This window comes from Anomaloglossus baeobatrachus, chromosome 1 (genome assembly GCF_048569485.1).
Source record: "Anomaloglossus baeobatrachus isolate aAnoBae1 chromosome 1, aAnoBae1.hap1, whole genome shotgun sequence".
NCBI lineage: Eukaryota > Metazoa > Chordata > Amphibia > Anura > Aromobatidae > Anomaloglossus > Anomaloglossus baeobatrachus.
In genome coordinates this window covers 560888495-561955994 of record NC_134353.1, presented here as the reverse complement: position 1 = coordinate 561955994, position 1067500 = coordinate 560888495, and the positions used below count along the sequence as shown (strand labels likewise).

The following is a 1067500-nucleotide window of genomic DNA, read 5'->3' as shown; positions in this document are numbered from 1 at the left end:
ATATGTCCTCCGTAGGGAGATCACAAGTGAATGACAGCAGTGCACAGAACCCTGATTGTGGGTATGAGCAGCTGCGGTCTCCTATGGAGGAGGCTCATAGCCATGCAGGTCAGGACCCGCTGCATCCACGACGCAGTGAGTCCTGATCGTGGTTACATACCCTAAGAGTAAATCTGCGTTACTTGGAAACAGCCACTAAACCAGGTGATAGAGCTGCTGTGTTCTACTCTGTACAAAGTGTTTTTATCCTGACATTTCCAAATTCATAACAGCTGATTGATGAAGGTACCAAGTGTCGGACCATCAGCAATCTTATATTGTTGATTTAATCTATAAATAGTCAACATCAGTATTCTAGTAGTGAAAATCCTCTTTAAATTGATCTTACAGTCAGATGACTTCTACTTTTCACATACAGTGGGGAAAATAAGTATTTCATATACTGCTGATTTTGCAAGTTTTCCCACTTACAATGAATGGAGAGGTTTGTTATTTAGGTACACTTCAACTGTGACAGACAGAATTGAAAAAATCCAGAATATCACATTGCATGACTCTTAATTAATTTGCATGAAATATGTATTTGATACAATAGATAAACAGATCATAATATTTGGTACAGAAACCTTTGTAGTTACAGAGGTCAGACGTTTCCTGTAGTTCTTGATCAAGTTTGCACACACTGCAGCAGGGATTCAGCCCATTCCTCCATACCAATCTTTAGATCTTTCACTGGTCAGGGCCGTCACTTGCAACATTGAGTTTCAACTCCCTCTAGTTGATTGTTCTGTGCTGGAGGGTTTAACCTCCACAGTGGTTTTAGGTTTCCCTTGGCTGATGCTACACAATCCTGTGGTGGACTGGCAGGCATGGGAGGTCATCATAAGGTGGAGTGAGTACTGTCTAAAAAATGAGCACCTGTATTTCCATAGTCACTGCCTGAGCATCTGTCTAACTTTGAGGATGTTTTTTCTGACAAAGAGTGTCAGGAGCTGCCACCCCACCACTCCAATGACTGTTCAGTCAATCTTATGCCAGGGGTAAAGTTGCCAAAAAGCAAACTATACATTATTTCATGTCCAGAGAGGCAGGCCATGAAAGAGTACATCACAAAAAGCCTTGCTAAAGGACATATCAGACCCTCCTGTTCTCTGGTGGCAGCAGGATTTTTCTTTGTTAAGAAAAAAGATGGGGGCTTCTTCCTTGCTTGGATTTTCGTAAACTGTATCAGATCAATGTTTGGGAACCATACTCCCTCCCTCTTATCCAAGATTTCTTTAATCAGATAGTCCAGGCTAAATGATGTTCCGAACTGGATCTGAGGAGGGCATACAATCATATCCGGATTAAGGAAGAAGAATGAGTGAAAAATGGCTTTCAGTACCCGGGAGGAGCATTATCAAAACCTCGTCATGCCATTTGGGTAAACCAATACTCTCACCATGGTCCAACATTTTGTTAATGACATTTTACCACATCTGGTGGGTAGACTTGTGGTGGTATATTTGGACAATAATTTAATTTATTCTCTAGATCTAGAGTATCATATCAAGTACATGTGGAGCAAGTGTTACAGTTACTTAGGGAAAACAAACTCTATGTCAAGTTGGAAAAATGCATGTTCATAGTCCAGGAGATTCAATTTTTTGTGATATCTATTATCATCCACCAGTTTTCATATGATTCTTCCTGAAAATCTGGTCTATACAATGGTTTCTTATTTTTGGCAATTGTTACTTCAAGTTCATCAAGAACTTTTCGGTACTAGTCAAACTATTAACGGATATGACCAGAAAAGGGACAGACTTTTTGAAATGGTCCAATCCTGTCAGTGTTGCATTTACTACTTTAAAGAAGCGTTTTTCTTCTGCACTGGTCCTTATACAGTCTGATGTTATCATATCATTCATTGTAGAGGTAAATGCATTGGATGTGGGGGTACGGGCTGTACTGTTGCAGGGAGTCATTTCCCGGTAAATGACGTCCATATACCTTTTTTTATAAAAATTTGTTTCCTGCTGAGAAAAATTACGATATCAGCGATAAAGAACTCCTGTCAATAAAGTTGGCTTTTGAGTAATGGCGTCATTTTTTGTAGGGGGCAGTACACCTGGTCATGGTAATTACAGCTCATAAAAATCCTATTTGCATATTTTATATTTACATAAAAAATATTTGGAATATGCTAAATTACTTTATCCTAGGCAGCATATAAATAAATACCAACAACCAACTACACATGGTATATGATATACTCCTACCCGGTACATATAGGTACATAGGATTAGTAGATATATATACAACAAACTACCATTGTGCAGATTAGGACTAATAAAGGCTAGTCACAAAATATTTAGCAGAGTACATAGAGAGGACAAACGACCATAAACCCGGATAATTTCATGGAAATTTTATTTTTTGAAAGATGCACATGTAAGGGTGAAACAGAAACAATACAGGACTTAAAAGCATTTTAAGTCCTGTATTGTTTCTGTTTCACCCTTACATGTGCATCTTTCAAAAAATAAAATTTCCATGAAATTATCCGGGCGTATGGTCGTTTGTCCTCTCTATGTACTTTATCCTAGGCAGGCAAGGTGGTCTTTGTTTTTCAACAGATTTAACTTCTTTGTTAATTTTTGCCTGGGGAATAAAAGCATCAAGGCTGATGCATTATCTAATTGTTTTCTAGCGGGAGGTAATGGTGGTAGGATTGTCTCAATTTTGCAGAAGGGAGTTGTCATTTCTGCAATAAGTTTGGACCTTGAGAAGGAGGTCACAGAAGCTGAGGGAAAAGCCCCTGCCAGCTTTCCTCCAGGAATACTATTTGTTCCTCTGGACTAATGTCTACAATTTTCAGGTAACATCATGATTCAGTTCTGGCAGGCGTTCTGAGGAGTAAAATAACTACTGAACTGCTTTCTCATCGTTCTTTTTGGTCTAAACTACACCAAGATGTTCAGGAATATGGTTTGCAATGTTTGTGCACGTTCGAAGACCCCTCATACTTATTCGTCTGGGGTTCTGCAACCATTGGTCATTCCTCGTAGACCATGGGACACACCTATCGATGGATTTTATCACTGATCTACCTATGTCCGCTGGTAAGACTGTAATACTGATAGTGGTTGATAGGTTTAGCAAAAATGGCGCATTTTACTGCGGTTTATACAGGCTACTAACCCCTTCACCTGTCAACCTTTCTTCACCTTCATGACCAGGCCAATTGATACTCATAATTCTGACCAGTGTCAATTTGGGTTAATAAGTCTGAAATGCTTAAACATATCCCAGTGATTCTGAGACTGATTTTTTTGTGACATATTGTACTTTATGCTAGGGGTAAATATAGGAAATTTGGTGACTATTTTAAGAATTTTACAATTTTCAAATTTATATTTTTATGCCCTTAAACCAGAGCGTTATGTCACACAAAATAGTTAACATTTCCCATGTGGCTAATTTACATCAGTACCATTTTAGAAAATAAAAAGTGTTAGGAAGTTAGGAGGGTTAAAAGTTTATCAGAAATTTCTCATTTTTCCAACAAAATTTAGATAACCATTTTTTTTTAGAGACCACATCACATTTGAAAGTAAATTGAGAAGCCTAGGTGACAGAAAATACCCAAAAGTGACACCATTCTAAAAATTGCACCCCTCAATCTGCCAATCTGCTCATAAACCTTTAGGTGCTTCACAGGAATTAAAGCAAGGTGAAAGAAAAAAAAATAAAATTTAACGTTTTCCCACATAAATTGTATTTTAGCCCAAAATCTTACATTTTCAGAAGGGTAATAAGTACACTGATACCCAATTTGTGGTGGAAATCTACTGGTTGAAAGTACAGCAGGGATCAAAAAGGAAGGAGTGGCACTTGAATTTTAGAGCGCAAAATTGCCTGGAATAAATTAGCAGTCCCCATGTCGCGTTGCCAGTGACCCTATTTTGGAAACTAGACCTCTCAAAGAATTGGTATCGATGTTTGTTGAGCATCTAGAACCCCAGGTCCTTCAATGAATTTTATAACGTTGAACAGTGCATATGAAGAAATACATTAGTACAAAAATGTTGCTCTAATCCCAAATCTTTCATTTACACAAAGGTAACAGAAGAATATGCACTATTGTATCTAGTGGAAAACCATTGTTTGGGTGCACGGCAGGGCTCAGAAGTTAAGTAACACCATTTAATTTGTTGAATGCAAAATGGCTGGAATTGTTAGCGGATGCTGTGACGCCCCTGAACTAGTCAGCGTGTCACAGGGTACTGCACTCCTTTCTCTTTTGCTGCAGGGCTCAACCTCCCATGGTTCTGGGATCATAACCTTTGGTATTGCTCCATCAGCATTCAAATCCTAGCCACACCTTAAACCACACCCTGTCAGGCACACCAGTGGTTGGTCTAGCTGGAACAGGGCCACCTGCCTAGAGGTCAGGCAGACTGGTGGGAGGGGCTGAGTCAGTGCAGTGGTAGCCCTCAGAGAGTGAGGAGCTGGAGGGAGTTGGAGCTCCCTGGGAGACGTTGGCTAGGTCGCAGATGGTGGTCTGGGACCAGAGGAGTCGGAAACCCAGTTGCAGGGTATTAGAGAAGGGTGCCTAGACTTAGTTTAGGAGAATGGTCAGCGCCGGAAAATCTTGTAACTGAACCAGTACCGAGCACGGCGGGGTACTGGACCCTAGATCAGGGGGTAGCTTCACGCAACCTGATAATTAACATGTGGAGGACAGTCTCTTTATGAACTTTCCCCAAGAGCATAGAGATCGAAGGCATCAACACAACGAGGGGGATAGGGCTTTCCAGCTTATGCGGCCCACTGAGATCCCAAGTGTCAGCCATTGAGAGAACAGCTCCTCTAACTAACCGTAGGGAGTGGGACCCCGAAAGCTCCAGGCCGAGGGGTCACACAGAAAATTCTAAATTTAGTGCATGGAGGCAGGTTCTGAACCATCAGCAATACCCACGAAGACGGCTTCCCGGACAAGTTCCCCCTAAAGTGGCAGTGGCACCCAGAGACTTGGTTTACTTCTGTGTCAGAGTCTGCTTAATGGTCGCACCAACATCCATACGGCCTGAGTGAGTACACTGCCCTCCCCTTAATCTCCCTGCCTGCCTTACCTGCACCACGCTCCCCTACTTATTCACCATCCAGAGTCCTGGGGCCTCCCCTACCCATGGAGAGAACGTCATCTGGCTGCCCCACTTCATCTCCCCCGGGTACTCTCATTGGCAGCGGCAGTACTCCCTTTACCACGAACCATGGGTGGCATCATGAACATTAATCCCCTTTAAATAGCCACCATTTTAGTTTTGGGTGACCCCGAGCCCCTTGGTCTGGAGACCCTCGAGCCATAGCAATGCCGGATTCGAACAGTCCGACTGCTGCAGGGGAGGTACAACGCCATGTTGCATTTGGAGAGTCCCTAATTTGCCTACATGTTGGAACCCCCACAAGTAACCCCATTTTGGAAGCTAGATGCCTCAAGGAATTTATATAGATGTCTGGTGAGCACCTTGAAACCCCAGGTGCTTCACAGAATTTTATAACCTTGAGCAGTGAAAATGAAAAAAGAATATACATTTTTAACCACAAAAATGTTGCTTTAACCCCAAATGGTTCCTTTTTTCTAGGGTAACAGGAGACTATTCAGTTTGATGTGCAATGTGCAGTGACAGCAGTTGAGGATCAGATAATATATTTATAGTTATGCTCTCCCCCTGTTAGAATTAGCATAAGTATTATACAAACGATTCAGTTTGTCTTTTGCAGGACTTGTGTGAGGTCATACCCATGTGACCTTGTATCCAGGTTTGTTAACTGAGGCCCCGCCCCTTCTGGTTACATGGGTATGACCTCACACAGGTCCTGAAAAAGACATAGAATCGTTTGCATAATACTTATGCTACTTCTAACAGAGGGAGGGGATAACTAGGAATATATTATCTGATCCTCAGCTGCTGTCACTCAACAAGCAACTAATTTTATAAACTTTACTTTTTTGGATTTCAAAACCTAAATATCTGAGCTGACCACTACAGGTATGTATAGAATCAGCCTGATTGTGCCAGTACAGCACTGGCTTTAGGTTATATATGAAAATCCTGGTGATTGGTTCCCTTTAAGGATGAAAACCATATGCACCAAAAATTGGGGATTTGCCTGTAGATTCATGAGAACGGTTATTTACTGCAAACTCTCCAAGAGGTAAATAAGAAACCCAATCCTCTTGATTTTCAGAAACATGACAGATTAAATATGTCTCAAGATTTTGATTCACCCATTCAGTCTGCCCATGGACTGACGGTGAAAGGTGAACAAAATGCCTTCCAAAACTTAGGTATGAATTGGGTCTCGCGATCTGATACAATGTCACAGTGAAGCCCATTCAGTTTTACGATCTCATTGATAAACACTTGTGCCAAAGTTTTAGCATGCAGAAGTGCAGATAGAGCAGTAAAATGACCCATTTTTGCTAAACCTATCAATCACTACTAGTATTGCAGTCTTACCAGTGGACACAGGCAGATCAGTGATAAAATCCACCCACAGGTGTGTCCATAGTTTACGAGGAATGACCAATGTTTGCAGAACCCCAGATGGATGAGTATGAGGGGGTTTAGAAAGTGCACAAACATTCGAAGCCGAGACATAATCCTGAACATCTTGGTGTAGTTTCGACCTCCAAAAATGAGGAGAGAGCAGTTCAGTAGTTGTTTTACTCCCGGGATCTCCTGTCAGAACTCAATTATGATGTTCACTTAACTTAAACTCCTAAGATGTAAATTCAGATGAACAAATAGTTTGCCTGCCGAACAAGCGGTAAGGGCATCTCCCTGAACTTCTGCGACCTCCATCTCAAGGTCCTTTTGGTATTGCCAAAATGAATACTCCCTTATGCAAAATGGGGACAGGCTCGCCACCATTACCTCCCCCTGGAAAACAACGAGATAATTCATTGGCCTTGATGTTTTTATCACCCGGACAATAAGTAACAAAGAAGTTAAATCTTGTAAAAAACAGAAACCACCTTGCCTGTCTACGAGTAAGTCATTTAGCAGATTCTAAATATAATAAATTTTTATAATCAGTAATGACCATGACTGGGTGTATTGCCTCCTCTAAAAATGACGCCATTTTTCAAAAGCCAACTTTATTACCAGGAGTTCTCTATTGCCGATATAATTTCTTTCAGCAGAAGACAATTTTTTAGGGAAGAAGGAACACAGGTGCAATTTACTGGGAGACAATCCCATTGACACTACAGCCCCTACCCCCATCTCCAATGCATCTACCTCTACAATAAATGGTTGGGTAACAGCAGGCTATATGAGGACTGGTGCTGAAACAAAATATTTCTTAAGAGTAACAAATGCAACACGGGCAGGATTGGACCATTTCGAAAAGTCTGTCTCTTTGCTGGTCATATCAGTTAATGGTTTGACCACTACCGAAAAATTCTTTTTGAACGCATCATAAATGTTGGCAAAAGCAAGGTACCGTGGTAAACTATTCAGATTTTTAGGAATATCCCAGTCCAGTCCAGCCCGGATTTTAGCAGGCTCCATGGAAAAACCACTGGGAGATAATAAATGCCCTAAAAATTGAATCTCCTGAATGGAGAGCATGAATTTTTCCAACTTGGCATATAGTTTGTTTTTCCTAATTACCTGTAACACCTGCCTCACAAGTACCTAGTGTGACTCTAGATCCGGCAAATAAATTAAGATGTCGTCTAAATATACCACCACAAATCTACACGACAGATGTTGGAAAATGTCATTTACAAAATGTTGGAACAATGGGGGCATTGATTAACTCAATTGGCATGACCAGGTTTTCATAATACCTCTCCGAGGTATTGAAAGCTGTTTTCAATTCATCCCGCTCCTTAATTTAGATAAGATTGTATGCTCTCTTCAGATCCAGTTTGGTGAACCATTTGGCCCCGACTATCTGATTAAAGAGATCTGGGATAACAGGGAGGGGGTAGAGATCCCAAAATGTGATCCAATTCAGTTTAAGGAAATCCAAACAAGGACGCAGCCCATCTTTTTTCTTAACAAAGAAAAACCCTGCAGCCACCAGAGAACAGGAGAGTCTGATATGCCCTTTAGCAAGGCTTTCTGTAGTGTACTATTTCATGGCCTGCTTCTCTGGACATGAAATATTATATCCCCTGCTCTTAGGCAACTTTTCACCTTGCATAAGATTGACTGAAAAGTCATAGGAGTGGTGGAGTGGCAGCTCCTGATTAGAGATGAGCGAACCGGTCGCGGTTTGGCTTGAGCTTGGTTCGTCGAATGGAGGTCTAGTTCGAGTTCGGTTCGGCGAACCGGTTCGGCGAACCGCTCGAACCCATAGGAAACAATGGGAGGCAATCACAAACACATAAAAACACCTAGAAAACACCCTCAAAGGTGTCCAAAAGGTGACAAACAACTCACAACACAACACAAACACATGGGAAAGTGACAAGGACATATACTCATGCGAAAACAAAACAGCGTTAGGAGGAAAAAGAGGAGGAGACACAGATATAGGCATGGCATGCCCTTCTAAAATGATGTAAAACACCGCAAGGTGACTCAAAGCGGAGTCTCCCTTTTTTCTAAAAATTGGGCCACACAGCAACCCCTTCAGTGGCAGCACTTGTGCCCCAGTTGTACACTTCACAGGTAGATTTGCATCAAGCACATTCAAAAATACGCCATCCTTAACCGTCCCCAGGATGGCACCGGGGTAGGTAGCAAAGTCTTTGCTGATCTCAGATCTGTTCATCTGGGATCATTTTTATAAACACTGCAAGCAAGGGTTACTCCAAGCAGAGTCTCCCTTTTTTTCCAAAAATTGGGCCACACACACACCCACCCATTCAGTGGCAGCACTTTTGCCCCAGTTGTACACTTCACAGCTAGATTTGCATCAAGCCCATTCAAAAATACGCCATCCTTAACCGTCCCCAGGATGGCACCGGGGTAGGTACCAAAGTCTTTGCTGATCCCAGATCTGTTCATCTTGGCTCCTTTTTATAAACACTGCAAGCAAGGGTTACTCCAAGCGGAGTCTCCCTTTTTTTCCAAAAATTGGGCCACACAGACAACCCCTTCAGTGGCAGCACTTGTGCCCCAGTTGTACACTTCACAGGTAGATTAGCATCAAGCACATTCAAAAATACGCCATCCTTAACCGTCCCCAGGATGGCACCGGGGTAGGTAGCAAAGTCTTTGCTGAACCATGACTTGTTTATCTTGGCTCCTTTAGAAAAACACAGCAAGGGTTACTCCAAGCAGAGTCTCCCTTTTTTCCAAAAATTGGGCCACACAGACACCCCTTCAGTGGCAGCACTTGTGCCCCAGTTGTACACTTCACAGGTAGATTTGCATCAAGCACATTCCAAATCCACAAGCATTTACTCTCCCCAGGATGACACAGGGGTAGTAAATTCCTTTTGGATCCATGACTTGTTCATCAGCCACTTTCAGAAGGGAGGGTGGCATTTGGATTTGGGAGAGCAGATTTTGCTGATTTTTTTGGGGGGGCTTTGCATTTTTCCAGAGCCTTTATGCTACCAGTAATGTGGAAGGTCAATGTTTCTGATAACAGATGATGGACCTGAGTGGGGACTTGTGGATCAGTTCATATTTATCCTGTGTTCTATGCTGAGCTTTTACATTAGGAGTTCTTTTACATCTCCTAAATATGTGATTAAGGTGAAATTACCAATGAATCCACTCACTATTATGAGGCATCAAAGGTACTCCGGATCACATTTGTCCCTGTTCTACAAAGTGTGTCTTTTCAATAGTTCACAAAATTGTTGATAATAACTGCATTTTTGTGCATGTCTAAAAAGACATAAAAAGACGGACTTCCACTACCAATTTACATTGAATTTTTTTATTGGAAATTTTGTCTGAATCATGTTTTCCAGAGATTTACATGTCATTCCCGGTGTAAGTGTTCAGCCTAGAGTGGAAGATAAATGTGAGTCACACCGTACTGTGGTCTTTGAGAGGCAGAATGAACAAATTAACAGCAGCTATATTTGGCTTTTATGCAGTACACCGTGTGTTATAAGGGATTAGGTGGCTTTATTCTTTAGGTCAGTACAATTATTGCAAATGTTGCACACTCCTGCTTCCAGCCCCCTAAATGCTGTGATCGATATTGAATGCCTCACTTAGGGGGTTTAACGGCCAGGGAATGCGGAGGAACCATCTTTTGTTGTAAGAGCCATGTCTTGGATGTCAAGTAAGCTGAACTCCTGATGGTAATCGCATGGGCACAGCTCCTGTGCCTGCATGATCACCAGGACAAACAGGATGTACCCAGTATGTCCAAGGTTAGGATGGGGGTTAAAGGAGTGTTTCTAAGCTAAATTTTATTTTCATCCCAACCTCTGTCTATTTAAAGTCATAAACTAATCTTTTTTTGTAACATACTTTAACTCCTTCAAGACATATGATGTATATTTACATTATATGTCGTGTACCTACCTTTGATGCAGGCTAGCACGGTGAGCCTGCACCTTTCCCCGCACATAACAGCTGAGACCGCACCTTTACAGCATATGTCCTAAATGTAACATGCGCCGGCAGGGGGCTTGTGATTCCCTGCATCCATCTTCCATAGGCGCCCCCATGACATGATCATAAGGTGCTGATGGGATTTCATGACAGCCAGGGGTCAGCTGATGACTCTGTGTCTGTCATTACAATCCTCCTGTGAACGCCAGCAGCGATCTGATGCACTGCTCTGTATAGCACAAGCAATCTGATGATTATCGCTTCAAGTTCCCTAAGGGAACTAATACATTTTGCAAATATATAAAAAATAAAAAGTTCTAAAAATATCAAAAGAATAATAAACACAAAACAGGTCAAATCATCCCCATTTTGCCCAATAAAATGAAAGCAATTTGGAGAAAAGAAATGAAACAAAAAAGTGCACATATTTGGTATTATTGTGTTCAGAAATGTCCGATCTATCAAAATATAAAATAAACTAATTTGTTTGGTAAACAACATTATCTATTATATAAAGCTGAGTGAATGTATGTGTGTGTGTCCGCTAAACGAATCCGCACTGTTGCATTTACAATCACTAAATTTTGCACAACCATCTCATTTAACTCATGAAACATCAGAGACAATATTTTGTGAGGAAATTAACCCCTTCACGACCGGCCGATTTTTCGCTTTCCGTTTTTTTTTTTCGCCATTCTTTTTCTGAGAGACGTAACTTTTTTATTTTTCAGTCAATATGGTCATGTGAGGGCTCATTTTTTGCGGAACGAGCTGTACTTTTAAATTAAACCATCAGTTTTACCATATAGTGTACTGGAAAACGGCAAAAAAATTCCAAATGCAGAAAAATTGCAAAAAAGTGCGATAGCACTATGGTTTTTGAGATATTTTATTCACTGTGTTCACTATATAACTGATGTGTGGGTGTGATGCCTCAGGTCAGTGCGAGTTCGTAGACACCAAACATGTATAGGTTTACTTTTATATAAGGGGTTAAAAAAAAATCGGAAGTTTGTCCGAAAAAAGTGGCGCACGTTTTACGTCATATTCCATGACCCGTAGCGTTCTCATTTTGCGGGATCTATGGCTCAGTGATGGCTTATTTTTTGCGTCTCGAGCTGACATTTTTAACGGTACCATTTTTGCGCAGATGCCACATTTTGATCGCCTCTTATTGCATTTTGCGCAAAAGTTGTGCCGACAAAAAAATGTCATTTTGGCGTTTGGAATTTTTTTGCCGCTACGCCGTATACTGATCAGATTAATTGATTTTATATTTTGATAGATCGGGCGTTTCTGAACGCGGCGATACCATATGTGTGTATATTTTTTATTTTTTTAACCCTTTAATTTTCAATGGGGCGAATGGGGGGTGATTTGAACTTTTAGGTTTTTTTTGTTTTTTTTTAATTTTTTAAAACTTTTTTTAACTTTTTTTTTATTTTACTAGTCCCCCTAGGGGGCTATTGCGATCAGCAGTCCGATCGCTTTGCACTATCTGCTGATCACAGCTACCTAGCTGTAAACAGCAGATGCGCTCACTGTCTTTTTCACCGTGCAGCGGGCACAGCGAAAGTGAAACAAGTCATGTGTAGTACAGGAGTCATCACATGACCCTGTGCTACCATGACAACTATCGGAAGTCACGTGATCGCGTCACGTGACTTCCGGTATCGGGCGGTAAGTAAACGTTTACCGCGATCGCGCTTATAATGGCGCTGTCACGTATTGACAGTGCCATATAAGGGGTTAAACGGCACGAGCAGATAACGATTCTGCTCGTGCCTAGCAGGCACACATCTCAGCTGTGAAAATCAGCTGAGATGTGTCCCGATCGCACCATGCTGCTGCCAGGAGACCACGGGCAGTAACGTTATGACCGCTAGGACATAATTTTACTGCCCGCGGTCGTTAAGGAGTTAAACAAGGCACTTTACAGTTATTCGCAAAAAAAAACCCATACTGTTTGGATGTGTGAGGTAACATATTGGCTGTTTTGACAGTTAGCCTGGATAATTTATCAGGTGGCCTATAGCAACCAATCACAACTCTGTTTCTATTTTGCTGCAGGTCATTGATAGGAGCTTTGATTTTTTGCTATAGGTAATGAAGGACATTCTCAGAATGACAGCTTATGTGTCAGTTAAAATAATTTTGGTGGTGAGGGGGAGTGGGAGAGAGGCAGAATGTTTGAGTGGGAGAGTGGGATAGAGACAGAGAGAGGGAGAGAGAGAAATAGGGAAAGAAGGGAGAGATAAAGGTAGAGAGGCAGAGTATTAGAGTTGGAGAGAGACAGAGAGAGGGAGGAGAGTGGGAGAGAGGGAGAGAAAAAGAGAGCGAGAGTGGGAGAGAGGGAGAGTGGGAAAGCAGGAGAGAGGGAAAGAAGGAGAGTGAGAGAGATGGAGAGAGGGAGAGATAGTGAAAGAATGGAAGAGTGGGAGAGTGGGAGGAAGAGTGGGATAGTGGGAGAGTGGGACAGATAGAGAGAGGGAGAGTGGCAGAGTGTTAGAGTGGGAGAGAGGGAGGAAGAGTGGGGAGAGGGAGAGAAGGAGAAAGGAAGAGAAGAAGAGAGAGAGATGGAGGGAGGGAGAGAAAGGGAGAGTACACAAGTAGGAGAATGGAATTGAGGGAAAGGGTAGAGAGGCAGAGAGAGGGACTTGGTTACTATCCCAGGCAACACTGTGTACTACAGCTAGTGAAAAATAAATTCAAAGAGCCAAAATTCCAATCTTTTGGCCACAGCAACATTGCAATCAATTGCAATAAGAGGCGATCAAAACATTGCATTTACCCAAACATGATATCAGTAAAAACACCAGCTCACTGCACAAAAAATAAGCCATGACTTAACCGAGATCCTAAAAAATAAAAGCGATATAGTTCTCCAAAAATGACAACAAAATCAAAGTTTTTTTTCCAAATTTCTGATTTTTTTTTTTTTACCACTTAAACAAAAAATAAACAATAAATATTTGGTGTCTACATACATGTAATGACCTGGAGAATCATACTTAATTGCACTTTTTTTTGTAATTTCCATGCAATTAGAATTTTTTCCCAATTTTCCAGTATGCTATATGGTAAATTGAATGGTGTGATTCAAAAAATGCAATGTGTCCTGCAAAAAACAAGCCCTGATATGGATGTATTGATGGAAAAATGAAAAAGTTATGGCTCTTGGAAGAAGGGTGGGGAGGAGGAAAAAATGTAAAATGGACATGGTTTAAAGGGATTAATTAAAAGTTCCCTATACTTCCTTAACTACAATATCTAAGTTTTATTTTACTACTACTTCCTCCTTGATGATGCTTTGTTTCAGAATCCAAGTGCATGCTGGGATACGCAAACAAGTTGTAATCAGGTGGCAGAGATTGTGGTCACTCTCGAGGCCTCTGCTCCTTCACTGAATTAAACCATCATCTCTGACCTCCATTTCAGTGGTGGGCTGGTCTCTACTCTATTGAGCATACATCGGTTGTCAATTCCGATGGGTGATTAGTAGGATCTTGTTACCATTCACTCATCTTCTCAGTGCACAGTGACAGTGCACTCCCTCGCCAGCTCTGATTGAAGTGACGAGCTGCCATCAGGGTGCACTGTCATTACGCAGTGTAAGTAAAGAACCATTGAGCAGAGGCCAGTGCCGCCCCCACAAGTGACATTTTTTTTCCTTTTTAATGTATACTGTATATTTATATGATATTATTTAAAAGTTCAGATATGAAACAAATAGTAAGTAGTTATGGGTAGCACTTTCTGGCTAATACGGTATATTATTATTTTATCAACATTTGTGTATAAATTCATTAAATCATTTAGCATTTAGAACACATAGTTCTACTCAAAAGCAAATGTAAATTCAAATATTTTTATGCCTTATTAGAAGGCAACATGATTTATGTTCCTGCAGAGGTGTATCAAGGGATCGAAATCCAGTTTGCCTTGGAACTGCACTGATTTCTTGTGAGGCCTGCAGCTTAGAAGGTCTGAGTTGTTTTTGTCTCAGCCCCAGATTAATTCCAACCATTTGTGCCCTGACTACGATTTAATCGAGTGTTTTGAGGTCTGGCATGACTCCCTAGTTTGTCCAAATACATTACTTACAGCTGCTGAAATGCCTCTGTTGAATAGTCATAACAGTGAGAAAATGTCATGCAAATGTTATTATGCTACTCCAAGAGTAAGGAGGAGCAAATGAGGATACCCAGACCGCGTTATGGGCTGTGATGTTAGTATACAGCAGCCAAAATGGTGAAGCAGACTTGTGCACTTAACACTATGTTTTAATCCATATGACCTTTCTGTATTTGCTGGGTGGCTATAACCCACACTCTTTTCCTCAGCAATAAATCCAGCAAGAAAGAGTTTGGAGAAAGTATAAAAGGATGCTTTCTTTAGCCATTATTGATCTAAGCCCAACAGACATTTGACCTTTCTAAACCTTTTAATCTATTTACATTAAGTAAATTATGAGATATAGTTTCTTCACCGTTCCGAGCATATTACAGCTTTTATGGAACACGTTCAATTTCTTTTTATCAGCTATTGATCTATATAATTAAATTTTTCAATTACCATTGTATCGCTGCATTCATGAATATTTGGACCATTTAGATCAGTCCTCCAGGCCCACCAACAGATCATGTTTTCAGGATTTCCTTAATATTGCACAGGTGATAATTTAATGATTCCAACAATTTGATGAATCCAATACCTGTACCATGCTAAGGAAATCCTAACATGCACTGTTGTTTGTGTAGCGCCCCGGCGGCCTCAGGCGCCACAGGATACTGCACCTCACCCGAGGTGCAGTGTTCATCGCGGATACGAAGTAGGTTGTCACCGGTAACAATCACAACCACACTCAACGAACACATAACACGGAGGTTCTGTCACTGGGACCGGGCTAGGGTAGGTGCTTGGGTGGTCATCACGAGCTATGGGACCTCATGCCCACTAGTTCAGGGACCCGGGAGACAGGGCACCCACAGGGGAAGTGAGGAGCCATCTGATACACTAGTTAGCGCCAGATGGCATACGAATCAGTTCGGACTCCGGAACAGACAAGCAAGCAAAGACATGGAAAGTTCGGGGCCCGTGGTCTGGAGCCGGAGGCTCGACCCGGGTTCTGAGGAAAGAAGGGGAATCTAAGGGTTCGCGGAGAGTGCAAAAGGCACCTGTGAGCTGTTCCATGGCCCAGGAGCTGGAGTGGAGGGAAACCATTGAAGGGAGACGCACAGAAGGAACCACCGGCCACGACCTCAGAAGTATCCGGAATCGGCTGAGGCCCATCACAGCGTAACCTAGTGCTCCAATGGCAGTGTGTGACCAGTGAGTAAAAGACCTTCAGTGTTCCGCCTGTGTTGTTCTGTTACTACTGGCACCCTTCCCATTGCGCCACCGCGCCATCAGCGCCTGAGAGACTACTACCACCACCATCCTCGCTAGGGCAAAAACTTTGGGGTTTTTGTTAATTGTAAGTTTGCGAGGGCTATAATAAAAAATATAAGAAGTTGTTGGGGCCATCACACAATATAAAGGGAGAAATAGGGGGCTATTACAAAGCACATTAAAGGTTGTGTGTGCCATCATACTATATATAGGGATAAGAGGAGCCATAATGAACTATATAGGAAGCTGTAGGGGCCATTACACTATATATAGGGAGCTGAGTTTGGCCATTATCCTCTTTTCAATCTTTGATGTACTGGCATGATAAAAGTTGTGTCCCTGCCTTTGAAGCAGGCTTGCATGCAAGCATCTTTCCCCGCACACAATGGCTGATTTAATCAGTCGTCATGAGCCTCTAACAGCCATAGATAGATCAGAGACCTGCACACAGCTGTTAACCAGTTAAATCCTGATGTCATTCTCTGATATCGGCATTTAACACATGCCAGCGAGGAGCATGTCATTCCACTCTAACAAATATATAGTGTTGCTGGTTGGTCCTTGAGAATGTACCCTTATACAGAATATATAATCACTGATCAGTATACCGTTATCGACTGGTAGTCGTTTACTGTGGTCTGTCTGCTAAAACAGGATATTAAAGAGGTGGTTCGAAACAAAATTTTATTTTCACTCTAAACACTATCTATTTAAAGTGATAATCTAATCTTTTTTTCTAACCTCTTAAGGATATATGATGTTTATGTACATCATATGTCATGTCCCTGCCTTTGCTGCTGAGCCTGCATTTTTCCCAGCACATGACAGCTGATTTAATCAGCCATTATGTGGCTCTAACTGCCGTGGGTGGATAAGAGATCTGCCTGCGGCAGTTAATAGTTAAATTCTGCTGCCATTCTCTGAGAGAGGCATTTAGCACACACAAGAGGGAAGTACGTCACTCCATGCTCCTATCAGCATGCACATGACGTGATCACAAGCTGCCGATAGGTAGCCCTGATGTTAGGGATCTGTTGATGAGCCCTGTGCCTATCATGATCCTCCTGTGAACACTGACATGAGGCGTTCATAGAAGATTATGATTTCTCTTATATATATACATATATCAGTGCTGATGCCCTACTCTGTCTAGCACAGATAATCAGAAGAATGCATTTTAAAGTCACCTACATGATTATTAACTCTTGACACAGACAATTTCCATTTTTGTGGTTTCTTTTTTTTTCTTGTCTTCTTCCGAGAGCCATAACTTTTTTATTTTTCTGTCCACATAGACATTTGAGGGCTTTTTGTTTGTGAGAAGAGTTGTAGTTTTGAATGACACCATTCATTTTACCACATAGTGTACTGTAAAATGAGGAAAACAAAATAGGGAAAAATTGTAAAAAATTATATATTTTTTGGTAAAAATTACCTTGTAATAAGAGTCTCCTTATCAGTACAATTACGGCAATTCCAAACATGTCCAGTGTTTTTTATTATTTTGGTGCAAAAAAAATCAGAAGTTTAAAATTAAATTGAGCAGTTTCAATCGCCATTTTAAAAGACTCGTAACGTTTTCATTTTTCTGCTGATGGAGCGGAGTTACAGTTTATTTTTTGCGGGACAATTCAACATTTTTATTGGTATTATTTTTGGAAAGATATGAGGTTTTGATCACTTGCTACAGCATTTTTTGTGGTATTGCAGTGACTCAAAAAATTAATTTTGTCCTCATTTTTTTGTTTACAGTGTTTACTGACCAGGATAATTAATGTTATATTTTGATAGATCGGACTTTTCTGAATGAGGCGACACCACATATACTGTATGTATTTTTTTCAATTATTTTTATTTTTAATGAAGCAAAAGGGGGTAATTTAAACTTTTATGGGTTGTTTTTGTGCCGCCTCCGTGCCAGCAGCCGACGCTGCTCAGATCCGGACCTTCAGGGGTGGTGGCTCGAGGGTCTCCGGACCCGGGGGTCTCGCGGACATGCCAAATAAAATGGGGGACGTAGATGTACAGGCTAGGCCGTAATAGGTTCGTGACGCCACCCACGGTGTGTGTTGAGGTGGGACACCACCGCTGCTGTTACAGGCACCCAGGGGAGATGTTGTGCAGCAAGTTGTTAACCCTTCCGTGGGCAGGGATGGTGGCCCTGGGACCGGGTGACTCTGGTGCAGGGGGATGACGACCTCTGGTGGTGCAGGGGGATGACAACCACTGGGGGTGCTGGTGTACTCACTGTTTTTAAAACACAAAAGTCTCTGGTAAACCAAGGTGGTGGTGGCCAGTGCCGCGGCCGGTTGCGTTCTGGTCCCCCACCCGGCTGGTGGTTTCTATTCTTTTCCTGCACAGTTGTGTAAGGTGGACTTTCCGAGTATAAAACTCAGGAGTCTGCTCCCGGCTGGATGTGGCCTAAGGAGCCGTGCCCGCAGATTCTGGCCCGTGGGATCTATGGGCCCTGGCGGTGACCTCTTATCCCTAATCGGTGGGCTGTTGTCTTCTATTAGGGACTTTGGGTGGGACAGGACCTCTAGTCCTGGCCTCAATCGGTTAATTAACCAGTTCCACTTGTTTCTGGTTCCTGGCTTCAGGGTCCGAGTACCCCCCTTTGTGCTATGGTTTCTGAGTCGGTTCCCCGTGTCGGTACCAGCGGGCTACAACCCTGGTCCGATCCACCTCGGTTCCACCAAGCCATCTTCCCATCTCCTGTTGATGGAGACCACCATCTGCCTCCTAGCCAAGGCACCAGGGCTCCTACCCTGGCACCGTTCAACTTGGACTTGACTGGTGGAGCTACCCCTAGCTCCAGCCCACACTCCTCTCCAAACTGAACTCTAAGACAAAAATGACTTACTTTCCCACCCCCGGGCTGTCTGGACCCCTGGGTGGGTGTGTCCCAACCGCCTGGTCACGCCCACTGGAGTGTCTGTATTTCCCTAAGGTGGGTGACTAGGGTTTACTGGTTGGCTGTGTGTTTCCTAATGAGGGAAGGTGTTATGCAGGGGCCTATTTATGACTACCTGGTTTTGCCAGGGTGTCACACTCCCCCTTGGTTAAACGCAGACCGTCCGTGGGCTGTCCGACCACTACCGGTTTATTTTTACTGCAAAGAGATAAAAGGGGTAAAACATTTTACAAATATAACATATCTATATTTCAAGAATATTTTTGTTTTTCTTCCCTAATGGGAGGCATGTTACTTAAACGTTGCACATACATAACCGGGACGGGACGGACCGGGTCCTTTCCATTTCACCCACCCAAAACAACCTAGCCCTGATGCCACCTCTAAAACACAGGTTGGCACCCCTTGCCCAAGTCCAGGGTAGGTCCGGGTGTTGCCCAAACGGGCTGGGTAAAAGTTCCTCACCCGGCAGTCCTTTCAAGGGCCACACGTCCTGGGGACCCCTGACCTGGAGGGTAGTTACCGGTTTTGCTGGTGACAGGGCCTTGGCCTACTCTACCGCAGGCCCATCCTCCAACCAGCCTATTCAGAGACTGCAGTTTGGTGAAAAGGTTGGTGGCCGGCAAGTTCTCAGCCATTGTCTTTGGTTTTTAACTTTTTAACGGCAAACGGGACATTAGACGGTCCCAACGGGGACTGAACTTGTGGGTAGCCTGAAACCGCTACCTAAACATCTTCATTTTTGGGACTGGAGAGTGGCGGAGAGGGGTGGACATGCTGCTGGGCTCCCATGGTCACCCTTCTTCTTACATATAGGGCAAACCACCCCCTCTTGCCGCAGTGCCGTGTTTAGGTCACCAGCTCCCCGGGCTCCAGGTCCCGGTCAGGATGGTCGATGGGCAGGTGCGGGTATACATCCCTCTGAGATACAAATATCTTGACCTCCATGCCCAGCTCATATATGAACCACCATCCTCTCCAGGGGTCAAAGTGACGGACCTGGCCTTCATATGTCAGGCCCCTCACCCGGAAGGTAGCATTTCGCAGGTTGTCCTTCTCGATGTAGGTCCAGGACAGGACCTCCACCATCCTCTTCTCCCATGCGGCTATTTCCCTGCTCAGCTGGCGCTGCTGCCGCTCCCAGTATGGATCATATGCGGCCTGCTCCGGTTTACTCTGCGTGGGGGTTGGGCCCAGCCGGAGACCCTCCGTGCCGGCTATGACCGACACCTTTGGCAACGGGGGACCCCGCTGTGTCGTGGTCTGCTCGGCTGCTTGGCAGCTGCAACCCTGCGGTGCCTCAGCCGAGGCCTGGAACCTGGGAGAGGCCAGCGTTGCCTGCTGTGCTGGCTTCCGGTCGAGAACCACCTCCGCTTTGGCCGGGCGGACTGCCGGGGCCATTGTCATCTGGGGCGCGGCCTCTTCCGGGATCGCTGGCGGGTCCAAGGTGGGACGGGGCACCTTCCGGACGCTGGTCTGCCATGGAGCCGGTACAGGTGCCGGGGCAGTGACTGGCTGGCTGCTGGTGGCTTTCTCGGGCGGGTCCTCACGGGCCAGTGGAACGGACACCGCTTCCGGTTCTGGTGGCAGCGGACCGAGCGGGGTGTCAGCGGCAGGTATGGGCAGTGAGGGAGGCAGCGTGGTGGGCAGGGGCAGGCCAGGCCCCTCAGCCTGGTCGGCCGGTCCCCGAGGGATATAGGGGCATGGGTCACTTACCCACTCCTCCAAGGTTGCCTCCACTTCACGAGCCCGCACGGTTGCAGCCAGCTCCGCCATCTCGGACGTCCATCACTCCAAGATATAGCGCGTCTGCACCTGGATCTGGCACATGCATTTCGTCTGTGCTTCTACCCCCCAGGCCACTGTTCCGGGCACGGGCTTCGGCACTCCGGGCTTGCCAGATGGGTCGGCCATGTTGCTCTGATGGTGTCCAGGAACAAGAAGGGTAGCAGAGTCCTGGAGTCCCTACCCTTTATCTGCTTGGTCACATGCTGCAGAATCTTCACCCGCCCCCCTTGGTCTTTTGCTGACACTCCCCTTTCAGGCCTGTTAGTTTCGTTTTTTGACGTCCGGCCTCGCTTTCCGGCCGCTTTCACAGGGGTCGGGGCTTCGGCTTTCGCACCCTTTTCGCGGGGAAGAAGACATTGGGCTGTAGTTTTTCACGGCAAAATGGCGACCAAAATGTCGACTTCCGAAAATTTGGCAACGGATCATCGGTGACTGTCTAATACAATGCGCACTTCCACAAGGTAAGTGGATGGGTAAGTATCCTGTTCATGACGCCATGTTTTGGGGTGTGCCACCCCCGTGCCAGCAGCCGACACTGCTCGGATCCGGACCTTCAGGGGTGGTGGCTCAAGGGTCTCCAGACCAGGGGGTCTCGGGGACATGCCGAATAAAGTGGGGGATGTAGATCTACGGACTAGGCCGTGATAGGTTCGTGACTCCACCTACGGTGTGTGGTGAGGTGGGAAACCACCGCTGCTGTTACGGGGCACCCGGAGGAGATGTTGTGCAGCAAGTTGTTAACCCCTCCATGGGCAGGGATGGTAGCCCCTGGTGCAGGGGGATGACGACCGCTGGGGGTGCTGGTGTACTCACTGTTAGTAAAACACACAAGTCTCTGATAAACCAAGGTGGTGGTGGCCGGTTGCGTTCTGGTCCCCCACCTGGCTGGTGGTCTCTATCCTTTTCCTGCACTGTTGTGTAAGGTGGACTTTCCCAGTATAAAACTCAGGAGTCCGCTCCCGGCTGGATATGGCCTAAGGAGCCATACCTGCAGATGCTGGCCCGTGGGATCTATGGGCCCTGGCGGTGACCTCTTATCCCTAATCGATGGGCTGTTGTCTTCTATGAGGGACTTTGGGTGAGACAGGATCTCTAGTCCTGGCCTCAATCAGTTAATTAACCAGTTCCACTTGTTTCTGTTTCCTGGCTTCAGGGTCCGAGTACCCCCCTTTGTGCTACGGTTTCCGGGTTGGTTCCCCGTGTCGGTACCGGGGGGCTACAACCCTGGCCCGGTCCACCTCGGTTCCACCGAGCCGTCTTCCTGTCTCCTGCTGACGGAGACCACCAGCTGCCTCCTAGCCAAGGCACCAGGGCTCCTACCCTGTCACCGTTCAACGTGGACTTGACTGCTGGAGCGAACTCTAAGACAAAACTGCCTTACTTTCCCGCTCCCGGGCTGTGTGGACCCCTGGGTGGGCGTGTCCCAACCACCTGATCACGCCCACTGGTGTGTCTGTCCTTCCCTAAGGGGGGTGACTAGGGTTTACTGGTTGGCTGTGTGTTTCCTAATGAGAGAAGGTGTTATGCAGGGGCCTATTTGTGACTACCTGGTTTTGCCATAGAGGTCAGATTTTCGTTTTACCATATTTTTAAAACTTGTTTCTTTTACTTGTCACTCTTTTTAATAGTCCCATTTGAGCACTTGAAGCTGTGATTGTCTGATCTGCTATACACAGCAATGCCATAGCATTACTGCATATAGTGAAAATCACAGTCTTCTTTGAAGACCCCCTGCTGCCTTAGCAACTAGAGATGAGCGGACCTGAAAAGTACTGTACACGGACTTTACTAAAAAATTCAGTGTCCGAGTTCAGAGTTCAGGTGGTTTTACAGTTAGGTCCAGAAATACTTGGACAGTGACACAAGTTTTGTTATTTTAGCTGTTTACAAAAACGTGTTCAGAAATACAATTATATATATAATATGGGCTGAAAGTGCACACTCCCAGCTGCAATCTGAGAGTTTTCACATCCAAATCGGAGAAAGGGTTTAGGAATCATAGCTCTCTAATGCATAGCCTCCTCTTTTTCAAGGGACCAAAAGTAATTGGACAAGGGACTCTAAGGGCTGCAATTAAGTCTGAAGGCGTCTCCCTCGTTAACCTGTAATCAATTAAGTAGTTAAAAGGTCTGGGGTTGATTACAGGTGTGTGGTTTTGCATTTGGAAGCTGTTGCTATGACCAGACAACATGCGGTTTAAGGAACTCTCAATTGAGGTGAAGCAGAACATCCTGAGGCTGAAAAAAAAGAAAAAATCCATCAGAGAGATAGCAGACATGCTTGGAGTAGAAAAATCAACAGTCGGGCACATTCTGAGAAAAAAGGAATTGACTGGTGAGCTTGGGAACTCAAAAAGGCCTGGGCGTCCACGGATGACAACAGTGGTGGATGATCGCCGCATACTTTCTTTGGTGAAGAAGAACCCGTTCACAACATCAACTGAAGTCCAGAACACTCTCAGTGAGGTAGGTGTATCTGTCTCTAAGTCAACAGTAAAGAGAAGACTCCATGAAAGTAAATATAAAGGGTTCACATCTAGTTGCAAACCATTCATCAATTCCAAAAATAGACAGGCCAGAGTTAAATTTGCTGAAAAACACCTCATGAAGCCAGCTCAGTTCTGGAAAAGTATTCTATGGACAGATGAGACCAAGATCAACCTGTACCAGAATGATGGGAAGAAAAAAGTTTGGAGAAGAAAGTGAACGGCACATGATCCAAGGCACACCACATCCTCTGTAAAACATGGTGGAGGCAACGTGATGGCATGGGCATGCATGGCTTTCAATGGCACTGGGTCACTTGTGTTTATTGATGACATAACAGCAGACAAGAGTAGCCGGATGAATTCTGAAGTGTACCGGGATATACTTTCAGCCCAGATTCAGCCAAATGCCGCAAAGTTGATCGGACGACGCTTCATAGTACAGATGGACAATGACCCCAAGCATACAGCCAAAGCTACCCAGGAGTTCATGAGTGCAAAAAAGTGGAACATTCTGCAATGGCCAAGTCAATCACCAGATCTTAACCCAATTGAGCATGCATTTCACTTGCTCAAATCCAGACTTAAGATGGAAAGACCCACAAACAAGCAAGACCTGAAGGCTGCGGCTGTAAAGGCCTGGCAAAGCATTAAGAAGGAGGAAACCCAGCGTTTGGTGATGTCCATGGGTTCCAGACTTAAGGCAGTGATTGCCTCCAAAGGATTCGCAACAAAATATTGAAAATAAAATTTTTTTTTTTGGGTTTGGTTTATTTGTCCAATTACTTTTGACCTCCTAAAATGTGGAGTGTTTGTAAAGAAATGTGTACAATTCCTACAATTTCTATCAGATATTTTTGTTCAAACCTTCAAATTAAACGTTACAATCTGCACTTGAATTCTGTTGTAGAGGTTTCATTTCAAATCCAATGTGGTGGCATGCAGAGCCCAACTCGCGAAAATTGTGTCACTGTCCAAATATTTCTGGACCTAACTGTATATATGCAAACCATCAAGTGATCATTGCTATGCTCGGGTATGCTTGGTGCTTAGTCCACTATGAGCTGCCTGCAGTGTTTGAATGACTCGCACTTGGAGTAACAACAGTGCTATCGGATGTTGTGTACCCCAAACTAAAAAAAATTGAAAAACTCCTCCCACTGTCTCCCAGAAGTGTTCCGTTTATGGCTGGTTGCATGTGGGCGGGGACTCGAACTTCCCAATTAGTGACTTCCATTGGGGTTCAGGTCAAGTCAAGGACCCTAACTGAACTTAATCTAAAGTTTGGCTGAACTTGCCGAATCAAACTTCCGCTCATTCTCTACCAGGGGCATCCCTAATTTTAACATCATGAGACCAAGAAAACGGATCAACAGTACCATGCCATTGCAAAACTTCAAGCAGGATTTTCTTAGATGGAAGTGGCTACTGAGCTTAGAGTGTCACAAAGTGTAAACAGCAGGTTGCAACAGAGATACGGAGAGACTGGAAGAGTCACAGAAAGGCATAGAAATGAATATCCCTTTACTGCATTCCCCACAAATGATAGCTTCATTGTGAACAATACCCTTTGGAACCAGATGATGAATTCCACACAACTCCAGACACATTTAAAGGATTTGAGAGGCACCCAAGTAATATGTCAGACTATTTGAAACCATTTACATCAGCATGGTATATGTGTTAGACGATCTGCATGGGAACCAGGCCACACCACCAAGCACAGGCATCAGCGTCTTCCTGCATGAGGGACCAGTGAGCCTCAATCCTGTTCATAGATTAAAGTCAATTCACACTAAGCAGAAATGATGGACGCCAATGATGTTGGAGATGTCAAGGAGAGCGCTATGCATCAGCCAGTGTTGTCACCAAATGAGTCTGTGGTGGTAATGATGTCACATTGTGGACAGGTGTACTTAGTCAATACAGAACTGCTCTATGTGGCGCCCCTTGGCTTCAGGCGCCACAGGGTATTACACCTCATTTCAGGGGTAATAGCCATCCCTGGATAGGAGGGAGTTAAACGGTGGTGCCTTCACAAAAACAAACATATACAACAGCAAGGTGTTTTCCCACAGGGGGTTAGACTAGGGCAGACAGGATAGTTAGCCATCACGAAGCATGGGACTTTCCCAGTCACTAGGACAACCACTGGGGGCGAGCACCACATGGGGCAGAAGTAGGCGCAACCATCACACTTACAGCAGACCTTCCCAGGCACAGTTTGGAATAACATCTAGCACTGACAACGGGAGTTAGTGTTTCTCTCTCTTCGTGGGTCCGTGGCTTGGAGCACGAGGCTCGACCCGGGTTCCGGATAGCAACCGAGAGACACTTCACTAAAAGACTTCCACGGGCACCGGCGGTACCCGCCGACTATCCAAGATCGGCTGGAGCCCATCGTGGTAGAGATCGGTACTCTGGAGCAGTGCCTGAACTTCTTGTGTATAAAAGGCCTGGAATTGCAGCTCCTGCCTCTGCCTCTCCTTTACCGGCACCGTCACCCAGGGCTGCGGCGCCAACGGGAACTACCACCACCCCCTTCTTTAATCCGTAATCCTCCCCGGGGTAAACCCGATCCACCTGTGGGGAGCGACACAATCCCGGCTGCGACCCTCACCATCAGCCCCAGAGAGCAGCATCCGCAGTGGTGGCCAATCCCTGGCCGCATACCACAGGTGGCAACACGATCATCTAATAGACTTTCCTAACCGTCACTACTACCCCCATCCTCCATCCTGCCTCCCTACCACCCTCCAATCCCCCTTCCTGTACGCCTCAGGACTATGGAACTGGGCCAGACCACCCCGTGACGACGCAGAGGATCTGCGTCTCCAGCCCGGCAACAAGTAGGTTAAAACACCTTCTCCGTGGGGCGCTACACCTACACTTTGTGAATGGTACAGTAACAAGGCTCTACTGCTTGGATAACATAATTAATCCAGTGATTGTGCCTCTGCATGAACAACATAGGCCTAATTTTGTCTTCATGGACAACAATGCTCCAGCTCATCAATGTTGCATCATTAGGGAACAGCTCCTAAAGACTGGGATACCTACAATGGAGTGGCCTGCACTTTCTCCAGTCCTGAATCCCATAGAAAACCTATTGGATCAGCCAATTCACCTTTTAGCGGCTTGTAACTGTACTCTTGAACCTCAATGACCTCAAGGCTGCCTTTCAAGAAGATTGGGATGCCATGCCTCAACAGAAATAACGTGACTTGAGAACAGCATTGTCAAGCTGTAATTGATGTCCAAAGTCACATGACAAGTTATTGAGATATTAACATTTTGGAGGGGGTATACCCACCACTGCTGTAAGCTTTTGTTTCCTTAAATTGTTTGAGATGAGAAAATCAGCATTGCATGCTCCTACTTAAATGCCCTACTTTCATGATAAAATATCACTGTTATGTTAACTTTTTATGTTTTTCATAAATTTTACCGGAAAGCCAAATATTCCTAACTTAGGGATACCTGCCTAGCATTTTTCATAACACAATTTTTGGGAGGAGAGTTTAATTTTGTTAACAGAATCTTGTTTTGAATAATTTGCTTAATAGATGTTGAAATTTTTGTTAACTGTTAGTTATAGTGTTGTACAAAATATTAAAAGAAATAGTGGCAATGGCAATAGAAGGTGTTTGCTAAGTGAAAAATGGCTACTGTACCATAGCTAAGAATGTGGGCATCACTACTGGCCCCAACCACCAGCACAGTAGTGTTACCAAACGTAACTCACAATTGGTCTCCTTTGCCTTCAGCAAGCGTATAATTGCAGATGAAGTAGAATGTGTTCTAAAATATATGGTACAACACAGCATGATGCTACCTCTGACAGTGACACAATCAGTTTGAGTTAGTGTTCTGCAATAAATGGTCTGTCTAATCATAAATGACTATGAAGGTTAATTTGTGGACCTATTTTTCTTTATTTAAAAAACTTGAAAAGTCTGCACTGGTGAGATCATTATGACACTTTTAAGGCTATGTTTGTGTTAAGAGCTTGATATATGTTGGACACAATTCTATGAGACCTCCTAGTGTTACACATGCCTTTTAAGGGTAATAGGAGTATTTTTCCATATTGTGAATTGATTAGCTGCAAATTACATTTTTGGGAGAATTCAATGAACCTGACAAATTTGAATTTCAAAAGATTCATTTATCTCTAGTACATGCTAGTACAATTAAAAGTCATATATTTAGCACAGTTCATGTGTCTTTTATGAGATGAGAATGTAATCAAGATTAAGACATTAATGTGAAGCATTTCAAGCTTATTCTTAACGGAGTATAAATAAATTGACTCTTATCTGGAATTCAACAGTATGTTTAACTAATGCCAACATTACTTAATGAAGATTCCATGTTAATGAGATCTTTGTATTCTGTATGATGCTGCTACTTTCAGATAAGCTATACCTCCTTCTGACACCTCACTACTGGTTTAGATTCTCTGAACAAGGGAATATAATAATAATAATTTTATTCATTTATATAGCGGTATTAATTCCACAGCACTTTACATACATTGACAACACTGTCCCCATTGGGGCTCACAATCTAGAGTCCCTATCTGTATGTCTTTCAAGTGTGGGAGGAAACCGGAGTACCCGGAGGAAACCCACGCAAACACAGGGAGAACATACAAACTCCTTGCAGATGTTGTCCTTGGTGGGATTTGAACCCAGGACTCCAGCACTGCAAGACTGCAGTGCTAACCACTGAGCCACCGTGCCGCCCAATATCAAACAAGATTGCTATATATGAGATACAGCAGCTGAATATAGGAGTTATTGCTGTACAGTGCTCTGATACATACATTTAGCTATGAAAAAACATGAGTGAGTGACAAGTTCATAGGTAAAATCATACTGCCCACTGCGCCATTGGAGGTATTTTTACAATATAAATTTAATTCTGTATCATAATGTTATTTGTGAAAATGTTCCTTCTAGCTAAAGAAGTGATCCATTATCAGGATAAAGAATGGGTCTGCGCACACGAAGCGTGTTTTCCCATGGACCGTGTGTCCTTGTGGAGCATACATGTGTCCGTGTGCTCCAAACATAGACATGTCCATTTTTCTCTGGCAGCACAGGTGTCACACGGGCGGCACGGATGTGCTCTGTGTCACATCAGTGAGGCATGTACCGGAGAAAACCTTGTTTCTGTGAAATAACATGAATTTCTATACTCAACTTCTCAAGCACTGCTGTCTCTGCCGCTGCTGCCACTTGCTTCCAACCCCCACTCTATATGCTCATCGCATATTCACTGCACTTCAGGATGGAAGCAGCAGCAGCACGAGTCAGCAGGGTCGGAGACCGCAGAGCGAAAGACATCAGCACCACGGACAACAGCAACCGGGACAGGTGAGCATAAAATTCCTGCTCTCCGTGTGTTATCACGGATAGCACACGGAGAGCATTCATATGCAAAAGTCATGGCACACAGAAGGCCATACGCACCTTTTACACATCCATGCAAAACATGCGTATTTTTCACAGACGTGTAAAAGTGGCCTTACATAGTAGTATAAGGTGGGGTCTCATAGATTCCTGCCATTACTTATCTAGGGCTTAGTGACAGCTGGGGACTTTTATTAACCTTTTATTACCCCGATTGCCATCATACCAGGGCAATAGGGAAGAGTCAGAAAAATTGCCGTGAGTGTCACATCTAATTGATGCAACAAACCCGGGCGGCTGCAGGCTGCTATTTTTAAGCTGTAGGTGGCCCAATAACCATGGGTCTCCCTAACTTGAAAATACCAGTCCCCAGATGTCGGGCTTTATCTTGGCTGGGTATCAAAATTGGGGGGGACTGAACACCTTTTTTTAAATTATTTATTTAAAATAAAAAAACAAAAAAACAGAAAAAAAGCTGCATGCAGTTCCTCTTATTTTGATGCACAAACAAGACTAGTGGACAACTGGGAGCCGCAGCCTGCAGCTGTAAGCTTTATCTGTGCTGGGTATCATAATATGGGGGAACCCTATGCCAAATATTTTATTTATTTACTTTTATACCATGATACTGACCCATAGACAATGCCTGTGATTGGTTGCAGGCAGATGCTGACACGCAGACTGGGGGACGCATCTGACTCCAACCAATCACAGATGCTGGGATGGCTGGTGGGAAAGCAGTGCATATTCATGAGTAATAATTAGCAGCCAGGAAGTGAAGGAGAGGCTGCGGGAGCAGTGTACAGCCAGAGCCTCGGTAAGTATGATGTGTTGCTTTATGCTTATTTTCTTTATTTTTCCTTTATTTTTTTAATTTCCCAAGTGCTGGATCTGGAACAACACCCAGAATTCCGGGCCCAAGTGCAACACCTGGGTATCTTTGAAACCGCGCGGATCCGGACTTTTACAGTCCGAGTCTGCTGATTACTTGTAATTATATCTGAGGCTTGATTTTTTTTCAGCCAAGCAGTCTGCAAGAAACATGGATATGTGAACAGGTCCATAGGTTATAATCTGCCTGCTTTCTATGTGTGAAAGATGGATATCTGAATGAGGCTGGTTATCAAGTTACTGTGCTGACCTCTGCTAACATCACCTCCTGTCATGTGCTTATCTCTAACTATGGAGACCACACTGGACACCCTGAGTATTACTACTAGAGATGAGCGATGTTCGTTTCGAACTATTCGCCAATTTCAAATTCGAGTGATTTTGGGCGGTGTTCGAGTCGTTCGACGAACTCGAACGATTTGCTTCAAGTTCGGCAATTCGAGTTACCATTCGATAACGGCTCGATCACCAAAAGCGTGGCTTTTCACTTTAAGGCTATGTGCGCACGTTGTGTATTTCCATGTGTCCTGCGTCCCCAGCACAATCCCTCTCTCTTTCCTACTCTCTGATCATGGGCGCAGCGCTGCACGGCTGTCAGAAAGCTCCGGCGGCTTTTCCTCTTTTGAAAATGGCTGCCGTTCATTATTCAATCTGGTATTCCCTGCTTTCCCCGCCCACTGGCACCCATGATTGGTTGCAGTCAGACACGCCCCCACGCTGAGTGACAGCTATCTCACTGCAACCAATCACAGCCGCCGCCGGGAAGGTCTATATCGTGCAGTAAAATAAATACATAATAATAATAAAAAAAAAAAAAACTGCTGTTCCCTCCAATTTTGATACCAGCCAGGATAAAGCCAAACGGCTGGAGGCTGGTATTGTCAGGATGGGGAGCGCCACGTTATGGGGAGCCCACCACCCTACCAATATCAGACAGCAGCCGCCTGGAATTGCCGCATCCATTAGATGCGACAGTCCCGGGACTCAACCCGGCTCATCCCAAATTGCCCTGGTGCGGTGGCAATCGGGGTAATAAGGGGTTAATCATGGCAGGCATCTCCCCGAAAAAAAAATTGAAAGAAATCCAGCACTCAAAGCATTCAACTGAAATTGTTTTATATTTTATTCATTGATCTGTGTAATTATTAAAGACGTTTCAGTCATCCGACCTTCATCAGTTTACACTAAAGGGACCGGCCATCATCAAATCAGTGATCAACTCCTCTGGGATCTGGTGACCATCGTTGTTCTTGCAGGTTCGGTGGCGTTGTCCCCCCCGCCTAGGTTTCCTCTTTGACCTCTGCGGTTTCTTTGACCTAAAAAATGTGGTTTTGGTCGTCTGGTAAAGGAAAATTCCGAATCCGAAGCCGAATCACCACTAGAGGAATATTGGAAACGTCTTGGAAACACTCTGGAGGATGTATCACGCCACCGATAAACTCGATTATTTTTATAGTCCTCAGTATCCCGTAGGAATTTTTCTCTTTTAATTTTTTGACTTTCAATTTTATGGATTTGTAAATCTCTTGTAACTTGATCTTTGATTTTCGCCAGATCCTCAGCCGAAGAGGTGGAATTTAATTGTTGCTCAATCACGACAATCTCTTCACGTTTGGTAATGATCGCTTGATTTAAATAATCCAAAGTCAAAGTCATTAAGTCAAAAGAGCATTTGTTAAGAATCTGTTCAAAACGATTACAAAAATCAGGGTTGTCACTGAAGATGGTCGGTCTTACACCAACCCGTAGTCCTCTTGGAATTCTTTGAACACGTACGTATTCTGCAATAGTGGCACAGTGCAATTCCAAATTTTGTAATTTTCTAGATTCCTTCTGAAAATCACGGGTTCGAAGCTCAGAAGTAGGAATATGCAAAAAATCACTCTGCACTGTGGTACGGCTCATAATATCTGCCATTTCATCCGCAGTATAAGAAAACACCACATTGGCCATTATAAGAAAAAATGAGGGTGCACACACTAAAGGATATACTATATAGAATATAGAAATGTGGCACTCCTTCTATAGTCGCTGGTGCTTGGATAGGGTCCCACCCCAGATCAAAAAATTGAAAGAAATCCAGCACTCAAAGCATTCAACTGAAATTGTTTTATATTTTATTCATTGATCTGTGTAATTATTAAAGACGTTTCAGTCATCCGACCTTCATCAGTTTACACTAAAGGGACCGGCCATCATCAAATCAGTGATCAACTCCTCTGGGATCTGGTGACCATCGTTGTTCTTGCAGGTTCGGTGGCGTTGTCCCCCCCGCCTAGGTTTCCTCTTTGACCTCTGCGGTTTCTTTGACCTAAAAAATGTGGTTTTGGTCGTCTGGTAAAGGAAAATTCCGAATCCGAAGCCGAATCACCACTAGAGGAATATTGGAAACGTCTTGGAAACACTCTGGAGGATGTATCACGCCACCGATAAACTCGATTATTTTTATAGTCCTCAGTATCCCGTAGGAATTTTTCTCTTTTAATTTTTTGACTTTCAATTTTATGGATTTGTAAATCTCTTGTAACTTGATCTTTGATTTTCGCCAGATCCTCAGCCGAAGAGGTGGAATTTAATTGTTGCTCAATCACGACAATCTCTTCACGTTTGGTAATGATCGCTTGATTTAAATAATCCAAAGTCAAAGTCATTAAGTCAAAAGAGCATTTGTTAAGAATCTGTTCAAAACGATTACAAAAATCAGGGTTGTCACTGAAGATGGTCGGTCTTACACCAACCCGTAGTCCTCTTGGAATTCTTTGAACACGTACGTATTCTGCAATAGTGGCACAGTGCAATTCCAAATTTTGTAATTTTCTAGATTCCTTCTGAAAATCACGGGTTCGAAGCTCAGAAGTAGGAATATGCAAAAAATCACTCTGCACTGTGGTACGGCTCATAATATCTGCCATTTCATCCGCAGTATAAGAAAACACCACATTGGCCATTATAAGAAAAAATGAGGGTGCACACACTAAAGGATATACTATATAGAATATAGAAATGTGGCACTCCTTCTATAGTCGCTGGTGCTTGGATAGGGTCCCACCCCAGATCAAAAAATTGAAAGAAATCCAGCACTCAAAGCATTCAACTGAAATTGTTTTATATTTTATTCATTGATCTGTGTAATTATTAAAGACGTTTCAGTCATCCGACCTTCATCAGTTTACACTAAAGGGACCGGCCATCATCAAATCAGTGATCAACTCCTCTGGGATCTGGTGACCATCGTTGTTCTTGCAGGTTCGGTGGCGTTGTCCCCCCCGCCTAGGTTTCCTCTTTGACCTCTGCGGTTTCTTTGACCTAAAAAATGTGGTTTTGGTCGTCTGGTAAAGGAAAATTCCGAATCCGAAGCCGAATCACCACTAGAGGAATATTGGAAACGTCTTGGAAACACTCTGGAGGATGTATCACGCCACCGATAAACTCGATTATTTTTATAGTCCTCAGTATCCCGTAGGAATTTTTCTCTTTTAATTTTTTGACTTTCAATTTTATGGATTTGTAAATCTCTTGTAACTTGATCTTTGATTTTCGCCAGATCCTCAGCCGAAGAGGTGGAATTTAATTGTTGCTCAATCACGACAATCTCTTCACGTTTGGTAATGATCGCTTGATTTAAATAATCCAAAGTCAAAGTCATTAAGTCAAAAGAGCATTTGTTAAGAATCTGTTCAAAACGATTACAAAAATCAGGGTTGTCACTGAAGATGGTCGGTCTTACACCAACCCGTAGTCCTCTTGGAATTCTTTGAACACGTACGTATTCTGCAATAGTGGCACAGTGCAATTCCAAATTTTGTAATTTTCTAGATTCCTTCTGAAAATCACGGGTTCGAAGCTCAGAAGTAGGAATATGCAAAAAATCACTCTGCACTGTGGTACGGCTCATAATATCTGCCATTTCATCCGCAGTATAAGAAAACACCACATTGGCCATTATAAGAAAAAATGAGGGTGCACACACTAAAGGATATACTATATAGAATATAGAAATGTGGCACTCCTTCTATAGTCGCTGGTGCTTGGATAGGGTCCCACCCCAGATCAAAAAATTGAAAGAAATCCAGCACTCAAAGCATTCAACTGAAATTGTTTTATATTTTATTCATTGATCTGTGTAATTATTAAAGACGTTTCAGTCATCCGACCTTCATCAGTTTACACTAAAGGGACCGGCCATCATCAAATCAGTGATCAACTCCTCTGGGATCTGGTGACCATCGTTGTTCTTGCAGGTTCGGTGGCGTTGTCCCCCCCGCGTAGGTTTCCTCTTTGACCTCTGCGGTTTCTTTGACCTAAAAAATGTGGTTTTGGTCGTCTGGTAAAGGAAAATTCCGAATCCGAAGCCGAATCACCACTAGAGGAATATTGGAAACGTCTTGGAAACACTCTGGAGGATGTATCACGCCACCGATAAACTCGATTATTTTTATAGTCCTCAGTATCCCGTAGGAATTTTTCTCTTTTAATTTTTTGACTTTCAATTTTATGGATTTGTAAATCTCTTGTAACTTGATCTTTGATTTTCGCCAGATCCTCAGCCGAAGAGGTGGAATTTAATTGTTGCTCAATCACGACAATCTCTTCACGTTTGGTAATGATCGCTTGATTTAAATAATCCAAAGTCAAAGTCATTAAGTCAAAAGAGCATTTGTTAAGAATCTGTTCAAAACGATTACAAAAATCAGGGTTGTCACTGAAGATGGTCGGTCTTACACCAACCCGTAGTCCTCTTGGAATTCTTTGAACACGTACGTATTCTGCAATAGTGGCACAGTGCAATTCCAAATTTTGTAATTTTCTAGATTCCTTCTGAAAATCACGGGTTCGAAGCTCAGAAGTAGGAATATGCAAAAAATCACTCTGCACTGTGGTACGGCTCATAATATCTGCCATTTCATCCGCAGTATAAGAAAACACCACATTGGCCATTATAAGAAAAAATGAGGGTGCACACACTAAAGGATATACTATATAGAATATAGAAATGTGGCACTCCTTCTATAGTCGCTGGTGCTTGGATAGGGTCCCACCCCAGATCAAAAAATTGAAAGAAATCCAGCACTCAAAGCATTCAACTGAAATTGTTTTATATTTTATTCATTGATCTGTGTAATTATTAAAGACGTTTCAGTCATCCGACCTTCATCAGTTTACACTAAAGGGACCGGCCATCATCAAATCAGTGATCAACTCCTCTGGGATCTGGTGACCATCGTTGTTCTTGCAGGTTCGGTGGCGTTGTCCCCCCCGCCTAGGTTTCCTCTTTGACCTCTGCGGTTTCTTTGACCTAAAAAATGTGGTTTTGGTCGTCTGGTAAAGGAAAATTCCGAATCCGAAGCCGAATCACCACTAGAGGAATATTGGAAACGTCTTGGAAACACTCTGGAGGATGTATCACGCCACCGATAAACTCGATTATTTTTATAGTCCTCAGTATCCCGTAGGAATTTTTCTCTTTTAATTTTTTGACTTTCAATTTTATGGATTTGTAAATCTCTTGTAACTTGATCTTTGATTTTCGCCAGATCCTCAGCCGAAGAGGTGGAATTTAATTGTTGCTCAATCACGACAATCTCTTCACGTTTGGTAATGATCGCTTGATTTAAATAATCCAAAGTCAAAGTCATTAAGTCAAAAGAGCATTTGTTAAGAGTAAAATATAAAACAATTTCAGTTGAATGCTTTGAGTGCTGGATTTCTTTCAATTTTTTGATCTGGGGTGGGACCCTATCCAAGCACCAGCGACTATAGAAGGAGTGCCACATTTCTATATTCTATATAGTATATCCTTTAGTGTGTGCACCCTCATTTTTTCTTATAATGGCCAATGTGGTGTTTTCTTATACTGCGGATGAAATGGCAGATATTATGAGCCGTACCACAGTGCAGAGTGATTTTTTGCATATTCCTACTTCTGAGCTTCGAACCCGTGATTTTCAGAAGGAATCTAGAAAATTACAAAATTTGGAATTGCACTGTGCCACTATTGCAGAATACGTACGTGTTCAAAGAATTCCAAGAGGACTACGGGTTGGTGTAAGACCGACCATCTTCAGTGACAACCCTGATTTTTGTAATCGTTTTGAACAGATTCTTAACAAATGCTCTTTTGACTTAATGACTTTGACTTTGGATTATTTAAATCAAGCGATCATTACCAAACGTGAAGAGATTGTCGTGATTGAGCAACAATTAAATTCCACCTCTTTGGCTGAGGATCTGGCGAAAATCAAAGATCAAGTTACAAGAGATTTACAAATCCATAAAATTGAAAGTCAAAAAATTAAAAGAGAAAAATTCCTACGGGATACTGAGGACTATAAAAATAATCGAGTTTATCGGTGGCGTGATACATCCTCCAGAGTGTTTCCAAGACGTTTCCAATATTCCTCTAGTGGTGATTCGGCTTCGGATTCGGAATTTTCCTTTACCAGACGACCAAAACCACATTTTTTAGGTCAAAGAAACCGCAGAGGTCAAAGAGGAAACCTAGGCGGGGGGGACAACGCCACCGAACCTGCAAGAACAACGATGGTCACCAGATCCCAGAGGAGTTGATCACTGATTTGATGATGGCCGGTCCCTTTAGTGTAAACTGATGAAGGTCGGATGACTGAAACGTCTTTAATAATTACACAGATCAATGAATAAAATATAAAACAATTTCAGTTGAATGCTTTGAGTGCTGGATTTCTTTCAATTTTTTGATCTGGGGTGGGACCCTATCCAAGCACCAGCGACTATAGAAGGAGTGCCACATTTCTATATTCTATATAGTATATCCTTTAGTGTGTGCACCCTCATTTTTTCTTATAATGGCCAATGTGGTGTTTTCTTATACTGCGGATGAAATGGCAGATATTATGAGCCGTACCACAGTGCAGAGTGATTTTTTGCATATTCCTACTTCTGAGCTTCGAACCCGTGATTTTCAGAAGGAATCTAGAAAATTACAAAATTTGGAATTGCACTGTGCCACTATTGCAGAATACGTACGTGTTCAAAGAATTCCAAGAGGACTACGGGTTGGTGTAAGACCGACCATCTTCAGTGACAACCCTGATTTTTGTAATCGTTTTGAACAGATTCTTAACAAATGCTCTTTTGACTTAATGACTTTGACTTTGGATTATTTAAATCAAGCGATCATTACCAAACGTGAAGAGATTGTCGTGATTGAGCAACAATTAAATTCCACCTCTTTGGCTGAGGATCTGGCGAAAATCAAAGATCAAGTTACAAGAGATTTACAAATCCATAAAATTGAAAGTCAAAAAATTAAAAGAGAAAAATTCCTACGGGATACTGAGGACTATAAAAATAATCGAGTTTATCGGTGGCGTGATACATCCTCCAGAGTGTTTCCAAGACGTTTCCAATATTCCTCTAGTGGTGATTCGGCTTCGGATTCGGAATTTTCCTTTACCAGACGACCAAAACCACATTTTTTAGGTCAAAGAAACCGCAGAGGTCAAAGAGGAAACCTAGGCGGGGGGGACAACGCCACCGAACCTGCAAGAACAACGATGGTCACCAGATCCCAGAGGAGTTGATCACTGATTTGATGATGGCCGGTCCCTTTAGTGTAAACTGATGAAGGTCGGATGACTGAAACGTCTTTAATAATTACACAGATCAATGAATAAAATATAAAACAATTTCAGTTGAATGCTTTGAGTGCTGGATTTCTTTCAATTTTTTGATCTGGGGTGGGACCCTATCCAAGCACCAGCGACTATAGAAGGAGTGCCACATTTCTATATTCTATATAGTATATCCTTTAGTGTGTGCACCCTCATTTTTTCTTATAATGGCCAATGTGGTGTTTTCTTATACTGCGGATGAAATGGCAGATATTATGAGCCGTACCACAGTGCAGAGTGATTTTTTGCATATTCCTACTTCTGAGCTTCGAACCCGTGATTTTCAGAAGGAATCTAGAAAATTACAAAATTTGGAATTGCACTGTGCCACTATTGCAGAATACGTACGTGTTCAAAGAATTCCAAGAGGACTACGGGTTGGTGTAAGACCGACCATCTTCAGTGACAACCCTGATTTTTGTAATCGTTTTGAACAGATTCTTAACAAATGCTCTTTTGACTTAATGACTTTGACTTTGGATTATTTAAATCAAGCGATCATTACCAAACGTGAAGAGATTGTCGTGATTGAGCAACAATTAAATTCCACCTCTTCGGCTGAGGATCTGGCGAAAATCAAAGATCAAGTTACAAGAGATTTACAAATCCATAAAATTGAAAGTCAAAAAATTAAAAGAGAAAAATTCCTACGGGATACTGAGGACTATAAAAATAATCGAGTTTATCGGTGGCGTGATACATCCTCCAGAGTGTTTCCAAGACGTTTCCAATATTCCTCTAGTGGTGATTCGGCTTCGGATTCGGAATTTTCCTTTACCAGACGACCAAAACCACATTTTTTAGGTCAAAGAAACCGCAGAGGTCAAAGAGGAAACCTAGGCGGGGGGACAACGCCACCGAACCTGCAAGAACAACGATGGTCACCAGATCCCAGAGGAGTTGATCACTGATTTGATGATGGCCGGTCCCTTTAGTGTAAACTGATGAAGGTCGGATGACTGAAACGTCTTTAATAATTACACAGATCAATGAATAAAATATAAAACAATTTCAGTTGAATGCTTTGAGTGCTGGATTTCTTTCAATTTTTTGATCTGGGGTGGGACCCTATCCAAGCACCAGCGACTATAGAAGGAGTGCCACATTTCTATATTCTATATAGTATATCCTTTAGTGTGTGCACCCTCATTTTTTCTTATAATGGCCAATGTGGTGTTTTCTTATACTGCGGATGAAATGGCAGATATTATGAGCCGTACCACAGTGCAGAGTGATTTTTTGCATATTCCTACTTCTGAGCTTCGAACCCGTGATTTTCAGAAGGAATCTAGAAAATTACAAAATTTGGAATTGCACTGTGCCACTATTGCAGAATACGTACGTGTTCAAAGAATTCCAAGAGGACTACGGGTTGGTGTAAGACCGACCATCTTCAGTGACAACCCTGATTTTTGTAATCGTTTTGAACAGATTCTTAACAAATGCTCTTTTGACTTAATGACTTTGACTTTGGATTATTTAAATCAAGCGATCATTACCAAACGTGAAGAGATTGTCGTGATTGAGCAACAATTAAATTCCACCTCTTTGGCTGAGGATCTGGCGAAAATCAAAGATCAAGTTACAAGAGATTTACAAATCCATAAAATTGAAAGTCAAAAAATTAAAAGAGAAAAATTCCTACGGGATACTGAGGACTATAAAAATAATCGAGTTTATCGGTGGCGTGATACATCCTCCAGAGTGTTTCCAAGACGTTTCCAATATTCCTCTAGTGGTGATTCGGCTTCGGATTCGGAATTTTCCTTTACCAGACGACCAAAACCACATTTTTTAGGTCAAAGAAACCGCAGAGGTCAAAGAGGAAACCTAGGCGGGGGGGACAACGCCACCGAACCTGCAAGAACAACGATGGTCACCAGATCCCAGAGGAGTTGATCACTGATTTGATGATGGCCGGTCCCTTTAGTGTAAACTGATGAAGGTCGGATGACTGAAACGTCTTTAATAATTACACAGATCAATGAATAAAATATAAAACAATTTCAGTTGAATGCTTTGAGTGCTGGATTTCTTTCAATTTTTTGATCTGGGGTGGGACCCTATCCAAGCACCAGCGACTATAGAAGGAGTGCCACATTTCTATATTCTATATAGTATATCCTTTAGTGTGTGCACCCTCATTTTTTCTTATAATGGCCAATGTGGTGTTTTCTTATACTGCGGATGAAATGGCAGATATTATGAGCCGTACCACAGTGCAGAGTGATTTTTTGCATATTCCTACTTCTGAGCTTCGAACCCGTGATTTTCAGAAGGAATCTAGAAAATTACAAAATTTGGAATTGCACTGTGCCACTATTGCAGAATACGTACGTGTTCAAAGAATTCCAAGAGGACTACGGGTTGGTGTAAGACCGACCATCTTCAGTGACAACCCTGATTTTTGTAATCGTTTTGAACAGATTCTTAACAAATGCTCTTTTGACTTAATGACTTTGACTTTGGATTATTTAAATCAAGCGATCATTACCAAACGTGAAGAGATTGTCGTGATTGAGCAACAATTAAATTCCACCTCTTCGGCTGAGGATCTGGCGAAAATCAAAGATCAAGTTACAAGAGATTTACAAATCCATAAAATTGAAAGTCAAAAAATTAAAAGAGAAAAATTCCTACGGGATACTGAGGACTATAAAAATAATCGAGTTTATCGGTGGCGTGATACATCCTCCAGAGTGTTTCCAAGACGTTTCCAATATTCCTCTAGTGGTGATTCGGCTTCGGATTCGGAATTTTCCTTTACCAGACGACCAAAACCACATTTTTTAGGTCAAAGAAACCGCAGAGGTCAAAGAGGAAACCTAGGCGGGGGGACAACGCCACCGAACCTGCAAGAACAACGATGGTCACCAGATCCCAGAGGAGTTGATCACTGATTTGATGATGGCCGGTCCCTTTAGTGTAAACTGATGAAGGTCGGATGACTGAAACGTCTTTAATAATTACACAGATCAATGAATAAAATATAAAACAATTTCAGTTGAATGCTTTGAGTGCTGGATTTCTTTCAATTTTTTGATCTGGGGTGGGACCCTATCCAAGCACCAGCGACTATAGAAGGAGTGCCACATTTCTATATTCTATATAGTATATCCTTTAGTGTGTGCACCCTCATTTTTTCTTATAATGGCCAATGTGGTGTTTTCTTATACTGCGGATGAAATGGCAGATATTATGAGCCGTACCACAGTGCAGAGTGATTTTTTGCATATTCCTACTTCTGAGCTTCGAACCCGTGATTTTCAGAAGGAATCTAGAAAATTACAAAATTTGGAATTGCACTGTGCCACTATTGCAGAATACGTACGTGTTCAAAGAATTCCAAGAGGACTACGGGTTGGTGTAAGACCGACCATCTTCAGTGACAACCCTGATTTTTGTAATCGTTTTGAACAGATTCTTAACAAATGCTCTTTTGACTTAATGACTTTGACTTTGGATTATTTAAATCAAGCGATCATTACCAAACGTGAAGAGATTGTCGTGATTGAGCAACAATTAAATTCCACCTCTTTGGCTGAGGATCTGGCGAAAATCAAAGATCAAGTTACAAGAGATTTACAAATCCATAAAATTGAAAGTCAAAAAATTAAAAGAGAAAAATTCCTACGGGATACTGAGGACTATAAAAATAATCGAGTTTATCGGTGGCGTGATACATCCTCCAGAGTGTTTCCAAGACGTTTCCAATATTCCTCTAGTGGTGATTCGGCTTCGGATTCGGAATTTTCCTTTACCAGACGACCAAAACCACATTTTTTAGGTCAAAGAAACCGCAGAGGTCAAAGAGGAAACCTAGGCGGGGGGGACAACGCCACCGAACCTGCAAGAACAACGATGGTCACCAGATCCCAGAGGAGTTGATCACTGATTTGATGATGGCCGGTCCCTTTAGTGTAAACTGATGAAGGTCGGATGACTGAAACGTCTTTAATAATTACACAGATCAATGAATAAAATATAAAACAATTTCAGTTGAATGCTTTGAGTGCTGGATTTCTTTCAATTTTTTGATCTGGGGTGGGACCCTATCCAAGCACCAGCGACTATAGAAGGAGTGCCACATTTCTATATTCTATATAGTATATCCTTTAGTGTGTGCACCCTCATTTTTTCTTATAATGGCCAATGTGGTGTTTTCTTATACTGCGGATGAAATGGCAGATATTATGAGCCGTACCACAGTGCAGAGTGATTTTTTGCATATTCCTACTTCTGAGCTTCGAACCCGTGATTTTCAGAAGGAATCTAGAAAATTACAAAATTTGGAATTGCACTGTGCCACTATTGCAGAATACGTACGTGTTCAAAGAATTCCAAGAGGACTACGGGTTGGTGTAAGACCGACCATCTTCAGTGACAACCCTGATTTTTGTAATCGTTTTGAACAGATTCTTAACAAATGCTCTTTTGACTTAATGACTTTGACTTTGGATTATTTAAATCAAGCGATCATTACCAAACGTGAAGAGATTGTCGTGATTGAGCAACAATTAAATTCCACCTCTTCGGCTGAGGATCTGGCGAAAATCAAAGATCAAGTTACAAGAGATTTACAAATCCATAAAATTGAAAGTCAAAAAATTAAAAGAGAAAAATTCCTACGGGATACTGAGGACTATAAAAATAATCGAGTTTATCGGTGGCGTGATACATCCTCCAGAGTGTTTCCAAGACGTTTCCAATATTCCTCTAGTGGTGATTCGGCTTCGGATTCGGAATTTTCCTTTACCAGACGACCAAAACCACATTTTTTAGGTCAAAGAAACCGCAGAGGTCAAAGAGGAAACCTAGGCGGGGGGGACAACGCCACCGAACCTGCAAGAACAACGATGGTCACCAGATCCCAGAGGAGTTGATCACTGATTTGATGATGGCCGGTCCCTTTAGTGTAAACTGATGAAGGTCGGATGACTGAAACGTCTTTAATAATTACACAGATCAATGAATAAAATATAAAACAATTTCAGTTGAATGCTTTGAGTGCTGGATTTCTTTCAATTTTTTGATCTGGGGTGGGACCCTATCCAAGCACCAGCGACTATAGAAGGAGTGCCACATTTCTATATTCTATATAGTATATCCTTTAGTGTGTGCACCCTCATTTTTTCTTATAATGGCCAATGTGGTGTTTTCTTATACTGCGGATGAAATGGCAGATATTATGAGCCGTACCACAGTGCAGAGTGATTTTTTGCATATTCCTACTTCTGAGCTTCGAACCCGTGATTTTCAGAAGGAATCTAGAAAATTACAAAATTTGGAATTGCACTGTGCCACTATTGCAGAATACGTACGTGTTCAAAGAATTCCAAGAGGACTACGGGTTGGTGTAAGACCGACCATCTTCAGTGACAACCCTGATTTTTGTAATCGTTTTGAACAGATTCTTAACAAATGCTCTTTTGACTTAATGACTTTGACTTTGGATTATTTAAATCAAGCGATCATTACCAAACGTGAAGAGATTGTCGTGATTGAGCAACAATTAAATTCCACCTCTTTGGCTGAGGATCTGGCGAAAATCAAAGATCAAGTTACAAGAGATTTACAAATCCATAAAATTGAAAGTCAAAAAATTAAAAGAGAAAAATTCCTACGGGATACTGAGGACTATAAAAATAATCGAGTTTATCGGTGGCGTGATACATCCTCCAGAGTGTTTCCAAGACGTTTCCAATATTCCTCTAGTGGTGATTCGGCTTCGGATTCGGAATTTTCCTTTACCAGACGACCAAAACCACATTTTTTAGGTCAAAGAAACCGCAGAGGTCAAAGAGGAAACCTAGGCGGGGGGGACAACGCCACCGAACCTGCAAGAACAACGATGGTCACCAGATCCCAGAGGAGTTGATCACTGATTTGATGATGGCCGGTCCCTTTAGTGTAAACTGATGAAGGTCGGATGACTGAAACGTCTTTAATAATTACACAGATCAATGAATAAAATATAAAACAATTTCAGTTGAATGCTTTGAGTGCTGGATTTCTTTCAATTTTTTGATCTGGGGTGGGACCCTATCCAAGCACCAGCGACTATAGAAGGAGTGCCACATTTCTATATTCTATAAGGCATCTCCCCGAGATACCTTCCATGATTAACCTGTAAGTGAAAGTAAATAAACACACACCACGAAAAATCCTTTATTTGGAATAAAAGACAAAAAAAAACCTCATTCACCATTTTATTAAAATCACCAAATACCCCTCCAGTTCCGACGTAATCCACAGAGGTCCCACGATGCTATCAGTTCTGCTACATGAAGCTGACAGAAGCGGCAATAGAACACAAGCGCTCTATGTCAGATCTATGCAGCAACTGAAGTGATCCGCACTGTCAGCGGGGACATCACTGAGGTAATGCCTGCGTGTGCGGTGATGATTGGGGCTATAGTGCCGGTGTTTGTGTGGTGATGATGCGTGCGGTAGTGCCTGCGTGTGTGTGGTGATGAGTACGGTAGTGCCGATGTTTGCCCTCCCATCCATCCATCCATATCTCCATCCCTCCCTCCATCCATTCATCCCTCCCTCCATCTCTCCATCCATTCATCCCTCCCTCCATCCCTCCATCCATCCCTCTACCCCTCCATCCATCCCTCTATCCATCCATCCAGCCATCCCTCCATCCAACCATCCTTCCATCCATCCATCCCTCCATCCTTCCCTCCATCCATCCCTCCATCCATTCATCCATCTCTCCATCCCTCCATCCATCCCTCCATCCATCCCTCAATCCCTGCATCCATCCCTCCATCCATCCATCCCTCCATCCCTGCATCCATCCCTCCATCCATCCATTCATCCATCCCTCCATCCATCCCTCCATCCCTCCACCCATCCACCCATCCATCCCTCCATCCAATAATCCCTGCCTCCATCCCTCACCCATTCCCTGTTGACTGTGAGCCCTCGCGGGCAGGGTCCTCTCTCCTCCTGTACCAGTCTGTTATGTACTGTTAATGATTGTTGTACGTATACCCTTTCACTTGTAAAGCGCCATGGAATAAATGGCGCTATAATAATAAATAATAATAATCCCTCCCTCTATCTCTCCATCCATTCATTCCTCCTTTCATCCCTCCCTCCATCCCTCCATCCATCTCTCTATCCTTCCATCCATTCCTCTATCCATCCATCCATCCCTCCCTCCATCCCCTTCATCCCTCCATCCATCCCTCCATCCATCCCTCCATCCCTCCCTCCATTCATTCATCCCTCCCTCCATCCCTCCATCCATTCATCCCTCCCTTCATCCCTCCCTCCATCCCTCTATCCCTCCATCCATCCCTCTATCCATCCATCCATCCCTCCATCCATTCAGTCATCCCTCCCTCCATCCCTCCATCCATCCCTCTATCCCTCCATCCCTTCATCCCTCCCTCCATCCCTCCCTCCATCTCTCCATCCATTCATCCCTCCCTTCATCCCTCCCTCCATCCCTCTATCCCTCCATCCATCCCTCTATCCATCCATCCATCCCTCCATCCATTCATTCATCCCTCCCATCATCCCTCTATCCCTCCATCCATCCCTCTATCCATCCCTCCATCCATTCATCCATCCCTCCATCCCTCTTTCCATCCATCCATCCATCCATCCCTCCATCCATCCTTGTAGCTGAATAATCTATATCTGGATTCTCTACTGCAATACATAGGTCAAGATGACTAAATCTTCCTATGGTTCTCGTTAGAGGCAGTGGCTCAATGGGTAGAGCTACTGCCTAAAGAGAATTTGTTCACGAGTTTGAGTCACAGCCGTCCCGGTAAAGAATTTAATTTATAATCCATCCATTAATCCCTGCCTCCATCACAACCTCCATCTCTCCATCCATTCATCCTTCCCTCCATCCATTCATCCATCCCTCCATCCATCCTTGTAGCTGAATAATCTATTTCTGGATTCTCTACTGCAATACAGAGGTCAAGATTACCAAATCTTCCTATGCTTTTCATTAGAGGCAGTGGCTCAATGGGTAGAGCTACTGCCTAAGGAGAATTAGTTCACGAGTTAGAGTCACGGCCGTCCCGGTAAAGAATTTAATTTATTTATAATTTTAAATTATAATTATTATTTATTTATAATTATGATCCATTCATCCATCTCTCCATCCCTCCATCCATCCCTCCATCCCTCCATCCATCCCTCCATCCCTCCCTCCATCCATTCATCCCTCCCTCCATCCATTCATCCCTCCCTCCATCTCTCCATCCATTCATCCCTCCCTTCATCCCTCCCTCCATCCCTCCATCCATCCCTCTATCCCTCCATCCATCCCTCTATCCCTCCATCCTTCCATCACTCCATCCATCCATTCATCCATCCCTCCATCCATCCCTCCATTCCTCCATCCCTCCATCCATCCATCCCTCCATCCCTCCTTCCATCCATTTATCCCTCTCAACATGCCTCCATTCCTCCCTCCATCTCTCCCTCCATCCCTCCATCCCTTCATCCATCCCTCTATCCCTCCATCCATCCCTCTATCCATCCCTCCCTCCATCCATCCCTCCATCCATCCCTCCATCCATTCATCCATCCCTCCATCCCTCCATCCCTCCACCCATCCATCCATCCATCCCTCCACCCATTAATCCCTGCCTCCATCCCTCCCTCCATCCCTCCCTCCATCTCTCCATCCATTCATCCCTCCTTTCATCCCTCCCTCCATCCCTCCATCCATCTCTCTATCCTTCCATCCATTCCTCTATCCATCTATCCATCCATCCCTCCATCCCCTTCATCCCTCCATCCATCCCTCCATCCCTCCCTCCATTCATTCATCCCTCCCTCCTTCCCTCCATCCATTCATCCCTCCCTTCATCCCTCCCTCCATCCCTCTATCCCTCCATCCATCCCTCTATCCATCCATCCATCCCTCCATCCATTCATTCATCCCTCCCTCCATCCCTCCATCCATCCCTCTATCCCTCCATCCCTTCATCCCTCCCTCCATCCCTCCCTCCATCTCTCCATCCATTCATCCCTCCCTTCATCCCTCCCTTCATCCCTCTATCCCTCCATCCATCCCTCTATCCATCCATCCATCCCTCCATCCATTCATTCATCCCTCCCTCCATCCCTCTATCCCTCCATCCATCCCTCTATCCATCCCTCCATCCATTCATCCATCCCTCCATCCCTCTTTCCATCCATCCATCCCTCCATCCATCCTTGTAGCTGAATAATCTATATCTGGATTCTCTACTGCAATACAGAGGTCAAGATGACTAAATCTTCCTATGGTTTGCATTAGAGGCAGTGGCTCAATGGGTAGAGCTACTGCCTAAGGAGAATTTGTTCACGAGTTCGAGTCACAGCCGTCCCGGTAAAGAATTTAATTTATAATCCATCCCTCCATCCATTAATCCCTGCCTCCATCACAACCTCCATCTCTCCATCCATTCATTCATCCATCCCTCCATCCATCCTTGTAGCTGAATAATCTATTTCTGGATTCTCTACTGCAATGCAGAAGTCAAGATTACCAAATCTTCCTATGCTTTTCATTAGAGGCAGTGGCTCAATGGGTAGAGCTCCTGCCTAAGGAGAATTAGTTCACGAGTTAGAGTCACGGCCGTCCCGGTAAAAAATTTAATTTATTTATAATTTTAAATTATAATTATTATTTATTTATAATTATGATTTAATTTAATTATGCACTGAGGGGAGGAGCCGGACATCAGCTGTGAGCCACGGGACACACCTCTAAAATCGGAGCAGCTCACGGAATGAGGCTGCATTGCTCTCTCCCTCTCTCTCTTCTCTCTCTTCTCTCTCCTCTCTCTCTTCTCTCTCTTATCTCTCCCTCTCTCCTCTCTCTCTTCTCTCTCTTCTCTCTCTCCTCTCTCTTCTCTCTCTCTCTTCTCTCTCTCTCCTCTCTCTTCTCTCTCTCTCCCTCTTCTCTCTCTCCTCTCTATTCTCTCTCTTTCTCTCTCTCTCCTCTTTCTCTTCATGGTGGCCATGTCTAATATTGGCGTGACATGAATTTCGGGCATAGGGCCAGTTGATAATATACAGCTAGCCCTAACCCCATTATTACCCAGCGAGCCAACTGTCACCAGGGCAGCTGAAAGAGTTTGATACAGTGCCAGAAGATGGCGCTTCTATGAAAGCGCCATTTTCTGGGGCAGTTGCGGACTGCAATTTGCAGTAGGGGTGCCCAGAAAGCTTAGGCACCCTGCGCTACGGATTCCAATCCCCAGCTGCCTAGTTGTACCTGGCTGGACACAACCACGTCATTTTTTTTTTTAATTATTTCATGAAATTCGTGAAATAATTAAAAAAAAAAAAGGGACTTCCCTATATTTTTGGTTCCCAGCTGGGTACAAATAGGCAGCTGGGGGTTGGGGGCAGCCCGTAGCTGCCTGCTGTACCTGGCTAGCATACAAAAATATGGCGAAGCCCACGTAATTTTTTGGGGGGGCTAAAAACTCCTGCATACAGTCCTGGATAAAGTCTACTGAGCCTTATAGTTCTGCAGCTGTGATCTGCTGTCTGTCTGTATGGAGGAGAGGAGAGAGCAGCTGCAGAACTACAAGACTCAGCATCCTTTATCCAGGACTGTATGCTGGAGGGAGAGGCAGGGAGAGAAGAACTGCAAGGCTCAGCATACTTCATCCACTAGTGTATGCAGGAGAGCAGACAGCAGCTGCAGAACTACAAGGCTCAGCATGCTGCATCCAGGACTGAATGCTGGAGGGAGAGACAGGGGGAGCAGAACTACAAGGCTCAGCATGCTCTATTCACTAGTGTATGCAGGAGAGCAGACAGCAGCTGCAGAAGTACAAGGCTAAGCATACTCCATGTATGCATGAGTTTTTGCCCACCAAAAAAATGACGTGGGCTTCGCCTTTTTTTTGCATGCTAGCCAGGTACGGCTGCCCCCAACCCCCAGCTGCCTATTTGTACCCAGCCGGGAACTAAACATATAGGGAAGCTCTTTTTTCAATTATTTCATGAATTTCATGAAATAATTAAAAAAAAAAACGACATTGGCTTCGCCCCATTTTTGTGTCCAGTCAGGTACAACTAGGCAGCTGGGGATTGGAATCCACAGCACGGTTTGGCCCGAGCTTTCTGGGCCCCTCTGCTGCGAATTGCAGTCCGCAGCCGCCCCAGAAAATGGCACTTTCATAGAAGCGCCATCATCTAGTGCTGTATCACCTCCTCCAGCAGCCCTGGTGACCGGTGGCTCGCTGGGTAATAATGGGTTAATACTAGCTGTGTTTTACTAGCCAGTATTAAGACAGAGATTCTTAATGTCAGGCAAGTTTGACCCGGCCATTAAGAATACACGATGTGACTGCTATCCCCCGAAGACGTCGCCTGCGTGCCGGCAATATGCGTGGTGTTTCCATGCCCCGTTCTTCATCTTACTGATCCTAAGTTTCCCCAGGATTTTTATTTGCAGCACATGTGGATCTTTTGTATTTTTCATTCTGGTTTCCATAGTCCTTGACACAGGGCTTTATGCTATGTTTGTCATGCTTACATTTGGACCTGCTTAGGACTGATTAGATTGTTTTGTACAGGCTGAGCGCTATTCTGCTGATTTTGCATTGTTATTATATATCCTCTCTTACATCCACACAGGCTTATATCTATCTTAGCCTCATTTGGTTTTGTTGTATTGCAATGGCTGCTACGGGGTTGTTCCATTCCTAAGGCCTTTTTTGTATGTGTTTTTTTTGGTTTTGTATGTGGGTTCTTTCACTATTAATAAAATGTTTGTCTTTCTTACTCAGATATGGTGTGCTCGTTTCCATGCTTAGTCTTTTTCTTGTTTACCATTATAACTACCACTAGCATGGAGAACTCTTTTGATTATTCTTAATATTGCTGTGCAGCTGTCTACATATATAACAGCATCTGATTGCAAACAATCACAGGCGCTGTCTGCGGGTCAGTATGGTGGTATAAAAATAAATAAATTAAATACTTTGTGTAGGGTCCCCCCGTATTATGATACCCAGCACAGATAAAGCCTACGGCTACAGGCTGCAGTTCCCAGCCATGCACTTATCTTGGCTATGTATCAAAATAAAAGCAACTGCATACGACTTTTTAAAAAAATTATTGAAAAAAATAATTTTAAAAAATAGCATGCAGTCCCCCCAATTTTGATACCCAGCCATGATAAAGCCCAAAAGCTGGGGCTTGGTATTCTCAGGCTTTGGAGGCCCATGCTTATTGGGCCACCCCCAGCCTAAATAGAACAGCTTGCAGCCACCCAGGATTGTTGCATCCATTGGATGCAACAATCCCCTCGCTTTAACCAGGTCTTACGATTGCCCTGGTGCAGTTGCAATCAGGGTAATAAAGGGGTTAATAACAGCCTACAGCTGCCATTAAGCCCTAGATTAATGATGTGGATGGTCTATGACCCTTTACTAATCTGGAAGTGAAACTAAATATACACAACCACCGAAAAAATCCTTTAATTGAAAAAAAATAGAAATAAACCCTCTTTCACCAATTTATTAACCCCTAAAACACCCCTGCAAGTCCACCATAATTCACATGAGGTGAAAAGACGATTCCAGCTCTGCTACATATCTGAAGTCACAGTGCGCAATCATGGTACATAACCGAATGCTGTGAGGTTCAGGCAGAGAATGAATGAGCTGCGTGATCAGTGGTGATGTCACTCAGGTTATTTGCGGTCACATTGGGAGGTTCCCATGGTCCTCCACCTGTGACCGCAGGTAACCTGACCTCAGGGGACCTCAGTAAACTCAGGTTCACAGACTTGCATCTCCTGGCAGAAAAACTTGCTTTTCTTGCGAAGAGATGCAGATTTGGTGCTGACATTTTTACACCATATTCCTGCACCCAATCTACATCTCCTGGCAAAAAAACGCATCACTATTGCATCATATTGCATGCGGTTTGGATTTTTTTTGCCAGGAGGTGTTGAATGGTTGCAGGAATATGGTCTAAACATTTCAGCACCCAATCTCCATTTCTTGGCAAAAAAATGTGGTTTTCTGCCAGGAGATGCAGGTGAGTTCACTGAGTATAATGAGGTCACCTGAGGTCCTTTGAAGTCAGGTTAACTGTGGTCACAGGTGGAGGACCGTAGTCACCTCCAGGTGTGACCGCTACTAACCTGAGTGACGTCACTGTCGATAGCACAGTTCATTCATTCTCTGCTTAGAGCTCAAAGTGGGCAGTCATGTTCCATGATCATGCTCTGTTAATTCACATGTAGTAGAGATGCAATCGTTATGGGACCTCATGTGGATTATGTTCGACATGCAGGGGTGTTTTGGGGGTTAATAAAGTGGTGAAAAGGGGTGTTTTTTTTGTATTTTATTCCAAATAAAGGATTTTTTTCGTGTTTGTGTTTATTTACTTTCGTTTACAAAATAGTAATGAGCTGGTGTCATAGACCCTCCCCATTACTAATCTAGAGCTAAGTGGCAGCAGTGGGCTGCCATTAACCTCCTTTATATCACCTCGATTGCCACCGCACCAAGGCAATTGGAAAGAGCTGGGTAAAGCTCCGGGCTTGTCGCATCTAATGGATGTAACAATCCAGGGTGGCTGCAGGCTGCTATTTTTAGGCTGGGTGGTGGCCAAATAACCATGGGCCTCCCCAGCCTGAGAATACGAGCCCCCAGCTGTTGGGCTTTATCTTGGCTGGGTTTCAAAATTGGGTGGACCACTTCCCCATTTTTAAATTTATTTATTTTAATATTTGTTTGATACAGAGCCAAGATAAGCGCACGGATAGGGGCTGCAGCCAGTAGCTGTATGCTTTATCTGTGCTGGATATCATAATATGGGGGGACCATACACCATATGTTTTAGTTATTTATTTATTTTTACTGTACAATAGATGAGCAGACAGCACCTGTGATTCGAAGCGTCAGACATGCTATCACTCAGAGTGGGAGCACGTCTGACTGCAACTAAACACAGGCACCAGTGGGCAGGGAAAGCAGTACATATTCAATGAATGTTAATGTGTAGCACCGTAAGGGAATGGGCGGCCATGGGAGCAGTGTACAGCTGTACTGGAGCCTAGGTTAGTACAGTGTGCCTACTCTTATCCCCCTATCCCTTCTACCAACATTTTTAATCGCTGGTTTCTGGTCCCCATAGACTTATATGGAGACCAGCATCCAGCACGGATCTAGATTTTAAAAGCCGAATCACTGGGATCCGCCCGTCTGCGAGTCTGCTCATCACTAATCCCAACCAGAATCTGATCCAGGTCTCTTCTAGACAGTCCCAATGTTGGTGAATACTTGTCAACTCAATTGGGTATGTATACAGATTTTTCTTCAACTCTATCCACAAGTGTTTGATTAGATTGAGGTCTGGGGACTGTGGAAACCAGTCCAGAACCTTAAATTCACTGTCATTGAACCATTTCTTCCCCAGTTTGAATGTATGATTCATGACGTTGTCCTTCCGGAACACTGTGTGAACCTTTTCATACTTATAATACTTGAGTGTATGAAGTAACTCGCCTTGTAGGATATTCACATATAGCTCTGCATTGAGACTTCCATTAATCCTGATCAAGTATCCAACCCCATCTCATCAGCCTGCTTCAACTGAACTTCTCAATCAGTTAACCATTTTTCCCTTGTTTCTTCCACACCCATTTGCACCTATCAGAGCCTAGTCTATTGACTATTGTCTCATTGCTCCAAATCATCTATTTCCAATCTCATACTGACTCTTTTTCATACTTATTAGTAAGATCAAGCCAACGCTTCTTATGATGATATTGAAGTCGAGTCTTCTTCACCTTTTTTTGGGCCAATATTCCAGACGTATAACATGCATCACATGGCAATTGCATGGATGCCTGTGGTCTCACTATTATAAAGCATCATGTTTGTCGCTCCAGAGCTGATTGACGTTGTGATGAGCCAACTTGTTGACTCTGATATTTTTCCTGAATATCCACCTCTTGGCTTTTGAATAGATGGACTTTATTATGTATTTTTTCAAATGGTATGGTACTCACATGATTTGGCAATTTTCTTGGCCAGGAGACAGCTATCAATGAACTGGATGATGCTGTTTCTCTTTGATTTTGAAATCTTCTTCATGGCAGCTCCTAGATTCGAACTGTTGATCTTTCACTTGAAAATCGACCTTATAAAGTAGTCTAAGCATTTATCTAAAAACCTGTTTAATCATATGACATAATAATGGGAAAATTGTACATACACTACTTATGATATAGAAACACATTAATGTTAACAGTAAGATTCTGATGAAGGTCTCCAAAAGGCTGAATAAGTTTTTCTTTTTTAAGTATTTGACAAAACCCATATGTATACTTGTTTTTTTGTGTAAGGTATCCGTCTGATCCTTTTATGTGTGGTAGTAATATAAAAGCTTTTATTATTAATATTATTATACCTATGCAGGATTTCTACAAATACAAAATGCTTTTCTTCTGCTCAATTTCAAATATATTCTAGTTTCCACACATCTGCTATTCTGTATCCCTTCCAAACAAAAACCTGTTTAAATCCTGCAGGTGTGACTCGCCGGGATGGAACATCTGTGAGTTATAAGCGGAAGTGATAGAGAGCACGGCTGATGAGATCAGCTGCTCTCAACTAGTGCATGGCATTTGTACGCCTTTGCAAATTCAGCAATTACTCTGAATATACAGCTTTCAGATGAGTACTCTCTGCAGCTGCACCTCTCTGATGCTGGGCATGTGTAAGCTGCATTGATTCTGCTGTGCGAGAGCTCTCCCACGACCCCTTGGTGAATTTATCCCTTGTTCCTACAGCCTTTTTCATCACTGTTCACTGCACAAATAGAGCATTTTGTAGTTTCCGCCCCTTGACAAAATCGATTTCCTAAGTAATGGCTGGATGACTGATGCATTAAGTTAAAAGGCTGAAATAACCATCTTTATTAGTTTGAGACTATATAGTATTTCCAAAATTGGGTAATTTTAGAAAATACCCTTATAGTTAATAATAATCCTAATTCAGTCACATTGCTAACACCCATCATACACATGCTCATGCACACAGAGATTGTATTAAGTGATTCAAAACCTCTTGAGATTATCATTTAATGCGTTAAATAAAAAAATAATTATCTCAATTTTTTCCTGTACAAACTTATGACTATATTTTTTTAAACAAAAATGAAATAAAACACACTTTATGCCCTAAATTTCTAATGCCCCCTAAATTAAAATTCCTGCTTTACGGTAATTAGTGAAAAAGAATCATATTTCCATGTTAGAGTCTACAAATGGTTACTACTATGGTTTCATGTAATCATTTAGACCTTATATTTTGTTTGTGATAATTAAATACAGACAGTTTCACAACCTAGTTTATTTGGTCAAACAGACAGAAATATACTAAATGTACAACATCCATTTAAATACAATCGTTGTTTATATATTTGCACACATATAACATTAAATCAGTTTAATTCATCATTTGTTAATTAAATTGTAAAAAAGATCCTAGTGACAAATGGAGTGACAGATTAACCCCCCCCCCCCCAAATTATAAGCTTTTAACCTGTGAGAGGCATGTTTGATAAATAGTAGGCTTAGGGGACCATAAAAAAAGGTCACCTTGTTGTGGTAGATGGGCTCTCATGAATTGGCCAATATGTGCTCTAAATACCTTACCTTTTCTAAGGCAAAATTAAAAGATAACTACTAGCAGCATACATCCACGGAATAAAATATTTTTTTTGGAAATCTGATTAAAATCATGCAGGACAGATGAATAAAAAAGCTCAAAATATCATGATCAGAAAATGATCTTTTTTTTCTACTTAATTTGTATAAGCATATTATATATAGCAGATAGAGGCATAACGATTGCAGGCCCGTGTGGGAGGGGGACCTGATGATGACACTTTCACCTGGATGTGAGTCCTCAGGTGCATAATTAGCTGAAATGTATTTCAGTGCAGAGATGCATCTTATCCCTGCACTGCAATATACACTGCCTGCCAATCAGAGGCTGGCAGCAGACGTCGGCTTGCCAGTGATAGATGATGCATGACAGTGACGTGATGTGCTGCCTGTGACTGCACACAGCAGTCAAATGTTGGCTTCTAAGTGGCTACAAAGGAGGAGGACACATGTAATGTGAGTGAGGTAAGATAAATATGATTGTTTGCTTTTTTAACCCTTTAGGGACCAGACAATTTTTTTTTTCACACTTGTTTTTTCCAAGAGCCATAACTTTTATATTTTTCCATCGGTAAAGCCATGTGAGAGATTGTTTTTTTGCGGGATGACGTGTATTGTTTCATGACACTATCCATTTTATCATACGATGCAATGGTAAGCAGGAAAAAAAATTCCAAGTGAGTCAAAATAGCAAAATAAAAATTCTGCTATTAATTTTTTTTTTTTTTATCTACATAGCTAATGTTAAAATAAATCTGATCTGGCAGGATGATTCTTAAAAGGAAACTGTCAGCAGCTTTTTGTTATGTAGGCTGACAACATGCTGTAAGGGTTAAAAACGCAAAACAACTGTACTTCTCTTATCAGTGTGTGCTATTGTTTACGCAAACTAAAGTGTTTATTACCCTATGACAGTGATGGCCAGCCTATGGCACACGTGAGAGCCCTTTCTGCTGACACGCGCGCTGTCGCCACATTCAGCCACTTTGATCTGCCAGTGTGATTGCGCCGGCAGTTCAAAGTTGTGTTGGAGCAGAGACATTTCTTCTACCTCTGACACTCCTCCTCTCCTAGGCCACAGGCCTGTTGCCTAGGAGACGGAGGAGCATCAGAAAAAGGTGCCGGCGTCTTGTGGCCACGCGGGAACTGACTGAGGACCCAGCGGTGCACAGCGGTGGAGCGGGTGCTGGAAGGTGAGTTTTGGTTTAAATTTTTTTATTTTTTAACTGTGTGCGGCTGTGCCAAGGTGTGGGGGGACAGTGCCAGCATGAGGCAAACATGGAGAGCCCGGGGCAAACATGGAGAGCACGGGGCAAACATGGAGAGCATGGGGCAAACATGGAGAGCACAGGGGAAACAGGGAGAGCATGGGGCAAACATGGAGAGCACGAGGGAAACATAGAGAGCATGGGGATAACAGAGAGCACGAGGCAAAGATGGAGAGCACGGGGCAAAGATGGAGAGTATGAGGCAAGCATGGAGTGCACGGGGCAAACATGGCTGCAAGGATTGGGGAAACATGCAAGGATGGGTGAAGCATGCAAGTATGGGGTGAAATGTGCAAGGATGGGGCAATGTGCAAGAATGGGGGAAAAATGCAAGGATGGGGGAAGCATGCAAGGATGGGGGAAACGTGCAAGGATGGAGAGAAACGTGCAGGGATGGGGAAAACGTGCAAGGATGGGGGAAGCATGGCTGCAAGGATGGGGGAAGCATGCAAGGATGGGGGAAGCATGCAAGGATGGGGGGAAACATGCAATTATGGGGGAAACATGGCTGCAAGGATGGGAGAAGCATGCAAGGATGGGGGAGGTATACAAGGATGGGGGGAAACATGCAAAGATGGAGGGAACCATGCAAAGATGGAGGGAAACATGCAAGGATGGGGAAACATGCAAGGATGGGGAAACATGGCTGCAAAGATGGGAGAAACATGCAAAGATGGGGGAAACATGGCTGTAAGGATGGGGGAAACATGGCTGCAAGGATGGGGGTAAACATGGCTGCAAGGATGGGGGAAACATGCCAGGATGGGGGGAAACATGCCAGGATGGGGTACATTTAGCAGGATGGGGGATACATTTACCAGGATGGGGGGATACATTTACCAGGATGGGGGGAAACATGAAAGGATGGGGGGAAACATACAAGGATGGGGGTACATGAACATGCCAGGATGAAGAAACATGCCAGGATGGGGAACATTTAGCAGGAAGGGTGACATTTACCAGGATGGGGTACATTTACGAGGTAAGGGGACATTTACCAGGATAAGGGAACATGCCTGGATGGGGTACATTTACCAGGATGGGGTCATTTAACAGCATTGAGGAACATGCCAGGATGGGATACATTTATAATGATGGGGTACATTTACCAGAATGGGGTACATTTACCAGAATGGAGGACATTTACCAGGAATGGGGTACATTTACCAGGATGGGAAATATGCCGGGATGGGGTACATTTACCAGGATGGGGCCATGATGGGGACAAATATACCAGAATGTAGGAAATATATATCAGGATGGGGGACATGCTTAACAGGAAGTGGCCCAGGAAGGGGGACATAACTACACAATAAAGGGGGAGGGGAGCAACTCGTACGTCTTTATGGGATTTCAAGATGTTCAGACTTTGAAATATAGATATGGATTACAGGGTGAAATCTGATTGCATTCCATGCTAAAATCTCTGTCTAATATGCTGCAATTTTTTCCAGAAAGATCAATCCAACTGCTATGTCTGGAAAGGGCAGGGGCTCAGCTTCAATGTGTGGTAAGCATGCATGAGCGTGATGCCCCCTGCTGAAGAGAAAACTGCAAAGGTAAGGTTACAATCAATTATTTACATAATAGGACTGGTTTTTACAAAAAAAATGGGTTTAGGGATATAGTTTGGGCACTCGGCCTGTGAAAGGTTCGCCATGACTGCCCTATGATTACCATTATAGGACCAGAAACTCACATGCAATGCAGTCTGACATGCCCCCTGCTGTGATTGACATCTCAAAGTACCGTCACACTTATCAACGCTCCAGCGATCCCACCAGCAATCTGACCTCTCAGGAATCGCTGGAGCGTTGCTACATGGTCGCTGGTGAGCTCTCAATCAGGCAGATCTCCACAGTGATCAGAGATCAGCCCCTAGCCACCAGCGACTCGTGTAACGACACTGTGCTTGGTAACCATAGTACACATCGGGTTACTAAGCAAAGCGCTTTGCTTATAGTTACCCGATGTGTACCTTGGCTACGTGTGCAGGGAGCAGGGAGCCGGCTACTAGAAACTGCGGACGCTGGTAACCAAGGTAAATATCGGGTAATCAAGCAAAGCACATTGCTTGGTTACCCGATGTGTACCTTGGTCACCAGCATTCGCAGAAGCCGGCTCCCTGCTCCCTGCACATTGAGATCATAGCTCTCTCGCTGTCAAACACAGTGATGTGCGCTTCACAGCGGCAGAGCAACAACCAAAAAATGGTCCAGGACATTCAGCAATGACTGTCGACCTCACAGCAGGGGCCAGGTCGTTGCTGGATGTCACACACAGCGACATCGCTAGCAAGATCGCTGTTGCATCACAAAAAAAGTCACTCAGCATCGATGTCGCTAGTGATGTCGCTTAGTGAGACGTGGCCTTCACAGTCAATGCACAATCTCTGTTGAGAGCCTGGTGTGGGTGTGAAAGCTCACTCAGCTATGTTGCATTCCTGAAGCTAAATTCTTAGATTGTTTTAGAACCTTCAGTCTGTAATCTCCTTGCCTACTTTAAGATGCTGTCAGATAAGGTAACAAAAATCTGTTGATAGATTCCCTTTAACTCCTTCACTCCTGGCCGATTTTCCGTTTTTCATTTTTTTTTTCCTCCCTTTCTTCTGAGAGACGTAACTTTTTTATTTTTTCATAAATCTTGCCACATGAGGGCTTGTTTTTTTGCTGCACGAGTTGTACTTTTAAATGAAACCATACATTTTATCATATAGTTTACTGGAAAACGGCATAAAAATTACAAATGCAAAAAAATTGCAAAAAATGTGTAGTTGTGTGGCTCCCCTGACCTGGTCAGGCACCACTGAGTACTGCACCCATGCTGGGTCAGTATTTCCAGGTAATTCCAAAGGCTGAAATAGGGTGTGTACGCACAGACACATAGCAACCAGGCCTCCTATACATTAGAGGGGACCCTTGGGCAGACCCAAGAGGAGGCGTGGCCTCCACATCTCAGCTAGGGGTGTAAGGGAGGGGCTGGAAGCTAAGGTGGCAGTGGCTGTCAGGAAAGTAGGAGCAGAGTCAGTCTGAAGCAGAGAGCGCAGTAAGAAGGAGCGAGCAGGTGCGCAGACACGCTAGTCAGACCCTGCACGTGTAGTAGCCGTTAGCGGGGGAGAATGGTCACCAGCAAGTTGGACAGAAAGACACTGAGGAAGTCAGCTAGTCATGTACGGAGACTTCTGATGGCTAGACACGCCCTGGGAACAGAGTAGACGTCCATTTAATTGGTCTGCTACACCTGCCGGTGAGGGGAACCACAAATCCCACACCAACCAACTAGAGTCCGAGCATCAGCAGCAACGAGGGGGCCCATAAGGAGGATTGAGCCCGGAGCCATCTTCCTTGGTCCACGCTGCCAGCAATCGGGCCAAAAAGGGGAGAAAAGGCAGTAGTGACTTCCCTGGATGAATCCCACGGCACTTCAAGTCAGGGGTTATGCAAAACAAGAAGTGCTAGGAAGGCGAGTTAACAGTTACCCTTAAACCAGCCTGAAGGAGTTCCTGGTTCCACCTGGTTTATCTCAGCATCGCCTGGGTTACCTCACAAAAACACCTGAAAGTGAGTAAACAAGTTGAAAGACATCCTTGACTGAGACTGAGTTATTCTGGGACCTGTTGTTCCACACACCCGAGCCCCTGGGGCCTGCCTCACTCACGGGAGGCCACACCATCAGACTGCAGATTCCATCAGCTCCAGACGCTCATTAAACCTGCAGTGGCAGTCACCCATAACTCTGACCGGAAACCGTGAGTGGCGTCACGACTCCCATGTAAATAAACCCGACATACCTGTTGCCAGTGGTAATCAAGTGGAGCCCCTGTGGCATCCCAGAAGGTGGAGTGATGTCCCTGAGGCTACAGGTGGGCGACACAGTTGGATTAATTTTTTGGGATATTTCATTCACTGTGTTCACTATATGGTAAAACTGACATGTTGGTGTGATGCCTCAGGTCAGTACGAATTCGTAGACACAAAACATGTATATATTTACTATTATCTAAGGGGTTTTTATCTGTGCACACTTCACAATCACGATTTTCCTCACATCGAACTACGTGGTCCCAGGCTATGCCTCATAGTATAGTGCAGCAGGGCTTGCTGCTGCTGCCACAATCACTGCAACATGTGGAGAGGGAAATTCCACCATGTCAGCACATTACATATCAACCAGTTAGTCCGAAAGACCTTTGTAGCGTTGCAAGTCGGTTAGCCACTGGGTGCGAACGTCGGAAGTGAGCACACAGCAATCATGCCTTCTGCATGTATATAATTGGTTAGCCGATAGGCAGAAAGACTTTTGTAGTGTTGCAAGTCGATTAGTAAATGCAAGTGCAAATTTCAGAAGTGAGTACACAGTGACCGTGCCTTCTGCAGCAGTGCATCCAGCCTGGAATAGTGGGTTAAAAATTTGGGATGTGGCACAGGCATAGGGCCACCAACAGGTTTGCACAATTATTGCACACCACCTTCCTTGGTTCCAGGTTTAGTGGAGACAGCCATTTATCAAACTCAGACGATAGCGATCCCAAACTCTTCAGCTTTGTGACTTACTTCTCCAATGCATATTAATTTCAGCACTGTATGATTGCTTTGAGCCCCGGATAAGCTATACGGAGGTGGGGGGATTCTCTACAAACTCATGTTACATTAAGGGAGAGGTTGAAGGTGCAGGTGGAGGCCCTATTGGAGGTGGCAGTAGCAGAAGCAGTGGAGGAAGTAGTATATCCAGAGGTTTGTCCAATAAGCCTTGGGGATTTCAAGACTTGGTAACCAGACCCTTCCATACCTGCCCCCACAGCCACCAGAGTAACCCAGTGCCCATTCAGTGAGATGTAACTCCCATGGCCATGCTTGCTGATCTAGATGTCAGTGGTGAAAAGCACCCTGGGAGACACAGAGTTTTTCAAGGAGAAGGTAATGTTGTCTGCAAAATGATGGTGTAATGCAGGCACAGCTGTATTAGAGAAGTAATGGCAACTGGGCAACTGGTACTGGGGGACTGCAATGGCCATTAGGTTTCAGAAACTCTCTGTATTAACCAGGTGAAAAGGCAGCATATCCGTGCCCAACAGTTTAGATATGGTGATGTTCAAGCTCTTCGCTTTGGCATGTGTGAGAGTAAATGATCCGTGACCAAACCTGCGGGAATGAGGACTGGCTACTGTGCTCAGAGGGGTGGAGTAAGGTGTATTTGACCTCTCGGTGGATTGTGGTGCAGGTGTAGATGGAGATGTAATGCTGGATTCAGAAATATGTGGTGTGCTTGGTGTCTCACTTGGGTCAAAAATACCAAGCATGGTCACTTCTGTAACAGCTCACTTACCCCAACTGTAGAAGGTAAACAAGTGAAGGTTCTGCGGCCAGAGACCTATGTAAGAATAGTTTCGACGGTGAAACAGGAAGCGGAAGAAGCAGCAGACATGTTTGTTTTAGTGGCTGGTGCTTGTGTAGGCCTGTTAGTCTACATTTTAGAGTAGTAAGATTCCCAATGTAATGCATGTTGGTTGCACATGTGCCGGTTCACGAATGTACGTAGTAGTAAAATTATTTGAATTTTTGCCTCTACTGAGTCATTGTGTGGCAGACAATGAAAGTTGGGTCATCCTTTTAAGTCTGAAAAAGAGCCCAGGCTAGACAACCCTTCCTGAGAACTGCAAACCCGCGACCGCTGCTTGACACAACCAGAGTTGTGGATGAGGATGCAGTGCTTCTCATGCTTGAATCACTACGTGTTTATGCGGGAATCGCCAATGTAAAATTTTTGTCTTCCTCCTCCTCCCCATTTGCTAAGCTACTCAGCTGTATGCCTCTGGGTTCACACCAAGTGTGATCTACAACTTCATTGTCATGCTCTATATTGTCCCACTCCTCCTCCTGACCTGACATCACAGGACAGTACATACTGTATGTGACTCAGGTATCTGAGTCTCATCAGCATCACCTCCACCCCCGGGGGTTAACGTCAGTGGACAATGGTCAGGATCCTGTTCAAACCCTACTTCGTCTGGGCCAGGATCCAACTGACAAACCTTTGGGCATCAGTACAGATGCTTTCCTCCTCTTGAGTCTGGGAATCTTTGAAGCAGATCTCTGATGCCCATGTTATAGAATGTGTGAACAGCTCTGCAGACCTACCCATGTGTGGTTACCTACAGTCAGTTTGCCAATTAGAGATTTATGACATGGATGCAATCAAGTGTAATTGGGTTGGCACCTCTGAGGAATGAACTGTGTATGATGTTGAGGTGCAAGAAGAGGTGGAGAGGCCACTTGGTGCAGCACTTGCCATCCACTCTAGCACATGCTGTTTATCACCCTCATTTCAAAGTTGAAGCGATGTGCAGCTGCCTGACAAAGAAATCTAGTGGAATAGGCTGTGCAGTAATGGAAGTTGCACCATGTGCAGAATTATTAGGCAAATTGTATTTTAGAGGATTTTGTTTATTATTAATCAACATCTATGTTCTCAATCAACCCAAAAGACTCATAAATATCAAAGCTTAATATTTTTGGAAGTTGGAGCGTTTTTTTTTTTTAGATCTGGCTATCTTAGGAGGATATCTGTTTGTGCAGGTAACTATTACTGTGCAGAATTATTAGGCAACTTAATAAAAACCAAATATATTCCCATCTCACTTGTTTATTTTCACCAGGTAAACCAATATAACTGCACAAAATTTAGAAATAAACATTTCTGACATGCAAAAACAGAACCCCAAAAAAATAGTGACCAATATAGCCACCTTTCTTTAGGATGACACTCAACAGCCTACCATCCACAGATTCTGTCAGTTGCTTGATCTGTTTACTATCAACATTGTGTGCAGCAGCCACCACAGCCACCCAGACACTGTTCCAAGAAGTGTATTGTTTTCCCTCCCTTTATATCTTACATTTTATGAGGGACCACAGATTCTCTATGGAGTTCAGATCAGGTGAACAAGAGGGCCATGTCATTATTTTTTTGTCTTTTAGACCTTTACTGGCCAGCCACACTGTGGAGTAGTTGGATGCATGTGATGGAGCATTGTGCTGCATGAAAATCATGTTTTTCTTGAACAATACCGACTTCTTCCTGTACCACTGCTTGAAGAAGTTGTCTTCCAGAAACTGGCAGTAGGTCTGGGAGTTGAGCTTCACTCCAACCTCAACCCGAAAAGGTTCCACAAGTTCATCTTTGATGATACCAGCCCATAGCAGTACCCCACCTCCACCTTGCTGGCATCTGAGTCGGAGTGGAGGTCTCTGCCCTTTACTAATCCAGCCTCTGGCCCATCCATCTGGCCCATCAAGAGTCACTCTCATTTCATCAGTCCATAAAACCTTTGAAAAATCAGGCTTAAGATGTTTCTTGGCCCAGTCTTGACGTTTTATCTTATGCTTCTTGTTCAAAGGTGGTCACTTTTCAGCCTTCCTTACCTTGGCCATGTCCCTGAGTATGGAACACCTTATGCTTTTTGATACTCCAGTAACGTTGCAGCTCTGAAATATGGCCAAACTGGTGGCAAATGGCATCTTGGCAGCTTCACACTTGATTTTCCTCAATTCATGGGCAGTTATTTTGTGCCTTTTTTGACCCTGTTGGCTATTTGCCATGAAACACTTGATTGTTAGAGAACCCTGTACAAGGCTCTGTTAGGGCCCTCTGCACCCACCTGAATTAGAGTACTATGCATCAGCACAATTAGGGTATTGTGCACAAGGCTCTCTTAGGACACCCAGCCCCAGGCTTTGTAAGGGCACTCTGGACCAGACTCAATTAATGTATTCTTCTCCAGGCTCTGTTAGTGTATGCTGCACCAGGCTCTATTAGGGCACTCTCAGGCCTCTAGGTGTCCGGTACGAACCCCAAAGTTTACAGTTCTGGTTCGCTCATCACTAGTGATGAGCAGTAATCCGTAACATTAACATGTGTGAGTTGTTATGCCTGCAGCTATTGTACTAGCGCCGCCAATAATTACTACTCACCACTCCTCCCAGCATTTAACAAGTTAGGAAAGTGGTGCACTCTTCACTGGCACTGTCTTCTGCTGAATAGATCACTATTCCATCCCGCTGGATCCTTATTACTGCTTTTCTGTGTGCTTCACTGAATCTTTCTTCTGCTACAAATTGCAACTCACTTCTACTGAACGATCGCTCTTCTTTATCACCACTCTTCCTTGTATTGAAGACCACTAGAGAGCAGTGCACGTGTCCCTGAATCTCTTCAGCATGTGGGCCCACCGGAGGATTCTCTGGTGGGTCAGACTAAGGGGTGCTTCACACACAGCGAGCTCGCTGCCGAGATCGCTGCTGAGTCACGCTTTTTGTGACGCAGCAGTGACCTCATTAGCGATCTCGCTGTGTGTGACACTGAGCAGCGATCTGGCCCCTGCTGCGAGATCGCTGCTCGTTACACACAGCCCTGGTTCGTTTTCTTCAAAGCCGCTCTCCTGCTGTGACACACAGATCGCTGTGTGTGACAGCAAGAGAGCGACAAATGAAGCAAGCAGGGAGCAGGAGCCGGCGTCTGACAGCTGAGGTAAGCTGTATCCAAGATAAACATCGGGTAACCAAGGTGGTTACCCGATATTTACCTTAGTTACCAGCCTCTGCAGCTCTCACGCTGCCTGTGCTGCCGGCTCCGGCTCTCTGCACATGTAGCTGCATTACACATCAGGTTAATTAACCCGATGTGTACTGTAGCTAGGAGAGCAAGGAGCCAGCGCTCAGTGTGCGCGGCTCCCTGCTCCCTGCTCACACTGGTAACTAATGTAAACATCGGGTAACCATACCCGATGTTTACCTTAGTTACCAGTCTCCGCAGCTTCCAGACGGCGGCTCCGTGCAAGCGCAGCGTCGCTTGCATGTCGCTGCTGGCTGGGGGCTGTTCACTGGTCGCTGGTGAGATCTGCCTGTTTGACAGCTCACCAGCGACCATGTAGCGATGCAGCAGCGATCCTGACCAGGTCAGATCGCTGGTCGGATCACTGCTGCATCGCTAAGTGTGAAGGTACCCTAACTCTATCTGGCTCTCATGCTCCACCTCTATGCATTTTCCATCAGTCATTTTGTTCATGAGACACTTGAATAGTATGGCATCATTAGCTGCAGAAACATTTTGTGACTGTTGACATTTTCACGCCAGTCATGTCCTGCTTTGCCAAATTCTGCAGACCATGGGCAGGAAGGAGTGTGGCTAAGCCTGCCTGTGATGGTGGGATATGGTGGGAGGTGTATCATGTTCTGCAGATTCCTATTTTTAGCTTGGTTCACTGTCCATTATTTGTACTGCTCGTGTGTAGATTGTATTGTCTGTAGGTAATCACCCCCTATAGTGCAATGTTATAGCTTCTTGAAGCGCTTCTATCCCTACGTGTGGGGGGAGGTGGACGTGGAATCCACCTACTGTAAACTCTCTGCTTACCTGGGGGGAAGAGGCAGTCTGTTGGAGAACTTGAAGATAGAAGGATTGATTCTCTGGAAGAAGCTGGCCTCTCAGAGAGACCTGGACATTTATTGCTTACCGGACTATATTTGTGTTACTGGACTAATTTTACCCTCTGTTTTGTGGATTATGTTACTGACCGTTTTGATTTGCTTGTAATAAATGCTCTTTGGATTGTACAGCCATAACTCGCTCTGTTGATTGTCTGATATGGGAGAAGGACCCCGTCACAACTGGTGGCAGCAGTGGGATCAACAGAGCACAGCCTAATGGAGAGCTAGTCCACCTCCTCCCAGATGTCTAACGGACAAGCACTGGGGACAGGGATCCCTGCCCCAAAAAGCCAGTGGTTGGTGTGGTTCGAAAAAGAGATGGCAGCTCTTGGCCCTGGTGTATCTCAGCAGTATAAGGAGGCGGCTGTTTGCCGAGCACAGAGGAGACAAGAAGTAATGGAGTCCGATAAAGGGAGTAATGCGAGTTGGAGTATATGACCCACCCCAGGGCCGTGGGGTACTTGGTTCCGGGTGTTGGTTAATGGGATTATGACCCGGGGGCCTGTGCCCGGTTCCGTGGCCCTGGTGGTTGCTGAAAGTCAGTAAATAATAAAAATAAATAAATAAATAATAAAAGAAAAAAATAAATAAATAAAAGTATTTCGTGACGCCACCAACGGTTCCAGTATGGTTACTGGGGCTGCAGGTCAGACCTCTGGGGTGAGTGTTAGGCAGCCAGTTGTTTACGCTTCCCGTAGGTGAAGCAGGATCCCCAGGGAAGTTTTAGTAGTACACAGATATGGCGGTTTTTCTTCACAGCCTTTTCAACTGTCACTTTAGTGCAGCAGCCTATGGCTCCTCAGATGAAGAAATAAAGTGTGTCACACCAATTCATTAACTCTGACCAGGTTTTACTTGCAAGTGTTATTAAAAATGGGTTTAGTTTCTGATGTGACAGTTTTTGGGTAATCTGGGAACAGTTCAGGATCTCTGCACTAGGTTAGTTGTAAGGCCTCCCTGCTGCGCTATGTCTCTCCTTCGTACTAGGCTGCCTGTAGCTATACCTTGTCCCTCTCCCACTGTCTTCACCTGTATGGCAGGTGGCGGGAGCTTCTCTAAGGGGCACTGCTGTACTCACTGCGGTCCCTAAGCTCTGTGTAGCGGCTTTGCCTTCAAGTGCTGCTGCGGCCAGGAGATCTAGAGTCTCCCTGGCCTCCGGTATTTATTGCTGGGTAGATTAGATCCCTCACAAGCTCAGACGCCGGTGTCCGGTAATCAGCGCTGTTCCTTTGGGGATGAACCAATCTGGCTCTACCTCCCCGGTCACTCCTCTTTTGCCTCACTCCTGATCCCTCAGGCGGTCACAGTTACTCGTACGGGCTAAGCACAGCCCTCTCCCTTTTGATGTCTTCCCCCACCCTCTGCTCGCATAGTCTCCTTTTTTCCAACTGTCAACTGTCTTTTTTTTAACTCCGCCTCCAAAACTGGATTTCAAAGGGGACCTCACCTGAACTCAGCTTGTAGAGCTCCCCCTCCAGGCTTGGAGTGGAAATGTTGTATGTGGGATTACCTGATGTGGAGATCCTTCCCTGCCCCAGGTCCAGGATTTTTCAAGGACTTTGAGCAGCAGTGTGTGGTGATGGAGGTTCCCCACTCTGGCTGGATGCGTTTGTTAGTGGGACTCCTGAACGGAAGCCTGGCAGAGGCTTATCACACCATTGACTCACAGCAGAACCAGGATTACAACATTGCAAAGCAGACTATCCTGGATTACTATGCCATCACCCCAGACTCCCATGCCATCACCCCAGTTCTGAGACCTCCCATGCACCACAATGGGATCGTTTAGGACATATGCCCATAAGATGTCCCAGGCATGTCGGAGATGGCTGGAAGTGGAAAATGCCTTCACTATGGAAAATGTTATGCAGGTATTTATTATAGAACAATTTCTGTACAAGTGTCCCTCAGAAATAGGAGTGGGTCAGACAGCGCACACCATGCACCTTGGATAGAGCTGCAGCTCTGGCTGATGAGGCCCTTACTATCTGACCGCAATGGAGGACGCTTCTGGACAATAAGCCACAGCCTGCTCCTGCACCCCTGCCCTCTCCGCTTATATCTGCCCCGCCACCCAGCTGCAGGCCGATGACAGCCATGGCTCCCAATCCTGGGCCCCAACAGTTCTGACCACTCCTTGGGGGAATCACAGAGAGGAGATGTTATGAGTGTGGACAAACTGGGCACCTGCATTTCAGTTGTCCCGCAAGGAATCGGAGGGACTCCCATGCATCTCTAACTAGTACGGTGCATTTTGTGCATTCCATCCCGCCTGAGGAAGAGTTACCACCATCTCCACCAGAGTGTACCACTGACCCCTGCACCATAGATGCCTCTGTTGGAGTGTATGGCCTCCGGCCTTTGTCACCAGGTTCTCCTACTGCCTTCTCCAGAATGCACATTTGAAGGAGTATGACGCAGAGCAGATGTTATCGATGTGGGCAGTCTGAGCATTTGCAAAACAGTTGCCCTCATGGTCGATTAAGGAATGACATTGCACCAAATTGACCTGTTCATTCTCTACAGCCGAACTACCATCAAAGTAAGCACTTACAGGAGGTTGTGCTGGCTGGAAAGAGAGTCATTGGATTATGTGACTCCGGGGCATTTCTCACAATAGCTAATCCCCGAGTGGTTCGGCGAGAGGCGATACATCATGGACCAGGGATTGTTATTGAATTGGCTGGTGGACAAAGGAGGAATATCCCAAAGGCGACTGTAGATCTGGACTTTGGCTTTGGGGTCAAGCAATGTGTGGTCGGGGTGATGAGCGGCCTGCCTGCAGATATTCTCCTAGGAAATGATGCGGGAAACCTACAATGCCGATTTGTGGGTGCAGGAAACACAGTTTGAGTGAAGGAGGACACAAAGGGAAGCTTGTCCTTCCAACCCTACCGCTGTACAAAGGACTATCTACAGCTTCTCCATCCAATACAAGCGTGGAAGCCAACACCAGAATGCTGATGGACTGTCCCGGCAAGAAGAACCATACACTATCCACAGCTGAGCAACATGGACTTAAGCGAGATGGCCAGAGGTCTGTGTAGACCTCATGGCATACTCACTTATTCAGAAGGAGGGAGAGGTTGTGATGGTGAGATATGGGGGGAGGTGTATCATGTTCTGCAGATTCCTATTTTAAGCTTGGTTCACTGTCCATTATTTGTACTGCTTGTCTGTACATTGTATTGTCTGTAGGTAATCACCCCCTATAGTGCAAGGTTATAGCTTCTTGAAGTGCTTCTATCCCTAGGTGTGGGGGGAGGTCACACTGCCCATCTAATTAATGAAAATGTATGCCTAATTTACGTATATTTTCTCTGAAATGTTCTCCATCCCGACTGAAGTAAAACTCTCATGGAGGTGTACAGAAATTGTTAAATGCACCTAATTCAATAAGTGGCATGCGCCTCTTTATAAACTAGTTCTCATTCACACTTCAGTTTTTCACGTTCAAGAGCTATCCGTTTCTTGTTTTTTTTTCCAAAGATAGCACTCGTACCTATGATAGTCTATGGGGCTCTTCACATATCAGATTTATTTCTCGGACTGATTCTGTCACCTGTGCTGTGAATCCCTGCAGCAAAGTGACTATGGACCGCTTGGCTGCTTCTCTATTTAGTGCTCTCCTTGCTTGGGATGTTAGTTTAGATGGATGATCATATCCTGGTAGGTTTACAGTTTTGCCACAATCAATGCATATTGAACAGTGCTTTGTGAGTGTCACATGGAGTTTTACACAAACTCACTGACTGTCATGGTGGTGTCGGGTTCTGTTCACATTTCAGATTCTGGTTTCTGTGGTGTCTGGGATCAACACAGGCAGACATGGGCATAGACCTGTTGATTTCTGATTCATAGGCAGGCTAACAAGAATTAATCTCTGCTAGTCTGTTTGTTAGGCTCCTATGATTACATGTGGTTCCTCTCCTATTTAATGTGAATGAAATCTTCTACCATGTCCCCTATAGGTTGAGGAAAATTTCCATGTTGTCTTTTTGCTTGCTTCCTGCTCTCGTTTACCTCCTAATCTCTTATTGTCTTGTCTGTGCGTGTGCGCGCTAGGTAACAGAGTTTTGGTTTCCCCTGTCTGTCTATTTCTGTGGTTTTCAACGTACTTCTGTCCGTCCCTCCCAGGGGAGAAGGGGAGATAAAATAAGATCAGGACTGGTCAGAAGCAGGGTCAGGAAGGAGACTCAGGCATCTCGACCATTACGAATATTCCTGAGGTTAGGGGTAGCATTGGGCCCCCTAGCTTGAGGGTCAGCTTAGGATTTCCAATTCCCCACTATCCTGTAATCATCATAAAATTCTGTTTTACTCTTCACCACAAGTTTATTTCTGACCTGTTTGGTGTGTTCCTTTGTTTTCATGATGCTATTGGATCCCCAATATTCTCAAACAAACCTCTGAGGCCTTCACAGAACAGCTGTAGTTATACTGAGAATATATTACAGACAGGTGGACTCAATTTACTAACTAGGTGACTTCTAGAGGCAAATGATCTCTCAGGATAGCATTTAGTGGTTTCAGACTACAGGGGTCTGAATTCAAATGCACGTCACAATTAAGAAATTTATATTTTTTAAATATTTAGTTCCATAAAGTATCAACCACTGAGGACTTCAGTTGTTTTAAACAATTTTTTAAAATATTCAGAAAACCATGTATCATATCCTTTACACTTCACAAATACTTGCTACTTAGTGTTGGTATTTCACATAAAGTCCCAATAAAATACATTTAAATATGTGGGTGTAACATGAAAAAATTGGAAATATTCACGGGTATGAATACTTTTTCAAGGCAATGTACTTGTACTATATGCAGTTGTATTCAATTGCTAGCAAAGCTATCAGACCCCTTCCATTTACCAAATTTCAATGAAACTTATTATACAGTATATTCTGCTTTGATCTAATTAAATGTCATATTTGTCACTGAATAAATTACACTCCTAATCATTATTAACTGGAACAAAGGATTATGCTGCGTATCTAATATATTCCCAGCCCAATGGGAATTAACAATGGGCAAGTCCCAAAACACTTAACGTTTTATCTTTCAATTTGGTATGTGAGCAAATTGTGAAAATAAGTATACTCTTTAAATTGAAATTATTAATTAGAGGTTTTAAGACTAGTTGATCTACTGTGTGTTGTAAATGGCAAAATTGAAATAATAACCAAGATACAGATTATGATATCTGTGTAGAAATTAAATGTCTAATTATATTATTATCCCTTTATGGGAGGTTCACCTGGTGGGAGGCAATTGGTTTGATTCTGGTAATTACTAATGTAAGACATTAAGAGCAGTACTTACATATTTCTAAACCTCCCCTATCTGATTTGGCCCAAGATGAAAGAGTTCTCATTATTCACAATAGCAACAGTGACTATTTCAAAGCAGAATTGTTTTGAGTCCTGTCTAAATATGAATAGTTTTACATGTTTATTTCTCCCATAATATTACATTCTTTTGTGAAATGAGAAACTTTTATTTTGCTTTTACACTCCTGATATAAATCTAAAAGGTGTCCATTGATAAGTGAAATATATATACTATTTTGGCAATTATCATCCAGCTCAAATTTTCTCCTATTCTATCTAAAGCAAGCAATTTGATACAGTAATTCAAGGTTCACATAAAATGTAATTTATTTTTTAGTAGTTAACTCTCTAGTTTACATTAAGGATGGTACGAAGCTATTCACAAGCTTGGTGCCACACACAGGAGAACAGCTGCGCAGACTAATTCACATCTGGAGCTTATCACCTATGCTGAAGTTACTTACAAATAGGGAAAGACCTTCAGGTGCAATGGAATGAAGATTTAATATGACAGCTGCAATATGATAATGTTTAATTAGAGACTTGTCTAGTTTAGAAATACCAATTTCATATACTATATTAGAGAATTTTACATTAACAGCCGGGAGCCCCTGTTCATCTTCGTTTTTTGGAGATACCTTTTTGAAATGTTTTCTTACTGTTCTATTCTGTAATTTTGTGTTTGCAAAATCTATGGTCAGGTAGTAGCTAACTGTTATTAAAGGGACCCTGTCACCAGATTTGTCCCCTATAAGCTGCCGCCACCACCACTAAGCCCTTAAATACAATGTTCTAGAATACTGACTTCCTTGACTAAAGACTGCCCTTCCCATGGTTGTTCCTTCCCGGTGAAAGACCTGGCTAGTTTCCTGCCAGCATTGAGAAACATGTGATGGTGTCTCCATGGCATTCTTGTTTTTCATATTTTCCCGGGGGGCCTAGTTCTAGTGTCACTGCGTTGAGAAACACGTGATGGTGTCTCCGCGGTGTTGGATGTTGATCTCCCCGAGGTCAACCATCCTTGCCTATGTAGTCTTTTACTAGGCATTGCTACCACTTGCCAGTTTCCTATTCCACACTGATGAGGGTCAAATACCCCAAAACAGCTGTCTGTGGATGGATACCATGTTTTGGTATAGGCAATTTCCTTGACTGGAAACTGCCTTCCCCGTGGTTGTTCCTTCCCGGTGAAAGACCTGGCTAGTTTCCTGCCAGCGTTGAGAAACATGTGATGGTGTCTCCGTGGCATTCTTGTTTTGCATACTTTTCATTACATGGACAAGTTGAGAGACAGCATAGTTGAACATTCTGGGGTTAGGTACCGGGAGAGCACATCAAGATTAAGGGAATAGACAGAGCAAAGACAGGTCACGGCCTAGAGTCAGAATACCTGGAGGGTACAGGAACAGAGAAAAGGGACAAGGCAAAAAGATGGTCAAGCGAAGTCAGAAGTTTGACAGCAAAACATCATTCGACAGAGCACAGAAAACTGAGGTCAAAAAGCAGACCTAAACAGAAGGCTAAAGGGTGCTTTACATGCTGCGACATCGCTTCCGATATATTGTCGGGGTCACGTCCTTAGTGACGCACATTGGGCGCCGGTAGCGACATCGCAGCGTGTGACACCAAGGAGCGACGATCAACGATCGCAAAATCGTTCAAAAACGGTGATCGTTGACACCTTTCCTTAATATCGCTGCTGCCACAGGTACGATGTTGTTTGTTGTTCCTGCGGCATCACACATCGCTATGTGTGACACCGCAGGAGCGACGAACATCTCCTTACCTCTGTCTACCGGCAATGCGGAAGGAAGGAGGTAGGCGGGATGTTACGTCCCGCTCATCTCCGCCCCTCCGCTTCTATTGGCCAGCCACTTAGTGACGCCGCAGTGATGTCGCTATAACGCTGAACGCACCTCCCCCTTGAGGGAAGGATTGTTCGGCGGTCACAGCGACGTCACTGACAAGGTATGTGCGTGTGAAGCTGCCGTAGCGATAATGTTCGCTACGGCAGCGATCACCACATATCCCACCAACGACAAGGGCGGGTGCTATCGCAAACAACATCACTAGCAATCGCTAGCAATGTCGCAGCATGTAAAACACCATTAAGATTAGTTGTGCTCTGGGATAAACTGCTCAGCTAAGTAGCTGGTCAATTACTGGGAACAGGGATCACCTCTAGAAACCTAACACCTCCCAGACTGAGATTGGATGACTGATCTGTCACTCAAAACACTGTTAGTTCAGCCTGCCCCAGCTCTAGGTTGGATGGCCAAGCTGTTACTCACCCAAGTACAGCTCAATATGACCTGATCACTAAGAGGAGGAATCGTGACATTGACTTGTATTGTAAAGCCTCAGAGCTCCTATATGATGATCCTGACCAAGTAGGTTTTATTGAAGGTAGATTAACCAAGTTCCCTTTGGGCAACATCCTGCAGAGGATTATTGAGTGGAGTTTTGGTCGGCACTGGCCTACTGATGCACAGTGTAATGACCAGGCTCTGCGCTATTGGTTTTGTGCTGGAGTCTCTGACCATATCAAAGGCATGTTTGTGCAGTTTTCATCTCCTGACTCCCTTGACGCCATCATTTCTTTAGCAATCCGTCTTGACTGCCGGATGCTGGAATGCAGACATTGTGCATTGTGCATTCCTGACTCTGCACCTCCACTTAAGTCTTTTTCTCCTAAAATTATTACTGCTGAGCCAATGGAGATTGAAATGACCAGCTCCCATCTACAACAATGGGCCAAACACTAAACGCCGCATCTTGTTGGCAGGTATGGAGAACCTGGATGTCAAATGCCTGCTTTCCAAAACAACCACTGTCTTAAAGCGCCCAGGTGGGTTTGGGAATGCTCACTTAAACATACAAATATTTGCATATGAGGCTGCAGAGTTATTGCTTCCTATTTGTTTGTCTTGCCTTAAAAATCTGTATTGGTTAAGGCATTCATTGATGTGGTTCTACAGGGAGGTTTGTTGATGCCAAGCTGGCAAAGGATCTTGGTTTCCTCTTACTAAAATTATGTTCTCTTTTGAAAGTCCCTACTATTGATGATACACCTCCCTCACAGGTGGTAAAGTACATTGTTAACCCCTTAAGGACAAAGCCAATTTTGACCTTAATGACCAGGCCAAACTTTAGAAATCTAACCACTGTCACTTTATGCGTTAATAACTCTGTAAGAGTTCAACATATCCCAGTTGTTCTAAGATTGCTTTGTACTTCATGATAGCGGTAAATTTAGGATAATATTTTTTTACTTTCATTTGTGGGAACAAAATAAGAAATTTGACGAAAATTTTGTAATTTTCAAACTTAGAATTGTTATGCCTTTAAACCAGAGAATTATGTTATACAAAATAGTTAATAAATAACATTTCCCACATGTTTACTTCACATCAACATAATTGTTAAAACAATTTTGGGGTTAGGAAGTTAGAAAAATTCAAAGTTCATCAGCAATTTCTAATTTTTTTAACAAAATTTACAAAACTATTTTTTTGGGACCACTTCATATTTGAAGTGACTTTGAGAGTCCTAAGTGACAGAAAATACTCAAAAGTGACAACATTCTAAAAGCTGTACCCCTCAAAGTACTCAAAACCACACCAAAGAACTTTATTAAATCTTCTTCCCAGGAACTAAAGCAATGTGGAATGAAAATAAACAAAAATTAACATTTTACCTAAAAATGTTGCTCTAGACCCAATGTATTAACTTTTAGAAGAAATAACACAAAATTCATGGACCCCAAAATTCATTACCCAATTTCTTCTAAGCGCTCATGTGGTCATAAACCTCTGTTGTAACAAATGGGAGGGCTCAGAACAGAAGGAGCATTCTTTGAATTTTGGAAAGCAAATTTGCCTAAAAGATTGCGGGTATCATGTTGCATTTGCAGGGCCCCTAAGATAGCTAAACATCAGAAACCCCTCATAGACTTTATCTATGGGCATAGTGAACATTTTTAACCCCCAGGTACTTCACAGAATTTGATAACATTGGGTCATCATATTAAAAATGTTCATTTTTTTCACTAAATTGTTGCTTTAACACCAAATGTATCATGCTTTCAAAAAGTAGCACCAAAAAGTGTATCAAAAAGTTTGTTATCCAATTTCTTCTGAGTGTGGTGATACCCCACATGTGGTCAGAAACCTCTGTTTGGACAAATCGGAGGGCTCAAAATGGAAGGAGCACCATTTAAATTTTGGAAAAGCTGAAAAAAATTGCTGGCATCAGGTTGTATTTGCAGGGCTCCTAGGGTACCTATACAGCAGAGACCCCCACAAGTGACCCTATTTTGAAAACTAGACCCCTCAAGGATTTTATTTAGGTGTACAGTGAGCATTTTGAATCCACAGGTACTTCACAGAATTTGATAACCACAGTTAGTCATATTGAAAATTTTCTTTTTTTGTCACAAAAAATCTTGCTGTAGCGCCAAATTTCTGCCTTTCAGGTTATGTGCCCATGATCTAGCAACACTACATCCAGGAAGCAGTGTCAACCTCCTGGAGAAATGTCAGTGTTATCAGCGGGAGAATGCAGTGGACCGTGCCCACGATCAGGGTTCAGGCCGCTGCGGACTTTAGCTCTATTGTCCATGAAGAGAAAACTCACGTCACCGTATGTCAGTTTATACTGTAAAGAAAAAAAGCACAGGGGGCACAGGATTTCTAAAAATCACATCCACTGTGCTTTTACTGTACAACACAGAGTGTTGGAAACAGTGAAAACACGCTTTGTTCAAAACACTGCAAACTCTGATCATGGGCACGCAGCCTAAAAAGCTAGAATGGCTAGATATAGATAGCTATAGATAGAAAGAGAGAGAGAGATTAGATGCATAGGATAGATAGATAGATGTGTGATAAGAGGTAAAATACACATATAATGTACCACCCCCCTACATATTTTACACTTGCACCATATTGTGCCTTTCATGTGGGACTAAAGGGCGTTTAGCCTTGTATTTAGCAAAAAAAAAAAATTGTTGGGTTCTCCCATTTTTGATAGCCAGCTAAGTTAAAGCAGACGACTGCAGCCTGCATGCCACAGCTGGCAGCTTTACCTTTTCTGGTAATCCAAAACAGAAGGCCCCCATGCTGTTTTTTAAAAATTATTAATTTAAAAATAAAAAATGGAAAAAAAGTGGGGTCCCAACCAAATTGGATTACTAGCCAAGGTGAAGCAGACAGCTGGGGTCTGGTATTCTCAGGGTGGGAAGGGTCACATTTACTTGGCTCTTCCCAGCTTGAAAAAAGCAGGCCACAGCTTCCCACAAGTGTCGCATTCATTAGATGTGCTAATCCTGGTGCTGTGGCAAATAGAGTAGTATAAGGGGTTGATGCCAGCTGTGTAATGTCTGCCAGCAGACATTAAGCCCAGGGGTTAGTAATGTTGATGCATCTATCAGATACGCAACATTGCTTACCCAGTCAGTAATTAAAAAAAAAATAAATAAGCATGTCTCATTATGCAGTGTCACGATGTTTTACAGCATTTGGACTGACAGCCCACTCTGCAGTGACCAAACCTCTCATTAGCAGAAAGAATCAAAAGGCTAGACTCACCTTTAGTGAGGAGCATGTTATATGGACAGAGGAGAAGTGGTCCACAGTTCATTTTAGTGATGAAAGCAAGTTTAATTTATTTGTGTCTAATGGGAAACATTATATTCGTCAACAAACTGAGATAAAACTGAACCCATTATGTGTTAAGAAGTCAGTGAGAGGTGGTGGAGGAAGTGTCATGGTTTGGGGAATATTTTCTGAATCAAGAGTTGGACCTCTCATACAGCTATATGACAGAGTGAATGCAAGTGTGTATCAAAACCTTCTTCAACAGGACGTGGTTCCATACTTGCATTCATCACTCAATCAGCCAGCAATTTTCATGCAGGATAATCCCTATATCACATAGAAAAATGGGTAAAACAGTTACTTGAAACAGAAAACATTGAAACAATGAAATGGTGATCCCAATAGAAAACCTCTTGAAAATCCTTGGTGACAAAGTTATGGGCTAGAAACCCATAACAGTCAAAGAACTGTGGAAGAGACTGGAAGAAGAGTGGACCAAAATTATACCAGAGCAGTGTGAAAGACTAGTGATGTCTTGTGGCCACAGATGTGCTGAAGTCATTTAAAGCAAAGGCCTGTACACTTCCTACTGATTGGTAACTGTTGTTACCTTCAGAATATTTAGCTATAAACTTTCTCTGTGCTACAGTCATTGTTGTTCTCTAATTATGATAATCACAGTTTGGGCAAAATAAAGGTTTTATGTTGATAAACTTTGGATCTTTTGTAAAACACTGTTCTAGTGGATTGGTGAACCCCTTTCAAAAAAAAACTTCAACTGTTGATCAATGTAGATTACAATATTTCTGAAAAAAGCAAGTGATCATACATTGTTCTCTAATTTTGATCTCCACTGTATCTAGATAAATTCTTTGAGTGGTCTAGTTTCCAAAATGGGGTCAATTATGGGAGCTTCCACTGTTTAGGCACATTAGGGGCTTTGCAATCTTCACACAGTAGCTGCTAACAATTCCAGCCAATTTTGTGCGTTCAAAAAGTCAAATGGCGCTCCTTCCCTTCTAAGCTCAAGCTGTGCACCTGAACAGTAGTTTTCCACCACATATGAGGTATCTGCATACTCAAGAGAAATTTCACAATCAATTGTACAGTGCTCTCTTTCTTATTACCATTGTAAGAAATGCAAAATAAGGGGCTAAAGTAGAATTTTCATTTTTTCCTTTCACATTGTTTTATTTTCTGTGAAGGACCTAAAGAGTCAATAAACTTCTTGAATGTGGTTTGAGCAGTTTGAGGGGTGCAGATTTTAGAATTGTGACACTTTTGGATATTTTCAGTCACCTAGGCCTCTAAAAGTCACTTCAATTATGATTTTGTGACACCCCATGGAACTCAAGATAGGAGCTTCAGTCCGTACTTTGTACCCGTCGCCGGGCTAGTGGTTTGTAGAAGTGGTGGCCTGACCAGGTTACGTGGCCCCATGTTTCACAGTAAAGGGAAGCTAGCAAAGATTGTTCCTTGAGAAGTAGTCACCGGTTATGGTGGTGACTGGGGACCCGGCCTCCTCTGCTGCGGACCCTTCCTCTGACCTTTCCTCCTCCAGAAATGGAATGGATGATGTCGACTATGCCACCTGTGGTGTGTGACCAGGGATAAGGCCGGCGCTGTCGGGTACCTCATCGGAGGACAAGTTGGGGTACAGCCGGGATGATATCACCCCCACAGGTGGAGCAGCTCCCGGGAGGGAGAACGGGGAACTGGGAATCGCCAGATCACAAGGTGACGACAAACTGAGTCAGAGTCACTGGGTTTCGGGTTTCAGATTTTGTTTACTCACAGTTCTTTCTTTACTGCAATGACTCCGGCTGTTCCCAGGCAGGACAGAGGTCAAAGTCTGGTAGAGCAGCCTGTGGGCTTTCTCCTTTTTGTGCGCTCATGTGGTGGCCCCCTCCTTGTCTCTGGAGCTCTTGTGACCCATTACTCTGCCACCCGGAGCTTCACTGGTTCAAAAAGACAATGACATCTTCCCCTCTGTAATCCTCTTTTCCTCCATGCCACACGACTACCGGTCCCAGGCTCTCAACCACTTCCCGGCTAGCCACCTCTCCCATTCCAAGTCTCTGCTGGCTAGTGGACCTGGAGCCTCCTAACTGGCGCTATCCGCTCTCTCAGCTTAGGGGGCATCAGCCATCCACTCGCTCGGTCCCAGGTAAGGAAAGGGTGTATAACCAGTCTGGACTTGGTGGCTCCTCTGCTCTGCCTCCCTGAGAGGGAGCTCCCTAGGGAGCTGCAAAAGTGTGCCTCCACTCTCTCTCTGGTCCTCCAGCATTCTGAAGTAAACTGAAACTAAACTGTCTGTTTGTAACTCCCTCCTGCACATGCCCCCACCTAAGGAATGTTCCCTCTGTGTGTGTAAGGCTTTGTGAGGAAATACAGACTTAACCTCTTCCTGCCCATGGCGGATGGACATTATAAAATACATAAAATATACATAAAATACAATACCCTGTAGCACACAGTCTCAGGGACGCTACAATTTGATCCCTAAAAAATTATTTTATAGGAAAAATGAGAAATTGCTGATAAACTTTTAACCCTTTTAATTTCCTAACAAAAAAAAGTAATGTTTCAAAAATATTGCTGATGTAAAGTAAACATGTGGTAAATGTTATTCATTAACTATGTTTTGTGACAACACAATTTTTTGTGTCTGGTTTAAGGGCATAAAAGTTAAAAAATTTAAAATTACAAAATTTTCACCAAATTTCCGATATTTTCACAAATAAATGCAAAAGATATAATCCTAAATATACCACTAACATGAAGTACAATATGTCACAAAAAAACTGTCCCAGAATCACTGGGATCCATTCACTCATTTTAGAGATATTAACTCATAAAATGAGGCTGGACTTGAAGGTGAAAATAGGCTGGGAGGTGAAGAGGCTAAAAGGCAGAATAAACAAAGTAAAAGCATGTTAAGGATTGTTTGTAGGACTTTTTTTTTTTCGAGTCCAAGCTTCAATAGTCATTCCAGGTTCCTTTCCATTCCAAGTGAGACTTTTCAGTATATCTGTGTGCACATTAGACATGTAAGTGCAATCCTTGAATAAGGCTCTACTAGCTGAAACATGTTGGATTTCTCTTAATGTGTCCCCCCTCACTGTTTTCATGATCGATGGATCTTTTTTAATAGAACCTCAATAAATATTTTTTAACCTTCTTTGAAGTGCTGGAGATCATACTCTAGTTTCCTTGTCTGTGTTCTGCCTGAGGCCAGGGCAGCTCCGTGCACCAACACCGATCCTGACCTGGACTTTAGGAAGGGTGAGCTGAACTACTTTTTCTATTTTCTGTCAATAGTCATTCCAGTACAGCCATAAAATATAAAACTTTATTTTCATTTGAAAACACTCCATGGAACATGACATCACCATCAGAAATACAGTCAAAATTTGTAAGTGCAGTACAGGTTGACACGTTCCAAAAGGAAACCTTACTCATAACCATCTTTTTTACACCCTTCACTAAGCAATAATCAGTGGGACCTGCACAATCAGCAGTGATCTCTTTTCTGAAAAAGACGTACTGTAACAACTAATGACAGGAAGGGGTTAATTGTTGTTTTTATACACGGAATAATAATTATATCTTTATTATGAATAACCATATTTTTTTTCGGCACAGCAGAAATCCTTTTCGCATTGCACCATAGTTAAATAGTTAATTTTACCATTATAGGCTTTGATCTGACAATGGAGATAAGAAATATGCTCAATTAGGTCATTAATTTTGTGATCAAATTACTCACAAATACAGTCATATGGCTGGCAGGAGATATCTGCACAAGATGAATCATCTAGTATGTCTCACAGAACAACCTGATTGCCAAACATGAATGAAAGAGTGTACTCATCCTTCATATATAATAGTAACCTTTAAGAAATGGAAAACTGTTTAAAGACCCTTTATTAAACTTTCATGTTCAAACACCTGTAGTTATTATTAAAATACATTGTTTAAAGTTTTCAAAAATCTGAGTAAACATAAAAAATAAAATAAATTGTAAAATGTGTTAAACACTTATTTTATCTCTACTATTATTCTTAGAGTTCAAAGAGAAGGTATCACAATTTAAATGTATAATTTAATGTTATTATAAATTATATTATATAAAAGTTCAATACTGAGAGTTATTTTTATATTTGGGGTTTTCATTATGTAGATACATCAGGCCTAATCCTATACATCTGTTAAACCAACTTGGCAGGGTGGATTGTGGCAGCTGTAATTCATGGTTGATAATAGTCATAAATTATTATTATTATTATTATTATTATTAATATTATTATTATGCAACAAATAGTGTGTATAAACAAATGCAATTTTACAGAAATAATACTTCACTTTTCATAACTCAGCATTCTCTGTATTATCTCAAACTCCAGCAATATAATACAGATGCCATCTATTTTTAACTTCCCAATACTCATGCCTCCCAATCATCATGGATCCAGTGGTAGGACAGTTGTACCTTAGGGGTGACATCCCGCTGTCTGCAAAGGTCAGAGCTTTGTCTCAACCTTGAATCTTTAGCTGAAGTCAGTACAGGAATGATTTTTACCTTCCTACCTGTGCACAGTGATGTGATGTGATCATTCAGTTGCTCTTTGGTGAGAGACAGGCATGTATGTGTGCTATATTCAACACTATATATAGTGGGGAAAAAAAGTATTTAGTCAGCCACCAATTATGCAAGTTCTCCCCCTTAGCCTGGAGTCACACTAGCGTATGGCATCTGATGCGAGAGCATCGGATGCCATACGCTAATGACCCCTGGCTCAGGCACTGGTGTGAGTGTGAGTCAAGTTTCATGCGACTGTGACCCGATCTTACGATCAGGTCACAGCTGTGAAGCTGAGAACGGGTGCTGCAGAGGACAGGGAGGGGTTAATCCCCCATCTCTTCCATTGTCAGCCTGTGCTTATATCGCACTGCACTATGATAACATCCGAGTGCAGTCTGATGTATCTCTCGCACCCACTCAATTGAGTGGGTGCGAGGGATACGGCTGTAGCAGAAAATCGCAGCATGCTGCCGCTTTTCTCGCATCCAGAATCTGGATGCAATAAAAGCTGACTAACTACTCTCCCTCATTGACTAACATAGGTCCGAGTGCAATGCAAGATTTTCTCGCATTGCACTCGTCCGTTTTTCACACTCGTGTGAGCGTACCCTTAGAAAGATCATAGGTAGACCACAACTATGAGAAAAAAAAAGAGAAAACAAATGTAGAAAATCACTTTGTCTTATTTGGCATGATTTTTTTGCAAATTATGGTGGAAAATAAGTATTTGGTCACCTAAAAACATGCAAGATTTCTGGCTCTCACAGACCTGTAACTTCTTCTTTAAGAGACTCCTCTGTCCTCCACTCATTACCTGTAGTAATGGCGCCTGTTTGAACTTGTTATCAGTATAAAAGACACCTGTCCACAACCTCAAACAGTCACACTCCAAACTCCACTATGGTGAAGACCAAAGAACTGTCGAAAGACACCAAAGTGAAAACAATTGGAAATTTTCAAACTATGTATTTTTATGCCCTTAAACCAGAGAGTTATAAAATATACAAAATATAGTTAATAAATAACATTTCCCACATATCTACTTTCCATCAGTGCAATTTTTGAAACATCATTTTATTTTTTTTAGGATGTCATGGAAATATACTGTTTGGCCGTACAGCAGAGATCAGAAGGGAAGGCATGCCATTTGAATTTTTAGAGCACAAAATTGTCTGTAATCGTTATCGGATGCCATATCGCATTTGGAGAGCCCCTGAGGAACCTGAACAGTAGAGTTCCCCACAGTGACCCCATTTTGAAAATTAGACCCCTCAAGAAAATTTATCTAGCTGTTTGATGAGCATGTTGAACCTCGAGGTGCTTCACAGAATTTGAGAAAATTGAAATGTGAAAGAAGAAAAATACATTGTTACCACAAAACTGTTCCTGTAACCCCAAATCTTTTATTTTCAAATGAGTAAAATAAAGTTTGTTATGCAATTTCTCCTAAGTTCGACGCTACCTTATATGTGGTGGAAATAAACTGTTTGGGCACATGGCAGAGCTCGAAAGGCAAGGAGTGTTTGACTTTTTGAATGCAAAATTGTCTGGAATCATTAGCAGACGAAATGTCGCATTTGGAGAGCCCTTAATGTGCCGAAACAGTGGAACACCCCCACAATTTTTCATACAATTTTTCTCTTTGTTTTTCTCTAGTCTTAAGGCTGCAATTCACATGCTTAATGTTGCATGTTTACTGAACATTGCTTCAGCTCAGGTTTTTGTGTTTTTTGTATGTTATCTTGCTTTATTGCAAGTTGGGGGTGCAGCCCTTCTAATACTGAGACTGAACAACTGATTGCGTCTCACTTTGCAGTGTATTTTATCTGGGACACAGCTGACCACTTGCCACCATCCATATTGGAGTTTTGACATGACACAAGTCAGGTATTGATAATGTTTTTAACTTCAGTAGGTTAGGGACTGTCTCAGATGGGTACACCGTGACGAGGTGAGACAGATTTTTACCTTTTTGCAAAAATGTATACTCTAAGTACCCTGTTATTAAGCACTTGCAATTTATTTATTTATAGTCAGGGTATTTTTCATACAATTTTTCTCTTTGTTTTTTTCTAGTCTTAAGGCCCGTTTCACACGTCAGTGAAAAACAGTGACGTTTTTCACTGGCGTGTAAAACACGCACATGTCCCTGCGTGTGCCATGAATCACGGCACACGTGGGTTGTCTAAGTGCAATCCGGGCTCCGTTATCCGTGGCCCGTGATTGCACTTAGAAATCAACTCACCTGTGCCTGCTACCGCTGTCCATGGTGCTGATCGCTCCCGCGACGCAGCATCCGGCCGGCGGTGACCCCCGCAGCAGCTGCTTCCGGGTCGGCTGTGTTGCGCATAATGAATATGCGCGACAGTAATCAGCCGGCTTAGAAGCAGCAGGGAGGACGGGCTGCAGAGAGCGCGCCTGAAGCCGGGTGAGTTAAAATGTTTATTATTTTAAATGCACATTTTTTTCTGGCACGTGTTTCACGGACCACACCACTGCGTGGTCCGTGGAACATCAGTGATGCCAGAAAAAAATGGACATGTCTCTGTGCAGCAATCACGCACACGCGGGTACGCTGCACGGAGACACGTGCAGTGAAAAAACACTGACGTGTGAGCAGACCCATTCATAATGGGTCTGTGTATGTTAGTGATTCTGGTACGTTTAAAAAAAAGCACAAACGTACCAGAATCACTGATGTGTGAAAGGGGCCTAAGGCTGCAATTCACATGCTTAATGTTGCATGTTTACTGAACATTGTTTCAGCTCAGGTTTTTGTGTTTTTTGTTTGGGCACATGGCAGAGCTCGAAAGGCAAGGAGTGTTTGACTTTTTGAATGCAAAATTGTCTGGAATCATTAGCGGATGAAATGTCGCATTTGGAGATCCCTTGATGTGCCGAAACAGTAGAACACCCCCACAAGTGACCCCATTTTGGAAACTAGACTTCTCAAGGAATTTATCTAGGTGTTTGGTGATAAGTAAAAATAGAAAAATACACTTTTACCACAATACTATTGCTGTAACCCCAAATCTTTTATTTTCACAGGGGTAGGAGGAAAAAATGCACCATACAATTTGATTTGTAATGTCTCCTGAGTATGATGATATGTCATATGTGGTGAAAATCAACTGTTTAAGTGCATGGCAGGGCTCAGAATGGAAGGAGTGCCATTTGAATTTCTGAACGCAAAATTGGTTGGAATTGTTAGCTGGCACCATGTGGCATTTGGTTTTCCCCTGATGTAGCTAAACAGTGGAGCTCCCCTACATGGTACCCAATTATGGAAACTAGACCTCTCAAGGAATATAGTTAGATGGTTGATGAGCACCTTGAACCCCCGGGTGCTTCACAAAATTTTATAATGTTGAGCTGTAAAAATGAAAAAATGAATTTTTTTTACCACAAAACTGTTGCTTTAACCTCATGTTTCAAATTTACAAGGGTAACAGGAGAAAATGGATGATACAGTTTGTTGTGACTGTATTGTATGCCAATACTCCATATGTGGTAAAAAAAAAAATCCTACTTTTGAGGCACAGTGCAAAGTGAAGAAAGGAAGAAGTGACATATTGGAGGGCAGAATTAGTTGGAACGGTTTACGGGTGCCATGTCACATTGCCAAAGTCCCTGAGATACGTAAACAATGGAGCTACTCCACAAGTGACCACATTTTAGAAATTATACTCCTCAAGGAATTTACCTAGTTGTTTTGTGAGCATATTGAACTCCCAGGTACTTTACAAAATTTTATAATGTTTAGCGGTGAAAAGGAAAAAATATTTTTTTTACCACAAAACTGTTGCTTTAACCTGAAAATTTTCAAATTCACTAGGGTAACAGGAAATAATAGACCATACAATTTGTTCATCAATTTCTTCTGAGTACACCAATACCCCACATGTATTTGAAAACTATTTTTGAGGCACAGTGCAAAGTGAAGGTAGGAGCACCATATTGGAGTGCAGATTTAGTTGGATTGTTTTTCGGCTGACATGTCCCATTGTCAGAGCCTCTGAGGTGCCATAACAGCAGAAACCCCCCACAAGTGACCCCATTTTAGAAACTGGACCCCTCAATGAATGAATTTAGGGATGCAGTGAGCATATTGATACTACAGGTGTGTCACAAAATTTTATACTATTGGGTGGTGAACAAAAAATAATTATATTTTTACCACTGAAATGTTGTTTTAACCACAGATCTCCAATTTTTACAAGGATAATAGGTAAAAATGGCCCAATAATATATTACACAATTTCTCCTGAATGTTGCTATACCCCACATATGACTGTACAGTACTGTTTGGCTGCACTGCAGGGTTCAGGAGGAAAGGGGTGGAATTTGATTTTTATAGAATAGCTTTTCCTCCAAAAGTTTGTGGACTACATTTGCAGAGCCCCTAAGTGGTAGAACAACAGAAATCCCATAATTTTGGAAATTACATCTCTCTGTGAGTTCATCTATGGGAGTAGTGATGATTTAGTCTCTGAAAACACCCATGGTGTCAAACGCAGTTACTGTTACAGAAGCCCTTATCATACCCACTACATTGCAGTGTCCATACATTGTGCCCAGCTTGTGCTTCTGGAGACACACACCCTGTAAATTAAGCAGGCTTTCCTCATCACAACAATGCCAAACACATAGACGCTAACAGTGGATAAGGCGCATTGTGGAGCTCAAGAAGGGAGGGGGGTATTTGGATTTGGGAGTGCAGATTTTCCTGGATTTCTTTTTTTCGCTGGAGCTATAGCACTTTAACAGAGTCTTTATGCTAACAGTAACATGGAAGCCCCCAATATTTCTAACAGATGACGAACATGAGTGGGGACTTGTTTTTTTGTTGGTTGGATTGAATGCTGTTTGGTGACAATACGGGGTACAGAACATTTTGTATTAGTTCACATTTATTCTGTGCACTATTCTAAGTAATTACAACAGGGTTTCCATCTACATCTCCAAAATACGTAATTCAAATGAAACTCCCGACAGATGCATTCACTATAATGAGGCAGCAGAGTTTCTCTGGACTCTATTAGGCTTCTGTTCTGCAGTGTTCATCTTTTCAAAGGTGAACAATACTGTTGATGACTGCATTTTTGTGTATGTCTGGAAAGAGGCGTAAAGAGATGGACATCGTCATACCACAGGCCAGACGGGACATTAAAGTGACTCCCTCTGCCTCATTACAGTGACATTTTTGTTGGGAAATTTTGTATGAATCTCATTTTTCACAGATTTATGCATAGTCCCCGATGTAAGTGCTCAGTGTAGACAGCAGGATATATGTCATCCGCGCCGTATTGCGATCTACGGGAGGCAGAATTAACATATCAACAGCAGTTGAAGAATTGGCTTTATTTATATATTTTTTATGCAGTACAGCATGTGGTATAAATGACTAGGCTGCTTCATTCCTCTGGTCAGTACTATTACAGAGATACCAGGTTGATATGGTTATTTTTTAGGTTCGGCTACAATCACACTAAAAAACATTTTTTTTTAATCCCGATCCCGAATCCGTGGAAGGTCAGATCCAGTGTGTGTCAGTCTATGGGCTCTTCCTCCTTTGATGCGCTAAGTATCGGATACCCGTGGCGTGAAGCACGCTGATAGCATGGTTCCAATGTGGAGCTGGCCGAAGACCTCAGCCTCGGATCCTATATGCTATTTGGCTGCAGACAAGGTGTGACGGGTCCGGTTACTGTTCTAGCCGTTTCCCGCGACCCTTGCAGAGTTGGTAGATAACGTGAAGTATATCTGTCCTAGGATTCTGTATCCCGACAGCGCCAGTCCTGTGGAAGCAGCCGCCTGCTTTTCCCTAGCGACCATGTTAAACGCCTTGGCCCACAGAGCTCCTCATAGCACGTCTGCTCTACTTTGTGTCTGAAGCTGTTCTCTCCTGTGTTTATTGTAGTTGTCTTGTGTGTTCCAAGTTGTTGACCTAGCCGCTATCACCGGCTGGTGTACTACTCTCATTAGGTCAACCTGCTTTTCCCACTGTGTGCTCCTGACTCCCCTTGGTGGTTGCTTCTCCCTGACCCTGAGTCCCCAATTCCAGTGGATCGGGGAGCCCCTGGTGCGGTGGCGTCCTGTAAACCTACCGCTGTAGTGACCACCTACTGTGACTCGACCTTGGCCCGGTGCCCATTGGGGAGGGCAACCCAGTGTTACTGCATGTACAGTACAGACCAAAAGTTTGGACACACCTTTTCATCTCTAGAACAACTGTTAAGAGGAGACTTTGTGCAACAGGCCTTCATGGTAAAATAGCTGCTAGGAAACCACTGCTAGGGACAGGCAACAAGCAGAAGAGACTTGTTTGGGCTAAAGAACACAAGGAATGTACATTAGACCAGTTGAAATTTGTGCTTTAGTCTGATGAGTCCAAATTTGAGATCTTTGGATTCAACCACCGTGTCTTTGTGCGACGCAGAAAAAGTGAACGGATGGACTCTACATGCCTGGTTCCAACCTTGAAGCATGGAGGAGGCGTTATGGTGTGGGGGTGCTTTTCTAGTGACACTGTAGGTGATTTATTCAAAATTGAAGGCATACTTAACCAGCACGGCTACCACAGCATCTTGCAGCGGCATGCTATTCCATCCGGTTTGCGTTTAGTTGAACCATCAATTATTTTTCAACAGGACAATGACCCCAAACACACCTCCAGGCTGTGTAAGGGCTATTTGACTAAGAAGGAGAGTGATGGGATGCTACGCCAGATGACTTGGCCTCCACAGTCACCAGACCTGATCCCAATTGACATGGTTTGGGGTGAGCTGGACCGCAGAGTGAAGACAAAAGGACCAACAAGTGCTAAGCATCTCTGGGAACTCCTTCAAGACTGTTGGAAAACCATTTCCAGTGACTACCTCTTGAAGCTCATCAAGAGAATGCCAAGAGTGTGCAAAGTAGTAATGAAAGCAAAAGGTGGCTACTTTGAAGAACCTAGAATATAAGACATATTTTTAGTTGTTTCACACTTTTTTGTTGAGTATTTCATTCCACATGTGAATTATCTCTCCAGGAAAGGAGAAAAACTCTAGCGCAGCGCCACCTATTGGAAGTAGCGATCCTTAAAGTCAAATGTGGATTTTTAACAATCCTTTGCATATGACTTAGGATTAGAGATGAGCGAACCGGTCCCGGTTCGGCTCGAGGCCGGTTCGCCGAACGGAGGTCCCGTTCGAGTTCGGCTCGTCGAACGTTCGACGAACCGAACTCGAACTGCATAGGAAACAATGGCAGGCAATCACAAACACAGAAAAACACCTAGAAAACACCCTCAAAGGTGTCCAAAAGGTGACAAACAATTCACAACACATGGGAAAGTGACAAGGACATATACTTATGCAAAAACAAAAGAGCTGGACAAAGAAAAAGAGGAGGAGACACAGATATAGGCATGGCACGCCTTTCTAAAGTCATGTAAAACACCGCAAGGTGACTCCAAGCGGAGCCTCCCTTTTTTCCAAAAATTGGGCCCCACACACACCCACCCCTTCAGTGGCAGCAGTTGTGCCCCAGTTGTACACTTCACAGCTAGATTTGCATCAAGCACATTCAAAAATACGACATAATTAACCGTCCCCAGGATGACACCGGGGTAGGTAGCAAAGTCTTTCCTGATCCCAGCTCTGTTCATCTTGGCTTCTTTTAAAAACACAGCAAGCAAGGGTTACTCCAAGCGGAGTCTTCCTTTTTTTCCAAAAATTGTGCCCCACACACACCCACCCATTCAGTGGCAGCACTTGTGCCCTAGTTGTACACTTCACAGCTAGATTTGCATCAAGCACATTCAAAAATACGCCATAATTAACCGTCCCCAGGATGACACCGGGGTAGGTAGCAAAGTCTTTCCTGATCCCAGCTCTGTTCATCTTGGCTTCATTTAAAAACACAGCAAGCAAGGGTTACTCCAAGCGGAGTCTCCCTTTTTTCCAAAAATTGGGCCCCACACACACCCACCCCTTCAGTGGCAGCAGTTGTGCCCCAGTTGTACAATTCACAGCTAGATTTGCATCAAGCACATTCAAAAATACGCCATAATTAACCGTCCCCAGGATGACCCCGGGGTAGGTAGCAAAGTCTTTCCTGATCCAAGCTCTGTTCATCTTGGCTTCTTTTAAAAACACAGCAAGCAAGGGTTACTCCAAGCGGAGTCTCCCTTTTTTCCAAAAATTGGGCCCCACACACACCCACCCCTTCAGTGGCAGCAGTTGTGTCCCAGTTGTACACTTCACAGCTAGATTTGCATCAAGCACATTCAAAAATACGCCATACTTAACCGTCCCCAGGATGACACCGGGGTAGGTAGCAAAGTCTTTGCTGAACCATGACTTGTTCATCTTGGCTCCTTTTAAAAAACACAGCAAGCAAGGGTTACTCCAAGCGGAGTCTCCCTTTTTTCCAAAAATTGGGCGCCACACACACCCACCCCTTCAGTGGCAGCAGTTGTGCCCCAGTTGTACACTTCACAGCTAGATTTGCATCAAGCACATTCAAAAATACGCCATAATTAACCGTCCCCAGGATGACACCGGGGTAGGTAGCAAAGTCTTTCCTGATCCCAGCTCTGTTCATCTTGGCTTCTTTTAAAAACACAGCAAGCAAGGGTTACTCCAAGCAGAGTCTCCCTTTTTTCCAAAAATTGGGCCCCACACACACACCCACCCCTTCAGTGGCAGCAGTTGTGCCCCAGTTGTACACTTCACAGCTAGATTTGCATCAAGCACATTCAAAAATACGCCATACTTAACCGTCCCCAGGATGACACCGAGGTAGGTAGCAAAGTCTTTGCTGAACCATGACTTGTTCATCTTGGCTCCTTTTAAAAAACACAGCAAGCAAGGGTTACTCCAAGCGGAGTCTCCCTTTTTTCCAAAAATTGGGCCCCACACACACCCACCCCTTCAGTGGCAGCAGTTGTGCCCCAGTTGTACACTTCACAGCTAGATTTGCATCAAGCACATTCAAAAATACGACATAATTAACCGTCCCCAGGATGACACCGGGGTAGGTAGCAAAGTCTTTCCTGATCCCAGCTCTGTTCATCTTGGCTTCTTTTAAAAACACAGCAAGCAAGGGTTACTCCAAGCGGAGTCTCCCTTTTTTCCAAAAATTGGGCCCCACACACCCACCCCTTCAGTGGCAGCAGTTGTGCCCCAGTTGTACAATTAACAGCTAGATTTGCATCAAGCACATTCAAAAATACGCCATAATTAACCGTCCCCAGGATGACACCGGGGTAGGTAGCAAAGTCTTTCCTGATCCCAGCTCTGTTCATCTTGGCTTCTTTTAAAAACACAGCAAGCAAGGGTTACTCCAAGCGGAGTCTCCCTTTTTTCCAAAAATTGGGCCCCACACACACCCACCCCTTCAGTGGCAGCAGTTGTGCCCCAGTTGTACACTTCACAGCTAGATTTGCATCAAGCACATTAAAAAATACGCCATACTTAACCGTCCCCAGAATGACACCGGGGTAGGTAGCAAAGTCTTTGCTGAACCATGACTTGTTCATCTTGGCTCCTTTTAAAAAACACAGCAAGCAAGGGTTACTCCAAGCGGAGTCTCCCTTTTTTCCAAAAATTGGGCCCCACACACACCCACCCCTTCAGTGGCAGCAGTTGTGCCCCAGTTGTACACTTCACAGCTAGATTTGCATCAAGCACATTCAAAAATACGACATAATTAACCGTCCCCAGGATGACACCGGGGTAGGTAGCAAAGTCTTTCCTGATCCCAGCTCTGTTCATCTTGGCTTCTTTTAAAAACACAGCAAGCAAGGGTTACTCCAAGCGGAGTCTCCCTTTTTTCCAAAAATTGGGCCCCACACACACCCACCCCTTCAGTGGCAGCAGTTGTGCCCCAGTTGTACAATTCACAGCTAGATTTGCATCAAGCACATTCAAAAATACGCCATAATTAACCGTCCCCAGGATGACACCGGGGTAGGTAGCAAAGTCTTTCCTGATCCCAGCTCTGTTCATCTTGGCTTCTTTTAAAAACACAGCAAGCAAGGGTTACTCCAAGCGGAGTCTCCCTTTTTTCCAAAAATTGGGCCCCACACACACCCACCCCTTCAGTGGCAGCAGTTGTGCCCCAGTTGTACACTTCACAGCTAGATTTGCATCAAGCACATTCAAAAATACGCCATACTTAACCGTCCCCAGAATGACACCGGGGTAGGTAGCAAAGTCTTTGCTGAACCATGACTTGTTCATCTTGGCTCCTTTTAAAAAACACAGCAAGCAAGGGTTACTCCAAGCGGAGTCTCCCTTTTTTCCAAAAATTGGGCCCCACACACACCCACCCCTTCAGTGGCAGCAGTTGTGCCCCAGTTGTACACTTCACAGCTAGATTTGCATCAAGCACATTCAAAAATACGACATAATTAACCGTCCCCAGGATGACACCGGGGTAGGTAGCAAAGTCTTTCCTGATCCCAGCTCTGTTCATCTTGGCTTCTTTTAAAAACACAGCAAGCAAGGGTTACTCCAAGCGGAGTCTCCCTTTTTTCCAAAAATTGGGCCCCACACACACCCACCCCTTCAGTGGCAGCAGTTGTGCCCCAGTTGTACACTTCACAGCTAGATTTGCATCAAGCACATTCAAAAATACGCCATAATTAACCGTCCCCAGGATGACACCGGGGTAGGTAGCAAAGTCTTTCCTGATCCCAGCTCTGTTCATCTTGGCTTCTTTTAAAAACACAGCAAGCAAGGGTTACTCCAAGCGGAGTCTCCCTTTTTTCCAAAAATTGGGCCCCACACACACCCACCCCTTCAGTGGCAGCAGTTGTGCCCCAGTTGTACACTTCACAGCTAGATTTGCATCAAGCACATTCAAAAATATGCCATACTTAACCGTCCCCAGGATGACACCGGGGTAGGTAGCAAAGTCTTTGCTGAACCATGACTTGTTCATCTTGGCTCCTTTTAAAAAACACAGCAAGCAAGGGTTACTCCAAGCGGAGTCTCCCTTTTTTCCAAAAATTGGGCCCCACACACACCCACCCCTTCAGTGGCAGCAGTTGTGCCCCAGTTGTACACTTCACAGCTAGATTTGCATCAAGCACATTCAAAAATACGCCATAATTAACCGTCCCCAGGATGACACCGGGGTAGGTAGCAAAGTCTTTCCTGATCCCAGCTCTGTTCATCTTGGCTTCTTTTAAAAACACAGCAAGCAAGGGTTACTCCAAGCGGAGTCTCCCTTTTTTCCAAAAATTGGGCCCCACACACACCCACCCCTTCAGTGGCAGCAGTTGTGCCCCAGTTGTACACTTCACAGCTAGATTTGCATCAAGCACATTCAAAAATACGCCATACTTAACCGTACCCAGGATGACACCGGGGTAGGTAGCAAAGTCTTTGCTGAACCATGACTTGTTCATCTTGGCTTCTTTTAAAAACACAGCAAGCAAGGGTTACTCCAAGCGGAGTCTCCCTTTTTTCCAAAAATTGGGCCCCACACACACCCATTCCTTCAGTGGCAGCAGTTGTGCCCCAGTTGTACAATTCACAGCTAGATTTGCATCAAGCACATTCAAAAATACGCCATAATTAACCGTCCCCAGGATGACACCGGGGTAGGTAGCAAAGTCTTTCCTGATCCCAGCTCTGTTCATCTTGGCTTCTTTTAAAAACACAGCAAGCAAGGGTTACTCCAAGCGGAGTCTCCCTTTTTTCCAAAAATTGGGCCCCACACACACCCACCCCTTCAGTGGCAGCAGTTGTGCCCCAGTTGTACACTTCACAGCTAGATTTGCATCAAGCACATTCCAAATCCACAAGCATTTACTCTCCCCAGGATGACACAGGGGTTGTAAATTCCTTCTGGATCCATGACTTGTTCATTTTGATGAACGTCAGTCTGTCCACATTGTCACTGGACAGACGCGTGCGCTTATCTGTCAGCACACACCCAGCAGCACTGAAGACACGTTCAGAGACAACGCTGGCAGCTGGACACGACAAAATCTCCAAGGCGTAAGTTGCGAGCTCTGGCCATTTTTCTAGGTTTGAAGCCCAAAAGGAGCAAGGCTCCAGTTGCACAGTCATGGCATCGATGTTCATTTGGAGATACTCCTGTATCATCCTCTCCAGCCGTTGACTATGTGTCAGACTTGTTGTCTCTGGTGGCCTTGCAAAGGAGGGTCTAAAAAAATTATGAAAAGATTCCATAAAATTGCTGTTACCTGCACCAGATACGGTCCTGCTGGTACGTGTAGACTGTTGAAGATGACGAGACAGTCCCATGTTTGTCAAGTTACAACTGGGAGATTCACTCACTGCACCTGCACGGTTGTTTGGTGGAAAAGCGGATCTAAGATCGAGTAACAGCTTCTGCTGATACTCCTGAATACGTGCGTCCCTTTCTATGGCTGGAATTATGTCACAAAATTTGGACTTGTACCGGGGATCTAATAGTGTGGCAAGCCAGTAGTCATCATCACTTCTAATTTTGACAATACGAGGGTCATGTTGGAGGTAGTGCAACAAGAAGGCACTCATGTGTCTTGCGCAGCCATGCGGACCAAGTCCACGCTGTGTTTGTGGCATAGAGGTGCTAACCGTTCTTTCTTCCTCTGACATCTCCCCCCAACCTCTTTCAACTGAAATTTGACCAAGGTCTCCCTCATCTGCTGAGTCTTCCATGTCCATGGACAGTTCGTCCTCCATTTCTTCATGTCCTCCTGCACCTTCCTCAACATCTCGCCTGCTACCATGCGCCCTTGTTGATCCCTGTCCCCCATGCTCCCATGCCTGGCGCCTTGGTGATGATGAACGTCTGGACCTTTGTGATGTTGTTGTGTCTTGCGCATATGAATCCTCCTGTAGTTCATCCACTTCCTGTTGTCCCACCCCCTGACTCCGAATAGTGTTTAGCGTGTGTTCCAGCATGTAAATGACTGGAATCGTCATGCTGATAATGGCATTGTCAGCGCTAAACATATTCTTCGCCATGTCGAAACTGTGCAGAAGGGTGCATAGGTCCTTGATCTGAGACCACTCCATCAGGGTGATCTGCCCCACCTCTGCATCTCGTTGGCCCAGGCTATACGTCATGACGTATTGCACCAGGGCACGGCGGTGCTGCCACAGTCGCTGTAACATGTGGAGAGTTGAATTCCAGCGTGTCGCCACATCGCATTTCAGGCGATGAACCGGCAGGCCGAAAGACTTCTGGAGCGATGCAAGTCGCTCAGCTGCGGCGCTTGAACGGCGGAAGTGAGCAGACAGTTTTCGTGCCCTGTTCAGAAGGCCATCTAGGCCGGGATACTGTGTTAAAAATTGCTGCACGACAAGGTTCAACACGTGAGCCATACAAGGTACGTGTGTCACCTTGCCCAGGCGAAGGGCCGCACTCAGGTTTGCAGCATTGTCGCACACGGCCTTACCAGGCTGCAGGTTGAGTGGAGACAACCATTTATTAAACTCGGACCGCAGAGCTGACCACAACTCCTCAGCTGTGTGACTCTTATTCCCAAGACATGTCAAGCTAAAGACCGCCTGATGCCGTTGCGCTCTGCTGCCAGCATAGTAATGAGGGGTGCGTGATTCCTTCTGCGCAGTGAGAACACTGGTGGCCTGACCAGGCAGGCTTGGGGCGGAGGTGGAGGACCCAGATGAGGTGGATGATGCAGAAGCAGTGGCGGAACTTGGACAGACAGAGGATTGACACACAAGTCGTGGGGACGGCAAGACTTGTGCAGCAGACCCTTCACCATCTATCACCATAGTTACCCAGTGCCCAGTCAGCGACATGTAACGTCCCTGTCCATGCTTACTGGTCCAAGTATCGGTGGTGAAATGCACCCGTTCACACACAGAGTTTCTCAAGGAAGCGGTGATGTTGTGTGCGACATGCTGGTGTAGCGCGGGCACACCTTTCTTAGAGAAGTAGTGGCGACTAGGCATCTGGTACTGGGGCACAGCGACAGACATAAGGTCTCTAAAATCCTGTGTGTCCACTAGGCGGAAAGGCAGCATTTTGGTAGCCAACAGCTTACAGAGGGATAGAGTCAACCTCTTAGCTTTGTCATGGGTCGCAGGAAATGGCCTTTTATTTGTCCACATCTGAGGGACAGAGATCTGGCTGCTGTGTGTAGACGGTGTTGAGTAGGGTGTCCCTGGAAAAATGCAGGTTTGTGAGGAAAGTGCAGGCGGAGACATGATGTTGCCTTCATCTAACGTTGGTGCTATCGATGTCTGAGAGAGCTGTACACACTCACTTGTTTCCCCTTCCAAAACAACTGACGACCTACCAAGCAAACTGCCTGTTGCGGTTACAGTGGTGGAAGTTGTGGGTGGAAAAACAGGTGTGACAGCTGTCCCCACAGTCCTAGAAGATGACGAGCGCGCGGATGCACTGGAAGGGGCAGGCGGTGGATGGTTCGCTCCGCTAGGCCGCATTGCAGCACGGTGAGCTTCCCACCGGGCCATATGATATTTATTCATGTGACGATTCATGGAAAAAGTTGTCAAACTGCTGAGGTTTTGACCTCTACTAAGAGAACCATGACAAATTTTACAGATCACATAATTTGGGCGATATTTTTGTATGTCAAAAAAGGACCAGGCTAGGCAAGGCTTAGAGGCCATGCGACCTGATGATCCACCCCGAATAATGCTCAGAGGCAGAGTGGTGGCTGAGGATGCAGTTGTAGACGTGCTATCAGTACTCCGACTCTGTCCAGGAAGGCGCAAGGTAACTTCGTCATCAGTTGCATCCTCCTCCACCACCTCTGTTGACCTCCTCGAGTGCCTGACTGTGGGTTGAGAGTAGGTGGGATCTAGAACTTCATCATCAATTGTTGTGTTTGCACTCCCCTCCCCCTCTGACCGAGCCTCTTCTTGCCCTGACCGAATATTTAAGTTGTCATCCCAATCGGGTATCTGAGTCTCATCTTCATCAGTATGTTCCTCATTGTCTATAACCACAGGTGTTACAGTTTGTGACAAAGGGTCAACATTATGCTCAGAAACTTGGTCCTCACGGCCTGAATCAGAGTCACAAAGGTTCTGGGCATCACTGCAGACCATTTCCTGTTCTGTACTCACTGTAGCTTGGGAGCAGACCTCTGATTCCCAGGCTATAGTGTGACTGAACAGCTCTGCAGACTCAGCCATCTCAGTTCCACCATACTGTGCAGGGCTGATGGAGACTTCAGAGCTGGGAGAAATCAAGTTTGATTGGGATGACAACTCAGAGGACTGGTGTTTTTTGGATGCGGTACTTGAAGTGGCTGAGAGGGCACTTGTTGGACCACTTGAGATCCATTCAAGCATTTTCCTTTTTTGCCCATCATCTACCTTTCTTCCTGTTGTTCGTGTCCGTAAAAAAGGGAGCACATCGGATTGTCCACGGTAAGTAGTAGACATCTTACTTTTGCTGGTAGATGGTCTATCTTCAGCAGAGGATAATGGAGCTTTGCCACCTTCCCCACGGACAAACCCTTTTTTTCCTTTTCCACCACGCCTCTTCCCCTTTCCACCAGCATCTGTCATTTTGCCACTCATATTGATTGCGACAAGATTGTGGACTGAAAATGTGGTAGTAAAAATTGAGAGGTGGTGTAGATTGCAGTGGTGGTCTAGCTTTATTAACAGCAGAATAATAAAGAATAAATATCCCTGACAATGCAACTACGGCCCTTAAACTGGCAGCAAAAATTGCTAGTATAATGGCTTAGTTATAATGAGTTGGGGTGTGCAATGCAGGCAGACGCGCTCTGCAAATGTCTTTGCACTAGTGGGACTATAGCAAAGTCCAATAGCCACGTATAGGATGCCACTAGGTACACTGGGTGTTTGCTAGTATAATGGCTTAGTTATAATGAGTTGGAGTGTGCAATGCAGGCAGACGCGCTCTGCAAATGTCTTTGCACTAGTGGGACTATAGCAAAGTCCAATAGCCACGTATAGGATGCCACTAGGTACACTGGGTGTTTGCTAGTATAATGGCTTAGTTATAATGAGTTGGAGTGTGCAATGCAGGCAGACGCGCTCTGCAAATGTCTTTGCACTAGTTGGACTATAGCAAAGTCCAATAGCCACGTATAGGATGCCACTAGGTACACTGAGTGTTTGCTAGTATAATGGCTTAGTTATAATGAGTTGGCGTGTGCAATGCAGGCAGACGCGCTCTGCAAATGTCTTTGCACTAGTGGGACTATAGCAAAGTCCAATAGCCACGTATAGGATGCCACTAGGTACACTGAGTGTTTGCTAGTATAATGGCTTAGTTATAATGAGTTGGAGTGTGCAATGCAGGCAGACGCGCTCTGCAAATGTCTTTGCACTAGTGGGACTATAGCAAAGTCCAATAGCCACGTATAGGATGCCACTAGGTACACTGAGTGTTTGCTAGTATAATGGCTTAGTTATAATGAGTTGGAGTGTGCAATGCAGGCAGACGCGCTCTGCAAATGTCTTTGCACTAGTGGGACTATAGCAAAGTCCAATAGCCACGTATAGGATGCCACTAGGTACACTGAGTGTTTGCTAGTATAATGGCTTAGTTATAATGAGTTGGCGTGTGCAATGCAGGCAGACGCGCTCTGCAAATGTCTTTGCACTAGTGGGACTATAGCAAAGTCCAATAGCCACGTATAGGATGCCACTAGGTACACTGAGTGTTTGCTAGTATAATGGCTTAGTTATAATGAGTTGGAGTGTGCAATGCAGGCAGACGCGCTCTGCAAATGTCTTTGCACTAGTGTGACTATAGCAAAGTCCAATAGCCACGTATAGGATGCCACTAGGTACACTGAGTGTTTGCTAGTATAATGGCTTAGTTATAATGAGTTGGAGTGTGCAATGCAGGCAGACGCGCTCTGCAAATGTCTTTGCACTAGTGGGACTATAGCAAAGTCCAATAGCCACGTATAGGATGCCACTAGGTACACTGAGTGTTTGCTAGTATAATGGCTTAGTTATAATGAGTTGGAGTGTGCAATGCAGGCAGACGCGCTCTGCAAATGTCTTTGCACTAGTGGGACTATAGCAAAGTCCAATAGCCACGTATAGGATGCCACTAGGTACACTGGGTGTTTGCTAGTATAATGGCTTAGTTATAATGAGTTGGCGTGTGCAATGCAGGCAGACGCGCTCTGCAAATGTCTTTGCACTAGTGGGACTATAGCAAAGTCCAATAGCCACGTATAGGATGCCACTAGGTACACTGAGTGTTTGCTAGTATAATGGCTTAGTTATAATGAGTTGGAGTGTGCAGAGGACAGGAGGGTACAGTGGCAGGATTGTGGGGTCTGGGTAGAGGAATGGAAGCCTGCCTTTCTATTCCCTCCTAATAGGGAAATGCAGGGAGGAAATCCCTGACCTTGGCTACACAGACGCTGTCGCTGTTTTCAGGACCTGTCACCTTAACTCTGACCCTGCCGGTTTGAGCCCTTAAAAGGACTGCTAGAAAGTGCTCTCCCTAAGCTGTCTAACGCTGTGTATGCAGCGCATACAGCTGTATCGGCGATAGGACTCAGGAGGACGGAGCTGCGACAGTGATGTCTGACACCAAAGACGCAGAAGGCAGATAATGGCGTCCTGGAGGAAAATGTCCGGTTTTATAATGCAGGGACATGTGACATGGACATCCTATCACACATGCCGTTGCTTCTCTGGCTAAAAGTCCACTTAGCTGTGTGTGTGTCTGGGATTGGCTGACATGCTGGCCCGCCCCACTACACGCGCGCGCTTAGGGAAGGAAGACAAGGAAAAAAAAAAAAAAATGGCGATCGCCATTATAGAAACAGCAGTGATCTGAAGGCGCTGTTCACGCACACTATACACTGAAATGTCATAATAGTGTGATTCACAGAGTGACTTACACTATTACAGCAGAAACCAAGCTAGGATTTAGCTGGTTTTTTGCTGCTAGAACCGTTCTCGAACGTTTCTAGAACTATCGAGCTTTTGCAAAAAGCTCGAGTTTTAGTTCGATCTAGAACAGGCCCCAAAATCACTCGAGCCTAGAACTGGAGAACCTCGAACCACGAACCGCGCTCAACTCTACTTAGGATATATATGCCAGATCAGAATTCCAATTTGCAGACACGGTGTTTCGGGGTGCTTGCCCCTCGTCAGTGCAAAATATGGATTAATTCATAGTTTTGATGCCTTCAATGTGAATCTACAATTTTCAGAGTCATGAAAATAAGGAAAACTCTTTGAATTCAAAGGTGTGTCCAAACTTTTAGTCTGTACTGTGTGTGTATATATATATATATATATATATAATTGCCTTATTCTGTGTCTGTCTGTCTGTCTGTCTTGCTCCAAAATGACGTCATTACAGTGACAACCGTCGCATTGGCCGCTCGGCTCGGTCCAGCCCCGCCCCCCCGCAAACATTGGCCGCTCGGCTCGGCCCGTCCGCATTTAAACAAAATTTGACCGGTGCAAAAGTATGGGCACCCTTATCAATTTCTTGATTTGAACACTCCTAACTAGTTTTTTACTGACTTACTAAAGCACTAAATTGGTTTTGTAACCTCATTGAGCTTTGAACTTCATAGGCAGGTGTATCCAATCATGAGAAAAGGTATTTAAGGTGGCCACTTGCAAGTTGTTCTCCTATTTGAATCTCCTATGAAATGTGGCCCCATGGGCTTTTCAAAACAACTCTTAAAAGATCTGAAAACAAAGATTATTCAACATAGTTGTTCAGGGGAAGGATACAAAAAAATGTCTCAGAGATTTAAACAGTCAGTTTCCACTGTGAGGAACATAGTAAGGAAATGGAAGAACACAGGTACAGTTCTTGTTAAGCCCAGAAGTGGCAGGCCATGAAAAATATCAGAAAGGCAGAGAAGAGGAATGGTGAGAACAGTCAAGGACAATCCACAGACCACCTCCAAAGACCTGCAGCAGCATCTTGCTGCAGATGGTGTCAATGTGCATCGGTCAACAATACAGCGCACGTTGCACAAGGAGAAGCTGTATGGGAGAGTGATGCAAAAGAAGCCGTTTCTGCAAGCACGCCACAAACAGAGTCGCTTGAGGTATGCAAAAGCACATTTGGACAAGCCAGTTACATTTTGGAAGAAGGTCTTGTGGACTGATGAAACAAAGATTGGGTTGTTTGGTCATACAAAAAGGCGTTATGCATGGAGGCAAAAAAACACGGCATTTCAAGAAAAGCACTTGCTACCCACAGTAAAATTTGGTGGAGGTTTCATTATGCTTTGGGGCTGTGTGGCCAATGCCAGCACCAGGAATCTGCTTAAAGTTGAGGGTCGCATGGATTCAACTCAGTATCAGCAGATTCTTGATAATAATGTGCAAGAATCAATGACGAAGTTGAAGTTACGCAGGGAATGGATATTTCAGCAAGACAATGATCCAAAACACCGCTCCAAATCTACTCAGGCATTCATGCAGAGGAACAATTACAATGTTCTGGAATGGCCATCCCAGTCCCCAGACCTGAATATCATTGAAAATCTGTGGGATGATTTGAAGCGTGCTGTCCATGCTCGGCGACCATCAAACTTAACTGAACTGGAATTATTTTGTAAACAGGAATGGTCAAATATACCTTCATCCAGGATCCAGGAACTGATTAAAAGCTACAGGAAGTGACTAGAGGCTGTTATTTTTGCAAAAGGAGGATTTACAAAATATTAATGTCACTTTTATGTTGAGGTGCCCATACTTTTGCACCGGTCAACTTTTGCTTAAATGCGGATTGCACATTTTCTGTTAGTACAATAAACCTCATTTCAATCCAGAAATATTACTCAGTCCATCAGTTATTAGATATATGAAACTGAAATAGCTGTTGCAAAAACAAAAATTGTTATAAAGAAAAAAGGTTAACATTAATAGGGGTGCCCAAACTTTTTCATATGACTGTGTATATAACAAAAATCATACTTTAACTACACAATAAATTCTAGAATACCCGATGCGTTAGAATCAGGCCACCTTCTAGTATATATATATATATATATATATATATCTCACTACATCCCCGTATTCACCTGTTTTATACTACATCACTATACCCCCATATACTACACCTGTAATATGCTACATCACTACACCCCCATATACTACCCATGTAATATACTAAATCACTAAACCCCCCATATACTACCCATGTAATATGCTATATCACTACACCCCCCAAATGCTACCCATGTATTATACTACATCACTACACCCTCATATACTACAACTGTAATATACTATATCATTACATCCCCCTATATACTACCCATGTAATGTACTATATCACTACACCCACCCCAAATACTACTCATGTATTATACTACATCACTACACCCCCATATATATACTACAACTGTAATATACTACATCACTACACCACCCCATATACTACACTTGTAATATACTACATCACTACACCCCCCATATACTACACCTGTAATATACTTCATCACTACACCCCCTACATACTACACCTGTAATATACTACATCACTACACCCCCATATACTACACTTGTAATATACTACATCACTACATCCCCATATACTACACCTGTAATATACTACATCACTACACCCCTGTATACTACACATGTAATATACAACATCAGTACATCCCCCATATACTCCCCTTGTAATATACTACATCACTACACCCGCATGTACTACACATGTAATATACTACTGTACATCACTACACCCCTATATACTACACATGTAATATACAACATCAGTACATCCCCCATATACTCCCCTTGTAATATACTACATCACTACACCCGCATGTACTACACATGTAATATACTACTGTACATCACTACACCCCTATATACTACACATGTAATATACTAGATCACTACAACCCCCATATACTATATCTGTAATATACTACATCACTACACCCCCCATATACTACACCTGTAACATACATCACTACACTCTCATATACTACACATGTAATATTAGTCACCACTCACCTCTCCCTCCTTATTGTCCCCTCCTCAGGCCTTTCCGTAGGGGCACTGGACGCTGCTTTTCTCTCCACAGGGCCCCCGTTGCTGCTTCCCTCTGCAGGGCCCCGGTCACTGCTTCTCTCCGCACAGGCCCCGCAGCTGCCTCTTCTCTGCATGGGGCCCCTATCGCTGCTCATTTCCGGACAGGCCCCGGCTGCACTGTTTCTTCACCAGCCGGGACCTTTTCAAATGGCACACACGCATGCCATACTGTTGACATCAGGGCGCGCGTGTGTCAAAGAGAAAGTGTCGGCAGGGAAAAGAGGACAGATTCCTGCATTCGGCTGCCTACACAATGCGGAGCTGCAGAATCAATCCCTGCTGGCACGCAGCGTGTGATGAGGGCGATCTAGCAAGGGGCTTCGGAGTCTGGCGCTCCGTACAACAAGTCAGATTGCCCTCATTATTAACCTGCAAGCAAGGACCCTCTGAACCTCTGGGTCCCTGTGCGACTGCACCAGCTGCACATGCAATATGTCCACCAGTGATCGCAGGGGTCCCGATCGGAGGAAAAAGGGTGCGAGATCCCTCTCTCATTCCTCTAAGTGCTGATATAGATTGTGGCATTGAGGGGGTTAAATAACCAGGGACAGCATAGACACCATCCCTCGCTGTGAGGACCATGGCTCGGCGGTCGGTAAAGCCGAGTCCCCGGCGGCTAGGCAGGGAAATATTTTACCTCACAAAAAGAATTACCTATGATCATGTGCTGTGAATTCTTTATACTCTTTTGTATCCTTCCCGACCCAGGAGGAACAACATTTCTCTGCCTGTTTTTAAAAAATGTTTTATCTCAAAGAAAGAATTATTTGCGATCCTGTGCTGTCATATCTCTATATGCTTTTACTTCCTCCACAGCCCAAGAGAAGTTGTATGATCAGACCCTGTCCCTGTATGGTCAGACACAGCCATTACACAGTACATAGGGACACATATATAAAATTATCTCAGCATAGGAGAAGAAAAATTTTGAACACATCCAATGTGGAAATTTTTGTTTCAAGATCTATTGATTAAAATGAACTATGTGGGGAAACCCATTTTATATACATACACAACTAATTATGTACTTTAGCACAAATTCCAGTAAATTCAAGTAAAGTCCTTTATGATGTTTTAATATAAAGGTAACGTTCCTTCATGGCAATATAATCATTACCTTCGTATCTGCATTTATCATGCTTAATCTAGTCATTACACAATTTATGTCACCATTTCTCTTATATACTGTAATAATTATATTACTGGACAAATGAGGGATGCAACAGTCAATATGCTATAGTACTATACTTTCCAGTATGATATGTTGCCTTTTAATATCTAAATAAATAATAAATTACTCCATGCCATGTTTACCTGATATAAATGCCACAAGTGACATTGATCTATCGGGAGTTGGATAATCAAAAGATTTAAAGGGAATCTGTCAGCAGGTTTTTATTACCTCATCTGAGAGCAGCATGATGTAGGCAAAGAGATCCTGAATCCAACTATGTATCACTTAAATTACTGGGACCACGGGGGAACACTATTCTCCTTAAGGAGACTTTGCAAGCCAGTCTGGCTGCCAGGTAAGGGGACTTATAGCTGCAATGCCCCTAAAATTCCACGGGGGAACACTATTCTCCTTAAGGAGACTTTGCAAGCCAGTCTGGCTGCCAGGTAAGGGGACTTATAGCTGCAATGCCCCTAAAATTCCACGGGGGAACACTATTCTCCTTAAGGAGACTTTGCAAGCCAGTCTGGCTGCCAGGTAAGGGGACTTATAGCTGCAATGCCCCTCTGGGAAATATTCAAATTGTCTCTCCAGTAAAGGAGACAAACTCTAGCACAGCGCCACCTATTGGAAGTAGCGATCCTAAAAGTCACAAGTGGATTTTCGACAATCCTTTGCAATATGACTCAGGATATGTAAGCCAGATCAGAATCCCAATTTGCAGACACGGTGTTTCGGGGTGCTTGCCCCTCGTCAGTGCAAAGTATGGGGGTGTCTGATCTGGCTCATGAGAAAGCTATGTGGGGACCACGGGGGAACACTATTCTCCTTAAGGAGACTTTGCAAGCCAGTCTGGCTGCCAGGTAAGGGGACTTATAGCTGCAATGCCCCTAAAATTCCACGGGGGAACACTATTCTCCTTAAGGAGACTTTGCAAGGCAGTCTGGCTGCCAGGTAAGGGGACTTATAGCTGCAATGCCCCTCTGGGAAATATTCAAATTGTCTCTCCAGTAAAGGAGACAAACTCTAGCACAGCGCCACCTATTGGAAGTAGCGATCCTAAAAGTCACAAGTGGATTTTCGACAATCCTTTGCAATATGACTCAGGATATATAAGCCAGATCAGAATCCCAATTTACGCTGTGCTAGAGTTTGTCTCCTTTACTGGAGAGACAATTTGAATATTTCCCAGAGGGGCATTGCAGCTATAAGTCCCCTTACCTGGCAGCCAGACTGGCTTGCAAAGTCTCCTTAAGGAGAATAGTGTTCCCCCGTGGAATTTTAGGGGCATTGCAGCTATAAGTCCCCTTACCTGGCAGCCAGACTGGCTTGCAAAGTCTCCTTAAGGAGAATAGTGTTCCCCCGTGGTCCCCACATAGCTTTCTCATGAGCCAGATCAGACACCCCCATACTTTGCACTGACGAGGGGCAAGCACCCCGAAACACCGTGTCTGCAAATTGGGATTCTGATCTGGCTTATATATCCTGAGTCATATTGCAAAGGATTGTCGAAAATCCACTTGTGACTTTTAGGATCGCTACTTCCAATAGGTGGCGCTGTGCTAGAGTTTGTCTCCTTTACTGGAGAGACAATTTAAATTACTGGGTGCAGCCATTCTGACATAATCAGCATTTTTAGATTTCGCCACCTAGCAGAACTGAGAGAACTGTCCCGCTCACACCAGGCTCTCAATAGAGAAGAAACATTGACAGTGAGATGTCAATCACAGAAGGGGGCGTGCTTGTGATAATATAGTCCTAGCAATGATAAGTCCTGTGTTGTTTGTTGACAAATAGCCCCACACCATGATGCTCTCACCTCAAAACTTCACTGTTGGTATGGTGTTTTGAAGGAGATATGCAGTGTCTTTTGGCCTCTAAACATAGTGTATAATATGGCAACCAAATAGTACAATTTTGGTGTCATCTGACCAAAACTATATTCTCCCATTATTATACAGACTTGTGTAAATGTTGTTGAGCAAACCTTAAACGCACTTTAATATGCTTTTTGTGCAGCAGTAGAGTCTTATGCGGTGAGTGTGCATACAGGTGTGGCGTCCCTGAGGCTTCAGTCGCCACAGGGTACTGCACCTCCTTTAACCCCTTCAGCCCCCAGCCTATTTTGACCCTAAAGACCAGGCCATTTTTTGCAATTTTGACCAGTGTCACTTTATGAGGTTATAACTCTGGAACGCTTCAACGGATCCTGGTGATTCTGAGATTGTTTTCTCGTGACATATTGGGCTTCATGTTAATGGTAAATTTATGCCAATATTTTTTGTGTTTCTTTGTGAAAAAAATGGAAATTTTGTGAAAATTTTGAAAATTTTGTAATTTTCAAACTTTTAATTTTTATGCTCGGAAACCAGCGAGACATATGACACAAAATAATTAATAAATAACATTTCCCACATGTCTACTTTACATCAGCACAATTTTGGAAAAAAAAAAAAAATTTATAAGGAAGTTATAGGGGTTCAAAGTTTATAAGCAATTTCTCATTTTTACAATAAAATTTTCAAAGCCACTTTTTTTAGGGACCACATCACATTTGAATTGATTTTGAGGGGCCTACATGAAAGAAAACACCCAAAAGTGACACCATTCCAAAAACGGCACCCCTCAGGCTACTCAAAACCACATTCAATAAGGTTATTAACCCTTCAGGTGTTTCACAGGACCTAAAGCAATGTGGAAGGAAAAAATGAACATTTTATTTTTTGCTACAAAAATGCAAATTTAGCCTCAAATATTGAATTTTCACAACGGTAGCAGGATTAAATGGACCTTAACATTTGTTGTGCAATTTCATCCGAGCATACCAATACCTCATATGTGGAGGAAAACCACTGTTTGGGCGCACGGCAAGGCTACGAAGGGAAGGCACGTCATTTGACTTTTTGAACGGAAAATTAGATGAAATTGTTGCCGCACCATGTTGCGTTTGGAGAGCCTCTGATGTGCCGAAACAGTGGAAAATCCCCACATGTGACCCCATTTTGGAAACTAGACCCCCCAAGGCATAATTATAGATGGGCAATGAGCACTTATAACCCTCATGTGTTTCATACATTGAGCCGAAAAAACAAAAAAGTACTTTTTTTTCCACAAAAATGTTATTTTGGGCTCAATTTTTTAATTTTTACATGGGGAACAGGATAAAATAGACCCTAAAATTTGTTGGGAAATTTGTCCTGAGTAAGCCGATACTTCATATATGGCGAAAAAACACTGTTTGGGTGCACAGCAGGGCTTCGAATGGAATGAGCAATGTATTTTATCAGGGACCTGGTATGTCAATTTTATATTTGTGTTGTGTAGGTTTTGTCAAGTCGCCGTCTTTGTCATGTAGTGTGCCTCAAGTCACCGTCTTTGTTGTGTAGTGTGTGTCAGGTTACCGTCTTTGTTGTGTAGTGTGTGTTAGGTCACAGTCTGTTGTGTAGTGTGTGTCAGGTCACAGTCTGTTGTGTAGTGTGAATCAGGTCAGTCTTTGTTGTGTAGTGTGTGTCAGGTCACCGTCTTTGTCGTGTAGTGTGTGTCAGGTCACCGTCTTTGTTGTGTAGTGTGTGTCAGGTCACCGTCTTTGTTGTGTAGTGTGTGTCAGGTCACCGTCTTTGTTGTGTAGTGTGTCAGGTCACCGTCTTTGTTGTGTAGTGTGTGTCAGGTCACCGTCTTTGTTGTGTAGTGTGTGTCAGGTCACCGTCTTTGTCGTGTAGTATGTGTCAGGTCACCGTCTTTGTCGTGTAGTGTGTCAGGTCACCGTCTTTGTCGTGTAGTGTGTGTCAGGTCACAGTCTTTGTCGTGTAGTGTGTGTCAGGTCACCGTCTTTGTCGTGTAGTGTGTCAGGTCACCGTCTTTGTTGTGTAGTGTGTCAGGTCACCGTCTTTGTTGTGTAGTGTGTGTCAGGTCACAGTCTGTTGTGTAGTGTGTGTCAGGTCACAGTCTGTTGTGTAGTGTGTGTCAGGTCAGTCTTTGTTGTGTAGTGTGTGTCAGGTCACCGTCTTTGTTGTGTAGTGTGTCAGGTCACCGTCTTTGTCGTGTAGTGTGTGTCAGGTCACCGTCTTTGTCGTGTAGTGTGAATCAGGTCACAGTCTTTGTCGTGTAGTGTGTGTCAGGTCACAGTCTTTGTTGTGTAGTGTGTGTCAGGTCACCGTCTTTGTTGTGTAGTGTGTGTCAGGTCACCGTCTTTGTCGTGTAGTGTGTGTCAGGTCACCGTCTTTGTCGTGTAGTGTGTCAGGTCACCGTCTTTGTTGTGTAGTGTGTGTCAGGTCACAGTCTGTTGTGTAGTGTGTGTCAGGTCACAGTCTGTTGTGTAGTGTGAATCAGGTCAGTCTTTGTTGTGTAGTGTGTGTCAGGTCACCGTCTTTGTCGTGTAGTGTGAATCAGGTCACAGTCTTTGTTGTATATTGTGTGACAGGTCACAGTCTTGAGGCTATGTGCCCACGGGAGCTTGCTTCTGTGGAATTTGCAGTGGAAAACCTGCAGATTTATCTGGATTTTCTAGATAATTCCGCAGGTTTTACCATGTACAGACACTTTCCATGTTATCCTATGGGACATGGGGAATGTCTGTGTCCACTATGTGGTTGCGGAACATGCTGCGGATGTCCCGCAGCCGCACGTAATTGAATGGCAATTCTTCCTGCGGAATTACCTGTGGAATCCCCGGCCCTCCGCTATGGAGATATAGGCCGGGAGATCCGCAGGTATAGCCGCATGTTTCCCGCAGCTATTTCGCTGGAATCTTGCAGCTAAAAAATAGCTGCGAATGCCGGCGGGCAGCTGCGGGAAATATCCGGCCGTACCTGCGAATATATCCAAAGGTACGTGCTCCCGTGGGCACATAGCCTTAGGGTGCTTTACACGCTGCGACATCGCTAGCAATCTCATTGGCTTTGTAACACGCCAGATCGCGCATGCAATCTGCCGAGATCGCATGTGCGATCTGGCGTGTTACATTGCTAACGATGTCGCAGCGTGTAAAGCAGCCTTTTGTCGTGTATTGTGCCTCAGGATTTTTAGGTGGGCTATATCAATTTAGTACCCGGACGAATGATAGACTTTGAAGCAGTCACTCATACAAAGTCCGGGTTTGTCGGGACAAGTATCGCATAGATACTTGCTTTCCCGCCTCACCCCTTTTTTATAGCACACCCGGCACCTTTTCTGCGTTGTTCCTCTTGCGGTGGTTTGTGGTACCTCACCAGGAAAATGTTGCCCTGGTACCACACGGGAACCTTCAGTTCTAGAGGTAGTAGGAACTGCTGCTGCTTCTTCTCCTCCTCTTCCAAAGATCATGGTCTTGATTACTACCTCCTGAAACTGAAGGAAGGTGTTGGTCTGGCCTGCACATCGTGAGAGCACGAAAGCATTGTATAGTGCCATCTGCACGATGTGCACAGCCAGCTTTTTGTACCACACCTTAGCCTTCCGCATGGCACTATAGGGTTGGAGGACTTGATCAGAAAGATCAACTCCTCCCATATGTTTGTTGTACGCCAAGCCACAGTCCGGTTTGCGAACCTGTGCTGACGTACCTCGAACATTGGTTGCAGAGGTGCCGGGACCATGTATTGTGGTTAAGAAAAGGACATCCCTTTTGTCCTTGAACTTAACTACAACCATGTTGTCGCTACATTGGGCTCTGCTCTCACCTTTTTGGAGCAGCTGCCCAATTAGCGTAACAGGGAGGCCCTTCTGGTTTTTCCGGATCGTACCGCAAGCTGCGGTACCTCTGGAAGAGAGGGATTGGAAAAGTGGGATGCTTGAATAGAAGTTATCAACATACAGATGATAACCTTTATCAAGCAGTGGGTGGATCAAACTCCACACAATTTTCCCACTCACCCCCAGAGTAGGTGGGCATTCTGGGGGTTGGATCCGCGTGTCCTTGCCTTCGTAAACACTAAAGCTGTGAGTGTACCCTGAGGTACTCTCGCACAGCTTGTAGAGTTTAATGCCGTACCTTGCCCTTTTACTGGGCAAGTACTGGCGGAACTTCAGTCTCCCCTTGAAGTGGATGAGGGACTCATCCACACAAATTTCCCTCTGCGGAACGTACACTTCAGCAAACTTTTTGCTAAAGTGTTCGATGACCGGACGAATTTTGAACAGTCTGTCCAAAATTCGGGTCATCTCGGGGAAGACACTCCAAATTGTCCCTAAAATGCAAAAATCTGTGGATAGCCTCAAACCGTCTGCGGGTCATAATCATACCAAACACTGGAGTGTTGTATAAAACATCAACACTCCAATATTGGCGAAGTTCAGGCTTCTTCACTAACCCCATGTGAAGAGCCAGACCCCAGTACTTCATCATTTCTACTGAATCCGTTGGGGTCCAGCTAGAATATGATGAGCGAGGTTTTTCGGCCAAAAATTGTTGGGCATAAAGATTTGTTTGCACCACCATGAGACTAACGAACTCTTCAGAGAAATAGACTTTGAAAAATTCTATTTCTCTAAGGTTGTTAGTATCAAACTGGATTCCTGATTGGGGAGTAAAATCAGGAATCCGAGGTGCAAAATTTTCAGGGACTGGGGTCCACTCCCGATCACTAGTGCTAGGTTGGGGGTCACTAGCACTAGTGCTGGGCTGGGCATCACTCACACTCAGCGCCGGGTCTTTTCCACTGGGCGCCGGGTCTTCTCCACTGGGCGCCGGGTCTTCTCCACTGGGCGCCGGGTCTTCTCCACTGGGCGCCGGGTCTTCTCCACTGGGCGCCGGACGATTCTTTCTACGACGTTTTCTTGGTGGTTCCTCGGCACTGGAGGAGGAAGAGGACTGGGACGAACAAAGGAATGTGGGGTCATCTCCTTCGCTATCAGTCTCGGAGGCAACAATGGCATATGCCTCCTCGGCTGAATACAGCCTCCGAGATTTGGAAGACTGGGACATCTTATGTGTGGTGTGTGTATGTGTGCAAAAAAAACTTTATTCAAATGTAGAAGTGTGTGTCTATGATCAGGAAAAGACCTATAAAAAAAAAAAAAAAAAAAAATTAGAATTTTGCAAAAAAAAAAAAAAAAAGTTTACACGAGCACCTGCAACTGACACTAAGCCCAGCGTCACACGTGTGAGAGTTTCGCATCGCATCACCTTGCACAGCCGCCGGCTCCTTGGTAAGAAGCGTGCAGCAGCATGTATTTGTACACGGCTGCACGCTCCTGCCCGGGAAGCGGGCGGCCGTGCAAGGTGATGCGATGCGAGACTCTGAGCAAGAACATGGGGCAGCGGTGGATTGGGGGCGGGTGGAGGGAGCAAGGGGGTCGGCAGCAGAGATGGATGGGGGAGGGGAAGCAGGCACTGGCCTGCGATTACAGGCAGTCTGCGGAGTGGGGCAGCGGAGCGGTGGCAGTGATGGAGCGGGGGCAGCGGCGGAGCATGGGCAGCGGCAGAGCAGCGATGGAGCGGCGATGGAGCGGGGGCAGCAGTGGGGCAGCGGCAGAGCGGCGATGGAGCGGGGGCAGCAGTGGGGCAGCGGCGGAGCGGCGATGGAGCGGGGGCAGCAGTGGGGCAGCGGCAGAGCGGCGATGGAGCAGGGGCAGCGGCAGAGCAGCGATGGAGCAGGGGCAGCGGCAGAGCAGCGATGGAGCAGGGGCAGCGGCAGAGCAGCGATGGAGCAGGGGCAGCGGCAGAGCAGCGATGGAGCAGGGGCAGCGGCAGAGCAGCGATGGAGCAGGGGCAGCGGCAGAGCAGCGATGGAGCAGGGGCAGCGGCAGAGCAGCGATGGAGCAGGGGCAGCGGCAGAGCAGCGATGGAGCAGGGGCAGCGGCAGAGCAGCGATGGAGCAGGGGCAGCGGCAGAGCAGCGATGGAGCAGGGGCAGCGGCAGAGCAACGATGGAGCAGGGGCAGCGGAGGGGCAGCGATGGAGCAGGGGCAGCGGAGGGGCAGCGATGGAGCAGGGGCAGCGGAGGGGCAGCGATGGAGCAGGGGCAGCGGAGGGGCAGCGATGGAGCAGGGGCAGCGGAGGGGCAGCGATGGAGCAGGGGCAGCGGAGGAGCAGCGATGGAGCAGGGGCAGCGGAGGGGCAGCGATGGAGCAGGGGCAGCGGAGGGGCAGCGATGGAGCAGGGGCAGCGGAGGGGCAGCGATGGAGCGCGGGCAGCGATGGAGCGCGGGCAGCGATGGAGCGCGGGCAGTGGAGGGGCAGCGATGGAGCGCGGGCAGCGGCTGAGCGGCGATGGAGCGCGGGCAGCGGCTGAGCGGTGCGGGGGCCTCGATGGAGCGCGGGCAGCGGCTGAGCGGTGCGGGGGCCTCGATGGAGCGCGGGCAGCGGCTGAGCGGTGCGGGGGCCTCGATGGAGCGCGGGCAGCGGAGGGGCCTCGATGGAGCGTGGGCAGTGGCTGAGCGGCGATCGAGCCTGGGCAGCGATGGAGCGTGGGCAGCGGAGGGGCAGCGATGGAGCGCGGGCAGCGGCTGAGCGGTGCGGGGGCCTCGATGGAGCGCGGGCAGCGGCTGAGCGGCGATCGAGCCTGGGCAGCGATGGAGCATGGGCAGCGACTGAGCGGTGCGGGACCTCGATGGAGCGCGGGCAGCGGCTGAGCGGTGCGGGGGCCTCGATGGAGCGCGGGCAGCGGCTGAGCGGTGCGGGGGCCTCGATGGAGCGCGGGCAGCGGCTGAGCGGTGCGGGGGCCTCGATGGAGCGCGGGCAGCGGCTGAGCGGTGCGGGGGCCTCGATGGAGCGCGGGCAGCGGCTGAGCGGTGCGGGGGCCTCGATGGAGCGCGGGCAGCGGAGGGGCCTCGATGGAGCGTGGGCAGCGGCTGAGCGGCGATCGAGCCTGGGCAGCGATGGAGCGTGGGCAGCGGAGGGGCAGCGATGGAGCGGTGCGGGGGCCTCGATGGAGCGCGGGCAGCGGCTGAGCGGCGATCGAGCCTGGGCAGCGATGGAGCGTGGGCAGCGGAGGGGCAGCGATGGAGCGTGGGCAGCGGAGGGGCAGCGATGGAGCGTGGGCAGCGGAGGGGCAGCGATGGAGCGCGGGCAGCGATGGAGCGCGGGCAGCGGAGGGGCAGCGATGGAGCGCGGGCAGCGGCTGAGCGGCGATGGAGCGCGGGCAGCGGCTGAGCGGTGCGGGGGCCTCGATGGAGCGCGGGCAGCGGCTGAGCGGTGCGGGGGCCTCGATGGAGCGCGGGCAGCGGCTGAGCGGTGCGGGGGCCTCGATGGAGCGCGGGCAGCGGAGGGGCCTCGATGGAGCGTGGGCAGCGGCTGAGCGGCGATCGAGCCTGGGCAGCGATGGAGCGTGGGCAGCGGAGGGGCCTCGATGGAGCGCGGGCAGCGGCTGAGCGGCGATCGAGCCTGGGCAGCGATGGAGCGTGGGCAGCGATGGAGCGCGGGCAGCGGCTGAGCGGTGCGGGGGCCTCGATGGAGCGCGGGCAGCGGCTGAGCGGTGCGGGGGCCTCGATGGAGCGCGGGCAGCGGCTGAGCGGTGCGGGGGCCTCGATGGAGCGCGGGCAGCGGCTGAGCGGTGCGGGGGCCTCGATGGAGCGCGGGCAGCGGCTGAGCGGTGCGGGGGCCTCAATGGAGCGCGGGCAGCGGAGGGGCCTCGATGGAGCGTGGGCAGCGGCTGAGCGGCGATCGAGCCTGGGCAGCGATGGAGCGTGGGCAGCGGAGGGGCAGCGATGGAGCGGTGCGGGGGCCTCGATGGAGCGCGGGCAGCGGCTGAGCGGCGATCGAGCCTGGGCAGCGATGGAGCGTGGGCAGCGGAGGGGCAGCGATGGAGCGTGGGCAGCGGAGGGGCAGCGATGGAGCGTGGGCAGCGGAGGGGCAGCGATGGAGCGTGGGCAGCGGAGGGGCAGCGATGGAGCGTGGGCAGCGGAGGGGCAGCGATGGAGCGTGGGCAGCGGAGGGGCAGCGATGGAGCGTGGGCAGCGGAGGGGCAGCGATGGAGCGTGGGCAGCGGAGGGGCAGCGATGGAGCGTGGGCAGCGGAGGGGCAGCGATGGAGCGTGGGCAGCGATCGAGCCTGGGCAGCGATGGAGCGTGGGCAGCGGAGGAGCGGCGATGGAGCAGCGGTGGAGCGGAGGCAGCGGCGAGGTGGTGCGGGGTCAGTGATGGAGCGTGGACAGGGGCGGTGCGGGGGTGGGGGGAACAGCAGTGGATGAGTTGGGCAGCAGATGGGGGGCGGGGGTAGCAATACTTACAGAGAATCGCAGGCTGGCTCGGCGAGGATCACGGCGGCAGGCACGGCGAGGATCACGGCGGCAGGCGCGGCAGGCACGGCGAGGATCACGGCGGCAGGCACGGCGAGGATCACGGCGGCAGGCACGGCGAGGATCACGTCGGCAGGATCGCTCTCCTCAGCTTCCACGGATGGAATGAACCTGAGGTGAGCGGTCACCGGCAGTTCACCGGAAGCCGATTCACTGTGATTGGAGGGTTCAAGCACGAGGACGATCCCTCCAATCAGAGCTGGGGGGGTTGAAACAAAGGTCAGCCAATGAGCAGTGCTAGAGAAGCACCGATCAGGGCTGGATTGCAATGTTTCAGCTATGTTTATTAGCTGAAACATTACAATGCCTGTGATTGGCTCATTGTCACAAATCAGCCAATCACAGGCACCGTAGGTCCGGGGTGGAGAAACCACGCCTCGGGAGGTCAAGTAGAGGTCCCCTCCTTCTAGAATATGGTGGAAAATTCCACCGATTGCTATTACCGGGACCACAGTGCCGCAATTCCGCCATGACGGATCTAGCCGTCATGGGTCTTTAAGTACCAGGGCACCATGACGGCTAGATCCGTCCAAGGTCGTGAAGGGGTTAAGGTACGGTACTCATCCTGGATCCAAAGGAGGTCGGTACCGGTTCCACAACACACCAAATCATACACACAACCAGGTTGGTTGGCCTACTGGGGACTGGCTAGGGTAGGGTCTTAAGGCAGTCACCAAACATAGGGGGCTGCCACCCACTAGTGACTAGTGACTTAGGAGCAACACAACAGTTAGGAGTTCTCCAGCAGGAGAAGAGAGGAGTCGGGTTTTACCAGTGGCTCTGGTGGGACGCAGGAGTCAATACAGTCGCCGAGGGGAGAGCTTAATTGCTCCCTCGGAATCGGTGCTGAGCAGGGTGCAGAATCCTAGGGTGGATTATACTTCAGGTTGTCCACCAAAATCTGCAGGCCAGGGGGATTGTGTGTCCCTCTGGCCACCACAGTTCCCAGAACACAGTGCTAGATAGGGTCCGGAGTCGTGAACTAAGTCCAGCCCCACCACGGTCCCACGGCACCTGCATACGGGACAGGAGCAAACACTTTTCAAGAACCGGGTTCCCCAAGAAGCTTCAGGCCATGAGGATCCATCTCAAAAGGCGCAAGGAGGAAGGGCCCACCGTCCACTGTACCGGTTCTGACCTCCAACGGATCCGAGATTGACTGGGGCCCATCATTGCAGTGACCGGTATCTCCCGGGTAAACCTGAACTGTGAGTAAAGAAACCTTGAACCCGCAGAGACTGTGTCCACCTGTCCTTGCGAGCACCCCATGCCTCGGTGCCAGTCATCACTGCAACCCTCATCATCTTCCCCAGGAGGACAGCAACAGCAGCGGCGGCTATTCTCTTGCTGCATACCACAGGTGGCGTCATGAGACAAACCTTCATCATCATCCCCCCACCTTTTATTGTACACCTCAGGGCCACAAAACCGGGCCAAGGTGCACCCCATGACATCCCCCTGACCCGACATCACTAGGCTCCGCGACAAGTACCACAACCCCTTTCCCCGTGGGTGCATTACTTCTTGTTTTCTTTTAAACAAGTGTACCTGTTGAGTCCAGTTTTTTCTGTAGCTCTCCACAGGTGGGTATTGATTCTTGAACAGCTCTTCTGATAATTCTTTTCACTTCTCTGTCTAAAATCTTGTGGGGAGCATGTGGTCATGGGAGGAGTTTATGGTAAAATGATATTCTTTAAAATTCTAGATTATGGCTCCCACAGTGCTCATTGGAACCATCAATTCCTCTGTAACCAATGCCACCAGTATGTTTTGATACAGTAAGGTTGCAAAGATCTTGTGGCAACTCCATAGTTTTATCCAGTGTTCCTCAACTCCAGTCCTCAATACCCATCAACAGTTCATGTTTTCAGAATTTCCTTAGTATTGCATAGATGATAATTTAATCACTCGCTAATCACTTTACTAAGTGGCAGGATTGCTTTCTATTTATTGATAGAAGACAGAGCTGGCATTATGACTTTCCATGGCATTTTGAACCTCTTTCTTCATTTGCCAAATAATTTTTACTCGTGTTATCTCTCATCACTAAATCTATGGGTATCTATGAGCTGATGTCTTTCCCCGTGAGGATTGTATGGGTTGTCACTAACATCTGATGAGAAATTAATTTAAAAATAAATTTACTTAGAAAATTGGTGACGCGTGTGTATATATATATATATATATATATATATATACACACACCGTATTTTTCAGACTATAAGACACACTTTTTTTCCCCCAGGTATGCGTTCTAGAGTTAAGAGAGAGCTGAGATTTAGGAGCAGGTCAGCAGATGATGACAGGTGGGGAGGTAAGAGGGAAGGGGAGAAAAATAATTGTTTGGAGAGTGCTGGTGTTTGGGGATAGCGAAGGAGAGCGAGGAGGAGTGGAGCAAAGACTGTGAGGGCATAGGTGAACATGGTGAGGATAAGGTTTACAAATGGGAATTTGGGGGAAAAAAAAAAAAAGGGAAAAATGCAAGCGACAGACACACAGCTAAAGAGGTAACGCTCACCTTCTGGTCACTTCTGGGACATTTCTGGAATATTTTTGATTGCCCACTTAGAAAATCCCACTTATGAAATCGCACAGACCATGGTCATAACAGACCAGTGCCATCAAATTTATACTTCTCTAGAGACATAGAAAATTTCTTAGGTGTGAGTAGAGGGGAGGGGTTGGAGGAAGAAAGGTCTAAGGTACCGTCACACATAACGAGATTGCTAGCGAGATGGCAGCTGAGTCACGGTTTCCGTGACGCAGTAGCGATCCCGTTAGCGATCTCGTTATGTGTGACACCTACCAGTGATCAGGCCCTTGCTGTGAGATCTCTAGTCATTGCAGAATGGTCCTGGCCATTTTCTTCAAAGGCGATGTCCTGCTGGGCAGGACACATCGCTGTGTTTGACACTGTGTGACAGGGTCACAGTGACTGCTGAGATCGTTATACAGGTCGCTACTGCGACCTGTATTGTTCCTGCATCGCTGGTAAGATCTGACTGTGTGACATCTCACCTGCGACCTCCCAGCGACTTACCTGCGATCCCTATCAGGTCGCATCATTTTCGGGATCGCTGGTAAGTCGTTGTGTGTGACTGCACCTTAAGAAACACACCAGGGGTGAATTAGTAAGTTTAAACTAAGAGAAACATTTGGGCTACTTCACAGCAAGAAAACGAACTACTTAAGATGCAGAAGATATGGACAGGTGTGAACTGGAATCAAAGAGTTAGAAGAATATGAAATTCAGAGAGAGATGGCAGTAGTTGGAGCAGTATGATGACATACCAATAGAAATAAATATACAGGAAAGAATAGGCTTCAATGAAGATGGCAGTAGTTGGAGCAGTATGATGACATACCAATAGAAATAAATATACAGGAAAGAATAGGCTTCAATGAAGTTGGCAGTAGTTGGAGCAGTATGATGACATACCTGTGGATGAAACAGATGAATTTTCAGGTCAAAAGAGGTGGCAGCATTCAGGAGTATATATTATGAATTACATTTCTGGAATATTTCTGATTGCCCACTTAGAAAATCCCACTTATGAAATCGCACAGACCATGCATATACCAGGATGGCAGTATATAGCGGGATGGGGGTATATACTAGAATGGCAGTATATAGCAGGATGGGGGTATATAGCAGGATGAGGGCATATACCAGGATGGCAGTATATAGCAGAATGGGGGTATATACCAGGATGGCAGTATATAGCAGGATGGGGGCATATACCAGGATAGCAGTATATAGCAGGATGGGGGTATATACCAGGATAGCAGTATATAGCAGGATGGGGGTATATAGCAGGATGAGGGAATATACCAGGATGGCACTATGTAGCAAGATGGGGGCTATACCAGGGTGGCGATATATAGCAGGATGGGGGCTATACCAGGATGAGGGACATATATATACAAGGATGGAGATTATATTCAAGGCAGGAGGAGCATTACGAAGATGGGGTACCTTAGTAAAGAATTTGGGGACATTACCCCCATAATAGTGTCAACAGCAGATCCTCGACCCGTAACAGTGTGTCATGACCACATTTTTTGCCTAATATTTTATTTTTTCTATTTTCCTCCTCTAAAACCAGGGTGCGTCTCATGGTCTGGTGCGTCTTATAGTCCGAAAAATACGGTGGGTGTGGGTGTGTGTGTGTGTGTGTATATATATATATATATATATATATATATATATATATAGCCAATGGCTACTGAGAAAAGTGGAATAGTTATAGTCCATGATTTGTTTTAAGAACAGCTTATACTGTACAAGGTTTAAGAATTTTTCATCGGTATAACATAAGATTGAGAATGAAGTGAATGGGTTAAGCTATAATGTACACTAAACACAAGTCATATAAGCTTGAAGAGGAAAATGTAATGAAAGGTCTTTAGAAATGTTAATGTGCTTTGGCAAGACTGGAAGTCTGAAATGAATGTGGTTGTTAGGTCACTCAAAGTAACATATGCTTTTACTAAGCTATAGTCTTTATTTCTTTCCTAATCAGACATAAATGCTCTATGCACTTTACATTTGTCAAATCTCTTATGTTGGTAGAGGGATTTCAGGTTCTGTAGTCAATAGTATTAAATAATTTTACTGGATAGAAATTACCATGAGAGACCTAAAAAAATGCACTTTTCCTTCATAGTCATAGTATTAAAAAGTAATTGATTTTCTATAAAGTAATCATATATTATAAGAAAGGAGTCATTTCAGAGATATCTAGCAAAAGAAAAAAATGCTATTAGTGTCATAAATAATACTAGAACAGGTACTGAACAACTGGAAATAATGAAGTCATAGTAATACATTTTCAAATGCAATTAATTTATGGCAATAATCTTGAATGTGCTGTACCAGTTTCTCCATTTCTAGGAATAATATTATTCAAATTAATCATGCATATGCCGTAGACATTTATTCAATATGTATGGTGCACTATAATGCACAATTCCACTTTTCAAGCTGACTGCATCTAAAAGAAAATGTTTGCTAATGTTGACCACTTAGGTTATAGGGAAAAGTTATACTAAAGAAGGGTTGTGCATATCTCAATTAGGGATGAACGAATCCAAATGTAAAGTTCGGTTCCTTGTTGGGTTTGTGATTCGAATAAAACTTGTTGAAAGGCTGCAGAGCAGCCAATCAGCAGGCTTTACACCATGTTCTAAATTATTATGAAAACTGGATTTAAGTGTTATAGCGATTATTTTTTTTTTTCAATAAAACTCATTGATGGTATTGTGTCTCAGGGTTCTTTGGATCACTATAATCAAATCTCAGATACCTCTGATAATTAGTTTGCCAGGTGAGCCCAATAATATGAAAACTGGATGTTCCACAATATTAAGCAGGCCACAATTTTCAAGTAACATGGGAAAGAAAAAGGATCTCTCTGCTGCTGAAAAGCATTAAATAGTGCAATGCCTTGGACAAGGGATGAAAACATTAGATATTTCACAAAAAGTTTGGCATGATCATCGAATCGTGAAGAGATTTGTGGCTGATTCAGAGCACATACGTGTTCGTGCTGATAAAGGCAGAATGAGGAAGGTTTCTGCCAGGCAAGTTCATTGGATTAACAGAGCAGCTGCTAAAAAGCCATTACAAACCAGCAAACAGATATTTGAAGCTGCTGGTGCCTCTGGAGTCCCTCGAACCTCAAGGTGCAGGATCCTTCAAAGGCTTGCTGTGGTGCATAAACCTACTATTCGGCCACAATAACCAGTGCTCACAAGCAGAAACGGTTGCAGTGGGCCCAGACATACATGTAGACTAATTTTCAAACAGTCTTGTTTACTGATGAGTGTCGGGCAACCCTGGATGGTCCAAATGGATGGAGTAGTGGATGGTTGGTGGATGGCCACCATGTCCCAACAAGGCTGCGACATCAAGAAGGAGGTGGAGGAGTCCTATTTGGAGCCAGAATCATGGGGAGACATCTGGTAGGCCTCTTTAGGGTTCCTGAAGGTGTAAATGTAACGACTGAATGCCAGTTGTTATGACTATTAAGATACGATGGTACTATGGAAAACCCAGGGACACAAAGATGGGGAATAACAGTTTTCTTTATAAGTCTCAAAAAAATATTTTACAAAAAATAAACAGTTCTCTTACAAATTTGGTCCACAACAGCCCGGAATAAACATTAACAGTTTATGCAACTCGGAGGACTTCAAGTGTCGGTCTGTAGGGATGAACTGGACTATATTTCCCCCCACTATACCGCTCTCGCCCTTATCTATTAATGGGGCTTACCCGGGTGCACTACTACAGATAATGGCACGTAATCCCTCCAAGGGTATAATCTTACAACCACCTCCTGTTATGTTTAAAATTCAATTAGGGTACCCGGCCACCTTCCCATATACATTCTCAAACGAGTAAATATATGTACATGTACCTTTATACCTGTACCTCTACATGTACCTCTATTCAATATTGTGTACCTCACTGCCCCCAGACAGTGTGATGAAGCAAAGGCAGAATAGTCTGTTATTATCAGCACAACAGAGCTTAACCGCTAATAACTAGAGATGAGCGAACCGGTCGCGGTTCGGCTCGAGGTTGGTTCGCCGAACGGACCTCCCGTTCGAGTTCGGTTCGTCGAACGTTCGACGAACCGAACTCGAACTGCATAGGAAACAATGGCAGGCAATCACAAACACAGAAAAACACCTAGAAAACACCCTCAAAGGTGTCCAAAAGGTCACAAACAACTCACAACACATGGGAAAGTGACAAGGACATATACTCATGCGAAAACAAAAGAGCTGGACAAGGAAAAAGAGGAGGACACACAGATATATGAGTATATGCAAGGAAACATCGATTCCATTATTGTGCAACTTGAGCCCTGCTCATTCTTGGCTTCCAATCTTGATAAATTGCCTGAGCTCGCCACGTACGTCTTGGGGATCTTGTCATGTCCTGCAGCCAGCGTTCTCTCGGAACCTGTCTTCAGTGCTGCTGTGGGTCTGCTGGCAGATAAGCACACGTGTCTGTCCACTGACAATGTGGACATGGCTCTCAGAGGACTTTTCTTCCCCTGGGTCAGCCAGGGGACGGGAAAGGCACGCGTATTTTTGAGAGTGCTTCATGCAAAGCATCTTTTTCTTTTTCAAAAGGGGGCTCAACCGATGCCAGTCAAGTGGGGTGTGTGTGGCCCAGTGAGTGGCAACGAGGGAGACTGTGGTTGGAGTCCCCTCGCTGTGTTTCTAAAAGAACCAAGATGAACAAGTCATGGCTCTCAGAGGACTTTTCTTCCCCGGGGTCAGCCAGGGGACGGGAAAGGCACGCGTATTTTTGAGAGTGCTTCATGCAAAGCATCTTTTTCTTTTTCAAAAGGGGGCTCAACCGATGCCAGTCAAGTGGGGTGTGTGTGGCCCAGTGAGTGGCAACGAGGGAGACTGTGGTTGGAGTCCCCTCGCTGTGTTTCTAAAAGAACCAAGATGAACAAGTCATGGCTCTCAGAGGACTTTTCTTCCCCGGGGTCAGCCAGGGGACGGGAAAGGCACGCGTATTTTTGAGAGTGCTTCATGCAAAGCATCTTTTTCTTTTTCAAAAGGGGGCTCAACCGATGCCAGTCAAGTGGGGTGTGTGTGGCCCAGTGAGTGGCAACGAGGGAGACTGTGGTTGGAGTCCCCTCGCTGTGTTTCTAAAAGAACCAAGATGAACAAGTCATGGCTCTCAGAGGACTTTTCTTCCCCGGGGTCAGCCAGGGGACGGGAAAGGCACGCGTATTTTTGAGAGTGCTTCATGCAAAGCATCTTTTTCTTTTTCAAAAGGGGGCTCAACCGATGCCAGTCAAGTGGGGTGTGTGTGGCCCAGTGAGTGGCAACGAGGGAGACTGTGGTTGGAGTCCCCTCGCTGTGTTTCTAAAAGAACCAAGATGAACAAGTCATGGCTCTCAGAGGACTTTTCTTCCCCGGGGTCAGCCAGGGGACGGGAAAGGCACGCGTATTTTTGAGAGTGCTTCATGCAAAGCATCTTTTTCTTTTTCAAAAGGGGGCTCAACCGATGCCAGTCAAGTGGGGTGTGTGTGGCCCAGTGAGTGGCAACGAGGGAGACTGTGGTTGGAGTCCCCTCGCTGTGTTTCTAAAAGAACCAAGATGAACAAGTCATGGCTCTCAGAGGACTTTTCTTCCCCGGGGTCAGCCAGGGGACGGGAAAGGCACGCGTATTTTTGAGAGTGCTTCATGCAAAGCATCTTTTTCTTTTTCAAAAGGGGGCTCAACCGATGCCAGTCAAGTGGGGTGTGTGTGGCCCAGTGAGTGGCAACGAGGGAGACTGTGGTTGGAGTCCCCTCGCTGTGTTTCTAAAAGAACCAAGATGAACAAGTCATGGCTCTCAGAGGACTTTTCTTCCCCGGGGTCAGCCAGGGGACGGGAAAGGCACGCGTATTTTTGAGAGTGCTTCATGCAAAGCATCTTTTTCTTTTTCAAAAGGGGGCTCAACCGATGCCAGTCAAGTGGGGTGTGTGTGGCCCAGTGAGTGGCAACGAGGGAGACTGTGGTTGGAGTCCCCTCGCTGTGTTTCTAAAAGAACCAAGATGAACAAGTCATGGCTCTCAGAGGACTTTTCTTCCCCGGGGTCAGCCAGGGGACGGGAAAGGCACGCGTATTTTTGAGAGTGCTTCATGCAAAGCATCTTTTTCTTTTTCAAAAGGGGGCTCAACCGATGCCAGTCAAGTGGGGTGTGTGTGGCCCAGTGAGTGGCAACGAGGGAGACTGTGGTTGGAGTCCCCTCGCTGTGTTTCTAAAAGAACCAAGATGAACAAGTCATGGCTCTCAGAGGACTTTTCTTCCCTTGAGTCAGCCAGGGGACGGGAAAGGCACGCGTATTTTTGAGAGTGCTTCATGCAAAGCATCTTTTTCTTTTTCAAAAGGGGGCTCAACCGATGCCAGTCAAGTGGGGTGTGTGTGGCCCAGTGAGTGGCAACGAGGGAGACTGTGGTTGGAGTCCCCTCGCTGTGTTTCTAAAAGAACCAAGATGAACAAGTCATGGCTCTCAGAGGACTTTTCTTCCCCGGGGTCAGCCAGGGGACGGGAAAGGCACGCGTATTTTTGAGAGTGCTTCATGCAAAGCATCTTTTTCTTTTTCAAAAGGGGGCTCAACCGATGCCAGTCAAGTGGGGTGTGTGTGGCCCAGTGAGTGGCAACGAGGGAGACTGTGGTTGGAGTCCCCTCGCTGTGTTTCTAAAAGAACCAAGATGAACAAGTCATGGCTCTCAGAGGACTTTTCTTCCCCGGGGTCAGCCAGGGGACGGGAAAGGCACGCGTATTTTTGAGAGTGCTTCATGCAAAGCATCTTTTTCTTTTTCAAAAGGGGGCTCAACCGATGCCAGTCAAGTGGGGTGTGTGTGGCCCAGTGAGTGGCAACGAGGGAGACTGTGGTTGGAGTCCCCTCGCTGTGTTATACATGCTTTTAGAAGGGCATGACATGGCTTGGAGGTTGACTTTCATAAAATGCAAACTGTTGGCTACCAAAATGCTGCCTTTCCAACAACTGTGGTTATAGGCAATGAGGAACATACTGATGAAGATGAGACGCAGATACCCGATTGGGATGACAACTTAAATATTCGGTCAGGGCAAGAAGAAACTCGGTCTGAGGGGGAGGGGAGTGCAAACACAACAATTGATGATGAAGTTCTAGATCCCACCTACTGTCAACCCACAGTCAGACACTCGAGGAGGTCAATAGAGGCGGTGGAGGAGGATGCAACCGACGTCGAAGTAACCTGGCGCCTTCCTGGACACAGTCGGAGCACTGGTAGCACGTCTACAACTGCATCCTCAGCCACCACTCTGCCTCTGAGCATTATTCGGGGTGGATCAACAGGTCGCATGGCCTCTAAGCCTTGCCTAGCCTGGTCCTTTTTTGACATAAAAAAAAATCGGCAAAATTATGTGATCTGTAACATTTGCCATGGTTATCTTAGTAGAGGTCAAAACCTCAGCAGTTTGACAACTTCTTCCATGAATCGTCACATGAATAAATATCATATGGCCTGGTGGGAAGCTCACCGTGCTGCAATGCGGCCTAGTGGAGCCAACCATCCACCGCCTGCCCCTTCCAGGGCATCCGCGCGCTCGTCATCTTCTAGGACTGTGGGGACAGCTGTCACACCTGTATTTCCACCCACAACTTCCACCACTGTAACCGCAACAGGCAGTTTGCTTGGTAGGTCGTCAGTTGGTTTGGAAGGGGAAACAAGTGAGTGTGTACAGCTCTCTCAGACATCGATAGCACCAACTTTGGATGAAGGCAACATCATGTCTCCGCCTGCACTTTCCTCCCAAAGCTGCATTTTTCCAGGGACACCCTACTCAACACCGTCTACACACAGCAGCCAGATCTCTGTCCCTCAGATGTGGTCAAATAAAAGGCCACTTCCTTCGACCCATGACAAAGCGAAGAGGTTGACTCTATCCCTCTGTAAGCTGTTGGCTACAGAAATGCTGCCTTTCCGCCTAGTGGACACACAGGATTTTAGAGACCTTATATCTGTCGCTGTGCCCCAGTACCAGATGCCTAGTCGCCACTACTTCTCTAAGAAAGGTGTGCCCGCGCTACACCAGCATGTCGCACACAATATCACCGCTTCCTTGAGAAACTCTGTGTGTGAACGGGTGAATTTCACCACCGATACTTGGACCAGTAAGCATGGACAGGGACGTTACATGTCGCTGACTGGGCACTGGGTAACTATGGTGATAGATGGTGAAGGGTCTGCTGCACAAGTCTTGCCGTCCCCACGACTTGTGTGTCAATCCTCTGTCTGTCCAAGTTCTGCCACTGCTTCTGCATCCTCCACCTCATCTGGGTCCTCCACCTCCGCCCCAAGCCTGCCTGGTCAGGCCACCAGCGTTCTCACTGCGCAGAAGGAATGATGCACCCCTCATTACTATGCTGGCAGCAGAGCGCAACGGCATCAGGCGGTCTTTAGCTTGACATGTCTTGGGAATAAGAGTCACACAGCTGAGGAGTTGTGGTCAGCTCTGCGGTCCGAGTTTAATAAATGGTTGTCTCCACTCAACCTGCAGCCTGGTAAGGCCGTGTGCGACAATGCTGCAAACCTGGGTGCGGCCCTTCGCCTGGGCAAGGTGACACACGTGCCTTGTATGGCTCACGTGTTGAACCTTGTTGTCCAGCAATTTTTAACACACTATCCCGGCCTAGATGGCCTTCTGACCAGGGCACGGAAACTGTCTGCAGTGCTCACTTCCGCCGTTCAACCGCCGCAGCTGAGCGACTTGCATCGCTCCAGAAGTCTTTCGGCCTGCCGGTTCATCGCCTGAAATGCGATGTGGCGACACGCTGGAATTCAACTCTCCACATGTTACAGCGACTGTGGCAGCACCGCAGAGCCCTGGTGCAATACGTCATGACGTATAGCCTGGGCCAACGAGATGCAGAGGTGGGGCAGATCACCCTGATGGAGTGATCTCAGATCAAGGACCTATGCACCCTTCTGCACAGTTTCGACATGGCGACGAATATGTTTAGCGCTGACAATGCCATTATCAGCATGACGATTACAGTCTTTTACATGCTGGAGCACACGCTAAACACTATTCGGAGTCAGGGGGTGGGACAACAGGAAGTGGAGGAACTACAGGAGGATTCATATGCGCAAGACACAACAACATCACCAAGGTCCAGACGTTCATCATCACCAACGTGGCAGGCATGGGACCATGGGGGACAGGGATCAACAAGGGCGCATGGTAGCAGGCGAGATGTTGAGGAAGGTGCAGGAGGACATGAAGATATGGAGGACGAACTGTCCATGGACATGGAAGACTCAGCAGATGAGGGGGACCTTGGTCAAATTTAAGTTGAAAGAGGTTGGGGGGAGATGACAGAGGAAGAAAGAACGGTTAGCACCTCTATGCCACAAACACAGCGTGGACTTGGTCCGCATGGCTGCGCAAGACACATGAGTGCCTTCTTGTTGCACTACCTCCAACATGACCCTCGTATTGTCAAAATTAGAAGTGATGATGACTACTGGCTTGCCACACTATTAGATCCCCGGGACAAGTCCAAATTTTGTGACATAATTCCACCCATAGAAAGGGACGCACGTATGCAGGAGTATCAGCAGAAGCTGTTACTCGATCTTAGCTCGGCTTTTCCACCAAACAACCGTGCAGGTGAAGGGAGTGATTCTCCCAGTTGTAACTTGACAAACATGGGACGGCCTCGTCATCTTCAACAGTCTACCCGTACCAGTAGGACCGTATCTGGTGCTGGTAACAGCAATTTTATGGAATCTTTTCATAATTTTTTTAGACCCTCCTTTGCAAGGCCACCAGAGACATCAAGTGTGTCACATAGTCAACGGATGGAGAGGATGATACAGGAGTATCTCCAAATGAACATCGATGCAATGACTTTGCAAATGGAGCCTTGCTCCTTTTGTGCTTCAAATCTAGAAAAATGTCAAGAGCTCTCCAGTTACGCCTTGAAGATTTTGTCGTGTCCAGCTGCCAGCGTTGTCTCTGAACGTGTCTTCAGTGCTGCTGGGTGTGTGCTGACAGATAAGCGCACGCGTCTGTCCAGTGACAATGTGGACAGACTGACGTTCATCAAAATGAACAAGTCATGGATCCAGAAGGAATTTACTACCCCTGTGTCATCCTGGGGAGAGTAAATGCTTGTGGATTTGGAATGTGCTTGATGCAAATCAAAACATCCTGTTTGCAACTAGGGCACAAGTCCTGCCACTGATGGGGTGTCTGTGTGCCCAATTTGGGGAAAAAAGGTAGACTCCGCTTGGAGTAACCCTTGCTTGCTGTGTTTTTTAAAAATGATACAAGATGAACAGATCTGAAGGCAAGATGAAGGCAACATCATGTCTCCGCCTGCACTTTTCTCACAAACCTGCATTTTTCCAGGGACACCCTACTCAACACCGTCTACAGACAGCAGCCAGATCTCTGTCCCTCAGATGTGGTCAAATAAAAGGCCACTTACTGCGACCCATGACAACGCTAAGTGGTTGACTCTATCCCTCTGTAAGCTGTTGGCTACCGAAATGCTGCCTTTACGCGTAGTGGACACACAGGATTTTACAGACCTTATGTCTGTCGCTGTGCCCCAGTACCAGATGCCCAATCACCACTGCTTCTCCAAGAAAAGCATGCCCGCGCTACACCAGCATGTCGCACACAACATCACCACTTCCTTGAGAAAATCTGTGTGCGACAGGGTGCATTTCAACACAGATACTTGGACCAGTAAGCATAGACAGGGTCATTACATGTCACTGACTGGGCACTGGCAAACTATGGTGAGAGATGGAGAAGGGTCTGCTGTACAAGTCTTGCCGTCCCCACGAGTTGTTTCAATCCTTGTTCTGTATGTAGAAGTTAATACACTGCTTCTGCCTCTTCAACCTCGTGTGGGTCCTCTACCTTGGCGCAAACCCTGTGTGGTCAGGCCACCCTTCCTTGCAACTGCGCACAAGGACTACCACACACCTCCTTACTATGCTGGCAGCAGAGCTCAATGCCATCAGGCGGTCAAAGTTTTACTTTGAAATGTATGGGAAATGTGAGTCACACCGCTATTACAGAGAATAGTAGTCAGGCAGGGTCAAAACATTAATTGAGGAACAGGAACAGAATGGGACGGCCAGGAAAGAATCAGAAAACAAGCAGAGGTGAAATGCGTATCGGCCAACAAGGTACATAAACAGCAAGCAGGAAAAGTAGTCAGGTAACAAGCACACAAAATCATAAAACTGAACTGGGGGTAAAATTAACCAGAGGTTCATAGCTATGTCTGGCAGTGGTCTGCAGACAGGATGGGCATAAAAAAGGGTGTGGTGTCTTCCCATTGGTTGTAGCTGAATGATGGTATTTCATCTGTGAGATACCCACCAGCTACATTCAGCCAGAGATTCTGCATCTGTCAAGGTAATGCAGCCCAGTGGGTGAGCATAACCTGCGTCCACCTGCGCCGCTGGCATCGACTACTCTCCCATCATCAGCACTATTCATGAAAGGAACACGTTGTCACCTGGCGACCGGAGTACAAATTGACGGAGCGGACTCCGTTGGTGACTTAACAGCCGTGTGCGGCAATGATGCAAACCTGGCTGTGGGCCATCCTCAGGGCAATGTGACACACGTGCCTTTTAGGGCTCACGTGTTGAACCGAATTCGCCAGCAATTTTTAAAACACCATCACGGCCTACATGGCCTTGTGCAGTGGGCACGCTCGCTATGTGCTCACTTCCATCGTGCGCACACAGCAGCTCAACAACTTTCATCACTCCGGAAGTCTTAGGGTCTGGCAGTTAAACGCCGTAAATGCGATGTTTCGACACGCAGGAATTTGAATCTGCACATGTTGCAGCGTGTGTGGCAGCACCGCAGAGCCCTGCTGAAATACGGTAAGACATATAGCCTGGGATAACTTGATCCAGAGGTGGTGCAGATCACGCTGCTGGAGTGGTGTCAGATCAAGGACCTATGCACCCTGCTACACAGTTTTGAAATGTCGACGAAGATGTTTAGCACTGGCAATGTCATTCTCAGCGTGACAATTCTGGTCATCTACATGATGGAGCACACTGTAATTATTATTCGGAGTCAGGTGTTGGGACAAGAGGAAGGGGAGGAAGTACAGGAGGAGTCATATGCGGAAGGGATAACAAGATCTACGAGGTCCAGATGGTCAGCGGCACCTATGCGGCAGTCATGGTGAGGGAGAGGGATTAACAAGGGCGCATAGTATCAGCAAAAAGTGTTGATGAAAGTGCAGGAGCCCATGAAGAAATGGAGGACGAACTGGCGATGGGCATGGAAGACTCAGCAGATGAGTGAGAGCTTGCTCACATTTCGGTTGTGCGAGGTTGGGGGGAGAGGGCAGAGGAAGGATGCACGATTCTCACCTCTCTGCCACCAACACACCAAGGACTTGGTCCTCCTGGATGCACAAGACACATGAGCGCCTTCTTGCTGCACTACCTACATGACCCTCGGATTGTATGAATTTGAACTAATCCTGAATACTGGGTTGCCACACTGTTAGATCCCCGGTACAAGACAAAATTTGGCGAACTAATTCCTGCCATAGAAATAGACGCACGTATACAGGAGTATCTGCAGAATGTGGTACGCAATCTTAGATCTACTTGTCCACTAAACACCAGTGCTGCACAGAGTGAATCTCAACGCTTTGTCATGGATAGGAGGAAATGGTCTTTTACTTGTCCACATCGGAGGGACCGAGGGATGGCTGCTGTGCTGAGATGGCGTTGAGTACGGTGTCCCTGCACAGTTGCACTTTTGGTCATATCCCAAAATGAGTTGAAAAAGGACAGATGCTGTTGGAAAGGGGAACAGGTGTGTTGGAAAGGGGAAAAAAGTTTTGGTCCGTGGATTTGGTGGTTAAGCAACTGTAACATTTGCTGAAGAAACAACATCTGTTACAGTGGGACTGGCAGATTTGGATAAAGTGGTATATAATCTGTGACCGATATATAACGAAAATTAATAAGAAAAGAAAGAGAAAGGTATATATCCCCATCAGCAGTCAGTGTCCACCGTGCTCCCAGTTGGAAAAGGAGAGGTTGGCAACTTGAAGGTTTGGTGGAGGATACAGAGCTGTGTGGCTATGAAACTAATAGTAGCCTGAACCGAGTTAGACGCCATTCGGATCTGGAGACTGTGAGCCCTGTTAGCGTCACAGGGTCCACATGCCCACCCAGCCCAGGAACTCCCTGTTAACAACACAGGGGCCATTGAGTACGCTGACCGTGTGCGTAGGGGCCACACCTGTGGACAGCAGGCGCATCAGCAGCAGCAGGCCTGTTAATGCCACTGGGCTGCACAAGCAGGACTGTTAGGACAGGAGCTGGTCTTAACCGTTCTGCGTTACCAACTGTGGTGGTGGCCTGCATCCACCACCCGATCCCTGCCTACCTCTGGCCTAAAGCCGCAATGGGTTCAACACATGGAGGTGTGCTCTTTCGGAGCATAATAGAAGACTGCGCACCTCCTGGTTGGCTCCAGCCCCTTTTATAACCTGGGTCCGCCCCAAACCAGGGTGAACCACAATGCACCTCCTGGAGACAAAAGTAGAGTGACACGTCATGAGTGGCATAACTAGCGTCCTATTTGGAAACGCAACTTCAATGATGACCTCATGGCTGCCATGACCCAAACACCTCACCAGTCATCGTCTGAGCATCAATAATGCGGTGACAAGTCATAGGTGTGGGCCTCTGCAAGACATTTGGGAGGACACCTGATGCCCTGTGGTCTATATGGGACCCCCACATCAGGGCCAGGGCCAAAGAGTTCATTACCGGACCTAGTCTCTGATGCAGGAAGTGCCTGAGCATGCTCAGTATCATGAAATACAGTCTCTGAAAAAAGACTATCAGCTTTAGCATGGTGTCTATGCCCAAAACAGGACTTATACCCGGCACGGAATGCAAGCACCTGTGCAAAGAGGCTTTTCACACTTAGTGTGGGAGCATGCGCTGTATCCCGAAATGAAAACTTAGCGTCAGGAATGGCACAGTCAGGCTGAGCATACTCACTAGGCGAAACACTGTAATTATGCTGCAGCTGGGGTACATCGGCACACGCATGCGCACTAGCTGCCTCTCCACACTTAGACGTGGAGGGGAAATTTGTCTTGGAGATGCTGTCTATGAACAGAAGAAAAAGCTAAAGGAAGCCTGACTTTCTATCCCTCCGAATTATGAAATGCAGCAATGAATTCCATGAGTTTGCTATAACATTAGCGTAGCAAAATGTGCATGAGGGTGTTATGTAGAGGTGCTAGAAATAGCTTGTCACCAGTGGGGCACTAATGGAATACAACAGCCAGTTCTATGATGCCACAAAATGGCAGTATTTTGTGCTATCATTATAGCTTATTAAAAACAGAGCACGAGGTTGTCATGCAGAGGTGCTGCACATAGATTTGCAGTAGTGTGAATTGACAAAAGTACAATAGCCACGTTTAGGATACAACTAGGTACAGTGAGTGTTTGCTAGTATAATGGCTGAGTTTAAAAAAGTTTGAGTGTGCAATGCAGGCAGACGTGCTGCAAATAACGTTCCAATACTGTGAATTGACAAAAGTACAATAGCCACGTTTAGGATACAACTAGGTACAGTGAGTGTTTGCTAGTATAATGGCTGAGTTTAAAAAAGTTTGAGTGTGCAATGCAGGCAGATGTCCTGCAAATAACGTTCCAATACTGTGAATTGACAAAAGTACAATAGCCACGTTTAGGATACAACTAGGTACAGTGAGTGTTTGCTAGTATAATGGCTGAGTTTAAAAAAGTTTGAGTGTGCAATGCAGGCAGACGTGCTGCAAATAACGTTCCAATACTGTGAATTGACAAAAGTACAATAGCCACGTTTAGGATACAACTAGGTACAGTGAGTGTTTGCTAGTATAATGGCTGAGTTTAAAAAAGTTTGAGTGTGCAATGCAGGCAGATGTCCTGCAAATAACGTTCCAATACTGTGAATTGACAAAAGTACAATAGCCACGTTTAGGATACAACTAGGTACAGTGAGTGTTTGCTAGTATAATGGCTGAGTTTAAAAAAGTTTGAGTGTGCAATGCAGGCAGACGTGCTGCAAATAACGTTCCAATACTGTGAATTGACAAAAGTACAATAGCCACGTTTAGGATACAACTAGGTACAGTGAGTGTTTGCTAGTATAATGGCTGAGTTTAAAAAAGTTTGAGTGTGCAATGCAGGCAGATGTCCTGCAAATAACGTTCCAATACTGTGAATTGACAAAAGTACAATAGCCACGTTTAGGATACAACTAGGTACAGTGAGTGTTTGCTAGTATAATGGCTGAGTTTAAAAAAGTTTGAGTGTGCAATGCAGGCAGATGTCCTGCAAATAACGTTCCAATACTGTGAATTGACAAAAGTACAATAGCCACGTTTAGGATACAACTAGGTACAGTGAGTGTTTGCTAGTATAATGGCTGAGTTTAAAAAAGTTTGAGTGTGCAATGCAGGCAGATGTCCTGCAAATAACGTTCCAATACTGTGAATTAACAAAAGTACAATAGCCACGTTTAGGATACAACTAGGTACAGTGAGTGTTTGCTAGTATAATGGCTGAGTTTAAAAAAGTTTGAGTGTGCAATGCAGGCAGACGTGCTGCAAATAACGTTCCAATACTGTGAATTGACAAAAGTACAATAGCCACGTTTAGGATACAACTAGGTACAGTGAGTGTTTGCTAGTATAATGGCTGAGTTTAAAAAAGTTTGAGTGTGCAATGCAGGCAGATGTCCTGCAAATAACGTTCCAATACTGTGAATTAACAAAAGTACAATAGCCACGTTTAGGATACAACTAGGTACAGTGAGTGTTTGCTAGTATAATGGCTGAGTTTAAAAAAGTTTGAGTGTGCAATGCAGGCAGACGTGCTGCAAATAACGTTCCAATACTGTGAATTGACAAAAGTACAATAGCCACGTTTAGGATACAACTAGGTACAGTGAGTGTTTGCTAGTATAATGGCTGAGTTTAAAAAAGTTTGAGTGTGCAATGCAGGCAGATGTCCTGCAAATAACGTTCCAATACTGTGAATTGACAAAAGTACAATAGCCACGTTTAGGATACAACTAGGTACAGTGAGTGTTTGCTAGTATAATGGCTGAGTTTAAAAAAGTTTGAGTGTGCAATGCAGGCAGATGTCCTGCAAATAACGTTCCAATACTGTGAATTGACAAAAGTACAATAGCCACGTTTAGGATACAACTAGGTACAGTGAGTGTTTGCTAGTATAATGGCTGAGTTTAAAAAAGTTTGAGTGTGCAATGCAGGCAGACGTGCTGCAAATAACGTTCCAATACTGTGAATTGACAAAAGTACAATAGCCACGTTTAGGATACAACTAGGTACAGTGAGTGTTTGCTAGTATAATGGCTGAGTTTAAAAAAGTTTGAGTGTGCAATGCAGGCAGATGTCCTGCAAATAACGTTCCAATACTGTGAATTGACAAAAGTACAATAGCCACGTTTAGGATACAACTAGGTACAGTGAGTGTTTGCTAGTATAATGGCTGAGTTTAAAAAAGTTTGAGTGTGCAATGCAGGCAGACGTGCTGCAAATAACGTTCCAATACTGTGAATTGACAAAAGTACAATAGCCACGTTTAGGATACAACTAGGTACAGTGAGTGTTTGCTAGTATAATGGCTGAGTTTAAAAAAGTTTGAGTGTGCAATGCAGGCAGATGTCCTGCAAATAACGTTCCAATACTGTGAATTGACAAAAGTACAATAGCCACGTTTAGGATACAACTAGGTACAGTGAGTGTTTGCTAGTATAATGGCTGAGTTTAAAAAAGTTTGAGTGTGCAATGCAGGCCGATGTCCTGCAAATAACGTTCCAATACTGTGAATTGACAAAAGTACAATAGCCACGTTTAGGATACAACTAGGTACAGTGAGTGTTTGCTAGTATAATGGCTGAGTTTAAAAAAGTTTGAGTGTGCAATGCAGGCAGATGTCCTGCAAATAACGTTCCAATACTGTGAATTAACAAAAGTACAATAGCCACGTTTAGGATACAACTAGGTACAGTGAGTGTTTGCTAGTATAATGGCTGAGTTTAAAAAAGTTTGAGTGTGCAATGCAGGCAGACGTGCTGCAAATAACGTTCCAATACTGTGAATTGACAAAAGTACAATAGCCACGTTTAGGATACAACTAGGTACAGTGAGTGTTTGCTAGTATAATGGCTGAGTTTAAAAAAGTTTGAGTGTGCAATGCAGGCAGATGTCCTGCAAATAACGTTCCAATACTGTGAATTGACAAAAGTACAATAGCCACGTTTAGGATACAACTAGGTACAGTGAGTGTTTGCTAGTATAATGGCTGAGTTTAAAAAAGTTTGAGTGTGCAATGCAGGCAGACGTGCTGCAAATAACGTTCCAATACTGTGAATTGACAAAAGTACAATAGCCACGTTTAGGATACAACTAGGTACAGTGAGTGTTTGCTAGTATAATGGCTGAGTTTAAAAAAGTTTGAGTGTGCAATGCAGGCAGATGTCCTGCAAATAACGTTCCAATACTGTGAATTGACAAAAGTACAATAGCCACGTTTAGGATACAACTAGGTACAGTGAGTGTTTGCTAGTATAATGGCTGAGTTTAAAAAAGTTTGAGTGTGCAATGCAGGCAGATGTCCTGCAAATAACGTTCCAATACTGTGAATTGACAAAAGTACAATAGCCACGTTTAGGATACAACTAGGTACAGTGAGTGTTTGCTAGTATAATGGCTGAGTTTAAAAAAGTTTGAGTGTGCAATGCAGGCAGACGTGCTGCAAATAACGTTCTAATACTGTGAATTGACAAAAGTACAATAGCCACGTTTAGGATACAACTAGGTACAGTGAGTGTTTGCTAGTATAATGGCTGAGTTTAAAAAAGTTTGAGTGTGCAATGCAGGCAGACGTGCTGCAAATAACGTTCCAATACTGTGAATTGACAAAAGTACAATAGCCACGTTTAGGATACAACTAGGTACAGTGAGTGTTTGCTAGTATAATGGCTGAGTTTAAAAAAGTTTGAGTGTGCAATGCAGGCAGATGTCCTGCAAATAACGTTCCAATACTGTGAATTGACAAAAGTACAATAGCCACGTTTAGGATACAACTAGGTACAGTGAGTGTTTGCTAGTATAATGGCTGAGTTTAAAAAAGTTTGAGTGTGCAATGCAGGCAGACGTGCTGCAAATAACGTTCCAATACTGTGAATTGACAAAAGTACAATAGCCACGTTTAGGATACAACTAGGTACAGTGAGTGTTTGCTAGTATAATGGCTGAGTTTAAAAAAGTTTGAGTGTGCAATGCAGGCAGACGTGCTGCAAATAACGTTCCAATACTGTGAATTGACAAAAGTACAATAGCCACGTTTAGGATACAACTAGGTACAGTGAGTGTTTGCTAGTATAATGGCTGAGTTTAAAAAAGTTTGAGTGTGCAATGCAGGCAGATGTCCTGCAAATAACGTTCTAATACTGTGAATTGACAAAAGTACAATAGCCACGTTTAGGATACAACTAGGTACAGTGAGTGTTTGCTAGTATAATGGCTGAGTTTAAAAAAGTTTGAGTGTGCAATGCAGGCAGATGTCCTGCAAATAACGTTCCAATACTGTGAATTGACAAAAGTACAATAGCCACGTTTAGGATACAACTAGGTACAGTGAGTGTTTGCTAGTATAATGGCTGAGTTTAAAAAAGTTTGAGTGTGCAATGCAGGCAGACGTGCTGCAAATAACGTTCCAATACTGTGAATTGACAAAAGTACAATAGCCACGTTTAGGATACAACTAGGTACAGTGAGTGTTTGCTAGTATAATGGCTGAGTTTAAAAAAGTTTGAGTGTGCAATGCAGGCAGATGTCCTGCAAATAACGTTCTAATACTGTGAATTGACAAAAGTACAATAGCCACGTTTAGGATACAACTAGGTACAGTGAGTGTTTGCTAGTATAATGGCTGAGTTTAAAAAAGTTTGAGTGTGCAATGCAGGCAGATGTCCTGCAAATAACGTTCCAATACTGTGAATTGACAAAAGTACAATAGCCACGTTTAGGATACAACTAGGTACAGTGAGTGTTTGCTAGTATAATGGCTGAGTTTAAAAAAGTTTGAGTGTGCAATGCAGGCAGACGTGCTGCAAATAACGTTCCAATACTGTGAATTGACAAAAGTACAATAGCCACGTTTAGGATACAACTAGGTACAGTGAGTGTTTGCTAGTATAATGGCTGAGTTTAAAAAAGTTTGAGTGTGCAATGCAGGCAGATGTCCTGCAAATAACGTTCCAATACTGTGAATTGACAAAAGTACAATAGCCACGTTTAGGATACAACTAGGTACAGTGAGTGTTTGCTAGTATAATGGCTGAGTTTAAAAAAGTTAGAGTGTGCAATGCAGGCAGATGTCCTGCAAATAACGTTCCAATACTGTGAATTGACAAAAGTCCAATAGCCACGTATAGGATGCCACTAGGTACACTGAGTGTTTGCTAGTATAATGGCTTCGTTATAATTAGTTGGAGTGTGCAACGCAGGCAGATGCGCTCTGCAAATGTCTTGGCACTAGTGGGACTATAGCAAAGTCCAATAGCCACGTATAGGATGCCACTAGGTACACTGAGTGTTTGCTAGTAAAATTGCTTAGTTTAAAAAAGTTGTAGTGTGCAATGCAGGCAGACGTGCTCTGCAAATGTCTTTGCACTAGTGGGACTATAGCAAAGTCCAATAGCCACGTATAGGATGCCACTAGGTACACTGAGTGTTTGCTAGTAAAATTGCTTAGTTTAAAAAACTTGGAGTGTGCAATGCAGGCATATGTGCTCTGCTAATGTCTTTGCACTAGTGGGACTATAGCAAAGTCCAATAGCCACGTTTAGGATGCCACTAGGTACACTGAGTGTTTGCTAGTAAAATTGCTTAGTTTAAAAAAGTTGTAGTGTGCAATGCAGGCAGACGTGCTCTGCAAATGTCTTTGCACTAGTGGGACTATAGCAAAGTCCAATAGCCACGTATAGGATGCCACTAGGTACACTGAGTGTTTGCTAGTAAAATTGCTTAGTTTAAAAAAGTTGTAGTGTGCAATGCAGGCAGACGTGCTCTGCAAATGTCTTTGCACTAGTGGGACTATAGCAAAGTCCAATAGCCACGTATAGGATGCCACTAGGTACACTGAATGTTTGCTAGTATAATGGCTTACTTAGAATGAGTTGGAGTGTGCAGAGGACAAGAGGGTACAGTGGCAGGATTGTGGTGCTCTGGGTAGAGGAATGGAAGCCTGCCTTTCTATTCCCTCCTAATGGTGAAATGCAGGGAGGAAATCCCTGACCTGGGCTACACAGACGCTGTTGCTGTTTGCAGGACCTGTCACTTATGGCTCTCTGACCCTGCCGCTTTGAGCCCTTAAAAGGACTGCTAGAATGTGCTCTCCCTAAGCTGTCTAACGCTGTGTATGCAGCGCATACAGCTGTATCGGCTATTGGACTCAGGAGGACGGAGCTGCGACACTGATGTCTGACACCAAAGACGCAGAAGGCAGATAATGGCGTTCGTGAAGAAAATGTCCGGTTTTATAATGCAGGGACATGTGACATGCAGATCCTATCACACATGCCGTTGCTTCTCTGGCTCAAAGTCCACTTAGGTGTGTGTGTGTCTGTGATTGGCTGACATGCTGGCCCGCCCCACAAGACGCGCGCGCTTAGGGAAGGAAGACAAGAAAAAAAAAAAAACAGCAGTGATCTGAAGGCGCTGTTCACGCACACTATACACTGAAATGTGATAATAGTTTGATTCACAGAGTGACGTACACTATTACAGCAGAAACCAAGCTAGGATTTTGCTGTTTTTTGGCTGCTAGAACCGTTCTCGAACGTTTCTAGAACTATCGAGCTTTTGCAAAAAGCTCGAGTTCTAGTTCGATCTAGAACATGCCCCAAAATCACTCGAGCCGCGAACTGGAGAACCACGAACCACGAACCGCGCTCAACTCTACTAATAACTTCCGGTTCAGAGCAAACGCCTCAGGATAAGCAAGCAAACACAGCTCCTTCTCTGGAAATAATCTGTAGAATAATCTTCCTTCTTCTTTATCCTATCTATCTATCTGTCCCTGACTGACTATTATACACCGATCGGTCTTAGGTCAATTGTTACTCACTGAAGTCTTTCACCAAGATGGCGTCCGTCCCCTCAGACTGCTTCTGATTCACTATTAGATAATTTTGTCCAAACAGTTTCTGGAGAAAAAATCACTCAGATGAATTCCCCTTGTCAGCAGCAGTAGGAGCTCAAAAAAAAAACCAAAACAAGTAAGCAGTCCATAAAAAGAAGAAAAAAAAACCAAAAAAAACAGGCAATCCTATGAATCCAACCACGGGAAAAGAACAGCCGTCTTTCTCTTGCGCAGTCCCTCAGATCTTGACTGAAATTTTCAACCGTCTCTCTCAGTCTACCTTACCAGGGAAACCTAATATAGCCACTTAATGTCTAGCAGTGTGCCTGCCCTCTAGTGACACCTAGTGCCAATTCATTTAAATTATAGCATAAATATATAAAATACATTAACAAACATGCAAGTTTATCTTATGTACATTTTCACCCTGTTACATAAAAATGACCTCTGCTAAGTATTTAGAGTTTCTGACTGACAACTTTCTTCCATGGTACAAAAAGCATGAACGAGCCTTCAGAAGCAAAATCATCTTCATGCATGACAATGCAGCATATCATGCTGCAAAAAATGCCTCTGTGTCATTGGCTGCTATGGGTATAAAAGGAGATAAACTCATGGTGAGGCCACAATCTTCCCCTGACCTCAACCCTACAGAGCACCTTTGGAGTATCATGAAACAAAATATCTATGAGGTTGGGAGGCAGTTCACATCAAAATAGCAGCTCTGGGAGGCTATTCTGACATCAGGCAAAGAAATTCAAGCAGAATCTTTCCAAAAACTCACAATTTCAATGGATGTAAGAATGGTGAAGGTGATATCAAAGAAGGTTCCTATGTTAACATGTAACTTGGCCTGTTAGGATGTTTTGGATTTAAATAGCTTTTTATTTCAGTGAATGTGAAAATTTGATGTAGACTCTAATGGGTGATGACTTTTATTAGACTGCCTGTCATTTGCACCGACCATTTAGGAAAATCAGAGAAAAATATCATTTGCAGAATAATTTGGAACATGGTGTAATGGAGTAGACACTTCCGGCCCCATCACAGCCATATCAAGTATTAGCATGGCAGTGATTGGCCAGCACACCCCTTGAAAAAGAAAATTATTTAAAAAAAAAAAAGATATGGGCTCCTGCCCTATTTTTGATAACAAGTGAGGGTAAAACAGACAGCTACAGGCTGTAACTCTCATGTGTAAGCTTTACCTTTGCTGGTTATCAAAAATAGAGCTGATCCCACTCTGTGTTTTTAAATTATTTAAATAAATAATTTAAAAAATTATGTGGGGTCCCCCTTTATTTTTGATAACCAGCAAAGGTAAAGCGGACAGCTGGGGGCAGATATTATCAAGTTGGGAAGACACAAATGTAGCAGAGCTGAGGATCATCATGGGACATTGTTGTGGATTACGCCGGATCTGCGAAGGTCTTTCTAAGTTAATAAATGGGTGAAAGAGGATGTTTGTGTTTTTCATCTCAAATAAAGGATTTTTCTGTGTTTGTGTTTATTTTTTTCAACTTACAGGGTTAGTAATGCGGGTGTTTCATAGACATATCTCTATTACTCTATTACTAATCTAGGGCTTGATGGAAGCTGTGAGTTTTGACAAATCACAGCTATCATTAACCCCATATATTACCCCAATTGCCACAGCACAAGTGAATTTCGGGATGGGCTAGGTAAAACACCAGAATTGACGCACCTAATGTGATGCGACATTTCTGCGGCAGCAGCGGCTTCTCTTTTTAGGTTGGGATGGCCCAATAACCAGTGACCTTCTCAGCCTGATAATACCAGCCCCAGCTGTCTGCTTTATATTGGCTGGTTATCAAAAATGGGAGGGGGACACCACACAGTTTTTTTCATTTATTTTTTTAAGACTTGGAGTCCCCCCTATTTTTAATTAAGTAACCAAGATAAAACTGAAAGTTGGCGGCTGACATTATTAGGCAGGGAAAACCATGCACATATTGGCCCTTTCCCAGCCTCATATTAGCCAACAGCTGCTTTATCTTGGTTGGTTGTAAAAAAAAAAAAAATATTATTAATAAATAATAACTCATTTTTTTAAATTATTTATCTTTGTTACTACAATACAGCAAACTGACTGCAACCAATTATAGATGCCGCCACAAAGGGTGAGGGGTGTGTATAGTAGTCTGACTGCAGTAAATCAGATGCTGGCACAGAGGGTGGGTGGGGTATGTGAATATTCATGTAGTTTAATGAGGGGGCCAGAAAAGAGTCTGACTGCTATGTTATCTTTGGGACAACATGATATGTATAATTGTCTTGATCATACTCTATTTTGCTTTCTTTTGCATCTCCCTACCCTTTCCTATGACCATTTTGCAGCCACTATTCAGCACAGACATTCGAGTCATCATTGAGTTGTATGGGGTTCGGAACCTGAGGTCAAGTTCAGGTCAAGTCAAGTTCCAAAAACCAAACTTTTTTTTAAATTCCGGCCAAGCCCCTCTGATCCAGAACACCCACCTATCCGCTCATCTCTAATCTCTAGCTCTGCAACATTTAAATTTTTCAAAATACAGTGTCAATTACCAATGTAATAAAAATATTGACATTACTAAGAACTGCACAGAGATGTAAACAGAGATGTATACAGTGGAGTTGGGAATCCATGAATGGAGCAAATGATTGAATTTATTATATTATCAAAAATATAATTTTAGCAACAACAAAAGTTACAATAACATAAATAAGGCCATAGGTAAAGACTAGAGATGAGTGAACTTATTCAAAAAAGATTTGTCAATCTCAAATTCGACACATTCGGGTCAGGATCAGATTCACAAACACTTTTCTGAAAAGTCATCAAAAACCATCTACAATCACTTCCAGCCCTATCACAGCCATGTCAGTCTCTGCGCAGTTGTAACACTACTTCCGCATCTGCTCATTAAAAATCAAACATATTCACTGCTTCTGCCACCCACTGGCAGTCCCGGCATCTGTGATTAATTGCAGTAAGACTATGCCCCCACCCTGTGTGACAGAGTTTGTGATTGGTTGGAATCACACATGTTGTCTGCCTACCTATAGTGTAAAAATAAATAAATTGGCAGAGTCCCCCATATTATGATACCCAGCGCAGAAAATGCATATGGCTACAGGCTGCAGCCCCTAGCCATGTTCTCATCTTGGCTGTGTATCAAAATAATAATGACCCCATTTGGCTTATTTTTAACTATTTAAACAAATAAAAAATCCGATTTGTGGTCCCTCCTCAATTTTGATACCCAGCCAAGATGAAGCCAACAGCTTTGGGCTGGTATTCTCAGCTTGGGGAGGCACAGAGTTATTGGGCCCTCCCCAACCTAAAAACAGCAGCTCTCAAATGTCCAGAATTGTTGCATCCATAAAGCCTGCTTTACACGTTGCAATTTCGCATACGATATCGTATGCGATTTGCAACGCCCCCATCGTATGTGTGGCACGTTCAATTTGTTGAACGTGCTGCACAAACGATTAACCCCCGTCACACGTACTTACCCGTCTATACGACCTCGATGTGGGCGGCGAACGTCCACTTCCTGGAGTGGGAGGGACGTTTGGCGTCACATCAACGTCATGCGGCAGCCGGCCAATAGAAGCGGAGGGGCGGAGATGAGCGGGACGTAAACATCCCGCCCACCTCTTTCCTTCCACATTGCCGGCTGGAGCCGCGGGAGGCAGGTAAGATCTGTTTAATGTTCCCGGGGTGTCACACACTGCGATGTGTGCTGCCTCAGGAACATTGAACAACCCGACGTGCAATTCATCAGGATTCAACGACGTGTATGCCATGAACGTTTTAACGTTCAATCGCAAACGCACGTACCTGTCACACACTATAATGTACCTTACGATGCCGGATGTGCGTCACTTACGACGTGACCCCGCAGACACATTGTAAGATATATTGTAGCGTGTAAAGCGGGCTTTAGATGTGACAAACCCGTCAATTTACCCAGCTCCTCCCAATTGCCCTGGTGTGGTGGCAATCGGGGTAATATAAGGAGCTAATGACAGCTGTGACTTGTCAGCTGTTATCAAACACAGAGAAAAATCCTTTATTTTAAAAAAAAACTTAAAAAACACTAATTTATTAACCCAAAAACACCCCTTCAGGTCCAAAATAGGTCACACAATGATCCTGACTCTGCTACATCTGAGGTTGCAGTGCACGGTCACATTAGAAAATGTGATCATTCACTGCGACTGTCAGGCACACACAGACTGAGCTGCAGCTGTAAGCAGTGATGTTACTGAGTTCCCCTGTGACATCTGGAGGTTCCCATGATATTGCAGCTGGGACCTCAGGTGAACTGACCTGAGATAAACTCATTGAACTCAATTACCTCACCTCACGTAAAGCCATTGAACGCAATGCCAGATTACTGGATTAGGCAATTTGGGCACATTGATGATTGCAGACATTCCTGCACCAAATCGGCATCCCCTGGCAAAATCTACATCAAAACTGCATTGTGCTTAGATGAGGTTTTTGCCAGAAGATGCAGATTTGGTGCAGGAATTTATACACAAAATTCCTGCACCAAATCTGCATGTCCTGAGGAAAAAAAATGCATCAGAATCGCATCAAAACATCATCACGTTTAGATGCCAGAAGATGCAAATTTGGTGCAGGCAGTTGGTATATAAATTCAAGCACCAAATCTGCCTGTCTTGACAAAAAAACTGAGTTTTCTGTCAGGAGATGCAGGTCTCATTCAACTCAATGAGTTCACCTGGGGTGAGGTCACTGATTCTATGAGTTCACCTGAGGTGAGTTTACTTGCGGTCACAGGTGGGGTATGGCGGGACCCTCCAGCTGTGACTGCAGGTAAACTCAGTGGCGTCACAGCTGTGGCTCAGTCAGTGTTTACCTGAAGCCACAACAGGCTGTCATGTTCTCTAATGTGCCAGGATGTTGCAACTTGAACTGCAGTATGAAGCAGAGCCAGAGATATAGATCCTCATGGGACTTCGTATGAATTATTTTGGATCTGCAAGGGTGTTTTGTGGGTTAATAAATGGGTGAAAGATGGTGTGTTTATTTTATTTCAAATAAATATTGTTTTTGTTGTTTGTGTTTTATTTCTTTTCACTTACAGGATTAGTAATGGGGTGATCCCATAAACCTCTCCCATTACGAATTCAGGACTTGATGGCAGCTGACAAATCAAAGCTGTCATGTACCCCTTTTTATTACCCCGCTTGCCACAGCATCATCAAAATATGGTGAGAGTCTGTTATTTTTTTTATTATTTATTTTTTTCTCTTTACACTACTTTAGAGCAAACTGACTGCAATCAATCACAGACAAGGACATAGGGTAGGTGGAGTGCATCGCAGTCTACAACCTTTTACAGAGACTGGCATAGAGGTTGGGGGAGGAAGCAGTGAATATTGGTGAACCTTAATAAGCAAGCCTGAAAAAGAATCTCACTGCAGGGTGATTCTCCAGCAAGCAGGGTACTTATAACTACCCTATTCATACTACCATTTAACTTCTATTCGGAGCCCCATAGCTCTTACTACTGCCATTTTACAGCCTCAAACTACTCATCTCCATTGACTTGTATGAGGTTTGTTGCTCAGGGTCAAGTTCTGAGTGGTCTGCTTGCCGACCCCAATTTTTGTTTAGTTTGTGCTGATTCGGTGAATCCAAATATTGATGGGTTCGCTCATCACTAATCACTTGTCAACAGAGAAGAATGATCCCAAGAAAACACTTTTAGAGCATTTTATAGCAATAGTAATTTCTCCAGGAGAAATACTAATTGAGGTGGGAAAATAGGTCAATGTTAACTGTTGGATGATAAAGTACATAGAATTGAAATAAAAGTGTGAGAAAAGGAGAGACAACGTGCTTGTCATGGATTAAGTATTCAGTTTGTCTGGAAATACAGTTTTCCAGAATCTTGTGGTTAGTAAAGGTGGTCATGCAAAATTTAGCGCCTTTCAAAGTACCGTATCTTGTTATTTTATTAAGATGAGTTTGTCCACCGAAAACTTACATAACTAATATTATAAACTTCATTAGTAGAAGAAAAGTTTTCAGAGGATTACATAAACTCTAAATTAAGGGAAATCAATAAGGAAAAATTAACATCTAGATGTGGGAGAAATGAAAAAGAAGACCCAAATGTGGTCAGTTCTAAAGCAAGACTTTATCTGCACTCATAGTTACATAGTTACATAGTTACTTAGGTTGAAAAAAGACCTAGGTCCATCTAGTTCAACCTTCCTCCACCAGTTCTACATGTGGTCACTAAGTCATTTATAACCAACAATGTTTTGTGTACTGAGGAATTCATCCAGCCCTTTTTTAAAAGCTGTTATAGTATCTGCCATTACTACCTCTTGTGGTAGTGTATTCCACAGTCTGACCGCTCTAACTGTAAAGAACCCTTTCCTATTTAGCTGTCGGAATCGCTTTTCTTCCACTCGCAGTGTATGCCCCCTGGTCCTTAGTACTGTCTTTGGAAGAAATAAGTCATGTGCTAGTCCTTTATATTTACCACACATGTATTTATACATATAAATGAGATCTCCTCTGAGACGTCTTTTTTTCTAAGCTAAACATATCTAACTTTTTCAACCTGTCATCATATGGGAGGCCCTCCATTCCTTGTAATAGTCTAGTTGCCTGCCTTTGAACTGACTCTAACTTCTGAATGTCCTTTTTAAAATGTGGAGCCCAAAACTGGATCCCGTATTCCAGATGTGGCCTTACAAGTGATTTATAGAGGGGTAACAATACGTTGGGATCACGGGATCTAATCTCTCTTTTTATACACCCTAAAATCTTGTTTGCTTTAGCAGCTGCTGCTTGACATTGAGTGCTGCTGCTCAGCTTATTTGTAATGAGAATACCCAAGTCCTTCTCCTGTTCTGTAGTCCCGAGTTTACTTCCATTTAATGTATACGCAGCTATAGGATTACTCCATCCTAGGTGCATTACTCATGATATACAGGACCTAAAAAAACAAACTGTAAGCAAGAAAAGTATTTCAATAACATAGTTTTAGAGATTGCTTTGGGGAAAAGGGCACACAACACTTTAAACTGTATGCAATTTTCAGAGTGGCCATAGTTTCTAATAGTATTTATAAGGTATTGTATGATGGTAATATTGGTCATTGCATAGTGTATTTAATTCAGGAATGATACGATAATGTTTCAGTCATTATGTAAACCCAGTGAGAGTATGTTGGTAATATTTTATAATTATACACTACTGTGGTATTATTTAATAACAATATATTTGTTGGGTGTATGTTGGTATTATTTATGTGCAGTGTAAAGCACTACAAGTCATTCATATGGCTGTGGCTGGATTTATATTTTCTAATATAGAGTGGATATTATCAGGAAAAATGCCACTTCTTGGTCAGTGATTTGCACCCCTTATCTTACAGCAAATGTTTTCTTTATCGTGCCCATACTGAGTGTTCTGCCAACATATTTTCTCTGTGGCGTTCGTGCTCGTTAAGGTCTATTTGGGCCAAAGTTTGCAACATACAGTTAGGTCCAGAAATATTTGGACAGTGACACAATTTTCGCGAGTTGGGCTCTGCATGCCACCACATTGGATTTGAAATGAAATCTCGACAACAGAATTCAAGTGCAGATTGTAACGTTTAATTTGAAGGTTTGAACAAAAATATCTGATAGAAATTGTAGGAATTGTACACATTTCTTTACAAACACTCCACATTTTAGGAGGTCAAAAGTAATTGGACAAATAAACCAAACCCAAACAAAATATTTTTATTTTCAATATTTTGTTGCAAATCCTTTGGAGGCAATCACTGCCTTAAGTCTGGAACCAATGGACATCACTAAACGCTGGGTTTCCTCTTTCTTAATGCTTTGCCAGGCCTTTACAGCTGCAGCCTTCAGGTCTTGCTTGTTTGTGGGTCTTTCCTTCTTAAGTCTGGATTTGAGCAAGTGAAATGCATGCTCAATTGGGTTAAGATCTGGTGATTGACTTGGCCATTGCAGAAGGTTCCACTTTTTTGCACTCATGAACTCCTGTGTAGCTTTGGCTGTATGCTTGGGGTCATTGTCCATCTGTACTATGAAGCGCCGTCCGATCAACTTTGCGGCATTTGGCTGAATCTGGGCTGAAAGTATATCCCGGTACACTTCAGAATTCATCCGGCTACTCTTGTCTGCTGTTATGTCATCAATAAACACAAGTGACCCAGTGCCATTCAAAGCAATGCATGCCCATGCCATCACGTTGCCTCCACCATGTTTTACAGAGGATGTAGTGTGCCTTGGATCATGTGCCGTTCCCTTTCTTCTCCAAACTTTTTTCTTCCCATCATTCTGGTACAGGTTGATCTTTGTCTCATCTGTCCATAGAATACTTTTCCAGAACTGAGCTGGCTTCATGAGGTGTTTTTCAGCAAGTTTAACTCTGGCCTGTCTATTTTTGGAATTGATGAATGGTTTGCATCTAGATGTGAACCCTTTGTATTTACTTTCATGGAGTCTTCTCTTTACTGTTGACTTAGAGACAGATACACCTACTTCACTGAGAGTGTTCTGGACTTCAGTTGATGTTGGGAACGGGTTCTTCTTCACCAAAGAAAGTATGCGGTGATCATCCACCACTGTTGTCATCCGTGGACGCCCAGGCCTTTTTGAGTTCCCAAGCTCACCAGTCAATTCCTTTTTTCTCAGAATGTACCCGACTGTTGATTTTGCTACTCCAAGCATGTCTGCTGTCTCTCTGATGGATTTTTTCTTTTCTTTCAGCCTCAGGATGTTCTGCTTCACCTCAATTGAGAGTTCCTTAGACCGCATGTTGTCTGGTCACAGCAACAGCTTCCAAATGCAAAACCACAAACCTGTAATCAACCCCAGACGTTTTAACTATTTCATTGATTACAGGTTAACGAGGGAGACGCCTTCAGAGTTAATTGCAGCCCTTAGAGTCCCTTGTCCAATTACTTTTGGTCCCTTGAAAAAGAGGAGGCTATGCATTACAGAGCTATGATTCCTAAACTCTTTCTCCGATTTGGATGTGAAAACTCTCATATTGCAGCTGGGAGTGTGCACTTTCAGTCCATATTATATATATAATTGTATTTCTGAAGATGTTTTTGTAAACAGCTAAAATAACAAAACTTGTGTCACTGTCCAAATATTTCTGGACCTAACTGTATTTGTTACAGTGCATTGCAAAAGATTATACCAGCAATCAGACTAATAAAAGTTAATGTCCCATATAGGGACTAAGTAAAAAAGTATAAAATAAAGTAAAAAAATAATCGTAAAAACATTTTTTAAAAAAATCCGAAAATAAAGAACAAAAATGTGAAAGTAATATTATACCAATAAATTTGTATCTTTATGTAAAAACAAAAATATACAAAAGAATTACACACATTTGGTATTGCCACAAGAACCCAATCTATAAAACTGTCACACTAGTTAACCCCTTCAGTGGAAAAAAAAAGAAAAGAAACGTAGCAAAAACAGTCTTTTCATCATAAGGACAAAAAAGTATAATAAAGCACAATCAAAAAGTCAAATGTAGATAAAAATGGCATTGCTGAAAGCGTTAACTTTTCCCACAAAATTCAAGCCACCATATAGCTCCGTCAGAGAAAAAATAAAAAACTATAGTTTTCAGAATACAGAAATGCAAAAACAAAAAAAAAAAAAAAATTAGTAGTAGTTTCCAGAATGGGTTTGCTTGTAGGGGTTTTCTGCTGTTATGGTACGTCATGGAGTCTGTAATCTGTTCCAGCCAAAATAGCTCTCCAAAATTCAAATAGCGCTCCTTACCTTCTGAGCTCTGCCGTGCACCCAAACAGTAGTTTTTAATAACATAAGAGCTATCCCTGTACTCAGGAGAAATTGCGCAACTAAGTTTATGTTCCGCTTTCTCCTGTTACCCTTGAGAAAATGGAAAAAAAAAATAGGGGTTAAAGAAACATTTTTGTGTTAAACTGTATTTTTTAATTTTCATCACTCAATGTTATAAAATTCTGAAAATCACCTGGGGGTTCAATGTGTTCACTAGAGATGAGCGAACCGGCCGCGGTTTGGCTCGAGTTCGGTTCGCCGAACGAAGGTCTCGTTCGAGTTCGGTTCGGCGAACGTTCGACGAACCACTCGAACGCATAGGAAACAATGGCAGGCAACCACAAACACATAAAAACACCTAGAAAACACCCTCAAAGGTGTCCAAAAGGTGACAAACAACTCACAACACAATACAAACACATGGGAAAGTGACAAGGACATATACTCATGCGAAAACAAAAGAGCTGGACAAGGAAAAAGAGGAGGAGACACAGATATAGGCATGGCACGCCATTCTAAAATCATGTAAAACACCGCAAGGTGACTCCAAGCGGAGTCTCCCTTTTTTCCAAAAATTGGGCCACACACACACCCACCTCTTCAGTGGCAGCACTTGTGCCCCAGTTGTACACTTCACAGCTAGATTTGCATCAAGCACATTCAAAAATACGCCATACTTAACCATCCCCAGGATGACCCCAGGGTAGTTAGCAAAGTCTTTCCTGATCCCAGCTCTGTGCATCTTGGATCATTTTTAAAAACAATGTAAGCAAGGGTTACTCCAAGCGGAGTCTCCTTTTTTTCCAAAAATTGGGCCACACAGACACTCACCCCTTCAGTGGCAGCACTTGTGCCCCAGTTGTACACTTCACAGCTAGATTTGCATCAAGCACATTCAAAAATACGCCACACTTAACCGTCCCCAGGATGACACCGGGGTAGGTAGCAAAATCTTTCCTGATCCCAGCTCTATTCATCTTAGATCATTTTTAAAAACAATGTAAGCAAGGGTTACTCCAAGCGGAGTCTCCCTTTTTTCTAAAAATTGGGCCACACAGACACTCACCCCTTCAGTGGCAGCACTTGTGCCCCAGTTGCACACTTCACAGCTAGATTTGCATCAAGCACATTCAAAAATACGCCATACTTAACCATTCCCAGGATGACCCTGGGGTAGGTAGCAAAGTCTTTGCTGAACCATGACTTGTTCATCTTGGCTCCTTTTAAAAAAACACAGCAAGCAAGGGTTACTCCAAGCGGAGTCTCCCTTTTTTTAAAAAAATTGGGCCCCACACACACCCACCCATTCAGTGGCAGCACTTGTGCCCCAGTTGTACACTTCACAGCTAGATTTGCATCAAGCACATTCAAAAATACGCCATACTTAACCATTCCCAGGATGACCCCGGGGTGGGTAGCAAAGTCTTTGCTGAACCATGACTTGTTCATCTTGGCTCTTTTTAAAAAACACAGCAAGCAAGGGTTACTCCAAGCGGAGTCTCCCTTTTTTCCAAAAATTGGGCCACACAGACACTCACCCCTTCAGTGGCAGCACTTGTGCCCCAGTTGTACACTTCACAGCTAGATTTGCATCAAGCACATTCAAAAATACGCCATACTTAACCGTCCCCAGGATGACACCGGGGTAGGTAGCAAAGTCTTTCCTGATCCCAGCTCTGTTCATCTTGGATCATTTTTAAAAACAATGTAAGCAAGGGTTACTCCAAGCGGAGTCTCCCTTTTTTCCAAAAATTGGGCCACACAGACACTCACCCCTTCAGTGGCAGCACTTGTGCCCTAGTTGCAAACAGGATGTTTTGATTTGCATCAAGCACATTCCAAATCCACAAGCATTTACTCTCCCCAGGATGACACAGGGGTAGTAAATTCCTTGTGGATCCATGACTTGTTCATTTTGATGAACGTTAGTCTGTCCACATTGTCACTGGACAGACGCGTGCGCTTATCTGTCAGCACACACCCAGCAGCACTGAAGACACGTTCAGAGACAACGCTGGCAGCTGGACATGACAAAATCTCCAAGGCGTAAGTGGAGAGCTCTGGCCATTTTTCAAGATTTGAAGCCCAAAATGAGCAAGGCTCCATTTGCAAAGTCATGGCATCGATGTTCATTTGGAGATACTCCTGTATCATCCTCTCCAGCCGTTGACTATGTGTCAGACTGGTTGTCTCTGGTGGCCTTGCAAAGGAGGGTCTAAAAAAATTATGAAAAGATTCAATAAAATTGCTGTTACCAGCACCAGTTACGGTGCTACTGGTATGGGTAGACTGTTGAAGATGACGAAACCGTCCCATGTTTGTCAAGTTACAACTGGGAGATTCACTCCCTGCACCTGCACGGTTGTTTGGTGGAAAAGCCGAGCAAAGATCGAGTAACAGCTTCTGCTGATACTCCTGCATACGTGCGTCCCTTTCTATGGAAGGAATTATGTCACAAAATTTGGACTTGTACTTGGGATCTAATAGTGTGGCAACCCAGTAGTCATCATCACTTCTAATTTTGACAATACGAGGGTCATGTTGGAGGTAGTGCAGCAAGAAGGCACTCATGTGTCTTGCGCAGCCATGCGGACCAAGTCCACGCTGTGTTTGTGGCATAGAGGTGCTAACCGTTCTTTCTTCCTCTGACATCTCCCCCCAACCTCTTTCAACTGAAATTTGACCTAGGTCTCCCTCATCCGCTGAGTCTTCCATGTCCATGGACAGTTCGTCCTCCATTTCTTCATGTTCTCCTGCACCTTCCTCAACATTTCGCCTGCTACCATGCGCCCTTGTTGATCCCTATCCCCCATGGTCAGATGTCTGCCGCGTTGGTGATGATGAACGTCTGGACCTTGGTGATGTTGTTGTGTCTTGCGCATATGAATCCTCCTGTAGTTCCTCCCCTTCCTGTTGTCCCACCCCCTGACTCCGAATAGTGTTTAGCGTGTGCTCCAGCATGTAAATGACTGGAATTGTCATACTGATAATGGCATTGTCAGCGCTAAACATATTCGTCGCCATGTCGAAACTGTGCAGAAGTGTGCATAGGTCCTTGATCTGAGACCACTCCATCAGGGTGAACTGCCCCACCTCTGCATCTCGTTGGCCCAGGCTATACGTCATGATGTATTGCACCAGGGCTCGGCGGTGCTGCCACAGTCGCTGTAACATGTGGAGAGTCGAATTCCAGCGTGTCGCCACATCACATTTCAGGCGAAGAACCAGCAGGCCGAAAGACTTCTGGAGCGATACAAGTCGCTCAGCAGCGGTGGTTGAACGGCGGAAGTGAGCAGACAGCTTTCGTGCCCTGTTCAGAAGGCCATCTAGGCCGGGATACTGTGTTAAAAATTGCTGGACAACAAGGTTCAACACGTGAGCCATACAAGGCACGTGTGTCACCTTGCCCAGGCGAAGGGCCGCACCCAGGTTTGCAGCATTGTCGCACACGGCCTTACCAGGCTGCAGGTTGAGTGGAGACAACCATTTACCAAACTCACTCTCCAGAGCTGCCCACAACTCAGCCGCTGTGTGACTCTTATTTCCAAGACATTTCAAGCTAAAGACCGCCTGATGCCGTTGTGCTCTGCTGCCAACAAAGTAATGAGGGGTGCGTGATTCCTTCTGCGCAGTGAGAACGCTGGTGGCCTGACCAGGCAGGCTTGGGGTGGAGGTGGAGGACCCAGATGAGGTGGAGGAGGCAGAAGCAGTGGCGGAACTTGGACAGACAGAGGATTGACACACAAGTCGTGGGGACGGCAAGACTTGTGCAGCAGACCCTTCACCATCTATCACCATAGTTACCCAGTGCCCAGTCAGCGACATGTAACGTCCCTGTCCATGCTTACTGGTCCAAGTATCGGTGGTGAAATGCACCCGTTCACACACAGAGTTTCTCAAGGAAGCGGTGATGTTGTGTGTGACATGCTGGTGTAGGGCAGGCACACCTTTCTTAGAGAAGTAGTGGCGACTGGGCATCTGGTACTGGGGCACAGCAACAGACATAAGGTCTCTAAAATCCTGTGTGTCCACCAGGCGGAAAGGCAGCATTTCGGTAGCCAAGAGCTTACAGAGGGATAAAGTCAACCTCTTAGCTTTGTCATGGGTCGCAGGAAATGGCCTTTTATTTGTCCACATCTGAGGGACAGAGATCTGGCTGCTGGGTGTAGACGGTGTTGAGTAGGGTGTCCCTGGAAAAATGTAGGTTTGTGAGGAAAGTGCAGGCGTAGACATGACAATGCCTTCATCTAGCGTTGGTGCTATCGATGTCTGAGAGAGCTGTACACACGCACTTGTTTCCCCTTCCAAACCAACTGACGACCTACCAAGCAAACTGCCTGTTGCGGTTACAGTGGTGGAAGTTCTGCGTGGAAAACCAGGTTTGACAGCTGTCCCCACAGTCCTAGAAGATGAAGAGCGCGCGGATGCACTGGAAGGGGCAGGCGGTGGATGGTTCGCTCCGCTAGGACGCATTGCAGCATGGTTAGCTTCCCACTGGGACATATGATATTTATTCATGTGACGATTCATGGAAGAAGTTGTCAAACTGCTGAGGTTTTGCCCTCTACTAACAGAATCACGACAAATTTTACAGATCACATAATTTAGGCGATCTTTTGCTATGTCAAAAAAGGACCAGGCTAGGCAAGGCTTAGAGGGCATGCGACCAGCTGATCCACCCCGACTAGTGCTCAGAGGCAGAGTGGTGTCTGAGGATGCAGTTGTAGACGTGCTACCAGTGCTCCGACTCTGTCCAGGAAGGCGCAAGGTAACTTCGTCGTCGGTTGCATCCTCCTCCACCGCCTCTGTTGACCTCCTCGAGTGCCTGACTGTGGGTTGACAGTAGGTGGGATCTAGAACTTCATCATCAATTGTTGTGTTTGCACTCCCCTCACCCTCAGACCGAGCCTCTTCTTGCCCTGACAGAATATTTAAGTTGTCATCCCAATCTGGTATCTGCGTCTCATCGTCATCAGTATGTTCCTCATTGTCTATAACAACAGGCGTTACAGTTTGTGAAAAAGGGTCAACATTATGCTCAGAAACTTGGTCCTCATGGCCTGAATCAGAGTCACAAAGTTTCTGGGCATCACTGCAGACCATTTCCTGGTCTGTACTCACTGTAGCTTGGGAGCAGACTTCTGATTCCCAGGCTATAGTGTGACTGAACAGCTCTGCAGACTCAGCCATCTCAGTTCCACCATACTGTGCAGGGCGGATGGAGACTTCAGAGCTGAGAGAAAGCAAGTGTGATTGGGCTGACAACTCAGAGGACTGGTGTTTTTTGGATGCGGTAGTTGAGGTGGCAGAGAGGGCACTTGTTGGACCACTTGAGATCCATTCAAGCATTTTCCTTTTTTGGCCATCATCTACCTTTGTTCCAGTTGTTCGTGTCCGTAAAATAGGGAGCACATCGGATTGTCCATGGTAAGTAGTAGACATCTTACTTTTGCTGGAAGATGGTCTATCTTCAGCAGATGTTAATGGAGCTTTGCCACCTTCCCGACGAACAAACCCTTTTTTTCCTTTTCCAACACGCCTCTTCCCCTTTCTACCAGCATCTGTCATTTTGCCACTCATTTTGATTGCGACAAGATTGTGCACTTAAAATGTGGTAGTAAAAATTGAGAGGTGGTGTAGATTTCAGCGGTGGTCTAGCTTTATTAACAGCAGAATAAACAACAATAATTGTCCCTGACAATGCAACTACGGCCCTTAAACTGGCAGCATAGTTTGCTAGTATAATGGCTTTGTAACAATGAGCTTGAGTGTGCAATGCAGAGTTGCTGCAAATAGATTTGCACCAGTGGGACACTAATGAAGTCCAACAGCCACGTTTAGGATGCCACTAAGTTTCCTCAATGTTTGGTATTATAATGGCTTTGTAACAATGAGCTTGAGTGTGCAAATGCAGAGGTGCTGCAAATGTCTTTGCACTAGTGGGACACTAATGAAGTCCAACAGCCACGTTTAGGATGCCACTAAGTTTCCTCAGTGTTTGGTATTATAATGGCTTTGTAACAATGAGCTTGAGTATGCAATGCAGAGGTGCTGCAAATATCTTTGCACTAGTGGGACACTAATGGAAGTCCAATAGCCCCTTTTAGGATGCCACTAAGTTTACTCAGTGTTTGCTAGTATAATAGCTTAGTAACAATGAGTTTGAGTGTGCAATGCAGAGGTGCTACAAATAGATTTGCACCAGTGGGACACTAATGGAAGTCCAACAGCCACTTTTAGGATGCCACTAAGTTTCCACAGTGTTTGGTATCATAATGGCTTTGTAACAATGAGCTTGAGTGTGCAAATCAGAGGTGCTGCAAATATCTTTGCACTAGTGTGACACTAATGAAGTCCAACAGCCACTTTTAGGATGCCACTAAGTTTACTCAGTGTTTGCTAGTATAATAGCTTAGTAACAATGAGTTTGAGTGTGCAATGCAGAGGTGCTGCACATAGATTTGCACCAGTGGGACACTAATGGAAGTCCAACTGCCATTTTTAGGATGTCACTAAGTTTACTCAGTGTTTGCTAGTATAATGGTGTTACGCCCGGGTGATGGATCCTCTGGGCCATGCATCGGACTCCCCCAGTGAAGCAACACAGAGCTAACCCCTTTACAGGGACTGTCTGGTCACCCCACCAGAGGGCCTAGGTGCACGGTTGCCGGAGCACTAAGCGGTATAAGGTCAGAGTCCTTTCCGGAAGCTGGAATGAGGAAGTCCCTGGGGACCAAGAGTTCCTGGTGCCAGGTGTGATGACGGTGCCCGGGTACCGGTGGCAGGTAGAGACGTCAGACGTGAGCAGAGTCCAACCGGTAGAGGAGGCTGAGGTCACCAGGTGAAGCCGAGGGTAGGAGGCAGGTTCAGACTGGAGAAGATGGTGGCGTCTCAGCTGACAGTCCCCGTAGGACCACTCGGACAGGTTATGGTCAGGACCAGGTTTGCTTGGTAGAACTAGTTCTGTGGAAGACATAAAGTGAGAACAAGACACAGCAAAGGGGACCTGAACTCCTAGCTACAGAACTCGTAGAACAGGCGACGCCCTGGAGGCAGGAAGCTCCTAATATACCTGACCCTGACTGATGCAATATCCTGTTTAGGAGTGCTGGGTCTTTAAGAGGAGGTCAGTGACCGCGCGCGCGCCCTAATGCGCATGCGCGATGCCCGGGTGCCGGAGGCCAGAGCAGGGAGCGGTGCCGAGGATGCAGGGGAGACAGACAGGGTGTCCTTGGTCGCAGAGGAGCGCCGGGAACGGGAGCCCGGGAGCCTGGAGGGTGCCGAGGAGGATGTGTGGCTGGAGGCAGGGGACCTGGGGACCGGAGCGGTGAGTGGGGAACGGCGTCGGGGCCTGGGGAGCGTGACAAATGGCTTAGTAACAATGAGTTTGCGTGTGTAATGCAGTGGTGCTGCAAATAGCTTTGCACCAGTGGGACACTAATGGAAGTCCAACAGCCACATTAAGGATGCCACTAAGTTTACTCAGTGTTTGCTAGTATAATGGCTTAGTAACAATGAGTTTGAGTGTGCAATGCAGTGGTGCTGCAAATAGCTTTGCACCAGTGGGACACTAATGGAAGTCCAACAGCCACTTTTAGGATGTCACTAAGTTTACTCAGTGTTTGCTAGTATAATGGCTTAGTAACAATGAGTTTGAGTGTGCAATGCAGTGGTGCTGCAAATAGCTTTGCACCAGTGGGACACTAATGGAAGTCCAACAGCCACTTTAAGGATGCCACTAAGTTTACTCAGTGTTTGCTAGTATAATGGCTTAGTAACAATGAGTTTGAGTGTGCAATGCAGTGGTGCTGCAAATAGCTTTGCACCAGTGGGACACTAATGGAAGTCCAACAGCCACTTTTAGGATGTCACTAAGTTTACTCAGTGTTTGCTAGTATAATGGCTTAGTAACAATGAGTTTGAGTGTTCAATGCAGTGGTGCTGCAAATAGCTTTGCACCAGTGGGACACTAATGGAAGTCCAACAGCTACTTTTAGGATGCCACTAAAGCTGGGGTCACACTAAACGACAGCGACAACGACGTCGCTGTTACGTCACCATTTTCTGTGACGTAGCAGCGACCTTGTAAGTCGCTGTTATGATCGCTGCTTAGCTGTCAAACACAGGAGCCGAAGCAGCGATCATAACGACACGCGTCGCTGTTCTGCAACATGTGCAGAGAGCAGGGAGCCGCGTACACTGAGCGCTGGCTCCCTGCTCTCCTAGCTACAGTACACATCGGGTTAATTACACGATGTGTACTGCAGCTACATGTGCAGAGAGCAGGGAGCCGCGCACACTGCTTAGCGCTGGCTCCTTGCTCTCCTAGCTACAGTACACATCGGGTTAATTACACGATGTGTACTGCAGCTACATGTGCAGAGAGCAAGGAGCCACGCACACTGCTTAGCTCTGTCTCCTTTCTCTCCTAGCTACAGTACACATTGGGTTAATTACACAATGTGTACTGCAGCTACATGTGCAGAGAGCAGGAGCCGACGCTGGCAGCGTGAGAGCGGCGGAGGCTGGTAACGAAGGTAAATATCGGGTAACCACCTTGGTTACCTGATGTTTACCTTGGTTACAGCTTACCGCAGCTGCCAGATGCCGGCTCCTGCTCCCTGCTCGCTTCATTTCGTCACTCTCTCGCTGTCACACACAGCGATCTTTGCGTCACAGCGGGAGAGCGACGACCAAAAAATGAAGCTGGACATTCAGGAACGAGCGGCGACCTCACAGCAGGGGCCAGCTCGTTGCTGGATGTCACAAACAGCGACAGCGACGGGACGTCGCTGCAACGTCACAGAAAATGGTGACGTAGCAGCGACGTCGTTGTCGTTGTCGCTGTGTGTGATACCACCTTAAGTTTCCTCAGTGTTTGCTAGTATAATAGCTTAGTAACAATGAGTTTGAGTGTGCAATGCAGAGGTGCTGCACATAGATTTGCACCAGTGGGACACTAATGGAAGTCCAACAGCCACTTTTAGGATGCCACTAAGTTTTCTCAGTGTTTGCTAGTATAATGGCTTAGTAACAATGAGTTTGAGTGTGCAATGCAGAGGTGCTGCACATAGATTTGCACCAGTGGGACACTAATGGAAGTCCAACAGCCACTTTTAGGATGCCACTAAGTTTTCTCAGTGTTTGCTAGTATAATGGCTTAGTAACAATGAGTTTGAGTGTGCAATGCAGTGGTGCTGCAAATAGCTTTGCACCAGTGGGACACTAATGGAAGTCCAACAGCCACTTTTAGGATGCCACTAAGTTTACTCAGCGTTTGCTAGTATAATGGCTTAGTAACAATGAGTTTGAGTGTGCAATGCAGTGGTGCTGCAAATAACTTTGCACCAGTGGGACACTAATGGAAGTCCAACAGCCACTTTTAGGATGCCACTAAGTTTACTCAGTGTTTGCTAGTATAATATCTTAGTAACAATGAGCTTGAGTGTGCAATGCAGTGGTGCTGCAAATAGCTTTGCACCAGTGGGACACTAATGGAAGTCCAACAGCCACTTTTAGGATGCCACTAAGTTTACTCAGTGTTTGCTAGTAAAATGGCTTAGTAACAATGAGCTTGAGTGTGCAAAGGGCAGGAGGGTACAGTGTCAAGGTTGTGGGTCTGGGTAGAGGAAAGGAAGGCTCCCTTTCTATCCCTCTCCTAATGGGGAAATGCAGCGAGGACATCCCTGACCTTAGCTACACAGACGCTGTCATCTTGTGTAGCTGTTAAAATCTGTTTTCACAGACCTGGCTGTCACCTATGGCTCTGACCCTGCTGGTATTATCCCTTACAAGGACTAATAGAAACTTCTATCCCTATTCTGTATAGCGCTGTGTATAGAGCGTACACAGCAGTATCGGAGACAGGAGCTGCGCCAGCGGTGACTGACACCCAGACGCAGAAGGCAGATAATGGCGTGCTGGAGGAAAATGTCCGTTTTTATAATGCAGGGACATGTGACATGGACATCCTATCACACATGCCGTTGCTTCTCTGGCTAAAAGTCCACTTAGCTGTGTGTGTGTCTGGAATTGGCTGACAGGCTGGCCCGCCCCACTACACGCGCGCGCTTAGGGAAGGGAGACAAGGAAAAAAAAAAAATGGCGATCGCCATTATCCAAACAGCAGTGATCTGAATGCGCTGTTCCCGCACACTATACGCTGAAATTTCAGAATAGTGTGAGTCACAGAGTGACTTACACTATTACAGCGGAAAGTCAGCTAGTAATTAGCTTGTCTTTTGCTGCTAGAACCGTTCTCGAACGTATCTAGAACTATCGAGCTTTAGCAAAAAGCTCGAGTTCTAGTTCGATCTAGAACAGCCCCCAAAATCACTCGAACCGCGAACTGGAGAACCACGAACCGCGAACCGCGCTCAACTCTAGTGTTCACCAAACCTTTAAATAAATTCCATGAGAGGTCTAGTTTTCAAAAAAGGATGACTTGCATTTATTTTTCACTATTTAGGCACTTCATGAGTTCTGAAAACACGACATGGCATCCACTATCTATTCCAGATAATTTTGCGCTCTTCCCCTTCCGAGCTCTACCGTGCACGCAAACAATAGTTCTCCAGCACATATGGGGTATGGCGTGCTTAGGAGAAATTGCACAACAAACTGTATGATGCTTTTTCTAATCTTACCCTTGTAAAAAGGCAAATTACAGTAAGATTTTTGTGGGAAAAAGGAAAATTTTCATTTTTTACTTACACATTGCTTTAGTTTCTGTGAAGCACTTGAAGATAAACTTCTTGAATGTGGTATTGAGCAGTTTGAGGGGTGCAGTTTTTAGAATGGGGTCACTTTTGGGTATTTGTTCTCACATAGGCCTCTCAAAGTCTCTTTAAATGTGATGTGGTAACTAAAAAATTATTTTTTAAATTTTGTTGGGAAAATGAGAAATTGCTGATGAACTTTGAACCCTTCTAACTTCCTAACAAAAAAATATTTTTCAAAAATGGTTCTGATGTAAAGTAGAGATGTGGGAAATGTTATTTATTATTAACTATTTTGTGTGACATAACTCTCTGGTTTAATGGCATAAAAATTCGAACTTTAAATAATGCAAAATTTTCAAAATTTTCTCCAATTTCAGATATTTTTACCAATAAACGCAAAAAATATTGTCCTAAATTTACAATTAATCACAATATGTTACAAAAAAAGGCTCAGGACCACTGGAATCCATTAAAGCGTCCCAGAGTTATTACCTCATAACATGACACTGGTCCTAACAATATGGCCTGATCAGGAAGTTAAAACAGGCTCAAGGGTAAAGGGGTTAATGTTCACATGCTTATTTTAGGCACATCCATTGTTCATGGGCACTTTGACTTAACTGGAGACACGGAACAAGCTGTGATGCTTTGTACGCTGACACCTACTTATCATAGATCACCTTATACACCATTAATGTCTATAGGTATGTCAGAACTTAAACCTATATCACAAAAGGTATTATAAGAACTTTTTATAGAGATAGATTATTTATTTTTTTACTTATTATTACTTACTTATTTGAATGATTAATGTAACTACTCCCATATGTGTTATTTATTTCATGTAAGGGGGGGCCTCACCGCCCGGTGATTTTTTTGTTTTTGTTTTTTTCCTCCCAGCCTTCAAAGAACAATAACTTTTTTATTTGTTATGTCAATATAGCCATATGAGAGCTTGTTTTTGCGGGACAAACTGTTCTTTTAAATGACACTATTCAATCTGCCCCATACTGTACTGGAAAATGGGAAACAAATTCCAAGTGCTGTGAAATTGCAAAACAAGTGCAATTCCACAATGGTTTTGGGGGTTTTTAATTGACCATGTTTACTATATGGTAAAACTGATCTGACAATATTAATCTTCAGATCAGGACGCGTTCGCATATTCTAAAAATGTATATAAAGGAAGATATATATATATATATATATATATATTTTTTTTTTTTTTTTTTAAGTGGTGAAAAAAATTAAGACATTTGTAAAAAAGAATTGCGGTTTTGGTGCCATTTTCCGAGACACATAATGTCCTCATTTTTTTGACAGCTTATTTTTTTCCATCTTTAGCTGATGATTTTAACTGTACAATTTTGGTGTCTATGTGATGTTTTAACGCCTCTTTTTGTAATTTATTGCAATGTTGCGGCAACCAAAAATAACTAATTCTGGCATTCTGATTTTTTTTCTCTTTACGCCCTTTACCAGTCAGATTAATTTATTTTATATTTTGATAGATCGGGTATTTAGGAAAGCGCCAATACCAAATATGTGTACTTTTTATTTTTTTAATTGCTTTATTTTCAATGGGGAAAAAATGGGTCTATTTGAACTCATATTATTTTTTTCATTTTTTCATATTTTTTAAAACTTTTTTCCAGGACGCCCCAAGACTAGAGTTGAGCGCGGTTCGCGGTTTGAGGTTCTCCAGTTCTAGGCTCGAGTGATTTTGGGGGCTGTTCGAGATCGAACTAGAACTCGAGCTTTTTGCAAAAGCTCGATAGTTCTAGATACGTTCGAGAACGGTTCTAGCAGCAAAAAGCAGGGCTTTTTACAGCGACAGTGTGCAGGAGCCATCGCTGGCAGCCTGCCAGAAGCTGGTAACCAAGATAAACATCGGGTATCCAACCAAAGCGCTTTGGTTAGTAACCCGATGTTTATCCTAGTTACGTGCAGGAAGCCCACACTTCCCCGCTCAGCTCGCTCCGCCCCCTCCTGCCCGCGGCATGTACACATACACACACACACACATGGTCCCGCTCGGTTTACCTGCGGTGATGAAGTCCCGCCATCCCGACCTCAGCGCTGTCACTGTCCTCCATGGCCGCCGCTTGTCACATCACCTTCTCTCGCTTCCGACCCGAGACTGACTAGCGGTGACGTCACGGGCCTCTCGCGATACTTGGTGTGAAGGCGCCGGTCATTGAACTCAGTGACAGGTGCTGTCAGTGTGCTGGAGATCAGCGCAGGTAATGTACCTCGCTGACAGCAGCACTTGTCATCCCCTGCAGTGACCTGGGCTGACCCATTGATGTTAGCTCAGGTCACTGCACTGCTCTCCCAGCCAATGGGGAACATCCTGCTCTTCATTGACTGGGACAGTGTGGATCGTCATGGCAACCCCTTGGATTACACCAGACCTGGATTTGTTTTTCTTTCTAATAAATTGGTTAAAGAGGGAATGTTTTGGGGAGTGTTTTTTCAAATAAAAATGTGTTTGTCATCTATTTTTTTTTATTACTAACTGGGTTGGTGATGTCGGGTATCTGATAGACGCCTGACCTCACCAACCCCAGGGCTTGATGCCAGGTGACATTACACATCTGGTATTAACCCCATATATTACCCCGTTTGCCACCGCACCAGGGCGCGGGATGAGCTGGGGCGAAGCACCAGGATTAGCGCATCTAATGGATGCGCCACTTCTGGGGCGGCTGTGGCCTGCTATTCTTAGGCTGGGGAGAGTCCAATAACCATGGACCTCCTTAGTCTGAGAATATCAAACCCCAGCTGTCTGCTTTACCTTGGCTGGTGATCCAGTTTTAAGGGGACCCCTACGTGTTTTTTTTTTTAATTATTTATTTAATTTAAAATAACAGCGTCGGGTGCCCTCAGTTTTGGATTACCAGCCAAGGTGAGGTTGCCAGCTGTGGTCTGCAGGCTGTAGCCGTCTGCTTTACCCTAGCTGGCTACAAAAATAGGGGGAACCCTACGTCTTTTTTTTTTTTTCATTTTTTTGTCTAAATACAAAGCTAAGCACCCCTTAGTGCCACATGAAAGGCACCAAAGGGTGCAAAATTACAAAATGCAGGAGAGTGGGACATTATGTGTCTTTCTGCCATTATAATGACAGAAAAGACTGATATGAAGTGCACAAGCACAAGAAAATCACCAGAGCGCTCTACGCTGTGAAAAGCAGTAGAAAATGGCACTGGAGTGAACATGTGACCGCCTCATGTAGGATGAAGCTATGGATCCTGAGTAAATTTATGCATTTACCCTCATTCAGTTTTTTTGCAGTACACAAAAAAAACGGAAGGCACACGGATGACAAACAGATGACATACGGACCGTCTACGGAACGGAAACGGATGCCACACGGATGCACCCGTGAAAAAAAACGGACTGTTTTTTGCAGACCACAAAAATGGATCAGTCGTGTTAATGTAGCCTTATTCTGATCTGCCGTTTATAAACAGCAGGCAGAAATAAGTGAATAACGCCCCCCAGCATCAGAAAATCTCCGGGGTTTCAGGGCTAGCTGAGACCCTGGAGATCATGATTCAGGACGTTTTTTCCGGTCCCCGCTCACGTGATCACAGGTATACACCGTACACTGATGATCACGTTACAGTAAATGACAGCGGCGGTAAAAAATTATTTATCTCCCATCTGGCATGAACAAACACTTCTCCACTTCTTCTCCACTTTTTCTCCACTTTTTCTCCACTTTTTCTCCACTTGTTCTCCATTTTTACTCCACTTTTTCTCCACTTTTTCTCCACTTTTTCTGCATTTTTTTCTCCACTTTTTCTCCACTTTTTCTCCACTTTTTCTCCATTTTTTCTCCATTTTTTCTCCACTTTTTCTCCATATTTTCTCCACTTTTTCTCCATTTTTTCTCCACTTTTTCTCCACTTTTTCTCCATTTTTTCTCCACTTTTTCTCCACTTTTTCTCCACTTTTTCTCCATTTTTTCTCCACTTTTTCTCCACTTTTTCTCCACTTTTTCTCCATTTTTTCTCCACTTTTTCTCCATTTTTTCTCCACTTTTTCTCCACTTTTTCTCCACTTTTTCTCCATTTTTTCTCCACTTTTTCTCCACTTTTTCTCCACTTTTTTTTCCATTTTTTCTCCACTTTTTCTCCACTTTTTCTCCATTTTTTCTCCATTTTTTCTCCACTTTTTCTCCACTTTTTCTCCATTTTTTCTCCATTTTTTCTCCACTTTTTCTCCACTTTTTCTCCGTTCTTTTTCTATGGTCGGTCTACCCATTAGCTCTGCCATGCATAGTGTAGCTCTACACCTACTGCACATGTTACTTTATGATTGACATCTGTTTCGTACCAGAGCTGTCTAAGCCTACTCTGACCCCATATTTGTCATTACTATATTGTCCTTGTACTGTATTATGACATTTGTATCATGTGTTTCATTTCTTGCTGTGTTGCAATTTTTTTGCTGCATCCCAATTGTACCTCTACATTGTTCGAGTTTATGTTATTGTTCTCTTACTCTTATGTGATACTGATTATTGTCATTTTTCATGATTACATGCAGATAAGTCCAATCTGACGAAGGCTCAGGCCGAAACGTCATTTGTAACTTGTTTTGGACAAAAACATATATGCTTATGAAAAATTTTTTTTTTCTTAATACGGACCAATAAAGAGTGATTTTGCATAACTATCCGTTGTGACTTACTGACTTAGTCTGGGAGATTTAGAGTGCCGAGGTTACTCACTAATTTTATCTATTATTACCTCTGAGCACCTATATACCAGTGAGCAGAGCTTCCTCTACAGTAGTTCTCCTGATTAGGCAGGCCCTTACCTCATGAGCAGGGCATTGCAGCTTTGGTAGCAACCATTACGACATGGATAAATAATTAAAAAAAATATATATGGGCTCCCGCTGCATTTTTTGTATTGCTAGCTAAGGGTAATCCAAGCAGCTACTGGCTGCTAACCCCCACTGCTTGGTGTTACCTTCACTGGCAATGGAAAATCCAGGGAAGCATTTTTTAATTTTTTGGCCAAAAAACTACAAAAAAAGGACGTAAGCTTCGCCATATTTTTGTATGCTAGCCAGGTACAGCAGGCAGCCACGGGCTGCCTCCAACCCCCAGTTGCCTATTTGTACCCGGCTGGGAACCAAAAATATAGGGAAGCCCTTTTTTTTAATTATTTCACTTATTTCATGAAATAATTAAAAAACAAATGACGTGGGCTTCGCCCCATTTTTGTGTCCAGCCAGGTACAACTAGGCAGCTGGGGATTGGAATCCGCAGCACAGGTTAGCCCGAGGTTTCTGGGCGCCTCTGCTGCAAATTTCAGTTCGCAGCCGTCCCAGAAAATGGCGCTCTCATAGAAGCGCCATCATCTGGCGCTGTATCCAACTCTTCCAACAGCCCTGGAGCCGGGTGGCTTGTTGGGTAATCCTGAGTTAATACTGGCTTTGTTTTACTAGCCAGTATTAAGCCAGAGATTCTTAATGTCAGGCACGTTTGACCCGGCCATTAAGAATCTCCAATAAAGGGTTAAAAAAAAGACACCACACAGAGAAAAAATACTTTAATAGAAATAAATACACAGACACATTAGAGACTCCATCTTTATTACCCCCTGTCAGCCCTCCACGATCCATGGTCTTCTTTCTTTTCTCGTTCAACAAATGCAGCTCTGCTACATCACTGCTGCATGGGGGAAGACGCTGCTTCCCGTGGAGCATTCACTCCGTGAAAGCTGCACGAGAAGCAGCGTGCAGCCTTCACTCCGTGAGTGATCAGTGCTGCTGGCTGTCAGCGGTAACGCTGACAGACGCGTTACCATAGCAACGGTGCTCTCGGAGCCGCGGTTAGCGGTGACGTCACCGCTAACTGCGTTGCTATGGCAACGGTGATCTCCGTTAATGACCGGCTGTGTCAGCCGGTCCCTAACGGAACGGGGAGTCAACCGTGTGCTAGAGCATGTCGCCGGTACACGGCGATACACAAATGTTTACCGTGTACCGGAGAGATGCACTCGCAGGTCCTACATGACACGTCATAGTCATGTGACCAGTCTGTAGCCAATGAGATAATAGCTGCGTGACTGGTCACATGGCTATTTTGATGTCACGATAGGTCCTGCATCCCTGCTTGCAGTGCCGGTCACCGGGAGGATTCAGCGATCATCGGATGGAATAGCGGCAGGAGACAGAGTTGAGGAGGGATCGCGGGGACCGTTAAGTGTTATGGCAATGTTTATTAACTGTTTGTGTACATTTATCATGCATTTTTATGTGTTTGTGATTGCCTCCCATTATAGCCTATAGGTTCGAGTTTGGTTCGTCGAACGTTCGACGAGCCGAACTCGAACGGGACCCCCGTTCGGCGAACCGACCTCGAGCCGAACCGCGACTGGTTCGCTCATCTCTACCCAAGACAGCACATCAGGAGTTGCACCTTTGACCTCTACAGGGACAGGAACGCAAGAGGTTAAAAGCTCCTCCCCTCCCCATCTCCTCAGTGTTTTTCCTGTCCCTGTACAGGACGGACACAATCTTACCGTCGGGATGTACGGGGCCCAGGCGGATCGGGGGGGGCTCGCTCTCTCCTACCGTCCTGTAAAGCAGCCCCTGGCCGACACCTCTCACGGAGAGGTCCCTCAACCGGCCGGTGGAGCAGGAGTTCCCGGCACCAGCCGCTTCCCTCAGGTGAGGGCTCTCGGCGTCCCGCTGTCTGCCGCTTGCAGGAGGAACTTCCGGATCTGCACATAGCATGCGTTCCAGGCTGGCACGCATGCTGATGCATGCGCAGTAGGACGGACTTCCGCATTTCCGGGTAAGGAACATGGCGGCTCCCCGGGAGGCAGTGTGCGCTCCAGAATGGAGCTCAGGAGGCGGGATTGGGACCTGGCGTCACCCACACAGGTAAATAAAACCTTCGGGTTCTCCACATAATGATTGTATCACACATATTGCTGCGGTGTTTTCATAATGGACAAGGGTGACAGGTCAGAAGCCAAATCCCCTGAAAGGTCCCAGGATCATGGGAGTGCCGGTGCAGAGGGGTTCCCCAATAGTGGAAGTAGTGGGGTCAGCTCTTGTCTGTACCTTCTGTTTTTCATGACTTTTCCACTGCACGCACTGGCAATATCCCTCTAAGAGCTGTTCGGAAATCAATCAAAATTAAAAAGTGCGCAGTTTGCAATTTAAGGCTTTCAGACTCCTGCACTAAACAACTCTGTGACTCCTGTATTGCTAGGTTGGTTTCGGATGAGCAAAAATCCCTCCTGACTGATATGAGGGCGATGATCCAGGAAGAAGTGCAGTCTGTTATTGCCGGTACATGGTCCCAGCTGGCCTGTAGGGACGCACCACGTAAGAGACAGAGACCTGACATGGAGGTCTCTTCAGAGGAGGAGGAGCTTTCCTATGACTCTGACTCACAGTTGGAAGATGAGGCGATGGGCCCGGCTCCGGAGGAGGGACGGCGTTACCTCTTTTCCTCCAGTGATACAGATGACCTCCTTAAGCTGGTGTCACACTAAACGACAGCGATAACGACGTCGCTGTTACGTCACCATTTTCGGTGACGTAACAGCGACCTTGTAAGTCGCTGTTATGATCGCTGCTTAGCTGTCAAACACAGCAGAAGCAGCGATCATAAGGTCGCTGTGCTACATGTTCAGAGAGCAGGGAGCCGCGCTTAGCGCTGGCTCCTTGCTCTCCTGCAGCACACATCGGGTTAATTAACCCGATGTGTGCTGCAGCTACATGTCACAGTTCAGAGAGCAGGGAGCCGCGCTTAGCGCTGGCTCCTTGCTCTCCTGCAGCACACATCGGGTTAATTAACCCGATGTGTGCTGCAGCTACATGTCACAGTGCAGAGAGCAGGGAGACGCGCGCACTGCTTAGCGCTGGCTCCTTGCTCTCCTTGCTACAGTATGCATCGGGTTAATTACCCGATGCATACTGCAGCCACATGTCACAGTGCAGGAGCCGGCGCTGGCAGCAAGAGCGGAGGCTGGTAACCAGCGTAAACATCGGGTAACCAGGGAAAGGTCTTCCCTTGGTTACCCGATGTTTACGCTGGTTACAGCTTACCGCAGCTGCCAGTGCCGGCTCCTGATCGCTTCATTTCGTCGCTCTCTCGCTGTCACACACAGCGATGTGTGTGTCACAGCGGGAGAGTGACGACCAAAAAATGAAGCTGGACATTCAGCAACGACCGGCGACCTCACAGCAGGGGCCAGGTCGTTGCTGGATGTCACACACAGCGACAGCGACGGGACGTCGCTGCAACGTCACAGAAAATGGTGACGTAGCAGCGACGTCGTTGTCGTCGTCGTTATGTGTGACACCAGCTTTAGGGCGGTCAGAAAAACTATGATGGTAGAAGAGCAGGAACAACCTCGATCGGTCCAGGATGAGATGTTCGGGGGGCTCCGGTCACAACACAATAGAGTGTTTCCAGTAAATCAGCATTTCCGGGCGATGATCATGGAGGAATGGCAGGAGTCTGAAAGGAAGTTGGTGATTCCCAGAGACTTCCATATTCCCCTTCCCTTCGAACCGGATGATATTAAGGAATGGGAGGACATCCCAAAAATTGATGTCCCGGTGGCTAAAGTGGCTAGGAAAACTGCTATTCCCTTTGAGGACTCTTCTGGGCTTAAGGACCCTATGGACAGGAAAGCTGACGGCCTCCTAAAGAAGGCGTGGGAAGCTTCAGCGACCACAATCAAGACTAACATTGCGGCAACCTCGGTGGCCAGGTCCATGTCCAGGTGGCTGGATGACCTGGACACTCTGGTTCAGCAGAGGGCACCCAGGGATACTGTCCTGGAGTCCATAGCCCTCCTGAAACTGGCCACAGGATTCATGGCAGACCCCTCCGCAGAGTCTATTAGGTTTTCTGCCCGTCATGAGGCATTGACTAATTCTGCTTGTTGCGCCATCTGGTTAAAAACTTCTTCAGGGGATAGCACCTCTAAAAACAAATTGTGCTCCATTCCATTCTCTGGCATTAGAGTTTTTGGTCCCGCATTAGATGACATCCTTGAGAAGGCGTCGGATAAAAAAGGGTTTTTTTTTCCGAGGATAGACCTCATCGGGAGCTCCCTCTCATCGCTTGTGGTCCTTTCGGAGCCCTGACTACAAATGCAAGGGTAAATAAGGTAGATGGAGCGATTAAAAGGGAGGTAAAGATAGGAACCCCCCCTTTGACTCCAGAAAAAAACTGGATCGATCTTGACGCCAGAACGGTTGGCGGCCATCTGGAACAGTTCCAGGAGGAGTGGAAAAACATCACGTCCAATCCTTGGGTCCTCCAGGTGGTGTCACAAGGGCTCCAGATAGAATTCGCTCGGGTCCCTCCCGACCGCTTTCTTCTCACGAAATTTCCCCACTTTGTCCAACCGTCTCTGGTCCGAGGTCAACGCCTTGTTACTCACTCAGGCCATATATCCTGTTCTTCTCCAGGAACAGTTTCGGGGTCACTATTCCAGTCTCTTTACGGTCCTAAAACCGTCGGGCGCGGTTCGCACTATTATCAATCTAAAACCTCTAAACCGCTTTGTCCGCTACAAGAGATTCCGTATGGAATCCATCAAATCGACCATTCCTCTCATAAATCACCACTCCGTTATGCCCACGATAGATTTAACAAATGCTTACTATCACGTAGCCATTCATCGCAACTGCCAGAATTTCTACGGTTTGCCGTAGAGAGACGGGGAAAAATCTATCATTACCAGTTCCGGTGCCTTCCCTTTGGCCTTTCCTCCGCTCCCAGAGCCTTTACAAAAATAATCACAAAAGTGGTCGCCCACCTCAGGACGCAAGACATCAGCATTGTTCCCTACTTGGACGACCTGATCTTGATCGCGGACACGCCGGTGGAGTTGTCTTTGGAAGGTGACAGTCGTTCTTGCCCAACTTCAACAACTAGGCTGGCTGGTAAATGCTCCCAAGTCCAACTTGCTGGCAGAATCCAAAAAGGTCTTCCTCGGGATCCTTCTGGACTCGGATGCAAGGATGTCTTTCTTGCCAGCTCAGAAGGTGGAATCTCTTCAGGCCAAAATGAGGTCCTTCATCTATCAGCGGACATGCACGGTTCAAGAGGCAATGAGGGTGTTAGGATTGATGACATTGTGTATTCCGTGCGTCCGATGGAGCCAATTTCATTCCAGACGTTTTCAGGGTCTGGTACTTTCCACTCCGGTAGGACGTCGCTAATTCATAAACAACAGGTCCACTTTAAACAGCAAGTTGTCCCTGCCACTTCACCTCCGGCGTTCTCTGACATGGTGGACGGACCTCACACACCTTTCGCAGGGTGTTCATTGGGACTCCTCACCTTTTGTTACGCTCATCACAGACGCCAGCCAAACCGGTTGGAGGGCGCACGTGGGCTCCCATTACTTCCAGGGCACTTGGCGATGCCAGATGGCAACACAGTCCTCCAACTTCAGGGAGTTGAGCGTGGTCTGGCAGGTCCTCCGCCAACAACAGCACTTGTTCCTGCATCGTCACCTCCGCGTGCTCTCGGACAACGTCACGACGGTGGCCTTCCTCAGACACCAAGGGGGGCCCAGACATCCGCAGCTACAGGCGTTGTCACAGACTATCTTCCACTGGGCCGAAGTCTCAGTGCTATCGGTCTCAGCAATCCATCTGAATGGCTCGGAAAACACCCTCAGATTATCTCAGCAGACACAAGGTGGATCCTGCAGGTTGGGTTTTGAACAACTCAGTGTTCCAGTCTCTGGTCGCCAGGTGGGGGACTTCTGAGGCTGAGAAGTTCTTCTCCCTTGACCCAAGGGACCGCCGGACCGCGGTGGATGCAATGTCACAAACCTGGGACATGGATCTGGCATATGCGTTTCCTCCTCTTCCCTTGCTTCCCAGGGTTCTCTGGAAGATCCAGCAGGACGGAACCAGAGTCATCTTGATTGTCCCATACTGGCCGAGGAGGAGCTGGTTTTCTCTCCTTCAGACTCTTGCAGTGGACGCACCCATGTTCCTTCCACTACGGGAGGATCTCCTCAGCCAGGGCCCAGTATTCCAGCACAATCTCTTCCATCTTCATCTGTCGGCTTGGATCCTGTAGGGAGGTTGTTGGAGAAGAAGGGTTTATCCATGGCTGTTATTTCTACTCTGCAAGCCAGCAGGAAGCCTGTGACCCAGTCCATCTACCGGCGAATCTGGACGAGGTTTTGGAGTTTCCTTGGGGAAGAACCGGTGGATAGTGCTTATCCTGATATCCCTCGCATCCTTGAATTTTTGCAGTCGGAGTTTTGCCAGGGTCTGAAGCCCAGTACGCTCCGGGTCCAAATCTTGGCACTCAGTGTTTTTTTTGACACCTCCCTTGCCTCCAATCCATGGATCATACATTTTGTCAAGGGTGTCCAGAGGCTCCGACCCACCATTCGCTCCACGGTGCCACCTTGGGATCTGGAACTGGTTCTCAATGCTCTATGTGATGCGCCCTTTGAACCGCTGGTGACATTGTCTCTTCGGCTGTTATCCTTCAAGACGGCCTTCTTGGTGGCCATTACTACGGCTAAGCGGATTGGCGAAATGCAAGCGTTATCCATTCGCCCTCCGTATCTTCAGTTCCTGAATGACAGAATCATTTTGAAGCTCGATCCCACGTTCCAGCCCAAGGTAGTCTCGTCAACCAATTTGGCCCAGGAGGTGGTGCTACCATCGTTCTGTTCCGACCATTCCAACCGGACCGAAGAACGCCTTCATTCCTTGGATGTCCGACGAGCTGTCTTGGCTTATCTGGAGGCTACCCGGAGCTGGCGGATAGATTCTACCCTGTTTGTGCAGTTTGCGGGCCGGAACCGGGGAAAGGCGGTGTCTAAGGCAACGCTGTCTTGGTGGGTTAGGTCTGCTATTACCTCTGCTTACTAGTCTGCCGGTAGGGATCCTCCCACTCACATTCGGGCTCACTCCACCAAGGCGTTGTCCACTTCCTGGGCTGAAAGGGCAGGGGCTTCCCTGGAGCAAATATGCCGTACTGCGACTTGGTCTGGTCCCCATACGTTTTGTAGACACTATAAGCTTGACATCCTCGCCAATCAGCAAACGTTGTTTGGTCGGAGGGTTTTGCAAGCTATTGTCCCCCCCCTAATATGGATTACTTTGGCATTCTCCTGATGTGCTGTCATGGGGCGTCCTGGAAAATAGGAATTACTACTTACCGATAATGATGTTTCCAGGAATCATCATGACAGCACTGTTATTTCCCTCCCTTCCATGCTTGTTGTTCAACTTTTTTTGTATGCCTTGCAGTCTAAATAAACATGTTGTTGTTCCCATCCTGGTGTGGTACTTGAAAAAGTCACTGAGGAGATGGGGAGGGGAGGAGCTTTTAACCTCTTGCGTTCCTGTCCCTGTAGAGGTCAAAGGTGCAACTCCTGATGTGCTGTCATGATGGCTCCTGGAAACATCATTACCGGTAAGTAGTAATTCCTATTTTTACACTCTTTATTGTTTGTACTAGTGTACCGCCCTGAGAGGGGCCCGGCCGCTTCTCCGCTGCTCGGGCCAAGCCGCTTGAGGTCCGGGCTCGGGTTGTCGGTGGCACGAGCGCTTCCGGATCAGGGGCCACGGCGCTCTGTTAAGGGGAAGGCAGTAGGGTGGTGGTGGTGTGGGATGAGGCGCGCAGCCGGACGGGCCACGTTGTCGTCCTACGGGTCGTGACGCCACCCACGGGTCGTGGTGATGGGATGCACCACCGCTGCAGCTGGAGTGAAGGTGGGCTCGTCTGGGATCGGTGTTGCGGCCGCAGCCTAGATGTTAGCCCCTCCGTGGGTAGGGGCGGTGTGTCCCGGGGCCCGATGGGGAGGACTGACTGATGGCGACGGTGTTGTTGTCGGGGTGCAGGGTGCTGTGCTGCGGTGCAGTGGCATGCCTGGATGGCACTGGTGTACTCACGATTAATTCACACTCAGAATCACTGGTAAACCAAAGTTCGGGTATGGTCGGATTCCGCAGCCGGCTGCTTGTGTCCCCTGTGATGTTGATGGTGGCCCCTTTCCCTTGCACCTCTTGTTGTGGTTTTTCGGCTCCCCTGCCTGGACAGTGGTAGCCCGCTCCCCGGCGTTGAGCTGCCAGAGGAGCCCTCGGTTGCCCGCAGGCGCTGGCCCGTCGGGTGTTTGGCCCTTGGTGGTGGCACTCACTCGGTATCGGTGGGCTTTTGACTTCTTTCAGGACTTTGGGTGTGGATGAACCCTTGAGGTCCAGCCAGCAATCAGTCAATTTGCCTAAACTCAGTGGCTTCTAAGCTAGGACGGGGTCTGAGTACCCGTTTCTGGTGCTCAGGTACACGGTTGACTCCCCGGTTCAGGGCCGGCAGGCTCCAACCCTGGCCCGGTCCCTATGGTTTCGCCAGTTGCTGTACTGGTACTCCTGCAGATGGCCACCACCATCTGCCTGCCTGACGTTTCAAGGGTCCCAGGCTCCTACCCGGGTCCCTGACAGCTCAGCAACTCCACTCCTCTCACTGTCACACTCTACAACTGTTCTGTTTGTATTTCCTGCCTCAGGCCAGTAGTCTCCTCTGTGAGCGTGCCTTTCCGCCTGACTCCGCCCACCTGGTGTGCCCTACTGGCCCTGAGGGAGGCATCAGGTCTCCCTTTAGAGTGACGGGTGTGTCCTCACAGGGGATGGGGGGGTGTGTGTAATGTGGTAGGTGTTGTTACCTGTGACCCCTGGGGTCTAGGGCGTCACACTAGCTTTCTTAGGGAATTTGAAGCTGTGATCATCTGATTGCCTGTGCTATACAAAGCAATGCATCAGTACTATTCTGTACAGCACAAAATGCTGTGTTCCTATGAACGTCGGCGCTCAGCTGGCGTTCACAGGAACTGCATCATGAAAGACAAAGAGCTCATCAGCTGACCCCTGGCTGTCATGACAACCAATCAGTACCCTATGACCACATCACAGGGCCACACATGGGAGCGGGGAATTTTGCACTCCCTGCCGTCGCATGTTAAATCCCCTTGTCAGCAATTGACAGTGGGATTTAACTAGTTAACAGGTGGGATTTAACTAGTTAATATGTTAGAAGCACATAACGGTTTATCAGATCAGCTGACAAGTGCAGGGAAAGATGAGGGCTCATGGCACGAGCCAACATTTAAGGGAAGTACACGCCTTTGACGTACCGGTACATATAAGGTCGTGAAGGGGTTGATACTAGAAATGATATGTTTCAATATTGACCAAGCAAAACTCAGTCACCCTTTTTTTAATGTAAATATTTATAATGTGAATCTATAGCACAGCTAGACTCAATAGAACTAAACAGTATCTCCCATTTCCATCTCAGAAGCCACTGGAGTTTCTATATATATTTTAAATGAAGGCGGATATCCTAATGTCAGCGCATCAAGCTAATTAATCAGATCTCACATACCTGAACCTCTGCCAGTCCACTCTCCCTGTTTGTCAGTGAACTTGGCTTTTGTTCAGGCTGAAACATTGACTCTATCCTTTCATATCCTAAGCTGAAAAAAATTACAGTGATGATTAATGTGAAGTCGAATAACAAGATGAATACTATAGCATTTGGTCAGCAGCCAAAAAAATTCTTCACTTCCAGTCTTTTCTTCTATTTGAAAAGAAATTCACGTGTTAGGATAAGGCTTTCCAAGGAAAATGAGGTGTCTTCTTTCCAAAATACCTCTTATTTTCCATGAATCTGAAATATAAGGCAACCTTCCTATGATCTGGGTATTTTAGGTAATATACTTGATATTGCATAAAAAAGGACAGACTAATTAATGGATTTATAAGAAAGCAGTTTATAGAAATTAGGTACATTTTAAAATCAATTTAGAATATTGTTCATGTTGACCATTCTTTTTTGTTTTATAATTTTGTATATTGTGCAGAGAGAATGTTAAAACGAAGCAAAGATGTTGATCTTTTTGCAACAATTATAAATCTATTTAACATGAGAACAATGTTATACTTGATTGATATTAGATTTATATTTGATTTTGCATCAATTCAAATTCAATATGGCATAAAGGTAATGTGCTGATTGGATGATATTATACTGATAGTTTTTTTTCTATCTCTCTAGCATGCAAAAGTCAGCTGCTGGTTTCTTCATCGGTTATTGAGGAAGACACTGTATGTCATGGGAGTGGGGGAAGGTAAGAATAGTTGTTTGTTTCTTTTTAAAATGTACTAGAGAAGAATGGAAAAGGCCCAGAATGGGGGATATTATACCAGGATGGGTGACAATATATCAGGACATTATTACAGGACAGGGGACATTATTACAGAATGCGGGTCCAGGACAGAGTGTGGCCAGGATGGTGGACATTATTGTAGGACAGGAGACATTACTACTAGTAGAGATGAGCGAACATGTTTGGTTCACATTCACCAATTACACATTCGGTATAAACCTTGGCCGATTCGTTTGGGCTTGGCTTACCGAACACTTTGCTCAAAAGTCGGCAATGTTCAGGAAGTGTTAATTTGCAGAAAATCCACTTTCGGCCCCATCACAGCTATGTCAAGTATTGGCATGGCTGTGATTGGCCAGGGAAATCACTATAAAAAAAAGAAGCAAACAGGTTAAAGCACAACATACTTTTTGAGTCTCCCCGCCGCTGTAACTGCGCACGCGGCTGTACTTCCGGAGCCGCTGATTATCCCTAATACATATTCGCTGCTTTTCCTGCCCACCGGTGTCTCTGATTAGCTGCAGTCAGACCCCGCCCCCAAGCAGTGTTTGTGATTGGTTTGAATCACAGACCCTGTCTGCCTGTTCAGATCTTGGCATAAAATAAATAAATAAAGTTGGCATAGGGTCTCCCAATCTATTGAATCCAGCACAGATTAAAAAGAAAACCTATGTCTACAGGCTGCAGCCCCTCAGCCATGCGATTATCTTGGCTGTGTATCAAAATGGGAGGAACTGCATGCGTTTTTTTTAAAAAATTACTTAGATAAATATTTTTTAAAAAAAAAGGCATGTGGCCCCCTTCAATTTTGCAATGATAAAGCCCTACAGCTGGTGCCTGATATTCTCTGGCTGGGTAGAGCCATGCTTATTGGGCCCCCCAGTCTAAAAATAGAAGCCTGCAGCTGCCCAGTATTCTCGCATCCATTGGATGCGATAGTCCTGGCTCTTCCCGATTGCCCCAGTGCAGTGTCAATCGGGTTAATAAGGGGTTAATTGCAGCTCACAGCTGCCGCTAAGCCCTAGATTAATAATGGGGAGGATCTATGAGACTCCCCATTATTAATCTGTAATTTAAAGTAAATAAACATAAACACCAAAAAAATCCTTTATTTTAAATAAAATACAAAAAAATTGCACCCTCTTTCACCTGTTTATTAACCCCCAAAAGACCCAGGTCCGATGTAATCCACACGAGGTTCCAGGATGATTATAGCTCTGCTACATCTGAACTGATTAATTTTCTGTATATGCACTGCTTCCCTCTCCCACCGGCAGTCCCAGTGTCTGTGATTTGTTGCAGTACAACTACGCCCTCACCCTGTGTGACAGCATGTCTGACTGCAATCAAACACAGAAGCTATGTGTGTCCTTATCGTGGTGTAAAAATAGATAAATAAAAATAGATAAAAAAATTAGCTTAGGGTCCAATTATATTACAATACCCAGCACAGATAAAGCATACAGTTACAGGCTTCAGCCCCCAGCCGTGTGCTTATCTCAATCTTGGCTGTGTATCAAAATAAGAGGGACCCCATGCAGCTTATTTTAATACCGAGCCATTATAAAGATAACAGCTGGCAGGCTAGTGTTCTCAGGCTGGGGTGGCCCATGGTTCTATCTATCTATCTATCTATCTATCTATCTAATCATTATCTATCTTTTTTAGTTTTAGGCCCTGTGCGCACTTGCCGGTTTTTCCCGCTGATTTCCTGCAGTTTTGCTGCATGTTTCACTGCAGAAAATGTTCATAACATCTCTGCAGTGAATCACCAGCAAAACCTATGGAAAAAAAAATGCTGTGCGCACTATGCGGAATTTGACAGCTGCATGTTTTGCTGCGGGATTCCCGCAGCAAAAACAATTGCATGTCACTTCTTTTCCACACGTCGCTGCGGGATTTCACTCCATTGACTGCAATGTAATCGTGAAATCCCGCACGGAATAACGCAGGCAGCAAATTCTGTGCGGTTCATTGCGTTTTACTGCGTTATTCCCTCCGGTATTTCGCGGTTTACCTGCGGTAATGTTCATCGCTGCCTGCGGTTTCCAGGGAAGTGATGTCAAGACAGGAAGAGGAAGCGGAGCAGAGAGTAAACACACACAGATCAGACACAGACATAGAACACACACATCACACTCACACACAGACATATAGAATACACATCGAAATCAAACGGAAATATAGAAAAAAAAACACGTGGCCTCCACTGTATTTTTACCGTCCAGCCGAGGTAAGCACACAGCGGCGGCCCGGTATTCTCAGGCTGGGGAGGACGGGGGGCAGGGTTAATACCCCCCCTCCTGCAGCCGAGAATATCAGCCCGCAGCTGCCCCAGGACTGTCGCATCCATTATGCGGCAGTACCGGAGTGTCCCCAGCTCTTCCTGTTGCCATGATACGGTGGCAGACAGGGTAATAAGTAGTTAATGGCGGCGGATCGCCGCCACTAAGTCCAGGCTTGATCATGGCAGCGTCTATGTGACAGCTGACATGATCAACCAGTAAGTAAAGTGAAAAACACACCCCGAAAAATCCTTTATTTTAAATAAGACACAAATAAGCCTCCTCGTTCACCCTTTTATTAACCCCCCGAAACACACAGCTCCGGCGTAATCCACGTCCTGCGATGCTTGCATCCAGCCGCGACTGACACTGACACACTGCTGAATGCAGCCTCGCAGCGAGACAGCAGAGGTAACCACAGGGCATTTCCCAAGGCTGGTAATATGAACTCACATTTCCGCTCGGGAGAAATGCAGCGATCTGTCCTCTATCTGTCTATCCATCTATCTATCCATTCTTCTATCTATTTGTCTATTTATCTATCTATATGCTATCTATCTCAGAAGGAAATGATTTTTTTTTTTTTTTTCAATGTGCTTTTCTGCATTGAATGCAATAAAACACATGTACCAACCCGCACGTGGTAAAGCCGCGGCAATACCGCATGCGGTTTTCGGGTGCGGTTTGCCGCGGTTTTTTATCGTGGGTGCGGTAATCTTTCAGACCCTGTTGAATTTTTTTAAGAAAATTCCGTTTTCCAGTGCGCACAGGGCCTTACACATGTTTTACACATAAAAAACATTCATTTCAGTATCATGCATTTTTTCCAGTACTGTTCACATGGATGACATACGGACGTGTCACACAAACACATGTACATCACACAAATTACACACAGATGATACACATGAATGGCCATATTGATGTCTAAAATGGACTGTGCAGCACGTGCGTTTTTTATACGGACGTGTGAAAGAGGCCTTAAAGGGAATCTGTCACTACATTTGACCTATCTAAAGTATTAATATGGACATACAGGTAATAAAGTATTGAAAAAGTCATACCTGTATGCCTCATAAATCATACCTTGATGCGCATAAATAATTTTTCATGCATTTATGTAAATTACCTCTTCCAGAAAATGGGCAGGACATTGCTGGATGATAACTCAGCATCTGCCTTTCATATATCTCACTGTGATGTTGTTCCACCTAAGAGAAAATTTCATGCATGCGCTCTACTGTTTCCTTTTTTCCTCCACGATCTTCAGCCCTTCTAAGGGCATTGCCCTCAATTGCCTTCTGCGCAGGTGCTGATCATTGGCGCAGGTGTATCATCAAGCTGGGAACAGTTCATGGTGCATAGAAGAGCATCTGATATGAGACATACAGGTAGGACTTATTCAGCAGTCTATAACCTGTATGCCCATATAAAAATTTTAAATGTGGAGACAGATTCGCTTTAACTTCTTGAGGAACGATTAATATCATAGCAACACTTACCACTCAGTAACAGCAAAGTATGCAGAAGGTCTTGATCACTTCAAAGAAAGAGATCCTGCTCTTTTTCTGTGAGAGCGGCAGCAGAGGATTGTGTAATCCTGCATATAGGGATCCAAGACTAATCTGGGGCTACCCAGTGTTTTACTAAAAAAAAAAAATGGTATCTCAAGATTGGGCATAGGTACAATGGAGAGGGGAGTGAGAAGAAGCTAGAGGCGACAGAAAAATTCACCTGAAATGATAGTTACACATTAATTATTCCATAGTATGTTGTTTGTTTCTAGAGGTTTACTATTATTACAGGTCATGAAATAATGAGTGCAATAAATCGTGAGACATTGTATTCCTTTAATTGGTACAAATTGAAAATTTGAATCTCCCCAAGTGTGCAATTTTGTTGATTCCTGGCACACTGTAAAATCATGCAAATGCATTAAATTACTTCTTTATTTTGCAAAGGTCATAGCTAGGTTAGTATATAAAGACCACCTACAATGATATCTGATCTATCGCTTAACGTTTTCTAAAGAAAAATGAAGAAATGCTATAGAACTGCTTTCTTTTTTTTATAAACTTGTATTGTATTTTGCTTGAAACAGGAAAAAGGAAAAAGTTTTCTAAGTTCAAGGGGATCTGAATCATATTTCCAAAGGGACCTACATTGTGAGGACAGTTAGTACCAGATTGTGAATAACTGCATGCTGCTTATTTTACTCTGTTTATTAAATTAAACATACAGTACTGTCACAAGACATACGTGTACTATGTAATGTATAGCACATTTGTATAGAATACTTGTACCTGAGTCTTCTGGTTTGGCTGCTAGGTAGAGGTAGATGATAGATAGATAAATAGATAGATAGATAGATAGATAGATAGAAGAAAGGGGTTTCCCATTAACAAAGTTCATTTTAAAGTTAACTAGCTGTAGTACCCGGTATAGTAACTGTCTCTCTGTCTCTCTCCCAGTCTCTGTCTGTCTCTGTCTATCAGTCTCTTTCTCTGTCTGTCTCTTTCCCCATTTGTCTCTTTCCCCGTCTGTCTCTTTACCAGTCTCTCTTTCCCAGGTCTGTCTCTGTTCCAGGTCTGTCTCTTTCCACCTCTGCCTCTTTCCCCGTATGTCTCTTTCCCTGTCTGTCTCTTTCCCCGTCTGTCTCTTTCCCCGTCTGTCTCTTTCCCCATCTGTCTCCTTCCTCGTCTGTCTTTTTCCCGTCTGTCTTTTTCCCCGTCTGTCTTTTTCTCCGTCTGTCTTTTTCCCTGGCTGTCTTTTTCTCCTTCTGTCTTTTTTCCCCTCTGTCTTTTTCCCCGTCTATCTCTTTCTCTTTCCCTGTCTCTTTCCTTATCTCTGTCTCTTTCCCTGTCTCTTTTTTTGTTTGTCTCTTTCTCTGACTTTCTCCTTGTCTCTGTCTCTTTTCATGTTTTTGTCTCTTTCCCTGTCTCTCTCTTTCCCTGTCTCTCTCATTCCCTGTCTCTCTCTCTTTCCCTGTCTCTTTCCTTGTCTGTCTCTTTCCCTGTCTGCCTGCCTCTTTCCCTGTCTGCCTGTGTCTGTCTGTCTGTGTCTGTCTGCCTCTGTCTCTCTCTCTGTGTCTTTCCCTGTTTGTCTCTTTCCCTGTCTGCTCTTACTGTGTCTGTGCCTATGTCTGTCTGCCTCTTTCTGTCTCTCTCTATCCGACTCCCCACCGACATCTTATTACCTCACACATAAGCTTCTTATACTAACAATTTATTTTATTCTTATAGCAACCACTCAAAGCTACTATTAATAACCTATTGCTCACAGCTCCATTGGCTTTAATGGAGGCAGTTTTTTTGGAGAGTAACGTTAAAGCGCAAGGTTAAATTTTCCTGTCAAACATAGTCCATGATGCTCCCTGAGTCACATAGGGTGTCTGTGCAAAATTTTCTGATTGTAAATGTGACGGTGCAGATTCTTTAGCGGACATACACACACACACACATTCCTCTTGGAATAACAATTTTCACAATTTGATGTGTTTTAAAAAAAAATGTTCCTATGCTAAAATAATCTTATATATGTGTCCCTACTAGAGATGAGCGAACCGGTCGCGGTTCGGCTCGAGGGCGGTTCGCCGAACGGAGCTCCCGTTCGAGTTCGGTTCGTACCAATAGGCTATAATGGGAGGCAATCACAAACACATAAAAATGCATTATAAATGTACACATACAGTAAATAAACATTGCCATTGCCTGTCTCCTGCCGCAATTCCATCCGATGATCGCTGAATCCTCCCGGTGACCGGCACTGCCAGCAGAGAAGCAGGACCTATCATGACGTCAAAATAGCCATGTGACCAGTCACGTGGCTATTATCTCATTGGCTACAGACTGGTCACATGACTATGACGCGTCATGTAGGACCTGCGAGTGCATCTCTCCGGTACACGGTGCACATTTGTGTATCGCCGTGTACTGGCGATATGCTCTAGCACACGGTCGACTCCCCATTCAGTTAGGGACCGGCTGACACAGCCGGTCATTAACGGAGATCACCGTGCTATAGCAACGCAGTTAGCGGTGACGCCACCGCTAACCGCGGCTCCGGGAGCACCGTTGCTATGGTAACGCGTCTGTCAGCGTTACCGCTGTTACCGCTAGCAGCACTGATCACTCACGGAGTGAAGGCTGCACGCTGCTTCTCGTGCAGCTTTCACGGAGTGAATGCTCCACGGGAAGCAGCGTCTTCCCCCATGCAGCAGTGATGTAGCAGAGCTGCATTTGTTGAACGAGAAAGACAGAAGAGCAGGATCGTGGAGGGCTGACAGGGGGTAATAAAGATGGAGTCTCTAATGTGTCTGTGTATTTATTTCTATTAAAGTATTTTTTCTCTGTGTGGTGTCTTTTTTTTAACCCTTTATTGGAGATTCTTAATGGCTGGGTCAAACATGCCTGACATTAAGAATCTCTGGCTTAATACTGGCTAGTAAAACAAAGCCAGTATTAACTCATGATTACCCAACAAGTCACCTGGCTCCAGGGCTGTTGGAAGAGTTGGATACAGCGCCAGATGATGGCGCTTCTATGAGAGCGCCATTTTCTGGGACGGCTGCGGACTGAAATTCGCAGCAGAGGCGCCCAGAAACCTCGGGCTAACCTGTGCTGTGGATTCCAATCCCCAGCTGCCTAGTTGTACCTGGCTGGACACAAAAATGGGGCGAAGCTCACGTAATTTGTTTTTTAATTATTTCATGAAATAAGTGAAATAATTAAAAAAAATGAGCTTCCCTATATTTTTGGTTCCCAGCCGGGTACAAATAGGCAACTGGGGGTTGGAGGCAGCCCGTGGCTGCCTGCTGTACCTGGCTAGCATACAAAAATATGGCGAAGCCCACGTCATTTTTTTGGTGGGCAAAAAACATCTGCATACAGTCCTGGATGGAGTATGCTGAGCCTTGTAGTTCTGCAGCTGCTGTCTGCTCTTCTCCATACAGACAGACAGCAGCTGCAGAACTACAAGGCTCAGCATACTCCATTCAGGACTGTATGCAGAAGTTTTTTGCCCCCTGAAAAAATTATGTGGGCTTCGCCATATTTTTGTATGCTAGCCAGGTACAGCAGGCAGGTACGGCTGCCCCCAACCCCCAGTTGCCTATTTGTACCCGGCTGGGAACCAAAAATAAAGGGAAGCCCTTTTTTTATTATTTCATGAATTTCATGAAATAATTAGAAAACAAATGACGTAGGCTTCGCCCCATTTTTGTGTCCAGCCGGGTACAACTAGGCAGCTGGGGATTGGAATCCGCAGCACAGATTGGCCTGAGCTTTCTGAGCCCCACTGCTGCGAATTGCAGTCTGCAGCCGCCTCAGAAAATGGCATTTTCATAGAAGCGCCATCTTCTGGCGCTGTATCCAACTCTTCCAGCACCTGCCTGCTATACCTGGCTAGCATACAAAAATATGGCGAAGCTCACGTCCTTTTTTTGTAGTTTTTTGGCAAAAAAAAAAAAAAATGCTTCCTTGGATTTTCCATTGCCAGTGAAGGTAACACCAAGCAGTGGGGGTTAGCAGCCAGTAGCTGCTTGGATTACCCTTAGCTAGCAATACAAAAAATGCAGCGGGAGCCCATATATATTTTTTTTAATTATTTATTTAAATAACTAAAAACAAAATGGGCTTCCCTGTATTTTGATTGCTGGACATCACAGTGCTGTAAAAATAAATCTTTAAAAAAAATGACGTAGCGCTCCGCAGTATTTTTGATTCTCAGCGCAGATAAAGCAGACAGCTATGGGTTTCCACCCCCATCTGCCTGCCGTTACCTTGGTTGGCAATCAAAATACAGGGAAGCCCATTAATTTTTTCTATTTAAAAAATAGTTAAAAAAAAATGACGTTGGGTCCCCCATTTTTGATAGCCAGCTAGGGTAAAGCAGACGGCTGTAGCCTGAAAACCACAGCTGGCAGCTTTACCGTGGTTGGGGATCCAATGTGGAGGTCCCCCAGGCTCTTTTTTTATAATTATTTTATAAATATTAATAATTACACAAAAAAAGTAGGGTCCCCCCCAAATTGGATCACCAGCCAAGGTAAAGCGGACAGCTGTGGTCTGGTATTCTCAGGGTGGGAAGGTCCATAGTTATTGGGCCTTCACAGCCTAAAAATAGCAGGCCGCAGGCACCCCAGACGTGGCGCATCCACTAGATGCGCCAATCCTGGCACTTCACCCCAGCTCATCCCGTGCCCTGGTGCAGTGGCAAACGGGGTAATAAATCGGGTTGATACTAGCTGTAAAGTCACCTGAGATCAAGCCCAGCAGATTGTGATGTCATGGCGTCTATTAGATACCCAACATCATAAACTGTCAGTACTAACAAAAAAAAATCGACAAAAGAAATTTATTTGAAAAAACAGTCCCCAAAACATTTCCTCTTTCACCAATTTATTGTAAGAAAAAAAATAAAGGGGTCCCACGACGACTCTGGACCGTCTAGAATATGGGGGGGAGACACTCAGGGAACGTATCCCCCATTTTCTAGGAGTGCGGACCCTTCATGTGAGGAGTGTGGGTGCAATGAATCTGCACTCACTCTCCCCGGGTCCACAGCAGCAGAGTCCATGCTACCAAAGCTGCAATGCCCTGCTCATGAGGTAAGGGCATGCCTAATCAGGAGAACTACTGTAGAGGAAGCTCTGCTCACTGGTATATAGGTGCTCAGAGGTAATAATAGATACAATTAGTGAGTAACCTTGGCACTCTAAATCTCCCAGACTAAGTCAGTAAGTCACAATGGATAGTAATGCAAAATCACTCTTTATTGGTCCGTATAAAAAAAAGAAAAAGTGAAGAAAAAATGGAGAAAAAGTGGAGAAAAAGTGGAGAAAAGTGGAGAAAAAGTGGAGAAAAAGTGGAGAAAAAGTGGAGAAAAAATGGAGAAAAAGTGGAGAAAAGGTGGAGAAGAAGTGGAGAAGAAGTGTTTGTTCATGCCAGATGGGAGATAAATAATTTTTTACCGACGCTGTCATTTACTGTAACGTGATTATCGGTGTACGCTGTATACCTGTGATCACGTGAGCGGGGACCGGAAAAACCGTCCTGAATCATGATCTCCAGGGTCTCAGCTAGCCCTGAAACCCCGGAGATTTTCTGACGCCGGGGGGCGCTATTCACTTATTTCTGCCTGCTGTTTATAAACGGCAGATCAGAATAAGGCTACATTAACATGACCGATCCATTTTTGCGGTCTGCAAAAAACAGTCTGTTTTTTTTCACGGGTGCATCCGTGTGGCACCCGTTTCCGTTCCGTAGACGGTCCGTATGTCATCTGTTTGTCATCCGTGTGCCTTCCGTTTTTTTTGTGTACTGCAAAAAAACTGAAGGAGTGTAAATGCATAAATTTACGCAGGATCCATAGCTTCATCCTTCATGAGGCAGTCACATGTTCACTCCAGTGCCATTTTCTACTGCTTTTCACAGCGTAGAGCGCTCTGGTGATTTTCTTGTGCTTGTGCACTTCATATCAGTCTTTTCTGTCATTATAATGGCAGAAAGACACATAATGTCCCACTCTCCTGCATTTTGTAATTTTGCACCCTTTGGTGCCTTTCATGTGGCACTAAGGGGTGCTTAGCTTTGTATTTAGCCAAAAAAATGAAAAAAAAAAATGACGTAGGGTTCCCCCTAGTTTTGTAGCCAGCTAGGGTAAAGCAGACGGCTGCAGCCTGCAGACCACAGCTGGCAACCTCACCTTGGCTGGTAATCCAAAACTGAGGGCACCCGACGCTGTTATTTTAAATTAAATAAATAATTAAAAAAAAACAAAACACGTAGGGGTCCCCCCAAAATTGGATCACCAGCCAAGGTAAAGCAGACAGCTGGGGTCTGATATTCTCAGACTAGGGAGGTCCATGGTTATTGGACTCTCCCCAGCCTAAAAATAGCAGGCTGCAGCCGCCCCAGAAGTGGCGCATCCATTAGATGCGCCAATCCTGGTGCTTCGCCCCAGCTCATCCTGCGCCCTGGTGCGGTGGCAAACGGGGTAATATATGGGGTTAATACCAGATGTGTAATGTCACCTGGCATCAAGCCCTGGGGTTGGTGAGGTCAGGCGTCTATCAGATACCCGACATCACCAACCCAGTCAGTAATAAAAAAAAATAGACGACAAACACATTTTTATTTGAAAAAACACTCCCCAAAACATTCCCTCTTTAACCAATTTATTAGAAAGAAAAACAAATCCAGGTCTGGTGTAATCCAAGGGGTTGCCATGATGATCCACACTGTCCCAGTCAATGAAGAGCAGAATGTTCCCCATTGGCTGGGAGAGCAATGCAGTGACCTGAGCTAACATCAATGGGTCAGCCCAGGTCACTGCAGGGCATGACAAGTGCTGCTGTCAGCGAGGTACATTACCTGCGCTGATCTTCAGCACTGCCGACAGCACCTGTCACTGAGTTCAATGACCGCCGCCTTCACAGCCAAGTATCGCGAGAGGCCCGTGACATCACCGCTAGTCAGTCTCGGGTCGGAAGCGAGAGGTGATGTGACAAGCGGCGGCCATGGAGGACAGTGACAGCGCTGAGGTCAGGATGGCGGGACTTCATCACCGCAGGTAAGCCGAGCGGGACCATGTGTGCAGAGTGTGTGTGTGTGTGTGTGTGTGTGTGTGTATGTATGTGTACATGCCGCGGGCAGGAGGGGGCGGAGTGAGCTGAGCGGGGAAGTGTGGGCTTCCTGCACGTAACTAGGATAAACATTGGTTTACTAACCAAAGCGCTTTGCTTGGATACCCGATGTTTATCTTGGTTACCAGCTTGTGGCAGGCTGCCAGCGATGGCTCCTGCACACTGTAGCTGTAAAAAGCCCTGCTTTTTGCTGCTAGAACCGTTCTCGAACATATCTAGAACTATTGAGCTTTTGCAAAAAGCTCGAGTTCTAGTTCGATCTAGAACAGCCCCCAAAATCACTCGAGCCTCGAACTGGAGAACCTCGAACTGTGAACCGCGCTCAACTCTAGTCTCTACTATGTACTGTGTAATGGCCGTGTCTGATCATAAAGGGACCTGGTCTGATCATACCTCATCTTCTAGGCAGGGGAAGACACATAAGAGAATTTACAAATAGCACAGAAAATACAGACAATGCAGCAGGGGATCATAGATTATTCTTTTTGTGAGATAAAACATTTCTCTGCCTGTTTTTTTTTAAATTTTACCTCAAAGAAAGAATAATTAGCAATACCATGCTGTAATGTCTGTATACTCTTTTGCGTCTTCCCTGTGCAGAAGCTGTGGTATGATCGGACCATGTTCGTGTATAAGCAGACACAGTCATTACATAGTACATAGCATAATATAAGATTGTTTCAGCAGTGGAACATTTTTTAAATACATACAATTGTAGAAATTATTATTATTCCAAAATCTATTAACTTGTTCCCAACCGCCCACTGAGATAAGCATTGTCACTTGCTAGGCTTTCTACAGTGCCAACATTTCTCTATGGTTGGTGGTCAGGACAGGATCAGGACCCCAGGGAGTCCCTTAGGCGGGCTTTGCACACTACGACATCGCAGGTGCGATGTCGGTGGGGTCAAATTGAAAATGACGCACTTCCAGCATCGCATGCGACATCGTAGTGTGTAAAGGCTCGATGATACGATTAACGAGCGCAAAAGCGTCGTAATCGTATCATCGGTGCAGCGTCGGCGTAATCCATAATTACGCTGACGCGACAGTCCGATGTTGATCCTCGCTCCTGTGGCAGCACACATCGCTGTGTGTGAAGCCGCAGGAGTGAGGAACATCTCCTACCGGCGTCACTGCGGCTTCCGTAGGATATGCGGAAGGAAGGAGGTGGGCAGGATGTTTACATCCTGCTCATCTCCGCCCCTCCGCTCCTATTGGCCGCCTGCCGTGTGACGTCGCAGTGACGCCGCACGACCTGCCCCCTTAACAAGGAGGCGGGTCGCCGGCCAGAGCGACGGTCGCAGGACAGGTTAGTCCATGTGAAGCTGCCGTAGCGATAATGTTCGCTATGGCAGCTATCACAAGGATATCGCTGCTGCGACGGGGGTGGGGACTATCGCGCTCGGCATCGCAGCATCGGCCTGCGATGTTGCAGCGTGCAAAGTACCCCTTAATCTCTGGGGTTCCAGTATTGAATAGTAGTTCTAACCAGAGATATCATCAGGACGTGATGATGTTAAATCTTTCTGATCTTTTATCTGCTGCGATCAATAGTGATCATTGCATATACAATATGTCACAAAAGTGAGTAAACTCACATTTTTGTAAATATTTTATAAGATCTTTACATAGGACACTAAAGATAGAGAATACTAAAGATATGACACTTTGACAATGTAAAGTGGTCAGTGTCCAGTTTGTATAACAGTGTATACTTGGTGTGCCATCGCAATAACTCAACACATATCCGTTAATCTCAAAACCGCTTGCAACATATGTGAGTACACCCCTAAGAGAAAATGGCCAAATGGGCCCAATTATTCATTTTCAATCTCATGTCATGTGACACCAGTGTCATGTGATTCTTTAGTGTTACAAGGTCTTAGGTGTGAATGGAGAGCAGGTGTATTAAATTTGGTGTTATCGCTGACACATGCTAACATATTTGGCACAGGAATCTCAACATGGCACTTAATGGTAAAGAATTCTCTAAGGATCTGAAAGAAATAACTTGCACTACATAAAGGTGGCCTAAGTTATAAGAAGATTGCCAACACCCTGAAATTGAGCTGCAGCATGGTGGCCAAGACCATACACTGGTTTAAAAAGCAAGGTTCCACTCATAATAGGCTTTGCCATGGCTGACCAAAGGAGTTGAGTGCACATACTCAGAATCATATCCAGAGGTTGCCTTTTCAAAATAGATGTATGAATGCTGTTAGCATTTGTGCAGAAGTTAAAAGGGTGGGGATTAGCCTGTTCAGACCATATGCCGCACACTGCATCAAATTGGTCTGCAGGGCCACCATCCAAGAAGGAAGCCTCTTCTAAAGATGATGCACAGAAAAGCCCACAAACTATTTGCTGAAGACAAGCAAACTAAGGACTTTGATTACTGGAACCATGTCCCGTGGTCTGACAAGACCAGGATAAACTTATTTGGTTCAGATGATATCAAGCGTTTGTGACAACCACATGAGGAGAACAAGGACAAGTGTATCTTGTCTACAGTAGAGATGAGGGAACCCCCGCTTCTCAGCTCGCCAAGCTGTGTCAAGCAAGCCTTTATCGGACCGGATTCAAACCAAACCCGAGCCATTCACCAAGCGTTTATACCTTTAACTCGGTTGACCTCCTGATGACAACCCCACAATACTCGGAAGTGCTGGTGTCACGGCAGTGTCATCAGGAGGTCATCCAAGTTCAATAGATATTCCGATGACCTCCTGTTACTGCAAACAAATTGCTGAGAACTCACCAGCGATGCTGTCCCTGGCGATGCTGTTGCTTCCGGGTCCATGTGTCCATATCTGCAACAGTAACATCTAAATCAAAGTGGCTAAAAGGACCTTAGCTGATGTCATGCCCATGTGACCAGAAAGGCCGCCCCTTCTGGTCACATGGGCATAGACGTCAGCAAAGGCCTCCGCCAACATAGCTGATACGTGAGCATGGAGTTGATTATAATAGAAGCGTTGGTCTGGGGGTAAAACTCCCAGCTGTGGGGTCCACCATTATCATACAGGGGGGCTTTGCCCCGCCTGCATTCCTCCTATCTGGGGGTCTCACCTCCAGACCCCTGCTTCTATTATAATCAACTCCAAGCCCACGTAGACATAGAAAAATAATGTTTATTCTGGCTTGAAATGTCATAATGTATTTTAAACACCCTCTAATCATGCAATAGGGGCATGTTGAAATGCCGTCATACCTGGAAGGAGCCCATAAACTCTAGCATTTACCATCAGTATTTTGATATGAAAATAAATAAATAAAACAATCGGGCTAGGCTCCCCATATTATGATACCCAGCACAGTTAAAGCCCATGGCTACAGGCTGCAGCCCCCAGCCATGCACTTATTTTGTCTGTGCTTCAAAATAAGGAAAACCAAAATGCATTTTTTAATTACGTTAGTTAAATAAATAATTTTAAAAAACAGCACACAGTCCCCCCAATTTTGATACCCAGCCATGAGAAAGCCTGAAATCTGGGGCTGGTATTCTCAGACTGGGGAGGCTTATGGTTATTAGGACTCACCAGCCTAAAAATAGCAACCTGTAGCTACCCGAGATTGTCACATCCATTAGATGTACTTTACCGGCTCTTCCCAATTGCCCTAGTGTGGTGGCAATCGGGGTAATGAGGAGTTAATAATAGCGCACAACTGTCATCAAGCCCAAAATTAGGGATGGTAAGGGGTCTTCTATGAGATCCCCCCCATCACTAATCCTATAATCCTATAAGTAAAAATACATACACAAATATTGAGAAAAAAACCTTTATTGGAATAAAATACAAAACCATCCTCTTTCACCACATTATTAAACCCAAAACACCCAAGTATGATGTAATCCACACAAGGTTTCACGATGGTCCTTATTCTGCAACATCCGACCCTGTCACCTCCACACAACTAATAAAGGGAATAGCGCGATCAGCTGAGCTGTCACTGAGGTTACTCGCAGCCAACGCTGAATACAGCTGATCGCGCTATTCACTTCATTAGCTGCGTGGAGCTGACAGGAGCGGCGGTGTCTTCTGCAGCTCCAGTCACCTTCATGCAGCAGAGCTGGAAGCGACGCTGGACCATCCTGGAGTACGCCAGACATAGAGGGCTTTTTCGGGCTTATTAAATTGGTGAACAAGGCAATTTGTTAGTGTTTTTTTCTAATAAAGGATTGTTCGGGTGTGTGTTTATTTACTGTAATTTACAGATTAATCATGGAAGGTATCTTGGGGAGACGCCTGACATGATTAATCTAGGACTTATTGGCAGCTATGGGCTTCCAATAACTCCTTATTACCCCGATTTGCCAACGCACCAGGGCAAATCGGGAAGAGCTGGTTACAGTCCCAGAACTGTCGCATATAATGTATGCGGCAATTCTGGGCGGTTGCTGACTGATATTGTTAGGCTGGGGGGCTCCCCATAACGTGGGGCTCCCCATCCTGAGAATACCAGCCTTCAGCCGTATGGCTTTATCTGGCTGGTATTAAAATTAGGGGGGACCGCACGCCGTTTTTTTTAATTATTTCTTTATTTTTCTGCACAGTATAGACACGCCCACCGGCTGCTGTGATTGGGTGCAGTGAAACAGCTGTCACTCAGCGTGGGGGGCGTGTCTGACTGCAACCAATCACAGGCGTCTGTGGGTGGGGAAAGCAGGGAATACGAGATTGTTTAATGAGCGGCCGGCATATTCAAAGTAATTGTTGCCGCGTATTCTCTTCACAGCTGTTCCTCGCCGCGCTGGTGATCGGGGAGTGGTAAGTATGAGAGAGGGCTGTTCACTTCAGTCACTCGGGGGATTAGCGCTCACTGGTGAATCCTTCACAGGTGACCGCTAATCAGTACGCGGCACACAGACAGAGCCGCGGCATGACAATGTAGTCGGGTGAAGTTCACCCGAGTTCATTCTCATCGCGCAACTCTGTCTGCTGTCAGCCGACATGTATCAACGACATTGTGCAACACACAAACGGACATTCCACACGGACATTCCACGTACACGTACACGGGCATTTTACACACAAACACGGACATTTTACACGTACACACGGCTCGCATACGCCATCCCATGGATGCCATACATACCGGAGAAATGCCCCAAAAAAATGGAACACGGACCCAAAAAACGGACCGTGTCACACAGACGTTTTTTTTGCGGAAGTATGTTTTAGGCCACACAGATGCCAGACAGAGTCCGGAGAAACTCTGCTATCTCTTTATTGTAAATGGATAAATCAGGGGTGTCAGCTGAATCACGTCATTCGGAGATTTAGATGGAAACCGCGATGTAAGTGCTTAGCGTAGAGCACAGGATAAATATGATCAAAAATGTCAACTCAATCCACAAAAAAACATGGTCTGTCACCTGTCAATGGAAATATAGGTGTTTTTCACTTTTTTGGTAACACAAAGGCTCTGTAAAGGAGCTATGGCTCATCTCAAAAGAAATCCCCCTCCTCCTGATCCCCACAGTGTGCCCAAATGACATTTAGATTCTACATTTGGCATTACTGTAGTGTGTGTCTCCTGAAGTACGAGCTGGACACAGTGTACGGACACTACAATGGCAGATTTTCAATTTTCACTCAACAACTTCCACTGGGCATATGTTTTTGGAAAACAGTCATGGAGTCAAAATTGTCAATTTACTTACAGTATATATAATTTCTAGAGGAGTGTAGTTTCCAAAATGGGATCACTTGAGGGGGAATTCTGCTCTTCTAGCACATAGAGGCCCTGTATATGGAATTTGAAAACTATTCTAAAAACAATTGTGTTTCAAGAGTCGAATAGCCCTCTTTCCCTCTGTTTCTCACCATGTGGCTAAGCAGTTGAGTTGAATGGACCCATGGAAATTCGGTTCAGCAGACGAACTGTAAGTTAGAATTCAAATAAAGTGTGAGGATCCAGCTCAATACATGTGAAGCAATTCTTATTCCAGATTAACCTCTTCACGACACATGACGTACTAGATACGTCATGGATCGTGTCACTGTAATCCCTGCCAGCTGCAGTGGGCAGCTGGCAGCGATCCTCGCATATGTTAGCTGAGGTGAACTGCTGACATGTGCGGCTATCAGGCACAAGTGGATTCGCTACCCACTTGTGCCTGTTAACCCCTTATAGCGCACTTTGAAAATGTCTTGCCATTCGCAGTAAGCATTCACTTACCCGGCGCCATCGGAAGTCATGTGATGTGATCATGTGACTTCCGATGTGATGACTCCTGTAGCTATTATGAGTCAGTTCATCTCACAGCCGGCAGAGCGCTGGGTGTGAGAGAAGAGCAGCTGTTCTGCAAATCAGAGAATGCTGTTCTGATCTACAGAAAGGGACAAGCAATCAGACTGCTGATCCTTATATTCCCCTAGGGGTACTAATAAATAAAAAAAAGTTAAAAAAAAGTTTGAAAAAATTAAAAAAAAATTTAAAAAAAATAAAAGTTCAAATCACCCTCCATTCACCCCATTGAACATTAAAGGGTTAAAAAAAAATATATATACACACATTTGGTATCACCCAGTTCAGAAATGCCTGACCGATCAAATTATGAAATCAATTAATCTGATCGGTAAATGGTGTAGCGGCAAAAAAATCCAAACGCCAAAATTACTTTTTGGCTACCGCATATTTTGCGCAAGGTGCTGTAACAGACAATCAAAATGTAGCATCTGCACAAAAATGAAACTATTAACAATGTGAGCTTGAGACGCAAAAAATAAGCCATCACTGAGCCATAGATTCTGAAAAATGAGAATGCTGCAGATCACAGAAAATTGAAACAAACAAGGACCACATACAGATCGCATATCGGTAATAGTAACAACTCACTATTCATAATATCAAAGAGCAGAAAAGAGTCTTTTAATTTGCTAAGAGCAAAAGAAGGTACCCAAACAAGCAATTATTCTGAATATTTAGAACATTTATTAAAGTAATATGCTTTAGTGGCCCACGTGTTAACCCGGTATTCACGGTGATCTGGCATTGGTAAGTAGTACTGCCTTTACCATTATATTGTATATGGAAGTAAATCTGGACTCTGCATGAGTCTATAATTAACCTTGATGCAGCTCTACTTGTGCCTTGGTCATTTTGCCTACAGTTAATTGAGATCACCCTTTGGAGTTAAAAAACCTTTTTCTCTCCACCTTTCCGGGACACGTGGAGTTCTTTCCCCTTCAGCACTCCTCCTCCTTGTTCTATATTTTATTGTATATTTGTCATACCCTAAAGCACATTACTTTAATAAATGTTCTAAATATTCAGAATAATTGCTTGTTTGAGTACCTTCTTTTGCTCTTAGCAAATTAAAGACTCTTTTCTGCTCTTAGATCACAGAAAATGGTGCAAAAAGTGCACCTTTTTTTTGAGAAACTTGTGAATTTTTATTAATGCCTTAGATAAAAGTAATCCTCTACATGTTTGGCGTCTATGCAATTTTGCATGCTATCAAAATACTGCAACTGGCTCTCACGTTAAGCACCCAATCTCTGAACCTGAAGTGTTTTTTTTTATAAAAGTCTGAACACCGAACATCGAACCTTGGGTTTGCTCATGTCTACTAACCAGTACTATACTGTCACATGTGGGGTATTGCCACATTTAGCAGCAATTGTGTGACATATTTTGACGGCCCTTCTATCGATTTGATCATGTAAAATTTGGGGCTAACACATAGAATATGTAATTATTTTTTCTTAATCGCCCCATGATATAAAATTCTGTGATTCATCTGTGGTGTCAATAGGATTACTGCTCCCCTACATGAATTCATTGAGAGGTGTGACGTGTGCCACCCCCGTGCCAGCAGCTGGGCTACTCAGATCCGGATCTGCGGTGGCTCGAGGGGTCTCCGGACCAGGGGGGTCATGCAGCCACTCGATGAAAGGGGGGAGCTATGTACGGGGGGATGTGAATGTTCGTGACGCCACCCACGGTGTGTGATAATGTGAGGGATCACAACTGCCGTGGGGGAGCCCGGTGACGATGGTGTTGCTGCCTTATGTTTAAACGCTCTGTGGGTAGGGGGGTTTGTGTTCTGGGGCCCATTGGACGGTTGGTGTTGGAGTGCCGTTTGGGTAGGAACAGGGGTATTTCAGTGTACTCACTCAGTTCAGTAATAACAACACTGACAGCTTGCAAACCAGAATGCTGAGCACCACTGCAGCTTGTAGGGAGCTCGCTTGGGTCCGTGCCCTTGGTGTTGCTGTTAGCCCTGTCCTTGGCACCTCTGTCTCTGTTGGACCCGTGGGTATAAAACTCTTCAGGTCCCGCTCACCCATATGGCTAATGGAGTGAGCTTGCTCTCAGGGTTCAGGCGTAGGATTTCTTTGGACTGTATAAGGAAAGTCCTATCCCATCGGTGTGCTAGTACCCCAATTTTGGAGCGGGTTGGGGATGACACTTGAAGTCTTCACCCCCGTCTGGTAAATTACCGAAACGCATGAAGCTACTATCCGGCCTAGGGTCCACGTACCCCGTCGTGCCCTGGCCCCTGCCTGGTGACAGCTCAAGGCCGCCATCCGCCCTACTCGGCAGTCTGTGCCCCTTGACACTGTCCCCTGTGACCGGGGTTCCAGCTCCATCCAGGCCCAGACCAACGTCTGCCACCTAGTACACAGGAGCTTTCCTCTGTGGCCTCTCCTCATGAGAGTCACCACTCCACCTCCTCTCCTTTCACTCTCCACTCCTCAACTCCTTCAGCTCAACTCTACTCCTCCAGCTCAACTGTCACTTTCCTCACTTTCCCCTTACCAACCCCTCATGTGGGCAGCCCTATTCGCTTCAGGCTCCCCAATGGTGTGTCTGGTAAGTTTAAGTGGGGCGTGTTCCTAGGATTTTGATTGGCTAAGCTGTTGGCAACACCAAAGGACCAGGATCCGTAACCAAGGGGGGTGGATACTGTGCAGAAGGGCAGATTGCACAATACCCTGTGATGACCTGATAGGCCAGGACATCCCATGACGCGTCCACGAGGTCTGGGAGGTTACTCATCACCTAGTAGGGGGTTTGGGATGTCACAGCAGCTAGGCCCGGTTCCGTGACCCCAGCGGTGTCAAGAAATGTGGGATGATGATGGGGATAGTAGTTATTCGTGACGACACCTGTGGTGTGTGGCTGAAATAGGAGCTGCCGCTGCAAGAGGTTTCCTCTGAGAGCAGAAGTTGGTGCAGCTAGGTTGGAATAGCTCTCCACAGGCAGAGCTCAGGCCCAAAGGGAGATTGGGAATAGTAGTAGTAATCTTTCAGCGGAGCACAGGGTTTGAGGCGGTGAAGAAAGGGAGCGACACAATTTTAACAATCAAAGTTCTTTACTCACTGAGATGTCACCGCCTTTGGACTGCAAGACTCCGCTGTCATGGGCTCCACCCTATCCGGGATAGTTTGGAGGCCAGAACCGGTGTTTTTTTTCTGTGAGTCCTTCTTACTTGCGCTGTGTTGTGTGAGTCCCTGCGTCTTACAGCTACGCTGGGAGCTGAGTCCTTGGATTGGCTCTGTTCCTGTCTCATATGGCAGGTAGCACGAGTCTGTTACTGGTGCTGCTTTTTTGTCATGACTCGTGGCTCTCTATGCTCCTGTGCCCCAGGCACTTTGTGTTAGCCAGGAGACTTGAAATCCTCTGCCCAGCAGATTCTGCTGGAGGGACGTGCAGTGCCCACCAACCTAGGGCTCTGCACCCTGTTCTGTACACTCGGTCCTGAGGGAGCTATGGCGCAGCTCTCCCCTCAGGGACCATGTTCTCCCCACATCTTACTTGTTCCTTGGTCTGTGCGTAACTTACTGTCTGTTCGTGTGTGTGTCGCCTTGCTCCCCCTTGTGTAGCTCCACCCCCCCGGGTTACTGAACTAGCAGGTGAGAGCTCCCATACCTTGTGGTAACCATCCAAGTGACGCTACCCTAACCCAGACCTGGTGAGACGGCGACTAAGTGTGTGTTTTGGTGGATTGTGGTGGCTTACCGGCAATGAACTCCTCCTTACCCGGGATGAATACTGCACCTCTGGTAATGTGCAGTACCCTGTGGAGACTGAAGCCTGAGGGGTGCCACAGGTGTAGTTAGTAAAATCACTTGGGGGTTACAGCTATTCTGGCACCCAACGGCTATGCCTATGTAACATGGCACCTGCAAATCAAGAAAGCATAATTTACGCTATAATATGGTGCTCCTTCCCTTTTGACCTTTGCACTGTGTCAGAAAAGTAGTTTCTGACTAATGATGGGCGAACGCCACGATGTTTGGGATTAGAAGACTCGCCAGAGCTTTGTGTAAAGTTTGAGTTTGGGGCCGGAGATAACGTGAACTTGTGTCCAAACTCTGTGTTTGGACTTTACAGTTATGGGATGGGGCGGGGGGTTGTAAAATAAAGAATATAGTTAATAATAAACATTGTCATTATATTTATCGGTCTTGTGATGCGTCCTGCAGACCCACTGACTCCTGGCCGCTTCTGCTTCTGGGTCCGATCATTAACTTCATGTGGTATTCACTGCACTCATCGTTAGAGATGAGAGAACAGGCCGCGGTTCGGCTCGAGTTCGGTTTCCCGAACCAACGTCTGGTTCGAGTTCGGTTCGGCGAACCGGTTCGGCGAACCACTCGAACCCATAGGAAACAATGGGAGGCAATCACAAACACATAAAAACGCATTATAAATGTACACATACAGTTAATAAACATTGCCATAACACTTACCTGTCCCCGGGATGCGTCCTGCACTCTGTCTCCTGCCGCTATTCCTCCCGATAATCGCTGCGTCCTCCTGTTAAACAGCAGTGATGCAGGACCTACATGACGTCATCAAAATAGCATGTGACCAGTTACGTGTCTGTTATCTCATTGGCTACAGACTGGTCACATGACTATGACGTGCTAGGACCTGACATTGCATCTCTCTGTTACGCTCCAGCGATCCCACCAGCAACCTGACCTGGCAGGGATCGCTGAAGCGTCGCTACACGGGTTTCTGGTGAGCTGTCAGGCAGATCTCACCATCAACAAGTGACCAGCTCCCAGCCAGCAGCGACCTGTGGAAGCGATGCTGCGCTTGGTAACTAAGGTAAACATCGGGTAACCAACCTGATATTTACCTTGGTTACCAGCGCACACCGCTTAGCGCTGGCTCCCTGCACTCCTAGCCACAGTACACATCAGGTTAATTTTACCCGATGTGTAGTCTGGCTACGTGTGCAGGCAGCAGGAGCCGGCACTGAAAACGTGACAGCGGCGGACGCTGGTAACGAAGGTAAATATCGGGTAACCAAGGAAAGTGCTTCTTGGTTACCCGATGTTTACAGTAGTTACCAGCGTCCGCAGAAGCCAGCTCCTGACCGGTGACACAGCCAGTCAATAATGGAGATCACCGTTGCCATAGCAACGTGCTTGGTAGCGGTGACTGGGACGTCCCGCTACCAGCACACAGCGGCACCGGAATCACATGATCGGAGCACCGTTGCTATGGCAACCCGTGCACTGCTTAGAGTCGGGAGCCTGTGGTCACTCTCACAGAGTGATTTCTGCACGGAGCACAGCGTCTTCCCCCATGCAGCTGTGCTGTCTGATGGAGCAGGTAGAGCTGCATGTGTTGAAGGAGAAAGAAGACAGAAGACCATGGATCGTGGAGGGGTGACAAGGGGTAATAAAGATAGAGTCTCTAAGTGTGTCTGTATTTATTTCTATTAAAGTATTTTTTCTCTGTGTTGTGTTTTTTTTTTAACCTTTTATTGGGGATTCTTAATGGCTGGGTCAAAAGGTGCCTGACATTAAGAATCTCTGGCTTAATACTAGCTAGTAAAACATAGCTAGTATTAACTCATGATTACCCAACAAGCCACCCGGCTCCAGGGCTGTTGGAAGAGTTGGATACAGCGCCAGATGATGGCGCTTCTATGAGAGCGCCATTTTCTGGGGCGGCTGAGGACTGCAATTCGCAGCAGAGGGGCCCAGAAACCTCGGGCTAACCTGTGTTGCAGATCCAATCCCCAGTTGCCTAGTTGTACCCTGCTGGACACAAAAATGGGGCGAAGCCCACGTAGTTTTTTTTTTTAATTATTTCATAAAATTCATGAAATAATTAAAAAAAAGGGCTTCCCTATATTTTTAGTTCTTAGCCGGGTACTAATAGGCAGCTGGGGGTTACGGGCAGCCCGTACCTGCCTGCTGTACCTGGCTAGCATACAAAAATATGGCAAAGCCCACTTCATTTTTTTTTTAGTTTTTTGGCAAAAAAATGCTTCCCTGGATTTTCCATTGCCAGTGAGGGTAACATCAAGCAGTGGGGGTTAGCAGCCAGTAGCTGCTCGGATTACCCTCAGCTAGCAATACAAAAAATGCAGCGGGAGCCCATATATATTTTTTTTAATTATTTATTTAAATAACTAAAAAAAAAAGGGCTTCCCTGTATTTTGATTGCCTGACATGACAGTGCTGTAAAAATAAATCATTAAAAAAATGACATAGCACTCCGCGATATTTTTGATTCTCAGTGCAGATAAAGCAGACAGCTACGGGTTGCCACCGTGGGGTCTCCCCATTTTTGATAGCCAGCTAGGGTAAAGCAGAAGGCTGTAGGCTGAAAACCACAGCTGGCAGCTTTACCGTAGTTGTAGATCCAATGTGAAGGTCACCCCAGGCTCTTTTTTATAATTTATTTTATAAATAATAATAATTACAAAAAAAAAAGTAGGGTCCCCCCCAAATTGGATCACCAGCTAAGGTAAAGCGGACAGCTGTGGTCTGGTATTCTCAGGGTGGGAAGGTCCATAGTTATTGGCCCTTCACAGCCTAAAAATAGCAGGCCGCAGGCGCCCTAGAAATGGCGCATCCACTAGATGCGCCAATCCTGGCGCTTCACCCCAGCTCATCCCGTGCCCTGGTGCAATGGCAAACGGGGTAATAAATGTGGTTGATACTAGCTGTAAAGTCACCTGACATCAAGCCCAGCAGTTTGTGATGTCATGGCGTCTATCTGATACCCGACATCACAAACTGTCAGTACTAACAAAACAAATAGACGAAAAAAAATGTATTTGATAAAACACTCCCCAAAACATTCCCTCTTTCACCAATTTATTGTAAGGAAAAAAAATAAAGGGGTCCCACGATGACTCTGGACCGTCTAGAATATGGTGAGACACGCTCAGGGAACATATCCCCCATTTTCTAGGAGTGCAGACCCTCCATGTGAGAAGTGTGGGTGCAATGAATCTGCACCCACTCTCCCCGGGTCCACAGCAGCAGAGTCCATGTCGTAATTGTTGTTACCAAAGCTGCAATGCCCTGCTCATGAGGTAAGGGCATGCCTAATCAGGAGAACTATTCTACATTTCCAAATATTGGTATTTGCTGATATTATTGCCATTCCACCTACTATATATTGGGGATAGGATCTTGGAGATGGAATACCCTTTTAAGTCCAGCTATCCAGCTGAATGAATACTAAACAACAGAGCTCGCTATTTAGACATGTTTTCTTGTGGCGTATAACGGACTCTCATGTTTAATAGTCGTTCAGCAGGGAACAGAATTAGCAAATCCCTCCATTTGTAAATGTAGTATAGATCTCCTGATCAACTATGTTCCTTACCTCATGAGCAGGGCATTGCAGTAGCTTACAGATGCATGGTTACCACCACTCACTGTGTCTGAACACAGGAACTTGAGCTGACAGCCGCTCTGCATGCGGCAGCATCTATTGTGAAGGAGGGGGCCGCGGGAAATCAACGCTGCACAGGTGCCGTGGGACACCGGGGAACACCGGTGGGGTTATAAGGAGTGACCTGGCAGTGCCTGGGGAGAGGTTCTCTGTCGCATGTGTCATGGCACATGCAACAGAAATCAGAGGAGTAGGATAAATGCGGTCAGCGCGCTACTGTGCGCGCGGCAATCTTGGATTTTCTAGGAGGGGGTCAGGGGGGGCACTTTGGCGACACCGGGGGACCGGGGAGTAGATTTATCTCCCATCTGACATGTTTGTTCATGCCAGATGGGAGATAAATAATTTTTTACCGGCGCTGTCATTTACTGTAACGTGATCACCGGTATACGGTGTATACCGGTGATCACGTGAGCGGGGACCGGACAAACCGACCTGAATCATGATCTCCAGGGTCTCAACTACCCCCTGAAACCCCGGAGATTTTCTGATGCTGCGGGGCGCTATTCACTTCTTTCTGCCTGCTGTTTATAAACGGCAGATTAGAATAAGGCTACATTCACACGACCGATCCGTTTTTGCGGTTTGCAAAAAACGGTCCGTTTTTTTATCACGGGTGCATCCATGTGGCATCCATTTCCGTTCTGTATTGTTAGGTCCGGGTGGTGGATCCACCGGAGGCCTGGGTGCACGGTAGTCGGAGCACTAGCGTGGCAGGGACTGCGTCCCACAGGGGACAGGTAGAACAGTCACTGGGGCTTCAGAGTTCCTGGAGACAGTGCAGGAATCCGGCACAGGTGCCGGGTAGGAATGTCAGGCAATAGTATGATCACAGGACACAGCACAAGGGGGACCTGAGCACCTAGCTTTCAAGACAAGGCTTACAAGACACGTTGATCAGGCCCCGCCCACATGGAAAGGCCAGTCTTATATACCCAGCACAGCCTCATGTCGTATCCTGCTGCAGCAGTGCTGGGCCCATAAGATCAGGTGAGTGGGCGCGGCCCGACCCTATACAGAAGCATGAGTCAGACACATGAGACTGGGGATAGGAAAACAGGAAAGCACGAGCGGGAGTGGCAGCCGTGGCCGGTGGACACGTGGACCGGATCAGTGGGTAAGTAGTGGTGCCGTGCAGGTGCGACTGGATCAGTGGGTAAGGAGCGGGTTACTAACCAAAGCGCTTTGCTTGGATACCCGATGTTTATCTTGGTTACCAGCTTACCGCAGGCTGCCAGCGATGGCTCCCTGCACACTGTAGCTGTAAAAAGCCCTGCTTTTGCTGCTAGAACCGTTTTCGAACGTAACTCGAACTGTCGAGCTTTTAGCAAAAAGCTCGAGTTCTAGTTCGATTTAGAACACCCCCCAAAATCACTCGAACCGCGAACTGGAGAACCTCGAACCGCGCTCAACTCTACTCATTGTCACTCTGCAGTCTTCGGCTTTTATCGGCCGTGTTCGCGGTGACATCAGGGATCACCCGAGTCCATGGCTTAGCTAAAAATTTCTGTGTTGTGTTTTTTTTACGGTTGATTAGAAATTCATGTTAGCCATGTCTAATTTGGCGTGACACCATGAATTTTGGGCTTAGAACCAGCTGAGAATACAAAGCTGGTATTAACCCTTCTTTTACCCAGCGTGCCACTGCCATCAGGACCACTGGATGAGCACCTGGAAATAGCGCTAATAAACAATGCGCAATTTCGAAGAGCGGCTGTGGACTGTGGTTTTTAGCATGGGGGTCCAGAACTCTTGGGCCCATCCACGCTGAGAATCCCAGCCCCTAGCTGCCCGGTTTTACCTGATTGGCGCTCAAAATGCAGCGGGAGCCCACGCATTTATTTTATTAAATATTTTTTAAATAATTAAAAAAAAAATTATGGGCTTTCCTGTATTTTGATTGCCAGCCAAGGTAAAGTCAGGCAGATGGGGGTGGCAGCCCTTAGCCGTCTGCTTTATCTGCGCTGAGGATCAAAAATACTGTGGAACGCTACATCATTTTTTTTTTTATTTATTTTTACACTACTATATACTGTATATATACTCTATATGTGACGCCCTGGCAAAACCAGCTAATTAACCGATTGAGGGCAGGATTTTAGGTCCTGTCCCAACCAAAGTCCCGAAAGACATCCACCCACAGATAAGGATAGGGCAACCACTAGGGCCCATAGATCCCACGGGTCAGTGTCTGCGGGCACGGCTCCTTAGGCACACAGCAAGCAGGGAGCAGAATCCTGAGTTCCAAACCAGGCAGCCCACAATACACAAAAAACAGTGCTGAGGAAAGGACAGCGACCACCAGCCCGGTTGGGGGACCGGAGTACAACCGGCCGCGGCGGCCGGCCACCAGCACCTTGTTTTACCAAAAGACTCGTGTGATTCATTCAATAGTGAGTAACCAACTATCCCCTGGTCCATCTGGGCGTGCGGGCCCCTGCCGTCGCCATACCCTGCACAGAGACACTGGGCCCCGGGGCATCCATCCCAACCCACGGAAGGGTTAACATCCGGCTGACATTACATCTCCCCGGGTCTCACACAACAGCAGCGGTGGTGTCCCACTTCACCACACACCGTGGGTGGTGTCACAGACATTATACAATCAACCCCGTACAAATACGTCCCCCCTTTTATTCGGAGTGACCGCGAGACCCGCGGGTCCAGGGAACCCCTTGAGCTGTACCGTAGGCACCGGCTGCTGGCACGGGGGCGGCACACCCCGAAACTTGGCGTCACGAACAGGATTCAAACCCATCCACCTACCTGGTGGAAGTGCACCTTGAATTGGACAGTCAGCGTTGATCAGTTGAGAAATTTTCAGAGGTCGCCATTTTTGCCGCCATTTTTAGGCGCAAAAAATTACAGCCCAGCATCTTCTCCGCCGAGAAAGGGCGCAAAGCTGAAGCCCCGCCCCAACATCACCAGAAGGTAAACCCCGAGGTCGTAAAACGAAACTAATTAGCCGCATGAAGGAGTGCTTGCAAAAGACCGAGGGGGAGAAGCGGGAAGATGTCAGCTCCTAGACCTGATGCTGGAGCGGTGGCGCCCCGAGGCGGAGTGGTGATCCCCGCGGAGGAACGCGAATCAGATCGCTTACCGATGGGAACCGCTGCCTGGCTGGCGTGGGAGCTGGCGAGATTCTGTGTCTGGGTGCGGTCACAGTCACAGCAACAGGTGCTGGAGTGGAAAGCGGAGGTCCAGAGAATGGTGGCCGTGGTATGGGCCCGTGAGAGCCAAGCTACCCGTACGGTGTCGCGTCGGGAGAAAGGTACCCAGACCATCTCGACCTCGTTAACCTGCCCGGAGCTGGAACCTGTTTCCTATGTGATGGGAGAGTGCCGGCCGGCACCGCTCCCTGGAGCAGCGGCATCACCTGCTATACCATCTCCATTCCCGATGGAAGTTCAAAGCTCCGGGATGCATTGCAGCTGGTCCCGGAATGCCGAGCCCCGGGGGCCAAGTGAGCCATACGGCCCCATGCAGCAGTGGTAGTGAAATCCCAGCTACCCCAGTTATGCAAGTCCCCGTTGGATCCGTTTACAGTTAAAGTCCCGTTTACAGTTCATGGACCGTGGCTTTGGACTGGAAAGCCAACCCAAAAACTTTTGGGCCTTGTAAATAGTCCCTGACCAACCTTCTCACCTGCCACAGTTTCTGGAGAGGCTGATTGGAGGAAGGGCCTGCGGTAGAGTCGGCCGAGGCCCAGTCACCACCAAAACCGGTGACTAACCTCTGGGTCAGGGGTCCCCTGGACGTGGGGCCCTTGAAAAGGACTGCCAGGTAAGGAACTTTTTACCCGGCCCGTACGGGCAACACCCGGACCTAACCTGAACTTGGGCAAGGGGTGCCAACCTGTGTTTTAGAGGTGGCATCAGTGCTAGGTTGTTTTGGGTGGGTGAGGTGAGAAGGACCTGGTCTGTCCCGTCCCGGTTTTAAATGTGCAACGTTTAAAAAAAGTGCCTCCCGTAAGTGAAGAATGAGAATATACTTCGATGTACATATGCTATTATACTTGGAATTGTGTTTTTACCTTTTCCTACAGTTCTTGTTCAATAAATGTTGGTGGTCGGACAGCCCGCGGACGGTCTGTATTAAACCAAGGGGGAATGTGACGCCCTGGCAAAGCCAGGTAGTCACACATAGGCCCCCCGCACAACACCTTCCCTCACCTAGGTAACATACAGCCGACCTGAAACCCTAGTCACCCCCCTTAGGGCAAGACAGGCACACCAGTGGGCAGGACCAGGCGGTTAGGGAACGCCCACCTAGGGGTCTAGACAGCTGGGAAAACAAACAGTTAAGCTTCAGTTCAAGTTTGTAGTTCAAGTGGAGAGGCGTGTAGGCTGGAGTTAGGTGTAGCTCCAGCAGAGGAAGTTCAAGTTGAACGGTGCCAGGGTCGGAGCCCTGGTACCTTGGCTAGGTGGCAGACGGTGGTCTCCATCAGCAGGAGACGGGAAGATGGCTCGGCAGATCCGAGGAGGACCGGAGAAGGGTTGGAGCCCACCGGTACTGACACCAGAGACCCCGACCGGAAACCATGCACAGAGGGGGGTACTCGGACCCTGAAGCCTGGACCGAAACCAGCGGCCTAGCTAATTAACCGATTGAGGGCAGGATTATAGGTCCTGTCCCAACCAAAGTCCCGAAAGAAGACAACCACCCACAGAAAGGGATAGAGCAACCAGGGCCCATAGATCCCACGGGTCAGCGTCTGCGGGCACGGCTCCTTAGGCACACAGCAATCCGGGCGCGGACTCCTGAGTTCCAAACCAGGCAGAGCACAATACACAAAAACAGTGCAGAGGAAAGGACAGCGACCACCAGCCCAGGTGGGGCACCAGAGTACAACCGGCCGTGGCGGCCGGCCACCAGCACCTTGGTTTACCAAAAGACTCATGTGATTCATTCAATAGTGAGTAACCAACTATGCCCTGGTCCATCTGGGCGTGCGGGCCCCTGCCGTCGCCATACCCTGCACAGAGACACTGGGCCCCGGAGCAACCATCCCTACCCACAGAGGGGTTAACATCCGGCTGACATTACCCCTGGGTCTCCCACAACAGCAGTGGTGGTGTCCCACTTCACCACACACCGTGGGTGGCGTCACAGACATTGTGCAATCAACCCTGTACAAATACGTCCCCCCTTTTATTCGGAGTGACCGCGAGACCCTTGGGTCCGGGGAACCCCTCGAGCCGTACCATAGGCCCCGGATCCGAGCAGCGCCAGTTTCTGGCACTGGGGCAGCACATTACATATATATATATATATATATAATTATATATATATATATATATATATATATTATATATATATATACATATATATACATATATATATATATATATATATATATACATATATATATATATATATATATATATATATATATATATACATATACATATATATAGTAGGTGGAGATACAGAACAGGCTTTTTTGGGGGGCCAGGGGGGTGGTTCAAATTTGGGGACACACCAAAATAACAGTAATATGAACTGAAGTCTAACCATGGCTATGTGAGCCTGTTATAGTTCTCTAGTCAGCCAAAGCTAGCGATCCACATCTGGTTCATTTTAAGGAATGCCAGTGTTCCCACGTTGGCTGTAGAGAGATGTGTGCGCTTGTCTGTTATGACCCCCCACCCATGCTGAACACTTGCTGGAGAGCAGGCCAGCACCACCAAGGCATAAAGAGCAAGCTCGGGCCAGGTGTCCAATTTAGAGACCCAAAAGTTAAAAGGGGCAGACCCATTAGATTGCACCTCAAGATGCGTGGACATGTAGACTTGCACCATGCTCTGAAAATGTTACCCCCTGCTGATTGGCGCTGTACTATATGTTGCTGCCTGATATTTTAGTAAGTTCATTAATTTTTGCCAAAATTCTGTCAGGCCAGTCCTGCCTAGATACATGGTGTGGGTTCCCAAGCTTCTTTGGTGCCTTGCTTCTCTTCCTCAGTCTTCCGCTGACTCCCCAATGTCAGGTGAAAATGCTGTACTTAGTGCCTGCACCAATGCAAACTTGTATTCCTGCATCTTGCTGTCCCTTCCCATGGATGAAATTAATGATGCTATGTTGTCCTTGTAGTGGGAATCCAGCAAGGTTGACAGCCAGTATTCATCATTGTTTACAATCCTGGCAACTCGGTGGTCATTCTTCAGCCACAGAAGCATGAACTCTACAGCCATGCTTGAGTGATGCCCGTGACCTGCTTAGAGTACCACCCTGCTGGGAACATGATTCTTCTTTGTTTTCCTGATCATAATCATCGTCCAAAACTGTACCACCTTCCAGGCCTGATGTTGTTGTTAATGTTATATGTTCCTCCTGCTCCTCCCTCTCCTGCATCATGGACTCAATAGTTGCTTGCAGCATGCATAAAATTGGTATCACAACGCTGATTGTCGCATCATCTGTGCTGATCAATTTGGTGGCGATTTCAAAGCAGCGCAACACAGTACATAAGTCCATCATGGAGGCCCACTCATTGGTTGTGAAGTGGGATTGTTCCACAGAACAATTCTTCCATGTTTGCTGCATTTGAAAATCAACTATTGACTGCTGCTGCTCGCACAGTGTCTCCAGCATATGCAAGGTGGAGTTCCACCTTGTTGGTACATCACATATCAGATGGTGAGCAGGAAGTTGGAAGTGACACTGCAGCACAGACAAGCGGGCAGCTGTAGGGTGAGAATGACGAAAGAAAGCACTTTCACCAGCAGGTTGGACATAACTAGGTAATTTTTTGGGAGGGTCTGCACCACCAAATTAATGACATGTGCCAGGCAAGGGGTTTGTGTCAAACCGGCTACACTCAGAGCTACTACTAGATTTCTCCTGTTATCAAACACCACCTGTCCGAGCATCAGGTTATCTAGCAACAACCACTCGTCTGTATAATGTTTGATTCCCTTCCACAGCACCTGCGCGGTGTGGGATTTGTTCCCTAAACAGATGAATTTAAGAACAGCCTGTTGTCGTTTCCCTTTGGGTGTGCTGAAGTTGCTGGTGCTGGTGTCACTGTGACTGCATGAGGAAGCGGAGTAGGAGGAGGAGACAACTTGGACTTACAAACATCCAGCAATCCTAAGTGCTGGTAGAAGATGCGCTATGCCTTCTTCCGCCTGTGGGCCAGCAGCCACTAGATTTACCCAGTGGACAGTAAAGGCCCTGTCACGTGCAACGACGGATCTAACGATATATCGCCGGGGTCACGGATTCTGTGACGCACATATGGCATCGTTAGCGACGTCGTTGCATGTGACACGCATGAACGACTGTTAATGATGGAAAATACCAAATCATCCATCGTTGACATGTCGTTCATTTTCATAAAATCGTTGATTGGCGAGGACGTAGGTTGTTCATCGTTGCCGAGGCAGCACACGTCGCTATGTGTGACACCTCGGGAACAACGAACTACAGGTTACCTGCGGCCGCCGGCAATGAGGAAGTAAGGATGTGGGCGGGATGTTACGGTGGCTCATCTCTGCCCCTCCGCTTCTATTGGGCGGCCGCTTAGTGACGCCGCTGTGACGCCGCACGAACCGCCCCCTTAGAAAGGAGGCGGTTAGCCGGCAACAGCGACATCACTAGGCAGGTAAGTGCGTGTGATGGCTCCTAACGATTTTGTGCGCCACGGGCAGCGATTTGCCCGTGACGCACAAACGATGGGGGCGGGTTCTTTCACCAGCGATATCGCTAGCGATATCGCTGCGTGTAACACCTTTAGTGAGATGTAACGTCCCTGCCCATGCTTACCATGTATTGGTGGTAATCAAAAATTGGACGGACCCCACATCATTTTTTTCAGTTAATTCTTTACTAATTTAACCACATACCTGTACAATCTAGCTATCTATCTATTGGCTATTTATCTTCTATCTCTATATCCATCTATCTTTAAAAACCTTTTACACATCCAAATCATTCATTTCAGTGTCATGTGTTTTTTTCTGCATTACAGATGTCACACATACCCAGGGATATCACATAGATAGTACACGGATAGCACACAGATGACACACGTAAAAACAGATGACCAAATGGACCTTCCCAGCCTGTTAATATCAGCTCACAGCTGTTTGCTTTACCATTGGTAGTTATCAAAACTGGGCTGCACCCCACATAGTTTTTTAAAATTGAATTATTTATTTGGCTAAATATCTGTACAATCTATCTTGCTAGCTATCTATTAGTTATTTATCATCAACCTATTTTTCATATTTCTATCTTTGCACACCTTTTACACATTCAAACATTGAATGTGTAAAATATCAGTGTCATGCATTTTTTTCAGTTTGTGTCACAAATACACATGAATAACACATGGCCAAGTGGACCTTCCAATCCTGATAATATCAGCTCACAGCTGGCTGCTTTGCCTATACTGGTTATCAAAATTGAGGGGGACCCCACATAGTTTTTTTTCATTTAATTATTTATTTGGCTAAAAAGCAGTACAATCTAGCTAGATAGGTAGCTATCTATTAGTTATTTATCATCTACTACCTATCTATCTATCTAAATATCTATCCATCAATCTGTCTATCAATCATCTATCTTTATACACTTCTTACAAATTCAAACCATTAATTTCAGTGTCATGCATTTTTTTCCCATACACATATGTATAACACACACGTACAAGCACAGAGTGCAGGAATAGAGATGTGATATGGGAAAGGACACCTAGCAGTACAGCCTCTAGTTTATACCTAAGAAACGTAATGGGCCAGAATGGAACAGAGAGCGTGAGATGAAGGGAGTGCCCCAGGGTAAGGAGTTCTAAAGCATCTGGAGTAGAAAAGATAAGGACCCACTATATTGGCAAACTGATTCCCTTAACCAGTTTCCAATATTTGAAGTACCGATACATCATATTTTGCTGTGACTTCCCGCATATGGACATACCAGTATGTCATGGCATCTGTGCGGGCACAGGAGCTCATCTGATAACTCAGCATCAGTGATAACCAAGCTCCAGCTGTCACAGTCAGGGATGGTCCCTGTGCCACCCCTGGCTGTTTAACCCCCTAAATAAAGAAAGATATTTATGTTAAAATGAAAATAAACAAAAAAAGTTCATATATTTGGTATCGCCGTGTCTGGAACCACCCAATCTATAAAAAGGTCAGACTATTTAACCCCCTTCAGTGAGCACCATAAAAAAAAAATATGAGAAAAAATTATGCTTTTTCATCACTCTACTGAATTAAAGTGGAATAAAAGGTAATCAAAAACTCACATTTAAATAAAAATGGTATTCCTGCAAACATCATCTTGTCCCCAAAAAAATAATTAGCCATACAGCTCTGTCAGTGGAAAAATAAAGAAGCTATAGCTGTCACAATATAGCAAAACAGAAACAATGTTTTCTATAAAATACTTTTATGTAAAAGCGGCAAAACATAAAACAATAATAATATAAATGTGGTATCACTGTAATCATTCTGACCAGAATCATAAAGCTGACTTAACAATTTTATCACACTGTAAGCGGTGAAGAAACAAAAAAAAAATCCTGAATTGCTGTTTTTTGTTTATTCTGCCTCACAAAAATTGGAATAGAAAGCGATCAAAAAACAGTTGCCCAAAAACTTATAAATAAAATGTTATTTCATCCTGCAAAAAACAAGTTTTCACACGACTATCAGCAGAACAATAAAATATATTACAGCCTTCAAAATACTATGATTCAAAAAAACCTTTACTGCGTAAAAAATAAAAAAGCTTTCTTTAGTGTAGCCAAACCTAAAACAAACTATATAAATCTGGTAACACAATAATCATACTAACCTGAAGAATTAGGCTGCCTAGTCATTTATACCACAAGCTGAACAGCATAATAAATAAAAAAAAATAAAGCCAATTCTGCAACTGCTGTTCATTCTGCCTCCCAAAGATCGCAGTAAAGGGTACTTTACACGCTGCGATATCGTTACCAATATTGCTAGCGAGTGTACATGCCCCCGACGGTTGTGCGTCACCGGCACGTGCCGCTAACCTCCTTCCTTCCTTCCTTCCTTCCTTATTGCCGGTGGACAGAGGTAATTAGATGTTCGTCACTCCTGCGGTGTCACACATAGCGATGTGTGGTGCTGCAGGAACGATGAACAACATCGCTACTGACCAGATAACGATTTTTCATAAATAAACGACCTCTCTCACACAAACGATTTTTGCCTCTTTTGCGATCGTTTAAGGTCTCTCCAGCCTGTCACACGCCAACGACGCTGGATGTGCGTCACAAACACCGTGACCCCGACGATATTTTGTTAGCGATGTCGCAGCGTGTAAATGGCCCTTAAGGCTCAACTCACATTTATGCTACGCTCTACGCTGAGCACTTACATTGCTGTTTCTATGTAAATCTAAGAAAAACATGATTCAAAAAAAAATTTAAATGGAAAATTCACTGTAATGAGGCAGAGGGACATTTTGGACTCCCATCTGACGTGGGGTCCGTCAGTGTCCATCTTTTCACACGTCTTTTTAGACGTGCACAAAAGAACTGTGAACAACAGTTTTGAAAAGAAGGCCAATTGATACAGAGGCCATATGGAGTCTCAAGTAAAGGCTGCTTTACACCAGACAATCTATCGTGCGATAGATCGTCGGGGTCACGGTTTTTGTGACGCACATCCGGCATCGCTGGCGATGCCGGCCTGTGTGACACCTCCTAGCGACGCAGTATCGCTCACAAATCGTGAGTCGTGTACTGGTCGCTAGGTTCCATAATATCGGTTCTGAGATCGGGCGCCGGTTGTTCATCATTCCCGTGGCATCACACATCACTCCGTGTGACACCACGGGAGCGATGAACATAAATAAATTGGCCAAGTAATGTGATTTGTCTGTCTCTTTCCAGGTCTGTCTCTTTCCAGGTCTGTCTCTTTCCAGGTCTTTCTCTTTCCCCGTCTGTCTCTGTCTGTCTCTTTCCCCGTCTGCCTCTTTCCAGGTCTGCCTCTTTCCAGCTCTGCCTCTTTCCAGGTCTGTCTCTTTCCCCGTCTTTCTCTTTCCCCATCGGTCTCTTTCCCCGTCTGTCTCTTTTCAGGTGTCTCTTTCCAGGTCTGTCTCTTTCTAGGTCTGCCTCTTTCCTCGTCTGTCTCTTTCTCCATCTGTCTCTTTCTCCGTCTGTCTCTTTCTCCATCTGTCTCTTTCCCCGTCTGTCTCTTTCCCGTCTGTCTCTTTCCCCGTCTGTCTCTTTCCCCATCTGTCTCTTTCTCCGTCTGTCTCTTCCCCATCTGTCTCTTTCCCCGTCTCTCTTTCCCCATCTGCCTGTCTCTGTCTGTCTCTTTCTTTGTCTGTGTCTCTCTCTATGATTCTTTCCCCATCTGTCTCTTTCCCAGTCTGTCTCTGTCTGTCTCTTTCACCTTCTGTCTCTATCTCTCTTTCACCGTTTGTCTCTGTCTGTCTCTATCTCTCTGTCTCTTTCCTGTTTGTCTCTCTCTCTGTCTGTCTCTCTCTTTTTTTTTCAATGTTTTATTTAAATTTTCATATAAACATATACAGCCCATTAGAGCATTTTGCAAAAAATAACATATATCACGAACAACAAAATTGTGAATACAGGTACCTATTACAGCAGAGTCACTCAAAAAACAAGAGTTTAGCCTCAGCCACGTGGTGGCCCCACCTCACTGCCTACATCGGGTCTTTAACAAAACCTGACCGATGTAAAAATGTCCATTGGGAAAAAGGACTAAGCGAGAGGAGAGGTCACTGGTAATCTGAGGTAATTAATAAAAGCACTCAGGGCATAACAAACAAAAATTGAAGATATACAATTATAAAAACAGAAGACGAGGAAGACATTGGAAAGACAAACTAGGAGGGGAGGGTTGTTGGGATTAGATTGTGGGTGTTAGGCTCAGATGGCTCGAAACAGATGTAAGTGTGCAGCAGTTTGGTTTACTGGTCAGGAGGGAAGGCATCAGTTGCGGGCCTTAATGCCATTTCAGAGATAAACTCTGTTGACAATCTATAGGTTATTCATGGGCTCTAGATTTTTTGGAAAGAGGTCAAATTGTGTTGAGTAAGTGAAGCCAGCTCCTCGGTATGATACAAGAGGTAAATTTTACTTAGGAGGAGTTTCTTAGATGGTATGGTGGTCGCTAGCCAATGAGTTGGAATCAGGAGTTTTCCCGCTGCCACAATAAAAGCAGCTAACTTAGATAGGGGTTTGTTAGCCGACCAGATGGGGAAGTTGAGTAGAGCCTCCTCTGGAGTTAACTGGACTTGAAAACTAGTAAGGTGTGAGATGAGTGATGAGATATCCCGCCAAAAGCTACGTAGAGAGGGGCATGTCCACCACAAGTGGAGATAAGTTCCAATCTCGGTTCCGCACCTCCAACACATAGGAGAGGAGGATGGGTGCCATTGGTGTGATTAAAGTGGGGTTGTGTACCAGCGAGAGACTATTTTGTATGAGTTTTCCTGGAACCTAATGCAGTGTGAGGGACCATGTGAAAGGTTGTATATGAGATTAATTTGAGAGTCCGAAAATGTAGTACCTAGGTCTTTCTCCCAGGAGGACACAAAAGCTCTTCTTGCCATAGAATTCCGGGTGAGAAGCAAGTTGTAAACTTGCGAGAGAACCTTCCTGGGGGAATTCAACTGAGAGCACAAGGACTCATATTTTTTGGATGGTCTAAGTAGGCTACTGCCAGAGTGAGAGTGAAGGATGAAATTTTTTAACCTGTTATAATGAAGGAAAGTTAAATTTGCAAGAGCAGGAATTCCTCTCATCTCTTGGTAGGTCATTAATGAGTCCTCTATTAGTAAGCTGTCAACCGTAATATCTAAATTAGGAGATTGGCCTGCGGTCCTTGTGTTAGGGTTCAGAGTGCGTATCTCGAGTATGTCCCAGACACGAGTCAGGGGGGGTAGAGTAGGTGCTAGTGTAGTAGATAGGGTTCTCCAGCCCAATACTGCAGCTCCAGTTAGGTGGTTGTTTATTTTCCTTTTAGGTCCGTAGTCAGGTGGTGAGCATGCTAAAGAGCGAAAGGGGGTAGGGGACATATGGTCCTCAGTAGCAACTCACTGTTTTCCTTTGGATTCCCGGAACCACTCAAGGATTCTAGCAGCCAGGGCAGCCTTTCTCTGTCTCTCTCTATCCGTCTCCCCACCAACATCTTATTACCTCACATATAAGCTTCATATACTATGAATGTCTTTTGTTCCTATAGCAACCAATCACAGTTCCTACTAATAACCTGTAGTTCCAGGCTCCATTTACTTTAATGGAGGCATGTTTTTTGGAGAGTAACTGTAAAGTGCGGGGTTAAATTTTCCTGTCAATACATAGTCTATGACGTTCCCTGGGTCACATGATGTGTCTGTGCAAAATTTTGTGATTGTAAATGCGACGGTGCGGATACACTTTTCGTTTCACTTTTTCCCCATTATGTAAATAGGGGCAAAATTAATTGGTAAATTGGAACGTGCGGGGTTAAAATTTCGCCTCACAACATAGCCTATGATGCTTTCGGGGTCCAGCACCCGGCGCTGCCCGGGATAGTAACTGTCTCTCTGTGTCTCTCCCATTCGTTGTCTGTCTCCCCCTCTTTATATATCTCTCTGTCTCTCTCTCTATCTCTTTGTCTGTCTGTCTCTTTCCCTCTCTGTCTCTGACTGTCTCTGTCTCTTTCTCCATAAGTCTCAATCTCTTGCCCTGTCTGTCTATCTATCTCTTTCCCTGTCTGTCTATCTATCTCTGTCACTTTCCCTGTCTGTCTCTTTTGCTCTCTTTCCCTCACTTTCCCTGTCTGTTTCTTTCCCTGTCTGTCTCTTTCCCTCTTTCCCTCTGTCTCTTTCCCTGTGTCTGTCTCTTTGTCTGTCTCTTTACCTGTCTTTATCTGTCTCTTACCCTTTCTGTCTCTTTCCCTCTCTTTCCCTGTCTGTCTGTTTCCCTGTGTCTGTCTCTGTCTCTTTGTCTGTGTCTGTCTCTTAACCTGTCTCTCTCTTTCCCTCTCTTTCCCTGTCTGTCTTTTTCTCTGTCAGTCTGTCTCTTTGTCTGTGTCTGTATCTTTGTGACTGTCTCTTACCCTGTCTGTGTCTGCCTCTTTCCCTGTCTGTGTCTGTCTTTTTCCCTGGTTGCATTGTGACATGCCAACATTCCATTTAAGGGCGTGGCTGCGCATTCTTCTGAAGTTCTGGCTGCACTGTGGCTCCCAGCTCCATTCGCTTTAATGGAGGCAGGTTTTTTGGTGAATAACTGTAAAGCGCAGGGTTAAAATTTCCCCTCAAAACACAGCCTATGACGCTCTCGGGGTCCAGAAGTGGGAGTGTGCAAAATTTTGTGGCTGTAGCTGCGACGGTGCAAATGCCAATCCCAGACATACACACACACACACACATATACATATATATATATATATATATATATATATATATATATATATATATATATATATATATAAACACATTCAGCTTTATATATTAGATTTCAGACTACAGGGGGCTGAATACAAATGCATGTCCCAATTTTCAGCTTTATATTTTTAAAATACATAGGAAAGAATTTCATTTATCATTTCCTTTAAACTTCACAATTACTATCTATTTTGTTTTGGTATATCACATAAAATCCCAATAAAATTAAATAGTTTGTAGGTGTAACCTGAAAACATGTGGAACATTTCATGGGGTATGAATACTTTTTCAAAGCATTGTATAAATATGCAGGAGCGGATGTGTCATTGGTGTCACCTGTGCAGCCAATAACTAATTGAGCTTATTCCTACCTCCAAGGCCCCCTTCACACGTCAGTGATTTTGGTACGTATGTGCTTTTTTTTATACGTACCAGAATCACTGACATACGCAGACTCATTATAATCAATGGATCTGCTCACACATCAGTGATTTTTTACTGAACGTGTCTCCGTGCAGCGTCCACCCGTGGCCATGATTCTGCACAGAGACAAGTCAGTTTTTTTCTGGCATCACTGATGACCCACGGACCACACTATGGTGTGATCCGTGTGTGATCTGTGAAACACCCACCAGAAAATCACGGACATATTAAATAATAAATATTTTCAACTCCTGCGATTCGCTCTGCAGCCTCCGCTCTCGGCAGCGCAGGAATAGCCGACCATGAAGTAGCTGCTGAGAGCGGTGGGCGGACTCTGCAGACCCAAGGCGTTCAGCACCATGGACAGCAGGAGCGAAGGCAGGTGAGTAATGTCCATATGCAATCACGGATTACGGATCACGGATTGCACATGAACAACCCACGTGTGCCGTGAATCACGGAACACGGAGGGACATGTGCGTGTTTTACACATCAGTGAAGAACGTCAGTGTTTTTCACTGACGTGTGAAACGGGCCCAAAGCAGATGGAATTATGCATTGTGAGGCGCTCTTAGCCTGCAAAGAGCCCATATGTTGCTATTGTACAGGGGCCCTTTTCTGTGCATATGTATATATGAAAAATATAAATAGAGAGAAAGCAAACCGCATGTGTACACAAAATTTAGATGCATTGTCTAAAAACAACACTATAAGACAAGAAAAGCTGGTTGACTTTCTCAAGCAGCAGAATGTTGCAGAAATTTGTGGACTGTTCCATATGTCTAAATAGGTTTGCAAAAACACATGCTGAAGAAACCACTCATTCAAATATTGCATTGTTTTTTCATTTGCCTTGGCAAACATTATATTTATTTAACTCACTTATTTAGCGGTATTAATTCTACAGCGCTTTGCGGATGTGTTTATCACTGTCTCCATTGGGGCTCACAATCTAAATTCCCTATCAGTATGCCTTTAGAGTATTAAAGGAAACCAGAATACATGGAGGAAACCAATGCAAACATGAGGAGAACATAGAAACTCCATACAACTGTTGTCCATGGTGGGATTTGAACCCAGGACCCCAGCACTGTAAGATTGCAGTGCTAACCACTGAGCCACCATGTTGCCCACTAATACTTTATTATCTCAATACATGAGCTGAGTGAAGACTATGGGAATAATCTCGATTCTGTTCTGTCCCATTTATGAAAAAGGAAGCCTGACCTGAAAAAATGTTGAAAACCAAAAAAATGAAACAATAGCCTGTAGATCTAGCGCAGGCAGCTCCAAAAGCGTTGGACTATCAGTCTCCGGTCAACTGCCCACAAGAGCCTGTGATTGGCTTTCAAGTAACAGCACTTCATCCATTCCTGACCTTTTTGAAGACATCTGTTTGCTGTAAGTACGTGAACAAGAACACATATGATGGCTGAAATTCTGTACATACAGAGGATATCAATGTATTTAGTGTAGGCAATTCTCCGTGAGCCAAAAACATCGACATCACAAACCTCACTGCTGTGAATCAGTTTTGAGTTAATTTGTAGAACTTCTCATTTATACAACAATTAAGTTTTATTTATCAATATATAATTCTCTTAATGTCTTTGTATCTCTCTGTTATATAAAGAATTGTACACATAATTAGATGATAATTCTTCCATAGTTCGTGAAATGAGTAAAACTTTTTCAAGTTTCTAAACAGTCTTGGACTACAAGGCAGATATTTTGGATAAATAACAGATGAGGCCTGAGATCACAAACCACGCAGAAATCATTTATGCAGATATAATAATCTGGAAACAAAGATTAAATATGTTGTTTACTCCTAATTTAAATCAGACACCTGGTCTCGATTAGAAGCAGTGCTACTGTTAATATGGTGCAGGTGTTATGATATGCTTCTCCTATCTGACAAGGCACCTGTCTTGTGGCTCCATTAGATCTATCTGATATGAATTAAGACCCCCTCAGGTATGCTTTGTCCCACCTAAAAACCACAGTTAACAGTGGTCTATAATTACAAATTCAGAGTCCTCATGGCTGAGAAGACGTTCTTAACAAATTATATCTAATTAGTGTAAAATTACCTTTAATTTGTGATGAAACCATAGGTTTAACTGCATCCTACTACACCTACCTCTTTATTTTTATGCAAATATGATTACACAGTACCAAACTGGCACACCCAGGCATAAGACAGCTGCAGACAGCTTTTGGAATACCAAAGAACATTTGGATGGATGCCACTCAATAACAATAATGTGTTTAGCTATGTATATTTTTTATCTAACTAATAATTGGTTTCAAATACACCAAAAAAAGGTATATAATCAATCTAATCTAATAGAAAAAGTAGTTCAATATTACTGTATGTTAGTAAATAAATTAGTAAATTTGTGGAAAGCAAATAGATGATACTACGTTAGACAGATACCTTAGCAATGTTATAACGATTCCATAAAAATAATTTTAATTATCAGATTATTGATACAGTAAATGAACAAAAATATTGGGGTGCAAATCATTGAACCTAGGTTTTTTAATTTGTTCCCATTGCTACATGTAGAAAAAAAAACAGCCCCCTACCCATGCAGTCTGACTTCACAAACATTTGTAAGAAATGGGGCTTTGTAAAGTGGTCATAAAATTCAAGTGATCCCAACGTATTGTTGCCCCTCTATAAATCACTTGTAAGGCCACATCTGGAATATGGGATCCAGTTTTGGGCACCACATTTTAAAAGGGACATTCAGATGTTAGAGTCAGTTCAAAGGTGGGCAACTAGATTATTGGAAAGAATGGAAGGCCTCCCATATGATGACATGTTGGAAAAGTTGAGTTTGTTTAGCTTTGAAAAAAGACACCTGAGAGGAGATCTCATTTATATGTATAAATACATGTGTGGTCAATACAAAGGACTGGCACATGACTTATTCCTTCCAAAGACAACACTAAGGAGCAGGGGGCACTCATTACAAGTGGAAGAAAAGCGATTCCGGCAGGATTGCGCTGTTCCCTTCATTGGCAACCACATGGCGTAATCATGGGGTGCCAATGGATTGTCATTACAGTGCGGGGTCAGCTTATGACCCCTGTTGTTGTCATGACTCACTTCCTGTAAATGCTGTCAGAGCACCTGCATTCACAGGAGATCAGCATTTTCCGCTGATTAACCCCTTCACGACCATGGACGGATCTATCCGTCATGGAGCGTGTCCCATATACCCGCCCCTGCCGCGGGCAGGATGCGGCAATCCGCGCACATATCAGCTGTTTTCAACAGCTGACATGTGTGCCTGCATGTTACAAGTGGAATCGCATTCCACCCGTAACATTAACCCCTTACATCTCGCTGCCAAAGTCTGTCAGCGAGATGTATATACGCGCGGTCATGATTTTCACTTACCGCCGCCCCCACCGGAAGTCACGTGAGTGATCACGTGACTTTCGGTGGTTTCCATGGTAGCACAGCGTCAAGTGATGACGCCTGCAGCTATGACGAGTCACTTTCGTTTTCACTCGGCCCGGAGGCCAGTGAAGCAGGAAGTGACCGTATCTGCTATTTACAGCTGTATAGCTGTGATCAGCAGATAGTGCAGAGCGATCGGATTGCTGATCGCTATAGCCCCCTAGGGAAACTAGTAAATATAAAAAAAATAAAAAAGTAAAAAAAAGTTTTAAAAAGTAAAATAAACCCTAAAAGTTCAACTCACCCCCCTTTCACCCCATTGAAAATTAAAGGGTTAAAAAAAAATAATATACACATATTTGGTATTGCCGTGTTCAGAAATGCCTGATCTATCAAAATATAAAATCAATTACTCTGATTGGTAAACGGCGTAGTGGCAAAAAAATTCCAAACTCCAAAATTACGTTTTTTTGGTCGCCTCAAGTTTTACGCAAAATGCAATAACAGGCGATCAAAATGTAACATCTGGGCAACAATGATACCATTAGAAACGTCAGCTCAAGACGCAAAAAATAAGCTATGATTGAGCCATAGATCCCAAAAAATGAGAACACTACGGGTTTCGGAAAATGGCGCAAAACGTACGCCACTTTTATTGGACAAGCTTGTGAATTTTTTTTAACCCCTAAGATACAAGTAAACCTATACATGTTTGGTGTCTACAAACTTGTACCGACCTCAGGCATCATACCCACACATCAGTTTTACCATATATTGAACATGGTGAATAAAACATCCCAAAAACTATTCTGCCATCACACTTTTTTTGCAGTTTTTCCACACTTGGAATTTTTTGTCTGTTTTCTAGTACACCATATGGTAAAATGTATCATTTAATTTAAAAGTACAACTTGTCCTGCAAAAACCAAGCCCTCATATGGCAAGATTGACAGAAAAATAAGAAAGTTACGGCTCTCGGAAGAAGGGGAGCAAAAAACAAAAACGCAAAAATGGAAAAGGCTTTGGGGCTGAAGGGGTTAAAGCAATTCTGAAGCACTGCTCTGATCAGCAGAAATGATCAGAAAGTGCAGGCAAAAGGTTTTAAAAATGTGAAAAAACCCTAAAAACTAAAAGTTCAAACCACCCCTGTTTTGTCCATTGAAAATAAAACAATAAAAAAAGAACACATATTTGGTGTTGTCACATTCAGAAATGCCTGATCTATCAAAATATAAAATAAATTAATCTGATTGGTAAAGGGTATAGTGACAAAAAAATGAAAATGCCAAAATTTCTTTTTTTTTTTCGCCGCAACATTGAATTAAAATGCAATAACAGGTGATTAAAACATCTTACCTACCTAAAAAGTGTATAAATAAAACCATCATCTCAGGGTGCAAAAAGGGAATTCTCAAACAGCCACAGATTCTGAAAAATTAGAACTGCACGTGTCTCGGAAAATGGCAACAAAAGCGCAATTATTTTTTTTCACAAACCTTTTAATTTTTTTTCACCCCTTGGATAAAAGTAAACCTATACATGTTTGGTATCTACAAACTCATACTGACCTGGGAAATCATATTACCAGGTCAGTTTTATTATATAGTAAATAAAAGAAAAACAATTGTGCAATTGCCCTTTTTTGCATTTTCACCGCACTTGGATTTTTTTCCTGTTTTTCAGTAGAATATTGGAAAGAATGAATGGAGCCATTCGAAAGTACAACTCAGCGCAAAAAAACACAAGTCCCCATATGACAGTATTGACTAAAAAATAAATAAAAACGTTATGGCTCATGGAAAAAGGGGAGGAAAAAGCTAAATTGAAAAGCAGAAAATCGCCGGGTGGTGAAGGGGTTAAAAAAGGGCTGTATGATTTCCTCAGTATACATTCTGAATTATAGATAATTTAGTGACAAAAAATAGTTTTTACTGTTTAGGAATTACCGTAGGCAGTTTTCATAATCATGCACTAATGTGTCCATCTAGAATAAGTGACAAATCTAGCATACTATATTACAGTCTGCCATTTTAAATATAAGGAAAACATTTCAGATTAAAGAAGAGGTTGAATTACTATTTTGAAGGATGTAAAACATGAAGTAATCTTCAAAAGTGAAAAAAAGTATGAAATATTATGACATTTTTAACTTCTTTAAATCATATGTCGGAACTGTTGTGTACTAATCTAGTGTAGAAAACTTTTTTGAACACTTTTTCAGCCATCCCTTTACTTGTCTATATATTTTCTTGTTTTTTCATAATTTTACACTTTTTCAGAACGATAGGGCAAGTTGGAAAGGCAGTGAAGTATGTAAAATAAGGAAAAAAGGTAGCGCAAAAGAGAAGATAGGGGAGGATGATTCTAATGTTGAAACCTTATAAACGAAGAGAACACACAGGAGAAAAGGTTGCATGATTGTTATAATATATACAAAAGGAAATCCTCTATATAGTGCAACCATAGGCTACATATCCATACTGGACAAATCGCATAAACTTAGGAAGAGAGAAACAGGAAAAACGATCAAGCGTCCATAAGGTGAAAAAAAGTTTTTTATTGATCAGTGCAGAAAGTGGACACACAGATAAAATTATCATTAAAACACCAAAAGGGACCAACCGGCAAAGAATATTCACAGGATTTGATAGATGCCAGACTTGAACAAGCACCAAAAACTCACAATGATAATGAGTGCATGATTATGCATATAAATTCATAATGTGCATAGCCACATATGTTATTAATAATACTGCACTAGATACCTATATCAAAAGTATCAATGCTGTCTAAAGATTATATATTGCATAATATACAGTCAGATAGGTCATAGATATAATGCTGCACTATAGAGCCACATCACAAACGTAAGTGTAATTAATGCAATGCTGCCCCATAGGGCTATGTCCCCGAGCTATATCACAAGACTATATCCCATCGGTGCAGTCGAGTATAATATTGCACTATAAGAATATGTCACAAACATCAATATAATTGATGTAATACTGCTCCACAGGGCAACATCACAGAACTATGTCACAGGACTATGTTGAATGTAATGTAGCACCACAGGGCATTACCACAGGCATTGGTGCAGTCAAGAAGGGCATGGATCACATAGAGGTGTATCTAAACACACATACAATCCGCTGCACAGGAAGCAGAGGTACACCGCAAAGTGAAATAGAGTGATAAGCCCCAGAGGCAATTTCACCCGTAACCAACCACAGATATGGCATTGAAAATGAGAGCGGCGATGAAACTTACCACCTGTGCAGCAGGATAGGAAGTGACCAGGCCGGAAGATCCGCCTACCCGACGGCCGTTTCGGCTACCGCCTTCGTGAAACCTTGTAGGTGAAGTCTATTGATTTCCGAACATCACTGAGAGGATAGCAGATGGTTTGCATAAACAAATGAAGAGGCTGGCACAAACTGGTACAGTGGCGATAACGGGGCAGCTATCTGTCCAGATATTGATTGGGGTCATGATTGTCTTCAACTGACAAGAGATTGAAAATTCTTCAGCTTGTTGGGTCCAGTTTGTACAATCCTACTATAAGTAATGCTCTGTTATATTTAGTAATTTCTAAAATATTGAGTTGTTTGAAATATTACTATTTGCAAAAAATTTGGTAATATTTTTTGCAAAAATCTTTGGCACAAAGTAAGCCAAAAAATAGTAAATATTTGGCATAAAGTAAGTAAAAGTTATTATGAAGTAAGCTATATTGTAAACTTAGACTCGGCAGCCTAAAGGTGAAGCAAATGTAATAAATAGAATTAAAATGTGTGATTTGTTTAAAAATTAGGATTTGTAAATTTGTCTAATTTTATCTAAACTGCAAAAAAAACCTGGTTTGGGATCGCCAACACATTCTTAAAAAGGTCAATGCACATGGGTTTACACATTCGAACGGCCAGCAGCAGTTTTGTTTTAAAGCCCTAGGATTCCTAGCACAATCCAATCTCTGCAGAATTAGTAAGTCAAGGATGAGCAGTCTTCAGCACACCACCTGGTAAAATCTATAACTTCTTTGATGTTTACATATCTGTTGGTTGACTGATTTTATCATGACGCTGTTGAGGCTTTCACTAACTCTTATAATAAAACATTTCTGATTTTATATCCAGAAAATTAAATAATCTCAGTATAATTCAGATAAATCGACAGTTTTATTTTATTTTTTTAACTTGATCATGATGTAGACATTTTCTTTATTATGCAGCTTCGTACAAAATTAATATTTTACCTCTCTTTTTGTATTATTGTTTGGATAAAATATAAATATAAAATAACGATTAAAAAAATGTAGACTTAAGTAAATTGTTAAATGATGGGTACAAGTGTGTGGAGCGGGCTCAGGATACTATGGTATTGCAAAATATGGAACAAGTTCTTAAATATTTCAGTTGTCCTTTAGTGGGGGCTAAAAACAAGTTAAATTTAATAACTATATATATATATATATATATATATATATATATATATCTGCAAAAATTAACAAAAAATAAGAGACCAATGCAAAATTGTCAGTTTTTCTGATTCTTCTCTTTATCGGTATATTTTTGAGTAAAATGTACGTTGTTTTTCATTAAAGTTGATCGAACGGCCAATAATCCGGGGCCGGCGGATCACTGACAAATATAAAAAAGAATCCGATCCGCTCCGGAATCCGGTGCCCATATAAGTCAATGGAAACTGGAATCTGGAGGGTAAAAATGTTTGTGGAGGAACTATGGGGCTAGGAGCGAGCGCAGCATACTCACCGAGGTGCTGTCATGGCGGCACACTCCTTCCGGGTCACTCTGTTACCTTCAGGAGCCGACAATTCAATATTCATGGTTTTCCCCGCCCACCGGCGCATGTTGGTTGCAGCTAGACAAGCCCCCATCCTGAGTGGCAGCGTGTCAGCTAACTGCAACCAATCACAGGCGCCAGGACGGCCGGTGGGCGGGGAAAGCAGTGCACTGTCGGTCACGGTTGTAAACACTCGGCAGCCCAGCTATAGTGCACGGCTGCAGCCCCAGCCATCGCGCTGTATCTGTGCCCAGAGTCACACGTGCAAGGCTTTGCCAGGTGCTGCCATGGCAGACTCGCATGAGTCCCTCGCACGTGTGATTCCGGTGAAAGTAAAAAAAAAAAAACGATGTGCGGTCCACCCAAATCTTCACATCCAGCCAAGATAACGCCGGCTGGGGGCTGGTATATCCTCGGCCCGCAGCCGTTCGGTATGGTCACATCTGTTAGATGCGACCATACCGGTGTGCGCTACTGGCTCTTCCCACTGGCGTGATGCGGTGCCAGTCGGGGTAATAGCAGGGATTAGCAGCGCTGCACGACTGCTGCTAAACCCTAGGTTTGTGTGATGGTGCCGGCGTCTATCAGATACCTGCATCACACAAACCTGTAAGTGACAGTAAGTAAACACAGAAAAATCCTTTATTTATAATAAAATACAAAACACTCCTCCTTCACCACTTTATTAAGCCCCAAAGAAACCCTGCAGCTCCGACATAATCCACAGAAGAAGTCCTGCGGCGACATATACAGCTCTGCTACATGTCAGAGTGAGCAGCTATAGAACATGGCTGCCCGCTCTGAGTGCAGCCCATTACTGAGCTGCGATAAGCGATGACCGCTGCAGAGATTGTCATAGGCTGGGGGCGCCTCAGCCAGTAACCAATCACAGCTGAGAGGACGGCCAGTCGGCGGGGAAAACACGTAATGCTGTGGGATTGCGTGCACAGCACAGGAAGTGAAAGCGCGACCCGGAAACAGAGTGCCGCCATGACACCGAGTCTGGTAAGTATGAAACGCTCATTTATTTATTGGTTTTTTTTTTCATTTTTATTAATTGCCGATTCTGGATCGTGCAGCTGGAATCCTGCGTCCGGGTCCGGCCCGGGGATAGCCTTGAAACCGCGTGGATCCGGACGTTTATAGGCCGGGTCCGCTCAGCACTATTTTTCATATTCTATAAACTACTGACAACATGTATCCAAATTTCCAAGCAACAAATTTTGTATTTATTTTCTGAAAATGAGAAATGGTCAAAATTACAAAAAAAAGCATTGCTTTCAGACACCTCAAATAATGCAAAGAAAACAAGTTTATAATCATTTAAAAACAATAATACTAATTTTTTAACTCAGGAACAGTTCAGAAATCAATATTTGGTGGAATAACCATGATTTTTAATCACAGTTTTTATGCGTCTTGGCATGCTTTCCACCAGTCTTTCACACTGCTTTTGGGTGACCGTATGCCACTCCTGGTGAAAAAATGTATGCAGTTCTTTTTTGTTTGATGGCTTGTGACTATCCATCTTCCCCTTGCTTACATTCCAGAGGTTTTCAATGGGGTTCAGGTCTGGAGATTGGGCTGGCCATGACAGGGTTTTGATGTTGTGGTCCTTCATCCACACAATGACCCAGCTGTGTGGCATGGCGCATTGTCCTGCTGGAAAAAACAGTCCTCAGAGTTGGGGAACATTTCCTGAGCAGAAGGAAGGAAGCAACTGTTTTTCCAGGATAACCTTGTATGCAGCTTGATTCATTCATCCTTCGCAAAGATGTTTGTTGATTTTTTTTTACCTAATTTTCAGCTTTACCCAACACCTGATCATCTAATCATTAGACGGAGACCTGGAGAGGCGAACAAGCCACAGTGTTTTGCACCCACTGTGAAATTAAGTTGAGGATCAGTGAGGATCTGGGGTGCTTCAGCAAGGCTAGAATTGGGCAGGTTAATCTTAGCAAAGGACGTATGTATCAAGCTGCATACAAGGTTATCCTGCAAACTCTGAGGGCTGTTTTTCCAGCAGGACAATGCGCCATGACACACAGCTACGTCAACCAATGTGTGGATGAAGGACCAGCCCAACAAGCCCTGTCATGGCCAACCCAATCTCCAGACCTGAACCCCATTTAAAACCTCTGGAATGTAATCAAGAGGAAGATGGATAGTCACAAGCCATCAAACAAAGAAGAACTGCTTACATTTTTGCACCAGGAGTTGCATAAGGTCACCCAAAAGCAGTGTGAAAAACTGGTGGAAAGCAGCCAAGACGCATGAAAGCTGTGATTAAAAATTATGGTTATTCCACAAAATATTGATTTCTGATCTCTTCCTGAGTTAAAACATTAGTATTGTTGTTTCTAAATGATTATGAACTTATTTTCTTTGCATTATTTGAGGTGTCTGAAAGCACGGCATTATTTTGTTATTTTGACCATTTCACATTTTCAGAAAATAAATACAAAATGTATTGCTTGGAAATTCAGAGACATGTTGTCAGTAGTTTAGAGAATAAAAGAACAATTTATATTTTACTCAAAAATATACCTATAAAGAGAAAAATCAGAAAAACTGAAAATTTGGAACTGGTCTCTTAATTTTTGCCAGAGGTGTATATAATATATTATGAACATTTACAATTATATTACTAAATTAGGTGTATTCATATTTTTAGATTTTAATAAAAAAAAAAAAGAAGAAACAGAACAGATCAAGTAAACATATTTGGTATTGCCTCATCCATACTCATCATGTTCTATCAAAATATACTAACTCATATGGTAAAGAAATAAAATCCAAATGCCAGAATTTTTGGTTGCCATCGCTCCGCCTCAAAATTAAACAAGGACAATCAAAAAGTCATATATGCCCCAAAATAGTGCCAATAAAAATTTTGACTCACCATTCAAAAAACAAGCTTTTAAATGGCTCCATGGATGGGAAAATAAAAAAGTTATGGATCTCCGAAAATAAAAACACAAACTAATATTTATTTATTTTTTTTAAATTTACGAAATTCTAAAAGAAGAACATTTTTTTCTGAATGTAATATCTCTGTAATTGTACTGACCTGAAAAATCATTTTTGGCAGATATTTTTTATTGCATAATGAACAAAAAATATGCAAAACCCAAAATGGCATAACTGCATTTATTTCACTATTTCAATGTATTTGGCTTTTTTTTTCCTATTTTCTCGTACATTGCATAAGCTGAAAGGTATGATTCAAAACTAAAGGTACCGTCACACTAAGCGACGCTCCAGCGATCCCACCAGCGATCTGACCTGGCAGGGATCGCTCGAGCATCGCTAATCGCTACATGGTCGCTGGTGAGCTGTTAAACAGACAGATCTCCACAGCAATCAGAGATCAGCCACCAGCGACCCATGTAACGACGCTGTGCATGGTAACCATGGTACACATCGGGTTACTAAGCAAAGCGATTTGCTTATAGTTACCCGATGTGTACCTTGGCTATGTGTGCAGGGAGCAGGGAGCCGGCTTCTAGAAGCTGCGGACGCTGGTAACCAAGGTAAATATTAGGTAACCAAGCAAAGCCTTTGCTTGGTTACCCGATGTGTACCTTGGTTACTAGCATCCGCAGAAGCCGGCTCCCGACTCCCTGCACATTCAGATCGTTGCTCTCTCGCTGTCAAACACAGTGATGTGTGCTTCACGGCGGGAGAGCAACAACCAAAAAATGGTCCAGGGCATTCAGCAACGACCAGCGACCTCACAGCAGGGGCCAGGTCGTTGCTGGGTGTCACAAACAGCGACGTCGCTAGCAAGATCGCTGTTGTGTCAAAAAAACTGTGACTCAGCAGCGATGAATCGAGTGATGTCGCTTAGTGAGACGTGGCCTTAAGGCTATGTGTGCACTTTGCATCAAGGTAGTTGCAGTTCTAAACGCATACTTTGGCAAAAATGGTTTTTGACAAAGTTAGTTTTGACCACAAAAACGCTATAAATACGCTTGTGTTTTTACCGCGTTTTACCTCGTTTTACATGCTTTTTCACTGCTTAAAATCAGATGCGTTTTGACTAAAAATACAATGCTAAATAAAGTTTAAACATACAAACACTATGAAAAAAAAGGAAAAAAATGATAACAAATATCAAGATCATTATCAATTAAAAAATGGCTTATTTTATTAAAATGAAAACTTTGTGACAATAATTATGCATAAAATTACATTTATGTATGGATTTTCTTCAATTTAATTGTTGGACTATGTGTGTTTGTAAAGGGACATATCATGCCATTAATATTTTGCCAAAAACGCATGCAACTAATTGGTCCAAAACACGTTTTCTGCATCAAAAAAGCATGTTAAATGCTAGGATTTTGATGTAGAATGCGTTTTGCAACTTCTCATTGACTTCAATGTTAGCAAAACGCTTCCCAAATGGCAAAAACAATTGACATGCTGCTTCTTTAAACGCTGAGTTTTTGCCCAAAAATATGCAAATTAAATGCTGCATTTTTAGCAGCAAAGTGCGCACAAGAAATCCCCATTTCCCATAGACTTTGCTGGAAAATCAAAACGAATGCCTTTTGGCATTAAAACGCTGCAATTCAAAACGCTGGGGAAACGCAGGTAAAAACGTAAAGTGCGCGCATAGCCTAAAACTTGTCATGTAAAAGATGAGCTCTCCCATGGCTATGTGGACAGAAAAATAAAAATATGGGGCATTTAGAAGAGTGAAGGAAAAAGAAATTTCTAAAATGATGATTGTCCACTGTGGAAAGTGATTAAGGTTAAGAAATAAAAATTAATAAAAGAGATAAAAACTGACAATGAGAGACATAACAATTTATATTTTTACTAATATCAATTTTAGTGTAATTTTTTTGGTATTGCCACATAAAAATGTCATTCTGTAACTCCTATTGTATGTTAGAGAAGTGCTACAGATAAACTTTCAGATTTCATTGCAGATTTTTTGGCAGATTTGATCTAATTCATTGCAAAGCTTGAAGCTTCAATAAAAATCAGTAGAAAGAATTGACTTGCTGCAGATTTAAAAATTAGCACTATTTTTTAAGTGTTATCTACTAAAGGCCCCGTCACACACAGAGATTAATCTTTGGCAGATCTGTGGTTGCAGTGAAATCATGGACATATTGTTCCATTTGTACACAGCCACAAACCTGGCACTGATTGTCCACAATTTCACTGCAACCACAGATCTGCCAAAGATTTATCTCTATGTGTGACAGGGCCTTAATTACCATATTAGGATGCAAATTTTTGCATGCAAATCAGCATGAAAAATCACCACCAAATATGCACTTTGCACATTTATTTTAATATCCACATGATACAATAACGAATATGTCATGCCAATGAACGTAGACATGTACAATACATATATCTTTTTTTTTATTTATATATATATATATATATATATATATATTCAGAGGGCAAAAAAATCAAACCATAAATGTCCATAAATTAAGTTATGAGAAATTACACAGTGAAAAAAATATTGAACACGTGAAAAAAATGAGTTGTGGAAAGCAATGGAAAGTCATGACACCAGCTGAAATCTATCAGTTATTAGAAAGTAACCCTGCTACTTAGTGAAAAAAATATTAGTTGGTTCAACTGATGGCCTGTAAAAAGGTGTCTCATTACCAAGGTGTCACACAAGAAACATGATGGGTTAAATCAGTGACCTGTCTCAAGACCTTCACAATCTGATTGTTGAAAAACATACTGACGGTTTAAATAGCATGAAAATTTCTAAACTACTGAAGGTTCCAGAGTAATAATTGTGGGGCCATAATGTGTAAGTGGAAGGCACATTATTTCACCATAAATTGGCTATGACAAGGTGCTATCCACAAGATTTCAGACAGAGGAGTGAAAAGAATTATCAGAAGAGTTGTCCAAGAGCTAGGGACCACCTGTGGAGAGCTACACAAAGACCCGGAATTAGCAGGTAAAATTATTTTAAAGAAAACAATATGTAATGCACGCAAGCTCCATGGCCTATATGCATGCTCACCACACAAGACTCCATTGTAGGACAAAAAGCATGTTCAAGTAAGTTTAAGGTTTGCTCAACATCATTGAGACAAGCCTGTGAAATACTTGGAAAATTTAGTTTGGTTAGATAAGACCAAAATTGAACTCTTTGGATGTCTAAATACGCCATTTTTCGAGGATAAAATTCACTGCGTATCACCCTAAAAACACCATATCAACAATAACGTTTGTAGGTGGGAAAATCATGGTGTGGGTATTTTTTCAGTATGATACTGTCAAACTTCATATAATTGAACAATCAACGAATGTACCAAATCATTCTTGATAAAAATCTGCTGCCATCTCTTAGGATGATGAAGTCGAAACGAGTGTAGACATTTCAGCAAAATAATGATCTGAAACACACAGCCAAGGAAACTCAAATGGTTTCAAAGAAAATAAAGCTTCTAGAATGGCCTGCCAGTTACCTGATCTGAATCCAATAGAAAATTTATCGAAGGAGCTAAAACTCAGAGTTCATAGAAGAAACCCACGAGACTTTGAGGATTTAAAGAGTGTTTGGGGGGAAGAATGAACCAAAATCACACCTGAGCAATACATGCGACTAGCTTCTGCATATAGTAAGCGTCTTGAAGCTGTCATCAGCAACAAAAGAATTTTGTGCAACATATTAAATAACTTTCAGTAATCGTGTTCAATACTTTTTCCCTGTGTCATTTCTCACTATTACACGCAACTTAATTTATGGACATCTATGGTTTGATTTTGTTGGCTGTGGGGAATAGATGTGTTGTTACGGACATCTGCTTAGACATCACTTACAGCAAGGAAGGGCCACAGCCGCACATCGCCCAGGCCAAAAACTAGTGCTCCAGCAGAATGCAGCCAAGCCCCCACTAAGTGGAGGCATCACAGATGCAGGAGGAGCAAATCACACACACGCTTCCAAAAAATGGAGGGGGAATTGCTGGATGATAAAACCGCACACTGATGATGAGGTTCCCGTGACGAGGGTTGTAGGCTTCTGTGCATTTCTATGCATTTGCATGTGTGAACAGAGCTCTATGTAAACCATCAGTGTGCAGTTTTATCATCCAGCAATCACCCCCTCCATGTTTTGGAAGCGTGTGTGTGATTTGCTCCTCCTGCAACTGTGATGTCTCCACTTAGTGAGGGCTTGGCAGCATTCTGCTAGAGTACTAGTTTTTGGCCTGGGCGATGTGCAACTGCGGCCCTTCTTTGCTGTAAGTAATGCTTGACTTTTGGAGGATGTTGGTCCTCTTTTTGTTGCTATTTGACGTCTGATGAGAAATGAAAAATTCATGTCAATAGCACTTTTAGAAGTATATATGCTTAGAAAATTGGTGACCTCTTCAATACTTATTTCACCCGTGCTGTGTGTGTGTGTGTGTGTGTGTGTGTTTATATATATATATATATATATATATATATATATATATATATATATATATATATATATATATATATATATATATATATATATATGTGTTTTAGAAGATCTTAAACACATTCAGATATTGCAGGTAGCATCTGTGACCATCATACTACAGTTAGGGTGATATCTTTAGTTTTAAAATATATTATTTATCGTAGATGATGTTTGCTTGAATCTGGAAATATGGATCATTGAAGCCAGCTGGAGTAGTTGCCCTTGAAATTATTTATTTTCAGTAATCCCATACCTGTTTTTGGTCTGCTAACATACCTACCCATATGTCAGTGTGGCATGGTGCCCACCTTGACATTTGTTAAAGCCAAGGGACTGGCCATGTGTGCTACACAATGGTTGGCTGACTCCATAGATGCGGTCAGTAACGATCTGTCTGCAATTCCATGCTCCGTCGTGTTTACTAATTACTATCAGAATAGTCTGAATACAAATCTCAGTGTGGAGTTAGCTCAGTTAACCATACGGTTCATGCTGATTTATGTTATTTCGAAACTGCTCTTTTTCTGAATATTCAGTGAATATAGTTTAAATGTTGTGTAGCATTTATAGCAAGAATAGTATGAGGATTTTTCTTTCTGCAAGTGAAGCTTGAAAGAAAACAGCAGGCGCCATTGGAATTAATTCTTGATCAGAAAGGAGCATGTAAGAGCCAAGATGCATGAAGCATAACACCAAATAATGGTGAAAGCAGGGAATTAATATCATGTTCCTCTAACCAAGAATTCAGGCCAGGAGGTTTAAGTATCCAAATTCAACTGAAGTCATATGGAGAGTGCATTGAAGACCCATGAGAAAATGACAAGTTTACTATTAGTTCGAAATGCAGAAATGTTGAATGTGAACTAGGTTGGTAGGTAGAAAATGAAAAATTATTGTAAATTATTTATTCTGGAAGAAATGTTTGACGAATAGAATGTTATAATCATTTTCCCATTTTAATATATCACCGGATTTTTCTTGTTTCACGATATTACAGAACTGATCTCCTGTGGTCCATACAAGTTATAAATGATCTGCACCTAGACTCACATATTCTATACTGGAAGGTCTGCCATAAAGCAGCCTCTCAGTGAGGCCAAATCAAAATTACTGAGCTTGAGCTTGTCCTTTTCTTCAGTTTATACTGCGCACACAGGAAGGCTGAGATCCAATATAATGACAAGGAGGCCACACTAACTTACACATTAAAAAGGTGGGTAAGATATATATATAGATATATATATATATATATAGATATATATTGTGAGGCAGTGACAGGGGTAATATTTGAAGACCGCTATGTGTCCCCCAGAATGTGTCTGGAAACCCTCTGAGTTTGCTATAGCTATTACTGGGAGTATAGCACAAAGGGTAACAGGGAGACAGATCCCTCCTCCCAGTCCAGGTTTTGTAGCAATCCTCATGTCCGGCATTTTCGTTTAAATCATGCAGAGCACAGCAGGGTGTGTCTCAGTTGAGAGCCAGGCTTGGTGAAGCTAACACATGCTGTGTGAGCTGGGCTGGCTCTGTGTGGAGTGAACACAGGCCAAGAGTGTGAGCCTAGGAGAACCTTACACAGATCCCTGCGGTTAACGGGGTCCCAAGGTAACAAGACTTTTTGATGCAAAGAATTTGTCTATATGCACCGGCTGTGATCCGGAAGAGACTTTGACAGTGGGAAATTGGATCTATTTATGCTGCAACAATAAATAGACTGTTGGTGTGAACACGCTGCTGCCTCACTGCCTCACGTTTTTGCCCAAGCAACGCTGCTACCTCACAATATATATATATATATATATATATATATATATATATATACATGTGTGTGTGTGTTTGTGTAAATTGATGTCTCAAATCTGTCTAGTATTAAAACAAAAACATCTTAGCATTAAACTCTTTTTGACAATTTGGTCATGTAGCACTTTATTCAGTTATTATGCATTAAACATGATGAAACCATCCACAGAGAATGCATGTGACTGCATCAGGCCCCAACTGCCCACAAAGCTCTTGTGATGTGTTTTCCCCATGGATGCCACATTATTATGTTACTGAATGAATAGTGATGTGCGAATGCGCACACAACTAGGATCAGCGGGACTGACCGGACTTAAAAAAAAATCGTCTCCAGCCCAAAAGTGATCCCCGCTATCTGGCCAGATGTGGGTCAACATATACATCTATGAGGACCAGAATCCAGCACTTAAAAATGGTGGTCGAAGGAATAGGATGATTAGAGCAAGCACACTATGCTTACCTAGTCAACGACAAGGCTGTAACAGCTTTCAGGGCACTCACTCTTCTTCAGGGACTGCTCACTATTTCTCATTCATATCAGTGACTGGCTGCTTGTAATCACAGACCCTGTCTGGGGATCACTATCGTGGAGGTATAAAAATAAATAAACAAATAGGCGCAGGGTCGTCCGTATTATGATACTCAGCACATATAAAGCATACAGCTACAGGCTGCAGTCCCAAGCCATGCGCTTATCTTGGCTGTGTATCAAAATGAGAGAAACCGTATGCAAATTTATTTTTTTCTTTTTATAATTATTCCAAGATTCATTAGGATCCCAGGCTCAGCTTATAATTTGCCATGCTGATGAACTCTACTTAGGTTATGTCACACCAGATTTGTGAATCAAAAGCTCAGGAAATTCCTGCAGCTCCTGTACATGGCCAAAGAGCACTGACTTGGACCATAGACCAGGGTTGTGCGAAGTGATCCACTGATTTGTAGTCATCAGGTTTTTGCTACCCATCTGAGAATAGGATGATGGAGAGGCAAAGTCCTTGATTCCAGCATTTTTTTTTTCACTTACTAGGCTGCTTAATGCAGTTGCCGTAAAACTACTGTTTTCTCTGCTGCAGATCTACCAGTTCTCTGAATTCTGACCTCTGTAGAACCCCACCTACATCACTTAATGACAGCTTTATGTGTACACTGTGCATAATCAGAAATCTACCAAACAGTAGTGAGAATTTGGTTACGCAGAGATCATGAATAAGACCTGTAATGATAATCTATTGCTGATAAAATCATAGTTTAATCAAACAACAAGAAGCCCAGTAAGAGACCCATAGCTGGATACAGGATCTCTGTCTCTATATAGTGCTGCTCTCAGATTTTATGTCACAAACTTCATTACATAATCACTTTAAAAACTATATTTTCCAATGTAAGATAAAAATAACAGAAACTCTCCTCCCTATTTTGAGAGCAGCAGAATATGGAGATGGGAGATAAGAATTTGGTTATAAGGTCCACGTTAAAGTGATTGTGTGCTAATTTAACATTTAGGCTGGAAACACACTTACGCGTGTAAAATCAGTCCGAGTTGCATGATAAAAAGTCAGCCGATTTTAGTTCACTAGTCATCAGTGTGCTGTCAGTATGCTGTCAGTGTGCAATCAGTTTTTACCCTCAGCAGCTGCTACTCATGTAATATTATGTACAGAAGCATTTACATTGTTCTCTGCTACATGCGTGAAATCTATTGTGAAAAACGCATGTCACTAGGATAGTCCGTATGCACCCATAGACTTGCATTGGAGAGACTCGAGCGAGAAACTCACCAAAACGCAGCATGCTGCGATTTTTTTCTCAGTCCGATTTGGACTGAGAAAAAAATAGCAGATGGGAGCTGCCTCATTGATTAACGTGTCCAAGTGCAATGCGAGAATTTCTCGCATTGCACTCGTGCGAGATAATCGCAAATGAGAAGCTAGCCTCAATGTAAACAAATGGATGTAGAATTGCTTGCTACTCAAAGGGAATCTGTCAGCAGATTCTTGCTTCCTCATCTTAGAGCAGCATGAAGTAGGCAATGAAAGCCTGAATCCAACAATGTATAACTTATATTACTGAGTGCAACCGTTCTGACATAATCAGAACTTTTAGATTTAGCCATGTAGCAGAGCTGAGAGCTCTGTCCCGCCTACACTAGACTCTCAGTAAAGATTGTACATTGACAGTGAGGTGTCACTCAGAGGAGGGGTGTAGTCGACTGCCGTGCTCGGGAAATTGTAGTCCAAGCAATGATCAGGAAAACAAAAGGTTGGATCTTAACAAGACAAAGATCCTTGAATTCTCTGTGTTAATGCTTGTAGCATACTATCTTCAGCTAACATAGCAAAAACCTGCTGACAGATTCCCTTTAAAAGGTGAATATTTGCCCATCAGACTGTTACTTTCTTTTTCTAAAGACACCTGTAATTATGAGAACTGAAAGCATAAAGGTTGCTATAGGCAATTTCTCAACTTATCCCCTGAACTAGCTTTAACAAAGCCTAAGCAAACCGTTTATCTGTATTTGCTGGCTTCACATATATGTCTTTTTGAATTTTGGCTATGAAAGTTTTTAAAAAAATCAATGTATATGTCAGGAGATTTTTTTTTTTTTTTTTTTGGAGTATAAGTTGACCATGCATCACATGTGATTTTAGCCAATCTTATACTAGGTGTTGTGTCACTGAGCAGATATTGATGGCCGACCCTGACAGCAAGCCATTGGTATTGTGGTCCAGCAAAACCTCTTTCTAATTTCTATTTGTATATGGCAGATTTAAACCAAAGAATATTCTCTTTAGGCTTGGCTGAAATGGGATAATTTCATGGTCAGTATAAGAATTGCAATGCTCAGTTCCCAAACTTACAGTCTTATGTACACAAATACTATTGTAGGTCCGAGTATGGACATGATATGAGCTGTGAAATATGTCTGTCTGAGCCCAACTTTAGACTAGGGCCCCACTTTGCGTTCATCTACTTGCAGTTCTAAACGCACGTTTTGGGCTTAATTGATTTGACCAAAGTTGCCTTTTTCAGAAATTTAGCGCTGAAAACGCATGCGTATTTACCGCGTTTTATTTGCATTTTCAGTGCTTTTTACCTGCTTTTCCATCTGCATTTTGATAGATGCGTTTTGAACATCATGACACTGCTAAATAAAGTTTAAATAGTCAAACTCAATGAAAAAAAATGGAAAAAAAGAAACAAATCTATATTTTTGTGAAAAATAATGAAAATAGATTAATTTAATGAAATTATAGCGGTAATATGATATTTAATGGAAAAATAGCAATAATTTATTAAAATTCTTATTTTTAATTGTCGGACTATGTGTGTGTGTAAAGGGACATATGAAATCATTATTTTGAAGTCCAAAACGCATGTTTACTGCACTGGAAAAGCAGGTAAAATGCAGGAATTTGCTGGAATCTTGGTTTTTGCCATTTCTCATAGACTTCAATGTTAGCAAAACGCACCCAAAATGGCAAAAACAACTGACATGTTGCTTCTTTGAACCCATGGTTTTTGCCACAAAATATGCAAATTAAACGCAGCGTTTTAAAATGCAAAGTGGGGTCCAGAAATCCCCATTTTCCATAGACTTTTCTGGGAAATCAAAACGCATGCCTTTTGGCATGAAAAAGGTGCTTCTCAAAACGGACCTAAAAAGCACCAAAAACGCAGGTGGAAACACAAAGTGGGGCCCTAGCCTTATGCGAGCCACTGATAGTCTCAGCATACAACAGCACTAGCCTAAACTTTTGATCTAACAAGTGTAAAAGATCATAAAAGAAAACCTTATGAGTAGAGATAAGCGAACCTGGGGTTTGGTGTTTAGTGTTTATACCGAACACAGACTTTACAAAAAAAACAGATGTCGATTCGCATTGAATTGATGATGCCCTACAATTTTTTAATTCACTTTTTTTCCTCTATCTCATTCCGTCTTCGAGATAAACATGCTAACTCCGTTGTTTTCTACCAGGTGGTCCTATAGGTGGTTTCATCGCGTAGCGCATGGCTACTTTACTATACCTAGACACCACTTCTATGACTATAGCTGCCGCCGTTCTCAAGTTAATGGCGGTGGACAGGATATGGGTGGACACACTGTATACAGTGCCTTGCGAAAGTAGTCGGCTCCCTTGAATTTTTCAACCTTTTCCCACATTTCAGGCTTTAAACATAAAGATAAAAATTTGAATGTTATGGTGAAGAATCAACAACAAGTGGGACACAATTATGAAGTTGAATGAAATTTATCGCTTATTTTAAACTTTTTTAAAAAATAAATAACTGAAAAGTGGGGGGGGGCAAATATTATTCGTCCCCTTTACTTTCAGTGCAGCAAACTCACTCCAGAAGTTCATTGAAGATCCCTTAATCATCCAATGTTGTCCTAAATGACTGATGATGATAAATATGTCACCTGTGTGTAATCAGGTCTCCGTATAATGCACCTGCTCTGTGCTAGCCTCAGTGTTAGATTTAAAGCTCAGATAGCATCATGAAGACCAAGGAACACAACAGGCAAACCCTGATACTGTTGTGAAGAAGTTTAACTCTAGAACTACTGGGGTAGTCATTTTGACTACTTTGCACCATGTATTTCTATATAGGTGTCACGAGTCCAGTAGTTCTAGTGTTAAAGCCGGATTTGGTTACAAAAAAAATTCCAAAACTTTGCACATCCCAATGATCACTGTGCAAGCAATCATATTGAAATGGAAGGAGTATCATACCACTGCAAATCTACCAGCCATCCATCCAAACTTTCATCTCAAACAAGGAGAAGACTGATCAGAGATGCAGCCAAGAGGCCCATGATCACTCTGGATGAACTGCAGAGATCTACAGCTGTGTGAAAAAAACTTGGGTATACTAATAGATCACAGACTGCACATGAGTCAACAGTGTGATACAGCAGCAAAAAAGGCAAATAAATATAGTTCTGGGAAGTATTAAGAGAGGAATAGAGTCTAGATCATGTGACAAAATTATTCCCATCTACTCTTCTTTGATCAGACCTCATCAGGAATGCTGTGTCCTTTTCTGGGCAACACATTTTAAAAAGGGCATTGAAAAACTGGAGCAAGTTCAGAGAAGAGCAACCAGAATGATGAGGGGACTGCCAACTATGTCCTACAAGGAATGGTTAAAGGATCTGGGAATGTTTAGCTTGCAAAAAAGAATGCTAAGAAGAGATTTAATAGCTGTCTAAAAATATCTGAAGGGATGTCACAGTGTAGGGGGATCATCCTTATTCTCATTTGCACATTAAAATATGAGGAGCAATAGAATGAAACTTAAAGGGAGAAGATACAGATTAGATATTAGAAAAAACTTTTTGACAGTGAAGTTGATCAATGAGTAAAACAGGCTGCAATGAAAGGTGGTGATGAGAGCTCAATCAATGGAAGTATTCAAAGGCTTTCAAAATACCAGTGGCTTGGACAAAGAAATTGAAATAGAACGGAGCTTGCATCATAGATTCAGGAACAGAACCAAGCTTTTTGTATACCTATGATAACAGAACCGAGACTACTACAGAAATACAGTACCTGAACAAAACTTACTACATTGATACAAGAACAGAACACAGCTTACCGCATAGATACTTGAACAGAACCGAGCTTACTACATAAATACAGAGAGTGTGAAAACATCCAAATCCCAATAGTGTGTTACATAACGTTAGGAGCCAGAGTAAAATCCTACAAGTGTACTGGACTCTTTGTAACCTCAGGAAATGCTATTTATCTGCAGAGTAAGGGATACTGATTGGATGCTGAATAAAGTTTGTTGAAATGCTGAGTGTTGGCATGGCTGTGATTGGCCGTTGCACCACATGCCCTGGCCTGTAAATTTGCTAGATCATGGGTGTCATCGACATTTTGCTGTTACTATCGTAGAGACAGGATGCTGTTCGAGTGAGGGACAGTAATAATTTACTCCTCTCTCTGCATACTCATAAAACATGCTCTATCTGGGCACACTGAACCAGATTCTGTAGTTGTACTCTTATAAAAGACTCTGTGTGGCCCCTCTACAACAGTCTCTGTCATGTCAGAGTACTTTTAACGAGGCTCTGTGGGCATACTTTTCAAAATGGCTCTGTGGGAATACTTTAAAAAAAGCGCTGTGTGGCCACTCTGCACCGGACTTTGTGGTGGTACTCTTAAAAAAGGCTTTGTGAAGGTACCGTTAAAAAAGGCTCTGTGTGGATTCTCTGAAAAAAGGCTCTTTGGAGGTGCTCTGAAAAATGTCTTTGTGGGCGTAGTCTGAAAAAATGGCTTTGTGTTGCTACTCTGCACCAGGCTCTATGGAGGTACTCCTAAACAAGGCTCAGCGGGGGTACTTAAAAAAAGGATCTGTGAGAGTACTCTGAAAAAGGCTCTGCGGGGATACTCTTAAAAAATGCTTTGTGGACATAGTCGGAAAAAAGGCTCTGTGTGGCTACTCTGCACCAGGCTTGCTTGTGACACTCCTAAGGCTAAACGGGGGTACTTTTGAAAAAGGCTCTGTGGGGGTACTCTGAAAAAGGCTCTGAGGGGATACTCTGAAAAAAGGCTATGTGTGGCTACTCTAAAAAAAAGGGCATAGCATCTAAAAAAGCTCCATGTGCCTACTCTTCACCAGGCTCTCTTGTAAAACTCCTAAAAAAGGCTCTGAGGGGGCACTCTGAAAAAAGGATCTGTCTTGCTGCTCTGTGCCAGGCTCTGTGGGGGTACTTTTAAAAAAGGCTGTGTGGGGTTGTGTGACGCCCTGGACCCCCAGGGGTCACAGTACACTAACATCACACACACACCACCTCCCCTGGGTAGGTGACACCAGTCAATCAAATCTTTGTTGCCACCCTCCAGGCTTGATGTCCACACCAGGTGGGGCGGAGCCAGGCGGTTGACCCCAACCACCTAGGAGTTCACAGGCCTGGAGGCGGGAAAAGACTAGTGTGTGGTAGACAGTGAAAGGAGAGGAGTGAAAACTGTTGGTGTCTAGGTTGGAGCCCAGGCACATTCAGCAAGGTCGGCAAATGGTGGTGGCCGTCTGCAGGAGTTGGTGTAGGTCAGTGGAACTGTAAGACCGGGGTACCGAACCAGGGAGCAGATTGAAGCCAAGCACCAAGGCAGGGTACTCAGACCCCGACTAGGCTAGGAGCCGCCGAAAAGGTCAAATTATCTGATTGCGGTCTGGACCTCAGGGGTTCATTCCCACCTAAGTCCCGTCAGAAGGCAACAGTCCAACCCGTCTGGGGAAGTGCCACCGCCAAGGGCCAGAGATCCAAGGGCCAGTGCCTGCGGGCAAATGGGCTCTCCCGACACGTACACGCCGAGGAGCGGACTACCAGTGGGAAGCCATAGGAGTCAAATACACATACACAGGTGCAGGAAAATGACAGCCACCATCAACCCATCCGGGGAGAGTGAGAACACCGCAGTCGGCTGTGGGCCCCGTCCATCCAGCCGTTTGGTTTACCAGAGACTCTGTCCTTCTGTGTCTGAGTGAGTATAACAGTGCCATCCGGCACCGCGCTGCACCGCAACGTTGCACCGATGCCCACGCTGCCTCCCCGCTTCGGCACCTGCACCTATACCTCCTCCCTACTCCCCAACCGGGGCCCCTGGACAAACAGCCCCTACCCACGGAGGGGTTAACACCTTAGCTGCTCTCAGCCATCGCTCCCGGGATCCCCCGTCACCAGCAGCGGTGGTGCCCACCATCACCACAACCCGTGGGTGGCGTCACGACCGACATCCCAAATACCCACCAAAAACCTCCCCTTTTCACTCTTTGGCAAGGAGGCACTGCTCGAGCCCCGGGTCCGGCCCCGTGCTCGAGCCACCGAGGAGCAAAAGCACCGGACCAGAGCACCAGCGATTCCAGACGAGCGGCGTTTCCACCCCTCCGCCCGCAACAGTTGCTCGTAAAAAAAAATCTTTTTGGGGTGCTCCAAAAAAAAGACTGTGGGGAAACTCTAAAAAATTTGGCTGTGTGTGGGAACTCTGACTACAAGGTCTGTGGTAGCACTCTAGAAATTTTGGCTCCTAAACTTTTGTGGGGAAACTCTGAAAACAGGACCTATGAGGGCACTCTTGAAATTTTGGCTCCGTAGTGGCAAATTTCTATTCACCAGCCACCATTATTTTGAAAGCCATTTACCTCTGCAGCTTTAATGTAGTGGCCAGTGATAAGGAGACTAAAGGTGGGTTGCCGCAACTCGTGGGCCACCAAATACTCACAGACTAATGGCAGAAGATGTAAACTGTCCAGACCAAAAAAGACTAATGCACTGCCAGGATGCAGCAAAAACTCCATTAAATGGAAGACATCACAGGTGCAAAGGGAGATGGTAAAATTGCACACTTGTAGCTTGCGTACTTCACTGTTCACACAGTCCCACAGTATCTGGTATGCAGCCTATTAGTTACGCCCATCAAAATAGATGCAAGTGGGCTGCGCCAGTACTATATATGTGCACCATGCAGGGACAGTGACTATAATACGCAAGGTCTAACATAAAGAGTCCTGGCTGCATCCTGTATAAAATATTCTGTGCAAAAGAATAAATATATGAGGTATTGGTAGGTAAAATGGCCATTGTACGTAAGCCCACAATCCGCGTCACGGATCCTCATTTTTGTGAGTCCCTACACTAATATATCTTATATGTATATATATATATATATGTATATACAGTTAGGTCCAGAAATATTTGGACAGTGACACAATTTTCGCGAGTTGGGCTCTGCATGCCACCACATTGGATTTGAAATGAAACCTCTACAACAGAATTCAAGTGCAGATTGTAACGTTTAATTTGAAGGTTTGAACAAAAATATCTGATAGAAATTGTAGGAATTGTACACATTTCTTTACAAACACTCCACATTTTAGGAGGTCAAAAGTAATTGGACAAATAAACCAAACCCAAACAAAATATTTTTATTTTCAATATTTTGTTGCGAATCCTTTGGAGGCAATCACTGCCTTAAGTCTGTAACCCATGGACATCACCAAACGCTGGGTTTCCTCCTTCTTAATGCTTTGCCAGGCCTTTACAGCCGCAGCCTTCAGCTCTTGCTTGTTTGTGGGTCTTTCCGTCTTAAGTCTGGATTTGAGCAAGTGAAATGCATGCTCAATTGGGTTAAGATCTGGTGATTGACTTGGCCATTGCAGAATGTTCCACTTTTTTGCACTCATGAACTCCTGGGTAGCTTTGGCTGTATGCTTGGTGTCATTGTCCATCTGTACTATGAGGCGCCGTCCGATCAACTTTGCGACATTTGGCTGAATCTGGGCTGAAAGTATATCCCGGTACACTTCAGAATTAATCCGGCTACTCTTGTCTGCTGTTATGTCATCAATAAACACAAGTGACCCAGTGCCATTGAAAGCCATGCATGCCCATGCCATCACGTTGCCTCCACCATGTTTTACAGAGGATGTGGTGTGCCTTGGATCATGTGCAGTTCCCTTTCTTCTCCAAAATTTTTTCTTCCCATCATTCTGGTACAGGTTGATCTTTGTCTCATCTGTCCATAGAATACTTTTCCAGAACTGAGCTGGCTTCATGAGGTGTTTTTCAGCAAATTTAACTCTGGCCTGTCTATTTTTGGAATTGATGAATGGTTTGCATCTAGATGTGAACCCTTTGTATTTACTTTCATGGAGTCTTCTCTTTACTGTTGACTTAGAGACAGATACACCTACTTTACTGAGACTGTTCTGGACTTCAGTTGATGTTGTGAACGGGTTCTTCTTCACCAAAGAAAGTATGCGGCGATCATCCACCACTGTTGTCATCCGTGGACGCCCAGGCCTTTTTGAGTTCCCAAGCTCACCAGTCAATTCTTTTTTTCTCAGAATGTACCCGACTGTTGATTTTGCTACTCCAAGCATGTCTGCTATCTCTCTGATGGATTTTTTCTTTTTTTTCAGCCTCAGGATGTTCTGCTTCACCTCAATTGAGAGTTCCTTAGACTGCATGTTGTCTGGTCACAGCAACAGCTTCCAAATGCAAAACCACACACCTGTAATCAACCCCAGACCTTTTAACTACTTCATTGATTACAGGTTAACCAGGGAGACGCCTTCAGAGTTAATTGCAGCCCTTAGAGTCCCTTGTCCAATTACTTTTGGTCCCTTGAAAAAGAGGAGGCTATGCATTACAGAGCTATGATTCCTAAACCCTTTCTCCGATTTGGATGTGAAAACTCTCATATTGCAGCTGGGAGTGTGCACTTTCAGCCCATATTATATATATAATTGTATTTCTGAACATGTTTTTGTAAACAGCTAAAATAACAAAATTTGTGTCACTGTCCAAATATTTCTGGCCCTGACTGTATAAAAACAGCAACAAAAAGAGGAATAAAAATCCTCCAAAAGCTAAGCAATTTGTGATTCCTCTCCATGCCAAAATTTGCTATCCAGCCCCTGCTTATGCACCATTACTAGAGTTGAGCGCGGTTCGTGGTTCGAGGTTCTCCAGTTCTAAGCTCGAGTGATTTTGGGGGCTGTTCGAGATCGAACTAGAACTCGAGCTTTTTGCAAAAGCTCGATAGTTCTAGATACGTTCGAGAACGGTTCTAGCAGCAAAAAGCAGGGCTTTTTACAGCTACAGTGTGCAGGAGCCATTGCTGGCAGCCTGCCACAAGCTGGTAACCAAGATAAACATCGGGTATCCAAGCAAAGCGTTTTGGTTAGTAACCCGATGTTTATCTTAGTTACGTGCAGGAAGCCCACACTTCCCCGCTCAGCTCGCTCCACCCCCTCCTGCCCGCGGCATGTACACATACACACACACACACACACACACATATGGTCCCGCTCGGCTTACCTGCGGTGATGAAGTCCCACCATCCCGACCTCAGCGCTGTCACTGTCCTCCATGGCCGCCGCTTCTCACATCACCTCTCGCTTCCGACCCGAGACTGACTACCGGTGACGTCACGGTCCTCTCGCGATATTTGGCTGTGAAGGCGCCGGTCATTGAACTCAGTGACAGGGGCTGTCAGCAGCGCAGGAGATCAGTGCAGGTAATGTACCTCGCTGACAGCAGCACTTGTCATCCCCTTCAGTGACCTGGGCTGACCCATTGATGTTAGCTCAGGTCACTGCATTGCTCTCCCAGTCAATGGGGAACATCCTGCTCTTCATTGACTGGGACAGTGTGGATCGTCATGGCAACCCCTTGGATTACACCAGACCTGGATTTGTTTTTCTTTCTAATAAATTGGTTAAAGAGGGAATGTTTTGGGGAGTGTTTTTTCAAATGAAAATGTGTTTGTCGTCTATTTTTTTTTTATTACTGACTGGGTTGGTGATGTCGGGTATCTGATAGACGCCTGACCTCACCAACCCCAGGGCTTGATGCCAGGTGACATTACACATCTGGTATTAACCCCATATATTACCCCGTTTGCCACCGCACCAGGGCGCGGGATGAGCTGGGGCGAAGCACCAGGATTGGCGCATCTAATCCACTTCTGGGGCGGCTGCGGCCTGCTATTTTTAGGCTGGGAAGAGTCCAATAACCATGGACCTCCCTAGTCTGAGAATATCAGGCCCCAGCTGTCTGCTTTACCTTGGCTGGTGATCCAATTTTGGGGGACCCCTACGTGTTTTTTTTTTAAAATTATTTATTTAATTTAAAATAACAGCGTGGGGTGCCCTCAGTTTTGGATTACCAGCCAAGGTGAGGTTGCCAGCTGTGGTCTGCAGGCTGCAGCCGTCTGCTTTACCCTAGCTGGCTACAAAACTAGGGGGAACCCTACGTCATTTTTTTTTTCATTTTTTTGGCTAAATACAAAGCTAAGCACCCCTTAGTGCCACATGAAAGGCACCAAAGGGTGCTCCACTTTTTCTCCATTTTTTCTCCACTTTTTCTCCATTTTTTCTCCACTTTTTCTCCATTTTTTTCTCCACTTTTTCTCCATTTTTTCTCCACTTTTTCTACGTTTTTTTCTCTACTTTTTCTCCACTTTTTCTCCACTTATTCTCCACTTTTTCTCCACTTTTTCTCCACCTTTTCTCCACTTTTTCTCCACTTATTCTCCACTTATTCTCCACTTTTTCTCCACTTTTTTCTCCACTTTTTCTCCACTTTTTCTCCAGTTTTTCTCCATTTTTTTCTCCACTTTTTCTCCACTTTTTCTCCACTTTTTCTCCACTTTTTCTCCATTTTTTTCTCCACTTTTTCTCCACTTTTTCTCCACTTTTTCTCCATTTTTCTCTCCACTTTTTCTCCACTTTTTCTCCACTTTTTCTCCATTTTTTCTCCACTTTTTCTCCACTTATTCTCCACTTTTTCTCCACTTATTCTCCACTGTTTCTCCACTTTTTCTCCACTTTTTCTCCACTTTTTTCTCTACTTTTTCTCCACTTTTTCTCCACTTTTCCTCCACTTTTTCTCCACTTTTTCTCCATTTTTTTCTCCACTTTTTCTCCACTTTTTCTCCATTCTTTTTCTATGGTCGGTCTACCCATTAGCTCTGCCATGCATACTGTAGCTCTACACCTACTGCACATGTTACTTTATGATTGACATCTCTTTCGTACCAGAGCTGTCTAAGCCTACTCTGACCCCATATTTGTCATTACTATATTGTCCTTGTACTGTATTATGACATTTGTATCATGTGTTTCATTTCTTGCTGTGTTGCAATTTTTTTGCTGCATCCCAATTGTACCTCTACATTGTTCGAGTTTATGTTATTGTTCTCTCACTCTTATGTGATACTGATTATTGTCATTTTTCATGATTACATGCAGATAAGTCCAATCTGACGAAGGCTCAGGCCGAAATGTCATTTGTAACTTGTTTTGGACAAAAACATATATGCTTATGAAAAAATAATTTTCTTAATACGGACCAATAAAGAGTGATTTTGCATTACTATTCATTGTGACTTACTGACTTAGTCTGGGAGATATAGAGTGCCGAGGTTACTCACTAATTTTATCTATTATTACCTCTGAGCACCTATATACCAGTGAGCAGAGCTTCCTCTACAGTAGTTCTCCTGATTAGGCATGCCCTTACCTCATGAGCAGGGCATTGCAGCTTTGGTAGCAACCATTACGACATGGACTCTGCTGCTGTGGACCCGGGGAGAGTGAGTGCAGATTCATTGCATCCACACTCCTCACATGAAGGGTCCGCACTCCTAGAAAATGGGGGATACGTTCCCTGAGTGTCTCCCCCCCATATTCTAGATGGTCCAGAGTCGTCGTGGAACCCCTTTATTTTTTTTCTTACAATAATTTGGTGAAAGAGGAAATGTTTTGGGGACTGTTTTTTCAAATAAATTTCTTTTGTCGATTTTTTGTTCTTGTTAGTACTGACAGTTTATGATGTTGGGTATCTAATAGACGCCATGACATCACAAACTGCTGGGCTTGATCTCAGGTGACTTTACAGCTAGTATCAACCCGATTTATTACCCCGTTTGCCACTGCACCAGGGCACGGGATGAGCTGGGGTGAAGCGCCAGGATTGGCGCATCTAGTGGAGGCGCCACGTCTGGGGTGCCTGCGGCCTGCTATTTTTAGGCTGTGAAGGCCCAATAACTATGGACCTTCCCACCCTGAGAATACCAGACCACAGCTGTCCGCTTTACCTTGGCTGGTGATCCAATTTGGGGGGGACCCTACTTTTATTGTGTAATTATTAATATTTATAAAATAATTATAAAAAAGAGCCTGAGGGGACCTCCACATTGGATCCCCAACCACGGTAAAGCTGCCAGCTGTGGTTTTCAGGCTACAGCCGTCTGCTTTACCCTAGCTGGCTATCAAAAATGGGGGGACCCAACGTCATTTTTTTTTTTTAACTATTTTTTAAATAGAAAAAATTAATGGGCTTCCCTGTATTTTGATTGCCAACCAAGGTAACGGCAGGCAGATGGGGGTGGCAACCCATAGCTGTCTGCTTTATCTGCGCTGAGAATCAAAAATACCGCGGAGCGCTACGTCATTTTTTTAAAGATTTATTTTTACAGCACTGTGATGTCCAGCAATCAAAATACAGGGAAGCCCATTTTATTTTTAGTTATTTAAATAAATAATTAAAAAAAATATATATGGGCTCCCGCTGCATTTTTTGTATTGCTAGCTAAGGGTAATCCAAGCAGCTACTGGCTGCTAACCCCCACTGCTTGGTGTTACCTTCACTGGCAATGGAAAATCCAGGGAAGCATTTTTTATTTTTTTTGCCAAAAAACTACAAAAAACGGACGTGAGCTTCGCCATATTTTTGTATGCTAGCCAGGTATAGCAGGCAGGTGCTGGAAGAGTTGGATACAGCACCAGAAGATGGCGCTTCTATGAAAATGCCATTTTCTGAGGCGGCTGCAGACTGCAATTCGCAGCAGTGGGGCCCAGAAAGCTCAGGCAAACCTGTGGTGCGGATTCCAATCCCCAGCTGCCTAGTTGTACCTGGCTGGACACAAAAATGGGGCGAAGCCTACGTCATTTGTTTTCTAATTATTTCATGAAATTCATGAAATAATAAAAAAAGGGCTTCCCTTTATTTTTGGTTCCCAGCCGGGTACAAATAGGCAACTGGGGGTTGGGGGCAGCCGTACCTGCCTGCTGTACCTGGCTAGCATACAAAAATATGGCGAAGCCCACATAATTTTTTCAGGGGGCAAAAAACTTCTGCATACAGTCCTGGATGGAGTATGCTGAGCCTTGTAGTTCTGCAGCTGCTGTCTGTCTGTATGGAGAAGAGCAGACAGCAGCTGCAGAACTACAAGGCTCAGCATACTCCATCCAGGACTGTATGCAGAATTTTTTTGCCCACCAAAAAAATGACGTGGGCTTCGCCATATTTTTGTATGCTAGCCAGGTACAGCTGGCAGCCACGGGCTGCCTCCAACCCCCAGTTGCTATTTGTACCCGGCTGGGAACCAAAAATATAGGGAAGCCCGTTTTTTTTTAATTATTTCACTTATTTCATGAAATAATCAAAAAACAAATGACGTGGGCTTCGCCCCATTTTTGTGTCCAGCCGGGTACAACTAGGCAGCTGGGGATTGGAATCCGCAGCACAGGTTAGCCCGAGGTTTGTGGGCGCCTCTACTGCGGATTTCAGTCCGCAGCCGTCCCAGAAAATGGCGCTCTCATAGAAGCGCCATCATCTGGCGCTGTATCCAACTCTTCCAACAGCCCTGGAGCCAGGTGGCTTGTTGGGTAATCATGAGTTAATACTGGCTTTGTTTTACCAGCCAGTATTAAGCCAGAGATTCTTAATGTCAGGCACGTTTGACCCGGCCATTAAGAATCTCCAATAAAGGGTTAAAAAAAAGACACCACACAGAGAAAAAATACTTTAATAGAAATAAATACACAGACACATTAGAGACTCCATCTTTATTACCCCCTGTCAGCCCTCCACTATCCTGCTCTTCTGTCTTCTTTCTTTCTAGTGTAGTAGTAGTGACGATTGTAGTGAGGATGAGGTTCACCAGCTCATCACTTGGGGCTGGGGAACCTCATCCTCACTCACAATCATCACTACAATCGGGAAGCAGCGTGCAGCCTTCACTCCGTGAGTGATCAGTGCTGGCTGCTAGCGGTAACAGCGGTAACGCTGACAGACGCGTTACCATAGCAACGGTGCTCTCGGAGCCCCGGTTAGCGGTGACGTCACCGCTAACTGCGTTGCTATGGCAACGGTGATCTCCGTTAATGACCGGCTGTGTCAGCCGGTCCCTAACGAAACGGGGAGTCGACCGTGTGCTAGAGCATGTCGCCGGTACACGGCGATACACATATGTGCACCGTGTACCAGAGAGATGCACTCGCAGGTCCTACATGACGTGTCATAGTCATGTGACCAGTCTGTAGCCAATGAGATAATAGCCACGTGACTGATCACATGGCTATTTTGACGTCACGATAGGTCCTGCATCTCTGCTGGCAGTGCAGGTCACCGGGAGGATTCAGCGATCATCGGATGGAATAGCGGCAGGAGACAGAGTGCAGAAGGGATCGCGAGGACCGGTAAGTGTTATGGCAATGTTTATTAACTGTTTGTGTACATTTATAATGCATTTTTATGTGTTTGTGATTGCCTCCCATTATAGCCTATACGTTCGAGTTCGGTTCGTTGAACATTCGACGAACCGAACTCGAACGGGACCCCCGTTCGGCGAACCGGCCTCGAGCCGAACCGGGACCGGTTCGCTCATCTCTAACCATTACATAATTATGATGACTTCTAGAATAAAAAGATTGGTGAAACTTCTTTATGACCATGGATGGAACACATTGTATACATGCATTGCAGTTCTCCCAAGGGTTTACTGTTAGGTCACTAATCCCCTTCCTTTCCTGTTGCAATGACATACTGTCATGTTTTTTTTTCCTTTTTTTAAGCATTTCTTATGTGGAAGGAACACAATATTTTGATATTAGGTAATTTCTTTTTTTTTCCATGGCATTAGGTTTACAATCTCTTGTGTATTTTAATACCACTAACTTCCATCTTTAAGGGGTTGTCCAGGTTTGGGGAAAAAAAAAATCAGCATTCACTTTATGTGACAGTAGACTGCTCAATAATGACATTGAGAAGTGTGCCACACTGTTATTATTCCTTGGTTTTCCCAGTGCAAGCAGGTCATCATATGCTCACATACAGTATATGCTATCACTTAAGGTCACATACCTACTAAACTCATCAAGCTTCACTCAGTTCACGTCTAGTCAGCATGTGAACGATTGTATACAAATTTCATACAGGTAATCACGTGAATGCCTACTCACACTTACAATAGTAGGGAATAGTAGGGAATAGTGACAGTATGCACACTCCTGGCATTGCACTCAGACCGATATTTTTCAATGAGGCAGAGCAGATTTGCGTTTTTTTACTTACGCCAGCATGAGAGAACAATTGCAGCATGCTGTGAATGCATCCGCAAATCATAATACATGCATTCATGCAAGTCTATGGGTGCCTGTGAAACATCAAACTGCACTGATGACATCCTAGAACAGGCAATGGAGAAGATGAAGAGATTAACCTCTCCTACTATTGTCCTGTGATCTCATTCTCACATGCGAGAGAATCGGCACACAGTGAATGTCACTCCAATCACTCTCGTAGCAGGGCCTGAGCAGAGTGTCATTAATATATCGCATCAGATGCTATACGCTCTTGTAATCCCGGTCTTACAGAGGGTATTTTCCAGATGGGACAAAGCCTATCAAAAGACAAGTCCATATATTTTTTTAACACAATGTTTTAATAAAAAAAAGTTGTTGGAACAAACTCTGGAACTGTCAGAAAAATAAAAACATATTTGGTAGATATGCCTTGTGTACAGTTCATTGCTTTATAGCTAGATACATGACATATTATAAAATCATTTTTATTTTACGTTTTTTAAATATTAGTTAAAGGGTTTGGCTGTCGCGGGTGGAGGGGACGCGCTCACCACGCTTGGGTCCAGGGCTTCTGCTGCTGCTGCTCGGTGGCTCGAGCGGTGGACCGGACCCGGGGACTCGAGCAGCGCTCCTCACCTGTGAGTGAAAAGGGGGTGGTATGTTTAGGGAGATTGTTCGTGATGCCACCCACGGGACGTGGTAATGATGGCACCACCGCTGCTGGTAACGGGGATCCCCGGAGAGATGGTAGGGTGCAGCTAGGATGTTGTCCCCTCCGTGGGTAGGGGGGTTGGTGATCCCGGGGCCCAGTGGTGAAACGGGGAGGCTGGACAGCTAGGGTGCAGGGTTGCAGGGACAGCGCGGCGCGGTGCCGGACAGCACTGCTGTACTCACTCAGACAATCACTGACAAAGTGTCTGGTAAACCAAAATGGCCGGATGGACGGGTCCCACAGCCGGCTGCAGTGTTGTTGTTGTGCTCTCCCCGGACGGCTGATGGTGGCTGTCTTTCCCTGCACCTGTGAAGATGTTCTTGACTCCTGTGGTTGCCCACCGGTAGTCCGCTCCCCGGCATATAGGTGCCTTAGGAGCCCGTTTTGCCCGCAGGCGCTGGCCCTTGGATCTCTAGCCTGTTGCGGTGGCTGTATATCCTCTCTGGGTGGACTGTTACCTTCAATCGGGACTTGGTTGTTAGGAAACCCCTGGGGTTCCTGTCACATTCGGATTTGACTATTGACGGCAGCTCCAAGCCTGGTCGGGTCCGATGGCCCTGCCTGTGTGCTTAGCTTCACTCCGTTCCCCGGTCCGGTACCGGCGGGCCGACGCCCGACCCCGGTCCTTACGGCTCTGCGGAGTTCCACCAACTCCTGCAGATGGCCACCACCGTCTGCCAACCTTGCTGTCAGTGCCTGGGCTCTGACCCAGACACCTCAAGTGTTTACTCCTCTCACTTCCACCTCCAAAACTAAACTGTCACTTTTCCCGCCTCCAGGCCTGTGAACTCCTTGGTGGGTGGGGCCAACCGCCTGGCTATGCCCCACCTGGTGTGGACATCAGGCCCTGGAGGGAGGCAACAAGGGTTTTTGTCTGACTGTTGTTACTGTCTAGGATGGGGGGTGTGTGTGCTGGTATGTCTGTGACTACCTGGCTAGTCCAGGGCGTCACATGTCCACCACTTAGACAAATCCTTCCCATTCTGCATGTGTTCCCCCATAAAAATAAAAAAGCCTATACTCACCTCTAATGTCAACGCAGTTCCAGTGTTGTTGGACTTTGCATTCCCAGGGCCAATGCAACATTGTTATGACATGAGAGCCCCGCAAAAAATACTCACCTCCAATGTCAGCGCAGTTCCAGTGTTGTTGGACTTTGCATTCCCAGGGTCAATGCAACATTGTTATGACATGAGAGCCCCGCAACCAATACTTGCCTCCGATGTCAGCGCAGTTCCAGTATTGTTGGACTTTGTGTTCCCAGGGTCAATGCAACATTGTTATGACATGAGAGCCCAACAACCAATCAGTGCCAGCTTCCATCTCCCTGCCTTCAGACAGTTAAGTAGTTAACAGGAAGTGAGCGCTGCAGCTGCCACTCACTTCCTGTTAATTGCTCCTGTGTTTGAAGGCGGGGAGATGGAAGCTGGTGCTGATTTGGACTCGCATGTCATAGCAATGTCACATGGGCATCAGGAACACAAACTCCGAGATGAGTATAAGTTTTTTATTTTTATGGGGAGAACATGGGGAATGAGTAGGGGTCGTCCAAGTAGTGGACAACCCCTTTAACATAATTGATAATAAAAAATGCAAAATATTAAATTTTATTTCTATGGCTTTACACAAAGAAAAAATTTGCAAACATTTCAAAACAATAATGAATGTTACATTTTTTCTTCCCCTGGTATTAAGGCAAATAATGGAGGCATTAAAAAGGAGGGCATGACAAGTCTCGCCTTCTCTTCTGCATGACTGACAAAGCAATCGATCTGAAGCGCTTTGTCTTTTCACTGGAATCTAGCTGAGAAGGAACACAAACACATGTGGAACCAATAGGAAGCAGACTTTAGGGTTTCAAATCACTGCATCAGCCAATGTCAGAAAGTTCTCACTTAGCAGATGGAACAATTAATAAAACAGTCAAGTGGTATGATTGCATCAAGGTGCCTTAAAGTGCTAACAATCCTCTTTTGTCTTTGTGCTGTGGTGCGCAGATGGATTCTCCACTCGGAATAAGAACACCATTGTACCCTGTTTACTACCGCACAGTGTCACAGTGTTTAGAAAGTGCCAGGTGTCCAATGCCATTTACATTAAACTCAAATACAAAGCTGATTTTTTCTGCTATGTATAATTTATTCCGTTTCAAGTATAGACGTTTGTAAAGTAAATTCAGCTGTGAAAGCTGTCAATTATCCCAACTTTTAATGTTCTGTTTTGTCACTGCATATCTCAAGAGCTTAATTTACAACAGGGGCTGAGTATGTCACCATTAATGAATTATTACAGTGTTTGATGTGAAGCCACATGCCTAGCAATTCACATGTAACCCATATTTTCTGCAGTATCATGTGAAGTAATGCAATGCATTGATGACAAGAGTAACTTCAGTGGAGACAACAAAGCGGAGGGAAGAAAGAACGGCCGTATCCTTCCATTGCAAGCTTCATAGCAAGCCACAGATGAATGACTTTCTACAATGAGACACTTGTTCTACATCGACGCCGGCTGCCTATAAATTGTGTCCCATGTGCAATTCCTTATAGAATAATTGCTATACATTGGAACCAATGCAAGTCTATTGACATTCTTCACCTTGACAGTAAATAGGAGATTTCTGAACTCTTATCATACAGCTATGCAAAAGAGCACTAACGTGAAGCGTATAGTATGGTTCAATCGAATTACAGAGCTAGTTCTAAATTTAGGTAATATTTTAGTGGATGTCACATTATATAAGCAATCCCATACATCCCATACAGAAAAAAATAATAAAGTAGTCATGCTGTCAACAGTAAATCTACTGTTATGGCTCAAAAGGTGAGGTTTATTCTGTCAACTATAGGTCAGCATGAGCAGCATAGACTGGAGATGTTGATGCAACTGAGTTGGATAGGCCATATGGCATGTGAAATTGTAAGGATCAGTGTAAAAGCTTGACAGCACATGGAACAAGGATGAGTGGAAATGTTGGACAGCACATGGAACAAGGATCAGTGGAAATGCTGGACAGCACATGGAACAAGGATCAGTGGAAATGGACAGCACATGGAACAAGGATCAGTGGAAATGGACAGCACATGGAACAAGGATCAGTGGAAATTTTGGACAGCACATGGAACAAAGATCAGTGGAAATGGACAGCACATGGAACAAGGATCAGTGGAAATGCTGGATAGCACATGGAACAAAGATCAGTGGAAATGTTGGACAGCACATGGAACAAGGATCAGTGGAAATGTTGGACAGCACATGGAACAAGGATCAGTGGAAATGCTAGACAGCACATGGAACAAGGATCAGTGGAAATGTTGGACAGCACATGGAACAAGGATCAGTGGAAATGCTGGACAGCACATTGGACAAGAATCTGTGGAAATGCTGGATAGCACATGGAACAAGGATCAGTGGAAATGCTGGACAGCACATGAAACAACGATTAGTCGAAATTCTGGACAGCACATGAAACAGGTGTAGCGCCCCATGGGGCAGGTGCATTTAACCTATGCGTCGCTGGGCCGTCAACTGTCGTGGTCACGGGCGGCCTAGCCCGGCTCCATTGCTTTGCTCCGAGGCGTACAGAAGATGGCTAGGGAGGACGTTAGGGGTAGTAGTGAGGTGAATGTCGGGATGCCATCTGTGGTATGCGACCAGGGAATGGGCCTCCACTGCTGTCGCTGTCCTCCGGCGCAGATGGTGGTAGCAGCTATGGATGGTATCGCTCCCCAAAGGTGGAACGGGTCCCGGGGATGATGATGAGGAGAGTAGTGATAACGGGCGCTGAAGTGCGGTGCAATGGTGCCAGTAATGAAGAAACAGAGTCTATGGCTGCAGTTCCAGGTTGTTTACTAACTTTTAGTGCTGTGCCGCTCACCCGGTTAATACCAGTCACTTGCTGTGATGGGCTCCGTCGAACCCGAACCCGTTAGAGATCAGTCCGGTGTAGTGTTCAGTAGGTTCCTTCCTTGTAATGCCTGTCTGTGGATCTCCTGGCTTGAAGCTACGAGGGTACCCTGGGTTTTACGAGTAGAACTCTTGTCCCCATATGTAGGTTCCACGGTTCCGATATGGGGTCCAGCTTGATGCGAGGCCGCGATCCTCTCTGGCACTGTGCTGTCGGGTGCTGTGTGGTCAGGGAAGCTTGAAACTTTCCCCGTCCAGGCAGATTCTGGAAAACCAACATGAAGTATGATCTTCCCTAGGGTCCTGCCACCCTATGTGGCGTTGATTCTGTGGAGTGCAGGTTCACTCTCCCCACGGCAATCGTGTAAACTTCCCCCCCCCCCCCCCCCGAGCACCTGTATGATGCGACTGCTCCCTTGCTCTCCTGCTGGAGAACTGTCTAACTGTTGTGTTGGCTTCTGACCTGACTCCCCCTGCTGGCTGCACTTCCCCCCCTCCCAGGTCCTAAGCTAATGGGACTGGGGCCCCTGTTTGAGGGCATCCTGTAAATGCCACTCTGTCGGCGACCCTTTTATTACCCGTCCGCAGTCCAGTCCCCAGTGGGAACAGGGCAACCTGGTGTGTATTTGAGTGTGTAATGTAGTAAAACTGGGACTGATCTCCTCAGGATCTGGGTTTAGAATTACACCCAAATTTGGGTGCAATACTCTGTGGCAACTAAAGCCTCAGGGGTGCCACACAAGGATCAGTAGAAATGCTGGACAGCACATGGAACATGGAGCAGTGGAAATGCTGGACAGCACATGGAACAAAGATGTGTGGAAATGCTGGACACACATGGAACAAGGATCAGTGGAAATGCTGGGCAGCACATGGAACAAGGATCAGTGGAAATGCTGAACAGCACATGGAACAAGGATCAGTGGAAATGCTGGACAGCACTTGGAACAAGGATCAGTGGAAATGCTGGACAGCACATGGAACAGCAGAGTTGGATATGCTGGATGACATATAAACCGCCAGGATCAGCAGAAGAATTGTAGAAGGCATCTTGAAATAACAGAGAAAAGTCTGCAGACAGCAACTTAGAGCAGCAGAGCCATGTAGAAAGACAGATAAATTAATGTACCATAGCCAAGTATGGGGAACACATTTTGGAACAGCAGAGCAGATTTGCTACATATATGCATTGGTATAGCAGAGCCAAGTGTGTGGAATCTTTTTACCATATAATGTTAGATTATTGTAAGAAATAAGACAATACAATATCTTGGGAGAAACAAACTAACTATAATGTAAGAGCTAAACAGATGGAAGCTGTCAGACACCTATCCTCCAACCCAACATTTTTGTAAAAAGTACAAATGAATGAGAGGGGGATAGGGATAACTGAGTCTTCATTTTACCTTCATAAAGAACTTAGAGTACTATCTGATGGAACTTAATACAGTAAAATGATGGAGGACCCAACATATAAGTTCACTAATTTATTTTGGCCCTAAAATTCATAAATTTATTGATAGACCATTGGGAAGACCTTTTATAGCTGGTATAAATTGCAGGACTACAAATTTGTGTATTTAGATGATCAATTACAGAGTCTGTGGTTACTCTTACATAGTATATAAGAGATGCCTTTCATTAATTGTGTAACATATTGTCTGGAAGGAAAAGGAAAATATGTGGTAAGTAATTCTAGATGTCAATTCTTTATATAGTATTATTAAACATTCACTTGGATTTAGGGCAATCGGGGAATTTTTATCTGCTAATCACCTGATGCTCTAAAAACAGTGCAAATTTTGATATCTATACAGTTTATACATACTCACATATACTTTACACATAGCGGACTGATCTAGTGGTATAACTTTAGACATGTGAGTCCCAGTGCAAAACCTCTAACAGGATCCACAACTATCATGTATCTTTAGAATTGCACTTCTCCTATGCTCCAAAAGGAGTGAGTTGGCTCCTCTAGACCTGGTGTGACTGCAACCCATGAAACCACTAAAGTTACACCCCTTGACAGATCTATATGTAACAAAGAAGTATGGTTATGGGTACCAAATTTGAGTAATCCTATGCAAATCTTTTTTATGGGTGTTTACTAACAAGATAGGTGACCGTTAAACCATGAAAACATTCATTTTTACAAGCAGTATATCGATGACTTCACTGATGGCCTTACCATATGACATTTCTTGAAAATAGTCTAAGGGTCACTTTGCACACTACGACATCGCAGGTGCGATGTCGGTGGGGTCAAATTGAAAGTGATGCACATCCGGCGTCGCAGGCGATATCGTAGTGTGTAAAGCATTTTTGATATGATTAACGAGCACAAAAGCGTCGTAATCGTATCATTGGAGTAGCATCGGTCATTTCCATGAATTGGGAAATACTGATGTTACGATGTTGTTCCTCGTTCCTGCGGCAGCACACATCGCTCTGTGTGAAGCCGCAGGAGGGAGGAACATCCCCTACCTGCGTCCTGCGGCTGACGCCGGCTATGCGGAAGGAAGGAGCTGGGCAGGATGTTTACGTCCCGCTCATCTCCACCCCTCCGCTTCTATTGGCCGCCTGCCGTGTGATGTCGCTATGACGCCGCACGACCCACCCCCTTAATAAGGAGGCGGTTCGCCAGCCAGAGCGATGTCGCAGGGAAGGTGAGTGCATGTGAAGCTGCCGTAGCGATAATGTTCGCTTCGGCAACTATCACCATGATATCGCAGCTGCGACGGGGGCGGGGACTATCGCACACGGCATTGCAGCATCGGCTTGCGATGTCGTAGTGTGCAAAGGGCCCCTAAGACTGGTGTTCAGTCTGAAACTGAGTCTAAGAATGCTTTATTGAGAGCTTGTGATTCCGGACAGTCAGAAATTACAATTTACAAAATGGCGCCATGGGACCAGAGCCATGCGGACAAAAGATAAAAACTCCAGAATGTGAGTAAAAGACTGGGGACATGGGATTTATATTTAAAGTACTACTCCAGCAATGAATTAAAAAATGCTTGAGTGGTGATTTAAAAATTATGAGCCAGAGTTCTATGAGAAAGGGTAACCAAAGGTACTAGTGAGAAACTCTGCAGTGTAAGTTAAGCAGATATCTAAGACAAAGTCTCAAAAAAATTTCTAGTAGCATACATTTATCAACTAGGTTTCTAAAGTGCTATCCATGCCATCTAAAGATGGAAAACATATTAAAACACCAATGAACAATATTACAGATGATCGAATCAATTCGATGACAATTGAATTTTTAGTGAATTTTATGAAATTCAAAAAATTTGTGATAACATTTGCGTAAATCTGCCAAAAAATATCCACCATCTTTTTATACATTGCAGAAGATTTTGTAAATCAAAGAAAGATGACATGACTTTAGGGCCTCTCCATAATGCATTGCAGTTATAACATCAAATAGTGTACTGCAGCTTTGCAATAGGGATAGGATGATATACATATTCACTTCTCTTTATCTCTATATTACTGGTATGTCTTCTTCTGACCAACACTACAGAATGCAGCATCTTCCAATTTGTTTGCTGTATACAGTTAGGTCCAGAAATATTTGGACAGTGACACAAGTTTTGTTATTTTAGCTGTTTACAAAAACATGTTCAGAAATACAATTATATATATAATATGGGCTGAAAGTGCACACTCCCAGCTGCAATATGAGAGTTTTCACATCCAAATCGGAGAAAGGGTTTAGGAATCATAGCTCTGTAATGCATAGCCTCCTCTTTTTCAAGGGACCAAAAGTAATTGGACAAGGGACTCTAAGGGCTGCAATTAACTCTGAAGGCGTCTCCCTCGTTAACCTGTAATCAATGAAGTAGTTAAAAGGTCTGGGGTTGATTACAGGTGTGTGGTTTTGCATTTGGAAGCTGTTGCTGTGACCAGACAACATGCGGTCTAAGGAACTCTCAATTGAGGTGAAGCAGAACATCCTGAGGCTGAAAAAAAAGAAAAAATCCATCAGAGAGATAGCAGACATGCTTGGAGTAGCAAAATCAACAGTCGGGTACATTCTGAGAAAAAAGGAATTGACTGGTGAGCTTGGGAACTCAAAAAGGCCTGGGCGTCCACGGATGACAACAGTGGTGGATGATCGCCGCATACTTTCTTTGGTGAAGAAGAACCCGTTCACAACATCAACTGAAGTCCAGAACACTCTCAGTGAAGTAGGTGTATCTGTCTCTAAGTCAACAGTAAAGAGAAGACTCCATGAAAGTAAATACAAAGGGTTCACATCTAGATGCAAACCATTCATCAATTCCAAAAATAGACAGGCCAGAGTTAAATTTGCTGAAAAACACCTCATGAAGCCAGCTCAGTTCTGGAAAAGTATTCTATGGACAGATGAGACAAAGATCAACCTGTACCAGAATGATGGGAAGAAAAAAGTTTGGAGAAGAAAGTGAACGGCACATGATCCAAGGCACACCACATCCTCTGTAAAACATGGTGGAGGCAACGTGATGGCATGGGTCACTTGTGTTTATTGATGACATAACAGCAGACAAGAGTAGCCGGATGAATTCAGAAGTGTACCGGGATATATTTTCAGCCCAGATTCAGCCAAATGCCGCAAAGTTGATCGGACGGCGCTTCATAGTACAGATGGACAATGACCCCAAGCATACAGCCAAAGCTACCCAGGAGTTCATGAGTGCTAAAAAGTTGAACATTCTGCAATGGCCAAGTCAATCACCAGATCTTAACCCAATTGAGCATGCATTTCACTTGCTCAAATCCAGACTTAAGACAGAAAGACCCACAAACAAGCAAGACCTGAAGGCTGCGGCTGTAAAGGCCTGGCAAAGCATTAAGAAGGAGGAAACCCAGCGTTTGGTGATGTCCATGGGTTCCAGACTTAAGGCAGTGATTGCCTCCAAAGGATTCGCAACAAAATATTGAAAATAAAAATATTTTGTTTGGGTTTGGTTTATTTGTCCAATTACTTTGACCTCCTAAAATGTGGAGTGTTTGTAAAGAAATGTGTACAATTCCTACAATTTCTATCGGATATTTTTGTTCAAACCTTCAAATTAAACGTTACAATCTACACTTGAATTCTGTTGCAGAGGTTTCATTTCAAATCCAATGTGGTGGCATGCAGAGCCCAACTCGCGAAAATTGTGTCACTGTCCAAATATTTCTGGACCTAACTGTATCTGTGTCAGGCAGAACAGGCAGGGACAGTATCAATTACCTGCCTGTAAGTTCTTAGCCCAAAAAAAAAAAAAATAAAAAATAGTCTGAGACAGCCTATTTAACTCCCTTAAGCCAGCTTTACACCTTACAATTAGGTGTGCGATCTCGTATGCGATGTGACACGCCCAGGTCGCATATGCGATTGAATGAGATTGCACGTAGGTCGTTCATTTGCTGTCACACGTGCGTTAGTAGTCTATGTTAAATTGATCAATTTTGTGTGCGATCCTTTAGATCATGTGTTCCGTGACGTATGCATTGGGCACCCTTTTTTTTATTTATTGACTTGCCAAGCGTGTGTAATGTGTAGGGATGCGTTTTTACTATGTCATCTGCCATTCAGCTCTGCTACATGGCCGCTGACAGCAGCCACAGACAGCCATGTAGCAGAGCTGAATGGCAGATGACAGCAGACACAGACAGAGCCGCACTGTCAGAATGAACTCGGGTGAACTTCACCCGACTTCATTGTCATGCTGCGGCTCTGTCTGTGTCGCGTCCTGATTAGCGGTCACCTGTGAAGGACTCACCGGTGACCGCTAAACTCCTGAGTAAGTGAATTTAGCAGCATACTCACCGATCCCCGAACCCCGGCGCTGCACGGCATTCACACTGCTCCAGCGGCTTTTACTGTTTTGAAAAAGCCGGCCGCCCATTAAACATCTCGTATTCCCTGCTTTCCCTGCCCACCAGTGCCTATGATTGGTTACAGTGAGACACGCCCCCACGCTGAGTGACAGGTGTCACACTGCACCCAATCACAGCAGCCGGTGGGCGTGTCTATACTGTGCAGTGAAATAAATAATTAAATAATTAAAACAAACGGCGTGCGGTCCCCCCAATTTTAAAACCAGCCAGATAAAGCCATACGGCTGAAGGCTGGTATTCTGTGTGTTTATTTACTGTACTTTACAGATTAATCATGGATGTGAGGATGTCTCATAGACGCCTGACATGATTAATCTAGGACTTATTGGCAGCTATGGGCTGCCAATAACTCCTTATTACCCCGATTTGCCAACGCACCAGGGCAAATCGGGAAGAGCCGGGTACAGTCCCAGAACTGTCACATCTAATGTATGCGGCAATTCTGGGCGGCTGTTGGCTGATATTGTTAGGCTGGGGGGCTCCCCATAACGTGGAGCTCCCCATCCTGAGAATACCAGCCTTCAGCCGTATGGCTTTATCTGGCTGGTTTTAAAATTGGGGGGGACTGCACGCCGTTTTTTTAAATTATTTAATTATTTATTTCACTGCACAGTATAGACACGCCCACCGGCTGCTGTGATTGGGTGCAGTGTGACACCTGTCACTCAGCGTGGGGGGCGTGTCTCACTGTAACCAATCATAGGCACCGGTGGGCGGGGAAAGCAGGGAATACGAGATTGTTTAATGGGCGGCCGGCTTTTTCAAAACAGTAAAAGCCGCCGGAGCAGTGTGAATACCGTGCAGAGCCGGGCCGGGGATCGGAGATCGGTGAGTATGAGAGAGGGGGTAAGAGGGATAGACTGACATGGACAGAGAGAGAGGGACAGAGATAGTGACGGACTGACAGAGATTAGTGAATGACAGACATTGTGAGGCGCTTCAGAACGCAGCTTTTCAGCTGCGCTCTGAAGCAGACCTTTTTTAAGCTGCGGTGCAGAGCGCACACCTGCGCACATAGCCTCAGACATCAAAATCGTATGAGGGATGTCACACGTTTCAATTGACTAGGTTCATACAACAAAACGTCCAATGTATGAGGAATAAACGACGTGTATGCGATCACCGTATTTGCGTTCAATCTTGATTGCACGTAGGTGTCACACGCAAATACGTCACGAACGATGCAGGATGTGCGTCACTTACAACTTGACCCCGACGACGGATTGAAAGATTTATTGAAGTGTGTAAAGCAGGCATTACAAGACCTATCTACCACTATAAACGACATCATGCTTTACCCTCTATTGGAAGTCTGATGCCTCGGAGTAACCCTGGACTGCTCTGTTCTTCAAGCCTTCTATCCAAGCTCTTACCAGCTCCTGTTATCTCCAACTAAAAAATATTTCCAGAATTCGTCCTTTTCTCAACTCTTAAAGGGAACCTGTCACCAGATTTGGTGACTATAAGCTGCGGCCACCACCAGTGGGCTCTTATATACAATATTCTAACATGCTGTATATAAGAACCCAGGCTGCTGTGTAGAATGTAAAAATCACTTTATAATACTCACCTAAACAGTTGGTGCGGTGCAGACTGGTTGGATGGGTGTCTCCGTTCTCCGAGTCCTCCTCTTTCGGCCATCTTTGTCCTCCTTCTTCTGAAGCCAGGGTGCATAACGCATCTTACGTCATGTACACAGGCCGGCATTGAGGTCTACTAAATCTACTAAAATGCAAGTACTTACCTTCATCATCTCCCACCTCGACTACTGCAAAATTCTCCTCTGTGGCCTCCCTGCTAACACTCTTGCATCTCCTCAGTCCATCCTTAAATCTATTGCCCGTTTAATCCACCTCTCCCCTTACTACTTCTCCATGTCTCTGCTCTACAAATCCCTTCATTGGCTCCCAATTTCCCCAAAAATATACGTTTATACTATTAACACTCACACACAAAGCCATCCATAAACCTCTCCCCCATGTATCTCCAAACTAATCTCCTGATATCTTCCTGCACATACTTTCCAGTTCTCACAATAACTCCTTCTCTCTTCTACTCTCGAATGTTCCTAATCCAATTGCCTCTAGGACTTATCCTGAGCAACACCTATCCTCTGGAATTCTTTGCCCCAACATGTCCAATTGCATCTAACATTCAGAACCTCCAGACTAAACTGGAAAACAAATCTCTTCAAGAAAACTTACATCTCACTATGACCTCGCTGTCACCTCACCATCTGCAGAGTTGTTGCAACCCTTCAACCTGCTGTCTCTCCTTTCCCATTACCCTGTAGACCAAGGTTCCCCAACCTGTGGCTCGGGAGCCACATGAGGTTTGCATGCCCATTATGTGTAGCTCACAGCTGTCTGCCAGCTTGGTGCATTGGCACCAGGTCTAGCAAACAGCTATGAAGAGCAGGTGTCCAGATGGTGACTTTTGTGTGTAGCCCTCACAGAAGAGCAGATCTGGATGTTTGTATACTGGATTTGTGAGTGGAGGGATACATTAGGAACACTGACGAGCAAGAGTGTAACACTGTCTTGAACTTTTGACTTTCAGGCTCCATATCATCTTGGCTATCTCATACATAAATTTGACTTACAACTCAGAATTAATGTTTGAGACTAGCCCAGATTGGGAGGGACAAAAGTGAAGGGACTGAGACAGTGTCTTGTCAGGAGATCAAATAGTGCAGAGTGTGCAGTAGGAGCAGACTTATGGTCTGACTAGTGAGCAGAGCAGCGTAACTTGGTTGTCCCTGACAAGAGAGGAGACTAGGACAGTGGATAATGTGATAGAGCAAAGAGTGAGAATTGACCAAAGGACAGAGTAATCCACCGGAGATGAGTCCTGGAATAGAACACTTAGCAGGACAGCCCTGAGTTTATTACTCAGAAAGCTAATGGGCCAGGATGGAACAGATAATGTCAAATGAAGAGACTTTCCTGGGCGGCAGTTCCTAAGTGTCAGGAGAAGAGAAGTTGAGTGCCTGTCATATTGACAAATAATTCCTTTAAGAATAAGAAGATGCAGACTGTAGATTGAAAATATGACTCATTAGCTGGGCAGTAGTACTGAGCTGAGTTGTGGTGAAGGAACTGAGATTCATTGAGGTAGTGACAATGGGAACTAAGGAAGTAAAGAGATTGTGTGTGGAGGAGTAAAGAAACTGTATATGAAAATAATCCGTGTTATAAATGAAACGTTTGTGAAGTCATGCACCCGCTATCAACTGTACATAATTCCTACAAAGTTCACACACACACAGCCAGGACCCTCATCTTCATGTAATGTGCCAGGGTGTAAGAAACAAGTGCATCGCCCCTAGCTACTGCCCAAATACTACCAAGTAGAGAGGGTATTTAAAGCTGGATGCAATAGCATTGTAGAAATGCTTCATATAGGAATGTTGAATTAGCATAAGGTGGGAACCTGGATGAAAGTACACTGCGAAGAAGAAGAAGGGGGAGGAGGAAGGGGACGAGCAGGAGGAGGATTTAAAAATAGTAAATGTGTGTCACAACTACCATACTTTTCCAAAAATAAGACAGGGTCTTATATTATTTTTATTTCCAAAAAAAGGACTATGGCCAATTTTTTGGGGAGGGCTTATTTTTTTTCCATGAACAACAATCACAAAATTATGCTTCAGTTTACCTTGAAGGTATATGGCCAGCTTCAGCTTGACGGTGTATGGCCAGCTTTAGGGTTAGTAACCTTATCCCTAACTTACATTCACAATTGCTGGTGCAGTGTCAGTGTCTCTTATGCTAACACTTGCTAACACTCGCAAAACACTTTGTGTGTCAGTGGCACTCTTCTTCTCTATGTGGCTGGGAGGGGGCAGAAGGTGGTAGTCTGGAGTGGAATTTGGGAACAGTGGTTGTGACTTCACATGTAGCTGCTTCTGCGTGAGTGAGATGGGCTGGCCTGAATGCGGGATCCAAGAGGCGGCACTCAGGAGGCAGGAGGTGGAACCCTGGAGTGCCAGCTAAACCCACACCATAGCTCAGTAGTGGCTGAGAGGTGGGACCCAGGAGGCAGCATTCGGGAGATGGGACAAAGGAGTGGCAACCAAGCAAACAACAGAGGGCAAGAGGTGGGAACCAGGTGACAACACTCAGAATGCGAGACTCAGGAGTGGGTGAGCAGATTTTACCCTGCCATGGTGGGAGAAAGCGGCAGGGCAATTTGGGAGCTACATTATTCCTATTCCAGTGCCTCCAGCGTTAGGTTACATCACCTAGCGTCACATGACATAACCTAGCACTGGTGGCGCTGACTAAGTAGGGCTAATTTTTGGAGTTGGGCTCATATTTAAAACCTACTCCAAAAATCTCTAAAAATCACGCTAAGGTTTATTTTTTGGTGAGGGCTTATTTTTGGAAAAACAAGGTACGGTAATTTTCTGTTTGTGCACATTTATTTTACTAGTCAAATTTTTACATGTAACTACCAAGGGAGATAAAAAAAACACAACCATACATAACACCAAGAATTTGAAGTATATTCAACAAGTGTGGACACACCTTCTCATTCAAAGAGTTTTCTTTATTTTCATGACTGAAAATTGTAGATTCACATTGAAGGCATCAAAACTATGAATTAACACATGTGGAATGAAATACTTAACAAAAAAGTGTGAAACAACTGAAAATATGTCTTATATTCTAGGTTCGTCAAAGTAGACACCTTTTGCTTTGATTACTGCTTTGCACACTCTTGGCATTCTCTTGATGAGCTTCAAGAGGTAGTCACCAGAAATGGTCTTATAACAGTCTTGAAGGAGTTCCCAGAGATGCTTAGCCCTTGTTGGCCCTTCTGCCTTCACTCTGCCGTCTAGCTCACCCCAAACCATCTTGATTGGATTCAGGACTGGTGACTGTGGACTCCACAGTCACCAGTCCTGAATCCAATCAAGATGGTTTGGGGTAAGCTAGACGGCAGAGTGAAGGCAAAAGGGCCAACAAGTGCTAAGCATCTCTGGGAACTCCTTCAAGACTGTTGGAAGACCATTTCTGGTGACTACCTCTTGAAGCTCATCAAGAGAATGCCAAGAGTGTGCAAAGCAGTAATCAAAGCAAAAGGTGTCTACTTTGACGAACCTAGAATATAAGACATATTTTCAGTTGTTTCACACTTTTTTGTTAAGTATTTCATTCCACATGTGTTAATTCATAGTTTTGATGCCTTCAATGTGAATCTACAATTTTCAGTCATCAAAATAAAGTAAACTCTTTGAATGAGAAGGTGTGTCCAAACTTTTGGTCTGTACTATATGTGCTGATGTCAGAAAAGAATCAAACATGGGTATATACACTGGGTGCAGAATTATTAAGGAAGTTGAATTTTAGAGGATGTTTTTTATTATTGATCAACAACTATGTTCTCAATCAACCCAAAAGACTCATAAATATCAATCTTAATATTTTTGAAGTAGGAGTGGTTTTTTTTTAGATTTGACTATCTTAGGAGGATATCTGTTTGTGCAGGTAACTATTAATGTGCAGAATTATTAGGCAACTTAATAAAAACCAAATATATTCCCATCTCACTTGTTTATTTTCACCAGGTAAACCAATATAACTGCACAAAATTTAGAAATAAACATTTCTGACATGCAAAAACAAAACCCCAAAAAATTAGTGACCAATATAGCCACCTTTCTTTATGATGACACTCAACAGCCTACCATCCATAGATTCTGTCAGTTCCTTGATCTGTTTACGATCAACATTGCGTGATGCAGCCACCACAGCCTCCCAGACACTGTTTCGAGAGGTGTACTGTTTTCACTCCCTGTAGATCTTACATTTTAAGAGGGGCCACAGGTTCTCTATGTTGCAGCTCTGAAATATGGCCAAACTGGTGGCAAATGGAATCTTGGCAGCTTCACGCTTGATTTTCCTCAATTCATGGGCAGTTATTTTGCGTCTTTTTGCCCAACATACTTCTTACCACCCTGTTGGCTATTTGCCATGAAACGCTTGATTGTTCGGTGATCATGCTTCAAATGTTTGGCAACTTCAAGACTGCTGTATCCCTCTGCAAGACATCTCACAATTTTGGACTTTTCAGAGCCCGTCAAATCTCTCTTCTGACCCATTTTGCCAAAGGTAAGGAAGTTGCCTGATAATTAAGCACACCTTATATAGGGTGTTGATGTCATTACACCACACCCCTGCTCATTACAGAGGTGCACATCACCTGATTTACTTAATCGGTAGTTGGCCTATACAGCTTGGAATAGGACAACATGTATAAAAATTATCATGTGATTAAAATACTCATTTGCCTAATAATTCTGCACAAAGTGTAGAATAAAGATGCTGTCATTCCAGTAAAGAAGTGTGACATAGAACATGCACTTAACAGTGGTATGTTAAAAGAGAATCAATCAACTGTGGCTTCAGTATACACCAGTGTACCAAGTGACTCAGTTGAATGCAGCAAAATAAAAATCTCCTGGACATGCCATGATAAGGAAAATTACCTGGGCACAGAGGACCTGTGGACACATGTTTTGTCACATGGAGTTTTGCACAATCTTTGCTGACTGTCATGGCAGCATTTGACTATGTTCAGATTGCAGATTCTATAAATAAACTAGAAGACAAATGGAGAGCAATAAGGTTCTTATCTGAGGGATGTTATGGAAGAACAACACTGAGGGTGCTCACCTTGAAGGGTTGTGAGAGTCACAACCACTAGACACACATGTCAAACCAGCTGCTGCAGCCCCACGTAGATCCAGAAATGGTCAAATGCCGAAGGAGCAATCTAAAGGATTCTTTTGAGTGACTTTATTTCTACGCGTTTCTGAAATTGTTTTCTCCTCCTTCAGGAAAAAATCACATACAATCACATGAGTATGTGATTTTTTTTCCTGGAGAAAGAGAAATATTTGTCCGAAACGCGTAGAAAAGAGTCCTGTAGATTATTTCTTACTTCAACAGCGTGGCATTTGACCCCTTCTTATGCGATTTATCAGATTGTTGGTCATTTTTGTTTTTTTGAGCTAGACAGATAAATAGACAAATATGAAGTAGAACATAAACATAATTCCATAAAAATAAGTAAAGGGTCACTACAAGATTTCTCCCGTGCCTCCCCCATACTCTGGAAATCTCTATCCCAACTCATCAGACTCTCACCTACCATGGAAACCTTCAAAAGGAACCTGAGGACCCACATCTTCCAACAAGCCTACAAGCTGCAGCAACACTCAGTCCACCATAGCGTAGCATGACCACTTCCACCCTCACCTACTGTATCCTCAACGCCTTCCCTGTAGACTGTGAGCCCTCGCGGGCAGGGTCCCCTCTCCTCCCTCTGTGCCTTGAAATGTTCACAATTATTGTACTTCTCTATGCATGCCCCTTTTTCATATGTAAAGCACCAGGGAATAAATGGCACTATAATAATAAATAATAATACCAAACTTTCCCATAACCTTATTACATAGTGATGCTGCATCTTATACAGTTAGGTCCAGAAATATTTGGACAGTGACACAAGTTTTGTTATTTTAGCTGTTTACAAAAACATGTTCAGAAATACAATTATATATATAATATGGGCTGAAAGTGCACACTCCCAGCTGCAATATGAGAGTTTTCAAATCCAAATCGGAGAAAGGGTTTAGGAATCATAGCTCTGTAATGCATAGCCTCCTCTTTTTCAAGGGACCAAAAGTAATTGGACAAGGGACTCTATGGGCTGCAATTAACTCTGAAGGTGTCTCCCTCGTTAACCTGTAATCAATGAAGTAGTTAAAAGGTCTGGGGTTGATTACAGGTGTGTGGTTTTGTATTTGGAAGCTGTTGCTGTGACCAGACAACATGCGGTCTAAGGAACTCTCAATTGAGGTGAAGCAGAACATCCTGAGGCTGAAAAAAAAGGAAAAAATCCATCAGAGAGATAGCAGACATGCTTGGAGTAGCAAAATCAACAGTCGGGTACATTCTGAGAAAAAAGGAATTGATTGGTGAGCTTGGGAACTCAAAAAGGCCTGGGCGTCCACGGATGACAACAGTGGTGGATGATCGCCGCATACTTTCTTTGGTGAAGAAGAACCCGTTCACAACATCAACTGAAGTCCAGAACACTCTCAGTGAAGTAGGTGTATCTGTCTCTAAGTCAACAGTAAAGAGAAGACTCCATGAAAGTAAATACAAAGGGTTCACATCTAGATGCAAACCATTCATCAATTCCAAAAATAGACAGGCCAGAGTTAAATTTGCTGAAAAACACCTCATGAAGCCAGCTCAGTTCTGGAAAAGTATTCTATGGACAGATGAGACAAAGATCAACCTGTACCAGAATGATGGGAAGAAAAAAGTTTGGAGAAGAAAGGGAACGGCACATGATCCAAGGCACACCACATCCTCTGTAAAACATGGTGGAGGCAACGTGATGGCATGGGCATGCATGGCTTTCAATGGCACTGGGTCACTTGTGTTTATTGATGACATAACAGCAGACAAGAGTAGCCGGATGAATTCTGAAGTGTACCGGAATATATTTTCAGCCCAGATTCAGCCAAATGCCGCAAAGTTGATCGGACGGCGCTTCATAGTACAGATGGACAATGAGCCTAAGCATACAGCCAAAGCTACCCAGGAGTTCATGAGTGCAAAAAAGTGGAACATTCTGCAATGGCCAAGTCAATCACCAGATCTTAACCCAATTGAGCATGCATTTCACTTGCTCAAATCCAGACTTAAGACGGAAAGACCCACAAACAAGCAAGACCTGAAGGCTGCGGCTGTAAAGGCCTGGCAAAGCATTAAGAAGGAGGAAACCCAGCGTTTGGTGATGTCCATGGGTTCCAGACTTAAGGCAGTGATTGCCTCCAAAGGATTCGCAACAAAATATTGAAAATAAAAATATTTTGTTTGGGTTTGGTTTATTTGTCCAATTACTTTGATCTCCTAAAATGTGGAGTGTTTGTAAAGAAATGTGTACAATTCCTACAATTTCTATCAGATATTTTTGTTCAAACCTTCAAATTAAACGTTACAATCTGCACTTTAATTCTGTTGTAGAGGTTTCATTTCAAATCCAATGTGGTGGCATGCAGAGCCCAACTCGCGAAAATTGTGTCACTGTCCAAATATTTCTGGACCTAACTGTAGATTAGGCAGTATATTACTAGTCTGCTAGGTAATATTTTTTTAAGGTAAAATCATTTTTCTTTTTAAATCTTAATATCGCACTTTGAATTATGTGTGGCACGCTTAAGAAATTTACAAGTTTATGACCCTGTTACTAATAAGAAAACACATTTTCTTCCCAAAAAAACAGTTAATGGCTGCTTGTAATTTACAAAGTTATTAAAGGTAAAGAGTAAAACACAATTTCTGTTGTATCTGATTTCATATAAATCTCAGGCAGCGCTCACACATATAAACAAAAGGGAAAATACTTCTGAAAGAAAACTTTTGTTCTAAATTGTTTAGCTTAGAACGCCTGTGTTTTCCCTCTGATTGTAAAATGTGGCACCTTTGTACGGTATGTTCTCTCAGTAAGCCAAACAGAAACTTGTCATCGTGGCTTTGAACGCATAAGGCCTATCCTTTCTCATATTTCAGCTAAACAGTTCCCATTTGAGCTGAACAGCATATCACATGTCATAAATCACTCCCTGATAGATATTTGGCAGGAGTTTAGCATCCCCATGCAACATACAGTACATTCGCAATTAAGGGGGAAGCAGAATGTTTTAATGTGTTAGTAAAACATGTGCGTTTCTTTATACTTAAAATAAACCTGAAAAATCTTTTCTGCGGCTCAATTTTATTTTTACAACATACAAAGAATTAAGAAAAGTGGACAAAATATGTGTATTTCATACCAGTAAATATTAAGTAAAGAAGGAAGAGTTCAGCTCACCGATACTGCTGTCCACCGCTTCTTGTTCGGACCCAGCGCATGGAAGACTTGGCTGAAAAAATCCAAAATAGAAGAAAAGTCCAGCGCAGTCCTCAGGTTATAGATAAAATCCAACGTGTATTAGTAAATTTCCATAAAATGATAAGGTGAACAGGATGATTTATCAGTAATAGACCGATAAATCATCCTATTCACCATATCATTTTATGGAAATTTACTAATAAACATGAGATTTTATCTATAACCTGAAGACTGCGCTGGACTTTTCTTCTAATAAATATTAAATGAATTATGTAAAATAGTGATTAAATTATTTTTACTATAGGTAATTAAATGTTCCTTATATTGCAATTTTAACTATAGAATTAAAAAGATTTGAGATAGCCCTTAACAATTTTTAGATCTTGGGATGTGTCAATGGTGATGCCTTCCCCAATGATTGTGCCTGTAGGACTCTGACTCGGACAACTAATTGTCACCTTTGCAAGGAGACATACAATCACGTCACTGAATCAATAACTCCTAGAGCTCATTCCAAAGCTCATTTATTTCATAAGTGCTATCCGTGTTTTTCATGGATAACACTCGTACCTATAATTATGAATGAGGATGGTCACGCGTCCGGGATTGTTGGCAAAAAAAGTTTGCTTCGCAGAAAAGTATGGAGACTTGTCTGCTTTTCATTCAAGTGTTGTCTCAAAATAGCCAGTGCAAGTCTATGGGTTGTGAAAAAATGGGACAGCACTCTAATACCATCTGAGAGCTGTCTGTTTTCATGGACTGCACCATAAGAAAAGATAGAGAAACTCTTTTTGTTTGATGAAATTCGTACCAAACTCTGAATCTAAAAACTGATACAAACCAAAATCTGATGAAACTCGGACTAGTTTTCTCATACGAGAAAATTATTAACTCTGATTGAGCCTTTATTCCAAGATTTGCAGTGGGTTCATGGCTTTGTGTCACTACTGCAGATCTTGTAGAATATTCATGTAATCATTCTTACAAAAATGAACAGTGAAACAGAGTTAAGATGAATGGGAGTTACTGTATATTGCAGGTTACATTAGAAAAGAAATTCCAGGTTGGCACTCACTGTATATTGGTGCTCAGGTATAAGGAGGGCATAACAGAGAGAGGGTGGGAGCCAGCACTGCCTAGGAATGGCATGCAAAAAAATATATTTTTTTAGTGTAAATTCACAAATAATGTGTAAATGTGTTGCTTAAATATGGTTCTACATTTTTTAATTTGAGGCCGCATGGCACAATCTAAATATATAATATAGTGTAGGACCCCCCTATTGAGATTTGCCGTGACGTGGCAGGGGTGGCTCCAAAGCAGTGGCGTAACTAGAGTTTGATTGGCCCTGGTGCAAAATTTGGACCGGGGCCCCCCCTCCACATACACCGACACTAAGGGGTACTTTGCACGCTGCGATATCGCTAGCCGATGATAGCGATGCCGAGCGCGATAGTAACAACAGCGTGATTGGATGTAGTCTGTACCCAAATAAAAAAAGAAAAACCATCTTCACCCGAAAGTGTTCTGTTTATGGATGGCTGCATGGGAGTGGAGACCCGAACTGCCCAATTAGAGACTTCCGTTGGGGGTTCAATTCAAGTCCGAGTCCCAAACTGAACTTTATCTAAAGTTCAGCTGAACCCACAGAACCAAACTTCCACAGGTTCGCTCATCTCTACTTATGAGGACAGGAATGTCTTATTAAAGAAAATATCTCATTAAAGTTTTATTCTGTAATCAGTCCTAAATATGTATGTACTGATTTGTAAGTCTATGGAAAAACCATGATTTTAGCCCTTCTCTAATCCTCTTCTGGCCCACATGGCTTGAAATCAGACAGTCCAGCTCACACTTAAGCACCAGAAGTCTCTTTCTGAATGCAAGTCTATGGAGCCTTAGGGTTACTTTGCACGGTGCGACATCGCTAGCATCGGCTAGCGATGCCGAGCGCGATAGTACCCGCCACCGTCGCACATGCGATATCTTGTGATAATTGCCGTAGCGAACATTATTGCTACGGCAGCTTTACACGCACTTACCTGCTCTGCAACGTCGCTCTGGCAAGCGACCCGCCTCCTTCATAAGGGGGCGGGTCGTGCAGCGTGACAGCGACGTCACACGGCAGGCGGCCAATAGAAGCGGAGGGGCGGAGATGAGCGGGACGTAAACATCCCGCCCACCTCCTTCCTTACGCATAACCGGTGGACGCATGTAGGAGATGTTCCTCGCTCCTGCGGCTTCACACACAGCGATGTGTGCTGCCGCAGGAACGAGGGACAACATCGTATCTTCTATTGGTGCGACATTATGGAAATGTCCGACACTGCACAGATCACCGATTTACGATGCTTTTGTGATCGTTTATTGGTGCCTCTAGGCTTTACACGTTGCGACGTCATTACCGGCGCCGGATGTGCGTCACTTTCGATTTGACCCCGATGATATCGCAGTAGCGATGTCGCAACATGCAAAGTACCCCTTAGGGTACGGGATAAGGACACTTACACTCGAGGTACAGGATAATGATGCTGACACTTGGCTCTTACCCTCAGCACACAGCTTTCCGATGTTCTGATATCCATCTTGTCCTTGGCACCCAGCTTTCCCATGCTCTGCTATACATCATTCCCTCGGCACCCAGCTTTCCCATATCAGAGCATGGGAAAGCTGGGTGCTGAGAGATTTACAGCAGAGCATGGGAAAGCCGGGTGCTGAGGGAAAGAGCCTTTTTCCCTCAGCACAAAACATTCCCATCCCATGCTTGTATCTTTCCCCCCCTCGTATATAATTCTCCAAATACTATAATGGCCCCCACATAGCCTTCCATATAGTATAAAGGGTCCCACATAACCCTTCATATATTAGAATGCACCTCCATAGTCCTCCATGTATTATAATGCATTTCCCATAGTCCTCCATGTATTATAATTCACCCCATAGTTCTCCATATATTATATTGCACCACAGTCCTCCATGTTTTATGATGCACCCCCATAGTCCTCCATGTATAAAGTAGCCTCCATGTCCTCCATATATTATAATGTAGCCCCCATAGTCCTATATGTATTACAATGCAGCCCCATAAACCTTCATATTGTATTATGCAGCCCCCATACTCCTCCATGTATAATGCACCCATATAGTCCATGTATCAGGTGTCCTTCATGTTTATTATGCAGCTCCATAGACCTCCGTGTATAATGCAGCCCCATAGACCTCCATGTTTCATGCAGCCAGCCTCCCAAGGGCCTCCATGTGTCCTGCAGCCAGAGTCCCCCTAAGGACTCCACGTTTCCTGCAGCGAGGCTCCCTCCAAGACTCCATGTGTCCTGCAGCCAGGGCACCCCCAAGGACTCTATGTGTCCTGCAGCCAGGCCCCCCCAAGGACTCCATGTGTCCTGCAGCCAGGCCACCCAACGACTCCATGTGTCCTGTAGCCAGGGCCCCCCAAGGACTCCATGTGTCCTGCAGACAGGAGCCCCCCAAGGACTCCATGTGTCCTGCAGCCAGGGCCCCTCCCATGGACTCCATGTGTCCTGCAGCCAGGGCCCCCCCAAGGACTCCATGTGTCCTGAAGCCAGGGCCCCCCAAGGACTCCATGTGTCCTGCAGCCAGGCCCCCCCAAGGACTCCATGTGTCCTGCAGCCTGGCCACCCCAAGGACTCCATGTGTCCTGTAGCCAGGGCCCCCCCAAGGACTCCATGTGTCCTGCAGCCAGGGCCCCTCCAAGGACTCCATGTGTCCTGAAGCCAGGGCCCCCCAAGGACTCCATGTGTCCTGCAGCCAGGGCCCCCCCAAAGACTCCATGTGTCCTGCAGCCAGCCTTCCCATGTACTCACTGATTTATAAATAAAAAAAAACAAGTACTCACCTCTCTTCTTCCACCGCAGCTCTGTCCTCACCTCTACTTGCCCGTCCTCACTTCTGTCCTCGTTCCCCCGTGGCTCCGGTCGGCATCCTCCTGTGCTCTCACCACACACTGCAGTCGCACAGGAGTGACGTCACCGCACAGGCATGGGGGAAGACTGATGATGCATAGAACGGCGCCGGCGACTCTATGCAATATGAAAGCAGTGCGCGGTGACGGGAGCGCGGTGAGTGATGGGAGCGCGGTGAGTGATGGGAGAGCGGTGACGGGAGCGCGGTGACGCCACCGCTGATACCAGGCAGGAGGGCCCGGTGTCAGCAGCGGCGACCGGGTCATATAGCGGCCGCCGCGCGGTCTGCGGCAGAACAGCTCAGCTCCTCTCACAGAAAGGAGCTGGCTGCAGATCTGCCGAGCGGCCGCAGGCCCCTAACCTCCCGGGCCCGGTCACAGTCGCGGCTGCTGCGACCGCGGTAGTTATGCCCCTGCTCAAAAGGTTGATCAATTGATTGCTAAAAATCTCATTTTTGTATTGTATCACAGTTGAAATTTTATTGTGAATTTTACACTTTTAATTTTTTCGCACGCTAAAATAACAAAGGAGTGGCTTCAGAACAACTCTGTGATCATTTTTGACTGGCCCAGCCAGAGCCCAGACCTAAACCCAATTGAGCATCTCTGGAGATAGCTGAAAACGGCTGTCCACCAACGTTCACCATCCAACCTGACGGAACTGGAGAGCAAGAATGGCAGAGGATCCCCAAATCTAGGTGTGAAAAACGTGTTGCATCATTCCCAAGAAGCCTCATTTGCTGTTCTAGTTCAAAAGGGTGCTTCTACTCAGTACTGAACAAAGAATCTGAATAGTTATGACCATGTGATATTTCAGTTTTTCTTGTTTAATAAATTTGCAAAAATTTCTACATTTCTGCTTTTTTTCTGTCAAGATGGTGTGCAGAGTGTACATTAATGAGAAAAAAAATGAACTTTTTTGAATTTACCAAATGACTGCAATGAAATAAAGAGTGAAAAATTTAAAGGGGTCTGAATACTTTCCATACTCAGTGTAGGAACATTGTCTTACTTTATTGAATACTTTTTACCAAAGAGTCACTACATTTACTATCACTGAATGAATGAATGAATGAATGAATGAATGGTTAAATAAATGCATAAGATAAGTTCCAGCATGAATTACCACACTGTAACAGACCTAATGGTAGAACTGTCTGTGTCAACATGATTTTATTAGTAAAAGGATGAGCATCTTCCTCCAGAAAGACAACAACTCACATGACTCTAAATCAGGGGTGGGGAAATAATTTTTCCCTAGGAGCCACATGAGAGACTGACTATTGTGGAGGTCAAATTCAATAGGATGAAATTTATTCTGCTCAATATTAAAAGTAACATATTAATTAATATTTGATATTAATATTAAGTGTATCACTTAATATTCAGCAGAATTAAGTATGCTGATATCTCCTTATATACAGTATGAGCTGTCACCTATATACAAGATAAGCCCTCACACAGCTCTCCTATATACTGTATGAACCCAAACACAGCTCCCTACATACAGTACGAGCCGACACACAGCCCCTTTATACAGTATGAGCCCCCACATAGCTCCAATATAAAGTATGAGCCCATCACATAGCCTCTCTTTATACAGTATAAACCCCCATATACTGTAGTTCCTCTATTTACAGTGTGAGCCCCCATATAACCCTTTTATATACAGTGTGAGCCTCCAAATAGCCCCTATATACATTATGAGCCCCCACAGTCTCCTAAATACTGTATGAGCCCGGAATTAGCCTCCTAAATACAACATGAGCTCCACATAGCTTGCTAAATACAGCATGAGTCCTTACATACCCTCTTATATACAGTGTGAACTACCACATAGCCTCCAATATACAGCATGAGCCCCCACATAGCTTCCTAAATAAGGCCATGAGCCCCCCCCCATAGCCTCCCATATACAGGATAAGCCCCCAGAAAGCCTCCTATATACAGCATGAGCTCTCACATAGCCTCCTATATACAAAGAGGAGGGGAGCCAGCACTGCTTATGAATGGCTTGCAACAATGAAAAAATAAAAAGTGTAATATTCACAAATTCATTCCTACTGTAACAATTCAATGAGATTTTTTGCAAATGAGTGATCAATGATTTGAGCCCCCCTGCCTCGTCACAGAAAATCTCTAGAGGGGGGTCACTACACTGTGTTATAAATTTATTATCGTACCATACAGTCTCATATAATGAGCAGGACCATATAAGAACACCACTTACCCGAGACATGTCTGAACCGCTCCCATGCTGCCAGGACTGACAACCGCAAACAAAGGCAGCCCAGGTGCAGGTGCGTGCGGCAGAACCACACACTCCAGCACAATGTCAGGACTGGCCCTCACAGTGCCAGACCAGCAAACATGGATGAGGGCGGAACAAGGTTCAGGCAGGTGGTGTTTAAATAATGATGCCTTGGAGCAGGAGGTGGTGGCTGTGTGTGAACAAGCACCAAACTGAATTTTGATGGCGACAGAAGGAATTTGCAAACCACACTGGGCGTGCACGGCATGGTGGCGGTCAACCACCTGACTAGTAAAAGAAAAAAGGGGGAGGGGAGCCAACACTGCTTATGAATGGCATGCAACAATGAAGAAATAAAAAGTGTAATATTCACAAATTCATTCCTACTGTAACAATTCAATGTGATTTCTTGCAAATGATTGATCAATGATTTGAGCCCCCCTGCCCCGTCACGGCAAATCTCTATAGGGGGTCCCTAACGCTATATTATAAATTATTATGTACCATAAGGTCTCATATAATGAGCAGGACCATATGAAGACACCACTTACCTGAGACATGTCTGAACCGCTCCCATGCTGCCAGGACTGACAACCGCGAATAAAGACAGCCCAGGTGCCAGTGTGTGTGGCGGAACCACACACACCAGCACAATGTCAGAACTATATACAGTATGAGCCCCCACATAGCTTCCTAAATACATCATGAGCCCCCACATATTCTACATACAGTAAACAAAAAATACATGGCTAAATTATTAATACTCTGAGGGATACACTCCACAGGTTCCCACAGGAGGGGTGCCAACTTCAAACAGAAACATGTTACACAAGGAGGACAAAGAAGGAAATGGCATTTGAATAAATTGCAATTAGATTCATTTTTATTGAGAAATATTATCAAAATATTTAATATGTAGTATCAAAACAATAAAGAAATATTGCAAGAATGATAAAAACGAGGTCAAAGAGGTGTGAATGGATGACAATACCTCTCACAGAGGTAAGATCAAAAATGCATGAAATTTTGACAATAGGGGGTTGCAAATTTCATGCATTTTTGATCTTACCTCTGTGACCCATGACTAGTCCCCAGTCACATTGATTGATAATCCATTTGAGGTAACCCTAATCTCTTTATTTTTTGCAGCCTTACCTCTGTGACCTACAACTATTTTATACTTACCACAACCATAGGGTTTGTTGTGATAACAGGTGGGCTGCATATTTCATGTATTTTGGCTTTACCTTTGTGACCCATGACTAGCTCTCAGTCATATTGATTAATACTCTGTCCGAGGTAACCCTAATCTTTTAAACTTTGCAGCCTTACCTCTGTGACCTACGACTATTACATACTTACTATAACTGGTTCTTCTTGACATTTTTTCTGGGTTTGGTTACCTCCACATGACTATAAGGGCCCCTTTGGTCTTTGGTATATTCAGTGTTCTTTACTACTATTTTATTCACTGCAGTCCTTTATAGAGCCATTTGCCTGGTTTACATACAATTCTCCCTTACTGTGGCAGGGTTATATGGGTGGTGGTTTGGTTTTATTACAATTGTGTTCTCTACCGTACCCATTATTGTCATGCATTCACACCTCTTTGACCTAGTTTTTATCTTTCTTGCAATATTTCTAGATTGTTTTGATACTAAATATTAAATATTTTGATAATATTTCTCAATAAAAATTAATCTTTTTGCAATTTATTCAAGTGCCATTAGCTTCTTTGTCCTCCTTGTGTAACAGTCTACATTCAGCATGAGCCCCCATAGCCTCCTATATACAGTATGAGCCTCCACATAGCCTCCTATATACAGCATGAGCCCCCACATAGCTTCCTAAATACATTTTGAGCCCAACATAGTCTCCTATATACAGTATGAGCCCCACATAGCCTTGTATATACATTATGAGACCCACATAGGATCCTAGATATATGAGCCCCACAAAGCCACATATACTCCTTATTTGCCCCACATAGTCTTCTAAATTTAGCATGAAGTCTCATATAGACTTCTAAATATATTGTGAGCCTCACATAACCTCTTATATATATTATGAGCGCCACATAAACTCTGGTGTGTTAATGCTCCACACAGCACATGCAATAATGTGACATCATCGCGTCTGCTGAGCCTCACTATGATTGGTTGAAGACGGAGCCAGTGGCAGTGTCTTCCACCAATGTATTCACCGCTATCCGTATCCTGTGGATGCAAATAGTGGTGATATCTGGAAGCGGGCAGGAGCGACGAGGGCCAGGCGATGGGGGATGGTCCACATTCCACTGTTTTAAGCCTGTGGGCTATCCCTATCTGCAGGTTGAATTGGAACAGCCAAAGGGACTGATGTGGCCCCGAGTGCCACACTTTGCCCAACCCTGCTATAAATTAATCGTAGAACTTCAAAATAACTACTGGCTGCAACGTCACCCTTCCAATATGCAATTTTGTATGCACTGAAGATTGACTAAAGAAACTAATTTATTTGCAATCTTTTTTGGAGCCGAGACTTCTGCCATTCAGGGAAAGAAGCCCTGATTCCACTCAGAACCTAGGCTACTTGCTGTATTTTTAATACAATCTTTGTTTTATGAGCAGTAGATTATCAATAAAAGACTAGTAAACCTGCTGCTATGTAGTCCTCCATATTCATGAGCTCTATAACTTCACCCCACCACTGATTAGCAGCTTTCTGCTTATGTACACTGACAAGCAAAAGGGTAACATTGTTATAAACTTTTGACTTTCCGACTCCATATCTCACCATCCACTACAGCTTTGAAAGTGAGACTACTTTTATTTTATAGACAATCATCTAATCTATCTCATACATAAGTTTTACTGACATCTATTTAGCATATGATTAGTTATGTAGATTCTTGTCATGTTACTTCGTATTGTTACTGTTTTGCTCCTGGGGATGGAAAAATATTTTTCTTCCTGTACACTACAAATTACAACCTGTTCTCACATTCCCTAATAGCTCATGGTTTTATTAGGTTGACTCCCAAGCAAAATGTCACTGATTTGAATCGAGAAGCAGCTATGAAGATTTCCCAAGAAAGAGTAAAGGGTACTTTACACGCTACGATCTCACTAGCGATCCGCCTCCGTTCTAAGGGGGCAGTTCGTGCGGCGTCATAGCGACGCCACACGGAAGTCGTCCAATAGAAGCAGAGGGGCGGAGATGAGCGGGACGTAACATCCCGCCCACCTCCTTCGTTCCGCATTGCCAGTGGAGGTAGGTAAGGAGATGTTTGTCACTCCTGCGGTGTCACACACAGCGATGTGTGGTGCCGCAGGAACGATGAACAATATCGCTAATAAGCAGAGAACAATTTTTAGTTTCAGGATGACCTCTCCGCGGCAAACGCTTTTGACCGCTTTTGCGATCATTTAAGGTCGCTCGTACTTGTCACACACTGCGATATCGTTAATGACGGCGGATGTGCGTCACAAACACCGTAACCCCGACGATAATTCATTAACGATATCGCAGCATGTAAAGCCCCCTTTACTGTATCATTCAACTCATTGATAGCAGTCTCTCAAGCCTGCTTTACACGAGTCGATCTATCGTGCGATAGCACTAGCGATTGTACCCGACCCCGTCGTTTTTGCGTCACGGGCAAATCGCTGCCCGTGGCGCACAAACTCGTTTAACCCCCATCACACGCACTTACCTTCCGGACAACCTCGCTGTGGGCGAAGAACGTCCACTTCCTGAAGTGGGAGGGACATTCGGCGTCACAGCGACGTCACACGGCAGCCGGCCAACAGAAGCGGAGGGGCGGAGATGAGCGGGATGTAAACATCCCGCCCACCTTCTTCCTTCTATTAAGCCGGCGGGTGCCGTGGGACGCAGGTAAGCTGTGTTCATCATTCCCGTGGTGTCACGCGGCGCAACGTGTGATGCCACGGAAACGATGAACAACCTGCACCCATGAAAATAAATGATATTATGAAAGTTAACGACAAGTACACGACTCACGATTTGTGAGCGATACTGCATCGCTCGGAGGTGTCACACGAGACGACGTCGTGCGCTATGCCGGATGTGCGTCACAAAAACCGTGACCCCAACGACATATCGTCTCGTGTAAAGCCCGCATTAGACAAGAAAATTGCCAAATTGCAAGAATGCGAAGTGTATTACGTCTATCCATTCAAAAGCCAAGAGGTGGACTTCAGGTTTACAAGACGAGTTTCATCATATACTCAAGTACTGTGTGTATGTAAAGGACGACATATTAAATGATATGTTAAATAGTTGCAAGTCAAATTTTTGCATGAGATAGCCAAGATGATTGTCTTAAAATGATTGTGTGGCACCCCAGGGTCCGGGAAACACAGAAGTGTTGCACTCTTCACTGGGGTAATGCTATGCCTGGAGGCAAGGAGGGGTTTACTCATGTTAGGTATCTTAACTTTCAACACTTCCTAACTCCTGGCTAGTAGGGGGAGCTCAGAACCTGTTTGGAAGGGAGCTTCTCTGTGGATACTGGCCTGGAGGAGGGTTTAAACACACACACACACACACACATGAACAGGAAGAGAAACAAGGCAGACTAGTAGAGGCGAGGAACAGAGATAGTCACTGGAAGAGAGCTGTCTCCTCTAGCTTTCCCAGGACCAGGCGCAGCAATCAGGACACCGGGGTCCTTGACAGTTGGGAGCTAAAGCTCTCTCAGTGAATCCCGGAGGGCAGGAGATTTCAAGTCCCCTGGTCCACAAGAACACCTAAGGTGAAGCAGCACAATAGAGTCCGGGGCCGCAGCTACACAGGCGGTACCCAGGACCGGCTCACTCTGCCCGCCATAAGGGAAAGGACAAACAACAACTAGGAAAAAGGTCACTGTGGGCTCGAAGCCATACACACATAGCGCAACAAGGAAGACCTCAAACCCACCAGGTAGGGTGAATCCTGTCATTGCTTCCAGGCTGACCGGACCCCCATCATCTTCTGGAACAGACTCCTGGGCCTGTATTAACAACTGCTGAGTAAATGTAAAGGAAACTACAGTTCCTGTGTTGTCCAATTATTACCGGAGTCCTCAGTGCTGCACACCAACATTAAATCACAGACTACCACTCCCATCCTCCCTGGGGCCTAGCTCTACCTGTGGAAAGCTGCAATACCTGAGCTGCATCACCATCTGCCCCAGAAAAGAGACTTTCCGCAGTGGCGGCTAATAACTGGCCGCAAACCACAGGTGGTGTCACAAATAACAACTCCCATCATCCCCATCTTTATTGACACTGCCGGGGTCACGAAACCGGGCCAGGCCGCGGTGACATCCCAAACCTCCACCGGCCCGGTGACGAGTAACCCCAGAGAGCCCGTGGGCGAATCAATTGTTGTTGTATGTTTTGAAGCTGAAGTGGATGGTGAGATATGGAGTATGAAAGTCAAAAGTTCAAAACAGTGTTACCCTTTTGCTTGTCCTTCTATAGTGTATATAGAATGCAGTCAATCATTCTTTGCTGGAAAAACAGTGAGACTATGGAACTCTGCCACATGATGATGTGATAGTGAATTGACTACTAAAATTTAAGAGGAGCCTGGATGCCTTTCTTGAAAAATATAATATTACCAATTATTTGCAAGAGATTCTGTGAATTGGCATTGAACTAGTTTGATTGCCGTATGTGTAGTCTGTAAGACAGTTTTCCCCTAATGTGAGGCTAGTGTGATGCCCTGGCCGGGCCAGGTAGTCACAAATAGGGCCCCGCATTACACCTTCCCTCACAGATAAAACACAGCCAAACATTTAAACCCTAGTCCCCCCCTCAGGGCTTGATGGACACACCAGGGGGCGGAACCAGGTGGTTGGAAGATGCCCACCAAGGAGACAACCTGGGGCGGGAAACAAGTCAGTCTAGCAAAAAAGGTTGAGAGTTCAAGTTGGAGAGGAGTGTGGGCTGGAGCTGTGTGAAGGTCCAGCATAGGCGAACACCCAAATTGAACAGATGCCAGGGTAGGAGCCCTGGTGCCTTTGGCTAGGAGGCAGACAGCGGTCTCCGTCTGCAGGAGTCGGGAAGACGGCTCGGTGGAACCAAGGTGGACCGGGACAGGGTAGTGGCCCGCCGGTACCGACCTGGGGAACCGACTCGGAAACGGGGGTTACTCAGACTCTGAAGCTAGGTCCAGAAGTGACTGGGGGCTAGCTAATTAACTGATTGCGGCCAGGACTAGAGGTCCTGTCTCACCTAAAGTCCTGACTGAAGGCAACAGCCCACCGAGGGGGATAAAAGGCCACTGCCATGGCTCAGAGATCCCATGGGCCAGCGTCTGCGGGCAGAGGGCTCCTTAGGCAACCACAAGCCGGGAGCGGACTCCTGAAGTTGCAAGCACAGGCAGTCCACCATCTTACACAGGAGCAGGAGAAAGACAGAGACCACCAGCTGGGTGGGGGAACTCGAACGCAGCAGGCTGCGGGCACCGACCACCATCACCTTGGTTTACCAGAGACTTGTGTGTTTACTAATAGTGAGTACAACAACACCCTCCTCCCATCTCCGCCAAACCACAATGGGTCCCGGGGCCACCATCCCAGCCCACGAAGGGGTTAACAACTTCCTGCACAACATCTCCCTTGTGTGCCCCGTAACTGCAGCGGTGGTGTCCAATATCACCACACACCGTGGGTGGCGTCACGAACTCCGTACACCCCAGCCCGTACATATCCGTCCTATACCCACCATCCCATCACAACCCCTTTGCATTTGAAGTGACCGTTAGGCCCCCGGGTCCGGAGACCCTAGAGCCACCCACAGAAGGGCCGGATCCGAGCGGCTCGGCTGCCGAGCACGGGGCAGTACACCTCAAATGCCGGCGTCACACGGTATGGTATATCAGGTGATATGTCGCCGGGGTCACGGATTCCGTGACGCACATCCGGCATTGTCAGAGATATCATACTGTGTGACACCTCCGAACAACTGTGAACGAGCAAAACTACTCACCTTATCGTTGCTCATTGACACGTTGTTCATTTTCAAAATGTCGGTCCTCCTTCTGTGCTCCGGTTTTTCATCGTTCCCGTGGCAGCACACGTCGCTCTGTGTTTCACCTCGGGAACGACGAACAGAGCTTACCTGCATCCCGCTGGCAATGCGGAAGGAAAGAGGTGGGCGGGATGTTACGTCCCGCTCATCTCAGCCCCTCCGCTTCTATTGCCCAGCTGCCATGTGACGTCGCTGTGACGCCGTACGTCCCTCCCCCTTTAGGAAGAGGATATTCGCTGCCCACAGCGACGTCGCCCTGGAAGTAAGTACGTGTGACGGGGGTTAACGACTTTGTACGCCACAGGCAACGAATTGCCCGTGACGCACAAATGATGGGGGCGGGTACGATCGCTCGTGCGATCGCACGACATATCAGAGCATGTGACACCGGCATTAGTGTCTGACCCATGGAGTTTTTGTCTTCCGCTGGATCATTATGTTAGGCTATAGGTTGAACTTGATGGATTTAAGTCTACATTCAAACTTAAAAGTCTAAAAAAGATTCTTAGATTTTTCTATCCCATCTTTGCAAAATGTTGAAATGTGATAATTCACTGAAATCCCGTTGCTAATCTTGTTCCACAATTCTTTCGAGGCTTTGACAGTGTTAAAACATTTTCAACAGAAATGTATTTTCATTAGTTTGCATATCACATGAAGGTTATGTGGAAAAGATTTATCAAGCACTAGAGATTAATTATTTTTTTAAAATTTCAAATTTTCATAAAAAAAATTTGAGCAAATATCAATACTGGAAATCTTGTAATTTACTAAAATAAATTTGGGGGAAAGGAGAGAGAAAGAGAACCCAGTTGACTGTAAGAGCTTACACTTTACAGGTGAGATAGGACCTTGCTTACCATGAGAGTTTACACTTTACAGGAGAGATTGAGAGAGAGGACCCAACTGTGCATAAGAGCTTAAACATTTCAGGTGAGAAAGGACCTCATTTAACATAAGAGCTTACATACTACAGGAGAGAGAGAGAGAGAGAGAAAGAGAGGACCCCAGTGAGCATAAAAGCTTATTCTACAGGAGAAAGGGAGAGAGAAAGAGAGAGAGAGGACCCTGCTGATGATAAGAGCTTGAATTCTACAGAAGAGAGAGAAGACCCCGCTGATCATAAGAGATTACACTCTACAGGAGAGAGAAAGAGAGGAAACCACTGAACATAAGAGCTTACATACTACAGGAGAGAGAGAGAAAGAGGGGACCCCAGTGAGCATAAGAGCTTATTCTACAGGAGAAAGGGAGAATGAAAGAGAGAGAGAGGACCCTGCTGACAATAAGAGCTTGAATTCTACAGAAGAGAGAGAAGACCCCGCTGATCATAAGAGATTACACTCTACAAGAGAGAGAAAGATAGGAACCCACTGACCATAAGACCTTATGTGACGCCCTGGCAAAACCAGGTAGTCACAGTTAGGCCCCCGCATTACACCGTTCCCTCACTAGGAAATACACAGCCAACCAAAAACCCTAGTCACCCCCCCTTAGGGAAAGATAGACACACCAGTGAGCATGTCCAGGCGGTTGGACACGCCCACCCAGGGGTCCAGACAGCCCGGGGCAAGAAAACAGCAGATCAGTTGAGATTAGTCTGAAGTTCAGTCAGGAGAGGAGTGTGGGCTGGAGCTAAGTGGAGCTCCAGCAGGAGAGTTCAAGTTGAACGGTATCGGGGTAGGAGCCCTGGTGCCACTGGCTAGGAGGCAGACAGTGGTCTCCATCAGCAGGAGATGGGAAGATGGCTCGGCAGAACCAAGGTGCACCGGGACAGGGTTGTAGCCCGCCGGTACCGACACGGGGAACCGACCCGGAAACCGTAGCACAAAGGGGGGTACTCGGACCCTGAAGCCAGGACTGGAACCAAGCGGAACTGGTTAATTAACTGATTGAGGCCAGGACTAGAGGTCCTGTCCCACCCAAAGTCCCTCATAGAAGACAACAGCCCACCGATTAGGGATAAAAGGTCACCGCCAGGGCCCATAGATCCCACGGGCCATCGTCTGCGGGCACGGCCACATCCAGCCAGGAGCGGACTCCTGAGTTTCACACTAGGAAAATCCACCTTACACAAAGCAGAGCAGGAAAAGGATAGAGACCAACAGTCGGTGGGGGACCCGAACGCAACCGGCCGCGGCACCAGCCACCATCACCTTGGTTTACCAGAGACTTGTGTGTTTTACTAACAGTGAGTACACCAGCACCCCCTGGGGTTGCCATCCCCTGCACCGAGCCACCGGGTCCTGGGGCCACCATCCCTGCCCACGGAGGGATTAACAACTTGCTGCACAACATCTCCCCCGGGTTCCCCATAACAGCAGCCTGGGTGTCCCACCTCGCCACACACCGTGGGTGGTGTCACGAACTTACGGCCTAGCCCGTACATCTACGTCCCCCCATTTATTCGGCATGTCTGTGAGACTCCCGGGTCCAGAGACCCTTAAGCCACCACCCCTGAAGGCCCGGATCCGAGCAGCGCTGGCTGCTGGCACGGGGGCGGCACACTTACACTCTACAGAAGAGAGAGAGGACCCCACTGGCCATAAGAACTTACATTCTACAGGAGAAAGGGAGAGAGTGCAAAAGAGAGAGAAGACCGTGCTGGACATAAGAGCTTGAACTCTACAGACGAGAGAGGAGACCCCGTTGGTCATAAGAGATTACACTTTATAGGAGAGAGAAAGAGAGGAACCCACTGACTATAAGACCTTACACTCTACAAAAGAGAGAGAGCACACCGAGGACCATAAGAACTTACACTCTACAGGAGAAAGGGAGAGAGAGAAAGAGAGAGAGAGAGAGAGAGGACCCTGCAGACCATAAGAGCTTACACTCTAGAGAACAGAATGAGGACCCTACTGTCCATATGAGTTTATAGTCTACAGAAGAGGGTAGGAGGATCTTGCTGACCATAAGAGCTTACACTTAGGGCGGCTTTGCACGTTGCGACATTGCACGTACGATGTCGATGGGGTCAAATCGAAAGTGGCGCATATCCGGCGTCGCAGTCGATATCGCAACGTGTAAAACCTTTTTGATACGATGAATGAGCGCAAAAGCGTCGTTATCGTATCATCGCTGCAGCCTCCGACATTTCCATAATGCCGGTGCAGCGACAGGTGCGATGTTGTTCCTCGCTCCTGCGGCAGCACACATCGCTGTGTATGAAGCCGCTGGAGCGAGGAACCTCACCTTACCTGCCGCCGGCTGCAATGAGAAGGATGGAGGTGGGCGGGATGTTTACATCCTGCTCATCTCCGCCCATCCACTTCAATTGGCCGCCTGCCGTGTGACGTCGCTGTGACGCCACACGACCCGCCCCCTTAGGAAGGAGGCGGGTCGCCGGCCAGAGGGACGTCGCACGGCAGGTATGTGCGTGTAAAGCTGCCGTAGCGATAATAATCGCTACGGCAGCTTTCACTAGATATTGCACGTGCGACGGGGGCGGGACTATCGCTGCAGCATCGGTAACACATTGTTACCGATGCCGCAGCGTGCAAAGCCTGCCTTACACTCTACAGGAGAGATATGACCCTGCTGATCTTAAAGAACACACTTTATAGGTGAAAGAGAAAGAGGACTCTGCTGGCTGTACAAAAGAAATAGCCCAGCTGACTATAAGAGCTTACACTCTACAGGAGAGAGGACCCTGCTGATCATAATAACTTGCATACTACAGGAGAGAGAAAGAGGACCCCACTGTCCATAAGAGCATATACTCTACAGGAGAGTACAGAAGACCCACTTACATCCAAGAGCTTTCTTTCCTTGTGGTTGCTCAGTAAGCTTCTATGTCTGGAGTTGGTGAAGGGACTGCATCTCTTCATTAGCAGCATTAATCCATTTCTGCTTCTTGTGGACAGGCAGTTTTTGCATCTCTTGCCATGACTCAGGCAATGTTCTGACCATATAAGATAGGCATTTAGCTGGAATACCTTTGTTTGGCCTTTCTGATCTCCTGACTGGAAGTTGATCTGGTTCTTGTGTGTCTTTCTTGGTGGCTTCAGAGCTTCTCCAGATTTCAGTGTTTTCTTTTTTGGTGTCTGGATTTGCTTATTGAGATATTTGTTCTTGCTTCTTAGGTTGAATAACTGGTGTAACTTCATGGAAATTGAGTGATACAGAGCTCTTATTAATCACTACATCTCTGCTGATTGTCACTGTGTTGGTCTCTGGGTGCAGGATTCCGTATCTTTTTGAGTTTCGCTATAACCCACCAGGACCCCTTGCTTTGCATGTGATTCCCACTTGGAATGTTTTTCTTTGGGAACATACACAAATGTTTTGCTTCCAAATATCCTGAGGTGTTTCAGGCTAGGCTTCTTGTACTTGCATAGCTCACATGGAGTTTTATTGAGGCTTCACCTGGCAGTTTATTTTGAAGATAGCAGGCTGTCATGATGGCTTCTCCCCAATTAGCAATGGGCGAGCATGCTCACCGATACTCGGTGCTTGCCCTAGCATCTCAATACTCGAGATACCCGGCGAGCGCCGAGTACCAGTGAGATGCTCGGTCACATGCTCGGCTCCCCCTCCCTGTATGTTGGTGCTCTTTACAAAGTCAGCCCACATGCAAGGGATTGGCTGCTACACACTGTAATGCCACAGCCATGTTGGTTGTGGCATTACAGTGATTGGCTGGCCACACAGCATCATCAGGTCTATATAAGACCTGACGACGCAGTGCTCATTATTATTATTATTATTATTATAGCGCCATCAATTCCATGGCGCTTTACATGTGAAAGGGGTGTACATAATAGGGAAAAATACAATAATCATAAACAATACAAGACACAAGCAGGTAAAGGAGGAGAGAGGTCCCTGCCCGCGAGGGCTCACAGTCTACAAAGGATAGGTGAGAATACAGTAGGTGAGGGTAGAGCTGATAGTGCGGCGCTGTATCAGACTGAGGGTTATGGCAATTTGTAGGCTTGTCGGAAGAGGTGGGTCTTCAGGTTCCTTTTGAAGCTTGCAAAGGTAGGCGAGAGTCTGATGTGTTGTGGCAGACCATTCCAGAGTATGGGGGAGGCACGGGAGAAATCTTGGATGCGATGGTGGGAAGAGGAGATGAGAGGGGAGTAGAGAAGGAGATCTTGTGAGGATCGAAGGTTACGTGCAGGTAACTACCGGGAGACTAGGTCACAGATGTAGGGAGGAGATAGGTTGTGGATGGCTTTGTATGTCATGGTTAGTGTTTTGAACTGGAGTCGTTCGGCAATGGGAAGCCAGTGAAGGGATTGGCAGAGAGGAGAGGTCGGGAAGTAACGGGGGGATAGGTGGATTAGCCGGGCACCATAGTTTAGAATAGATTGTAGGGGTGCAAGACTGTTAGAAGGGAGGCCACAGAGAAGGAGGTTGCAATAATCCAGACGGGAGATAATAAGGGCATGTACTAGGGGTTTTGCAGCTTCTTGGGAAAGGAATGTACGGATCCTTAAAATATTTTTGAGTTGGAGGCTCTCACTCTAATCCACAGTCAGCTAGTATAGGGAGAGGTATTGATGAGCTAGGGACAGATTTAGTGTGTGTCTTAGGTATTCTAGGTACAGGAGCCAGTGAATAGTGTGATGCCCTGGACTAGTCAGGTCGTCCCAGGTAGTCACACACAACACCACACACCCCCGATTAGGTGACACCAGTCAAACTAAAAACCTTGTCACAACCCTCCAGGTTTGATGTCCACACCAGGGGGTGGAGCCAGGCAGTTGGCTCCACCCACCGAGGAGTTCACAGGCCTGGAGGCGGGAAAACAGAGAAACAAGGTCAAGTTTACAGTGCAGAGTAGTTTTGACAGTGAAGGAGGGAGGTTGAGTCCAAGGGCAGACCTGTGCCCAGGCCTGCCATAGACTACTCCAGTAGATGGGTCAGATCGCAGCCTCCTTTGGCAAGGAGGCAGACGGTGGTGGCCGCCTGCAGGAGCTGGGATTACAGCCGGTGGAACCGTAGGGACTGGGGTCGGGCGGTGGCCCGCCGGTACCGAACCGGGGAACCGATTGGAAACCGGAGCAGCAGGAGGGGTACTCAGACTCCGACCAAGACGAAGCTCCGAACCGACGGGGCCGAATCGAATCAACTGATTGCGGACTGGACTTAAGGACCTATCCCACACAAGTTCTGTTAGGAAACAACAGCCCAACCATGCAGGATAAAGCCACCACCAAGGCATAGAGACCCAAAGGGCCAGCGTCTGCGGGCAAATGGGCTCCTACGGCATATACAAGTTGGGGAGCGGACTACCGGTATCTAGGCAAAGGAGTATTACACACAGAGGTGCAGGAGAAAGGCGGAAACCACCAACCTATACCGGGAGAATCTGCAGCCGGCTGCAGGCCCCATTCATCACTCCGTTTGGTTTACCAGAGACTCGAGTGTATTGTGTCAGAGTGAGTACACCAGTGCCTCCGGGACGCGCACCGCACCGCACCAGCGTCCAACCCGCTCCCCCGCCTCAGCACCTCCCTCGGGCCCCCGGGACCATCACTCCCCTACCGATGGAGGGGTCAACACCAAGCTGCGCAACACCATCCCCGGGAGGCCTAGTCAACGGCAGTGGTGGTGTCCATCCATTCACCACAACCCGTGGGTGGCGTCACAAACTTACAATCCAAACCAAACCACCGTGGCCCCGGCCATGGAACTCCTCACCCAAGTCCCCGCGTGTAGTGCCAACTCCCTTGTAGAGCGACATGACCCCCGGGTCCGTGAGAGGCTCGAGCCACCAGCCGCAGTACGAGCATGGATCCGAGCTGCTCGGCGCTGTATACATAACCAAATGGCTTTACAAACGTAATCATAAATTTCACAAACATTCTTTGATCCTAGCTTTGTGATTAGGGTAAGAGCATAATAGTACATCATAAGTTGGGTCTCCAGGAACAGAGCTCGCACCACAACAGGCAGATACTGGCTGTTCTACAGCTTGCTCCGATTGACCTTATGTAACCATATAAATTCTTGGGGCTTGGGAGCCAATAGGTTGTCTTGGCAGAAAGAAGCTTACAGAAGGTCCCATCGCTGGTATCTTTGGCCCTGTGCTATCTATGATTTTCATGGATATAAAAACTTCTATGGGTGATTTTGATCCATGACTGTTTTTGGCGGAAAACTTGATTTATACTCACTCCCTATATTCAGGAATAAAACACCATTAATTCTACAGTATCTAAATCTAAATTCCCTATCAGTATGTCTTTAGAGTGTGAAAGGAAACCTTCACAAACACAGGGAGAACATACAAACTACTTGTAGATTTGAACCCAAGGCCACAGTGTTGTGAGGCTACAACACTAACCACTGAGCCATCATTTAGCTCAGTATTTACTTACTTAGGCCTCTTTCACACGTACGTGCCTCAGGTACATGTCTTGTGCGTTTTCTCACGTACCGGAGACACGTAAATACGTAGACCTATGTTTTCAAATGGAGTTGGACACACGTATGTATTTACGCATGGAACGTGTGTCCGTCCCGTACATATATGTATCCGTGTGTTTCTCACGGCAACATGTCTGTGTTCTCTCCAGCATCACGGGTGTCACACGGAACGCAAACGGGTCACATGTAACACAAACGGACCACACGGATGTGTTCCATGTGACACGCACTGTAGAAAAGACGTGTCTGCGAGAAAAAAAAAACTTTACTCACCTTCTCCAGCCCTGCTGTCTCTGCCGCTGCTGTCACTTGCTGCCGACCGCCGCTCATTATGCTCATTGAATATTCATTTCACTGCAGCCAGAAGCAGCAGCAGCAGCGGGGAGTCGGCAGGACCGAAGACCAACATTCAGCACCACGGACAGCAAAGCCAGAAACAGGTGAGTAGAAAGTTCCCGTTCTCCGTGTGTGATCACGGATAACACACAGAGAACACACGTAGGCAATAAACACGGCTCACAGAGGGCAAAACGCACCTCTGACACGTCCGTGAAAAACGTGCGTGCTTTTTCACGAACACGTGAAAGAGGCCTTACAGGGTATTTGCTTCATTTTATTTTTTGCTCAGATTTAGTTTTTTAATCTACTTGACACATGTTGGATTTTCAAATCTTACATATGAGTTAATAAGGAAAAGACTGCTTAGATAACACAACACTGCCCACCAGTTTCAGCAAAATTACTGATTTATTGCACACTGCATAATATTAGTATTCGAATAGTCCCAATTTAGTACATCTCTTTGCCTTGTGATGGCTTTTACACTTTTTTAAAATCAAAATAGTATTAACTAAGTGCAGCATGTTATTTATATTTACTTTTACTATTTATTTACTTATAATATTTACTCATTTTGTTTTATTCTCAATTTTTGTCTGTTAAATGGCCACAGTGTGAAGATGCATCTACACTTTGCACTAATGCCAACATCTGGTACAGCTCATTTCTTTTGTTTTGCTTTAGTTTCTTGTACAAACAGTGGCGAGGCTCTCACTTTTCGAGCTGGCATTTTGTCTCTATAGCTTTCCACAGGTACAGTAAGTATCTGTATTTACTTACAGGGTTACTTGTTCATTTTATTTTTATCTCAGATTTAGTTTTTTTAATCTATTTGACACATGTTGGATTTTCAACTCTTACATAGTATTCCAACTTTACTTACAAAGTTTTTTTCCAAGATAACACAGCACTGCCCATCATTTTCACCAAGATCAGAAGTTAATTGCACACTGCAATCTTAGGTGTACTTTGCACGCTGCGACATCGCTAGCAGATGCTAGCGATGCCGAGCGCGATAGTGCCCGCCCCCGTCGCACATGCGATATCTTGTGATAGCTGCCGTAGCGAACATTATCGCTACGGCAGCTTCACACGCACTTACCTGCCCTTCTAATTCCAAATACCGCAAAGGTCTCAGACAGATGCAACATACTTGTGACACACTTGGGTAAAAGCCATGTTAATTAAATTAATATATAATTTCATTTTTACCAACTTATAAAAGCTTACCAGTGGGCCACTTTGATTCAAATTTGGTAGGTAAGGCTTGTGGTAGTAAAATTACACCAAAATCATTGGCAATTCAAGTTTTAAAAATATTTTGACCTGGAACTTGATAATATTAAGTTTTCTTGATGTCAAAGTGATTGGCTACACAAATACTGTACATGGATGGCTTTTTAAGTCTGCTTGGGATTTTAAAGTATTCTCTGTAACTCAAATTAACTATTTATCTTTCTCAAACTGTTACAACTATTTCACTTTTCCCTTCGGAGGCCACCCACATAAAGAAAATTCACATTTGGGTTGGTTTGGGATTCGATGACTTCATTATAAATGTTTCAAGATTTTCACATTGGCAGGAAAATCAAAGCAAGGCTCAATCTTCATTTCCTTAGCAATTCTATCCAACTGTAAAATATATTATATTTTCATTTTCCAAACATTACTGGTGTCCTGAAGATAACAAGCAGGTGCTAACCCGAACCATACAGATTTTAAATAAGTAATCTGAAGAAGATCCTAAAGTTTATCATAAATCATCAGAAAGGTTTTTCATCTTTTTTTTTTGTTTTGCTTGGACTCCTGTATTAGCATATTATATCTTTTCTCTACAAGGGTTATGTAAAATAACTTTTTATATGCATCTTGTTTGTGTTTGGCTGCAAAGTAAAAATAATTAACAGCTTTGCCATTGATGTCCAACCAAGACATGAAGACAATCCCTTCCCTTGTCTCCTATTAAGGTTAGGGTGTAAACTCTGTTGAATTTAAAAAATAATGCTGTTTTTATGTTTTATGTCCTTATAAAAAAGACAATAGTAGTGGTGCAGCTCGTACAAGAAAAGCAACACTACAAATGTACAAAAAATACATATGGCTTGTAAATTTCATTTTAGATATAGTGGCTGATGTAGTTAAACCAAGTGCTTTTGATACATCAATTAAAATACTCCTTTTTAAATATGGTCCAAGCCATGTTAAATAAAATGAGATCAGGCCTCCAGGCGCAGATGGGCTGCATCCAAGAGATCTTTAGGAGTTCAGTTCATTTTCTGCTAGAGATGGGCAAACTCACAGATGTTCAGGTTTTGCGCGTCCACACGGATTTTAAAGAAGAATCTGATTCTGGTCTGGACTTGAACCTGAACATCTCCCTGGATGCCGAACCACATTTAAGTCTATAAGGACCTGAAATTGTGCTGTAAAATGTTGGTAGAAAGAGCTAGGTGGATTTGAGCAGGAGCATTATACTTACCGAGTCTCCTGAACTGCTGTAACACAACTTTCGCATTTGTTTATTAACCCTCATACATATTCACTGCTTCCCCCACCCATCGTCAGACCCAATGTGTGATTGGTTGGAGTAAGATCATGCCCCCACCCTGTGTGATAGCAACTGTGATTGTTTGGAATCACACACGCTGTCTGTGTCCCTATAGTGTAAATCTAAATAATAAATTGGGATTAGGTCCCCCCATATTGTGATAACCAGCATATATAAAGCCCATGGTTATAGCCCCCCCAGGCCTAAAAATAGCAGCCACCCAAAATTGTTGCATCTATTAGATGCGATAATCCCAGAACTTACCCAGCTTATCCCGATTGCCCTGGTGCAGTGGCAATCGGAGTAATGCAAGAGGTTAAAGGGGTGGTTCACCCATTTTTTTTATTTTCTATATGAGTGTAACTTACCATTTTAGATCACTTCTTCATTGGCCTCTATTTGCACTTCTGGCACTGAGCAGCGCTATCCTGCATGCTCAGTGCCGGTCACATGAACCCCTGGTGCTGTGGCCACTAGTATCCTCTTACGTCCCATCAAGTTCCGGGCTCTCAGACTTGACGGTTATGTCAGAGGATGCTAGTGCCACTCACAGTGATTGACAGGGCTGTGGGCGGTGACTACCGCATGTCACAGCCCAGCATCGAGGGGAGGGTGCCAGTGTGAAGCGGTGAAGAGGGCTGAGCATCCGGCAGATGTGTGAGGCACGGGGCGCCTGTGTGGAGTACAGGGGGGGTTTCTTCAGCTTAAGCCTCCCCTTGTCAAGTAAGTATCTGATCTCACTCTCCACCCACCCGCTCTGCTCCGATGTCAGGAGAACGGGCGGTGTCAGCAGTGTGATATGTGCTCCTCCCACCAGCACTACAGGATGCAGCAAGACACTGACAAGCTGGTGACATGCATCACCGAATGTGTCAGCGCAGAGCATAGTAGTAGTTTTTTTTCTGAATGTGAACACAGCTCCGCCCCTTTCGGCCATGTTTTTTCCATCTCCTATATAAGAAAGTCCTTAGTTACCCCTCTCCACCCATAGCAGTTTTTAATTGCAATGAGATGACACACAGTTAGGGTCACAGAGCTAGGGACCCCAATATAGAGATATGCCTTGACGAGGCTTTGGGGCTCAGTTACATTGATCAATGCGATTGCTAAATATCTCCTTTTTCCTAATATTCATAGCAGGTATGCAATTCATTATTCACATGTTCAAATTAGCAAGTAGCATTTTTCATTGTATATTCCAATATTTTTCCATATGCTTGAGGCATTATACCATTATCTAAGTTTGATGTGCAGCCTTATTCTTATATATAGTATGTATTTTTGGCTTGCACTCATATATATATATATTAGTGCTCACTTCAGTTATCCTATACAGTTATATGTAGTTTTTTTTCTGAATGTGAACACAGCTCCGCCCCTTTCGGCCATGTTTTTTCCATCTCCTATATAAGAAAGTCCTTAGTTACCCCTCTCCACCCATAGCAGTTTTTAATTGCAATGAGATGACACACAGTTAGGGTCACAGAGCTAGGGACCCCAATATAGAGATATGCCTTGACGAGGCTTTGGGGCTCAGTTACATTGATCAATGCGATTGCTAAATATCTCCTTTTTCCTAATATTCATAGCAGGTATGCAATTCATTATTCACATGTTCAAATTAGCAAGTAGCATTTTTCATTGTATATTCCAATATTTTTCCATATGCTTGAGGCATTATACCATTATCTAAGTTTGATGTGCAGCCTTATTCTTATATATAGTATGTATTTTTGGCTTGCACTCATATATATATATATTAGTGCTCACTTCAGTTATCCTATTCAGCGCAGAGCATGTCACCGCTCTGCTCTGTCACCTGTCCTGCTGCATGGGACCAACTTTCTGCACTCTGTCACCTGTACCACAAGTCACAGAGTGGAGTAAGTTGGTGACAGAGCACCTCTCCCCCATCTCTTCCCCCCTCTTTTCTCTCCCACCCTCTATTTTGCCTCTCACTCTATTTTGCCTCTCTCTCTCTTTTGCCTCTCTCTATTGCCTTTCTCTCTTTTCCCTCGCTCTTTTCCCTTGCTCTTTTCCTTTGCTATCTTTTCCTCGCTCTCTTTTCCCTTGCTCCCTTTCCCTTTCTCTCTCTCTTTTCCCTTGCTCTCTCTCTCTTTTCCCTTGCTCTCTCTCTTTTCCCTCGCTCACTCTCTCTTTTCCCTCACTCTCTCTCTTTTCCCTTGCTCTATTTTCTCCTGCTCCCTTTTCCCTTTCTCTCTCTCTTTTCCCTCACTCTCTCTCTCTTTTCCCTTGCTCTCTCTCTCTCTTTTCCCTCACTCTCTCTCTTTTCCCTCTCTCTCTCCCTTTTCCCTTGCTCTCTATCTTTTCCCTCGCTCTCTCTCTTTTCCCTCGCTCTCTCTCTCTTTTCCCTTGCTCTCTCTCTCTTTTCCCTTGCTCTCTCTCTTTTCCCTCTCTCTCTCCCTTTTCCCTTGCTCTCTCTCTTTTCCCTCGCTCTCTCTTTTTCCCTTGCTCTCTCTCTCTTTTCCCTCGCTCTCTCTCTTTTCCATCGCTCTCTCTCTCTTTTCCCTCACTTTCTCTCTCTTTTCCCTCGCTCTATCTCTGTCTATCTCTAGCTCTGTCACCTGTCCTGCTGCATGGGACCAACTGTCTGCACTCTGTCACCTGTACCACAAGTCACAGAGTGGAGTAAGTTGGTGACAGAGCACCTCTCCCCCCTCTCTCACCCCCTCTCTTCTCTCCCCCCCCTCTATTTTGCCTCACTCTTATTATTTTGCCTCTCTCTCTTTTGCCTCTCTCTTTTGCCTCTTTCTCTTTTCCCTCACTCTTTTCCCTTGCTCTTTTCCCTTGCTCTTTTCCCTCTCTCTCTTTTCCTCGCTCTCTTTTCCCTCGCTCGCTTTTCCCTCTCTCTCTTTTCCCTCGCTCCCTTTTCCCTCGCTCTCTCTCTCTTTTCCCTCATTCCCTCTCTTTTCCCTCGCTCTCTCTTTTCCCTCGCTCTCTCTCTCTTTTCCCTCGCTCTCTCTCTCTCTTTTCCCTCGCTCTCTCTCTTTTCCCTCTCTTTTTCCCTCTCTCTCTTTTACCTCGCTCTCTCTCTTTTCCCTCTCTCTTTTTTCCATCGCTCTCTCTTTTCCCTCCCTCTCTCTCTCTTTTCCCTTGCTCTCTCTTTTCCCTCGCTCTCTTTCTTTTCCCTCACTCTCTCACTCTCTCTCTCTTTTCCATCGCTCTCTCTCTCTTTTCCCTCGCTCTCTCTCTCGCTCTCTCTTTTCCCTCGCTCTCTCTCTTTACCCTCTCTCTCTTTTCCCTCACTCTCTCGCTCTTTTCCCTTGCTCTCTCTCTATTTTCCCTCGCTCTCTCTCTCTCTTTTCCCTCGCTCTCTCTCTCTTTTCCCTCTCTCTCTCATTTCCCTCCCTCTCTCTTTTCCCTCTTTCTCTCTCTTTTCCCTTGCTCTCGCTCTCTCTTTTCCCTCGCTCTCTCTTTTCCCTCGCTCTCTCTATTTTCCCTCGCTCTCGCTCTCTATTTTCCCTCGCTCTCTCTCTCTATTTTCCCTCGCTCTTTCTCTCTTTTCCCTTGCTCTCTCCCTCTTTTCCCTTGCTCTCTCTCTCTTTTCCCTTGCTCTCTCTTTTCCCTTGCTCTCTCTCTTTTCCCTTGTGGTCTCTCTCTCTTTTCCCTCGCTCTCTCTCTTTTCCCTCGCTCTCTCTCTCTTTCTCTTTTCCCTCGCTCTCTCTTTCTCTTTTCCCTCGCTCTCTCTCTTTTCCCTCGCTCTCTCTCTTTTCCCTCGCTCTCTCTCTATTTTCCCTCGCTCTCTCTCTCTATTTTCCCTCGCTCTCTCTCTCTATTTTCCCTCACTCTCTCTCTTTTCCCTTGCTCTCTCTCTCTTTTCCCTCTCTCTCTCCCTTTTCCCTTGCTCTCTCTCTTTTCCCTCGCTCTCTCTCTCTCTTTTCCCTCGCTCTCTCTCTCTTTTCCCTTGCTCTCTCTCTCTTTTCCCTCGCTCTCTCTCTTTTCCATCGCTCTCTCTCTCTTTTCCCTCGCTTTCTCTCTCTTTTCCCTCGCTCTATCTCTGTCTATCTCTAGCTCTGTCACCTGTCCTGCTGCATGGCCCAACTGTCTGTACTCTGTCACCTGTACCACAAGTCACAGAGTGGAGTAAGTTGGTGACAGAGCACCTCTCCCCCCTCTCTCACCCCCTCTCTTCTCTCCCTCCCCCGCTATTTTGCCTCCCTCTTTCTATTTTGCCTCTCTCTCTTTTGCCTCCCTCTTTTGCCTCTCTCTCTTTTCCCTCACTCTTTTCCTCGCTCTTTTCCTTCGCTCGTTTCCCTCTTTCTCTTTTCCCTCGCTCCCTTTCCCCTCGCTCTCTCTCTTTTCCCTCATTCTCTCTCTCTTTCCCTCGCTCTCTCTCTTTTCCTCGCTCTCTCTCTCCCTTTTCCCTCTCTCTCTCTTTTCCCTCGCTCTCTCTCTCTTTTCCCTCGCTCTCTCTCTCTTTTCCCTCGCTCTCTCTCTCTTTTCCCTCTCTCTCTCTTTTCCCTCTCTCTCTTTTCCCTCGCTCTCTCTTTTCCCTCGCTCTCTCTCTCTTCCCTTTCTCTCTCTTTTCCCTCTCTCTCTTTTCCATCGCTTTCTCTTTTCCCTCCCTCTCTCTCTCTTTTCCCTCGCTCTCTCTTTTCCCTCGCTCTCTCTCTCTTTTCCCTCGCTCTCTCTCTCTTTTGCCTCGCTCTATCTCACTCTCTCTCTTTTCCATCGCTCTCTCTCTTTTCCCTCGCTCTCTTCTCGCTCTCTCTTTTCCCTCGCTCTCTCTCTCTTTTCCCTCTCTCTCTGTTCCCTCACTCTCTCTCTCTTTTCCCTTGCTCTCTATCTCTATTTTCTCTCGCTCTCTCTCTCTTTTCCCTCGCTCTCTTTCTTTTCCCTCGCTCTCTCACTCTCTCTCTTTTCCATCGCTCTCTCTCTTTTCCCTCGCTCACTCTCTCGCTCTTTTCCCTTGCTCTCTCTCTATATTTTCCCTCGCTCTCTTTCTCTCTTTTCCCTCGCTCTCTCTCTCTTTTCTCTCTCTCTCTCATTTCCCTCCCTCTCTTTTTTCCCTCTCTCACCTCTCCACCCCTCTCTCACCCCCTCTCTTCTCTCCCTCCCCCTCTATTTTGCCTCACTCTTATTATTTTGCCTCTCTCCCTTTTGCCTCTCTCTTTTGCCTCTCTCTCTTTTCCCTCACTCTTTTCCCTTGCTCTTTTCCCTCGCTCTTTTCCCTCTCTCTCTTTTCCTCGCTCTCTTTTCCCTCGCTCGCTTTTCCCTCTCTCTCTTTTCCCTCGCTCCCTTTTCCCTCGCTCTCTCTCTCTTTTCCCTCATTCTCTCTCTTTTCCCTCGCTCTCTCTCTTTTCCCTCGCTCTCTCTCTCTTTTCCCTCGCTCTCTCTCTCTTTTCCCTCGCTCTCTCTCTTTCCCTCTCTTTTTCCCTCTCTCTCTTTTCCCTCTCTCTCTCTCTCTTTTCACTCTCTCTTTTTTCCATCGCTCTCTCTTTTCCCTCCCTCTCTCTCTTTTCACTTGCTCTCTCTTTTCCCTCGCTCTTTCTTTTCCCTCGCTCTCTTTCTTTTCCCTCGCTCTCTCACTCTCTCTCTCTTTTCCATCGCTCTCTCTCTTTTCCCTCGCTCTCTCTCTCTTTTCCCTCTCTCTCTTTTCCCTCACTCTCTCGCTCTTTTCCCTTGCTCTCTCTCTCTATTTTCCCTCGCTCTCTCTCTCTCTTTCCCTCGCTCTCTCTCTCTTTTCCCTCTCTCTCTCTCATTTCCCTCCCTCTCTCTTTTCCCTCTTTCTCTCTCTTTTCCCTCGCTCTCTCTTTTCCCTCGCTCTCTCTATTTTCCCTCATTCTCGCTCTCTATTTTCCCTCGCTCTCTCTCTCTATTTTCCCTCGCTCTTTCTCTCTTTTCCCTCGCTCTCTCCCTTTTTTCCCTTGCTCTCTCTCTCTTTTCCCTTGCTTTCTCTTTTCCCTTGCTCTCTCTCTTTTCCCTTGTGCTCTCTCTCTCTTTTCCCTCGCTCTCTCTCTTTTCCCTCGCTCTCTCTCTTTCTCTTTTCCCTCGCTCTCTCTCTTTTCCCTCACTCTCTCTTTTCCTTTGCTTTCTCTCTCTTTTCACTCACTTTCTCTCTCTCTCTTTTCTCTCTCTCGCTCTCTTCCTTGCTCTCTCTCTTTTCCCTCACTCGCTCTCTTTTCCCTCGCTCTCTCTCTCTTTTCCCTCGCGCTCTCTCTCTCTTTTCCCTCTCTCTCTTTTCCCCCGCTCTCTCTTTTTTCCCTTGCTCTCTCTCTCTTTTCCCTCTCTCTCTTTTCCCTTGCTCTCTCTGTCTTTTCCCTCGCTCTTTCTCTCTCTTTTCCCTCTCTCTCTCTCTTCCCTCGCTCTCTCTCTCTCTTTTTCCTCGCTTTCTCTTTCTCTCTCTTTTCCCTCGCTCTCTCTTTTTTCCCTCGCTCTCTCCTGGCATGGTCAATACAGAAATCTCTCGATCGTGGAGGGGTGAGAAGGAGTAATAAACATGGAGTCCCTAATGTATTTTTCTCTGTGTGATGTTTTTTTTTAACCCTTTATTGGAGATTCTTAATGGTCGGGTCAAACTTAGCCAGACATTAAGAATCTCGGGCTTTATACCAGCTGGTAAAACATAGCTGGTATTAACCCCTTATTACCCAGTGTGCCACCTGGCATCAGGGCCACTGAAAGAGTTGGATACAGTGCCAGAAGATGGCGCTTCTATGAAATCGCCATTTTCTGGGGCGGCTGTGGACTGCAATTCACAGCGGGGGAGCCTAGAAAGCTTGGACCACCCTGTGCCGTGGATTCCAATCCTCAGCTGCCTAGTTGAACCTGGCTGGACACAAAAAAATTAGTGAAGCCCACGCCATTTTTTTTTTAATTATTTCATGAAATTCATGAAATAATTTTAAAAAAAGGGCTTCCCAATATTTTTGGTTCCCAGCCGGGTACAAATAGGCAGCTGGGGGTTGGGGGCAGCCCATATCTGCCTGTCGTACCTGACTAGGGTACAAAAATATAGCAAAAAAAAAGGCTTCCCAGGATTTTCCATTGCCAGTAAAGGTAACACCAAGCAGCGGGGGTTAGCAGCCAGTAGTTGCTTGGGTTACCCTTAGCAATAGAAAATGCAGCGGGAGCCCACACTGTTTTTTTTACTCCTAACCCTAGGGTCAGGGTTATGTGTTTTTTTGTTTGTTTGTTTTGTTTTTTATTTTTAATTAATTTTTTTAAAATAAAAAATCAACATGGGCTTTGCCCATCGAGCACCAGAACATTTTACTGCTCACTCATGCCTACTCCAGACCACAGCGCCAACAGAACAAGTAATCAGATGACTCCAGGGTCGGCCGATTACTTGTTCTGTGTCCCCCTGCATCCATCGCAGCGTGTCCGGGCTGTGAGGTCACCTGAGTTCAGTCCAGCACTGGAGTCAGCTGATCTGAACTCCAGCCCGCACACAATGCGATGGATGCAGGGGGACACAGAACAAGTAAGGCCTAAGCCACACGGCGAGAAAATCGGTGCGAGTGGAGTGCGATAAAACATCGCATTCCATTCAGACCAATATTAGCCTGTGTATCAGCGCACATGAGCGATTGATTATTTTCTCAGCCCTAATCGGACCGAGAAAACAATTGCAGCATGCTGCAACTGTAATGCAAGACTCTTTCTCTTTTACCCATTCAAGTGTATGGGGTGAGAGAAAAATCGCACTGTACTTGTGGTACATCGGTGTACCACGAGTGCAGAGCGAGAATCGCAATAGGCGACTACGGAGGAGAGAGGGAGATAAATCCCTCCCACCCCTCCTCAGTGCCGGCCTGCCAGCCCCTCCGCAGCACTGGCCCTCCCCTCTTGAGTGCCGGACCACGCCCCGCAGCTGAGGTCCGCTCGCACAGTCGGACCTCAGTCGCAGGGACACACGCATGACACTCGGCTCTGCTGTACTGCCAGCGTGAGCTGAGTGTTATGCAAGGGTATCGCAGTAATCCCCGTGTGGCCCCCGGCCTGATCGGCCGACACTGGAGTCTGCTGATCTGAACTCAGCTGAACTCCTGACAAAACAGCCCGCACACGGTCACATGTGATCGGCAGCAGGCAGTGACTGCTGTTAACCTGCATCCATTGCAGCATCTGCGGGCTGTGAGATCAGGAGTTCAGCTGACTTCCGATCAGCTGACTCCATTGCCGGCCAATAAATTCTGTGTCCTACTGCAGAAGGATCCGGTTAAATAACGGTTACATGCACTGCACATTTAATCCACAGGATACGGTCATAGGCGGTTTGCGTTTTTTGCCTACAGGCAAAAAAACGCTGATGTGAAAGTAGCCTGCAAAATGCATGCCACACGGACGATACTGACGACACAAAGACTAGGCAAGAGGGAAAAAAAGCTATCTCATGACCCCTTCATTTTTTTTTCCCCAATAATTTTTTTCACATGTTGCGCAGGCTAATAATAATAATTTCTGTACGTACACACACGCGCACGCGCATGCACGCACGCACACACACACACTTTCTCACACTCTCACACACAGACTATGAACTTTATGAGAACAAGCAGAAGATAGACGCTTTCTTCCCCTGGTTGTGCAGAGCTGGGAGCTTTGGCTGTCTCTGCTGTGATTGCTCTCAGTGCGTCCACAGGGAAGAGGCGGGGAGGAGTCTTTGGGTGGAGAGGAGAGCTGAGTGGGTGTGTTAGTTACAATAGATACAGCCCTAGAGCCACAAAGAATTATGGGAGTTGTAGTAACTGAACCCAGGAAGTCAGAAGAGAGATTAACCCCATCAGAGCTGGAGCCAGCAATGAGGATGTGCTGCTAGAGCACAATAAAAGATAATATTGCTGAAAAAACATAATAGATGTGTGGAGAGGCACATATTAGCAAGATTTATGAGAAAAAAAAATCAGTTTTGGTAACTGGACAACTTCTTTAATGACAGCTAACAGCTGCCACTGAGCCCTAGATTGGTAATGGAAGGTGTCCATGATTCTCCCATTACTAATCTTTAAGTGAAAAGCAAACATCAAAAAAATCTTATATTTGACATAAAATACAAAAAAAATCACCTTCTCTCTCCATTTTATTAACCCCAAACACACAGTTCCGATGTAATCCACACAAGGTGCCATGATGCTCGCAGCTTTGCTACGTACTGAAGTGAAGTCGCAGCACGTGGGCATACTAGAAAACGTGACTCCCCCTGCTGTGGCCTCAGGCAGAGACTGACTGGGCTGCAGCTGTGAGCGGTGACATCACTCAGTGTATATTTAGATATTTTGCCAAGAGATGCAGATTTGGTGCAGGAATTTGGTGCAGGAATTTCAATACCATATCTGCATCTCTTGGTAAAAAAAAAAAGCAGTTTTCTGCCAAGAGATGCCGGTCTTATTGAACTGAATGAGTTGACGCTGTTTTGGTGCAGGTTTCTGCCAGGAGATGCAAATTTGGTGCAGAAATCTGGTGCAGACATTTCAGCACCAAATTTGCATCTGCTAGCAAAACACCACAACAAAACAACATCAAAACCGTTTTTGTGGATTTTTTTGCCAAGAGATGCAGATTTGGTGCTGAAATGTATACATCAAATTCCTGAAACAAATCTGCACCTTCTGGCAAAAAATTGCATCAATAACGCATCAAAATTGCATCATGTTTAGATGTGGGGGGTTTTTGCCAGAAGGTATAGATTTGATGCAGGATTTTGGTGTAAAAATTTCAGCACCAAATCTGCATCTCCTGGCAATATCGCATCAAAACTGCATCGTGTTTTGATGTGGTTTTTTTGCTATAAGATATAGTATTGGTGCAGTTATTTGGTGTATAAATTTCAGCACCATATATCCAGCTCTAGGCAAAAAAAATCGGATTTCTGCCAGGAGATGAAGGGCTCATTGAAGTGAATGAGTTCACCTGAGGTAAGGTCACTAAGTTCAGTGAGGTCCGTTTACCTGCAGTCACATGTGGGTTACCGTGGGAACATCCAGCTGTGACTGCAGATAAACTGAGTGATGTCACCGCTCATAGTGGTGTCTCAGTCAGTCTCTGCCTGAAGCCACAGTGGGTGGTCACACTTTCTAATGTGTCCGCACACTACAACTTCAGTATGTAGCATAGCTGGGATTGTCGTGGATTATTTCAGAACTGGAAGTTTGGGGTTAGTAAATTGGAGAAAGAGGGTTGGTGTGTTTTTATTTTATCAAATAAAAGATATTTTTTGTGTTTTCTTTTCATGTACAGTTTTAGTAATGAGGGATCTCATAGACAAGGCAATCGGGATGAGCTGGATAAAGTGCCAGCATTGTCACATTAAATGGATGCGACAATTCTGTGTGGTTGCAGAAGGCTATTTTTAGGTTGGGGGGGCACAATAACCCTCGGCGTTCTCAACCTGAGAATACCAGCCACCAGATGTTGGCTTTATCATGGCTGGGTATCAAAACTGAGGGGGACCGCAAGCCATTTTTTTAAACAATTTATTTAAATAACTTTAAAAAAAGCTGCAGAGGTCCCTCTTATTTTGATACACAGCCAAGGTAAACACACGACAGGGGGCTGCAGCCTGTAGCCATCAGCTTTATCTGCACTAGGTATCAAAATATGGAAACCCACCACAAATTTATTTAATTTATTTTTACACCTCTATAAGGACACAAATAACGTGTGTGATTCCAACCAGTCACAGATGCTGTCACACAGGGTGGGGGCGCAGTCTGATTGCAATCAATCACAGATTTTGGGACTCATGGTGGGCAGGTGAAGCAGTGAATATGTATGAACATTTAATGAGCAGAACCAGAAATAACAGCCGCGCGGGAGACTCGGTAAGTATAACACTCCTGCTTTATTCCTTATATTATTTTTCCTTTATTTTTAATTATCCAGGGGGCGATAGCGACCAGTCAAATGGGGTTCTCTGAGAACTCCGTGTTCACGGTCCATGCATTTATGCTAGGTACCCAGTAAGGACCCTGAACTTTACAGGTTCGCTCATCACTATTTATTACTGTACCCCTCTTCGTCCTTTTTAGAAACTTAGTGACTGGTACTGTGCTGAGCATATAGTGCAACACTAATGTGATGCCCATTTCATAAAAGGCCCCAGGTCTTTCCTGGGTAAATATAGACTAGTACGCTTAACATTCTTGTGGGAAATAATGTTTGTTGGTAGAAAGTGTGGAAAATAATAGAAGTTACATTCAACATAATTATACTAAGGGCAGAAGATGCCAAATCAACATGATTTGATTTTATGAAGAATGAGTAGAGAGTTAGCTGTGGATATGGTGTTTTGGGGCATTGCAACAGCATTTGATGATGTCACACAATCACCTAATAGATATATTAAGCTCTGTAGGCATAGAAAGTAATGTTAGTACCTGGATCAAAACCTCATTCAAAGACCACACGAAGAGAGTTGTGATAAATGACTGCAACTCTGAATGATCTCCAGTTATAAGTGATGTCTCTCAAGGATCAGTGCTTCATCTTACTAATTACCGTAAGTAGAAGATAGGTTTAACAGTACTGTTTCTGCACTTTTGTGATAACACCAAGCTATGTAGCATAGTCAGTTAATAGAAGAAATTCATAAGTTACAAACTACATCCTCTTGGTAGAGGAGGTTCAATTTGGATAATTGCAAAGTTATGCAACTGGCAACTAATAATCTGTGGGCATCATTTGTTCAAGGAGGTTAAGGCTAAAACTAGGAGAGTCACTTGTAAAGAAGGTTCCGGGTGTACTTGTAGATCACAGACTGAATAACAGCATGCAATAGCAATCATCTGTTTTAAAGGTCAGCAGGGTATTTTCATGTATTAAAAGAGGCATGGAAGCACTAGACAGGGGCATAATACTACAACTTTACAAAGTGTTGAGCTTACCTGGAATAAACAGTTTAGTATTGGGCAAAAGTTCATAGAAACTACAGTTAGGTCCAGAAATATTTGGACAGTGACACAAGTTTTGTTATTTTAGCTGTTTACAAAAACATGTTCAGAAATACAATTATATATATAATATGGGCTGAAAGTGCACACTCCCAGCTGCAATATGAGAGTTTTCACACCCAAATCGGAGAAAGGGTTTAGGAATCATAGCTCTGTAATGCATAGCCTCCTCTTTTTCAAGGGACCAAAAGTAATTGGACAAGGGACTCTAAGGGCTGCAATTAACTCTGAAGGCGTCTCCCTCGTTAACCTGTAATCAATGAAGTAGTTAAAAGGTCTGGGGTTGATTACAGGTGTGTGGTTTTGCATTTGGAAGCTGTTGCTGTGACCAGACAACATGCGGTCTAAGGAACTCTCAATTGAGGTGAAGCAGAACATCCTGAGGCTGAAAAAAAAGAAAAAATCCATCAGAGAGATAGCAGACATGCTTGGAGTAGCAAAATCAACAGTCGGGTACATTCTGAGAAAAAAGGAATTGACTGGTGAGCTTGGGAACTCAAAAAGGCCTGGGCGTCCACGGATGACAACAGTGGTGGATGATCGCCGCATACTTTCTTTGGTGAAGAAGAACCCGTTCACAACATCAACTGAAGTCCAGAACACTTTCAGTGAAGTAGGTGTATCTGTCTCTAAGTCAACAGTAAAGAGAAGACTCCATGAAAGTAAATACAAAGGGTTCACATCTAGATGCAAACCATTCATCAATTTCAAAAATAGACAGGCCAGAGTTAAATTTGCTGAAAAACACCTCATGAAGCCAGCTCAGTTCTGGAAAAGTATTCTATGGACAGATGAGACCAAGATCAACCTGTACCAGAATGATGGGAAGAAAAAAGTTTGGAGAAGAAAGGGAACGGCACATGATCCAAGGCACACCACATCCTCTGTAAAACATGGTGGAGGCAGCGTGATGGCATGGGCATGCATGGCTTTCAATGGCACTGGGTCACTTGTGTTTATTGATGACATAGCAGACAAGAGTAGCCGGATGAATTCTGAAGTGTACCGGGATATACTTTCAGCCCAGATTCAGACAAATGCCGCAAAGTTGATCGGACGGCGCTTCATAGTACAGATGGACAATGACCCCAAGCATACAGCCAAAGCTACCCAGGAGTTCATGAGTGCAAAAAAGTGGAACATTCTGCAATGGCCAAGTCAATCACCAGATCTTAACCCAATTGAGCATGCATTTCACTTGCTCAAATCCAGACTTAAGACGGAAAGACCCACAAACAAGCAAGACCTGAAGGCTGCGGCTGTAAAGGCCTGGCAAAGCATTAAGAAGGAGGAAACCCAGCGTTTGGTGATGTCCATGGGTTCCAGACTTAAGGCAGGGATTGCCTCCAAAGGATTCGCAACAAAATATTGAAAATAAAAACATTTTTTTGGGTTTGGTTTATTTGTCCAATTACTTTTGACCTCCTAAAATGTGGAGTGTTTGTAAAGAAATGTGTACAATTCCTACAATTTCTATCAGATATTTTTGTTCAAACCTTCAAATTAAACGTTACAATCTGCACTTGAATTCTGTTGTAGAGGTTTCATTTCAAATCCAATGTGGTGGCATGCAGAGCCCAACTTGCGAAAATTGTGTCACTGTCCAAATATTTCTGGACCTAACTGTATACTTCGGAGTTAGAAAAGAAAATCATAAAAACTCATTAAAGGCATGGTGGATCCTAATTGTGAGGAAAGATTTACAAGAACTACATTTATTTAGTCTTGAAAAGAGATACCTATGGGGACATGATAAACCTTTACAAGTATAGAAATGGCCAATACCGTAAATATGGTCAAAATCTGTTTCATGAAAAACCCCCTCAAATAACAAAGGGGCATTCTATCCATCTAGAGAAAAAAAGTTCAATCTTCAAAAGAGTAAACCCTTCTTCACCACAAGAACTATTATAAAGTGGAACATTTGGTTGCTTCCTCAGTGCCTTCCTTCTACTAAGTTAGTTATCTCTACAACTGTTCTATTATTACCTGAATGTCTATAGCTTTACAACGTGATTTATAGGTTTAAATTTATTGATATTGATACATCATACTCTGCAAAGAATTCTGCACATTAAAGGTACGTGCCCATGATTAGGGTTATGCGGCATTCTGGACCAGTGTATGTTTGTTGCGTCCGCTGCATTTTCCCATGTAGGAGACTCTAGCACCTTCGCACAAGAAATGAACATACTTTATATAGGAAACCAGCACCGCAGGTCAGATTATGTTGCATTAAAAAGAAGCACAGTGAGCATGGGATTTATAAAAATGACATCCACTGTGCTTGTACTGTACAATGCAGCGTCTTGAATACAGCAAAAACAACTGCATCCAAAACGCTACTAAAGCCCTGTGAGCACACTATGTATTTGCCGTGGTTTTGTTGCAGTTTTTGCTGCAGAAAATGTGCGTTTTTTGTTCAGAACCTTTCTGCAGTCCTTCCCCAGCAAAATCTAAGGGAAAACCATAATGCTGTGCGCACACTGCGTTTTTTTTCCTATAGGTTTTGTTGCAGAATTTCTGCAGCAAAAAAGAAGTAGCATGTCACTTTTTTTCTGCAGGTACCTGCGTTTTTGCCATAGATAATGGTAAAAAACCGTAGGGACCAACCCACGGAAAAACCGCGGCAATACCGCAGCAAAACCGCAGGTGAGTTTTTACCACGGTTTTTGCCGCGGGTGCGGATTTCTACCAGAGGGTGCGGATTTTTCTTAAGAAAAAATCATTTCCCAGTGCGCACAGGGCCAAAGACTGATCATGGGCACCAGCCCATAATGTTTGGTCCAACAGTTAAGGCTGCTTTACACGTAACAATGTATCGTGCGATCGCACTTGCGATCGCACCCGTCCCCATCGTTTATGCAGCACAGGCAATTTCTTGCCCGTGTCGCACAATGCTGTAACCCCCCGTCACACGTACTTACCTCCCGAATGACCTCGCTGTGGGCGGCAAACATCCACTTCCTGAAGGGGGTGGGACGTTCGGTGTCACTGCGACGTCACACAGCGGCCGCCCAATAGAAGCGGAGGGGCGTAGATGAGCGGGACGTAAACATCTCGCCCACCTCCTTCCTTCAGCATTGCCGGCGGCCGCAGGTAAGCTGAGTTCATCATTCCCGGGGTGTCACACGGAGCGATGTGCTGCACCGGGTACGATGAACAACAGGACGTTCGATCTTTAGAAAATGAGCGACGTGTCAACGATGAACGAGAAGGTGAGTATTTCTGCTCGTTCATAGCTGTCGCACGCTACGATATCACTAACGATGCCGGATGTGCGTCACTTACGACGTGACCCCGCCGACGTCTCGTTAGATATATTCGTAGTGTGTAAAGCCCGCTTTAGACAAAAGATCTTACTTTGTTATGAAAGATCTTCCAGCCATTCTGTACTAAAAATAAATGTTCTAGAAAGATAGCTCTTCCATCAACAGATACCATTGAACATGTATGGTCAGCATAAATAACTACAAAGGTCAATATTGACTAAAATGTATATGGCTGCTTGAGTATAACGTTCATTCAACCGATGATCTCTCCAACGACAGTTGTTCAACTAACATTTATCTACTGTTTACGGCTTCCATTAGTGTCAATTTTGAGGACAATAATTTAACATTCAATCTTTCAAATGTTAGAAAAACTGGACATGATCATGATTACAATATCAAAAAATATTATGCAGATTAACAACTGTATATAAAAATTCTGTAGTCCATTCTAAATAATTTTTGTGCTCGACATAATTGTAAAACTATGCTGTACGTCAAGCATTCTTTGTCTATGGTCAAGATAATATAGCGAGGGGATTATCTGTGAAAGACAATTATGTGAGGTTTAGCAGGCTAAAAGTTTTTTTTGTTGACTGAAAGTGAATAGTCCTTTCCTGAGATGACAGATCAGAGGATGTGTCTCTCAATGTATTTGTTGAGAGATACTAGAGCCTTTGCTAAGAGCATATTCATATATATTTGTAAGACTGATTTGGTATTTGGAAGAAAATCCTCTCATATCAACACCATTTAAAAATTCATTACTCACAGGAAGGATCAAAGTTTGATCCTTAAAATGCATAGCAATGGAAAATCTATTCACATTTCTAAACTCAGAAAACTTAAAATGTGAAGACGTACACATGGTGATATTATACATATCAGTAGTGTGGCAAATAAATATTAGACATACTGTGATATGTAATGTATCTGTTAAAGTAGATTATATTTACACCACAACTTTGGCTCTCAAAATTTTCCCTTTCAGCATTATCTAATTTTCTCACATTTTCAATTAATATTCTGAAGAAGATATGTATGGATTATCCTAACTAAAAAAGCTAATCCATCATCATCGGTTGTCATCCAAGTGATGATGATAAACAAAATCCTATCTATTAAAAGTTTGTTATTCAACCCAGAATTCACCCCTGTAGCTAGAGTCTAGCCGCTTACCCGGCTGCTGCCATCATCAACATTACTGCTCATCTTATGCCAAGTTAACTTGCAATGTCCTGTTCTGCTCCTGGCTGTGTCAGAGCCATTATCAGGGTGCCCACTATGGAGTGTTCTACACTTGAAACTAACTGCACCAACCTCAGAAAAAAATGACTAGGCTTCCGCATCTCCCATCTGGATGCCGTATGGAAATCAATAGCAATTGCTACAATTAACTACTCCGATGTGACCTGGAAACAACATAAGCTAAAATCCATACCTGTGTAGAAAGTTGTAGAGGATTTCTCAGAAATTCTATTTTTTAATGACAGTTTACGCGACAAATGGTAAAATGCTAATCTGTGGGCCAATCCTACTGCTGCTGGATATATAAGTGGTGGGTATGCAGTGTGGTGGTGGGGTGCCCCTTCAAACATAAGGTAGAATTTTGTGGTCCTTTTTGGTAGACTGGTTAAACACAGTTGGGAGAAGGATTCAGTTGCACAAAGATGCAATTTTGACACTTTAATTCACTGGTAAGCAAAGAGCTTGATGCTTACAGAGTCCTCAATGAGGCAATGAGCTTGATGGTTTAATAAATCTAACAGATGGTTGGAGATTGATATTTGGTATTTGCAACACTTTACTGGCACTTGTAAAACTTTGTTGGCAATCTCTTTAATAGCAATTCAATTGCCACAGTCTCCATATTACTCATTCTATTAACTAGGCAACATACACATTGCATATTACAGCACCTTTCTTACTCACTTGTCTTGGCATCAATGCCCCATTGCAGGATACAGCTTGCCTGGTACTTTGAACACTCATATAGCCAACTTTCCAAAATTACCATATGATACTCTCTCACATACAGGCACTGAGTTGTCTCTGACTACACACATGCATTTAGAGACCCCTTTAGTATAACTACTCTTCTAGCCTTTTGGGTGGCAATCTGGCAGATACATTCTTCACAAAATAAGCCATTATGCTCAACTCTGGTGTGGCAATCCTCACCATTTATTATTGATCATACTAACCGCTGGGCTGGTCTTCTTTAAGATGAGGCATTAGAACTGACAGTAGCCAAGGTTGGAGAATTCTACATGCTCCTCTTTTGCCCTTTTTTAACTTTGAGGCTGCTTCTTAATTTTGGGAGCTGTTTACCTTACTTGCTAGCTATGGTTCAGGTGTATCACTTCTATTGCACAGCTTCTCCTCTAGTTGTCTCAGCCATCAGTATGTCTGACCTCTACTAGGTCGAAATGCAGCCACTTTTACTCTCAGGAACTAACCCAGGTCCCATGGAATCACTTATGGTGAAGGCTGTATGCTGCCCTCTGAGGCAGCCATGTTATGTATATTTTCCTTTTAAACACACAGTGCAAATGACAGTGACAACATCATGGGGCTTATTTAGCACCAGAGTCACCGAGGATGCGCAAAGAGATATTGAAGACTAGATTGGGGTAAAGTTAGTGCTTAAATGAAGAGAATCACAAAACTTTGCATTTTTATAAATTAGAATTTATTTGCTAATTGATTTGTTCATCTCTAGTAACAAATATATATAATAATTAATTTTCTTTAAATAAGTCTTTCTTTTTCACACATTTATGGCATATCTACAGCATATGCCATGAATCTATATAGTAGATGTGCATTCTACATCTGGCACTTACAGCTATATTGGGTGCCACATCTATCACCTGTAGGTATCTTGATTATGGGTTCCTAATTACACCACTATCGGAGGAGGGATGGCCAGAATTCCTATTAAATTGTATGGTGATTATGGTTACCTCTCCATTGATAGCAGCATGCGGCTAGGCCATCCTCATGATAGATGCACATAACATTGGTGAGATTCTATATGTACTATACACTTTTGGTGAATACTATGAGTAACTGTAATTTTAATTTTTATTTCATAAATCAATAGTATATTTGAAAATAATAAACTTTTTAACATGTCTTATTAGAGAAATCTATTTCTAGATTGACCAGAGCAATTTAATTTCTATTAAATTGTATGGGGATTATGGTTACCTCTCCATTGATAGCAGCATGCGGCTAGGCCTCTTTCTCATGATAGATGCACATAAAATTGGTGAGATTCTACATGTACTATACACTTTTGGTGAATACTGTGAGTAACTGTAATTTTAATTTTTATTTCATAAATCAATAGTATATTTGAAAATAATAAACTTTTTAACATGTCTTATTAGAGAAATCTATTTCTATCTCTTCCAGTACTGATCATTTCTTTTTCACATTTTCAATTCACGGGTAAAATCTGTCTTCAGATTTCCATTTTTTGCATTATTGAGATATAATATGTCATTTGGAGCTCATAAAGTTCTATAGAGAACTGTAACTGTTGTTTCCAAAGAACTAACAGCAGCATGACTGTTTATGACTGTGCAAAAATAGCCATATACATAAAAAACTATACAACGCAGGCATCACTATAATCGTCCTGACCCAAAGAATAAGGCCCTGTGCGCCCTGGAAAATGGAATTTTCTTAAGAAAATTCCGCAGGGTCTAAAAGATTACCGCATCTGCGGTAAAAAAACACGGCAAACCGCACCCGAAAACCGCATGCGGTTTTACCGCGGTATTGTTCGCGGTATTGCCGCGGTTTTGCCGCGTGCGGGTTGGTACATGTGTTTTAATGCATTCAATGCAATAAAGCACATTGAAAAAAAAAAGAAAAAAAAAGTAATTTCCTTCTGAGATAGATAGTAGATAGATAAATAGACAGATAGAACAATAGATAGAGGGATAGATAGATAGAGTCCCTGTGAGCACACGCTGCATTTATCCCGAGCGGTAGTGTGTTCACATTACTGGCCATGGGAAATGACCTGTAACTACCTCTGCAGTCTGTCTCGTTGCGAGGCTGCATTCAGTACAGTGTCAGTCGTGGCTGGATGCAAGCATCGCAGGACGTGGATTATGTCGGAGCTGTGTGTTTGGGAGGGGTTAATAAAGGGGTCAAACAGGGGCTTTTTTGTGTTTTATTTAAAATAAAGGATTTTTCGGTCTGTGTGTTTTTTCACTTTACTTACGTCACATAGACGCTGCCATGATTAAAGCCTGGACTTAGTGGCGGCGATCCGCTGCCATTAACTCCTTATATTACCCTGATTGCCACTGCATCACGGCAACAGGAAGAGTTGGGGACACTCCGGTACTGCTGCATAATGGATGCGACAGTCCCGGGGCAGCTGCGGGCTGATATTCCTGGCTGCGGGAGGGGGGGGCATTAACCCTGGCCCTCGCCCTCCCCCGCCGCTGTGAGTTTACCTCGGCTGGAAGGTAAAAATATGGCGGAGCCCACGTGTTTTTTTTTCTATATGTCCGTTTGATTTGTATGTGTATTCTATATGTCTGTGTGTGAGTGTGATCTGTGTGTTCTATGTCTGTGTGTGAGTGTGATCTGTGTGTTCTATGTCTGTGTCTGACTGTGATGTGTGTGTGTTTACTCTCTTCCTGTCATAATGACTAGAGTTGAGCGCGGTTCGTGGTTCGTGGTTCTCCAGTTCTAGGTTCGAGTGATTTTTGGGCTGTTCGAGATCGAACTAGAACTCGAGCTTTTTGCTAAAAGCTCGATAGTTCTAGATACGTTCGAGAACGGTTCTAGCAGCAAAAAGCAGGGCTTTTTACAGCTACAGTGAGCAGGAGCCATCGCTGGCAGCCTGCCACAAGCTGGTAACCAAGATAAACATCGGGTATCCAAGCAAAGCGCTTTGGTTAGTAACCCGATGTTTATCTTAGTTACGTGCAGGAAGCCCACACTTTCCCGCTCAGCTCGCTCCACCCCCTCCTGCCCGCGGCATGTACACATACATACACATACACAAACACACACACACACATCCACATCCCCCCCCCCCCCCCGCCCGCCCGCCCGCCCGCCCGCTCGCTCGCTCGCTCGCTCGGCTTACCTGCGGTGATGAAGTCCCGCCATCCCGACCTCAGCGCTGTCACTGTCCTCCATGGCCGCCGCTTGTCACATCACCTATCGCTTCCGACCCGAGACTGACTAGCGGTGACGTCACGGACCTCTCGCGATACTTGGTGTGAAGGCGCCGGGCGGTCATTGAGCTCAGTGACAGGGGCTGTCAGTGTGCTGGAGATCAGCGCAGGTAATGTACCTCACTGACAGCAGCACTTGTCACCCCCCTGCAGTGACCTGGGCTGACCCATTGATGTTAGCTCAGGTCACTGCACTGCTCTCCCAGCCAATGGGGAACATCCTGCTCTTCATTGACTGGGACAGTGTGCATCGTCATGGCAACCCCTTGGATTACACCAGACCTGGATTTGTTTTTCAATCTAATAAATTGGTTAAAGAGGGAATGTTTTGGGGAGTGTTTTTTCAAATAAAAATGTGTTTGTCGTGTATTTTTTTTTTATTACTGACTGGGTTGGTGATGTCGGGTATCTGATAGACGCCTGACCTCACCAACCCCAGGGCTTGATGCCAGGTGACATTACACATCTGGTATTAACCCCAAATATTACCCCGTTTGCCACCGCACCAGGGCGCGGGATGAGCTGGGGCGAAGCACCAGGATTGGCGCATCTAATGGATGCGCCACTTCTGGGGCGGCTGCGGCCTGCTATTTTTAGGCTGGGGAGATTCCAATAACCATGGACCTCCCTAGTCTGAGAATATCAGGCCCCAGCTGTCTGCTTTACCTTGGCTGGTGATCCAATTTTGGGGGACCCCTACGTGTTTTTTTTTTCAATTATTTATTTAATTTAAAATAACAGCGTGGGGTGCCCTCAGTTTTGGATTACCAGCCAAGGTGAGGTTGCCAGCTGTGGTCTGCAGGCTGCAGCCGTCTGCTTTACCCTAGCTGGCTACAAAACTAGGGGGAACCCTATGTCATTTTTTTTTCATTTTTTTGGCTAAATACAAAGCTAAGCACCCCTTAGTGCCACATGAAAGGTACCAAAGGGTGTTCCACTTTTTCTCCATTTTTTTCTCCACTTTCTCTCCACTTTTTCTCCACTTTTTCTCCATTTTTTTCTCCACTTATTCTCCACTTTTTCTCCTCTTATTCTCCACTTTTTCTCCACTTTTTCTCCACTTTTTCTCCTCTTATTCTCCACTTTTTCTCCACTTTTTCTCCACTTTTTCTCCATTTTTTTCTCCACTTTCTCTCCACTTTTTCTCCACTTTTTCTCCATTTTTTTCTCCACTTATTCTCCACTTTTTCTCCTCTTATTCTCCACTTTTTCTCCACTTTTTCTCCACTTTTTCTCCTCTTATTCTCCACTTTTTCTCCTCTTATTCTCCACTTTTTCTCCACTTTTTCTCCACTTTTTCTCCATTTTTTTCTCCACTTTCTCCACTTTTTCTCCACTTTTTTCTCCACTTTTTCTCCTCTTATGCTCCACTTTTTCTCCTCTTAATCTCCACTTTTTCTCCACTTTTTTCTCCACTTTTTTCTCCACTTTTTCTCCTCTTATGCTCCACTTTTTCTCCACTTTTTCTCCACTTTTTCTCCACTTTTTCTCCACTTTTTCTCCACTTTTTCTCCTCTTAATCTCCACTTTTTCTCCTCTTATGCTCCACTTTTTCTCCACTTTTTCTCCACTTTTTCTCCACGTTTTCTCCACTTTTTTCTCCTCCTATGCTCCACTTTTTCTCCACTTTTTCTCCACTTTTTCTCCACTTTTTCTCCACGTTTTCTCCACGTTTTCTCCACTTTTTTCTCCACTTTTTCTCCTCTTATGCTCCACTTTTTCTCCACTTTTTCTCCACTTTTTCTCCTCTTAAACTCCACTTTTTCTCCACTTTTTCTCCACTTTTTCTCCACTTTTTCTCCACTTTTTCTCCACTTTTTCTCCACTTTTTTCTCCACTTTTTCTCCACTTTTTCTCCTCTTATGCTCCACTTTTTCTCCACTTTTTCTCCACTTTTTCTCCACTTTTTCTCCTCTTATGCTCCACTTTTTCTCCACTTTTTCTCCACTTTTTCTCCACTTTTTCTCCACTTTTTTCTCCACTTTTTCTCCACTTTTTCTCCTCTTATGCTCCACTTTTTCTCCACTTTTTCTCCACTTTTTCTCCACGTTTTCTCCACGTTTTCTCCACTTTTTTCTCCACTTTTTCTCCTCTTATGCTCCACTTTTTCTCCACTTTTTCTCCACTTTTTCTCCTCTTAATCTCCACTTTTTCTCCACTTTTTCTCCACTTTTTCTCCACTTTTTCTCCACTTTTTCTCCACTTTTTTCTCCACTTTTTCTCCACTTTTTCTCCTCTTATGCTCCACTTTTTCTCCACTTTTTCTCCACTTTTTCTCCTCTTATGCTCCACTTTTTCTCCACTTTTTCTCCACTTTTTCTCCTCTTATGCTCCACTTTTTCTCCACTTTTTCTCCACTTTTTTCTCCACTTTTTCTCCTCTTATGCTCCACTTTTTCTCCACTTTTTCTCCACTTTTTCTCCACTTTTTCTCCTCTTATGCTCCACTTTTTCTCCACTTTTTCTCCACTTTTTCTCCATTTTTTTCTCCACTTTTTCTCCACTTTTTCTCCTCTTATTCTCCACTTTTTCTCCACTTTTTCTCCACTTTTTCTCCTCTTATTCTCCACTTTTTCTCCACTTTTTCTCCACTTTTTCTCCATTTTTTTCTCCACTTTCTCCACTTTTTCTCCACTTTTTTCTCCACTTTTTCTCCTCTTATGCTCCACTTTTTCTCCTCTTAATCTCCACTTTTTCTCCACTTTTTCTCCACTTTTTTCTCCACTTTTTCTCCTCTTATGCTCCACTTTTTCTCCACTTTTTCTCCACTTTTTCTCCACTTTTTCTCCTCTTAATCTCCACTTTTTCTCCTCTTATGCTCCACTTTTTCTCCACTTTTTCTCCACTTTTTCTCCACTTTTTCTCCACTTTTTCTCCTCTTATGCTCCACTTTTTCTCCACTTTTTCTCCTCTTAATCTCCACTTTTTCTCCTCTTATGCTCCACTTTTTCTCCACTTTTTCTCCACTTTTTCTCCTCTTATGCTCCACTTTTTCTCCACTTTTCTTTTTCTCCACTTTTTCTCCTCTTATGCTCCACTTTTTCTCCACTTTTTCTCCACTTTTTTCTCCACTTTTTCTCCTCTTATGCTCCACTTTTTCTCCACTTTTTCTCCACTTTTTCTCCACTTATGCTCCACTTTTTCTCCACTTTTTCTCCACTTTTTTCTCCACTTTTTCTCCTCTTAATCTCCACTTTTTCTCCACTTTTTCTCCACTTTTTCTCCACTTTTTCTCCACTTTTTTCTCCACTTTTTCTCCACTTTTTCTCCTCTTATGTTCCACTTATTCTCCACTTTTTCTCCACTTTTTCTCTACTTTTTCTATGGTCGGTCTACCCATTAGCTCTGCCATGCATAGTGTAGCTCTACACCTACTGCACATGTTACTTCATGATTGACATCTTTTTCGTACCAGAGCTGTCTAAGCCTACTCTGACCCCATATTTGTCATTACTATATTGTCCTTGTACTGTATTATGACATTTGTATCATGTGTTTCATTTCTTGCTGTGTTGCAATTTTTTTGCTGCATCCCAATTGTACCTCTACATTGTTCGAGTTTATGTTATTGTTCTCTCACTCTTATGTGATACTGATTATTGTCATTTTTCATGATTACATGCAGATAAGTCCAATCTGACGAAGGCTCAGGCCGAAACGTCATTTGTAACTTGTTTTGGACAAAAACATATATGCTTATGAAAAAAAAAATTTCTTAATACGGACCAATAAAGAGTGATTTTGCATTACTATCCGTTGTGACTTACTGACTTAGTCTGGGAGATATAGAGTGCCGAGGTTACTCACTAATTTTATCTATTATTACCTCTGAGCACCTATATACCAGTGAGCAGAGCTTCCTCTACAGTAGTTCTCCTGATTAGGCATGCCCTTACCTCATGAGCAGGGCATTGCAGCTTTGGTAGCAACCATTACGACATGGACTCTGCTGCTGTGGACCCGGGGAGAGTGAGTGCAGATTCATTGCACCCACACTCCTCACATGAAGGGTCCGCACTCCTAGAAAATGGGGGATACGTTCCCTGAGTGTCTCCCCCCCATATTCTAGACGGTCCAGAGTCGTCGTGGGACCCCTTTATTTTTTTTCTTACAATAAATTGGTGAAAGAGGAAATGTTTTGGGGACTGTTTTTTCAAATAAATTTCTTTTGTCGATTTTTTGTTTTTGTTAGTACTGACAGTTTATGATGTTGGGTATCTAATAGACGCCATGACATCACAAACTGCTGGGCTTGATCTCAGGTGACTTTACAGCTAGTATCAACCCGATTTATTACCCCGTTTGCCACTGCACCAGGGCACGGGATGAGCTGGGGTGAAGCGCCAGGATTGGCGCATCTAGTGGATGCGCCACGTCTGGGGTGCCTGCGGCCTGCTATTTTTAGGCTGTGAAGGCCCAATAACTATGGACCTTCCCACCCTGAGAATACCAGACCACAGCTGTCCGCTTTACCTTGGCTGGTGATCCAATTTGGGGGGTCCCCTACTTTTATTGTGTAATTATTAATATTTATAAAATAATTATAAAAAAGAGCCTGAGGGGACCTCCACATTGGATCCCCAACCACGGTAAAGCTGCCAGCTGTGGTTTTCAGGCTACAGCCGTCTGCTTTACCCTAGCTGGCTATCAAAAATGGGGGGACCCAACGTAATTTTTTTTTTTTAACTATTTTTTAAATAGAAAAAATTAATGGGCTTCCCTGTATTTTGCTTGCCAACCAAGGTAACGGCAGGCAGATGGGGGTGGCAACCCATAGCTGTCTGCTTTATCTGCGCTGAGAATCAAAAATACCGCGGAGCGCTACGTCATTTTTTTAAAGATTTATTTTTACAGCACTGTGATGTCCAGCAATCAAAATACAGGGAAGCCCATTTTATTTTTAGTTATTTAAATAAATATTTAAAAAAAATATATGTTAGCTCCCACTGCATTTTTTGTATTGCTAGCTAAGGGTAATCCAAGCAGCTACTGGCTGCTAACCCCCACTGCTTGGTGTTACCTTCACTGGCAATGGAAAATCCAGGGAAGCATTTTTTTTTTTTTTTGCCAAAAAGCTACAAAAAAAGGACGTGAGCTTCGCCATATTTTTGTATGCTAGCCAGGTATAGCAGGCAGGTGCTGGAAGAGTTGGATACAGCGCCAGAAGATGGCGCTTCTATGAAAATGCCATTTTCTGAGGTGGCTGCAGACTGCAATTCGCAGCAGTGGGGCCCAGAAAGCTCAGGCCAACCGGTGGTGCGGATTCCAATCCCAGCTGCCTAGTTGTACCTGGCTGGACACAAAAATGGGGCAAAGCCTACGTCATTTATTTTCTAATTATTTCATGAAATTCATGAAATAATAAAAAAAGGGCTTCCCTTTATTTTTGGTTCCCAGCCGGGTACAAATAGGCAACTGGGGGTTGGGGGCAGCCGTACCTGCCTGCTGTACCTGGCTAGCATACAAAAATATGGCGAAGCCACATAATTTTTTCAGGGGGCAAAAAACTTCTGCATACAGTCCTGGATGGAGTATGCTGAGCCTTGTAGTTCTGCAGCTGCTGTCTGTCTGTATGGAGAAGAGCAGACAGCAGCTGCAGAACTACAAGGCTCAGCATACTCCATCGAGGACTGTATGCAGAAGTTTTTTGCCCACCAAAAAAATGACGTGGGCTTCGCCATATTTTTGTATGCTAGCCAGGTACAGCTGGCAGCCACGGGCTGCCTCCAACCCCCAGTTGCCTATTTGTACCCGGCTGGGAACCAAAAATATAGGGAAGCCCGTTTTTTTTAATTATTTCACTTATTTCATGAAATAATTAAAAAACAAATGACGTGGGCTTCGCCCTATTTTTGTGTCCAGCCGGGTACAACTAGGCAGCTGGGGATTGGAATCCGCAGCACAGGTTAGCCCGAGGTTTGTGGGCGCCTCTGCTGCGGATTTCAGTCCGCAGCCGTCCCAGAAAATGGCGCTCTCATAGAAGCGCCATCATCTGGCGCTGTATCCAACTCTTCCAACAGCCCTGGAGCCGGGTGGCTTGTTGGGTAATCATGAGTTAATACTGGCTTTGTTTTACCAGCCAGTATTAAGCCAGAGATTCTTAATGTCAGGCACGTTTGACCCGGCCATTAAGAATCTCCAATAAAGGGTTAAAAAAAGACACCACACAGAGAAAAAATACTTTAATAGAAATAAATACACAGACACATTAGAGACTCCATCTTTATTACCCCTGTCAGCCCTCCACGATCCTGCTCTTCTGTCTTCTTTCTTTCTAGTGTAGTAGTAGTGACGATTGTAGTGAGGGGCATCACTTGGGGCTGGGGAACCTCCATCCTAACTACAATGCTCACTACAATCGGGAAGCAGCGTGCAGCCTTCACTCCGTGAGTGATCACTGCTGGCTGCTAGCGGTAACGCTGACAGACGCGTTACCATAGCAACGGTGCTCCCGGAGCCGCGGTTAGCGGTGACGTCACCGCTAACTGCGTTGCTATGGCAACGGTGATCTCCGGTAATGACCGGCTGTGTCAGCCGGTCCCTAACGGAACGGGGAGTCGACCGTGTGCTAGAGCATGTCGCCGGTACACGGCGATACACATATGTGCACCGTGTACCGGAGAGATGCACTCGCAGGTCCTACATGACGTGTCATAGTCATGTGACCAGTCTGTAGCCAATGAGATAATAGCCACGTGACTGGTCACATGGCTATTTTGACGTCACGATAGGTCCTGCTTCTCTGCTGGCAGTGCAGGTCACCGGGAGGATTCAGCGATCATCGGATGGAATAGCGGCAGGAGACAGAGTGCAGAAGGGATCGCGAGGACCGGTAAGTGTTATGGCAATGTTTATTAACTGTTTGTGTACATTTATAATGCATTTTTATGTGTTTGTGATTGCCTCCCATTATAGCCTATACGTTCGAGTTTGGTTCGTCGAACGTTCGACGAACCGAACTCGAACGGGACCCCCGTTCGGCGAACCGGCCTCGAGCCGAACCGGGACCGGTTCGCTCATCTCTAATAATGACATCACTTCCCTGCAAACCGCAGGCAGTGATGAACATTATGTACCGAAACTGCGAAATACCGGAGGGAATAACGCAGGAAAACGCAATGAACCGCACAGAATTTGCTGCCTGCGTTATTCCCTGCGGGATTTCACGATTACATTGCAGTCAATGGAGTGAAATGCCGCAACGACGAGCGGAAAAGAAGTGACATGCAATTGTTTTTGCTGCGGGAATCCCGCAGCAAAACATGCAGCTGTCAAAATCCGCATAGTGCGCACAGGATTTTTTTTCACATAGGTTTTGCTGGTGAATCAAAGCAAAGATGTTATAAACATAACCTGCAGCGAAACATGCAGCATAACCACAGGAAATCTGCGGCAAAAACTGGCAAGTGCGCACAGGGCCTAAAGGCATATTATAGCATTTGCCGCATTTTGTATAGCGTAATGTAGCATAAAAAACTGTTTTAAAGATAATTCCTGAATTACTGTTTATTAGTTTATTCTGTTTCTCAAAAATCAGAATAAAAAGGAATACAAAATGTTAGATAGCCCCATATCGCACCAATAAACACTTCAACTCACATCGAAAAATAAAAGCCACCATTCAAATTTACTGTATGGTCTATTAATGGAAAAACAGAGGTTTTCCACATAACTAGTGGAAAAGCAATATCGACCCCAAAAAACAATTCAGTAGAATCACAAAGCCAAATGCCCTCCCCCAACTGAGCCTTGTAGCTTGCCCAACCCCAGTTACCATCAACAAATATGGTACTGCTGCAGTGGGAAACACACTTAATGGGAACCTATCAGGTCCCCTATGTCCTTCAAACTAGTAGCATTCACATCTGGATGACTAAATGTCCTGCTTAACCCACCCTGTATAAGGCTATTCATTACTTTGAATGTTTTAGAAAAGGATTTATGAGCTCTGCTTTTCAATGCTAATTAGGCCTGTGACTAGTCGAAGGGGCATTACCGTATTTTTCGCTTTATAAGACGCACCTGATTATAAGACGCACCCCCAAATTTGGTGAAGGAATAGAGAATTTTTTAATAAATGGGGTCCGTCTTATAATGCCAGTGTCCGTCTAACAAATAATATAGGGTATATGTCCCTCATAGCCCCCTCATCCTAAAATTAGCCCCCTTAATCTGGATATGGCCACCTTATTTTGAACACGTCCCCCAGTGATGCCACATTTTCCCTATGGCTGGCACACATCCTCTATGGCTGGCACACGGCCCCTGTGGCTGGCACACAGGCCCACTCTGGCTGGCACACAGGCCCACTGTGGCTGGCACACAGGCCCTCTGTGGCTGGCACACAGGCCCACTGTGGCTGGCATACAGGCCCACTGTGGCTGGCATACAGGCCCACTCTAGCAGGCAGACAGGCCCACTGGGGCAGGCAGACAGGCCCACTGGGGCAGGCAGACAGGCCCACTGTGGCTGGCATACAGGCCCACTGTGGAAGGCAGACAGGCCCACTGTGGCAGGCAGACAGGCCCACTGTGGCTGGCAGACAGGCCCACTGTGGCTGGCAGACAGGCCCACTGTGGCAGGCAGACAGGCCCACTGGGGCAGGCAGACAGGCCCACTGGGGCAGGCAGACAGGCCCATTGGGGCAGGCAGACAGGCCCATTGGGGCAGGCAGACATCACCCTCTGTTACATATCGCCCCCATGTTGCTGATTTTAGTAAAATAAACTCTTTCCTTACCTTCTGCAGCACTGTCTTGTCTTGTGTCTCCCTCCTCCGGGTTGAGTTCCTCCAGTGTCTCCTGCACTTCCTGCTTCCTGGTTCTAGTGCAGGTCATGTGATCGGGACAGCAGAGAGATATCTCTGCGTACCTAATCACAGCAGCAGGAGGGAGACCGGGCAGACGCTGGAGGAGGTGAGTAAAGAGTTTATTATTTTACTATGGGCAGCAGCACGGGAGGCTATAGCTAACACAGGGGGAGGGGGGATCCTGTGCGATCAAAGGTAAGCACAGGCAGATATAATATGTGCAGCTCCCCCAGCCCATCAGCGCGATGCAGTTTCAGCACCACGCTTCTGATGGACAGCGGCTGTGAATATTATATGAGCAGGAGCAGGAGATCAAACGCTGCCGCTCCCAGCTTTTCCTGCCCCCAGCAGCCCCCAGCACCGCTCCAGAGCTGCCCGCACCTCCACTGGACTCTATATATATATATATATATATATATATATATATATACACCCCCCTCCCGTATATTCGGATTATAAGACGCACCCCCTACTTTCCCCCAAAATTTGGGGGAACAAAAGTGCGTCTTATACAGTTAGGTCCAGAAATATTTGGACAGTGACACACGTTTTGTTATTTTAGCTGTTTACATAAACATGTTCAGAAATACAATTATATATATATATAATATGGGCTGAAAGTGCACACTCCCAGCTGCAATATGAGAGTTTTCACATCCAAATCGGAGAAAGGGTTTAGGAATCATAGCTCTGTAATGCACTCTAAGGGCTGCAATTAACTCTGAAGGCGTCTCCCTCGTTAACCTGTAATCAATGAAGTAGTTAAAAGGTCTGGGGTTGATTACAGGTGTGTGGTTTTGCATTTGGAAGCTGTTGCTGTGACCAGACAACATGCGGTCTAAGGAACTCTCAATTGAGGTGAAGCAGAACATCCTGAGGTTGAAAAAAAAAGAAAAAATCCATCAGAGAGATAGCAGACATGCTTGGAGTAGCAAAATCAACAGTCGGGTACATTCCGAGAAAAAAGGAATTGACTGGTGAGCTTGGGAACTCAAAAAGGCCTGGGCGTCCACGGAGGACAACAGTGGTGGATGATCGCCGCATACTTTCTTTGGTGAAGAAGAACCCGTTCACAACATCAACTGAAGTCCAGAACACTCTCAGTGAAGTAGGTGTATCTGTCTCTAAGTCAACAGTAAAGAGAAGACTCCATGAAAGTAAATACAAAGGGTTCACATCTAGATGCAAACCATTCATCAATTCCAAAAATAGACAGGCCAGAGTTAAATTTGCTGAAAAACACCTCATGAAGCCAGCTCAGTTCTGGAAAAGTATTCTATGGACAGATGAGACAAAGATCAACCTGTACCAGAATGATGGGAAGAAAAAAGTTTGGAGAAGAAAGGGAACGGCACATGATCCAAGGCACACCACATCCTCTGTAAAACATGGTGGAGGCAACGTGATGGCATGGGCATGCATGGCTTTCAATGGCACTGGGTCACTTGTGTTTATTGATGACATAACAGCAGACAAGAGTAGCCGGATGAATTCTGAAGTGTACCGGGATATACTTTCAGCCCAGATTCAGCCAAATGCCGCAAAGTTGATCGGACGGCGCTTCATAGTACAGATGGACAATGACCCCAAGCATACAGCCAAAGCTACCCAGGAGTTCATGAGTGCAAAAAAGTGGAACATTCTGCAATGGCCAAGTCAATCACCAGATCTTAACCCAATTGAGCATGCATTTCACTTGCTCAAATCCAGACTTAAGATGGAAAGACCCACAAACAAGCAAGACCTGAAGGCTGCGGCTGTAAAGGCCTGGCAAAGCATTAAGAAGGAGGAAACCCAGCGTTTGGTGATGTCCATGGGTTCCAGACTTAAGGCAGTGATTGCCTCCAAAGGATTCGCAACAAAATATTGAAAATAAAAATATTTTGTTTGGGTTTGGTTTATTTGTCCAATTACATTTGACCTCCTAAAATGTGGAGTGTTTGTAAAGAAATGTGCACAATTCCTACAATTTCTATCAGATATTTTTGTTCAAACCTTCAAATTAAACGTTACAATCTGCACTTGAATTCTGTTGTAGAGGTTTCATTTCAAATCCAATGTGGTGGCATGCAGAGCCCAACTCGCGAAAATTGTGTCACTGTCCAAATATTTCTGGACCTAACTGTAAAGCGAAAAATACAGTAGTTCCCAAGACTAGTCGGTCCTCTTTCAATGTTATCTCCTGTGGGTTTGATAACATGATTTCCACGAGTCGGCGTCACCGCCAGCTCCTGCAAATCTTGCGCATGCATGCAGCTTTGTTCACTCACATTGAGCCTCTGAAGCCGGGTGTATGCATCCCAGGATTAGAGAAGCACACTGCCCATGATCAAAGTAGGTAAGCTGTTCTTTCAATTATGTGCATTGCGCCTTTCTGAAGCTGAGATGTATACACCTTGCTGCAGTGATTCCATGTGTGTATGCATGTGTGAGATTTCCAGAAGCTGGCGGTGATGCCGGTTCTTGGGATATCATGTTACCATGCCCACAGGGGCGTGATAATCTGGAAAGAGGGCCAACTAGTCTGGGGAACTAAAGTTCCATCAACTAGTCACAGGCCTAATTAGCATAGGAACAACAGCATTTATAAATCCTTTTTTAAAAAAAATTGATTTTAGTGAATAACACTATACAGGGCTGGTTATACAGGGCTGGTTAGACAGGGAATTTAGTCATCCAGGTATGAATGCTGCTGGGTTGGAGGATAATGGGGACCTGACAGGTTTCCTTTAAAGGAGTTCTCTATGTCTAATCATTTATGAGCTATCCACTAGCTAGCTCATCCATATGAGATTGGTGGGGTCTGGCACCAGACACACATACCAATCAGCTGAAAACTGCTCTGGCAGCAGATGGAAAGAAGTAATATAGAGGCATTACAACTATTTCCCATATTGCATTCTACTCTTACATTGCTTATTTTGTGCTGCTGCAGGAGCAGTTTTCTGCTGATCGGTGGTGGTGCTAGACCTCCACCAATCTCATTTATATAACTCATTTGCCAAAGATATATTACTTAGATTACTGGGTGCAGCGGTTCTGACACAATCAGAGTTTTTAGATTTAGCATGTGGCAGAGATCAGAAAGCTGTCCCCACCCACACCAGGTTCTCTATATACAAAGTCTAAAGAAAGTGATCTACTAATCACAGCAGGGGGCCCACTGGACTAGCAGATCTCAAGCTGACCTAGTCTGGCAATAATAATCTCCAGAAGCTAAAACAAACTTTGCAGGTAAACAGCTGCACACAGTGTGATAAACTGCATTGCTGAAATCTGTGTGCTAACAGTTACAGCATGATGTCTTCAGATTAGATAGTAAAAACATTCTGACAGATTTGCTTTAATATTTTACGGGTTGCATGTCTCCGAAACCTTAAGCTGTAAGTAGTTGTAAACTTAGCTGGCTGCAATCCACTTAACTCAGAGCCGCCCCAAAGGAAAGTCAAAGCCCACAACATATAATGACGGTGATGTAAAAAAAAACAACACACAGATGGTAAACATAGAATTAAGCAAAGTGAGGCCCAGATGGCTAGATACAAAATTATAGGATAGATTGCTGGTTGCAGCCAGTTAAAACACTGAATAATACTGTGGCGCCCTGGACAAGCCAGGTCGTCACAGGTACTGCAACAACACACCCCACACCCCGAGATAGGCACACCAGTCACACACAAATCCTTGTTGCCTCCCTCCAGGGGTTAATGTCCACACCAGGTGGGGTGGAGCCAGGCGGTTGGCCCCACCCACTGAGGAGTTCACAGTCCTGGAGGCGGGAAAGGAAGTCAGAACAGAGTGGTTAGGGAGAGTGAAGGAGCAGGAGTAAAGTGGCAAGTGAGGAGCAGACTGACCGTGTCCGGGTACGTGGACCGGGCACCTAGAGCAAGGTTGGCAGATGGTGGTGGCGGTCTGCAGGAGAGGCCGATTGACGCGGAACCGTAGGACCGGGGATGGGCGGTGGCCCACCGGTACCAAACGGGGATCAAAGAGAAGCCAGCACAAAACCGGCAGGGCCTACGGACCCCGACCTGGCTGGGAGTCGCCGTTAAACCGGTCAAATCCATTAGCAACCGGAACCTACGGGGTTTCCTAGCAACAAAGACCCGACTGAAGGCAACCGTCCAAACCGTGAAAGGGAAATACAACTACCGCCAGAGTTAGGATTCCCAGGGCCAGAGCCTGCGGGCAAAAGGGGCTCCTCCGGCCCATATCCAAGCTTGGGAGCGGGTTACCGGTGAGAAGCCATCGGGACCGAAGATACACAACAGGTGCAGGGAAAGGCAGCCACCACCAACCTACCGGGAGTAACCATAGCAGCCGGCTGCGGGACCCGTCCATCCAGCCATTTGTTTTACCGGAGACTCTGTATCCATCATTGGCTAAGTGAGTACCACCATGCCGTCCGGCACCGCGCTGCCACCGCGACCCTGCACCATTCCAACTCTGCCTCCCCGTCCCACCTCATCAGGCCCCGGGACCACCAACCCCCCTACCCACGGAGGGGAGAGAAACATCTCGGCTGCTCCCTGTTATTGCTCCCAGGATCCCCGTCCAGAGCAGCGGTGGTGTCCCAATCTCACCACAAACCGTGGGTGGCGTCACGGACTAACTCCCCAAACCCAAACCACCCCTTTTCACTCACGGGCGAGGAGCGCCGCTCGAGTCCCCGGATCCGGCCCACTGCTCGAGCCACCGAGCAGCAGCGCCGGACCCGAGCGCCAGTGAGAGCGCAGCAGCGACGACTCCCTCCCCGCCCACGACAATACCAACACCTGATCACACGATCTTTCCTCCTACTATATCAGGAACTCCTGTGCAAATACATTTAAATAGCAAATGCAAATATAATAGAAAATATCATAACTACACAAATACATGAGATACAAAAATACAAAACTTTTGATCAAACAGAGTAAAAACTCCCTTTCTTGCTGGGAATAAATCGCCCTGCAAAAATAGTGCAGGAAGAGCACTTATTCATTTGCAAGAAACCAAAGGGAATATTCTCAAACACTGATTTAGAAAAAGACATAGATTAAGCAGAAACGACCTTCAGTGAAAATTCAGGCTTTACCCAAGCCCAGACTAAAGGGTGCTTTACACGCTGCGACATCGCTACCAATATATCGTCGGGGTCACGTTGTTAGTGACGCATATCCGGCGCTGGTAGCGACATCGTAGAGTGTGACACCAAGGAGCGACGATCAATGATCGCAAAATCGTTCAAAAACGATGATCGTTGACATGTCACTCCTTTCCATAATATCGCTGCTGCCACAGGTACGATGTTGTTCGTCGTTCCTGCGGCAGTACACATCGCTATGTGTGACACTGCAGGAACGACGAACATCTCCTTACCTGCGTCCACCGGCAATGCGGAAGGAAAGAGGTGGGCGGGATGTTATGTCCTGCTCATCTCTGCACCTGTGCTTCTATTGGCCAGTCGCTTAGTGACGTCGCTATGACGCCAAATGCACCTCCCCCCTTCAGGGAGGGATAGTTCGGCGGTCACAGCGACGTCGCTAACAAGGTATGTTCGTGTGACGCGATAATGTTCGCTACGGCTGCGAGCACCAAATATCGCACGAACGACGGGCGCGGGTGCTATCGTGCTCAACATCTCTAGCAATCGCTAGCGATGTTGCAGCGTGTAAAGCACCCTTAAGAGAACAAAATACTTATCAGGCATAGCTGCAGACTCAGGATGACATGGGATCAAAACACGCAATTTTTTCAATCGCAAATCAAAATTTGTGAAATATTAGGCAAAGTTGGCAAATTCGAACTTTAAAAGATCCTCTCATACATAGACCTGATATCCACAATCAATACTAGCCAAAATTGCACTCTTAAAGTCAAATAGCACACCTCTTCAGCATGCCGTGTGCCTACATATCATGAATTGCACAACAAATTTTTCAATACCTTTTCTGCCAATACTGCATATGAAAATGAAAAACTAGAGGCTAAACAATAATTGAATTGAAAAAATAGAAATTTTCATTTTTTTCTATTACCTTTCAGTAATTCTGACAGCTTAACAAACTTCCTGAACGCAGCTTTGAACACCTCAAAGGGGTGCAATTTTTAAACTGGTATAATGTAGGTTTCTGACACAGGCTCCTCAAAGTCACTTCAAAATTAAATAGGTGGTCTGTAAAAAAATAAAGTTTGTACAATTTGTAGAAAAAATAAAAGTTGCTGGTAAACTATTACTCTTCTAACATCGTAACAAAATGGGATGTTACAAAAATGATGCAGATGTTAATTAGACATGTGGGAAATGTTATTCATTAACTATTTTTTGTTGTATGACTATCTGTTTTAAGGGCATAAAAGTTCAGAATTTTTCTAAGTTTTTCACCTACATTTTCCACTATGAAAAAGTATAATTTGTCACAAAAAAAAACAAACATTTTTAGAATCAATGGGATTTACTATTATTTACTATACATTTCAGAATTGAAAAATGGGGCTCTGTCAGGAAGGTGGAAACAGACTTTGGCAGTAAGAGGTAAAATAACTACCAGTACTAGAGCATTTATTACCTCCCCATCAATTATGATGTGTTTGCAAGGCTTTAAGTTCTACATGTGACTACTAAAAATGTCAGAATTGCTTATCTGAACTCTGGAAAGGTTAGTTTTTAGAAAATATGTGTATTATCAAAAATAGCACATAATGAATGTGAGATAAAGGTACTTTATTAATTATGATATTTTAATTCAGCTTGGCATCAGTTGATCTTTCAATGTGTAAGTTAGCAGGGTCCTCTTGCTCTCCCCTGTAGTCTATGAGATCTTACGCTCATTGGGGTCCTCTCTCTCTTCTGTAGTCAGTAAGTTCTTATGGTCAGCGGGGCCTTCTCTCTACTGTAGAGCATAAACTCTTATAGACAGTGGAGTCCTCTCTCTCTCTCTCCCTCTCCTGCGCAGTGTAAGCTCTTATGGTCAGTAGGGTCTATTCTCTCCGCTGTAAGATGTAAACTCTTAAGGTGGTGTCACACACAGCGAGAACGACAACGACGTCGCTGCTACGTCACCATTTTCTGTGACGTTGCAGCGACGTCCCGTCGCTGTGTGTGACATCCAGCAACGAGCTGGCCCCTGCTGTGAGGTCGCCACTCGTTGCTGAATGTCCAGCTTAATTTTTTGGTCGTCGCTCTCCCGCTGTGACGCACAGATCGCTGTGTGTGACAGCGAGAGAGCGACGAAATGAAGCGAGCAGGGAGCAGGAGCCGGCATCTGGCAGCTGCGGTAAGCTGTAACCAAGGTAAACATCGGGTAACCAAGGTGGTTACCCGATATTTACCTTCGTTACCAGCCTCCGCCGCTCTCACGCTGCCAGCGCCGGCTCCTGCTCTCTGCACATGTAGCTGCAGTACACATCGTGTAATTAACCTAATGTGTACTGCAGCTATGAGAGCAAGGAGCCAGCGCTACACAGTGTGCGTGGCTCCCTGCTCTCTGCACATGTAGCTGCAGTACACATCGTGTAATTAACCCGATGTGTACTGTAGCTAGGAGAGCAGGGAGCCAGCGCTCAGTGTGCGCGGCTCCCTGCTCTCTGCACATGTTGCAGAAGAGCGACGCGTGTCGTTATGATCGCTGCTTCGGCTGCTGTGTTTGACAGCTAAGCAGCGATCATAACAGCGACTTACAAGGTCGCTGCTACGTCACAGAAAATGGTGACGTAACAGCGACGTCGTTGTCGCTGTCGTTTAGTGTGACCCCAGCTTTAGGCTACTTTCACATTTCCGTCATTTTAAATCCACCAGGTCAATCGTTGCGAAGGAACGATGGATCTGTTGGTTTTTAGCTGTCAACAGACGCAACAGATGAGTTATTTCACAGGATTCTGTTCACAGGAATCCTGTTAAATAACTGATCCGTCGCGTCCGTTACATCCGTTGTGCGTCTGTTTTACGATGGATCTATCGTGATCTGTTTTTTTTGGACAGCCAAATGGGAATACCAGACATTTTGGAGACATATATAACTGTGTTTTCAAAGGCCATCTGTGACAGTTTGGAGAGAAAGGGACAGAATGAATGGTGTTATAGCTAAAATTGTGCAGGATTATTCCTATCAAGCCAATCTGGAACCTTGCAATGTGATTGCATACATACTGGGCATGCTCAGTAGGAAATGATGGAATCCAGCACTGGATTCTGTCGTGCGACGGATTACAGCGGAATCCTGCACCATAGACAACCATTATACCTCTTGACGGATTGCGACGGAATCCTGTGCAGTGCATCATTTCGACACTCCGAAAAATGTTACATTCACTGTTGCTTCCGCCCGACGGTCAGTCATTTCACAACTGATCCGTTGCATGACGGATGCAACGCAAGGCCATCAGTCGCAATCCATCATTAATACAAGTCTATGCGAAAAAACTGAATCCTGCAAATTATTTTTCAGGATTCAGTTTTTTCTCAAAGCGACGGATTGTGAGGGAAAATGACGGAAATGTGAAATGAGCCTTACTGTCAACAGGGACGTCTTGCTCTCTCCTGTAGAGTGCAAGCTCTTATGGTCAGCAGGGTCCTATTTCTCCTGCAGAGTATAAACTCTTATGCTCAGTGCAGTCCTCTCACTCTCCTGTAGAGTGTAAGCTCTTATGGTCAGTGGGATCCTCTCTCTTTTGTAGAGTGTAAGCTCTTATGATTACCAGGGTCCTCTCTCTCTCCTGTAGAGTGCAAGTGTGTCGCCAAAGGGCTATGGGGTACTCGGTCCCGGGCGATGTATTACTGGCGAGATGTCACTGGGTGGCCGTTGACTGTTTCCGTGACCCTGGGGTCGCTTTTAAAAGGGGGAATATTTACAGGGGATTTGAAATAAAAGTTTTTGTTCATGACGCCACTTGCAGGTTGCGACTATTTAGTGAAGCCGCCACTGCACAGTTCTCACTACTGGGGCTGGTGTTAGTGGCAGCCTGGATGTTGGGCCCTCTGCATAACAAGTTGACGATGTTATGCGTGGAAAGAAGGTAGGCCACACAAGGGGTTGCAGTGTAACTGGTTCCTGTACTCACTGTATGGTGGTAGCTGGTAACCCGAGGAAGGCTGGTATTGACTGCTGGTCCCCTTAGTCCCAGTGGCAGTGTGGTGACCTGGGGATTTTTTTTCCCCTGCACCTGTCTCTTGTTGGTGGGTCCCAGTTGCTTGGAGCGCCTGGGGGTCTACTCCTGGTAGTCTCTCAGTCTCAGTCCGTATAACAGGTAGCTTGAACCCTGTGGGGTTTGTTTCTCTGATTCTGTTCCCCGCTTCTCCCGTTGCTACCGTGTCCTAAACTTTACGGTCAGTGAGGTCCTGGATGGTCCCCTCACTGTGCAGACGTTATTAGGTCTGCCTGGAGCATTTACCTGACCTAGAATTCTGTACCCCGTTGGTGCTAAGGTTCCGGGAGTACGTCACCGTACTCCACCAGCAACCACACGCCTGGGCCCTCAGGTCACCGTTACACTCTCCTGTCAGTGCTCACGTCCATCTCCTCTCTCTCCGACTTACTGACTCTAACTGACTGACTGTCTTACCCCTCCCACCTGGTTGTCGTCTAGTGGACTGGATCGGCTCCACCCCTAGGTTGCCATCCACTGGGTCCAACCCTAGTCTGTCACCAGTCTTTGTGAATGGGGAAAAAACATGCAGTACCTTGTAGCTCCTGTTGGCTTCAGTGGCGCTACACAAGCTCTTATGGTCACCAGGGTCCACTCTTTCTCCTGTAGAGTATAAGCTGTTATGGTCACAACGGTCCTCTCTCTTTCTCCTTTAGAGTATAAGCTCTTATAGTCACCAGGGTGTAATAACTCTCCTGTAGAGTGTAAGCTCTTATGATCACCAGGTTATCCTCTCTTTCTTCTATAGCGTGTAAGCTCTTATGGTCAGTGTGGTTCTCTCTCTCGCCTGTAAAACATAAGCACTTATGATCATGTATTAATTTGAAAGCAGTATTGTGTAGGAGGAAATACCCTGATTTTAGCGATGTATAACTTATTGGACTGCTTGAGCTAGTTTTTATATAATCCCTAGTTTATCTGCTGCAGATCTATTAGTCCTTTGTATTCTGAGCCCTGTTTAACCTTGACTAGCCCACTGATTGACAGCTTTCTGTGAACACTGCACATAAGCAGAAATTTGTCAATAAGTGCTAGGATCGTTTTTGCACTTTATGGCAGCAGGTTTACAAGTTGTCAATTGATAATCAACTGCTAATAATACTGTGATTTTATCAAACTACTCATACAGCAAGCAGCTCAATAATTGACACAGTGCTGGAATCAGAGTCCCTGACTCTACATTATGCTGCTCTTAGATTAGGAGGTAAAACTTGGTGACAGATTAATTAGACTTTCCAGAATTGTAAATGGTAGCCATTCCTTAACAATTATCAGTATTGCTAAACTGACAAGTGGAAAACCCCAATGCCCTCAATGATGATGGCTTTGGTCTATTTTCTTTTTCACTGAACCCTGAATATCTGTGTGTTACATGGTAGTAATTGCATTAAGAATTGTATCATATTACCCCATCTATTAACTCTTTTGATATTTTATTGACAATCCCAATTTGCACAGTCAGACAAACCAGCTTCACTCATAACTGCAACTGCATATGTGCATAGTTCTCCATGTGGAATTACTTGTGGAAATGGAAATTGCCAGTGGTTTCATAAGTGCGAGCCTAATGACTTAAACAGCATCAACAAATCAAAGAGCTGCTTGATTCCTGCACGTAAAAAGTTATCATATTAACAAATACTCTCTAGGTAATGAATGCTATACCATCCCTCACTGCCTGTCACTGCCAAAGAGATTCACTGACATCTGAAGGAGTCACAACTTACTAAAAGGCATGAATTTCACATCGCTTTTTAGTATATAAAGACGTGCTCTGAGTATTCCATATTTGAGGCTGAGAAAATAAGCATAACACTCACTCCATACCACATCTTGTATGAACATCAGGCTCCTAAAGCAGCCAAGTGTTGTGTGGACAAAACCTTAATTGTGGATTCGGCTTTGCACAGTAGTGGAAACAATTGGCGGTGTCGGTGCGCAATAGTCATATTCATTTTTTAAGAAAACTCAGTGATTGGTTGAATTGCAACATTGGGGTCTTGGGTTCAATGATAACATTTGCATGAAGTGATCAGTTTTCTCCATATGCAAATATCCATATTTTATACAGAATATGTTGTCACTATATATACAAGTAATTATTATATAATTAGAAGTAGTTAATTACCAATTAAGTTAGATAACAATGTTTCCCATAAGACCCCCTTCACACAGTAAACAAGCGCATTTTTTCTCAGAGGCAGGTTTATTGTTGCAATCCAATGTTATGTCCCTAAGGATGTACTCAGGGAAGTAAAGCAGATGGCTTGGGATAGGCTCTGCTATCCCTTTCGCTGTATACAGGTTGTAGCCTTCAATTATGGGGTTATGTCACTGCTTTTGGGTGTACCAAGATGGTGTCCGCCCTCCATGCTAGGCGGAATTTTTTTTTGATTTATGTTTTCTTCTTCTCTATACATGTGACCACTGGTGTCACTTCTGCTGTCTTTAGTCTCATCCAGTGGCAAATCTAGGTTTTCTGGCAATTGGGTCAAAAACATCAGTTTGGCACCCCCCTGTTATACACATCATATAGGTTTCAGTAGTCGTCATGTGACCATTCATAAGTGATATGCACACTTAGGCTGTGTGCGCATATTGCGTTTTTTCATGCATTTACGTAGCATTTTAAACTGCAACGTAGTAAATGCATGCATTGTGCTTCCCCAGCAAAGTCTATGAGAAGTCAACAAATTCCATGCTGACGTTGCTTTTTTAACCGCAGCGTTTTGGATGCCAAATATTTCACAAAATGGATGTGTTTAAAAAAGCAGCATTTCACTTCTTTTGTCCATTTTGGTTGCATTTTCCACCCATTGAAATCGATGTGGGTCTCTCACTCTCTCTGTTAGTCAGTCAGTCTCTCCCTCTCTCTTTCATACTCACCGATCACCGGTGCTGCGCTGCACAGCTGTCTTACTGCTCTGGCGGCTTCTCCTGCTTTTGAAAATGCTGGCCGCTCATTATTCCATCTCGTATTCACTGCTTCCCCCGCCCACTTGCGCCTATGATTGGTTGCATTCAGACGCGCCCCCATGCTAAGAGACAGCTGTCTCACTGCAACCATCAACATGCCTTCCATACACTGCTTGATTTCAATGCTAGAGGTTGCATCTCCAAACCATCCCCACAGCATCACCAAGCCACTACCATGCTTCACTATAGAAAGGGTGTTCTTTTCAGGCTATGCTTCACACTCCACTAGACTACCACTGCTCCAAAGGCAATAAAAGTTCCTGTTTTTATTTCATCGCTTCACAGACGAGACTCCCAAAACGTCTATGATTTATTTATTTCATCTTGAGGGTATTGGAGCCAATATTTCTTATTTTTGGTCAGTAGATGTGAACATCTTGGAGTTAGTTCAAAGAGACTTTCTGCACTTACTATGCACGTTACTGTGCAAATTGAAAATTGAAACCAAATCTGGCTGCAGATCTTTTGTAGTCACTCTAGGATTGTTGACCACCAAATATCATGGAGACATTTCTTTGCATTTCCCACGGTCCAATTTACAGTCGGCCTCTCCCCAGCATGGAATGACTGTCTCTCATCAACAATAGATTGCATTATTTTAGTAGTCCTTTGATTAAATAACAATTTAAATTTCTAGAAACAATGAAAACATTATTAAGCACTTTTATTATATGTAACACAGAACAAATGAGAACTTGTTTTACATTTTGTATGTGAGTGTGATTGGATCGAAGAGTTCTTTACAGGCTCGTTGCCAGTTGATAAAGTGACCAGTGAAAATGTACATGAGGTGTTGCTTGAAGAATTCAAGAGTTTGAATCTACTTTTTACTTCTCTTAGCCAAGGTTAATAGGATTGATTCAAATATATGTGGTATGCAAAAAATAAAAACTAAGACTTGATACTGTTTGAAACTGTGTCCTGTGCAAACATTGTAATATGCAGCAAAGTATTTAAGTGCACATTAGTTGATCTGAAGATCACTTTTTATGTATTTTGAAACACTTGGCAAACATGATTATGTTAAGACTAGATATGAACAGATCTTTTAAAATTTAAATTTGCCAAATTAACCAAATTGTCCTAAGAAATTATAAATTTGCATGACCCTCAATACTGGGAGGCATTAAATTGCTTGGAAAATACAGGTGGATAGAGTACAGGAAGAGAAAACCCAGCTGACTATCACAGCTTACATTTTACAGATGAGAGCAAGAGAACCCGCTGACCATAAGAGCTGACAGTCTACAGGACAAAGAAAGAGATGACCCTGATGACTAAGGCGGGCTTTGCACACTGCGACATCGCAGGTGCGATGTCGGTGGGGTCAAATAGAAAGTGACGCACATCCGGCATCGCATGCGACATCGCAGTGTGTAAAGCCTGGATGATACGATTAACGAGCGCAAAAGCGTCGTAATCGTATCATCGGTACAGCGTCGGCGTAATTCATAATTACGCCGATGCGATGGTCCGATGTTGTTCCTCGTTCCTGCGGCAGCACACATCGCTGTGTGTGAATCCGCAGGAGCGAGGAACATCTCCTACCGGCGTCACCGCGGCTCCCGTAGGATATGCGGAAGGAAGGAGGTGGGCAGGATGTTTACATCCTGCTCATCTCCGCCCCTCCGCTCCGATTGGCCGCCTGACGTGTGACGTCGCAGTGACGCCGCACGACCCGCCCCCTTAACAAGGAGGCGGGTCGCTGGCCACAGGGACGTCGCACGGCAGGTGAGTGTGTGTGTGAAGCTGGCGTAGCGATAACTTTCGCTACGCCAACTATCACCACATATCGCTGCTGCGACGGGGGCGGGGACTATCGCACTCGGCATCGCAGCATCGGCCTGCGATGTTGTAGTGTGCAAAGCCCGCCTAAGAGATTACACTTTACGGGAGATAGACTAAAGGGCGCTTTACAAGCAGCGACATCGCTAGCGATGTCAATCATGAAAGCACCCACCCCCGTCATTTGTACGTCACAGGTAAATCGCTGCCCATGGCGCACAATATTGCTAGGACCTGTCACATGAACTTACCTTCCTAGCGACGTCGTTGTGGCCGGCAAACAGCCTCTTTTCTAAGGGGGCGGTTCGTGCGGCGTCACAGCGACGTCACACGGCAGGTGTCCAAAAGAAGCGGAGGGGTGAAGAGCAGCCGCATGAAAGTCACGCCCACCTCGTTGCCAGAGGACGCAGGTATGGTGTTGTTCATTGTTCCTGGGGTGTCACACGTAGCGATGTGTGCTGCCTCAGGAACGACGAACAACCTGCGTCCAAAAGCAGAAACGATATTTTGGAAATGGACGACATGTCAATAATCAACGATTAAGTGAGTATTTTTGATCGTTAGCGGTCGCTCGTACGTGTCACACGCAACGACATCGCTAACGAGGCCGGATGAGCATCACAAATTCCGTGACCCCAACGACATCTCGTTAGCGATGTTGTTGTGTGTAACGGGGCCTTTATCCAATGACTCTGGAGATGGAAAAAAACTCTGCCATAAAAACTGAGGTTCTCTGGGGCTTATCTGTGATGGCTCAGGTACTAACCACTACTGTACAAGGTATGATAATCTCTAAGACGAGGGTATCAAATTCAGCTGAGTAAATGATCCGCACATAGAAATCAATTTCTATATGATGGGACTCTTTGAGGGACAAGAGAATGTTTAATACCATAATTTTCTATATTACTTTTTAATATTTTTTTTTTCCATTTTTGGCATCTTTTTATTTATTTATTTTTTTAAATGGTGTTTATCATATGGGTTATGGTACAAGTTTACTTTTTTACTTTACTTTTCACATAAAATAAAACATAATGTTAAGTGGCAAAATATTTTGCTATTATTTTTTATACTTTATTTAGAATTAGTTATTAAATTGAATATATATATACTGTATATATATATAAATTTTGTCCCCACAAGAAGCTCTATATAGTAATTCTGGCCCCTAGTCTATAACAATGTCTCCAATTCTGTAATAATGTTTCCAATCCTGTAATAATGTCTTTTGTACTGTAATAATGTTCTCGATCATGTAGTAATTTCCCAAGCCTGTAATAATGTACCCCTTCCTGGTCCCAAACCTGTAATATTGCTCCCATCCTCGTCACCCATCCTGTAAAAATATTTCCCATCTTGTGATAATGTTCTCCATTCTGCAGCAATGTCCCCCATTCTGGTCTCCATCTTGTAATAATGTCCCCATCCTGGTCCCAATTGTGTAGTAATAGCCCCCATCCTGGTTCCATTTAGTAGTAATATCCCCCATTCTGGTTCCACCTAGTAGTAATATCTCCCATTCTGGTCACCATCTTGAAATAATATCCTTCATCCTGGTCTCCATCTTGTAGTAACGTAGTAATGTCCCCATCTTAATACTTATCTTGTGGTAATGTCCTCCATCCTGGTTCTCATCTTACAGTAATATTACCTATACTGTTCCATATCTTGTAGCAATGTCCCCATTCTAGTCCCAGCTCATAGTAATGACCCCATGCCAGCCCCCTTCTTGTAAGAATGTTCCCCTTTGTGCCATTTTTCAATTACATATTAAAAGAAAAAACCTCTTACCTGACCTTCCTCCCTCCACAAACAGCATCCTCTTTGTCCTCCACAGCTGGGGCAGTGAATAGCACAATGTCAATTGCCAGCCTCTGATTGGCCACTGGTTGATATTGCAATGCCAATAGCTGGTCTCTGCACCGCATTACAGTACAGTTGAAAAACAGCGCTGGTATCAGTAGTTCCCCTGACTCCCTGGTCTCATGCAACCCAACAGACATGTGTTTGCTCATTCTCTGATACTTTAGCAGTGTGGGAAATTATGTCAAGCAAGCTGTTTGTTTTTTGTGAACCGCAAATCGAATCTCAAAATGTTTGAAACCGCAAATTTCAGGACTTTATTCCTCTGCGGATCGATCTGCTCATCTTTAGTTAAGCCAGGGACAAAAAATTCTGAGAAAGGGTAAAAATGTGATTAACATACTATACAACTTCCACTGTTACCATGGAAGTTAAGCATTTTCAGTTGCACATACAGTACACAAGGCTTCTTCAGGGTGCTTAACAAAAGTAGAGGGCAAACAAGGCTGTGTAAAAAACTTGGTAATATTGTAATTTACTCAATGAATTTTTGTTTTGTTGATTTTTTCTTTTAGTTATCATTTATTTTATTTTTATGTTATTTCAGCAAACTATTGAAAGTAAAGATTTATGAAAATATATACCGTATTTTCCAGATTGTAAAACGCACTTTTTTCCCCCAGAACTGGCAGTAAAATGGGGGTGCTTCTTATAAAACAGATATGGCTTACCAGGGTGGCAGTGGTAGAGCTGGATCATAAGAGACAGAGTCACAGGATGCGCTCGGAGGTGTCGCGATGGGCACCATTGGTCTGTGGGTGGGTGGGTTGCAGGGGTGTCACACGATGGGTTGTCTCGACGGCAGGTGCGTTGAGCTGACTGCCGGCTCCAATTAATTGCCCGCGGTTGACACTATGAACTTCAAGAAAATTACCGCAGAGGCGTTCAAGTGCGCAGATTGATGCGATGGACTTCAAGAAAATAGCTGTGGAGTTCTATTTGCACACACACTGCTTCCACGGCCATTTTCTTGAAATCTATCTAGTCAACTGCAGGTGATTCAATGGAGCTCGCAATCAGCTCAATGCACCTTTCATAAAGACACCTCATCCTGTGACATAGCCAACCTGCAGATCAATGATGCCCACCGCGACACCCCCAAGCTCATCCTGTGACCCTGTCTCCTATGACCGCGTTCTACCACCGCCGCCCCAGTAAGCCATATTTGGGGATTCAACGGAGCCCGTAGTCAGATCAATGGCGCCCACCATGACAGCCCCGAGCCTGCAGTATCACCAAACCTCTGGAGCCGCAACACCCCCTCCCCTAAGCCTGCAGCATCTCCCTGCCTCCAGTGACCTTCCTGAGCCACTCCACCAGTACCGCCACTCCCCCCTGGTGAGCATTAGGATTAAGACGCACTAGGATTATAAGACAGACTCTCATTTTAACATTAAAAATTATTTTTTCCTATTTTCCTCCTCTAAATTTGGGGTGCATCTTATAATCCAGTGTGTCTTATAAAATGAAAAATACGGTACTCACATTTTTATCGGATTTCTCCATGACTACTAATTGTAGGACCAGTTAGAAAGCCTAGTAAACCATAAAAGTTGTGTTTGCTGTTTTCTACTTTTATTTAATATTTTTAATTATTGAAGCTAGCAACCTATGAAATATTTCTTCATATTTCTCAGCATAATATTTTTGTCCTAGAGAAGAACACACAATTCAATTTTGAAACAAAACACTAGCGCTCACGGAAAAAGATGAAAGGGGACAATATCATTTCTAAAACAAATGGGGTTTATTGAGAAGATACAGTAGCTAGCCTCACAATTTTCACAGCTGCCAGCAGTGGACAGAGTCCGCGTGAACCTGTAAGGGTAAAAAAAACGGGATTATGTATATGACTGCTGCGCTCATAAGGGAAACACAGTGAGAAGAGAATTGGATAAAATATGTATGAATATATAAAAATATTTAAAATATTTTGGATACCTGCAGTTTTGGAGGTTGATTGAGTGATCTTTAAGGAGGTAATGTAGATCCAAAGTAGTATGCAGAGTTTTACTAGTATGGCAAAAACAAAAAGGTTTAAAATGAGTACGAAACAAAACCACCAAAATATTAATTTCTTAGTAGAGTTGAGCGCGGTTCGCGGTTCGAGATTCTCCAGTTCGAGTGATTTTGGGGGGTGTTCTAGATCGAACTAGAACTCGAGCTTTTTGCTAAAGTTCGATAGTTCTAGATACGTTCGAGAACGGTTCTAGCAGCAAAAAGCAGGGCTTTTTACAGCTACAGTGTGCAGGGAGCCATCGCTGGCAGCCTGCCAGAAGCTGGCAGAAGCCTGCCAGAAGCTGGTAACCAAGATAAACATCGGGTATCCAAGCAAAGCGCTTTGGTTAGTAACCCGATATTTATCCTAGTTACGTGTGCAGGAAGCCGACACTTCCCCGCTCAGCTCGCTCCGCCCCCTCCTGCACGCGGCATGTACACATACATACACACACACACACACACACACTCATACTCACCTGTCCCCAGCCATGCAGTCCACGACACTGACGTCCTCAGCGCCACATGACCCCGCTAGGCTCCACCCACTTTGCACTCCGCCGCCAGCTCACATGGCTCCGCCCACCTGGCACTCTGCACACATGGTCCCACTAGGCTCCGCCCACCTAACACTCTGCACACATGGTCCCGCTGGGCTCCGCCCACCTGGCACTCTGCACACATTACCCTGCTAGGCTCCGCCCACCTGGCACTCTGCACATATGGCGCTGCTAGGCTCCGCCCACCTGGCACTCTGCACACATTACCCCGCTAGGCTCCGCCCACCTGGCACTCTGCACACATTACCATGCTAGGCTCCGCCCACCTGGCACTCTGCACACATGGTCCAACTAGGCTCCGCCCACCTGACACTCTGCACACATGGTCCCGCTAGGCTCCGCCCACCTGACACTCTGCACACATGGACCCGCTAGGCTCTGCCCACCTGGCACTCTGCACACATTACCCCGCTAGGCTCCGCCCACCTGGCACTCTGCACACATTACCATGCTAGGCTCCGCTCACCTGGCACTCTGCACACATGGTCCCGCTAGGCTCCGCCCACCTGACACTCTGCACACATGGTCCCGCTAGGCTCCGCCCACCTGACACTCTGCACACATGGTCCCGCTAGGCTCCGCCCACCTGGCACTCTGCACACATTACCCCGCTAGGCTCCGCCCACCTGCCACTCTGCACACATAGCACTGCTAGGCTCCACCCACCTGACACTCTGCACACATGGTCCTGCTAGGCACCGCCCACCTGACACTCTGCACACATGGCCCCGCTAGGCTCCGCCCACCTGACACTCTGCACACATGGTCCCGCTAGGCACCGCCCACCTGACACTCTGCACACATGGTCCCGCTAGGCTCCGCCCACCTGACACTCTGCACACATGGTCCTGCTAGGCACCGCCCACCTGACACTCTGCACACATGGCCCCGCTAGGCTCCGCCCACCTGACACTCTGCACACATGGTCCCACTAGGCACCGCCCACCTGACACTCTGCACACATGGTCCCGCTAGGCTCCGCCCACCTGACACTCTGCACACATGGTCCCGCTAGGCTCCACCCACCTGACACTCTGCACACATGGTCCCGCTAGGCTCCGCCCACCTGGCACTCTGCACACATGGCACTGCTAGGCTCCACCCACCTGGCACTCTGCACACATTACCCAACTAGGTTCCGCCCACCTGGCACTCTGCACACATGGTCCCGCTCGGCTTACCTGCAGTGATGAAGTCCCGACCTCACCTCAGCTGACTGCTTTACCTTGGCTGGTGATCCAATTTTGGGGGGACCCCTACGTGTTTTTTTTTTAAATTATTTATTTAATTTAAAATAACAGCGTGGGGTGCCTCAGTTTTGGATTACCAGCCAAGGTGAAGCTGCCAGCTGTGGTCTGCAGGCTGCAGCCATCTGCTTTACCCTAGCTGGCTACAAAAATAGGGGGAACCCTACGTCATTTTTTTTTTTTTCATTTTTTTGGCTAAATACAAAGCTAAGCACCCCTTGTGGTGCCACATGAAAGGCACCAAAGGGTGCAAAATTACAAAATGCAGGAGAGTGGGGCATTATGTGTCTTTCTGCCATTATAATGACAGAAAAGACTGATATGAAGTGCACAAGCACAAGGAAATCACCAGAGCGCTCTACGCTGTGAAAAGCAGTAGAAAATGGCACTGGAGTGAACATGTGACCGCCTCATGTAAGTTGAAGCTATGGATCGTGGGTAGATTTATGTATTTTCCCTCCTTCAGTTTTTTTGCAGTACGCAAAAAAAAACGGAAGGCACACGGATGACAAACAGATGACATACGGACCGTCTACGGAACGGAAACAGATGCCACACGGATGCACCCGTGAAAAAAACGGACTGTTTTTTGCAGACTGCAAAAATGGATCGGTCGTGTTAATGTAGCCTTATTCTGATCTGCCGTTTATAAACAGCAGGCAGAAATAAGTGAATAGCGCCCCCCAGCATCAGAAAATCTCCGGGGTTTCAGGCATAGCTGAGACCCTGGAGATCCTGATTCAGGACGGTTTTTCCGGTTCCCGCTCACGTGATCACAGGTATACACCGTACACCGATGATCACGTTACAGTAAATGACAGTGTCGGTAAAAAATTATTTATCTCCCATCTGGCATGAACAAACATGATAAATCTCCTCCCCGGTCCCCTCCGGTCCCCCGGTGTCGCCAATGTGCCCCCCTGATGCCCTCCCAGAAATCCAAGATGGCCGAGCGCACAGCAGCGTGCCGGCCGCATTCACCCTACTCCTCTGATTTCTGTCGCATGTGCCATGACACATGCAACAGAAAACTCCTCCCCAGGCCCTGCCAGGTCACCCCCTATAACCTCACCGGTGTTCCCCGGTGTCCCACGGTATCTGTGCAGCGTTGATCCCCCGCGGCCCTCTCCTTCACAATAGATGCTGCCGCATGCACAGAGTGGCTGTCAGCTCAAGTTCCTGTGTTCAGACACAGTGAGTGGTGGTTATGCATCTGTAAGCTAAATGGGCGACACGGTGGCTCAGTGGTTAGCACTGCAGTCTTGCAGCGCTGAGGTCCTGAGTTCAATTCCCACCAAGGACACCATCTGCAAGGAGTTTGTATGTTCTCCCTGTGTTTGCGTGGGTTTTCTCCCACACTCCAAAGACATACAGATAGGGAATTTAGATTGTGAGCCCCAATGGGGATAGTGTTCCCAATATATGCAAAGTGCTATGGAATTAATAGCGCTAAATAAATGAATAAATTATTATTATTACTGCAATGCCCTGCTCATGAGGTAAGGAACATAGTTGATCAGGAGAGCTATATACTACATTTCCAAATGGAGGCATTTGATTTTATAGTTGCCCTGCTGAATGACTACCAAACATGAGAGTCCGTTATACGCCACAAGAAAACACATCTAAATAGCGAGCTCTGTTGTTTAGTATTCATTCAGCTGGATAACTGGACTTAAAGGGGTATTCCATCTCCAAGATCCTATCCCCAATATATAGTAGATGGAATAGCAATAATATCAGCAAATACCAATATTTGGAAATGTAGAATAGTTCTCCTGATTAGGCATGCCCTTACCTCATGAGCAGGGCATTGCAGCTTTGGTAGCAACCGTTACGACATGGACTCTGCTGATGTGGACCCGGGGAGAGTGAGTGCAGATTCATTGCACCCACACTCCTCACATGGAGGGTCTGCACTCCTAGAAAATGGGGGATACGTTCCCATATTTTCCTTACAATAAATTTGTGAAAGAAGGGAATGTTTTGGGGAGTTTTCTTTCAAATACATTTTTTTTGTAGATTTTTTTTGTTAGTACTGACAGTTTATGATGTCGGGTATCTGATAGGCGCCAAGACATCACAAACTGCTGGGCTTGATGTCAGGTGACTTTACAACTAGTATCAACCCCATTTATTACCCCGTTTGCCACTGCACCAGGGCACGGGATGAGCTGGGGTAAAGCGCCAGGAGTGGCGCATCTAGTGCATGGGGGCATCTGGGGCGCCTGCGGCCTGCTATTTTTAGGCTGTGAAGGCCCAATAACTATGGACCTTCCCACCCTGAGAATACCAGACCACAGCTGTCCGCTTTACCTTGGCTGGTGATCCAATTTGGGGGGGACCCTACTTTTTTTTGTAATTATTATTAATTATAAAATAATTATAAAAAAAGAGCCTGGGGTGACCTCCACATTGGATCCCCAACCACGGTAAAGCTGCCAGCTGTGGTTTTCAGGCTACAGCCGTCTGCTTTACCCTAGCTGGCTATCAGAAATGGGGGGACCCAACATCATTTTTTTTTAACTATTTTTTAAATAAAAAAAATTAATGGGCTTCCCTGTATTTTGATTGCCAGCCAAGGTAACGCCAGGCAGATGGGGGTGGCAACCCATAGCTGTCTGCTTTTTCTGCGCTGAGAATCAAAAATACCGCGGAGCGCTACGTCATTTTTTTTAAAGATTTATTTTTACAGCACTGTCATGTCAGGCAATCAAAATACAGGGAAGCCCTTTTTGTTTTTAGTTATTTAAATAAATAATTAAAAAAAATATATATGGGCTCCCGCTGCATTTTTTGCATTGCTAGCAATCCAAGCAGCTACTGGCTGCTAACCCCCACTGCTTGGTGTTACCTTCACTGGCAATGGAAAATCCAGGGAAGCATTTCTTATTTTTTTTGCCAAAAAACTCCAAACAAAATGACGTGCGCTTCGCCATATTTATGTATGCTAGCCAGGTACAGCAGGCAGGTACGGGCTGCCCCCAACCCCCAGCTAGCTATTTGTACCCGGCTGGGAACTAAAAATATAGGGAAGCCCTTTTTTTAATTAATTCATGAATTTTATGAAATAATTAAAAAAAAAAAAACGACGTAGGCTTCGCCCCATTTGTGTGTCCAGCCGGGTACAACTAGGCAGCTGGGGATTGGAATCCTCAGCACAGGTTAGCCCGAGGTTTCTGGGCCCCTCTGTTGCGAATTGCAGTCCGCAGCCGCCCCAGAAAATATTTCTCTCATAGAAGCGCCATAATCTGGTGCTGTATCCAACTCTTCCAACAGCCCTGGAGCCGGGTGGCTTGTTGGGTAATCATGAGTTAATACTGCCTTTGTTTTACTAGCTAGTATTAAGCCAGAGATTCTTAATGTCAGGCACGTTTGACCCGGCCATTAAGAATCTCCAATAAAGGGTTAAAAAAAACACCACACAGAGAAAAAATACTTTAATAGAAATAAATACACAGACACATTAGAGACTCCATCTTTATTACCCCCTGTCACGCCTCCACGATCCTGCTCTTCTGTCTTCTTTCCCCTTCAACACATGCAGCTCTGCTCCATCAGACAGCACAGCTGCATGGGGGAAGACGCTGTGCTCCATGCAGAAATCACTCTGTAAGAGTGACCACAGGCTCCCGGCTGTAAGCGGTGGCACGGGTTCCCATAGCAACGCTGCTCCGATCACGTGATTCCGGTGCCGCTGCGTGCTGGTAGCGGGACGTCCTTCTCACCGCTACCAAGCGCGTTGCTATGGCAACGGTGATCTCCGTGATTGACCGGCTGTGTCAGCCGGTCAGGAGCCGGCTTCTGCGGACACTGGTAACTACGGTAAACATCGGGTAACCCAGAAGCCCTTTCCTTGGTTACCCGATGTTTACCGTAGTTACCAGCGTTTGCCACTCTCACGCTGCCAGTGCCAGCCCCCTGCACACATAGCCAGACTACACATCGGGTTAAATTAACCCGCTGTGTACTGTAACTAGGAGTGCAGGGAGCCAGCGCTAAGCGGGTTGGTTACCCGATATTTACCTTAGTTACCAAGCGCAGCATCGCTTCCACGTGTGCTGCTGGCTGGGGGCTGGTCACTGGTTGCTGGTGAGATCTGCCTGTGTGACAGCTCATCAGCAACCCTCCAGCGATCCCTGCCAGGTCAGGTTGCTGGTGGGATCGCTGGAGCGTCGCTTAGTGTGACGGTACCTTAAGGGAATGGGGAAGCAGAGCGGGGAGTCGAGCTAGAGCATGTCGCCGGTACACGGCGATACACAAATGTGCACCGTGTAACAGAGAGATGCAATGACAGGTCCTACATGACGCGTCATAGTCATGTGACCAGTCTGTAGCCAATGAGATAACAGGCACGTGACTGGTCACATGGCTATTTTTCACGTCACGATAGGTCCTGTGTCACTGCTGGCAGTGCTGGTTACCGGGAGGATTCAGCGATCATCGGATGGAATAACGGCAGGAGACAGAGTGCAGGAGGGGTCGCGGGGACCGGTAAGTGTTATGGCAATGTTTATTAACTGTATGTGTACATTTATAGTGTGTTTTTATGTGTTTGTGATTGCCTCCTATTGTTTCCTATGCGGTTCGAGTTCGGTTCGTCAAACGTTCGCCGAACCGAACTCGAACGAGACGCCCGTTCGGCGAACCGAACTCGAGCCGAACCGCGACCGGTTCGATCATCTCTATTTCTTAGATATCACAATATATATGGATAAGAACCAATTAACCACCAGAAGCTACAGAAAAATAGTAGATTCAAACAGTTACATCCACATGACTAGCTGTCATCTGCCTTCCTGGCTGTTTAACATTCCAAAAGGACAATTTATGAGAATTAAACGCAACTGCACCCACAACCAAGATTATTAGATAGAAGAAGTAGGCCTAATACCCAGGAGTCAGCTATTAAAAAAGAAGAATATCATTACCAACAATTTGACCATCAAACAGCAAATATCCATCCTGACTATCATAACTCAATGCACAATAACCATAAAACCTTTAGGAAAATTATAGGGAAATTCTGGTAACAAGAATAAAATTGTGGGGGAATTTTTATCAGATTATCCTAAATTCATATAATAATAATAATATTTATTAATTTATATAGCGCTGTTAATTCCACAGTGCTTTACATACAATAGCAACACTGTCCCCATTGGGGCTCAAAATCTAGGTTCCCTGTGAGTATGTTTTTGGAGTGTGGGAGTAAACTGAAGAATGCAGAGGAAACCACACAAACATGGGGAGAACATAGAAACTCCTTGCAGATGGTGTCCTTAGTGGGATTTGAACCCAGGAGCCCAGCAAGACTGCAGTGCTAACCACTGAGCCACCATGCCACCCAGTATACTGCAAAGCCCAAACCCTGGGCAATGTAATTGCCTCTACAATAACTAAGGAAAAACTTAATATGCACAATTATCAATATCCCGGGGAATAAGTTGGTTTCAGACCATGTGGCTTAGCTCCTGCTGTAGACAAACAGAAGCTAAAAGAACCCCTATAACCACATTCTCAAACTCCGATAGCAGTAACTTTTTTGAAATTAGACAACCCATCTCATGCTCCAACACTGGAGTAATTTTTGTCATTCAATGCCCATGTGGCAAATCACATGTGGGCCGCACTATCCGCTCTCTGTCCACAAGAATCAAAGAACATTTTAGAAATATCAAGAAAGGCTTTATTGGCCCTCTCTCACATCACTACCTAGATTTTCATAACAAAAAAATAAAAGGAGACAATTTTTTTGGGAACCAAATCATTCCAAAAAACTGGAGAGGGGGCAACTACAGCAATAAAATGTCCCAAGCCGAATCAGAATGGATTTTCATAATTCCTTAGCCCCTAAAGGCCTAAATAAGGAGAACTAGAACTTTTTGCCTTTTAAACTAAATAATTGGTTTTCCACCAATTTTTTTGGATAAAGAAAAACCCACACATTTAACTTCCATACCTACACTCTATAAGGGAACAAACCTTTCCTTATTTTAGTATACATATTTCATATATGTATAAGCATGTATATATTTTTTTTAGGTGTAGCTTTCATTTTTTACTTTACTTTTACTTTTTAAACATTTTTTATAATTTATAAGTTAGAGCCTGCAAACTTCAAACAAGAGCAGGATTTATTAACAGATGCATAAATCTTACAGACCAACAAGTTATGTTGCTCAGTTAAATTTTAATACATTTTCAATATAAAAGTGTGGGTCAATTATTATTCAACCCCTAGGTTTAATATTTTGTGGAATAACCCTTGTTTGCAATTACAGCTAATTATCGTCTTTTATAAGACCTGATCAGGCCGGCACAGGTCTCTGGAGTTATCTTGGCCTACTCCTCCATGCAGATCTTCTCCAAGTTATCTAGGTTCTTTGGGTGTCTCATGTGGACTTTAATCTTGGGCTCCTTCCACAAGTTTTCAATTGGGTTAAGGTCAGGAAACTGACTAGGCCACTGCAACACCTTGATTTTTTCCCTCTTGAACCAGGCCTTGGTTTTCTTGGCTGTGTGCTTTGGGTCGTTGTCTTGTTGGAAGATGAAATGATGACCCATCTTAAGATCTGTGATGGAGGAGCGGAGGTTCTTGGCCAAAATCTCCAGGTAGGCCGTGCTATCCATCTTCCCATGAATGCGGACCAGATGGCCAGACCCCTTGGCTGAGAAACAGGCCCACAGCATGATGCTGCCACCACCATGCTTGACTGTAGGGATGGTATTCTTGGGGTCGTATGCAGTGCAATCCAGTCTCCAAACGTCACGTGTGTGGTTGGCACCAAAGATCTCGATCTTGGTCTCATCAGACCAGAGAACCTTGAACCAGTCTGTCTCAGAGTCCTCCAAGTGATCATGAGCAAACTGTAGACGAGCCTTGACATGACGCTTTGAAAGTAAAGGTACCTTACGGGCTCGTCTGGAACGGAGACCATTGCGGTGGAGTACGTTACTTATGGTATTTACTGAAACCAATGTCCCCACTGCCATGAGATCTTCCCAGGGCTCCTTCCTTGTTGTCCTTGGGTTATCCTTGACTCTTCGGACAAGCCTGGCCTCGGCACGGGTGGAAACTTTCAAAGGCTGTCCTGGCCGTGGAAGGCTAACAGTAGTTCCATCAGCCTTCCACTTCCGGATGATGCTCCCAACAGTGGAGACAGGTAGGCCCAACTCCTTGGAAAGGGTTTTGTACCCCTTTCCAGCCTTGTGACCCTCCACGATCTTGTCTCTGATGGCCTTGGAATGCTCCTTTGTCTTTCCCATGTTGACCAAGTATGAGTGCTGTTCACAAGTTTGTGAAGGGTCTTAATTAGTCAGAAAAGGCTGGAAAAAGAGATAATTAATCCAAACATGTGAAGCTCATTGTTCTTTGTGCCTGAAATACTTCTTAATACTTTAGGGGAACCAAACAGAATTCTGGTGGTTTGAGGGGTTGAATAATAAATGACCCTCTAAATAAACTTTTCACAATTTAAAAAAAAAAAAAAAAATAACATTCTTTTTTGCTGCAGTGCATTTCACACTTCCAGGCTGATCTACAGTCCAAATGTCACAATGCCAAGTTAATTCCGAATGTGTAAACCTTCTAAATCTGCAGGGGGTTGAATACTACTTGTAGGCACTGTATATTTTTAGATATAAATCTATATGTATACTAATGCATACATTTATATACCTCCCCCCATTCAAGTCCTTTATGTAATCCTTGTGCATAGCTGCATTTTTTTCAAACACGTCCCTCTGTACCTATTTTAACACTTTTATCATCAACAGGCACTCTAAGCTGAATGAGCCTGCCGTCGTCAGATCTCAGCCGCTATGCAGTTTGAGGCTGAGCCAGTACTGGCATGAGAGACTGGCTGGGAATCCCACCCTGGTTATGGTCTATTTTAACACTTTATATATGGACATTCCCTTTCAACATGCTTTAATTATTTTAATGTTGTATTGTTCCCAAGTTTTTTCTACATATTTTGATTTTAATTTATTAATTAAAGTAAATGCTTTTAAAACCTCCGTAACAATGATTTCACCGTACTTTCCATGATAAATATAAAGTGTCATGTATAATTAGCTTGGTTTTCACTATATTCTTCTATCACCCGTTCAATCATCCTCCTTTTACACAGCAGGCTCCTATAGGTAATTAGGAGAACTAGTTAAACTGATGAGCAGCAATTAAGGCACTCTTAAGCCAGCTTTACACCTTACAATTAGGTGTGCGATCTCGTATGCGATGTGACAGGCCCAGGTCGCATATGCGATTTAATGAGATCGCACGTAGGTCGTTCATTTGCTGTCACACGTGCGTTAGTAGTCTATGTTAAATTTATCAATTTTGTGTGCGATCCTTTAGATCATGTGTTCTGTGACGTATACATTGGGCACCCTTTTTTTTTTTTTTATTTATTGACTTGCCAAGCGTGTGTAATGTGTAGGGATGCGTTTTTACTATGTCATCTGCCATTAAGCTCTGCTACATGGCCGCTAACAGCAGACACAGACAGCCATGTAGCAGAGCTGAATGGCAGATGACAGCAGACACAGAAAGAGTTGCACGATCAGAATGAACTCGGGTTAACTTCACCCGACTTCATTGTCATGCTGCGGCTCTGTCTGTGTCGCGTCCTGATTAGCGGTCACCCATGAAGGACTCACCGGTGACCACTAAACTCCTGAGTAACTGAATTGAGCAGCCCTCTCTCATATACTCACGATCCCCGATCTCCGGCGCGGCGCTGCACGGCATTCACACTGCTCCGGCGGCTTTTACTATTTTGAAAAAGCCGGCCGCTCATTAAACAATCTCGTATTCCCTGCTTTCCCCGCCCATCGGCGCCTATGATTGGTTGCAGTGAGACACGCCCCCACGCTGAGTGACAGGTGTCTCACTGCACGCAATCACAGCAGCCGGTGGGCGTGTCTATACTGTGCAGTGAAATAAATAATTAAATAATTAAAAAAAACAGCGTGCGGTCTCCCCCAATTTTAAAACCAGCCAGATAAAGCCATACGGCTGAAGGCTGGTATTCTCAGGATGGGGAGCTCCACGTTATGGGGAGCCCCCCAGCCTAACAATATCAGCCAGCAGCCGCCCAGAATTGCCGCACACATTGGATGCGACAGTTCTCGGACTGTACCTGGCTCTTCCCGATTTGCCCTGGTGCGTTGGCAATCGGGGTAATAAGGAGTTAATGGCAGCAGCCCATAGCTGCACAGGACCTTCCATGACATCATAGCCATGTGACCAGTCTGTAAGCCAATGTCTGTACAACATTTACACCAGACTGGTAACATGGCTATGATGTCATGGAAGGTCCTATAGTCAGTGGAGCTTACCCGGGGGCACAGCAATGATCAGACGCGGAAGCAAAAGCGGCCTGGAGACAGAGTCTGCAGAAACACGTCGCGGGAGCAGTAAATATACCGTAATCATAATGCTTTTATATAATGTGCTTTAATTTTTTTACAGCCCCTGGATCCGAACTGTAACACAAGCTTTCCAGAAAAGTTTGTGTTCGGGATCGTGTGCATGAACACTATACACTATGTATTCGGTAAGGACCCCGAACTTTACAGTTTGTGTTCGACCATCACTAACCAGAAGATAACACTTCTCTGATTAATTTCCAAGTATAGTGATGACCAAAACAAGCTAGCAGATGCTGGGAGTGGTGAGAAATCCCTATGTATGAATACATGCTGGTTATGATTATTTTTTTCAAAAGTGGTAGTATGTTACCATAACAAATTATTAGCCTTAAGGAGAAAAAAAATACATCCTACCATGTGGGCATATTTATTCATCCAATCTAAACGGAAGAAAATACAAATATAATATGTAATAAATGCATGTATGTATAATTAAAAAAATGAGCAGAATTGTACATTTAATTTCTCATTAAGTAATCTCTCATCAAATATTTATCCCTGGGTCACTAAGATGAAGGTCAGGATCCTAATTTGCACTGTGTATTACGACATACAACAGCCACACACCATCTTTGATATTATTGGTTTAATTACATAAAAAGCCTCATTCCAGACACTGTCATCCTTTATCCAAATAGACAGTCTTTAGCATTTTTCTATTAACATTGTCATGAAAGACAGAAAATGACTATTTCAAGTTATTAAACAGTTGAAGCATTAGCACGGCACAGCTGGTTGTCCATATTGCACAATAATTTTGGCATTTTGAAATCTTTTGTCTATCAGGAGGGTCCAAATGAAGTTGTCCCCAGACACCATTGCTGTTTCTGAAACCTTTTCTCTGGATGAATTAATGGTATTCGGCCTGCTATGCAGTTATTTACAGACAGATGTGTTTAGAAGCCATACTGTTTAATTTACAACTTACTGTGAAAGTTACCAGTACGGAGACAGATATTATGTACAATAATTCAGAGGTATTACATGCCAAAGAACCTTAAGATGAGGAAACAACATATAAATATACTGTATGTACACAGTGTAAGACTGGGGCTCAACAGTAGCATTAAACCTGGGGGTTCACTGAGCTACATAGAAGTATTACATTCAGAAATGTACCCATGCTTTTATATAATAACTAATTGTAGTACCCGGCGTTGACCCGGGATAGTAACTAAGTGTTCTCTGTCTCTCTACCACTCTCCCTCTCTGTCTGTCTGTCTCCCTCTCTGTCTCTGTCTGTCTGTCTTTTTACCTGTCTGCCTGTCTCTCTTTCTGTCACTCTCTGTCTCTCTTGCTATCGCTCTGTTTCTCTCTGTGTCTCTCTCTCTGTCCGTTCTCTCTCTATCCATCCCTCTAACCATCACTCTCTCTCTATCCATCTCTGTCTCTCTCTGTCTCTCTCACTGTCTGTCTGTCTCTCCGTCTCTATCTGTCTGTCTCTTTCCTTGTCTGCCGGTCTCTGTCTGTCTCTTTCACTGTCTGTCTCTCTGTCTATGTCTGTTTCTCTCCCTGTCTGTCTGTCTTTCTCTCTGTCTGTCTCTAGCTTTCTGTGTGTGTCTCTGTTTCTCTGTCTCTCTCCATCTCGGTCTATCTCTCTCTATCCATCTCTCTCTGTCTGTCTATCTCTGTCTGTCTCTCTGTCTCTCTGTCTGTCTGTCCTTCTCTGTCTGTCTGTCCTTCTCTGTCTGTGCCTCTGTTTGTCTGTCTATCTCTGTCTCTCTCCATCTGTCTGTCTCTGACTGTCTCTCTCTGTATGTTTGTCTCTTTCGGTCTGTCTCTGTCTGTCTCTGTCTCCCTGTCTGTCTCCCCATCTGTCCATCTCCCTGTCTATCTGCCTGTCTGTCTGTCTGTCTCTCTCTCTCTGTCTCTCTCTATCATCTCTCCACTGCAATCATATTAACTGACACGTAAGCTGTCTTATACTAAGAATGTACTTCGTTGCCTATAGCAACCAATCAGAACTCCTAATAATGACCTGTAGTTTTCAGCTCCATTGACTTTAATGTAAGCAGGTATTTTTGGCGAAAAAAAGGTAAAGCGTAGGGTTACATTTTTCCCTCAAAACATAGTCTTTGAGGTTCCCTGAGTCAAATGGGGTAGCTATGCAAAATTTTGTGATTATGAATGTGACGGAGTGGATTCTTTTAGCGGAGACACACACACACACACAGCTTTATATATTGGATATACCGAGTAGTTGGTAAAATAAGTCTTAAGATGCTTCCTTTGTGTGTACATAGTGAAACAAGTGTATTGTTTGGGGGGGTAACTGGCATACTATTGTAAAGGGGTCCACCAGAGGATATAACCATATAGAGATACATATATAAAAGAATAGACTTTGCTATCACTGAGATAGGAGATGGCGGTTGTTAGTGATGAGATTCTATGACAGGAGAAGGGAGGAGCTAGAAGCAGAGGGAGGAGTTAAAGGCAGAGTTCCACCCTCTCCTCCCACTCATATGTACATAGAATCTCATGAGCAACAACTGCCGTCTCCAATCTCAGTAATGGGAAAGTCTTCACTAAATACAGAGTTTACCTCAGAATTGAGAATTTTGATAACTGATCAATTGTGGCAGAGAAAAAAGCAAATTTGTCTAATAAGATATATTACAAAGTTGCTTATTTTCATGTATACTATTGGTTTAATAACTAAAATTTAAAACAACAGTAATACTTTAACCCCTTTACAACTGGCCGATTTTGCGCTTTCCGTTTTTTTTCGACATTCTTCTTCCGAGAGACGTAACTTTTTTATTTTTCAGTCAATATGGTCATGTGAGTGCTCGTTTTTTACAAAACAAGCTGTACTTTGAATTACAGCAAGAGTTTTACCATTTAGTGTACTGGAAAACAGCAAAAAAATTCCAAATGCAGAGAAATTGCAAAAAAAGTGTTATTGCACTATTGTTTTTGAGAAATTTTATTCACAGTGTTCCCTATATGTAAAACTGATGTGTCGCTGTGATTCCTCAGGTTGGTGCGAATTTGAAGACACCAAACATGAATAAGTTTACTTTTAACTAAGGGGTTAAAAAAAATCTGGTTTGTACGAAAAAAGTAGCGTACGTTTTGCGCCACTTTCCATGGCCCATAGTGTTCTCATTTTTTAGGATCTATGGCTCAGTGATGGCTTATGTTTTGTGTCTCGAGCTGACGTTTTTAACCGTACCATTGTTGCACAGATGCTACGTTTTGATCGCCTGTTATTGCATTTTGCACAAAATTTGTGGCGACCAAAAAAGTATTTTGGCATTTGGAATATTTTTGCCGCTACAATCTTTACTGATCAGATTAATTGATTTTATATTTTGATAGATCGGGCGATATCAAATGTGTGTATATTTTTTATTCTTTTGCACTTTAATTTTCAATGGGGCAAAAAGGGGGTGATTTGAACTTTTATTTTTTTTTAATTTTTTAAAACTTTTTTTAAACTTTTTTTTATTTTACTAGGTCCCCTAGGGACTATAACGATCAACAGTCTGGTCGCTCATTCATTTCTCCTTATCAGAACTGCATTGCTCAACCGGGAGAAATGGTCATCTCTTGTAACAGCCAGTACTCGGCTGTTTGTTTACAGGACCTTAGTCATGTGAGCACAGGAGTCATCACATGACCCTGTGCTACCATGACAACCACTGGAAGTCATGTGATCACGTCACGTGACTTCTGGTATCAGCCTGTAATTAAATTTTCAGCATGATCACGGTTATAATGGCGCTGTCACTTATTGAGAGTGCCATTTAATGGGTTAAAAGGCACGGGCAGATAACTATTCCGCTCATGCCTGGCAGGCACACATGTCAACTGTAGAAATTAGCTGAGATGTGCGCCGATCTCCCCCAGCTGCTGGCAGCAGCCGGGGGACATTAACACTATGACCGCTAGGACGTAATTTTACCACCCGAGATCGTTAAGGGGTTAAGACAGAAAAACCCACAAACACACAACAACTGAAGTCAGCTGCACTAAAGGCCTGGAAAAGTATCATAAAGGAGGATGTTGCATTCATGGTAAATTTGTTCAATTACTTTTGAGGCCCAGAAATGTGGAGGCTCTGTAAAAAAATGGTTGTAATTCCTAAACATTTCAACCCATTTAATTAAACTTAAAAGTCTGCACTTCAGTTGCTTCTCATCTGTTTTATTGTAATTAAAAAATAGTGGCATCCAGGGCCCAAATCACTGTCCAAATATTTCTGGATCTAAGGGGCACTTTGCACACTGCGACATCGCAGGTGCGATGTCGGTGGGGTCAAATTGAAAATGACGCACTTCCGGCATCGCATGCGACATCGCAGTGTGTAAAGGCTGGATGATACGATTAACGAGCGCAAAAGCGTCGTAATCGTATCATCGGTGCAGCGTCGGCGTAATCCATGATTACGCTGACGCGACGGTCCGATGTTGTTCCTCGCTCCTGCGGCAGCACACATCGCTGTGTGTGAAGTCGCAGGAGCGAGGAACGTCTCTTACCGGCCTCACTGCGGCTTCCGTAGGATATGCGGAAGGAAGGAGGTGGGCAGGATGTTTACATCCTGCTCATCTCCGCCCCTCCGCTCTGATTGGCCGCCTGCCGTGTGACGTCGCAGTGACGCCGCACGACCCGCCCCCTTAACAAGGAGGCGGGTCGCCGGCCACAGGGACGTCGCACGGCAGGTGAGTGTGTGTGTGAAGCTGGCGTAGCGATAACTTTCGCTACGCCAGCTATCACCACATATCGCTTCTGCGACGGGGGCGGGCACTATCGCACTCGGCATCGCAGCATCGGCCTGCGATGTCGTAGTGTGCAAAGCCCGCCTAAGTGTATATTGTATATAATTTTAGGGATCCATTCCCCCAACTTTTAAGAAAAAAAGAGGTATGTGGCAATATATTAAGCCCTGCTCATAACCAACTTCTAGTCACACCCATTTTCCATTTTCATTCTTCCTTGGCCACATAATCAAAATGTTAGAAAGCGATGGACAACCTTTTTAAGGCGGTGTTCGCAATACTCCTAAACCCTTCTAGTGTCCTGTCTTATTATAAAAAAAAGAGCAGCGGAAAGTAGCTGGGGATGGATTCATTATTAGACGTACAACAGCGGAGCTCTACTCTCTTCACTAACTGTTAGGATTTCTGCCATCTTAATATCAAGATCCCCATCATATTTCACACCAAAGTTCTTATTCATATAAATGTAATCTGTATTGCTCTTTGACCTCAGGCCAAGGAATGTCGAAACATTGAATTTCACAATGTGTAATGAATGCATCAAGGGCACATATAATATAAAAATTTGATTGAACACCCTTTTTCCTCATTAAAAATAAAAAAAATTAAAAAAAATACAGTGCCTGCAAGTAGTATTCAACCCCCTGCAGATTTAGCAGGTTTGATAAGATGCAAATAAGTTAGAGCCTGCAAACTTCAAACAAGAGCAGGATTTATTAACAGATGCATAAATCTTACAAACCAACAAGTTCTGTTGCTCAGTTAAATTTTAATAAATTTTCAACATAAAAGTGTGGGTCAATTATTATTCAACCCCTAGGTTTAATATTTTGTGGAATAACCCTTGTTTGCAATTACAGCTAATAATCATCTTTTATAAGACCTGATCAGGCCGGCACAGGTCTCTGGAGTTATCTTGACCCACTCCTCCATGCAGATCTTCTCCAAGTTATCTAGGTTCTTTGAGTGTCTCATGTGGACTTTAATCTTGAGCTCCTTTCACAAGTTTTCAATTGGGTTAGGGTCAGGAGACTGACTAGGCCACTGCAACACCTTGATTTTTTCCCTCTTGAACCAGGCCTTGGTTTTCTTGGCTGTGTGCTTTAGGTCGTTGTCTTGTTGGAAGATGAAATGATGACCCATCTTAAGATCCTTGATGGAGGAGCGGAGGTTCTTGGCCAAAATCTCCAGGTAGGCCGTGCTATCCATTTTCCCATGGATGCGGACCAGATGGCCAGGCCCCTTGGCTGAGAAACAGCCCCACAGCATGATGCTGCCACCACCATGCTTGACTGTAGGGATGGTATTCTTGGGGTCGTATGCAGTGCCATCCAGTCTCCAAACGTCACGTGTGTGGTTGGCACCAAAGATCTCGATCTTGGTCTCATCAGACCAGAGAACCTTGAACCAGTCTGTCTCAGAGTCCTCCAAGTGATCATGAGCAAACTGTAGACGAGCCTTGACATGACGCTTTGAAAGTAAAGGTACCTTACGGGCTCGTCTGGAACGGAGACCATTGCGGTGGAGTACGTTACTTATGGTATTGACTGAAACCAATGTCCCCACTGCCATGAGATCTTCCCAGAGCTCCTTCCTTGTTGTCCTTGGGTTAGCCTTGACTCTTCGGACAAGCCTGGCCTCGGCACGGGTGGAAACTTTCAAAGGCTGTCCAGGCTAACAGTAGTTCCATAAGCCTTCCACTTCCGGCTGATGCTCCCAACAGTGGAGACAGGTAGGCCCAACTCCTTGGAAAGGGTTTTGTACCCCTTGCCAGCCTTGTGACCCTCCACGATCTTGTCTCTGATGGCCTTGGAATGCTCCTTTGTCTTTCCCATGTTGACCAAGTATGAGTGCTGTTCACAAGTTTGGGGAGGGTCTTAATTAGTCAGAAAAGGCTGGAAAAAGAGATAATTAATCCAAACATGTGAAGCTCATTGTTCTTGGTGCCTGAAATACTTCTTAATCCTTTAGGGGAACCAAACAGAATTCTTGTGGTTTGAGGGGTTGAATAATAAATGACCCTCTGAATAAACTTTTCACAATTTAAAAAAAAAATAAAAAAAGAAACAACATTCTTTTTTGCAACAGTGCATTTCACACTTCCAGGCTGATCTACAATCCAAATGTCACAATGCCAAGTTAATTCCGAATGTGTAAACCTGCTAAATCTGCAGGGGGTTGAATACTACTTGTAGGCACTGTATATAGAATTTCCTGGAATTCTCAGTTTCACACAAATGCCAACACATTCAGATTCAACTTACATTCCCCCCCCAAAAAAATTCATCTGTTCCCAGTAAAGAACAATGTCTACAATATAGTCATTTTCAATCTCCAGAGTCACTGGGTTAGGTTCTTATCATCAATTTCCTCTTCTGTGATTGTAGGTAGGCTTGCACAAAACCTTCTGTCTCTTTATATAATCTCACATAGACTTGATGATGTTGCCATCAGGGCTCTGTGGTTGCCATATCATCAGTTCCATGACTCATTGTTTTCTTTATGCTAAAGACAAATAATGACTGGTTGTATGTTTGGGGTTGTTATCCTGCTGCAGAATACATTTAGAGTCAGTCAGATGCCTCATTGATGGTATTGCATCATGGATAAGTATCTGCTTGCATTTCTCAGTCTTGAGGACACGAAGAAATGGGCATTGTTGAAGAGCCGCAGTGGTCAGCCAAGAAAACATAGTGCAGCAGATGAAAAACACATGATGCTTACTTTGATTCAAAATCGAAAGTTGTCCAGCCAGGTCATCAGCTCAGAAGCAGTGAGGCCCAACTACACCCATTTGATGATTGGAGATCGCTGGCCAAAAATGAAAGAATTGTGGCCAAAAACCATACCTGTGACTTGGGAACAAGGCCCAGTGACTTAACTATGAACAAAAACATAGGCAAAATTGTAAATATTTTGCTGTGAAACAAAAGTCAGTTTGTTTGCCAAAGAGTTAAAGAGAAGTACAATAATGAGTGTCTGCAGGCAATAGTGAAGGTATAGGTTCCTACCTAGTTATCTAGTTGGAGTTGAGGCTTAGGCAATATTAATGGTGTCCCAATACTGAGAAATACAAGCAAATACGTATGCCTCATTGAATACCCCTTGAGAGGCATCTAATTGGCTCCAATTTTTTTATGCAGCAGTAAAATTACTTCAAACATACAACCAATGTTTTAAAAACTATTCTCAGCATAAAGAAGAACAAGGAAATGATGATAGAGCTCTGATTTCAATGTCATCAAGTTTATTTGGGATTGCATGTTGAGACACAATGATGTTAGCTTAGCACTTGTACTTTAACCCTAGAACGCGCAACCATAGAAATCTACCATAGAAAACAAGTGACCTAGCAGGCCTGCGAGGCCCCAGGTATGCGTTCTAGGGTTAATCACCTATAGTATTGTGGCTTGATATGTCAGAACCACTAAAAGTTATATCTAACTTCTCCAGGATATATACAAGACTGCCAGGATAGGACTCATCACTGAAGCCATCGAGAACATTTTTGCAACCTAGTGTCATGATGACTATGGGGATAGCAGGAAACCAAGGCTCCTATGCTGACACTTATGCTAAGGGGCCCTACGCTATCCCTAGTCTCAGGGATACACCTAAAGGTGGGGATGCCTGAGTTTCCTTCCTGGCCCTGCTCCTGAGCAGCCCTGATCTGATACCCCCTCCCCCAGGGGGATTGGGACAGGAGCGAGACTAATCCCTCAAAAACAGACAGTGATAACCAAAACTTAGTTATACAGTACGCGCTCATAGAGGGGTATTATGTATATATATATATATATATATATATATATATGTGCTGGTAAAGATGTTTATATATTTTATTCATTTTCATCTGAAGTGCTAAAGACAATGCCTCTTCGGAGGTCTATTTTTAATATTTGATATCTCCTCCGCATGCTCATGTTAGACTTGAAATCTATGGTTTTAGATAATCTATCTAAGTTTTTAAAGTACACTGCATTCTTTTATAGATTTGTTCTATGGCCAGATTGTTTCTAACATTATATAGTGAGTGTGCTTCTAAGGCTGGGGTCACACATGCGTATGTTCTCTCATGCAAGAGAATTGGGGCGATTATGGTAATGACACTTGGCTCAAACTCTGACCAGAGTTTGACCCAAGTGTCATTTACTGTGATTTGATTCTCTTGCATGGGAGGATCGTGTCACAGGTGCAGAGAAAATAGAGAACTTAATTTTTCCATCTTCTCCATTGTGTGTCAGTGTAAATCAGACTGCACTGGGATGACATATAACAGTACGATATTTTGCAGGCACCCATGGACTTGAATGGGTTTGCAAAGTACAATATATGCTGCTCATGCCGAATTAGCATGACAAACAAAGAGCTGGTCGGCACTGCTCCATAGTTTAACATTGGCCAAGGCCTATCTGATCAAACATCGAATTGCCCTCTTCCATATTACATGCTTGTGTGAGCAAATGCTAAGATTTATATGTCACATACGGGTTCTACAGTATCTCTGTAGTTCTTTACTGTCTATGGGGCTGCTCACACATTGTTACGGAGAGGGATGATTGAATATAGACTTTTCATCTTCACCAATACAAGTATGCACCATATAATTATGATGCATTGAATTAGGCCAGAATTGGGCCGGAAGTGACCGGAAGGTAACTGGATATATAGTCACTGTAAACAATGTTTGTGTTTATCTTCACTTTCACCCCTATAATACTTCACTTTCTACTGCACCCTTTGATCCCTAAACCCAGTAATGAACTTTTCATCTCTTCTACCATCCTCCCCACCCATCTTACCTTCCCCTCAGATATTTTCCTCCACATTTCAACCAGTGTCTCCAGACACACGCGACCATCTCATGGCCTCTCCTGCTCCCACCTACTAACACTCTCACTGCTTCCCTTCACTTCTGGAGATATCTCTCCTAATCCTAGTCCTCCTCACCATATCCCTATTGTCACTTCAAACCCTCATCCACAACCTATCACAAATTTCCGCAACCTCTCAAACCTCATACACATCCACCCAGCCCCCGCTCCACCAGACCCACTAACAGGAGCTTTATGGAATGCTCGCTCCGTCTGCAACAAACTTCATTACATTCATGATCTTTTCATCACTAATAAACTTTCCTTCCTCACCATCACAGAAACCTGGCTCACCCCCTCTGACACAGCCTCTCCTGCTGCACTTTCTTATGGCGGTCTACAACTCTCTCACACCCCCCGCCCCAGTATCAAGCATGGTGGAGGAGTTGGTTTGCTCCTGTCCGACCAATGCTTCTTTACACCAATTCCACTACCACCCTCTGTTACTCCTATTACAGATTCTCTCATCTCTGGACATCACAGACTTGACCCTATCTTGGATCTCCTCGTACCTAACCGACCAAACTTTCAGCGTCTCCCATTCTCATACCACTTTACCCCTGCTGTTCTCCATCTACACCTTCGGCCTGGGACAGCTCATAGAGTCCCACGGGTTTCAGTATCATCTCTATGACGATGACACACAGATCTACCTCTCTGGATCTGACATTACCTCTCTACTAACCAAAATTCCACAATGTCTGTCTGCTATTTCATCCTTCTTCTCTGCGCGATTCCTAAAGCTTAACATGGAGAAAACAGAGTTCATTGTCTTTCCTCCTCCTCACTCATCTCCTCCAACAAGCCTTTCTATCAAACTTGATGGTTGCTCACTCTCCCCAGTCTCACAAGCTCGTTGCCTTGGAGTAACCCTCGACTCTGCTCTATCCTTCAAGCCACACATCCAAGCCCTCTTCACCTCATGCAGACTACAACTCAAAAATATCTCCCAGATCCGTGCTTTCCTTAACCAAGAATCAGCAAAAACATTAGTGCATGCCCTCATCATCTCCCGCCTCGACTACTGCAACCTCCTGCTCTCTGGTCTCCCTTCCAACACTCTTGCACCCCTCCACTCTATCCTTAAAGGGAACCTGTCATCAGAAATTTGGCTTTCAACCTAAAGGTTTCCCCCTCTGCAGCTCGTGGGCTGCATTCTAGTAAGGTTTCTTTACCTTTTGTGCCCCCTTTTAAACCAAAATAAATACTTTATAAAACTGTACCTTTCGGTTTGAAAATCTTGTAAATCGTCCATGGGGGCGGGCCGTGTGGCGTCCATTGCTGTATCTTACGCCGTCCCCCATGCTTCAAATCATCCCTCAGGACGCCGCCCACTGCGCCCGAGGTCCCGTGCACGCCGGGACACCTGGTGACGTGGTCGCAGGCACGAGGTTATGGGCGGCGCTGTGATTGCATCGCAAGTGCCCGCCCATACTCTCGTGCCCGCCCTTTCCCCCACTGCCTCCAGCGTTCTGCGCCGGCCCGACGTCACCTCCTTCCCATCATACCCTGCAGCAGGAAATAGATGGGAGGAGCGGAACAGGCCACTACGGGAGAAGCGGAGGATCTGAGCGACGTACAGAGGGGAGAGCGCGCCCACGAGAGTATGGGCGCGCACTTGCGATGCAATCACAGCGCCGCCCATACTCTCGTGCCTGCGACCACGTCACCAGGTGTCCCGGCGTGCACGGGTCCTCGGGCGCAGTGGGCGGCGCCCTGAGGGATGATTTGGAGCATGGGGGATGGCGTAAGATACAGCAACGGACGCCACACGGCCCGCCCCCATGGACGATTTACAAGATTTTCAAACCGAAAGGTACAGTTTTACAAAGTATTTATTTTGGTTTAAAAGGGGGCACAAAAAGTATAGAAACCTTACTAGAATCCAGCCCAGGAGCTGCAGAGGGGAAAACCTTTAGGTTGAACGCTAAATTTCTGATGACAGGTTCCCTTTAACTCTGTGGCCCATTTAATCCACCTCTCCCCTCGCTATTCCCCAGCCTCGCCACTCTGCCAATCCCTTTACTGGCTTCCCATCGCCCAACGACTCCAGTTCAAAACATTTACCATGACATACAAAGCCATCCACAACCTGTCTCCTCCTAACATCTGTGACCTAGTCTCCCGGTACCTACCTGCACGCAACCTCAGATCCTCACAAGATCTCCTTCTCTACTCCTCTCTTATCTCCTCTTCCCACAATCGCGTACAAGATTTCTCCTGTGCCTTCCCCATACTCTGGAACGCTCTACCTCAGCATATCAGACTCTCCTGTACCGTGGAAAGCTTCAAGAGGAACCTCAAGACCCATATCTTCCAACAAGCCTACAACCTACAATAACCCTCAGTCCAGTACACCACTGCGCAACCAGCTCTGTCCTCACCTATTGTACCATCACCCATTCCCTGTAGACTGTGAGCCCTCGTGGGCAGGGTCCTCTCTCCTCCTATACCAGTCTGTTTTGTACTGTTAATGATTGTTGTACATATACCCTCTTTCACTTGTAAAGCACCATGGAATAAATGGCGCTATAATAATAAATATTATTATTATTATTATTATTATTATTATTATTATTAATATGAAAAGTGTGATATCAATAGTCACCCGAAGTCTGCCGTTGAGGTATTAAAGCCACTATGGGACAGGAGAATGAAATACAGAAACTCAGGAGAACCCAAGGGAAACAAAGGGGATGTTTAAGGGCACACCCCAACGTGTAGCATGTCCCAGTTAACCTCACAGGTACACGGGTAATGGCCACGTGTATAGGGACACGTCAAAACTAAAAGGGATTGCAACAGGCATCGGTCACGGGTGTCGGAACCTGTCAGACCGAGAGGTAACCCAGTTAACATCACTGGGAAACCTAGGGCGTTACCGCTGATACGGTCACATGTGTAAAGGGGCACATCAGACCATGTACAGGTACAAAGGAATCAGTTACGTGCATAGAGGGCACGTCAGACCGAGTAGGCTACCCAGTTAGCGTCACTGGGTACCCAGGGCTGGCACATATATATAAGTCTGCCACTGGCACTGCAGACTACTGGTCACATGCGAAAGGGGCACATCAGACCACGTGGGTCACCTGGTTTGCGTTACCAGGTACCCAAGAAATGATAGGACAATGGTTGATGTTCACCATACCAAAGTACAGGTGTGCACGGATACGAATACCTGGTACCGACGCCTAGCCATGATAGTCACTGTCCTTATCTATACACACACCTGACACAAGCACTTCAGGAAAACGGCGTTGGAACCTCATCACTCTCACAGCCAAGTCATCTGCCTTAGCTGTCAGCATACAGAATATGATGCTCGTGCACCGATGGGCAGAGCTACAGACCTTTTATAGCCGCCTCCATGGCCCAGACCACTTGCATGTGGTGATGGCATCAGTTGTAGCCATACAGAGGCTGCCACATCATTGCTGATGCCATGATGACCAATCAGCGGCTGCCACTTCATTGCTGATGTCACTGATGACCAACCAGTGGCCGCCTTGTCATTGATGACATCACGCACATGCTCAGTATGGCTGAATGAGCACTTAGGCTCAGGATGGTACAAAACTCTAGCCACCTTATGCTTCAAGCGATGGCCAGGTGGTGCTGTGGAGTTGACTGACCCCAATGTGGGAGTCAATGACGGGACTGGACTGGTTTGAGGCACAACAGAACCCCGAACCGTAACACACATCCTTGCTTTTTTTGTGGACGGAGTAATTCACAAAAAGTCCCGACGACTTCAGTTTATGCTCAAAATCAAGGTTCAAAATTAAGCATACAAATCTATGGGTCTGTAAAAATAACAGGCATCAGTGTGCCATCTATATGTTGTAAATAACATGTAATGTATAGGAGAAGTTTTGTAATTTATTTATTTTTTCATCAATGAAAATGGTAAAACTGACACACTGACGAAACACTGAAGAAACGCGGGTCCAAAACACTGATGACTTTCTGATAACATACTGCCCAAAGAATAATGAAACTCACATCCAATACACTGATGAACAACAGTCCATGTTCTTTACAGGAAAGTCAGATACATCTGAATGAGGTCTTGCTGGCACACTATCAGTCAATGTAAATTTACAGCACTCTATAGCTCAGCTATTAGTGCTTAGTATATTCCTAGAGAGATCTTCCTGATGCTGACCAGCATCATTACTTCATGTTCTAATGTTTCTATAGTATAGAATGTGGTTTTCCAGGCCCACGGTGGCAAGTCCCTGCTTGTATGTGAAAGTGGCTCTTTTATCATATTGTGGAATATAACGTAACTTGGTTTAGTACATATCATAAATGGTTAAAATTGCAAAGAGCTTGTAAAAACAAGCAACTTTACATTTTACCCCTCAATAAAAATCCTCTCCGTTCTTAAGAGTAAAGGTATTTTTAATTCTATAGTTTGCTGGTGGTTGACTGAGTTACCAGACACCTCCGCATTCTATTAAAGGTGACTGATCTTCTAGGTAATGAGTGCAGTGGTTACAAGCTCTTTTTTTTTTTTAGAGTTTGCAAGTGCTGCTCTGAAGCTGGCCAGATTCAGCCAAATTCAATCCCCTTTCTTTTACGATGCAGCAGAGGTAAAGTTGCCTTTCCTTGCAACATCAGAGAGTGCACAGTTCAGGTCAGCGACTCATTCATGCAACTGGTCCAAACTGTCAATCATCCGGAGCGATTCGTCCCTCAATAAAGCAAGAAGCTGGGAGGCAGGAAAATGGTCCTTAAGAAAGATCTTGAAAACATGCTAGAAAGATATGATTAAAAAGATTATATAAAACTATAGATATTAGAAGTGAAAAACATTTTATTTTTTAACCAGTATAAATAAATTTGGGATACTCAAAAATATAATTGCAGCTATAGTGCAATATAAGTGCTGGAATAGCTTAATTCACAATCCACAAATACAATAAAATATATTACAATAGTAGCGTTACATAATAACCTATTTTCACTTTTGTAGTCCCAGATTTGCTGTCCTTTGAGGCTGCATGCAATATGTTTTTGTAGTCACGGCAGGGATTTAATTTATGTAGGTTTGGAAAACAGGTGGATCTAGACAACAATTCAGCTAGTGCTATTAATCACACAATGGTTAGCACGTTACCTAAAAAGAAACCTCAATGAAAAGAAAACATCATGTACTTTCAATACATTCAGGTCATGCCTCTCTTTAGATTTTACATTATTTATAAATTACTTATTCCCTCTTTAATGTGTATAAAACAATAGAAATTGCAATATTCCAAATTGAAAAGGCTTCTGAGACACTTTGGAATAATGTCTGTGCCATGGGTTCCACGACCAAACCAATGTAACAATGAGCTGTTTGGGGTACTTTGCACGTTGCGACATCGCTAGCCGATGCTTGCGATGCCGAGCGCGATAGTACCCGCCCCCGTCGCACATGCGATATCTTGTGATAGCTGCCGTAGCAAACATTATTGCTATGGCAGCTTCACACGCACTTACCTAGTCGGCGATGTGAGTGCCGAAGAATCCCTCCTTTAAGGAGGCGGTGCGTTCGGCGTCACAGCAACGTCACCGCGACGTCACTAATTGGCCGGCCATTAGAAGGGAAGGGGCGGAGATGAGCGGGATGTAAACATCCCGCCCACCTTCTCCCTTCCGCATTGCCGGTGGACGGTGGGCGCAGGTAAGGAGATGTTTGTCGCTCCTGCGGCTTCACACACAGCGATGTGTGGAGCTGCAGGAACGACAAACAACATCGTACCTGAGGACGCACAGACATTATGAAAATGAACGACGTGACACAGATCACCGATATATGACTGTTTCACGCTCGTTCATCTTCTCTCCTAGACTTTACACGTTGCGACGTCGTTACCAGCGCCGGATGTACGTCACTTTCGATTTGACCCCGACGATATCGCAGTAGCGATGTTGCAACGTGCAAAGTACCCCTTAGTGTATCTCGGATTAAGACTAGAGGGATCCAGGTATTATACATTTTGTCATCTCACACCATAACCTGGGAGTAGGATTGGTGTGAAGGTCAAAGCCTCTTCATGACTTTGCCCACATGATCTCGAGACCAATTTACGGTTATCGGTGCATCCAAAACAAAAGCAGGAGTCTTCAATGAATGGAATAGATCACAATTACAGTCTCCATTGCTATTTTAGGAGAATAAATGTGCTACCATGGATTACAGCATCTATGGACCTGTCAATAAGTGAGACTATATGGGATGTCATTGATCAAAAAATGTATGGTGAGCTGCCAGCAGTGGAACTTGACGATTTTCATGTCCAAGTGCATTCAGTGTGGCACAACATTCTTAAGACGACCAGTAAAAACCTCATTGACAGCATGCAAAGGTGTGTAAGTGCGTGTGGTGGTCATACTTGAAATTAAATAAATCAAGATGTTTTGAAAAATTTGTTTCCAAGTCTTCATTTGCATAACTTGTTTATTCTCCTGTAATTTGCATAACGCAATTACTTTTCCTTAGAAGGATACATGCCTCAGAATGAGAAACAGAGGGAGGGAGGTGTTGTAGTCATGGCACCATCAGGTAGTGTCTGGGAAGTTGGTTGACACATCGTGGACATCCCAGTGGTCCCAGATCTGTGCAAATTTTTTCAGGGTGTGTGATGGAAAAAAATCGCCAATGACATTAAAATAAATCCCAAAATCTTTTATAAATACATTAATGCCAAAAGGAAAACAAAGAATAGTATTGGCCCCTTAAAATATAATAACAAGTTAGTTATAGAGGACAAACAAAAGACTGAGATATTAAATAGGCATTTCTCATCTGTGTTCACCAAGGAACTGACTGTACCAGGCATCATTCAACAAGTGAAAAATCAAAGTTCACCACCCGATATAATTAATTTAACACAAGAAGAAGTACGCCTACGTCTGAGTAAATTAAACATTGACAAATCCCCAGGGCCAGATGGCATTCATCAAAGAATATTGAGGGAATTGAGCTCCGTAATTGACAGACCGCTGTATCTCATCTTTTTAGACTCGCTTGTAACAGGGTTGGTGCCTCAGGATTGGAGGATTGCTGATGTGGTACCAATATTTAAGAAAGGTAAGAGGATAGATCCAGGCACCTACCGTCCAGTAAGCCTGACATCAGTAGTATGCAAAGTTTTTGAGGGCATTTTAAGGGATGACATGCAAAAATATGTTGCAGAAAATAATATAATAACTGACAGACAGCATGGAATCATGAAAGATAAGTCATGTCTAACCAACCTGTTGGGGTTCTTTGAGGGGGTAAGTGCAAACCTGGATATTGGTAATGCAGCTGATGTGATTTATTTGGACTTTGCAAAGGCATTTGATACTCTACCACATAATAGGCTTATACTAAAGCTCCAGAAGCAAGGACTGGGGGAAACTATATGCAACTGGGTAAGGAATTGGCTAAAAGATAGGAAACAAAGAGTAGTCATAAATGGAACATTCTCTAAATGGGCCATAGTCAGCAGTGGGGTGCCGCAGGGATCTGTGCTAGGACCAATTCTTTTTAATCTCTCTCTATTAATGACCTTGTGGATGGGATTGATAGTAAAGTGTCAGTCTTTGCTGATGACACCAAACTATGTAGGATATTAAAAACTGACCTTGATAGTATAATATTACAAAAAGATCTGGATAAGATGTCAGAATGGGCAGATACTTGGCAAATGAGATTTAATGTTGATAAATGTAAAGTAATGCACCTAGGACGGAGTAATCCTATAACTGCGTATACATTAAATGGAAGTAAACTCGGGACTACAGAACAGGAGAAGGACTTGGGTATTCTCATTACAAATAAGCTGAGCAGCAGCACTCAATGTCAAGCAGCAGCTGCAAAAGCAAACAAGATTCTAGGGTGTATAAAAAGAGAGATTAGATCCCGCGATCCCAACGTATTATTACCCCTCTATAAATCACTTGTAAGGCCACATCTGGAATATGGGATCCAGTTTTGGACTCCACGTTTTAAAAAGGACATTCAGAAGTTAGAGTCAGTTCAAAGGCAGGCAACTAGACTACTACAAGGAATGGAAGGCCTTCCATATGATGACAGGTTGAAAAAGTTAGATATGTTTAGCTTAGAAAGAAGACGTCTCAGAGGAGATCTCATTTATATGTATAAATATATGTGTGGTCAATATAAAGGACTGGCACATGACTTATTTCTTCTGAAGACAATACTAAGGACCAGGGGGCACTCACTGCGAGTGAAAGAAAAGCAATTCCGACAGCTAAATAGGAAAGGGTTCTTTACAGTTAGAGCAGTCAGACTGTGGAATACCCTACCCCAAGAGGTAGTAATGGCAGATACTATAACAGCTTTCAAAAAAGGGCTGGATGATTTCCTCAGTACACAAAACATTGTTGGTTATAAATGACTTAGTGACCAAATGTGGAACTGGTGGAGGAAGGTTGAACTAGATGGACCTAGGTCTTTTTTCAACCTTAGTAACTATGTAACTATGTAACTATGTAACTATGGAGGCCGTAAGGTTCTCCAATGAGCAGACTTGCTTCATTCACCCATATAAATGTAGATGAGTTGGTGGGCTGTTAGTTTCCAAGCTCTTGCTAGCAGAGACTTTTCTGTGCAAATGTATAGGAGCAGCCTAGCTGACTTCTTTCAAAATCCCCTCAAAGTACATACACAGACATTGGTGATAATTTTACATTCCCAGTATATATAGTTGAATCAGCAGTTTACATACACTATCTAAAAAGACACATATGCATGTTTTTCTCACTATCTGACATGAAATAAGAATAAACCTTTCCCGTTTTAGGTCAATTAGGATTACCAAAATTATTTATATTTGCCAAATGCCAAAATAATGAGGGAGATAGAATATTTTAAGGCATTTGTATTACTTTCTACAAAGTCAAAAGTTTATATACACTGAGTACTATGCCTTTAAACAATATTGGACATATTTATGACTTTGGAAGCTTCTGATAGGTTTATTGGGAACATTTGAGTTAATTAGTGACACACCTTATGTGTCACCCCAGGGGTGCTGATCCTTTTCGGGGACGCCACAGGGCTTATTCAAATGGCGAACAGTCAATGTCAGTTTTCTTTATATGTCATGACGCCACTCACGGCTTATGGTCAGGGATGTGAATGACCGCCGCTGCAGGTTTTACGAGCATCTGGGGCTGATGGGGTCTGCAGCCGGATGATGTAGCCTCCCGTGAGTGAGGTCGGCCCCAGGGGCTCGAGTGAGAAGGATAGCAGGTCTCAGAATAACACAGGCTGAGTCCAAAAGTCTTTCAACTGGTTTTTACTCACTTCAGTTGTTGTTGTGAGCTGACCCGGGTGTTGCTGTTATTAACCAGGTCTAGTTCCTTCGGGCCAGTTTGAGGGTAACCTGTTAGCTCGCCCTCCTAGCACTGTTTTCGGATAACCCCCTGACGTGGAGTACCATGGGGGTCTATCCAGGGAGTCGCTACTGCCTTCTCTCCCGTGTTCGGCCCGTTTGCCGGCAGCATAGACCAAGTGAGATGGCTCCAGGCTCTCTCCCATTATGGGTCCCTGTGTTGCTGCTGAGGCTCAGACTCTGTGAGGTTGGTGAGGTACTTGTAGTTCCCCTCACCGACAGGTTTAGCAGATAGTTAAACTGGAGTCTGCTCTAGGGACCTGTACCCCGTACATGCCTAGTCACCAGGAACACCGTACTCTTTCTACCAGATGACCGTTCTCCCCCGTTAATGGTTACTACCCCATGCAGGGTCTGACTAGTGGCCGCGCGTGTATCACCTCGCGACCACCGCTCACCAGCACCAGGACTGGCTCTCCTTCCTATCCTGACAACCTCTGCACTTTAGCTCCCAGGCCCTCCGCCTCACCCCTTGACAAGATTTGAAAGCCAGCCCCCTCCGGAGACTGCCCAAGGGTCCCATCTACTGGTGTGGGAGAACTGGTTGCTATGTGTCTGTGCATACACACCTCGTTCTGGCCTTTAGGATTACCTGGAAGTACTGTCCCAACTTGAGTGCAGTACTCAGTGGTGCCTGACCGGGCCAGGGGCGCCACCTTTACACCTTTTGGATGTATTTTAATGCACACCTGAAACACACTGATTCTTTGTGTAGCATATCATGGAAAAGTCAAAAGAAATCAGCCAAAATCTCAGGAAGAGAATTGTGGACTTGCACAAATCTGGTCATCCTTCGGTGAAATTTTCAGATACGTGAATGTGTCTTGTTCATCTGTACAAACAATTATACTTAAATACAAACAAGATGGGAACGTCCATCTGTCATACCTCTCAGGAAGGAGTTGGAATCTGTGTATCGGAGATAAATGTGCTTTGGTCAGACATGTGCGTATCAACCCAAGAACAAAAGCAAAAGACTTTGTGAAGATGGTGGTGGAAGCTGGTAATATTGTGTCATTATCCACAGTGAAACGAGTACTGTATCAACATGGGCTGAAAGGCCACTCTGCCAGGAAGAAGCTTCTACTCCAAAAGAAACATAAAAAAGCCAGACTAATGATTTCAAATGCACACAGGAACAAAGACTGTAATTTTGGAGACATGTCCTGTGGTGTGATCAAACTAAAATTTAACTGATGGCAATAATGACCATCATTACGTTTGAAGGAAAAAGGGAGAAGCTTTGAAGCTCAAGACCATCATCCCAACTGTGAAACATGGGGGAGGCAGCATCATGTTGTGGGGTTGTTTTGCTGCAGGAGGGACTGCTACACTTCACAAAAATACTAATGAAATGTATGTAAACTTTTGACTGCAGAAAGTAATAAAAATGCCTTAAAATATTCTCTCTCATTATTCTGGTAATTGTCAAATTATAAATAATTTTGGTAATCCTAATTGACCTAAAACGAGAAAGGTTTTTTCTGATTTCATGTCAGATAGTGATAAAAACATGCATATGTGTCTTTTTAGATAGTGTATGTAAACTTCTGGTTTCAACTGTATGATTGAGAGAGCCATTATGTGCTAAGCACCTCCATTAGGTGGCTGGTGTTGATGGGTTTAAGGAGGGAATGAGGGATGGGATATAATGGCAAAGCATAAATAGTTTGAGCTTCATTTTTTTATAGGCAGTACATTCTGTATATATTTGTTTCTGTTTCAAATTTTCATTCTCATTTTTATGAAATTTCACTATGTTCTTTTGTCCTTACACCACTTTATGCTATTGAAAATATCTATATACATATGGCATCTATGCAAAAGACACGCAAATGTACATATAAAGTCTACTGTTGTGCCTGTCTATACTTGTGATCACCTTGATACGTACAAAGTGCTCGCTGTCTGTTACCAGTGCAAACAAAGGATTGGATGAATAAACATAATGCACTGATGAAACACAGAGGACTTGTTCTCCTATTTCCTGGAAGTTTTAATGATGAGACAAAAATTGAACAAGAGCACTTTGTTAGGAGTGCTTTAAAGAATGCCTGTATTCTGTTGATATCTCTGGATAACTTTCACAAGGCTGAAAATTAGATTTCTGGGTGTGTCAATGCTCTGTATAAAATACCATATAAGAGTATAAAGTACAAACAATAACATCTAATAAAATGGAGGTAGAGAAAAGTATTCTATTATTACTATTAATGTTGTTATATAATTAATATTAAATAGTTTTAAAAAAATAATCTTTCATACTTTACAATATAGAATTTCAACTATCACTCTTGGTTCTATACAGTGGCATAACTACAGTTCAACGTGTCCCGATACAAAATTTGGACCTGGGCCACCCCCTATGTTGGTCAGATGTGCATTCTAAATCTTAAAAAGACATACAAGTTGCCCTTCCCCCAATATGTAGTAATGTCCCCCATCCTGTTTAAATGTACCCCATCCTTTTCTTCTTCCTAGCTAATATGTCCCCCATCATGCTATATATGTTCCTTATCATGGTAAATGTCCCCCATCCTGACATATGTTCCCCATCTTGGTATATATGCCAACCATCCTAGTAAATATATCCTCCATCCTGGTATATATGTTCCCATCCTGGTAAATATGTCCCCATTCTAGGCTCCATCCTGGTATATAAACTGTGTGAAGAATTATTAGGCAAATGAGTATTTTGATCACATGATACTTTTTATACATGTTGTCCTATTCCAAGCTGTATAGGTTTGAGAGCCAACTACCAATTAAGTAAATCAGGTGATGTGCATCTCTGTAATGAGGAGGGGTGCGGTGTAATGACATCAACACTGTATACAAGGTGCGCTTAATTATTAGGAAACTTCCTTTCCTTTGGCAAAATGGGTCAGAAAAGAGATTTGACGGGCTCTGAAAAGTCCAAAATTGTGAGATGTCTTGCAGAGGGAAGCAGCAGTCTTGAAATTGCCAAACATTTGAAGCGTGATCACCGAACAATCAAGCGTTTCATGGCAAATATCCAACAGGGTTGCAAGAAGCGTGTTGGGCAAAAAGGGTGCAAAATTTCTGCCCATGAATTGAGGAAAATCAAGCGTGAAGCTGCCAAGATGCCATTTGCCACCAGTTTGGCCATATTTCAGAGCTGCAATGTTACAGGAGTATCAAAAAGCACAAGGTGTGCCATACTCAGGGACATGGCCAAGGTAAGGAAGGCTGAAAAACGACCACCTTTGAACAAGAAACAAGATAAAACATCAAGACTGGGCCAAAAAATATGTTAAGACTGATTATTCAAAGGTTTTATGGACTGATGAAATGAGAGTGACTCTTGATGGGCCAGATGGATGGGCCAGAGGCTGGATCAGTAAAGGGCAGAGAGCTCCACTCCGACTCAGACGCCAGCAAGGTGGAGGTGGGGTACTGGTATGGGCTGGTATCATCAAAGATGAACTTGTAGGACCTTTTCGGGTTGAGGATGGAGTGAAGCTCAACTCCCAGACCTACTGCCAGTTTCTGTAAGACAACTTCTTCAAGCAGCGGTACAGGAAGAAGTCAGTACCGTTCAAGAAAAACATGATTTTCATGCAGCACAATGCTCCATCACATGCATTCAACTACTCCACAGCGTGGCTGGCCAGTAAAGGTCTAAAAGATGAAAAAATAATGACATGGCCCCCTTGTTCACCTGATCTGAACCCCATAGAGAACCTGTGGTCCCTCATAAAATGTAAGATCTACAGGGAGGGAAAACAGGACACCTCTCGGAAAAGTGTCTGGGAGGCTGTGGTGGCTGCTGCACGCAATGTTGATCGTAAACAGATCAAGCAACTGACAGAATCTATGGATGGTCGGCTGTTGAGTGTCATCATAAAGTAAGGTGGCTATATTGGTCACTAATTCTTTTGGGATTTGTTTTTGCTTGTCAGAAATGTTTATTTCTAAATTTTGTGCAGTTATATTGGTTTACCTGGTGAAAATAAACAAGTGAGATGGGAATATTTTTTTTTATTAAGTTACCTAATAATTCTGCACACTAATAGTTAGCTGCACAAACAGATATCCTCCTAAGATAGAGAAATCTAAAAAAAAAACACCACAACTTCCAAAAATATTAAACTTTGATATTTATGAGTCTTTTAGGTTGATTGAGAACATAGTTATATCAATAATAAAAAAAATCCTCTAAAATACAACTTTCCTAATAATTTTGCCTACAGTGTATATCCTACTCCTGGTATATATGTCCCCATCCTGCAATATCTGTCCCCATCCTGGGCCATAGCCTGATATATATGTCCCCATCCTGGTGAATATGTCCCCTTCCTGGTTTATATGTTCCCATCCTGGGACCTTTCCTGGTATATATGTCCCCATCCTGGGTCCCATCCTGATATATATGACCCCATTCTGGTATATATGTCCCTATTCAGATATTTATGTCCACATCCTTGAGCTCTCCTAGTATATATATATCTCCATCCTGGTATATAAGTCTCAATCCTAGTATAAATGTCCACATCCAGGTCCCCATCCTGTTATATATGTCCCCATCCTGGGAAATATGTCTCCTTCCTTGTATATATGTCCCCATCCTGGGCTCCTCCTGATATAAATGTCCCCATCCACCCATGCTGGTACAGTATATAGTGTATGTCCCTATCCTGATATATATATATATATATATATATATATATAAATATATATATATATAAATAAAATCCCATGCAAGTATATATGTTTACATTCAGGGCCTCATCCTGGTATATATGTCCCCATCCTGGGAAATATGTCCCCTTTCTTGTATATATGTCTCTATCCTGGGCCCCTACTGTTATATATGCCCCCATCTTGGTATGTATGTCCCTCTCGTGGTATATATGTCCTTCTGCTGATGTCCGCCTTCTTGAACATATGTCATCATCCTCAGCACCTCCTGGTATATATGTCCCCATCCTGGTTAATATGTCCCCTTCCTGGTATATATGTCTCCATTCTGTTTCTAATGCAAGAAGAAAAAAAACTGTGTACTCACCCTACCCAACTCCCATGTTGCATGGCATCCTCCTCTGTAGCCCGCGCACAGTGCCCGGCAGCTGACATTGGAGTCTGTGCTATAGCAACACATGAAGATGTCCTATGTCCACTTACAGGTCATATAGTATTGACATACAGTATTGTTTTCAATGTCAGAATGCCATCAATGTATATCTGAAGGGGGCTGGCTCACTGACCATTTCAGTTGCAATGCCTATACATCAGACATGACAGACAAAGGGGGTTGATTTAGGTGCTGCATTGAGTCAGCTAGCCAGGCCCCTAACATCCAAACTGTATAGGTGAGAGGGTCATCTGGTAGAAAGAAGTTAAGTTTTGTTATTTGTTTAGCCAATAATAGTAAAATCAGAAATGGTGCAGTTGCCCATAATAAGCAGTAAGATTTTATATCTGTACTACACTATAGTTCAAAAGTTTAGGGTCACTTAGACATTTCCTTATTTTTGAAAGTAAAGCGCATTTTTGTTTTCAATGAAGCTAACATTAAATTAAACAGAAATACACTCTATACATTGTTAATGTGGTAAATGACTATTCTAGCTTCAAACGCCTGGTTTTTAATGTAACATCTACATAGGTGTATAGAGGCCCATTTCTAACAACCACCACTCCAGTGTTCTAATGGTAAATTGTGTTTGCTAACTGTGTTAGAAGGCTAATGGATGTTTGGAAATCTCTTGAAAATCCTTGTGCAAGTATGTTAGCACAGCTGAAAATAGTTTTGCTGATTAGAGAAGCTATACAACTGACCTTTCTTTGAGCTAGTTGAGAATCTGGAGCATCACATTTGTTGGTTCCATTAAACTCTCAAAATGGCCAGAAAAAGAGAACTTTGATGTCAAACTTGACAGTCTATTCTTGTTCTTAGAAATGTAGGATATTCCATATGAGAAATTGCCAAGAAACTGAAGATTTCCTACAACGGTGTGTACTACTCCCTTCAGAGGAGAGCACAAACAGGCTTTAACCAGAATAGAAAGAGAAGTGGGAGGCCCCGCTGCATAATTGAGCAACAAGACAAGTACATTAGAGTCTCTAATTTCTCAAAAAAGTTTGAGAAATCAATGCCTCAACTGGCAGCTTCATTAAATAGTACCCGCAAAACGTCAGAGTCAATGTCTACAGTGAAGAGGAAACTCCGGGATGCTGGCCTTCAGGTCAGAGTGGCAAAGAAAAAGCCATATCTGAGACTGGCTATTAAAACGAAAAGATTAATATGGGCAAAAGAACACTGACATTGGACAGAGGAAGATTGGAAAAAAGTGTTATGGACAGACGAATCAAAGTTTGAGGTGTTTGGATCACACAGAAGAACATTTGTGAGACGCAGAACTACTGAAAAGAAGCTGGAAGAGTGCAGAGTACCTGATGCCATCTGTCAAGCATGGTGGATGTAATGTGATGGTCTGGGGTTGCTTTGGTGCTGGTAAAGTGGGAGATTTGTACAAGGTAAAAGGGATTTTGAATAAGGAAGGCTATCACTTCATTTTGCAACACCATGCCATATCCTGTGGACAGCGCTTGATTGGAGCTAATTTCACCCTACAACAGGACAATGACCCAAAGCACACCTCCAAATTATGCATGAACAATTTAGGGAAGAAGCAGGCAGCTGGTATTCTATCTGTAATGGAGTGGTTAGCACAGTCACCAGATCTCAACCCTATTGAGCTGTTGTGGGAGCAGATTTACCGTATGGTACGGAAAAAGTGCCCATCAAGCCAATACAACATGTGGGAGGCGCTTCTGGAAGTATGAGGTGAAATATCTCCGGATTACCTCATCAAATTAACAGCTAGAATGCCAAAGGTCTGCAAAATAAAAGTATGATTTTTCATGGAAAAGACTAAATTGTCTGGGTGACCCCAAACTGAACTGTAGTGTATGTCGAGCACAAACTAAAAGAGGAACTGCGGGGATGATGGCTTATAACTAGAGATGAGTGGATCCGTTGAAGTTCAGCAGGACTTTAGATAAAGTTCTGTACTGGACCCAGACTTGACCTGAACCCCATTGGAACTCACTGATTGGGCAATGTGGCTCTCTGCACACATATAGCCAGCCATAAACAAAGCATTTCTGGGGGAGGAAAGATGTTTGGTTTTTTTGTACACACTACATCCGATAACACTGATTTTACCTGCAGTGTGAGCCATTCAAACATTGCATCCGGCGCACAATGGGACAAGCACCGAGAGCACTCAGTCTTACTGTTATTTGTAATAAAGACAAACTACCTTACTACATGCCCTACTAATTCCCCCTCAAGACACCATCAATGAGCTGCAAAGTACAGATTTTATACAAATTTTCTTTTACAATTCTTTTACATTTATGATTGCATATGGATGACGGATACAAGTTAAATAACAAGTATCATTTAAAGTAGTTAGATCATTTATAGCAAATAGAGTAGTATATGCAAAGATGAGTCTTCATTACTTATAGTATTAGCAGTAATCAATTATTGTAGGCCCAGCTTAGCCTGAAAATTATGCAGTGCTATCTTAAAGGTAACTATGCAGAAGGAATATTGAAGCATATCTATAGGATAAATATGGTAAGGTTTGAAGGTTGAGGAGGCAACAGAACATTCGAGTCCTATTAGAGAGATCAGGGGACTGAGTCCTGGGCATTAACTTGACAGCCTGCCCCAAACCTAGAAACAAAAATTTAACACCAGATAATGTAGATGAAACAGTCTCAGGTAACACCATCATTTACACAGTTATATGTGGCAAAAAAAAACAGTGGATCAAAGTTTCATTTAGTTTGTTGTTTCCAACAAAGTCAGGATAAAATGCTCCAAATCCATCAAGTATCTGATATAATTGAAATGTAACTTTTAATGCATATGATTAAAATGGGAGGCTTAATCAATACCATAATACAAGTGTGACGCCCTGGTAAAACCAGGTAGTCACAGAGGACTGTACCCCCCACCAAGGGTACATGAATCGCCTCCTCCTTGGGATTCAACACCACATCCCACACAGGAACACCAGCCACAAAGCCTAGTCACTCCCCCATGACAACAGGGACACACCAGTGGGTGGGACCAGGCGGATGGGAATGCCCACCTAGGGGTCTTGATATGTCAGAGGCGGGAAAGTGTCAGTAAGAGTGTCAGTTAAAGTGTCAGCTTGAGTGATAGTTGAGAAGTGAGAAGCTCAAGTGACAAAGTGGTCAAGGGTTGGAGCCCTTGGACCACGGGAGAACCGACTAGGTAGCAGATGGCAGAGTAGGGCCACAGGCGACGGAGATCCAGTCGCGGGAGACCTGAAATGCACCAGGGCAGGGTTGTAGCCCGCTGGTACCGACAGCGTGAATCCGGTCCAGAAGCCATGCACAGGTGGGGTATTATCATGATTTTCATGCAGGACAATGCTCCATCATATGCATCCAACAGCTCCACAGCGTGGCTGGCCAGTAAAGGTCTAAAATATGAAAAAATAATAACATGGCCCCCTTGTTCACCTGATCTGAACCCAATAGAGAACCTGTGGTCCCTCATAAAATGTAAGCTCAACAGGGAGGGAAAACAGTACACCTCCCGGAACAGTGTCTGGGAGGCTGTGGTGGCTGCTGCACGTAATGTTGATCGTAAACAGATAAAGCAACTGACAGAATCTATGGATGGTAGGCTGTTGAGTGTCATCATAAAGTAAGGTGGCTATATTGGTCACTAATTTTCTGGGGTTTTGTTTTTGCATGTCAGAAATGTTTATTTCTAAATTTTGTGCAGTTATATTGGTTTACCTGGTGAAAATAAACAAGTGAGATGGGAACATATTTGTTTTTTATTAAGTTACCTAATAATTCTGCACAGTAATAGTTACCTGCACAAACAGATATCCTCCTAAGATAGTCAAATCTAAAAAAAACCACTCCAACTTCCAAAAATATTAAACTTTGATATTTATGAGTCTTTTGGGTTGATTGAGAACATAGTTGTTGATCAATAATATAAAAAATCCTCTAAAATACAACTTGCCTAATAATTCGGCACACGGTGTAGTATGTGCTATTTGGTAATTGTATGACTATTTTGTTGATGTGATACTAAAAAGAAATGTAGATATTTGTAGATTTGTATTTAATTATTTTCATGATGGCAGAAAATGTATCATTAATTACTGAGGGACTTTGGTAAGACTATTTTTTAGTACTGTTTACTCTGGCATTCTTTGGCTTGTTGGCTGTGGCTGATTCCAATGTTTGCAGGCACTGTGGTGCTCAGCGAGCGTCAGGTGCTGCAGTGCTCAGCGAGCATCAGGTGCTGCGGTGCTCAGCGAGCATCAGGTGCTGTGGTGCTCAGCGAGCATCAGGTGCTGCGGTGCTCAGCGAGCATCAGGTGCTGTGGTGCTCAGCGAGCGTCAGGTGCTGCGGTGCTCAGCGAGCATCAGGTGCTGTGGTGCTCAGCGAGCATCAGGTGCTGCGGTGCTCAGCGCATCACACACAGTCACTAAACGGGAACACAGCACTGCCTAGACTGGTCCTCTGCAGATGGAGCCGCACCTGGTAATAGTCTACTTACTGGTCTAGTAGATGTATAGCCTGGCTAGGATAAAGATTAATTCATAATGTGTATATACATCCCCAGTAGTTTGTGTGGCCCCCCTCTAGCCCCTAGTAACTTGTATGTCCCCCCAGTAACTTTTATGACCCCCTCAGTAACTTGTAAAAAACGTTCTGCAGTCACATAATTAGTGGACAATTTATTAGAAATTTTTATTTTCCGTAAATTAAAAAGGGGTTATCAGCCTCCCATTTTAATCATAAGCATTAAAAGTTAAATTTTAATTACCAGTATACCAGATCCTTGTTATTTCCAACATATATGTAAGAATTTGAGTTACAGCTATACACTCTTAAGGAGGCTTTACACGCTACAACATCACTAATGCGAAGTCGTTGTGACGCACATCCGGCCGCATTAGCGATGCCGTTGCGTGTGACACCTATGAGCGATTTTGCATCGTCGCAAAAACGTGCAAAATCGCTCATCAGTGACATGGGGGTCCATTCTCAAATATCGTTACTGCAGCAGTAACGAAGTTGTTCCTCGTTCCTGCGGCAGCACACATCGCTCCGTGTGACACCGCAGGAACGAGGAAGCTCTCCTACCTGCCTCCCGGCCGCTATGCGGAGGAAGGAGGTGGGCGGGATGTTACGTCCCGCTCATCTCCGCCCCTCCGCTTCTATTGGGCGGCGGTTCAGTGACGCTGCTGTGACGTCGCTGTGACCCTGAACGAACCGCCCCCTTAGAAAGGAAGCGGTTCGCCAGTCACAGCGATGTCGCTAGGCCGGTAAGTATGTGTGACAGGTCTGGGCGATGTTGTGCGACACGGGCAACGATTTGCCCGTGTCGCACAACCGATGGGGGCGGAAACGCACACTAGCGATATCGGTACCGATATCACAGCGTGTAAAGCGGCCTTTATTTGTAGTTTGGTGATACTGTCTCTTATGTGATAAGACTTTGAGGTTTATGCAAATGTAATAAAGGTTAATATTGTGATACTGTGAGGTTACTTAACCTCTTCTCTTTTAGTTGTTTCCAATTTTACACTGCTTTCATATCTGTCAAAAGCAAAATATATTTGGATAAAAGCAAAATACTGAGTTGTTCTTTAATACATATTGGTCAAGACTTCCCTAAAAGTATTTTATAAAACATCTTGTTATTATTTATATTATCTGATATGAAGTAGTCTATGAAAGAATTTTGGTCCTCAAGCCATACCTTCTACATTGAAACAAGGCCAAACAATAAAATTATGCACAAAAACAGGAAATGGGGTGCAGAAAAATGGCATCAGATGCTCTGGAATGATTACCGTGTTTTTCCAAAAATAAGACACTGTCTTAGATTTTTTTGCCCCACAAAAAAGCACTAGGGCTTATTTTTTGAGTTTGGGGAGTAAGTTTATCCCCCAAGCAGACCCCTGCACTTCCCAGGAGACTCTTACTCACCAGACCAGGACGTCTGCGTGGCTCCCAAGTCCTCCCTGTGATCTCCGGTTGGTGCTGCACGCCGTCCTACCCTGCTACTGGCTGACACGCAGACACACACAGCAGATCGCAGATACACACAGCAGATCACACACACACACAAGATCACACACAGCACATCACACACACACAGCACATCACACACGCACAGCAGATTGCAGACACACACAGCAGATCACACACACACAGCAGATCACACACACACAGCAGATCACACACACAGCCGATCACACACACAGCAGATCGCAGACACACACAGCAGATCACACACACACAGCAGATCACACATACACAGCAGATCACACACACACAGCAGATCACACACACACAGCAGATCACACACAGCAGATCAAACACACACACACACACACAGCAGATCACACACAGCAGATCACACACATACACACAGCAGATCACACACACACAGCAGATCGCAGATACACAAAGCAGATCACACACATAGAGCAGATCGCAGACACACACAGCAGATCTCAGACACACACAGCTGGTCGCAGGCACAAACAGCCGATCACAGATGCACACAGCCGATCGCAGGCACACACAGCCGATCACAGATACACATAGCCGATCACAGGCGCACACACAGCCGATCACAGAAACACACAGCCGATCGCAGGCACACACAGCCGATCACAGATACAAACAGCCAATAGCAGGCACACACAGCTGATCACAGATACACACAGTCGATCGCAGGCACACACAGCCGATCGCAGACACACACAGCCGATCGCAGAAAAACACAGCCGATCGCAGACACACACACAGCCGATCGCAGACACACACAGCAGATCGCAGACACACACAGCAGATCATACACACAGCAGATCGCACACACACACAGCCAATCGCGCGCGCACACATCACATCCAGCGCTTACGGCCGTAGGGAATGATGAGAGCAAGTCACGTGTCCCGCTGCAGGTCCTGTTCGTTGCGCTCCACCGCACTGCCTCTCAGAATTCTGCTGGCGAGAAGAGATCAGTGTCGCTGGATGTGGTGAGTATGTATGCGATCCGACGTGTGTGCAATCCGATGTTTGTGTGTGTGATTTGATGTTTGCATGTGATCCGATGTTTGTGTGTGCGATCTGATTATGTGTGCGATCTGATTGTGTGTGCGATCCGATGTTTGTGTGTGAGATCTGGTGTGTGTGACATCTGATTGTGTGTGTGTGTGTGTGTGTGAGATTGGATGTGTGCGGGTGTGCGATAGCTACAGGTCCTGCCGCTCAGTGTCGGGTGAGTGTAAATGCCGGGTGCCGCTGTCAATAATGAAGTGTCCTGCAGTATCCGTAACCTTTTTAGCTGCAAGGACACTTCATTATTGATCCACGACAAGGGCTTATTTTCGGGGGAGGGCTTATATTTAAGCCTTGCTCCGAAAATGCTGAAAATCCCTGCTAGGGCTTATTTTTGGGGGAGGGCTTATTTTTGGAAAAACACGGTAGTAGTGATGGGTGAAGCAGAAATATCTGGAATAGACGGGTCAAACCAGATTTTAAAAAAAAATGACAAAAAAAAACGGTTTGGGACCGGAATTAATTTTGGATATCTACTGAACGCTGATCCTCACATAAGTCTATGGGGACCCACGTTTTTTTGCCAGGAGATGCAGATTTGGTCCAGGAATATGGTGCATAAATTTCAGCATCAAATTTGCATCTCTTGGCAAAACAAACACACAAAAACATTTTTTACGACGTTTTGGTGCGATGTTATGCCTGAAGATGCAAATTTGGTGCAGAAATCTGGTGCAGACATTTCAGCACAAAATTTGCATCTCCTGGCAGAAAACCACAGTGAAACTGTGTCAAAACTGGTTTACTGAGAGATGCAGATTTGGTATTGAAATTTATACCCCATATTCCGCATTGTGTTTTGATGCATTTTTTTGCTGGAAGATACAGATTTGGTGCAGGAATATTTTGTATAAATTTCAGCAACAATTCTGCATCTCTTAGAAAAAAATGCACAAAAACGTTTTTGACGCCATTTTGGGGAAGTTTTCTGCCAGGAATATGGTGTATAAAGTTCAACACAAAATCTGTATCTCTTGGCAAAAAAATACTTTTTTTCTGCCAGGAAATGCAGGTCTGTGAACTCAGGTCACCTAAGGTGAGGTCACTGAGTTTAATGAGGTCACTTGAGGTCAGTTTACCTGCGGTCACAGGTGGCGTACCGTGGGAACCTCCAGCTATGACCGCAGATAAATTGAGTGATGTCACTGCTCACAGCTGCAGCTAAGTCAGTCTCTGCCTGAAACCCACAGTGTGCGAACATGTTCTGTGCCTCGCGCTGTGACTTTAGCATGTATGTAGCAGGACCGGAATCATCATGGGACCTCGTGTGGATTACATCGGAACTGGATGTTTGGTATTAATAAAGGGGTGAAAGAGGGTGGTTTTTTGTAATTTATTTCAAATAAAGGATTTTGGGGATTTGTGTTTATTTTCACTTAGATGCCTTCCATCTAGGGTTAAGTGGCAGCTGTGAGCTGTCATTAAGCTCTTATATTACCCCTATTGCCATCGCACAGGGCAATCAGGATGAGATGAGCTGGGTAAAGTGCCGGGATTGTCGCATCTAATGGATGCAACAATTCTGGGCGTCTGCAGGACGCTATTTCTAGGCTGAAGGGGCCCAATAACCATGGGCCTCTCCAGCCTGAGAATTCCAGCCCCCAGCTGTTGGGTTTATCATGGCTGGGTATTAAAATTGGGGGATCACATGCAGTTTTTTAAAATTTTTACAGTCCTCAAAGTAGCGCATCTCTTGGTCCTATCTTAACTCCTTCACCCCCAGGTGATTTTACAATTTTGTTTTTACCTTGCCTTCTGCAGAAAGCCATAACATTTTGTGCTGAAAATGGGAAAAAATCCAAATGTGGAGAGATAGTGAAAAAAGTGAAATTTCACAAGGGTTTTGGGGAGTTTTTATTCACCATATTCACTATATGGTAACATTGATCCGTCAGTATGATGTCTCAGGTCAGTATGAGTTTGCAGATACTAAATATGTATACTTTTACTTTTATCTAAGTGGTGAAAACAAATTCAGAAGTTTGTCCAATAAAAGAATAGTGCTTTTGTCACCATTTTCCGAAACTCATAGTATTCTCATTTTTTGGGATACAGGGCTCAGTGATAGCTTATTTTTTGCACTTTGAGCTTTAATTATACCATTTTTGTGTAGATGCACTTTTTTCATTGCCTATTATTGCATTTTAATGCAATCTTTTGGTGACCAAAACCCTAATTTTGGCGTTTGGATTTTTGTTTTCTTGCTACACCATGTATTGATCAGTAGTTTGATAGATCAGGCATTTATTTTCATTTCGATGGGCAAAAGGGTTATTTGAACTTTTAGGTGGGCTTTGCACACTACGACATCGCAGGTGCGATGTCGGTGGGGTCAAATTGAAAGTGACGCACATCCGGCATCGCATGCGACATCGTAGTGTGTAAAGCCTAGATGATACGATTAACGAGCGTAAAATCGTCGTAATTGTATCATCGGTGCAGCGTCAGCGTAATCCATAATTACGCTGACGCGACGGTCCGATGTTGTTCCTCGCTCCTGCGGCAGCACACATCGCTGTGTGTGAAGCCGCAGGAGCGAGGAACATCTCCTACCGGCGTCACCGCGGCTTCCGTAGGATATGTGGAAGGAAGGAGGTGGGCAGGATGTTTACATCCTGCTCATCTCCGCCCCTCCACCGCTATTGGCTGCCTGCCGTGTGACGTTGCTATGACGCCGCACGACCCGCCCCCTTAGGAAGGAGGCGGGTCGCCGGCCAGAGCGACGGTCGCAGGGCAGGTGAGTGCATGTGAAGCTGGCGTAGCGATAATTTTCGCTACGCCAGCTATCACACGATATCGCACCTGTGACGGGGGCGGGGACTATCGCGTGCGACATTGCAGCATCGGCTTGCGATGTCGCAACGTGCAAAGCCGCCATTAGGGTTTTTTTATTTTTTCATATTTTTACAATCTTTTTTACATTTATGGCTACATTTTTACACAATTTATGACTTTATGGCTACACTTTCCGATCGCTTCTCCTGATCAGAGCGATACTGCAGCATCGCTGTGTTCAGGAAAGCTGCGCATCTCCTGCAAGTGCCAGCTCTCTTTCGGCTTTCACAGGATGCGAACCATGGTAAAGTCAGCGGTCATGAGCTTACCCTGCACTACCATGACAACACATTGGTGCCCCGTGATCGTGTCACAGGGCAGCCGATGGCAGCGCAGAACTGTGCGATCCCCGCCGCGGTTCTTTAAATTATGTTGTCAGTGTTTGAGCGCACGATCTAAGGGGTTGACAGGCACACATGTCTGCTGTTAAGATCAGCAGAAATGTGCGAGGAATGCCACGGGCTCGCCACCAAAGCCCGTGGTAACCAGAGGGAGGTGTTCAAAAATGTACCAGTACATCCTTGGTTGTTAAAGAGTTGAAAGAGCTTGAAGAGCACATCTTGAAAACTCAATTTTCTTTGAAAATGTTGCCTGAGAGAGATCTTGGTGATGCAGGATTACTATCTTGTGTTGTGCTGCTGTGCTCATCTTGCCATGTTGTATAAAATGTTTCATAAATCTGTCTTCCACACCCTCCCCTTTGTAAAAAACTTTGGCTTTTTTTTTTGGCACTATCCTGTATATCTACTAGAAACATACAGCTAGATCTAAATTAAAATAGAAACGTTGTGGGTCTTTAAATATAAAAAAAGGACAAAAAATTTGCTCGGTTATTAAAGGCTATGGCCACCTTTCTGAGCTTTTTTCTTTTACATACACACATTTTTTAGCTTTAACTCCTTTTCACAAATGGGTTTCTTTAAAAATGTATATAGTAAATAGTCTGATATTGTCAGCGATAATTGGACTTTGCCAGACTGTGCAAGGGCACAACCCTCTTGTCAAGAGAAATATTTACACCCATATGTCAATTTATTTATGGTGGTGACAGATACTCTCAGTTATGTAGCCAGTCATCTATGACTGCATCTGATCAGAGGAAGAAGTGACAATCTGCAGAGTACTGATGTAGGACAACTATAATATCACTGTATGTGGTATTATTAGTCATATTGGATTTACTATCGTAGCAGAGTACACTGATAAAGAAAGTAAACCTCTGAATTTAACTATGTGTTTTGTTTTTTTCTTCTACTTTTAGCTTCCTGATGTAATAGTGTGTTTTGTACATTTAGGGGAGTCAGGCTGGGTGTGACAATTATAGTGAAATTTACTGTAGTCTATATCCTTCTGTGTCAATATAGTATTTGCGTTGTTGAGGTTTATGTGCCAGACATGCAGTTCGACACTTACGAAGATTTTATTTTTTCTCTTTCTAATTCATTTCTAAATAAATGGAACTGAACAACTCTGCACAACAGGGCAAGTAAGACTGTGAGATACATAAAACAGAGAAGCAAATATTACTAATCAGGAATGTGTTCTGTAGTTACAAGCTGAATCCTTTCAAATAAATCTCTTTCTCTTAGCCATTTAATGCTATTGATTAAACAATTAGATACACGGTTAATTAAGGACAGGATAACATTCAGCCAGACGTATTGTTCTATTGTGTATTACCTCATGTTTGCTTACCTATTCTTCCAGTAACCATTGTATTGCAGTTGTGTATTGCTAATGTGATTACCTTAGTAGCCATTATCTAGGCTGTGCATTCCAGACTACATGTATACCCTCAGTCTTTCTGTGGACATCATTTGGATGAACATTGTCCATGCAGCTTGAGATTCATCCAATGGGAGAGGCGATCTTGTCCAACCAATTGATGAGGACGCAGTGTATCCAAGTGGAAGGCTGTCGCTATAAAAGGGATTTCTTTAAGCCACCAGGTGGTTGTTGATGGATGCTGATGGATCCAGTCTAAGCACTTAGGAGCTGACTAGAGGATTAGGATACCTTATGGCTTCAATCTAGGGACTCCGGTTCTGGTTGGAGACCATATCCACAGTCTAGGGATTTCGACTCCGGCTGCCAGGATTGTATCATCAAACCAAGGACTACTTAAGGAAGAAACCCAGGTTGGGACAATTTGGTCACCTGGCTACAGACTTTGCAGACCTCAGCCAGCTTCCTAAATCTGGCGTTATTCCTTTCTCAGTTGGTGCCCACCAAAAGCGGGGTGCTCCTGGATTGGAGTAAGTGGCCCTGGAAGCTCTGAGGCATGGATATTCTAAATCCCTGGTGAGCCAGTGGAAGGGTGAGATTCTGTTGCCTGTTACATTTGTGTTTTGCTGGTTATGTGTTATATGCCGTTGTTTGGGGATCCAATAAAGTCTAATTATTGTGGTTCCCTCACCCTGTGTTGTCTGAGTAGTGTTACGCCCACGGTTAAGGAGGTCGGCGTTCAGTTGGGATGAGCCCTGAGCCATGCTGTCTTTCTAAAGGCGGCGGGTTTTAGTGGACGAGAGCACCCTCTGAGCCCCGTGTCCCCACAATTGGTGGCAGCGGTGGGACACTACTCAGCCTGGTTTACCCAGGGGAGCTGCAGCGGACTGGTATTCATGGACACTGTCCAGGGCTCAACAACCAGGGAGTTACGACCGCTGCAGTAAATGGATGCTACAGGATCTGTGCCAGAGGCAAAAGATTGCCTACTGGAACGCTAAGACTCGGTCGGACTTGATCCAGAAATTAGTCCATTGGGATGCCCAGAATGATGCAGAGGACAGTGAGGATCCCGCCGATATTGACCCAGAGGATTTAAACTATGTGCCACATCATGGATCTAGTGACAATCGGGAATCAACTTTGTCCAAAATGGTCCAAGCCACAGCGTTGTTAGATGCATTGGGGCCTAGATCCTCAAGAGAAGAGAGGGCTTGGGTTCTGGAATATGTTTATGGGATACCAGCTGCCGTACTGCTAGCACCAGCCGCTCGGAAGGATGGTCCCGCTACCCAGCAGAAGCTGCACCAAAACAAAGGACTACAAACAGGGCCGGTGACTTGCCCAATCTATGGCGCTGTTATACATGTGGGCGCCATGGACATATAGATAAAGATTGTCTCCAAAACCGAGGCCTCATGCTTGGAGCCCATCTGCCAGCTCAGCCGGTCAAGAGCCAGGGACTACGAGACACTGGTTCCTCCATCTCCCTGGTAAGCCCAGTTATTGTTTCCCCAGAAGACCCTTTACCAGATTCCCAATTATCCATCTCCCTGGCTAAGGGCCAGCGCTCAGACGTCCGTCTGGCATGTGTGCAGTTGGACCTAAGGACCGACCAGGGAGAGGTCGAGGTGGAGCTTGTGGATAGCCTCCCCACACCTAGTATTTTGGGGACCAACCAGGAAGTGATCGATGTGGGGATTGTGAACAGCCTCCCCATACCGGTCATTGTGGAGACTGACCAGAGCAAGGCTGATGTGGAGCTTATGAACAGCATCCCCACCCCTGGTATTTTGGGAACTAACCAGGAAGCGATCGATGTGGGGCTTGTGAACAATCTCCGTATACCTGTCATTGTGGAGACTGACCAGAGCAAGGCTGATATGGAGCTTATGGACACCGTACCCACACCAGTTACTTTGGGGTCTGACCAGGAAGAGGGCCATATGGAGTTTATGGACAGCCTCCCCACACCTGTTGTTTCGGGGACTAGCCAGGAGGAAGTTGAAGTCGGGTTCATAGATGGCCCCACCAAGCCTGTTGTTTCGGATACCACTCAGAGGGAAGTGAAAGTGGGGCTTGGGGATTACCTGCTCACACCAGTCATTTTGCAGAATGACCTAGGACAAGGACTATCCAGTCAGTTTGAAGCAGCCAACACCCACTTCCAAGCCAAGCAGGACCCTGATGTGGATCTTTCTAACATCTTTTCCAAGGATAATTCACATTCCAAGTCTCCAGCATCCACTTCTGAGCCAATAACCGTGAGTAAGCCTAACCACACTGGCTATTGACTGGGGGAAGATTGATAGCAAGAAATGTATTCAAGCCAAACTCATGGACCCCACCTTAGTGCTTGTCCGCAATATGACTGCTCAACTTGGGGGAGGTAATCAGGGGGAGGTGTATAGATGCAAGCCTCTGTTGCTGACCTCACTATTAAAAAGGACAATGCCGTCAAGAGGAGAAGGATGATTGGAAGACTATCATGTCTGGCAAATATTAAGAAGGGGGAGGAATGTGACGACATGGACTCTCATGGGTTAAAGTTTCTTGACATTCAGCCAGACGTATTGTTCTATTGTGTATTACCTCATGTTTGCTTACTTATTGATTCTCCAGACTCTTCCAGTAACCATTGTATTGTAGTTGTGTATTGCTAATGTGATTACCTTAGTAGCCATTATCTAGGCTGTGCATTCCAGGCTACATGTATACCCTCAGTCTTTCTGTGGATATCATTTGGATGAACATTGTCCATGCAGCTTGAGATTCATCCAATGGGAGAGGCGATCTTGTCCAACCAATCGATGAGGACGCAGTGTATCCAAGTGGAAGGCTGTGGCTATAAAAGGGATTTCTTTAAGCCACCAGGTGGTTGTTGATGGATGCTGATGGATCCAGTCTAAGCTCTTAGGAGCTGAATAGAGGATCAGGATACCTTATGGCTTTAATCTAGGGACTCCGGTTCCGGTTTGAGACCATGTCCACAGTCTAGGGATTTCGACTCCGGCTGCCAGGATTGTATCATCAAACCAAGGACTACTTAAGGAAGAAACCCAGGTTGGGACAATTTGGTCACTTGGCTACAGACTTTGCAGCCCTCAGCCAGCTTCCTAAATCTGGCGTTATTCCTTTCTCAGTTGGTGCCCGCCGAAAGCGGGGTGCTCCTGGATTGGAGTAAGTGGCCCTGGAAGCTCTGAGGCATGGATATTTTAAATCCCTGGTGAGCCAGCGGAAGGGTGAGACTGTTGCCTGTTACATTTGTGTTTTGCTGGTTATGTGCTGTTGTTTGGGGATCCAACAAAGTCTAATTATTCTGGTTCCCTCACCCTGTGTTGTCTGAGTAGTGTTACGCCCACGGTTAAGGAGGCCGGCATTCAGTTGGGATGAGCCCTGAGCCACGCTGTCTTTCTAAAGGTGGTGGGTTTTAGTGGACGAGAGCACCCACTGAGCCCCGTGTCCCCACAATTTATTTTGACGCAAGTGGTAGATTGAAAAGATACTAAATGTTCTCTTCTCTTTAGATGACTTAAACAATAGGTCAGATTTTTGTAGGGATCATTATGCCATGGGGCTTTAATGCAGTCCTAACAACAAGCTTTTTTTAGCCACTGACACAGTACAAAATAGAACAGGTCATAGAAATAGTGCGAATCACAACAGTATTCAATGTTGTAGATTTGGGGTATAAGTGTCATATTTACTGGACATTAATCTGCAGCAAAAACAATCCTGTGTGCCAGCAAATACAAATAATAAGTATAAAAATTAAATTGTTGCTAGTATCAGATTTACAAATTACTGATTACATTGAAAGCCTAAAAAATGTGTGAATTGTCATACCAAAATATTTTTGATATAATGTATATAATACAGTGTTAGAATTGTACTATTTTCAGAAGGGCTACAGAAAACTCAACAACTAGACACGAGTCAATAAATTCAAGTAGAATTAATTTCCAGTTGAATCGTACAAAAATCCGCAGTCGATGAAATGCAGATTTTTTTTGTAATCTGCTTCCATATGGATTCAACAAAATTGTGGCAACATTCCATCTTTTTTATGAACCATAAAAAGTGGTGAAAAGTGTAAAACAAAACCCTTATACTCACCTCTCCAGTCCCTATGCTATTCACCGCCAGTGCCGGTGACGCAGAATTCCCTGGGGACTCAGTTCTGCGCTTGGGCACACAAAAGTCATGGCTAGATGTGAGCGAAACCAAACTGTGGCTAGTATTTGGTGCGCAACCTCGCACACGGACGTCTCACAGAAGTCCATGGTCGAGTCCACAGTTTGGATGCTGTTCATATGCTAAATAAAGTTTCTTGAAAGGCTGCAGTGCAGTCAATCAACAAACTTTTTGACTATTTGTGATGAAAACTACTGTTTGGATGCACAGAAGGACTCAGATAGGAAGGAGTGCTATTTGAATTCTGGAGTGAAAAATTGTTTTGAATAGATAGCAGACGCAATGCCGGGTGTGAAGATCCCCTGACATGCCAAAACAGCAGAAACCCCACACAAGTGAACCCATTCTGGAAACTACACTTCTGAAGTAATTCATCTTGTGATGTAGTAAGCTATTTTAATCCTCAGGTGATTCATGTAATTGTATAAGGCTATGTGCGCACTTTGCGTCGAGGTAGTTGCAGTTCTAAATGCATCCTCTGGCAGAAATTGTCTTTGTCAAATTTGGTTTTGACCACAAAAACGCTATAAATACGCTTGCATTTTTACCGCGTTTTAGCCGCGTTTTACCGCGATTTACATGCTTTTTCATTGCTTAAAGTCAGATGCTTTTTGAAATACAAATACACTACTAAATAAAGTTTAAACATTCAAACACTTTGAAAAAACGGAAAAAAATTATAACGAATATCATGATTAAAATCAGACACAAAATAAATAATTGTATTAAAATTATAACTATATTTTAATATTTATGCATAAAATAACATTAAATTATGGATTTTCATTAATTTAATTGTCGGACTCTATGAGTGTGTAATGGGACATATTATTCCCATATTATAAAGTCAAAAACGCATGCATTTAGTTTGTCAAAAAAGCATGTTTTCTGCATGAAAAAAGCATGTAAAATGCTGGAATTATGATTTAGGTTGCGTTTTGAAAGTTCTCATTGACTCTAATGTTAGCAAAACGCTGCCAAAATGGCAAAAACAATTGAAATGCTGCTTCTTTAAACGCAGAGATTTTGCCAAATTTTCTGCAACTGAAACGCTGCGTTTTTAACGGCATAGTGCGCACAAGAAATCCCAATTTCCCATAGACTTTGCTTGAAAATCAAAACGCATGCATTTTGGCATTAAAAAGCTGCAGTTCAAAAATCTGCGGAAACGCATGAAAAAATGCAAAGTGCGCACATAGCCTAACAATGGACTGTGAAAATGAAAAAAAATTTTCATTTTTTCCACTAAAATGTTGCTTTTACCCAACAACAGTTTTAATTTTCAAAAAGGGTAAAAGGAATGTAGTGATGTTTTGCATCTGGAAAATACCCATGGAGTAAAACTTAGTGAATGTTACAGAATTAAAAATGAAAATAAGCCTTTGTAATGCCCAGTACATAGTAGTGCCCATATATTGTGACCAGCTCATGCTTCTGGAGACACACACCCTGTAAATTAAGCAGGCTGTCATCACTACAACAATGCCAAATGTGTGGGCGTTAAAGGGAACTTGCCAGGTCCAATATGCACACAGAACCACGAGCAGTTCTGGGTGCATATTACTAATCCCTGCCTAACCGTCCCTTTATACAGTAGCACAGATAAAGAGATCTTTCGAAAAAGTAGTCTTAAAGATCTTAGTTAGCTAATGAGTGAGGGCACTAGTCCCTCATTATCATGTTAGTACGTCCCTGTGGGCGTACTAACATGCTAATGAATATGCAGCGTCACACGATGATCTCATTCCCCTCTCTGCCGCCATCGCGTCCGATGGGGGATTTCGGCTCCGTGTGCATGACCCCGGAGTTTGGGTCATGGGCACTATGAAGCCGGGTGTACGCGTCCTGGCTTCAAACTAAAGCAGTGCACATGAGCCAAACTCCGGGGTCATGCACACTGAGCCGAAATCCAGCAATGGCGGCGGAGAGGTGAGAGATCATCATGTAACACTTCGTATTCATTAGCATGATAGCAAGCATGCCCACAGGGGTGTACTAACTTGCTAATGAGGGGTGACTGACCAGGGAACTCACGCCCAAGGGACAGTGCCTTCGCTCTTAAGCATACGGTAAGAGATCTTTAGAAATACTTTTTCTAAAGATCTTGTTGCTACACTAGTGTATACAGGGACAGTTAGGCAGGTATTAGCAATATAAACCCAGAACTGCTCATGGTTCCGGGTGCATATTGGATGTAACAGGTTCCCTTTAACTGTGATTTAGACACATTGTGGTGCTCATCAGAAGGGATGTGGGTATTTGGATTGAGGTTATTTCAGGTACTATTTGTTTGTTTGTGTAAAATATAGCCCTGTTGCTTACGTTCCACTGAGTCATTCGTTTCTGTGTCGTTGCATCCTCAGAACATTTCTGGAACGCAGCTAAGCTAATGTTGTGAGGGATGTGTCTTCAGCTATGTTTTTGAATGTTTCTAATAATATCCAGTGTAATTATGAATGCAGCCCTGGAGAAAAATACACTCTCCAACTCTCTAAAAGGGTATTAATTTAAAAAAATCATTACAGAAAAAAGGCAGATTAATTTACTAACACTAGGTAAAAATGCTAATGCACAACAGAATATTGCATGAACCTATAGAAAAGGTGAATGCAGCATAAGTGCAAAATAATGATGAAACAACCACCTGCACATCTTTCGTTTATAGAGGGGGTGGTTGCCTACTATTTTAAGTGAACGTGGATAAGACTTGTGTATGGTGACGGGGGCCATTGACTATAATGGAGCAGACTGAGTCAGCGGGTCCTCTGTCTGGCACCATTTTCGGGCATATACGTTTTCTGCAGGCGGACACCCGTCGGCGTATGCTTCCAAAACACATTTTGCAGGGGGGGGCGATTCGGACAGCTGCCCCAACGGGACCAGTGAATGTAGGTGAAAACGCAATGTGAAAGCGACCTTACAGCCTATTGGTTTTGCCTACATTATTAGATTAAGTGAGCTGCCCAGCGCTATGTAAGTGCACCCCATAGTAACAGGCATTCCAAATTCCTCCAAGGAACACTAAGGAACACTAAGGACCCAGCTGCATCATGTACAAAAATGATAAAATGGGCTGCAAAAATTATGAAAAAGAAATATGAGATACATGTGGTATTGGCCAATATTTTGGACAAAATACACAAGATCGCAGCCCTCTGTAATGGTTCTCCTATTTTTACGAGTTCCTACACTAAAAGTAAAAGGAGCTCCCGAAACGGACAAAAAAAAATCAAAAAGCAACACAGAAAAAAGACAGTATTGCTTACCAACACCAAGTCACAATATTAATGAACTATAGGATGCAGCAGATCCCCAAAATAAATAAAGACAGCAAAAGTGCAAAATACTGATGAATCAACCAGTCACACACCTACCATTCATGGAGGGGTTAGTTGTCTTGTATGGTAAGTTCATACAACTAAGACTTGTACAAGGCACCAGTCAAACAGATAAGTGTAGTGCACAGTGTCTGATTTACAGCTTAAAGTTCTGCCCATACTAAAAAGATCAGGCGGACTGGCCATATGAAGTAAGTGCATCCCACAAGAATAGCTACTTCAGCACTAAAGGGCTTGACTGCAACCTACATAAAAATTAAAAAATTAACAACATAAGACATTAAAGGGAACCTGTCAGGTGCAATATGCACCCAGAACCACGAGCAGTTCTGGGTGCATATTGCTAATCCCTGCCTAACCATCCCTGTATACACTAGCATAAATAAACAGATCTTTTGAAAAAGTATTTCTAAAGATCGTATATTATATGCTAATGAGGACTAGTCCTGAGGGCGTTTGTTCTCTTAGCTAGTCGGCCCACATAGCATGGTAGCACGCTCCTGTAGGCACAGCGACGCACACATACCTCACTCTTCAAGGCCGCTGGCAGGGGATGGATGCACTCTGCGCATGATTCAGAGTACCCGGGACTTCCAATCATGCACAATAAACTGATGCCGGGTGTAAGCTTCCGGCCTCAGTGAGGTACAGTGCACCTGACCGTAAGTGCTGAGAACTCCGGATCATGCGCAGAGCGCATCCACCCTCCGTCGGCCGCCATGAAGAGCGAGGTATGTGTGCGTCGCTGCGTATTCATTAGCATGTTAGTACGTCCACAGGGGTGTGCTACCATGCTATGTGGGCCAACTAGCTAAGCGAACAAACACCCTCGGGACTAGTCCCTGCGCTCATTAGCATATAATATACGATCTTTAGAATTACTTTTTCTAAAGATCTCTGTATCTATGCTAGTGTATGCAGTGACTGCTAGGCAGGAATCACTAATATGCACCCAGAACTGCTCATGATTCTGGGTACATATTGCACCTCACAGGTTCTCTTTAAAAAGATGTATAAAATAAATGGGGTATTAGCTGAAATTTTTGCAAAAATACACAAGCTCCCAACCCACGCAAAGGATCCTCATTACCTTGTGAGTCCCTAAACTAAAACTAAAAGAAATTCACTGGAAGGGGTGGTTGCCTAGTAATATAAAGGTATGTATAGGTCACCAATCAGTAGGATTGCGAGCTTGCGTATTTTTGCCAAAATGTTGACCAATACCTGATTCATTTTTTACATCTTTTTGATCTTTTTTTTTGCTTCACATTTTTCATCTTTTGCAGAATACAGCCAGGGTTTTAGGTTTTGCCTTGGACAATTGGAGTGTCCATCTCTGTGGGGTGCAGCTATCTAGTGCTAAGCGGCACACTTAATATGCTGTAAGGCAGACATGTACAGTGGGGGAAAAAAGGGTTTAGTCAGCCACCAATTTTGCTCCCCCTAAAAAAGATGAGAGAGGCCGGTAATTGACATCATAGGTAGACCACAACTATGAGAAACAAAATGAGAAAACTAATCCAGAAAATCACATTTTCTGATTTGGTAAGATTTTCTTTGCAAATTATGATGGAAAATAAGTATTTGGTCACCTAAAAACATGCAAGATTTCCGGCTCTCACAGACATGTAACTTCTTCTTTAAAATGCTCCTCTGTCCTCCACTCATTACCTGTAGTAATGGCACCTGTTTGAACTTATCAGTATAAAAGACACCTGTCCACAACCTCTAACAGTCACACTCCAAACTCCACTATGGTGAAGACCAAAGAGCTGTCGAAGGACACCAGAAACAAAATTTTAGGCCTGCGCCAGGCTGGGAAGACTGAATTTGCAATTGGCAAGCAGCTTGGTGTGATAAAATCAACTGTAGGAGCAATAATAAGAAAATAGAAGACATATAAGACCACTGATAATCTCCCTTGATCTGGGCTCCATGCAAGATTTCACCCCATGGGGTCAAAATGATCACAAGAGCGGTGAGCAAAAATCCCAGAACCACACGGGGGACCTAGTGAAGGACCTGCATAGAGCCTGGACCACCGTAACAAAGGCTACCATCAGTAACACATTACACCGCCAGGGACTCAGATCCTGCAGTGCGAGACGTGTCCACCTGCTTAAGCCAGTACATGTCTGGGGCCATTTGATGTTTGCTAGAGAGCATTTGGATTATCCAGAAGAGTATTGGGAGAATGTCATATGGTCTGATGAAACCAAAGTAGAACTGTTTGGTAGAAAAACAACTCGTCGTGTTTGGAGGAAACAGAATGTTGAGTTGCATCCAAAGAAGACCATACCTTTTGTGAAGCATGGGGGTGACAACATCATGCTTTAGGGCATGCAGCATTTTCTCTGCAAAGGGACCAGGACGACTGATCCATGTACATGAAAGAATGAATAGGGTAACGTATTGTGAGATTTTGAGTGCAAAACTCCTATCATCAGTAAGGGCATTGAAAATGAAATGTCGCTGGGTCTTTCAGCATGATAATGATCCCAAGCACACCACCAGGACAACGAAGGAGTGGCTCTGTAAGAAGCATATGAAGGTCCTGGAGTGACCTAGCCAGTCTCCAGATCTGAACCCCATAGAAAATCTTTGGAGGGAGTTGCAAGTCTGTGTTGTTCAGCGACAGGCCCAAAACATCACTGCTCTAGAGGAGGTCTGCATGGAGGAATAGGCCAACATAACACAAACAGTGTGTGCAAACCTTGTGAAGACTTACAGAAAACATTTGACCTCTGTCATTGCCAACAAAGGAAATATAACAAAATATTGAGATGAAGTTTGTTATTGATCAAATACTTATTTTCCACCATAATTTGCAAATAAAATCTTACCAAATCAGACAATGTGATTTTCTGGATTTGGTTTCTCATTTTGTCTCTCATAGTTGTGGTCTACCTATGATGTCAATTACAGGCCTCTCTCATCTTTTTAAGTGGGAGAACTTGCACAATTGTATATTTGTGACTGGCGCCCTGTACAAGTCTTATCAGTGTGCAACAATCACCCATTGCATGAATGGTTGGCATGTCAGTGGTTGTTTTATCGGTATTATGCACTGGTGCTGCCTCAGCCTTTATCATGCATGCTTGCTGTATCCTGCACAGTGCATTCACATTATTTCCTGGTGTTGGTAGATACGGCTTTTTTTATGTGACATTTTTATAATATTCCCTGTTACACATGATCAGTACAAGGCTAAATTGAATGAAAATTGGCTCAATTTTTATTTATTTTTTTACAGTAATAATATTTCAAACTATATGAAAAGTATATGTTTTTATCCTGTTTTGTATTTTAAATGTAATAATAAATGCAAAATAAAATGGTAACTTATTATACTACTATTATGAATATTATTATATTTTCATTTTCCCTTTGATAGGTATAACAAAATCTACATAAGTAATGTACACTAGATTAAATAATCTTTTTTCTTTTGAAACTGCACTTTGCTTCTTTTTAAACTTTTATGTGAAAATGACATTTATCTCATGACAGCATTCTCATACCAATATGTGAATAGGCCAAGTTCTTCAGAAAGTGATCATAGACCAGACATGTCTAAATAATATGGAAAATAAACAGGCATACCAAGGAATTGCAATGGTGGGAACTTCGCACGGTATGCTTTTTATAAATGACCTCTCTCAACCCAGCTGTAAACTCAGATATAACATACACTCTACTTATCTTGCTGCATTTTGGGGCCCTCGAGAAGAATTAATCAGACAACAGAAGATGAACGCATGAGACAAGAGAACAGTATATCACACGCTCCATTTAGTTCACTTACTCGTGAATACAGATATGCTTAAAAAATGTGTGGTTCTAAAGCCTCGGAGAAGCACTTTCTGAAGTACTTCCTACCATTTATCTCAGGAAACCCTTTAAGTGCACATGCTTTACTATGAGAAATGCTTTTTATACATTGAAAAAAAATTGTTCTTCCAAGTTAGACGTTAGAAGTCCAATATGTCAAATGGTTATCTTAAAGCGTTCCTATTCAATGTCTTCATTCTAAATGTAGAAATGGATTTCCCTTATTACCTTACTTTTAGCAGCAATTTTGTTCTCTAATTTATGGAACTTCCTTATAGTATTATACACCATGCAATGCAAACTGTTTAAGCTAGTTCTTGGGTGAATTTAGAAAAACTGCAATATACAGTGGAACCTTGCTTAACGAGAACAATCCGTTCTGGGAGTGTGCTTGTTAACCAAGTTACTCGTTCAGCAAAGCAAGATTTCCCATAGGAAATCATTGCAATGCAGACAATTCGTTCCACAACGTGTTAAATGTCCCATCCTGGTCCCCTATTCTGTCATTCCACACATGCACAAACACACACAAACATGTACAAACACACACAAACTCACACACACACACAAACTCACACAAACTCACACAAACACACAAGCATGCACGCACTCGCACATATTATATGCTCACCTTACCTTCCGTTGCATCGCCGGTCTCCTGGGATTTGCTATTCTCTGGTACGGGGCCGGGCTGTGTATTGGGTTACCATAAGTACGAGGGAGGAACTTCCGTGGCCAGAGCGCTGAAGTCAAAGGCAGAGCCGCTTGCCTCTAATTGGCCAGCGCACTGCCTTTGAGTAGCGTCTGACAGGAAGTTCCTGCTTCGTCGCTATGGATGCCGATGCACAGCCTGGAGTGGAGCGGAGTGGCGAACTACAGGACCCAGGAGGCTGGCGATGAAACGGAAGGTACTCTATATTATATTATATTTTATTATATGCTCAAATTACCTTCCGTTCCATCGCAGGCCTCCTGGGTCATATAGTTCGCCGCGAGGATGTCGCGATGTACCTGGGAACTTCAAGAACCATGAGGTCGGCGGTGGAACAGAAGGTAAGGTGAGCATAATACTGTATGTGCGTGCGTGTGTGTTTGTGTGTATTTGTGTGTACATGTGTGTGTTTGTGTGGACTGCCAGTGCGGGTTAGAGCACGGTGGATGTACGGAACCGGAAGTGTGTGCGGTGAGGATTTCGCTCGTACAGCAAAGCTTTCTCATAACTCGAGTTACAAATTTACAGAAAGCTTTGCTTGTTAAGCAAAGTTCTCGTTAAGTGGGTTACTCGTGTAAGCGAGGTTCCACTGTACCTAGTAACAGTGACCAAAACTCATGTCCATGCACAAACATATAGAATTAACTAAGTGAATGCATGGATATGACACTTATTTAAAATAACTTGCTGGCAATTCTATTTCTGTAGAGTTTGGTCCCCCATTGCAGGTGAATGTTATTAGTCCTAGCATAGAGTGACATGCCACAATATGTTCATTTTTGCATGGATCAGCTCTTTAATCTCTTAGCGATGAAGTCAGTTTTGTACTTAATGACCAGGCAATTTTTTGCAATTCTGACCAGTGTCACTTTCACAGGTTATAACTCTTTAAGGCTTCAGTGGATCCCGGTGATTCTGAGACTGTTTTTTTGTGACATGTTATAGTTCAGGATAGTTAAAAATTTAAAATGATATATTTTGCGTTTATATGTGGGAAAAAATTGGAAATTTGATGAAAATTTTGAAAATTTTGCAAGTTTCAAACTTTTAATTTTTATGCCCTTAAACCAGAGAGTTATATCACACAAAATAGTTAAATAATTACATTTCCCATTTTGAAACAACATTTTTTGGGCAGAGTTCAACAGCAATTTCCCATTTTTTCAACCAAATTTACAAAACTGTTTTTTTTTTAGGCACCACATCACATTTGAAGTGACTTTGAGAGGCGTAGGTGACAGAAAATACCCAAAAACTGACACCATTCTAAAAACTACACCCCTCAAAGTACTCAAAGCCACATCCAAGAAGCTTATTAACCCTTCAGGTGCCTCACAGGAATAAAACAATGTGGAATGAAAAAAAAAATATTTTACCTAAAAATGTTGCTCTAGCGCCAATTTATTCACTTTCAGAAGAAATAACACAACAAAATGGAACGAAAAATGTGTTCCCTAGTTTCTCCTGAGCGCGCTGATACCCCACATGTGGTCAGAAACCTCTGTTTGCACAAATGGGACGGCCCCGAACAGAAGGAGCAATATTTGAATTTGGAACACAAATTTGGCTGAAATAGATTGCAGGTACCATGTTCCATTTGCAGAGCTCCTAAGGTACCTAAACAGCAGAATCCCCCACAAGTGACTCCATTATGGAAACGAGACCCCTCAACGATTTTATCTAGGGGTATAGTGAGCATTTTTAACTCACAGATACTTCACAGAATTTGATAACATTAGGCCGTCATATTGAAAATTTTCATTTTTTCACAAAAATGTTTTTGCACCAAATTTCTCACTTTTTCAAGAGGAAACACCAAACAGAGGACCCCACAGTTTGTTATCCAATTTCTGATGAATGCAGGGATACCCCACAAGTGGCAAAAAAAACTCTGTTTGAATAAATGGGAGGGCTTGGAATGGAAGGAGCAATATTTGAATTTGGAAAAGCTGAAATAGATTGCGGGCACCATGTCGCATTTGCAGGACCCCTAGGGTACCTATACAGCAGAAACCCCCCACAAGTGACCTCAATTTGGTCAATTTGGAAACTAGACCCCTCAAGGATTTTTTCAGTGGTATAGTGAGCATTTTGAACCCCCAGGGGCATCACAAAAATGTTGCTCTAGCAGCAAATTTCTCCCTTTTAGGCTATGTGCCCACAATCCGGGGACACTGAGTCTGTAGAGATGTGAGTGTTGTCCACAGGAGAACGCAGCTGCCCGTTACCATGATCCAGGTTAGGGCCCCTGCAAACTTTAGCTCTATTCTCTCCGCAGAGAACATTAGTTTCTGCAGCATAACCCCTTCACGACCGCGGGCCGTAAAATTACGTCCTATTTTAACGTGACTTAACGACCAGGGACGTAATTTTACGGCCTAAACTTCATTTGATTGCCGTGGCCATAGCAACGGCTTTCAAATGATGTCCCCTGCTGTTTCTTACAGCAGGGGACCTTTGCTTGTGTGGTTCTAAAGCCTCGGAGAAGCACTTTCTGAAGTACTTCCTACCATTTATCTCAGGAAACCCTTTAAGTGCACATGCTTTACTATGAGAAATGCTTTTTATACATTGAAAAAAAATTGTTCCCCATCCCCCCCATCTGCCCCCCCCGACGTCCTCTTACCTGCCTTCACGGGTCGTCCGAGGTCTTCACTGGCCCGATCACATCTGCCTCCATCGCTGGGTCCTTCTGCTGATCTGTCCAACGTCCTGCCTGCTGCATCTGGTGTAAAGCTGTCTATCTCACTGCCTTCTTGTTCCTCTGCAACTCTTCTGGTCAGTGATCCTCTTGGTACTGTGAGTATAACTTTTTTTTTTTTTTTTTTTCTTGTATCCTGTCCATTTTTACACTTCATCTGTCCGTGCGTCCCGCCAAGCGCTGATCAGGGATGCAGATAACGGATCTGCATCCGTGGTCAGTTTTTGGCATGACTTTTTTCCGTATTCGCGACGCTTTTTGTATCGCGTCCGTCCGTGCGTCCCGCCGAGCGCTGATCAGGGATGCAGATAACGGATCGGCATCCCTGCTCAATTTTTGGCGTGACTTTTTTCCGTATTCGCGACGCTTTTTGTATCGCGTCCGACCGTGCGTCCCGCCGAGCGCTGATCAGGGATGCAGATAACGGATCGGCATCCCTGCTCAATTTTTGGCGTGACTTTTTTTTCCGTATTCCCGACGCTTTTTGTATCGCATCCGTCCGTGCGTCCCGCCAAGCGCTGATCAGGGATGCAGATAACGGATCGGCATCCCTGCTCAATTTTTGGCGTGACTTTTTTCCGTATTCGCGACGCTTTTTGTATCGCATCCGTCCGTGCGTCCCGCCGAGCGCGGATCAGGGATGCAGATAACGGATCGGCATCCCTGCTCAATTTTTGGCGTGACTTTTTTCCGTATTCGCGACAATTTTTGTATGGCATCCGTCTGTGCGCCCCGCCGAGCGCTGATCAGGGATGCACATAACATATCTGCATCCATGGTCAATTTTTGGCGTGACTTTTTTTTTTACGTATCCCCGACGCTTTTTTTATCGCATCCGACCGTGCGTCCTGCAGCGGCCGATCAGTGCACTGCGTCTGTGCGTTTGAAAAGTCAAATGGCGCTCCTTCTCTTCTGAGCCCCGCCATGCGCCCAAACAATTACTTTCCACCACATATGAGGTATCTGCGTACTCAGGAGAAAATGCACAATACGTTTTATGGTGCATTTTTTCCTGATAGCCTTGTGAAAAAAAAAGCTACCTAGTTGAAGCAACCGTTTTGTGGTAAAAAAAATTTTTTTCTTTTCACGGCTCAACGCTATAAACTTCTGTGAAGCCCCCAGGTGTTCAAAGTGCTCACCAAACATCTAGAAAAATTATTTGAGGGCTCTAGTTTCCAAAATGGTATCACTTGTGGGGGAGCTCCACTGTTTAGGCACCATAGGGGGTCTCCAAACGTGACATGGTGTCCGCTAATGATTCCAACCAATTTTGCTGTCAAATGGCGCTCCTTCTCTTCTGAGCCCCGCCATGCGCCCAAACAATTACTTTCCACCACATATGGGGTATCTGTGTACTCAGGAGAAAATGCACAATACATTTTATGGTGCATTTTTTCCTGTTACCCTTGTGAAAAAAAAAGCTACCTAATTGAAGCAACCGTTTTGTGGTAAAAAAAATTTTTTTTCTTTTCACGGCTCAACGCTATAAACTTCTGTGAAGCCCCCAGGTGTTCAAAGTGCTCACCAAACATCTAGAAAAATTATTTGAGGGCTCTAGTTTCCAAAATGGGGTCACTTGTGGGGGAGCTCCACTGTTTAGGCACCTCAGGGGGTCTTCAAACCTGACATGGCGTCCGCTAATGAGTGCAGCTAATTTTGCATTTAAATGGCGCTCCTTGCCTTCCGAGCACTGCCGTGTGTCCAAACATTTGATTTCCACCACATATGAGGTATCTGCGTACTCAGGAGAAAATGGACAATACATTTTATGTTGCATTTTTTCCCAATACCCTTGTGAAAAAAAAGCTACCTAGTTGAAGCAACAGTTTTGTGGTAAAAAAAATTTTTTTTCTTTTCACGGCTCAACGTTATAAACGTCTGTGAAGCCCCCAGGTGTTCAAAGTGCTCATCAAACATCTAGAAAAAATATTTGAGGGCTCTAGTTTCCAAAATGGGGTCACTTGTCGGGGAGCTCCATTGTTTAGGCACCTCAGGGGGTCTTCAAACCCGACATGGCGTCCGCTAATGAGTGCAGCTAATTTTGCACTCAAAAATTCAAATGGCGCTCCTTGCATTCCGAGCACTGCCGTGTGTCCAAACATTTGATTTCCACCACATATGAGGTATCTGCGTACTCAGGAGAAAATGGACAATATATTTTATGTTGCATTTTTTCCCAATACCCTTGTGAAAAAAAAAGCTACCTAGTTGAAGCAACAGTTTTGTGGTAAAAAAAAAATTTTTTCTTTTCACGGCTCAACGTTATAAACTTCTGTGAAGCCCCCAGGTGTTCAAAGTGCTCATCAAACATCTAGAAAAAATATTTGAGGGCTCTAGTTTCCAAAATGGGGTCACTTGTGGGGGAGCTCCATTGTTTAGGTACCTCAGGGGGTCTTCAAACCCGACATGGCGTCCGCTAATTAGTGCAGCTAATTTTGCGTTCAAAAATTCAAATGGCGCTCCTTGCATTCCGAGCACTGCCGTGTGTCCAAACATTTGATTTCCACCACATATGAGGTATCTGCGTACTCAGGAGAAAATGGACAATATATTTTATGTTGCATTTTTTCCCAATACCCTTGTGAAAAAAAAAGCTACCTAGTTGAAGCAACAGTTTTGTGGTAAAAAAAAAAATTTTTCTTTTCACGGCTCAACGTTATAAACTTCTGTGAAGCCCCCAGGTGTTCAAAGTGCTCATCAAACATCTAGAAAAAATATTTGAGGGCTCTAGTTTCCAAAATGGGGTCACTTGTGGGGGAGCTCCATTGTTTAGGCACCTCAGGGGGTCTTCAAACCCGACATGGCGTCCGCTAATGAGTGCAGCTAATTTTGCACTCAAAAATTCAAATGGCGCTCCTTGCATTCCGAGCACTGCCGTGTGTCCAAACATTTGATTTCCACCACATATGAGGTATCTGCGTACTCAGGAGAAAATGGACAATATATTTTATGTTGCATTTTTTCCCAATACCCTTGTGAAAAAAAAAGCTACCTAGTTGAAGCAACAGTTTTGTGGTAAAAAAAAATTTTTTTCTTTTCACGGCTCAACGTTATAAACTTCTGTGAAGCCCCCAGGTGTTCAAAGTGCTCATCAAACATCTAGAAAAAATATTTGAGGGCTCTAGTTTCCAAAATGGGGTCACTTGTGGGGGAGCTCCATTGTTTAGGCACCTCAGGGGGTCTTCAAACCCGACATGGCGTCCGCTAATTAGTGCAGCTAATTTTGCGTTCAAAAATTCAAATGGCGCTCCTTGCATTCCGAGCACTGCCGTGTGTCCAAACATTTGATTTCCACCACATATGAGGTATCTGCGTACTCAGGAGAAAATGGACAATATATTTTATGTTGCATTTTTTCCCAATACCCTTGTGAAAAAAAAAGCTACCTAGTTGAAGCAACAGTTTTGTGGTAAAAAAAAAATTTTTTCTTTTCACGGCTCAACGTTATAAACTTCTGTGAAGCCCCCAGGTGTTCAAAGTGCTCATCAAACATCTAGAAAAAATATTTGAGGGCTCTAGTTTCCAAAATGGGGTCACTTGTGGGGGAGCTCCATTGTTTAGGCACCTCAGGGGGTCTTCAAACCCGACATGGCGTCCGCTAATGAGTGCAGCTAATTTTGCGTTCAAAAATTCAAATGGCGCTCCTTCCCTTCCGAGCTCCGCTGTGCACCCAAACAATTGATTTTTACCACATATGGGGTATCGGCGTACTCAGGAGAAAATGCACAATAAATTGTAGGGTGCACTTTCTCTTTTCTCCCTTGTGAAAATGAAAATTTTATGGCTAAAGTAACATTTTTGTGTTAAAAAGTAAAATTTTCATTTTTTCCTTCCACATTGCTTTGGTTCCTGTGAAGCACCTAAAGGGTTAATAAACTTTTTGGATGTGGTTTTGAGCAGAGTGAGGGGTGCAGTTTTTAGAATGGGGTCACTTTTGGGTATTTTCTGTCACCTCGGTCTCTCAAAGTCACCTCAAATGTGATGTGGTCCCTAAAAAAAATTATTTTCTAAATTTTGTTGGAAAAATGAGAAATTGCTGATGAACTTTGACCCCTTCTAACTTCCTAACGAAAAAAAAATTTGTTTCGAAAATTGCGCTGATGTAAAGTAGACAAGTGGGAAATGTTATTTAGTAACTATTTTGTGTGACATATTTCTCAGATTTATGGGCATAAATTTTCAAAGTTTGAAAATTGCGAAATTTTCAAAATTTTCGCCAAATTTCCTAAATTTTCACAAATAAACGCAAAAAATATCGGCCTAAATTTACCACTGACATGAAGTACAATATGTCACGAAAAAACAATCTCAGAATCGCCAGGATCCGTTGAAGCGTCCCAGAGTTATAACCTGTCAAAGTGACACTGGTCAGAATTGCAAAAAATGGCCCGGTCATTAGGGTGTTTTAGTGGCCGGGGGTGAAGGGGATAAACTGACATTCTGCAGCGCCAGATGTCAGTTTATGCTGTGGAGAAAATAAGCACAATAGGCAGATTTCTAAAAATCCTTCCACTCTGCTTGTACTGTATAACACAGCGTTATAGACACAGCAAAAACAGTATCCAAAATGCTTGAAACCCTAATCGCGGGCACGCAGCCTAAAAAGCTAGGAAGGTTGGATGGATAGATAGATAGATAGATAGACAGATGTCAAACACATATATAATGTCCCACCCCACTGCATATTCTAAGCTGGGACCCTTTAATAACTGTCATGACACTCTCATGACACTAAAGGGTGCTTAGCCTTGTATTTAGCCACAAAATAAATCATTAAAAAAAATGACATTGGGTACTCCCCATTTTTGATAGCCAGCTAAGGTAAAGCAGACGGCTGCAGCCTGCAGACCACAGCTGGCAGATTTACCTTGGTTGGTGATCCAATTTGGAAGGCACCCCAGGCTCTTTTTTAGAATTATTTATAAATAATAATAATAATAATAATAATAATAATAAAAAAAGGAAAAAACGTAGCCCCCCCACCCCCAAATTGGATCACCAGCCAAGGTAAAGCGGACAGCTGTGATCTGGTATTCTCAGGGTGGGAAGGACCATAGTTATCCCTTCCCAGCCTAAAAATAGCAGGCCACAACAGCAATCCTGGCGCTTCTCCCCGGCTCATCCGATGCCCTGGTGCGGTGGAGAATGGAGTAATAAATGGGGTTGATACCAGCTGTCACCTGGCATCAAGCCCAGCAGTTTGTGGTGTCACGGCATCTATCAGATACCCGACATCCGTAACTGTCAGTCAGAAAAAAAATTAGAAGACAAAAAGAAATGTATTTAAAAAAACACTCCCCAAAACACTCCCTCTTTCACCAATTTATTGTAAAGAAAAAAAAATTCAGACCGCAGTAATCCAATAAGGGGGTCCCACGACGGCTCTGGACCTTCTAGAATATGGGGGGCAAGCTCAGAGAACGTATCCCTCATTTTCTAGGAGTGCAGACCCTCCATGTGAGGATTGTGGGTGCAATGATACTGCACCCACTCACCCCGGGTCGACAGCAGCAGAGTGCATGCAGCAAGCTCAGCATCTCTGAGAGCAAAGCAGGAAGCTGAGCTGGGGAAGAGTTTTCTGTTGGATGTGTCATGGCACATGCGACAGAAATCAGAGGAAGAGGGTGAATGCGGCTGGCGCGCTAGTGTACGCACTGTCATCTTGGATGTTTGGGAGGAGGTTGGGGGTTGAAAGTCGGGAGGGCACTTTGGCAACACCGAGGGACCGGAGGGGACAGGGGGAGGGGATTTGTCTCCCATCTGACATGTTTGATCAAGACAGGTTGGAGATAAATCATTTGTTACCGACGACGCCATTTGCTGTAACATGATCATCAAGTGACTGGTGACCGGAAAAACTGGCCGGAATCATGGTCTCCAGGGTCTCAGCTACCCCCGTCGGAACAGAAAAAGTACCCTGCAATTCCGCCGTTTTGAGACGTTAGGCCGTCGTTATGGGGTTAAATTAAGTGGAACTATGCAATCCTTTGTTTTGCCTTGAGGGGTGCTATAGGGAAATTGAAAACATGTTAACAAATTGCTCCACAGATTACGATAATTACAATAATTGTTGGAGGATTCAGTAGCTCGACACACTTGAAAAATCCACTGACAAAAAATGCACTGTCCAAAGTGGAAAACCCTTTTACCTTTTCAAACTTATCATTCCAGTTTCGTGTTGCATATTTTTTGTCTCTTATTTTATTTTTATTCATATATTTTATTAGAAAAGAGAAAACCTGACCAACTGCTCTCCCTCATTTACTAACATTAGTTAGAGTGCAAAGCAAGATTTTCTCGCATTGCACTCGTCCGTTTTTCACGCTCGTGTGAGCATGACCTTATAGTGTCTGTTTTTTCCAGGTACAAGAACATGGTCTCCCACACAGTGAAAAAAAATAGCTGTGAAAAAAGTTTAATCAGTTCAATGTTTCAGTGTTTGTCAACTCAAAAAGGACCCCTTAATTACATTTTTAATGGAACGTATTAAAATGATGTACCACTAGTCGAAGTTTTTCTTTTTTTTGTGAATATTATTTGTTTGAAAAAGGACACCTTAAGACCCATACATTGTATATTTAGCAAACATTTATTGGTCATAGTCTTCCTCAAACAAGTCTATAGAGTCCACCTTTTGTACATAGTTTATAAATAGGCAACCTTCTGTAAAATATTTTGCATTCTCTATATTATTAGCATTTCCACGATGTAAGTGATTAGTAACTGTCTGACGGCATGAACTTAACAGAATATTTACAGAACAAAGTTTTATCTTTTTGATATAGTTGTATGTTTTCCAATGTGTGTGTTGGTTTCCACAAGTCTGTTATTTTTCTCACAAACTTTAATGCAATACTTAAAGAGGTATTCTCAAGCTTCCGATCACTCGGGGGGCCAACTCAAAGATCCCGCAAACTAAGTGTCATGATTTTAGCACGGCTTTGACTCTGCAGATCTAGTGCATGTATGTTGTCTCCGTGGTTAGGTCCTGGGGGGGGGGCTTGTTTTGTCATGCCTCGTTCCGGAAGTCACGCCGCTATACCTTGGTGTTGTTACCTCAAGGATGCCACCAGGAATAGTTCCTTCTCTGCAGCATGCAACTGGTTCCTGTGAGTGCACTCTGATTAACTCCTGCTACCCATTACCATTCTCCCTGACATCCATCCCTCCAGCCCAGCCTGACCTCCCTGCCCTCCTGACACCAGTCCTGTTCTGTATCCTCACCTCCACTCCCTCCTCTGTGCGCACTTGTTCTCCCTGACCTCCGTCCCTCCTGCCCGGTCTGTCATCCCTGTTCTTCTGACCCTGGTCCCGTTCCATGTCCAACCTTCGCTCCCTCCCCTGTGCTTACTTGTTCTCCCGGCCTCTGACCTCGGTTTTGATCTTTGACTTTGGCTTGCTTACCCCTCAGTACAGACGTGATATCCCGGCATAGACCTTGGCTGACTGACTATCCCTGCTTGTGTTAGCAAACTTTAGTGGTCCTCTGTCTTACTACACTCAGGAGTTCGTCCTCTACCTGAGTCCCTGTGCCCCCAAATAGTAGCTTTACACTAAGCTTTTAAATAGTCACGGGTGAATGGAGCTTGATAAAGTCATACACTCTACTTAAATGTGAGTGGAGTGCCAGTACACATGATCGACCAACACGCCAAATAAAACCCGGCCCAAAAAGATCACTGAGGATCCTAGTAATTGGAAAGGATTCCACCATCTCATAGATAGGGGATAACTTTCAAACTTGATAACACTCTTTTACATAGCTTGAAAAATACAAAGGTCTATTAATATTTAGCTTTTAAAGACCTAGCTTTTAGCCCAAGAAATGGCAAAGTTAAAATAGCTAAAGACAATTGCAGACTATATAAAGACACAGTTATGATTCTTCTGGATTATCCTCTTCCTGACCAGGTGATTTTCTGTTTTTTTAGCTCTGAATGGTATTATACATTTTATCATTCAATGTACTGGATAAAAAGAATGTAGATGCTGTGAAATTTTGCAAAACATGACATTCCACAATTGTTTTTTATAACATTTCTTTGTGTGGTTAAAATCATCTGGCCACATTGTTCTTCGGAGTAGTGTGATAGTGCTAAACTTTAGGGGTTTTTTCATTTTTTTTTTCTTTAAGTGACAAAAAAAAAGACATTTGTTAAAAAAAATAGTACTTATATTGCCATTTTCTGGAACCTATAATGTGTGAGAACTTTTTATTTGTTTCCAGAGCTCACAATTTTATTGATACCATGGTGGGATAGATTTGATGTTATTGATAATATCATATTTAGTGTATTATTGCATTTATTTTGCAGTGTTGCAGCAACGTTTCAATTTTGTTCTTTGCTGCGCCTTTAACCAATTGGGTTACACTGATGAGCAAATGGGTAACAATGCTTTGAACTTTTGACTTTCAGGCTCCATATCTCAGAATCCCTTATAGCTACAAACATGAGACTACCTTCATTTTGCAGACAATAATCTTGGCTATTTGATACATAAATTTGATTTGCAACTATTCAGCATATGATTAGTTATGCAGATTCTTGTTATATCACTGTATTGTTACTGTTTTGCTCCTGGTGGTGGAAAAATCTTTTTCTTTCTGTATGCTACAAATTAAAACTAGACATGAGTGAACCCTAACTGTAAATTCGAGGCTCGTATTGAACACTGGGTGTACGAGTATCGGACTCGAACACAAGCTTATAAAAAGGCCGGTGTCCGAGTTAGGATTTAGTGTAATGTTTGCATGTTCATAAAGGGTGTTGAAAATAGAAGCTTTATGATATACTAGCTGTAGTACTCGGGCGTTGCTCGAGATAGTATGTGTCTCTCTCTCTCTCTCCCAGTCTCTGTCTGTCTGTCTCTGATGTCTGTCTCTCTGTCTCTGTCTGTCTGTATCAGTCTCTCTCTGTCTGTCTCTGTATCAGTCTGTCTGTCTCTCTCTATCTCTGTGTCTGTCTCTCTCTATCTCTGTATCTCTCTATCTATGTGTTTGTCTGTCTCTCTCTATCAGTCTGTCAGTTTCGTTCCAGGTCTGTCTCATTCCAGGTCTGTCTCGTTCCATGTCTTTCTCTTTCCCCGTCTATCTCTTTCCCCGTCTGTCTCTTTCCCCGTCTGTCTCTTTCCCCATCTGTCTCTTTCCCTGTTTGTCTCTTTCCCCATCTGTCTCATTCTAGGTCTGTCTCGTTCCAGGACTGTCTTGTTCCAGGTCTGTCTCGTTCCAGGTCTGTCTCATTCCCCGTCTGTCTCTTTCCCTGTCTGTCTCTTTCCCCATCTGTCTCTTTCCCTGTCTCTTTCCCTGTCTTCCTGTCTCTTTCCCTGTCTTTCTGTGTCTGTCTACCTCTGTCTATCTCTTTCACTGGCTGGCTTTCTCTCTCTCTCTCTCTGTCTCTTTCCCTGTCTGTCTGTCTCTGTCTGTTTCTGTATCTGTTCTCTATCCGTCTCCCCACCGACATCTTATTATCTCACACATAAGTTTCATATACTAACAATTTATTTTGTTCCTATAGTAACCAATTACAGCTCCTATTAATAACCTAATACACCGTGTGTAGAATTATTAGGCAAATGAGTATTTTGATGACACGAGACTTTTTATACATGTTGTCCTACTCCAAGCTGTATAGGCTTGAGAGCCAACTACCAATTAAGTAAATCAGGTGATGTGCATCTTCGTAATCAGGAGAGGTGTGCTGTAATGACATCAACACCCTATATAAGGTGTGCTTAATATAATAAAAAGGCAACTTCCTTTCTTTTGGCAAAATGGGTCAGAAGAGAGATTTGAAGGGCTCTGAATAGTCCAAATTTGACAGATGTCTTGCATCTTGCATTTTGAAGCGTGATCCCCGAACAAGCAAGCGTTTCATGGCAAATAGCCAACAGGGTCGCAAGAAGTGTGTTGGGAAAAAAAGGTACAACATAACTGCCCATGAATTGAGGAAAATCAAGCGTGAAGCTGCCAAGATGCCATTTGCCACAAGTTTGGCCATATTTCAGAGCTGCAATGTTACTGGAGTATCGAAAAGCACAAGGTGTGCCATACTCAGGAATATGGCCAAGGTAAGGAATGCTGAAAAACGACCACCTTTGAACAAGAAACATAAGATAAAACGTCAAGACTAGGCCAAGAAATATCTTAACACTGATTTTTCAAATGTTTTATGGACTGATGAAATGAGAGTGACTCTTGATGGGCCCGATGAATGGGCCAGAGGCTGGATCAGTAAAGGGCAGAGAGATGAACTTGTGGGACCTTTTTGTGTTGAGGATGGAGTGAAACTCCTCTCCCAGACCTACTGCCAGTTTCTGGAAGACAACTTCTTCAAGCAGTGGTACAGGAAGAAGTGGGTATCGTTCAAGAAAAACATGGTTTTCATGCAGGATAATGCTCCATCCACTGCATCCAATTACTCCACAGTGTGGGTGGCCAGTAAAGGTCTAAAAGATGAAAAAAATAATGACATATCCCCCTTGTTCACCTGATCTGAACCCCATAGAGAACCTGTGGTCCCTCATAAAATGTGAGATCTACAGGGAGGGAAAACAGGACACCTCTCAGAACAGTGTCTGGGAGGCTGTGGTGGCTGCTACATGCAATGTTGATCGTAAAAAGATCAAGCAACTGACAGACAGAATCTATGGATGGTAGGCTGTTGGGTGTCATCATAAAGAATGGTGGCTATATTGGTCACAAATTTTTTGGGGTTTTATTTTTGCATGTCAGAAATGTTTATTTCTAAATTTTGTGCAGTTATATTGGTTTACCTGGTGAAAATAAACAAGTGAGATGGGAATATATTTGGTTTTTATTAAGTTGCCTAATAATTCTGCACAGTAATAGTTACCTGCACAAACAGATATCCTCCTAAGATAGCCAAATCTAAAAAAAAAACACTCAGACTTCCAAAAATATAAAGCTTTGATATTTATGAGTCTTTTGGGTTGATTGAGAACATAGTTGTTGTTCAATAATAGAAAAAATCCTCTAAAATACAACTTGCCTAATAATTCTGCACACGGTGTAGCTCGCAGCTCCATTGACTTTAATGGAGGCAGGATTTTTGGAGAGTAACTGTATAGCGTGGGGTTAAATTTTCCCATCAAAACATAGTCTATGATGTTCCCTGAGTCACATTGGGCGTCTGTGCAAAATGTTGTGATTGTAGATGCGGCGGTGTGGATTCCTTTAGCGTACATACACACATACATACATACACATATACATATATACATACATATGTGTCGCCCAGGGATAGGTGGTACTCAGAGCCGGGCCAATGGGGTAGCTTCTAGAGGTATCTCGGTGGCGTTACCCGGTCTGTGATCCCAGGCTCCACAACAAAAGGGGAATATGTAGAGGGAGATTGTCTGTGGTGGCAGGGATTGCAGAGAGCAGGAAACTCACAGTTTGGTTGTCTTGGTGTTGGATGAAGCTAGGCTGATGTGTGTGGTCAGAAAACACAGAGTCCTTTATAAACCAACTTGCCAAATGGCCAGTCACCGTTGGCGGGTGTCTTCGGGTCCCACACCCAGATGTACAGCCAGGGGCCCTTCCTTCCACACTCTCAGTCTGTCTCTCTCTTGTCTGGACTAGTCCGTTTGAACGGCCTCTGGATTGGGTCCCTCTCCCAGCACCGGCGGGCTACAACCCTGTCCTGGTTGCCTCAGGTTCCCCGCTGCCGGATCTCCATTGCCTGTGGCCCTCACAGCCACTTAGTCGGGTAGTCCAGGGCTCCAACCCCGGCTACCACTTTCTCCGGGGAGCTGCAAGCCTCCCCTATCAGCTTCCCACTGACTACAGCACAACTGACTTGAATTTTGCTCTGTCACTTCCTTAACTCCTCTCGCCCCCTTCCTTTTCCTGGGGAGAGGGTGAGTAGGGCCTGATTGGCTACTGTACATCTGTGTGGGGATTGTGTAGCTGCCAAGGAGGATCAACTCTTTCTGTGACTACCTGGTTTTACCAGGGCATCACACATACACACACACACATACAGTACATACACTCAGCTTTATATATTAGATAAGTCTTTTGTTATCTACGTTCTATTCAATCATATTCAACTATGAAATAGTATTAAATTCCTCCTCCCCCTTTCCTTTTCTTAATTATTGAAAATAAAAATATTTTAAAACATAAAGGGTGTTGAAAGGCTGCAGTGCAGCCAATCAATAAGCTTTACTGCATGCAGTAGTTGTCTGTCTGCTGATGTTAAGAATAAAGATATAAAAAAAGATGACATGGGATCCAACCTATTTTTGATAGCCAGTGCAGGTAAAATAAACAAATGCGTCCTGCAACCCTCAACTGTCAGCTTTACAATGTCTGGTTATCAAAAATAGAGGGGATCCCACACTTTTTTTTAAATTATTTTAAAAAAATAATTAAAAAAAAACTGCTTAGGATCCCCTATTTTTCATAACTAGTAAAGATAAAGTAGAGGGCTGGGGGCTGGTATTATCAAGGTAGGAAGCCCCATATTTGTTTGGCCCTTCCCAGCCTAAATATAGCAGCCCGCAGCTACCCTAGAAGTGGTGCATCTATTAGATGTGACTATTCTAGCGCTTTCACAGCCTCTTCCTGATTGTGCTGGTGCTTCGGCTAATCGGGCTAATACTTGTGAAGTTGATGCCAGCTGAGAATTGACAGATGGAACCAAGCCCAGAGGTATATAATGGATAGGTGTCTATCAGACAACCCCACTATTTATCCTGTAAACAGATAAAAAAACAGACACATGAGAAAAAAGTTTTTTGATTAAAGACTCCCGCACACATGCTCATATACCAACTTATTACTTCAAAATGAATCCTGGAATTTAAGACATAATCCAAAGAGTAATGTCCCATGACATCCATCAATTCATATGGGGTGTCGTTCTGAGAATTTTCTCAGAACGACGCTTGATAGGTTACTGCTGGTTAGCGACAGCCTGTAATTTCTTACAAGTATTAACTCAGTGGGCAGCTGATGACCGCAGTAACCTTGTGGAGCCTTGTTCTAAGAACGTTCTCAGAATGAAGCTGCATGAGCGACTGCTGATCAGCAACAGCCTGGTATTTCTCATGAACCGTGACGTCAGTAACTCAGTGACGTCATCGCTCATGAGAAATTCTGGGCTGCCGCTGACTGGCAATAACCTTTGGAACCGCATTGTGAGAACATTCTCAAAAAGAGGCTGCATAGGTCAGTGGCAGCCCAGAATTTCTGAGTGGTGACATCACAGAGGTACTGATATCACCGCTTGTGAGAAAATCCGGACTGCCACTGTGCATCAGTGACCTATCCAGCCTTGTCCTGAGAATGTTCTCAGAACGCAACTCCATAGGAATCGATGCAAGTCATGAGACATTACCCGGCCTTTAGATCATGTCAGAGCTTCCAGGATTTATTTTGAAGCAATAAATTGATGAACGAGGGTGTGTAGTGGAGTGTTTATTCAAATAAACTTTTTTTTTCCTATCTCTCTGTTTTTTTAACTCTACACTTGCCGGGTTAGTAATGGGAGAGTTTGGTAGATATGTATCCATTACTATATGTATCCATTACTAAACCCAGGGCTTGATGTCAGCTGTTGATTCACAGCTGCAATCAACCCCAAAAGTGTTACCCTGATTTCCACTGCACTAGGGCAATCAAAAAGAACCAGGCAAAGCACTACAAATTGTGCATCTAATGTATGCAGCGCTTCTGGTGCACTGCGGGCTTCTATTTTCAGAATAGGAAGGGCCAAATAACTCACTCTAAAATAGGGTGGAGTGCATGCCATTTTTTAAATTATTTTTTTAAATAATTGTTAAAAACAGTATGGGGAGGGGGCGTGGCTTAGCTATGGTGATGTGAGGACGCATCTTCTCTGAGCTCCTCAGACCCAGATAAAATTTACAAACTAGATACTCATAAACGGAGGATAAATGAACCGGACGACAGCGGGTATGAAGAGGGATCCCCCCGCATCCCAGAGCGGCAGTGCAGCGGTGAATCGCCTATTCAGAGGAGGGAGGCCTTCCCAGACTTCCAGGCCTGCTCCAGCAATGGCGCCGGCGGCCGCGCGGTCCTCACCAGAAGCCACACGTGCAGGACCTGACAAGGCAGCGGGGAAGGCAGCGGTAGCAGCGGCAGATAAGGAGCGACGGGGAGCGGGCACTGCTATACCGGGACCCGGGGCTCAGAGCATGCACTCCAGCCCTGACAAGTCAGGAGCATACACTGCAGAGCGGGCGATGTAGGAAGATGATGGCGGGGAACTCCACAGGTGCATGGAAATGTGGAGTGTCTCCCTGGTGCGGTGAGTGGGTGTCTGGATGCCGGGGAAATCCTCTTTGGAAGTCCCAGTAATATGTACCCCTTAGAAGACCACTTATCTTTGGAGGGGACCCAGAGGAACCAGACCCCAGATGCATGTGGGAGACAGGCAGGGGAGCAGGTCCTGCAGGGCATTAACCCTATCATGACCTCAGCAGAGACAGACCGCATTTTAAAGCTACTATCAGCTCTCCCTACAAGGAATGATCTGGACTCTCTAGTGGCAAGGATCGAGGCTGCACATGAAAGGGCATTATCTATCGTTAAAGGAGACATTGATATGATTAACACTCGCACTGATGTAGTGGAAAAAGATGTGTCTACTCTGTTTGAAAGGGTTAATGCATTAGAGCAAGATCTCTCCGTCTCCAAATCCAAAATGCAAGTGCAAAATGTCGCCATTCTCTTAGATGATCAGGAGAACAGAGGAAGGCAAAATAATATCCGCCTGAAAGGCATACCAGAAAATATTGCAACAGTAGGCCTCTCTAAGACAGTTATTGCAATCTTCAACAAACTCTCAGGGAGCACAGCAGACACTCTATATGTAATTGACAGAGTTCACTGGGTGTTTCGCCAGGGCCCCATAGATGCTGCCTTTCCACGTGATGTTCTATTCAGACTACACTACTACACTGACAAGGAGGACATTCTGAGAAATGCATGGGCCTATGGGACTGTCTCTTATGAGGGGTTTGAAGTAAAGCTCTTTCCGGATGTCTCCTCCCGGACCCTCTACATGAGACGTCAGCTTATGCCAGTGCTGCAGAAGATCAAAGAGAAGGGAGCAATGTACAGATGGGGCCATCCGTTCTATCTCATTGTCCGATATGGTGGAGAACAATTCTTCCTGAAACGTCCGGAGGAGTTGGAGGGACTCTTCAGTTTCTTAGGCACGGCTGCAGTAGTGGTCCCCAATTGGCTACAATTAGACAGACCGCCCGGCCTGCCCCAAAGAAAGAAAGGAGGCAATTACATGACCCAGAGATCATGGGGGAGCCCACGGGAGCCCACACCTGCGGAGGAGCCTGCGCAAGGGGTGCCGGACTGATGGACATTCTCGGGGGGGATAGCATTTTTATTGTTATTTTGGTCTTATTCCGCCTCAAGGAGTGGAGGGAATTTGGGGAAGGATTTGCACGTCCCTTCGGAATTTGAGGTTGGAAGGGGGTATCCTACGGGTGTCCTAATACGAATCAGATACACCTGCCCCAATGCTGATGGATTTAACGCCTTATTGCAGTATGCGATACATGTTCTATAAGTTTTCAGTCCTGATGTTCTATTCCTCTGGTTAACGTATTCTAAGATATGTGCCTCTCGCCCCGACGCCTCACAGCGGAAGGGTGAGATGTTGGATCTAGGTAACTGTATATTTTCATGTATATCTGGGGGTTTGAGGAGCTCTGACCCCTGGTTTTCTACGTACCCCAAGGGGTGCGCTCTTGTTTTGAGAGCGCCAAGTCTCCAACGGGTAGACTGTAAAGATCTATACAAGCTGGTCAACTAACCAGCTACTTGAACTGGTTTCTTCATTTTCTACTCTTTTTCTCGTCTCTGCTTATCCTTTGGTCTAACCTTTTACTTCACCCTTCTCATTTATCTCGCGTTCTACTTACCTTTTCCTCTCTTCTGAGCTCTTCTATCCCCAACCCGCCAACCTTCCCCATCCTCTCCTATCCTACCCCGTGTTTCACCTGTAGGGGGACATTGTCTTGCTCACCGCTCGCCATGCATAGGGCAGGGGACGCTGAGGTGAAATGCGGGACAATAAATGTGAAAGGACTACATAGTCCTGGTAAGAGATCCATTTTGACAAATATGCTGAAAAGGTCTCACATTCAAATTGCTTTCTTACTGGAAACACATCTGTGCGAACACAAGACGTTCAAGTTGTCATCTCGGTGGTTCCCTGAAGTATACCATAGCCTCTCCCCTGATCCGAAGTCCCGAGGAACAAGTATCCTCATATCTCGCTCCGTTCCCTGGGAGTTCTTGGATTCTCGTGGTGATGACTCAGGACGGTTGCTGTTGGTAAAGGGTAGGATCGCCTCGCACATATACACCCTAGCCTCACTATATCTTCCAAATACTGGAAAAATTACAGCACTGACTGACTTCCTGGAAACGATAGAGGATTTTATGGAGGGCACTCTCCTTTTAGCGGGGAGATTTTAACATCGCTCTGAACCCAGTTCAGGACACCTCATCGGGCACTTCGGCACACCCTCTAGCGGCCTTTCGTAAACTAAGACGCATATGCATGAACATCAATTGGTGGATACATGGAGGCTATTACATCCATTCGATAAAGACTATTCCTTTTATTCGACGGCGCACGGAACATATTCTAGAATTGATTACTTTTTTGTAAAACATGGGGATCTCACCAGGATCTCACAGTCCCAAATAGAGAACATTACCTTTTCCAATCACGCACTTTGCACGGTAAAAGTATTGTTACAATCCTCACTGCCACATCAGTGGCAGTGGAGGTTGAATGCTTCCCTGCTGGAGGACCCGGAGGTCCTACAACTGGTACAAAATACCCTGACAGAATACTTCACAAGGAATACCCCCGGCGACATTTCAGCAACTTCAGTCTGGGAGGCTCACAAATGTGTCATTAGGGGAGTATTGATTCAGCAGGGGGCAAGATGAAAAATGGAGCGGGAGCTCGAGATTTCTACGCTCTTAACGCAATTGAAAGACCTGGAGATCCGTCACAAACAGATGCCATCGGTGGAGGTGGGAAGCGCCCTCTTTAGAGCTCGCGACAACTTGCGAAAATTGCTCAATAATAAGGCTAAGGGGATCCTTGTCAGATCTTGTCGGCATTTTTATGAATTCGGGAATAAATGTAGCAAAACACTGGCGAGAGCGCTTAGACAACAATAAGCGTCAACATTTATTTCTAAAATTTCACCTACACATCCTCAGGGTACTATGCTACATTCATCTCTGGAAATTGTGGAGACCTTTAAAAAATTTTATGCATCCCTATATAATCTAGAAGCAAATGGCCCTTCAAAGTCATCACCTACCCTTAAACATAAAATAGTAGATTATATTAAAGAAGCTAAAATGCCGCACTTGGAAGAATCGGAGATTGCAGCATTGGAACTACCAATTATGAACCAAGAATTATGGAATGCTATTGCATCTTCCAAAACAGGAAAAGCTCCAGGCCCTGATGGCCTGCCCCTGGTGTATTACAAAAAAACTTAAAGAATTACTAACACCGCATCTTCTGTGTACCTTTAACTCTAAGACCCAGAGGGACTCAAACCCTAACGTTGACTCTTTGAGAGCACACATAACAGTAATACCTAAAGTAGGGAAAGATCCAACGCAGTGTGCTAGCTACCGCCCAATATCATTATTGAATGTAGACACGAAACTTTTTGCTAAAATACTGGCGACCAGGCTGGCACCTCTGCTTCCACGAACTATCCATCCAGATCAGGCGGGTTTTATGGCAGGTCGCGAGGCACGAGACAACACAATTAAGGCCATTAATTTAATACATGCAGCAAAAACAGGAGGAATTCCGTCCTTGCTGTTGTCGACCAATGCCGAAAAGGCATTTGATAGAGTGGATTGGACATTTATGGAGGCTACGCTCAGAAGTCTGGGTTTGGGGGACGGTATGTTGGGATGGATATGGTCTCTATACACTGTGCCATCGGCGAGGGTACGTGTGAATGGGATCCTTTCGGACCCTTTAACCATTTCAAACGGCACCCGTCAGGGATGCCCGCTATCCCCTCTGATATTCATCCTGACGTTGGAACCTTTCCTCAGACATGTACGAGCTAATAGCGATATTGCGGGTGTGGCGGTGCGCCAGGCCGTGCATAATGTCGCAGCTTATGCGGACGATCTCCTGTTTTTCGTTTCGGGTCCCAGAGTTTCTCTCCCTAACTTGATGAAAGAGTTTCAGACATATTCTCAATTAGCAAATTTCAAAATTAACTTCTCAAAATCGGAGGCTCTTAACATCAATCTGTCTTCCAGGGAAGTGGAGGAGTTGAAATTATCCTTTAGTTTTCGGTGGGCAGTTCAGTCTCTTAATTATCTGGGAATACGCCTTACCAGTGACTTGGGCCTCCTCTATGTCCATAATTTTCCACCCTTGCTAGCATCTATTAGGAATGACTGTGACCGGTGGGGAAAATCTCTGTTCTCATGGTTTGGTAGAAATCAAATCTTTAAGATGAATATACTGCCCAGGCTCTTATACATTTTCCAAGCTCTCCCAATTAAAATTCCAACCGCATTCTTCCGGACACTTGAGTCAATCCAGTCATCTTTTATATGGGCGGGCAAACCAGCACACTTAAAGAGAACCACCCTATTTAGACCCAAACGCAGAGGTGGGATCGGGCTGCGATAGTGTAGAAAGCGGAATGGAATTTTGTTTACCATTTTCCAGTACACTATATGGTAAAATGAATGGTTCCATTCAAAAGTATAACTTGTCTTGCAAAACATAAGCCCTCATATGGTTAAATGATGGAAAAATAAAAAAGTTATGGCTCTCAGAAGAAGGGGAGAAAAAAACAAAAATGGAAAATTGCTCAGGGTGAAGGGGTTAATTGCTTTGTTCCTCTTGCTCTATAAATTGTATCCGAGAAACCATACACAATCTCTAATGAGTGTCCAATCGGCCTGTATAAATGATTAATGATGGCAGCTATGGTAGTAGTTCTGTCTGTTATTGTGGAGATGGCAGTGACTGTACCAAAGTATATGCATTGGAATTGGTTGTCTGCATACAATACTCTCACTGTGAATCTCAAAAATCAGCCTAGTAGAGGAAACATCAACGGCCTTGACAATTAATAGTCGGTTATTTACATAATTGCCCTGACAATGATGATTGGTGTCAGCAGTGTTCTCTGTCACAAACTGGTGACAGCGGTGGGATATCTGTGTGACCACTCCAGCTGTCTCCATGACATTCAGCTATCCAACAATCAGTTCAAGTGCATGTATGGGCATAAATATCTTGGTTGCAGATTTTTTAAATTTGCTGGAGAAGAGCTGCAAAACAGGCATATTAAGGGATATTATTACTGGAAGGGTCCCAGAATGGAGGACATTACACCAGAAAAAATGCACAGGATGGAAGACATTTGTGGTGCCCCTGAGGCTCCAGTCGCCACAAAGGTGCTGCACCTCAGCCAGAGGTGTGGTGTCTCATTCCCGAGTAAGGAGGAGGTCACAAGTCGTTGCACGCACACACAGACACAAACTCTTAATTTAGTGACATTCCATTAGGCCGTAGTTAGAGCAAGTTGCACCTTAGGGAAGCACAGTCCCGAAGCTAGTCTGGAGGTGGAGTTTAGTTAGTGGGAGCAGACTGTAGAACGAATGTAGAAGTCAGTCAGGAAGTGGACACGGAGGAGAGAGGTCCTGGTGTCTGGAGCTGGAGCAGCTAGTTTCAGGATCAGGACTGAAGGAGTCCTAGAGTCGCGGGAAGAACTCCATACATCTATGGGCTCGCATCCACAGCCGGTATACCGGTGAGGAGAGACTTGGCCAGCAACGGGGACCTGTCCCTAGACTAGTGGAGAACTACAAGGCTCAGCTAGTAAATCGGAGGCTGAGGTTACTTCCAGTACCGAAGTCACCACCGCACGTAACCCGCTGAAAAGGTGACCACATAGGACCAAGGGACAAGGCAGGAATGCCACCCATACAAAGGATCCATGGACACCGGCTCAGGGCATTGTGTGTGAGGTGCGGGGCAGGCGGGAGAGGCCAGCAGAGGAAGATGGCCAGAGAAGGAACACAAAAGGGTGTACCGGGATGTGCCTCCAAACTATCTGGGGCCCATCACAGAAGGATTCAGCACTCTGAGGGCAGCATCTGACTAGTCGTGGTAACCTGGAACTATCAACAGTGAGTAAAGAACTTATGATTGCATTCCTGTGTTGCCCAGTTATTGTCTGCACCTCCGGCCCTGCACCCCGTCATTGCATCTCGATACCATAGACTCTGTCCCCATCGACAGCCCTGGGGCCCAGCTCTACCTGTGGAGAGCTATACCAACTCAGATGCATCCCCACCAACCCCAGGGGAACCAAATAACAGCAGCGGCACCTTTCTTGCTGCATACCACTGGTGGCGTCACAAATTCATCTCCCCTTGTAAATAACTTTTCCCCCATCATCTTAAAATGACACCGCTGGGATCACGGAGCTAGGCCTTGCCACCGTGATCCTCCCTGAGAAGAGAACCGGCCCGGTAAGGAGGGCCCCACAGGCCTGGTGGGCGTGTCAACTTGGCGTCATGAACAGGATTTTGTGCCCGTTCTAACGGGTGCTGTGTGCCTAAAAAACTGTGCAGGTGGCGTCCATCTAAAAAGACAGACACCATGTGCAATCAAAAGGGTAGGGTGCGTCCGCCCTTCATGATCTGGATTGCAGTATGGCGTGAAAAGCTGTACCCGCCCCCTACAGCAACAGGAGAGAAACAAAACTTACCAAATGACCCAGGGGTCCCACCTCCCCACGAAGTGGAAAATAGAGCATGAATGAGGAATGGGGTACCTGAGCAGCAGATGAACCCGGAGAGTGCTATGGCAAGTGACGACCGGAGAAACCTGGAGCGCGGGGTGAAAGTGATAGACTCCCCTGGCTGTCCTGAGGATACACCAGTGCCACGGCCCACACTCGACATGGACTTTCTGGAAGGAGAGGTGGAGAAGCTTAGCCGCTGGTTGCTGGAGGCCCAGGTGGAAGCCGTCAAGAGATGGCGAGAGTCCATGTTGGAGGAGGTGTCAGAGGGACGTGCCGTCTCAGAGCCGGTGATGCTGACCCCATCAAAGCAGAAAACCAGCATCGGAGAGGTAACGGTTGCAAAACCAATAGTTGCCACAGTAGTCGAGGACACTTTGGTGGGACATTTCGCAACTCCACCGGCTCCTGCACGCGGCCAGGTCTCCCTATACTTGGCCTGGGACCTAATGTCCGTTAGCGGGGAAGGACCGTTGGCACCTCTGGAACCAAATACTGTACCCTGGAGGGCGGAAGGCACGGTACCCTATAGCACTGTTGAGGTGTACTGTCAGCGACAGGTTGCCAAGGTGGAGGCAGAGGAGAAAGCGCGCTGGGCCCAGTTGGAAATCATGGAGGCCCATAACATGCAGGCCAAGCAGAAGCTCCGCAAGGCCAGACCAGCAGAGCAGGGACCGCTGAGACATGGCAAAGTGGTAAGCTTTTGACCTGAGAAAAGGTTGGGGTTTTGTCAGAGAACCAGGATTGGCTTCAGACATCTTTGCCACCCACCGCAACGTTGAGTCGCACTTACAAAAAGGACACCCGAATATCAACTTGTACCCGGGTGACTCGGTGACCTATACTAGGCACAAGGGAGAAAGAGGCTGGTATGCACCATAGACTCTGTCACCATCGACAGCCCTGGGGCCCAGCTCTACCTGTGGAGAGCTATACCAACTCAGCTGCATCACCACCGACCCCAGGGGAACCGAGTAGCAGCGGCGGCACCTATCTTGCCGCATACCACGGGTGGTGTCACAAATTCATCTACCCTTGTAAATAACTTTTTCACCCATCATCTTAAAACAACACCGCTGGCGTCACGGAGCCAGGCCTTACCGCCGTGATCCTCTCTGAGAACAGAATCGGCCTAGTAATGCGTGCCCAATGTCCCTGGTGGGCGTGTCACATTATACATCTGATGAATATGCAAGTGGGGGCCCAGGTCCAAAGTTTTCACCGGGTTCCATCAGATTCTAGTTACACCACTATGTGCATGTACAGTGTTACATCAATCATGGATGGACATCTGGCACCTTCTCCATGGCTGACCATTGTGTGACTTTACCTGAACTTCTGTAACCATTCACACAAACTTCTTCGTAAAAAACATATTCTCCATACTGTGCCCAAATTCTTATATACATATTAGCACCAGACACTCCATGAGACCACAAAACTGAAACATTGCATGCTGCTTTTCTTTCATGCAAATAATGAGTGCAACAGCAACGGTTTCTGCACTTCAGTCCAAATAACTAATGTAAAACATTGAAATCTGTACAGGTAAGACAATGACCTCATGCAGAAAGTTCTGATAAATAGTGCAGTCAAGTTTTAGTTTAACCGTATATTGCATACATTGCTAAATATATATGTTAAACCTGAACAAAGTGGATTACCACTGTGAAAAATCCATTTCTAAAAGAATGTATAATTCTGTTATTAAAATTAGCATTTTTGGCCAACTACATAGTGGCTCATGAGTAGAGATGAGAGGACCCATTGAAGTTCAGTTCGGTCGGTTCAGTCACACTTTAGATAAAGTTTGGTTTCGGACCTGTACTTGACCTGCCCCCCAATGGAAGTCACTGATTGGGCAGTTTGGGTATCCGCCCACATACAGCCAGCTTTATACAGAGCATTTATGGGGGAGGTTTTTGTTTGTACTCATTACATCCAATAACGCTCTGGTGACCCCAGTGCAACAGTGCGAGCCGTTCAAACACCGCAAGTGGCTTTGCACTGGGTTGAGCACCAAACATACCTGAGACAGTGATGCTCAAGTGAGTGGTTAGCATACGTAAAGCACCTGTACTCCAAATTCGAACACTGTTATTTTGGTAAACTCCGTGTTCGGTCCAAACACCAAACATTACTTTTCAGGTTCGCTCATCTCTACTCATGACACCTATTATGTTCAGTCTCTGTCTTTCTATCTTTAATGAAATCGGTATCTAAAACTGAGCATAGTGATATTTCAACAGCAGAAAATACACTGAGAAGATGACAATCAGGATAGATTGGGCAGAAATTGGGTTAAAACGTTTCATAAAAAATGATACTGCCTTACTGATCTGGATTATTCAAAGTGAGTTTATTTGCCTCATTTGGTCTAAAAGATCCATTTAATAAAGTATCTGAGTTGCATTGGTAAATCTCATGATAGATCTCTTTAAATACAGTCAGCACTATACTCTTGCTACATATTATATATTAAATCTTTTTTTATTCTGTCATCATTGTACCCTCTGTTAGGGCATTCTAGCCAGGTAAATTAATCAACTTTCAATGTAACCATACCTAGTGTATAGTGACAGGGAAATCAGATGAATCTCAGTAAAGGTATAATTCACACCATATTACTTCTCTATGGATATGGATATAATAGCAAAATATGTGACTCAAAAAGTACAACTACTTTTATATACCGTAATCGGTTTTAATAAGTAAATACATAAGTAAATACAAATATCTTTAATATAATGAATGTGTCCACGGAATACATACACTGGATATAAAATGGGTCATATATTTAATAAAAAAAGACAAGTTTGTAATATTTAGGATTATTTGAACATAATGTGTATTTCCTAAGGTCCAGGTATTACTTTTAGCCTCAAGGACAAAGTCAAAGTGAAAATCATCCTCTAGTGGCCTCTAACTTATCTAGAGCCACCGCTCACAGACCTTCATCCAGCTTGTAGGAAGGCCAACATAGTGGACACTTGACATACATGGAAAAAGTTGGTAATTAGTCACTGTCAATGTAACTGTGCAGAAAACTCAGTGCAGGGATCACCTCACTGTGGTATACTGTATCGTGCAAAAAAGCATTTATAAAGCAGTAACGAGAAATTTAAGACTAAAATGTCTTAAAGGAGCATTACTATCTTGTAACAGTAAAGTCCAAAAATCAGCAAGTCCCAAATAGACCGTAGCTGTTTTTTAATATCTTTTTTAAGCTGTAATTTTATACTTTTAAATGTTAAGGTTTTTTTTACATTACTATTTAAAATCATAAAAGGATAAATGATGGACACTAAAATAACAATAAAAAAATTACACATTTAAATCAGTTAATTGGTTCTGTCTGCTTATGAGGGAAGGATGTGGGTTCATTAAAATGTCTTTATTCTTTCACATATTATTGAAATCGGAAAATAAGCAGCATGCCCGTGTACCCCTCACACTCCGTATTGTGCCAGCTCTTCTGCATAGTGTGAGCTGTGGATAGAGCTTTCAGCAGTACTGACCGTGAACAGCATGTAGACAGGTGTCCCTGGCAGCTGGAGGAGGATTTTACAATAGTTTAGCAGGCTGTAGATGGATTAATACGTCGATGTAATTTGTTTTTTAAGGAATTAAGTCACTTCAGACCTATATAAATGAGATTTACATATTTCCGATGCTGTTTTCTGGTGGTATTTTACATGCCCCTAAATAGCAAATATTTACAGAGAGAATGCATGAAGTCAACCTACGATTGTTAGGATTGCATAAATCCCATTCTTAAGAATCAAAATCCCTTAGAAAAACATCTGCAGAAATGTATGTTTCACACTGTCAATTTCTAAATAGAACAAAACACGGCTCACACCGGGTTCTCGATAATCAGCCTCAATCATATGTTTAAACCCAATGCAGCAAAAAAAAAAAAAAACAAAAAAAACAAAACAACACTTTATTATTTTCATAATAATGATACTTAGTCTTTTAGGGGAAAAATATATTTTGTGATACATGACAGGTCTATGCATATATTTTTATATTTGTATCTTGAAAAGATTTTACATTTGTAGGTTTTACTGACAGCAGAACTAAAACTGTTAAAATAATAATGCTGAAGTGCTCTTACCAGCATTCATATGGACACTGACCTTGAAAATGTACCCTTTATCAGGACAGATGAGGTGTGACTTTAATCTGCACACTCACTTAAGCCTTTTCAGTCCAGCTACAGCTGCAGACAGTCTCCTCCACCATCTGCACAAGAGGTACTGTATCCTGAACATCTGCTTGCTTTAAAATTGTGAAAAACATGATTCACCAGTAGATACTGCAAAATTGGTATGGATATTGTAACATCAGGAATAATTCACCCTAAATCACTGCAAATGAATGCCATTTTAGAGCAAAACTGTTCTCAATATCACACTTTGATTTCAGTGATTGTCTGCAGTGGTTTGCAGATAATGGGTAACTATAGAAGGTTTATATAACAATAAGGTATAATTTTTAGTAGTCACAAAACAGTATAAGTAACTTGAACCTTTTGTGATAAACTGCATATTTTACTCACGTGGTGTTTTTTCACTGTTTTAGCATGGGCAAGGGTCTTTGTAGGGATGCTCTAGGGCTTCTCAATGTTGAATGGGGGCACCAAAAAAGTTAGGGCGTCATACCCTCCATTGACGCAAATTATAGGGGTTTTGTATATTACAATAGAGTATAGATTAGCATAAAAAAATTGGATTTTGGAGTTGGACAAACTATTTAAGGCCGCTTTCACACATCCGGCTTTTCACTGGTTTGCCAGATACGGCGCACGCCAGTACACTGTATACAGTACAATGGCAGTGCGACAAGTGCTGGTCACATGCTGTCATGTGACTGGAGCATGTGACACGGAAGTTGCGGCGCTGACATTGTACTGTATACAGTGCACTGACGTGCGCCGTATCCGGCAAACCGGCGAAAAGCCGGATGTGTGAAAGCGGCCTAAGCATGAGAAAAGCATGCTTGATGGGGTTGACATCTGGTGATTGACTTGGTCATTACACAAGATTTCACTTTTTTGTCTTCAAAATCTCCTGATTTGTTTTTGCTCTATGTTTTTGGTCATTGTCCTTCTGTACTGTGAAGCGCCATCCAATCATCCTCACTGCATTTGGTTGAATCTGAGTAGAAAGTATAGTCCTATACACTTCAGAATTCATGCAGCTGCTTATGTCTTCAGTCACATCATCAATAAAAAGAAAGTGACTCAGTGCTATTGGAAGCTCTACATCACACTGTCTGCCCCATATTTTACAGAGGATGTCGTATGCATTAGATAGAGAGCCGTTCCCAGCCATCTCCATACGTTCTTCTTCCCTTCATTCTAGTACAGGGTGATCTTAGTTTCATCTATACAAAAAAATATTTTCCAGAACTGAGCTGGCTTCCTTAGATGTTTTAAGGCAAAGTCAAATCTGGCATTTTTATTTTTAAGGTTGATGAATAGTTTGTACCTTGTGGTGAGCCCTCTATATTTGGTCCTATGAAGTCTTCTCTTTATGGTAGACTAAAGCCAGCTTTATACCTTACAATTAGGTGTGCGATCTCGTATGCGATGTGACACGCCCAGGTCGCATATGCGATTGAATGAGATTGCACGTAGGTCGGTCATTTGCTGTCACACGTGCGTTAGTAGTCTATGTTAAATTGATCAATTTTTTGTGCGATCCTTTAGATCATGTGTTTTGTGACGTATGCATTGGGCACCCTCTTTTTTTTTTTTTTTTTTTTTTTTTTATTTATTGACTTGCCAAGCGTGTGTAATGTGTAGAGAGGCGTTTTTGCTATGTCCTCTGCCATTCAGTTCTGCTACATGGCCGCTAACAGCAGACACAGACAGCCATGTAGCAGAGCTGAATGGCAGATGACAGCAGACACAGAAAGAGCCGCACGATCAGAATGAACTCGGGTTAACTTCACCTGACTTCATTATCATGCTGCGGCTCTGTCTGTGTCGTGTCCTGATTAGCGGTCACCCGTGAAGGACTCACCGGTGACCGCTAAACTCCTGAGCAACTGAATTGAGCAGCCCTCTCTCATATACTCACCGACCACCGATCCCCAATCACCGGCGCGGCGCTGCACGGCATTCACACTGTCCCGGCGGCTTTTACTATTTTGAAAAAGCCGGCCGCTCATTAAACAAGCTCGTATTCCCTGCTTTCCCCGCCCACCAGCGCCTATGATTGGTTGCAGTGAGACACGCCCCCACGCTGAGTGACAGCTGTCTCACTGCACCCAATTACAGCAGCCGGTGGGCGTGTCTATACTGTGCAGTGAAATAAATAATTAAATAATTAAAAAACCCGGCGTGCTGCCCCCCCAATTTTAAAACCAGCCAGATAAAGCCATATGGCTGAAGGCTGGTATTCTCAGCATGGGGAGCTCCACATTATGGGGAGCCCCCCAGCCTAACAGTATCAGCCAGCAGCCGCCCAGAATTGCCGCATACATTAGATGGGACAGTTCTGGGACTGTACCCGGCTCTTCCCGATTTGCCCTGGTGCGTTGGCAAATCGGGGTAATAAGGAGTTATTGGCAGCCCATAGCTGCCAATAACTCCTAGATTAATCATGTCAGGTGTCTCCCCGAGATACCGTCCATGATTAATCTGTAAGTGACAGTAAATAAACACACACACCCGAAAAAATCCTTTATTAGAAATAAAAAACACAAACATATGCCCTGGTTCACCACTTTAATAAGCCCGAAAAAACCCTCCATGTCTGGCGGAGATGAGGCCGCAGTGCATAGCTCATTCCAGACATGGATAGTAAAAGTTCTATTCTGATATTAGTGTACTGCTGCACTAAGGAATATGAGAGTGACAGTCTCAGTGTGAATAATAATCCAAAAACTTAAGTCATATAAGCAAGTGCTGTACCTGCATTGTCACTCAGTTTGTCTGTGAATTAATTGATCTGTTATAAACTGCATTAATATCAGCATTTTTTTATTCTTCACTTACTGCAAACAAGAAAAGTAGTTTATTACCTTACTGTCATAATTTTGCTACTAAACAAAATTCCTGACACCAAGGCTTGTGTGTCACAGAAAGTTTGCTTGCTTTTTTGGTTTTAATGTTAAGATGGCAAATCTATGCAGTGTTTTTCCATTATCAGTGAATTGTATTTTCTAATGTGCAGACTCAAAGGCGATTCTTAAGCGGGCTTTACACACAGCGACATCTCTATCAATGTCGCTGGTGAAAGCACCTGCCCCCGTCGGTTGTGCGTCACGGGCAAATCGCTGCCCGTGGTGCACAACATCGCTCGGACCCGTCACACGGACTTACCTGCCTAGCAACGTCGCTGTGGCCGGTGAACCGGCTCCTTTCTAAGGGGATGGTTCATTCGGCGTCACAGTGATGTCCCTAACTGGCCGCCCAATAGAAACGGAGGGGCGCAGATGAGCGGGCCGAACATCCCACCCATCTGCTTCCTTCCTCATTGCGGGCGGCTGCAGGGACGGTGATGTTACTCATTCCTGTAGTGTCACACATAGCGATGTGTGCTGCCGCAGGAACGACGAACAACCTGCGTCCTGCAACAGCAACGATAATCGGGATTAGAACGACCGGTCAACGATTAGGTGAGTAATTTTGATCGTTTAGCGGTCGTTCGTGGGTTTCACATGCAACAACGTTGCTAACGAGGCCGGATGTGCGTCACGAATTCCATGACCCCAACAACATCTCGTTAGCGATATCATTGCGTGTAAAGCCCGCTTTACTATTGTTATTTCTTCATTCTATATATCCTGCATAAAATGTCCACCTAATTTTCTAGGGCACATTCACAATTGAATGAACATTATTATATTCCAATCAGGCAGTGTTTCTCACTGTATTTGCTTCCTTACCCACCAAACCCTACTGGATGTGTGGTAATCAAATAACAATTTGACTACAAATCTTTTTATTTCTTAGGTGGTTGGCACACAGGACCACTTGATTACCAGTAGCTCTATTAGCACTTTAGCACTAGTGTTTAATCCACATTTATTTACTTTCACCTACAGTTTAGTAAGGGGGGGTCTCATAGACACCTCCCATTACTAATCTAGGGCTTAGTAGCAGCTGTGAGCTGACATTGACATTAACCCCTTATTTCCCCAATTGCCACCGCACCAGTGCAATCGGGAAGAGTCGAATAAAGTTCCGGGACTGTCGCATCTAATGGATACGGCAATCTTGGGGAGCTGCAGGCTGCTATTTTTAGGCTGGAGGGACCAATAACCATGGGTCTCCCCAGCCTGAGAATGCTAGCCCCCAGCTATCAGGCTTTATCATGGCTGGGTATCAAAATTGGGGGGGACTGGATGTCAGTTTAAATTATTTATTTAAATAATTTAAAAAAAGCTGCATGTGATTCCTCTTATTTTGATACACAGCCAAGATAAGCACATGGCTGGGGACTACAGCCTGTAGCCATAGGCTTTTTCTGTGCTGGGTATCATAATATGGGGGATCTTACCTCAATTTTTTAATTTCTTTATTTATTTATACTGTGTGATATAGACCCACAGACAGGGTCTGTGATTGGTTACAGTCAGACGCTGTCACTCAGCATGGGGGCACATCAGACTGCAAGCAATCACAGTCACTGGTAAGCAGTGAAAGCAGTGAAAATGCAAAGAAGGATAATGAGCGGCCCCGGAAGTGAATGAGCAGCGGCGGAAGCAGTTACAGCCGCGCTGGAGCCCCAGTAAGTATGAAGTGCTTGCCTGATTCTTATTTTCTTTATTTTTACTTTATTTTTTTTATTTCTTGAGTTGCCGGATCCCTGAGAATTCTGGATTCGACACTCGGGTATGTTTGAACCCGCACGGACCCGGACTTTTACAGTCCAGGTCCGCCCATCACTACTTTTAATGAATCAGGCATGTCTGAGAAGGGATGTGGGCCTCAATACGCCTCACCAAAGATCTTATTGCAGTCCCTGACATAAGGTACATCACAGCTATTCATAGATTAGATGATCAGTCACATCACACCCTTCATTCTGCCCCTTTCCTATTCAAACTCCACCCATTTGGGCTAAACAGTTAGCAATAGAATCCAAATTAAGAAGATCATTCTGACACAATAAATGCTTAAAATAGAAAGTTTCATAAAAAGTAGTTCAGAAGTACAAGTGAGTTTTTAACCATATGAACAAATCAAGTTAAAATTAGATTGACGGAAAATATGGTAAACAAATGTACTTAAAAACAGTTAGCACATGGTAACATTTCTTGAACTTCATGTTGGAAAAGTATTGTGGTCCCTGTACTTTCTGTTAAAGTATGGTTTGTCAATCATAAATAAAAATAAATCTACAGTCATTTTTAAAACATTAGTTAAAGTATCAAGCTTAAAAAAAATTTGGGTTAGGAGCTGATATAATCACTTGTATAGTCTTCACTACCCTAGATTCTTTGGATACAGACACACAAGTCACTGCAGCCGGCACATGACTTATGTTTCTTCTAACCACAACCAAAGCCAATGAATGAAGAGCATTTTAAATGCCATCTTATAATATTAGTTAACAACTCTCTAACACAAAAAACACATAATTTGCCTTTTTCTAATAACTTTTCCTTTTGGCAAGACTGAAATACCCAAGAGAGCATGAGAAGAGACAAGCAATTTGGGAAGGCAGGTGTGAACACTGGCACATCTGTAGCATTTTAATCATGCTCATTTACATGTCCTGTTTCCCCTCTTTGGGTAAAACACTACACATGACCATCTATTTCCTCTTTGGCTGCCACACAAAAATCGTTCAGCTTTTACGTGTGGCTGGAAAGCTGATGAGCAGCTGTTTTAACTGCCTTAAATTAAGCCAACCACTGCCTCAGTGAGAAATAGGGATGGAGCTGAGTTTTTGGAAGAAGGATTGCATGAAATAAAGAGTGGAAGAGAGCACCTTATTAATATGCATCATGGTATTTACTTATCTGATGGAATACACGCTATCTACACAGAACCAAATGCACATATTTTACATTGCTCTGATTCCAAATGACAGCATGCTGTTCTGTGTTCTCTGATCAGTACAAACATTCATTGTACGTGAAGTGCTAAAAGAAAATAAAAGACAAAATATTAGGTAAATATAAACTAACAGATTGAGCATCACTACATGTATAGGGTCAGCATACATCTGAAATTTCTGGGTGGGATAGTTTACAATTACATTCAGGGTCGGACTGGGGTGTGAGGGGCCCACCAGGGAAATTGGCTCTAGGGGCCCACACTAAAGCTACCATAAATGTTTTTATTACTTGATCATTTTCGGCTTCTCTCACTATAAGGGCTCTTCTCCACTTGCATTTACAAATTCACAGCGACACTCGGCTACAAATGTGAGTCAAGTTTCCTGCGTGTGGTCTGTGTACGGTGTGTGTTTTTTTCCTGATATAGCATCCGTATGACATGCGAGCGTCATGCGGGTGCTATGTGAGTGTTTATGCATACCGCGTCAGACTGGCTACTGGAGGAATCTCCAGTAATACTAGGCCTGGCCGCGGTTACCTGCACTGAACCCCATATCTGTCACCTGAGCTCCAGAATCAGCCCGGTATGTCTGCTGCTGTGCTGATCTGAACAGCAATCGCCGGGGAATCAATCACTCGGCGCTCGCTGTTCAGGCTGCACTCTGGAGCTCAGGTGACAACTCCGGAGTTCAGTGCATGTAACCGCGGCCAGGCCTGGTATTACTGGAGATTCCTCCGGTTGCCAGTCTGACGCGGTATGGAAGTGTCAAGGATTCGTGTGACATGCGCATGCCACCCGGATTCTGATTTTTTTCTCGCTCCCATAGGATTGCATGGGGGTGCAAGAGCTGAGACTCGGTGAAATCGCAGCATGTTACGATTTCACTGAGAGCACGAGACGTGCCGTAAAACATTTAGCAAGAGGACACGGCCTCATTGATTAACACTGGTGCGTGTGCGATCCGATTTTCTGAGACCTGTAGAAGAAGAGACCTGTATTGTGCCTGCAGATATCACAGGACTCCTTGTTCAGCCTCATATTTATTGTTGATAATAATCGAATTTATTATTTACAGTCAGTCGCAGTTTTTCTAAAGCCTAAAACACACTTCTGCAAAAAAAACCATACGTGTCTTACGGTCCATTTTTCGGGTCCGTGTTCTGTTTTTTATTGGCGTTTCTCCGGTACGTATGATATCCGTGTTGATGGCGTATGCTGTCTATGTGTGCGTGTGGAATGACCGTGTGTGCGTGTGGCATGAACGTGTATGTGTACGTGGAATGTCCGTGTTTGTGATGCACAATGTCGTTTATAGATGTCGGCTGACAGCAGACAGAGTTGCGAGATGAGAATGAACTCGGGTGAACTTCACCCGACTTCATTGTCATGCCGCAGCTCTGTCTGTGTCGCATCCTGATTAGCAGTCACCTGTGCAGGATTCACCAGTGACCACTAATCCCCTGAGTGACTGAAGTGAGCAGCCCTCTCTCATACTCACCGATCCCCGATCTCCGGTGCGGCGCTGCTCAGCTGTTATTAAAACTCCGGCGGCTTTAACTATTTTGAAAAAGCCGGCCGCTCATTAATCAATCTCGTATCCCCTGCTTTCCCTGCCCACAGGCGCCTGTGATTGGTTGCAGTCAGACACACACCCCACGCTGAGTGACAGCTGTGTCACTGTACCCAATCACAGCAGCCAGTGGGCGTGTCTATACTGTGCAGTAAAATAAATAAATAAATAATAAAAAAAAAACGGCGTGCGGTCCCCCACAATTTTAATACCAGCCAGAAAAAGCCATAAGGCTAAAGGCTGGTATTCTCAGGATGGGGAGCCCCACGTTATGGGGAGCCCCCCAGCCTAACAATATCAGTCAGCAGCCGCCCAGAATTGCCGCATACATTATATGCGACAGTTCTGGGACAGTACCCGGCTCTTCCTGATTTGCCCTGGTGCGTTGGCAATCGGGGTAATAAGGAGTTAATGGCAGGAACCCATAGCTGCCACTAAATCCTAGATTAATCATGGCAGGCATCTCCCCGAGATACCTTCCATGAGTAATCTGTAAGTTACAGTAAATAAACACACACCAGAAAAAATCCTTTATTTGCAATAAAAAACACTAACAAGTACCCTCATTCACCACTTTATTAAGCACGAAAAACACCTCCATGTCCGCGTAATCCACGGAGTTCCAGCGTCGCAACCAGCTCTGCTACATGGAGGTGACAGGAGCTGCAGAAGACACCGCCGCTCCTGTCAGCTCCATGCAGCAACTGAAGACAGCCGCGCGATCAGCTGAGCTGTCACTGAGGTAGCTCGCGGCCACCGCTGGATCCTCCAACTGTGACAGCAAGTCGCCCGAGTGACAGCGATGTAGTCACAGGTGACTTGCTGTCACAGTTGGAGGATCCAGCGGTGGCCGCGAGTTACCTCAGTGACAGCTCAGCTGATCGCGCGGCTGTCTTCAGTTGCTGCGTGGAGCTAACAGGAGCGGCGGTGTCTTCTGCAGCTCCAGTCACCTCCATGTAGCAGAGCTGGATGCGACGCTGGAACTCCGTGGATTACGCGGACATGGAGTAGTTTTTCGTGCTTAATAAAGTGGTGAACGCGGGTACTTGTTAGTGTTTTTTAATGCAAATAAAGGATTTTTTCTGGTGTGTGTTTATTTACTGTAACTTACAGATTACTCATGGAAGGTATCTCGGGGAGACGCCTGCCATGATTAATCTAGGATTTAGTGGCAGCTATGGGTTGCTGCCATTAACTCCTTATTACCTCAATTGCCAACACACCAGGGCAAATCGGGAAGAGCCGGGTACTGTCCCAGAACTGTCGCATATAATGTATGCGGCAATTCTGGGCGGGTGCTGACTGATATTGTAAATATCGGGTATCCAAGCAAAGCGCTTTGCTTGGTAATCCGATATTTATCCTGGTTACGTGTGCAGGGAGCCGACACTTCCCCGCTCGACTCCGCCCCCTCCTGCACTCGGCATGTACACACACACACACACTCACACTCACCTGTCCCCAGCCATGCAGTCCCCGGCACTGACGTCCTCAGCGCCACATGGCCTCGCTAGGCTCCACTCACCTCGCACTCCACCACCTGCACAAATGGCCCCGCTAGGCTCCACCCACCTCGCAATCCGCACACATGGCCCCGCTCGGCTCCACCCACCTCACACTCTGCACACATTACCCCGCTTAGCTCCACCCACCTCGCACTCCGCACACATTACTCCGCTCGGCTTACTTGCGGTGATGAAGTCCTGCCCTCCCGACCTCAGCACTGTTACTGTCCTTCATGGCCGCCACTTGTTACATCCACTCCTCTCACTGTCGACCCGAGACTGTGACTAGCGGTGATGTCAAAGGCTCCCGCGATACTTGGCTGTGAAGGCGGCGGTCATTGAAGTCAGTGACAGCTCTGCTATCAGCAGTGCAGGAGATCGTCACCGCAAGTAATGTACCTCGCTCCTGACAGCAGCACTTGTCATGCCCTGCAGTGACCTGGGCTGACCTATTGATGTTAGCTTAGGTCACTGCATTGCTCTCCCAGCCAATGGGGAACATTCTGTTCTTCATTGACTGGGACAGTGACTATGGTATGGATCGTCATGGGAACCCTTTGGATTACAGCAGACCTGGATTTGTTTTTCTTTCTAATAAATTGGTGAAAGAGGGAATGTTTTGGGGAGTGTTTTTTCAAATAAAAATGTGTTTGTCGTCTATTTCTTTTTTTATTACTGACTGGGTTGGTGATGTTGGGTATCTGATAGACGCCTGACCTCACGAACCCAAGGGCTTGATGCCAGGAGACATTACACATCTGGTATTAACCACATACATTACCCCGTTTGCCACTGCACCAGGGCAACGGGATGAGCTGGAGCAAAGCACAAAAACCGAAGGCACACGAATGACAAACAGATGACATACGGACCGTATACAGAACGGAAATGGATGCCACACGGATGCACCCGTGAAAAAAAAAATGTTTTTTGCGGACCGCAAAAACGGATCGGTCGTGTGAATGTAGCCTTATTCTGATCTTCCCTTTATAAACAGCAGGCAGAAATAAGTGAATAGCGCCCCCCAGCGTCAGAAAATCTCTGGGGTTTCAGGGGTAGCTGAGACCCTGGAGATCATGATTCAGGCTGGTTTTTCCGGTCCCCGCTCACATGATCACAGGAATACACCGTATACCGATGATCACGTTACAGTAAATGACAGCGCCGGTAAAAAATTATTTATCTCCCATCTGGCAAGAACAAACATGTCAGATGGGAGATAAATCTCCTCCCTGGTCCCCTTCGGTCCCCCGGTGTGGCCAAAGTGCCCCCCCGACCCCCTCCCGAAAATCCAAGATGGCCCACACACAGCATCGTGCCGGCCGCATTCATCCTACTCCTCTGATTTGTGCACATGCGACAGAAAACTCCTCCCCAGACCCTGCCAGGTCACCCCCTATAACCCCATCGGTGTTCCCCGGTGTCCCACGGTACCTGTGCAGCGTTTATCCCTCGTGGCCCCTTCCTTCACAATAGATGCCGCCGCATGCACAGAGCGGCTGTCAGTTCAGCTTCCTGTGTTCAGACACTGTGAGTGGCGGTAACCATGCATCTGTAAGCAACTGCAATGCCCTGCTCATGAGGTAAGGAACATACTTGATCAGGAGAGCTATACTATATTTCCAAATGGAGGTATTTGATTTTATAGTTGCCCTGCTGAACGACTACCAAACATGAGAGTCTGGTATACGCCACAAGAAAACACATCTAAATAGCGAGCTCTGTTGTTTAGTATTCACTCAGATGGGTAACTGGACTTAAAGGGGTATTTCATCTCCAAGATCCTATCCCCAATATATAGTAGGTGGAATAGCAATAATATCAGCAAATACCAATATTTGGAAATGTAGAATAGTTCTCCTGATTAGGCATGCCCTTACCTCATGAGCAGGGCATTGCAGCTTTGGTAGCAATAGTTACAACATGGACTCTGCTGCTGTGGACCCGGGGAGAGTGGGTGTAGATTCATTGCACCCACAATCCTTACATGGGGGGTGTGCACTCCTATAAAATGGGGGATACGTTCCCTGAGCGTGTCCCCCCATATTCTAGATGGTCCAAAGTCGTTGTGTGACCCCCTTATTTATTTTCCTTACAATAAATTGGTGAAAGAGGGAATGTTTTGGGGAGTGTTTTTTCAAATACAATTTTTTTTGTCTATTTTTTTTGTTAGTATTGACAGTTTGTGATGTCGGGTATCTGATAGATGCCATAACATCACAAACTGCTGGGATTGATGTCAGGTGACCTTACAGCTAGTATCAACCCCATTTATTACCCCGTTTGCCACTACACCAGGGCACGGGATGAACTGGGGTGAAGCACCAGGATTGGCGCATCTAGTGGATGCACCACTTCTGGGGCGCCTGCGGCTGTGAAGTGCCAATAACTATGGACCTTCCCACCCTGAGAATACCAGACGACAGCTGTCCGCTTTACCTTGGCTGGTGATCCAATTTGGGGGGACCCTACTTTTTTTTGTAATTATTATTATTTATAAAATAATTATAAAAAAGAGCCTCTACATTGGATCCCCAACCACGGTAAAGCTGCCAGCTGTGGTTTTCAAGCTACAGCAGTCTGCTTTACCCTAGCTGCCTATCAAAAATGGGGGAACCCCATGTCATTTTTTTTTAACTATTTTTTTAAATAAAAAAAATTAATGGGCTTCCCTGTATTTTGATTTCCAGCCAAGGTAACGCCAGGCAGATGGGGGTGCCAACCCGTAGCTGTCTACTTTAACTGCGCTGAGAATCAAAAATACCACGGGGCGCTACGTCATTTTTTTTAATAATTTATTTTTACAGCACTGTCATGTCAGGCAATCAAAATACAGGGAAGCCCATTTTTTTTGTTATTTAAATAAATAATTAAAAAAAATATATGGGCTCCCGCTGCATTTTTTGTATTGCTAGATAAGGGTAATCCAAGCAGCTACTGGTTGCTAACCCCCACTGTTTGGTGTTACCTTCACTGTCAATGGAAAATCCAGGGAAGCATTTTTTATTTTTTTTCCCCAAAAAACTAAAAAAAAAAAATGACGTGAGCTTTGCCATATTTTTGTATGCAAGCCAGGTACAGCAGGCAGGTACGGGCTGTCCCAAACCCCCAGCTGCCTATTTGTACCCAGCTGGGATCTAAAAATATAGGGAAGCCCTTTTTTTAAGTATTTCATGAAATTCATGAAATAATTAAAAAAAAAACGACGTAGGCTTCGCCCCATTTTTGTGTCCAGCCGGGTACAACTAGGCAGCTGGGGATTGGAATCCGCAGCACAGGTTTCTGTGCGCCTCTGCTGCGAATTGCAGTCCGCAGCCGCCCCAGAAAATGGCACTCTCATAGAAGCGCCATCATCTGGCGCTGTATCCAACTCTTCCAGCTGCCCTGGTGACGGTGGCTTGCTGGGTAATTATGAGTTAATACTATCTTTGTTTTACTAGCTAGTATTAAGCCAGAGATTCTTGTCAGGCAAGTTTGACCCGGCCATTAAGAATCTCCAATAAAGGGTTAAAAAAAAGACACTACACAGAGAAAAAATACTTTAATAGAAATAAATACACAGACACATTAGAGACTCCATGTTTATTACTCCTTGTCAGCCCTCCACAATCCATGGTCTTCTGTCTTCTTTCTCCTTCAGCCCATGCAGCTCTGCTACATCAGTCTTCACTGCATGGGAGAAAGACGCTGCTGCCCCGTGCAGAAATCACTTAGTAAGAATGACCACAGGCTGCCGGCTGTTAGCGGTGACTTCACCGCTCACAGCCGGGTTACCATAGCAACGGTGCTCCGATCACGTGATTCCCGGTGCCGCTATTCACCGGCTGTGACAGCCAGTCCTTGCATGTGGGCTGACTCTGTAAAGAGCGCCCCATGCAGGAACGGGGAGTCGTCCATGTGCCAGAGCATGTCGCCGGAACATGGAGATACACAAACGATCACCGCGTACTGGAGAGATGCACTGACAAGACCTAGGACAGGACATGACGTCTAGCCATGTGACCAGTCTGTATGAGATAATAGACACGTGACTGGTCACATGGCTATTTTGACGTCACGATAGGTCCTGTCATCACTGCTGGTTACCGGGAGAACGCAGCGATTACCGATGGAAAAGCTGCGGGAGACAGAGTGCAGGACGCATTGCGGGCACCGGTAAGTGTTATGGCAATGTTTATTAACTGTATGTGTACATTTATAATGTGTTTTTAGGTGTTTGTGATTGTTTTCAATGGGGTTTGAGAAATTCGTCGAATGGCTCGTCGAACGGCTCGTCGAACGGGGCACCGTTCGACGAACTGAACCGAACTCGAACTCTAGGGGGGTTGTCTGAGGTCTTCAAAGTCTGTAACAGGTGACTGAACTGTCCCAACCTGAGTGTCCTCCTTAGGTAGTCCTCGTATGATGATACAATCCTGGCAGCCAGAGTCGAAATCCCTAGGCTGTGGATATGGTCTCCAACCGGAACCGGAGTCCCTAGATTGAAGCCATAAGATATCCTGATCCTCTAGTCAGCTCCTAAGAGCTTAGACTGGATCCATCAGCATCCATCAACAACCTTCATCTGGTGGCTTAAAGAAATCCCTTTTATAGCCACAGCCTTCCACTTGGATACACTGCGTCCTCATCAATTGGTTGGACAAGATCGCCTCTCCCATTGGATGAATCTCAAGCTGCATGGACAATGTTCATCCAAATGATGTCTACAGAAAGACTGAGGGTATACATGTAGTCTGGAAGTCACCGACTAGACAATGGCTACTAAGGTAATTACATTAGCAATATACAACTACAATACAATGATTACTGGAAGAGTCTGGAGAAACAATAGGTAAGCAAACATGACTTAGCACACGTAAGAACAATACGTCTGGCTGAATGTTAAGAAACTTTAACCCATGAGAGGCATTGAGTGTCCATGTCGTCACATTCCTCCCCCTTCTTAATATTAGCCAGATATGATAGGCTTCCGATCATCCTTCCCCTCTTGACGGCATTGTCCTTTTTAATGGTGAGGTCAGCAACAGAGGCTCGCATCTATACACCTCCCCCTGATTACCTCCCCCAAGTTGAGCAGCCATATTGCGGACAAGCACTAAGGTGGGGTCCATGAATTGGGCCTGCATACATTTCTTACTATCAATCTTCCCCCAGTCAATAGCCACAGTGTGGTTAGGCTTACTCACATTCGTTGCATCTGAGGAGGAGGCTGAAGATTGAGGAGGAGGGTTCCCCTCGGATGGGTTGGTAGAAACATCTGCACAAGGATGGTGTTTGGCTTGGCTGCGGGTGATGGCGGTAACAAACTGGCTGGATAGTCCTTGTCCTAGGTCATTCTCCAAAATGACTGGTGTGAGCACGTAATCCACAAGCCCCACTTTCACTTCCCTCTGGGTGGTATCCAAAACAACAGGCTTGGTGGGGTCATCTATGAACCCCACTTCAACTTCCTCCTGGCTAGTCCCCGAAACAACAGAAGTGGGGGGAGACCATCCATGAGCCCTACATCAACTTCCTCCTGGTTAGTCCCTGAAACAAAAGGTGTGGGTAGGCTGTCCATAAGCTCCATATGGACCTCTTCCTGGGCAGACCCCAAAATAACAGGGGTGGGGGTGCTGTTCATAAGCTCCACATCAGCCTTGCTCTGGTCAGTCTCCACAATGACAGGTATGGGGAGGCTGTTCACAAGTCTCACATCAACCTCTTCCTGGTCATTTCCCAAAATATCTGGTGTGGGGACGGTGTCCATAAGCTCCACATCAGCCTTGCTCTGGTCATTTTCCACAATGACAGGTATGGGGAGGCTGTTCACAAGTCCCACATTGATCGTTTCCTGGTTAGTCCCCAAAATACCAGGTGTGGGGAGGCTGTCCATAAACTCCATATGGACCTCTTCCTGGTCAGACCCCAAAGTAATTGGTGTGGGGACGGTGTCCATAAGCTCCACATCAGCCTTGCTCTGGTCAGTCTCCACAATGACAGGTACAGGGAGACTGTTCACAAGTCCCACATCGATCGCTTCCTGGTTAGTTCCCAAAATACCAGGGGTGGGGATGCTGTTCATAAGCTCCACATCAGCCTTGCTCTGGTCAGTCTCCACAATGACCGGTATGGGGAGGCTGTTCACAATCCGCACATCGATCACTTCCTGGTTGGTCCCCAAAATACTAGGTGTGGGGAGGCTATCCACAAGCTCCACCTCGACCTCTCCCTGGTCAGTCCTTAGGTCCAACTGCACACATGCCAGAGGGACGTGTGAGCGCTGGCCCTCAGCCAGGGAGAGGGATAATTGGGAATCTGGTAAATGGTCTTCTGGGGAAACAATAACTGGGCTTACCAGAGTGATGGAAGATCCAATGTCTCGAAGTCCCTGAGCCTGTATATCACCGACCTTGGCCGTCTGGATGTGGGGATGGAGGTTGGCTGGTGTACGGTGTCCGGCCTGCCGTAGGGTGTGGACTGAGTAAACCACTTCCTCAGCTGTTGGTGTTTCTCGGGAGTAGCATTCCTCAGGTCTCGTTGGTTCATCTCGGCATATGTTGACTGGTTGGAGTGGGAGAAGGGGTCCAAGCATGCGGCCTCGGTTTTGGAGACAATCTTTTTCTTTATGTCCATGGTGCCCACATGTATAACAGCGCCATAGATTGGGCAAGTCACCGGCCCTGTTTGTAGTCCTTTGTTTTGGCGCAGCTTCTGCTGGGTAGCGGGACCATCCTTCTCGAGCGGCTGGTGTTAGCAGTACGGCAGCTGGAATCCCATAAACATATTCCAAAACCCAAGCCCTCTCTTCTCTTGAGGATTTAGGCCCCAATGCATCCAACAATGCTGTGGCTTGGGCCATTTTGGACAAAGTTGATTCCCGATTGTCACTAGATCCGTGATGTGGCACATAGTTTAAATCCTCTGGGTCAATATCGGCGGGATCCTCATCGTCCTCTGCATCATTCTGGGCATACCAACGGACTAATTTCTGGATCAAGTCCGACCGAGTCTCAGTGTTCCAGTAGATAATCTTTCGCCTCTGGCACAGATCCTGTAGCATCCATTTACTGCTGCGGTCGTAACTCCTCTCTGGTCCTTGTCCCATGGCTGAGCTGGTGGGGTTGGACATGGCAGCGTCCGAAACCTGAATGCCTCCCCTATGGCCTGCTGGGTATGCTTATGTGCCTCCCTGGTTGTTGAGCCCTGGACAGTGTCCGCGAACACCAGTCCTCTGCAGCTCTCCTGGGTAAACCAGGCTGAGTAGTATCCCACCGCTGCCACCAATTGTGGGGACACGGGGCTCAGTGGGTGCTCTTGTCCACTGAACCAGCCGTCTTTAGAAAGACAGCGTGGCTCAGGGCTCATCCCAACTGAACGCCGACCTCCTTAACCGTGGGCAGAACACTACTCAGACAACACAGGGTGAGGGAACCACAATAATTAGACTTTATTAGATCCCCAAACAATTAACGGCACATAACACATAACCAGCAAAACACACAAATGTAACAGGCAACAGAGTCTCACCCTTCCGCTGGCTCAGCAGGGATTAGAATGTCCTTGCCTCAGAGCTTCCAGGGCCACTTACTCCAATCCAGCAGCACCCTGCTTTCGGCAGGCACCCACCGAGATAGGAATAATGCCAGATTTAGGAAGCTGTCTGAGGTCTGCAAAGTCTGTAACAGGTGACTGAACTGTCCCAACCTGAGTATCCTCCTTAGGTAGTACTGGTATGATGATGCAATCCTGGCAGCCGGAGTCGAAATCCCTAGGCTGTGGATATGGTCTCCAACCGGAACCGGAGTCCCTAGATTGAAGCCATAAGATATCCTGATCCTCTAGTCAGCTCCTAAGAGCTTAGACTGGATCCATCAGCATCCATCAACAACCTTCATCTGGTGGCTTAAAGAAATCCCTTTTATAGCCACAGCCTTCCACTTGGATACACTGCGTCCTCATCGATTGGTTGGACAAGATCGCCTCTCCCATTGGATGAATCTCAAGCTGCATGGACAATGTTCATCCAAATGATGTCTACAGAAAGATTGAGGGTATACATGTAGTCTGGAAGTCACCGACTAGACAATGGCTACTAAGGTAATTACATTAGCAATACACAACTACAATACAATGATTACTGGAAGAGTCTGGAGAAACTATAGGTAAGCAAACATGACTTAGCACACATAGGAACAATACGTCTGGCTGAATGTTAAGAAACTTTAACCCATGAGAGGCATTGGGTGTCCATGTCGTCACAGGTGGCTCATCTCTAATACTGAGGCTCCTCCTATACTATCATCACATATAGAGGCCCCCCTGAAGAGTAATTACATATAGCCTAATATAATAACACTGACACTGGGGTACAGGATAATGACACTGGGGGTACAGAATAATGACCCCGACACTGGGGGTACAGGATAATGACAATGGCACTGGGGGTACAGGATAATAACACTGACACTGGGGGTACAGGATAATGACACTGACACTGGGGTACAGGATAATGATGCTGCCACTGCGGGAACAGGATAATGATGCTGCCACTGGGGGTACAGGATAATGACACTGGGGGTACAGGATACTGACACTGGCGGTACAGGATAATGACACTGACACTGGGGGTACATGATAATGACACTGACACTGGGGGTACAGGATAATGACACTGACACAGGGGGTACAGGATAATGATGCTGCCACTGGGGGTGCAGGATAATGACACTGAGGGTACAGGATACTGACACTGGGGGTACAGGATAATGACACTGACACTGGGGGTACAAGATAATGATACTGACACTGGGGGTACAGGATAATGATACTGACACTGGGGGTACAGGATAATGACACTGACACAAGGAGTACAGGATAATGACACTGACTCTGGGGTACAGGATAATGATACTGACACTGGGGATACAGGATAATGACACTGGGGGTACAGGATAATGACACTGACACTGACACTGGGGGTACAGGATAATGACACTGAGGGTACAGCATAATGACACTGAAACTGGGGGTACAGGATAATAACACCTACACTGGGGGTACAGGATAATAACACTGACACTGGGGGTACAGGATAATGACGCTGACACTCGGGGTACAGGATAATAACACTGACACTCAGGGTACAGGATAATGACACTGACACTGGGGGTACAGGATAATGACACTGACACTAGGGGTACAGAATAATGACACTGACACTGGGGTATAGGATAATGACACTGGGGTACAGGATAATGACACTGACACTGGGGGTACAGGATAATGACACTGACACTGGGGGGGTACAGGATAATGATGCTGACACTGGGGGTACAGGATAATAACACTGACACTGGGGGTACAGGATAATAACACTGACACTCGGGGTACAGGATAATGACACTGACACTGGGGGTACAGGATAATGGTGCTGACACTGGGGGTACAGGATAATGACACTGACACTGGGGGCACAGGATAATGACACTGACACTGGGGGTACAGGATAATGACACTGACACTGGGGGTACAAGATAATGACACTGACACTGAGGGTACAGGATAATGACACTGACACTGGGGATACAGGGTAATGACACTGACACTGGGGATACAGGATAATGACACTGACACTCGGGGTACAGGATAACAACACTGACAGTGGGGGTACAGGATAATGACACTGACACTGGGGGTACAGGATAATAACACTGACACTGAGGTTACAGGATAATGACACTGACACGGGGGGTACAGGATAATGACTCTGGGGGTACAGGATAATGACACTGACACTCGGGGTACAGGATAATGATGCTAACACTGGGGATACAGGTTATTGACACTGACACTGGGGGTACAGTATAATGACACTGACACTGGGGGTAAAGGATAATGACACTGACACTTGGGGTACAGGATAATGACACTGACACTGAGAGTACAGGATCATGACGCTGACACTGGGGGTACAGGATACTGACACTGGGGTACATGATAATGACACTGACACTCGGGGTACAGGAAAATGAAGCTGACACTGGGGGTACAGGATAATAACACTGACACTGAGGGGTACAGGATAATGACACTGACACTGGGGGTACAGGATAAGGACACTGACACTGGGGGTACAGGATAATAACACTGAGACTGGGGGGGTGCAGGATAATGACACTGACACTCGGGGTACAGGATAATGACACTGACACAGTGGGTACAGGATAATGATACTGGGGGTACAGGATAATGACACTGACACTCGGGGTACAGGATAATGATGCTGACACTGGGGATACAGGATAATGACACTGACACTGGGGGTACAGGATAATGACACTGGGGTTACAGGATAATGACACTGACATTGAGGGGTACAGGATAATGATACTCAGGGTACAGGATAATGACACTGATACTGGGGGGTACAGGATACTGACACTGGGGGTAAATGATAATGACACTGACACTCGAGGTACAGGATAATGAAGCTAACACTGGGGGTACAGGATAATAACACTGACATTGGGGGGTATAGGATAATGACACTGTCACTGAGAGGTACAGGATAATGTTACTCAGGGTACAGGATAATGACACTGATACTGGGCGGTACAGGATGACATTGACACTGTGGGTACAGGATAAAACACTTGATATCAGAGAACGGGAAAGCTAAAAGTTGAGGACAAGATGGATATCAGACCATAGAAAAGATGGATGATGATGAGGAAAAGAGCCTCTTTCTCTCAGCTCAGCACACAGCTTTCCCAATCCCATCCCATGCTGTGACTGCTGCTATCCCTCTTTCCCTAATCCCTACTGATATATGGTTGCTGTGTGGACTTCACTCACATCATGCAGCAGGGACTGGTGCACACACCCTGCACCCTCCAAATCATACACACCAAGCACCCCCAAATCACACACACCCAGCACCCCCAAATTACACACACCCAGCACCTCCAAATTACACACACCCTGCACCCCCCAAATCACACACACACAGCACCCCGAAATTACACACACCTTGCACCCCCCCAAATCACACACTCCCAGAACCCCCAAATTACACAGACTCAGGACCCCCAAATTACACACACAGCACCCCGAAATTACACACACCCTGCACCCCCAAATCACACACACCCAGCACTCCCAAATTACACACACCCAGCGCCCCCAAATTACACACACCCAGAAACCCGAAATTACACACACCCTGCACCCCCCAAATCACACAAACCCAGCACCCCCAAATTACACACACTCTGCACCCCCCAAATCACACACGGCACACACCCTTTTCTGTATATTATTATTATTATTATATTACCCCGCTCTCAAGCACACTGAAATCGCATGTGCCACACACCCTGTGTCCCTTAACACCCCTCTGTAACAGTCTGGACCCCCCCCATATGCCACTCACCCTGCCCTCCCATGTCCCACTCATCCCTCTTTTACCGGACACTTCTTCCTCCGGCACATCATCCTTGGTCAACAGCTCCTGCTCGTCTCTTCCCACACGGTCACATGGGCATGAATCATCGCAGGTCCTAGCTGATTCACCACTAGAATGCATCTTCTTCCTCTCAGATGGAGCTCCTGCTCTGCCCCTGCCGTGCTGCAGCTCATAAGCTCCGGGCGCCCCCTCCAAGTCAGGAGCGACCCTTCTCCCCCATGTAGCTACTGGCGCTATCATCTGACTGCCTGCATACAATATTATCACCTGCGGTGGCATCTGGCTGGCCGCGGGCGCAGGTCATTTTAATACACATGGCGGGAAGCCCTGCAGGCTGCCGGAGACAGCATAGATTACAGACAAGGTCAGGGCCTACCGGGGGTTTCCCCGCTACCCCGCCATGCCAGACCGACGCTGATTACATTGCATTTCTAAACCTACATTTATGCATTTCGTGTCAAAATGGTGAATTACGTTTTGCGCTAAAATCAATGTTTTACACACTTAAGAAACTAAACTATCAAAAATTGGATATAATAAAGTTATAGTATACCAATGGTCATCCTGTTACCTTTATGCACTAACACTGTCCATATTATTGTAAATGTCATATTAATTCCATACTCAAATCTGAATTTGCATAAATAATTGGGATAAGTACATTTCTGAATCTGTATCAGATGGTGACTACAAAAAAAATCATATTTCTAGGATTTGTCCACAACTAAGATTCTGAAGACACTTCCTTTTGGCACTCTGTCCCTTATGAAGCTACTCAAGCACTATCAGTAGTTTGGCCTTGCTGATTATTCTTGAAGCTTTATTTGTACAGTAACAGTCAAACATTTGGACACACCTATTCATACAATGGTTTTCCTTGCTTTTTTGGAATGTACACATTATAGATTCAGATTAGAGGTAGCAAAACTATGAAGGAATACATATGGAAACAAAGAGCATAGAAATACAGTATGTGTAGTACAAACCAGAATATGTCTTAGTCCCGGTTCACATGTTCATGTAAAAAAAGCATGTGTTGACGGTCCATTTTGCACATCCGTATGGCTATCCATGTGTCCATGGGTGTCATCCGTGTGTCCTGTGACATCCGTGTTCTGTCTTTATGTCTGTGTGTGACATGTCCATGAGACCAGTACCAGAAAAAAATGCATCATACTGAAATTGTTTTTTTATGTGTAAAAGATGTGAAAAGCCAGAAAAATTATAAATGATAGATAGAGGGAAAAAAGATAGCAGCACTCCAATCTACAAATGATAAAAAGTTGACTTTATTAACCCATATGGCGTGGTCATGTTTTGGCAGTGACCAGCCGTCATCAAGCTTGATAAAGGCTGGTTACAGCCAAAACGTCACCACGCCATATTGGCTAATAAAGTCCACTTTTGAGTTTCTGGCATCCAGACAGACTCTTGTATCTTTCATACAGCCACTGACGTTTCTGGATTGGGAGTCATGGGAAAAGCAAAAGAATTGTCAACGGATCTACGGAAAAAGATAGTTGAACTGTTTAAAACAGGAAAGGGATACAAAAAGATATCCAAGGAATTGATAATGCCAGTCAGCAGTGTTCAAACTGTGATTAACAAATGGAAAATCAGAGGTTCTGCAAAAAACAAACCACGGTTAGGTAGACCAACTAAAATTTTGGCCACAACTGCCAGGAAAATTGTTCAGGATGCAAAGAAAAATCCACAAATAACATCAGCTAAAATACAGGACTCACTGAAAACTAGTGGTGTGGCTGTTTCAAGATGCACAATAAGGAGGCACTTGAAGAAAAATGGGCTGCATGGTCGAGTCGCCAGAAGAAAGCCAATACTGTGCAAATACTACAAAGTATGTTGCCTACAATATGCCAAACAGCACAGAGACAAGCCTCCAAAGTTTGGAACAAGGTAATTTGGAGTGATGAGACCAAAATCAAACTTTTAGGCCAGAACCATGAACGTTACATTTGGAGAGGTGTCAACAAGGCCTATGATGAAAGGAACACCATTCCTATTATAAAGCACGATGGTAGATCGCTGATGATTTAAGGATGTGTGAGCTACAGAGGTACAGGAAACTTAGTCAAAGTTAAAGGAAAGATGAGGACATTATCAGCAAATACTGGAGGCAAATTGCACTCATCAGCCCAGAAGCTGAGCATGGGACGTACTTGGACGTTCCAAGATGACAATGATCTAATACACAAGACCAAGTCAATCTATCATTGGCTACAGAAAAACAAAGTGAAGGTTCTGGAGTGGCCATCTCAGTCTCCTGACCTCAATATCATTGAGCCACACTGGGAAGAACTTGAGTGTGCAGTTCATGCAAAAAAATTGTTTAAAAGAACTGAGAGTCCTCAGTGGTTGATAAATTTTAATGGCTAACTGAAAAGATGGTAATAATAGCAAGCTTGCGAGACTACTCAGGTCTCTTCATCAGGCTCAGTATAACACAAAATCTGAAGAGTCACATATTTATACACAACAGGACATAGACTGGAGCAGTAAATAAGACAAGTGATGTGAAGCAGAACTATCAGTATGGCAAGGGGACAAATTGTTGTGGCCAAAATTATTGCAGCAGTTCATAGATAAGGAGTGTGAAAGTTTTATTATCCTCTGATTGAGGTCTGGTACAGAGTTGTGATGCCCCCAGATGCTCTGAAAAGCACATTTCTTAATTGATGTAAAAAGATATAAATCCATGTGGCACATTCATTCCTGCTCTGAATGTGGCAAAGGTCATCATAAGTTTGTAAACAGATTGTAACAGTTCATGCAAGAAAGGCAATGAATTTACAGGAACTGGAGGTTTTTTGCCAAGAAGAATGGGTAGCTTTACCAACTGAGGAAAAAAAGAGCCTCAACCAAAACTACCACAAAAAACTTCAAGCTGTCATTGATGTTATAGGGGGCAATACACGGTATTAACAACTGGGGTATGTGGACTTTTGATCAGGGTCATTTTGGATGTTTTTGGTTGTCATTATGATTTAAAAACAGAAAACACAGTAGTTTGACAGTAAATGGCTTCACCGAAACACTAACCATGAGTGGGGGGGGAAAGATTGTGTTATCATTTATATTCTCTGAAAATAGGCCAAGAAAGCAAAAAATCTGCTGGGGTATGTAAACTTTTGAGCACAACTGTATTTAGCATAGTTAACAAATAATTTTAGAAAAAAAATGACATAGGTTTCCCCTTAATTTTCGTAACCAATATAGATACAGCAGAAGCTGAAGGCTGGAACCCTCAGCTGTCAGATGTCCCTTGGCTGGTTTTGAAAAAAAGAGGAGATGCCAAGCTGATTTTTTTAATTATTTGAAAAAATAATTTTAAAAAACGGCAAGCAAGGCCTAGCTAAAATGACAAGCAGGCATTGCAATACAGTCAGAAAAATACGTAAAGGAGAGACTATGATTCAATTCTGGTACAATATTAAAAATATTCTGACTTTGAAAAAGAGAAAGGCTTTCCACTCATTGCGAGGCCTTGCTAAAATAACAAGGAAGCATAGCAACACAGCCAACAAGAGGAGAGACTCTGATTCAGTTCTGGTACAATATTAAAAGTATACTCTACTTTAAACTCAAAAATATACCAAAAAAACCCCCAAAATGTATCACTTAATAACAAAATATACGAAGTATGCTCCTAGTGGCACCAGGTCACATTCTTGGGGCTAAAAGCTGTCGTAACTCAGTTTGACTTAAAATAACAACAATTATGTATAAAATATAAATTTTGAAGAACAACATTAGCTTTCTTTTGAGATATTAAGTGTGTTTTTATTATTTACCGTTCTGGATTTATGGCTCCATATGTCAGCTTTTTGGCCTAAAATTTGGATTTTTTCAAACTTTGAGTGACGAGCGGCATGGGTTAACGTCGTTTGATCGAGCTCAAATTTTGGCTATCTCAATATCTGGAAAGTGGAATCGTTTTGTGGGGTCCAGACGGACAAAATTCCGACATCGATTTTTTGCGGTCACCCTAATCCCCACACACACACTGCTTCTGTATATAATACTCACACACACTACTCTTCTCTATAATATCCCCCCACAGACATGCTGCTCTTCTTTATAATATCTCTCACACACACTGCTCCTCAGTATAAGATACCCCTTTACACTGGTCTTCTGTATAAAATCCCCCACACACACTGCTCATCTGTATAATATCCCACACACACTGCCTCTCTGTATATCCCCTCACACACTGCTCTTCTGTATAATATGCCCCTACACACTGCTCCTCTGTATAATATCCCCCTACACACACTGCCCCTCTATATAATATCTCCCACACATAGTGCTCCTCTGTATAATATCCCTCCCACACACTGCCCCTCTGTATGCTATCCCCCACAAAGCTGTCCCTCTTTATATATCCTCTCACACATACTGCCCCTTGGTATATGCCCCTCCACACACACACACACACACACACACACACAAACACTGCCTTCCTGTATAATATCCTCGAAGTATATATGTCCCTCTAATGGGCCAATCCTGATATAAATGTCCCTATCCTGGTTTATTTGCACCTTTCCTAGCATATATGTCATCCTCCTGGTATATATGTCCCCATCCGGATTTATTTGTCTCCATCCTGCTATATAATGTATATATCCCCTCCTGGGCTCTATACCCTTCCTGATATACATGTTGTTCTCCTGGTATATATGTACAAATCCTCGGCCTCTCCTGTTATATATGTCCCCATCCTGATTTATTTGTCCCCATCCTGGTATATATATCTTCTACTGGACTCTGTCCCCTTCCTGGTATATATGTCGTCCTCCTGGTATATTTGCCTCCTCCTTGCATATTTGCAGCAAAAAAGCAAAACATTTTACTCAACTTCCTTGGCTCCCACATCGCATGGCGTCCTTTCTGAGTGGAAAAGCATTTCAGCTGAAGTAATGAAGGGGCTTTGGTCAGCGGGCCCCCCACCACCCCTGGCAATCATATTCAGCTCACCGAGTGATTACCTGTCCCGGCCGACTGCTGCCTGCGTCCCCGCCACCTCAGCAGCTCTGTTACCTGCTGCAGACAGTGTGGTGAGGTTGCAGAGTGATGACCTCATCACAGTGCTGCGTGATGGGAAGCTGGATGACGCGCCTGTGCCCTGCTCTGCTCCACTCACCCTGCCTGCAGCACATAATTTACATGCAATGCCCTGGAAAGGGCTTCGTCTGCAACTTAGCAATGTGTTGTAGTGACCAAAGTGACACTGCCGGGCCCCTCTGCTGCGGCTGTGACTTGGGCCCATTGAAGAGAGGGGCACCGGGGTTTAACACAACTAAGTAATTGCTTCCCCCCCCCTCTTCACAGAGCCCGGTACACCAGTCATGGTTGTAATGCCCTGATGGCAGCCCTGTTGCCCAGTAGCAGACGGAAAAAAAAAAATTTGTGTTGGGAAATTAGAAGTCCCAGTATAAATATATATATATATATAGTGGCTGTGTGTTGTTATTTATTAAGTGCACAGAAATGAACACTTAGATGTAAACTTAGTCCAAAAAGAGAGTCCATAAAAAGGAGATTCCTTATTCGGCCATCAACAGCTTGATTTATAAGTGGTTTTGTAGTTTTAGTGCTACGTACAAGTGCTGGGCTGGTGGTTAGATTGGAATTTCCATGCAGTATGTTTGTACAACGCCAGCTAGGGTTTCCTGTGTCCACTTGATTTCAGGAGTGATGTCTCAGACTCCTACACCAGCCTACCTCGTAGAGAGCTTTCAACGAAATAGATTGATTGACTACATATTGTAATTCCATAGCAAGGTACAGCCATAGATGGTTGCTTTTTTTGGCATTTAATATATGCTTGTCAATTACACTATATATATGGCTGTATATCTATATATATATATATATATATATATATATATATATATATATATATATATATATATATAAATAAATATACAGATATTAACATGAGTGTAATTATTGCTCCACCAGAGAGTCACACTGGAAATTCAAAGCAAATTTTCACATACTATTGACGCATACAGAAATGTGGTACAGGTTCATTTTTCTCAATAAAAAAAATGACAAAGTATAGTATGTTTTACAAATTTGTTTGATCTCGTTCTCTTACTATACTTTTTGAACTTGCTTATAAATTTAATTGGTCACAAACTTTCAAGCACAACTGTAGCAGGGCATAATAAAACTGTATAGGGCATAATAAGAAAACATTTGGTTCTTGGAAGCTCTTAAAATTAGGTAAATGCAACCTCAGATGAACAATAATATTTCTAATTAAAACTGTATCAATATTTATTTATCCAAAACTAGGCCAAAATGCAGAAGCAGTGTGTGAAAAATTAAGTACACCTTTATTGCTTCCATAGGAATTAAAAGGTTAAGTAGCAACCAGATGCTGCTGAAATGTACTTACTGTAACTAATTGTTCATCACCTAGTGTGACCACCTCATTGATCAGCCTCACTGTCAAAAAGTTTTTTCTAATATTGAATGTGTGCCACCCCGGCGCAGACCGGGGTGCTCGGATCCGGGGTGGTCGTGGCTCGAGGGGTCCGGACCCGCACTCGGCATTCACTCTGATCCTTGAAAGGGGGATATTTACAGGGGAGAAGTTCGTTACGCCTCCTGCGGGTTGCAGTAATGGGAATACCGCAGCTGCTGGAAGGAGTACCTGGGCAGATGGTGTGGAGCAGTAAGATGTCAGTCCCTTCGCAGGTAGGGAAGGCCCCTGCCTCTGTGGTTTTGGTGGGGCTATTTGGGAGCGCAGGGTGCAGGGGACCAGAGTACTCACTGTGGTTAGTCATGGTGCTGGATGAGGATTATAAAGTAGACACTCACACTGAAGATAAACCAAAGTCTCTGTGCATCACAGTAACTACGGGGAGCCCATCCAGGTGTCCGCTCCCACTGGTATCACTTGATAACCCGGAGCCGCCTCCGTGAACAATTTAGTTCTCTATTGTGGCCTCTCGGCTTGAAGCTGTTGTGGCCCCGCTCACTATATTTTAGTGTAGCTGTGCTCTTGATGGCTGGCACTTGGGATTTTAGTGGGCCGCTTTACTGGAAAGCCCTATTCCCCGCGGTGTGCTGATGCCTTCAATCTCTGAGCTCTTAGGGAAGTTCATAAAGAGACTCTCCCTTCCAGGTTAATTATCGGAACGATGAACTGGCTCCTGACCTAGGGTCCTGTACCCTGTCGTGCTCGATACTGGTCAGTTCTTTTGGGGTTCTGATTCTGACAGTCCTCCTAGACTACGTCCGTCGAACCCTGCTACCGGTCCCCAACTTCTCTGGTCCCGGCCACCGTCTGCGACCCAACCTCGGTCTAGCTCCCCAGGAGCTACTACTCCAGCTCCTCACTCTTTGAGGGCTCTCTCAACTCTCCTCTCACTTTAAGAGCTGAGTCTAAACTGACTTCCTCCCTCCCACCAGTCTGCCAGACCCCTAGGTGGGTGGCCCTATTCCAGCTTGACCAACCCACTGGTGTGTCTGACAGGTCATGATGTGAGGTGTGATTGGGATTTGTGGTGCTGATGGTAGTGACACCGGTTTCTTAGGAACCTGGAACCATGATATACTCAGGGGCGCCACATATGCATCTTGCCCATTCAGTTTCATTCCATTGCTTCTCGTATTTACATGTACAAAAAGAATAAGGATGATCCCTCTACACTGTTACATCCTTTCAGGTATTTGTAGACAACTATTAAGTCTCCTCTTAGCTTTCTTTTTCAAGCTAAACATTCCCAGATTCTTTAACCGTTCCTCATAGGACATAGTTTGCAGTCCACTCATTATCCTGGTAGCACTTCTCTGAACGTGATCCAGTTTTTCAATGTCTTTTTTAAAATGTGGTGTCCAGAAAAGGACACGGTGTTCCAGATGAGGCCTCATCAAAGGAGTAGAGGGGGATAATTACTTCACATGACCTAGACTCTATGCTTCTCATAATACATCCAGAACTGAGTTTGCCTTTTTTGCTGCTGCATCACACTTGTTGACTCATGTGCAGTGTGTGATCTATTAGTATACCCAATTCTTTGTCACACATGCTGTTGCTTACTTATATTCCTCTCAATCTATAGATATTTTAATTATTCTTGCCAAGATGTAGAATTTTGCATTTCTTCATGTTAAATACCATTCTCTTGGTTCCAATGTTCTAATTTACTAGATCCTTCTGAATAATTTCTCTGTCTTCTATAGTGTAACTATCCCTCCTAGCTTTGCATTGTCTGCAAACTTAATTAGTTTACCTACATTTCTCTTATGTAGATCATTTATTCGTATGTTGAGCAAAACTGGGGCCAAGACAGAGCCTTGTGGTACCTTACTTGAAACACTCTTACAATTGAATGTGCAACAGTTTATTACCATTCTTTGAGTAAGATCACTGAGCCAGTTATGAATCCACCTAACCATAGCCTTTTTAATCCCATACTTGGTCATTTTTTCAGTAAGTTTAGTATGAGATACTTTATTAAATACTATATCTATTGCATTTCCCTGATCCACCCTGTCAGTGATTACATCATAGAAGGAAATTAGATTAGTCTAACATGACCTGTTTGCTAGAAACCCTTGCTGGCTTTGGTTAATTACTGTATTCTTATCCAAGTACTTACATACATGCTGTTTAATAATGTGTTCAAAGATCTTTCCTGGTATAGAAGTAAGGTTCACTAGCCTGTAATTTCCTTGCTCCATGTTTTTTCCTTTTTTTAAAGATAGGGACATGATTTGCCCTTCTCCAATCTTTTGGGACTTCTCCGGTTCTCCAGGAATTTTCAAAGATTCTGGTTAGTTGTTCTACATTTTCTTCTGCTATCTCTTTCAGTAACCTAAGATGAAATTCATCTAGACCATGAGATTTAAATTTATTTAAATTAGTGTTCCCTCACCATGACTCTGTTTATAGATTGTGTGGATTCTATTATTCCTTCTATAGAACAGTGAAGATCAGTTGATGTTACATTTGCTTTCTTAGAGAACACAGATGCAAAAAAAAAATGTAACAGTTTGGCCTTCACAACTTCAGTTTTGACCACTTCACCCTTTTCATCTTGTAAAAATCAAATAGCATCTTTGACTTTTCTTTTGCTTTTGACATACTCCCAAAAACCTTTTTTTATTGCTTACTTATTGCTTTTGGTCTCCCTTGCAAGCCTCACTTCATTACTGGCTTTAGCTCTTATAATGCTTGCCCTGCAGACAGCATTGTATTTGTCTTTAGATATGCCCCTCTTTCCATTTGATATATATTTCTTTTTTACTTTTTAGCAAGTGCTTATGTTCTGTGTCCATCTATTCTGGTCTTTTTAAATGCTTCCAATTCTTCCTTCTTTTAGGGATTGTTACTGATTGTGCAGTGAGAATTTCATTTAGCAAAATCTCCCATCCTTCTCTCATTCAGCCATTGGACCTTTGCAACCCTCTTTCTGAGTCCATCAAAATCTGCCTTTCCAAAGTCCAACCTTAAATTCGGACTCCTCACAGAGATGTCTTCTAATCCAAAATTCGAGGATAGCATGATCGCTGCCTCCCATATTCCCAGCCACTTTTACTTTATCCTCAACCATTTCATCCCTGTTGGTTAGAATTAAGTTCATGATGACAGATTTTCTTGTTCTCTCTTCTACCTTTAGAAAGATAAAGTTTTTTTGGACCCATTACTTTTGCCTGGGAGAGATTCCCAATAAATATATGGATAGTTAAACGCTCCCATGATCACTACACTGTAAATTTGTGAGAACAAAGATACCTGATGTAAAAACAGTTCATCCATATCATCAGTCTTTCCAGGTGGCCTATAGAAAGAGGGGAGCCAGCACGATCTGAAAATGGCATGCATCATATAAAAAGTGCAAATTCACAGATTTGTTCCAACTGTACTGTAATATAAATGAGATTTTTAGCAAATAATTGATCAATTCTTTGAGCCACCCCTGCCAACGTCACGGCAAATCTCAATAGGGGGCTCCTATACTATATTCTGTATTTCATGTGCCATGCGGCCTCCTAGATAAGGTTAAAAGCAGAACCATAATGGAGCACACATACCTGTAACCTGTATATATAACCGCTTCTATGCTGCAAAAAAGGCAATTGTGGATAGAGGCCAGCCCAGGTCCCAGCATGTGGAGCAAGCTCTACACATACCAAGACTATATCAGAACTGACCCTCCCAGTGCCAGACAGCAACCATTGATAAAGGCGGACCAGATCCAAGTATGGTGCTTAATTAGCAATGCCTGTGGAAAGGGTGAGGCAAATGAATGTGAACAGCTACCAACAGGAGGAATATATTGCAAACCAAGATCAAGCATGCATAGCATGGTGGTGACCAGCCACCAGACATTTGTAGCATAACTACAACCAAACAGAGAAAGAGGGGAGCCAGCACGATCTGAAAATGGCATGCATCATATAGAAAGTGCAAATTCACAGATTTATTCCAACTGTACTGTAATATAAATGAGATTTTTAGCAAATAAGTGATCAATTCTTTGTAAGATGGATGGATTATCTCAGCAAAGGAGAATTGCTTACTTAATCCCTTAACGACTGTATTACATTTTAAATTGATGGCAGTTAAGGGTACTTATTCCATTCTGCCATATTAAAACGGCGGTAAGAAATAAGGGTAATAACTGGGGTTTCAGCTACTGGGGGTAGACCCTGGAGATCACAATCTAGGTCTGGTTTTCTGGTCCCCGGCCACGTATTTGCTGTTATACACCATATAATGTTGATAATGTACAATTAAAATAAAAAACTATTTCTCTCCCATCAGACATGACCAAACATGTCAGATGGGAGAGAAATGTCCTACCCCGATCTCCCCTGGTTTCTTGGTGTGCCCATGTGGCCAAAGTCCCCCTTGGCCCCACTCTTCCTTTTGAGCTTCTAAAAGGGCGGGCGCATGAGTTGTGCTCCCACCAAAACAGTCCTCCTCTAATTTCTCTCCCATCTGACATGTCAGATGGGAGAGAAATGGACTCCCCAGGTCACCTCCCTCGTCCCCCACCCCGGTACCTCCATACAGAATCCCCTGTTGCCCCTCATTCTCCTCTTCTTCAATAAAAATGTCAGGCACATGCACAGAGAGCCAGCTCTCACCTGGCTGTCTGCTAAGAGTGAAGTGCAGTGACGTCTTTGTTTGTTTTGGGTTTTTTGTTCCTTTGGGGTTTTTTTCAATAAATTGGTGAAAGAGAAATGTGTTGTCTAATAAAATATTTATTTTTTTTATTACTGCCTGGGTTAGTAATGTTGGGTGTCTGATAGATACCTAAACGTTACTAATCCCTGGGCTTGATGTTAGCTGACATTACACAAATACCATTACCCCATTTGCTACCACACCAGGGCAGCGGGAGGAGCTGGAGCAAACCGCCAGGATTGGCGCATTTAATGGATGCTCCACTTCTGGGGCAACTGTGGCCTGCTTTTTTTAGTCTGGGGAGGGCCAATAACCATGGCCTTTCCCAGCCTGAGAATACCAGCCTGCAATTGTCAGCTTACAAATAAATTATAAATAAATAATTTAAAAAAACAGTGTGGTGTGACCTCCGTTTTATATTACCAGTCAAGGTAAACCTTCCAGCTGTGGGCTGCAGCTGTTTCTTTTACTCAAGTTGGCTACCAAAAATTTCGGGTTTTTATAAACTATATATTTTTTGTCTGAATACTAGGCTAAACAAACACCATTTAGTGCCACATGAAAGGCACTAAAGGGTGCCAGCTTAGAATACATAGGGGGGGGGTTGGACACTATATATGTGTTTGACCTCTATCACATGTCTATCTATCTTTCCTAGCATTTTAGGCTGCATGCTAATGATCAGGGTTTGCAGCATTTTGGATGCAGCGTGTTTGCTCTGCATCCAAAATGCTGCGTTGTACAGTAGAAGCACAGTTGACAAGGTTTTTTAGAAATCCCATGTCCACTAAACTTATTTTCTCCGCATTGTACATTGACATGTGATGCGGCTTCCCAAGACGCAGTATATCAATTTATGCTGCAGAGACGTGAGTGTTCTCCACAGGGAGAATAGAGCTAAAGTCTACAGCGGCCTGAACCCTGACCGTGGGCAAGGACTGCCGTGTTCTCAGGCGGACAACACTCATATCTCTGCAGGAGGGCTGACAGTGCGTCCTAGACGCAGTGTTGCCAGATCATGGGCACATAGCCTAAAAGTGAGAAATTTTCTGCTACAGCAATATTTTAGAGAAAACAAAAAAGAAAATTTTCGATATGACTACCTATTGTTATCAAATTCTGTGAAGTACCGATGAGCTCAAAATCCTTTCTATACCCTTGAATAAAATCCTTGAGGGGTCTACTTTACAAAATGAGGTCACTTGTGCGTGGTTTTGGCTGTATAGGTACCTTAGAGGCCCTGGAAATGTGACAGGGTGCCTGCAATTTATTTCAGCTTTTCCAAATGTCAAATATTGCTCCTTCCATACTGAGCCCTCCTGCTTGTCCAAACAGAGGTTTCTGACTACATTTGGGTATCCCTGTGCTCATAAGAAATTTGCTAACAAACTATGGTGTCAACGTTTTAGTGTTGCCTCTTGAAAAAGTGAGAAATTTGGTGCTAAACCAACATTTTTGAGAAAGAAAATGAACATTTTCAATATGATGATCTAATGTTATGAAATACTGTGAAGTACCTGTTTATTCAAAATGCTCACTATACCTTTAAATAAAATCCTTGAGGGGTCTAGAATAGGGTCACTTAAGTGGAGTTTCTGCTGTTTAGGTATTTTAGGTCCCTGCAAATGCGACATGGTGGTGGCAATGTACAGTGCCTTGCAAAAGTATTCGGCCCCCTTGAATTTTTCAAGCTTTTCCCATATTTCAGGCTTCAAACATAAAGATAAAAAATTTCAATGTTATGGTGAAGAATCAACAACAAGTGGGACACAATTGTGAAGTTGAATGAAATTTATTGACTATTTTAAACTTTTATAAAAATAGTAAACTGAAAATTGGGGCGTGCAATATTATTAGGACCCTTTAAGTTAATACTTTGTAGCGCCACCTTTTGCTGCGATTACAGCTACAAGTCGCTTGGGGTATGTGTCTATCAGTTTTGCACATCGAGAGACTGAAATTCTTGCCCATTCTTCCTTTGCAAACAGCTGGAGCTGAGTGAGGTTGGATGGAGAGCGTTTGTGAACAGCAGTTTTCAGCTCTTTCCACAGATTATTGATTGGATTCAGGTCTGGACTTTGACTTGGCCATTCTAACACCTGGATACGTTTATTTGTGAACCATTCCATTGTAGATTTTGCTTTTTGTTTGGGATCATTGTCTTGTTGGAGGACAAATCTCCGTCCCAGTCTCAAGTCTTTTGCAGACTCCAACAGGTTTTCTTCAACAATGGTCCTGTATTGGGCTCCATCCATCTTCCCATCAATTTTAACCATTACACACAGGTGGATTATATGTATCATCATCAGTCATTTAGGACAACATTGGATCATTCAGAGATCCTCAATGAACTTCTGGAGTGAGTTTGCTGCACTGAAAGTAAAGGGGCTGAATAATATTGCAAGCCCCAATTTTCAGTTTATTATTTTTTACAAAAGTTTAAAATAAGCAATACATTTCGTTCAACTTCACAATTGTGTCCCACTTGTTGATTCTTCACCATAAAATTTAAATTTTTTATCTTTATGTTTGAAGCCTGAAATGTGGGAAAAGGTTGAAAAATTCAAGGGGGCCGAATACTTTTGCAAGGCACTTTATTTCAGCCAAATTTGAGTTCCAAAATTCAAATGGTGGTCCTTCCGTTCCGAGCCCTCCCATTTGTCCAAACAGAGATTTATTAACACATGCGGGGTAACAAATTTTGGGGTCCATTTATTTTGTCATGCTATCCCTTTAAAAGTTAATACATAGAAGCAACATTTTTAGGTAAAATGTAAATTTATTTCTTCATTCCACTTTGCATTCATTCCTGTAAAGCATTTGAAGGGTTAATAAACTTCTTAAATGTGGTTTTGAGCACTTTGAGGGAAACAGTATTTAGAATGGTGTCACTTTGGGGTATTTTCTGTTACCTAGGCCTTTCAAAGTCACTTCAAATGTGATGTGGTCTCTAAAAAGTTGATTTTGTAAATTTTGTTGGAAAAATTAGAAACTGCTGATAAACTTTGAACCCTTCTATCAAAAAAATATGTTTCAAAATGTGTGCTGATGCAAAGTAGACATATGGGAAATGGTATTATTAACTATTTTATGTGACATAACTCTCTGGTTAAAGGGCATAAAAATTCAAAGTTTGAAAATTGCAAAATTTTCAAACTTTATCAAATTTCCATTTTTTTTTTCAAAAGAAATGCAAAAGATATTGTACTAAATTTACCACCATCATGAAGTACAATATGTCCCAAAAAAGAGACTCAGAATCACTGGGATCTGTTGAAGTGTTCTAGAGTTATAAGGTCATAAAGTGACGCTGGTTGGAATTGTTAAATTTGGCCTGGGCATTAAGGTTAAAATTGGCTGTCACTGAGGGGTTAAACAGATTTAGACAAATTTGTAAACAATATTTAAGAGAAGAAGGCCTTTTGTTTACATAGAAAAAGTATTAGATCTTTTCTTTCAGCTCATGAAAAATGGAAGCAAAAATGAAAGTGTTGCATTTATATTTTTGTTCATACCCCACAAACTTTGCCACATTTTTTCACGTTACACCCACAAATTTAAATGTGTTTTATTGGGATTTTATGCCAGATGAAGAAAGTGTTTGTGATGTGTAAAAGAAATGCTAAATGGTTTTGTAAATATGTACTGTAAAAAATATACATCTAAAAATTGTGATGTGTATTTGTATTCAGTCTCCTAATCAATATTTGTAGGATCACCTTTCGCTGAAATTATTACTGCAAGTCTTTTGTTGAGCTTTGCACATCTAGAAGCTGAATTTTTCGTCCATTCTTCTTAGGAAACTAGCTCTACCTCCATGAGAAAAGAAAGATAGCATCTGTGAACAGCAAATTTCAATTCTTGCCACAAATTCTCAATTGGAGTTTTGTGTGAAATGATGTACAATATGCATTCATTTTCTGGAAAAAATGTAAGAATGCCAACACTTTCAGTCATGATTGTGTATTGTTAAAAGCTAAGGCTTGTACAAATAAATCAGCTTTATGGACATGGTGGATCACATTGCATCCTAAAGTCCTAAAGTAAATTAAACATAGCTACAACAGTGTACAAAGGGTATAGTAATATATTTTTGACATTCACAGTTCTAATTTTCTGAAAAGAGTTATTTATTGAAAGATAGGTATTTTAACCCCTTCATGATCTTGGACACAGTGGTCGTACCCATCTCTTTGATGCGGGCTCATACGCCTAGGCAACATCTTTCCCTGCACATATCGGCTAATCTAATCTGCTGTCATGTGCCTCTATCAGCTGCAGGTGAATTGAAGATCTTACAGCGGCTCTAAACCAGTTAAATCCCATTGTCAATTTCTGACAGTGGGATTTAACACGTGTTGGCAGGGAGTGTGTTATTGCAAGCTCCCATCGGTGGTCCTTTGACATGATTGCGGGGTGCCAAAGGGTTGTCATGACAGCCAGGGGTCAACTGATAACCCCTGTGTCTGTTATGAAGAACTTCCTGGGTCATCATTTCTGTTGTACAAAGCAGTGCTGATGCACTATTCCATAATGCACAAGCGATTGGATGATCGTAGCTTCAAATCTCCTCAGGAGCTAGTAAATACAATAAAAAAGTGAGTTAAATTTTTTGTTTAAAAGATTTAAAAAAAACAACAACATTTGAAATCACCTCCCCCTTTTGCTCCACTGAAATGAAATAATAAAAAATACACATATTTGATATCGCTATGTTCAGAAATATCCGATCTATCAAAATAGCAAATAAATTAATCCGATTGGTAAACAGCGTAATGGGAAAAAAATGAAAAACTTTTTTTGACCTCTGCAACATTACAATAAAATGCAATAAGGGGTGATCAAAACATCGCATCTATCCCAAAATGGTATCAGTAAAAACATTACAGGTCTGAAAATGGCACCAAAAGCTAAGTTTTTATTCATAAACTTCTGAAAAATTTTTCACCAATTAAATAAAATTAAACCCATACATGTTTGGTATCTACATACTCATACTGACCTGGAAAATCATAGTGCAAGGCCAGTTTTACCATATAGTGAACATGGTAAATGAAAAATTCAAAAAACAATTGTGGAATTAAGGGTGTGTGACGCCCAGGAGACCGGGGTACCCAGCACCGGATCGGGGGTCTATTTCTTGAGGGGAAGTCACGGGTGGCTCGACCCAGGCTGTGGTCTCAGGCGATGCACAGTGCAATGGGAGGTATTTACAGGGGATAAATAAAAGTTTATAAGAGTTTTTCGTGACGCCACCCGGAATAAATGTGGCTATTTATGGCCACCGCTACCATTAGCTGGCCGGGGATGATGATGTGGGGCAGCTGAGGTGGAAAGCCCTTTCCGGCTAGGGCTGTGGGTCCCAGGCAGGTGAGGTAAAAGTCAATGGTGGTTATAGATAATGGTATTGTGAGGAGACTTTAGGGGCACAGACACTTACTTGATCAGCAATAGGTTTTTTCAGCTTCGATGGTCCCAATCCTGGATAGGTGGCTACTGCCCAAATGAGAGACTGAGGCACAGGCGACGTTTAACCGGTTTACTTCAACAAAAAACTGCATAACAACAAGTTCCGTCACCGGAGTCTGTATAAGGAGGACTAAGTTACTCTGCCCTGCCAGGTCCTTGGCCTCCTTCTTTGCGCTGTCTGTGTGTGGCCCTGCTGCTGTTTGTGAACTGGCTGCCGGCCCAAACTGTCCCTCCTGGGTCCTAATTCAACAGGCAACTCGAGTCCTTTTCCCCTGCTTACCCCCTCCGGGAGTACCGCTGAACTCTCTGGATGCTGCTGTGTCTGACCCTGATGAAGCTTGAATCGCCTTCACTTTTCCTGGTTGCTGTATTGTGTAAAACTAATGCAGCCACGGATCCGGTGTCCGTATTTGCACCTTTTCAGGGGTAGATATTAATGGCTACCCAGTTCCTAAAATGTTCCTCTTCTCTGTCTCCTCCTCAGACCAATGGCTTGGGCCTGGAAATTGTCAGTCTCTCCTAAGGACCTCAGAGCAATTTTTCTGTAACTACTCCTCTGAGCATCCCGGCTCCAACTGAAAAAACTAAACTGTCAATTTTACCTCAGATCAGAATATCTCTAGGGGAGTCTCTTGAGCTCCCCCTTCTGGCCAGAGGTGGTAGTGCGGTGTCTGCTCTAGTGCTTGTATTGAGTAACTAATGATAGTTTTATTGTGGCTAATACCCCTAGGGGTGCCACATTCCCCCTTAGTGAATAACAGTACTCGGGGACTGTGATACAATAAACAAATGATATAACAATTAATATTTACAGAGTCGTAAAAATAAAAAAATTACAAAAAACACTAAAAGGGCAAAAATAGAGTTCTGTAAAAAGTCACTTCAAACAGCGTCCATTAATACAGTTCTATTCTTGAAGATATTGAAATAACTAACTATCCGCTAGAAAAGGCACTGCAATTAGCGTCTTGGAACTCGGTTCCATTTTTCCAACAGAGTCTAAAAGAAAGTCTAAAAGAAAGTCGAAAAAGATCAAAAAGCAGTCTTTCCGGAGTTTTAGTCTATCGCCTCTGGCTGATAACTATTTACAAGTAGTTTTACCACAACCAGTCCTGTGGCATGGTTCATAGTTAATAATGAAGAAAAGTTCAAGAATATGTAACTAATTCATACAGGAAAGTCTCTGTAGGTACTGGGCTTAAACGTTGCAAACTAATAACTAATGACTAAACTAAATTTTTCGGAATTCTATTAAATGTACCACATAACATATACACAATTCACATTTCGACTTATTCACATTTGATAATCTGCATATTTTGCTGGTAGTTGACTTTGAGTATTACGCTGGGACCTACGTAAGGTTAGTGTACTAGGCGTACTTAGCGTTATGGTATGAGTGGCTGTGTACCTACCGGGTGCTTCTGGTTCTGCTAAGGGTGATTCCACGTTTGCGGGGTTGGCAAGTCCACCGTGACCAGGATCACTATAACTAGGAATCTGTTCTTCCTGTCTTGGGACTTCTTGTGGTACAGGGTCAACTTCTAATTCTGTTTGTCTTGGGGCTTCTGGTTGTATGGACTCTGGTGTTAGTTCTGGTACTTGGTAAAAGGCCATCATTGGTACTACCACTGCACCATGGTACGTGGGCCAGGTTTTAGGAAAGTCTCCTAAGACTGTATGAATTTTTTCTTCCTCTTCCTTAACTGGTTGAATTTGTACGGGTTGGATTACTTCAGGTTCCGGTTGGATAAATTCTGGCTCTTTCAAGGTTTCAGGACATAGTTTCAGATTGTCTCTTGACACTAGTACTGATGTTAGCCCTCCGTTTTTGCTGATAAGGCACATTTTAGGATTGTTCACTCTTGTTGGTAAAACTGTGTACGGGATGGTTTCCCACTGATTATCCAGTTTATTGGTGCGACGATTTCTCTTTAGTACTTGGTCACCAGGTTTTAACGGGGTTGCTAGAGCATGCTGATTATAAGTTCGTTCTTGTCTTTCTCTAGCTTGCTGGACACTTTTTTCCACACACTCTTGTACTTGGCGATACTGCTGTTGACGTAGGGTATCCCAATTGGAATCTTGCACTTCTGCATCCGGTTTCAGAATTCCCATTTCGAGATCAATTGGTAGCTTACCGGGTCTTGCACGCATAAGGTAAGCTGGGGTGCAATTTGTAGAGCTTACTGGGACATTGTTATATAGGTCTACCAAGTCGGGCAATTTCTCTGGCCATTGATTTCTTTCTGACTCCGGCAAGGTCTTCAATAAGTCAATTACAATATGGTTCATCTTTTCGCATAAGCCATTTGTTTGAGGATGATATGCTGTTGTCCGGATCTTCTTGCAACCATACATATTGCAGAACTCTCTGAAGATCTCTGATTCAAAGGCTGTACCTTGGTCTGCAAGTACTTGCTCAGGGTAACCATGGGGTCTGCAAAAGTATGTTTGGAACGCCTTAGCTGCTGTTTTTGCTGTGAGATCCTTCACGGGTACCACCACTAAGAAGCGTGAGTAATGGTCCACGATGGTTAAGGCATAGACATAGCCAGACCGGCTTGGTGTCAACTTCACATGGTCTATGGCGACAATCTCAAGTGGTTGCTTGGTGACTATGGGCTGGAGTGGTGCTCTTTGGTTTTGTTGATCTTTCCTTCTGAGGTTGCACGGGCCACAGTTTCTGCACCATTCTTCAATTGATCTTCTCATACCAACCCAGTAGAATTTCTAGTTTCTTCCATCCAAAATGACCGGCACCATTGTGGTAAGCTTCCAGGACCATCTTTACATCTTGTTTAGGCACTATTATTTGCCAGACTAATTCATGTGTCTTTGGATTAGTGTATCTTCTGCAGAGCTTCCCTTGATACAAGAACATTCTGCCTCTCTCTTTTCAGAGTTGATGCGTCTCTTCCGGGGCATTCTGGTTGGGAAATACACCTTGTTCCGTCAGCAGCTCCTTTACCAACTTTACAGCAGGATTGCTGTCTTGCGTGTCAGCCCATCTGTGGTGTGCTAATGGGTTGAGATTCGCTTGTTGTTTCTGATAGACACCTGACTGATACTGTCCTATCTTGGGACGATGGAAGGCCGGTACTTCAATTTCTTCAAGCTCCTCCGGTTCCTCTTCCACATTTTCCAAGTGTGGCATCCGGGATAAGGCATCTGCATTTCCATTCTTGCGGCCTGCTCTATACTTGATCACAAAGTTGTAATTAGACAGCCGGGCTATCCATTGTTGTTCCAGCGCACCTAATTTTGCTGTATCCAGGTGGGTCAACGGGTTGTTATTAGTATACATGGTGATGGTGAATTCTGCAGCTGCCAGATAGTGTTTGAAACGCTCGGTTACAGCCAAGACTACTGCCAATAGTTCTAACTTGAAGGAGCTGTAATTTTCCGGATTTCTTTCAGTAGGCCGGAGCTTTCTGCTTGCAAAGGCGATGACTTTCTCCTTGCCTCCCTGCTTTTGTGACAGTACTGCTCCTAGTCCCACATTACTGGCATCTGTGTAGAGGATGAAGGGTTGATGGTAATCTGGGTATGCTAGAACCTCTTCTCCTGTCAGTGCCTTCTTTAGCTTCTCAAAGGACTCTTCCCTCTCGTCACTCCACTGGAAAGGAGGATTCCGGGCTGAGGGCTTCCTTGACTGCCCTACCAGGATGTCTTGTATGGGTGCTGCTAACTTTGTGAACCCTTTTATGAATCTGCGATAGTAGCCCACCAGTCCCACCAATTGCCTCACCTCTTTCACGCTGGTGGGTCTTGGCCAATCCCTTATCACGGTTACTTTCTCGGGATCCGGTGCTACTCCTTCTGAACTTACGTGTCCCAGGTACTGTACCTTTGACTTAAGAAGGTGACATTTGGATGGCTTGATCTTCATGCCATATTTGGACAAGGCTTCAAATACTTCTGCCAAGTCTTGTAGGTGTTGCTCATAAGTCTTGGAGTAGACTATTATGTCATCTAGGTACAGGAGGACGGTTTCAAAATTCTTGTGTCCTAGACAGCACTCCATCAGTCGCTGGAAGGTACTGGGTGCATTGCAGAGTCCGAACGGCATACAATTAAATTCACAGAGACGCATCGGTGTGGTGAATGCTGTTTTTTTCCTTGTCTCTCTCCGCCACAGGGACCTGCCAAAACCCACTTGTTAAGTCTAAGGTGGAAAAATAGTTAGCAGATCTTAATGCTGCTAATGATTCCTCTATTCTAGGTAAGGGGTACGCGTCTTTATGGGTAATGTGATTAATCTGCCGGTAGTCCACGCACATTCTCATGGTTCCATCTTTCTTTTTAACCATCACTAGAGGGGCCGCCCAGGGGCTACAGCTGTCTCTTATTACCCCGGCTTGTTTCATATCCCTTAGCATATCTTTTGTATATTGGTAGTGAGCGGGCGGTACGGGTCTATATCTCTCTTTTATTGGTGGGTGGTTACCGGTGGGTATTGTGTGTTCTACCCCTTTGATCTGCCCAAAATCTAGTGGGTGTTTACTGAAGACTTGTTCATATTCTCTCACTAGCCTGTACACCCCTTGTTTTTGATGGGTAGGTGTTAAATCTGTTCCTATGTACAACTGTTGACACCAATCCTCCAATTCTCCACGTGAACCATTGTCGTCCGCCTGACATGAAGGATCCAAGGGCTCAATGGCTGTGATGGCATTGTTGTCAACGGTATATAGTTTCGCCATAGTAGCATACCTCGGTAAAGTGACCTCTTCTTCTCCACAATTTAAAAGACGTATTGGCACCCTTCCCCGGTGTACCTCGACTACTCCCCTGGCTGTCAGTATAGTGGGCCTACTATCAGTGTACACGGGTTCTACCAAAGCCTGATAATCTCGCCCTTTTATGCCTATTGCGGCTCTGCACCATACCAACATTTCGGTTTTAGGCGGAATTACAATAGGGGTTGGATCACTTACCCAATTTCTCCACCTGCAACTTCTACCTGTTGCTTTAACACCAAAGCTTTTATCTCTCTCTGTAGAATTCTTTGCTGGTCACATCTGGCAGTCTTGGCGAGTTGCTGTAAGACAGTAAGGACCTCGGAAAAACAATTTTCTATTATTATTATTATTATTATTATTTATTTATAGAGCACCATTGATTCCATGGTGCTGTACATGAGAAGGGGGTTACATACAAAATACATGTACAAGTTACAGTAGACAGACTAGTACAGAGGGAAGAGGGCCCTGCCCTTGCGGGCTTACATTCTATAGGATTATGGGGAGGAGACAGTAGGTGGGGTGTAGGTGGGGCGGCAGCTCCGCACGGTGGTGGGGCGGCAGCTCCGCACGGTGGTGGGGCGGCAGCTCCGCACGGTGGTGGGGCGGCAGCTCCGCACGGTGGTGGGGCGGCAGCTCCGCACGGTGGTGGGGCGGCAGCTCCGCACGGTGGTGGGGCGGCAGCTCCGCACGGTGGTGGGGCGGCAGCTCCGCACGGTGGTGGGGCAGTGAGGTCATTCAAGGTTATAGGCATTTCTGAACAGATGAGTCTTTAGGTTCCGTTTGAAGTTTGCAAGTGTAGTAGATAATCTGACGTGTTGAGGCAGTGAGTTCCAGAAGACTGGGGATGTTCGGGAGAAGTCTTGGAGACGGTTGCATGAGGAGCGAATGAGAGAGGAGGATAGAAGGAGATCTTGGGAGGACCGGAGATTACGTTTTGGAGTGTAGCGAGAGATTAGTTCAGAGATATATGGAGGAGACAATTTGTGGATGGCTTTGTAAGTCAGTATTAGTAGTTTGAATTGGATACGATGGAAGATTGGGAGCCAGTGAAGGGACATGCAGAGAGGAGAAGCGGGGTGGTAGTGAGGCGAGAGGTGGATCAGTCGGGCAGCAGCATTAAGGATGGACTGGAGAGGGGCGAGCGTGTTAGCAGGGAGACCACATAGGAGGATGTTGCAGTAGTCGAGGCGGGAGATTATGAGAGCATGCACTAGCATTTTTGTAGATTGAGAATTGATGAAGGGACGGATTCTGGAAATATTTTTGAGTTGAAGACGACAGGAGGTGGTGAGGGATTGAATGTGTGGTATGAAGGACAAGGCAGAGTCAAAGGTCACTCCGAGGCACCGAACTTTGGGTGCTGGGGAGAGCGTGATGTTATTTATTGTAATAGATAGATCAGGTAGAGAGTGTAGGGGAGATGGAGGAAAGATGATCAGCTCAGTTTTGGCCACATTGAGCTTTAGGAAGCGAGAGGAGAAGAAGGAAGATATAGCAGATAGGCACTCTGGGATTCTGGACAGCAGAGAAGTGACATCTGGACCAGAAATTACATTCATTCCTATCAATACAGTTGGTTCACGATCTCGCCGGTCAACATCAACAACAATAATACCTTGCTTCTGTAATTCTACCCTACCAATCTTGACAGTCATTTCCCTAAAACCTACTTGTGGTACTCTCTCACCATTACTAGCCCATATACTCAATGCAACGTTAGATGGTCCTTTATCAATGTCTGTATCAGCCCAGTACCTCTTATAAAGGATATGCGGAATCGATGATATCTGGGAACCGGTGTCCAGCAGGGCGTTGAGGGGAATACCGTCCAGCACGATAGGGATAACGGGACGCCCTCCTACGTACTTGTCATGCCAGGGTGTTGGACCTTGAAAGTTCATTCCTGAGAAGCGGCCCAGCTTCCCAGGGGATCCTTGTTTAAAGCACATTCCCGGGCAAAGTGGCCTGGCTCCTTGCAACGACGGCAAATGGGCTGTCCATCCGGCTGGTAGTAGTCGCTGGGTCGTCCTCTCCACGCTGGGTTCCTCCTGGGCCTCATCCATGGAACATCCTCTTTGCTGGTCGCCAACTCGATCTTGGGTGTAGTCTGGGATCCACGCAACTCCTGAATGATTTTAGCCATTGAAGCAACAGTGTCTGTCAGGGCAGCAAGCTTTTGATGGAGAGCCTCATTGGTGTTAGGCTCCAGAGATTTAGCAATAGCCCCTGACATGGCTGAGGTCACTGGCACTGCCTGCTGCTGAGGTGCCTCTGCAAAAGTTTGAGACAAATCCAGATCCCGGGGCGCCTCTGCCTGCTGGAGACGAATGGCACTTTCCTTTAATTGAGCAAATGTCAGTTCGGGATCCTTAAAGGTCAGCATGCTTAAATGCCCCCTGTGAGAAGGGGTTAAAATTGATCTTTCAATAACTTATCTGCTCCGGTGGTAAAAACAGGTTCTGCTAATGTAAGTGCTTTGAGCGCCTCCTGTAGATTTAAAGCAAAGTCTCTCACGCTCTCATTGGATTTCTGTTTACAATTAAAGAATCTTGTTTTAACCTTACTGCCGGCAGTGATTTCAAAAGCTGCTTTCAATCCGGCTATTATATGTTTAACAGTGTCTTTTGCATCTACTGGCCAGGCTGTGACTTCCCGCAGGGCACTGCCAGCTAATTGTCCCATAAGATGACCAACACGCTGAATCTCTGTCAGGGCAGGGTACATGTTGAAGTAGGCTTGCAGCTTCTCATTAAAGTTATCAAGAGTATTTGGCTTACCTTCATAGTGTGGTAGCCACTGGGCACCTGGAGTATAGGGCATCAGAAATGGCATAATGGGCGCTGCTCCTTGCGCCGCTGGGCTGCCAGACACTCTATTCATATTTTGTCCTTCTGCTGCGGTCGCATCACCTGGTGCATTAGCATCTCCGTGGTGCGACATGTTGCGCCCCCTTAGTTAATCTGGACCCTTCGGTCCTCTGCTCCCGTCGGGATGGCGCACAATAGTTCTGTGGTGCAGCAGGATTTGTTTTTTTTTTTTTAGTCAGAGCTCAGGCTGTGGCGCAGTTCAAATAACACAGGCAGTTATAAGGTGATTACCTCAGAGGATGGCGGCCATTTTGTCCCCATGTCTTTCATTGAGAAAAAGTCAATTTCAATGGTTTTCAATGGGGAAAATACATTTTCTTTAATAAAGTAAATTTTTGATGTTTTTCACACAATTTTTTTTTTTTTGGCCAATTTTACTGGAAATCACGGCACATAATACCCAGTTTAGCTGGGCACGGCAAATCCTGTTCGTGACGCCAATTTGTGACGCCCAGGAGACCGGGGTACCCAGCACCGGATCGGGGGTCTATTTCTTGAGGGGAAGTCACGGGTGGCTCGACCCGGGCTGTGCTCTCAGGCGATGCACAGTGCAATGGGGGGTATTTACAGGGGATAAATAAAAGTTTATAAGAGTTTTTCGTGATGCCACCCGGAATAAATGTGGCTATTTATGGCCACCGCTGCCAGTAGCTGGCCGGGGATGATGATGTGGGGCAGCTGAGGTGGAAAGCCCTTTCCGGCTAGGGCTGTGGGTCCCAGGCAGGTGAGGTAAAAGTCAATGGTGGTTATAGATAATGGTATTGTGAGGAGACTTTAGGGGCGCAGACACTTACTTGATCAGCAATAGGTTTTTTCAGCTTCGATGGTCCCAATCCTGGATAGGTGGCTACTGCCCAAATGAGAGACTGAGGCACAGGCGACGTTTAACCGGTTTACTTCAACAAAAAACTGCATAACAACAAGTCCCGTCACCGGAGTCTGTATAAGGAGGACTAAGTTACTCTGCCCTGCCAGGTCCTTGGCCTCCTTCTTTGCGCTGTCTGTGTGTGGCCCTGCTGCTGTTTGTGAACTGGCTGCCGGCCCAAACTGTCCCTCCTGGGTCCTAATTCAACAGGTAACTCGAGTCCTTTTCCCCTGCTTACCCCCTCCGGGAGTACCGCTGAACTCTCTGGATGCTGCCGTGTCAGACCCTGATGAAGCTTGAATCGCCTTCACTTTTCCTGGTTGCTGTATTGTGTAAAACGAATGCAGCCACGGATCGGGTGTCCGTATTTGCGCCTTTTCAGGGGTAGATATTAATGGCTACCCGGTTCCTAAAATGTTCCTCTTCTCTGTCTCCTCCTCAGACCAATGGCTTGGGCCTGGAAATTGTCAGTCTCTCCTAAGGACCTCAGAGCAATTATTCTGTAACTACTCCTCTGAGCATCCCGGCTCCAACTGAAAAAACTAAACTGTCAATTTTACCTCAGATCAGAATATCTCTAGGGGAGTCTCTTGAGCTCCCCCTTCTGGCCAGAGGTGGTAGTGCGGTGTCTGCTCTAGTGCTTGTATTGAGTAACTAATGATGGTTTTATTGTGGCTAATACCCCTAGGGGTGCCACAGGTGCTTTACACGCTGCGACGTCGCTAGCAATAGCTAGCGATGTCGTGCGCGATAGCACCCGCCCCCCGTCGTTCATGCGACATTTGGTGATCGCTGCCGTAGTGAACATTATCGCTACAGCAGCGTCACACGCACATACCTTTTCAGCGACGTCGCTGTGACCACCGAACAATCCCTCCTTCAAGGGAGATATGCGTTCAGCGACATAGCGACGTCACTGTGGCGTCACTAAGCGGCCGCCAATAGCAGAGGAGGGACGGAGATGAGCGGTCGGAATATGCCGCCCACCTCCTTCCTTCCTCATTGCCGGTGGATGCAGGTAAGAAGATGTTCGTCGTTCCTGCCGTGTCACATATAGCGATGTGTGATGCCGCAGTAACGATGCACAACCAGCGGCATGCACCACCAACGATATTATGAAAAGGAGCGATGTGTCAACGATCAACGATTTTTGACGCTTTTGCGATCGTTGATCGTCGCTCCTTGGTGTCACATGCTGCGATGTCGCTAATGGCGCCGGATGTGCGTAACTAACGACGTGACCCCGACGATATATCGTTAGCGATGTCGCAGCGTGTAAAGCACCCTTTACACTTTATTTAGCAATTTCACCACACTTAGATTTTTTTCCCTGTATTTATTTATCAAAAAGCAAATAAGAAGCTAAAACATAACTTTTAATAAAAGTACGTAAAAGACCTAATAATTAGGCCAATCTAACCATAAGCATCCCCGACTGCTATGAGGATATAAGGCGTAGACCAAGCCACACAAGAGATAGCCCCTCAGGGATGCCACAAATATAACAAAACTAAACAAATTGTGTTTCCACGTGTTATCCGGACAGCGGTCCTATAACCATAACAAACTTAATAGAAAAACACTAAATACATAAATCATATAGACTGTTGACAGCGGTCAACAGTTCAAATGTACATAAAGCATTGATAGTACAGTTGATATACAAAATATTGGAATGGTCTCACCAATTAGGTGGTCCACTGGATAAATCAGTCTTTCCCTCCTAGGAGTCCTAGAGTTGCCATGGCGTCACTAACCCTAGTCCTGATGGGAGATATCCTTGATTGTTACCCCAGACTTCCACCCTAACATGGGCATACCACAGCTAGCTATAATGTCAACCTCTGTACTCTCCCTAATAGCATCCCGACACATTTCGTCGATATAGACTCATCAGGGGATATCGTCCTACACAGGGGCAGAGGTCCTGCATTCCAGCTCACAAACAATCTATGGAGACATTATAGCTAGCTGTGGTCATTATAGCTAGCTGTGGTCTGCCCTTGTTAGGGCGGAAGTCTGGAGGAACAGTCGAGGATATCTCCCATTAGGACTAGGGTTAGTGATGCCATGGCAACTCTAGGACTCCTACAAGGGAGAGACTGATTTATCCAGCGGACCACCTAATTGGTGAGACCATTCCAATCTTTTCTATATTAACTGTACTATCAATGCTTTATGTACATTTGAACTGTTGACCGCTGTCAACAATCTATATGATTTATGTATTTTGTGTTTTTTTTATTAAGTTTGTTATGTATATAGGACCGCTGTCCAGATAACACGTGGAAACACAATCTATATATATTTTTCTTCTTTTTTTGTTTGTTTGTTTAGTTTGTTATATTTGTGGCATCCTTGAGGGGCTATCTCTTGTGTGGCGTGGTCTACGCCTTAAATCCTCATAGCAGTCGGGGATGCTTATGGTTACATTGATCAATATAGCCACTGGTATGGTATTTATAGATTATCAAGACCGTATACAGCAAAAAATACCTAAAACATAACCTTTAATAAGTCTCTTAAAAAAGAGGTTCACTTTACCTCTGTTAAAACCAATATCTGTCACAAAGACTGCCGTGCTATGGTACCCACTTCTATTTATAAGGGATCAATGCACTCTGTCACAGAATATATAAAACTGACCACCAGGCCAAAAATTCGGTGCAGAATCATAAATTGACAACACACCGGGGAGAAAATAGATAAATGTCCCCACTAATGCGTTGTATACATAATTATGCAGTAGTCCTTTCAGACAATTGTGAGGGACTAATGCAGATTAATAAGTGACCAGTTGATTGAATATCACATATAACATTTCTGACCAACAAGCACCAGTGGTTCAGAACAAACGTGACAATGCTCACAAATACCCAAACTTCCCCAGAGCATTGTGCATATAGAAAGATTGGAACAATCTCACCGGTTCTGATGCATTCAGTTTCCACAGTTTCCAAACAGACAGTTTCCCATCATTATAGGCATCTCCACAGTCCCTTTTACTCTGGATCTGGGATCCCTTTAGAATGGGGTCACTGTCTTTCCCAGATTCTCCTTCTCGCGATGTGTTTCATATGTCCCATAATCATCAGGGGAGCTTGAATGAGGAGATACAGGTTCCTGTTATGAAACCTTTCATGGGTTTACAGACGGTGACAGCACGCATCATCCAGGCTGCACCCAACACGTGGAAACACAATTTGTTTAGTCGGGGATGCTTATGGTTACATTGGCGTAAGTATTAGGTCTTTTACATACTTTTATTAAAAGTTATGTTTTAGCCTCTTATTTGGTTTTTGATATTTATATCATAAGTGGCATTGAACACATTTGCTGTATTCCCCTTTATTTATTTAGTAAAATTAATAGTTTCATTCAAAAGTACAACTTGTCCTGCAAAAAAACATGCCCTCATATGGCTTTGTTGACAGAAAATTAAACTAGTTATGGCTCTTGGAAGAAGGGAAAGAAAAAACGAAAAATGTAAAATCGCCGAGTGGTGGAGGAGTTAAGCAAAGCTTGCTACTTTTTAATCTCTACTTTGGATTGTAATGTAAACAAAGCAACCTTGTCATCCCTATATGTTAATATAGGGTAAACAATAGCGAGCAGGACAATTCTTAAGCTGGTGTCACACATAACGACGACGACAACGACGTCGCTGCTACGTCACCATTTTCTGTGACGTTGCAGCGACGTCCCGTCGCTGTCGCTGTGTGTGACATCCAGCAACGACCTGGCCCCTGCTGTGAGGTCGCCGGTCGTTGCTGAATGTCCAGCTTCATTTTTTGGTCGTCACTCTCCCGCTGTGACACACACATCGCTGTGTGTGACAGCGAGAGAGCGACGAAATGAAGCGATCAGGAGCCGGCACTGGCAGCTGCGGTAAGCTGTAACCAGCGTAAACATCGGGTAACCAAGGGAAGACCTTTCCCTGGTTACCCGATCTTTACGCTGGTTACCAGCCTCCGCTCTTGCTGCCAGTGCCGGCTCCTGCACTGTGACATGTGGCTGCAGTACGCATCGGGTTAATTAACCCGATGTGTGCTGCAGGAGAGCAAGGAGCCAGCGCTAAGCGCGGCTCCCTGCTCTCTGAACTGTGACATGTAGCTGCAGCACACATCGGGTTAATTAACCCGATGTGTGCTGCAGGAGAGCAAGGAGCCAGCGCTAAGCGCGGCTCCCTGCTCTCTGAACTGTGACATGTAGCTGCAGCACACATCGGGTTAATTAACCCGATGTGTGCTGCAGGAGAGCAAGGAGCCAGTGTTTCATGCTTCATTACATTTTGGAATGCATTCATAAAAATTGTGAACACTGTGTAGTGGGATATTAGACCATTTTTCCAGAAGAAAGCGTCTATCTCGCTAGAGGCTGAATTATATGGATATGTGTTTCCCACTCAGAAAAAGACAACTTCTGAAAAAAAGATTAACCAAACTGTAAGCATTTGACTTTAACCATTTGTTGATGAAAGAGACCTGAGGGCACTTTGCACGCTGCGACATCGCAAGCCGATGCTTGCGATGCCGAGTGCGATAGTCCCCGCCCCGTCGCAGCTGCGATATCTTGTGATTGCTGGCGTAGCGAACATTATCGCTACGCCAGCTTCACATGCACTCACCTGCCCTGCGACGTCGCTCTGGCCGGCGACCCGCCTCCTTATTAAGGGGGCGGGTCGTGCGGCGTCATAGCGACGTCACACGGCAGGCGGCCAATAGAAGCGGAGGGGCGGAGATGAGCAGGACGTAAACATCCCGCCCACCTCCTTCCTTCCGCATAGCTGGCGTGAGCCGCAGGACGGAGATGTTCCTCACCCCTGCGGCTTCACACACAGCGATGTGTGCTGCCGCAGGAACGAGGAACAACATCGTAACATCGGTCATTTCCAAATTATGTAAATGACCGACGCTACACCGATGATACGATTACGACGATTTTGCGCTCGTTAATCGTATCAAAAAGGCTTTACACACTACGATATCGCCTGCGACGCCGGATGTGCGTCACTTTCAATTTGACCCCACCGACATCGCACCTGCGATGTCGTAGTGTGCAAAGTGCCCCTTAGAATTCACTAGGAAGGCCACTTTTTAGCTCTGACTTAAGATGTTGCTTAGGGTACGGTTCCATTTGCGCATAGCTTCCGATATGAGAGCATCAGAAGTGATATGCTAATGACCCTCTGCTGCGAGCGTGTGCCGAGGGTCATGCAACTGTGATCCGATCTAGCAATCAGAGCACAGCTGCGGAAAAGAGGGAGGAAGCACTTTCTCACCATCTTATCCCAACCTGTCTATGCACACATCACACTGTGGTTGGATGACATGCGAGTGCAGTGTGATGTTTGACATGCACCTATAGACTTATATGGGTGTGTGTGAGCTAAGACTCGCTGCCAAATGCAGCTTGCTGCAATTTATTTTTCTTGCCGTATGGCATGAGAAATCAATCGCAAATGGACCCTGCCCCATAGTTTTGCACTAGAGTGAGAGCAATCCAATGTTTTATTGAACTGCACTCATCCGTGCAAAACGCAAGTGGAACTGAACCTTCGATAGTATTATTGCTATGTCCATGTGAATGAAACTAGGTGCACATAAATATGTGGTTATTTAAGTTTCATCTGCTCTGTGAATGGCCAATATGACCCCTGTATCACATCATCCCTTTTATGAATATTATTTATTATTATAGCACCATTTAATCCATGATGCTTTACATGTAAAAGGGGTATACATAATAGGGACAAGTACAATAATCATAAACAATACAAAACACAGACTGGTACAGGAGGTGAGAGGTCCCTGCCCATGAGGCTCACAGTCTGCAAGGGATGGGTGAGGGTACAGTAGGTGAGGGTAGGTGTTACGAACCGGCGCCGCCATAGCCGCAAGCAGCCTGCTGCGGTTCCTTTTGCGCCCAGGCGTCGGCTGCCGTTCTTGGCCGTGCCTCGGGTTGTCCAGTTGGCTGTTCCTTCCACCACGTCTAAGTGTGGAGAGGCGGCTAGTGCGCATGCGTGCGCCAATTTACCACAGCCAGAGTTTAAGCCCGGTGTTTTGCCTAGTGAGCATGCTCAGCCTGATTGTGTTATGTCTGAGACTAAGTCCTCAGTTCAGGCTACTGAGCATGCTCCCACAATTAACCCTAACAGCCTCTTTGCACAGGTACTTGAACTTCGTGCTGTGTCTAATTTCTGGGATGTGCCTACTGAGCATGCTCAAACTGATAGTCTGCTTTCTGAGCCTGTTGCTCAGGCTACTGGGCATGCTCAGGCACTTAGTGCACCAGAGGCTATGTCCGGTAAGGACCTCACTGAGCATGTCCGTGAGGTGGCAGGCCCTGATAGGGCAGAGGGTGTCAGGTGTCCTGATGACATGGCAACTCTGGACTGGCTCGCAGAGGCCCGCCCCTAAGATCTGGCACCTCAGTATTGGTCGTCAGACGATGACTGGTGAAGTGTTTGGGGCGTGGCTGCCATGAGGTCATCAATGACGTGGCGGTTCCGGATAGGTCGCATGTGACGTCACTGATGACATGGCACTCTGCTATTGGACCTTGGTGGTTCCACCCTGGGTTTGGGGCGGACCCAGGTTATAAAAGGGGCTGGAGACAACATGGAGGTGCGCAGTCTTCACATTTGCTCAGTCAGAGCACACCTCCATGTTAGAGCCTCATTGCGCCATAAGCCTATGTTGGGAAGCAGTAGGTAGGGTTAGGCGAATGGTGCCTGTCACGCCAAGATTCGTGGCTCGGCACATCAGGGTCAGGCGCCGTGCTTCCCTCCTGCTGTTCCAGTCTTGCTATAGCAGCCCAGTGGCGTTAAAAGGCTTGCGGCTGCTGTGCTTCCTGTCCGATTGTGCCCCCTACGCACACGGACAATGCACCTGCTGCGCCACCTGTCCGATTGTGCCCCCTACGCACACGGACAAAGCACCTGCTGTGCCACCTGTCCGGTTGTGCCCCCTATGCGCACGGACAGTGTACCCCAGGACCCCTGTGGAGTTAACAGGGTGTTCCTTATCCTCCTCGGCTTCCCGGTCAATGCTACTGGTGTACCCATCTGGCCTGACGTGTCCTACACACACGTGGCCAGTCGAGAGGTGGCCAGAAACACTAATCGGAGGACCGCTCGGCCTGACGTGTCCTACACACGTGGCCGACAGGGCGCTTTCGTGGCGGTCTTCCGGTCAATGCTACCTGGCTACCACCCGGCCTGACGTGTTTCCTGCACACGTGGTTGGTGTAGCGCTAGGTGCACCAAAACGCTAATCGGGTTGTCGTCCGGTCTGACGTGTCCCAACACACGTGACCGGTTCCCAGAGTTCCTGGGTTATCTCAGACCCATCCAGCTCTATAGTCTCCGCCTAACCCTCAGGTGCCAGCAGCTCCTTTGTCATCTGGAGCACGGTGGGCCCCGACTGGCGATTAGGATATATACCCCCTGGTCCTAATCTGCCTCCCCCCCCTTGTAACAGTAAGACTGCGCCAGGGTCTGGCTGGCATGGCGGAGATGGAGCAGCTACGTCAGTTCATGCTGCAACTTGATGCCAGAGTGAGGTCTCTGGAGAAGTCTGCTCTTGCTGCTGATATGGATGATGTGGTGGCTCAAGCGGCTGCAATGGTGTCAGTCACCAAGCCTACTCCAACCCTCCCTCACCTCTCGCTGCCTAACAAGTTTACGGGGAACAGCAAGGCATGTAGGGGATTCGTGAACCAGTGCTCAATCCATCTAGAGCTGTTGGCTGCACGGTTTCCTACAGAGAGGTCGAAGGTGGGGTTTATCATCTCCTTGCTCTCTGATAGAGCACTGGAGTGGGCTACACCATTGTGGGAGAGGAATGACCCCGTAGTACAGGACTCTAAGGAGTTTTTGGAGTCCTTGCGACAAGTGTTCCTGGGGCCTCAGGTCACTCACGACTCGGCCCTACAGCTACTGACTTTGAAGCAGGGGCGTACCTCCTTAAGTCAATATGCTGTGAGTTTCAGGACACTTGCTGCAGAACTGGGGTGGTCAGAGAGGACTCTCATTCCACTGTTCTGGAGGGGATTAGCCTCGCATGTGAAGGACGCATTAGCGTCGCGTGAGGTACCAACTACCCTTGAGGGCCTCATGACTCTGGCTACCCGCATTGACCTGCGGACCTCCGAACGTCAGCTGGAGCGCAGGTCAGAGGGTCGTTCAGCCACTGTAGTGGTCTCTCCTACTGCACCTCCCTTAGAGGACATCTCTGTCCCTATGGACATTGCTAGGGTTGGTGTTACTAGGTCTTCGAGTCGCAAGGGCATTTCCTGTTTCGCTTGTGGGCAGTATGGTCATTATGCCAACCGTTGCCCAAAGCGTCAGGGTAAGCGACCACGATTGGTGACCATAGCTGAAGGTAGACTGGACTCTGCGTTTTCCATTAGGGTGACGTTTCCCGCGTCCATTTCCTTTAAGGGGTCAACATGGTCCACAAGGGCAAGTGTGGACACAGGTGCTGGGGATAGTTTCATCTCCTCCTCTTTTGCCCGGCGGCATGCCATCCCACTGGTGCAAATGCCAAGGCCAGTGAGAGTCCGTGTATTGGATGGGTCCTTGTTGCCCAAGGTAATTCACCAGCGGACAGTGCCCATTACCCTTGCCATGTCATCTGGGCATAGAGAGACCATTTACTTTCTGGTTCTCCCCAAGGGTGCAGATGATATTCTGCTGGGGATTCCTTGGTTGAAGCAACATTCCCCACATATCGACTGGTCATCTGGGGTGATTACGCGGTGGAGCGAGTCTTGTAGCTCCCACTGCATGTCTCCATCTTCCGCCCGTAGCTCAGTGGTATCTGTGGCGACTATAGACCATTCGAGTGGGAGGGCCGCTAGAGGGGGGGTACTGTTACGAACCGGCGCCGCCATAGCTGCAAGCAGCCTGCTGCGGTTCCTGTTGCGCCCAGGCGCTGGCTGCCGTTCTTGGCCGTGCCTCGGGTCGTCCAGTTGGCTGTTCCTTCCACCACGTCTAAGTGTGGAGAGGCGGCTAGTGCGCATGCGTGCGCCGATTTACCCCAGCCAGAGTTTAAGCCCGGTGTTTTGCCTAGTGAGCATGCTCAGCCTGATTGTGTTATGTCTGAGACTAAGTCCTCAGTTCAGGCTACTGAGCATGCTCCCACAATTAACCCTAACAGCCTCTTTGCACAGGTACTTGGACTTCGTGCTGTGTCTAAGTTCTGGGATGTGCCTACTGAGCATGCTCAAACTGATAGACTGCTTTCTGAGCCTGTTGCTCAGGCTACTGGGCATACTCAGGCACTTAGTGCACCAGAGGCTATGTCCGGTAAGGACCTCACTGAGCATGTCCGTGAGGTGGCAGGCCCTGATAGGGCAGAGGGTGTCAGGTGTCCTGATGACGTGGCAACTCCGGACTGGCTCGCAGAGGCCCGCCCCTATGATCTGGCACCTCAGTATTGGTCGTCAGACAATGACTGGTGAAGTGTTTGGGGCGTGGCTGCCATGAGGTCATCAATGATGTGGCGGTTCCGGATAGGTCGCATGTGACGTCACTGATGACATGGCACTCTGCTATTGGACCTTGGTGGTTCCACCCTGGGTTTGGGGCGGACCCAGGTTATAAAAGGGGCTGGAGACAACATGGAGGTGCGCAGTCTTCACATTTGCTCAGTCAGAGCACACCTCCATGTTAGAGCCTCATTGCGGCATAAGCCTATGTTGGGAAGCGGTGCCTGTCACGCCAAGATTCGTGGCTCGGCACATCAGGGTCAGGCGCCGTGCTTCCCTCCTGCCGTTCCAGTCTTGCTATAGCAGCCCAGTGGCGTTAACTGGCTTGCGGCTGCTGTGCTTCCTGTCCGATTGTGCCCCCTATGCACACGGACAACGCACCTGCTGTGCCACCTGTCCGATTGTGCCCCCTACGCACACGGACAACGCACCTGCTGCGCCACCTGTCCGATTGTGCCCCCTACGCACACGGACAACGCACCTGCTGTGCCACCTGTCCGGTTGTGCCCCCTACGCGCACGGACAGTGTACCCCAGGACCCCTGTGGAGTTAACAGGGTGTTCCTTATCCTCCTCGGCTTCCCGGTCAACGCTACTGGTGTACCCATCTGGCCTGACGTGTCCTACACACACGTGGCCAGTCGAGAGGTGGCCAGAAACGCTAATCGGAGGACCGCTCGGCCTGACGTGTTTCCTGCACACGTGGTTGGTGTAGCGCTAGGTGCACCAAAACGCTAATCGGGTTGTCGTCCGGTCTGACGTGTCCCAACACATGTGACCGGTTCCCAGAGTTCCTGGGTTATCTCAGGCCATCCAGCTCTATAGTCTCCGCCTAACCCTCAGGTGCCAGCAGCTCCTTTGTCATCTGGAGCACGGTGGGCCCCGACTGGCGATTAGGATATATACCCCCTGGTCCTAATCTGACGGCCCCCCCGTAACAGTAGGGCTGGTCGTGCAGCGCTGTATCAGACAGAGGATTACGGCAGATTGTAGGCTTGTTGGAAGAGGTGGGTCTTCAGGTTCCTTTTGAAGCTTGTCAAAGTAGGCGAGAGTCTGATATCTTGTGGCAGGGCGTTCCAGAGTATAAGGGAGGCACGCGAGAAATCTTGGATGCGATGGTGGGAAGAGGAGATGAGAGGGGAATATCACACTGTCTAGCTGTATGTTCATATGTTCAAGAAAATAAAAGTTCCCTTGTGCCTGATTACTATGTAAAAAAGTTGCACATTGCATACAGTTGCAATCACAATTATTCAACCTGCAATGCAAATTAGGTTTATTTGCAACATTCACAAACTTATGCGGGCTTCACATGGTACGATCTATCGTGCGATTGCACGACCGATCGTACCCGCCGTGGCGCACAAAGTCGTTAAATCCCCGTCACACGTACTTACCTGCTGAGCGACCTCGCTGTGGGTGGCAAACATCCACTTCCTGAAGGGGGAGGGACATTTGGGGTCACAGCGACGTCACACAGCGGCCAGCCAATAGAAACGGAGGGGCGGAGATGAGCGGGACGTAAACATCCCGCCCACCTCCTTTCTTCCGCATTGCCGGCGGTAGCCGCGGGATGCAGGTAAGCTGTCTTCATCGTTCCCGGGGTGTCACACAGAGCGATGTGTGCTGCCCCGGGTACGATGAACAACCGGTGCCATTAAAAATAAACAATTTTTTAAAAATAAGCGACGAGTACAGGACTCACGATTTGTGAGCGATTATGCGTCGCTCAGAGGTGTCACACGAAACGACGTCGCAAGCGATGCCGGATGTGCGTCACGAAAACCGCGACCCCGACGATGCATCGCGCGATAGCTCGTATCGTGTGATGCCCGCATTACTGTTGTTTTCTGTAATCCAATGAACCAAGAATAAATTTAACAGCTCAACACCACTAATAATACAAGTAGATTTTCCAAATTCAACACAAAATGCCACTTTTAATGACTTTTGCAGTCTCAGAATTATGACCCAGTTTTTGACAAATTATGTATTAATTGAACACATTTTGCTGTTATAAACTGCTATGAAAATGCTGCATGGCTTAAAATCAGCTTCTGACAAAGTTCTTGAACAATCCTAGCCAATTTCTGAAGTGAAATGGCCACCATGTTACAAATATCCTTGAATTTACGTGGGGCAACTTTTCAAATCCTATCAAAAATTTTCATTTAGTTTCAATGCCAGGCGACTGTGATGGGCACTCATCTTCCAGGGCTTCTTCAAAAACCCAATCTTTAGTGGACTTTAGATCAATGTCCTGTCGGAAGATCCAATGATGCACTAGGTTCAGCTTTCTTGCAGTAGGCATGTCATTTTCTCCTAAGATTCGCTGATTCTTGATTGAATCCATCTTGCCTCCACACGCTGCAGGTTTCATGTGCTAGTGAAAGCAAAGCAGCCCTAGGACATTGCTGAGCCACCAGCATGCTTCACTGTGCATATCAAAGAGTGTAACTGCATGCAGCATGATAAATGCAAACAATGAATATATGAACTAGAAACCGCATTAATGATAAGTAGAATATACTTAGAAGATTGAAGCACTTACTGCACAAATTGGACAATTTGTTTGTGCTTATCTCCTAAGGCAAGTCACACTTTTCTCTGATGGGACCCCAACCTTTTTTTTATTAGATATAGTTATCATGAACCAAAAGCCTAAAAGTTTAATGAACAGATAGGTTCCCTTTAATTAGTGATGGATCCTGTCACCAGTTTTGGGGTCTGTAAGCTGCGGCCACCACCACTGGGCTCTTATATACAGCATGTTAGAATGCTGTATATAAGAGCTCAGGCCACTGTGTAGAACATAAACACCTTATAATACTCACCTAGAAAGTCGCTCCAGTGCACAACAGTCAGATGGGTGGCGCCGTTCTCCGGGACCAGTCTTCCTTCTTCTGAAGTCTGGGTGCATGACGCATCCTATGTCATACACACAGGCCGGTATTGAGGTCCTGCGCAGGCGCAATACAATACTTTGATCTCCCGTGAGCAGGGCAGATCAAAGTGCGCATGTGCAGGATCTCAGTGCTGGCGAGTGTGTATGACGTAGGACACATCATGCACGCCGGCTTCAGAAGAAGGAAGACCAAGATGGTCGAAAGAGGAGGTGCCGGTACCGGAGAACGGCGCCACCCATCCGACTGTTGTGTACCGGAGTGACCTAGGTGAGTATTGTAAAGTGTTTTTTATGTTCTACACAGCCGCCTGGGCTCTTCTTATATACAGCATCTTAGAATGCTGTATATAATGGCTCAGTGGTGGTGGCCGCAGCTTATAGGCCCCAAAACTGGTGACAGGTTCCCTTTAAAAACAGTCTTGACTGATAAGAGTGCATTCCCTAGGAGGCCATCACTACCTCCAAATGTATGCTACAAAGAGCCAAAAACTGACAAGAACTTGCTAACAGAATGAAGCAACTTGGACAGGTGCAAGATATTGTGAATAAATTACATACATATTCAAAAATTGCAGCAGCACACTGCACCCTCATGTGTTTCCCTGTAGGCAGTTTCTTTTATTCAACATAAGCTTCATACATTCTCATCTAGACACACCGCTGATCCATAACAAAAAGTTCCAGTTTTGTTTTATCGCGCCACAGAACAGAATACCAGAACCTTCTTAGGCTTTTTTATATGGTTTTGAGCATACTAGAGAAATCTTTACAAGAGCTTTTGGATCAGTAGATACGCCTTGGAGTTAATGCATGGAGACCCTCAGCATCTAATATATATCTTACTGTATAAACTGAAATCTAAGTGCCTGCTGCCACCGAATCTTACTGCAGGTGTTGTACTGCACTTGTGGATTTTTCACCCCCTGCATCCTCACAAATCTGATGACAGCTGGTTATAGCTGTTGTAATAAATACCGTTCATGTGTCAGAGTTAAGTAGGTTTCATGACAATCATTCAGATTACAGCATGAAATTTGGAGACGCTCCTTGGAAAATTAACAGAAATTAATTTGTCGCTATGGCAATCATCCTATTATTTCTACTATTTTTAATAAAATGCATTAAAATAATTAGAATCCAATTATGAAACATGTTCTTTACTCACTCCTCCCATGTCCAGCACTAAATCTTCATGGCTGCATCCAGTGTCTGTAACTGACTGCAGCACTAACATCACATTGACAGTGCTGCAGCCAATAAGGTCCATTTCACACATCAGTTTTTTGCCATCAGTCACAATCCATTTTTTTGACTGATCGACGGATCCGTCACAGATTGTGGGAAAACTGATGTGACGGATCCCTGTAAAAAAAACGGATCCGTCATACCACTTTTTTTCAGGCCAAAGGTTATTTGCTATTGAAAACCTATATCACCCCATCTTGGACAGGACAGAGAGAGAGAGAGAGATTTTTATGACCAGCAGTGAATTTACACCCCGTCTTAGCATGCACAGTTACAAAAAAACAGATCTGTCGCCAGATTACGTATTTTGACGGATTGCGACGGATCCTGCACCCATAGGCTTCCATTCTACCACACGATAGACGGCGACAGATACGTCACTGTATATTTTTGCGACGTACACAAAAAACGTTAGTGTGAACGTCGTCTCCGTCTGACAGACAAACATTTTTCGACGGATGAAACGTGAGGCCATCCGTCACTAACACAAGTCAATGAGAAAAAATGGATACAGCGACATCAGTCACTGGATCCATTTTTTTTTTAAATTTGACGGATTGTGACTGATGGCAAAAAAACGGATGTGTTAAAGGGGCCTAAAAGACCTTTGCGACCCTGAGTGGCTTGTACCAACTTCCATAGGACCAGCCACTGAGCCGATTGATTGACAAATCACATTGACAGCATTAACGGCAAACAATAATAGACACTGGTAGAAGCAGTGGCAGAACTTAAGAGACCTGTGTCTCATTACAAACCCTTCTATCAGCTCTCCTACTTTCATAGCACTGTCAGCTTTGCTGTAGTGCCACTCCCCCCACACTGTCGGTCCAGCACTGAGAGCTCAAAGGTTTAGTATCATTCTTATGTCTGTTGTGCTCAACTTATAATCATTATGCAGTGAGAGCCAATGAGGGTGTCATTATAGAAGAGCTCAGAACAGGTAGATTACTCCTGTGTGAGAAAAAATGATAGACCTGATCTCATTGCAGAGCAAAAAGAAGCACAACACACACTGACACATCTCTGGACAGACAGTGTGGGGGAGGGACAGTACAGAAGAGCTGACAGTGCTATGAAAAGAGACCTGATAGAAAAATTTGTAACGTAGCACAGCTAAATTCAGCTGTACTACCCCTCCCCCACCTACTCATGCAGGAGGATATACCAGGAGATTTTGGTTGTATCATTACATCTCACACACTGAGACAGCTGTTCTGAACTATAGTGAGCTGTGTGTTCTTTCCTTTGAGCGTTGCTGCCTGTCTATGATTGGTCAGCGTTACTCAGGGGGTGAAGTACACGCTAACAGTAAAAACTATCTGATAACACACACTTTGACTTATTGAAAATGAACTAATTAGGGACCAAAAACCTTAATTACTGATATCTCTGCAATGGATAGATAAAATAAAAAAAAGTTATGTTTTTTTGCTCTGCAGCCTATATTATCTCATGTTTTCAGCTCAACATGAGAAATTTAGTGAAGGGTCATTTTTAACAGGGTGACAAGAAGTGAATGATACCTCAGCGAGCATTTAGAATGAAGTAAAGGCAATGGTAGCAGTAAATTTCAATAGCTCATCCTTCAAACATACCAAATGCTTTGTCAAGGGTTATAGTTTCAAAGTTGTTAAAGGGAACCCCTCACCAGGATTTTTGTATATAAGCTAAGGCTGATTCTATACATACCTTTAGTGGTCAGCTCAGATGTTTAGGTTTTGAAATCCAAGAAAGTAAAGTTCATAAAATCAGCAGCTTCTTGAGTGACAGCATCTGAGGATCAGATAATAGCTAGTGGGTATGCATAGTTATCCCCTCCCTCTGTTAGAATTAGCATAAGTATTATACAATCATCCTAGCAGGACCTGTGGTGAGGTCATACCCATGTGACCAGAAGGGGCAGGGCCTCAGCCAACAGAAAAATATTGCTTCCTGATATCAGCTTTGTTGGCTGAGACCCCACATGACACTTGCTGTGCCACAGTCAGGGGCGTAATGATAGCGGTCACCAAGATTGTGACTGTGACCAAGCCCGGCAGGGTAAGGGATCCAGTGCTCGCCCTGCAGTGAAGCAGCTGGCTCCTCTCTGTGAGAGAGGGGGTGCACTGTTCAGTGTCACACCATGCGACTGCTATGGGGCCTGTGAGTCGAGGGGGTCCGGTGCCAGTGGCGGCACCTGTCACCGCACAAAGTAATGATGAAAGATGGACCGGAGCGCTCCACTCCATTCTTAATTATTCTCCCCATGTGCTTGCGCTTGACATCTCAGTGCAATAAAGCGTGGTGACATCACTACTGCACGCCTGCTATGCTGAGACATGCGGAGCGCAGGACACTGACCAGAGCAGTGGAGGATTGAGGAGAGGTGAGGACTTGTTTATTTTTTTTAAATTAGTGAGTACACGGTGGCCAGAGGCCTGTGGGGCTGCCATAAATGGTATGGGCGCTGCATAAAACAATATAAAGGACACCTTACACAAGGACTATGGGGGTGCATTATAACACAATGAGTCCTATGTGGTGCATTAAATGGTATGGGACTGCATAATATATCAAGGACTATGGGGCTGCCTTATTAAACATGAGGACTATGGGATGCATTAAATAGTATGGGGCTGCATAATATATCAAGGACCATGGGGCTGCATTATAAAATATGGAGGACTATAGGTGCAGTATAACATATGGAGGACTATGTGGTGCAGCATAATATATGGAGGACTATGAATGGTGCATTATAATATATGGAGGACTATAGGTTGCAGTGTAATATATGGAGGACTATGAGGTGCAGTATAATACATGGAGGACAATGGGTGCAGTATAATATATGAGGACTCTGGGGTGCAGTATAATATATGGAGGACTATGGGTGCACTGTAATATATGGAGGACTATCGGGTGAATTATAATATATGGAGGACTATGTGGGTGCATTCTAATATATGAAGGGTTATGTGGGACCCATTATACTATATGGAAGGCTATGTGGGGGCCATTATAGTATTTGGAGAGCTATATACGAGGGGGGACAAAAATAAAAGCATGGGATGGAAAACTTTTGTGCTGTTTTATCAGCACCCAACTATCCCATGCTCTGCTATATATCTTTCCCTCAGCACCCAGTTTTGCCATGCTGATATCATGGGAAAGCTACGTGCTGAGGGACAGATGTCTAACAGAGCATGGGGAAGGTGCGTGCTAAAGCCAAGATGATATCAGAACACAGGAAAGCTGGGTGCTTATAAAAAGAGGGATATCAAATCATGGGAAACATGGGTGCTGAGGGAAAGAGCCAAGTGTCAGTGACACTATCCTGTACCCTTAGGGGTACTTTGCACGCTGCGACATCGCAAGCCGATGGTGCGATGCCGAGCGCGATAGTCCCCGCCCCCGTTGCAGCTGCGATATCCTTGTGATAGCTGCCGTAGCGAACATTATCGCTACGACAGCTTCACATGCACTCACCTGCCCTGGGACGTCGCTCTTGCCGGCGACCCGCCTCCTTATTAAGGGGGCGGGTCGTACGGCGTCACTGTGACGTCACACAGCAGGCGGCCAATAGGAGCGGAGGGGCGGAGATGAGCGGGATGTAAACATCCCGCCCACCTCTTTCCTTCCGCATATCCTACGGGAGCCGCGGTGACGCCGGTAGGAGATGTTCCTCGCTCCTGCGGCTTCACACACAGCGATGTGTGCTGCCACAGGAACGAGGAACAACATCGGACCGTTGCGTCCGCGTAATTATGGATTACGCCGACGCAACACCGATGATACGATTACAACGCTTTTGCGCTCGTTAATCGTATCATCTAGGCTTTACACACTACGATGTCGCCTGCGATGCCGGATGTGCGTCACTTTCAATTTGACCCCACCGACATCGCACCTGCGATGTCGTAGTGTGCAAAGTATCCCTTAGTGTCAGCGTAATTATCCCGTACCTTGAGTGTCGACGTCATTATCCCGTACCCAGAGTGTCGGTGTACGGTTGGGGGGGCCCAGGTCCAGACTTTGCATCAGAGCCCATCAAACTCTAGTTACGTCACTGGCCACAGTATTTATAGTTTGGGATCATTTAAATTATACCTTTACTACAGTCCCAGATTGCAATGTGGTGAAACTTTGGTGATGCTTTGTACCTGCTCACCACCTGTGAGAAACCGCAGATGAGTCTGCCCATTTGTGTCATGTTAGTGTTCACATCTACCGGCAGCTGAGAATACATGCAGACTGCACAGTGAACAAACTAAAAGGTCAGTAAAATAATTATTTATACATTGTTATCAATAAAGAATAGACAGACAGTAACCAGTTATCCAACCCTCACCACTCACAATCTCTAACAGAGTAATAAAGATAGCAAATAGAAGTTATAGATAAATATTGGGCCAATTTTTAAGATCCAAGTGTCTAGATTTGTTTTTGACATTTATATATATTGACTTTTCATATAAGTATATACATTTGGTCAGACTCAAACAGGCTTAAAATAGAGCTTTTCATAGAGATCCAAATCCTCAAAAATCTTCTGGCCATTTGCAATCTTCAACCAGACTGAAATCCTTTTTCTCCAATTGACATACAAATTGATTACAACTGACTAGAATAAAAAGGCAAGGTAACTCACTTCCATAGATTGCATACAGTATAGTGGAACAAGACCAGTACACATGAGGCCTGCGACACACATCCGTGCCACCGGTACGTGTTTGCCATTTTTTGCACGTACCGTTGGCACGGAGACACGTTCAGCAATGCTACCCTATTGTAGCAGGCACACACACGTAAAACCACACGGAACGTGTGTCCGTGTGCGTTTTTACGTGTGTGTGTTTTTCTACACGCTGACAAGTCAGTGTTTTCTCCCGCAGCACGTGTGTCACACGGCCTGCACCCGTACCACACGAGTGTAGTGTGGATGTGGTCCCGTGTGACACGCGCCGGAGAAAATACACGTGTCAGAGAAAAACAAAACCTTAACTCACCTTCTCCAGCCCTCCTGTCTCTGCCGCTGCTGTCACTTTCTGCCGACCGCCACTCATTATTCTCATTTAATATTCACTTCACTGCCTGGCAGCAGCAGCAGCGGGGAGACGGCAGGGCTGGAGAACCAAAGATCAGCACCACGGACAGCAGGAAGGACCATGTGAGTATGCAAATTACCGGTTCTACGTGTGCTATCGCGGAACACACGTGGCCTGCACGTACCAGAGACACGTACTTACCTGCACGCAACACGCAGGGGAAATACGTGTCTCTCGGCACGTGCGTGATTTTCACGTGAGTGTGGCAGAGGCCTGAGGGAGATCTGCATCTGTATCTTCATACTTTGGATAATTATGTCACAATAGCTTATTCCAAACAGGAAGGAAGGAATAGGGGTTATTTGGAAATCAAACTATACCATTTTAAAATGATTAAAAGATGGGAGAATCAGAAACAGTAGTTCAGCATACCAGACAAAGGCTCGTCGGACAACACTGCCAGGTCACAACACCAAAAAAATATGGACAATACCACTTGGAAAATGGTAATTCATAAACCAATATAGAACACTGGTCCTTCTTTAGGGGACTTTGTAGATGTTAAAACTGTTAAGTTCTTTACAGTGGCTTAGTACTAGTTAAAGCAAGTATTGCACCCTCTAATCCAGTATTAATACCCCCTGAGTGCCCCGTTAAATCAAATAATGACACCTGACTGCCCTATTTAAAAAGGATTAATGCCACCTTAAAAATTGATTATGCCTGTCCTCAAAAATAGTTAATGCCACCTCCGACAAAATGTCAAACTGTAATCACATAATCTGATTGAGTCCTCCTGCACACAGAGTGGGATGCCACAGGTGATGCAATGCTGACGTCTTTACGCTGCCTGTGGGGTTACAGTAACATCTTACAGGATGTAGATTGGTGGGGTTGGTATCACAGGATCCAACTGTATTGGTGTTATAATAAAGCCAACACAGCTCAAAGAGGCGTTTGTCCAGAGATTTGGTGCACTTGACATTTGTAACTGCAGAGCTTTATTTCTTCCCCAATCTGACAGGTAAGCTGCTATTATTGCCTACCATGTTAAAGGTACAGCATAGCTGTAGAGCGATCACTGGTCACTGTTTACAGAAACAAGATAGCTCACAGTACTCTTTCCAAATCTCTTAAAATAAAAATGTCATTTAATTATATAAGTCATGTGGATCACTGAAGTTGCACCATAACAGTCAATTCAACCCTAGCATAACTGTTTAAGATGTCTCATTATTAAAGGAGTTTTTCATGAATACAGTATTTGGCCCCATCAATTCTCTCTACATTATAACAATAAAATCAGCTATACTCAGTGATCACTGCCTCTGCTCTCCACCACTGCTCAAGGTCTTTGCTGACTGCCTGCATTAGTGAAAATTACAGTATATGTTTGGCTGCAGACAATCAATCTGTGACTCTGCTGCTGCAGATGGCATTAGTCGCTGACACCAGTGATTGGCTACAGAGATCATGTGCGCTGTAGTGTAGTTGCCATTGCAGCTAGTCAGCAAAGAAAAGCTGACTCTGGAGCAGTGGTTGGTGAGTATAGCTGATTTTATTATTTTTATATACAAAAAGCTGATGGGATTGAGAAATGTGTTCACAGACAAATTCTTTCACACGGCCTTTCAGATTGGATAGTTGTGAACTGATCATTGAACACTCGGTGCCTTTACCAATGTCTTATGACAGACAATCAGCACTCATTGGCAATTGTAGTCATTTCACCTTGAAGAATGCCTGAAAAGTTAAATGGAATAAAAACACAGAAAAGCGCGTCTGTAGCATAGCTCATTTTATTGTTTAAACAGTTTTTTGCATAGGAAATATATCCGCTTCCAGTAATTGACTGCAGTATGAGCAGCTGCTAGCAGTATAGGCTGGATATAACAGTAACAATCACATTAAGTCAAGCTTGATTTACACCAGTTTAAAACTTATGGCAAATTGGAGCTCATTTGTTGCTTGCAATGAAATTACCACCCAAAAAAAAGCTTAATTATTCCAACTCATGACATGTTAAACTCATATTGTTTGCAGGCTCAGCCTTGTCCTAGAGACCCGAACATTCAGATACATCTAACCTAGTGATACTCAACCTTAGTTGGAGTCACACATTTTTCAAATTATTATTCTCATTCCAGTAACAACATTCTGGTCACTAAATGTTAGAAAAATATTGGGATAGATTTACCAATAACAATGGGCTAAACTGAATGTAGCAGTATAAATTTATCTGCTAGCAAATAAAATATAAAAATAGGAATCTGGTGTCAGGGAAACATCTTGAAAATGGACCTCCCTAAAATCATGCATGATTTTTACTGGAAAGATAACCGCTTCAAATGCTGAAAGGAACATAAAAATCAATTCTGCTTCATATAATGAATATTAAAGTTGTTCTCCCTACTGGACAACTTGTTCTTAACTGTTTAATTGCCCCACATAACATAAAAAACATACCAAACAGAAGGCTGCCATTACTGCGATTGTCAGCGCTGTACTTCCTTGGAGTCACGTTACACTGTTATGTCATATGAGACTTGCATCCTCTAAACAGCCACTGATGGGCTGCAGCCTTTCTACTTCTGCTTCTACTACTGTTCCGTCAAACAATTTTAATCAGCGGACTCTCTTTGGCTACATGGGTCATGTGACAATCTCAAAGCCAATATTGCAGGAATGGTGTCAGACCAAGAGATGAGAGGAAAAAAAAATAATCTAAATTTCTATATATTTATTACCATAATCTAAACTAATTTGTAATATGGCTGCATTAAAAATTCCCTAACTACACCATCTGACTGCTTTTGATGTTTTTCCCCTACTTCCTGTCTTATGACGCTTCATGTCAGAACTCCAGTGACGTCACTTGTGGAGGAAGAGTTGACCTCTGCATCCCAGGGATTCTGCCAATGCGCACTGACAGTACACTCTGCTCTGTGTCGTTAGCTCGTTACTACCAATCTGAGCCGGCAACACAGATCGCACTGTCAATGTGCAAACTGCACAATGAACAGCATGCTGGGATAGAGCAGGGACAAGAACAGCCACTAATGACGCTATGTTTTAGCAAAGGAGCAGAGGCTACGGTAGTGACTGCAGTCTCTGACCCCTGATGACACTTTGAGTATCCTAGCATTGCACTGGGATTCTCAAACTAAATGTCAGACAGGATGTAAGGAAAAAAAAATCAATAGCAGTTAAATATATAGTGTAGTTAGGGAACAGTAGAGAATTTTTAATGCAGTGATATTAGAAATATAGTTTGAATTATGGCAATAAATAGATAAGGATTTAGATGGAAAAACAATTCAACCTTAGGACCACCCTTTTAAGTATGGTTTTTTTTTAGGTTATGTAGGCACTTAAGCAGTTATGAAGAGATTATCTAGAGGTGAACATAAACTTTAAAATACAATAACTAGGCATTCCACAGGTATGGATGCTAAAAATATAAAAGCTGGTTTGCCTATTCTTCAGTAAATCTATCCCAAAGATTTGCAATGGTGGTAGAAAACTATACAAAGGTGGCGACAATCTGCAGTATAGTCTAGTAGATTATGTAAAGTGGTTGGCTGATGAAAGACTGAAGTTGAGTACCAATGATAAAAACAAATACATCCTGACTATACAAAGAATTTAAAAATGTAATACCATTTGGAAAACATGCATACATGTTCTATGGAGAGGAGTAAAATGGTACAAGATGTGCCAAAAGTTTTAAAATGGATCAACCCTGGTGTGTAGCTAGCAAGCAATAAACTGACTACTAGTCACCTACAGTTGTACTAAATGTATCTAAAGAAACACACAGTCCTACAAAAAGGTTGTTCTCAGAGAAATATCATTGATATGGGGGTAACCTTTTCCCAGGCTTCATAGAAGTCTTATATGACAAGCACAAAGAAACAGTTCGATAAAGAACATCTCGTCAGATGTCATTGTTTTTTCTCAGAAGCCCAGGCCTGGGATTTAGTTACCCCCTCACATTCTACATGGTGTATTTTTTTTTAATTATTATTATTTATCTGTGAAGAAGAGATTCTGAAACATATTTACAACTGAACTCAACAGTGAGACTGTGAAATTGAACAGGCACTGCTAACTTATTTTGAGTTTTTGGTAAACATTTTGCTGGTTTTATTCTTTCTCGTTTTGCATCAACATTTTATCAGTCCGTGCAACTTCAATGCCCTCAGTGAAAAATGCATAATAAGCCATACTTCTTAAAAAAAAAAAAAAAACACGAAAACATCCTTCTGCATAAAGAGATACATTTGCCACATCAGTCCCTGTAGCACAGTTTTTCAAAACCATTCTGTCAAAAATAAAGTACTACAAACACTTGCTTTAGTGTAACCAGGTGACTCTGCTTTCGAAGGTGTGTCCTTCTTTTGCTAGGTTGACAACAAAGAAAGGGTAGTCAGCAAGTAGCACTGAAACTCAATATTTCACAAATTCAACATACATTTGAACTGCAACACACAGATATTTCTAAAGAGTAATAACTATTGAACCCTTTATATTATAGAAAAACTACTTACAACCATTGAAGGAAATCAATTGCAACAAAATATGTAAAAATTGACCATCTCCAGCTAGTTCTTTTGACCCCCCCTTTTTAAGTATTAAAATGTGACTGACAGAGTTGTGGCGTGAAAACAATACAAATAATTGTCATGGCAATTTATTTCATGGAAAGGTCATTGTGAAGGGGCAAAGTCAGTTGTTCCTTTATACGTTCCAAATGAACTGCTTACACATGCCTACACAATAAGGTTGTGGAATAGGGCAAAATACAGGGAAACTAGCAGAAAGTGCAATTCTGAAGGACAAAGCTTGTGGATCCTTCAATTCAAATGAAGTATTAATGTGCTCAACCAAACCTGTTGCTTAGTCTGCATGTTTAAATATCTTACTATAAAATTAAAAAAAAAAAATGAATGTCCGTGAAGCATGCAGCTGGTTAATGTCAACAAAAGACCTCGACAGGAACATGTAAACTATGCTTGGGGCCTAACTCCAAACAACATCATAGAGCTTTCATTAACCAAAAATACTGTACAAAGCATATGGGGTCATTTCTACAGGCTTTTTAATCTCCGAAAACACTTTAAATGTATGTACATGAGTCCTGGTGTGCTATATATGGAAGGTCATACGTTTCCTCCCTTATCCATCAATGTAATAGGGTGCCCCATCTGGCTTTTGTCTTCACCAACCATAGTTTCATACAAAGAAAAGAAAAATGGATAGTATAACTGATGAATACATCCTATGCAATCTCTTTCCATTAAGTCCTTGTGAAGCTACAAGTTACAAATCCAAAATTTATGCTCCCTGAGGACATGGTCATGTGTGACTTGAAGAGTACTGCTCTAAATTCTAGGCTTTTTGTGGAGTGCGGCGTGCACTCCGTTCTTAAATACCAACATGTATTCACAATCACATAATGCATTTTGCTAGAGGACAGTCACATATGTACTAAGACAGTGATGCTTCCAACATTCTGAAATGCTCCAAAAACCAACTTTTCAAATACTAAATACAACAAAATAACCTTCATAAAATATAACTTTTCTCCATTTACATTTTTTTCTTAAATGATTAGCAACCTACGCTTTTTAAGTGTAGGTAACTCTGAAACAAACCCTAACATGGACAGCACTATTTTTTTTTAAGTATTATTATTATTTTTCAAATACATAAATTAAGGATCCGGAGAGTTTTAACCCAAGTCCAGTTCCCATACAAGCAATATTCTTGTTTACTTTAAAAATGGAAACAAAATATATTCCCATTGCAAACGCTAAAAAGGTAGCTTTACAAATGAGGGCACGTGTAATTCAACAAAAATCATAACAAAACTATACAGTGTACAAATAACTGTCGGCAAGGTTCATTACAAAGACCCTCACTTCTCGCTACTTACAGCTTCACAGATTCGTTCACATATTTTTTTTTTCAAGCTGCCCATCTGAACTTTACCCCATAACTATATTGCTATAATTTAGGATTTCCTTTTTTGCCATGTCTATATACAGTTTCCTTCACTGTTATTATTCCCTTTCAGAAACTAAGCCTTAAAATGTTCATGTCACTCTGGGGGGAAACACACTTCAGGGGCAACACCAAGAGGCCAAGACTGCAAAGCAATTAAATAAGAAACAGAACAGTGCACAAAGGATGATTAAATGTGTGGTAATGGTAAAATCTTATCAATGGGGAAGGAAGGACTTTTTAGAGCTGATTTGGTTTCTAAATTACAGCCCAAATTGAAATAAACCTTTTTTCCTAATATATAGAGCAGGATTTCTCAACAGACATTGTGTAATACCCCTCCAGAGACATTTTGTGCTTTCTGTAGTGGAGAAGCAAAAAGTATAGAAGGGCACCATAACAAATTTAGAGTTTATGAAAACTTGTGATGGTATACAATAAAAGTATTTAACAAATGCCAGCAAAATGTAATCTAACACTTGTTGAGAAATCCCCTCAAAAAGACAGCAATAAAGTAGGCAAGCAAGCTGCAAGATCCTAAGTGTATATATAGTCCACAGACACTCTGCAATTTTAGTGTGCCTTATTAGAAGAGAATAATTTACGTTTGGTGAAAGTGCAAATATACAAATACAGCCGTTTTCCCTTGAAGTATTGATTGTCCTTGACAACTAGCCCTAATAAAGAGGAGATTAATGAGCATGTTGATATAAGGATAATTATCATTGTAGTGGTTTGCACAAGTTCATGTTTGCATTAGTTTTCCTGCTGTGCTATTGAGCATTTTTGTGATCTGCCTGAGTGGGTGAATCAAATAGAGTAGCCACATAATCCCAGTCATATCTATTCATTAGGTGATTGGCAGTGAGAACAATAATAAATGTAATTGTATGAGGATGTGGTCACCAGGGTTCCACAGTTCTGCTGCCATGTTTCACTTATGAGTACTTAACTGATGAGTGCATTCACACTGGGAGGTGAGTAAAATCATATTAAATAGAGAACATTCGCTGGCCAGTTGTCCTTTGCCTTGTAAAGTGATCAATGACTGCCATCAATTAAAAATAACTGCTGTCTGTGCCGGGTCACTGCTTAAGGAACCCTGATGAATCTTTCATAAAGGGGTAATCGGGATATGCTTGACAATAATGTGGAGGACAATGGCTGTGGGAGAACTGTGCAGAATAATGCTCATGTACAGTATAGGAGCAGTGCATACCGTGCTAGTGGTTATGAGAGGAAGGTAGACTTTTCAGCACTTGTATATGTATTCATAGAGAGCAGGATTTCTAGAAGTACTACTACTCCTTACAAATATTAAGGCTTGGTAGTCAATAGAAAACAATAAGTGGAAAGAACTGCCATTTAAGTGCAATGCGATTTTATGAACTTATGTGTCTTTTGCTATCATTAAAATAGTTTTTTTTATGAAACCCTGTGGTCCAAGCCACTAGAGGCTACAGTGAAAAAGTTCAAGTCTAATGATGCATTCCAGTATTTCAAGGGTACATAATTCTGTTAGGTCACGTTAATTCGATAAAACTAGTTCTTTTTCAGACATCAAATGTATATAATGTTCTAATTACAGTAGATAAAAATGGGTCGCTTTGCAGTCATGGCCACTCTACATGGGCTTTCTGCTGTGCAGCAGTCTTCTAAAGAGCTCAAACTTCCATTTTTCCTAGCGCCCACCCATAATATATATATTTATATATATATTTATACGCATATATATAAAACAAAATTCCCTCTCCTTGTCAGTACACAAAAGGACCTCATCACACTGCAAAAATAGCAGTACCCACTTTGGTCAATTGAAAAAAAAAAAAAAAAAAGCATACATTAAATTCTTTTTTTTTCTTCTTTTTTTATGTTTTTTTTCTTTATCTGCGAAATTACCTAAAATAACCAAATACTGCTAAAAGCACTACCTACATAGGCAAAACGTGGTATTGCATAATTTGTAAAAATTTTTTACCCCTTTCCTGCCCACCCTCCCTCCTTCCCCACATTAACTGGAAGATGAAAAACATGAAAGGTTAATAGAAAAACACCAAAATACTGAAAATATTGCTGGTTGATTACTATTTCTTTTAAGCGGCAATTATACAGAGCCATGATATGCTTTATAAATGTGAGAAGGTATAACTAACTGTTTAAAAAATCCAGGATGTCACATAATTTCTCTTTCCCCTGTGGAGTACAAAATAGTTTTGTCATAAAAATGGTAAAGATTTAAAATGATAATAAATGCAGCAAAACAAGTTCTGTGATGTCACCTTTTTTTTTTTTCTTTTTAAATTCAAGGCAAGGCACGTAATGTGGACGTTATATTTTCGTGCAAATTAAGAATTACTGGAAACTGTACTTTTACTACTTTTTACCTTGTAAGATAAAGAGGCATAATTCTTTATGTCATCAAAAATGACTGTATTTTTTAGAGCGACATACTGACACCACCATGCCCTTTTCAGCTGGAAGGCATGGCATCAGTCTTTTCTGTATCCGATGAAGACCGGCAGCTTCAACTGTGTGGGTTTCTGTCTATTTGCTCTGCCATTCTAGTGCTGAACTCCATCCCATTTGCACAACTCAACCAATGTTTATAAATAAATAAAATATTTGGCCCCTTAGTGGCGGCCTAACCAAATATAAGTGCTATGAACTGTTTGATCTCAATACATCAGAATCTTGTCGCTTTTTTATCCAATTTTCTTTTTTTAAAAGAAAACACCCCTCATACATTGAGGGAATTAAATAATCTTAATCTTTTTTTTTCCTGTCAGTGCCAGAGGTGACCACATGGAAAATCATAGGCTTTATCTGGCACTGTGCAGGTTGTAGCTTTACAAGCCCTACAGTTTAGAGTCAGAGGGCAAGAGGACTAACTGTAATTATGCCCCGTTAGATAATTATTTAAATAGCACTTGCCTCTAATTTAATTTTTTGGGGCATTACATCCCATTTTTCCATTGATTATTGTGGGATTTTTGTAAATGTACAAAGGCAATTGATTTCAGCAATAATCTGATGGACACAACTCTGCTGACAAGTTAAGTAGCCAAAAACAAGCACGGTGTATAGCAGGGATTCTTGTAGTTATGTCTCTTCCTGATAGTAATGATTGAAGGTCATCTAATGATTGCTTTCCACATGCTGGATGACAACTGTTCTATGTACGGAGATCCATGGTGGCGGTGGGCTTGGGGCCTATTTTTTTTTGCAGCTTATTTGCTGCCTCACAGCCTTTCTTTTGTGAGAAAGATGGGAGTAGTGTTCCCATGCGTAAACAACAAGAAGACTAAAACCAAACAGGACTAGCTTATCATGCAATTATTAAGGCATCTAGAAAAGTCATATAAAATATATTGTCGTGTAGAAAGAGTGCCTATTTCCCAGCGGACATCAGATAACAAAGGCTAGTTGCGTTCTACCATCCGTGAAATATATTAGCCACTCTTTCAGGGTCACGACTGTTTCCGCCTTAACCCCTTATGTGCTCCGAAGTCCTGAAAAGTAATATCTTGCATTGCTTCACAGGTCCTGTAAGTACTAAAAAGGTTAAAGGAATCAGTGATTGTAAGTGCTGCAAATGCTGGTCAGTATATCTTCTCTTTCGTGTTTTTTTTTTTTTTTCTTTTCCACGTGTCCTTTCTTCCTATTTCCTGTTTCACTTATCTCAGTTGCTTGTCTCTGCTTGAAGAAAGGGTTCTCCAATTATATTTAGTCCATAGTTCTGGACATTGCTTGGCAGGATTGATGTCCTGTTTGATACTTGGAAAGGAACCAAACTAGCCCAGGTACCAGGACTGCAAAAGAGAAGCCAGACAAGACAAACATAATTACTTAGACTTTATTGCTCACGTGGATTATTGATCAATAAAACAGAAAATCAATAAAATAATTGGCTTTCACAGCACTATAGTCATACAGAACCTAAAATGTGGGTCCACTGTGGTTCCACTCATCTGAACTTAATGTGCTACAGAGAGATCTCAGCTCCATCCCAGTGAACCAAGAAGAATAAGGTTACTATAAGTATATCACTCCTGCCTGAAGTTAGATTCCTATAATAACGGCTCTGCAACTTCAACAAGAATGTGTCTGCCTTCTACTGAAATACAGAGGAAAGAGTATGCCACAAAAGAAGGGATCACCTACAGAAATACATTTTTTTTTATTACGACATGAGCCATATTATTGCCCCTGAGGAAGCCACATCGTTGGTGGCGATACCTGTGGGGTCTTTCCCACTACCTCATCACTTCTCACTATACATGTCCCATTATTATGCCCTTCTTTACCTCCTTTGCAGTTTTTTTGTCTTGGTTGTGCTAGCAGTATATGATGTTTATTTACATATTTATTTTCATTAAACTGTGTTGTGCATGTCATTGCTATTGCTTTCTTATTGGCATTTATAATATGTATAGTTTTTGTATGCAGCTCTCTATAGCGGAGTGAGGCTATGTCCGCACGTTGCTTTTTACCTGCTTTTTTGCTGCTTTTTCAACTGCAGCGTTTAATGCCAAAATGGTTGTGTTCTGCTTTTCAAGCAAAGTCTATGGGAATTTGGGTTTCTTGTCCGCACTATGCAGTTCAAACTGCAGCCTTTTTGTTGCAGAACTTTGGTCAAAAACTCAGCTTTGCAGTGCAAAACCCAAATGGCAAAAACAATTGACATTGTTTTTGCCATTTGGGTTTTGCACTGCAAAGCTGAGTTTTTGACCAAAGTTCTGCTACAAAAAGGCTGCAGTTTGAACTGCATAGTGGGCACAAGAAACCCAAATTCCCATAGACTTTGCTTGAAAAGCAGAACACAACCATTTTGGCATTAAACGCTGCAGTTGAAAAAGCAGCAAAAAAGCAGGTAAAAAGCAACGTGCGGACATAGCCTTACATTTATCACTATACCTATGTTGGGGACCAATGAGATATGTGATTGGATAGGGTAAATCAGAGCTCTAATTTGGGTCTCCCTGATTGGTTTACCATAGCCATTTGGCATTTTTAATTTGATTTGGCCCATATCATAAATTTATATCTATAGGTGTTGCATACTTCATTTCTCTGTATTTTATTATATATTTGATGTGCCACAGGTTAATCCCCTATCCAGGTGGTGTCCTCTTTTTTTCTTTTTCTCATGCCCTCTATTACTGTTTCTTTGTAGTGACAAAAATAAATATTTAACCATAAAAATATGTGCAAGAATCACAATTTCATTTACCCTCATATCATTAGACCAGGTTTGCACAGGGCAATTTTTTTTTTTTTTTGCTAATCCAGGTATGAATTACAGCATGACTTCAGTTTTTGATGTCTGAATGCTAAATCTAATAAGTGATGAAGTGATGGAGGCAAACATGATTTACAATGAAACATTGTACACTAATTGTGTTGCATATACTGTATTAAAATGCTCTATGAACGGTTTTCCATAAAATTCTTAAAATTATTAATTGATTATAAATGTAATGTTATTGTGCTTTATGAAATAAGCAGCAGACTATTTAACATCAGGTCCATGGAGACACAATAAAATGAAGCCCATTACAAAACTTCTAAGGCCACGTTCACATATTCAGTATTTGGTCAATATTTTACTGCAGTATTTGTAAGCTAAAACTAGGAGTGGAACAATGAAAGGATAAGTATTCTAGAAACACGTGCACCACTTCCGCATTTTTCACCCACTACTAGTTTTGGCTTATAAATACTGAGGTAAAAAAAAAAATGCCCAAATACTCAACGTGTGCACATGGCCTAATATTGTAGGTGCATTGGTAAAACAAGATGGGCTTAAAAGAATTTCCCAAGATGGAAAGTTATTTGCTCAGCATCAGATAGATTATAACTTACTGGTCCCTGGGGGACTGATAACTGGAACCCCCAGTCATCCAGAGAACCCCCCCCCCCCAGTGATCTTGAACAGGCAGCTATGATTCTATGACTTTCATTTTTTATCATAGAGACTTGTTCTGAAGTAAATGTGCAATGGATAATTTCAGACTTCTAAAATTGCCTTTGCCTCTAAGGCCCGCTTTACACGCTGCGATATTGTTATCAATATCGCTAGCGTGCGTATCCGCCCCCATCGGTTCCGCGACACGGGCAAATCGCTGCCCGTGGCGCACAACATCGCTAGGAACAGTCACACTACTTACCTGCCTAGCGATGTCGCTGTGACCCGCGAACCGCCTCCTTTCTAAGGGGGCGGTTCATTTGGCATCACAGCGACGTCAGTAAGCGGGCGCCCCATCAAAGCGGAGGGGCGGAGATGAGCGGGACGAACATCTCGCCCACCTTCTTCCTTCCTCATTGCTGGCAGAATGCAGGTAAGGAGATGTTCCTCGTTCCTGCGGTGTCACACGTACCGATGTGTGCTGCCGCAGGAACAAGGAACAACATCATTACTGCAGCAGCAGCGATAATTGGGAATAGGGGGGGATGTCACCGATTAGTGATTTTGAACGTTTTTGCAACGATTCAAAACTAATAGGTGTCACACGTAACGACATCGCTAACGCGGCCAGATGTGCGTCACAAATTCCGTGACCCCAACGAGATCGCTTTAGCGATGTCATAGCGTGTAAAGCCACCCTAAGGGCAGGTGCACAAAACATATTTTAGATGCCGGAATAGCGTCTTTGTTTATCATCTTCTTCGACATTTTTCATTGCAGTTTTACTTCTTGCGTTGTTTTTTTCTTACTTGTATGTGTAAAATAATGAGTGGCTTCAAAGAGCATGCACCTGAAGAAGAGTGATCTCCCATCTTTTAACCGCTACATGACTGCCTTTGGAAATGGTTAAAAGAAGCTCAAAAGACGGAGCATAGGCACGGCATGTTTTTACATTGCAGTGCTTATGTCCATTCTATTGAGTGTTTCTTTAGCACTTTTTTAGGTGGTTTATGGAGCGTACATTGTATGTGCACAACCTAACATTGTTCTTGACAGTTTTATCACAGGTACAAAAGAAATGTGATCAGTGGGTCCTTTACACAGGAGACTCATTGGCCATGTTAAATGAGGCTTAACTTTCTAGTTATTTTAATATGATGAGGATGTTTGTAGTTACTAAACTAAGAATTACTCTGCTTTTCATGATAAAATGATGTAATTTCTTGTTTCATTTAATGTTTACTCACTCTAACCTTCTGGACTAATTTATGATCGTTTTTCCGAAGCCTTATACCACTGAAGACATGGTGTTCATATTTCATACTAAGTACGCCTGAAAAAAACTACATACAAGTAGGAATAAATGCCTAAAGGAACAATTTATGCCTCTCTCCTCATCATTCTAAAACTTTACTCAATTATTAACCAAAATTTCTACCTGTACAAGAATTACTAAATATTAGATATTCTTTAATAAATCTAAACAATGCTTTGTTTTATAATTCACAAAAATATTTTTGGACAAGTAAATCTGAAACAAATCTATCAACTTTATATGCCCTATGTAAGGACAGCCTATTATATCTACAGATCCATACTAATAGTAAGTAAAATAGCTTTAAAAATGTTGTGTTGCTTGTCTACTAAACTGACTCTAAGAAGACGTGTTGTAAATTATTATTATCATCCATCCGGCACCCGGAAATCTTTGAAACCGCGCGGATCTGGAGTTTTACAATCCGGATCCACTCAGCCCTAGTTGTAATCAAGAGAAGGGAGATTATCCTGCCCCTCTCTGCAGCGGCTGACAAACTGCGTGTATAAATGCATACATACAGACAAAAAAATTGTTTAAAAGAACAGAGAGTCCTCAGTGGTTGATACCTTTTAATGGCTAACTGAAAAGATGGTAATAATTGCAAGCTTTCGAGACTACTCAGGTCTCTTCATCAGGCATGGTATAACACAAAATCTGAAGAGTCACGTATTTATACACAACACAATACGTGACTCTTCAGATTTTGTGTTATACCATGCCTGATGAAGAGACCTGAGTAGTCTCGAAAGCTTGCAATTATTACCATCTTTTCAGTTAGCCATTAAAAGGTATCAACCACTGAGGACTCTCTGTTCTTTTAAACAATTTTTTTATCTCTACTGGCTAACACGGTACAAAGATATATTTTACATACAGACAGTCAATCACTTCCTCAATGAGCAGGGGGAGTTTGGAGTCTTCTCATAAATACATCCCACTTACAAACTATGTGTCCAATGTATTCTTCTACTAATCATCTGGCACAAGTGATTTTCATTTGTGTTGGCAACAGGGAATATGAACTTGTAACATGCTGCCCTTAAGGCTGCATTATCAATCAATCAGTTCTACTATAAACTGTGTTTAAAAGTATATGGACTGTGATCGTGTATATAAAAAATCTATCCATTAAAAAATTAAATAGCATAAACGATTGATAAAAAACAAGCAGAATGTTGATATTTTAGCTCGGACAAGATATAATTTGTGCTTCTTTTCACCTAGATAACTACACAACTCAATTAAGATTGGAACACAAGGCAGAAATGCCGCTTGTGCCCTACAAACACATTAAACACATGTGGTGGTTGCTACACAATATGATTTCCTTTCTTTCAGTATTTCTTAAAATCACTTGACAGGAAACGTAAGATTAACTTTGTTATACCTAAGTGAACAAAGAGTGCTTAGGGCACGCAACTGCTTTACCGCAGAGAGAAATTTACTTTTTTTATTTTAATCCTTCAGGAATCTATGGAGGCCGCTCACAGAGTACAAGAGACAGAAGAAAACATTTGCTAGAACAAAAAAGAAAAAAAAAGTTGTTTTCTTTACTTCCAACATCTTGTATCTGGACCATCTCATTCTGGTCACACAGCAGATCCTGCTGTTTCTCTCCCATAAATGTTAACACCGAGTTCCCAACATGGTCGTCTGTTAAATGGACATTATTGATTCCTATGGTCCATTGTTCCCACTGCCCCACATTCTAAGTCCCTGAAGTTCAAGTTCAATCTGGAATTACATCATGTCTCGTTTCTCCTGGTTACCAGACAGCCTGAGACGTGACCACAGCTACACAAAAAAGGGGGAAAAAACAAACACCCTTCTTCATGCTTCAGTTACTCCTAACGACTTGAATATAAACTTATTTCCCCCTTTCTTATTTCTCTTATACATGCCTCAAGTGTGGGGTCTGGCTAATTTAGAGGTTAGGTTTCAAATTAGATTAAGTAATGGAATCCTAATGGATTGCTGATCCATTTCCAATAGAATGGCAGCATGAGGGTCTGGCCGATGTAGAAACCATCACTTTTGACGAAGTCTAGAAACTTTTTGGAGAGCTGTCTGTATGGAATATTTACCCACATTTATAGGGCCCTGAAAACTGCACTATAAAAAAGCATGGGTGATTGCCGTTTGCTACATCCTCTCTAACAGTAAAAATAACTGGTAACAAACTGATCACAAAGAATTGACAAAAATATAGGTTTTCATTGGAAATATGTTGATTCTATTTTAGTTTGCAAAGCATAAAAAATGCTGAAAAAAATCTCTCTCTTACTTTAAACATAAATGGGACATTGCGGTTCAATACATTTATTTCATCGATTGTAAATAGAAAATAATGACACTTTGTCTTTACAGTTTTGGCCATCTACGTTTTTTTAAACAGTTTTCCAATGTCATTTGTGATGTATTTTTTCCTGTTGTTCTAGAGTCTTTTTTTTTTTTTTTCTTCTTCACTTCATTGCATAATGAAAAATCTGCTAAGTTTTTTAAAGCAAAAATGATGGCAAATTGCACCAAAACATTTCTTCCGGGTATATTTTGAGCTTTCCCATTGACTTGAATTGTGAAATTGCCAATGCCATATGAATGGTTAGGTCACTTCTTTTAACTGCTTAGCATTTTTATAAACCTGGTTAAAATACGTTCCTGAACATATGAACAGTGAGTCGTTTTTACATAGAAATGCACATGTTCAATTTTTTTGTGTGTTTGTGATATGTTTTTTAGTCGGTTTCCGTCATGTGCACATACTCTTACTGCTCTGGAGTTCCCTATGATTGGTGGTCATATGACAAGATATCCGTGCAGGATTGGTCTATTTAGTGGCATCACATACAATTTAAATAAAGAAAAAAAGAACCATGAAAAGTGTACACAAAAATATGCATATATTAGAAAGTCTCATTATTTTATTTGCAAAAGAGCTATTTAAAAAAATATTTTATGTTTTTTCTTTCTGTGAATACCTCATAGGGTTAAATAAACTACAAACTATCTAGCTGGGCTTAATAGAAAGACTGTAATACGTACTATATACTGTAATACTAAAGTATATGGTACAAAAAATGAAATGATTGTAGGTTCCAAATATCCTGGTTGGACTAAAAAAAAAGTGAAAATTGACAAAAAGTTTAAAAAATATTATGGGGGGTTATCTGGGACTTTTTTAACAATGTGCCTAAGAACTAACAGACAAGTAGGTGCTAACTACCTGGCGCCGATCTCTGCAGGAACATACTCTTAGTTTTTAAGCACATACAGGCACAAAAAATTCCTAATTACCTCTTTAAATAAAAAAAATGCAATTTAGGCCAGGGTCACAGTGACATGGAGCATCGGATGGGATATGCTAATGACACTCGACTCAATCTCAGCTGCAGTGCCATTGTACTGTGCTCCAATTATCTCGCTTGCGAGAATCGCAACACAGGTGAGGAGGAGAGATTAATCTCTCCATCTTGTCTGATGCCTGTCTCTGCGTATATTGGATAACATCTGAGTGCAGTCTGATGTTTCACACTCACCCATAGACTTGTAAGGATGTGCGTTATCCGGTATACGCTGCCAATCACAGCATGCTGCGATTTTTCTCTCATGCCGATTCAGCATGAGAAAAAAAAATCGCAGATCAGCTCTGACTGATAACATTGGCCAGAGTATAATGCGAGATTTTCTCACATTGCACTTCTCCGTATTATACGCTAGGGTGAGTCTACCCTAAAAGTGGTCAAAATGTTGTCTTCAATCTAAAGTTGTATCAATAAAAACATGTTACCATGCAAAAAAAATTTACTTCATACAGCTGCATCAACAGAACACTTATGGATCTTGAAAGAAAGGTGACACAAACCAAATTTCCAATGTTTTAAGCTACTAAGATAATTGAAAAAATGTTGAGGGGGTTTTTTTTTCACCTCACTTGTAATTTATTTACTGTTTTATATGGTAAAACAAAAGATGTCGGTCTGAACTACATCTCGTCCCCCAAAAAAGTAACATTTAGCTAAGTTGACTGAAAAATAAATGTAATAACTCTTGGAAGAAGAGGAGGAAAAACTAAAATGCAAAAACAAATTAAAGCACATAAACGATTGATTGTGTCGATAAAGAGAACCTGACAGCTGATGCATGCTGCCCAAACTGTGGGAAGCATGTGTCAGCCACTGGCTGTATGATCTTCACTGTGGCATTTCAGAGAAAAACCTACTTTAATAGCAACAGGACCATGGGATTGGGGCATGCTATAGACTAGTTGGATAGGTGGCTCCCATACGGCTTCTCCCCTCCGGCTGCCCTGGACTGATAAGTCTCTGTCTATATGTGCATATAGGCAGAGACCTGTGAATCACTGTCAAGTGGGCGGGGAGAAGCCACTGGTGTCTGATTAGTTTATTGTTAAATTATGCTTTTTTGTGAAATGCCGCAGTGTTTCAGAATGAAACATACTTGGCTGGGATAATACATCCAGTCAGGTTCCCTTTAATGAGTTAAGGTACATTGTTGTCACAACAAAGCTCCTCAAGAAAAGTTTTCTTGTGCGTGTGGTTTTCACTAGGGTAAGATGTTGTTGTTTGAGGTAATTCTATCAAGTTTAGAAACTGGGTCAAGATGCTCCAGAGACCTGCAGATTAATGTACTATTTCCTAACACAGATGCACTTCCCTATCATAACAAGGAAGTTAAAGTGAAAAGTATCACATCATTACAACTGACCATATGAAACGGTGCTATTAGAAACACTGGATGGAAACCATACATTTATTATCACCCTTAAATTATACCTAAAATCCAAAACTGTAGTGCAATGAAACATCCAGAATTTTTTTTTTTTTTTTTAATATAATCGCTTAACACATCAAGCATCAAATATCAATATGGAGATTCTTCCCTTACCAGTTTGCTTACACTTACCTTTGTGAAGATCATCGCTGTCTCAGTCTTGCCATAAGAAGTGACTCTAGTGGCAGATTTTATCAATAAAAGGTCGCAAGACACATGGATTCAGAGGCTTCAAATGGTAAGACTGGACAGGCTAACTCACGATTGTAACCACATACCAGAATTTAGAAGGCTGTTAGAAACTGGATGAGCCAATTTAATGTAGGCCCAAAATAATAACCTTCATAGATGTCAATGGAAATCAACCCAAAAAGTTAAACAATGAGAAAGTAGAACATTTGCCACCTGGAATTTGAGATTTGTCCATGCTTGGTTAATCCCAAAATCCATGTAAAAACATACAGAAAGGCACAAAAACAGTTTTCAAGAGCATCACTATCATACTTTTGTTTTGCACTACAGTATAAGAAAAGACAAAACCTTTGATCAAATTGCAATATCTGTTTAACTTTAAAGACTATGGACACCTTCAACACAGAAAACATGTTTTTACATATAAGTAGTATTAGGTTTCTGTCTGCAATCTTCATTCCTTGATTCATTTTCTGACCCTGCCCCACTTCTAGTTTCAGATCCTCATGTGGACATGTCCCTCCAAGTAATACATGCTGAATGTGAGCTTTATGTGTCCATTATGCTACTATCTTCACTAGTTCTCACATATCAGGACAGCTTCAGTTTTGTACTGACTTCCCCCCAGCCTTTACTACCTGAATGAACTTCAATCACTAATAACTGCCTTGTAAAACCTCCTTCCTCTGCCTGCTGTTATCCCTAACACTGAGAGAAGGGAGGGGATAGAAGAGGTCTGTGAGGGAAGGTCTGACATATTTATGTAATGTTTTGTACAGCAGCTAGCTAGGTGAAAAATATTAATGAAAACTATTTAGAGAGTGGCTAAATTTTGTATTTACGAAGCAAATGAGCCATAACAAACAATAAAACAAAATCAGTGCAAAGGTGTACATAGCCTTTAAAGCATGCATATGTAAAATAACCATCACCCACATTAAAATCATGTAGCATCCCCAACCACCAATGAAATAGCAGTATTTTACAAAGTAGCTCGTGGTTTTTCTTACAATCAAAGGAAATTTTCCAACATGCGAGTGACAAATGATTAGCAGTGTATTTAGTTAGCGAGCATTCTAGATTATATGTGATTTATGAAAGGCATGCTTTTTTCTTACCTCATAATATGACAAAATGAATGACAAATGTACCATTAGTAACCAGTTAGTATGTTAATTATTGGGTAAGGTTTTTTGATTATTTTCCCAAGGTGTGTATAAATGTAGTGTTTATGTGATGATTTGTATGGAAATATGGTTATAACTGTAAATGGTTAGAGTATCTAGAAATAATTATGCCGTACATGTATATTTGTTGTGTTTCTGCAGCTTAATGATATATGCATATTTTAGCTCCAATTCCCTAAAGCATCTGAAACTTGTGATGCCTTAAAACAATGTTGAAGCATAAAAGCCTGTATTTGACAGCAACCATACGATTATCCAGACATGGATTAACCCACTGTCTGCTGGGCAAGTCATCTGCTGTCAACAAGTCTTTGCAGATACTCGGCAAACCCACTGGTTTGTCCAAGCTGTTCACCCGTCACCGTGTAAACTACAATGGAACAAATGTGTTTAGAAAATTCTTCTCATAAATGTTTTGGTTAATTGTGATATGTAAATAAATGTTTCCAGGAGAGAGAGAAGGAGGGAGTAGGGGGAAGCTACAACAGAGCTATGTCTCAATGTAATTTATAGATGGAGTGTAGGGTTGGAAATAATTAAAATTTTACCTTTGCCAAGTTATTCCCAATGTATCCTCACTGGCACTGGGGTATAAATGCCTGCCGTTTTGATTCATGGTCCAGTCACAAATCCTCAGCTGTCAATTGAAACCTAGCAGTCAGATATGGATCCAGCAGTACTGCAGTTTTTAGTATTTACACATGCATAGGTACAAAATCCTGAGTAAACCTGCTCCCTCTGCTCATACACATATATATATATATTATATTCATTCACAAGCCTCAGAGTTTATGATGGAGCGTTAGGTGTATAATGGTCCTGTGTATATCTTTGCACTTGTAACCACTGGCACTGTTTTATTAATTGTACTGCATGCCAACTTCAATGATAGCTCAGTGCAAGTAGCTTGTTTTGAGCGCAGTATCACTCTATAGATAAACACATGACCAGAATACAATGTGCATGAACGTTTATTTACACAATATATTTAGTTTGAAAAGGGAGCAGACAAGACGGTGGTATCTAAAGCACATTCCTATTAGTCATTGTTAAACTTAGAAAAAAATGTTAATGAAAAAAAAATGAGAATAAGGCGAAGGGTGCCAACAAATATTGTCTGAAGGGTGATCACCTGGTCAGCGTCTGGCCTGGGGCATGCAGATGAATTGTAACAGTACCATAGAAAACATGCAATTTTATTTATATTTAGAGTCAAAGGAAAACAACCTAGTTAAAACAAATCCAGAAAGGAAGGCGAACTACATAAATCAGAAAATAAATATCAAAATAATCTCTAACAAGAAGATCAGCATTTTCACTTTATATGTATACTTTAATATTTTTGGATAGGAGGATATATACAATGTTGCACTATTAAAGGTCTATGTAGATTTATATGTCTGGGGCTATTTGTTTCAGAATATCTTTTTTAAATCCTCATTTATCTCTTTAAAATGTGAAAATAATTTGAAGGAATCCTACAGAAAGGCATAACTGGAATATGTTAAATCTCCAACAGGGCCTCCAGCTATAGCAGCTCTATAATAGTACTGGTCTTCTCATTTACGTCAAAGCAGTTCCTAGGCGTGACTTGGACACCTGCAACCATTATAGTTATTCCCAATCCAACAGAAAAAATACAAGGGACAAAACTCACCACTACAAGGACACAATGTCCTAGAGTCCATTTACATGGACTAACCAAGGACAGATTATAACCGCCAATCAGTAAACGTTTGCGTATCGACGGTCGTTTAAATGCCTGTTTACATAGCCAGACCAAAGTAAATGATAAGCGATCTGTACTATATCGCGCAGTGCACATAGGCTGCCATAGTTCTCGGCAGGGTGATTACTGTTTACATAGGATGACACACCGCCAAGAACGATGATCTTTTGTTCTGCACTAAAGATCATCGATTAAATTAGCTCTGGTGGCTGCAGTGGGGTGATAAGTGGGACATTTAGCAGATCAGGAAAAAAGTAGATGTGGAAATGTTACTGCGCTGCTGAAGATATGACATAAATCTAGGAAAGCTGAACGAAGGTGGTTTTATTCAATGCGTTTCGAAGTATCACCTCACTTCATCAGGAAATCCACCAATATAATATCGGTGGATTTCCTGATGAAGAAGTGGGGTGATATTTTGAAATGCGTTGCATAAAACCCCCTTCATTCAACTTTCCTGGATTTATGTCATATCTTCAGCAGCGCAGTAACATTTCCACATCTACTTTGTTCCTGATCTGCTTTAGCACGTGGACTCTGCAGCAGCTGACTACATTTTTTAATTCAGGTTGTGTGACACACAACTCCATAGGCTAGGTTCGCACACTGCGTCTTTTTGACGCTGCATTTTTGGCCGCTAAAAACGCACCTGCGTTGAAAAAAACGCATAAAAAACGCATGCATTTTTGCCGCGATTTGGTGCGTTTTGCTGCGTTTTTGATCTCTGCGTTTTGCTGCGTTTTTCCAATGCATTGCATGGGGGGAAAACGCAGAAAAACGCAGGAAAGATCTGACATGTCCATTTTTTTTTTAACTCAAAAACGCAGGTAAAAAAAACAGATGTGTGCGGACAGCAAAAATGAAAACTCATAGACTTTGCTGGGGAAGCAAAGTCGTGCAGTTTTGAGGCCAAAAACGCACCCGAAAAACGCGCAAAAACGCACTGTGCGCACATAGCCATAAGGTGAGCACAATCCCTTATCACACTTGTATGTCTGTTGGGTAAGACCCTATTGCACTTTTTCCCTTCAGCTTTTATCTAATTGGGACATTTAGGGGTAGAATATTTGGTAACTGCAATTAACAGCACAGAAGCATCAAATTGAACACTTTTCTATCTGCATTTTTTCTACATTCATTGAACCCTACATGGCTTTTACAGCTTGCGTCAGCTGCATCATGATAGTGGTTTTAATATGACTAAAAATGTTTTTTGATCTTACTAAACCCTATGAAACATTTTTTAGGGTTATAATGTATTAGTATTATAGTGTAATGCAATCTTTCTGATTTTTTTTATACCATTAGAGCATTTTTCTTAAGGGAAAGTCACTGATACAAGTTCATATTGTGAAAAAGAAAATATTCAAATATTTTCTATATTGGGATAAGTTTCTGCAGCCATTTCGTTTTATAACAAAAATGTCTATTTAGTACATGTTTCTCTTGAATTTCCAAGTTGTATGCTCTATAATGGAAATATTTAAATTCTAATATGTACTTAAGTATCATATAGTGGAACACAAAGTGAATATGGCTTCATAATATAGACATAGGAACCCTGTGTGCTGTAGCTTAGGCCGGTTTCACACATCCGGCTTTTCGCTTGTTTGCCGGATCCGGCGCTCTCCCATACAGTGACTACAGTACAGTGACAGCGCAACAAGCGCCGGTCACATGCTGTCATGTGACCGGCGCATGTGACCCGGAAGTTACAGCGCTGTCACTGTACTGTATTGTCTGTACGGGAGAGCGCCGGATCCGGCAAACAAGCGAAAAGCCGGATGTGTGAAACCGGCCTTAGCAAATTTCCATACAGCCTTGAAGAAAATCTGAAATGCATTTGTAAGAAGACCATACTAATCAGGGGCTGCTGAGAGTTTGGAATATGTATTTACTACAGGTTCTTTGCACAGGTCAAAAGAATTCTAAGAGATTATCATTTGACTTCTGAGTGATCCTGAGATCACAACTCACATCTGAATCATAATATATTTGGACATGCTGCTGAGAAAATTCTGCAGTAGAGCGTAGCTAGCCAGAGAAATTGTCTCATGGTATGATGTGCATGTCACTTGATCAGCTTACAAGTTACCCCGAGATGACCTGTATGGCCAGATGTAGCCAGCTGTTCATGCAACCTCAGGTGGCATTATGGTAATGAGTTAAAGCTAAAATAACAGTGTAAAATTTTAATACAGCCTACATCAAAAGTAGTTCCCAAGTGGTCATAGTAAAGAATGCAAAAGTGTAGGTTGCTCCCTTGCACACCTCCTTGATTATTCAGAATCCTGTATTAGCTTAAGCCAAAAAAAAATTACTGTATTCATGTGTCATGTTGCTAGAGAACTGTATGTAGTAGAAGGTATATATATATATATATATATATATATATATATATATATATATATATATATACACACTGCTAAAAAAATAAGTAGCACTTAAACAACACAATGGTATTTTAGTGTTCTCTTTATTTTTTGAGGAGCATATATATATATATATATATATATATATATATATATATATATATATGTATACAGATATAGCTATCTCTAGATATATATATACATACACCCACAGTATATATATACAAAATATCTATCTATCTATCTATATATATAATATATATATATATATATATACACACACACAGTATATATATACAAAATAGAAACTAATGTGTGTAAGACTTAAAAGTGAGTGAGGGACAGCCAATCTCTGCTACAAAGTGAGGTTGTCTAAGACAGTTTCATGTCAGAAGTCATACACTATGACAAAACTGGACACAGCACAAGACACAGGTCTCCTCGGTCAAAGATTCCAACGCACAGTTGGGTGTCTGTTTAAGCTCTGATAAAGATGCAGCAAGAAATGGGCAATATTATGGAACGTAAATGTAGTGGTCATTTAGTCGGTCAAGGAATTTTATTCCAACAGATAAAAGATACATCATACTTCTCCTTGAAACTGGAGGATGTCCAGCAGTGCTATCAGCTCAGAAATAGCAGCAACCAGTAGGACCCACATACTCTCATATACTGTTTAGAGATGTCTGGCCAGAAGTGGTCTTTAGGGAAGAATGATGGCCAGGAGCTAAACACAAGGTAGTTATACTGCATCAGCAAGGTCTCCCCAGGCAAAGATTCCAACACACAGTAGGGTGTCAAGATGTGCTGTTCACGCTCTTTTAAAGATGCAGCAAGAAATAGGCAACATTGAGGAACATAGATGCAGTGGTCAGTCAGTTGGTCAAGGAACCTTATTGCAACAGATAAAAAACACATCATACTTTCCTTTGAAAATGGAAGATGTCCAGCAGTGCCATCAGCTCAAAAATAGCAGCAACCAGTGGGATACTCCCATACACTGTTTTGAGATGTCTGGCCAGAAGTGTTCTTTAGCGAAGAATGATGGCCACAAGTCAAACATATGACATGAAAAAAAGGCCAGCAACTCAACTCAACAATAAAAACATAAGACATGGGTACAAAAAATAGCAGCAGGTGCTCTGGACCGTGGAGTTGAAATATGAAATATTTGGCTATAACAGAAGACAGTTTTGTTCACCAAGACGCAGGAGAGTGATACAAAAATGAATGTCTGCAGGCAACAGTAAAGCATGGTGGATGGTCTGTGCCAGTTTGGGGCTGCATTTCCGCAAATGGAGTTAGGGATTTAATCAGAATTATTGGTGTCCTAAATGCTGAGAAATATTGGTAGATACTTATACATCATGCAGTACCATCAGGGAGGCATCTTACTGTCTTCAAATTTATTTTGCAGCAAGACAACAACCATAAATATACAGCTAATGTCATTAAGAACTATCTTCAGTGAAAAGTTGAACAAGTAGTCCTGGAAGTGATGATATGATCAGTTTTCTATTTTGCAGGCTTGGGGTGGTCATACCAAGTATTTGATTTAGATTTTTTTTTGTTTATTCACTTTACATTTTGTTAATTGCTAAACAAACTTATTAACACCTATTCTTTAATCAATTCCTACTTTGCAGCAGTCTTTTCAGACCTGCTTAAAACTTTTGCACAGCACAATATATCAACTACAAACAGGGACAGTACAGTGTGCAGAATTATTAGGCAAGTTGTATTTTAGAGGATTTTTTTTATTATTGATCAACAACCATGTTCTCAATCAACCCAAAAGACTCATAAATATCAAAATTTAATATTTTTGGAAGTTGGAGTGTTTTTTTTTAGATTTGGCTATCTTAGGAGGATATCTGTTTGTGCATGTAAGTATTACTGTGCAGAATTATTAGCCAACTTAAAAAAAACCAAATATGTTCCCATCTCACTTGTTTAATTTTTCCAGGTAAACCAATATAACTGCACAAAATTTAGAAATAAACATTTCTGACATGCAAAAACAAAACCCAAAAAAATTAGTGACCAATATAGCCACCTTTCTGTATGATGACACTCAACAGCCTACCATCCATAGTTGCTTTATCTGTTTACGATCAACATTGCGTGCAGCAGCCACCACAGCCTCCCATACACTGTTCCCAGAGGTGTACTGTTTTCCCTCCCTGTAGATCTCACATTTTATGAGGAACCATAGGTTTTCTATGAGGTTCTGATCAGGTGAACAAGGGGGCCATGTCATTATTTTTTTATCTTTTAGACCTTTACTGGCCAGGCACACTGTGGAATAGTTGGATGCATGTGAAGGAGCTTTGTCCTGCATGAAAATCATGTTTTTCTTGAACGATACCGACTTCATTCTGTACCACTGCTTGAAGAAGTTGTCTTCCAGAAACTGGCAGTAGGTCTGGGAGTTGGGCTTCACTCCATCCACAACTCGAAAAGGTCCCACAAGTTCATCTTTGATGATACCAGCCCATACCAGTACCCCACGTCCACCTTGCTGGCATCTGAGTCGGAGTGGAGCTCTCTGCCCTTTACTGATCCAGCCTCTGGCCCATCCATCTGGTCCATCAAGAGTCACTCTCATTTCATCAGTCCATAAAACCTTTTAAAAATCAGTCTTAAGATATTTGTTGGCCCAGTCTTGACGTTTTATCTTATGTTTCTTGTTCAAAATTGGTTGTTTTTCAGCCTTCCTTACCTTGGCTATGTTCCTGAGTATGGCGCACTTTCTGCTTTTTGACACTTCAATAACGTTGCAGCTCTGAAATATGGCCAAACTGGTGGCAAATCGTATCTTGGCAGCTTCACACTTGATTTTCCTCAATTTATGGGCAGTTATTTTGCACCTTTTTTGTCCAACACGCTTCTTGTGACCCTGTTGGCTATTTGCCATTAACGCTTGATTGTTCGGTGATCACGCTTCAAAAGTTTGGCAATTTCAAGACTGCTGCATCCCTCTGCAAGACATCTCACAATTTTGGACTTTTCAGAGCCCGTAAAATCTCTCTTCTGACCCATTTTGCCAAAGGAAAGGATGTTGCCTAATAATTAAGCACACCTTATATAGGGTCTTGATGTCATTACACCACACCCCTCCTCATTGCAGAGAAGCACATGACCTGATTTACTTAATTGGTAGTTGCCTCTCAAGCCTATACAGCTTGGAGTAGGACAACAAGTATAAAAATGATCATGTGATTAAAATACTCATTTGGCTAATAATTCTGCACACAGTGTATAGTAACAAAACAAAAAAAAATACGACTACACTGTTAATCTTGGAGTCGCATTGTCACAAGTAAATTTATGCCTTGGCTAGCAGTCAAATTCTGCTGGTCTTTAGACACATTCATTCACTATTACATGGGCCTTGAACACATGGCATATGTAATGGTGCCAAAAACTTCACAGCATCACCATGAGTAGAACAAAGAATATCATGTACATGCAAATCATAATAGATATCCTCTCCAATCACTTTACGTGATTTTGTTTGTGACTAAATATAATAGACCAGTCTAAGGTTGTATCACTGGTACGAAAGCCACTGATTGTGAGACGGACAAGGTGACTTTAATATTAATAAAAATATATATTTATTTCTTATTATCCAAATGAGAATAAGAGAAAGGGCTGATAATGTTTGTTATTTCAATGATGTCAGCTAACCCGTTCAAAAGAAGCATTTGCATAATGTCATCTGGACTCTGACTTCCTTTAAATGTGTTTCCTCTCCATCTTACATATGTGTAAGGTGACCTCTTATCCATTTTCATACCACTGCGGCAGTCACGTGGCATGGTTTTACGTCAAACTGTCATTAATGATAAGAGACACAATAAGAGTCTTCACAGTGTTGATGGCTCGTTTCCTGAGTAGCTTAGATTTTTTTCGCATGGCCCATTTGGGCTTTAGTTTGCAGCATTCAGCTTCCCTTTTAAACTGATTGAAAGCTGCGCTTTAGTGATCAATTTAGTGAGCTTCATCATGAAAAAACAACAACAGAAAGGAATGGGGGGATGACGGAAGAATTAAATTGTGAAACAAATGAATAACTAAAGGATGCACCTGGGGGAAAAAAGACCTGGCTTTCCATGTGCCTCTCTGCAGCAAGACCGTAAAAAATACAATGGTAATAGCTATAAACTCTGTGTAGCACTTGCTCCAAAAGTCTGATGGTATGTAAGAATAATCACTAACATGTCTTTTACTTAAAGGGAACCTCCAGTCCACAATGCAAGTTTAACTATACATGTACCTTCAACAAACCTGTTTTCCCCTACTGTTCCTCCATTCTGGCACCCGTCTAAATTTTACAAAAGAGGTGCCACAGTCTGACTTCTCTTGAAAGTGTTCTTACAGTTCCAACAGACACTAAATAAAAGTCTGCGAAAACATAACCATGTGCTCTGTACGGGGGCCTTCAAAGAAAAGGATCAGATAATTGGAAACTCTCTCTCCCCATTGAAAACACTCTCCGATTTCCTCCTGCACTCCAAAGACATACTGATAGGGAATTTAGAGTGTGAGCCCCATTGGGAACAGCAATGATCCCATCTGTAAAGCGCTGTGGAATTAAGAGCGCTATATAAGCAAGTAAAATAAATAAATATATTTCTGGATATTCTCAAGGAATAAAATGGAGTAAATAAAGAAAAAAATAAATTCCTAAATGCACTATAGTGCATTAAAATAGCAGCTACCTTGTTACGCAGTTATAAATGTCCTAGAAGATTAACAGGACAGGTACCTGAAAATGCAGTAGGAAGCTAATACCCCATCTTTTTAGTGTAGGAAATTATAGGTATTATGATAAAATACAGCATGGGGTGTTGAGGATAAGAGAAGGCTGCTCGTGCTGCTGCTACCCCATCTTTATGAATTCCGAGCAGCTGCTGTGACCTTGCGTTTGCCTGGCAGTACAAGGCACAGGTTATCTTTGGGTCACAGCAGCTTCATACTGTATAAGAAAGGAAGGGGACGAAGCTTCCTACTCTACATGCTTACAGGCACTTGTCTAGTTACCATTCTAAGACAAGGATCTGCCAGTGTAACAAGATAGGGGCCATTTAGCATGCTGCAGTGATTACCTGTCTGGACAATATGACTGTGATAAAGACATATTTATTTATTTTATATATTTATTTTATTTTTTTTCAATTTCCAGAAAACCCATTTTATTGTGTTTTATGTGTATAAAAAATATCTTAACGCTTGCATATCAATCTAATCACCATCAGGACCACAGAGATCCATGTCCACAGCACTGTAACTGACATCCCGAATTGTGCGAGGAGACCAAGGAGGAGAAGAGGGACGGCTTCTTCTCCTCCTCCTGCTCTTCTCACATGTGCCGACATGTCAGTTACAGTGCTGTGGGAGTGCTCTTCTGCGCAGTGACATAAATTATAGGGGTAAATCAAATCATGATGACAGGTTCCTTTTAATGTGTAGCCATCATTTTAATCTTTATTTCATAAATCACTACTACATATGAAAATAAGCAACTTTGTCATATACTTATCAGATAAAGCTGCATCTTTTTCTGCCAGGACTGCTCATTGATTTTCAAAATTCTCAATTCACGGACATAATCTGTATTCAGTGACTTTCCCATTACTGAGAGAGGAGATGGCAGTTCTTACTGATACGAATCTGATGATGGGAAAAGGGAGGAGCTAAAGGCAGAGCTCTGCACCTCCTCCCTTTTCTATCTACATGTGAGATGGCAGTTCTTACTGACGAGATTCTATGATGATGTGAGGGAGGAGCTAGAGGCAGAGCTCTGCCCCTCATCCCTCGTCTATCTACATAGGAGATAGAGTTCTTACTGATGAGATTCTATGGTGACGTGAGGAGGGAGGATCTAGAGGCAGAGGGAGGATCTAGAGACAGAGGGAGGAGCTAGATGCAGAGGGAGGAGCTGACTGATAACTATTCTCCTTTGCCCAACACTTTAAAGGGAACCTGTCACCACTTTTTTTGTCTATAAGCTGTGGCCACCACCACCGGGCTTTTATATACTGCATTCTAACATGCTGTATATAAGAGCCCAGGCCGCTGTGAGAACATAAAAAACACTTTATAATACTTACCTAACGGTCGCGCGGTTGGCCATGTGGGCGTCTCCATTGTCCGGTGTCAGCGCCGCCTCTTTTAGCCATCTTCGTCCTCCTTCTTCTCTAGCCGTGGTGCATGACGCGTCCGACAGCATTCAGGTCCTGAACAGGCGCACTTTGATCTGCCCTGAGCATGGCAGATTAAAGTATTGTAGTGCGCCTGCGCAGGACCGGAGAGTGTGTATGACGTAGACGCGTCATGCACACAGGCTTCAGAAAGAGGACGAAGATGGGCGAAAGAGGAGGCGCCGGCTCCGGAGAATGGAGACACCCATATGGCCAACCGCACGACCATTAGGTAAGCATTATAAAGTGTTTTTTATGTTCTCACAGCGGCCTGGGCTCTTATATACAGTATGTTAGAATGCTGTATATAAGAGCCCAGTGGTGGTGTTGGCCGCAGTTTATATGCCAAAAAAGTGGTGACAGGTTCCCTTTAAAAGTGACCAGCAGAATAAAGTTAAAATGTCATGAATTCAGTTAACATTATCCCAGGAAACAATTACAAAACACCACAGAATTTCAGTTTTATTTTCAATCCTCAAAAATACTGTAATAGTTCTCCAATACATTATAAGGCATGGTATATTGTGCCATTAAGAAAAAATACAAGTGCTTAAGCAGAAAAACAGGCCATGGCCATAAGCAAGTGGCAGGATTATCTAATGTGTAACACCTAAAGGAAAAATCTCATCAGTAAATAGAAGCGATTATACTACTGTATAGTACTCTTTCCTTCTCTACTCTCTTATTTCTTCTGCTCCTTACTATTGATGACAGACTGTACAGAAGGCAAATTATGTTACTCGGATGATCCAAATCTATTTAGCACTTCTAGCATTTTTGGTAATTTAGTTTATAGGAGCGTTTGATTTTTATTCTTTTTTAATAAAAAGGGTTGGTTGAATATACTTGACAATGCTTTTCACTTCCCAGGGGCATAAATCTCTTTAATGCCCTCCAACCCCCCCATCTGATAAGACATTTAGAATGTACCTGTGACAGTACATTTTCCATAAGGGTCAGTGTGTATTAAAAGGGGTTGTGGGCTGTCTAAAAGGCTTTACCACTGCTAAAATCATCCTCTGCTTAATTTAGAATTTCTCTAAGCTAATATAAAATGATTGATTGTGTGCATTTCATGTACCTCTTGGTTCTCGCTTTCATTCATCATGGGATGTTTTAAATGAAATGCATTTAGAACCTGCCACCATCAGAGAGGAATCTCTTAAATCTTGGGAAAGCAGAATGAGGACACAGTAAATCAATCTCACTTTAGTTGTGCCGCACAGGGCAAGCTTTACACTGACAAAGTAATTAAAGCTGGTTTTATTTGCTCTTTTTCTATTCTTCTTCTTGTTTGGGCAAGAAAAACTCTAATTGTATAATATGAAATATAATATATATTTTTTATGCTATATAGATAGCTATGTATAAAAAAAGGTATATATACACTTCATTCACATTAATTGTGGATATAAATATTTACAGATAACCATTAGAAATGGTGAAAAGATATCTAGATGGATTCAAATCAATTTAAACTATCCCATGTAGAAATAACATATATAATATGCGATTATTAGAAATATATATAGATTATACAAATATTTTAAGAAATTCTGAAAGGGAACAGGTCACGACCTTTTTCGATATTAGACTTTCCCAAATGTCTTGTTAGTGATGCAATGTGCCAACATTATGACTGAAGCAGAAGGTATCTAATGCATTCAACCTGATCATAAAAAGTGTTTTCTTTTTATGTAAATATGGGGAACTTTTGTTTGACAAAACCCTGTTAGTGATGCACATTGCACCACTAACAGGACATGGGGGGCAGTTTTAAAATAAAAAAAAGATGTGACAGGTTCCTTTTAACTTTAAATGGAATCTGTCACCACATTTAACCTTATTACACTGTTAATATGGGCATACAGGTTACAGAATGCTGAAAAATGTCATACTTGTATGTCTCATATCAGAAGGCTTGTTGTGGATAAATCATCTTTTATCACTTTATGTAAATGAGTTCTTCCGTTGCCCGGAAGAGAACTCCGCCTCCAGATAATATTTTAAGTAGAAGTGGTATCACTAGTGTGATATGTGATGTCCGCGCTCTGCTCTCACTGAAGAGCTGTGTGTGATTATAACTGACACATCTGCAGGTTCCTCTCAGCTTCAGCTTCCATCTCACAGGCAGACAGCACTGCAATATTGTTGCAATAAATCAGAGCTCAGGGAGCTGCAAAAATGTGTCCAATTTTATTTCTACTGTTGTGTGAATTACTTGTCTCACACTGGTAATACCTTTTTCTATTTAAAATAAGCTCTGTAGGTGGAATTATCTTTCAGGCGGTATCTGCCCCATAGCCTGGAAGAGCTCATTTACATAAAGTAATAAAAAATGATTAATCCACAACAAGGCATCTGATATGAGGCATACAAGTATGGCTTTTTTAGCATTTTATAACCTGTATGCCTACATTAATAGGTTAGATAGGTCAAACGTGGTGACAGATTCCCTTTTGCGTTGTCTCAAGACAATGTTTCTTCATGTGGTTTATTAGGACATATGAATGTCATAAAAAGGGTGTCCTACTCATGGGCCTTACAAATGTCTATAGTGATCGTAGTAAACTATGTTCATCATTAGTATTAGATAACAGTGTTGTTTGCTGGAGTTGGTGATAATGGCGTCCTGTTCAAACTAGGAACACACATGATACTGTTGCTGGTGCAATGCTTTATGGAAGATACTATTAGAACAGAGTGCAGAACAAGTCTGGGTTTAAATAATGATCGCCTTAAGTGCAATTGATATTAGTGCTGCAAGATTTATGCGGCGTTCCAATAGCTGTATTGATCTTGTAGAAAATTAGACTTCTCGAAGGTCATGGCTCAATTCTTCTCTCCAGCTCAATCTGAAGCAATGTTTTGTAATTCTAAGGACAGTTTTAGGGTAATGGTATAATTCTGTGATGTGATTTAGTTTTTCTATATATAATTTCTGATGAAAATATTACCAGATCATAAATACTCAGTGTCTTATGGTAACATGCTAACAGTAATGCTTACACTTTTAAGATATGCCAATGTAATGAAGAAATAAAGCAATACATTGGCACATTCAAATACCATCAGACTGAAGTTTAGGATAAATTTACAATAAGGACCATGGTAAATGATCCACCTAGTTGCTCTTGACTACTGAAAGTAAGTTACAAGCCCTCAGATAACCCATCATATTTGCTATTGTTGTACTATAAAAATTGTCAGAATAAATTATATAAAATGATTTCTGATTCTAGTATAGACTCTACTACTGCATAAACAACATCACAAATGAGGAGTCCATCACCCTAAACTAAAATCTACTTTGTAGGTTCTTGAAATAACAGGGAACATTTATCAAAGAAGGGCATCACTTCTCAGGCTGCAGTTTAACACGTATCCAAGAAAAAAGATGTACCCAAATATTCTTCATAAGGAAAGCCTTGCATGCCCACATTATGCAATCTGTACTCAGTCTATAATTACCTGGACTGACCACACTAACAGCCTCACAGGCAATTATGGAGATGATAGTGCAGGTCAAAAATAGAGATGAGTGAACCTTTGGAGGTTCGGTTCACAGGGCACATTAGAACCTTAAAAAAGTTCAGTTTTTGACCCTAACTTGATCCAAACCTCAATAGAAGTCAGTAATTGGGCAGTTTGTGGCTTCACCCACATGCAACAAGCCATAAGCAGAATACTTCCGGGAATGGTGGGCGGGGATTTTCAATTTGTTTCTTTATGTGTGTGTACATTACATCTGATCACACTGATTTTACTCCCAGTATGAGCCATTCAAACACTGCACGTGGCTTGCACAGGGCTGAGCATCACTCATACTCAAGCACAGCGCTGCTCGCTTGAGTGGTTTGAACTCGTAACTCACTCAAACTTCGAACCCAAACTTTGTTTGTTTGGAAGTCGGTTTCCGAACCTGAATCTCAAACCTCAGGTTTGCTCATCTCTAGTCAGGAGACTTATAGTTTATGTGTACATTGTGGCCCATGTATGGACCATGAAATGCCTAATGATAATTTATTTTTTGGGGTCTGGGAGTGTGGCAAGAAATATTATTAGAGGGGATTTCCCTTCTTTAGGGTGACATTAAGTTGCATTCAAAGGAGATGTCTCATTGACTGGAACCATAACCAATGTGGAGAATCAGGGTCCTCTGATCTGTCTGGTAAGGCAGCTGCAACATCCAACCAGAAAATAAATGAAGAGGAACTGTGCATTTGTTTACTGCATGTGGCCATTGTCGGAGGTCACTCATTCGCAACATAATGCAATTATAGAAAACAAACAGTGCTTCCTGGTGTGGGACCACTGAGCTAGACCAATGAAAAGGTACGATATACTGCTCAACTCAGACAGCTGTGCTGTGGGCACAACACCAAACATACACCAAATATCCACAAGGGGGTCCTGCTGCATTTCTGCTGCTAATTCCAGAGGTCCAGACTCCCACCAGGGGAAAAATATAGGGAAGACTAAAAGGAACAGTGCCAGGAGGAACTGTAGAGGCTCACAGGGAAACCGTCAGGAGGCACTGCACTTTTAACAAACCAGACTCCACATGGGCAGGAATTCGAATTAACAATATCAATATCAGTATAGGTCTTGGGCACAAAGGTGTGACCTACATATATCAGACAGTTATGCCATCACTTGAAAACTTGGAAATACCACTTCAGGGTCTTGCAACAGACAGTAATACAGTTTTTACTACACTGGGATGATCTGAGAGCTTAGCCCCTTGTAAATTCACTTCCAGCCATACTATAATTGTGTTACTTAGGCTTCCATCATATACAAAGAACTTTCTATACACCTATTCAGAGTGTTTTACAAAGCACTTTGCTCTTTTTTAAATGTTCATACAGCCACCAACCTACTGTATGTATATATTGATCCATCTAGTTATCAGCAATGTTGGGAGGGAATGGAAGCTAATGTAAGGCCAAAAATGCATAACACAAAAAAATAAAAAAAACTTCCAACACTTTTGCCTTGTGGCAGCTAAAGACAACATATATTCAATGCAAAATAATCAGTCTGAGTCCTAGTTAAGGCAATGATTGATACTGTAATTTGTCTACTAGAGAAGTGCCTGGCCACATGCATTTTACATGCTATGTTTATGTGTGTTTTTTTTCATAGAAAGACGTGATAAGTTGTGACTGAGAATTTTGTCATTGCATTGAAGTGTATATAACATGAAGTATGTAATTGGAAAAAGTAGAAATATAAGGAGTAAGTTCTCTGTGCCATTGGCTGAGCTCACTGCATTCCAAAATGTACTGTATGTTTGCTATGTGTCTTAAGGGACACTTTTTTTGTGACACGGACACTTCCAATTAAATGTGTTGATATTTGACATGCCCGGTCATGATCAGGGAACAGAAGGATTTTGTTTTAATCCAAGCGATTATGAGTGGTAGCATGCATGCTTTATGACACTATTCCCAAGCACTTCAGAATCATTACACCTGATGTAATAAGCAGCCCACCTGTTGCTGGTGTAGGAAGGCTGGATCTCTAGGGCTTAGTCCCACATATCGGTTGGCTTGTGATGTGCCAGAGGCTGTGTAGGCTAGAAAAAGAGAAAATGGAGACAATGAAAATACAACTGAGTGACTTCGGAACTGGCTGTGAGCATAGGAAATCTCAGTGTTGTTCCTGACCAGTATATGACTTTTAGCAGAGGTCCGCTCTGCAGGCTTCATCTCTAGAGAGTGGAGATTGTGTGCACCCAGAGATTAGGAGATCCCACTCTCCTGTCTATTGTCACATAAACAGCAGCAACATGGAGGAAATTATACAGCAGTATTGTGCAGTGTAGCTGTGGATCCAGCATAGAGCTGAAACAGTACACTTACTAGAAGCAGCAGTAGCATCTCAGCCGCTGTCTGCTTCTTTGGACCCATCATTATAGACTACAATTGGCAGTAGATTTGACTTAAAGGGGTGTTCCCATCTCCGAGATCCTATCCCAATATGTAGTAGCGGTAATAATAACAATACTAATAACAATAATATTAACAATTACCTCCAGTTAAGAATGTAGTATAGTTCTCCAGATTAGCTATGTTGCTTACCTCATGTGCAGGCCATTGGAATAGCTTAGGTATCCATGGTTATGACCACTAGCAACTGACTACTTAACTTACTGTCACTATATGAGTGGTCATAACCATGGATACTTAAGCTGCTGCAATGCCCTGCCCATGAGGTAAGCGGCATAGTGATTCAGGAAAACTATACTAAATTTCTATTATTGGAGGTATTTGCTATTATTATTATCAATACACCGTTTACATATTGGGATAGGATCCTGGAGCTGGGAATACCCCTTTAATCTCTAAGGCAAAGGGACCATCTAAATGTGAAGAATTTTACCAGTAGAATGAGAGTTAAGTGGCTCATAAGAAGAGAAAGAACCATATTCTAATATGATTTCGTTCAAAAATGATCACCACTTCTTTAGATAGTGACTGAAGATAGTCACTTAAGATAGTAGCTGAAGATAATGACTGAATAAGTATTACTCCATTAACACAGGGGACTTGGGACTACAGCAATCATACATTTCTTACCAATCTTTGGATAGGTGATATATGCTGTTTATGGGATAACCCCTTTAATGTTTATATCAGGCTCACAATGGTGATTTGCACTCTAAGAAGAGCCATTTTTTAGTTGCTTAGTGGAAAGACTATGGACTATAGTAAAACACTAAAAGTGTCACACATGGCTTGCCAAGCTGAAGAAAGAAAAAAATAATCTGAACTCTTGATAATCTCAGAGATGACGACATTTAACTTTACATTTTCCTGCTTGCTATGTAATCTTTTAAATGCTGTTAAAAAGAAAGTAAAAAGATATTTCAAAGAAAGAGTAAGAATACATAGCTTATACTTCATGGTAAAATAGTCTAGTATTTTAACAAATATCGTTCACATCATTTTTACGGTTTTATCACAAATATACATTTCTATCACTAACATTGCTAGAGCACTGTTATCACTTTATTATGCACAGTCACAAGTGCTTATTAAAAAATAATACACTGACAAGCAAAACGGTTACAATGTTTTCAACTTTGGACTTTCAGGCTCCAACTATTTAGCATTTTATTAGTTATGCAGGTTCTTGTCATGTCACTGCATTGTTACTATTTTGCTTCTGAAAATCTAAATTTTAATTTTTATTATTTTGTAAGTATTTTGTAAATCCACCTCTGGCTTCCAGCATTGCCTGAATCTTTCTGGCCATGCGAGAGTATCTCCACCGAAATCTGGTCCCAGGCCTCTTCTACACGTTCCCAATGTTGGGTCATACTGGTCGACTCACTTGGGTATGTATACAGCTTTTTATTCAACTCTACCCACATGTATTCAATTGGGTTGAGGTCTAGGGACCTGGGGGCCAATCCAGAACCTCTACTTCATTGACATTGAACCATTTCTTCACCAGTCTCGATGTATGCTTTGGATTGTAGTCCTGCTAGAACACTATGTCATCCTTTTCCTACCAAGAGTACTCGAGTGTACAAAGCAACTCATCTTGTAGGATGCTCACATATAGCTCAGCTTTGAGACCTCCATACTGGTTAAGTATACAATGCTTTGGCTGTGAAACAATCCCATATCATCAGGCTTCCTTCACTGAACTTGACAGTTCCTTCAGTTTCTCCTTTCCTTTAGCCCCTTTATCCCTTGTTTCTTCCAAACCTATTTGCACCCATCATAGCTTAGTTTATTAACTTTCATCTCATCGCTCCCAATCACCCGCTTACAATCTTCCACTGTCCACTATTCATATTTTTTTTGCAAACTCGAGCCGACAGCCCTTATGACGATATTGAAGTTGAGGCTTCTTTCATCTTTTTTCAAGCCACCATTCTAGTGTAACGCGAGTCGCACAATGCCTGTATGCATGTCTGTCATTTGACTATTACGAAGATATGAGCCACCTTTATGGCAGTGTTTGTTTGAAACTGATAGATTTTGTGATGAGCCGACTTATTGACTTCGGTCTTTTGCCTGAACGTCCACCTCTTGGCATTCAAATGGATGAACGGAATTCATTTTATATTCCTCCAACTGTCATGGCACTCACATGATGCAGTTTGCCTGAGAGACTGCTATCGATGAGTTGGATGATAGAGTTTTTCTTTTCGGCAGAAATCTTAATTTCACTTCGGAATCAACCTAATAACACACTGAGCTATTAGGGAATGTGAGCACAGGTTATAACTTGCAATATACAGGAAAAAAAGATTTTTCCCCAAGGAACAAAACAGTAACAATGCAGTGACATGACAAGAATCTGTATAACTAATCATATGCTAAGTAGTGGCAAATCAATTTTATGTATGAGATAGCCAAGATGATTGTCCATGAAGATAGTCTCATGTTCGAAGCTGCAATGGATGGTGAGATATGTAGCCTGAAAGTGATAAGTTAATAACATTTTTACCCTTTTGTTCGTCAGTGTAATATGGCAATCACGTTAATTCTATGTAATCAGTTGTTTGTCATACTTTTATATATTATGCCTTTTACCAAGTTTATATCCTCCACAGCCTTCAATTAGAAGAGATTAGCTAATCTCTTGGCTCTATTAGTACCAGTTTATTATCTGGTCATCCTGCTATACATTGCAGAAATCTATGATTCTGCAAGTAGGGCTTAATCTTCTAACTAAAGATAAGCAAGCACTACCATGCTCGGGTACTTGTAACGAGCAGTTCGATGCTTGGATGGGCACGAATCGAGTACCTGAGCTTAATGCAAGTCAACGGGGAACTCAAGAATTTTTATGGAAGATTTCCACTAAAAATTCTTGAGTTCCACTTTGACTTTCATTATACTTGGGTACTCGAGTAGCACCCATCAGAGCATCCTACTGCTCATTACGATTACAGAGCACCCGAACATGGTATTGCTCGCTCCTCACTACTGCTAACCTAATCATTCTGACAATTATGACTTTTACGTTTCATTCACACAATCAAATTTTCAGTCCACAAGCTATCATAAAAAAAAACTGGCAACACTTCGACTAATGTTATTCATTCAGACTGTCCAGATGACCATTTTTTCATAGACTGAATGTGCACGTAAAAAAAAAATAAATTGCAGCATGCACTAGTCTTCACCATATTTTGGATGAAACTTACCAACTTAAGTCTATGAGTAAGCAAAATAATTCAGATCCAGTATGGATCAACCATAAATCATTACATTTTTAAGGATACATTTCATTTTTTTAATATAGAAAACTGTATATGGTCTTAGAAATTTTAAAAACTGTTGCTGTATAAAAATGGATGCCATATGCATTGCTTATGGATGACATTACAGATGAAGAATAGTCTGATTTTTCTGAATGAAAATCAGGCAATGTTTTTTTATACCTAACCTTATATATTATGCCTTACAAACACTTTAATCCATAAAGTAAGTCCCTACAGGAGACTCTTACACTGCAATATTACACTAGTAGCGGTTACATTTCACTCACCTTCAGTGGATGTAGTGATAGGCTTTGTGTCCGTCATGGTTAGTGTCACAGGTCTCACTGCACCGTGATGAGGTGATGGCGCCAACACAGGAGTGAAGTGGCCAGGCACCTTCCCTACAACTTGCCCACTGCTGTTAGGCTGTGAAGAAATAAAAATATTAACATAGTATAGTTATCCATCAACTGATGCTTAAAACTAAAATGAAATGTTATTACACTTATTATACTACATTATTTTCAGGGGATATACCATTTTCTTTACACAGGATTCCTGAATGTGAGAAATCCAAAAACTTTATAACATAATTTACAGCAGAACTTGAGATTTTTATTTTTTTAAGACTGAGAACTTATTCTGTCAAAGTTTCCTGAGTTTACTTGGAGACATGAAGGCCCTGTGCGCACGCTGTGGATTTACCGCGGATTTTGCCGCATAATTTCTGCAGAAAATGTGTCTAACATTCCCCAGCAAATCCTATGGGTTTTAAAAAATACTGTGCGCACACTGCGTTTTTTTATTACCTGCGGATTTTCCGCTGCGGATTGAGCATGTCACTTAGTTTCCGCAGGTACCTGCGGTTTTTGCCATAGATAATGGTAAAAACTGCGGGGACCAATTTGCGGAAAACCCGTGGTAAATCCGCGGTAAATCCACGGCAAACCGCTGCAAAACTGCGGCAAATCGCGGCAAAAACGCAGGTGCGTTTTTTACCACGGGTGCGGGATTCTTTCAGAGGCTCCAGTTTTTTCATAAGAAAAAGTTACTTTCTAGTGCGCACATAGCCTAAAAGTGCTTCATTTTTTCATTTATAGTGAGATGAGACCTTGGTCTTTATCTTAAAACAAACCTTGAATAAATTGTAAAAAAAAGAAAAAAAGTGTTTTGTTTCACAGCGTTCCCACTAACAAGGCTATAGTCTTCATCTGAACACAACTAGTTTACAATCCCTTCGAATTGATGCACGGAGGCATAGAAATTCTAATGAAATATGTTATATAACAAATGAACTGAAGTGGGATTGAAGAGGCAAACAGAAACCTGAAAGCAACAGAGGGAAAGTTGTATCCATACACGCTGTCAACCAGACCAGCAGCAGTTGCTAATGTGTCTATTGAAGCTGTCACACAAGACAAAACAATAGAAAAGACTCTATAACGAGCTACATAGAATTTCATCACAATGGAGTCATTGAAACACACAAAAATCACTACAAGCATTTAAAGGAAATTGTGTTTGTGAAACAGGCAAAGAGCAGTCTAAGAGACGCATCCTTGTGCCTACAGTCGGTATTTACACAGCGCTTTTTCTCCAGCTTGCAGTCAGCTCTCAAGGGTACTCAGTATGGGCATATAGTGTGAGGAGCAGCTTGGAAAGGGTTAAGTATGTATCCAACTGGAGACTACAATTGCTGCTCCAGTTAGGTGCTTTTGCCACTAATGTGCTGACACAGATTACCTGGTCAGGAAAAATGTCAGTATGGATGGAACTGCTGTGCTTTGGTTTATCTTCAGCCTGTGTAAATATATAATGTGATGATAAATATTATTACTACTGTTCCATTAATATTTGGACTGGGATTTTTAATAAAACATAAGTCTAAAGGAAAACAAATACATTTTTATTGGGATCAGGCGTCATTTTATGTTAAACAGACAAGGTTCATGTGTTTTGCTTTGTGCCACGTCTCAGGAACTATGGAAAGGCTGAGAATATATTTTTACAAGTAAAAACAGCCAGCATGCAGAGATCCTTTATCAGTTACTGACACAGCGTTCTCCACTTCTGGACTGCTGTCACGTGGCAATGGCGGTCAGACTTTTAGCTCGGACTCAGGTGTTAAACTGCAGTGAAAGGCTTTCCAACAGAGGCATCTGGCAGTTTGGCAAGCTTTGGAGCCAGTTGTGATCACAGCTTTGGGGCTGCCTTGGGGTACGCCATTTGTCTTGGAAGCTAATCAAGTCTCTAATCATTGTTTTGGCCATGACAACCTTTCCTTTTTCAATGCTAAAAATAATTCATGTGCTATCTGTCTATAATTTGTCTGCAAATATAGAAAAATTGCCAACGTACAAGTCAAGCAATTCAAACATTTCCTCACTCTTGAGCTGCTGCCATTTGCTTTACGCATAATGCTGGGGAGAACCCTACATTTTATTCTAAATTTTCTATATATTTTGCCCTGTGCTACATTTGTCACTATGGAATAGATTGGTCTGTTTTCCATTCGATGCATGAAGATGAGTATAATAGACTGAGGCTCCAAAATGTTGTGGTGATACTGGTGTAACATTGCCATAAACCTACATACCCATGCATAACCCTTGCCCCAAAATCTTTGAATTTGATGCCTTTATTTTATGTGTACTTTCAACTACAATTGTATTACTATATTTATCATCTAGAAGTGGTTATAATATCTCCGGCAATGTAAAAATTCTAACAACTGATATCCATGTCCAGATTCAAGCTATGTGCACACGGGACAACGTAACCGCGGATTTTGCCGTGGAAAACCTGCGGATTTATCTGGATTCTTTAGATAAATCTGCAGGTTCTAGCAAGTACAGACACTCCCCATGTTATCCTATGGGGTTTGGGGAGAGCTTTATCAATGGTGCGGTATGTGCGGCTGCGGAATATGCTGCGGATGTCCCGCAGCCGCACGTAACTGCATGTCAATTATTGATGCGGAAATATCAGCGGAATTCCCGCTACTCCACTATGGAGATACAGGGCGGGAATTCCACACAAAATCAGCACTTGTCCTGCAGGTTTACTGCAACAACTCCGCACATATACCAGAGCAATGGACAGTGGGCACATAGCCTCATTGTCTAAATCCATTATCTCCAGTGCTACTAGGTTTGCATGGGCTACTCTACCAAGGATGCCCAATTTAGAAAGTAGTTCTGAAAACAAATTAGTAGATGTCTTGCAATTTGAGTGGTCTTTCAGCACCGGGTGGTTTCTCTTCATGGATAAGCTGCCATTGCCCCTTCATGACTTTTGTACAAAAAAACAAGGAAAAATAATTTGTTGTAAGTTTACACCAACTGCCAACACAACAGTGAACTCCTAATTATTACCAACCCTATTGTTTTAGTAGATACTATGTATCTATTAGCAACTTTTAAAAAATGTCCACTTTGAAGGGGTGTCAGCAGTAAATAGATGCCATGACATTCATATGCAGCACTCAGTAAGTTAGTATATAACTGATATTCCAGAATCCTACTCCATGATCCATTGAGCACAGAGCTGGTATACCACGGGACTGTTTTACTTCACCTACAAAAAGAAAACTGTCCACTTTGCTTCTCGACTTAAACCAATAGAAGCTTTATAGCTCTAAACTAATTTTTCTCCTACATATTCGATTGAATGGCATAGCTGTTTCTCGATAATCAGTGCAGCGGTAATGTAATTAGACCACAAAATTACTGTGGGGACTACAAGACAGCTCAGTTGCTTGTCCTAACAACCTAAATGAGAGCATTACGGAGCGTGGCTTGGGAAGAACAGTTCATTCTAGGTAAAAGCTGGCATGGTATCTGTTATTTCCATCTGTTGTGCTCTTAAACCGAACCCTTTCACAGATGCAGATATTTCCGTATGGGAAGGCCGCACATTCTGCCGAGATCATATTATATTACGCATATTATTTTCTTTCATAAAAGACCATGTTTCTTTAGAAGAGGTTTTTTTCGTGGAAAAAATTGTGGTATATGTATTATATTAATTTATTTCGCTTTTGGCTAAATAATGTATTAATTTTGGAGAGTTAAGTCATCCTGGCTTTTTTTTATGGAAAGAAATAAAATATCTACTGTATAGAAACAATAGATACAAGATAGTTCCAGTCAATTGAACTAGATGTTTTAACTCCTAATGTCATTTTCTAAATGTTCTTCTTCTGTAAAAGCCTTACTATCTTCTTGTATACCCAATTTAGCAATGGCTAGTAAACACTTGAGATTGGTGAAGTCTGTTAACATGCTATGCACACGAATCTGTTCTGCTGACACAAGGCTAGAACATATTACTCTGGGCCTGGAAGCCAAACAAACCACATTGCACAGCATGTCTCATCAGATCCTGTGAGACTTTTTACAGCTGTTGGCTCACTTTGCAGCAGATGCTTTGCTTTCTGACCTTTTTGCAGCACTATCCCCCTTCTAACATCATGTACGTAGCATGCCAGGTCTGCCATACTGCCAGCACATATTGCATCCCTGCTGTTGCCGCCTGCAGTCCCCCAGACGTATTGATCATTAAACTGATGAAACTATCCACATTTAAGGTGCATTCTGAGAAGACTTTTCTATGTCTGGTAACCTAAATGCACCTTTTATGTAAATGGATGTCATGGCTTGGAAATTATTACGGACAACATCAGAATGAAATTGTGCATGCTTGGTTTAGAGGGAATTAGATCATAAGCCCCACGGTGAAGTTTTACCGTAAACAACAAGGCAAGAAATAGTCGTTCATTTAGCAACTGATATCTTATTTCAGGTCAGTCAGCCTACTTTAACAAAATGTGAATTTAACTAACAGAACGCAAGAATGCAAAGCTTATTTGTGCAGACTAGGGAATGGTAAGAAGAGAGAGTGTTCTTCACATAGTGAGGACATGTGAAGTAATGTTTTAATGCATACCCCTCCATGTGTTATTGCTATACAACTTTCTTGTCTAAACATTTCATCCACAATGATGGCCGTGTGCAAACTACAGTGTAACAGTGTTTACTTAGGTGTAAACAAGACACGACAAGGTGACTATGCAGAGATCAGGACAGACATAAAAATATTCATGAACAAACTATACAATATCATTGGCCCTGCTGTACATAGAGAAGTTACAACCAACTCAAATACTAAATACAAAAAATTAGAACTTTCCCTCCATTTTATCAGTGTCCAATGTAGCAATGGATTTGTTGTGTTCCTCATAAGGCCCTTGCTCTGTCAGGATATTGTCGGCATCCCCAACCCAACCTTTTCTACAGCTCAAGGGTGTACTGCCTCTCATTGAAGAGACCCAACTATATGAGGCGACTTTTCATTGCTCTTGAAAAACAAAAGTCTACATACATAGTTGTGTCTCTGAAATAAGAGTCAGCTACATTTAGGGATCTCATTCAGTTGACATTTTCTGCATAAGTGTTTATATGAAATGCCAAGGGTAGGTTTCCATCAAGCTAAGACTACAGTGATGAGCAAAAGAGTAACAATGTTTGGAACTTTTGACCTCTCATCATCCACTATATCTTTGAGCATGAGACTACTTGGCTCATACATAAGTTTGAACTGCAACTATTTATCATATGATTAGTTATGCAGATTCTTAGGTCACTGCATTGTTACTGTTTTGCTCCTAATAATTAAATTTTAATTTTCATTATTTTGTTAGTATTTTGTAAATCCACCTTTGGCTTTCAACACTGCCTGTATCCTTCTGGGCATGCTCTTGATTAGATTCAAGCATGTCTCCACAAAACCTGATCCCAGGTCTCTTCTACATGCTCCCATTGTTGGTGCATACTGGGGGATTCATTAGGGTATGTATCCAGCTTTTTCTTCAACTCTACCCATGTGTGTTTGATTAGGTTGAGGTCTTGGGACTGTAGCGGTCAATCCATCACCTCTACTTCATTGTCATTGAAAGATTTGTTCACCAATATCGCCGTATGATTCAGATTGTTCTCCTGCTGGAACATTATGTCATCCTTTTCATAGCCATAGTACTCAAGTGTATGAAGTAACTCATTCTGTAGGAAATTTACATATGGCTCAGCATTGAGACGACCATCAATCCTGGTCAAGTATCCAACGTCTTTGGCTGTGAAACAGCATCAGGCTTTCTCCACCGAACTTGACAGTTCCTTCACTTTTTTCGATCCGCTAGACCCTTTTTACTTTGTCTCTTCCACACACATTTGCATCCATCAGAGCCTAGTCCATTGACTACTTATGCCTCATAGCTCCAAATAACCTGTTTCCAATCTCCTACTGTCCACTTTTCATACTTTTTGCAAACTCAAGCTGAAGTTTTTATGACGATGAAGTCAAGGCTTCTTCACCGTTTTTTCGAGTCCTCATTCCAGACTTGTGTAACGTGCATCGCATGGTGCTTGCATGGACGTCTGTGATCTCACTATTATGATGCATTCGAGCCACATCCACTGTCGTGTTTGTCACACCAGAGCTGATAGACCTTGTGATGAGCTGACTTATTGACTCCAATATTTTGCCTGGATGTCCACCTCTTGGCTTTTAAATGAATAGATGGACTTAATTTTGTATTCTTCTAACTGTCATGGCACTCACGTGATGCAGGTCGTCAATTTTCTTGGCCGATAGACCGCTATCGATGAGCTGGATGATCCTGTTTCTCTTTTCTTGGGAAATCTTCACATCTGCTCCTTGATTCAAACCAGTGACCTTTCGCTTGTGAATCAACCTAATAACACACTGCGCAATTAGCTAATGTGAGAACAGGTTGTAATTTGTAGTATACAGGAAGAAAAAGATTTTTCTACCACCAGGAGAAAAACAGTAAAAATGCAGTGACATGACAAGAGTCTGCATAACTAAACATATGCAAAATAGTTGCAAGTCAAATTATGTATGAGATAGTCAAGATAATTATCTATAAAATGATGGTAGAATCATGTTCGAAGCTGTAGTGAATGGTGAGATATGGAGCCTGAAAGTCCAAAGCTCAAAACATTATTACCCTTTTGTGTCAGTGTATGCGTGGGCATCAGGTTTAGTGTGTGTTGCTAAATACTGCCTACATAAAATTTACTATACGTGCCTATAGATAAAGTATAATTAATTTATTCCACTTTAGCATATACTTGAACTTATTACATGAATGCATTAAACTAAATCAAGTAAAGTGGAATTAATAGTGGAGCCAAAGCTTTTCTTAAATAACAGTAAATGGTATTGAGAGAAATCTATCATAGCAGATAAGCAGAAAACTTCAGATACAGCAGTAATAGAAAAATTTCAAAAATCCATAAATATACAAATACTGTATACAAATCATAATCTAAACACCATAAACAATGAAATATATGGGAACAGGCACCAGCTCCAAGGTGATTCCGATCTAAAATGGGGAACAAATCATTTGAATTGGCAAGAGAAACCTGCTACCCAACCGGTATCAGAGACACATTTAAAGTGTAAAGTGAAGTGACATGGATCTAGTTTAGTAGAGAGTTGGGTAGATATCTCTGTGACCAGAAAACATTGCTTATGGGCCATAGATTATACATATGAGGCTAAAATAAATCTTCTTGAAGTAATTAGATTTCAATTCATGTTTTAAACTGGGAATGCCAGTAGTAGAGAAGTTCTACAAATGGTAGCGACAAGATAAAATAGGGCTGGATAAGAGTCGTCGTAGGTCACTGGCTTAATAACCTGCTTGATTGGGTTTGTAGATGGAGAAGAAAGCAGAGATGTATGACGATGAAGCTATAACAGGTTTTCACACCAGTAGAAGTTTTAATCTAGTTCTACAAAAAGTAAAGGATTGTGCAACTTAAGAAGATGTAACTGTAACCACAAAACAAAGAGATCAACCTAGCTGCTGTGTTTATTATGGAGTGATGATGTGCAAGCAGCAGGCTGTCCATTAGCCTGAATTAATGTTCTTAGTGATGAGGTAGAGACAAACACCATAAAAGGTTTTTTGAGTTTAAAGGTGGCTGATAAAAGTTTCCAGTCACTTCTACAAACTTCAGAATTCAATGGTATTGCCAGTTAGAGTGGGCAGTCACCTGACCACAAGTATGTGATTTGCATAGTTCTGGCGACATTCCAGCTACACAGGTGTGGCATTGCTCAATACAAGTGAATTGTGAAAAACCAAGCATATCAAGTTGGCAAGTGACCTCATGTATACAAATTGCATAAGCCACATCCCACTCTCAATACTGGCAGTAACGGTGAATCAGAAGACCAGACAAGACCTTTAAGGCAACAGTTTTAGGCAATGGACTGAATTTTTGTTACTTGCTAACGGAACTTGCTTCACATTGGTGATTGACGATCTGCTTATATGTGCAATTTAATAGTTGTAGAAAACTTTGAAATGCTAAAAGTTTGAAGATAATCTAGTCATATTTTTTCAACAATTTCAAATATGGCGCTAACCACAAGAATGCCTATCTTCTCAGCTGTCCTATCAGATGTACGAGTACAAACTTTATTTCTTTCATAGTTTTGTCTTTATGGTTCTTCAAAGTGACCTCCCAGGCGTTTCATTTTGCCTATCTCTAGTTTTGGCAGATATATTCCATGAGATTTATAGTGGAATCCTTCCTAGGCTGGAAAGTATTCCCTTTCATTTTCATTCATAGCTGTTATCTATCAGAATTTAAAGGGGTATAGCCCTTCTTCAAGATCCTATCCCAATATGTAGTAAGTGTAATATTAATAATATTAGCAAATACCTCCAAGTAGAAATGTTTTATAGTTCTCCTGATTATTAATGCAGGGCATTACAGTGACTTAGGTATCCCTATGATTACGACCACACATAAAGTGCCAGTTAGTTGCTACCGTGTTTTTCCAAAAATAAGACACTGTCTTATATTTTTTTTGCCCCCCAAAAAAAGCACTAGAGCTTATTTTTGGAGGAGATCTTATTCTTGGAGAAACACAGTTGGGGAAGTAAGTTTACCCCCCAAAAAAGCAGACCCCCCCACTTAACAGTAGGCTCATACTCACCAGACCAGGACCCAGCAGCACGTCCAAGATAAATGATAAAATGTAACTTTATTTCAAAAGACTAAAAACATGTTGGATGGACATCCAGGGGCGATTAAAAACGTCTTACGTGTTTCTGGCCTAGTGGCCCTTAATCTTAGACATATTACAACCAAATAGAACACAATATATACAAGAGTACCCAGCTACTCCTTCAAACAGAGAAAAAAAAACAAAAAAAACCAGCATTTCCGATTTAGACGTGCCCAGGTTGAATCAATCAGGCTATTGAAAAAAATCACAGAATGGGAAAATCCAATTCATGGTTCCCATGCTGGCAAATTAACCCTTCCATTGATTGTGTCGGGTCCATGGATCATATATATATTTTATTTAATTTTTCTTTCTTTTTTTTATCATTTTCTTTTTTTCTTCTCTGTTATCTTTTCTATAACACCAAATAAATAAATAATTATAATTGTTAAAAAATAATAATAATCCACGGATATCAACAACTGAATTGACTACAACCCGTTATGAAAATCATGTTCTAACAGACAACATTTCAAAATATTTTTGGTTTGTTACCAGCTAGACGATCTATAAGAAGAAAAAAAAAAACAAAAACCTACATACATAATTCATGTAATAAAAGCAATGACAACACAGTCTGCTGGAAGGTTGAAAAGGACACCAACATGATTTTCCAACCATAAAACATGAAACGCCATATTAGGCACCATGTTAAATCCAAAAAAGCCGCACCCTGAGTAAACGCAACATGTGAACAACCAATACGGTGAAAAAACTAGTAAATATACATAAGGTAACTTCTAATATTCATGCCGTTGGGCATACAAGAATTATACATCAGAATCCACTTTTTCTTCTCTATCCCGCAAAATGCGGGAGCGATCCCCTCCTCTTCTTGGAAAGGGGATCTGCTCAATAGCATTAACCCGGAAAGAGCCAACATCGCCATCATGTTCATAAAGAAAATGTCGTGATGCTCCGGACAGACTTCTAGAAGTAGGATTCAAAATATCGTAGAGGTTTTCACCAATGCGCTTTCTCAAGGTGCGACTCGTAGATCCTAAACGTGCGGCCACGGTTGGCAGCATAGTTTCCCCTAGTGATTTATTTATTTGGTGTTATAGAAAAGATAAAAAAAAAAGAAGAAAAAAAAAAAAAGAAGGAAAAATTAAATAAAATATATATATGATCCATGGACCCGACACAATCAATGGAAGGGTTAATTTGCCAGCATGGGAACCATGAATTGGATTTTCCCATTCTGTGATTTTTTTTCAACACCCTGATTGATTCAACTTGGGCACGTCTAAATCGGAACTGCTGTTGTTTTTTTTTGTTTTTTTTTTCTGTTTGAAGGAGTAGCTGGGTACTCTTGTATATATTGTGTTCTATTTGGTTGTAATATGTCTAAGATTAAGGGCCACTAGGCCAGAAACGCGTAAGACGTTTTTTAATCGCCCCTGGATGTCCATCCAACATGTTTTTAGTCTTTTGAAATATAGTTACATTTTATCATTTATCTTGGACGTGCTGCTGGATCCAATTCTTCTACCGGTTACTGCTTTCTCCTGCACCGTCCTGAATAGAGGAACCCAGGATCATTAATTGGGTGAGCTGGAAAAAGTTTTCTTTTCGTATCACCAGACCAGGACGTCTGCGTGGCTCCCAGGTCCTCCTGTGATGTCTGGTGGATGCTGGACGCCACCCTCCCCTGCTGCTGGCTGACACACACACACAGTAGATCACAGACACACACAGCAGATCACACACACACACACACACAGAGCCGATTGCACGCACACTCATATACAGATCGCACACACACATGCGCACATCACATCCAGTGCTTCCAGCTGCAGGGAATGATGGGAGGAAGTCACGTGCCCAGCCGCAGGTCCTGTTCTGCAGGTCCTTGCGCTCCACCTCACTGCCTCTCAGGATTCTGCCGGCGAGAAGAGATCGGTGTTGCTGAATGTGGTGAGTATGTATGCAATCCAAGGTGTGTGCGATCCGATGTTTGTGTGTGTGATTTGATGTTTGCGTGTGATCCGATGTTTTTGTGTGCGATCTGATTGTGTGTGAGATCAGATGTTTGTGTGTGAGATCTGGTGTGTGAGTGTGAGATCTGATTGTGTGTGTAAGATCTAATTGTGTGTGTGTGTGAGACCTGATGTGTGCGGGTGTGCGAGCACTGCAGGTCCTGCCGCTCAGCGTAGGGTGAGTGTGATTACGGGGTGCCTGCTGTATATAATGAAGTGTCCTGCAGTATCTATCTTTTTTTAGCTGCACGGACACTTCATTAATTAACCGCGACTAGGGCTTATTTTCAGGGGAGGGATTATATTAAAGCCTTGCACCGAAAATGCTGAAAATCCCTGCTAGGGCTTATTTTTGGGGGCGGTCTTATTTTTGGAAAAACACGGTAGTAGTTATAACCACGGACACCTAAGCTACAATGTCCTGCAAATGAGGTAAATTACATTGCTAATCAGGAGAACCATGGTACATTTCTAATTGGAGGCATTTTTAATATTATTATCATTACGCCTACTACATCTTTGGATAAGATCATGGAGAAGGGAATATGCCTTTAAGCACTACTATTTTGGGGATGAGAAACCTCATTGTGTAAATAACAATCAAGAATCACAATAACTGGGCAGATGAAATTTTAGCAGATAAGATACTCACAATGTAAGAACCTTTTTAGGCACATGACTGATTGGCGTAGGATATGCACAACCAAGAAGCCTTTTCCATCTTTAACAGCATTGCTAACCTTTCTGAGACTGTGAAAATGGTGCTAAATATACAAAAACTGACCTTGATACGTCTACTTTCAATGTGTGTGTGAACTATACGACCAACGACAACATCGTTCTATCCAAAAAAAATCACATTGTATGAAGAAAGAAAAAACTACATACAAACCCTGAATTGAATCCATGCCCAAATACACACTTTGAATAACCAAAACATTAGAAAACAAAAAGTCTTAAGGGAAAAATGTTGATTTCATAAGTATCATTGTTTCAAAATAGAGACATCTTCAGCCATCTGTGTATTCACAGAATGGAGATGTTGTGTAAATCGCAAATCAGACCAACATACAACTGAATGCGCACAGCATATGGACAACTGCGAACTGGAACCAATGCTAATTTTTGAAAAGTCATACACTGTTCATCCATTTTATATATGAACAGTTATAGAACATTTCTGTAAAACATTGCTCAGTTTCAATATAGATAAAATGTCTAATTACTCTGCAAATAACTTGTGTACATTGTGGTTTGTGGAGAAACAAAGAAAAATATCAGAAATACTCACCACACCTTACTACTGTAGCTTCCATTCTGCCAGTGCCTATTCAGGAGTCTACTTTGCGCAGGCGCAGATACATCACCGGCGCACGCGAGGGAAACTGTTTTCTGCTCGGCCCGCGATAGGGGCAGAGCGAACTGTGCCTGCACGAGACTTGGCCAGCAGCATGGATGATGATGGCGGCATGTCAATCATGACAGGAGGCGAGCAAGGCCAAAAGGAGGGACAAGAGCCGAAATAGAGCCCACCCATCTGGCCAACACAGCTCATTAGCATACAAAGCGGTGAGATTTTATAAAGTTCTTTTTGCGGTCTGCAAGTGGGGACAGCAACAAGGTGCACCTTCATAGAATGCAGCCCAGGAGCTGCAGAAGGTGACACTTTTGGTTTAATAGTCAAAAAACTGGTGACAGGTTCCCTTTAATTTTGGAGCTTGGATTTTTTGTATCGCTACACCCTTTACTGATCAGTTTAATTGACTTTATATTTTGATAGACCGGGGTTTTCTGAACGCAGCAATACCGAATATGTATAGTTTTTTTATTGTTTTATTGTCAATGGGGCAAAAGGGGGGTCATTTGAACTTTTTTTTTTAAACTTCTCTTTTTACGTTTTACACTTATTTTAATAGCACCCAGGGGACGTTATGACTGCACAGTCCGATTGCTTGTGCTGATCAGAGCAATGCTTCAGCAATCACAGGAATGCTGCCGGCATTCACAGGAAACACGTCACGGAAGCGGCAGAGGTCATCAGCCGACCCTATGCTGCCATAGCAACCTATTGGCACCACGTGATCATGTGACAAGCCACTGATATCACCGGGGAACGGCGTGATCCCCCACCGGAGAGGGTTAGATTGGTCTGTCAGATTTTGACAGCGCAATCTACGGGATTGAGAGGCGCGAGTGGATCTCCGATCCATTTGCGCCTGTCAGCCACACATGTCTGCTGATCACATAAGTATACATGTGCAGACATGTGCAGGGATTACCACAGGCTCACTGTGGGAGCCTGTGGTAACTGGGGGGAGGCGACCTAGGATGAACATATACATTGTAGGTCATGAAGGGGTTAAAGGGAATCTGTCAGCAGGTTTTTGCTATGTAATGTGAGAGCAGCATTATGTAGGGACAGAGATCCCAATTCTAGTGATGTATTACTTACTTGTCCGCATTCTGTCATTTTGATATATTCACTGTATTCTCTGCTGAAGATCTAACAGTTCCCTGAATGCTGAGCTCTGCATAACCCCGCCCACACCACTGAATGGCAGCTGTGTACACAGTACATAGGTAGACAGCTGCTAATCAGTGGTGGAGGTGGGTTACACAAAACAGAAAAACTACATGGCATAAGACAACTAGTCCCCTGGTGAATTTACGGCTGGAAAAAAACACTGATTTTATTGAAACTACAACAATCAGCCTAATAAGTGTTATTGCTGAAATCAGAGTTTCTGCTCCTACATCATGCTGCTTTCATATTACATGCTGCTTTCAGAGTACATAGCAAACACAAACTACCTTTAAATAACTAGAGACTGATGGGGATCAAGCAGCTTTGCTAAGGCTATAGATAGTGGTCTGTTAAGGCCCCGTCACACACAACGAGATCGCTAATGAGATCGTTGCTGAGTCACAGTTTCTGTGACGCAGTACCGATCTCGCCAGCGATCTCGTTATGTGTGACACCTACCAGCGATCAGGCCCCTGCTGTGAGATCGCTAGTCGTTGCCGAATAGTTTGGACCATTTTCTTCAAAAGTGATGTCCTGCTGGGCAGGACGCATCGCTGTGTTTCACCCCTACCAAAGACCTCCTAACATGGTCCCAACGCCCGCTGAGATCGTTACACAGGTCGCTGATCGTTACTGCATCGTTGGTAAGGTCTGACTGTGTGACATCTCACCAGCGACCTCCCAGCGACTTACCAGCGATCCTTATCAGGTCGTATCATTGTCGGGATCGCTGGTAAGTTGTTGTGTGTGACTGGGCCTTTAGTCTGATCCTTGAGACCTGCCTCGTAGATCCTTGTTTCTTACATTGAAGTCTATGGAAAACAGATCTGTTAAATAGGCATCCATTTTTAACAGTTCCGGGGTTTTTTTGGTTACCAGTTCCATTTCAGTTGCTAACTGGACACGTGAACTTACTTTACACTGCATATGGTTCCAGGGAGTTTCTGAGAGGATGCTGAACATGCAGTAAGCTCAGAGTTGGCTCATTTGCATAATGTACATCTATATTAGCTCAATTGACATTTAGTAAGCACATATGAGTAGTTGAGTAACTTCATTTTCTAAAAGAACTTCTTTAGTTGAATGATCTGATTTTTAAAACCACCAATAAATTTATACATTTCAGGTAGAATCATCCTTTTGGTTATTTTAAGTAGACCACTGATTACAAAAAAGAAAAAATATTTGTCACGTACTAGAATCTGTATGATTAGAAAGTTTCGTTACCTGGCTTGTTTGTGGGCTGGACGGGTCATAAGAAGGAACATAGTTCTTCAGGGCATCCTGAGGGTTCAGGTGTGGAGGATATCGAATTGTTGGATGAGAAAAGTAAGAACTTGGGGTCGGAGGGAGAATAGCTTGGGTTGCAAATGGCAGAGGGGATGGTGAAGTCCTGGTTGAGATGACTGTCAACACAGAAGAAAAAAAAAGTTGATGGTAAGTTAGCATTTTCTTTAGTGTATTGCGCTGTGAGAGTCTGACCCACCTGAACTTATGGAAACACTCCCCCAAACACTTGTAATTCATCTTCTAAAACATGTACTTGATTATTTTCCCGGCTGTGCTAGCAATTCAAATGAAGCCCAAATACCAGACATCCCCTGAGAGCTAACAGCCCAAGTTTCCCAGATCAAGCTGCTCAAAGTCTTGTTTAGCTTTCAGGAATTACACCATTCTCTGATTTAGCATTGCCTGAAATAAAAGCATTATTCCCAGAAAGAAAACATTTTTCACTGGTTAAGTATTTTCTCCAGAGTCTTGAAAGATAACAAAAGCCACATTTTTGTGTTCCTTAACATCACCCTGGGAAATAAGTCATCATCAGCTACTAATGACTTCTGGCTGCACTGGACCACTACATACCTGTAAGACTATATTGGCTTGCAAAATGAGCCATTAGGTTTATTTAAGAGCATGCAATGATGAACGCAATCAGTCCCTGCATTGTCTAGAAATAGCAGGAACCCTAAAACTATACTTGATAATGCATACCTTTCTAGACCTCCTTATCCCAGTACTGACATTCAGAGAAAAAAAAGCTTATTACCAAAAAGACTTACAGTAATAATAAAAAGAACAGTCTATTTTCATTTTACAGACAAAGCAACTGTTTTTGTATTTTATTATAAGAGAATCAATATAGAGAAGAATGAAACAAATCATATTCTAATGAAACAAATAAATTGTCTCTGATCCTTTCTAAGTGAATAAGTTTCTTGCTTCATAATGATGATGTCCATAGTGAAGCGTCACTTCAATCTTTAGCTAGGGACTTGATAACTGTGTCAAGCAGTCACTCAGCAGGTAGGTGCTTCATCTGTGATACTCAGACCGTCACAAGATGACTAACATGAAGCTTTGCCCACGCCCGCATGTTGTGATCTTCATTTGTGCCCTCATACATGTGACCTAAATATGAATAGTCAGTGCTCATGCATTCATACAGAGGAGACGTAGCCTGGTGCTTTGTGGCTTTACACATTAGAAATGGCGTATTGGAATAAAATGGGTATAAAATGTGTAACGCAAACACTGCAGGGGCCCGTGTATGTATTGTCACTCTACACTTTTCAGATTTTGGCTGTAAATAGCAAGCATACCTTGTATGTGAGGTGGTATTCATCTTAATATTAAAGCGGCTGTCCAATCTTGTGCATTGGATCACACTATGTGCCCTGTTAGCTGCATGTGCACGGCCCTCTCCATTTATCTGTATTAGGCCTATTCAGAAGTTCATTTTTCTGTCTTTTTCACTATAATGGTCTACGTTGTTCACGTCTGTATTTTTTTGCAGACTTGGTGGCCTATGTCCTACGAAAATCAATGACAGCACACATTGTCTCACATTTTTAAATGTGTTATCTGGGACTATTTTTTTCTAGGGCCTTAGTTGCTAACTACCTGCCTGTTCTACCTGACGCCAGCATAGAGCAGTCACACACCGCTCCCGCCAGTAATTCTGCTGCTTCACATAAACAGAGAGGTTCTTCCTCTACCGGGCCACTGTGTCAATAAGATGTGACTGGCAACACTATGCCAATTGATAGCTGACTGCTCCCAGTTAGGCAGTGAGGAGCTGGAGGTCAATCAGCATCACATTGGCAGCCATGCTCCGTCAACAGAACAAAGTGGAATAGAAGGTGCTGCTCTGTCGATATGACGCAAGGGGAAGTCGCAGAATCACTGGCAAGAGCGATCTGAGACTGCGCTGTGCCAGCAGAAATAGGCGCTGGACTGAACATTCAGGTAGAAAGCAACTACCCATAACAAAAAATATGAAATATTGGGATGCCTAGAAGCAGCTTTGCAAATTGTTTCTTTATTTTTGAAGCATATGAAATCACTTATGGTAAAACTGACACACTGACCAAACACTGAACAGATTCAGATCCAAAACACAGATGAAACTCAGTGGGTTTTTTGTATCTGATAAAAATCACTGAGGTCTGAATCGCCTTGGAGTTATAATAATTGTCCAGCGTGCTTAGGATCCGCATTTATTGGATATCACATAATCCATGTGTGAGAGATGGGGAAAAACCCTTTATGAATACCTACTGTTCTGCTACATTGGAACTAATAATTGTGGGAACTAAACAAAAAAATACAACTCCTAATTAATAAAGACACTATGGACTAGTCATATTTCCAGCACACCTGCTGTACTGCAAAATCATCCTACAAATAAAGGATTTCAAGGAATACTGTAGGGGTTCTGATGTGAGCTGAGCAATGCCCTTGGCAGGTTGTAGAGATAATCACTGAGCACAGGTGAACGCCCCAAGTTACAAGTGAATGTGATATCCCTCGGTTAGCCAAAATTCTATTTGGCTCAAAGCCTTGAAAGGAAAATGAAGTTAACTTAATGAAGTAAACTGAGCAAAGATATTCCCATTCTCATTAAACAGAAACATATGTGTAACTTAATTTCACCCACCGTACCTGAAATAACTCCAGTTAATGTAAGGCATGCTGTACTGACCTCAAAAAGTCACTGAGATTCACTTGTAAATCAACATTTTAGCTTTTTACTCCAAGTAAGTGTGCAGTGTGTGTTCGGTCTTAAAATATTTAACTGGAAGGGCACAACCAGACAATAATGTCCATTTTTGAGACACAAAATACCGTATTTTTCGGATTATAAGAAGCACTTATTTCCCTCCAAATTTGGGAGGAAAGTAGGGGTGCGTCTTATAGTCCAAATGCACCTGGCTCATTTGCAGTGGTGGAGTGGGTCACAGGAGGCAGAAGCAGGGTCACCACTGTTGGAAGCTGGGGCAAATACGTGTGCTCACTATTAAAAATAATGAATATTCACTGCTCTCCACGCCCATAATTTGGTCACTGAAGCCGATGCAAAGAAGTGGGCGGGATTATGGGCGTGGGGAGCAGTGAATATTCATTTTCTTTAATAGCGGGCACACATAATCACCCAACCACCGGCTTCCAGAATCGTCTGGGGCAATCGTGTGTCCTATATTAAATAGAATGAATATTCACTGCTCTCCAAGCCCACAGTGAATATTTATTTTGGATTAGTTGGCAGCTGACGACGGAATTTGACTGGAGGAACATGGCAGTGATATCACACTCTGCCTATTGATAAGATGCTAAAGTCAATTGCCGGCATCAAATGAGGACACCGTGCACCGAGGGCACGGAGGGAGGGTGAGTAGAATTGGTTTATTTTATGTGTGCGGCTCAACGAGAGGCATACAGGCCAGGATGGTCCTTTGATGGGATACCCATATACCAGGATACATTCATAGCAGGATGAGGAACATATATACCAGGATGGGTCCAGAATGGGGCTCATATACACTAGAAAGGGTACATAAATACCAGGATAGGGATCATATATACCAGGATGGGGATCATATATGCCAGAAAGGGGAACATATACTGTATACCAGGATGGGCTCAGGATGGGGGACATATATACCAGGATGGGGGACATATAGTTACCAGGATAGGCCACATATATACCAGAATGGAGAACATATTGCACTTTGTATATAGTGCAACTGATGAAGGTCTTCTGTGACCGAAAACGTTATTTATGCACATCCACTGATAAATAAAATCACAGCATCAAGAATTTTGGGAGTGCCTTGTGTCTATACTTAGTTTCTTGACTTTGGAACCTACTAAGTGCACCCCTTTCCATCTACACAATATTCTCCATTTCAAGGAAGTGCCATTTGTTATATTCATATGTACCAAGATGGGCCACATACTGTATATACCAGAATGGAAAACATATTGCTCAAGTTGAGGGACATATATACCTGGAAGGGGCCCAGAATGGGGGACATTAGCACAGAATTGGGGGACATTACTCCCATAACAATGTTAGCAGCAGATCCCCTCAATAACAATGAGGAATAACCACATTTTTTGCTTATTTTTTTTTTATATTTTCCTCCTCTAAAACCTGGGTGGTCTTATGGTCCAGTGTGTCTTGTAATCTGAAAAATCTGGTAGATCAAAATATGATATGCACTGAGTTTAATAGAGCAGACAAATGGATCAGATAAAAAACAGATGTGTGAATGGTTCCGTTAAAATATATGGGTCAGCGTGCTGAGCGTTTGTAAAACAGTGTATGGATGAGAAATACCGTCATGTGAAATTCTATTTACCTGTAATGAATAGTATTAATGGAAACAAATGTAACCAAGCTGATTTCATGTAAATAAGCAGCTACTAAACTATACTGGTCTGTTCAATGCTGTCCAGACATATCAGATGTAAATTTCCTAGGTATGATGCACAAATAGAAGAGAATGTGCTGACTGACAGTCACTTATGGAGGACTGCTTTGTGTAAGCAGATCTGCAGCATTTGATAGCTTTCCAAGCCTATAAAATGACTTGTGATATATTGTATAATGTTTAATGCTACATACAGGCAATGTACTAAAAGTCGCAAAATACTTGTTTCTTTTATTTGTAAAGAAGAGGACACCCTTGAAGCACTTAAGTGTAATATAGCTTCCATAGTAATAACTGACAGCATTATTCCCATACATGGATCAAAATTCTCACAGGGGTTTTGCTCCCTGCAAAAAAACACCCAAACACTGCTGTTCAGGAGCTCTATCCTTCTACACATACAAGTCTAAATAATAACCTTTATTGGCAACAATGGTGATTATTCACTGAGAGCTTTTCTAGTGACACAAAGAGAATGAGTAGGGAAACTAGACTATATGACAATATCATGCCCTTACCACTATGTCCTACTCCTGGGATCCCCGGATGATGATGCTGGGGAAAAGTGCTGAGTCTCGAAGAATCCTGTGGAGATGTTGGACTAAACAATGGCTTTTCAGGCTTCTTCATTGTTGGGGAGGACATATCTGTTTAAAGTAATACAACAAGGTGTCAGGATTCAAGCAGGTAAGGGGAGCGCATCAGTCATGATCAGGTTTATTATATTTGCATTGTTATGGCTAATATCAATTCTGAAAGACTGGTTCACAAGTCCTCACTATCCCTAGCATACCAGAGTATATCTCACCAATTCTATGTACATTTACTGCTAGTCAGGGCTATATGCCCTTCTTAGTTTAGTTATCAGACTTCAATGTGACAGGCAGACGAACAAGCACAAATGACTGGCCTCGAGAAGAGGACTTCAATAACAGTTTGCTTGTCTTCAGCCTATTAAACCAAAATCACATTCCTTTCAAACCAGACAGGCATATCATTGGCGTAATTCATGTATCCATTAGTTCTTTTTCAGACAGGAACTTCCTTAACAACAATATGGAACTTTTTATGGTGGGTAAACTATTACTAAAGCATGATTTCTAACTATACATAATAAAATAATGTGATTTAAGTGGTTACCTCCATTCACAGAACATAAGAAGCCAGTTATAGTGCCAATATAAAATAACCACATATTCTGTGCTAAGTGTGACAGACATTTACATGGACAGAAAAGTAGAGATAAAGCAAACATACAAGTCACGTAATGATATGCATAGTGGCACAGAGTCACAATTGGTTTTGCTGCAAGGCACTTAAACATACAAAGCCCTCATGCAAGGATTGTAGCAGTAAAGAGCCCATACATAATGGAGTCTTTGTATTCAGCACTGTCTGAATTCCCATCAGGTCCTACGTTCCGCCAACTGCCCATCAAAATAGTTGGTTCTCATCAGCTGGCACGTTGCTCAGAAAAGTCTCTAAGTGAGAACTCTGTAAGTGCACCTTATGGATATCCAAATCATTGGACGTGTACAGTGCTCACATAAAACAGACTCCTCTGATATTTACTACACAATATTGGAAATGCTGTCAAAAATTTGTGCAGTTTGATGTCAGGTTTGAGTGCCACAATGTCCATCCAGAGTCCTGTTAACATCAAATTTGAGCACTACTTTGGGTGTATCCGCCTGAAAAAGGAAAGTTTCCAGTAATATACTGTATAGTGTCTATAGGATTTTAGCTGGCATTATGTTTTCTAGTAACACAAAAAATACATTAAGTCCTAAAAGGGGTATTCTCCAATCTGAACATCATCTTTCATGATTCTGATAATTAAAGTTTCCAAAAATGTTCTGAGTGCTGGAGGTACAACCACTGAGACGCCTACTGATCCGAGAACTGGGGCAGTCCTGGAGACCAGCCAAGTGCAGCAATTGCCTATGTTCAGCTGTCACATTAAGAATAAATTGAGTTGTAGTGCGCATCATGGACTGTCTGTAATGGTCTCTTAAGTGTCTAAACACACTAGGTTTAGAGGTTTGATGAAGGCAATCAGCACCATGCAATAGCAGTATATACAATAATCAGTAACTGTTTTAATATGGGAGTATACACACAAAACATCCTTTTGCCAACAGTGAACTCCTTAATGTGGCAAAAAGTGAAAGTTAAAACCGCAACCGTTGTTTTCATCTTTATTTCATAAAACAATAGTAGCCATGAGAATAAGCAACTTTGTGATATATCTTATCAAAATTCTCAATTTTGAGGTATAATCTGTATTCATTGAAAAGTTTCCAATTACTGAGATAGGAGAAGGCAGTTGTTACTGATGAGCGTCTATGTAGATAGATGACGGATGAGGGGGCAGAGCTGAGGCTCTAGCTTCTCCCTCTGCCTCTAGCTCCTCCTTCCTCCCGTCATCATAGAATCTCATCAGTACCAACTGCCATCTCCTGTCATGATTTATGCCGGTTTCAGCTGCTGCTGAGCCTTTGCTTTTTTCCCATTCCAGGGTTTCTGGACATGGGAGGGGTTAATCTCTTTCTGCCTCGTTCCGGAGGACAGGCCGCTATATCCTGGAGCTGCTCATCCGGAACATCACCAGTAATAGCTCTGCTCTGCACCACGTGAGCCTGGCTCCTGTGAGTGTTACCTGATCTGTCCCATTATCCAGCTCCCATCCTGATCTCTGCCCATCCTGTTCTGCCTGTCTGCCTCTGACCCCCCTTGACTTCCAGGTCCCGTCCCATGTTTCTCTCATCTTATATCTCCCTGACCGTTTGTTCACCTAACCTCTCCCGAACTCCCAGCCCCGTCTCTTTGTGTTTCTCTGATCTCCCAGCTTTTGACCTTACATTGTTTTTATCAGTCTTCGGCTCTGCTTTTCCCTCCTGACTTCAGCGTTACTTCCTGGCTCTGACCTATGTCTTGTATCTGACTTACGTTTTGCATCTCCCTCTAATCTCCAATTGACATCCTGGTAATTGACTCGGCTTGCTGACTTCTCTATTGTTTTTTGCGCCCTCTAGTGGATATTTTGCTTACTGCACCTTGTGTCAGTTTCTCCACTAGAGCAGCATGACACTCCTATGTACAGAGGAGGGGTGGAGCTCTGCCACTAACTCCTCCCTCCATCATAGAATCTCGTCAGTACCAACTGCCGTCTCCTATCTCAGTAATGGGAAAGTCTTCACTGAATACAGATTCTACCTCAGAATTGAGAATTTTGAAAATGACTGATCAATTCTGGCAGAGAAGGAAGCTGATTTAACTGATAAGGTATATCACAAAGTTGCTTATTCTCATGTGTGCTATTGATGTATGAGATGAACATTAAAAAGGCGGTTGTGCTTTAAGTAAATATTTGCTGGAAGAGCTGTCAAACCTCTCTTGGTGTGTTGTCCACTGTTGTTAAAACATCCAGTCACAATTGTCTGCAGAAATGGACAAGTGTACTAATGGCCTATATACATTTCTACTGAATGCCATATTGTGCCGCTCTTGGTTAGTCACAAGACTGGCAGTAACTGAATCTGTGCACAAGGCACAATTGCTCTATTCTGCTGCTCACAGACCTTCACAAAAGACAGAATATATACAAGCTTACATTTCATCCTTAAAGAAGGAGAAAGATGTGACAATTAACTTGTGGGTGACCAAGCAGGGCTGTAGTACGTGCAAGCTAGAAGAAAAGTACTAGTACATAATCATGTACCAGGTCTAAGCCTTCCACAACCTACTCAGAAAACACAATCTTAGCGCTTTCTATTTTTTTATCCTGAATCTGTAGGATTTCTGGAGTTCGATAAAGCAGCAATGTATTTCATAGTAGATTCCTGCACTCTTATATTTGCATGGTGGCATGTCCTAACAAACACTCTAGAGAGGAAACCACAACTAGGGACACAGATTTTCATATGCCGCTTGTTTAGGTCTGTTGCTAAGCTCTAATAAATGTGTGCCGGCTATATTAAGCAAATCTGCCATCACAGCTTCATAAAGTGAGAGGTCTAAATTAAAACTACTGACCCACCTACACAGTACTCTGAAAATCCGCAGGCAGGGACATACCAAGTAGCATTGTGCAGTCTCTTAGAGGGACTTTGTCACCACGTTTGTGTCACCTAATCTGAGAGCAGCATAATACAGACCCTAATTCATTAAATGTATCACTTACTGGGCTTTTTGGTGCAGTTTTGATAAAATTACCGTTTTATTAGGAGGAGATTATCACTAGAGGATTAGTAAACCTGCTGCCATATAGCCCACCACCACCACCAATGATTGGTAGCTTTCCGTCTATGCACAGTGAATAGAAAGCTATCAATCAGTGGTGTTGGTGGGGTTATACAAAGGTCACCATACAGAGAACTGCTAGCTTGGCAGCAGTGAAAACTGTGGAATTATCAAAACTGCAGCAAGCAGATAGTGTTACGTTGCTGCAATCAGGGTCTCTGCCCACAAATCATGCTGCTATCAGATAGGGTAGCAAAAGCCTGGTGATAGATTCCCTCTAAATGGGCTGTCACCTATCAGGATAGTTGATAAATGTTTGATCATTGGTGGCAACAAAACGCAACCCATTGATAACAAGAATTATAGCAACCAAAACTACAGTAATTACAAGACAGCCATGGCAGACCCCATGATTGGTTTATGAGGTCCTTCATTGGCAGTTCAGATCTACCAGATTCAGCAAAGTGGTTTGTTTCAGATATGAGAGGTAGCCATAATGCGGTTGTGAACAGAGCTTTAAAGGGAACCAATCACCAGAATTTCCTATATAAACTAAATCCAGTGCTATACTGGCCCTATTATGCTGATTCTAATCATACCTTTAGTTGTGAGATCGGATGTATACTTTCTGAAATACAGGCAAGTAAAGTTTGTGACATGTACTTTAACTTGATTGATAGATGCTGCAGAATATCTAATAGGTGGATCGAGTTTTGCTACTTATTTCCGCCCCTGTTTGCCTGTCCTTCTTCCCTCCTTCCTCCCCCGTTATAAGAGAGGCTGGGAGAGGAAGGTCAGGCAGGCAGACAGGGGCAGGAATAACTAGCAAAACCCGACCCACCTATTAGATATTCTGCAGCTGCTATCAATCAAATAACAGTGCATTTCACAAACTTTACTTACTTGTATTTCTGAAGTATACAGCCGATCTCACAACTAAAGTTATGTTTAGAATCAGCATAATAGTGCCAGTATAGCACTGGCTTTAGTTTATATAGGAAAATCCTGCTGGTTGGTCCTCTTTAATTGATCCATTGTTCTGGTTTTTCTTACACCAGTGCATCATTTTAATAGTATTTTTTTTTTTACATACTTTTAACCCCTTAATGATCATAGCCCTTAATTGTGCGCTTTAATACATGTTAGTTTCACAGGTACAACATGCTTAAATATTGGGACATTGTTATTTTTTATATGTATTTGCATTTTGAAAGAATAGTAAACTATAATTTTATACACAGCTGTGATATACGTCACTCTATATGTGGATATGGTGCCCGGATAGGATACCGCTCCATATGCAAATAAAGAAAATGAATCAGGCACTCATAAATTAACAAGAGATATGGGTTTTAATAGAGTTTGCATAGTGCCATGCACCGGGGCATCTACCTCTATACTCTTAAGGCCATGTCTCACTAAGCAACATCGCTAGCAACATCGGTGCTGAGGCACGACTTTTGTGACGTAGCAGCGATGTTGCTAGTGATGTCGCTGTGTGTGACATCCAGCAACAACCTGGCCCCTGCTGTGAGGTCGTTGGTTGTTGCTGAATGACCTGGACCATTTTTTAGTTGTTGCTCTCCCGCTGTGAAGCACACATCGCTGTTTGTGACAGCGAGAGAGCAACAACTGAATGTGCAGGCAGCAGGAGCCGGCTTCTGCGGATGCTGGTAACCAAGGTAAATATCAAGTAACCAAGAAGCCCTTTCCTTGGTTACCCGATATTTACCTTCGTTACCAGCGTCCGCCGCTCTCACGCTGTCAGTGCCTGCTCCCTGCACACGTAGCCGGAGTACACATCGGGTAATTAACCCGATGTGTACTCTGGCTAGGAGTGCAGGGAACAGGGAGCCGGCACTGGCAGCGTGAGAGCGGCGGACTCTAGTAACTAAGGTAAATATCGGGTAACCAAGAGATGTGCTTTCCTTGGTTACCCGATATTTACCTTAGTTACCAAGTGCAGCATTGCTTCCATGCGTCGCTGCTGGCTGGGGGCTGGTCACTGGTCGCTGGTGAAATCTGCCTGTTTGACAGCTCACCAGCGACCATGTAGCAACGCACCAGCAATCCCTGCCAGGTCAGGTCACTGGTGGGATCGCTGGAGCGTCGCTTAGTGTGACGGTACCTTTAGTGCAGCTGGATTCCTTGTCTTTATAATATTTATACGTATATATGATCAAATTTATAAAATATGAAAGTGGATCTGAAGGTAAGTGTTGTGGGCACCATGTTATAGTGACAGGCTTGCTGAGCTATGATTTTTGGATGCTATATTATTTTAGTTTGTGGCATTTCATCTAATATCTCATTGGACCTGTCAAAAAGTGAAGCTGCTATTAGAGTACTATATTATAGTGATGGATCCACTTTAGGGCAACAACAAGAAATAAGAAAAAAATATTTCCAATTCCATATATATGTGACATGTACAACAATATATTTGCGGTAAGAAGAAAGAATTGGCTTAAAAATGATTTTCTATCCACATCCTAGTAGTAAGAGAGTCTATTCTCACAGTAACAGTTTTTGTCAGGATCTCTGGGATGAATACAGGATGCAGCACTCTTACATTGCAATAAATAATGCATTATTTGCTGGGCGTCATTTAAAAAGAAACAAGCAAGGCAAAACCAGGTTACAACCTCTAAGACTATGTTCACACATTGCGTTTTTGCTCCGATTTTTCATGGGTTTTATGCTAATTAAAAGCTGATTTTTATAGCACCAGTAAAAGTTGAGATTTCAAAAATCTCATGCACACAAATGCTTTATCTTGCCTGAAATGTAAAATATGCTGCATTTTTGAAAGAAGCTGCATTTCAATTTTTCCAGTGTTTTTGCAGTGCTTTTTCACAACTGAAAGCAATGAGGAAGTGCAAAAACCAAACAAAAACGCAACCACTGCATTTTTGCCACTTTTGTGGTGAATGAAACCAACTTTAAACAAGTACTGTAGACAAATGACATACCAAAAACGAAGCCCAAAAAAATCGCAGCAAAAATGCAGCAAAACCTGTTTTTTAAAAACAGCTTTTTACTGCCAAGAGAGCAGGTGTTGGCTGCAGAAAAAAAACACAGCGAAAGCGCAATGTGTGAACATAGCCTTAAAGGGAATCTGTCACCACGTTTGACCGACATAACCTATTAATATGGGCATACAGTTACAGAATGCAGAAAAATGTCATACCTGTATGTCTCATATCAGAGGTCTTTTTGTGGATAGATCATCTTTTATCACGCTATGTACATAACTTCTTCCAGGCTATGGGGAGGATATTGCCCAGAAGATAGTGCTGACTCCTGACTTGATTATCTTATGTATTGCCTCCTATCAGCATGTGACTCGCCGCCACCTGCACAGAAGGATCGTGAAGCCTTTGCCCATATGGAGGCAGAACATTGAGGTTTGTCAGGAGATGGAATGAGCAGGCATGAGATTTCCTGAGAAGCACCTGATATCGTCATCGCTCTGTCTTTGTGAGGAGAGGCAACTCTATCTACCGGGCAACATCTGCCCCAGAGCCTGGAAGAGCTCATTTGCATAAAATGATAAAAGTTGATTTATCCACAACAAGGCATCTGAAAAGATGCATACAGGTATGACATTTTTCAGCAGTCTATAACCTGCATGCCCTTATTAACAGTTTAGATACGTCAAATGTGGTGACAGATTCCCTTGAAGACTTGTTTTGTTTACTCAGGACATCTAAAAAGTAAGTAATGTCAGCTCACCACTCTTGACGATAGAGTTCCTCGGAACATCAGCAAACAAAAAACAGATAGTCCAACATCCAGGTAGCTCATCATAAAACATTCAGCTTTTTTCAAACCTTATTAAAGCTCACACATGGAGCCGAGCGTATAGTCTAGTTTTGGACTGCATCAGTCCTTACTCATGGCCACCCCAACTAAAGATATTACATTAAGGTGGTCATTAAGGAGTTAAATAGATGAACCTTGAGCGGTCTTTAAAATAAACTTAACTCTCCAAGTTCTCACCTTCCATTTTCATCTTAAGCCAGCAACAGTCAGAAGCCTCCACTTCCTCCATTTTCCACTGCTTGTGTCTGGTTGACTGGCCTGTAAACGCTGTATGTGACGTTACAAAAAATGAATGGGGCTTAATGACTTTTTCATATGACACTATTGTAAAAATGGTCAGACTGCCTGGCACTGCTGAATATTTATATTAATTCGAATATTCTAATAAGCTTATCAATCCAGAGGTAAAGACGTGTAAGGGTCTACCAACACAGTGTTTGTTCTGAACGTTTTGTATATCTGGTGTGAAAAGCGAAACACTTCTTGGTGTAGACATCAAACCGATGCCTCAAACGCAATGTCAATAGAGCCTTACATCAAAAGTTTGTGATATTGAGTGGGAACGTGAATGACCACAATCTGTGCACAGCCCTGCTAAATATGTTGGTGCTATATAGTAATATTGGTAATCAATAAGTTCATAGTTTCTTACTGTCTATACTGTCATACTTTGCGTCATGGGGTCTATACATTAGCGCATTAAAAATACAACAGGGCAGCTTTATAAAGGAATCATACTAGGCTTAAATACAAAATAAATTGCAGAATAATCATTGGACAGTAAATATGAAATAATTTTAGGATGCCTATGAGGTGTTCCTAAAGGACCACATAGTAAACAGCAAACGTTTGGAAAACAGCAGCATGAGAATGAAGCAATAGTCACAACACCATATTCATTCGGTAATAATAAGCAGCTATATTCACAAAAGCTAACACTGTATATTCAGGAGGGTATAATAAACGGAAGCACCTAGAGCAAATCAGAGTTGGCATCATGCTAGGACCCCATTCAGACATCAGGGATTTTACATGTATGGAAAAACTGTCATCAAAAGTGTCACCAGTGTTTTGGATTCAAATTTGTTCAGTTTTTATCATCATTGGTCCATCAGAGATTTTCACATATGGATAAATCAATTACAATGCCCCTATCCATTACCATGTTACTCACAGAGAGCACACAGACTGTACGCTGTCTGTGTGCTGTCAGAATTTTGGCTAACTGGGTAACTTTCATCAGAGACGACAATAAAAAAAGGAAAAGTCTTTGATTTTTTTTGAAAAAATTGATTTGTTGCAGGATCCGTTTTTTTTTTTTTTAACATGGGTGACTATGGAAAATGCATCCGTTAACTGATTGCTATTTAGCCATCCGTTTTTCTTACATTTGTAAAGGATCCGTTTTTTGCTTACTGGATCAGTTTCAAATAGAAGATAAATAGCAATCAGTTAATGGATGCCAATGGATAGCTGCTGGATCCGTTCTAATGGATGATATTAGACATGTGAACTCCTTTTTAACCTATTGGATCACCTGATTTCTTTCTGTACTATTTACCAACCATTGTGTCATTCACAAATTTAGTATGTGTCATCCCATGAATGGAAATAAACCGATGTTTTCTATTAGTGAAATAAGAAAATCTAATTTGGAACTGAATATATTTTACATGAATAATTACCTATGTTGTGTGAAATTGAGATGTGTTATACACTTCTAAGAGCTAAGTGGCCACCCTTGAGTCATGCATGTCTTAAGACCACATCAAAGTAATCAGGCTTATGTAAATATTAAAAAGATGATCCCTTGACATGAAGCTATATCTGTAGACCAGGCAAGAGGAAACTGGTGTGAGGCCCTGCGTATGTATTGACAGCTTGCACAAATGGAATGCCAGATGCATATCTGTTTGACTCAGCCCGGGGCAACTCTGATGGACTCTGATGTGCTAAAGCGCTGCAGGGGGAAAAGTGTGAGGGAACGTGTTTTACGGGAGCTCTTAATTAAACTGTTGTTCTCTTCCAAGAGGACCTTAGGAAACACTAATGAGACATGAGTTTGGGCAATATCCTCATCAAAGTGATAGAGAACAGCCCCTCTTCCCCTGCCTGCAGCAGTCAGCCATCCCTGGTAGCTCCCTCGATAAACATCACATGGTCATCCAAGTGCCTCTAGCCACCTGTTAGGGGGGCGTCATGGCAGTCAACTGGTGATCTGGGGGCAAGTTCAAACATCCACAGCAACACCTGCTCACTGCAGACACCTGCTTTGCATCCTGCAAGCAGAGAACCATATGTTCGCTGTGCCGATGTTTACTGAGGTTGCCGGTCTTAAAAGGATTCCAACACCAGACTTCTAGGAAAGCTAAAAGGGGAAAAAAAGGACGCTCATTCTAGGAACATATTCTGTGACTGCAGCGAGAGTGCCTGGCTCTGCCACAGCGTCCAGATTAATTGGAGTATTTGTTTTACAGTTCAGACTGTCATTAGTGGCTTATCAGATTTAGACATGATATTCCACATCTAGAGATCATCAGACCAAATGTTACAAGGGAAACGAGCCCACAATGGTTAAAATTGCCAGCATCTGTGGACTTTACAGAAAATCTAATAGTAATAATTAAATGTGTACATACTGTAGTCAGTAAACTATTTGTGAAAATATAAGACGGAAGGTAAACACTCAGATTTATGCAAGTCAAGCAGATGGTAATTAAACCAGGATTTGGTACCTTTATTTATTTAAAAAAGTTCAGGTTTTAAATGATTTTCTAGAAAAAAAAATATGTGCAAAATTAATAGGAAAAGCATTTTATCCTAGCTTCCACATCTACTTTACAGCAAACCAGAGATAATGAGGTTGAATTGCTGTATCTAAAGACATGATTAAAATAGTTATTCGTCCATATGACAAGGCATATGGGCTTGATCCCGTAACAGTTGTCGAATGATGTCATTTCAAGCACAAGTAATTAACCGCCAGAATGAAAAATATGATATGTTTGCATAGTTCCCCCTGTCAAATGGCCATTTGAAATGTATGCTACAAGGTGGGGAGTAACTGCGAGATATACAGAAAGGGAGCCATATACACAAAGAAGAGCTAAGCAATTAACTGCGAGAATCTGTGAACAAGCATGACCCTATACAGACATCAATAGCGAGAGCCATTCTTACAGCTTTGACTATTAATGTGTATACTGATACATTTCTAACAAGATTTGGAAAGATATGGATCGCACGCCATAATTAGCAGTTTCACCTCAAAATATCTTTATTACGTTTTTTCCAGATCCAAAAAGATGCTAAGCATTTCTGAAGAAACTTTCCTGTGACCAAAACATTTTGGGTCACAGACCCTTCGTCAGGCATGAACAAGTGCCACCATACTTTAAAAACTCATGGTTGTTTCAGTGAGATGGTATAGTGGATATAATCTCTGGCTATACCTCTATGAGGAGTGTCAAACTCCAGGCCCACAGACCAAACCCAGCCCGCCACATCATTTTATGTGGCCTGCTAGGTCAGGACACAGAAGTATTTAAATTTTAATTTCCCTGTGGCGCCATCATAGTTGCAGGTGGAACTTGTGCAGGTCAATCTCATGTCTGACTTCTGTAAAATAGCACCAGTGGCACTGAGCAATCTGCACATGTGCAGCTGCCAGCATAATTTTCCTGAAGACTGCCAAGAGATCAATCTGCACAAGGTCCAGGAAAATGCCCTAGCCTTACAACTCAGGGACAGCATCTTTAGCCCTAATAAGCGGGGACTGCACTGTTAGCCCTACTAAACAGGGAGAGCGCTCTCAGCGCTACTACCAAGGAACAGCTCTCTTATCCCCACTAAACAAGGACAGAGCTCTCAGAGCTACTACCAAGGGATAGCTCACTTAGCCCCACTAAACAGGGACAGAGCTCTCAGCGCTACTACCAAGGGACAGCTCTCTTATCCCACTAAACAGGGACAGAGCTCTCAGAGCTACTACCAAGGGATAGCTCACTTAGCCCCACTAAACAGGGACAGAGCTCTCAGCGCTACTACCAAGGGACAGCTCTCTTATCCCCACTAAACAGGGACAGAGCTCTCAGCGCTACTACCAAGGGACAGCTCTCTTATCCCCACTAAACAGGGACAGAGCTCTCAGAGCTACTACCAAGGGAGAGCTCCCTTAGCCCCACTAAACAGGGACAGAGCTCTCAGCGCTACTACCAAGGGACAGCTCTCTTATCCCCACTAAACAGGGACAGACCTCTCAGAGCTACTAGCAAGTGACAGATCTCTTAGCCCCACTAAACAGGGACAGAGCTCTCAGAGCTACTACCAAGGGATAGCTCTCTTAGCCCTACTAAATAGGGACAGCTCTCTCAGAGCTACTACCAAGGGATAGCTCTCATGGCCCTACTAGGTGGGGACAGAGCTCTCAGCGCTACTACCAAGGGACAGCTCTCTTAGCCCCACTAAACAGGGACAGAGCTCTCAGAGCTACTAGCAAGTGACAGATCTCTTAGCCCCACTAAACAGGGACAGAGCTCTCAGAGCTACTACCAAGAGATAGCTCTCTTAGCCCCACTAAATAGGGACAGCTCTCTCACAGCTACTACCAAGGGACAGCTCTCATGGCCCTACTAGGTGGGGACAGCGCTCTCAGAGCTACTGCCAAGAGATAGCTCTCTTAGCCCTACTAAATAGGGACAGCTCTCTCAGAGCTACTACCAAGGGACAGATCTCATGGCCCTACTAGGTGGGGACAGCGCTCTCAGAGCTACTACCAAGGGACAGCTCTCTTAGCCCTATTACTCAAGGACAGCTCTAAGCCTAACACCCAATGACAGATCTCTTAGCCCTACCACTCAAGGACAGCTGTCTTAGACCTAATACCCAATGACAGCTGTCTTAGCCCTACTACCTAAGAAAAGCGCTCCTAGCCCTACTACTCAAGGACAGCTGTTCTATAGCCCTACTACCTAGGCACAGCTATTGTAAAGCCCTACTACCCAGTGACAGCTCTCTTAAAACCCTACTTCCCAGGGACAGAGCTGTTATATAACCCTGCTACCTAGTGACAGCTGTTGCATAGCACTACTTCCCAGGGACAGTTATTGTACAGCCCTATTACCCAGGGACAGCCCTCTTAAAACCCTACTAACCAGGGACATAGCTGTTATATAACCCTACTACTTAGTAACAGCTGTTGCATAGCACTACTACCCAGGGAGAGTTGTTATACAGCCCTATTACACAGGGACAGCTGTGGTATAGTCCTATTGCCCAGGAACAGCTCATATAGCACTTCTACCAGGGACAGCTGGCATACAGCCATACAACCCAGGGACAACTTTCATATAGCCCCGGCCATTTTGTGCATTGCAGGTCATCCTTGTACCGTGTTGCATGGAGATCTGCATGTACCCGTACAATTACAAGTGTCCCTTTGAAGGCAACCATAATACTAATGTGGCCCTTGGTAAAAATGAGTTTCATACTCCTGCTCTACATGGTTCAAGACCAAAAGTGAAATTCTGCACTATGGCAACTCACTGAGACCACTATGATCTTAAGATTTGTCCCTTCACTCATTTCTGCCTGACAAAGAGTCTGTGACTTAAAACCTTGCACTCAGAAGAACATTTATTCATAAATGTTGTGCTGTTTTTGCATCTTGAAAAACGCAATAAAGATGTTTTGAGGCAAACCTGCTCATTATGGAGTGCTATCTACCCCTTTCTCAAGGTACTGAAGTCTTCTGTGCAACTGGTCAGCTCTGCTGGAATGCACACCCTGGATTTTCTCATACTCTGTAAGAGTTGTGCTGCCTGGACGTATGCATACAAATTTCCAACAACAAGCATTAGTTACAGTTACTGGTGTTTAGTTCTTTAGACGTAGCTTTGCTCACATTTGTATTATGGTTTTGATTCAAAACATACATCCCATCAAGCACTAGGAGAGCATGACGTAACCAGTAATTCCAAATGTGGTTCATCAAAATGTCCATCACTTGATCGCTATCACACTTAACAGCTATCTGACTTTGTCAGGCAATTCATGCCAGTTTGTTTTTTTTAACACATTTTTCAGCATGGCAGAGTTCTCTACCTTTAGGACATAGCAAGCTGTGATCCCTGTGTCTGACACCTTTCTATCATAGTCAGCATCAGCTTTTTCAGCAATTTGTGCTACTGCACTACAAAGGTTCTTCCTTGAGACTGGACCAGACTGGCCTGACTTCACTCCCCACATGAATTAATGAGCCTTAAGGTGGTGTCACACATAGGGACGCAGCAGCGATCACGACCAGCGATCTGACCTTATCAGGATCGCTGCTGCGTCGTTACATGGTCGCTGGTGAGCTGTCAAACAGGAAGATCTCACCAGTGACCAGCCCCCAGCCAGCAGCGACGCGTGGAAGTGTAACTAAGATAAATATCGGGTACCCAAGGAAAGCACTTCTCTTGGTTACCCGATATTTACCTTAGTTACTAGCGTCCGCCGCTCTCACGCTGCCAGTGCCGGCTCCCTGTTCCCTACACTCCTAGGAAGAGTACACATCGGGTAAATTACCCGATGTGTACTCCGGGTACATGTGCAGGGAGCAGGGAGCCGGCACTGGCAGCGTGAGAGAGGCGGACGCTAGTAACTAAGGTAAATATCGAGTAACCAAGGAAAGGGCTTCTTGGTTACCCAATGTTTACCCTGGTTACAGCTTACCGCAGGCTGCCAGACGCCGGCTCCCTGCTCGCTTCAGTTCGTCGCACTCTCGCTGTCACACACAGCGATGTGTGCTTCACAGCGGGAGAGCACTGTCCAAAAAATGAAGCAGGACATTCAGCAACGAGCGGTGACCTCACAGCAGGGGCCAGGTCGTTGCTGGATGTCACACACAGCGACAGCGACGGGACGTCACTGCTACGTCACAGAAAATGGTGACTTAGCAGCGACGTCGTTGTCGTCGTCGCTATGTGTGACACCACCTTTAGCCTTGACATTGTAGTGAGTTCACTGGTTGTCCTTCCTTACATGACTACTGACTGGAACTAACCACTGCTTACCAAAAACCTCACACAATGCCTGCTGTTTTGGACACCAATTTGGATACTCTAACCAAGTCATCTAGTCACCACAAGGGTACGTGCCCACGATTCACACATGCAGCATTCTGGAAACAGCATGCCTTCTCCTGTGGAGACACAAGGGTTCTCTGCAGCGGTCCATGGCCACAATCAAGGATTTGGGTGCTGCAGACTTTTGCTGTGTTCTCCCCTCTGAGAACACTCGCGTTTCTGCAGCATAAATTATACTGCGGAAAAAGAAGCAAAGTGGGCATGGGATTTCTATAAATCCCATCCACTGTGCTTGTACTGTACAACATAGGGTTTTGGAGGCAGTGAAAACACGCTGCATCCAAAAAGCTGCAAACATTAATAGTGTGCATGTATCCTAACACAGCAAATTCTATAACTATCTGTTCCCTTCCTGCCTAATACAGCCAACCTATTGACACATGCCGTAGTGATGAGATAATCCATATTATTAACTTCCCAGTCATTAGTTTTAATTTTCTAGCTTATCGTTGTGTATTTACTGTATATGTCCCTTTTATTGCACAGGATATATACAAGCTAGTGGACTTTGCTAGCCCATTGACAATTTTTAATCTACTTGGACGTTATGCATCACACTGGATTCTTTCAAACTACAAGTCAATGCAATGTCTTTTCTCGTAGATTACAGAGTAGAACTGATGAGGTAAGTAAGAAGATAGCACAAAGCAGTCTGTGCTGTGCACTTTTCCAGTAAGCTTAGAATCTGCCTATGTAACCTATGTTCTGTTAATGCATCTTAAGTCTTACAACTTGATTTTGGCATTTCGAAGGTAAATCAGCAGAAAAATGTCTGACACTGGGGACTTCAGATCAGGGCTAAAAGTATAAATTATTTTTAATACAGCGTAAAGTTTGCTAGAAGAAGGAAAAAAAGGGAAAACATACTGCCCGAGTAATAAGACAGGAAGGGATTCCATATGTTAGTAAAAGTAAATGAAACAATACTATAGCATATGAAATGCAGCTATTGTTGTTAATAATTAGATTTTCCCCAATGACTCATGAGTTCATGTTAAGGCCAAAATTTTCTCAACGTTTGCAAAATATATATGTAATGATGATTTCCATTCTGGCGCAGTGTTCCTCTGCTCTGCACTGCAGGTGTGGAAAGGCCCTGAAGTAGTAAGAGGAAAGTTTGTGACCTCTTGCCTCTGCAATGCGAGCCTTGGGGCAGCAGCTATGGTGCATACTTGACTCTTCTAGCTTGTTGCAGGTTATGTATGAGCTATTACTGATAGATAATGCTTCCAAAGTCATGTGCCATTGTGAAGAACATCATTTTCTGCATTGGTAAGATTGTAAATATGCCCAACTTTAGACCTAATTCTAAAGATGGCCACCTTTTCTATGGTGCTGTAACATGTAATGGGATCTCCATGTAATATACAACTTGTGTCTCTGTCACAGTCCTCCATAAACTATATGTAAGGCTTCTTTGTAAAGGTTTGAGAGTTTTTTATACCAAATCAGGGATGCAAGCAGGCGGGCGGTCTCTGACTACACTAGACATTGTGGATCACAGGCAGCGTGAATATCAGTGGTTGTTCACATCTGATGTTGACAAAAAGTGACCAGTAAAAGGGCTTTTCTGATCCTTGGAAACATCTGTTTATCTTCCAGCTATAGCTGTTTGCCATTTAAGAGGATGTTTTTCTTTTCTACATGTAATGCTTCAACTAAAAGATGAGAGGGCTGAGTTATTGAGTGCCACAAGGCCAAAGGCAGGCGATCCCTTGAGACGCACAGAGTCTAAAATTGTCACGAGAGATTAACAAGAAATGACTGGAATATTAAAAACAAACATACACATTTTAGAAGCTACATGGGTCAAGTCTTGGAGAATAAGAAAACTCCTACAGTTTAGAGACTTCTTCTGGACAATAAATAGCAGAACTAGTCGATCTACTCCTTTTTCTCTCTACTTACGCTACGTTCAGTCTACTTGTAGCAGACAAGCAAGAAATGTTTAAAAGTTGTAGCTTCCCAAGTATTCCATCATTTCTTAATGACCTAAGTGTGAGATTTATTTAGTGAGATGGAAAATGTTAGAACCCTCCAGTTCATGAATGCACAATTCCTGTCCATGAATGGTATTATATAGCTGATAGACGTGCAGACATGAAAATAGTCCTATGAATACCATTCATGATTCTTCCCTCATCTAACTCCTCATACTTCTATTTTTTAGTTTAAAGCACACCTAATATCAAAAGACCAATGTTTCCCGATTGTCACTATCAATGATACTAACTTTGTCCTAAACTACTGACAAGTTTCTTGGTCTAGACGATCGCGCTTACTCTATTGTGATTCTTTAATGCTGGCAATATTTGGGCAGAATAGAACAAGTGTATTTCAGAGGATTGTCCCCAATTGTCAAAATAACAAGGTGTTAACATCAGTTCAAAGGTGCCTGTCTACATGTTGTCAAAAAATATATAATAGTTCATTAGTCCAACTACAAATTGCAATCCTTTCAAGTCTTTAGCACACCATAATGTATATTTACGTCATTTAGTTCCTAGAGTTGTGCCCACACAATCCACATGGGAACATGCTAGTGATTCACTCTTGGCTACCACCGCTTGCTGAAGTGGAGCTGAACCTAGCCCTGATCCCACTCGTTCAACCTCTTAGATGCCAGGAGGTTGCTGTGGAAACCAGACGCCTAACAATAGCTCCTAGGTCTGCCGTACGCAGATGCGTAACAGGGCCTGCCATACATAAAAATGTATATGTAGTATCTCAACTATGCCCTACGTGAGTGTGTATTAAGTAGGATCACACAAATCACACTTTCATTTTCCCTTGTGGGACTAATGGTGTAAAACAAAATAAATGCCCAAGCACAAAAATCACTAAAAGATATGCTATACCATGAGCAAAAAAACCAAAAACAATTAAAAAAAAAACTACCCATATTTAGCATTGCAACATCCACGAAGACCCTCATTATAAAGCTATCACAGTTTTTATGGTTAACACCAAAAAAGGGAAAACAACTCTAGATTTGTGATGTGGGGGGGTTATTCTACCTTCAGAAAAAAAAATATGGAATAGAAGTGTATAAAAAGGAACAGGTACTCTAAAATGCTATCAATGAAAATGACAGGTTGTTCAAAAAATCAGCCGTCTCACAGAAAAAATAAAAAAGGTACTGCTCTTAGAATATGTTAATATAAAAATATGTTTTTTTAAATGTGATTCTACTGTGAAAAAATAGTACAAATGTTTACTTGTAGTATTGCCAAGCAGTAAGATTAAGAAATAACTCCAGAATAACCATTATTTGTTTAGCAAGAATCACCAAAAATTGGTATAGAAAGATGTAAATTACCCCCCAAAACAGCACCAATGAAAACTGTAGCTTCTCCCAGAAAAAAAAACCTAGCAATACAAAAATAGATGACTTTTGGATAAGATAGTGTTTTTTTTGTTTAAAAGAAGTAAAACATAGAAAATTAAGTTTAGCACCGCTATCATTATATTGACCCGCTAAGTAAAGATAATCATTTATGACACATAGTGCTTAGCATAAGATCTTACATATCAAACAATGCAGATGCTATTTTTCATCCACCCCCTCCCCTAGGAAAACGTAATCATTTGTTCTTCTCCAAACTGGTGGCATTGAAAATGAGACCTCATCCTAGATTCTATGGATTCTTATTTTTAAACGGAAAAGACTACCATCTTGCTCATATCTTCATTGTGACTTCTATACTTTTATTGAATCCAAGGTATTCTACCAATTTGATTATGCAATGAATGCCACTGGACCCCAAATGACCCCATTGACTTAGAATTGGGTTAGTTGGGGTTTCTGAGTTTTGACAGGAAAAAAACCTCATATGCTGTTTAAATTAAAACTTCCAATCACTTTAAGAAAAAAAAAAACTATTTAGGCGTTATGTATAATATATCAAGGATATGAAAAGGATTAGCATGAACTTCATGCCATAGGCATGACTGTTGCACATGACCACTAACCAGAGCCCTGCAGTCCTCATCTTACTTGCTAGAAACTTCAGCACCAATTCTGGTTAGTAGGCTGGAACGTTATGTGTGTGGCACACTGCAATGATGATAATGTGCCAGGCCTACAAATCAGAAGGGGCATTGGGAATTCCAGACAGTTGGGGAGGTTTGAAGAGCTCTGCTCTGGGGACATGAACTACCAACATGGGTGTAGACCAGGATCCTGGGAATCTTTTTATCATTTCACATAATACTTTACATTGATTCATACGTTATTCAAAAATAGCAGTTGCACTCAATTAAAGGGAAGGAGAAAAAACAAGAATGTAGATGGTGAATATTGGAATGTGAATACGCATTACTGCTAAGAAAACATGAAAAACTTTCTTTGAAAAATATGAGTTACTTAGCAAATAAAGGTGGCCAAATTTAATTGTGCCCAGACACCACATCAAGGTGTAACTCTCATCTGGGTCGTACTCTAAATGCTAGGCCTCTCTTGTCCAAACTGAACTTTTATATGGGCTAGAATAGAACCTGCAAAAGGAAGCTTAAAAACACCTGAAATAACTGGGAGGAGTGCGCAGACAAAGGCCATGACTCCACAATACAAGCTAGAAAACATTATCGGGAATTTTTTTCTAGTTTACATTGGTTCATGGCATGGCAGTATGGTGTGTGTAAGAAAACCCCTCCCCAACCTGAGAGAGGAAAGTGAGAAAGTGATCCTGCCATCAGACCGACTATTCTATTTAAACAGCCTTGTGAATGAAGCCTTGTATGTGTGTTTTGCACATGTATTCAAGTGTTATTACCAAGATACACTTCCATTGTGGTACTGAACTGCATATATTTGCCAAAAGGATCTAGGATGATTTGTGCAAGATATGACATTCTAGTAAGTGCTGTAGCTGTCCTCAGCCTTTTTGTGGTATTCCAGTTCAGCCCTATTCACTTAGGCTGCTTTCACACATCCGGTTTTTGCTGTGTGGCACAATCCGGCGCTTTGCAGAAAAACCGCAACCGTTTTTTTTTTGCCGCCGCTTGCGTTTTTTTTGCATAGACTTACATTAGTGCCGTATTGTGTCGCATGGGCTTGCGTTCCGTCCGTTTTTTGCCACATGCGGCAGATTTAGCTGAAGCGGCGGCCAGATGGAACGTTGCCTGGCACGTTTTTTTTCCGGCAAAAAAAACCCGCATCGCGCTGCATCCGGCCGATGCGGCGCAATTTGCAATGCATGCCTATGGATGCCACATGCGGCGTCCTACGGCAAACACCGCATCTGGCCGCCGCATGCATTTTTTTCCACCGCGCATGCTCAGTAGCCTGCCGCAAGCGGCAAAAAACGGACGGGCCGCATGTAAAAAACGTATGCAAAGGATGCGGTATTGTCGCCGCATCCGTTGCATAGGTTTTAGAGCCGGATTGGCCGGCTCTGCTAAAACGGAGGTGTGAAAGCAGCCTTAAATGGTGCTGAACCTCACCAGCAGGCTTCTGACAGGTGTGGAATGGTTTCTGAAAGAAAGCAGTCATGTTTTTCTTATCCTATACAATCCTTCAAGTTCCACTTAGGGAAGCTGCACATGGTTCTGATGGGGCAGGCTGTTTGTAAGCAGCTCTTTACAGTGAATTTAGACTGTCCAGTACACAGTGTTAAATGATTGCTGACCGCCAGGAAGATTGCCAGTCATTTAATAGCCTGTTTAAACAGGCCAACTGTACTTTAGATGTCCATGAGTAGTAACAGATCAGATATGCTACAATTGTTCTCTGCAGTGCAGTACTGTTTACCTCGACAATGTGCTGTCGAAAACCAAAAATCTTTTGGGCACACTAAAACATCATTTCACCTGATGAATGAATGTTTTGCTCTTTTGTCAGGTGATTAGAAACCTGTATAGACTGCAAGATTATCAAGAAATGAGCGTTCCTCATCATGCAGCGTAAATGCACCTTTATACTCTATAAACTTTATATAATCTCCTGCCCTGGTGATTTATTAATGTTGAAAATTCAGAGTCAAAGGTTGATGTGGAGTAAGGATGAGGTGGAGCTAGCAAGTGTAAGGCAAAAAGTTTTGTGTTGGCCTATAAAGTTAACTTCTTTGTCTGATAAAGTGACAATAAACATAAAGACAGATAGCCATCTCTCATTCAGTAAAAAGTATCCAGTGAAGTTCTCCATATATTTTGCAAGGATTGTTTTATCCATAAGCAGGTAGGATGATCATGCTAATAGCATAAAAAGTCAATTACAATCGATTTGTTAATGCAATGGAGTTACAGTACCTCTAGGCTTTAAAGACTTGGCTGACTTTATCTAATTATAGAAAATGCAGTAAATTGGAATATAAACGATGGTGAATGCTCAGACCTGCTTACAGATGCAATTTAAAATTTATGTTCGCTACTAAACCCTGTCTGGTTTTTCATCTACGCTAATTCAGAAATCTCTGCTGAATAATATATCTTTATCGTGGTCAGTGACTTTAGACATGAAACTTCAAATCCCTTGCAGGCAAAAAGTTTAAAGACAATATTCTGCCTACCATCTGCTACCAAGAGAGGGAGCTTGGGAGTGTAATTCATATAATGCGTGTTATAAAGGGATATGTAATGTCTAAAAAAGTGAGTAAATAAAGCAGGAAAGCAGGAAATATTATAAAAAAAATACCACATAGCACTAAGGGGTGATGTTCAGAGCTCCTCCAGGCCCTTGCTTATTAGCCGCCAGCATGTGACCACAGCAATCAGTGCCTAGCAGCACTGAGAAGTGATCTTAGTATATAGCACATGGCTGTAGTGGCCATTGACTGGCTGCTATGGCTTGCCGCCAGTACACAAAGATCACCATGGGTTTTTCACTAGTGCCAGAATGGGCCGCACTTTTACATACAAGGTTAGAGATGCTGTATTAGATTTTTATGGTACAGTGTATGTTCTACACCATACTGTAAAGGCCCCGTCACACTAAGCAACATCGCTAGCAACATCGCTGCTAATGAACAACTTTTGTGACGTAGCAGCGATGTTGCTAGCGATGTTGCTGTGTGTGACATCCAGCAACAACCTGGCCCCTGCTGTCAGGTCGTTGGTTGTTGCTGAATGTCCTGGGCCATTTTTTAGTTGTTGCTGTCCTGCTGTGAAGCACACATCGCTGTGTGTGACAGCGAGACAGCAACAACTAAATGTGCAGGCAGCAGGAGCCGGCTTCTGCGGACACTGGTAACCACGGTAAACATCGGGTAACCAAGAAGCCCTGTCCTTGGTTACCCGATATTTACCTTCGTTACCAGCCTCCTCTGCTCTCACGCTGTCAGTGCCGGCTCCTGCTCCTTGCACATGTAGCTGCAGCACACATCGGGTAATTAACCCGATGTGTGCTGTAACTAGGAGAGCAAGGAGCCAGCACTAAGCAGTGTGCGCGGCTCCCTGCTCTGTGCACATTTAGCTGCAGTACACATCGGGTAATTAACCCAATGTGTGCTGTAACTAGGAGAGCAGGGAGCCAGCGCTAAGCAGTGTGCGCTGCTCCCTGCTCTGTGCACATGTAGCTGCAGCACACATCGGGTAATTAACCCGATGTGTGCTGTAACTAGGAGAGCAGGGAGCCAGCGCTAAGCGGTGTGCGCTGCTCCCTGCTCTCTGCACATGTAGATGCAGCACACATCGGGTAATTAACCCCATGTGTACTGTAACTAGGAGAGCAGGGAGCCAGCGCTAAGCGGTGTGCGCTGCTCCCTGCTCTGTGCACATGTAGCTGCAGCACACATCGGGTAATTAACCCGATGTGTGCTGTAACCAGGAGAGCAGGGAGCCACCGCTAAGCGGCGTGCTCTGCTCCCTGCTCTCTGCACGTGTAGCTGCGTGCGCTGGTAACAAAGGTAAATATCGGTTTGTTACCCGATATTTACCTTAGTTACCAAGCGCAGCATCTTCCACGCGGCGCTGCTGGCTGGGGGCTGGTCACTGGTTGCTGGTGAGCTCACCAGCAACTCATGTAGCCAAGCTCCAGCGATCCCTGCCAGGTCAGGTTGCTGGTGGGATCGCTGGAGCGTCGCAGTGTGACATCTCACCAGCAACCTCCTAGCAACTTACCAGCGATCCCTATCAGGTTGGATCCTTGTTGGGATCGCTGGTAAGTTGTTTAGTGTGACTGGGCCTTAAGGCCCCGTCACACTAAGCAACATCGCTAGCAACATCGCTGGTAACGAACAACTTTTGTGACGTTGCTAGCGATGTTGCTGTGTGTGACATCCAGCAACAACCTGGCCCCTGCTGTGAGGTCGTTGGTTGTTGCTGAATGTCCTGGGCCATTTTTTAGTTGTTGCTGTCCCGCTGTGAAGCACAGATCGCTGTGTGTGACAGCGAGACAGCAACAACTAATGTGCAGTGAGCAGGGAGCCAGCTTCTGCTGAGGCTGGTAACTAATGTAAACATCGGGTAACCAAGAAGCCCTGTCCTTGGTTACCCGATATTTACCTTTGATACCAGCCTCCTCCGCTCTCACTGTCAGAGCCGGCTCCTGCTCTGTGCACATTTAGCTGCAGCACACATCAGGCAATTAACCCGATGTGTGCTGTAACTAGGAGAGCAAGGAGCCAGCGCTCAGTGTGCGCTGCTCCCTGCTCTGTGCACATTTAGCTGCAGCACACATCGGGTTAATTAACCTGATGTGTGCTGTAACTAGGAGACTGGGGGCTGGTCACTGGTTGCTGGTGAGCTCACCAGCAACTCGTGTAGCCACGCTCCAGCGATCCCTGCCAGGTCAGGTTGCTGGTGGGATCGCTGGAGCGTCGCAGTGTGACAGCTCACCAGCAACCTCCTAGCAACTTACCAGCGATCCCTATCGTTGTTGGGATCGCTGGTAAGTTGCTTAGTGTGACTGGACCTTTAAAGAAACTCCACTCAGACATAAAAAGTGATTGTCTGACTTATCTGTATTCATTATCTTCATTATGTATTATTTTGGGATGACATTTGGGGGCATCAGAGCTAATTATCATACACTTAAATATAATGTAGGATGCAAGGAGAAAATCTAAGCCTAGTGGTGGCTACAGATAGTCAGCATCATGGGTTTTACAGCCATGTATCATCTATCTCTGTATCAATTGTTATTTCTGTATCTAACTATCTATCTATAATCTAATTTATCTATCAAATCCATCCATCTATCTACATATCCATCATCAATTGTTATTTTTGTATGTAGTTATCTAATCTATCTATATATAATCTATTTTATCTAATCTATCTAAACTATCCAGCTATCTAATCTGTCCATCTGATCCGTCCATCAGATCCGTCCATCTGATCCTACCATCTGATCCTTCCATCTGATCCATCGATCTAATCCTTCTATCTATCAATTGTTATTTCTGTATCTATTTATCTAATCTATCCACGTATGTATCTAATCCATCCATCTAATCCATTTATCTGTCCATCTATCTATTTTCTGCACAAGATTTAATGATATTGTAAGTGATACATTTTGGAAATACTTTATCTAAACTTGCTGATTGTAGCAAGTAGTCTTGAAATTTTGTTGATCCAGCAAGATCCTTCAAGTCATGTCACCGGCAAGGTTGGAAAGATGAAGTATTAAAACCATTTACTATGCAAGTCCTATCCTCTAGGAAGCCGGTATGTCAAGACTAAATGGATAATACAATTAAATAACGTCTAGGAAAAAGGAGCCTATTAAAGTAAAGAGATTACTTTAATGGCGTCATTAGTGTCATAAAGAGGGAGCTTTACTGAACATAGTAGTACAGTCGCTTTCCTTTCGCTGTCTTTCCCTATGCTGTCTAACAAATTAAAACATGTTTATTGCTTTTAGAAAACAATATGCTTGATCAAATATTAATTATGAACTCTGAGGAGAAGTGTGACGTGTTAGAAATCTTGAGATATCTCACAGCGGAAAGAGACAGAAACAATTATGGCAAGAATAGCTGACAACTAATAACCCCTATACAATGTGTATTTAAATGTAAAAACTGTTCTTTCTAAATTGACACAATAGGCCAATAAAAAGCCAACAACGATATGAAGTGTGAAAGATAACTTGCCTTATTATTTAAGGGGTTGTCCCACGATCATACCTCACCTATCTACAGGAAAGCTCCACAAAACATGTGGATGTGACTATTAAAAGGAAAGTCACACTTTTCTTTGACTTTAACTGTAATTGGTATTTTAATCAAATCACTGTACCACACTATGCAAAACATTACAGGATATACTATTAGGACCCAGAGGAGTGTTTCCAGATTACCGCACTGATGCCCCATTCTTAGGAGAGATCATCAAAATCAGATTGGCGGGGATCCGACTCTTGACACTTCAACCACAAATCAGCTGTTTGAAGAGACTTCAGCACTTTTGTACATGCTGTTGTCTGTTATGTGTTTACATTGCTTGCTATACCTGCATGCCATATACTTAATAGTGGCTACATTGGGTATTGCAGCTATTCCCTTGAATCGGAGTGCCGAAAGAACCAGCATAGTCCCTACTAATATTTACAAATTGACTCTATTGGTACATCCATTAAACTACTAAATAAAGGCTAAATGCCTTTATGTATTATGTATTAAATGTATTATTATTATTATTATTATTATTATTATTATTAAATGCCAAAGAATTTTACAAATGTAAAATATTTTTATTTCACAATGCGGTATTTTGGTGCTGAAAATAATCCTGACACGCACAGCTGCCCTGTTTTTTGTTGTGTGTATTGATTTTAAATTTTCACCATTTTGCACTGTGTGTTTCTGATCCGCATTGTGAAATAAAAATATTTTTACATTTGTAAAATTCTTTGGCATTTAGCCTTTATTTAATAGTTTAATGGATGTACCAATAGAGTCAGTTTGTAAATATTGGTTCTGCTTTGGTGACTTTGGTCTAAACCAAATGTATATCTAATATGGATCAAGGTATTCTTTTTTGGTTAACATAGTCCCTACTAAGAAGGTGGCATGCAAAGTAAACACTGATGATAGGGCAGCATGGTGACTCAGTGGTTAGCACTGCAGCCTTGCAGCGCTGGGGTCCTGGGTTCTAGTCCCACTAAGGACAACATCTGCAAGGAGTTTGCATGTTCTCCCTGTGTTTGCGTGGGTTTCCTCCGGGTACTCCGGTTTCCTCCCACATTCCAAAAACATACTGATAGGGAATTTAGATTGTGAGCCCCAATGGGGACAGTGTTGCCAATGTATGTAAAGTGCTGTGGAATTAACAGCGCTTTATAAATGAATAAATATATATAATATATATGAGGTTGCGGGGCTTCCCCTAGCTGATCAGCAGTGGTGCCTAGAGTCGGACCACCACTGAACCAGACATATTTAAGCACATTCAGTGGAGTCAGCCAAAACCTGTTAAAAGTATGATTAATATCTAATCTTTGTACCTTGGTCTCTATCGTGCCATGACCGACTCCCAGCTGCTGGTGAATTTGGAGAAGGGTAGAAGTCTCCAGTTGGACTTGGCTCCATATTCTCATCTATGGAGATGGTCTTGGGCCTTTTACTGTTAAGATAAGTATACAATTAGCTTTGTCAACCACTGAATACATTTATCATTGAAGACAATATTTAATTTTATAAACTCTAGAAGTTTGTGAAGGTTAACCAGGAAGCTGAATGGAAAGCCTTTCAGAGGAAGGAGTGACGTATGGACATTTATGTGGCACATAACAAAAATAAGGGCTGATGCTCTTTGAATGAGGAAACAGAAAAGGTTAGATTTTCTTGTGGTAGCTTTACATTCCATGTGGATAAACTTCCTCTCTATGTTTAATTGAATGGACATAACCTTGTATGCCTTTCCGTTCAGTCCTATTGTATGGGTCATCACTGTTAGTAGGAAAATATTAAAAGGCCGTTCTTTGAAGAGAAACTTCCTTTGTTGAAAATGATCCTTCCACTGGAAGCATGACCTTGTAAAGGCTACCATTATAATACAACACAAGTGTACATTTGGCAATACATTGAGATGTTGTTTTTATAATTTCATATAAGCAAATGATGGACAAATAGCTCCAATTTTAAGTGTAACCTACCATGCCCCACAAATTAACACAATCACAGAAATAATGGAGCAGGGTATGTGTTACATCCAGATGGACTGCGCAAATTACTTTTGAATAACGAGCTTGAAAATGTAGTCCACAACTTTTTTTTTTTATGGGCCCAGCATTGTGGGCAAATGAATTTTTTTTTTTTTAAAGTTTCTCATCTTTTGTTAATGGTTGGTACTGCTGTACAGAGTCTTCTGCATTCTACGGCACGTGACTGCTGCAGGAAAGCAATGAACGCACCCTTGATCAACTTGAGAATGGCAGGTGATGGGTAAGTCTGAAACAGTTTTCGTAAGTTGATCACCAGTCCAAGCCCAATAAAAAAAAATAGTTGTGGACGACTAATAACATATTTAATAGAGCTTCAAAGGGAATTAATCGCCAGGATTTTCGCATATAACCTAAAGCCAGTGCTATACTGGCACTATCAGGCTGATTCTATACATACCTGTAGTGGTCAGCTCGGATGTTTAGGTTTTGAAATCCAAGAAAGTAAAGTTTATAAAATCATCAGCATCTTGACTGACAGCAGCTGAGGATCAGATAATATCTGGGAGGGTATTCATAATTATCCCCTCCCCCTGTTAGAATTAGCATAAACATTATACAATCGATTCACTTTTTCCCTTGCAGGACCTGTGCTGAGGACATACCCATGTGACCAGAAGGGCGAGGCCTCAGCCAACAGAAAAATGTTGCTTCCTGGTATCAGCTTCGTTAGCTGAGGCGCCACCCCTTCTGGTCACATGGGTATGACCTCACACAGGTCCTGGAAGTGAAAAAGTGAATCGATTGTATAATACTTGTGCTAATTCTAAATACCCCCCAGATATTATCTGATCTACATCTGCTGTCACTCAAGAAGCTGATGATTTTATAAACTTTACTTTCTTGGATTTCAAAACCTAAACATCCGAGCTGACCTTTACAGGAATGTATAGAATCTGCCTGATAGTGCAAGTATAGCACTGGCTTTAGGTTGTATACAAAAATCCTGGTGGTTGGTTTCCTTTAAGCTGATTACAGTTTAAAGGAAACCTGTCAACTAATTCATGCTCCCTGTATCATGAGTCAGGGTCTGGCTGTATGATTATATTTTTCTCTGAAATGCCAGTGGGGTTTAGAAGATCTAGTCTGGGTCTCAATCGGCTTTAGGGTAAGTTCACACAGTGCGTTTTTCGAGGCGTTTTTGCGCAGTTTTCGGGTGCGTTTTTGCTCAGAAAACTGCATGACTTTGCTTCCCCTGCAAAGTCTATGAGTTTTCATTTTTGCTGTCTGCACACAGCGTTTTTTTTCAGCTGCGTTTTTGTGGTGCCACAAAAACGCAGCATGTCAATTATTCCCGCGTTTTTCACTGCGCTTTTCATCCATTGAGTGCAATGAGATGTTGAAAGACGCAATGAGAAACGCAAATATCTGCGTTTTGGTGCGTTTCTAAGACCAAAAACGCAGCTATAAACGCAGGAGGTGGGTTGTAAAGTGACATGTACAGGAAGAGGATTCCTTCTGTCAGTAAATACAGAAGCGTGAATCCTCCCGGTACAGTCACCGCCGCTTCCACCTCCAGTCCTGTGCATGTATGCTGCCGTGCGGCGCCATGTCTGGGCGGGAGGTGGAAGCGGCTGCGAAAACAAAAGTGAACAGTAGAAAAAAAAAAAAAGTTACTCACCTGTCTGCAGCCTCCCGGTGCCATGCCCGCTCCCAGATCCTCTCACGGTATCGCCGCTCCGGCTGTGTGCAGACGGTTGGGACACCTCCGATAGATGCAGGACCTGGCGATGGATCACCTGATGCAGTCACCTGACGCATCAGGTGATCGTAAGTATCGCGGTGACGCGGGCGCCCGGCCGGTTTAACCTATCAGCGGATGCGTCAGGAGACTTCATCCCTGATTACCGGCAGCTGCTGCAGCGATCGGACGGGATCAGACTCCTCCAATCGCTCCAGGAGCTGACGGTAATCAGCACATAAGTGAGTTTTTTTTTTTTTTTGCACCGATGCATCTGCTGATTGTATAAACGGCTTTTATATAATCAGCTGATGTGTGATGTGCTTCAACCCCTAGAATCTGACACATCATCTGATCGCTTTGCCTTCCAGCAAACCGATCAGATGATATTGGATCCGGATTGGACGGCGCGGGACCCTTGACCCAGGATTACAGCGGAGGGGGGTTCTTTATTTCAATAAAGATGGAGTCACTAATTGTGTTGTGTTTTATTTCTAATAAAAATATTTTTCTGTGTTGTGTTTTTTTTTTATCTTTACTAGAAATTCATGGTGGCCATGTCTAATATTGGCGTGACACCATGAATTTCGGGCTTAGGGCCAGCTATACAGCTATCCCTAACCCCATTATTACCCAGCGAGCCACCCGGCATCAGGGCAGCTGGAAGAGTTGGATACAGCGCCAGAAGATGGCACTTCTATGAAAGCGCCATTTTCTGGGGTGGCTGCGGGACTGCAATTCACAGCGGGGGTGCCCAGAAAGCATGGGCACCCTGCACTGTGGATTCCAATCCCCAGCTGCCTAGTTGTACCCGGCTGGACTCAAAAATTGGGCGAAGCTCACGTCATTTTTTTTTTAAATTATTTCATGAAATTCATGAAATAATTAAAAAAAAAAGGGCTTCCCTATATTTTTGGTTCCCAGCCGGGTACAAATAGGCAGCTGGGGGTTGGGGGCAGCCCGTACCTGCCTGCTGTAAACGGCTAGCATACAAAAATATGGTGAAGCCCACGTTGTTTTGTTTGGGGGGGCAAAGAAATCCTGCATACAGTCCTGGAAGGGGGATGCTGAGCCTTGTAGTTCGACAGCTGCTGTCTGCTCTCCTGCATACACTATTGGATGGAGGATGCTGAGCCTTGTAGTTCAACAGCTGCTGTCTGCTCTCCTGCATACACTATTGGATGGAGGATGCTGAGCCTTGTAGTTCGACAGCTGCTGTCTGCTCTCCTGCATACACTATTGGATGGAGGATGCTGAGCCTTGTAGGTCTGCTCCCCCTGACTCTCCCTCAAGCATACAGTCCTGGATGGAGCATGCTGAGCCTTGTAGTTCTGCAGCTGCTGTCTGCTCTCCTGCATACACTATTGGATGGAGTATGCTGAGCCTTGTAGTTCTGCAGCTGTCTGCTCTTCTGCATACACTAGTGGAGAATGAAGAACACATTGAAGAAGGAAATGACATCAGACCTTTTTTTTGTTCACTGATAAAAAACGCATAAAGACGCAGTGAGCAAAAACGCAGCAAAATGCAACAAAAAAACGCACCAAATCGCGGCAAAACGCGTGCGTTTTTTGCCGCGTTTTTTTACACGGGTGCATTTTTGTGCGTTTTTTGCCGCAAAAAACGCAGCGTCAAAAAAACGCAGTGTGTGAACCTAGCCTTAAAAGCACTGCTAGAGGTGATTGACAGGTCTTTCCCTGAGCGAGAGACCTGTCAATCACCTAGAGCAGCGATGGGGAAAAAACCCAGGCAAGCACAGTGCTGAACTAGTTACAGTGCCTACAAGTAGTATTCAACCCCCTGCAGATTTAGCAGGTTTGATAAGATGCAAATAAGTTAGAGCCTGCAAACTTCAAACAAGAGCAGGATTTATTAACAGATGCATAAATCTTACAAACCAACAAGTTATGTTGCTCAGTTAAATTTTAATAAATTTTCAACATAAAAGTGTGGGTCAATTATTATTCAACCCCTAGGTTTAATATTTTGTGGAATAACCCTTGTCTGCAATTACAGCTAATAATCGTCTTTTATAAGACCTGATCAGGCCGGCACAGGTCTCTGGAGTTATCTTGGCCCACTCCTCCATGCAGATCTTCTCCAAGTTATCTAGGTTCTTTGGGTGTTTCATGTGGACTTTAATCTTGAGCTCCTTCCACAAGTTTTCAATTGGGTTAAGGTCAGGAGACTGACTAGGCGACTGCAACACCTTGATTTTTTCCCTCTTGAATCAGGCCTTGGCTTTCTTGGCTGTGTGCTTTGGGTCATTGTCTTGTTGGAAGATGAAATGACGACCCATCTTAAGATCCTTGATGGAGGAGCGGAGGTTCTTGGCCAAAATCTCCAGGTAGGCCGTGCTATCCATCTTCCCATGGATGCGGACCAGATGGCCAGGCCCCTTGGCTGAGAAACAGCCCCACAGCATGATGCTGCCACCACCATGCTTGACTGTAGGGATGGTATTCTTGGGGTCGTATGCAGTGCCATCCAGTCTCCAAACGTCACGTGTGTGGTTGGCAGCAAAGATCTCGATCTTGGTCTCATCAGACCAGAGAACCTTGAACCACTCTGTCTCAGAGTCCTCCAAGTGATCATGAGCAAACTGTAGATGAGCCTTGACATGACGCTTTGAAAGTAAAGGTACCTTACGGGCTCGTCTGGAACGGAGACCATTGCAGTGGAGTATGTTACTTATGGTATTGACTGAAACCAATGTCCCCACTGCCATGAGATCTTCTCGGAGCTCCTTCCTTGTTGCCCTTGGGTTAGCCTTGACTCTTCGGACAAGCCTGGCCTCGGCACGGGTGGAAACTTTCAAAGGCTGTCAAGGCCGTGGAAGGCTAACAGTGGTTCCATAAGCCTTCCACTTCCGGATGATGTTCCCAACAGTGGACACAGGGAAGCCCAACTCCTTGAAAAGGGTTTTGTACCCCTTGCCAGCCTTGTGACCCTCCACGATCTTGTCTCTGATGGCCTTGGAATGCTCCTTTGTCTTTCCCATGTTGACCAAGTATGAGTGCTGTTCACAAGTTTGGGGAGGGTCTTAATTAGTCAGAAAAGGCTGGAAAAAGAGATAATTAATCCAAACATGTGAAGCTCATTGTTCTTTGTGCCTGAAATACTTCTTAATACTTTAGGGGAACCAAACAGAATTTGTGTGGTTTGAGGGGTTGAATAATAAATGACCCTCTGAATAAACTTTTCACAATTTAAAAAAAAAAAATAAAAAAAGAAATAACATTCTTTTTTGCTGCAGTGCATTTCACACTTCCAGGCTGATCTACAGTCCAAATGTCACAATGCCAAGTTAATTCCGAATGTGTAAACCTGCTAAATCTGCAGGGGGTTGAATACTACTTGTAGGCACTGTATGTCTCAGGCTATGGTGCCCAGCTGGGATTTCTAGCTATAGTGTACCTGGGAAAACCATACCAACTATGCAGCAAGGCCCTGATTTATGCTTCCCGTGCTTTAGGCAGCATTAATCAGTTTCTCTTTAAATGTTGGAAAAAAACACATAGAAATGTATAAAAAAAAATCACAGACCATAGGAGCCAATTCAGATGATTTGGGCACACACAGAATATGGCAAACCCTCTTAGTAAAGATGGCCGCAGCTCAGGTGCATGATGCTGATTATACAGCCACACAAACCTCCACACTAAAGGGGCGGGGCGGCTGTTTAGCATAGGACTTGCACACTAATAAGGCTTGCATTACATTATAGGTCAATGATGTTGATGTTATCAGAGCTATAAAGGCCATTTACACTACACAATTTGTCTTGAACAAGCCTTTCCAGAACTCTCATTCACAATAATCATACAGTCTAAAGAGTATGCCGATTACCCAGTGAATGAGCAAAATGCTCATTCGTTGGGTGAAATGAATTTTTGGTTTGCACAAAAAATCATTGTTCTCAGCAGCGTATGGTCCAGTGTAAAAAGCATGGCTGCCTATCCATACTGAATAGTCTATTACAGAGAGTTCAATATGTATCTGGGGCAGTGTTGGCTTGTGTAAACAGGCTATTGAACGATGGCTGGCCAGAGAACATGTTCCAGTCAGAGACTATTTAACACATGGCGCAGTGTAAATGTACTTTTAGATCCTTGTCATAAAATTTATGTAAATGTTGTAACTTCAGTTGGACAGTATTACATTATAAAAGATTTTATAAATTTTAAAATGTAAAAATATGGATAGTCAGTCACATAGCATATCCTACTTTCATCCGTTACCTGCTCGGTGGAGAGGATAATGACCTCTGTAAGCTGACCGCTGAGTTCATATCGTGATAGTATGGCTGGCTTAGTGGCTCTCCAATTGGGAAACTGACACCAGAGCCCTGTGTTATGGGTGCTGGGAAGAAAGAACAGCTGATTACTTATACAGAGCCTGATTTTTAGTCAAAGATTTTAAATGCAGAAATAATTAATCTGGCTTCTTTTTCAAATAAGTGAGATTGCTATTTTAACACTACACCATTTAATAATCCCTTCACATTTCAGTCATCTTTTTGAAAGAAAATGTTAAAAAGTAGTATTATTAAGCTTCATTTCCATACCTAATGCTTCCATTAAGTATATCTGATGGTATCTGGTGGAACTTGCATTGTATACAAAAGCTTGGTGTGCTGAGTGTCGCTTTGTATCATCAGAGACCTTGGGAACAAGGTCCAAATCAATTCTTCTTTTGTTTTAAAGATGGCGGTGTCCCTAATTTATGCATAGTGCAATTATTTCTTGATGAATCGTTAATTAGATGTGACTGCTGGCTCCCTTTCACTCGGGAACAACACTTCCATGCTACAGTATGTACTGCATGTGGGACATCAATCAGTGCTGCAGGGTCAGATCTCTGGGCCCCACTAAACTCGCTGCATGCAGATAGTCCTTTCAATTAGCCCTGCTGGAAAGAGAGATGTTGATGACAGAGGTGGATTCTTTGCATATTTGGATGAGCAGCAGAGTGCTTTTTCTCTTATATCTTTTCGAGGGATGCCTATTCAAAGTTGCCCTTATACCTGAGAGGAGAACACAGCTGCCAGCGCAAATGGCTTAATATCGACAAACTATTTTAATCCTCTATGAATCATCGGGACGAGAGTAAACAAGGTCTCTAGAGAAATAAAGAGTGTGAATAAGGCTTTAGCAGGGATCGCACCACGAGTGGACAATACAGTTGTAGTGTAATTAAAACTGTGTCGAAAAGGAGTGAAATTATATCCAGATTTTAGCTGTATTTCTACAAAATACATTCATGGCATGTGGTGGGAGTGATGGTATAGTGTTTGCAGCTGGTTAAGCATGCCACAGTCTCTTGTGGTTTGAGGTAAATGAGAGGTTAAACAAATGGCAGATGAAAGAAGCCCGCCACAACCACAACCCAAATGCTATTATTAGATAAATACAGTGTGACATGCAAGGAATTGACAATACACAGTACCCTTGGATAGCTCAGACCACTATGTGTTGTGTACTACTATCATTCTAATATCTCCAGTGAGAGATCCTTGAAGGTGTCAATATCCTGGATTTAGTCAGTAAAGAGCGGGGTCATTATTCAGGACATCCTGGTACAAATCAGATAATAAAGCGCCATTTTGACATTTTGAACTGTCCATTGAGGAGAGCTTGTCTTGATGGGACAAACTTTTCAATCTATACATAATGTCAATATAGTTTGGTTAAATATCTAATCACTGCACAGAATAGTGGTGCTTATCTCCAGGAATTCTCTTTTGAAATCTATGCATTGTCTTCACATTAACAAGATGACGTCAGCTTCCCTTTACACTGACACAGAGGAAAGGTCAGTGAAATTCTCTGTGCAGTATCAGTGTTGTAATGGACAGCAGACAGTGTTCTTACTGCAGACAGATTTGGATTTCCTACTGCTGCTATGCTACATAAGAGCATCACCCACATATAAATATGATCAGATCATTCTAGCCCTGGATTACACACATACTGCTTGTATGGAGACAGTGAACACGAATTCCTGCTCAAAGGTGCAGACTTCCATACAACTGAGGGACATGGGGTGCATGTAAATCATAAGTTGTTACATAATGCCTCACCCCATGTTTCTGCACCTTTCTGATATACAATTAGGTCCAGAATTATTTGCGCAGTGACCGAACCTTTGTGATTTGGGCCCTTTATGCCATTATTTGTTATTTAAAATGAAACACCTGAGATGCAATTGAGGCTGGACTCACACGAGTGTATAACTTGCATGAGTATCGGAACGCATCACCCGGCCCGGCTGGCTTCTCCGCTGACAGGAGCGGGTCAGCTGCATGAAATTCTATGCGGCTGACATGCTCCTGTCCAGAGAGTGTGCGGCCGCACCGAGTGATGCGTTTCGATACTCATGCGAGTTATACGCTCGAGTGAGGGAACCCTGAAGTGAAGACTTTCAGGTTTAATTAAAGGGGCTGGACACAAATATTTGGTGAAATGTTTAGGAACTGCAAAATTTTAATATAAAGCCTCCACATTTCAGTGACCATAAATAAAATGTAATTTTTAAGGCTATGTTCACACACTGCATCTTTTACTGCGTTTTTGGTGCATTTTTGAGGTCACAAAGATGCACCTAAATGCATACATTTCCTTCTCCCAGCAAAATCTATGAGATTTCTATTTTGCTGTCTATAATGTGCATCTTTTTTTGGCTGCATCTTGGCTGCGTTTTTGAAGATGCAGCATGTCAATTCTTTTTGCTTTTTTTGCCAGCGTTTTTGAGCCCTTCCAGTCAATAGATATAATAGGCTTAAAAATTACATTGAGCAAAATGCGGGAAAAACGCAGCAAAAACGCATGCTTTTTTTATGCGTTTTGCCCCTGGTAAGTTTTTTGGGGCCAAAACCGCTGCATCTTTGTGGTTCAGAAAATATTCAGTGTGTGAACTTAGCCTACAGCCTACTACTTTGTAGGGAATCCTTTGCAGCACTGACTGCCTTATGTCTGGAAGCCATGGATGTTGCTAAATGCTGGGTTTCCTCCTTTATGATGTCTTGCCAGGCCATTACTGCAGCTGACTTCAGTTGTTACTTGTTTGTGGGTCTTTCTGTCTTAAGCATGTGAAATGCATGCTCGGTAGGGTTGAGGTCTGGTGACTGATTCAGCCATTGCAGAATATTCCATTTCTTTGTCTTAAAAAGCTCCTGGGTTGCTTTCACAGTATGTTTTGGGTCATTGTCCTTCTGTACCATGAAAAGCCATCCAATCAACTCTCCAGCATTTGGTTGAATCTGAACAAAAAATAGAGTCCTGTACGCTTCAGAATTCATTCAGCTGCTTCTAGCTTCAGTCACATCATCAATAAACATTAGAGACCCAGTGCCATCGGAAGTCATGCATGCCCATGCCCTCACACTGCCTCCATCATGCATTACAGAGGCTCTTGTGTGCTTTATATAATGATCTGCTCCAAGTCGACTCGATACTTTCTTCTCGTCATTCTGGTACAGGTTGAATTTAGTTTCATCTGTCCAAAAAAATCTTTACCAGAACTGGGCTGGCTTCTTTAGTCATTTTTTGACATAGTCAAACTGCACAATTTTTCAGGGCCCCCACTTTCTTAAGGACCTCAGCAGTTGTATTCTGAGGTTAAAATTGTTTAAGGACTTTTGATGACTTCAGTCATGGGATATGATGTAATCAAAGGTCTCTTAATTGGATGTGTGTAAATGAACTGAACAGGAGAGCAAACTGAGCAATTTCACAGGGCCCCCAATCTACTAGGGGTCCCAGCATTTATATCCTGATGATAACACTGTTTCAGGACCTTTGTGACATCACGTCATATGACTAGGTTGTCACAGACAGACAGATAGATTTTGTTGTAGAAAAAATGTGGACTGTTTTCAGACATCCCCTGAAAATAAGCCCTAGCCAAGTTTTCGGATCAAAAAATATTAGGAGACCCTGTCTTAATTTCGGGGAAACATGGGACTTTCTGGAGAATTATCACTTGGTTGGATGTTGTGAAGAGGTTTTCTTCACCATGGAAAGGATTCTACAATCATCTACAACTGATGTCTCCTGTGTATGTCCAGGGCTTTTGGAGTTCCAAACTCACCAGTGTGCTCTTTTTTTTTGCAGAATGTACCAAAATGTTGATTCGGCCACTCTTAACTGCTATCTCTCTGATGGATTTATTTTTTTTCAGCCTAAGGTTCTGTTTCTCTTCCAATGAGCGCTCCTTTGAGAGCATGTTGTTGGTTCAGAATAAAAGGTTCCAAATGCACCTAGAATCAGCTCCAGACCTTTCAACTGCCTAATTAATAATAGATTTACAAATTGATAGCCATTAAAGAGTTTTTGAGATAATTAGTAGCCCATGCAGCCCTTTTGTTCAATTACTTTTGATTCCTTGAATAAGAGGTAGCTACATATTAAAGAGCTGTAATTCCTATACCCTTACTCCAATTAGGATGTGAATACCGTAAAATTAAACCAGAGAGTCTGCACTTTAAGACCATATTGATTATATAACTGTATCTTGAATATGTTTTGTAAACAGCTAAAATGACAAAACTTGTCACTTTTGAAATATTCCTGGACCTAACTATATAAATAAATACCTGAGAGTAATTATAAATGTAAAATAAGCACAAGAGAATGATATTTAACTGTTAGAATAGATAAGCTATCATTTAATATCAAATTTCTTACTTCTAGACACTCGCACTAGCTCTGAAACATTGAAAACTCCAGACTTCACAAAACTGTCTTCAAGGTATCCTGGAAAAGAAAGAGAATTGTATGAAGAACCAAGCTTTACCAGCTTCGTATTAGATTAGTATTAGACTAAAGAGAGAGAGAGAGTAGTGCATAGGTACATACACCTGTCTATTCTCCTCAGCACAGGGCCAGAAAACAATTTTTGCCTAATCTTAAGGGCACTTTACACGCTGCGACATCGCTAGCGATAGCTAGTGATGTTGTGCGCAATAGCATCCGCCCACGTCGCTGTTTCGTCATGGGGGTGATCGCTGCCGTAGCGAACAATATCGCTACGGCAGCGTCACACGCACATACCTGCTTAGCGACATCACTGGAGACACCAAACAATGTCTCCTTTAATGGGGCGGTTCGTTTCACAGCGGCATCACTAAGCGGCCACCCAATAGCAGAGGAAGGACGGAGATGAGCGGCCGGAACATGCCGCCCACCTCCTTCCTTCCTCATTGCCGGTGGACGCAGTTAAGGAGATGTTCGTCGTTCCTGCGGTGTCACACACAGCGATGTCTGATGCCGCAGGAACGACGAACAATCAGCACACACAACAATATCGCTAACGGCGCCGGATATGCGTCACAAACACCGTGACCCCGACGATATATCGCTAGCGATATCGTTGTGTGTAAAATACCCTTTAATCTAAAGCCTCATTTTAAGACTGTATGTAAACTGACTAATTACAATGTGAAATGACCGCCAAACGGCTACATGCAAGCCAATTGATGGGTTGTTTAATAGAATGTTCAGACAGCCCGAATGCTCTTCTATGCCTACAGAATGACTGTAGGGCTCGTATAAACGACCATATTTTCAGTCCGAGTGCTATCAAGAAATCGGATTGCACTTAGACCATTGCTATTGTGGCTGTGCACATATCTTATTTTTTTTTCTGAGACTGAGTGGTCAGAGGAAAAAAATCGTAGCATGCACGATTTGCCTGTGAGAATCAGCTATTCAGGTCTACAAGTCTGTGGAAAAAAATTGGACTGCACTCAGATGACAGAATGGAAGAGATAAACTTTTTTTTTTATTTTCACCTAAGAGAAAAATGTATCCAATTCTGATGAAACTCTGATAAGAGTCTGATTAGCATAATCAGGCCATTTTTTGCCAGATGTAGAATATACGGATGTGTCAACTCAGACCAGGGTTGTCAGGTCTAAAATGATAAGTCTGCAGTCACTCTATGTGACTACAAACTTGTGAATCCTTCAAGCACACACACTGTGCGCTGTGAGGGTGTGCAGGTTTCTGAGCTGGGAACAATGTTCATGTGACCGCAATTGTGCATTATGCATGTTCCCGGCCACAACTCAACACTTGTCCTGAGTGAGGCTGAGCCTACTAGTTGGGTTCTGGCCGGGAACATGCATAATGCATAATTGCGGTCACGGGACCACTGTTCCCAGATCGGAAACCTGTGAATCCTCACAACATACAGTGCATGCGCTGGGAGGATTCATAGGTCTGCAGTCACATAGAGTGACTGCAGACATCATTTTAGACCAGACAGCCCCTTTCATAAGATCATTCTGTTTGCATAGAACAACATCCCTATCAGCAGCACATCTTTTTTATACAGTACGATGTGCTCCTCGAACGATCATTTTTAAGATAAAAATAAACATAAAAAGAGTCCCATCTATTTGTTTTCAGTCTGTTGTGTGAGACTACATGGAAAGGTAGGTGTCTCTTCTATCGGGTCTGTAGAAATTGTGGCCTGCAGAAGAAGGGAGCATTGACTGGCAGAAGAAGTGCTGCTGGGCATTTGTATCATTCTCTTACGAATGCTTTGCCAAAATGGCTGTAGTCACCATGCAATATTTCACTTAACTGAGTAGGGACCCAGAAGAAATACATAGCAGTGGTATTTTACACTTTGACAAAAATGTTAAGAGCCTCGTGTTTATTTTTAGAATATTTGCTTATCAGGGGTATATCAATGTATAAATTGGATGTGGCTAAAAATATCATTTGACTCCTAAAATTGAATAGCCCAATTATATTATTTGTTGTCAAAATAAAAATGACAAGTGTATCTGCCGTCAGCATTAATGATTCGGATTCAGGCTAAGGCCCACTAGTTTATTTCTCTTGCAATGTGAAGATTGTCTCCTGGATTGTGTCTCTGAACTGATGGGCCAACTGACACATTTGCCTCTGATCTGCCTTTTGGCTACTTGCAGTTTCCACTGGAGAAAGCTCTACAGATAACAGCACACATACATTGAACTCAAGAATAACACAGCTTGTAGAAAGGTCCCATGGGCCCTCTAGAGGCTGCAGAGTATAGCCAAAATATATGTCTATGGAATACCAGGCCAAAAAATGACTAAAGTGCCTTTACCCCCAAAGTTTAAAAAATGTAGGAGCCATATGATAAGTTTTGGTAATTTTGGTGATCACTTATCGCAGTCTGAAGCCCTGAACATTTTGTAAGTGTTAGCATTCTGTCCTATAACATATACCTTCAGTTCTTAGCTGCACAGGACATCATTTACATATTTAAAATGCCAAAATGTTTTTAGCATGTCAATTTATTATCTTCCTTAAAAATTATATTTTATGTTTATTGAAAAAAGTTTACATTTGAGGGCTTCTTAAAAATAATGCAGAATTAAGAACTTATGAGATCCCTTGTCCAGATGTAGCTCGTGAACTTCAAGAACTTAAAGGTTGAGCTATTCATCATAAACAAGTAACACAAAATAGAATCTGACACCTGCCGGAAAGGTTACAGTTGCTGATGTCAAACAGTCTGCTCCTGTGCTGGATGAACCACTTACCAACAAACCTGCTTCTAAGCTTGAATGGCATTGATGCACTATGGCATTATAAAATAGTACACAGTGTACTCCTAATTGTGATGTGCATTTGTATTCAGCCCCCTGAGCAATACTTTGTAGGACCACCTTTTCTTGCAATTACTGCTGCCAGTCTTTTGGGCTCTGTCTATACCAGCTCTACAGCTAGAGGCTGACCTTTTTGGCCATTCTTCTTTGCAAAATAGCTCTAGCTCAGTGACATTGGATTGAGGCGTCTATGAACAGCAATTTTCAAGTCTTCCCATAGGTTCTTAATGGGAATTAGGTCTGGACTGTGACTGGGCCATTGACACACATGAACATGCTTTGATGTAAAGCATCCATTGTAGCTCTGGCAGCATGTTTAGGGTTATCCTGCTGGAAGGAGAACCCGTGCTCAAGTCTTCTGCAGCAGCTACAGTTCCACAATGAGCTTTTGGCGAGTTTTTGGCGCTGCATATTTTTGCTGGGTCAGAAACAGTGTCTTACAGTTCTAGAAACATGGAGGGATTTCCAGAAATCTCCTGCCCACTGTGCTTCTCTTTTATTCAGCTTAAATTGATCTGCAGTGCGTGTGTCAAATCCACAGCATGTCAATTTGTCTTGCGAATACACAGAGTTTTTATGTGCAGATTTTCGGCCAAGACTTGCATTAGATGCGAAATTTGTACAGGTAAAAAACACACAAGTGTTTTTAGTGTGTTTCTATGATGGAAATACATAAAAAATGCATGTAATGCAAACCTAAGTATATCGATAACATTTTGTCAAAGCCAAATACCAGGAAGTATCAAAAACAAAGCAGCTTTGAGACATAACATTCCAACAAGAGACAAAAACTGAAGCATCAGAAATGCAATAAAACACGTTAGAAAAGAACAAAAACGCAATGAAAAAACACAAGTAATCTAATTTTTATAATAGTTGCAGAAATTTTGTAACATCAAAAAATCAACAAAAGCTGATTGTGGGAACAGAGCCTAACAGGTTTTCTTCCAGTATTCCGCTAGATTTAGCACCATCCATCTTTCCATCAACTTTGACCACCTTCCCTATCCCTGCGGAAGAAAAGCATCCTCACAGCATGATGCTACCTCCATCATGTTTGATGGAGGGGATGGTGTTATGATGTTTTCAGGGTAATGTGCAGTGTTAGTTTTCCGCTGCATACTGTTTTTCATTTAGCTTAAAAAGTTCTACTTTCATCTAATCTGACCAGAGCCACCTACTGCTGTTTTGAAGGCAAAGAGTGGTCACTAGTGATGAGCGAGCACTACCATGCTCGGGTGCTCAGTACTCAATATGAGCAGGTCAAACGCTTGGATTCGCTCAATTCGAGAACCGAGTCTAATGGAACTCAATGGGAAATGAGATTTTTTCCGGAATATCTTCCAGAAAAATGCTTGAGTTTCCCATTGAATTCCATTATGCTCAGGTGCTTGACTCAAGCGTGTCCAACTGCTTGTTTGGAGTACTGAGCACCTGAGCATAGTAGTACTCAGTCATCACTAGTGTTCACACCAAACAGAGATCTGATTAAGATTTCTCTTTTGTTCATTCACTTTACATTTTGTACATTTCTATTTTTTTTTCTTACTTTGCAGCATTTCTCCACTGTTGCTTAAAACTTTTGCACAGTCCTGTATATTTATAACATATCCATTCATCTATCCATCGATCTGTATACCGTCTAAAGAAATAAAAGTGCATGCTTCATTTTTTCCCCGACACATGAAAGATAGTGAAACATTTTTTTTTGTTTGTTTTTTTAATAATTTTGATTTTCTGATTGTAGGTTTTTTAATTCTATTTTCTGTACATAATCATGGGGATAGTCACCTTACATGGGCTGCTGTTAGAGGTATTATTAGTGGGCGCTCAATGACTTTTATGGATGAGGCGTGCTCTGTGACCTGTGCAGAGGACATTGTGATCACGTATTGTGGATGTTAGTGTCGCGGGCGGGGAGGCTGCTGCTGCTCGGTGGCTCGAGCGGTGGGCCGGATCCGGGGACTTGAGCGGCACTCCTCGCCCGTGAGTGAAAGGGGTGGTTGGTTTGGGGGATTTAGTCCGTGACGTCACCCACGGGTTGTGGTGAAGATGGGCACCACCGCTGCTGGTGACGGGGATCCCGGGAGCGATGGTAGGAAGCAGCTGGGATGTTGTTTTCCCCCTCCGTGGGTAGGGGTCGGTGGTCCCGGTGGTCCCGGTGCCCGGTGGTGTGACGGGGAGGCAGGGTTGGTGAGGTGCAGGGTTGCAGGGACAGCGCACGGATAGCACGGGTGTACTCACTCAGTAAGAGATGCACAAAGTCCTCGGTAAACCAAACGGCTGGATGGACGGGTCCCGCAGCCGGCTGCAGTGTCTCTCCCCGGACAGGTGATGGCGGCTGTCTTTCCCTGCACATTTGTGTACTTGTTTGACTACGATGGATCCCCAATGGTAGTCCGATCCCGGGTGTATGGATGGGTCTCTAGCCTTAGGCGGTAGCTGTATACCCTCACGGTGTGGGCGGTTGCCTTCTATCGGGTCTTTGGCTGTTAGGAAACCCCTGGGGTTCCGGTCATACTCGGATTTGACTATTGTCGGCGGCTCCAAGTCTGGTCGGGGTCCGATGGCCCTGCCTGTGTGTGCTGGCTTCACTTCGCTCCCCGGTCGGTACCGTCGGGCCAACGCCCGACCCCGGTCCTACGGTTCCGCGTTGCTTCATCACTCCTGCAGACGGCCACCACCGTCTGCCAACCTTGCTGTCAGTGCCCGGGCCACAAACCCAGACACCCAAGTGTTTACTCCTCACACTTCAAACTCCAAACTCGTTCTGCCACTTTTCCCGCCTCCTCGGGAAACGTGAACTTCTCGGTGGGTGGGGCCAACCGCTTGGCTCCGCCCCACCTGGTGTGGACATCAGACCCTGGAGGGAGGCAACAAGGGTTTTGTGTTTGGCTAATGTTGCTGTCTAATGGGGGTGGGGGTGTTTGTGTGTTACCTGTGACGACCTGGCTAGTCCAGGGCGCCACATTAGATCTTGTGTTATTACCATATAGGTGTTGCAATGTGTTATATTCCTGGCGGTGATAAAAAAAAAATGACTATAAGGAATCACCTCTATAGAATTGGAGGTATTAGCATATTATGATGTTCAGTGTGATAACTGCATGATTTTGTGATTTTTGTATATACAGACTGTAAAATGAAAATATAAACTACCAATAAAAAATGTTTACTATAAATAGTTATACAAGGGTCTGCTGATAAGTCTTTGCCTTTCCCCAGAAAGAAACGAGATAGGATGATGAAACTTTACATTTATTCCACATACTCTCCACTGATGTCAACACACTTCTTACATCGGTGTTCCAAGTTCTGTAAACCTAGCAAAAAAAAGGATTTCGGTTGTGCCTCAAACCAGGCATCTGTTGCAGCCATGGCATCAGAAATGGTGTGAAATTTAGTACCCTAGGCTATGTGCCCACGGGGAAAGTGTCCTGCGGTTATATCCGCAGGACATAACGCAGGAGCTCCCAGAAAACTGTAGCACAACTTTGTCTGTTTCAATGCTGCGGTTTTATTGCGGAATGTTCTGCGGATATGCTGCGTTCATTCTGCATTAAGGATACAGTACCATGGCTTCGGCACTGCATCCTCAATGCAGAACAAGTGCGGAGTGATCGGGGAGTTCATACTTACCTCCATCACACAGCACTTCTCTCCGGCCGTGTCACTCTGTCAGCGTCTGCACTGTGCAGGAGAAGGTGGGTGGGCCTGAACTAGCTCTGGCTGTCACATGACCGGAGCTCGTGCAGGCCCCGCCCAACTCCTGCTTCCTGCTCCTAGCTCCACTGCCGTCCTCTGCAGCGAGGGAAAGTGACCGGGTGTCTGCTATCAAGGCAGGTAAGTATGGGACCAAGGCAGATTTCCACAGGTAAATCCGCAGGAATAATTGACATGCAGTTATGTGCAGCTGCGGGACATCCGCAGCATATTCCGCAGCTGCACATACCGCAGCATGGACACAGCACTCCCCAAATCCCATAGGATAACATGGGGAGTGTCTGTACTTGTTGAAACCTGCGGATTTATCTGGAAAATCCAGATAAATCCGCAAGTTTTCTGCGGCAAAATCTGCAGGAGCAAGCACCCGTGGGCACATAGCCTTAAGGTGTTTCTTCAGGTTTGGAAAGAGATGATAGTCGGAGGAAGCTAGATCTGGTGAACAAGGTGGGTGGTCAAGCAGCTGGAAGCCCAGCTCTGCTAGTTTTGCCGTGGTCAGTTGCGCAGTGTGAGTGAAGGTGTTGTCGTGCAGGAACAAGATTCCTTTGGACAGCTTGCTGCACATTTTGGCCTTCAGAGCTGCCTTCAATTGGTTCAAAAGGTCAATGTAATACCTTGCATTGATGGTTGAACCCTTTTGAAGGTAGTGCACTAGCAGCACGCCTTCCTTATACCAGAAGACAGACGCCATCACCTTAGTGGCTGATTTTTGCACCATGAACTTCTTTGGACGAAGAGAACTACTGTGCCTCCTCTCTTTTGACTACTCCTTGTTTTCAGGGTCATACAAATAAATACAGGTCTCATCCATAGTGATCAGTCAATCCAAGAAGTTCTTATCAGTCCGGAAACGCTGACAAATGGACCGGGAAGTTTTCACTTGTATGGTTCTCTGATCTGTTGTCAAACATTTGGGGACCCACTTTGCAGATATCTTCCTCATGTCCAAATGTTCATGGATAATGACACAAACACATTCACGGGAAATCCCCATGATGTCTGCTATTGCTGTAGCTGAAATACATCGATTCTCTAGTATGAAATTGTGCACAGTATCAACAATCTCCGGATCAACAACCACTCTCGGTCGACCAGGACGTTCCTCATCATTGGTGCTGAAGTGGCCCATTTTAAATTTGGCAACCCAGTTCTTAACTGTGAAATATGAAGTGCATTGAACCCCCAATGTCTGCGACATATCACCATGAATATCCTTCGTTGCAGAAACAAGAATTGTATAACTCCTCTGCTCTCAGTTGCTGGGAATATCGCATTAGACTCCGCCATTTTGTTTTCCCATGTACATAGAACACTGTTGCCATAAGCAACAAACACAAAATTTTGAAAACATATATTAGACACATAAGGCTTTCATGTGATGTAATATTCGTTACCATAGAAACAAAAAAAAAAATCGCAAAGCCAAAGATTTATCAGCAGCCCTTCGTATATTTAATTTTCTGATGACACACTTCCTCGGTGTAGTAACATTGCATTAGTATCGGAAATTTCATCGCACTAACTAAAACAGTGTAAGAAACATAAAATAAGCAATTTACTAATTTTCGATGCTTGCAATTAATCTTTAAAAACAATCAAGTTTGAACAGAAAAACAGAAAAAAAATGCTGTTTATCTAAAACAACTATAGGAACACACAGAAAAGAGTTCTGAGAGTATAGAGGGCGTAAAAGAAAATGACCGTATAACCACAGAATGTGCATAAAGGTTTACACTGACAAACAAGAGTAATGGAGAAAGGAAAAGGAGCAGTGTGGTTTTGAATGTATGGCTGTGTAAATCCTTTCCTCCGCTTCCTCCTCCCCTATTTGAAGTGGTGAGCTCTTTTATTACTAAAGACCACATTCTGGCCAGATTAGTAGACAGCCCATGTTCCCAATGTCTCTTTCACTCACACGCGGACTTCTTCATCTGCTATGTAAACATATAGCCAGACAGTTTTTAAACAGTAAGCCATTTAGACCTACTGCTTCTGACGGCCTGCTCAAACTTCATGGTGTTATTTGGAATAAAGGGGGTAAATAAATAAGGAATGAGATAAGTGATTTTATATATAATAAACACGCTGTGCCTTTTATCTGCGATACATATGTGCAAATGTAAAACATGAGGAGTTCATCTGTCTGCTCCAAGATGTACTGGTTAGCTCAGCCTCTGTTAGCCATTAAATGTCGCTAGATTTCATAAAATAAATAGCATATATTATTATGACTCAGCCCTGATGAGGGTGATGTACTTATTTTGAGTTTGTACTTTCATAAAGTATTATGTGTCCACTTTACCAAAATGTTCAATCTCAACCCACCTAGCCTTATGGGAGTTATAGCAATACCATGCCCACTGTGCTTCTATTATACGCAGAGTAAACTGACCTGTGGTGCGTCAATCCGAGCCACCGTACATTATTATTACTCAGCCCTGATTAGGCTGATGTACTTACTTTGAGTTTGTACTTTCATAAAGGATTATGTGTCCCATTTTACCAACATGTTCAATCTCCACCCACCTAGCTTTATTCATCTTTCCTCCTTGAGGCTGACATTTCACACTGTGGGTGAGCAAACACTGAATACACTTGGGCTGATGAGCTGTCTTACTACTAAGGCTGCTTTCACACTATGTTTTTTTAACATGCGTCATGAACTTTTTTTAACGCAAAAACGGATCCAGTGCAAATGCGTTTTCATTTCAATGCATTTGCAATGGACTCACGTCAACATGCGTTCACATGCGTTTGCGTGCGTAAGGCTAAGTTCACATTTCCGTTGTTTTGTATCAGTCACATGCGTCGCTTGACGCATGTGACTGATGCGCTGTTCAACGCTGTACAACGGATGACAAAGAACAGAATTCTTTGTCGGATTCCGTTGTGTGCGGGGGCGGAGTTCGGGGTGGGGGAGCCGAGCGGGGCCGTGGCACTGAGGACGTCAGTGCCGCAGGGATTGCAGGACAGGTGAGTGTGAGTGTGTGAGTGTGTATACACATGCTGAATGCGGGAGGGGGCGGAGCCGAGCGGGGGCGGGGCCAGGCGCTGAGGATGTCAGTGGCAGTGCTGCGGTCTGCATGGCTGGGGACAGGTGAGTGTATGTGTTAGTGAGTGTGTGTACATGAGGGGGGAGGGGCCAGACAAGGGTGTCAGTGGCAGTGCTTGACTGCATGGCTGGGGACAGGTGTGTGTGTGTGTGTACATACATGTGCGGAGTGCGGGAGGGGGCGGGGCCGAGCGGGGAAGTGTCGGCCTCCCTGCACACGTAACCAGACTAAATATCGGGTAACAGCAAAGCACCCGATGTTTACCTTGGTTACCCGATATTTACCTTGGTTACGGGCCTACACCGCTTAGCGCTGGCTCCTTGCACCGTAACCAGGGTAAATATTGGGAAACCAACCAAAGCTGGTTACGTGTGCAGGGAGCCAGAGAGCATGCGCAGCGAAATCCGACGGATCGCGTTGCTCAAAAAACGTTACATGCTGCGTTCCTCCCGCCCGGCGGTCAGTCGTTCCACGACTGATCAGTTGGGCGGAGGGTGCAACGCAGCATCATCAGTCACAATGCGCTGCTCATACAAGTCTATGGGAGCAACGGAATCCGCTAAACGGATTCCGTTGTTTACAAGAGCAGCGGATTGTGACTGATACATTTTAGCGGAAATGTGAACTTAGCCTTATAGTGAGGATCCAGCGACTTGTAGTTTTTTAACTTTTTTCAAAAACGCTACTTGTAGCGTTTTTGAGCTGCGTCCAAATACTGTTTTTCACTGGATCCTGACTATACTGCACGCAAACGCATGTGAACGCTGGCATGCTGATAGACAGGATCCTGCTTGCTCTACTGAGCATGCCCATGTTTTTTTTCTTCATTGAATTGGTCGGTGGTTGACCTCCACCTTGCTATGCACCCCAATTTGGGATGTATTCCATCTGTCTGGATTTTGGCTGTTGGTGACTGTTCACATTAAGTCATCAGGCTTTGTCCACAGGCTATTTACTTCATGCAGCATTTGCTTGGACCTGTCCCGCCCACAGCCATGACTCAGTCATGGGTACGGGATTGAAATAGACCAGGTGAGTGCTGCTAAGAGCAGTTCTACTATTCATATGTGAGGCCGTATGGCACATTTTATAAAAATATTTTAGTGTAGGACTGCTTCAAATGAGATTTGCCGTGACGTGGCGAAGCAGCTCAAGAAATTGCAATTTTTTGCCAAAAATCTCAAAACATTTTTATAATAAGTACAGTTTGGAATGTTTAGTGCTGTAGTGCACATTTGGTGCTGGCTTTTTGTTTTTTCTTCATTGAATTGGTCGGTGGTTGACCTCCACCTTGCTATGCACCCCAATTTGGGATGTATTCCATCTGTCTGGATTTTGGCTGTTGGTGACTGTTCACATTAAGTCATCAGGCTTTGTCCACAGGCTATTTACTTCATGCAGCATTTGCTTGGACCTGTCCCGCCCACAGCCATGACTCAGTCATGGGTACGGGATTGAAATAGACCAGGTGAGTGCTGCTAAGAGCAGTTCTACTATTCATATGTGAGGCCGTATGGCACATTTTATAAAAATATTTTAGTGTAGGACTGCTTCAAATGAGATTTGCCGTGACGTGGCGAAGCAGCTCAAGAAATTGCAATTTTTTGCCAAAAATCTCAAAACATTTTTATAATAAGTACAGTTTGGAATGTTTAGTGCTGTAGTGCACATTTGGTGCTGGCTTTTTGTTTTTTCTTCATTGAATTGGTCGGTGGTTGACCTCCACCTTGCTATGCACCCCAATTTGGGATGTATTCCATCTGTCTGGATTTTGGCTGTTGGTGACTGTTCACATTAAGTCATCAGGCTTTGTCCACAGGCTATTTACTTCATGCAGCATTTGCTTGGACCTGTCCCGCCCACAGCCATGACTCAGTCATGGGTACGGGATTGAAATAGACCAGGTGAGTGCTGCTAAGAGCAGTTCTACTATTCATATGTGAGGCCGTATGGCACATTTTATAAAAATATTTTAGTGTAGGACTGCTTCAAATGAGATTTGCCGTGACGTGGCGAAGCAGCTCAAGAAATTGCAATTTTTTGCCAAAAATCTCAAAACATTTTTTATAATAAGTACAGTTTGGAATGTTTAGTGCTGTAGTGCACATTTGGTGCTGGCTTTTTGTTTTTTCTTCATGACCAGAAACCAGCCTGGATTGATCAGTCCCTCTCTCCCCCTCCCTCTCTCTCCTCTCTCTCTCCCCCGCCTGAGAGCGGCGGACGCTCGTAACCAAGGTGAATATCGGGTAGCCAAGCAAAGCACTTCGCTTAGTTACCCGATGTTTACCTTGGTTATGTGTGCAGGGAGCAGGCAGCCCGGCTCCTAGCAGCTACGGACGCTCGTAACCAAGGTAAATATCGGGTATCCAAGCAAAGCACTTCGCTTAGTTACCCGATGTTTACCTTGGTTACCAGCGTCTGCAGCTGTCAGATGCCGGCTCCCAGTCTATCACGTTCAGTTCCCCTCACTCCCGATCACATGACTTCAATGTCCGCCCATAAACTTCAAGTGGCAGGATCCTGCAAAATAACACATGCGTTTGCATGCGTTTTTCTATGTAAAAACAGGATCCACTTTTACAGCAAAAAAACGTTCATTACGCATGTTAAAAAAACGTAGTGTGAAAGCAGCCTAACCTGGATTTATGAAATGTTTCTTTTAAAATCAGGATTATGCAGTAATTCTGACATAGAATATCTTAGTAAGTACACTAGCATCATCTTAGGCTACTTTCACACATCAGTTTTTTGCCATCAGGCACAATCCGGTAGAAAAACTGATGCGACGGATCCGTCGAAAAAACGGATCTGTCGCATCAGTTTTTTCCATTTGTTTCTTCCGTTTTTCGACGGATCCGTTGTGATACTGAGCATGCTCCGTTTAAAAAAACGCAATCCGTCGTTGGATTCCGTCATATGACGGATGACACCGGATCCGGAGCCCACAGGCTTCCATTATACAACATGCCGGGCGGCGCGAGATCCGGCGTGGTCCGGTTTTTTGTCGTTGTCAAAAAACGATCCATGCTGCATCCTTTCCGGCAGCTAGACGAAGACATTTCGCCGGATCCGGCGGACGTCGCATGCAATGCAAGGCCATCCGGCACAATCCGGCACTAATACAAGTCAATGGGGAATAAAACGGATCCGTCGGCGGATCCGTTTTATCCGCATTTTGCCAGATTGTGCCTGACGGCAAAAACAAGATGTGTGAAAGCAGCCTTATCTAAGGCCTCATTCAGACGCCCATGTTGCATGTACATGTTCCAGGTGAGTTTTTCACAGTTACAACACTCATTGTAGTCTATGGAGCTGTTCACATATTCGTTATCTATTTTTTTTTTGCACACTGTGGGTCTGTGCAAGAATCCTATAGACCTGAGCGTTTTTTCTGACAGTACGATGAAAAGTACCAGTAGAAGTCTATGGTTCCATGATAATCACAGACAGATGGCATACACATGCAGTTCATTGTAATACCATAGGAAAAAGCTTTGTCATCATTGCCGCACGGACCAAACACTGATAAAACTTGGGTGCAAAACACCGATGACACTCGTGCGTGAAAAACATTCATGTCTGATTGAGGCCTAAGCAAAGTATTTCACTACTTTCCCCCACAGCTAATTTTCATTTTTCCTCCCTTTCTTCAAGAGCCATGACTTTTTCATTTTTCTGTCAGCATAGATGGATGAGGGCTTGTTTTTTGAGGGACGAGTTGTAGTTTTGAATAACATCATTCATTTTACCATAATATCTACTAAAAACAGGAAACTGCTCCAAGTGGGATGATGAAATGGTGAAGAAGAAGGCAATTCAGCTATTGTTTTTTAGATTTTGTTTTCACTCTGTTTATTGTATGTTAAAAATGACATGGAAATATGATTCTCTGAGTCAGTATGATTATGGTGAAACCAAACATTCCTAGTCTTTTTTTTTAATGTAAAAGGTGAAAAAAAAGTCAGAAATTTGTAAAACAAAAAAAACACGGCTTGTGTCTCCATTTTCTGAGGCCTGTAATGTTTTTTAGTTTTACATTAAAGCCCCATTCCAGCATTTCTTTTTTTATTTCATTGCTGGCATGGTGTTTCTAATCTAGGTCCCCTGCCCTTGGTCTAAGGCCTCACTCACACGAGCGTATAAATCGGATAAGTGCAATGCGAGAAAATCTTTCATTGCACTCGGACCAATAGTAGTCGTTGAGCAGATGGTCAGTTTTTTTTCTTATCCAGATTCTAAATGAGAAAAAAGTTGCAGCCTGCTGCAAGTGGATATCGAAATCGTACGAGCGTCGCCAATACAAGTCGATGGGTGAGGAAAAACATAAAATGAACAGCAACTGGATGAGAAAAAAGCTGACCATCTGCTCTCCCTCATTGCCTAAAATTGGTCCGAGGGCAATGCGAGATTTTCTTGCATTGCACTCGTCCGATTCATATGTTCATGGGAGCGAGGCCTTATACCCTTCAGCATTTTCATCTTTTGTTGCTGTTAGTCTTCTGCAGATTGTGACCTGCCGGCAGCTCCAGTGTTTCATTTTTGCCGGAGTTCCCGCCCTGTATCTCCATAGTGGAGGAGCGGGAATTCCGCAGATAATTCCGCATGAATAATGGACAGGCATTTACGTGCGGCTCCAGGAAATCAGCAGCATTTTCCGCAGCCACAAATACCGCAGCATTGATACAGCACTCCCCAAATCCCATAAGATAACATGGGGAGCGTCTGTACTTGCGTAAACCCACAAATTTATCTGGAAAATCTAGAAAACCTGTGGGTTTTCTGCAGCTAAATCCGCAGTTAGTTTCTCCTGTGGGCACATGGCCTTAGAGACTCTTTCTAGCCCCGTTCTGGCTTTTATAGAGATGCATTGGGAGCTTGTGATGTAACTTCTGACTTGAGGCCAGTTAGATGGTGCCACAGATCCAGAGTGACACCGATAAAAGGTGAAGACGCTGGAGTGGTGCGTTTATGGCAGTGTCTGAGGGACTTGTTTTTTCTTTTCATGGTGAGTCGATGGTTTTATTGACATCAATTTGGGGTATATGCCACGCTTGAAACCTACAGGAATACTTGTTAGGAAAGTAGATCTTTTACCATCCGAAAACATTTTTAAATTAGTGGATCCATAAGTGGTTAGCAATCAGGTCCAAAATAAACCAAAGACCAGATCCACATGGAGTTTGTGTGCACTTTCTAGATTGACATGGGTTCCCTTCAGGTACATCAGTTTCAACGTAACTAGCTCCGATATGTATATGTAAGAGAGAAGGGTAATTTAGATTGTGAGCCCCATTGGAGAGAAAGCCTGATAAGAGTGATGACTGTGTTGGTTTTATACAAGCAATGGAAAAAACATAAATAATCTAATAAATATAAAGTAATATTGCTTATTGTGTGCATTTATCGTGAGTGGTTAGAGACCAAACGTGCGTTTTCATACAGATATCAGCGACAATTGCCATAGATTCTCCATTTATGCCATGTTTTTTCAAAAGGGCTTTGTTATGCTAATAAGTAATAAGGAAGAGGAGTAAAGGAAAGGATCATTTCTATGGGATGTAAATCAGTTACCGTATTTTTCGGACTATAAGACGCACCGGACTATAAGACGCACCCTGGTTTTAGAGGAGGAAAATAGGAAAATAAAATTTTAAGCAAAAAATGTGGTCATGACACACTGTCATGGGGCGAGGATCTGCTGCTGACACTGTTATGGGGGTAATGTCCCCAAATTCTCTACTAAGGTGCTGCATCCTGGTAATGATCCTCCCTGCCTGGTATATACAGTATATGTCCCTCATCCGCTATACACCGTAATCCTGCCATATGGCCGCATCCTGCTATATAACCCATCATGGCATATGGCCCCATCCGGCTCATAATATGCCCCCATCTGGCTCATAATATGCCCCCATCCGGCTCATTATATGCCCCATCCAGCTCATAATATGCCCCCATCCGGCTCATAATACGCCCCCATCTGGCTCATCACATGCCCCCATCCGGCTCATCATATGCCCCCATCCGGCTCATCATATGCCCCCATCCTGCTCATAATATGCCCCTATCCGGCTCATAATATTCCCCCATCTGGCTCATAATATGCCCCCATCCGGCTCATAATATGCCCCCATCCGGCTCATAATATGCCCCCATCTGGCTCATAATATGCCCCCATCTGGCTCATCATATGCCCCCATCCGGCTCATCATATGCCCCCATCCTGCTCATAATATGCCCCCATCCTGCTCATAATATGCCCCCATCTGGCTCATAATATGCCCCCATCCGGCTCATCATATGCCCCCATCCTGCTCATAATATGCCCCCATCCGGCTCATAATATGCCCCCATCCTGCTCATAATATGCCCCCATCCGGCTCATAATATGCCCCCATCCGGCTCATAATATGCCCCCATCCTGCTCATAATATGCCCCCATCCGGCTCATAATATGCCCCCATCCGGCTCATAATATGCCCCCATCCAGCTCATAATATGCCCCCATCTGGCTCATCATATGCCCCCATCCGGCTCATCATATGCCCCCATCCGGCTCATCATATGCCCCCATCCTGCTCATAATATGCCCCCATCTGGCTCATAATATGCCCCCATCCGGCTCATAATATGCCCCCATCCGGCTCATAATATGCCCCCATCCTGGTGTATGGCCGCATCCTGTGGCACATAAAAAAATAAACGTTCATACTCACCTCACTTTACCTCACTCCCTGCAGCATCGCTCGTCCTTCCGTCTGTGTCAGCGCCGCTGATTGGAGCCGTCCCCATTACCCTGCTGGATCGCGATCATCTCCTGTGTCTGTGCCAGTGTCCCGGCCGCTGCGTGTGGACACGTGCGCACAGCGATGACGTCATCGCTGTGCGGCCGCTAGTCTCCACTCAGCTGCCGGCACAAACACAGGAGATGATCGGGATCCAGCAGGGTAATGGGGACGGCTCCAATCAGCGGCGCTGCCGCTGACACAGACGGAAGGACGAGCGATGCTGCAGGGAACAGTGAGTACTGTACACTCACTGATTCACTGCTCCCCGCGCTGATGATGACGCGCGGGGAGCAGTGAATACAGCCGCACATGATCACTCCAGGCCGTAGTTGCCAGGGGTGATCATGCGAGCCGGCTGTTTATCCCCCGCCCATCATCCCGCCCACCTGTCAGCGCCGGCTTCAGCGCTGAGGGATGATGGGCGGGGGATGGGCGTGCATATTAAATGATCGGGTCCACGTGGTCACGGCAGGCTGCTACAGCCTGCTCGTGCCCCCGATGACCCGCTCCACCGCAGCACCCACATTCCCCGCAGCCACATTCAGACCATAAGACGCACCCCCCACTTTCCCCCAATATTTGGGGGAAAAAAAGTGCGTCTTATGGTCCGAAAAATACGGTAAGTTTCATTTTTGCAGAATTATAGCTAGAGCAGTTAAACTATGGAATAACCTACTGCAAGAGATAGAAATAGCAGACATAACAGCTTAAAAAAAGGACTGGATGCTTTCCTCAGCAAAAATGGCATTGTGAGTTCTATATAATTTAGTAACAAAGAATACATAATAGTGAAGAAAGGTTGACCTTGATGGACCTAAGACTTTTTTCAACCTATATAACTATATGTACAGTGGCATGTATATTGAAGGTTAAAAGTGTGGGCACCCCTGATCAAAATTACTGTTTTTGTGAACAGTTAAGCAAATTGAAGATTAAATTTAAAGTTTAAAATTACCAAAAAAGGAAAATGAGCAAATGCAAAAAAGTTGGCCACCCCACATGGTTAGTACCTAGTAGCAACCACTTTGGCAAATATATCAGCTTGTAAATGCTATTTGTAGCCAGTCAAGAGTCTTTAAATTCTTGTTTGAGGGATTTTCATCTATTCTTCCTGGGAAAAGTCTTCCAGTTCTGTGAAATTCCTGGTAAGTCTTGCATTCACTGCTCTTTTGAGGTCTAGCCACAGATTTTCAATGATGTCCAGAACAGGGGACTGTGAAGGCCACTGTAAAACATTCAGCCTGCACCTATTGAGATGGTCTGTTGTGGATTTTGACGTGTGTTTAGGAACATTAGCCATTTGTATAAGCCTTCCTCTTTTTAACTTCAGCTGTTTTTACAGAATTTGTCAAAATTTAATTTTCTTTACTCTACTCATGAAATGTTACCTGTGCCATTGGCTGCAACACAACCCCAAAGCATGATTGATCTACACCCAATGCTTAATGGTTGGCGATATGTTTGGTTCCTGAAATTGCATGCCCTTTTTTCTCCACACATACCTTTGATCATTGTGGCCAAAGAATTCTATTTTAACCTCATCGGTTTACGGGACCTGTTTCCAAAATTCATCAAGTTTGTTTAGATGTTAGTGACAGCCCTGGAAAAGAGACAGACTGGCAAAGAGACAGACGGGCAAAGAGACACCCCTGGAAAGAGACAGATGGGCAAAGAGACAGCCCTGGAAAAGAGACAGACGGGCAAAGAGACAGATGAACAAGAAGACAGACGGGCAAAGAGACAGATGGGCAAAGAGACAGACCAGGAAAGAGACTGGCCTGGAAAGAGACTGACCTGGAAAGAAACAGATGGGCAAAGAGACAGACGGGCAAAGAGACAGCCCTGGAAAGAGACAGCCCTGAAAAGAGACAGACGGGCAAAGAGACAGCCCTGGAAAAGATGTGAGTCGCCCACCACAGCGCTGCAGCGGTCGCCTGCGGGACACTGCAAGGACTCCTCTGTAGGGACCCTCTGGCAACAGGTATGTCAGGTTCACTTTCATAGGAGTTGTGACGCCACTCTCGGTTTTGCGGTCAGGATGAGGGGTGACCGCCACTGCAGTTTAACGAGCATCTGGGGCTGATGGTGTCTGCAGTCTGGTGTTATGGCCTCCCGAGAGTGAGGCTGGCCCCAGGGGCTCGGGTATATGTGTGTAGAACCACAGGTCGCAAAATGACTCAGTCGCAGTGCAGAAAGTCTTTTAACTTGTTTACTCACTGTGAAGATGTAATTTACCCTCTCACTGTATATGCTGTACAGATTCCTATTTCAAGCTGGGTTCATTGTCTTATTTGAACTACTTCTGTGTACATTTCTATTGTTGTAGGTAATCACCCCCTAAAATGCAAGGTTATATCCTCTTGAGGCACTTCCATCCCTGGGAGTAGGGGGAGGTGGGCCTAGAGTCCAACTAGTGTAAACTCTGCTTACCTGGGAGATTCAGTCAGTCTGTGTGAAACTGGAAGAAGGAAGATTGATCCTCTGGGAGGGAATAGCTGAGGCTGGATCCTAGAGCCGGTGTATGGACAGTTACAGACTGGAGATCAGTGGCCCGTGGGATTGTGTGGAACTCTTTGGACTACTGTAAGGACGATTACTTTGTTATCCGGTCCGAGGATTGTCGGGAAGGGCCCCCGAATCTGTTTTACGTGGACTTATCGTGTGCTGTTCCAGTGTCCTTGTGAATAAACCTGTTGGATCGTCCCTCGGCCTCGTCCATCCTTTGCTCTGTTGTACACTCCCGTCACAAACTGGTGGCAGCAGTGGGATCAGAGCAGAAGGAATGGAGGACAATGGCTCAACATCAGGAACCAGCACTGCAGAGTACAAGACCTGGACTTTGGGGAGCCTGCAATCAAAGGCCCGTGAAGTAGGAGTTCGTTTCAAAGGACTCTCCAAGGAGCAGCTGATTGAGGCGCTAGAAGGAGTCTGTTCGCAAAATGACGTGGAGGAAGGATCCTCACAGCAAACGGAAGAAAGACGGCAGCCGGAGGTGAATACCCAAAAAAGTCAATGGGTTGTGTGGTACAAGGAGGAGATGGCACTGCTTGGAGATGAGGCCACCATAGAAGATAAGAGGGAGGCCATGCGTGGAGCTAAAGAGAAGGAGCGCAGGATGGAGGAGATGGCACTGCTGGATAAGGAGCTCGCTGTGGAAGCCACGAGAGGTTCCAGACAGACTGTAACCCCAGCACCCATCATGAGGGAACTTCCCAGGGTCTCCCGCAAAGACTTTAAGCCGTTTAATGAGGCTGCAGGCGACATTGAGGGCTTCTTCCAGGACTTTGAGCATCAGTGTCGATTAATGGAAGTCCCGGACAGGGAGCGTGTCCGGCATCTGGTTGGGCTCCTAGAGGGGGGAGCTGCTGAAGCCTATAGAGCTATGGACCCTCGGTGGAACTGTGAGTATGCGGATATTAAACAGACTATTCTAGAACATTATGCTGTGACCCCAGACACTTACAGGACTCAGTTCCGTGCTTTAGCCTGTGATGGGGAAGTGTCTTTTAAGATATATGCTCATAGACTCAAACAAATATGTAATCGCTGGCTGGAGGCAGAGGAGGCCTTATCTTGGGAGACCTTCCTGCAGGTCATCCTAAAAGAACAATTCTTTGCCCAGTGCCCCGCTGAGATCCGGGAATGGGTGCGTGAGAGAAAACCAGCGACAGTGGAGGAAGCTGCTGCTCTCGCTGATGAGGCTCTCACCATCAAGCCTCAGTGGAGGGTTCTGTTGGAGGATGGAGAGACGCCTAACAGCTCCACAACACCGGATGCCCCCAGTTATTCTGTCCCCATTGTTCCCCGTTCCTCTAAGCCACCACATGTTGATACCCGTGTTAATGTGCCTCCAGTTGCTTCTACTGCACTTTCTGGAATACGCCGGGGAGAGGAAGTAACAGAGCGCAGGTGTTATGTTTGTAGGCATCCCGGGCATTTGCAGGCCTCATGCCCAGCCAGGCCATGGAGGAATCATCCTCAAACCCCTACAGCACCTTCAGGTGGGAGCCGGCCTCCAAGTTCCCCTACCCCTTACCCAAGAGGACACCTTGGATGGAGGGAGACCCAGCTCAGATGCTATCAATGTGGACAGCCAGGGCATCGGCAAGTCTCCTGCCCAGCTGTTCAAATGAGGACTGATCCTGCACCCAATCGGATTGTTAATTATTTACAGCCCAGTGCCATGGAGGAAGATGTGGCACCGTTATGTGAGGACTGGCCTAGTGACTCAGCCCCCCATGTTGCACCACCAGGAGTTTACGGGGTGCGACCCGCAGTTATGACGACTTCTGCTCATCGAGGTAAGCACTTGCAGGAGGTTGTGCTGGATGGACAGAGACTTGTTGGATTTTGTGACTCGGGTGCTTTCCTCACACTGGCTGATCCCCGAGTGGTTCGGCCTGAGGCAATCCATAGAGGACCTGGGATTGTTATTGAACTGGCTGGTGGACAATGGAGGACTATTCCCACAGCCACTGTGGATCTGAACTTTGGTTTTGGGGTCAGGCGATGTGTGGTTGGGGTGATGGGTGGTCTGCCTGCAGCTGTTCTCCTGGGCAATGATGTGGGAGAGCTACGATGCCAATTCGTGGCTGCATGAAGCCACATGTAAGTAACGCTCTGCCTGTGTGTACTTAACCAATGACCTGTAGAGGTCCCTAGTACGTACACAAGTTGGGAGGGGGAGGGATTGTGAAGATGTAATTTACCCTCTCACTGTATATGCTGTACAGATTCCTATTTCAAGCTGGGTTCATTGTCTTATTTGAACTACTTCTGTGTACATTTCTATTGTTGTAGGTAATCACCCCCTAAAATGCAAGGTTATATCCTCTTGAGGCACTTCCATCCCTGGGAGTAGGGGGAGGTGGGCCTAGAGTCCAACTAGTGTAAACTCTGCTTACCTGGGAGATTCAGTCAGTCTGTGTGAAACTGGAAGAAGGAAGATTGATCCTCTGGGAGGGAATAGCTGAGGCTGGATCCTAGAGCCGGTGTATGGACAGTTACAGACTGGAGATCAGTGGCCCGTGGGATTGTGTGGAACTCTTTGGACTACTGTAAGGACGATTACTTTGTTATCCGGTCCGAGGATTGTCGGGAAGGGCCCCCGAATCTGTTTTACGTGGACTTATCGTGTGCTGTTCCAGTGTCCTTGTGAATAAACCTGTTGGATCGTCCCTCGGCCTCGTCCATCCTTTGCTCTGTTGTACACTCCCGTCACACTCACTTTTAGTTGGTTGGTGAGATACCCGGGCGATGCTGAGATCACACCAGGTGGAACCAGGAATTCCTCCAGGCCGTTCTGAGGGTAGCTATTAACTCGCCTTCCTTGCACTTGTTTTGTTTCGGATAACCCCTGACTTGCAATATTGTGGGGTTCATCCAGGGAAAGTTGCTACTGCCTCTCATTCCCTTTCTGGCCCGTCTGCCGGCAGCGTGGACCTGGTGAGATGGCTTCTGACCCTATCTCCTTGTGGGTCCCCCTGTTGCTGCTGAGGCTCGAGCTCTGTATCTTTGGTGAGGAACCGTTAGTCCCCTTACCGACAGGTTTAGCAGATCAGTAGATTGATATCTGGCTCTAGGGACCTGTTCCATGTGCGTGCGTAGTTACCAGCAATCCCCGTACTCGACTGCCTCTCTTCAGGTGTCTTTCAGGCTGACTTTCTGATCACTGTACTCCCCTGCTAACAGCCACCACACAAGCAGGGTCTGGCTAGTGTGGTTGTACGTCTGCTTCCTTCAGCAACTTCTGTACACTCCCCAGACTGGCTTGCTCCTCCTCCTTTTTCTGTCTGCCACTGCATCTTAGCTCCCAGCCTCTCCACTACACCCCTTGCTGAGAATGGAAAGTTAACCTCTTCAGGGCTACCCAACGGTCCCCTCTCAAGGTGTGGGAGACCTGGTTGCTATGTGTCTGTGTGTACACACCTCATTCTGGCCTTTTGGAATTACCTGGAAGCACTGTCCCAGCATGGGTGTAGTACTCTGTGGTGTCTGACAAGATCAGGGGCGCCACAGAGACAGACGGGCAAAGAGACAGACGGGCATAGAGACAGACCTGAAAAGAGACAGACGGGCAAAGAGACAGACGGGCAAAGAGACAGACGGGCAAAGAGACAGACGGGCAAAGAGACAGACGGGCAAAGAGACAGACCTGGAAAAAGACATACCTGGAAAGAGACAGACCTGGAGACAGACGGGCAAAGAGACAGACTGGCAAAGAGACAGACGGGAAAAGAGACAGACAGGCAAAGAGACAGACAGGCAAAGAGACAGACCAGGAAAGAGACAGACCGGGAAAGAGACAGACCGGGAAAGAGACAGACCGGGAAAGAGACAGACCGGGAAAGAGACAGACCGGGAAAGAGACAGACCGGGAAAGAGACAGACCGGGAAAGAGACAGACCGGGAAAGAGACAGACCGGGAAAGAGACAGACCGGGAAAGAGACAGACTGGGAAAGAGACAGACCGGGAAAGAAACAGACCGGGAAAGAAACAGACAAAGACAGACGGGGAAAGAGAGAGACAGACAGACACACACATAAAGACAGACACAGAGATAGAGAAAGACAGACAGACACAGAGATGGAGACAGATAGACTGATACAAATACAGACAGAGATAGAAACAGACAGAGAGACACAGACAGACAAGGAAAGAGACAGACAGAGAGACAGACAGACAGCGACACATAGACAGAGACTGGGAGAGAGACAGAGAGATAGTTACTATCCCGGGCAACGCCCGGGTACTACAGCTAGTATATATATAAAATTTAGTTTTTTGCCTAAAATACAAAGGAAATGTGTTATCTTTAACTTTATACCTTTTAGAGATCATTTCATCTTCAAGTTGCTTAACTGTTCAATCAATATAGCTACTGGTATGGTATTAATAGATCAATAAGTCTGTATACAGCAAAAAATACACTTAAAAAATAACCTTTAATGAGTCTCTTTAAAAAGAGGATTCATCATACCTCTATAAAAACATGGTTAGAAAAAATCCAGCAACCAAGTCCATGGAAAAATCTTCATTAAAACTTAATTTTTTATTCATCAAAACTTATAAAACAGTCCATACGTCAATTCCACACTATCTTGCGATTCTGGCTCTGAAGAATCAGCTCGTGCGGTATTCTGGCTATACATCTGACCTACAAGAATTTATATTGGAAGTGACTAATTTCTTATTAAAGAATAACTACTTTTCATTCTTGAATAATCGATATGTCCAGCTGCAGGGATGTTCCATAGGTTCTAAATTTTCACCCTCTTTGGCAGGGATATTCATGTTCTGGTGGGAAGAGCAGTATATTTTTAATCACTCTAATCCTTTTTCACAGGATATGGCTATATACCTTAGGTATATAGATGATATATTGATCATATGGAAAGGGGAGAAAGATAGAGTAAAGGATTTTTTATTTTATATCAGTAATAATGCTCATAATTTATTTTTTACCCACCAGCATGAGGAACAAGAGATACATTTTTTGGACATGAACATGAATGGTAATCCTAGCATGGGAATGATAGAATGCAAATTATATCGAAAACCTGCAGCGGGAAATTCTCTGCTTCATGCAGGGAGTTGTCACCCGAGGCATATTATTGAGAACATCCCAACAGGTGAGTACATAAGGGCTAAAAGATGTTGCACGAGTGAAGAGGATTATAAACTAGAATGTAAAATCATTGATGAAAGATTTGTGGCCAGAGGGTACCGTCGGGATAATTTGGAAAAAGCTAAAGAAAAAACTAATTTGAAAAGTAGGGCACAGTATTTGGAGGCAAAGGAAGTAGTGGGGAGGTCGAAATTGCCAGTGGTTTTCTCCACAAAATTCAGTAAAGATTATCATGAAGTGGTACATGTGGTTAAGAAGTATTTACCGATATTATCAACTGATGAGACACTGTTTAAAATCTTGAAAGAAGGAGTTAAGTTTGTGTCTAAAAGGAATACGGCTTTGAATGCGTTATTGTCACCTAGTGATCACATGAATAGGTCTAATGTGAATGGAGTGGAGGGAGCCACTGGGAATTGGCTTCCAACAAAAGGATCCTATAAATGCGGACATAAATCGTGTGGTTCTTGTTTTTTTATGCAAGGTGCTAAGAGTTTTTCTTCTTTCAGTCAAGGTAAAAATTATGAGATAAATTCTATGATGAACTGTGGCACAGATTATGTAGTCTATTTGATCTCCTGTGTAACATGCCGACTACAATATATTGGGAGTACTTCGCGTCCCTTAAGGAGGAGAATTTCGGAACATGTGTATGACGCAAATAATGTGACAACCAGGAGTTTGTCTGGAGTGTCGCAACACTTTCGGGATGTACATGCGGGGGATTTAACAGATATGAAGGTAAACGCGATTGAGAAAGTTAAGTTGCCTAAAAGAGGAGGTGATTTGAAGAGGCTGTTGTTGCACAGAGAGATCAAGTGGATTTTCCTGATGGGAACCAGATCCCCGATGGGTTTGAATAGGAGGAATGATGTGTTATATGCATACTAAGGAGGAGTAGCGTGTTTAATGTGATTTTTTGTGATTTTTTGTGGATTTCTCTGCAGTGTTCTTGTGCTTTTTTGTATTTCTTGTATTTTTTGTATCTTGTTGGATATAGAATCGGACAAGAATAAGATGTGTAGTGTCTTCCAGTGTCCTTGTTCTTATTGAGAAAAAAAAGAGGGCTACATTAAAAGTTTGTTAGAAGTTTATGGAAAATAATATAGAAAGAATCTCTAGAGAAATAAATTCTACTATAAGGGGACTTTTTTCCTCTGACTTTTTTCCTCTGAATTGGTTTACGATCTTTTTGATTGGGAGATTTAGTGATAGAGGGATAGAATGATGGGATGAAATATTTAAAAATACAAAAATTAAAAATAGAATTGAAAATATATAAAATAAAAATAAAAATAATTTAACAAACTAAATGTTGGTTAAATGGGAATTAGGGCCGTAGGAGACTGAGAAGTCTTCTCTAGGACATTGGACATGCAGGGTTAATAGGAGAACTTCTTTGCTGCACCTTCTAAATTCTTCACTGGTTAATGACGTTCATGTTGGGGTTTCAGCCCCTTTTTAATGAGTCCATTTTTTTCTCAAAAGAATTAGACGGATTAAGAACATGGTCGTTCGAAACGCGTCCTCTAGTGGGGCAGTTGTAATAACATGGACTGTTTTATAAGTTTTGATGAATAAAAAATGAAGTTTTAATGAAGATTTTTCCATGGACTTGGTTGCTGGATTTTTTCTAACCATGATATGAGTTCTGCTACCTTCCTTTCCGTGCACGGTCCTGGATAAGCGGTCTCTGGCAAGAAGCAGGTGAGCTGGACAAAGTGATTTTGCTCTATAAAAACAGTATCTGTCACAGAGTATGCTGTGCTATGGTGCCCACTTCTTTCAGAGGGATCAAAGCACTCCGCCACAGGATATGTATATAAAACTGACCACCAAGCCGCAGATTAAGTACAGATCCATTCGCTGACAACACACCAGGGAACAAAATTGGCTAACCCCACTAATGTGTTGTCCATACAAATATGCAGTAGTCCTTAAATAGGGGACCAAAGCAGACAAATACCCAACCTGTTGGTCAAGTAATAAACATTACCTTTCTGACCAGCAGGCATCAGTGGTTCAGAAAAAACATGTCAATGCTCCTAGATACCACAATTCACCGGAACAATTATACATGTAGATAAATGGAACGATCTCACCACTGCAGGTGCACTCAATTTCCACAATCATCCAGCGGACAGTTCCTAATCCTTATAGGCGTCTCCACAGTTCCTTTCAAACTAGACCTGGGATCCCTCTAGATTATAGGTTACTGTCCTTCTCCCGACGCGTTTCATATGTCCCATAATCATCAGGGGAGCTTGAATGCGGAGATGTAGGTTCCTGTTGTGAAACCTTACAAGGGTTTGCAAATGGTGACAGCATACATCATCCAGGCTGCACCTGGAACTGTCCGCTGTTTTTTCTGAACCACTGATGCCTGCTGGTCAGAAAGGTAATGTTTATTACTTGACCAACAGGTTGGGTATTTGTCTGCTTTGGTCCCCTATTTAAGGACTACTGCATATTTGTATGGACAACACATTAGTGGGGTTAGCCAATTTTGTTCCCTGGTGTGTTGTCAGCGAATGGATCTGTACTTAATCTGCGGCTTGGTGGTCAGTTTTATATACATATCCTGTGGCGGAGTGCTTTGATCCCTCTGAAAGAAGTGGGCACCATAGCACAGCATACTCTGTGACAGATACTGTTTTTATAGAGGTATGATGAATCCTCTTTTTAAAGAGACTCATTAAAGGTTATTTTTTAAGTGTATTTTTTGCTTAACTGTTCACAACAACAGTAATTTTGACCAGGGGTGCCAAAACGTCTACTTGCCACTGTAACTATAATATGTTACTATGCTGCATCTTTTTTTTTTGAAAACTGAAACAAGAGCAGCAACTGAATTCATCATATGTATCAGATGCATGATTACTTCATTACCTCATATCAGCTGAGAAAAATATAAAAATACGTAAAAATATACAAAAAAAAAAAATTGGTTTATAGAGATGAGTGAACATTTGGAGGTTCGGTTCGGAGGGCACATTTGAACCTTAGATAAGGTTCAGTTTGTGACCCTAACTTGAACCAAACCTCAAAGGAAGTCAGTAATGGCAGTTTGTTTCTGTACCCCTATGTAGCTAGCCATAAGCATCACTTCTGGGGGAGCGTGGGGGGGGGTGTTCAATTTTTATTTATTTTTTTATGTGTGTACACATCACTTCAGATAATGCTGATTTTGCCCCCAGTGTGAGCCATTCAAACACTGCACGTGGCTTGCACAGGGCTGAGCATCACTCATACCCAAGCACAGTGCTGCTCACTTGAGTGGTTTGCACTCGTAATTCACTCGAACTTTGAACCCAAACTGTGTTTTTTGGGAGGTCAGTTTCTCAACCCGAACCATTGGTTCGCTCATATCTAGTGGTGTATACATGCACTTTTTGAACAAATGAATGCAGGTGCATTCACAGGTAAAACAAAAGGATTGGACAGGTTAAAATCCAGCTATCAGATCTGTGTCAATGTCAGCAGAGGACAATCATTTAAGGCCCAGTCACACACAACGACTTACCAGCGATCCCGAAAACGATGTGACCTGATAAGGATCGCTGGTAAGTCGCTGGGAGATCGCAGGTGAGATGTCACACAGTCAAATCTTACCAGCAATGCAGGAATAATACAGGTCCCAGTAGCGACCTGTATAACGATCTCAGCAGTCACTGTGACCCTGTCACACAGTGTCAAACACAGCGATGTGTCCTGCTCAGCAGGACATCACCTTTGAAGAAAATGGCCTGGACCATTCAGCAACGACTAGAGATCTCACAGCAGGGGTCTGATCGCTGGTAGATGTCACACATAACGAGATCGCTAACGGGATCGCTACTGCGTCACCAAACGGTGACTCAGCAGCGATCTCGCTAGCGATCTCGTTATGTGTGACGGTACCTTTAGTCATTATACTCACAAAGCAGTGCTGAAGAGTTAAAACTACAGATAAAGTGCTAAAGATAAAAACAAATTCTTTAACAAAACATTTCCGGGGTAACTGCTGGCCATCTTTATATGTTAAGGTCTCCACACACATTTTATCAAGTCAGTTGAATAAGCAGACCTCAGTGGACCAACTGAATATCTGATATATGGTGAATTCCTGATAATCTCCCCAAAAATAATATGGGGGAAAAGAAGGATTGGCAGGCTGAATTTCATCAGCCGATACTTTATAGCCTTAGGGAGATAAACTGTGTAAGTGCCTAACAAGGCTTGCTTCCATCTCCTGTTTCAAAATATATGCAATCTTAGAAAAGCCATGCACGCATGGGGATTTCAGGAGGGATAGGTGTAGGCAGAACAAATGTTTGATCGCGAGCCATTGAAGGTACATGGCTACCTTTAGAAACACGATCATTTACCTGCATTTCATATGAATGCTTCAGACCATATGGCCAAAGGAAATGGGATGTGACCTTTCATATGTTTTGTCGAAAGCTTCTTCTAGTCAAGATTACAAACTACCCAAGAGAAAGTGAATGTTAATGAAGTTGCAGCTAAGCATCGGTTACAATGAAAGCGGTAACATAATAACTGCTTGTCCTGATTCTTCCCATTGCCTATGCAAAGCAGATTGCTGACCAATTATACACTTTACAGCTATCACAGTACGACTTTTGTTCTCCGGCATTGTTAGAATGTAAATTTTGCAGGGGTTATATTTACCTGGTGGATTCTTGGCAGGATCATTGTGGCTTGGGCTTCCTGATTGTCCAGGATCTGTAAAGAAATCAAGAAAAAAAAGGTGTTTTGTGTTTAACAAGTATTACGTTTTCCCCCCTTCAGAACATTTAACAGTTGAAAGTGGATGAGCAGACGTAATTTCCCTTTTTTGCTAGACAAACATGTTGAGTAGATTTCTAGGTACCGATGAGTTGATTACATTGTATAAGAAGCTTTGCATAATTAGACTTTCACATTAATTACTCTTTCACATGACAGAATTCAAACCTTTAATTCGGCGCAAAATAAAGAGAAAAAAAAAAGACAAAAGCAAGAATGGCAAATGAGCTATTACTATTGCTGCTCATTGACTCTATATTTAGTTGTTAATTATAGCGAGAGCCCACAAATATCCTGCTAGAAATGCAAGTTGTGGACTTTGTGGATACAGTCCCAAGACTTTCAACATATCATATTTATCAGTGGAAAAGAAGAAATAGGTTGTCATGCCGCACTGCTGGATGTATTCAGGATGTATTCAGCAGATTTTATTTTTCTAGTTCTACGCTTTTCGGAGCTAGCATGCTCCTTCTTCAGGAACCAACAACAGCCATGTGCATGTAATCTGCTGAATATATCTCTTGCTTTCCTGAATTCATCTGGCTGCACGGCATGACAACCCATTTCTGCTTTTCCACTGATTGACATTTCACCTCGTGGGTCTGCAGCAGTCGGTCTTTATGCTAACAAACATATCATAGGAGCTGTGACTTGCACAACTCACCCAAGTGAATGATTCCCTGCACCCCCTTAAGTTATGTTCATACTGGGTGTTTTTGCAGCGTTTTTAGCTACGAATTTGCCTTGGTTTTATTCAAATCCATGCTAATAAAATGCTCCTTTTTACTGTCCCAGCAAAATCCATGAGATTTCTGAAATGTCATGCACGCACACAAAACATCTCCAGGATTTTTTCCTGATGGTTTTGTGTACCACCTCCGGTTTTGCTGTGTTATGAAAATAATGAACATGTCAATTCTTTTCAGCGCTTTTGCCACGGTTTTTCAACCTAGTGACAGGTGGACTCGCAGATACCCTAAAGGGTACTTTACACGTTGCGACATCGCTAGCGATTGCTAGCGATGTCGAGCGCGATAGCACCCGCCCCCGTCGTATGTGCGACATTTGGTGATCGCTGCCGTAGCGAACGTTATCGCTACGGCAGCGTCACATGCACATACCTGTGCAGCGACGTCGCTGTGACCGCCTAACAATCCTTCCATCAAGGAGGAGGTGCGTTCGGCGTCATAGCGACATCACTGCGACGTCACTAAGCGGCCGGCCAATAGAAGCGGAGGGGCGGAGATGAGTGGGACGTAACATCCCGCCCACCTCCTTCCTTCCGCTTTGCCGGTGGACGCAGGTAAGGAGATGTTTGTCGTTCCTGCGGTGTCACACATAGCGATGTGTGCTGCCATAGGAACGACAAACAACATCGTACCTGCTGCAGCAACGATATTAAGGAAAGGAGCAACGTGTCAACGATCACGGTTTTTGGACGATTTTGCGATAGTTGATTGTTGCTCCTTGGTGTCACACGCTGCGATGTCACTACCGGCGCCGGATGTGCGTCACTAACGACGTGACCCCGACGATATATTGGTAGCAATGTCGCAGCATGTAAAGCACCCTTAACTGGGTTAATAAAAAACCCGGTTAGGCGTAGAATTGATCCAGGGTATCTGGCCGGCACTTAAAAATGATGGTGGGGATAGGGGGATTGGCGCAGGCGCGCTATATTTACCGAATCACTGGGGCGGCTGTATGCTCTCGCAGCTCCTCCACTTCCCCGCTCAGTACATATGCACTGTTTTCAACTGTGATTGGTTGCAGTCTGACTGCAACCAATCACAGACCTGGTCTGCGGGTCTAGTGCAGAGAGAATGAATGAACCGCTCATTCAGTGGTGACTTCACTCAGGCTTTTTACGGTCACAGGTATCGCCAGTGACCGCTGATCATGCGGCTCATTCATTCTCTGGAGCTCACAGCGGGCAGTCCTGTTCTATGATGCTCGCTGTAATCTTCAGATGTAGCAGAGCTGAATCGCTGTGGGACCTCATGTGGATTACGTCGGATCTGCAGGGGCATGATTATGGGGTTAATAAAGTGGTGAAAGAGGGTGCTTTTTGTATTTTATCTCAAATAAAAGATTTTTTCGGTGTTTGTGTTTATTTATTTTCACTTATTACAGATTGGTGATGGGGGGTGTCTCATAGATGCCTGCCATTACCAATCTAGGGCTTAGTCGCAGCTATGGGCTGATCCCTGATATTACCCCGATTGCCACCGCATCAGGGCAATTTGGGAAGAGCCGGGTAAAGTGCTGGGATTGTTGCATCTAATGGATGCAACAATCCTGGGCGGCTGCAGGCTGATATTTTTAGGTTGGGTCTCTCCAGTCTGAGAATACCAGCCCCCAGCTGTGAGCTTTATCTTGACTGGGTATCAAAATTGGGGGACCGCATGCTGTTTGTTTTTTTTAATTATTTATTTAAATAATTAAAAAACAGCATGGGGGTCTTTTTTATTTTGATACACAGCCAGGACAAGCACACAGCTGGGGGCTGCAGCCTGTAGCTGTAGACTTTATCTGTGCTGGGTATCATAATATGCATAATATGCATGAGGGTATTGAGTGCAATCGGAAGTAGGAGGGGCCGTGTGAGCAGGTACGGTTGAGCATAGAATGTATGGGCTCCTTCCAGGTTAGTGGGCATGACCAGCTGGTTTAGTGGGCGTGAACAGCTTGGTTAGTGAGCTTGGCAGCAATATTTTCTCCCTTCCACTACAATCATCCTTCTCCCCCCTGCCCCCATGTTATAGGGGCCTGTTGAATGACGTCATACCTGTAAGGAGCCCATACACTCTAGCATCTACCAGAGACTGGTAAGTATAGCGCGATTGCTTTACTTTTTTTTTTATTTCTACCTTTTTTTTTTACTACCCGAGTGCCGGCTCCAGGTCAATCCTGGCCAGGCCCAGGACTCGGGTACTTTTGAACCCTCGCTGTCTTGAGATCACAGAATAAATGCTGTAAAAACGTCACAAAAAACGCACCAAACCGCAAATGATTCCCAGGGGACATAAGGCCATAAAATTTTGGTCAGGTTTTGGTCAGGAAAAAAACGCTGCAAAAACGTCCTATGTGAACATAGCCTAGTACTTGCACTTGGTGCCTCCATTGGTGCTTAATTTGTATGCACTGGTCACACCTTCTATTTGGCCAACGAAGAATATAAATATAATATGCTGAGGTTGAAAAAACAAAAGGCACAAATCTGACGTTTTATCCTGGTAGGCCAAAATATGTTTATAATACAGGACCAGACAGACTGGCCGCTCACATAGCTGACTGTAAAACCTCGACTGATCATAGGTGAAGATTGCGCCTTTTCTATAATCTAAACAGCAAGGTGTGAAATTAATGATGCCGTTGTGCTTAACATTGGATCCACTGAGGAGCTGAAAAGCTACATAGTCTGTAATTTGTGAGGGTGAGTAAAACCTTCACTGGTCCTAGACCACCTGGCAAATATAGAGAGAATTACAGGTGAGAATATCACAGAGCTGTATAATGAGCTTTAAAGAATAATAATGGAACCCAAGGTCCAAAGAAGAGGGTTCCCTAACTGGCAGTGGCTTGTCTACTGGTGCAGGGTTTTACAAATTCTGACTCTTCTATCTTTTATTTTAGGTCAATGTATCTTATGTACTCAAAAACTAAAACATATAAAGTACAATATGGATGTGTCCAAGACATCAGACTGGCATCCTGGCATTTATATCGAACTGGAAAATGTATGAATTGTCATTTTCTGATTTGTCTTCTGTTGAGCAGTGGTTGGGCATGGATGGCCCCACTTACTGTGTGGCATAAATACGCAGTCTAAGCCGCATTGTGGTCTGTGTATCTCCACCTGCCAGTTCATGGAATGACAGAACTGTCAGCTGTGGAAGTGAGCCTGCATGTGTGTCCGTGTACGTGCTGAGGGAAGGGCACAGAGGGAGGAAACCATCTGCCTTTGCAAGGCATCCATTCATTGCTGGATTTAACAGCTGCGAAATAGGAGTGCCCAGAAGGACAGAAATGTGCAGCCTGAGAGAAACAGAGACCATGGGTATAGGATTTGGCACTGGCTACCATTTTTTCCCAGGGAATAAAGGCTCCCTCCAGATGTCTGGGTGGCATAAAAAGAAGGAATGCAGCAAGATTTCCTAGAGGTAAATTAGGCCAGGATAAGAGTGCCAGGCCTTATTAACCATTTCAGGGCAAAATTACAAGAGGTATTGCTCTCATAAAATAGTTGGCAATTTTTCATAACCCTATGAGGAATTAAATGCTCTCAACCAATGGAACCAGACATCCATTCCTCTACTTGTAAAGATGCTTCCACTCCACTATGCTCCGTTTTCGATTACTCCATTGGATCAAATGTCAGGTGGATATAAAACTATTACCTGCCCTATACTCTTTGTTCTTGTGGTGCTGTTTCAGCCAATCATGTCAAGTAGGAAAACCCGGCCTCATATAGATTTGTTCAACCTCTGAGTTGTTTGGAGCTGCAATGTGAAACCCATCAAATTCTGTGGGGCTTTACTGTACCTCCGAATGCCTTCAATTTCAGACAAAGGCATCTGAAGGATATTTTTGTGGGATTCTGTATGAATGACTATGGTTTATGGGATGCTGTTACAGAGGTATTTTCCACCAGACGTACAGTATATTTTTGCAGTATTATACTATTATATAGGCTTCGTGAATATGGGTCTACCAGCTGCATGTGATCTAAAAGTGCAGTGTTTACATGGATGGATGGAAGTACATGTATTTTTCTTTAATAGTATATTATTTATTTCATGACTATGACCTTATGTTACACCTGTGTTAAAATAGATTCACTGAATCCCAGGAGATACACCTAAATCATAAACCTCACATAGAAGGCGCACTACAAACTAAGTCCATGTGCATCTTCAGTTTTACCTTTCGTTAGTTCTCAGGTGAACTTACACGCCACATTTGACAGGCCGTTTGTGCTTTAGGCTATGATGACCTTAAATGCCTTCTCATTCCGTTTTTAATAGCCTATTGTTCTGAACCCATGTGCTTGAGACGGCTGCTTATACTAGTCTGACAGCATTTTCTTTAGCATTTATTAATTGTTTGCTACAATAGCTTTGTAAACACAGCAGCTGGATCTCTGCGATCTCTGAGTGACTGATACATATGGCTCTCTCGAGTGGCCTAATGTGTGGGAAAGGCCTAGGATCTCAGTGTGTGTGCCTGTGCATTGCTGTGTCATGGATTCTTCCTCAAAATCCTGACGCTTAAATGTATGTAAGACAGCAGCTCTTAGGAAACCTAGTACTCCTCTGCAGGAAAAGAATAGTCAGAAGTCTACGCAGGAGAGGACAAACCATTGGTGCAACCTGTGCAGTCACACAGGGGTCCAAGAGGCAAGGAGGGCCATTTCCATTTGCGAAACAGGTGGAATTGTGCATTAGGGTGAGCTCTTGGACTGGAAAGGACCCATATTCTGTTCTCACTCAGGGGCCTCTTTAGTGTCTGTCTGCCAGTGAGTCTATGTACTATACAGTGAGTCTATGGATTATATCCGCCAGATTACGTTGGGCTATGGTAGCAACACTGAGTATCCAGCCTTCTAGCTTGAGAGTCTGACATATGACATTGTTTTATTGAATGTATCAATGTAATGGTGATGCAGTAAACCACGTGTACATACAGATGAAGCACCGCTGCTTCACCACCACAAAACCCAGATCTCTGTACCTGTGACACAAATGAAAAACACAGCTCTGCTGTACTAAAAGGTTTTAGATACAACACACATCTGATAAGGGAAACGGATTGTATATAAATGTAAGAAAAAAAATCTTGGTTATCGGAAGCACATTGTCTCTGTACGCATATGATGTGTGTTTGAAATGGGGACAGTGATAGACCATTCTGTTCCCATTAGTTATCATCAGCCCACATACACAGGCCGGTAAACGAGCAACAATCAGCTTGTATATAGTCATACATGGCCATACAGGTTCCGTAAAGGTGAAATTAGCCATACCGGTATGCCTTCTGGATGATGGGTCGTTTGGCAAAAATCCTCTTTTATATCTTCCATCTTCCGGGCTATGGGGCGTGTGCTGCCAGAGGATAAGCCTGCCTCCAGTCTTCATATTACAGGATACAGGATTCCTCCTCCCCTTCTCTAACCTGGTGTCCCTGTGACGTCAGGTGCACAGCCGGAAATCTCACGTCAGGTGCATTTTGCCTGCCGTCTCTTCCCTGCACTGTGAAGTCGCAGTGACTCCCCGAGGCCTGCATACAGCAAAATTGAAGACTGCCCATGGAAGGGCGGAAGAGTGCAAGCAGGGACAGCAATCAGAATGCTTAGGCGCTAGATTAACAGCCATGCACCTGACGTCACAGGGACACCAGGGAAAAAAGGGGGGAAGGAATCCTGTATAATGAAGATCAGAGGCAAGTTTCTCTTCCGGGCAGCACACGCTCCATAGCCCGGAAGATATTGTATATCTGGTGGTGGTAACTTATGACTACTTTGGATATTAGGACATGAGCATAAGTTAACCAGTATTGTGATATAGTTATCTTAATCCAGATATATCACCTACTGGTTCACTTCTAACCAGCTCCTTTTTGGATAGTGGGTTTTCTCTCCTTTTTTGTTTTTTGGGGTTTTTTTTTTTAATTTTATTTATCTTTTAACTTTGTACTTTAATAAACTATGTATTTTAGGAATAAACTTTTTTTCTGATTCATTTTTCTGTTTGTTTCTCCAACTTATCGATTCCTGTGAATATACTGTTCTACTGAAATTGTGTCGTCAGCAGGAAGATCCCTTCACCTGAGTCGGATCTCATCCAGCTATATGTGCTAAATGGCAACATCAATTGAGAAACCAAAGCATCTGAATAATTTACTGATTCAGCTTCCACATCTCCTTTAGCGCCTCTACTTCCCGCATCTCCTTCCATAGCCCCTCTGCTCCCCACATCTCCTTTAGTGCCTCCACTCCCCACAGCTCCCTTCCATAGGTTTTCAGCTCTCCATATCTCCTTTCATAGCTCCTCTGCTTCCCACATCTTTAGCGCCTTCACTCTCTACATCTCCTTTTCCATGGCTCTTCTGCTCCATACATCTCCTTCCATAGCTCCTCTGCTCCCCACATCTCCTTTAGCTCCTCCACTCCCCACATCTCCTTCCATAGCTTCTCTGCTCTGCATATCTCTTTCAATAGCTATGCTGCATCTATGCAATATTCTGAGGATCAGCTCCCCATCTATACCTAACCTGTGCAATATACTGGAGGGTCTGTTTTCCATCTACACTGAACTTCTGAAATAAAGGTCCACCCTTTACTAAACTTGCACAACACTAAAGCCTAAAAAAAACTTCAGACCTATAACAAAAATAGCCATAAAATAGTTCCAAGAGCATGTAGTCTTGAAAAATGCTAATGACCCTTAAAATGTCACAAGTCAAAACACCTTGGGGCAAATTGATCAAAACTAGTATTTTAAAAGCCAATGTTTAAAACAAAGATCATTGGAATAAATTACAAGAAATGAATTAATAGGTGCACATGATTAACATAAAATTTGATTTGGTTTAGTCAGTCCTAAAGTCTGTAAATAAAATCTACACCTCATGAGCTGGTGAAGATTAAGGACATTTTCCATCTGAGGTTGGTTTCAGACATTCGCCAATTGTGGTCTTAGTACAGACCGCTGTGTCCAAAACAGCGGTGGAGTACTCAACCCAAACTCCAAAATGTCATACGTGTCTATGAGGCAGTTACATTCACGTCGGGAGACTAGCAGCCAGTCCAGATATTTTAGACAATTTGCAATTTTTTCAAGCTTTTGCACAATTTGAGACTTTTCGGGGCATAGTTTATGCACCTAGCTGGCATACTCTGCTTGATAAATGTAGGTCTTTGTGTATATTATTTTTATATATCTTACTATTGACTTTTAGTAAAATCTGGTTGCATTGTTTTTAGCCCCCCTAAAAAGCCTTTGGCGAATGAAAAACAAAACAAAAAAAAATGGAAAAAATGCTGAAGGTGTATCCAGCCTTCTTCTGGACACATCCACTGCTGTTTGTGGGGAAAAAAAAGGTAAAAACTGCGATGCAGAAATAATTTTGTCTGATGCAGAAAATTAGCAATATTTCTGTAGGTAGAGAGTGACTAGCTCTCTATTAGCACGGTCAGGTAAATAAGATAGGTCCAGAAAATGCTTTGCATTATTTTTCAGTTCACCATTATGGTATTTTAATTATTGGAGCTGGTACTTTAAAATCCTAAAAGGTCTGAAGCATTTTGATTGTCAACAGCCCAGGTGATGTTGGCCTGCTCTGAGCTGACCAGTACTGGAATATGTTCTTGGCAACGTGCACTTGGCACACTCAGTCCCATCCTCAGCCAGGACAATGAGGAAGACAGGAAGTGCAGAGCTGGTCTTGACTCCTTGGCAGCTAGACTGGCAACAGGGTGAAGAGCCATATCACTGCCAAACCTAAATCAGTAGGGAAGCCCAGCTTGCTGGCAGGCAACAAACGACTGTTTAACACCCTGATCTCAGGATTCCCAATCAAGAGAGATGCCAAGGCCAGAGCTCTCCTCAGTTGTTTGAACTGCCAGCTACTCGTACACGTTACTATTCTGGCTTTTAGCTGACTTTTGTGTGTTTAGAAACTGACAAAGAGAGTTACAGGATGCAGTGGTTAAAATTTCCTTTCATTAGCCTAGTCAAAACAAGGACCATTGTAAGCAATTCAGGCAGATATGTAATACTACTTACTTTAATCTAACCTCAGATAGGGCGATCCCCAAATCCTCGATGATACTTTTTACACCTGCACTTTGTACTTTCTCCCTGGTTGTCAGCATTGTGAGCACACTACATACCGTGACATAAATGAAGGCCACACTAGGAAATGTCACTACTATACAGAATAAGATATGTACACTCATATGCTTCTAAATGTAAAGTTTTCTAAACAGCCAAGAATTACTAACCAACAACCAGTCAGGTGTCTACTAAACTGCAATATACTGTGGCTATGCAAATATCAGCGGCTTATTTTATAATGAAAAAAGCAAACAAAAGGGGCAGATATTTTTCCTTTCATTTTATATGCAAAAAAAGTATTGAAAAGCCTGAATCACACGGGTCATGTTCATCAGTAGACTTTTCTACGAGTCTGGTCTGGAGCAGCTAATCTGAAACACCAAATAATATAGTGTAACTGGAGATAATTCAGTCAAATAAGGACACGGCGCGCACTATCCCATGTTTATTACCCAAGAAGGGGGGAGAGCGCAGAGGGAAATGGGTGAAGAGGTTACATAAGGATATCAGCTAGTTCATGTGCGCCCTGGTTATCTATCTCCTAAAGAATGTACTGTCCCAATATGAAAGCAAAGTCTACCATTTCATTGCATGGATTAGCTTCATAGTGTTTTATTTGTAAGTTAATCATTCACATCATTCAGCGTTAAAGGCATACTAAAATAGCAAGACACTGGCCACAAAAGTGCCATCTTGTTTTCAATCTAAAAAACCTGCATTGCTACCAGCCCTTTGTTAAAGCAGCAGGACATATAAAATAATTCTGTAGTCTGGCCTCCAGTCTTCTGTTTGCTTCAGTGTTTACGGTATTTCTTGTCCTGAGCCGAAGTTGCTGTTTGCTCAATTAAAAATGTGTAGAAATACACATTTATCTGCAAGTAGGGAGTCAATATTCACCAGGAAGGAGAGTTCAGCAATTTCTCATCATGAATCTAACATAAATCTACAATTTATGTGTGGCAAAATCTGCAACAATCGGATTTTGCTACATACTTCACTGTGCGATACAAAAAAAAAAAATCCAAAAGAATTTGCAGCAGATTTGTAACATATTACACATGCTCCGGCTTTTACGGTTAGCAGAAAGCTTTCTGGTCCCCAGCAGAAAAATCCACTACATGTGAATGCGGTGTGGTTATCGGAGGCGCCCCATAAAGACTATATAAAATAACTTCTGAGTATGGACTAGTGTGAAGAAAGAAAAAAAACGTTTTCAAGAGTTCACAGTTGTTGTTATCACGATCTTCCAGATCAATGAAAGATGAACCAGCTCAGCAATACCATTCTATACATCAGGCTAGAGTCACACAAGCAGATTAAAAAACGGTCCCATTCTCATCCAGGACAGTAGGATGATTTTTTTCTCACTTGTCATCCATGTGCTGTCAGTGTGGAATCCGTTTTTTTTTCTCAACAACTATTAGTCCTTTACAGGACCATTTACACGAGAATTTATGGTGTTCTGTGCTACATGACAGAAATGTATCCATAAATACGGATGTCACTAAGATGGTCCGTGTGGCGTCCGTGTAACATCCGTTTTTTTCTCGCACCCATTGACTTGTTTTTGTGAGTCTCACATGATTTTGGCAACAAATCACAGCATGTTGCGACTTTTCTCTCATCCAGAATCTGGATAAGAAAAAAGCTGACCATCTGCTCTCCCTCACTGACTAACATTGGTCCGAGTGCAATGTGAGATTCTCGCATTGCACTCGTCCGATTCATACTCTTGTGTGAGTGTAGCCTCACTATGTAACCAGGGTTGATTTACTCCTCTGACGTCCAGGAAAGCAAGAGCTGGAATAACACAGCTTTCCCAAAAACATGTAGGCATTACAAACCGGAGAATCAAACTTAAAATGACAGATTTCGGCTTTTTTTAATTTTAGCAGAATTACAAGTAAAACAGTATGTAAGAGTGGCATTTCTGCGGTGCTGACGCCTTCTTGTAACTCTGGAGTTAATCTCAGCTTGCGTTACTTATGTTCAGCTACATTAGGCACATCAGTCCTCACAAAGTCATGTGCAGGAATCCACACAGCCGGGGTAATTACAGATTTAAGGCGTGTGGGTCTAGGAATGCCCGCCACCATCAGGACAGCCAAGTCCTTGTTGTTTTGAATTCCAATGTAATTTTCTTCTTTCGTTTTTTTTTTCTTCATCTGAATGAGGATTTTTTTTTTTACCAACTAGTGAGCTATGCATAAAGGCTTCAAAATCACGTCTTTAATGTTATGGGTTTTACTACAGCACAATCAGTGTCACATTTGTATTCCTCCACACCCGCAGCCGGCTGTGCTGAACGGTCTCTTAATAATGCTCCATTTACAATATGCCACCTCACATCAGGGCCCCCTCTCCGTTCTCTAAGGGATGGGCATGTACTATTGAGCAGGGATTCACAGTTTACGCTTTATACTAGTGACAATCTCTCGTATCTATTAGCCTTTACACTGAGTGTGCTTTCTTATACCACTTATACTGATTGGTATCTTCAGTATCATTGACAGCTAATGACGTGCAGTATGTAGGCAGATATATTGTGTAGGGCTATTTTTGGCCTCTTCCAAATTCCAACTTTATCAATTACACAGGACGCATTGACATACTACACAGTATTCTAGAAAACACGGTGCTCCGGGTGGTGTTTTCTAATATTTATTAAGTCGTCAGTGCAAATGCTGTTTTCGCAGGCACCCTCAGAACCAAAATCTAAGAGGTAAAGCCCTTGAACACTAGCAGGAGTGGTGCATGGTGCTGGGATGAGCTTGGATCTATTCCCTGCGCATATCATTTCTAGACACACATTTTATAAATTGGAGATCTCTTCCCAAGCATAGTTTGTAAGTCTCTGTCTGGCACTGCACTGTATATGGACGCACTCACTACGGCATGCACACACGTGTATTCAGCTGTCCTATTATTTAGAGAAGCTTCCTTATCCATTATTACGTATCTGAACGCAGCATTCCCAATGGGTGTTATCAGCCGTGCTGCAGAGATAGCTGTGAATAATGTCACGGCCCTAGGACATAACTGGCTGGTACCCTCCCCAGACAAACACGTGGTGTTCGGCCGACGACATTTCAGGATAACTGTTTGGCAGCCATTTTAGATACAGCCCGCGCTCGAGAGCATGTGTCTGACTGCCAAAATTACAGACGCTCGGTGCCAAAACACTCTTGGCAATAGAGATAAACTTTGCAGAGATCCAGAGTGTAGAAATATCTCCTAATTACAAAGCGCAGGGGGGCAGAATGTTTTTACAATACAGCTGTGCTAATGTAAACATTTCATTTGGCAGCCGTCCCCTCCCACTTTTCAATTAACCGGCTTTTATGCAGATACTTTAGCTCAGCCATAAACTTTATGGGTCCTTCTCTTTGAGTACAGTTTATGAAACGCAGATTGGAGGTGTTTGAAGAGAATTTCATCCACTGATGGCTTTCTGCAGGATGGGGATTTACAGACAGCCCCTCTTTCTGCAGCATTAGCATATAGGGCTTTGCAATCCTCCAGGTAGGAGTGTGTTCGCTGTGGCTACCGTCCAACACAAGCAGCGCTCCAGTCCTAGCGTTAACCCATGCTACAAAGGAACAGCCAAGTCACAAGTACACACATGTATCCTATACACTTTTACAAGGAGTGATGTGATACGGTTTGAGGCAACACATGTGCTCTGCCCTTGGAGGTAAGTCCTTGTAAAAGGAGAGTGCATTTAAGGCTAACTTTTCATTACAGTCTGAGAGATTCAGCACTAATACCTGATATAGTTATTACAAGCCTGCACAGAAAGTTAAGTCACAACCAAGAAGGCGAAGTCTGGGTGGCACCTTCTGGTGTGTGACCTCTGGTGTAGCCTTGTTAAGTGGCCTAAACTAAATGGTGAAGACCATGCATAAACCCTCATACACCCATGCAGTGGTGGCACTGATTGTATAAATCGGGTTATTTACTGGTGTACATGTCAGCTAGACCGTTGTAGTAGTTGCAGTATTGTCTGTGTACTGGTCCCATCACCTGTGACTTTGGTTGCCCACCTCCAGCAGTACCAGACTCCAGCGGGCACCTCTAGTTGGTATACCTGCTGCACTGTTATGCACATAAATGCTAGAAGGACAATTTTCCAACAATTACCTAGCTATCAGTATTTGTTGAGCCCAGATAAACTTCTTAGAGATGCATATACCACTTTCTGGGTATTTCTCTACCACTTCCAGGTTTTTCTTGTATTTTTAGGTCCAGGAAGTAAGAAAAAAAATTAAAATCCCCACAAATAAACAGAAACATTTTCCAAAACTTTAATGATGTGAAAGCATGATCATAATCTTGCAACCAAATATTTTTGGAGGCCTTTAACATATGTATGTAGATTACATAGATAATTAAAGGCACTCTCATCTGATAATTATGGCTTATAAATAATATATGTCATAAGGATGTAATTGTGATGGTCTGACTACTGAGACCAATGATTTAAATAAAAGGGTTCACTACAGGATGCCTGTTTGGATCCCATCGGCGCCCAAGGTTAAAAGGATTGATCGGTGACAAGCTATCACCTATCCATAATATAGGTGATAGCCTGTTGATTAGTGAGGGTACAACTGTTGGAACCCACACTGATCAACAGAATGGACCAGCTTTATCCCTGTAAATTAGAATGGAGCAGCAGTGCGCTTGTTCAACTGGCAGTGTGCATGCTCAATATTTTTATCCAACTCTCCACTCAATTAATTCCCTATGGTGCTGCCGACCGCTGTGCTCAGCTTGGTTCTACAGCCCCATAGAGAAAAAATGGAGCAACAGGTTGAATAAAAGTAACAGACATAAAAGTGCACCAGTAAAGATTGAACATTTTGCCGATTGGTGCGGGTCCAAGCAGTCGAACCAATACTTATCACTAAGTTGTCATCTATTTTGCAGATAGGTGATAACTTGTTTTACCAGAGAACCATTTTAAGGTTACAAAGAAGAAATCTTGCATTGTACTATTCTCCTGAAGAGTTGAAGTTATAAAAAAATAAATGCAAATCAAGAAGAATCAGAAGAATAAAAGACTACGAAACTGACTGGATAAAATTTGTGTTCATCAGAAACAACACATACAAAGAGCAAGAGGAGTGTGACTAATCTCTGTGAAATAGTCCAATGAAAAAGAATAACACCAATTAGCATGTGATGACCCTGTAGAATACCGTTAGTATGGACGATACTATCACAGCATACGCCATAATTATCTAATAGATTTAAGGGCTATCTCATCCAGGAGTTCATAGAGCCTAGAGATGATCACCGAAGATCCAATAGAAGTAATTAAAAGATATATCCATGACTTTGTGAAAAAAAAAATGTGTTATGCACTAACTGGCAGGTAATTGCTAACTACCTGCCTGTTGTGTCTGGCGCCGTTCTTCGCCGGCACAGAGAGGTCACAGACAGCTGCTGACAGCAATTTAGCTGCTTCATCAACAGAGCTGCGTCTTTTCTCCACTGAATCGCTGGCAGGACTGTGACTGCTCTGTGGTGGTGAAGAATGGAGCTGAGCGCAACATATAGGTAGTTAGCAACTACCTGCCAGTTAGTGCTTAGGCACCCTTTTCTTTTTCTTTTTAAATCCCAGAAAACCTTTTAAATAGGGCCATAGATAATTCGATGTGTTAAAAAAATATTCTCTGTGTTGGAAAACTGCATATTTTGCAGAGGAAAGCTATGAAATGGCCACCTAAGTAATATATGAATGACTCTTGAGCTCATCACAATGGAGAATCGCTTCTCTACAGAATGGGCCACCATTCTGGCTCATAGAAGGGATGCTGAGTAAAGGACCCATCTCTATGGTAGTTTTATGAGAAAGCACTTTTTTGTAACCAGTGTTTATTCCTTGAGAATAAGAAAAGTCCATACACCTTAAACTAGCACAAAACTAAAAGAAACCTCTGAAAGGTTGTTAATAGCAGACACACAAAGTACCTTAAATGCTACACAACTCCCTCTTATACAATCTACAAATATAAAATATTGCAATCATTGTAAACCTACAGTAGAAATGTGTGCTGCTTTCTTCAGATTTACAACTACATTCCACTTTCCCCTGGAAGCTTAACTTCAAACTCCCGAGAAGACATGATAATTATATGATTTGTGTGGAGTGCTAATTTGTTTTAAGTGCTCTTTGGTATTACACGTTTAATGGGAGATTTGCTGAAGCAAGATTTTATTGTGTGATGTAAAAGGCAGCTTCACTGGCTAAATAACTTTAGCCCCTTTCCACTATATCTCTTCCTGATAGCGTCAATGTGCTGGCACACTTTAATAATGGGTGTGACTTTTGGTAGGCCCACAAACCTGCTAGTTTTAACAAGCAGAAAGAGTAAAATATTGCCACTGTTGTTTGTCCCTGTCACCCACTATTAGGCTCTGAGCTCTTTCTGGCAATGACTCTTTATAGTCTTGTGCCATATAGATCTAATAAAGAGATGATGGCTAGAGTTGGTGTGAATCTGTTCGCAAAACCCAGTCCATCGGCTGCATGAGTATTTTGCTGGTGCTAGACGGGAGCCATGAGAACTGCCTGCTCATGACACTTTTTTTGAAGATGTCATCGTTGCGGCATGATGGTCATGTGACGTTGTGCAATGCTTTGCAGATGCCATATGGTAGCAGTCAGTACTCAAGGCTTCCATCCAGTAACCACAGATTACCGCCGTAGCCTGGGTTCTGCAAATCAATTTGCACCAATTCTTGTGAAGGAATTAGGAACTGGGCACCAGAATCAAATGTTTCAAACACCCAATTTAATCTGGATTATACTGTACATTCAGTGCCTGTAGCAGATATTATAATTTTCCTTTTATGCTATGATATGAGCGCCAAAGACATCAGCTTTGTGATTACATGAGAATGGACCAAATAGAGGCAGCAAAGGTCACAAGGAGCCAAGCAGCGAGTGACAGAGTGAGCTGAGATGTATTCCTGTGAACGCTGGGTGATATGTTTACAATGGGCTCAGCGGCAGACATTAGACCAGGGAAATGAGTGCTGATTACAAGGCAGTGGCTTGAGAATATGGCTTTAATTGTGTATCCATATTTTTATTCATTAAGCTGAGTAACCCATAAAATCCCCACACGCTATGGTGTCCCAGCCACATAACCTATTAATAAAGTTTCTTAAAAGTTTTGGCAGGGGGCCAGCACAGTCCATTAACTCCTTGAAAGTTGTTAAAAAAAGAATGAAGAAAGACATTTCAGACTGCTTTGTGGTTATGAATGAAACAGCAGGAAGCCTGTATAGAAACGTCACATTGGATATAGCGCTGATCAGGGATGATTCTGCACTAAGTCGGGGATGAGAGAGGATGTAATAAGGAAATTATCAGCAAAGAAGTTTGCTTTGTTAAGAGCTGTCATGTGCTATATGAAAAAATGCACCAACCTGTAGATTTACAGTGAAGGTGTGATTGTGAGGTCATATTGGCATATTCAGCGGGTGAAATAAGTATTGAACATATCACCAATTTTCGAAGTAAATAAATTTCTAAAGGTGCTATTGCCATAAAATTTTCACAAAATGTTGGTAACAACCCATCCAATACACAAAGGCAAAGAAATCAAACCATAGATGCTCATAAATTACGTGTAATCATTAGAAATGACACAGGAAACAAGCATTGAACATGCTTACTGAAATTTATTTAATACTTCATAAAAAAGCCTTTGTTGGTGATGACACCTTCAAGGTAACTCCTTTGAAATTAGTTGCATGCATTGCTCGGGTGTGATTTTGGGCCATCCTTCTACACAAACACTCTTCAAACCCTAAACTTCGATGGGCTCTGAGCTTTAGTTCTTTCCATGCATATTCTATTGGATTCAGGTCAGGTGATTGACTATGCCATTCTAGTAGTTTTATTTTCTTTCTCTGAAATCAATTGAGATTTTTCATGGCAGTGAGTTTGGCATTACTGTCTTACTGAAATGTCCACCCTCGTTCCATCTTCATCAAACTATTAGATGGCAGAAGATTTTTATAAGAATGTCTCGGTACATTTGTCCATTCATCCTTCCTTCCATTAAATTAAGTTTGCCAGTGCCATTTGTGAAAAACAGTCCCATACCATTATGTTACCATCTCCAAACTTCAGATAGTATGGTGTTTTTGGGGTGATATGATGGAAAAGGCCTCCAAACATGGTGTGTATCCTAAGGCTTTGGTCATACACAAAGTATTTTTGCTCAGGTTTTCTCTGAAGCAAAATCTCATCTTTGCCAGGAAATAACCTGCGGTTTCCTGCATTTTTTTGCCAAGGTTTTGTACTTCCTTATTGAATTGTATGGTGAAAAACCAAGGCAAAAACTGTGAAGAGGACTGAGATATTCATTCTTTAAAAAAGGGAGCAAAAACCAAGGTGTTTGACAAAACAGTCAAGAAAAAAAATGCAGGTGTGTGTGCGTGTGTGTGTGTGTGTGTGTGTGTGCGTGCACGCGCGTGTGTGTGTGTGTGAAATTTCAGGAATCTCATAGGCTTTGCTGGGACTGTGAATGCAGAATTAGCAAGGATTTGCATAAAACCAGGGCAAAAACCATGCTAAAAAAACCGCAGCAAAAACACTATGTGTGAACATGGCCTAAGAGTTCAATTTTGGCCTCGTCTGACCAGATTATATTCTCAAAGTATTTTACAGGCTTGTCTGAATGTTGTAGAGCAAATTTTAAATGTGCTTTAACATGCTTCTTGTTCAATGGAGTCTTGCGTGTATAGCGTGCACATTGGCCATAGAGGTTGAATGTATTATTTATTGTTTTCTTTAAAACAATTTTACCTGCTAATACTGTGTTTTTCTGTAGCTCTCCACAGATGGCCCTTGGCTTTTGGTCAACGCTTCAAATAATTCTTTTCACTCTTCTCTCTGAACTCTTGCGGTGGGCACCTGGTTGTGGCCAGTTTATGATGAAATGATGTTCTTTCCACTTCCAGATTATAACCCCAATAGTGCTCACTGGATCCATTAGTAGTTTAGAAATTCTTCTGTAACTAATGCCATCAGCATGTTTTGCAGCAAGATAAGATTGCAAAGGTCTTGACACAGCTCACTGGTTTTACCCATCATGAGATGTTTCTTGTGTGGCACATTGGTAATGAGATACTGTTTTATAGGCCATCAGCTGAACTAAATGATATTATTTTTTAATAGGTGGTAGAATTGCTTTCTAATTACTGATAGATTTCAGCTGGTGTCATAACTTTCCTTGGATTTTTGCACCTCTCTTTCTGCATGTGTTCAATATTGGATGGGTTGTTACCCACATTTGGTGAGAATTTCATATCAATAGCATCTTTAAAAATGTATTAACTTAAAAAATTGGTGATGTGTCCAATACTTGTTTCACTTGCTATAAATGCAAAACTAAGCTGATGTGTTAAAGAGATACATCAGCTTATCCTATAATATAGTTGGTGTAGCTATTAGAGCAATATGTACCATTTATGACTTACACAATTATAGAAATGTTCTGAGAGACAGTATGCTAAAACAACTAGAAATGCACAATCCAGTAACTCGTAAACTATAGGGATCCATGTGCAGATAGTATTATCATGTAAAAAAAAAGTATTTTATTTTCTTATTCCGGTATGAGCATCAATCTTATTACTTTTGCAGTTTTCTTCTGGGCTGTGAGTGGAGTATACAGAGTGTCTAGCTTTGTGTTTGTCCTTTATGTTGCCTTACAAATTTGCATTATTCTGCTATATTTTCCCATTCTCTTTTATATGGCCATCTGTTCACAGGCTTTCTTTATTCACAATATTACACACGTATCTATGGCTTGGTGTATTCTTTTTGTCCCCTAGGCTCACAGACAAAATTCTTCACTAAACACATATGCAGACCCTCGTAACAATCCCCTGGTGATATTCTCATATCTCTGCATACTCTCAGCATTGTCATAACAGTTCAGCTAACAATATGACTTCCATCTCTAGGGGTACACATCTGATTGTAGTATCATCACACTAAAGGCTGGAAAACCACATAGCATAAAGAAAAAGACAGTGCAGTTCTTTGTGGAGAGAACTGTATATGCATGAACCCCCATATGTATAAACACGTAGCTCAGCCCATTGTTCATGTGTTATCATGGGAGCCACCAGCAGACACCTCTGTGGCAGTTTATCTCATGGAGAACAAAACGATCAGGCATATAAAAGCAAACCAGCCAACCATTATCTCCCTCGACCTTGTCTGTGGGGAAGTGTTAAGGCCCAGTCACACACAACTTACCAGGGATCGTGACAACGATACGACCTGATAAGGATTGCTGGTAAGTCGCTGGGAGGTCGCTGGTGAGATGTCACACAATCAGACCTTACCAACAACGCAGTAACAATGAGCAACCTGTATAACGCTCTCAGCCCTGTTAGGAGGTCGTTGGTAGGTGTCAAACACAGCAATGTGTCCTGCCCAGCAGGACATCGACTTTGAAGAAAATGGTCCCGACTATTCGGCAACAACTAGCGATCTGACAGCAGGGGCCTGATCGCTGGTAGGCCCCGTCCCACATAACGAGATCTCTGGCGAGATCGTTGCTGCATCACAGAAACTGTGACTCAGTAACGATCTCGTTAGTGATCTCGTTGTGTGTGACGGGGCCTTTAGGAGTCTACCATGTACATTAGATGGTCCCACTGAAGGCCATCTATATAATGATAATGTATATGGGAGCCTTTAGACAATTTTGTAAAAAAAAGTTTTAAATAAAGTGCATATATTTCTATATAACCTTGGTGGTAGAGGTAATTTTTGGGGTACTAACAACCAACTAGCTAAAAATTATCACAATAGCTAACACATTTCCCAATTTAATGGAGAACACTTTTGACTGTATCTTTCTATCTGTAGACAATAATATCAGCGCAGACACCCTGCTGTGAAATTGATTATCATACTGTTTGGCATTAGTCTGCCACATCTAACGTTCAGAAGGTTTTAAGGGATATTAGTAATTACTGAAAGTGTTGTACAACTGCTTAGTACTGCAGCTTTACTAAGCACTTCAAACAATATTACTTTTGCTGAAATGAATACATCAAACAATATTTTACTTGTTGAATGTATCAGCAGACATTTTTCCATCCATAAGAGCATTAGGCGACAATCCCATTAAATACCAGGAACAAGGAATCCCTTTACCACTGCCACATGATTCTACGTCTCAGTGGTGATAAAGCAAACCATATCATGCGTTAGCAGACTGTAAAGACACTTGGGAGTTTGGGAGAAATGTAACAGGACTGAAGAAAATACCAGACGTTGAGCCTCAAATGTCCTAATATTAGAGGAAAAGGCTAATCTGGCCACTAGGTGGCACTGTGTTATATTGATGACTCTATACATCGTATTTGCTTTAGATAGAATTGGTTCAAAACATATAGGTTACCCAGTACAAATGGCAGAAATGGTAGTTCAGAGACACTGAATGGGACAGTGAATGTGATACAGGCTTCATAAGTGGTTATATACTATTTATATTATGGAATATATTACATTCAAATGTGAATTCTCCTTTATTAATAAACAGAAAGATGAGTACTCCATGTATGAAGTACTTATGTTGAATTATATGTTTTACCATGTCTGTGAAAGTTACTCAATTCATGTCATATCATTTGCATTTCTGCTTGAAATAAAAGCACAAAAGGGTTATTCTCCCCCCACCAAAAAAAAAAAACAAGTTGCCCCTTATCAATATCTTTGTAGTCCTCTGCTATTTTCATTGTCTCGTCTATGGGACTAGTTGAGTACTGCAGTAGGCCAAGTATGTACACCTCCACTTTGTTTAGGATCAGGCTGCCAAGATCCATTCTATTGGTTATAAAGCCTGATCTTGTGCTCGCTGGTAGTCCCAGCAGTCAGATCTATAGTCTTCAGCAAGTTATTCCCTATCCCATGGGGGGAATAATGCTTTAGAAGACATCAGAATAAAGTTGTGTGTAAAAGTCAATGATACTGATATAATAATAGTGAGTAAAAAAGCAAACATATATTTTATGTTTAGAAAATATTGAACAGTGTGTACATCTAGAAAATAACACATTTCCACTGGTAACATCTCCGAGCCCCATATTGTATACTTCTGGTTAGTAAGCAGTGACTGGACAGCTCTGATAAAATAAAGCAAATTGTTCAGTCTGGTAACTCTCATTATCGGCTTTTGGAGAAGACCCAGCTTCATTATTAAGGCAGGCTTAAGTTCAAAGACACCAGCATAAGTGATCTATTGTTACTGAGGAGCAGGGGAGCGGGATCATGTCTCCCCTGCACTAATGAAGTCAAACACTAAAATTGCAGTGCAGTCTACCACCACTTAGCCATATGGTGTAAGGCTGGTTCCAGTTGGAGAAATAAATGTTCTGTATCTTAATGTGTAATCTGTGCCTAGATTATGGCAATTCCAGATAGGCTACAAAGCGTCCCATTCTGGCTTCCTTTACCGCAAATAAATGGTCCATTGATAACAATTCCATGTAAATATAGGAAAAAGATCATTAGCACATCGGATGTCTTCTGGCACATTAAGATAGGGTAATGAGCAGAGTGCACAAATGATCAAGACAACCAAGGAAGTTAAAGTGTGACTAGAGCTATATCTGTTTGGTCCTAAAGAAAGTGGAGGAAAAAGCAAAATGATCTGTCAAATTCTCTGCATCCACAGGCTGGGAGACGTCCGTTCATTGCATCTCTTTTCACTCCAAGAGAAATTCCCCACATCTTGCAGGAAATTTTTAATTATGCATCATGGATAGGAGGTTTTGTGTGTTCCCTAGTAGAGCCAAATAATAAAAAAAAGCCCACAGGCATAAAGGGAAACCATTCTGTACAGTTTTCAGAGGAATGTCATAGTTGGAGTGACACACACTTTCACTGTCAAGAAACAGGCTTGTGGTTTGGCTGATATTGAGTGTTTGAGTGGATGTGTGCTGGAAGAGGCGGCTTGTCTGGCATCTCTCATCATGACTATGCAGTAAATTATTCACAGCAGTGTTTATCGCAGCTTCGGCCTTGCTTTTTAGCGCTGCCTTTCTGCGTCATAGCAGAGGTAGTCCAGAATTCATCATTTCCAGTGATTCAAAACCATATGGGTTTCAATTTTGAACAGCCATGAAAGAGTTTTATCCATACATCTACTAACTTAACCTGGGCTACGCTACTATAATATTATATAATTGTGCCTAGAATTATATTATTATTCATTGCTTACATATTACCACAGTGCTGTAAAAAAATGATTCTGTCACTGTGAACAAATAGTAAGTTAAATCTGGCATTACAACATACATCGTGTACTATTCACATCCAGAGCTGCATTCAAAATTCCTCAGACTGCTACGTATATCATGTAGAATTCCCATCCAGAGCAGAATTCAATATTCTGCAGACTGTTACTAATTATGTACCATTCACATCCAGAGCTGCATTCCAAATTCTGCTGATAGCTACTAATATTATGTACAATTCACATACAGAGCTGCATTCAAAATTCTTCAGACTGCTACGTATATCATGTAGAATTCCCATCAAGAGCAGAATTCAATATTCTGCAGACTGTTACTAATATCATGTACAATTCACATCCAGAGGTACATTCAAAATTGTGCAGTCTGCTACTAACATCATGTACATTTGACATCCAGACGTGCATTCAAAATTCTGAAGACTGCTTCTGATATCATATAGAATTCACATCCAAAGCTGTCAGTGTATGTTGTAAAGGAGAGAATGTGAAGAGCAGAGACAAGTCTCAATCCCCAAACAAATGTCACTTTCGGGATCTGGGCTGGTCTCATTCTCTCCTTACAATGTGCACTGCCAATGTGCTCTCTTGCTGGCTCGTCATTTCTCATTAGTTATAGAGGCAATGAAGGAGCACACTGTCACTGTGCATTAAGCGTAATATCACACAGTGATGAGGCAGCTCTACTGAGCACAGGTAAGAATTGAGAACCTACGTATGCTCAACAGAGAAGGGACTAGCCCAGCCCCTAAATGTATGTGTAGCGCCCCTGAGACACTCAGGGCACTACAGGAAACTGCATCCTCTAGGGAATGCAGGACCTACCCCCTGGGACCTGGAGTATTAGTGCCAATACCACCAAAGCACAACCAAAATCCTAAATTCTGCACTGCACACCGGGCATAGAGGGTTGACCATGTAAGGGGATGATCGCCATGGAAAGGAACGAGTCCCTGGGATTAGCCAGCCTGGTGGAAGGGGTTAGCAGTCAGTCTAGAGAATGCGGCACACAGAAGAGGTGTGCGGACGTTCTTGAGCTGGGTCTGTGCAGCGGTGACCCGGGGGCACAGGAGAATGGTTTCCAAGTCAAGTACTGGAGATACCTCTGGGACCGGAGCACGCATGGGGCACAGGGCCCTAGATCAGGCGCCAGTTCTACATGGCTTGATAAATACCTGCCCGGTGAGGACACCTTTACAAACTTCACCGAACCAAATAATCTGGGGGCATCATGAGTAAACTAGGATCGGGGTTCAGACACTTACCTCCCCACAGGGTCCGCACTGCCCAGCATACGGAGGAGACTGTACCCCAAAAGGACAGTTGGGCCCCAAACGCTCCACGCTACGGGGACTCAACCAACAGAGTGCCGGGGACAGAGCAACCGGAGTCACTACATTGGCACTGATACTCCAAGGGACTTGAACCAGTAATCCAAGGGCCTGAGTGAGTAGAGACTGTTAAAGACAACCTGGTGTGGTCTCCGTTATTTCCCCCTTATAATCTCCCAGGCACTGCACTACCTGCGGAGGGCCTAACACCATTGCTGCAATCACCACCAGCTCTGAGAGTACCCACATTTTGCAGCGGCGGTTCTCCATCCTTAACCGCAACCTGCAGGTGGCGTCACATGACATTAACTCTATTCTTCCCTGTAAATAATTGCCCCTTACACAAAGGGGCCCAGGGCATGGGACCGGGCACCGGCCACCAAAGTGACATTCCTAACGGTATATTGTGCCCGGGACCGAGAACCCCTTTCACTGGGAGCTACATATGTCACTGATGACGCTTCATATCAGGGTTGGGAACAGTAGCTGTGGCAGCCTTTGTCCTGATAATGTCCCATTTCAGTAGTATGCAGTGGGAATCTCCCAATGAAATGTTATTAAATAAAATAAGGTAAAAAAAATAAAGCATTTAGATAGTGTAGTCAGGGAATGGTACAGAGTTTTTAATTAAGGTATATTAGAAAAGCTATTAGATTATTACATTAAATAGATGGACATTTAATATTAAATCAATGTTAGGTTCAGACTATCCCTTTAAGAGCCTTTTACGCAGTGTGTCACTTTTAAAGCCCGCAGGATGCAAGAATCAACCACGGTACAAAAAAAGACATTAATAAAACAAGTATTACATACACAACGTGGACAACCCTTCCTATAATAGAGGAAAAAAGACACATTTGTTTTTGCAGACCATGGAAAAAATCCAAAAGGGAAATTGCAATTTCTACTACACTGGTAGAAAAGAAGATGATTAAGTTGTGATTCTTTAGCTTTTTCTTGTCCCTGCAGACGCAACGGTGTAATTCATAGAGTGAAGTGCAGGGAAAGCTTTGCACTGAAGAGGTTAAAAAGGAGATAGGCAAGTTTTTAAGAAGGAGGGAGGGTGGAGTTGTAATTTTATATCTCACTAGTAGACACGTGAATGGTTCATGCAAGGGCAACAAATGCATGCCAGAGTAATCCCCTAGCATAAAATAGCACATCCTTCTCTAACTCACATATGTGGAGCTGCTTCTAACAATGGCTTCATTGTTTATGCTGTATATACAGACAGCTCACTGAGAAGGGCAATATCTCCATACGGTATGTAGGTAGGCAGTGCCATGGAAGATTGCTTCAGCTGCGAGTTGATAGATTTTTAGACTTTTTTGTACTTATTTGAGGTAGCATTGCCATTCTTACATGAATTGTTCATAATTGAGCAGATGTGGATGCTGGTCCACACTCAGTGAACAATGCAAGATGGATCATAGATCAAATTAATCAGCAGCCACATATATTTAACTGCAATCATAAAGTGATACGGCAGTAGGGCACTTTGGGGTATGTCCACCCCAGCAGTCACAGTCCCTGATAGCAGCATGAGTCCGTCTGTATGTGGAAGCTGTCCAATGTAATATTGGTGTGCACTCAGCTTGAATTTTCTTCAGAGGTGCTAGTGAAAGGGCCAGGGTCCAGGTCATATATCCAGAAGGGAACACTGCACTCCTTTCTTTCATTTATTCAATAAAACAGAATAAAAGTTTGTTTGCAAAACAAGTGTGGTTTTTGTTTTTTGGCGACAGATAGAAACTTGACGTTTCGGCCTCACAGGGCCTTATTCATATACAGTCGCTCCAAGATAGAAGAGGAAGACTCCAGAAGAGTGAAGAATGAGAAAAAATATACAAGATATATTAAGTGGATATTAAGTGGAAAGGTTAATGTCCATACATAGTTGTCAATAGGGACATCTCAGTCTTACTGTCTCCTTCCCAGTAAGACGGAGATGTCCCTATTGACAACTATGCATGGACATTAACCCCCTATGGTCCGAATATCTTAAAACACTTAGAACAGTTGCAAGACCATTATTTTGGGACTCTCCACTTAATATATCTTACTTGGATATGTTTTCTCATTCTTCACTCTTCTGAAGTCTTCCTCTTCTATCTTGGAGCAACTGTATATGAGGCCGAAACGTCAAGTTTCTATCTGTCACCAAAAAACAAAAACCACACTTGTTTTGCAAACAAACATTTATTCTGTTTTATTGAATAAGTGAAAGAAAAGAGTGCAGTGTTCCCTTCTAGATGTATGTGGAAGCTGAACAGCGTTTACACAATCTGACTATTAGACAAAGTAAGAAAGTTTTTGTAAATACAATCTTGACTTTGTTTTAGGAGCCACTAATGCCCCCTTTACTGCACCGCCTAAAGACAAAGGGTCAGAATTGGAACCAGCGAGTCAAGTGCAAGAGAAGTAACTATTGGCCAGATCTCACACACAATTGCTACTATGCCTATATGGAATTCATTTTACAGGTGTTGCAACTCAAATTTACATAGACCTATTAGGCTATGTTTACATTACATTTGTGAAATTTTTCTGTGAATATGCGGGGAAATGTTTCTCTGTGCATATGCCAAACCACATCCATAAGCCAGAATTCGCCCTGTGTATGCTGATAGGGTTATGTTTTGCTTTATAGTGCTATTCTAGAAGCAGGTTCCAGGAAAAAGTGACACATCCTTCCATCAGACATATACATCAAGATTTCTTCCTGAAATACTATTAGCGATAGGGTTACACAAAGAATATGGTGGCACAACATTAAGATTGTAATAACGCACTGCTGAAACGCACTATAGTGCTTGTCGTCACATTAAAATACAGCACTTTGGATTTCTCTCACATAGCCTATATAGCTCTTATACCTACAGTAAGCAAGTGAAATAATACTAAAAATACTAACAGGGCATGCGCTCCGAGTGCTGGCCGATGGGAGAGGACTCCACAGGACAGTCTGCCTTGGCTGCAGCATTTAGATTTAAGGCTAGGACAGCAAAGTGAATCTTTTACCCCTGGAGAAGGACAGCCTAGCTACAACTCTAAATAATGCACTTTGAAACCCAGCATTATACTACAATTTGATGAATATGGGAATTAATGAAACCATAAAAGGTGAACAGACTAAATCGTGGGTGTGGTATTAAACTAATAAAGCATCATGTTCAAAGAAAACTAAGTGACAATAGCCAAGTCAATCGTGTTTGTGCCGTTTCTGCATGACTGCATTTTCTCATACAAGAGCCACTTCTGGACAATAATGAGACTCTGGTAAAGCATCTGCTTAGGGATTAGGGACCCTGCAATACTGAATGTTCAATTTAACACAGATCAGTCTCTTAACTCTGTGCTCTCCGATCTGGGAAAGGTCTTGCAAGGAAGATTAGCTGAAATGTTCCTTCGAAGCAGCCTTGGCTTCACTTGATAGTGATCTATACTAGTCACAACTAGCAATCAAGAAGCCCTCTCATCTAATATCTATTGTATGGAACTGGTACATCTTGGTGCAAGACTGCCCTCAACTAGTTAAATGTTTTGAAGAAGGTGGGAGTGTTCCCGTCTGAAAGCTGTGGTACTCCAGACATACAGTATCTGCTGGCATTTTCGTCTTAGCAGAGGGCAAAACGTACATGTGAAACATTCTCTCCTTTTCACCAATCCTGTTCTTTCTTGTCAACAAGTTCCCTATGTGATTTGGTGCAATTAATCCCTTGTTAATAAAAGAAACCTTAGTCAGGAGTTTGTTCTTTTCATCCGATAACCAAGATTAATCAGAAATGGGCAGGTTTGGACTGAGATTGAAAAACTGTGCACTTTGAGCCAACTCCCACATCACATAGTATAAGAACTGCCAGCCTGTAAACCACAAGCAGAGGTAATGTGAAAGAAAGTTACATAAGTTTATTCAGCTCCTCCTGTGATCCTCACTGTTTTTCGCCGAAAATAAGACAGAGTCTTATAATATTTTTTTGCTCTAAAAGATGGACTAGGACTTATTTTCAGGGGCTGTCTTACTTTTTTTCCATGAAAAACAATCCACATTTATTCTTGAACAAAAAATATCAACATTTATTTAGTCATATTGCATTCTGGAACATCAACATAACTCTCAAAACCCTGTGTGTAACACATGTGTATGTATCTATCTATCTATGAATCTATTTAGCTACTATATATCTATCAATACATGCATGCGCGTGCACAAGTCCGTATGCACACACAAACACACACACACACAAACATACCAGCCTGTCTCCTCTACAGCTTTAGATTCCTGCAATGACCTTTGGTCACATGGTTTGATGCCAGAAAAGTCCTTAAGCAGTCTTATCATTAAGATATAAACATTGGGGACCCTAGGAGAATAGGGGCCCTTTGATATTTGCCCAGTTGCTCTCCCTTCCCCCTAAGGCCAGTCCTGTATACCAGCATGTCTCTTGTTCAGTTCTTTTAGACTTCTGCAATAAGGAGATCTTGGATTACATCATGTCACATGGTTGTGAAGTCACCAAAGGTCCTTAAACAATCTTAACCTTGGACTACAACTGCTGAGGTCAACAAGGAAGTGGGGACCCTGAGAAACTGCGCAGTTTAACTCCCCTTAAAGCAGGCACTGACTGTAACTAAGGCTTATTTTTGGAGCAGGGCTTATATTTCAAGCATACGTAAAAAAAATCCTGTAAAACCATGCTAGGGCTTATTTGCGGGGTAGGTCTTATTTTCAGGGAAACAGGGTAGTGAAGCAGAGGGTTCATTGTATGTCATAAGAATATGAAATACTTCATATGTTCTCTTCAGCCACTAAAAGCACTGTGCATGTCCCCAATAATGTGGGCTACCACCATTAGAGGTCCCATCAGTCACCACGTATTGATTGGTAATAGCAATGAAAATGTTCATTCACTGCAGAATGCTTATTCCCATCAGGGGCCCACAGGGATCAATAGGTAAGGGGACCAATTTCTACCTCCAAAGCAGGTGGAATTGTGTGTTTTGATGAGCTCTCGAGCTGCAAAGGGTCTATATATTGCTCTTGTACAGGGGCCCTGTTCTGTCTGTATCCGCCAATGAGTCTTAAGGGTGCTTTACACGCTGCGACAACGCAAGCGATTGCTAGCGATGTCGATCGTGATAGCACCCGCCCCAGTCGTTTGTGTGACATTTGATGCTCCCTGCCGTAGCGAACATTATCGCTACGGCAGCGTCACACGCACATACCTGTGCAGCGACGTCGCTGTGACCGGCGAACAATGCCTCCCTCAAGAGGGAGGTGCATTCGGCGTCATAGCGACGTCACTGCTGCGTCACTAAGTGGCCGGCCAATAGAAGCGGAGGGGCGGAGATGAGCGGGACATAACATCCCGCCCACCTCCTTCCTTCCGCATTGCCGGTGGACGCAGGTAAGGAGATGTTCGTCGTTCCTGCGGTGTCACATATAGTGATGTGTGGTGCCACAGAAACGACGAACAACATCGTACCTGCAGCAGCAACGATATTAAGGAAAGGAGCAACGTGTCAACGATCACCGTTTTTGAACGATTTTGCGATTGTTGATCGTCGCTCCTTGGTGTCACACGCTGCGATGTCGCTACCGGCGCCGGATGTGCGTCACTAACGACGTGACCCCGACGATATATCGTTAGCAATGTCGCAACGTGTAAAGCACCCTTTACTCTATAAAGACAGGTTTTGATCATGGGTCCCTTCTATTAACTCGAGGTTCCTATTGCTTTATGATAGGGAATAATACACTTTGCCCCACATTGCCAAAATATTTAAAATGATCTGCAATGGTAAGCTATAGAGTTAGACACACATGCCAATTGACTGCCATTACCTTTCCAGTACATAAAGAAATTTGTGAAATGTATGACTACAGGAAACTTTTTGGCATAGAAGGGCATATTACAGTGTACCTTTGTACCCTTGCTGATCACTAGAACCAAATAGCCATGGCACATTCTGGAGCACATATTCACTGTCATACCACACACTGAATTACAGGGAAGCTGTCAAGTCCCCTATGTCCTCCAACCCAGCAATATTCACGTTTGTATGACTAAATTCCATACCTAACACATCCTGTACAGTGTTTTTCACTTAATGTTTAAAACAAAGATTTATGAGCTCTGCTCTTCCTATGCTAATCAGGGCTGTGACTAGTCAATGGGGCGTTAGTTCCCCAGACAAGTCGGCCCTTTTTTCATGTTATCACGCCCCTGTAAAGTGTGATAACATGATTTCCATGAGCTGGTGTTACCGCCAGCTCTTGCAAATCTCAAGCATGTGTGCGACTCATTTCGACAGTATCACTGTGCTTCTTAAGCCCAGTATACACATCTCGCCTTCAGAGAGGCGTTCTGTCCAAGATCATAAGTGCAGAAGCTGTTTTTCTGATCATGCGCAGTGCGCCCTACTGAAGCCGGTGACGCTGCCGCAAGCATGTGCAAGGTTTCCAGTAGCTGGCTGTGACGCCGGCTCATGGAAATCATGTTAGTCATCCAGATGTAAATGGTGCTGCGTTGGAGAGCGTAGGGGACCTGGCAGGTTCCCTTTAAATAGGTGACTCTCACTGATACTGCAGCCTGTACTAGTCCAGAACTGCAGTGTCAGGCACATTTCCTGCATTTGGTATGACAGTAAAGGGAACCAAGCACTACAATAGGCTTACATGGGAGAGGCCAGCAATTACACATTGGCAGCTCATTCAATGTCTTGATGTCAATTCTTGGAAACCACTTTCAGAGCCAATTCCACTGAAATGTGAAAATGTAAATGTGGCAACAGCAATCCTGAATATTTCACTATGAACCACTTCCCATTACATCTACAGACATTTAGGAGGCTGAAATATGATTAGCTGAGCTTTCACACTGGAACGCTTGTGGTCAGGGGTTGTCACCTTTGATTTTCTTTCCTTTTTCTTATGTTTAGCTGTTAAATTAATGAAGAAAGTCATCATATCTTTGTAAAATGTTTCATTTTCATTGTATGATAGGTCACTAACTAGAAATGTTTTTAATGACAGGCTAGACAGGGTTAAAAGCGCTGGCAGTGGAATTCTCCCTTTTGAGCAATTGTCATTAGTGGTGTGTATTTACTGGCCAAGGTCAAGGAGAGCTGCAGTCAGGGATACCTCCAACACAGGAAGGGCTGTGCAGGCAGCTGTTGTGTCGATCACAGTATAAACAGGACTTCCTCCTACATGTCAGGAAGGATGAGTGACTCTGCCACTAACTTACTGGGATGTTTCCAAACTGACCCAGGATCAAGACCTTCTCTGAGTGACATGCCGCAGCCTCTATATGAGTGTGAGTTAGTAATGGCACATAAGACACATGCTAACTTCATGCTGCTGTTTGCCAAGGAAAGCAGAGCATTTCCTATCTATTTCTGTGTGCTTCAGAAATAGTGTCATCCAAAGAAGTAAGGATAGTAACAAAGATTACTTGCATGTACTTGCTTTCTAAACAGTACAGAACAGCTGAAGATCATGGGCGCTATTCTGCCCACTACCATCATCGCTGTGTCTGCATCCACGTAAATGCACTTTTTCACAGCATGACATTTTGATGTATGCATTCTTGCTAATCAATTTACCTGTATGGTAAGTGGCTGACGTTACAACTTGACATGCAAAATATAGAACTAGCCATGTGATATATTGTGCAAGGAATTAGGTAAAAAAAATGAAGCAAATTCACAAAATAACTAATCTGTTTACAGATCTCTATTTCAAAAGTATATCGTTAGACCCCATCCCCCAAAACCCCCTCCAACTTGTGCGCCACACCTCAGATCCACCTACTTTAGCGAAACTGGTGTGAACTGAAATCGCTAAATGTCGCAAGATTCTGGTGCAATTCATTTTCAAAGCAATTAGGGCAGAATTCTGGTGAGATTGCTTGGATGAATCAGTATAGTATATGAGACCATATTAAAAATATGTAAATATTTACCAGACCACTACACTTCTGCTCTCTATGATCAAAATGTTTCTCCTCTGCTTGCTCAAGGGGTGCCTCTGCTTCCTCAAATATTCAGAAACCTAAACCTCTAACGAAAAGCTAGCACATATACCACTGTACTGTCATACATTGACATATGTCACTCATATCATCTATGTTATAAAAAAGGTATATTGCATAGTGTAGAATTTTTGTTCTGCTCTGTGCTGTATTATCCAGTGATAAAAGAGGTATTCTGATGCGTATCAGCTTAAAGAAGGCTAGGACGGCCATGCCTAAAGGGAGCCTGACTGCTGATTCATGCTGTCCAAACCACAGGCAACATGAATTAGACACTGGCTGTGCTACTGCAGCCGGCAATTTTTTTACTCTTAAACACTGAAAAGCTGGCTGTGAACTTTACATCTTGGATGACCAGTACTAGGCACAACAGTGGCAGCATCACCCTGCTATACTTCCCATGACTGGCAGGACTCTTCTTATACATGCACACAGAGATCTTTTAATATGGGGGTGTGGGAAGAATACAGTAGGGATAAGCACCAACCAGCTTTTGAAAATATCTTTTGTCTGAAACGACGCAGAGTTAAACAGGCAAAGCTGCAATATGCATCTGGTTCGAACAGCGGGATCACCTGACTGGTCCCTTTAACACTGGCACCTGGTTATGTTGGGTGTTATCATCAGGAACTTTATCAATGTATATGCCAAATGTAAAAAAACAGCGCCTTATTCTCATAGTAAATACATTATAATTACACAAGACTTCAATCAGTTGATTGTTTGACCACAATTTTAAGTTGTAGAAACCAGCAGAGTATGACTCATTTCATGACCTTGCCAAAGGTTGTTACATTTGAATTGTGGCGCTTTCTCCACAATAGACATATCTGCCGACATTCTGCAGGAGTCTTTTGGAAGCAGATATATTAATGAAGATATACGGTTCAGTGTGGTGTCATTGTTCTAGAATTTCCCTTGTTTATTTGGATACTTTCTGAGTACTGACTAGGAAATATGCAGGTTGGCAGCCTTGCCCACAAACACTAGATGAACACCCCAGATAACCCCCAAATAACGCTTCTACAGTAATTCACCAGCTCCCACCAGGCACACAAATGTTTCCTCAAGCACTTTATTACCTTTCCTCCTTCTAGTGCATAAATCAAATAATTATGTAACATCATTACAGGTTTATGACATTGCTTCAAGTGTAATCAGAAACATCAAACATCTTTACTGCTCTACATAAAAATACCTGTAGTGTTGTAAGGACCTGCTACATACATATGCAAAATGGGGGTGCAATGACAAACCTGCCAGAGAGGCTGTGAAAGCACCAACACATTCCCTCATAACATGCCATATCTTTATAATGCCTGGCATCTTGCTGCCACGTCCTGGGACAGGAAGATTGCTAGCCTTTTCTCCATGGTTTTAGAGCACAATTGTATCAGAACATGATTCCAATCTTCAAGAACGGGATCAGAAAGAGCAGAACATCAGGGATTGGGTAGGTGCTGACTGCAGGGGATCAGTGAGGCCATTGATAGGCAGTTAAACAGTTTTCCACTGAGAGCAAACTATAAAAATGACCTTCACAGTGTTAATACTACTGAAAAATAAATATTAATATGGACCGAGGTTCACAACGCAGACCAAAAATGGATATAGGTGTGAGCAAGCATTGTTTCTATAATATCAGAACCAGGAACCCGAGAGGAATTCAAGTGAATAGCTCTGATTTGCCATTCCTGCATAGCAGGTGGTCGCACTTCACTAGTTCTATGGCCCTACATTCAGACAGACCACTGGATCTCTTGGCTGAAAAATCATTAAGCCTCTATATTTGTTTTTCCATTTGATGAGGCTATAAAGCCTTTTATGGGCCTCCATTTACCAAATTAACAAAGCCAAAATGCAAGCATACAGTTAGAAATAAAGTGCGGGCAATATGCGGAGGAGCACAATTCCTGCACTTTATGTTTCTAGCTGTATGTTTGGGTAAGCAGTGTACTCTGTACTTATAGAAGTTTTAAGATCTACCATACTTGTCACTGTGACTTTATACTAATTGTAATAGTAACTTGTCACACCCTCCTCTCATCCATTTAACATAGGGCCTGTTTTGGTTTCCATCTAGTACCGTGCATATTGCATATTTACCCCACACAGCTAGTCGCGTACTTTTGATTTTTGTGCTCCTCATTGTGGCATCTTTTTACCAAGGTGTTATTCCATTAAAGATTTCTATTGTTAATATTTTGCAATGTACACTTCCTGTGGCTCTCCAATTCCTTAGTGTTACATTTCATGTTGGAAGTATCAGTACACTATATGTGCTGTTTTTGGACACCTCTGAGATAATAATCTAAAATATAATTTTTTATTTAGCTTTTTTTTTTACAAAACTCCAACTTACAGCTACTTTAACCATTTTCAGATATTTTCTAATATTTCTCAAAGCATGTCTAGTAACAGTATTGCAGCAGTAGGAATGCGGTATCTTCTTTTATGGGATTACATGGGTCCCACCTCAAGAATAACCTGGAGTGTGTCGGCCACAGATTCACTTGGTCCATCTGACTTCTAAAACCCATAAGCAGCGTGTCCTTTCCTGGAACATTGTAGCTTTAGTCTCACATCCGGAGAGATTCAGTCACTTGTTTCCAAACAAAGCTAGGAAGCCGCTCAGTGTGGCCCTTTACGTGCAGTCCTATATCAACCACTTTTCCAGCACACAAAAATAAAACAACCTTTCAGCAACAGTTTCCAACATTTGGCCTTGTTTATCACAGCTAAATGATTCACAGAAAAGGGAAAGTTGTTTCCTACTCATTTTACTGAGCAGCACAAGCCACCATTGTACAGGGCGCATCTGAGTAAAGACTACTGAGTAGTAAACCAATAATCACTAAAGAGAAGGACAGAAGTGTGTCCCTGGCAGAACCAAGTAAGGAGATCCCTGCTGTCAGCTAACCTTGGCTAACTTACGGTACACATCCATAAGGTAAAGACACCCATATTACATCTGCATGGAATTCCACAGGCATGGTCATCTGTTTGTCCATATTAGATCTCTTATGGATCTGGTTTTATATAGGACAACATATACAATCTTCTATTGTCCTAATGCAGATAATATATCCAATGGAATTTAGATAACAAATGAAGTTTCTTCTCATCTGTATAATGGATGCATTTACTTTGAGCTTCCACTGATCTCTGTTGGGAATTCTCCAACAAAATATTCAGGATTCATGTGAACCTTCAAATAAAGCGTTTGTACCAAGCTTATATCATATCCTTTATCCATAGAGGATATCCACCTCCACTCCATTAACTTTCAACGATCTCTGGCAGTCCATAGTTCATAGGTAATAAATGAAGAACTGCACATGAACAATGCTCTAAAAGGGGCTCTGTTAATGGCAACCACTAGTTGTCCGAGGGGTCAGACCCCAGCAATCATAATGACAGGGCCTGACGCATATATAAACTTTATACAAACCCTTTAATTGGAAATATGGATGAGCACAGAAATGTAGCCAGGTCGTTAACGTGCCTAGAAATGTTCTGTGTGACTGGCTTCTACAGTCGCCAGTAATTTGTCCTTCCCAGCGTTAACACATTACGATTTCATCAGCCTCTTTATCAATTGCAATGAGTTTACAAATCTGGAATGTCTAAATGTGCATGGAACATATCTTTAATAACCTTAGCTAATGCGCCATTCTCTGACTGCAGGTGATAAGCCATTACTGTACAATGACTCACATTCTCCCAGGCCTGACAGCCAAGTTCCACAGTACAGGGTGAGGGAATAAACATGTTTGCACTAAGTTCTCACTCAGTATAGCATCCCATACAAGCATTTATCACTCAGGCATCCCAGAATCATGCATGTTTCCTTCTATAAGTAATTTAGTCTGACTATAAACATTTATGGTGAGCATATTTTTTTAATTCAGGCATTACTTGCTGTGAAGAATGCAGATGGAGACTAATTGTGAAAAAGATAAAAGTTTTATAATTCTACGGTTACAAACTCGTCATGACGTTTCATGACTCTGTACTGAAAAGCCATCTAGAATCGGTCAAGTATGCCAAGGGCATCTCTCCTACTCCATAAGTATCCTCAGCCTTAATTACAATATTGCCACCACTCTGAATGTCAGACAGTTGTGGACAAATCTGAGACTCTTCTACAAATATTCTACACTGAGCTAATGCAAACTTGTCAGAACAAATCATTTTATCTGAGATGTATAAAGTTACAGCATTACACGATGTGGACCAACAAAACTGGATGGTTAGGTGCCATGGCTTCTATTATTACAGGAGACGTCATGGATATAATGGATATGATGGACATGTTCGACTTAAATTTTAGTTAATGATCGGCAGCTGGATCGGTGAAATGAACCATGACTGACTGATGACCATTCATTATCATTAGAGATGAGTGAACCTGAATAAAGTTCAGTGTTCCTACCAAAAACAGACTTTAAAAAACAATCAGTGTTCGAGTTCGAAGTTCGGGTGCTTTACATCTGCAAACCACTTGAGTGAGCATTGCTGTGCTCATGTACGCTCAGTGCTCGGCCCAGTGCGTGCACTGTGGGTAACAAGAGCATTATTGATGTAGCGTGTACGAAAAAAATGAAAAAAATTCCTCTGTCCCTCGAAAGTGTTCTGTTTATTGGCTGGTTGCATGTGGTTGGAGACCTGAACTGCCCAATCAATGACTTCCAATGAGGTTCGGGTCCAGAAAAGAACTTTATCTTAAGTCCGGCTGAACCTGCAGAACCCTAACTTCCAGCGATCCGCTCATCTCTAATTATTCAAAAGATCGATCAGACATTTTATAAGCTCTTTCTGTATCAATGCTTGAAAAAATCCAACACAGCCAACAGTCTGACATGTGGAAAAAAACTAACAGACAAATAATTATTACTTAGCCCATACTTCATGTCTCATGTGCATGGGGGCCTTTAAAGATTTCCCTCTATATATGCTGCACACACACACCTTTACTGTTGTGAGTAATCGTTCTGAAACTGACAGAACTTTATTACTATGGACTGGGCTCCAATACTCCAACCAAAAATGCAGGCCTTGAAAGGGTAGAGCTGTTTACTGGCTGAGAGATTGGAAGATTGAATGTGGGTAGCAGGTTCAGCTCAGACTGATGCAGAATCACCACATCTGCGTTCCTCCTCTTAACTACAGGCTCCTCTGTTTATTTACACAAGCAGTAACTAAAGCATTAATGCAAAAAACACAAGATTTTGAGAAAAGCTGGAATACACCCCAGAGCTCTGTTAACCTTTCCAATACCAGAAGATAATGCATTGCCAATGTAACCCACCGTAACATTAGAACACAATCCGGAAACGCCAGCTAAAATTTAGAAAAATGAAAGCAGCTTCTGTGTAGTACTGCCGTCACAGCTCCACTGCCCGAAGGAGTTTGTGTAGATGACTTTCGAGAGTTGCCAAGAGCTCAGGGGTTAATATGATTGGCAGACAATGATAAAAGAATTCCAAGTAAAACTGCCTAAATATCCATAGCAGCCCAGTCAGAAAGACGCTGATGGCAAATTGCCCATCATTCTTTGAGACTGCTCTTGTCACATAAACTACTGCAGGCTGTCCAGCTAGGCAGCCGTCTGATTTCTAGGGAAGTCAATGGGGCTTCCAGCCAACCCTGAGATGGCTGCCAGCCCCCTGGGTATTTCAAGGCCAAGTTGTTCAAATGCAATTCATTTTGCCAGAATTCTGTGATGTCAAAACTAGTAAACTCTCAACCAGAATAACCAGTCATTCAGGTTACGCTACGTGAGATTTGAGTGTCCAAGTAATGATGACCTGTGGCAAAAGCTGACTATGTTACCTGTTACTGTAATATGTTACCTCTTACTGAGTCAGCCTAAACAGTTCAGTGCATGTGTTCAACATCATATCCAGAGGTTGTTTTTTCAAAATAGATGCATGAGTGCTGACAGCATTGCTGCAGAGATCAAAGAGATGCGGGGTCAGGCTGTCAGAGCTCAGATGATACGCTGCACACTGCATCAAATTGGTCTGCATGCCTGTTGTCCCAGAAGGAAGTCTCTTCTAAACATGATGCACAAGAAAGCCAACAATCAGTTTTCTGAAGACAAGCAGACAAAAGACATGGATTACTGAAACTATGTCATTTGGTCTGATAGGATAAACTTATTTGGTTCAGATGGTAGAAAGTGTGTGTGGCGCAACCAAGTGAGGAGTATAAAGACATGTGTGTCTTGCCTACAATCAAGCATAGTGGTGGGAGTGTAATGGTTTGGGGCTGCATGACTGCTGCCGGCTGTTGGGAGCTACAGTTTATTGAGGGAACCATGAATGCTAACATGTACTGTGACATACTGAAGCTGAGCATAATCCCCTCCCTTTGAAAACTGGGCTACAGGGCAGTATTCCAACATGCTAACAGTCCCAAACACACCTCTAAGATGACCACTGCATTGATAAAGAAATTGAGGATAAAGCTGCTGGACTGGATGTGTCCAGACCTAAACCTTATTGAGCATCTGTGGGTCATCCTCATACAGAAGGTGGAGGAGCACAAGGTCTCTAATATCCACCAGCTCCATGATGTCATCATGGAGGAATGGAAGAAGATTCCAGTGGGAACTTGTGAAGCTCCAGTGAACTCTATGTTCAAGAGTGTTATTATTATTATTATTATTATTATTATTTATTATTATAGCGCCATTTATTCCATGGCGCTTTACAAGTGAAAGAGGGTATACGTACAACAATCATTAACAGTACAAGACAGACTGGTATAGGAGGAGAGAGGACCCTGCCCGCGAGGGCTCACAGTCTACAGGGAATGGGTGATGGTACAATAGGTGAGGGCTATTGTAGGTTGTAGGCTTGTTGGAAGAGGTGGGTCTTGAGGTTCCTCTTGAAGCTTTCCACGGTAGGGGAGAGTCTGATGTGCTGAGGTAGAGCGTTCCAGAGTATGGGGGATGCACGGGAGAAATCTTGTACACGATTGTGGGAAGAGGAAATAAGAGAGGAGCAGAGAAGGAGATCTTGTGAGGATCTAAGGTTGCGTGCAGGTAGGTACTGGGCGACTAGGTCACAGATGTAGGGAGGAGACAGGTTGTGCATGGCTTTGTATGTCATGGTTAATGTTTTGAACTGGAGTCGTTGGGCGATGGGAAGCCAGTGAAGGGATTGGCAGAGTGGCGAGGCTGGGGAGTAGCGAGGGGAGAGGTGGATTAAGCGGGCTGCAGAGTTTAGGATAGATTGGAGGGGTGCAAGAGTGTTGGAAGGGAGGCCAGAGAGCAGGAGGTTGCAGTAGTCGAGGCGGGAGATGATGAGGTAGTGCTTGAAAATAAAAGGTAGTCACACAAAATATTAACACTTTGGACACAACTTGGCCATTTTCACTTAGGGGTGTACTGTTGCCTGCAGTTTAGACATTAATGGCTGTGTGTTGAGATATTCAGAGGGCACACCAAATTTACACTGTCATAGGCCTGAAACACACATCCGTTAAAAATACGCACGTGCCGCGAGACACGTATTTTCCGTGCATGTTGCATGCAGGTAAGTACGTGTCTCTTTTACGTGCGGGCCACGTGTGTTCTCCGCATGTTATCCGTGATAACATACGGAGAACAGGTTATTTACATACTCAGGTGGTCCTTCCTGCTGTCCGTGGTGCTGATCTTCGGCTCCAGCCCTCCCGTCTCCCCGCTGCTGCTGCTTCCGGCCGAAGTGAAGTGAATATTAAATGAGAATAATGAGCGGCAGTCGGCAGCAAGTGACAGCAGCGGCAGAGACAGGAGGGCTGGAGAAGGCGAGTTAAGGTTTTTTTTTTTTCTCTGACACGTGTGTTTTCTCCGGCGCGTGTCACATGGGACCGCATCCACACTACACCCGTGTGGTACGGGTGCAGGCCGTGTGACACCCGTGCTGCCGGAGAAAATACTGGTATGTCAGCGTGTAGAAAAACGCACACGGACACACGTTCCGTGTGGTTTTACGTGTGTTTGCCTGCTACAATAGGGTAGCATTGCTGAACGTGTCTCCGTGCCGCCGGTACGTGCAAAAAATGGCAAACACGTACCGGCGGCATGGATGTGTGTCGGAGGCCATACAAAGTATATACAGTATATATACACACACACACACACACACACACACACACACACACACACACACACAGCTCTGGCGAAAAGTAAGACATCACTGCAGAATTTTCAGTTTTTCAGATTTTTCTCTTTATAGGTATATTTTTGAGTGATGTGTAAATTGTTCTTTTATCCTATAAACTACTGACATATCTCCAAATTTCTAAGCAATACATTTTGTATTTATTTTCTGAAAATGAGAACTGGTACTTTGCATGACAGCTGTGATTAAAAATCATGGTTATATTCAGATTACTTTGTGTTAAATTAATAAAAACATTTAAAAGAAAAATCATGGTTATTGCACAAAATATTGATTTCTGAACTCTTCCTGAGTTAAAATATTAGTATTGTTGTTTCTATATGATTATGAACTTGTTTTCTTTGCATTATTTGAGGTCTGAAAGCAATGCATTTTTTTGTTATTTTGACCATTTCTCATTTTCAGAAAATAAATACAAAATGTATTGCTTGGAAATTCAGAGACATGTTGTCAGTAGTTTATAGATTAAAAGAAGAATTTACATTTCACTCAAAAATATACCTATAAAGAGAAGAATCTGAAAAACTGAAAATGTTGTGGTGATCGCTTAATTTTTGACAGACATGTATATAGTATATATACACATATATGAAAAGGAAGGCAGCAGTCCAATAGAAAATTAAGAAATTTACCTTTATTAGCCCATGTAGTGGCAACGTTTCAGACCCTTTTTCAAGCAGTGAAATGGGAGTGAACAGGAATTATGTATAGCAAAGTGACATAATTTATAATCAATAAAGTCATAATACGAAGATTTTTCACAGTGAACATCATTTTGAGCACATCTCAAAATACAGTTCATCAGGTGACAAATTCATAGTTACATAAGATCTGCTTATATTATAATAATGCAAAGTGTATATTTGTGTATACATACTGTACATTGGGTGAAATAAGGATTGCACACGTCACCAATTTTAATAGTAAGTATAACGTATATACTTGTGTATAAACTGTCTTTTTCAGCAAAGTTTTTATGCTGAAAAAGTCCCCCTCACCTTATACTCGAGTGTGGGTCCCGCTTCTGGATTCTAAGACTCATTTTTCCTCAAACATTGAGGGGGAAATTGGACTGCGTCTTATAATTCGAATAAAGCCTACCAGCTTGGCGCAGCGGAGCGAGGTAAAGCGGGCTCAGGAGGCTGGGTTGGCAATACTGCTGGCTCAGAGGACGAGGGTGTCACAGGACAGAAGGACTGCACTACTTCAGGCTGGGGGGTGTCATGGCTCAGGAGAGTCTCAATCTGCGCACACGCCGCTACTACGGCCATTTTCCTGAAGTCTATTGCATCAACCGCTGACTCGCTCAATGGAGCCAGCAGCCCGCTGGCGGCTCAATGGCGCCTGCCACGACATCCTGAGCCCACAGTATCGCTGACTCTCCTGAGGTCGACATCCTCGAGCCCCAAGTAGTGCCGACCTTCTGTCATATGACCCTCCTGAGCCACGGACACCTCCGTCCTATGAGGATTGCCAACCCCGCCTTCTGAGCTACTCTACCACCACTGCCGCGCCGCTACCGTAATATAAGATATACTAGGATTATAAGACGGACCCCCATTTTAACATTAAAAATTATTTTTTCAACTTTTACTTCTTTAAATTTGGGGTGCGTCTTATAATCCTAGACTTAGGGGTACTTTGCACACTACGACATCGCAAGCCGATGCTGCGATGCCGAGCGCGATAGTCCTCGCCCCCGTCGCAGCAGCAACATCTTGTGATTGCTGCCGTAGCGAACATTATCGCTACGACAGCTTCACACGCACTTACCTGCCCTGCGACGTAGCTCTGGCAGGCGAACCGCCTCCTTCCTAAGGGGGCGGGTCGTGTGGCGTCACAGCGACGTCACACGGCAGGCGGCCAATAGGAGCGGAGGGGCGGAGATGAACGGGACGTAAACATCCCACCCACCTCCTTCCATCCGTATTGCAGCCGGGAGGCAGGTAAGGTGATGTTCCTCGCTCCTACGGCTTCACACACAGCGATGTGTGCTGTCTGCTGGAACAAGGAACAACATCGTACCGTCGCTGCTGCGAAATTATGGAAATGTCGGACCCTACACCGATCATACGATAACGACGCTTTTGCGCTCGTTAATAGTATGTAAAAGGATTCACATACTGCGATGTCGACAGCGATGCCGGATGTGTGTCACTTTCGATTTGACCGCACCGACATCGCACCTGCGATGTCGTAGTGTGCAAAGTACTCTTATACTTGAGTAAATAAGTTTTCCCATTTTTCTATAGTAAACATAGGTGCCTTGGTTTATACTGTTGTTTTATACTCAAATATATACTGTATTTCTAAAGGTGCTATTGACATGAATTTATCCTCATATGTCGGTAGCAACCTATCTAATCTACACAGGCAAAGAAATCAAATCATAAATGTCCATAAATTTAATGACGTACAATAATGAGAAATCATACAGGGGAAAAAGTATTGAACACATGAGGAAAGAGAAGTGTAAAACGCCATAGAAAGTCATGACACCAGCCAAAATCTATCAGTAACAAGAATGCAAGCATACCACTTAGTGAAAAATAATATCAGCTTGTTTAGCTGAAGGCCTAAAAAAGTGTATCATTACCAAGGTACCAAACAATAAAACATCTCAGGATGGATAGAACCAGTGAGCTGTCACAAGACCTTTACAACCTTATGGTTGCAAAACATACTGATGGCATTACAAAAAAATTCTAAGCTACTGAAATATCCAATGAGCAGTGTTGGAGCCATAATCCGAAAGCAGAAAGAACATCATTTCACCATAAACCAGCCAGACCAGGTGCTCTCCAAAAGATTTCAGATAGACGAGTGAAGAGAATTATCAGAAGAGTTCTCCAAGAGCTAAGGACCACCTATGGAGAGCTACAGAAATGCTTGGAATCAGCAGATACAATTATTTCAAAGAAAACAAATAAATAATGCACTCTACCTCCATGGCCAGTGTACACGCTCACCATGCAAGACTCCATTGCTGAACAATTCAAGGGCATTTAAAGTTTACTCAACAATATTAAAGGCCCCGTCACACACAACGAGATCGCTAACGAGATTGTTGGTGAATCACAGTTTCTGTGACGCAGCAACGATCTCGCCAGCGATCTCGTTATGTGTGACACCTACCAGCGATCAGGCCCCTGCTGTGAGATCGCTAGTCATTGCAGAATGGTCTGGCCCATTTTCTTCAAAGGCGATATCCTGCTGGGCATGACGCATCGCTGTGTTTGACGCTGTGTGACAGGGTAAGGGTTGGTAAGGCCTCACTGTGTGACATCTCACCAGCGACCTCCCAGTGACTTACCAGCGATCCTTATCAGGTCGTATCGTTGTCGGGATCGCTGGTAAGTCGTTGTGTCTGACTGGGCCTTAAGATAAGCCTATGAAATACTGAGAGAATATAGTCTGGTCAGATATAATCAAAACTGAACTCTTTGAATGCAATGTTCGGTGGCCAAAAGGCACTGGATATCACCCCAAAAACACCATACCAAAAGTAAAGTTTGGAGGAACCATCATCGTGTGGGGATGTTTTTCAGCATAAGGCACAGGTAAACTTCATGCAATTGAGGGAAGGATGAATGGACAACTGTACCGAGACATTCTTGATAAAAATCTGCTGCTAAGACCAGAATGATGAAGAAGAAACAAGGGTGGACATTTCAGGAAGACAATGATCCCAAACACTCAGCCAAGGAAACAATCTGTTTCAGAGAAAAAAAATAAAACAGCAATTTTAAAGAAAAAAAAAGTTTTTGCATTGGTGTATTCTGGCTATAGCTTTTTTTAGTGTTTTGCTGACATGGCTGTATGGAAGCTTGTTTTTGCTCGACAACATGACGTTTTCAGCTATACTATTTTTATTTACATATGACTTATTGATCAAAAGTTTGTTATTTTTTTCTTACAGGGTTGAAGGGGTTAACTAGTGTGACAGTTTTATAAATCAGATTGTTCCAGAAGTGGCAAAAACAAATGTGTATATTTTTTTGTTTATTATTGTTGTTACATAAATATAGATATTAATTAGTATGATATTGTTTCCTTTTTTTGTTCTTTATTTTCTGGATTTTTTTTTACATTTTTACCCCTCAAAAAAAAATCACTTTTTAATTTTTTTTTTAATTACTGTAGTCTGGGACATTAACTTTTATCACTATGCATTGCAAGGAATTATACCTGTCAGCTCTGCGCGGACAGAAGCCTCTTACACCATGCACCAGGCATGGTCTAACAGGCTTAAGCTGGGTTCACACATAGCGACAGCGTCAACGACATCGCTGTTACGTCATCATTTTCTGTGACGTAACAGCGACCTTGTAAGTCGCTGTTATGATCGCTGCTTAGCTGTCAAACACAGCGACGCAGCAGCGATCATAACGTCGCTACATGTGCAGAGAGCAGGGAGCCACGCACACTGTTTAGCGCTGGCTCCTTGCTCTCCTAGCTACAGTACACATCGGGTTAATTAACCCGATGTGTACTGCAGCTACATGTGCACAGAGCAGGAGCCGGCACTGGCAGCAAGAGCGGCGGAGGCTGGTAACGAAGGTAAATATCGGGTAACCAGGGAAAGGTCTTCCCTTGGTTACCCGATGTTTACAGTGGTTACAGCTTTCCGCAGTTGCCAGACGCCGGCTCCTGCTCCCTGCTCGCTTCATTTAGTCGCTCTCTCGCTGTCACACACAGCGATGTGTGCTTCACAGCGGGAGAGCGACGACGAAAAAATGAAGCAGGACATTCAGCAACGAGCAACGACCTCACAGCAGGGGCCAGCTCGTTGCTGGATGTCACACACAGCGACGGGACGTCGCTGCAACGTCACAGAAAATGGTGACGTAGCAGTGACGTCGTTGTCGTCGTCGCTGTGTGTTACACCACCCTTACCATAGCTGGCTGACCCAGAAGTTGTCATGATGACCTTGGGATGCCATGGCAACAATCGGGCCATAATTACCTCGTGGTGGGTCAGATCTGTTGGGAGAGGGAGCGCAGTCCCTCTCCCAGCCATCTAAATGCTGCAACTGCTATTGATCGTCCCTGGCTGTGTCAGCCGACGCTCGGCTATAAGCCATGATGTAAACTTACGTCATTTTGCAGGAACCTTTTCCCGACCATGACGTAAACCTATGCCAAATATTGTGAGGGGGTTAACTGACCTACAGTGCTGGTTTGAAATCCACAACATGTCAATTACTCTTGCAAATACACTGGGTTCTATGTGCTGATTTTCCTAATAGACCTGCATTAGATGTGGAAAATCCGTAGGTAAAAAACACATGCTTTATAAGTGCATTTATGCAGCAAAAACATAAAAAACGCAGTATATCAATAAATTTCAAAAATAAAGCAGCTTTGTTTAAAACATGAAACACTTTCAAGAGACAAAAAATGCTGCGCGAAAAATGCATTTAAAAACCACAGAAAAATGCAATGAAAAAACGCAATTAAATGTATTTATACAACAGAAATGATGCATAAATACTTCAGCATCAAACACATCTGAAATGCTTACTGTTGTAGTGTAGCTTTAAGTATTCTTTAACTGATAAGCTAATTTCTTAAAAGATTATTTCCACTTTCACAGTGTGTTGGATAGTGATTGTACAAATAAGCACTTTTGCCCATTAAAATTTTCATTCTTGAGATAGTAGCGCTTTTTTTCTTTTGTTTACAGGTCGCTGCCTAGAAGCCGACCATTGCTGCTGTCCAGATTGAAGCGCAGCGCTAAGGGGCACTTTGCACACTACGACATCGCAAGCCGATGCTGCGATGCCGAGCGCGATAGTCCCCGCCCTCGTCGCAACTGCGATATCCTTGTGATAGCTGCCGTAGCGAACATTATCACTACGGCAGCTTCACATGGACTCACCTGTCCTGCGACCGTCGCTCTGGCCGGCGACCCGCCTCCTTATTAAGGGGGCGGGTCGTATGGCGTCACTGCGACGTCACACGGCAGGCGGCCAATAGGAGCGGAGGGTGGAGATGTGCGGGATGTAAACATCCCGCCCACCTCCCTCCTTCCGCATATCCTACGGAAGCCGCAGTGACGCCGGTAGGAGATGTTCCTCGCTCCTGCGGCTTCACACACAGCGATGTGTGCAGCCGCAGGAGCGAGGAACAACATCGGACCGTCGCATCAGTGTAATCATGGATTACGCCGACGCTGCACCGATGATACGATTACGCCGCTTTTGCGCTCGTTAATCGTATCATCGAGCCTTTACACACTACGATGTCGCATGCGATGCCGGAAGTACGTCATTTTCAATTTGACCCCACCGACATCGCACCTGCGATGTCGTAGTGTGCAAAGCCCGCCTTAATCTAGCTGGCATTCAAAGGTAACAGAACACTACAGTGATCTTGATCAGTTTCAAGTCAGTGCTTACAAGAGCAATAGAAAAGAGCTTGGAATCACTGCACATGTTCTGATGTTGGTCTCCAAAGCAATGAGCAGTAAACAAAAAAGTGTCAAAAAAGTTTTTCGGTTTAATAAAACTCTGGTATCAAGGTGCAATTTGTTTACAAAAACAACAAACTATGCTTTACTCATCATCTCTGGATCCAGTGCTGAGTCTCTTCTGCTGCTTCCAGTGTCTGATATTATCAGAAGCACTGACATTGAAAGCACTGCAGCCTAACAGTGAGCTCAGCAACTCTGAGGGGATGGCACATGACTTCAGTGCTACAGACAATAAAAGACAGACCAGAAGCTGCAGCAGAGACTTGGCATTGGACTTGGAGAATTCAAGGAAAGCACAGTTTGCCTTATATTATAAACTGACTGGGGACAGGTTTTCTGAAACCGGGAAATCACTTGAAGGCTATGTGCCCACGTTGCGTTGTGTCCCTGCAGAAATTTCTGCAGCGATTTGAACAGCACATGTGGGCTTCAAATCACTGCAGAAACACTGAGTACAAAAGACGATTTCATGCGCTCTGGATGCAACCCCCACCATAGACAGAGTGGGGGCTGCATCCAAAGCGCACGAAAGAAGTGACATGTTGCTTTTTAGAACGCAGCGATTTGGCAGCATGCAAATCGCTGCGTTCTAAAAAGCAACGTGCGCATGGATTATGCACAGCACAATCTTCATAGATTGTGTTGGGGACGCAGGACGCATGCAGTTACGCTGCAGTTCAGAATGCAGCGTAACTGCATGCAATACGCACACGTGGGCACATAGCCTAATATATCAAGAATAGCTGAAAATTTTAACAAACTGTAAATTACAAAATTGATTAATTGCAATCACAATTTGCCAATTTGAACTATGAAGATGGGAATAACTCTTTAACAGTCAACCACATTCAGTACTAATTGCCAGGAGCAGAGCAGAGCTGAGTGTGATTACAAACACCTTTTAGCATTCATCTTTTGACAGTGTGAGTGGAGGGTGATACAGCAGTCAGTGTGGGGGTACAGCCAAGCTGAGTTTTATCTCATTAGGAGCAATTCTGCACAACTCTGCAGCTCGCCGCTTTAGTGGTGTCAGCTCAGCTGTTTCCACCTCGATCCACACTGACTGCTGGGAGATGAAAGCTGAAAGATGTGAGTATTCTTTGCACTACTCCCTGCATTTTGTAATCACACAAAAGTCTGTAAGACAAGTGAGGTCAGAAGACTGTCTGTCATTACATGTCACACTGAGAAACTGTGGGGGGGAGTGTTCTTTTTGTCCTTGACTTGCTGCCTATCTTTGATTGGTTGCTCTGCAGCCACTGTTCAATGATCTGGCCTATTTTACCAGCTCAAACTGGTGATATGTCCTTTTTAACCATTCAGAGCGAAATGCCATCAGTGACCACTTGATTCGGTTTACATTACAGGCTATAACAGTGTAAAGTTTTCACAAAACAGCCTTACGTGTTTCAGCTTCCAGGACACAAGAAACACAGAGAACACCTGCAAACTGAGGTCCACAAGGATAAGCAAGTAAAGATACAGTCAGTGTCAGACTGGGGCAGCAAGGGCCCACCAGTAACATATACTCTGGGGGCACACTGATCAACTACATGCAAATATTACATTCAGAAATTAACCTATGATTCTACATAATAATATACTGGGTTGTTTGTAAAATTAATGATGAAATGCTTCCTTTAGTTCTACATAGTGAAACAAGTGTATTGGGCCAATTATTATGTTGGGGGGGTTAAGTGATGTACAACTGCAAAAGGGCCCACTGGGGATTCTGCTGTTCTCCTATGGCCCAGTTCGAGCCTGGATACAGTGGTAGACTATGATACTGTGATAATAAAAATTGCTCAACATGATGCCAAAATGCTAAATACAATCCATTCTAGTATTTTCCCACTATTCCCCATAGAAGCTGACATTTATGAAATTAACTGAAAAATGCTGAAAATATAACAACCAGGAAAAATGAGTTGAGTCACTGTGACAGCTTCTGAATCCCCTGAATTCTCATTGTGTATACGAGAGGTGCGCAGCAGCAATGAATTGTCGCATTATTTGAGCACTGCCATGTGTACGCCTGTGGTAGACTTTCCCTGAGGGATGAACTCAGATTGTTTCAGCTAGACATGGATACAACAATCACAGCTTTAATAAAAGGTTGATTTCCTCATACACAGAACATTCACTTTCTTCCTCCTGGATTGCTCCCAGAGATACCATTGCATTGCAACCTACGCAATTAGTTTTCACAGGTGGCTGTTTCGCCTCCAGTTAAACTGCTTTCTTTCTTCTCCAGCAAGTCATAGCAGAGCAAATGTATATAAAAACATTTCAGATATGAAATAAACAATTTTATAAAAGCAGCTGGGATCCAAAGCATAGTGTCAGAATGACCGAGAGCTGAGACCCAGACGTTAGATGTAAAACATCCCGGTTCATCTGAGGGGGCAAGACACAGAGGGAGGGCAGTCTGAGAATATTAATAGGGAGATGAGAACAGTATAGAAATGTCTTCAAGCGTGCACACTTCCTCCTTCTGAAAATAAAAGTTATGTATAGGATGAAATGCATATTCAAAGGAGATCAAACCTAAACAGTTTTATGGATAAAGTACTATGTTTGTTTTGTGATTTAAGACAGAACATCTGGAAAGATTTTTACAGACTCTCATTCCGAAAACAATAGGTGGTCCATGGAAGCCTTAAATTAGTAATCCTAAAAGTTTCCTATAATAGATATTACTAATGTGAAGCTGTACAAAGACAGTAGAATAAGATAAAACATGACAGCATGTATGAAATCCAGTGCAATATTGGGTACAACACCCTCTATATTAAGTATCGTTAGTATGGAGGGCTGTATGATTCTTAAAGTAAAAGACCAAGGCTAGAAGGCTTCAGGACTGATCCAATCACTACAAAACAAGTAACAATCCACTGGAAAGCCTGTCTGGTCTATGGTATATGCTGAGGAGAGCTTTCATGTACTTCTAAACACATAGCTCTACCATGCAGACTGTTCTACTAGTACAATATTCTGCCATCGACAGTATATTCTAAAAGAAGAGAAAATTGGAGAAGATCTGCCAAATATTCTTCCCAAGTATCAGGTAGAAAATTTGTGGTATAAGTAATACTAAGTACAGTGTTACCCTGGATTTCACTCATAACCTTTTCCAGGAAAGGTAAATTACAAGAAAAGCAGAGATTCACTTTGAATATCCCACACCTTCTTTTACATGACTTTACAAGCCAGCGTGATATGTCTTCTGCCAATATTTATATGGCTATTAGTAATATCTTTTAGCTTTTCAGCATCAAAAAGGATCTGTGGGCAGAAAGTTTTATGACATCCATCTTTCAAGGTTATATGAGAGTGCTATGTACATAGTGTCTTAAAGAAGCACTCCCATCAAAATGTTTGTCCTCTTACTATATTGCAGTCATCATATTACATAGCAATGTGTATCTACAATGGCTGATTTTATCTTCTACCCAGTTAATTCATCGCATTCTTATTTAATATACTACATCATGTGATTAAAAACAGACTAGATGAATCCTTCTAAGCTCTTTGTAGAAACAGGAAGTCTTTTTTCTCTGCATGAGTTATCGTTAGAACTACAATTCTTCATCACTGCAAAGAGCAACTGGGTGAGGAATTGGAAGAAGTGGATGACTTTTGCATGGATAAGAGACTCCCTGTTTCTATATAGTTCTTAGAAAGATTCAGGTACTCTGATTTTAATCACATAATGTCATAGACCTAATGGAAAAGAGAAGAATTAACTGGGATGAATGGCAAAATGAGCAATTTTAAGTACACAGTGCTATAGAATATGATGACTGCAATATATTAGGATCAAACGTTTGATGGAAGTGCTTAAGATGGTCAAGAAACATACAACAGAAAAATATATATTTATTATATTACAAGAAGTACTATGTGTAGCAGACTTTGTTTTACTTCTTCCTGTACACATACTATCTGAACAGAATACATTATTTACTCTGGTGGTGGTACGCTACATGGAATTTCGGTTAATGTATCTGTGGTGGCTGAAAGGCTGCAAAACAGAGCAGAGATAGATTCTAAGGGTTTCATGTGAATTTGTTCTTTTTAAACTTTAGACGGTAACGCTCCCTGGTGTTGAGGCGGCAAGTAAGAGTGGACCCACTGGACCACAGGGGGAACTGTGCTTACCCTGACATGGGAAGGGCTTAACTAAGCACCTGCCGCAAGGCAGACGCCAGGTACCACTGCTAGGGTAGTGACCGGGACTGCCGCAGCTGACCACCAGGACAGGAGATGGACTCAGCTACAGACAAAGATGCAGTCCGGTACACCTGGGATAGCTGAGGTAGGAAGGAAAGAGGGAATGGACAGGTATGTGGGCACAGTAGGAACCGATAGGTATGAGAAGGTGGACTCAGGAATAGGTATTTCAACAGGAGCATGGGACCTGACAACTAAGTAGCAGGCAGATGACTCACTAACAAAGGTTATTGTTCAGGCACCTTCCTTAGTGAGAAAATGCCTTAAGTACCAAGTACCTCTCAGACTGAGAGGTACTTCTGGGAAATGGCGCGCAGACTCTTTAAGCGCAATCCCGGGGGATATGGCTACATGCTCAGGCCCGGGAGGAGCACGAAGCAGGAGCACATGTGTACGGCCGTGGTAGTGTGGGGGATGATGCAGCCTGGCTGCAGCAGTGAGTCAGTTAGCTTCATAGACTAATTTTGTGCTCAAGTTCCCTACCGGCCCCACCATGGGCTTTGATCATCTAATCTAAGAGCATCACAGGGCCTTATTAAAAATTGCTTAGTTCAGAAGGTCAGACCCACATCAGTCTATAAAATATGTCCATATTTAAAAAAAACATGTCTCACATACAGTCATATGAAAAAGTTTGGGCACCCCTATTAATGTTAACCTTTTTTCTTTCTAACAATTTGGGTTTTTGCAACAGCTATTTCAGTTTCATATATCTAATAACTGATGGACTGAGTAATATTTCTGGATTGAAATGAGGTTTATTGTACTAACAGAAAATGTGCAATCCGCATTTAAACAAAATTTGACCAGTGCAAAAGTATGGGCACCCTTATCAATTTCTTGATTTGAACACTCCTATCTACTTTTTACTGACTTACTAAAGCACTAAATTGGTTTTGTAACCTCATTGAGCTTTGAACTTCATAGGCAGGTGTATCCAATCATGAGAAAAGGTATTTAAAGTGGCCACTTGCAAGTTGTTCTCCTATTTGAATCTCCTATGAAGAGTGGCATCATGGGCTACTCAAAACAACTCTAAAATGATCTGAAAACAAAGATTATTCAACATAGTTGTTCAGGGGAAGGATACAAAAAAATTGTCTCAGACATTTAAACTGTCAGTTTCTACTGTGAGGAACATAGTAAGGAAATGGAAGAAAACAGGTACAGTTCTTGTTAAGCCCAGAAATGGCAGGCCAAGAAAAATATCAGAAAGGCAGAGAAGAAGAATGGTGAGAACAGTCAAGGACAATCCACAGACCACCTCCAAAGACCTGCAGCATCATCTTGCTGCAGATGGTGTCAATGTGCATCGGTCAACAATACAGCGCACGTTGCACAAGGAGAAGCTGTATGGGATAGTGATGCGAAAGAAGCAGAGTCGCCTGAGGTATGCAAAAGCACATTTGGACAAGCCAGTTACATTTTGGAAGAAGGTTCTGTGGACTGATGAAACAAAGATTGAGTTGTTTGGTCATACAAAAAGGCGTTATGCATGGAGGCAAAAAAAACACGGCATTCCAAGAAAAGCACTTGCTACCCACAGTAATATTTGGTGGAGGTTCCATCATGCTTTGGGGCTGTGTAGCTAATGCCGGCACCGGGAATCTTGTTAAAGTTGAGGGTCGCATGGATTCAACTCAGTATCAGCAGATTCTTAACAATAATGTGCAAGAATCAGTGACGAAGTTGAAGTTACGCAGGGGATGGATATTTCAGCAAGACAATGATCCAAAACACCGCTCCAAATCTACTCAGGCATTCATGCAGAGGAACAATTACAATGTTCTGGAATGGCCATCCCAGTCCCCAGACCTGAATATCATTGAAAATCTGTGGGATGATTTGAAGCGTGCTGTCCATGCTCGGCGACCATCAAACTTAACGGAACTGGAATTGTTTTGTAAACAAGAATGGTCAAATATACCTTCATCCAGGATCCAAGAACTCATTAAAAGCTACAGGAAGCGACTAGAGGCTGTTATTTTTGCATAAGGAGGATCTACAAAATATTAATGTCACTTTTATGTTGAGGTGCCCATACTTTTGCACCGGTGAAATTTTGTTTAAATGCGGATTGCACATTTTCTGTTAGTACAATAAACCTCATTTCAATCCAGAAATATTACTCAGTCCATCAGTTATTAGATATATGAAACTGAAATAGCTGTTGCAAAAACCCAAATTGTTATAAAGAAAAAAGGTTAACATTAATAGGGGTGCCCAAACTTTTTCATATGACTGTATAAGACAAGGTTTCCCATGGCATTTCAATGTTAGGCGGGCTTTGCACGTTGCGACATCGCAAGCCGATGCTGCGATGTCGCACGCAATAGTCCCCGCCCCCATCGCAGCTGTGATATCCTTGTGATAGCTGCCGTAGCGAACATTATCGCTACGGCAGCTTCACATGGACTCACCTGACCTGCGACTGTCGCTCTGGCCGGCGACCCGCCTCCTTATTAAGGGGGCGGGTCGTGCGGCGTCACTGCGACGTCACACGGCAGGCGGCCAATAGAAGCGGAGGGGCGGAGATAAGCAGAATGTAAACATCCCGCCCACCTCCTTCCTTCCGCATATCCTACGGAAGCCGTGGTGACGCCGGTAGGAGTTGTTCCTCGCTCCTGCGACTTCACACACAGCGATGTGTGCTGCCGCAGGAGCGAGGAACAACATCGGACCGTCGCGTCAGCGTAATTATGGATTACGCCGACGCTGCACCGATGATATGATTACGACGCTTTTGCGCTCGTTAATCGTATCATCGAACCTTTACACACTACGATGTCGCATGCGATGCCGGAAGTACGTCATTTTCAATTTGACCCCCACCGACATCACACCTGCGATGTCGTAGTGTGCAAAGCCTGCCTTAATCTCCATCCAAATCCACCATAACTCTGTGGACATGGTCTCATAATTTTTCATTCACTCTTTATAAATACCTCCTTGAGACACTCCTAAAAGGAAAAAATAAACATTTCTTTGTTCTGTATATACCAGGTAACCCATTTTAATGCCAAATTAAAGGGATCAGCTTGTTGATCCCCAATACAAGAGTGTGAAGCCATTATCATGGGTAAGATTGACCCCAGAAAAAATACATCCTTATTGCTTTTACAAGGTCATGAACGAATTAATGCTTATTTATTTTGCAATGTGTAAAGCTGTAGATAAAACAAACGCAAAAGGGTCTTACCTGATATAGAAAGAAAAAGGGTGAAATAGCAGGCCGCTCATCTTGTGTGGATGTGTGACCCACAGCCAATGCAAAAAATGTTATCAGCTGCCGCTAGGTCCATGAGCCCTAAGGCTGAAAGAAATAAATGGGAACCTGGCAAATCGTGGCTTAATCTGCGCTGCTGTGAAAAAGATGGTCCTCTTATAAAAGAAGGTGCTTAATTGATGAGTTTCAAAGTGATTTCCCACTTCTTGCTCAGAATAGGCACCACTATTCTGAGGAATAAGTGGGGAATCACTACGAAATGCTTCAATAAAGCAGCCCTTCATTTATACTACGGATTGTACCATCATCTTATTCACAGCAGCACATATTGAGCCACGTTTTGCCAGGTTCCTGTTTATTTATTTTGGACAAATACATGGACTATTTTAAATCAGACCATGTGATGTAAAAGGGTAAATATCCATGCTGGAGAAAAGACCCATTTATCAGAAATAGGCTACACTCACACGAGGGTATAAATTGGACGAGTGCAATGCGAGAAAATTCCGCATTGCAGTCTTACCAATGTTAGTCACTGATGCAGGTCAGATCTGCAAATTTTCCTCAACTCTAATCGGACTGAGGAAAAAAATCACAGCATGCTGCCATTGGCAACGTATTTTGGATCATGCGCACCCATTCAAGTCTATGAGTGAGTGTGAAACATCAGACTGCCCTCGGATGACATCTGAGAGCAGTTCAATATACGCAGAGACAGACAATGGAGAAGTTGGAGAAATTAAACTCTCTCCATGTACTCCTCACCTGTACTCTGGTTTTCACATGCCAGAGAATGACACATAGATCATGCTCGCAGCAGAGTTTGAGCTTAGTGACATTAGTACATTGCATCAGATGCTATATGCTCATGTGACCCCGGCCTTAGGCTTGCCAACAAAACATCCCCATTTAGATTAATCAAACTGTAACCAGGAGCTAAGAAATAAGAGATCACAGGTATTACATGCATTTCTCTCCATCGTCCCCATTGCAATAAACTGCATTGAGGTCATTGTGAATAAGTGTCACATGTCTCATGTAGAATCTGTAATGTAGGACTATATTTTCCCAGAAAAAAACATGCCGAAATACTGAAAACCAAGTGTATTCTGTGGAAACTTTGCCCAGCCTAGCCTGCAGTTATAAAGCAGATCCAGCAAGTTCTGGTGTATCTCAGAACAGTAACATTCATTACATAAGTTGATAGGTATGAAGCGGGGTCTCTGAAGGCCTTTGGAAAATTGCACACAGACTATTTAATACAAACCAGAAGCCAGTGACTGCTGGATGAACATCGGATTCGTTCCCACATGGGTAATTTAGCAGGACGTCCTACCTCTCCCGCCCCTCTCTGCTCTCTATTTGCAGATTTGCAATTATAGGGTGGGACTGGGGGAGAAGGCATAAAGACGGCGAGTTGAGTGTATTTGGATTATGGGAAGAGTTGCTTCTCGCTGCTCCGATTCCCTCCTCCCTTCTCCTCAGCATGCCTCTACCCCTCCTACGGCATTCTCCAACCACTGCAGGGGAAAGCATGGATGTAAAGCACAGCTTCCCCCCATTCTAGCATCTGCCTTACCCAATCTTGCCTGGGCCAGCTCCAATAACAACATCTGCTTGGCAGCTTTTCAAACCCAGGGATAGTTATCTAACTGGGGCTTTTGTGCTACACTGTTTATTCTATGTGAAGAAATGCCTCCTTAGTTGAAAGAGTACTTCAGAAAAAGGCTATGTGCAGCTATTAGCAAGTGAGGCACAAGGCTAATAACCCCCACCTGCTCGTCAAATTAATTATGACAACTCAGTCATTAGAGCGCACAAGAAAGAAAACATGACTGCAAGCCTTTCTTAAGAATAAACATACAGTACCAGAAACTGCCAGGACAAACCATGGAGTCCTGACATCAACTACATTTAATGAGCTTGTATCCAAGGTGTGCAGCAGGTAGGACCACATGATAGACCCTATTACACTGTGTCATCTACAAGATATGGAGTCCTATTCATGGAGATTATGTACAGTCTAAACGGGCTTTACACGCTGCGATCTCGCAAATTGCTGCCCGTGCCGCACAACCTCGCTTACCCCCGTCACACGCACTTTCCTGCCCTGCGACATCGCTCTGGCCGGCGATCCACCTCCTTTCTAAGAGGGCGGTTCTTGCAGTGTCACAGTGACGTCACACGGCAGGCGTCCAATAGAAGCGGAGGGGCGGAGATGAGTGGGACGTAACATCCCGCCCACCTCCTTCCTTCCGCATTGCCAGAGGAGGCAGGTAAGGAGATGTTCGTCGCTTCTGCGGTGTCACACATAGTGATGTGTGGTTCCGCAGGAACGACGAACAACATCGCTAATAAGCAGAAAACGATTTTTTGTTTCAGGACGACCTCTCCGCGGCAAACGATTTTGACCGCTTTTGCGATCGTTTAAGGTCGCTCATAAGTGTCACACACTGCGATATCGTTAATGATGCCGGATGTGCGTCACAAACATCGTGACCCCGACGATAATTAATTAACGATATCGTAGTGTTACACACAGCGAGATCGCTTATGAGGTCACTGGTGCGTCACAAAATCTGTGACTCAACAGCGATCTCGCTACCGATCTTGCTATGTGAGAAGTACCCCTAAGAATCTAAAAGCACCTGAATCTTAAAACACATGTTCGCACATGATCACAGGCTTTGGTTTTATGTGCATTTTGTGGACAAGATATGGTGGGCTAGCCCATATAGCTTATATATAACCATGGGCTTTAAATGGCAGGAAGCACAACATAATACAATGAAACCACTCCACAAAAATACTCTTTAAATTGACCACCTGATGTAGTCGAATTTTACCCCCCTTCTGTATGCACTGACCATGCCCTACAAGGCAATCTCCCACTCCTTCAGACCCAGTGATTAATTCATTGTATGGAGCAACTTAGAAATTTAGAAGTGATATAAATGGGCAGTAGTTTTGTTTGCTGGTATTTCCCATAATGCCATAAAAATGTATCTGCAGATGGCTAGTGACAATGGTATGCAACTTGACTAGTTGAGAGTTAGTTTAAGCTAATTAAAGGGAACCAATCACCAGGATTCTCGTATATAAGTTAAAGTCAGTGCTATACTGGCACTATCAGGCTGATTCTACACATACCTGTAGTGGTCAGCTCAGATGTTTAGGTTTTCAAATCCAAGAAAGTAAAGTTTATAAAATCAGCAGCATCTTGAGTGACAGCAGCTAAAGATCAGATAATATCTGGGGGGTATTCATAGTTATCCCCTCCCCTTGTTAGAATTGACATAAGTATTATACAAACGATTCACTTTTTCCCTTGCAGCACCTGTGTGAGATCATACCCATGTGACCAGAATGGGTAAAGTGGTAAAGGGGTAAAGTGAGACAAAAAAGTGTCTGAAGATGCACCAAATTTTTCAGCCAGCATGCGCCACTTTGATACATTTTACAACCGCCTAGCCTAAAATTGTCTCTGGCACCATCTCCTTGCGGGAAACAGGAAGTAGGGGGTGCTAATAATTGTTCCAAACCATCCTATAGCCATCTGCAGACTGGGAGAAAATTATAATATTGCCAGAAAAAAAACATGAGAATTCTTGAATAAAAGTAGCAAACAACGTCATCCACAAAAAAGCTTTGGCCTACTGTCAGCACAAAACGACTGTTCAAACCAAGCACACGCGATCAGCACACTGTGGCCACAGTTCAGCTCAATGGATCGAACAGTTCCATGCTCCTTCCCAGCTACTTGTTTTCCAACTATGTCCGCTTTTCTAACTAAGTTAGACCAGAGATGTCAAATGAAGAAAAATGGTAATGAAGATGGAAAACATGTGGGTGGCAAGGTGCACTGAGCTGTTTGGCCACATGAAGGGTGCCATGCTTGGTTTGAACAGTCATTTTGTGCTAACTTACTCTCTTTACATATCATAATGCTTTCCAGGTTTAGAATATCTGTAAATAAAAAGAATTTTAAGTGCTTCTGCCCCTCGCATACTTGTACAGGTTTAACAAATTTGGTTGCTCTCTCTCCCTGCCTCTCTCAGTTCTGATATGAGTTGGAACAACAAACACAAGCCTGAACAAATATTAAATACAAAAAAATTCTCCATTGCAACACAGATATCCTGTAAGTTGGTACGTCCCATAGAGGTCCTTTAAGGACATGCTGAGGACATCAAACAATGTGTAGGTTTGTTTTACGCTTCCATTTTCCACAAGTACTGAAAATAAATAAATAATTTAAATGCGGCTACAAAAAAAAAGAAGAACCCAACAAACGGTTCACTGTAAGGAAGAGAACATTGTGTTTCCCATAGATAATATTACCTGAGGTCATGTACATACCGCAGTGCCGACATAGAGATTGCAGAGAACTGAACCTATCTGCTTCACACGCTTTGGCACTAGAATAGATGACATCGCTGGCCCACCATATACATAGACTTCCTCCATTTTTTACTATCTTTAAAGGACTCATTGGGCCTGATTCAATAAGTTTGGTGTTTTACATGCCATTTTTAATGAAGGGACTGCTGGAGTAAGAATAATGCAAGACGATTAAAAGACGCATGCCATTCGCATCTTGCAACTGCTGTTCTCCTCCTCCAGAAATGTTACTGCAGTCAGGAGATGGCATACTTTTCTGGCATAAATTATGCCACTAAAGTGGGGTCAATTTTGATAAATTTGTTGGGATGCTTCATCATGCCATGTCCCACTCCAGCTTCAGGCACTTTAGAGGACCTGACAGGGACGGTTATAAAAACATGAAATGTTGTGCAAACAATTTTGACATTTCAACATGTTTTACTCCAGAATTTTGGCAAAAATACCCTTGATGAAATGGGACCATTGTTTGTAAATCAGAAGGCTCAGATTGGTGCACAAATTTTACACACAAACTTGAGCTGGCCCACGATCAGGACCCGCTGCATCTCGACATGGCGGGTTCTGACCTACGTGGCTGCAAGTCTTCTTTACAGGAGACCGCAGCTTCCTGTGCCCACAATCAGGGTTTGGGGCGCTGTGGTCGGTCGCTGTGTTCTCCCAGCAGAGAACACTTGCGACTCCACAGCAAAGGATTGACATGCTTGCAACTCAGAGAACCACACCACAGGTCAGTTGACGCTGCGACCACTATATGCACAGTGGGCATGGGATTTCTATAAATCCTATCCACTGTGCTGTTACTGTACATCGCAGTTGAAACGTGCCGCATCCAAAACGCTGTGAACCCTGATCATGGGCATGTACCTTAAAGGTTCATCTACAAGAGCAGATAATCGTGTAAATGATGAACGATGTGATCGTAACTCACGATTAGCAAACAGTGTCAGACTAGAGTATGAAAAGGTTGAATACTGATTGTTACATCGTAACATCGAACACTGTGTACGGTGCTGACACAGAAAGATGAGGTGTATTTATGTTTAACATTCCATAAGTGATATTAATTATTACATGAAGTAATAATTGTTCGTTGGGACAAATAAAGGTTTATTGAATTATGAAAGCGGAAATATTTTCGATAATGATGACTATGTATTTGAATCAATGCTCTAACAGCTACTAAACTATTTATAAAAATGGAACATGGTCAACTTTGGTCATTTAGGACCAGAATTTCCACTCCTCCTTTTTGCTAGTCAAATCATTGAGTGAGTGAACAATCTCCATTTACTCTACATAATTTTTCAAAGTCGAACAAGGATTTTTTCGCTCTCTTAAACGATTTCATGGACAATGACTGAGAATTTTGGCACATGGTTCAGTCGCTCAAATTATTCACATTACACAATTGTCGTTAAAAGAAAAAGGTTTTGGTACCGTGTTAGCCAGCAATTGTCGTGAAATGGTGTCATTGCTGTTAGAATCTAACAGATTATCGGTCAGTGTAAATGTAGCTACAGGACATCTAACAAGCGTAAAGTGCGCTCTCAGAGGGTTTCATGTTAGATTATGCTCACATGTACATCTTAGGCTCTGTTAGAGTGAATAAATTAGCACTCACCTTTTCACTCTCTTGCTGATCCAGCACCTGTCTGTGTTTGCAGGCTACCAGTGATGGCACATAGGAGCCAACCTTTGGCCTTACATTGTGCTACACTGCAAACAGATGCTGACAGATATCAGACCACCGGACCATTTATGGCATGAAGTACAGAATAAAACACCAAGGGGATATTTGGAGCAAGTTAAAACAGCAGGGCTCCATAAATTACCAATGTTAATAACTTTTAAAGGTTTGTTCTGCTACTTTGATATTGATGACTTATCCATAGAACAGTTAATCAATATCAGATAGGTGGGGGTATGAAACTCAGGACCCAAACCGTTCAGCTGTTCTCAGCATCAGTGGTTGGATGCGACTAGTCGCAGAACTGAACAGAGCAGCTCCATCAATTGTTTAGTGACTGCCATCGTGTACTGCAGATCTTCTTCTATTTCATGTGACCAGGACCAATCTATAGTACCCGGCAATGGTCACTAAATAATTAAGCTCTTTAACTGCTCCAATACATATGACGCTGGTGCTGCAAACAGATGAACAGTGTAGGTCCACATGTTTGATCCCACCAATCTGATATTGATTTGCAATCCAATGGATAGGTCATCAATACCAAAATACTGGAATAATCCTTTAATTATTGGAAATGTTATATGGAAATGAATTGGTGTTTAGCAATAAACTGGCTAATAAAAGGAAAAGATTAATATGGGCAAATGAACACAGACATTGGATAGAGGAAGATTGGAAAAAAGTGTTATGGACAGACGAATCGAAGTTTGAGGTGGTTGAATCACACAGAAGAACATTTGTGAGACGCAGAACAACTGAAAAGATGCTGGAAGAGTGCCTGACGCCATCTGTCAGGCATGGTGGAGGTAATGTGATGGTCTGGGGTTGCTTTGGTGCTGGTAAAGTGGGAGATTTGTACAAGGCAAAAGGGATTTTGAATAAGGAAGGCTATCACTGCATTATGAAATACCATGTGGACAGCGCTTGATTGGAGCCAATTTCATCCTACAATAGAACAATGACCCAAAGCACACCTCCAAATTATGCATAAACTAATTAGGGAACAAGCAGGCAGCTGATATTCTATCTGTAATGGAGTGGCCAGCCCAGTCACCAGATCTCAACCCTATTGAGCTGTTGTGGGAGGAGCTTGACCGTATGGTACGGAAAAAGTGCCCATCAAGCCAATACAACTTGTTGCCCGGGGCTTCTAGGAGCATGGGGTGAAATATCTCCAGATTACCTCAGCAAATTATCAGCTAGAATGCCAAAGGTCTGCAAAGCTGTAATTGCTGCAAAGGGAACATTCTTTAACGAAAGCAAAGTTTGAAGGAGAAAATTATTATTTCACTATTGCTAACCTATTCATTTTGCAACTCACTTGATAATCATGGAAAAGACAAAATTGTCTGGGTGACCCCAAACTTTTGAACTGTATTGTATATATATATATTATATATATATATATATATATATATATATATATATATATATATATATATATATATATATATATATATATATATATATATATATATATCTCAATTACGTTTTGTTAAAGCCACATACTAGAAAGTAACAAACACAAAGCAGCCTTATTAAAAACATCACAGATACAAAGAAACAAAAACTGCAGCATCAAAAAAACGATACACATGGATATAAAAAAAAGCAAGAAACCTCACCTGAAAAATCAAAAACTCACCAAAAGCTCACTGTGTGAACATAGCCTTAAGCGTTAAAATTTAGCCTACGCCTATGGCTAGAGTTCAACTTGCGTATGACTCGCGTGTGTCTCGCATCGGCATCACCCGGCACGGCCGTACACTGTACACTCTCCTGACTGGAGCGGGTTGGCTGCATGTATTTCTATGCAGCTGAGACGCTCGTGTCCGGAGGGCGTCAGGCTGTACTGGGTGATGCACATGAGACACAGGCACGAGTCATGCGCAAGTGGAACTCCAGCCTCTCTCTAAGACTATGTGCGCACTAGGCGTTTTTACCCGCGGATTTACCCGCGGTTTTGCTGCGGAAATTTCTTGAGAAATGTTTGTAATCTTTCTGCAGACATTTCCCAGCAAAACCTATGGGGAAAAAAATAGCTGTGCGCACACTGCGTTTTTTCTCAAGAAAATTCTTTGTGAAGATTTTCATGAGAAAATTTCTTGAGAAAATGTGCATGTCACTTCTTTTCCGCAGGTACCTGCGGTATACCCCCTGTATTTCACTCCATTCACTGTAAAGTAATCGCAAAATTCCGGGGGTATACCGCAGGCAGCAAATGATGTGCGGTATACCCTCGATATAGCCGCGATTTACCTGTGGTAATGCTCATCGCTGCCTGTGGTTTTTCAGGAAGTGATGTTATTATGACAGAAGAGGAAGCAGAGCAGAGTAAACACAGACGTCACACTCCCTGGACGCCGCACAGAAGCACTTCCGTGTGACCTCCGGGTGCCCGTGCAGTCTGTGTCCCGCTCCGGCCCCGCGGCTGCCTGCCCTGCAGTGTGTCAGTTCTGCCCGCAGTATCAGCAGCTTGTGACCCTGCAGCGTAGGCAGACACTGACACACAGCAGTGCGTGCAGCCGCGGGGATGCCGAGCGCTGCTGTCAGGAGGTGAGAAGAGATCATTACCTGCTGTGACGATCTCCTGCCTCCTGACGTCACCGCTGTCACTGCCGTCTATGCCCGTCTCGCGAGCGGCCCGAGACTGGCAGTGACGTCACGGGCTCTCGCGATACTGCTGAGAACGCGGCGGGCATAGAAGGCAGTGACAGCGCTGATAGCAGGACTGCAGGAGATCATCACAGCAGGTAATGATCTCATCTAACCTCCTGATGGCAGCGCTCGGCATCCCCTGCAGTGACCTGGGCTGACCTATTGATGTTAGCTCAGGTCACTGCATTACTCTCCCAGCCAATGGGGAACCTTCTGTTCTTCATTGACTGGGACAGTAACTATGGTATGGATCGTCGTGGGACCCCCCCACTTATTGGATTACGCCGGACCCAGATTTAATTGTTCTTGTCAATAAATTGGTGAAAGAGGGAATGTGGGGAGTGTTTTTTCAAATAAAACTTTTTTTGTTGTCTATTTTTTATTTCTTACTGACTGAGTTGGTGATGTCGGGTATCTGATAGACGCGTGACATCACAAACCCCAGGGCCTGATGCCAGGTGACATTACACATCTGACATCAACCCCATATATTACCCCGTTTGCCACCGCACCAGGGCAACGGGATGAGGTGGGGCGAAGCGCCAGGATTGGCACATCTAATGGGGCGGCTGCAGCCTGCTATTTTTAGGCTGGGGAGTGTCCAATAACAGTGGACCTCCCTAGTCTGAGAATATCAGACCCCAGCTGTCCGCTTTACCTTGGCTGGTGATCCAATTTGGGGGGGACCCCACGTTTTTTGTTTTAAATTATTTATTTAATGTAAAATAACAGCGTGGGGTGCCCTTTGTTTTGGATTACCAGCCAAGGTGAAGCTGCCAGCTGTGGTCTGCAGGCTGCAGCCATCTGCTTTACCCTAGCTGGCTACAAAAGATGGGGGGACCTCACGTCATTTTTTTTTTAATTATTTATTTATTTTTTGGCTAAATACAAGGCTAGGCACCCTTTAGTGTCACATGAAAGTCACTAAAGGGTGCAAGCTTAGAATATGCAGGGGGTGGGACATTATATAGGTCTTTCTCATCTATCTATCTATCTATTCATCTATCCATCTTTCCCTCTATCCATTATCTGTCTATCGATTATCTATCTGTTATCCATATTATTTATTGCAGTTCAGCATAAAAAAAACGCAGGGACCAACCTGCGGAAAAACCGCGGCAAAACCGCGGCAAAAACGCATGCGTTTTTCCCACAGTTTTTTACCGCAGGTGCGGTAATCTTCAACTCCCAGAAGTTTCTCAAGAAATTTTCTTGAGAAAAATCACTTTTCTAGTGCGCACATAGCCTAAAGCTACATTCACATGATGAGCTGTTGCTGAGTTTTTGATGTTGCACGTTTTCTGCACTTACAAGGTAAATTTAGGTTACTTGTGTTTTTTCATTGCATTTATTTTTTGTCTATGGTTGGTAAGTGATGCCTTAAATAAAGCCACTGTTTTTGACCCTTTTTGGTATCTGGCTTTGACAGAACTTTATTGATACAGTTATGTACAGATTACATGCGTTCTTACCTTATTTAGCATGCTATATAATGAATGCAGAATGAACATGATTGTTTTCAATGCTTCTGCAAGCATCAATGCAAGGAAAATATGCATATTTGGTCGTCTGAGGTAAAGCAGCAAGAAAAAGGGTGGGACAAATGGAGAATAAAAAAAATCTGTGCAAGATTTAAAAAGAGTTCTGAAATTGACATCATAAATCTCTGCAGTTCATAGCCCACAGCTAGTACGGTGATTTTCATATTCATTTAATCTAGGCATTAGTGATGAGCGAGTATGCTTGTTACTACTCGGTACTCGCACGAGTATCACTGTACTCGGGCTACTCGGCGGGTACCGAGTAATTTCGTGATACTCGTGCTTTACTCGTGGTCTTCATTTCTGCATGTTGGCGCTCTTTTGAGAGCCAGCCCTCATGCAGGGATTGGCTGGCAGACCACTGCAATGCCACAGCCCTGTTAGTTGTGGAATTGCAGTGATTGGCCGGCCTGCACAGCGTGACCGAGCCTTTATACCGGCCGGCGCGCTGTGCTCTGTACACAGCCATCTCATATTCCCTGCTTTCCACGCCCACAGGCGCCTATGATTGGTTGCAGTGAGACACGCCCCCACGCTGAGTGACAGGTGTCACACTGCACCCAATCACAGCAGCCGGTGGGCGTGTCTATACTGTGCAGTAAAATAAATAAATAAATAATTAAAAAAACCGGCGTGCGGTCCCCCCAATTTTAATACCAGCCAGATAAAGCCATACGGCTGAAGGCTGGTATTCTCAGGATGGGGAGCTCCACGTTATGGGGAGCCCCCCACCCTAACAATAACAGTCAGCAGCCGCCCAGAATTGCCGCATACATTATATGCGACAGTTCTGGGACTGTACCCGGCTCTTCCCGATTTACCCTGGTGCGTTGGCAAATCGGGGTAATAAGGAGTTATTGGCAGCCCATAGCTGCCAATAAGTCCTAGATTAATCATGTCAGGCGTCTATGAGACACCCTCCATGATTAATCTGTAAATTACAGTAAATAAACACACACACCCGAAAAATCCTTTATTAGAAATAAAAAACAATAACAAAGTCCCTCATCACCAATTTATTACCCACAACAAAACCCTCCATGTCCGGTGTAATCCACGGTCCTCCAGCGTCGCGTCCAGCTCTGCTGCATGCAGGTGACAGGAGCTGCAGAATACACCGCCGCTCCGGTCACCTCCACGCAGCTAATGAGGTGAGTATAGCGATCAGCTGAGCTGTCACTGAGGTTACCTGGATCCAGCGGTGGATGCAGCGGTGGCCGCGGGTAACCTCAGTGACAGCAGCTGATCGCGCTACTTACCGCCGCTCCGGTCAGCTTCACACAGCAACTGAGGTGAGAAGCGCGATCAGCTGCTGTCAGTCAGGTAACTCGCGGCCACCGCTGGATCCAGCGGTGGCCGCGATTAACCTCAGTGACAGCAGCTGATCGCTATACTCTCCTCAGTTGGTGCATGGAGCTGACCGGAGCGGCGGTGAGTAGTGCGATCAGCTGCTGTCACTGAGGTTACCCGCGGCCACCGCTGGATCCAGGTAACCTCAGTGACAGCTCAGCTGATCGCTATACTCACCTCATTAGCTGCGTGGAGGTGACCGGAGCGGCGGTGTATTCTGCAGCTCCTGTCACCTGCATGCAGCAGAGCTGGATGCGACGCTGGAGGACCGTGGATTACACCGGACATGGAGGGTTTGTCGGGGTTAATAAATTGGTAATGAGGGACTTTGTTATTGTTTTTTATTTCTAATAAAGGATTTTTCGTGTGTGTGTGTTTTTTAACTGTAATTTACAGATTAATCATGGAGGGTGTCTCATAGACGCCTGACATGATTAATCTAGGACTTATTGGCAGCTATGGGCTGCCAATAACTCCTTATTACCCCGATTTGCCAACGCACCAGGGTAAATCGGGAAGAGCCGGGTACAGCCCCAGAACTGTCGCATATAATGTATGCGGCAATTCTGGGCGGCTGTTGGCTGTTATTGTTAGGGTGGGGGGCTCCCCATAACGTGGCGCTCCCCATCCTGAGAATACCAGCCTTCAGCCGTATGGCTTTATCTGGCTGGTATTAAAATTGGGGGGGACCGCACGCCGTTTTTTTTAATTATTTAATTATTTATTTCACTGCACAGTATACACACACACCGGCTGCTGTGATTGGGTGCAGTGTGACACCTGTCACTCAGAGTGGGGGCGTGTCTCACTGCAACCAATCATAGGCGCCGAAAAGCAGGAAAGCAGAGAATACGAGATTGATTAATGACCGGCCGGCTTTTTCAAAAGAAGAAAAGCCGCAGGAGCAGTGTGAATGCCGTGCAGTGCCGCAGCAGTGATCGGCGAACGGTGAGTAAGAGAGAGGGGGGAGAATGACCGACAGACTGTGAGAGGGGGACAGACAAGACAGAGAGAGACCGACAGAGCGAGACCGACCGACGGGAGATAGAATGAAAAAAAAAATGACCGACATCGCTAGTAAAAAGCACAAAACGTGCGTTTTGGACATCGGAGTGCCACACAATGTTTATGTAAAATCTTTCATGTATTAATCTCAAAAAGTAACATACACCAGCTCTATCTCACTATTGGGTATGTGCCCTTAACATTTCCGCCATGAAAATTCATTTTGGGGTCATTTTGCAAGGTTTTCTGGTGAGTCCGTAAAAATGGCGTAAAACTCGGACAAAATTGTTCACAGCTGTGACTTTTGAGTGATAAATGCTTCAAGGGGTCTTCCCCATGCTGATGCCATGTCATTTGAGCACTCTTCTGAGACTTTTGTGACAGTTTTAGGGTTTCTCCATGCTGCCGGGGGGTCATTTCACAAAAATACTCGGGTCTCCCATAGGATAACATTGGGCTCGTTGCTCGGGCCGAGTACACGAGTATCTTGGGAGGCTCGGCCCGAGCCTCGAGCACCCGAGCTTTTTAGTACTCGCTCATCACTACTAGGCATACATCTCCACCCTAACTTCCTTTCCAATGGTATGCGGTTTTCAGCACACAAATGCTTAAGTTTCCTGAAGCAGAGCTACAGAGGAAAAGTCCCAATCCCTGGGGGCAGAGTTGCAGGCTGTTTTGGTTCCCATCTTTACTTCATTGCAAATTAACATGACATTTTGCCACAAAGACAATGATGATTGCATTAGAAGTTATACCTTATGCCATGATTTGTCACAAATGCTGGAGGTCATACCATAAATCTGTGACAGTACTAGGAACAGGCACCTTGGGGATCGGACAGTTTAGAGCGTGATTCTAGGCATCAAAACTGTAGTCACACCTTAGGCCATGTTCACATGTTGAGTGTTTGGTGAGTTTTTACCTCAGTATCTGTAAGCCACAACCAGGAATGGAACAGCCAGAGAAAAAGTATGATAGAAACACGGCACCACTGCTGTATTCTTTAACCACTTGAGGTATTGGCTTACAATAATAATAATAATAATCTTTATTTCAATAGCACCAACATATTCCACAGCGCTTTACCATTCAGAGGATCAAAAACATTTATAAGTAACATTACTTAGGTAAAAAAAACTCACCAAATACTCCGTGAACATGTGGCCTTATAGACTCCATTAAAATCAATGGGATCCATCAGTATCCCTCACAGCAGTCATGGCTCCATTATGTACTAAACTAGTCAGAATCTTACAAATGCTATTACAGTAGCTGAGTGGCCATGGTTCACTAGCAAGCCTTGCTGAGGATGTTGCCCATTTAACGCCGCTTACAAGCCCAGCTCTCAGCAAATCTTCCTCATTTTTCTTTTTTGTAAGTGAATATTTATGCATCAGACCTCTATGCAAAAAGAATATTTAATGTAAGTGATGCCTGCAAATGATGCTCAGATTGTGGCCAGATTGTGATTTAGGGTTACACGAGCAAATAACATCGGATGCGAGATGCTATGTGGATGCCTACAACCTGCCGTAACCCTCAGTCTGATATAACGCCGCACAACCAGCTCTACCCTAACCTACTGTATCCTCACCCATCCCTTGTAGACAGTGAGCCCTCGCGGGCAGGGACCTCTCTCCTCCTGTACCAGTCTGTGCCTTGTATTGTTTATGATTATTGAACTTGTCCCTATTATATATACCCCTTACACATGTAAAATGCCATGGAATAAATGGTGCTATAATAATAAATAATAATAATAATGACTCTTAGCTCAGGTACTGCTATGAGCGTGATCCGAGTGTCATTCACTGTACAACGATTCTCTCTTATGTAAAGCGGGCTTTACACGCTACGATATCGTTAATGAATTATCGTCAGGGTCACGGTGTTTGTGACGCACATCCGGCGTCATTAACGAGATCGCAGTGTGTGACACTTATGAGCGACCTTAAACAATCGCAAAAGCGGTAAAAATCGTTTGCCGCGGAGAGGTCGTCCTGAAACAAAAAATCGTTTTCTGTTTATTAGCGATGTTGTTCGTCGTTCCTGCGGCAGCACACATCGCTGTGTGTGACATCGCAGGAGCAACAAACATCTCCTTACCTGCGTCCACCGGAATGGGGAAGGAAGGAGGTGGGCGGGATGTTACGTCCCGTTCATCTCCGCCCCTCCGCTTCTATTGGATGCCTGCCGTGTGACGTCGCTGTGATGCCGAACAAACAGCCCCCTTAGAAAGAAGGCAGATTGCCGGCCAGAGCGACGTTGCAGAGCAGGTATGTGCGTGTGACGCTGCCGTAGGGATAATGTTCGCTACGGCAGTGATCACCATATATCGGCCGTACGACGGAGGCGGGTGCTATCGCGCTCGACATCGCCAGCTAATGCTAGCGATGTCGCAGCATGTAAGGCCCGCTTTAGAATTGGATCACAGGAGAGTACAAAGAGAGATTAAACTCTCCATCTTCATTGCCGGTCTCTACGTATATCAGACTGCACTCTTAGGGGTACTTTGCACGCTGCGACATCGCAAGCCGATGCTGCGATGACGAGCGCGATAGTCCCCGCCCCCGTCGCAGCTGCGATATCATTGTGATAGCTGCCATAGCAAACATTATCGCTACGGCAGCTTCACATGCACTCACCTGACCTGCGACATCGCTCTGGCCGGCGACCCGCCTCCTTATTAAGGGGGCGGGTCGTGCGGCGTCACTGCGACGTCACACGGCAGGCAGCCAATAGGAGCGGAGATGAGCGGAATGTAAACATCCCGCCCACCTTCTTCCTTCCGCATTGCCAACGGGAGCCGCGGTGACGCAGGTAGGAGATGTTCCTCGCTCCTGCGACTTCACACACAGCGATGTGTGCTGCCGCAGGAGCGAGGAACAACATCGGACCGTCGCGTCAGCGTAATTATGGAATTCACCGACGCTACACCAATGATACGATTACGACGCTTTTGCGATCGTTAATCGTATCATCTAGGATTTACATACTACGATATCGCATGCGACGCCGGATGTGCGTCACTTTCAATTTGACCCCACCGACATCGTACCTGCGATGTCGTAGTGTGCAAAGCCCGCCTTAGGTTATCCGAGTTCACTCTGATGTTTCACACTCACCCATAGACTTACTTGGAAGCATGATCCAAAAAACATTGCCAATCACAGCATTCAGAGACACAACATTCAATCAAAAATACTCGATTGAAGTTTTTGAGCAGTTTTTCATCAGTCGCAGCATGCAGCAATGTTTTCCTCAGTCCAATTAGGTTGTGACCTGCATCATTGACTAACTGGTCAGAGTGCAAAGTGAGATGTTCTCGCATTGTACTAGTTGATTTATATGCTCATGTTAGGGAGCCCTAACAATCATCCTCAAAGTGGGGACCTACCTTCACCAGTTTTTCACATACGGCATAATGATGATAATCCCCACAGAGGAGTGCAGGAGATCGGTAAATGAGTAGTGATAACACTGTTGATTATTATTTCAGAGCATTCTTTTTAGTTTTAAGAAAAATTCAGGGGTGAAAAACCTCGCCTGTAAGTTCAACAAATGTAAGAAGCACAGTAAGACTGAAGACAAGCAAGTCAAAAACAACTCCTTTACCTTGTGTATTCAAGCCGGTGACCTGACTGTCTTTCGGACTCAGAATTCCTGAGTAGCTACTTGGTGCCTAAGCTAACTGCACTTCAGACACATAGGTCATGGATGTGAGAATTCAGCCTCAAATGGAGCCACTACAGGCTGACCACTCCTCTGACCAAACCCTGAATATATACTGACTGCGAACTACAATGTTGACATTTACAATGAACTTCAGGAATTTGTTCAACAAGTCGGGCCCTTCTCCATTTATCCTCTTCGTTGTTTTTTTTATTTTCATTTAACGAGCTTAACAAACTTTTGAAAGTAATTGATGCAAGTTTATATAGGCGGAGTGAATATTTAATGCACTTTGGAAAACAATTATGGATTAGATTGGATCACAGAGTTTGAAGACTATGCCAAAATTTAGAGAACAGCCAACCTCTGGAACCAAGGGATCACATTGCATTGTGCCAGTAAATATCTAATATGGTGCTCCCGAACTGCACAGAGTTTTTATTGTTATAGGCTCTTACAGCAAAGAAAAGAAGAGAACATTAGGAATGTTCTTAGGGAGCTTTCTACTAACGAAACAAGCAGATCATATTTTCAGCAATCATTCAGCCTTTATGAGTGCTCTGTCATTAGACCATTACTGCTCAGCAGCCATATCCTGTTGCAGCTTGCATTGCGCACTCATTAAGAAACTCTCTTTGAAAATCCTTTGTTAAACTTTCGGCCAATTTTTTTATTTCCTTAATGTAATCAGTGCTGTTATAAGAATGTGCAAAGGTCTACTAAACGTTGGTGCAGATGCTGAAACCTTCAGATTCAACTCTAAAGATCAAGTAAGATTGGTGGAAGATCTTAAAAGATTTTTTTCTACCTGGCACACATAGTTTCTTAAATTTGGCACACCGTATTTATACAGATAATTTATTTAACTCATGAATCAGCAGTAAAAACATGGAAGGTTTAGATCATGTGAAGGATTGCCGTGACGTTAGCGGGGTGGCTCGAAAAATTGCAATTTTTTGCCAAAAATCTCATTTTTTCAATAGTACAGCTTGGAATGTTGGTACTGTGCACACTTTGCAATACATAATATTTTGAGTAGAGGTTGTTTTTATGTTGTTTTTTTATTGTTGTATAGGTTTTCATGTGAAGGATTAGTCTACTTATTGCTTAGTGTTTCCCAAAAATAGCCATAGTGGCACAGATTTCATCTCCTTTCTAAGATTTACACCTTGCATATGATTTACTGTTTAGCCGGACAGGTATACTTATGCATGTATCAGATGTCTGAGTTAGATTTCATTGAAATGGCCGGGTTTTTTCACATACGAGAAAAACAAACTGATTTTTTTGGGTCAATCATTGGATTAGAGTTTGAAAGGTTCCCCACCTCCTCCATTCTGACAGCTCGCAAAAGTCGGTCCACACTCGGATGTTATTTGAATGTGGTCCAGTTTTTTCATGGCCACATAGACATTATCCTGTAGTATTTTAGGAATGCCATTGCACTGCTGCTTTGTGTACTTTTTTTTTGTGCACTAAATTTTTTGTACTGATTTTTTACTTTTTTTCATTTTTTCATTTCTTTTCTACATATATATTATAATGGGTGAATCAGGGGTTTGTATCTTATTCTTGCGAAGTTTGCTGAGGTAGGAATCTATTTTTTATTTAGTGGATCTTACCTGTATATAATTTTGTATTTAGGTTAGACTGTGTAATCAAATAACATCTATAATTACATTTATCTAAATAAGTGGTGTTAATGTGTTTTTGTTGTTTATTATGTATTGGGCTTCCATACTTGTTTGAGATAAGAACACAGGGGTATGCTTACCTACAGGAATTGTCTATGGGCTGTCTGGTATTGCAGTCTCTCTCCAGTTACCTGGATGGTAATGAGCTGTAAGACCAGGCACAATACGTAGCCAAGAATGGGGATGTTTCTAGAAGATAGCACAAATCTTATTTCCAATCATTTTAAATTAAAAAAAATCCTATTCTGTTTATAATCCGAAGTGATCAGCTGGCTGGAGTAATCGTCTGGTTCATATAAGGTTAACGGGTAACGTAAGCATACAAGCTGTCCTAATTAGTATATGGTGTTTAACACTTTGCAGAACCACTTGTGAGAAGCTTGATAATAGTGGTAAATCTGGAGTCTTACTTCATACATGTAAGCTTACTGAAAAGCATTTTCTCTCTCTCTATTTAAAACAGATCTATTGTTCTCCCCCCATAATGCATACCATGTGGTGAACAGTCACATTTCAATGTCTTTCGTTTTATATGGAGGCATTTTATATGAGAAAAATTGTTGTACCTTTCTGTGCTTATGCAAAGATATAAAGCAGCAGGACTCGCTAATTGCTGTTTTTCATGCTTTTTTATACCTTGCTCCTTTTCAGGTAAGCTGTCCAAATTTTAATAAAACCCAACAGTAAAATCAAAACTGCTCCATGAAGTAAAACAATCCAAATGTAACAAAGTAACTGTAAACATGTGACCGGTGAGAGAGTCTGAACACTAAGACCCCTATCAACTCTCCTTCTTCAGCCTTCAATGCACCAATAATTGGCATCTCAGGGCTTAAGGCACCCACTCTCATGATCACTCATGTGAACTGTTTCAAATCCCCTTTAAGTTAACTTCTTATCTAAGCCTGAATATACCGATTAGTTATACCATTAAGAGTACAGTCACACATTTTTTTAGTACATGTGAATAATGGATGACCAATGTTAGACCGGTTTCACACATCCGGCTTTTCACTGGTTTGGCAGATGCGGCACATGCCAGTACACTGTATACAGTACACTGGCAGCGAAACAAGCGCCGGTCACATGCTGTCATGTGACCCGCAAGTTGCGGCGCTGCCACTGTACTGTTTCATACTGTACTGTCGTGCGCCGCATCCGTCAAACCGGCGAAAAGCCGGATATGTGAAACTAGCCTAAGGGGCACTTTGCATGCTGCGATGCCGAGCGCGATAGTGCTCGCCCCTGTCGCAACTGCGATATCCTTGTGATAGCTGCCGTAGCGAACATTATCGCTACAGCAGCTTCGCATGGACTCACCTGTCCTGCGACCGTCGCTCTGGCCGGCGACCCGCCTCCTTATTAAGGGGGCGGGTCGTGCGGCGTCACTGCGACGTCACACGGCAGGCGGCTAATAGGAGCGGAGGGGCGGAGATGAGCGGGATGTAAACATCCCGCCCACCTCCTTCCTTCCGCATATCCTACGGAAGCCGCAGTGACGCCGGTAGGAGATGTTCCTCGCTCCTGCGGCTTCACACACAGCGATGTGTGCTGCCGCAGGAGCGAGGAACAACATCGGACTGTCGCGTTAGCGTAATCATGGATTACGCCGACGCTGCACCGATGATACGATTACGACGCTTTTGCGCTCGTTAATCGTATCATCGAGTCTTTACACACTACGATGTCGCATGCGATGCCGGAAGTGCGTCATTTTCAATTTGACCCCACCGACATCGCACCTGCGATGTCATAGTGTGCAAAGCCCGCCTAAGTCTATGTGCTAGAGCACATGGGAGATTTTCCAGAGACCTCATGCTCTAGTCTGTTCCAGACTAAAGAAAATATAAAGTAGGTAGTTCCTGCACTCGTCTACCATGTTTTTGCAAAAATAAGCCCTCCTACAAAAATAAGCCCTAGCAGGGATTTTCAACATTTTCAGATCAAGGCTTAAATATAAGCCCTACCCCGAAAATAAGCCATAGTCACGGTTCAATCATGAAGTGTCCATGCAGCTAAAAAAGTTAAAGAATAATGCAGGACACTTCATTATAGACAGTGGACACCCCACAATCATACTCACCAGACTGAACGGGAAGACCTGCAGTGGATCGCACACCCACACACATCAGACCGCGCACACACACACATCAGACCGCGCACACACACACATCGGATCGCGCACACACACATCGGATCGCGCGCACACATCAGATTGCGCACACACATCAGATCACACACATCAGATTGCACACACAAATCGGATCGCACACACACATCAGATTGCGCACACACATCAGATTCTGCACACACACACACATCAGATCGCACACAAACACGTCAGATCGCGAACCCACATCAGATCGTGACCACACATCAGATCGCACACCCACATAAGATCGCACACCCACACACATCAGATTTCACACACACAAACATCAAATCATACACCCAATCACACATCAGAAGGCTCTCACAATCACACATCAAATCACACACACACACACTCGCTACATCCAGCAATTCTTATTTCTTCTGGTCGGCAGAGAATCCTGAGACGCAGTGCGGTGGAATGCATAGGACCTGCATCAATGCATTTCCCCGCCAGGTCCTTCATGTGTTCTTCTGTACTCTGTCCCATCTTTCCCTGCTGGCCGGAAGTTATCCATATTGCCAGATGTGGCGAGTGTGTGTGTGCGATCTGATGTGTGATTGATCTGATTGTGTGTGTGTGTGCGCGATCTGATGTATGTGAGTGTGTCGGGCAGAAGCAGGGGATGCAGCATGCAGATTACCTGCAGGGAGCGCACGTCGAAGATCATAGGAGGACCTAGGAGCCATGCAGACGTCCAGGGTTTGGTGAATATGAGTCTCCTGGGAAGTGGGGAGTCTGCTTTTTTGGAGGGGGTAAACTTAACCTCAACTATGTTTCAACAAAAATAAGACCTATCCCGAAAATAAGCCCTAGAGCTTTTTTCGGGGCAAAAAAAAGTATAAGACAGTGTCTTATTTTTGCAAAACAAGGTAGCATGTAGACAAGCTGAAAGAAAAAAAAACACATTCCCATTTTTTTGGACGTAACCGATCTGCAAATATCAGTGCTTGTCTGAATTCAACCCTAGGATGAGACGACACAGGCAGCTGGCAACATGTGGCCCAAAATCCCCCTACCTGCTGTGGCCAATGGCTGTATTGAAACAGAATTGACAAGGGCAAAATTGTGATGTCAAGACGACTGGTCAGAGCCAAAACAGCTGGTCCTGTGAGGTGTTCCTGGTATGAATATGCAATGGTAAGTACCTACCAGAAGTTATCCAAGTTAGGAAAACCAGTGAACCTCCGAAAGGCTCCACAATTCATACAAGGAGAGAAGGTAAGTTCGTTTGGACCAATACCACAGAAGAACTTTTCCTCCCTTCGATGACCAAATACACAGTGCATTGCACCATGCTGTGTTAGGGCAGCATAGTCCAGAAGTAAACAAAATTAGATGGGTGGTTTTATTATTATGGTTAATGGGTGTAAATGTGTCACATTTCTATATAATTTGTCACCATTCGCAAACTAATGTCAAATTAAGGAATAATCATAGTATACAACTAATAGTACATAAACCTACAGTTTTACAAAAGTTACTTGTAGTTATAGGCGTTAATATAATGTTCAGATCTTTTCTTTTAAGACATAATGGAAGCCATAATGATTTGCAGCCAAATCCCAAAGCCCTCAGCTACAAATCTAATAACAATTGTAGAGAACAAGTGTAAGGTAAAGCTGTGCATCAAGTGAAGCGGCTGTCGAAATAGGCTGGTTTGATTGTCATTACGAAATCCTTAAGAAGCCATCAAGACCACCAGCAGAGCAACTGGAGCTCTGTGTTAGATTAAGGATGTGCGAAACGTCTGGCTTCTTTGTGAGGCGCTGATTAGTACTGCACAGCAATGCTGAGTCAAGAGAAAGTGAAATCAGATCTGGTGAAAACACGCAAAAAAGGGATGAAAATAGGAAAACTTCATGTGACTCATAACCAAACCACTATTCATGTGGGTACCCTTGCACAACAGTCACAACCATCTTTGTAAAACCAAAAGAATGTAGGGCAGTGCCTCACACACTGTCATGTTTGACAGATGAATGACATTATCCAATGCATATTTTTCCTTCCCTCTTTTTACCCTCAGCCGAAAGCATGGATGTAATTACTACACTGAATTTTCAGGATTCTCTAAAACCGTGACGTTTTGAGAAAATTTACACTGACTTCAAGCTGTTCTTCTATACATTCTTTTCCACAGTAACGGACGTGTTAGATATATATATATGCACGTCCTGTACAAAGTTGTAATAAAGTAATGGATCTGACTAGACGTGTGGTTTATTGTTTGCTGAATGTAATGATCTTCTTTAATAAAACTTTTAGCCAACGTGGAATAGCATAGAAAACAAAACAAAAACACAATTAAAGTATAGGTAGCTGGAAAGATGCAAACACCTCCCTCACTATGGCTTCCATATGCTCAGACAGGCGGAATATGAATGCCCATCACTGCAAAACAAAAGGATCACATAAGCAATAAGTGCTTGGTATTATTAATATTAGTCTGGCATACTGGAATAGTGAAATTACTTGATATCACTTTAAACTGTATCACATAGGGGAATTTCAGGTCATGTGTGACATTCACTCAGCTGTGACAGTTGTTCGTGGTGCAACAATCAAACACACACTCCTCTGATTGATGCTAACACAGCGACATGAGCAATAATAAAGTAATTATTTACTCAGGTCATTCATCATAGTATATTAAGCAAAAGACCAGCGTGGACTTTGCTATAAAGTTACCAACGGGGTGCAATCAAATCAGCAGATATAAAATTGTTAGACTATGTACAAAGGACAAAGTTCAGCAGCGATTCCCGAAGGTATTGGAGGTTTCCAATAAACAAAGCAGAAATATGCCTAATAAAGCAGCATTCAAATACGCTCTGTGAACATGTAAACCAAAGTACGGTAGATCAAGGAATAACGAAAATGTCATCGCCACAGTCTGGAAGATTTCCCCCAAACCTAATAGGGTAAGTTCCCACAATGTGTTTTTGATGAGTTCTTGGCCGTTGTGGAAACACACTAAAAACGCATGTAATTCGCATAAGACTGCACCAATAAAGTTTTGTCAAAGCCAAATACCAAGAAGTATCCAACACAAAGCCTAATTTAAAATGTGATAAACCAAAAAGAGACAAAAACACAGTAAAAAAAAGTAATTAACCTAATTTAACTGAATGGTCTGACTCCTGAAATCAAAAACTTTCCAAATACTCACCATGGGAAAGTAGCCCTGGTGTTCCAATGCTTGCATGACAAACATGACAAATATCTACATGGTGAGAATGATTCTGATATTATTCATGTGGGAGATAACTAGCTGTTTCTCCTTATACATATTCCATAAAGGGAACCCGTCTTGTCCGATAACACTATTTACCTGCAGATATAAGGTTAATCTTCAGGTTAATAGTGTTGCGAAGGTGTTTTCAATACTGCAGCACCCAGGAGAAAATGAACTTTATTTCTCTCAGGAGCCACTGGCTTTCAGTCACGCAGGCATTCCCAGTGAAATTACAGTCACAGTTACTAATTGCTCTGGGCACGCCTTCAAAACTGAAAGACTGCGGCTCCCGGGTCAAATAAAATTCAGTTTCTCCCTAGTGCTACAGTCCTGAAAGCACCATTATAACGCCATTAACCTCTGGATATCCCATATCTGCAGGTTAAAAGCATTACCGGACAAGACAGTATCCCTTTAAATATCTTAGGCTGGATTCACACGATAGTATACCATCCGTTGCAAGTGTATGCTAATGACCCTTGGCTCCCGGTGTGCTGCCAGCGTGAGCTGAGTGTCATGCAGATCACAGATGCGGAAGAGAGGGCGGCAGCTGCGGAGGAAAGGGAGGGATAAATCTCTCCATCTTCTCCATTGTCAGCTGATGCATATATCGCACTGCACTCTCATGTCATCCGAGCGCCGTCCAATGTTTCACTCACACCTGTACACTTGTATTTGTGCAAGTGACACGTCTATCGCTGACAATCGCAGCATGTTGCGATTTTTTGCTCATCCAGAATCTGGATGAGAAAAAAAGCTGACCATCTGCTCTCCCTCAGTGAATAACATTGATCCAAGTGCAATGCGAGATTTTCTCGCATTGCACTCGTCTGACTCTTATAAGTCCCCGGAGGAACCAGTGCTTCTAGGAAAAGAGATGATAGAGATCTAACCTCTGAGTGGTCTATGTAGTCTTTGACCATGGGATGATCTTGTTTTTTCTTGTGCAATATGGATTGGCCAGATGCACCTGCTGGAAACCCCGGGTTTCCGCAAAGTGGAGTGAGCAGACCAGGGATAGTGGTTAGCTTAATCGCCTCCAAATTTCTCCTGACCCACCTAGACAAATTCCGTACCAGAAACGATGTCTCTTGCATGGAATTAGGAATGCTTTCTGGCAACCAAATCTCAGGCAATGGGCCATTGTCTGTCTTGCTATACTCGATATTCACCCAACACTTATCTCCTCTGTTATGGAAGAGATCCAAAATACAGGTTCCCAAGGCCGCAAAACTGTAGAGCCGGAAGTCAGGTAAACCTGCCCCTCCATTTAGTCTAGTTCTATGCAAAATCTGATAGGAGGTGCGGGATCTTTTGTTGGCCAAGACAAATTTATCAGAGTCTTAAGTCTGGAAAAGAAGGAGGCCGGAAGGCAAATGGGAGGAGCCTGAAAAAAATATAAAAGATGGGGCAAAAGGTCCATCTTGACCGCATTGATCCTGCCAAACCAGGAAAGGTTCAGCTTGTTCCATTTTGATATATCCTGTTCAATAGAATGGATCGCCTTGTGGAAGTTCAGACGCGGAAGACTATCCAGGTCCTTAGGTATTTTAATACCCACATAGGTAAGAGATTCCGAGGCCCATTTGTATGGTAATGAGCTACGGAGTTGCGACACCAATTCGGGCGGCATAGTTACATTAAGGATTTCAGATTTATGTGAATTCACCTTGAAATTGCTGAGGCGACCAAAGCCAGAAAACTCCGATATCAGATTTGGTATGGTGGTGACCGGGGACGTGATGTAAAGGAGCAGGTCATTAGCAAAAAGAGCCAACTTATGCTCCACACCCCTAACAGACAGTCCTCTGATAGACAGGTGAGATCTGATCGCCTCAGCGAGAAACTCCATGGTCAACACATATAACAGTGGTGAGAGTGGATAGCCCTGCCTCGTCCCATTACTAATTCAAAAAGGCCGAGACAAGGAACTATTTATTTTAACCTGCGCAGTTGGTGTGGCATATAATGGTGTGATTCTATTTAACATGTTCTCCCCTAGTCCAATACTTTTAAAGGGAACCTGTCAGCAGAAATGTCCCCTAAAACCTAACAGATTCCCCCTCTGCAGCTCCTGGGCTGCATTCTATAAAGGTCCCTGTTATGATTGTGCCCACTTTCTGACCGAAAAAAAGTGTTTATAAAGTTGTACCTTTTTGGCTTCTGATTCTGTAAATCCGTCACGGGGGCGGGCTGCCTGATGGCCGTTATTCTGCCCCCTGGTCCTGTATGCCGCCCCCATCGCTGATTTCAATACTTCTGGACGCCGCCCACTGCTCCAGCCATCCCCACGCATGCCCAGTGCCCATCTCTCGGGGATGAGCACTGTGCCCAGCGTCACCGCTGGTGACGTGCACGCAGGGTTAAGATTATGGGCGGTGCTGTGATGTTTATTCCTAAGCAACCGCCCATAATCGCGGGACCGCGATTAAGTGACAGGAACATAAACTCCCAATGCACCCTGTCGAAGGCCTTTTCCGAGTCAATCGACAGGGCGCACATAGGAATCTCCCTCCTCCGGGCCCAATCCATCAGAGAGACAGTCTTTATAATATTATCTCTCGCCTCTCTACCCGAGACGAAGCCCACCTGGTCATTATTGATCAGTGCTGGAAGGATGGGTTTCCAAAGTTTTAAGATTTTTAATACAAAAGATTACACTAAGGACAAATTCATTATTGCATTTGTGTCTTTTTTTGTCTAGTCTGTGGTGTTTTTCATCTGTTTTTCATTTGTGTCCAATTCTAGTTTATAATTTGTGCCTTTTTAAAAAAGACTACTTTATGTCTTCCCACTCTCTTTCATGTTCACCATTATGGATGGGGTTTAGGGTTTCTAGATGTTTTCGCCCCATTCATCATTTGTAACTTTTTGAAAAGTTTGCAAAAGTTTGTGGAAATGTACTAGAGTGTTCCCTTGGTCTGATTTTAGCTACACCAGTAAATTTTGCATAATTTTTATGGCATTTTGAGAAACGTGTGTTAAAACGTTGCCATTTTGAAGAATTTGACATATTCGAATTTCACCACAAGACAAAAATATGACTTAAAAATGTCTACAATTTATGTATCGGGTCCCATGTCTTCAAGCATATTCCAAGTGCACAAACCTTCAGCCTGTGCTACAGTATAAAGCACTATTGTGACACCATATTCTCCAAAAGAGCAATTCAATAATGGTCCAAATATCTCTTCATAATTTGGGCGTTTGGAATTTTTTTTCTCGCTACGCCATGTACTGATCAGATTAATTGATTTCATATTTTCATATTTTGATTTCATATTTTGATAGATTGGGCATTTCTGAATGCGGCAATAGCAATGTGTATTTTTTTATTGTTTTATATTTAATAGGGCAAACAGAGAGGTGATTTGAACTTTTATTTTTTTTCATATTTTTTAACTGTTTTTTTTTTATTATTATTGATTTTACTAGTCCCCCTAGGGAACTTTATGGCTAAACTATCCAATCGCTTCTGTTGATCAAAGCATTTGCTTCAGCATCGCTCTGATCAACAGAAATGCTGTGTGCTTGTCAGTGCCAGCATTCACAGGAAGTGAGTCATTGCAGCGTCTGACTCTGCATTACCATGACAACCCATTGGCTCCCCGTGATCACATTATAGGGCCGCCGATGGTGGCCATGAATGGCCCAATCACCGCCGGAGCACATTAGATAGCGCTGTCAGAGTTTGACAGCATAATCTAAGGGGTTAAAAGGTGTGGGTGGATCGGAGATTCACCATCGCCTGTTAGCCTCACATGTCTATTGATCAGATTAAAAGAGGAGGAAAAAACAAAAAAGAAAAAACAGAAAATCACCCCATTAGTAAGACGTTAAAGTGAGAATCATAACCAAACAACTCAAAATGTACAAAAATACATATCGACACTTAAAAAACAATCAGTGACAAATATGGCCACCCTTCTTTTCAAAAACAGTCCTAAGTTTTCAAACATGAGGTAGTTTCTTAATCTATACACATTTAGTGCGAGCCTAGTCACAGAATATGAACACAAGCATGCCAAATTAAATAATTCAAAATTCATATTTTTATTAATATAATTAAAAAGTAATTAAAATAGGTATAAACAATGAGAACCCCCTAAAAATAGACGCATACCACATCAAGGTATAGAGCCAGATGAGATCAAATCAAACTAACTAAAAGGATTCCCCATTGGCCAATTCACATTATTTAAAAGAGTACAACTCACTCCCCATGTACATGCCCCAAGAAGAAGCAAGAGGCGAAACGGCGTCGGGGTGGATTGAAACACACAACCAGGGTCCCTTATTGCAACTTTTATAAGTACAACTGTGGTTGATTTGCTTGCACTACCATAATGACTACACTATCACATATAAGTCTTACTTCGCTGGCCTTCATGTTGATGATCAACTTTTTGGGCAGCACCAATCACAGCCTCCCAGACATTGTTCACAGAAGTGACTTTTTTCCTTCACTAGAAAATCCCATTTAAGAAGGGCCCACAAGTACTCAACTGAGGAAGGGGCCATGTCATTATCCTTTCATCTTCAATGCCTTTATTAGCTAGGCAAGCAGTGGAGTACTTCCATGCATGTGATGGAGTATTCACTTGCATAAAAAACATAGTTTTCTTGAAAAGATGTAGACTTTTTCCTGTATCACTTCTTGAAGAAAATAAAATGTCTTCTAAAAACTGCCAGTATGTTTGGAAGTTTAGTTTGAGTCCATCTTCAACCTGAAAAGATCCAGCTATCTCATCTTTAATAATACCAGCTAGTGTTGAACGAGTAGTTGACTATTCATACTCGCTATAGTGTTAGCGAGCACTGTCTGCTACTCGCATATTGCTCAACACTAATACCAGCCTATAGCCATGCCCTATCTTTACCTTTCTCGAGTCTGAATCAAAGTGGAAGTCTGTGTCCATTACTGATCCAGCCACTGGCCCATCCATCTGGTCTAACAAGAGTCACTCTAATCTCATCAGTCCATAAAACCTAATGAAAAATCTATCTTCAGATATTTATTGGCTCTGTCTTGACGTTTCAAATTAGATGCCTTGTTCAGTGATGGTCGGGTTTCAGCCTTCCTTACTTCAGCCATGTCTCTGAGCACTGAACACCTTGTACTTCAGGACACTCCATGGAGGATGCAGTTCTGGAATATGACAGCACTGGAGGATAATTTGTTCCAGATCACGTCACATTTGATTTTTCTCAATTCTTTGGCAGTTAAGGTGCATGTTTTTTCTGAACATGCTTTTTGCAACACTGTTGTATCCCCCTGGTAGACTTGTAAAAAAAATTGACTTTTCAGAGTCTGATAAATCTTTTTTTGGCCCATTCATAATGAAGAAAACAAGCTGCCTAACAATTCTGCACACCTTGATAAAGGCTGTTAATATTCTTAGGCCTCACCTTCCCTTATTACACAATACATATCACCTGGCATGCTTCACCTAATAAGCATTCAAGTTTATACAGCTTGGAGTTGAAAATATGAATAAAAATGACGATAAAGTCAAAATACTCACCCAATAATTGTGCTCACAGTGTACTGTAACGGGAAAGCAGAACACATCACACTTTTATTTACCAGGATGTGAGGAAAAAAAAACTTTTGCATGGATCAGTTTAATTTTTTAATGGTCATCATATTTTGGATCTGTGTGCATGAGGCCAAAATGCTTACTTTGTTTAATTAGTGTCAACCAAGATATATAGAATGCTTAAAGCGTTGTGCATTTATTTTATTTCACCAATGGACTAGTATCACTAATGTACGCTCCCTTCTCCCAGAAATATACTTATCATCCGTCGTCTTCTTCTATTATCAGCGCTGTTCTGGTCATCTTCTGCAGTTGGTGACCTGCCAGATCGCTACAATGGCTGTGTGAGCTGAAAGTCACTTCTCAATGTAAGTCTATGAGAGCCAGAATGAGGCTCTCATAGACTTACACTGAGAGCTTGTGAACATTAGCTCTGACTTCCAGTCAATCAGAAGCTGTGATCACAAGATGGTGGACGGAGAGCAGAGTGGCACAGTGAAGAGCAGAAGATGGCAACTAGCGTTAGTGATACCACTCCAGAAGTCAAATGAAAGAAAAAAAAACAGGAGTGGTACTTTAAGTTGGTTGTAATTAAAGGAGAAAATGTCTATTGGTGATCTATTTATTACTATTAATACCGGATCAATGTTAGCTGCAGTAATATAGTACAGAAACACTGGAAGCAGTGGATCACTAATCCAGCCTCAACTGCAGTATTTTTTTACCAGTTGAAGATGGAATACAGGCTATGTAAAGAGAAAATTGGTTTGTATAATGCGATTTACATAATTGTGCTACTGTCTATTTAATTACAAGTCTCCTTTGCTAAGAATGCCAGTCATAACACAAAGGCCACAAGCCCCGGGCAACCAACACCCTTCTGTGAAAATAGTTTACGTTGTATAACTCATAAGGTACACAGATTGAAATTCCACTAGACACTGCTTTCTACTAGTCTCTTTTTTGTAAAGACGTTAGTACAGTTCAGCAGACCAATTCAAGCTCTTCGATAACTGCATAGTACCATAGCAAGCCTGTGAACTGATCCCCACTGTCAGATACTGATTACATGGCAAAGCAGAAGGTAGCGCTGGGTAATGACAGTAAACAAACACAAAATAGAATTTTACAGCGGAGGCGGCAAGAGCAAACTCTGAAACCTTTATGACATCTGTGGTCCATTTTTGGAGGCTTACCACAATCCTTAGATATAAGTTTACAGACTGTGTAAAGCAGATGTGAATTTTCCTGTATAATGTTCTGTAATTGTGATACAGACACGCATTTAAAAGAACAGGGCACCCCAAAAGGAGTATCAAATAGGCTTGTTACTACATTACTGATTGTAAATTTCTATCCAAGCTGCTCTTTTCTTACTGGCATAAAGAGTATGGAGAGACTAGGGCTTCAATGTTTCTGCGTCTGGTACTACAGTTCAGCCCTGTCAGCCCTCTTATTTTGTAGTGTTACCAAGAGTTCAGATTTCTACCAGTCACTCCGATCATGAGGATTAATAGAAAACCTTGGACAACCTTATTTTATAGTTGTAAGTAGCTTTTCTCTAGTATTTAACGGTGTAGTTTTTTTTACATCAACGTTATTGTGGCTAGTACTCCCACAGAGTGCAATGGGGCTATAATGCAAAGGTGGCCATTTAACCATTAATATTAGTAGCTGAATATAAAAGCCTCGGACAGTTTCACAAGTCCATCATTCACAGTCCGATGTTCACATCGATTGCATGCCTTCTGGCTAATGATGAGAGAGCACTACCATGTTCGGATGCTCAGTACTCGTAACAAGCAGTTAGGTGCTCAGATGGGCGCGACTCGAGTACCCGAGTACAATGGAAGTCAATGGGGACTTATGCATCTTTCCAGATTTCCCATAACATCGCTTGCATCCCCCACTGACTTCCATTATACGCAGTTGAGAATGGTAGTGCTCGCTCATCACTATTTCTGACCTAAACACCACAACTGGCCAGGCCATTGTATTCCATTCTGAGACCGTGAATGTCAGAAGTGTAGAACCGGCCTTAGGCAAAGAACAAGCACTTTGGGTATCTTGAGTGCAATGACAGAAGGAGCAATAGATACATTACCTTCTGCAGGCATATAATGGAGTTTCTGTTAGAGTATTGCATGCAGCCATAAACCCTCTGCAAATGGCCCTGCTCTAAAATGGCCTCTAAAAGTACCATATTTTTAGGGTTTGTTCACATGAGTGGATATGTTGCCAACTCTCCATTCAAATTTTCCAGGGAAATAGAATCGTGGGTAAAGAATGTGTGAAGAAATTTACCTGCGCTGCTGATTTCACTACAGATTTTACCCTTTGCATGAAACAACTGAAAAATGTAGCAAAGTCATTCAATATCTGCAAGTAATCCAAGTTTTCCCACGGATTACAGATTTTTTTTCCCACTCAATTCCTCTCAGGAAGCACAATTAAAGTTAAAGGGGCTTTCCCAAAATCACAAGTTATCCCCTATCCAAAGCCAGAAAATGGCTCTACCATAGAAAGGTTAAGCAAGACAAAACCTACTCATTTATTCTGCACCTCTAGGAATCATCAATGCGAAATGGCCATAACACATGACAAGGTTTTACTTAATACTTGTAATCATTACAAGGTTGCTATTTTGACAACTTAATTCTTAGCCCAGCAAGTATTTGAAGGTTGCTAAATGCTGCTCTCCTTTATTACCCGATCTGTACAAATAGTCACCAGATGTGCGGAGACGTGCTATCTGGAGCTCTCTGCCATTCAACGTTCTCTCTTGTTTTATTATTATTCCTCTGCTTATAATGCCTTGAAATCCAATTGACCGTTTTACTTAGCATCTCCCACTGCGATTCTGATCTCAAACCTGCAGTATGATTTTTTTTTTCCATTGCCACATGTGTTATATTAGAGGCATGTCTTAGGGTAAAAAGTAGATTAATTCTAGGACCTAATGATGTGTTTGTTAGCGCTAAGAAGTCATTTCAAATGTACCAAAAAAGGATTAATGCAGCATAACAAGTCTATTTAATCCCTAAAAGACCAGTGATCCTCATATTAATGTAAGCAGCTTTCTCTCCCTATTTGGTCTCTGTAAATAGAACAGAAATGTGGTGCGATATTCATAAATCATTGAGCACAATATTTTGCTTGGGCTACAAATACAGCACTTGAAGAAATGAAGGAGCAGCCAAGCTAGATTTACAGCACTTCCACAAATATTGAGCACTAACATATGCGTACCATTTTAAGATTATGCAAAATTTTTTTTTCTTTTAAGATAACCATTTAAATTCTGCTGTTTCTGCTGAGGTTCGGAATGTAAAAATATGCCTTCATAGTCTGGGAACAATGGGTCCTCCTATTTAGACTATTTCCTTTATTCCCCTCCTCATATGGATGATTATAGTGACAATTTAAGTTCTCTGCAGTAATTACAGCAAATTCTTTCTTGTTGCTCTAAATGCTTACAAATGTGTGGAAACCCATGAAGCTTGCAAGGTACTTTTGCATGCAGTAAACTTATTTTATCCAGACTTGGCCAGTAAGATGACCTCTGATCAATTAACAGTTTTATTGCCTCCCTGGTGTCCTATAAAGAGCATTGGACGCCATCAAAACTTATTAACAGAAAGAAAATTTGTTTTTTAAGCAAACGGATTTGTAGCCCTTTATAATCTTGGTGAATGGGAATTAGAATATGGTCTGCTCCTTCTCTCTTCTCCAAATGCCCCATCCAACAATTGTAACATGAGATAGTTCCCATGGTGTGTTTCTTTTATATGGTTATGCATGCAGTCAATAATCATATAGAAATATGGGGTTGCACAGGCTAAAGGAAAACCTGACTGTTTCCTTCCAGAAACAGTGCCACATCTGTCTATGGATTGCATTTGGTATTGCAGTTCAGCCGAATAACGTACTGAAGTAACTGGGGCTGAGATGCAATGCCACACACAATCTATACAAAAAACAGATAATTTTTGTCTAATGCTGAACAACCTCTATACGCTGAATCCACTTATATCTGGCGGTGATGCGCTGTTTCAATCTAACATTTAACGAAAACACCAGATGGAAAATTATTTAAAAAAAAAAAAACAAAAACTGTTTTACCTCAAAGAAAGAATTATCTGCGATCCCGTCATGTAATATCTGTATACGTTTTTACTTCCTCCCTTGCTCAGGAGATGTGGAATGATCAGTCCATGTTCCGTGCACGGACAAAAACAGCCATGAAGCCTCATTTACACGTCAGTATTTTTGATCAGGATATCATCAGTATTTCTATGCCAAAACCAGGAGTGTCTTCTTTTAATTATAGTTTTTCTCTGTACGTTCCACTCCTGGTTTTTGGTATACAAACACTGATTTGTGAATGAGGCCTTACATGGCATAATATACGATTATCTCAGCACAGTAGCAGTTGTTTTTTAAACACATCCAATTCTGGAACATAGTAATATTCCTACATCTATAGAATAAAATGAACTTTGGGGGAAAATCCCTTTAACTTATGCTCAGCAATGTCAAAATGATTTACTGTGCAAACATTCAGTCTTTTTTAACCACTTCAGGCTTCAAAAGAACTCAGCTGAATCATTCTTCAGTCTGGCTGCAACGTTCTTATATATAAAATTTGATTTAGGAAAAGATGTTGGCGTAAAAGCACAAATGACAGATAGGACAACAAAAATGACGCTTCAGGACAAAACACCGCAGTTATGTGCGCGTACCCTTTTATGGTCCTGAATTTTAGGATTTTGATGATTTGCCAAACAGCCGAATTTATTCGTTTTCAGTATAACATTATAAGAACATACGGTACTTATGTAATTTTGGAAGGATCTCTCACTTTATCACAGACTGGATCCTTGCTATAGTAACAACAGTTAGACAGTTAAGTAGAGGGACCCGCTCTTCTTCATGCAGCCTAGGTTGTTGACATATTCTAAACTTTAGTAACTCAGCATCATTATCAGTTGCAGTTATATGTATTTATTTTACTATGCAGTGAAATGATTTACATTTGCAATTTAATATTTACAGATTTGTGAAGCTAAAAAGATTTGTGAATGGGTCACTAGGAAAAAAAAGGCAGCGAGCCAGAGAGGTGAAATGAAGTCTCCTCCTAAAAAGCTGGAAATCCTCTTGACACCTCTTGTGCCAATTTGTCCCTATTACTGTCAGCAAACAAAAGTAACAAGTACAGCCAGACCACATCAAACAGAAGACTGGGCCCCTCCCGAGGGATTGCTTGAGAGCCACTGGTGTGTAAAGCCATGGCTGAGGCCTACTTGTCAGCTGTAACCACAAAAGATTCACATGGAAAACAGTGACACCAGCAAACAAAGGGAGAGTTCAAATGGCTGCCAGGCGTCCCTTGACCCAGACGGCTGTAGAGGTCAAGGGATTCAGGTAGCAAACTTGGCCTGGGCTGTCCGGTTACTGCCCTCGTAAATGAATTGTTTTAACAAATCAGCTCTGGTCAATTAAACCTAACACTAAGCATTGCATCACTCAGCGGGGGTCCCTGACATTATGGCCAGAAGCAGAGACAAAACACATAAAACAAGTGGTTCTTTTTTTTTTTCTTTTTACAATGGCAGGAAAAATTTATAGTGGTCTGTTTAACATGTGCAGGAGGGTTCAAAAATCAGAGGATCATCTTCAAATCACAACAATTTGTTTCATTTTTCGCTTGGAATACTTTTAAAGCTGGCTGAACGGCACCTAAAAACAACAGTGGGTTAGAAATTACTGCTGGAAACAATTAATTTGGGTGTTTTTAAGGCTCAACCACAAACCAAAGTTGAAAATGAATTAAGAATTTCAATAGGCCTAGCTGTTTATTCTGGAGCACTGCTGCTGTCTTCAAGTCACTGTGCGACTGAAAAACCTTTAACCCATTCAGCTGCTCTCCACGGCAGAGGAAACAAATCTCTTCTTATTCTTAATGCTAGCTGAAAACCAGTTGGACCAAAAGGCCACCGTTCTGTGCTGCACTACAACATGCGCAATGGCTCTTAAGATGACCAACAGCCATCTAAGCGGGAAGGTTTTCAATTGCATATACCTCTCACTCTGTCATAACTACAGCTGGGTTTCCGATGATCAGTTGAATCAGGATCAGTTTTCTTGTACCTCAACTGATCATAGTGGCTGTCAAACTGTTGCAGACATGTTTTTTTTAACAGTTTGTACTGTAAAAAATAGACCAGAACAAAAGCATGCAGTGTTTGACGTAGTATTAAGTGCATCAGCTGATACGCGTGGTGATGTGAACACTGACCTAGCAAACTATGGGATCAGTTCATGGGTCAGTAAAAAAGATTGGGAAGCCATAAAGGTGGAAATAAACCTTTAATGAAAGCGATCGTACTTAAATTTGATTAGAAAGTCTACAAAATAAGTAGGTCTTTTACAACAGGGAAGAACTGCCCACAATTCAGTGGTGTAAATGTTTTTGAATGGATGCCATGTGACCTGGGTCGTACTCAGCATTCCTCCATCGAAAAAAAAAAATTTAATAAAATTTAAACCTAGCACTTGTGTGTCAATAGGCATTTATGGCTTGAAGGGGTTAATAAATACTGTTATAGTATATTATTTGCACCTCTATTTGGCAGTTGAGCAAAATAAGCTGTGCTACCTCGGTCCATGTCATGTAAGTCATCTGCGTATACAGATGCGGAAGTTTACAACTTATATATTTCACCATATCTCCGTACCAAAGTAAAAAGGGAAAAAATGCAACAGGTCAAAAGCAATCTACACTGTAACTTCTAATATTATACAGATTCAGATAAATATACTGCATTGAGCACAGACGATTGCTCAATAGTCAGTGGAATATGTCTTATAAAAGGTATTTCTTTAGGTTGGAGCCATGATTTGAGCGCTTGGCTTCGTATTACAGAAGCGCTGATCTAAGTGTGCCGGCTTTATTTTGTATTTCTCTGAAAGCTCAACAGTATATTAAGAATAATCAATGAGAAGAGCTTTGTTACATTAGATTTATTTTGCTATCTGCGCCCCAGGTGTTGAAGGCATGCTGTGAAATTTTAGTACACAAACCAAGATGTATAATGGCTTTACTATTGATATGTTGCTCGCTTATGAAAACACATAAAAAAAAACAAACTGCTGACTCAACTTAAAACGAAAAGGGAAGGAGCTATGAAGTGTACAAAACAAGCCATCCGATAATAAAATAAATCAATACTAAGTATTTAATAACGCTTTACAATTCATTGGGCAGTTTTGTGCCCACTGTGCCAAGCATATAAAAAGAAAAATATACAGCAGCATTCAGATTTCACAAAGGTGGCAAAAAAATGTAATTTTATGCTGTTAATGCATACTGTCTATTCACATAGTAAAAACTCCTGGCGTTTCCTTTGTAAATATGTCTATTTATTTTACTCACTCACATAGCGCCATCATATTCTGCAGTGCTGTACAGACAAATAAATAAATTCCCTATCAGTATGTGAGTGAGGAGATCTACACAAACTGCATGGTGGGATTTGAACCCTGGACCCCAGCGCTGTAAGGAGCCACCACATTGCCCTATAGTAGAAACACTGCAATGACACCTAAAAAGAAAAGTTGACTCTGCTTTGATAATAATAAAAACATTAAGACAAGTAAGCTATGATTTGCTGCTTGCAGGCATTCTTTAAAACTATCCATGGTGTAAATCTTGATGATGAAATAAAAAGTAGAGATATCATCTATCTCAACTGAACTTCCATGTAGTGCAATGTATTACACTGATAAAGACGACTCACTGGTTTAGACACATGTGAAAGTGTACTTTAATGTAACGCTGTGATTTTCTGAGTACTCTGAAATTACTGGAATACTCCTCCATCTTCATTTACACCCAAAATAGAGTCCTAAAAGAAGATGAGAGAAGTGCAGAAAGGATGGCAAAACGGTACTTGTAGTTTTACCTGACAAGCAAGGAATATAAAAGCACTTCCTAACACTTGAGCAGCATCCTACATAGGGTAGCTGACATGTATGATATTAACCCTATGTAGCTCCTTTTCCTTTTACCCTCCTAGCTTCCTGGGATTGTTGTTTTCCCTTTTAGCAGAATGTCCTAATTATGTAGATATAGAATAAATTGATCTATGCTTTGTTCCCCAAAGTGCTGGGGAAAAAATACACCAGCCACAAAATAGAGTACTTTATTATTCTTTTATTTATTACCCCGTATTTCAAGCTGATTCCTTTTTTTTTTTTTTTTGGGAACTGGAAGCCATAATATGCAGGCAGCTAACAGCTTTCTATTCCCTAGTAAGAAACGGGTGCCAGGCTACCCTTAATGACAGCTGGGCCCTGTGTGTCTCACAGTTGCCACTCAGTCTGCCACATGGCCCTCAGAGCATAGGGGATGAGAAGAGTCTTTGCAATTTTCTAGGAAAAAAAAAAGATCCCAAATACTCCAACCTCACCTCTCAGGATTTCAATATCTAAGACCTGGCTTTTGGTTTGATCTACTGACTTATTGATCTGTCGCCAACCTGTGTGTAGGAAAATACTGGCATACATTGCTCAGTGAAATCACTCTATAGCAGACTGATAGTCTTCAGGTAAATTATACTATCTTTTGTGGAGTCACACGAGATCCTGGTTTATGAATATTAGACATAATACACATCGATGATGCATCTGACCCATCCTCAGTATAACAAGGTTTTGTGATGCGTCTCCGTCTGTCTTTTCTCACAAATCCCTCCTGAGAACTAAGATCCTCACCTACTGTCACCATCTGGACCATGCATAGCCCTGTGTAACCATACAAATGATACTTCCAATACGAGTATGCTGAAAAACACACACAAGAGATGCGACTGACAAGCAGAAGGGGCAACTGAGCTACGACTTGGCTTCACAAGCTACGATCCACTCTATAGTAACAGAATGGCAGATTCCCGATGCATTATGCAATGCACGTCATTTCATTCAATTTCACAGCACCTGACATAATTGGAGATGTGTGCTATTTACACCTCATTAGTACTTGCCCATGTCATAAAGGGCCATTTATATCACACTTTACATTTTGCATCATAAATGAATAAGACACTTATTAAAATGTAGGACAGGCAACAGTGTATTTTCATTTCTTCTAAATATGTGGACATTGAGGGACAGTCAGATAAAATATGGGATCCTTTCAGCAGTATTTCTGTATGTACCCCCTCCTTCCATGACACAGGAGAAGTTATCATAAGCAGGGGTCTAGTACAGCTATGCGTCGCCTTCCTCTTTATATGCATGCCCCTTAGGTACACACTCATTAAAATGCCTTTTATGTGTAATGCACTTCCTTTTCTCAGTGGTGACTTTTTGCTCCATTTGATAATGTGAAAATCATTAATCAATGTCAAGTTACAAGGAGCGTGCACATATCCATGCTGGGAACTTTGTGCAACACTTATCTACATTTTTATATTATCATATACAATGGTGGCATCATTTCCATTATTACACAGCAACCCATTCCTGTCCCGGCCCAGCGTTTGTCACTCAGGAGAACTTCACCACATCGCAGAACATTTACTGCTTCCAATGATGTACTTAATTACCGGGACTATAAATCTATAAATGCTGTGGAATTAGTAACCTTGAAACATTCCAAATATTATACATATATATACAGTATATACATATGTATACACACACACATATATATATATACATATATATATATATATATATATATATATATATATATATATATATATATATACATACATACATACATACATGCTGGGCACACACATCAGACACATGTACATTCACACAGACAAAGAGGCATTGAAAGCTGTGGTTTTCCCTGAAACAAACACGTAAAGCAGCTTTCATTCTGTGATTGTCAAAAAACTTTACAATTTGCCCACTGCATTGCGGATGCCAACCAACGAATCAAAGGCATTCAGAATCGAGACAAAGAGGAACTGATGCCAACCTCGGTGCCAGTGGCAACCATTATTGGCATCATGCAGATTCTCTGCCTTTTTTTTTTCTAATCTTGGCACTTGACAACCAAAATGGCGGATCTCAAAGCAGCAGTCCACAGAAGGAGAGAAAAAAGAATGTATAAAATATAAGAAAAGAGACGCCTGGCAGGATGACAATATGAAGTCCATATAAAGATGTCTACAGCAAGTGCAGAGATGGACTGTTTGATGCTATTACTACATGTATCCCATTATTTTATCCTGGATATATGGATCACTTTTTTTATGGTATTTTTTCTTCTATCTGCAGATTCTCCACTATAAACAGACACTCTCGCTCCTCCTAAATACTCAAATCCAACAGTAGAAAGAGATAGGGTTGCAAAATTCTGTCTGTAGAAATTTCCAGCAGAGAAATAGTTAAAAAGCGCAAGAGTCTGTATAGTAACATGTTTGTAAAACTGATGTAGCAAAAGTAAAAATGATACAACCGCAAAATCTATAATGTATACAAGTATAATACGAAATATTGTAAAGCTGATAATATTTAGGGGAAAAAGGATTAAACACGGATTATTGACTTTGCCATGTCTGGAAATTGTCAATATATTGAAGCATCGCTCAAGACTGCAATGCGGATGCCAACCAGCGAATCACAGGCCTTCTGAGCAAAACAAAGAGGGGCTCATGCCAATCCTAATGCCACTGCCAACCAACACTGGCACTCGAGCTACCCATCCTCTTTTCGTGCATGGCATCTAAAGAAAAAAAAATAGTCTCCTCGCCATCTAGTATGAATTTCATGGTTTAACCTCCCCTCTTCATTAGCAACATACAAATTCTAATATTTATTATGTGCGCAAAATGTACACATACATGGAAAGATTGATTGATTAATAAATAGATAGATAGATAGATAAATAGATGTTAGAAGATGGATACATAGATTTTAGAAGATAGATAGATAGATAGATAGATAGATAGATAGATAGATAGATAGATAGATGGATAGATAGATATTAGAAGATAAAAAGATAGAGGATAGATAGTAGATAGATAGAAGATAGCTAGACTGATAAATAGATATTAGAAGATGAACAGATAGAAGATAGATAGTAGATAGGTATTAGAAGATAGGATAGTAGATAGAAGATAGATGATAGAGAGAAGATGGATAGATCGATAAATAGATATTAGAAGATGAGTAGATAGATGATAGATAGTAGATAGATAATTAGAAGATAGATAGTAGATAGCTAGATTGATAAATAGATATAAGATGGATAGATAGACGATAGATAGTAGATAGCTAGATTGATAAATAGATATAAGATGGATAGATAGACGATAGATAGTAGATAGATAGATAGATATTAGAAGATAGATTGATAGATAGAACTATAGATATATAAATATTAGAAGATGGATATATAGATAGATAGAAGATAGATACATAGATACTAGATAGATAGAAGATAGATAAATAGATATTAGAAGATGAGTAGATAGATGATCGATAGTAGATAGATAATTAGAAGATAGATAGTAGATAGCTAGATTGATAAATAGATATACGATGGATAGATAGACGATAAATAGTAGATAGATAGACATTAGAAGATAGATGGATAGATAGAACTATAGATATATAAATATTAGAAGATGGATAGATCGATAGATAGAAGATAGATAAATAGATACTAGATAGATAGATGGATAGATAGATAGAAGATAGATAAATATATACTAGATAGATAGATACTAGATAGATAGATAGATACAAGATAGATAAATAGATACTAGATGGATGGATAGATAGATAGATAGACGATGAATGGATAGATAGATATTAGAAAATAGATACATGATAGATAGAAGATAGATAGTAGATAGAAGATAAATAGGTATATAGAAGATAGATAGAAGATAGAGCTAAAGATATTTAAATAGATATTAGAATTTGGAAAGATCGATAGATAGATAGATAGATAGATAGATAGATAGATAGATAGATAGATAGATAGATAGATAGAGAGATAGAGAGATAGAGAGATAGAGAGATAGAGAGATAGTGCAAATACATGTCATACTTATATATCATCCACCTAACAAAATACAATTTAGGTTTTATACTCCTAAATGACGTAACTTTTATGTGAAGTAGTTAGCTTTCACTTTGCTTTCCATTACTGTGCTTGACAAATTAGTCAAATTTTCTTGATATTCTTCTTTCAATTTAGTAACAAGTCGGGTCACTGTCTTGCAATAGTATATCCAAATATTTCCAGTCAAAACTTTCAGGTTCCAGAAATGACGTAACCAGAGGAAGGGTTAAAAAAAAATCTGACACTTTAACTATTTGCGAGACAAATCGCTGTCACCACGATCCTTCTCACAACTATAGTTGCCTGATAGTAACTAAGAAATGTTAGAAGATCACGTGTAGTAAATGAAGACAATAAACCACCATGACTATAATGATCTAACAGCGATGTTTGGAAGACATTTATACTCCTATATGAAATTGAAATCCCAGTATAGAGAAAGTTTTATTACAAAACATTCTTTGATTAGAATGAGAAAGCCCAGACCTGCAATTAATAGGCCATGGGCTCTTCTAGAGACAATATCTTCACTGGGAAATACTATGCAATAAAAAATAAGAAGAGATTTGGGAAATTGGTTTAAATGAACCATATTGAGATACCACTACTGTGCTAAAATTGCCCCCAATTGGGATTTTAAGGCAAAGCAAATAAAGTTACCCAGTTTCTTCATAAGGCGCTGTCCTCTAATTAAATGTTTTTGTTTTTTCTTTAATTTCTGTGCACCAGGAAGTACACTTTCTTTTCTGTCACAGGCTCTACCTGAAGGTGATATCTTGAGTATCTTTATTCGTCCTTCCACTGTCGGTCTGTGTTTTCGTAGGACAGCTGTACTGATCCCAGGTACTACAAATACAGCAACCCCTTAAAGGCGGGTAGTAGAAGAGCTGACCATCTAATAGATTCTGTCTTCTCAGACCTCCTTAGAATAATAGGACAGAACTTGTCTCTTAATTCCCCACTTACTATGTAATAGAGCAGCTCCTTCACGAGGGACATATTGTTCCTGATATCTGCAGTTAAGGACAAGGAGCAGTAAGGCAAGGTTGTGAATCACCAGGGTCATCTGAGGACCCTTCCACCTCATGGACACGAACTACGCACCATTGCATATATCGGTCCTTTTTCAGTGGAAGGGATTATGAAACACATCAAAATGAAATATTTTCGCAGGAAATATGTGCCGGTATAAAAACAAAAGTCATTTGTCAAATGATTAAGATGAAAGCTTCAAGAGACTCATTAACACGCTAATAGTAACATTCATTTAGGTGTGAACAATCACTGTGGGGCGCACTATCTGAGTATGCTATCTAGGCTATGAAGGGTCGTGTCACAGTTAGGGCCATATCTGAAGTCCATACAGTACAATGGGACTATTTCGTTAGACATCATTTTTTAGAGTACTAAGGTGAAAAGAAGAGGTCTTACACTGACTGAACTCTACTACTCAGGAGCCTTTTACATGGGGCAAATGAGCGTTATTGCAAATGTATATTCACAATCGTCATCCAGTGTAAACATGGCTAATTTACTCATCTTTTTATGCTGACATAAAAGTGATCTCATAGAATGTGCTACCAATAATAGTGTAAAATGTACGCGTAGAGGAAAGAAACAAGCGATCGACTGAACGAGCAAAACTTCACAATTATTAATACATATATGTATAAGTGCAACATATACATGAAATAAGCTGTGGAAAACGGAAGCACTGGCCTATAGATTTCAAATGTCGACACGACAGGATGAATAGAATCGAAGCAAATAAGTGAAAGCAATTGACCGATTATTATTAGTCTATGTTCATGTTATTGGCAATTTATGTACCCTTGTAACAGGACCCAATTATGTACTGAATAACAGAAATGTCACCTTTCTTATCACCTGTGGTCTCCATACCCTTATGTCTTATTTTTTTCCAAGTATTTAATGCTGCTACAACATAATAATGAATGCACCACATTATCAGACAGTAATGTCAAGTCAAGGAGTTCAGTGTGTACTAAATAGGAGGAGTAACAGGTTTTATTTCATAGCTTCACAAGAAAGGCATTATGTGGAATATCATACAATACACTGGGAAATAAAGGGGCATTTTCTATTCATTTATTGGCATAAACTAACGTAAACCAGCTGATTGGAAAAGAGCACTCTTTCCAGTGAACAAATGAAAAGTTATGTCCCCTAACCTTTAGAAAGTGTACTGGGTTCAAATGGAGAATGTGTATATGAAGGACGGCTTTCTGATCACGCATCTTGGTACTGCAGTTAAATGTCTAAAGTAAGGAAGAACACCAGCGTCGCTACCCTAGGCCGTATGTACATTTATGCACAATTGTACCTGCATACTCCTACTCCAAACTTTTATGTGGAGTGAATAAATCTGGGAACACTTGTACAAAATGTGGAGAAGTCCAAACATATATACGTGATACCATACCTTCTCGCCATGTCATACGACTCAGAATTTACTTATATGCATGATCTACATGTAATTTATATATATATATATATATATATATATATATATATATATATATGTTGAGATAAGTGGTATTTCCCTAGATATGTACTTTATGCAACATCATAAAAATCTGGACGCAGAAACATTGACGGCACAATGAAAAATCATACTTACATTACTCAAAAATTGACTGTGACCATTGACATTGTCAGAGAAGGATCAAATAGTTGGGGAATTAAGCTTACCTTGGTCCTGTACATAGTACGCCAAGAACAAGTCAAGCTCCTTGACCGATACAGTTATATGGTGTGGCTGGACGCAAAGTGCTGGGTTGGTGCAGTGTGGTGATTTGACTAGCCGCTCCCCATCCGTACTTTCCAGAGGGATGCCTTTGAAGAGGATGACCATGACCAGATCCAGACGCCAGACCTTGTCGGCCTGCCGCAGGCAATCAATCCTTCGGATCTTGCCCTTTTGGTCTGGGTTTGATAGCACACAGCAGGGGTGCTTCTTCCCTGTCACGGTGAGCACAAAATCCTCCCGGTACTCCTGGCGGATATCTTTGCGCAGCTTGGCTAGAAGCCTGGACGCCCATTTCTGCTTGATTTCTGGCTTCTCGCTCAACAACTCATCCTTGACTGCTCTCTCCTCATCTTTCGACATTCGCTTTTCGTGTTTTTTGAAGTACTTGCGCTTACGGGCTTGGAGATTGAACCATGTATAGGCAATTGCACGGACATGTGGGAGAAGTGCCTCAATGAATGGATGGAACTCATCCTAAAAAAAAAAAAAAGAAAGGAAATGTAAAATTAGATCAAGTAATTTTGAAGGAATTATTGAAATATGAAAAACATAAAAAAAGTAATCTTATTCAAAAAAAAGATATAAAACTATGAATGTACGAGCCCATCCACCAATATGGAGGTAATTATAGAGTCTATATAACATAGATGACTTTACTTGAAATATAACTAGTTGTGTCCTGTAGAACACATTCTTAAAGAGAAAACAACACATTCAACCAAACATGTAAGGCTTTCTTTCCATTATCACTCTGACATGAAGCAGTACCATTTTCAATTCCTGGATCTTTTTTTTCCCAAATAGAACACTATACAGTTAAAAACAGAAACTAAATTTTCAGGAGGTAACAGCGGATGCCACAGTTCATTTCTCCTCTCGATGGCACAAGGAAACAAAGCAAAGCTACCAGCTCTGTGCAGTACCACTCAGTTCCCGCTTTCAGAGCATGCTCTCAGCAAGAGACTGCTATTGGCATAAGCGAGCATGCGCTATTAAAGTTGATCCATTTTCTTATCTGGTGAGACAGGCATTCCTGCACTAGAATTACACAAGTCCAATGGCAAAGCTACCAAAGAATGGGTGTTTCAGCAGATTAATATCGCCAGGTTGATTTTGTGCAGATGTTTTAATATTAATAGTATGCTAATAAAATATTATCATTCAAATACTTTTCTATAATGAAATATACAGTACTCTACAGATGAAAAAAATGTCCAAAATGTCCAAGACTGAATTAACGAAAGTGATCTCTCAATAAGCACCCGAGGTAATTGGTAATTTAATATCACTCCTTGGACCCTATGGGATTGAAATCTAGTCATGTATTCATCATAAGTAGCAAAGCGTAAAGTGCGTGGGGAATACTTTTACAAATACTATTCAATTGAACACTCCACTATGTGCAAAAAGCTTTCCCCTTAGACTACTCTAGGCGTCAGTAAAATAAGTAATAAGTGTGTACACACCTAGAAGAAACAGACACAAAGATTAGCACTGAATGGATGTGTAGCACAGCTCACAAGTATGATGGTGAGTGTTATGGTGAAAATAGACTTTTTTTGTGTCCTGATATACATATCTATACAGTCATATGCCACAACAGCACTGTATACAAGAGGATTTCTGCCCCCTGCACAACTGAATCAGCTCCAAATCTATCCCAAGTAAACAATGAAAAACGGCAACTTGGCATGCAGCTGGCATTCACGGCATGCTGTGACATTATGAGGGCACTACTGGACACGCAAGGAATTTGTGCAAACCATGCATTTCACTTTTTTTTGTATAACAAAACTCCTACATCATCATGTTATTGAAGTCACTGCATATTGTACGCTCACTATAATGACCATGTCAACCAATGTGTGCTAATGGTCTCCATGAAACAAACTATGAACTCTCTATGTACTATGTACTCTATACTGTGTACTTGGGGATTGTAATACTGTATTAAGCTGAACATGTATTTATTCTAACCAGTACAGCAGAAGCAAAACTAATCTTTGACCACTCTGCTATAGCTAAACTTCACTTAAAAAAAATCTGCAAACCAACATACATTTCAATACCCTGCACAATACCTGAAAAAAAAACTTTTATAGTGCATAGGTTTTATGTGTCACATCTTCCTTTTCCCTTTTCCACAATCAAGACGAGAAATAAAAATGCATCATGCGTGTGTGTGTGTGATATATATATATATATATATATATATATATATATATATATATATATATATATATATATATAAAATGTGTATATATATACACATCATCCTTTTCCCTTTTCTACAATCAAGACGAGAAATAAAGAAATAAAAATGCATCCTGTGTGTGTTTTTATATATTTATTGATATATATATATATATATATATATATATATATATATATATATATATATATATATATATATATATATATCAATAAATATATAAAAACACACACAGGATGCATTTTTATTTCTTTATTTCTCGTCTTGATTGTAGAAAAGGGAAAAGGATGATGTGTATATATATACACATTTTATATATATATATATATATATATATATATATATATATATATATATATATATATATATATATATATATATATATATATATATATATATATATATATACACACACACACACCGGTATATATCCATCTATATAGGTAGATAACATATATGCACACACACATATATCCATCTATCTAGGTGTATATATATATATATATATATATATATATATATATATATATATATATATATATATATATATATATATATATATATATATATATATATAAATACACAGACACAACCAGCAGCCTGTATCCTCTACTATATATATATTTTATATATATATATATATATATATATATATATATATATATATATATATATATATTTCACATTTAACCTTGCTCACTGGGGACTTCAAATTGGGACCTAATTACTCTTTTGGTTGCTCTCATATGACTTACTGGGCCATTATTTCTCAGATAGATAGATAGATAGATAGATAGATAGATAGATAGATAGATAGATAGATAGATAGATAGATAAAAATACCAAGGTATAAAACATTAGCAGGCATAGCAATATATATATATATATATATATATCTCAAATCATTACTATGTTTTATTCCTGACAAGGCCAGAGAAGGAGTTAAAATACAATCTGTTCTTTGTGTGGGTAGGCAGCAGTTTTAGCGAGCAGCCTGCTGCCCACGGTAATGCTGCACTAGCTTCCAGTTCCTTTTCTGTCCTGCTTTTTTTATCTAGACTACCTATGGAATATTTCAGAAAAAGCTTTTGCTTTGGACAAAAGGAAAAGTCCTACTGAATTAATTCTGAAAATTATAAGAACAGCATAATAAAAATATAGATTTAAAATTAAAAATTCCACAAGCGTTCAGAAACCATTTTAGAATAGATAGATAGATAGATAGATAGATAGATAGGAATCATTCAAGAAAGCTGAAAACTGCACACATACATAATAAAGTATCATATCAAAAATCAGCTATTCAAAATGATAACCCTCAACCAATTTTAAAAACACTGAAAATAAAGGCAATAAAAGCAATCACTGCCTGATATCAGCCAGAAAAAGTCAACACTTCTTAAGAATGATTGCATGATAAAAAAATAATATATATGATGCAATACATGACAACAGAAATACATTAAAGTCCTGGTCTACATTGCATTCCTTTATACGTTAAGGACCCTAGATGCAACTCTCTATGTAATATATACATATATATATATTTATTTATTTAGATATATATACACACATATATATATATATATATATAAATATATACATATATATACATATATATATATATACATATATATATATATATATATATATATATATATATATATATATATATATATATATATATATACATATACACACATATAGGCTAGAAGATCATGGTTATGTTATTGAGTTATAGGCCCAAAGCATAATATTGCAGAGCAGAATATATTGTATAGCTGCCTAATCGATGCATTTCCAAACACACCTACAATGTGTGTATATTACCACTATACTGTGAACATCATTAGCAGATTCTTTCTGCATCTGGATTGTTTTCAGAAGTACCGCTCGCCAAGAAAATGGACCTCATAAAACTTTTTCTAAATGGAGAACTGAAATAAAACTTTACAGGGCCTTCTGCAAAATGTAAAAAGGCATCACATTAGCATCGTTAAGTCTCCAATAAGTGTTCACGTAAACTAAACTACAACTATTTTTCTATTTGGAAACTAGAAAAAAAAACAATTATCTCCCCAACTTCAGTATTTTTTAAACACTTTTTAGAAGCAAGGGTGTTTTACTTTTGCCTTTCACATTAATATATTACCTAATAACTGATACAGTTGTGATTTGCATTGTAATGCAATAACAGATTCCGATGGACTGTGAAAGGCTTAGCAAATGAACATCAAGTGCACCAAAAAGTAATGATGTAACACTATGCTAAGTGCTGACAAAAATCAGAGCAAAACCAAATATTCAAGCTCAGACTCATTTCATTAATGTCACGCTGGCATTACAATCATTAGACGGAAACCTCCAAAGCTGACAGACGTCTTTCATGTAATGTGGTCACATTTGTGCGATAAAATCTATTTTTACAGATTAAGTGTAACAACTCCTAAATTGCGGAGAGCAGTATGACACTACTGACAGCTACAGCCATATACTATGACTACCTAGTTCATGCCAGGAGCAGTATGAGCTAGTCAGTGGCTAAAGTAAGAAAGTAAAAAGTGACAAGCATGCATAATCAACTGCAATACCCAGCCACAATGCCACAATATCAGTAATATAATTGGAGTGAACGACGGAAAAACATATGGGCAAGGATACTGCATGGGGGATATAGGTAGATTTTACAAAATATCCTATACGTAGCATTGAAGACATGAATTTTGTAACATTATTTGAGTAATATTTTTTGTATATATTTATATAAAATATACATTATATATTATTGCAACATGTTTTACATATTTGTAAAAGATGTACATATTTGTAACAATTGCTATTTTATATTCTCATAAAATTAAAAAAAATTATATGTGGACTTATTTGTGCATTTACGTCAATTAAATTATATATTATACATATATGTATATATCTGCATGCACACACATACATGGAGGTATTTTACATATATATATATATATATATATATATATATATATATATATATATATAAATATACATATAGGGATAAAATCCCGTAAAAGCAGTTGTACGTGTGCTCAGGTGTAAGTGTCCCTGGATAACTCTGGACTATGGCCGTCCCCTAAACGCTTCCTTGTTAAATTCCATCTAGTCACTCAAACTTACATGCCAAACAAAATATAAACAGTAAAAAAAAGTGTCAGCCAAAAAGCTACAGGACGGCATCCAATCGTTGGAACAAAAAAAAAAGTCCTTATCATTGTCTTCATCTTCATTCACAATTTTGCAAATCTGAATGTCTTACAAAGTTTTGCTCTCTTTATAGTATTTGTAGGTGTTAAACAAAAATTATAGAAAAGGATGAAAATGATTTTGGTAATGTTTCCATTTTTATTTACCTTAATTTCTGAAAGCTGCTGCAGGTCTAAATCAGAAAATCTCTAATTTCTAAAATTATTTACATAATTGATACGACTGAATTCTTTTAAATGTATTAATGGGGGGGGGGGGGGGGAAATCCCATCGTTTTACCTCCTAATGTATTATTAGCCACATAACACAGAGCACATGGGTATAGGATTATTTACAGACATTCTATGCGAATACAATTCATAGGTACATTTAGACAGGACATAACTAAGGCCAATAAATTCTAATAGCTAATTTCATGATTCCGCTATTTCTATCAAATACAACATATAACAAATTAGATAGACAGATAGACAATTATATCTAACATCTATCTGCAAGCTAACATTAATTCTATAAGTGAAGGTGTGAGATACATAAATGGATACAGACAGATCTATTGAAAGATAACCTTCCATGAGAAGACAACTGTGTCAATTTTACAATATATATATATATATATATATATATATATATATATCTATATATAAAATAACGTATGCAGTATGTATATATACACACAGTATATCCCCATAGTATGTGGGTGCACACATATATAATATACAGTACCACACGGTGCTGCATATTTCCACAATTGTACACGCAGGCGGCCTCTTGCAGGCACATGCACCCACATGGACTGACCCTCTGGGATCCCTGCACTCGGCCATGCTGGGCTCACATCACTGGTCCCCGCACGGATCCCAGCCTGACACGGTGACTAGGAGGCAATAATGACAGCTCAGTGACAGGAGGCCATGGGACAACGTCCGACCCCAGGTGCGAGGAGCAGCGCTGCTCAGTGCTCGCAGATCGCACACTGTGCTTATGGCAGCACATGGCACGGCGGCACACAAAAGTTTCCAGTCACCGCTCTTACTGAGCCTCCACTGACTGATCACCCCACAGACTAAATGGACCATTCCCCCCGAACACAGAGAACGCCGGCAGACCCCTACCATGTGAAGGGCTAATGGGGGACGCACGCAAGTTTCTATACAATAAGGAGAAATGGTGAATGAGTTCTGCGCCGTAATGACTGTATATGTGTGCAGCTAAGGAGATGGGGAAGAAGCGACGGGGCCGCTGCCTCCGTATGGGACTGTGCCCCGCTCCCTCACCTGTGCACACACACCGTACCCCGCTCCCTCACCTGTGCACTGTACCCCGCTCCCTCACCTGTGCACACACACCGTACCCCGCTCCCTCACCTGCTGCACTGTACCCCGCTCCCTCACCTGCTGCACACACACCGTACCCCGCTCCCTCACCTGTGCACTGTACCCCGCTCCCTCACCTGCTGCACACACACCGTACCCCGCTCCCTCACCTGCTGCACTGTACCCCGCTCCCTCACCTGCTGCACACACACCGTACCCCGCTCCCTCACCTGTGCACTGTACCCCGCTCCCTCACCTGCTGCACACACACCGTACCCCGCTCCCTCACCTGTGCACACACACCGTACCCCGCTCCCTCACCTGCTGCACTGTACCCCGCTCCCTCACCTGCTGCACTGTACCCCGCTCCCTCACCTGTGCACTGTACCCCGCTCCCTCACCTGCTGCACACACACCGTACCCCGCTCCCTCACCTGTGCACACACACTGTACCCCGCTCCCTCACCTGCTGCACTGTACCCCGCTCCCTCACCTGCTGCACTGTACCCCGCTCCCTCACCTGTGCACTGTACCCCGCTCCCTCACCTGCTGGACACACACCGTACCCCGCTCCCTCACCTGCTGGACACACACCGTACCCCGCTCCCTCACCTGCTGGACACACACCGTACCCCGCTCCCTCACCTGCTGGACACACACCGTACCCCGCTCCCTCACCTGCTGCACACACACACTGTACCCCGCTCCCTCACCTGCTGCACACACACTGTACCCCGCTCCCTCACCTGCTGCACACATACTGTACCCCGCTCCCTCACCTGCTGCACACACACTGTACCCCGCTCCCTCACCTGCTGCACTGTACCCCGCTCCCTCACCTGCTGCACACACACTGTACCCCGCTCCCTCACCTGCTGCACACATACTGTACCCCGCTCCCTCACCTGCTGCACACACACTGTACCCCGCTCCCTCACCTGCTGCACTGTACCCCGCTCCCTCACCTGCTGCACACACACCGTACCCCGCTCCCTCACCTGCTGCACCGTACCCCGCTCCCTCACCTGCTGCACACACACTGTACCCCGCTCCCTCACCTGCTGCACACACACTGTACCCCGCTCCCTCACCTGCTGCACCGTACCCCGCTCCCTCACCTGCTGCACACACACTGTACCCCGCTCCCTCACCTGCTGCACACACACTGTACCCCGCTCCCTCACCTGTGCACTGTACCCCGCTCCCTCACCTGCTGCGCACACACCGTACCCCGCTGCCTCACCTGCTGCACACACACCGTACCCCGCTCCCTCACCTGCTGCACACACACTGTACCCCGCTCCCTCACCTGCTGCACACACACTGTACCCCGCTCCCTCACCTGCTGCACACACACACTGTACCCCGCTCCCTCACCTGTGCACTGTACCCCGCTCCCTCACCTGCTGCGCACACACCGTACCCCGCTGCCTCACCTGCTTCACACACACTGTACCCCGCTCCCTCACCTGCTGCACACACACCGTACCCCGCTCCCTCACCAGCACCGTTCCACATGCAGGGTACCTGAGTCAGGCAGATAGGAGAATACATCATGGCTCGGCTGTCCGGTCCCCGTATCCTCGGGAGCGCCTTCACCTATTCATTGTCGTCCCGGTGCGCTAGTGTCCGCCTGCCCTGTGAGCTGGCATCCCGCGCGGTGCCCACCGGGCAGACTATAGCATGGATGGATGAGCGCTCATGTCCTGCACACACTGCTCTCCTCTCCTCACTCCCTCTCTCTTCCGCTCTCTGCACCGGTTACACCCTCTGCACCGGTTCAGCTTTCCAAATCAGACTTAAGGATTTGTGATTTTTTTCTTTTATTATTATTATTATTTAATGACACAATCATGAAGGAGACACACTCCTCCCCCTGGTGCGCCGTGTGCCGCTCTCCTATATGTCCCCCCGCCCCTTCACATGCCCACAACTTGCAGGGTACCGGCGCCCTGTTGGGAGAGGAGGGGTTAAATCATGGAGGGGGAGGAAGGCTGCTGCTGCCCCAGCTCGTCTTCCTCTCACTCCTCGTCTCTCTCCTGCTCAGTCATTTCTTGCAGGACTTTACTAAACTTGGGCCGGGATTATCGGCGGGCACAGGGTGGCACGCATGCCCTCATGGTTGCATTTCTTTATTGAGCACAGTGACTAGGTGTAGCAGCCGGCACAGTTCACAGAAGTGACTGGAGTGGCAGGGAAGGCCGCCTTTTATACGCCCCGCGCCTCACCTCTGACTTTCCCGCCCATTTGTCCTCCCTCTCTGCGGTTATCTGGGGTGAGGGGACCGGGTGTGGCTGGAGCTGGCTTTCTTAACTCTTTGGGTACCTCATAAAATAAAGGGGGTAAAACAGGTAGAAACGTGCACATTTCTATATAGTCCTGTCAGTGAGGGCAGGACATGAACCAACAGGGCACACAGTTTAGTGCCACCATTTAGGAGCACACAGGGTGTCTGTACTGTGGTTTTGCGGCTCGTTTTTTTACCTCAGTGCAAGGTTAGGGAATGCTGTGGTTACACAGCTCTATGCTGCTTTTTGAAACAGCTCTAGATGTGGCGTTTTTTGTGGGGTATTTTATATAAAATTGCAATATTAAAGCACACACTGAAAGCAATATGTCACTTCTATAAGTAGAAAAGCAAATAAAAAGTATTCAAGCTTCTACAGCATCAGCCCTTTCCTCAGCCACATACATGTACCTGTGTGGGAAGGGGCCATGGCTGAGGTGAAGGACTTGGGACATCAAGGATTTGGGAGCTGCTTTTACCCGCTCTCATGTCCTGTCAGGTCACAGTCATTCGGAGATGGCACCCTTGCCAGCCTCTGTGGCCACACATAACGCGGAGAATGCCAAAAACGACAGCGTGGCGAAATAACCACACACTGCAACAATAATCTCTAGGTGGCAATGAACACCATTATCACATTTATGCCTCATGCAGACGTCCGTGAATAATGTACATTTTCTATCCCTATTTTTTCATGGATAGAACACTTACCCATCAAAGTCTATAGGGCTGTCCATATGTCCATGAATAACATACATTTTCTATCCGTATTTTTTATAAGGATAGAACACTTGCCCATTATATTCTATAGGGCTGGTCACATGTCGCACAAAAATCACAGAAACCTGTGTATTTGACTCGAACGATGGATCATAATGACCCATTTCAGCCTATGGGTCCATGAAAACCAGTGCCAGCGTACGGATGGCATCTGTGTGGCGTCCGTGATTGACACTGTAATGGATAAAAGCTTGCTTTTTTTCATATATGAAAAATCGCTGATGATAAAACTGACACACTAACCAAATACTGATGAAACTCGAATCCAAAACACCGATTAACAATGGTCCTTGTTTTTATGCGCAAAAAAAGTGTGAATGAGTCTTTATTACATCCAGATATGATTCTTAGTCGGTCACAAGACACTACAATAGCACTATCTGCCACTGCAAAAAAATGAACCATGGCAGACCTTGAAGACAACATGGAGGCCATTATTGGTATTTCCAGGACAAAGGGTGCTTGTTTTTCGATCTCTGGTGCACATACAATGTACGTCTACTATCCCAATCAAATTAGTTATTGTTTTATCAAATACAATATTTATTTAGGCTAGAAAACCTCCATACTTATGGTATTTAATAAAATGTGGCATTTTTTGTCAGATTGGTACCTTGTAGGTCTCTGTATGAATTCATAAGCATATGGAGGGAAAGTAGAGGGATCACGCACCTATTACATGTCAGTATGAGGGTATCCATATTATAAAAATGTGCATGAGCCCTAAGGCTGTGGCTATAAAGGTCTTATACATGAGTTCTATTTTCATAATGCAGACATGTCTCTAATGTGACTAAAATTCCACACCTTCACCTCATCCCAAAGACGAACCTTTTAAGACGCAAAATTAAAATGTATCTCAGAAACATAAAATGGTTTTCCCATTAATAAAGTTAATTTTAATCAAAAGATATTGTAATAAAAAGTTCCATAATTGGATGTGTTTAACAAAAATGTTCCAGTGCTGAGATAATCTTATAAATGTATCCCTGCTATGTACTGTGTAATGGTTGTGTCTGACTGTACAGCGACATGATCGGATCATACCATAGCTCCTGGGCCAGGGAGATCACAAAAGAGTATGCAGACATTACAGAATGGAATCATAGCTGATTTTTTTTGTGAGGTAAAACATTTCCCTGCCTGTTTTTAAAAAAATGTTTTACCTCAAAAAAAGAATAATTTGCAATCCCTTGCTGTAAGGTCTGTATTCTCTCCTTTAATTCCTCCCTGGCCCAGGAGCTGTGGTATGATCAGACCATGTCCCTGTTTGGTCAGACACGGCTATTGCACAGTACATAGCAGGGACACATACTGTATATAAGATTATCTCAGCACAGGAACAATTTGTAGAAACACATCCGGTTGTGGATCTTTTTATTACTCCAAGATCTATTGATTAAAATTAACTTTGTTCATGGGAAAACCCCTTAAATCATTTTTGCAGCAAACAAATCTAAGAGATGTGATTGGCTACAGCAGTCACGTGACTAAGCAATGCAATATTGGAACCTCAGGGTGATTTATTAGGTAATGGGTCTTTAGCAGTGATGGGTGAACCCGGACTGTAAAATTCGGGATCTCTACCAGATACCTAGTATCCATGCGCTGACCCCAAACACAAAGTTTTCAGTGAACTCCATGTAACTATTTGGATTCAGCCACCAGGATAATAATACAAAATAATGGAAAAAGAAACAAAATAAGGAATGAAGAAGGAGCATTATACGTATGAGTCTCCCGCACGGCTGTAACACGACTTGGAGCCGCTTATTACCCTCATACATATTCACTATTTCTCCGCCCACCGACAGTCCTGGCATCTGTGATTGGTTGTAGTCAGACCACGCCACCATTATGTGTCACAGCGTGTTTAATTGCTTGGCATCACACGCTGTCTGTGTATCTTTAGTAAAGAAATGGAATACATGGCACTTCTGTAGCTGGTGCACAAGTAGAATCCAATCCCATAAGCAATGACAAAACAACTTGGCACTCAAAGTTTGATGCAAAGATGATGAATTTTTATTCCCAAACACTGAATAGCACAAACGTTTCGGTCATTAACAGACCTTCCTCAGTGTGCAGAGGTGGTTCAGTGAGAGGTATCCTGGGAGAGGCTGGTGTTTATCTTAATCTTGCGGTGTCCACCGCAGTAGTGAGCGATCCTGAGTTCAATCAGTCCTGCATCTCCTGGCAGAAAACCGCTTTATTTTTTCCAAAATATGCATATTTAGTGCTTAAATTTATCCACTATATTCCTGCACCAAAACCTGCATATCCTTGTATAAAATCGCATCAATAACGCATAACAACCACATCGTGTTTTGAAGCGTTTTTTTTGTGCAAGAAGATGTAGATTTGGTACAGGAATATGGTGTATAAAATTCAGCACCAAATCTGCAACTATTGGCAAAAAAATTCTGAAAACCTGTTTTGATGCCGTTTCGGTGTTTGTCTTGTATTTTATTTCAAATAAACGATTTTTTTGGTGTTTGTGTTTATTTCTTTTCACTTATAGATTAGTAATGGGGGGGTCAAATTACTAATCTAGGGCTTAGTGGCAGCTGTGAGCTGTCACAAACCCCTTATATTACTCGATTGACACCACACTAGGGCAATCGAGATGAGCCAGGTAAAATGTTGGGATGATCGCATCTAATGGATGTGACAATTCTGGGAGGCTGCAGGCTGCTATTTTTAGGCTGTGGGGGGGCAATAACCATATGTTTCTTCACCTTGAGAATACCAGCTCCCAGCCGTTGGGTTTATCATGGCTGGGTATCAAAGTTGGCGGGGATTGCACGCCAGCTTTTTTAAATTGTTTATTTCAATAATTAAAAAAAAAGTGCCTCATAGGTTCCCTCTTATTTTGATACACATTTAAGATAAGCTCATGGCTGGGAACTGCAGCCTGTAGACGTTATGCTTTATCTGAGTTGGGTGACACAATATGGGGGGACCCTACGCCAATTTTTTTATTTATTTATTTTTACACCACTATAGAGACGCAGATAGCGTGTGTGATTCCAAGCAATAAAACACGCTGTCACACAGGGTGGGGGCGCAGTCTGACTGCAGCCAATCATAGACCCTGTGACTGCCGGTGGGCGGGGGAAGCAGTGAACATATATGAAGGTAATTAGCGGACCCGGAAGTAGTGTTACAGCTGCGTGGGAGACTCGGTAAGTATAACGCTCCTGCTCCAATCGCTCCAATCGCCCTAGCCCTTTCTACCACCATTTTAAAGCACTATATTCGGGTCTCCATATACTTAAATGGGGATCGGCGTCCGGACAGATATTCGGGATTAATTCTAGTCCTGAACCATTTTTTGTTGTTTGTTTTTTTTTAAATCCGGTTAGACCTGCCAATCCCAATTATCTGCGGGTTTGCCCATCTCTATTCTTTAGTTATTTTAAGACATTTACTACGTTTAGCCCAATTTCCACCATCCCAGAAAACTCTTTTAAAGGGGTTTTCTACCACTTTGATATTCTTGTCCTATTCCTTGGATTAGCTATCAATATCAGATGAGCGAGGATCCAACACCTGGTACTCCCACCAATTAGCTGATTCCAGAGGTGGGATATAAACAGTGTACTGCTGGGTACTGCAGATCAGTTGCTATTGTTTTGATACCGGGTAGCGACCACTAAGCAGTTGATGCCACTGTGTTTTTCGGCTACTCAATTCCATGCATTAGGTAGTCCTCAGAGCTGAGACCAGCTGATTAGTGGTAGTGTCAGGGGTCAGACTCTCAGTGATCGGATGTTGAAAGCCTACTCTATGGATGAATCACCAATTTCAAAGTGGTGGAAAACCACTTTAAGGCATCCTTTACATGCTCAATTTTTTTCTGAAATTTTAAAATACAAGCCTTTTCATAAACTTTTTCACAACTTTTTTTGGTGGAGTATTTTTGTTACTTCCGTAAAATGCATTTTGTTCCGGCATTTTTCATGTCCTAGAGAATCCCTTTGGGAATGTTGTAAAAAAAAAAAAAAAAAAACGTTACCGATCCAAAAGAACTGAACAAACTATAACACTTTGTATGTCTGTATAGACTACAGTCTGGACCTTGACTATCTATCCTGCCAAACTGCTAGTATATCTGAACGGCCAAGAGACCATCATTATATGATGAGATGCTACTTCTGCATTTCTCTGCCATGTTCTAAAGCTACTAGGAGGTAAAGCCCCATCATAATGCATTTGTTTGCATTCATGTTATTGATTCCAGGAATTAAGTCTGACTTGGACCACAAATTCCACTAGATGGCTCGTCTAGATTGTGCCTCCTATAAGGTACTGCCAATAACTCTAGCATAGCCATGCTGTAAATATGTACAGTAAGAGCCAGTGAACAACGTGCTGGTTAGGGTGAATGAAAACACTGAAATTTCCCTTTATACAACAGCGTTCCAGCTGGTGTGAACTGAACAGAGATCGAGGTCTGACAGCCAAAAAGCAAAATCTAAATAAAGAAGAGTGCATGTTTAGGGCCATTGCCTGTTTGGGTTTCCTAACTTGTCTGCTATTCCATTTCTTGATTAGTGTGTGATTGTAACTCAGAAGAAATCAAAATCAGTCAGAAGAAGGTAAGTCATGTCAAGTCGACCGTGAAACGGTGACTTTTAACCTCAGCGCTGTCCTCATTAAGGAGCGCTCAAACTAGGCCCAGTGGATTAAGTAGAGTGGGGTGGGACTGAGAACAAAATCAGCCAGCTGCTGGAATTCTCTTGTGCCTTTCAAACACAGTTTATATAGGGACAAGGCAGCTTGGATTTTTCTGCATTCCTCCGTTAACCCAGTCACTGCACTCCCCCTTGCACTGGAAATTAAATCTCTTTGCAAAGTTCAGTGCATAATGCAGGTAAGGTATGCACCTATAATAGGTAGAGTTACAGATTCTAAGCAGGATTTATAGCATAATAGTTTAGTACAATCCAGAATTATCATGGCACCATATATATGCAAATCTAGGCAATCGAGAGAAATGAGACTAAGAGGTAAAAAGGAAAAACAGGTATATATTTTATGGCTTAAGGAATGTAGCCTGACTAAGCACAGGAGTCGGTATGTGTGTATGTGTCACATATATAAATAAGAAAATGTGGCTTGGTGAAGTCAAAGGTGAGAAACAAAATTCAGATATTGTACACAATCAGGTTATTCTTTCCATAGGGTGATCCAAACAAAAGGTATAGGTCACGTAGGATGCAGGAGATGAGGAGGTTATGGCATGAAGGAAAGAAACAAGTACTAATCTGTGCATACTTTCACAAATCTTTGATTCTCCTTTTAGTACCCACCCTTCCTCTGCCTGCTGAGCCACTGTAGTAACGATCAATGTCGCCTAAGGACACCATTGATCATCATGACCTCACTGTGACATGCTGGCTGAAAATAGCCTTGAAAGTAAGACACAGGATTTGTTTTAAAGGGAATTGGTCAGCACGATTTCACCCACTCCTAAACTATATGTACATGTAGTTCTTCTCAAGACAAGTCCAGCAATACCTTTACATGATCAGTCGGCTTCTCAATTACTGAGAAATCCCTGTTTGAATTGATATGTAAATGAGGCTGAAGAGCTGTTGTATATCTGAAGCCTCTGTCACTCCAGCTCTATTCCCTGCGCCACATCCTCTTGTTGACTGAGTCTCTATGCTGTGTGATTTTAGGTAAAGGAGGCATCAGTCAAGCAGGAGGAGACAGAGAATAGAGCTGGAGTGACAGAGGTTTCAGAACTACAAGTAGCTCTTCAGTCTCATCTCCATATCAATTGAAACGCTGATTTCTCAGTAATGGAGGAGCGGATTGGCCATGTGAAGGTGTTGACGCATTTGTCTTTAAAAGAGCTACATGGGCATATAAATAGTTTGGGGTGTGAAATCCTGCTAATAAGTTCCCTGTAAACGTGGGGTTTTTTTCTGGCTGAGAAGAAAACTGCACATTGAGAGAAAAGCTGAAGAATAATCTTGACGGCACGTGACCACAAGTAGGCAAATCTCATACGTATGGTCAAGTGACAGTCCACTCACACATGGAATAGAGAGCAATCGTGAGAGGGTGCTTAACGTACACTGACATGATGTGACAGTCTGCAGTCTCTCGTAGTGTCTGCAGACTTCTCAGAAACCCCCTTACCTATTCCAAATAGGTACCTTGGTTGACACTAATTGTAGCTTGAAAGTGTGCAATGCTTGATAATCAATTGTAGGGATCCAGTTTAATGTATTGGTAATTGATCAATTAAATGTAAGCCTGTGGTAGCCAAAGAGTTAATAACTGATTACAGAACTATTTTAAAAAAAAATCAGCTAAGCGTTTAGTGACAGAACTGCAGCACAGCTCTCATATCTGAGAGGGGGTGGGAAGGGGAAAGTACAGTTCAATCCAAGAGAGTTACTCTGACTTTGGAGGTAGGGCTTGTCTCTATGCCAAAAATAAAAACTGAGAGAAAGAAAGGGGAGTGGGAGGGAGGGGGGCTAGTGCAGTGTTGGAGTAGCTACAGACTTTCCATTTTTTTGTCAGCTTCTCTTTATTCCCCATTGATACTGCATTTCATCACACACATTTCTTAACTTATAGCTACCATGCATTGCCAAACCGCTAACCTAGAAACACACATAAACTGCAGACCCCTACCCTAGTGTTGTATCAAAATACAGCAGAGTCAAAATAATTAGCAAAGGAAGTATACATTACAAGATAGCAAGAAACAGTCAAAATGTAGTAATCACAGAGAAGTCTACATTACAAAAGTATATTAGCAAATCACAGTCCTAAATGCAGTAATGGGTAGTAGCTCTAATACTTAGGGGTACTTTGCACACTACGATGTCGCTGCTGCGACAGGGGCGGGGACTATCGCGCTCGGCATCGCAAGCATCGGCTTGCGATGTCGTAGTGTGCAAAGTGCCCCTAAGGGCTTTTATCAATGTCACTATATGTCACAATATGGGCAGTTTCTAAGCAGCACAAATTGTGATGCCAACTGGTAATGATGTAATTCCAGCATGGATTCACGAATATAGGTGATTGCAGAAAGTAGCACATTTATCTAAACATCCTATCACAATCCAGTGTAGAGCAATGTCACGATTCCCCGATACTCCTAGTGCAGGAAGGTGGTCACATGAACAATGTGTATGCTAATTACATTCTTGCCATGCAGACTAGACACGTTCAGCTTCTCTCAATAGAAGTGAGTTGAAAGAAGCGATGATAAGTCTAGTCGGCACATGACCGCAAGTATGTAAATCACATTCATGCGGTCACGTGACAGCCAACTCACACCGGGAATACCAGGGAACAGTTATATCGTGCATATTGCAAACATTTCGACATTAGCAGTCACATAAAGAGACTATAGAATTTAGTTCCAAGGTAGTGTGATAGTGTCATCTATTGTGCTTTATACAACATTTCGCAGGGGTGCACAACCTAGGCCCCAGAGGCCATGTTTGACCTGTGATGCTATTTTGTCCAGCCTCCAAGCGTCTGGTCACAGACATGCTTGTCTCTGCTTACTTATTTCCATGTTAGAAAGAAGTGGCTCCAAGATGGGGAACAGGAAAAGGTGGGTTCTAATGATTTGTTGATGGTTTATATGTATTGATTGAATGAGGGTCTTCTGACCCCAGTGTGGCATTTCAGGAAGGTGATGCATGTTGGTGGCTATCTTCATTGGAGCTTTTTGGGATATTCTAAAACGCTTTTCCTTTTCTGAAACTCACATAAAGTTGCATGCATAGTCTCTAACTGTCATGAAAGAAACAATGTTCACTCTCCCGATAGGATGGAGTCCTGGGAGTGGAACCAATATTTAGCCTACATTTCTGATTCATTACTTCCATATGCCATAAATATCTCAGATGATAACACCCCTTTGGGTTGTATTGTGGCCCTATTGTAACTCGGACAGTGTGGCCCTTCGAACTAGAAATGTTCATGCGTCTCTGCTTTTTAAGTTTAGGAGGTAATCCACTCATTTTAGATATCTCTCATTGCACTGCTACACCCAGGTCCTTTCATTCTTCTGACCAATGAAGCTACACATATGACAAATATTTTGCCTTTTCAAAACAATAATACATATTTTGAAATATTAATCAAAGGTGTTTAGGCCTCTCTGTTTTATGAAGGCCTAAGTCACTAAAATGCGATCCTTTATTAGGCAAAATACTAGGGTCTATGAAATAATGTCACATTACCCTTGCGCCAGAGAGGACAATACAATGTAGTGTTTAGCATTACTACTAGAAGATGCAATTTCCCTAAGTGATAGTGGAAATTATCTCTTTTATGCAGAAAAAAAGGTTTATAAGTACCTTCCACGCTGCTTTATGTGAAGAAGAAACCTAAGCTAAGCAGAATATCTGTGTAAGAGCATCCATTCATTCACTATGATGAAGGTCTTGCTGACAGAGTAGGGTTAAGGTAAAAGCTACTGTACAAAAGGACAAAGAATGGGCTACATTTAACTGATACAAAAAAGCTACCAGAAAATGATGTCTCACCAGTTCTGCATACTACAATCTGTATAGGCAGCTTAACAATCACTCCCGTTACATTAACGCACAAGGGCAAAAGAACATCTTTGAGCGACATTTTGACATTCTCTGTGAATATCAGCAGTACAGTACATTATTCTATCATTTCCTAAAGCGGTATGAAGAGTCGTTATTATATAGGCCATGGAGAGGCGGATCCCACAACCTGCAATTACTAAGCTTATTAATACCAACCTAAACAACTTTCACTAAGTAAATAGTCGTTGGCTGTGCACATTGCAAGCAATGCAGAAACTGATCCATATTTAACTCCACCAAGAGGCCCTGCTTGAATGAATCATTCAAACAGAAACAGCATGCAGTAGCACATCTCACAAAATAAATATCAGGGTTTCCTGTGGTGTCATTCACGTCACACAATAGTAAAGACAGACATGTATACTAAACATAAAAGTGGGGTGACATTGATTCAAAAGAGATATACAGAACAATTCACACAGGCTCATTCCTGTCCCATTGATGCCTCGGTCTCCTGCATAATAAGCACTTACCTTGATTAAAACATTTAGTTATCCATCTGCACTTCTGGATTAAAAAAAAAACCTCTTATATAAAGCATGACCTAATGTGACATTCCTTCACCAGAAGGAAAGGACAGTAGAGTCTGGTGAAGGTTCCTAAGAGAAGAGTAGGTGGCGCTAGTATTTCTGTCCTTCACATTTAACGCTAGCAGCTGAATTTTTGATATAACACAACCTACACTGAGATAATATAACATTGGCCTTTGCAATATTGTATACACCAGTACACAAAGGCCTGTTATTTTACACTGAAAGGTGAAGAAACTTTTTAGCATATTTATCAGAAGTAGTATATGAAATGTCCTTTGGTGCGCACTACAGAATGTGAAAACTGTTTTAAGGGAATCTGTCAACAGGTTTTTGCCACATAGTCTGTGAGCAGCATAACGTAGGGGCAGAGATCCTGATTCCAGCGATATGTCACTTACTGAGCTGCTTAGTGTAAGTTTTGATAAAATCACTGTTTAATCAGCAGTAGATTATCATTACAGGACTACTTGGCGTGCTGCAGGTAGTCCAGCATATTCATGGGCTCTGTATAACTGCAGCAGAGAAAATATTGTTTTTATCAAAATGACAGCAAACAGCTCAGAAAGTGACACATCACTGGAATCAGATTCTGTGTCTCTGCATTATGCTGTGCTCAGATGGGGGAGCAAAAACCTGGTGACGGAGTCCCTTTAATAGGTTCCTGTATCTCTATATGGACTTATCAGTGTTTGAAGTTATTGGCCCCTGAGTTACAGTCTAACCAAGTTCTAACACATTGGATAAAAGTCAAATGAAATGGCTTTGACCATAACGGACGCTCATCATCTAGTTCGATGAAGTAAACGATCGCTTCAACAAAAGAACATTCGAAAACTTCAACACAATGGTCGACCGTATTGGATTCTTTCACTCAATTATCAGCACTACTGTAGATGCATCATCAACTAGAAAAAAAAACAATATTGTCTCATATAGTCTGTGATGTGTAGTAGAAGCTGGCATTACTATAGCAGTATTGCAGCCGTTAGTAAGGCAGTGTTATAAAGACTGTCTACTACTTTTAAAATCTTTCTCAATGGGCGCAGGGTTGTTCATGTATGGAAAATAAATACAGTGGAACCTTGATTAATGAGAACAATCCGTTCTGGGAGTGTGCTTGTTACCCATGTTACTCGTTCAGCAAAGCAAGATTTTCCATAAGAAATCATTGCAATGCAAAGAATTCATTCCACAACTAGTTAAATGTCCCATCCTGGTGCCCTACTGTCCCATTCCACATACGTACAAGCACGTACAAACACGTACAAACACACACACACAAACACAGATTATGCTCACCTTACCTTCCGTTCCCTCGTCGGTCTCCTGGAACTTGCAGTTCGCCCGTACAAGACGTGTATCGGGTAACCAAGGCGACCGATGCCGGACCTTCCGCACTCAGCGCGCTGACGTCAAATGCAGGAGCCGCTCGCCTCTGATTGGCCAGCGCGCTGCCTTTGAGTAGCGCCTGACAGGAGAAGTTCCTCTCTCGTCGCGATGGTTACCGGATACATGTCCTGTGGAGGGAGGACCTTCCCCTGTCAGCCGCTACTCAATCAGAGGCAAGCGGCTCCTGCCTTTGACATCAGCGCGCTGGGAGCTGAAGGTCCGGCATCGGTCACCTTGGTTACCCGATACATGCAAGTTCCAGGAAGCCGGCGAGGGAACGGAAGGTAAGGTGAGCATAATATTTGTGTGTGTGTGTGTGTTTGTTTGTATGTGTTTTGTGCGTGCTTGTGTGTGTTTGTGTGGACTGCAAGAGCGGGTTAGAGTGCGGTGGATGTACGGAACCGGAAGTGTGTGCGGTGAGTATTTTGCTCGTACAGCAAAGCTTGCTCGTAAACTGAGTTACAAATTTACAGAAAGCCTTGCTCGTTAGGCGAAATACTCACTAACTGGGTTACTCGTTAAGCGAGGCTCCACTGTAAATATATATATTCACCTATCCCTGGTTCAAAACTGTCTGTCACCCTGGGGGATGTGTCATGGCACCAGTCTGGTAGGTGATTTTCTTTAAGTACTCTGGACCCATTGGGAAAGCTTTTAAAAGTAATGGACAATCTCTTTAAAGGGGTTCTCCAAGAATAGAAAATTATTAAATAACTAAAGAAAATTGTTTTCTAAATTACTTCCTAAATAGTTTTAATTAGCAATCACAGGGAGATAATGACTACAGAATTAAAATGACCATGGCCTTGTTACACTGACGGAAATAATATCCCCTGGGTGCACATCTTCCTGCCGATGGGTGAAGAAGGTGGAGCTTCTACTACAAATGCTCACAGACAACTTGTAGTATTCTAGGACAGATTTCATTTGGTGTAACAAGGCGGAGGACATTTACATTCTGCAGTGATTTCTTCAAACAATTGTGATTTTCTTATTAAAAGCATTTATGAATTACGGTAATTTTTAACGACATTGACTTTACTTTTTTTTTATTCCCGGAGATTACCTACAATAACAGTTTTCTCATTACTTTTACTTTTACATTACTTTTACTAGGTCCCCAAAAATGTTGTTACATTATTAATAAAAAGGTATTGCCTTGAATACCAGGTCGTTTATCAGGGTCCAAATGTCTCTTCCTAATGTGAAGCTGGTACCATGTGTTAGCGGAGTAGCATTCCGAAGTATAAACAAAGATTTAAGATATGTATTTATGAAGTATTTCATATCTATAAGAGTTAGTATATTCCCTAATATTACCGGATTTTTTATATTATAAGATGTCCTTTTCGTCCCAAAAATTTGGGAGGAAAATGAGGGGTGCATCTTATAATGCTAATGTAGCTTACCGGGAGGTGGACAATGGGCATTGTGCTGGCTACGGAACGGGCTGTGCTGGCTGCAAAGCGGGCTGTGCTGGCTGCTGGGTGGGCTGTGCTGGCTGCTGGGTGGGCAGTCCTGGCTGCTGGGCGGGCTGTGCTAGCTGCGGAACAGGCTGTGCTGGCTGCGGAGCAAGCTGTGTTGGCTGCTGGGCGGGCTGTGTGGAGCAGGGCGGTGCGGTGGGTGAGATGATCTGATGGCGGTGCGGGCTTCAAATAATGGTGCACGGAGTCGGCACCTGTGCAGACAGAGCTCTTGGCTCAAGATCTCATCTGCGCACGCCTCTGGCCCATTGATCTCCCAGCAGTGGACTTAAGGAAGATGGTGCCCAGAGGTGGCATGTGCGCAGATGAGATACCGGGTTATCATTGAGCCGAGATCTCAATCTGCGCGCGCGCCGACTCTGGGTTCCATTTCTTTGAAGTCCGCATCGCCCACAGAGCATCTGTGACATCCACCACACCACAGCACGACGCCCGCAGCCAACACAAGCCCCACCGCAGCGCCTGCAGCATCACCCTACTGCAACACTGCCCCTGTCCCCTGTGATCCAGCTTCACCACCGATGCCGCCCCTCCTCCAGAAAGACACCATCGGAGCATAAGACAGACCCCAGTTTTTTTTCTTTTTTTATCTCTAAATTTGGGGTGCATCTTATAATCCAGTGCGTCTTATAAAATGAAAAATACTGTACTTTTTTTTCACAGGTTCTGTGAAAATCCTTTGCTAAACATATTTATTTTACTTCTTCGTGAGCCTCACATATACAAAAAATAATAGTACTTATTGGTTTCCAAACATAATTAACTAGTTCCATCATTGCATGGAATTATTACAGTGATTTTGTATCCAGGGACAGGCTTATTTATGGAAGCTACAAAGTTCTACAACTAACTCAGAAAAGTCATGCTGCTAATAATGTAACTGTCATTACTGAGCATTCTGCCTGTGTTATAAATTTCCTGCCCATTTAGAAATCTGAAGCTCTGTACACTCCCTTAGGTTAGGCCTGTCCCACAGATGAATGGGGTAATTGACTGAACCAGGGAATAAGTGGGAGGATTTTTGAAACCACAGGATATTCACAACAAGCACTCTGCACTGGAATACAAACCATACTCATTTTTTACCGCGTCCTCAATGTTGATGCCACTAATCTATAAAAAGAGTGTTCATTTATATCAGGTTCGAGTCCTGCAGTGTTTTTTTTCTGTTAAGAACATCTGCTTTGCAGTTTTTTTCTGTGACTATGGATCGTGTGGGAGGTTTCTTGGATGAAATGCAGCACATATTTGGAATATTACATATGCAAGCAGGCTTTATAGGTCTTGAGCTTCACATTGTTAAATGAGTAGAGCTTGCAAATAAGGCCTAATGCATACAAGGTCAAAGTAAGGCTGCTTTCACACATCAGTTTTTTGCCATCAGGCAAAATCCGGCAAAAACATGAAAAAAACGGATCCGGCGTCTGTTGCCGCCGGATCCGTTTTTTCCCCCATAGATTTTCATTAGCGCCGGATTGTGCCGGATGGCCTTGCGTTTCATCCGGCAAAATTGGCTTGTCCGGCTGCCAGATGAAACGTTGAAGTGAACGTTTTTGTGTCGGCAAAAAAAACGGATCGCGCCGGATCCAGCGCTGTACGGCATGTTTTATAATGGAAGCCAATTGACACCGGATCCGTTTTTTTGAACTGAGCATGCTCAGTATCACACCGGATCTGTCAAAAAACTGACGGAACTGATGGAAAAAACTGATGCAACTGATCCGTTTTTTCGCCGGATCCGTCGCATCAGTTTTTTCTCTGGATCGTGCCTGATGCCAAAAAACTGATGTGTGAAAGCAGCCTTAAAAGGATCTGTAATACAACATCCAGGGAGACGTATGGAGCCCTACAGTGCCTATGTGATTCTAGCTCATATACAGACAAACCAAGGTTTTTTCTGCTGGATTACCTATGTGAAATTTTTTGCATAGCTTGAAGGGCAGAATATCTCTAAATAAAGTCATGGAGGCAGCACATGGAGTACCCCTACCACTGTATCGAACCATAGGCATACCATGTGCTGCCATAATCTCTGTATGAGCACTTCTGCATAAGGGCTCAAAATAAATGTGAGCTTGATAAATAGCAATGCAAAGCAGTAGCCTCACCATTTATAGATTAAGGCCGGGCTGTCATGAGCGTAAGAATCGGACGAGTGCAATGCGAAAAAATCTGGCATCGGACTCTGACCAATGTTATTCAATGAGGCAAAGCAGATCTACAATTTATTTCGGCATAAGAGAAAAATTGCTGCATGCTGTGATTAGCAGTGTATATCGAATCACGCACACCCATATAAGTCTAGGGATGAGGGTGAAACATCGGACTGACATCCAAGTGCAGACAAATACTTGGCAATCCAGTATTTTGAAAAACAAATTGTTTTAATATGTATAGCAAAGTTGTTTGCAATCCAAAAAATAAACATTTAACGTTTCGGTCACTGCTGGACCTTCATCAGGAGACATCTATGTGCAGCAGCACAATAGTGCGACATCTACCGCTTACTACAATCAGTGATCGAAAATTTAAATGTTCAATTTTTTTATTGCAAACAGCTTTGTAAATATTAAAAGCATTTTTTTTTTTTTCAAAATATTGGCGTGTCAAGTATCTGTCTTCACATTACGGGTTTGGAGTCTACTTGTGCGCCATCAGTTAGTAAGAACTGCCACGGTTACTTCATGAATTGACATCCACGTGCAGTCTGATATACGCAGAGAGAGGCAATGGAGAATGTGATGAGTATTATCTCTCCCACTACCCCTCACCTGGAGGAGAACAGTGAGTGACACTCGGATCACGCCGCTCGCAGCAGAGTTTTAGCCAAGTATCATTAGTGTGTCGCATCCAACACTATACGCTCGTCTGACCTCAGCCTAAGGGTACTTTCACACTTGCGTTTATTTCCTTCCGTTACAATCCGCCCTTTTGGAAAACAGCGGAATCCGGTAACGGATTCCGCTGTTTCCCATAGACTTGTATGGGTGACGGATTGTACCAAAAGGACCTGCGTTGCTTCCGCTGGGCGACGCTCCGTTGCTTCCGCCCAGCGAGAGGAAAGCAGCATGTAACATTATTTTGAGCAGCGGAATCCTCTGGATTCCACCGCGCATGCTCTTTTTTTATTTTTTAAATCAAACTTTATTTTGGCTCGCGGTGGCCGAACGTTCAGCTGAGCGCCCGGCCGTCGGCAAGCGACAGCGCTCAGCTGAGCGACCGGCCACCGGCAAGTCACAGCGCTCAGCTGAGCGCCCGCCCGCTGGCATGCCCGGTCGCCGGCATGTCCGGCCGCCGGCAAGTGACAGCGCTCAGCTGAGCGCCCGCCCGCCGGCATGCCTGGGCGCCGGCAAGTGACAGCGCTCAGCTGATCACCCGGCGGCCGGCTGCAGGGAGCGATCAGCTGATCACCCGGCGGTTGGCTGCAGGGAGCGATCAGCTGATCACCCGGCGGCCGGCTACTGGGAGCGTTCAGCTGATCGTTTACAATAGTCTGCCGCTGGTAAAACTGTAAAAAAAATTTAAAAAAAAATCAAAACGAATTGCGTTGTTTTGCAGCATCCGTTGCATCCGTTACACATCGCAATGCAACGGATACCGTTCAACGCAAGTGTGAAAGTACCCTAATACAAATAATTTGCACCTTTTTTGTTAAACTATTGATTTCTTCCGTTTTCCACTCCACTTTCAACCTATTTTGCTTATGTTTTATCATATTCATGTAGTGGGTGGGCCTACCCCCTACTAGTTTAACATAGTTACCCGGCATTGTGATTATTAAAAGTGTTGAATTTTATGTTTTTATGTGATGTGTTAGGGCACCCCCTAGTGGCCGGGTGGGACGGCTGTTGCCACCGGGGAGGAGGAGTCGGCCGGATATCTAGGCGAGGTCTGAATGTGTGTGGGAGAGAGATCCGGGTCAGCGGAGTGCGAGCATCTGCAGCGGCAAGTGCGATAGTGTGAGCGGAACATCCAGGGACACCAGAGGAGGAGGAGGTGGACGTAACCTCAGAGCCTATTCTGCCGGTGTGGGTCCGGTGTATGCTTGGCTGAATAGTGGGTGCCCGAAGGAAGTAGAGTACGGAGGGCATATCCCCACCCGAGGTGACGTTTGGTCAGAGTGTCCCCAGCTCCACTAATATTGCCGTGATCCGCTGACCGGAGTGGTTTTTACCGGAGTGTCTGTCAAGCTGTGAGATCCGGGACAGCAGTGTGTGCACTTGGGCAGAGTGTGAGCGAAACAGCACGGGACACCGGAGATAAGGAGGTGGACGCAACCTCAGAGCCTATTCTGCCGGTGTGGGTCCGGTGTATGCTTGGCTGAATAGTGGGTGCCCGAAGGAAGTAGAGTACGGAGGGCATATCCCCACCCGAGGTGGCGTTTGGTCAGGGTGTCCCCAGCTCCACTGAAAGAGTCTACAACTGCCTGTTTCTTTGCTGTCTGCTGTTCGGATTATTGGACTGTGCTGAATAAATGTTCTCTTTTATTGCATTCAACTCCTGCCTGAAGTCTTTTTGTGTAATGGAGAACGAAGACACTGACACACACTGTTTTAACTCTAAAGAAGTGATGAAGACAGGGATGGGCCTGCACCATAGTGCTGCCACGACTACACAGCCAGAGGCCTCCCTGCCTGGTCACTTCATGTGGCGTAGTCGGCAGGATCCGAGTCCCTTGCCGGAGAACCAGGAGTCTGAAGACCAAGTAGTGCCTGAAGCACGGAATTCGGACGATGAAAGAAGATTCCCAGTCCCATGGTGGGAGGAAGAAGTGCCCAAGGCGTTGGACCGGGCACAAGATGGCGTCAGGATGGCCGACGTCTGTGAAGAAACAGAAAAGGCGCGGAAAATTGGCGCCAAAAGAAGAGCCTGGGGCTGGCCGGCGCCGAAGAAAAAGGACAGAGTACTCCGCCCAAAGAGGGGAGGCGCCAGCTCCAGGGCATTAAAGACGAAGAAAAGGAAAAAGAAGTACCTCAGCGGAGGAGTCGAGATGATGCGCAAGGCTGGGGGTGGAGTTTGTTCAAGAGCGGGAAACGAAGACCCGCCTCCACTTCCTCCAGTCTCAGCGTCGACACCATCGCCATTACCAGCGATTCCGTTGAGAACCGAGATGGAGAACTTTGGGCAACCTGCGGAGTTGGCGACGACTATGGCCCTCATCAGCCTTGGCCGAGGCCGACCCCGGTTCGCCCCTGCTAACGAGGCCGCGATAGCGGATCTCCCCATTGGGCCGGGAGGCTCTACAAGACCGGACAAGGTCTCTTGGAAGACCTCATGGGACGCTCAAACCGGGAGCACCATTACAGAAGTGAAGGCGACCTATGCTACCCCGCCCATGCCAAGCCGTCCGGGGGTTGCTGTTTTCCCTTGGGACACCCCGCAGCTTAACGCCGCCGCCACACCATTTGTCCCGGCGCCGGAGTCGGCCGAGGAGTTAGCCGGGCGTCTAGAGGAGGATCACCTGGGCTTTTTCTGGGACCCAGTCATCGCCCCGCCGGAGAGGGCGCGCCCCAGTGTTCCGCCCCCGAAGCCTGATCCCGTCCGGGAACGGCTCCTGGCTGAGACCATAGTCCGGGAAATGCTGTCCGGTCCCGGTGGAGAGGATCTGGCCCAGCAGTTTGTGACCGGGGTGGTTGTTAAGTTCAACCAGCAGGAGGGGTATGGATTCATCCGTGAAGTAGAGACCGGGGATGACTATTTCTACAACCGAGTTCACCTGGACGTAGAAGGACTCCCCAAGCGACTCCATACCCTGTGGCCGGGCGAGAAAGTCAGCTTCTTGCCGGACAAAGGTAGCCGCGGTCTGTTTGCGGTGTGTGTTTCCCGCATGCCCACCACCCGGGAAGCGGAGCAGTGGCAGGAGGAGATTGCGTGGGAGGAGCAGCAAGAGCGACGACAGAGCCGTACCAGACCGGCCGCGCCTCCTCAACCCCGGCGCGTACCGACGGCTGCCCCGGAAACAGAGGCAGAGCCAGCCCTCGATCCGGAGAGGCTTCCAACCGTGGTGGCGGTGACGCAAAATGTCAACAACAGACCAGTTTTCATGCTGGACGCGTCGCCCGCCGCACCACCACCGTCCCGGGCAGAGACGCCATCACCGCCAAGAGGTGCTGCAGCAGCTGTGCCGGAGGAGCCGTGCTACGCTCCGGTGTCTTTCAGGCGGATCCGCCGCCAGCCAGGACAAACTCTGGGGGCCTATATCCAGGCTCAAGCGGAAGAATGGAAGAGAGCCTGGCCCCCAGAGTAAGCTGTTCGCTCCAGCACCCGTGAAGACCGGAATTGTTGTAAACCGGCAGAAAGTTGCTTTTGTTGAAAAGTTTTACGGGCCTGTTGCCCTTCAGCAAAGACCGGGAGCGCTATTGAAGCCTCCGGGCACCTTCAGCAAAGACCGGGAGCGCTATTGAAGCCTCCGGGCACCTTCAGCAAAGACCGGGAGCGCTATTGAAGCCTCCGGGCGCACATCTAAGACCGGGAGCGCTGTTGAGCCTCCGGGCGCTATCCAGAGACCGGGAGCGCTGTTGCGCCATCAAGCGCCCCTCAAGACCGGGAGCGCCGCTGAACTGGTGCCGCTGTTGAGGACTGAACCGAAAGGTTTTTATGTGTTTATGTTTTTATGTGTTTAAGAGCCTTGCCGGGAGGCTCGGATTTTTAAGAGGGGAGGCATGTAGTGGGTGGGCCTACCCCCTACTAGTTTAACATAGTTACCCGGCATTGTGATTATTAAAAGTGTTGAATTTTATGTTTTTATGTGATGTGTTAGGGCACCCCCTAGTGGCCGGGTGGGACGGCTGTTGCCACCGGGGAGGAGGAGTCGGCCGGATATCTAGGCGAGGTCTGAATGTGTGTGGGAGAGAGATCCGGGTCAGCGGAGTGCGAGCATCTGCAGCGGCAAGTGCGATAGTGTGAGCGGAACATCCAGGGACACCAGAGGAGGAGGAGGTGGACGTAACCTCAGAGCCTATTCTGCCGGTGTGGGTCCGGTGTATGCTTGGCTGAATAGTGGGTGCCCGAAGGAAGTAGAGTACGGAGGGCATATCCCCACCCGAGGTGACGTTTGGTCAGAGTGTCCCCAGCTCCACTAATATTGCCGTGATCCGCTGACCGGAGTGGTTTTTACCGGAGTGTCTGTCAAGCTGTGAGATCCGGGACAGCAGTGTGTGCACTTGGGCAGAGTGTGAGCGAAACAGCACGGGACACCGGAGATAAGGAGGTGGACGCAACCTCAGAGCCTATTCTGCCGGTGTGGGTCCGGTGTATGCTTGGCTGAATAGTGGGTGCCCGAAGGAAGTAGAGTACGGAGGGCATATCCCCACCCGAGGTGGCGTTTGGTCAGGGTGTCCCCAGCTCCACTGAAAGAGTCTACAACTGCCTGTTTCTTTGCTGTCTGCTGTTCGGATTATTGGACTGTGCTGAATAAATGTTCTCTTTTATTGCATTCAACTCCTGCCTGAAGTCTTTTTGTGTAATGGAGAACGAAGACACTGACACACACTGTTTTAACTCTAAAGAAGTGATGAAGACAGGGATGGGCCTGCACCATAGTGCTGCCACGACTACACAGCCAGAGGCCTCCCTGCCTGGTCACTTCATTTACAAACATCCCGTAAGACACCATTTGTGTAGATCCATTATTTCTGCTATTCTGCACAATAAGAAGTTCTATGACAAGCAGCTACAACTGTAAGATGCATAAGTATGAGCACAGTCTTATTATAGACTAGATACAGACTCGTGCATATGCTCTCACAAAAGTGTAGGCCTTGTCAACAAGTGCAGCCCAAGGCATATCACTTTGGGGATGTTAGAGTTAATCTTGTACATTTTGGCGCCTTTTCCTTGCCTGCTACTGTACTTAAAAAGTGCAGATCTTGTCTGTCCTGTCTCAAGTTCAATGGCAGCCTCCTCTCCAAGCAGCAGGAGAGGGGGAGGGGGTAGACAGGCATGTTCAGTGCACTAATAATAATTCACATCACGCCACTTCAGCTCCTTGTGTCAAAGTAAAGAGCTGGCCCACCCTCTCCAACCTGAGAGTTGCATCTACTCCCAACTCCAGACTAGGTCAAGCGCACATGCAGCCGCACATGCAGCCACCATGCTGCCCACTGGCAGGGCCAGGGAACACTGGACTCCTCTGCTATTTGGCATAGTCATCATTCTTTACAGAAATCAGTCTATATGTATAACGTATTCTATATTTAATCACTAATTTATCTTCTGTTGTATGTTTAGATTACCAGTGTAACTAACTGAATAATACATTATTACAGCTCGGGGTGAATTCTGTATTTGCATTCACACTTGCTACATATTATACCACCTCCCTTTCAACACGAAAGTCTTTTCAGTATAGTATGGCAATAGTAAAAAAAAATATATATATAATATTGTCTGTATAATCAATTCCGCAGTTTGATTTTATAGCTGGTCACAAACATTAGAAATAAACCAGCCAACCAACATCAGCACGGCGGATCTGATAGTATTACAAAGCATGTACAAACATCACAAAAGGCTGTAAGGAGGAAAAAAGAGAGAATCCACCCAATGTAACAAACAAAATCATACATTCTTTTCTCAACATTTCACAAAATTTGGGCATACTGCATACAATTCAGGACATTTTTTAATTGTATTCTTATTTCTGTTTTTGTTTCTGCTCCCCCCTAATTTTTAAGCTTGTCTTATTTCAAGAGGACATTGCATACCTCCATCCAACCTGTCTTAATTGTCCCCTCCCATAAATATAGCCACAGAGTGCGGTATATATATATATATATATATATATATATATATATATATATATATATTTTTATATATATATATATATATATATATATATATATATATATATATATATATATAAAAAACCTACTATATCTTCACCCATCCTTTGTAGACTGTGAGCCCTCGCGGGCAGGGACCTCTCTCCTCCTGTACCTGTCTGTGCCTTGTATTGTTTATGATTATTGTGCTTGTCCTTATTATGTATACCCCTTACACATGTAAAATGCCATGGAATTGATGGCGCTATAATAATAAATAACAGTAATAATAATAATATATATACAGTCAGTATAAACATGCATAACTCATCCAACACTAGCCCAGATCTCTGAAGTGACTCAGCGACCAAAAAGTGATGCAAATCACGTTATAGTAGCGACACCTAGAAGCGCAGCCCAATATATATATATATATATATCTATATATACACAAACACACACATATATATATACATATATATATATATATATATATATATACATTCATACATATGCATAGTGAGATAATCAGATTAATGTGCAACAGCAGAATGCTTAACAGGTGTAGACCAGTAGGGATCATGTTCACCGAGGTTTACAGACAAGATCCAATCTGAAAACACAAGCCACCAGGAGCATATACATATGGCACATATGGATCAGGATAACAGTGTGCCAACCAGAAGCAACCATCACTAGGTCATGGCCTGCCAGTGGCTATAGGGATGCTCAGAACACCAGAGAAGGTTGCCTTCCAGCAAAGTGGTAACTGGCTAGTAAAGGATAGGTGACTCTCCAAACACAGGTTTCTCATTAATGCTATGTATTTATGGCAGGTATTACCCAGAGATAAGCCACACCTTCACTTTCATAGCAAGGGAACTGCAAAGCCTAGGAACAGCAAGCAATGACACCAACCACATCTGAGGACAAGGCTCTAGCTACTAGTTCTGGAATAAACACATGTAGAAAACAATAAACAGGCGTTTAATAGCTGCTCGATGATAATAATAGCAATAATCCTAATATTAGTACATTCAGATGAAATGAAGAAGAGGCATGGAAAGTACATTTGGAAAGCAAAGGTTCTGCAGAGCCCAGCCAGGTCCCGCGTCCTCTGCCAGAGTGGGGATGGTGCCAAGTTCAGCACTCTTGGACGCAGCTTCCATCCACTGATTGCTGGCAGAGACGTGTGACCCACATCTACATGCTGCCAAAACAGCACAAGACAAACAAGCGGCACTTCTAGCTCATCCCACAAGTCATGTCACTGCAATCTTATTACAGGGGCCGGAAGCACACACACACACAAGAGCAGGGTACACCTAGCGCTCCTGCATGGGCAGAACACGTGGATGGAAAACGTCCAAGGCACATACCATTGCACTGTACTGCATTAACTTATAGGGATCCAGCACAGGCGCGGTGGCTTCACATTTCTTAGGTGACAGTGACTGTCTATGGCAGGGGCTGGGGGTTTATTATCAGGTCTGACTCCCAGGAGTGACTGCAAGGCTTATGAGGGCTGCTGTGTGTTCTGTTTTTCATAGGATGCTTTTTATATAGAAATACGTGTAAGAAATGAAGAGCAGAGCCGGAAAAAATAATAACGTCTTGGCAGAGGGCAGGGTGACGAAGTCAGAGTACAAGGCAGTAAAGGCAGCCTGAGTGCCTGCTGTGCCTAGAGCTGTACTTGCAGTGCTGCACTCCTGGAGGGTGGCTTGAACGCGGTCCAGGAGAGGCTGATCCCGTTTTTTTGGAGCTGGGCTGGTCTGTGAGTGCTGTTGGCAGGGTTTTCCTCTCTTTCCCCTGTGTGTCTCCCTGGCCCCCCTGTCAGTCTGGCTCTGCTCTGCACATCAGGCAGCTCATAGCACACTCGGCTCTGCACTTGGACGAGTTCCACCTCTTGCTGATTGGACAGGAAGGCGGCGGCTCCCTGCTCACCCTTCCCACCTTCTCCTCTCCTCCCTATTCTGCCAGCTCCCCCCTCTACACTCCAGCTGTCACTGCCCTCCCACCTTCTCCTAGAACTTCCCCTCCATCCTCCCTACTTCACTCTCCTTCTGCAGGCACTCCCCTCATGGAAATAGTGCATTCATGCTCTGTTCTCATATCATTTTCTTTCTTTCTTTCTTTATTTCTTTCTTTCTCTCTTTCTTTCTCTTTTCTTTCTTTCTTTCCTTCTCTCCCTTTCTTTCTTTTTCTTTCTTTCTCTTTCTCTTTCCTTCTTTCTTTCTCTCTTTCTCTTTTCTTTCTTTACTTCTCTCACTTTCTTTCTTTCTTTCTCTTTCTTTCTTTACTTCTTTCTGTCTCTTTCTTTCTCTTTTCTTTCTTTCTTTCTTTCCTTCTCTCACTTTCTTTATTTCTTTCTCTCCCTTTCTTTCTTTCTCTTTCCTTCTCTCCCTTTCTTTCTTTCTCTCACTTTCTTTCTTTCTTTCTTTCTTTCTTTCTTTCTTTCTTTCCTTCTTTCTTCCCGTCGCTTTTACTAATAGGGATTACAAAGTCAATCTTTTAACCACAAGTCCTCCAATCCATGAATCATTTATATGCTTGTGGGTAAAGGAGCACACGTTCAATAAATAGGAACACATTTTGTTTTATTTCCCAGGGAAAATCATATCCATCTTTACTTGCATTTCCCCACATGTAATTTCTAACAGGATAGTTAGGTAAACATCACGATAGTAGCATTTTACACTAAATGAGCAGGCATGTAAGATTTATCAGAGAAATATTTTGATAAAAGTAATTTCCATCATTCGTAATTGTGTTTCAGCGCCATTCTCATTAGCAACATTCATTACATATATAACATAAACACGTTTGGGCTTTTTTACCTAATAAGTAAGCTTGTTAGTAAAACCTACAATGCTAAAAATATGAAGTTATCTTGATAAATAAGATGCTTTTGTGGAATCATGAATCTATCCTCCATGCAATTCTTATTACAAATATTGACAATGTTTTAAAATAGGATTTCAAAAAATCCTGGGTGGTTGCATGTTTCTGGTCCGGAATAATACATGCCTTCCTGTGTAATGTAATCCATCTCTGCCTCTGGCTTAACTTTCCCTTACTGCACCCCTGTCCACTTCTATTTCCCTAAACTTGGGAAGCTCAGCTCTTGGCTTCCTCCTTGTGGCTATGAAAAATAGGAAGGGGAGGGGGATTTTTCTAGGGGACATAGTTACAGTCTGGAGTAGCCTGCCTGAGAAAGAGAAGGGGGAGGCAGAGAAGCTGTTCTCCATATTTATGAGCAGACAACCAATAGACAAGAGAAGTGTACAGCAAGAAGTCTAGTCTGCTGAGAGACCCAGACAGGTCAAAGGACCCTGAAATCAGCACATGATGCCAATTGAATCAATCCCTTTTTCTAGCAGAATGTGTCTGGCACGTCAGTGTCTGTAGCTCTAGGAGCACAGCTCAGTCACTTGGAGAGACCCTGAAGATAGTTCCTATTGTGTCCAATTACAAATTCACAAAGTTAATTCAAGTATTGTTGTTACCTCTTTCCTGGCTCATATTTAATACCTCTTTTGTATACTTTGAATACTTTTAATAATGCTAATCATTATCACAATAATATTACCATTTGTTTAGATTTTACAATCCAACAAAACAACAAAACATTAAACATAAAAGCTTAGGTATTAAAAGGGAGAGTGTATTGATTGCAGCATGAACCAGTCACCCAGTCGGTTTGTGTATCCTCAGATACAGCAATATAATGAAATATAATATTTCTTGTAATGAGGTTAAAGGGAATATGTCACCAGGTTTTTCCCTTGTGAGCTGCGGCCACCACCAGTAAGCCCTTATATACAGAATTCCAGAATACTGTATATAAGAGCCCAGGGTGCGCAGCAGAACATAAAAAACAGCTTTATAATATTGACCTAGGTGGCAATCCTGTCCGATGGGTGTCGCTGCTCTCGGTCCGGCGCCTCCTCCATTGCCATCCTTCCGGCCCAGCCCTGGGTGCACGACACGTCTTATGTCATTCACACAGAGAGGCCTCCATTGCGCTCCTGCGCATGCGCACTTTGATCTACCCGGCCAAGGACAGATCAAAGTAGTGTAGTACACATGCGCAGGCGGTTTTTGACACTGGAGGCCTCTCTGTGAATGATGCAAGCCAGGAAGCATCATGCACACAGGGCTGGCCAGGAGGATGGCAATCTCACAAGATGGAGGAGGCACCGCACAGAGTTCTGCAACACCTATCGGACCGGACTGCCCCCTAGATGAGCATTATAAAGGTGTTTTTTATGTTCTACAGAGCAACCTAGGCTCTTATATACAGTATTTTGGAATGCTGTATATAAGGGATCTCTGGTGGTGGCCACAGGTTATAAGGGAAAAACCTAGTAACAGGTGCCCTTTAAATGACCGCCTATAGTAATGGCAATATCTAACCCTGACATACGTAGACACAGTCCATTTTTTCATTTTTACCCTACACTCAGAATATGCTCCAGGAAAGCTTCAATTGCAGAAGAAGTGATAGAGTCAGTATACTCAGTAGATGCCAAGCATCTCTGGCAGTATATCCTTTTTTTACTACTTAGAAAATCAGAATATCATAGAGCCTATGGATGATAAAATACTGCCAATCAAGCCTCGTATGGCAGGGGTTGTCCAAATTTGAGCTTCAAGTCTGTAGTTACTCTTTGTGGCTGCAGATTTGTGAATTCTGTCAGCGTGTGTTGCACATACTGTCACTCTTCACCGGCATTACCACTTGGAGCAGGCGGTCACGTGACGACAAGTATTCAATTTGTATATTTTTGGTCACACTCCGACTAGATATTCTCAGCTTCTCTCACCATCAATACAAGGGAATCCTGATGGTACGCTGTCAGGATTCAGAATTCTGCAGTCACATAGAGTGACTGCATACGCTTAGCAGAAAATGGGACACCACCTATAAAGTGGTTGCCTCAAGTTCTTTTAATGAATAAAATGACAAACTGCTTGAAAAAACAAGCAACTTTGCAATTTACCCCTTTTTAAACATCCTATCCATTGTCAAGAATGGAGAGATTTTTAATGTTATAGTGTACAACTAAGGCCAGCTTCTCACTTGCGATTTTCTCGCAGTAGTGTAATGCGAGAAATTCTCGCATTGCACTCGGACACAGGTTAAACAATGAGGCAGTTCCTATCTGCTATTTTTTTCACTCACACCATCCTAGTGACATTCGTTTTTCTAAATACATTAATCGCATGTTTCTCAAAACACTGGAAATGAGTGAGGTCTCACAATGTCGGTGAATTATAGTGATTGACCGACATTGTGAGACCTCACTCATTTCCAGTGTTTTGAGAAACATGCGATTAATGTCAGTCAGTCTCTCCCTCTCGGTCTCTATTCGCTCTCTGTCGGTCTTTCTCTGTCTGTCCATGTCAGTCTATCCCTCTCCCCCCCCTCTCTCATACTCACCGATCCCCGATCACCAGCGCGTCGATGCACGGCTGTCACACTGCTCCGGTGGCTTCTCCTCTTTTGAAAAAGCCGGCAGCACAATATTCAATCTCGTATTCCCTGCTTTACCCGCCCACTGGCGCCTATGATTGGGTGCAGTCAGACACACCCCCACGATGAGTGACAGCTGTCTCACTGCAACCAATCACAGCTGCCGGTGGGCGGGTCTATATCATGCAGTTAAAAAAAAAAATTTAAAAAAATGGCGTGCGGTTCCCCCTAATTTTAATACCAGCCAGGGTAAAGCCACACGGCTGCAGGCTGGTATTCTCAGGATGTGGAGCCCCACGTTACAGGGAGCACCCCACCCTAACAATATCAGCCAGCTGCCGCCCGGAATAGTCGCATCCATTAGATGCGACTGTCCTGGGACTGTACCCGACCATCCCGAATTGCCCTGGTGCGGTGGCAATCGAGGTAATAAGGAGTTAAAGCCCATAGCTGCCACTAAGTCCTAGATTAATCATAGCAGGCGTCTCCCCGAGATACCTTCCATGATTAACCTGTAAGATTAAGAAAATGAAAATATACACTTAAAAATCCTTTATTTGAAATAAATAACATAAAAAACAACCTCTTTCACCACTTTATTCAAGACCCCAAATACCCTTCCATGTCCGACGTAATCCACAGAGGTCCCTCGATGCTGTCAGCTCTGCTAAATCGGAAGCTGACAGAGAGCGGTCAAAGACCACGACCGCTCTCTGCGAGCTCCCCGCAGCGACTGAAGTGAATCGCGCTATCAGCAATGACGTCACTCAGGTTACCCGCGGCCACAGATCTCAGCGGGAGGACTTCAGCTGTGGCCGCGGGTAAGCTCAGTGACGGCACCACTGATCGCACGTGCGCAACTCACTGCGGTCACTCAGGGGATGTTCACCGGTGACCGAAAATCACGCCATGCCACACACACACAGAGCCGCGGGATGACAATGAAGTCGGGTGACGTTCATCCGACTTCATTCTGATCGTGCGGCTCTGTCTGTGTCTGCTGTCAGCGGCTATTCAGCTCTGCTACATGGCTCTGTCCTTTTGCACAAATAACAGCCTCTAGTCGCTTCCTGTAGCTTTTAATGAGTTCCCGGATCTTTGATGAAGGTATATTTGACCATTCCTGTTTACAAAACAATTCCAGTTCAGTTAAGTTTGATGGTCGCCGAGCATGTCCAGCCCGCTTCAAATCATCCCACAGATGTTCAATGATATTCAGGTCTGGGGACTGGGATGGCCATTCCAGAACATTGTAATTGTTCCTCTGCATGAATACCTGGGTTTCAGCAAGACAATGATTCAAAACACCGCTCCAAATCTACTCAGGCATTCATGCACAGGAACAATTACAATGTTCTGGAATGGCCTCCAAATCGTGAGACAGTCCTCACCTTGCCAGTCAGGGCCCACCGTACACTCGAGGGGATGGAGGTGTTGGTGGAGCCTTACCGTGGGGAAGAGAACGGAGACGAACCGTTGGTGGCTCGCACTTTAGCAACAGTAAGAAATGGAAGAGTCACTTTCCGTTGCGTGAACACCGGTGAACAGGCCTACATCTTGACCTCGGGAGTTGTTCTGGCCCATGTCTACCTGGTGCCTGAAGAGGTGGCAACCGCAGAATTGATTGAATTGCAGCCCATGGCAGGGGAAGCCTGGACTTGGGCTGTTTCTATGGAAAGAAAAGAGAAACCCACTGATCAGTGGAACAGTCATGTCATCTTAGGGCAGATGGGAGTGGACCTGAGCCCCTTCGCTTCGGAGCAAGCCCAAGCCATAGAAGACTTTATTTGGGAGAATCAAGCCACGTTCTCCCATCACGCAGAAGATTTCGGCTGTACTGACAAGATTCAGCACGAAATACCCACTGGAGATGCCCCACCGATCAGGGAAAGGTACAGACAAATACCCCCAAAATACTACAAAGATGTGAAAGAGCTTTTGGCGCAGATGCTGAAGAGCGGGGTGATAAGAGAAAGTCAGAGTCCATGGGCTGCCCCAATCGTGCTGGTCAAGAAAAAGGACGGGTCTACCCGCTTCTGTGTTGACTACCGCAAGCTTAATGGATGCACGGTTCGTGATTCCTACCCTCTGCCCCGGATAGAGGAGTCCCTGTCGGCGCTGGGAAAGGCATGTTACTTCTCGTCCCTCGATCTAGCCAGCGGATATTGGCATGTCCCTGTGGCAGAGAAAGACAAGGCCAAGACCGCATTTATTGTACCCAAGGGACTCTTCGAGTTCAATCGCATGCCGCTTGGACTAAATAATGCCCCAGGAACTTTTCAGTGCCTCATGGAAAGTTGCCTTGGAGACATGAACTTCGAGGCCACGTTGATTTACCTTGACGACATAGTAGTGTATTCTGCAACCTTCGAGAAACAACTAGAAAACCTGGGCCAAGTGTTTCAGCGGTTACGGGCCCATGAGCTTAAACTGAAACCAAAAAAATGCTGGATCTTTCAGGAAGAGATTGAATATCTCGGACACAAGGTGTCGGAAGCCGGCGTACAGCCATCCGATGGGAAAGTGAGAGCAGTGCTACAAGGGCCCACACCCAGCACAGTGCGGGAGGTTCGAGCTTTCCTGGGACTAGCCGGATATTACCGTCGCTTTATCAAAGATTTCGCGAAGGAGACAGAACCTTTGCACGAGTTGCTCCAAGGGACTGCGAAAGGACCAAAAGCACAGAAAATTTGCTGGGGACCAAGACAAGCAGAAGCCTTACACCGATTGAAAGAGGCCTTGGTTAGCGCCCCTGTGCTTGCCTATGCAGACTATAATCTCCCCTTTCAGTTGTATACAGACGCGAGCCTCTACGGCCTGGGTGCAGTACTGGCCCAGGTACAGAACGGTACTGAACGGGTGATTGCATATAGAAGTTGGACTTTGCGAGAAGCCGAGCGCAACCCCGAGAATTACAGTTCCTTTTGGCTGGAGTTACTGGCACTAGTATGGGCAATAACCGAAAGTTTCTCGGAATATCTCACGGGAGCTAAAATTGAAGTCTATACGGATAATAACCCCCTGGCTCACATCTCCACCACCAAACTGGGAGCAATGGAACAGAGGTGGCTGGCACGACTCTCCAGATACAATTATCATGTGCAGTACCGTTCCAAGCATGAAAATCAGAATGCGGATGCCCTTTCTCGTATTGCCACCGAAACCCCAGTGGGGGAGAGAGATGAACAGTTGGAGGAAGACGAAATTCCGGAGTTCAGTAAATTCACCGCTCAAGTGGTAGAGACTCGTATGCTGGAAATTACGTCGGGCACAACATCACGCCTGCTTGGCCAAACCAGAGAGGAATGGGTGAAAATCCAGTCATCTGACCCAGAACTGCTTCAAGTGAAAGAGTGGGTGATCCAGCTGCGCAAGCCTAGAACGGAAATATGGGCCACGCTGTCGCACGTGGCCCTCCAGATTTTCAGCCAGTGGGATAAGCTGTCGGTGCAAGAAGGAATGCTGTATCTGAAGGTTCACCTAGCTACCGAGTTGGAAGTACGGTGGCAAGTAGTGATACACCAGAAGATGGCAGTACCATTGGCCCGAGAGGCGCATGAGAAGGGAGCCCATTTCGGACCGGGCAAGACTTACCAGTGGTTGCAAAGAATAGTATACTGTCCTCAGATGCTTCGGGCAGTAGAGAAGGCCTGTAAACTGTCCCATTCCTGCGAGTTAAGAAAAGCTCCAGCAGAGCGAGCACCAGTACAGACTATTGTAACCAAAGAGCCGTTGGAAGTACTCATGATCGATTATCTGAAGATTGGCCACTCCCACCGGGGCTTTTCCACTGCTTTTTCAACTGTAGCGTTTTCATGCCAAATTGCTTGCGTTATGCTTTTCAAGTAAAGTCAATGGGACATTGAGTTTTCTTGTGCGCACTTTGCTTTTCAAAACGCTGCGTTTAATTTGCATAAATTTGGGCAAAAACTCAGCGTTTAAAGAAGCAACATGTCAATTGTCTTTGCCATTTTGGCTGCGTTCCCCATCAATTCAATTTAATTCAAAACTGCAGCGTTTCTAAAAGCACCGGAAAAGCACTAAAAACTCATGAAAACCGCAAGGTGCGCATAGGCTACTTTATTTGCGTTTTACATGCATTTTTAAAGCCCAAAGCATTGTCCTTTCTGCCAGAGGATCCTTTTTGAACTGCAACTACCTTGACGCAAAGTGCGCACATAGCCTAATTATTATTATTATTATTATTATTATTATATGGGAACATAGTTAGGTCATTATTACTAAGTGCATATATAGTATATGATCTAGGTGACTCACTTTGACGTTTGCAAAGTTAGCTAAAGGGCATATATCATAAGTGGACTTTCTTAAATCTAACATGATAAAATAATTTACCATATGTTCTTGCCAACAATCCAAACCCCATAATTTAAAATATTAGCTATATACTGTAATATAAACTGCTTTTCCCATTGTAGAACCTGATCACATTACCTCTTATAGTATCACGTACAATCTGTCACGCACGGAGTAGGGGAGGTCTTGCATGAGGCCAAATACACAACAAAACAGGGGTAGCACCACGACAATCAAGGGGTACACCAGGGACACTTTAACAACGGTGGGCCCTAGCACTAGTGAGAGGGAAGATGGGAACCTCCTCACTTACCTGCCGCTGTACCCTGCACTCCTAGCCAAGCTGGAACCTAAAGCCCTGAGATGACCCTACAATAGTCCCTGGCTAGGGAGTGGGCAGGTGATGGATGCTAGCCTCTCTGCTGCACTGAAACAACACACCTGGAAAGGAAGACATACAGGGGGAAAACACCACAACAGACTGCTGCAGTCAGTACCGAGACTGCAGCCAGATCTGCAACTACAAAAGAGGGTTTCAGCAGCTCCTTCCTCCTTCACTCACAGAATCCAAAAGAATCAAGAATAACTGGACGCAGAGGGAATATGAAGGGACTGAGAGTGGTCCAAACCGGAAACAGCTGATTAGGAGTCTGAGGCTGCTGGAAAGCAAACTGACATTAACCCTCTCTTTCCCAAAGGAAAAAAAAACACATTTAAAAAGCAGAGTCAAGTCAGACTCAATCCCAGAACTTGTCGCTAATCTCTTAAAGCAGAGAGACGACCATGGAACAATCCGATTAAACAGGGGAGAGGTGTCTTCAAATGCTGGAACACCTATTCCCATCTACTGCTGATTCAATTCCCATCTACTGCCTATTCCCAATTGATAGGACGTACAGTGGCATATGTAATAGTTTGGGCACCACTGGTCAAAATGACAGTTATTGTGAACAGTTAAGCAAGTTGAAGATGAAATGATCTCTAAAAGGCATAAAGTTAAAGATGACACATTTCCTTTGTATTTAGGCCGAAAAATATATATTTTCATCTTTTACATTTTAAAAATTACAAAAAGCAAAATGGGCCAATGCAAACGTTTGGGCACCCTTAGAGATAAGTTGAAGCAATCAATTAGAAGTGCATTAGTGCAAAATTGTAGAAAAAAACTCCTAAAATTACAAATTTTTATTAAATTCAGTATTTAAAAGGGAAAATACCCAACATTTATATCAATACAAAAAATATATATAGAAATCAGGTATCCAAGGGTGTAAGGGAAGGGGGCCTGGCCCTTATAGCCAAGGGTATAAGGGAAGGGGGCCTGGCCCTTATAGCCTCTGCCCCCTAAACCTGCATCGTGTTGTACAGTGTTTGCATCTGAACCGGGGGGTGATGAATTGAGGAGCTCACTGACTGCTTCGCTGGGGTTATTGGACTGGTTCACTATCCGAGGAGTCCTGGGAGGATCGTCTCTATTGGATGCCTGTAGAGGACCGAGATAAGTGGCTAATTTTGTATACTCTAATGAGTGGCTGCTTTTTATTCTTTTGAGTCTAATCCCATTACTATATGCAAAAATACTCTGGATAATCCCTGCCATATAGCCAGTGGACAGAGATCTGGCACTGGGTTCTAGGCTTTCTAGCCTGGCTCTGGTTTAGAGATAGTGGGATCATATAGACTCAGTGATTGTTGGCCTCTTAGTGTTGCATAGGACTACCAGCATTTATTATGGCGTATCTGTATTCTGTTTGAACTAACTTTTACTCCGCTCCTGAAGAACCTCAGATAGATGAGGGAAAACGCGTCGGGTGGTCTCTGATAGGAGCCGCTTATATCCAACTAGGTGGTTTTCTGGGTCATTGGACCCTACTAGTTCCGAATTGAATTATATTGGGTAATATAGTTATTCCCTATATTGGATTTGTTGGTTCAGTTTTCTAATTACCCTGTAGGCTGTCACCTTTTATCTGTTAGGGTCTGGTTAGGGCCTATAGGGACAGTCTATGTTGAGCGGGGGTGCCTATTGTGCAGGTTTTAGGGTGCCAACCTCCGCGGCAAGGTAGGGGCGAGCATAGGGCACTATAAGGGCCAGGCCCCCTTCCCTTATACCCTTGGATACCTGATTTCTATATATATATTTTTGTATTGATATAAATGTTGGGTATTTTCCCTTTTAAATACTAAATTTAATAAAAATTTGTAATTTTAGGATTTTTTTTCTACAATTTTGGGCACCCTTAGAGATTTGTGTGCTCAGATAAATTTGACCAAGATTTCAGACCTTAATTAGCCTGTTAGTGTTATGGCCTGTTCAATATCATCATTAGGAAAGGCAAAATTGGGCAAATTTCACAGCTTTATAACAAGCCAGCCTCCTCTAATATTGTGCCAAAAAACAGCAGCCATGGGTTTTCTAAGCTGCCTAGCACTCTGAAAATGAAAATGGTGGAGGCCCACAAAGCAGGAGTAGGATATAAGAAGATATGAAAGCGTTTTCAAGGTGCCCTTTCCTCAAGTTGAAATGTAATTAAGAAATGGCAGTGAACTGGAATGGTGTAGATCAAGATAAGGTCTGAAAGACAAACTAAAATTTCTGTGAAAGCTGCTTGTAGGATTGCTAGAGAGGCAAATCAGAACCTCCAAGTGACTGCAAAAGATCTTCAGGAAGATTTAGCAGACTTTGGAGTTGTGATACATTGTTCTACTGTTCATAGACACCTGCACAAACATGGCCTTTATGGAAGTTATCAGATGAAAACCTCTCTTGTATCCTCACCATAAAATTCAGAGTCAGAAGTGTACAAATGAACATCTAAACAAGGCTGATGTATTTTGGAAACAAGTCCTGTGGACCGATGAGGTTAAGATACAACTCTATGGCCATAATGATCAAAGGTACATGTGGATAAAAATGGGTATGCAATTTCAGGAAAAGAACATCTTGCCAACCATTAAGCATGGGGGTGGATCAATCAAGCTTTGGGGATGTATTGCAGCCAAAGGCATAGGAAACATTTAATAGGATGAGGGATGAATGGATTAAATGAAATTTCAACAAAGTATTGATGGAATCATAACACTATAAAAAAGCTGAAGTTGAAAAAGAGGATGGCTTCTATAAATGGATAATGTTCCTAAACACACATGACATCCACAATAGACTACCTCAAAAGGCACAAGCAGAAGGTTTTCCAATGGACCACCCAGGAGTTTCACAGAACTTGAAGACTTTTCTAAGGAAAAATGGATGTAAATCCCTCAAACAAGAATTGAAAGACTCTTGGCTAGCTACAAAGAGCGTTTACCAGCTGTGATATTTGTCAAACGGGGTGCTAATAGGTATTAACCATGCAGGGTGCCCGAACCTTTGCACCTGCCCAGACTCCTTTTTTTGTTAATTTTAAAATTTAAAAGTTGAAAAAAATATATATAACATATGTATTTGTTTTGCCTAAAGTACAAAGGGTGCCCAAACTTTTACGTGCCACTGTGGATATTGGAATTGGTGATTTGATTTCATTTAAGGCCTTCTTTGCATGAGAGATATCAGAAGAGAATGCGATCCTCTCAGAAACCGATGCACCTTATTACACATGTGATGTGTATGCATTAAATACAAATACAGAACTCCATTAGAACATGTGCTCCTTAGACCCAATGTAAAAAGCATTTACCAATAAAATGTTTATCACATAATTCTTTCCAGATCTGAATATAGGTTAGTATAGGTTCATTTAAGTACTTACCAGTTGCCGTCATCTCCGGTTTCAAACATCGCTCTGGTCCTCTTCTGGATCACTTGACCGCTGTTCAGCTTTCTGCTCTTCAGCTTTGCTGGCTCACAATGATCATTGTGTGGGACAGAGGTACATCTATCAATGCAAGCCCATAGAGCCTCTGAAAGAGGGTTCATATTCATGCATTGTTAAAGTGACTTTCAGTCCACACACAAATCCTGTGTGATATGTTGAGTTTGATTTAAAGTCGTGCTTTAAAAGACAGCTGGAACATCTCTGGAAACCGGAGATGACGGCGATTGATAATTATTTTAATACACGCACACTATCGCATAAATATTTTAAAGGATCAGAGGATAACATTTTTGCTGAGAGGGCTTTTTTAATTATTTATTATATATGGCAGCCTTACATTGGATAGACATCACAGAGATTTCATCATTTTCACAATAGCCACAAATAACTTGGAAACTTTTTCTACATAACTAGACTGTATGGCTACTAATGAACATAATCGAAGGTAGAATTCTTACATTTTTCATAAGCTTCTTTTTTCCATGATACAAAGCTGCATATTCAACTAAAAATGTGTTTTCCAGGATGAATTAAGCAGCTGCGGGAACTTAACGTTGAACACTTGCTTGTTGGCTTTGCATCCAGTGAAAACTGGAACCAAGTCCCTCATTTGTGGGGTTGTGGAGTCTTTTTAGGGCGCTTTTCCACTTGCATACCGCTTCCGATGCAGGAGCATCGGAAGCGATATGCTAATGACCCTGTGCTGCGGTGTCAGCCGAGGGTCACGCGACTGTGATGCGATCTTGCGATCGCATCACAGGAACGGAGAAGAGGGAGGGAGCACTTTCTCCCCATCTCCTCCACAGTCTGTCTCTGCATGCACCGCACTGCAGTTGCATAACATGCGAGTGCAGTGCGAGTTTACACACACATGAGCCGAGACTCGGTGCAAATCACAGCATGCTGCGATTGCACCGAGAGCCCGATTCTTGTGGAGAAGAAAATGGGACAGATGAAACTGTCTCATTGATTAACACTGGTGCGAGTGCAATATGATTTTTTATCGGATCGCACTCGCACAAAAAAAATCGCAGATGGAAAAGCGCCCTTAATCAGATTCTATCAATAACACTTTTATGGCATATCTATTTGATATGCTATAAAAGTTGAATATGTCAAAAGTTCATTCAGTTTTCTATGTAATGTTATTATGTTAGAATTCATGCAGATAAAAACATTTTCAACTTAAATTTTAAAAAAGAGCCATAACTTTTATTTTTTTGTCCACATAGCCATATGAGGGCTTGTTTTTTACAAAATGAGTTGAAGTTTTGAATGGCACCATTCATTTTACAATTCAATGACTATAAAAAGGAAAAAAAATTACAAGTGCGGTGAAATTGCCAACAAAATAATAATGGTATTCATTGTATGATAAAAATAACTTGTCGGTATGATTTTTAATATCATTATGACAATACCAAATTTGTATCTTTTTATTTAAGAGGTGTAAAGAATTCAGTAATTCTTTAAATTGTTGAGTCGTTTTTTTGAGACCTGTACCATTCTCATTTTTCAGTCGATTGAGTAGTATGTGGGCTTGTATTTTGGTGGTGGGCTGTCATTTTTATGTAAACTATTTTTATTGCTACTATTTTTAATGTCACCATATTTTGTAGTCCCCCTAGGGACTTGAACTTGTGATTGTTGAATTGCTTGTACTATATTCAGCAATACAGTATTTCAGTATAAGGTAACAATTACGGTCTACTATGATCGCTAGCCACAGGAAGTGCTGTGTCACAAAGACTATGATATTGGGGAACTGGGGCTCCTAAACTGTCCCTCAAGCTAGGGGGCCCTATGTTATCCCTAACCTTAAGGATACTCCTGATGGTGGAGATGCCTGAATCTCCTTCCTGGCCCTTGTCCTGATCTGATTCACCCTCCCTCCTTCCCCCAGGAAGGGATAAGATAGGCGTGGGATTAATTTCACAGATAAAGACAGACAAGGGAAAACCAAAACTCTGTCACACAGCACGCTCACACAAAGGTTAAGACAATGAGAGAATCAGGAGGGAAAAGAAGAGCAAGAAGGAAGCTAGAAAACAACAGGGATAAACTTCATATCCGCACCAAGCAATGAGCACAACTTTCCCCAGAAAGTCTGGGTCAGCACACCTCACAGACAAATAAAGACAAACTATAGCTGACATGGGTGGAAGGATTTAACCAGCATAAATAGGAGGAGTGCAGATGTGATAGGCCTCCCAACAACATGGGATGAAAGGAGCAATCAGACGAGCAAAGATTAACTCTTGTTAGCTTACCTATGACTCAGGACACAGCAGGTTGACACCCAAGTCTGCCTGTATTGATCACAGACACCAGAGAAACTATCAGGCTTAGTGTCAGAATCTGCAATCTGAACAGATCCCAACGCCGCCATGACAGTCAGCAAAGTTTGTGCAAAACGCCGTGCGACATGCTGTTACCAGAAATAAAATGTGTAGCTGTTTGCCTTTTTTGTAAAAACTGCCTCACCAGCTACTTATCACCAATATCATTAAGGTATTCCCAGTGAGAGCTGGCTCTCACATGACTACATGTATATGAAATGCATACATGAGGTCATGTGCCGACTAGACTTATCTGGGAGGAGCCAGATGCATCTAGTTGGCATGTGACCATAAGTATGCAAATCGCATATTTGTATTCAAGTGATTACCCATTCGTACTGGGAATCATTACAGTGCCCAGCTCATGCTGTCACAATTTGCCAGTCTGCAGTCGCATACTTACTGCAGAGTTTTGTTCCAAGCCTGGAAAAATGAGAATGTTTGAGGTTGAAAGTATCTTTGAAACATTTTTTTTTGGCTTTTACAAAACGTGGGAATAAACTGTTCCACTCATCCTATTAAATTGGGGTTAAGACCTGTCTGATGCTACAAATATTCTGGAAAATACTCATAATGGGTGTGATATAAAAAGTTGAAAACAACTTTCTTTTGTATGTGCAGCTTTTGTGTTATGACATATTGCTATAAACTGTTAGCGAGAAAAACCAAAATGGAAATCTTTGAAGTACATTTTAGTATTTGGCCAGGAGCGACAAGTCTAAAACAGTTATGGATTCATTCTTAATAAGAGGTTTGATAAATAACTGGCTCAAAAATAAGAAGGTATTTAAAATGACAATTATACAACTGCATTTACTACCACGTATTGTATTTATCCTAATTAGGTGCTAATTATACAGGTTGTTGAGTCTAGTCGACTCTTGTTTTATAAGTCTGACTTGTAATTGTTATGCAAATTAGTATTTGGTAGTACTTTGTCACCCATGCCCAAATCTGTACATGTACAAGGGTAAGAGATTTATTCCCACATAGCTAATAGGACAACATACTGGGACGCTTGGATGTGAGTAGTCATTAACATTGCTTTTTGTAAATGTGGAGTGTAAGAAAGTTGCTGTATGGCCCTCACTATAAATCAGTCTTTTTAGGTACATATAACGCCATTTATTTACATTTATTGTCAGTCAACTAGTATTTTAGGTGCTTTCTACAAATAAGTAACCAAATGTCCTATAAATATTGGAAAAAAAGAGTATACTCAGTAATTTCTGAAAATATGGCATGTCACACTGATATACAGTTTCTACACAAGTGAAGTGAATGGTTACAATGAAACCATATATGTTTTATCTGATCTAGTTTGTTAGAATGCAAAGTTGTGCTCTTGACAAAAGCCTTGCTTGTTTTTTCCTAAATTCACTCTATACTGTTGAGCATTGTACATTTCCATATACATTATAGTACATAGAACAAATTATTAGTATTGTGTTGATCTTAAGATCTTTTTACATATAATTCCTCTTTTTTCGTATTACAAACTCAACATTGTAAAGGTGCCTATGTGTAGGGGTCTCCTTACTCTTCCTGATGAGTCATCAGGGGAAATGGGTAACAAACAGAGACTAAGGGTATTGAGAATTACAAATAATACAAGCGAGGGACAGTGTTAATTTCATTGTTGTTAATTGCCACTGTGTTTCTTTTCCTTGCCTTTTTATCAAATAGATTGGTCTAAAGATCGCCAAATATAATAGATAAAAGTCAACCAAACCCGCCATTTTTAGTGGTAGCATTTTTGGCTGAACCCTCTAATGTGTAATGGGCCTCCCAACAGATGATGTCAGGGGAGATAAATATCCAGGAATTTGAATTTACATGCCGACCCTTTTGTTCTCTGGAAGATAAGTTGCCGTCAGAGCTTTCTGGTTTTGGCTTTCTTCTTTCTGTATAGAAAACACATGAATGTTCAGAAGAGCTGACTGTTCATGTATATAGGGGTGTCAAGATGGATACCTGACTACCGAGTGAGCCAACAGCTGTCGTAGGTATATAGCCAATTTTAAGAAGTTAGTTACGTGTCTTTTTCAATATTTGAGAGTAATAAAATCTCCCGTCAGTAAAGGAGCATATAAAGTATGAACATTGTAGTGGGTACCTATCTACAAATAGAATCGGCATAAATATTACCATCTTTGTCACATCAGAGATCCACTATTATTGCATATCTATTAGATGGTATAAATACTTGCACAAGTAGACCTAATCAGTAATGTCAGTACTGGTGCAGTTGTGTCCATAATCTGTGAGATTCATAGAGAATGGTCCACTACTGATCACACTTTTATGGCATATCTGCACAAAAATCTTTGATGGGTACAAAAGTTCATCCATCTGCCTCACCTGAAGCAGCCTTTCTGCTTTTTGGATCATTGTCAGAAAAATGATCGGTGGTCTATTAGCATCCTATTTCATATGCTATTCCTCCCTATTAGTGATGGACAAACCCACAGATATCCGGGAACGGTAGGTCCAACAGTATTTTTTTTTTCTTAAAAACCTAGTTGAGGCCCAGGACTGATCATGGATATTTGGCTGGATACCGGTCCCCATATAAGTCTGGAAGTACCTGAATCAGGCACTTTAAAACTGTGGTAGAAGGTATAGGGGCATTAGAGCAAGTGCGCTATACCAGTCTCTCACATGGCTGTAACGCTACTTCTGGGGCCACTCATTAACCTCATGTATATGCACTTCTTCCCACGCCCACCGGCAGTCCCAGAGTTTCTAACTGGTTGCAGTTGTGGCACCCCTTAGGCTACCGTCGCCACAGAGGTACTGCACCTCAGCCAAAGGTGTGGTGCCCCATCCTGGGTAAGAAAGAGGCCATCTACCGGTACATGTACCAAAAACCTGCAGACACCCAATTGTTAGCTCACACATTAGATCAGGGCAGGGACAGGTCCCATTAATGCTCGTCGACCAGTAATCTGCTAATGGCACTCAAACCCCGTGCACTGTCGGGAAGGGGGTGGAGCCTGGCAGGAGGGGAGATGCAGGAGGAAGGCAGTTACTTCCAGTTATTTCCAGTCAGAGTCAGGAAAAAGACAGTTGATGGTGAGCGGGTCAGAGAGTTGTGAGGAGACCGGAGAGACGTGAAGACCTGCTCAACCCAGGTGATGCTGAAGGGGGAGTCCTAGAGACTTAGGGGAAGTGCGCCACACTCCCCTATGTTCCACAAGCAACCTCTCACGGTGGAGGGATTTGGTCGCAAACGGCGTCCCAGTCCCTAGACTAGGAAGAGACTTCAAGACTTTCTAGTAATACCAGAGGCCAGGGTGGCTGTACGCACCTTTGGGCCACAAGCAGTACATGAATCTGCTGGAAGGGGGTCACAGATTATCAAGGAGCCAAGCAGGCAGAATTCCCTTTGATGGTCCGTGACCCCTGGCTCAGGACACTGTGTGTGGAGGCGCAAGACAGGCGGGTGAGAGTCAGCGCAAACGAGACAACCAGGAAAGGCAAACAAAGGGTGTACCAGTACTGGCCTTGGACTTTCTCGGGATTGGTGGAGGCCCATCACCGGGGATCCCAGCATACCATGGGAAGACTAAGTTGGCTGTCAACCTGGAACCGGTACAGCGAGTAAAAGATTGTTGTTTCAAAGCCATGGTGTCGTCTCCATTCCTCCTGTGTCACAACCTACCATCATAGACTTTTCATATTTCCAATGGTTGCCCCAGGGTCCCGCTCCATCTGTGGTGAGCACCGGGGCAACCATTGGAACACCGGGGCAACACCTCAGCTGCGCCATCACCACCTGCCCCGGGGAACATGCAGCGCAGTGGCGGCCTACATAGCTGCAAAATCCACAGGTGGCATCACAAACTTTATTTCATTGTAAATATAACTCTCATCATCATCCCCTTTATTAGCAAAAAGACACCGCCAGGGTCACGGAGCCGGACCCGCCATTGCTGACATCCCCGGTCTCCACCATTTGGATCATCCCTGAGATTAGGTATGGCATAGAGCCCCCTAGCATGAGCAACCGCATAGGGGCCCCTATCCCTCATTATCCAACAAGTTACAACAAGCAACAACAAGCCGGAGAACTAGCTATCCTAAAGGAAGGAAAGATGAATAACTCTCTGCCTCAGAAATAGACCACAAAAGGTATAGCAAGCCCCCCACATTAAAAGACTATGGTGATATAGGAAAACACAATACACAGATGGATGATAGGATTAGCAAAGGTGAGGCCCCATTGACTAAATAGGAAAGGATAGGAAAGGGGCTGATGGTGGCCGGAGAAAAACCCTACAAAAATCCAAATACCTGATAGTACAAAAAATCCTCAGATCGCACGATCTGAACTCCGTCCTATATCAGATGCTCTTGTCAAACCAATGAACACAAAACAGGAACAATTACAAATTCAAGAAGCAACAAACACATGGACTTATAGGAGCAAAACTCCAAACATAGCTGCAGGGAGCTTCCCAGCTAAGCAACAGAGAGGTAAGATTCCTGCATGCAAATAAACTGACAATAACCACAACAAATGACAAACCCAGATAAGAACAAAAAAACAAAACAACATAAGAAAGAACCAAGCACTTATCTGGGGTAGATGTGGTCTGGAGCAAGATGAGTAGGCTGGTAACTAAAGAACAAATGAGAATCGGCTCAGGCTGCCAGCAGACCAAGGTTTAAATAGGCAGAGAGTTAGCAATGGAAACGCCCATTGCTCCAGCACACCTGGTCTCTGTCCAAACCATTCCTGGCCACAAGAGGGAGCCTCACAGCAGCAAAAGCATAACTGACATTCACAACACAGCTGTCTCACTGCAATCAATCACAGCCGCCGGTGGGCAGGTCTAAATCTTACAGTAAAGTAAATAATTAAGAAAAAACGGCGTGCAGTCCTCCCCAATTTTGATACCAGCCAAGTAAAGCCACATGGCTTAGGGCTGGTATTCTCAGGATGGGGAGCCCCTCGTTATGGGGAGCCCACCAGCCTAAAAATATCAGCCAGCAGACGCCCGGAAATGTCGCATCCATTAGATGCGACAGTCCCGGAACTCTACCCGGCTCATCCCGAATTGCCCTGGTGTGGTGGCAATCGGGGTAATAAGCAGTTAATGGCAGCCCATAGCTGCCACTAAGTCCAAGCTATGAGACACGCCCCCATCACTAAACTATAGTGAAAGTAAATAAACAGAAATACCGAAAAATCCTTTATTTGAAATAAAAGACAAAAAACACCCCCTTTCACCACTTTTTATTAATCCCCAAACACCCTGCAGGTCCGGCGTAATCCACACGAGGTCCCATGACGCTTTAAGCTCTGATATATCGGAAGCTGACAGGAGTGGCCGTAGAACACCGCCGCTCACTGTGAGCTCCACAGAGCAACTGAAGTGAGTTGCGCTGTCAGCGGTGACGTCACTTAGGTTGCCTGCAGCCACAGCTGGATTCTCGGTACAAACTGCTACAACAGATCCATTTTTTTACCGGATCTGTCGCATCAGTTTTATAAGTGTCTGTGACATACCCGTTGCATCAGGCACAAACCGGATTGTAGAAAAAAGGGGTTTTCAGCTCACCAGTTTGTTGTAAATTCAATCATAGGAAATTTTATCCTCACCATGTATTTTATCTAATAGGAATTAAAGATGTTTTTTTAATCTTTAACAATTTTTGTCTGCATGGACGTTTTGTGCCGGAATACCTCCTCACTTTGACAAACCGGATTGTGCCTGACGTCAAAAATCAGATGTTTGAAAGTAGCCTAAGTGGCATACACATACCTAGGGTCAGTGGGGGCATACACATTACTGAGGTCAGTAAGTGGCATAGACATTACTGGGACCAGTGGGGGGAATACACATTATTATTTATTTATAGAGCACTGTTACACCTCGTGGCTCTCCTGTGGCAAGGAATGAGACAGTCTCCTTGCCTGCCATGAGCGCTCCTGCTCAGCAGCGCCGAAGGTCTGCCAGACTGCAGGAGAAACCTCCTCAGAGAGGCAGCACAAGGTTGACACCTAGTGGTACTCCTGTTGCAAGAAATGAGGCGGTCTCCCATTCCTTGCCTGCCGCAGCTCCTCCTGCTCAGCAGCCTCGAAGGTCTGTGAGGTTGCGCAATGTGCAGAGGTTTGCTGCTCAGGGAAGCAGTGAGACTCCCGTTATCTCTACACATTGTGAGACCGAGGATCCCGCCTCTATTTCCCAGAGGCAGGAGGGTGAGCATGTGCTAAGCTTGGTGGATCCTGATTCACCCACTGACGTCACACGGCTTGATGACAAGGCTGGTGACGTAGTGAATCCTGACTGGCCAGGCTGGGATGTCGTGGATCCTGATTGGGTCAAGTCCGTCATCTCCGCCTCGCGCCCGCGCTTGGCTGGAGCTACACCTCCTTAAAAGCTCCTCCTGCCATCATGGCGGCGCGCAACCGTCCTTCTATGTTTGGATGTCTGGCAGCGTGCTGCCACGCCACTGCTCAGGCATTATCGTCTTCTGTGGGCTTGGCCCTTGCTGCTTATGCAGCACCTGGTTTGCAGGCCGTGTCCCTGCCTTGCTGCTCCGGCAGTAGCTCCTTCAACAGGCCGTGTTCCTGTCCCAGGTGAGCTCCTCGAGTCTCCACCGGACTCACCTGGTTATTGAAAGCACACGTGCGTGGGCACCTCTGTGCTACCATCGTGCCATATTCTCGTGACTTCCACTGGCACACGTGCGTGGGCACCTCTGTGCTTCCCCGTGCAACAGGTACACCGAGCCATGTGATCCCTGCCATACAACCCACACGGGTTAGGGCAGACCGGTGTACATAGATCGTCTGTGACATTCCAGACGATCGCTAGCAGTAACCCGCTCACTCTTCACCCACCATAGCAGCGGTCCTTTACACCGCACAGTGGACCTTGACCGGCGGAAGCTGTCCATTCCCCATCTTGGCACGCTTCCCCGGGTCCCCCTCGTAACATTACGGTCGCGCCAAAGGTCTGGCTATGGCTGAAGAGCAGCAGCAGTTGCTGCGTTATGTGCAGCAGTTGGAATCACGTTTGGCAGCAGTGGAGCAGTCTTCCTCCGACAAGACTGCTCTGACGACAGTCGCCACCCAGGCGGCTACCCAGGCTGTGCTATTGGGCGGAAGGTCTCCTCGCCTTGCGCTTCCAGAGCGCTTTAGCGGGGACAGCTCCGAGTGCCGTGGGTTTATAAACCAAGTTACCACCTACTTAGAGCTGTCCGCGACTCTTTACGCTACCGAGAAGGCGAAGGTAGCCTTCGTCCAGTCCCTGCTCACAGGGAGAGCGCTGAAGTGGTCCACGCCGTTGTGGGAGCGCGGAGATCGGGTGGTGAATAACTTAGCATCTTATCTTGGGGCCATGAGAATGGTGTTCCTCGGGCCTCAAGTCACCCACGACTCCGCGCTGCGCCTCTTACGACTTCGGCAAGGGTCCGCTTCAGTCGGGGACTTTGCCGTACACTTTAGGACACTTGCCGCAGAGCTGGACTGGCCCGATAAGGTCCTTGTCCCTGTGTTCTGTGAGGGCCTGGCAGGGTTCGTCAAAGACGCACTGGCCACGCGTGAGGTGCCTGCTACTTTAGAATCCTTGATTGAGGTTGCCTCTCGCATAGACATCCGCCAGGCGGAGCGGAGGCTCGAGGTCTCTTCAGCACCCACGTCCTCACGGCCTAAAAAGCGTCTGGCTCCCGTCTTCCACCAGACAGGTCTCCCAGCCAGCTCTGTAGGCGACTCCATAGAGTCAATGGAGGTGTCCAAAGCGGTCTCCTCTACCCCAGGTTCTCGGTCTGGTGTCATCTGCTTTTCCTGTGGGCAGAGGGGACACATAGCTACCCGATGTCCCAAACCGTCGGGAAAAGACAGCGTCTAGTTTCCATCAGAGGGGGGTTCCTAGACGCTGCTTCTCCCTCTAGGTTGACTATCAGCGCCCAGTTGCAGTTTGGCACTACTCTCTTCTCTGCTCTGGCCTGCCTGGACTCAGGCGCTGATGGCAATTTCATTTCGACCTCCCTGGCAACCCGATACTCAGTTCCCCTGGCTTGCTTGCCCAAGCCACTCAGGGTTCGGGTAGTCAACGGGTCCCTACTAGTCGATCCCATCACCCAGATCACCATCCCTCTCAGGATGGAAGTACCACCAGGACACCATGAGCAGGTGTCCTTCCTGGTGCTTCCAGGGGGGACGGATGAGATCCTACTGGGCCTCCCCTGGTTGAGACAGCATGCTCCTATACTCAACTGGGCAACAGGGGAGATCTCATCATGGGCAGGATCCTGTAGGGAGCACCTCGTGACTACCGAACCACCCGCTACCATTAGGTCGGTTGGGTCCTCAGGGAATACAGGGGAGCCAGGTTTACCGACACCTTATGAGGCCTACAGGGACGTCTCCAAGAGGGCCGCAGATACCCTTCCTCCCCACTGGCCATACGATTGCCGAATAGACCTGAAGCCAGGCTCCGAGCCCCCTAGGGGCAGAGTGTATCCCCTCTCTGCTCCAGAGACGGAGGCTATGTCCAAATATATTCAGGACAGCCTGGCAAAAGGGTTCATTCGCAAGTCTATTTCACCGGCCGGTGCGGGGTTCTTCTTCGTGCAAAAGAAGGAAGGGGATCTACGCCCCTGTATCGATTACAGGGGATTAAATGCAATCACGATCAAAAACAAATACCCTTTGCCCCTCATTACGGAGTTATTTGATCGATTCCGCGGGGCAAAGATCTTCACGAAGCTGGATCTACGCGGGGCGTATAATCTAGTTCGAGTCCGAGAGGGCGATGAGTGGAAGACCGCCTTCAACACCAGGGACGGTCACTACGAGTATCTCGTAATGCCCTTCGGACTCTGCAATGCCCCCGCCGTATTTCAAGACTTTGTGAATGATGTTTTCCGGGATTTGTATCTTTCCGTGGTTGCATACCTGGATGATATCCTTATCTTCTCCCCCGATCTTGCCACCCATCGGAGGGATGTCATCCGAGTACTTAAGAGGCTCCGCACTCATTCGTTATATGCTAAGCTAGAAAAGTGCGTTTTTGAACGTGAATCCTTGCCGTTCCTGGGGTATATCGTGTCCAGTCAGGGGTTAGCAATGGATCCGGGGAAGTTGGAGACAGTGATGAAATGGCCTGAGCCCCGCTCGCTGAAAGCGATTCAGCGATTCTTGGGGTTTATCAATTATTATCGCCAGTTCATTCCCAACTTCTCGACGGTGGCAGCACCCATCATTGCCCTTACCCGCAAGGGCGCTAATCCCAAAGCATGGACACGGGAAACGGTAGAGGCATTTCACACTCTCAAAACTTACTTCTCCAGAGCTCCCATCCTTCATCGTCCAGACATCTCCAAACCCTTCCTACTAGAGGTAGACGCCTCTTCGGTCGGTGCTGGTGCAGTCCTGTACCAGAAAGACGAACGAGGAAGGAAGCATCCATGTTTCTTTTTCTCCAAAACCTTTTCTCCGGCCGAGAGGAACTACTCCATAGGGGATAGGGAGTTACTGGCGATGAAACTAGCATTCCAGGAATGGCGGCATCTCCTGGAGGGTGCGAACCATCCATTTGAAGTATTTTCCGACCATAAAAATCTCACATACCTCCAGACAGCACAACGCCTGAACCCAAGGCAGGCCCGTTGGTCCTTGTTCTTCTCCCGGTTCCGCTTTATTATCCGCCACCTGGCCGGTGAGAAGAACGTACGGGCCGATGCCTTGTCACGTTGTATGGTTGTGTTGGAGGAGGACGAGGAGGAGCCTCGTCTTATACTACCCCCGGACAGCTTGAGGATGGTCACTCCCACTTCTTTGGACCAGGTGCCACCTGGCAAGACCCTCGTTCCCCCTGAACTACGGAATGAGGTGCTATCGTGGGCCCATGCCTCCAAGGTCGGGGGTCACTTTGGGGTCAAAAGGACCAGAGACCTTGTGACTAGGCACTATTGGTGGCCGAGACTACCCCAGGACATACAGGAGTATGTGGGAGCCTGTATGTCGTGTGCACGGAATAAGCCGTCCCGGCAGAGACCGGCAGGTCTTCTTCACCCACTGCCAGTGCCGGATCGTCCCTGGGAAGTGGTGGGAATGGACTTCCTGGGAGATCTGCCCAAGTCAGCAGGTCACAAGGTCGTATGGGTCATCACGGATCACTTCTCTAAAATGGTCCACTTGGTGCCTCTCCCACGACTCCCGACGTCACGTGCTCTCGCCACCTTATTCATTAGGCATGTATTTAGGCTGCATGGCATGCCTGACAAGGTGGTGAGTGACCGGGGTCCCCAGTTCGCGTCTCGCTTCTGGAGAGAGCTCTGTAAGCTCCTGCAGATAGAGCTGAACATCTCCTCTGCATACCATCCCGAAACCAATGGACTGGTAGAGAGGACCAATCAGACCTTGGTAACTTACCTCCGCCATTTTATCTCCGTGCACCACGACAACTGGGCTAACCTCCTTCCTTGGGCCGAATTTGCCATTAATAATTCGGTCCATGAATCCTCTGGTCAGACTCCGTTCCTGCTCAATAACGGACAACATCCCAGAATCCCGGTTCCGATGCCCATTACGTCACCCGATCCTAGAGTGGAGGATTGGGCGACCGAGGCCCGGGAGATCTGGGATAACACCCAAGAGGCCCTTAAGAGGGCTAAAGACCGGATGGTGACAACGGCTGATGAGAGCCGCCGCCCTGCACCATCCTTCGCCCCTGGTGACCTAGTGTGGCTGTCCTCTAAGAATGTTAACCTACGGGTACAGGCAGCCAAGTTCGCCCCTAGGTACCTGGGTCCGTTTAAAGTACTAGAGCAGGTGAACCCGGTGGCATACCGACTCCAGCTCCCTCCACGCTGGGCTATAGCCAACACCTTTCACGTGTCCCTCCTGAAACCCGTACGACTTAATAAGTTCTCGGGGTCCCTGACGCCTCAAACTGACTCCCCGCCCGACGACTCTGAGGTGGCGAAGCTTGTGGAGACAAAAGTCATACGAGGCAGGAGGTACTACCTCGTGGAGTGGGTCGGCCGTGGTCCGGAGCATAGATCCTGGGAATTGGAGGATCATATCCACGCCCCGGGTTTGATAGCGGCCTTCGAGCATGGGCAGGGGGGGGGGCCTAGACGGGGGGGTAATGTTACACCTCGTGGCTCTCCTGTGGCAAGGAATGAGACAGTCTCCTTGCCTGCCACGAGCGCTCCTGCTCAGCAGCGCCGAAGGTCTGCCAGACTGCGCAGAGTGCAGGAGAAACCTCCTCAGAGAGGCAGCACAAGGGTGACACCTAGTGGTACTCCTGTTGCAAGAAATGAGGCGGTCTCCCATTCCTTGCCTGCCGCAGCTCCTCCTGCTCAGCAGCCTCGAAGGTCCGTGAGGTTGCACAATGTGCAGAGGTTTGCTGCTCAGGGAAGCAGTGAGACTCCCGTTATCTCTACACATTGTGAGACCGAGGATCCTGCCTCTATTTCCCAGAGGCAGGAGGGTGAGCATGTGCTAAGCTTGGTGGATCCTGATTCACCCACTGACGTCACACGGCTTGATGACAAGGCTGGTGACGTGGTGAATCCTGACTGGCCAGGCTGGGATGTCGTGGATCCTGATTGGGTCAAGTCCGTCATCTCCGCCTCGCGCCCGCCCTTGGCTGGAGCTACACCTCCTTAAAAGCTCCTCCTGCCATCATGGCGGCGCGCGACCGTCCTTCTATGTTTGGATGTCTGGCAGCGTGCTGCCACGCCACTGCTCAGGCATTATCGTCTTCTGTGGGCTTGGCCCTTGCTGCTTAGGCAGCACCTGGTTTGCAGGCCGTGTCCCTGCCTTGCTGCTCCGGCAGTAGCTCCTTCAACAGGCCGTGTTCCTGTCCCAGGTGAGCTCCTCGAGTCTCCACCGGACTCACCTGGTTATTGAAAGCACACGTGCGTGGGCACCTCTGTGCTACCCTCGTGCCATATTCTCGTGACTTCCACTGGCACACGTGCGTGGGCACCTCTGTGCTTCCCCGTGCAACAGGTACACCGAGCCGTGTGATCCCTGCCATACAACCCACACGGGTTAGGGCAGACCGGTGTACATAGATCGTCTGTGACATTCCAGACGATCGCTAGCAGCAACCCGCTCACTCTTCACCCACCATAGCAGCGGTCCCTTACACCGCACAGTGGACCTTGACCGGCGGAAGCTGTCCATTCCTCATCTTGGCACGCTTCCCCGGGTCCCCCTCGTAACAGAGCACCATTGATTCCATGGTGCTGTACATGAGAAGGGGGTTACATACAGAATACACATACAAGTTACAATAGACAGACTAGTACAGAGGAAAGAGGGCCCTGCCCTTGCGGGCTTACATTCTATAGGATTTTGGGGAGGAGACAGTAGGTGGGGTGTAGGTGGGGCGGCAGCTCCGCACGGTGGTGGGGCGGCAGCTCCACACGATGGTGGTGAAGCAGTGAGGTCATTGAAGGTTATAGGCGTTTCTGAACAGATGAGTTTTCAAGTTCTGTTTGAAGTTTGCAAGTGTAGTAGATAGTCTGACATGTTGAGGCAGCGAGTTTCAGGAGACTGGGGATGCTCGGGAGAAGTCTTTGAGTCGGTTGCGTGAGGAGCGAATGAGAGAGGAGGAGAGAAGGAGATCTTGGGAGGATCGGAGATTGCATTTTGGAGAGTAGTGAGAAATTAGTTCAGAGATATACGGAGAAGATAGATTATGGATGGCTTTGTAGGTCAGTGTTAGTAATTTGAATTGGATACGGTGGAAGATTAGGAGCCAATGGAGGGATTTGCAGAAAGGAGAAGCAGGGTGGTATTAAGGAGAGAGGTGGATCATTCGGGCAGCAGAATTAAGGATGGACTGGAGAGGGGCGAGCGTGTAAGCAGGGAGACCACAGAGGAGGATGTTGCAGTAGTCGAGGCGGGAGATTATGAGGGCATGCACTAGCATTTTTGTAGATTGGGAATTGAGGAAAGGGTGGATTCTGGAAATATTTTTGAGTTGAAGACGGCAGGAGGTGGTCAGGGATTGGATGTGTGGTATGAAGAACAAGGCAGAGTCAAAGGTCACTCCGAGGCACCAAACTTTGTGTGCTGGGGAGAGCGTGATGTTAGTTATTGTGATAGGTAGATCAGGTAGAGGGTGTAGGTGAGATGGAGGAAAGATGATCAGTTCAGTTTTGGCCACTTGGAGCTTTAGGAAGCGAGAGGAAAAGAAGGAAGATATAGCCGATAGACACTCTGGGATTCTGGACAGCAGAGAAGTGACATCTGGACCCACATTACTGGGGTCAGTGGGGAGAATACACATTACTGGGGTCAGTGGGGGGTCATAGACATTACTGGGTTCAGTAGGGGGCATACACATTACTAGGGCCTGTGGAGCATACATACTGACAGCGGTGGCCTGTGGGGCATACATACTGGCCCTGGGGATGCTGACTGTACAGGCTGGCAGCACTGCAGGACGCTGAGGCCAGAGGCTGGCAGCACGGCAGAACGCTGAGGCCACAGGCTGGCAGCACTGCAGGATGCTGAGGGCAAATGCTGGCAGCACTGCAGGATGCTGGGGGCACAGCTGGCAGCACGTCAGGACGCTGGGGGCACAGACTGGCAGCACTGAAGGACGCTGGGGGCACAGACTGGCAGTACTGCAGGATGCTGGGGGCACAGGCTGTCAGGACGCTGGGGGCACAGGCTGGCAGCACTACAGGACGCTGGGGGCACAGACTGGCAGTACTGCAGGATACTGGGGGCACAGGCTGTCAGGACGCTGGGGGCACAGGCTGGCAGCACTGCAGGATGCTGGGGGGCACAGGCTGGCAGCACTGCAGGACGCTGGTGGCACAGGCTGGCAGCACTGCAGCAGCAGAGCCTGAGGGCTCCTCTGGCTGCCTTCTCTGAGTCCCCTGTGTGTCTGCTTCTTCTATTGCAGGCACAGGGGGACCTGAGAAGACACAAGTGCTGGACTCTCCCCTCCTGCGGCACACTGCACTCTCCCTGGTGCTACTGGCTTACATTATCTCAGTTGCAGAAAAAAACATTTTTGAAGCAGCCGCTGTGGAGATGAGTCGGTCATATATGAGGTTCCTGGGTAGAAGGGGCAGGCAGAGGGGGCGTGGCCAGCAGCGGGAGAGCAACAGGAGGGGACAAGCAAGGCATCAAGGAGTGTGTGTGTCCAACATTGAGCGGGGGTGTGAACGACAGCTAAAGGGGCGTGGCTAGCAGCATAGATATCATGGAAAGCATCCAGAAAATGTAGGCAGCATCCAGAAGAGGCGTGACTGGCAGCAAGAGGGGGCGTGGCTGGCAGAGTGCGGGGATGTGGCAGCTGCTTATCACTGCACTGCGAGATTCATAGCTCTCGGCTGTAAGAGTGGGGCTTAGGCATAGATCAGGCCACGCCTCCAATTCTGAGCTAAGACGGGCGGGCCGGTCACAGACAGTAGGCGGGCCGGATTCGGCCCGCGAGCCGCCCCTTGCCCAGGTCTGGGTTAGGCAGACAGGCCAGAAAGTGAGTTCAGTTTTGCCGAGTTGTTCTAGGAGTATGGACAAGGCTTTGTAGCTTGGGCCTGTCTTGGAACCGGGAGGAAACCTCCCTTGTATCTAAAGCCTAATGCGGGCGTCACACGGGCCGATAAATAGTGCGATCGCATAAGCGATCGCACCCGCCCCCGTTGTTTGTGCGTCACGGGCAATTAGTTGCCCGTGGCGCACAAAGTCGTTAACCCCCTGCCAGACGTACTTACTGCCGGACGACCTCGCTGTGCACGGCGAACATCCACTTCCTGAAGGGGAGGGACGTTCGGCGTCACAGCGACGCCACACGGCAGCCGGCCAATAGAAGCGGAGGGGCGGAGATGAGCGGGACGTAAACATCTCGCCCACCTCCTTCCTTCCTCATTGCCGGTGGGACGCAGGTAAGCTGTGTTCGTCGCTCCCGGGGTGTCACACGGAGCGACGTGTGCTGCCACGGGAGCAACGAACAAATGGAGCACAGAAGGAGGAACGAGATTATGAAAATGAGCGACGTGACAACGAGCAACGATAAGATGAGTATTTTTGCTCATTCACAGTCGTTCGGAGGTGTCACACGGTATGATATGTCTGACGATGCCGGATGTGCGTCACAAACGACGTGACCCTGATGACCTATTGCCCGATATATCGTACCGTATGATGCCCGCATAAGACTCACCTTGAGGATCAGGCTAGAGAGTGTCCCAGGATTGGTGGGACACTGGGGTACAGCACCTCCGGTGGATCCTTGTACTGATCAGGAGCTAGAGAGCCATCTGGGGTCATGTTTGGGACACGGTTGTCACAAAGATAAGTAACGGGGAAGAATTACAAAGTAGTCCTGGCTGCTGGCGGGCTAATACCCAGAGGAAGGGCTAGAAGCAAGATTACCCCTAGGAAACAGCGGTAGCAGAACAATCAAAGGCCATGTCTGTCCTGATGAACTTATACTGAGAATACAGTCGTTCCTGCTGATTGTTTTATAAGAAAGACTCTGTGTGTCATGTGTGGCCCTGCTACGTCTTCGATGGGGACCGGCACCGGGGTGATGGAGGTGATTCTGAAGGCTGCAGTAAGTGATACACACCAGGCCGGGGCAGGTCACAGACATATAGCTTTAATGGAGTAGGGGTGCGGAGGACCCTCAGCCTGGAGGTCACCCCCCTCTTCATGATGATGGACAGGGCAGTCTGACCAATCACTGTGTGGTCTGACACTTATCTATCATTGCCCGCATTAACTTTTTCAGCTATTTATGCTGCTCTAGGTTTCTGCAGGAATGAACTTATGAGCCATAAGCAGCCATCACTTTTCAATCTGTTCAGGTTTACCCTCCCTATACCACTTTTGGTAGGTAATAGCCAATGCACACTAAAAACTAAAAAAAATTTGCTGTTTTAGTGATACTCCAACCCCGTTCTCTAGCTATCCTAATTTGCCTTTTCTTAAAGAGGACTTCACGCTTGATTTTTTTTTAATTTAAACCAAGAATCTCCCTCAGTGCATATGTGGTGCCCCTGAGGCTTCAGTCGCCACAGGGTACTGCACCTCACTAGAGGTGCAGTATTCATCCCGGATAAGCAGGAGCCATTGCCAGTAAACCACCACAATCTACCAAAACACACAGTTAGATGGGCTAGGGTAGAGACATTGGCCATCACTAATGTAGTGGACCCTCTGCTCACTAGTCCAGGAACCCGAGGGGGAGGAGCTACATACGGGGGAGCAAGGCGATACACACACACACAGAGGCATTCAGTCTGAAACAGAACAGTGACAACCAGGGAACAAGTGATACGCAGGCAAACACGGTTGCTGAGAGGAGAGCTGCTAGCTCGCTCAGGACTGGCGCACACCACAGGGTGTGAAGTCCTAGGCTGGTTGGCAGTTCACGTCCCGCCAGCAGAATCTACCGGGCAGAGGATTTCAAGTCTTCTGGCCCACACAAAGTGCCCAGGGCACAGCAGCATATAGAGCCAGGAGTTGTGACCAAACGGACTGTACAAACTATGGACTTGCGCTGCCTGCTACACGGGACAGGAACGGGTCCATTCAAGGCCTCAGGTCCCCGCGAGGCTTCAAGCTGCAGGGACTCACACCACTCATGGAAGCAACATCGGTTCTGATCTCCGAACTACCCAGGATCGGCTGGAGCCCATCAAAGCGGAGTCCGGCAGTCCAAAGGCGGTGACATCTCAGTGAGTAAAGAACTTAAACTGTAGCCGCTGTGTCGTCTAATCCTTCCCGCGCCCCGCGCTCCTTTACTAGAGTGGATTACTGCTCCCAATCTCCCCAAGGGCCCTAGTTCTGCCTGTGGAGAGCTGTATCAAATGAGCTGAATTACCACCGGCCCTCAGAGGAAACCTCTTGCAGCAGCGGCTCCCATATCATAACCACCACAGGTGGCGTCATGGATAACTCCCATCATCCCCATCATTTCCCATTTATTGACACCGCCGGGGTCACGGAACCGGGCCTAGCCACTGTGACGTCCCCATTGCTACACCGGCCTTGTAACGAGTAACCCCCCAAGAACCCGTGGGCACGTCACATGCTTCTCTACTGATTTGGGAAAAAGTTTTTTTATTTAATGCCATTCCAAAGTTATGCCCCTTGGTAAAAAAGATTTTTCTTATATAACTGGGCATATACCACAGAGTTTGTGGATGAATTTTAATGAGAAAAAGCATATGCCCATAGAGAACTTCTATGGTATAGGCCAAGTTGGCAAAAAGGAAAATCTGTATGTTTACTTTCTGGAGAGATAACTTTGACACACAAGGGTACAGAAGAAAAAAAAACTGTTTCAGAATCAGTTGACCGGCAGCAATTGGAGGACATACGCAGTTTCTTTTAAAAAATCCAATTAATAAATTCATTAAAAAAAATTCAATAAACAACCTTTTTAAATTGCTGGCTCTGGAATATTGGAGATTTGTAATCCAAATACATTAGATGAATCAAAGTGTTAGTAGGTGTGGTACAGGTAAAATATATCTTTGTACCGTGTTAGCCAGTAGAGATAAAAAAAAAATGTGTTTAAAAGAACTGAGAGTCCTCAGTAGTTGATACCTTTTAATTTACCTTGTAATTAGGAGGTATGGTAAATCTTATTTGTGCTATAGGTTTGAAAACCGGAAAAAACTGTTGTTTAGCATGCTATAGAGCTGAGGTACCTACAGCAGGAGGATAATCTTCACCATAGCGTTAAGAACTATCTGTATCTAGATTTTCAGAATAACACTATTTACAACAGATAATACTGTTCCTCTAGCTTTTGCCTAAGGATGCTATAACACATGGGACTGTGCCATGGTAAATACAAATTATTTGGTATGCCCAAACCAAAACCACGGCAAGTTTAAGTGCAGCACAGCAATTAGTGGTAATCCACATGCTAGACTGCAAACAGACCCTTATATCTGTGTAGACCCACAGTTTTTCTGGATTACTTCTAGCTGACATTTTTGTAACTGATGAATAACTGCCAATAAAATGGTGCAGAACATGCAAATGTTTTTAGTTCTTTTTCATATATATTAAGATATTTTAGATTGTCTTCATTACACCGAAATTGCTATCTCTAGAATCCATCTCTTTGTTTTTTCGATTTTTCCATCTCTAGTTGAAATCCAGCTTTTACAGCCATATGTAATGTTTGGTTTTCAGTTATCAGCCATTCTTTTTGAAGAAATAATTGATAATAGCATAAGTTGTTTTTCTTCGAATGTTCACCTGACCTTGAATATGAAGACTATACAGAAAAAAATATTCCCTATTAATCTTAAAGAAACAAGGCAATTTAACAACTATTGTATGTCCTTGATGATGACCTAAATTATTTGATATTATGTAAGAATATTTAATATAGCAACTATCTTATGTGAAATATTTTTTATGTGCTTCCAAATGTTTGTACCTAGAAAAAGATTATTATTTGCAAAGTTTATTTAACCCTGAAATGTCAGCATTGCTTCCATATTATCTCTCCCAATTTTTAATTATTTTACCCTTCACTTTCTAATACGAACTCTGAAAGTTTTCTGGTGTTGGTAAAAATATTAGGTACAACCTGATACTGTTCCTTATGGTGCTGTAAGCTAAGTGGTTTATACCTTTTGGAGGATATTTTGCATGCTACAATAGTGAGTGACCACTTGTGGCCTGGGGGATCATGTTGTTCAGGCATAGAAAAGATGGGTCTACAAGTTTCCTGTATGGGCCATATCCAAAATTACCAGCAGCCTGAGTGGTTAGCTCTGTAGTGTCTACTGAGGCTTAAGGCAACTCTTACCTTGGATATGATTAGAACTGTTGGGTTAGAGTAGTATGCTCAAACCCAGGGGACAGCGTAGTTAAGTCCTGTATAGGGGTTTACAAGTATTCCTGAAGTAGAAAATACATCAAGGTAAGGTTGCTCTGTAGGCGTATGGTGTGGCCTGGTAGTTGCACAGTCCTGGACTAGACTGGACAGGGTAAAGTAGACACCGTGACGAGTGGCAAAGTTGAGCCCTTTGAATTCAAGGCTACCAATGGAAGTTCTGATGGTGCATATGTGCTTATTTCTATACCATTATTTTTCCAACTTTTTCCTCTAGGCAACTTTTAGTAGACCACACAATAAATAAACATTTAAAATTGAAGTAGAATGTTTCCATTTCTTTGTAGTGTATATTAATATATTTTTTCCATTGTTATATAAGTCTTTAACAAACCTTTCTAATTGCTGGTATTTGGCCATTATGAAATCTGCACAACATAATTTCAGTGTGCTCTTTGCCACAATCCATTGCCGCCAGCTGCAGCACTGTGGTCAGTTGCACAATGCATGGGATGTTTTGGTTGTCAAGTTCTTTGGGTGCTTTGTATGTGATACAATGTTGTTGTGTTGTAATCCGGTGGTGGTGGATTCAGGTGCAGGCTGCACAGGTGCATAATTAGTATTCTGGCGGTCATCTCGAGGTTGTAACAGAAGTATAAGGTATTTGAAATGCTAATGGACCATTGTAATATGACAAACTGAGCAGACGGAAGGAAATCAGGGAGGGGAAAGCTTGGCAATTCAGCCATGTGGTTTTGTTGGACAATGTCCCCTGAAGCAATGGATTAGTGCAAATGTGCCCCACCTGATGCCATGTACATTATTCAGATGGGGTTCCTATTACTCATTTGCATGCTGGAGTATGTGATAAGTGAAGAAATGCATTACAGCCCCTCCACCCCCTATTGAAAATGTTAATTGTGTTGAAAATACCTGATGTCTAATTGCTAAAATAGATTACAGTGGTGTCTAACAGGCATGTGTCTACTGTGCGATTCCCTTCTGTCCCTTCCAGAAAATCATAACCTTGTGATATCCTAGATTGATAAAATTATCAAATATTACTAAAATCATATCACACAGTAATTAATGCTTGTAATAATTCCTATTTAAAAATTCACTTTTATCATTATGTGCAATATATTTGATTTATAGCTTCTGCGTCACTAATTGTAATTCTCTCACAGAAGTTAGAAGCAGCTGCATGCCCTTTCTCAGGATCTAGTATAAAAGAAAACATTGCCTTCTTTCTCTGTGGTTAAGAAGGCATGGATTTGGCAACTGCTCCCACACTGTAATACTGTGATGCCCAGGGCAAATACTGCCATTTTTCAGTCTGATGTGCTTGTAACTATTTCCTTTTAAATGTAAAAGCATTATTCAAATTAAATTCCAAATACTACCTCTTTTATTGATATCCCATTTAATGAGAATTCCTCAAAACCAACAAATCTGTCCACCTTCCAGTGACACATAAGGCCGCAATCACACATAGATAATAAACTACACCATAAACATGCCAAATACACTTATTTGACATGATTTTTTTGGACACGAATGAGGTACAGATAAAACAATATATGCAATATATGTGCGTTATTTTGTATTATATGCAGAACTGCACTTGGGTTTCATAATTGTATATTTAAAATCAAAGTTAATATGAAAAAAAAATCCTCACAAAGAGCAAGTCGTGATACCTGAACACTTTGGCTGGGGCCACACGGGAATTACTGCGATCCCCTCGCATGACACTCGGCTCACGCAGTACAGCAGAGCCGAGTGTCATGCGAGTGTCCCTGCGACTGAGGTCTGACCGTGTGAGTGGGCCTTCGCTGAAAGGGGAGGGGAGGGAGGGATTTATCTCCCTCTCTCCTCCGTAGCCGGCTATTGCCATTCTCACACTGCACTTGCGGTACACCGCTGTACCGTGAGTGCAGTGCGATTTTTCTCTCGCCCCATACACTTGAATGGGTACGAGAGAAAGAGTCTCGCATTACAATCGCAGTATGCTACAATTGTTTTCTCGGTCCAATTAGGGCACACTAATTCTCACACTGCACTCGCGGTACACCGCTGTACCGTGAGTGCAGTTCGATTTTTCTCTCGCCCCATACACTTGAATGGGTACGAGAGAAAGAGTCTCGCATTACAATCGCAGTATGCTGCAATTGTTTTCTCGGTCCAATTAGGGCACACTAATTCTCACACTGCACTTGCGGTACACCGCTGTACCGCGAGTGCAGTGCGATTTTTCTCTCACCCCATACACTTGAATGGGTGCGAGAGAAAGAGTCTCGCATTACAATCGCAGTATGCTGCAATTGTTTTCTCGGTCCGATTAGGGCTGAGAAAATAATCGCTCATGGGTGCTGACACATAGGCTAATATTGGTCCGAGTGGAATGTGATTTTTTTTTTATCGTACTCACTCGCACCGATTTTCATTCCGTGTGGCTTAGGCCTTAGGTTAAGTTCTTACAATGAGGTTTTGGTGAGCTTTTGATACTGTTTATTTTACAGTTTTAGCAATGTCGATGGGATTTATAGAAATATCTTGCCCACTGTACTTATTTTTTACTCAGCGTAAACTGACTTGCGATGCGCTAAATCCACATGTCAACTCCTTTTGTTTGTACACTGAGTTTTATTAGCAGATTTTCCCCATATTCTTATATAGTGAATTTCTGCAAAGGAAAAACTAAAAACATACATAACCTACACATGACTATATGAATAAAGTCTTGTCAAAGCCAAATACCAGGACGTATCAAAGGCAAAGCATCTTTATTTAAAACATGACATACTAAAATAGACAAAAAAGTGATAAAAAAAAACATGTAAGAAACACACTCAATGAAAAATGCAAGTAACCTAATTTAGCTAATGCTGCAGAAAATCATGAGCGTATGGTCTCCCAACTCTTTGCAGACACACATATTTTTGTCATGGATTTTTTATGACTCTGGAGGAAAAAAAATCATATTCCATTGTATACTAGAACCATGGAAATATGAAGGTATTCCACTGAGACTCCGAACAGCGCCACATAGACCTCTACATATGCTATGTGCTACCTTACAAGGTCCATACAAAGTTATAAGCCCTATTTCCATACATTCCTGGTTTTGAAATTGCTATGTAAATATTGGTCTTTTTCTAATTATGAGACTGGGGTCACATATAGTGCTCTCCACATCAGTAGTGATTGCCCAGGCAGCTGGAAGCTGCCAAGAAATGTAGCAAATGTATGGCTTCTCGGCAGATGAACCTCGGTCACATGCTACGCACATCCTTAGTGCTATGTGTGACCCCAGTCTAAAACTGTTTTTATGTGAATTAATTAATAAAATCTGAACTATTTTATATATTTATTATGTATAATATAGGGGAATTGAATCAAAGATTTGATCCGATACATAGAAAAAACACTAAAATGAATAAAATCATCAAGTATGTTCATGTTTTTGCTTTTAGTTTTCAGTATTTTGATTTTAGCTTTTTTTTTGCCCATAGCTGTAGAATAAAAGCCACAAGTACAAAAGAAAGCTGTTTCAAGTTTAATACCAAGACGATAGTTAAACAGCATTGAATGATCCTAAAATAAAGTCATGTCGACCTCAATGGTTTTTTTTGTACAGTTGAACCCCATTAGTATTTTAAAAGTGAGCTCACTATATAAATATGTAAAATCCAGATGCAGTCATGTAGAGCTAATATTGCAAGCAGGCCAAGTACTTATTTACTGTGCCACTGTGGCTTATCCTATAGTTGGCGCAAACTAGGCTTCACTTGATCTGGCGGCCAAGGGTTTACGTGTATTAGTGGCCTCCTAATCCTGCCAGCAGTTTTTATTTATGATTATTTAATTGGAAACATCTAAAGAATATACACAAAGAGAACCAATGCAGCATTGGCATATGTAGAAAACACTAATAAAAAACATACAAAATGATTTTTTTTTCGGTTTACAAATTCCTTAACAATAATAAAGAAGATCTGAGAGGTCATCACCAACTGGAGTAAACCTATATTACCAGCAAAAACAGCAATGTCTTTAATTCCTACAAAATATACTTTTTTCTACTTTTCCCCTACACAAATTATTATACTGTTACTACACTGCCATGTTTATGTACATAAATGGTGGAACGTGCTGCTCGTTAAAGAGGAACAGAGTCTTCGTGCCGCAATAATAATAATATTAATAATGATGATAAAAAGAATATGATAACACAGATCTCTACCAGCAGCCAGAGAAAAAGGTCGCTGCCAAGAAAGTATTGGCAAACATGTTTTAAGTCTGCTGCATGATACTTTTAATAGAACATAGTGATGATCTGAGCCATGTACTCAGCAATGTTTCCAAGCTGCTGTACTTTCTGGATGACCCTATCAAGCTGTGTATCAGAGACAGATCAACAACTGGACCCCCTCTTTCTATCTATAATCCATCTGTCCCTGCAATGCTCACAGACACTGCACTAACATGACATCTCTATCCGCCGAATAAACAGCAATGCCAGCTCTTTCTGTAATCAGGGCTTGGGTTAAAACTCGCCGAAATGGCATGCACAACAAGTAGGGAAATGCAGACAAAAGGGTCTGTTTGAATAGGAATAAGAGGGTCATTGTTGTGGTTGCTGTCACACTACGTGTGGATGCTTAGGGTAAATGTCAACGGTACCGTATTTACTGAGAATGGAAACGTGCATAGAAAGTGTTTGAACAAGGCAAACTTCATACATAAAGGTCCTTTTTACACTGCTTAACTGTCCTTACAATTTGCTCATTTGCACAATATCGTAATGATGATAGGCCAGTGTGAATGCAGGAAAAGATCCGTGATACACTATAAAAGTATTGTGTGTTATTGATCTTCATCAGTCATGCCGACGTAAAATCATTATTTGCTGGCACAACTGTCTTTAATACAGATGCACCAATAAATGCCCAATGAGTTTGGAATGTCTCAGTTTGGATCCAGATTTATCCATGTTTAATTGGTGTTGTCTTGAGTAAGGTATGTGATCAGAGTAGGTTCACACTACCCTCGAAGGGTTCACTGGGAAAATTAGCCCAAAATACACTTATCAAGTGGCTTCAAAGGCTTCACTGAGAAAATTCGCCCAAAATACACTTATCAAGTGGCTTCAAAGGGTTCACTGAGAAAATTTGCCCCCAAAATACACATCTGTTGTACCTATATCATTAGCTAGACATATGCAAAAAGAGCCTTCTACTGTATTAAGAAATGTATGATGCAAAGAATATACTTTTTATTGGATACAGTTGCCCACTTCTGGGTCACAGATTTTCTTGAAACATCGGAAACATTTGTATAATTAATTTTCTTTTTCTGCAGGTTAAATTTAATAAACCTTTTATTTTTTTCTATTTTTAGCACACTAATATTTTTTTTTAAAGCGTTCCCATCGTTCAGATCTATAAATGAGGAAAATTAATTAATTTAATCTGTTATATGATTGTTTTGAGTTGAAGGCAAAAATATCCTCAGCTTCCAGCTAATCTGACTCTTCTAGCTCTTCAAATATTGGCATAGAAAAATATTCTAGTATATGCCAACCCAATTTATGTGCTCTATATAAAATTAAACTAAGCTTGGCATAAAGGCATAAAAAGTACACAATGAAAATAAGGACGACATGTAAAATTACCTTTTAATTGTGCTTGTTATAGTTTTATTTTTGCCATTTACACATTACAATCAACCATTACATAACCAGCAAACAATTTAGGAAAAATCCACGAATAATAATTATTTACTCAGCACCAGTTCTTTATAGGACTTACGTTCCGCTATCAATGAATCTAAAGATCAAAGGTGATTGTATATCACAGTATTTTGTGACTATTTATGTCCTTTATTCGGGTCCTTTGTGCTGGGGCAGAACTCTAGTTGGTTGAGCGTCTCTAGTGAAACTAATAATGCAGGTTTTATTACTGTAACCTGAGTCTTCCTAAAAAAGGAAATCATACTTTCCCATTGAATACAATAGCTCATTGTGTGCGCTGGAACGGATCGTACAGTACAGAGCAGGCCGGCCCGGCTTTATTAGGCAGAGAAATGAGCTGGGAGCTTTATGTGAGTACAGATTTAAGACCAGAGCAAACACAAGAATATAAAGCAGTTTAATAATGCAGCATAGCTCCAGACTTGACATAAGTTATAAATTAGTCCGCTACAAGTTATTTTAACGCCTTGTGTTTGCAAATAAAAGAATAGTGATATTCAGTTCACTACAAATGTTATTAAAGGCTGAACAAATTAATTGCCAGTTGGGCACCTTATAAACGGCTATGTATCATTACCATAGCCTAGTTACAAAAATTATTATGATGTATTTATTACTTGGGTATCCAGTTATTTATCAATGTTTCTGACTTAAAGGGGTTGTCCACAACTTGCATATTAATGACCTAGTGTCGTAGTGGGAGCTAAGCTGCAGTACCTGGAAACAGCCATTACACAGTGTACAGAGACAGTTTGTTCTGGCCCTATACATTGTTTATATTCAGCCAGCATCTAAGCTGCTAACCACTGATCAGTAAGGGTGCTGGGTATCCGACCTACATCCATTTGATGTTCTTGGCCTATCCTGAGGACTTTACCAATATGTATTAGTGGACAACTACTTTAAATATGTAATGCTAACTTTAAATTGTAAAATGCAGATAGTCTTATCTACATAGAAGCATTCACATGGGAGTTGTTACTTCTACTTGCCGAGAAGAGTTAGCAAGAGCAAGTCATTTTCCAGATAAAATAATTAAGATATGTCTAGAAATAATATTTAATTGCTGAGTCTCGCTCAGGGGCTGGCTGACAAATTTTGGCCCGGGTACCATCACAAAGCAGTTACCCTCAAGTTGCAGCAACTCACCTTTAGCCTGCTTATCTCCGACCGCTACATTAAAGCAGTAGAGGTAAAAGGCTTCCAAAATAGTGGTGGCTGGTACATGCACTGAACAAAAATATAAACACAACACTTTTGTTTTTGCTCCCATTTTTCATGAGCTGAACTCTAAGGGGTACTTTGCATGCTGCGACATCACTAGCCGATTGTAGCGATGCCGAGCACGATAGTCTCCGTCCCCGTCGCAGATGCGATCTCTTGTGACAGCAGCCTTAGCGAACATTATTTCTATGGCAGCTCCACACGCACTTACCTGCCCTGCGACGTCGCTCTGGCCGGCGACCCGCCTCCTTCCTAAGGGGGCGGGTTGTGCGGCGTCACAGCGACGTCACACGGCAGGAGGCCAATAGAAGCGGAGGGGCGGAGATGAGCGGGACCTAAACATCCCGCCCACCTCCTTCCTTCCTGATTGCAGACGGGACGCAGGTAAGGAGATGTTCATCGCTTCTGCGGCTTCATACACAGCGATGTGTGCTGCCGCAGGAACGAGGAACAACATCGTACCTGTCGCTGCAGCGAAATTATGGAAATGACCGACACTACACAGATCAACGATTTTCGACGCTTTTGCGATCGTTTATCGGTGCTTCTAGGCTTTACACGTTGGGACGTCGTTACCGGCGCCGGATGTGCGTCACTTTCGATTTGACCCCGACAATATCGCAGTAGCGATGTCGCAACGTGCAAAGTACCCCTAAGATTTTTTCTATGTACAGTCTTTTTTCTCTCAAATATTGTTCTCAAATTTGTGTTAGTGAACCCTTTGTCAGGATAATCCATCCACTTCACAGGTGTGGCATATCCAGATGCTAATTAGATAGCATAATTATTGCACAGGTGTGCCTTAGGCCGGCCACAATAAAAGGCCACTTTAAAATGTGCAATTTTATCACACAGCACAATGCCACAGATGTTGCAAGTTTTAAGGGAGCGTGCAATTTTCATTCTGACTTCAGGAATGTCCATCAGAGCTGTTGCCCGTGAATTGAGTATTCAAGTCTCTACCATAAGCCATCTCCAAAGGCATTTCAGAGAGTTTGGCAGTACACTCAGGCTCACAACTGCGGATAATGTGTAACCACACCAACCCAAGACCTCCACATCAAGCATCTTTACCTCCAAGAACATCTAAGACCAGTCACACAGATAGCTGCTGCAACAATCAGTTTGCATAACTAAAGAATTTGTGCGCAAACTTTCAGAGACCGTCTCACGGAAACTCATCTGCATGCTCATCATCCTCATCATCCTCATCTCCACCTCATTGCAGTTTGTCATCATAACCGACTTGAGTGGGCAAATGCTCACATTCAAAGGCGTGTGGCACGTTGGAGAGGTGTTCTCTTTATGGATGAATCCTGGTTTTCACTGTGCAGGGCAGATGACAAACTGCGTATACGATGTCATGTGGGTGAGCCGTTTACTAATGTCCATGTTGTGAATCGAGTGGTCCATGGTGGCAGTGGGTTTATAGTATGGGCAGGCGTATGTTTTGGACAATGAACACAGGTGCATTATGTTGATCCAATTTTGAACGCACAGGAATACTGTGACAAGGTTCTGAGGCCCATTCTTTTGCCACTCATCTACGACCATCCTCGTGTTGCATGATAATGCATGGCCCCATGTTGCATGGATTTGTGTACAATTCCTGGAAGCTGAAAACATCCTAGTTCTTGCATCACCAGTATAATCATCAGACATGTCAGCTATTGAGCATGTTTGGGATGCTCTGGATCAAATTCTTTCCAGTATCCAGCAACTTCATTCAGCCATCGAAGAGGAGTGGACCAACATTCCAGAGGGCACAATCAACAACCTGATCAACTCTATGAAGATGGTTTGGCAAATAGTGGTCGTACCAGATATTGACTGGTTTTCTGCCCCCCTTTTCCCCCCGCACCTTCAAATGCTGTAAAATTGCACATTTTAGAATGGTCCTCTATAGTGTCCAGCCTAAGGCACACCTGTGCAATAATCATGCTGTATAATTAGTGATGTGCCACACCTGAGAGGTAGTTGGATTGTCTCGGCGGAAGAGAAATGCTCATTAACACAGATTTAGACAAATTAGTGAACAATATTTGACAGAAAAAGGCCTTTTGTGTACATAGAAAAAGTCTTAGATCTCAGCTCATGAAAAATTGGAGCAAAAGCCAAAGTGTTGTTTGTATTTTTGCAGATATGGGAACAAAACCAAGCCTACTATCTTAATATAAAGCAGAAACCAGTTTACTGCATAGATATGGGAACAGAACCAAGCCTACTATATAAATAGAACTGAGTTTATTACATAGCTATGGTAACAGAACTGAGCCTAGTATATTAATACAGGAACAGAACCAAGCTTGCTACATAGATACGAGAACAGAACCAAGATTACTTCATAGATACAGGAACCGAACCGAGCCTACTACATAAATATTATACCAGAACTGAGATTACTACATAGATACAGGAACAGAACCAAGCTTTGTACATAAATACAGTACCTGAACTGAGATTACTGCATACACTGGAGATCAAACTTAGAGAAAAATGTATGATCACTTGCTTTTTTCAGAAATAATGTAATCTACATTGATCAACATTTGAAGGTTTTTCTTGTAAAGGGTACACCATGCCACTAGAACAGTGTTTTACAAAAGATTCAAAGTTTATCAACATAAAACCTTCATTTTGCCCAAAACGTGATGATCATAATTAGAGAACAACAATGACTGTAGCACATAGAAATATTATAGCTACATTTTCTGAAGGTAACAACAGTCACCAATCAGTAGGAAGTGTACAGGCCTTTGCTATGAATGACTTCAGCACAGCTGTGGCCTTAGGACATCCCTAGCCTCTCACACTGCTCAGCTGTGATTTTGGTCCACTCTTCTTCGAGTTTCTCCCCCAGTTCTTTGACTGTTCTGGGTTTCTTGGCCATAACTTTGTCACCAAGGATTTTTTAGAGGTTTTCCATTGGGTTTAGATTAGGACTCTGGGCTGGCCATTTCATTGTTTCAATGTTTTCTGTTTCAAGAAACTGCTCACTCACTGATTGAGTGATGAATGCAAGTAAGTTACCATGTGTTGTTGAAGAAGGTTCTGATACACACTTGCATTCACTCTGCCATGTAGATATATGAGCGGTCCAACTTGTGCTGCAGAAAACATTCCCTAAACCATGACACTTCCTCCACCAACTTTCACTGACCTCTTAACACAATTTGGGTTCATTCTTTCCCTAGTTTATCGACAAACATAATGTTTGCTATCAGAACCAAATAAATAAAAATGCTTTCATCACTAAAATGAACTGCAGACCACTTTTCCTGTGTCCACACAACATGCTTCTCACCAAAGGTTTTGATTCTGCCTGCTAATGAAAATTTTGGTCAAGGTAGAGTGGGCTTTGAGTCCAAATGCTGTTAAACGTCGTGACTCTATTTGACAAGACAGATCCTTATACCGTTCAGTGCTGAACTGGCGAGTAATTCCAGCTGCAGTGTTGAAACGATGGAGATTCTTTGCATTATCCTGTCCTCTCTTGCATTTGTCTTTCGAGGGTGACTAGCCTTCTTGGGAGGCTTAAAAGAGTTTGTGATGTTGTAAAAATGCAATATTCTCAAAATCACAGACTTGGAACAACCAACTTCTCTTTCTATGGCTGATAGGGTCACCCCTTTGGCCTTCATCTGGACAACCTGCTGCTGGGGGGTTTCAGTCACTTTGGATTGGCACACCACTTTTGCAAAGTCAGTGCAAACTTGAATAGGGTTTGTCAGATAATTAAAGAGTTTAGCACCAGATGCTAGATTAACACCAATAACTTGCAGGTGTCTGAAAGTGTTCTCTATATTTGATCAGTGTTCTTTTTAATTTATCTCATTCACAATTTTATGTGCTTTTGAAAAAAAATCAATTTATGAAATAAGCTCAAAATACTGCTAGTTTAGTCATGTTAGGATATAATCCCATAGGACTACACAATGACCTTAACATGTAGGAAATTGTGTTTTTCTCTAATTTTGATCTCCAGTGTAGATGCTTACTACAGATAGATTTGGAAACAGAATCAAGCTTACTGCATAGTTCCATAACAGAATAGAGGTTACTACAAAGATATGGGAACAAAACCAAGCTTACTACATAAATACAGTACCAGAATTAAACCTACTACATAGATGTGGGAACAATATGTCAGACTAAACTCCACATGTACAGTATGCAGCATGCACAAACACAATACACAGACATGCACAAACATACACAGATATGCACACATACAATACACAGACATGCATGCATACATACACTATGCAGACATGCATGCATACAGTACGCAGACATGCACACACATATACAAACATACACACATACAATACACAGATATATATTTACTCAGACATACACACATACAGTATGTAGACATGCACACACACGCATACAGTACACTTACATGGATACATAAAATATGCAGACATGCACACATACGTATGCAGACCTGCACACATACAATATGCAGACATGCACATAATAAGCAGATATGTACATATAGAGTATGCACACATACAATACACACATAATACATATACATGAACACATACAATGCACAGACATGCACAAACACAGAAACATTTACACACATGAAGACATGCAAACACATTGGAAACAGACGTGCACACATACAGTATGCAGACTTGCACACATACAGTATGCAGACATGAAAACATACAATACGTAGACTGCACACATACACAGACATACACACAAGCATACATGTGCACATACATGCAGACATACACATGCTTACATACAGTACACACATGCGCACGCACACATAGTACACAGACATGCACACATACAGTATGTAAACATGCACACACAATAAGTAGACTTGCTCACAAACAGTAAGCAGACATGCACACACAGTATGCAGAAATGCACACTTACAATACACAGACATGCACAAATACAGTACATAAACATGCACGCATACAGTATGCAGACGTGCACACATGCAGAAATGCACACAAGGTACACAGATGTGCATACACATGGTACGCAGACATGAACACACTTGAAGACATGCATACATGGTATGCAGAGATGCACACATACAATATACAGATACAGTACACAGAGATCTATACATACAATACACAGGTATGCACACACATACGCAGACATGCACACACACACAGTATGCAGATATGCATACACATGCATACAATATGTAGACATACAGTATGCAGACATGTACACACATATGCAGGCATGCACACATTCAGTATACAGGCATGCACACTGTATGCAGACATATGCAAATGATATGCAGACATAAACACAGTACACAGACATGTACACATGATGTGCAGACATGCACGCACGGTACACAGATATGCTCATATGCAGTACGCAGATATGCACACATGTTACGCAGGCATGCACACACAGTATGCAGACATGCATACACGGTACGCAGACATGCACACATACAGTACGCAGATATGTATACACACACATACATGCACACATACAGTACACAGACATGCACACACATGCATATATGCTCACATTCAGTATGCAGACATTCACACATGGTACGCAGGCATGCATGCACACAATTCATAGACACGCAAACATGCAATTCGCGGAGATGCACACATACAGTACACAGACATGCACACACATAAAGGCATGCACAAACAAGGGATGCAAACATGCACACACGGTATACAGACAAGCACACATATTATGCAGATATGCAGTCATACAGTATATAGGCATACAAGCACACACAGACAGGCACACACATATAGATATGAACATACAATACACAGACATGCATACACATGGTATGCAGACATGCACATACAAAAACATATAGAAAGACATGTACACACATACAGGCATATACATACTTCTGCTGCCGTGTCTGCTAGTAGTGACGTGTCTGGACCAACACAGTGTCATTAATTCTGCTTGGGTGCTGGCCCGGCCATGCCACTGCTAGCGCCACGTCAAAATGCACAGCCATGTCTGCTAAAGTGACGGCCGACATGCAGAGCACCGAAGAGGAAACAGGCACAGCTGCTGGGGGAGTACCTGGCTGCATTCAGAAACCAGCGCTGGGGGGCAGCCCTATTCTCTAAATGCCTCTGGGTACTCTGACAATTAGTATGCAATGATCTGTTGTCCTTTAAGTTGTGTCAATTCTCCCTAGAACTGTATTACTTGTGCTCATTTCCATGGGTATTATTACACTGGACAGGTTGTGCTATGCAATATATATTATATAGTATTTTGTAGCTCTGCTTATAAGCTATCACTGGACACAAGCAACCTAATGTTACCTTATTAAAGCAGCACTCCTGCATTTTGATAGTACCACTAGAGTGGTGCTTTAAATCTTAAGTTCCCTGACCTTACTCATATACATACCTGCCACCATCTTCATCTTTTAACACTGCTGCTCTAGTCTGTCTTTTGCAGTTTGTGACCTGCGAGCAACTCCAGTGTTTCATAGTCTTGCAGTGAGCGCTTGTGATGTAACTTCTGACTTTTGTCAGAAGATGGCACCGTGGGACTGGAGCGGCATTGGTAAAATGCTTATGTGACGCCCTGGCAAAACCAGGTAGTCATAGATAGGCCCCTGTATAACACCTTCCCTCACTTAGGAAATACACAGCCGACCTGAAACCCTAGCCAACCCCCCTTAGGGAAAGATAGACACACTAGTGGGCGGTACCAGGCGGTTGGACACGCCCACCCAGGGGTCAAGACAGCCCGGGGTGGGAAAGCAAGCAGAAAGGAAAAGAGTTTGTAGTTCAAGTTGAGAGGAGTGTGGGCTGGAGCTAGGTGTAGCTTCAGCAGAGGAGGTTCAAGTTGACCGGTGCCAGGGTAGGAGCCCTGGTGTCTTTGGCTAGGTGGCAGACGGTGGTCTCCATCAGCAGGAGACGGGAAGACTGCTCGGCAGAACCGAGGTGGACTGGTACAGGGTTGTAGCCCGCCGGTACCGACACAGGAAACCGACCCGGAAACCGGAGCACAAAGGCAGGTACTCGGACCCTGAAGCCAGGACCGGAAACCAGCTGGTTAATTAACCAATTGAGGCCAGGACTAGAGGTTCTGTCCCACCCAAAGTCCCTCATAGAAGACAACAGCCCACCGATAGGGATAGGAGGTCACCGCCAGGGCCCATAGATCCCACGGGCCAGCGTCTGCGGGCACGGCTCCTTAGGCCACATCCAGCAGGGAGCAGACTCCTGAGTTCCAGACCAGGCAGTCCACCATACACAAAGTCATTGCAGAGGAAAAGGATAGAGACCACCATCCCCGGGTGGGGGATCCGAATGCAACCAGCCGCGGCGCCGGCCACCAGCACCTTGGTTTACCAAAGACTCCTGTGATTCATTGACTGTGAGTAATAAAACATCCCCTTGCCATCGCTATACCCTGCACGAAGACATTGGGTCCCGGGGCAACCACCCCTACCCACAGAGGGGTTAGCATCTAGCTGCCACTACATCTCCCCCGGGTGCCCCATAACAGCAGCGGTGGTGTCCCAACTCACCACACACCGTGGGTGGCGTCACAAACTTAATACGGCCTAGCCCGTACATCTACGTCCCCCTTTTATTCGGCGTGTCCGCAAGACCCCCGGGTCCGGAAACCCTCGAGCCACCCCCTTAGGAGGTCCGGATCCGAGCAGCGACAGCTGCTGGCACGGGGGCGGCACACTTATACGCTGAAGGGTGAGTATAATACTAGTGACAGGGACCTTAGAGTAAAAGTACCACTCCAGAGCTGAAAAAAATGACTCTGGAGTCGTGCTTTAAGGGTTCATTCAGATGTAAGAGATTTTCTTCATATGCAAAAAATGATCCATTGGTAGTATTTTTGATCAGACTTTGGTCAATGTCGCTTTGTTAACCAGAGTTTGGTCAGTGTTTCCTCAGTGTATTCTTGGATGAAATAAAAATGATGAGGGTTTCTCCATCTTCTTATAATAGACAGTCAGTAAAAAATGGACAGCTCACAGATGGCATCCACTTGCCTGATTTTTTTCACAGACCCTAAAGGGTGCTTTACACGCTGCGACATCGCTACCGATATATCGTTATGGTCACGTCGTTAGTGACGCACATTCAGCGCCGGTAGTGACATCGCACCATGTGACACCAAGGAGCATCGATCAACGATCGCAAAATCATTCAAAACCGGTGATCGTTGACACGTCGCTCCTTTCCTTAATATCGTTGCTGCCATAGGTATGATGTTGTTCATCGTTCCTGCAGCAGCACACATCGCTATGTGTGACACCGCAGTAACGACGAACATCTCCTTACCTGCGTCCACCGGCAATGAGGAAGGAAGGAGGTGGACGGGATGTTACGTCCCGCTCATCTCTGCCCTCCACTTCTATTGGCCGCTCAGTGACGTCGCTATGACGCCAAACGCACCTCCCCCTTGAGGGAGGGATTAGTCGGCGGTCACAGCGACGTCGCTGACAAGGTATGTGCGTGTGACGCTGCCGTAGTGATAATGTTCGCTACGGCAGCGAGCACCAAATGTCGCATGAATGATGGGGGCGGGTGCTATCGCGCTCGACATCGCTAGCAATCGCTAGCGATGTTGCAGCGTGTAAAGCACCCTTTAAACTTGCACTGGCGACTTGCATCCAGAATCAGATCAATATCGGATATGTGTCTGTTATTTTACGAGCAGCCCCACAGACTATAATAGGTACAAGTTCTAGCCATGAAAATCACTGATAAAACTCATATGTGAAAAGCTGACATCTGAATGAGCTCTTACTGAATGCAGTAGATGCAGCAATTGCATCTACCTACAATACAATTTATTCTACTTATATAATGTCTTCATATTCCACAACGCTTTCCAGAAATATATCACTGTCCCAACTGGGGCTCACATTCAGTATGTCGATATTCAGTATGTCTGTGGAGTGTGGGAAGAAATCATGAGTTCCTTGATCAAACCCATGCAAACACGTGGAGAACATACAAACTCCTTGCAGATGTTGTCCTTGGCGAGATTTGAGCTCAGGATCCCATCGTTGAAAAGCAACCGTCCTAACCACTTTGAACTGGAGTCATGGTAATATTATACAGAGGTTTTGGAGTTTATGAAAATTAAGCTTAAAGATGGTTAGTCACAACTTTTTTACTGATGGCCTTTCCTTAGGACAGACTATCTATTTATTAGTTGGGGGTGTGACAACTAGCACCCTCTTCTATAGTGGCTGCAGCCAGTTGGTGGTGATCTACTCCTATGTATTTGAATAAGAGTGAATCCGTAGTACCTGGCCTTGGCCACTATAGTTTTGACAAAGCTATTGTGTTCCGGTCAGCTGATTGGCGAGTGTTCCGGGTATCGCATCACCACTGATAAAATGTTGATGGTCTATCCTATGAATAGTCCATCAACAAAAAAATAATGGCCAATAACTTTAAATACTTCTGGACTGCCCAAAGACTATGAACTTAAATACAGGCAATCCACACTTTACTGTCCAGTGACATTCTAAAAGGTCAATGCACAGCAATCAGCTTGCATGAGATGTGCATTTGTGGAGATGGGGAGATGGCTGTCAGACACAGCCAGACTCCCAACAGAAATGATTAATATGGTTTATTATCATGTATACCTTTTTTTATAGCTGTATACAGAATGCTGAACCAGTGCTTGTATATGTAGTTTAGGAAGCCTTGACAGTGTTTCCTCCTTCAGACGCACCTGTTATGTGATCACTAGGTGTAGGGTGGAAGCAGGAGCTGTTAGGGCCAAGGAGAACCAGTCAGCTCTGCAGTTCAAGTGATAGGGAGGTGCTGGACCGCAGTCACAGAATTGATTGATCCGTGATATAATGCAGTACAGTATCTTAATAACAGCATTTTTTTTATTCTTGATGCACTGCAAACAAGGAGGACAGTTTTAAATCCCTCTGTCCTAAATTTTTTCTACAGAAGTAAAATCTTGAAGCCCAGACTTGTGTGTCGGAGAAAGTGTTCCTCCTGGCTTGTGAGATGAACAAGCCATAAGCTAATAGTTTTTGCATTTCTTTAGCCCTTTTTTGTAATTTAAACAAAAAATATCTGCACATTCCAGAAATGTAACCACAATGCCCTACCTTACGAAGTGTGCTACATTTTTTGTACACTTTTTTATTGTAATAGTCCACCACGAATTTTGACATGGGAAGCTTTCTCATCTGTCCATTAGCATCATATTCATACTTTCTGAAATTTGGGATGCACATTACAGTAATACAATAGCCATGTGCTTTTTATTTGGATCTTTTTGATAAATGTCCCCTACAGATAAGAGCATTTGCAAGAGATACCAAATCTTTCTCGTCATTGATAACCACTATTCTTGGGACATCTCTTTGTGTACTGCAGAAATGTTGGCTGCACTGTAAAATGCAACGTATTCTTTTCAGCACCTTATTCTGGGACTATTAAACTTTTTTGACATTGTAAAGACACGGAGGCTGACAGGTTGGATGGAATGATTGGAACATGCATTGGATAACAAGTACTATTTATTGAGATTGAGAACTCATTTCTATTTAATTAGATTTGTGCATCTCGTTACAAACTACACATGTGGATGCATCTAGCATTTATTTAGATTTATTTATATGATGTGAACAGTAGGTTTTATTGCCATGTGAAAAAACATTTGAGAACGGAGGATTTGTGTTGATTTGCATAAAATTTACATCTAATTATAGGCTGGAGTCTGAATTTAGATGCCTCCAGTTTTACGACATACAATGATACCACAAAATAGTAAAAAAAACTTTGTAAGTCCAAAAAGGCTTAAAGATGAGAACACGTTCTAGTAACATAGGCCTCTGCAGATCTGTATTACACAGTAACATCTACTGGGAAGTACAGCTACAAGTGACAATATCGTAACTCTGATCTTGGACAGATTAGTGACTATTGGATCACTTGTGGGCTATATTGATTTATATAGATATAGTGGTCTACAAAGGTCTATAGGAGAGAGAAATTTTGTGATGCACTTCTTAGGGGCACCAATATCCTAGTATTAAAGGATAAACTCATGGAACGTATGGTAGATATCATGGGCTGATTGTGAAAGTTATAATTCACATTAGGCTCCCAGATCACCATTGATTGCTAGAGCGTGCCATTAGATATATATTACTACTACAAGGCCTAAGAATCACTACTCGTAAGCAACTATGAGGTAGATTTTAAGAAAATGAATGGGATAAAAAAAGAACTAGACGGCCAGACGGCACGTTGAGCTCTTTTCAGAGGGTGAAAGCTGTGGGGGGAATCTCTCCTCCCTGCCCACCCTTTGCTGCCAAGGGAAGGGGAGGCAGAGTCTGGATCCTTGGCCAGCAATGCTCTCCTGAGCTCTTGGCACGGGGGACAGAGCAGCAGAGTTAGGGGGGAGCGGAGGGTTGAAGTTTGCTATCCACAAGAAGAGTTGTAGGGGGAGGGAAGGCCACTTGTTCGTGTACCCCAGTCAGAACGGGCACTTCTGGGGAGAAGAGGCTGGGTAATGTAACTTATATTTCTCATATCCCCTTCCTTCCCATTTATAAACTCTGCACAGCTCCAGGCAGGCTTCATCTGTATTTGGGGGGGAATAGGCTTCTATTGTGTTGTAAAGGGAGGAAGGAGATTGCACACAGACAGAAAAGTTAAATTCAGTGTAAACTTATTAACCACAGCCCTGCCAGGCTGGACATGAACTGCTGCATTCAAAGGGGCTCACAAGATAGGAATAGGTAGGAGTAATACTCAAGTCAATACATTATAACATTTGGGGAAGGTTTAGGATGTATGACTCGAAAATGAACAGATCTGGATTCAATTAATTCAACACCTGGCCTATTGTCCATTATTTCGGCTGTGAGAATTGAGGGTTAATGGGTAACCCTTCATTATTCAAACATCTTACACTGGATCTAGTGTGTTATAGTATGTAGCAGTAATGAAATCTGCTTGTAGGGTCTACAACAGGTGTAGTGTGGGGCCAGAACTGCCGTATACCAGTTATTAGTGTCATTCACTATTCTTCACGCCTATCTCATAGGTAAGGTCTCAAAAATTCACAAAGAATACTGAAGGGCTGAGTACATTTGGCAAAAGGATCCCAGGAAAATGCAAACTGGGGTATTATAAAAGAGGAAAAAGCAGATTGTAATTACCCAGCAATATAGGATGTAAAGCAGAAAACATTGAAAGTTAGTAACTCATCACAAAGTTATGTATAAGTGCTGGGCACACAGCGCCATGACTGGCATATGTGTTCATCATCACTTGTGCTAATAATCACCCAGGAGATTATATATAGGACCTCTATGAATAATGAAACAACCACTGGCAGGGGAGAAGAATTAATAAGAATAAGAATTAATAATTGCTCTAATTTTCATTTGTCCGATCAATGTTATTAACTATCATAAAAATAAACATTAATAACCCTCCTCACATGATAATGCAGACAGGCTGCAGTGCTGACAAAACAAAGTATATATTCTAGGGAACGATTATTTATGTGTGTGTATATATATATATATATATATATATATATATATATTTATATATACTAGAATTATGTACTAGAATATATCATTTTTAAAATAGTACGTTTCACTTTGATGAAATTTTTTCTGATGGCTTTTGTAACAAAATTGCCAGATGTTGGCAAGAAGTAAATAGGGAAATATTAAATGCAATACAAACTGAGTGTTTTGACTGCAGTGTTTTTCTTCTCTTGATTTGCTTTTTCTTAGTCGGTGGTATTTTTTTTTTTAACCAATGAAGCATGCTATAAGATTGCTGTTTTGTGGCTTTTTTCTCCCAAAAATCTCCATTATCTTTTTTTTTTTGTATTTTTCAGATTACAAATGATGTGATTTCAAAGAGGAAGAATCTGTAAATCCCATAATTTGTAATGTGAGAAATTCACTAAAATTCAAAACATATGTAATATTAATATTTAATATTTATATGCCATTTTTTTGCCCCCAAAAAGGTAAGAGTGTGTGTGTGTGTGTATAAATGTATGTGTGTGTGTGTGTGTGTGTGTGTGTAGATGTATGTGTGTGTGTGTGTGTGTGTGTATAAATGTGTGTGTGTGTGTGTGTGTATAAATGTAAAGAGGGTATACGTACAACCAGGGCTGTGGAGTCGGTAAGCCAAACCTTCGACTCCGACTCCGACTCCGACTCCTCAAATTCTCTTGCACCGACTCCGACTCCGGCTCCGACTCCGACTCCGGCTCCGACTCCGACTCCTACATATATTGCTTATAGTTAGGTGAAAAATTTATTGTAGTACATGAATATGTGTATGTGAACATCAGACATTTAATAATTTTTATGATACAATAATCAAGATATTTGGATAGAACATAAAATATATTTATTGGAATACAACTTTAGAACACAAAAAACTGTAATAAATTGTAAATATGTAATACACTATGTAATATACAGTAGATTACATATATATCTTGTGTGTGTATATACACTGTATATATATATATATATATGTATATACAGTGTATATACACACACAAGATATATATGTAATCTACTGTATATTACATAGTGTATTACATATTTACAATTTATTACAGTTTTTTGTGTTCTAAAGTTGTATTCCAATAAATATATTTTATGTTCTATCCAAATATCTTGATTATTGTATCATAAAAACAATTAAATGTCTGATGTTCACATTGTACTACAATACATTTTTCACTTAAATATAAGCATTATACTAAATGTTATTATTTAGTAAAATATTCAGCACATTCTGCATTGCACTCCTGTCCCCAATTTATTATATATTTTAGGAGTCGGAGTCGGTGCATTTTATACCGACTCCGACTCCGACTCCGACTCCACCAAAATGAGCTCCGACTCCGACTCCGACTCCACGACTCCGACTCCGACTCCACAGCCCTGCGTACAACAATCATTAACAGTGTGTATAAATATGTGTGTAGATGTATGTATGTGTGTATAAATGTATGTATGTGTCTGTGTGTGTGTTTGTAAATGTATATGTATGTGTGTGTGTGTGTGTGTGTGTGTGTGTGTGTGTGTAACTGTATGGTGTGTGTTCGTGTGTGTGCATGTGTGTATGTATAAATGTATGTGTGTGTGTTTGAGTGTGTGTGTGGCCATGTTTGTGTGAAAGTGCGTGTGTGTGTAAGTTTAGCCAAAATGTTATGCTATGGTCACACTTTTCTAGTGAGTTATTGTTGAAGATAGCAGTAAGATCATGCACAGGATAGCCATTACAACACCTGTTTTCTACACTGTGTGTAGGCTAGACATGAAATATATTGGAATATACATATACCTGTATAACACTAAGCTCTTCAAACTGTAAACTTTAATAGCAATATTCTAAAAATTTACATACAGCACTCAAATATTTAATTGCTGGTAATGTCAAAGTAATGATACATACGTGATCCATAGAAATAGATAGATAATGATTTAGATAAATGAAAGAATTGAAATGCATATAAATGATGACAGCCAGCCAACTAGATATATAGAACTATATATATATATATATATATATATATATATATATATATAAAAATATATATATGATATATATATGATTATTATTATTATTTATTATTGTAGCACCATTTATTCCATGGCGCTTTACAAGTGAAAGAAGGTATACGTACAACAATCATTAACAGTACAAAACAGACTGGTAAAGGAGGAGAGAGGACCCTGCCCGCGAGGGCTCACAGTCTACAGGGAATGGGTGATGGTAAAATAGGTGAGGACAGAGCTCCCTGCGCAGTGCTCTACTGGACTGAGGGCTATTGTAGGTTGTAGGCTTCTATACATGTATATATGCAGACATATATATATATATATATATATATATATATATATACTGTGTATATAGATATATAGATATATATATATATATATATATATATATATATAAAATTTCTGCTGATCTATCTTTATTCTATATTTCTATCTAGCTACCTGTTTATCTATCCACTCTTTAAAGGTGTATACATACAAATAGATAGATAGATAGTTAGATAGATAGATAGATAGATAGATAGATAGATAGATAGATAGATAGATAGATAGATGGATAGATATTAGAAGACCATGATAATCCCTATCTATCTACCTGTTCACACCATTTCTCTATGCATGAATGAACTGTAGCTTCCTTGGAGGTGAAGGTGTGAGCTGGTCAGGTTAAGTGATAAAGCAGATATTTCAGGACACAGCATATGACATTTATTCTTCATTATTGTCACAGGTATGTGTTAAATGTGACATGCAATCATGCAATAGGAAAATTAGAAAATGATTTTACTACATCAGGAAAAGCTTGGTTCATTGTTATCATGTGCTACTTTACATATGAATTATACAAGAACTGCTTAAAAAACAGTACACATGACAAATTGTATGTGGTGTTATAAATAAGCATAATTGATTCCCAAACAACACAATCTGTCCCTGGGAGCTGCTGATAGCAGAAGTATTTTCATGTTGTTACAAGTGACATGCCTGCACACAGCCCTGTATATGTGTACGATGACCAGCTGCTTACATCATTGCTGTACAGCCATTTCTATCACTGTGTATAGAAAACATCATGTCTGTGGGACCCCATCGGCAGTGCCCCCTGTACCTGAGCTGTACTATCATGGGGCAGGAAATCTGCTGCTGGGAGCACAGAGGCTGCGGGCAGTAGACACTGATCCAGCAGGGCTTGTGGGCACTATAGCAGTGCTGCAAGTCATAGCAGGATATGTGGGCACTACAGCAGTGCTGCAGGTCATAACAGCTGGGGCACAGATGTTTCTGACTGGAGACGCTGATCAAGCAGTGTGTGGGCACTACAGCAGTGCTGCAGGTCATAACAGCTGGGGCACAGAGGCTGCGTTCTGGAGACACTGATCCAGCAGGATACACGTGGGCACTACAGCAGTTCTGCAGGTCATAACAGCTGGGGCACAGAAGCTGCTGGCAGGAGACACTGATTCAGCAGTGTATGTGGGCACTACAGCAGTGTTTAAGTCGTAGTAGGCTATGTGGGCACTGCAGCAATGCTGCAAGTCATAGCAGGGTATGGGACTTTCTGCACATATCTATTCTCATGCCATGTTTTCCTTTATGACCCCTGCAATCACATCCTGCTTTGCATATAATACGATCCCATTACCTTCTAAATAGCTAACTTTTTTGTGCTGATCTAGTTTTATTCTCTATTCCTATCTATCTATCTATCTATCTATCTATCTATCTATCTATCTATCCATCCATCCTTCTATCTATCAATCTATCGATACATCCATCCATCTATCTATCAATCTATCTATAGATCTATCTATCTATCTATCTATCTATCTATCTATCTATAGATCTATCTATCTATCTGTCTATCCATCCATCCATCCATCCATCTATCAATCTATCTATAGATCTACCTATCTATTTATCTATCTATTTATCTATCTATCCATCCATCCACCCATCTATCTATCTATCTATCTACCTATAGATCTATCTACCTATCTATCTTTCTATCTATCTATCCTCTATCTATCTATCCATCCATCCACCCATCTATCTATCTATCTATAGATCTATCTATCTATCTATCTATCCATCCATTCATCCACCCACCTATCTATCTATCTATCTATCTATCTATCTATCAAACTACTCTCTTTTTGTATGTATAGACCCTCAAAGAGAGAGCGAATAGGTAAGTCTGACAGATAGATAGATAGATAGACAGAAATATAGAATAAAGATAGATCAGCACAAATATAGAACATTATATTTCGTTAAAGCTGTATAAGTGTCTCTTATTGCATTCGTGTAAAAGTGTAGCACATGTTGTTAGAAGACAACAAAATAGATGTCACTGAACCTGCAGCATCCTGTACGATTCATTTCATTAGATACACTTTTTGTACATCCTGACTTCACAGTGCCACAATGGAGAGAAATTATCTATGGATAGTCAATCTTCAAAATCCAAATAAGACCTATCTGTGAACAGTACCCTAATATTTCTAAAGGTAAACTTTACTAGATATATATGATATACAAATATATATATATATATATATATATATATATATAAAAATATATAAAAATATATATATATGTATATATATATATATATACACACAGTATAAATAGATATACAGATATATAAGCACACATATGTCTAAACATCCACATATCTTTGTATATGACACAATTATAACATTGAGCTGTTCTTTTTTACTTTTCTGTTCTTTGTTCCCTTTAGCTCTAAATATGTATACATATGAACTTACAATGCTCTGAACTCTATATATGTGGGTATGTGTGTGTGTGTGATTTTATATATATATATATATATATATATATATATATATATATATATATTTATTTCAGGGCACTACACAACATTCAGAACATTGTGAGAGTATTGTGGCCGTGAAAAGCCCAGTGTTACCAGGTGGTATAGACGTAATACTGCCCGACACAGCATAGTGAGGGGTTCGCTATAGAACAGCTGTACACGGCTCACAATGGAGGCTCGGTCTCGGCTCGGCTGCCGATGCCGCCTGCTTAGTGTCTTTTGCCGGCTCTTTCATTCTTTTATCTTGGAATGAATGGGGAATGCTGCAATCGATTTTCTTGTTTATAAAATGCCTCTGACTAATTTGTAATAAGACGATGTTTTACTTAAAAAAGAACTAACGAAAGGCTAAAATGTGCAGTTATCAATACTGAGGGTGTACTAATGGGAAAGATCTGCATTATCAGCCACAGACACAGCGGAGGACTCTCCGTGTTAACGATTAGACATTATCCAAGTATGTTTCGGCATAAAAAAAGTATCTGGAAATATTCCTGCAATTTACATAGCTGTGTATACATAATATAGACATTGCCTTACTGTATAGTGCTATATAGTGCATACATCACAGGTGGGGAAAGGACATAGTGTCTACATGAGCATAAAGTGGATCACCCTGCAAGCCAAGCTGCGCAAGATCATCTATTATCTATCATTTATTTATCATCTATCTATCGATTACCTATCCATCTATCATCAATCCTATCTATCTATCTATCTATAAATCTATTATCTATATATCTATCAAACTATCATCTATCATCTATCCTATCTATAATCTTTATATATCAATGTATCTATTCTTTATCTATCTATCTATCTATCCTTCTAGCTATCTATAATATATATATATATATATATATATATCTATGTGTATATATATATATATATATATATATATATATATATATATTTGTATATTTATATATATTTTATCTATCTCTATCTATCATCTATAATCTAGCTACTATCTATCATCTATCTTCTATTATCTATTCATCTTCTAATATCTATATATCATCTATCTATTGATCTATCTTACTATGAGTCCTGTATATTTCCACTAACCTGTGAAAGTCCATACCTGAGTATAAAATACAGTACAGTCATTATAAACATTCCCTGCATAAGAGCACTCTATGGAGTGTACAGGGTTAATACGATATCTAGCTCTCAGTTCATGTCAGAGAAGAGTTGAATATTGGGACATTATGCCGCTTAGTCTGAGGACTAGACAGTTTTACAGCCCAGTGATGGGGACATAGCTGAACACTAAACCCTAATCATACCAGGTAATCTGATATAGAGCTGCCCCGGATATATATATATATATATATATATACATATATATATATATATATACATATATATATATATGTATATATATATATACATATATATATATATGCGCACTAAGCCGATGAATCTCAGGTCTTCCATACATACTGTATACACCAGACCTGAGTGTAGCATACAGGGTCGCTCAGGGATCTGATATAGGGCTGCCCTGGATATATATGTATATGCCCTAAGTAGATGAATCTTAGGTCTTCCATACATATAGACCAGACCTGAGTGTAGCAGGTAGGCTCGCTTAGGGATCTGATATAGAGCTGCCCTGGATATATATATGTATATGCCCTAAGCAGAGAAATCTTAGGCCTTCCATACATATACACCAGACCTGATTGTAGCATGTAGGCTCGCTTAGGGATCTGATATAGAGCTGCCCTGGATATATATGTATATGCCCTAAGCAGATGAATCTTAGGTCTTCCATACATATACACTAGACCTGAGTGTAGCAGGTAGGCTCGCTTAGGAATCTGATATAGAGCTGCCCAGGATATATATGTATATGCCCTAAGCAGATGAATCTTAGGTCTTCCATACATATACACCAGACCTGAGTGTAGCAGGTAGGCTCGCTCAGGGATCTGATATAGAGCTGCCCTGGATATATATGTATATGCCCGAAGCAGATGAATCTTAGGTCTTCCATACATATACCCCACACATGAGCGTAGCATGTAGGCTCGCTCAGGGATCTGATATAGAGCTGCCCAGGATATATATGTATATGCCCTAAGCAGATGAATCTTAGGTCTTCCATACATATACACTAGACCTGAGTGTAGCAGGTAGGCTCGCTTAGGAATCTGATATAGAGCTGCCCAGGATATATATGTATATGCCCTAAGCAGATGAATCTTAGGTCTTCCATACATATACACCAGACCTGAGTGTAGCAGGTAGGCTCGCTCAGGGATCTGATATAGAGCTGCCCTGGATATATATGTATATGCCCGAAGCAGATGAATCTTAGGTCTTCCATACATATACACTAGACCTGAGTGTAGCAGGTAGGCTCGCTCAGGGATCTGATATAGAGCTGCCCAGGATATATATGTATATGCCCTAAGCAGATGAATCTCAGGTCTTCCATACATATACCCCACACATTAGTGTAGCATGTAAGCTCGCTCAGGGATCTGATATAGAGCTGCCCTGGATATATATGTATATGCCCTAAGCAGATGAATCTCAGGTCTTCCATACATATACCCCACACATGAGTGTAGCATGTAGGCTCGCTCAGGGATCTGATATAGAGCTGCACTGGATATATATGTATATATGTATATGCCCTAAGCAGATGAATCTTAGGTCTTCCATACATATACCCCACACATGAGTGTAGCAGGTAGGCTCGCTCAGGGATCTGATATAGAGCTGCACTGGATATATATGTATATATGTATATGCCCTAAGCAGATGAATCTTAGGTCTTCCATACATATACCCCACACATGAGTGTAGCATGTAGGCTCGCTCAGGGATCTGATATAGAGCTTCCCTAGATATATATGTATATGTCCTAAGCAGATGAATCTCAGGTCTTCCATACATATACCCCATACATGAGTGTAGCATGTAGGCTCGCTCAGGGTTCTGATATAGAGCTGCCCTGGATATATATGTATATGCCCTAAGCAGATGAATCTCAGGTCTTCCATACATATACCCCACACATGAGTGTAGCATGTAGGCTCGCTCAGGGATCTGATATAGAGCTGCCCTGGATATATATGTATATGCCCTAAGCAGATGAATCTTAGGTCTTTCATACATATACCCCACACATGAGTGTAGCATGTAGGCTCGCTCAGGGATCTGATATAGAGCTGCACTGGATATATATGTATATATGTATATGCCCTAAGCAGATGAATCTTAGGCCTTCCATACATATACCCCACACATGAGTGTAGCATGTAGGCTCGCTCAGGGATCTGATATAGAGCTGCACTGGATATATATGTATATGCCCTAAGCAGATGAATCTTAGGCCTTCCATACATATACCCCACACATGAGCGTAGCAGGTAGGCTCGCTCAGGGATCTGATATAGAGCTGCCCTGGATATATATGTATATATGTATATGCCCTAAGCAGATGAATCTTAGGCCTTCCATACATATACCCCACACATGAGTGTAGCATGTAGGCTCGCTCAGGGATCTGATATAGAGCTGCACTGGATATATATGTATATGCCCTAAGCAGATGAATCTTAGGCCTTCCATACATATACCCCACACATGAGCGTAGCAGGTAGGCTCGCTCAGGGATCTGATATAGAGCTGCCCTGGATATATATGTATATATGTATATGCCCTAAGCAGATGAATCTTAGGTCTTCCATACATATACCCCACACATGAGTGTAGCAGGTAGGCTCGCTCAGGGATCTGATATAGAGCTGCCCTGGATATATATGTATATATCCTAAGCAGATGAATCTTAGGCCTTCCATACATATACCCCACACATGAGCGTAGCATGTAGGCTCGCTCAGGGATCTGATATAGAGCTGCACTGGATATATATGTATATATGTATATGCCCTAAGCAGATGAATCTTAGGCTTTCCATGCATATACCCCACACATGAGCGTAGCATGTAGGCTCGCTCAGGGATCTGATATAGAGCTGCACTGGATATATATGTATATATGTATATGCCCTAAGCAGATGAATCTTAGGCTTTCCATGCATATACCCCACACATGAGTGTAGCAGGTAGGCTCGCTCAGGGATCTGATATAGAGCTGCCCTGGATATATATGTATATATGTATATGCCCTAAGCAGATGAATCTTAGGCCTTCCATACATATACCCCACACATGAGCGTAGCATGTAGGCTCGCTCAGGGATCTGATATAGAGCTGCCCTGGATATATATGTATATGCCCTAAGCAGATGAATCTTAGGCCTTCCATACATATACCCCACACATGAGCGTAGCATGTAGGCTCGCTCAGGGATCTGATATAGAGCTGCCCTGGATATATATGTATATGCCCTAAGCAGATGAATCTTAGGCCTTCCATACATATACCCCACACATGAGCGTAGCATGTAGGCTCGCTCAGGGATCTGATATAGAGCTGCCCTGGATATATATGTATATGCCCTAAGCAGATGAATCTTAGGTCTTCCATACATATACCCCACACATGAGCGTAGCATGTAGGCTCGCTCAGGGATCTGATATAGAGCTGCCCTGGATATATATGTATATATCCTAAGCAGATGAATCTCAGGTCTTCCATACATATACCCCACACATGAGTGTAGCATGTAGGCTCGCTCAGGGATCTGATATAGAGCTGCCCTGGATATATATGTATATATCCTAAGCAGATGAATCTCAGGTTTTCCGTACATACACCCCACACATGAGTGCAGCATGTAGGCTCGCTCAGGGATCTGAGCAGTGTGTGCAGTCTCCTGTGGGTGCATTAGTATTTGTGCTGCAGAGTAAAGTAGCAGTGGAGTATGAAGGGTTACTCTGTGGTCTGGGGTCATTCTTGGGACATGTGGTCGTGCTCGCTGCTTAGAGGAATGCCAGTAGAAGTGGTAATTATGTGGCACACTCCTGTTATACATACAGTAAGCCACTTCTTTAGAAATAAAAGGCAAACCGCATATTTGTGGCAAAGCAGTGAAACAGGGAGTAGGGTTTCCAGCAATGAAAGGGTTGCTGGCACCAGGGCCCCCCAGGGAATGTGGGGGGAGAGGCTGCACCCTTCTCCTGGGAGACAGCCCTCACTGATGGGAGCAGAGCCAGAGAGGGGACAGCTGCCTCCCCAGCCTCTAATTCCTTTCTCAGGACAGAAGAAGCCATGCCACCTGCTGTCAGATCCTGAGAGCTGCCAGTCCATGCCCTGCCTGATTCACAGCACCCAGCTCAGGCAAATATTGGGGCAAACAATGGAGAGTGATCAGGATGTTCTCCAGGGCAGTCCCCCAAAGCCCAGGAATGTATGGCCTCATATAATGGGACATATTAATCTCTGTCTAACAGATCAGCAGTGAGTAGGGGGAATCCTGTTCCCCAATTACTGGTGGAGGTGTCTTTCACAGTGCCATGTGCTGGACTTTAGATGCTAATGAACATACTCTCTGGGAGACCATGGGAAACATGTTCTCCAGTGTTCCACACAGCATAAGCCATTTTATCAATGTGTGGACAATTAATATCTCCACTGCATATTATTATTACAGTTCTATAGATGGATGTTATCACCTGCATTATTCATCTCATGGGAAGATCTGTCAATAAGGACATTTGGGCACTGTGCACATGGCTGACTTTTCCAAGATACAGGAGCTTCAGGAGACTCCAGCGTTCTTTTCCTTTTTAGTGGGTTTTTTGTTTGCTCGTTTGGAGTGTTTTTTCCAGGATTTTTTTGTGTCAATTTTTTTTACTGGTGTTTTCATGTATTTTTTTAAGCTCCATTCAACAATTAAGAAACGGAGACTGTTTTATTACAGCAAAAATGCTGGCAAAACACACAAGAACTATCCCGCATGTCCTCTGAGCCTTCCCATTGATTTGTATTAAGTACACAGCATCTTCAGAGCGATAAATGCAAAAAGAACATTAAACTCACTTCTTTTTTAGACTTGGCATTTTTGCAAACCTGAAGCAATGAAACAATGTTCAAAAGACCTATCATATTAACAGCAAGTCATTTTTACATAGAAATGCATATGTTCATTATTTTAAGCATTTTTCTGGCAGGTTTCAGAGTGGAACCTGTCTGAATTTGATGACATACACAAAGGCCCATTTAACAGTAAACTGCAGACCGCACATGAATAACACCCATGTACTATGGAGAACTTGATCCACAAGGATTAGAGTAGGACATCTCTTTGTCCTTTTTGTCTATTATCTGTGATCTATCTGTAAAAGAACATACCAAAAACACTGATGTGGGAAACAGGCCTTATATAGATTTTTCTTTTAAACTGGCTAATCTACAGTGTGTCTACCCATATCCTGTCCACCGCCATTAACTTGAGAACGGCTGCAGCTATATGCATAGCAGTGGTGTCTAGGTATAGTAAAGTAGCCATGCGCTACGCAATGAAACCACCTATAGCGCCACCTGGTGGAAAACAACGGAGTTAGCATTTTTATCTCAAAAAGGAACGAGATAGAGAAAAAAAGTGAATTAAAAAATTGTAGGGCATCATCAATTCAATACGAATCGGCACCTTGCATACAGAAATGCTATGATATGAAACCCATGACCCCCCAAAACTTTGAATGCTGGTCAAGCATATGGTGCGCATTTAACTTTGATGCTCAAAGTGGCTACCGTCAGCTGCAATGCATATCTGGATTCTGGACAGCATACTGTATCTTGCTGCACGTTGTGCAATATGGTAGGTGACACGTTTGCACAAGCATCTGTGATACATCCTTGTGAGTTTTACATGTTCTAATCATAACATTTCTGTATGCAAGGTGTCGATTTGTATTGAATTAATGATGCCCTACAACTTTGCAATTCACTTTTTTTCTCTATCTTGTTCCGTTTTCAAGATAAAAATGCTAACTCCGTTGCTTTCCACCAGGTGGCGCTATAGGTGGTTTCATTGCGTAGCGCATGGCTACTTTACTATACCTAGACACCACTTCTATGCCTATAGTTGCCGCCGTTCTCAAGTTAATGGCAGTGGACAGGATATGGGTGAACACACTGTATACATATGTCCAGAAATGCCTTATAGAGCTCGATTAAATAAAAGAAAGTCGTCCTCTACAAAGACAAGTGCTTATGTATAAACTGAACATAAGATTAGAAAATGCTTAATCTATTTGTAATCCAAATTTACCAGCCTTTACATGAAATATGTGCGGCTCTGTTGTAGTAATTCCATATGACGACCACTGAGTTTTTTACAGAACACTTTAAGTGAATGTTGAGCTTGTGAAATGGGAATTTTCCTTATAAAAAGGTCGCCAAGGAATTAAAAAATTTGTATAGCAGGAATGACCATTCCAAAAATCACTGTACTCGTGCTCTCCATTCTGCAACTGATCTAAGACTAACATTCTCCATATATCGAACCTTCAACTTCCATCTCCAAGACTTCTCTCGTGCTACACCAGTTTTCTGAAATGCACTACCCCAGACGATACAATGAATACCTAGCCCTCACATTTTGGAGCGTGCTTAAAAACATTTCTTTAGACAGGCGTATTACCTCTCTTCATTAATATATCTCCCCCTGTTGCCCCCTCTAATTTTTTCCTCAGAATTTGGTCCTTCCTACAGCAAGTAGACAGATATTGACTGATGACTGACTGATACAACTCTATATGAAAACTTCTGATAGCTAGACCATACCTGACATGCATTTTTCTACCTATTATGTTTCCCCTTTCTCTCATTTCCTTATAGCTTTTAAGCTTGTGAGCAGGGCACTCACTCCTTCTGTAACTGTTGAATTATGTGCAGGGCAGATTTACACATTTCTATGCACTAGACCAAAGCATATAATTCTGCGCCCCCTCCCCCTGGTGCTGGTGTCACTCACTACTACTAACTCTACTACCTTCTGACATCTTCTATCACAGTTAAAGGCTACGGCAATGGTGGAGATAGAAACAGAGAGCTGGCGCTACACTCACAGCTCTCTCACAGTGTCTATCACCCAGGATCCAGGATGTCTGCAGAGGGGGCAGTGATTCCATAATCTGTAGAAAGTAACTGCAGTGCTACCCTCTGTGACTGAATCTATTATATAAAGCTGAGTGTATGTGTATGTGTGTGTATGACCGCTAAAGGAATCCGCACCGTCGCATTTACAATCACGAAATTTTGCACAGACACCCCATGTGACTTAGGGAATGTCATAGACTATGTTTTGATGGGAAAATTTAACCCCGTGCTTTACAGTTACTCTCCAAAAAACATGCCTCCATTAAAGTCAATGGAGCTGCGAGCTAAAGGTTATTAATAGGAACTGTGATTGGTTGCTATAGGAACAAAGGACATTCATAGTATAAGAAGCTTATGTGTGAGGTAATATAATGTCAGTGGGGAGATGGATAGAGAAAGACAGAAAGAGACAGACAGATATAGGCACAGACAGAGTAAGAGGCAAACAGGGAAAGAGACAGACAGAGACAGACAGGGAAAGAGACAGAGAGAGAGAGAGAGAGACAGCCAATCAAAAAGACAGACAGAGGCAGACAGACACAGACAGACAGGCACAGAAAGGGAAAGAGATAGACAGAGAGAGACAGGGAAAGAGACAGAGAGAGACAGACAGGGAAAGACACAGACAGGGAAAGAGACAGACGGGGAAAGAGACAGACAAGGAAAGAGACAGAGGAGGAAAGAGACAGATGAGGAAAGAGTCAGACGTGGAAAGAGACAGGCAGAAACAGACAGACAGAGACAGACAGACACAGAGACAGACAGACAGACAGAAAGAGACAGACAGAAGGAGACAGACAGAAAGAGACAGACAGACAAAGACAGACACAGACAGACAGAGACAGAGACAGATAGACAGAGACAGACACACAGAGACAGACAGAGACAGACACACAGAGACAGATACACTGAGACAGACAGGAAGAGACAGACAGAAAGTGACAGACACAGATAGACAGACAGACAGACAGACACAGACAGACAGACACAGACAGACAGAGACTGGGAGAGGGACAGAGAGACAGTTACTATCCCAGGTATTACAGCTAGTACTAAATAATACTAAAAATTTTATAAGTATTTGGATGTTATTGTTGTTGCATGTACGCACCCTGACTGCTAGGTTCGCCTTATGGGAAATGGAGGCCCTAACTACGGTATATGTTTCGTTGTAATGTCTATATTGTCTGTACATGTCCCCACTCAATTGTAAAGTGTTGCAAATATGTTAACACTATATAAATAAATTTATTATCATTAGCCATTATCATTAAATAAACCCTCTTGTGACATTTTTTTTGTTAGTGTACTGTAATGTCAGTGTAGTAATATGCTCGCACTTTCACTTTTGAGTCACATGTTGGTATTTCAGACCCTTACACTGTGCTCTATGTGAGCGGGACATCTTTTTACAAAGGAAGCCTATGGAGCAGACCTGGGCAAGGGGCGGCCCGCGGGCCACATCCGGCCCGCCTGCTCTCTGTGACCGGCCCGCCCGTCTTCAGCCGGTGCAGTGGAGCCGGGCTGCAGCGTGCCGAGCAGGGAGAGATCCTGTGCAGGTCCGCACAGTCAGTGCAGGCAGCGGAACGCAGGAGTCTTTCCTCTGTTCCCTGCCGGCACTAATTGTCAGTGACACACGCGCGCGCTCTGACGTTGTCAGTACTGCGCTGCGTGTGTCATTTCAAAAGTTCCCGCCCGCCCTGCAGGAGAAGGAGCAGCACAGCAGACGGAATAATTCATCTTGCAGGACCTGCGATGATGTCACGCCCATGTGACTGTGTGGGAGGAGACACAGGATGCCGGGCAGAAAGCAAGATACTGAATCCTGAAGGAGATGTGGACACATGATGACTGGTAATAAGAAAAGAGGGGACATGAGGGGGAGGGGGGCTGCAGGGTGAGTGCATATGTGGGAAGATGGAGCTGCAGGGTGAGTGGCATATGAGGGCTGCAGACTGACAGAAGGATGTGAAGGGGTGCAGAGTGTTTGAGAGGGGTAAGTTGGGGTACAGGCAGGGTGAGATATGTGGGCATGGTGTGTGACATATGGGGGTGTAGTGTGTGTGACATGGGGGTGCAGGCTGTATGGGGTGTAGTGTGTGTGACATATTGGGGTTTAGTATATTACAGGTGTGCTATATGGAGGTGTATATAGTGGTGTAGTATATGGGGGTATAGTGATGTAGTATATTACAGGTGTGCTATATGAAGGTGTATATAGTGGTGTAGTATATGGGGGTATAGTGATGTAGTATATTACAGGTGTGCTATATGAAGGTGTATATAGTGGTGTAGTATATGGGGGTATAGTGATGTAGTATATTACAGGTGTGCTATATGGAGGTGTATATAGTGGTGTAGTATATGGGGGTATAGTGATGTAGTATATTACAGGTGTGCTATATGGAGGTGTATATAGTGGTGTAGTATATGGGGGTATAGTGATGTAGTATATTACAGGTGTGCTATATGGAGGTGTATATAGTGGTGTAGTATATGGGGGTATAGTGATGTAGTATATTACAGGTGTGCTATATGAAGGTGTATATAGTGGTGTAGTATATGGGGGTATAGTGATGTAGTATATTACAGGTGTGCTATATGGAGGTGTATATAGTGGTGTAGTATATGGGGGTATAGTGATGTAGTATATTACAGGTGTGCTATATGAAGGTGTATATAGTGGTGTAGTATATGGGGGTATAGTGATGTAGTATATTACAGGTGTGCTATATGGAGGTGTATATAGTGGTGTAGTATATGGGGGTATAGTGATGTAGTATATTACAGGTGTGCTATATGAAGGTGTATATAGTGGTGTAGTATATGGGGGTATAGTGATGTAGTATATTACAGGTGTGCTATATGGAGGTGTATATAGTGGTGTAGTATATGGGGGTATAGTGATGTAGTATATTACAGGTGTGCTATATGGAGGTGTATATAGTGGTGTAGTATATGGGGGTATAGTGATGTAGTATATTACAGGTGTGCTATATGGAGGTGTATATAGTGGTGTAGTATATGGGGGTATAGTGATGTAGTATATTACAGGTGTGCTATATGAAGGTGTATATAGTGGTGTAGTATATGGGGGTATAGTGATGTAGTATATTACAGGTGTGCTATATGGAGGTGTATATAGTGGTGTAGTATATGGGGGTATAGTGATGTAGTATATTACAGGTGTGCTATATGAAGGTGTATATAGTGGTGTAGTATATGGGGGTATAGTGATGTAGTATATTACAGGTGTGCTATATGGAGGTGTATATAGTGGTGTAGTATATGGGGGTATAGTGATGTAGTATATTACAGGTGTGCTATATGAAGGTGTATATAGTGGTGTAGTATATGGGGGTATAGTGATGTAGTATATTACAGGTGTGCTATATGAAGGTGTATATAGTGGTGTAGTATATGGGGGTATAGTGATGTAGTATATTACAGGTGTGCTATATGGAGGTGTATATAGTGGTGTAGTATATGGGGATATAGTGATGTAGTATATTACAGGTGTGCTATATGGAGGTGTATATAGTGGTGTAGTATATGGGGGTATAGTGATGTAGTATATTACAGGTGTGCTATATGGAGGTGTATATAGTGGTGTAGTATATGGGGGTATAGTGATGTAGTATATTACAGGTGTGCTATATGAAGGTGTATATAGTGGTGTAGTATATGGGGGTATAGTGATGTAGTATATTACAGGTGTGCTATATGGAGGTGTATATAGTGGTGTAGTATATGGGGGTATAGTGATGTAGTATATTACAGGTGTGCTATATGAAGGTGTATATAGTGGTGTAGTATATGGGGGTATAGTGATGTAGTATATTACAGGTGTGCTATATGAAGGTGTATATAGTGGTGTAGTATATGGGGGTATAGTGATGTAGTATATTACAGGTGTGCTATATGGAGGTGTATATAGTGGTGTAGTATATGGGGATATAGTGATGTAGTATATTACAGGTGTGCTATATGGAGGTGTATATAGTGGTGTAGTATATGGGGGTATAGTGATGTAGTATATTACAGGTGTGCTATATGAAGGTGTATATAGTGGTGTAGTATATGGGGGTATAGTGATGTAGTATATTACAGGTGTGCTATATGGAGGTGTATATAGTGGTGTAGTATATGGGGGTATAGTGATGTAGTATATTACAGGTGTACTATATGGAGGTGTATATAGTGGTGTAGTATATGGGGGTATAGTGATGTAGTATATTACAGGTGTGCTATATGGAGGTGTATATAGTGGTGTAGTATATGGGGGTATAGTGATGTAGTATATTACAGGTGTGCTATATGGAGGTGTATATAGTGGTGTAGTATATGGGGGTATAGTGATGTAGTATATTACAGGTGTGCTATATGGAGGTGTATATAGTGGTGTAGTATATGGGGGTATAGTGATGTAGTATATTACAGGTGTACTATATGGAGGTGTATATAGTGGTGTAGTATATGGGGGTATAGTGATGTAGTATATTACAGGTGTGCTATATGGAGGTGTATATAGTGGTGTAGTATATGGGGGTATAGTGATGTAGTATATTACAGGTGTGCTATATGGAGGTGTATATAGTGGTGTAGTATATGGGGGTATAGTGATGTAGTATATTACAGGTGTACTATATAGAGTTGTAGTATATTACAGGTGTGCTATATGAAGGTGTATATAGTGGTGTAGTATATGGGGGTATAGTGATGTAGTATATTACAGGTGTGCTATATGGAGGTGTATATAGTGGTGTAGTATATGGGGGTATAGTGATGTAGTATATTACAGGTGTGCTATATGAAGGTGTATATAGTGGTGTAGTATATGGGGGTATAGTGATGTAGTATATTACAGGTGTGCTATATGGAGGTGTATATAGTGGTGTAGTATATGGGGGTATAGTGATGTAGTATATTACAGGTGTGCTATATGGAGGTGTATATAGTGGTGTAGTATATGGGGGTATAGTGATGTAGTATATTACAGGTGTACTATATGGAGGTGTATATAGTGGTGTAGTATATGGGGGTATAGTGATGTAGTATATTACAGGTGTGCTATATGGAGGTGTATATAGTGGTGTAGTATATGGGGGTATAGTGATGTAGTATATTACAGGTGTGCTATATGGAGGTGTATATAGTGGTGTAGTATATGGGGGTATAGTGATGTAGTATATTACAGGTGTGCTATATGGAGGTGTATATAGTGGTGTAGTATATGGGGGTATAGTGATGTAGTATATTACAGGTGTGCTATATGGAGGTGTATATAGTGGTGTAGTATATGGGGGTATAGTGATGTAGTATATTACAGGTGTGCTATATGAAGGTGTATATAGTGGTGTAGTATATGGGGGTATAGTGATGTAGTATATTACAGGTGTGCTATATGGAGGTGTATATAGTGGTGTAGTATATGGGGGTATAGTGATGTAGTATATTACAGGTGTACTATATGGAGGTGTATATAGTGGTGTAGTATATGGGGGTATAGTGATGTAGTATATTACAGGTGTGCTATATGAAGGTGTATATAGTGGTGTAGTATATGGGGGTATAGTGATGTAGTATATTACAGGTGTGCTATATGAAGGTGTATATAGTGGTGTAGTATATGGGGGTATAGTGATGTAGTATATTACAGGTGTGCTATATGAAGGTGTATATAGTGGTGTAGTATATGGGGGTATAGTGATGTAGTATATTACAGGTGTGCTATATGGAGGTGTATATAGTGGTGTAGTATATGGGGGTATAGTGATGTAGTATATTACAGGTGTGCTATATGAAGGTGTATATAGTGGTGTAGTATATGGGGGTATAGTGATGTAGTATATTACAGGTGTGCTATATGGAGGTGTATATAGTGGTGTAGTATATGGGGGTATAGTGATGTAGTATATTACAGGTGTGCTATATGGAGGTGTATATAGTGGTGTAGTATATGGGGGTATAGTGATGTAGTATATTACAGGTGTGCTATATGGAGGTGTATATAGTGGTGTAGTATATGGGGGTATAGTGATGTAGTATATTACAGGTGTGCTATATGAAGGTGTATATAGTGGTGTAGTATATGGGGGTATAGTGATGTAGTATATTACAGGTGTGCTATATGGAGGTGTATATAGTGGTGTAGTATATGGGGGTATAGTGATGTAGTATATTACAGGTGTGCTATATGGAGGTGTATATAGTGGTGTAGTATATGGGGGTATAGTGATGTAGTATATTACAGGTGTGCTATATGAAGGTGTATATAGTGGTGTAGTATATGGGGGTATAGTGATGTAGTATATTACAGGTGTGCTATATGGAGGTGTATATAGTGGTGTAGTATATGGGGGTATAGTGATGTAGTATATTACAGGTGTGCTATATGGAGGTGTATATAGTGGTGTAGTATATGGGGGTATAGTGATGTAGTATATTACAGGTGTGCTATATGGAGGTGTATATAGTGGTGTAGTATATGGGGGTATAGTGGTGTAGTATATTACAGGTGTGCTATATGGAGGTGTATATAGTGGTGTAGTATATGGGGGTATAGTGATGTAGTATATTACAGGTGTACTATATGGAGGTGTATATAGTGGTGTAGTATATGGGGGTATAGTGATGTAGTATATTACAGGTGTGCTATATGGAGGTGTATATAGTGGTGTAGTATATGGGGGTATAGTGATGTAGTATATTACAGGTGTGCTATATGGAGGTGTATATAGTGGTGTAGTATATGGGGGTATAGTGATGTAGTATATTACAGGTGTGCTATATGGAGGTGTATATAGTGGTGTAGTATATGGGGGTATAGTGATGTAGTATATTACAGGTGTGCTATATGGAGGTGTATATAGTGGTGTAGTATATGGGGGTATAGTGATGTAGTATATTACAGGTGTACTATATGGAGGTGTATATAGTGGTGTAGTATATGGGGGTATAGTGATGTAGTATATTACAGGTGTGCTATATGGAGGTGTATATAGTGGTGTAGTATATGGGGGTATAGTGATGTAGTATATTACAGGTGTGCTATATGAAGGTGTATATAGTGGTGTAGTATATGGGGGTATAGTGATGTAGTATATTACAGGTGTGCTATATGGAGGTGTATATAGTGGTGTAGTATATGGGGGTATAGTGATGTAGTATATTACAGGTGTGCTATATGGAGGTGTAGTATATTACAGGTGTTCTATATGGAGGTGTAGTATATTACAGGTGTGCTATATGGAGGTGTAGTATATTACAGGTGTGCTATATGGAGGTGTAGTGATGTTGTATATTACAGGTGTGCTATATGGAGGTGTAGTATATTACAGGTGTAGTATATAGGGGTGTAGTGATGTTGTATATTACAGGTGTATATAGGGGTGTAGGGATGTAGTATATTACAGGTGTGCTATATGGAGGTGTAGTGATGTAGTATATTACAGGTGTGCTATATGGAGGTGTAGTATATTACAGGTGTATATAGGGGTGTAGTGATGTTGTATATTACAGGTGTACTATATGGAGTTGTAGTATATTACAGGTGTGCTATATGGAGGTGTAGTATATTACAGGTGTAGTATATGGGGGGTAGTGATGTAGTATATTACAGGTGTAGTATATAGGGGTGTAATGATGTAGTATATCGGAGGTGTATTATATAGTGGTGTAGTATAATACAGGTGTATATGGGGGTGTAGTATATTACAGGTGTAGTATATAGGGGTGTAATGATGTAGTATATCGGAGGTGTAGTGGTGTAGTATAATACAGGTGTATATGGGGGTGTAGTATATTACAGGTGTAGTATATAGGGGTGTAGTGGTGTAGTATATTACAGGTGTAGTATATGGGGTGTAGTGATGTAGTATATTACAGGTGTAGTATATAGGGGTGTAATGATGTAGTATATCGGAGGTGTATTATATAGTGGTGTAGTATAATACAGGTGTATATGGGGGTGTAGTATATTACAGGTGTAGTATATAGGGGTGTAGTGGTGTAGTTTATTACAGGTGTAGTATATGGAGGGGGTGTAGTGATGTAGTATATTGGGTAGAACTGAGGTAATTATATTAGTCCGGCCCTCTAAACCAATCCCAATTTCTCATGCGGCCCCATGGGAAAATTAATTGCCCACACCTGCTATGGAGTCTCGTTCTGAAACTCAGTAGGCTTACAATGTAAATGCCACATTTGCATCAAGCATAGATGGCAATGTGGCTCAGATAATCTGAAAAGCTGTGATGTCACTCAGCAGAGGACAGGAATGAAACTGGTGACTGGAGAAGATATTAACACACTGACACTGCATTAGACTCACATTTATAAACGTTTAGAAGAAAAAATCCAATGGGAATGCTTCATTAAAGGGAACCTGTCTCCACTTTTCCAGCCTATAAGCTGCATCCACCACCACCAGGCTCTTATATACAGCATTCTAACATGCTGTATGTAAGAGCGCAGGCCGCTGTGGAGAACATAAAAAACACTGTATAATACTTACCTATTGGTCGCACTGTGGTAGAGTTGGGCCATATAGACGTCTCCGTTGTCCAGTGCCGGGGCCGCCTCTTTCGGCCATCTTCGTCTTCCTTCTGAAGCCTGTGTGCATGATGCATCCTGTGTCATACACACTCGTCGGTCCCATGCAGGCACACTACAATTCTTTGATCTGCCCTGCTCAGGGCAGATCAAAGTGCACCTTGCACCCTGGCTAGAGAAGAAGGAAGAAAAAGATGGCCAAAAGAGGCGGCACCGGAACTGGAGAATGGAGACACCCATCTGACCCAACTCCACCGCAGCGCGACTGTTAGGTGAGTATGAAAAAGTGTTTTTTATGTTCTACACAGCGGCCTGGGCTCTTATGTACAGCATGTTAGAATGCTGTATATAAGAACCCAGTGGTAGTGGCCGCAGCATATAGGCCGAAATAATGGTGACAGGTTCCTTTTAATAAGAGAACATCAGTCTTCTATTATGTCTTTGTAAGTTTAAAGCATACCTACATTTTTGTTTTTGTTTTCTAATATGTAGAAGGGCCTAAAATGTCCTGTAGATGAGTGTTCTATTTGGGAAAAAAAAATGAAAGTCTATGTTTTCACATGATTGGTTTAGTCTTTTTTCATCTGAGATTTTTTTTTACCACACCAGAAATAACTCAAAGCCAATGCCGATTAGAATTTTTTTTATATGGCATCAGTTGTTCTGCTGGACTGATCCTGCAGTCAGACATAGCTGATGTATGTGAATGAACCTTAAGGTTATGTGCCCACGGGACAACATACTGTGGACTTTGCCACCGGTTTGTCCGCAGGTTTACTGCAGCTGCTCCCCAGAATCTGCAGCTATCCATTGCTGCGGGATTCGAGCACTTTTGTTGAGGTAAACCTGAGAAACAAATGTGGAAATCCCTGCAGAAGTTCCGTCCTCTATCTCCATAGTGGAAAGGCGGGACATCCGCAGGTATTTCCGCAGGAATAATTGACATGAAGTTACGTGCGGCTACGGGAAATCTGCAGCATATTCTGCAGCCGCACATACCGCAGCATTGATACAGCACTCCCCAAATCCCATAGGATAAAATGGGGAGTGTCTGTACTTGCGTAAACCTGCGGATTTATCTGGAAAATCCAGATAAGTCCGCGAGTTTTCCTTTGCAAAATCTGTGGGTATGTTGTCCCGTGGGTACATAGCCTAAAGGGGGCTTTACACGCTACGACATCGCTAAAGCGGAGTCGTTAGGGTCACAGATTTTGTGACTCACATCCGGCCGCATTAGCGATGCCGTTGTGTGTGACACCGATGAGCGGTTTTGCATCGTCGCAAAAATGTGCAAAATCGCTCATCGGTGATATAGGGGTCCATTCTCAATTATCGTTACTGCAGCAGTAACGAGGTTGTTCCTCGTTGCTGCGGCAGCACACATCGCTATGTGTGACGCCGCAGGAACAAGGAAGCTCTCTTTACCTGCCTCCCGGCCGCTATGCGGAAGGAGGAGGTGGGCGGGATGTTACGTCCCGCTCATCCCCGCCCCACCGCTTCTATTGGGCGGCCGCTCAGTGACGTCGCTGTGACGCCGCACAGATGGCCCCCTTAGAAAGGAGGCGGTTCGCCGGTCACAGCGACGTCGCCGGGCAGGTAAGTATGTGTGACGGGTCTGGGCGATGTTGTGAGGCACGGGCAGCGATTTGCCCGTGTCACACAACAGATGGGGGTGGGTACCCACGCTAGCGATATCGGGACCGATATCTCAGTGTGTAAAGCCAGCTTTACAGAGGCTTTGCTCCAGGTCAAGTCAAAAGAAATGTGTGTCCTATGACATATTTAGAAGTATGTAGCATACCTAGGGGCATCATAAATAAAACAAATGTATCCTACACCTGACAGTATCGATGCATTGATTATTTGATTGACTATTAAGTGTCACAAGTTCAGAATGTCTCCTTGAAAGATACTACATGTTTCAAAAATGTTTTGTCACAAGGAACTTATCCATTTTCATTAACCAGATAACTGCTCCATCTTGCCAATCTCGACAACAATGCCTGAAAGGCGTGGTTACCCTTTCAGCTTAGGCTGTGTTTACATCTGTGTTGGAGGCTGTGTTGCAGATGCTGGTAGAAAATGTCAGACAAAATGGCACAGTGTGGTGTTCTATTTTGTCTAGTAAAAAAAGAAATCTGAATGAAGGATTTTGGGCTATTTAGTCCAGTAAAATTCCAGACCCATTGAAGGACTTCATAAGAAGTCAATGATGCTCAGCATACATGGGGTATGGCACTTCCATTAGGACGACAAAAATCGAGAAAAAAAAAACCCCTCAGATGTGAACAGAACCCTACGCAGATGTGAACAAAAAGCAAATATTGCCACGTCATATCATTTCCCTGCAAACAATGAAGTATATGGATGGCTCCATGAGCTTTTCCGTGAGATAGAATAATGTTCCTAATGATGTAGTGATGTTGGGAAAAGCAGTATGTTCCTGCTTCAATAGACAGATTCACTATTCAGAAGTCTATGAAAGTGGGGCAGCAACTCCTGTTCAGAAGTAAGGAAAAAACAAAAAGCAGATGCCAATAAATCTCTTTTCATATTATATATAGCACATGCACTGGGAACAATTTCTCAAAATGTGCTCAGAATGGCAGCCCCCGATGTATGTAAATGTATGTCATTGAGGTGATTATTAAAAAAATAATAGTACAACTACATAAAAAAGGGATTTAAGTAATAATCCTTATCACAATGTTATCTAAAGGGCTCATTCACATGTAGCTTTTTTTGCTGCATTGTTTTCTGTGCATTTTTTCATGTGAAAAAAACATGGAATTTAACAGTAGCTGTAAAATAATTAGTTTTATAAAATATTTTCACACTTTTTTTTTGCATTTTTCTGATATGCGATGGCTTAGTAAAAATTGGGGGCATGTCAATTCTTTTAGATTTTTTTTTGCCTCATTTTTTTTACCGATTCACTTGAATATATAAAAAAAGCAGCAAAAATGTAAGTCGCAGTTTTCCTACCAACACTCGGCGTTTTTCTTGTGGAAAAAAAGACGCTGCAAACAAACACTGTGTGAACATACCCGAATATTAATGTACATTGCATTCTGCTGCCAGACTAATTTATATCTCTGTGGAAGAATGAGCTGTGAGTCATGTTAGAAGACCATATTGACACATAATAGCAGCCAACATTGTAATACTTCCGAATGAGAGACCCACAAGGGTAAATTACAGCAATATTCATTTTATGGATCCAGTGCATATAGTGCAAGGGAACAGCTGGAAGCTGGTATTGTTCAAAGCTCTCAGGATGCTTTAACACTAGAATTACATGGAGAACAATCAAGTAACCCTTCATTCAGACTTCATTTATTCTGCAAACGATAGATGGCAAACAGGAACTAAAGTTTCCAACACTATTAAATGGCTTCATCATTCAGTATATCACAAAACTGAGTACACCCCTCACATCTTTGCAAATATTTTATTATATATTTTCATGGGACAACACTAAAGTTATGACTCTTTGATACAATGTAAAGTAGTCAGTGTACAGCTTGTGTAACAGTGTAAATTTGGTGTACCCTCTAAATAACGCAACACACAGCCATTAATGTCAAAACCGCTGGCAACAAAAGTGACTACACCGCTAAGTAAAAATGACAAAAATGTGCCCAATTAATAATTTTCCCTTCCCGGTGTCATGTGACTCAATAGTATTATGATATCTCAGGTGTGAGTGCGGAGCAGTTAGGTTAAATTTAGTGTTATCACTCCTACACTCTCTCATACTGGTCACTGGAAGTTCGATATGGCACCTCATGGCAAAGAATTCTCTGAGGATCTGATAAAAACAATTGTTGATCTACATAAAGATGGCCTAGGCTGTAAGAAGATTGCCAACACCGTGAAACTGCAGCACAGTGGCCAAGATCATACAGTGGTTTAACAAGACAGGTTCCACTCAGAAAATGCCTCACCATGATCAACCAAAGAAGTTGAGTGCACCTGCTCAATGTCACATCCAGAGGTTGTGTTTTCAAAATAGACATATCTGTGCTGCCAGCACTGCTGCAGAGGTTAAAGGGGGGGGGGGTGTCAGCCTGTCAGTGCTAAGACCATACGCCGCACACTGCATTATATTGGTCTGCATGGCTGTCATCCCAGAAGGAAGTCACTTCTAAAGATGATGCAGAAGAAAATCCAAAAGAAGTTTGCTGAAAACAAGCAGACTAAGGACATTGATACTTGGAACCTTGTTCTGTGGTCTGATGAGACCAAGATAAACTTATTCGGTTCAGAGGATGTCAAGCATGTGTGGTGGCAACTGGGTGAGGAGTACAAAGAGAAGTGTGTCTTAACCAACAGTCAAGTATGGAGATTGGAGTGTCATGGTTTGAGGCTGCATGAGTGCTGCCGACTGTGGGAAGTTACAGTTCATTGAGGGAACCATAAATGCCAAGATGTACTGTGACATACTGAAGCATGATTTCCTTTATTCGGAAACTGGGCCACAGGGCAGTTTTCCAACATATTAACAACATCAAACATGTCTCCAAGACAATCACTGCCTTGCTAAAGAAACTGAGAGTAAAGGTGCTGGACTGGCTAAGGATGTGTCCAGACCTAAACCTTATTGAGTATCCGTGGGGCATTCTCAATTGGAAGATGGAGGAGTGTAAGGTCTCTAACATCCACTAGCTGTCATGGAGGATGGAAGAGGATTCCAGTGGCTCCTTTGAAGCTCTATTGAACTCCATGCCAAGAGAGTTAAGGCAGTGCTTGAAAATAATGGTGGCCACACAAAATATTGACACTCTAGGCAGAATTTGGTCATTTTCACTCAGCGGTGTACTCACTTTTTTGCCAGCGGTTTTGACATAAATGGCTTTATGTTGAGTTATTTAGAGGGCACACCAAATTTACACTGTTATTCAACCTGTACGATGACTACATTACATTATATCAAAGAGTAAAATCTTCAGTGTTCTCCCGTGAAAAGATTTAATAAAATAATAAAAAAATATAAGGGATGTACTCACTTTTGTGAAATACGATATATGCAATTATCCATCTATTTAACATATACACTTATATCAATTAGATTTCCAAGTGGTTTTCACAAGTAAGTGTTTACTTTAAAGATGTTAATAGCGACTTTTATATTCGGGACCTACCCTTAAGTTGTCATCAAGATCAAATTGGTGGGGGGACGATCCCTGTTATCTCCTTCCGAAAAGCACCAGAAGTGGCACACCTCCATACATTTTGAAGTAGTCATGATGAGGTTCAATGCACATTTAAAAAAAAAAAAAAAAATGGAGGAAAACAAGCAGTATCATGAACCGGGAACTCTTCTTCTAGCAGATCAGTGGGGCATGGGAGTTGGACCCACACTGATCCTGTTTTAATAACTTATCCTAAGGATAGAGGATCAATATTTAACCCCTCGGAAAATATCTTTAAAGCTGACGGGCCTCTAATGAGCAATGTGAAGCCCAACCATTGCAAAAGCTAAAGTGTACAGGAACTTAAGAAGCTTTGTTTTGAAGTGCACTTATACATTCAGAAACCATAATTACTGTAAAAGCTAAGCATTCGAAAGGTATGTTTAATAGCTATTCCTTCTACTTCTCAGAACCAGCTTATTATATACTCATTTGTACATCCTGTGTAGTGCTGATATGTTTATCTTGGATGCTGGCTGAAAGAGATATGTAGGCTGCGATCTGTGGGCAAAGCCAGTTTAACGCTCTCGTTCTTTTCTTTTACCTATATATAGCTTTTTCTAACAAGGACATAAATGATTGTACTTCATTTAGAACATCTTTTAAATCAGAAGTATATTTTTGTTTCACTTTTTGACCCCATATTAGTTATTGAGTTTTTAGACTTGTCCTTTTCACTTCCTGTAGCCGATTTTCCAAAGTTTATAGGGATTGTAAACTTTTTTTGTGACATAGACTCTATACTCTATTTGCAATAAGGGGGATTTAAAAATTAGGTGCCAGTAATCACAGTTAGAAAATATTTGATAGTCAATTTGCTACGCCATTACCGGCAAAAGCAGATGTAGCTGTTAGTAGATTGACTATGTGTGAATTTATAAAGGACACACACAAGCTAGAGATCACATGCCTTCCATCAGTCTACACGTTCTATCAAGTCTTCATATCAGAACCCAAAACCTTGAAGTAGTATTGTTACTGCTATTTATGGAAGAAAAAGTTAAAAGTAAAGCATTGTTTCAGTCTTTAGGCAAACCAAGTGGTATTGCAGATAAGCAGTGCCTCCGAGTCTTGCCTTGCTTCTCAGTGCTAAAGGCAATAGTCAAGAGCTACACATTGTAGGCACGGATTGTTCAAACACATTCAGAAGCAATTATTGTCAATGTGAGTTTTCAAGAATTCGCAAGACTGTGCTTTACCATGCACATTTTGTAGAACGGGATGCATTAGATGCATGAGTTTAGACTATAAAAAAGGAATCTTTAATAACTATTTTTAATTCAGATATTATTTAAAAGTCACATTTCATTACTTCCAATGGTAACATGTTGTCTATTTGCTTTTTACGTTACATTAAATACAGCCAAATGATCAAAGAAGAAATGATAAATACGACTAATGTTAAATGTGATATATACATTGTTGCAAAAGCTATAGTATTAAGTAGCCTATCATAAATGTCTTTCTGACCAGTAAAATAGGGTATAGAGTAAATAAGGAGGAATTGACAACAATAGGAAAATCGACAGATCTGTTACCTAGACTTGGTCTTACGCTGCCGAGATTCTGCCGCAGCTTTCCAAATCAAAATGCTTTTATATTCTGGTCTCCCCTACCACACTGTTATCATGCAGGCAGTAATAATTATTTCACAGGGTTTTTTGGCCACTTAGCAAGGAGTAATGAAGTTTACATTGGACCTGACAAAACATAGGATGTTTCTTTATGGTAAATGCGGGGTTTGTTCCTTTATATAAAAACATTCATTTACTATGGCTTGCTTCTATAAAACTTGTACGGTAATGAATACCAGATTCATTCAAGTGGAAAAAGAAAAACCACAATGCAGTGAGCCTTGAGATATATACAGATATATATATATATGTGTGTGTATATATACATGTGTATATATATATATATATATATATATATATATATATATATATATATATATATATATATATATATATATATATATATATATATATATACAGTATATAGTGTATGTATATACACACACAATATATTTGTGTATGTATATGTATATATAGAATCCTTTTCAAATGTTCTATATATTTTTATATATATATATATATATATATATATATATATATATAGTACATTTAATCTCATGTAGTAGACATGGCTATAAATAGGGATATATGACAATGAAATATGATAACAATTGATTGAAAACTGTTACAAATATGATTGCAAATCTATAAGATGTCTCATAATTATCATAATCAACCAAGAGCTTGCAATCTAACACCTCTACATGACCTCCTTCTTTGGAAACAGGTAATTGAAAAGAATCTAAGGGATAGCAGATGTGAGCAAAATCTCAGCTTGAATGCACAAGAATGTGGAGAAGGAGAGATTTACTATTAATAGAGACTAAAACATCAGCTTGACCAGAAAACAAGCAAAGTACATTAGAATCTTTTTGTCTCCCTTCTAGAATTTACGAATTGAGGTTTTATGAACTGTATCAATATAATAGAGAGAAAAGTCATATTTTCAAAATCGTGATGAAGTGGCAAACACAAAGCATCGTTCCATGCTATTGGATGATGGCAGGGGATCTGCCAAATGGATATCGGCCAGATAGATGACATCTATGCCATGTTGCCTATCTATGAACAGATAAAATCGTGATAGAAAAGATGACTGGAATATCTCTTGCCTGGGAGCTCCAGAGAAGAAGATATTATAAAAGTTGGGAATCTCATAATTTTCTAAGACTAAGATACATCCTATAGCTCTTTGAAGTCCAGCATTGTTATAAGTCACCAGAGGGGAGGTTTCTGGGTGTAACGTGTGTTAATAAAAGGCAAATACCAAATTATAAAACTGAATAAATACACTTTTGTGTAATAAAAACAATTTAGTTTTTTTTAAGTGCTAGTGGTATTTATTTATTATAAATGTCAAATTATGATCCTTGTTCAATGCAAGGAAGATACATTGCTATGAAGGATTGTTCAACGTTTCATTGGAGTTCTTCTCTCCATAAATCCAAGCCATTTTTTCGTGATGCCGGCTTAATAATTTTTTATTATTTCCTTATTAATTTTAAGTAATTGTATACATTGTATTGTTTTGTCTTCTTTGTAATATCTTTTTGTATAGTTTTATAAACACTGCCTACTTTTTGCATTAAATATTTAAACTGTAATAGCTTTTTTCCTCTTGCTCTAAATAGCATCCCTAAAGCCATGCGCTATGTGTAATGGGTGTCCAATCAGCTTGCATAAACAATTGGTGGTTACAGCTAATAGTTTTTCTAGGGTTATTGTACAGCTTGGCAGTAACCAAGGTATATATATATTCCATGCATTGAAATCGGTTGTATATGTACAATATGGTTACTGTGAGTTTCCCAATAATTGGCCTAGTAGTGGAAGCAGCCGTTGCCCCGTCCATCAATCGTCGGTCAATTGAGTATTGGTCAATTAGAAGCAGCGGTGTGCTGCTCTGGACAAATTGATGGCAACAGTGGTATATTTACATGATCTCCTGAGCTTTATTTGTGACAAAAACAGATTTTTTTAAAACTACTTTCACATGTTATATTCAGAGTTGTGTGTGAGTCAACTAGAATCTTACTGATAGTTCTAAGTTGTATATGGGATATGTGATAGCCTTTCATTATAACTACACGGTATCAGTCTAAGCATGCATTTATTTAGAAGTTTGGTAGGCGTGGACAGCTATTTTGTTTTTATGTCCAACTTGGTAAAAATTAATTGGTTCTGAATCATTTTAATTTTTTAAGTGACTTTAGTTTTATGAACTGTGGTAATTGTTGACATTTTGTGCCAAATTCTTCAAAATGACACACGGGTTGATGAATTTTGCATAATATCATAGATTTATTCATCAGCCTCCTCCAATTGAAAAACAGCTGTTCCATGTGCAGTGATTGTTGGTGGAGGCTAATGGACAGGTCTGGTCATGTACTTCACCAGCTGCCATTTCAAGAACAGGAGAGCTCTCTAGTCTGTGAGGAAGTCTGCAGGTGAAGACCCTGTAATTTTTACATTACTATATCACAAAATCATGTCCCCAACAGAATTGTTAAAATTAAGATGAAGTAGCCAATTGCATAAAGCAAGATAAGTCCTGTAAGCTTATGAATAGTGTTGTGTGAGGGGCCGAACAGTGCTGGGTACTAGATTAAGCATTGGGGTGCTCATTTATTTGCGTTGCTCAGCCGAATATTGAAGGTGCTCAGAGGTATGATGCGTGAAATAACAAACACATAGCACAGGCTTGCTTCACTGCATAATGGGAGCAGGCACTCCAGTGAGAGCCATTTGTAGTCTCTGAATGGCTCTCACTGGAGTTAAAACAACATTTCCGGATGTAGAGTGTCAAAGGGGAAGAAAAACAAACCCGCCCTTCCCTTCCCCTGAAAATGCTCTGTATATGGCTGGCTGTATGTTGGCGGAAAGCTGCATTGTACAATCATTGACTTCCATTATACTCGTTACTCGAGTTGAGCACTTTGAGTGTCTGACTTGCACAACTTGGGTACTGAGCACCCAGAGCATTTTAGTGCTCGTCCTTCTCTAGTAGTGGCTTATTGGTTTTACAGGGACTCATTTTTCCTCCCCTTTGTACTCACACCACCAAAAATCATATTCAGCGAAGTAGACAGACTCATACCTCACAACTTTTAAAAACAGGAAGAGGTACATGCATTACGGCAAATACATGTAAAACTACATTACCCCTTTTATTATCCCTATAAAGTATGATGTCCTAAAAAATGCCCTCCCCTCACACAGTATGATATCCCTCACTATGAATTTCCTTACACTGTTTACCCTCACAGTATCCACCACATGCAAAGTATGATGCCCCTACAATCCTCCAGCAAAGTATGATACCACCACTATTGCCCTCCATACATTATTATGCTAAACCGTATTATGTTGTCAGTGTCCCTCAGTTTAGTATAATACCTGTCATAACCCCCAACATAGAATAATAGCCACACATTATAATGCCCCTAAAGTCATACCCAACACAGTAAGATGTCCCTATAGTTACCCCACACACAATATAATGACACTAACAGGCACCCAAACATAGTATCATGGCCCCTACATCACCCATATACAAACTTATGGTCCACATAATCCTTCACATGTAGTATCATAACCTAAACAGCCCCATAAAGACAGTATAATGGGTCCCACCATTCAGTATGATGCCCCCACACAGTATGATAGTCCTCAACATACAGTATAATGGCCCATAAAGTCCCCATGCACAGTATCATGGCCTCCACTAAGTATGATGGCCTCCACAACTCCTTCACTCAGTATAAGAGCCTAAAAAAATTTCACTTCCCCAAAACTTTATGATGCCTCCACAGCCCTCACACAGTATGATGCCCCTGAAGACTCAAAAAGTGTGATGCAGACCCCAATCATAATATGATGGCCACCACAGCCCCTTACACAGTATGATGGCCTCACAGGCCCCCTCATAATAGCATGGTCCCCACACAATATTTTTCCCCACAGCCTCCCCACAGAGCTTCATGTCCCCCAGACACAGGTTCAGGATACCCAAAGCATCACCCTCTACTGTTGCCATTAAAAAAATAAAACTACTTACCATTTCCCTGATGTACTGCTCCATTTTGTGCAGTGTGTGGACTGAGGCTTTGCACAGCAGACACAATATAGTGATGTAATCTCATCTGCTGGGCTTAGGGGTGCTTCACACACAGCGAGCTCGCTGCCAAGATCGCTGCTGAGTCACGCTTTTTGTGACGCAGCAGTGACCTCATTAGCGATCTCGCTGTGTGTGACACTGAGCAGCGATCTGGCCCCTGCTGCGAGATCGCTGCTCGTTACACACAGCCCTGGTTCGTTTTCTTCAAAGCCGCTCTCCCGCTGTGACACACAGATCGCTGTGTGTGACAGCGAGAGAGCGACAAATGAAGCGAGCAGGGAGCAGGAGCCGGCATCTGACAGCTGAGGTAAGCTGTATCCAAGATAAACATCGGGTAACCAAGGTGGTTACCCGATATTTACCTTAGTTACGAGCCTCTGCAGCTCTCACGCTGCCTGTGCTGCCGGCTCCGGCTCTCTGCACATGTAGCTGCTGTACACATCGGGTTAATTAACCCGATGTGTACAGCAGCTAGGAGAGCAAGGAGCCAGCGCTAAGCAGTGTGCGCGGCTCCCTGCTCTCTGCACATGTAGCTGCATTACACATCGGGTTAATTAACCCGATGTGTACTGTAGCTATGGTAGGAGAGCAAGGAGCCAGCGCTCAGTGTGCGCGGCTCCCTGCTCCCTGCACACACAGCTGTGCGCTGGTAACTAATGTAAACATCGGGTAACCATACCCGATGTTTACCTTAGTTACCAGTCTCCGCAGCTTCCAGACGGCAGCTCCGTGCAAGCGCAGCGTCGCTTGCACGTCGCTGCTGGCTGGGGGCTGTTCACTGGTCGCTGGTGAGATCTGCCTGTTTGACAGCTCACCAGCGACCATGTAGCGATGCAGCAGCGATCCTGACCAGGTCAGATCGCTGGTCGGATCGCTGCTGCATCGCTAAGTGTGAAGGTACCCTTAGGCTCAGATGCTCAGTGCGGCAGGGAGCCAACAACTTCCTTTTCCACCATTCTATTGAAATTGTGATGACCGGTAAGGGTGGGATAACAGGTCCCACAGAGGCTGCTTGGCCTGTTACAATAGGCCATTTGCCTTGATTTAAGAAATAAATGTAGTTTATGTGATGGGATCCGTGCACCATTCTCTCAGATCTGTTCTTTGTTAGGGCAAGTCTCCACTGTATTGCCTAAGTTTACAAGTAAAAATATGCAAGGCAGCAGGTATCTTCCTCAATAACCTTATTTGCTGATTACAGCACATAAAAAATCCACAATGTTTGACCACAAATGGCCTCTATCATGCCATATTACATGATATTACCCTTATTTTGATATGGCTTGACAGAAGCCCTTTGTGGCCGAAACGTTGCAGATTTATTAGGAAAATTTATTAAGAAGTTTATTGAGGAAGATACCTAGTGCCTTGGATAATTTAACTTCAAATGTAAATAGAAAACAAATGTACCGTATATTTTGCTGCACAAGGATAGCCAGAAATTATTTCATGTTAATTTGCTCTTAGTTTTGTCCCCAATACTGCAGACAATTTTTTGTAGTTTCATTATACTTACTGTTTGTGGTTAAAGCATTCCTGTCATTCCTCGTTAATTTTCAGAATCAGCCAAAATGCCATGCTAAATGTAGAATACCACTATTTTAATTATGACTATTGTATGACTTGTATTTTAGGCTGTTTTCCCCTTTTACACGCTCTATATTTAATGTCATTTGTCCATGAACCCATCTCTAGTGTGGGTATAGACTAGCTATTTTGATGTTCTCCATACCATACACAGTACATGTAGAGGAGAACCTGCTTCCCTCACAATAACACACAGAAACAGCTGTAACGTCTGACATTATACAGCAATAATGAGCAGTGTTGCTGTGAATCTAGCACTGGGGTTACATAGAAGAGTCATTACTAGAATTGCCATCAAATTCAGTGCTCTCTCTCTACAGCTGCTCATACCCTCCATAGACTACTATAGACAGCAGCTGTATTCTGAGCTGTACCCTGAGCTGAAAATCCATTTAATCTCTGCTTCTCTGAAGAGACCTTTTACCAATGAATCGAGACTTAATGATTAGCATGTGAAACAGGGGGTAGAAAAAGTCTAGTAAGTAAAGAAAGAGGCTTTTTCTTGAATGCCCCTTTCCCAATTGTCCAGCCATCTGGCTTGTTTTCCCCCCAGGCATGGCAATGAAACATCGGAGTGAAACTGACATGAGAATGGATCCCATAGTTTGCTGTGAGATCATTCACATTCCTTGCTGCATCCATTGTTATGCTGGACTCTTCAAGGACCCGGATCAGTGAACGACACATTTTGCGATCCAGCCTCAGCAGTTTTGTAGTTGAAAGTATTAAAAAAGCCGGATGAGAATTGATGCCATTTTGACATCAATTATGATCAGCTAAGGCACAAAAAAACCCTGAAACCTGTTCTATTAAAAAATATTTTAATGTTGCCTATAATGTTGATTTATAGCATGTAATAACTAACAAATTTTAGAAATATGTTGTGGCATCAGTTTTAGTAGATTCAAATATTTTGTTGCCACCATCAGTTCTTACGGACAAAAATATGTGTATAATACTGCAATTACTTTCTCCATTTTTTCATATTGAAATAGCTGATTGCATTAAATTATATTGAAAGAAATATGCCAGTCAGTAATGTAATTGCTTTACATTTAAAAGCTTAAAACAGGATTAGAAACATTTGGATGAATAGGCGGCATTCACGTCTTATGATTAGTATTAGAAATATTACACCTAAAGTTAGAATGAAGAAGTAACTTCATAAGTAAGTATACAATACAATATAATAGTGCTTCTACTAATTGATACTGCCATATTAAAGACTTTTGTGTAAAAAAACAAAGCAATACCTTTTGTGACAAAAAAAACATTTTTGCCGATTTTTAGAACATATAGACCCTTTAATCATAATAAAAGAGAAAAACATTATATTTAGAGAGATGTTACACCAAGTCATAAACCATGCAGATGAGCCAATAAATTGAAGATATTTGTTACAGATGTAAAATCAATAAAGGTAATGAGGCAATGTGTTGCCGGTTGGTCATTTAATGATTGATTGTAATGCAGACACAACCCTACACATTTTAGTCCATATTGCCCATTATAGTCTTTTAAGCTGACCATACATGTTCAGCCACACAAAGTGACGAATATATGTTCAATGAAAGATTGTTCATTGACGAACAACCTCTCTGTGAATTGAAGATCTTTCATCCAACTTTTGGCATTAAAAAAATGAAGCGTGTTCGGTATGTGACTGGTCAGATAAAAAAAAAAACATTTTTGGTTACATAGTTACATAGTTACTAAGGTTGAAAAAAGACCTAGGTCCATCTAGTTCAACCTTCAAGGTTGAAATGATTAATTTGCTTAAACTATTATTGAGCCATTTGTCTTAATGACTGGAAAGTGGTCACATGTCGTACGTGCCATATAGGCAAAATTCACAGCTTTCACATTTATAGTAATTGGCGGTCATGTGACCGATGGACGGGATGTCATAACTGCTAAATTACTGGGACCACTAGAGCCTTGGTGCAGGATCACGGGGGAATTCATCTGGTAAGTAATATTTATTTCATTACTTTATAACCTTTCCTATTTAGGGCAAACTGAGTAAAATCTCCGAAAACCTCGTCACACTTTTAAAACACTTACACTGTATCCTAGATCAAATCGGAGTTAATACCATGGGAGTCTCCAGATTCTTTTTTAGTGTATACGTATTGATTTGTCCTGGATTCAATTTAATCTGCCAAATAAAGATTTCTTCTTTGGGTTACCTTAAATATAGAATCATATACCCCCCCCATTGGGAGGTGGGTAGGAGAATATATCAATGATTTCACATTCCTGTTGTGTGTTGAGTATGTGGTCCGGCATTTTTTTACTGATACAAGTCTTGGATGGTGATGAGAGGGCACTTCTGATGAGGAGGTTGCTCGTATTTGGTGGCTGTTTATATGAGCGGAGAGGTATTTCTTGTATTATTTCTTCCTGTATATTATCTTATGGCTTAAATTTTTCTACTACAATGTTTGCTTATTATAATTATTATTTACTTGCCAATCATTTGTTCTGACATAAACTAAACTATATAAAAATTTTATATTACGAAGGCAAAAAAGAGGAGTGCAGACCAAGTTCCTGACCAGCCGTGAGCTACAGCTCTCATCACACAAGAAATACTGCATACTAATAACATGGCAGAGAACCTCTAATTTCCCAAATGTTCATTGAAATTAGTATTTCTTTCCACTAGCCTAGAAACAATGAATACTTTCCTAGTAAATGATCCAAAGCTAATTTTTGGACAATAGCTACACTATTGCTGATATATCCCAACCCTACTATTTCACTTCTGCCTTATCTAACAGCCCCAAGTTTTAGCAGTTCACGCACTGGTCGTCTGTACGGGAAAAAGAGCAGAGAGCTCATCAGATGCTGTTTACTCAAATCAAAAACTGTGTTTGAGGTGGCCCTGTGGATTAACTAGTATTAATCTGAGCTATCCTCAGTTGTACACTTATGTATATCAGCTGAATCTTATCAGGCACACTACAGCCACACACAACAGTGAGAACATATATATCATCTCTAACCGTATTAATGGCATTATTCAGTAGGGATTTAGCGCAGCAAGAAAGGAGCATGTTATAGACACTTGAAACAAATCTCAACTATATCTAGATATTCTATCGGAAACAATGTGACATTGGAGACTGGATTTAATTAATATTTATTTAAGTAATATTTTATTTCTAATTTTTTTGTGGTAATCATTTCTATATATTGTTATCACACCTAGTTTTCATTACAATTATAATTTTATTATGATTTTATAATTTTTTTTCTGCAGTCAATGTTATTACAATGCCATTATTATTTGTGTAATAACTGGATGGGATGTCAAACCATTGTCAATATAACCACATAGAATGGCATCATTTTTCTAAATAAAATTGTTACAATTTAATCTTTTGGTGCTATTATAACTGAGCCAATTAGCAAAAAAAATTAGATATTTTCCTGATGTCCTATTACAATTTTATTAACGTGTGCCTTTTCTGTGTTCATTTTTTCGAAAATGATATGGTTGAATATTACCTTTTATTTATGGCTAGAATGAACTCTAATTGGGTTATGTTCTGGCTAGAACTTATTCCAGATGGCCGTGTGCAATAAATTTCTGATTTAAATTGGTCAAAAGTGTCTAACGCAAAAAAGCTGAAGGTGAAGTCATTTAACGCATTTACAATGCAGTTTATATTTGTGAATGATATAAAGACCTATTGACCGTAATAAATGTACATCACTGTGGAATATGTTGGTGCTATTTAAATAAACAAATTAATATAAAAGTAAAATAAACTGAATGAGTGTGAATGCTGTTGACTATTGCATACAGATAGCGGAATACTAAATTCAAAATTGACTATTAAGCATTTGCTATTTTGAGAAGTTTTTAAAGGTTGAAAGCATAAAGGCACAGGAGGATAGTTAGCATATTTGAGTCCCCCTTTACATGAGAACACACATTAGATGGCTGTCAGACTTATGATTGTTTGTCCTTTAGCTTTGGCCCCAATCGCCAGTAACCGTATGTGAATATGATTTCAGTGCGGTAAAGGAGGTGACCAGCTGGCAGATACCACTGGACCGGCATCAGGCACTATCCATTCTGTCAGATAGCGTTGGCAAATGTCTTGAAAGCCCAGTAGACCTTAGCTCTGCAAGATCTAGGAATTGTCAGGTTCTTTAACAAAAACCTAATATCTGTTGGCAGTTTTCCACATATAATCCCATGTTATCAGATTTGAAATGTCAAAGTCACTCAGATTTTGCAATTTTTAAGAGTTTAAACTCAGCAGCTGGACGCCCAAGTTCTCTATTATTTATAGGCCCCTCAATAAAAGCTGATTTATAAAGGCCCCATATGGACAATAAGGGATGGTATAAGAACAGCCTACAAATCATGCAGATACAGCTCTAAATCAGATTTGAACCTTCATTCCCACTACTGACGGGCACACTGGGCCACTCTACTACTCAAAATAAAAGCTTAAAGTGAACTGTGACCTTTTAATACGTCATTTTTTAAGCCAATAGTCTGTGCTGATAAACGTCTTAATAATCTACAGTCATCACAGCTTAGTTTTTCTGGGCATAGTCATAGAGATGAATCATACAGTTTTTGCTGCCTACAACCAGAACTAGATTACGCTGGAGTCTAAATTCAAGTTAGACTCCATTTAATAAGTTTATATGATTTCGATCACCCCAAAAACGCAAATATATTGCTCAAATAGTCATATAGGGGGCTGAGCCCCTGTAAAAATCTTCCTTGTATTGTAGTTTTTAGTTCGGTTGAGCCCTTGTCATTTCCAACAGTTCAGTGCACCATTCCACCCCCTCAGTCACCAACCCTTATTGATAGCACTTGCTTACCCAGAATGTCGGAATTAAATCCCCAGCCCTGCATGTCCACACTGACAATGCATGAACCCTGTGAGCACACACAAATTTGAAGTGTCAGTGCGAGCACTCTCTCATCCATTTCTCCTGTCTACATTGGCCTCCCACTAAACGTCTGTGGATCTGTATAGTGAACAGAATATTGGGAAGATTTTATAATAAAAAAGTAGTGGACAACTTCTTTAACAAGCAAGGCAACATGTGTAAGAATATTTAGTCAAACCAGAGTCTGCAAAACAGGCGGCTCTACTGGTTTCTATGGTGGGAAGCCTTTAATAGAAGGGGATATTGTTTCTCCCTGCCAAGACAGTCAGTTGGTATAGGGAAGCATATAGGTCAGGCAATGCTCCACGAAAAAAATGTGCAAAATAGCTTTCTTTCAGTAAGGAAGAATGCTTTACTTTCATGAACTCTAAATCCATTGCATAGACATAAACCTTTGACTACCTACAACAACCGCCAGAGAGAGCTTAGATGCTTACTGCATACTATCGTTTTCTACAGTTGTATGCATAACAGTAAATGATAAGCTCTTTGGTAGAGCTGATCAAATTGATTCACAGTGAATCAAATTCAAGTTCAATTTTGTGAAATATGCTGCTCCCAATGAATTAGAACAATGAGCACGAATTGCCAAAAAACGTCCATCACCATTTTACTCATTGCAGAAGACTGCAGAGTCATAGACTTCTCGGATTTCCCCAAAATGTCTTGTAGCGACCACATGACATGGTATAGTGCCACCAACCTACCTTCAACCTTATGACTAGCTTCAACCTTAAGAAACTATGAAAGTATCAGAGAGATTATAATACCCTGTGTCTCTGATGGTGGTAATGCGGCAGTTAGGATTGCTTGCTGTATATGAACTGAGTGCATCACTTAAGGGCAAAACCTCTCTACTGAGGCTGGATTTTGTCAAGCACATTAAAAGAAGTTGCATACATGCGAGTTTCAGACACATCATTTCAAGAGAATTGGACTACTTGCAATTTCAGGGAAAAAAATTGCTTAAGCTAGCAAATTCGAATTTTAAAAGGATCGATCATCTTTACTCCTAAGTTCTCCTTGATGGTGATGGCTGGACTCCTGGAGTCTACCATTTAACTGCTGTAAGGATTTCTGCATGTTAGCTAGCACATTACTAAAGCATTTGTCTCCTTTAGATCACAGACAAAGGCAACTGTTTTCCCACAATTGCACAAGCATGATAAAGAGATTCAGCGTTCACGCTAAATAGCCCAAAAATAATCCTCACTAAAATTAGATTCATGTAAATTGAATATACTATTCTTTTAGACATTATATTTTCTGAAAGCTTGGACTATAGAATCCTACGTTGACAAATGACATTTTCTATGAGATAAATATTTAAATGTAAAATGTTCTGAATTCTAGAGCAGCATTTACTGTACATCAATTCACGATTTCTATTACTGAATATCTAATATAATGCTTATATTCACATATAATAATATTTTAGAATAACTTTCCTTTATAAATTAACTGATATCTATAAAATAAATGTTTCTAAATAATATTTTAACTAATTTCCTATAATATATGGAATATCACGTATACAAATGGAGCAAATCATCAATAGATTGCTTCTTAATTGTACAGGCCTGTACAGGTATCTAGATACTATGTGCATTTAGTCACTTTTACATTAATATTTTTCAATGGTTGCACAAGAACAATACTATTGTGGACTTGCCTTCACAGTTAAATAAAATAAACAGATAAAGTATCCATATAAGCGACCTATAAATCTGCCAGATCTAATTAGGAATTTTAATTATCGTTGAAGCCATGACTTACATATGAGCAAAATCATGTTCATGTCTATAAAGTAAAGTAAATAGTAATAAATGAAATTCAGTGATATTTCTGGCCACGTTCAAGTTTTTTTATGTTCCCTTATGTGACAGATATGTTGATACCTAAAAGTTTGAAGCAGACTTATCATCATTTCTTGATGTAAAGGTAATGATGAAGTCCCATTTATGAGCACAGTGACGCTGATTTTTACATGAAGCTGTGACCCGGTTTTCTGCGCGCAGTATCAGTCCATTTTGATGTATTCTAATCCAAGAACTATAAAAGGGGGATGTATTTGATAATTGCGCTAAGAAAGGGACTTGTATTTTACAAAACACAGACCAGGTTCTTTCCTATATTTTCCTGGTCTTAGTTCTATTTCAGCAGCCTGTTGTCAGAGGTCGTTAATTTGGCTGCCCAAGAGGACGAGCCAATAATTCCAAAGAGAAGTTTGAAAGGCGGCTGATGATTGTGAGTCTGCCGATCGCTGCCTACAGTTTGAAGACACTTTTCTTTTATTTCCACAATAAAAAGAGACAAGCTGGATAGACGGTTGATTAAAATTTACTCACGTTCCAAATACTAAAGTGAAGTTTTATGTCGAGACATTTATTTTGACTAAACGCTACAGTTAAAGTTATCGAGTGTGTGCCAAGACTCTACATCCATTTTATTACTCCACATTTTGGACTGAAATTTCTGTTCAATTGTTTTGAGAATTTATAGTTTTTACTCTGAAACTATTATTTTATTGTGACCCTTTAAAAATAATAATCTTGACCACAGGTTAAAAAAAAAAAAGCCAAGTGAAAAAGCAAAGTTGTAAATCTAAAATGTGAAATATGACATGTCAAATGTTTGATAGCAAGCAATGGAAATAAATTGTGGATTAAACAATTACAGTTTGCACCTATGTGTACATTGATTCATTTAACATCTTGTATATATTTTAACTATTTATATATAGAGAGATCCCATACAAGGTGGTGACTTTTCTTATGCCATACTATCAATATCTGTCCTTGAATGTATGCAAATCTACATAATGTCATCTTTGCAAGGAAATATGTGGAAAATGTTATTTAAGGAATTCTATTGATAGAAATCTCTTCATGTATTGTTTAATCTTTATTTGGTCTTTATTCATTTCAGATTTGCTGTGGACTTTAATGTGATGATTTACTATTGCTATTAAGGAATCACATTCTATGCAAAAATGCAGAAACTTTACCTTGTCAAAAGCAAGAACTCATTAGAATGTATATATGCGCTATGTAGATGCACTATATAGATCTATCGATCTATCTATTGCTCTATCTGTTTATCTATCTATCGATCTATCAATCTATAGCTCTATCTACTATCTATCTATCCCCTGTCTATCAATTATCTATCTATCTATAGCTCTATCTATTATCTATCTGCTATCTATCCACAGTCTATTATCTATCTATCTGTAGCGCTATCTACTATTTATCTATCCCCTATCTATAGCGCTATCTATCTATCTATAGCTCTATCTATCTGTATAACTATCTATCTATCTCTCTCTATCTATCTATCTATCTATCTGTAGCGCTATCTACTATTTATCTATCCCCTATCTATCTATAGCTCTATCTATCTATCTGTCTATCTATCTATCTATCTCTCTATCTATCTATCTTTAGCGCTATCTATACACTATTTATTATCTATCTATAGCTCTATTTACTATTTATCTATCTATCTATCTACCTACCTATCTGTCCCCTATCTATCCCATGTCTATCTATAGCTCTATCTATCTATCTATCTATCTATCCCCTACCCATTATCTATCTATCCACCATCTATCTATTATCTATCTACGCTATCTATTATCTATTATCTACTATCTATCTATCCCCTATCTATCTATAGCTCTATCTATCTAATCATTTATCAATTTATCTATTAATCCTTTAGATATATTTTTCTATATATCCAAAAGTGTAAGTTAATAAATCAGTGTAATAAATGTGTGTAAAGCTTATGTAAGCTGAAAATATTGAGGAAAATTGGACTGCATGAAATAATAGATGTCATTTAACCATCTTTAATGCATGCAAATATGTAATTTTATTGCAGTACAGCGTCCACAATGTGCACGTTTACCGTATGAATCTTAACTATTCTAAACAAATTTTTCTGTTCAGAAGACTAAACTATTTTTGTTGGATACAATTTTGTAAATAGATCATTAATTCATTTGAATAAAAGCCCAAAAATGACAAGAAATGCACACATCTACAACTCACCCCCGCAAAGGCCAAGGCCTTATAAAGCAAGTGAATTCTAAAAATAATAAAAGTTCTGGCCGTCGGAATGTGTGAAGACAAATACAAAGAAATCTGTTGTGTCCTTAAGGCCAAAACTGTTTTCTTTATTGAGGGGTTAATCCAAAACGATGTAGTGGTCCTTTGTTTTACCCGGTCTGCACCTTTTATGTTATCCCTTTATAATGGAATTATTGTTTACTTCTAAAAACTTGTATTAAATTATATGTAATCCATTGCATGTTGATCTTGTTCATTAATATGTCGCCATTTGTACTTTGACAGAGTATACGGTAGATGGATTCCTGTGTAAGCACACATAGTCTGTATTTCTAGATGCCACAATGCATATTTGTAACAACATTTTGAAATACATATTTTTAACACATTTTCACATTACTATTTGCATTGAAGCTCAAATAAATGTATTATCTTTTATATGGACCTCAGTTCTTTTTATCGCTGTTGGTCATTTTTCCACAATGGAGCTGTTCAATGATGTCCTATACTAATATTTCGGAGCTTAGCATTGTAGTCCGCTTTCAATAATGCCCTTTTATGTGTTTGGAGACAAATCCTCTCCCAAAATACGCAGCTTTATTTTTCTTATTTCATGATAAGTGGTGAACATGAGGCTGTAAGTAACGGGCAGACTTGAGCTAACCAGACTACAGAGCTTGGTGGCATATAGAAACAAAGCTTTGTGTTTTTCTCATGTTGATTCCATAGCGCATTAATTGCTCACCACAGCAACAAATTGCCCGTGTGAAAATGGCCTTAGTCAACATGCTTCTGTACAAGAATGACTGCACTGTGTGAATAGGCTGCAGATGCTGCTCTACAGACTTTCAGCTGTGGAGGATGGAGGAGTCATTTCACAGATGGTGAAGCAGCTATGAGGACCGAAACATTGAAGTGTTTATGTGAAAGTTCACAAGGCTTTCCGACCAGTCCAACCAGAAATATATTAGCCTCACATGTTTATAGTGAAAAACGCTTTGTTTTTAAGACCTCTTGATAGGACCTAGTAAGACATATCAGAAAATATTATGATAATTAACACTTTGAATGCAAACATCAGAAACGAGTATTGGAGTTTTCCTATGTGACACTAAAAGCTGACAATTGTTTATCATGTAATATTATCCTCCATCCAGTTAGAATATATATATATATATATATATATATATATATATATTTTTTTATTTATCTCTCTCCCCCCCTCTCTCTCTCTCTCTCTCGCTTTCTCTCTCTCTCTGTATATATATATATATATATATATATATATATATATATATATATATATATATATATTAGTATATAAGTAGATATTAATATACCTTTGTATATATATTTTTTCATCCTGTAATAAAATTCTATTTTCGACTAATTTCCAATTTTACGCCGCTATCTGCCAAGTCTGTTGGCAGTGAAATCATTCTGGCAGATGCTGAAAATAAAATTACAAGGTACATTTTAGGTGACTGCTACAAAGAAGACTTTTCCTACTTTTTATGACGCCGGAGTGAAGAAAGATGAACCATCATTGTAAGAAGTCATCATGGATATATTTTACATATTTTAGTGTAAAAAACTGTAATAATCATGGTCGCGTAGGGCAAAGAGTTAATAGGACAATAATGAAAATAATGTCACGCACCTCTTTGATCTAAGCAACATATCGTGTTATTTGGGGGAGATTTCAGTGCTTAGTGGCCACCGTTAATGTGCTGATTTGCTCCGTTACAGAACAGCTGATCCATGGGGGTGCCAGGTGTTTCGAATCCCAATCGTTCTCATATTGATGACCTATCCTAGTCTTGGACAAGCCCTTTAAATCACTCCTATGATACACGGTTATTTTTCAGGTCTAGTTTGTAGTCCTATTTTACCTCTTTTTCTGTGGTTCCTAAGCCTAAAGCTGTTGCAACTGATATTAAAATATATTGTCCTTTATGTTACTTGGAAAAATATCTTTACGTTCACACGAATATATTTTTGGCAGTCTGTGATGTCCTTGGAAAACAATGACATCACTCTCACCAATGATATTCAATGGTGCTGTTCAATTTTATTCATAGACCGAATGTTCGCATGAAAAAATCACAGCATGCTCTAGTCTTCTCCATATTTTGGATGAGAATCAACTATTCATATCTATGGGTGCGTAAAAATAAATGGTACTGATACTCATCAACAGTATAGCATCTAATTTTTATGGATTCTTTAAGATAGGAAACTGTATTTGGCCTTGTAAATTTTAATAATTGCTCCAGTGTAAAAATGAATGACAAAGTGCATATAGATAACAATACAGATTAAATAAAAATTGGACAATTAATTACTTAAATAAAATAATAATAATATTTAATACATTGCACAATGGGCCCAACACATAATTGGGCTACTAAGAGCATTTTTTGTTTTCTATTTCAAGTATCATTTTAACAAATATATATATATATATATATATATATATATATATATATATATATATACATATATATAAATAAAATATATAGATGGGTTAGGGTAGTAAAACATATAATATCTCTAAAGTCACAAGAGTTCAATGTGTTGAAATTATCTGAATATTTTGATTATTCTTACTTTAAAAGACATCATGGTTGCTAGTAGATTTGGATCTTATCTCTTCAAGAGGTTTTCTCTGATCTCTTCAACAATATTGTAAATACCAATAATAATAGAATAATGGATATATGGGAGCTATGTATCAGCTTGTCATGATCAATTTATCTTATTAACCCTAGAACGCATACCTGGGGCCTTGCAGGCCTGCTAGGTTACTTGTTTTCTATTGTAGATTTGTATGGTTGTGCGTTGTAGGGTTAAGAACTGATATACATTGCCTAAAGCCAATCCAAATGACTAATGTGTGTATGTGTATGGGGAAATATTGGAAAAAGAGGGTAAGCTGATTTATCCAAGTTTCTATATGAAATTTTAGTTTTATTTTTAGTGTCAAACTCTCCCCAGTATGTACAACCTTACAACCTTCCGAGATATCCGACAGCTGGCTAACATGATTACTCTTCCACTAGTCATTGCAACCACAACTGTACAGTTATTAATAAAGAATATGCTGATAGCTGGCATATTCTTTTAAAGCCCTCCTGCCATATGAAGAACAAAGTAATATTGATTTCTAGCAGGCAGTGTGCATGATGTGTTTTTACTTGGCATGAAAAACATCTGCTGACTAATCTTACTAGGCTGAAATGTAGACCAACAGCGCCATCTGATGGCCTAGTAACGCTGGTATGTAGTGAGGGACTGAAGAGCCTCATATTCTATTCTGAGGACAACTTCTACACTACAATGAGTTTTGATACTACGATATGATGGCAGGTTTAGCTTTGTGTTACTTTTATGTTACTGGTGCAAGATTTTAGGCATCATAAAAAATATATTACATCAAGTTACACTTGCATCTAGTGCTTCAGAAATCTCACAGTTCCCAGTTTTTATAGATACAATGAAATTTCACAGATTCAGATGTGGACGGCAGCAGGATAGGACATCAGGTCCAATGTTATCCTCAGGACAGGCCATCATAGCCATTGTTTCATAGTTCTAAGGCGGGCTTTGCATGTTGCGACATCGCAAGCCGATGCTGCGATGTCGCACGCGATAGTCCCCGCCCCCATCGCAGGTACGCTATCTTGTGATAGCTGGCGTAGCGAACATGATCGCTACGCCAGCTTCACATGCACTCACCTGCCCTGCGACTGTCGCTCTGGCCGGTGACCCGCCTCCTTCCTAAGGGGGCGGGTCGTGCAGCGTCATAGCGACGTCACACGGCAGGCGGCCAATAGCGGCGGAGGGGCGGAGATGAGCAGGATGTAAACATCCCGCCCACCTCCTTCCTTCTCATTGCAGCCGGGAGGCAGGTAAGGTGATGTTCCTCGCTCCTGTGGCTTTACACACAGCGATGTGAGCTGCCGCAGGAACGAGGAGCTACATCGTACCTCTCGCTGCACCGGCATTATAGAAATGTCGGAGAATACACCGATGATACGATAATGATGCTTTTGCGCTCGTTAATCGTATCATCTAGGATTTACACACTACGACATCGCAAGTGATGCCGGATGTGCGTCACTTTCGATTTGACCCCACCGACATTGCACCTGCGATGTCGTAGTGTGCAAAGCCGGCCTAAAGGTTGAAGAAAGACACCTCTTTTGAGTTCAACCTATAACCTATTGTGTTGATCCAGGGAAAGGTTAAAGCTGGAGATGATCGAATAAATTTGATGCAAATCAAATTTGAGTTAAACAATTTGCAATTCATTAAAAAATAAAATGTATAATAACAAGAAAAAACTTGAATCAGCTCACCCATGTAGTGCATGGAAAAGACTCCAGCAAGTAAAAATAGAAAAAAGCAGCACTTGTCCCAGAATAATATCCAAAAACTTATATTCAATGGATAAAATACATCAAAAAAATACTTCCAGGGTGAAGAGCATAAGCTAGGAGCAAGGCAACATGTTTCTGACCTCCATGGTATTTAGTCAATGCCTGAGTCATAGGCTAATAAAGGCCCTGTCACACACAGAGATAAATCTGTGGCAGATCTGTGGTTGCAGTGAAATTGTGGACAATCAGTGCCAGGTTTGTGGCTGTGTACAAATGGAACAATATGTCCATGATTTCACTGCAACCACAGATCTGCCAAAGATTTATCTCTGTGTGTGACAGGGCCTTAAGAGCAAGGCAACATGTTTCTGACCTTCGTGGTATTTAGTCAATGCCTGAGTCATCCTCAGGCATGGACTAAGGACCACGAAGGTCAGAAACATGTTGCCTTGCTCCTAGCCTATGCTCTGCTCCCTGGAAGTACTTTTTGGATGTATTTTATCTGTTGAATAAAAGTTTTTGGATTTTATTCCAGTGCAAGTGCTGTTTTTTTTTTCTATTTTTTATTAAAAAATAAAAGCTTTCCTCATTTTTACACATTGCAAAAGATATCATCAGTCACAGGCTTCCATATAATGCCTTGCATATATAATATATTATATAATGCAGTCAATTAGGAGATACTATCATAGCCTGTATAAAGGCTTACAAAAAGCTGCTTTACAATGTCCCCAATGACTAGCTAGGTCGTTCTGCAGGTCCGCATCGCTGTTGCGTCGTTGGCCAGGTTTGCCTGTTTGACAGCTCACCAGCGACTCACCAGAGACTTTGTAGCGATCCCGGCCAGGTTGGGATCGCTGGTGGGATCGCTAGAAAGTCTCAGTGTGTAAAGGGGCCTTTACACACTGAGACTTTCTAGCGATCCCACCAGCGATCCCAACCTGGCCGGGATCGCTACAAAGTCTCTGGTGAGTCGCTGGTGAGCTGTCAAACAGGCAAACCTGGCCAATGACGCAACAGCTATACGGACCTGAAGAATGACCTAGCTAGTTATTGGGGACGTTGTAAAGCAGCTTTTTGAAAGGGAAGTCGCTAACGAAGTCGCTGTAAAGGCCCCTTTACACACTGAGACTTTCTAGCGATCATGCTGCACAGCGGGAAACAAAGGACCAAAGAATGGTCCTGAGAGATGTGTAGCAATCAGCAACCTCACAGCAGGGGCCAGGTTGGCTGATGTGTTTCACACACTGCAATGTCGCTGGGGAGGTCGCTATTACGTCACAAAACCGGTGACGTTACAGTGATGTCGTTTGCGATGTTGCAGTGTGTAAAGCCACCTTAAAGGCGCCTATAAGCAGGAAATGCAGCAGCCTTTGATTTAGGATAGTGAGAGGATGTCAGAGCTCACAGCTCATTAACAAAGATAAGAAGAGAAAGCCCTAAAACATTGGACAAATCTCCAGATAGTAAAGTTACATGTCTGCAGCCCTTAAGAAGATGAGTGTAGAAGTCTGTGAATAATACAAAGATTCAATTGAAAGGGGAGAGAAAGCTAGTAGAAATACCAGAACCAGTGCCATAGTGATTGATTATAATGTCGATGGCATCTGTACTGCAGGATTTGAATTAGAATTGCACATTTTTATTCTTCATTCTTAAAGTGAATCTGTTATATAAGAAAACTCTATTAACCTGCGGATATGGGGTTAATCTGCAGGTTACTATAGCGTTCTGATGCCATGTGGCCGCCGTACACAGAGCCCCGCTGCCAAGAGAAAGTTAATTTCCTCCCGCCAGTGCGATGGCCGCACAATGCCAGAATCCTATATTAACCGACAGCTAGATTAACCGAATATTTGCAGGTTAATAGCATTTGCATTGGAAAGTTTACCTATCCTGCACCTGAAGGAGATAACCTATATTCTAATCCTTCATGTGGTATCGTAAGGATCGTAAGGATGATGACTCTCAAAGCATTAAAATAAAATATAGTCTAAAAAAACAAATTTTTACTTAATACAAAAAGTAAGGCATTTGCAGTTATATAGGAATATTTTACAAATCCAGACCATATCACATAATACTATGTAGTGTTAGAAGTATTCATCTTGTAGGATGTTTTAATGTTTTAGAGGTTTCCTGGAGTTTTATACTTGTCAAAGTTTATTTTCACTTGCCTTTTTGTGACAAAATGTTTAACTTCTAAAACTTTAACGATAATAAAAATGATTTATACACAAATAAATTGACCCTTGTATTTTTCTACTGGTGAAATGTTGTAGATGCTTGGATGTGTACACCTCTAGCAAAGTGGGCCACATCAGAGAACATGACTGTTGTGGAGGATTAATCCAACAGGCCAAAATTAATTCTGCTCATTATTATTGTTTTATATCCATTTTAATTATTTAACATTGAACAGAATTAAGTATGTTGACTTTGCTACAAATAATGCATGTTACAATAGAGATTGTTGTAACTAGTATTCTTACCTGTAACAGTTAATCAAGCATATAATTTACTGCTTTTTGTAAAAGTCACAAAAAACAGTAAATCGTACTGTTCCTGTAATTTAGTCTTTGTACTTTGATCAAGATCTCACAACACAATATGATGACATAGTCACAGTCCCCTCACACAATATGATGTCCCCACAAAGTATGTTGTCCCCACACTGCCCTCCATGCAATTTGATGTCCCCCCCCCACAGCCTCCCACACAGCCCCTTATACAGTATAATGCCCCCACACAACCATCCATGTTGTCCCAACACAACCCCTTATACAGTATGATGTTGCCACACAGTTCTCCACAGAGTATGCTATCCCCAAAAACATCCTCAAGCAGCATAATGTCCTACACAGGCCCTCATGCAGCATAACGTCCTCACACAAACCCTCATGAAGTATAATGTCCTCACACAGACCCTCATGCAGTAAGATATCCCCTCACTGCCCTCCCACCCAGTATACTCCCTTAGCAACCTAGGACATTCTGGCATGTCCTAGGTCATCTCCCTGCTTTTGATGCAGGCTCACACGCTGAGCCTGGATATTTACCTTCACATGTTGGTTTATCTGATCAACCCGCGGCTGTTAACCAGTTAAATCCTGCTGTCAATCTATGACAGTGGGATTTAACATGTTCCAGTGAGGAGCACACCCTTCCCCACTTCCATTGGCAGCCCTGTGACGTGAATGACGCACCCCAGGGCTTTGGGGTACTCGGTTCCAGGCTGTATATTACTGGGATATTTCACCTTGTGGCCGTTGTCCGGTTCCGTGACCCTGTGGGTCGCTTAAAAGGGGGTATTGTACAAGGGACAAATAAAAATAAAGTGTTTTTCGTGACACCACTTGCGGTATGCGGCTATATGGGGAAAGCCGCTGCTGCAAAGTCTCTCCTTGCTGGGGCTGGTGGCATTAAGCAGCTTAGATGTGATGGCTCTCTGCAATTAGAGCTAGGCCTGCAGGGGAGGATGATGGTGGTTGAAGCATTTAGATGCAGAGGTGTAGGAAGAATTCAGACAACACAGGGGCTGTGGTTTAACTTGTGCTTTACTCACTGGTTTGGAGTTGCTGCAACCCGGCTGGTGCTGGTCTCTACCAATCTGGTATTCCCTTTGTTCCAGTGCCGGTGTAGTGAACTGGTGAGCTTTACTTCCATGCACCCGTATGTAATTGGTGGGTCCCCGTGGCCTGGAGTGTGTTGGGGTCCCATCGTGTTGTCTCCGTCCTGGCCCATACGGCAGGCAGCTTGAACCTCTCTTGGGTTGGACCTCTGTCCCCGTTCCCAGGTTCCCTCTTTGCTGCTGTGGCTCAGTCACTAATGTCGGTAAGGTCCTTGATGGTCCCCTCATCGGGCAGATTGTTATCAGGTGAGCCTGAAGCGTCTTCCTGAACTAGGGCTCTGTACCCAGTCGGTGCTCGGTCCAGTGAGTACTCTCGCCGTATTCTCCCTGGCAACTGTACTCCCTTTTACTCAGTAGTCACTTTACACTTTCTGTCAGCATGTTAACTTCTGACTGACTGTCTGTCTGACTTTTCACTATCTGAGAAGATGTCCGTCGTCCGTCCACTCCACTGACTTTCCCTTCCTCCTCCCAGGTCTCTGACTAGTGGGTTGGATGAGTCCCAACCAATAGGTGGCCATCCATCAGTTCCATCTCTAGCCAGTTACTCAGTCTGGGGAAAAGGGCGTTGATTTGTGTGTGTGTTGTGGTGGTTACCAGCACTGGTCTTCCAGGAATCCGGGGTTATATGTAGTACCCTGTGGCACCTGACACTCAGGGGCGCCACATGAACACTGGGCGCTGGTGGGTTGTTATGACGGCCAGGGGTCAGCTAATGACTCCACTGTCCATCATGACGTAGTTTCTGTATGTTCATAAGAGATTGGCGTAGAATAATTGAATCATAGAATGGTAGAGTTGGAAGGGACCTCAAGGGCCATCAGGTCCAACCCCCTGTGATTAATTAACTTTATCTAGGAGGCCGCATGGCACATGAAATACGTAATATAGGTTAGGACCCCCCTATTGAGATTTGCCGTGACGTTGGCAGGGGTGGCTCAAAGAATTAATCAATTATTTGCTAAAAATCTCATTTTCTTTATTATAGTACAGTTGGAATAAATCTGTGAATTTTCACTTTTTATATGATGCATGCCAATTTCAGATCGTGCTGGCTCCTTTTTTCCAACCCCCTGTGAGTTCAATTTTCTTAAATCATCCCAGCTATATGTTTATCTAGTTTTTGCTTGAAGAATTCCATTGATGGAGAGCTCACTACCTCCCGTGGTAGCCTGTTCCCCTCTCTGACTGCCCTCACTGTCAGAAAGTTTTTCCCAATGTCTAATCTGAATCTCTTTCCTTTTAGTTTCATCCCATTGCTTCTTGTACTTCCTTGTGCTAATGAGAATAGGGTAGTTCCCTGTGCACTGTGACTGCTTTTCAGATATTTGTACCATCTTGGTTGCTCTTTTCTGGACTTGCTCCAAAATATCGATGTCTTTCTTGAATTGGGGCATCCAGAACTGTACACAGTATTCCAGGTGGGGTCTAACCAGGGCAGAGTATAGGAGACAGCATGATTGCTGTACAGAGAGATGAACTGCTGTACAGCACAAGTAATCATATTATCACAGTTTCAAGTCCTCTAAGGGACAATAAAAAGGGGGGACAAAGTTTTTAAAAATGTGAGAAAAATAAAAGACGCAAAAATTAATATCACCGCCTTTTGCCCGAATGAAATTAAAACAAAACAAAAGTAAAACACATATATTTGGTATCGCTGCTTTCAGAAATGTCTGATCTATCAAAATATAAAATAAAGTAAACTGATTGGTAAACAGCGTAAAGAAAAAAAATTTAAATCCTCAATTAAATTTTTTTTGACTGCCGCAAAATTGCAATAAAAAGTGATCAAAACAGCACATCTACCCAAAAATGATATAACTAAAAACATCAGCAAGGGTGCAAAAAATAATTTAGCCCCAGATCCCAAAAGATAAAACTGGTACCGTTCTGTGAAAATGGTGCCAAAAGCAAATTTTTTTTTTTACAAACTTCAGAATTTTTTTTCACTAAATAAATGGAAGAAAGCTATACATGTTTAGTATTTATGTTTATGTACTATTACTGGCCTGAAGAATCATACTGCTAGCTCGATTTTAACATATTGTGAGCATGGTAAATAAACTCCCACCAAAAACTTTATAGAATTGCATGTTTTTGCAATTTCACCGCACTTGGATTTTTTCCCCATTTTCCAATACATTACATGTTAAAATTAATGGCTTCATTCAAAAAAAGAAAAAACAAGCCATCATACGGCTATATTGACACAAAAATAAAAATGTTATGGCTCTTGGAAGAAGGGGCGGTAAAAATGAAAGTGCAAAACCAAAAAAATGTTCATGGTGTGAAAGGGATAATGTCCCCATATGGCCCACCAAGCAGTGTAATGTCTCCACAATGCCCGTTAGAGAATATTTTGTCCCCACCCAACCCCACATACAGTATGCTGTGTCTATACAGACCCTCACGCAGCATGATGTCCCCATACAGTATCATATGCAGCATGATGGCCTCATATAACCCTCCATGTAGTATAATGTCTCCACACAGCCCTCCATGCAGTATTGTGTCTTCACAGAGCTTTCTCCTGCCTGTGGATTGTGCTGAGGCACAGCAGTCATGATGTAGTAATGTCATTCTTTCTACCCTGACAGGAGATGTTGGTAAGGGCATGGTGGCAGTGATGAATATTCAGCAGACCGTCCAGGACTGTCTTGTTGTATTTGGGACAATTGGGACCTATGGATGTATTTTTTCTTTATTCATGGTTGTAGCAGCCATAACCTTTTTATTTTTACAAAATCTTCACTATATGAGGACTTGCTTTATTGTGTCTGTAAGGCCGCATCCATATGTGACGCCCCTGGACTATTCAGGTTGTCACAGGGTACGGCACAAACTGTCCTACCCGTGCAGTATTCAACACCCCATGGTTCTGGGTCTCTATCCTATAGTAATGCCTCTATCAGCATTCACAAATCCTAGATACACCTTGCACCACACCTGTCAGGCACACCAGTGGGCTGCTTAAGCAGGAATAGGGCCGCCCACCTAGGGGTCAGACAGGGAGGTGGGAGGTGTCAAGTCAGGTCAGTGGTAGCCCTCGAGCTGTGAGGAGCTCTGAGGAAGCTGGGAGTTGGAGCTCCCAAGGGAGAAGTAAACTAGGTTGCAGACGGTGGTCTGGGTCCAGAGGAGTCGGACCTCCGGTCACAGGGGATTGAGGCTAGGTGCCTGGGATACGTCAAGGAGGACGGTCAGCAGCCTGGTCCTATCACCGGTCTGGGACCGAAAGCCCAACGGGGTACATGGACCCTAGGTCAGGGAGAATCTTCAGGCAACCCGGCAATTAACCTGCAGAAACGGTGCCTTTATGGACTGTTCCCACCAGGTCAGAGATCAGGGGCACTAGCGCAACGAGGGGGATAAGGGTTTCCTAGCAAGCAGCCCACTGAAATGCCAAGCGTGAGCTCTTGAGAGCAGGCTCCTCCATTTAGCCACAGTGGGGAGCGGTGCCCGGACAGCTCCAAGCTACCGGGCCACAACGGACAATCTAAAACTTAGTGTCTGGAGGCAGGTTACAGACCACTGAGAGTACTGTGGGGGATGAGACCTGGACGAGCTCCCCTAGAGAGGCAACAGCGTTCAGAGACTTGTTTATCCTGTTGTCAGTGTCTGCTTCATTGCTGAGTGAGTACCCGACTAACCCTTGCAATGCGTCCCCGCATCTCCAACCAGAGTCCCGGGGCCTACACCTTACCCATGGAGGGCAACGTCACCAAGCTGCCCCACTCCATCACCCTGGGTACTCCCTACGGCAGCGGTGGTACTCCCAATTACCGCACTCCACGGGTGGCGACATGAACTACACCAAGTCCCCTGTAAATACTCCCTTTCCATTTGAATGTGGCCCCTAACCCCCAGGTCCGGAGACCCTCGAGCCACGAACGATCACCACCCCCGGATCCGAGTGGTTCGATCCGCTGCTGGGGAGGCACACATATATAGTTTAAAAGCTGTGTGTTCCGCACTTTAAAAGTCTGGATCTGCCCAGGTTCAAAAGAACCCTAGCATCGACACTGGTTCCGACATTCTCAGGGAACTCTGGGTAACGATCTGGGTGTGATCACTCAGGTAATAAAAAAAATCATAGAAAAAAAAAAAGAAAATAAGCAGTCGTTTTATACTTACCAGTATCCACATGACTGTAACTCTGCTTCCAAGCCGCTCACTCTTCTTCTGGGGCTGCTCATTATCATCATGCATATGCACTGCTTCCCCCGCCCACCGGCAGTCCCTGAGTCTCTGATTAGTTGCAGTCAAACAGTGCCCCCAGCCTGTGTGACAGTGTGTCTGACTGCAACCAATCAGATATGCTGTATGTGTCTAGATTGATGCAAAAATAAATAAAAAAAATAAAAAAATGTACATAGAGTCCCCTGTATTATGATACCTAGCACAGATAAACCATACGGCTACAGGCTGCAGCCCATAGCTGTGCGCTTATCTTGGCTTTTTATCAAAATAAGAAGACCCGCATGTGGCTTTTTAAAATAAATATTTAAATAAATAATTTTTAAAAACTGGTTTGATACCCAGCCATGATAAACTGATAGCTGGGAGCAGGTATTCTCAGGATCGGGAAGCTCATGGTTATTATATCCATTAGATGCAACAATCCTGGACCTTTATTCAGCTCATCCCGATTGCCCTGGTGCTGTGGCAATCAGGGTAATAAGGTATTAATAACAGCTCACAGCTGCCACTAAGCCCTAGATTAGTAATGGAAGGCATCTATGAGACCCCACCATTACTAATCTATAAGTGAAAAGAATTAGACACAAGCACAGAAAAAATATATATTGTTTTAAATAAAATGCAAAAAAAGCCCTCTTTCACTCCTTTATTAACCCCCAAAATACCCAGGTCCAACGTAATGCACACTAGGTCCCACAATGATTCCAGCTCTGCTACATATGAAGAGAGAGCCCTCAGGCATAGAACATGACCGCCTGCTGTGAGTTGCAGTCAGACATGCTGTCCCATAGGGTGGGGGCACTGTCTGACTGCAACCAATCAGAGACGTCGGGACTGCCGGTGGGCAGGGGAAGAAGTGCATATGCATTAAGATAATGAGTGGCCCCAGAAGTAGAGTGAGCGACCTGGAAGCAGAGTTATAGCCACGCAGAGACCGGTAAGTATAAAACACTTGCTCTAATCCCCCTATTCCTTCTACCACCACTTTTAAGCTCCTGATTTGGGTCCCCATAGACCTATATGGGGATTGAAGTCCGGTCAGATATCTGGGAACAATTCCAGGACCGAACTGTATTTTTTTTTTTAAAACCGGCTGGACCTGACAATCCTGCGTATCTGTGAGTGCAGCCATTACTAGTCTGCACCAAACTATGGGACAATGTAAAAAAACCCCCAATGTTCCATTTATAGGTACAGAATGAAAGCTTTCCAGTACAATAGCCTTAAAAATACTGCTTGAAATCTGCACCGAAAATGCATCACATAAGGAAAAACAGGTATTAAAAGATGCAGCAACAACACAGTAATCAGAGAAGATTGCAAAAAATGTGCAGCTATAAAGCAGAAAAAATGCAGCATTTATGCTACTTACGATCATAACCGTAGGGTTTAATTTTTATTACATTTTTAGAATGGAGAAATCAATTACTACATATTCTTGAAATCCACATAATAAAGGGACTCACATCCATGAAAAGGTTTTCACTTTGCTTTTATTATTTTTACTTTGTTCCTTTTTCTTCAAGTATAACGGTACGAAGTATACTGTAAAGCTCCAATTCACAAAGTCAACCATCAGTAACAAAAGATCATTTACTTGCTAGACGTCTTCTTCAGTCATTTTATCCATAAATCTTTCATGTCATAAAATATACACCACCATCAGTTGGGAGACCTCACAGAGTTGTTGTACAAACGCATTAGTAACTTATAATATATCATTCAAGATGAAAAAGTCTGTGCTCCATGGAGCATCCAGCTGCATGCAGAGCCATCAATTAGGAAAACGAACCAATAACTGCACGTTTTGGGATGACCCATTCTTTACAGCGAAAAAGGGGTCTGCCCTAAAGGGTTGCAGTTGTATCTTCATATACCAGTTCAATCTGCCTGTAATTTATACAATGAACATTCAAGTATTGAAAATTCTAATGTTTTTAAGTACAGCCTGTAACTCATAAATGTTGCTAGTGCCTACAATGATGCAGGTTGTGTGTTTGAATCCTGGAAAGACTAGATCTCAGGAAGAGAGAAAGGAAAGTGAGTGAGCTTTTTTAGATATCATGCTCATGCTGCTTATTTTTTACTTGCAAATTTGACCCTTCAAAGTATTTTTTCAGATCTTCAGCTTGACAATTTGCAGCATTTTTCACCCATTCTGATGAATTGGGAAAAAATGCAAGTAAAAATGCAGACAAAAAATACACAGAAAAACAAGGTAAAATGCACATATAATATGTAGTGTTTTTTTCTGCTAACTACCTGGCTTGTGTAGCAAAAATATTGCTTCAAATACCAAATGTGCTCATGTCCTATATCAAGAACATTCGCAAAGCCCTAGTTACATTTTTCCAATCATTTAGCCTTTGTATTGATTCACAGAATGTGCGATGTTTGCACATATACTGCCGTCTATGCAGCACCTAACACCTACTGCTAGTAAGATTTTACCAATCCTCATAATTGTCACTGCTCACAGTATAAGGGGTACTTTGCACACTACGACATCGCAAGCCGATTGTAGCGAGCGCGATAGTCCCCGCCCCCGTCGCACATGCGATATCTTGTGATAGCTGCCGTAGCAAACATTATCGCTACGAAATGCGATAAGGGAACGGGTCGTGCGGCGTCACAGCGACGTCACACGGCAGGCGGCCAATAGAAGCAGAGGGGCAGAGATGAGCGGGACGTAAACATCCCGCCCACCTCCTTCCTTCCTCATTGCAGCTGGGACACAGGTAAGGAGATGTTCCTCACTCCTGTGGCTTCATACACCGCGATGTGTGTGCTGCCGCAGGAACAAGGAACAACATCGTACCTGCCGCTGCAGCGACATTATGGAAATGCCCGACACTACACCGATCATACAATTTCGACACTTTTGCGCTTGTTAATCGTAGTAAAAACGATTCACATACTCCGATGTCGACAACGACGCCGGATGTGCGTCACTTTCGATTTGACCCCACCCACATCGCAGCTGCGATGTCGTAGTGTGCAAAGCACCCCTAACACTTCAGCTAGGGTTACATGGTGAAATGTACAAGTTATTGAAAAAGAATACATACCTCATGAATTTTTCACATTTTTTTCACCCACAAACCTTAATGTATTTTATTGTGATTTTATGTAATATACCAACAAAAATTACCAAATATTTGTGAAGTGTAAAGGAAATGATACATGGTTTTCTAAATACTTGCAAAATATAATTTAAAAAAATTGTGCATTTGTTTTCAGCCCCCTGCAGTCTGTTACCTCTAAATAAAATAAGTGACCAATTGAATCCAGAAGTCATCTAATTAGTAAATTGAATCCATATGTGTCTAATTTATTCTCAGTATAACTACCGAACTACAGCAGTTCTGTGAAGACCTCAAGGTTTGTTTGGAAACATTAGCGTCAAACAGCATCATGAGGAACACACCAGACAGGTCAGGGATAAAGTTGTGGAGAGGCATAAAGCAGGGTTTGGTTACAAAAAAAATAGCCCAAGCTCTGAACATGTCAAAATATTCAAGTCATCATCCAAAAATGGAAAGAGTAAGGCACGACTGCAAACCTACCAAGACATAACCGTCCACCTAACCTGACATCCCAAGCAAGGAGATCACTAATTAGAGAAGCAGCCAAGAGGTCCATGGTCACTCTGGAGGAGCTGCAGAGATCCACAGCTCAGGTGGGAGAATCTGTTCACGGGATAACTATAAGTCTACGCTCACACGAGCGTATGAATCGGACAAGTGCAATGCAAGAAAATCTCGGACCAATGTTAATCAATGAAGCAGAACAGTTGGTCAGCTTTTTTCTCATCCAGATTCTGGATGAGAGAAAAGTCGAAACATGCTGCGATTTGTTGTTGAGATTGTGTGAGACTCGCCAATATAAGTCAATGGGTACGAGAGAAAAACGGAAGCCACATGGACAGTAAACGGACCATCCTAGTGCCGTCCGTATTAATGGATACATTACTATCATGTAGCCCAGAACATAAATGGTACTGTAAATGACTGTATATGAGTAATAGATGCTGAGGAAAAAACGGATTGCACACTGACAGCATACTGACAGCACATGGTTGACAAGTCAGAAATAATTGTCTTACTGTCCTGGATAAGATTGGGACCATTTTTTCATACGCTCGTGTGACTCCAGTCTAAGGCCCCCTTCACACGTCCGTGAAAATCACACACGTTTTTCACGGACGTGTCAGAGGTGCGTTTTGCCCTCCGTGACCCGTGTATATGGGCTACGTGTGTTCTCCGTGTGTTATCTGTGATAACACACAGAGAACGGGAACTTTATGCTCACCTGTCCCTGGCATAGCTGTCTGTGGTACTGATATTCGGTCTCCGGTCCTGCGAAGTGAATATTTAATGAGCATAATGAGCGGCGGTTGGCAGCAAGTGATAGCAGCAGCAGAGACAGGAGGGCTGGAGAAGGTGAGTAAAGTTTTTTTTTTTTTTATCACAGACACATGTCTTCTCTCCGGTGCATGTCACACGGAACACATCCATGTGGTCCATGTATGTTATGTGTAACATGTTTGCGTTCCGTGTAACACCCGTGATGCCAGAGAGAAAACGGACATGTCGGCGTGAGAAACACACGGACACACGTAAGTACGGAACGGACACACGTTCCGTGCGCAAATACTTACGTGTGTCCAAAACCATAGGAAAACCTAGGTGTACATGTGTGTACATGTCTCTGGTACGTGAGAAAACTGCCAAACACGTACTAGAGGCACGTACGTGTGAAGGGGGCCTAAGTCATATACTTCACTAATCTGGCCTTTATAGAAGAGTGGCAAGAAGAAAGCCATTTTTCAAAACAGATCATAAGTCCCATTTACAGTTTGCAAAAAGCCATGTAGGGTATATAGCTAGCATGTGGAAGAAGGTGCTCTGGTCAGATGAATCAAAAGTAGAATTTTTTGGGCTAAATGCAAAACACTATGTTTGGTGGATAAATAACTCTGCATATTATCCTGAAAACACCATTCCCATCAAACATGGTGGTGGCAGCATCACGCTGTGGGGATACTTTTCTTCAGCAGGGACAGTAAAGGTGGTCAGAGTTAATGGAAAGTTGCATTGAGATAAAATGAAGGGCAATTCTGGAAGAAACTCTATTAGAAACGGCAAAAGACTTAAGACTATGGTGTAGGATCACCTCCCAGGTGGACAACAATCCTAAACACTCTGCCAGAGCTACATACAGGTCCAACAGTGCCTTGCAAAAGTATTCGGCTTCTTACCTATTTTGTTAAATTACAAGTTGTATTTAAATATTTTTGTAATCAGATTTGTGTGAAGCATGAGCACTAAATAGTCTATTTTGGGGAAGTGAAGGGAAAAAAATATAGTAAAAAATACATTTATGGGATAAAATAAATAAAAATTGCCATATGCATATGTATTCACCCCTTTTGCTATGAAACCGCTAAAAATTTCTGATGCAAGCAATTACCTTTATAAGTCATATGCTTAGTGAAAGAAAGTCCACCCGTGGACAATCTAAGTATCACATTGTCTGTCAGTATATATACACTTTTTTCTGAAAGGCCACAGAGGCTGCAACACCATTAAGCAAGATGCCCCACTTACCAAACACCACCATGAAGACCAAGGAGATTTCCAAACAAGTCAGAGACAAAGTTGTGGAAAAGTACAAGTCAAGGTTGGGTTTTAAAAAAAATGTCCCACTCTCTGATGATCCTGCAGAGCATCATCAAATCCATTATCATCAAATGGAAAGAAGATGGTACCACAAAAAAATCTGCCAAGAATGGGCTGAAAACAGAAACTCTCAGCCTGGGCAAAGAGGGAAATAATCAGAGGCAGCACTCAGACCAAAGGTAACCTTGAAGGATCTGCAGAGTTCCCAAGCAGAGACTGAAGTATCTGTCCATATGATCACAATAAGCCATACACTCCATAGATCTTGCCTTTATGGAAGAGTGGCCAGAAAAAAACTTTACTTACAGGCAAAAATTGGAAGGCCTGGTTTTGTCAAAAGACGGGAGATTCCCCAAGTGTATGGAGGAAGGGGTTGCGGTCAGATGTGACCAAAATTTTAATTTTTGGCCATCAAGGTAAATGTTATGTCTGGTGCCAAAACAACACAACTCATCACCCCAAGAACACCATCCCCACAGTAAAATATGGTGATGGCAGCATCATACTGTGGGGACAGGGAAAATGGTCCAAATCGAGGGGAAGATGGATAGTGTGAAATACAGGGATATTCTTGAGAAAAACCTGTTTCAGTCTGTCAGTGATTTGAGACTGGGATGGAGATTCACCCTCCAATAAGACAATGACTCAAAGCATACTGCCAAAGGAACACTCGAGTGGTTTAAGGAAAAACGAGTAAATGTATTGCAGTGGCCTAGTCAAAACTCAGACCTTAATCCAATTGTGAATTTATGGTCAGACTTGAAGATTGCTGGTGCAGTTTTGCCTTGAGTAATGGACCAAAAACCCAATGTCAAGATGTTGAAAGCTCATAAAGACATATCCAAAGCGACTTGCATCTGTAATTGCTTCAAAAAGAGGCTCTACAAAGCACTGACTTTAGGGCGGTGAATAGTTATGCACACTGAACTTTTCAGTTATTTTGTCCTATTTGTGCCTTGCTTCACAAAAAAAAAAAAAGCAAATGTTCACAGTTGTAGGCACGTTCTTTACATAAGCTAATGCAAACCCTAAAAAAAGCAGTGAAATTCCACGCTGTGAGGTAACAAAACACGAAAAATGCCAAGTGGGGTGGATACTTTCTCAAGGCACTGTATATGTCAAACTTTGGCCCATGGGACAAATTTGTCCTGCAGTGTAACTATATTTAGCTAGCAATGCAGGGACATCACTAACGTCAAAGATCTGGGGTTCTAGCCCCAAACCTATTGCTCAGATTCCCGGATTTCCTGCTACTGATGCATTGAACTATGTTGGCCTCAACATAACGTTAACACAGTTCAATTCCGTGATAGAGCACAGAGCAAAAGCTAAATGCTTTATCACTGTGTGTCTCCTAAGCCGCAACTTACCAGACATCAGCATACCCACACAGGCAGTGCAATGACGTAATTTTCATTGTGTCACATTTGCAGGCCCGCCATAAAAGTCAGAAGAGGAGTCGGAGGCTGCGGCCCGGGAATCAGGATTAGGTGAGTATAACCTTTATTGTTTTTTATATTATATAGTTGTGAGGGCCATCATTCTAAATATAAGAAGTGGGGGCCATAGTAAAGTATATACAATCATGGACACAGTGTTGGCATCCTTGAAATTGTTACACAAAAAATTAAGTATTTTTTCCAGAAAATATTACAATTACACATGTTTTGTTATGCACATTTATATCCTTTGTGTGTATTAGAATAACACAAAAGAGGAAAAAAAAAGCAAATTGGACATAATTTTACACAAAAGCCCAAAAATATGCCAGACAAAAATGTTGGCACCTGTTCAAAATTTGGGGTAAACAACTTAATTTCAAGCATGTGATGCTCATTCAAACTCGTCTATGGCAAGTAAGAGGTGTAGGTAATATGAACATCACATCTGAAAGGAAAGAAGTTGACTCAATCTTTGCATTGTTTGTGTGTGCCACAGTAAGCATGGAGAGCATATCGAGAAGAGAACTGTATGAAGACAGAAATATCAACAATCTTAAGGTTACAAGTCCATCTGCAGAGCTCTTGATGTTCCTTTGTCCACAGTGCGCAGCCTAATCAAGAAGTTTACAACCCATGGCACTGTAGCTAATCTCCCTGAATGTGGATGGCAGAGAAAAATTGATAAAAGGTTGCAATGCAGGATAGTCCAAATGGTGGATAAGCAGCCCTAATAAAGTTTTAAAGAAATTCAAGCTGTTTTGTAGCCTCAGGCTGCATCAGTGTCAGCACGAACTATCCGTCCACATTTGAATGAAATGATCTGGCAGGAGACTCAGGAGGACCCCACTGCTGACACAGAGACATAAAAAAAAGCTAGACTGCAGTTTGCCAAAATGTAAATCAATAAGCCAAAATCCCTTGTTCACTGCCCATAAAAATAAAAAATACTCACCTCCTGTGTGGCTACGGTTCCAGAGATGTCTGATGCTGCATTCCTGGGGCCTACCTGACAATGTTATGACATGCGAGCCCCGCAACCAATCAGCGCCCAACGTCTGTCTCCTCACCTTTGGACATTTGAGCAGAATGCTGCGCTGACTTCCTGCTCAAACGTCCGAAGGCGGGAAGAAGGAAGCCGGTGCTGAATGGTCGCAAAGCTTCAGTGTCATAAAAATGTCACATATTCCCTAGGAACGTGGCTTTACACATCTCTGGAACTGCACCGTAGGCGAGTATAGGCTTATTTATTTTTACTGACGCGAACAAAGTAAATGAGTAGGGGTTGGACAAGTAGTGAACAACCCCTTTAAAATTGCTGTTGGTAGAAGGCGGCCTTCAAATATGAGAAAAGTGGAGCTTTTTTCAAACGAAAAGTCATCCAAACACTCAATTGAGAGGTGTAAGACGCTTATTGATGGTGATAGAAAGTCATTGATTGCAGCTATTTATTTGAAAGGCTACCAGATATTAAGTTGAGAGTGCCAACAATTTTGTCTGACTAATTTTTGAGATTTTTTTGTGAAATTATGTCCAATTTGCCATTTTTCTATATTTGTGTTTATTCAATACACATAAAGGAAAGATAAGAAAACATGTATAATTGCAATCATTTTCTGGAAGAAATACTTCACTTTCCTTAACAGATTTAAGGGTGCCAACACTTTCAGCTATGACTGTAAAGGGTTGTGGGATTCCTCATAGTATATATAAGGAGAAGTGGGGGTCATAATAAAGTATATGGGAGGATGTGGGGGACATAATACAGGATATGGAGAGCCATCATATAGTATATATGGGGCTGTTGGGACCATCAAACAGCATATATTGGGCTGTGGGGGACATAATACAGTATATATAGGGCTGTTGGGGCCATAATACAGTGCATACAGAGCTGTTGTTTCCTGATGTTCCCTACTTCCCTAAATTTCGTTCTATTTCAGATTCACCACCTACTGCTATCTATCATCCCCACAAGTCCTAACTTCTCCTGTAGTATTGTGGTTCTCCCTACCCCAGGCAGATTCCCCAACCCATTATTTCTTTCTTCCACCCCTCGTTTGTTCTGTCACAATTAAGTTTATTCATTTACATTTCTTCATCACCTTTACTGGAAGATATATGTGATGAGAAGGAAATTCTTCATCAACTGTAGATATATTTTTTTTTTAATAAATATCAAAATTGACCAGCAACTTTGTCCAAGTTTTCAATTTTTTGCCCAGTGTGTGTTTGACTTTGTCATCCCTGGTTTACATCGAAGCATATTCATGTGTGTGAATGGCCCAAAGTCCAAACCAAAATCGTATTGAGAATCTGGGATAAGACTTGAAAATTCCTGCTCATAGATGCCTCCATCCATGTCACTGAGCTACACATAGTTTGCAAAGAAGAATTAACATGTAACAAGTCTTCCATGTGATATTATTGCATGAAGAGCTAAAGCACTGTACATGTAATTTTACATTCGATCCACAAGGTGGTGCACAAGTCCTCTGAGCTATGACATCTGGTCTATCAGCTTCTGTGCTGAAGATTATACAGAGTTCCCTGGTGGTTCGCCGTGATCGTATAGTGGTTAGTACTCTGCGTTGTGGCCGCAGCAACCTCGGTTCGAATCCGAGTCACGGCAGGAGTCAAGTCTCCTAACACGGCAAACGGGCAAGTGTTTTTATTCAGTGTTTCTCCCTGATCACTATAAATCCAGATCCGAGTGCATTTTGTGTGAATTATATTCAATTGCACTGTTGTGTATAGCACATAGGAAGATAGAAGTGACAAGACTTAACTCTTTGACTGACACTTTTTTTTTTTTAAATCGAACATTGCTTTTTTTATGCTATTTCCATTGACTTTTTTTATTTTTGTACATTTTTTAATAATATAATAATAATAATTATAATTTAATAAAAATAATATTGTTTGTAACAATTAAATAATAAACAAATACATAAATAATTAATAATAATAATAAACAAATGCCTAAATAATAATAATAATAATAATAACAACAATAATAATAGTAATAATAATTATAATAATAATAATAATATTTTTACTAATATCCTCTATTCAAATGAGGAATGGCCAAAAAACATTAAAGTTTGTTTTTTTAAAGCATACTTCCATTATTTTAAAATTATTTTTACTAAATGAATGTGTTTCATTATTAAGTGTCATTATTTTTTGTTCTACTTTTATGCTTTCAAGTACAACAAGCTCTACAATAGACTGGAAGGGACACATGCTGGCTTATTGTCAGAGCATGTAAATGCAAGTTCTGCCTCTAGGGGTCACTGTATAATAGTAATTTCTAGCACTAGAGATGAAATAAAAACAGTTTCCATTTTTTATATGTAAATTGTAAAAAACTATATAATCTTGCATATGTCTAAGGTATTATTTTCTTGTAAATTTGAAAGAAAAAGAAAAACTAAAACAAAAGCTTCCCATCTGCCGTGTCAGGAGGCTTCTCTCCTGCCGTGACTCGGATTCGAACCGAGGTTGCTGCGGCCACAACACAGAGTACTAACCACTATACGATCACGGCGAACCACCAGGAAAGCATGGAGCATACTAATGGCTTTAAGAGTACAATCAAGGGGATTTTTACAGCCATTATACACTAAGGCTTTGTGCGCACTAGAAATGTGAAGTTTCTCAAGAAAATTTCTTGAGAAACTTCTGGGAGTGGAAGATTTCCGGACCTCCGGAAAAAATCCACACCAAATCCGCGGTAAATCCGCATGCGGATTTGCCGCGGATTACCTGCGAATTTGCCGCGATTTTCCCGCAGGTTGTTCCCTACAGATTTTGCAGGCTGTACTGCAGAAATCCGCAGGTACCTGCGGAAAAGAATTGCCATGCTCATTTTCTCAAGAAATTTTCTCAAGAAAATCTTCTCAAGGAAATTTCTTGAGAAAAATCCGCAGCGTGCGCAGAGCTATTTTTTTTTCTCATAATATTTGCTGGGAAATGTCTGCACAAAGATTGCAGACATTTCTCAAGAAATTTCCGCAGCAAATCCACGGGTAAATCCGCGGGTAAAATGGCCTAGTGCGCACATAGCCTTAGAAATGTTTTCTTTTCTCACTTGATTGTTTTTAAGCTTAGTGGGGATAGTGGGGTGGTAACGATGGCGCTAAATTCACTAGTACAATGTAATAGGGGAAAAAAAAATATATTATGATGAAAGTCACCGGGACAGGCCTTCCAATTCACTAGAAGTAGGGTAGAACTGCAGTGAAGCATGCTAACCCCAAAGAAGAGTATCATTTGAGCCGCAATAGAACATGCAAGGGTTGCTGTCACCACAACAAAGTGTACTGATCACTTTATGATCAAAGTGAGCCCCAAACGATATAAAACATGGGAAGTAATTACTAATTATAAATAATTTACAACTATACACATGTAAAAATAAACTGTAGTAAGTACCTCCTTACTCTGTTAAAATGTTCATGACAGTTACACTGTCAGCACTGCTTTTGCAAGAGTAACTTAAAGAGGAATGAGGGAAACCATGGAGCTAAATTCACTGACACACCTTAAAGCAGGGTTCCCCAACTCCAGTCCTCGAGGGCCACCAACAGTGCATGTTTTCAGGATTTCCTTAGCATTGCATGGGTGTTGGAATCATCAACTGTGCAGGTGATTAAATTATCACATGTGCAATACTAAGGAAATCCTGAAAACATGCACTGTTGGCGGCCCTTGAGGACTGGAATTGGGGACCCATGCCTTAAAGGGATTGTCCACTACTTCAACAATTCTTTTCATTCCACCATTAAAATAAAAAAGCTTATACTCAGCTTCCATGCTGTTACTGTTCCAGCAGTGCCAACACTCGCTTGTTACGTCATGTGAGCCCTGTGCCAAATCAGCACTGGCTTCACTGCCCCTGCCTTCAGATGTATCAAACATCAATAGGAAGTGAGGGGCCATCCATAGCTCTGACATCCTATTGATTTCTTATATGTTTGAAAGGAGGAGAGAGAAGTCAGCAGTGATGGGACATGGGGCTCACATTTTGGAACAACCTCATGTGAGCCTCGAGACAGCGAGTGTCAGGCACTGAAAGTGAATATATGTGTTTGAGAAGCGTTTGTCTAAGTATTGCACAACCCCTTTAATGAAAACAATATTTGTCACGAGGTACTCCTGTAATAATTAACAAACCTTTTAAAAGAAAGTTTTAAAGCTCTCAGGGCGGTCCCATTTAAATATAACCTGTAACTTAGAGGGATCCATCTTAAAACTAGAAGCAGGAATTATCTAAACCAAAAACGGAGGTTCCTAAACAGTGAAGACACACAATACCTGTTTGACATGTTTCATATTACACCCGAAATCCTGTGAATATATGAGAATGTCATCAAGGTAAATGATAACAAATTTTCCTAACAGGTGAGAAAACACATCGTTAACAAAATGCTGAAAAACCCGCAGGCGCGGTAGTAAGACCAAACTGCATCATCAAATTTTCAAAGTGCCACTCCGGCGTATTGAATGTCATCTTCCACTCATCCCCCTGTCTGACCCGGGTCAGATTATAGGCCTCCCTAAGATCAAGTTTAGAGAACCACTTAGCACTCTGATTAAATAGGTCTAGAATGAGAGGCATGGACTACAGATCATGAACCGCAATTTGGTTAAGCTTACGGAAGTCCAGACACGGTTGTAGATCACCATCCTTCTTAATAAAGAAGAAACCTGCAGCCACAGCAGACATGGATGGTCTAATGCAGAGGTAGGGAACCTCTGGCCCGTGGGCCATTTGCGGCCTGTAATGACTTTTTCTGTGTTCCCCGGGCACATTCCCAGGACTGTAGTGCTTAGGTGGTAGCCACACTTTTGTCGGATGCCAGCCATTTAAAGCCCAATGCGTGATGCGAGGATGCGCACGCAACCTGCGTGCACATACTATAGGGTCCTCATGGTGGCCTATGCCAGCATGTTTAGGGCTTACTTTGTGGGTGAGGTAAGCCTTGCAAGATACGCTGCGCTCCGATCCGACAGAAAAAGAGGAGCAGCAGTTTTACCGGCCTCCCTGCTGTACATGCCTACTGGACCTTTGCTGTGTGACTCCTCCCCCACAGGACTGTGAGTCTGCAACCCAGTGCTGTCCCCCCCCAGTGCTGTGTACCCCCTAGTACTGTGTTTACTCCCTAGTTCTGTGTGAATCTCTAGTGCTGTGTGTATCCCCCAGTGCTGTGTGCCCCCAAGTGCTGTGTCACCCCCACTGCTGTTCATGCCACCCTAGTGCTCTCTGTGCCCCCCCAGGTGATGCCTATGCTCCCTCAGAACTGTCCATGGGCCCCAGTGCTGTCCGCACCACCTAAGGACCATTTCAGATGTCAGTGATTCTGGTAAGTTTGTGCTTTTTTTTATATATACGTACAAGAATCACTGACATACGCAGACCCATTAAAATCAATGGGTCTGCTCACACATCAGTGACTTTTCACTGACCGTGTCTCCGTGCGGCGTACATGCGTGTCCGTGATTGCCACACAAAGACATGTCCATTTTTTTCTGACATCACTGATGTCCCACGGACCACGCAGTGGTGTGATCCATGAAACACCTACCAGAAAAACACTTAAAATAATAAACATTTTCAACTCACCTTTCCAGCGACGCTCTGTGCAGCCTCTGCTCTCTGCCGCTCCCTGCCCGGCTCATGAATATTCATGAATGCAGCCAGAGCCAATCTGGAAGTAGCTGAAGAGAGCGGTGGGCGGACGCTACAGAGCTGGAGACTTCAGCACCATGGACAGCAGGAACAGGACAGGTAAGCATACGTCCATGTGCAATCACGGATAACAGATCACGGATTGCACATGGACAACCCACATGTGCCATGAATCACGAAACATGGAGGGACATATGCGTGTTTTACACATTAGTGAAGAACGTCTGTGTTTTTCACTGACGTGTGAAACGGGCCTAATGCTGTCTGTGCCACCACCAGTGTTGCCCATGCCACGGTCAGTGCTGTCCATGTCCCCCAGTCCTGTCCATGCCCCCTTGTGCTGTCCATGCTCCCCAGTACTCTGTACCTCCCAGTGCTGTGTACCCACCAGTCATGTCTGTGCCACCTAGTGCTGTCCATACTGACACCTAGAGCTGTCTGTGCTGTCACCAGTGTCTTGTCCCCCATTCCTGTCTGTGCCCCCTATTGCTGTCTGTGCTGCCCATGCCACTGCCAGTGATGTCTGTGCTTTCCCAGTGCTATCCATGCCCCCAGTGATGTCTGTGCCCTAGCATCTCCTGTTATGTATATGCCCCAGCCTTTCCTGGGATGTATATGTCCTAGCCCCTCCTGTAATGTATATGCCCCCAGCCTTTCCTTTAATGTATATGCTCCAGTCCCTCCTGTGATGTATATGACCCAGCCCCTCCTATGATGTACATGCCCCAGCTTCTCCTGTGATGTACATGCCCCAGCCTCTCCTGTGATGTATATGCTGAAGCCTCTCCTGTGATGTATGGGCCTCACCTTTGATGTATATGCCTCTCCTCTAATATATATGCCCCCATCTTCTCTAACATACTATTTAAGGTGCAGCTTTGCCGCACATAACTCAGTCTTGATGGCAGCCAAAGGAGGATGGATGCGCACTGCACATGATCTGGATTCCCCTGGACTTTCTATCATGCACACTAAATTAATGTCGGGTGAAAGATTCCCAGCTTCAGTGAGGTATAGTAAGCATGACTGGAAGTCCCGGAGACTCTGGATCAAGCGCAGTGCGCAACTATCTTCCACTGGCCGCCATTAAGACAGGGGTGTGCTAACATGCTATGTGGGCCGGCTAGCCAAGTTAACTCATGCCCTTGTGACTAGTCCCTGGCCTCATTAGCATATAAGAAACTATATTTAGAAATACTTTTTCTAAAGATCTGTTTATTTATGCAAATGTATACAGGGACTGATAGGCAGGGATTACTAATATGCACCCAGAACTGCTCGCGGTTCTGGGTGCACATTGCACCTGACAGGTTCCCTTTAATACTAAGTAGTCACCTCCTTCATGGAATGGCAGTGTGTAAGTGGTTGCTACATCAGTGTTTTGCACCTGTGTTGCCTCCATCTTTATTAAGGGGTTCTTCTGCATCCTCTTTGTGCATTAGATTCTGTGGCCTGGGCAGGTAAACACTGTTGCCCTTTTGTTGCTGGGAATTATTGATGTATCGACTGTGTATTATAAATTTTATATTATTAGAATTCATTATGTAGCATGTAATTGGAAAGTAGTGAAAAATAGAGGCAATTTATCCAAAAGATGAAGTCTTGGGCAGTGTTATGCTAGACACTACGAGCAGTATGAGTAGAAGGGTAGTCAGACAAGCTGGGATCAAAGCCAAGAGCTAATGTAGAAGGTGCAGGCAGCAGACAGATGTAGTCAGGAAGAGGTCCGAGGTCAGAAGGCGGGAGGTAACGTTTAAGGTTTAGGGAGCAGACAGAGACTTGGTCAGGAAGAGGTCCGAGGTCAGAAGCAAAGATCAGAACACTTACACCAGACAGGAGCCAAGAGCACTCTGAGCTAACAGGAAGTATGACTGACGAGGTTCAGACAGAGCAAGTCCAGTAAAGAAACAGAGGAATCCCCGGGATTGAGGTGCATCTGTGAAGGTACCTCCCAAAACCAGCGTGGACCCTAGTGCTGAAAGACAACCTGTCAGCAAGTGCACAAGACACAGCAGAGCATTTTCAAAGGCAAAATGCTTCGCACAGTGGAGACGTGACAAAAGCATTCCAAATGCCAAATGCTCTACACGGTGAACCATGACAGGCAGTAAGGACATAGAAGGCTATGATAAACAGCAGCAGTAAGAATTAATTGCATAGAATATACAGTATGTTGTAGCAAATGACAGGTGTATGTAGACATTTACAGGGAATCTGTGTAAGAGAGTAGACCTACGTTTATGTACCCCTCTGAAGACCTCAATCCAGTGGCGTAACTAGAGTTTGATGGGCCCCAGTGCAAAGTTTGGACTGGGGCCCCTTCCTCCACCGACACTCGGGGTATGGGATAATGGCACCGACACTCGGGGTACAGGATAATGATGCTGACACTTGGCTCTTTCCCTCAGTACCCAGGTTTCCCATGATTTGAAATCCCTCTTTCTATCAGCACCCAGCTTTCCTATGTTCTGATATCCATCATGTCCTCGGCACTCAGCTTTCCAATGCTCTGCTATACATATTTCCGGAAGAGACTAGATGTGAGAAGGGCACCACCCTTTGGGATCTCCTGGCATACAGCAACGTCATAGACAAAAAAAAAAGAAAGAAAAAGAGTATGCCACAAAAGGGATCACCAAAAAAAATGTTTTTTTTTAGGAAATTGAAAAAACTTTATTATATCATAATTTTCCAAATAGTGGCTCAAGGGACAATTGAACACAGAGCACAAGGATTAATGTACAAAAGGGATACACACATTGAAACATTAAAAACATTTAAAACAAGTGCCCAAATAGGGTATAGTTACTGAACACGCTAACCCCAACATGAATGTCAACACCGTTATTGTGGCCTTAGCCTGAATAGTGCCCTGTGCAAAACTGCCCTTTGGTGCCCCCCTACTGATTTTTTTACCCAGTTTCCCAGGAAACAAACGAGGACAGGAGGCCATTTTTTTCTTATATCCTAATAAAATTGATCTCTTCAAATGTACAATAAACTCCAAATTTGTGCTGGAGAATCTGCACCTCAAATCCACCACGTTTGATCTCGTTCTTTTAGAGGTCTTCTGATTTGAACCATTTATGCCGTATCCCTGGATATTACATCATGGATGGTACATGCGGATCTCACCTATGGGGTGCACATGTATCTGGAGAATGAGGCGCTGCTGCTCTTCGTAGAGAGGTGATAAATATTCCTATACACTTAGTGCGGCGCAGGTCGTAGCCCCATTGGTGGGATCAGCATCTACTATACAATTCCTGAGGATAAACGTACAGAATGATGCCAGATAGTGCACGATAGAGCCGGCGGCTGATGCTGTGTGTACTCTGGACTAAAAAGTCCAAAGTACAAATGTTAAAGGGGAATGTGCGAAATTAGAAAAAAATCTCTGCTTTCTATGTAATAAAGTGTCCTCAGGTTGTATGCGTCACTGCCTCTCAGCTCCAATGACCTGAACAGACTGAGGTGCAGTACCACATACACACCATGAGGACGGGTGGTGCTGTGTATGTGTCACTGCCTCTCAGCTCCACTGACCTGAACAGACTGAGCTGCAGAACCACATACACACCATGAGGGAGGGGCTCTGTGTATGGAAGAACTATGGCATATATACTGTAACCCCTTTATTAATCAGTCTGGGCTCACACCAGCTGGCAATGCTGCAAATAATTTTGTTGGAAAATTTGTAAGATAAATCCACGCTGAATCATGTGATATTCTGCAGAATTTCATAATACACACCTCAGCTGCTGCAGAACCTCATCATACACATCTAAGTTGCTGCAGAACCTCATCATACACACCTTCTATGCTGCAGAACCTCATCATACACACCTTCTATGCTGCAGATCCTCATCATACACATCTTCTATGCTGCAGAATCTCATCATACACATCTCAGTTGCTGCAGCACCTCATCATACACACCTTCTATGCTGCAGAACCTCATTATACACATCTCAGCTGCTGCAGATCCTAATAATACAACTCAGCTGCTGCAGAACCCCATAATACACATCTGAGCTACTGCAGAACTGCATAATACACCTCAGCTGCTGCAGAAACCCATAATACACATCTGAGCTGCTGCAGAACCGCATAATACACCTCAGCTGCTGCAGAACCGCATAATACACCTCAGCTGCTGCAGAACACCATAATACACATCTCAGCTGCTGCAGAACCCCATAATACTCATCTCAGCTGCTGCAGAACCCCATAATACACATCTCAGCTACTGCAGAACCCCATAATACTCATCTCAGCTGCTGCAGAATCCCATAATACACATCTCAGCTACTGCAGAAACCGATAATACTCCTCTCAGCTGCTGCAGATCCTCATAATATACCTCAGCTGCTGGCGATGCATTACATTGATAGAATAGTCTTCATACCTACACTAAACCATTATATGTGATGTGCAGATGGCAGTGACGCCATGTCACGTATGAGACTAAAATGCTAAGTTCTCTGAAAGCTGATTCCTCCTGCACAATCCCCGGGTGTAAGGAATCAGACACTGACTCTATTATTGCAGTCGTGTATATTTTACTCTGATGCTGCCGCGTTTCAGATAAAACACATTTAATATCTGGCCGGGGACGATGCCACCAGGATGACGAGCCCAGGAGGCGGGTCCCCGACGGCTTCTCCCTGCTCTGCTGCCCTGGACTGACCAGTGTCTCCCCTGTGTGACATTCTGCACATTAGCCGCATCCCCAAAGTATATAATATATGGCTAGGATTTCACTTGCCAGTCTGAGTGGTCATGTGATCGCTCACCAGTGATTTGCAGACTCGGGGTCATCTGCAGAATGACGTCTCCTCCTGCTTCTCTCATTGTTAAAATGTTCAATTTGAGAGAAACAGGAGGAGACATCATTCTGCAGATGACCACACATTGTAAATCGCATGTGAGTGAACAGAGGATGACCACTCAAATCAGCAAGTGAAATCCTAACAGAGCACATAGTACACACCTTTAGGATATGGCAGGTCAATATTCAGAATTACATTACATTACACGTGACAGGTACAGGGCATATGTAGGGTGTATAATTATATATATATATATATATATATATATATATATATATATATATATATGTATTACCCCCTACACATGCTCTGCAGCCACTCTGGGCGCAGCTGTGGGGCCCACTGGCATCACGTCACAGGCTCCCCCTGATGTCATTACACCTATCCAGGGCCCACAGCTGCAGAGCAAGGGCGAAACAGGGAGCCAGTGGCCGTCTGCTCCTAAATGGTGTTCAACCATGATTCCGAGGAAATAGCAATGGCCGCCATCACCCACACGCCCAGTCATTTTGCCACTGCATAAATTAGACCATATACATGACACACATACAGTAAATACTATATAAAGGATAGATAGATGCAGGGTCGGACTAGGTTGTCTGGGGTCCACAGGAGTTATATCTAATAGCCACACTACAACTATATGCAAATACCTGCAGGAGCCCCCACACAGCCTCCTACGCACAGCAGGAGCCCCCACACAGCCTCCTGCACGCAGCAGGAGCCCCCACACAGCCTCCTACGCGCAGCAGGAACCCCCACAAAGACTCCTATACTAAGAAGTGGCCTCCACACAGCCTACTATGCACAGCAGGAGCCCCCACACAGCCTCCTACGCACAGCAGGAGCCCCCACACAACCTCCTACTCGCAGCAGGAGCCCCCGCACAGCCTCCTACGCACAGCAGGAGCCCCCGCACAGCCTCCTATGCGCAGCAGGAGCCCCCGCACAGCCTCCTATGCGCAGCAGGAGCCCCCACACAGCCTCCTATGCGCAGCAATATCCCCCACACAGCCTCCTATGCGCAGCAGGAGCCTCCACACAGCCTCCTACGCGCAGCAGGAGCCCCCGCACAGCCTCTTATGCGCAGCAGGAGCCCCCACACAGCCTCTTATGCGCAGCAGGAGCCCCTGCACAGCCTCTTATGCGCAGCAGGAGCCCCCACACAGCCTCCTACACGCAGCAGGAGCCCCCACACAGCCTCCTACGCACAGCAGGAGCCCCCACACAGCAGTAAAAACGCAGTGCTGGGACCGGAGGAGACAGGAGATTTACGGCTTCTTACCTCTCTGCGGCGCCCCCCCTGAAGCATGGCCGTCGGCGCCCTGTGCGACCGCACAAGTCGCACATGCCTAAAGCCGGCCATGGTGGCATACTCTTTTTCTTTCTATATTTGGCTATACATATTTCCCTCAACACTCAGTTTTCCCATATAAGAGCATGGGAAAGCTTGGTACTGAGAGAAGATGTATAGCAGAGCATTGGAAATCTGGGTGCTGAGGAAAGGAGCCTTTTTCCCTGAGCACAAAAAATTACCAGCCCATGCTTGTGTCTTTGTCACCCCCCCTTGTATATAGTTCTCCAAATACAATAATGGCTCCCACATAGCCTTCCATATAGTAGAAATTGGTCCAATATAACCCTTCTTATATTAGAATGCACCCCCATAATCCTCAATGTATTATAATGTTTTTCCCATAGTCCTCCATGAATACAGTAGCCCTTATAACCCTCCAATTATTAAATGCAACTCCCATAGTCCTCCATGCATTATAATTCAACTCATAGAACCTCATATATATATATATACTGCACCACATAGTCCTCCATATATTATAATGCACCCCCATAGTCCATGTAAAGGTAGCTCCCATAGTCCTCGATATATTATAATACAGCCTCCATAGTCCTATATGTATTATAATGCAGCCCCATAGAACTTCATATTGCATTATCCAGCCACATAGTCCTCCATGTATAATGCACCCCTATAGTCCATGTACAAGGTGTCCTTCATATTATATTATACAGCCCTATAGACCTCCACGTGTAGTGCAAACCCATAGACCTCCATGTGTAGTGCAGCCACATATACCTCCATGTGTAATGTGGTGCCCTGGACTAGCCAGGTCATCACAGGGACTACAACACGACACCCCCACCCCGAGATAGGCACATCAGCCAGACACCAAATCCTTGTTGCCTCCCTCCAGGGGCTGATGTCCACACCAGGTGGGGTGGAGCCAGGCGGTTGGCCCCACCCACCGAGGAGTTCACAGTCCTGGAGGCGGGAAAAGGAAGTTAGGAAGGTCAAAGTGAGAGGAGTGAAGTAGTAGTAGAGGAGCAAACTGACTGTGTCTGGGTACGTGGCCCGGGCACCGAGAGCAAGGTTGGCAGATGGTGGTGGCCGTCTGCAGGAGAGGCAGATTAACGCGGAACCGTAGGACCGAGGACGGGCGGTGGCCCGCTGGTACCGAACCGGGGAGCGAAGTGAAGCCAGCACAAACCGGCAGGGCCTGCGGACCCCAACCAGGCTTGGAGTCGCCGTTAAACAGGTCAAATCCGTTAGTGACCGGAACCCCAGGGGTTTCCAAACAGCCAAGACCCGATTGAAGGCAACCGTCCAACCAGCACAAGGGAAATACAGCTACCGCCACAGCTAGAGTTCCCAGGGCCAGAGCCTGCGGGCAAAAGGGCTCCTCCAGCCCATATACACGCTGGGGAGCGGGTTACCCGTGGGAAGCCATCGGGACCGAAGATACACAAAAGGTGCAGGGAAAGGCAGCCACCACCAACCGTCCGGGAGAAACCACAGCAGCCGGCTGCGGGACCCGTCCCTCCAGCCGTTTGTTTTACCAGAGACTTTGCATCCATTTGTGGCTGAGTGAGTACTACCGTGCCGTCCGGCACCGCGCTGCGCAGTCCAAGCGACCCTGCACCTTGCCCGACCCTGCCTCCCCGTCACCTCACCGGGCCCCGGGACCACCAACCCCCCTACCCACGGAGGGGAGATAAACATCCCAGCTGCTCCCTGCCATAGCTCCCGGGATCCCCGTCAACAGCAGCGGTGGTGCCCCAACCTCACCACAAACCGTGGGTGGCGTCACGGACCAAATCCCCCAAACCACACAGCCCCCTTTCACTCATGGGCGAGGAGCGCCGCTCGAGTCCCCGGATCCGGCCCACCGCTCGAGCCACCGAGCAGCAGCGGCAGCAGCAGCACCGGACCCGAGCGTGGTGAGCGCAGCGCCCTCCCCGCCCACGACATGTAATGCAACCCCATAGACCTCCATGTGTAATGCAGGTCCCATAGACCTCAATATGTAATGTAGGCCCCATAGTCCTCCATGCATAATGTAGCCCCATAGACCTCTATGTGTAATGCAGCCTCAAAGACCTCTATGTGTAATGAAACCCCATATAACCTCCATGTGTAATGCAGCCCCATAGTTCTCCATGTGTAATGCAGGCTCCATAGTCCTCTATGTATAATACAGCCCCATAGACCTCCATGTATAATGCTGCCCCATAGATCTTTATGTAAAATGCAGCGCCCATAGGTTGCTGGCTACTGTGTACTCACTGATTAAAAAAACAAACAATAAGGCCTCACCTCTTCTTGTTCTCCCGCTGCTCCGTCCTCACCTCTCTCCTTGTTGCCCTGCAGGTTCCGGTCAGTGTCCTCTCACTCTGCGCTCTGCGTTCTGCAGTCTGAGCCCGGGCTGCAGTCGCACAGTGGTGACATCACCGCCCTCGGCTGCACTGTGACGTTGAGAACGGGCACAGGGGGAGAATGGTGGAGCATGGAGTGGAGTGCTCCGCTCCATGCTTTACCATTGGTCTGTGTAATGACAGGTGAGGGGGGCCCGATGCTGTCACCGCTGAACAGCGCAGCTCCTCTCTCATAGAGAGCTCCTCTCAGGCCTAAGCCACATGGCATGAAAATCGGTGCGAGTGGAGTGCGATAAAAAAAATCGCATTGCACTCGGACCAGTATTAGCCTATGTGTCAGCACCCATGAGCGATTATTTTCTCAGCCCTAATCAGACTGAGAAAACAATCGCAGCATGCTGCGACTGTAATGCGATTCTGTTTTCTCTTGCACCCATTCAAGTCTATGGGGCGAGGGAAAAATCGCACTGCACTCACGGTACACCGGTATACCGCGAGTGCAGAGCGAGAATGACAATAGCTGGCTACGGAGGAGAGAGGGAGATAAATCCCTTCCTCCCCTCCTCAGCACCGGCCCTCCCCTCCACAGCACCGGCCCGCCCCTCGTCAGTGGCGGCAAGATGGCATGATCGCACGATCGGACCTCAGTTGCAGGGACACTCGCATGACACTCGGCTCTGTTGTACTGCCAGCGTGAGCCGAGTGTCATGTGAGGGGATCGCAGTAATCCCCGTGTGGCCCTAGCCTCATAGAGAGGAGCTGGTCGCTGATCTGCAGGCCGGGCCCCTAAGCCTGCAGGCCCGGTTGCGATGGCAACCCCTGCAACTGCGGTAGTTATGTCGCGGGCGGAGGAGGGGACGCTGCGCTCACCCACTGCTCGGGTCCGGCTGCTCTGCTGCTGCTGCTTGGTGGTGGCTCGAGCGGTGGGCCGGGTCCCGGGGACTCGAGCGGCATTCCTCGCCCGTGAGTGAAAGGGGGGTGGTTTGGGTTTAGGGATATTGTCCGTGACGCCACCCACGGTTGTGGTGAGATTGTTGACACCACCGCTGCTCTGGACGGGGATCCCGGGAGCGATGACAGGGAGCAGCTTGGATGTTGATTCTCCCCTCCGTGGGTAGGGGGGGTTGGTTGTCCCGGGGCCCGGTGAGGGGTAGGGATGTAGGCAGGCGGGTTACGGGGCCTGGCGAGGTGCAGGGTCGCGGGGGCAGCGCTGTGCCGCACGGCACGGTGGTACTCACTCAGCCAATGACGAATGCAAAGTCTCCGGTAAAACAAACGGCTGGATGGATGGGTCCCACAGACGGCTGCGGTGTTTCTCCTCCCGGCAAGTTGATGGTGACTGCCTTTCCCTGCACCTGTGTAATGTGTGCGGTTCCAATGGGTTCCCACCGGTAACCCGCTCCCCAGCTTGGATGGAGGCTGAGGGAGCCCCTTTTGCCCGCAGGCTCTGGCCCTGGGAACTGTAACCTTGGCAGTGACTGTGTTTCCCTTTACGGTTTGAGCTGTCGCCTTCAATCGGGTCTTGACTGCTGGGAAACCCCGGAGGTTCCCTTCGCTAACGGATTTGACAATTTCAACGGCGACTCCTAGCCTTGTCGGGGTCCGTAAGCCCTGCCGGATGGTGCTGGCTTCTCTTTGTTCACCGGTCCGGTACCGCCGGGCCACCGCCCGTCCACGGTCCTTACGGCTCACTCTAATCAGCCTCTCCTGCAGACGGTCACCACCGTCTGCCAACCTTGCTGTACCGTCTGGGCCACACACCCGGACCGCCTTCAGTCTGCTCCTCTACCACTTTTACTTCCTCTCACTTCCACTTCAAACTCTCACTAACTAACTGCCTCCTTTTCCCGCCTCCAGGACTGTGAACTCCTCGGTGGGCGGGACCAACCGCCTGGCCCACCCCTTGGTGTGGACATCAGCCCCTGGAGGAAGGCAACAAGGATTTTGTGTTTGGCTTCGGTGTGCCTAACCGGGGTGTGGGGTGTGTTGGTGTTGTTCTGTGACGACCTGGCTTGTCCAGGGCGCCACAGTTACACCCCCCCCTGCATCAATCGTTTTATGATAAATGTGTGATGTGCCTTTTATGCTGTTATTGTAACACGTCAGAGAATCCCTCATGGACGCAGTTCTGACTATGGTCGCAACTGGTCACTGTTCTCCTGTTCTCTTCTGTATAGTACTAAGTGAAAGTTTAGGTGTTTTTAACAACAGACAGCAGGGAAAGGGACAGTTATCCATGGGGTGGAGTAAGGGGATATATGGGAGGAAGTAGTTTCCGGTTTAATTGTTTTTGTGTAGTGGAAGCAAGAGTGAGATGTAGTAAGGAAGGTGGAAGAGTACAAAAGGCTCGGGATGCAGATGTAACTCTTCAGATGCTGACTGAGCAAAAGGGAACTTCTACCAGGCAAGCTTTGTGAAAAAGTGCGGATACATTGTGAGGTCAGTGGAAAAGGGGACCTTAGTGAAGAAGGCACACACTGCTGAAGGACAGTGGCACGGGGACAGTAACTGTAAGAACAGTCCTTGGAAAGTAGCATAGCAGTGCCAAAGATATAGCCACAGCGAAACATGTGGATCCATGTGATTGTATATCGGTAGGATGCAGACAAACCAACCTCCTCCTCACTCCCTGGCAGTCTCTGTAGAAGAGAATAAGATCATGCCTGTAAGCCTCCTAGAAGACCCGGTCTATGTTGAAGTGGAGAATGGATGATGTGTTACTTGCTATATCCTGTACTTGAGGATACCTGAATACAAAGAAATTGAAGTTTTTAAAATCTGGTTTAAACCCTTTAATGTAAACTAAAGACACAGCAGTATCGCTGACAACAGAGGACAAGATAGAGATCTCTGACCTCGCGGTATCGGTGCAAGTGGGATACGCTACCACACTCACATCACCCTTTTCTGTCACGTGCCAGGCCGAGCAAAACGAAGCCCTTATCCATGACTTTCGTCATGGGATGTTGACAATCTGTCAGTAGGATAAACTTTCTTAAGCCAACATTATAGGCATAAAAGTCAAAGGAAGCTGAATAAAATAATACCTTGATATCTGCGATCTGTTGTCTCATTTTAGAGAAATCCAAATTTTTCTTATATGTAAATTAGCCATTAAGATCTATGCGTCATACATTGATCTCCCTTAGAATATGCCTCCAGAGATTATTTTAAATGAAAGCTGGTGTAATCAATGTGATATGTAATCGGGGCTGGCGTTAACAACCAGCACACCTGAGCAAGTGCTGCAGCCCTAGAGTGCCAGGGGGGGCCCACTCGTGGTCAGCAGGAGCAGGTCACTATATTTTCTGCAGCCCCGGGCAGATTTCCGGGAACCGCAGACAGTGCTTTGGTAAGCAGCCATATTCTTCTGGTTGCCAGTCCTTTAAACCCGCCAAGCATGTGCCTGCAGCATTCACTGCTGTATGCTGTGTGCACAAGCATTGCAGGCCAGGGTGCATCTGTGGACAGAGCTAGTGAGCAATGCACTTCTGTCCCACAGATGAAGAGGAGTGGCTGTCTGCCCTCAATGTCCTCCAGTGTTGCCTGCATGTGCTCTCAGCTTCCCCCAGCATGTGAATGTGACGCCCTGGACTAGTCAGGTCGTCCCAGGTAGTCCCATGCACACACACCCCCTCTCCTTAGAAAGGTGACAGCAGCCAAACTACAAACCTTTATCACCACCCTCATTGATGTTAACACCAGGGGGGCGAAGCCAGGCAGTTGGCTCCGCCCACCGAGGAGTTCATAGGCCCGGAGGCGGGAAAACAGTCTAGATTAGTCTTGACAGTGGAGTGAGGAGAATCAAGTTCAAGGGCAGACCTGTGCTCAGGCCTGCCAAAGTCTACACTAGGTGTCTGGGTTGGAGCCCAGTCACCTTTGGCAAAGAGGCAGCCGGTGGTGGCCGCCTGCAGGAGGTGGGATTACAGCCGGTGGAACCGTAGGGACCGGGGACGGGCGGTGGCCCGCCGGTACCGAACCGGGGAACCGTTTGGAAACCGGAGCATCAGGAGGGGTACTCAGACCCAGTATGAGGCCCAGAAACAACTAGGCTAAGTCAAATCAACTGATTGAGGACTGGACTTTAGGAACTTTCCCACACAAGACCCGACTGAAGACAACAGCCCAACCATTAGGGTAAAGCCACCGCCAAGGCATAGAGACCCAAGGGCCAACGTCTGCAGGCAAACAGGGCTCTCCTGACACATAGCAAGCCGGGGAGCGGACTACCGTTGCTTAGGCATAAGAGTCACAACGTTTACACTAAAGAGGTGCAGGAAAAAGGCGGAAACCACCAACCTGTTAAATGGAAGCTGCAGCCGGCTGCGGGCACCGTTCACCATCTTGTTTGGTTTATCAGAGACTCCAGCATATTTTCTCATAGTGAGTACAACAGTGCCTTTGGGCCACGCACTGCGCCGCACCGCACTGACATCCCAGCTCGCATCCATCAACTCGCCTCAACACCTCCCTCGGGCCCTGGACCACCATCCCCCTACCCATGGAGGGGGTCAACACCAAGCTGCACAACACCGTCCCCGGGGGCCTAGTCAACGGCAGCGGTGGTGTCCATCCATTCACCACAACCCGTGGGTGGCGTCACGAACTTAAATCCCTTACAAAGCACCGCGGCTCCGGCTGTGGACCTCCCCACCAAAGTCCCTATGTGTAGCGCCAACCCCCTTTCAGAGCGACGTGACCCCCGGGTCCATGGAAGAGCTCGAGCCACCCACCTACGAGCACGGATCCGAGCGGCTCGGCGGCCGGCCGAGCCCCGGGGCGGTACATAAATGCCCCCCAAGCCTCAGCCTCCCCCAGCATGTGTATGCCTCCAAGACCCAGCATCCCCCAGTATGTGTGTACCCTCACTGTTCCCAGTAACGTATATGCCCCTCAGCATCCCCAGTAATGTCTATACCCCTCAGCATTCCCAGTAATGTGTATGCCCTCCACTAGCCCCAGTTATGTGTATACCCTCCACTAGTCCCAGTATTGTGTATGCCCCCCACTGGCCCGAGTGACATGTATGCCCCCACTGGCCTGAGTAATGTGTATTCCCCCCACTGGCCCAGCAATGTGTGTGCCCTCCACTGGCCCTAGTAATGTGTATGACCCTCAGAGCCTCAGTAATGTATATGCAGCTCAGCATCCCCAGTAATGTGTCTGCCCCTTTGCGTCCCCAGTATGTGTATGCCCCCCCACTGGCCCCAATATATGTATGCCTCCCACTGACCCCAGTAACTTGTATGCCCCCAGCAACAAGTATGCTCCCCCAGTGATGTATATGCCTCCCCAACAATGTGTATGCCCCCCAGGGACCCCAGTAATGTGTATGCCCCTCCAGTGCTGTCTTTGCCCCCAGTGATGTCTATGCCCCTAGTCTCCACTGTGATATATTTGTCCCAGACCCTCCTGGGATGTATATAAGCAGTCTCAGTGTGCACTGTGTGGCCATGTCTGCTAGCAAGTGACACTGCCTGGCACGCACACAAACAGAATTAAAGGTGCAATGCCGGCCTGGCAGCGTCACCACTAGCAGACACATCATAGTGCCCTGTGCGTGGCCATGTCTATTAGTGATGGCCATCATGCAGCATGCCTTGCACAGCCACATGCCCAGGAGCAGCTGGGCGGAAGATAAGTGTGGGAGGTGAGTGAGGCTGGTGCCGGCCTCTCCATATTAAAAATATCTCCAATGTGTCTGTGCGTGTGCATGTATCATGTGTGTCTATGTATGTCAGTGTATATATTGATTTCTGTTGATATGTATTTTTGCAAATCTGTCTTTACGTATGCCTGTATGCATACATACTTGTGTATGTGCATATCTGCATGTGCATGGTGCCCACTGAAACTCTTTAGCCACAAAAACCTGGAGCCGGCCCTGTATGTAGCGATTAGAGTTGAGCGCGGTTCGTGGTTCGAGGTTCGCCAGTTCGCGGTTCGAGTGATTTTGGGGGCTGTTCTAGATCGAACTAGAACTCGAGCTTTTTGCTAAAGCTCGATAGTTCTAGTTACGTTCGAGAACGGTTCTAGCAGCAAAAAGACCAGCTAATTACTAGCTGGCTTTCCGCTGTAATAGTGTAAGTCACTCTGTGACTCACACTATTATGAAATTTCAGCGTATAGTGTGCGGGAACAGCGCGTTCAGATCACTGCTGCTGCGATCGCCATTTTTTTTTTTCTGATCTTCCTTCCCTCCCTAAGTGCGCGTGTAGTGGGGCGGGCCAGCATGTCAGCCAATCCTAGACACACAGACAGCTAAGTGGACTTTTGCCAGACAAGCAAGAGCATGTGTTATACGCTGTCCATGTCACATGCCCTTGCATTATAAAAACGGCCATTTTCCCGTCTGGACGCCATTATCTGCCTTCTGCGTCTGGGTGTCAGTCACCACTGGTGCAGATCCTGTCTCCGATACTGCTGTGTACGCTCTACACACAGCGCTATATAGAATAGGGATAGAAGTTTCTATCAGTCCTTGTAAGGGCTAATTCCAGCAGGCTCAGAGCCATAGGTGACAGTCAGGTCCGTGGAAAGAGGTTTTAACAGCTACAGATAAGAGCGTCTGTGTAGCTAAGGTCAGGGAGTTCCTTGCTGCATTTCACGATTAGGAGGGATAGAAAGTGAGGCTTCCTTCCCTGTCCACTGACCCACAACCGGCCACTGTACCCTCCTGCCCTTTGTACACTCAAGCTCATTGTTACTAAGCCATTATACTAGCAAACACTGAGGAAACTTAGTGGCATCCTAAAAGTGGCAGTTGGACTTCCATTAGTGTCCCACTGGTGCAAATCTATTTACAGCACCTCTGCATTGCACACTCAAGCTCATTGTTACTAAGCCATTACACTAGCAAACACTGAGGAAACTTAGTGGCATCCAAAAAGTGGCTGTTGTACTCCATTTGTGCCCCACTGTTGCCAAGCTATTTCTAGCACCTCTGCATTGCACCCTCCTGCTCTGTTTTTAATAAGCTATAATAATAGGAAAAAATGCTGACAGTTAGTGGCATCCAAAAAGTGGCTGTTGTACTCCATTTGTGCCCCACTGGTCCCAAGCTATTTCTAGTACCTCTGTATTGCACCCTCCTGCTCTGTTTTTAATAAGCTATAATAATAGCAAAAAATGCTGCCAGTTAGTGGCATCCAAAAAGTAGCTGTTGTACTCCATTTGTGCCCCACTGGTGCCAAGCTATTTCTAGCACCTCTGCATTGCACCCTCCTGCTCTGTTTTTAATAAGCTATAATAATAGCAAAAAATGCTGCCAGTTAGTGGCATCCAAAAAGTAGCTGTTGTACTCCATTTGTGCCCCACTGGTGCCAAGCTATTTCTAGCACCTCTGCATTGCACCCTCCTGCTCTGTTTTTAATAAGATATAATAATAGCAAAAAATGCTGCCAGTTAGTGGCATCCAAAAAGTGGCTGTTGTACTCCATTTGTGCCCCACTGGTGCCAAGCTATTTCTAGCACCTCTGCATTGCACCCTCCTGCTCTGTTTTTAATAAGCTATAATAATAGCAAAAAATGCAGCCAGTTAGTGGCATCCAAAAAGTAGCTGTTGTACTCCATTTGTGCCCCACTGGTGCCAAGCTATTTCTAGCACCTCTGCATTGCACCCTCATGCACATTTTGCTACGCTATTTTTATAGAAAACTCAGGGAATTCCTTGCTGCATTTCATCATTAGGAGGGATAGAAAGTGAGGCTTCCTTTACTGTCCTGGTACACACAGAACACGGCCACTGTACCCACCTGCCCACTTTTTCCACGCTATTTAATTTGCCCAAAGAGCTGTCACTTTTTCTGCCATCCTAAAATTGTCTGGAATACTAAGTTATTGTTCCTTTGCTGCCAAGCAAGGTGCAACATATGTGCATTCTACACTCCTTTCCATTTGTGAAACACAATAATTAACTGCAGGTAGTCCAGCCAATCTTTCACGAAGGTGCAGGCGTGGATATAATGTTTCCTTCAGCCAATGGGGGTTCTCTCGATATCTGACAGTTCAACAATACCATCTGTTTGCACTTAAAAAACAAGTGACGACCTGCCAATCACACTCCCGCTTACGGGTAACGGGGTGGAAGTTCATTATGAAAAAGCATGTGTGACTGCTGTCCCCACAGTCACAGAGGATGAAGAGCATGCAGATGCACGTGATGGGGCAGGCGGTGGTTGCACAGCCCCGCTAGGCCGCATTGTAGCACAGTGAAATTACCTGTGCGAATTATGCTTCATTTTAAGTCTTGTATTTGGTGGGATCCACAGTATGCAGCAAAACCACGCAACATGAAAAGTACTGTTTGCAGTTGGGTTCATAAATGTTGTTTCACTTTCCCAAAACAAACAATAAGAACCATGCATTAAATAGAAATAATAGAACAATCTATTCAGTTGCCTATTGCTTGCTAAGCCCTTTGCGTAGCAGCAGTAATTGTTTGTGTGTGTATGCAAAGACAACTTACTAGTGGCGCATCACAAGAGCTTCCCAGTTATCTACCTAAACATAGACAAAACACATCACCCACCCTGAATACCCTTGTTAGCTGAAGCCTCACAGATAAGGCAGATGATAACAGTGTGAATGCAAACCACACAGCTCTGCAACACAGTCATGTAAATCTTGAAAAGCAACATTCAATGCAAACATGTGTTGCTGTCCCTCTATGATTTAAACTGTACGTGACAATTTGACAGTGCAGAGGCAGCAAGTGTGATTGTCTATATAGTCGTCCTACCCAGAACAGATATGTGTTTTCATAATAAAACAAAGTGTTGCGTGTACGCATTACTGTCTGGGCACAGCCTACCGTACCCGGGTACTGTGATGTCCAGTTGCCATAAATACAGACTTTACGCTCCTATCATGGTTAACAGTATAGAGAGCACCGGAAGAATGTTGGTCTGTGGCACAGAATGCTGCTCACTGGCGTTACGGTACTCCTCACCAAACTCCAAAATGACTCCCCTCACAATTGAACGAAGTGTTTCCGCAGTTGCTCCTTCCTGTGTGCCGATTTACCCCAGCCGCAGCCTAACTCCAGTGTTTCGCAAACTGAGTATGCTCTGCCTGACTGTGTCATTCCTGAGGCAAAGTCTTAATTTTGGGCTACAGCGCATGCTCGTTTGGACTGTGCCTTAGTCATTCTGCGACCTGCGGCTCAACACACTTACACAGGGCCCTGGGGCTTGACTCACTCTCGGGAGGCCACTAAAACTAACTGCACACAACATCAGCCCCAGGTGTCCCCTTACACTGCAGTGGCGGTCCCCACTGACCGCAATACCGAGAGTGGAGTCACGAAAATACATATAATGAAGCAACCTAAGTGTGACCAGACTCTTCCTCCACGTGGAGTCCCTGAAGGTAATGCACCAACACAACACCTGTGGAGCTTCATACTGACTGAGAAAAGCCTCTTTGCACAGGTACTTGCACTCAGTGCCGGGTCTAAGTCCTGTGTTGTGCCTAGACAGCATGCTGAAGCAGATAGTCTTTTTTTCAGAAACTGTATTTCATGCTACTGAGCATGCTCAGGCACTTACTGCATCAGAGGCAAGGTCGGGTAATGAACTCTTTGTCCCTGCCCCTGATGTGGGGGGCCCATATAGACCACAGGGCATCAGGTGTCCTGACAATTTGGCCAGGCCACTCCCAACAGGCTTGCAGAGGCCCACCCCTATGACTTGTCACCTCATTGTTGTTGGTCAGACGATGACTGTTGAGGTGCTTTGGTTGTGGCAGCCATGAGGTCATCATTCAAGTGGCGGTTCAAAATAGGACGCTAGTTATGCCACTCATGACGTGTCACTCTGCTTTTGTCTCCAGGAGGTGCATTGTGGTCCACCCTGGTTTGGGGCGGACCCAGGTTATAAAAGGGGCTGGAGCCAACAAGAAGGTGCCTGCCCAGTCTTCTATTATGCTCCGAAGGAGCACACCTCCATGTGTTGAACACATTGCGGCTTTAGGCCAGAGGTAGGCAAGGATAGGTCATCGATGCAGGCCGCAACCACAGTTGGTAACGCAGAACATTTAAGAACAGCTCCTGTCCTACCAGTCCTGCTAGTGCAGCCCAGTGGCATAAACAGGCCTGCTGCTGCTGATGCGCCTGCTTCCACAGGTGTGTCCCCTACGCACACGGACAGCGTAACCAATGGCCCCTGTGTTGTTAACAGGGAGTTCCGGGGCTGGGTGGTCGTGTGGACCCTGTCATGCTAACAGGGCTCCCAGTCTCCAGATCCGAGTGGCGTCTAACTCGGGTCAGGCTACTATTTGTTTGAGAGTCAACCTGCTCTGTATCCTCCACCTAACCTTCCAGTTGCCAACCTCTCCTTTTCCATCTGGGAGCACGGTGGACACCGAATGGCGATTGGGATATCTACCTTTCTCTTTCTTTTCTTCTTAATATTTTTTATATAGCGGTAACATAGTATATACCACCTTATCCAAATCTGCCAGTCCCACCATACCAGATGTTGTTTCTTCAGCAAATGTTAATGTTGCTTAACAACCAAACCCACAGACACAAACTTTTTTACCCTTTCAAACACACCTTTTCCCCTTTCCACCAGCATCTGTCCTTTTTCAACTCAGTTTATATATGACCAAAAATGCAACTCTGCAGAGACACCATACTCAACGCCGTCTCAGCACAGCAGCCAGCCCTCGGTCCCTCAGATGTGGACAAGTAAGACCATTTCCTCCTATCGATGAAAAAGCATTGAGATTCACTTTGTGCACCACTGGTGTTTAGTGGAAAAGCAGATGTAAGATTGCATAACACCTTCTGCTGATACTCCTGCATACGTGCGTCCCTTTCTATGGCAGGAGTTATTTCGCAAAATTTTGTGTTGTACCAGGGATCTAACAGTGTGGCAACCCAGTAGTCAGCATGACTTGGAATTCGTACAATCCGAGGGTCATGTTGTAGGTAGTGCAGCAAGAAGGCGCTCATGTGTCTTGTGCATCCAGGAGGACCAAGTCCTTGGTGTGTTGGTGGCGGAGAGGTGAGAATCGTGCCTCCTTCCTCTGCCCTCTCCCCACAACCTCGCACAACCGAAATGTGAGCAAGCTCTCACTAATCTGTTGAGTCTTCCATGCCCATCGCCAGTTCGTCCTCCATTTCTTCCTGGGCTCCTGCACCTTCCTCAACTGTTTTGCTGATACTATGCGCTCTTGATAACCCCTCTCCCCCACCGTACCGTGACTGCCGCCAAGGTGCCGCTGACCATCTGGACCTTGTAGATCTTGTTATCCCTTCCGCATATGACTGCTCCAGTACTTCCTCCCTTCCTCTTGGACCAACACCTGACTCCGAATAATGCTTACAGTGTGCTCCATCATGTAGATGACCAGAATTGTCTCGATGAGAATGTCATCGCCAGTGTTAAACATCTGCGTCAACATTTGTAAACTGTGTAGAACGGTGCATATGTCCTTGATCTGACACCACTCCAGCAGCGTGATCTGTACCACCTCTGGATCAAGTTAGCAGTTATTTCAGCTGGGCTCTGCGGTGCTGCCACAGACGCTGCAACATGTGCAGATTCAAATTCCTGCGTGTCGGAACATCGCATTTCAGACGTTTAACCGCCAGACCTTAAGACTTCAGGAGCGATGAAAGTTGTTGAGCTGCTGGGTGCGAACGATGGAAGTGAGCACATAGCGAGCGTGCCCGCTGTATAAGGCCATGTAGGCCGGGATGTTGTTTTAAAAATTGCTGGAGAATCAGATTAAACACGTGAGCCATACAAGTCACGTGTGTCACATTGGCCTGACGAAGGCAAGCTGCCATGTTTGCATCATTGCCGCACACGGCTGTTAAGTCACCATCGTAGTCCGCTACGTCAATTTGTACTCCTGTCGCAAGGTGACAACGTGTTTCTTTCGTACATGGTGCTGATGATGGGAGAGGAGTCGACGCCAGCGGCGCAGGTGGACGCAGGTTATGCTCACCCACTGGGCTGCGTTACCTTGACATATGCAGAACCAATGGCTGAATGCAGGTGGTGGGTATCTCACAGATAAAGTACCATCATTCAGCTACAACCAATGGGAAGACACAACACCCTTTTTTAGGCCCCTCCTGTCTGAAGACCACTGCCAGACATAGCTATGAACCTCTGGTTACTGTTACCCCCAGTTTAGTTTTATGAGTTTGTGTGCTTGTTACCTGACTACTTTTCCTGCTTGCTGTTTAGGTACCTCGTTGGCCGATTTGCATTTCACCTCTGTTTGTTTTCTGATTAAGTCCTGTCCCTCCCATTCTGTTCCTCTTCCTCAATTAATGTTTTGACCCTGCATGACTACTATTCTCTGGAACTGCAGCCTTCCACAGGTATTTATCAACTTGGGCCCTGTGTCATTCAAAATCACTGTATAGGGGTTAAAGGGTTTCAGGGTTCTGGGGGTCCAGCTTGGTGAGTGGGTTCCCCCTAGCCTATCCTTTACAGCCCGTCTGAGTGTGTCGATCCAGGCAGGCGTTACACCGTGCCCTAGACAGAAGGACATGTAGGCCGGGATAGTGTTTAAAAATTGCTGGAGATTCGGATTCAACACGTGAGCCATACAAGGCACGTGTGTCAAATTGCCCTGAAGAAGGGCCGCAGACTGTTTAGCATCATTGTCGCACCCGGCATTCCCTGGCTGCTGGTTGAGTGGAGACAACCATTGATGAAACTCGGTCTCACTCTACAGAGCTAACCGTCCACAACTCCTCAGAGGTGTCTCACATTTACCCTACATTTCAAAGTAAACATTTGACCACCTGATGGCCTTGAGCTCTGCTGCCAGCATAGTAAGGAGGTGTGTGGGATTCCTTGGGCGCAGTTACAAGGAAGGGTGGCCTGACCACACAGAGTTTGGGCTGAGGTGCAGGAAGCAGTGGAGGAACTTGTACATACAGAGGAAGGATTGAAACTCACAACTCGTGGGGACGGAAAGACTTGTACAGCAGACACTTCTCCATCTATCACCATAGTTACCCAGTGCCCAGTCAGCGACATGTAACGCCCCTGTCCATGCTTACTGTTCCAAGTATCTGTGGTGAAATGCACCCTGTCACACACAGAGTTTCTCAAGACAGTGGTGATGTTGTGTGCGACCTGCTGTGTTAGAGCGGGCACCCCTTTCTTGGAGAAGGAATGGCAAATGGCCATCGGCTCTTGGGGCACTGCAATGGGTATAAGGTCTCGAAAATCCTCGGTGACAAAAGGGTGTAAAGGCAGCCTTTCTGTAGCCAGCAAGTTTGAGATGCTGAAACTAAACCTCTTAGGCATGTCATGCACTTCGAAAATCATGTAAAAAACAGCGAGGGGACTCCATCCACAGTCTTCCTCGTTTCCACTAATTGGGCCACACACACCCCACTTGACTGGCATCAGTTGACCCCCCTTTTGAAAATGAAAAAGATGCTTTGCATGAAGCACTCTCAAAAATATGTGTGCCTTTCGCCTCCCCTGGATGACCCAGGGGAAGAAAAGTCCTTTGAGAGCCATGACTTGTTCATCTTGGTTCTTTTAGAAACACAGCGAGGGGACTCCAACCACAGTCTCCCTCGTTTCCACTTATTCGGCCACACACACCCCACTTGACTGTCATCAGTTGACCCCCCTTTTGAAAACGAAAAAGATGCTTTGCATGAAGCACTTTCAAAAATACGCATGCCTTTCGCCTCCCCTGGATGACCCAGGGGAAGAAAAGTCCTCTGAGAGCCATGACTTGTTCATCTTGGTTCTTTTAGAAACACAGCAAGGGGACTCCAACCACAGTCTCCCTCGTTTCCATTAATTGGGCCACACACACCCCACTTGACTGTCATCAGTTGACCCCCCTTTTGAAAATGAAAAAGATGCTTTGCATGAAGCACTCTCAAAAATACGCGTGCCTTTCGCCTCCCCTGGATGACCCAGGGGAAGAAAAGTCCTCTGAGAGCCATGTCCACATTGTCAGTGGACAGACACGTGTGCTTATCTGTCAGCAGACTCCCAGCAGCACTGAAGACAGGTTCCGAGAGAACGCTGGCTGCAGGAAACGACAAGATCCCCAAGGCGTACGTGGCGAGCTCAGGCAATTTATGCAGATTGGAAGCCTAAAATGAGCAAGGCTCAAGATGCACAGTAATGGCATCGAAGTTCCCTTGCATATACTCATATATCTGTGTCTCGTCCTCTTTTTCCTCGCAACGCTGTTTTGTTTTCGCATGAGAATTTGTTCTTGTCACTTTCCCATGTGTTTGTGTTGTGTTGTGAGTTGTTTGTCACCTTTTGGACACCTTTGAGGGTGTTTTCTAGGTGTTTTTATTTGTTTGTGATTGCCTCCCATTGTTTCCTATGCGGTTCGAGTGGTTCGCCGAACCGGTTCGCCGAACCGAACTCGAACGAGACCTCCGTTCGGCAAACCGAACTCGAGCCGAACCGCGGCCGGTTCGCTCATCTCTAGTAGCGATTCCAAGACAAACACTGATGACACACTGATGGTGAAAACAGACGCATGGAACATACACTGATGCAACCACTGATGACCATTTTTTCCACACACATAGGCCCGTTTCACGCATCAGTGAAAAACACAGACGTTCTTCACTAACGTGTAAAACACGCCCATGTCCCTCTGTGTGCCGGGATTCACGGCACACGTGGGTTGTCTAAGTGCAATCCGGGCTCCGTTCTCCGTGGCCCGTGATTGCACTTAGAAATCAACTCACCTGTGTCCGCTGTCCATGGTGCTGATCGCTCCCGCGGTGCAGCATCCGGCCGGCGCTGACCCCCGCAGCAGCTGCTTCCGGGTCGGCTGTGTCATTCATCATGAATATGCGCGACAGTAATGAGCCGGCTCAGAAGCAGCAGGCAGAACAGGCTGCACAGAGCGTCGCTGGAGCCGGGTGAGTTAAAATGCTTTTTATTTTAGAAGCACGTTTTTTTCTGGCACGTGTTTCACGGACCACACTACTGGGTGGTCCGTGGGACATCAGTGATGCCAGGAAAAAATATACATGTCTCCGTGCGGCAATCACGGACACGCAGGTATGCCGCACGGAGACACGTGCAGTGAAAAATCACTGATGTGTGAGCAGACCCATTCATTATAATGGGTCTGCGTATGTTAGTGATTCGGGTACGTTTAAAAAAAAAAGCACAAACGTACCAGAATCACTGACGTGTGAAAGGGGCCATACAGTGACAAACAAAAGGGTAACAATGTTTAGAAATTTTGTTTCTCAGGCTCCATATCTTTAAGGGGTACTTTGCACACTGCGACATTGCTAGCCGATGCTAGCGATGCCGAGCGCGATAGTACCCGCCCCCGTCGCACATGCGATATCTTGTGATAGCTGCCGTAGTGAACATTATCACTACGGCAGCTTCACACGCACTTACCTGCCCTGCGACGTCGCTCAGGCTGGCGACCCGCCTCGTTCCTAAGGGGGCGGGTCGTGCCGCGTCCCAGCGACGTCACACGGCAGGCGGCTAATAGAAGTGGAGGGGCGGAGATGAGCGGGACGTAAACATCCCGCCCACCTCCTTCCTTCCGCATTGGCGGTGGAGGGAGGTAAGGAGATGTTCCTCGCTCCTGCGGCTTCACACACAGCGATGTGTGGTGCCACAGGAAAGAGGAACAACATCGTATCTCCTATTGGTGCGATATTATGAAAATGTCCGACGCTACACAGATCACCGACTGACGACACTTTTGCGATCGTTTATCGGCGCATCTAGGTTTTACACGTTGCGACATCGTTACCGGCACCGGATGTGCGTCACTTTCGATTTGACCCCGACGATATCACAGTAGCGATTTCGCAACGTGCAAAGTACCCCTAAATCAAAGAAATTGGAAGCAAAAGTGCAAATAATATCTTATCTAAGAGGAGCTATGGGTAAAGTGAGATCTGGGAGTCTCACATGTGGGGCTTGTGGGAATCAAAACCACTGTAAGAATATGTAGGTAGCGGCTGCTGCATTAACCTAACGTATGATCTAAAAGGCAGGACAAAGAACGGGCTAAAGTTGGGATAAAAGTGCCATGTCATTGATAAAAGTTCCTTATTCTTCCAATTAGTGCAATTTACAATGTTTGAATTCTAGCGATTCATAAGATATCACTGATCCTATGGATCCCGTGAATATGTGATAACTTGTTTTCATCAAAGAGTCTACCTAATGCAAACTACTGTAATTGTATGTCACAGTTATAGTGCGTGCACAGTAGATATGCAGGAGCCACCTGTGTTTTACAGGGAATGCTCCACTATAAGGGAGAAAATGGCAACAGGTATTTGTATATGGCCCCCTTCACACGTCAATGAAAAACACGCACGTGTGTTACGGGCCGTTTTTCAGGTCCGTATCCCGTTTTTGTGTCCGTTTTTATGGTCCGTGTGGCATCTGTGTGAATTGCGTATGCCAGGCGTGTTTGTGTGTAGAACGTCCGTGTGTGCGTGTGAAATTAATGTGTATGTGTACGTGGAATGTCCGCGTGGAATGTCCGCGTGGAATGTCCGCGTGGAATGTCCGTGTGTGTGATGCACAATGTCGTTTATAAATGTCGGCTGACAGCCGACAGAGTTGCGCGATGTGAATGAACTCGGGTGAACTTCACCCGACTTCATCCTCATACCGCGGCTCTGTCTGTGTCGAGTACTGATTAGCGGTCACCTGTGAAGGATTCACCGGTGACCGCTAATCCCCCGAGTGACTGAAGTTTCCCCCCCTCTCTCGTACTCACCGATCCCCGATCCCCGGCGCGGCGCTGCACGGCATTCACACTGCTGCGGCGGCTTTTACTATTTTGAAAAAGCCGGCCGCTCATTAAACAATCTCATATTCCCTGCTTTCCCCGCCCACCGGCGCCTATGATTGGTTGCGGTGAGACACGCCCCCACGCCGAGTGACAGGTGTCTCACTGCACCCAATCACAGCAGCCGGTGGGCGTGTCTATACTGTGCAGTAAAATAAATAAATAAATAATTAAAAAAAACGGCGTGCGGTCCCCCACAATATTAATACCAGCGAGATAAAGCCATACGGCTGAAGGCTGGTATTCTCAGGATGGGGAGCCCCACGTTATGGGGAGCCCCCCACCCTAACAATATCAGTCAGCAGCCGCCCAGAATTGCCACATACATTATATGCGACAGTTCTGGGACTGTACCCGGCTCTTCCCGATTTGCCCAGGTGCTTCGGCAAATCGGGGTAATAAGGAGTTAATGGCAGCCCATAGCTGCCACTAAATCCTAGATTAATCATGGCAGGCATCTATGAGACACCTTCCATGATTAATCTGTAAATTACAGTAAATAAACACACACACACCCGAAAAAATCCTTTATTAGAAATAAAAAACACAAACATATACCCTGGTTCAACAATTTAATCAGCCCGAAAAAGCCCTCCATGTCCGGCGTAATCCAGGATGGTCCAGCGTCGCTTCCAGCTTTGCTGCATGGAGGTGACCGGAGCTGCAGCAGACACAGCCGCTCCTGTCACCTCCACACAGCAACTGAAGACAGCCGCGTGATCAGCTGAGCTGTCACTGAGGTTACCCGCTGTCAACGCTGGTTCCAGTGACAGCGGGTAACCTCAGTGACAGCTCAGCTGATCGCGCGGCTGTCTTCAGTTGCTGCATGGAGCTGACAGGAGCGGCGGTGTCTGCTGCAGCTCCTGTCACCTCCATGTACCAGCGCTGGAAGCGACGCTGGACCATCCTGGATTCCGCCGGACATGGAGGGCTTTTTCGGGCTGATTAAATTGTTGAACCAGGGTATATGTTTGTGTTTTTATTTCTAATAAAGGATTTTTTCGGGTGTGTATGTTTATTTACTGTAATTTACAGATTAATCATGGAAGGTATCTCGGGGAGACGCCTGACATGATTAATCTAGGACTTATTGGCAGCTATGGGCTGCCATTAACTCCTTATTACCCCGATTTGCCAACGCACCAGGGCAAATCGGGAAGAGCCGGGTACAGTCCCAGAACTGTTACATCTAATGTATGCGGCAATTCTGGGCGGCTGCTGACTGATATTGTTAGGGTGGGGGGGCTCCCCATAACGTGGGGCTCCCCATCCTGAGAATACCAGCCTTCAGCCGTATGGCTTTATCTCGCTGGTATTAATATTGTGGGGGACCGCACGCCGTTTTTTTTAATTATTTATTTATTTATTTTACTGCACAGTATAGACACGCCCACCGGCTGCTGTGATTGGGTGCAGTGAGACACCTGTCACTCAGCGTGGGGGCGTGTCTCACCGCCACCAATCATAGGCGCCGGTGGGTGGGGAAAGCAGGGAATACGAGATTGTTTAATGAGCGGCCGGCCTTTTCAAAATAGTAAAAGCCGCCGCAGCAGTGTGAATGCCGTGCAGCGCCGCGCCGGTGATCGGGGAACGGTAAGTATGAGAGAGGGGGGGAAACTGACCGACAGACTGTGAGAGAGGGACAGACAGACAGAGAGACCGACAGAGAGACCGACAGAGAGACAGAAAGACCGACCGACGGACTCAGGGAGATTGCCGACATACACAGAAATAGAAAGAATGGCCGACATCACTAGAAATAAAAACACTAAACGGACACGGACTATAGGTAGATGCATACGTGTTTACTAACGTGTGTGCACATACCCATAGACTTTCATTGTGTCCACGTGTGCGTGCTCCGTGCAGATAACGGACATGCATCCGTGCAAAACGCAAACACATACGGATCACGGACACGCACACACGGACATAATGAAAAAACGAACGTGTGACCACAATCATAGATTAACATTTGTGCATGTTTGTCCGTGTCTCCGGTATATACGGAAACGGAACAAACACGCACGTGTTTCACGGACGTGTGAAGGGGGCCTATAGCTGTAGTGTGAACCCCTAGAGTCAATTCTTCCTGTGGGACCCAGACACCCCAGTCCAACCTTGGTCACATCAACAGCATGTGTCTCTGTTCTAGCCAGTGACTGAGCTCAGTGGTTTGTAAACTGAGAACAAAGAGAGTCCTTTGCAGCACTACTGAGCTCAGTCTTTGGCTAGAGTGGTGACACTGTTGATGTAACATCACTGCCGCTGCCAAAACACTGCGACCAGGGAATTGGTGGGGAGCTGTCGATGGACCCAAGGTGGGTGAGTACTTTTTGAATGTGTTTTAGTTATTTTAAAGTTTGGAGCTCACTTTTTTAAAGTGGACAACTGCTTCAAGACTCCTAACCTTGCAGAACTAAATTTAACTCATACATCATTCTTTTTTAACCCCTTCAACACCCGGGGCACTTTCTGTTTTTGCGTTTTTGTTTTTTGCTCCCCTTCTTCCGAGAGCCGTAACTTTTTTATTTTTCCGTCAATCTTGCCATATGAGGGTTTGTTTTTTGCGGGACAAGTTGTACTTTTAAATGAAACCATAAGTTTTACCATATGGTGTACTGGAAAGCAGCAAAAAAATTCCAAGTGTGGAAAAATTGAAAAAAAAGTGTGATGGCACAATAGTTTTTGGGATCTTATATCCCAAAAATATATCTTATATCTTATAAAACTGATGTGTGGGTATGATGCCTGAGGTCGGTGCGAGTTTGTAGACACCAAACATGTATAGGTTTACTTGTATCTAAGGGGTTAAAAAAAAATCACAAGCTTGTCCAATAAAAGTGGCGTACGTTTTGCGCCATTTTCCGAAACCCATAGAGTTCTCATTTCTTGAGATCTATGGCTCAGTGATGGCTTATTTTTTGCGTCTCAAGTTGGTGTTTCTAATGGTAGCATTTTTGCGCAGATGCTACGTTTTGATCGCCTGTTATTGCATTTTGCGTAAAACTTGCGGCGACCAAAAAACATAATTTTGGCGTTTGGAATTTTTTTGCCACTACGCCGTTTACCAATCAGATTAATTGATTTTATATTTTGATAGATCGGGCATTTCTGAACGCGGTGATACCAAATATGTGTATATATTTATTTTTTTTAACCCTTTAATTTTCAATGGGAGGAAAGGGGGGTGATTTGAACTTTTAGGTTTTTTGTTTTTTTTTTAATTTTTTAAAACTTTTTTTTTACTTTTTTTATTTTATTTTACTAGTCCCCCTAGGGGGCTATAGCGATCAGCAATCCGATCGCTGATCGCTTTCTGCTGATCACAGCTATACCGCTGTAAACAGCAGAAATAGTCACTTTCTTTTTTCCTCTGCTCCGTGCCAAGGAAAAAGGAAAGTGAAACTTCGTAGCAGCAGGCGTCATCACATGACCCTGTGCTACGATGGCAACCACCGAACGTCACGTGATCACTCACGTGACTTCCGATGGGGGCGGCGGTAAGTAGAAAACATGGCCGCGCGCATATAGATCTCGCTGCCAGACTTTGGCAGCGAGATCTAAGGGGTTAATGTTCCGGGTGGAATGCGATTCCACTCGGAACATGTAGGCACAATTGTCAGCTGTTGAAAACAGCTGATATGTGTGCCGATCCACGCCACCTGCCCGCGGCAGGGGGCGGGGCTTACCGGGACACAATCCATGACAGAAAGATCCGTCCATGGTCGTGAAGGGGTTAATTTTTACATTACTCACATTCATTATATTTTTTCACACAAAGAATGGCCAACATAGCATGTTTATGGGGGGGGTTTTGTGGGCAAAATTAATTAATTTCATCTTATAGTATGATCAAGGGGAGTGGAATGTATCCACGTTTTTACATGGTGGTCCTGAGCATGGAGTCTGAATGACGTTGAAACGCATTGACAATAAACCACCTTCTTCAACATTTGTCCAGTATCTTCATTGGGAATCAGAAACGCAGATAGAATCCGCTCCCCTTGGTAATATTGTTACACACTCATAGATACCGCAGCGCCTAATACAATTGGATTGACAGTGGAAGTGCCCATCCTTGTCCTCGTCCTGCAGTAATGTGCCCATCCTTGTCCCAATCCTTTAGTAATGTCCCCATCCTATAGTAATGTCCCCATCCTATAGTAATGTGCCCATCCTTGTCCCCATCCTATAGTAATATGCCCATCCTATAGGAATGTGCACATCCTATAGTAATGTGCCCATCCTTGTCTCGGTCCTATAGGAATGTCCCCATCCTATAGTAATGTGCCCATCCGTGTCCCCATCCTATAGTAATGTGCCCATCCTATAGGAATGTCCTCATCCTATAGTATTGTGGCCATCCTTATCCACATCCTGTAGTAATGTGCCCAGCTTATAGTTATGTACCCATCCTATAGTAATGTCCCCATCCTATACTGTGCCCATCCTTGCCCCATCCTATAGTAATGTGTCCATCCTTGTCCCCATCCAGTAGTAATGTCCCCATCCTATAGTAATGTGTCCATCTTTGTCCCCATCCTATAGTAATGTGCCCATCCTAAAGGAATGTCCCCATCCTATAGTAATGTGTTCATCCTTGTCCCTATCCTGTAGTAATGTGTCCATCCTATAGTAATATCCCCATCCTATAGTAATGTGCCCATCCTATAGTAATGTGCCCATCCTTGTCCCCATCCTATAGTAATGTGCCCATCCTATAATATAGTCCACATCCTATAGTAATGTCCCCATCCTATAGTAATGTGCTAATCCTATAATAATGTGCCCATCCTTGTCTCCATCCTATAGTAATGTGCCCATCCTATAGTAATGTGCCCATCCTATAGTAATATCCCCATCCTGTAGCAATGTGCCCATCCTATAGTAATGTGTCCATCCTATAGGAATGTCCCCATCCTATAGTAATGTGCCTATCCTTGTCCCCATCCTGTAGTAATGTGCACATCCTATAGTAATGTCCCCATCCTATAGTAATGTGCCTATCCTACAATAATGTCCCCATCCTATAGGGATGTGTCCATCCTTGTCCCCATCCTATAGTAAGGTGCCCATCCTTGTCGCCGTATTGTAGTAATGTGCCCATCCTTGTTCCCATCTTGTAGTACTGTGCCCATCCTTGTCCCCATCCTATAGTAATGTCCTCAGCCTTGTCCCTATCCTAAAGTAATGTGCCCATGCTGTAGTAATGTGTCCCATAATTGTCCCCTTTTACTAATCTGCACATGCAGGTCTTCTTCTTGTAGTAATGTGCCCTTTCCTGGTCCTCTTCTTGTAGTAATGTCCCATACTGGTCCCCTATTGTGCCGTTCTTCACATACACAAAAAAACCCACCATTTTCTCACCTGTCCCCCATTCCCTCAGCTATCTCTTCTCTGCTTCTTGCTACCCACAGGCCCGTGCCCCCCTTGACTATCACGGCCGGTGCAGGGGCCACAGCTGTCAGTGCTTTATTTCAGATGAATGCTTTGCCAGCATTGCACGCGCAGAGTCAAGCTCTCTCTTCACAACTTTTCCAATGCAGCCGTCCACCAATCAGAGGCAAGCAGCTGGTCATACACTCAGCTGCTTCCCTCTGATTGGCCAGGAGCATCTGTTGGAGAAATCGTTGTGCACAGAGAGCCTGACTCTGCGCGTGCAGCGCCGGCAAATCATTCATCTGAAATAAAGCGCTGACAATTGCTGCGGCCCCTGTACCAGCTGCGATAGTCAATTGGAGCATGGGCCTGCAGGCCGCAAGAAGCAGACTCAGGGGCCACATGTGGCCTGCGGGCCTCATCTTTGAGACCTCTGGCTTAGACCCTTCTGTTCACTTATAAAACTTCTGATTGATAATTTACATGTCCACACATCCAAATAAAACACAGTTGCAAAAATGGACACAATTTTCATTGCCAACATTGGAGACCTATACAGGTTAGTAAATAAAATAAAATTATCAGGCAATGTAGACCCTTACATCTCTGGATGACGACAAGACACTGAAATATCCACCATTACATAGCTGCTTATTATCTTACACAACAGACACTACACAGCTTGAGATGAAGTCACACCCGCAGCGCCTTGCCCTGTGCCTTTTACAATTATTTGCAGAGCTAGTGTAAAAAGTGCTGATGACACCGAAAGGTTCATTACAAAGGTTTTCAATCAACCCAGATCAAGAGAGTTTAACATAAAATGTACAGGGATCTTTAAAGACGCCGAACACTGAAGTCAGCATAAAGCTACTATAGTAGATCACATGCATGTATCCAGTACATGTAATTAAAAGGCTTAGATGATATTACAAAAACATGGCTGCTTTTTTCCAGGAACATTACAATTTTTGACCATGGAAAATATGACAGTTCCTCTTTATGAGACCTAAACGAACAATTTTTTTCTTTCTTATCTTATATTTTTTATTATTTATCTGTAACAGTCACAATTTTGGAAGCAGTAAGGGATACATTATATTACATGTTTAATATGAAATTTAGTTCAATGACTTGCAGAAACCTGAAAACTTTGCAACAGCTTAGAAACTCTGGCAATCCATTCCATTCACCTCTTTTCAGACATTCGTACACCTATTTGGCCAAGTGATATCCGCCTGTTACTTTGTGAATCCCCCATTTACATTAAGTAAATGTTAACCTCACATACAGATTTTAGCAGGATTGGACAATCATTTATTGCCTAGAATTTGGTAACCAAACCCTTATTTCAACAGTAGATGATGGGGGAAAGAAATGTTCACATGAGATACAGTGCTGTCAGAGAGAGCTAAAAAGTATGAAAGCTTTGCGAAGTATGCTTGTTTATTGAAAATGTGTCAGGAATAGTTGGATGGAAGCTGTGTCATCAGAAAATGACCTATTGTTTAAATCAGTTTTTTTGTGTTAAATGTATTTTTAAAATCTGTTTGGCAATGCTTTGTTCAATATCATAATCTTTAATAAAAATCTAAAATAGAAATCTTACAGTTTTCACAGTGGTCATTGGGACTCTTTTGGTTTCTTGTTGTTCCAGACGATAATCTTATGTTTGTATTGTACAAAAGTCATTGTGAAGGAAGGGGTTACAAAGACAGCTGTGACATTACCTACTGTGATTGCTTGTCCACTCAGGTCACAAGGCTCATGGCCCAGATTATCCTCGTTATAATATTTTGTGCACCACCATCGGCAACGCATATTACAATGCAGGTCACCTTTCTGAAGCTCAGTTACTGGCAATAGATAAAGGCAGTGACTGCGTGTATAGTGGCAAGGGCAGTAGTCGAAGGCAAGGCATTGACTATGGACACCCTGGCATGCTACATGAAATACTTAATCCTGGCTGAATGTGTGTACTTGTGTGATGCCTCTGCGGCCTCAGGTGCCACAGGGTACTGCACCTCACCCGAGGTGCAGTATTCATCGCGGATACAGAGGAGGTCGTCGCCAGTAGCAATCACAACCACACCCAACCAACACATAACACGGGGGTTCTGTCACTGGGACCGGGCTAGGGTATGTGCTTAGGTGGCCATCACGAGGTATGGGATCTCATACCCACTAGTTCAGGGAGGTGGGGCGACCCAGAGGGGAAGTGAGGAGCCATCAGACACACAACAGGCAGTTAGCACTAGACGGCGTCTCAGTTGGACTCTGGAACAGACAAGCAAGCAAAGACACGAAAAGTTCGGGGTCTTTGGTCTGGAGCTGGAGGCTCGACCCGAGTTCTGTGGAACGAGGGGGGATTCCAGGGTTCACAGGGAGTGCTGAAGGCACCCGTAACCCATTCCACGACCCATGAGCTGGGGTGGAGGGAAACCATTGAGGGGAGATACACAGAAGGGACCACTGGCCACAACCTTCAAAGTATCCAGGATCGGCTGAGGCCCATCACAGTGTAGCCCGGTGCTCCAACGGCAGTGTGTGACCAGTGAGTGAAAGACCTTAAACTGTTCCGCCTGTGTCGTCTTGTTACTGTCGGTGCCCTCCCCATTGCAGCACCACACAATCAGCGCCTGAGCGACTACTACCGCCATCCTCCCTGGGGCCATAGCTCTGCCTGAGGAAAGCTGAACCATCCGAGCTGCGTTGTCATCCGCCCCAGCAGAAAAGTCCCGCAGCGGCGGTTAATACTGGTCGCGCACCACAGGTGGCATCACGAACAACTACCCCCATCATCCCCATCCCCAACCTTTTATTAACACTCGGGGTCACGGAACTGGTCGAGGCCACTGCAACGTCCTAGAAGAAGCATCACAGCCCGGTGACGAGTATCCCCGACCCCATGAGCACATCACTTTCAACATGCGGGAAATCCATGAAGGCCACATACTGCTGCTGGTATCGGTTGGCCAGGACCAAATGATGACTCACACTCACAAGGAGACCAACAGTTCTCTTTAAACCAAGACTCTTTACTGTACAGTTCATTCTCTGTCCCAACTTTACATTCCAGATAGCAGGCATGTTACAGTTTTGCACAACATTATTAGACACAGTTTAACTTTCCTCTGGGTTGCTTCAGATCTAAGCCATAAAACGTCTAATATGCTTAGGAGCCCATAATGATCAGAGTAAAGGTTTCCACTCCCGGACACTTAGTAAGAAACTTCTCGGTCAGTTAATTACCTGGGAAGCATCCAATCCACTACTCAGAAATCAGGGAGGAGGAGGGGTTAGTCAGTGAAGTGGACGGACGATGGACATCTTGTCAGACAGATAGTTTGTAAAAAGACAGTCAGTCAGAAGTGAATGTGCTGACAGAAAGTGTGAAGTGACTACTGAGTAAAAAGGGAGTACGGTTGCCAGGGAGAGTACAGAGCAAGTACTCACTGGACCGAGAACCGACGGGTACAGAGCCCTAGTTCAGGAAGACGGTTCAGGCTCACCTGATAACAATCTGCCCGGTGAGGGGACCATCAAGGACCTCGCCGACGTCAGTGTCCGGGGCACCGCAGCAGAGAGGGAACCTGGGAACGGGGACAGAAGTCCGACCCAAAGAGATTTTCAAGCTGCCTGCCGTACAAGCCAAGACGGAGACAACAGAAGGGGACCCCAAACGCTCCAAGCCACGTGGATACACCACTTACAGAAGGATGCATGGAAGTAAAGCTCACAGTTCACTACACCGGCACTGGAACAAAGGGAAAACCGGATTGGTAAAGACCAGCACAAACCGAGTAGCAGCAGCTCCAAACTAGTGAGTAAAGCACAAGTTAAACTGCAGCCCCTGTGTCATCTGAGTTCTTCCTACACGTCTGCACCTATATACTACTACCACCATCATCCTCAACTGGGGTCTAGCTCTACTTGCGGAGAGCCATCACACCTAAGCTGCCCAATACCACCAGCCCCAGCAGTGAGAGACTTTGGAGCGGCGGTTTTTCCAATATATAACTGCATACCGCAAGTGGCGTCACAAAAAACATTTCAATTTTTATTTTTCCCTTGTACAAATCCCCTTTTAAGCGACCCCCAGGGTCACGAAACCAGGCAACGGCCACGCAGTGACCTTTCCCAGTAATATACCGCCCGGGACCAAGAACCCCAAAGCCCTGGGGTGCATCATATGCTCATTAGGGTTTAGGTCTGGATACATGCTTGGGCAGTCCAGCACCTTTACTCTCAGCTTCTTTAGCAAGGCATTGGTCTTATTGGAGGTGTGTTTGAGTTTGTTATTAGGTTGGAATAGGAAGTGAGGGGATGCTCTGCTCATGTTTTGCTTCAGTATGTCATAGTACATCTTGGTATTCATGGTTCCTTCACTGAACTGTAGCTCTCCACAGCTGGCAGCAGTCATGCAGCCCCAAACCATGACACTCCCACCACCATGCTTGACTTTCATCGTTGCTGGCAGTGAGGTTGATTAAAGTGGTTAACCAGGGTATATGTTTGTGTATTTTATTTCTAATAAAAGATTTTTTCAGGTGTGTGTGTGTTTATTTACTGTAATTTACAGATTAATCATGGAAGGTGTCTCATAGACGCCTGACATGATTAATCTAGGACTTATTGGCAGCTATGGGCTGCCAATAACTCCTTATTACCCCGATTTGCCAACGCACCAGGGCAAATCGGGAAGAGCCGGGTACAGTCCCAGAACTGCCGCATATAATGTATGCGGCAATTCTGGGCGGCTGTTGGCTGATATTGTTAGGCTGGGGGGCTCCCCATAACGTGGAGCTCCCCATCCTGAGAATACCAGCCTTCAGCCGTATGGCTTTATCTGGCTGGTTTTAAAATTGGGGGGGACCGCACGCCGTTTTTTTAAATTATTTAATTATTTATTTCACTACACAGTATAGACACGCCCACCGGCTGCTGTGATTGGGTGCAGTGTGACACCTGTCACTCAGCGTGGGGGCGTGTCTCACTGTAACCAATCATAGGTGCCGGTGGGCGGGGAAAGCAGGGAATACGAGATTGTTTAATGAGCGGCCGGCTTTTTCAAAACAGTAAAAGCCGTCGGAGCAGTGTGAACGCCGTGCAGTGCCGCGCCTGGGATCGGTGAGTATATGAGAGAGGGCTGCTCAATTCAGTTACTCAGGAGTTTAGCGGTCACCGGTGAGTCCTTCACTGGTGACCGCTAATCAGGACGCGACACAGACAGAGCCGCAGCATGACAATGAAGTCGGGTGAAGTTCACCCGAGTTCATTCTGACAGTGCGGCTTTGTCTGTGTCTGCTGTCATCTGCCATTCAGCTCTGCTACATGGCTGTCTGTGTCTGCTGTCAGCGGCCATGTAGCAGAGCTGAATGGCAGATGACATAGTAAAAACGCATCCCTACACATTACACATGCTTGTCAAGTTAATAAATAAAAAAAAAAAAAGGTGCCCAATGCATACGTCACAGAACACATGATCTAAAGGATCGCACACAAAATTGATCAATTTAACATAGACTACTAACGCACGTGTGACAGCAAATGAACGACGTACGTGCAATCTCATAAGATCCCGTATGCAACCTGGGCGTGTCACATCGCAAATGCGATTGTACTACTAATTGCAACGTGTAAAGCAGGCTTTAGGGGTACTTTGCACGCTGCGACATTGCTAGCCGATGATAGCGATGCCGAGCGCGATAGTACCCGCCCCCATCGCACATGCGATATCTTGTGATAGCTGCCGTAGCGAATATTATCGCTACGGCAGCTTCACACGCACTTACCTGGTCGGCGACGTCGCTGTGACTGCCGAAGAATCCCTCCTTCAAGGAGGCGGTGCGTTCGCCGTCACAGCGACGTCACCGTGACATCACTAATCGGCCGGCCAATAGAAGCGGAGGGGCGGAGATGAGCAGGATGTAAATATCTCGCCCACCTTCTCCCTTCCTCATTGCTGGTAGACGGCGGACGCATGTAAGGAGATGTTTGTTGCTCCTGCGGCTTCACACACAGCGATATGTGGAGCTGCAAGAACGACAAACAACATCATACCTGCAGATGCACCGACATTATGAAAATGAACGACGTGACACAGATCACCAATTTTTGACTGTTTCACGCTCGTTCATCTTCTCTCCTAGGTTTTACATGTTGCGACGTTGTTACCGGCGCCGGATGTACGTCACTTTCGATTTGACCCCGACGATATTGCAGTAGCGATGTCGCAACATGCAAAGTACCTCTTAGTCCATAGATGGAGCTGTTCCCAAAAATATAGGGATAATTAGCACAATGGCAACTAATATAATTAGTACCACCTGGTAAGCACTACCAACCACGAATGGTAGATAGTACTATTCCAAATAGGCACCGTGCAGAACATTATGAAAAATTAAATCCCTCAGCCAAATGCTCAGAAGTTACCTGGGTGTAAAACAACCATGTGCTGCCGTCCTCTTACCCTGACGTATGTTTCGCAACTACCTGACTTCAACAGGGGGCGGCTCCATCCATATAGCCGAAACCCGCGAGTGGTGTCACGACAAAACCTTTATTAATATTCCCTGTATATAACCCCTTTTAATGAACTGTCCCAGTAAATATACTGCCCGGGACCGAGTACCCCAAAACCCTGGGGTGCGTCACTATGGGGCCTTATGATTTCTATGTATGTCAGTACATGCTATGTTATTTTGTACAGTGTGTGCTGGGGGGATTCTCTGGTACCATCTACGAGACCGAGTGGTCATATGACCAAACATGAGCATAATGTGAGAATTCACAACTCTGCAGTCACATACAGTCACAGTTTTGCGATAAGTCTGTGCAACTCTTTTAACTGTACAGCATTCACCTATACTCTCAGCAAAGATGTGTAGAACTTGTATTTAACAGTACATGATCACTGTATTGTAGTATCTTTCTATTTGATAAAAGTATGATAATACTATTCAGTCAATTTGTAATAGTATAGGTCCTGGTGTCAAGGTGTGATTTGAACTTTGTGCCATGTTTTTTAATCACTGTAGGGTAGCAATATTTGATAGTAGTATAGTAGTGGTGTAATAGTATTATTTATTAACTATACAGGTATATTTATCTCTTTATGTTTGTGCATTGTGTATATGTTTACGTGCCAAGAATATTTCAAGTTATAAGTGTTAGAAGTGTTAAGAGCTGGTCTGAAGGCTAATGTAATATTAATCTAAAAACGTATTTATTTCCACAATCTAAAATAATTTCTAATACACTTGCAGAAAAAAATCCATAGCCTTCCCTAATTACACTATCTAATTGCTAATTCATTTTTTTTTACCCTACTTCCTGTCTGATGATGCTTCTTGTTTTTGAAGCCCCAGTGCATGCTGGTAAAGAGGGGAGCCGTGTGATGGCCGACCTTGCTTCCCCTGACTTCAGTATATGAGGATGAGTGCAGATGCGTCGTTACCTTTGAGAGTGACCCCATGTGTCCGTGCAGGACTCCTCATCGTAGACGGGGAGGAGATAGCAATAACCACACGACAGTCTTAATAAAAATAAATGGAACTTCTTTATTCAGGCACATTCAGTATCCGTTCTTCTGGTCCATAGGACCCCTGTGTTGTGTCCTTCTGTCCTCAGGGGAAAACTCTGCTGACTTGCCCTAGGAAGCTTCCTATAGCAGCTAAGTCCTGTAACTTTATCTTCCCCCGGCATCCATTCCTTATGCGGCTGCTGTGTCTCACTCTTGCCCGTACCCTGGACACACAACCTCTCCTGGCACCAGTATGAAGTTGCACTGAAGTTGGCCGGCTACAGTGTCCCACCGGTCCAAAGTCGATTTGCTGCCGGTCAGCCAGGTGAGGTCTTGACTCTTCACACCTTGTGAAGGGACTCCCTCCTTGTTCAGGCAAGATCTAGCAGGAGCCTTGCCTAGCACGTTTCCTGCCGATCCACTACTAAGTCTATTCTTTCCTCACACATACTGTACCCTCTGCTCACTCCTCCCATCTGAACTCCGTTTCCATAACAACCCTCTGTCTGGTCTTTCCCGTGTTTCTTGTCTAACTCCTATAGCTAACTAAGCTACTCCCATCCTCCACCACCTGCTGCTTGTTCCCTAGTTCCACTAAGACTATCTAAGATACTTACTGTATCTGTTCTATCCTATTCTTACATCTATACTTTGCCCTGTACTATATCCCCTACCGAATTTAGCATGAGGGACCAGTACATATTATACACAGTATTTACAGTATATAAAGCTACAACAGCGGTGACCGCCAGGTGGAGCTGAACGGCGTGCCCGTTCAGCTCTGCTACATCTTATCTTACTTTACACTTGCAATACCTATTTACACCACCTTTCGTAGGAGAGGGCGCTATTCTCTGTCCTTCTACACTGGGACACTCAAACGAAGCGTTATCAGGGGGCAGAGGCTGCGGTCAGTGACGTTCATTTCAGGGGCTGGGCTAGTCCCAGCGTGCTGTGCACTATGCAATGAGCACTATGAAAGTGCATGCCCTGTTGATGGTTCAGATTGGCAGTGACAAGCTGGAAACAAAAGCACTGTCATTCTGCCTTTAATTTTCATATTTGTCATTTTTCCTTTTCATATTTTAAACTAGGATCTCTACAAATCCTACTCCTTCATAACCCTTTTTTTTTATAAAAGTACCGTATTTTTTGGATTATAAGACGCACTTTTCCTCCCAAAAATTTGGGAGGAAAATGGGGGGTGCGTCTTAAAATCCGAATATAGCTTTACCTGGGGGTCCTGTCTGTGCGGTGATCAGGCGGCCGGGTGCCTGTGGCTGTGTCCAAACAGCCGGGTACCTGTGCTTGCGTGCGGGTGGCAGTCGGGTGCCTGTGCCGGCGGCAGCCAGGTGCCTGTGTGCGGGAGGCAGCCAGCACCGACAGGCACCCGGCTGCCACCCTCACACAGGCACCCGGCTGCCACCCTTGCAGAGCCACAGGTACCCGGCTGCCACCCGCACGCATGCAAGCACAGGTACCCGGCTGGTTGCACGCAGGGTGGGCGGGCAGCCTGTTGGCTGCCACTCTGTGCGTGCGGGGCGGGTGGATTTGCAGCAGGTTACCCAGTTTGTCTGCGGTCCCAGTTTCTAATGATGGCGCCAGGAGCGGGCGCGTGCGCAGATGGAGCTCTTAGATGAGAGCTCCATCTGCACACGCGCCGCTTTGGGAGTCAGCGCATGCGCAGATGGAGCCCTTGGATGAGAGCTCCATCTGCGCATGCGCCGTTCCAGGCGCCATCATTTGAACCGGGACCGCGGACACTGGGACACTCACTGCACCGGCCTGCTGCACGACTCACCCGCCACCGCTGCTGCCGCCACCACAGACCCCGCGGCTCCTGCCACCACGGACGCAACAGCACCTGCCAACACGGATGCCACTGCACCTGCCAACACGGACACCACCGCACCTGCCACCATGGATGCCACCGCACCTGCCACCACGGAAGCCACCTGCTGCCACTGACCCACCGTGCCTGCCAGCACAACCTCTGCCTCCTGTGACCCCGCTTCACCACCACTGCTGCCCCCCTCTGGTAAGAGAACACCAGAGAATAAGACAGACCCCATTTTTATTTTCTTACCTTTTTTTATGTCTAAATTTGGGGTGCGTCTTATAATCCGGTGCGACTTATAAAGCGGAAAATACGGTATTTTATTTTTTCATCCACGTGTAATCCGTGTACAGTGTTTTTTTTCCGCAGGGTTTATTAGTAATTGAAAGACCATTTACATTTTTCTCTGTTAAAGAATTGTAATGTATCCATAAAAAAAAAAACAAATTCTATACTGTCGCCTGTATGGCATCCAATTTTTTATTTTTGCGCACCCACAGACTTGAATAGGTGAGCCTCATCTGGTACATGGAAGATAAAGTGAACAAAGTCACTTATCTGCACTGCACTCTTGAATAACATTGGTCTGAGCATAGTCCTTTTTCTTCATAGATTTTCATTGTGTTACAAAGCCATCCATCAACAAGCGATTGTGCGTGCACAGTCATGGTGTTCACAGGATCACCTTAACGTAATAGTACATCATGCTCTCTCAATTACTCAAAGATCTATTATGTGATCATGCATTGAAGGGTTAAATTAATTATTTTCTATTATGTCAAAATTTCATATAGTTTTCTTGTTAGTTGTTACATGTGTACAAATATTCAAAATTATATAAATGCTTGAAATAATGTAGATTAAAACAACATTTAAATTGACTAATAATGAATTTTGGGGGGAAAACCCACAAATCATATTAAAAACATTTTCATATAAATGTGCCTGTAGCTGTTATTGAGATGATGTTATCACAGGTATCAGTCAATGTCAGATTGTCTCTAATTATTTTTTTTCATCCATAGGAGAAAGCACATAACGACTGTTTCCGGTTTAGGTTACTTAATCATTGATTTTTCTCTGCAGGAAAAGTAATGATTTTATTTCTAAATGTTCAGCCTTGTGGTTTCTAGACAATAAATGAGGATATTCTAAACTATGAATCAGACAGTGAATTAAACCTGTGTAAAGTCGTCTGACAATCTGTCTCTCTTAATAATAAATCAATAATAATGAATCAATATTCTGACACTTTTATTCCCGGGGATGTAAGCTTTTCTCTATCAGGATTTATTAGACTTTCCCTATAAAGGAACAAACTTACAATACTAATTATATTAATATAGTTAAACTCAAAAGTAGTAACTATATAAAAGGTGCAATTATTAAAGAAGACACCGAATTGTGTCATATGTTACATTGTATCAAGTCTTCGCCTACAGAGTGTATAAAATAGATTTATAAATGGATATTAATGTATTTATCTATATTATCTCAACTCTACTAACTCAATAAATTATTTTTCAAACAGTCAAGTTAACCGAGATTTGTGCTGAGAATCGCTCAAACACATAACATGACCCCTGGGCTTAAAGTCCATGTTATAAGCTTGTTCTTAATGATATCTGGAGATCAAGTAAGCTTTATTCAACCAGTACTAGATGGAGGATTTATTTGCATCACACTATGATGTTCCTTTAATACCTCCCAGATACATAAGTGCTTACTGTTTAATAGGTTTTTAGCTTAAGATCCAATCATCCACTCTTGAATTAAGATGCCTGAATGAAGCCAACTCATTTGGAACTAAGCACTTTAATGTCAACAGAGACATATGGTATTGCAACTGAGTTACAAAGGAGGCCGAGCAAGCCTCCTACTTCCCCAGCCACATTAAGACACTTGTATTATGAGTTTACTGCCTTGTTTTCCACTGTTCCTAATTGAAAATAAGATCTGCTTAAGGAGTTAAAGGAAGCCTGGAATTGAAGGAACTGGGCACGTGTAATTTCTTAGAAAGAGTGTCTCAGTGAACTGATAACACATGGAAAATTAATTAACAGAAGCAGAATTACAGTAAGTGTTTATTAACATCACTGCTAGGTCACTACGAATGTGAAACTCGAAATCAGAAAAGCTAGACAGATGTAGACCTCTCAAGGGTGTCACACACATTACGGTGATGGCGTTAAGAATATTTAATAGTGTTAATATCTTACCTGAGAGGTATAATAAAGCAGTAATAATTTAAGAAGTTTAGGTTTAATTCAATTTTTGGATACAGTGTTTAGTTACTACTATTATAGTATCATTATCATTGCTATATTTGTTACTCATCCACTGGCTCGTGAATGCTCAGGCAAAACCTAACCTGTCTGAATATCGCTGGGTATTCTGTCAGCCTTGTCAAGACCTTTATAGAAAAACAAGAGAACCTGGAGTAGTAAATAGTACAAAGCAATTACAAAGTTTATTGTGTGAAATAGACAAAGAAGCAAAAAGGAAAAAATGGCCATATAAAACACCATAAAACACAATGATGGGGGGAAAAAAGGGAATGTAACCCCGAGGGAATGGCTGCAAGATTGTATAGAAAAATTCTAGTTGGTATAGGGTCAACAAATGGATGTGCACTATCTAATACTGCAAATGAAATATAAGTATAACATCCTGACTAACAATTATAACAGACACAATGTGAATATAGCAGCATAAAATAGTTATAAAGTGCTGAGTGCAGTTGATATAAAGTCAGCCAAATGTCATCTAAAAGCTGCTGCAAACACAGTATAGCTATCACATCCTAGCTATTGCATATGATCAATGCAATGCAGGTACAATGTGTTGATGGTAAATACAAAGTGCTAAGTGCAAGGAAGCCTTATATCCCAATAGAGAGGACCCCCCATGTAAAAAAGGTTTAGGGGGCCTTTTTTACATGGGGGGTCGCCTCTATTGGGATATAAGGCTTCCTTGCACTTAGCACTTTGTATTTACCATCAAGACATTGTACCTGCATTGCATTGATCATATGCAATAGCTAGGATGTGATATCTATACTGTGTTTGCAGCAGCTTTTTAGATGACATTTGGCTGACTTTATATCAACTGCACTCAGCACTTTATAACTATTTTATGCTGCTATATTTACATTGTGTCTGTTATAATTGTTAGTCAGGATGTTATACTTATATTTCATTTGCAGTATTAGATAGTGCACATCCATTTGCTGACCCTATACAAATCTGAATTTTTCTATACAATCTTGCAGCCATTCCCTCGGGGTTACATTCCCTTTTTCCCCCCATCATTGTGTTTTATGGTGTTTTATATGGCCATTTTTCCTTTTTGCGTCTTTGTCTATTTCACACATTAATAAACTTTGTAATTGCTTTGCAGTATTTACTACACCAGGTTCTCTTGTTTTTCTATATTGCTTAGGAGTATGTGCTAGGCACGGGTAGTGCCCCATTGTGGGCACCCGTGCCTTGTAATATGATAAGTTATGGTTATGAGGTATATTTCTTTTCATTGTCAAGACCTTTAGTAGAACTATAAAATTATGTAGACAGGTCAATATTATGATTTATAATTTATAATTTTATTATTATGTTATTATAAATAAGAAGAAGAAGAAGAAAGAGAAGAAGACTAAAAGGAAGAAGAAGAGAGTAAAGAAAACACAAAGAGAATTTGATCATGTGATGTACTGAAAAACAGGGAAAAAATTAACAAGTGTTGCAAAATAGCAAAAAAAGCATAATTCCTCTTTTTTGCTATTTATAACATCTATTCTAAAAATGCAATATGATGCAATATGATTCCCCAGGTCAGTACGATTACAGCGTTATCAAACATGCACAGTTTTTGTTTTATTCAACTGATGAAAAAAAAACATTTGAGCCATCATATTTTCAATTTTGGGTTTGTTCTTTGCTCTTCAAAATGATGTTTTTATTACTTTTTGGGGTACATAAGATGTTTTGTTTGCCTGATATAACATTTTACTGCTTTGCCTGAAAATTCTGGTGTTTTGATTTTTTTCTTGTTAAGCTGTTTACCAATCGGATTAATTTATTTTATTTTTTTCATATATATATTGGGCTTTTACAAATACAGCAATACCAAATATGTGTATGTTTTACATTCTTAATGTTTAAAGGGGGTAAAGGGGTCAGATTGAACTTTTATATATGTTTTTCTTTCTTTAATACTTTCTCAAAACCTTTTTTTACTTTTTCTGAATGTGTTAGTCCCCTTAGGGGACATAAACCTGTGATCATCTGATCCCTTGAGCTATATATAGGGAAAAAGATAATCTCCTAAAAATTGAAGTTACAAGTACCATGATGACAGACACAGGAGTTTTCATGGGAGTGTCGATGAATGGTTAGGATAGTATCAATAAAAGAACTATATCTCATCCCACAAAAAACAAGCCCTTAAAAATTCTGTTTTAGGTAAAATAAAAAGCTATGATACCTAAAATATAAATGTTGGTGACAAGTCTAAAGGGAATGTCTACTTTTAAGCAATTGGGAGGGTCACTAGAGGTTTAGTTAATCCAACGAGTAAGTTGAAGTTTGCCCTACTGCTCCGACCCCAGTATTAGCTATGAAATGAATGGTGTCCTGGCAAGTGTTCCTTTCCTTTGCAACAGGACTACAAAATAAATAAACAGCTACTATAGAGAATGTTTAATTGACTTTGTAATGCCTAGACACATTTTCTCTTTCAAGTTTGCATAACTATACTGTGACAGCCAGAACCTTTCAATATTTTTGTAATAGAAGAGATTTTTTTTTTAGAATGAGTTAGGTTTGCCACAAATTTAATATATATAGTATATACATTTTTTTTATATATACATTTGTAAATATTTTATTATATCTTTTCATGGGACAACACTGAAGATGTAAAGTAGTCAGTGTACAGCTTGTATAATGGTGTAAATTTGGGAATTTCGATATTTTCTAAGTAACTCAACACACAGCCATTAAAGTCTAAACCGCTGGCACTAAGGTGATGGCCCAATTGTGCCCAATTAGCCATTTTCCCTGAACAAGTGTGTTAACTTTGGTGTTACCGTTCACACTATCATACTGGTCACTAGAAGTTTAACATAGCACCTCATGGCAAAGAATTTTCTGAGGATGGCCTAGACTGTAAGAAGATTGCCAACACCCTGACACCGAGCTGCAGCACAGTGGCCAAAGACCATACAGGGGTTTAACAAGACAGGATTCACTCAGAATAGGCCTCGCCATAGTCAACCAAAGAAGTTAAGTACACGTGTTCAGAGTTATATCCAGAGATTGTCTTTTCAAAATAGACATGAGGTTGTCTTTTAAAAATGCTACTTGAATTTCTACAAAGGTTAAAGGGGTGGGAGGTCAGCCTGTCAGTGCCCAGACCATACGTGGCACACTGCATCAGATTGGTCTACATTACTTCTAGAGATGATGCACAAGAAAGCCTACATAGTTTGTTGAATACAAGCAAACTAAATACATGGATTACTGGAACCATGTTGTGTTCTGATGAGACCAAGATAAACTTAGATGCTCTCAAGCATCTGTGGTGAAAATCAGGTGAGGAGTACACAGACAAGTGTGTCTTGCCTACAGTCAAGCATGGAAGTGAGAGTGTCATGATTTGGGGCTGCATGGGTACTGCCAGCTGTGGGGAACTACAGTTCATTGAGGGAACCATGAATGCCAAGATGTACTGTGACATACTGAAGGAGAGCATAATCCCCTCCCTTTGGAAACCGGCTGCAGGGCAGTATTCCAACATGATAACTGCAAACACCTCCAAGATGAACACTTCACTGATAAAGAAACTGAGGGTAAAGGTGCTACTGGAATGACCAAGCATTTCTCCAGACCGAAACCCTATTTACTATCTGTGGGGCATCCTCACTCAAATGGAAAGTGGAGGAGCGCAATGCTGTAGTGAATTCTATGCCCAAGAGAGTTAAGGCAGTACTTCAAAATAATGGTGGCCACACAAAATATCGACACTTTGGGCATAATTTGTTTTTTTAACTTAGAGGTGTACTCACTTTTGATGCCAGTGGTTTTGACATTAATAGCTGTGTGTTGAGTTGTTTAGATTGCACACAAAATCTACACAGTAATACAAGCTGGATACTGACAAATTTACATTGTAGGAAAGGTCATATCTTCTGTGTTGCCACATGAAAAGATATAATAAAACATTTACAAAAATGTTAGGTGCGTATTCACTTTTGTGACATACTATATAAACACTGAACAAAATTATAAATGCAACACATGTTTTTGCTCCCATTTTTCATGAGCTGAACTCAAAGTTCCAAGACATTTTCTATGCACACAAAAGGCCTTTTTTCTCTCAAATATTGTTCACATATTTGCGTAAATCTGTGTTTGTGAGCCCTTCTCTTTTGCCAAGATAATCCATCTACCTCACAGGTTTGGTATATCAAGATGTTGTTTAGACAGCATGATTATTGCACAGGTGTGTCTTAGGATGGCCACAATAAAAGAACACTCTAAAATGGGCAGTTTTACAGTATTTGGGGGTCAGAAAACCAGTTAGTATCTTGTTTCATCACTATTTGCATCACACAGTGCAACACATCTCTTTTGCATAGAATTGATCATGTTGTTGATTGTGGCCTGTGGAACATTGGTCCATTCTTCTTCAATGGCTATGCAAAGTTGTTGGATATTAGCAGAAACGTGAATACGCTGTTGTATACACCTCATACTGGAGAATTGACAGATTTCAGCTGAAGCAATAGCAGACATCATAGGGATTTCCCGTGAACGTGTTTGTGTCATTGTCCATGAACATTTGGACATGAGGAAGCTATCTGCAAAGTGGGTCCCCAAATGTTTGACAACAGATCAGAGAAGCATGCAAGTGAAAACTACCCGGTCCATTTGTCAGCGTTTCCGGACTGATAAGAACTTCCTGGATCGACTGGTCACTATGGATGAGACCTGGATTTATTTGTATGACCCTGCAAACACGGAGCAGTAAAAAGAGTGGCGGCACAGTGCTTATCCTCATCCAAAGAAGTTGAGGGTGAAAAACTCAGCCACTAAGGTGATGGCGTCAGTGTTCTGGGAAAAGGAGGGCATGCTGCTAATGGACCATCTTCAAAAGGGGTTCCACCATCAATGCAAGGTATTACATTGAACGTTTGGACCAATTGACGGCAGCTCCGAAGACCAGAAAGGTGTGGCAAGCTGTCCAAAGGAATTTTGTTCCTGCAAGACAACACCACTGCTTACACTGCCACAAGCGACCTCGGCAAAACTGGCAGAGCTGGGCTTCCAGCTGGTTAACCATCCACCTTATTCACCAGATCTAGCTCCCTCCAACTATCATCTGTCTTCAAACCTGAAGAAACTCCTCAAGGGTACCAAATTTTACACCATTTTTGATGCCATGGCTGCTACAGATGCCTGGTTTGATGCACAACCAAAATCCTTCTTTTTGCTAGCCTTACAGAACTTGGAATACCGATGTGTGCTGACATCAGTGGAGAGTATGTGGAATAAATGTAACGCTTCATCATCCTATCTCATTTGTTTCTGGGTAAAGCCAAAGACTTATCAGTATCCCCTCGTATATATTTCAAAAACTGCTAGCAATTTTCTAAATGGGAATAGAAAAAACAGCGGATCCACAATTGTGTTATAACCTTCTTTCTTCTGAAACAAAGAAAATATTAAAAGCAGCTTCAAGAAATTTTTTTTATATTTATATCCCTTCAAAACAATGGATACAACATAGATGATTGGAGACATTTGAAAAGAATCAAGTGGTCCCAGTACATACAGTATTTCTGATTTTCTCCACAGGTTGTTGTGCTTCATTTGAGTTTGCCCATAAAGACAGTTCAGTTTCTTAAAGTACTAAGCATTTGAGAAAATTCTACAATTCTTTAAATTCCTTTTTTGTGATTACCTTAAAATTCATTGTAACTTGTCATGCTGATCAGATGAAGCTATGCACACTTACATCTTTTATAGAAGTCTCCCAAATGGGTTTTTATCTTTCTTTTATAATGGAAAGAGACACGTTGCTGGAAGATTTCTCTGACCGCAGCCTATCACTCAGCAGAAGAAAGGATTGAATATGCGGAAACCAAACATGTTTAATTCCTGTTACTTACTACATCTACTATTGTGGAAGTCAAATAACATACCACAGCGTTTACAATTCTCACCTACATTAAAGCATCACTCAAGCATTTTTTTTACTTCATTGCTGGAGTGGTGCTTTAAATCTAAGTCCTCTACCCGCCGTCTTATATTCACTCTTTGGCGGCTACACAGTTTTTTAGCATCGGCCCAGTCTCGTGGCACTATTTTGTGCCATCTTCTGACTTGTCTGAAGTCAGGAGTTACATCATAAGCTCTCAATACAAGTTTATGGGAGCCAGAATGAGGCATACATAGAAGTTTATTGAATTATGACCTCCAGCTCACTCCATAAAACAGTGGAGCTGCCGGAAGGTCACAATTCACCGGAGACTGCTGAAAGCTGAAGTGGTGCTTTAGGGCTAGGACACATGGCAAGTAAAACGGCTCAAGTAGAAAGCGATAAAAAAAATTGCATTCCACGTAGACCCATGTTACTCTAAGGGGTAATTTCCACCTGCGATTATTTTCTCAGCCCTAAATGGACCGAGAAATACAGTCGCAGCATGGTGAAATCCGATCCGTCTCGCTCGCACGCATACAAGTCTATGGGTGCGAGTGATGTGATAATCACATCAGCTGGCAATGGAGGAGATGTGGAGATTAATCGCTACCTCTCCTCCGCAGCGCCAGCCTGCTCCTCCACTGCGGTGATCTGATCACAAGAACGGATCACAGTGACATGACACTCTGCTTACACTCGCAGCATTGCGGGAGCCGAGGGTCATTAACATATTGCATCCAATTCACTCACATCAGATGCCATATGCTCGTGTGTCCCCAGCCTTAAAGGGCATGTCGTCAGGTTTTGCAACCTAATCATTATACATTTTAATTCATTTTTCACCCAGTAGAACTCTTATGAAAATGATGTTGGCCTGCAAAATATAATTATTAAATAGATAACTTAACACATTACTGTGTACTACTTTAGGTAACAGCCTGTTTTGTTTCTCCAGATAGACCAATGTCTTTCTTGGCAGATATATCCCATCAGCAAATTTTAGACTTGACACCATTGAACTTGTCCTGAAGTTCACTTAAGCAGCAGTCTCCATCCAAGCTGCTTGCACACATTTAATGAGATTAAGCTATTCTAAACCTAGCCAGATCCATTCCGGCACGGGGCATGCACTCGTCCAAGTAAACCCTCACTCCGAGTGCCAAAAGCCTTCGAAGCTGGCTCAAGACACTGAACACAATAAGTTGCTTACAATTTGCTTATTAATCAGCTCCTCTAAATAAATACATTAATGCTTAAGATGTAAGCCTTTGAAAGGGGATTATTTTGTCACACTCCAACTGAGGTCTGTGCTGCTGTACTAATACATTTATGTTTTACATGTTTATATTAAGGTTGTTTTTTTAATATTTGCATACCACTGTGAAATACATGAAGCACATTGTGGACCTGGGTGATGTCAGATTAGCATTTCTAGATTGTGGAATCAACAAAGAATTACAACGTGAATCAGAGGATCACTGACGTGTAAAGAAAAAAATTGCCTTGTGATGTTGCCAGTTATGTGGCGGCAATGGCAGCGGTCACAAATATGCCAATGTGATCATCTGAAGCTGGCTTGTCAAACTCTAATTATCTCAAGTGCCAATTTCACTGCCAAATCTCACTGAAGAGATGTGTTGATTTTTGAAGACCTATATACACAACCATTTAATATCAAGGTTGTTATCTCTACTGTGGCTTTATCTTTTTTAAAGGAACCCAGGCAATATTCCCCAAATTTAGTTTAAATTTAACACTCCCCTATTGCATCCCCTATCCTAGTTCCTAGAATTTCACATATTTTTTTTATTTAACACAAAATAAGATTTTTAAATTCAAATATATACTCCTAAAAACTGTCCAGTACATCAGCAGTGTATTGGTAATGTATGAATCAATTTGTCCACATTATATATAGGTGAAGATGTGAAAACGCTAAAGTAATTGTGCTGTAGTTTTAACCTCTTACCAACATATGACGTATTGCTACATCATAATTTGGCTATAGCTATTTGATGCTGGCTGAGTTCCTGAGCCCACATCTTTGCCGGCAGATGATGGCTGCATTATTCAGCCATCTTCTGTCTCATACAGGATGTAGCTGTTAATCTTATAACTGCTGTTGTCTATGACAGCGGCATTTATAGAGCATGGACCTGAGAATGCACTATTCTAGCCACCCATCAGTGCTCCCGCAACACAATCATTGGGTAGCACTGGGTTGCCATGATAGCCAGAGGTCTGTATAACGGGAGTCCTATGAGAGTCAGCCCATGCCTTGCAGTCAAAGGAAACCGTGAAATACTATAAAAGTAAAGATAAAAATGGTGGAATTGATTTTTCTATATTTGCCCATAATAAAAATAGAAAGTAAATGGAAAGAAAATGTTCACTTTTGGTCTCCTTAAATGACTTCCCATAAAATAAGATCACACAAAGCTGTGTTAACATGAATAAGAAAAAAAAAAAGAATGGCCATGAGTCATCACTATGGCATTATTCACACCGGTTTTGATGAGGGGGAATGCTGGTGTCAGAGGCTATGCCTCTTAATATATCAATAGTGGCATGTGCCTACTTGGAACAGGGGTAAATCTTGAGGTGTGAGCAAGTCACAACCCATCATAAATTAGGTGAGCGGCGGTGTTGCCACACCCCTTCACTTGATGGCTTCTTTATACAAGCAGATAATTAGGCAGATAATCGAGAACAATTGAATCTAAAGACTAGACAGTGTAAATGTAGGGGTGGTCAAGCTCCCTACAATATAAAGTGTATGGTTATGTAAAGTGTAATGTGTTATGTGCTGTAAATGTGTTAACAATGTCATTAACATAACAGTCAGATATAGCAGAGTGGAGAATGTTAAGTAGGATGCAGTGTGAGGTGAAGGTTTAGGATGTAATTTATAAGAAGTTATGTAGATAGATTTTGTTAGCAATAGAAACAGTTAATGCCAGGTTGAGCTCACTGGGGGGTGGAACTAGTGTTGAGCAGAGAGTCACTTCCTGGTAACAGACAGAGCTGAGGGGCTAGTTCTGTAGAAGGGTTCGAAGAGTGAAGACATGGCATGGCATCAGGAGCCAGGAAGGGAACCCTGAGGTAACTTATTAAAAGATCCAAAGTCTACAGCTCACCCTGGTGGGCTTAGGGAAGTAGCATGACTAGACAGCCATAGTGCTGAGAAGAAGCAAGGGGGAACAGAGACACAGGTGCCCGGAAGCTTGCAGCTAGATCTAATATAGCAGGGATAGGTCGATTGAGAGTACCCCAAAGATACAGTAACCATAGAACTGTCAGGAGTGCGGCCATGTCTGTCATAGTGTGGAAAGAATAAACTCTTAAAGTTTTGGTTTGTCAACAGTACTCTGGTGTCATGTGTTTGTCTACTGCATCTGCGACAGGGACTGGCTGCGGGGTGGTGGACACCAACCCAAAGGAAATAGTAAGTGTTGTATAACCCACCCACAGCCATACACACACACTCACTCTCTTAGACAAATGAGTGTGGAGCCCCCATGGCCCGGCCTCATCCATACAGTCTATAGAAAATGTATTTTCTACTCCCTAATTTCTTATTTTTCTGTTTGTCATGTCAATGTTTCAGATCAAACTTTATGTAATATTAAACAAAGAGAACCCAAGTAAACACCAAACGCTATTTAACTATTTATTTAACTGAAAAAGACATGCTGCGCAGCCTAACCTGGCCCTATGTGAAAATTACTGTAATTGCCCCCTTAGCTACTAAATTAACCAGTTAACCAAAGTCAATTAACAACTGGGCTCAGTTTTACCAGCCACATCCTCTGTTAATTACTGCCAGACCTGAAGAATCTAAACAATATTTAAATAGAACTTGTCTAGCAAAGGCATGAAAAAGCTGCACCCTATGCCACATTCTAAATAGTTTCAAATATAGTAAAACAAAGTCACTGAAATCTACCCAGAAAGAATTCCAAAGCCATTACTAAGGTTTTGGGACTCCAGCAAACCGGAGTAAGGGTTACTTTACATGCTGCGACATCGCTAGCATTTGCTGGCGATGTCGAGCATGATAGCACCCGCCCCCATCGTATGGCCGATATGTGGTAATCGCTGCTGTAGCGAACATTATCGCTACAGCAGCGTCATACGCACATGCCTGCTCTGCGACGTCGCTGTGACCGGCGAACTGCCTCCTTTCTAAGGGGGCGGTTTGTTCAGCATCACAGCGACGTCACAGCAGTGTCACTGAACTGCCACCCAATAGAAAAGGAGATGAGCGGCCGGAAAATGCCGTCCACCTCCTTCCTTCCTCCTTTTCCGGTGGACAGAGGTAAGGTGATGGTTGTCGCTCCTGCGGTGTCACACACAGCAATGTGTGGTGTCGCAGAAGTGACGAACTACATCGCTACTGAGCAGAAAACGATATTTTGTTTTAGGACGACCTCTCCATGACCACCGATGTTTCCCTTTTTTGCGATCGTTTACGGTCGCTCAGAGGAGTCACATGCTGCGATCTCGCTAACAAGGCCGGATGTGCGTCACAAGCACCGTGACCCCGACGATATCTCCTTAGCGATATCGCAGCGTGTAAAGCACCCTTAAGAGCCATGGCCGAACTGGAACAAATATTCCATTGGAAGAGCTGATGAGGACTTTGTTTTTGTGTCACTAGCTGTTGTTGTCATTGGTGCTATTTTGTAGCACATATTGCTTTTTTCATCATTTTTTATTAACTCTGTGAGAGGAAAAATGAACCAAAAACAGCAGTAGTTTATTTTATAAAAAAACACTATTCATTGCTAAGTATTACTGTCACGTTATCTTTATTTTCTAGGATGATACTATCACACCAATACCAAATGTAAACAGTTTTTTTTTCTGTTTTGCTACTTTTGCACAAAATATTACCATACCGATAGCTTATTTAGTTTTACATAAAAGGAGCTGTATAAGGGCTTGTTGTTTAGCTGGACTTAAGGCTGCTTTACACCAGACAATATATCGTGTGATAGATCGTCGGGGTCACGGTTTTTGTGACGCACATCCGGCATCGCTGGCGATGCCGGCCTGTGTGACACCTCCTAGCGACTCAGTATCGCTCACAAATCGTGAGTCGTGTACTGCTCGCTAGGTTCCATAATATCGTTTAATTTAGTTGTTCATCGTTTCCGGGGTAGCACACGTCGCTCCGTGTGAAACACCGGGAACGATGAACAGCAGCTCACCTGCGTCACGCGGCCGCCGCCGGCTATGTGAAGGAAGGAGGTGGGCGGGATGTTTACGTCCCGCTCATCTCCGCCCCTCCGCTTCCATTGGCCGGCGGCCTTGTGATGTCGCTGTGACGCCGAAGTGGATGTTCGCCGCCCACAGCATGGTCGCACGAGAGGTAAGTACATGTGCCGGGGGTTACTGACTTTGTGCGACACGGGCAGCGATTTGCCCGTGACGCAAAAAGGACGGGGGCGGGTACGATCAATTGTGAAATTGCACAATCGGTCGTACCGTGTAAAGCAGCCTTAACTGTTGTTTTATACAGATACTATTTTTGTTTTGTTTTTTATTTTGGTCACTATTTATTCTTTTTTTGATTTGTAGGCATGAACAAAAAAAAATAGATCTAGAATTGGTTTTAAATGTTATTGTCATGATAATTGTCATTAAAAAATTATAAATTCCTAACATATTTCCACACCTCTACCTGTACCTATACGTCACCTTAAGGCCTGTTTCACACGTCAGTGAAAAACGCAGACGATTTTCACTGACATGTTAATAACGCATATGTCCCTCCACGTGCCGTGATTCAAGGCACACGTGGGTTCTACATGTGCTATCCATGATCAGTAAGCTCACCTGTCCATGCTCCTGCTGTCCGTGGTGCTTAAGTCTCCCGGATGCTGTGTTTGGCCATTGTGTCTCTCATCACTGCAGCTACTTCCAGGTCGGCTGTGCAGTGCATAAATACATATGCATGAGAATAATTAGCTTTTTTGGAAGCAGCAGAAAGCAGCGGCCAGAGACAGCGTCACTGGAGACGGGTGAGTTTAAAAACTTTTTAGTTTCAATGTACGTGTCTTTCTAGGACATGTTTCACAGATCATAGCATAGGGTGGTCCGTGGGACATCAGTGATGCCAGAAAAAAATGGACATGTCTCCGTGAGGAAATCACGGACACGCATGTACCCTGCACGGAGACATGGTCGGTGAAAAATTTCTGATGTGTGCGCAAGACCATTGATTATAATGGGTCTGTATATGTCCTTGGTTCTGGTACGTATAAAAATTGTCACATACGTACCAGAATCACTGACATGTGAAAGAGGCCTTACATGCATCCTCTTATTCAGAGTAGCAGCCTGAAATTGGATGCCTCTATCAACAAAATGGTTCCAATGGCAGATGGAGGAGTGAGAAAGTTAAATAAGGGGAAGAAGAAGGTCTATGGCAAGAGTAAAATCTCTGCTGATGACTTGAGCCTCAAAGAACCTCATCAGACACATAGACTCCAGTGGAAAAGTATACATGGAGTTTGCGTAGCTCTCCCAAATATGGCAGGCATATTTTCAGCCTCGGAAAGAACATATACATATTTTTCCTGAAACTCTGTGACATGCCTATCCCCTCCAAATTAATATCTAGCAGCTGAAAGAAAGTACACACATCATGTTTCCTATCTATGAACAAGTAAATTCATAATAAGAAAGATGGTGTTAATATCTCATACCTGGGTCACCTAGGGGTGAAGATATGCAGAAAGCTGGGAATTCAAAATTTTCTGTAGTTATGAGCCCAACCAAAAAGACAGCCCCTACATGAGGTAGGTCATCAATGGTTTAGTTAGGTGAGGGGATAAAAGCTGTCCACCATATTTCATAGTTGTTCTTCTATGGGGGGGGGGGGGTCACGTCATGTAACATGCTGGAAGTACCGGAAACCCCTTGGTTCCATATCACCTCCCATGTGGCTGCTAGCAACCAAGGTCTAGCATTTAAGGAAACTGGTAACTGACTTATGTATATCTGCTTGTACCCTTACCTCCATATGTATACACTGTGTGCATACTTATTAGGCAAATGAGTATTTTGATCACATGATAGTGTGGGGGGGATAGATAGGGGGAGCTGTGCTGAAGGGAAAGGAGAAACGTGGGGTTTCTCCTTTCTCTTCAGCACAGCTCCCCCTCTGGTTTGTTCACTGCACTACGTGTATGTATTTATTGTTATGCCTTACAGCTTTTTTGTCTAATAAATTATACTTATTCCAATATCGCTTGTTTGGGCATTCTACTGATTCCTTAGCAAATATAAAGACTCTATTCTCCTTATTCAACTTGCCTAATAAGTCTGTACCCAGTGTATCTGACTATAATATCTGTATATCCATTGTGTAAATAGTGTATTTATCTAGTGTGCCCTTAAGGTGATTAAATATATAATTTAATCCTGGGTTGCTCTTTTATCTCAATCTATGAATTTCAAGGTACAGAAACCCGTTCTTAGTTTACTATTACATGCTATCGGGGCTGGTTTCTGGCCTGATATAATCCTGTTATATACCAGGCTTATATCTAAAGAGGAACTGGTGGCAGTACTACCAGGCTGGCAGGACTCCATCTCACTGGAGCTAGTAAAAAGGGTCTCCCAGCCTGCCAGGGTTGTGAGCAAGTATGGTGCCATGTCGGAGGTTGCGCGGATTACACTCTCTCCCTCACCGTGTCTCCCTGTGCCCATGTGGACTGGGGGTGTCTGTGAATAGCTGGGCCAAGCTGACTTTTTTTTTATAAGAAAACATTTTATGGAGGTTGTCATATTTTAAGAGCCCTAACATTTTCTTCAACGGTTTACAGTTTTTTTTGTAATGAACTATGGATTGTATTGTTAATATTTGGTAATATATATGACTTTTTGAAAACTTTTTATTTATTTTTAACTAAGACTGCTTGACAATCCATTTTTAAATGGTATATTTGGGACTTTAAAAACAGGTAGGTTGCTGCTGCTGATTCAGCTGCCTCCACTGATGTCTCATGAGCAGAGCGGAAGCTTCTCACCCGCTCTACTCTGTAAACGGTGTGGGACAGCCGAAGTCATGCTGATTTACAGCCTGCTCCCCCAGTTACGCTGGTTTCACATCAGCGTTTTTCTGACACACTGCCAGATCTGGCACAAGTACAGTACAGTTCAATACAGTCCACAGACAGTGCGGCAAGCCCCGGTCACATGCTGTCACATGCTCCGGTCACATAACCGCATGTGCGGAGCTTGCCAGTGAACTGTATTGAACTGTACTACACTTATGCCGGATCTGACAGTGCGGCAGGAAAACGCTGATGTGAAAGCAGCCTATTAGGTGGCTGTCAATCCGCATGACGTCAGAAAAGAAGCCTCTGCTCTTTTGAAGAAGCCACTGTGTTGGCGGCAGGAGTGGTCTGTGACCGCTTCGTGCGAGCAAAGAACAGTGCTGGGCAAAACAGTCAGGTATGTAGCAACTACCTGCCCATTAGTGCTTAAAGAAGTTGTCCAGTTACCAAAACTGATTTTTTTTTTTCTGATAAATCTTGCTAATATGTGCCCCTCAACACATCTATTATGTTTTTTCAGCAAAATTACCTTTCATTGTGCACTAGCAGCACACAGTCATTGCTGGCTCCAGCTCTGATGGGGTTAATCTCTCCTCTGACTTCCTGTGTTCAGTTCCTACAAGTCCCAGAATTCTTTGTGGCTTTAGGGCGGTGTCTGGCTTATCTAACACACCCATTGTGTCTAATACACCCACTCTGCTCCCACCCAAACCCTCCTCCCTGCCTCTTCCCAGTGGATGTGCACTCAGAGAAATCACAGATACAGCAGCTCTGCACAGCCAGGGGAAGAAAGTGTGTGCGCATGTATATACAGTGTGTGTGTGCGTATATACAGTGTGTGTGCGTATATACAGTGTGTGTGTGTATATACAGTGTGTGTGTGCGTATATACAGTGTGTGTGTGCGTATATACAGTGTGTGTGTGCGTATACAGTGTGTGTGTGTATATACAGTGTGTGAGTGAGTGTGTATGTGAGTGTGTATGTCATACTCACCTGTCTGCAGGGTCCCGGTGCCATGCTTGCTTCCAGCCCCTGTCTCGGTCCCGCCGCTTCGGCTGTGTGCAGTCTCCCCGGTGCATGCACGAAGCTTGCAGGACCTGGCCGTGGATCACCTGATGCAGTCACCTGACGCATCAGCTGATCGTAGTCTCGCCGGCTTTTTCGCGCCCGGCCGGCTATCAGCTGATCCTGCCGTCAGGGGACTTCATCAGCTGATTACCGGCCGCTCCTGCAGTGATGGGCCAGGATCAGACTCCGCTGCAGGAGCTGCCGGTCATCAGCACAGACGTGAGTATTTATTTATTTTTTTTTTTTTTTGCACTGATGCATCAGCTGATTGTATAATCGGCTTTTATACAATCAGCTGATGTATGATGTGATTCACATCCTTTATCCTGACACATCATCTGATCGCTTTGCCTTCCTTCCAGCAAACCGATCAGATGATATTGGATCCTGATTGGATGGCGCGGGACCCTGACCCAGGATTACTGCGGAGGGGGGTTTATTTCAATAAAGATGGAGTCACTAATTGTGTTGTGTTTTATTTCTAATAAAAATATTTTTCTGTGTGTTGTGTTTTTTTTTTTTTTCTTATCATTACTAGAAATTCATGGTGGCCATGTCTAATATTGGCGTGACACCATGAATTTCGGGCTTAGGGCTAGCTGATAATATACAGCTAGTCCTAACTCCATTATTACCCGGCTAGCCACCCGGCATCAGGGCAGCTGGAAGAGTTGGATACAGCGCCAGAAGATGGCGCTTCTATGAAAGCGCCATTTTCTGGGGTGGCTGCGGACTGCAATTCGCAGTGGGGGTGCCCAGAAAGCATGGGCACCCTTCACTGTGGATTCCAATCCCCAGCTGCCTAGTTGTACCCGGCTGGACACCAAAATTAGGTGAAGCTCACGTCATTTTTTTTTTAAATTATTTCATGAAATTCATGAAATAATTAAAAAAAAAAAGGGCTTCTCTATATTTTTGGTTCCCAGCCGAGTACAACTAGGCAGCTGGGGGTTGGGGGCAGCCCGTACCTGCCTGCTGTACCCGGCTAGCATACAAAAATATGGCGAAGCCCACGTCATTTTTTTTTTCTTTTTGGGTAAAAAACTGCATACAGTCCTGGATGGAGGATGCTGAGCCTTGTAGTTCTGCAGCTGCTGTCTGCTCTCCTGCATACAATGAACATTTTGAATAAGGAAATGACATCAGACCTTTTTTATTTTTTTCATCAACAATCTTTAATGGCATTGTGCACTGATTAAAAACGCAGTGAGCAAAAACGCAGCAAAAAAGGCACCAAATCGCGGCAAAAACGTGACATGCAGCATCCGGTCACCTGCACTACAAGTGCCAGAGTGGAGAAAGATAGTGACATGCAGCACACTATGTGTCAGAGCAGAGCATGTCACTGTCTCCACTCCGCTGACCTCACAGCCCGTACACGCTGCGATGGATGCAGGGGGACACAGAACAAGTAATCGGCCGACACTGGAGTCATCTGATTACTTGGGATGAATTGAGCAGTAAAATGCTCTGGTGCTCGATGGGCGAAGCCCATGCCGTTTTTTAAAAAAAAAAATTAATTAAAAATAAAAAAAAAAAAATCACATTGTTTGTGGGCTCCCGCTGCATTTTCTGTTGCTAAGGGTAACCAAAGCAGCTACTGGCTGCTTGGTGTTACTTTCACTGGCAATAGAAATGCAGGGAAGCATTTTTTTTTTTTATAAAGGTTTTTCCCTGAAAACGTTTTTAAGAAAATGACGTGGGCTTCGCCATATTTTTGTATGCTAGCCAGGTACAGCAGGCAGCTACGGGCTGCCCCCAACCCCCAGCTGCCTAGTTGTACCCGGCTGGGAACCAAAAATATAGAGAAGCCCTTTTTTTTTTTTTTTATTTCATGAATTTCATGAAATAATTAAAAAAAAAAATGACATGGGCTTCGCCGAATTTTTGAGTCCAGCCAGGTACAACTAGGCAGCTGGGGATTGGAATCCGCAGTGAAGGGTGCCCAAACTTTCTGGGCCCCCCGCTGCGAATTGCAGTCCACAGCCGCCCCAGAAAATGGCGCTTTTATAGAAGCGCCATCTTCTGGCGCTGTATCCAACTCTTCCAGTGGCCCTGGTGGCAGGTGGCACGCTGGGTAATAAGGGGTTAATACCAGCTATGTTTTACCCGCTGGTATAAAGCCCGAGATTCTAAATGTCAGGCCAAGGTTGACCTGGCCATTAAGAATCTCCAATAAAGGGTTAAAAAAAAAAAGACCACACAGAGAAAAATACTTTATTAGAAATAAATACACAGACACAGTAGGGACTCCATGTTTATTACTCCCTATCACCCCTCCACGATGGAGAGATTTCTGTACTGACCATGCCAGGAGAGAGCGAGGGAAAAGAGAGCGAGCGAGGGGGGGGGGAAAGAAAGCGAGGGGGGGGGGGAAGAAAGCGAGCGGGGGGGGAAGAGAGCGAGCGGGGGGGGGAGAGAGCGAGCGGGGGGGAAAAGAGAGCGAGCGGGGGGGAGAAGAGAGCGAGGGGGGAGGAAAAGAGAGCGAGGGGGGAGGAAAAGAGAGCGAGGGGGGAGGAAAAGAGAGCGAGGGGGAGGAAAAGAGAGCGAGGGGGAGGAAAAGAGAGCGAGGGGGGGAGGAAAAGAGAGCGAGGGGTGAGGAAAAGAGAGCGCAGGGGTGAGGAAAAGAGAGCGCAGGGGTGAGGAAAAGAGAGCGCGGGGGGAGGAAAAGAGAGCGAGGGGGGAGGAAAAGAGAGCGAGGGGGGGAAAAGAGAGCGAGGGGGGGGAAGAGAGCGAGGGGTGAGGAAAAGAGAGCGAGGGGGAAGGAAAAGAGAGCGAGGGGGGAGGAAAAGAGAGCGAGGGGTGAGGAAAAGAGAGCGAGGGGTGAGGAAAAGAGAGCGAGGGGTGAGGAAAAGAGAGCGCAGGGGTGAGGAAAAGAGAGCGCAGGGGGGAGGAAAAGAGAGCGAGGGGGGAGGAAAAGAGAGCGAGGGGGGAGGAAAAGAGAGCGAGGGGGGAGGAAAAGAGAGCGAGGGGTGAGGAAAAGAGAGCGCAGGGGGGAGGAAAAGAGAGCGAGGGGGGAAGAGAGCGAGGGGGGAGGAAAAGAGAGCGCAGGGGGGAGGAAAAGAGAGCGAGGGGGGAAGAGAGCGAGGGAAAAGAGAGGGGAGGGGAGAGAGGGATAAGAGGGGAGAGAGGGATAAGAGGGGGGCAGAGAAGAGGGGGAAGAGGGGAGGGGGAGAAGAGTGGGGGGAGAGAAGAGAGTGGGGAAAGAACAGGGGGGGGGCAGAGGTGCTCTGTCACCAACTGTCTCCACTCTGTGACTTGTGGTGCAGGTGACAGAGTGCAGACAGTTGGTCCCATGCAGCAGGACAGATGGCAGAGCACAGCGGTGACATGCCTGCCAGTGTCTTGCTGCTGGGAGGAGCAGATGATCACACTGCCCAACACCGGCCGCTCTCCTGACATCGCAGCCGAGCGGGCGGGTGGACAGTGTGAGCACATACTTACGTGCAGGGGGGATTCAGCTAAAGACCCCCCCCCCCTGCACTGCACACTGGCGCCCCGTGTCTCAGCCTCTGCAGGACGCGGCTCCACAGTGACGTCCTCCGGATCCTCCCCTCGATGCTGAGCTGTGACGTCAGGTAGTCACCGCCCACAGCCCTGTCACTCAATCTGAGTGGCGCCGGCATCCTGTGACGTACCCGTCTTGTTTGAGAGCCCGGAAATGCCGGGACGTCAGAGGATGCCGGCGGCCACAGCTCCAGGGGGTCATGTGACTGGCACTGAGCGTGCAGGATAGCGCCGCTCAGTGCCAGAACTGGAAACAGAAGCCAATGGAGAAGACGCCTAGAAAGGTAAGTATAGCTCATACAGAAAATAAAAAAAATGGGTGAACCACCCCTTTAAGAACATTTTTTTTAAAAGTCCTGGATATACCATTTAAACACTTTATTCCCCAATGTAAAATAAAAATAGCGTATTCTTAATTTCTGTATGGCACATGGTTTCAGGAGGCTCAAATGACAATATCGGCCTTTATTGAGGTGCTACGTGCTCCCCTCTTTTGGATGAACTGTGGACTTGCAAAGTAAATGAAAGCCCAACAGCCCATTAGTGGTCGCTGGTTGGCTGCAAGACTAATGTGTCATAAAAATGTCATGCTAGTTTTGGGAGACCCTGCATCGACATCAACATTTCTATATTTTTGTTTATTCAGTATTCAGGGCATACAATATATTTTTTAGAATTCATGGTGCAAAGTGTAATTTTTTTTATATTCATTGCATACTGTATATTTTCATGGCACACAGTATATTTTTTAAATATTCAAGGCCATAGTGTACTTTTTTATATCCATGGCATACAATATGTTATTTAAAAACACTTCTACTGCAGTCAATTTTCAGTTTCACAATTTCATTTTTTCCTCTCTTACTTCCAAAAGCCATATTTTTCTGTCTACACATCCATATGTGACTTTGTTTTATGCAGGATGAGTTGTAACTTTAAATTACAACATTTACTTTATCATACAATACACAAGAAAATGAGAAAACATTTCAAATTTGATGAAATTGTGAAACAATTGCAATTCCACCATTTTTTTTTTTTACTTATTTATTTTTTTCCGTGTTCATTTTGTTGTAAAAATGACCTAGCAATATGATTCTCCTGGTCTGTATAATTACGGTGATACCAAAATTAGGATATGTGCAGACTTAAAGGGGTTTCAGACTTGTGAAACTCACAGCGTTTACAGTGCACACTGTCAAGATTAACCAGGAGCCATGTGCAAGTATGTAATATGAATACTTACTGCCACATTCCAATTAGACATGTACAATCTCATTCAGTTCACTTGTATTGAGTAAGGCTGTGCACTTCTTGTCGCAATATGGCTGGGATTATGCATATAGCATACTTGCGGTCACATCACTCCAGGCGTCACATGACTCTTCACATAGAGTGACTACAGACTTGCATGCTAAGCCTGGAAACCCCTTTAAGTATTTGCTGTAGAAATTTCTATATAAAAAACGTGTCTCTTGGTAAGAAAAACACTGCATAAAAGGTATGCATTTTTGCCATGTTTCACACTTTGTGCCTATTTAATATTTTTTTACCCAATCAATATAATGGGTGAAAAACTCTGCAAAAACTCTGAAATAATTAACATACTGTTTGATATTCCTTCAAATCTTCCAGGAAATAATAAGCAACATGTGAATGAGATTTCAGAAATCTCATTCACTTTGCTGGTACAATAAAAACTTGTGTTTTTGCTGAAAAATGAGTAAGAAAACAGTCGGGAAAACATGTAAAATAAGGTGTGAACATTCCACTATATAGTTTTTTTAATTTTTTTCTGGAAAACAATTCAGAAATTTTTAAAAATAAATAAATATATTTTTCTATTTATTGAACTGTGTAAGGTTCTTGTCTTTTGCATGACGAGCAAGCATGCTCACTACAATTCGATACTCAAGCATCAGGTACTCAGGTACGCTCGGTACTCGGCTGACACATCTGACACAAGGAGGCTTCCTGGCTTCCTTCAGTTTTGATGGGAGTCGGCACCCCAGTGAGACTTGCTACTTGCAGTCTGTGAATGGCTCTCACTGGGGGTAAAAACAACGTGTTTGGATGTTGTATTTAAAAAAATAAATAAATAAATAAATTATATATATATATATATATATATATATATATATATATATATATATACATATATATATTTTAGACACAACCTGGACATCAGTAGATGACCAATTAAAGGAGTGACAAGGATTATAATAAAATAACAATCTTTATTTATATTCATTAAAACACTAAAAGGTTTAGCAAAAAGGGTACCAAATGGATAGAGAGACACAGACAGTTGAATCGCTCCTCGAAAAAGCCATTGCGAAACACGTGTCGGAGTGTGGGGGTCACGGCAGTTCTTCAGTCCTCAGGTGATGTAATTTGAATGATCACTATACTTTCCTATTGCCCTAAATGACTTGTGTTTTTCTCTGCATTCTTTTTGCGCTGTTTGGGTACTTGACCGCAGGCATTTATGCCCTATGTGTTTGCATGAATAACCTCATATCCATTCACCCGGTCTATTCTTTATTTATATGGGTAAAAGTGTGGACGAGGTATGCACATGTATTAAGCACTTGACATCAGCGCTAATAGAACCAGGAAACTCCACTTGTCTATAATGAATGTCTCTTGGGTATAGGTTATATATACTTTTTTACTTTTTCATTTGCCTTCTGGTCAGTGTGACTATTGAATGACATGCGCTTTTTTCTGCTCTCTCTTTGCGCTGCATAAGTAATATACTGCAGGTATTTGCATCTGCATGAGTAATTTTATATTATACATGTTTTGCATTCAATGTCAGCGCAAAGAGAACCATAGAAATCCACTCGTCTATAATGAATACCTCTGTGGTTTAAGCATATATACTCACCTGATGTATTTCTGATGTATATGTCCCTGATATAACAAATTTTGTGACTATTAAATGGGACGTAATAGATTCAACTGTCTGTGTCTCTCTATCCATTTGGTAGCCTTTTTGCTAAACCTTTTAGTGTTTTAATGAATATAAATAAAGATTGTTATTTTATTATAATCCTTGTCACTCCTTTAATTGGTCATCTACTGATGTCCAGGTTGTGTCTAAATTATGCTGTTTTGGAGTGCTATATGCTAAATATTTCTGGGACATGTGGTTGTTAAATATATATATATATGTTTTGGTTTTTTTTTTATTCTTTTTTGTTTTGTATTTTTAATACCTTATTTTAGAGGCGAAAAAGGCAGGTGACTCAAATTTTTACATTTTTTAAGTTTTTAACTTATTACTTCTCTTTTTGTCTTTTAGGAGACTTGAACTTGCTATGAACTGTAATGCAACTATATGCAAAGTTCTAGAGAAAAATCACGCCTGTTAAAGAATAAATGCTGTTAGCATATGAGGAGCAGCCTGATACCAAAGGGATTGGGTAGGAACATTCAGTAAATAGGTTACTTGTCCAATGGTATTTGTTGGCCAAAGACTAAGTAAACTGGTCACTTCTTTCCAAAATTTGCCAATCAATGGACAAGTCCAATGACTACGGAAAAGAGAGTCCCTCACAGAATTGCACCTCAGATAAACATCTGATATATTCCAGTTTAGCTTTTGTGAAAATTCTGGAGTGTAATACTTGATCATTAAAGCGGTTGTCCACTACTTAAACATTGATTGCCTGTCCTTAAGATAGGTCTCTAATGTCTGATCAGCACCTCCACCGACCAGCCGTTCTTGGTGCTGGAGGCAGCAGCAGCATGTGGCCGTACATGCTCGGTTCTGGAGCTACCCCACCTTCTGAGAGCGGCTGTGGCCAGGTACTGCACATTCGCTTCATATTGATATGAATAGGAGTCAGAAGCACATTACCTGGCCCGCGGCCGCTATCAGAAGAGGGGGCAGCTCTGGAACTGAGCATTTACAGCCTCCTGCTACCGCCACCAGAACCAAGAATTGCTAGTCGGCAGTAGTGCCAGGTGTTGGACCCTGGCCGATCAGACATTGATGACCAATCCTAAGGATAAGTCATTAATGTTAAAGTAGCAAACAACCTCTTTAAAAGCTTGATTTGATTAACTTTAAAATGGGTACATAACGATCTTTTGCAAGTAATAGACCAAATAATCTTCAAGATGTAATGTGGCAATTCTTTCTCAATTTATCTCTCCCAAATATTATGTATTATATTAGCAGAAATCTTAACTGGTCAGTTCCGAAACAAGTTTAGATACTTGAATAATATAAAATGGGTGAAAAAAGTATTGAACACGTCACCAATTTTCTAAGTAACTATATTTCTACAGGTGCTATTGACATGACATTCTCACCAGATATCATTAACAATGCATCCCATCCACAGAGGAAAAGACATCAAGCCATAGATGACCATAAATTAAGTTATATGTAATGATGAGAAATGACACAGGGAAAAAACTATTGAACACATGAAGAAAAAGAGGAGCAAAAATCCATGGAAAGTCATGACACCTGCTGAAATCTATCAATAATTAGAAAGCAATCCTGCCACTTAGTGAAAAATATTGTCAGCTGGTTCACCTGATGGCCTATAAAAAGGTGTCTCATTTCCAAGTTGGCACACGAGAAACCTCTCATGATGGGAAAAACCAGTGAGCTGTCTCAAGACGTTCATAACTTTATTGTTACTAAACATACTGATGACATTGGTTACAGGAAAAATTCTAAGCTACTGAAAGCTCCAATGAGAGCTTTTAAGGTCCATAATCCGGAAGAGGGAATAATATAAATTTAGTGAACAGAATTACCAAAAGAGTTTTTGAAGAGTCAAGGACCACCTGTGGAGAGCTACAGGAAGACTTGAAATCAGCAGGTATAATTGTTTCAAAGAAAACAATATGGAATGCACTCAACCTCCATAGCTTTTATGCCCTCTCACCATGCAAGACTCCGTTGCTAAGCAAAAAGCATATTCAAGTGCATTTAAGGTTTGCTCTACAATATTTAGACAAGCCTGTGAAATACTGGGAGAATATAGTTTGGTCAGATGAGACCTAAATTGAACTCTTTGGATGTCATAATACACACCCTGTGTGGAGCCCAAAAGACAGTGCATGTTACCCCCAAAAACACCATACCAACAGTGAAGTTTTAAGGTGGGAATCTCATGGTGTGGGGCTGTTTTTCAGCATACCACATTGGCAAACTTCATAACATGGAAGGATGCATGAATAGAAAATTGTACCGAGACATTCTTGATAAAAATCTGCTTCCATCTACCATGATGATGAAGATGAAACAGGGGTGGACATTTCAGCAAGATAATCTCAAACACACAACCAAGGAAACTCTTAATTAGTTTAATTTATGGAAGGAACTAAAGCTCAGAGTTCATAGAAGGAGCCCACGGAACCTTCAAGATTTGAAGAGTGTTTGTGTGAAAGAATGGCCCAAAATCAAACCTGAGCAATGCATGAAACTAATTTCTCCATACAGAAGGTGTCTTGAAGCTATCATCAGCAACAAAGGCTTTGTATGAAGTTTTTAATACATTTCAGTAAAAGTGTTCAATACTTTTTCCTTGTGTCATCTCTCATTATTACACATAACTTAATTTATGGACAGCTATGGTTTGATTTCTTTTCCTGTGTGGATTAGAAAAGTTGTTACCGACATCTGGTGAGAAGTTCATGTCAATAGCACCTTTAGAAATAATGCTGAGATATGAGGTGGTAGTAGTTACTGATGAGATTTCATGAGGATGGGAGGAGCTAATGGCAGAGGGAGGAGCTAGAGGCAGCACTCCACTCCTCCTCTCTCTTTTATCTACATAGAATCTCATCAGTAAGAACTGCTATCTATTATTTCAGTAACGAGATTGTCTTCACGAAATACAGATTTTAAATTGATAACAACTAATCAATTCTGGCAGAGAGAGAAGCAGATTTGTCTGATAAAATATATTACAAAGTTGGTAAATTTCATGTGTACTATTTATGAAATAAAAATTTAAACAACATTTATGCTTTAAGTGTGGGAATATTCTATAAGAAATAATCAAATGAGTTGTGCCTGTAGTAGATGTTTGCATAAAAGAGGTAAAAATGGGTCAGGGGGATGGGGGAGGGTGGGGTTATCCACTTGGTATAAGTCAATAACTGATATAACTTTTGTTAGTCTCAGTAAAGGGCACTGAAGCTGTTATATGGGTCTCTTATAAGTGTTCTATAGCTGTGTGGGATTATATTGCTTAAACACCTTTCAACATTCAAGTTTGGTCGCTTAACATTCAGTGATAGCATTTGAATTATTTGGAATGGAATCATAGAAGATGCTATTTAGTCTTAGGGGTTCTTTGCACACTACGACATCGCAGGCCGATGCTGAGATGCCGAGCGCGATAGTCCCCGCCCCCGTCACAGCTGCGATATCATTGTGATAGCTCCCGTAGCGAATATTATCGCTACACCTGCTTCACATGCACTCACCTGTCGTGCGGCGTCGCTCTGGCCGGCGAACCACCTCCTTATTAAGGGGGCGGGTCGTGCGGCGTCACTGCGACGTCACACGGCAGGCGGCCAATAGGAGCGGAGGGGCGGAGATGAGCAGGATGTAAACATCCCGCCCACCTCCTTCCTTCCGCATTGCAGCTGGGACGCAGGTAGGGTTGTGTTTCCTTGCTCCTGCGACTTCACACACAGCGATGTGTGCTGCCGCAGGAGCGAGGAACAACATCGGACCGTCGCGTCAGCATAATTATGGAATTCGCCGACGCTACACCAATGATACGATTATGACGATTTTGCGCTCGTTAATCGTATCATCTAGGATTTACACACTACGATGTCGAGAGCGACGCAGGAAGTGTGTCACTTTCGACATGACCCCACCGACATCACACCTGCGATGTCGTAGTGTGCAAAGTACCCCTTATCCTCAGGAACAACTTTAAGAAAGATGTTATAAATGGGTAATGTTCAGAAAGGGTCACCTCACCAGGCTAGTCACTAGAAACATCTCTATACACAACTGATAACGCAGGATCCACCATTCACCATAGGTGTTGTCACCACCCTGCTCCCCCTCACTTCACAATGACATTTGCACACACTCATTACATGCTTCAATGTAAAATATCATTTACATGTGAATTTTCTGAAAGAAAAAGATATTAGTGTCCAAAAAAAGCCACAGAGGCCAGTGTGAAGAGTTCAAAATTTCAGATGTTCATTTTTAATAAATATTGTGATGTGGGTAAAAATATAATTCTAAAACATTTTGGGATATTTTTTTTTACAACTTTATTAAAAATAAAAAAAAATCTTGCAATTTTCACACTAGCCACTGGGAGTTTTTAGATAGTAGCTTCCTTGTGATCTAGAAAACAATGTATATACTGTACAGTACATAGCCACATTATTCTGACCCTGACCCTATTGTATTTAAGTATCTGATATATGAGGGAAAACTTCCTTTATTTACACAGGTCAACGCGTTTCGAAGGCATAGCCGCCTTCTTCATCAGGACAAAAACAAATCAAGAAAGAACAGCAATGATGATTGATGCTGTTCTTTCTTGATTTGTTTTTGTCCTGATGAAGAAGGCGGCTATGCCTTCGAAACGCGTTGACCTGTGTAAATAAAGGAAAGGATTTCATCACACCTCCTGGATTTGTGGTTTCTAGCGCAGCATCAAACCCGTTTTCCCTCATATATCTTGTAATCCACTTTTTGTCGGGGCTGCGGCTGACCACTATATGCATTTTCTGTTTAAACGCTTGCAGAGGAGTTGTGCCTGTCACAACTGAATCAGGTGAGTACCTGCCTCTTTATATACATTCTCTTGTCTACCAGATAAGACCCTATTTTGCGCTTCTCTCCTCCACAGTTTTTCCTGTTATTTCAGTATCTGATAAAACTATGCAGTGGTCCTTGTGAAAGGGATGGGGGAAGGCCAGCTTTGACATCACCTATTCTGAGTGGCGGATCCTTTGTTATCAGATTTGTATGGAGCTTTCACTTATCTTTGTCATCTTGCCTTTGCTGATAAGAAAACACCTGTACAGTCTTCCTGAAATGACAGATAGAATGAGTCTAAAAAGAATCAGAGGCCAATGTGAAAACTGCAAGATTACTATTTTTGTTTTTTAACAAACATCAAGTTAGGAATTATCGTTAATGACTGAGACTAGTAAACCTGTGGAACTTATTTGCTTGAACCATTAAAGGCTTCATAGACCCGCAAAACAACAGAATATTGAGAATTATTAACCATTATGCATAAGTTGATATCTATCTATCTATTTATCTATCTATCTATCTATCTATCTATCTATCTATATATAGGGTATGTGCCCACGATCAGGACGCACTGCGTCTTAGATGCAGCAGGTCCTGACCTGTGGGTCCACGAGTCTCCTCCACAGGAGAACGCAGGAGACCGCAGCTGCTCGTACCCACGATCAGGGTTCAGTGCGCTGAGGTCTCTCACTTGTGTCCTCCCTACGGAGGACGCATGCGAATCCGCAGCAAACAATTGACATGCTGCGGTCTGGAAAGATGCACTGCAGGCAGGCCCGGACTGACCATAGGGCAATTCTGGCAAATGCCAGATGGGCCAGTCCCTGTAGTGGGCCGGTGCCTGGAGTGGGCCGCTGTATCTGCAGTCACCGCCGTGCTCCTCAGCAGTGTGTGCATGCTGGGCATACTAGCTGCAGCAGGAGCAGGAGGCAGTGCTGCGCTGTGTCGTCCCTGCTGTGTACTGTGTGCCCGGCATGCACACACAGCTGAGGAGCGTGGCGGTGGCGCTGCCGGTGACCGCAGCTTGCTTCCTCCTTCCATTCCTATTCAAATGTATTTGCATCTTTGAGACGTAAATACATTTGAACAGTGCGCCGGGTTGTGCAGCAACGTGATGAGATCAGCACCTTGCTGACGTCATCACAGTGCTGCAGGTGCCACACGGGATGCATCAGGAAGCGGTAAGCGCTCCATGAAGGAGCCGAAGAGACAGGTTTAAGTAATGGGAATGAGTGTGGAGGGGCTGAGGACACAAGGAACACTTTGTGACAGGCAGAGGGGGAGTACTGTATTCTGAGGGAGGGGGGGCAGAAGGGTGTAGTGATGGGGTAGTGTAATTTGTGTGTGTAGGGGGTGATGGGGGGTACATTGTATTATGTCTGGGGAGGGGGTAATGGACGAGTGCATTGTATTGTGTGTGGTGGGAGGTGTAATGGGGGGTGCATTGTATTTTGTGTGTGGGGAGGAGGTAATGGGGGGTGCATTGTATTTTGTGTGGGGGGAGGGGTAATGGGGGGTGCATTGTATTGTGTGTGGGGAGGGGGTACTGGGTGCATTGTATTGTGTGTGTGTGTGTGGGCAGGGGGTAATGGGGGGTGCATTGTATTGTGTGTGTGTTTGTGGGGAGGAGGTAATTGTATTGTGTGTGTATGTGGGGGGGAGGAGGGGTAATGGGGGGTGCATTGTATTGTGTGTGTGGGAAGGGGGTAATGGACGGTGCATTGTATTGTGTATGTGTGTGGGGAGGGGGTAATGGGGGGTGCATTGTATTGTGTGTGTGGGGAGGGGGTAATGGGGGGTGCATTGTATTGTGTGTGTGGGGAGGGAGTAATAGGGGTGCATTGTATTGTGTGTGTGGGGAGGGGTTAATGGGGGGTGCATTGTATTTGTGTGTGTGTGTGTGTGTGTAGTGGGTGATGGGGGGTGTATTGTATTGTGTGTGTGTGGGGGGAGGGGTAATGGAGCGTGCATGGTATTGTGTGTGTGTGTGTGTGTGTGTTGGGGGAGGGGTAATGGGGGTGCATTGTATTATGTGTGTGTGTGGGGAGGGGCGCGGAGTCATTAATCGAGGACTAATTAGTGTGATATCAGTGATAATAGTCCTGGACCTGTCCGCACAGGTACAATCCCCTGTAGTGACTGCAGCACTTGTAGAGTGATTAGGACACAGGTATGTGGCGGAACAATCCACAAATCAGGGAAGCAAAGAGCAAAAATTACATCAAGGTCTGCTACACACTGCTAAAATGTGTCACATAGTGCCATACAGTACTCACATAGGGCCATACAGTACTCACATAGGGCCATACAGTACTCATAATGCCATACAGTACTCACATAGTGCCATGCAATACTCACATAATGCCATACAGTACTCACATAATGCCATACAGTACTCCCATAGTGCCATACAGTACTCACATAATGCCATACAGTACTCACATAGTGCCATACAGTACTCACATAATGCCATACAGTACTCACATAGTGCCATAGAGTGTCACATAATGCCATACAGTGCTCATATAGTGCCATACAGTGTGACAGAGTGATACAGTGTCACATAGTGCCATACTGTATCACATAGTGCCCTACAGTGTCACATAGTGACCTACAGTGTCACATAGCGCCATACAGTGTGACATAGAGTGATACAGTGTCACATAGTGCCATACTGTGTCACATAGTGCCCTACAGTCAGGGCTGTATTTTGCCTTCATGCTGCCCTAGGCACTTTAAGTGGTCGCGCCCCTTATTGACAACGTAAAACTGAGTTTTCGCACACGACATCTGTTTAAGGCAGATCTACTCTGTAAAACACTTTAAGGCTATGTGCGCACGTTGCGTACAGTTCACTGCAGAAATTTCTGCAGCGATCTGAAGAGCACATGTGCGCTTCTAATCGCTGCAGAAAATGTCCGTAGTGAGCGCCGATTCCATGCGCTCTGCCTGCAGCTCCTCCCATAGACAGAGCAGGAGCTGCCGGCAAAGCGCAGGAAAGAAGTGACATGTCACTTCTTTTTACGCAGCGCTTCGGCAGTAGCCGAAGCGCTGCGCTCTAAAGCGCCACGTGCGCATGGCCCCTGCACAATCTCCATAGACTGTGCAGGGGACGCAGGATGTATGCAGTTACGCTGCGCTACAAAGCGCAGCGTAACTGCATGTATTTGCGCAACGTGCGCACATAGCCTAAAAAGTATCAATGAGAAACGAAGGGCACTAACCCCCCCCCCAATGGGGATAACCACAGGCACATCAAAACATAGCATGGGTATAAAATATTTCCACCGTCCCCACTTATATACTGTGACTGTCATACTACCCCTAATAAACTACACACTGCCCTCCCTTATAAATTATACCCACCACACCTTCCTCAATTATGAAATATGATCTGCACATTGACCTCACATCATGCTGCCCCCTCCTCACAGTGTCCCATGCATGCTGCCCCCTCCTCACAATGTCCCATGCATGCTGCCCCCTCCTCACAATGTCCCATGCATGCTGCCCCCTCCTCACAATGTCCCATGCATGCTGCCCCCTCCTCACAGTGTCCCATGCATGCTGCCCCCTCCTCACAGTGTCCCATGCATGCTGCCCCCTCCTCACAGTGTCCCATGCATGCTGCCCCCTCCTCACAATGTCCCATGCATGCTGCCCCCTCCTCACAATGTCCCATGCATGCTGCCCCCTCCTCACAGTGTCCCGTGCATGCTGCCCCCTCCTCACAATGTCCCATGCATGCTGCCCCCTCCTCACAGTGTCCCATGCATGCTGCCCCCTCCTCACAATGTCCCATGCATGCTGCCCCTCCTCACAATGTCCCATGCATGCTGCCCCCTCCTCACAATGTCCCATGCATGCTGCCCATCCTCACAATGTCCCATGCATGCTGCTCCCTCCTAACAATGTCCCATGCATGCTGCCCCCTCCTCACAATGTCCCATGCATGCTGCCCCCTCCTCACAGTGTCCCGTGCATGCTGCCCCCTCCTCACAGTGTCCCGTGCATGCTGCCCCTCTCCATGAGCTCCTAATGCTGCCTTCCTCTTTTCCATAATGACACCTCCATGCTGCCCCACTCATCATACTAAGACCACCACACTAGCGCTTATGCTGAGACCCCCCCCACACACACACACACTACCCCACTCTTGATATTGACTCCCCCTACATTGTTCCACTCCATACTGAGCCCACACATGCTGCCCCTTCTCCATAATGAGCTCCCAATGCTGCCCCCCTCTTATTCTGAGTCCTTACACCACCCCCCATCGATATTGTCATTGCTCTATCCCTCAACCCTTGTCCTCTGTCTCTAGCATTGGCCCCTCTCTCCCATTCCCCCAGCAGCAGCCTCTCTCCCCCCGCCTCCAGCAGCAGCCTCTTCCCCAGCATCAGCCTCTCTCCCCCCAGCCTCCCCCAGCATCAGCCTCTCTCCCCCCAGCCTCCCCCAGCATGAGCCTCCTCCAGCATCAGCCTCTCTCCTCCCAGCCTCCCCCAGCATGAGCCTCCTCCAGCATCAGCCTTTCTCCTCCCAGCCTCCCCCAGCATGAACCTCCTCCAGCATCAGCCTCTCTCCTCCCAGCCTCCCCCAGCATGAGCCTCCTCCAGCATCAGCCTCTCTCCTCCCAGCCTCCCCCATCATCAGCCTCCCTGCTCCCAGCATCAGCCTCCCTCCTCCCAGCCTCCCCCAGCATCAGCCTCCCTCCTCCCAGCCCCCCTCCTCCAAGCCTCCCCCAGCATCAGCCTCCCAGCCTCCCTGAGCATCAGCCTCCCTCCTCCAAGCCTCCCCCTCCCAGCCTCCCACAGCATCAGCCTCTCTCCCCCAGCCTCCCACAGCATCAGCCTCCCTCCTCCCAGCCTCCCCCAGCATCAGCCTCCCTCCTCCCAGCCTCCCCCAGCATCAGCCTCCCTCCTCCCAGCCTCCCCCAGCATCAGCCTCCCTCCTCCCAGCCTCCCCCAGCATCAGCCTCCCTCCTCCCAGCCTCCCCCAGCATCAGCCTCCCTCCTCCCAGCCTCCCCCAGCATCATCCTCCCTTCTCCCAGCCTCCCCCAGCATCAGCCTCCCTTTTCCCAGCCTCCCCCAGCATCAGCCTCCCTCAGCATCAGCCTCCCCCAGCATCAGCCTCCCAGCCTCCCCCAGCATCAGCCGCCCGCCTCCCCCAGCATCAGCCTCTCTCCTCCCAGCCTCCCCCAGCATCAGCCTCTCTCCTCCCAGCCTCCCCCAGCATCAGCCTCTCTCCTCCCAGCCTCCCCCAGCATCAGCCTCTCTCCTCCCAGCCTCCCACAGAATCAGCCTCCCTCCTCCCAGCCTCCCCCAGCATCAGCCTCCCTCCTCCCCCAGCATCAGCCTCTCTCCTCCCAGCCTCCCCCAGCATCAGCCTCTCGCCTCCCCCAGCATCAGCCTCTCTCCTCCCAGCCTCCCCCAGCATCAGCCTCTCTCCTCCCAGCCTCCCACAGCATCAGCCTCTCTCCTCCCAGCCTCCCACAGCATCAGCCTCTCTCCTCCCAGCCTCCCACAGCATCAGCCTCTCTCCTCCCAGCCTCCCCCAGCATCAGCCTCCCTCCTCCCAGCCTCCCCCAGCATCAGCCTCCCTCCTCCCAGCCTCCCCCAGCATCAGCCTCCCTCCTCCCAGCCTCCCCCAGCATCAGCCTCCCTCCTCCCAGCCTCCCCCAGCATCAGCCTCCCTCCTCCCAGCCTCCCCCAGCATCAGTCTCCCTTCTCCCAGCCTCCCCCAGCATCAGTCTCCCTTCTCCCAGCCTCCCCCAGCATCAGCCTCCCTTCTCCCAGCCTCCCCCAGCATCAGTCTCCCTTCTCCCAGCCTCCCCCAGCATCAGCCTCCCTTCTCCCAGCCTCCCCCAGCATCAGCCTCCCTCAGCATCAGCCTCCCTCCTCATCAGCCTCCCTTCTCATCAGCCTCCCTCCTCATCAGCCTCCCTCCTCATCAGCCTCCCTCCTCCAAGCCTCCCCCTCCCAGCCTCCCCAAGCATCAGCCTCCCTCCTCCCAGCATCAGCCTCCCTCCTCCAAGCCTCACCTTCCCCCTCCCAGCCTCCCCCAGCATCAGCCTCTCTCCTCCCAGCCTCCTCCAGCCTCAGCCTCCCTCCTCCCAGCCTCCCCCAGCCTCAGCCTCCCTCCTCCCAGCCTCCCCCAGCATCAGCCTCCCTCCTCCCAGCCTCCCCCAGCATCAGCCTTCCTCCTCCCAGCCTCCCCCAGCATCAGCCTCCCTCCTCCAAGCCTCCCTCAGCATCAGCTTCCCTCCTCCAAGCCTCACCCTCCCAGCTTCCCCCAGCATCAGCCTCTCTCCTCCCAGCCTCCCCCAGCATCAGCCTCCCTCCTCCCTCAGCATCAGCCTCCCTCCTCCAAGCCTCCCTCAGCATCAGCTTCCCTCCTCCAAGCCTCTCCCTCCCAGCCTCCCCCAGCATCAGCCTCTCTCCTCCCAGCCTCCCCCAGCATCAGCCTCCCCCAGCCTCAGCCTCCCTCCTCCCCCAGCCTCATCCTCCCTCCTCCCCCAGCCTCAGCCTCCCTCAGCCTCCCTCCTCCAAGTCTCCCTCAGCATCAGCTTCCCTCCTCCAAGCCTCACCCTCCCCCTCCCAGCCTCCCCCAGCATCAGCCTCCCTCAGCATCAGCCTCCCCCTCCCAGCCTCCCCCAGAATCAGCCTCTCTTCTCCCAGCCTCCCCCCCAGCTTCAGCCTCTCTCTCCCCCCAGCCTCAGCCTCTCTCTCCCCCCAGCCTTAGCCTCTCTCTCCCCCCAGCCTCCCCCCCAGCCTCAGCCTCTCTCCCCCCAGCCTCAGCCTCTCTCTTCCCAGACTCCCCCCAGCCTCTTTCTCTTCCCAGCCTCTCTCTCTTCCCAGCCTCCCCCCAGCCTCAGCCTCTCTCTCTTCCCAGCCTCCCCCCAGCCTCAGCCTCTCTCTTCCCAGCCTCCCCCCAGTCTCAGTCTCTCTCTCTTCCCAGCCTCAGCCTCTCTCTCTCTTCCCAGCCTCCCCTCAGCCTCTCTCTTCCCAGCCTCAGCCTCTCTCTCTCTTCCCAGCCTCCCCCCAGCCTCTCTCTCTTCCCAGCCTCCCTCTCTTCCCAGCCTCCCCCAGCCTCTCTCTCTTCCCAGCCTCCCCCAGCCTCAGCCTCTCTCCCCCCAGCCTCCCCTTGCATGATTACAGTGGACAAAAAGAGGCATCGCAATTTGCAACGATCATCAACTAACCTGTAAGGTGCCCATACATTCTAGGCTCTGCCTTACCTGCTCCTGTGCTCGCCGCCCTGCTCTGGCTGGCTCCTCTTCTGGCTTGCTCCAGCTGCAGACGCGTCCTCCTCCGCGGCGTGTGTCATCTGCAGGATTGGACGCTGCAGCACGGGGCAGTGAGCTGACTGTCGCGCCCGCGCGCCTCTGACCCCGGAAGTGCAGGCCATGGAACTTCCGGGGTTAGTCAGCTCACTATGCCTGCCGCCCGCCATGTATTTAAATAGACAGCAGAAGTGCGCCTGTCCTCCCTCCCAACCCCCCCCCCCCGGAACACAGCCGAGTGTAACGGAGGGAGGGACGGGGGGCGGGGATGTAAAAAAAAAAAAAAAAGTTATATATATTTTTTTTTTTTGCTGCCAGAAAGTGCCGCCCCCCGCAACGTGCCGCCCTAGGCACGGGACCACGGGTACCTAGTGGCAAATACGGCCCTGCCTACAGTGTCACATAGCGCCATACAATGTGACATAGAGTGATACAGTGTCACATAGTGCCATACAGTGTCACATAATGCCATACAGTACTCACATAGTGCCATACAGTACTCACATAGAGCCATACAGTGTCACATAATGCCATACAGTACTCACATAGTGCCATACAGTACTCACATAGTGTCATATAGTACTCACATAGTGCCATGCAGTACTCACATAAAGCCATACAGTACTCACATAGTGCCATACAGTACTCACATAGTGCCATACAGTACTCACATAATGCCATACAGTACTCACATAGTGCCATAGAGTGTCACATAATGCCATACAGTGCTCATATAGTGCCATACAGTGTGACAGAGTGATACAGTGTCACATAGTGCCCTACAGTGTCACATAGCGCCATACAGTGTGACATAGAGTGATACAGTGTCACATAGTGCCATACTGTGTCACATAGTGCCCTACAGTGTCACATAGCGCCATACAATGTGACATAGAGTGATACAGTGTAACATAGTGCCATACAGTGTCACATAGTGTCATACAGTACTCACATATACAAGTGCACAAAGATATTACACATTCACCACGCAAAAAGTGGGCCTGTGTACCCCCAAATGCCAGGGCTGAATTTTAGTCCCAGTCCAACCCTGACCGCAGGTCAGTGTTTGCTGTGGAAAAAACAAGTACAGTGGGCTCAGGATTTCTAGAAATCCTGTCCATTATGCTTGTACTGTACAACACAGCATTTGGACGCAGCTGAAGCATGCTTCGTCCAAAACGCAGCAAACACTGATCGTGGGCATGCACCCTTAAAGAGGAATCCCTTCCCAACTCCAAAGCTTTAGAGGGATAAGGTTGAATGTGCTGCAGAAATTTTTCCGGTCCTCAAGGAATGTGAGGGTTGCTGCTTCATGATGCATTTAGGCCTGTAAAGAGGACTTTCATTGAGTTTAGTATGTTAAACTGGCCACACCATGGTATAGTGGCTGCAGAGCTGAGTAAAACATACTTTTTATTTTTGAATTTCTTCTCTCCATTATAGAGATCGTAGCTTGTAAAGTTAAGGTTATAATTTATGTTAAATCGAAGTGGGTGTTACCAGAGATTTATCTCTGGTGGTGTGTAATTCTTCCTCTGCATGATGTTGACCAATTATGAGCAAGCAACAACATACCAATTTAGTGCTTTAGTAAGTCAGTAAAAAGTAGTTATGAGTGTTCAAATCAAGAAATTGATTAGGGTGCCCATACTTTTGCACCTGTCAAATTTTGTTTAAATGCGGATTGCACATTTTCTGTTAGTACAATACACCTCATTTCAATCCAGAATTATTACTGAGTCCATCAGTTATTAGATATATGAAACTGAAATAGCTGTTGCAAAAACCCAAATTGTTATAAAGAAAAAAGGTTAACATTAATAGGGGTGCCCAAACTTTTTCATATGACTGTATGACAGACAATCTGATCTCCTCAGTGGTCTTACTGCAGAGTTGTGTGTGATTAGAGTATAATCAGTTTGAGGGGGGAGCACATCAGACTGTGAGAGGACAGCTGCAGATGTTTTTGTAATGAGATAAAGCTCTGATGTATCTCTTGTGAGACTGTGACCGGGGTTATCTATGACGGCCGGTATGTCTCGCCCCGGTTGTGCTCACTCCATGATAGAAAGCAACTCCACTCCAGGGTTAATGCTGTTTCCCTACAGGCTGAAAGAAGGGTTAAAAGGAAACAGGAACAAGGGCGGGGTTGCCGAGTGTGAGGGAGTGAACACAACTCCCTGAGTTCTCTGCCGGAGAGGCACATGTGTACTGTTGTGGACTTTTGTTTGGATATTAAACCATGTGCTGTGACCCTTGGTGCCTGGATCCCGTGTCTTCTGCTGCGCAGCCGACCACGCTACCTCACATATGGTGGAGAATGCGGGCATGCCAGCCCGGTGAGGTGTAGCTTCCATTTCTGGTGACCCGGTAGCACATGTCCTAGATTCAAGCGGCTATACTACAGCCCAAACCCGGCGACACCATGGAGGAAATACTAAAGCAGCAGCAACAGATTAATGCACACCTGCTCCGGTCGTTGGATCATCAGCAGCAATCTTTGAAATTGCAGGAACAAAGGCACCAAGAACAGATGGTTCTACTGGCCAAGTCGATCCATGCCAGACCGGCAGCAACAACCCCGGGACCGGGTGACGACGGCAGCGTCCGGAAAGCGGTGAGACAAGCGTTGCAAAAGATGACCCCGGGGGATGATGTGGAAGCGTTCCTGGCGGTGTTTGAGTGGGTGGCCGAGCGGGAAAAGCTGCCGACCCCCCAGTGGGCTGAGGTATTGTCGCCCTATCTGACGGGGGAGCCCCAAAAAGCGTACCTGGACCTCTGTACCGAGGACGCCATAGAATATGCGACTTTGAAAGCCGAAATACTGGCTCGGTTGGGGGTGAATACCTATGTACGGGCTCAGCGGGTAAATCAGTGGTTCTATGAGGAAGCCAAACCCGTACGCTCCCAGGCCTATGACTTGTTGCATCTCGTAAAAAAGTGGTTGCAGCCTGACACTCTGAGCCCGGCGCAAATGGTGGAAAGGGTAGTAGTTGATCGTTTTGTGCGCACTTTACCCGTCACCATTCAACGGTGGGTAGGACAGGGCGACCCGAGTACCCTGGACCAATTAGTGTCCCTGGTAGAGCGGCATGTGGCTACGCAGGACTTGATACGGGACACTGAGACTTTGCGTACCGCCCGTCGGTCCGGCCCCTCCAAGCCTAGGGCCAAGGACCCACCGCCGACACCGGTGCAGGAGTCCGCTACCGTCCCGTCTGAGGCCGCGCCCGCCGTCCCTGAGGTCCGGAAGGTTCTGTACCCTAAACGACAATTCGTCAAGGGGGTTTCCTTCCCTATTAGATGTTGGCGGTGCCAGCGGGTGGGACATATGGAAGCCCAGTGTCCACTCACCACGGAGCCCATGGATTGTGGGGTTACCCGGCGGGGTTCAATGTATGCTCAGGTGGTGTGTACCGCTGACCTGGTCTCCCCAGAGACTGAGCCCCACTTGTGCCAAATACAGGTGAATGGATGTCCGGTTACAGGCTTGGATTCCGGAAGCTTAGTGACCCTTGTGCGATCAACCCTAAGGGCTAAAGTAAAGGCCACAGGACGTACCGTGGGGGTGGTTTGCATACATGGGGACCGCCGAGACTATCCCACAGGGATTGTCACCATCACAGCACCTTGCGGTCAGGTGCAACATGAGGTGGGACTTATTAACACTCTTCCCTATGACGTGATCCTAGGAAGGGATCTGCCCTATTTTTGGACTTTATGGAAGGGACCTCCTAAGTCCCCTCAGATATTGGTCAGTCCGGGACCTTAGCCCTACAATCCTGAATCCGGGACGCCTGCCGTAGGGGTTCCCATGATAGGGACAGAATGTGAACCCGATAGGTCGCCCCTAGAGGTATTGGCAGGAGAGGCTGAGACGGTCGAGCCCATCCCGGAGTTGGAGGCGTCCCCGGATACGTTTGGGAGAGCCCAACTCCAGGACCCTACATTAATACATGCCCGGAGTCGGGTGACAGTAGTTGACGGGGTGGCACAGCTGCCCGGTGCCCAGGTAAGGTACCCCCATTTCGCTCTTAAGCAGGATTTACTCTACCGGGTAGATGAAATACGGGGCGTGGGGGTAGAGCAGTTGGTGGTGCCCCAGCCGTATCGCCAGCGGGTCCTCGACTTGGCTCATAAACACCTGATGAGTGGCCACCTAGGGGTCAAGAAAACGCAGGAGCGAATATTGCAAAGGTTCTATTGGCCCGGGGTCTTTGGGGAGGTAAAACGGTTCTGCGAAACCTGCCCGGAGTGTCAGCTTACCGCACCCCTGACCCACTTTCGCAGTCCGTTGGTGCCCTTACCCATTATAGAAGTCCCTTTTGAACGGATAGGGATGGATCTGGTGGGGCCCCTCGTAAAGTCTGCTCGAGGGCACCAACACATCCTAGTGATTGTTGACTATGCCACCCGGTATCCAGAGGCGATACCTCTCAGACATACTGCGGCGAAGCTTATAGCTCGGGAGTTGTTTGCTGTGTTCTGCCGGGTGGGGTTGCCCAAGGAGATCCTTACGGATCAGGGGACCCCATTCATGTCTAAAGTGACCAAAGAGCTATGCCGGCTACTCCAGATCAAGCAGTTGCGTACGTCTGTGTATCATCCTCAGACGGATGGGTTAGTAGAACGATTCAATAAAACCCTGAAAACCATGCTCAAAAGGGTGATCTCCAAAGACGGGAAAGACTGGGATATGATGCTTCCCTATTTGATGTTTGCCATACGAGAGGTGCCACAGGCATCCACGGGGTTTTCGCCTTTTGAGTTGTTATACGGGCGACATCCCCGGGGATTGTTGGACCTGGCAAAGGAAACATGGGAGCAAGAGCCCACCCCCCATAAAAGTGTGATTGAACACATTTTAGGAATGCAGAACCGCATAAGCGCGGTCATGCCAATTGTGAAGGAGCATTTACAGGAGGCTCAGGCCGCGCAAAGCGGCCGCTACAATAGACAAGCCACCGTGCGGACCTTTAAACCCGGGGATCGGGTGTTGGTTTTAATCCCCACGGCGGAGAGTAAATTCCTGGCTCAGTGGCAAGGCCCCTACGAGATAAAGGAAAGAGTCGGGGTGGTCAACTATAAGGTATTGCAGCCCGGTAGGCGGAAACCTGAACAAATATACCATGTCAACCTATTAAAACCTTGGCAGGAACGGGAAAGCCTGATGGTTGTTTTTTCCCCATCTCCCTCCTCTTCGGGTCGTTCACATCCGGCTCCAGCGACCTCCGGAGAGGACGAACCGGAAGTAAGGATTGGAGAAGCCCTCACCAAGCAACAGAGGCGAGAGGCCAGACGGCTGGTTCAGCAGAACCCCGATGTCTTCTCCGAGCTACCTGGTAGGACAAGTCTGATACGACATGACATTGTCACCGAGCCTCACCTGAAGGTACGCCTGAAGTCATACCGTGTGCCGGAGGCTCGAAGACAAGCCATATCAGAGGAAGTGAAGACAATGCTACGCCTGGGGGTCATCGAAAAATCCCGGAGTGAATGGGCTAGTCCCATTGTCCTAATACCAAAACCTGATGGCTCCTTAAGGTTCTGCAATGACTTTAGGAGATTGAACGAAATATCCAAGTTCGATCTCTACCCCATGCCCCGGGTGGATGAGCTGATTGATAGGCTGGGACAGGCGCGATATTTCACCACGCTCGACCTGACCAAGGGGTACTGGCAGGTGCCACTGACGGAGTCCGCCAAGGAGAAAACCGCTTTTGTTACGCCGGAGGGTCTCTTCCACTATGTTGTCTTGCCTTTTGGGTTACATGGCGCTCCGGCCACGTTCCAGAGGTTGATGGACTTGGTGCTGGAACCCCACCAGGCGTATGCATCAGCGTACCTTGATGACATCATTATTTACAGCTCCGAGTGGCAGACCCACTTGGAACAGGTACAAGCGGTGGTGGACGCGCTTCGAACAGCCGGATTGACAGCCAATCCCAAGAAATGTGCGTTGGGACTCACGGAAGCCCGCTACTTGGGCTACGTGATAGGCCAAGGAGTGATTAAGCCCCAAATTAACAAGGTTGAGGCGATCCAGAAGTGGCCTAGACCCCTGACCACGAAGCAGGTTAGGGCCTTCCTGGGTATCGTGGGGTACTACAGGAGGTTTGTAAAAGATTTTGCGGGACTATCAGCCCCCTTGACGGACCTTCTCAAAGGCAAGAAGTCCGTCATGGTGCGCTGGACTCCGCAGGCCGAGGACTCCTTCCGGGCCCTGAAGGGGGTTCTGTGCGGACAGCCCGTTCTTGTAAACCCTGATTTCCGGAAGGCGTTCATAGTACAGACTGATGCCTCTGAGGTCGGCCTGGGGGCAGTGCTGTTTCAGGTGGTTCAGGGGGAGGAACACCCCGTCACCTTCTTAAGTAGGAAGCTCACCCCTCCCGAGCGGAATTATAGCGTAGTGGAGAAGGAGTGCCTGGCGATCAAGTGGGCCTTGGAGTCCCTACGCTATTACCTGCTGGGACGGCAGTTTCGCTTGGTGACGGATCACTCTCCACTGGTCTGGATGAGGTCCGCCAAGGAACGGAATGCCCGGGTTACCCGGTGGTTCCTTTCTCTGCAGGACTTCCGGTTTACGGTTGAACACCGGGCCGGTAGGTTGCAGGGCAACACCGATGCCTTGTCCCGTGGCCCGTGTTTGATGGCGGGAGTTCAACCCCGCACGCTTGAACTGAGGGGGGGGTATGTGAGACTGTGACCGGGGTTATCTATGACGGCCGGTATGTCTCGCCCCGGTTGTGCTCACTCCATGATAGAAAGCAACTCCACTCCAGGGTTAATGCTGTTTCCCTACAGGCTGAAAGAAGGGTTAAAAGGAAACAGGAACAAGGGCGGGGTTGGCGAGTGTGAGGGAGTGAACACAACTCCCTGAGTTCTCTGCCGGAGAGGCACATGTGTACTGTTGTGGACTTTTGTTTGGATATTAAACCGTGTGCTGTGACCCTTGGTGCCTGGATCCCGTATCTTCTGCTGCGCAGCCGACCACGCTACCTCACACTCTCTACATCCTAGCCAAATGGTGGTGAACCTATGGCATGCGTGCCAGACTGGACACGCAGAGCCCTTCTGTCGGCAAGCGCGCTGTCACCTCATTCAGCTGCTTTGCAGTTCGAAGTTGTGTTGGAGCAGAGGAGAAATTTCTCCTTGCTCTGACACTCCTCCTCTCCTAGGCCGCAGGCCTGTTGCCTACAAGACGGCGGGAGCGTCACTAAGTGGCGCCGGTGTAATGACTTCTTGTGGCTGCGGCGTGGGAACTGAGGACCCAGCGGCGCACAGTGGGGGAGTGGGTGCTGGAAGGTGAGGTTTTTTTTAAAAAAAAACTATGTGCGGCTGTGTCAAGGGGGGAGGGGCATGGCAGCATGAGGGAACAAGGCAGCAAGGGGAGACACGGCAGCTTGGGGGAAACATGGCAGCATGGGGAAATATGCCAGCATGGGGTAAACATGCAGAGATGGTGGGAAACATGCAACAATGAGGGAAACATGCAAGGATAGGGGAAACATGCAATTATGGGGGAAACATGCAACGATAGGGGAAACATGCAAGAATGGGGAACCATGCAAAGATGGGTGAAAACATGGCAGCATGGGGGAAACATGCAAGGATGGGGAAACATGGCAGCATGGGGGAAACATGGCAGCATGGGGAAAACATGCAAGGATGGGGGAATCATGCAAGGATGGGGGAAACATGCAAAGATGGGGGAAAACATGGCAGCATGGGAAAACATGACAGTATGGGGGAAAACATGCAAGGATGGGGGAAACATGTAAGGATGGGGGAAACAGGCAAGGATCGGTGAAAACATAGCAGCATGGGGGAAACATGCAAGGATGGGGGAAACATGCAAGGATGGGGAAACATGCAAGGATGGGGGAAAACATGGCAGCATGGGAAAACATGACAATATGGAGGAAACATGCAAGGATGGGGGAAACATGGCAGCATGGGGGAAACATGCAAGGATGTGGGAAACATGCAAGGGTGAGTGAAAACATGGCAGTATGGGGAAAACATGGCAGCATGGGGGAAAAAATGCAAGGATGGGGGAAGAATGCAAGGATGGCGGAAACATGCAAGGATGGGGAAAGCATGGCAGTTTGGGGGAAGCATGGCAGCATGGGGAAAGCATGGCAGTTTGGGGGCAGCATGGCAGCATGGGGAAACATGGCAACATGGGGGAAACATGGCAGGATGTGGGAATCATGGCAGGAAGCGGGAATCATGGCAGGATGGGGGTAACATGGCAGGATGGGGAAACATGCCAGCGTGGGGGAAACATGCCAGAATGGGGGAAGCATGGCAGTATGGGGAAAGCATGGCAGCATGGGGAAACATGGCAGGATGTGGGAATCATGGCAGGATGCGGGAATCATGGCAGGATGGGGGTAACATGGCAGGATGGGGAAACATGCCAGCAAGGGGGAAACATGCCAGGATGGGGGTAACATGCCAGGATGGGAATACATAAATATAGCAGGATGGGGATACATGCCAGGATGGATACATTTACCATGATGGGGTACATTTAGCAGGATGGGGTAACATGCCAGGATGGAGGACATTTACCAGGATGGAGGACATTTACCAGAAAAGGGGAACATGCCAGGATGAGGGACATTTACCAGGATGGGGGACATTTACCAGGATGGGGCAATGATGGAGACAAATATACCAGAATGTAGGAAATATATATCAGGATGGGGGACATGTTTCCCAGGAAGTGACCCAGGAAGGGGGACATAACTATACAATGAAAGGTGAGGGGAGCAACTCTTACGTCTTAATGGGATTTCAAGATGTTCAGACTTCGAAATGTAGATGTGGATTACAAAGTGAAATCTGATTGCATTTCATGCTAAAATATCTGTCTGTCTTATATGCTGCAATTTTTTCCAGAAAGATCAATCCAACTGCTGTGTCTGGAAAGGGCAGTGGGAGAGGCTGAGCTTCAATATGTGGTAAGCATGCATGAGCATGATGCCCCCTGCTGAGGAGAAGAGAAGACTGCAAAGGTAAGGTTAAAATCAATTATTTACATAATAGGATTGGTTGTCACTTCGGAAAAAAAATTGGGTTTAGGGTTACAGTTTGGGCACTCGGTCTGTAAAAGGTTTCCCATGGCTGCCCTAGACTGTCTCACCATGACAGTTTTTGGTAAAGTTGACTTTACATGCCTCTGAAATTTATTCATTGAGGATATAAGTAACATAGTATGCAATGCCCTGTGGTGTGCCTCGTGCATTTTTAGGATGTAAAGCCCTGTAAGTTCTAAATTTTGTATTGTTTGAACCAGAGAGTATCAGTGAAATATATTATAAAGATTTTGAAGTATAAGTATGACATCTGTCTATCCTTTTGACTCAAGCACACCATTCATTCAAATATTATAAAGTTGGTCTCTACTGTCCAAGTCCTCAATATGGAGCTGTTAGTCTCTTTTGGCAGTTGCCTATGAGGAGAATTGGGGTTGTAGATGGTGATCTTGCCATGTTATCGTCATCTATAATGCTAGAGCCACTGAGCAGTAGAATTAACACACAGGTGTGTATTGGGGCAGGATTTGCTGAATTTGGAGACTGAGATGAAGATGTAGAACAGTGACGAGTACAGCCAGAATGCAAAATTTGTGGTACATTTGAGTAATCCATATTTTTATCAACTGTGAAGTGCTCGTTTACAGATATTTTCGGGGTAAGTGAGGAGGCATTTGATTTAGGCGGGCTTTGCACACTACGACATCGCAGGTGCGATGTCGGTGGGGTCAAATTGAAAGTGACGCACATCCGGCATCGCATGCGACATCGCAGTGTGTAAAGCCTAGATGATACGATTAACGAGCGCAAAAGCGTCGTAATCGTATCATCGGTACAGCGTCGGCGTAATCCATAATTATGCTGACGCGACGGTCCGATGTTGTTCCTCGCTCCTGCGGCAGCACACATCGCTGTGTGTGAAGTTGCAGGAGTGAGGAACATCTCCTACCGGCGTCACCACGGCTTCCGTAGGTTATGCGGAAGGAAGGAGGTGGGCGGGATGTTTACATCCTGCTCATCTCCGTCCCTCTGCTCCTATTGGCCGCCTGCCGTGTGACGTTGCAGTGATGCCGCACGACCCACCCCCTTAATAAGGAGGCGGGTCGCTGGCCAGAGCGACGGTCACAGGGCAGGTGAGTGCATGTGAAGCCGGCGTAGCGATAATTTTCGCTACGCCAGCTTTCACAAGACATCGGCTTGCGATGTCGCAACGTGCAAAGCCCGCCTTAGAACCACAGTTCCTAAAATACACTCTGAAATTTCCAATATAAGGGACTCTATACGGTGTAAAGGATGGTGACTGGTAATAAATTGCTGTAAACATAGTCAGTTCTAATGGTTGTATACTCAGTATCTTCTTGTGATGATGACGAAGGTAAATTCTGTGAAATATGAGGGTCACTGTGGTGAAGCAGAGGCTCAAGTTCTAGCGCTGTGATAAGGGTTGAAGGTCCCTGTTTCTTGGGAGCCAATTTAGCTTGCAGAACTAAGTTGGATCAAGTTTGGTAGTTTAAGAAAGATTGAGGAGGATGAGGTGGTCTGGTCTGAGGGGAATTATGATTATGAAACACCGAGTGGTGGGACTCAAAGGGGCTGTAGACAGATGCATCTCAGCTGGCCCCAAAACAATATCAATGTCCCAAGCTTCTGTAGTCAAAACTGCGACCAGGGTGAGTGACTGTGATTCAGACACTGGTTTAGTGGTCTTTCCAATCTCTAACCATATAAGTGGTCACTATTTTAGAGCTTATTTAGGCTGGTAGTACTGAGCTCGGGAGTTAGGTGTCTGCTGCCATCGGATTCTGGCCATGTACTCTCAGACTCGTTTTTTACTCAGTGGTTTTAGGATTATTGTTTTGATAGGATTCATGGCATATTGAGCATTGTAAATGTTGACATCTTAGAAATGAGAGCTCTGCTGTGTGTCAGTCCACTTTCCAGCTGAGGGCAGACAATACAAACCTTCTTCAGAATTGCTCAGCACTAGCTTACTCTATTTTAAACACCATTCACAGTTAGCAACAAACTGAGAACAATTAGAACGAGACAGACTGTCATGTTCTCTTTGCTTTAATGTTAACCTCAGCATTGCAAGCAGAGGGCAGACAAAAAGCCTATCTCTATGCTAGCGCATCAACCCTTCAAGTCCTCCTGGTTTTGCTTGGGTTAAATATGTGGTAGTCTGAGGAGGAGAGGCACTTATTGTCTATGGCATGTGAAATTAAGAGAGTGATTTTCTCTACCCGCTATAGGCAAATGCAGACACTGAGTCGTTTCTCTTGCTGAACATAATACACAATGCTGAGCACTGTTTTCTTTTTCCCATAAAGTTGCGCTTTATAAACCTTTATGGACAGAACTTAGGCAATGGTACAAGATTTTGGAAATGTAATCCTTTTTTGCTCTCCCCCTCTGCAGACAAACCCTTTTGTGGCTCTGGATAATCCCATTAGGAAATGAGATTTGAATGTGTGTGTATTGTGTCAAGTTATTGATATTCCAAAACAGGCTCATGAGAAAAATGAAAGGGCTTAAATACTACAAAAAGTAGCTGTGTAAGAAAGAAATCTGGAACTTTCATACAGCAGCCAACTCATGCCTTTACTTTATTAGTTAGAAACAACCGTTATTACTTCCTCAGCCGCAGCACAAGGGAGATGAAATTCAAAGCTTCTTATATGTTTGCCTATTAAATACCATTACCTGATTAAGTCACATCTAGAAAGTAAAGGAAACTGGCTTAAAAGAAAAAGTTTGATTAAAGGTTAGGTTAAAGAGGTAGTCCAAAGGCTGTATACATTTTCATCTAAATCCTTATCTATTTATTGCCCTAATCTAAACTAATTTATAATCTGGCTGTATTTAAAAATGTTTATCCTTTCCTCCCTACACTAGCTAACTACTATTGATTTTTTTTTCTTACTTTCTATCTAACGTGCAGTGCATGCTGGGATACTCAAACAAAGCGTCATCAGGGATGCTGTCACTGCCACAGCCTCTGCCCTTTTGCTGAAATGAAGCGTCATCAGTGATACTCATTTCAGGGTCTGGTCTGGTCCCTGCGCGCTGTCATTGTGTGATTTGCACAGTGACAGCATCATCTGTTTTGCTAGCTCAGCTCAGTACAGCTTGCAACAGAGCAGTGTGCACTGAGTATCAGAATACGCAGCAGCATTCAGAAACCAGCGTCATTTCTGGAAGTGACGTCACAAATGTAGACTTTCAGGTTTAATTGAAGGTGTTGAACAAGAATATCCTGTGTAACGTTTAGGAATTGCAACCATTTTTCTACAAAGTTCCCTCATCCAGGGGCTGAAAAGTAATTGGATAAATTCACTTTACCATAAATAAAATGTTCATTTTTAATACTTTGTAAAGAATCCTTTGCAGGCAATTACTGCCAGAAGTCTGGAAGCCATGGACATCACCAAACATTGGGTTTCCTCCTTTGTCATACTTTGCCAGGCCTTTACTGCCCTTGACTTCAGTTGTTGCTTGTTTGTGGGTCTTTCTGCCTTTTGTTTTGGCTAAAGCATGTGAGATGTATTCTTGATGGGGTTGGGATCAGGTGATTGACTCACTCATTGCAGAATATTCCACTTTTTTGCCTTAAAAACTCCTGTGTTGCTTTTTTAGTATGTTTTAGGTCCTTGTCCATCTGTACTGTGATGTGCCATTTAATTAATCAACCTTGCTGCATTTGGTTGTATCTGAGCAGAAAGTATCTCCCTGTACAATTAAGAATTCTTTTGGTTGCTTCTGTTTCAAACTGATCATCAATAAATACTAATGATCCAGTGCCATTGGAAGCCATCCATGCCTATGCAATCACACTGCCTACACCATGTTTTACAGAGGATCTCAAGTGCTTTGAATCATGAGCTGTTCCAAGCCTTCTACATACTTTCTTCTTCCCATCATTCTGGTACTGGTTGATCTTAGTTTCATTTGTCCTAAGAATGCTTTTCTAGAACTGGACTGGCTTCTTTAGATGGTTTTTATTTTGCAAAGTCTAATCTGACTTTTCTATTTTTATGCCTGATTAATGGTTTCCACCTTGTCGTGAACCCTCTGTAGTTGCTCTTCTCCAGTCTTCTCTTTATGGTATATTTAGATATTAAAACACCTACTTCCTGTAGAGTGTTATTAACTTGGTTGGATGTTGTGAAGGGATTTTTCTTTACCATGGAAAGGATTATGTGATCATCCACCCCTGTTATCTTCCATGGCCGTCCAGGCCTTTTTTGAGTTCCCAACTCATCAGTGCTCTATTTTTTTGCAGAATGTACCAAAATGTTGATTTGGCCACTCTTAACATTTCTGCTATGTCTGTGATGTATTTCTTATTTTTTAGCCTAATACTGGTCTGTTTCACTTCAATTTAGAGCAACTTTGACTGCATGTTGTGGGTTCACAGCTAGAAATGAGCGAGCCTGAGGTTCGAGGTTTGGGTTCAGAAACTGACTTCTAAAAAACAAGGTTTGGGTTCGAAGTTTGAGTGAGGTATGAGTGTGAACCACTCAAGCGAGCAGCACTGTGCTTGGGTATCTGTGATGCTCAGCCCTCTGCAAGCCACATGCACTAATTGAATGGCTCACATATGAGGTAATAGCGTGATCAGATGCAGTCTGCACACACAAACAAAAATAATATTTTGAAAAACCCCGCCCACCCTCCACCGGAAGTGTTTTGCTTATGGCTGACTGCATGTGGGTGGAGGCACAAATTACCCAATTACTGGCTTCCACTGAAGTTTGGTTCTGGTCAAGGTCACAAACCTGAACCTCCAAAGGTTCGCTCATCTCTGTTCACAACATCAGCTTCCAAATACAAGCGCTACACCTGGAATCAGCTCCAGACCTTTTACCTGCCTAATTGTTGATAGATTAATGAGAGAATAGCTCATGTCGACCATTATAAAGCTTTGGAGATAATTTTCCAATTAGTTTTGGTCCTCTGAAAAAGAGTCAGCTACATACTAAAGAGTTGTAATTCCTAAACCTTTACTGTGAATACTCTCAAAGTAAATAGTTTGCACTTTAAGCTCAAATTGATTATATAATTGTATCTTGAATATATTTTCAGAAAAACAGCTAAAATGCCAAACAATGACATAAATTCTTATTTAGGCTATGTGTCCACAGTAAAAGGTCCCTGCGGATTTTTTTGCCTGAAAATCCGCAACTTTCGCGGCAAATCCGCACCCGCGGATTTGCCGCGGATTTACCGCGGATTTACCGCGGATTTGCCGCGGATTTTGATGCGGATTTTATTTTTTTTTTTTCCCCATTCAAAACAGAAAATCCGCACCAAATCCGCACCAAACAATTGACATGCTGCAGATTGTTCCGCATCAAAATCCGCGGCAAAATCCGCAGCGGAAAAATCCGCAGCATGGGCACAGCATTTCCAAAATGCCATTGAAATGGCTTGGAAGTGCTGCTGCTGCAGATTTTCGGCAAATCCGCGCTAAATCCGCGGCAAAATCCGCGTCAAATCCGCGATAAATCCTGTAGCGTGGGCACATAGCCTTAAATGTACCAAGTTCTTGTTCTGAATGTTAACCCGGTCAAACAACACTTGGGATCAGGAATGAAAAATGTGCTCATTTAGGGCATATTGGTGCATACATTATGGATGTATCACTACTACCCATTCTGATATCGCTTACTTGAACTTAATGGAAATATGTCTTTTATTACATTTTTTTCATGTGACTATGAAGTGTTTCTGTGGGAATTATTAAACATTTATTTTAAAGAGCATATGGAAGGTTACACACTAGGGTTGGACAAAAGGGCCTGGATTGCAATCTCCATCTAGTTCATTGGGGTTTAGGTCAGGGTTCTGTGTGGGCCAATTAGGTTCTTCCGTCCCAAATTCATCCAACCATGGGTTTACGGACTTTGCTTTGTGCACTTGGGCACAATCATACTGAATAGGAAAATAAACTTCTCCCAAACTGTTCTCACTAAGTTGGAAGTCTACAATTTTCCAAAATGTCTTGCTATCCTGAAGAATTAATATTTCATTTGAACGCAACTAAGTGGCCTAGGACAACCTCTGAAAAATAACACAATAGCATTATACCTCCAGCATCAAACTTTGCGTTCTGGCACAATTTTGTCAGGACACAAAACATGTTTGTTTCTATGCTTTGCAACTCTCTGTCCAATGCATTGTCTTGTGCTTTGTGCTGAAAGACTTAAGGTGGCTTTACACACTACGAGATCGCTAAAACGATCACGTTGGGGTCACGGATTTTGTGACGCACATCCGGCCGCTTTAGCGATGTTGTTGCGTGTGACACCTATGAGCGATTTTGAATCGTTGCAAAAACGTTCAAAATCGCTCATCGGTGACATGCCCCCCTCTTCCCAATTATCGTTGCTGCTGCAGTAACGATGTTGTTTGTCGTTCCTGTGGCAGTACACATCGCTATGTGTGATGCCGCTGGAACGACAAACATCTCCTTATCTGCGTCCACCGGAAAAGGAGGAAAGAAGGAGGTGGGCGGCATGTTCTGGCCACTCATCTCCTCCCCTCCTTTTCTATTGGGCGGCGGTTCAGTGACGCTGCTGTGACGTCGCTGTGACGGTCGCCGGTCACAGCAACGTCGTTGCACAGGTATGTACGTGTGACGCTGCCGTAGCGATAATGTTCGCTACGGCAGCGATCACCACATATCGTTACAACGATGGGGGCGGGTGCTATCGCGCTCAACATCGCTAGCAATTGCTAGCGATGTCGTAGCGTGTAAAGCGGCCTTTAGATGCAAACCAATGCCACGAAGCTCCCAACACACAGTTTTTGTGCTAATGTTAATACCAGAGGAGGTTTGGAAATTTGCAGTAATAGAGTCAGCAGAGCTTTGATGATATTTATACCCTTTAGTAACCTCATTCTGACTACTTCACATGGTCTGCCAGTTTGTGACTTAGTTTTCATGGTTCATAAAAGCTTCCACTTTTCAATAATACCACACACAGTTGATCATGGAATATATAGGAGGCAATCAGGAAGTGACTTGCAATAGTGGTATCATCCTATTACAGTACCACACTTGAATTCAGTGATCTCTTTAAGGACCATTCTTCACTGCTTGGGGATGATTTTTTTATACCTGTGGCAATGGGACTGAATAAAAAAACTCAATTCAATGGTTATTTGAGTTGTCTACCAATGTTTCTCTCATTTTGCCACTATCATAGAAATTTTTAAGGGGGCAATCAGGTTATATTAATTAGGCAGATAGGATTATATTGGGGGTGCTATGAGCATTAGTACTTATTAAAGGGGAACGCTGGGATAATAAGGAGTCACATTGGGCATTATTACTTACTAGAGGGTCACTATAGATAATACTACTTGATAAGGGAGCATTACTTCTTTTTAGGGAGGTTTTGAAACAACACTATTACTTCAAAAGGTGCCCCTCCAACATCACTACTTTATAATCTGTAGGTACATATCATTCATCATTATTATTATTATAGACTACTCACAAAAAGTTAGGGATTTATGGCTTTTAGTTGAAATTTCCGGTTGATCCTAAGTGCTCTCTAACCTTTTCATTTGAACTTAATGTGACCTTCCCTAACCTTTTGAATACACATGTCCAACTGTTCAGTATTTCAGTACTTTTTGCATAACTTGCTGTTCTCTAACAAGGAGCTTAATGGAAAAAATTCACCGTAGTTGCTTTATTAATGAATTGCCCAATAAATTTGGGGGTTCAATTAGAATTGGTATTTAAACAGAGTCATCCTCATCATGCTGTTCACATTTTGACATCACAAGACAAAGACGAGACCTAACAATTGATCAACAGTACCTCACCATTGCAAGGCTTCAAACAGGATGTTCTCAGACAGAAGCGGCTACCGAGCTTAGAGTGTCACAGAGTGTCATCAGCAGGTTGCAACAGAGATACAAAGAGGAGATGCTGGAAGAGTCACGGAAAGGCATAGAAGTGGATGTCCTTCAGCCACAAACCACACTGATGAAAGCTTAATTGTGAACAATGTCCTACGGAACTGGATGATGAATATCACACAACTCCAGGCACATTTAAGAAATGTGAGAGGCACCCAAGTGTTATGTCAGACCTTTCAAAACCATTTACATTAATGTGGTCTACATGCTAGATGAACCGCCAGGGTACCTGAGTACACCACCAGGCACAGGTTTCATCATCTTGCTGGACGAGGGACCAGTGGGCATCAGTGCTGTTCACTGATGAAAGTTGATTCACATTGAGCAGAAATGATGACTAACAGTGATGATGAAAATATATAAGAAAAGACAGAAGTCTTTAAATTTGCCTAAATATATCCATACATCCCATGATCACAAAGATAAACAGAAAAAGCTCTATAATGAACATAGAAATGTATTAGAACATAGAGTACATGGGATATAAAAGTACAGAGAAATATATCATGACCAGGAAAATGACACAAAAAGGTGAACAACACCCCATGTGGGGCCACATGCCAAGACAATGTATATACTTGCTCCCTGATAAAAAAGTGCTGAGTGAGAAAATCACATATAAAAGTAAGAAAGCCGTTTGCAGCAAAGCACCTTACTACATACACTGAACAAAGTCAGAGGGCTGCATGCTGCAAGACAGTAAAGCATGAGTATCACTACACACTTGTTCCCATGTGTGTCCACATGCAAGGTGTTTTATCCTGGTAAGCTCCCTCACTTTAAGTGTAGTGCTGTGGTGATACTCATGCTTTACTGTCTTGCAGCATGCAGCCCTCTGACTCTGTTCAGTGTATGTATTAAGGTGCTTTGCTGCAAACGGCTTTCTTACCTGTATATGTGATTTTCTCACTCAGCACTTTATCAGGGAGCAAGTATATACATTGTCTTGGCATGTGGACACACATGGGGTGTTTTTCACCTTTTTGTGTCATTTTCCTGGTCATGATATATTTCTCTGTACTTTTATATCCCATGTACTCTATGTTCAAATAAATTTCTATGTCCATTATAGAGCTTTTTCCTGTTTATCTTTGTGATCATGGGATGTATGGATATATTTAGGCAAATGTAAAGACTTCTGTCTTTTCTTATATATTTACACTAATTGAAGTTGTTGCCTGTGTACTTTCAATGAAATCCACTTTTTGCTGCTCAAACTTTTTCTAACAATGATGATGGACATGTTAAGGAAAGCTTTATGCATCAGTCACTGTTGTCACCAGTCAAGCCTTTGGTGGTGGTTGTGTTAAAGTGTGTCTAGTCAATAAAGAACTGCCCTACACTTTGTGAATGGTACAGTTACAAGCCCTTACTACTTGGATAACATCATTAATCCAGAACACCACAGGCCTAATTTCATCTTCATGGATGACATTATTCCAGCTCATTGAGGTTGCATCATGGGGGAATGACTCCTGGAGACTGGGGTACCTCAAATTGAGTGGCCTGCACTTTCTTCAGACCTGAATCCCAAAGAAAACCTATGGCATTAGCTGAGTCTCCGTGTAGAGGCTCATAACTCTGTACCCCAGAACCTAAATGACCTGAGGGCCGTACTTCAAGAATAGTGAGATGCCATGTCTCAACAGACAATATCTCCACTTGTGAACAGCATGAGACATCCTTGTCAAGCTGTAATTGGTGCTCAAGGCCACATAACAAATTATTGAAACACTGACATTTGTTTGGGTTTTTTTTTGTTAGGGGGAGGGTATTCCCACCACTGTTATTGGCTTTTGTTTAAATAAATTGTTTGATATAAGGAAAATCACCATCTACTTAAATGCCCTACTTTTATGATAAATTATTGATGTAGTGTGAACTTTAACATTTTACATACATTTCACCTGAAAGCCAAATATCCCTAACTTTTTGTGAGTAGTGTATATGATTGCACTCATTGCATTATTATATTATCTCAGGGCACTTGTAAGATTATAGCTTTCAAAGGGGCACAAATGGGGCAATATTATTGTACAGGGAGCATAGTTAATTGGTGGTATCAAAAAGCATGGAGAATTTGTATGGGTACAGAATAGGTGGAGCTGATGCTGAAAATGTGAGAAATGAAATGTGCCTATGTTACAAACTCTGACGACAAGATGTGGCAGGAAGAAGCAGTCATGAAGGTCTCGGCCAGATTGAAAAGACAGGAAAAGTTACCCGATGTCACTTGTAAGTAAATATATGCTATTATTTATTTGATTATATGATTGCAATGTTGGTCTTGGGTCATTGTATAGTGATTTTTATTTAGTAAGCATCGTCATTTACTGAGGTGCCCACTTTAATAAGAGTTAAGGGTACTTTACACGCTGCGATAACGGTACCGATATCGCTAGCAAGCGTACCCATCCCCGTCGGTTGTGCGTCACGGGCAAATCGCTGCCCGTGGCACATAACATCGCTTACACCCGTCACATGGACTTACCTTCACTGCAACGTCGCTCTGGGCGGCGATCCACCTCCTTTCTAAGGGGGGCGGTTCATGCGGCGTCACAGCGACGTTACACGGCAGCCGTCCAATAGCAGAGGAGGGGCAGAGATGAGCATCCGGAACATGCCGCCCACCTCCTTCCTTCCTCATTGCCGGTGGACACAGGTAAGGAGATGTTCGTCGTTCCTGCGGTGTCACACATAGCGATGTGTGCTACCGCAGGAACGACGAAAAACATCGTACCTGCAGCAGCAACGATATTTGTAAAAGGAGCGACGTGTCAACGAGCAACGATTTTTCACGTTTTTGCGCTCGTTGATCGTCGCTCATTGGTGTCACATGCTGTGATGTTTGCTAACGGCGCCGGATGTGCGTCACTAATGACGTGACCCAGACGATATATATCGTTAGCAATGTCGCAGTGTGTAAAGCACCCTTAAGCCTCAGTCATTGTAAGCATATACTGTATTACTTGGTTGGAATTGTCACTCAGATGTGCTGCCCACTCAACTGTGCTGGACCTTAGATCCAGTAAACATTAGACAAAGCTGTTTACTTCTGCAATATTACACAGGCAGATAAAGTAAAGATTACATTATGACATTTGATATACATATGGTCTTATTCCACAGAGCAATGCCAAATCAGTCACAGCTGAGAAAAATGCCCAGGGATCTGCAAACACACTAATTAGGGTGTGAGATAATTGGGAATCATTACTCATTTGTTGTATTCTAGTATATTTATTTGCCATAGAACATCTACAACATATCACATAAAAGAATTGTGGAAAAATTAACTTATGTTATTAAATGTAGCTTCTACATTTACAATTGAACTACTATTTACTAAAGAATATAATAGTCAATATAAAAAGTCTACACAAGAAAAATATCATACCAAGAAAAACAATTTCAGCACTTTTTCAGCCTTTCAAGTTATCCATAATCTATGGAAATCCATTGAGAAACAAACTGAAATCATGTTAAGGGGGGGAATAAAAATACCAAAACTGAAATAATTTGAACACGCTCTTATAATTGGAAATGTGGTTGTGTTCACAATTTACCAATAACTTTTAAACTCAGGTTAAATAGTCATCAGTACACAGCTGCCATAAGTTACAGTGATTCTATCTAACCTCATAAAAGCTCTAGTAGGATTTTCCTAACATTTTCCTAGTTGCATTTTACATTATAAGCAATGATCCATAAACAGCTTACAACAAAGCAAAGGGATCTCATTGTTGAAAGTAATCAAGAGAAATGTACAATTACATTAAAAAGGCATTACATATAACATGAAATACTGCACAGATGGTTATAAAGATGTGGCTTGAATTTGGAACAAGAGTGACATTAGATAGATCTGGATGTGCCTCAAAAATTGAAGAGTCAAAAAGATTTTTTTTGGGGGGAGGCTACCAAGAAGCATATATCAATATTAAAGGACTGAATGTGTACTGTATATAACAACAATCCCACATATTTTTCATATGTCTTGCCTGTGAGGTATGGTGGAGAGAGGAAAGACTTTTCTTGGAAACAAAAACATCCAAGCCAGCCTATGTTTTGCTATAAGCTACATCAAAACTACCTAAAGCATGTGGGAAATTATGTTATAGTCTGATGAGACCAAGATTGGACTTTTTGTCCATAATTACAAACATATGTTTGGAGCAAAACAAACAATGCAATCACAGTAAGAACACCATACCCATAGTGAAGCACAGTAGAGATACCTTTATGCTTTGGGGCAGCGTTTTGGAGGGAAACATGAACAGTGTCAAACATCAGTCAATTTTGCAACAAAACCTTCAGGTATGTGCTAAAAAGCTGAAAATGAAGAGGAATTCACCTTAAAGCACTTCAACAATCCTAAACACACCTCCAAAACGACAAAAGAATGGCTTTGCCAGAAAAAGATCAAAATTTTACAATGGCCCAACCAGATCCTAGAACTGAATCCAATTGAAAATCTGTGGGTTGACCTGAAGAAGGCAGCTCGTAGGAGATGCCCCTTTAATCCAACAGAGTTGGAGTTCTACTGCAAGGAAGCATGAGCAAAGATTGATAATACTAGATGTGCCATGTAGATAGACTCCTACCCAAATAGACTGAATGTTGTCATAATTTTAAAGGATACTTTAGCAAAGTATAAGTTTTAGGGTGTACATATTTATGTAACCATACTGGTTTCTGTAATTTGTTTTTCCACCCAAAAGGATTTCAGTTTATTTTTCAATAGAATTGTACAGATTATAGGTAACATTATAAATATAAAAAGTTCTAAAATTATTCTTCTTGGTATGATTTTTATACATGACAATAACCTGGAATTTTAACAAGACTGTGTGGACTTTCTGTATCCACCGCAAATCTTATTTTTTTCCTAATTTGTCATAGGATTCAATAACAAAAATATATAATAAAATCCAGAGCTGTTTAGTAGGTTCATTTATACATATCATTATAAGGGGCTTAGGATAACTCCTTCATTGCTAATTTTGTGGGTCAGTATAATACTTACAGTTGAAACCATAAGTTTCCATCCACTATCTATAAAGACACTTCTACATGTTTTTCCTCACTATCTGACATGAAATCAGAATAAACCTTTCCCGTTTTAGGTCAATTAGGATTATCAAAATTATTTATATTTGCCAAATGCCAAAATAATGAGAGTGAGAAGGAGAGAGAATATTTTAAGGCATTTTTATTATTTTCTGAAAAGTTTACATACTGTACATTTCCACATTAGTATTTGGTACCATTGCCCTTAAACTGTATGACTTGGGTCAAACGTCTTGGATATACTTCCACAAGCTTCTCACAATAGTTGGGAGGAATTTGGGCCCATTCCTCCTGACAGAACTAGTGTAACTGAGCCATGTGTGTAGGTCGCATTGCTCACACCTGCCTTTTCAGCCTTGACGATACATTTTCAATAGGATTGAGATCAGGGGTTTGTGATAGCCACTCCAAAACAATGACTTTGTTATCCTTAAGCCACTTTGTTACCAGTTTGGCAGTATGATTTGGGTCATTGTCCATTTGCAAGACACATTTCCGTCCAAGCTTTAAGTTCCTGGGTGATATCTTGAGATGTTGCTTCAGTATTGCCAAACAATCTTCTTTCTTTTTGATGCCATCTATTTTGTGAAGTGCACCAGTCCCTCCTGCAGCAAAACAACCCCAAAACATGATGCTGCCACCCCCATGTTTCAGAGCTGGGATGGTGTTCTTAAGTTTCAAAGCTTCTCCCTTTTTCCTCCAAACGTAACAATGGTTATTATAGTCAAACAGTTCAATTTTAGTTTTGTCAGACCACAGGACATGTATCCAAAAATTAAGGACTTTGTTCCTCTGTGCATTTGCAAACATGAATCTGTTTTTGTATGCTTCTTTTTGAGTAATGGCTTCTTTCTGGCAGAGTAGCTTTTCAGCCCATGTTGATACAGTACTCATTTTATTGTAGATAGTGACACAATCTTACCAGCTTCCGCTAGCATCTTCATAAGGTCTTTTGCTTTTGTTCTTGGATTGATATGCACATGTCTGACTAAAACATGTTCATCTCTGGTACACGGAACCTGTCTCCTTCCTGAAGAGTATGATGGCATGACATTCCCATCTTGTTTATGCTTGCATATAATTGTTTGTGTAGATGAATGAGGCACCTTCAGGTATCTGGAAATTAAACCCAAAGATGAACCAGACTTATCATCTCACTTTGTTGTGCATATATTTCTCCTATGTTTTTAACCTGTATAACTGGTTGTGGATCCACACCACACTGAGCACTAATTTACTTTTATTCCCCTCTGTTTCCTATAGTACCTCCTATGATCTCCATTCACAACAAGTGATCTCCCCAGCTCTGGACCTCCGTCTCCCAGACAGTGTATATACTTCTCCACTATTGGGACACACCTCCACCATGTGCTACTGCCTGCCATGATGCTGCAGCACTTCCCACTGACTCCACTGTGCCTGACACTGAGCTCATGCTGTGATTGTCGGCCTCATTGCTGCAGTCCTACCCATCACCTATAACATTCAACACCTCCATTTTGGCTTGCGCTTCCCTGACACAGCTGTGGACACCGCAATCTCCCCATCAGAACCTATCTACTAAGCTACAGTGAAATCCAGCATGGTATGTTTTCATACCCTCTTTAACATATTTCTTTATAGCTCACCAGGCACAGTTCAGTGAAAGACAGCTCCTGCAGATCACTCCTATCCTCCACTCGTTGCTTCCCTTCCTTTCCTTAGTTTTGTGGAGACCTTACTGGATGCCTTCTACACCTCATGCAAAATAGTGCAAACTGCACATATTTATTGAATGATTTTATTTTTCTTTTTATTTGACATTTATTTTCAATTTTCTTTGTATTGTGTTTTTGTTACTCCAAGCAGAGTCTCCCTTTTTTCCAAAAATTGGGCCACACAGACACCCACCCCTTCAGTGGCAGCACTTGTGCCCCAGTTGTACACTTCACAGGTAGATTTGCATCAAGCACATTCAGAAATATGCTATCCTTAACTGTCCCCAGGATGACACCGGGGTAGGAAGCAAAAGCTTTGCTGAACCATGACTTGTTCATCTTGGCTCCTTTTTAAAAACACAGCAAGGGTTACTCCAAGCGGAGTCTCCCTTTTTTCCAAAAATTGGGTCACACAGACACCCCTTCAGTGGCAGCACTAGTGCCCCAGTTGTACACTTCACAGGTAGATTTGCATCAAGCACATTCAAAAATATGCCATCCTTAACCGTCCCCAAGATGACACCGGGGTAGGTAGAAAGGTTTTTGCTGAACCATGACTTGTTCATCTTGGCTCCTTTTTAAAAACACAGCAAGCAAGGGTTACTCCAAGTGGAGTCTCCCTTTTTTCCAAAAATTGGGCCACACAGACACCCCTTCAGTGGCAGCACTTGTGTCCCAGTTGTACACTTCACAGGTAGATTTGCATCAAGCACATTCAGAAATACGCGATCCTTAACTGTCCCCAGGATGACACCGGGGTAGGTAGAAAAGTCTTTGCTGATCCCAGATCTGTTCATCTTGGATCACTTTTAAAAACACAGCAAGCAAGGGTTACTCCAAGCGGAGTCTCCCTTTTTTCCAAAAATTGGGCCACACAGGCACCCCTTCAGTGGCAGCACTTGTGACCCAGTTGTACACTTCACAGGTAGATTTGCATCAAGCACATTCAGAAATACGCGATCCTTAACTGTCCCCAGGATGACACTGGAGTAGGTAGAAAAGTCTTTGCTGATCCCAGATCTGTTCATCTTGGATCATTTTTAAAAACAATGTAAGCAAGGGTTACCCCAAGCGGAGTCTCCCTTTTTTCCAAAAATTGGGCCACACAGACACCCCATCAGTGGCAGCACTTGTGCCCTAGTTGCAAACAGGATGTTTTGATTTGCATCAAGCACATTCCAAATCCACAAGCATTTACTCTCCTTGTGGATTCCTGACTTGTTCATTTTGATGAACGTTAGTCTGTCCACATTGTCACTGGACAGACGCGTGCGCTTATCTGTCAGCACACACCCAGCAGCACTGAAGACACATTCAGAGACAACGCTGGCAGCTGGACACGACAAGATCTCCAAGGCGTAAGTGAAGAGCTCTGGCCATTTTTCAAGATTTGAAGCCCAAAATGAGCAAGGCTCCATTTGCAAAGTCATGGCATCGATGTTCATTTGGACATACTCCTGTATCATCCTCTCCAGCCATTGACTATGTGTCAGACTTGTTGTCTCTGGTGGCCTTGCAAAGGATGGTCCAAAAAAATTATGAAAAGATTCAATAAATTTGCTGTTACCAGCACCAGATACGGTGCTGCTGGTATGGGTAGACTGTTGAAGATGACGAGATCGTCCCCTCTTTGTCAAGTTACAACTGGGAGATTCACTCCGTGCACCACGGTTGTTTGGTGGAAAAGCCGAGTTAAGATCGAGTAACAGCTTTTGCTGATACTCCTGCATACGTGTGTCCCTTTCTATGGATGGAATTATGTCACAAAATTTGGACTTGTACCTGGGATCTAATAGTGGGGCAAGCCAGTAGTCATCATCACTTCTAATTTTGACAATACGAGGGTCATGTTGGAGGTAGTGCAGCAAGAAGGCACTCATGTGTCTTGCGCAGCCATGCGGACCAAGTCCACGCTGTGTTTGTGGCATAGAGGTGCTAACCGTTCTTTCTTCCTCTGACATCTCACCCCAACCTCTTTCAACTGAAATTTGACCAAGGTCTCCCTCATCCGCTGAGTCTTCCATGTCCATGGACAGTTCGTCCTCCATTTCTTCATGTTCTCCTGCACCTTCCTCAACATTTCGCCTGCTACCATGAGCCCTTGTTGATCCCTGTCCCCCATGGTCCCATGCCTGCCGCCTTGGTGATGATGAACTTCTGGACCTTGGTGATGTTGTTGTCCCTTGCGCATATGAATCCTCCTGTAGTTCCTCCCCTTCCTGTTGTCCCACCCCATGACTCCGAATAGTGTTTAGCGTGTGCTCTAGCATGTAAATGACTGGAATTGTCATGCTGATAATGGCATTGTCAGCGCTAAACATATTCGTCGCCATGTCGAAACTGTGCAGAAGGGTGCATAGGTCCTTGATCTGAGACCACTCCATCAGGGTAATCTGCCCCACCTCTGCATCTCGTTGGCCCAGGCTATACGTCATGACGTATTGCACCAGGGTTCGGCGGTGCTGCCACAGTCGCTGTAACATGTGGATAGTCAAATTCCAGCGTGTCGCCACATCGCATTTCAGGCGATGAACTGGCAGGCCGAAAGACTTCTGGAGCGATGCAAGTCACTCAGCTGCGGCAGTTGAAGGGCGGAAGTGAGCAGACAGTTTTCGTGCCCTGTTCAGAAGGCCATCTAGGCCGGGATAGTGTGTTAAAAATTGCTGGACAACAAGGTTCAACACGTGAGCCATACAAGGCACGTGTGTCACCTTGCCCAGGCGAAGGGCCGCACCCAGGTTTGCAGCATTGTCGCACACGGCCTTACCAGGCTGCAGGTTGAGTGGAGACAACCATTTACCAAACTCACTCTCCAGAGCTGCCCACAACTCAGCCGCTGTGTGACTCTTAGTTCCAAGACATTTCAAGACAAAGACCGCCTGATGTCGTTGCGTTCTGCTGCCAGCATAGTAGTGAGGGGTGCGTGATTTCTTCTGCGCAGTTACAACGCTGGTGGCCTTGAGGTGGAGGACCCAGATGAGGTTGAGGAGGAGGAAGCAGTGGAGGAACTTGGACAGACAGAGAATTGACGCCCAAGTCGTGGGGACGGCAAGACTTGTGCAGCAGACCCTTCACCATCTATCACCATAGTTACCCAGTGCCCAGTCAGCAACATGTATCGTCCCTGTCCATGCTTACTGGTAAAAGTATCGGTGGTGAAATGCACCCGTTCACACACAGAGTTTCTCAAGGAAGCAGTGATGTTGTGTGCGACATGCTGGTGTAGCGCAGGCACACCTTTCTTAGAGAAGTAGTGGCGACTGGGCATCTGGTACTGGGGCACAGCGACAGACATAAGGTCTCTAAAATCCTGTGTGTCCACCAGGTGGAAAGGCAGCATTTCGGTAGCCAAAAGCTTACAGAGGGATAAAGTCAACCTCTTAGCTTTGTCAGGGGTCACAGGAAATGGCCTTTTATTTGTCCACATCTGAGGGACAGAGATCTGGCTGCTGTGTGTAGACGGTGTTGAGTAGGGTGTCCCTGGAAAAATGCAGGTTTGTGAGGAAAGTGCAGGCGTAGACATGATGTTGCCTTCATCCAACGTTGATGCTATCGATGTCTGAGAGAGCTGTACACACGCACTTGTTTCCCCTTCCAAACCAACTGACGACCTACCAAGCAAACTGCCTATTGCGGTTACAGTGGTGGAAGTTGTGCATGGAAAACCAGGTGTGACAGTTGTCCCCACAGTCCTAGAAGATGAAGAGCGCGCAAATGCACTTGAAGGGGCAGGCGGTGGATGGTTCGCTCCCCTAGGCTGCATTGTAGCACAGTGAGCTTCCCACTGGGACATATGATATTTATTCATGTGACGATTCATGGAAGAAGTTGTCAAACTCCTGAGGTTTTTGCCTCTACTAACAGATTCCCGACAAATTTTACAGATCACATGATTTGGGCGATCCTTTGCAAGGTCAAAAAAGGACCAGGCTAGGCAAGGCTTAGAGAACATGCGACCTGCTGAGCCACCCTGACTAGTGCTCAGAGGCAGAGTGGTGGCTGAGGATGCAGTTGTAGACGTGCTACCAGTACTCCGACTCTGTCCAGGAAGGTGCAAGGTAACTTCGTCGTCAGTAGCATCCTCCTCCACCGCCTCTGTTGACCTCCTCGAGTGCCTGACTGTGGGTTGATAGTAGGTGGAATCTAGAACTTCCTCATCAAGCGTTGTGTTTGCACTCCCCTCACTCTCAGACCGAGCTTCTTCCTGCCCTGAACGAATATTTAAGTTGTCATCCCAATCTGGTATCTGCGTCTCATCGTCATCAATATGTTCCTCATTGTCTATTACAACAGGTGTTACAAATTGTGAATAAGGGTCAACATTATGCTCAGAAACTTGGTCATCATGGCCTGAATCTGAGTCACAAAGGTTCTGGGCATCACTGCAGACCATTTCCTGGTCTGTGCTCACTGTAGCTTGGGAGCAGACCTCTGATTCCCAGGCTATAGTGTGACTGAACGGCTCTGCAGACTCAGCCATCTCTGTTCCACCATACTGTGCAGGGCGGATAGAGACTTGAGAGCTGGGAGAAAGAAAGTGTGATTGGGATGACAATTCAGAGGACTGGTGTTTTTTGGATGCGGTAGTTAAGGTGGCGGAGAGGGCACTTGTTGGACCACTTGAGATCCATTCAAGCATTTTCATTTTTTTGACCATCATCTACCTTTGTTCCAGTTGTTCATGTCCGTAAAAAAGGAGCACATCTGATTTTCCAACACGCCTGTTCCCCTTTCCACGAGCATCTGTCATTTTGCCACTCATTTTGATTGCGACAAGATTGTGCACTTAAAATGTGGTAGTAAAAATTGAGAGGTGGGGTAGATTGCAGCGGTGGTCTACCTTTATTGACAGCAGAATAAACAACAATAACTATCCCGGACAATGCAACTATGGCCCTTAAACTGGCAGCACAGTTTGCTATTCTAATAGCTTAGTAAAAATGAGTTTGAGTGTGCAATGCAGAGGTGCTGCAAATATCTTGGCACCAGTGGGACACTACTGAAGTCCAACAGCCACTTTTAGGATGCCACTAACTTTCCTCAGTGTTTGCTATTATAATGGCTTAGTAACATTAAGCTTGAGTGTGCAATGCAGAGGTGCTGCAAATATCTTTGCACCAGTGGTACACTAATGAAGTCCAACAGCCACTTTTAGGATGCCACTAAGTTTCCTCAGTGTTTGCTATTATAATGGCTTAGTAACAATGAGCTTGAGTGTGCAATGCAGAGGAGCTGCAAATATCTTTACACCAGTGGGACACTAATGACGTCCAACAGCCACTTTTAGGATGCCACTAAGTTTCCTCAGTGTTTGCTATTATAATGGCTTAGTAACAATGAGCTTGAGTGTGCAATGCAGAGGTGCTGCAAATATCTTTGCACCAGTGGGACACTAATGAATTCCAACAGCCACTTTTAGGATGCCACTAACTGGCAGCACTCTGCAATTAAAATGGCTTTGCTAAAAAGGGCAGGAGGGTACAGTGGCCGGGTTGTGGGTCAGTGTAGAGCAGGGGTGGGCAATTAATTTTCCCATGGGGCCGCATGAGAAATTGGGATTGGTTTAGAGGGCCGGACTAATATAATTACCTCAGTTCTACCCAATATACTACATTACTACACCCCCTCCATATACTACACCTGTAATAAACTACACCACTACACCCCTATATACTACACCTGTATTATACTACACCCCCCATATACACCTGTATTATACTACACTCCCTCCATATACCTGTAATATACTACACCCCCATATACACCTGTATTATACTACACCACTATATAATACACCTCCGATATACTACATCATTACACCCCTATATACTACACCTGTAATATACTACATCACTACACCCCATATACTACACCTGTAATATAGTACACCCCCATATAGTACACCTGTAATATACTACACCTCCATATAGCACACCTGTAATATACTACATCACTACACCCCATATACTACACCTGTAATATACTACATCACTACACCCCATATACTACACCTGTAATATACTACACCTCCATATAGCACACCTGTAATATACTACATCACTACATCCCATATAGCACACCTGTAATATACTACAACTCCATATAGTACACCTGTAATATACTACATCACTACACCCCTATATACACCTGTAATATACTACATCACTACACCCCTATATACACCTGTAATATACTACACCTCAATATAGCACACCTGTAATATACTACACCTCCATATAGCACACCTGTAATATACTACATCACTACATCCCTATATAGCACACCTGTAATATACTACACCTCCATATAGCACACCTGTAATATACTACATCACTACACCCCTATATAGCACACCTGTAATATACTACACCTCCATATAGCACACCTGTAATATACACCTCCATATAGCACACCTGTAATATACTACGCCTCCATATAGCACACCTGTAATATACTACGGCTCCATATAGCACACCTGTAATATACTACATCACTACACCCCTATATAGCACACCTGTAATATCCTACACCTCCATATAGCACACCTGTAATATACTACATCACTACACCCCTATATAGCACACCTGTAATATCCTACACCTCCATATAGCACACCTGTAATATACTACATCACTACACCCCTATATAGCACACCTGTAATATACTACACCTCCATATAGCACACCTGTAATATACACCTCCATATAGCACACCTGTAATATACTACGCCTCCATATAGCACACCTGTAATATACTACGGCTCCATATAGCACACCTGTAATATACTACACCTCCATATAGTACACCTGTAATATACTACACCTCCATATAGCACACCTGTAATATACTACACCTCCATATAGTACACCTGTAATATACTACACCTCCATATAGCACACCTGTAATATACTACACCTGCACCCCCATATCACACACAATACACCCCCATATCTCACACACCCTGCCCACATATCTCACCCTGCCTGTACCCCAACTTACCCCTCTCAAACACTCTGCACCCCTTCACATCCTTCTGTCAGTCTGCAGCCCTCATATGCACTCACCCTGCAGCCCCCCTCCCCCTCATGTCCCCACTTTTCTTATTACCAGTCATCATGTGTCCACATCTCCTTCAGGATTCACTGTCTTGCTTTCTGCCCGGCATCCTGTGTCTCCTCCCACACAGTCACATGGGCGTGACATCATCGCAGGTCCTGCAAGATGAATTATTCCGTCTGCTCTGCTGTGCTGCTCCTTCTCCTGCACTGACTGTGCGAACCTGCACAGGATCTCTCCCTGCTCGGCACGCTGCAGCCCGGCTCCACTGCACCGGCTGAAGACGGGCGGGCCGGTCACAGAGAGCAGGCGGGCCGGATGTGGCCCGCGGGCCGCCCCTTGCCCAGGTCTGGTGTAGAGGAAAGGAAGCCTCACTTTCTATCCCTCCTAATGGTGAAATGCAGCGAGGAAGTCCCAGAGCTTAGCTACACAGACGCTGTTATCTGTAGCTGTTAAAAACTGTTTCCACAGACCTGACTGTCACCTATGGCTCTGAGCCTGCTGTAATTAGCCCTTACAAGGGCTGAAAGAAACTTCTATCCCTATTCTGTATAGTGCTGTGTCTAGAGCGTACACAACAGGATCGGCGACAGGAGCTGCGCCAGCGGTGACTGACACCCAGACGCAGAAGGCAGATAATGGCATCCAGATGGGCAGATACCCGTTTTTATAATGCAGGGACATGTGACATGGACAGCCTATGACACATGCCCTTGCTTGTCTGGCAAAAAGTCCACTTATCTGTGTGTGTGTCTGGGATTGGCTGACATGCTGGCCCACCCCACTACACGCGCGCTTAGGGAAGGAGGACAAGAAAAAAAAAAAATGGCGATCGCCATTATCCCAGCAGCAGTGATCTGAACGCACAGTCCCCGCATACTATACGCTGAAATTTCATAACAGTGTGAGTCACAGAGTGACTTAAACTATTACAGCGAAAAGCCAGCTACTAATTAGCTTGGCTTATTGCTGCTAGAACCGTCCTCGAACGTAACTCGAGCTATCGAGCTTTTAGCAAAAAGCTCGAGTTCTAGTTCGATCTAGAACACCCCCCAAAATCACTCGAACCGCGAACTGGAGAACCACGAACCACGAACCGCGCTCAACTCTAGTTAGGACCAAAACGTCTGCTCTGCTCATCTTGTGAGATTCCAAAATAAAACTTACAGCTTTTGTTCAGCAACTTGTGTACCAAGTTTCTCACTATACTAAGGGATTGGATCCTACTTGGGCACCGCAACAAAAGTGCTGTGGTTGTGCTTCAGATCATCATATTGGCTGTCCCATATTGTTTAAAGGCATAGTACTCTAAAGGCCGCTTTACATGCTGCAATATCGTTACCAATATCGCTAGCATGCATACCCGCCCCCATCGGTTGTGCGACAAGGGCATATCGCTGCCCGTGGCGCACAACATTGCGCGGACCCGTCACACTACTTACCTGCCTAGCGACGTCGCTGTGACCGGTGAACTGCCTCCTTTCTAAGGGGGTGGTTCGTTTGGCGTCACAGCGATGTCACTAAGCGGCCGCCTAATCAAAGCAGAGGGGCGGAGATGAGCGTCCGGAACATCCCGCCCACCTCCTTCCTTCCGCATTGCTGGCGTGACGCAGGTAAGGTGAGGTTCCTCGTTCCTGCGGTGTCACACGTAGCGATGTGTGCTGCCGCAGGAATGAGGAACAAAATCGTTACTGCAGCAGCAATGATAATTGAGCTTAGGGGGGATGTCACCGATGAGCGATTTTGAATGTTTTTGCAACGATTCAAAATCGCTAATAGGTGTCACACGCAACGACATCGCTAATGCAGCCGTATGTGCGTCACAAAATCCGTGACCCCCAACGAGATCACTTTAGCGATGTCGTAGCGTGTAAAGCGGCCTTTAGTGTATGAAACTCTGATAACCATCCCAAGCAAACCTCGAAAATGACCACGGCCTTTTGAAGCTCTAGTGAACTCCATGCCCAAGAGAATTAAGGCAGTACTTGAAAATAATAAAGGTCACACAAAATATTGATACTTTGGGCACAATTTGGCCATTTTCACTTTGATGTGTACTTACTTTTGTTGCTAGCTGTATAAATATTGATAACTATGTGTTAGGTTATATAGCGGGTACACCAAATTTACAATGCTTTAAGACCCCTTTACACCTCCATGTTTCCCATACGTGTGGTGTCCATTTTCACACATACCGGAGACATGATCACACTCGTACTAATTAAAGTCAATAGAGATCGTTGCACCTCTGTGTTCTCAGACGGACCATGTGTCCCTGTGCACTAACTGCGTGTCCGATGATTCTCATTGAGACAAGTCATTTTTTTTCCACAGCATGTGTCAAATACGAACATCACATTGATGGCATCAGTGTGACAACTGTGTGACACGTAGAGGAAAAAAAGCAGACGATATTGAAATCATTGGTTTTTATGTGTAAAAGATGTGCAAAGCTAGAAAAATTATAGAGAAATGATAGATAGATAGATAGCTTGTACAGCTATTTAGCAGAGTTAATAATTAATTTAAGAAAAAAAGTGACGTGTGGGTCCCCCCTAATTTTCGTAATCAGCATGTGTACAGTAGCAGCTGTCAGCTGTCCCTTGGCTCGCTTTGTAAAATAGAGGGGATTCCAAGCTGATTTTTTTAAATTTTTTGTGGGGTCCCCTTCATTTTTTTCAAAACCACCCAAGGGACAGCAGTCAACGGGAACCTGATATTATTGGTTATTTGTTATTTGGCCCTTCCCAGCCGAAAAATAGCAGTCCACAACGAAACGAGAAGTGACTCATCTATCATATTTTTTCTTATCTGCTAAATAGCTGTACAAGCTATCTATCTATCTATCTAGCATTTATCTATCATTTTTCTGGCTTTCAACATCTTTTACAGATGAAAAAACATTAATTTCAATATCATGAATTTTTTTCCAGTATCGGTCACATGGATGACATACGGACGGCCATACGGATGCCCAAAATGGACCGTACAATGCATGCATTTTTTACATGCACGTGTGAAGGAGGCTTTACATTGAATCAAATTGTCATATCTTCAGTGAAGTCGCACAAAAATATATAATAAAATATTTTAAAAAATATGAAGGATGTACTCATTTTTGTAATACACTGTAGTTATTTAAGATTTTCAGTAAATACCATGTTTTGGACAAGGAGATTAAAGATCTTCAATTCCTTTGACTAGTTGATTTAGAATTGTGAGTTAAGTCAAACAGAAAGTATCAGTCATGACTTGATTTTAGGGTATGTGCGCACATCTCTGCGTTCTAATCTGCAGCGTTTAATTCACTGCAGGTGCATTTCAAAATGCAGCCAAAAAGCTGTATTTTCAAAGCATTGTGCGTGCGGAATTCATGCGTTCTGGATGCTTGCTCTGCCATAGACAGAGTGGGCAAAGCATCCGGAACGCACAAAAGAAGTGACATGTTGCTTTTTAGAACGCAGCGTTTTGGCAAAATATTTCAGCAGCCGAAACGCTGCATTCTAAAACACAACGTGAGAATGGAATTTCCACAATCTTCATAGATTCTGCTGGGACGTAGGACGCATGCTTTTACGCTGGAGTGCAGAACGCAGCGTAAAAGCATGATAAAAGCACACGTGCGCACACGGCCTTACTTGTAAAATACAAACTTAAACAGTTTATAATTTGGTACAGGAAAACTCTGATTTCATAACTATGTCTCTTTAATTAACAAATGATTCAATTTAGCATTATAATAGGCAAAAATTGACTTTGTGTGTGTGTGTGACCACAGCTGGATAGTTTGCTCCTAACTTCCTATTCAAACAAAAGCTTTACGTCTAATGTTTCTTTTAATTATAATTCTCTTTTCCGATAGTAGGCAACCATGTCTGCAAGCTGTACTTCAGAAACCTCAATAAAGGAACTCTGATACCACTGGAGCTGCAAAAAAAAATAGAACTTACTAAACCGCCATGAAAAGGCCCACCCATTACAAATGAAAGCCATCACATGCCGTTGTTTTTATGAGGTGCTCAGGGATTGCTTGTGATATCAAGTAGCTGTCCATGCATTAATATGTTCCGATCTAAACCTATTTAGCAAAATATACAGAGATGCTGAAAACTACAGTGAACCCTTAAGAAATTGCTATACAGTATTTCTGCACAAATGTGACCTAAAACTACATAGGTTTTTTACACAAGTCCTGAAAGTGTATAATGAGAACCAAAAAAGTCAAAGATATTACTAGTGATGAGTGATCAGTAAAAAGCTTGGGTGCTCATTACTCAAGACAAGCAATTTGTAATGTTTGCCTGGCGTTACACTTGCGATTGAAAAATCGGTCCGATTCTCATGCCTGAGAGTAGGATGAGCTATGTTTGAGTGTTGATCCGTGTGCAATGCAATTGCAATGCGAGTCTGTGATTTTTTCATGATAGTAGTCCGTGAGCAATCCGTATGTGATCCGTTTTTTTCTCAGCAGCTATTAGTCATTACAGTCATGTACAGGAGCATTTACAGTGTTCTCTGCTACATGATAGAATTGTATTTAGAAAAACGGATGTCACTAGGATGGTCTGTTTGCCATCCGGGTGACATCCATTTTTTTCTCGCACCCATAGACTTGCATTGGAGAGTCTCGCACGAGAAACTCTAGAAATCGCAGCATGCTTTTTTTTTTTGTTTCTCAATCCGATTTGGACTCAGAAAAAAAAAGCAGATAGGAGCTGCCTCATTGATTAACATTGGTTCTAGACCAATGCAAGATTTTCTCGCATTGCACTCGTGCAAGTCAATCGCAAGTCTGACGCCGGCCTTTGAGTGCTTATCTCGAGTAATGAGCATAATGGAAGTCAATGGAAGAGTGGAGCAATTTTCTGGCAGACTCGGAGGGCTTCCAGAGAAGGTCTGTAGATAAGCAGTAATGTCTGGAGAGAGAGAGAGAAGAGAAAGAGAGACACAGTATAGAGTGTTTCATCAAATGAATATGTACAGATTGCAGTAGGGTGCAAGCTGGAAAAGTGCAGCTTTGCTCTGTCACGCTGGCCTGTCACTCTGCCCTGCCACTTTGCTGAGCCACTCTGTAATGTCACTCTGCGCTGCCACTCTGCCCTGTCATTCTGCCCTGTCCTGTCACTCTTCCCGGTCATTTTGATCTACCCTGCCATTCTGCCCTGTCTCTCTATGCCCCATCACTCTGCTCTGCTGCTCTGCCCTTCCACACTTTTCTCCCCAGTCACTCTGCCCTTTCACTTTTACCTGCCACTCTGCCCCTTCACTCTCCCATGCCACTCTGCCCCTTCACTCTCCCATGCCAGTCTGCCCAGCCACTCTGTCCTGTCACTCTGCTCTTCCACTATGTCCTGTCATTCTGCCCTGCCACTCTGTCCTGTCACACTGCTCTTCCACTCTGCCCTGTCAATCTGCCTTGCCACTCTTCCCTGCTGCCCTGCTCTGACAATCGGCCCTGGAACTCTCCCCTATCACACTGCTCTTCCCTGTCACTCTGCTCTGCCCTGTCACTCTTCCCTGTCATAGTGATCTGCCTGTGATTCTGTTCCTGTCACTATGCTCCATCACTCTGCTCTGCTACTCTGCCCTTCCACATTGTTCTGCTGCTGCCACTCTGCTCTTTCTCACTGCCCTTCCACTCTGCTCTGACCTGCTACTCTGTCCCATCTCTCTGCCTTGCCACTGCCATGCCAGTCTGCCATGCCAGTCTATCCTGTCACTCTGTCCTGCCTCTCTGTCTTGTCACTCTGCTCTGCCACTCTACCGTCACTCTGCTTTGCCACTCTTCCCTGCTACTCTGTTCTGTCCTGCCACTCTGCCCTTGCACTCTGCCCTTGCACCCTGCCCTATCACTCTGCCCTGCCACTCTTCCCTGTCACTTTTCTCTGACCTGCCACTCTGCTCTGCCCTACCACTCTGCCCTGCCACTTTGCTCTGCCATTATATAATGTCACTCTGCGCTGCAACTCTGCTCTGTCACTCTGATCTGCCCCGCCACTGTGCCCTGCCACTCTGCTTTGGCCTGCCACTTTGCGCTGCTACTCTGTCCCATCAATCTGTGCCACCGCTCTGCCATGCCAGTCTGAACTGCCACTCTGTCCTGTCACTCTGCCTTGCCACTCTTCCCTGCCCCTCTGCTCTTCGACATTGTTCTGTCCTGCCACTTTGCCCTGCCATTCTGCCTTTGCACTCTGGCCTGCCAATTTGCTTTGCCTTTGCCACACTGCCACCCTGCCCTGTCACTTGGCTTTGCCCTGCCATTCTGTGCTGTCATTCTTCCCTGTCACTCTGCCCTGCCATTCTCTTCTGTCCTTGATTAAAAATGCTGGAAGAAACATTAAGCGCAAATAGGGTCTTATCCTAAAACACTATCAGCAAAGATGCTGTAAGGGTAAACTCATCTGGTGTGGTTTGAGAGTCATAGCCACTGTAATGGCGGAAGTACGGCTGCAGCAGAACCCATGTGGAGATGCAATTCAAATGTGGAGAGAAAAGGGTTAATAGTACGAGCTGCCATAGAATAGAGGATCCATATAGAAGCAATGATTTTATTTGTCTACGTGTTTCTAAGCCTTTTGGTTTCTTCCTCAGCACAAATCATATCAAATCAAATCATGATTTGTCCTGAGGAAAAAGCCATATGGCTTTTATATATCACTAGAAGGTGGCCCGATTCTAACGCATCAGGTATTCTAGAATTTATTGTGTAGTTAATGTATGTTTTTTGTTATATATATCGATGTTGTTGTGTGTAGTTGCCAGTGTTTGTGTAGGGCGCTGTAAATGTTCTGGGTGTTGTCTGGGTGGGGGGGTGTGTGAGAGCGGTGTTGTATGTGTGTTGCGCTGTGTGTGTTGCGTTGTTTGTGGAGCGCTGTGTGTCTACAGCGTTCTGTGTGTGTGTGCAGTGTGTGTGTTGCGCGGTATGTGCGTATATTTGTGTATGCCACGGTGTTTGTGTGTTGGGTGTTGTGTGTGTGTGGCGTTGTCTGTGTAGGGCTTTGTTTGTGGTTTCCAGTGTGTGTGTGGTGTGTTGTGCGGTGCGCGTGAGGCGCTGTGTGTTTTGGGGGAAGGTGTGCACCCCCATCATGCTCCATCCCCCATGCTGCACACCCCCCATCATGCTCCATCCCCCATGCTGCGCACCCCCATCGTGCTCCATCCCCCATGCTGCACACTCCCCATCGTGCTCCATCCCCCATGCTGCACATCCCCATCGTGCTCCATCCCCCATGCTGCGCACCCCCCATCGTGCTCCATCCCCCATGCTGCGCACCCCACATCATGCTCCATCCCCCATGCTGCGCACCCCCCATCGTGCTCCATCCCCATCGTGCTCCATCCCCCATGCTGCGCACCCCCCATCATGCTCCATCCCCCATGCTGCGCACTCCCATCGTGCTCCATCCCCCATGCTGCGCACTCCCCATCGTGCTCCATCCCCCATGCTGCGCACCCCCCATCGTGCTCCATCCACCATGCTGCACACCCCCCATCGTGCTCCATCCCCCATGCTGCGCACCCCCCATCGTGCTCCATCCCCCATGCTGCGCACCCCCCATCGTGCTCCATCCCCCATGCTGCGCACTCCCCATCGTGCTCCACAGTCACACATCAAACAGTATACACGCACACATCTGATCGCATACACTCACACCCCACTTCTCCCTGTGCATGTGTACCGGGAGCCGGTGTACGCTGGAGCGGGCGATGCGTGCGGAGGTCCGGGGCGAGCGGCTAATCCATGTGGGGGGCGGGGCCAGGCCGAGGCAAGCGGCCAATCCGTGGGGGGCGGAGCCAGGCCGAGCCCAGAGCGGCTAATCCATGCGGGGGGCGGGGCCAGGCCGAGGCGAGCGGCCAATCCGTGGGGGGGGCGGGGCCAGGCCGAGCAAAGCGGCCAATCCGACAGTTGTCACTTTTATGACACTTATGGTGACACTGTCATGTGACACAATTTTGGAGCAAGACAGACAGACAGAATAAGGCAATTATATATATAGATTGCTTCTATATGGGTCCTCTTTTCTAAGACAGTGCGGTCTATTAACCCTTTTCTCTCCAAATTTGAACAGCATTCTCTTCTGGCCTGCCACTCTGCCCTTCCACTCTGCCCTGCCACATCTGATATACTATCTATGACAGTCTCAGCCCTGTTAGTGAGAAGGTCAGATGTAGCAAAGCCGAGAAAGATGTGTCTCTGACAGTCTCAGCTCTGCTACATCTGAATGAGACAGTTGGATGTAGCACAGCAGAGACAGTCAGATATAAAAGATAAAGATAAATAAAGAGAGAAATAGAGATAGAGAGATCACTTAGGCTAGTTTCACATCAGCGTTTTTTTGTCTGAAGGTAAAATACCTCAAAGTGCATTTGACTGGATCCTGTGCATTCCATGTGCACTGCATGCAACTGCAAGTCACCGGACATCATTTTACCGGATTTTTCTACTTGTACTTTTTATGGCTGCTGCGATGGATGCAGCAGGACACAGAATTTAATCGGCTGGCACTGTAGTCAGCTGAACTCCTGATCTCACAGCCAGCACACTCTGCGATATATGCAGGTTAACAGCAGTCACTGCCCGCTGCTGATCACATGTGACCATGTGCGGGCTGTGTGGTCAGGAGTGCAGCTGAGTTCCGATCAGCTGACACCAGTGTCAGACGATTACTTGTTCTGTGTCCCCCTGTGGGCTGTGAGGTCAGCTGAGTTCGGCAGGCACTGGAGTCCGCTGATCTAAACTCAGTTGAACCTCAGCCCACACACTCTGCGATGGATACAGTGGGACAAGTAATCAGGCTATAATAGTAATCAGTAGTGCAGGCTGGAGGTCAACTGAGTTCAGATCAGTTGACTCCAGTGGCGGCCGAACTCAGCTGACCTCACAGCCCGCGCACGCTGCGATAGATGCAGGGGGACACAGAACAAGTAATCGTCTGACACTGAAGTCAGCTGATTTGATTACTTGTTCTGCTGCCTGTGTGCTCAGGAGTAGGGATGAGTGAGCAGTAAAATGCTCGGGTGCTCGATGGGCAAAGCCCATGTTGATTTTTTTTAATTCATTAACAAATAAAAAAAAAACCCAAACACAAAACCCTAACCCTAGGGTTAGGGGTAAAAAAAAATTCATGGGCTCCCATTTCATTTTCTATTGCTATGAGTAACCCAAGCAGCTACTGGCTGCTACCCCCCACTGCTTGGTGTTACCTTCAATGGCAATGGAAAATCCAGGGAAGCCCTTTTTCTTAAGTTTTTTGCCCAAAGACTAAAAAAAAAATGATGTGGGCTTCACCATATTTTTGTATGCTAGCCAGGTACATCAGGCAGGTACGGGCTGCCCCCAACCCCCAGCTGCCTATTTGTACCCGGCTGGGAACCAAAAATATAGGGAAGCCCTTTCTTTAATTATTTTATGAATTTCATTAAATAATTTAAAAAAATGACGTGGGCTTCGCCCAATTTTTGTGTCCAGCCAGGTACAACTAGGCAGCTGGGGATTGGAATCCGCAGCGCAGGGTGGCCCTAGCTTTCTGGCCCCTCCGCTGGGAATTGCAATCCGCAGCTGCCCCAGAAAATGGCGCTTTCACGCCATATTTTGGCGCTGTGTCCAATTCTTCCAGCGGCCCTGGTGCTGGGTATCACACTGGTTAATAAGGGGTTAATACCGCCTTTGTTTTACCAGCTGGTATAAAACCCGAAATCTTAATGTCAGGCCAAGTTTGACACGGGCCATTAAGAATCTCCAAGAAAGGGTTAAAAAAAAGACATCACATACAGAAAAAATACTTTATTAGAAATAAATACACTGACACTTTATTAGAAATAAATACACAGACACACTTAGGGACTCCATCTTTATTACTCCCTCTCACCCGTCCACGATCCTGGTCTTCTGCCTCTTTCTTCTGTCTTCTTCAACTGATGCACCTGTACTATATCAGAAAGCACGGGGAAGGAACTACTTTCTGGGCATGCTCAGAACACACAACAGGATCCTGCCTATCAGAATGTGGTGACTTCCGGTAGAGCAGGATCTGGTGCGCATTGCATTGCATTGCAACCACCGCTGCAATATCACGGATCCAGTGAGATGCGGTATTTTGTCTGAGGTCAAAAATGACACAAGTAGTGTTTTTGAAAAAAGATAAAATACTGCAAAACACCGGATCCAGTGTATGCCACACGCAACCGCAATTGACCACATCTTGCCATGATTCCATTGCAAATGCATTGAAATGACAACGCATTTGCAAAGGATCCGGTTTTGCATAAAAAAATCTATTCTTGACGCAGTTAAAAAAACGCTGATGTGAAAGCAGCCATATCTGGGAGGTCTTCAGCTCTTCAGCTATAGGAGTCCAGCTGAGGGAGGAGTCCCTCCACCCCGATTTCAGTGGGTGGCTCCAGTCAGTGAAAGAAATTGCTTTCACTATAACCGAGCACTGGAGCACCATGTGATCAAGCACCCTGATGCTTAATCGAGAAATGAGCAGTGCCGAGCATAGTCGCTCATCACTAGATTTTACACTTTATGTTTTAAAATGAGAAAACTGATCCAATATCATATGTGTGAAAAAAGTTAAAGTATGTAAACTTTTAATATGTAGAGATGAGTGGGAAATCTGTTTTGTTTAAGGTGTTTTGTTAAAGGTGTTGAGAAGATCAGAGATTATCAAAGTCCAATATTCACAACACCTTTGTGGAAATGTATCAAAAAAACAAGGGAGATTTTGGGGACAGATGAAAATACTGAGCAGGCTGTTAATGGTTACAAAGCCATCTCTAAAGATTTTAGATTCCACCAATCAACAATTATCAGTGTTTTCTCTGCTGCACGTTAGCAATTATTTGAATGTAGAGCAGGTTTATAACGAGCTCATGGATCTGCTGGACTACCTGGCAGCACGCCAAGCAGTCCTCTAATGGTAATCTCCTGTTAATAAAACAGTGGTTTTATAAAAACTACAGTAAGTGACACATCGATGGAATCAGGGTCTCTTTTCCTTCATCATGATGCTCTCAGATTACATGGCAAAAACCTGGTGCCTTCATGGTATATCCATTATTCCACCGTCAAGAATACACTGAACAACAATGATACAATGGCAAAATTGCAAAGAAAGAGCCAATGCTGTCAATCCATAGAATATTGCAGTCAATTTGTAGTATGCTAAAGATCACAATTCAATTCAAAAGGCTATTGGAACAATGTTGTGTGGACAGATGAGATTAAATTAGACTTTTTTGGTATAACTGATAAGCGTTATGTTTGGAGAACTAAAAACAATGCATTACAGCATAAAAACTTCATAATATCTTTGGTGGTAGTATCAGGTATCAACGGTGGTGGGAAAATCATGGCTTTGGCCTATTTGGCTGCATCTAGGCCAGGAATGTTTGCTATAATTGATGAAACAATGGATTCTGATTTATAAAAGCAACTTCTAAAGAAAAATGTAAGGACATTTGTTTGTAAGCTCAATCCCAAGAACATATGGGTCATCCAACGAGACAAGAACCCAAAGCACACAAGTCATTCAACAAAAGAAAAAGTTAACGTTTTGGAATGGACAAGTCAAAGTCCTAATCTTAATCTTATAGAAATGGAGTGGAAAGACCTAAAGCAAGCAGTTGATGGGAGAAAACCTACACATATATTTGCTGAAGCAGTTTTGTAAGAAGGAATGGGCTAAACCCTCTCCAAGCCGATGTGCAGGACTAATCAATAATTATACAAGTGCCTTGAAAAAGTAGTCCTACTTCTGAACTTTCCACATTTTTCACATTACACCCATAAACTTAAATCTATTTTATTGGGACTTTATGTGATATACCGCCACACAGTTGCAAGTATCTGTAATGTTTAAATGAAATGATACATGGTTTTTTAAATATTTTAAAAATATAGATCTGAAAACTGTGACCTTCATTTGTATTCAGTAGCCTATAGTTTGCGACTAGAGATGAGTGAACCGGTCTCGGTTCGGCTCGAGGTCGGTTCGCCAAACGGAGCTCCCGTTCGAGTTCGGTTCGTCGAACGTTCGACGAACCGAACTCGAACTGCATAGGAAACAATGGCAGGCAATCACAAACACATAAAAACACCTAGAAAACACCCTCAAAGGTGTCCAAAAGGTGACTCACAACACAAACACATGGGAAAGTGACAAGGACAAATTCTCATGTGAAAACAAAACAGCGTTACGAGGAAAAAGAGGACGAGACACAGATATAGGCATGGCATGCCCTTCTAAAATCATGTAAAACACCGCAAGGTGACTCCAAGCGGAGTCTCCCTTTTTTCAAAAAATTGGGCCACACAGACACCTTATCAGTGGCAGCACTTGTGCCCTAGTTGCAAACAGGATGTTTTGATTTGCATCAAGCACATTCCAAATCCACAAGCATTTACTCTCCCCAGGATGACACAGGGGTAATAAATTCCTGGTGGATCCATGACTTGTTCATTTTGATGAACGTTAGTCTGTCCACATTGTCACTGGACAGACGCGTGCGCTTATCTGTCAGCACACACCCAGCAGCACTGAAGACACGTTCAGAGACAACGCTGGCAGCTGGACACGACAAAATCTCCAAGGCGTAACTGGAGAACTCTGGCCATTTTTCTAGATTTGAAGCCCAAAATGAGCAAGGCTCCATTTGCAAAGTCATGGCATATTGATGTTCATTTGGAGATACTCCTGTATCATCCTCTCCAGCCGTTGACTATGTGTTAGACTTGTTGTCTCTGGTGGCCTTGCAAAGGAGGGTCTAAAAAAATTATGAAAAGATTCCATAAAATTGCTGTTACCAGCACCAGATATAGTCCTACTGGTACGGGTAGACTATTGAAGATGACGAGACCATCCCATGTTTGTCAAGATACAACTGGGAGAATCACTCCCTGCACCTGCACGGTTGTTTGGTGGAAAAGCCGAGCTAAGATCGAGTAACAGCTTCTGCTGATACTCCTGCATACGTGCGTCCCTTTCTATGGCTGGAATTATGTCACAAAATTTGGACTTGTACCGGGGATCTAATAGTGTGGCAAGCCAGTAGTCATCATCACTTCTATTTTTGACAATACGAGGGTCATGTTGGAGGTAGTGCAACAAGAAGGCACTCATGTGTCTTGCGCAGCCATGCGGACCAAGTCCACGCTGTGTTTGTGGCATAGAGGTGCTACCCGTTCTTTCTTCCTCTGACATCTCCCCCCAACCTCTTTCAACTGAAATTTGACCAAAGTCTCCCTCATCTGCTGAGTCTTCCATGTCCATGGACAGTTCGTCCTCCATTTCTTCATGTTCTCCTGCACCTTCCTCAACATTTCGCCTGCTACTATGCGCCCTTGTTGATCCCTGTCCCCCATGGTCCCATGCCTGCTGCGTTGGTGATGATGAACGTCTGGACCTTGGTGATGTTGTTGTCCCTTGCGCATATGAATCCTTCTGTAGTTCCTCCCCTTCCTGTTGTCCCACCCCCTGACTCCGAATAGTGTTTAGCGTGTGCTCCAGCATATAATTGACTGGAATTGTCATGCTGGTAATGGCATTGTCAGCGCTAAACATATTCGTCGCCATGTCGAAACTGTGCAGAAGGGTGCATAGGTCCTTGATCTGAGACCACTCCATCAGGTTGATCTGCCCCACCTCTGCATCTCGTTGGCCCAGGCTATACGTCATGACGTATTGCACCAGGGCTCGGCGGTGCTGCCACAGTCGCTGTAACATGTGGAGAGTCGAATTCCAGCGTGTCGCCACATCGCATTTCAGGCGATGAACCGGCAGGCCGAAAGACTTCTGGAGAGATGCAAGTCGCTCAGCTGCGGCGGTTGAACGGTGGAAGTGAGCAGACAGTTTTCGTGCCCTGGTCAGAAGGCCATCTAGGCCGGGATAGTGTGTTAAGAATTGCTGGACAACAAGGTTCAACACGTGAGCCATACAAGGCACGTGTGTCACCTTGCCCAGGCGAAGGGCCGCACCCAGGTTTACAGCATTGTCGCACACGGCCTTACCAGGCTGCAGGTTGAGTGGAGACAACCATTTATTAAACTCGGACCGCAGAGCTGACCACAACTCCTCAGCTGTGTGACTCCTATTCCCAAGACATGTCAAGCTAAAGACCGCCTGATGCCGTTGCGCTCTGCTGCCAGCATAGTAATGAGGGGTGCGTGATTCTTTCTGCGCAGTGAGAACGCTGGTGGCCTGACCAGGCAGGCTTGGGGCGGAGGTGGAGGACCCAGATGAGGTGGAGGAGGCAGAAGCAGTGGCGGAACTTGGACAGACAGAGGATTGACACACAAGTCGTAGGGACGGCGAGACTTGTGCAGCAGACCCTTCACCATCTATCACCATAGTTACCCAGTGCCCAGTCAGCGACATGTAACGTCCCTGTCCATGCTTACTGGTCCAAGTATCGGTGGTGAAATGCACCCGTTCACACAAAGAGTTTCTCAAGGAAGTGGTGATGTTGTGTGCGACATGCTGGTGTAGCGCGGGCACACCTTTCTTAGAGAAGTAGTGGCGACTAGGCATCTGGTACTGGGGCACAACGACAGACATAAGGTCTCTAAAATCCTGTGTGTCCACTAGGCGGAAAGGCAGCATTTTGGTAGCCAAGAGCTTACAGAGGGATAGAGTCAACCTCTTAGCTTTGTCATGGGTCGCAGGAAATGGCCTTTTATTTGACCACATCTGAGGGACAGAGATCTGGCTGCTGTGTGTAGACGGTGTTGAGTAGGGTGTCCCTGTAAAAATGCAGGTTTGTGAGGAAAGTGCAGGCGGAGATATGATGTTGCCTTCATCCAACATTGGTGCTATCGATGTCTGAGAGAGCTGTACACACTCACTTGTTTCCCCTTCCAAACCAACTGACGACCTACCAAGCAAACTGCCTGTTGCGGTTACAGTGGTGGAAGTTGTGCGTGGAAAACCAGGTGTGACAGCTGTCCCCACAGTCCTAGAAGATGAAGAGCGCGCGGATGCACTGGAAGGGGCAGGCCGTGGATGGTTCGCTCCGCTAGGCCGCATTGCAGCACGGTGAGCTTCCCACCGGGACATATGATATTTATTCATGTGACGATTCATGGAAGAAGTTGTCCAACTGCTGAGGTTTTGACCTCTACTAACAGAATCACGACAAATTTTACACATCACATAATTTAGGCGATCTCTTTCTATGTCAAAAAAGGACCAGGCTAGGCAAGGCTTAGAGGGCATGCGACCTGCTGAGCCCCCCCGACTAGTGCTCAGAGGCAGAGTGGTGGCTGATGATGCAGTTGTAGATGTGCTACCAGTGCTCTGACTCTGTCCAGGAAGGCGCAAGGTAACTTCGTCGTCGGTTGCATCCTCCTCCACCGCCTCTGTTGACCTCCTCGAGTGCCTGACTGGGGGTTGACAGTAGGTGGGATCTAGAACTTCATCATCAATTGTTGTGTTTGCACTCCCCTCCCCTTCAGACCGAGCCTCTTCTTGCCCTGACCGAATATTTAAGTTGTCATCCCAATCTGGTATCTGGGTCTCATCTTCATGTTCCTCATTGTCTATAACCACAGGTGTTACAGTTTGTGACAAAGGGTCAACATTACGCTCAGAAACTTGGTCCTCACGGCCTGAATCAGAGTCACAAAGGTTCTGGGCATCACTGCAGACCATTTCCTGGTCTGTACTCACTGTAGCTTGGGAGCAGATCTCTGATTCCCAGGCTATAGTGTGACTGAACAGCTCTGCAGACTCAGCCATCTCAGTTCCACCATACTGTGCAGGGCTGATGGAGACTTCAGAGCTGGGAGAAAGCAAGTTTGATTGGGATGACAACTCAGAGGACTGGTGTTTTTTGGATGCGGTACTTGAAGTGGCTGAGAGGGCACTTGTTGGACCACTTGATATCCATTCAAGCATTTTCCTTTTTTGGCCATCATCTAGCTTTGTTCCTGTTGTTCGTGTCTGTAAAAAAGGGAGCACATCGGATTGTCCACGGTAAGTAGTAGACATCTTACTTTTGCTGGTAGATGGTCTATCTTCAGCAGATGATAATGGAGCTTTGCCACCTTCCCCACGGACAAACCCTTTTTTTCCTTTTCCACCACGCCTCTTCCCCTTTCCACCAGCATCTGTCATTTTGCCACTCATGTTGATTGCGATAAGATTGTGCACTGAAAATGTGGTAGTAAAAATTGAGAGGTGGTGTAGATTGCAGCGGTGGTCTAGCTTTATTAACAGCAGAATAATAAAGAATAAATATCCCTGACAATGCAACTACGGCCCTTAAACTGGCAGCATAAATTGCTAGTATAATGGCTTAGTTATAATGAGTTGGACTGTGCAATGCAGGCAGACGTGCTGCAAATATCTGAGCACTACTGGGACTATACAGAAGTCCAATAGCCACGTTTAGGATGACACTAAGTTCACTCAGTGTTTGCTAGTATAATGGCTTAGTTATAATGAGTTGGAGTGTGCAATGCAGGCAGACGTGCTGCAAATATCTTTGCACTAGTGGGACAATACAGAAATCCAATAGCCACGTTTAGGATGACACTAAGTTCACTCAGTGTTTGCTAGTATAATGGCTTAGTTATAATGAGTTGGAGTGTGCAATGCAGGCAGACGTGCTGCAAATATCTGAGCACTACTGGGACTATACAGAAGTCCAATAGCCACGTTTAGATTGACACTAGGTACACTCAGTGTTTGCTAGTATAATGGCTTAGTTATAATGAGTTGGAGTGTGCAATGCAGGCAGACGTGCTGCAAATATCTGTGCACTACTGGGACTATACAGAAGTCCAATAGCCACGTTTAGGATGACACTAGGTACACTCAGTGTTTGCTAGTATAATGGCTTAGTTATAATGAGTTGGAGTGTGCAATGCAGGCAGACGTGCTGCAAATATCTGTGCACTAGTGGGACTATACAGAAGTTTAATAGCCACGTTTAGGATGCCACTAGGTACACTCAGTGTTTGCTAGTATAATGGCTTAGTTATAATGAGTTTGAGTGTGCAATGCAGGCAGAGGTGCTGCAAATATCTGTGCACTACTGGGACTATACAGAAGTCCAATAGCCACGTTTAGGATGCCACTAGGTACACTCAGTGTTTGCTAGTATAATGGCTTAGTTATAATGAGTTGGAGTGTGCAATGCAGGCAGAGGTGCTGCAAATATCTTTGCACTAGTGGGACTATACACAAGTCCAATAGCCACGTTTAGGATGCCACTAAGTTCACTGAGTGTTTGCTAGTATAATGACTTAGTAACAATGAGTTGGAGTGTGCAAAGGGCAGGAAGGTACAGTGGCAGGGTTGTGGGTCTGGGTAGAGGAAAGGAAGCCTGCCTTTCTATTCCCTCCTAATGGGGAAATGCAGCGAGGAAATCACTGACCTTAGCTACACAGACGCTGTCATCTTGTGTAGCTGTTAAACTCTGTTTTCAGGACCTGTCACCTATGGCTCTGACCCTGCCCGTATGAGCCCTTTAAAGGACTGATAGAAAGTGCTATCCCTAAGCTGTCCAGCGCTGTGTATGGAGCGCATACAGCAGTATCGGCGATAGGACTCAGGACGGAGCTGCGCCAGTGATGTCTGACACCAAGGACGCAGAAGAGATAATGGCGTCCAGACGGGCAGATACTCGTTTTTATAATGCAGGGACATGTGACATGGACATCCTATCACACATGCCGTTGCTTCTCTGGCTAAAAGTCCACTTAGCTGTGTGTGTGTCTGGGATTGGCTGACATGCTGGCCCTCCCCACTACACGCGCGCGCTTAGGGAAGGAAGACAAGGAAAAAAAAAAAAATGGCGATCGCCATTATCCATACAGCAGTGATCTGAATGCGCTGTTCCCGCACACTATACACTGAAATGTCATAATAGTGTGAGTCACAGAGTGACTTACACTATTACAGCGGAAAGCCAGCTAGGAATTAGCTGTTTTTTTGCTGCTAGAACCGTTCTCGAACGTATCTAGAACTATCGAGCTTTTGCAAAAAGGCTCGAGTTCTAGTTCGATCTAGAACAGCCCCCAAAATCCCTCGAGCCGCGAACTGGAGAACCACGAACCTAGAACCGCGCTCAACTCTATTTGCGACCCATCAATAAAATCCTGAGTGACCAATTTCCTCCATTAAACAACTAATTACAAAATTGTGTCCACATGCCTGACAGCGGAGGTTGGCACCCTAAGATCACATAATGGCGCCTCCACTTGTTGATGGCTGACCCTTAGTGCCCTTAACTGCACCCTAAGCTATAAATCAAGTGTAAAGCGGGCTTTACACGCTACGATATTGCTAGCAATTGCTAGCGATATTGAACGCAAAAGAACCCGCCCCCGTCGTGCATGTGATTTCGTGTGATCCCTGCCGCAGCAAACAATATCGCTACGGCAGCGTCACACGCACTTACCTGGTCGTCGTGGTCGCTGTGACTGACGAACAATCCCTCCCTCAAGGGGGAGGGACGGTCGGCATCACAGCGACGTCACCACGATGTCACTAAGCGGCCGGCCAATCATAGCGGAGGGGCAGAGATGAGCGGGACGTAACATCCCGCCCACCTCCTTCCTTCCGCATTGCAGCCGGCGGCAGGTAAGGAGACGTTCCTCGCTCCTGTGGTGTCACACACAGCGATGTGTGCTGCCGCAGTAGTTACATCGATAATCAACCATTACCGATTTTTGTTTTTGGGACGATCTCTCCATGGTGAACGATTTTCACCATTTTTGAGGTCGCTTAAGGTCGCTTGTACGTGTCACACGCTGCGATATTGTTAATGATGCCGGATGTGCGACACTAACAACGTGACCCCGATAAAACATTAACGATATCGTAGCGTGTAAAGCCCCCTTAACAAAAAAACAATAATGGACATAATTGAAGTGCTCACAGGCAGAGGGTGAGACGCAGGGCTAGGAACATGAAAATACAGTCATACAAGAATGATGGAATAAAAGAAACAAATAAGAATAACAGAACAGGTGGAAGCCCACCCAAACCTAATTGAAACAAAATAGTAGATAAGTCTGAAGGCATTAAAACACACTGCAGTGAATAGCAATAGTATTATCTCAGTAAGAAAACCTTAACTGAGAAGCTGGGATTCCACACAACCATTGATCCAAAAATATAGCCAGCACTGAGGCATGTGAATAGTGAATATACTGTAAATAGCCCCAAAATGTGATTGAGAAAACCAAACAAGAAAGTTCATAAGAAAGAAGGACATCCTCAGCAGTTGAACCAACACAAAACAGGCTGTGGATCAATCAAGAGGGAAACTAATCAATAACCATAGGTCGCCGATTTGAACCCTGGAGTGAAGCCATAACTCCAACTTTGTGTAATTTATTGTCACTACACTGTTCTGTGAAGGCTTCAAAGTTTTGGGTTGAAAACATTGGGGTATCAAACAGCAGCATGAAAACTAAGGAACACACCAGGTAGGTCAAAGATAAAAGTTATGGAGAAGACTAAAGCAGGGTTAGGTTATAAAAAAAAATAGCCCAGCTGTGAATATCTTCTGAGCAATGTCCATCATCCAAAAATGGAAGGCGTGTGGCACAACTGCAAACCTACTGGCTGTAACTCTAAATTGATACCGTATTTTTCCAAAAATAAGACCTCCCCCAAAAATAAGCCCTAGCAGGGATTTTCAGCCTAAATATATGCCCTCCCCCGAAAATAAGCCCTAGTCGCGGATCAATAATGAAGCGTCCGTGCAGCTAAAAAAGTTACAGATACTGCAGGACACTTCATTATAGACAGCGGGTCACCCCGTAATCATACTCACCAGACACCAAGCAGAGGACCTGCAGTGATCGCACACCCACACACATCCGATCTCACATACACACAATCAGATCATACACACAATCAGATTGCACACACACACATCGGATCACACACACACACAAACTTTGGATCGCACAAACAATCCGATCACACACACAATCTGATCGCACACATAATCAGATCGCACATACAAACATCAAATCACACACACAAACATCGAATCACACACACATCGGATCGCATACATACTCACCACATCCAGCGACACCGATTTCTTCTTGCAGAATCCTGAGAGGCTGTGTGGTGGAGCGCAAGGTCCTGCCGCCATAGGACCTGCGGACACACGTGACTTCTTCCCATCATTTCCTGCGGTCGGAAGCATTCTTTAACGGTGTGTGTGTTTGTGTGTGTGTGAGTGCGTGCGTGAGATCTGCTGTGTGTGAGTGTGTCAGCGATCTGCTGTGTGTCAGCAAGTCAGCCAGAAGCAAGGGAGGACGGCGGGCAGCACCCACCGGAGATCACAGGGAGGACCTGGGAGCCACGCAGAGATCCGGGGCTGGAAAGTATGAGTCTCCTGGGAAGTGGGGGCCTGGTTTTTATGGGAGTAAACTTACCCCCCAACCGTGTTTCTCCAAGAATAAGAGCACCTCCAAAAAGAAGCCCTAGTGCTTTTTTGGGGGGGCAAAAAAAAGTGTAAGACAGTGTTTTATTTTTGTAAAAACATGATAGCAAGCAAGGAGAGCACTAATAAGATAAGCAGCCAAGAGGCACATGGTCACTGGGAAGGAGCTGCAGAGATCCACAGCTCAGATGGGAGAATCTGTTCACAGGACAACTATTAGTCATATATTCCACAATTATGGCCTTTATGGAAAAATGGCAAAGAGAAAACCATTTTTTAAAGTGAGCCATAAGAAGTCCCATTTGTAGCTTGTAGTGATAAGCGAGCACTAAAATACTTGAGTACGCAATAGTCAAATCTAGCAGGTCAGACGTTCAGAAGGGCTCGATTCTAGTAACGAGTGTAAAGCAAGTCAATGGAAAACTCAAGCATTTTTCTGAAAGATCCTACCAGAAGAACTAGGGGGCAATAAAATCACTGAAATGAATGGAAACAATGCTCAAATGGAAAGAGAACAACATGTGGAAGACGCCTGTATGCAGCTCTGACTCTCAGGTTGCTGCTGGCAACAATGTTGTCAAAGTACTACTCCACTTTAAAGACTGACAATAAAACATACAAAACTAAAGATAAAATAAATTTTACAGGAAAAAGATGTTAGGAAACATTCTTTCCTGTATAATAACTTGTATACAAGTCAAAAAGAGCAAAAAAAAGCAACCACCTCCTCCATCACTAGCGGCTGGGCAGTTCAACACCTCCAAGGCATAGAAGAACAATTCACGTCACGTGACCAGCCTGGAAACCCAATAGTTGTACAGCACAGCAGGAGACTATGGTTGACCAGGTTGACTTCACCATCTTCAAAAACTTTTCCCTCCTTGTCAGAGTACCCTGCGTATCAGGGCCTGGGTGCTGGGAAGGTCTAATAAAACTGACTCAGGCCTTTGATAGTGTTTCCTTGCCTCTGTTGGACCTGGTGTGTGTCTCCCTCATCTCTCCTCCTAGGTTGCCCAAAAAACTATGATCTCTGCCTCCAGCGTTGTCAGTTGGGAATCTTTGTACTAATTGTTCGACTAGGGCCTTCTGGTATTGCACCATTTTACTAGCCCTCTCCACTGCTGGAAAAAAAAGATGGAAAGTTCTCCTTGTACTGTAGATCAAGAAGGGTGAAAACCAATAATCAGTGTTGGGCAAAATGCATATAATTCCAGGGTCATGGGAAAGGCAATAGGACATATAATCAGCCATGGGTGCCAGATACTCAACAGGCAAGATTTTCTTGTCCCCACCAAGAGAACAACTATCCATCACCTTATCCTCCCTCTCATCTTCCTCCTCTTCATCCCATCCATGCTGAATAGACAGTATGAAGCTGGTGTGGGTAATACTCTCTGTAGTGCAGGCAAGCATCTCCTGTTCCTCCTCCACAGCCTCCTCCTCCTCATTATCACCCAATCCATGCTGAGAAGATGAAATATGGCTAGATTTGGTAGTATCACCCTGTGTATTTTCTTCCTCCATCTCCACCTGGTTCACATGCAAAGCATCCTCTTCAATTGTGTGCAGCGAGTGTCTGAATAGACACAGAAGCGGGATGATTACACTGTTTATGGTGTCATCGCTGCTTACCTGATTTGTTGATTCCTCAAAGTTTTGTAGAACCTCACAGATGGCAAGCATTCTTGCCCACAGATCGGTTCTTATGTATTGAGGCTGACTGGAATACCGACAGGAATGTTGTAGCTGATATATAACTACTGCCTTCTGCTGCTCTCATAGCCTTGCCAACATTTGGAATGTGAAGTTATAGCACATGGGCAAGTCGCACACCAGTTGGTGAGGTTGCACGTACAAGCTAAAGTACTGCCAGACCAGCTGCAGCTGTAGCTGACGGGCAGAAATGGGTGCGCTTTCACAAGTAGTTCAGGCAAATCTGGGTAGGTTTTCAGAAAGTGCTGAACCACTAAGTTGAGCACATGGGCCAGGCATGGTACGGGTGCAAGCTTGCCAAGGTTCAGGGCCACTACTAGTTTTTCGGCCATTACTTTACCACACACGGCCATGCCTGGTTTTAAGTTCAGCAGCAAGAGCCACTGACCTTTCTGGTCTATAACAGCTTTCAACAACTCTATGGCAGTGTGCTGTTTGCCACCTATACAAATTTGTTTCAGCACAGCCTATTGCCGCTTCACTGAAGCAGTGCTGCAGTGCTTCTAGTTCACAACTGATATAGATGTGCTTTGAGCCTATAAATTGAAAGCTCACCAAAGTGATACCATTTTAAAAACTGCACTCCTCAAATACTTTAAAACTGCTGTCAGGAATTTTTTTAACCCTTCAGGTGCTACACAGCTATTAATGCAAAGTGGAATTAAAAAAAATTAACATTTTACCTCTAAAATGTTGATTCGCCCCAATTTTTTCACTTTTTCACTGGACAGCACAAGAAATTGGACCCCCAAAAATGCGTTACTCAGTTTCTTCTGAGCGCGCTCATACCCCATATGTGGTCAGAAAACTCTGTTTGTGCAAACAGCAGGGCTTGGAAGGGAAAGAGCGCACATTGAATTTTGGAACACAAATTTGGCTGAAATAGATTGTGGGCACCATGTTGCCTTTGCAGGGCCCTTAAAGTACTTAAACAGCAAAAACCTTTCACAAGTGACCCCGTTTTGGAAACGACATCCCGCAAAGATTTTATCCAGGAGCATTTTGAACCCACAAATACTCCACAGAATTTGATAACAATAGGGAAATAATGTCAAACATGTGGCCTCTTACTGTGGTTTAGGCACGGGGAGTCTATGAAGTAGGGGGACATTTGGATTTGGGAGCATAGATTTCACTGGATTTGTTTTGAAGGGGAGAGAGCCATGTCGTTTTTCCAGGGTCTTTGTTCTACCAGTAATGTGGGAGACCCGATTTTTCCAGTGACAGATGACGGACCTAAGTGGGGTCAGGTTTTTTGTGGAATGTTAGGACTTTTATTAGTAACATTTTGGGGTACAGAATGTTTTTTGATAGCTTTCAGTATAAGGCTGTGATCACATTCATGTATTCTGCGATAAGCACTTCTGTGGGGGTTTCTGTCTAAATCTTCAAGTGGAAAGCTTCAAGAGGAACCTCAAGACCCACCTCTTCCAACAAGCCTACAACCTACAACAGCCCTCAGTCCAGTAGACCACTGCGCAACCAGCTCTGTCCTCACCTATTGTACCATCACCCATTCCCTGTAGACTGTAAGCCCTCGCGGGCAGGGTCCTCTCTCCTCCTGTACCAGTCTGTTATGTACTGTTAATGATTGTTGTACGTATACCCTTTCACTTGTAAAGCGCCATGGAATAAATGGCGCTATAATAATAAATAATAATAATAATAATAAAAATCCCCCAAAAATGCAATTCAGATGCAATACTCTCAATGTAGAGTCAGATGGAGACAATTCACTCTATTTGGCGTCTGTTCCAGTGATGTCCATCTTTTTAGTTGTGCACACAACTGTGGTGAAACAGACTTGTGCGTTAAAAAGATGCCTAAAATAATGGGACATAGCCAGAACAAAGACAAGACGGAGTCCAGAGTGACTCCATCTGCCTCACTACAGTGAGTGGTTTTATAGGGAGTATTCTCTGAATTGCAGTTTCTGTGATTTACAAGGAAACCCCCATGTCAGCAATCAGTGTAGAGCACAGGATAAATGTGATTATTATTCCAATTTGTGGGAGGTAGAATAAACAAATAGAGAGCAGTACAACAATATTTCTTATTTTTATTTTTGCAGTTCACCATGCTGTATTGGGAATATGACAGATTCATTCTTCAGGTCGGCGCTATTAAAGGGATACCAGATTTATATTGTTTTTTTTAGGTTTTGCTGCTATCACAGTAAAAATATTTTTCATAATAAACAGATTTTCTGTTACCATGTTCTGAGAGCTAAAATTTTTTTGGCGAACAGGACTATATGGGGGAATATTTTTTGCGCAAAAAGTTGAAAATTTTTTGGGTATCCTTTGTGGCATATAACATTTTTTGATTGCAGAAATGTACTTATTGTTTTTATTTATTTATAATTTTGCGCTGTTCAAAGTGATAAGGCCAATTTATCCCTCAGATCAGTATAATTACAGCGATACCAAAGTTATATAACTTTTTTTATACTTTGCTACTTTTACACACTAAAAAACATATTTTTGAAAAAATTAATTTGTTTATTTATCACCATATTTGGAGAGCTGTAACTTTTAAATTTTGTATCAAGGGCTTGTTTTGGGGGTTTTATTAGGGCTTGTTTTTAGTTTGGCATTTTAACCCCCTTAACCCATGCAATTTTTCATTTTCCGTGTTTTGTTTTTTTTTCTTTGCTCCCCTTCTTCTAAGAGTTATAACTTTTTTATTTTTCAATCAATGTTACTGGAGTGCGGGCTGTAAGAGGAGCGTAGCAGTTTTCCTGGCCTGAGCTGTGCAGCTATGATCAGGAGAAATGAACAAGTGATCAGACTGCTGATCCTTATAGCCCTCTAGGGGGACTAGTAAATAAAATAAAAAAAGTAAAAAAAAGTTTTAAAAAAATATTAAAAAAAAAAAAAAAAGTTCAAATCATCCCCCCATTCGCCCCACTGAAAATTAAAGTGATAAAAAATAAAAAATATACACATATTTGGTATCACCCTGTTTATTCAAAATATAAAATCAATTAAAAATTCCAAGTGCCAAAATTACGTTTATTGGTCGCCATAAATTGTGCGCAAAATGCAATAACAGGCAATGAAAAGGTAGCAACTAAGCAAAAATGGTACTGTTTAAAACATCAGTTCAAAATGCAAAAAAATAAGCCATCACTGAGCCTCATATTCCAAAAAATAAGAATGCTATGGGCTTCAGAAAATGGCGCAAAAAGTGCGCCACTTTTCTTGGACAAACATGTGAATTTTTTTTTAACCCCTTAGATAAAGGTAAACCTATACATGTTTGGTGTCTACAAACTCGTACTGATCTGAGGAATCACATTAACATATCTGTTTTACCATATAGTGAACACAGTGAATAAAATATCCCAAAAACCATTGTGCAATCGTATTTTTTTTGCAAATTTTCCGCACTTGGAATTTGTTTCATTTAAAAGTACAACTTGTCCTGCAAAAAATAAGCCCTTATCTGGCAAGATTGACAGAAATATAAACAGTTAAGGCTTTCGGAAGCAGGGTAGCAAAAAACAAACAAACGGAAAAATGGAAAATCGGCCGAAGGTGAAGGGGTTAAAACTGACCTGGCAATACGATTTTCCAAGTCAGCCCAATTATATAGTTTGCAAACTTGCATTTTTTTATTATTTATTATTTTATTTATTTTTATTTAAGTGGTGAAAAAAGAGCGTAAGTTTGTAAAAAAAACAAAATTTGCTACTGTTGTCATTTTTTGAGACCTGTAACAATTTCAATTTTTGTGGATATGGAGCTGGGTGAGGACTTATTTTTTGCACCCTCGGCTGATATTTTTACTTAAACTATCTTGGGGTAGATACAATGTTTTGATCGCCGCTTGTTGAATTGTTTTGCAATGTTATGGTGGCCAAATAAACATAATCCTAGCATTTCAGTTTATTTTCTTATGCTGTTTACTAATCAGATTAATTTATTTTAGATTATCATCGTTCAGACTTTAAAGAGCTCAGTGATACCAATAATTTGTATTTGTTATCTTTTTTTAATCGTTTTATTTTTAAAAGGGATTATTTGTCTTTCTGTGTTTTTTAATTTTTTTTTCATATTTTTAAAATCTTTTCTTTTTACTTTTTTACTGTCTTTAATAATCCCCTTAAGGCCCCTTTCACACGTCAGTGATTCTGGGACATTTGTGCTTTTTTTTAAAACGTACCAGAATCACTGACATACGCAGACCCATTATAATAAATGGGTCTGCTCACACGTCAGTGATTTTTCACTGCACGTGTCTCCGTGCGGCGTACCCGCGTGTGCGTGATTGCCGCACGGAGACATGTCCATTTTTTTCTGGCATTACTGATGTTCCACGGACCACGCAGTGGTGTGGTCCGTGAAACATGTGCCAGAAAAAAACGTGCTTTTAAAATAAAAATCATTTTAACTCACCCGGCGTCCAGCGATGTCCTCTGCAGCCCGTGCAGCCTGCTGCTTCTGAGCCGGCTCATTACTATTGCGTATATTCATGATGCGCGACACAGCCGACCCGGAAGCAGCTGCTGCGGGGGTCACCGCCGGCCGGATGCTGCACCGCGGGAGCGATCAGCACCATGGACAGCGGGAGCGGGCGCAGGTGAGTTGTTTTCTAAGTCCAATCACGGGCCACGGAGAATGGAGCCCGGATTGCACTTAGACAACCCACGTGAATCACGGCACACGCAGGGACATGTGCGTGTTTTACACGCCAGTGAAAAACGTCACTGTTTTTCACTGACGTGTGAAACGGGCCTAAGGGACTTGAAGCTGCGCTGTATAGCAGAGGTCACGATCTCCTATGAACGGCAGCTAATACAAATGCTGGTTTTTACAGAAGTATCATAGTGACAGGATTGGGGGTCTTAAGCAGACCCTTGAAAGACAGCTGTTCAAGGGGTGAATAAAGCAAGAAAATGGATTTAATATATTTGAGTGCTGGGTTCTTTTTCATCTTTCGTGGAGTGCTTTCCACATGCACCAAAGTTTGAGGGTGGAGAGCCGATCACCTGTTGGATCTTAAGCAGATCCTTTTTTGTTATGGTAGCGCATCAGCAGCCCGTGATCACATCACAGGTGCCTTGATAGGCACATGGAATAATGCACCTTCCAGCTGTTGCATGTTAATCCCATTGTTAGAGATTGCCAGAGGCATTTAACAGATTAACAGCTGTGTGCTGAGCTCAGCTCCATTTGAGCCTGTTAAAGGCACATGATGGGTATTTAAATCATCTACTGGGAAAGATGTGGGATCAGCGTGCGAGCCCGCATCAAATTCAGGGACACAATATATAACGCAAGTTTACGTCATATGTTTTAAAGAGGTAAAAGGGGTTGTCCGGGAAAAAACATAACCAAAGAAAATGTCTTTTTAAATAAATTCCTAAGTGCATTTAATTAGCAAATTACATTTGTTTTGATTAAGGAAGTAAAAATTATAGAATTAAGTTGCCTTGATGTGGGAACTGGCAAGCCATCTATTTGGTTCATGGTTAGATCAACCATGTTTTATTTTTATGCTAATGTTAATATAAATATCCCAGAGGGATCTGATGGGCTGTAGCACACACTCCTCCATTCCAGTTCCAGGGGATCAAGTAACTAATGCAGATATTTACCAGCACTATATATTGACCACCACCATGGGTTTTCTTGTAGCAGGACAGTAACATATATACAGATGGCCCAACCCACTGTCCAATTTTTTAAAAATGGCAAGCGCTGCATAACATTGGAAAAAGTAATTATTTTGTTCAAAACAAACATGCATAATAATTAGGGATGATCGAATACCTTAAATATCTGGCTTCGCGAATATTTTCTGAATAGGTCGCCGCTATGAGAATATTCAATGCGCAATGTAAGTCTATGGGAAGCCCGAATAGTTCTGAATAGTTGATATATACGGGTTTCTCATAGACTTACATTGCGCATCGAATATTTGCAAATAGTCAAAGAGCGACGACCTGTTCGGAAAATATTCGCGAAGCCGAATATTTGAGGTATTCAATCATCCCTAATAATAATGTATAACTTTTCCTCCCCCATAAAACTAGTGTGAATAGCATGATCAATTTACTTGTATGAATAACTCAGACTCTATCTCCCAGGGCCATGTTTACTTCCACTAAGTTGTCCTCCACTTCTGACTCAGGCAATGTATGTTCACTTTCTATGGAAGAGAAAATGGAGCCTAAAAGCCTGTGGAAAATCAATAGAGATTTGAGAGTTTTTGCTTAGTCTCGACATCCTGAAGGACTGAGTCTGGGTAAATCACTCAGCAGGGATCTTCAAAGCATTCTTGCTGACATTATCCTTTGCTATCATAACATTTACGCAGTGTAATGAGAAAATACATTTTTGATAATGATGGTATAATGCATGTTATAATTTGATTTCTAAAGAATGGAGCATGAGTATATAATTAATTAGAGATAATCGAATCTGACAAGATTAGAGTTCAACAAATCTGGAAAAAAGTTTAGGGAAATTTGATTTGTATTGAGGTTATTTCCTGCAAATTGAATACTCCTTATTAAGCTCTTGGTTCTATCTTGACCCTAGAACATAATAAATGTGGGATGTTAAAAGAAAAAAAAATAATATTTCACTCCTCACCTATTCCACTGCCATCATAGCCTGTGTTTTGGTTCTCTGTTCCTCTTTTTTGACCCTTGCACCATCACCCACATCCTCTTTTGTATTATCCTCCAGGTCATTGTGTTTGATCAGATCTCAATCCTCTCCCCTCGCCATGCCGTTACTCAGGCGAAACATGTTGTAACATTCCAGTGTGCACAGTGAAAGCATATCACACATTGACATCAAAGGCCGGGATGAGTTGAAAGCCATGGGCTGGAGTGAAGAAGATGTGTGCAACAGGGTAAGAGAAAAATAAGAGGCATGGAGAACTGGGCGGCATGGGTGTGTCACGTTTGACAGACAGTCCTGTAGTTTCCGGCTGTGGAATGTCGCAGAATTTGGCTACACAAGCTGCTCTTTGACTTTCTCTTTTTTTCATGATTGAGGTTTATCGCTTTCTCTTTAGGACCTTGCTGATTTCCTCACCTTTGCAGCTGTTAATCTTCAACATTTTCCTTTATGTCTTTAAATACCCTCATTCTCTTTACTCTGTGCTGGTGATAGGTCTGATACCCTTAACAAGTCTTCAGTGCAAGCAGTCAGCTTGTATTGATCTGGAGAAACTTTGTTGTTGTTGCAGTTCCTCTCCCTGAGTCATCTGGAGATTATTTATTTATTTATTTTCCCCTATGTATATTCCCTGTGTGTTCTATTAGAGCTTAGTAGGTTTGACAATGTGCTCATCCCATCCGTTCCTTAACATGGGCCTATTTCAGGGTCAGGTGTCTAACAGAGAGCATGAGAGAGGGGTGTTCAATACTGCGTCAAAAGATCACTGGAACAGATGTTTAGATTAATGTATCTTTATTTTCATCCAGGTCTACGTGTTTCAGGAGCCACTGCCCCCTTCCTCAGGACCGTCAGGAAAGACAAACATCAAACATCAAACAGGGATTTGATGTTTGTCTTTCCTGACGGTCCTGAGGAAGGGGGCAGTGGCTCCTGAAATGCGTAGATCTGGATGAAAATAAAGATACATTAACCTAAACATCTGTTCCAGTGATCTTTTGGTGCAGTATTGAACACCCCTCTCTCATGCTCTCTGTTGTCTGCCGTTTTTGGGTGGCTGCAGCCTTTGATCAAATTCTACATGCGACTACAGTTGTTGTGACTTTCCCAACGATATCTGGTGAGTAGTTTCACCCTGCTCCCACCCCTTATATACTGGGGTAAGATCCTATATGCGCTTTCTTTCCACAGCTTTCTCGTCTGAAGGGTCAGGTGTCTGGCTCAGCGCATAGGTGCGGAACCTACAGTGCCTACAAGTAGTATTCAACCCCCTGCAGATTTAGCAGGTTTACACATTCGGAATTATCTTGGCATTGTAACATTTGGACTGTAGATCAGCCTGGAAGTGTGAAATGCACTGCAGCAAAAAAGAATGTTATTTCTTTTTTTATTTTTTTTTTAAATTGTGAAAAGTTTATTCAGAGGGTCATTTATTATTCAACCCCTCAAACCACCAGAATTCTGTTTGGTTCCCCTAAAGTATTAAGAAGTATTTCAGGCACAAAGAACAATGAGCTTCACATGTTTGGATTAATTATCTCTTTTTCCAGCCTTTTTCTGACTAATTAAGACCCTCCCCAAACTTGTGAACAGCACTCATACTTGGTCAACATGGGAAAGACAAAGGAGCATTCCAAGGCCATCAGAGACAAGATCGTGGAGGGTCACAAGGCTGGCAAGGGGTACAAAACCCTTTCCAAGGAGTTGGGCCTACCTGTCTCCACTGATGGGAGCGTCATCCGGAAGTGGAAGGCTTATGGAACTACCGCTAGCCTTCCACGGCCTGGACAGCCTTTGAAAGTTTCCACCCGTGCCGAGGCCAGGCTTGTCCAAAGAGTCAAGGCTAACCCAAGGACAACAAGGAAGGAGCTCCGGGAAGATCTCATGGCAGTGGGGACATTGGTTTCAGTCAATACCATAAGTAACGTACTCCACCGCAATGGTCTCCGTTCCAGACGAGCCCGTAAGGTACCTTTACTTTCAAAGCGTCATGTCAAAGCTCGTCTACAGTTTGCTCATGATCACTTGGAGGACTCTGAGACAGACTGGTTCAAGGTTCTCTGGTCTGATGAGACCAAGATCGAGATGTTTGGTGCCAACCACACACGTGACGTTTGGAGACTGGATGGCACTGCATACGACCCCAAGAATACCATCCCTACAGTCAAGCATGGTGGTGGCAGCATCATGCTGTGGGGCTGTTTCTCAGCCAAGGGGCCTGGCCATCTGGTCCGCATCCATGGGAAGATGGATAGCACGGCCTACCTGGAGATTTTGGCCAAGAACCTCCGCTCCTCCATCAAGGATCTTAAGATGGGTCGTCATTTCATCTTCCAACAAGACAACGACCCAAAGCACACAGCCAAGAAAACCAAGGCCTGGTTCAAGAGGGAAAAAATCAAGGTGTTGCAGTGGCCTAGTCAGTCTCCTGACCTTAACCCAATTGAAAACTTGTGGAAGGAGCTCAAGATTAAAGTCCACATGAGACACCCAAAGAACCTTGATAACTTGGAGAAGATCTGCATGGAGGAGTGGGCCAAGATAACTCCAGAGACCTGTGCCGGCCTGAGCAGGTCTTATAAAAGACGATTATTAGCTGTAATTGCAAACAAGGGTTATTCCACAAAATATTAAACCTAGGGGTTGAATAATAATTTACCCACACTTTTATGTTGAAAATTTATTAAAATTTAACTGAGCAACATAACTTGTTGGTTTGTAAGATTTATGCATCTATTAATAAATCCTGCTCTTGTTTGAAGTTTGCAGGCTCTAACTTATTTGCATCTTATCAAACCTGCTAAATCTGCAGGGGGTTGAATACTACTTGTAGGCACTGTATATAGGGAGGTAAGGGAGGCCAGGGGCCAGTAGTAGGTTTGGTCAGGGGTCACCATCTCCTCCTAATTTTGGGCCCATCATGGTATAAATGTTATCCATCCTGGTATATTTCCTTACCCTTGGCCCCGTCCTGGCATATACAGTCCTGGGTCTGTCTCTAATGCACAAACCCCCCAAAAACATACAGTATCTACTTACCTCCCTCTTCTCCCACACCGTGCAGTGTGCTTTGTAGGCAGCACACAGTGTTTGGCAGCTGCCATCAGCGTGCATGCCATTTTGCATAACGTCACTGTCATTCATCCCCAATCATAAGAACACCGACATCACCTGTCAGCCACTATTTGGCTAATAGCTTGTATTGCAGCGCAGGGACTCAACGGGTGTATGTGCTGCAATGCATTTCAGCTAGATGTTTGCCGTCGTACACACATCCAGCTGAAGCAGGCACTGGGGTCTGCGGGGCCCCTATTCCCCCATGCCCATTCGTGATCACAATCTCTGTGATGGTGTTTGGTACACCCCTGTACATAGTCAACTGCCATTCCATTCAAATATTGTCTCCCATTCTGGTGATTGGTAGGGAACCCCAACAATAAAATTATTATCACAAGTCCTGTCATTAGGTGATAATTGTCAATTCTGGGGCAATCTATTTAACCTCTTCATGACAGGATGACTTTTAAGTTTTGCACTTTTGTTTTTCCTCACTTTCCTTCAAGAGTCATAGCTTTTCTATTTTTCTGTCAATATTGCCATATGAGGACTTGTTTTTTTTGTGTGAAATGAGTTGTAGTTTGAATGAGACTATTTATGAAAGATTGTACAGAAAAAAAAATTTCAAGTGCAGTGAAATGTTAAAAAAATAGCAATTCCACATTGTTTTTTGGGTTTTGTTTTTACGAGATTCACCATGTTGTAAAAATCACCTGGTTACATTGATTCTTCAAGTTAATACAATTATGGAGCTGTTAAACTTGTGCAATTTTTATATTTTAGTGATTAAGGTTATATTTAAGTATTTAACAGCCATTTACTTATACTGTAACATTTTATTTTTCCGTTGATGGATTCATGTGAGGGTTTGTCTTTTTCCACGATAATCTGACATTTTTACTGTCACCAATTTGACATACATATAATATTTTGATCACATTTCACTGAATTTTTGGGCAAACTGCAGCAATTGAAAATAGGCAATTCTGGCATTTCAATTTATTTTATCTTTAGTTTAAAATTTGTGTTAATTTTATTATCATCATAATTTTGTATTATCAGAACATCTATAACCACAACCTTGACCAGAAATCTTAAAAAACACTAGTGCATACCCTCATCATCTACCGCCTTGACTACTGCAACCTCCTGCTCTGTAGCCTCTCCTCTCTGTCAATCTCTTCACTGGCTCCCCATTGTCCAAAGACTCCATTTCAAAACACTAACCATGACATACAAAGTCATCTGCAACCTGTCCCCTCCATACATCTGTGACCTGGCTCCCAGGACTTGCCTGCACGCAACCTCCGATCATCAAAAAATCTCCTTCTCTAATCCCCTCTTAATAATATATGTATATACATATATATGTATATATATATATATATATATGTATATATATACACATCTCGTCTTATCTCCTTTTACCACAATAGCATAGACTTCTCCCACACTTCCCCCATATTCTGGAACTCTCTGCCCCAACATCAGACTCTTGCCTACTGCAGAAACCTTCAAAAGGAACCTAAAGACGCACCTCTTCCGGCAAGCCTACAATTTGCCGTAACCTAAGTCCACAGTACTATCACGTGACCAGCTCTACCGTCACCTACTGTATCCTCTCCTAAGTCTTGTAGTCTTGTTGTCTGTAGTTTCTATTGCTCTTGATTATTATACTCATCTTTGTATGCCCCTTTTCACATGTAAAGTGCCATGGAATAAATAGCGCAATAATAATACATAAGAATAATAATAACCTATAGGTGCTCCAAAAATAGATCTTTTCAGAATATAGCCCAGAATTTTGCCTTATCTAGCAAACTTAAACAGCAGAAACTTTTAATGTGGGAAATAAGAAGATTTAATTATGAGGACGGGCACACAATTAATATGAAATCTGTTGAACATTTGGGACTCCGTGATTGTAAAATGGTAAAAATTGTAATATGATGAAGTCTAAACTAATCCTGGTAATCTTGTTCATCAGGAGCAAGATAAGCATTATTAATTAAAGGTTTCTATTGGTGTAAGAAGGGTCATTCTAGTAAACCGGTACTCTGGGCTACTTTAATATGTGTGAGAGATATGTTAAATGAATGTTCATTAATTAGTAATGTTGAGGTTTATGGACTTTCATTTAAATCAATGTTTTAAGTAACATTTTGACCTCAGCAATGAACTCGTTATTATTTTCTGCATGAATTATTACTCAGTCTAGTGTATATTAACCTGCTGTAACATATGTTAATCTCTACACAGCCGTCACACTGTGAAAGCTCATTATTGGGGTTAAAATATAGGCCACAGTTCCTAAAAGAAAAGCCTGATACCACTAACCAGACGTTCTGATTACGAGATCCATGTAACAAGTTAATTAGAAATTCATTGGTGAGACGCGGGCAAATGTGATGCTTAAGTGGGAGCCACATGGCGAGTCCTGCTTAAACAATGAACAGTCCGTTTTATCTTTACTTGTGGAAAAGTCGACTTTATATTGATTTTTTTCTTTTATTAAAGCGGGTTAAAACAAGATAAGGTAGATAAATGGGGTACTTGATTTCACTAGATTTATTGACCCAGTAAATCCTACAGAGAGTTACCGTAGGAATCTGAAAGCTTACACGAGAAAGATTTTATTTCTAAAATTTCAGGTTTAGGATGTAAATGATCAAATATTCTTTGTATGTGATATAGTAGTTGCATGAAATATATTTATATTTACGCCAGTGTCATAAATACAAAAATTAAACCTTGCACTATACATTTTCTCACATATACATTTAATTTGTCCATAGATTTCTATTGTAATATGCATATGTAACAGGAGTGTAATTACAGTCATATGAAAAAGTTTGGGCACCCCTATTAATGTGGGTTTTTGCAACAGTTATTTCAGTTTCATATATCTAAGAACTGATGGACTGAGTAATATTTCTGGATTGAAATGAGGTTTATTGTACTTACAGAAAATGTGCAATCTGCATTTAAACAAAATTTGACCGGTGCAAAAGTATGGGCACCTCAACATAAAAGTGACATTAATATTTTGTAGATCCTCCTTTTGCAAAAATCACAGCCTCTAGTCGCTTCCTGTAGCTTTTAATGAGCTCCTGGATCCTGGATGAAGGTATATTTGACCATTCCTGTTTACAAAACAATTCCAGTTTAGTTAAGTTTGATGGTCACCGAGCATGGACAGCCCGCTTCAAATCATCCCACAGATTTTCAATGATATTCAGGTCTTGGGACCGGAATGACCATTCCAGAACATTGCAATTGTTCCTATGCATGAATGCCTGAGTAGATTTGGAGCAGTGTTTTGGATCATTGTCTTGCTGAAATATCCATCCCCTGCGTAACTTCAACTTCGTCACTGATTCTTGCACATTATTGTCAAGAATCTGCTGATACTGAGTTAAATCCATGTGACTTTCAACTTTAACAAGATTCCCGGTGCATGCATTGACCACACAGCCCCAAAGCATGATGGAACCTCCACCAAAGTTTACTGGGGGGTAGCAAGTGCTTTTCTTGGAATGCCGTGTTTTTTTGCCTCCATGGATAACGCGTTTTTGTATAACCAAACAATTCAATCTTTGTTTCATCAGTCCACAGGATCTTCTTCCAAAATGTAACTGGCTTGTCCAAATGTGCTTTTGCATACCTCAGGAGACTCGGTTTGTGGCGTACTTGCAGAAACGGCTTCTTTCGCATCACTCTCCCATACAGCTTCTCCTTGTGCAACGTGTGCTGTATTGTTGACCGATGCACATTGACACCATCTGCAGCAAGATGATGCTGCAGGTCTTTGGAGGTGGTCTGTGGATTGTCCTTGACTGTTCTCACCATTCTTCTTCTCTGCCTTTCTGATATTTTTCTTGGCCTGCCACTTCTGGGCTTAACAAGAACTGTACCTGTGTTCTTTCATTTCCTTACTATGTTCCTCACAGTGGAAACTGACAGTTTAAATCTCTGAGACAACTTTTTGTATCCTTCCCCTGAACAACTATGTTGAATAATCTTTGTTTTCAGATCATTTGAGAGTTGTTTTGAGGAGCCCATGATGTCACTCTTCATAAGAGATTCAAATAGGAGAAAAACTTGCAAGTGGTCACCTAAAATACCTTTTCTCATGATTGGATACACCTGCCTATGATGTTCAAAGCTCAATGAGGTTACAAAACCAATTTAGTGCTTTAGTAAGTCAGTAAAAAGTAGTTAGGAGTGTTCAAATCAAGAAATTGATAAGGGTGCCCATACTTTTGCATCGGTCAAATTTTGTTTAAATGCAGATTGCACATTTTCTGTAAGTACAATAAACCTCATTTCAATCCAGAAATATTACTCAGTCCATCAGTTCTTACATATATGAAACTGAAATAGCTGTTGCAAAAACCCAAATTGTTATAAAGAAAAATGGTTAACATTAATAGGGGTGCCCAAACTTTTTCATATGACTGTATAGTACGGGCACGGACTGCAGTTATACCCAGGCTCTAGAGTCCATGGGGACTAAAAAGCCCCTTGGAGCCATAATGTGATACTTAGAGAGTTGGAGATTTTGTGTTTAGCCTACAAGCTTCAGGTTACGCCATTGATTAGTAATCTTTTTTTAAATGTTATGAATAGCATGATAGACTATGTATTCCAACAAAACTACAGTATAGACAAGAACAAAAAATATGTGGTCAACGACAAACATAAATATATAGGATAACAATTCCAAAGAATTGCACCATACAGTTGGTGGCACTCTTCAAACCTTTGCCAACTGTACAGCCCAAAAGCAATGTGAACATAGACTTACTTAATTCATCACTTTCAGGAGCCAATATCCTGATATTATAGTATAATATGGACTTCTTAAAGGGAACCTGTCACCACTTTTTTGGCCTATAAGCTGCGGCCAGTACTACCAGGCCAGGGGCAAACCATAAAAAACACTTTATAATGCTTACCTAACGGTCGCGCTGTGGGCCTTATGGGCGTCTCCGTTGTCCGGTGTCGGCACCTCCTCTTTCGGCCATCTTCGTCCTCTTTCTGAAGCCTGGGTACATGACGCTGCTACGTCATACACACTCGCTCAGGACCTTAATGCCGGCGAGTGTGTTTGACGTTGGACCCGTTATGCACCGCGGCTAGAGAGGAGAACAATGATGGCCAAAAGAGGCGGCGCCGACACCGGACAATGGAGATGCCCATAAGGCCCACAGCGCGACCGTTAGGTAAGTATTATAAAGTGTTTTTTATGTTATACCCCCAGCCTGGGCTCTTATATACAGCATGTTAGAATGCTGTATATAAGAGCCCGGTGGTGGTGGACACAGCTTATAGCCCAAAAAAGTGGTGACAGGTTCCCTTTAATACAATATTATTATTACAATAATCCTTTCAACAATGCAAGATATAAAGATCTGAGAGAGCAAATTACTGGTCAAAATGTAAGCCTAAGGTCCAGTAAAAAGAGTTCTCATGCAGCTGTTGAGATAACTGTTGACACACAACTGTTCTCACTAGAAGAAATCATATTGAGCTATTCTGTAGGCTTCCTCTTCAATTAATGGTTGGAAATGAAAGCAGCACTGTCTGTAGAACCAATCTCTAATCCTTGGTATGGATTTTGGAAAAGATAACCTTGTCCAAGACATAAGCTTGATATTTCACAGTTCTGAAAAGTTCTTCAGGTGATTGGTGTTAAGGCCCCCTACACACATTGAACTATTGTCCACAAAACACATCAATATAAACAGATTCAGCTGACATGAGTATGGGGGTGGTGGCCAAATGATCTTCCGGGGTAATGTTGATAGTTTTTGTCCAATTTCACACTGCCGATCACTTTGTTATCCTGAGAAAAAGCTACAGGCAGAAATGCCGGCAGTTTACTCACGGAGAACACAAGATCGGTTGCCTGAATGAGCACACTTGTGTATGGTTGTTAGCAAAAGAATTGGCTGAAGTATGGATTGGCATACTTTATTCCTGACATTAATATGCATGTTTGCCTCTGACAGAGGTACATGTTACTTTTATATACAACAATGAGCAAAAGGTTAACAATGTTTTGAACTTTTGACTTTCAGGCTCCATATCTAACCATCCATTAGAACTTTGAACGCGAGACTACCATCAATTTATAGATAATCATCATGGCTATCGCATACATAAATTTGACTTACAACTATATAGCATATGATTAGTTATGCATATTTTTGTCATGTTACTGCATTGTCAGGTCTTTTCTACGAGATTCCAATGTTGGTTCATACTGGTCAGTTCATTTGGCTATGCATAGAGCTTTTTCTTCAACTCTACCCACAAGTGTTTCATTGATTGCAAGCCTGTGGACTGTGGGGTCCAATCCAGCACCTCTACTTCATTGTCATTGAAACATTTCTTTGTCACGAAGTAACTCATCTTGTAGGATACTCACCATTAGCTCAGCATTGAGACCACCATCGAGCCTGATTAAGTATCCAACTCCGTTGGCTATGAAATAACCCTATATCATCAGGCTTTCTCTACCAAACTTGACAGTGCCTTCAATTTCTTGATCTGTTAGCCCCTTTTTCCCTTGTTTCTTAGATACCAATTTGCACCCATCAGAGCCTAATTTATTGACTTACGTCTCATCACTCCAAATCACCTCTTTCCACACTTCTACTATCCACTTTTCTTACTTTTTTGAAACTCAAGCCAACACTTCTTATGACGATATTGAGTTGAGGTTTCTTCACCTTTTTTGGGCCACCATTCCAAACTTGTTTAACGTGTTGCATGGTGCATCCATGGATGTTTGTGAGGTCTCTATTACGAAGCATACGAGCCACCTCCAGTGTCATGTTTTTCGTATCACAACTGGTAAATCTTGTGAGGAGACAAGTTGTTGACTCAGATATTTTGCCTGGACATCCATCTCTTGACTTTTGAATAGATATGCAGACTTCATTTCATATTCTTTCAACTGTCAGTGCACTCATATGATGCATTTTAGCAAGTTTCTTGGCCAAGAGATTGCTATCAATGAGCTGGTTTATGCTTTTTCTCTTTTCTTGGGAAATCTTCTTTACACTTTATTCTATTAGAGAATGTGAGAACAGGTTGTAACTTGTAGCATACAGGAAGAAAAGATTTTTCAAATACCAAGAGAAAAACAGTAACAATGCAGTGACATAACAAGAATCTACATAATTGATCATATTTTAAATAGTTGCAAGTCAAATTTATGTATGAGGTAGCCAAAATGATTGTCTTTAAAATGACATTCAAAGCTGTTGTGGATGGTGAGATATGGAGTCTGAAGGTCAAACATTCAAAGCATTGTTAGCCTTTTGCTAACTATACTGTAGTATACTAGCTGTAGTACCCAGCATTGCCCAGGATAGTAACTAAGTCTCTATCTCTATCTCTCTCTCTTTATCGCTTCCCCACTCTCCCTCTTTCTCTCTCTCTCTCTGTTTCTCTCCCACTCTCCCACTCTCTCTCACTCTGCCACTCTCCCATTCTTCCGTGCTCAATCTCTCAACTCTCCCTCTCTTCCACTCTCCCTTTTTTCTACTCTCCCACTCCCCCTCTCTCCCACTCTGCCACTGTTTTATTCTCCCTCTCTCCCACTCTCCGTCTCTCTCATTCTCCCTCTCACCCACTCTCTCTCCCTCTCTCCCACGCTGCCGCTCTCCCATTCTTCCTCTCTCCCATTCTTCCTCTCCCCACTCTCCCTCTCTCTTTTTCTCTCTCCCTCTCTCCCATTCTCCCCCTCTCTTTCTGTCTCTCTTCCAGGCTCCCACCCTCCCACTCCCCCTCTCACCACCGAAATCATATTAACTGACACATAAGCTGTTTTATACTAGGAATATCCTTTGTTGCCTATAGTAACCAATCAGAGCAGCTATTAATGACATGTAGCAAAATAGAAGCAGAGCTGTGATTCGTTGATATAGGCTACTTGATGAATATGGGCTAACTCTCAAAACAGTCAATATATTACCTCACACATTCAAACAATAAGTAAGCAGGTAGTTTTGGGGTGAATTACTGTAAAGTGTGGGGTTAAAAATTTCCCTCAAAACATAGTCTACAACTTCCCTGAGTCAAATGCGTTGGCTGTGCAAAATTTCATAATTGTAAATGCGATGGTGCGGTTTCCTTTAGCTGACATACATAACCACACACACACACACACACACACACACACAGACACACACACACATGCACACACACACACACACATATACACTCAGCTATATATATTAGATTGTATGAAGCTGGATAATGTGGGCTAAATTACAGTATATAGTGGAGAGCTGTGTACAATGGGCATAATTATATACTCCAAAGTACCACTACACCTGTCCTGTATGTATTCTGGGTGTAATTCTCAGTATGTATATTATTCTATACATATACAATGCACATGACCACTTCTCCTGCTCTGTATATATACACTGCACAGTATCCCTTCTCCTATCATGTATTCTGGGTGTAATGGTCAGTATCTGTATTATTCAATATATACAGTATATACACTGCATAGTACAATTTCTCCTGTCCTGTATACTGGTTGTAATTCTCAGTATGTATATTATTCTATACATATACACTGCACATTACCACTTCTTCTGCCCTATATATAAATATACACTGCACTGTACCACTGCTCTTATCATGCATTGTGGGCGTGATCCTCAGTATCTGTATTACTTGGAATATATACACTGCACAGTATCACTTCTCCTGTCCTGTAGGACAGGGTGTAGTTATTATTAATATCTGTATTATTTATTTATATATATATATATATATATATATATATATATATGTACTGTATATATATATATATATACACACATATTCACAGTCCTGGAGGCGGGAAAAGGAAGGCAGCCAGTAGGAGTCAGGAGTTGAGTGAAGTGGTAGTGGAGGAGCAAGAGCAGACTGACCGTGTCCGGGTACGTGGCCCGGGCACCCAAGAGCAAGGTTGGCAGACGGTGGTGACCGTCTGAAGGAAAGGCCGATTGACGCATAACCGTAAGGACCGGGGACGGGCGGTGGCCCGCCGGTACCGAACCGGGGAGCGAAGAGAAGCCAGCACCATTCGGCAGGGCCTACGGACCTCGACCAGGCTTGGAGTCGCCATTAAACCAGTCAAATCCGTCAGCGACGGGAACCTCCGGGATTTTCCAACAGCAAAGACCCGATTGAAGGCAACCGCTCAACCGTGAAGGGAAATACAGCTACCGCCACAGCTAGAGTTCCCAGGGCAAGATCCTGCGGGCAAAAAGGGGCTCCTCTGGCAAATACACCGCTGGGGAGCGGGTTACCGGTGGGAAGCCATCGGAGCCGAAAACACATCACAGGTGCAGGGAGAGACAGTCACCGCCAACCTACCGGGAGTGACCACCGCAGCCGGCTGTGGGACCCATCCATCCAGCTGTTTGTTTTACCAGAGACTCCGTCTACGTTATTGGCTGAGTGAGTACCACCGTGCCGTCTGGCACCGCGCTGCCCCTGCGACCCTGCACCTCACCAAACCCCGCCATCCACCTTCCAGTCACCATCACCGGGCCCCGGGACCACCAAAACCCCCTACCCACAGAGGGAAAAGAAACATCTTGGCTGCTCCCTGTCATCGCTCCCGGGATCCCCGTCCAGAGCAGCGGTGGTGTCCCAACCTCACCACAACCACGAGTGGCGTCACGGACCGACTTCCCAAAACCCCAAAAACTATTCCCCTTTCACTCACGGGTGAGGAGCGCCGCTCGAGTTCCCAGATCCGGCTCACCACTCGAGCCACCAAGCAGCAGTAGCAGCAGCGCCGGACCCGAGCGTGGTGAGCGCAGCGTCCCCTTCCCGCCTGCGACAACTTGGCGTCACGAACAGGATCTTACCGTTCTGCCGCCTGGTAGAAGTGCGCCTTGTGTCCCGCCGGAGGTGTCCGGCCGAAAATGTTCAGAGGCCACCATCTTGGGCGCGAGAAGTTCCTCGCTTGAGCGTCTTCCCGAGCAGTGGAGGCGCGAAAGCCGAAGCTCCGCCCCTGAAGAGGAGGTGCTGGAAAGAAACCAAGGGGGCACGGATGGCGTCCGGCCGCATGTAGACCGCGGCTATAAAAGCAGGGACGCCAGGACTCTGTGGCCATCTTTGGTTCCTGGAAGAGGCCGCTGCAATGATGCACCGTCCGACCAGCAACACCGTAGCCCCCGCGCCCAGCACTGTGGCGTGGGTGGAGGTCCAGACCGCCCAGCTGAGTAGCCGTCTGCAGATCCGCGTGCAGCTCCTCTTGGAGGAGTGGGAGGCCGACATGGCGGATGTGGTGGCGGCCATACGGAGACACGAGGTGGAGGAAGTTTTGGAAGAGCGGGTAAGCGACCCACGCCCCTGTATCCCTATCGGGTCGGTCGTAGCGGCTGAGGGGCCCGGTCTGCGCCCCCTCGCCCTGCTGCCTCCCCCACTGCCCGTGTTGGCTGCTGCTGCCCCGCCACTAGGCCCACTACCACCGCAACCGGTAGCGGTATCCTGCCTATCCGCCCAAGCGGACCAATCTGCAGCCGAAGCCTGTGGCCGCCCTGAACCGCTTCCCTGGAAGCTGCCGAAGACCAAGCCCGTCAGCGGAGATATACCGGAGGCACATGTAGTTACCGTCCCTGGTCCCGTACCGACTTGGGCAGCCCGTCCCGTGCAGGAGGAGGCGGAGGTCAAGTGGGAGAGGACCCCTGTACCCATCCCCCATGCCTCGGCTGAGGCTGCGCCGGGTCGTCGCTGTGAGGCAGCACCCCAGGCCATGACACCGCGGGACCTTCCACCCAGAATGCCAGTAATGGGCAGCATAAAGGAAGTCTCGGGGGGCCCAACCCGCTCGCAGGGGCTCGCAGCAGCCCCTTACTGGGACAGGGAGCCGACCCCGCTGGGCCGAGAGATTGCGGAGAGGGAGAAGAGGAAAGCGGAGCTGGTAGCCCGCACCATCCAGGAGAAGGAGAGCCTCCGCAGAGCCACTTTCCGGGTACGGGGCCCGAGATATTAGGGGCAAGTGAGGAGATTTGATGTCCATAGGGGATATGGATTCATCTTTGAGCCGGGCCTGGAGGCCGAAGTTTTTGTAGCCCAAGGGGACGTGAATGACCACCTGCCGGAGGACCACCCGGGCCGCAACCTGCTCCCCGGTGACCTCGTCACATATACCCAGCACTGTGGGGAGAGGGGCTGGTTTGCCCTGGACGCTAGGCTGAGAGGAGGCCAGGGGCCCCAAGCACCAGCCCAGCCTCCTCCCCCGGTCTGTGGGGTGGACCTGAAGTGAGGCAGCGGTCCCTCCATTGCACCATTGTCCCCGATGGGACCACCAGTACCGTTACCTGTTAAATGAATGACTGTAATCAGCCGAAGATGTTATCTGATTTGCAACCGTGATTGAACCGGCCGTTGCCGGCAACTAGTCCCCGTAGGGACTTTCTGCACCATTTGCGTAAGAAACTGCTTACGGACACGACCGAGAACTTGCAGGGCAACCACAAACTTGTGGCATGTAAATGTATTTGCTTTATCTCGTGACCGCCTCCGGAGAGGCTGATTTGGGAGGATGGGCCTGGAGGAAAGGGATGGCCCAGGCCCGCCACTACCGTAACCGGTGGCGATCCTCCGGGTGTCAGGGGTCCCCCATGGACGTTGGTCCCCTGAAAGGGACCATACCCGCTCGGGCAGCCTGGTGATGGACTGGGGCAAGGGGTGCTGCCCACTTCTTGGGGCAGCATCAGGGCCAGGTTGTTTGGGCGGGGGAGAGCGGAAGCCGTTACTGTTAATACAAATGTACCGTTAGTAACGTTAAAGAAAGTGCCTCCGGTTAAGGGAAGATTCATGAAAATGCAATTGTTTAATGTTTTATATGCTTTTTCTATCTTTTACAGTTTTACAAAAAAAATAAATAAATAAAACCGGTGATGGATGGGCAGCCCGCGGACGGTCTGCGTTTAACCAAGGGGGAATGTGGCGCCCTGGACAAGCCAGGATGTCACAGGTACTGCAACAACACTCCCCACACCCCGGTTAGGCACATCAGTCACACACAAATCCTTGTTGCCTCCCTCCAGGGGCTGATGTCCACACCAGGTGGGGTGGAGCCAGGCGGTTGGCCCCACCCACTGAGGAGTTCACAGTCCTGGAGGTGGGAAAAGGAAGGCAGTCAGTAGGAGTCAGGAGTTGAGTGAAGTGCTAGTGGAGGAGCAAGAGCAGACTGACCATGTCCGGGTACGTGGCCCGGGCACCCAAGAGCAAGGTTGGCAGACGGTGGTGACCGTCTGCAGGAGAGGCCGATTGACACATAACCGTAAGGACTGGGGACGGGCAGTGGCCCGCCGGTACCGAACCGGGGAGCGAAGAGAAGCCAGCACCATTCGGCAGGGCCTACGGACCTCGACCAGGCTTGGAGTCGCCGCTAAACCGGTCAAATCCGTCAGCGATGGGAACCTCCGGGGTTTCCCAGCAGCAAAGACCCGATTGAAGGCAACCGCTCAACCGTGAAGGGAAATACAGCTTCCGCCACAGCTAGAGTTCCCAGGGCCAGAGCCTGCGGGCAAAAAGGGGCTCCTCTGGCAAATACACCGCTGGGGAGCGGGTTACTGGTGGGAAGCCATCGGAGCCGAAAACACATCACAGGTGCAGGGAGAGACAGTCACCGCCAACCTACCGGGAGTGACCACCGCGGCCAGCTGCGGGACCCGTCCATCCAGCAGTTTGTTTTACCAGAGACTCGGTCTACGTTATTGGCTGAGGGAGTACCACCGTGCCGTCTAGCACCGCGCTGCCCCTGCGCCTGCACCTCACCAAACCGTGCCATCCACCTTCCAGTCACCATCACCGGGCCCCGGGACCACCAAAACCACCTACCCACGGAGGGGAGAGAAACATCTCGGCTGCTCCCTGTCATCTCTCCCGGGTTCCCCGTCCAGAGCAGCAGTGGTGTCACGGACCGACTTCCAAAAACCCCAAAAACTATTCCCCTTTTACTCACGGGCGAGGAGCGCCGCTCGAGTCCCCGGATCCGGCCCACCGCTCGAGCCACCGAGCAGCAGTAGCAGCAGCGCCGGACCCGAGCGTGGTGAGCGCAGCGTCCCCTCACCGCCCGCGACATATACACTGCACAGTATCACATCTCCTGGTCCTGTATATACACTGCACAGTTCCACTCCTAATGCCCCGTGAATACACACTGCACAGTACCACTATTCCCGCACTGTATATATACCGTACATTGCACATTATCCCCTCTCATGTCCTGTAAATACACACTGCACAGTACCACGTCTCCTGCACTGTGTGTGTATAGGCACTGGTTCCAGACTCTACTCTTTCTTCCCCCCTTATGAAGCCCTAGCGAAAAGTGTAGGGGAGCGTTCATTTAAATTACCTAATGGGTGAGTACCCCTTTATGTGGTTTTAGTGCTCTCCACTTCTGGAGTGACTTTCATCCCTTATTTAAGCACTTATGCACTTTATGTAATGACTTCTGTCATATGGGATGCATTTCCACATTCTTACTAGGTGAACCCATTCAGGTTTATTATAATAGTTTATCACCTCTTTTTACTTCTAAGGGAACCTTCTGTGCCTCTTTTCTCTCCTCATTTCCTGATCTTATGACATTTATAAGTGTTGTTACATATTACCCCATAACCCCTATGTATTTCTTGTCATTAATAAAATTCTTTGATTTGCATGAAATATGATTTGGGCTCTATTTATCATGGTATGTGGCACCCTAAGTCCCTTTTTCTTGAGCAGCGAGGTGCACACGTCAATCAAAAAGTGCATGAATTTTCAAACTTTATAAAGTTGAATTTCACAGCCTAAACACCCGAGCTGCCCCCTAATGGTATGTACACAATGTGCCTGATAGTGCCAGTACTGCACTGGCTGCACCTTATATAGGAAAATGCTGATGTTTGGTTCCCTTTAATATTGTACAAGGTGAAGCTCTTCTATTTTTTTGCTATGTTTTTTTTTCAATGCCAGAAGTCCTACATAAATCCGGAGGAGCGGTAGAGAGAATATACATATGTTAATGAGGATTCAGCCATTTTTAAGTAGATGCTTTGTCTAACAATTGGCAGATCAGTTCAAAAATGGATCAGTGTTTCAGTGGTATTAGTGAGATAGCTGCATGTCTACCATAAAGCTGAACAAATACGGGCAAGAGTCCAAAAATTCCCACCATCAGGTTGATTGTCATTAAAGAGGCATCTGTTAAATAGCATTTAAAAAATTATAATATATTAATTGATATGTGCATATGTGTGATCTGGTGAACATCTGGGTACTGTCTGATGCAGAAATCATTCTCTCGTATGCAAGTCTTCCCTGCAGTGGTATATCGGGCATTACTCAATTTAGGCCACTGCTTATATGAGGAAAAGAGGCAGATATAAGATTAGGGTACTGTATAGTTTTGCTTTGCATTCCAGTTGCATTCCAGTAGGGTAAATCATAGCATGTATGACAGAGAATGGATGCAGAGGCTTCTCACAGATGATGAGGTCAATTAAGGACTTGCAGTTCAGTTACACCAATGTTATCCTTCACATTCATAGCCATTTTGTCAGTGCACAGTAAAACCCCTGGAGATTGGCAGTAAAATTGCATATAAGGACAGAAGACTCCTGATAAACATATAGTTTATATTATAAAATACTAATATGTACTATAATGATGATGTACTGCTAATGAGTGACAGCTTAAATCCACAAGATGACTAAATCAAACTCATAAATGAGAAACGCAGCACATTTAAAGGGGTTGTCCAAGCTTGGGACACAAGTCTGAAATCAAAATATGTCAGTGCAGCCTGCTAAATCGTTACAGCATGTGATCTGTGTACAGTCACAATTCCCTGGCATGGCCGATGCTAGTGGTTAGCCACATGACCATGTGTATGTGATTTGTATACTTGTTGTCACATGCCAACTAGACTTGTCTGGCTTCTCTCAGTTCAATTATCAGGAAAAATGAATGTGTCTACTCTAGTATATCAATGAAAATATGTACAGTGCCTTGCGAAAGTAATTGGCCCCCTTGAATTTTTCAACCTTTTCCCACATTTCAGGCTTGAAACATAAAGGTAAAAAAATTTAAATTTTATGGTGAAGAATCAACAAGTGGGACACAGTTGTGAAGTTGAACAAAATTTATTGCTTATTTTAAACTTTTATAAAAAATAATAAACTGAAAAGTGGGGCGTGCAATATTATTTGGCCCCTTTAAGTTAATACTTTGTAGCGCCACCTTTTGCTGCGATTACAGCTGAAAGTCGTTTGGGGTATGTCTTTATCAGTTTTGCACATCGAGAGGCTGAAATTCTCACCCAGTCTTCCTTTGCAAATAGCTCGAGCTGAGTGAGGTTGGATGGAGAGCGTTTGTGAACAGCAGTTTTCAGCTCTTTCCACAGATTCTCGATTGGACTTAGGTCTGGACTTTGACTTGGCCATTCTAACACCTGGATACATTTATTTGTGAACCATTCCATTGTAGATTTTGCTTTATGTTTTGGATCATTGTCTTGTTGGAAGACAAATCTCCGTCCCAGTCTCAGGTCTTTTGCAGACTCCAACAGGTTTTCTTCAAGAATGTCCTGTATTTGGCTCCATCCATCTTCCCATCAATTTTAACCATCTTCCCTGTCCCTGCTTAAGAAAATAGGCCCAAACCATGATGGTGCCACCACCAAGTTTGACAGTGGGGATGGTGTGTTCAGGATGATGAGCTGTGTTGCTTTTACGCGAAACATATCGTCTGGCATTGTGCCCAAAAAGTTTGATTTTGGTTTCATCTGACCAGAGCACCTTCTTCCACATGTTTGGTGTGTTTCCCAGGTGGCTTGTGGCAAACTTTAAACAACACTTTTTATGGATATCTTTGAGAAATGGTTTTCTTCTTGCCACTCTTCCATAATTCCAAATTTGTGCAGTGTACAACTGATTGTTGTCCTATGGACAGACTCTCCCACCTCAGCTGTTTATCCCTGCAGTTCATCCAGAGTGATCATGGGCCCCTTGGCTGCATCTCTGATGAGTCTTCTCCTTGTTTGAGATGAAATTTTTGAGGGACAGCCAGGTCTTGGTAGATTTGCAGTGGTATGATACTCCTTCCATTTCAATATGATCGCTTGCACAGTGCTTCTTGAGATGTTTAAAGTTGTGGAAATCATTTTGTAACACCAAATCCGGCTTTAAACTTCTCCACAACAGTATCACAGGCCTGCCTGTTGTTTCCTTGGTCTTCATGATGCTCTCTGTGCTTTAACCAGAACACTGAGACCATCACAGAGCAGGTGTATTAATATGATTACACACAGGTGGCTTATATTTATCATCATCAGACATTTAGGACAACATTGGATCATTCAGAGATCCTCAATGAAATTCTGGAGTGAGTTTGCTGCACTGAAAGTAAAGGGGCCGAATATTATTGCACGCCCCAATTTTCAGTTTTTTCTCTGTTACAAAAGTTTAAAATAAGCAATAAATTTCGTTCAATTTCACAATTGTGTCCCACTTGTTGTTGATTCTTCACCATAACATTAACATTTTTATCTTTATGCTTGAAGCCTGAAATGTGGGAAAAGGTTGAAAAATTCAAGGGGGCCAAATACTTTCACAAGGCACTGTAAGTATGCAAATGTAGCATGGTGGCTCAGTGGTTAGTACTGCAGCCTTGGGGTCCTGAGTTCAAATCCCACCAAGGATAACATCTGCAAGGAGTTTGTATGTTCTCCCCGTGTTTGTATGGGTTTCCTCCACAACTCCAAAGACATACAGATAGGGACTCGAAATTGTGAGCCCCAATGAGGATGTGGCGTCCCTGACCTGGTCAGGCACCACTGAGTACTGCACCCATGCTGGGGAAGTGCTTCCAGGTAATCCTAAGGCTGGAATAGGGTGTGTACGCACAGACACATAGCAACCAGGTCTCCCACACCTTGAGAGGGGACCCTTGGGCAGACCCAAGAGGGGGCTTGCCTCCACATCTCATCAAGGGGTGTAGTGGAGGGGCTGGAAACTAAGGTTGCAGAGGCTGTCAGGAAAGAAGGGGAGTGAGCCAGTCTGTTAGTGGAGCACAGCGGTTGCTAGGAGACACAGGTGCGCGCACACAGTCAGACGTCAGACCCTGAATGTGAAGTAGCCATTAGCGGGGGAGAACGGTTACCAGTCAGTCAGTCAGAAAGACGCTGAGGGAGTCAGTCGGTCGAGTACAGGGACTCCTGGTGACTAGGCATGCACAGGGAACAGGTCCCTAGAGTAGACGTCCAGTTATTGATCTGCTAAACCTGCCGGTGAGGGGAATTACAAGTCCCTCACCAACCATCTAGAGTCCGAGCCTCAGCAGCAACGAGGGGGCCTATAAGAGGGATCGAGCCTGGAGCCATCTCACTTGGTCCACGCTGCCGGCAAATGGGCCAAAAAGGGGAGAAAAGGCAGTAGCGACTTCCCTGGATGAATTCCACGGTACTTCAAGTCAGGAGTTATCCGAAACAAGAAGTGCTAGGAAGGTGAGTTAACGGTTACCCTTAGGGCGGCTTTGCACACTACGACATCGCAGGTGCGATGTCGGTGGGGTCAAATCGAAAGTGACACACATCCGGCGTCACTTGCGATGTCGTATTGTGTAAAACCTTTTTGATACGATGAACGAGCGCAAAAGCGTCGTTATCATATCATCGGTGTATTCTCCGACATTTCCATAATGCCGATGCAGCAACAGGTACGATGTTGTTCCTCGTTCCTACGGCAGCACACATCGCTGTGTGTAAAGCCGCAGGAGCGAGGAACATCTCCTACCTGCCTCCCAGCTGCAATGAGAAGGAAGGAGGTGGGCGGGATGTTTACATCCTGCTCATCTCCGCCCCTCCACCGCTATTGGCCGTCTGCCGTGTGACGTTGCTATGACGCCGCACGACCCGCCCCCTTAGGAAGGAGGCGGATCGCCGGCCAGAGCGACGGTCGCAGGGCAGGTGAGTGCATGTGAAGCTGGCGTAGCGATAATTTTGCCTACGCCAGCTATCACAAGATATCGTACGTGTGACGGGGGTGGGGACTATCGCACTCGACATCGCAGCATCGGCTTGTGATGTCGTAATGTGATTTCAGACAACAGGAGAAAAGCAGGTTTAAATACCGCGCCAAACCACAGGAGTCCAGATGAAGTTAGTAAATCTCTTTTCTTTATTTTCACAGGTCTACGCATTTCAAGGACATATCCGTCCTCTTCCTCAGGACAAAATGCAGAGAATCAGACTGGCACAACCGCATCAGGTGAGTGTTCCTGTTATACATTCACCTCCCATTGTTATACCGGGTAAGACCCTATTTGCGCTTTCTTCCCACAGTTTTTTCGATGTCGTAATGTGCAAAGCCCGCCTTAGACCAGCCTAAAGGATACCTGATTTCACCTGGTTAATCTCAGCATCGCCCGGGTACCTCACAAAACCATCCAAAAGTGAGTAAAAGCAAGTTGAAAGACTTTCCAGGCTGAGTCTGAGTTATTCTGGGACCTGTTGTTCTACACACCCAAGCCCCTGGGGCCAGCCTCCCTCACGGGAGGCCACACCATCTGACTGCAGACTCCATCAGCCCCAGACACTCGTTAAAACTACAGTGGCGGTTACCCATATCCCTGTCCGCAAACCGTGAGTGGCGTCACGACTCATATATTAAATAAACCTGACATACCTGTTGCCAGAAATACCAAAGTGAAGACCCTGTGGCGTCCCTGAAGGTGGAGTGATGTCCCTGAGGCGAGTTCTGCTGTTGGGCTTCACACGGACAGTGTTGCCAATGTATGTAAAGTGCTGTGGAATCAATAGCGCTATATAAGTGAATGAATATAATTATTATATATGCATCACTTAATTGCCCGCTAGAAGAGGCAATTCCAGTGAATCATGACAGTGTGCACACTGCATGCTGTCACGAATGAGCAGACTGCACTGACATACAGTTAGGTCCAGAAATATTTGGACAGTGACACAAGTTTTGTTATTTTAGCTGTTTACAAAAACATGTTCAGAAATACAATTATATATATAATATGGGCTGAAATTGCACACTCCCAGCTGCAATATGAGAGTTTTCACATCCAAATCGGAGAAAGGGTTTAGGAATCATAGCTCTGTAATGCATAGCCTCCTCTTTTTCAAGGGACCAAAAGTAATTGGACAAGGGACTCTAAGGGCTGCAATTAACTCTGAAGGCGTCTCCCTCGTTAACCTGTAATCAATGAAGTAGTTAAAAGGTCTGGGGTTGATTACAGGTGTGTGGTTTTGCATTTGGAAGCTGTTGCTGTGACCAGACAACATGCGGTCTAAGGAACTCTCAATTGAGGTGAAGCAGAACATCCTGAGGCTGAAAAAAAAGAAAACATCCATCAGAGAGATAGCAGACATGCTTGGAGTAGCAAAATCAACAGTCAGGTACATTCTGAGAAAAAAGGAATTGACTGGTGAGCTTGGGAACTCAAAAAGGCCTGGGCGTCCACGGATGACAACAGTGGTGGATGATCGCCGCATACTTTCTTTGGTGAAGAAGAACCCGTTCACAACATCAACTGAAGTCCAGAACACTCTAAGTGAAGTAGGTGTATCTGTCTATAAGTCAACAGTAAAGAGAAGACTCCATGAAAGTAAATACAAAGGGTTCACATCTAGATGCAAACCATTCATCAATTCCAAAAATAGACAGGCCAGAGTTAAATTTCCTGAAAAACACCTCATGAAGCCAGCTCAGTTCTGGAAAAGTATTCTATGGACAGATGAGACAAAGATCAACCTGTACCAGAATGTTGGGAAGAAAAAAGTTTGGAGAAGAAAGGGAACGGCACATGATCCAAGGCACACCACATCCTCTGTAAAACATGGTGGAGGCAACGTGATGGCATGGGCATGCATGGCTTTCAATGGCACTGGGTCACTTGTGTTTATTGATGACATAACAGCAGACAAGAGTAGCCGGATGAATTCTGAAGTGTACCGGGATATACTTTCAGCCCAATGCCGCAAAGTTGATCGGACGGCGCTTCATAGTACAGATGGACAATGACCCCAAGCATACAGCCAAAGCTACCCAGGAGTTCATGCGTGCAAAAAAGTGGAACATTCTGCAATGGCCAAGTCAATCACCAGATCTTAACCCAATTGAGCATGCATTTCACTTGCTCAAATCCAGACTTAAGATGGAAAGACCCACAAACAAGCAAGACCTGAAGGCTGCGGCTGTAAAGGCCTGGCAAAGCATTAAAAAGGAGGAAACCCAGCGTTTGGTGATGTCCATGGGTTCCAGACTTAAGGCAGTGATTGCCTCCAAAGGATTCGCAACAAAATATTGAAAATAAAAATATTTTGTTTGGGTTTGGTTTATTTGTCCAATTACTTTTGACCTCCTAAAATGTGGAGTGTTTGTAAAGAAATGTGTACAATTCCTACAATTTCTATCAGATATTTTTGTTCAAACCTTCAAATTCAACGTTACAATCTGCACTTGAATTCTGTTGTAGAGGTTTCATTTCAAATCCAATGTGGTGACATGCAGAGCCCAACTCGCGAAAATTGTGTCACTGTCCAAATATTTCTGGACCTAACTGTATAGTGACTGCAGACTTTTCTGCTAAGTCTGAAACAACCTGTTTAAACTATATTTACATAAATCCAGATAAAATGGATGGCAGATGTCTGTCCTCTTTAAAAGTCTTAACGGAAACATATTCCTTCATTGCCATGTGAGATCCCTTGCTACCATATTCTATCTAGAGGAAGTAGGTAGTGTGCATTCTGTTTAATAGGGGGATTCTGGAACAAGCCATGACCGTTGTGCTTATACTGAAGGACAGAGCAGAATGTCCACAGAAATCTGAGAAAAATGGCTCATTGCTGATTTTTGGGCTTTTCTGATTAGTGAGTGGGGCCTATTACCAGCTCCAAATCCTGCTCCCTGCTTTCTACACGTCTCGCTGCTAATTCTCAAGCTGCCACTTAAGGATTAATATCATTTTTACGATTCTGACTAAAATCATAATAGTGATTTATTCAAATTGCAAATAATTTCATTAATGTGATTAAAAGCCCATTACTTTTGGCAAGTATTGATTTTAAGCGAGTATGGAGCTAATAGTAGGAGTTCCCATGTGCATATGAGTGTTTCACCAGCATAGTTCTGGGCAATACTCATGTATGATTATGGAATTTAATGGGTGCCAATACGTTCAGTTTTTGTCTTTGGTATTTGAGATCTTGCAGCTAATGATTAATTATATAGGGGGTCAAGTCAGTGAAATGGTAAATTGGGTTGTGACAGGTGCATAAAGGACATAAGAGTCATAGTTGAAACTATAAACAGTTATTATAGCAATTTGACTGTGGCCCTCGTGCACTGTTGTGCACGTTTATTGTGGTGGCACAGCAGATACTGGATGGTGAGGTGTTAAAGCATTAAATAGTACTTACCATATTTTTTGGATTATAAAATGCACTTTTTCCCCCAAATTTGGGAAGCAAGTGAAGTCTTATAGTCCAGATGTACTTGGTTTGCTGGTGGGGGGTGATGGTGGTGGAGTGGGCTCACAAGAGGCAAAAGTAGGCTGCAGTGGCAGCTTGGGTTAACAAATGTGCCACCATTAAAATAATGAATATTCACTGCTCCCCATAGTCCCACCCACCTCTCTTCAATGCAGCCGTGGGCCTGAGAGGCGGGCAGGATTGTGGGTGTGGGGAGCAATGAATAGTCATTTTCTTAAATGGCAGGCACACATGTTCGCCCCAGCCGAAGGGTCCCTGCAGAGACTGGGGCAATCGCGTGTCCACTATTAAAGAAAATAAATATTCATTGCTCCCCATGCTCATACTTCCGGGCGTGGAGCAAAGTGAATATTTATTTTCTATTAGCCATCAGCTGATGTCGGCATGTGACTGGGGTCGCATGACAGTGACATCATGAGCTGCCTAGCTTACATGCCAAAGTTGCATCAGAAGAAGACGCCATGCACTGGGGGAGAGGAGGGAAGGTGAAAAAAATCTTTTATTTTTTTATCTGTGTGGCATAGCGGGAGTCATATATACTAGGATGGAGCCATTATGGGGAACATATACAGAGGTGAATCTAGGTTTTCCGCCACCCAAGGCAAGAATTCGGTTTGGTGCCCCCAAACCAACAAGGAGAGCTGAATTCTGACAGTGAGTATATTACATGTTGTTAGAATTGGCATGCTACACTGCTTAATTTTACAATTAAAGGGGTTGTTCAATTTTGAGATGAAAGTCCGCAATCAGTTTAGGTGACTGCAGGCTTCTGAATTCTCACAGTACGTGAACTGTACAATTAACCTCACTGACTAATCCAATTAGAGTAAAAAGTATTGTGCAAAACTATTTTAAAACATACCCTTTATTAGCTATATTAATAAATGATGTGAAAATAGTGCTTACCAACAAGCAACATTTATATATCCCTTAAAAGCCTAAACGGACTAACAATATTATGCTGTTGCGCATCAAATGATCAGATATTTCTCTATGTTAATAATTTCTCTATCTTACAATAATAGTAATTTTATTTCGCTATGTCCTATTACTTATTTATGCGCTCTTTGAAATCCTTATCAACGTTGTTCATTTAATAACACTAGCATACTGTCTAATCTTTCTATAGATTAAATATATAAATTATTGTTCCTTGTTTTCTGTTATTATTTTCGTTATTAATTAATTTTTCAGTGATTTGGTTATTTGAAAAGAATTTTCAGTGAATTGGTTACATGCACTGTACACTTTTAGGATTCTCCCTTGCCAGTATCAAGATTGGACGGTTATGTGAGCTCAAGAATTCGATTTGCATACTTCTGGCCACATTCTGTCTAGACGAGTCCATCCCTACACAATTCATTTTTATTGAGTGACATAGAGCATGTCTAGTTGGCACTTAACTGCATGCATGTAAATTGCATACTTGTGGTTTTGTGACCTCCCACTCTCACAGCCAGCACGTGAGAATTCTGACAGCCTGCACTGAGTGTCACATATAGTATCTGCAGACTCAACACAAACCCTCCTAATGCTCCTAACATAAATAAAAACATAGGAACCATTAACTTGTCAGACAGCACAATACTTTATTAACATTGTCATGTATCATGTAATCTTACAAGTAATGAATTGTTACATGCATACAGAAACAGAAGAAATACCAGCACAGGAATACATTACCAGAACCCCCATCAGTAGAAAAATACATCACCAGAACCAACTGCAGTACAGAAATTCATCATCAGAACCACCAGCAGTACAAACATTCATCATCCAAACCACCAGCAGTATAGAAATACATCTATATGACTCCCATCAGTACAGAAACACAGCATCAAAATCCTCATCACTACAGCAATACATCACCAGAACCGCCATTAGTCCATGATACATAAATTTTAATGTAAGGTCAGGTACATATACATTTATATTGCATGAACCTACAACTTCCAGTACATCCTTAACAATGGTAAGTAGATACTGGGAGTTGTTATTATCAGTCATTATCAGACTGCGGACCACACAGGAACCACAGTACTGATGAGAATTAATCAGTGTAACAAATAATTATGTACATGTAGGTACCTTATAGGCGACGTCTCAAATTGGAGTTGTTCTCTTTATTTTCTTCATTTGTCCATATACCATGATGACTTTTTACATCTACAGCTCATCTTGGCAGACATTCATCTTCTCCGGCATTCTGCAGCACATCCTGGCATGATATCCTTAAAAATAGTAGAATGATTATAATGCTCCTGAATAAAAATATCTGCAGAATGTTGTGCCCTTGAATATATATTTGCCCTTCACTGTATTCCCTGCACAAAATATGATGCACACACTGTCCATATTTTGGTACATGCCCTACAAACTGCCCTCTACTTTCTATACTGAGCCCCCTCTTCCCACTATCCTATACACTGTCCCGCTATACTGCCCTGTGTGTATACTGTGTCCCCTCATCACACTCCCACTCCTTGGCATACTGTCCCCTTCTTGCTGAGGCCTCACACTGTCCCCCATGCTTTTCCCTTTCCAACCCCCCCCAGTCTCTATTCTGTACCTCCTCACATTTTTCTCATCCCATACTGTCTCCTCACTCCTCTGCACTCATTCCCCCTAACTCTTCATATTGTGTCCATATACATTTCACCCTTACTCCTCACACTGCGTCCACATCCATCCACCCCCTCACTCCCCATACTGTGTCCACTCCTATCCTCCTATCAGTACTTATACTGTGTCCTCAAATTCCACCCCCTGCTTCCCATACGGTCCTCAAATTTCTTCCCCCTCGCTCCCCATAGTATGTCTGTATACATTCCCCCTCTACTCCCCATTCAGTGTCTGTATACATTCCCCCCTTCTCTCCTCATACTTGTTCCTGAAATTTCTTCCTTCCTAATTACAATAAATATTCAGTGTCTTCATCTCCACTGGAGTAGTTACTACCAACGCTATCAGACATATATGTGGTACTGACGAGTGATATCAACAGCTGCTGACTTCACCCTGACCCGGAAGTGCCAGTGGTTAGGGCTTCAATTGTACTCATGTCTGAAAGACGCGAGTGCAATGAAATCCCATGAGCTGGTGTGCTGCATCTTCTCTAAGTTGGATGTTAGCTTGACAGCCGGGTCAGAGAATGGCCGACTCTCACTATGGGGGAGCAGCAAAATGCAGCCTCCAGGTAGACACCCTGGACCACCTCATCAGGCAGTTCAATGGTGCCCTCCAACAGGTTGTGCCTGGGGCAAATGCCTCGTTTGCACCCCCCTGGATACACCGCTAACATATATGCCAGGCTTAGGGACACAAATACCAGGATGGGGATCATATATACCAGGATGGTGGAGATATGTACCAGAATGTGGATCATATATACCAGGAAAAGGTACATATACACCAAGATTGAGGACATACTGTATATACCACGATGAGGGACATATATAACAGGAGCAGGAACATATATACCAGTATGTAGCACATATATACCTGGATGGGAGACATATATACCAGGATGGAGAACATACATAACATACCTGAAAGAGCCCCAGGATGGGGGACAATAGTACACAATTGGGGGACATTACCCCATAACAGTGTCAGTAACAGATCCTACATAATAGTGCGTCATATTTTTGCTTCTAATATTTTTTTTCCTATTTTCCTTTTCTAAAACTTTGCATTTTATGGTCCAATCCATCGTATAGTCCGAAAAATATGGTACATTTGTTTTTACTTCTAGCATATAACAGCATGAAATGCCCTAAGGATTATTGATTTCTGAGACCTCCATTTCCAAAAATAAGACACTGTCATACGTTTTTGCCCTGAAAAAAGAACAAGGGTTTATTTTCAGGGTATGTCTTATTCTTGGAGACAAAACAAAACAAGAGATCAGTGATTGTTTTGTTTTGTTGGTCTACTAGGCATAGCTCCCACCCAGCCAGAATCCTACTCCACACTGATGAGGGGCAATACCCCGAAACAGCTGTCTGTGGATGGATACCTGGCCTTGGTATTTCCCTTGTCATATCTTTAAACTTGTCAAAAAGTTGGATATTGACTAAAAGGGCCACTTAATATGGTGGTTATGGTGGTCTCCTAAAAAGAGTCACCCCTTGGCTGGGCCCTTCCCGGAGGGATATCTGTCTGGTTTCTGTGTTGAGACTCCTAACAGAGGCTCCACGGACCTTTTTGATTTGCATTATTCTTGGAGAAACATGGTTGGGTGTAAGATTACCCCCCCCCCCCCCCAAAAAAAGCAGACCCCCCTTCCAAGGAGACTCATACTTACCAGACCCCGGACAGCTGCGTGGCTCCCAGGTCCTCCTGTGATCTTCAGCGGTTGCTCCCAGCAGGTAAGCTCCATGCTGCATCCCCTGCTTCTTGCCAACACACTCACATACATCAGATCGCGCACACACACACACACACATACTTATACACACACACACACACACACACACACATCAGATCACATACACAATCACACATCAGGTCGCTCACAGAATCACACATCAGATCACACACACTTACCATATCCAGCAATACCGACAGCAGGGAAAGATTGGACGCTGTGCAGTGGAACACATTGAGGACCTGGCGGTGGAATGCAGTCCTAGGTGTATCCTATCCTATCCCTCACCTACTGTATCCTCACCTATCCCTTGTAGACTGTGAGCCCTCGTGGGCAGGGACCTCTATCCTCCTGTACCTGTCTGAGTCTTGTATTGTTTATGATTATTGTACTTTCCCTATTATGTATACCCCTTTCACATGTAAAGAGCCATGGAATTGATGGCACTATAATAATAAATAATAATAATAATAATAATAATAATAATAACTATGCGTTCCATTGCACTGCATCTCAGGATTCTCTGCCAGAAGATATCGGTATTGCTGGATGTGGTGAGTGTGTATGTGCGATCTGATGTGTGATTGTCTGAGCGATCTGAAGTGTGATTGTGTGTGTGATCTGATGTTTGGGTGTGTGAGATCTGATTGTGTGTGTGATCTGATGTGTGTATGCGATCTGATGTGTGTATGCGATCTGATGTGTGTATGCGATCTGATGTGTGTGGGTGTGTGATCTGATGTGTGTGGGAGTACGATCTGATGTGTGTGGGTTTGCGATCTGATGACTGTGGGTGTGCAATCCACTGGAGGTCTTCCCGCTCAGTCTGGTGAGTATGATTGCGGGGTGTCCTCTGTCTATAATGAAGTATCCTGCAGTATTCTTTAACTTTTTTAAATGCATGGACACTTCATTATTGAACCGCGACTAGGGCTTATTTTCCGGGTAGGGCTTATATTTAAGCTTTGCTCTGAAAATGCTGAAAATCTCTGCTAGGGCTTATTTTTGGAAAAACACGATGGCTGAAAAAACAAACAATTACCACATGAGCCGCTCAGGCAGGAGCACTCTACTTCTTCATGATTGCACCCATACACCAATGTTTGTGCACTCTAATACTTCCTAGACAAACCTACTGTATATGAAAACATATGTTGAGCAATCCATGCGGTTCAGGGACTGGGCCCCTGTCAGATAATAGGTTGTTTTAGGTAACTTTCAAATATGGTACAATTTAGATCTAAGAAATACATAATTTGCTACACTGAGTAGTTTTTGCTGACTGGAATGTTTAGTTTTTTCAATATTGTTTTTTTTATAATAAGTAGTCATAAAATTTATAGTAATTGATGAAAGAACTTTACTATGCAATAACTAAAAGGAAAAATTTTCAGATAATTTCACAGATGATTTACCATTTTGCTCGCTCATTGGGTGACCGGCAGCCTGTTTACACTGAAAGTTTATTGTGAAACAAGCATTTTAAGAAATCTTTTCATAATTTTATTTCAGTGTAAATGCAATTAAAAGCAGCAGTATCATCCTGTGGATCTTCAAATACTGCAAAACTATATCTTGAAAAGTTTGGAATGTTTAGTGCTGAAGTGCACATTTAGTGCTGGCTTTTTGTTTTTCTTCATTGAATTGGTCGGTGGCTGACCCCCACTTTGCTATGCACCCCAATTTGGGATGTATTCCATCTGTCTAGATATTGGCGGTTGGTGACTGTTCACATTGTCATCAGACCTTGTCCACAGGCTATTTACTTCATGCAGCATTTGCTTGGACCTGTCCCGCCCACAGCCATGACTCAGTCATGGGTACGGGATTGAAATAGACCAGGTGAGTGCTGCTAAGAGCAGTTCTACTATTCATATGTGAGGCCGTATGGCACATTTTATAAAAATATTTTAGTGTAGGACTGCCTCAAATGAGATTTGCCGTGACGTGGCGAGGCAGCTCAAGAAATTGCAATTTTTTGCCAAAAATCTCAAAATTTTTTATAATAAGTACAGTTTGGAATGTTTAGTGCTGAAGTGCACATTTAGTGCTGGCTTTTTGTTTTTCATCTTGAAAAGTGTAGGCCGAACTAAATTGTGGATCTAAACACAGCCAGTCCATAATACATTCGTAAGTATGTGACCTGTCTAATAACAGACATCTATTTGCAATTTTTGGGAGTCTTCCTTTGGTTTCAATTGACTTTACTCTAAAGTTTTAATAGATGTTAAAAATCAATGGCTAACCATGCAACGTTTAGAGGAAGTCAAATGGAAAATGAGAAGACAGTATCAGAAAAACTTTCTTAATGCTTCACTTTTGTTTTAGTAACAGGTGGGTGAGCAGTTGTCAAATATTCTGGAAAAGTTAATTCCCAAAATTATTTGATTATTCAACAAGCATGAATATTCAGGTTTTAATCTCAACAAACTGCACTGTTATACTCATAGGGATTAAGGAAATAATTATGGGGCGATTGCAAGTTTGTGGGATAAAAAAAAAATGTTGGGTCATTAAACAAAAATAAATCAAATTCTACCATGTAAGAAAAAGATAGATGATAGCAACTGTCCAGGAACTCGACCAAACAGTTAAGTGTAAACTTGCTGGACCTCAGTGAGTGTGATATTGAAGGGGAGGAGATATGCTAGCTAGTTGTCATTTTTTAAGTTTAAGTTTATGTGAAAAGTTAAATTTTTAAATTTGGAGTGCAGTCCTGGCACTCGAGGAAGTGTGGGCTAAAAATGACTATTTGCTTATTGTTGCTATAGTTCAATAGAAATATAGAAATATTTTACATCTTGTAGTAAGATAGAATTTGGCTTGATAGTAGCTGTAATATGTGTATAAATTCATACTCATGCCAACAACACATCAGTTACTTTTGGCTGGAGATGCCACTTTCTAAGCCACTTCCCCAAGCATTGCAGCATAAAGAATAGTGGTAGAGCACCTAGTGAGAGATTTTCAGTTCCACCTTCTGCATATATTAAGCATAATCACCCTCCTATTTAGACGATACCTGTAAACAGATCCAAGGTGACCACTTTTTGCTCATATTTTATTACCATGCCAAGTTAGCAGTAAATACAAAGACCCATATCTCTGTAATCGCATTGCAGAAAAAAATTTGAATAACCTGGAGAACAGCTGGAATAAAATATGCACCAAAATTAGATGCTTTTGAGCTGGTGACAGGACCCCTTTAATAAAATATCCCCTGCCCACGCACGCACACTCTACCAAGAAGGCAACTTGGGTGGTTGTCTCAAAGACATTTCATTGTATAAAAAATAGATATTGTTGATCCTTTTCTATACATTTTTTTTTTCTGAATGAAATTCAAACAGCAGCTGCCAAATTGATTGAAGTGGTTTTCTCTTAATTGCCCGTACAGCATGAATGTACTTTATTGTGCCAGGTAACTAGAGTGTGCAGATGTATCTAGCGGTTAGATGCCACAGTCTTCCTCCCTAGTACATTACAATGCTGAGAATACTTATTTAAGTCATTATGAAAGCCCATACTTCTCAAACGAGTCTGCAAAAAGAGGACAGAATACCTGTTCATCCTTATCCCTGCATATTCCATACATCTATTACCCATACAGCTCTGGATATAAACCACTAGACTATGTATGTTCAGTACAGAAATATACTTGTGGTACAGACAGTAAAAGAATTTCCCTTAATAAAACACGCAGACACCACCTATATTAATATCTCGTAGAATACAATTAATGAACTCTGCTAACAATGTGTGGCTCCGGGTATTACAGTATTGCCAAAAGGAATATGATACTTGAAGTCACCTTAGAAAACTTTTCTTCTGAATAAAGTAATTAGCTCTTCTATTCAGGAACCCCCTTAATAGTTAAGTATTTGATGACTTATATAATATATTTTGGTACTTTTATAAGAACTGATGGCCAAGTTATAAAATCTACTGAATCAAATCAAGAACACAAACACATTTTTTCTTACAAAAGTTGAAGGTTGTTCAGCTGGAAATTGAAGAAGACTATTGCAATAACTTAATATATTTCCATTAATTCATAAATCCAATAAAACAAATACTATATTCTTCCTATTAAAAAAATCTAATACCAGTGTATTTTTTATTCTGCAAAGTTCATAATCACTAATGTATTTGCAAACACTTTTTACAGGTTCATTCTTTTACAAACTGTTACATTGGTATATTGAAGAAATACAAACAGACAATAAAATATTCTCCATCCCTTTGCTGAGAATATTAGCAATTTCAATTTTGTTTGGGGATTAGTTTAATTTTCCAAGTAAAATAATATACGGTAAATGATCTTATTATTGAAATACAAATGTAATTACCGTTCGATATTTACCCACTTGATGTCATTTGCATTCATTATAATACTGGATATTGTAACTCATTAAATACATAAAATGATTATTTTGCTAAAATTATACAGAAAGCCATTGAAAGTAAAATAAACCATTAGATTTATTTACTTCTTTATATTAATAGTGATTGAGAATATGTATTAACAATTACATTATAAGTAAAATATCTTAAAGTCACATTTTAGGTACGTAACGCACAGAACGGCCATCTTTATTTCACATGGTTGGCATAAAGCATGTAAACAAACAACAAGCACATGACCCATATTGAGACCACTCACTATAGTATAGCATACATATCAATAAGACTTTTACAATACCATAACACACATTTTCTGAGATTTCTTGCCATATACTAAAACAAATTAATAATTTCATTACTAAATATGGCAAGTAAATAAACAATATAAAGTCCCAAAGAGTCTATAGTTATAGTTCATTCACTCCATCTAGATGAAGTTGCTAACTCAAAGTCACTTTTCTAAATTACATACCAACTTCCATCAAAGCAATCCATGAAAACAAGTCTATAAACATGAAAAATATAAATGAAATCAAGATGTTAGAGAGAAGCAGGGTAATTTCAAGGAACCTTACAGTAACCACCCACCTTAAGAAATTAAATTATAAAAGAATTTTGTTAAATATCCTTTGCTGAGTTGAGCGAGACGATATCAACCATAATAAGAAAGCTGCTTTCTGCCCAGACAGTGCAACCCACTGTCCACAGTTTCCTACTCCAGTAAACCAAGATGAAAGTGCCTATTGTCTGCAAACTGTACTAATTGTAAAAAGATACTCTGCGCAGTAAGCATAATAATTATCCAAGAAAAAAACAAGCAAAGGCAATCAAGTACGGAATGAAAAGAATAAAAACACTGACAGACAAAGCGACCCAAGAATGAAATTAATATTCATAATGGAATGTCACTCAGAAGTTCCCTCATTCAGGGCATCGTTGTGGTATACAAGAGGCCATTGTCTCCTTAGAAGAAAATCAGAATCTGAAGACAAGAGCAAAAATCTTATGTAGCAGTAGAGAGGAAAACAGGCTTTTCTTGTGCTAGACACTTGTTACTGGTTCCACTATTCCAAGCTAAGAAAACTTCTGCCCTGCTTTTCTTTACGTAACATTATATTTGACTTGAAGATCCACCCTCCCTATCACAGCTGCTATAATATGAGCAAAAAAGCCACGCTCTAGCAAACAATGAGAGGAAAAAGGATGGAATATGCATAGCCTCATTAAGTAAATTTAATTATGCCAGGCGGAATATTAATCGTTGGTCGCTCCAATTAGTGTATTCACCGTAAGGAAGGAGGACTTCAAATTAAACAGAAGTGCAAGGGACAATCGCATACTGATTAGGAGGCTGCGCTCAATGTGACACAATGCATTTTTTAATAATTATTAGGGGGAAAACAGCAGAAAGAAACAGATTGCTCAGTTTTAAGATCAACTCAAGAACAATTAGTCAACAGGGATGTGATGACATAGCTGCCTGTGACTCTACCCAGTGCTCCACTCACACACCACCCAGCTTGGCAAGCGCAAGAAAATTAGCATTTCTCAGCTCTTTTGAAGAAGAAAAAAAAAATATAAGAGAACTCACTGTATTTTTTTTTCCAAAGGAGGGTCAGAGCAACATCAACAATAGAGGAGAGAAATCCTATCTAACCTACTGATAAAGACTGTACATAGTCGCTGAACTTGAGCTGACAGTGAACTTCATAACACGTGCATTTCAACAATGAAGGAGGAGTTCTATGCTAAAAAAAAAAACTTACGGAGGAAGAGAAAATTACGTTATCTTGCCAACTTACCATCCACCAGGTCCTGGCTGACATGTCATAACATAATTGCCATTTTATGGAGCTGTCCGAAGCTTTCCCAGCCATTACGCTGTCAGCAACCTTCATCAGATGCAGCTCAATGGGGAGATAAGACACCTAATCAAGAAACCATCAGCAGTGGCTTGCTAGGCTACATGTAGGCCAATCCTTATCAGGCTGCATCATGGGAAAAGCTCCTTTATTAGCAAGAACTCCAACCTCTGATATATAACGGCAAGAAACAGCTTTTTTTTTCCTCTTGGCCGAGGGGATTGGTGAAACTATCATGTGCTTGTGTGTATCATATGCACCAAGAATTAAGTAACTTGTAAGTGGGCGTCTAACTAATTTGCCTTCCTATGTGGACTAAACTTTATTTGCATTCCCATCTGTTGAATATTGTTTGACGTGGTTCACGGTCCGCAAACAGAAGATAGAGGGGGGGGAAACAGAAGGGAGAGGGAAGGGTTTAATTATGTGGGATATAATTGTTCGGCATTAATACCGCCCGCCCCCACCTAGACATAAATGTTCTATTATCAAAAGATGGGCTTGGCGAAGATATCACTTTTACACACATGAACACACAGGTAGTTACTGCGACACTACTCCAAATTGCCAAAGGCTCTAAATCTCCTCTGAATAGTGTGCACATATGGAAACACTTTAACCATTTGTTACCAATTTAACTCATTTGTGATCTGTCCTGAAAAGTTCATAAAGAATTTGCCATGTCTGATGCAGTGGAATCTATGCAGGGTGTGGAATACCTACACTGAATTATCTCATAGGGGCAAATAAAAGGCAGGTAATCAAGATTTAAAGGGAATTGAGTCATGTAGAAAACAGTGAAAGAAAGAACAACAATCTTTTTTCACTAAACAAGAACAAATAACAAGAAATAAACTTTATTTTTGTATAATGTATGTCATCACCCAGGGCTTTTTGAACTTTGACTTTAGTGATTTTCAAAAAGTTTCTAAAACATTCTGAAATGAAGTTTCACTCTATGGAAAACAGTAGCTAATACTTTTTAAAATTGCTCAGACATCCTAGCATGTAGCAAATATAAACAAATAAGTAGCTAGTGACTGGAACGATATTGAGAAGGTTTTAAGCGTAACTCAATGCATACCTATATACATTTATTTTTTTACCTTTTCTTGGAAGAGGACTAAAAAGTCAAAGCATAGCCAAAGCTTTAAAAATAAAGAAATACATAAAATTAAAGAAATATAGTACTGTGCAAAAGTTTTAGGCATATGTGGGAAAAAAATCATGCAAAGTAAAAATGATTAACTAATATATGTGTTAGGCTATTTTTTTCAATTAATAAAATGCAATTGATGACGATGATGTTAAGATCAAGGCTTTTTGAAGGCTACATCATCACTTTCAGGTCTCCTGGTTCTTCCTTACGCTGAAGATAGTTTGTATTGATATTGTCCTGGTACGGAATAAATTTGGAGCCAATCAGATGCCTCCATTATATTATTGCATGATTGATAAGTGTCTGCCTCAGCATTAAGGACACTATTTGTACGGACCAAATTTCAATGCCATCTGCTGGAATGCAGCAGAAAACTTGTAAGAAACAACTACCATGCTTCACTGTTGCCTGCAGACACTCATTATTGCATCACTTTCCTGCCCTTTGACAAGCAAATTAACTAAACGTCTGTAAACCAAACATTTCAGTTATTACAATTTTTCTGCACCTTATTCTCTATTGTTTTTTTTTCTTACAAAGTTGAGTTGCATGTCCTTGTTTCCATGTCAAAGGAATGGGTTTAAGTCTGCATTCATTCCAAAATGACCAGTTCTGGACAAACGTCTCTGTAGGTGGGTGTAGCTGGGTCCCACTGGTTGCTATCAGTTCTGAGCTGATGACACTGCTGGACACCTTCTGATTTCAAAGGAAAGTAAGCTTGATGTATCTTTCATCTGCTGCACTAAGTTTCCTTGGACAACTACTGCATCTACTGTCCTCAAAATTTCCCATTTCTTTGGAGCATTTTTTAAAAAGCATAAACAACACATTTCCAGTCTACTTTGAAATTCTTGCATGGTGAGACCGTGCTGATGCAGTATAACTACCTTGTGTCTTGTTGTTGTACCAAGCCCTGCCATGGTGTTTGACCTGTGACTTCCACAGCCTCCCCTCGGTAGCAGAATTTGGCTATTCCTCACCATGTTGTAAGCTACCTGCACAGCAGTTTTTGTTTCATTTATTGAGTGTGTTTCACCCAAGATATGAAAATGAGGATTATTACAACCTATTTAGCATAATTTTTTACTTATACACCTGACTAGAATCCTACTAAATTCCTTACTTTGTGCAAGTTTACCTAGAAGTAGTTATGCTGTTTTGAAGGCAAAGGATGGTCACATTGATTTGATTTAGATGTCTGCTTTGTACTCTTACATTGCATTTTGTTAATTGGTAAAAAGAAACTTCTTTTTTTAAAGCATTCTAACTTTGCAGCATTTTTACTCCACCTGCCTAAAATGTTTGCAAGTATTCTATGTTTTATAAAAAAAATAAGTAGAATTCTATGATATGAAAACCTTAGGCAGGTCGCACTCTAAGTTTTTTAAAGGATCAATGAAATGTATTTCAATCTTTGCATTAATCAATTATAAGTTCTGATTTATCAAGACTGTTTTTTTTGGTAGTCCAAACTTGATGAATAGTTACCTGGAGAAACATACACCAAATTGATTAAGAGAAATGTGCTTCTTAGGTCTCTTTCAAACATCAATGAAAAACAACGACGTTTTTCACTGATGTGTTAAAAACGCAAATGTCTCTCCGTGTGACTTGATTTCATGGCACACGTGTGTTCTCCATGTGCTAGCCATGATCTGTGATCAGTGATAGCACATGGAGATCAGGTACTACAAACTTACCTGTCCCCGTCCTGCTGTCCGTGGTGCTGAATCTCCGACTTTGCTGTTCCGGCTGCGCAGTCTCTCCACTGCTGATACTTCCGGGACAGCTGTGTAGTGCATATGTATGAGCATAATTAGCCGACTTCGAAGCAGGAGACAGCAGCGGCCGGAGACAGTATTGCTGGAGAAGGTGAATATAAAAATCATTTTATTTCAAAGATACATTTTTTTCTGGTACCTGTTACACGGATCACACCACTGTGTGGTCCGTGTGACATCAGTGATGCCAGAAAAAATGGACTTGTTTCCATGCAGAAACATGGACATGTGTTTACGCCGCATGGAAACACGGTCAGTGAAAAATCACTGATGTGTGCGCAGACCCATTGATTTTAATGGGTCTGCATATGTCCGTGATTCTGGTGCGTATAAAAACTACCACATACTTACCAGAATCACTGACGTGTGAAGGGGGCCTTAGAGAGGTTGACCACTCTATTCTTGAGGATGTGATTCCCGGCTTCCTTGCCAATCAACTGTTGCTAACTCAGGTCAAAAGTTCTCGAATGCTGCCATAGCACAGTAGTTCTGTCAAACTATAGTGGCCTCAGCTGGACAATATAGTTATACTTCTCATTCATTTAAACACAGGGTAGATCTGCAGTACTCAGCGGCAGCCATTATAGAAATGATGGAGTTGCTATTTTTTGGCAGCATGTTAGAACTTCCAGCCGCTTCTGGCAGCAGTAATAGCTAATCATTGGGTGTCACACCTTCACCAATCATATCATTTATTAATGGCCTAATGGGAAGATGGGAATGGCAGAAATTTCATTTAAACGGATCGTGAGTCCAGATACAGAGGGACCGCTGAAACGCCTATAATAATGAAAATCTTATCTGCTTGGAATATTATTGCACCAGAATGGGTGAGACGGTTCCATTTATATTTTTAAGGCTGTAATATTAATCTCTTATTAATATCTGTTTTATTATAGATCATTATCTAATGCTACAGTTCACGCTCTACTGTTATGGCTAAAAATGTGATGGTATTGGGGCCCCACCAGATTTTCTGCCCAGGGACCCCCACCAACCTTAATCTGGCCCTGCTTTTAGACCATGTGCGCATGCTGCGTTCTGGCTTGACAACTAAACTGCAGCGTTTACAACTGTAAACACTACGTTTGACAAAAAAATGCATACAAAACGCATGCATTTTGGATGGATTTTGAATGCGTTTGGAATGCATTTTGGATGCATTTTTGACAGTGCGGTCCCACTCGGCTCTGCCCATCCCCATCCCCATAGAGCAGGGCTGGCTGCGAGACAGAGCTGCACGATGAAAATGAACTTGGATAAACTTCACCTGACTTCATTGTCATCGCACTATGTCTCTGTGTCGCCGCCTGATTTGCTGTCACAGATAGTCCTTCAGTTCAGAAGGACTCACCTGTGACAGCAAATCACCTGAGTGACTGAAGTGAGCCATACGATCAGCGGTGCCATCACTTAGGTTACCCGTGGCCAGCTGGAATCCTCCACCTGAGACCGCATATCACCTGAGTGAGGGCACCGCTGATAACGCGGCTCACTTCAGTCACTCGGGCGACTTGCTGTCGCAGATGGAGGACTCCAGCTGTGGCCGCGGGTAACCTGAGTGATGTCATGGCTGATAGCATGACTCACTTCAGTTGCTGCGTGGAGCTGATAGCTAGTGGTTGTGCTCTATGGCCGCTAGCTGTCAGCTTCTGATGTAGCAGAGCTGAAAACGTCATGGGACCTCGTGTGGATTACATCGGACCTGAAGGGGTGTTTGGGGATTAATAAAGTGGTGAAAGAGGGTGTTTTTTTGTCTTTTATTCCAAAAAAAAGATTTTTTGTGTGTATGTGTTTATTTTCTTTAACTTACAGGTTAATCATGGGGGGTGTCTCATAGACGCCTGCCATGATTAACCTAGGACTTAGTGGCAGCTATGGGCTTCCATTAACGCCTTATTACCCCGATTGCCAACAGAGTGAGTTGAAAATGCAATCAAAACGTACTGAAGAAGTGACATGCTACTTTATTTTAGGCATCAATTTTGTCAAATATTTATCATCCAAAACGCTGCCTAAAAAACAGCAACGTGCACATGGAATTTTTTGACTTCTCATAGACTTTGCTGGGGAAGCACAACACATACATTTTGACAATGACACTGCAGTTTTAAATGCAACCAAAACACAGGAAAAAAATGCAACGTGTGCACATGGCCTTCAGCTTTAGGCCTCTTTCCGATGGCCGTTATTCACATACCCATTATAATCTTTGGAGCTGTTCACATGTCCGGATTTTCACAAATTAAACACAATCCCTTTATGCTGTTTGCATGTCTGTGGGTTTCTTTGTGGTCCATGTGTCCATTTTTGATCTGTATCATGGATCAACATTGCCCATAGAATTCTATATGTATGTGAAAGTCATTAACAGCTTCTGGATGGCATCAGTGTGTTGTCCGTGATTGAAGGTGTTGTCTGGAACTTTAACAATGATGACCTATCCTTAGGACTGGTCATCAATATCTGATCAGTGGGGTTGTGACACTCGACACCCCCGACAATCAGCTGTTCACGTACCGGTGGCGATCGGAACTGCTCAGGTTCAGAGTTGTAAAGCACATCTCCATCAACTAAATTGTGGCCGCAGCCAGATACTGCACACCTGCTCCTTATTGATTTGAATAGGGGTGTATATACAGTATACAATTGACTGAGCTGTGCAGTTCTGGATCTGAGCAGTTCCGAGCACCAGCGTCAGTGGGAACAGCTGATCTGTGGAGGTCACGGGTGTCACAACCCCTTTAACATTGTAATATTTGAGAAGTTTTAAGTCACTGATGAAACAGTAAGGCTATGTGCCCACAGGAGCTCGCATCTGCGGATATATCCGCAGGTACGTCCGTAGGTTTCCCGCAGCAGCTCCCCGGAATCCGCAGCTATACATAGCTGCGGGATTCCAGCTAAATAGCTGTGGTAAACCTGCAGACATTCGTGCGACTTACCTGCGGAAGTCCCGGCCTCTATCTCCATAGTGGAGAGGCGGGATTTTCACAGATATTTCCGCAGGAACAATTGACATGCAGTTACCTGAGGCTGCGGGACATCTGCAGTATATTCCACAGCCGCACATACTGCAGCATGGACACAGCACTCCCCATGTCCCATAGGATAACATGGGGAGTGTCTGTACTTGCTAAAACCTGCGGATTTATCTAAAAAAATTCAGATAAATCCACAGGTTTTCCGCGGCAAAATCTGTAGGTACAGAGTCTAGTGGCACATAGCCTAAAAACTGAAACACTGACCCAAACACTAAGGACCAATGATCCGTATTTTTATGTACAAGAAAAATCAAGATCGTCTAAATGAGGCCTTAAAGTGTAAAGGCCCAGTCACACTAAACAACTTACCAGCGATCCCAACAACGATACAACCTGATAGGGATCGCTGGTAAGTTGCTAGGAGGTCGCTGGTGAGATGTCACACTAAGCGACGCTCCAGCGATCCCACCAGCAACCTGACCTGGCAGGGATCGCTGGAGCATCACTACACGTGGAAGCATGCTGCGCTTGGTAACTAAGGTAAATATCGGGTAAACAACGGTTACCAGTGCACACCGCTTAGCGCTGGCTCCCTGCATACCTAGCCACAGTACACATCGGGTTAATTACCCGATGTATACTCTGCAACGTGTGCAGGCAGCAGGGAGATGGCTTCTGCGGACGCTGGTAACCACGGTAAACATCGGATAACCAAGAAGCCCTTTCCTTGGTTACCCGATATTTACCTTCGTTACCAGCCGCTGTCACACTGCCAGCGCTGGCTCCCTGTTCCCTGCACTCCTAGCCACAGTACACACCGGGTTAATTACCCGATGTATACTCCAGCTACGTGTGCAGAGAGCAGGGAGCCGGCACACACAGCGATGTGCGCTTCACAGCGGGAGAGCAACAACTAAAAAATGGTCCAGGACATTCAGCAACAACAAACGACCTCACAGCAGGGGCCAGGTTGTTACTGGATGTCACATACAGCAACATCGCTAGCAAGTTGTGCCTCAGCAGCGATGTTGCTAGCGATGTTGCTTAGTGTGATGGTACCTTAACTCACCTTTCAGGAGAATTTGCACAGAATGTCTTGTTTCTGCCTCTAGCTCCTCCTTTCTCCAGCTCTTTCCATAGAACTTTATAAGCACCAACTGCCATCTCCTATCTCAGTAATGTGGAGATGTCTATTCACTGAAGACAGATTATACACATGAATTGAGAATTTTAAGAATTAATTCTTGGTTTAGAAGGAAAAAAGGCAAGTATCTCAGACAATATATACTACAAAGTTTCTTCTTTTCACGTGTACTATTGATTTGTGAAGAATAAAAAAAAATAAAACAACAGTTAGTCTTTAGCAGTAGCAGTTTAATGGTTAATTCTGAAAGCAAGACAAATGTGAGCCTCAGCAAGCTAAAATGCAATGTGAATACCTTTTGGCCATGAGTTGATACAGTTTTAAGGGCAGTTCCTCACCCTTCAAGTCCCTTATGAATTGTTCTTTATTTCCCTATACACAGACATCTTCCTGAGCTCTCATTCAGCCTGTAGTTTGTGGGTCTGCCAGAGGAATGAGGTGCATAAGGCTTTCTTTGTTTATGTGGACGAAGCAGTACAATATGCTTGCTTTAGATAAAGCCTTTTTTTCCCTATTCATCAAAGGCATATTTATCTCCCCTAAATCCTTCCATTCTCTCACTCATTTCACTCTTTGTTCTTTTTTTCCTTATTCCTATTCCATGTATATTCAACTCCGGTATTTAGACATGACGAAGGAACTATTACAATATAATCCAAAAGGGAAATAGAGATGTAATTAAAAGAGCTGCCAATATTTCTGTAGCATACGGAGACATACAGAGTCAGACTATATAAAATGACATTTTACTTGTTTTTACAACTTTGAAGCCAAAACCAAGGTTTAATTGTACTGCTATAATATATAATATTATCCGTCTGCCCAAATAAATTGTGAGTTACGTGACAGTAAGAAATAAAACATGTTTTATAATGTGAGGTTTATATACTGCGGCTTTGATACAAAATTTTAGTAATAGAAATATGAAAACTAAGATGGAATTTTATTTACATTTCATAGAATACTAAAATAATAATGACAAGATTCCATGTTCTTTATCGTTATATCATATTGACTGGATACTTCTCAACTTTTTCAAAAAAGATGACAATTTTCAGTTAGGGGTGTACTCACTTTTGTTGCCAGTGGTTTAGACATTAATAGCTGTGGGTTGAGTTATTTAGAGGGCACACCAAATTTACACTGTTATAGAAGCTGTGCGCAGACTACTTTACATTGTATCAAAGACCCTTATTTTCTTTGTTGTCCCTTGAAAAGGTATAATAAAATATTTGTAAAAATGTGAGGGGTGTACTCACTTTTGTGATATACTGTACATAATAAGAGAGGATGCTCTGTAATAATGGGACAGTACCATACATAATAAAAGAAGACATGAAATAAGGGACAGCGCCATACATAACTAGTGATGATTCGGCAATGTTTGTAAAAACCTCCTTGTGACAGTACCCCTCCCACTAAGAGATGCCTCTGGACCCTCAGAACCCGTTTTTTCCGGATGAAGAAGAAGAAAACTCCAAAACAGGTGCTTGGCATGGATACCCAAGTCTTTTAGTCAGGACCATAACCCTGCCAATGGACCAATTACTGCAATGATCGGTGCATGAAACATGAATCAACAATTTTTGAAACCTGAAACTCTAACGATCCAATGACTCGGACTGGAGATGGAGGTAAGGGAAGAGATGTTCCAGAAGCCAGGTATTTTTTAACAGAGACTATAGATTTTAAAAGCTACAAGAATAATGACCAAAGTAATTTTATACGGACCAATAAACCAGGTCCTAACTTCAATGAAGGTATTTTGAGTTTAATGTTTTTAGTAGATCACAACACCAGATCATCCACACACAGGTCCAGAACAGGCACATGTCTAATGTCAGCTGCAGGTTTATATCTAGAACCCATGTCATACAAATGTTACTGAATATTAATGGGTGGACTTACAGATACCTGGAATCAGCGGGTCTAATCTGGTTTAAAAAAAAATCCCAGTTCAGGCCTGAAATTTATCCTGGATATCTGGTGCAGAAATGGCAGCACCAAATTTGCAACTCTTGGCAGAAAACCACACCAACACGGCACAAAATGTTTTTGTGTATTTGTTTTGCCAAGAAATGCAGATTTGGAGCTAAAATTTTTACCCCATATTCCAGCCCCCAATGTACACCTCCAGGAAAAAAATTGCATCGCTGTCACATCAAAATCCCATGGTGTTATTTTTGCCAGGGGGTGTAGTTTGGGTGCAGAAATATTGTGTAAAAATTTCAGTATCTCTTGTCAAAAAAATGTGGTTTTCTGTGAGGAGATGCAGGTCTGTGACCTCACCTGAGGTGAGGTCACTCAGTTCAATGAGGTCATCTGAGGTCAGGTTACTTGCAGTCACAGGTGGTGGACCGTGGAAATCAGCAAATAACCTGAGTGACGTCACTGCTCATTGTGGCTCAGTCATTTTTTGCCTGAAGCTCACAGAAAGTGGTCACATTTTCTGCCCCTGCACTGTCACTTCAGATGTACAGTAGCAGAACTGGAATTGTCTTAGGACTTTGAGTGGATTACGTCGTACCTGGATGTTTTGGGGTTAATAAAGTGGTGAAAGCATGTGTGTGTGTGTGTGTGTGTGTGTGTGTGTGTGTGTGTTTTATTTCAAATAAAGGATTTTTTCAGTGTTTGTGTTTATTTCTTGTCACTTACAGATTAGTAATGGGGGGGCCTCATAGATGCCTCCCATTACTAATCTAGGGCTTAGTTGCAGCTGTGAGCTGTTATTAACCCCTTTTTACCCCGATTGCCATCACACCAGGGCAATTGCAATGAGTCGGGTAAAAGTCAGGGATTGTCGCATCTAATAGATGCAACAATCCTGGGCAGCTGCAGGCTGCTATTTTTAGGTTGGGGGGGGCTCAATAAACATGGATCTTCTGAGTCTCAGTAAACAGCCCCTATTTGTTGGCTTTATTATGGCTGGGTATCAAAATTAGGGGGAACTGCACACCATTTTTAAAAATTATTTATTTAAATAATTTTTAAAAATTCTGCATGTGGTCCCTCTTATCTTGATATACAGCCTAGATAAGCTCCTGACTGGAGGTGTAGCTTGTAGCCACATGCTTTTACTGTGCTGGGTGTCATAATATGGGGGGACCCTATGCCATTTTTTTAATTTATTTTTACACCAATATAAATGCATACACAGTGCTTTTGATTGAAATCAGTCAGACTTGCTGTCACACAGGGCGGAGGCGCGTCTGACTGCAACCAATCAGAGACGCCGGGACTGTTGGTTGGCAGGGAAAGCAGTGCATATGCATGAGGCTACAGCAAGTAGTATGAGTGACCCCCTCAAGAAGTGTACTGCTTTTTTCTTTATTTTTCCTTTATTTTTTTAATTACCAGAGTTGCCGGACCTGGATCATTACCTGGAGTTCCCTGAGAACTCCAGGCTCGGAATCGGGGCTCAGGTACTTTTAAACCCGCACGGATCCGGACTTTTACAGTCCGGGTCTGCCCATCAGTATTGTTGAACCTTCTCCCATATAGACGATAATGATGAGACCAATAAATTCTCCCCAGGTACCCCTGACAAGTGCTTCTTCTGAAACGTACAGAACTGGGGATGCCGACCATAGACATAAAAAAATGGTGATACCCCAGTGGATTCATGGCAACTAATATTAATGAAAAATTTTGGGAGGAAAGAGGATCACTCTTCCTGATAATCAATACAAAACAACATTAATACTGCTCCAAATTCTGTCTGCCCATTAGACTGAGGATGGAAATCCAAAGAATGAGATAACATTCCCTAACCAAGAGCAAAATGTGCTTCAAAATTTGGCAATGAACTGAGGTCCTCTTTCCAATATTAAAGACAATATTAGAGGGAACTCTGTGGAGTTTAACAACTTCACAAAGACCTGAGATAAAGTATTGGCATAAGGTAAAAATGGAAAGGCAATAAAATGTGTCATTTTAAGTGATGGGCGGACTCGCAGATAACTGGGATCGGCGAGTCTATCTGGATTAATAAAAAAAACCACTTCGTCCTGGAATTGATTCCGGATACCTGGCTGGACGCCAGTCCCTATATAAGTCTATGGGGGCCAGAATCCGGCACTTAAAAATGGTGATAAAAGGGATAGGGGGATTGGAATAAATGCGTTATACTTACCGGTCTGCAGCACTTTAGTTGCTTCCTGGTCCATTCACGCTACTTCCGGGGCCGCTCATGAGCCTTATACATATTCATTGCTTTCCCCACCATTGGCAGTCCTGGTGCCTGTGATTGCTTTCAGTCAGACGCGCCCCCACCCTGAGTGGCAGGGTGTCTGACTGCTTGCGATCACAGACCATGTCTGAGGGTCACTGTAGATTGGTGTAAACTAAATAAATTAAAAAAATGGGCATAGGTCCCCCCATATTGTGATACCCAGCACAGATAAAGCATACGGCTACAGCCTGCAGCCCCCAGCCATGCGCTTATTCTGACTGTGTATCAAAATTAGAGGGACTGCATCCAGCTTTTTGAAAAAATAAATATTTAAATAAATAATTTAAGAATAAAAATGGAGTGCGGTCTCCCCAATTTTGATACCCAGCAATGATAACGCTGACAGCTGAAGGATGGTATTTTCAGGCTGGGAAGGTCCATGCTTATTGTGTCCTCGCAGCCTAAATATAGCAGCCTGCAGCCACCCAGGATTGTTGCATCAATTAGATGTGACAATCCCGGAATTTTACCCGGCTCTTCCAATTGCCATTTTGCCGTGGAAATTGGGGTAATAAGTCGTTAATGGCAGCCCATAGCTGCCACTAAGCCCTAGATTAGTAATCTTCAAGTGAAAAGAAATAAACATTAACACCGAAAAAATCCTTTATTTGAAATAAAATATAAAAAACACCCTCGTTCCCCCCTTTATTAACCCCCAAAACACCCACGTCTGTCACACTGATTTGCTCATTGTCTTCATTTTCTGCACTGGCCTTTGTGGACTCAGGGCAGCACTCAATTTGATGAATTTTGGGTTTGCTAGGGATTGTGGTTTCCCCATGGTTCCTTTGCAAACTCCTATTTCTTTAAGGGGCATTGATGGTACCCCTTTGGCGGAAAATAAACCCCAATTTTGGACCCAGGTGACTATGAGAGTAGCACCAGCACATCAGGAAACTTGTAAATTTTTAGTATTGCATAATTTACATGATATTTTGGTACTAGGATTTCCGTGGTTGCAGACCTATAATCCAGTCCTTGACTGGAGATCCTTGTCGGTAGCTAGTTGGGGTTGTCAAGGTGTGCATCAGGACCTTTCTGTGTCGTCCGCGTTTGCTCAGACAGTTGCTGTTGCGGCTTTTTTGTCTGATTTCCGTGATGTATTTAATGACCAGGAATCTGATTCTCTGCCCCCACACCGGGACTACTACTGTTCCATTGAGTTGGTGCCTGGTTGTAAATTTCCCAAGGGGCGGATCTTCAACTTGTCTGTGCCCGAACATATTGCCATACGGTCATACATGAGGGAATCATTGGAGAAGGGGCACATTCGGCCCTCATCTTCTCCTTTGGTTGCTGGCTTTTTCTTTGTTGCTAAGAAAGATGAGTCGTTGAGACCTTGTATTGATTACCGCCTTCTTAATAAAATCACGATCAAATATCAGTACCCTTTGCCTCTGATGTCTGATCTTTTCTCTAGAGTGAAGAGTGCCAAATGGTTTACGAAACGGGATCTTAAAGGTGCGTCTAATCTAATCCGTATTAAGAGGGTGATGAATGAAAGACGGCTTTTAATACTCCTGAGGGGCATTTTGAGTACCTAGTGATGCCTTTTGGGCTCACTAATGCCCCCCCCCCCCATCTTCCAGGCCTTCATGAATGATATTTTCCGGGACCTTATTGGTAAATTTTTGATTGTCTATTTGGATGACATCTTGATTTTTTCTGATGATTGGGACTCTCATGTTGGGCAAGTATGGGCTGTTTTTCAGATACTCAATGATAATGCACTGTACATTAAGGGGTCAAAGTGCCTCTTTGGTTTGCGAAGTATTTCCTTTTTGGGATTCATTTTGTCTCCCTCCGCTATCGAAATGGACCAGATTAAGGTTCAGGCTATTTGTGACTGGGTGCAACTGACTTCTCTAAAATCCCTGCAGCAGTTTTTGGGGTTTGCTAATTTTTACCGTAAATTTATAGCCAATTTTTCTGCCATTGTCAAACCTCTGACAGATTTGACCAAGAAGGGAGCTGATGCTGAGAATTTGACCCCAGAGGCAATTGTGGCTTTCCAGGAGCTTAAAAGGCAGGTCACTTCTGCCCAAACCCTGCAGCAACCTGATGTGTCTCACCCATTTCAAGTTGAGATCGATGCCTCAGAGATCGGAGAAGGTGCTGTTCTGATTCAATGAGACTCTATTTCGGGTAAACTTAAGCCTTGTGCCTTTTTCTCTCGGAAGTTTGCTCCTTCTGAACAGAATTATGATGTGGGCAACCGGGAATTATTGGCTATGAAGTGGGCGTTTGAACAATGGAGACATTGGTTGGAAGGGGCTAGACATCAAGTTGTGGTGCTTACGGACAACAAGAATCTTACCTATCTGGAATCTGCCAAGAGGTTGAATCCTTGGCAGGCCAGGTGGGCTTTGTTTTTTACTCGGTTTAATTTTGGGGTCTCTTTTTTGCCAGGCACCAACAATGTTAAGGCCGATGCTCTTTCCAGGAGTTTCTGTGCTGACTCTTTGGAGGTTGCCGAGTCGTCTACTATCCTGACTGATAGTGTAGTTCTCTCGGTCATTTCGCCTGATCTGCAGTTGGCACTGGTGGGATTTCAGGGGGATAAACCTGAGAGATGTCCTGCAGGGAAACTGTTTGTCTCAGACCAATGGAGAAACCGAGTTGTCTCTGAGGTTCATTGCTCTGTTTTGGCGGGTCATCCTGGCATTTTTGGTACTCGGGATCTTGTGAGACGCTCTTTTTGGTGGCCTTCCCTGTCCCGGGATGTCTGTAGTTTTGTGCAGTCGTGTGGAGTTTGTTCTAGGTCCAAGCCCTGTTGTTCACGTTCTAGTGGGCTATTATTGCCTTTGCCGGTACCTAAGAGACCTTGGACGCACATCTCTATGGATTTTATTTCAGAGCTTCCCGTCTCTCAGAAAATGACTGTGATTTGGATGATCTGTGATAGATTCTCCAAGATGGTCCACTTAGTTCCCCTATCTAAGTTGCGTCTTCATCAGAGTTGGTGCCTTTGTTTTTCCAACATGTTGTTCGTTTGCATGGTATTCCCGAAAACATTGTTTCTGACAGAAGAGTTCAGTTCATATCCAGATTTTGGAGGATTTTTTGTTCCAAATTGGGTGTTCAGCTGTCTTTCTCCTCAGCGTTTCATCCTCAGACCAACGGTCACACTAAAAGGGCTAACCAGACCCTGGAGACCTATTTACGGTGTTTTGTTTCTGTGGATCAGGATGATTGGGTTTAGTTTTTGCCTTTGGCTGAATTTGCCCTTAACAATAGGGCTAGCTCTACCACATTGGTGTCCCCATTTTTCTGCAATTTTGGGTATCACCCCAGGTTCTTCTCGGGGCAGCTTGAAGCGTCTGACTGTCCGGGGGTGGATTCTGTGGTAAACAGAATGCAGCAGATTTTGGGGCAGGTAGTGGATAAATTGTTTCAATCCCAAGAAACTGCCAAGAAACTGCCCAAAAGTTTGCCAACTGGCGTCGAACTGTTGGTCCCCGGTTTAAAGTGGGGGACATGGTGTGGTTGTCCTCTAAAAATATTCCTATGAGAGTTCCATCTCCTAAATTTAAGCCCAGATTTATTGGACATTTCGGAGATTATCAACCCTGTATCTTTCCGTTTGGCTCTGCCTGCGTCATTTAAGATTCACAATGTCTTCCATAAGTCCTTGTTGAAGAGACATGTGGAGCCAACAGTTCCTGCAGCAGCGCCTCCTGACCCTGTTTTGGTACAAGGGGATCTGGAGTATGAGGTTGAAAAAATTCTGGATTCCCGTCGCTGTAGGCGGAAGCTTCAGTACCTTGTGAAATGGAAGGGTTATGGGCAGGAGGATAACTCTTGGGTTGTGGCTTCTGACATTCATGCGGACAGGTTGGTTAGCGCCTTCCATCATGCTCATCCTGAGAAACCCGGTGGCATTGGTGAGGGTTCGGTGACCCCTCCTCAAGGGAGGGTACTGTTGTGAATGTCAGTTATGCTTTAGCTGCTGTGAGGCTCCCTCTTGTAGCCAGGAATGGTTTGGACAGAGGCCAGGTGTGCTGGAGCAATAGGCGTTTCCATTGCTAACGTTCTGCCTATTTAAACCTTGGTCTGCTAGCAGGCTGAGCTGGTTGTCATTTGTTCTTTAGATTACCAGCCTTCTCATCTTGCTCCAGACCACATCTACCCCAGATAAGTGCTTTGTTCTTTCTTATGTTGTTTTGTTCTTTTTGTTCTTATCTGGGTCTGTCATTTACTGTGGTTATTGTCAGTTCATTTGCATGCAGGAATCTTCCCTCTCTGTGCTTAGTTGGGAAGCTCCCTGCAGCTATGTTTGGAGTATTACTCCTATAAGTCCATGTGTTTGTTGCTTCTTGAATTTGTAATTGTTCCTGCTTTCTGTTCATTGGTTTGATAAGAGCGCCTGATATAGGACGGAGTTCAGATCGTGCAATCTGAGGACTTTTTGTACTATCAGGTATTTGGATTTTTGTAGGGTTTTTCTCTGGCCACCATCAACCCCTTTCCTATCTTTTCCTATTTAGTCAATGGGGCCTCACCTTTGCTAATCCTATCATCCATCTGCGTATTGTGTTTTCCTATATCACTGTAGTCTTTTGAATATGGGGGGCTTGCTATACCTTTGCGGTCTATTTCTGAGGCAGAGAGCTAGTCATCCTTCCTTTCTTTAGGATGACTAGTTCTCCGGCTGTGTTCGCGGTGCATAGGATGTTAGTTCACCCCTCAGCTACTTCTAGTGTTGATGGTTAGTAAGGGGATGGCGACCAGATTAGTTGCCAATGCTCTTGTCACCTTATTTGCCAATGATCTATTGTGATCTACCATGTTTACGGATCATAACAGGGACCATATTTTTTATTTATTTTTTATTTATTTATTTAAATTTAAAACAACCTACAGTGACCTGCAGACAGGGTCTGTGATCGTAAGCAGTAAGACATGCTGCCACTCAATATGGGGGTATGTCTGACTGTAAAAAATCACAGATGCCAGGACTGACTGTGGGTGGGGGAAGCAGTGCATTTGGATGAGCAGTAATGAGCAGCCCTGGAAGTATAATGAGCAGCTAAAAAAGCAGTTACGGCCGCGCCAGAGACTCGGTAAGAATAACGAGCTTGCTTTATTCTTATTATCTTTATTTTTTCCTTTATTTTTTATTTCCCAAGTTGCTGGATTTGGATCATTACCTGGAGTTCCCTGATAATTCTGGGCCTAGGCTCGGCACCCAGATACTTTTGAAACCACGCTGATTGGGACCTTGCAGAAAACCTATCAACAATCATCAAAATTACAGTATTACGAGTAGAGGAAGGGTAAATACATTAGAAAATCTATAGAAATGTCTGTCCAAGGTTTACTGGGAACACTTAAAGGCTGCAAACATCCAGAAGAACGAGAGTGATATGCCTTGCACAGGTGGCACAGGCAGCCACATAGGCTGCCATATCTGTTATGAACTGGTAACCGTGGACAATCACAAAAAATCCCATTAATCAGGAAAAAGCAAAACCACCAGAGTAGTTGGAAACTAAGTTGACCACAATCCCCTATCTATCGGACAATACTAGAAGTAGCAGTGGGATGTTCCTAACACATCTAGACACCTCAAAGATAGGAATGAGGAATCCTAACTTGCCTCGGAGCAGCCCCCAACATGCAGCGACAGTGATGTAAGAAAACACAATACACAGATGGAAAATATAGATTAGCAAAGGTGAGGCCCAACTTACTAGTTAGAACAGGACAGGAAAGATAACTAATTGCGGCCAGCAAAAAAATTCTGCAAGAAATACCAAACTCCTCATAGGAAAAAAATACTAAGACTACACGGGCTTCCCCCGCTATATCAGGTACTCTTATGCCAGACACTTTAAACAGAACTGCAGATATAATGGGAAGAAACAAAATCATAGAACAAACAATATTCTAAAGTGCAAATAATCCAAACATGAACAGGGAGCAAGCTCCCTTTCTTACTGGAGGAACTGCCCTGCTCACAAAAGCAGAGAGTCAGATTCTCACATACAAGAAACCAAACACAGAACCAAATGGAATAAGCAGAAACACGCTTAAATGCAATTCCAGCAATTAAGCACAGAAACTAGCAAACTTATCTGGAGTAGATTCAGGCACAGAATAAATGGGAGAAACTGAAGAGAAAACTGCCAGCCATCTTAAGAAGCAGCAGGAAACATTCATCACCGGCAGCTGCCAGGCAGAAAGTGCTCTCCTAAACACACTAGGCTGATCTGCAATAGGACTTCCTGGATTCCTAATTAATTCCATCACCCGTTTGAGTCACAGATTCAGACTCAGCTTCATTATCATTCCTGGCCACCAGAGGGAGCTCCACACCAGCACCCATTCGGATGACATTCATAACACATATCCCTCCAAATTTTGGGCCACCAAATGTGACGCAATATGAGATCAAGAGTTCCTTTAACTCCAGGGTGAAAACAAGAAGTTAATCATGATTTTCTCCCAAGACCTTAAGTCAAAGTATCAGAAGGACAAACAACTTGCTCACCAGAAGCTCAGGCGGCACATCACATTCAGCATCTGCTACCTCAGATTCAAAATCCGTACTAAGTGCCGACACCATTTCTCTCTTCTAAAGAATGGCACTGGCAATTTGACTAAAAAGGTCAGGAATGAGTGGAAGAGGATAAGGATCCCAAACCATTATCGGGAAGTTGAGGCACATAACACTACATCATTGCTTTTGACAAAGAAAAATCCAGCCGCAACTAGTGATGAAGATTGCCTAATATGCTCCATAACTCTCTGTTATCTACTTTTTGAGTGCTGATCTCTCTGGACACGACAAATTGAAGAGTTTGCACTTGAGCAATTTTGCCCCCAGATCAACCTTATGGTTCAGTCATAAAGCCTATGGAATGGCAACTCCTGACTACCTTTCTCAGAGAACACATCACAAAAATCAGAGCGAGAACCAAGGAGGCTTGTGGTGACCAAGCACTCCATTTCATTATCTCCTGAGATTGCCAATCTATGGTGGGGTTATATAAGGCTAATCAGGGAAACCCCAATGCTATGTGTGCAGGAGGCTCCTTGAGAACATAACATGATATCTGCTCTGACTGCACTACCCCTATACATAGTTCTGGCCACTGAACACACTCAAAAAAGCCCCCTTGAGTGAAGAATCAATGGCTAAAATCTTAACAGGATTTGATAACACCTTCAAATCCAACTCTGTGGATGGAGCAAATTGTTCATTGATCATGTTTTCCCCTAAACCACTGTCTAGAAAACTACAATTGGAATCTCTTGGCTCGCAATGCTAACCCTGGTGGGTAATAAACATTGAGACACTATTGTGGGGGATATACGTAGACCCAGATTGGAATCTAGGAGTTTTACGACTGCCGTCATTCCCTGGGCACTGAGGGACACGCATTGATAAAGTGTCCCTTTTTGTCACAGAAAGAACAGACTGTGCTCCTTTTTAGTAGAGTGAAGATTTTACCTCACAGGATGTCCCTCTGATATGCATGGGCTCGGGTGAGGCCTCTGAAGGTAATACAGGTACAGAAACACTTGAGCTTGATGGCAGGCGGACGCTTTCTCTAAGAGCTCCGCAGGCTGAGGCGGCAGATTACAAATTACAACCCATCAGGCACCTCCAAACATGCCTGGAAAGAAAGGCACAGACAAACCAAGCAGACCACCAGCGCTGAGGAGCGGCAGCACAGCGGTGGATCACTTTTTCAGAAGTGGGAAGCTGTCCCCGGGTCCCAGGCCTGCTCCTGTCATGGCACCTTCGACCACGAGGCAGACGCTTGCAGCAGGAGGAATTAGCAGAGGACATGGTGTGGAAGCGGCAGGGGAGACTCACATCACAGAGGTACAGAGCGGTGTCAGTGCAGCGCTGACAGGATCAAGCTCTCCACGTGTTTTCCAGACACCAGCGGTGCAGGGGAATACAGGAGGAGAGCCCGCTGTGAGACATATACAGGAGGAGGGAGGAGGGGGAATTCCAACCTCACAGCAAAGATCAGGAAGTCAGGCTGATGCAGAGAACAGGAGCGTGGGTGCTGAGGGAATTAACCCTGTAAGCACAGACAGCATGAACTCTCAAGGGATATCAGGTTCCCAGGAAAACTCATCCCCAAACAATCAGGGGAAGCAAACTGGAGGCCAAATCACACCTATAGTTAACCCTGGCTGTCTCTCTGCAGAAACAGATCGCATATTGCAATTACTGTCAGCTCTCCCTACCAAAAATGATCTAGACATACTAGTGACCAAAATGGAGGCGGCACATGAAAGGGCCCTGTCTATTGTGAAAGGGGACATTGACGCTCTGGATACACGCACAACAGCAGTGGAAAAAGACGTATTTACATTATTTGAAAGAGTTAACACACTGGAGCAAGATCTCTCCAATTCCAGAACACACCTGCAAAATGTCGCCATTCTATTAGATGATCAAGAGAATAGGGGAAGGCGAAATAATATCCGATTGAAAGGCATTCCAGAAGTGATAACAGCCAATGCCCTGCTCAAGTCTGTAACTCTAATATTCAACAAGGTGATGGGGGCTGCTGAGGATACCACCTATGTGATTGATAGGGTCCACAGAGTGTTCCGCCAAGGCCCGGGGGATACTGCCCAACCAAGAGATGTTCTGTGCAGACTACATTACTACACCGATAAAGAAGCCATACTGAGAAATGCATGGACCTATGGAACTGTCTCATATGAAGGGTCTGAAGTCAAGCTCTTTCCTGACATATCATCCAGAACCCTGTACATGAGACGCCAACTTATGCCAATTTTGCAAAAGATCAAAGATAAAGGAGCATCCTACAGATGGGGACATCCATTTCACCTAATAGTTCGCCACAAAGGGGACCAATTCCTGCTGAAGCGTCCGGAGGAAGTGGAAAGTCTCTTCCAATTTCTTGATACGCCTGCGGTGGAAATTCCTAACTGGCTACTGATGGACAGACCTGCCGGGTTACCCCAAAGAAAAAGAGGAAGTAGACGTCTGCCTGCGAGATATCAGAAAAGTTCCAGGGACTTCGTGCCGATCGGTTATTGTTCCCAGGAGGAGCCAGATTGATGACTCGGGTTTGATCATGGTTTTTTGTCTCATGGTGGGAGGAGCGGGAGATAGGCCATATTTTTAGGCCTGGTGTGGTCATCATAATATTGTATTAAGGTCTTGCGAAATGTCCTGAAGTATTCATGCTTTTCGCTCTTTTTTTTTTTTTTTTTTTTTTTTCTTCCCCCCCCCCCCTTCTCTCTCCCCCCCCTCCTCTCCATGTGGGTTATAAGGACCCTTGAATTGTTAAGTTTTGAGGATAGTCTGGAAATTTTGGTAGTCATCTAAGTTCTGTGCCTCTCACCGCCCTGTCCCAGTATGGGGGGGTGAGATGTGGGTTTGTAGTTTAAAATAGCAATGTCATTTTTGCCTAGAGCCTGTTCAGCTTCTGCCCTTGGTCTTCCACGCACCCCAAGGGTGGTTCTCCCGTTAGGAGGACACCAGGTCTCCGAAAGTTTCAGTGAGACTGTATAGTTTTAGAGTGTATAATTGTACTGGTCGTTCTTTTAGGCCAGCCGGTACGGTCTATAATTATATTTTGTCTAACTCTTAACGTACTCTTTCTCTAACTCATTATCCTTTTCTCCTTCTTGGTTTCTTTCTTTCTTCTGCGTTTTTTCTCTCTGTAGGGTCTGAACCCTTCTCTCTCCTTCCTGACTTTTCTGACCCCCTCTTCCCTTCCATCCCCTATCCCACTCTCTCATATCCCGTCCTCTCCCGTAGGGGGTACACCACAGCTCTTGACATAACTATGCACAGATCAGGGGTCTCGGAAGTGAAATATGGGACACTAAATGTAAAAGGACTACATAGCCCGGGTAAGAGGTCTATCCTGGCAAACTCGTTAAAAAAAATGGGGTCCAAGTTGCCTTTCTGCAGGAAACGCATTTATGCAAACATAAACCATTCAAACTAACATCACGCTGGTTCCCTGAGGCATACCATAGCTTCTCACCAGACCCGAAGTCCCGAGGAACTAGCATCCTCATCGCTCGCGCAATTCCCTGGGAGTTCATGGACTCTCGCAGTGATGACATGGGCAGACTATTAATGGTGAAGGGCAGGATCGCCAGGCATATTTACACTCTGGTATCCATATACCTTCCCAATATAGGGCAGATTGACACCCTGGCGGGATTTCTGGAGTCAATGGAGGACTTCGTGGAGGGGACACTCATACTAGGGGGGGATCTCAATATTGCTCTAAACCCAGCGCAGGACACTTCGACAGGCACTTCGGCACATCCTACATCAGCTCTCCGCAGGCTGCGGTGCATGTTACATGAACAGCAGCTTGTGGATACATGGAGACTTCTGCACCCGTCCGATAAAGACTACTCTTTCTATTCAAATGCACATGGAGTGTACTCCAGACTGGATTACTTTTTTGTGAAACACAAAGACCTTGAAAGGATCTCTAAAGCCCAGATAGACAACATAACCTTCTCTGACCACGCACTCTGCACAGTGTCGGTCTTGTTGCAGTCCCCGATTCCACAGCAGTGGCAGTGGAAGCTGAACACTTCCTTGCTGGAGGACCCGGGAAGCCTGCAGATGGTACAGAATTCTTTGACAGAATACTTTACAATGAATGCGGGTGGGGACACTTCACCAACAACGGTTTGGGAGGCTCACAAGTGCGTCATTAGGGGGGTGCTCATACAGCAAGGGGCAAGGAGAAAGAGGGAAAGGGAATTGGAGGTTAACAGGTTGCTCACACAGCTGAGGGATTTAGAGACACAACATAAGCAGATGCCCTCAGCAGAGTTGGGGGGATCCTTATTTAAAGTTCGGGATGAATTGCGGAAATTACTTAACAACAAGGCAAAGGGGGTCCTTAATAGATGCCGTAGACACTTCTATGAATACGGGAACAAGTGCAGCAGGACTTTAGCGAGAGCACTCAGACAACAACAGGCGACAACCTTTATATCAAAAATATCCCCATCACATCCCCAGGGTTCAATATTACACTCTTCGGTAGAAATAGCGGAGGCGTTCCAAAAATTCTATGAGTCCTTATATAATCTAGAGACAAATGACCCTGCGAAGTCAAAATCATCTTTTGAAAGAAAAATTTCAGAGTACCTCAGAGAAGCAAAAATGCCGAGGTTGGAAGATTCTGACATAGCTATGTTAGAAACTCCAATCTCAAAGCAAGAACTGGTGGACGCAATTACGTCATCAAAACCGGGAAAAGCTCCAGGGCCGGATGGCCTTCCCCTGATTTACTATAAAAAATTTACAGAGATGATATCTCCACACCTCCTGTCAGCATTAAATTCCAGGGCCTCAGAGGGCTCAACCCCTAATGCAGATTCGTTGAGAGCACATATTACGGTATTACCAAAAATAGGGAAAGATCCAACACAATGCGCCAGTTATCGCCCGATATCCCTGCTGAATGTGGACACAAAATTATTTGCCAAGATCTTAGCGAACAGGTTGGCTCCTTTTCTTTCTTCAATAATTCATCCAGATCAGGCGGGCTTCATGGCGGGCCGTGAGGCACGGGATAATACTGTTAAGGCCATTAATCTGATACATAAAGCTAAAATGGGGGGTCTACCGTCTATGCTTCTGTCAACAGATGCCGAAAAGGCTTTCGACAGAGTAGACTGGACCTTTATGGAAGCCACGCTCGGTTGTCTTGGGTTGGGACGCGGCATGATGAATTGGATCATGTCTTTATACTCGGTACCCTCGGCAAGAGTCCGGGTAAATGGGATTCTGTCCGACCCATTTAAAATATCTAACGGCACCCGGCAAGGATGCCCATTGTCTCCGCTAATCTTCATCCTGACGCTAGAACCCTTCCTCAGACATGTACGAGCCAATTCTGATATTACAGGCATTGGGGTTGGCCAGGCAACACATAAAGTAGCTGCATATGCGGATGATCTTCTGTTTTTCGTTTCGGCACCAAGGATTTCGCTCCCAAACTTAATGAGGGAGTTTCAGAAATTCTCCAGCCTATCAAACTTTAAGATAAATTTCACAAAATCTGAGGCTCTCAACATAAATCTTACTTTTAAAGAAGTGGAAGAGTTGAAAACATCGTTTAGTTTTCGATGGGCAGCCCAATCCCTAAATTACCTGGGGGTACGTCTGACCAGTGACTTGGGTCTACTTTACTCACAGAACTTCCCATCTCTGTTATCTAGTATCAGGAAAGACTGTGACAGATGGGGGAAATTATTATTCTCCTGGTTTGGCAGATGCCAGATATATAAAATGAATGTCCTACCCAGAATTCTTTACCTGTTACAGGCGCTCCCAATCAAAATACCGTCTGGATTCTTCAAATCTCTGGAATCCATTCAGTCTTCGTTCATTTGGGGAGGTAAATCGGCACGCATAAAAAGAGCTATCTTACACAGGACCAAGGGGGGTGGGGGGATTGGGTTGCCAGATATAAGAAGATATCACTTAGCTGGGCATCTTACTAGAATGATTGACTGGTGCAGGAACGGGTCTCAGAAGGCGTGGGTACAGATAGAGCAGTCCTTTTCCCCAATACCCCTCAACAAATTACCGTGGGTACTCTCTGAGGTCCCTGCAAGATTGAAATCACATCCAACTATCGGACCAACCGTGACATACTGCAATACTGGGAAGGTGCAATCGGAGTTGATACCCAGACACTCGAGCCTGACACCGATCTTGAGCCATCCTGCTTTTGAACCAGGTAGAACAGACCCAGTATTTCAGGCATGGGTTCGGGGCGGGGTGGACCGGGTGGAAGACTTTGGGATTCGGGACAACTGGCCGCAGGTGGAGGGTTTGGGGGTTAGACAGGATCCCATCCCACTGGGTCTATGGAGATGCTTACAATTGACGCATTTTTTCAGTAGTCTCCCAGCTAGGACCCACTTTCAACGTCCTAAGACACAGTTTGAAAAATTGTGTATGGGTTCAGGCACAATACGACATTCGCTTTCAGTGGTTTATTCACTTTTGTCTTCGTCCCCTGACCAACAACTTCCCCCGTTTGCTTCACAATGGGAATGTGATTTGGGTATTCAGCTGACACCAATACAGTGGGAACGGATCTTCAGATTGGCACACACATCTTCCATCAGCTCCAGGTTCCAGGAGGCTAGCTATAAACTGTTATCCAGATGGTACAGAGTACCCTCCAGGTTACATGTCATGTTTCCAACAGTAGACCCCACATGTTGGAGATGTGGCACAGCAGAGGGTAACATTTTACATGTGTTTTGGGGGTGTGAGGCGATCCGGCCCTTCTGGAAGGGAGTGTCCGACACCATTCGCCAGGTTACTGGCAATGACGAGGAGCTGGGACCTGCTGCTGCCCTATTGCATCACTGTGGGGTCCCTGAAAAAACCTATAAGAATTCTTTGAGGAAATTCCTTATTATGGCTGCGAGAGTATGCATACCTGAAAGATGGAGGAGCACGACCCCTCCCACGTTGGTCCAATGGATCAATAAGGTCAATGACCTCATGTACATGGAGGATTTAACCTCCTCGCTGCATGATACATATGAGAAATTCTGGTCCACTTGGCGAGAATGGTTGGACTTCCAACATTCAGAGGAATATAGCGTCCTGGTGGGGGGCGATGTGGCTGCCGATGGAACCGCAGTTTGCAACACTTAGCTGAATTCCCCTCCCTACCCCCCCCCCCCCCCCCGATTTCCTCCCTCTCTCCCCCCCCTCTCTTCCCCTCCCCCTCCCATTTTTCTTCCTACTTTTCTATTCTTCTCACACTGATTGCCTAATAACTTCTCTTTCTTCTCTAGCCTTTCTATCTTTCTTGTTTCACATGTATTTGTGAGTCACCTTCGTTATCTGTTTTAATGTGAATCTGTATTAAAGCAAAAATGTGGTGGAACCTAGACTTATCAGGAACCCGGGAGGAGATATATGAAGGAACGTGATTCAGCAAGATACAAATATATATTTCCCGTTTGGCATCTTGTTAATGATATATGTATTGTAGTGCAAATTGGCCTGATTGGTCATAAGAACTGTATTATGTTATGTTGAAGGTTTTCACTTAAAAATAAAGAATTTAAAAAAAAAAAAGAAACACCCTCCCCAGATGTTTTCGATTCATGGGTCAAAATCGGCAATCAATATGCATTACAAAAGACATGGCACACTAATGAAGGAGGGATCTCAAATATAACCAAAGCTTCCTTTACCCTCTGGGACAAACCCTGGAAAAAGTGGCTTTTCAGGGCAGTGTCATTCCACTGTGTGTCCATGAACCAGCGCCAGAATTCAGTACAATAATTCTCTGCAGGCCGATTCACCTGTTGCAGCAAACAGATCTTAATCTCGGCTAACGATGTTTTATCCAGATCATCATAGATGAGCCCGAGTGCCAAGAAAAACTTGTCCACAATCAAAAATACAGAACAATCAGAGAGAAAGGAAAAGGCCCACTCAAAAGAGCAACAATAACTCCAACCCAGGAGTCGAAAACCATAATCTGGTTAAGCTCGTGGAAATTCAGACACAGACACAGTCCACCATCCTTCTTTTTGATAAAGAAAAAACCCGCAGCCAAAGAGGATGAAGACAGCCTAATGTGACCATTAGCCAAACTCTTTGCTATATAGTCCTTGAAAGTTTGTCTCTCACGGCCTGACATATTATACAATCTGCACTTGGGCAATTTGGTCCCTGGCTTCAACCTTATAGTGGAGTCATAAGGTCTGTGCGACAGCAGCTCCTGGAAGCCCTTTTCAGAGAAAATATTACGAAACTCAGAAAAAAAGACTCTGGAATAGTCGTAGTTATAGCTGGTTACTGAAAGAGCTCCATTTAGTTATGTCCTGAGTCTTCCAGTCTACAACTGGAATATGCATTATAAACCAAGGGAAGTGAACACAATTTGTGTATGAAGGTCTTTCAGTACATAGCAAGTAATGCACTCTAAGTGGCGTACCCCATGCGAATCTCCAACCCCAATACACATTCCCTAAAGACCCTTTGGAGAGACGTGATCAGTCAATAGCAAAGATTTGGACAGGATTGGATAACTTAGAAACAAAAAATCCATAGGGCACATAGTTAAAGTAAATGGCCAAATGGTAACAATTGTTACCCTGAAAATGGCCACAACATGAAAACACTCAAAAATAAGATACAAAACAGAAGAAAAAGAGTGCTTTGTACAAAAATATCAACATTTTATTTAATCAAAGAAACATTGCAAATCACAAGCATAAACAAAAATAAAGAGAAAATTCAAGGATGTGAAAGGATAGCATGTGGAACTGCACTAAAAGATGATATATGCACCAAAAAATATCAACTGATAATAGAAAAAAAATGTGTATGTATAGTGATTGACAAAGGAATCCTGTTCCCGGCTGCTATGAAGCGATACCGGGAGAGTAGTAAAACCAAGTGGTAAAGAGATTCCAATAAAGAAAAAACTAAAGTCGGATAATAAATACATACTTAATAAAGTGCCTTGTGCATCTTCACAGCGATGGGATTCCAAGAAAAGACCCCAGACGACCGTTTTGAATGGAACTCTATTGTTTAATCATGGGGAAATTGGTGGCACTAGGAAATTGTGACTATAAATTTTAATAATTTGCTAATCGCAATAAATATTGGTAGCTAGTAAATATCATTATGTTGAGTTGTAGACATATGGTTGGTTATCAGTGACTTCTAGAAAAGTTGATCAGAAAAAAGAAAAATTCAAATTGTTGTCAGGCACGGACTTTAGGAAGGTCCGGTGCACGGCGAGACGATACACAAGGATTACACCATGGGCACTTAAACAATGGTAGGCCATGGTGCTAGGAAGAAGGATGATGGGACACCTCCTACACTCACCTCCTACACTCACTTGCGGCTGTACGCTACTCCCCTAGCCAGTCCCTATACAGGTTCAGCACGTGTCGACGAACAGGATACCTGACATGTACATTTATATATATATAAATAATGTATATATACATGTACATTTATATGTGTGTCTATAGCAGTTACTCAAAATATATATTATATATAATTCTATTTTATTGCAGTGCCTATCATACATCTATATTTTTCCATTTTGGGATCAAACTTGCATTCGGGAATTCTATTTGTCTGTTTTGTTCTAGAAATAGACAAAACGTACCTATTGAATAACTGATACAACCAAAACCAGAGAGACCCCAATGATTTTTATGGGGTCCACCTGCAGTTAATTATAAGTCAGTTTTCATAAAAGAAGACAACCTGCATCATACACAACTTTTTTTTTTCTTTTTTAAATCTAGAACCCCTGACGGAACCCAAACAGACTCCAAATAACCAATGGGCACCTTTACTATCATTTGCATCATTTATGTTTCTTACTTTGAGAGATACATTCAGCTCTGAGAGATGGTTGCTGGCCACATTCAGCTCATAGAGAGGGTCGCGAGCCAAATTCAGCTCTGAGAGAGGCCCGCAAGCCATAGTCAGCTCTAGGGGAAGGTGGCGAGCCAAATTCAGTTCAGAGACAGGGTTACAAGCCACATTCAGCTCTGAGAGAGGGTTGCAAGCCACAATCAGCTCTGAGAGAGGGTCAAGAGCCAAATTCAGCTCTGAGAGAGGGTCAGGAGCCACATTCAGCTCTGAAAGAGGGTTGCAAGCCACATTCAGCACTGAGAGAGGGTTGCAAGCCACATTCAGCTCTGAGAGAGGGTTGCAAGTCACATTCCGCTCTAGTGGAAGGTGGCTAGCCAAATTCAGTTCAGAGAGTGAGTTGCAATCCCCATTCAGCTTTGAGAGAGGGTTGCAAGCCACATTCAGTTGTGAGAGAGGTTTGCAAGCCACATTCAACTCTGAGAGAGGGTTGCAAGCCACATTCAGCTCTAGGGAAAGGTGGCGAGCCAAATTCAGTTCAGAGAGAGGGTTGCAAGCCCCATTCAGCTCAGAGAGGGTTGCGAGCCACATTCAGCTCTGAGAGAGGGTTGCAAGCCACATTGAGCTCTGAGAGAGGGTTGCGAGCCACATTCAGCTCTGAGAGAGTGTTATGAGCCACATTCAGCTCTGAGAGAGGGTTACGAGCCACATTCAGCTCTGAGAGAGGGTTGCAAGCCACATTCAGCTCTGAGAGAGGGTTGCAAGCCATATTCAGCTCTGAGAGAGGGTTGCAAGCCATATTCAGCTCTGAGAGAGGGTTGCAAGCCACATTCCACCCCTGCCCCCTCTCACAGTAGTGACACTCAGACAGACAAAGATTTTCCATATAAAACACTCCAAGGCCAAGTTCTCATTCAAAATTCTCACATCAAGCATTCTCACCACATTGTCAAATCCATCTTCAAGCACGTTCTCTGACAGGTAGTATCATCCTACCACCTGTTTACTATACTTAAATTACCGTATATACTCAAGTATGAGCCGAGTTTTTCAGCCCATTTTTTTATGCTCAAGTGAGGTTCCCATATAAAAATTATTCTCACCTGTCCTCCATTCCTGCAGTGTCCTTACCTGCTTCTTGCAGTCTGCAGGTGCACAGACCCCTCTGTGATCTCGTCCAGTTCACAGAGCTGCCGCTGCCATCATGGCTTTACTGCAGTTGAATGCTTTGCACTATAAAGCATTCAACTGCAGTAAAGCGCTGACAGCAGCGGCAGCTCTGTGCATGTAGACAAGATCACTGAGGGGTATATGTGCCTGCGGACTGCAAGAAACACCCCTCAATGATTGTGTCCCGTGCATGGAGCTGCTGCCGTCATGGTTTTACTGCAGTTTAATGCTTTACGGCACCGCAAAGCATTCAACTGCAGTAAAGAAATGAAGGCAGCCTGCAGCGACAGTACCATGCACCGGATGAGATGACGGTGGGGGTCTGTGTGCCTGCAAACTGCAATAAGCAGGTAAGGACACCGCAGGAATGGATGATAGGTTAGAATAATTGTGTGTGTGTGTGTGTGTGTGTGTGTGTGTGTGTGTGTGTGAACAACGGCATAATAGGGGACAAGAAGGGGACCGGATAGAGGACAATGCTTTGAGGCACAAGGATGGGGCACATTACTATAGGGCAGAAGGATGGGCACATTACATTTTATTGGCATATATTTTTATTTTTTAAATTTACTAGTTGCTGCTGCATTTCCCACCCTAGGCTTATACTAGAGTGAAAAAGATTTCCCAGTCTTTTCTGGTAAAATTAGGTGCCTTGGCTTATACTCGGGTCAGCTTATACTCGATTATAGATGGTATCTCTAAACCCCGAATGCCTGTATACGGGCATCTAGAACTGCTGTTCTGCGTGGGCACTCACATAATTCGCCACCTGGAGGTCTGCTCTTGATAGCTGTTTTTTTTAGATGAAGTGCTAAAGGAAGAGCCCGGACTGCTGCCCCAAAGGGGCTCAAGGGAGGGCTACATGACTAGGAGGGATGCCAGGCCATAGGGTTAATAAGGGGTTAATGGAGAAAGTCAGTTTGAGCGCGAAATCTGGGGGTGGTGCTAAGGGTCAGTTAGGATCAGGGGTCAGTGTGATTGGTCAGGGGGTGGTGCTATAGGGGGTCGTATATAGGGCAGGTCAGAGGGGGGTGGGCCATTCCTACCTGGACGGTGACTGGAATCGTTGCGTCTGGATCCTGAAGATGGAAGACTTCATGGCGCAGATGAAGAGGATGGCGGAGCAGCGCGGACAGCGGTGGATGGAGGAACAGCTGCAGCGATGGAGCGGCGACGGCGCTGAGGACGGGACCCCCCTGCCTCCGAAGCGGCAGTGAAGAACGCGGCCTCCGGAGCGGCTCAGCCCAGAGATGACACCGAGGAGCCGGCAGCGGAGACGGAGCCCCAGTGGAAGTGCGGCGGTGGATCCGGGAGTTGGGACGTCGCGAGGCCCAGGCCGGAAATCGGGCCGCAGACATCAAGGCAGCGGGGCGGTGAGCGACATGGCCGGCCTCCCCTCCTCTTCCGGTTCGCGGCGCACTGTGGTGACGCGCGCGTCGCGGCCGCGTGACCCGGCGCGGTCACCTGACCCGGCGCGGTCACGTGACCTGCCGCGCTCACCTGGCCCGGCGTGCCCTTGTGACCCGGCGGGCTCACCTGACCCGGCGCGCTCACCTGACCCGCCGCGCTCACCTGACCCGCCGCGGTCGCGTGGGTCGGCGCGGTCACGTGGGTCGGTGCGGTCACATGGGTCGGCGCGGTCACGTGGGTCGGCGCGGTCACGTGGGCCGGCACGGTCACCCGACCCGGCGCGGTCACGTGACCCCTCGTACTCACCTGGTCCGGCGCGCTCTCGTGATCCGGCAGGCTTGCCTGACCCGGCGAGGTCACCTGACCCGCCGCGGTCACGTAGGCCGGCAGGGTCGCGTGGGCTGGCAGGGTCGCGTGTGTCAGGGGGGTCGCGTGTGCCAGCGGGGTCGCGGGGGCCAGCTGGGTCGAGTGGTCCAGCGGGGTCGTGGGGGCCAGCTGGGTCCAGTGGGCCAGAGGGGTCACAGGCCATGGATGAGGCCGCAGTGGCACCGGCAGCACGGGCAGGAAAACGAGCGGGGCCTATGCAGGAGCATAGGGTCCCATTGCCGGCGGGGGATTATGCACGGAGACGGCCCGGATCAGCGGGGCCCGGCCTTTCGGCGCAGAGGATGGACAGCGACAGGACGGCGTCGGGGTCCGCTGGAGCGCGCGGGGATGCCGGCTGACATGCCCCAGGCAGAGTTTACACGGAGGCGCCAGCATCTGGATCGTCGCGGACGGCGCTGAGGACAAGTGGTTCTGCGGGCGGACAGGGTCTAAGGTCGAGTCTGCCGGACAGCGGGCTCCCTGGACCTGGGTCCAGTGAGGAGGATGATGCCATCTTGGAGGAGGACGTCGCGGAGGATGGCATCAGGGACCATATCGTTGATGACGGTGAATCGGCTGGAGTGCGACGCGGAGAACATGTGACGGCTGTTTCGGGATCTTCTCGGAGTCAGCCTGATAAGACCACAGTTTTTCCTATTTCTCGTACACCTGGTTTGGCCATGGATGGTGAGTCTGGTGGTATGGATGGCGTGCAGGGTTTGAATGTGGTAGGTGGTACGGGTGGTTTGCTTGGTGGCCCGAGTGGTGGGCAAGTCATGAATGCGGTGCCGGGTGACGGCAGTGTGGCATCCGAGTTGTTGAGGTTGGTCAGGGGTTTGTTTGCCCCGGTGGGGGGCCCTAGCATGGTGTGGCAGGGAGCGACGGGGCAGGAGGTTGTGGCTCCTGCGGCTGGAGGGGTTGTCAGTGGCAGTGTGGTTGGTGAGCCAGTGGTGGCGGCTCCCGCTGCCGCGGCTGCGGCTCCCGCTGCCGCGGCTGCGGCTCCCGCTGCCGCAGCTGCGGCTGCAGTGGATGTTGTTCGCTTAGATGACAAAGCGAGAGGGGAAGTTTATGTCTGCTTTGATGGGCCGTTGGGGGCGCATCTGAAGCAGGAAACCAGGGAAAAAATATGGAAGGATGAATATGTTGAAATATTCTCATTGCTTCCGTTGGAAAAGTTTAACCTGGATCGGGTTAAACCGGACGAGAGTAAAAAGGACGAGGAAGAACGGCGGCGTTATCGCCTTATTCCTCGCACTTTTCAGAATTGGTTGCAGGCCTTTGTGATACTGGCCAGTGTGGTGGGGGAAAAGGCTCCGGATAACTGTTCGGCGCTTTTTTGTTATCTGGATTCCATTTGTGAGGCGTACAGGACCTACGGGGGGACTGCTTGGCTACGGTATGACGAGCAGTTTCGCCAGAGGAAAGCGGTCAGACCCAGTTTACGGTGGGACCACAAAGAAATCAGTCTATGGATGCGACTGATGGCTGCGCCTAAGTCGGCATCGCAGTCCTTTCCAGGGGGTACCGGCGGGGGATCATTTGGCACCCCGCCGGGGCCCAAAAAGGGCGTTTGCTGGCAGTTCAATGAAAAGGAATGCCGTTTTGGTTCCTCCTGCCGATTCAAGCACGAGTGTTCGGGCTGTGGTGGCGCCCACAGTTATCTCAAGTGCTACCGGAAGGGAAAAGGGAAGGCCGCAGAGCCTTCGTCAAAAAGGGAGGACCCCGGTGAGGGTAGATCGGATGGCGCCGTTTCTAAGTAGATATCCAGATCGGGTGTCGGCGGAATTGTTGAGTGAAGGTTTTAGTTTTGGTTTCAAGATACCGTCAGTTGTTAAGACGGGAGAGATTCGTTTAAAAAATTTACAGTCGACTCGCCTACATGGTGAGATTGTTGCAGATAAGTTACAGAAGGAGGTGGAACTAGGACGGATGGCGGGGCCTTTTGATGCCCCTCCATTGCCTGACTTGGTGGTGTCCCCGTTGGGGTTGGTCCCAAAAAAGGAACCTAACAAGTTTCGGCTGATTCACTGTCATGTAGAGCTGTTGAAGGGACTTCCTCCCCCTCTTCTTCACCAGCCACAGGTCGTCATGGCGATTATCTGATTGGCCTGGAAGCTTAAGGTATTTATGACTTTGGGTGATGGTAGAAGAAAAGCCAAAAGCTGCAGAGAAAGACAATTCTTTGTAATATTGGCGGGAAAACTCCCAAAGCAGGTTTTGAAGTGCGACTTTAATGCTAGAAAGATGAAAAACACATTGCCAGAATCCCTGCGTCGTGCGGAACCCAGCGCACCGTCTCACCTGACGAGGAGATCGACGGAATCACGACAAATTAGTATTGGCCAGTAAAATTGTGCTAGAGGCGTTGTGTTTGGTATCAATGTAACTGTAAAATCGAGATATTAAATATGACGCTAATATCTTTCACCTGTGTGACCCAGGAGCAAAGATATGAAAAACCCTAGAATTATGGAACTTTGTGACCATCTCAAGCCCAGCCCACAAGTGACTGTAAAATGATGTCACAGGCAAGGGGGGCTAGCAAGAGCATAAGAGACAGTTCCTGTCTTTTGGGGCAGTCAGCACGAGGAGGGCATCATGAAGGGTGATGCTGGCCGATTCTAACATCTCTTGGAGCTCCCTCCCTCCATAAGCAGACGTCACTTCTATGGCAGA

The 1067500-nt window shown here is 43.7% G+C and overlaps 1 protein-coding gene and 2 non-coding genes across 9 annotated transcripts; 1 reads left to right on the top strand and 2 right to left on the bottom strand.

Moving 5' to 3' along the window:
- Positions 1-489221: 489221 nt before the first annotated feature.
- On the bottom strand, positions 489222-1034267 carry NFIB (nuclear factor I B). Of its 7 annotated transcripts, none has more exons than XM_075316949.1 (13): positions 1034157-1034267; positions 709625-710156; positions 612154-612207; positions 583370-583438; positions 578924-579044; positions 572285-572403; positions 553946-554035; positions 546220-546348; positions 541215-541393; positions 526664-526802; positions 522646-522728; positions 507386-507474; positions 489222-497253 (listed from the first exon to the last, which is right to left on the bottom strand). In XM_075316949.1, the coding sequence occupies exons 1-13, from the start codon at positions 1034250-1034252 to the stop codon at positions 497124-497126; spliced, it is 1830 nt and encodes a 609-aa protein (XP_075173064.1). In that variant the 5' UTR covers positions 1034253-1034267; the 3' UTR covers positions 489222-497123. The 7 variants fall into 7 exon arrangements, with proteins under 7 accessions (XP_075173064.1, XP_075173066.1, XP_075173065.1 ...); XM_075316951.1 differs by lacking the exon at positions 1034157-1034267 and adding an exon at positions 741659-742123; XM_075316950.1 differs by lacking the exon at positions 1034157-1034267 and adding an exon at positions 717972-718281.
- On the top strand, positions 859335-859406 carry TRNAH-GUG (transfer RNA histidin (anticodon GUG)). Its single transcript has one exon. It is a non-coding gene; the product is annotated as a tRNA-His (tRNA).
- TRNAH-GUG (transfer RNA histidin (anticodon GUG)) lies at positions 860253-860324 on the bottom strand. The gene has a single exon. It is a non-coding gene; the product is annotated as a tRNA-His (tRNA).
- Positions 1034268-1067500: the final 33233 nt, after the last annotated feature.

Coding starts and splice junctions, on each gene's coding strand:
- NFIB (XM_075316949.1), bottom strand. CDS start 1,034,252: ATGAAGGTTGCTGACAGCGTAATGGCTGGGAAAGCTTCGGACAGCTCC. Junction 612,208..709,624: donor GTACTATGTACAGGACCAAG/GTAAGCTTAATT, acceptor ATTTCTTTACAG/ATCCTGGACAATCAGGAAGC. Junction 579,045..583,369: donor GCTAGTGCGAGTGTCTAGAA/GTAAGAAATTTG, acceptor CTTTCTTCCCAG/CACCCATAACACAGGGCTCT.